Source organism: Canis aureus, chromosome 18, assembly GCF_053574225.1.
Source record: "Canis aureus isolate CA01 chromosome 18, VMU_Caureus_v.1.0, whole genome shotgun sequence".
Classification (NCBI taxonomy): Eukaryota; Metazoa; Chordata; class Mammalia; order Carnivora; family Canidae; genus Canis; species Canis aureus.
Window position 1 is genome coordinate 51,334,175 of NC_135628.1, and position 1,050,600 is coordinate 52,384,774.

At 37.8% G+C, this 1,050,600-nt stretch overlaps 7 protein-coding genes, 3 long non-coding RNA genes and 2 pseudogenes across 45 annotated transcripts; 7 read left to right on the forward strand and 5 right to left on the reverse strand.

Annotated features, from left to right (window-relative positions):
* Positions 1-20,524: 20,524 nt before the first annotated feature.
* On the reverse strand, positions 20,525-756,641 carry GRM8 (glutamate metabotropic receptor 8). 7 transcript variants are annotated; one of them, XM_077857194.1, is made up of 11 exons: positions 756,318-756,626; positions 744,690-745,515; positions 606,418-606,634; positions 423,940-424,075; positions 423,310-423,464; positions 422,134-422,271; positions 295,379-295,579; positions 163,023-163,159; positions 105,775-106,710; positions 26,876-27,177; positions 20,525-21,104 (listed from the first exon to the last, which is right to left on the reverse strand). In XM_077857194.1, exons 2-10 carry the CDS (start codon positions 745,197-745,199, stop codon positions 26,881-26,883), a joined length of 2,727 nt encoding a protein of 908 aa, XP_077713320.1. In that variant the 5' UTR covers positions 745,200-745,515; positions 756,318-756,626; the 3' UTR covers positions 20,525-21,104; positions 26,876-26,880. The 7 variants fall into 7 exon arrangements, with proteins under 7 accessions (XP_077713320.1, XP_077713324.1, XP_077713322.1 ...); XM_077857198.1 differs by having other exon boundaries at positions 26,931-27,177; positions 756,318-756,624; XM_077857196.1 differs by lacking the exon at positions 756,318-756,626 and adding an exon at positions 755,418-755,542.
* Positions 362,965-363,533, reverse strand: LOC144288370 (large ribosomal subunit protein eL22 pseudogene; annotated as a pseudogene).
* Positions 492,251-492,761, forward strand: LOC144288449 (ATP synthase F(0) complex subunit C2, mitochondrial pseudogene; annotated as a pseudogene).
* LOC144289018 (uncharacterized) lies at positions 756,549-808,642 on the forward strand. Of its 10 annotated transcripts, none has more exons than XR_013357087.1 (6): positions 756,549-756,999; positions 759,503-759,705; positions 760,671-760,789; positions 771,016-771,084; positions 785,302-785,399; positions 786,685-787,052. XR_013357087.1 is itself a non-coding variant. In XM_077857207.1 (6 exons), the coding sequence occupies exons 3-6, from the start codon at positions 760,753-760,755 to the stop codon at positions 807,835-807,837; spliced, it is 273 nt and encodes a 90-aa protein (XP_077713333.1). In that variant the 5' UTR covers positions 756,549-756,999; positions 759,503-759,705; positions 760,671-760,752; the 3' UTR covers positions 807,838-808,642. The 10 variants fall into 10 exon arrangements, 7 of the variants coding, with proteins under 7 accessions (XP_077713333.1, XP_077713327.1, XP_077713329.1 ...); XM_077857207.1 differs by lacking the exon at positions 786,685-787,052 and adding an exon at positions 807,769-808,642; XM_077857201.1 differs by lacking the exon at positions 786,685-787,052 and adding an exon at positions 802,910-803,281.
* An 18,115-nt stretch (positions 808,643-826,757) lies between these two features.
* On the reverse strand, positions 826,758-973,738 carry ZNF800 (zinc finger protein 800). 10 transcript variants are annotated; one of them, XM_077857216.1, is made up of 6 exons: positions 872,461-873,168; positions 871,868-871,986; positions 866,450-866,545; positions 857,953-858,096; positions 854,102-854,239; positions 826,758-827,889 (listed from the first exon to the last, which is right to left on the reverse strand). In XM_077857216.1, exons 2-6 carry the CDS (start codon positions 871,926-871,928, stop codon positions 827,393-827,395), a joined length of 936 nt encoding a protein of 311 aa, XP_077713342.1. In that variant the 5' UTR covers positions 871,929-871,986; positions 872,461-873,168; the 3' UTR covers positions 826,758-827,392. The 10 variants fall into 10 exon arrangements, with proteins under 10 accessions (XP_077713342.1, XP_077713343.1, XP_077713337.1 ...); XM_077857211.1 differs by lacking the exon at positions 872,461-873,168 and adding an exon at positions 973,720-973,738 and having other exon boundaries at positions 827,688-827,889; positions 854,102-855,794; XM_077857209.1 differs by having other exon boundaries at positions 827,688-827,889; positions 854,102-855,794; positions 872,461-873,139.
* On the forward strand, positions 875,498-881,826 carry LOC144289019 (uncharacterized). Its single transcript, XR_013357091.1, has 2 exons — positions 875,498-877,313; positions 877,759-881,826. It is a non-coding gene; the product is annotated as an uncharacterized LOC144289019 (long non-coding RNA).
* On the forward strand, positions 969,214-972,557 carry LOC144288371 (uncharacterized). Its single transcript, XR_013356313.1, has 3 exons — positions 969,214-969,316; positions 970,998-971,209; positions 972,168-972,557. It is a non-coding gene; the product is annotated as an uncharacterized LOC144288371 (long non-coding RNA).
* An 11,894-nt stretch (positions 973,739-985,632) lies between the features above and the next one.
* On the forward strand, positions 985,633-994,079 carry LOC144289024 (uncharacterized). Its single transcript, XR_013357100.1, has 4 exons — positions 985,633-986,080; positions 986,593-986,786; positions 988,544-988,740; positions 993,821-994,079. It is a non-coding gene; the product is annotated as an uncharacterized LOC144289024 (long non-coding RNA).
* Positions 994,080-994,924: 845 nt separating this feature from the next.
* Positions 994,925-1,000,161, reverse strand: GCC1 (GRIP and coiled-coil domain containing 1). Its single transcript, XM_077857208.1, has 2 exons — positions 998,710-1,000,161; positions 994,925-997,822 (listed from the first exon to the last, which is right to left on the reverse strand). Exons 1-2 carry the CDS (start codon positions 999,739-999,741, stop codon positions 996,527-996,529), a joined length of 2,328 nt encoding a protein of 775 aa, XP_077713334.1. The 5' UTR covers positions 999,742-1,000,161; the 3' UTR covers positions 994,925-996,526.
* A 2,919-nt stretch (positions 1,000,162-1,003,080) lies between these two features.
* On the forward strand, positions 1,003,081-1,006,226 carry ARF5 (ARF GTPase 5). The gene is made up of 6 exons (XM_077857228.1): positions 1,003,081-1,003,263; positions 1,003,789-1,003,869; positions 1,004,222-1,004,331; positions 1,004,919-1,004,990; positions 1,005,523-1,005,648; positions 1,005,751-1,006,226. Exons 1-6 carry the CDS (start codon positions 1,003,197-1,003,199, stop codon positions 1,005,835-1,005,837), a joined length of 543 nt encoding a protein of 180 aa, XP_077713354.1. The 5' UTR covers positions 1,003,081-1,003,196; the 3' UTR covers positions 1,005,838-1,006,226.
* A 1,427-nt stretch (positions 1,006,227-1,007,653) lies between these two features.
* Positions 1,007,654-1,018,685, forward strand: FSCN3 (fascin actin-bundling protein 3). Of its 12 annotated transcripts, none has more exons than XM_077857220.1 (8): positions 1,007,654-1,007,945; positions 1,009,019-1,009,715; positions 1,010,051-1,010,169; positions 1,012,341-1,012,500; positions 1,012,977-1,013,147; positions 1,013,451-1,013,651; positions 1,013,807-1,013,883; positions 1,016,193-1,016,368. In XM_077857220.1, exons 1-7 carry the CDS (start codon positions 1,007,805-1,007,807, stop codon positions 1,013,878-1,013,880), a joined length of 1,563 nt encoding a protein of 520 aa, XP_077713346.1. In that variant the 5' UTR covers positions 1,007,654-1,007,804; the 3' UTR covers positions 1,013,881-1,013,883; positions 1,016,193-1,016,368. The 12 variants fall into 12 exon arrangements, 9 of the variants coding, with proteins under 9 accessions (XP_077713346.1, XP_077713345.1, XP_077713347.1 ...); XR_013357094.1 differs by lacking the exon at positions 1,013,807-1,013,883 and adding an exon at positions 1,016,792-1,018,685 and having other exon boundaries at positions 1,007,655-1,007,945; positions 1,016,193-1,016,471; XR_013357097.1 differs by lacking the exon at positions 1,013,807-1,013,883 and adding an exon at positions 1,018,473-1,018,685 and having other exon boundaries at positions 1,007,655-1,007,945; positions 1,016,193-1,016,471.
* A 477-nt stretch (positions 1,018,686-1,019,162) lies between these two features.
* On the reverse strand, positions 1,019,163-1,023,559 carry PAX4 (paired box 4). Its single transcript, XM_077857427.1, is given in 11 exon segments — positions 1,019,163-1,019,481; positions 1,019,483-1,019,496; positions 1,019,833-1,019,974; positions 1,020,242-1,020,297; positions 1,020,713-1,020,782; positions 1,021,139-1,021,221; positions 1,021,445-1,021,570; positions 1,022,162-1,022,237; positions 1,022,536-1,022,751; positions 1,023,043-1,023,173; positions 1,023,547-1,023,559. Coding segments are annotated over 11 exon segments (1,092 nt in total). The 3' UTR covers positions 1,019,163-1,019,316.
* Between the last annotated feature and the right edge of the window lie 27,041 nt (positions 1,023,560-1,050,600).

Consider the following 1,050,600-nt stretch of genomic DNA (forward strand, 5'->3'; position numbering starts at 1 on the left):
CCTGCCATTTGAAATAATCACACTTTTGTTATTTTATCTTGAAAATTGTGTTCTCTGGGGCTGCCATTCAAAGAAAAATATACCAAAAGGTAGATAAAACCAATCATTCTGTCATTCCCTGTTCTGCATTTTAGTGGAGATGATGGTGACAGATGAAAATTCTTTGAAAGAAGGATTGCCTCTGTGTATCAACTCAAATGTAACTTGTTTTGCATTGTCAGATAACAATGCTGACTGGAGCAATGGAAAAATAAACATGGACGGGGCATCAGTGGAAAAGTCCATCACTCAATTTCTACCAATAATAAATAAATGGAGAAAAAATATATATTCATTACATGGTTGAAAGACCCGAAGCCCATAACATTTAGAAATGCAATTTCCAAACATCCTGTGAGCATTTTCGGAAGCGGTAGCTGAATATCAATGGGGTATTTGTTCATCGCCAAAGTCATGTTGCTATTCTTTTTTTCTTCACCATGTTTCAGTCTGACCTGTTTCCTTCAGTGATGCAATGGGACGTAAATCTTGACCAAGTGTGGGTCGGAGCTGCTATCAAGTTGACAAGCACATTGGAGGTGAGAAACTGGTGAAATTAGGTATCAATCACCGAATGCCCACCCATCCTGAGGTTAAAGCTTTTTCAAACGTTCTGAATTAAAGAAGTTGTACTCTTGGTCACCTGACATTGTTATGAAGTGAAGGTTCCAAAGTTTTTCAGCCATGTCAACAAGATGCACGAAAGAGTCCCGGATTGATGAATGCCAGATAAAAAAAGTCATAAAATCACTAGAAATACTGCTCTGCATTTTGAGGATTGTATTCTGAACCTAAATGTATCCACTAACTGCATTTTTTGACTGATGACTAGACTGACTAGTTTGTCTTCAGACCAACAATTGAAATGGAGAAGATAGCCCCTTTGTGAATTGGATCCAGTCTTCAAAATCTGGCAACTGAATGACACATGAAAACAGAATACTTAATAGACAGTGGGTATGCTTTCAATTGTTACCTAAAATGAATTTATTTTCTCTGCCTTCTGTTTCATTTTCCTCAGAATGAAAATGGTCATCTGACTTGAATCTATAACTTTCCCAATCTTAATGTCTATAGTATCATTTCTGCTCCCTCCCTGTTTTATTACATGGAGAAAAAAAAAATTAAGGTATATAAGCTCCAGAGAAGTGAGTTGAATCTAGAAATTAGTCAAGGTGCTGCTTTTTCTGCTTTCTGCTTTTGTTTATAAGCACTCCCACGATATTGGGCAACATAAGAACTCCACATTGCACTAATGTTGAAGGAACTCAAAATTTTGCAAGTACAACAAGTTCTACCAGATTACTTGTCAGGAAGATTTTTTCAGGAAATGCATATTTACGAGCATTCACCTTCACCAGATGCCTGCTGAACGGCGTTTGGCTTCCTGAGTTGTTCTTGCCACAAAATGCCTCAACATGTCAACAGCAGGACAATTGGATTGAGAGTATTACAGAATTTTTGTGTGTTGTTCACGTGAGGTATAAAATTAAAATATTTCAGATTAGATATAAAAGTAATCATTACCAGGAGCACCTGGGTGACTCAATTGGTTAAGCCTCTGACTTTTGATTTGGGGTCAGGTCATGATCTCAGGGTCATGATCTCAAGCTCCAAGTCAGGCTCCGAGCTGGTCCAGGAGCCTGCTTGAGATTCTCTCTCCAACTCTCCCTCTGCCTCGCCCTCCAGCTCATGAGCATGAGCACTTGTGCTCTCACTCTCTCTCTCTAAAATAATAATAAAATGATAATAGTAATAATTACCAGAACAATTTCAGTTGCTTCTGATTTAGAAAGCAAAATGAAGAATTTTGCTGTTCTTTAGGTTTGAAGAAATCGCAATTCAGTTCAGGTAAGAAATGGACTCTAATCCCTAAATTCCTTTAGATTAATGCCACAGGTGCATAGATTGCAAGGAAACTAAAACTGCACATGTAACAACAGCAGTCAGAGATGGAAAGACCCTCAGAGAGGAGGGATTGCAACTTCTCCCCGGAAGTCAGAGAGGTAGTAAAATAGTCTCACTTGAGACAGAGCCAGGCCTCAACCATGTCTTCTCCCTCAAGTATGCACACTGGAGACATTTGTCAGAACCGAAAGGGATTAATTCAGATTCCATTAATGGGAAATGTTATAATTTGACCTGGTCTTTTTGTATTCCTCTTTGTATTTGCTCTCTTTCAAAAAGCAAAACATAGGGAACATTATAGAAAATATGTTTAACCTGTTTGAAATAACAATATTTAACTACTTTATCACATTAATTCATTTTACATAAACCCTGTTGCTTGCAGACCCTGGAATCTTAGGTCAGGACCTGGAAAGATCCTGAATAGTCATGTAGGTTAGCTCTTTGCTTCCTAGCCCTTTGAACACTCCTCTACTCATTTTGTAGTAAAATCTGCTGATGAAATGAGGCCAGCCAGTACTTGGAACTCTCTTGTGAGCTGTTAGTTTTATTGTCATCATTATTACTGTTTCTCTAAGTGTAACAAGACTGCATTTTTAAAGTATTCTATAATTCAGATTTTCTCCCAGATTTGATTACCTTGTCTCCTGATTAGTACAATTTGGAGGAGTATTACTATGTACCTGCCTTTACTCAATTTTTATGTACAGAATTAAACCCTAATTTGTTGAAGTAATTGTTGCATTTTGTTTATTATATCTAAAAACTGTATCCAATTATTGTTTTGTAAATGATCAAAACATTTTAATTTTCCTCTGACATATTCCTGTTAAATTATATTGTACTCTGTATGAATGGCAAGGAACATAAATCTGCCATGGTGAATATATGTGTATTTACAAGATGTAACTATAAGTTAATGGGATTGATTGAAGGTGTGATTTGGGAATTCAGTTTTATAATTTTATAACCACTCCTTATACGGTTATAGATTCATTTTCCCCAAAACAGTTCATATTTACATGGAATACTGCCCTTCAATCTTTTCAGAAACAGAGTTGCTGATAAATAAATTCAGAAATATAGCACTGCATAATGCTCTGCAATCATCTTATTCCAGGAGTCGATCACTTAAATTGGACTGGACTGCTAGAGCTCTTAAAGGCCTTCAAGCCAAATAAGCAAAGGGGGAAAAAAAGACTTCCAGGGAAGCTACTGATATTTGCTAAATGATTTTCACTTACTATTCTACTTATAAAATTAACTCCCTTCCTGGGTCTCCTGTCTGACTCCCGTGCTCTTGCGAGGGGGGGGGCTGGCCAGAAGTTAGGAATATCAGCCAACCTTCCTTCCAGTCCTAGTGGGCACATGGCTCCTGCTCTTTCCAAAGTGAATCCATACAATGACCAGGAAAAGAGACAGACAGTATAAAAAGTACAATAAGCGGGACGCCCGGGTGGCTCAGCAGTTTAGCGCCGCCTTCAGCCCAGGGCCTGATGCTGGAGACCCGGGATCGAGTCCCACGTCGGGCTCCCTGCATGGAGCCTGCTTCTCCCTCTGCCTGTGTCTCTGCCTCTCTCTCTGTGTGTGTCTCTCATGAATGAATAAGTAAGTAAGTAAATAAATAAATAAATAAATAAATAAATAAAAAGTACAATAAGCTCCAGGTAAATAGGAATTTAAAGTCCTTATCACCCACTTGTGTTTGTTTGAGTTTGCCTGTGAGCCGGTCTGGGATTACCAAGTAATGGAAGGAACCGGAGAGCAGGACGTGGGGTTGGCGGGAAGAGTCAGAGGCTCTGCGGGAGCGATGATCCCTGGGGCGTAGAGAAGCAGGCATCACAGAGGCTTCTGTGGCTGCAAAGCCGGCCGGTGGGCGCCTTCGGGCCGGGATGCAGGATGCCTTTTCCCCTCTAATGGATCTTCAGCTCGGGAGCATTTGTTCTGTGCCTGAATACACTGGTCGGCATCCGTGCGGTGCCCGGCGCTTCCTAGCTCGGGGCTTCCTGGTCTACCTTAGACCACCTCCACGCCTGGCCGTAGCTGTGGCTCCGGAGCCCCCAGCTGCGATGACGTCGGTGCCTGCCCTGGCTCCTATTGCAGCCACCGGCCACACGTGGCTACTGAGCAACTGAACGTTTAATTTTCACTAATTTAAAATTAAATGGCCACCTGTGGCTGTGGCTTGGAAATAGCATTGGCTTGGCAATGTCACACATTCTGTAACTTTGAGCGACTTCCTAGGGCGGGTTGAACCTCGCTTTCTTCTCCAGGGCAAGACCGGCTGGAGGGGCCTGCTGCCTAGGACAACCGCCATCCCGAGGACATAAGAGGTGCCCACCTCTAGGGGGAGCCCGAGACCTGCTCTGAATACCGCTCACTTGGGCTGCGGGAGAAACCCGTGTCTTGTCAGGCCCTTCCTACCCGGTGAAATCAAGTGGGTTCCGAGTACAGACTAAAGCCCTGGCCAGGGAAAGTGGAGCACAAAGATAATGGTTGTAATTATCCACAGAACTTGAATGGTAAGGAGGCAACAGACGCCTGATGCCCAGAAAGGGGACGGGCTGCTGGCTGGCCCTCACCATACCCCTGAGTTCAGTCTCTCTCTTTTCTTCCTTCTCATCTCTATTCTAGGACAAGATTGAGATATTTAGAAGCCCTACACTCTTAAAGACTGTGGTGTTTCACCCATATATCATCATAAATGCAAATGACATTGGAGAGTAAAATAAATGTAAAGGAAAGTCAAAGTTTTTTTTTCCAAAATGCTGTTGCACTAAGCACAGTGGTGAGTCTGCCTTTTAGATTATCAGGGACTTCCCTGCCTCTACCCCAGGCACCTTTTTGTCAATCCAACAACACTCACTGTATTTTTGGAAAGACTTCCTGGTCTTTGGGGCAGGCAGCCCAAACCAATAGCCCTCTAGGGACAGTGAAGTACATACTTTCTCTTCCTATTCCTGTTCTAACTTTGGAGCTGCCTATTGCCCCAGTCAGAATGAAAAACCAAAGACGTGGGATAGACTTTGGAGAAAGCAGGAGGGAAGACCCAGTGGCCATTAAATTTTGTAGTTCCTTTAGGTTAGGGGTTCTTAAACTTGAGCAACACAGCAGAATCACCCGGAGGACCTGTTAAACCACAGACAGAATGGCTTCATTCCAGAATGTGAGACTTGGTAGGTTTGGATGGGACCTGAGAATTTGCATTTCTAACAGATTCCCAGATGATTCTTATGATGCTAGTCTGAGGACAGTACTTTGAAAATGAAAATAATTGCTTTAGGTCTTGCTTTGGAATTAGGGTCCAAAGTCCTGCTGCTGTAGGGAAGTAGTGTTGGCTCCTTTGCCAGCTCTGTAGTGTGTGTGTGTGTATGTGTGTGTGTGTGTGTGTGCCCATGGGAGAAAACCCGTGTCTTGGGTTTTAGGAACTCTTAGAGGTACAGTTGTGGCTGAGAGCAAGATCCAGCATTTCAAGTCTCCTAACCAAATGCAGCCTTTAAAATAATCTTTGAATACCCTTTAAAATAATTGAAAACCCCAAGAACAGGACCCAAATATTGCTTCTATTTTTTATTCTTCTTTCGATGTTGCCATTTTTTATAAACTCTACTCTCCCTTGGTGATCCTATTACTTTTCATTTCCTGAGCCATATTTTAGACTCAGGGATACTGGCTAAGACAGAAGCAAGTCAAGCATTTCTGTTTTACTGTGCCCATGAGAGATAAGAAAACAGAACTGTCCCCCATGACATCACCATTTTTTCTACACCTATGGAAGCAGTAAAGCCTGAAATGGTGGTTGCTGGGCCAATCATAGGTCTATACAGCCAAACTTCCTTCCTTGGTGTGGAGAAGTTGTGGTTGAATTGGAGGCCTTAGGAGGTTGTGGAGAAAGATATGAGGTTGCCTAAGACCATTTTCTAAACAGATAATTAACTTTGAGAATTTGGTGATCACCTGTTTCAGTAGAGCTCATCTGAAAATGAGCCCTCATCAGTCCCCTTGTGGGGCTTTCACAAAATACAGCAACCTGGGCCTCATTTCTAGAGGGTCAGATCTAATAGGTCTCATTTCATAAATGATGGACCTGAGATTTATTTAATATCACACATACTGGCATAGTTGAGTTTGAAATGCAGTTGCCTGACACCAGCCTGTGTTGTTTCTATATTAGCTGCTTCTATTTAAAGGACAGCTTTCTATAAAGCTGCTTCTATTAGGTGACATTAATGATACTCCCCCCAAAAGAGAAAGATCCACCTTCATCCCCTCACTTAGACATGACAGCATCACTGATGGCTGACACTGCAAGGGAAAAGGAATTTTAGTTTTCTGACCTTACCACAGATTCAAAAGTTGTAGGGACAGGAAGAGTGTATTATGCTTACCTCTTCTGTGAGAGCGCTTTTGTAAATAGTCTGCATATCTCAGGGCTCCAAACATACACTTTATAAAAGTCCAGATGTTAACAGACGCTCCGCAATCAATTTTAACCTTGGGTAATTGCACTCTTCCTATCCAAGGGCAGTTTCAACAGGATGTGATCTATTTTGTTTTTGGTTGCTATAAGTACCTATAGCTCAAGAAGTGCTGCTATAATAACCCACTTTATCCCAGCTAGTGGCTGATCTCCAAGGAGCTCCAAACGTTTTATTGGTTTCTTATTAGTTATCAAAATTGAGGTCTTCTGAAGGAAATAGAAACTCTTATAACTTCCATTTCACAGATAAAGCAGTCAAGGCTCAAAGGCTAAATGATTGTTTTGTGGTCTCACGGAATCTGGAGCTTTTGTGTTTCTGGGGTCAGGAGTCGAGGTCTAGAAATAAAGACAAAAGCAAAATTCTGCTATATGAAATATCTGTCTTGTCATCTCCCATCCTAAAAGAGAATGGAACTTTCTTTCTGGCAAATTCATCATAACTTCTACTTGACTCATAGAATAACAAGACATTTTTCTTTCTCCCTCATTTTGTGCTGCTTTTTAAAAAGTAGATGTAGGCATGAGATATTAAATATCAACTTACAAGAAATTTAACTTATATTTTTCTTTTGTATAAATAATCAGAAATATTATAATATTTATATTTCATATAATATATTATAATATTCAGAAAAATCTCCCTGGATTTGGAACTTTGTAAAAGCATAGATGGTACTTAGAAACTGTGCTATGCCATGCATTCATCTTTACGCTGTGCTATCTTTGTGACAAGTGTGGTTGTATACAAATACTAATAGTCTGTAGGAGGAAGAAGAAACTGTAGGTTAGGTGCCTTCTATTTGTTTCCAGGGCAACTTGTGCTCCCTTCCAACATAATGTCCAACCTACCACTCTGGAGTTAACTAGTCACTGGTCTGAGTTGCGGGGGGGCAGAAGCTATTTCCTTTATCATTATACCCCAAATACACAGAAGACAGCCTTGTGTCTACTGAGCATGTATACCTGATTTATTGCATTTGCCACTCTAGAAGCACTTTCTATCTGTATACACTCTGTGGCTTGTAGACAGACCAACACAGAGGCTATTCAGGAGGTTCAGCCAGTAGGAGGCATCACAGGAGATTTAGGGCAGAAGGAAAGCAGGAATATAGTGGGGTTTCCTCTCTCTCTCTCTTTCCTGGGTTGCCATGGGTTAGTGCTATCTATCTACCAAAAGTCCTATGACAGTGTTCAAAAACATTTCATGATGCTTTCTTTTTCAGAAATGACAGATGGATTTTAAAAAAATGAAAAGAGAAGAAAACAAAAGAAAACAAAAAATAGCCAATCATTTGAAGGTGACCCTTTCCAGAAACTTGAAACTTATACTAGGCTGAGTGTCAGAAAACTATTTAAGGTAATTGATATGGTTCACTGTTAAAAAACCAATGAGACCTTTTGATAAGTTCTAATGTACTGATATTTGCCTTTTTACAATGTTTATTTTTATTTATTGGTGAATTATACACATTTATACCCGAAAGAGACCCACTTCAGACTGATATATGATTAGTGGTTTAATTGTTCTTCAGAAACACCTTAAAAGCTTCCACACTCACCGTACCAGTCTCTATGGTCAGGATCACGTGTGAGAGAATAGGGAACTTCTCTGATCTCTTAGATGACTTGGTTCCAGGTTATTTAGAGTTGACAAATTTTAATCCTTGTTTTATCTTACTCGATGTCACATTGATAACTGCATGATGAATCTCAAAACTTAGCACACTCAAATCAGAGGTTCTTAGAGTTGAAATATTTCTCCACTTTGAAACCTCAGGATTTTTTAGCATTTCCTCTATCTCCCATCACCGTTGAGAATGTAGATGTCTTTCTTCCTGTGCTCTTTGCAGCCCTTGGCAGGGTGATTGGCACTTTATAGATATTCAGCTCATAGTTGCTAGAACAATCTAAGGGATCATCTAGTCACACTTTATGATATAAAACAAGAAACTTCTGTACATAATTTCTTAGGGATGGTCACATAGCTTCCATCGAAACTTTGTTACATGCAGGAAGGCAGTTTAAATCTGCCTTAGTAACTTAACCAGGTTCACTCCTTTTTCTAAGGACAGTTTGTGTATCTGAAGTCAGTTTTCTTACTTTTTACTTACAAGTCTACTCTTCTAACTTAACACACTTGGCTATTTTTTTCTTTTTTATCAAAATTCCCTACAGCATAATGATTCCAATTCATGTTCACCTGATTATATTTGTTTGTCACTACCTCTCTATTTGGACCCAAATACAAAATTATAGATTTGGTCTGATTACTATAGGCTGTGAAACTCTTCCTCTCGTGTTCTGAACATCATGCTTATTTTAATGCTGAATGAGATTCCATTGCCTCCAAAGAGTGAGTTTTGTATCATAATCATCCAAATGAAACAGTAACTGTTGGTGTTTTTGAGAAAAGAAGGACAGTGGTGTGGGGAACCACACAGCATTATCCAACTGTTCAACGAGAAAAGGGGTCCCTCCTTAAGAGGGTTAAAGGAAGTCTGACTTCTCAATAGAGAGAGTTTCTTTTTTTTTTTTTAATTTTATTTATTTATGATAGTCACACAGAGGGGGGGCGGGCAGAGACACAGGCAGAGGGAGAAGCAGGCTCCATGCACCGGGAGCTTGATGTGGGATTCGATCCGGGGTCTCCAGGATCACGCCCTGGGCCAAAGGCAGGCGCCAAACCGCTGCGCCACCCAGGGATCCCTAGAGAGAGTTTCTAAATAAGTTTATCCTGTGCAAGAGAGGCAAGGTGCTGGACAAAACACAGCATGAGTACATATGGGTTTCTTTTATTTGTGCAAAAATGCATTCCATATACCATTGAAAAAAAAGTTTGGTAACATGAGGCAATACTGTGGACAAAGAAGAGAGAGGATATATTAAACCTAGATTTGCACACAGGTCAGCATTTTTAGAATTTTTAAAGAATAATTTGTAATTCCCATAAAGTGGACTCACCATATGTCTCTGTTATAGCCAATAGTTAGAATTGAACAGATTTGGCATGCCATGTTTACTCCCTCGGAACCCACAACATTATAAACTATATTTTTTATTCCTTGCTTGGGATACCAGACCAAACTATTGGTGGGAGGATAACCTCTATTGATTGTTCATGAGAACATTTAAATGTAATTCTACTGCTTGGGAGTGGGAGGGGGTGTAGAGTAAGGCTAGAGGAAAGTCTTCTCTAATTTGCCAGATTGAGAAATAGATGTTCCTAGAATTTATTAAAAAGAGAAAAGTAAATCACGATGGTAAAGACTTTTCATTTAGATCAAGAAAAAAGCCAAGATAGAGTTTTCATATCATGTAGGAACTATAAATGGTCATGGCTGTTAAAAAATTCTACTATAATTTCTTAGTTAAAGCTTTCATACACTTATAGGTATTCATAGTGTAGTACCAAGAACCTATAGAAATTGGGCTAAAAATAGTAAAATTTGATGACAAAAACTATACTTAAAATGCATTATAAGTATTTAAGTATACTTAAATGCAATGTATATCATGGGCCATTTATAAGCTAGAGTTCCTCTAACTCATCCAGCCTAGTGGTTCTCAAACTTATTGAACACCAGATGCTCAGAGATACACATTAAAAATGCAGTTTTCAAACCCCACACCCTGAAATTCTAATGCAGTAAGTAGGTCTCAAGCAGGACTTCATAATCTACATTTTAAACCACCTTCCTGTTGACCCTGACACAGTGGTGTTCTGCCCACTGGCTTAAAATCATGCATAAAATGTTTTCATTTTAATTGGTTTCTGAAATATCTGTGCCCCACTTTCCCCTCAAAGGAAACTGCTGGAGCCCATAGGTACTAATCAAAGAAGAAAGGTGTGAGGCAGATTTATGGATTTTTAAAAACTTTCATTTTCAACTAATTTTAGACTTACAGATTTATTGATTATTTTAAAAGGCCTAGTTCTTAAATGGTCCTTTGATGGTGCTCAGCATGGTGAAATGATGTGTGTGGTAGAAACATGAGAACTGAGCTCCTTGTTGCCTCTCGCCTACATTGTAAAATGACATACTCACGTCTATTTATATAGGCTTTATAAATCTTCATTTAGAAAATCCTCGCCATTTATTGATATATGGTATACCCTCTTCTTTTTCTCATATTTTTATGCTTCAAAATATGAAGCCAGACAGCTTCATACATTAAGGAACTATAACATGCTCCTAGTATTTAAATTAAGCCTTAAAAATCATACAATTTTAGAACATACTCTGAATATTTACTGCTAAATTTTTCATTAAAAAGAAGTATGTGTAGTCTATGCAATAATAAATGGATTTTGTCCAGCTATTGAAAATTCGAAAAAAAGGGGGGCGGTGCCTGGGTGGCTCAGTAGTTGAGCATCTGCCTTCAGCTCAAGGCGTGGTCCTAGAGTCCTAGGATTGAGTCCCACATCGGTCTCCCCTCCAGGAGCCTGCTTCTCCCTCTGCCTCTATCTCTGCCCCTCTCTCTCTGTCTCTCATGAATAAATAAATGAAATCTTTAAAAAAAATTTTTTTAAGTTCAAAGAAAAAATTTTTCAGTATATAGAAATGTTAGTGACCTGTGCACAGTCTTTAAACAAAATATCTCTACTAAATATTTCAGTTACATAGTATGGTTGAATTTTGTCATTCTAGCATGTTCGAAGTGATTTTAAATATTTAGTTAGCTTAATTCAGCATGAGTCATTTCCTCCTGGTTTTAATGCTAACCTCAGAACATATAATGATTGAAAGAAGGGATCATTATTATGTATTAATGGTAAAAATTAAAGTATATTTTAACACACTTGTGAATTTCTAAAGCTGACAGCAGTAAGGAATATACTAAGACATTTTCTCTTTATTATTCATATTAAATATGCCACTTTTAAATTCTGTAGGCAGAATGAGACCCATAAATATGGTAATTATATTTGAATACTATCAAGTCAATATACTTAGAAATTAAATATGTTGAAGCAGCCAAATTCTTTTCTTATTGGCTACTAGTTAAAAAACAAAACAAAACAAAACAAAACAGAAATAAAAACAAAACCGAATACCTCCTCAATGAGGGACCACTGTTGCGGTTAGTTAACAGTCCCTACTGTGTAAATTGGTATTTAGGTACACTCTGAAAAGTGAGGTTTTTGGGACAATCGGCTATTATAGCTTCTTCATAACGGCTAAGGCCTATCACATAAACCCTTCTGTGTTTTGGTTTGCTGACCTACTCCATCAGAGTCATTACGAACTATTGTGCCCATCCAGCAGCCCCAGTTTCACATCTCAGATCCCTGCTGATAGAAGACACATGTTCTCAAAACCCAGCTACAAACATCAATAGGTATAATGATTTTTTTAATTTGAAACTTCCATTTTACATAACTCAAATCGGGTCTAGATTTTGCTTCTGAAAAATCATCACATATTGGAGAGTGAGAAAGTAATGCAAGGGGATGAGTAGGGGAGGATCCAATTGGACTCAGACTGTTGGGACTTGAAAACACCCAGCAAACCTTTTTCCCAAATTGGTGACTGAATCCATCCAGCACCAGCAAGGGAACTGTCAGCTGAGGATGCAAACACCCTCCTTCTTCCTTCTGGCCTGGAAGATTTGGACCAGCCAGAAGGAAGCAGCAAGGTCTTTGTCTTTTAGCTTTGCCACGAGTTTCCACTCTAATAGACCTCAAGAATATAGACACCTTCTGTTAACAATACTAAGGTTTTGGGCCCAAAACATAGCTATTAGGTAACAACTGTGTTGAAGACAGAATAACAAGAGCCAGGTCAGTGTGGTCTGAGAGAGGAGGGATTAACCCAGCATTGTGGATTGTAAGGTACTATTCTTGGCTTAATTACTGGTGGATGATCTGACACTGAACTTTAACGATTGTCAGCCCTGATCTTTCTAGCTGGAAGACGTTATGATAATATCTATATCCTATGCAGGAGATCATGCAGTGGTTACCTAAAAGACTACTTGTGCATGAAAGAAACAATCACGGCTTGCCATTCTAAGGGTATAATAAGAACACATTTGCAAATGATTTAAATGAACTTTTGAATACAATCACTTTAAATATAGCAAACTATAAAACTAGGTTGGCGTCTGAACTTAATCCTAAGTCATAAGTAAGTCCCTCAAGTCATTTTTTTCCTTATTTCTTTCAGAGTGTTTGAAAATTTTTAGATAAGTCATGAATCATGAGGAAAGAGGGCTACATTCCATAGCTGGTCTTGTGATGTGCATGGATAACTTTAAAAACTGCACATTAGAAGCAACGCAATAAAAATGAAAATTCATAATCAAATACAATAGGTTGGCATTAACTTGAATTTATCCAAAGATTATCCCTCCCTCTAAATATATTTCCCAAAGCTAAGGTTGGATAGCTCTCCTAGAACAGATCATCATGCACAGCATATTGATAGAAGAAATCAAATCAGAAATCAAACCAAGAATTTCCCTCATGGACTTGGGCCTAATTTTCCCAGCTGACCCCTACAGTATTTTGTCCTCTCAGCCAACACATTCCATCTGATACCACAGCTCTGTGCAAGCTCTGCACACGTGTACTCTTTAATCTCCAGCGAGTTAGCTAATCAACCTTTGTCTCCATTTTGTTGTCTTTAAACAGGAGTAATAATAATAGCCATTCTACAAGGCTGTTGCAGGATTTATTCCAGTATAGCACTTAGCAAGTTGTCTGGCATAAAATGGGAGCCTTGTAATCTTACCTATTATAATACAATTATTATAATTTTTGTAATTGTCATTATGAGGTATCTTATCTCCCAGCTAGTAAGGGTTCACATCTCTACCTAAGAATATATGACTTTTCACATTGTTCTTATTGAAAGAATGAATAAATGAATGATTGAATGAATGAAATAATGAAAAATAAAGGCAAGCGCTAGAGAGATAAGGAGCTTGGATATTATAAAACTGCAGCCCTTGCTGTTTATAATTTCAGCCACTCTCCCCTTCTTTACTTATTCTTTGCTCCAGACAGATAGTTGTCCTTCTTGAGAAGGCAGTTCACCTTCTTAGACAAAGAAAGAGTCTTGATTGGGATAAAAGATTGGATGTAAAGGATAATTTTCCTGTGGTAGATTCTGAGGAGCACCATTCACTTTTAAATAACCAGAAGCCAAGGAAATAGAAAGTCAAAGATTTTAAAGTTGACCCAAAGGCTTATAGTCCATTCTTTGGAGAAAACAGCACAATATCAAAAACAAATACAACATTAATCAAACAAATTAGAAAATAACCACAAAAGAAATGGGATATGAAAGTGCTATAGAGAAAAGCTAGGAAGAAGGAAAAATTGGCTCAGGATTTAGCCTGGAGGAGGGGGAGATTTTGGTGACATCAGAAGATCTGACATCCCACTGAAAACATCTTGGAGGGAACAAGTTCATTCTCATAATATTTCTTGTCTTCAAATTTATCCCAGGATTTCTAAAGTTGTTCTAATTAATGACCCATGCATCTTTAAAAATGCAGACTTTGGAATCTGAGAGGGCAAAGATATTGGACATTCATACTCTGGGATGAATGGTATTTCCCTCAACTCGTTCTTCTCAGTCTCCCCCATCTCTGTAAACAGCAACTTCCAGTTACTCAGGTCAAAAGCCCTGGAGTGACCTTTCTCTCTCTGTGCACATCTAACCCATCAGCAAATTCATAAACTCTTCTGCCAAAATATACACAGAGTTTAAGCACTGTTTACCACCTCCACTACTCTGCTCCACCCAATCCAGGAGAATCTCTGCCCTGGATCATCCAAGAGTCTTCTAACTGGTGTCTAAGCTTCTGCTATTGCCTCCTTGAGGCTAATCTCATACATCAGTTGGAAAGACTCAGTTAAAATTAGGACCCATGGTGTCACTCCTTTGCTCAAAACTCCATTATTGCTCTCCTATCACTCCGTGTAAAAGTTACAATTTTTTTTCAGTGACCTACAAGGCTCCGCAAGATGTTGCAGTGCACCTCACCCTACATCCTTCACCTTGCCCTGATCTAGACATGCTCCTGCCTCATGATCTACCTCCATGTTGTTCCCTCTGAATTCCCTCAGAGTTCTCTTCCCCCTGGACACTGCATCCATCCATCCCTCACTTTCTTCAAATCTCTCATCAATATCACCTTCCCTAGCTACTCGCCCTAAATTTCAAACCCTGCACTCAACAAAAGCTACTTCCTGACTTATTTCCTATCTATCCACTTTCTTGGATTTAATTGGTTTTTCAGTATTTATTACTGTCTAATTTATCCTATATGTATATACTTACCTTATATTTATATTTATATTTATATTGTTTACTATTCATCTCTCCCACAGAAATATAAGTGCCACAAGGGTCAGAGTTGGGGTATTTTTTGTTTGTTTTTTGGGGTTGTCTTGGTTTATTTTTCTTTCTCATCCCCTAAAACTTCTACTACATAGCAGGTCCTCCATAAATAGTTTCCAAATAAAATGAATGACTAAATGATCTTAATTATATGGTTATTATTTAAAACACAGCTGCAGCAGATTCCCTAGAGGACACCAGTATGCCTATTTGACATCTGTGTGTTTGGGGATTGGGAAAAACTTTGACAGAAAAGTAATTTGGGATTGAGACATTGGGCCACAGGAAAATATCAGTGAGTCCCAAAGTGGAAAGTGAGAAAAGTGGATCCCTGAGGATCTAGAAGGTATACTGAGGATATTGTTCAGCTGGGTGACATTTTCAAGAGGTATAAAGAAGTTCAAGAACATTATGAGGGGAAAACCCCCCAGAAAAACAGAAAAATCGATAAACCACATTTCATCTATTTTATAATTTTGCCTCCTACAGCCTGCCTCTTCTTCCTTCTTCCAGGAACTTAGTAAAGATCCATAAAAGGGGCCACTCAGCCCTGGTGCTTTTAGTACTGCTTTCAGAAGATGGATTCTATATGGAGAGAGTCCTATGGCCTTACACCCACCATTAACCTGCTCTCCCAAGCCTAGAGTGCCAGAGAGGAGTGAGTGGTAGATTGGAGTTCTTAAATTCTAGGCTATTTGTGGAAAGACAGAGCTCTATTCATCCAAACTTATCCCCTCTCTTCTGAGAAGACTTCACTCTTGCTTCTCCTGCCTGGAAGATGCCCACAGATCCCTAAAGAGGCTTTGTTAGAATAGGCCAGATATATTAGCCAATAACAAATAGGAGGTAGGCTTGGAGATATGGTAAATTATTCTTGATTGTCATCTTCAGAAAAACTCTTGCAAAGCACATTTCCTCTTTTAGGGCTGTATACTACAGAAAGAGAGAAAAAATACAGGCTAGGGATGACAGTGCCCAGGGGGCAACGTTAAAGTCACAAGTCACAAATTATTTGTGGAACTGTCAGATAGGGAACTGTAAATTGAAGGCAGCCATGCATTTATTTATATTTATCCTCCATATAATTTTATTCAATCTAGCCTCTGAATTACTCTGTCTCCAGACAGAGGAAAGAGTAATGATAGGAGAGAATAATTAAATTAATTAAAGAATAATTAAAACACAGCCTCATCCTGGAGCCCTTCCTACTAACTTGGATTATCTTAATATGATTTTTAGGTGTATGTGTGATCTTTATCATTCAAATACTGGTAACATAATTCTTAAAACTAGGGGAAGCAAAAAACCAAAAAAAAACAAAAACAAAAAACTAGGGGAAGTACAACAATGAAATATCACCCATCAGAAAAATAATCCAAAACTTGGAAATAGGCAAGGGATAGTAATTTAGTGCAGAACTGAACTTTAATCAGTGTGGTTACTTCATACTTCTGAGGTACAGATGTTAATTTGTTGATTTTAATTGATGGACTCAAAGAATTTCTGTCCAATGAAATAGAAAACCTAAATGTTTATATTTTATTGTACTATAAGATACTAACTAGTTTTATATCTAGCCTTCTAACTTATCCATATATATATGGATCTATATATATATTATCTATATATCTATCTATATATTACTGTATTACTAGTAATATATTACTATATTACTATATTATATTATTATATTATATTACTATATGGATATATATGGATATATATATACATATATATGTATAACTAGCTTCTCAAATGCTCTTTGGACTAGTTTTAACATATTACTGGTTCCCCCATTAGTCAATGGACCAAATAAAATCCTTGACTTTTTTGTTTTACTTCTGTATGAGAGTTATACTTCTAACTTTTGAAATTATACTTTAATATTTAAAGACTCTTTGTTAGCTCTCAAACACCATTCTGTGTTCTAGTGAACCTATCTAATGGGACTTAGTATATTGGTAAATAATTTTATGCTTACTTCAAAAACTGAGATACTACATTTGTCATAAATTACATAAATATGTAATTTACATATTACATTTGTCTTTCCTGTTTTTTTTCCTGTTTTTTTTATAACCACATCACCTGTATCTCCAATCCAAGTCATAACAAGTCAATTCCTAATTTTTTCATAGATCCCACTCCATACTTGGCAATCATGACTCTACAACAAGTTATTTGTCAAAGGTAGCTCTGCCTAAGCTACTTAAACAGTAGGCAACTAGAAAAAATATTTAATAGATCAATTTTTTTCTCTATCCTTATCACTCCAGAAGCAGATATGTAAATCAAAATTTGATACAAGACTTTACACTAAGCTCAACAGAGAGAAAAATATCCTAAATGTCCTGTTGAAGCATTAAATTAAATGAGAAATAATGGCAGCCAAAGATAATAACATCATTAAATGTTATGGTGCAAAAAGTTTTAAAGAAGAAAAACTGAAAATGAATACTCACAGAAAATACATTTTTAAAACAATTATTGTTCTGCCTTTGCTCCTATGCCTTTAATGTGACACTTTCCAACAAGGACAGCAAGTTTCTGAACATGCACAGATATAATTTCTTCTTAAGGAAATCTTTTCTTCTAGTTATGGTCAAGTTTTTCTTTATTATTCACATCTTCATTAAAGGGAAACCATAATAAAAGCAAAAGAAACATTTCTAAAGATGATTATATATGATTAGCATATTCTACAATTTGATATTATTTTCATTCATCCTGTCATGCAACTTCATTGTTATTTTTAGCAATTTTATTCCAGAAAATGGGTGAAAATTCTGACATTAAAGGGAGTTAAATAAATGAAATGAGAAAAATTGGTATGTTTGCATAATAGAGTTTTAGAATGCTGTTTCTTCTACTTGCTGACTGAATAAATATCAGTGTTGGTTAATATAATTTTGAAAACTGTTGGTTTTCTTTCTACAGTGTCATCAGTAAATAATAGAGAATATAGAGTTAAAAAGAGAAGAAAATATAAATGATGCAAACTTCTGTTCCAAGTGAGATTCCTTGTGATATGGTTTTTAATTAAGTTTAAAAAGTAAAATCCTATTCATCCGAAATGTCAATTTCTTTTTGGTAAAAAATTTCTTGGGACCCTTGGGTGGCTCAGTGGTTAAAACGTCTGCCTTCGGCCAAGGGCATGATCCTGGAGTCCGGAATCAAATGCAAGATCATGCCCCGCATCTGGCATCCTGCGTGGAGCCTGTTTCTCCCTCTGCCTGTGTCTGCCTCTCTGTGTGTCTCTCATGAATAAATAAATAAAATCTTAAAAAAAATTTCTTAAAAACTCTAAAAATTAAGTTAGCCAATTCGGTTCCTATTCATGTTCATAATGCTCTCCTTCAGGTTTAAATTTATGAGTAGTTGTTCTTAAGGAAGAAAATTAGTTCATAACACATCAGCCATCATTGATTTAGACACCTTTAAATATTAACTAGTATAAGCTAATTTTTTTAAATTGAGGTCAGATTTGGCCCAAGGTCACACTAAAATATTGCTCACTGTCTACCAGTGACATTTGCTGAATATTACCTTGGGCTACATTTTTAGCATTCCCTCTGGCATACTGTGATTAGATGTGACGTTTCTTGGCCAGAATAAAACACAAGGTCGATTCTGAAGAATATACTATATTTTTTTCCAGGCAACTTTGCATTTGCTTATCTATAGTACACAGGCAGTTCGTTTTAAAGCATAGGACTTATGAACCACTACTAGCACATGCTAAATCCTTCACCTTACAGGATGCCTCCCTACATTGTCCCAGTCTATGACTACCTCCTGAGCCCTCAACAAAATCCCTGAGGAAAAAAAACACAGCTGAGGTCAGAATTCTCCAGCTCCAACTGTAATAGGCTGTGGGAGTTTATCTTCCCACTGCCTGGGAAGGGTGATCATTTTCATCAAGAAGAAAGCCCTCTCCCCCCACCACTCCCTAGATAGTGTTATAAAAGATGATTGGGATATGTAAATCTATAAGAATTATTACTCAACTCTGTTATGAGTTAAATAAGACTTTGTCAAACACCAAGCAAGTATCAATTATTTATAAAAATACTTAGAAAAAACCAACCCATTGGTAAGTTTGTAATAGGAAGAACAATTTTGAAATGTCATGAGCTATGCTTAATATTTTATTTTTCTTCCTAAAGCCTTTAAAAAATAATAATAACCACCTTTGGCCTGAGAGAGCTGGCTAGGCTCTCATAATCACCCTGTTGCATCCACTTACCCTGATTAGAGAAAATTAGTAAATGAAAACATACTTGAATTTTGCTCTTCGAACGAAATGCACGGCTTGTAAAATTCAAGCATTTTTCTCAACCAAACATATGGATACTGAATAATTAAAATCAAGTAAAAAAAATCCTTAAAAGCCACTAATAATCTCCAATACAAGGAAAACGGTCAATTTAAAAATTAAAATACAATTATAATTATTTTTCCTGGTATGGCTATTGATTCTCAGATACATGCACAGTAAAATATACTAAATGTGCAGATATGATTTTGTTTTAAACTATGTTTTATCTAGAAAGGCACACCTAGAGGTGGGTTTAGAATCCAGGATTAATAAATACATTTAATAAATACATTTAATAAATACAGGATTGTATTTATCAGTAACTCAGATTATCTGAAATTTTGAAAATAATCCCCTCACTCCTTGATTTAAATATTGTCTAATGCTATTAGGAGAAACTCAACAAAGGGCCAATAAGGACACGTCTCCTTATGTATGCAGCTTTCTATCTCTGTAGGTATCTAGGAAACTTTACTACATGGTGAAGGAGGCTGAGCTGTGCTCCTTCAACTCCCTGTTAAATAAAGTGACTGTCAATATCTGGGTCGAAGCTACGGAGCATAGATAGTTCTTTATATCTATAAGGAGTGCAATGAGCCATCCAAGCTAACTCAGCAGAGAGAACATTTACTAACAAAATGGTTGTAGAGACCCATTGATTTGATGGATGTCTGGGATTGTATAGAACCAAGGAGCCCAGATGAAAATGGTAACAAATTTGAAAGCTTTTAACAGGCTCCTTTTATTCACCCTAGCATGGTTTATTAGCATGACATAGGCTTCCTGTTTTCTCTCTTTAATGATACTGTGCTATGAACCAATGAATGTTTTCATTTGGAAAATAAGAAAGCATTGACATGTTATTTGAACTGTGGTTTCTTTAGTGATGCCAAGGGAATAAATATGCTAATTCTGTGCTTTGAGGAATGTACTTGGTAAGGCCCATTACTTCACTGATTTCAGTGGATACCAGGCCCAGGTAAGAAAAGGTTAATAGCACATACCTTGAAATCTTCCAATGTGCAGAAGTTTTGACTTAGAAAATGGAGAATTTCAGTGACCCTTCCACATACTTTTGATGGTGATCTTCATATTATATTCTCCATAGTAAAGTTTAACTCATCATTTGTTAATTAGAATACTTGAAGCAATTTACCTCAAGCTATTGCTTGATTCTTCATTAAAAAAAGCAGTTACTATGAAAAGTTACCATATCCGTTTTGAAATATTCACAGACTCTTACACAAATAATGCTTTTTCATAGAGGAATAAAGGACAATCTTCTTCAAATACACATGAATGTACAAAGACACAATCTTTGAAGAAATCAACCACGGATCACTAGGGCTTTTACATCAGGAGCTAACAGCAGAAGTGCCACCTCGAAAGAGTGTTCCTTGGCTTTAAAACTGGAACGAAACAACTCTCAACATTTGCAAAACATTCCTTTATTATTAGAAATAAATTATTTGTATAAAAAATTGCATGCGTCAACCATTGCATTTATTTTTAGCACAACCCAAGGCTTCAATCCGGTCAGCCATTACAAGAAACAGATTCATTGTCTTATACAAGTTGAACAAGGTGGGACAGGAACGGGAGTTCTCACAATCACAGAAAAATACTTACAAGAATAACATCAGACACGGTTTATTTCAACAGCATTTTTTTTTTTCACAAGCTAACATTAGTTTTCCTTTTGTGATTTTTTTTTTAACTGCTTATGGGTAAGCAATACTTTAGCTTGACACTCATTGGTTGTACTGTATAAAATGTTTTTTTTTTTCACTCTGTTTTTGATACTTTTGGCTCATGGCTACTTTGTGTTGCTTACAAGATTGACTATTGATTTGATTGATTGTAGTCTACAGAGATCTCCAGGAGTGAGTTTTGGTGGTGTCATGTTTATTGTTTAACATCACATACCAGATTTCTTCACGTTATACCATTTCCCTGTTTCAGATTGAATGATTGCTGTAGCTGATATATGTTGTCTTAGTAGAGGAAGCTGTTAAGACAAATTAAGACAAATTAATAGGATATCAAAATAAATTATTTTGCTAAAATGATTTTAAAATTCAAATCCTAAAATCACTATTTTATGATATTCCATTTTTATAACATGTTACATATTTTTTTAACCATGTAGTAGGAATTCAGTGATAACAGGAATAATAATGCAGCAACAATTTTAATTTGTAAAACCACTGCTATTTATAACTACTTAGCAGAAAACTAATAATGGAAAAGTTCTAATCATAATAAATTTAGATGAAATTCAATTTAAATGTGTGTTTTGAGTAACAAAGATACACAATATGAAAAATGAAAGAACACATAAATGATCTGCAAAAGACAAAAAAAAATATTTTTTTACAACCTAAGTTAAAGACTTCAATTCTTTGAGTCTGATTTGATAACCAAAAACAGGTAAGTAATTACAACTACTTGTGCTTTGACAATGAGTATTTTTCAATTAAAGAAAATAATACTTTTATTTTTTCATTGTTTATTTGGGGGTGGGGGGCAGAAGGAAGGGAAGAGAGAATCTTAAGCAGGCTCCATACCCAGTGCAGAGCATTATACAGAGCTTGATCTCATGATCCTGAGGTCATGAGCTGAAATCAAGAGTTGGACCCTTAAGCGACTGAGCACCCCAGGTGCCCCTTAAAAGCAAATAATACTTTTAGACTCTAGAAGTAAACATGGTATACTTATGTTCTATAAAGTACATAGAATATTTGTAAATATTAAAGTACATATGTGTATTGCAGGTACATATTTATGTTCCGGTTTCAGCCAAAGGATACAAATGGAGGTGTTTAAAAACAAAGACTCAAAGAAGGAAATAAATATTTTATTCTTCTGATACCAACTCACTATAAAGTAAAACCTATTATTGTAAGATTATTAGAAAGCTATAAATAACAAAGTATTCTAAGTCAAATTTATTATACTCATGTTTAAGTTTTCAGAGAATATAAACAAATCCAAATAATCCCTTTGGTTTTTTTGAAAGATGTGATGGAATAAATCTCTCTTCTAAAATTCAAATGTGATGTCCTATATTTCAGTGGAATTCTGGAATGCATAATCATAAGAAGAAAAATATGAAATAATGCTAAATATGTATGTATTTCACTACATAAATCCAATTCAAGATGAAACAGATTTTTAGGTAATTATTTAGTTTTTGAACGTTAAATAAGCAAATTATAAAGCTCCTCCTCTGAAATAGAATCAGTTTATTTACATCAATATAATTGACCTGACAAGTTCCTAGCAGAGATTGAGATCACACAAAGTTCACAATCACAAAAATAAGTGCAGAGAGCCTAAGGAAATGCTAATTATATGTGTTTTTGCTATTTTTTTTATTTCATTGAATATTATGAGCTTTATGCCAAAAAAAAAGCTAACGTATCTGCTTCTCTTGTCTCCATTATTCACACTTCTAGGCTATTATTGTGGCACATAGAAAGGAAGTGGGTTTTTTATCTGGTTTTAAATTACATTCTGTTCCCTACAAAATGAGTTTAAAAAGATCTGTGAATCAAGTCACTGGGCCTCAGTTTCATTGCTAGTCCAAAATCCATAATATTGGGTTTTTGTGAGGATGGAGGTGACTAGGTTTGTGGGGGAGCAGCTGCTGTCTGAGAGAATGAATATGGAATCCTACTTTCCTACTGACCCCTTCCAAAAGGCTAGATGTCTGTGATGTTCAGTTGGTGTGAAGTGAGACAGTGATTTTTATGCTTGTGTACTATTTTTAAATTTTTAAAAAAATTTCTAAACATATTATGCCCTCATATACCTCTAAATTCCCTCTACAAAAACAAAATCTGTTCTTCAATTATGTTTTTGAAGGACTTTCATATAGTCTTTGAAGAAAGATGAAGAAAAATTGTCATAACCGTTAGAAAAACAACCCTTAAAATGGTTGTTCAATGTCCTGCCCTATTCAATATCTTCAACGGTAGCTAAAAATGTAGGAAATATTTATCAAGTTTGTAGATAGCTGGGAAGAAAAATTATGGTTGAAACAGAGGAATAAGACTCAAAAGGCCTTGAAGAAGATGATGTTTAGAAGATGTTAAATTAACAGAAGGTGATTTGGATCAGATCACTCAAGGATCATTCCAACTTTGAGACTCTATAGCTAATTAAAGATTCATACTTCATTTTTTGAACCCTTCAAAGCTATCCCCAGGGAAAAAGAAGGTAGAATTCTACTGAGAGCTCTGACTATAATTTACAAAAGGAAAGTTATCTTAATTTTTCTAATGGTTAGAAAAAGGGATGCAAAGCTATGGACATGGATGATTTAGTCAATGGGAAAACAGTGACGAGGGACAAATTGTGGAGGCAGAAGTCTTGGGAGAATCTTTATACCAAAAGTTTTACAGAGCGAACTGGATCAGAGATGTACATGTGAGCTACTAGGGAGTTTTTACAGTGGCTATGAATATACTTATGTGACAATCAGTTCTGGAATGCAGCAATGGTGAATTGCCTTGTGGACACCACTCTGTGTTCATAAGCTAGAGAAAGCAGTTCCACCTCCAGCAGCAGCTGTTTTCATGAATTATTCATGAACATAGCTTAAGAACTACCACGTTACAGCATTTGTTAATTGGGTACAGTTGATAAATTCATACACATCAACTTGCTTCTAACTCCCTTTCCACACACTTTTATGAAACAACACTTGACCTTTTTTTATGTGAAATGTAGTACTCTGCAAATTCAGTAATTAACATGGACTCATTGGCCTCCCTTCCAGCTTCACATTACTTATATTTATTCTGTGTAGATTTTGAAGCTTGAAAACCTTAAATATGTGGCCAGAATTTCTGGCATTAACAAGTAATCTTTAAGATGAAGTTTCTAAGTGCAAAGGACTTATAGAGCTCTATGGCCATGAAGGAAAAGCATTGCAATGTACATCATAAATACATTGCTAATTGGTCCGAAAAAATCCCAGCAATGGAATAGCAGCCATAATTATCCAAATCCTCCACATATTAAAAAATGAAGAAAGAGGGATGCTAAAAGAGTAGTTTTTGAATTTTAAGTCTTTTCTACTAATGACAGTGCAATCTAGATTTTCCAAGGCAGCAATGACACTTCTATCTTACTTATATTGTGATTCATAGTTTGCAAAACACTTTCTCCTATGTCACTGCAATGGTGACTTGTCACAAGTCTCATAACAGAAAGCATGAGAATGCAGCAACATGGATACTGTTCCAGTAGATTAACTAGCCCTTAATTAATTGAGAACAGACTCCACCCAACCCCAGAGGAGGCATTTTAAATCTGAGGAGGCATGGAGTGCCTGGGTAACTCAGTAGGTTGAGTGGCAGACTCTTAATTTTGAAGGACACAGGTTTTCCAATATTCAGTTCTACTTCTAAAACATAGGCACAATTTTAGAAGAAAAATCCTGCATTTAAGTTATTACGGTCATTGATACTTGTAGGGAGTGTGATTTTAAAGACTTGCCTCAATTAAAGCCACTAGTACGTGTAGTCAAGTTAATAGAGACATATGGAGTCCATGATACCTGGTGATACAAGTGAACAAAGATCAACAGTGGTTACCTGGAATAGGACTTCAGGAGAATATGCACTGTCTTTCCTAAATGTGTAAACTATAATCACATCATTGGACCCAATTTACTAAAATCCAAACTACTTACAAGATAAATATATTAAAGTTGCCAAAGTACAGTTTAACTACCTTTTAGGTAGTAATTGACTTTATCTTGATTCACCTTTTTAATTTTCTTTCACCTTCCAAAAGTGAGTTTCTGACTCTTCCAGAATAGTATAGGCATACCTTCCATTAAGATCTTTCATTCTTATTTCAGAGAAAGTAGGGAAATGCATGCTTGTTATAAAATTTCCATTTCAGTATCAACCAAAAATAATAGAAGGAAAACAAAGAACATGAGACTTACTTCTATTAAATATGGGATTAGTCTTTATCAGTGCTGGGAATATTCCTCTTCAGGGAATTTATTTATTTTTTAAAAGGGTGGGAAAATTTTATTGATTTTTTTTCTCCTGCCACTTTCTAGAAGTAAGTCTGGGATGACTGGTATTTATTTCAATTTTGTTTGGGTGTTCCCATTTGCAACCACATTACAGAAAGTTTCCTGGATTGTTGTTAAAAAACAAAACAAAACAAAACAAAAACCAAATCCAACTACAGACTCTGATGAGTTGTAGTGGGAAATGCCAACAGCCGGCCAACAGCAGTTTACCAGCATCCTACAACAGGTTTTAACTGGCTGCTCTGATGCTTTCAAGGTAGAAAAACACAGATAAGATTCTGCCCTCAAATCATAAGCATTGAACTCTGACACTTTTGATAGTAGCTATAGTGCATCTTTTGCTAAAAGACCAAATAGGCCCATTATTACTAAATTGCTTACCTATAATCAGAGATGATTATAATGATTTGTTACCAAAACCAGTCTTTATTGTAACTTCTCTTGCAGTTTTTCAAGGTTTCATGTTTACAGAAAGGTGAATATGTGGGGAGTGTTTGTGGAATTTTTAAAAGACTTTTTTATGTACAGGTGACTAAATTTGGTTATTAGGGAGCTGAAGGGAATCTTCCCAGAAAATCTGACCAATAATTCCAAGAAGTCTGATAGCAATTATAGCCAAAAAACTTAATTGATCAATACTTATCTTTTAAGGTCATTTTTGCATATGGGGCATCAGAGTAGACAATGTTCATCTGGAAATCTTTATGTAAGGAAATGTTTATAAATCTAGTGCAGATTCTGTTGTTATAATAACTAAATTGGATAAAATCCACACTTAATCTTGCCTGTATTTCTTGTCAGAAGTATAGAGAATAGGGAATACAGCCTGCTGGAGGAATCTGAGAGGAAGAGAGTATTTTTGTATAGGGTTTTATCCTTAATTATTAAATACTTGTTATATATTTCCAAAAGACAGGAAGTCTGAGGTCTAATGCAAGAACCTTAGCATTTATATCTTTTTGATCCATCAGAAGCTAGTAACATAAAGATTGCTTTTTTTTTTTTTCTGTACTCAGCATCTGGTATTTTACAATACAGATCTTCAACCTGTTTGTTACTCTTCCATAGATACCAAAATGGACCAGTTACACTCTACTGGATTAGCTTAGTAGTGGTGTATTGTTATGGTGCACTCCTTCAGGGGTGACTACAGAGAAGAGGAAGGTAGGTGAGGAAGGGACAAGTAGACCAGTAACTGCAGGAAGGATCCTATTTTGAGGTCATGAAGCTTTCAGAGAAGAGCTCTAATTATCTTAATATAGCCGAAAAGGGGGCCACTTGGGGATAATAAGTATTAACTATGATTTAACCTAACATGTTGGCTCACTAGTTTTCTCATTTCCCTAAATACCTATATATCATATCATTTATTTGTGTAAGATCATTGAGCAACCAATAAATCAATAAAGAACAACAAATATTGAACTAACAGAGACTGGAGAGTAGTTTCTAAGTGCTACATAATAATTCTATAAATGGAAGATAATTCCAAGCTTCAGATGCTTGGTTATGCCTCAAAAGGGAGCCACAAATGTGATACTTTGTCAAAGAGATTTCGTATGCATAGTCACGCTCTAGAGAAAAGCCACTCGCCTTAAAGTTATTTGGTTTTAACCAAATGGTTCTAACTGCCATGATTGTCTCATGGTGTGCGAGTACCACCGTGCCCGTGGAACTATGCAGCACAGTCCCCAAGACTAGAAGAAGAATGTTCAACGTACATCTATTAGGAAGTGCTCCCACTCTTGACCATCGGAAAGTCTACAGATGACTTACTGTTGGTTTCAAGACTCTCACAGAGTTCACTTTTCACCTCTCCATTTGGTCTGTCATTTCCTTTTTGGATCAGTTTGCTTTGCATGGTGGCAGCTGTCACCACAGCCTTGAAGCTCCTCTTGCGTTTTTGAACATTCTGCTCTGGATGAAAAATTATAATATAAACCTTGGGCATATACAGCATGCCTAGAGACACCGAAGCACTTAAACTCATGGAGACAGTAAGTGTTGTTGTCTGGATGTACATCTGAGGGGAGAAAAAAGAAAGAATCAATGTTGGTCAGCCTGATCCAACATAAAGTAAATAGCACAACCATTTTTCTATAACGGATTATTGCAGCTTCTCTGTTCAGGGTGCATTAGAAGGTACTTATAGAAGTTGCCCTTAATAATAATCAAGCAATTCTCTATCCCTACCTGCAAATGTGGGTAAGGTTGTATTGTTTATAGAGCCTAAATCCTCAAAACCAACACAAACAATTAAGCTGATGAAGCTTAGTTTCATTTTTAGATTATAATTAAACCTATACAAGAAAGGGAACAAAACCATTGTGGCCAAAGACTAACATTTTATGCCACACATCCTTTCTTCGGAGAGGTATTAGAGGGTCGAGTATAATTCTTTTAATAATAAACTTAACCTAGAAGCTTATGGTGGAAATGAGTGGGAGTGAAATATAACAGAACACTGCTATTGCCCACCATTGCTTGAATAATGCTAGCTAGCATTTGCATTTTCACATCATGACTTAATTTCAGCTATCAAACTTGATAAATAATAAGCATGCCATAAGGCCTTGATTTTTTAATACCCCCCCCCACCACCACCAAGTATAATCCCAAAGGGTTTCTCAATGGTGGCATCATATCAAAATAAATGTGGTTACTTTTACAAAATACATACCACTCTTTCCTCCAACATTTAAATATGCCCTCTGGGGATAGTGTCTTGACATCTGCATTTTGAAAATTTTCCTCCTATGTTCATTCCTTATACTTATTGCACTGAAATGGACTGCCCTGGTACTTAAAAAGAGCAGTCTCTCTGGAAGATTCTTCTTCCCAGAATATAGAGGTCAACGAGCTGAAAAAGCCAAATCTAAAGTCACTGCTTTTGGCTTTTTCATTATGGTATGAAAACAGACATGATAGAATTTTAATCTTTTTTTTTTTTAATTTCTCAGTGTTACTGAGTTATAACTGAAAAACAGAAATTGTGTATTTAAGGTATACAACTTGATGTTTTGATAAACATATGTACTGTGAAATGATCTTTGCTCTCAAGTAATTAACATATCTATCACCTTATGTAGTCATCACTTTTTTCTTTCCTTGTTTCTTTTTATGTTTTTTGTACTGAGAATGCTTAAGATCTACCCACTGAGTGAATTTCAAGTACCTAGCACAGAATTGTAAACTACAGTTGCCATGCTGCATATCAGATCCCCAGAACTTACCCATTCATAACTGAAACTGTATGTGTTTTGACCAACATCTCTTCATTTCCTCCTTCCCCTCCTCCTAGCAAACACTGTTCTATCCTCCACTTTGATGAGTCTGACTATTTAAAATTCTACATATAAGTGGATGATGCAGTCTTTGTCTTTTGTGTCTGGCTAATTTCATTTAGCCTTGTGTCCACAGATTCAACGTGGATGCAAATGGCAGGATTTCCTTCTTTTTAAAGAATGAATAATATTCCATTGTAGGTACATACCACATCTTTAAAAATAAAAACCTTTGACCTACTTCTGGTTTTTGTGTCCTGAGCTCAAAATATAATTCCCCCCAAATAACTTGGAATACTGGGGCCACAAAGAAGCTCTTGGAGGTCCCCTTTTTCCTTTATTTCGTTAATATCTGTTCACTCTAACAGTATCTGAAAATATAAAGTTGTCACGTTGTATCAGGCAATCCCCAGGATCCAAACTGATTGTATCCTTTTAAATAAAGGATCAAAAAACATTCACCTTCAATGCTAAGTACCTGAATCAGCACATCTCTTAACAGAAGGCAAAGCTGTCAGGTAAAGGACTGTCTAAGCTATGAGACTGTCTAAGACTGTCTAAGCTATCCATGTCTGTGAAATTCACACCATACTGAGTTTACTGTTTGTTTACCACTAAGGCTGTCTTTTGCATAAGACCTCATTGTGAGTATCGAATTACCCTTCAACAAGGTGATATAGATGGGTTTGTTTCAAAGTTCACTTCCTCCAGGAAGTCCGCCACGATAAGTCTTACCTTAATTATAATGTTATAATGGTGTCTTATTTTACTTCTAAGCACTAATGCATTGAAAAATTAATATAGTAGAGCACTTACCAATGCATAACTACATAATTATAACTATGATTTATATGTACTTATAGCTGTGATGTATATGAACTTAGCAGTAAATTATATGAAATGCACAACTAGGGTATAAACTTCCTTAGAGCCTGTAACCTACATTCTTTTCCTTATAAGCCACTAAGAAATTATACAAGATTCTACACACACACAAAAAAAAACTACTAGAAACTGCTAATTATTCTTGGGTATGTAAAGATCTTCAAGAAGATCAGGTTTCTACTAGATCAGGTTTCCACAAGATCTGATTTACACAAATCATACAGAATATGCCTTCCCAATTTCTCCATTCTGTCAAATGGACATCAGCTCTGGCTACAACATAGGGTTGAAGACATTTTAAGTAAGAAACATAAAGTGACAAGGTATGAATCCAGATTCTAGGTTGGACTCACATGTATTAGCCTCCACAGAAACATGATTCAAATACATTCTTCTGCCAAATGATAAATTACTACATGTCATGACCTCTCCTACCAATAAGTGAAATCCCCTGTTAAATTTGAGAGAACGAAGAATCTACTACAATTAAGAAGGTCCTGATAAAATGTGGTTATGTACCTTCAAATCCCCCTAAGCTTTGCCATCTACTTTTAGGGAACTTATTATTATGAATACTCAAACTTCAAAGTGTTAGTTAATTCTCTCTAAATTTCTACTTATTCTCCAGTGAGCATTGCTGCACGAAACCTTTGCAGAAAACAGGCTATAGAGAAAGAACATTCAAGTAGGGAAACAATAACCCCAAATGCAAACTACAGACATAAATATCCCAAAGCCACTGAAATAAGTAACCATCAGTTTTGTCCCAGTCAGACCCTGCCACCTCACTTTAGCTTAAAAAACAAACAACAAACCAACACAAGACCTCTAGAGGTCAAACAGACACGAAATGATGGGAATACCCACACTGATAAGCTGGATTCTTTATATAAATATTAATCTGTTGGTCTTGCTAAATGCATACTACTAGTTTAAATAATTCATAAATACCTTTCTATTTTGAAAACCTTGTAAATTTTCTCTGCTACCATCAATATAAATGGTAATTTTCTTCCCTGATTCCAAATCATGTCTGTAATATATAATAAATTTAATCTTGCTAAATATTAGGCACGAAGAAGATTTGGGATTGCTAGTTTCCATATTAAATATGTTACTTCAGTCTATCCTTTAGGCAAATCAACTCAATGGAAGATCTAATAAACAAAGACATGAGGATTAAACAGCACTATGCTTAATGTCCAAGCTCTCTATCAGACACTGTTTTCAAATTATACCAAAATGCTGATTTTACTCATGTGCTTTCTTAAAGCAGCTTCTGAAAAATGTTCATGTGAAGTTCATACAGAAAAGCATCTATACAAAACTGTACCCTAAAATCCAGAACCTTACAGTGACCTAGCATTTGTTACAGCGCATTGCACTGTAAGTGTTTGAACGTCATTTTTGAATATTTAATGAAATGAAAAAGGCATATGTACATAACCCCAGTGAAAGCAACAATGGCATAACACACAAATAAATAAAAATGGCACCTGTTCTCATTCTAGAGAGACTAAATCTTCAGCAACATGGATTATTGCATTCCAAATATCTCTCATACATAAAAATAAATGTAGAAATTAGAAGATTGAAAATGAGCATTTGATTCCAAAAGGACTCGTGGATTTTTGTATAGCTATAGAAAATTCTAGTTGTCTGAGCCCTGTAAGAAAGGAACACCACAGCTTATAGTTTTTGCTCTTGTTGTTTTTAAGATAAAGAAGTTTACAGAAATCTCTGGAGTTGCCTTGTGGGTGGTAAAAGCCTCAAGTCAACCCACCAGGTGACAATCTAAACACTAATAAAACTTCCCTGGCAATTGGACAGCTGTGTGATCTTATTTTCATCTCTGACCTTTAATTTCTTACCTATGAAGTTGGGGGAAAATAATACTTTTCTCATAGAAGGGTTACAGAGTGGAATGACATAATCTTTGTAAAATGCCTCACAGGTTCAAAATAGCAGTAGCTCAACAAAGATCATTTACCTTACAACTTTGAATCTAAAAGGACATTAACAAAGCATCCTTCCAGGTATACAGGATAAGAGAGGGGCCTATGAGTCAGTATCCAAAGCAGTTTTGTTTAGTGAATAGCTGACTGCTATGCTCTAACAATACGGTGTCAAGGGAAAGCCTTTTGTAATCTGACTTCAAAGCAGGCAGAATAAAAATTTTGCCCAAAAGTCAACTCTATTTGCTGATGTCAAGGCTATATGCACTGTCTGGGCTACAGTCCTAGGATAACACATTAACTCTCTGCATCGAAGTTACAGCTTCCCGGAAAGCAGAAGGGAACAATACTAACTCCCTCTAACCAACATAAATCCATTGAGGGATGCTGACAGTGGTATTGGGTATGTTAATGTATCCTTTTTTCCAACTTTTTTTTGTGCCCCACCTTCTGCCCCCTGTCACTTCAAAACATTAATAACTGGAGGAAGGTGACTACCTTCTCTATTATGGCCATTAGTAGCCTGTCACTTCTGCCTCCACACTCCAGAGACATTTTGAACCTGCAAGAGTCAGATGCACTGAAACAGGTGTCAGTGATCTGTGGAGAAGTCAGGAAGAGCTGGCACAATGGGACACGCTACCACGACACCTTTTCTGGGACTTGCTATGGTAACTCTTCATTGTCCAAAGGGGACATTTGTGCCCATCCAGGGTCTCTTGAATGTAGGTCATGGCCTGGAAGAGTTGAGGAGGGAGGAGATTATACTACTTCAGGAAAAATGTCAGTCTTCTACCTGCACAGAGAACTCCATAGACTCGGACAATCCAATCTGGTAAGTTTTCAACCCCTTAATAACAAAGGTGACCTATTTTGAGACCTAAAACCCAAGGCAGGTTTGTGCCATGTGATAAGAAACAAATTCATTATTTATTCCTGAATATTTATTCCTGAATATCTCTGCCTTTCCTTGGATGGTTTAATCTCACTTTTTGCTACAGTCAGCCAGATTTATTTGGCTATTTTGCACACAGTCTGACCAGTGAGACAGTTATGTTAACACCTAAAGCCTGCCTTTTTCTGTTTCTATTATCTATCCCCTCATCTGTATCTCCCTCAAAGTGCCACCTGAATCCAGAAATGAATTTTCTCCTGCTTTTCAGCAGAGCTTCAGTCAATGGACCGCAAATCTCCTTACTAGAAGTTATTTAAAAAAATTTTTTTAAACGGACAAGTTTACAAAGAAACTGTGGAATTGCTTTGTGGTGGTTAAAGCCCCAAATCAACCAATCATGCAACATTCCCTAGCAGTTGGGTACAGCAAACATCAAAGGCAATAATACAACCCTTCTGGCTGAGCCTAGATGCTGGTGAACCATCACCAAGTCTCTATCAAACATTTTGTCAGGGGCATCTGGGCGGCTCTGTGGTTGAGAGTCTTGCCTTTGGCTCAGATCGTGATCCTGGGGTCCTGGGATCAAGTCCCACATCGGGCTCCTTGCCAGAAGCCTTCTTCTTCCTCTGCCTCTGTCTCTGCCTCTCTCTGTGTCTCTCATGAATAAATAAATAAAATATTTTTAAAAATTTATCATTGCTTCTGTATTATTTATTTCAAATACCTTGCTGGCTTCTTCTATTCAGCCAATTCTGAGGGATCTTCCTCATGTCTGTGTCATTTTTGTACTGATACACCCCAGGCTTCAATCCTTAGGTATCTAACTCTTTCTCTCTCTCTCTCTCTCTCATCTCCCTCTCTTTGTATGTTCTCATTGCTCTCTTGATCATCACCTTTGGCATTATGGCCTTAAACCAGGACTGGCTTCCTAAGTGTGCTACCTGCACACAGGTCCCTTCATTCAGAGCTCCCTTCACACTTGATTTAATGCTCTGACATCACTGTTCTGAAATTATTAATAACTTTTGAACACATACACCTGCATTTTGATATTTCCCTGGGCCCTACAAATAATATAGGTAGCTCTGCTTTGAAAAATTATTTAGATGAGGACAAATTCCAGACTTCCCTCAGGAAATCTAATCACCTTCTGGGTATTCCCTTTGGATGTCTGATATATAAATAAAACTAACAAGCATCTGAACGCCGTCTATTCCTAAACTTACTCTTCTGGTCATCTTCTTTGTTTTAATTCCATCATTAATTTTCCAAAGGACAAAGCCCTTGAAATTGTCCTTGACTTCTCTCTTAACACTCTTTATCTATGAAGAATCCTAGTGATTCTACCTTCAGTATTTATTCAGACAGGTCATTTTCTGCTACCCCTACTGGAACTACATTGCTCTTAGTCAACTTATCACTAAAGCTGTTTTTCCCTTGCTTCCTTCTGCCTGGTCATCAGATTGATCTTAACACAGCAGCCAGAATAGTCCCATTATTCATAAGTCAGGTAGGCCATCCTCACTCTCAAAACTTTATAATGACTTCCCATTGATGGTGTGCCTACTATGACCAACAGGGTCCTCTGAACTGACAGGGCTTTATTCTTTCCCTCATGCATTCTTCCCACCATACTGGCCTACTGGCTGATCCTGGAATATACCAACCTCACCTTTGAGGTTGGTATATGATGATTCAAAAGCCTCACCTTTGAGGCTTTTATATTTTGAAGGCTTGTTCCTTCATTTCATTTAGTTCTTTCTTGATCTGTTCTTCCCAGTGAGATCTCTCCTAAACTATTAAATACTATAACTCCCATCCTCCACCAGCAATCCTCAGCTTTATTTTAATCCTCAGCATCTAACATTTTCTAGCATAAAAGTCTATATATATTTTACTAATTTAATCTATGTATTGTCTATTTCCCTTAATTAGAATAAAAATTCCATGAGTACAGAGGTTTTTACCTATTTGGTTCGCTGCTACAAACTCAACCTTAGGAACATTGCCTGGTCAGCATACATTTGTTACATCCTGGGATATAGGTCCTAACTCTTAAATTTGGCATTTAAAGGAAATGACCTATGTAGTTTCAAGAGGGAAACAATAAATCAGATTCTAAAGCTGGAAAATAGAAAATGTCTCAAATCAACATCTAAGGTGAGACAGAAACTCTTGGATGGATAAACATGATGCTCTTCTTTTTAACTGGAAATATGACAATATTCTCAACTTAGCAACAGACAATATAAATTAAAAGTCAGTGGTCTCCATTTGGGAATATGAGAGCTCTGCACTCAGCCCTGGATCTTTCCCAAATATAAGAACATTATAGCCGAGGGTAATCCAGTCACAGTATTTGTAAGCTTCCACGGACCTAACTTGAAGAACTTTAGGAGACAGTCAATGTAAAATATTGGCACAGCATCTGGCACATGGTAGTCAGTAAGTGATACCTACTAATTTCATAACTTAACCTTGACCCTGTTCTCTATTCATCTTCCTCTGTCCCTCCCACAGTAAGACTTAATAGTACTGCTCTTTCAAAACCTCAAGATTTTTAGTTCTTTATTTTTTTTTTTATTTTTAGCTCTTTAAATAAAACACACACACATGCACCCACACAAGATATGGGCACAAACTATCTATTCATATGGAAATATTACTTAATGCATGTGGGAAAATCTAGGGTCAGCATATTCAAAGACTCATAGTCTAGTTTCATTCTGGGAAAAAGCACCACCCTGAGTGTTGTGCTTCTCTCGTCGGGTAGAAATCAGTGTTGCTGACCCACCCACAGGTCAGAAACATTACACTGTGTTTTCATTAGGAGAGATGGAGATGGTTTGCTCTGACCCACTTGCAGTCTCTCATCATATCCCCTTTTGCTCAGGACACATGTTAAAAATGAAGAGTCAAATTAAAGGACAAAGCCTATGGATGCAGAACTGGGCTGGTTCACATGTGAGGTCTGAATCCTTAACCTCAGACTTATTGGGAATGGTGGGAACCAGATGCACAGAATAATAACGCATCAACCAACAAGTAAAATATCAGCTCTGCCAAGGGTAGAAAAGGACAAGTAGAAGCAAACTCATGATCCTCTAAAGAGGAGTAACAGATATTGGATTTATAATGAGTGTTTATAATTAAATATACATGATATTTAATATTGAGTTAGTAAATACAGTAATTTATTTTTTATTAAAGTCTGATAGACATTTTATAATGTGGATGTTTTAAAGTAGAGCATGATTCAATAAAATGTAGACTTTAATTTGCAATTATTCTCCATAAATATTATTTATAGAAACATAATAAAAAATAATTTCTTGAACAAAGGTGTCACATTTTCTACAGTGGCATATGGAAATGAATGTGAGGCATTTAATCGCTGAATGTTTATTGGCTTATCTCTTACAGGTATTTTTCTCCATGTTTCCCTCCATGGACTCCTGCTTCCATGCTGCCTTTTAGCACTTTATCATTTTGCAACAGCATGATCAGAACTAAAGATAACGGTAATGGAGACACCTTTAATTATAGTAATTTCAATAGTATCTATTTGAACAGATAGAAAATACAATAAACATAATATTAACAAATAAACAAGAGTTTAAAGAAAGAAGCAAGGGAGAGGAAATAATTACTGCAAGAATGAAATTTATCTGTGAGCTATATAATCCTTTTTTTTCTTGGCAGTCAGCAAAAAGAAAATATTTTATTTATTTATTTATTTATTTATTTATTTATTTATTTATTGTTTTGAAAAGAAAATATTTTGAATCCTACAGTTATCATTGTTTGGAGATAGAAGCTTTGCTGGAATTTAAATTAGAGGAGAAATTTATTATTTAGGTTTCATTACTGAAGGAAATTTGGTAACGTTATGGAAAAGGTTCCAACAATAATTTTGTAAAAGGTACTAAATCTTTATTCCTATAGATACATCCCATATAACTCTCTAAAGCCAAAATAATTAGATCAGTATCTCAGTGCAGTAACTTTTGTGAAGGCATAAGATGTTATAGAAATACTATTTTTTCCTGGTGATATTACTTTATACAGTAAATAAGAACCAACAGAGATGGTGTTATGGCTGAATTACATCCTACTCAAAATTCATGTGTCAAGTTCCTAATCCTAAGTGACAATATTTGAAGAGAGAGTCTTTAAAGAAGTAATTAAGTGAAAATGAGGTCTTTAGGGTGGTCCCTAATACAATCTGACCGGTGGCCTTATGAGAGATGAGAGCCAACAATCACATCAGGGATGTGTGTTTACAGAGGAAAGACCCGCTGAGGACACAGAAAGAAGGTAGCCATCAGAAAGCCAGTGATAGGCCTCAGAAGAAACCAATACTGTCCACCCCTTGATCTGTGACTTCTAGTCTTTAGAACTATGAGAAAATAAACTTATATTAAGCCACCATGTCTTTGGTACTTTGTTATGGCACTCTGAGCACGTTGAACACAAGTGGAGAAATAATATCACTCAAAGAGTTCTATCAGTTCTATCATTGTAATTAGTTTGTGCTTCAATATATCAACAATATTTCAGATTTCTGATTTTATTTAACATATGAATTTAGGAGCTACACAATACTTATAACCAAAATACCTATTAGCTGTTGGGGATAATAAATCATCATTATGCCAAATTTTTTATGTACATTAACCCCTCATGATAATTTTATTAATTCAGGAGTGGGTCTATTTTGGAGAATTTAAATATCATTTTCAAACAACTCATGAAGATACAGCTGAGGTTTGTCTCTCTTGAAAGCCCATATCCTTATACACAAAAAGGCTCCAAGAGATACACAGCAATGTGAAAGAGTAAGGCAATAATGATTTGAATCTTTACCAATTTGGAAAACAAATCATTTTTCTATTAGAATTGGGTCAAATTTCATAAAAATTAAGAAACTCAGCTAAAGCACCAAATTAATACTAAACTGAGAATTCAGAGTTTTTTGTTTTTTTTTTTTAAAGACTGCAGCTATTGGTCAGCTACTTTCCTTATGAACTTTACCATTGATCCTAGAGCAGCTTTCTTAGGATTCTGTCTTGTTGAACTTAATAGGATCATCAAGCTGGAAATATTTGCCCAAACAGCTGGATAAGTTAATCTTTCTAAATAAAGATATTTGCATTGAGTTTGCACTGGCCAGAGCAGAGAAGTACCTGATGGAACCACTGGCCACCAGAGAGTCAAGGATTCTCTTCATTTAGGAGACAAATTGCCACCACACTGTTTCCACATGTACACCACTCCATCTCTCAGCCAACAGACACAAGCTGCGGACAACACAGTAGGCAGAAAACTGGGAATCACAAATACAGATGAATATACAATCAAGAATTAGCAAATACTTATGGAGAACCAATACTATGAAAGAGAAGTATCAGACTCCACAAAGAGAATAATAAAAACCCAAAGGAAGTGATCCAATAGAGTTAATGCAAGACCTTCGAGGTAAAATTAATTATCTTTGAAAGCTTTGAAAGAATAATGAATGTGTTCAGAAAAAGTATCCAATCAATATCAGAAAAGTTAACATTTTCATCATTAAAATTAAGACTTCAGAATAGAAAGACTTTTGATTCTGGCTATAAAGGAGTAGCTATAATCAAACCAAGCCACCCACTGAGAATAACTATTAAAGAATCATGAAGTTAAAAAAGAAAGAAAGGATGTTTGGAGGTATCAGAGAAGAACCAAGGCAGCCAGGACTCAAGGGGCCAAGATCCTAGGAAGGAAAAAAAAAAACAAAAACAAAAACACAAACCTTGATGTGAGCCAGGCATTCTCCACTTTTATCCATAAGGAGTGTGCTGATTCAGTGTATGAGTGTTGGAGGGCAGAAATCTTAAGAAAGACCTTTCAGCAGTCTCATGGGGCTGAGGAGACAAAAACTGGAATTCAAGGTTACCAATGCAGCCAGGATTTGAACACCCAAGATTCCAAGGTACCACAGAGAAGTGAACCTGATGTTTTATACTGATTTTTTTTCTTGAGACCTTGCTGAATCCTAAGTGTGAGGAGCAACAGGCTAAAGTAGTAGTAATAATAATAATAATAATAATAATTTTAAAAATCAAACATAATTCAGATTCAGAGGGTAACAAGCTATATGGTGTATGCAATTGTATCGTGAAGGCAGAGAAACAGAAGTTGGAATTCAGGTCCTTTAATTAGAATGGGTAGTCTTAAACATCCTGGACTTTTAGCTAATATATCTGAAGACATATCCGCTAGGATAAAAGAAATATCAAAAATAGACAAACCCATAGAATTGCAATCCTGGACTATTTTAAGGTGAAATGCCTCTACTTTAATTGTTGACTAGTAAAGTTGAAGCTTCTCTAAAGGAAAATCAAACATCTGTAACATCTGCATTTTTTTAATGTACAGTGTCAGGTATTTACTTAAAGATAACCAACCAGGCATGCCAGAGCACAGGAACAAATGACCAAAGTCAAGGGGGGAAAAATCAAAGGGTGAAAGTAATGCTACAAGTGATCTAGATACTGGGCTTCTCAGACAAAAGTTTACAAAAACTTGAACATAAATATATTGAAAAATATAATAATTGAATTCAATAGATGAGTTTAACAGTGGGTTAGATACAGCACAAGACATGACTAGTGAACTGGAAGATAGCAAAGTAGCAAATGTCCATACTGAAGTATCAAGATTATAATTAAGAATTTAAAAAATACAGAAAACATGATTAGAGATGTATAAAACATGATACAAAACTTGAATATATATGTATTTGGAGTCCCAGAAAAATAAGAGAAAGATAATCAGTAAAAAGAAAAAAAAAAGCTTCAAGAGATACTAGCCATGAATTTTCAAAACCTAACAAAAAATGAACTGTTAAATTACACAGAGAAAAAATTTACTACAGGACTATATTCCGAGCAGTCTTCACAAATTTCAAAGAATTGAGGTTTGGAATATATTATCTGATTAATGTGTAATTAGGGTGGAAGGTAGAATCAGGGCAGAGATAAATAACAAAGATATAAGAAAAGCACCAAATGATTGAAAATCAAACAACACATTTCAGAATCACTTGTAAATCAAAGAAGAACCAATAGTGAAAATTAGAAAATATTTTGAACTGAATAGTAAGATACAATGTATCAAAAGTTAGAAGATACTGCTAAAGCAGGTATTAGAAGAGATCCTGCTATAAGTATCTACCCCACAAAACTAAAGATAGACTTTAAACCCAATGAACATAAAAGGAAGAAAATAATAAAGGTGAAGGATAAAACTCAATGAAATAGAAAGCAGATGCAAAATAGAGAACAATCAACAAAGGAAAAAATTCTGTGAAGGGACTGTAAAAATAACAAACTGCTCACAAGGCTGACCAGGAGAAAAAGGAACAAGACATGGTATAAAGTTAAAAAAATATAGTACTAAACTAGTATTAGATGTTGTTAGGAAAAAAAAAACTAAAACAAAATACAAAACAAAAATATAAAAGTATATGTTTAAAATTTGAGGGTGACCTAGGAAAAAATTGAAGTAGAATCTACACTTCTGAACAATCAAAATGGAAAAAAAAAAGAAAGAAAATCATTGGTTAGCAAAAACTCAGAAAAGAAAAAGAATAGAAACATGAGATTATAGTAAACATAAAATCAAGTAAATTGGCAAACATAAATCAGTAGTTTTCATGATACAGATTAAATTCCCCACTTAAAAAACAGAGCTCATCAGAATAGATTTTAAATGTTATTTCAATAAAGAGAACACTATAGATGAAGGCTAAGAATGAACTAAATGGAAAAAATGTACCAGAAAAAAAAAGTAAAGAAGATGGAATGGTAATATTAATATGGAACAAAATATGCAAGGGCATGTGAGAGGCTCAGTCAGTTAAGTGTCAGACTCTCGATTTCAGCTCAGGTCATGATCTCAGGATCCTAAGATTGGGCCCCATGTTGGCTTCCGTTCAGCAAGGAGTCTGCCTGAGATTCTCTCTTGCTGCCCTCTCCTGCTCACATGGGCTCTCTCTCCTTCTCTAAAATAAATATAACCTTTAAAAAAATCTTAAATTATACAAAGATCGATCCATGTAACTACCTATCCAACTACCTGTCTATCCAACAGTACATTATTACAATGTGTGAAGAAGCAAGTCATAGATATACAAGGAGAAATCGACAAATCCATTTTGTGAGATTTTTAAATCACCTTTTCAGAGATTTAAATTTAAATATACAACATAAAATTAAAGTTAAAAATAAATAACTCAAGTAACAAAACTGTCATTTTAATTGCATTATTTTAAAACATCATGGACTCTTCACAGAGATTGATCATGCATTAGATTACCAAAAAACACAAATAAATTCAGGAACATATAAGCTACCTTCATCCCCCCTAAAAGGCAATCAAATTAGAACTATAACTAATAAATAAATAAAAGTTTTTGTAAAATAACTGGCACCCCTGTAAGTAGTTTGCATTAAAAGAAAATTATGAACTATTTAGAAAAGGACAAGCATAAGAGCAGTACATATGAAATTTGTGGATGCAACTGAAATGATGCTTGAATAAAAGTTCAGAGACTAAAATGACAACCTTAGGAAATAGTTAAGTCTTAAAATTAACTGTGGAACTAGTCAAAGTGAAAAATAAACTCAATAATTGTAGAAGGAAGGAAATATCTGCGATCTGAGATAAAGAAATGAATGAGGCAAGAAACTAAAGCCGGTAGACATAGTCAACAAAACCAAGTCATATTTGGCTGTATTTCATCAAAAAAGAGATAAGACATGACTAATAAACATATACATTATAAAGTGGTTATAAATAAAGATACAAATTAGATTCTCAAATTATAAAAGCAAATTATGCATAACTTTGTGCCACTAAATATACACATCTAGGGGAAAAAATGCATTATTGCCCAGGTAATAAGGCAAAAAATGCTTTATTGGCCAGAGGTGGGGGGGGGGGGGGACTGATAGATTGAGAACCATGTGGGAAAGATGAAAAAGATAGTGCATAATAGACGGAACAGCGCATTCTCGCACCACTCCCTGGAGTGGAAACAAGGAGCGTGGCCACCGCCCCCCACGCCCAGCTCCCATTCTGTCCCCACCGCTCACCCTTTGACCTATTCACATCAGCACGTTCATGGTGCTTTTGATCTCATGATATGTAGGACCTCAGCCTTTAGAAAGTACAGTCCCGTTCAGAAAGTGCTCAGGAGACACAGTCGGAAACCATTTTTCGGAGATTCAGTCTCCTCCTCCAGTGCCTGCAGCGCCTGGCTGCTGTGGAAAAGGAGACAGGAGGGAGGTGACGAGCACCCCTCGCTGGAGTGCGGCGAACACCCACCCCTCGTCCGTGGACTGTCTCTAAAGAGACAGAACATTAAGACTGGCTGCGTTGCTATGATCAGCCCTAAGACAGGTGAGCTGGGCAAGAGATCAATGTGACCTCTCGGAAGGGCTGCGACTCCGTATCGGGCGCTGTCGCAAAGATGCAAAACCCTCCGGGTGTCCCAGGCTCTGATGAACGGCATCTTTCATAACTCAGGGGTCAGGACTCCTCTCCCCAGCAAGGTTTTTACCTACTCTTGTCTTGTGCGCATGCCCAGTGCCTAAGCGCTGGTAGTTCTGGCCTCCTCTTCTCACCATTTCTGAGACAAGCTATAAAGGGATGGCTTGGGTGTAAGCAAATCTCATTCCTGGAACTGATGCTCCCACAAGAAGATGAAGGGCAAAGTAGCCAGATTTCTATGGTGGAAAAGCCTCAGACCTAACATTGTTTTAGACTTTGTACTACTGTCCATCTGTCATGCCTGATACAGACACAAGGATCTGCCTGAATGCCAGCTACGGCAGAGGCATTCAGGAGAATTAAAACTTTACATATGTGTGTGTGTGTGTGTGTGTGTGTGTGTGTGTGTACAGTGACCTCCCCAAGTCATCATACCTAGCCATGGTGAAGGCATGCTGCTAAAACCAGGCCAGTGATCTGCTCAGTGTACTGTGCACATCAATTGACACTAAGTACCTCATGTTGGAAGCTCCCTTCTTTGTGGTAATGACAGCTTTCAGGAAAAGAGAATTCTTTCAAATGGATCTGAGACATCGAAACACTCAGAAATCACAGACTAAAGAAGTTGTGGGTATCAAATAACAACCAGTGAAAGGTGGAGAATGCTTTCAGCAGGCTTATACTTTTCGGTCACAGCTAAAAGTTCCTCTTCCTACAGATAGATCATTCATAAACTCTGTGGTGTGAAAAAGAGCTTGGTTGTTCTACAATCCCATCTAAAACTGAAAAACCGTATCCAGCTTAACAGAGGCATGTACTCTGAATGAAGCTTCTAGAAACTAACTCAAGGTCTTTACCGCAGTAGTTTTAACCAGCCACCAGGACTATTTCTTGACACTCATATTACCCTCCTGGTAGTGCTGCAAATGATGTAAGTTAGAGAAAGAGACTTGTGAAGTCTGAGCTAAATCAAGAATCTTGTAAAGCATATTCTAGGGCCAATAATCAATGAGAAATCCCAAACATCGAAATCTCCTGGGAGAGCAAACCCAGAAGTAACCCCAGATGTCCCCCCTCCCAAAAAGCATGGTACCAGAACTGGTTTCATTGATATGCTGAATGCAGATGATTCATTCTGACTCCCCTCAGATTAGCTGGACCACTGCTTAGGTCCTGAATGGCCTGACTCACTGGTATCTAAGGGAGTCTTCTCCTCCTGGAGCCTTATGTTGTTCTGTTGAGACTAAAGTCACCAGATGACTCTTGTAATCATCAATCAGCTTTCAAAATGATGAAGCTCTAACATTAAATATTCTACTGAACTATCCAGAGAATACTGGAATTTTATTGAAACTCAGCCAGGTCTTTACTCCACCCTCACCTGTAAGCCAATTTTAGAGTGCTCGGTAATGCCGACTGTCCACAAACTCCTCTATAGCCCCAGCCTCTCCTCCCTACCTCTACTCTGTGGCCTTAACTGAAACTTCTTCTCTCTTCCTAAAAATATCATCTCCCCTCCCAGGTTTCAGGTGATGGCTAAACAACCACACTTTATCCATATCCCTCAGGGAAGACAATAAGGTTAAGGCATTCGTTAGTCTCCTTTGCTACTTCTGGGTCATTGCAGACTCATCCTTTTCCTCAAATACCTTGCCTTATTAACTGTCACAACGTTCAGCTCTCTATCCTCTCTCATCTTATTCCTACACCTGCCATCATTTGCCTTTTCACTGAAGGATCTAGCTCTGGCTCACAGCCTTGCTCTCTATCTCCAGCAACATGGTTATTTTTGATAAATTCTACATCTATGTACCTGATTATTCCATCCCCTTGATCTATAATTCAGATTATTTTCTTTATCCTCCTCATTTCTAATGATGTTTTCCTTTACTCCATCCATCTCAGCCACTCACACTCATAATCACAGCCTGGATCTTAAAGAGTTTTTTTAGCTTCGTAATAAAAGCCATAACATATTTTTGGTTCAATATATTGTTTTTTGGTAAGAGATTATTTACATTATCTTGTACTTTTCCTTAAGTCATGCCATTTTTCACTTAGAATAAATGGAGAGTAATGTTCACAGGCTTCATTGATGTGAACACTGTTGCCCAGGTGTGACAAGTAGCTAATATCCAGAAGGGATGGGCATTTCTCATTTCTTATAATGCATGTTTCTGTAAGGAAATGGCTTGCCAGACAGCCTATTAAGGTACCAGAATTAATGTAAATGTGTACAGGGATCTTTTGCAATAAAACTGGTTATGACTTGTTCCAAGTATTTTAAAATCAAGGCTGTTAACTTTGATCATACTTCACTGTGATAGAAGGTGGACTTTTCCAAGTGTGAAAACACTTGCATTTTCCTAAATAATAAGGTACCATAACTTGTATTTTCCTAAATAAAACCCAGTTATTATCAAATAAAGTACGTGCAGTTATAATAGCTATTTTCTATATTATGGTGTCAACATTTTTAATTAAATATTTTATATTCAGAAAATGACTTTGCATGTGTAGGCTTCTATGTTAATTACCAACATCACAAAAACAATATTTACTACAGTTTTCATTGCAAAGGTCCTATTAGATGATGGATTAAATGAACTTTTATGGATGGCATAAAGACAATTGCCATATGTACCACTGTATGTATAAAATAATATCTCAAAGACCACAAATCAATTATAAACAGAATTCTGGAACATAAACTATTTTTAAGTTGGAGGACCATCTGGATGCTGTTATTAAAATGTGTTCCTAAGAGTAGGAGTAGAGAATTATGTGGACAAATTATTCCATTGGTAAATCTGATAGGTTGAGTTCCAAATATGTTCAAACTATTGATGCTTCCGACTTCAGAGTAACTGCACCCAAGTGAAACCTTTGAAACAGCTCTGAGTACCCTCTCTTTTAATGTTTCAGAAAAAATAGGCCTTTACTTTTCATTTCTTTTCTTTTTTTTTTTAACCAAGCAATTTAGGTGCAAAGTTATAAATATAGTAGCTTACCAAGGAGAGTATTTTGAGGGGAAAAAAACAGGTATTTGTAATTGGCACAATGGGTACGGCAAAGGTATCAAAATGTGTGTTCCTCCTTCCATTTTATGGAATTGTTTCTGGGAAGTTCCTGATCAGTCGGAGACCACTCTGACTAGGAACAGTGTGGCCTTTTAACTAGTTTTCAACCAATATAATGTGAAAATAAAGGACAAATGTCATAAAAGTGTTTTTATAGCATTTACTACAAGAAACTAGGAAGCATGTGTACTCTCTCTATAGTTCTTTCCCTTTTTGCTGACTGGGTGTTTAGGCTCATGAAGCACTAGAGGATGGGGACACTATAGCATCAAATAAATAGGGGTCCCTAAATCACCACATGGAGAAGAGCAGCCAATGAGAAACAGCCTCAGACTTCCGTGAGTGGGAAATCCAATTGTACACTCAGAGCATTCACTTTGAGTTATTTTTCTACAAGTGGTGGATTTGTACTGGCCAAGTGGTTAGTCAGTCCCTCTGGCTAATGTGTGATAGCTGAGCAGGGTGAAGGATAATGTCTATGGCTATGTCAGAAAAACGAATTTACTGTATCCTCAGCTGGACTCTAACAATTGACCTTGAGTACATCATTACCATGTTCTAACAAAGTATCTAGTCTATCAAATATAATCCCAAGCCCTTAAATTTATTCCTAGGTTCAGTGACCTAGGAATGCAAAAAAAAAAAAAAAAAAAAAAAAAGGAAGGAAAAAGAAGCAAGCTGGGTTTTCTATTAAATTTTTAAAGTAGAATCATTTCAGGCACTTTATATAGGTTTTAGGACCTGACGGAGTTTATAGGAAAGTAAACCTATATAACTCAGCACTTCCAAAAGGGAGTTGGACTGTCAAATTAATAGTCTGAAATTCCAAAGTCAGCAATTTAGCACCTGTGCCTGATGTACAGCTTTTGCTTTTGACCTTTTTCCCTCAGCTAGTCCACATCTGACACTGCCTCCAACCAACTTCCTTGTCACTGGAAACAACTATTGTCAATCTCTGGAAACCTAAAATTTTAATAAATAAATAACCTGCAGACTTATCATCAATAACTCTTCTTCTCACACAGTAAGCTTTTCCCAGGTTCTATAACCTCTTATTTCTTTTCTTTTTTTGAATATGTATGCTTTGCTTCTATTACAAAGACTTCCCTCTGTGTCCTTTTCAATTCATGCATTTCTCTTATATATTACTGCCCTCAATTATTTACTCTGCTCTCCCCTATAGTAAGATTACACATCTTTGCCCGTTGTCATATGATTTATGAACTGCTCCTTGGGGAAGAACTTTCTTCTTCATTTCATCCTTATCAAGGTTCATCATGTGATACATTCTAAACAATGAGTTGGAACAGATATGATGGATACCATGCCTGAGCAGAACAAGCTTTAAGCATCATTGTGTAGTTGCTTCTTGCTCTTCTCTCCTCCAGGAGAATGGTCTATTCCATATGGAGGCTGTCCTTCGGCAGTGCAACTGTAAATCCCTGACAAGCAAAGCAGGTGAGAAAAAAAACCACTGTTTTTGCAAGCCACCGATTTTTGAGTCGTTTATTAAAGCCTAAGTAATATATTCTGGTGACTCAAATTGGTGCAGTTGAAAGGCCATTCTATTGAGAGTCAGAAAGCTAAAGTTAAATGCTTGACTTGGCCACCCTTTAATGTGGTAACTCCAAGCCAATAAATTAACTTCTGAGTCTCTTTTTCTTATCAAAACAAGAAAATTTATTCCTGACCTGATAAGCTAACAGGGATGATTATGAATACTGTATAAAAAGTGTTCTGTAAGTACTGAAATAACATACAGATGGTTGGATGTTAATGTTATTCAGTTCTGATATATTTCCTCAAGTATTTCTACCCTCAGGCTTTCTGTCAAATATAAGGGATTTAGGAACATCTGGTTTTCACAAAAAGTTGATCAGGAGCAGTACAACTGAAACAATACAACCAAACCAAAGAGGTAATTAGAGGTAAAGATCAGGTCATCCAGCCAAAACCATGATCCAATTGGGCACCCAGAAAACCCTAGACAGGGTAGGAAAAGCAAGCCTTACACACTGGAGGAAAACCCAAGAGATACTAGAAGGGAGAGTCTCCCCAAGCCTAGGATAATAATAAAGTATATTTACAATAATGTTTACTATGTGCCAGACTCTTTATAAGGACTTCTCACGCACTCTCACTTAAGATAAGAATTCACACAGGCCTTTGAAGGAGGTACAATGTCTATCCACACTCTGCTAATAAAGAAGTGAAGCATAGAAGTGTCAGGCCACTTGCCCAAGGTCACAGGGCTTGTGAATGCCACAGTGGTGATCTCTTTGACCAGATGGGTGATTGTATGGCTTTAAAAAGGAAAGGGAGTAAAGTCTCACAAATTCTGAGAAAACACTGGATTCAAAAGAAAAACATAAAAGAAAATAAATAATCAATTAAGGCAAACCTATCCATTCCTTGCTAAAAAAAAAAAAAAATGTACTACCATCAATACTAAAAACATCAGGAAAGATAAAAATTGTTAACCTGATTATTTGTTGTTTTCAAGCCAATAATTTCCCAGCAGGAATATTCTATTTAAAATAAATCTCCTTTGCTCTTCCTGCCCCCTCCACCTCCACCCCTCTCTGTCTTCTCTGCACTGGGATCAGTTCTCCTGCCGCAGCCCCTCATCCCCTGAAAATGTACATCTGTGCAAAGTTTGTCTTCACTCCCTTCTTGGTCAGGATCACCTCTCAGCTGCTGAGCCCATCACTGTCTGCAGTGGTGCTAAAACCACCAGAGACACTGACAGATCAGAGCCTCAGCCACTTGGCAGCCCCTTCCCCCTGACCTCAGTTATTTTAGCTGGAGCTTCTGAACCATTTCAAAGGACATTTCAAGGGGCATTGACAATAGCAGCCAAGTTCACTGGGGCTGGGGCTGCCACAGTTTGCCCTCCTGGGGCCATGGGGCTCTTTTGCCTGATGGTAGCTTTTCTCATCCTCATCCTCTTCTGTCATGTGATGGAGCCCCCTCTTCACCTCCCGTAGGTCTTTCTCCCACGTCTCATGTACCTTGTATGTTCCTTTTCCCATACTTCCCCAGGCAGCCTGGGGAAAGTAGTTGGCTCAGAGTTTCACAGAGGGAACACAAATAAATACCATATTAGTAAAAATATATATATAATAAAATCAGTTAAGTGAACAAAGATTTATTGACAAAGATGCTTATTAGCATAGTGTAACTCAATGACCAAAAATAGAATGAATAAATAAATAAATGGCACAGCCATGGGAAACTATAAAGAATAAAATATGTTGAGACAGACTGCATCTTTCCTACCACCCCAAGACATTTATCATTAACCTTGAGTATTCATGAGAGGTAGAATCATGGGTAATGGTATCTCTTTCTGGTTTTATGGTCTAAATTTTTCAAATTTTCTACACTACGTATAAATTACTTTTACAAACTAAAGAGATACAAAACAAAGGAGATACAACCTTCATTTTACATGTGCATGAATGTATATGTGTGTATTTTATTAAAAACAACAAAGAGAACAACTAATGAAAGGATATAAATGAGATTATCTTTTAGTAGCTCCCCATTGCCACTGAGCAAGTGGGATGAAGCAAGCCACATTCACTCAATATCCCTTATGTACTAGACAAATCATTTTTTTAAAGATTTTATTTATTCATTCATGAGGCAGAGACAGAGGCAGAGGGAGGAGAAGCAGGCTTCCTGCAGGGAGCCCCATGTGGATCTTGATCCCTGGACTCTGGGATCATGTGCTGAGGCAAAGGCAGACGCTCAACTGCTGAGCTATCCAGGCATCCCTACTAGACAAATTAATAGAAATATGATTGTATTGGGGTTTGCATGACTCTTCAAACATGACAATGAGAAAAGCTAATTGTCCTCATAGAGAATTACTCCTGTCTTTGAAGTAGAGATTATCTTAATGAATTATAAAATAAAATTTTAAAACTCATAGTTTTTTTTTAAATTTAGGAGTGTAATAATTGAATGATTCTTTGCAAATATAAGCTTATGGACTATTTATTGTTGATTTTGCAATCCTTTTGAACACTAGTTTGCATTATTAATGTATTTTCACAAGGTCAATAAGAGATTCTTTATCGAGGTGCCTGGGTGGCTCTGTTGGCTAAGTATCTGCCTTGAGCTCAGAATATGGGCCTAGGGTCCTGGGATGGAGCCCTGCATTGGGTTCCCTGCTCAGCAGGGAGTCTGCTTCTCCTTCTATCTCTCCCTCTGCTTGTGCTTTCTCTATATCTTTCTCAAATAAATAAATAAAATCTAAAAAAAATTATCAACTATCTTACTTCAAAAGAACTATACATTATATGCTTTCAGTCCATTGATAACTCAGAGTTCTACAATGCCCATTTTTAGTGAATTTTGGTGTGCCAAAAGACAATTTGATACCATATATTTTCTTTTTATTTTAGGAAATTATGATCTTTTCATGAGACTAATTTCCACTTCAGAAAGTAACTCATTTTTAGCAAAAACTTTCAGTTGATACATTTTATATAATAAATTATATTTTCATATTATATTTAAAGGAACATACGTCTTACATAACTAAAATGCTATGATTATTAAGTATTTGGCCATAGACATTCAAAAGCACTTCTTAGATCTTCATGTTTATAATCCAATTTTAATAGCTGCATAATCCCACACCTATTGACAACAAATTAAAATAACATCCTGATGTTATATATTTACATTTTTCTTTCTAATTTGGGCCCATATTATCTAAAATTATACTCCTTATCACTCCTTATCTATATTTTAAAGCTTGAACTTTTAGCCTATCATTATGTCCTGTTTACTACATACTATCTACTTCCTTCACATCTTTACCACTATCTTTTTCTTAGGTATTTTTACTTAAAATATAACATTTCTTTAGAATTACTACTAGAAATGGACTTATTTAAACAAAAATATTTATAGATTGCATCGATCAGGATTCGACCAGAGAAGCAGAACTAATATCTAAGATATAGATAGACAGATAGATAGATGATAAATAGATAGATAGATGATGGATATATGGTAATGGATAGATACATGATGATACATAGACAGCCTGGAATATCTTTTGTCCTTTATAATTCCATATCAATTTTCATACATATCCACAAACACATCCCTACTGGAATTTCTCTTTTTAAGATTTTATTTATAGAGAGAGAGCATGAGCAAGGTGAGGCACAGAGACAGAGGGAGACAATCTCAAGCAGTTTACACATGGAGCATAGAAACTGAAGCAGGGCTCAATCTCATGACTGAGATCATGACCTAAGCTGAAAACAAGAGTCAGAGGCCTACCCAACTGAGCCCCCAGGCGTCCCCACACCTACTCAAATTTTCACTGGGATTGCATTAATATATATATCAATTTGATATCTTTGCAAAATTGAGTCTTCCTATCCAGGAATGTTTTATATACTTCTATTCATTTAGGTCCTCTTATTAGTATATTTCCATAGTATTTAGTAGTTTCAGCATAGGATCATGTTATTTTGTCAGATTTATTTCTAGGTATTTGATATTTATGTTATTATAAGTGATTTCTTTACAAAATTTCACTTTCATGTATTCATAATTTTACATAGAAATACAATTAATTGCATATATGTATTGCCTTATATCCAGTGACTTTTTAAATTTATGTATTAATTCTAACAGCTTAGCTGTAGGTTCTTTTGAAATACCTATATTCACAATTCATGTCATCTGTAAACGATGAGAGTTTTTTCTTTTTAAACTTTAATCCTTTCATTTGTCTTTCTTGTCATCTTGCATCCTTTATTTGAATTGTGTTTTCAATCTTTCAATGGAATACTGCAATTTTCTTAAACAAGTATTATGTTTTCTTGTTAGAATTATTCTTGGGATTTTATGATTCCATTACAAATAGGGTATTTTTTAATACATTACATTTTCTAACTAGTGTCTGGTAGGATATAAGAAAGACATTGATTTTTTTATGTTTATAATGCATCCAGTCATTGTATTGTGAGCAAAAATTTCTTACTAATGTAAGAAGCATTTATTTGATGTCTTTTGATATTTGAGAGATATGATAGTTGGGGAAAAAAAAGGTACTTTTCCCTCTTCCTTGTCAGGAAGTAGAATTCTTAATTCTGTTTTATATCTAATTGCATTGGCCTAAATTTGTGGACAAATTCTAAATAAAATTGATTCAAATAAACATCCTTATTTTGTTGCTAATTTTGTAATAGTATCTCATCATTATGAATGATACTAATTCTTTAAGATACATACATTTCATTATAAAATGGGAGCATCTCTCTATGATTATTTTTATCACAGATGTTTTTATTTAAAAAAAAAACAGACATTGAAAGTTTCACTTAATAATCCACTAGGATCTTAAGGCTTTTATGTTTTAACCAATTAGTTAATTAGATACTCTGGTATATATATTATCTTTTTATTTTTTTAATGTTCTGTTGAATTGTTACTCCCAGTATTTTACTTACTTTTATATCTATATTCATAAGAACAGTGTAGCATCTTTTAAGTAACACGTACTTTCTCTTTTTAATGATTCATTTATTTATTTTAGAGAGAGAGCATAAGTGAGAAGGGCAGAAGGAGAGGGAAAGAGGATCTTAAGCAGATTCTGTGCTGAGCCCAATGCATAACTCGATCTCAGGAGCCTAAAATCATGACCTGAATAGATACTAAGTGTCTGATGCTTAACCAAGTGTGTCACTCAGGCACTCCACCATTTATATTCTTAATAACATATTGCCTTACAATAACTAAGGCATCTTAAAAATACTACGAGTTCTTAAAAAATAAAAGAACTCAGTGTTTAAGGACAAGACAGAAAAAAAATATGAAAGTGTATTTTATCACCAAACTAAATGTGTTTTAGAATTTAAAAATAATACATTTTCTTATCATAAATTCCCATTGCATAAAAATGTTCATGCAAAGGCAATGCTTTTATAAGAAGATCAAAGGATGAGATAAATATATTTGGTTTTGAGACTTCATAAATTTCTTCCATTTAACATGCTTAAACCATACCCTTGTGGAATATGTTCCCATGGAAAATCCATCATTTCCTAGCCATACCAACTTTGGCAAATGATTTAATATCATCAAACTTCAATTTCCTCATCTGAAAAACGGTTATAACAATGCCATCTCTAATTGCCTCACTATATAACTATGAAAATAAAATGAGATAATGCATGTGAAATTGTCTCATAAACCATAAAGACCACAAAGTGCTGTAGGACATTGTGGATATGTGGTATTAACCATAAAATTTCAATATCTGCCGATGTCACAGGCCTAAATTCAGAGAGAAATAGTTGTTGCAAATAGAATGAAAATGCCAAATAATAAGAAAAAGAACAAAGTACCATTTATGTAATATTGAAGATTTATCAGACTAATTATTTCTCTCTCCTCCCAATGTTGTCGATATCAATCTACATTGATCCAATTCCATGGCCTCTCAGTTTCTTGCAACTTGCAAAAGTTCTTCATCCCATTTGTCTTAATAACTTCGCGTTTGCCAAAGTCCCACCCTTAAGCATTCTAAGCTCTGACCACCATTCTACTCTTTCAAGTCTCTTCCTTCAGTACCAATGCCAATAATTCTTCAACCTGACACTTTCCTCCAATACACCAATATTTAAGCCCTCTCGCATTCCTCATTCCCTCCTCATATCTTAGATTTCATTGCCATTAAAAACAATGCTTGGCAAATACCCTCCACTCCCTTATTCCTCTCTCCTGTCAATGCTTGTTCCAGGATACTGAATTCCAAGCCTGTTTAAATTTAACTCACTGCTGCTTGTATGCCTGCACCCACTGGAAAGCTAAAAGAGAGCTTGTAAATTAGCCTCATTTTAAATTGTTGATGATAAGCCTCGACGGGGCCTCTTTCAATTCTATTAGATTGTCCTCAAGTTACTGTCTCACTCTTCAAGAACATGACTAATTCTCTTCTCAAAATACTTCTCTTCTCAAATACTCTTCTCACCTTTATCTGATAACTAGGAAACAGAAAAGACAACTTTCACATACTTCTAAACCACACCAATAACCTCCTGGCTTCTGCAATAATTATCCACCTTTTCTCTGGTCACTAAGGCCAACTCACCATTTGTATGCAAGATTCCATCTCTTTGATCTGTTAAAGGATGGCAGCTCATTTTTTTTAAGGTTTTATTTATTCATGAAAGACAGAGAGAGAGAGAGAGAGAGAGAGAGAGGCAGAGACATAGGCAGAGGGAGAAGCAGGCTCCTCCAGGGAGCCCGATGTGGGACTAGATCCCGGAAACCCAGGACCACTCCCTGGGCGGAAGGCAGATGCTCAACCATCGACCCACCCAGGGGTCCCAAGGATGGCACTTCTGATGATTTCCCCTCTTTAATTCTCAACTATTAAAAATATTTATTTTCACCATTTTACAGTAAAATTCAGTGGAATTATTATCTGTATTTGCTGAATCCACTTGCCTTTCTCCATCTCTGCTGAACCCACTCCAATCTAGCTCCGTAAAAACTGCTCTTTGTCTTCACCATAATGTTGCCAAATCCAATGACCATTTCTCAGTCCTTATCTCTCAGAAACATTGGACACATTTAATCAGCTAATCAGTTTCCGTTGCTGTCCTAAAACAATTTGGCATATTCTATTTTCTACATTCCAAAGTGAGATGTAGTCCTCCAACTACACAGGATTTTCAAAACAGGCAGTCAAAAATTATATGTATTTTTAGAGGATTTTATTGATTTATGAGAGAGAGAGAGAGAGAGAGAGAGAAGGGAGGGATGGAGGAGCAAAGGGACCACAAGCAGACTCTGCCCTGAGAGCAGAGCCCTACACGGGGCTCATCCCATGACCCCAAGATCATGAACTCAGGTGAAACTAAGAGTCAGACACTTAACTGACTGAGCCACCCAGGTATCCCAAAAATTGTATATATTTTTAATCCTCAACTGACCATCCATCTTCATCCTCAACAGGAGATTTTACGAACCACTGAAGGGATGAGAACAACTGCAAGTATGACCCTATCCAAAATCTGAAAAACAAAATCGGTCCACAGTATAGATTGACCACCACTCATTATCTCCTTATCAGATTTTCATTTTTCCAAAACCTTTTTATTCAGACTTGAGCATCAACCACCACAATTTTTTTAAAAAGATTTTATTTACTTATTCATGAGAGACACAGGCAGAGGGAGAAGCAGGCTCCATGCAGAGAGCCCGATGTGGGACGTGATCCCGGGACCCCAGGATCACACCCTGAGCCGAAGGCAGATGCTCAACCACTGAGCCACCCAGGCATCCCAACCACCACAATTTTTATCTCAGGTATTTTAGACTAGTGCTCTGCCTCAACGATAATTACCCTATCTGAAGGCCTCAATTTATAAAGTGTTTGCTTACTTAGTGCTTATGACGCAAATGTCACAGTTCAAGTACTTGATGGAGAAAAATATTAAATGAAGTGCACTTGTTTTGAAGATAATTTCATTTAACATCTCCAAAGCAGGGCATAATTAAGTTACTCTGTCATACAAAATGATGCAGGCCTTAAATAACTAACAGCTGGTTACCCCAATGATGGAGCAACAGCAGGGCAGCCGTTGGCAAAGAAGCTGTGCAAACTCAGCCCAGGCAGTATGCTAATAGGCCTACAGGAGGGCAAAGGGAATAGCTGAGATAGGAAGACACCTGAAAAAGCCAGCAAACAAGTCTCTGTAGTTCCTAGTATGCATTTCAGTGGCATTAATGCACAGAAATATTAATGACAAGCACTTACCTATCAGTCCTGTAGTCAAATGCCTTTCTGTGTCCAGATAAATTTAAAGTTGGTCATTGTAGGTCAATGAGCACATTTCTTAGCAAGTGGTCATTTAAAAATGTACTGTTTAAAAACCATATTTAATTCAAGTAAGAGATTAAGTTTAGCTTATTCATTCATTTAATATTAGCACAGTAATTTACAAAAATCACAATCCCTGTAACAAATCAATATGATTGTTATTTCCTTAACTCTTGCACAGATTTTCATGAAATCAAATTTGCAACAATGATCTTAAAATGTTAGAGTTGGCCTTTGTAAAATAAATGTGCTATTAAAAATACTAAATAATTGCCTCCCTTTTTGGAAAGCTGAATAGAGTTGTGTTTGCATGAATCTATTGTTGAAGTTTGGGGTTTTTTTTTGACAAAACTTACTGTTGCTTGATCTGCATGTCAACAAGGAGAAAAAGAAAGTAATTTATGTACTTGTGTGTGTGTTTATCAGAATTGTTAAGTCATATTGTTGACCTTCTTGACTTGAAATCATTTTGAAGTCTGTTACCAGATTAACTCTCCTAATTAGTATTTTATCATTTTTAAAACAAGAATTTATTATCATTTACTAAGCATTATTAAACAAGCAAATTTAAATCAAGCAAGCTTTTTTTTTTCAAGCAAGCGTTTAAAGTAACCATGTCAGTCACAAGGTCTGTGTCCTCAAGAAGTTTATTAATCACAAGAGAAAACAGATACAGAAGCAAAAATGTCACAATAATATGCTAAATGATATAGAAGCAAAACAAGTAGTATATAACCCTGACTGGGAGTTCAGTTACAGTTTCCTGAAGGAGATGTGCCCAAAATAGATCTTGATAGACATGTTAAATACAGGAAGGGGGATAAATGAAGAGTTTTCCAGGCAAGGGGAACAGCAGGAGCAAAAGCACGAGGGTGTGAAATAAGCATAATAGCATTTGCCCTTGGTCTTAATAAGTAATTGATATCCACGAAATGGTTAGTGGTATCTGGGGAAGAAAGCTAAGGGATATTCATAGGGGCTTTTATATGAAATGTTGACTGTTAAAGAGCTTGGTCTTTAAGGAGGTTTAAAAACCACAGCTCTCTACTGTAGTATATACAAAGGCTGGGTATAAGCTAGACAAAACGGAAGACTCACAAATCTTTCGTGGTTGCCTTTCTGTCAAAGTAGCAATTCTCAACCTTTTTGGCCTCGATATTTCAAAATCTTACAAATTATTAAGGACGCCTAAGTGCTTTTCTGTTTATGAGGCTATATCTGTCAACATTTATAGTATTTGAAATTAAAAGAGAAATTTAGAAAATATCTATGACGCTTTTAAAAAATAATAATGTTCAGTCCATTATATGTTTAAAAAGTGAACACATGTTTTGAAAAGTATCTATTCAAAATATTATAAACAAATAAATATTTGTGTATTTATTTATAAACACTGAGCAGCAGCTTTTTGTTTTGTTTTGTTTTACATTTTTGCAAACAGCTTTAATTCCTGGCCTAATAGAAGACAACTGGACTCTACTTTCTTCTCTATTCCATCTGTGGTTATATGTTGTTTCAGTTAAATTATATAAAGAAAACCCAGTCTTACAGGGATAATGTAGTTGGAAAATGGATTATTTTAATAACCTTCACAGATAATATTCTTCTTTGATTTTACCCTGTTACTCAACCATAGTAGTTTATTAAAGGTTAGTTGTAATGTGGAATCCAAAACAATGTCAATAAAGTTTCCATATACCATTACATTAAAATCCATTGGTCCATTTTGTACTTTGAATGGATCTTTCATCCCTACATGATGTTGTAACATCATGTATTTATTACTGAGTAAATATTTGCTCACCAGGCTATACTAGTGTTTCATGTTGACACATTTCATTATACATTATCAAAAGATTACACTTGGTAATATCACCATTGATCTTATCAGAAAATTCTTCAAGAATTCAAAACCTATCAAGCTTACAGTGATAGTATATATTTTCCAAAATTTTACTTCTTGCTTGAAAGCTCAAGTTTTATCATTGGCAACAAATACTGTCAGTTGTTTTCCTTCAAATGACAAGCTTACTCCATTCATTTTCAAAGAAATATCTGCCATATACCCAAGTTTGAATAACCATAATTTATCTGTCAGTCATTTCTGTAAGCAAATCTAGCATTCCATGAAAAAAGCAGCTAGTTCAGCTTGCAATTCAATTTCATAAGACCCTTTCCTTGGGACAACCATCCTACTTTGGAAGTTTAGAAGCGCTTCCTTTTTCATCATGTAGAAACCTGGTAAATTGAGATTTAGTGAAATTAGTAATTCTGACCGTTTCATCAATAGCACCCAAATGAAATCACTTTTTCCCCCAATTTAAGTGCATGGTGGCAAAGAATATGATGATTAATAGTATGGATTTGGTGTCAGTGTCTTGATTCATCTTAAGGCACCAGCACTTACCTGCAAGTGCTTTTGCATCAATAATGCAAATATCAACCCAGTGAAAAAGACAAGTGGTATTTTAGTATTATTATGAAAATAAGTTTTACTTCAAAGATACCTAAAACATTTGGGGGGACCCCCAGATATCCTCAGGCCATACTTGGAAAAATGCTATGCCAAGCCTCAAGTGCAAATTCCTATGCCTGACATCCAAATACAATCTGGTTCCACTCTACTAGGCTTACTCCACTGGCCCCCCTGGTGCTTTGGACAAGAACTGAATTATACCATTGGCCTTCTTGGTTCTCCAGCTTGTAGATGGCAGATCATGGGACTTTTGGCCTCCATAATCAGGTCAGCCAATTCCTGTAATGAATCCCTTCATAAATCTCTATGTCTAGATCTAGGTCTAGATATCTTAGTGGTTCTGTTTTTCTGGATAATTTTGGCCAATGCACATGCCATTTGTGATTTTTCCTTGGAAATTAGAATGATCTCCTAAACTAGACTGTAAAATCTCCACAGATGTCTTATACTTCCTCCTACTTTACTATCTATAATACTTGGCCCAGGGTTGAGCATATAATAAATAATGATACTGATATTTTGAATTTTATGTCAATATTTTTAGAGTAGATCACAGATACACATGTGCTTCTACACATGTAAATATCCTTATATAAAAATATTTTAATATAAACTATTTTTTAAATATCTTTTTTGAGTAATTAATAAATATCAAAGATGTACTTAGGGGATCCCTGGGTGGCTCAGCAGTTTGGCACCTGCCTTCGGCCCAGGGCATGATCCTGGAGTCCCGGGATCGAGTCCCACGTCAAGTCCCATGTCAGGTTACCTGCATGGATCCTGCTTCTCTCTCTGCCTGTATCTCTGCTTCTCTCTCCCTCTCTCTGTGTATCTCATGAATAAATAAATAAAATCTTAAAAAAAAGATGTACTTAGTAATATGGAATATCAATTTATAAAGTAATGTACAGCTTATAACATACAGATATGATGATAATGTAGCTATGTATAGTGGAAAGGAAATTGGACTGGGAAATAGAAAATGTCCATACAGAATAGACCTAGAAGGCCATATGCACTTAGAACAGCCACAAAACTTGGGTCCCAATGACTTTAACAGCAAAATACTTTCCTTTACTGTGATATTTAAATAAGAAATTTTATGAGATCTTTTTTCTTATAAGTAGTATTCAAATGCAATCTTTTGATGTTAACTATTACCCTGAGACTTGTACAATAATTGTGAATTAATATCAGGTATAAGATGACTAGATGCACAGCCTGACAATTAGAAGGACTGGACACATCAATGAGATATCATTGAGTGTTCTGTTATACATTGAAAAAACAATCCAAAAATAGCTGAGGTACATGATACTCCATTTAGAGGATGGCTTGAATACTGGTTAAGAACTCTGTACACATCTCACACGTAACCTATGTAAGGCAGAGAGCCTCCATGGTCCAGTGTTAGCAGTCTAGCTTTGAAAGCCTTCAGGAATGCAAGACTCTGAAGAGGTGGTACAAATTTATACAGAGTGCCACACAGAAAGATTTCATAAAAACCATTAGGTTTCTCTCTTCTCCTTTAAAGCTTTACCCTTATCCTCTGCAACCCTCACCTCTCTCTCAAAACCTGCAGTGTCCTGTCCAATTCCTCTATCGCATTGTACTCAGGTTCTTTTTTTTTTTAAGATTTTATTTATTCATGACAGACACACAGAGAGGGAGAGAGAAAAGCACAGACATAGGCAGAGGGAGAAGCAGGCTCCATGCAGGGAGCCGGACATGGGACTCAACCCCGGGTCTCCAGGATCTGGCCCTGGGCTGAAGGCGGCACTAAACTGCTAAGCCACCTGGGCTGACCCTGTACTCAGGTTCTTGAATGTGAACACCCCTCCACTTCAGCCAGGCCCCTGCTAAGAGCACTTTCCCCTACTCTGCCTGCCATCCTCTTCATGATGATAGCAGTAGCCTGTTGAATAAAGTCTTCCGTCTTACACATAAATTCTGAAGGTGAAACAGTGGAAGGTCAGACCTTGGAGAGTTTTTGCAGTCATAACTGCACACCTGGACCAGAAAAAAGTATAAGCATGTGACATTTCTTAAAATTAAGTTGGGAAAAAAAAAAAGATCCTTACAGAATATTCCTTTTATGCAAATGGATAAGTAGGGGAGGTAGTTCGCATTTTTAGAGGTCTTCTTGGCAATGGGTCCTCATGGACTCTACACATACCCTCTTACCTCAGCTTCCTTGCCTGTCTCAATCACCATATTCCCTCACCGCTACACTCCCTGATATTTCTTCTCAAATAAACTACCTACACTCTTTGTCTCAGCCTCTGCTTTAAGGGAAACCCACACTCAGATAATGACCATCTTCTATGAAACATGCACTATACTCTAGAATCTTCACACAGATGACATCTAATCCCAGAATAAGGCTGGTAGAGTCCTCATTTTAAATGTAAGGAAATGGTGCTTTACAAAGATTAATATGCCCAGAGCCATGTAGATAATATATAACAAAACTTGAATGTATTTTTGGATTATTCATCTCCAAAGTTATACTATTTCTTCTATGCTACACCAATTTTGTCAACAGTCCCAAATATGAGTAACTCCTATATGTAGTACCTTTGGGAAGAACAGTTCAAATGATTAGGGAAGTTTGTTTAACCTATGTTTACCCTATTCACTGTGAAGTCTGAGGTTGGAAGTTTCTAATCAGATTAGTTTATCTTGAGAGTTCAAAAGTAAGCATTGCTCTATAAGTACTGGTACCATTTTATGGGTTTTATAAAATTAGATGCTATTTCACAGAAACATAGTTTCTTTTTCTATAGACCCTAGACAATTTTCTCAATGTAGACCATATTCTTGTTTTATTTTACCAAAACTTAATTCAGAACTATTCTAAGTGTTCAAAAAAGAAACAAGTCTTAAAATAGTGTTTCTATTATCTTCACTTTACAGGCAAGTACAAGGGAATGAATATTGTCATTTAAATTTTCATAAATACTTTATGTGCTTTTTCAAGAAGCTTCAGTTTAGGAAAGGGATTACTCACAAATTTAGAGAGCTTGCATTTTATAAGTATGTAAATGTAAATGTACAAAACTTAACAACTTTTACAAAGTTGCAAACTGTTAGAAATAATGGGATGTCATACAAATAACAATCAACTGGGAATGAAGAGTATGTGAATTCTTCTTATTATCCCTTTCTTGCAGAGTCCATGAACATTTGGTCAGTTCATTTTATTTATTCTTAACCACAAGTGTCTTATTTGTAAATTAAGGTTAATAATCAGGAGGACTATTGAAGGGATAAAATAATGGTTGGAAATAACTTCAGAAATAGAAGAAAATAATAAATCAGTGGGTGTGAAAAGATTGTTTCCAGTCTAGCCTTCAATAAATTTCAGAATATTTTAATCATGTGTACAGATTATATGTTTCCACAAAACCCGCTTCTTGATTGATCGTCTTTTTGAACTAATGTCTAAATAGGGAAGTTGACTTTAGACAGGAATAATAAAATAAACTATCCTTTCTTTCACTGTATAGTATTAATTATGCCAGATCTCCACAAGCCTTAAAAATCCAATAGCTGTGGGACACCTGGGTGGTGCAGTCCTTAAGCATCTGACTCTTGGTTTGGGCTCAGGTTGTGATCTCAGAGTTGTGAGATCAAGTCCCATATCAGGCTCTGTGCTCAGTGCTGAGTCTGCTTGGGATTCTCTTTCCCTCTGCCCCTCCTCCCGCTCCCCTCTCTGTAATAAATAAATCTTAAAAATATATATATATAATAACTTCAAATTAGCATTTATAAGGCACTTTTTATGTGTCAGGAACTGTGCTAAGAACTTTATATTCACTATCTTCTTTCAGTTTAATCCTAACACAATCAACAAGTCAGGTCTTATTCACGTTTTATACATGATGAAATTTGAGCTATAATGGGGATAACTGATGCATGAAGCAAGTGTCACACAGTGAATCTTAGAGCCAGCCTTCATCCTAGGTTTCGTATCTTCTGAAGCTTTGCTCTTGCTACTTCATCTCATGACAGTTCTTTATCAATATAGGTGAGTCTTAGCAACTACATAAAGTCATTTTCATAAAAATTAGACTTATCTAATATTGAACTTATGTAGCTTTATTATATGGCAATCATTGATTTTATAGATCAAGATGTAGACAGACTTAAAGATTGATATTCCTTATACATAGATCTAAAAATTGAATAATTCTGTTTTCTTTTCCTTTGTAAAGCTGCCATACAAACTAGAATTCTGAATATCTGTTAGTCAAAACAGTAACAATTAGAAATCACAAATGATTGATTTTAATGATAAATCCATTTGAATACTGCCTGAAATGCTTCTTAAAGTCCATAAAGATATTTTTGCTAGGATAAATGAAAAGTATTTCTGAAAAGGTAGTGGTCTATATGAGAAGAAGAAAGTGCTGGGAAGTTCTTTTTTTTTATTTATTTTTCATGAGAGACAGACACAGACACACACAGGCAGAGGGAGAAGCAGGCTCCATGCAGGGAGCCCGACCTGGGACTCCATCCTGGGACTCCAGGATCACGCCCTGAGCCGAAGATGGCACTAAACCACTGAGCCACCCGGGCTGCCCAGTGCTGGGAAGTTCTGTTCACTTACTGATTTGGCTAGAGAAGGTTGTTGAGGGTTTTTCGTTTGTTTCGTTTTTACTAGAAAGTGGATAAAATATTTTCATCTAATAAAATTGTTCTATGAGGAAATCTTCTCTCCTCCCTTAGAAAAAGGGGATCGAAAAGCAACTGACTTTAAGAAACCAGGGGCTCAGGTGCTCAGTGAGCACCTGGGTGGCTCAGTGGTTGAACATCTGCCTTTGGCTCAGGTCATGATCCCAGGTTATGGTATCGAGTCCTGCATCGGGCTCCCTGCAGGGAACCTGCTTCTTCTTCTACCTATGTCTCTCATAAATAGATAAATAAAATCTTTTAAAAAAAGAAAAGAAAAGAAACCACGTGCTCTGTTACCAAATGCAAGGGTGAGACTAACAGTTGGGGAGGCAGGGGGCCAAGTCTGTCTTGGGCAGAGTAGAACACGGTGACCCTAAGACTAGAGAAACACTGACACTGGGGAGAAGTAAAGCTTTTCCCAGACAAGGAAAAGAGTAGCATCTAGCAACAAGATTAACGTGGATGTGCTAAGAGAGTAATGATCATCTTTCCCTGAAGAACAGATTTTAGCATGAGGTGGGGCTGAGTTGTTGAAAAAAATCCTATGGCAGCCTCTGTGTGAGAAGAACATGAACAGATGTGTGCATTAGCACAGGTTTATAGCTGTGTTGCTTTTTAGATTTTAATTTTTGTTTTTTATTAGTTTTCTTTTGTAATTAAAGTATAATAACATACAGTGTTATATTAGTTTCAGGTATATATTTGATTTCACAATTCTATACATTTACTCCGTGCTCATCAAGATAAGTGTAGTCTTCATCCCCTTTATCTGTGTCACCCCTCCCCCCCACAACCCCCCCTCCGGCAGCACCAGTTTAATTTGTTCTCTATATTTAAGTGAGATTTTATTATTATTATTTACGAGAGACACAGATAGAGAGGCAGAGACCTAGGCAGAGACAGAAGCAGGCTTCACACAGGGAGCCTGATGCAGGACTCGATCCCGGGGCTTCAGGTCACACCCTGCGTCAAAGGCAGGCGCTCAACCGCTGAGCCATCCAGGAATCCCTTAAGTGAGATTTTTTTCTTTTCTCTTTGTTTTGTTTCTTAAATTCCACATATGAGTGAAATCATATGGTATTTATCTTTGACTTCTGTCACTTAGCATTATACCCTCTAGGCCCATTCATGTAGTTGCAAATGGCAAGAGCTCATTCTTTTTATGGCTGAGTAATATGAGTAACATTTATTTATTTATATATTTATATATAAATAAATGTATATATATATATATATATATATATTTATTTATCCATTCATCTATCAATGGACATTTGGGTTGCTTCCATATCTTTGCTATTGTAAATAATGCTGCAATAAACAGAGGGGTACATATAGCTTTTCAAATTAGTGTTTTCATTTCCTTTGGGCAAATACCAGTAGTGAAGTTACTGGGTCATACTGTAATTCTATTCTTACTTTTTTAAGGAACCTCCATACTGTTTCCCACAGTGTCTGTATCGGTTTGCATTCCCACCAACGGTGCATGAGGGCTCCTTTTTCTGCATATCTTCGCCACTCATTATTTCATGTCTTTTTGATACTAGCCATTCTGACAGGCATAAGAGGATATCTCATCGTGGTTTTGATTTGCATTCCCTGATGATTAGTGCTGTTGATGTGCTGCTTTTGACTAAATTGTTAACTATCAACTCTACATAGAGATCTTGATCTATCTCTAACTCAGACATCTCCCCTATGTTTCATTCTGGAAGATGGAGTGATTTATCTGATCGATAAAATTAGGCAAAGGCATTAAAAATGCACAACTCCACTACTTCCAGGCTCTCTTTCTGGAATCAGTTGGCTGTAGGAGGCACATTCTTCTCTCTGTGACTGCTGTCATGAGGAATGACTTCCCACAGCGTGACTGGCAGGGGAAATCTCAGCTTTGTAGACCTGCTCACTTTCTTATACTGAGTCTCAAGAACCAGACTTAGCCACTGGAGAAGGGAAGAGTGTTAGAAAGCTGACATTCAGCTCTCAGATCCAAGCTGTATTCGTAACCCATATTTACTATAGTGAAGATGATAATTTTTACAATTTATTCATAACTGTATTAATCTTGGAATTGGTTTAGTATCTATGGAAAGAGAGGAGCATAATTGTGATTCTCATACAATAACGATTCCTTTGATATAAAGTATTGTAAATTGTCATCATTTTTTAAAGAAGCAATCTAACCAGTGGCTCAGATACATAGGCACAGTACTTAGTATTATGTAAACTAAACATAATTTCAGTCTTAGAGAATGTCTGCATATTAATCATGTGTGGCTTGTCAATGTCATACACTTGATTATAATGGCTTTTGGGGTACCTTTAATACCTCATTCATCTACCACATCATACTCAAGTCTCTGTGTTCATAATTTATACTTGTATATCTTTAAACAAACAAAATAAGCAAAATATAAGCCAATAGTACAGTAGCATAGTAATTGTTTGCAAGCACTTAGATAAGATGTCTTAAGAAAATGCTTGGGGAAGACAGGTAAATGCATATTATACTTTGTTTTCCTTTATTTTCAAAGAGCCCTTCAGACATTTCTTAATGCATTATCAAAAAAAAAAAAAAAAGTAGAAAGAACTGAAATCTTCAAAAATAGAATTGCTATACATTTGAATGCCACTGCCACTGACTGAAAGTATAGAATTTCAAATTGTACTTCCCTTGAAAACATGTTGCTACTCTGCTGGCTTAGGTTACTAAAATCACAAACTGAAATGTTTAAGATTGCACAAAAATCCAGCTCCTTCAAAGCAAATCGAAGACTGGAAAATACTATATACTTGGTTAATATGGATGACAACTGAATTAAGTCCACAATGTTCAATTGAATTCACAGGATAAATCATTTCCGATGAGCATTTACAATGGACCTCTTAGAATCACAAAAACACTAAGTTAAAAATCAATTAAACAAACAGAAAAATGAGACCTTTATGTATAACTGTTTATTCTTTCAAATGGATATGGCCCATTAATAATGAAAACATTTACAAATTGCGCTACAGCACTGGGGCAGAGACCATGGCTCTTGCTTAAAGGTCAGGAAAGAAGTGAGAATATAACAGTCCCACAGCAGGACTCATTGAGCCCTCTGAAAACATGCGGCCTCCAAAACAGAGGTCGAGGTCAGTCAGTGGAGGGCTTTAGAACAGAAAGCTAGGTTAGAGCCAGTTAGCAAGTCAAAGTCCGATCATAACTAAATGGCAAAATCAGAAACCAGAAATGTAAATAGTAATGAAGAAAATCCAAATATTTTAGAACTAAGTGTAGCAGGTAGATTAAAATCAATTAATCAAGAGATGCCATTAAAATGCAGTTATGATAGTATGGCAATCAGAACAGATTTGACACATTGAAAAGGATCACAGGTCTTGATAATTTTTCATTCTAGGTTTGAAAATTGACTGTATTTGGAGTAGAAACCAACTATCCAGGAACTTAAAAGTAAAATAATAACTGGGATCCCCAAGTTGAAGAAGGGAGTGTATGACTAGACAGGGATTGCTGAGTAATAAAAATTGTTAATTATTTTATCATTCAGTCTTCATGATTAGGGGTTCTTAAAATACCAAAAATTGTGTTAGCAAAGAGAGCAACCATCAGTTAAATCATGATACTGAGAACTAATGTGTGAAGATTAGTCCAGCCTATTCATTTGACAATTATTGACAAATATCCTGTTAATGAATACCAGCAAATGCATTTATATCTTTTTGCTCCACTGAGTATGCAGGAAGTAGGATAATATTAAATATCAGATACATAGAAGGAATTTGATATGTAATGGGAATAGTGATTATGGCCAATTCAGCATAAGGATGGAATAAAGAGCAGCATAGTGTCAATATTCCCTCCAAATTAAAACAAAACAGAAAAAGTAGCAGCCTGTGGGAAGAAGATGGAGGCACAGGTGGGAAATGTTCCTAATTATATAACTGTGTACTACACTATCAGTGCTTTGCATTTTACATTTGCTATCTCATTCATTTTCATAAGAATCTTATAAAACTTTTTAAAGATAAAGAAACTTGCATGCAGAAAGTATAAATTGAGCTTCTTAAGGAATAGTGGATGGAGGGACTATCCTTCAAACCTGGGTATGTCGTCTCCCAAATGCAGGTCTCTTTAAAAAAAAAAAAAAAAAAAGATTTATTTGAGAGAGAGAGAGTGTGTGTGTGCATGCATGTGCATGTGAGTGGAGGGTGGAGAGGAGAGATAAAGAGAGAGAGAATCTTAAACAGACTCCCTGTTGAGCATGCAGCCTGATGCAGGACTCAATCTCAGAACCCTGAGTGAGATCACGACCTGAGTCAAAACCAAGAACTGAATACTTAACCAACTGGCCACCCAGGTGCTCCAAATCCAGGCCCTTTTCATTAGCACATTGCCACCTAACTTGACATTTTCAAGCTACATCAGACTGAATTTACTGATTTATAAAGAGAGATTAAGGAGCTATTCTCATCAGACAGACCCAGTTGGAACTGCCTCGGCTTTGATGGGCAGTCTCCTTGGCTTTGATGTCCTTGCCCCACTTCAACCATTGTAACAACTCAGAAATTGGTTTAACATCTTAAAATTCTTCTAGGTGGAATATTTTCTATCCCTTCTGAAGAAATCACAATACTTCTGTAATTAGTATATGTGAAACTTCAGAGTTCCTACCAGAATATAGGGATAAGGCTCTTTGTACTGAAGTAGAAATATGACTCTTAAATGATAGGCAATTGTAACCTTTGATGCTAAGAATGCCTATCAAAAAGGGAAGGTGGAATTGCAATCAGATTTGCCATGAAAGAGAAGCACCAAGGGGTTATTTTTCAGTAGAGTTTAGATAGAGACCTCCTGCATGTCGAGTGGAACACAAAATTCATGGGAATGATCAGACTGGTGCAAAACAATAGATTTCTAGTTGAGGACTCGGAAATCAAGGCTAAGACAAAGAAGTCCCGTCAACTTGAAATGTGTCCTAGAGAAGACAAGAGACAGATTCTGGAAATTTAAGAAATTAGGCACAGACTTCCAAGGGTTAAAGGATTTCATAATGAGAAATCCTCTGGGCTCTGAGGCCATAAACATTCTCAGGCTTCACTGCAGGACATGAGAGACCTGAGTAGAGAGAAAGAGAGCTTTGCATACTGAAAGCTACTTTAAGAAACTCATTTTTTTCTAAATGCTATAGTCTTGCCTGGGATATTTTCCCTTATAAAAAAATAAAACAAAGCCTTGACTGTACATACATGCTGATCTGTGCTGGATGAAGTAAAAGGAAGATGGAATCCTGGGACAACGAGAAGCCTAATCTCAGGATTGAGACCATAAAAACAGAGTCATTAGTATCTTGACCTCTGAACATTGGTGGGGGCCTCAGGAGATCAGCTTTCAATGGAGTGCCTGGTATGCAGGCCCCACGGAATTAGATCTCATCTTGAGAAGCCTCTTTCTGGCACATCTCTGTGAGCTACTAAAAATTGTTCTGCAGAAAACACTCATCCACATAGGAGACATCGTGTCTCCAGAAAAGTGGGGGTAAATGGCATTGCTGGCTGGCTCTTTTGTTTTTGTCTGATTAATGAGTTGGCAATTAATATTAAATAATTTATAGCACAATTTACTTCTTTATTTTTTTCCACCTCTGCCCTGTTTTATACTAATACATTCATGCTTCACTTTGGCAGTACCAATAAAAGATGAGCTCTAATGGACATAATGTAGCAATGGTGTCAAATTAGGCCTTTTATTACATGAAATTTGATTATGGGTCATAAATTATGTATTTATCTTGCATTAAGTGATGAAAGTAACTTGCTAATTGGAAGAAATCAAAGCTATTGACCTATAGTGAATCTCTTCTACATTTACTGTTGGCATAAAATAGGGTATCACGACATGAATACAGCTGCATATTTATTTTATTACTAGACATATATCTTCTTTTTTTAAAGTTTCCGAGAAAACAAATGTAGACCTCTTGTCTTTGGAAGAATTTATGAGAGATTTATTCAGAATTCAGATTTATTATCTTTTAAGGTTATGAAGTCAGGTTGTCTCTTAGCTACACAACCACTCTTATATATAGTCTGGTCTGTGATGTTGGAGCATCTTTGTAAACTACATTCATTCTTATTAGCTGGATTTCCAATTTGTTGTGCCAGGGGCAGGAGGAAGACTGAAGACAAGGTAAAAAAAAAAAGAGGGGATTTTCTCTTTCCTAAGAGAGCCCAGCAATGACCTCTACCAACAACATTTGGCTTGGTCTCCATTTCTCATCTTCACTTCTAGAGTAGCCTCAGGTACTTTTAATAAGAATTAGCCAGCTGGGCAGTATTCTTCCTCAAAGGAAAGAATTCTAGGTCCAGGACACTTTTCTCCAAGCTCCTGAGGTACCAGCAGCAGGTGGGCAGGGCTCCCTACTCAGAGATCTGAGATCCAGCTTTGAAGCGCCAAACTCCCCTGAGTCCTGAGGTGCCAGCTCCACCCACAGCAGACCTTCCTGCGACCCCACACTTGAAGCATGAATCATGAATCCATAGAGCCCCTCCCCCAGCTTTAGATTCTGATAACTCAATTTTTTTCCTTTATTTTTCCAGCCCTAGGGAGTAATAGCTGCTTTTTGAATGTATTACTATATTACTTCAGTGCTCTCTTTCATTTTTTATTGCCCCAACATCTTTGTAACCATCTCTCTCGCTCTCTCTCTATTTTTAAAGATTTGTTTTATTTATTTATTCCAGAGAGAAAGAGAGAGAGAGTGAGAGTGAGTGCACATGAATGTGAAGCAGGGGAGATGCAGAGGGAGAGGGAGAGAGAAATTTTAGCAGACTCCACACTGAGGGCTGAGCCCCACCCAGGCCTTCATCTCACCATCCTGAGATTCATGACCTGAGCCAAAATGAAGACTTGGCTACTTAGCTGACTTAGCCATCCAGGCATCCCTAACCAACTCTCTTTTCAAAGTTTTCTCTGCTATAATACCTCGTGTTATTTTTTTTCTTTCTATGGACTCCGACTGAGCATAGTATATGTATATCAAAAAGTTCCCTGTAACATAATTAGAAAAAAGTGCCTCAAATTAACAACTTTGACCTATCCAATATTTAACAGCTTTGTTGTTGTTGCTTTTGTTTTTCTTTTAAGTGGGCCAGAGCACAGGACTAGGGCTGCCATCTTTAATAATTGGCTACTTTACATCTGGGAACTCATTTGGATGTTTAACTTTATTTTTGTTACTTTTTAACTGATATATAATACAGATTCTGAAACATATATAGAAAGCATTAATCTTATATTTATAGCTGGATTAATTTTGTATATTTATGTAAAGATCCAGATCCAGATGTAGCTCATTTTTACCACCAGAGACTTCAATTTCATAAGAACTCTCAATAGCAGATCGTTCTCTATAAGGAGAGAACAAAAGAGAGCACACTAGTGTTAAGGTCCAAGATAAAGCATACAATATTTAGTGGTATCAATACAAGGCTAGTAGTCTGACCATTTTAAATAAAAATTATAACTGATGGGGCGCCTTGGTGGCTCAGTAGGTTTAGCATTATCTGCCTTTGACTCAGGTCATGATCCCATGGTCGTGAAATCAAGCCCTGAGTCAGGCTCCCTGTTCAGTGGGGAGTCTGCTTCTCCCTCTCCCTTTGCCCCTCCTTACCATGGTGCTCTCTTGTTATCTCTATCTGAAATAAATAATTAAAGAATAACTGATATGAAACTGCTTTTCCCTCCCTACTAATAAGTTAAACAACTTTGCTGATATCTTCTGGCCATAGAGTTTAAGTACACTAAATTGTGTAATCAAGAGAAATCATGAGATATCATTTGTTATTTTACTCAGAAGAAACTTTCCAAACATCTCCTTTGTGCCAAGCATCTGGTTAAATATTAAGGTTATGGAGTGGAATCTAGCATGGTCCTTACCCTGAGTATAGCTTCCGTCAAGTGGCAAATATACGCACTGGTACAGATTAAGTTTGATAGGGATAACAAGAAGGAAAGAAAGAAGGATGTTATGAGGCCATAAGTTTGGTGCTTTCCAGACAAGAAGAATAGGAAATACATATTTTAGAGAAACCACGTTCAGGAGCAATAAAAAAATGTAGAATGGCTGATGCATCAGGAGAGATGTGGGCTTACGAGAACACTAGAAGTTTGGACCTCCAGAAATCCATGAAGATTTTTAATCCAGAGTCTTTCTTTTTTTCTCTTTTCTTTTGTTTTATATTTAGGAAGGTAATACTAGATGCAGACTGGATAGCAAACTTTCAGGGTAAAAGGGGCTACTGGTTAGGAGATTGATAGATTTTTGTTAAGTTAGTAGAAAAATAAAGAAGCCTTGAACCAACTGGAGGTAGCAATAATGAAGTAAAAAGGCCAGATTTAAAAGGTTTCTGGAGAATTTTGGAACTTGGAGATTTTGGTGACAGATTCAATGTGAGGAATAAAGGAAACAGAGGAGTTGAGTATCCCTGGGGTCAGGGCATGGGCCATTAGCAGAGATTAGACATTGAAGGAAAGCAATGATTTCCATTTTTGATTAGTTCCTCCTGAAATACCTTCTAAACACATGAGTTGGTATGTTCAGTGGCAACTGGACATGCTGTTCTGGTGCTTAGAGAAAAGGTCAGAGATCAAAAGAATATGTTTAAGAAACAACATCATGAAGGAGGAGAAAGGAGTTCACCCAAGGAAAGAATTCTGAGTTAGAGAAGTAGAGAACAATTGTTTAGGACTAAGGAAAAGAAAGAAGCAGCAGCAAAAGTCACAGAGAAGGAATATTTACTGAGGTTGGAGAAGAACCTTTAAAGTATGATGTTTTATGTTATACAGAGGCAGTCTGGCTGGATAATTCAAAGTGTGGATCCTGGAGATAGACAACTGGGAGTTGACTCCGTCACCATCTAAGATGTGTGACCCTGGACCAGCTGCACTCAGATTCTTCTGTATAAAATGGTATAATGGTAACTACTTCCCAGGGGAATGGAACTACTTTCTGAGAAATTGGTACATTAATACATGAAAGAATACTCAGAACCGTGTTTGGCACATAGTGATAAGTACGAATAAGCATTAGCGATTGCTATATACCAGAAGCTTGGTTTTTGCTATTCATCTCAGAAGGTCTTCCCTATATAGCTTTTAATACATTATAACATAAACTATGAGGTACTATATCAACCCAAAGGGGATTAGACTTAATTGAATGGCATTATATCAGAGTACCATTTTGTGAATGTTTGCTTATTTTGCAGACCATTAAGTTATTTGTCATCTGTTATGCATCTTTAGTTTTTATCAAACCATATTTAATTTTTCTAACCTTTAAAAAATAAATCATTTTTAGTACTGTACTTTATTCTTATGATTCCTTTCTGGATGCTTTCTATTCTGTTTACATCCAACTGGTAATAATATACTTATTTAAATAATGGTAAGAGTTTGTACTCACATCACATTCTTTATGAAAGGATTTCCAAAAGTTCTCCATGAATTATTTATTTTAATGGCAGGGTAGTTAGGAGAGTAAGTGCTTAGTATTTCCATTTTACAGATTTTTAGAAAATGAGTACAGAGTTGGAAGATGATGTTTTAAAATTCATTGAACAGCTGAAGGAGCATGGCTTCATTATATTGAGGTGCACTGAAAAGTTGGCTATCCAGAAATCAACCTTCCACAGCCATAGTATTTGCAGACAAAGAAATAGTTTTCAAGGGAAATGAAAGTATTCATCACATATCAGACTGCCCATATGATTACAGCCGTAAGTGACAGTCAATGGGAAAAACAAACAGGAAAAGTAAGTAAAAGGAAGAAGGGAAGATTGATAGGTCAGCAGCAGAGTCAGAGATAATACTTGTTAGAAAATACTAAGTAAAATGTGGATGAAATGAAAAAGCAAACACTTGTCATCATAGGGTCTTGATGTCTCCACACCAGATTAGATCAGGTTGGAAAAGTTCTAGAGACCCGGTAAACTCATCAGGAGATCGAAATACCAAGTGAGAAAGCAGGTAATGCAGGCTGTGAATGGGTATTAGAGTGTAACAATTAATGAAGAAGGGAGGGTGTCACATCAGTGAAGTCCAAGAAGGGCTGATCACAGGTCTGGGCAATAGCTGTCAGCAGTCTGGACTTGGATCACCCAGGAGGACCTGGATGCAGTGGCAGGATGCCTGTGACAGAAGTGGTCAATTTATGGAAGATAACAGAGACTTCTACAGTGTTTTCAGGATTTTATGACTAGAACCAGTTTACTTTTTAGAGCAAGTACAGTAGCAAGGTGGGTTGAAGAGTTATCATATGACCTGTTGGTTTCAGTTATAAACTCTTTGTCTTTTTTTTTTTTTTTTTTTTACTCTTTGTCTTTTTTAAAAAAGATTTTATTTATTTGTTCATGAGAGACACACAGAGAGAGGCAAAGACCTATTAGGCAGAGGGAAAAGCAGGCTCCCTGCAGGGAATCTGATGTGGGACTCCTGACTCCATCCCAGGACTCTGGGATCACACTCTGAGCTGAAGGCAGACACTCAACCACTGAGCCACCCAGGCATCCTATAAACTCTTTGTGTTAATGGTGAAGAACCTGCCATTGTGAGAGTAAGTGACTTTGCCTTTAAGTCTTTGGGACTGGGAATGTTCATTCCAAGAATGAAAGAAGGAAAAAAAAAGATTTATAATTTGGTGATCAGTAAGGAATGGGAGAAAATGGGAAAGAGCTAACTGCCCTTTAATGCTATAGCAGTGAAAGTCACCATCTATCTCTGTGTTAGCCTACACCAGAAAACTCTAAATTTAAAGGATAGAAAAGAATATTCGTACTTGATTTTTACAAAGAAAGTTTGGTAAAATGTTGACAGAAGAAGAAAACATTGGCTCATGTACTGAGGCCATTTTAGTAAAAGCTTTTACAGATTCTTAGTATTCTAAATTATTATTTTATATATGACATATATTAAATATCATAATACATATACAAATATGCAATAGTCAAAAATAGAACTTCAGATTTTTTTTTCAAAGATTTTATTTATTTATTCATGAGAGACACAGAGAGGGAGAGAGAGAGAGAGCGGCAGAGACACAGGCAGAGGGAGAAGCAGGCTCCATGCTAGGAGCCTGACGTGGGACTCGATCCCGGGTCTCCAGGATCACACCCTGGGCCGAAGGCAGTGCTAAACCGCTGAGCCACCAGGGCTGCCCCAGATTTATTTATTTTTTTTTTATACCAGGTAGTGTTGAGTGATTGCTTAGTGGTGTGGGGATAAAAAACACACATTGGAATTGGTGACAGAATTGGATCCACCATCACCTTAAATTCAAATGTTTATTAGTAAACACGTTTTCTTTTTTTTTAATTTATTTTTTTATTGGTGTTCAATTTACCAACATACAGAATAACCCCCAGTGCCCGTCACCCATTCACTCCCACCCCCCCGCCCTCCTCCCCTTCAACCACCCCAGTTCGTTTCCCAGAGTTAGCAGTCTTTACGTTCTGTCTCCCTTTCTGATATTTCCCACACATTTCTTCTCCCTTCCCTTCTATTCCCGTCCACTATTATTTATATTCCCCAAATGAATGAGAACATATAATGTTTGTCCTTCTCCGACTGACTTACTTCACTCAGCATAATACCCTCCAGTTCCATCCACGTTGAAACAAATATTGGGTATTTGTCATTTCTAATAGCTGAGTAATATTCCATTGTATACACAAACCACATCTTCTTTATTCATTCATCTTTCGATGGACACCGAGACTCCTTCCACAGTTTGGCTATTGTGGACATTGCTGCTAGAAACATTGGGGTGCAGGTGTCCCGGCGTTTCATTGCATCTGTATCTTTGGGGTAAATCCCCAGCAGTGCAATTGCTGGGTCGTAGGGCAGGTCTATTTTTAACTCTTTGAGGAACCTCCACACAGTTTTCCAGAGTGGCTGCACCAGTTCACATTCCCACCAACAGTGTAAGAGGGTTCCCTTTTCTCTGCATCCTCTCCAACATTTGTGGTTTCCTGCCTTCTTAATTTTCCGCATTCTCACTGGTGTGAGGTGGTATCTCATTGTGGTTTTGATTTGTATTTCCCTGATGGCAAGTGATGCAGAGGATTTTCTCATATGCATGTTGGCCATGTCTATGTCTTCCTCTGTGAGATTTCTCTTCATGTCTTTTGCCTATTTCATGATTGGATTTTTTTCTTTGGTGTTGAGTTTAATAAGTTCTTTATAGATCTTGGAAACTAGCCCTTTATCTGATACGTCATTTGCAAATATCTTCCCCCAATCTGTAGGTTGTCTTTTAGTTTTGTTGACTGTATCCTTTGCTGTGCAAAAAGCTTCTTATCTTGATGAAGTCCCAATAGTTCATTTTTGCTTTTGTTTCTTTTGCCTTCGTGGATGTATCTTGCAAGAAGTTACTGTGGCCGAGTTCAAAAAGGGTGTTGCCTGTGTTCTTTAGGATTTTGATGGAATCTTGTCTCACATTTAGATCTTTCATCCATTTTGAGTTTATCTTTGTGTATGGTGCAAGAGAGTGGTCTAGTTTCATTCTTCTGCATGTGGATGTCCAATTTTCCCAGCACCATTTATTGAAGAGACTGTCTTTCTTCCAATGGATAGTCTTTCCTCCTTTATCGAATATTAGTTGACCATAAAGTTCAGAGTCCACTTCTGGGTTCTCTATTCTGCTCCATTGATCTATGTGTCTGTTTTTGTGCCAGTACCACACTGTCTTGATGACCACAGCTCCGTAGTACAACCTGAAATCTGGCATTGTGATGCCCCCAGCTATGGTTTTCTTTTTTAAAATTCCCCTGGCTATTCAAGGTCTTTTCTGATTCCACACAAATCTTAAAATAATTTGTTCTAACTCTCTGAAGAAAGTCCATGGTATTTTGATAGGGATTGCATTAAACGTGTAAATTGCCCTGGGTAACATTGGCATTTTCACAATATTAATTCTGCCAATCCATGAGCATGGAATATTTTTCCATCTCTTTGTGTCTTCCTGAATTTCTTTCAGAAGTGTTCTATAGTTTTTAGGGTATAGATCCTTTACCTCTTTGGTTAGGTTTATTCCTAGGTATCTAACGCTTTTGGGTGCAATTGTAAATGGGATTGACTCCTTAATTTCTCTTTCTTCAGTCTCATTGTTAGTGTATAGAAATGCCACTGATTTCTGGGCATTGATTTTGTATCCTGCCACGCTACCGAATTGCTGTATGAGTTCTAGCAATCTTGGGGTGGAGACTTTTGGGTTTTCTATGTAGAGTATCATGTCATTGGCGAAGAGGGAGAGTTTGACTTCTTCTTTGCCAATTTGAATGCCTTTAATGTCTTTTTGTTGTCTGATTGCTGAGGCTAGGACTTCCAGGACTATGTTGAATAGCAGTGATGAGAGTGGACATCCCTGTCTTGTTCCTGATCTTAGGGGAAAGGCTCCCAGTGCTTCCCCATTGAGAATGATATTTGCTGTGGGCTTTTCGTAGATGCCTTTAAGATGTTGAGGAATGTTCCCTCTATCCCTACACTCTGAAGAGTTTTGATCAGGAATGGATGCTGTATTTTGTCAAATGCTTTCTCTGCATCTAATGAGAGGATCATATGGTTCTTGGTTTTTCTCTTACTGATACGATGAATCACATTGATTGTTTTACGGGTGTTGAACCAGCCTTGTGTCCCGGGGATAAATCCTACTTGGTCATGGTGAATAATTTTTCTTAATGTACTGTTGGATCCTATTGGCCAGTATCTTGTTGAGAATTTTTGCATCCATGTTCATCAGGGATATTGGTCTGTAATTCTCCTTTTTGGTGGGGTCTTTTTCTGGTTTTGGAATTAAGGTGATGCTGGCCTCATAGAACGAAACTGGAAGTACTCCATCTCTTTCTATCTTTCCAAACAGCTGTAGGAGAATAGGTATGGTTTCTTCTTTAAACATTTGATAGAATTCCCCTGGGAAGCCATCTGGCCCTGGACTCTTGTGTCTTGGGAGGTGTTTGATGACTGCTTCAATTTCCTCCCTGGTTATGGGCCTGTTAAGGTTTTCTATTTCTTCCTGTTCCAGTTTCGGTAGTTTGTGGCTTTCCAGGAATGAGTCCATTTCTTCTAGATTGCCTAATTTATTGGCGTATAGCTGTTCATAATATGTTTTTAAAATCGTTTGTATTTCCTTGGTGTTGGTAGTGATCTCTCCTTTCTCATTCATGATTTTATTAATTTGAGTCTTCTCTGTCTTCTTTTTAATAATGCTGGCTAATGGTTTATCTATCTTATTAATTCTTTCAAAGAACCAACTCCTGGTTCTGTTGATCTGTTCCACAGTTCTTCTGGTCTCAATTTCGTTGAGTTCTGCTTGAATCTTTATTAACTCTCTTCTTCTCCTGGGTGTAGGATCTATTTGCTGTTTTTTCTCTAGCTTCTTTATCTGTAAGGTTAGCTTTTGTATTTGAGTTCTTTCCAATTTTGAATGGATGCTTGTATTGCGATGTATTTCCCCCTTAGGACTGCTTTTGCTGCATCCCAAAGATTTTGAATGGTTGTATCTTCATTCTCATTAGTTTCCATGAATCTCTTTAATTCTTCCTTAATTTCCTGGTTGACCCTTTCATCTTTTAGCAGGATGGTCCTTAAGCTCCACGTGTTTGAGGTCCTTCCAAACTTCTTGTTGTGATTTAGTTCTAATTTCAAGGCATTATGGTCTGAGAATATGCAGGGGACGATCCCAATCTTTTGGTATCGGTTCAGACCCGATTTGTGACCCAGTATGTGGTCTATTCTGGAGAAAGTTCCATGTGCACTTGAGAAGAATGTGTATTCAGTTGAGTTTGGATGTAAAGTTCTGTAGATATCTGTGAAATCCATCTGATCCAGTGTATCATTTAAAGCTCTCGTTTCTTTGGAGATATTGTGCTTAGAAGACCTATCGAGTATAGAAAGAGCTAGATTGAAGTCACCAAGTATAAGTGTATTATTATCTAAGTATTTCTTCACTTTGGTTATTAATTGGTTTAAATATTTGACAGCTCCCACATTCGGGGCATATATATTGAGGATTGTTAAGTCCTCTTGTTGGATAGATCCTTTAAGTATGATATAGTGTCCCTCTTCATCTCTCACTACAATCTTCGGGGTAATTTTAGTTTATCTGATATAAGGATGGCTACCCCTGTTTTCTTTTGAGGACCATTCGAATGATAAATGGTTCTCCAACCTTTTATTTTCAGGTTGTAGGTGTCCTTCTGTCTAAAATGAGTCTCTTGTAGACAGCAAATAGATGGGTCCTGCTTTTTTATCCAGTCTGAAACCCTGCACCTTTTGATGGGGTCATTAAGCCCGTTCACGTTCAGAGTTACTATTGAGAGATATGAGTTTAGTGTCATCATGATATCCATTCAGTCTTTGTTTTTGCGGATTGTTCCACTGAACTTCTTCTTAAAGAGGAATTTTAAGACTCCCCCTTAAAATTTCTTGCACGGCTGGTTTGGAGGTCACATATTCTTTTAGTTGCTGCCTGTCTTGGAAGCTCTTTATCTCTCCTTCCATTTTGAATGAGAGCCTTGCTGGATAAAGTATTCTTGGTTGCATGTTCTTCTTATTTAGGACCCTGAATATATCCTGCCAGCCCTTTCTGGCCTGCCAGGTCTCTGTGGAGAGGTCTGCTGTTACCCTAATACTCCTCCCCATAAAAGTCAGGGATTTCTGGTCTCTTGCTGCTTTAAGGATCTTCTCTTTATCTTTGGAATTTGCAAGCTTCACTATTAAATGTCGAGGTGTTGAACGGTTTTAATTGATTTTAGGGGGGGATCTCTCTATTTCCTGGATCTGAATGCCTGTTTCCCTTCCCAGTTTAGGAAAGTTTTCAGCTAGAATTTGTTCAAATACATATTCTGGCCTTCAGTCCCTTTCGGCGCCCTCGGGAACACCAATTAAACGTAGGTTGTTCTTCCTCAGGCTGTCGTTTATTTCCCTTAATCTATCTTCATGGTCTTTTAATTGTTTGTCTCATTTTTCCTCAGTTTCCCTCTTTGCCATCAACTTGTCTCCTATGTCACTCACTCGTTCTTCCACCTTGTTAACCCTCGTCGTTAGGACTTCTAGTTTGGATTGCATCTCATTCAATTGATTTTTAATTTCTGCCTGATTGGGTCTAAATTCTGCAGTCATGAAGTCTCTTGAGTCCTTTATGCTTTTTTCTAGAGCCACCAGTAGCTGTATAATAGTGCTTCTGAATTGGCTTTCTGACATTGAATTGTAATCCAGATTTTGTAACTCTGTGGGAGAGAGGACTGTTTCTGATTCTTTCTTTTGAGGTGAGGTTTTCCTTCTAGTCATTTTGCTCAGTGCAGAGTGGCCAAAAGCGAGTTGTATTGGGAAAAGGAGAAAAAGAGAGGAGAGAAAGAAGGAAAGAAAAGAGAAAGAGAAAAAAGAAAAAAGGAAGAAAAAAAGAAAAAAAGAGAAGAAAAAGAGAAAGAAAGAAAGGGAAAAAAGGGGGTGGTGGAAGCAAACAAATAAAAAAAAAAAAAAAAACCACAAAACACAGGGGAGTATCTTCTGATTCTGTATACTTTAAGTCCCTTGACTTCCCCTGGAACTGGTCCGTCCAGCTGGTCTTCTGGGGGAGGGGCCTGTTGTGCTGATTTTCAGGTGTTAGCACTTGGGGGAGTTGCTCTGCCCCTGCCTGGTGCAGGGCTCAGTGGGGGTTGTTTACCCCGTGAGGCCCCAGGAGGAACAACCGCAGTGGCGGGGCCAGCTCTGGAGCCCTGGAGTCAGCCCCCGCAGTAGCTCCAGAGCTCTCCGTCTGCAGGGCCTGGAGGCTCCGGGGCGGGGCCGCTGATCTGCTCAGGTCGGGGCAGGAGCGTCCTTGCTGTCCTGGACCCTCCCGGCCTCTGCCTGTCCCGGGGGAGGCCGGATCCTGGGCTGTGTCTGGGCGCCCTGTGCTCCGGGGCCTGCGCTGTTGGATTCGCGCTCCCGCCCTGCAGCCCCCTCCGCGGAGCCGCCCCCGAGCCCCCCGAGCTGCCCCCGCCCCGCAGCCCCCTCCGCGGAGCCGCCCCCGAGCCCCCCGAGCTGCCCCCGCCCCGCAGCCCCCTCCGCGGAGCCGCCCCCGAGCCCCTCCGAGCTGCCCCCGCCCTGCAGCCCCCTCCGCGGAGCCGCCGCCCGAGGCCCCCGAGCTGCTCCGAGTCCCGCCGTGCGCGCTGCAACCCTTAGGGAGCTCGGGGCGCTCTCCCGGGGCGCAGGTGTCTGTAAGTGTCCCCGGAGCCCGAGGGCATCCCCGCCCTCCTGGGTCCTGCTCCACCTCCCCGCGAGCCCCTTTCCGCCCGGGAAGGTCGGTGCAGCTCCTGCTCCTCCTGGTCGGGGCTCTCCTGTCCTGGGGACACTCGCCCCGGCCTCAGCCCCGCTCCTCTTGGGGCCCCTCCTCCTTGGAGGCCTTTTGTGTCTTTATTTCTTTTTCCCCGTCTTCCTACCTTAGTAGAAGCGCGAACTCTTCTCACTGTAGCATTCCAGGTGTTCTCTCTTTAATTCTCAGGCCGAATTCATAGATTTTCAGGAAAATTTGAAGGTTTTCTAGGTAATTTGGTGGGGACAGGTGATTTGGGGACCCTACTCTTCTGCCATCTTGCCCCTCCCTCCAGTCAGATTTTTATTCTTTATGACTTATTCTTTGTAAATAATTTGAGAATGCTCTTATCTCCAATTTAATGCTTATTTTGTCACATTTTAAAATTATTTTGTTTTTAAAATTAAAAGGACATAAGAATGCTATTCACTAAATATATACTTTATAACACATAGTTTGGAGTATCTAATATAAACACAGAGTTAAAAGAGTAGATATAATTCTCAAACACGGTACAGGAGATAGCTGGGAACAGTTCCCTGATCTGCATTCCAGGGGTTTCCATCCACATCAAGCAAAGGCCCTTCTGGGCCATCTACCATATGGATTATCATGGGTCCCATATCCTTCATTAGGATCGCATTCTTCTGGCAAGCGAGATTGGCTAAAACTTAGGGAGTAAGACTCAGGAGCAATCAAGCTGATTCCCAGGACCTGGTAATATTATTATCAGAGAAAGAATTTCTCCTTCTGCCGGAGTTGCTATACTGAGAAGCTGTGATCTGGGATTATTGACCTTCATCTTCTCCTTCATAAAGAGAAAACTTATCTGCAACTGAGAAAATGAAGCCCACATGAAAAGGAAAGCAAGAAAACAGCAAAGAGCGGGATAGCATGGAGGAGGGGGCCCGAGCATAGGAATATAAGATGAACATGAGCTGTGGCTCTGACCAACTGACTTTCATATAACTAATTTGCCTAATGTTGCCTTAATCAAAGTTCGAGAGCACAAAAGATGTTGACCAAATTACTTAAGTTTTGGGAAAATCAAATAGTGATACAGGCATAGTAATATTAGAAAGCCAGGAATATAGAATACATGGCAAGAAAATAATTACCGAATCATGATTTTTAATTTTCACAGACTTATTTTTAGCCACCAAATATGGTAGTACTTTATTAACAAGTATTTCAAATCTGGCATACTTACAAACTGGACTTTAAAATTTTTTAGCTTGATATAAACTTCTAATAAGGACTATATTAAAGTAAAAACAAGCAAACAAAAAACACTACACATTAAGGAACTGTAAAATTAACCACCATGCCAAGACAGTTACTGCTCACTAAATGGTGTTGTGGTCTCCCACGTTCCCCAGGCTCCTGCTGACTAGGTCAGAGCGCTGATGGCAGAAGTAGGGGTGTGTATTATTTCTGTGCTGAAGCATTTGAGAACCAATGCTTGACCCCCCTCAGCTCCTTTTTCCCCTGCCACAGCGTGCAGGTTACCCGCTGAGCTCATGGATCCACCTGGTGGAAGCATTTTTCACTGCTGAGTGACCACATAGAGCAGAGTGGCTCCCAAGGGTACAGCATACTTCGCAGGACTAAGAAATAAACTTCTGTTCTGAAGTTTGGGGGCTGTTTTGTTACCACAACAGAACATAGTCTCTCATCACTAGTATTTCCTTTTTTATTTCCCGGGGTTCATGTTGCTCATGGGATTTCGTTCAACAATATCTGAGAAAGGCATTTCCAAAAAAAAAAAAAAAAAAAAAGAAGGTCCAAAACCTTTTCACGTGAGTACCATTGGACCATTGGAGAAATATAGATGGATTTGTGAAAATTCTATTTTCAAGGAATCATGCATATGCTTATGGTTGCCAAATGTTTCATAATTACTGATCAATTTCTGCATATTATAACAAGACACATCTTATTAAATTTAAAATGAAGCATTTTAACACTCACTATAATTTTTCTTTTTTCATGTTAATCCAGGTTTTCTTTTGGTAGTATAAGTAAAAATTTTTCCTTCCTCAGGAACATGAACTTTTTTCCTACTGATTTATTTTTTCCTATTCACTACATTTATAATATGTATATACAACAGCATCAGTGTACTGACAATTTTGCAGCTAATAACTATTTTAATTTTTATGTCTCAGTAGACATATAAAGCATTATGTTTTTCATCAATCACTTCACCAATTATTTTCCAATTATTCTGCTAAAATTATACATGTATGTAATAAAATAAATTATGGCATCAATTGATTGATTGTTCCTGGTTAATTTTTCCCAATAAAATATTTACTAGTGTTTAGAAAGGAGATGGTTTTGTGCCTGAAATCTTTAAAAAGTGTGCTGGAAAGAGCTTCTTGCTCACCAGTTTCCAAATAACTAAGTTTTTTTACTAACTATAGTGCAAAAATATCAAATTCACAAGCTAGCAAGTAATGATAACTGGTAGTAGAACCAAATTATAGAGGTCGTTCATGTGAGGAGGGAAAAATAAAGGTCTTCAACTGTGTAGCTGGAGTAGAGTTTCAGCTTCAAATCTCCAGAGTGGAATAATGAATAGGAGAGTCAACTCTTGTCACCGGTTAGGTTTTCAGATTGATGGATGTAAGCAAACCCTTACTAGGACTAAAAAAGATGTGTTGTATAACCAGACTCATAGATATATAAAAACCACAACCATTCTGCTTTCCTTCTGTCACCACCTAAATTTCTTCTAGTGTCTTAATTGCATAGGCTTACTAATTGATCTAACCACTAATTAACATGAACATTGACAAGAGTGGCCCCAATTCAATACCCTCAGTATCTTCTTGAATAGATATTCAGACTGCAGATCTTTCCAGGAAGTTCCTTATAGAATTTATATGTTGACATATTTTTCACACACACACCCAATCTAAAGCTGGCTCCTATTCAGTGAAAGCAGTCCAGTATAGTAATGGCTTGCAACCCTTCAGAGCCTTGGGCAAGACCAATGTCCCCCAAAATAAATGGAGCAAGAAAGGGGCACTTTCTCAAGCTCTGAGAATTGTATTTATCTGTAGTTGAAGGTAAGTAGAGTCAAACCAGGAAAAATTCAGTGAACAGAGTGTCAGTCTTGGTCTGTTTTTTCTGTGCCTCACTTTATGACACTTCTTTCAGACATGTCCCTTGCAAAACCCTTGCCTTAGGCAAAGTGGATTTTAGATCTTCTGCCTTTTCTGACTGGAAACTCCCAGGAGGGACTCATCTTTCCCAATAAGCCCTTTTCCACCTCTGAAAACCATACTTATCTTTTAAAGCCTCACTAATTTATTTACTGGAAGAACCAGGTCCCCAGTGTCTTTCTGTATGGCCTCTGCTAACAAGGATGAATAAATGAAAAACAATTCCTCTCTTAAAGGAAGTAACAATCGACTGGTGAAGACAAATCTAACCAATACGTGAAATATAATACAGTATACTACATGGCCATGACATACTAAAGTTATCACAGAAGCACAAGAAAAGAAAGGGACCTAATCCAACCTGAAGTCTTCCAAATCACCCACCATCAAATAAGTGCATCTCCGTCCTCTACTTACCCCATATAATTTTCCTTGTGGCAGGGTGCACTGTGATTAAGGAACTGATTTTGAAGTCAGCCAGGGCTTCAGATCCCAGCTCTGCCACTTTCCTCACTTTGTGATTTCAGGCAAGTCAGCCTTTCCTCTCTACACATCCATGTTTTCACCCATCTTATCTCTAAAATGGAATAATAACAGCACTTATCTTATGGCTGCAGTGTGAGGATGCACTGGGTTACTACAACATTTTGTTAGATCAGTGACTGGAATTTAGTAAATAATAAACATTGGCTATAAATATTTTGTTTTTTTTCTTCTGCAATTAGAGATTATTGCTAGCATAACTGTAATCTTTGATAAATTATAATTTCCTTTGAGGAACCTCTCTGTGTTGCCAAAATGCAAATGGCAGGGAGTCAATAACTGCTTCTTGATCAGCACTCTTTCTGCCTACATTTCTGTATTCTTATCCTTTTTGAAATCTAATTTATTTGTATTTTCCCTCCACTCCTGGCAGTATTAAAGTACCAACTTTCCTTTGACCAGGTTCAAAATGATGGCCAGGGCCTGAATGAAGCATCTGTTCCTGTTAGCAGTTCCTTCTGTGGGGGTATGTCCCATCTTTGCAAGAAACATTACCACACAAAACACCCCCACCCTTTGACTCTCTTTTCCTGTCACCCACCCCCAAGTTTTCCAAGTTTATAATTTGTTCAACATTAACATCAGTTCTATTAATTCAGATATCTTTTCTGGGCTCTGGGTTCTCCCTCTCCCCATCCTCACCCTTCAGTATGAAATCTTCATTGCTATTATTTTACTCATTGTTGAAGAATATCTGCACTGGAAGTACAGGTATGGGATGGCAACATGTAAGCATGGTTAGCAAACCCTTACCTTAGAGTAGTTATTAGTTATGACTGAAGAAGTAAAGATTTCTAACTTCAACTCTTGGCCTAAATTTCATGTTTCAGTATATCTTTGTATATTAAATATCTTTTTGGTATTATAAATGAATAAGATTTGTTTTACTGCCATCAACTAAGAGTTGAGAAGTTAAGTTGGTTAAACAAATGGATTGCCTCTCAAATAAATGATCCAGCATGTATTTTGAGGAATGGATGACATATATAAGGGAAAATCTAAAGAAATCATGTAACCCTAGAATGATCTGAATTATATGGAATTCTGTTCTATTGACTAAATCAAGACCATTAGTAAATAAATATCAGATAAAAACTGTTTGCAAATACTTATTTGCATATGAATGGAGAGCACCAATGGAAGTGGCTCTACTACATAGACCTTCCCAAGGTGATCTATATATGGTGTCTCTCCATAACACAAACCTACATGTGGGGACTTAGCAGATTAACTAATTGCTACTAACTCCTAATTATCCTGGGGAGGGTGAGGTAGGGAGACAAATGATTTGAGGATAAGTTTGGGAAGTATATTAGAACTCTGAAAATGGGCAGGGAAGTAAATATTTGAGATTAGAAAGCATGTTTAATGATATTTTCTTATAATTTATTGTTAAAATATTGGAATAGATAGATACATGACTGGTTAGAGAATGGTTAGCTACATAAGTAATGTCGTATTATAGGATTTTGATTTCTGAGATGTTGCATTTGCTACCAGAAAGAGAGATCCTTGAGGAGACAGAGTATATCATTTTGAGAGATCCAAAACTGTATTTTTGTCCAGAGAATGCCTGATATGATCACAAATAATTCAAAGTGAACATGGAGCGGGGAGAGGAATAAAATCCCACATTTTGTTGTCAATTACAAATTGAGCACATTATGAAGTTAAATGCAGTGTAGAAACCACAATATAACCAAGTAATAATAAAAATAAGTATTATTGCCATTCATTGAGTGCTTAATATTTCCCAGGCACTTGAAAGATATCTATTCAATGTTCCAATGTCCCTTTGAGGTAGGTAATTATTGCTTCCAATACACAGGTTGTTTCAAATGATGCTTAATTGATTTACATCACTTACTAAAACTCTCATAGCTAGTAAATGGTGGAGATAGAATTTGTTTTAGGGGAAAACAAGAAAAAGCTTGATCAGAATGAATGGGTGTAGTCCCCATCCTGAAGCTCTGGGTCATTTTCTACATGAGGAGCCCTGGCACCAGTCTGTGTTGGGGTAGAAACAAGAAACATTGCATGGGTGTTTTATCAAAGACCAATGAAACTCAGGATGTCCAAAATTAAAAATTTTGACTTCCCGTCACTGGCTCTACCTACTTCATTTCGGTTTCAGTATTTCTTAAACCAAGACTTCTCAGGGAAGTTCAGTGGGAGCACTAACAGAATGGTACCATGCGGCTGGGAACAGCTGGCTCCCAGAACCCCTTCCCAGTCTGCACCAACGCTGTCAGCATAATGTTCATCCCCAGTTGCTCTCTGACCGTTACTATCATGTCACAGCCTGTGTTCTCCTTCATCATCAGCTCTCTTCCCCTCCTCTTACTTTTATACTTAGACACTTGGATGTGAACTCAGATTAAACCTGTTTTTCGGATGATAAAGAGGAGAAACACTGAGAAGCAGTTAGTGAGACAAAGGAGGCTTAGAGTCCTGTTAGTCTACAATTAATTCTCAATCAACCTAAATAGATTAAATATTTATTCCAAACCCATCACAGTCAGAAGTGTATATTATGAAATGTATAACTCTCTTCATAAATGCCCACATATATTTTTTTTCAGCATTCTCTTAGGGTGTTTCAAGAACATAATTTCCAACATCAGGTTCTGAAAAGAAACAATATGGAGAGAATAGAATTGGCCTTGTTCATGCACTTGCACACTGGTTCATTCCTTCCACAAAAATTACCTGCATATCTACAATGTGTCAAGCACTGCGCTGGGTGTACAGGAAACAGAGATAAAGAGAAGAGTATTCTAACCTTCAAGGAGCTCAGTATCTCATAATTTAAAGAGCAAGTACTGCAGATGCTGGAGTTATGGTCCATCCGATTTTGTTTCTCTGGTTGACTTGCAACTAGAATATCAACAAACAGTAATAGCACTTCACCCCATGTGGTTAAGGTATACTTCAATTTTTGTGTGGTTTTATAGTAGCCCAGTTTAATAAACGTGTAGAGAACACTTAAAATGAAAGAGTACAATATAGTTTAAACAATTCAGACTTTGGAAACTTTAGTCTTCAGAGCCAGATCTGGATACCCAAAGTAAGTACTATATATACAAAGTCTTATAAGAATGTATGAAATTCAGAACATTCTTTAGTCTTCATGCCAATTTGAATTAGTATCGCTAGTTTACAAGTCAGCTTAAGAAAGAATATTATGATCCACAAAAAATGTCCTGTTTTTATTCTATAATGATTTAAGGAACTTATCCTGAAGTAATAATGAAAATTGTGGAAAATCATATTTGGATAAGGAATTTATTTCAAAGGTATGTATCACAGTATAAACAATTTATAATTCAAAGGAAGTAATGTCTACTATCAGGAATATTTTAAAATAAACCTGGTATATCACTAGCATCCACAGATGACATGTTACATAATCTTTTTTCAAAAGTGGTTAAAACTCACTTTTGGAAGAAAATATTCTCCCAAACTACAGAAATTACTTAGACGGGTAGGATTTATAAGTGCCTTTGTTTTGTTTTGTTTTTTTGTTTTTGTTTTTTCTATTTTCCAATTTTCCTATAAGGTCAGGATTTTATATATCTAATTAGTATATATACTTTGTTTTTAACAAGGGATATTATCACATTAATGAGCTTAGAAAATATAGAAGGCAATTCATATTTCATTTCACTTTTCTTTATGTTGTTATGTAAATTTCTTGAGTAAACACATTTTTTAAAATTTAGTATTTCTCAAGAATGTGTGTCAATAAAGAATACAAGCTAATCTTGTGTATGTTAAATAAATAAAATATTTAAATATGAAAGAATGCAAAGATAAAGCATCTCCATTCACTATGCATATGTGATTAAATATAAATTAAAATGCTTAATGACTAGTATATCAGCTTAATATACTATGTTTTAAAGTATGCATTCTTATACTTTAAAAAATATTTTAATATCAAACATATTTATATGATTATAATAATATTATTATTACTATTATTAGAAAATTGGTCTTAAGTAATGATATAACATGTCTGAAAATAGCAGACTAAATGATTAAAATGACTAAAATCAAGATGTCGGCAGGGTTGCTATCTTTCTAGAGGTCTTTTCATGCCTTTTTCATCTCTTAGACACTGACTGCATTCCTTGGCTTTGGACTCCCTTCCATCTTGAAAGCCAGCAATAGCCAGTTGAATCTTTGTCAGGTCACATTACTCTGATGTTATCTTCCTCCCCCACATTTGAGGTCTCTATGGTTACATTAGACCACTTAGATAATCCAGAATAATCAACTTACTTTAAAGCCAGTTGATTAGCAACCTTAATTCCATCTGATACCTTAATTCCCCTTTGCCATGTAACATAACACATTCACAGGTTCCAGTGATCTAGAATGTTTGAGTCTGTGGACAGCTGTTGTTCCACTCACCATGGCTGTTAGTTATGGAACTTTACATTATCTATCCAATTAATAAGTTTAAATACACATTGATCTATTTTGATACATCTTTTCTTGCCATTTAAACTTATATTTGCATTGTTAATTAGTGTCTTGGTGTCTTAAATATACACATAAAGCTTTACTAAATTCTTATAGCAAATAATTTGAAGATTTTAACTTTATGTGTATTTACATTTGTTACATAAATCTAGTCTCATTAACCTAGTATAAAATTGCCTGACAAGATACAGGACACTTAGTTGAATTTTAATTTCATATAAACAACATGTAATATCTTGGGATCTCACAAATATTGTATAGAACATATTTATACAAAATCATTATTCATTGTTTATCTGAAATTAAAATTTAACTGACTTTCTCAATTTTTACTCAATGAATCTGGCAACTTTAACCTAATATTTTTTCTTTTAAGTAAGTTTATGGGTGCCCTGGTGCCTCAGTCAATTGAGCATCCAACTCTTGATTTTTGGCTCAGGTCATGATCTCAGGGATTAAGCCTCACATTAGGCTTCCTGCTCAGCAGGGACTCTGCTTAAGGATTCTCTCTCTCCCTCTGCCCCTTCAACCCCACTTGTGCTCTCTCTTTCAAATAAATAAATAAATCTTAAATAAATAAAAAGTAAGTTTAGGAAATGATGACTTAATATATACTGAATTGCGATGTAAAATGGAATAGATATTTTTTTGCTTGTCAGCACTCCATATTGAAATAGAATATTTTAATATTATAAATATTTATAATATTCCTTCTATACATATAAACATATTCCAAGTTTGCTTTGCTATTCGAGGGCATTGAGATTTCATGATGTTATGATAAAATTATATTTTAAAATATAGTTATATAGCTCTTCTTTTGATGTTATTATATGTGCAATTTCATTTCAATAGTGGGAGAGATGACCTGAAAAGGACCAACTATCCAAAAATAAAGATAAAATATTGAAATTGTGAAATAAATAAGAAAACAAAAATTTAAGCTTTGGAGAAAAATGTGCAACAGAGTCCCTTTGTAGCCTACCATTCACTAAAAGGAGCATTAATAAGGAAACTCTGGACATTGTTCCTCTGGAGAACGTAAAGAGAATTTGTAGAATCATATGGAAGACCTCTTACAGGAAACCAACACCCAAACATGAATGTAACTGACAATAGTGGAATGGCTTCAAATAAAAGCTGGAGTTTGTTCAGATTTTAAATGACCAGAAGTAAATATTTGGCTACCAGGAATCAGAAGAAAGTGTGCTGCTATGGCACATGAGACTAACGTAAGCAAGCATCTATGACTTCCTTTTTTTTTAAGATTTTATTTTTTTATTTATGAGAGACACAGAGAGAGTGGGAGAGAGAGAGAGGGGCAGAGACACAGGCAGGAGAAGCAGGCTCCATGCGGGGAGCCCGACTTGATCCTAGGACTCCAGGATCACGCCCTGGGCCAAAGGCAGGTGCCAAACCGCTGAGCCACCCAGGGATCCCCTGCATCTATGACTTCCTAACACAAACTAGAAAACTGGTAGTGAAGTGGGAAGAAAGAAGGCCCTCTGGGATATCATATCATATAGAGTAGCCTTAAATTATGGTAATATTCTGAAAAGGAGAATGTGAAGCAATTTGAAAATGAAGTCATGCTTTATGAATTTATAACATGGGGCTTTAAATTAAAAAATGGTATGACATATATAGTTAACTTTGCCTAAGATATGTTCCAGGAAATATATCAAGTAAATTTTACTACATAGAAATGTATGTTCCCATTGATTGACATTATATTCAGGCTGTTTTTTTCCAGAAAATACACTGTTCATGCTTTTTAATCATATATTACAAATATATCATTTTTAATACACAGTTAAAGATTACTTTCTGATAGAATATATTATTAGTTAAGAGTGGGGAATAGGACAAAAAACCCTTATAAACAAACATAACATCTTCTCTACTATTTAGAGTCATACTGCAGTCATAAAAAGAGTAATAAAAATAACTTTAAACATAAAATCATGTAATAATTTATATTAAATAATTAGGTTCTACTCTTTTAAAGCAGATGAAAGTATGAAACATTTACTATCTCCTTGTGGCTAGATCTACACTAAAAGCACTGGGTGCTGGAGTTAGGGCAGATTTACATAACAAGAATAGAAACTTAAAATGTCTCAAGTATTCAAATACATCAGCACAAAATATGGAGATGGAAGAAGATGCAGAATGTCAAAGCAAAACTTGATGGAACTACCACCCCATGCTGCCTCCATGCAGCTAGACTGAATGCAGTGTAATTTTTAAGTATATTATTTAAATTGGTGTACAGTTTATAACTATTACACATTGTGATCAGTTATAATTGATCCTAAAATATTTTCTGTTTTAGAAATATGTCCTTTATGTTTCAAGATAAATATATATTTCTCTGTTGGTCATACAGGATTCTCCACCAAAAGGAAGAAAACTCCTGGCACCTATAGGTTTTCCATACTCAAATTAAGCCTTAAAATATCATGAGTTACTTTTCAAGAGAATAATAGCTTTCTTTTTTTCAGTTACTTTAAAGTATCAGCTTCCTCCTCTTGTCCGTTGTCCATAAGATGAGTGAAGTTAGGGGGAAAAAAACCACATGGAAGAAAAATTCACCGGTCCATAAGGAAACTTAACTGGCTCTTGCTACCAACGCTATAATTTGTCACAAGAGGCCTGCTTAGTAGACATTATTTCCTTCTCTCTTCCTACGGCATTGTGGCAGAGCAATTTATGATACTGTATTGACTGGAAGCGCAAGGAAAATGTGGTAGAAGAGGATAAGGAACTCACTAATGTGAGGTGAAATAAAAATCAATCCCTAACAAGAGATTACTTTACACGTTAACTTCTCTGGGGTCACATCAAAGTCTTCCAGCCAGTGGCTCATGTATTTCCAGCAGGGGAAATGATCTGAATGATAAACAAGGAGTAATGATGAGTAGAATGTGCCAAAGAAAAGCTAGGTAAATGTGAAACCAGCAAAATCTGATGAGCTAGGAGATGTGTACTATCAGCTATACCTAATAGCCCACCCTTCTTGATTGTTTTTCTGAGCAAAGAAATTTATAAATTAATTAGAATATTGAGTACTGAGTTGCCTTTTTCATTTTCCTGCCTCAGATATCTCTGTAAAACCAAAAGAAACATAATAGGGTTTTTTGGAAAAGGAATTCAGATTCTGGATCATATGTTTGTATCATGCTGTTGATGTGAACACACTTGATTAAGGTTTCTGAGGCTGATGGCTGCCTTAAGCACATTTGTCTTCTGAAATGCTCCATGCATTAATCAGCATCCTTTGCTATATATACATAATCATCTTCATGTGCATTTGCTTAAACATTAGGTCACGCCTCTGAGTGATTGGCCATTTCTTATGTAACTGGCAATTTTCTTTAACAATAAGAGTATCTTAGAATTAGGGCCTTAGAGAAGTGTGAGGAAATCCTGGGAGCAACTATTCCCTAGGCTCTAACATTTCAAATGAGGTTGGAAAAAAAACCACACGGTCAAGCCCTCATTTTATAGATGAGGAGACTGTTTCAGGAAGTTAACTTGTTTTATGAAGGCCACAAGGATGTGAAGGAGACAAGAGCCATTCAACCCAAACGTTTTCCCACTTTTGTCTAACTCACTTTCTGGCACATACTTACTCAGAATTGGCTTCAAAATGTTTACCACTTTTCTATTCACCTAATTCAACAACAGCCTTTTAGCTGACAGCTATTTGCAAAACATACTTATCAAGCCATTGTGGGGTTAGCAAGAAGTGAGAGTCAGGAATAAACGCCCCCCCCCAAAAAAAATATATATATGATTATTGCCTCTACCGAAAGGGTTTGTGGATGGGGATACAACCATAGGTACAAACATAAATGCATAAATGTCAAAGAATACAAACTTGGAAGTGTAAAATATTAGATGCCCAGATAGAGTCCGTGTATGCTCAGAAGCTGTAATGTTTAATAAATTAAAGAAGATTTTAAAGATTGGTTGATTCAATAAGAACACTGGTTTCACTGAAATGAAAGGCTGTCGTAGAAAGGCAAGATTTGAAGTTTGAGCAACTGGTCAAGAGGAAATAATTTAAGAATACTTCATAGAATCTTTGGTAACAACTATAGCAATTTCTATTAAGGAACTATTCTACAATTATCAGTTTAATGTTGGTCTCCTCTACCAGAATTCAAGATGCGTGAAGGCAGGCCACCTCTAGATCCATGAATACTGTCAGCATTAAGCAGAATGAAGGTGTTAAGTAAAAATTGGTTGATTGAATAAATATTTTTTTTAAAAAGTGACAAGCAGAAGCAGCATGTGGAATAAGTTCATGTGGCAGAAATCTGGAAGTCACTCTCTAGGTGCAAGTCCAAGAGGTCAGGTTATATCACCAAGGACACCTAGATTTAGACTAAGGATCTGACCTTGGAAGTGGAAAGGAAAGATTGGATCTAGGAGCAGTTTCAAATGAGTAATACGATTTGTTGACAGTATAGGCAGGGGGAAAGCAAGAAGAAGTCTTCTGTTAAGTCAAAGTGTGGAGCTCTGAAAAACTGGTAATGTTGATAGAAAGGAGGAATTGACATAAAGATTAAGCATAATGGAGAAATATAAAGCAGCAGCTAAAATCAGGAGACGTGGAGTCAAACAGGGTAGGTTCAGCCCCAGGCACAGCTCATGGTAGCAGCGCGAATGCAAAAATTCTTAACTTCTCTGCATCTGTAGGAGATGAAAAGAGATTATTTATACGTTAAGTACCTAGTCTGGTTTTTGGCACACGGGAGGCATTCAATAAATAGTGACTACTTCAAATATGATAAATTTGGATTTTTAGATATCTCAATTTCACAATTTGGGTTTTGGATTACTTTCAGATTCTGGTTTTAGATTGTGTAATTTCACATTTTTGTACATGTAAAAGAGCAGGCACTAAGAAAGCAATTCAAAAACACAAGTGTATCTTTTATAGCAGAAGCCACGTGAACAATGAGAGCTCAAGGGAATGGTGCCTGGGAGAAAGGCCAAAATCAGGGACAAGTTGAGCAGAAGGAAGATGAGATCAAGGAGACAAAGAAACAAAAGATTCAAAGCGATGTGGTTTCCCAGAGTGTCAGGGAGGGGAAAAATATAAGATGGGAGTATCATTAGTGATCACCAATGTGTATGCATGTTGTCTCTATAAAATACACTAGAAAGTAATAAGTGAGGGATAAATAAGTAATTAGAGGGCTTTCTTGGGAGACTGTACTTTATAATCCCTTGTTAGAAACTGTCTGCTCATTGTTGTTTTTCTTACCACCTTCTATACATATTTTTCTTTTTCGTTCCAAATGAAATTCTTTATTTCATGCTTGTTATTGTCAGTTTTTTACAATATGTAGGCAACACAACCAAATGTTCAATAAATTTCTGTTTGATTGGACATTTTAGCACGAGGAAAGTGTTTTGCTGAAGAAAGGACAGTGCTACAGTGATAAGCTGCCTGCTGATGTAAACACTTTATGGTTTTATGACAGGCTCACAATCTACCAATACTCTTTTCAATTCAATTCTATTTGTGTGGATGAGGATTTTGGAGAAAACAGCTGGCAAGAGAAACATATGACATTTAATATTGCCTGAGAAGATGAAATCTACAAAACTCTGTATATGTGTGTGTGAAATGTGTGTGTTTGTGTATACTCACAAAGGTTATATTGGGAGTCGTATTCTACAGGGTTTGGGCCAACAGACAGCAGAAAACATCACATCCCTTGGTATTTTTCCGGAGATACACTTGACTGAACAAATAACCCAGCGACTCTAAAATTCCAATGAAAACATTCGACTGATTGCAATTTTTGAACTAAAAAGATTTTTTCCAAAATGAGAATAACCTCAAGTCATCCTTAACAAACAAACAAACAAATAAACTTACATCAGTGGTATAGGTTTGGATTGGTTCAAAATCACTCCCTGTGAACAAGATTCAGAACACTACCAAAATGGGAACCTTGCAGATAACTGCATGGAAACACTACATGACATTTTAGAAATGATTTTAAAGAGAAACAGCAATAATATTGAAATTTGACTTATTCAGATGTTATGTGCAAGGTACCTGAAGTTACTCAAAAAGGAGACATACAGTAAAGAAAAACTATTGAATGAATTTGGTCACAACCATGACAAATAGAGACAGCCAAAATTACCATAAAATTTGCCCAAGATTACCAGAATATAAAATCCATTTAATACCCAAATTTACATGATGACAATAGTGATTATATATTTAAATTGATTCATAATCATTCAGAAATGACTTTTATTTCTAAAAAAATTTGCCTTTTTATATCAACTATCAAAATTCATTTGAATATCACAGCAGATTTGTTTACTCAAAATCACAGTCCACCAGAGATTCTTTTCCCTTGTGTCCTTACCTTTGCTTTTATCCACACAAACTGATTTATACTCAATGCCACTATTTAGGGCCCAAATATCCTTCTCCATACTTGGTTAGATGCAGTCATCAGCAATTGAAAAGAATCATTTTCTCTCCTTTAGCCCAGAATGGAGGGAAAACAGCAGACTCTTGCTTTAGAGTTAATTAGATAGAATCCTTGTGGTAGCCACACAGAAGGTTGAAATCACAAAAACCTTATAGTGTCAGTGCCTCCCTTCCTACTCTGTCTTCCTCTGTTCCCAATTCAATTGGAAATGAGTCTCTTTTTTGTACTTTCCATTGTCACACGTCAAGCCCCCAATATTTCTTGCCTAGATTTCTTCAATAATCTTCCTATTGTCTATTTTCCTATCTTTGCACACTACAATTCATCTGACTCACCACTGGCTGACAAATCTCACAAAATGGAACTGTACTGAGAAGACAACCATGCTCAGAAAAGATTCAAATATACTCAAATCTCTAGCACATACTCAGGTACAAACTAGACGTTAAGCCCCACAGCAAAATGGCTGCCACTTATCTGACTGCCTTCTTTGGTGTGTACTCTTATAATTTATTGCCCAAAGTACTTTTTCAATGTTAAAGGAGTGGTATTAACAACAGGGCTTATCGAGATATCTAGGTCACCCACCCACCTCTCCTCCTGACTATGCTAAACTCAGAACACTTCCTCAGTTACAGGTTTTACCCACAATGCCCTGACTTTTCCTTCTTTGAAAGTTTAAACCCCCTGCTCCTATTGCCTAGAAGGTGGCTTCCATCTGTTTCTCTCCACCCTTCATGACCTGTTTAATGCACACCTCCTTCATGCAGACTTTCTTGATTCCTCAAAAGGACAGGCTAACTTCTGCTTTTCTCCATCTGTGGCCCTAAGACCTCAGAGTAGGCACTTTGCCTCCATTTATGTTACTCTGCCTTAACTGGTCAACCATGGGCTTGGTTTGGCCCCTTACTGGATCCTAAACAACTGGACAGCAAATTTTGCTCATCTTTGCATTTTCCTAAACACCAAGCAAAGGTTCCTTTTTATAACAAACATTTAACAACTATTTCTAATGAAATGTTATCACTGGCAGTAAACTGATACTTAATATGTGGCCCCTAAAAATATTTATTTAGTAATGGCATTAACCCCAAACAAGAGGAAATTCACAAACTGTTCGTGACAACCAAAAATCTTGAGTCATTTTACAAATTCAAATTCATTCACCCATTTCTGTGTCTAAGTTTCCACAAAATACACATTATCCAACAAAAGCCTGAATATGAGAATGTACATTCATGTTGTCTTAGATAAATTTTTCCTAAAACTTTCACTTAAACCCTTCTATATGCAGTCATTTCTATTTTTATCATATAAATTTACTTATTAAATGAAATAAAATCTAAGTATTTGTAAAATAAAAATCCTTCATCATTCATCTTCCAATATCCTGATACTATTCTAGAGAACTAACACGTTTGAAGAATTTTTGTTTTGTTTTTTTGTTGTTGTTGTTGTTATTTAAATAGTGCACTTATCTCTGGGTTATCACTTTTACACTGTGTGTGTTGACTACTCCAATAAAAGATGAGTGATTTAATGTGCTTGCACAACCCCTCTCTCTGATGCCTCTCCTTAGTCACCACCCAAGTTTTTAAAGTTATATTATTATTTTTAATCTAACAAAGTTTACAATATTTGTATTCACTTCCATAGAAAAATTAACATTTCTATATTTTATACCCAGATTTCTTCTAATATGTAAGACCAAAACAAAAAAGTGACTTTTGTATATGACTACTAAATATTATTCCCTTCAGATTCATCCAAGTAGCATGGTTAGCAGTGCAGAGAAAGAATAACTATAATTATTAACCCTACCTTTTAAGAGGTAATTAGACAGTGGGTCTAATAAGTACTCTTATAATTCCCTTTTAAATTTCTTCATTTCTTCTAGGTTACATGCAAGTGCCACTGTTAATTCGTTTCATATCAGATGTGCTTTTTTGTTGTTGTTGTTGTTGGATTACATCTAGAATAATTCATACATGAGATACGCAGGCATCAGATTTTCTGAGCCACATACATTTTTAGCTTCACATTGATTGATAGTTTGGCTGGCTATACAACTGTAAGTTTAAAATACTTTCCATCAAAAAGTCTTTGCTCATTGCCTTCTAGAACCCAGGGAAGCACGTAAGTTCTGATTTTCATGCCTCATATGTATCTTTCCTCCCCTCCAAAAGTTCTTGGAATTTTCTCTCAATTAGTGCAATTTTAGTGAGATGTGTGGGCTTTTCAATTTTAAAAACTGTCTTTTGGGGCACCTGGGTGGCTCAGTGGTTGAACGTCTGCCTTCGACTCAGGTACTGATCTTGGGGTCCTGGGATCAAGTCCCACATCAGGCTCCCCACAGGGAGCCAGCTTCTCCCTCTGTCTCTTCCCTTTCTTTGTTTCTTCTCAATGTTAGATACATTTTAGAATTCTGTATCTACACTCAAAGTATTTTAACTTTTCCTCAGATTTCCTTATTTCCTTTTTCTCCTTTTCTCCTTGGATTTTCCTCTGATTTTACACTTCACATCTGCACTCCAGTGTGAACCCCAGCTATCCCACATTTATGTCCAGCCACTCAGCTTCTGATTTTCACATTAGTATTTTCATTTCCAGGACCATTTTATTTTCTAATCGATCTTTTCCACAGCAATCTATGCATGTGTGTATGCTCCATATTCTCTTGATTCTTGGAATGCCCATTAAAATTTATTTTTTAAAGAATTCTCTTATATTTTCTGAGTTCCCTCTGATTTTGTTCTGTGTATGTGTGTATGCCTTTTTAAAAAATATTGTTTATTTAATCATAGAGACACACACAGAGAGAGAGGCAGAGACACAGGCAGAGACACAGGCAGGGGAAGAAGCAGGCCCCCTACAGGATGCCTGACGTGGGACTCGATCCCGGGTCTCCAAGATCACACCCCAGGCTACAGGCAGCGCTAAACCGCCGCGCCACCGGGGCTGCCCTCTATGCATCTTTTTAAATTGTGATATTGGGGAATGCCTGGGTGGCTTGGTGGTTGAGCGTTTGCCTTTGGCTTTCGTTGTGACCCCGGAGTCCTGGGATCGAGTCCCACATCAGGCTCCCCACAAGAAGCCTGCTTCTCCCTCTGCTTATGTCTCTGTCTCTCTTTCTGCATCTCTCATGAATAAATACAATCTTTTTTAAAAAAATAAAAATAATCAGTCAATTGTGATACTGGTTTTCAGTTATCATGACATGCTTGGCTGTAGTATGATTATGATTTAGGACAGGTTGATTGATAAGGATTACTGGCAGGGTCCACGTTCCTTTGATGTGAGGGCAGACTACAGACCTGTGTAGGGTGACTCTTAACCTGACTGGCTTCTCTCAGAGATGCATGGCTACAGGCACACAGTTTGGGGACCTACCACAGAAGGAACTTTTTCTAAGAGTTAAGAAATGTATCATGTCTCTATCTTGTATAGAAGATGTATTTCAGATTTCCCACCTGTTCATGTCTGTCTGAAATAAAGTTACTTCCAATTTTGCTTCATTTCTCTCTCAGTGTCTTATACTCACACAAGGAGCATAAGATAATTCTACCATCAGACAATTCCCATTTTTTAGAGCAGAATTCTGTAACATCTGTACTCTATCCTTGTTAAGTTAGAACAGAAAGAAAAAGCAAGGGGCCAACCTGTCCCAGCTATTTTGAAATGCAGCTCTTGACATAATTTTTCTGATGGTCACTCCCATGCCCAAGTTGGGTCTTTATACTAACCTTAGGTTTAGAAATTATTTGAGACTATCACGGTAAGAATCATTTCTGTTGCTTGGGCTGTGCTGTCCTTCTTTTAATTTCTCTATAAATCATACCCATTTGACTTTTATTTTTCAGGATTTTCTCAAATTGTTCTACCTTCTGTTGGCTCTAAAAATATAATGGTGTCCTCTTATTTTCTCTCTCTTTCCTGTCCTCCTTTTCTTCCTCTTTTCTCTCCTTCTCTTTTTATTTCTTTTTTTTTTTAAACATCATTGTTGCCTTAGAGGAAAAAGATATATATATATACGTTTGTGGCAGCCCATACCCTGAACCAGAGGCAGACTAAGTTTCTTTTTATATATATATGTATATATATATTTCTTTTAATGATGCCAATAAGTCTGCTTTGCATTTATATTTAATAACTGGGAATTTATACAATATAAATAAATAAAAAATAAATAAGATACAAATAAATATTTGGTTAAATATTTTTCTACACTTTGGGGTGGGTTGTACTAACCACATGATACTGCATTTAAAGATTTTAAAAAGTTTCATAGCATAAAAATGTGATATGGTTACAGCCAAAGGAACTATTTGCTTGCAATCTGCTCTTCCTGGCACCCTCTGTGCTCCATAAGATATAAGCATCTACTGAATCATGGAAAATGCAATTTGAAGTTACACAAGTAAATTAGTCACTGCATTCTGTACTATCAACAGTCTGGGGTGTCATTAAAGTTCTGTCTAGATAGAAGAAAAATGAAGTCTATTTGTATGGCATTCCCCCTGAACATTTTTGAAATAAGGTCATGGTCACTATGACTAAAAAAAATTCACAGTTTAGTCTTCATCAAATCTAGCAGTCTAGCATTTTAAACATATTAAGAAAGCTAAACCATTTTCATAAGATGAGTTAGCTGAGGACTTAGTTCCCAGGTTGACTCTAATCGTATAGTTGATTAAATTATTATAATCTGGCCATAGAAAATTCAAACCCTTTGTAAACTCCATTTCAATTTAAAAAAAAAAAAAAAGAGAGAGAGAGAGAGAGAGATGAATGAGTAAATACCACAATCTCACTAACAGCCAAATTAAGTAGCCCTAGGCCTCACAGTTTTTCAGAGCCCCCAGAAAAGAGGAGGATCATGGACTCTAAGCAAGGTTCATTGAGCAAATATTCCTTTATGCTGTCAAGTAAGATAGGCATCCCCCAAAAGAATTGCCCTAAATGTGTAAGTTGGCAATTTTCTGCAGCAGTAATATGGAACACAACCGGGGGAAAAAAAAAGTAATAAGCCTGGCTAGGGCAGCATTCCCTAGGAGAGCCACTTAACAGGCTGGCCTATGCTGTGCCCTAGAATCTCCTTATTTCATTTTTTCCTTCTGTATCTTCATAAGCATATCATTTTAAGTGAGTGCGCAAACGAGATTACATAAATGTTTTCTTTTCTTGTTGCCTTTCCTTTTTTCCTTTTCTATGTGGTTTTCCCCTTCTAGAGTTGATTGCAACTCTGGTATGACTGATTTTGCCGGGACATCATCTACCACGATACCTGAAATAGATGTCCCAATGGGTGGCACCATCCCTTGGGACGCTGCAAAGCCTTCAAAGGGATCTGCTTCAAATGACTGTAGGTTGGCAGGTAAAGAAAACACTCTTCTGTTTCCACTTCCCTCCTGTCTAAGGACATGATGCACTGCTGAGAGAGACACATGTGGCTGGAGAACTACCTCTGGCTGCTCCCTTCTGAAAGTCACTTCCATTGTTGTCTAGGGTACACTGAAGGTTGCTCAGCCTGTTATTTTCTCACCTCAACTATTCCCTAAAGCAGGAATTTTATTATTCTCTTCCAAACTAACTCTCACCATGCTTGTTAGAGTTATGCACTTCTCAAATCTTACCTATTTCAGAAATTGCTTTCTGATGACACCTCACTTTCTTCCAGTATTTTAGGCTAAATGTATGAAGGCAGTTACATGTTGCCTCAGGTACAATTCTCTCTTCCCTTTGTCCAAGTCCTACAGAGTCTGGTTGCCCTCTTCAGTCTACTTAATCTGCATGGTCTACCCCCTGGAGTAAGTCTCTATGTTCAAGGAAACACATCCAGTGAGGGTGCTGCACAGACATGGTTTCAAGGGCTGGGGATGTTGAGGCAATTATCTGGTTCAATATGAATGTATTCGGTCATCAAACACATTCTTTCTTGAGACTCTATGTTGGCTCAGCCCTTGACTCAGTGCTAAGGATATGACAGTGAGCAAAACCAAAAAAAGGTCCCTGCCCTCATGAATTACAGCTGAAGGGTAGCAACCACCAATGTTTTAATGGTAGCTTATCACATGCTAAACACCAGTCATAATTTAGCTCTTGAAATTCTCAGCAAAACTACCATACTGTTGGGGGGATGCCTGGGTGGCTCAGCGGTTTAGCGCCTGCCTTGGGCCTGGGCGTGATCCTGGAGTCCCTGGATTGAGTCCCGCATCAGGCTCCCGGCATGGAGCCTGCTTCTCCCTCCTCCTGTGTCTCTGCCTCTCTCTCTCTCTATGTCTATCATAAATAAATAAATAAATCTTAAAAAAAAAAAACAAAAAACTATCATACTGTTGGGCTGGTGAGACTGGGGACCTCAAAACCGCCGACCCCAGGCCAGCAACCTCCCAATAAAGCCGCCTTGCCCCCCACTCCCATCTTCCTGCCAACGCTGCCTTGCTGCCCTACTGTAACTTAGCTTACAAGACCTGTAACCCTTGTCCTAGTCGGAATGCCACCCTGCCCCCATCCTCCCGCAGAAAACTCTTTATAGGGATCCCTGGGTGGTACAGCGGTTTGGCGCCTGCCTTTGGCCCAGGGTGTGATCCTGGAGTCCTGGGATCGAATCCCACGTCGGGCTCCCGGTGCATGGAGCCTGCTTCTCCCTCTGCCTGTGTCTCTGCCTCTCTCTCTCTCTCTCTCTCTCTGACTATCATAAACAAATTAAAAAAAAAAAAAAAAGAAAGAAAACTCTTTATATACCCTCCCCTGCAGTTTGCCAGGGCGCAACTTCCCTGGCCCGCGAGTTCCCCGCTGTCTCCCCCCGCCCTCCCCGCCTTGTTGAGGCCGCGGAACCTCACCCAAGAGTGCGTCCCATTAAAAGCTTGTTTCAACCAACTTTTGCCTGGCCTCTCTATTCCATTTCACTACCGATTGGATTAAACCTGACACATACGTCATCTATTAAGTACAAAAAAAAAAAAAAAACCACCATAATGAGACGACAGAAGTTTGAGGTTTTTGTTTTGTTTTAAGTCACCCACCTTCCTGCTTTTTCCTAGAGGATATGAACTCAAGTCTGCTCTAGTTCAAGAATAGGGCTGGGTGCAGATGGCAAGGGACTGCTTTATATTGCTATGTGAATTTGCATTCTCTGGGAGAATTTATTATTATCTTCAGATGTGTAGCCCTTGCCTACATTTCCCCAGCCAGTTTGGCAGAGTCAGGATTGGAACCCAAATTCACTTTCTCCAGAGCTTATGCTCTTCCCTACTCCCCTCATCCATCTCTGCACCCCCACAGGCTTCTGCCTTTTGATAGACAGTAAAAGAACGAGGGAGGGATGACGAGGCAAAAGTATTTGATTAATTCTATCAATTCTCCTTTGTTCTATGTATGCTAAACAGAACTCAGACAAGTATTATAATTCCTTTTTGCCTTTCTCCCTACATATTTAGCAGCCCTATTTCAGAATAAATGGTAATGACAATTTTTTTTAAAAAAATGCATATGGCCCATTATTGAAAGAAGAAAATTTCTCTTTCAGGAAAAAAAAAAAAAAGGAAACTGTTGTAATGGGGATCAGTATAAGATGAAAATAGAACATTCCTATGACATCCCAGTCTAACTTAAATCAGAAATAAGCATTATAATATTATATTAGATTGTTCTTGTGTAAGGCAGTCCATTCACATATTGGGTGGTCATTCGCTGGGAAGGGACTACATGAAAGGCTCTGTTAAGAGACATATTCACTCAGATACACATCTGATGGCTACTGCTTCCCCTCCAGGAATTTTTCAAGGCTGACATTTGCAGGTGAGAGGAAGAAATGAAAGGGTGGGAGCATGCAGAGGAAGCAGTCTAGGATGATTCCCAGATTTCTGAGTTGAACTACTGGATGATGCTGCACCAGAGGAAGAAAGGCTGCTTTGGGAGATAGGTGGTTGTTGTTGTTGTTGTTTTGGACATTTTTGAGGTATTATATTTCCTACTTTAAGGGTATTTTGTTTTGTTTCTGCTCAATGAATTGGCTAAAGCACTGTGCTCCTTGGAGCTTGGCAATATCATAACCTTTGTCTGATTATCTCAGCTTTATGAGTGCAATTAGAGGTGGTAAAATGTATATTCAAGAGATTTCTGCCATCCTAACAGCCCCTCACCATCCCTGAGGACTTTTTTTCCTTATAATTACATTATTTATATTTTACTTTTTTTTTAATCTTTTCAGCATAATTATGAGTTTGTGTGAGTCTACTTTCAGTCTCAGTGTGTCCACCCCTCCTTCACAACAACTTTTGTATAGGAAAAGAAAAAGTGCATTTATACTACAGCTAGTAGAATGCAGCAGTAGGCACAAAGCTAATAAATGATGTCATTAAAATCTATTGGAAAAATATAATTCAACTTATTTTAAAATCTAAAAAAAATGTAGGGAAATTAAATGGAGTTTTATCATTGAATAAACATTTACTTTACAGAGGTGTCTTCATGAATGCTAAAATGGACCTTTATAATTTTATTTTACTCAGGGGTTTTCCAAAAACAATCTGTCTATATTATTCAACTAATTTTACCTTTTATTCCTACTACTGTTACCATTTCAGGGATACCTGTATGGTCAGATGAGTTTTTCTTTTGTCGATTACTCTAAGAAGCATAAGTAAATACGTAGTGAAAGAAATTTTGCTCTTGTGCTGTCTCCTGTGTTACAAATTCTACATCACTGATGTACAATTACATGATGCATAGCTCTCTTTTTTGCTTTCTCATCTCAGATCTGAATCCTCACCGTGTTCCCCTGCCCTTGAGCTTGATCTTCTCCTGCCTTTGAGCCTGGCACTTTGCTGGTGCTGGCAGGCATCAGGCAGGCATGGGCTGGGAGCCAGGCTTACAAGGAAGGCTCCGGGAAGCAGACTGACATGGGCTCAATAATTAGCACAATACTGGACACAATGCTCGATAAGGATCTACTGAATTAATGGATGTGTGTACTGCCTGACTGCTACAAACACTTCAAGTTGATAACATGGGCTAATTGGCGGAGCATTATAAATGAGAATGGAGGACTGACCAGCTCTTTGGTCCTCCAAAGTCAATAAAACTTATGTAAAGCCTTCTTTTAAAGACATAGAGCTTTATTCACCTTTAATATCTGTGTCAACAATTTTAGCAAGGTGAAAAATATAAATATTCTCATGCATTTTGTGTATTGCTACTTTGAAAGAGATTAACAGGTAGCAAATTTTAGGTAAAGCCTTAGGATAAATGTAATTATATTACATAAAGTACCTCAGTAGCCAAACCTTAGCTACTTATAATAGCTCTTGATGTAGAGCAGGTCCAGATTCAGCAACTCCAAAACTCACTAAATAATTTGAGGACTTCACAATGTTCTGAAAATTCCTACAATTAGCATTTCTTCCTGATTTCTTTAGTCTTTTCCATATTCAGTTATATCATGAAAACAAAATAAATCCAATTAACATGTTTTATCATTTGTCTTACAATGTGGTTTTTTGACTTACTTTGATTCCAAAAAGCCAAGAGGGAAAAAAAAACATTTTATCTAACATTCAGTCATATTTCCATAGGTGTGGATATATCTAGCCCCAAAAGTTTATACATAAACTCCAGGTTTTTGAAGGATGTACCGTGGAGCCCATAGGTTCAGCAGCACTCTGCCACCCCAGCATATTCACCTGTCCATTTCTTCTTAAAATTCTTCCTATCTCCATCACTGCTGTGAGGGGACAGCTACAACTTAGCATGGTTGGGATCCCTGGGTGGCGCAGCGGTTTGGCGCCTGCTTTTGGCCCAGGGTGTGATCCTGGAGACCCGGGATCAAATCCCACATTGGGCTCCCGGTGCATAGGGCCTGCTTCTCCCTCTGCCTATGTCTCTGCCTCTCTCTCTCTCTCTCTGTGACTATCATAAAAAAAAAAAAAAAAAAAAAAAAAAAAAAAAAAAAAACTTAGCATGGTTTTAGTTCTGAGAGACAAGGGCCATTTTTTTTCGAGTATGTTATAAAAAAGCTTATTAGTATGATACATGTTTGAACTGCTGTGATAATAGTATCCTATAGCTAAATGCTGTACCACGAATTTACTTATGCTAAAAAATCAAGGCACTAAAAGACTTATCTAAATAGAAATAACATCAAAAAAAGAGAAATAACATCTTATTTGTGTTTGCCCTCACCCACTGCCCTTGCAAGTCACAATATGAGAGTAAAAATGTAAAGCAGGAGAAAGAAAAAGAAAAGGAAGTTAGATGTCAGAACTCAGGAGATTTTGTCTGGGTATATATTTATTGCCCACACGAAAGCAAAATAAACTACTTATGGCCCTTTTCAGATAGAACAGTATATTAAAAAAGGCAGTCCTCTGTTCAAATACAAGAAAGAGTACCACTTAATGTTCTTAATAATTCACATAATGCAGACATTTCCAGACTCTGAAGAACATTGTTTTGCTCTGACTAGTTCAACTAACCATATCAAAACAGACCCAACAGACTGTGAGAGACTTATTTTCCAGCCTAAGTATTCTCTCCTAAGTCAAATTTACAAGTTTGATCCCTTTGAATTTCTATCTACATATGTCAAAAATATAATGTTTATTAGGTTTAGAACATCAAATTGCATTACTCTCCTTTCCTGCTATGTGCTTGGTCCCACATAAAATATTCATGGGCTTCTATGAGGCCACCTAAGTCATGAAAGGTCACAGATCTGGAACCCAAAGTAAGATTTTTCTATTCAGCAGCAAGTTTGCTGAAGTACATTTCTTTGTGTCCAAACATGGTTGAAAGCCACATTGATCTCGTAAGGGATGAATGCTCATACTAATGAGCGCTCCATGCCCATGTTGAGTACTCTTTCCTCTGAATTAGTTGGGATTTTAAGAGTCATGCATGACCTCACTTGGAATGTTAGTGAATGGGGAATGTAATTGTGCCCAGGATGCTTGATTTCTCCATAACTTCTGATGATAGAGGGTGAAGCGATCTTAAATTCTCACTCTGAGAGCTTTCTCATCTGTACAGTAAGGCTGAAGGACTATTCTTTCAGAAAGATATCATTTGCCTTTGTTTCATAAGCTGACTTATCTCTGTTAAATTAGCCAAACCTTGGGATCCATGTTTAACGTTAGTTCCCTGCTTTTCTGGACAGAAAACTCTGTGTGTCCACTTCAGCACCTGCTTCCTTTTTCATATAAATCCCCTGCAAGGATTTATGTGGAAAAGGTTAACTGGAGATTAGTGACAAAAGAAAATTATTTTAAGAGATTTAATTGATCTTTACCCTCTGAAATATCATAAACTGCCTTATATAACTGCCCATTGCTGTCTTCTTTAATCCTTCCACATCACCTTGCACATATGGAAAAGTGATAAGCACAGGGGCTGAGGAGAAAGAGTAAGATGGTTCAGATCAAACTAAGCCATTTCAATTTCTTTTGTTCTTGTCACTTTACTAGAAACCTTGCTTCCATGACTAAAGCCAATCATAATTATGAAGGAATAGCTTTTTCCCAGAGTCACCTAGGAACCAGGAAAGGAGATATTTGTCATACAATGGGATATCTCTGTGATAGCTCATTCCTATGAATCATATCTTCCTTTTCTCCCATCCTCTTTTAATTAACATTAGGAAAAGAACAATTATCTTTGTAGATAACAGACCTGGGAAGAGAGACCCAGAAAGTAATGTGAGATCTGTCAATTTTCTACCTTGCTAAGGAGGACACTTTAAAGCCTTCTTCATGGAAAATCAACTTTAGTCAACACATATTCAAAGTTAAGTAACTTTGAGGGATTATATATACATTTCTAAATAAGAATAATACAGACTGAATCATCTTGAGAGAATATAAATGAACTGAAAAGAAAGATGGAGAAGCATACTAAAGAAAGAAGTTAAATCCATGGAAGTGTTGGCATATGCATATCTTGCACTTACCTTTTCTGCTGACTGTGCTGTACCAAAAAAGATAGGAATGAAAGCTAACCAAATGATGCAGGTGGTATACATGGTAAATCCAATAGGTTTGGCTTCGTTGAAAGTCTCTGGGACACCTCTCGTTTTAATGGCATAAACAGTACATGTGACCATCAAGAGGATACTGTACCCCAGTGAACAAATGAGCGACAGATCAGAAATGTCACACTTGAGAACTCCCCTGGCATTCTCTGGGTCTAGAGTCCGCTGTTCTCCATAGTCAATGATGATGTGGGGAGGGTCTACAACAAACCAGATGCACACGCCCAGGAGCTGGACAGAGATGAGGCTGAAAGTGATCACCAGCTGGGATGCTGGACTAATGAACTTGGGTGCTGTGACAGATTTCTTCCCTTGTTCAAATATCCGGTGGATTCTGTTTGTTTTGGTAAGAAGGGCTGCATAGCTGAAACACATGCCAAGTCCCAGAAAGATCCGGCGGAAGGAACATATGATTGTATCTGGTGCTGCAATCATTAAAAAGGTGATTGAATAACAGAGAAAAATCCCTGTTAGGAGCACATAACTAAGTTCTCGTCCTGAAGCCCTTACAATAGGTGTGTCATTATAGCGGACAAAGGTCACGATCACAAAGGTGGTGGCAATGATTCCCAATATTGCAATGAATACAGGCACTACAGCCCAAGGAGAATGCCATTCTAGTTTGATGATGGGGATAAGTTGGCAGCCTGTGCGGTTGATGTTTGGTCTCTGATCCAAAGGGCAAAGTTCGCAGGAGAGCTCATCCACCTGGTAGTTGTAACCTTCACAGCGCTCACAGTGCCAGCAGCAAGGGACTCCTTTCACTGTTTTCTTCCTCTCCCCAGGCTTACAGGGCAGGCTGCAGACAGACGCTGGGTGAGTGTGTTCTCTATTAGCCCACTGCATGTCTTCCACCTGTGGGGATAAAAAATTAATGAGCCTTCCATTTTTCCCCATTTATAATATCCTAATCCTAGCCACAGGTTTGTAATAAATCCCTGAATGCTGACAGTGCAAATACAGTTTACTATCATAAGAGCCTCGTGTCTTTCCCCAATATTGACTTCTTTATGAAAGTGTTAAATGTTAAATGATTTAAATAAATCATTCATATCATCAACTTGATGAGTGTCATTATTTTCCATTTGCCTCCTCAATGTTGACCAATCTGTCATTTGTAGAAGGATTTATTGGCCCAAAGAGTCTTGAAAATATAAAGACATATATATAAAAAAGCCCCATGGAAATATGTTTTAGAGTTAATCACAGATACAAATGCCAGGATCCCTGAAACACTGGCTTCGGGTATAAATGTGTACATAAAACAGTGATACAGAGCTCCTCACCATACTTGTGGAAATTCAAACCACACTGTGTCAGTTTTGAAAGGAAATGGCCAAAACTACTTTAATCTCTGCTAATCATCATGTACTCGTGGTGATGACTTTATTAATGTTTTTGCCCCTGTTTAAGCATGAAATATACTCCCCCCCACCAGTCTTGTATTTCCACCCTGTGAAAAAGACCATGCTGAATGAGGCAGCACGGTGGTAATGTTTTCCATTGAACAAAAGTAGTCTTATAAGTGGCTTAAAGCAGTGAAATTGGTACAAATGAGAGAGCTCTCCTAGTGTACTTAGTATCTACTTCAGAGCCCTAAAGTTCCACCTTACTCTTTTGGATTAAATCACAGAGTACCTCTACTAAGACAAAAATAATATTTTAAGGGGACTCTGCCAATCACTGACTTCTCACCTTGCTTGTTTACTAAAGGTTCTGGAGCCAGTTCCAACATGTATGGGGTAGGGAAGATGAGGTTTCCCATACCACCAACAATCTCAGACACCAGCTGGGTGTCTGGTAAGTTACTGCACTTCTGACATGATCTACCTGGAGACAGCATCAGATCCCAGAGTTAAAGCTCAACCTGCAAGACTGGCTCCTCCCACTTCATATGTCGATCGCAAATCCAGGTCGTCACATATGGTTCTGATTGAAGGTTCCAACAACACTTCCCTTGGGTTCAACTGGTTTGCTACAGCAGCTCAGAGAAACACTTTACTCACTAGGTTACCAGTTTATGATAAAAAAGGAAGAGATGCATAGGACCAGGTATGTGGGAAGGGCACGAGCTTTCAAGCTTTCTGATTATGCCACTCCCCCCAAATCTCCACCTGTTCACCAACTCTTAAGCTCTCTGCACCCCACCTTTTTGGATTTTAGGGAAGCTTCATCACATAGACATGACTAATTAAATCAATGGTCATTGGCACTGATCCAACCTTTAGCCCCACTCCCTCCCCAGAAGTCTGGGGTGGGAATGAAAATTCTAATCCTCTAATCATGTGGTTCATTCTTCGGGCAACCGGCTCCCATCCTTAGGTCATCCAGACAGTTTCCAAAAGTCACTTCATGAACATAAAAAAAAGTCACCTTTATTGTTCTTATCACAAAAAAATTCCAAAGGTTTTAGACACTTTGTGTCACCAGCAAGGTCAAAGACCATATATTTCTCATTATAAATCACAATATCGAATTTACCTTATTAGAAACACAGTGATTTTAGCAGAATGCTAATAGGATGAACTAGAAATTATTGATCATCGGAGACAACTTACTATGAAAAGCAGCTACTATAAAAGGTAAGTTCTATGAAGAGAGTGATATTGTTCACTCATGTGAAGTGACTGGCACACAATTTGCCCTCAAATCTTTGCTGAATTTGTGAGAAAGTAAGGATAGTGTTAAAAAAGAAAACCAAAGGCCCAAAATGGCATCACTTAGGTTAAAGCCCCAACTCAGTAAACTGTTGCTTGAATACCTGAAGCTAATTGCAGTTTCAACCTTCCCCAGTAATATAGTCTCTCTTTTTTTTAAGATTTTATTTATTTATTTATTTATTTATTTATTTATTTATTTATTTATTTATTTTTAAAGATTTTATTTATTTATTCATGAGAGACACAGAGAAAGAGAAAGGCAGAGACACAGGCAGAGGGAGAAGCGGGCTCCATGCAGGGAGCCCAATGTGGGACTCGATCCCAGGACTCCAGGATCATGCCCTGAGCCAAAGACAGACACTCAACCACTGAGCCACCCAGGTGCCTCTCCCCAATGATATAGTCTTATCAGGGTCAGTCAGGAATTTTCTGATGGATGCCAATGAGTCTGCCACTTGGGCCTTCTCCATTCTCCAAAGGAAGATTAGGCAAGCTGCATGATAAGATTTCCTGCTCTCCCCACTGAGAGAAGGTGACTTTGCCTGTAACAATCCTTTCTTTTGCTTATAAACTTCTTGCCCCACCCTCCTTCTTATAAAATCCTTCCATTTTGCCCAACTCCTTGGGGTACACCTCTACTTGTTAGATGAGATGCTGCCCAATTCATGAATCATTTAATGAAGCTAATTAGATCTTCAAATTTATTCATCTGAGTTTTGTTTTTTGGCAACAGGAAGGATATGACAGCAAAGCCCTGAGGAAGAAGGGGTCAACTTGAAAGTACTGGGACCTGGTGATAGAAGGTGATAGAAGGTTGATCAAAGCAGCATAGTAATGGGAGCCCAAGGAATGGTTAAAAAACACAACAAAACAAAACACAGTTTATCTTCCCCAAGATCAGCTCAATAAGAATTACCATATTCTGTGTCTCTAAAATGGTTCCTGATGACCTCACCTGGAATTTGTGAACTCATGTAGTCCTCTCCAACTGTGAGTAGGGTTGATTTATGTAAACCATACTACATAGTAGAAACAATTACATGTGATTTCTGAGACTAGGTCATAAAAAATATTTTGGCTTCTGCCTTGCTCTATCTTGGATCAGTCACTCCAGGAGAAGAAACACAGACTCAAGAGACCTCTCAAACAGCCCAATGGAAAGGAATGCAGGTCACCTGCCAACAATCAGCACCAGACTGTCATACATGTGAGGCAACCACCTAAAAAGTGAATTGTCTGGCTGCATTCCAATCTTCAGATGACTGCAGCCCCAGATGACACCATGACAGCAGCTTCATGAGAAATCCTGCACCAGAAAGAGTCAGCCAATAAGCTGCTTCTGAATTTCCAATCTTCAGAAACTGTGTAAGATGATAAATGTTTTGTTTTAGATTGTTAAGTTTTGTAGTTGTTACACAGCAATAGAACACTAATACAACTCAAAATATGCTTCTCCACCCATTCTGTGACTATCACCAGTGTAGTATTCTCTTGAGAATCTACTCAGAAGGCGGTGACAGCTGTCATTTCCCAAAAACATGCCCCAAAGTGGCTTATGTAGGCAATATGCTTTCATAACCCGAAGGTTGCCTCCCTTTGGAGAACTATGAAACTGAGACTGTTCTCATGAATAGATCTATTACTTAAGAATGTTTTCCTTTCTTGAATGTGGAGTGAACGATTGAGGATAGAGAACTATGGTCCCCAAGATCACTACTTGCAGGGGGCTATCAAATCTCCCCAAGATCGAGTAGAAAATTCATGCCTGTTTAATTTCAAATATTCTCCCTTGAGAAGATAGGTGGTATTTGATGTGTCATAAGGGCACTCAAAACTATTAGCTTACTCTGTCTTTTCACCACAAAGGCATAGCAATCTATCACAACCCTGCTAATTTTCTATTAGGTTTTAACGATTTAGAAAAGTTATTTTACTTATGTGTAGAATTCCATTAGGAAAGAAAAAAAAAGTTAAATTGGAAGCATATAGTGGCTTCTCTTGAAAATATTGAGAAAAATGAAATGCTCCACTGAGCGGCTAAAGTATTGATTTTCTACCCTAATGGACTCTTAAAAGATAATAAAATACTTTTTTGAAGGTTATGTTTCAAAGCTAATTAATGTAAAACCAAAATTGCATTTTGTTTGGGGTTTCTATAGATTTATGATGTTACTGTAAAAAAAAAGGCAGCCAAATATCTCAGAAATATTAAACTTCAAGATTGGTAGGGACTTTAAAGGTCAGCTTTCTAACCACATGTGTAATTCTTTAATTCTCAATACATTTCATTTTCCAGAAGGAAGTAAGACTTGTTAACAGAGAAATATACCTCTTCCAGATAAACCTCATTACATAGTATAAATATTTATCATTGTAAGTTAAATATTAAATTTTCTTTGATCAGTTTTCTATGTATTGAACTAATGGAAAAACATTTTTCATAAATAAAAATAAAGTTGTAAGATAATGGGAAAGAAATATCATAATACTTTAAATAGGCATTTTCTTTAAGAAAAAAACAATATAGTCAAGCCATATCTGTGACCTTCTTCAATATAATGGAGAAAATATTAAGTATATTTTTGTAAACATGATAAATACACAACTCCATTTTTATCAAGGAATCTATTTATATATAATTTTATTGTGTTTTGATGCCATTGCTGAAGTCTGGGAACCAACAAGTATCTACCTCAGGGAAGAACAAAGAGCAAATGGGCACCTGGGTGGCTCAGTGGTTGAGCATCTGTCTTTGGCTCAGGTCATGATCTCTGGGTCCTAGGATCGAGTCCTGCACTGGGCTCCCTACAGGGAGCCTGCTTCTCCCTCTACCTGTGTCTCTGCCTCTCTCTCTGTGTCTCTCATGAATAAATAAATAAAATCTTAAAAAAAAAAGCAGCTAATACTTGCATGAGGATCTTGTAAATACATTAATATTTGAGTCAAATAATTTATTTTGCATATGTTGTTTAATATTGATTTAAAACAATTCTACTTGAGAGTAAATTAAAGACTTAATTTTCACAATTTTGCTATAAGGCATAAACAAGGATCATTCAGCCCTTTTGTATGGCTATATTAACTAATTATGCTATCTTTCATACGTGTATCCATGCATTTTTAAATGCATTAAAAATTTAATGCATTCCTTGTCTTTGACATTATCCTGGTACTAGGATTTCTTTCTAAAATATATAGTCTAACAAATGGATGACAGTTAGATAGACAGACCATCCAGGGACAAAAACATAGCCCATTGTGCTCTTGATAATGTTCACCAACAATGATTCATTCTCTAGGCTCCAATCCAGTACCTCTCATAGAATGTGAGCCATCAACTGGTTTCTGCTGTCAAATCCTACTATAACTGCAAAAAAATACACCAACAGCCACAAAACCAAAATTTTCTCAGTGATTGTGCTTCTATGGTTTAACCTTTAATCTTTCCAGACCAATCTGCCTAGAGTAATTGTTCATAAACTCTTTAAGTAGATCTTATTTTTATAGAACAATTTTCTTCTGTATAGTTTTAGTAGCTCTTGGAAAAAAAGATTACAGGAAAGTTTTCCAATTCAAGGACCCATAATAATCATTTCCAGTATTCATTACAAAATTTTTACTCAATGTAATATCTTAATTACAATATTTTCCCCACATAGTAAGTGGTATCTTCACTGGTGTGATTACCCTACATGTGGAAACATTTTAAATACTAACAGATAACTGATAACTAATCATAATCACCTCTTTCATTCTGCTCTATAAATCACAGTATCGATAATCATTTTGGTGACTAGTTTGCCACCCCAGTATTCAAACACCTAACCCTCCATCTGACTTATATAATGCCGTATTGTACATCTAAACATTTTCAGTGAAACTAGGTGTTTTTAAAGAGCTTTACTCATTTATTTTGAAACAATCAATAGATTTAACAAGTGCACCAATTACCATTAATTATTTAAAATGTCAAAATTTGGGAAGTCTGAGTCGCTTAGTCAGTTAAGCATCCAACTTTTAATCAGCTCAGGTCTTGATCTCAAGGTCTTGAGTTCAAGCCCCACATTAGGCTCCACACTGGGCATGGAGCCTAATTAAAAAAAATAAAAATAAAAACTAAATAAAATGTCAAATTTTGGTATATATTGTAAATTATGATTCACATATGAGTGAATACATGTTGTACAGTTAATTTGATACTGTGACTCAAATAAAGTTTCTCAGTATACTAGTATAAATATTCTTTTAAGAATAAATATTGCTTCCTTAATATTCATCCATTCCTTTGGGTCATGCACAGCTTTCTATTCCTATTCAAAGCAATTTTAGTGTTCTTTGAAAGCCTAATATGTGCCTGTGAGATGATCCCCATAATAAAGCCCTGACTTTATCTAATATTACCTATATAACTTTTAAAATGCAGACTTCTCCTACTTAGAGGACAACTTAAAGTTAAGGAAATTTTAGCATCAAAAAAATAAAATATTTACAAATAAACTTAAGTGCAAGATTTTTTTCACTAAAACCTATATCATTTAAAAAATGAGAGGTCTAAATAAGTGAAAAGAAACCCCATGTTAATGGATAAGAAGATGTATACTGCTAAAATGGAAACAGTCCCTAAATTAATTGACTGATACAACGTAATCCCTATCAAAATCCCACCTGGCTTCTTTGCAGAAATCAACAAACTGATTCTAAAATTCAGATGGAAATGTCAGGGACCCAGAATAGGCAAAACAATCTTGAGAGTGAAAACAAAGTTGGAGAATTCATACTTCTGATTTTATTTTTTATTTCTTTTTTGTTGTTTATGTTTTTAAAATCCAATTAATTAACATATAGTATATTCAATTAATTAATATATAATATATTATTAGTGTATTATTAGTTTCAGAGGTAGAGTTCAGTGATTCATCAATTTTTTTTTTTTTTTAGGATTTTAGTTATTTATCCATGAGAGACACAGAGAGAGAGAAAGAGACACAGGCAGAGGGAAAAGCAGGCTCCATGCAGGGAGCCCGATGTGGGACTCGATCCCAGGACCCCAGGATCATGCCCTGGGCCAAAGGCAAGCACTAAACCACTGAGCCACCCAGGTGCCCTCATCAGTCTTATATAATACCCAGGGCTCATTACATCCTGTCCCCTCCTTAATGTCCATCACCAGTTACCTGCCCTCCAGCAACCTTCAGTTTGTTTCCTATAATTAAGATTCTCTTATGGTTTGTCTCTCTCTCTGATTTCCTCTTGTTTTATTTTTCCCCACTTCTGATTTTAAAACTTACTACAAAGCTGTAGCAATCAAGACAGCATGATACTGGTATAAAGATAGACAAATCAATGAAATAAAATTAAGAGCCCAGAAATAACCTCTCACATGTATGGTCAATTGATTTTTGACAAGTCTCTCAAGCAAATACAATGAAGAAAAAATAGTCTTTTCAACAACTGGTGCTGGGACAACACATGACACCAAAAACATAAGAAACAAAATAAAAATAGATGAATTCAACTTTATCAATATTAACTCCTTTTGTGACTCAACAGGTACCATTAGAAGAGTGAAAAGACAACCCACAGAGTGGGCATAATTATTTCCAAATCATGTATCTGATAAGAATTTGTATCCATAATATATATATACACACACATATAGTATATATAATAAACATATATAGATGACATATATTTTAAAAACTCTTAGAAAACGGTTAAAAGGCAAATAACCCAAATAAAAATGAATTGAAGAGACATTTGTCCAAAGATGATGTATCAAAAATGCCCAACATCATTAGTCATCAGGCAAATGCAAATAAAAAACACAGGATTCACTAAGATGATTATAATAATAATCAAGTGTTATTGAAGATGTGAAAAAATTAACACTCTTGGGATGCCTGAGTGGCTCAGTGATTGAGCATCTGCCTTTGGCTCAGGTCATGATCCCAGTGTCCCGGGATCGAGTCCTGTATAGAGCTCCCACAGGGAGCCTACTTCTCCCTTTGCCTATGTCTCTGCCTCTCTGTCTGTCTCTCATGAATAAATAAAATCTTAAAAAAAATTAACACTCTTTATATTGCTGGTGGGAATGTAAAATGGTACAGTTATTTTGGAAAATAGTTTGGCAGTTCCTTGAAAAGTTAAACATAGAGTTACCATATGACCTAGCAGTTCTACTTCTAAATAATTCCAGTCCAAGAAAACTAAAGACATTTGTTCAAAAAAAAATCTGTATATTAATGTTTCTAGGAGGATTATTTATAATAGCCAAAAAGCAGGAACAACCCAAATGTCCATTAACTGATAAATGGATAAATAAAATGTGCTGTATCTATACAAATATTAAAAGTAAGTAAAAGGAATAAAGTGTTAAAAATAAATTTAAAAGAATAAGTTCTAATATATGCTCTAAAATGGATGAACTGTGAGAATTTGTGAAGTGAGAAAAGTTAGTCACAAATACCACATATTGTGTGATTTCATTTTATATGAAATATACACAACAGGCAAAGGCAAAAACAGACAATAGATTGGTGACTGCCAGGGCCTAAGAAGAGAAGGGAACACAAGTGTGTGCTCAATGGTACAGGATTTCTTAGGTAATGGCCTAAAATTAGATGAGGGAGATGGATGCACAACTCTGAATATACTGGAAAATACTGAATTACACACTTTAAAGGGGAAAATTTTATGGGCAAATGTGGATTATTTAAATAAAGCTGTTCTTTTAAAAATATGCAAACTATTTAACTTGATACATTCAGGAAGGATAAATAATCAGTATTATTTGGCATGTAAAAAACATGCTGCAGGGCAGCCCAGGTGGCTCAGTGGTTTAGCGCCACCTTCAGCCCAGGGCATGATCTTGGAGTCCCGGGATCGAGTCCCATGTAGGGCTCTCCGCATGGATCCTGCTTCTCCCTCTGCCTGTGTCTCCGCCTCTCTTTCTCTCTCTCTGTGTCTCTCATGGATAAATAAATAAAATCTTAAAAAAAAAAAAAAAAGTTGCATACTCACCATTCAAGACACAAGTTTCAATGTAGGGATTTATCAGTGACCAAGACATGGTTCTTGACCACCAGAGACAGTGTAGGTGGGGAAAGAGATAGGCAAAGAGCCTGTTATACTTCAGTATGAGACTCCCTAGAAAGGAGTTAGGAAATGGTGCTGCTATAGGAGCATCCAGCAGGGCCATCCAGCCTAGGCTTCACAGGTATGTGAACAGTAGCCCAATGGATGTGGAGGAGATAACCCAGGAAAGAGGATGGCAAGAGGTCACCAGGAAAGAAAAGAAAGGAAAAGAAAAGAAGAGAAGGGGGGGAGAAAAGAGAAAAAAGAGAGAAAAGAAGGAAGGAAGGAAGGAAGGAACGAAGGAAGGAAGGATGGAAGGAAGGAAGGAAGGTCATTATAAGCCACTGAGAGGGGTTTGGATGCTGTCTTACAGGTGGTCAAGGGGATCCTCTGAAGGATTATAACAATGATAGAGGTGGTGAGTTTCATGGTTTAGAAAAATCCGTGAACTGTAGAGAGAAGACTGACAGAGCCTAAGACTCCAGACAGGCTAGTCACACTGATGTAGAATTCCAGGTGAAAGGTGATGGTGACAGGAATCTGAGCATGCAGTGGACAGGGGGAACTTTGGAAACAGCAATAGGTTTTCAGACTTTACTGTCCAGGCCACAGAAAGTGATGAGTGACTAAAGGATTTTAAGCAAAATATGGTATTATAGCTTTATGTATGTATGTGTATAATTATTTATTTAGGGGATCACTGTGGTGACAGATCAGAGAAGAGAGTGATATAGAAGCATGAGTAAGAATTAGAGGGCACATTTTATAATTCCTGGCAAGACTAGAGTCTGGGAACTCTGTTAGGAGCAGTGATGAAGAAGATGGGATGGATTTGATATACATTAAAGAAAATAGAGAGGAATCAAACAATGGCATCCAGACTTTTGATTTGAGAGTCATCCTTAGCATTTGCTGACTTCCACTCCTCATGTCTAATCAACCACCGGCAACAGGCCTTACAGGATTTTGCCCCTAACTCCCAGGGAATGGCTAACCATTGTATCAATCCTCCCTACTTCCCTATCAGACACTCACACAGTACCTTGTATTTCAGTGATACTTTACAGTATATAATTATGTATTTATTTGATTTTCTTTTTTTTTTAAATAAATGGTTTTATAAAGGTTAGGTTATGTTCCTCAAAATTACATAATGGGTTTACTCAAAATACAGATCCCTGGAACCCAGTTCTTAAAGATTATAATTCATTAAGTCTGGGAAGGAACCTCAGGTTGGGATTTTTAAAAGCCCTTCTTCCTGTGATTCTAACATATGTAATCAGTAAGCCATACTTTGCTAAGCACCAAATAAAAATTTATTTTCTGCAGAAGAGTAAGAGCCAAGTCTGTTTTTCTACTGTTGCATCCCAGAGCCAATTGTGGTGACTAACCCCCAATAGGTATTAGTAAATATTTGTTGAAGGAAGGAAGAAGGAGTGAAAGAACAGTGAACAGGTAATGGTGCCTTTCATTGAATAGAGGCACCCAAGAGAACCACAGTTTTAAAAAGTAGATCATGTCATGGTTCTCTATCAGCTCAAAGTCCCAGTGAGGCTTCCAAGCCAAGAAACTCACAACTCAGATGGACACTTGAGCTATATTCATGAGTCAGGTTTGCAGGAGGTAAAGATTTCAGAGGCACAATCATGTTCAAGACAATTGAGATCATGACTATTTATTAGCAAATTCTCATCCACAGAAACAGAAACAGTGATAGAGTGAAGGGAAGCACAAATGGGGCCCTGGAAAGAGTAAATTTTAAAGAGCAGACTCAGGAAGATCACTAAAGGAGGACGAAAAAACATGACCAGATGGAAACTAGGGAAGAATATAGTCCAAGGTCCATGACACCAAAGAGAGAATTTCAGGAATGAGGAAATGGTCAGTGATGTCCAAAGATAAAATTTCATGAGGATAGGATTTGAAAACTGAGAGTCCCTGCTTACTCTTATGAGAGAAAATTCAGCTTTTCTGTGAAGTCTTCTCTGATGTACCCTATACTAGGCAGGTAGGTATGTTTCTCCTCTGTATTTGTGTTTCATTATGTATTTTATCATAAATCTTTGGCATTATATTATAATTATTTGTTGATGTGCCCATTTCCCAACTAGAGAGCCCAGTAATCTCAGGGACAGATTATTTTTTACTTTTCTTTACCTGTTTTAATACCTAGGATTCAATAGGAAGTCAATGTTTGAAATACATACTGATAAATACATAGAATGTTTGACAAACACACCAGTGATTATCATTACTCTATTTAGTGTTTTGAGTAGATGTGGCTTCAGGCAGTAGGCAGATTTGAATAGTAAATTTAATTTATTTATATATATATATGTATATATATATAATAAATATATATATATATACACACACACACACACTAATTTAAAAAGATAACTTGGGGAAATTTTGCACTCTGACACATACCTCACAGGGATATTGAAAAGATCTAACAAGTTAGTATCTGTGAAAGTGTTTTGTGAACAGAAAATGTGAAAGACAGAAACTCCATATATATCCAAATTTATGGTGAGACAGCACTGGGAAGAATGTCCCTGCTCTCTACCTATAATTATAGTTGCTGTCCAAAAATTATGTCAGAAGCAATAAGTAAAAAGCCACCATCTCTGGATTTCATCCAGATCTGCTATTTCTTGCTTTTATTTTCCCACAATATCAGCTCTTAATTTAAATTCCTGGTAACTACCACATGAGATGACCATCTTTCACCCAACTCTATGCAGAGAAAACCCTTCAGGAGTGTGCCTTCTGCCTTTGGCCTTGAGCTTAGAGAGAGTGGCATTTTAAAAAAGATTTTATTTATTTATTCATGAGAGACACAGAGGGAGAGAGGCAGAGACATAGCCAGAAGGAGAAGCAGGTTCCCTGTGGAGAGCCTGATGTGAGACTAGATCCCTAGGACCCCGGGACAAGACTTGATCCAAAGGTAGACATTCAACCACTAAGCCAGCCAGGTATTCCCAAGAGAGGCAATTTTAAGTGTATATGTTGGCATGCATATTGTGGGATGGGTGGATTCAGGGAAGAGTATAAGAAGTCAGACCCACAATACTTGGGATAAACAAGATGGTCAAACCTTATGATAGAATTTCATTCCAACACAGTGCTTATGGGTGGTATTTAGAGCAATAGTGTTGAGTAATTTTTTTTCTTAATTTTAAATTTGTGATAAAAGTTTTTATATGAATTCTATGGAGTAGTTATTTTTAATCATAAGCCATTGAGCTATGACTGCGATACTATGTTTATAATTCTATTCTAGATAACCAAAATTAGTTTCAAATAATTTTCTTAGGTTTCTTCTCATGTAGGATTAACTCATCTGAATGTTTACTATAAATGACAATTTTAACTTCTCAAGATGATTTGGTATGTTAGCTCTTTTTCTGAATATTATTTAAAAGCATTCATATTATTAATTTAAAAGTTAGCAATATCTTAAAATATGACTTACATGTCATATGTAAATATCTACATTAAATACATTATGCCAGTACTTTGTGATGACTAAATTCAATTAAGCAGATCGTTCTTTGCTAATAATAAGTAGAAGTAAATAATATGAAAATAGGCTCTCTATGGGCAATTTTGTAAGCTTGTAGAATATTCCTTTTAATTATTTACATTTTTTCTTTTTCCTACACTAAGCTGATTATTAATGCATGCAGAAACTAAGATAATTCATTATAAACCATTTTGTGATATTCTAAACAACATAATAGATGTTCAGTGCAAAATGCTTTTCCATTTTGATCTTGGCCCATATCAGTCAATGTACATTTAACTCCATCCATGGAATGTTACAGGAAGGAAATACCTTCAGAATGTGAAAAGATAGACAGAAGGATTTGAAATGAATATTTTCCATGGTAAGCCACTTTATATTGTTCAGCAAACAAAACATAAAAGGATGATGATGATGCGGTGCCTGGGTGGCTCAGTCCATTAAGCATCCAACTCCTGATCTCAGGGTTGTGGGATTGAGTTCTGTGTCAGACTCCATACTGGGCATGGAGCCTGCTTAGGGTTTTTTCTTTCCCTCTCCTTCTGCCCCTCCCGCTCGTGCTCTCTATCTCTCTTTCTCACTAAAATAAATAAATATTTTTTTAAAGTGATGATGATGATGATGGTGGTGGTCTGACAGTGGTAGCTAACATTTACTGAGGGCATACTATGTGCCAGAACCATCCTAAGCAATTAACATTAAATGCTTAAATGATGCTGAGTTAGATATCCCATTTTGTTTAAGGAGTCACAAAGCAATAGGTAACTGACCCCACATTACAGTTATTAAATAATGGAGGCCTGAAGCCACAAACTCAATCACAGAATTTTATTACCTCTACAATTTTACCTCTCATACCAGTACATGACACATGATAGACAGTTAAAAAAGGAAAATTGAATAAACATCCAGAATAGGAAGCAGAGGAGATAGGAGGCAGGAGAGTAGGTATAAGGTATTTGAAATAATACTCTGGGTGGAAGGAGCATGTCACCTAGATAGGAGAAGGCTTAGACAAGAACAAGAGATGAGCGAGTGAGACCACGGCAGTCAGTTTATTGGAAATAGAAAAGAAAAGGTGAGTCTAAACCAGATTGAGAAAGAAGAGTAAAAAAAAAAAAAAAAAAAAGTAGTAATTTAAAGGATTTCTTCACCCCAGGCCAACACAAAGACCTTAGGATAAGACAAACAGTTGTTTCATAGTTTGACTATGTTTTATCCTACTGATTCCTGTCCCCTCAGAATCATTACAGAAAAGTGTCCTCTCCAGCAAGGATTCTTCTATTTTATTCCAAAGAAGAGCATCATAAAGTTCATTTTATCAGCTTAGTATTATTCAAAGTACCTACACGGTACCCTTCCTGTCTGAAAGGTATATATATAACATAATCCCAAATGAATATATGTAAAATATTATACTTTATTTGAATTAAAAACAGAAAATACCAGTTTTAAAAAATTTTCTATTCCATATTGAATTCTTAGGGCTCCTATATTCTACCCTCATAGAGATAGATGTGAAACTGCTAAACACCAACAAAAAAGGCTGCTGCAGCCAGAGAGGAATAGAGCTATCACAACTGAGACACACTATAAAAATAAATGATTTCTGAAAAATGGAGAGAACCTGAGGTTGCCTTTCAGTCCCAAACCTAGAGGGGAAAGGTTCTTCTTGCAAAGTGTGGTATAGAACAGGAAGATTGAGAGAGATTAAGACAGAGCTCACTTGGATTCAGCATGAGCAAAGTGACCAAGCAGAAAAGAACAGAAATGAAAGAAAAATTGAATAGTAGAATAGGAAACTATGGATGGCATTTTGGGGACTATGACTCACAAAGACATACTTTAATGTTTTCCAGAATTGTTTGTATCTGTGCTACAATAAATAGGACTAAATGGTAGCTCCAGCTAGTAAAATGCAATGTAAAGAATTGTTTAGAATGTGAACTCTGAACCACAGCAGACATAAAAATTGAATTGTCTGAAACTTGTTAGGAAAGGCCTACATGATATTAAGACATGCTTATTCTAATACAGAAGTGACATGCAATGTATCTGAATTAAGGCAACAATATAAGAAAAGGAGCTCTATGACATCAAAAGAAACATTTCTAGCCAGCCATAACTAGCTAAGGGTTTCTTCAATGTATTAAGTAATAATTTATTCATTTATTTAAAATATGAATTGTAATAACAGTATAATCAACAGGGTGTGTACTAGGAATATAAAAATAAATGAAGCAACATTTATGCACACAAAGAGCCCATTTAGAAGGGATTAGAATTAAACACTAAAATCATGTGATCAAATATTTGATGTTTGTGAAGCTGGGCTACTTTCTTTCCCTCAACCTGGCAGAAGACTAGGGATTTACTCTCTAGAAAAGGTGAAACATAGGGTCTCTTGGATGCAAGACACCTGGCACAGTGGGTCCAGTACCACATTAAAAGTAGTCATGGCAAGTGGAAGCACGAATATTGAATTGTGAGATTTCCAGTCCCCTTCCCCTACTTGGCTCACAGAGTATTAACAGCCTAGTTTACATCCTCCAAGCAGAGGATTAAAATATTCATCTTTGGGAGATTTTTAGACTCATCAGCCTAAAAGAAAAGATCTAAAGATCTAAACATCCTGACACTTAGGTGATTTCCCAAGTGATGTCCATTATCAAGAAATACAACCACGTGCAGAGAGTTTTCAATCAGCTTTTTAATGTACCTTTAATTGAGTGGAATCCAAGGATCACTGGTCACAAAAGATTTTCTGCCATGCAAAATAGACACTAAATCAAACAAATAGGAAAAAAAATATTTCAGTAAAGAGAGGCTATGCCTAGAAAGAAAGCCATCTAAAAATTAATAGCTTCAGCAATTTTTTTTATTTATTTATTCATGACAGAAAGAGAGAGAGAGAGAGAGGCAGAGACACAGGCAGAGGGAGAAGCAGGCTCCATGCAGGGAGCCCGATGCGGGACTCAATCCCGGGTCTCCAGGATCACACCCAGGCTGAAGGTGGCACCAAACCACTGGACCACCGGGGCTGCCCAGCTTCAGCAACTTTTTTAAATGCATGCCTAAAACAAGAAGCTGTTTATATAAATAAAGGAAAATTCAGAGAGCACAAAAGAACTCTTATACATCAATTATAATTATTATTATAAAAATATACTTACATTCATTATAATTATTTATGATTAATGATAATTATAGATAATAGAATTAATTATAATACTGAATTATGATTTTAGAAATGGAAGCCAATAAAAGAACTAGAAGGTTGAAGTAATCTCCAAGAAAGTGATCAAAAAGACATAGAGAAAGAAATCAGGAGAGGATTAAAGGATTAGTCTAGGAAGCCCAAGACCTAAATAAGAATCCCAGGAAAAGAAAATGGGGAGTTGGGGTTTCAAAAAAAACATTTTCCCAGAAGGAAATGATATGGAATCCTAGATTAAAAGGTCCTACTGAGTTCCCAGCATAATAAATAAAATATACACATAACTAGGATATATCCTGTGGAGTTTCAGAATAATGAGGACAAACAGGAAGTCTTAAAAGATTCTAAAGATGGGGAAAAAAAAAAAAGGAAAAGTGAAAAATTTACAAAGAATCTAAGGATCAGAATGGTCTAAGATCCAAGAAAATAAATGAAGTAGTGCCTTCAAATTCTAAAGTAAAACGATTTCCAATCTAGATTTTGATAACATGTTGTTTAGCATAATGTCAAAGTGAAGATATTTTTATATACACAAGTTTAAAATTTCTAACTTCCATTTTCAGCCTCAAGTGCTATGGGTAGGAGGCACCTGTGTGGCTGTGTGGCTCAGTTGGTTGTGTGTCTACCTTCAGCTCAGGTCATGATCCCAGGATCCTGGGATTGAACTGAGCTCACATTGTGCTCCTTGCTCAGGTGGAGTCTGCTTCTTCCTCTCCTTCTCATTCTGCCCCTCCCCCTGCTCATGTGTGTACCTGTACATGCTCGCTCTCCCTCAAATAAATAAATAAAATCTTAAAAAGAAGCAGCAGCAGCTATGGGTTGATGTGCTATACCCAAACAAAATAATAAATGAAGGAGGGGCAGTTGGATTACAGAAAACAGGAGATGCAATACAAAAGAGATGTGAAGAAAATCCCCAGAATTATAGTAAAAGGAGATTCTGGGATGCAAGCTATGCTGTACGCTTGGATACCAATCTAAATTACAGAAGCTGGAAGGATGTCTCCAAGAACTTAAATATAGCTAACCAGATGTCCTCTGGAGAAAAGTTTGGGAGTGAATTGGTCTTTAGTATTTAAAAAGCAACACAAACCAAAAAAAAAAAAAACCCAAAACACTAAGCAGCCAAACAATTTCAAAGTGATGATTATTAGCTACAAGGGCAACAAAAAATTTTTCCGGGAAAGTGCATAACTCATATGTACATTATGTGCATCTATATTGGGAAGATGGTAGGACAGGAAGTGTAAATGGCAGATGACAAGTATAAAGGAAATAATTCATTCCATCCCATAGCAAGAAGTCAATAAACTGGCACAGCAGAAAAAAAAAGAAGTAGAAACTAATGTAAACAGGTTATTTAGAAATACAAAGTAAAACATATCAAGGAACATTGCACTGAATGTAGGCACATTTGAGGAGATGTTGTTTTCCAAATAAACCTTAGAGAACCGATGGACTTTTAAAAATCCTGTGTACCAAAAAGAAAAGAAAAGTGGATAAGAAACAGATAAGGAGAGACCTAAAAATGAAATACCAACTGAAAATCCATACAAGGTACACTGATGTAAAAGGGACAGTTTGCACAAAATTATTGACATAGAGACCAAACTTGTAAAGCTTCTCAAATCATCGAGGAAAAAAAGTACAGAGACAGAAACAATGTTAGAAAATATGGAAGACAATAGAAGACAGTATGCAAAAATTATAGATAACTAATATATCTACACGGGAAACCAAAACAATTGTTATGCTAAAATATAATCAAAGGAATGAGGAAGGAAAACATTTCTCTGCTCAAGAGACCTCTGTGTGAATAGACTGGAAGGGAAATTAATGCAAGAAACACGATAAAACATAAACCTTTTGGGAGAGAGGGACAAGATTAAAGAAAAGCCCAACAAATCAAACAAGACTAAAAATGGTTACCTAGTTAAAACTAAAAATGAGGATGATCTCAAACATTTCTACCACAACACAACTGCAGAATAAAAACATATATTTTTTAGAAGAAACTTTTATGATGACATAATAACCTGCAAAGTTTTCTTTCAAATTTGAGGACAAGAGGAAAATTTTATTAGATATATCATTACTGAGAAAACATAACATTTTAAAATATACTTAATTGGAAAACTTTTGTTTGAATATGTAATCATCTGCTGAAAATTAAAGCAAACTTGGGAAGTTCAGAGAGGAAGCCATAATATAAAAGGTGTCCCCTCAACTATTGAAGCAAATGAGAAATCTACAGAAATGTGAGTAAATCTAGTATACAAATATTAAGCTTTAAAGGATGTACAATGTAAACCAAAAAAAAACCAATTATAATCATCTGAATTCCAAACCCCCATGTTCAATGAAAATATAACTTGCATGTGCTTTTACAAGCAACAAAGCAAGCAACAAGAAAAAGAAATGTTAGAAAAGTGATAAATTGATAAATTCTAGAGCTCAGAGAACATGTATTTAAAAATGAACCCTCAGTTTGTTCTCTATAGTTAAGAGTCTCTTTCTTGGTTTGTGTCTCTCTCTTCTTTTCTCTTTGCTCGTTTGTTTTGTTTCTTAAATTCCACATATGAGTGAAATCATATGGTATTCATCTTTCTCTGACTGACATTTCACTTAGCATAATACTCTCTAGCTGTTCTAACCATGTCATTGCAAATGACATGATTTCATTCTTTTTGATGACTGAATAAAATTCCATTGTGTGTGTGTGGAGGGGGGGCACATCTTCTTTATCCATTCATCTATTGATTGGCATTTGGGCTCATTCTATATAAACTGATGGTTACCAGAGGGGAGGTGGGCAGGTGGATGGGTTAAAGATTAAAGAATGCACTTGTGATGAGCACTGAGTGTAGTGTGGATGTATTGAATCACTACATTGTACACCTGAAAATAATATAATACTGTATGTTAGCTAATTAGAATTTAAATAAAAACTTAAAAATGAATCATATATAAATTTTTAATAGATTGTGATAAAACAAGATGACCTTGTTTAGATCACATTTTCTGATGACAGTTTCCAGTGTAAATGGAAATAAAGTCATAAACATAAATGGAACTGCTTAGAAATTAAACAATAACTTCCTTCAAAAAGTCAAAACAATTGCAGTCAAAAACTGCAATTAGGGCAATTCAGAAGTAAAAGATAATGAGAATATTGCATACAGTGTTCTGTATTTAAAACAAAAATTCATATTCTTCAATGCTTTTATTATAAAATAAGAAATAATAAAAATAAATGAACCCAGCACTCAACTCTAGAAGCTAGGCAAAAATAATAACATAAGACTAAGAAAAGTAGGAGAATTAATAAAAATAAAAGTACACATTAAAGACCAAGAAGACAGAATAATAGTGAATTAATTAAAACCAACATCCAAGAACAGGTTTTTTTTACGGAATAGCCAATAAAATTTACAGATAGCTGGCAAGCCTAAATTGTAGGGGAAAAAACAAAAGGAAAAAACTCAAATACAGAGCTTTAATTCTGATACTACAGATGTAATCATAGATACCAAAAGGGGGGAGGAAATAAGAAAATACTAAATTTAATATATAGTATAGAAAAATACAGTGTAATATAATACTGTATTACTTTATAAACATTCCCTGATCTCCCAGATCTTGAAAATAGTCTGTGACATGGTTGTATTCTCTAGCTGCTGTGTTCCTTCTTTCTTTTCCTTCTTGACTCATCTTGTACAAACACTGTTTTATTCCCTCTGCACTATCATCCCCATGCAAACTAGCCTTTGCAATGCACTCGTCTTAAACACTGTGTGAGAAAACATCAGCATTCAAATCCAATCACCTCTCCTCAACCCATCTCTTCTTTGAAACCCTCCTTTCTTAACATCTTGAATACTATCACTATTGTTTCTCTTAGTGGCATAAATGTTGGTTCTACTTCTCTGTTGCTTCCCTTAACTGTGCCCAAAGTTTTATCCTTCATGTTTTCCAACTTGGCTTTCTCTATCAGAAGTCCTCCCATCCTTCCCCTGGCTTCAAACAGCTCACTACTCTACTTCAATGCTGAGCTGGTTTCTTGCCAACTTGTGCATTTCCAATGGCCTGCTGACCAAGCGCTTTAAGACAGCGACAAAGCATGGGAAACAAAGCTTATCATGTCTAATCCGTATTCCTCATCTGGCCTAAGGAATTTTCTCCTTGATTTCTCTAATTTTGTCCAATTGATTTTCATACCCAGTATCAGCCACAGTGTAAATTTTTTTTCATTTACCCATCCATTGTTTTGTCTAGCCCTACAAAGTCATTTATCATGATGGTATTTCCTGACCACCATAAAAGGCTTGCAACTAGCCATCCTTTGTCTTTTGATCCATCTTCCACATATATATTAGGGCCAAATAAAGATATCCTAAACATCCTCTTTTATTTGTTTCCTTCCTTGGTAGAAACTTATAATGACTTCTCACTGACAAAGCAAAAATAAAAATTGGTAACGTTAGTTAAGCCCTCAAACCCTCTATCCCAATCTATCTTTAGAGTGTTACATAAAAAGCATATTCAGGAATTAAATGCCTGATTCAATTTTTGTATTCATTTTTCTTGAATATATATTTTGGCTTTCTTTTTCTATTTACTCCTGTTTTGTCTCTGCCTAGAATACCATCTTTCCATTTTTGGCCATCAAAATACTACTATTCCATTCTACATGTAAGGAATTTGGAAGTTATTACTCCATCCTAACAACATGTGAAAAGCTGAACAGACTGAGAAATCAAAAATGCTTCTAAGACAGGTGAGGACATAGAGGGCATGCCCTGTTCCTGAGACTGGAGTGACAAAAAGGCAAATAGAGAAAGTTACAGCTTACAGGACCAGAGACTCCCTTGCAGAAATCAACTTGGGAACCAGTGCTGGGGTAGAGAACCCTGACCTGCAATTGCTACAGGCTTAGGGTGGACAATTCTAAGAGTTAAAACTCAGTGGCACCCAGCCTTAGTGGACCCCATAATTTTCTCAGATTTATTTCCAGAAGCCTAACTAGGTTCTCAAAGTAAATATCAGGGAAGAATCTTCTCATGCTTCTCATGCCAAGTACTCTGGTTGTTTTCTTTTGTTTTTAAGTAGACTTCACATGCAGCCTGGAGCCCAGTGTGGGGCCTGAATTTACCACCCGGAGATCAAGACCTGAGTGGAGATCAAGAATCAGATATTTAACCAACTGTGCCACCAGAGTATTCTTTAACAAAGCCTGCCCTAGGTGAAACTGTCAAGCAGGTTAGCTAACTAGAGTCTAACCTACTGGGGGTATTAGCAGAAACCAACTGACCTAGGGGAAGGGGAATACCCAACCCCGCCCCCCTCTAGCCATTTTGTCACGAGGCGGGTGGGGGGAGGGAGAACAAAACTGAAAAATACTTTGAAGTTCACATTCCAGAGGCACAGGCTCATTAAATGACTGAGTACTAATTCTGAAATCATACATCGCTTCCCCTCCCCACACCTTACCACCACATACTAAAAGCCTATTAGCAGCAGCAACTTTTACCCAACACATCTTGTCTAGCTATCAGGAAAATATTACCAGGCATACCAAAAGGCAACAAAACTTAAAGAGACAGAATGAGTACAAGAATCAGACATGGCAGAGATGTTGAAATTATCAGATTGAACATCAGGTTTTGGAATCAGATCAGGATTTAAATTTCTGTTTTAGGGGCACCTGGGTGACTCAGTGGTTGAGCATCTGCCTTTAACTCAGGTCATGATCCCGGGGTCCTGGGACCCAGTCCCACATCAGGCTTCCTGAGAGGAGCCTGCTCCTCCCTCTGCCTATGCCTCTGCCTTTCTCTGTGTTTCTCATGAATAAATAGAATATTTAATAAATAAATAAGTCTCTGTTTTAAAACTTACTAAACATACTCCTCTGAGTCTAAGTTTCCCCATTCGTGAAAGCAGGTCAATAATATGTTATTTCAATTGACCTTAAATTCATCGACAACACCTCCCAGTTTGACCATGGGTGATTCTAGATTGTGGAGAAGAAAGTATTCATGGGCCTAATTAAGAAAGACCGAATTGCAAAAGAAGAAGAAACTTAACGTCAGGAGCAGATTGTACAGTTGGTGGGATATCAACAAAAATTATTTTGCAGTGGAAAAAAATGATACCTTACTTTAAATGGGTTTTTTTCTCTTTTTTAAAAGATTTTAATTATTTATAGACGGAGAGAGAGCACACAAAAGCAGGGGAAGGGGCAGGGAGAAGCAGGCTCCCTGCTGAGAAGCAGCCCAATGCAGGGGTCCATCCCAAGACCCTGTGATCATGACCTGATCCCAAGGCAGATTCTTTTTTTTTTTTTTAAGATTTATTTATTTATTTATTTATTTATTTATTTATTTATTTATGATAGAGGCAGAGACACAGGAGGAGAGGGAAGCAGGCTCCATGCCGGGAGCCCGACGTGGGACTCAATCCTGGGACTCCAGGATCGCGCCCTGGGCCAAAGGCAGGCACCAAACCTCTGAGCCACCCAGGGATCCCCCACAAGGCAGATTCTTAACCAACTGAGCCACCCAGGCATCCCTCAAGTGTTTTATTTTTTAAGGACTGATTAAATGAATACACATTGAAGTCCTAGAATAGGGAGCACCATCACCAACCACCATCATTACTTCCTCTTTCCACTTATTTACCTGCTCAGCCTGTCACTCTGCCTGCACTAGTCCTCTTCCCAAAATATATCTGACATACCTTTCTTCCTGCTTGAGTGAGATATGATATTTTATATTTCCTACTCTGTAATAATTATAATAAACAACAGACACATTGTTGGAAAAAATCTCAAATGTTCCATTCTCTGCACAGATTTTTTTCCAAAAAATCACTGGATTTTTCCAAAAGCTCCCATATATCACTGCTGTAGTCTCATTACTGTGTGACTGACATATCCTATGGACTGTTTTCTTCTTGGTGATATTAATTAAATAAACACAAATAGCTTAATGTCAAATAGCTTCCATTATTCAGAGATCTCTGTACACTTGCTACACTGATGATGCAGCTCTAAAAATTTATCTTTTTTGTCATTTCAAAAATGGATATAAACTAGTAAAATGTCAGCTTTGTTACCTTGTGTCCCTGAAACAATATTTTGTTTGATAAAAAGAAACCATGAAAGGTGAATTTATCATATAAATGAATGAGTCTCAATGCAGCACTTTGCTTTTCGTGGATTAGAATGTGTGTCTATCTTCCAAACCATGACACGAACTCTCTAATACATCCAGTCTGGCCTAGCAATCTGAACTCAGATTCACATATTAAGCTCATAGAAGCTAACCCAACTGTATTGATTACAATATGAAATATGACTCCACTGCATTCCAACACACAAGCTTATTTCACTATCTCCAGAGGTTTGTTAGGTGATAATGTTCCTGAAAATTGTACACATGTAACTATGGCTCTAGCTGGGAAGCAAATCAATGACAGCTTATCAATAAAAATATAAGAATACACATAAACTCAAAATAGAGGCTGAATGCATTCTGGATTGCCAATGGCAGGGCAGTTAGTTTCATTACTCACCAAACCACAGGTGATGTGAAAAAGGTGTTCCTTCCCTGCTCCCAGATCTCATGGTACTCTTTGGTTGATTTCTTTTTTCCAATTTCAAAGCTTATCTTGGGTATGCACATATATAATAATTTGTCAATGTTTTATATTTATATAAGCAGGCACACATATTTTCCCAAATAAAACTTAAAATGAGTTAAATCAAATGGAGCTTTCTAAAAATGTTTAACTTTCTGGTTTAAGTTTGAAGGGATAGAGTTGCATCCCCGTAATCAGTAATCTATGGGTGCAGACATAAGAATATCAAAAAGAAATTGTAGATAAAAATCAAAGTTAAGTTTTGAAGAAACCACTACAGAATAAATCAAAAGAGTGATATAGGAGAAAATAAGAACAAAAGACAAAGCCCATATGTATAACACAACCTAGAAATAGTTCTCTGCTTAAGAGGAAATCAGAATAAACAGGAGAGTTAATTAAAATTATTTTTAAGTCTTCAGATGTAGTTTTTCATTTGTTTCTTTTCTGATTTTTTAGCCTTCCTCTTTTTTGTTAATATGAGTTATTTTTCAAGGCACTGAATTATATAATTTTGTTTAGAATACTGTAAGAGCATTGCATGGTTAATATTTGACTTTTTAAAACAATTCTGTTTCCTGTTTTGACAATAACAGAATAAATGAAAGAAGAAAGATTACATTGTGGACACAGATCAGTCTTATTTTTAGAGGAGTATCATGGAAATAAATAATGTGTGGCCTGTAACTCAGAATTGAAGGGATAAGAGCAGTTAGAATAAATTATAATCTCAAAGCTCAAGGAAACACCTAAAACTCAAATATAAACATAAATGAACATAAATAAAATTATATAGAACACAAATGCCAATAGAACAAAACAGATGCAAAAAAACAAAAAAGAAAAAAAAAAGAACAAAACAGATGCAATTTATGTTCTTGATAGATTCTTAGGAAGCTTAATCTGGTCCATGTGAGTAGAGTGCGGAGGTACAATTTAAAGCTTAATCCCAAAACACTAAACCAAGTTGCAAACAGGATGTCCATAGCTAGATGTGAAGAAGCCAAGCCTGCAAATAATGAAAGGAGCTTCATATGAATATTTTGGGCCAAGAGATGATCTTCATAGTCCAGGTTAAGAGCTAGGTTGGAATCCAACAGGGTCTGGCTAGATTTACCTTACTTCACTACTATCCGCTTACGTGATGCTGGGAACATCTATAGACCAGAATCGTCATACATCAACTGTTGTGCCCAAGATCGCGAATCCGAGAAACCGCCAAGGAGCCGACACCGATACAATCACACGAGGGTTTATTTACAAGCTCGAGCCTGGGTCCAAGTATACCCGACGCAGTGGAGCAGGGACTTGGACCCCGAGACTAAGAGGCTTAGCACTTTATAGGGGCCAGTGGCCAATGGGATACGCAGAAAGTTGCACAGTCCTGCTGGTCCGCTGAGCCGAATTTCCGGTTAGGGTGTGTCCTGGTCTTTGATTAGGGCGGGGCAGTGCCCTAGGTAATAAGCAGGTCAGCACAAGGCCACTAGTGCTGGGGTAGAGAACTACCCTGAAGAACTGCTGGGGTGCAGGCCAAAATAGAGTCAGTCCTGCTCTGCTTGTCCAGGGGTAGGGGATTTTGTTAAATTTCCTGGGTCCCACAAAACCACTCTGTAGAATTTATGACCATTATTGAAATGAATAATTATCACAAACACCAGCATATACTATACTTGCTATGTTCCATATCCTTATCAGTTGTTCAAGTTATCAATTTATTGTTTATAATTTTTCTAATTATTGTAATTGATTACTACATTAATTTGAATGCAAATAATTTATTCTGAGAGTTTTGGTATCTGACACTTCAGATCATTAAATGATCAATTTGCTAACATTTTTCAGTTTTAGTAGTTTTCTTTCTTTTTATGTTTGGTATTTGTTTATATGTACTGCTGTAAATGCCTAGATACTATATTCCTCTTAGGGTAAAATAAGGGTGGAATACTAATGCTCTCGAGAAATGCATTCCACTCTGAACACCAGATTTGAATCCTCTCTGCTTAAAACTTGGTAATGCCCATGAAAAGCAATTTGATTTGCTGTAAAAGGACATGCCAAGGAAAAGTCATATCTCAGAATACTAAAATAAAATACAATGGCTCTGTCTATAAGGAACCAAACACATCCACTTGAAAAGTGAACATGTTCTCATCTTGGAAATGCCAAAAAAAAAAAAAAAAAAAAAATAGCTTGAGTGCTTTCTTATCCTTACTTCTCCAAGTAATAAATTATTTTGGGGTTAGATACACACAGCTAGAGAAATAACCCCTTTTGTCTAAAGTCACTCCAATGAAAAACAGAACACTTTGTATCAATGAAACAAAATTATTCATGAGAACAGATGCATGTTTGAATAATTTCAGTTCTCAAAGTGAGGCAAGCAGTTAAAAACAAAGTTATTGTTTCGTGGTTTTCAGATTGGCACCTGGATTGTAAAGCTTCAAAATAGGTCTCAGGGAAGACAATATAGCTAGAGTTACAGTGGAAAAGCAGTCCTCCTTAAAAAAAAAAAAAAAAAAGGTGTACATACTTTTATAAATTTTAGCTAGAAACTTTTCCTCATTTTCAGAAAGAACTTCCAGTCTTGCAGACATCAATCATCCTTGAGACTATTAAAAAAAGAAGAAAGACTAATTGTAACATGTTTTTTTGTTCCAAAAAAAGTATTTTGCCTCTAAAGAGTGTATTAATTCCTTTGCATTGCCCTTAGTTACTTTCTCTAATTAGGTATAAATGCAAAGACTTCTTAATTGGGGTTTTTAGTTTTATTTAGAATCCATAAAAATACATTACCAAAAAATGGGTATGATAATGGGTATCATTTTTAATAGAGGAATTAGGGGACAGTATAAAGAAGAAATATAAAGAGAAAAACAAAATAGAGTTCTGTCCTTGCCCTGATGAATTAGCTGCCTACAGGGAGGCTACCTCCTAAAGAAGAGATCACGGATCTTATCCCATCACATTCACTATCTCTAGACAGACTGGCAAGTGCATCAGACTGCAGCAATGCCTCACTGGTGATTTCCTCCTTGATAGGATGTTAGGAAGAACAAAACTTTGAATTCTTAAGGCAGAGCGAAGGCAGCTGTACCAAGGTGAGACCAGGTAATGCTCAGGGTCAAATGCCACAAGGACTGCAAATAAGTAAAAAATCTAACACAAGTTAGATGTGACAAAGCCAGGCTCAGATGCCCTGTTGCCATGTTAGTAAAAGAGGGACTGGTACTGATGCAAGGCACTTTATATGCATTTTGCCAGAGCAAATCACGGTGTGTGAGTGATATGAGTAATGTGCACAAGGGAATGGGCTGCAGAGTTGAAAAGGCAAGATAAGTCTAGTAAGTCTACTGATCTTGAAGCAAGTGTCAGCTGCTAGTCATTTCCACACCAGTTGAAGAGTTTCAACTTCAATGAGATTCAAACCCCATCTCAATTTCTGTCATGCTGGATAATTCTTGAATGGATCAAATCGTCTGATTGGACCTCGGTTCCCTCTACAATGCCATTTAAATGACTAAACAACTTATAATGAGACTAGAGTCAGAGAAATGTGTTTAGAGTCAGAGCTAAAAATGCTCAACTGATTTGGTGAATTCTTCCAATTGTACAGGAATGTTTAAGGATACGTTTCAAGGCTCCACGTGGTAGGAGTATAAACCATTATTTTCAATGGGAACTGAAAATTTCAATCTCACTTTTTCTGTTGCATAGCTTTAGTGGGATAGTAGTGAGTTGAATACCTCTGAAAGTCACATGTGCCCTATTTGCATTTGGATACACTATGTTTTTTCTTTGAAATTCTGGATAGTACTGAATAGCAACATCTGTAATCACGTCAACAGACACATCATTTTATGATCTGGGAAAGCTAAAGCAACAAATGTATCGCTGCTTGAAATCTAACCTCAAGATAGAAAGCTGCAGAGGGAAAGGCTAATCTGCACTTATGTACCAGCAGCAACACTTACATCCTGCTCTGCCTTTGCTCCATTTTTTAAAGACATGACTGAACTTCTTTTTCAGATGAAAGAACATAAAAATGTTGGGCAGTGAAGTTTTTCAAACCCGTATAATTTTTAGTCTATATTAGTGATTATATAAGTCATTGATTTTTTATCTAGAAATCGAGTTAGTAGCAAGGCTTCTAATTATAATGAATTGCCAATATTCCATCTGGTTTAAAAAGCCCCCAAATAACATTGATCTGTTTAATGGAAAGGTAGAAAATAATAGAGAAAAAAATTATATAAAACTATTGCATTCTTGATTCATATATTTTAGAAAGATGTTTGTTTACATCTCAAGATCTCAAACAATAGAAGTATGTTCAGTCAGCTGCTATTGTTATTTATAAATGAATTAATAAATAAACGGAAATCTCTGCATGGAAATGAAATGAGCCAGCAAAATACCAAAGAGTACAATGTAAAAAAACAAATACCACAGATAAGATTTATTGGTCCAAATATGTCCTTTTTGTATAAAAACACAGCATGATGAGTAGTTAGGTCTTATATAGAGAATAGATTACTTTCTTGAAGGTTTCTTCATGAAAACTAAAACACTGCATAATCACTGCAATAATTCTATAAGCACCATTCTGCAGTATGAACATTCCAGTTTTGAAGACTATACTAAACAATTCTAAGATTGATGGTATTTAGGAATAGAGTGAAGATAGTGTGAGGATAAATAAAGTGTCTATTTACCAAATTTGTTAAATAAAAATATTAACAAAATACATCAATAAATGACAATCCTGTACTTAATTTAATAATTATTTTCTTTCTTTTTATTTTTTAAAAGATTTTATTTATGTATTCATGAGAGAGACAGAGTGAGAGAGGCAGAGACACAGGCAGAAGAAGAAGCAGGCTCCATGCAGGGAGCCCAACCTAGGACTCAATCCTGAGTCTCCAGGATCATGCCCTGGGCCGAAGGCAGCACTAAACCGCTGAGCCAGCCAGGCTGCCCTTAATCTAATTATTATAGTGGCCAATGAAGTTAGGAGAACTTCTCCAACTCCTCTCCTTAATGTGAGTTTCAATACAAAAATCAGCTCCATCTAAAATTTTATTAGTCAATTTTCCTCCCTCTGACAGAATCATTACATGATCTACTGATCCTACCATCTGTCCAAACACTGAAATATATATTCCATTATTTTACCTGGTCCACCATAATTACTATTACTAGCATCTTCCATCTTGTACTTCCTTAGGAAAACAAAACAAAACAAAACAAAACTACAAAAGTAGTAAAACAAAACCCAACTCAGGATGCTATGCCATATTATTAGCAAAACGATAATATAAATATTCTTGCCAATAGCAACAGCTGATAATTTTCCATCCATCCATGGATTTTCTTTCATTCTTAAAATGGGTATATGATGTCTAAGGCATTTTCTTTTATGATGTCTAAGGCTATTTTAAAATAGCCATTTGATTTAGACTTACAAAAAATTTCCCAAAGCCCTGAAACTTAGCAATATGATCCACAAGGTGCATATAAAAATGTTAGAGATGATTAAATTATAACCTGCCAAGCTGGATGAGTCACTAAAAGGACTAAACTAAGGCTGAGAGGTAAAGTGCCTTGCTGTCCAAAGCTTTATAAAGAAGTGTGTGGGGTAAAATTCTTGATAAATAGAAATGAGATAAGATTACATTTCTGTCAAAGGCATCACTAAGACTTTGTCATTTTCTTGTGATAAAAGAAATGTGCTCACTTCCAATTCATCCTGAACTACTTACCATGGGTGATTCGTAATGGCTGGTTGGCTTCTAATCAATATCTTAGTCTTAATTGACCAGAGTCCTAGCATGAGGGATGTTGGCTGCATTGAGTTTCATTCAAAGAAATGCAATACCAAGTGTTTATTGTTGAAGAAATGCTCACAGTAAACTAAATAAGAAGTTTCAATGTGGCACAAAACTTAAGAATCTAAATTAGGAAATTAAACTTAGGTATAACTTACCTTAAAAATAAGCAAAGGCTTTTAATAAATGAGCTCTAAATGTCAAAAAGATGACTAAAACAAACAATTACTAAAGAAATGTATGGTTAAGTAAGTTGCTAACAGTATTCAAAATGTTGCAGCACTTCCCAGTGTAGAATAGGTAGGCTTGATGCTTTTAAGCTTAAAATCCCTTTTAAAGAATGTGGCAATCCTAAAGGCCTCTGGGTACTCATATGTACTTCCCCTGGTTATAAAGCAGTTAATAAGGCTTTTGGCTCTATAGAGGACATAGGCATTGCACTCCACTCTCAGTTAATTATGACATCAATGGTATTTTTAAATTCTTGATATTTTTGAACCATTCTCTCTTAAGTTCTCCATATTATAAAGAATTACTGCTTTCACTATGAAGTAAAAAGAAGCATATTTAGCCAGAAACATTCATTACATCTCACGCCACCAGTGAAAAACACTAAAAAATCATAGTGTTAACATAATGTTGGATGGGACTTTCACTTTACCCCAGAAATCCAAGACCTAAAGCTCAAAGGTCCAAGAAGAGTTGCCTTTGACTTACATTCAGAAAAGTCAGTGGGCTATCATGAAGGCCAACCAAGCTGCTCCAGAAACACCCCATGTTAAATAAGCACCCACCTCACCCTAACCATAATATCTCATCACGTAGGGAACAAATTGGTGGAGGGGGCATCCATCTAAGTCTCATCAGCCTCCAGAGAAAAGCCATATTCACGGTAGAGGCTACTGGCTTCCCTCATCAGAATGAGGGTTTGCCAGCCAAACTACTTATAGAGACTACTGGTATCTGCATGAAAAGATGTTCTGGGTGGATGTTTGCTGAGCAACAGATCCCAGGTACAACTGGGGCTACCACTAGGGAGATGGGTGGTAAGATAGGTTTTCAGAATCTCTTGATGTATGTCCCAACATATGTGAGGCAGGTCAACCAAGAGAGTGCTTATTGCTAGAGATTTCTAAAGGCTGGAGGCTTGCTGGAGGAACCTGAACAAATTGGATAAAAAAATGAAGATAACAGAATATCTCACCCAGTTCAGAGTAAAAAGTTAGGGTGATGATTATGGTTATGTTTAGGGATAGTGGGTGGCTTCCAGAATCTCAGCATTGTGGAAAAGGATTTAGTAGTTCAAATGGCTTTACTTTTATGTGAAAAAAAATATGTAGAAGTTAGATACCAGGTCAGAACCATAGGTTTTTCCAGCAGCCTCTGAGTCACACAATGAGTTCAAGTCACATGTCCTACTCAAAGAGTTTTGACTGGAGATTTTGATCAACAGCAAGGAAGGAGGGATATTACGGCTGCTGTTTTCTGAAGGCTTCCTCATCAAAGGAGATGTGAGGCTGAAGCTGAACTCAACTCAAAGAACTCACACATACTACTGATTTGAAAACTCTCTGTCAGCCAAGATCACTAACAGACAGAACCAAAACTGAATAGAGGTGAGAACACAGGTATTTTCCTACCACTGACGAGCCTCCAGTTAGATAAGATGAACATAGTTTCACCTATTGCTCTTCCCTGCCTCCAATCAGCTGTAGAGAAAAAGAAATCAGAAGCCCAAAGACAGAACATCAACCCTGGACACACACTCCTCCTCCAATCCCTGCCCACAAGCCTTCCCTCACAACTTCAGTTGGCCAAAATAACAGCACCATTCTCCACTGGAAAAGTGAGGGGTAGAGCTTTGGAATAGAATATGAGATTGCATCCAGGTGATGCTGGATTTGTTTTGGTAGCCACAAATGACCAGAAAGCTATGGAATTGGGACTCAACTTTTCTAAAAGACAGGAAAAAAAAATAGTATTTTCTTTATACCACCATAAACCAAAATTATTTAGAAAAGCATTTTTCATAACAAGAAAGGAAGAAATTTGGCTGCTGTTTCATATCAGTTTGAGGATCTCAAAATTAGAACAGAACAGAGAAAGCAAAAAAGGGGGGAAACTTCCAAACACTATTACCTCCTTTTGACTCAGAAGTTTCCAACATGAGTTCATTACTCAGTTTAAGATTTTGTGAATTTTCATGACATCAAATATATTATTCACACTTACACTGATGATAACACAAAAGGATACATTCTGAGTAATAAAATATTTCTAAATTATTTCATTTTTTAAATAAAAAAATTCTGTTAACATAGGTGATTTAGTGATGTCAATTTTAAAAACTAAACAGTTTAGGGTTATCTGATCAGCATACAAAAACGTATGGTTCTCTGCTTTACAAAAACTGCATAGCTTTCTCTCTTGTCCCTCTGTGGACTGTTATTTTAACTTCATATAATTACAAACTTTTGAAGATTTTTTAAAAAAAGATTTATTTGTTTATTTTAGAGAGGGGGAGGAGCAGAGGGCGAGGAAAAGAGAAACTCAGGCAGACTCTGCACTGAGCTCAGAGTCCAAAGTCAGGCTTGATCTCATGATCCTGAGATCATGATCTGAGCCAAAACCAAGAGCCAGACACTCAACTGACAGTACCACCCAGGCACCCCAAATTTTTGAAAATTTGGGGATTTATAATCTCCAAAAATAAACCAGAGTAGAACAATGCCTTTGCAAATTAACTGCTAAAGAGCAGATTTTTTAAAAGCTTAATTTTGGGCTAAATTAAATTTATGTGGAGATCATTAATTTGTTGTCTACTAAAAAACAGTATAGAAGGGCACAATGCTTTCCCTCGGTTCAGTTGATAATGAAGCTGGAGGGGGGAGGTTCTTGTCTCATGGAGTCAAAGAATAAATCTTGAGGACAATGGAGAGTGAGTAAAGCGATAGGGTTTTATTAAACAAGGTTACGAAAAAAAAAGCTCTCAGGAGTGACAGGGGTCCCAACAGGGTTCCCAACATGGGTGTCCACTGACAGTCTTTTATTTAGAACTGACCAGGGAGCTTGTGGCCTCAGCATTCTTGTGATGTCTTGGTTTGAGTAAGGACTAGTGATAACATCTTTAATGGCTTATTTCCTTTTCAGAGTCTGGTAATTGTTGGTCAAAGTGACTGTTACAATAAGACCCCACCTCTGACACCCAGAGAGGGTGGTCTGGTTTGTTCCACCATCTCTGGCTTCGTTACACCTCCACATTTTGGGGATTTCTGTGAGCCTGATCCCATAGCCTTCTACCTGTTTCTCTGTATCTAGCCCTGCCTGTCCCTTACTCAATGAGACCCTTCAAATGTTTATCAATTGTCTTGGGAGATTTTCAGTTGGAAATCATGAAAAGAATTTGGATCTAGCTCAGACGAAACATGCTAACCAAATGTAAAATCTCTAGGCTGATGGTATTGAAAGGGAATTCAGGGAGAAGAGCTAATCAAGACATGTAATCCCCAAAAATAAACCAGAGAAGAACAATGCCTTTGCCAATTAACTGCTAAAGAGCAATGATTCAGCCCTACACACATGACTCGTCAAAATCCCACTCTGATACTTCTCAAAATTATTCTTTTTTAATTTATGCCTCAAATGTGAGCTGCTCCAAATGAACCACAAAAGCTTCACAAATACCTAATAAGGAAAATGTTATTTTTTTTCTCAAAACAGTGGGCCATCTAAAGCCTGAGTAGTTTCTTAATCTAGTTTTATTTTTTGTTTTACATAATGTAGCAACAAGCCAATGTTTCCCTAATTTGCTCCCTACAATGAGGCTGGCAGAAGTACCAAGTAACTATTGTTTGCAAAGAGGTGCTTTCCAATTTAGGTATTAAACAATCCTGACAGGCTCCATGTAATGAAACTTTTGTTCTCCCAAGATACACTGAACTTGTTCAGAAAGAAACAAAAATGCTGAAACTAAATTTTATTTTTAATTTTCTTCTACTGCAAGAAAAGGACACTTTATACCCAGCTTGGAGCTGCCAGTCAAATACTGACAGACCAGTACTTCTCAGGTAGTGTTAACATGCTATCACCAAAAGTGGAATAAAATCAGGTGGAGAACTTTCAGGGAAGAAGCTTTCCTTAGCTGGGGTCAGTCTGTTTTGCTATGAGGATAGTGGGGGCCATGGGGTTTCTCCCATTAATATGTGGTCATAAAGCATGTCTTCTATACCCCTCTGGCAACATAAGTTATCCCAAAACACAGCCTATCCAGTTAGAAAGGAATATCTACTCTGTTATTGGCTGCAAAGTGTTAGGACTGTAAGCTGAATACAGAAAGGCAAATCACAGACACCCAAGTCAGTCCCAGGTCTGCCAGGTTTCCAGATCTAAACAACATCAATCCCAGAAATTATCTTTTTTTAGATTCTAGTCCTTAAAAATGCTTAAGAGTTTTCCATCAGAGCTCCAAGAACAACTTACCCCACATAATGAAATATTCTCTCTCTAGTCACCTGAAATGTGAATGTATTACTTATTCACTTGGATTTCAAGACCAGCACATTCTGATTTTCCTTTTAGCCCTTCTCTGACTCCAGGCTGCATCACATTTTCCCAATCTCTCTGATTCCTAAAGTTAACTTGATATTTTCTCTTGGTTTCTATGGGCTACCCACCCAGTAGCCTCTCCCCCTCTCCACCACCTACTGCTTCTTTCCCATCTCATTTCTTTTCAATCAGCACTTTGCCTCATTCCTACTCTCTACATCACATATTCATATTTTCTGGCCTTTAGTCATTTTATATTTGATTTCAATTCACCTGCACTCCCCCACTGGGAGACGGTATAGAATAATGTTGGATGAAAATCCTTGCATCAGTGAGCATGGAGTGGGATGTGGGTCCTAAACATCTGTCAGGTAGGATATTTCTTGAATTATAACTTTAGGGCTCGAAGCATTAAGCCACTCCAGCTGCAATAGCCAACTTCATTGTATGAATATAAAATAAACTAGAAATTAGAAATTCAAAATATCTTCTATACACCAGGAAGCAACTTGCTCACTGACAAGGACTAGAAGTCTCTAAAGAAGTTTTTATAAGTGGTAATGAATAATTTAGTTTAGAACTATTCCTATTATTCATTTATTAGAAGGCTGAAGAGTTCTTGAAAAACACCTTCCTTTCCTTGAAAGCCACTGATGCCAAATTATAAAGCTATTTAAAAACTTCAGGAGCATTCTTTGATATATTCTTCCCAGTACCCCCATCCATAAGTTACCACTTCCTCTGGTTACCCCATCCTAGGAAAACCAGACATGTGGAAGGGCAAAAACACAATCTAGAACTAATTCTGGAAAGTGGCATCCAGTTAATTCATATATTCATTAATAAATATTCCAACAAAATCTTGCCATATATTTAGAATTTTGGCAGCTTAAGTTATGACCAGATTTAAATATCACTCATGTGATGTCTGTCATTTCTTTTCCAAATCTAATAATCTACACAACTATACACTCTTCACAAGTAAGACATTTCATGAGGTTACTTCCAAAACCACATTAACACTGCTGGACTAGGATAGGAAGTGGGCTCTTGTACTGCTCTTCATCATGCCAGGATCCCTCTGCAGTATAATTCTAGACATGTAAGAAAGAATAATAAAGTTGTTAGAGACTATGTAATCCCACAAAATGTAAAGGAGCTGTCACCAACAGAAGACATTTTTTATTTATTTTATTGTTTTGTTTTTTTTAGATGGGGGGGGGGGTGCGGTTGAGAGGAAGGGAGAGGGAGAGACAAAATTAAAAGCATACTCCATGTCCAGAACAGAGCCCAATGCTGGGCTCCATCTCACAACCCTGAGATCATGATTTGAGCTGAAATCAAGAGCCAGACACTTAACTGACTAAGCCACTCAGGTGCTTCACCAACAGAGACCATTTTAAATAAATACCAGAAATGTAGGAAATAGAGCTTGATTGGTTGAAAGGCAAAAATAAGTGGAGAACTCATAATCTAGATATACTGCTAGGGTGCTTCAAAGAACACCAATTTGCCCAAAGAAAACTCCATAAAGATAGAACACCCAGATATAGTACATAATTTGAATGTTTTAAGATTTAAATGATTTTAAACCACTGTATTAAAAATAATAGATGGGGGCAGCCCCGGTGGCGCAGCAGTTTAGTGCCCAGGGCATGATCCTGGAGACCTGGGATCGAGTCCTATGTCAAGCTCTCTGCATGGAGCCTGCTTCTCCCTCTGCCTGTGTCTCTGCCTCTCTCTCTCTCTCTGCATCTCTATGAATAAATAAATAAAATCTTTAAAGAAATAATAATAATAGATGTGCAGGATCACTGATGGCCTATGTTACAGAATCACGGTAAGATATCCACTCCATTCAGTTGGCATCTACCTCTCAGCATCTACCTCTAGCAGAGGGCTCTCCTTAAAGAAACTGAACAAATATCTGGGAATTCTAAGACCTCTAGCATGTATTTATGCTGGCCCTCCTCAGGAGGAAAAAACCCTCTTAACCAGCCAGCAGATATGACCCATCTGGTCTGACTTCTTCAGATTAGAGATTCAGGAGTAGGAAAAGTCAATCATTTTTCATAGCAGCAGAGGAAACCCATTCCAAATATCCAGGAATTTCTTAAACCAACTATCACCAAACAGCACGAAAGAAAGAACAGAACAGAAACAAACTGAAAAATCTCTGATCTTCAAGGAAATGGAGGTATTTCACAGAATGAAAAAGAACTGTAGGAGTACCTGGGTGGCTCAGTTGGTTAAATGTCTGACTCTTGGTTTTGGCTCAGGTGGTGATCTCAGAGTCATAAAATCGAGCACTCCTTGGGCTCCATGCTTATTGGAGTCTGCCTATCCCTCTCCCTTCCTCCTTCCCCACTTGCACTCTCTCTCTCTAAAATAAATGAATGGATAAAATCTTCACACACACTAAAAGAACTTAAAAAAACTGCAAATAATATATTTATACAGATTCAAGGAGAAAATCTACCCATAAATATCAAATAAGATGCCATTAAAATTGAATACCAGGGTTCAAAACTGCTACTATTAAAGATAATAGTATAATTGTTGAAATTAAAAGTTGGAAAGGGTGGAAGATAAAGTTTAGAACATGTAGAGCATATAATGCAAAAAGAGAAATATGAGAGATAAAGGACCATCCCACAGGGTACGATGTTTATTTGGTTCATAGAATTCCATAAGAAAAATCAGAGAAGATTGAGGGGTGTTATAATATCTGATAAATAATATAAAGAAATTTTCCAGTGCTAAGGACATGAATCTTCATACTGAAAGGGTCCACTGAGTCTCCTGTACAAGCAATGACAGACGACACCAAATGAACTGAAGGTATTTCTTATTAGCATTATTGGATATTAGAGACAATGAGATAATTCCTTCAAAATTCTGATGGAAAATAATTTTCTCTCAATGCTTCTAGATCCAACCAAACTATCAATTAAGTACAAAAATAAAGCTTTTTTTTGAACATTTACTGAGATAGTTTTCTTCCCTTATATCCTGGCATGGGAATTTATTTGAAGATGTATCCCCAAAATGTAGGAAGTAAACTATGTAAGAGGAAAACATGAAGTTCATGAGATGATATTTCAGCCCAGAAGATGAATTCAGGGGAGGCCAGTCATACAGCAAACTTAGAAAGTAACCAGTAAATCTGGGAGTAGGGAGACAGGAGGCCCAGAAGGGAAATGTCCTAAGTGGTTGAAGGAAGACCCATAACGATGAGAGAGAGAGAGAGAGAGAGAGAAGGAAGGAGGAAAAAAGAGACAGATGGAGAGAGAGAGAGAGAGAACAATGACAAACATTCAAGAGAAAATAAGCAGAATGGTGATTGGAAAATCAGGACAAATATATATATTTTTTATGTATAAATGTCAGGCATATAAAAATGCATTCAGAGTTAAGCAATAGACTAAGTATAAGAAAAGACAACCCATCTGACCTTGATGCCAGGGACATTCTGCTTTGGGTGGCCCAGGTTTATAGCATCAGATGTTTTAGAGGAGGAAATGGAGTCTCATCCCAGACCTTAAATAATGTTTACACAGCCATAATACTGTAAATGTTTATTTGTTTTCTACCTTTGGAGATCAATTGAGGGACAAAGAAAGAGAAGCACCAGACAGAATGTCAATGTTAACAACTTAATGATGTAAAAGTGACAGTGTGGTTCAAAAAAAAAAAAAATGGGTGGCATACATGAGAAAGAAGAGCATAACAAAGTGTGTATGTTTTAATATATTTTTCTTATGAAGCTAAAAGTTAAGATTTATGTCATAAGATAGATGTCAAAAGGTGGGAGCCAGGAAGAGGCTTAAGTATATCTTTCCATGGTCACAAAATTTACCAGAAGGAAAACCAGAGTCTCAACACAACAAATAAAAACAAACAGAGGGAGAAGAGGAGAGAGTGAAGGGTAGCAAAAGTGAACAAAGTCCTTACCTTTTTTATCATAATGTGTAAATAACTTGATAAATGAAGGACTCATGATGTGAAAATAATATTTAGAGTGGTCACCAGAGAAACAAGAACAAAAACAAAGAACTGATAAACAATGCAAAGAGATTACCTCTCGACCCTTGTGTCCCAGGCCTGGACAGGCACAATCAGGTATTGTTACTTTCCACTTCAAAAAGCTTTCTAAAGTGAACACTTCAAAGTAAATTTAAAAGTCAAAACACCATTTTAAATGGCACCGCTATCATCACCAAACAACCTGGGAGTGGAATTCATAATTCTGGGTTCAGGCAACCATGCTTTTCAGTGTGCTAACAAACACCCAAAAGTAACTCATGGTTTAATAAATAAACCATGACATCAAAAATTTTACCGTTATTACTGGTGGAATATTAAACTCATCATCATTGCTGGACATTAGAAGCAAATTCACTGATTTCAGCTGGAACAGAGAACTCTGGAACACATAGCCATAGGGTTTATCATGATCAAGTGAAGGCTTTGCAATTAGTCAAGAGAATCTGAGCACAGACTGAAGGGATGTAAGAAAAGGAAGTGATGAATTTGGAAAGCCACATATTCATCATGAATACATTCTCATACCAGATGTAAAAGTGCCTTTTTTTAGGAGCTAAGAATTTTCCCACCTCTCACATGGTCAGTGATGAAGCTGTACCTGCAGGACTGACTTTTGTTTGAAATCTTAACTACCTGAATGTTAAAATATGTCTTCCAATTCTGTTTTCATCTTGCTTTTTTTCTACAGTTAAGTCTTTAAGTGTGTCATGACCTGAAATCCCTCAGGGTGACTAGAACTCTATTTCTTTCATTTTCATTTTCTTTCTTTCTTTTTCTCTTTTTTTTTTTTTTTAATTAGACACTCACAAAACACAGTGCACTGTTTTTTGTGTGTTTTTTGTTCTTGTTGTTTTATTTTATTTTTTTTTAACAGCTTCCTTTTTTTGAACTGTATTGCTGGCTGGCTCAGAGACTACATCTATTGTCTGATGCTATCGATTGTCCTGGCTGTTAAGGCGTGGAATTGGCACTTCCCCTGCAGAGGCTCCCTAATGAATTCTGACTCGATTAGGCCAGGATAGCATAACATGACTCACTGTCTTCTGTCGACCCTATTGAATTCCAAGCTGTCTCAGAACCAGCTTACTTGCTATCCTCTTAAATTCTCTGGTGGTTTTCCCCCCAGTTGGCTTTGAGCTCCTGTATACTGTAAGGGTAGACAACAGATCCTTTAGGGAGTGAAACAAAATCTGCTCCTTGACCCATGAATCTTGTTTTCAAAGCTGAGGAAAGAAAGACAATTACTAACCAAATCACCATAACTGATTAATCAAATATCAATGTGGGACTCTGGAACATTGTATTTGCTTAAATATGCACACCATAGTTTTTTGTTCGTTTGTTTTACTGATACTCTTACATTTTTTTCTATGATATTCTTACATTTAGGAGGCAACAACCCCTTCAAAGACCATTCTATGTCCTAAGGCATTAATGTGAATTAAAATACTTTCTTTTCTTGTATTTATGTCTTTCTTACTCTTGAACCTTAATTTCTGAGTGGAATTTTAGGTCTTGCACCAAATATATTTCTCTCATCACCCAACCACTAGCCCTCTATCCCCAGGCTTCTACCCACTCTTCTTGAGTGGTTAGTAACAAGAAGCATGGTGGAGGCCAATGGAGGCAGCACTGTACAACGGAAGCAGTTGGAGTCTTGTTCAAGTTCTATAGCTGAAGACATATGAGTAAGCCACTTCTCTTTCCTGATCCTTGGTTTCCTCGGCTGTAAATATCCTTAACACTTGCAAAGCCAATGCACCATGTGAAGTGGGGCTAATATTATGTAATATTTAAAAACTAAATTCACACCAAAATAATGCAGAATGATTCAAATGTGTATTGTCACTCACAAAAAGAGGACTGAATTCATAATATAGAGCACAATATACGAGGTCATCTTTCACGCGTTTAGTGTCTCTCATACTTATCTCTACATCTCTTCCTTCCTTTTTTTTTTTTTACAGATTTAATTTATTTATTCATGAGAGAGAGAGAGAGAGAGAGAGAGAGGGAGGCAGAGACACAGGCAGAGGGAGAAGCAGGCTCCACGCCGGGAGCCCGATGCAGGACCCGATCCCGGGACTCCAGGACCGCACCCTGGGCCAAAGGCAGGCGCTAAACCGCTGAGCTACCCAGGAATCTCCTCTTCCTTCTTTTAAAACTCTACAGAAAATTCCTCAAAAATCAGCCCACACTATTTTTTGTCTCTTTTTTTTCTCTCTTCCCACCTTTTTTGATATTTTAAATTTTTTTATTCCTTAAAAAGACAATGAAGATTCTGATTGCACATCTCTAGGGCATAAATTCCCTCCAGTCTGAATGCACAGTAGAGAGGCTTTATATCAAAGCCTAATTATAAATTAAACTTACACACACACACACACACACACACACACACACCGAGTCCACACTGACTCTGCAGCTCCCTTTCTAGGTCAGCGAGGCAGTTTTCTTTGGAACCATAGTTTTCATGGTCTTTGAATCGAGGAAAATACCCTAGAGTCAAATCCTGTACTTGTTGATTCCAGGGCCCCCATAGCTTACCACAGCCATCCTATTTCAGTAGGAACTCCTCTCTATAACTCAGAACCCTATTTCTCTGTCCTTGGCTATCAATTCCTTACATTATTAGTATCACTGTTGGTATCCAAGTCTAACCCCTCAGAATAAAGCCTCAGTTAGTGGTGCAGGGCTTTAGGCCATAAACCAATCCATGCTTGAGTGCCACACCTCCTGTATTTACTCTGAATAGTCTCTCATTTCTTAAGTTATTTGATACCTGGGATGCCTGGGTGGCTCAGTGGCTGAGTGTCTGCCTTCCGCTCAGGGTGTGATCCTGGGGTCCTGGGATTGAGTCCCAAACTGGGCTCTTCACAGGGAGCCTACTTCTCCCTCTGCCCATGTCTCTGCCTCTCCCTCTGTGTCTCTCATGAATAAATAAATAAAATCTTAAAAAAAGATATTTGATACCTTATGAAGTAAGGTTAAAAGGCTAATTTCCAATCTGCAGTTATATAAAAGGAACTTCTTAGGCTATCTCAATTTAGTGAATTTAGCGAATACTGAGTCAGAAAAAAAAAAAATCCCAAAACAAAAACAAGTAATCCATAGAGTAACCCAAAGAGTAGATTATCATCCCAAACCATTATTCTAATATCAGAAAGGAAACTAAAGTTTCCCTCAAGCTCTGGTATAGTATTTTAGAGACAACCACAGATGACATCGAATCATTTGGAAATTTCACAGTAAAACACTGAAATTCCATTCTAATCTACATTCTAGGTGATGACTTACTCCAAAAAACACTAAGCAGGACACTTTTCATTCAAATACTCTCACCCCAGAAAACTCTGTTGCCTCCTGGCAATAAAACATAATGAACAAATATCAAAAAAAATATTTAGAAGCAACTTAAATATTTATTGAAGTTTCTGGGCAATTCTAAAAGATGAATCTCTATGTAAGCCATCAAACCAAGCACAATTTCTTGAAATCCTTTTGTACCCCTTTGAGCATTCTTTCTTCTACAGAAGTCTTCTTGATCTTAAGCATTCATTTCTCATCTCTGTCTCTCCTTCTCTCTCTTTCCCTCCCTCCTCTGTCTCTCTGCATATGTACTTTTTGCATTTAGCAGCTACTCTGTCTTTTTTAACTTTCAAATTTCCCACCAAACCAACCCATGCTCCTTTCTTTATTCATCCACCTCTCATCTGCTACATACATTCTTTTTTTTTTCTCTGGTGTTCTTGATATAAATCAAACAAGCTTATTTCAATGATTTCTGATTCTCTCCTGATTATGGACAGCAAAGATGATTCTCCTTAAAGACACAAGAGTGAAAAACTCATAATAGTCTTATAGTCATACTGTTTCTGTTACATATGAACAGCAATATCATAAAGTATTTATTTGAAGCCAAATGAAATAATGGATTTACATATATATTTCTGACACAGGAGGAATTTTTGGCTAAGGAAATAAAAGGAGCAAGATGGAGAGCACATACACTTTAGCCAGAATCCCACACCCCTCTGAGTATAAGCCCCTCAGTCTCCTGAACCCATTCCCATTTAGCATCCTGAAGAAGGAACAGGAATAAGAAAAAGGAGACATAAAGAGGATGGCAGAAAAGAGGTTTGCGGTTTCTGCAAGGAATGAGTAAACTAACTGGTGTGGAGAGGACTACAGCCTGCCTTAGTGTGTCTTTTGCTCCGTAAGCTGATCTACATATTTGCTAGATGATGAGGAGGGCAGAGGCAGCCACAAAACTCCAGAACAGCTGCTTCTTTTTCTTCTACTCAACATTTAAACAATCTGGGCAGTTTAGGGGCAGCCACTAGGGAGCAGCAGCAGATGGCTGCCATGCTCCAGAGGTGGACCCCTGAATGGTGAGGGTTCCCGTTAGGAAAAGCAGCGATCTTTTTTATGCCAATAAATGTGATCTACTGAAAGGCTGCAAAAGGGCACATTTGTGAAAATTTACCGTTTTTAATTTTGGTCTTTAATTTAGTTCTCTAAACAAGGATTTTATTTTATACATCAGCTAAAGAATGATCAGTGAACTCAAAAAAAAAAAAAAAAGAAAAAGAAAAAAGAAAAGAAAATTAAAAGAAAATAACATTTTCTCTTCCCATCTGGACTTAACTCCTATGAAGTAAGGGAGAAATGGTCAAGTAACAAACTTACAATGAAATTTTTCAGATTCAATCCACATTTACTGGGTTTGTGTGCCAATTACAGTACCAGAATTTTCCATGAGCATTATCTTACATGAAGGAGGTATGAGAAGTTCTTTTTCTAAATAGGGGTAAAAGACTGAGCTTCACACACACACACACACGCACGCACGCACACACACTTGCACACACACACACATACCACATAAAAAAAGACCAAAAAAACCAGAAGAAACTAAATATTAGAAGTTAAGTTTTGCTGGACTATATGTAAATCCAATTCTGATTAAATCAATGCATACCTCAATGTATGTCAAAAATCCTCCCAAATGAAAAATGAAAAAGTTGGCTTTTTTTTTAATGTGACTTTGTGTGACTATTATCCTCTACATAGAATTATTGACTTCACAAATAAGAGCTAACAATCCTACAGCATTTTGAAGTTTACAAAGTATTATCACATAGGAAACCTTTTAGATACTTAAAAAAGATTCAATCAAATAGGAACTAGTTAGTATGTAATACTTAGTATATAATATATACTAGTTATTATATAATAGTAACTCCAAGATGAGGAAAGATTTCAGAGCTATAGTGTGCTGACTGGGTTGGCTTCTATTCTGTAGCAGGGATGTTTTAATAAGATTAAGGCAGGTAATGGACATAACAACAAGGCTTTGCTCTGATGCTGGTAGAATGTATCATCATTGGCCAACTAGTTTTTTTTTTTTTTTTTTTTTTTGGAGTTTTTATGGAAAGGGCAAAAGCAGTTGGTATTCTCACAAAAGAATTTTATTTTTGTCCATCTTCTGGGGTACACCAAGAGTGTTTATAATTTGTCTACTGAACTAAAACTCTGCTGCAATGTCTCCTGAGTTTGGTTCACTGAATTGTTCACTTACATATGTAAAAATAAGGGGAAATTAGTAAAAAGTAATTTAAACTATAAGATATCTGCTTGTACTCTGTTACTAACCAATATTATAGAAATAATTGTCAAATTTTGAATTGGTATTTATCTTCAAAATTCCCTAAATTCCTTAAAATGAAATCAGGTCAACATGAAGTTCAAGAAAATACTAGAGAATAGACTGAGGTGTTTTGTAAAAAGGTAACCTACTTATACCACTTGAAAAACTAGGAAAAAAGTTGCAGTTAGAATAAAGGATAATTTTCTTTTTGTAGCAAATAAGCCCGAAGTCAAAAGCAGAACTATTCCCTCATAATTTATATGGCCAAGTGGCATTGTGAAGTTATAAATGTCTCTGAAAACCACCTTTTTGTAGACTGATGGAGATCTATTGACCTCCTATGATTCCCCTTCCCATTCCCTCTAGTCTTCATGAACATTCCTAGACAGCCCCCCTCTACCTCTGTGCAGTCTACTCCCTACCATTGGCACGCCTTCCCTTCATGTCCTTAGATTAGAACATTCAAGCTCCTTCTAGCTTCTGTGTGACTTCCTCCTTGGAGCTCTCTCCTATGGCACCCTTTTCCCTGAACTCTCTCTCCTGCATTCTTATCTACCTCAAGTCATCATGAGGTCCACCTTTTCCTGGTTTCCCCATATCCAGTCATTCACCATTTCTTCTTGACTCTACTTCTTCCAAATTCCTAGAAGCTGAGCACTGGAGTGCACATGCATTTCACTTACGCTTCCCCTAACTGAGTGAACTTAAATAAAGCAACTCATTGTTAATCTTACTTTCTCTTTTTTAAAAAAAAAGGTCATTCTACCAGTATCTCACTCACACGGTTATGATAAAGATTAAATGAGTTAATAAATGTAAAATTCAGCTTATGTGGAAAATTCAGCTTAAGCCAACATTTCTCAAAGTGAGCTTCAAGGAATATTAGTTCCACAAAATGCTCTTCAAATAAAAATGGGATTCATGGTCAAATCAATTTATTAAACAGTACGTCCCAATCCCAGGCTGACTTCTCAGCCAATCATGGTGTGCATCAGCACATTAAAGGCTCGGCAGGTATTGCAGGAAAACAAAACAAAACAACAACAGTTGTCCAGGCAGTCCCTAAACTTCATTGACCAGAGAGCCTTTGTGTGCATAGACAGCAGATAGTTAAAATCCTGCAGAACCTGTATTCTGAGGAGGGTGTTGGAAAAAATGCTGACTTAGATAAGACCCATCATCATCATTTTCCAAGTTGTTTCAGCCTCAAGTTTCCAACAGTTTTAGAAAAAAAAATTATCTTTTATTTTTTATTTTTCTGTTAGAGAGGCAATCTTCTAATTTTCAGAGCCACCACGAACTCTCAGAAAAATGAGCCAATTGTCCTGTGGGAGGCTGTGTCATCACGGTAGTAGAATGGTATTAACTTCCTCAGGCCAATTATTTCTTCAGACTCTTTTAAAGGATATGAAAAAGTTCTGTTTTTCATGCGATGCCCAGTAATTGCTTAGCCAGCTAGTAACAGATGCGAAACTTCATCTCAGGAGAAAAGTTTAACATACAAATATGCGAAAAGCTGAGAAAGAGTGGAAGAACTCTGGGGAGACTCAGGAAATGGATAAACAGGCATGAAGGCAGATTCAAGATGTGATCGCTGTGCCTGAGTCCTGATACATCTACCTCCAAACGTAAAGCTGCTTTACTGTGTATGAGGTAAAAGGGCAATCAATGCTTGTGGACTGATTGTCTCAATGTCACAAGCAGAATGCAATCAAATTTGAGATGGCACAGCAGGAATTCTGAAATCATTTTAGTTTTCCCTTTTTATGGAAGCAAAAATAAGCCTAGCTCCCATTTATTGTTCAGGTGTGGGCTGTTCTTCTCTACCACGACATCTTCTAATTCTTCACATGGAACTTAGCTCTCTTATCTTGTTGCAAAAGTGCTTTCTGAATAAACTAGCATTTCTCAAATCACATCAGTTATTTCTACTTAGCTCTGCTTGATTTCAGTCCATCTAACAGAACAAACTCAACTTCCCTATAGCATAGTCCTATTTTTAAAGCATATTCTAAAAATGCGTGTCTTTAAAGTCAAAAGAGAACTAATAGCCTAGCCATTTTTAGTAATTTTTACATTTTTATTAAAACAAAAGAACCTCTCCCATTTTCTATTTTAGTTTTCATAGGCTATAAGCAGTCGTGCTTCTTCAAGTAAATATCCCAAGTTGAAAATAATCACATAAGGCCTCTGATCAGTGAGGTTTACATGGTAGCATTATTCTATATAGATAAATGAATGAGGCCTTACACTTTTTAGAGTACATATTTTAGCTAAAAAACAGTAAGTAAAAAGACAAGAAAACACATATAACGTAACTCTACTATCTGAAGTATCCAATTAGAAAATAAGAGATCTCAAAGAAACTCTAGTGAAAAGCTATATTTGGTTCCTAATTTTATAAACCTAGAAACTGAGGCCTCAAATATTAAGTCATAAAGCACAAATATATCTAAGGATTAGTGAGAGTTCAGGTTGAAAACCAGTCTCCTAACTTCCAGTGACGCTTTCCACATCATCACAGACCTTCCTAGGGTCTGTCCTTTAAGTCCTTCTGTACCCTGAACAACATGAAATGACATCTCTATCAAACATTTTATGGATATCATTTATAAAAATTGACTGGTTCTTTGACTTTATGGCTAGGGTCATTAGTTGCACAAGTTTAAAAAATTTAATTCACAGATCTTGAGCTCAAAGTATGTTCTTACTAGGAGATTCCCATAGTAATCTGTCCTTTTGGGTTCCCTTTAAACATTTCTACAAAGAGTTTCAATCAGTAGTCTCGAAGATCATACAGTGGTTTAATCTAAAAGTCATGTCTGATTTTTGGAATCTAGAACCATGGTCTGAATGCAGAAAAGATGCATATACCAACGGATCTGACAGCTATAAAGCAGTCAAAGAGGACTAATACAGCAAAGCCTACTGGTGTGTTAGAACAACTTAAGAAACAGAGCAGGGGCAACTTTGAGGAAGTCTTGGAAACTCAGTAAGAGTTTCATTTTAATACCACAGGCAGCAACTTTAGTATAGTATTGATAGAAGGAATGTAAAAAAGAAGCACAAGAAGAAAGAATACAGGTCTATTTTCAGAGACTATGATGTTCAAAGGAGCTAGACCTAGGTAGTACTACTTTTAAATAAGAACTTTTTCTTCTTAGGTGTATCTGCTGCAATTGTAGTAAGTACACCACATCCAAGGTGTCACTATGCCAGTTTTAAGTTTAAGGTACTACAGCAATAATGTTCTCTTTCTTATTTTCCAAAAGCATTCTATTTTAAAGGTTAACTGTAACTCTAAGACTGTCCGATAAAAATGAATTAGTTTGGTTCTGAGATAAGACATCACAGTCTTTCCTGTTTCTCTTTACATAAAACTCAACAAACGTCATAGTGGGTTTATACATATTATTTTGCTGGTGTCCTTCAAAGGGTGAATGGTTAAACAAACTTAGCACATATATACCATGGAATAATACTTAGCAACTAAAAGGAGCACACAACTTGGATAAATTTTGAAGGAATTATGTTGAGTGAAAAAAGCTAAACTCAAAGGATTATGTACCGTATGATTCCATTTACACAACATTCTTGAAATGACAAATTTGTAGAAATAGAGAATGCATTAGCTGTTGACAGATACTGGGAGAGGCATATGGGAAGGATGTGGATCTGGCAATAGAAGGGCAACATGGGAATCCTTGTGGTGATGGAAATGTTCTGTATTTTGACTATAGTGGTAGAAGCATGGACCAACACAGATTGGTCAGATTGCACAGAACTAAACACACTCGTACACACACACATACATCACATGAGTACAAGTAAAATTGGGGAGATTTGAACAAAATTGGTGGACTGTATAAATGTCACTGTCAAAAAAAAATGTCAATGTCCTGGCTGTGATATCACTCTATAGTTTTCAATATAATTGGGCAAAGAGGACATGAGATCTCTATTATTTGTTATAACTGCATGTGAATCTGCAATTATCTCAAAGTAAATTTAATTAAAAATTATTTTAGAACAAACACAAGCAAACAAGTAACGGTCAAATTTAGTATTTTTAAGTGTCCTTGCTATATCCCTCTGTCATTTATTTGTGGATTTATGCTTAACCCCCTGGAGATATATACTACTGCACATTTCTAGAACTTCATTGGAGATAAGGATCCATAACCTTAGCAAAATGCAATAGGGACTTTGGGGAGGATCCAGCTTCTGGCTCTATTTATCTTCCTTAAATAGTGGGACTTTTGAGGAAAGATGTCATGTTAAACTTCTGATTCAGTCAATAGACATGGTAACTTTATCCTTTTTAGTTTCATGCCCTTACCAGCAATTGATCTCTATAGCTGGGGGTGACATATTTTATTCTTATATAATACTTTGCAGTTTTCACTTGTAATTCTCTAGTATGCTGAAGATTTTAAATAACACTGATCTATCCATTGAGCTTTTTAAAAGTACCCTGGCATACAGGGTTCACATATATTTTAGTAAATCTACTATAAGAAAATGACCTTTTTTTTTTTACCAGTTATATCTCTATTTTACATTATCATTTTATGTTTATAACCTTATTTTAACCTTTCCTATTCTACTTATCATGTTAAAATTGTACTTACTTTACTCCTCCCAAGGTTAGAATAAGGATTAAAATATCACTTATAATTTTTTATTACCTTATTATCCCCATAAAAGTCTAGAATCACCATCTTTCTTTGCCCTTCTTTGGTGTTGATATAAAGAGGCACTTTGTATTTTATGTTATGTCCTTTTTGAGTTGCAATTTATTCTTTGATTTGCCTTTTCTAATTTGACCTCTATCATTTTTTTAGCTTTCATTTCCCTTGCTCTGTCACTGTCACAATTACTTATTAAAATAACTAATCAAGCCCTTGTGATGAATTTTTTTCATCAATAGTAACAGACTTTGTAATGCTCTACTTATATTTTCCCTGATATGCTACTAGATTCCTTGGATACTATTAGATTATTCTGGGAATCTGCCTTCAATGAGATTGAGATAACTGAATCCAGCATCTCAATTCTTAATGATATTAAGCCATATTTTATATGGCATAAATTTGTATTTCTTAAAATATCACATCAATGGCACATTGGAGGCACTTTATTTTTATATGGCATAATTTTGTATGTTCTTAAAATATCAGCATGATTCTTACTCAGCTGAACAGCCTAGATGAATCTATTGGTTGTAATTGCTAATGAGGAAATCAAACTTGACTACTAACTAAAATTTGTTAACTCTCTTTATTCTTTCCTCCTAATTTACTGGTTTGTTTGTTTATCCTGCTATGATAAATGAATCTGATTAAATCCTTTTAAATGTCTCATGGAACAAAGCTCAAATCAAGTAGATGAACAGATAAGGCAGAGATAATCTGTCAGACAGGCAGCAATGGGTATTGCTCCTTCAAGGTAAGCATCAGAAACCAGTAAGCAACTCAGAGGTCCCACAGGGTACAGGAAGTTCTGCAAATAAAAGCCAGTGGTAATAGTAACAGTTAAATCCTAAAGAATCTTATGTGGGTCTCATACATATACTCTCCTTGTTCCTGTGTGTAACTGAGTTTTCCATTGGTTTTTTATATGGCTTGATTAGATGGATCCTGAACTAGATTCTCCATACTGGCTTTTACATCCCTGTTCATCCTTGATTACTGTTATGGCTCCAAGCTCTACTTTTACCCCATGTGCTCCTAGGTTATACTTTATCTCCAGATTAGTATTTTAGGGTCAGCTCACTTTAATTGCCTTGAGACGATAACAGTACTTTTATTTTTTAGTTCATTAATTTATTCAGTGAATATTTAGTGAAACTCATATTGTGCTAATTGTTAAAGATTTACAGACAAGTAGAATAGATTCTTTGCCCTAAATAATCAATGCATCTCTGAGAATGAATGGTAGGGGCCTTCTGAATGTCAGGCTTCTCCCATCTGGCCACCCTAATATTAGGGTCTTTCCAGCTTGTTTCCATGGGGATATCACAAATCAGATGGATCAAAACAGTTTCCGGTTCCCAGTCTCCAGACCAAGAGAGAATATGATTCTTTGTGAACACTAATCCTACTTTGCTAATAAGGATGTGTGTTTAAAATAGACGAGAATAAAGGAACATGGATGGATGCATTGTAGACTCATGAAAGAGACGTATCTTTGGATTCTCCTCCTGCTTAGTGCTACTAGTTCAGATATGACCCCTGGGACTAAATCTGAAATACCTACCTCCATATCATTACAGCACCCTGCACGGCAATGGTGCATTGGAGGCATTTTATTCTGAAATGGATGGATGGATGGATGCTTTTTCCATGGTCTATACACTCTTGCAACCATTTCTGGCCACTGAAATAACTGAAGATTCAATTTGAATCTCATCTATCAAGAAATTTTATTCAGTCCCCCTAGTTGGAAGTAATCATTACATCTTCTGAGTTCATAGTTTGTTCTTTAATCTGTACTTAATTATACTTTTATTGTAGTTATTCAAGTATATAATTGCCTTTAATGAATTGCAAAACTTTTTTTAAGATTTTATTTATTTATTTATTTATTTATTTATTTATTTATTTATGAGAGCACACAAATTGAGGGGTGGTAGGGGCAGAGGGAAAGGGGGAAGCAGGCTCCCCACTAAGCAGGGAGCAGGACATGGGGCTTGATCCCAGGCCCAAGAATCATGACCTGAGCCAAAAGCAGATGCTTAACCAACTGAGCCACTCAGGCACCCTAAATTGAAAATTATTTGATATTTGGAAGTTTATATTATTGAACTTTGTACTCCTCAACAGTTTAGCATTCAGTTCAGCAGAGAGAAGTCACTGAATAAATAATCTGTGCGCAAGTCCACTTCCTAATCAATAATCCTGGATCATTGTTCCATGTTTAATTAGTATTTAGAAAATATCAGCATATTATTCATGACATTCAACAAATACTTATCAAGCACCTACCCTGAGCTAGCAAGAACATAGTTAAAATTTAATCACCTTGACATTTGCTCAACATGTCAAGAACATGAATTTACTAAATGCTTATTTTCTCATATACAGAGATAGATCTACTGACCCGAAAATGACCTTTTTTAAAAAAAAATAAATTTACACCTAATAAACCAAAATATATTTTTCACAATTAGTCATCTTGTTATAAGGAAAGGAAGCAGAATAGTCTTTTTCAGAATTGATTATAAAGGCAGGAACTACAGTGGCATATCAAGTTCTGTCAGAATGTAGTAAAATATCAGAGAATTGACTTCATGCTCATGGTTTGTGGGGAAGGGAGAGCTTATAGATGCTTGCCTCACAGGGTGAACTATCTTTCATAAGTACTGACCATGATAAGAAAGAGCATTTCCAAATGTAGGCAACTTGGCAAATGGGGAAATCAAGGCAGAGAGAGAATGCATGACTTCTAAGAATCCAAACAAATAAAAGGTCAAGTCTCTCCTCAAACACTGTTCCAACTTCATTCAATCCATCCTTACTTCAAGACTATTTCAATAGCTTTCATTATAGAAAATCTGCTTCTCTATGCTATTAATGAGTCTTGTGGATTTGGTTAAAAGTTTTTGATGTTTGGCCAAAACAGCAATCCCATGAGGCAAATGAGGGCACTGAGGAATTCTCACTTTCTGCATTTGAAGCAAGCTGAGGAACCCCCAGTACAGTATATATCTGACTGACCATCTACAGGAAAAAAAAATATGTATATATAAATATATATATTCAATGAAAATATCTTTTTATAAATACTACATAACAAGGACATAGGAAAGACAGATTTCATTGGGTTAAACTCCACCAGAAATTTTGCCCAAGTTTCTGGTTGTCCCCAAAGCCTGTAGCCCAGTTTTTAATACCAAAATAAACATTTTGGGTGTGCTGCATAGGCACAGATAAGTTATTATGGCACATGTACCTCTTTTTAAGATTAATCCCCACCCCAAACAGCAAGATTAAGACAGAAAAGACTTTACATATGTGGAATTTTAGATTAAAATGACAGGTCCTCGGTAATAGGTTGGTTAGAGTGGCAAAACAAAATGAAACAAATTATCATTACCATCTTCATTTAACACCGAATATGTGGCAAGCAATGTTCTAGGATCTTTGTGTATGTGATTTCCTTTAACTATCTCATGAATTCTATGAAGTCGTCCTGACTGTTTCCATGCAGATGAAAGATCTGAGACTAAGACATAAAATGACATGCCTATGGCCATAAGACTCATCAATGGATGGATGGAATTCAAATATCTTTCTGACTTTGAGGTCTCATTCTTGACCATTATATTCTAATGTGTTCTGTCTTTATAATAAGCCTATTTATACAGATGAGAAAACTGAGGTTCAGGATTCAGTAACTAGTCAAGAGTTACTCTACTAAGGAGTGACCCACTCAAATTGAATCAGGGTCAATGAAGCCTCCAAATCACGCAATGGACACTGTGCCACTAATAATTGTGGTTAAGATACTCATATGAAGCCACTGTCCTTTACTAAGTTTATCTCAAAATTATTTACTTGAATAAAAAGAGAAGAAAATAAAACAATAAAACAGGCAAAACCATATGCCTCATTCCTACTGTAATCCAAAAAAACATAGCTCTGGTTGGAAGTATAAAAAAAGTGAGCCCTGCATTATTTTACGTACATCCAGTAACCTCCATATACCTCTTCCCTGTGGACTTACAGCAGCATATGGCTGTTCTTCTCGCAATTCAGGCTCGGCTGTTTACTCTGAACTTCTAGGTTACAATATGTTTTATAATAGCTAATAAGGACCACCGGCCCTCTTGAGAGACTCAGCCTAACAAAACGGAAAGACCTAATTGTTCAGATTCACTCTAAGGTAGACAATACACCCTTCATGCATGGACTGCGATGACTGAATAGAAAACCGAAATCAAACTAAGCAATTATACTAACTGATGGTAATCGCTAAATTAAGAACATATGTTAGTTCCATAATAAAGAAAAAGAAACAATAATATTGGGAACACTAAAGACAATGCTTTTGAGGAAATAAAACACCTCATAATTTTCCAGGAAAAAAAGAAAAAAAGACTTCCTCGTTTTAAAAATTCTTTTACTCCACTAAAGTATATTCAGGGCAAATTTGTCACACTCATATATGCTTAGTCGTATACTCTCTGTGTACAAAATTGTCCTATAGTTGAGTTCAGCCAGAAAAACTGGCTTTTTGAAAATATGCAGAATTCAATCCAGTAACAGACTGATATGATAAATGCTTACCATGGAGAGTGTAAAATCTGTTGTGAAATCTGGTTTAATAGGTTAAGAAGAGACGGAGTACATGGGGGAGAGTATCCTCCCCTGTCCCTCAGCACAACCCTCATCAGCAGCCAGATTAGGAACCTGTTTCTAGGCAGCTGCAGCAAAGCCGCGCACACACCTTGCTCAGGGTGCCTGGTACCTGTAGTACTAGCACTGTTGGTTGAGTGTGGCTCTATCCTGCTAGTCTGTGAGTGCCCTGAGAACCACATACTCAGTCTTGTCTCAAAACTTAGCACGGAGGGACCTCTGGGTGGCTCAGTGGTTGAGCTTCTGCCTTTGGCTCAGGGCATGATCCCGGGGTCCTGGGATTGAGTCCCACATCAGGCTCCCCTCAAGGAGCCTGCCTCTCCCTCTGCCAGTGTCTCTGCCTCTTTCTCTCTGTGTCTTTCATGAATGAATAAATAAAATCTTTAGAAAAAAAAAGAACAGAATGAATTTATCCAATCCATTAAAAAAATAACTCCCTAGCCACAATAGCTAGCCATATGCTACCACACAAAAAGGACGTTTGTATTTATCTTACATAAAGGATACTTTTTAAGTGTAGATGGATTGGCTAAAGTATTAAAGATGGGCAAAAATAGTAGACAATGGAGACAAATAGCATTTTAATGAAGACCCCTCAGAACTTTCTAAAGCAAATCCAAGTGCCTCTTCAATAAGCAGTGCTCTACTCACTACAGTGATTATTAGATCTCCCACTGGCCACATAGAATCATGAGATACTGGATTAATTATAGGTAATATTGATGGATTTCACGTGTGCCAAGCCCTGGACTAAATGCTTTATTGTATTCTTTCATTTAATTCTTATTGCAACCATATAAGATGTGTGCTACTAATATTTCCATTTTCCAGATGATAGAACCAAAGCAAAGCATTTGTTCCGTGCCTTGACTACTATCTAAACAGAACTTTAATAAATTGGTCACTTTCCAAGTACTCTGTACTCCTTCAAACAGGTCACCTTAAAACAGGTCACTGATCCAAGGAGAAACAATTTGTCCTGCTGAACTTCAGAAGTCAATCCTTGACGTATAATCTCTCCCCCCAGCCTAATTCACTTACTTTTCTGCTGAGAGATACATTCTCTCTGTTTCAGTAAAGCTGGCACTGCTATTTAGTTATAAATGGTCATTACATGCATGAGAAATAATTCTTACAAATTGTTTTAATATATTTTATGAACAATAACACAATAATAAACATAAAACTTTCATGCACTGTTAAATGTACATAAAAGAGCAACCTGAGATTCAATACGGAGTTCTATAATAAATATATCATGCACATACAGAGATATGTGTACTTGCATGTATAAATATTTTAGGTATCTTATATATATTATATATATATAAGATATTATATATTATATATAAGATATATATCTTATATATTAGTGCACATGTTTTTTTAACCATGAACTTTGTTATCATCCCTAATAATAAGAACATAATTAGCAGTTCGGCATTCATAAACATCAGATAAAAAGTAGCTTCCCTATTTTAACCCTTATCAAATTTTCTTTGCCACATCTAATTATTTTATTTCACATAGGTCCACTTTCAAAAAGGCTTTTGCCAAAAATCTATTGATTTTCAGATTGGCATTAATAACCTATAGAATTATCAAAGCAATGCTATGATAAATGTTGCAGAACAATAGGAAGATCTCCTCAGGCTGCTACATGTAGTAAACTGTAGATATGTAATCTTATAAAGCACAATAGTAGTTGGAAATACAAGCTGTCTTTGTGCATTATTGAATGCAGAAGTGTGATAATTATCAGGAAGTCATTTCAGAGACAGTAGATCATCAATATCCCAGTTTTATTATTTCTCATCAACTGCTTCCTTTTTAAAAATTTTGGTGGTTGGTGCTGCATAAGCATACTACTATATTTGGAGATACAGAAAGTGAAAATGTATTAAAAATACCAAACCTATGTCTTTTGAGTGGGTTCAAACACAAGAAAGCACATGTGCATGTGTTATACACACACAGACAAGAATGATCTCCACCCTTCTGTATGTCGTCGTGAGCTTTTACCTACTGGCTAGGATAATGTATGGCTAGGAAATGAACTTGACTATTCATTTAGGAAATAAACTCAATTCTCATAGAGTTGTGATGGCTTTGAAAATCAAGAAGAGGAGGGAACCCTGGGTGGCGCAGCGGTTTGGCGCCTGCCTTTGGCCCAGGGCGCGATCCTGGAGACCCGGGATCGAATCCCACATCGGGCTCCCGGTGCATGGAGCCTGCTTCTCCCTCTGCCTGTGTCTCTGCCTCTCTCTCTCTCTGATGACTATCATAAATAAATTTAAAAAAAAAAAAAAAGAAGAGGAGAAATACTTAAATTATAGAAAAGAATGAAATACACATTAGAATCATACAACAGTAGATGAATATGTTTCTAGTTTATTTGAAGCATTTAAAAGCACCTTCCTGCTTACAGAGGAAACACTGCTATTACAGTGAGTGATTGATTCCTTGGCCCTTCACTTCCTATAAATAGTCCTATTTTACTGTTGTCGAAGATGTGTTCATGAATGAACTCCAATCCTTAGCTAAGACTCTACGGCACACTCCTTATTTCTCTATACTGGAAGAAGCCAGTGTGCACTGATACCCCGCCACAGGTTATGAAAAGGTGAAATAATTCCTTATTTAGGGATAAGCAGATGCTGTGCCAACCACCCTTATACCCTGTTCCCTTTCTGGGCCTCTCTTATCCCTCAAGTTCAGGATCAGCTTCCTGCTCCAGAGCCCCTTACCATTGGTGGGTGCCAGTACCACATAGCTCTCTGCAATGTCTCCACACTTTTCCTAAGAGAGCCTCTCTAGAGGGCTGCTGCCAGCCAGACACATTTGATGAAGCTCCTCCACCCTGCAGCCATCCTGCATGCCACCCCCACCAGGTCCTCATAAGACCTGGTAGGAGGAGACAAAGCCCTCTGTGTTGGTGACACCAGGGCAAGCAAATGCCCAGACACCTTTGGCATCACCCCCAGGGCCTGGGACTCCACTGAGGCTAGGCTTTCCAAGTTTTCTTGACATGGCCACTTCTAGGAACTGCAAAATCTGAGGGTCTTGGGCCTTGTTGACACCCCACGTGTGTGGGGACAGCAGGCAGCCTGAAAGGCTGTTAAATGATCTGAACATCACTTTTGGGTATATTAACCGTCTCTGGTATTGTGATTCAAAGAGTTAATGTAATATAAAGCATAATTCACTTTCATCAATCATAAGATCTCAACTTAGGATATGGCAAAGGTGAGATATGCTTATTTTTAAGCTTAAATTAGTCATTCATGGCACACTCTGTCATTCCTCCTCCACAACACACACACATGTATACACACAGAGTGTACCAACACTTAGCCAATGAGTCTTTCAGAAAAGGACAAAATTTCCCTAAATAGAGTACAGTCACTTAAAAGGAAATGAGGTCTTTCATTAAACCCCTCCAGATAGATTTCTTTATAGATATTTAAGATTTTCCATAACATTTTAAAGTTGAAGAAGGAATAAAATTATATATTTTCTAAAACTACAAGACAATTCTAAAAAATCTTGTTTTATAAACATAAAAATAAAGCGTCCCTTCTTGAGAACTACATACATTAAGGTAAATTTATATTGATACTTACTTTTAGATGAAGCTGATTGGTCCAGTGCCCGATGATTTTATATTCTGCACTTTTGTTGGTTATTTGATACTGAAAGATATCATAACGTCCAGGAGCATCTCCATTTTCATTAAAAGTGACAGGTGTCCCAGCACTACCTATAAATGTTTAGAAAACAATGTTAATAAAGTTTTAGTACGGTAGCCCACTGAGCTTATTTTTCTCTAAGAAAGAATAGATATAGATAAAAATATATTGCGTGTAGTAAGAGATATGAAGATTGCAATCCATACAAGGTCATTCTCGATAGCATAATAGCTTCTACAAGAAAAGAAATCCAGACATACATATAGGAAGAAGACATGCTTTATTATGCACATTAAAAAGTAAATGGTGAGTATCCAAGTTAGGCAATGTACATAACAGTTAAATAAATAGAAGCTGATAGGCTGAATATTCCATTCTGGCTACAGAGAGTGACAGTCAATAGAGATGAGTGTAAATGTCTTGAAGCATAATAAGAACTAAAAACAGCAACCAAAATCTGGCGGGAGAACATCCTAGCCAAATTCCCTTGAGTTTTGCTTTATCGGACTTGAACTCCACTCTGAAGCAGTTCCCTATTCAAACTCTCTTCTCAGCCCCTGCTTCTGTCATCTCTGCCTGAGAGTGCAACAATGTAGACCACTGTTGGGAACCTCCCAGGGGGTGAGACAGTGATCACTGAGAAGTCCCAACTCTGCTCAGATCATAAAAGTTCCTCCAGGTCACTGGGGAGGGGCAGCAGGATGCAAGAAATGTAGCATTTTCTGAACTCTCATTTCTCTAAGAAACTTTCAACTTTTCTCTTTTCTCCTCATAGCTTCTGCTCACTTTTACTTGCCCTCTTATTAACTGTTCCAGAATGACAGGTTGTAAAGGTACAAGGGGATGGCTACTCCCATGCTTCCTTGTTCTGTGGGGCCCCGCTAAGGGAAGAGACCTTTCTGTTCTCCAAAAGCCCTTAGCTTCTCCCCGTTCTCCCACTTAGTCTTGCTGGATGACTTTGCTATCTCCACAAATTCACCTGACATCAATCCCTTTCTGTTGTGCCCATCTTCTCTCTGCAGGCCCCGTCCCCTGAATTTCTACAAGTAGAAATTTAAAATATCCTTTGTATGAATCTGGCCAACCCTGAAAAATGTAATTGAGTTGGCCTTTTGTCCGGAAAAAAATTTAAGTGACAAATGTCTCAATATAGCCATTGCTTGATTATGATCTACTCACAACACAGGTAAGAATATAAATATAAACAAATAAATCAATCTCTTAGATTTAGTTATTTCAGAAATTTTGAAGTACATTAATTTTTAAAAGCTTTTTAATTGATGAGCACTAGTGGAGAAATGGAAACAAACAATGTGGGGCTGTGAGGTAACTTATACTTGTTAGGTACTGCTCTCAGAGTCTATATACCTCCTTGAATATTTTCTGTTCAATAAGAAATCTGTTGGAAAAAGCTGTATTTTTATCACTAAGCATATTGAGCACTTCAACATGTTTTTGTAGGAAAAAAATGATATATCCAATGAAGGTTTTATTTGCAAATGTTTGGCTCTGTTGAACATTGTTCTGGGGAAGAGCATGGGCTTGGCCAAGATTCAGGGACTGAGTTTGATTTCTGGCTCTGCCAATTACCTGCATGATCTGGGCAAGTCACCCTCACTAAATCTGTTTTCTCAACTGTCAAGCATGCATAATATCTGCAACCTTCCTGGGCTATTCCAAGGGTTACATGAGATGATGTAGGTAAAGCACTTAATGCATGGCTGGCACATGATAGGTGTGCAATAAATGGAAGCCATCGTTGTTATTATCTGTTCCCTTGCCTACACTTCTGCTCCCATGATCTACATTATCTTATTTCCACAATGCAAAAAGCAACACAAGAATAATTCATTTGCCTTTATGAGAAAATATTATAAATATTATAAGTGTAAGCCACTCTGTTTATTGTCATGTTTATTACTTTCCTTCTTCCCTCTTGCTACAAAATTGTATCCATTTTCTTTCTCATAATGACCTGCACTATTGGGCAAGCAGGAAAAAAATGAGAAAGCTAAAAATGAAATCATTTGATTTAGCAAACTTTGGCACCCTTAAAAGAATGAATATATAGGACTTAAGTCATTGACCAAAATGCCACAGGAAATAGCAACTTTCAATAGAATCTCAATTATTCATGCTCACCTTTTCCTTATCCAATTTATTTTATCAAATATTTATTACAATCAATAAATGGAACTTTATCTTTGGATTAGAATATTATAGTTTAATTATTTAGGGATCAGTCAGATTACTGGTACATGTATCAGTTAGCCTTTGTTCACTGGAGACTTGAGCTTCTGACTGTATTCTCCATCCCCATTCCTGTTATCATTCCTGGTGGCCTCATCATCCACCTGAATGACTCAACATCCTGGTCTCTGTGTTGGCTGACTTCCTCACTTCCCATTATCATCCCTCTCATGCATCTCACCACCCACCATGATCACACTCAAAAAGCTGTCCTTTTCAGGAACTACATCATCTCCCATATTTTACTCTCTGATTACCACCCTCCACCCTCACTGCAACAATTCTATGATCCCCTAAATCTACTGACTAATTCATTGCCCTCAGTTGGTCTTTATACTTCACCTACATGATAGTTTGTTTACCTTCCTGTTCTTGCACTGGTTCTATGCTCTTCTTCCAACCAACTTTATTTCTCTGCCAGATCACAATCCGTGTTTGAACTCAATTGTATATCTCCTTTGCCTATATTCAAGCAGCTGAATGTTGTTTGAGATAATCCTAAAACTTTAATATCTGGAAGGGCCAGGCCTAGACTGAGGCAGGTGAGGTAACTCAGGCATGACTGGGAGAGTGGGTGCCTCCCTACATTCTGCACATTAGGCTCCTCACTCAGTTCATCTGTCCCAACATTCTGTCTGGTCTTACTTTAAATTCATGACCTCCGATTTCAGGGGTGTGTTCAACATTGCTCTGGAATCTTCCACACTTTCCCAACTAGTCTACCTCCCTGCTCTGGATGACTATTTCAGGCCTCACATATCCAATACCTTCCTGCCAACCCCCCATCACTTCAGCTTGTCTCATCCTTTCTCACTGAGAAAAAGCAGCAAGAGACAAACCTCCCTCATCTCTCCACCACAAGCCCTGCAAGCTCCCTACATGTGCACTCATATTAATCTCTTCCCTCCTGATGAGGCGCACATCCACACTCATCCTTCCGGGTTCAGGCATACTCCTCCCCTGGTGCAAGGACCCCCATGCCCTCACTCACTTCCCAGGCACCTTCAGGTTCTTTTTTTCTTTTTTTTTTAAGATTTTATTTATTTATTTATTTATGAGAGAGAGAGAGAGAGAGAGAGAGAGAGAGACGCAGGCAGACGGAGAAGTAGGCTCCATGCAGGGAGCACGATGTGGGACTCTATCCCAGGTCTCCAGGATCCTTGGGCCCAAGGCGGGGCTAAACCACTGACCCATCTGGGCTGCTCCAGGTTCTCAGTTCTCTTTTCCTCCTTGGACATCAACAATTTTTAGACTGTCCATATTATTCCCTTCAGTTGACATATGAGTTCTAATAGCTCTCATCTTAAAAAAAAAAAAAAGAAAAGGCAAGCAAACAAATCCCATTACTGACTCTATTGCCTCATTTATCCACTCTCCTGTTTTACTAACGACTTTTTAAGTGAGCTGTCCACACGCTCTCTATTGTCTTATTTCCCTAACTCTTCATACTGTTTTAATTTGAAATTTAACCTCATATCTCCACCAAAGAGTTTCAAATGTATACATCTAGCCCTGAATGCAGACTTGTCCAACTACTTGTACCTCCATTTGGTTGTTTGATAATCATCTTAAACTTAATGCATCTAGATATGACATTTGATTCTTTTCCAAATATGTTCTTCGTAGTCTTCCCTTTTTAGTAGTCCGCTAACAACAGTCCATTCACTCAATCAAGTCAAAACTAAGTTAAAACCCCATATCTAACTGTAAAATGGGGAAAAATGAATGTAAGCTCTGGGCTTTAATTAATAACAATGTGACATTATTGGTTTATTAATTGTAACAAATGTACTGAACTAATTCAAAATGTTAATAATTGGAGAAACTGTGTATTGAGTGGGGGTGAAATATGAAAAATATCTGTACTATCTTCCCAGTATTTCTGGAACTCTAAATCTAAAGATGTTCTTTAAAGTGTAAAGATTTATTTATTTATTTATTTATTTGAGAGAAACAGCATGAGCAGGGGACGGGCAGAGGGAGAGAGAACCTCAAGCAGACTCCACACTGACCATGGAGCCTGACACCAGGCTTGATCTCATGACCCTGAGATCAGGATCTGAGCCAAAGCCAGGAGTTGGATGCTTAACTGCTTATACTACCCAGGTGCCCCTAAAGCTGTTCTTTAAAGAAGTTTAAAAAAAAACTAAAAGAAAAATGATGAAATGATTTTAAGCAATACATTTTGTGCAACCCAATATATGCAAAATAGTATGACATCAAAATGTAACTGATATAAAGAATATTAATGAGGTATTTTACATGTTTTACATTCCAAATCCTCAAAACCCTGTGTACTACCTACAGATCATTCCAATTCAGACTAGTATTTCAAGTGCTCGATAGCAATTCATATCAAACCGCATAGGCCTAAAAGACAAATTATTTCAGCAGTCATTGCTCTAACCCTCCATGCATTGAAGAAGTCCGCTGCTGAATCCTTTGGATCTCCTTTTCAATTTCAACTGGGCTGAATGCTTCTGGCCTCCACTTCAAGTAAACAGAACCCCCTTTCACTAGTTTCTCCCCTAAAGAAGTGTGGATCCACCAAAGTCTGACCCAGGGCTCAGTGGATACCAAATCCAGAGACGAGATCCTAAAATAAAATCCCAAATGCTCTGGTAGTAAAAACAAGCAAAAGCCTACATTGAAGGCATTAACAGATTCTATCTCCAAAACATGTCCAGAATTTACAGTAATTCATTCTCTGCCTGGCAGCCAGAGTGATACTTTGAAACACAAATCAAATCATAAGGCTCCTCATCTTAAGATCATACAGTGGTTTTCCATCTCACTTAGAATATAACACAAAATGTTTATCATGGCTTTTAAGGCCTTATTATTTCTCCAGTCTTACTCATTTCTTTAATTCATCCACCCTGGGCTTTTTTTTTTTTTTCACCCTTGTTTTTTCAAACACATGAAGTTTGCACTAGCTCAGGGCTTTTGTGGGTTTTTTCTTTTCTCTCTCTCTCTCTCTCTCTCTCTCTCTGTGCCTCTCCAATATTATTTCCATTTGAATATTTGCATGACCAGCTCATTCTCATCATTTATATCCCAGATCAAATATTACAGTGATATGTTCTGTGAGATCACCATATCCAAATTAGCCTGCTTCCGCTCTCTATCACTCATTCTTACACACATTGTTTATTTCCTTCATAGCCCTTATAGGCATAAATATGTGGTTTATTTAACTGACATATTGTTATATTATAAGTTCCATGACTGTGGAGCATTTTCCCACTATATTCCCTACAACATGTGAGGCATAGACTGTTGGCTAAGCACCCAAATCCATTTTCTCTTTTCTTGGTCACATAGCTTGGCTACATTTCCAATCTTCCCTATAGTTAGGGGTGGCCAAAGGATTAGCTCCAGTCAATGGAATACAAGTTATAGGTCTAGCCCCTCATTAAGAGCCTCTTGAATGGTCTTCCATGATCATTTTGCTCTCTGACTGGCTAGAATGGAAATATCATGCTGGGCAACTAAGGAAGCTACATGTTAAAGATGGTGGAGCTTGCATCAACCTGGATTCCCGTGTGTTTGGAGGAGGTCTTTGCCAGTAACTGGTTCAACCATCCATTCATCTGGTATTATTATCTGAGTTAAAAAAAAAATTCTATCCTTTTTGAGCCATCATAGCTTGTGAGTCTACTTCTTACAGCAGACAATCATAATACACTATTTCTAGAAAAGTGGGTTATCAATCGTTATTAAATGCAAAACTAAAATTATGTTAAATTTGGAAATAAATGCTTCACTTCATATCCCTGTATATAGCTTTAAGAATAAGACAGAATTTTACAATTGAGTATCAAAGCTATTGGCATGGATCAGTAACTACTTTCAGATTTTCCTTTAGAGTTGATATTGATTATTGCAATCCACAAGGCTAAAATAAAGGTGAAATCCAGAATGTGTAACCATACTCCAGAATTTCACTCATTCACCTTGACTAAAGTATTCACTTGGATTTTTTTCATAAAAACTAAATGTAGAGATGCCTGGGTGGCTCAGCAATTGAGTGTCTGCCTTTGGCTCGGGGCATGATCCCAGGGCTCAGTGGATCGAATTCCGCATCGGGCTCCCTGCACGGAGGAGCCTGCTTCTCCCTCTGCCTATGTCTCTTCCTCTCTCTCTCTCTCTCTCTCTATCTCTCATGAATAAATAAATAAAATCTTAAAAAAAAAAACTAAATGTAAAAGTATTAAAAATTTATGTCTACTTTTATGTTTTTTGTGTTTAAAATGGTTTTCTTTAGCTAATTGCTTTGGTGTATGAAATAAATAGGACAAGAAATGTGGTTGAATGGCATTTCTAATTCTTTCAGCCAAACCCTCCTTGATTTTTCCATTAAGAAATTAAACTGACAATAGTATTTTCTCTCGTAGAACTGTCTTTATGATGCTTGCATTAAGTTACTTTAATAATCCAAAGTGTCATTAACATTAATGAACACTATTTCAGAAATAGAAATACAATTTATAATTGCTTTGATAGTATTCAAATAAGCTGATTGAACTTTCAAAATAAGAAAAGATCTATTATTTAGTGATACTCATCTCAGGGAAGTGGATGAATTAGGAAGTTAAATAAAATCTCTGATAAGAAAAGTGACCAGAGAGACTACTAAAATATCAAATGTTTGATTAAAGGAAAAAATGGAAAAGATCATGTAATAATTAGGCAAGATTAATACTACTTAAGAGGATTTTGGGAACAAACTAAAGTGGGTGGCAATACTCTGATTTCAGTATATTTTCATTCTCTAGCAAAAAATCTTTCTTTATCTTGAACAACTTAAAACTTCTATTGCTTCTTTTCAGGAGTATTTAATATCATATATATATATTTATCTGTATACATAATTTCCATTATGTTATTAATTAATCATTACACATATAACAGTAGTGAATACATTTATTAAAGAGAAGTATGTGAGTACATATATTCCTGCCTTTTCAAATTTGCTGTGCTAGGAAGAGGTCTCTGACTGTCTAGTCCAATGTGTTGCTGGAAAAGAAGGACACTTTTGCCATCTAGATTTAAAATTATCAAATTTATCATTTTTTATAAGAATGCTTACTATGAGAGGTGCCTCAATAGTTCAATCAGTTAAGCATCTGACTCTTGATTTTGGCTCTGGTCATGATCTCAGGGTCCTATAAGGAGACTGCCTAAGATTCTCTCTCCCTCTTCTTCTGCCCCTCCCCAATACACATTCTTGCTTTCTCTTCCTCTCAAAAAGAAAAAAAAAAAAAGAAAAAAAAAGAAAAAGAAAAAAGAAAAGAAAAAGAAAAAAAGAATGCTTACTATTTAAAAATTTCATTTTTGATATTTGCCTTTTTTAAGAGAGAGAGAGAGAGTCTGGGAGGCAGAGGGAGAAGGAGAGATAATCTTCAAGCCGACTTCTTGCTAAATGTGGAGCCTGCCTCAAGGCTAGATTTCACAACCCTGAGATCATGACCTGCGTCAAAACCAAGAGTCGACACTTAACCAGTTGAGCCACTAGGTGCCCTTGAAGCTTCTTTCTTTTTTTTAATTTTATTTAGTATTTTTTTAATAATAAATTTATTTTTATTGGTGTTCAATTTGCCAACATACAGAATAACACCCAGTGCTCATCCTGTCAAGTGCCCCCCCTCAGTGTCCGTCACCCATTCACCCCCACCCCCTTCCCACCTCCCCTTCCACCATCCCTAGTTCGTTTCCCAGAGTTAGGAGTCTTTATGTTCTGTCTCCCTTTCTGATATTTCCTACCCATTTCTTTTCCCTTCCCTTCTATTCCCTTTCACTGGCTGGCTCAGTCAGTAAAGTATATGACTCTTGATCTCAGGGTCATGAGTTCAAGCCCCATGTTGGGTATAGAGCTTACTTAAAAAAATAAATCTCTAAAAGCCCTTGAAGTTTCATAGTAAGACTGATACTGGTATGGCAAGTCTGAACTCCCTCTTATTTCTTCTCAGAAGTGTTCTGATTTCTCTTTGCTTTATCTTCTTTTAGAACCATTTTAAGTTCCACAAACAATGCTGTTTAGAATCCTGGAAAATATATGGAATCTAGAAATCAATAGGGAAGATTTAACATCTTTACATCTTCCTATTTGTGAGCATGAATTGTGCCTCAGTCATTTGAGTCTTCTTCTGTGGGTTTTAATAAAGCTTTATAATTTCCTTTTCATAGCACTTAACCATTTTTTTGTAGATTTATTCCTGGGAATTAATATTCTCTGATACCACCATAAATGGTGTCTTAAATTATATTATCTACTACATTGCTGCTAGTATATAAAATGCAGTTGATTTTTTTTTCCCTATTAGTCTCATGTCTACCACAGAGGTTCTCAGGTGGGGGTAATTCTGTCCCCCAGGAGACATCTGTGTTTCAGAAGAATACATGTGCAAGGCAAATCTGTTTCAAAAGATAGAAATATTGATTATTCAGGAAGGATAGGATGATAAGTTGGTAATGGGAATATATGTTTGAGTATAGCTATTTGTCAAAATCCTAGCTTTTGGGAGAAGGGGAGTATTTTCATAAGTGCTTATTACATTCTTTGAAATAACCAAATAACTAACAAACTAATAAATGAAAGTGGACCTTACATAGGTCAATAATAAGCATGTGTCATGAATTAAGGAGCCAAGAAGAAGAAAGAGAAAGAGATAAGGAAAGAAAGGAGAGAAGGAAGAAGACAGAGTAAGTGAGCAGAGGAAGGGCAGGAAGAAATAATGAATAAATGAATGAAAGAAAAAAAAGGGAAAGATTCACATCCAAATACAGCTTTAAAGGAAGGGTTTATTGGAAGACAGTGCTTTAACTGTTGTGTAATTCTGCGAATCAACTGAATGCTATATTTAGTCTTGTTATTATGCTCTTGGAGAATATGAATCCTCCCTGTAGGTTTATGCACCCAAAAAAAGTGGGTCATATACAGATGTGCCTTCACCCAATTCTCTAAAGCAGCTTTTCTGTATATTTTTAGGTTGTGTATTAGTCAAACTTCTGTCAGAATTCTCAGTTTATAAGATATTACTGAGTGGGATTAGAATCACATATTTTTAAGCCAAAATGCTTAATTCACTTCATTATCAAGATTTTTTTGGAGAGTACAATAAGGCTAAACTTTACCTCTTAACAGTGGAGTCATAACTTTATTTCTTGCTGAATGTCAAATTGTTCTTTTATCTCACATTTTAGTTTGAAATATCATTAATGTACAGTCTTTCCATGTATTTCAGATTTAATAGTTCGTTAATATTTACAATTACAATGAGTCAATCAAATACAGATAACTATAGGAACAGATGCTTAAGTGTTTAAGAAATGGATAAAATATCAAATTAGGAGAGGTCTACTATTTTTGACAATAATTTGTGTATTGAATTTAAAAAAGGGTACTACATCATTTATTTATAATCGACCTGATTTTCTCTAATTACACACATTGTCAATGTATATTAGGACACTGTGTTAGATATGGATTATCTACGTTATCATAGGAATTTGAGGTGTTTCTATTTGATGCTATACGCATAACAATTTGGAGCATAAATAAAAGAAACAGTAAAACATATAAGTAAAAAACTCATGGTCTGACTTCAGAAGCTGACCTGTCAAACAGATAAAAACAGATAACTATTAAATATTATATTTTCAAATATATATTAAACATTTAGAAAAACATATTATTTTCTGCTGAAAATGAAATATGGATAATTATTGTAAATCTTAAGTCATATTGACTAACCACTAGTCAATGAAACTTGAAATCTTGAACAACACCTATAAAAAAATAAAAAAGTTAAAACAACACCAAGAAAGAAAAAATTTTTAAAAAGTCCGAGAGATTTAGCAAAAACAAATAAGCACTCATGTTAGCTAACTCTTTAGTAAAAGAGAAAACTACAACTAAATTTAGAGCACTATTTAACAGAAAACAACATATTTCAAAACCTGAAGGGTAGATTAGTAAAGGCTGTCCTCACAGGGAAGTTTATAGAGAATTAAAATTTTTTACTGTTACTCATGTCCTAGATGTATTTATATTAAAATTTATAATCTCAAAACGATAAATGTTTAAGCATCGCATCAAATTAAAAATATTTAAGAAATAACTGATAATTCTAATAACATAAAAATTAAAAATTTCTGAATTTCAAAGTTTTCAAAAGAATCAACTGATAGAAATATAACAAGGGATTAATATTAAGATGCAAGGAGCTCTTGCATATAATAAGAAAAATTTATCACTCTAAAAGTAAACAGAAAATTCTGAAATTAAATAGAAACAATTACAGTACAAATATATGTAATGTTTCATCCAACTAGAAATAAAAGACATTAATGTGATAATGATGTTCCCATTTGGTCCAAGAACAAATATTATAGATGAAAGTAGAGTAAAATTGACACTTTCATGTTCTGATGCTAGTTTTTTTTCTGATGAAAATTTAAATTGATACAACCATGCTGGAGGCAAATTTTCAAGAATTAAAGCACACTTTTTCTTTGATCCAAAAACAGAAATTGATGCAATGAAAATGGGCAGATGACTGTACAAAGACATATGTATAAACATATTAACTGTGCTATTGTTTCTGTATTCAGATAATGGAAACAATTGGCAATCTAAATAGACACAGATATATAAATCTTTAGTCCAGTGCTCTCTATTATGGGGAAAATGGGAACAATATAAACTTACATCAATCAGGCATGGATAAATAAAATGGAAAAACATGTAGCCCTTAAAATTATAATAGAAATGCATATAATGAATATAGATAGATTTGATGGTATGTTTTTACTTTAAAAAGGATTATGCCGGGGATCCCTGGGTGGCGCAGCGGTTTGGCGCGGGCCTTTGGCCCAGGGCGCGATCCTGGAGACCCGGGATCGAATCCCACGTCGGGCTCCCGGTGCATGGAGCCTGCTTCTCCCTCTGCCTGTGTCTCTGCCTCTCTCTCTCTCTCTGTGACTATCATAAATAAATAAAAAAAAAAAAAAAAAAAAAAAAAAAAGGATTATGCCTTTTGACCTAATGGTCAGCCATTAGGATGACCATATTTTTGAAACTGGAAAGTAGCAAGGGTTGATCAGGTTGTGGAGAAATGGAGCCTTTATACATTGCCGTTAGAAATGTAAAAAATAAATAAATAAATAAAAAAGAAAGAAAAAAGAAAAAGAAATGTAAAATGGGGGACACCTGGGTGGCTCAGAGGTCGAGCATTGAATAAATAAATAAAATCTTAAAAAAAGAGATTTAAAAAAAAAGAAAAGGATGATACATGACACAACCTGCATGAACCTTGAAATCACTGTAAATGAAGAAACCAGTCACAAAATGCTGCATATTGTATGATTCCATTTATATAAAATATCTATAATAGGTAAATTTATAGAGTCCAAAAGTAGATTAGCATTCGTCAGGGGCTGGAGGGAGCAGAGAATGGGGAGGGACTATTGTTAGGCATGATGTATCTTTTTGGGGTGATGAAATATTCTGGAATTAGATAGTGATGATGGTCACACACAGTCCTGTGGCCAAGCTATAAACTTCTAAATGGTCTAGTTTAAAATGGTGAATTTTATGATATGTGAATTATGTCTCAATTTTTAAAAAGTTACAGGTTAATACAAAAATAGTAATTTGAAAAAATACATGCATTCCTATGTTTATTGTTTATTGTGGCATTATTTACAATAGCCAGATTATGGAAGCAGCCCAAGTGTCCATTGACAAATGAATGGATAAAGAAGAGGATATATATTTTTCATATATGTATATATTTGTAAATATAAAATGGAATATTATGTATATAATATATAATGGAATGTCATATATAACATACATAATATTATATTATTCATATATATTATATATACATAATGGAATATTACTCAGCCATAAGAAAGAATGAAATCTTGCTATTTGAAATAACATGAATAGATCTAGAGAGTATAATGCTAAGTGAAATAAGTTAGAGAAAGAAAATACATGATTTCACTCATATATGGAATTTAAGAAACAAAACAATGAGCAAAGAAAAAAGGAGACAAACTAACAAATAGATTCTTTTTTTTTTTTAAGATCTTATTTATTCATTTGAGAGAGAGAGAGAGAATGAACAGGGAGAGGGGCAGAGGGAGAAGAAGATTCCCTGTTGACCAGGGAGCCTGTTGTGAGGCTCAAACCCAGGGCCCTGGGATCATGACCTAAGCCAAAGGCAGATACCTAACCAACTGAACTCCCCAGGTGCCTCCCCAAAACAGATTCTTCACTGTTGAGAACACACTGATGGTTACCAGAGGGGAGGTGGGGACGGGGGTCAAACAGGTGATGGGGTTTAAAGAGTATACTTATTACAATGAGCACTGTGTAATGCATAGAATTGTTGAATCTATGGATTTGACACTATATTGGAAACCTGAAACTAAAATAACACTGTATGTTAACTATACTGCAACTGAGTTTTTTTTTAAATTACAGGTTAACATATAACATCCTCTTGTTTTATATTATATATGTATTATATAGGTAGATGGACAGATAAATGAATGGATGATGGACAGATGATGAATAAATAGAATAGGATATAGATACCTATTTTGAAACAAAAGCACTAAAATGTTATCTTTGCATAGCAAAATGAATACTGATCTACATCTTTTATTTATTTCCTGCAAACTTATTTTTATTTAAAAAAACAACAGAGAAACAACAAAAAAATCTATTTACTTTAAAATATAGGAAAGACAGATGACCTGGAGAAAAGAAATAAACGTGTCTTTTGGCTAATCCTATATTTTATATCAATGGCTCATATACACAGATATTAGCAGATAGAAGAAATAGCTCTCAGAACTTGATGACAACAATCTTCTCCCCTCTACAGCTGAAAAGAAATAATGGAGAGTCTAGTTCATTTACTCTGGTTCTATAAAAAAGAAAATAATAAATAAATAAATAAATAAATAAATAAATAAATAAATAAATAAATAAGCAAGCAAATTCACCATCAGGTCATTCAGACAGCTTCTCTGAGAAGACCTCTAATATTATCCCCTTATTTTTGTCTAAAAGATGTTAGCACCTGGGAAAAAAAAGGGGACATATGTTCAATGATTAATGATAATTAGCACTGATGTTCCTCGAGATCTTGATATCATATGTTTGGGTTTGGGTTTGCAAATATAAGCTAGTTGAACACCTGAATGACAAAATCTTTTTGATTAATATGAAAATAGCTTTTAGGGCAGCCCCGGTGGCACAGCGGTTTAGCGCTTCCTGCAGCCCAGGGCATGATCCTAGAGACCCTGGATCGAGTCCCATGTCAGGTTCTCTGTATGATGCCTGCTTCTCCCTCTGCCTGTGTCTCTGCCTCTCTCTGTCTCTATGAATAAATAAAATCTTTAAAAAATAGCTTTTATACAAATAACTATATGGTACAAGCGAGCATGCATATTAATCAGGGATTTATGTCTCCATTTTATATATATAGTTCCGTTTAGCCTTTATGTCAATGACAGAAGAACAATAAATTTCTCATATTTTCTAGTATGTTTATTATGAGTATAGGAAGGGGCAACTCTTTTACCTTTAAACACAAATGTAGGTTTTAAATCTATGCTTATAGAGGTTTTATCTGCCAGCATATTATTTATTATAGTTTTATGCTGGAATGCCACTAAAATTTGTCTTAATTAGGAATAAATTCCTTGGTTGCATTAAAAATAGAAGAAAGTGTGTTATTCATGATCATTAGAGAAACAACCTGTTGCCATTTTAAAATTCTATTTTATTGAAAGACATTGGATTAAAAAGCTAATAAGGGATTAGGATGAAGCAAAGTGTTTTAAAGTGGTTCTAAATATACCTGTGAAAACAAAAAGTTAGTTCTATGCCCAGGCCATCATCACCTGTCTCTCTTTTTAGCTGTGCCTAGGATTTCTGTATCCAAGTACACGGTACCACTAAAGTGAAGTCATGAGGGGCATCTGACACCCCTTGAGAATTTTTCTAGGCTTTGCCTATTCTTTCTTATTCGTCAACTTGAATGGGTTTCCTATTCCCACAGACTCTGAATCTTGGAATCTCATTTTCCCTGTTCCCTTTGTATCTCAAAACTCAGCTCCATACTATTCATCTCAGTGTTGACTTAAAACCCTATAGAGATCTGCCTCTCATATTTGCTACTTCATATAAACTCAAAAGTAGTATAGGACAGTGCTTTATAACCTAGTCTGATCTTCCTAGACACCCAGAACCAGGCTCCTGTCAACTTCCTCCCCTTGGCTTTCCTAGGGGAGATTGTACATTGTCATCAGCTCCATTGATATCATCCCTTATTAATGGCTGGACATTGGGAATATACACAAACAAAAGTCTATCCTTTATTTAAGATGATCACTGAGGTGTTAGTGATTTTATCTTTAAAGTGGTGACGTTAATGTTGACTTTTCATGAGAGAATGTTAAACGACAAATATGATAGTCACTCCAAACAGCTATCCCAAGGGAGAAGGATATAGTGGTAGAAAGTGCAAAAGCTTTGGAATCAAACCTGCCATAGCTATGCGATCTCTGAGGAACTATCACTGTGTATGTTCCCTCTTCTGAATGAGATATCACCTCCATCATAAGGTAGCTGGAAGATTAGAAAATATAACATTTAAAAAAACATAGTATGTTGTCAATAATCATTATAGTTTTCATCCTTCAGTGCCATGTATATGAATGTAGAATAGATCAATAATGTTATTCAGCCAAATTAGTAATTAATTAAAAAAATTATCTTTTTCCCCATTGATTTAATCAAGGGTATAAAAAATTTAACCATGTTGACATTTCATTTTCTACACTATGAATTCGTATTTGAGAAGAGCTAATGACATAGCTATTTATGTTCGTATTGTCGATTAACATTAAATTTCTGTACTTTTCTCTATATTTAGCTAATTGAGGAACTGATCTGTTGAATCTCACCAAATTTAAGAAAATGTAATAATCAAAAGCATTAAACCCAACTGACCCTTTACTTTGGGCTTTATTGCCTTCTGTTGAGGCCCAAGTTTATTCCTATGAATAAAACTAAAATTTCAGTATATTACAGAGTATATATTCCTTCAAAAACAGAAAAAAAAAATTACATCAGATGAACTGCAGAATCTATTTTTTAAAATATTTCCTATTATGAATCTCACATTTAAAAAATACCTCTACCTACGAACTCTGGTATAATACTAGAATTAGCAAGATAGGTAAAGTAGTATATTCAAATGTTTAATGCCTGTGATGTATCTGCTCATCCCTTCACATATAGGGAGGAAACCTGATTTCTTGAATTGTACTGGCTGACACTGGGATCATAGGCACATCTATTAGAGCACGAGACTAATATCATTCAGCTCAACCATGAGTTTTTCATTCACTATAATAATATGAGGAAACAATTTCCTGCTTTGGTGAAATAACATAGACTTCCTACATACATGCAAGTATTTACATATTATAAACTCAGAAAACCAGAGAATTGAATAGTGGTTTTTAAGGGTTGGAGGGAGGGAGAAATTGGGAGGCATTGGCCAAATGGTACAAAGTTTCAATTATGCAAGATAAATAGGTTCTAGAGACCTACTGTACAACATATGGCCTATGGTAACAATATGGCACTGTAGACTTAAAAACCCGCTAAGAGGATAGCTCTTAAAATTGCTCTTACCATAATAGAAAAACAAAAAGCAGTAAAAAGAACAAAAAGAATGAAAAGCAGCAGGAGGGAACTTTTGGATGTGATGAATACGTTTATGACCTTGATTATGGTAATGGTCTCACTAGTGTACACTTATCTCCTAACTCATCAAGTTGAATACATTAAATATGTACAGCTTTTTGTATGTTAATCATACCTCCATAAAGTGGTTTCAAAAAATTCACCACCGAAACCATAAACATTTTCTTTGTGAGAAAACTGGTATCCCAGGTTAATGGTGATGGCACTTTCCAATATTTTTTAATTCATAAGGAAAAGTTCTATATATTTTCCAAAATAAGTGTCTGTAAAGAATAATAACAAAAATAGTCTTTGGAAATTTTATGAAGCTCTGTTTTCCTTCCCTTGAAATTGCTAAGTGCTTTATGCTTTCTGATTTAAATGTCTTCTGAAATTGAGCTCTGGGAAGTTGATAGAAGCACTTAACTTTATGACTTAAAAAAAAAACTCAGAAACTTAGATATACACAATATATATTTTGCATTTTTAAATCCTGAGAATAGCCTAGGAGAATAGTGTATATAATATATACTAGACAGCAAGATCCTGCAAGTCCCTTTTATCTAAAGAAAAAAGTCAGGAGGCATACTTCTCTTTTTATTCTATCATCTGAAAACTTGTAGAAATTCTATCTCTATCTGTTGGCTACCTCAAAATTAACTAATTTGTTCTCATACCCTAATTAAATTCAAATACAAAATGCAAGGTTAGAAAAAAACAGAAGCTCGATAACTGAAAGTCGCTTTAAATAATTGAGTGCTTTGGGACTCTTTTACCATTCAACAATATGAACTTTTGTAACCAAACTTCTTTGCATTCATTTTCCATTCCATTTAACTTATATAATACTGGTTTCTAAAGTTTCTCACAATCTCAACGGTAATGACATGATTGAAACAGTTATACCAAATCTGAAGGATAGATTGCAATGCTACCTTGCAACAACGAGTGATTAGTTTCTTTCATTGGAAAAGGGGAAAAAAATTAATGCTCACATTTTCTTGGTCTAAAGTCTATTCTGTGTGTACCAACAGAGGAAACTATGTCCAAGAACCAATATACAATAAGATATGCTCCACCTATTTATTGCCATTTAAAAACTAAGCTCATGCTACTGTCCATCTTTGTCATCAAAGATAGGAGGAAGCAATATATCAAGTAGCAAATGAAAGGAGTTGTGTATTATTAGTCTTAGAAACAATGCTGATATTTTTACTTTTTAACTTAAAATATTCATTATAGAATTATTTGTATGTATTGTAAAGAAAATTTAAAAGTAGGGATGAGCGACAGAAAGAAAAAGAAAATAAAAAAGAAAATATTTGTCCATATAGTGACCTTTCACCATTTAGTGACAACCATGGTTATTGCTTGATCTCCATTCTTTCTCATTATATCTACAGCTATTTAAAAAGCAATAAGGTTATACCATCTATGCATTTTTAAATCTTTGCTTTCTTCAATAATTATTGAAGAATATATATGGTATATTATACCAATAACACATCATATAATGATAATAATATATCAATATATTAAATAAGTACTTTATAAATACATATCAATAATATGTCATATTATAACAATAATCATGGAAAATTCTCTATGTCAATACATAAAGATCACTAATATAACTTTATTGGCTATACATTTATTATGTTTATATATGTACCAATTTACTTAACTAATCCTACACTGGCAGATATTTATGGCATTGCCAATTACCTGGTCATATAATGATACTGCCTCAAAATCTCATGCTTACTTCTTTGTATAATATTTTGTTTTAAAATTTTCTTCATCTGGAGTTGCTGTGTCAAAGGGTACACAAATCTCAAATTCTTTTTAGGAACTTTACGTTTAAATAAGCAATGTCTACGAATAACCACTAATTTTTATATAACATAAAAAAGCCTCAAGACTTATTCTAGGATGCTAACACACACACACACACACACACACACTGTTCTCTGTCCTACTTATGTGGTCTTTATTTTTTTTCAAAGATTTTTATTTATTCAATTATGAAAGACACACAGAGAGAGAGAGAAAGGCAAGACACAGGCAGAGGGAGAAGCAGGCTCCATGTAGGGAGCAGGAAGCGGGACTCGATCCAATGACTCCAGGATCATGCCCTGGGCTGAAGGTGGCGCTAAACCACTGGGCCAACCGGGCTGCCCTGTGTGGTCTTTAATATGTGCACAAATGACCTGGGATATTTTTAAAAGGCAGATTCCAACTCGGTGGCTCTGGAGTGTAGTCTAAGTGTCTGAGATTCTAACAAGCTTCCATCTGATGACAATTTTGCTGATCTGCAGACCATGAGGTGTAATAAGAGCCTACAGATGTAACAATGGATTGTTGTAAGATCATCAAGGAAAGTTTTCACTTTCACATCTGCACATCACTGGTAATTACCTAAATTCCATAGACTCTTGAGGGGTCTATCAATGAGCTTTATGGAATTTTTATAACACCTTTAACGGTTAGTAAATAGCATCCATGTGAAAATGCATTATTCTGGAGGAAATAAGTACTTTAATTCAAAACTCATAGGAGTCATGACACAAAAAAGCTTGTTGATGGTATTGCATTGTGCTTGATGGAATGAACAGACAGACTGGTCATGTTGTGTTCCATTTTCCCACTTTGCATGCTAGATCCTTCTTCCAAAGTCTTTCCGAAAGAGACACTGTGGTAGTTAACTCATTGCCCTAATCCACATTCACTACAGGGTTCTCTCTTAGTGCATCTATGTGGCACAACATGAATTATCTATCTAAAGATAGGTATTTATTGGCTTAAGAAATAAATTAATTTTAAACACATTTGAAAGAATTTAAATTGCTCTTAAAGGAGTCTCCTAAAAAATCAGTGGGAAATATCAGAAAGGGAGACAGAACATGAGAGACTACTAACTCTGGGAAACGAACTAGGGGTGGTAGAAAGGGGGGTGGGCGGGGGGTGGGGGTGACTGGATGACAGGCACTGAAGGGGGCACTTGATGGGATGAGCACTGGGTGTTATGCTATATGTTGGCAAATTGAACTCCAATAAAAAAATAATAATTTGCAACCCCCCCCAAAAAAGGAGTCTCCTCCAAAGCCGCTATGAAGCATATGGATGTCTGCTCAATATTGCTGAATAGGGGATCCCTGGGTGGCGCAGCGGTTTGGCGCCTGCCTTTGGCCCGGGGCATGATCCTGGAGACCCAGGATCGAATCCCACGTCGGGCTCCCGGTGCATGGAGCCTGCTTCTCCCTCTGCCTGTGTCTCTGCCTCTCTCTCTCTCTCTCTTTGTGTGACTATCATAAATAAATAAAAAAAAAATTAAAAAAAAAATATTGCTGAATAGGAACTGCAAGAATTATAACTGGCCCCTACTTAAAGCATTACCAACAGTCCGAAAGAAGCCATGCATTCCTGTGTTTTTCAAATTGGGGCGTCAGTTCTATTGAGAATAGGGGGATGTATGATTTATGTTTCTCTCAGGAAGATGCTTCTCCTGAGAGAAACACATTCTGAATTGAAAACCTATTTTCAAAATAGTCCCAAAACCTAGGGTGGGGAAAAGTTTATGTTAACCAACAAAATGAAAAAAAAAAAAAAAAAACACAGCTCTTTGAGTATACATTATCATGTAAACATAAATGACTATGGATGGATTCTTTTTCTGGAGATGGATGGTGGTGATAGTCATACAACTATGCAAATGTAATTAGCGTCACTGTTCACTTAGAAATGATTAAAGTGGTAAATTTTGTTACATATATTTTATCATAGTTTTAAACAAAAAAAGTAAACAAATAAATAAACAAAGACTGTGGGCCTTTCCAGATACCAAACAACTAAAAAGCAAATACGATAATGGCTTAGAAATTGTTGCTTTGCTCAAAAATGCCTGTTTTTCCTTATATAGAAATTAAAGACTTAGAACATTAATGTCTCCCTGAAATGTGTGGCTAGAAAAGAAGCATTCACTGGTTGTTTAGGCCAAATTTAATTTGGGTAATTATGTTTTTGCTGCTTCAAAGTCCCCTAAAGTCTCTCATAATCCATGTCACTTCTATGTTAATCTGTTTATAGTAGTCTATGCTCTTTCAAGTAGCCATTACCATCTGCCCCTAAGGTGGCTGCATTTCAGCAGGAGGGTATATGATTCCTCTATTCCAAAAGTTCCCAACATGAACACTTATTCCCCTGAAGTTTGAGGATGAAAATTTACCTGAAAGCATCTGTGAAATAAATGAAAAAAAAATCTTCATAAAGATAGGTTATTGTTAGCAGTTACAATATCTCAAGTTTGGTTTAATCCATATTTTTGCAGGATCGAAGTACACTTTGAAAAAAATAAAGCATTTCATATCACACTTTTTTCTGTAATACGAGTATGTTTAATATTGTATTTTTAAGAAATGATACATTTACTATTTTGAAAATAAACTTTTATCAGGTGCTAAAATATATTTTTTGTTTTGTAATCCTGGATTGCCTAAATATTGTTTTATTTTAATAATACTTTCCTTTCTCTCAGTTATGTCTCTATAGAGAGCCAACTCCATTCATAAACAAAAGAGATGTACCTTAAATGACCCAGACTCCTCCAGGTATCTCCCTACTACTCTAGCACAAGGTAGAAAATTCCCACTATTAGCATAATTATTTGGAGTATGCAGAAGGTTATGTATAAAATACAGTAGGATTGCTCTGAGAGGCCAACCCACTAACTTGTCAGTATATCAGCACAGATAATTTTACCTTTAATCAGCTCAGTGCAGGACTCTGATGATATGATGCATAGGGACAGTGGGTTTCTCTAGGAAGATAGTCCAGAGTATTGAAGGGCAGCCTGGGCAACTATGCACAGACAGCAAGAAGACACTACACTGTGACATGGAAAGCCATAAATAGTGCCAGCAGGACCAAACTGCAATTGGCAAGTACTGATCACTAGCATGTGCCTAAGATGACATGCACCTGCTTCATAACTTAGTCTACCTTGCTTCTCTGCTCTATTTATAGGTGACACTATAGAATGTCAGCAACACTCCAGTCTAGATACTTTGGAGTTATTCATGTCAGTTTCTTCACAGAGTACGATCTTCAACTTCTGAAAATTCTCCCATATATCCTTCCTTCTCCCCTGCAGTCCTTGAAACCTGATTTTGCACATGAGCTTTCTGATTGCTCACTGTGGTCCTCCATCGACCAGAGTGATAGCTCTGAAATACTCATCAAATTGAACTATTCAAAAATTTCAGATGCCTCCCTATTGCCAATAAGATAAAGGGCAGTTTTGTTTATCTCATATCATGAGCACCCCCATACCCACCTTGGTACTCTACTGGCCTCACTGCCTTTACTACCTCACTGGGCACTGAATCTCACTGCACAATCTGCTCTGGCTACACTGTCTATTGGAGCTACACACTAGGTTCCCCAGGCAGAGCATCCACTCTCCCAAACTTGCTCAAGCTCTTCAAACAGCCTGAAATCTACATTAGTCTTTTCTTCTGCTACTGAAGTCCCAATCCCCTTTCAAGTTCTCGTTCAAATGCCACTTTAGCACTTTGCTTGCTTCTCTATTTATTGCATCTATTTTATTTTGCATGGAAGTGCATCTGCTGACCATGTAGTACATCTATTGTCTCACACACTATGAACTATATGAAGTAAAGATACATTCCTCTCATCACATGGCATAGTGCCTTACACAAAGCAGATGTGTAACAGCCATTTATTCAATTTATTTTTAGCAGTGGATGGTCCAAAATCCCAGAGAAGAGTAATCTAAGAGGAGTAAAGGGGAAATAGAAGAGACTTAGAGACAATGTGTCACAGGTATTCCACAGGCTTATCTCTTGGCTTCAGTGTACCTCCCACAATAGTTTTCTGAATAGCCTCATTACCCTAGCAGGGGGGTCCATAAACCTTCTGCAAGTCATTCTCCAGAAAGACTAGCTCATTTTGGAGTTATAGCCAAGCAAGAGGAAGCGCGGCAGGGGGACATTCCTTTCCCTCCAAGCCTAGCAAGGGTGATGTTCCAAAAGCAAAAGGTAAAACCTGGCTAAACTAAAGTAGCACGAGAAGGGCACAAACAGGAGACAACAATATTAACACCAATCATGGTAAAATTAATAATGTAGCAATACCTAGATTTTCATTAGCTTCCAGTAATAACTTTGCATCGAGCAGGCTCAGAAGCTGTGATGTGAATGCGACCTTCCGCCAGGAACCCAGAGCTCTCTGGTTGGATGATGTGAAGGATCATTAACCACATCTTGCTGAAGAACATTATAGGTTATAAAAATGTCATCTAGACCATGCCGACAAGCCCATCTGTATTTAAGGCTGAATCCCTTTGAGATAAAAGCACTCCATGTGGCTCAAATGGGGCTGTGATTTCAGATGTCAGAAAACTATTAACACATAACCAGAGCACACAGGCTGTAATAGAGCAGCTGAAGGAATGTGGGATATGAAATCTTTCCAATTGCCTCACTTACAGCCTAAGTACTCATCAGAAAAGTACATCTTAGAAAAAAATTTTTTGAGGATTTCACAACATATTAATAAAACTGATCAGAACCTAAGATAGCCTTTTGTGCAATTAATGGCTGAGATTCTATTGTACAGGACAGTAAGGAGGAGAGGCAAAGATACTTAGCATCGGAATTGGATTCCATCTGCCACAGGGGAAAAAGTGTTTTGTGAGAATTTTATGAGAATCAAGATAACTAAGAAAAAGATATTATTTCAAACTGGGATTAAACCTAGTAAGTCTCTTTTCTAGAATCATATCAATAGAATGAACTGATATCGAAGAAGTAATGAACTATTTTAATATCTATGCATATTAAGTATAAAGCTGTATACATTGTGCATCTGTCTCTTTGTGTCTTACCTCTTAGTGTGGACATATAAGAATAGGTACTGAAATGTGCACACATATATTGTCTGTAGTTTCTGAGCCTAAAGCAAATCAGTAGTAAAGCTCTCTGAATAAAATTCTCTCTGAATTGAATTCTCTCCAACATGTCTACTCCCCTCTTTTCATTCTCCTTACAATCCCTGTGGTCTTTTGAAACTGGGGAGCTGTTCTGGAACAACTTCATTCTTTTTTATTTTTTCCTTCTTCTTTCCTGCTGCCACCATCCTGACTTCAGGTATATCCAGGTGGGGAAAGCCCATGAGGAAAAGAGAGGCCCTGTGTTATATTTTAGTTCCTTCCTTCTCATTTCAACTTCATAATAACCAGAATATACTGCTGGTAAATGTGTCATCATGAAGTCTAATTACTTCTAACCAAGAGGGTTTTTCATTCTCTAGGGTGGATCAATATGTCGTATTATTATTATTAGCAATTTTAAAAGATTGTTGTAAATGCACCATAAAATGTCATATCACCTGCTTTATTCCTTATTACTTTTGTCACTGCAAAAAGACTGTGTAGTCAACATCAATTTGTAGTTAATTTTGAGTCATACTTTTACAGTGCTGTTAGCAATGGACATACTTTATCAAGAATTTCTCTAGCCTAGATCTGTTTATTTGCTCTCTTTGTCCCTAGAGCAATGATCTGTGACTATTCAATAAAACCTTTTAAACTGACCATCTACTGTTCTGAACCCCAAACAAATGAAAATAGGTCTGCAAATCTGTGAATTAAATTCAATTTGGCTTATGCACACTCTTTCTTCCTCTCTCTGTGTAGATAGATAGATGATAGATGATAGATAGATAGATAGATAGATAGATAGATAGATAGATGCTCTCTTTATATGTATACTTATATGTATGTGTGTGTTTATATATCTATATAATGTGTATGTATACCTATATACATATTGTCACTATTATTATTTTGAACAAACTATCATTTACCTCAGTTAAGAATAAGAAAAATAAAAGTTATTATTTTTACTTTCGCATTCCTTCTTCAACACTCTTTCTTTATGTAGATCAAGTTTCCGACCTATATTATTTCTCTTCTCCCTAAAGAACTTTTAACATTTCTTAACAAGACTTGTCTACTGACAACACAGTCACTCCATTTTCGTCTGAGAAAGTTTTTATTTTTCCTCTACCTTTGAAGAATAACTTCTCAGAGTACAGGATTCTAGATTGGTAGTTTGTTTTCTCTCTCTTAACACTTTAAATATATCACTCCCCTCCCTTCTCCCTTGCATGGTTTCTGAGGAGAAGCTGGATGTAATTCTTAACTTTGTTCTTCTTTAGGTAAGTTTTTTTTCTTCTGATTTCTTTCAGGATTTTTTATTTAATTTTCTGCATTTTGAAAGTAATATGCCTAATAGTTTTTGTTCATTTAGTTTTTATTTTGGCATTCTTCTTGCTTAGCATTCTCTGAACTTCCTTGGTCTATAGTTTAACATCTGACTAATTTGGGGAAATTCTCCATCACTGTTTCAAATATTTCTTCTGTTCCTTTCCCTCTTTCTTCTTGTGTTCCATTACATACATGTTATTCTTTTTGTAGTTGTCCCACAGTCTCTGGATATTCTGAACTGTTTTTGTCAGCATTTGTTATCTTTGCTTTGCAATTTGGAATGTTTCTATTGATATATTTCTACTTGAAGACTCTTTCCTTCACTGTCTCCAGCCTATTCATGAGCCCACCAAAGGCATTATTCATTTCTGTTATTGTAGGTTTTTTCTCAAATTTATTGTTTGTTATTTCTTAGGATTGCCATCTCTCTTACACATTTCCCAAGTGTTCTTGCATGCTGCTTACTTTTTCCATTAGAACTCTTAGCATATTAATCAGAGTTGTTTTAAATTCTCTGTCTGATAATTCCAACATCCCTGTGATGTCTGATTCTAACATTTGTTCTGCCTCTTCAAATAGCATTTTTGCCTTTTGATATGTCTTGTAATTTTTTTTCTTGATAGCTAGACACAACATACTGCGTAAAAGGAACTACTACAGATGTTTGGTAATGAAGTACTAAGGTCAGAAAAGCATTTTATTAATGTTTATTTATTTTTATTTTTTTAAGATTTCACCTATTAATTTGACACACACACACACACACACACACACACACACAAGCAGGGGTGAGGGAGAAGCAGACTCTCTGCTGAGCAGGAAGCCCTATGTGGAGCTAGATCCCAGGACCCAAAGATCACAACCTGAGTGGAAAGCAGACACTTAACCGACTGAGCTACCCAGGTGCCCCAGGAAAGCATTTGATAGTCCTATGTTTACGTCTGTTTTCTTATCTCTCTGAATTGTGACCATTACAAGTGTTTTTCAGGTTTTTTCTTCCTCTTTTAGGTAGGACAGGATGGCTTGAGTGTGCTAGGATTTGGTAATTCCCCTTCCCAGGTCAGGTAGGCTTTGATAATACCCCAGCAAGTTAGGCTCTGGTTAACTGGTTTCCCCTGAGAGCAAGCCTTGTTTAGAATAGACTGTCCTAACTTGTTTCAAATTGGTTCCTTTTCCCCTCCCTGAACCAAAAACACAAAGGGATTTTTCTCTATTTACTAAGGGAACGGGGTTGAGCTCCTGGAGTATATCTCACAAAACTGTGGGGCCTCCTGTGTGTCTGGCTCCCCTGGAGTTTTTAACTCAGAGAGTTTTCCACACTGAGCTTCCAGCAATTCATTAATCACAGGTCAGGTTTTCCTGCCCCGAGACTGGTTCCTGAAGTGGTGTCCATTCTCAAGTCTCTGTTCCTGTAATCTACAGCTTCCCGGATTTGCCTTCTTGTCCCCCCATCTTGGGCCCTGTCTGCAGTTTGTCCCATGACCCTCTGTCTTATGGATTATAAAAACACTGTTGATTTTTCTATCTGTTCAGTTTTCTTACTTACTCAGTTTCTTACAGTTAGGTCAGAGTGTTGACTTCCAATCTCCTCATATGTGGACCTAGAAATCAGAAGCCTCACAACTATATTTTTAGTCCAATAAATACATAAGTACTATGAATGAGGGCCTGTGCCTTCAAGAAGCATCCTTTATTTGGTAAAGAAAACGCAGATACTATTAATTGAAATAAAGAAAAAAATAGTAAGCAGCAAGGAATAAGCATGGTGCAGAGTAGGCCTCAGGGGAGAAAAAGCAAGTTCACTTCTACTGAGTACATGGAAAAGCTTTCTTGAGAAGCTGCTATTTTGTGCCAAGTACCATATGAGGCAGTTTTCATACACTATTCCATTTAATCCTCACATCCCTGACAATAAGTAGTTTTAATCTCTATTTTGCTGGTGAGAAAAAATATGAAACTTAGCAAGATTAATTGATTTGGAAAAACACCCCTGATTATTTGTTCACCAGGCTACTTTCCACTATGACCTGAGATTCTGCAGCTGAGGGTGGAAGGAGGTGAGATTTGGGGAGGTGATATAAACATAGTATACAGCGTTAACTGAGGCATAACGGTAAGGGAATCCAAGACATGGTCTGGGATCTGGACTATATGTCTACTGTGGCAAAACTATTCCTTTTTATATGGAGAAAATAATCTTCTCCAGACCTTCTCTTCCTGACTCCCAGCTGCAGCTGACTGTCCAGAACTCTCACATGACCAACTCTGCCTGGAGGTTGGGTGAGCACATTATGACCTCCAAGGTAATCTGGATTACATTAAAATGGACAAGATGAGTGGATATTGGGTAGGGACTACTAGCATTATCTGCCATGCATAGAAAGCACTGAATAAATGGTAACTCTTAATTATTATTACTGTGTTTTGTTGCATTTAGGATACACATTTCCCACATATTAACATTTCTTAAATCAGTATATGTCCTACAATTAGTGTTAAGACAAACTTCTATAACTTAGCTTTGTACTTGATACTCATCCATGTGTCACCACAGTGAAGTTGCTTTCCTTGGTAGCACCACACATGGCTGAGCTTTAATTTAAATTTTAATTTCTAATTGTGCTTTAAAATGTCAACAAAAAGATGATGTCATGATGGCCATTCAAGCAAATGACTGTTACACCAAACAAGACAGAGAGTTGAAGGACGTACATTTTCTTTAAGAGGCAGTATTGCTAGTGGTTGAGAATATAAGTGCTGCATTCAGAAGCTTGTTTTGGTTCTGCTATTTATGAGCTGTGTGACCGTGGGGAACTTATTTTCTCCTTTGTGGCTCATCTGTAAAATGGGGGTGACAATAAGGTCTGTGTGAGGATTAGATGAGTTAATGTTGATAAAGTGCTAAGGTATCCAGCACATAACAAGTGCTCAATAAATGTTAGCTGTCATTATTATTAACATTGTTTGAGGCAATGAGCCACTGTAAGGGAATAAATGTACTCTGACATTATCTTTTAAGTCCAAAGTCAAGTGCTTTCTAAATTCTAAGAAAAAGAGATATACACATGTAAATAAAACTGTGTATATATGTATATTTACAGTTATTCAAAGAAAAAATCCATACACACAAGGGAGAATAAAGACAACAGAAATTGTCAAATATCTTGGAATATACCATAAGACCTAAAAAGCTAAGGAAAGTTTTAGATAGATACCCATAGAGTTTCATAAAGACTAAGACTCAGTAACTGTCAAAAGCTTCAGTCAGATATTCAAGAGAAATTGTTTAATATCCAGCAATACATACTTCTATTATAGAAAAATCAAAACTGTGTATTCAACCAAATAGGAAATGCAAACAAAACCCAGAGTTCTTAGATATGCTTCAAAATTATTCTGTCAGTCCTAAGGCAAGTAGGGAGGTCAAGATCATAGGCATAGGTTTTGGAAAGCAGGTCATTACTATGCTGCCCAAGGCCAAAGGTCATAGGGAATATGTAGACTGTGAATATGATGAAGGTTTAGACTCAAATGTTAATTTTGATACAGAAGAACCCAGTCAAATAAAATCATGTTCATGAATGTACAGAACAGTGAGATTAGTTAAAAAACATAATATGTATTTAATGTAGTGTTTCTTCTTTCCCAGAAATATGGTTAAGTCAATTGTGAATCTTACATTAGGCGGTATCTTGGATAAGTGTTACAATGCCAAACTTTGTCCTTAAAGGCCAAATGAAAAACATTACTTTTAGATAGGTTTCAAAATATTGAAACATACATATTTATATTGTGAATTCAACATTTTTAACATAAATCACTTTGATTATTATATATCAAAAGCAGCCTCATTCTTCACTAATTAGTGTTCTTTTTTTTCATCATAATCTGGTTGAGTTTTTTGGAAGAAATGTAGACAAAGTATGAGAATTCACATCATCCCTTGGCTTTTCTACTTTAAGATCTAATTTTCAAACATTAAAAATGTCTGATGCCATGGCCATATGGCAGTGTTTCCCATGGACAGAAATGATATATCCCCAAACACCTCAGTCATGCTGCAAAAGAGCCAGATTTTTCTCCTTTGGAAAATTAGTCTATTCAATCAAAATCTCATGGAAACAATTACTGGTTTTCTGTGTAGAGCTCACTTCAGTTGAAGTTGACTGCTGCCTGAATCTTCCTTATTCTGCAACACTGTGTATACAAGAATTATATGTTACAGCCAATATCCAAATGCCTTCTAAGTCCTACAGTGGTGAGACACAAATTGGTAACACGGTGAATTATTTCAGTTTAACATTCAGTTCTCATGAAAGACTGCTGGTTGTTAAAGGCAAACATTATGCACTGATGATGATCCTTCATAAATGAAAATGTGAACAGATTTCACAATATTTTCAGGTTCACAGGTATTTTATAGGTATTTTTTTTCTGATGCTAAACACTTAATCAAGGCAAAATGTCTTGTTTAATTATCCTTGGGAACGGAAAAATAACACAATGGAAATGTTTGCTTATTTTTCTTATTCCTTCTCCACTAAGGATATTAGCTGACACTATTTATGTAACCAAATGTTTACATACATTGAATACCAAGTACTTATTGTACCTTTAATTTTAAAGGTACCTCTATGCATTTGAAGTAAGTGAATTCCTCAAAGTGGTAAGAGAACTAGCCTGGATGATTGGCTGATGGGTGTATGTCAGTAAATAGATGAAGTAAATGAGGGAAGAACTTCAGAAAAAAAACTCACCAAGCTGTCTCTCATGAGATACATTTCATTTACTGCACTACAATGATCTGTGCATGTTCTTGTTTCTGCCATTTAACTAGTAGCATCTATTTCAGTGTCTGAATCATACATTCTGTACAATGATAGCCATGACCAGAGTCCATTGGATCATGCGGGACAATGTCATAATAAAGAGCCATTTTCCCAAAGGGCAGAGTAACTCTGTGAGGATGGTGATATATCTCTGCTGTGAGCCTTATTCACTTCCAAATCCATTCACCACAGTCTACCCAGACTTAGAGCTTTTAAAAGTCTTTCCGGGGGTAGGAGGTATAAAACGAATGTTCTGATTAGTATCACTTTAGTTTCATGATCATAACATTCAAAAGACTTTAACACTGCCTGGAAATCTCCCTCCATTTCTCAGTCAGCTGGCTCTCTCTCATTGTGTTCAACAAATGTTGCCTGTGTTGTCCCCTCTACTAACTCTCCAACCATCCCCACCTTCTTCTTGCCTCTGCTAATGATCTCACTCTATACTTCCCTGGAAAACAACAACAAAAACAAAACTCATAAAGCATAGCCCCCACTTTTATTGCACAGTAAATTTTCAAGATGTTTGACCCAGGCCCTTCCCTATCTGCCTCTCTAGCTGAAGGTAGAAAAAGTGTCTATTCCACTAAAGGTCAACTCTACTCTACATATTCTGGTCATTACCTCCTCCATATGCTCAGGAGCCTCTCTTCATACGTCATCACATCTCTCACTGCCTCCTTAACCTCTTCTTCATTACCGAGGAGGCTTACCTATCAGGATTCAAATGTACATTAGTTCACTTTATGATGGGGGAAGGAAGAGATGGTGAAAGAAAAGGGACAGAGAAAAGGAGGAAAGAGGAAGGAAGAGTGTCTTCCTTTGATACCTTGATCCTTCTTCAGCCACAACCTTCTCTTTCTACTTCTTTTCTCAGCCAAAGTTCTTGAAAGTTACCAAAAAAGGCTTTCTCCATTCACTACTCTATCTTCCTTTACTCTTCAGCCCTCTGTAGATAGTTCTGTCCCTCAGTATTGAAGCTTCCTTTTCTAAGATCCCCAATTGCCATCCATGTTGCCTAACCAGAGATCCTTACCAGTTCTTACCTTCTATGGCCCCTCAGCTCTATGATAATGCCCACCATGCTTAAGAAAATGAATTCTGAGTCTTATGGAATTGGAATCACAGTTCTACCACACACAGGATGTGTGATCTTTTTAAACTTCCACATCTGTAAATGGGGATAGCAATTATTTCCCTCGTGTGTGTGTGTGTGTGGGGGTGATTACATTATATAATCCCTGCGAAGTGTGCAATCTAATGCCTGGCACATAGTAAAATATTGTTAGTTTTTATCATTGGTAATATTATTGATGTTCATCCTTCCTTAATCATTCTCTTACCTTGTACTTCACAAAACAACACTCACCAGAGAAAGAGAAACAGTTGCTCAGACCCCTACTTGCAGTGTCCAGGGTTGGTGTTATCTGTGTCACAAGCCACCATGACTTTGCCCATGAATGAAGTACTGCCGTCTTTCCTAGGCAACTTTTATGGGGTGTTTGGGGCCTGTTCACAAACAGTACTCCTAGAAAGTCTGTGAAGTCTGTCTTCCATATCCTTCAATGAATCTCCATTTGGGTGAAAGCCTACCATATTTGGCTTTTATTGCTGCAACTAAAACCCTGATAAAACAGTCAAATTTCTAACTCAACTTATACTTCTCTCCAAATTTCAGATTCACATATTCAACTATGCCCTTGTCATTCTCACTCGGCTGTTTTAGAACCATCTCAAATTTAACATGTGCTGAACTGAACTATTGATCTCCCTCTACCCTGTCCCAAACGGCTTGCCTCACAGCATATGGCAACACATCAAGAACCTGGAAACTATAACTGAATATTCTCTTTGTTACTCTCCACATTTTCTTTTTTTTTTTAATTTTTTATTTATTTATGATAGTCATACAGAGAGAGAGAGAGGCAGAGACACAGGCAGAGGGAGAAGCAGGCTCCATGCACCAGGAGCCCGACGTGGGATTCGATCCCGGGTCTCCAGGATCGCACCCTGGGCCAAAGGCAGGCGCCAAACCGCTGCGCCACCCAGGGATACCAACTCTCCACATTTTCTAAGTGGTCAGTTTTGCCTACAAAATACATCTTAAATTTGTCTACTCGTTTCTACCTCCGTTTGTTACCACCCTGAATCAATCACTACTATCTCACGGACTAACCAAAAGATCTGACTTCAAAGTTTCTCACACTTTCCCAATTTGCTTTCTTCCAGTGCATTCTCCTCATAGCAAAGTATATTTCTCAGAACAAAATTAATGTTATTCCCTTACTGAAAATTTCTTAATGGTGTCTCATGACTTGCACATGGGAAAAAATTCATAACCCTTACTATCACTTCCAAAGCCTGAATGATTTGGCTTCTGTTTACCTCTTTGACCTACTCTGCCATTTATTTCACCAGGACCTGATCTCCTTGACTTAATTTCACCTCTTTAAAACAGATGGGCTTTCTGTTTCAGAACCTTTACACATGCTGTTTCCTCTTCTAGGAAGGCTGTGCCCACCCAGCATGACCTCATACCAAACTTTAGGAAGACCTTCCTACTGTATCAATGTTAGTGAAGTATTCTTACCATGTTCTCTTAAGTCATGCTCTACTTCTCCTCCATAGCTCTTACCGTACTTGGAAATTACCTATTTCTTGGTGTGATTATTTATTATCTGTCTTCCCTGATTGTCTGATTTTTATAAAGATAATAACTGGTCTGTTTTGTTCATTTCTGACATTTCAAGCATTCTATAGTGCCTGACACACAGGGTTACTCTTCAAATATATGTCCAACATTTGAATTATATTTCCATGGGTAACACCCCAATTGCTCTACAGTCTGTGATGCTTCCTTTGAGTGGTTCTGGTTGCATTTTGAAACAAAAAGTTAGACATGATGGGACTGGGTGACAGAATAGATTCAATAGCCAAACATGTAAAACCAAAAGCCCACTCTGGCTATTTTCTCAGATGACTAGATCCAATTATGCTTTTGGATTAAGGTTGACCTGATCATACATCTGAAATATATGAATAATGTCTTAGAAAAGAATTACTGTGACTTAAACAATACTTTTATATTATCAAATGTCGAACAATGATGTTCAAAAAGATTATCAGGATGATGTAATTCTTTCCCTTTTTTTCTGAAGGAAAACCTAGAGAAAGTCTGTATTCCCACCATAGTTATTATAATATTTTATTCCTATGTTATCCCTACAGTGACAATAGAAATCTGGGAATTCATCTGCAACCTACTTACCACAAGGTTGTGGAAGACAGCCTCAGGGTGACAGACTTAGGCTTTTAAAAGCCATGTCAATTTATGCAATTTCTTATGTTAACTTACATAAGGTGCATTTCTTATGTAAGTAAATAATTACTATCTTCATCTATGTATAACAATGTGTATCCTAAGTGTGAATATGTATGACAGAGACAAAGGTGGGAGAACTACTTAAGACAGCTTACATTTGGGGGCACCTGGGTGACTCAGCCAGTTAAGTGTGTCAGACTCTTGATTTGGGCTCAGGCTGTGATCTCAGGGTCCCAAATCAAGCTCTGTGCTCAGCGGCGAGGCTGCTTGAGATTCTCTCTCTCCTTCTCCCTCCACCCCTACCCCCCACCCCACGCATGTGCACACACCCTCAAATAAATAAATAAACCTTTTTTTTAAAGGGCTTACATTCTTACTCTACAGGTTTAAGGTCACTCTCATATATAATTCCCTCTTCCCAATGTCAGGAATCACTTCAGCTAGGAAGAACACTTATACATGCATCTATCTCAGTGACTAGCATGGCATCTTACCATACAATACACTTACTCATATCAAAGTGGTTCACTTTTCTGCTGCCTCTATGGCTCACAATAAAAAAATTGTTCATGTGATATATGGAAACCTCAAAAACCACAAAGCTAAATAAAAATAATAGTCCAGGGCAAATAATCTGTAACAAGGATACCTATGAATACTCTTGGTATTTATTTTAATATAGTTCAGTTTAATAGGGTTGTTTGCTTTCTAATCAAAGAGAAATCTGTATTTCTATTTATCTTCCTCAGTAGGAATAACAAGAGTCTATCTTGGTAATATCCATTGTGGGCAAGAAGGGGAATTAATTGGACCCAGGGCTATCTCAGATGATGCAAAACATGTCCTTTGATAATTCTCAGTAAATCTTATAACACAGACAATAAACAACTGCTAGATTTAAAAGTCACAATGGCATAGTCCTAGAGTTCATATAGCAGGATTGAAAGAAGGTTACAACTTCCCCTAGAATCAAGAGAAAATGCCATCATTAAAATTAAAGTGAACTTTCTTCATAAGCATTTCTAGAAATAACTAGAGCCCTCTGCAGGTGCACTCGCATTCTAATGCTTCCTCTACATCTGGACTTGAGTTGATATGAGGTGACAAGGGTAATTTTCAGATCAATTGGCATAACTACATGGTTTATGGTTATAGTGAACATCCCTGGTGACCAGTTTGTAAATAAATCCCAACACAGCCAAATCCCTGGCTCTGGTCTGGCTCTGCTACTACCTAGTTCTGCAAATTTAAGCCACCTCTCTTGGCTTCAGTTTCTATAAATTGAAGAAAAATGGAATACTTTGTCCTTAAGATAAACCTCCAGTTCCAAATTCTTAATCAGAAAAATTATGGCAGGTTTAAGAAAATAATTAATGGTCTACAGAATTAAAATCAAAGAGACTTGCTGAGGTAAGCAACAAAATTTGCAAAGGACCATGAAGGTTCATTTCCTTCTAGACTAGGTAAACTTGTACCTAGTATTTATGTGGACTTGAAAATTATAAGTGTTTTAAATAAATTAATTCTAAAATGAAGGCATTTAAAATTATTAGCTGCTTATCAGCATGAAACACAAAGAACACTGAAGTGTGAGATTTTTCTATCGAAACTCATCATTAAACTTTCACTAACAATGCCATCATTTCATTTCCCCTCTGTGATCACGCCATCTCTCAGGTACAATTTTAGGTTTAACAGTCTTAAAACTAGGCAAGACTAGGAAAGCTGAGCAGGCAAATCAAATGATTAACTTTTTTAAAGTCTTACAGGTATTTTAAGCCTTGGGAAAGCTTAATTAAAGTTAATGAAGAATTTAAAATGGGAGTGAAAATTAAAGCAGTAGGAAATGTTAAAGAAAAAAATTACTATTCAGGTGAAAAAATCCAGGAAGAGCCACAGGGAACTGATGCTAATCATCATCGATTGAAGAAACTAGCTCTGGCAAATGCAGGAAGTGACCCAGAGAAACAGAACCGCAGAAATGTGGGCAGGAAAGCAAGAGCAGGGGAGATGTGTAAAATGGACGATGCAAGGGAGATTTTATTTTTCAAGCAGAATATTGATTCTGCTTAACCATACTTTTCCTGATTTTCATATTATCATAAAGGCAAACAGAATATCCTCAGATCTTGGGGCACCTGAGTGACTCAGTTGGTTAAGCAACCGACTCTTGATTTCGACTCAGGTCAAGATTTCAGGGTTGTGGGATGGAGCCCTGAGTCAGGCTCTGCACTGGGCATGAAGCTTCCTTGAGATTCTCTTTCCTTCTGCCCCTCCCCCACTAAAAAATAATACCCTCAGTTCTTCAAATTCACTTACTCACTCACTCACTTATTCATTCAACATTATATTTGGATCTCAGTCTATCAGAACATCTGGTTGAATTTTGTACTACTAAATTCACTATCCACTTATCCTATGAGAATAGATTGCAATTGAATTCCATAATTGTATGAAATAAAATGTAAAATTTAAAACCTCAATGAACTTGGTCCCAATTACTGGTTACTCATCTTGAACCAAGCTTATCCTTGACTAATCCTATCAATAAATGAATACATGATATAACATTTTCTGGAATACATTACTGCAGATGTATATTAAGCAACAGAATCAGTGGTGCTGTTTTAATTTATCAAATAATATCTGACATGCACAGAGACTAAAAACAAAGTAGATGTCCAAGTCTAAAGAAGCTGCTTTCTTTTGCTCAATCACAATAAGAATGATCATGTCAAGAATTATCACTTTAAGAACTATCACATGTGATTTACCTGAATCCCAAATAGATATATTTCCAAACCATCGTGCCTGGGAGAAAAACAGCATTAAATGACTTTAATCATTACCTCACAGGGTAAAGGTACTTACAGAAATGCACAGAAAATAAGTTAACCTTGGCACTCTCCTATTGCAGGACATAAATATTGTGTCCAGCCATTTCTTCATGGTTAGCAATGTAATATAAATAATAATAGCTCTCTTCAGTAGCCTATCTGTTATCAAAATCAGGGAACTGCCTACTGAACTTTTAGTATTGTCTTTCTTTTTTAGGAGGGAGGTAGAGGTTCCATATTCAAACTATAAATAATAACCATAAAGTAATATCTCAGGTACTAAATGCCCACATTTGGGGGATTGGAGAATGATCTAAGGCTAATGACAACCATGATAGTCAGAGTGGGTTGCTGAGGGACTGTGCCCCCATACATTAATCTCTTTTGGAAGTCAAAACAGTGAGTAATGTACAAGAGGGCCATAGTCAAAGTCTTTAACTTAATCTCCTGAGGGCATTGACTGGCATACCAATTAGTGAGAGATCTGTGCTCCCCTCCTCATGTCACCATCTTGGAAGCAAGACCCACCAAGCAATATGAGAAGGGCTGACAGTTAACAGTTGGAACTGAGGAGGTATATCTTTAGTTGTTGGTAGTGCTTTGCTTTTACAGACAAACTGTGGTGACTATTTAAAAAAATTAAAAAGTGCTGTTTCTCATCAATAAGTGTTGCCTTTGAAGGCTACATGTACTTAGGGAAGCAAATTCATCTATATCTGACATCAGTTGCAGGGTCTAACCTTTGGCAACAGATTAATGCATTAGCCAGGAACCCAAATGAAAAGTGCTTATGCACACAGTATGATGGCTCTGATTTAGTAATGTTCACACAGCAATTTATATTTAGTGACTGCTACAATGGTTTCCATTACTTTTTCTTCAGGACAGATCCCTAAAGTATTATCTCCATTTTTTTTTTTTTTTTTTTTTTTAGGTGAGGAACCTAAGGCATCGAGTAGTTACTATGGAATCACAGAGATTTAGTCAAGCTATGTCTGCATACACGAAAACAACCTTTTGGAAAATAAAAATGAGTCTAAAATGCTTGCTTGACATTAAACAGACTAGCGACATTGAAACATTTTTTTAGTAGTAAAACTCCACTCCCCCCCAATAATGTTACAATTCCTACTTATAAACAAGATAACAACTACATTGTCTTTGTAAAAAAAAAAAAATAAGTATAAATTTTGAACATTTATTCATTTTAGGGCGAATAATGGTTTTGTGAATATAAAATTTAAAATCAGAGTGCATGAATAATAGTCCCAGGCTTATATCACCCTCAGCAGCTGTGAATTTTGGAATTCTTAAACTCCACAGAACATAGGATCACTGGGTATAGGGGAGAAATTTTTGCTTAACCTAGCTATGAAAAATTATAAATTCAATAAAACCATCACAAATATGTAAACAGGCCATAGAGTGTAAGGTGGGAATGTGTCAGAACCATTGAATTCAGTCACTTAGTCAACTGTCCAGTCTGGCCTGGAGTGGGCGTTGTGGGGTGAGATGAGGAGAACCACCAGCAGAGGCAGCTACAAGGGCAATTAAAATGGAGCAGGAAAGATTGCCTGTGGCTCATGGAAAGGCCCCTTCCTCCTCCAGGTTGCAGATCTGTCCCCTCTCCAGCACCAAACAACCAACTAAAATTAAGTAAAGAGATGTTAATGTCTATATTAATTTTTTAAGAAGAAGCAACAGCCTGTAGCCGATAACCTGGATGCAGAACTGTCTCAAACTACTGAGAAATAATTTAATGGAATGAGAGAAAAGACGGGGAGAGATAAAGAAAAGCAGGCAGAAATACCAGGTGAGATTCAGCCCACTGGAGTTGGCATCATGTGTGTTGAGACCACAGAATTTCTGAAGGCATTTCAAGAGCCACAGGGTGAGTCACATCTCACCCAGTCATGGAAGCACTTCTCAACAGAAGCTAAATGTGGTGAACCCAGATTCCAGAAGAGATAAGGCCATGGTCTCTCCAGGGACCAAAAGGAATCTGAAGACAATGGCCTGGCCTTGGCCATGAGAGAGGAGGTAAAGTTAATTACAAAGAAGGATAGGAACAAGAAGGTGGAACCAATGAGCAGGACTGGGTGAGCAGAGCACAGGATCCCAAACTGTCAGACTTGGAAGGAATCTGAGAACATCCTCTAATCCAAGAAGTCTGAGGATGACACATCTGAGGCACACCTGACACCTATCAGCTCTGTCCCTAGTCTCTTCAGTGCTTCAAACTGGGTCAAAGTGAATAGCAGGGCACCGACTTACCCAGCTACTCTGTGTGAAGGCTGCTTTCTAGATCTACCATAGTAAAATCCTTTAGTTCTTTACAAAAGGGAAACTGTGGAGGACGTGTGCTAATGAATTGGAAGGGAGGAATACATTTTGAATAAAGGAGACCAGAAACTCCAATAATGGTTTCTTTGAAAAAGAATTCTCTTATTCCCCAAGTCTATGGAATAGAAAATTAAGTTTTTACACACAAGCAGCAGCAGGAACCCACTTGGGGTAGCATTTCTCTTAAACCAGAAAATATATGTGATTGAACTTTGTAAACTAAAAATAACTAAAAAGGGAAATAATAGTGAGGTGGCCCTAGATTTGAGTCCTTATTTCATAAAGTGCGTGTGTACGTGTGTGTGTGTGTGTGTATTCTTCCTGAATATAAATGTGGCACACACATATTATCAAGTATTTGGAAAATAGATGGAAAGATAAAAAGAGAAGAGAAATATTCAATTGTAAACCTTCCACTTAGGACCACTCTTAATATTTTAGTGCATTACATACCAGGCTTTATTGGTATATACATCTTTGCCTTGTTTGTAAGTAGAATTGAGATCTTAATGCTTTCTTTTTTTGCTTGTCAATACATGGTACACTTGTATACAAGATTTAGCATTATAATCTTAAAACATTATCATCTTAAAACATTATTTTATAGGTTATGTGAAATACTATTACTTTCAATAGATCCCTAAAGTTAAAAAGTTAAGTCTTCCAATTACCACTAGTTCAAATTAAGTTGTGGATTAATGTCTTTGGTTTTACTTGCATTTATTTGGTTACTAGTAGGATTCATCATTTTGCATGTTTTGGGCTGCTTGCATTTCTGTTGTGTATTGCCTTCAAGTCTGTGGGGGGAGAAGCAGACAAGCTTGGGAATAAACCCAATGCAAGCTGTGCCTAGTCAGTGAATTGGTGAAGAATGGAAATGGCCCATATGTGCCAGGTGCTCTGGAGGTATTTTTCTCCTGTGGCAGTAAGCTTTTTTAAACAGCTCTCTATATAGTAAGTATATTAATCCATCCTCTGCCATATCTATTTAAAATATCATTGATTTGTCTTGTTTCATTTATGGTATTTTCTTGCATATAGAAGGCTTTAAATTTTTATGTAGTTAAATGTTTTCCCTCATGGCTTTTGGTTTCGGTGTCAAGTTTTGAAAGCTCTCCTCTATGCAACAACCACACATACATATTCACCAGTAGTTTCATCTAGTTCTTCCAAGGTATAATAAGATTGGGGCTTAGAGTTTGGAAGCCATTCCTAATCCTCACATTAACCCTGTGCTGTACTCTGCTCCACTAATCTAAGGTTTAATCTGATCTGTGCTTTAATTTCATCATAATATATGATTACTATTAGTATCCACCTCATAGGACAGCTAAAAGTAATAAAGAGAATAATCCATGGCATAATGCCTAGCATATAATAAATACTAAATAAACCCTAGAGATTATTTAACTCCCTTCTACAAATGAACAAAATTTTACAGGATACAATAAACCAAGCCTAGATTTAATTTTTTCCAAATTTGCCCCAATGCTATATTTTGAATAATACATATTATGTCCCACTAATTTGAAATGTTGCCACTATACACTAAATGACTCCAGGTGTTTGGATACATTTCTAGACTTTTTATTGATGTCCATTGATCTGTCTGGCTAGTAATGCAATACTGCTGCCATATTACAGTCAGTATGACTGAATAATGTTTTAATTACTTTCAGTGCAACTATCCCACCATAATTATTCTTTTTTTCAGAAAATGCCCTTGACTTACAGGGTTGCCAAAACTCCTAGTTAAAGTTCCAAGAGGGAATTAACAAAAGTATATGAAAATGTCACTATTCTAAAGAGCACTCACTCCAAGTGTTCCCTCTAAATATGTGTATAGAAAGTCCAAGGTGAACTTTTCTGCCCAAATCTTACCTTAACCCTAATCACTATCTACGTTCTGCCCAGTAGTGTAAAGTGTACAAAGGTCAGCATCAAATGTAAAAAGAGAGAGAGAAAGAGAAAAGAAAATTAGGTTTTTAAACCTTTGTGAAGACAGGATTGATGAATACATTGCGCCTCCCCAAATCACTCCCTGAACCTAGCCCCATGGACCCATGAGACCTTAATTCACCACAGGATGGTGGTCAGCCAATTCTGGCACACCCTGCTTTCATCCATTAATTACCACAAGGAAAAAGAGATCAAAACCCTGAGGAGGCTGAGAATGGCAGTCAAGGGCCAACACTTCCTTTGAGTGCCTCTGCCGTGAAGCGAATGGCTCATTCGTGGCAGAGTGGCCAGGGGCTTCTTACCTGCCTCCCTCCCATCATTCTCGTCTAGTAGGAAACTAAACAAATGCCAAGACAGTGACCCGGAAGTGCTTCTGTTTACTACTTTTTTCCAAAAGAGCAGATTTAAAATTCCCTCACAGAAATAGAAGAGAAAAAAAAAAAGGAGCCCTCTAGCAACTTGTTTCAAATCAATAGATGCTATTATAATGGCAGAGAGTTCCCAAGTCTTCACAGTGGCTTCATCTCCATCCTGTCTCCTATTTAATGATTCTCGGGTTCTGTGTGCAAAGCATATGTTTCAATAGATCACTGGTAAGGCCGTGTCATTAACTATTAAAAACACCATATTCATGTTCCTACTCTACTGTTTTTTTTTTTTTTTTTAATTTCACAATAAGTACCTTAAAGCTTTCCACATTACTCTAAATTTACATTTTGTAACCGGCTTTTTGGGTTCTTTTACTTTCTCCAGGGACTAAAAATCTTAAAGGAAGATAAAACTGAAAAGGGATCTCTTAATAGAAATGTGTAAATTATGCTGAAGATAGAATAAGCAATGAGAAAAACTGCTATTTTTCTGATTAATTCTGGCCATCAGGTAGATCAGGAGTGTGAATGTGACAAAAACTATATGCAAACGTGTCTAGGACCTTTTAAGCCTCAGGAGAGGAATGAGAATCTGAAAGGCTGGAAAGCTCAAGGGGTTCATTAGGCTATTCAGAAAGAAATTTGTTTTTCTTCTGCAAAGAATTCAGAAAACAAAGAAAAAGGCAGGAAGGAAGAAGATATCTAAAGAGATCAACAGGAATCTATAATGACCTCAATTTCATGAGAATTTGTACACACAATAGAAAGGCAAATAACAAAAAGGAGAATATTTGTAAAATGCAGAGTCAGGAAAGCAAAAGCACATAATAAGCTAAGGCTTAGAAAAATATATGTGGCATGAAATACATTCTCCTTCCCATCTACCTCCTCTTCCTCTTCCACCTTCTTCTTTCTCTTAAAGTGCCACCCAGTTCAAGAAGGGCCCGAAAAGCAAATGTCTTTTGTTACTCATAGAGAGGATGATCAATGACTGTTTGCAGATAGAGTGCTGTTCTATCTCCCATTCTCTTCTGTAGTGGAGGCCAACTGTCAGTTAAAGATGGCTAAGACCAGTGTTGGCATGAAGCTAGCTGGTGGGAGAGATTGTAAAAGGCACTTACTAATTCTGAATGCATGGAAGATTCTCAGCCATGTTCACTTACGAGTGACCATATGTCCTGGTTTGCCTGACACAGTCCCATTTATGCCTGACTTTCTGGCATACTTATCAATAGATCACTTTTCTCATTTAAGAATATCTTTATGGGGATGATGAATTATATGGTCATCTCGCAAATATATGAGAATGCCAATGGCATTTGACATTTAATTGTTTTCAATAACCTTAGAGAATTTCTGGAGAAAAGAAGTGGTGCTGTGAAATTGAGATGAGCATATATTCTCATTTTCAAAAGTGGGAAGAAGGGAAGTATTATTATATCTAGACTAAGGAATACAGACTTGATAATCTGAGGGACAGATCACCATGCAGATTTTTGTGATTTTTTGTGACTTTGAAAGAAAGAAAGCAGCCACCACGAAAGAACATGAATTTATAAAAATTAAATTAGGTGAGTTCCACCTTAATTCCTTCCTTATTCAGGCGACTATAGAGCATGCCACTGGATTCTATAGAAAGATAAAAATGGATTTTAACAAGACCTCAGACAAAGTTCTTCTCCATATTCTTAGAGACAAGGATAGAAATATGAATTGTCATACCATTTGTTGAGTTTTAATTGAATGACTATTCCAAATAGTGTTGACTAATGTTCACTAATGAGCAACATTAACGCTGCCCTTGGCACTGTCCTTTTCAATATTTTTCTCACCAAATTGGATTAAAGACATGCTGATCAAAGTTACATGTGACGCATGGCAATAGCAGATACTGAGATGACAGAGTCAGAATCCAAAATTATCTCATCAGACTGGGAAAATGATCCAAGACTTAATATTAAATTTCATGGGGAGAAACAATTTCACAGGGAGAAATTTATTTTCCAAAAACAAGTTGCACAAAAGCAGGAGAGCACATAGGATTATCTAGTAGCAAATGTGAAAAAGAAATAAAAGTTTTGCTGACTATAGGTCATATTGTGGTGAGTTGGCCACAAAAGCATTATATCAAAATCAAGATGGTGATATAGCAATTCTATTTTGAGCCCAGAGTGCCACACCCAAAATGACTCTGAGCAACAAAGTGACAAACTGGGAACCATGCAGAAAATAGCAGGATATTGAGTTGTAACTGTCAATTCTTTAAAAGAATAATAAGTACAATAGCAATAACAACACAGATTTGCAATCCTTTGTCTACATTCTGAAATACAAAAAGTTACAAAACCAAAAAATGTTTAACTCAATTGTTGCTAAATCCTGACCTGAAATGAGTAGAGAAGGCTACTTATGGTCTTTATCCATTCCAAATCAGTGTGCATATTTATGTGTTTATTTGCAGAAATATTAATGTACTTGATTATGGTATTCTGTCCTAAGTTCCACTGGGAATGTTACATTATCTCTCCGTGTATCTCCATATTGCCTTTAAAAAAAAAACTTAATAGTAAGAATTTCAAAATATATCTGATTTCAAAGGCTTAGATTGAAGGACTGTGAACTAATAATAATGTTATTATATGAATACAATATATAATAGCATGTATTATAGCATATATTATTATTAAAATAACAATAACATTATCAATAACAATAGCTAATATGTGAATAGTGTTATATGCCACTGTGTTGTAGCATCTAGACTAGGAGAGGCATCACTGTGGCAGAGGTCAAGACCCAAGAGCAACCCGTGGCCATAAGAAACAACAAGAGTAGACTTTTGCCTCTCTTTACTTGCTGCTGGAAACAGAATTCATGCCATCTGTAGACTGGGTACACTTTCAATGTCCTTGGACAATTTAGGGAGAAGATCTCCAATGGAAGACAATGGACTTATAGGACCTACGGGGGTGTTGTGCAAGGTGATCCCTTTGAGTAGGGAAAAAGGGAAATTTACAAAGAAAGGATCAGAAGAGGATATGCGACTCCCATCCTATTGTCTTCACAGAAAGTTATGGGGCTTGAGTGAGCTGCTAGATACAGTGTGGGTGGGTGGCTTTTCTTTCCCTTTTAAATGGCAATCTTATGTTTGTCAAATATGTCATGGCAGATGATCAGTTTTAATAACTCCTAACTTATTATTTTGAGTGCTTTAATTCCTCCAAATGTGAATTCTCCTAACTTATTATTCTGAGTGCTTTAATTCCTCCAAATGTGAATTCTAAGAGTCAGAAATATTTCTTGAACATAAAAGTTTAGAGATTTTAGTGGGGAAAGTATATGACCTCTAAGTTACTTTCCAACTCAGAGTGTCTTTGGTTTTACTAGATGCTCTGGAGAAGTATTCCATATTATTAATATTTCCTCTAATCTTAGTTGGCATTCTATTAGTGTTCTTCGCTGATACCACAGAGTGAATAGATGTAACTTAAATGTATCAATATAGACCTTTGTCCTCAATTCTATTAACAGATTCAGTGCAATATGAACTGCACTCATGTTGAACATCATTTCTACCTAACTCACACATTATAATTCAATCTCTTCTGATACTTGTTCCATCTTTCAACCTGATAGCCTCTTCCCATTTATTTCCTTTCCCTACTCATGCTTTGGACTCAACAAAATCCATATTCCAGCTCTCCTGTACAGCTTACAAGAGATTTGATAATCACCAAATAGCAACTAGGTAGATTTATAGTTGTCTGTGTCATAACAAGTGGGGGATATAAAAGGCAGTGTGTTTCTCCCTCGTCATAATTCTTAAATGCAAGTGATAACATCTTCTGTGATCTATTTGGGATTCTTTCTCCCCTAAATAAGAGACTTCATTGTCTTCTTGCACTGGGTGCTCACATCCTCAAATCTGTATCTATGGAAATCTAGCAAAACATCTCAGTGTTGCCAAGCTTCACATTAGCTATGCTCCCCAGACTATGGAGTGGGTCAAATTTAGATTTCTAGGAAACTTACCAGGTGCTATGCACTGTGTTAGATACTGGGAAAATAATGATAGTTCCTAGCCCCCAAGAACTCAAAAATGTAAAATAAAAAATAACTATAATTTAATGTAATAAGTATAATAAAGGAGAGAGCTACAATTGGTCAGCCAAAAAGGGTCATGTGATCCCAGATAGGAGGAAACATCATTTGTTCTGAGCAAGTTACCACAGCAACAAGAATGACAGCTGACCACTTAGCCAAATTACATTGGTGAAAGTCATCTAGCAATTGTCATTAGGTTTGTACATGCCTGAGCACAACACCTCGGTCTGGAAAAATAATTGAAAAAGAAAAAAATAAATGATTGGAGCTCTGGTCACATTTCCAGGCAGAGATCTTAAAGTACACTACTGATGTGCCATAAAAGCAAAGATTAATATGGGTCAAGCCTCCTATCTTCAAGGTGGTGGTACAAGGACAAGAAAGGAGTGTCCAGGCCAATCACCTCAGACTCAAACAGCCTCTTTTTTTTCTTTTTTCTTTTTCTTTTAATCCCAGTGAGCCATTTAAATGTCATCATTTTCTACGTGTGCCATGATAGAAATGCAGGAAGTGGGAAGCACTGTAAGGATAAGCCAAAGACATTTAAATTAAAATTAAACTGGTTAATTGATTCACTGATTTATTTTTTCCTTGATAAAGATATCAGTGGATGAAATTGGTTGGAAGCAGCAACATTGACGAAACCCAAACATGAGCAACACAACAATTTGGTATTTAGTTTTGTGATTTGCTCATTTCTTTTTGAAAACTGTTTCTGGGAATAAAATTTATATAGATCTTTAAAAAATATTTAAAAATTGAATTCCACTCTTTATATTTGTTTTTTATTTCCAAGATATATCTGTTATATGTAAATAGCTGATAAGTATATATAGATTAGTATCCTGAATTCAAGGAAAAGAATCAAATAATATCATGGAGGAATCTTATTCTGAAGTCTCTTTGCAACTGTTGAGCAGCTCAAGCTTTTCATCTGTAAAGAGCCACTGAGTGTTACATTTGTGTGAAGTTGGGAATCTTCTGAAAGATTCTCTAGGCAAGGTAAAGAAATATAACAATGAGGCAAAAGAGAAATCTCTTTATCTGAGCTGCTTGAAGCATGTTAAAGCAGTGGTTTCCCCTTTCAGGCAGAAGTACCACTTAGAAGTATTTGTATAAACAAAAACAATAAAAACAAAAAACAAAAACAAACACAAAACCCAACAACTTCTATTTTGTAAATGATCTTCCAAGAGGTACCTGCCACCTGGAAAACTCTGTATCTTCCGTGTGCTCGCTGCTGCCTTCTTTCTGACCAGTAGCCGAGTCATGGCTCTGGCTGCATGTGTTGTCTCAATTCCAGGAAGAGAGTTTTTCTAAATGGGCTCATGGTGAGGGCAGAGAGACCGCCAATCAAATGCTGGGTCTCCTCCATTATTTAATTTATTTTATTTTATTTTATTATTTTATTTTATTTATTTATTTATTTGTTTATTTATTTATTTATTATTTATTTATTTTTTAATTTTTATGATAGTCACACAGAGAGAGAGAGAGAGAGAGAGAGAGGCAGAGACATAGGCAGAGGGAGAAGCAGGCTCCATGCACCGGGAGCCCGATGTGGGATTCGATCCCGGGTCTCCAGGATCATGCCCTGGGCCAAAGGCAGGTGCTAAACCGCTGTGCCACTCAGGGATCCCTCCTCCATTATTTTAAATTTAAATGATAAAAATACTATTTTAACTAACAATTTGAAAACTGTTTTTAAATTCAGAGTGTTTATCTGAAACTCTGTAAATCATTTTTATTAAAGCTTCCCACTTCCACACCTTTCTTGAATTTTCTTTAAATTCCTGCGGCTTCTATCTACAAAGCTCTCCATTACATTGTTTGTTTCTTCCTATTTTCCTACCATTTTATTCACTCAGCCTCCCTTATTAATTCAATAAAAATTGTATGCTAGGGTCTATGCTTGGAATTAGAATTAAAAAGATGAGTAAAGCATGGCCCCTCTCCTCAAGGGGCCTGCAGTCCAATGGAGAACATTCTACCAGTCTATTTTTTAAATTAGTTCAATACTTAATTTTTATACCTCTGAAAATATCACATAAAATGTGCATACTGCAGAAAGTCTTTCCCAAACTGATATTCTACCTACTATTATTTTTAGATGCATAGACTAATAATTTATCATTAAAACCTAGAATTTCCTCTGATAGAAAATTTTGAATGAGGATACATTAAAATAAAATTAATCACAGAATTTTAGGGCAGGAAGGGGTCTGTAGAGATCTTTCGGTGTAACGTTCTCATCTTCCTAATGAAACACCAGTGCCTAGAGAGGAAAATAATTTTATTTACTCAATAAATATAACTGGAGCATCAACCATATGCCAGGCACTGAGGAAGAAGCTGGAAATACAGTAATGAATGAGATCCACACTACTTCACTGTGTAGGTAATAAATAATTAGACACGTAATTTAATTATAATTGTAATTGATATACATAAGAAGTAGGAGATGCTGAAAAGGTATGAAACAGGGTGATGAAACCAATCTGTATATTCAGGGGCTACTTCTCTCAGAAGGTCTCCTTAAAGATGGGACTCAATGGACAGGAGAATCACTCAGGTGGCAAAGCTGGTATTGAACTGAAACTAAACTTTCTGAAGGCATGAGTGGCATAGCCTCTGCTATAAGTTGGCATTTTCCTACTCGTGGTTATTGTGGGACCCAGGAAATTTAACAAAAATCCCCTACCCCTGGACAAGCAGAGCAGGACTAACTCCATTTTGTGCTGCACTCGCCACCTCCTGTATGACCCCCACAGGACCTGCGTATTGCTTAAGGCGCTCCCCCACCCTAGTCAAGCCGCTGAGCACACCCTTTCCGGAAATCCGTTCATAAAAATGTAACCCCGCCAAAACTGCGCGCCAATTCCGACCAGAGTGATAGGCTAGTTCAAGTGGTCACTATAGGGTAAATTGTGATTCAATAGGCCACCTGCGTGCAGACCGACATAACTGTGCAACTTTCTGTGTGTTACAATCCCATTGGCCACTGGCCCCTATAAAGCTGCTATGCCTCTTAGCCTCGGGGTCCAAGTCCCTGCTCCGCTGTGTGGGGTATACTTGGACCCAAGCCCGAGCTTGTAAATAAACCCTCCTGTGTTTGCATCGGTGTCGGCTCCTTGGTGGTTTCTCGGATTCGCAATCTTGGGCACAACAGTTATCTATAGTGCATAGACAATGAAATTGTGAGTAAAGATTGTCTGTTTTGTTTATAAGCTTACCTAGCTCCTGCCTGACCATCTGCTCATCTTTCAACAACAGTGTTGCATACATATATAAACCCCATTTCTTTAATCAAAAAACACTTTATTGCCACATATTAAGGTTTCCATAAGTGGAACTTGCTTTTTAGTTGTTTTGTATCCTTAATGCCTTTTATGTCCAGAAAAATGACTATTATTAAATCAATTTTTGCAGGAGATGGTAATAGAATCGAGGAAATGCTGTACATATACGTAGATTAAATATCTGTATGTGTATTTTCCCAATAATTTCTTTCTGATAGTGAGGCCATGTCCCTCAAAACTGGGCTGAAACTTAAAGATTTGGAGATCTGAGAAGTTTCCTCCAAACTGAACCAACCAATCACCTACTACAGAGGAGCAAGGACCTTGTCTCATTCCCAAGTATATAGCTTCCAGGTATCATGCTGACTTGTATTTTCTTTCAATTGCTAGATACATATTTTTAGAGGCAGATATAGAAGATCCTTCTCAAATGATAAGTTAGCTTGAATGACTACCCTTCAAATCCATATTTGAATCCATATTTCAAATCAAATCCATATTTCAAATCAAATCCATATTTCTAATCATAAATGATGATGTATCCAGGCAGGTATTCCACAAAGACACAATTATTTTTTTTTTTACTTTGGAGATTATTTTTTTCATTTTTCCATGATTCACTATATTCATTATTTTTTGTTCTCATGGATAATCCTCTCGCTTTACAAATGTGTTTTACTTTGATTTTATGAGCCATCCCAAACCCAATATCTAGAAATAAATTAGCAACTGCTCTAAGTATAAAGAGTATCATTCAAAGCCAGGAAGCTTCAGGACTAAACTGGATATATCCTTACTCACTCTCAAAACACTTTTGAATCATATTCTCTTTCTTAGCATGGATCTCCTTACTCCATAAATACCTGTGCATATGTTCATTGTCTCTCCTCTACTACGAGATTCTTAGATCAGGGATACACATTATCTATTGTTGCATCCCACCTATACCACATGCCTGACTCATAGTAGGCACTTACCAAACGCCTGTCACAGGATTAACTGAATGACTGTAAGAACGAATGAATGAGTGAATGACTAATAACAACGGCTTCCCTTTACTGAAGGCATAATACGAATTGGGCACCGTGTTAGACAATTATTATAAATAATCAGATTTAATTCTCATAATACTGTAAAGCAGGTATTACTGTCTCCAATTTGCAGCTGAGAAAACTGCTGCTTAGAGAAGGTAAGCAACTTGACAAAGGTTACAAATCTCAAAAACGAGAGCTTTAATTTGAACCTAAGGCTATCTTAAAGCCTGTCCTCTTTCTTATTCACTAGGATGGGGCTCAGCCAAGTGTGGTCTGCACTTCCATGCCCACCAGTGTTAGTACATGAAGTTTTGTTGCCCCACACATTCCTTTATATTTTGCCTCTGGCTGCTTTGGGGCTACAATGCAAAGTTGAGAGGTTGTAATGGAAACTGTCTAGCCTGGAAGGCTAAATGGTTTATTACCTGGCCCTTTAAAGAAGAAGTATGAGCTCCCTTCCCTAGGTTATACTGAAGGCACAGACCACAGGCACCAGAGGAATGGAAAAGGAAAAGCAGAGAATCCTGCCCCAGTGAGAACCGTGGTTTTCATCTTTGCTGAATCCACAATTTTCTCCCACTCTCCACTCCAACACAACTGGGTTCTTATGGGATTGCATAACTCCCTGGCACAGCTCCAATTTAAATTCAACCAACCTTAGGTTAGTCACATGTTGGTCTTGTCCAGCTGCTGCCGATACCTTATCTTTTATCTGTCCTTGCTTGGTGCGATGGCTAGCTCATTCCCAGCAGAGCCTCTGATATTTCAGGATGAGAACAGTAGAGAGCTGAAACTTGTTAAACAATTAATTAGACTTTCAAAGGGCAGAGATAAGGTAATCACATTCTTCAGCTCTCAATGTAAAGTGTGAAGACATGTTAGTAAGGCTTTCCCTTCTCCTGGGTATCTCTCTCTCCGCTACATCTTGTCTTCCTCCTCTCATGTCTCCACTTAACTTTTCATGTACACATCTTATTGAATGTCACGTATTTGTTGCATTAATTAAATAAAAGTCAATGCTCCTTTCTTAACTTTGAACCAGACATTTAAATATGTTACATCTGATATAAGTTACACAGGCAAGATATTTTTGCCCAGGCAAGGCCATAGAGGTTAGTTGCTTTTATTGGAAAAACTTTGGATGATGGGCAGGTGCTTCTCTCCCATTGTTCTTTTCATTTATGATCGATGAGTTAGGAGTAGATTAAAGCTCCCCTGGGAGAAAATAAATTTGGACTGCATTCTCTTTTCAGTAAGTTAATCATGAAAACCTTTCTGAGAGTTTTAGATAACCCCAAATAAGGTCAAAAGGCAGTAAGTTGTGACCTCCATGACATAAAGAAGGAATTGCACTTTTTCACTACTGTATTTTTCATTACTGTATTCTACATTACCTAGTGCAGTGTCTGTTATGTAAATATTTGCGGGTGAAGGAAAGTTGAGTGGGAGGGAGGAAATGACCCATATTGTATATTATCACAGTTGGCTCCCAGTAACTCTTGTTATGACTTGCTTCTTTTGGATATGACACAATGAAAGAGAATACCCTGTTTCACATTTTGATAGAGGAAGTTTTAGGACAAGTGGCAGCACTCTGCATCTGGGGAAGAGGTGTCCTCAAGCAACACACTGCAGTTATGAGAAGATGGTTTGGTTGTCCTCCATATCTGTAGGGCTACAAGACTAACTCCACTGGGACACCATCAGGAGAAGCAAAACTGAGTAAATTGCCTGCTCAGGGGCAGCACCTGAAGAGTCTGGCCTGGAAAGGTTTTGCTGCTTTCCAGCACGTGGAAGCAGATCCATGACAAGAGGAGCAGATTCAGGGAAAAATGTAACTAGTACTATAGATTCTTATTATTCTCTGGGTAGGGAAAGCCTGGGAAAAGCCTGGATTTTCTATGAGTTGAAAATTGGGAGCCCACGCACCTTGTGTATTTTGTGAGCCTGACAGTTGGCCACAGGTTATTGAAGCCCAGAAGCTTGGCACTTCCATGTCACCCTCTATTACATCACTACACTGTGATCTCAGTGGAAAACAACGTGCCAACATCTCAACGAATCAGTTACCAATTTCTTTATCCCAATGGTATGTGACAAACTAGCCAGAAATCATTGGTGCTTATTCAGGGTACATAAACCCCTACAACTCCAGTAGCTCACCCCCATCTGTGTTTGCCTATCTATATATTTATATAGATACATTTTTACTATGAAATATAATATACACACAGAAAACAACAAAATTTAATCATACACCTTAATAAATTATTACAAAACAGACCTCTGTGTAGCCACCACATGGGTCAGGAGATAGAGCACTGTTGGCATTTTCAGATGATGATTCCACACTCTATGTACTCTCATGGACTCTCCTGTACTTTTCTAAGTCACAAATCTCTCCTCTTGTCTGAAGAGAGGCATTCTTACTTTTAAGACAATGTTTTCCTTGGTTTGTGTTTTATTATTTCTACCTAAATGTGCATCTTGTTCATCCCTAAGCCTTTTAGTTTAATTCTCCCTGTTTTTAATTTTTTTATTTTTAAAAAATTTTATTTATTTATTCATGAGAGACACAGAGAAAGAGGCGGAGACATAGTCAAAGGAAGAAGCAGGCTCCTTCGCAGGGAACTCCATCCCTGGACTCCAGGATCACACCGAAGGCAGACAACCGCTGAGCCATCCGGGCGTCCCAATTTTTCCTGTTTTTTAAACTTTATATAAGTAAAATCAAATTTTTTTTTCCTATTGGAACTTCATCCAATACAATCAGTTTATCTGTTGGGCTAGTTTTGATTCTGCTTGTAAGATTCACCTTCACTGTTACATGGTTATATGTACTTTATTTCTTTTCACTGCTGAATAGTATTCCCTAAGGTATCCCTATAGTTAGTATATCTATTCTAGTATCAATGAACATAGCGTTATTTCTAGTTTGGCTTTATGCACATCACTACTATAAACATTATTCTTTTAAATATATCCTGATACAAAGAGATGTATTTTCCATTAAGTATGTAACCAAGAATAGAATTGGTAGATCAATTGGTATGCCTGTCTTCAAACATAATAGGTAGTACCTGTCTGGTTTACAGAGTGGTTGAACCAACTACACTTCTACCAGCACTCTGTGATAAACTTTATAGCTTCATATCTTTGCCAATACTTGATATTCTCAGTATTATTTACAGATAGAAATAGATTTTTTAAAATTTTTTTTTATTTATTTATGATAGGCATACAGTGAGAGAGAGAGAGAGAGGCAGAGACACAGGCAGAGGGAGAAGCAGGCCCCATGCACCGGGAGCCCGACATGGGACTCGATCCCGGGTCTCCAGGATCGCGCCCTGGGCCAAAGGCAGGCGCTAAACCGCTGCGCCACCCAGGGATCCCTAGAAATAGATTTTTTTAAAGATTTTATTTATTTATTCATGGGAGACACACGCAGAGAGAGAGAGAGACAGAGACAGAGACATAGGCAGAGAGAGAAGCAGGCTCCATGCAGGAAGCTGGATGTGGGACTTGATCCCAGAACTCTGGGATCATGCCCTGAGCCAAAGACAAGAGACTCAACCACTAAACCACCCAGACATCCCTAAATAGATTCTTATAGATAGATATTGTAATCTTACTGTGGTTTTATTTTGCACTTCTTAGATTATTAATGGTATTTAAAATAATTTTAACTTTCCCTTTTTGTTGTTTGTGAAGTATGTATTCAAATTACATGTTTATTTTCATTCTGTTGGGTTGTCTGCCTTTTTCTCAATGATCTGTCCTGTTTTTTCTAAGTATGTATTCCAGAATATATACAAGCACTTCAGTTGTTATATGTATTGCAAGTAAACTGTCCCATACTCTGGCTTGCCTTTTCACTTTCTCCAATAGGAGGATACTCATATTAGGAATTTTTTATTAAACCTAGAAGAAATAGGGATCCCTGGGTGGCGCAGCGGTTTGGCGCCTGCCTTTGGCCCAGGGCGCGATCCTGGAGACCCGGGATCGAATCCCACGTCAGGCTCCCAGTGCGTGGAGCCTGCTTCTCCCTCTGCCTGTGTCTCTGCCTCTCTCTCTCTCTCTCTGTGTGTGTGACTATCATAAATAAAAATAAAAAAAAAATTAAAAAAAAAATTAAAAAAAAAAAAAAAACCTAGAAGAAATAGGAACTCAGAAAAGATCATTTGAAGGTAAATCTTGAATATGTATTCATTTTTTTTTCCAGGAAATTAAGGAGGCTTCCAATGAACAGAACAAAATAACAAGGTTAAAGAGAACACAACCAAAACTTCACAGATCATATTTTGTTTGCAAATGAAATTGTGAAGGAAGCATGGGTAACAGAAAAGCAAAGGATTGAATTTTGATAGCCATATTTAGAGGAACTGTCCAAAAAAATAGAACAAGGAGATAAGAAAGTTGAAGAGTTGGCCCCCAAAGCAGGAAAAAATTCAGGTCAAGAAAGTATCATTAATGATCTCAATGGCAGAACTATATTGGATGTGATATTTAATTTCATGGGTCAACTCGGCTAGCCTGCCAGGTCTGTTGTTCACTGGACCTGTCCTGAAGATTTTGGACTCATCAGTCCCTACCACTGTATGAGCCAATTCCTTAAGATAAGACTCTCTCTACAGATTTACACACTATTGGTTTTGTTTTTCTGAAGAACACTGATCAATACACCAGATGACCCAAGGATCCTAAATACAGCCTGGAAACCTAAGAACAGAGATGGAAGCAAAGTTTATTGGAATTAAGAAAACTGAGTCAGTATGATGCTTGGATTAATTTCAGAACCATTGAGGATAATAAGAGAAAGTATTTGTTTATCATTGAAGTTATTGAGAAAAATAAGTAATCTAAATGGGAATAAATGACACCAACAAGAACTGGGGGATGGAGGTATACAAGGAAAGCATGAACCTTCAAAGAAGAGTAATTGTTGAGTGTTGGTGATGGAATAGGGTCTCAATGTAAACAAATACGAACTCTTCTTTCTTGTCTTACTGATACAACTGAGAGAGCAGTACTCTTAACTGAAGAAAGTTTTCAAGAAAGGTCCATTCATCACCTATTCAGTGATCAATAGAATCCTAAGTATAATTAAGGAAAGGTAAAAGGAGTTTCTGAGATGTAGAAGTATATTTTCACTTAAAGTAAATAATCCCTTTGGTTTAAGAAAAAGGCTAAGAACAGAAATGTGGTTGTTTGGTGGAGTAGGGCTGAGTTGCATGTCAATAAAAGTGAGTTTTGGAAGTTGTGGATAGAAAGGAAGAAAACAGGAGCTTAATAAGCCCTATAGGCTCGGAGTCACAGAGATCTGAGTTTAAATTCTGTACTCCTACTTCCATCCTCTGTAACACACCCACACTTACAACCTGTACGACTATGCAGTATGAAGCAGAGTTTTTAAAAAGTGTTCTTGAATACTCTCGCAGTCACCTGAACAATGAAATAGCTAGATTCTTCCCAAAGAATAAGGTTACAGTTTTCTCCTCACACCAGAAGAAGGAATGTGCCATTCCCAGATTCTCAGCAACTGGCTTTCTCACATAACTACAGTAAATAGCTGACAACTAAATGCAGAATGCTTGTCATCCAAAAAATCTATTTGCACTGTCTTGACAGGTTGCTCACTCCCTGGCCTCATAAGGAGAGAGGAGTCAGGGGCAATTTTCCTCTACTGGAACATAAACCCACTGTGCATCCAGCAGGGGCTGGCCTTTATCCACCCTTCAGATGAGATGTGGAAAGGCGCTGGGAATGTGTTCCTCTTTTTACTATCAGCTTGTAAGATTGTCCAGTAAAGCCTGTTCCTTGCCCATGGGATTCTATGGACTCCATCTTGAGCTCTGTTGCACAACAGTGATCTGAGACAGGTAAGAACCATCTTTAGCTTTGAGACCCTAATACGTAAAATAGAAATTATGCCAACTACAATAATGAGTTATTGTGAAGACTGAGCAAGATAATGTATTTAAGATGCTTCACACAGAACCTATATTACACAGCTAATAGAAGAAAATTTAGTTATGGCTAAAATAATTAAAACTAAGTAGACTCAATTTCCCAATTAAATGATAATGCCATGGTACTGGCCTCAACAAAAATCTCTTTTTATATACCTGAATAGAAAGTGCCATTAGAGTTGGGGAGGGGGAGAGTTTCAATTAGGAGTAGGGTGGCTGGAAAGGATATTTAGCAAAAAGGGAAGACCTGGCCAGAAGTAGATCTACCTCTGCACATCTATCCTACTAACAATTGTAGACTGCATTTTCACTTGTAAGAATGACCCAATAGCTATTTTCTTTATGTTTGTGTGTATGCATGTATATATATATATATATATATATATATATATATATATATATATATACACACACACATTATAAATGTATATATATATAATTTATGAATATACCAAATATATGAATAAACATCTCTGAAGGATCCCAGGTAAATCTGTTGCTATATGTCTGAACTCTGATAGAATGTATCTGTGACAGTTGTTGGATAGATTAAATATTTGGGGGGTAGTAGGTCTGTCTTGTTCTGTTTAAGGTAACATGGACAGAGAGCTGTGAGCTAGGAATGTCTCTGGTTATTATAAGGAAGCTGTCCAGAGGAAATTAGAAAAGAGCAGCTCTAATTGTATAAAGCAGTCAAAGCAAAGGCCAATTCTTGTGTTGGATGTGCTTCTGAATTTATTGCTACTGCTACTACGGTTGGCCAGAAGGACCAAAACTTCAGACATTGGTAAGACAACATTAGAGGAATGAAACTTCACTTGGGTCCACTGAGGCGTAATCTGTATGCCTATAGGGATGAGACCAAGGTCAAGCAAGGAGGAAAGTGAGCATGTGAGCAGGAGAGTGAGTGGAGCCCATGAGCTTCTTCATCATGCCACCCTTGTTCAAGAACAAAGCTGGCAGGAGAGGAAGAAAAGGGACCTGCCCTCCCAATACTCTACAGACAACTCACAGAATTCTACTCCTTTACACTATTTAATGCTTTACACTATTCAGATCTTTAGGGCTTTTTAAATGTAAATACAACCAAGAATAATCAAAATCTATAAATTAACAGACACTTAGCTCCAAGTGTAAAGGAGTGTACAAAGCTTTTTCTCAGTGGTAGCTGTGAGGTAGGGAAGAAAGAAGACCAGAGTTCATGAATTCCGAGAGAGAGGAAAGCAGGCTGCAAGGAAAGAGAGCTGGAAGGGAAAGGCAGTAATGGAAAACAATGTTGCCTAATCACAACATGGAGCCAGGCTTTTCTGATGAGGAGGACCTTGACAGAGAAGCGGGAGAGAGAGCTAACACTTTCCGAACAGTAGGCAGTCCTACTGTGTGTCACTAAAATCAGAAAAACACTCTGAGTACCAGAATTTAATTTTCACTCCGTGATCTTTGAAGTTCTGTTATAATTGGGTCAAACTCTGGAATAATGGCAAATATCCAGACCATCTGTAGAATGAGAGATAAAAAGAACAATAAGGGTATGTCTCCATATAGAGACACCCACCAGATGTCACCCACCAAGGACAGTGACTGCAAAGGCCACTCTCTATGGCCTTGGTGTCAACACTAAGTGACATGTGTTAAAGGTGCTGAGAAGGGAGGTGTCTGTCTTTAGGACAAAGCATTACTTCTCCACTTGGAAGGTGTGTTCAATATGCCATCCTGGGAAGATTGAACTCTTCTAGCAGCACATAATGGAAAAATACTATGGCGCTGGATGATAAACAGAATATTTCAGAATCTCAAAGGCTACACTCAATATTGCTTCTTTTAACTGCAGAACATAGAATTTTACACAGCTCTAACTGGAAACAAAACAAAACAAAACTGCAGTTTTTCTCTGTCCCCTATCATTGTAGAGTTACTTACTAGCTTTGAATTTAGTTAAGGTTATTTTAACCAAGTTATTCCTTTAGGAGTTGATTTGTACCAAATGTCAAATCCTGAAAAACTAAAATAATCACCTTCCAAATATCAATCCTGTAAAACAGATGCAAGATTTGAAAATTAGTAGGTCGTACTTAATGGGCAAATTCTTTTCACAGCCTAATGCTTTGTGTATTTAACTATTCTGATTAATTTATTTTAGCACAGAGAATGGTGTTCCCCTTTCCCTGCTTCGGCATCCAAATCCTCAACAGGAAAGAGCTGGATGGAAAAGTAAATAACTTAATAATCACCTCAAACTTCATTAACATTAATTAGACATGCCACCTCCCTTAAAGAGCACAACAGTCATTTGGCTGGAATAACAAATGACAAAACAGAAAAACAAATTGTCAACATAGGTACAAAAACCTTGCTAATTTATTGGAGGCTGGTGGATAATAGGTGTTATATCAACATTATTCCTTTGTGATCCATTTTCAACCCAATCCTTTCATTAGCAATGCTTATTTTCCTAATTTTAAAAGTAATAAGCATCCTTTTTGGAAAACCAAAGAGATAGAGAAAAATACAAGAAAACAAGAAGAATTAATAATGAAGCTGCCAACCATACATATTCATTGTAACACATGAACATTCCTCTTTCAGTGTTTGGCATATATAAGTACTACACACTACCCCATATATCCTTTATATTTACAAGGATCCTCTGTTAATCATTAAGTCATTGTAACCTTAATGCCTGTAATACATACCATTTTATTGCCACTGGTGTGTCCTTTTTATCCCTATCATAAAAAGTTTTAATAAGAATCTTTATGCACAAATACTCTTTAATTTCAGATTGTTAGAGTAAAATTCCTGGAAGCAGTATTCCTGGATCAAAAGGTAAAAAAGGGAAGAGCTGACGAGTTATTTTCCAGAAAGTTTTCTTTATTTTAGAACCTACTTCATCTTTCGCCGGCCATCTAAAACAGGACTCTCATCTCTGTGCCTGCTCATCAACCCAAAATATTTCTTCTGGGTATACTTTCTAATTCCATAGATGAAAAATGATGTCTCAAATTATAATATGTTTAATTGATTGCTTCTAAAGCTTAAGAGTTTTCACAAATACTCAAGTGTAGTTCCTTTCATGAAGTCTTTGAATATATTCTTTGTTGAATGATATTTGGGGATTTTGAGAGAGGTTGCTATAAATCTGTATGGCCATTGTAAAAATTCAATAAATTAATTTTTTCTCTTATATTTGAAGCAAATATTTCTCCCAGCTATTTTTTAACTTTGTTCACAGTGTTAAGCTTCTTAGTAAAAACTACATGTTTTTTCCTAGTTCCTTTGAGTTTATAAAATTTCCTTTCCTATAGATAAGCTATGCACTATCTATTTTTATTAAATAATTAATTTATGATTTGTCATTGTACATAAGACCCTGATCTGATCCCACTGGAACTGTATTGGTTTATGGCTTGATGTGAGAATGAAGCTTGAGCCTTTTTCAAATAGAAAAACACATTATTTTTCCCACTAATTTGTGATACTTTTTTTCAGAAATTCAATTCTAGTATATTCCACAATCACTCCTATAAAAGCCAGTCTAATTCTATCCTTAATGTTGTCTACAGATTAAAAGAAAATACTTGCTTTTTAATTGTTATTGTTAAAATTAAATGAAACTGAAACTTGTTAAAGAAATTAGCTAACAAAATTTTCCACTGCTGACCAGATATTATAAAAAAAAAACATTGAACCTATCATGTTTAATGGTGCATAGATTTTCCCAAGCTGGATAACTGTGAAATAGAGTGTAACCAATGATTTGAGTGTAACTGTGATTAAACTTTCCAATGTTGGAAGACACTTTTAATGAGAGCTATTATCTATATTTATAGCAGTTTCATTTTTTACTTCAGCTGCTTCTTACTCAGTTTTTTCTTCCTTTTTTTGCAGTTGATTTGTAAAGTATTCCATTAATTGTCTCATAACTGTCATATCTATAGAAAATTCTTAGCATGCCTTAAAGTGATCAAGAAAACTCTTGAGTGTCAAAATGTACTAAGTCTTATTTTATATCTGCTTCTCATCCAGGTTCTGCTTAGGCAAACCTAGTTAGATATAATGATGCTATCATGCATTTGCTAGCAAATTATATTAGTCTGGGCCAATCACACCCTTGAGATATGTCTGTCCCTCTAGGTTCCTTGCCTGAACTAGATGTCCATGTAATTCCTGTCTAGCTTCAAAGTCTAGCCAGAGGCATTTAAACTGGACAACAATGGTCTCTTGCCTTGACAGTGTCATATATCTAGAAGTCTAAGCCTAAAATTGAGAAACAGAATCTATGTGGCCTCAACGCCACCCTTTGTCTATATTCCCCATCTTGCCTCACAGATCTATGCTAAAGTCATGATTTTTAAGGATCTCTTTCTGTTCCTACTAGGATTGCCTGGATGGGGTGACTCTTCCAGGTGCAGGTAGGGGAGTGGGTAGGGAGGACAGGAATTTCGATGACTATATTCAAGAATTCAAGGAAGAGAGGTACATCATAATGCATCACAATAAATACTAAATTAGCAATACATGAAAATATTGCTACATTATTTAAGTTACATTATCATTTAAATGAAATTAAAAAACAATATGCAGACTAAGATCTTCTATAATTTAGGTAATACTTACTTGGCGCCAAGAACTGTATCATGTACTAGATACACAGGGTTAAAAGATATAGCCTCTGTTCCCAAGTAGCTCATAGCACGGCAAGCAGACTAGGAAGCAGTATAAGAGCTATGAGAGGGAGGCACAGAACTATAGGGAGCAGATGGGATGGATGCCTAACTCAGACTGTAAACATCTGGAAGACTTCCTGGAGATTGTGAGCTATGAACTGGATGTTAAAGGAAGAGAATTTTAAATAGATGAAATAGCACATTAGAAGGCTCAAAGCTGTGAGAAAATAGCCCATTAAAGGCCCTGCAAATATTCCAGTGAAGGTCTTAATTGGTCAGTGGCAAGAGATGAAAATGAAGGGTTTAATAGGGTCAAATGATTAAGGTTCTTATATGTCTTGCTAAGGATTTTGGATTCTATTCTAGGCCAACGAGAGGTACTGAAGGATTTTAAATAGTCAGGGGGTATGCTCAGATTTGCATTTTGGAAAGATTTCTCTGGCTGCAACCATGTCATTGAAAAAGGATGGGAGTCACAGGCATTAAAACGATGAAGGATTATTCTAGCAACCCAGAAATTCTCTTACTCTAAAGAAAGACAGTGAAGAACAAAAGGAGGTAAAATATGATTGTAGATTATATGGTTAAGGAAATAGAAATAAGAGAAAAAGTGAAGGCAAGTCTAGGATCTCCCAGATTTCTGGCTTTGGCAACCAGGTTAAATGGGATGTTATTCACAGTGTGAGAGAGGTTTGATTGAAGATAGATAGAATTAGCTTGAGTGACCTGCCAAATGTTCAAGTGGGCATGCAGGGCTGGGACTAGAGTGAGGTGAATGAGGTGAGTGGGGCATTCAATTGGATGCAGATATTAAAGGGAAAAAAACACAAGTGACCAGGATAATTATTATCTTAATGGAAAGGTTTTAAAAATCAAAATTAAGAAAAAAAAATCAAAATTAAGGCAAAAATCCATGAACAAAATAGCAAAATATTAAATAAAGACAAGATCAGTACCAACTTCATGCCATCATGAGGAACAAAAGGAAAACCAGGAACGCGGATTCCAGCACATGGGGATGGGGCAGTGGTGACAGCAGAGTGCATAGAAAAGCCCCATCCCTTAAAGGTAGCCTGGACTGAGGGAGATCAGATAGTCCCCAGGGAGGCAGAAGGCTTAGAGAAGGTGGTTTTGTTGTAGGGCTTTTTTTTTTTCCCTTCAGCTTTTGCAGTACCATGTAGAAATAAAATTGTGAGGGCAGCCCAGGTGGCTCAGCGGTTTAGCGCCGCCTTCAGCCCAGGGCCTGATCCTGGAGACCCGGGATGGAGTCCCACGTCAGGCTCCCTGCATGGGGCCTGCTTCTCCTTCTGCCTGTGTCTTGGCCTCTCTTTCTGTGTGTGTCTCTCATGAATAAATAAATAAAATATTAAAAAAAAAGAAAGAAAATTGTGAGATATTTAAAATGTACATCGTGTACATTGATGAAAGAATTCCTCCTATCTAAGTGAATTAATCCAAGGGAGGTATTTTTTATTATTTTGTACTTTTCTTTTATGGGAGAAGAAACTTGAGCATGTTTTATTTTGGTTTTGGTTTTTTTCTGAGGTTAAAAAACTGGTGAGGGGCACCTCCGTGGCTCAGTAGTTTAAGCGTCTGCCTTCAGTCCAAGAAATGGTCCCAGGATCCTGGGATGGGGTCCTGCATCCTGCTCCCTGCTCAGTGGGGAGCCTACTTCTCCCTCTGCTTCTGCCTGTCGCTCCCCCTGCTTGTGCACGTTCTCCCCCCGCCCCCCTCCCCCCCCAAAAAAGAAGCAGAGGATGAAAGCAAGGCGAGGAGAGCAAGAAGTCAGGGAAGCACAGGGGTTGAAAGGGGGCTGGGCAGACAGAAGTAGCTAATGCTGGGGGAGACTAATTGTGGCCAGGTTAGTGAGGAAAGGTCTACAGAACTAAAGGGGTTTCCACCTAAGAACTGAACATGAAGAAAAGTGCTTTTATTGTCTGAATAACTCATCAGCACAACTCCCCTCTGCAGGTCATTCTTTTTTTTTTTTTTTTTTTGAAACGTTTTTAACATTTGCTCACATCTTTTTGCATCTTTTTGTGTTTCTCCCCATCCTCAAGTTTAGAGGAATTAGTATGCAATACTTAACTTCCTGTAATCTCCCTCTCTTTTGAGCATCAATCAGTAGTTTACTAATGCGAAGATTTAACAAAGAACAAAGAAGCATTACAAACACTGTTTGATGAAAATGCTAGAAATGGTGCTTCAGTGCTGCTCACAAGGCTTCCGAAGTGCTCTTACCCAACCTTCGGGCAGGAATTATACTCCTGGCTGCAAAGGCTTGCATCCCTGAGTTCACCACAGTCTGCACCTTAGAGCAATTTTTCCATAAAATACTTCTTTTATTTTAGTAATATAATACCTACTAAAAAGGTGAAAAACAATGCAGGGAAATGCAGTAAATGTTTTGTTATTCAGGGAAGGAAGGTATTCCTTTGTGAACTGCTATTGTCTGAGCTAAATTCCAGAGGTTTATAGTAATGGAACAGAATGCAGAACTACCCCAAAGAACTACTTCCCCCAACTTGCGAAGTATCGAGCTATCAAATTAAAGGAGTCTCCGAGGCTGGTGCTTTTCTGGCCATTTTTAATTAGGCAATACTCTGGTGAAACTCTCACAATCTAAAGAGTTGGTTTTTTCTCCTACAGTAAATGGAAAAGGGATTTTTAAAGTATATGCAGTGGCTTGGTCTTTGTTACAATGTTATTTAGAAGAGTATGTTAGAATGATTGAAATATAACAAAACCCTTCTAAAAAAGTTTTAAGAAACTAAACAAATATAAGAAAAACTAAACAAACAAATGTAAATTTGCAGGAAAGTTAACAAAGGAATACTTCTCATTTATAATATAGTGCTTTATTAATATTTAACTCATTTAACTTATCAAAAGTTATATTAAAATTATTTTTTCAGTTGCATTTGCTACAAAACACTTCAGGCATATCTGTGTATATACTAACAACTAAACATATATGAAGCCTTTCTACCTGTGAGATTTATTTGGGAGAGAATATTTCTTCTTATATCTGAATGACCCAGACTTCTTTGCTTATTAATGCTCTACCCAGCTGATGCTACTTCAACATTAAACCTTTCCTGACCAAGCTATGTTTTTCATTAACAGTTACTGACTACCATAAATCAATGACTAAAACAATGAAGCAATGCATTAATCAGTAACTGTAGACAGATTCTATGAGCTATATGTCTTTGTAACCCCAACAGAATCTACTATAGTGCCTAGAACATTAGCAGGTCAACTAAATACTGAATTATTAATTACATGTGTATCGCACAAATTGAAATACCTTTACTTCAAGAAATTTACTTCAAGAAATTCTCCCTAAATTTTAATGTCAGCTTCTGAGGAGAAAAGCAAACTGGTCTTTAAAATCTTCACTGGCATTTTTTTTTTCCTGTAAAGGTAATAAACTTTATTTTGAATGTGGTGGAAAAAACTAGTAGATGATTTCTGAATGTCTGGTTTTATAATAAGGCAGGTCACTGTCCTTAGAGTTTAGCAATCACTAGAACCAGAGGGACTTTTATCTAATCTTAACCCTGCACCTGACTGCCAAGCAGAGCTAATCACTTAACTTCTAGGGAATTAATGGGTTCATCTGTAAAACACGATTGCCATCAAAGGACTTGAGAGGAAAAGACTAAAGATAGAATGACCGCAATGACAGGAGATTTAAAGATTCAACAACGCTATCAAAATTCATGATGAAGCCATTTTCCATACTTTCCCTCAATTGTAACTGTACTGCTTTTATGACGATTGAATTCAATAAAAATAAGCTTATAAGAGCTCTGTAGTGCTGTTTTGTATCTGCTGGGTTGATGCTAAATGTAAATCCCCTTGCTTTCAAAAATGTAAAATGTGAAGCACTGTGAAAATTCATGATGATTTCATTAGATGCCCAAGGAACCTGGACTCTGATAGATAAACGGCCTCCACCCCTGCCCCCATGATTTTGATAAGGCTGAAAAATAAAGAGCAATTTATATATTTCTTTTTATCACCTTCTTCCTCTTCTATTTCCTCTTTCATTTTTCTATTACATTTTGAATTTGACTTTTATGTTTCTGCATCTTTGTGGTTTTCCATCCCTAAAGCAATTGGAAGTTTTCTGCAGACTCCAGGGTGCCATTTTCAGGGTCTGGTGAGGTTCTCCCTTTGGTGTATATCAAACAATCATTTTTAAGCTCCAGATAAAGAGCCAGAGTGCCCCAGAAATGCTGTAAGCCCACTAGGGGCTTGCCTGACTGAGGTAGATGCTTCCTTCTCACTGCAATGCATATTTTTCAGGGCAATGATAAATATTGGCTCAAAAGAGATTGATGGAAAGTATATCTAAAAGACAAAAGGTCTAGGTCTATTGAAAAGCTGATTTTTTTTTTCCAGGCATTATGACATCTGTTCAAGGTAAGTAAGCATCACTCACAAGGGGATAGAGAATCTTAACTGATATTGGGTCCCCAGTGAGACAGAAGAACATCAGAACCAAGACACACATTGTGAAGATAGTAAAGTGATTATAATCATCCACTTAATTTTATACAGCTATTGTAACAAGTGGGAGGTTGGTATAGAGAAGTCGGACCAACTGGAAATTCACAATTTCTAGGCCACAAATAACAGAAAAAGTTGCTTCATGTATATCGGTATCTGATATAAACCATGTTGGGTCTAAAGGAACTCAAGAATTCAACTTAGTGAAAATGAGGCTGAAAATGAGGCTGAAGATTGTAAAATTGAATATAGCATGGCCCTACATTCTAGCAATTAATGACTGAAATTTCAAGAAAACTTCTTTCTACAAGATTGCTAAGAAATAATTTTTATATCTCACTTTTATATTTCTTAGCATTTTCACTAGCTCACTTGAATCTCTAAACAACCATATATAATAAAAAAGTTACTATAGTCTATATTTTAGAGTTTAAAAAGTTGAGAGAAATAAATTACATAATTTGATAAGTGTGATAAAGGGGGCCTCTAGAACTCCAGTCCTGATTTAGTTTACCCAGCCCAAGGCCATTCTCACATCAAGCTGTAACAAAATCTGATAAACTAAAAATGTCTATTACATTTATTTTTAAGCCATGTTCAGTCAAAAAAAGAAACTACCTAAGCTCTCAGATGCCTGAAAAGCAGTCCAATGAAATTTAATTTTTTAGCCAGTCATAAAACAATGGAGGACATAATGTCATCTTCTTCTCGAGAGACTTTTAAGTATTTATGTACCTAAGTAAAAACTGCATCCTAACCTAAGAATAGTATATTTTATTTCAATGCTATATTTCCCACATTATTTCATTAGTGGATTCCTCTTTTTCTTCTTTCCCTCCTCCTTCTCCTTCTCCCTCCCTCTCTTCCCTTCCCTTCCTTTTTTTTTTTTTTTTTTTTTTTTTTAGCAAATATGTACGTATAACTAGTAATTACCAAGCACTTACAGTGTACTGGGCAGTGTGCTAGGCTCTCTGTTACAAACATTTTAAAGTACAATAAAAGAAACAGGAAGCAATGGAAGGAGTCAGCTATTTTGGGGATCAGCCGAGTCATAGCTGATCCCAGCTGCAGGCCCAGAATGTTGGGTTGGGCCTCCTTGTATTGAAACCACACACAATGCAGATATAGAGGAGCACAGTGGCTAGTCAGTTCCTGCTGCTGGCCCCTTTATAGCTTCTACCATAGTAAATGCCAGTGATTATATATGTAAAGGGTATGTATTAATCCTTGTACCAAATATGGAAGGGACCTCAGAGACTGCTAGTCTCATGGTTCTTAAATCTAACCAGGCACCACAGACATGGGTAGTTCTTACAATGGATGGATTCTTGAGCTCTACCAAGGAATGAATATGTACAGGAAGGAAGTTTTTAAAAAATCTGTTCTTCTAGTATACTCTTTCAATGATTGCTGAGTAGCCTGTTTAAAATGACATTGGAAATCTTTAGACTATAATCCTGCTTTGATTCTTTTTATTTCAAGATCTAAAATCAAGTCCCAATAGTTATGTTTTATAAGACAGTGTTTAGTCATAGAAATACCACCCGAAGAGGAGAATTTGCTATTCTAGTCCACCTAACCAAAGCTCCTGCCCAGGAGACTGGAAAGCGACAGAAATAAAGAGTATGCCAGGGTAGAGACATCTGGACCCCTCTGAGGCAAGCTAAGAAGATGAGTGTGTCAGAGAATAGCGATCATGGTAAATAGTCTGACTGTATGCCCTGGATTCTTTGGATGGTCCATTCCTCATCCCCTGCTAATGGTTATGGTTGTGCAAAGCTGAAGCTACCAGTTGAGACAGTGGCTTCCTGATCTCCCAGCTTGCCAATGCGACAGATCTGGTGGACCAGTTCTGGGATGGTGTTCTTGGAGTCACTTTTGAAGGCCTAACCTGGAGCTTCCCTTTCCAAGCCCCCCCCCCCCCTGTTTTTTAAAGATTTGTATTTATTCATAAAAGACACACAGAGAGAGGAAGAGACACATGCAGAGGGAGGAGCAGGCTCTCCGCAAGGAGCCCAATGTGGGACTCAATCCTGGATCCCAGGATCACACCCTGAACCAAAGACAGACGCTCAACTGCCGAGCCACCCAGGTGTCCCTTTCCAAGCCCCTTCAAAAAGCTAAACACACTAATTTATAATGTTATATTCTCTTCTGCTAAAAAGGGAGTGTTTTCTGTTGTCTTAAAGAGTGCTGAGTGATAGGGCACCTGGGTGGCTCAGAGGTTGAGCATCTGCCTTTGGCTCAGGTCATGATCCCGGGGTCCTGGGACAGAGTCTCTTGTGGAAGCTTGCTTCTCCTTCTGCCTATGTCTCTGCCTCTCTCTTTGTGTTTCTCATGAATAACTAAATAACAATCTTAAAAAAAAAAAAAGAGTGCTAAGTGATAAAGACCTGAAGAATGAAAAGGAGCCACATGACAAATCTGGAAAAGAGAATTTAGGCAGAGAAAACAGGAGGTGCAGAGGATAGAGAGGATGGAAAAGGACTTGGTATGTTCAAGGAACAAAACAGTCACTTTTGGTGGAGCAGAGTGAACAAGTGGGAATGGGAAGGATGACACAGAGCGGGACACAGATCAGGGCCATGTCAGTGAGATCAAGTTCAATTTTTTTCTTAAGTATACTAGAAAGTCAACAAAGAGTTTCAATCAGGCATGATCAAATGAAGAATAAGAGTGTTACTTTGAATGTCTTGTAGAAAAAGAAAGCAAAATGACTAGTTATAGAGCTGTTGGAGGAGAAAAGGAGGAGTCAAGCAAAGGAGAAATTAAGGGTGAGCATTCAGCTTTTAGCTGAATCAAAGGATAGTTATAGTACAATTAATTGAAATAGGGATTGCTGGGATAGAATAAGCTTGTGTTCAAAGCATCAAGTTTTTTTTTTTTTAAGATTTATTTATGATAGACAGAGAGAGAGAGAGAGAGAGAGAGAGAGAGGCAGAGACACAGGAGGAGGGAGAAGCAGGCTCCATGCACCGGGAGCCCGATGTGGGATTCGATCCCGGGTCTCCAGGATCGCGCCCTGGGCCAAAGGCAGGCGCCAAACCGCTGCGCCACCCAGGGATCCCAGTTTTTTGTTTTTTTGTTTTGTTTCTTTGCACAAGTTGAATTTGAAATGCTAAATGGACATCCAAGGGGCTATGTCAAGGAAAAGTTGTAAATTAAGAGTCTATAAAAGAACAGTTTACAATATAGATACCTTCATCTGAACCAGGTCAAATTGTTTTAGCCCAAGAGTCAGGGGGAAAAAGACCAAACCTTCTGAGCACAGTGCATCCAAGCACTTATTTCTTATGTTATCTATTATCAAAAACCATCAGCAGTTCTAGTCTATTAACGCCATAACTGCAGTCACTTGCTTTCCCCAGAATTCACGAACACTTCCCTCAGACCCAGTAAAGTCTGGACCTCTCCTGCCTACCTATCACCAACAAATAACTAAATCAGACTGGTCATCTATAAACCTCCTGCTCTGTTTAGTTCATACTCCCAATCCAGACCAGTACCCTGAGACCATAAACTCCAGTCTTCTTAACTTGCTATCATAATCACCTAGAGAAGCCAACTTGGTGCTTCTTTATTAACACATTTACAATATTACTAGACACCACATCTCATGATGCCAATCTCCTTGCTGGTGTATAAACTTGCCTAGCCCATTCCATTTGCGAGTTTCATCACCATAACCATCAACATTCTTCTGGTTGTTTTTATGACTGTTATACATTAATAACTGGCTATATCAACCATTCTTTGATATTTGTGTGCCTGAAATCTCTACAGAGAGAATACATATGGATATATGTGTTACCACTCTTGTCTTTATATTTATATGTGCATATATATAGGCATTTGTGCACATGCCTAAAAATATATATACACATATACATATAAACGTTATACTAACATTTTGTCAGGAATGTATTTGAATTCATAGCCATTGAAAAATGTGAAACTGTTGAGATTTCACTAACTGAAAACATTGGAGAGCCTCAAGATATTTAAACATTCAAACTTAAAGATCAAATTATTTATTTTAAAAAAGAAAATAAAAAATAAAAAATAAATATTTTGGCATATTTATTCAAGAATAGCAGCAACTGGAGGACTATTTCCTTTAGGAATTTTTACTATATTAACTTTAAACTATTTATTATTATACAGGTTGTCTGGTTTGTTAAAATCTAATGCAAATAAAGAAGACCCAAGCAATCGTTAAATATATCACTAGGAAATGAATTTAGATAAAGTTCTATTAATATAGGAGAAAACACATAATTGCAAGGGTTGACATTAATTTTAATGTTGCTAATATTTAGTACAAAGAGGATGCATGCAAATAACATCTGGGTGGTTTTGTTTTTGTTTCAGTACTCATATAAATCAGAGAAATCACCTATTGCATTAGGAAAATTTATAAAGTAGGTATATTAGGGTTCTCTATAAAAACAGAACCAAAGGATGTTTGTATCTTTAAATATATTATATATTATATATTTATAATATAAATAATTATATATATATATATATATATATATTTTTTTTTTTTTTTTTTTTGGTCATAAGGAATTGGCTTATGCAGTTAGGAGGCTGACAAGTCCCAAGATCTGCAGGGTGAGTTAGTAAGCTGGAGACCCAGGAAAGCCAAAGGTATAGTTTCAGTCCAAGTGTGAAAGCCAGAGAAGCAGAAGTGATGGTGTAGTTTCATTTGAACTATAAGGTTGGCATGTTCAAGACACAGGAAGAATCCCCATTCCAGTTCAAGTCTGAAGGCAGAAAAAGCCGATGTCCCAGTCTGAAGGTAGTTAGGCAGGAGAAATCTTCTCTTACTCCAGGGAAAGTCAGCCTTTTTGTTCAATTCAGGCCTTCAACTGATTGAATGAGGCCCACCCACATTAGTGGGTATAATCTGCTTTACTCAGCCTATGAATTTAAATGTTCACTTCATCCAAAATCATACTCACAGCAACACCCAGAATAATGTTTGACTAGTTATCTGAGCACCTCGTGGCCCAGTTAACACAAAACTGACCATCAGATTAGGCCAACATTCTCTCAGAACCTTTTGTCTTTAACTCAAACTCCATGCTAAAGAATAAAGTGACCATGAAAAATAATAGCCATAAGAATACAAACTACTTTAGGTCTGTTTTTAAAAAGTATTATATGCATTCTCCTCATACTGCAAAAGTAAATAAAATGCTCACCAAGACGTTGGTCCTTGCTACCTCATGCCTACCTGTCAGCCCTACTGCCAATTTCTTCATAACAATTCATTACTAGATAAATCTTTGCAAACATGTCATCATAACCCTCCCCAACCAAGAATGTATGATGATGATGGATGGCTCACCAGAGCAGCAAAGGCAAATTAACTTTCACCTCTACTAAGAGACTATGGCCATTATGATGTATTAGACATTTCTTCTTTTTTTTTTTTTAATTGCAGTTAAGTACCTATACCCAATATCAGAATTTCAAAGAGGAGTCAGAATTGTAAGAAAACCGGAAGCAATAGGAGTACTCAAATGGTACGCAGGGTTTGCATTCGAAGCACAAGAGACAGTTCCACAGTGGCAATATCCGCTTAAGAATGCTGACTTTGTGCTGGATGGTATGCTCAGCTTTTTACAAACAAGTCATCTAATTTTCACAGTAGCCCTATCAGATAGGTTCCCCCTGATCTTCATATTATACATGAAAAACAACCTAAGGAACAGAAAAATTGAGTAATTTCCTCAAAGTCAATCACTTTGAACCCAGATAATCTGGAATTCTTGCTGTGAAATGTACTAAAGAAAGGTTTGCCTGGAAGTGTTTGGGAGACTGATTAAAGAGTGTCTTGAAAAGTGACTTGGGGGATAAGAAAACTCTCTGTCTCCATTCCTATTTCCCCAACACCAATATTTCAAATTTGAGGACAGGCTCCTATCTATATTCCCACAGCTAAAAGCTAGATCTCCCAGGCCCATGTATACCATGTCTTCTCTTTTCTAATGCTCTTCTGAGTCCTCCATTGGCTTTTCTTTTCCATTTCCCTTCTGGATAATTGCAGCCAACACTAATTTTCTCTCTTCTAACCACCTTTCTGGGTGATTAAGTGAGCACATATTTTCACGGATGGTCATACATCAACTCTATTTTCTAATTTTTTCACGTGCATAAACCCTGTCAACTGAAACAGATTTTATATCACTGTTATTATATTTGCATTCTCTAAATACCTAGACACATAGTAGGTGTTTACAGATAATCTGTTTGACACCACTGAATTGGATTAGGTAACATTTAAGTTTAGAGACAGGAATTTAATAAACACATTGATTTTCCTTTCTAAAAGGCTAGACTAATTTCTTTTTCAAAACAGTTTTTTCCCCTTTTCTAATAGTCAGTCTTAGATTCCTGACTTTTTAGTCTAATTGGCCTAATTTAAAAATCAAGTTGGCAGCAGCATTTTCCATAACTATCTGGAGTTATGAAGCAGTTAGCCAGAGAAGTGTATTTGACAGCTAAGTTATTTCTCTATAGAAGTGCACTGAAATTTAGAAAGAGATCAGTTAGGTTTGTAATATCTACTATTTTTCTATAATACCTTTTGCTCCCCTGTGGCGTCGGCTTGTGCTATTCTCCCAGCATCCCAAAAGTGTGTGCTGCTAGAAAGTATGACTTCATGATGCATCATGCCCAACATTCCAGTAATCATCTCCCTGCGGAAGGCTGGTTCTCACCTCCCCCACTCTGCCACACACCATTTGCTGTTCAAAACTTCTACTATATCTTCCATTCCATTTGTGCTATCCCCAAAACTTTAAGAGATAAGAAACTTCATCCTCCCTGAGGGTGTTTTTAAGGATCATTCTACTCTCATGCATAGACAGAGTAGTTGAGAATATTTGTAGGCAGAGGATAAAGTATCAGTAAAGAGGGAGAGAGCAAAGAGATGGGAGCAATTGAGAGAATAAAGCATGGGAGAAAAGAGGCAGGGTCATAAACATGAGTGGAGGGGTTATTCTCCAAACAAGGCAGGTGAGCTCTTCCTTCATGGATGAAGAAGAAAAATAAACATATCAAGGGGAGCAGGAAAAGGATAAGAGTTTCTTATTTTTTTTTTTTTTTTGAATTGGAGAAAAGTGACTGCAGGAAAGATGATCCTAGAGAGGCTAAACATTTTCCTTAAAGATGTAGGGAGTAAGATGATTCGCTTGGGAAGTGCAGCAGGTTATTAAAAAGGTTTAAGGCCACCTCTGTGAGAAATGTCTTTGGGCATCGGTAGAAAGTTAATAAACTGTGGTGAGAGCCTGAATGAAAGTGGATGATGGTGCAAATATATAATGGTTGAGTCACTGGACCCCTGTAGCTGTCAGGTAATTCAGGACAGGAAACTAGGTAGAAAGCATGGAAAACAAAGCTGATCCCAGAGACAAATGATTATAGAAATTGGAGATGGAAAGCATTAGTGTGATTAACTGAGAGGTCCAAGCTTGTTGGGACAGAGGGAAAAACAGGAGCCTACCAGGCCTGCACATAATTGCGAATAAGCCATCCAGGGACATGAGTCGTAGGAGTGATAGAGCTCAGTAGACACAGCCACCGGTTGCCCTCCTTTTACTCAAAAAGAGACAAGTTTGCTCAAAAAGAGGAAATTAAGAAAAATAAAGCAGGTCAATAGCCATGCTTTCCCTACATACAATTTTGAGGAGTTATGCTTTTCAATGTCGCCTTTATTTCCACTTCAAAGGATTGTGACATCTAATATTTGAAAATACATATTACCCCACACTACCTATTACCAATTTACATATCTATAAAAACATTTACAAAGCAATTATTTAATCAAAATAACAATAGACCTTAAGTTACCAGTTCTTTTGGTTAATATCTGGGTAATTTTACAGAAATATTTATTTATTTAGAAACTATGATAAGAATATAAATTTAAGATACCTAAACTATTTTCTGATTTAGAAGGAACTCTTTCATAAGAACATAACTGACTGGATTCCTTAATTTGAATAGTGATGACTCAGAATTTCAGTGGGTTATTTCTATTTTCTCATTTTTCACAAAGAAGGCTAAACTTGCTCCATATTGGGAAGTGTAAAAAAAAAAAAAAAAAAAAAGCCAACAATGCATTCTTCAGATACCAGGTGTGTTTATACTTGAATATTTGAGGCTCAGTTTCTGAAACAAGGGAAAGAACTTGGGATTTGGGTTTTTTTTTTTAAATTTAAATTCCAGTTAGTTAATATACAGTGTAATATTAGTTTCAGCTATATAATATAGTGACTCAACACATCCATATGACACTCAGCGTGCATCACAACAAGTGTACTCCTTAATCCCCATTATCTATTTCACCAACCCTCCCACCCACCTCCCCTCTGGTAACCAACTGTTCTCTAGAGGCAAGAGTGTTTTTTGGTTTTCCTCTTTCTCCCTTTTATTTTCCCTTTGCTCGTTTGTTTTGTTTCTTAAATTCCACATATGAGTGAAATCATATGGTATTTGTCTCTCTCTGACTGACTTATTTTGTTTAGCATTATACTCGCTAGCTTCATCCATATCATTACAAATGGCAAGATTGCATTCTTTGTCATGGCTGAATAATATTACATTGTATATATATATATACTATATCTTCTTTATCTCTCCATTCACTGATGGATACTTGGGCTATTTCCATAGTTTGATTATTATAGACAATGCTGCTATGAACATTGGGGTGCATGTATCCCTCTGAATTAGTATTTTTGTATTCTTTGGGTAGATACCTACTAGTACAATGGCTGGATTGTAGGGTGGTTCTCTTTTTTAACTTTTTGAAGAATATCCACACTGTTTTCCAAAGTGACTGCACCAGTGTGCATTCCCACCAACAGTGCAAGAGGGTTCCCCATTCTCCATATCCTCGCCAACATCTGTTATTAATTTTAGCTTGTTCTGACAGGTGTGAGATGATTTATCATTGTAGTTTTGGTTTGTATTTCCCTGATGATGAGTGATATTAAGCATCTTTTCATGTGTCTGTTGGGCATCTGTATGTCTTCTTTGGAAAAATGTCTATTTATGTCTTCTGCCCATTTTTTAATTGGATTATTCATATTTGGGCATTTGAGTTCTATAAGTTCTTTATGTATTTCGGATACTAACTCTTTATCAGATCTGTCATTTGCAAATATCTTTTCCCATTCAGTAGTTGCCTTTTAGTTTTGTTGACTCTTTCCTTCGTTGTGCAGTTTTATTTTAATGAAGTCCTAATAATGTACTATTGCTTTTGTTTCCCTTGCCTCCGGAGACATATCTAGAAGGAAGTTGTTATGGCTGATGCCAAAGAAGTTACTGCATGCATTCTTCTCTAGGGTTTTGATGATTTCAGGTCTCACATTTAGGTTTTTCATCCATTTTAAGTTTATTTTTGTATATGGTGTAAGAAAGAGGTTCCATTTCATTCTTTATCATGTTGCTTTCCAGTTTTCCCAACACCACCGGTTGAAGAGATATCTTTTTACCATTGGATGTACTTTCCTGCTTTGTCAAAGATTAACTGACTTTATAGTTGTGGGTTCATTTCTGGGTTTTCCATTCTGTTCTATTGATCTACGTGCCTATTGCTGGGCCAGTACCATACTGTTTTGATCACTGCAGCTTTGTAATATAACTTAAAGTCCAAAATTGTGACGCCTCCAGTTTTTCTTTTCTTTTTCAAGATTATTTTGGCTATTTCGGGTCTTTTATGGTTTCTTTTCTTTTTTAAGATTTTATTTGTTTATTCATGAGAGACAGAGAGAGAGGCAGAGACATAGGCAGAGGGAGAAGCAGGCTCCCTCCAGGGAGCTCAATGTGGGACTCAATTCCAGACCCCGGGATCATACCCTGAGCTGAAGGCAGATGCTCAACTGCTGAGCCACCCAGGAATCCCTTTTTATGGTTTCATACACATTTTTAGAATGATTTGTTCTATTTCTGTGAAAAATGTCAGTGTTATTTTGATAGAGATTGCAATAAATGTGTAAGATGATTTGGGTAGTAAAGACATTTTGACAATGTTTGTTTTTTCCAATACAAGAGCATGGATTGTCCTTCCATTTCTTTGTATCATTTTCAATTTTTTCATCAGTATTTTATATTTTTTAGAATGTAGGGTTTTTACCTCTTTAGTGGAGTTTATTCCTAGGTATCTTGTTATTTTTGGTGCAATTGTAGATGGAATTGATTTCTTAGTTTTTCTTTCTGCTGCTTTATTATTGGTATATAGAAATGCAACATATTTCTGTATGTTGATTTTGTATACTACAACTTGTTAAATTTGTGTATCAGTTCTAGCAATTTTATGGTGGAGTATTTTGGGTTTTCTGTATAGAGTATCATGTCGTCTGTAAATAGTGAAAGTTTTACTTCTTCCTTGCCGATTGGGATGCCTTTTATTTATTTATTTTTTGTCTGATTGCCATGGCTAGGACTTCCAGTACTATGTTAAATAATAGTGGTGAGAGTGGACATCAACAGGGGGAAAGACTTGATTCATAGAAGTTTTGACTTGTGACTTAGAAATATCACAGCTGCGGGTGAGTCAGGTATAATTTGCAGTGATGAAATTTGCTTCTCTGCTGGTGAGTTCCTTTGCTGGTTGGAGGCTAGAGGCCAGGATTTGTCTGGGTAGTATCTTCTCTGGCTACTTTACAAGGGCATCATGGCCAAGTGAGGGTCAGAGGTAGATGTAACCAGATGCAGACTTTAGATCTTCCATTTGCTTTTCATTTCCAGTTTCTAGAGTCATTTATCTCTGGGATCATCTCTGTTGTCCATGCTTTCTACCTGTTCCCTGTCCAGAATTACCTGACAGCTACAGGGGTCCGGTGACTCAACCATTATATATTTGCACCATCATCCACTTTCATTCAGGCTCTCACCACAGTTATTAACTTCCTATCAATGCCCAAAGACATTTCTCACAGAGGTGGCCTTAAACCTTTTTCATCATCTGTTGCACTTTCCAAACAAATAATCATACTCCCTACATCTTTAAGGAAAATGTTTAGCCTCTCCAGGGTTATCTTTCCTCTAGTTACTTTTCTCCACCTCAAAAGAAAATTAATGTAGAATACGTAGTATACATTGTGAGAGAATGGAAATACCTGGGTTTTGGAGTCAAACAGACAAGAGTTCAACTCCTAGATTAGCTATTATGTGATAGGAGGTTTTAGGAAAGTTATTTAATCTCTGTGAAACAGTATTTTTTACCCATAAAGTGGGTAATATGTATTTTACAAAGTTATTGTAAAGAATAAATCAATAAATATTTAAGCATTTTGCATAATTCTTGGCACACAATCAATAAATTGTCACAGTACGCATTACTTCCTTTTAGAGGCCTTGCAATATAAAGGTATATTTTAAAAGTAATTCTTAATGTAAAGCAAACATAGATTTCAGTTTCTAAGCTTTATGAAGTGGTCAAAGTTGAAATGTGTACTCAATAAAGTATTCATCAGTGTGAATAGTCTTAAATCTGTAGGAATTATCCAGCAATCAAATGCCGGTAACCTGGGCAGCGTGGTTCAGGTATTGTACTAAAAGGAGTCATAAAATAGGTTGTAAATGATTTCATCAAACCTTTAGTCCATTCCCATGAAAGTACACTGTTGTAGTCTGTGACAATCAACATGTGTGAAAGATGACATTACAGGGCCTTGGAACCACTGAGGTACCTTACAGAGGTATATTACTGGAAAGCCTTGTGATAGCTGAAGTTTTTACCCAGGCTGCGATCCACTGGAGTTCTTAGCTGGGCAATATTTTTCTGGAAAAATGCCACACAATTTACCAGGCCTCCAGGGAGCTGGGAAATTACAAATAGACAGAGACTTGAGAAGTGGGTGGATTTTTTTTTCTTCAAAGCAGCAGCTGTTAGGATAAAAGGCAATCTTGAATCTTTAAAAAAGAAATCAAGAAATACAAGGTGTTTACTGATTTCTATAGCAAGTTCTATTTTTTCTCTTCCTTTACTTCTCTCTAAATTCCAATGTTATATTTTTTAAAGCAACATTCATAATTTTTACTTCTCCCTAATCTATGATGTCTTTAGAAAAGGAGTGTCTTGTCTATACCTCATGAACATACCCTCTCTTACACTGTCCTCCCTCCCTCTTTCTGTTCCAACCCTGCCTGCTTGCTTGCTTGCTTGCCTTCCTTCCTTCCTTCCTTCCTTGCATCCTTCCATCCTTACTCGTTTAACTCATGGGATCCTCAAATGTTATCTCTGAAATAAACAAGTGGATATTAGAGCAGTCATCATTCTCACAATAGATTCCCTCCTTCCTTGACAAAGGCTCTATATGGGAATATAAAGAAAGGGAAGTTTGAGTTTTAATCAAAACTGTTGCTGTGTGATTTTTTAAGAGATGGCATACACAGAATAACAAATGGCTTCTAAGATCCTTACCCTCTTTAAAACTCCAAAATTTCATTATTCTAATTATAAGGAATATAGTGATAAGAATATAAAACTTTTAATGGTTATAAAACAAATTAGGAAAAACATATTATAAAAAATTGTATTTAACCTAAAATGGTAATACTGCCTCAACCAAGGACACTTCTTTATAATTCTTTCCTCATTTTTACAAATGAAAGGAAAGAATGTTTTCATAGGAAGGGGATGGACTTTTCATTGGCATCTCTAAGAAGAGTCTGAGAAGTCTCAAAGCTTCCATACTAATGGCTTTTTGGTAAACTGGTTTGTGAGTGTCTGTTTTGCTGCCTTCCTACACTTTCTCCTCTAGCAAACACAGGGATTAAAGATCAGTGTGTTGGTCATTCTACTGTCATCAAAACATAAAATATTTTCTGCTCTCTTGAGCTGCCATCTCATCAGCACTAACAGCTTGACCTTGCACCCTGATGGTATATAGGATACACCTGCCTTTAAAATGTGTGAACCGAATTTTATCTGCAGTGATTTTTCTCTTTATCCTTTGATCTGTCACTATTTCTTCACAATGTCAAAAGCCTCAGAGCTTGGCTTGAATGGTGATCAAACCCAAGGCACACAATTTTGGGTCTGATCCTGAATCTACACAATCAAAAATCTTTTCAATTCAGACTTAAACCCTGCACTTTGCCTGATAATAGTGAAGTGCGGCCATCACTAAAGCTCTGCTTGTCCTTTAAGCTTTTAAAAAATGAATATAATGAAGCTATAAAGAAATGAAACAGATTTCTTATACCACGTGTTCTATTATACATGCATTTAATGAAACATGTCCCTTTGTGACCCCTTGAGAGTTTAAACACTCTCTTGGTGCTGTTGTCATTGCCTGGAACACTATTTTGGAATTCCTCCTTGGAAATGATTTCAAACATAGTTAGTTTCCTGATCTGTCAGAAAATCAACATCACCAATTTATTTTTCACAGGACATTCAACTGGTCTAATGTATTTTCTTCCTCTCATTCCCTTTTTCCGCCTCTCTCTACTTAGACTTGTCCTCTCATGCACTCCTCTGCCTGTTGATTCACTTCCATTTAATGAACATTCATTTAAAGATAAGCTCTGTGAGCAGAGCTTCCCTCTACACCTGTGTTAAATTGCACTGTCAAGTGTTTCCATTCTTTACCTGTAGCCCATTGTCCAATTTCTGCAGGGAAAATACTAGAAATGGAGCCTCTTTTTCTAGGCCAATCCTCACCTCATTGTGTGTATTTTACTGTTGTTTTGATTATTTTGTTTGTTTGTTTGCTTTTCTGAGAAATGGGTTAGGCCAAAACCTCTATAATCCTAGATGTGAGAAACTGAGTGTACCAATGGACACCTGGGGAGAAGTGTGTTAGGAGATGGCTAACTAATACACGTGTATCTGACAACATCACACCCCTGACTGGGTATCAAGAACCATCAGAAGGCACTAGATAATCAAATCTGCATTTAAACTATATTATTTAACTTTGTTCCTGAGCCACATCTTTATCTATTTTATTTCCAGCTGGACCTCTCTCTGAATGGCCCATGGGGAATTCACTCAACATATCCAAAACAAAACTTTATAGAGCTGTTCTATATTTATTTAACACTTCCATTACCTAAAAGAAAATAAAAAAGTTATTCTAGACCCTGTTTTGTTTCTCCTTCATCTATCCAAGCATTACGAACTGCTAGAGAATCTATCTCCTACCTAGTTCTTGAATGTGCCCAGGCTCTGTCTCTGCTTCCACTGCTCTCCTCATTACTCATTGGATGTTTGTCACATTTTTGCTCTCCCTACTTCCAGTCTTGTCTCTCTCCAATCAATCCTCCATGGGGCCATAAGGATGATCTTTCTAAAAGACAAACTATTCATGTCACTCTATAGTGTAAAAGTCCTTTGCTTTTCATGGCCTTCGGGATAATTTTCACACTCTTGCCATTTATATTTAGCTTATCCAACCCTTTTCTCGCTAAATCAATGAAGCTAAACCAAGAATGAATCCATGACAATATCTTCTCTCTTTTTGTACTGCCTGTTTTTAATGGTCTTCAATGTATTACCATAAGTTGTGATTCATTTCTATCAGTATTATTATTCTATAAATTGTCCTCTTGGGGAGCCTTTACAATCTTTAAGAACTGGGTTATCATTCAAGGGCTGTTGGCATAGCACTTGTAGTAGGCTGAATAATGGTCCCTTCCCAAAGATGTCCATGTCTTAATTCCCAGAAACTATGAATATATTACACATCACATGACAAAGAGCAATTAAAGTAGCAAGTGGAATTAACAGTACTAATCAGCTGACCTTAAAATAGAGAGATTATCTTGGATTATCCAAGTGAGCCCAGTGTAATCACAGGGTACTTAAAGTATGGAGAGGGGACAGAAGTGAAGGTCAGAGTGATTAAATTTGAAAGGAACTTGCTGGCTTTCAAGATAGAGGAAGAGGATCTTGAGCCAAGGAATGTGTTTCGCCTCCAAGAGCTATAAAGACAAGATAACAGAATTTTTCTTAGGGCCTCCCAAAAGTAATGTAGTTCCATCAACACCTTGATTTTAGCCCAGTGAGACTCATTTTGGACTTCAGACCTCAGGAGCTGTAAGATAACGAATTTGTATTTTTTATTTTTATTTTTTTATTTTTTTTTATTTTTTTTTTTTAAAACATTCTTTTTTTTTTTTAAATTTTTATTTATTTATGATAGTCACAGAGAGAGAGAGAGAGGCAGAGACACAGGCAGAGGGAGAAGCAGGCTCCATGCACCGGGAGCCCGACGTGGGATTCGATCCCGGGTCTCCAGGATCACGCCCTGAGCCAAAGGCAGGCGCCAAACCGCTGCGCCACCCAGGGATCCCGACGAATTTGTATTTTTTAATTTGTGGTAGTTTGTTACAGCATCCATAAACAACATATATATCACTAATTCAGTTACCCCACTGGTTTATAAAATAATATATAATACTAATTAATAATTAATAAATACTAATATACTCTAAAAGTATATGCCACTACTACACACTTTTATATGAATAACATTTTATTTTAAGCTTGTTCATTTTGTAAATTTCAAGTTTACATAAGGCATAAGACTTCAGAGGTAAGATATATAGATATGAGTCAAGAGTAGAAATGCTTGAAATACATTTCTCAGTGATTTTAAAGTTTTAAGTGGTTAGCCATACTATATGGACAAGAAATAAAGAAGACAGAGAAACACAGAGAAAGAACAAATGGTGGCATGAAAATGGATCACAAGTGATATGTCCACTTAATCATTTCAATTCCTAAGAAGTAAATCCATTATAGACTTGATGCCTATCCAAGACCAGATTAAACCAAAGTTACCTATGCTGGTTAGTTCTAGAAGAAACAGCTACAGTTAATCTAGGTCATTTACTGATATCAAAATCATTTTATGAAGCCTAGTCCAATCCCTATGGATTAATTAAGATAGGCTAGACTGAAGAAAAAAAAAAAAAACTCAAAATTTTCTTGTTTTAAAAAACAATGACAATTTTCCTCATGAAATAGTTTAGGGTGAGTGTCTAGGGCAATGGGGCAGCTCTCACAGTCATTCAGGGACCCGGAATGATGATTCTTTGCCTCCTTCTATATGTGGTTCCAAGGTCTTCCTGGTGTTCAGTAGATGAGTCAGCCAGAAAGAGAAAATGTATGAAGTGCGTGGGAGAAGTCTGTATGCTGGGCTTCAAGTGGCACGTACCCACTTCTACAAAGGGAAACTGGGGCATGGGCATACTTTCATACAAGGGGGCCTGGGAAATTGTCTAGCTTGTGCACATAGATGAAGGAAGAAAAAAATAGTGGACAGCAGCTAGCAGTCCCTGACACAATTTTATTACATGAAAGAATAGATTAAGGACTGGGGTTCATAGGGGAGATGAGGGTCTAAAGAAATTGAAATGATGGAGGAATTTCTGAAATCAGTTTCAGGAAGAATGAGTTATGACTAATCTCTGACATCTCTGAAGATCCTGGGAGCATTTAGGTGCTGGACTTCCTCCCAATTTCCAGCAAAGGGCTCTGATAATCCACATGTGTGAAGAGTCTGGTCTCCTTTTCACAAGAATGTTCCCCTGGATGTAGTAACTGAAATTGGGATGATGATATATGGGTAAGTAACATTAGGCCAGGCTGCCTGTCTTTTACAGGCCCTCCTTAGAGAGCACTTGCCTTCTTATTTAAAAGAAACTGACTCTCTTGTATCTTCTGAAAGAGACAGAAATTGAAAGACTGTAAGAGATCTCCTTTCCCTGCTCCTATTTGTAAGGCTGCAGATGTGTTATATAGAACATAACACTGCTGGTGGCAGTCGTGAATATGGCGTGAAGAGGTAGACGAGCTATATTCTTCACAATGATGCCTCCTTCATGAAGCCCCCTATATTTCTCTCACTTATTTTTTTAAAACTCCATTGATTAGTGATTCCCTGTGGTTGTTACCTGTTGGATTCCATTGAAAAGTTACTCCAGCTCTGACTGGCAGCCAGCAGCATAGGCTAGGGGTGGGAAATGGGAGCCCCGCAAACTAATCTGGATTAAAGAATGAGTAAGGCAAGCATTAAAGAGCCCCATGAATACTCGAGGTCAGAGTGCCATGGAATCAGAACACAGGCCCAGGAATTTGTAGTTATTAATGCTCAGAGGTAAGTTGAAAGAGCTTTACTTTAGACAAGCTGATCACAACAGATCAAGGGAATTAGTGTTTGTATCAGCAGACATACTGTGGGCAGCCTTGGATTTACAGGGGTGGCCAAGTAAAAGTGTAGTTACCCTGAAAACAATGATCTGCAGACGCATGTGAAACATGTCAGAGTGGGGAAGAAGGACATGAATGTCAACAGAATTTTACCTCTGGGAGTTTAAGAGAAGTTTCCAATTAGCTATATCTTGGTGCAAATCATCTCATCAAGTTGCTTTTCACTAACATCTACCTAAGTTCAGCCACCCTGAGCAGTAGGAAAATGGTGAGAACACTAAAGAAATTAGAGTCACAGTAAATAACACAAATGATCAGAAATGGTGATGAGAAGGGAAAAAAATAAGACCTGTTACTTTCACTAAAAGAAGGGCCTATGGATAAGATGCTACCCCTGGCCTCCAGGAATTCACATTTTCTTTTTTAAGATAGAGAGATGATAGATGATGATAGATAGATAGATAGATAGATAGATAGATAGATAGATAGATAATAGATAGATTTATAGATTTATTATTTATTTATTTATTTATTTATTTATTTCAGAGAGAGCTCACAGGAGCTGGGGGAGTGGTAGAGGCAGAGGGAGAAGCAGACTCCCTACTGAGCAAGGAGCCTGAAGCCAGACTGATCCCAGGAGTCAAAGGCAGATGATTAACAGACTGAGCCACGTAGGCACCCCCAGGAATTCACATTTACATAAAGGGAATGCATTTTCAAACAGATTCCACGTGAGGTGATTAAGTAAATATATCCCATATCCCTCATTCACTAGAGACCTACTCTCAGGGGTTAGAAGATGGGAACCAACTCAATCACTGGAGTGAATTCTTTTTAAGGAGACATGTAAGACTAGCTTATTGTTCACCAAACTGTATCTCTCTTCTTCCTGGGCCAGCAGGCAGCATCCCTCCCAGCTATGCGTGTCCATAACTGAGTTCTGGTCAATGAAATGTGAGCAAAAGTACTGCAAGACCCTTCCAGGCCTACCTCTGAAAGACATACTGCTGGCTCTCCCATGTGTTCTCCCCTTCCTTATTGGTTAGCCAAGTGCAAAGATCCAGTAGAGCACTGTAAGGCTCTAAGGGATGGGAAAGTCACTGTGTGAAAGGAATCTGAGTCCGTGAATGGCTGACCACATGGAGCAAAGGGCCCTCCTTTAGCCTCACTAACCTCCTCTGGACTGTGATATTTATGAAGAAATCAACCTTCATCATGTTAATCCACAGAGAGGCTCTGGCAGTGCTTACTAAAACTATCTATCCTGACAAAAATGCGTATCTTAGGGATGCCTCATGATGATCCATTTATGTTGCCCCCTTTGTGGGTGTGAATGTGTATAACTTAAAGACATATTTGTTCAAATCACATCTTAAAATATGTACCTGAAAAGGAGAAGCTGAAAATATGCACATATGCACAATAAGCTTCTCTTTTAGAAAAAAAAAAAAAACGATCTGGGATTCTGATTGTTATAATACAAGTCTCCTGTAATAGTCTTCAAAACTGATTTTAAGCAGCACTTTAAAAAGAAACAAAAAAATCATCAGCAGCTTATAATGGGGCCTGGGGAAGAGAAGGAAATGAAATAAAAAGATATCCAAAGTTACTTAAATTGATGCACATTCTTACATGTAGCTAGAAATGTATAGTTCCCCATGTCAGCCTTTATAGTCTGTAGGTTCTCTCAGATGAGGTAACATGCTGTGAAAAAGAATTGCAAAGGAAATGACAAGAGCAGATGTTTGCTCAAGACAACTGGAGATTTTCTGAAAGCATCAAAGCACACAGCCTACAAGTTATCACCAGCCAGGCGGATTGCAGCTAGTCACAAACCTCTAGATTTGCATCTTGAACAAGTTGGTCTCTTCATGAGTAATTTTATTATCTTCAATAATGAAAGAAAGTTAGCTGCTCTTTGTGCCACCTTTAATTTAGATGATAAATTATCACATGCATTAATACATATGATGCATGCTTATTTCAATCTGGGGCAACTCTCTTTACAAAGCACACCCAACAATCTGGCCCCTTATTGTGATGCTCAGTACCTCAAAAACAGCAGCAGAAAGTGTTGAGTAATTTTAGCTAGAACAGCAGCAGAAAGCCCTGTTAGTCCCTTCTAAGGTTTACCCCACCCCTGTTAAAGGTCCACAATCCCTATATTGTTTAGGAGTAGAGGGAATACGGAAGAATTCAATGTGGTTCATTCCTAGTTTAATGCACTGACTACAGCAAAAGATCCACAGGCTTTTATTTTATTTTATTTTTTAAAAGATTTTATTTATTCATGAGAGACACAGAGACATAAGCAGAGGGAGAAGCAGGCTCCCTGTAGGGAGCCTGATGTGGGACTCAAGCCCAGAACCCCAGGATCATGACCTGAGCCAAAGGCAGATGCTAAACCACTGAGCCACCCAGGTGTGCAGATACACAGGCTTCTGAATAGAGACAAGGGATGACCTGAAAGTTCAGAAGATAAATTGAAGAGGCAGACTCATCCAATTACCATGCTGGACATTTAAACATGCCTCTCTGTGGGATTCCTCAATTTATACTCTGTTTTTTCAAATTTTAAATGGAAATACTTTTTCATAGTATGTTTATGAGAAGTAATATAATTAATGCATATTAAGCACTTTCAAAAGACCACCTCTGACACAAAGTAAACTCTGTGCCACCTGCTATCATCATCATCATCATTGGCGGATCAAGTTAGAAAAAAAAGAAGTAGGAGATAAGCAAGTCCCTGATTTTAGTGGCAAACATAGATCCCCTGCTCTGTGGTTCTTTGAGAGTAGACAGATCCTCCCTTCAGTGGCTCACCTGCTAGACTGGACAGGATATTCAGAGTCAACAGTTCTTTGATACCCCAAAGCCTTTCACAAACATGTGGATCTGGACTCAAAAGAGCATATTGCATTTCTATGCCTGTCTAGATGAACACTTCCCTATTCTGCCAATACTCCAAACTATAGGGCTTTCCCCAGGCAGGGTGATCCCTGAAGCCAGCTCTTAATGTCCCTTACTCCCCCTTCCAGCCCAGAGCCATGGGCTCTGGTCCTATTCTATTGCTGTTACCTTCCTGGAACTTCCAGTTCAGGAATTCATTGCCCTTCCCGCCTCTGGTCCTGAGTCCATCCTATTTCAGAATACATTGGAGGAGTTGGAAAGTATCTGCTCCTATTTCCCAGAAAAAAAAGTCTTCAGATTTTTTTTTAATGAAAATTGGTATAACCCATAGCAGAGCTATACAAAAATGAAGTTAGTTAAAAAAAAAAAAAAAAAAAGAAAACTGTAAGCCAGGCAAACCTCCTAGTCCGAAGAAAATTCTGATGAAATCAAGACTTACCACCCAAGATTTGCTCCAAGAGGATTAGAAATAACTTGTTTCTGATTTGCATGAGTAATGGATCATTGCTCATAAAAAATATTGTTAAGCACTTAAAAATATAAATTCATATATTCTCTATGTATTATTTCCCTCTTTAGTCAAAATAAGATTTCCTCCAAGTATATCATGGTATTTAATTAGTATGTTCCAGTAACTGGATAATACAAAATTTATGAAACATTATTTAAAAATATATACTATTAGTAAACATACACATGTAATTTCATATATTTAATATTTTATTTAATATTATAACTATATAAGTACATACATACTTAAAATAATTAGTGAATCACAAAAGTCAGGTAATTTTAGCTAGAACCTGTTTCAGGTAAAATATTTTAATATTAAATATATTATAATATATATAACATACATATTCACATATTAATGAATATCAATATGTAAGTTCAATAAGTCAGTATTTAAAATATTCCATAAACTTATATGGGTTTTGGTATGATGTATGTGAGTACATTGAGACATTGAGACCATATTTTAAAAAAACTCAGGGCACCTGGCTGGCTCAGTCAGTAGAGTTTACAACTCTTAATCTCAGGACCATGAGTTTGAGCCCCACGTTGGGCATGGAGCCTACTTAAAAAAACAAACAAACAGGGATCCCTGGGTGGCTCAGCGGTTTAGCACCTGCCTTTGGCCCAGGGCATGATCCTGGAGTCCTGGGATCAAGTCCCACATTCGGCTCCCTGCATGGAGCGTGCTTCTCTCTCTACCTATGTCTCTGCCTCTCTCTGTGTCTCTCAAATAAATAAAATCTTAAAAGAAAAAAACTCTAGCCACTAATATTTATAAATTAATATATGAGAGCTATATAAATATAGAAACAACACCTGATTCAGAATTTTATTGCCTCGGAATAATATAGGCTTTTAAATATAGTTTTTGGGGCAGCCCGGGTGGCTCAGTGGTTTAGCCCTGCCTTCAGCCCAGGGCGTGATCCTGGAGACCCGGGATCAAGTCCCACGTCGGGCTCCCTGCATGGAGCCTGCTTCTCCCTCTACCTGTGTCTCTGCCTCTCTCTCTCTTTCTCTGTGTCTCTCATGAATAAATAAATAAAATCTTTAAAAATAAATAAATGTTTTTGAATCTAAAGTAACTTAAATGAAAAATCTAGCTTTACTGAATTGGTACAGTGAGTTTCAAAAACAAAAAAACCTCAATGAGATATATTGCCAACTAGTTAGATGTCTCTAATACAGGCTTTTCCAATTTCCCACTAAAATAACTATGGACCCTAAAAACACTTAAAAAAAGAAAAATAATAACAGCTAATGAAAGTACTAATAGTAAGCCTAAGTCCAGGATCCGGAGAGAATTTTTAAATGGCTTACAGTAGATTTAAAAGTATACCTGGTGAAGTTCCCACAGAAACAAAAGACAAAACAAAACAAAAGCCCTACTCAACTGAAATGCTGCCAACAAAACTGTAGGTCTTCCCTCTACTGCTTCTCTTTCTAGACTCCATATTTCCCACCCATTACCTTGAAGACATGACAGATTTTTGACAACCTAAAAACTAAGTAGCTGGGCATACTGTGAGGTGAGGCACAGAGCGAGTAGTGTCTTACTAATATTCTTTTATATACACGAGTACAGTTAACAGCTAAGATTACATGAGTATTTGCATTCTGATACAATTTACCAATTCAGAAAGAAAGGGGTAGAGTTAGCTCTAGCACATTAGGAAAGGCACAAACCCCTACAGACACAAACTCCCTATAGGGAGAGGTTGTGCACATGAACATCACTTCATTTTAAGAAATGCCAGGAAGAAAAGGAGTGTTGAGAAGGTGTCAACTCCACAGCTGCAGCCTCTTGAGGCAGCAAGAATAATCTATGTCCATAACCACTACCCTGCACAGCCCCTCCTTTCCCAAATCCAGCACCCTGCCACAGAACTCCTCCTGCCTGCGCCCTTGCCTATGGAACTTCTAGGCTGCTTGTCTGTGCAGAACCACTAATTTCCCTTTACCTCCTGAAGAAATGCGGACCCCAGCTGGCTGGCTCGCAGTGGGAGCAGAAGTTGCAGAAAAGCAAAGCTTCCTGGGTAGGAGGACCGGGGCTTGAAGCCTTGTGCATCCTCCTATGGTATTCTCAGCCCGTGAAAGGCCAGACAAAGGAGTAGAGAGAAAAATCACAGAGAAATTACACGCCCACACGAGTTCTGGAGCTTGTTCCTGTTACACAAATGTACAAACATAAAACAAAAACATATCACACCTCTGGAAAACACTCCAATACAAGGCAAAAGAACTGGATTCTGAAAAGTCATAGGAAGAGAAGACCTTCAAAAACATTTCAACAGCAGAATTAGATGAACATCTTAGAAAACAGGAAACAAGAAAGAATAGAATTAATGATGTAGGAGCCTAAAACACAGGAGGTCCTACAGAAGCGTCTGGGCCTTATAAGACAAGGGCCCTGGCTACCTGTCCCTCTTCCCTGTACTCACCCTATTCCAGCTGCTCCACTCCCCCTGCTGCATCTTCAACCACACCATTCTTTCTTGAGGTTCTCCTGAGGTCCTGAGGCCTATCCCCCACTTTGCTCAGGTCTCTGTACATGGTTATCTTCTTCAGAAAGGCTTTTCCTATTCAGCAGGAGCTTCTTTAGTGCCCTCCCTGCTTTAAAGTAGGCAGATTCTTCACAGCACTTGGGCACAAGGGCAGTCTCTCATAGTGATTACCGGCCTGTGTTCAAACCCTGGACCTCCCATTTTCTGGCTGTGTGAGTTTAAGCAAGTTACTTATCTTCTCTTTGCTTTATTTTTCTCATGTAGTCCTAAGGGGAGCTGACGTCATTAGCATCCCGCTGCCTCAGCACTCACCATGCTTCTGCCCTTGGTTGGCTTCACACTGCCGCATCTATGAAAGATCTTTAGCCAGAAAGTGTCCTAGAAAGCATGCTCAACCTTTCTGCAGGGCAGTCCAGAAGTGTCAAGGTGTTAAAACTAAGCACTATAAGGAATAGAAGCCTGAAGATAAATTTCTCTACTTCCTTACCCCTTGGACAGAACAGTGGAAGCCAGCTCTATACCAGAGGTTTGCAACTGGACTGAGCCCCAGCAGCCCAGAGCCTACACACCCTGTAATGGCTTTCTTTTCTTCTTTTCCTTTCCCATCTCAGTTCTCCACACCTTTACCAGTCCTCCCTAAGGTCCCTTCTCACTTAAATTGTTTGCATGCAAATGCTACCCTCAGGGTTTGCCTCTGACAACCTTTGAAACCTACATCATAGGATAATCTTGTAGATTAAGTGAGTTGATATAAACAAGTACTTAAAACAGTAACTGGAACAGACCAAGCATTCAGCAAGTATTAATTTTATTATTTCATTGTTATATTTCAGTGCCTAGAACAATGCCTGGTAAAAGGTACCTGCTCAATGAACACTTAGTGGAATGAATAAAAAGAAGACAATAGTATGTATGAAAGAAAGGGAAGATGAGAGAAATAAAGAACTGTAAGGAAAAAAAAATATGTTGGCTCTATTATAATTCAAATTGAAGGGTAGTGAGGGCTAGAAATAGCATGGACCCAGAAACCATGTTAAGAATGCAGAAACAGAATTAGAGGCTATTCTTGAATAGAAAGAAAAGAGACAAAGAGGTGAAAGTGACCAGAATGAGTATGATGAATGAGAAGGGCAAAGAACAAAAATCAAAGCTAAGAATTTCAGGAGTTCTTAAGGAAGAAATCAAAAGTTCTCTTTAGGAATGGTAATAATAACCAATGGAAGTGTAGGCTAAATATTTTTTCTAAAACATGGAAGGAGCAGGGGGCTTAAATATGCAAAGAGCCATTTCTACTTTCTTCATTCACTTCATAGATCTCCACAAAAAAGTAAACACTCACCTGTTTGGATGGAGCCCAAGACATTCTTTGGCACATTTCATTAATGGAAAAATGGGGTTGGTTCCTGCTCTTCAGAAGAGAAGGAACCTGCCAAATCTCATTTCCCACTTCCACATAGTGGGAGCCTGCTGGAGCTTGGGCCTTTGGGGAAGCTGCTATCATCTGTGTGACTGGCTGGGTATGTGGACTCTGAGTAAGCAGATAACTTCACTAAATCCCACAGTATAAGCTGTACTTTCCAGTTTAGAAATCTCACATTTGGAGGATACTCAGTACTGGAAAAGTCCAAAATAAAGTGGAACTTTAAATGTGATTACCTTATTTTCTCTGTGACTTCTCCCCATGCAAGTTCTCAGAGACAAGAATTCAAACCCTAAAATCCCCGCGAACTCCTAACGTCTTATACCTAAACAGACTCTAGCAATTATTTTTAGAATTACAAGGATAAGAAAGTAAATGTCTCTTAAGCTTTGAGGCAAAACAAAAGACCTTAACTAAATAGTTATGGTTAAGAAAATCAGACTGTTCTAGGATATCTCTACTGCATTAAATGTCAGAAGACAATGTAACAAATCTAAATAATTCTGGAGCAAAGTACAAGATCCATGGGTTTTACCCGGTTAAGCTAAGGGGACAAAAATACAATCTTAGATATTTAAGGGTTTAGAAAGCTCATTGTTTTACTGAGAAAATCCAATAGGAAAAACAAAACAAAACATATAGACCAAATGAAAGCTGAAACAAAAGCAAAGACTTCTGAATAAGGATGAAGGTCAATTTGTGCAACAATAAATAAATATACTAGTGGGATTGGAATTGCAAAAATCACCCTAGGGATATTAGAGGTAAATCTGGAAAAGTGAATTGAGGGTTGATCATGGAGAATCCTGGATGTGAGTCCAGGGAATTTATCAATCTTTTTGTAAATAACATAGAACTAAATGAAAACTTTTGAGCATAAAAAAGTGCAATAAGTAAAGGGCGTTAACCTCTATACAAGAAGGAGGCAGGATAGAAAGCTATCACAATAGTTTTAAAAGGAGAGAAGGAAAAATGGAAGAAATAATATGATGTAAAATACAATAGTAACTGTTTAAATGTGAGGTTCAATATGGAGAGAGATACTAATCAGAAATATCAAAAGCAGATACTAATGTTGAGGTTACTAATTAAATTATAAAATTAAATAAACAGGTATATTTTAGGTACAGGGCACCTAGAAAGAAAAATTGATGTTATCTATTAGCTATGTACATTTGAGGAGAAGAGCTATATAGTTAGTTTAGTTACCAAATTCATCTTTTGATAATTACATATAATGTAATTATATATACATTTATCTTGTCTTAATATATAATGATTTAATAAACACTATACTATTTTTATTAATGAACATGGTTAAAAGTTATAATTTAAATTATACATCTATTATTTTAAATAAAAATATTTTTTAAGATTTTATTTATTTATTTGAAAGACAGAGAGAGAGAGAGAGAGAGAGAGAGAGAGAAAGCAGGAGCAGGGGGAGGGGCAGAGGAGAAGCTGATCTCCAGGTCCCCTGGATCATGGCTTAAGTTGAAGGCAGACACTTCAGCAACTGAGACATCCAGGCATCCCAAAGAATTCTTTTTTAGAATACGTTTATCTGTTAAAGGGACTTCAAAGAATGGAGGTTTCAGATTATGTTTTTATATTAAACCAAATTTGTCAACCGGAAAGACATTTGTAGAAGTAAAAAAGATTTTATCATTCTTTAACCATGTGCTTTCCTAACATTCTGCTGGGGAGGCTTACTACTGATTAACTACATTGAGATCACATTTAATTAGGTCTAATACCTTAGGCATTATCAGCAGGATATAAAAAATAAAAAACAATGGACACCCTGAGAACTTATTGTAGAACAAAGTTAGAGATAGACTCAATTTTGACCTAAATATTTACCCTTGAGCTTGAATCATCTCAGAAATTTGAAGAATCACTTTATAGGTTTCCTGATTTCTATTTCCACCTGCTACCATACAATATTTCTTTAATCCTTAATTTCTAAGCTTTTAATTAGAAGAAACTGAAGGAGTATTGCCTGGATATTCCCAATGGTAGCAAACAGAAGAGAAATAAATTCTATTCCAGACATTTCTTTTTTTTAAGATTTTATTTATTTATTAATGAGAGACACAGAGAGAGAGGCAGAGACACAGGCAGAGGTAGAAGCAGGCTCCATGCAGGGAGCCCGATGTGGGACTTGATCCCGGGACTCCAGGATCACGCCCTGACCTGAAGGCAGGTGCTGAACAGCTGAGCCACCCAGGAATCCCCTCCAGAAATTTCTTATTTGAATTTAAGCATTCTATGACATTTTATTATCAGTATGGACTATTTTTAGAAATTTTCTACTTAAGATTTCTTTATTTAATACACTGTATTCTCATATTCCACAATTTCATACCAGTAATAAGTCATTAGAAGCACTCAAATTTAGATTACTTTATTTCACTAAGTATATGCATGATCATTGTAGAATCATGGGATTATGACAAATGCATATATATCCATGTAAATTATGAATACAAATACTTCCCCAGACACAATGAGAATGCATTGTTTTCTCATTTTCTCTGTCTAATAAGTGTTTGTAAGTAGAAAATAACTGTAAGTAATCAATTAGGTATATCATTTGTATTATTAAAAACAGAGTGTTTTCTTTTTAAATGAGGTTTTCTTAGAGCAATACTATAAAAGCTTCCTCTACACATTTCCTGTTGGGACCTAACTTCATTTGATATTAGAAAAATTGCCATAACATATAAAATCTAGGAAGCTACATAATGACTATCCCAAAGAATAAAAATACCACCAAAACTCTAATTAGTTAAATGTGTCAGAAGTTATTCCTTTTACATAGTCATTAACAAAATTTAGTAGGTAGCCAGAACAAGTACCATCATGTTTTTTCATCATGTTAGGTATTTAATATAATTTAAAATAAACTAAGGTATTTAATTTAATTTAAACGGAAAAACTGTAGGTAGGTTATCAAAGATTGTAAAAGATCAATTGTAAAAAAAAAAAAAAAGAAATTATTGTAAAAATTAAAAGTCCCACTAAAAAAAATCCAAGGAATTATGTAATTAAGTCTTTTGTATCTTTTCAGAGCAATAACAACTATCTCTTATCTAACAAAAATTCTAAGTCACAGAGAGAGAGAGAGACAAAGGCAGAGGGAGAAGCAGGCTCCATGCACCGGGAGCCCGATGTGGGATTCGATCCCCGGTCTCCAGGATCACGTCCCCGGCCAAAGGCAGGCGCTAAACCGCTGCGCCACCCAGGGCCCCCTCTAAGAAAAATTCAAAGTCTCTAATGAACAAATTATTTTTCGTCTCTTGAATTTTACGTCTTGTATGAGCTTCACTTTGAGAGTTAGTAGTAAAATCTCTCCATATTCTAATTTAAAGGAAAATAATTTTTTTTAATTTTTATTTATTTATGATAGTCAGAGAGAGAGAAAGAGAGGCAGAGACACAGGCAGAGAGAGAAGCAGGCTCCATGCACCGGGAGCCTGACGTGGGAATCGATCCCGGGTCTCCAGGATCGCGCCCTGTGCCAAAGGCAGGCACCAAACCGCTGCGCCACCCAGGGATCCCGGAAAATAACTTTTTAAAAAGATTTTATTTATTTATTTATGATAGACAGAGAGAGAGAGGCAGAGACACAGGCAGAGGGAGAAGCAGGCTCCATGCAGGGAGCCTGATGTGGGACTTGATCCCGGGTCTCCAGGGTCAGGCCCTGGTTGAAGGCAGGTGCTAAACCGCTGAGCCACCTGGGCTGCCCCAAAGGAAAATAAATTAATGAGGTCATTCTCTCTAGCTAGCGATCATGACCTAAATCATGAAGGAAAAAAACACATTTTTCTTTTGTTTCATGGAAATATTAATATAGCATGTAGAAAACTTTATGAAATTCAGTTTTAAAATTTACACATCCTATCTTGTGAAATTCATTTGAATTACTATTTCTGCTTGGTTGAAATATGTAATAGCTTATCTATACATGAAAAGCAGCAGTATGAGTAAAGTATCTTTTTTGCTTTATCATTGTTACTTTTTTAAATGAGGAATTATTATATTTTTATATAGCAGCTTTCTGCTTTCCATTAATCACTGTCTTCTGTATAAAATTTCAAGGGATGAAAACTACAAATTTTCTTAAGAATAGTTAAGGAGTGAAAATAATCCAGTTTATTTAAAGGCATACTCCAGATAAATCAACCATGTTTAAGTCATTTCAGTGACTGTCTTTCTTCTTTTTCACTAACTTACCCATAAAGGGAAATGTCCTTTCTGATAAAATGAAATGAAAACATTAGCATTATTAAAGAATGTTTTTATACTGATTTGTCCCAGTGGAAACTGTAATAAAATAAAGATTAGCAAAGCACATATTTTTCTTGCCTTTACTTTGTTAAAGTATTTCCTTCACTGTATTATATGTAATATACATGAAACTGACATCATAATATAATAAAGTATTATGATGTCAGACTATACGTTTGGCAATGAGCAATGTTTTTTTTTTTTCTTCCTAATTAAAAAAATGACTTGATAGGAAAAATATTTTATTTATTTACTTGTTTGTTTATTATTCTTAGCTAATCTCTACCCAATGTGGGTCTTGAACTTACAACCCTGAAGTCATGAGTCATATATTCTACCAACTAAGCCAGCCAGGTGCCCATAAGAAAAAAAAAAATTTTTTTAAGTCCTACAGCTAAATTTCATTATAAATACGAATATAAAAATTCCACAATAAAATACTAAATATTAAATAATCATCATATCTAGCATTATATTAAAAAAATAATACTCCACATCTAAGGAGTTTTTATTACACAAATTAAAAATTAGACACTAGGAGAAAAATTACTTTAATAAATTCATTAACAAAAGAAAACAAAATTCATAATGATCATGTCTTCAGAAAAATTTTAAATTAAAAAGTAGTTTTTAGTGCAAAGTAACTATTAGAGATCAACAATTAGCTTTAAGCCCCCAAAAGGTAAAGGCACTCTCATTAATTATCAGGGTCAAAACAAAATACCCAGTATTATAATCAGTGTTGCATGTCATTCTGGATGTCCTAACTAATGCAAGAAGACAAGTAAAAGAAATAATGTAAATATAGAGAAGAAAGAGACAAAATTATGCTCATTTTCTAACATGAATGTGTACTTGAAAAAAATAATGAATCATCTGAAATTCTACTAGAAGCAGCTAGATAGTAAATAAAAGTGCCACTTATAAAATTCTTATGTAAAAAAAAAATTAACAACTTTCTAATATACGTCCAATGATCACCTTAAAATACTATGGGGAAGAGATCCCTTTAATAATAACATCAGCAGGGCAGCCTGGGTGGCTCAGTGGTTTAGCGCCGCCTTCAGCCCAGGGCGTGATCCTGGAGACCCCAAGAGACCCAAGAGACCCCATGTCGGGCTCCCCTGCATGGTGCCTACTTCTCCCTCTGCCTATGTCTCTGCCTGTCTCTCTCTCTCTGTCTCTCATGAATAAATAAATAATAAAATCTTTTAAAAAATAAGCATTCCTATAAAAAAATAACATCAGCAAATAAAAAATGCTCATAAATAAACTTAGAATTTTCAAGAACTGTATTAAAAACTGGTAATATATTACTGAGAGCCACACATAAGTTGAATAAAAATTTTGTATTACTACCTAGTATAGATACAGTATTCTCTTCAAGCGGATTTGTAAATTCAACCTATTTCTAAAGGAAATCGCAATTCAGTTTTTTGTAGGAACTTTACACAATGTACCTATACAAGAATAAAGCCAATTTTGAAACCCATACTAATGGAATTTATTCTACCAGATATTAACATATATTAATTCAAATGCAATATTTAACACAGAAGTTGTACTAGCAAGAAAAAAATGGGTAGTAAGATCAGTGGAATAGAAAATTAATAAACAGAACCAGAAAATGTAATAATATAGCATAGGATTAAAATAGCCATTTCAATCATTTTTTTTAAATGATGGCTTTTTCTATAAATAGTGTTGAATGGTGACTATACTTAAGTTAAAAAGTTAGATGTCTACCTCATATCTTTACCTCATATTTTACAATATAAAATGAAGATGAATTCAATATTTTATTATAAAAGAATGAATCATAAAACAGCTACAAGAAAAAATATACTTTTTAATAATTCTGAAAGCATAGTATATCTGTTTTCATCTAGTTTAAAACTAATTTCCTAGTTGAAAGGATCAGTGTGAGTTGATCCTAAGTATGGGGAAAGACCTCAGTGTGAACAACACATAATGGAGAATATAAACTCAGCAGATGTGAGTAAAACAAGAGGGCTTATTGATATCTACACACCTAGAGGCAGTGGTGAGAGAGTATCCAGTAACAGCAAAGAGAAAGACTTTTGGTAGTCAGTCCCCAGGCAGTGACTGCTATATACCAGTGGAAGGATGTAGGAAAAGCAGAAATGGTATGGAAATAGGCACCACAAGGTAGTTGTACGTCTAAGAGAAAGGCCGGGTTCATCTCACCAGATCAGATGAGAAATAGCATTCCATAATTGTAATGGCAGAGATCAGACTATGTGCACATGCGCATGCATGCACGTGTGCATGTATGTTTCTGTTTGTCCCAGAGAGAATTGCAGAACGCTGCTTCCCTGCCTCCTGGAATTAACTCAGAGTAGCCATGCCTCTTACAAGTGATCAGACATTACAGCCCCTGCCTGTACAAGTGACACACAATCCTCTGAAATTGCTTCACTAAAATCTAATTACATTTGTTTAATTCCAATATACATTGACCTTAATTCAAACTATTGTACTATAATACATTTGCATCGTTTGATTTATGGCTTAAAGCACTCAGATTCCAAATAATTCAGTTGTGAGTTTGGAGTACAAAAAGAAAAGCCTCATTAAAAGATAATATTTTTGGATAACCCAGGCCTCCTCTGGGAGATTTTTCCATAGGGTGTCAACACACATTTCCGGGTATAACACAAAAACAGAAAGTAGAGAAAAAAATCTTGATAGATGCTACCTTATAATTTTAAATTGCTGTAGGACAAGTAACACCATACATGGAAGAATGAACTACAGAAATAAATTTGTAAAATATATGCCAGATCAAGGGTTAATGTACTCAGTCTAAAAGAGATTCCTCTGAATAAATAGGAAACAGGGGAATACCCAAAATAGGCAAAGTAATGAACAAGCAATTTGCAAAATAATAAATATAATTGGCTAATTAGTATACAAAAGCTTTTAAGTCATTAGAAATAAAAGATATGCAAATTCAAATAATAAAATAAATTTTACCTTTAATATTGATAAAAATGAAAAATAATAATAATACCCAGTTTTGCTAATATACAAAAAGATAGGTCAACTTACCCACTACTACTGTGGGTGTAAGAACATAGGACAATTTGATAAGATCTATTAAGAAACTTAAAGGCAGTGATTACATGTCTAAGAATTTTTCCTAAGAAAATAATTGAACAAGTAAACAGATTGTTGTCATCTTCATCATATACAAAGGACACTGTGGTATTATCAAAATTCTAATGAATTATTTATATTTCAGAATGAAACTTGTTCAGTATTGTGAAGCCCTGTCCCCATAGTATACTCAAATCAAGAAAACACAAAGTTATTTTTTAAATGGCACCCACAATTCAAAAGCTCTAATCACAAGAACAAAGAAAGACACAGAATAAAAGACACAGATGGAGACAATGTGAGTCCCATTCGTGCACCTGCGGGGAAATGGATTCTCTGGAACACTAAAAAGCTGGAGGCAGAAACAGGGACACCTGGGCACTAACTGTCTTCCTTTCCCTGGATGGGAATGAAGTCTTGCTAATGCTAAATTTGATTCAAGAACCAGAAGAGCCCAATATTTGTATACAGTACCTTAAACAGAAGTGCACAGATTGTTAATGTTAAGTTCTTCCAGAAGGCTGATGTAAGCTCTGGGTACAAAAGACTTGTGGCTTAGCACAAATTGAGCATTTTCACACATGGAATGCCACTCTGCTCAGTATGGGCAATATCAACAGCAATTCTGTGATCTATTTAGGAACCAGGGGCCAGGAAGACCTCCGCCAAAATGTACTGTGGTAAATCAGAAACAACATAATGTACAACATGTGTGCAAGTATGGGCTCTTCTCATTAATTGGAAATATGCAACACCTTTACACTATGCACCTACTGGAATTCTTGCTAATCTTCAACTGCTTAAACTATGTGTAAACAGAATCCCCAGAACAGAATCCAAAAAACTTCCTAGACTTTGTAAACATAACCCACTGAATGAAGCAAAAGCATTTCCATTTGCCATGTTTGATATCTTCAGTCCATCCTGCAATTTGGACAAGGTCACTCACTAATTATGTGTGTCAATGTTATGAGTCTATAATTGTAATCTGGATGTTTTTATGTCCCTCCCATGATATTTAGGGGATAAAGTGTCCTAAATACTTCTAACCTTTGCCACACTTTATCTTCTCAGGCTTCATGATGTCAAAATATCTTAATAGAAATGAAAAAGTTGGGCAGCCCGGGTGGCTCAGAGGTTTAGCGCCGCCTTCAGCCCAGGGTGTGATCCTGGAGGCCTGGGATCGAGTCCCATGTCAGGTTCCCTGCATGGAGCCTGCTTCTCCCTCTGCCTGTGTCTCTGCCTCTCTCTCTCTCTCTGTCTCTCTCTGTATGTCTCTCATGAATAAATAAATAAAATCTTAAAAAAAAAGAAATGAAAAAGTACAATCCATCATTATTCTAAATAGCTTTTCTATAGGAAATCAACTATGCTCATGGTTCTCAACATCCAAAGATTTGTCCAACTGGAAAATGTTGTCATTACAGCAATGCTGTCAAGTTTCTTAAAGATTCAGAATTATATCCCAACTTAGTACCATTTCAATAAAATATAGTCTTTCTCATTTTCCCTCTAAAGATAACTGCTCATATGATATTAAATTTAACACTGGACTAAATATACAGTAGCATGTGATTTCTCCATTCCCTTTTTGACCAATGGCCAGACTTACAAAATGGCCATTTCCAATGGCCATTTTTTCCATTAACTTTTTCATTCATTTTGCAAATATTTATTGAACAGTACTTAGGTAAGCACTAAACCAAGCCATGAGAATATAAAGTCAAATAAGACATGACCTCAAGAGAACTGTAGTCTAGGAAGAGTCAGAGGAGTAAATTTGCAATTCACCGGGGGCACAGTGAGTGTTACCTACTGATTAAGGGACATGGTGGAGGAACAACGAAATCAGACCAATGCAAACGAGGATGGGCTCAGGTCTAGGAAGGCTTTCTAGAGGTGATCCTTGAGCTGAGTTTAGAAATGAGGAGGAAAAGGTGACATGTCAAAGATAGGAGTGCAGATTCTTATAAAAAAAAAAAAAAAAAAAAGCGGGGATGGGGAGGCAACTAACAAGTGATCCCAAAGATGTGATAGAGCATGATTAATTTACAGAATCACAGCCCAGCATAGTTCAAGTGAAGGGCACTTGTGGAAAAAAGAAAAAAAAAGAGCCTTTTCAGGGAGGATGTGATGTGCTAAGCCAAGGATTTTCGATATGATACTAAAAGCTGCTGGGAGCCATTTAGTAACTTTAAGGAAGAGAAAAATGTGATGAGATAAATATTTTGAAAACAAGCCCTCTGGCTGCTCTATGGAGGATATACTGAAAAGAGAACCAACTTGAAAGAGGGAATTGGGATGTTATTGCAATAATCCAGGCAAGAAATTTTAACGGCTTCAATTAAGATAGGAGAGATCTAGGGGAAAGAGCAGATTTAGAATATATTTTAGTACTGGTGAAACACTGTATACAGGGAAAGAAAGGAGTCTAAATTGGTTTTACATTTCTGATTTGGAGGACTAGGTGGATGCTGTTTAACTCACTAAGATGAGAAATTCAAGCAAAGGAATAGGTTTGGAGTGAGAAATGATAAACTTAATTTTGTTTTTTTTGTTTTTTTTTTTTTTTTTTTTTTTTTTTGATAAACTTAATTTTGAACTTGACGAGTTCAAGGTCCAAGTGCATTGGTGCAGGATAGAGCTGGATAAGTGAAAGGTCTAGGTCAGAGATATGGCACATACCTATAAGGTAATAGAAGTCATGGGAATGGTCAAGGTTATAGTGTTGGGGTGGCAGGAGATGTTATGCAGAAAGAACAGAGGTACTAGCATAGAACCCCACGAAACCCTAAATTGAGGGGAGAGCAGTAGGCAGACAACAAATAATTGCTAGAGGATCAGATGAGGAAAAGGAGGAAGAGGAGAAGAGGAGATCCAAACAGGCTGATGGAGGAAAATCTCCAAAGAAAGTTAAGTGTTTCAAATACTTCAGGGAGGTCATTTAAGATGAACAAGACAAATGTTCATAGCCTTTAGCAATGTGGAAATCAGATCTGAAGGAAACAGTGGTAGAAAATGAAAGGAAAGGAGAAGTTAACCAGATTCCAGAGGCTAAGGAAGGAAACAGGCAGTATGAACATAGCATATATCAATGTTCCAAATAGTCAGAGGAAGGAAAGAAGGAGGAAGACATGCTCCAAATCAACCACTAATTTTAAAATTACTAATTATTTTCATGATTAATTTTTCCACAATGCATATTTTGGCAACATCCTTTTCCAATAGAAAGGAAATCTTTTAGAAACAGTTTTATGTTTCCATAATATAAAACAGAACAGAAGATAAACTCCTCCCACTTTCTATTCTGATGCCAAAGTTGTAATAAAATAGCAGCAGTAAGAGAAGCAGCAACTGGGAATTGGAGTGAGTGCCCTGGAAGTCCCCCGCCAAAGTTACTCAAAATCGTGTTGCACCCATACTTGCCATTCAGGCAAAGCACACTATAACCTACTAGAGTATAAATACATAATATTCACTTTACTGTATCTTACATCTTTTAAGATCAAGATGTCTTGCTTAGTCACCTAATATTTAACACTGTTTTCGAGTAATTCTTCCCAAGAGATTTAAACTATTGCTCTCAATGTTCCTAGTGAAATCTCCTCTCACATTCCCTTTTCAGACTAATTCTCCCACAACCACTTTATAGAATTACTTATAGTTTTTACTGATGTTTGTTTCTAACTCTAGTTTAACATGAGCTATAAATTTTTAATAATTATGCTGACTTGCATTTATATAGTGTTGTTCACCCTGAGAGATCACAAAGCACTCTTTCAAACTATACACTGCTCATATAAATAAACACCAGGCAACGTTAAGGATGATGAAAACAACCACTCACACAATTAACATGCTGTTTACCTAGCTCTGAAACAATAAAGATGCTTCACAAGACTGGAGCTGGTATCAATCACAGGAGATGCTCCATTGAACACCATGCCACAGGCTGATACCATCTCTGACTGTTAACATAGACCATTTTTTATTCACTAGGATAGAACTCCTATCAAGTCAAATTGAATTAGTTTTGCCAAAAAGATCAATGGCCATTTTAAAAATGTTTGAATAAGATGCAAGTACTTTATGCATACTTTTTTTTAAAAAGTCTGTCTTTCTTAAACTAAGCTTTTACTGCTAAGTAGGGAACTCTATGCTAATAGCTGACACTATAGGTGGCTCCCAGGTCACAAATCTGGACTCAAATAAGCACTCCTTCCAAGATCTTGAACAAATGATTTATACTACCTATATTAGTTTGATAGGTTTGGAAGGAAAACTGTATTATCCGTGACTCAAACTCAGCAATTCTGGATTTGAAAGATCAGGAAAGTATGCTGAAAGATTCCTCTAGCCACAGATGATTTCTGCAGAGCAGTCTTGTTCTGATGCCTCACATTATTTAAGGTAGTTACACAAATTAGCCATAATACTTGGTAACTTAAATTTTCAAGCAATTACTGTTATAGTGAAAATATAGAACTTCCCAATTGTCCATTAATAAAGCATCAGTTAAATAAAATTAAATTTTTTTTCAAGAAAATATTAAGGAAAATACTAAGGCAAGGCTAAACGTTTACCACTCTGGTTAATATCTTCCTACAGTAAAGGACTAAGATCTTAACAACTTTTACTATGAAAATAAGAAGTTGAAAGTGAGGGAAGTTAGGAATTAGTGATAAATAAAACCAATAAGGGCAATTTATCAGTCCTTTATGTAGAAAATGATAGCAAGTATAAAACTTATATTTGCCTATATGGTAAAACTTTATTTGTATAGATTAAATAGAGAAATAATAATTACTGAGTATGAAGTATATACTTGACAATGTGCTAAATGTATTATATTTTCTTTATCCCATGATCCTTATAACCATTTAATTAAGTAGTTGTAGTAGAGTTATATTTTGTTAGCAATATATTCCAATACTTTTCCAAATTGCTAAATTTTTTAAAAAGATTTTATTTATTTATTCATGAGAGACACAGAGAGGGAGAGAGAGGCAGAGACACAGGCAGAGGGAGAAGCAGGCTCCATGCAGGGAGCCTGATGTGGGACTCGATCCCAGGACTCCAGGATTACGCCAAGGGCCGAAGGCGGTGCTAAACAGCTGAGCCACCCAGGGATCCCCAAATTGCTAAATTTTTGAATATGGAAATTTGTGTGCAGGATTCTGGTTTTTAAAACCACATTCATGTTTAATTCAATTGTTTCCTGTGCATATCTTCACAGTGTAACCTACATTTCAATTTGCACTCAAGCTTGATTCTCTTTGAGTTGTTTTGCAAAGATGACAGCATTTACTGAAAGAGTTTTAGGAATCACTTTCTCTAGTTTCTGCATATGGAGCTTATGGCAGAATCAGTCATATATTGGATCTGAACCAGTATAGAATTTGACATCCTACTCTTTAATATATGCCATCCTTCTCTATCTGGTAAGAAATATGACTTTATTAGATTTCCTCTCATTTCTCTTCTTTTCCCTCAACATCACCAGCAGTTGACTTTCTTTTCAAGCTTATTTTTAAGGAAAGCAATAGAGATGTCTATAGCTTCAAAAGAAAGTTTGCAGAGTTGGTTATGCTCAGTCATTAGCTAAGGAACCCACTTCTCTGAAGCACATGGCTTGCTACACACTGTGGAACTTGGAAGTTGCTCTCAAATAGAGAAACATGTGAAAAAAAAAAAAAAGAAACATGTGAGTGCTAGACCTGTGAATAATAAGAGTGAATTTTATTGTAACCCATATTCACAGAGGAGAAAGCTGAGGCTCAATAAAGCTTAGTTATATACCCCATCACACATCTAGTAAATGAGAGAGTCTTTTAGCCAACGTCTAAAAAATTCCAAGCCTTTCCAAGAAAGAAAGTTTTCTTTCTTTTACATCTCAGCATCTCCCAGCCAGTCTGGTATAGTGAACGGCCTGAATTGTTGGAACTACTTTAATAAAAACTAATTTTACTATAATTTTGATTAGAACAAAAACTTTCAAAGTCTGACTCCTATCCTTGATTTGGCAACTAACCAGTTGTGAGGTTTTATCCAGTCATCTTAACCTTTCTGGTATTCAATTTCTCTCTTCACTATAGAAATGAACAACTTGTCAGGTTTTAATGAGCTCCAAGGCCCAATAGTCTATAAAAGCATCACTGCCAGGAAAAGCTGTGTGTGTAATTGCATACAAGTATAAACTGCAAGGTAATTAAGAATTGTTGTTGTGTTGTTTTTCATTTAATTTGGTCAAATGCCCCTCATGCAGTTGGACTGCAATATTAAGGTGCTTACTAAGCACTTGCATTGTAAACATTTTAAGAATGAACTTCGGTTTATTCTATACCTAAATCACCCTGATTTTAATTTGATAGGTCTAAACTTAAACTGTTTTACTATAACATTTTAACAATGCATACTGAATATAAGTGGGCCCCACAACAGAACTGGATATGTTCAGTTATAGTTCTCTTTCTCTTCATATAATTGGGAAGAGTGCTTCAGATTCATGCAATTTCCTTAACCATCTCTTGATATCCATCTAAATTATCGTATTTTCTAAACCAGTGTTTCTGCACATAATAACCACAGTATATAGGGAACTCAAATATAGATGATGCATTGAGGCATAGAGAGACTACCTTAACTTGCCAAAGTTATATAGCTGAGAATAAAGCTAATGAGATTTGGCTCTGGGATCGGCTTTTTACCATTGCACTGCACTGCCTCAACCAAGAAGCTTTTAGAAAACAGATGACTGGGTACCACCTGGTACATACTGAATCAAATTCCAGGAACATGTCTGCATGTGTCTGAGTGTGTGTTCAATGTTCCCAAGTTGCTCTAGTGGGGCTGTTTCCAATGCATGGAAATCACCAAACTAGATTACCTACAAAAGTGAAAAAAAGACTCCATTTGCAAATGGAAGAAGTCAGTGTCCAAGCATTTGCTCTTCTGATTAGAAGCCTGTCATACAATAGCTTTGCTTACCTCAGAGATGCACTTAATATAGCTGCAAAGACAAATAATTTTGTAAGCATCAATTGCTTTCCTTTCTGTTTGCTCTAAGAAAAAGCCAGAATTTTTTCTTGTGACTCTAGTTCCAAATGTGGGAGAACTGAAATGTCCTCAGGAAGTAAGACTGTCCAACATAAGCTGACAACATAATGTTATGAAAAGAAGCGAGGCTCTGCAAGCCTGGCAAACAGAAGCTAAAATCCTAGCTTTGCCATTTGTGAAAACATATGAATACAGGCAAATTATTTCAATCTCCCTGTACCTTAGTTTCCTTATTTATAAATAGAGAATATAATAATAGGAGCCACTTCCACAAGACTGTAGGAGGCAGGATGACATGAGAGTTAAGGGTGATTTAAATCTCAGCTCTGCCACCTACTTCTCTGAGATGAAATTCCTCACCTATGAAATGGGAATTCCAAGACTGTCAACCTAGAGAGATGAGGAGTAAATGAGATAATTAGTATGAGGATTGCTGCAATGATTAAATCAAATCTTTGTATTGAAATTAACCAGTAAAGGATTTTTAAATATTATTTTCTCATTTTAAAATTTCATCTCAAGGTAGAATGTCAGGAGAAAGCATCCACACTGGATGTGCTCAGAAATCCATATACCATCAGAGATTAAAAAAGCAAGAAAGCAATTTGAAGACATGTTTCAGAACTATAAAATAAATAAAATAGTATCTAGTTTTCCTTGATTTGGTATTTTTAAAATACCTAGGTGGAAAACAATATGAGGTTTTTCAAAAAATTAAAAATATAAGACTATTATCTGACTCTGCAATTCCACTTCTGGGTATATATCTAAAGGATATGAAATCACTATCTGAAAGATATTTATACCCCTATGTTCACTGCAGCATTATTTATATTAGCCAAGACATGGAAACAACCTAAGCATCCAGTGATGGATAAATGAATAGAGAAAATGTGGTATGTATATAATATATAACATAAAATGGAATCCTATTCAACCCTTTAAAAAAGGGTATCCTGCCATTTACAACAATATGGATGAAACTTGATGTTAAGTGAAGTAAGTCAGAGAAAGAAAGACAAATATTATATGATCTTACTTATATGTAGCATCTAGAAAACAATACAGAAACAGAATTGATTGGTGGTTGCTAGAGGCAGAGGGGGGAATGGGTAAAGGTGATCAAAGTGTGAAAATATCCAGTTATAAGATGAGTAAGTTCTGAGGATTTAATAAACAGCAAAGTGACTAAGGTAACAATATTGTACTGAATATTTGAAAGTTGCTGAGAGTAGGGATCCCTGCGTGGCTCAGCGGTTTGGCGCCTGCCTTCGGCCCAGGATGTGATCCTGGAGACCCGGGATCGAGTCCCACATCAGGTTCCCTGCACGGAGCCTGCTTCTCCCTCTGCCTGTATCTCTGCCTATCTCTCTCTCTGTGTGTCTCTCATGAATAAATAAATTAAATCTTTTTTTTTTTAAAAGAAAGTTGCTGAGAGTATATCTTAAAAGATCTTAACACACAAAACAATATGAGGTGATGTGTTAACTAACTGAGGTCGGCAGTTTGAAATATACACATACATCAATCTTCATGTTATATACCCTTTTTTTTCATGTTGTATACCTTAAACTTATACCATTATATCTCAACAAATCTAGAGGATAAAAAAAGATCTAGGGTGAGCATTTCAAGAATTAACCTCTGGTCATTACCAGAGCCCCTACCAGAACCACACTCTCCACTACTTAAAAGATCACCTTCCCTACTACCTCTCCCACTGTGTCCCACTGCCAACTTGTCATTATCAACCACACCAAACAGATTTTGCTCCTCGGTGCCTATACTCTTGCTCTTTCTTCTGCCTGGAATGTAACCCACAAACCACGTCTTCACCTAGCAAAATCTAACTTACTCCCATAAGACCTGACCAGAAGCTATTTGTCCTTTCCTGAAGTTTCCCAGTCAGAATGCATCATTCTCTCCACTGGGCTCCCAATGCCATGCATAGTACCCCCAAAAGAACCCGTCTCAATCAGAGGGTACCTGCCATGATGCCCTTAACTCAGTGATTGTCAGACATTAAATGAAGATATGCTCTGAAAGATAAAGTATAAAGGTTTTAATATCTGAAAAATATACTAGTGTAAAACTGAACCCAGGTCATATGTAGTAAAACTTCAGTGAAAGGATGCAACTAATTGGCAGTTTAAAAAGTCATTCTCCCATATAAAGATTTTATAGTTTAATATATTATAATGCAGATCCAATAAAATGTCTACCATTTTCATGTTTAAATATTTGAAGACGTAGAGGCTAATGTCACAGGTATGTAGAGTAATTTTCAGTGCATGTGCTATGAAAATTATCCGCTTTTCATATCATACCTTACACTGACCCTTCTGATTGAAAAGTTTTTAAAACTATACTAACATTTCAATCATAATCTTATAGAAAACAGAAGGGGAGGGAAGGGGAGGAAAGGAAAGGAACAGAAGGACTTGAAGTGAAAATGAAGAGGAAATCCAACAATGGCTAAATATAACATTTTCTCTATCTTGGTGTTCCTTAAAGAAATTATACAAACAAGAGGTACTAAATTTTTTTAATGAAATAATGTTTGAGCTGTTTATCTAACAGTATCATTTGCCTATATGTTTTTACAATACTTTTTCTTCCTTTTTCATTGGATAATACTTATGGAGAGATATTATTTAGAAGAGTGTATCTCAGTGTAGCCCACAGACCCTGGGCAGGGTGGGGGGGGGCATTTCAGGTGATCCACCAGGTAGAAACCATTTTCATAATAATATTAAAGTTGCATTTGTCTCTTCCACTATATTGATATTTGCACTCGTTGTTTAAAAAAAAGGCAATGGTAGATAAAACTGCTGACATCTTACCATGAAGAAGGCAGTGGAGCCAAGCTACACTAGTTGTCAGTATGTTCTTCACTGCTACACACTTGCAGTAAAAAAAAAAAAAAGAGAGAGAAAAGAAATTACTTGTTTCACTGAAGAAGAACCCTGATGAAGCAGTAAAACATACTGATTTTTAAAATCTTGACTAGAGTAAAAAAACATAATATACTGTATGATGAAATATAAAGTACACACAAAACCCTTCTGTTACAGACTAAAGGATGATGCTTGACTCACAGAAGGATGAGGGGGTGGGGGCACGTATGTGATCCTTTCTCTTATTAGCTGAACTAGTCACATTTTATTTATTTGTTTTTAAAGATTTATTTATTTATTTGAGAGGAAAAGAGCATGAGTGGAACAGGGGAAGCAGAAGGAGAGGGAGAAGCAGACTCTCAGCCAAGCAGGGAGCCCAACACCGAGATCCCAGGACACCAAGATCATGACCTGAGCTGAAGAAAGGCTTAACTGACTGAGCCACCCAGGCACCCCAACTAGCCATCTTTTAAATGGCACATCATTTTTACTTGGAAAAACTTCTGATAGATAATCTACATTATGGGACTTGGGCATTTGGAAATTTCTTTTCAAAAATGAACAAAGTAAACCTGTTAAGAAAAACAGATGGGAATTTTAGCTGATAACAAATCTTGAGTTTTCAAGTAAAAATTAGTATTTTGGAAAACGTGTCCTCCACAAATTTAATCAGGCTTTTCTGATCAGACTTTCTTGATTATATTGATGCTGATATAAATATAATGTTTTATTATTATATAATAAAAGATTCCAACATCTGAAACAGATATATGACTCAATAAACCAATATTATCCAAACATTTCAAAATCATCTATAGTTAAAAGATTCATTCAAAGCGCAACATAGACCAATTAGATTTTAAGTTTACTGATAGAGTCTCAGGTTTTAGACTGGAATTAACCTTTATGAAACAGTCTTGCCAAACTGTGGTATAGAATCAATGACAACCAAAAAAGATATTAACATACTCTTCCCTTTCACTACATATCTATGTGAGACTAGATTTTTTTTCAATAGTCTTCACTTGGAACTTGAAATTGCAACAGGTTGAATGCAATAGAAATGAGAATGCAAGCTATATTTTATTAATCCACACATTAAAGACATTTGCAAAAGTGTCAATGATACCACACTTCTCATAAAATTTTTTTCTTCTTTTAAAATATTATTATTGGAGCACCTAGGTAGTTCAGATGGTTAAGTGTCTGCCTTTGGCTCAGGTCATGATCTCAGGGTCCTGGGATGGAGCCCTAACTCGGGTTCCCAGCTCAGCAGGGAGTCTGTTTCTCCCTCTTCCTCTGCCTCTCCCCCTTGCTCCTATTTTTCTCTCTCTGTCTCAAATGAATAAATAAAATCTTTTAAAAAATAAAATAAAATACTTTCATTAAAATGTTAGTTATATCAACATGTAATTGGTTTATTATTGTTACTTTTCAGTGAGTTAATAAATACATATTTTAAATTTTATCATTTTTTAATTTCTAATATGGATAATCAATACATATAACACATACAAACAAAGGCTTTGGGGGTTCTTAATAATTTTAAGTATAAAAGGTGCTGGGACCAAAGTGTTTGAAAACATCTGATTTAGAAAATATATGTTAGGAGTCTATATAATTTGATAGAAGACAAACTCTCTGGCAATGTTATTTTTCATTCAGTTGAGTTTGGAGTCTTTTGCTATACAGATTCAAAGATCTATATGTCATCTATTCAACAACTATTTCTCAGTTCCTGCTATGGGCCAGGTGCAATAGAGAAAGGCAAAAGCATAAGACATGGGTCCTGTCATCAGAGCTCTCAGTTTCCATCACTATCACTTAAATCTTCTGAAAATTCTCTTATTGATTTGCATATATTCATTTCCCTAAAGAAAGCTAAGGAAGTACTATTTCTTAAAATGGCAAAGAGGCCCTTATCATAAAAATGCTACAATCCGAGTTTTAATGTGGCTATTTAAAACAGATGAGATGCATATATTTTTAAACTCACCATGGAAAACCTCAAAAGGACAATCTAGAAGAATTGAGTCATGCTCTTAAAATATGACACTCCTTGTGAATCAGAAAAAAAATAGTAAAAACTAACCTTTGAAGTATGACCATATCCACAGAAATACTTCCATGTTTTGACACAGCACTCATATTACAAAAACTATATTAATAAATCATAAGAGATATTAAATGTTACCTAAGATTATAAATTTTACAGAATGTTTTTAACAACAAGGAAATTTGCTCAGTGTTGCGTGGAATAGAGAATGAAATTTTCTGATTTAGATATTATTATTGCTTTATTGGGACATCATAACTACTGCTCTAAAAAGTAAAAATTTTATAATTAGTAACAAAGATAAACTAACATTTTGACATGTAAATCACTCAATAAAACATGAAATATACATAAAAAGTTATCTTTCACAAAAGGTAGAGGTCATCTAAATTATGTTTCTACTTTTTAAGTTTACACTTCTACACATTTTTGCAATTACAGAATATAAAAGATATATAGAATGCATATATTTATTCATACTACTTTGCTTTGCTTGTTAAGTTCTAATGCCCATGTTTTACCTCCTAATTGAAATGTAAGTTTTTATAGGGCACCTTGTAAGTCAAATTATATCTTTGGCATCTCCTAACATCTTATTCACTATTCTCCACACAGTATACATTCAGCATGATTACATGTCAAATTACACTTAAGTTTACCTTGAACTGCTTGGTTACAAAGGATAGTCACATGCATTGATGTTACTTTTTCAGAGACAAATGATTTGTCTGTAACATGTTGTTATTATTTTCACTATTTATAACTCCATCTGGAGAAATATTTTGCTGGACAAACAAAATATCTACATTTGAATTTTAAAATGTTGAAAGGCATACATTCTTAGCTACTAGCCCCATCTTTTTCTGTGGTCTTATTGCCTTACAGTTTTATATATTTATGTTACCTGTTTAGTTCATCCCTCTAAAAGATCAATCTCTTGGTTTGGATAAAGACTTTATAATCAAGACCAAATAATCCATTTGATGGTAACTCACTAGAAATATAATCCTAATAACACAGCAAGAAACTATAATGGCTCTCTTTTGCCTACAGTAGCAGAGCTAAATTATTCTACTTGGTTTTCACTAATATACATATTCTCATGCCAACATATTAGTCTATGTTACTTCTCATTACTCACCAAAAAAAAAACTTACAATATTCTGTACAGTATTTTATGGTTACATTTCTTATGATGCTAATTAAAGACCTATGACATTTTTTCTATTTTCTCCAATTGTGGAAATACTACTTGTTCTTTTCTCTTCCCCTTAGTTTTGTTTCAAATAAAAAAAAAAGGAAAGAAATACAAATACAGTTGAAGAATTGTGAACTTTTTCCAATTCCTCTCCCTCTCCTTGCTTCCCAGAGATAACACTATCCTAGGCATTTATCATTTCTACGTATGTTTTTATTTATTTTAAATATATGTATGTATCCATAAAAATATATCCTATGTATTAATGTTTTTATAAGATTATTATAGTTTATATTTTATTATATCATATGTTATACTATACAGCAATTAGTTTATATAACTAGATTTATTTAGGTAGGTATATCATACTAAAAGGTAAAAGATGGAATTCTTTCAAACTAAGACAAATAAGAAGCAGGGATCCCACTTTTGCTACCTTTATTCAGCACTGTACTGAAGGTCCTAGTCAGTATTATAAAGTAGAAAGAAAAATTGAACAGCATACATATAAGAAAGGAAGAAGTAATGCTACATTAATTTGTAGACAATATGATTTTTTATGTAGAAAAGCCTAAGGAACCTACAAAAAAATGGCTAAAATATGAGTTAATAATTGTTGCTTCATAGAAAACAAGCATATAAAAATCAATTTTTCTATTAACAACAAGAATTTAGAGATGGAAATTTTGAAAATAATTGCACTGACAAGATTATCAAGCATATGAAATTATTGGAGTAAACTTAACAAAACATGTGCAGCATTTTTACATGAAAACTACAAACACTGTAGAGAGAAATTTTAAAATACCTAAATAAATGGAAAGATGTACCATGTCCATAGATGAAAAGACTCAAAGTTGTTAAGATGTCAGTTGTCTCCAAATTGATCTACAGATTCAACACAATCCCAATTAAAGTCATGGCAGTTTTTTTAGAAATCGACAGATTCTAAAATTGATATATAGATGCAAAAAACTTAGAAAAGCAAAGTAATTTTTTAAAAAGAAAAACAAACAGAATTTACTATCTGATTCCAGAACTCATAAAGCTATGGTAATCAAGAGAGTGTGATATTAGCATAAACATAAACAAAAAATATGAATCTATAGGATAAGAAAGTCAAGAAATAGACTCACACATATATGTTCAAATGATTTTCAGCAAAAGAATATTCAATGGGAAATGGGTAGTTTGTTCAAAAAATGGTGATGAAACAATAGGATGAATATATTTTTAAAAATGCACCCCACACCTTACTTTATACCATATTCAAAAATTACCTTCCTATTGATCATAGACTTTCATGTAAGAAGTAAAACTATAAAACTTCCAGGAAAACTTTGGTAACCCTGTGTTTAGGCATAAATTTAGCTAGGATCAAAAAAAAAGATTCATAAAATAAAAAGTTGATAAGTTGGCTAAATCAAACTAAAATTGTTGTCAAAAGACATCATAATAAAAATGAAAAGAGAAAATATTTATATTATATATATATGATATAAAATAAAAGACCTGTTTCTAGAATAAAGAAATTTTATGACTCAATAATAAGATATCAATTCAGTTTTCAAAATGAGTAGAAGATCTGAAGAAACAAAGAAAATACAGAAATGGCAAATTAGCAAATGGAAAAATACACAGGATAATTAATAATCAGAGGAATGCAGACATGCAGAGTAGATTCACAATGAAAAATCACTATACACCCGCTGGTATGGCTAAAATTAAAATGACTGACAATATCAAGTATTGGAGAAGAGTGGAGCAACTGGAACTGTCATACACTGCTGTTAGGAATACAAAATGGAACAGTCACTTTAGAAAAGTTTGACGGTTTCTTATAAAGTTAAGTGTATTCTTCCCATACAATCCAGATATTCCCCTCCCAAGTATGTACCCAGGAGAAACAAAAATATATATTCTCCCAAAGAGTTGTACTTGTATGTTTGCAGAAGTTTTATTCATAATGGAAAAAAGCTGTAAATAATACAAATTCCATCAATTGGTAAATGGAAAAACAAATTGTGGTATATTCATGGAAAAAAAAAAGAATTAACTACAAATAGACACAACAACATGGGTAAATTTCAAAAGCTTTATGCTAAGTAGAAGAAGCCAGATACAAAACTTGCAAAATGTATAATTCTATTCCTATTAGTTTTTGAAAAAGTAAAAATATACTGATGGAAATAAGATGAATGGTTTCCAGAGAAAGGGATGGTAGGGAGGGAATTGACTGAAAAAGGCAGGAAGGAACATCTGGCGTAATGAAAATATTCTGTGCCATGACTGTGGAGGTGGTTACACAACTGTATATATGTGTAAAAAAACACATCAAATTATGCACTTATAACTAACGGGCTTTATTGTATGTGTATTTTACCTCAGTAAAGTTTATAAGATAAAAATTACTGGGCTGGAAGGAACCTTAATTCTCATTTCTCAACTTCAAGAAAGTCATGGATAATAATATCTAAGATTTATATATTATTATAATGAGTTTTCAAAAGATTTTCCTTGACTTCATATTTGTTTTATTCATTAGCTTCCAAATCTTGGAAACAATCTTTTTTTTTATTTTATTTTTTCAGTTCTTCATGTAATGTCCACTCCCAATGTTGGACTTGAACTCACATCAACATCACAAGTCCCATGATCTACAAACTGAGCCAGACTAATTCCCCAGAAACAACCACTTTGGGTTTTAATTTTGTCTCACATCACTTGAATAGCCACAGAAAACTAATCTGACTCCATGATTCCCAGTGTTCTATTGAAATTATAAAGGTTCTTTGTTTTCTCTTTTAAACACTTTTTTTTTCCACTAACCAATTTTCCTCTGCTTCTACAATAGTAGTTATCATTAGAGATGGTTACCATAGTAATTACCATAGTCACCACTGTCATTAGGACTGCACCTCAAGGTTAAGTAAGTTTCCAGGGCTTGAGTCCTGGCCCCAACATCTGACTATGTAAGTGAATATGTGCTTCAGTTTCCTCATCTGCAGAATAGGGATAAAAACTGTTGCCACTTCATCAGATTATTTGAGGATCAAATGAGATAACATACAAACAGTACTTAAAAATATACCTGGCACATCATAAAGACTCAATAAATGTTAGCATTTCTATTAGCTTCATATTTTTTCACTGGAAATTCCAGAAGAATTTTTTATTTTTTTTTATTTATTTATTTATTTATTTATTTATTTATTTTTATTTTTTATTTATTTATTTATTTATTTATATTTATTTTTATTTTATTTATTTTAATTTATTTTATTTTTTATTTTTATTTATTTTTATTCAATAAAGCACCAAACTCAGATTTTAGATTAGGAATTATACTCAACTGTAACCTCAAACGTCAACAGAAAAGTCATCCTCTACTTCTCAGTGTGTTGTAGGGCTTCTTTATTTTTTGTTGTTATTGTTGTATTCTTAATTTCCTGATTTATGTTACAATGGAGATAAATTAAATATTGTTAGAAAGATATTTCTTATGTCTATTACATGTATGTATGTTTGCATTATGCATGTATGTATATGTATATGTACTCTTACTTATCTTGACCTAAATTTAACTTGGGATTCTTTAAAGCACTTGTATTGGAGAAATTATTTGGATAGGAAAACTAGGAATAACAAGGCCTGCCTTGGCTTAACCTATCCTCCTACAATAAAGGCCTCTAACGAAACAAAATGTGTATACAGTAAGCAAAGGAAGTCACTTATTATTAGATTGGATTGGATTGGATTAGATTGCATGATTAGCTGGATTAGCTGTGACTTTAGCTCAAGCTCCATGGTGGAACTTTACAAACAAGGGTAGACAATATAATATGAAGGCATCTTTGTCCCTATTTTAGAGGGAAAATGAACCAGTTACACAAGCAAGGCTCAGTTGTGCCTTCAAGTAGGCCAACCTGGCCCAATCCTCAGACAGCGATAGTGATCTTTTGTCAATGGCCACATGTACAATAGCACATCTACAGAATAAAAGCTATATGGCCATGGCCTGTTTAAAGAGATCATCCTAGTCCCTCATTGTTACTGCTCCTTCAGGGAATCTTCTACTGAGAGCCTTGTTCACCTGCTTTTAGCCAAAGGATGACTCCACTCAGAACACAGCAGTTAAAGCTCAAATCTGATCCATTCAAACCAACCTCTTACTTCTTGGGTAGGTGGGACTCAATGATAATACAGAGTGCAGAGAGTTTACTTTCCATATAACCCCACAGCAATTCTTAAAATTGCTGTGAAAATTAAAATGTGACTAATTATTATCTGATATAGTTTGCTATAGTATACTTGCCAACTACTGATATTATAATCTGGGAGATAGTTGCAAGACAAAATATTTCTTCAGTATTCAGTAGTATGTGAATTGCAAGACATTTTTGCAAGACATTTTGCAAGACAAAATATTTCTTCAATATTCAGTAATGTGAATTTCAAATAAAACATTTTCAAAACCAGTACTTCCCAATGACAGTAGAATGGATTACAAACTCATGTGGAGGACATGCATAAACCCTAGAAGAATAACTACATTTGGCTTCCATTGGCTTCTACAAAGTACTTACACTAAATAATGTGCCATTTCGAGAATTTGGGGAAAATAACATACTTTTTTAGTAAAAAATATCTGATTCCATTGACAGAAGAGAAGAATTCAGCATGGTAGTTAAAAAAAAAAAATCTCCTTAAGAATTTTGTGTCAGTTTCTTCCTAGATTCTTCTTTCTCATAATTCAAGTCTCAGTTTAAATATCACTTTAGTGATGACGTCACCGACTTCTCCACCTAATCAGTCCCACCCTCCTCCCAAGATATATTCTAGTTCAGCATTGTAATACTTAACATTTTGTATCTGTTTGTAAATCACTGCTTGCCCCACAGACCTGCATCTTCCTCTTAAGAGCAGAGACTGTTCTTTGCTCACCACTGCTGGTAATGATCCTAATAAGGACCAGTACAGAGTCAGCATTTATTAGTAATCTGTTGAATAAATAGCTTGATGAATGAAGATTTTATTTTATTTATTTATTCATGAGAGAAACAGAGATTGGCAGACATAGGCAGAGGGAGAAGCAGGCTCTTCACAAGGAGTCCAACGCGGAACTTGATCCCAGGACCCCAGAATCATACCCTGAGCTGAAGGCAGATGCTCAATCGCTGAGCCACCCAGGTATCCCAAGATTGAGCAATTTTAATAGGCTACCTTCAGAAGAATAACCTATTTCAGTTCCTTTGATACTTGTAGGACTAAACACAGAATTGAAAATTCTTAGTCTAGTCCCAATTCCTTGACTTACTGTGACTTTTGAATATATTACTATTATACATCTTTGTTATCAAATGGCATAATAACATCTACTTACTTTCCCTCCCATGTATGACTGATCTGGCTAATGAGAGGATATATATATATATATATCTTCCATATATATATATATGGAAGTACTTTAAAATGAAAAGCATTAAGATGCCTGGGATTATTATTATAGTACGCTGCAATTCAAGGTAATTAATTAGCACTAAAAACATTCAATATGGATAAATTTAAAATTGATCAAAAGAAATCTTTCACTGAGATACATAATAAAAAACCTGAGAAATTATTGTTAAGGGCTCATCCTCTTTAAATATACACATTTGTTTCAATATAAATCTCAAATGACAAAAATATTCTTCACCTCAAATACTAGTAGAATTTTGGCAATTCAAAGTCTGTGATGAGGATAGAAAACAATACACCAAAGGTTTAAGCAATTAAATTGTTTATTCCTAACCAGTATATAGCTTATTTTAGGTGAGCCCTCCTACTTTGCATTTCAAGTGATCTGAACCCAGTCTAGAATCAATCAATTTTATGTCTTTGTGACATTATTGTCTTTGCCAGGAAACTACAAAAAGTCTTTTTAATCACAATGGGGGAATCCCGGGGTGGCTTCGTGGTTTAACACCTACCTTCCGCCCAGGGCGTGATCCTGGAGTCCTGGGATCAAGTCCCACATCAGGCTCCTTGCATGGAGCCTGCTTCTCCCTCTGCCTGTGTCTCTGCCTCTCTCTCTCTCTCTCTCATTCTCTCTCTCTGTCTCTCATGAATAAATAAGTAAAATATTTTTTAAAAAAGAAATCATATTTCTTTATTCACAAAGGGAAGTATTTGAAATCTTAGAGAACTATCACTGGATAACACTATGGCATTCAATAGCCTATTCCTAATTAAAACTAAATGACAGAGATGGATGAGCTAATCAGGTATTATGATTTCAAAGAACTCTCGCATGCTTAGGGTTAATTTTTATTTTAGGTTGAATTTCTAAGCACAGTGCCTTGTGCTATCAAATGAAACCACGGATCACCTAAGCTCAACATATGGGCCATTCAGAATAAAGTATCTAAAACCTGTAGTAAATCGCTAAAATTTTAAAATAGTGCATTACACTCATCTGCAAACACATCATGCTTAAGTTATGACACTTTAAAAATGTAGTAAAGAAGATGAATGTTGATCACACTACTCTGAACATTTCTGATTCTTGGTGTTGTCAATTCATAAGATTAAAAAAATAGTAAAATAGGCAGTGAAGTAGCTCTGGAAACATTTTTTGTTAAATGCCATCCAAAGTTAACACAAGCTGAAATGTCATTTGGTTTATCCAACTTCCTCTTCAAAGATACAAAGAAAATCAAAAATTCTACTCTTACCCAGTCTCTATGAAATTAGAAATTATTTTGACAATGGAAGTCTCTATGAAATTAGAAATTATTTTGACAATGGCAAGGAAATATATCCCTTCTTTCCACCACATCATTTTGTTATTTTTGTTTACTTTATCTATAAAGAGGAGTGCGTGTGTGTATAGCTGTGTCTGTGTATGTCTCTGTGTATGTGTACACAGGCTCCACTGTAAACTTAAAAACTCTTGGTATTAGAAATTTACTTTCTAGTTAGCTCTGTTGAAGAATTTCTGTGGAAGCTACTCAGCCAAAACCATCCTCAAGTTTGCTAAAGGTGTTACTTAATTTTCATATGACATTTTGTGTGTGGAGGTTACTAGAAAAAGTATGGACTGGTTATTTTCTGCTTCAATACCAGGGAAGCACATTGCTATCATGTTCAGAAGCCAAAAGATGACTTCAAGTAATGCAAAAAAAAAAAAAAAAAATCCGACATGAAATGCTGCTTGTTTATTCATATGTTAGCATATAATTGTCCAAAGTAGTATCATTTAAATTTTGCATCTGCAGCTCATTTTAAAGGTTCGGAGGTTTCAAAATGATAAAGCACACAACCCATAAAGGTATAAAAAGAAAATATTATGCAAACGTTGCAATAAAAATCTCATTTTTAAAGTAATATCTGATAGCTTGTGCCTATATAGAACATGTTTAAAAAGAAAGGAAAATTTTTCTCATCAAAATCTACTGGTTAATTACACACTTTCCTAGTAGGAAAATGCCATGTCCCTGTCTCACCCCAACTGCTTTCTATGTATAAAAAAGGTCAATTCTTTTTTTGGTTTTGGTTGAAATACATTGAGTAGAATAAAAAAGATATGCCCAACTAATTCTTATTTAAATACTACATGGAAACAAATGTCCTGAAATGTAATTTGAAGTTTTTTTATAGAGGGCCAATATCATTTCAAAAGATAAACATGAAGGTAGAAAAATCAGAAAGCACTTATTTATGGAAATGCATACAATGTGCAGCAAAGCACTGCAAATTTTCTCAAATGCCTCTTAGCATTCTAGAACCTACTGACTCTAGAATTTGTGACAATTCTGAGATGTTTTCATTAACAACTAAATGAGGAAAAGCAAATGTACTTTCTTCCCTGGTAAATAAAATAAAAGCATTACATACTAAAAAATAAATACTAATCCCTACACTTATGTTTTAGGTGTTTTGGAATTATCCTTGAGTACTAGTTGCAAGAGGATAATTTCCTCTGTTCACTGTCCAAGACAGAGACTGATGAAATTAGGCAATTAAGGAGTATGTTTTCATGATACTGATTAATATTAAAACAGTCATGAGAATGCTGTTTCCTAGAAGATGAAATATACTTCAGGAGTCATATTTATTGTCTATATGCATTAATCAAGAGCCCAACATCTGAACAGTGTAGAAGTTCTATGTATCCATATTTTCATAATTTTTCAATTCAGCTCTAGTAACTATTTTTTCACCATTTTAAAAATATTACATTTATGCCCCTTCAGCCTCAACAATCATAAAAACAACTATGACAATGATAACACAATTATATTTGGCCTATAAAGAATATTTGACTTTACTTTTAATGACATCTAAACAATTGAATATGATTGTTCAAAGACCTTAAGAAGTTACCTGAAACTGTTTCCTATAATCGTTTTCCAAGATTCATTAAAAAAATATTTTAGAACCTCAAATTTGGCTGATGTCACTAAGCTCTCTAACCAAAAAAAAAAAAAAAAAAAGAAAGAAAGAAAGAAAAGGAAAAAGGTAAGTTCAACAAACAGTACTGCAGCAACTAGACATCCACGTGCAAAATAAAATGAATCTAGACACAGACCTTATACTTTTCATAAAATGAACTCTAAATGGATCATATATCCAAACGTAAAATGTAAACCTATAAAATTTCTGGAAGATAACACAGAAGAAAACCCAGATGACCTTGTATATGACGATGACTTTTTAGATATAACATCAAAGGCAAAATCTATGAAAGAAATAATTGATAAGCTGGACTTCATTAAAATTAAAACCTCTGGTCTGCAAAAGACAATGTCAAAAGAATGAGAAGACAAATCACAGACTGGGATAAGATATTTACAGAAGACACATCTGATAAAGGACTGTTTTCCAAAATACACAAGGAATTCTTAAAATTAAACTATAGGAAAATGAACAGCTCAATTTAGACATGGACAAAAAACCTGAACAGACACCTCAACAAAGAAGATATACAGATGGAAAATAATCCTATAAAAAGATGTTCAACATTATATGTCATTACAAATTAATACCACTGCATACCTATTAGAATAGCTAGAACCCAGAACACTGACAACGGCAGATGCTGGCAAGAATGTGAAGCAGTACTGCCACTTTGGGAGACAGTTTGGCAGTTTCTTACAAAACTAAATATATTAATACTTTATGATCTAGAAATCATGTTCTTTAGTATTTACCCAAATAATTAAAAAACTTATGTCCACACAAAAATCTGTATGGGGGTGTTTATAGCAGCTTTGATCATAATTGCCAAACTTGGAAGCAACCAAGATGTCCTTTAGTAGATGAATAGATAAATACACTATAGATAAATACACTGTAGTATACCCAGACAATGGAATATCATTCGGTGCTAAAAGGCAATGAAAAGATGAAAAGATGAGGAGTAAGATGAGAAGTAAGTTTAAATGCATAGTACTAAGTGAAAGAAGCCAATCTGATAAGCCTACATACTGTAGAATTTCAACTATATGACATTCTGGAAAAGGCAAAACTATGGAGACAGTAAAAAGATCAGTGGTTGCCATTGGTAGGGGGTAGAAAAGAATAAAGAGGCAAAGCACAGAGGATTTTTAAGGCAATGAAACCATTCTATATGATATTATATTGGTGGATCCTTGTTATAAAACGTTTGTCAAAACCCATACACTGCACAGGAAGAATTAACTCTACAGACTTCAGATGCATCAGTGTAAGTTCATCAATTGTAAGTTCATCACAAATATACCAGTTTGTTCTGTATATTGATAGTGGGGGAGGCTGTGTATGGATGAAGACAAAAGGTAAATGGAAAATCTGTACTTACTACTCTGTCTTGCTGTGAACCAAAAACTTCTATAAGTAATATTTAAAAAAATTATGAGAACATGACCAACATGAGAAAACCCTTGATGTTAATATTTTCTTTACCACTTTCTAAGAGATTATAGGTATTGTACTAAAAATTTAAGTTTTCATATTTTAAACTTCATTAGTAGGTATTAAATATTTTATAAAATAATTCATTGGGCTTTAAAAATTAAATACTGAATATCTTACAAAGTAAAATTAAATAATTGAATTTAATGTTAATGGAGATAATGTAGGAATGTGCTTTACTGTCTCTTTATCAAAATTGCAGTGAAATGAAGCCAAATATAAAAGAGTACAGATTACATAATTTCATTTATAGGAGTACAAAAGCAGGCAAAGGTCAGGAAAGTGACAAAAAAGGAGCACAAGAGGCTTTTAAGGGGCCAATTGAGGATTCTGGGGCTTCGTTGGGTGTTCTGGATATTGTTTCAGTATTCTCAGTTTGTGAAAATTCATGGAGCTATAGACTTTTTTGCTATGTTTTTTTAAAAGCAAAAACAAAGGCAGTAAATATAGTTCTTCATTAAGTTTTGATTGAAGCAAAGGGGGGATAGAAACATGGGTATATAAATTTTTACATAAGCCCGCAGTTAATATTAAAATAGAGAACAAAAAGGAAGTTAAGAGAGTTTCAAGGACCTGAGAGGAATGGCCTTTTCACTGTATCATTCAACAGGCTGGAATTTCTTAGTATTACTCATGAGCTAGTATAAATCCTAGGGACATCAATATAGGCTGGACAACCAGCAAAGAAAAATGTAAGATTTGGGGAAAATTAGTTTTCTTGAGCAGAATTAAGAGTGAGGTAGGAATTAGTAAATATCTTTCTGGGAGACCTTAATCACATCCCTTTTACCTGCCAAAAATGTATTTTCATTTCTGTTTGAATTACTTTTAAAAATGCACAGGGCTTGTGAGTTGTAACTAATTCTGTTATGTAAAGTCCATTCTTCTCTTTTCTGTGGACATGGACAACTGAATGGTTTATACACGGTACAATTGTTCCCTTTAGCTGAGTTGGATGTGACCAATGACCTCCAGCTTATTTTTTTGCATAAGTCATAGGTGTCTCCTTCACTGCCTGTCAAAGTGAGTTTCTGAAGAGTTTCTTAATATAGGAGGTATACTTTATTACAGAACACATTCCCTGAACACTATTTCAAGCAACAGCTTCTATCCCTTTATCTATCAGCTCATTTTACTTTGGACAAAATGGACTAGTATGGGCTTTATGTCCTCTTATTCCAATACCTCATCCTATGATGTCAATGAGAGATAATGGGTTCAGAAGGTGACTCCAAGAGAAGAGAGAAAAAGTGAACTAAAAAAACCTAATAATCCTTAAAAATAGATTAATTATGCCTTGAAGAAATAAGAAATTAACTTCAAACAACAGAGTATCACTGATTATCTTAGGTTTATCAGATGCTTTGAAATCTAAGATTTGTAGGGAAATGTGTGTGAGTAGGTGTGGTTTGGGAGGTGTTTAATTGTGTATGTTTGAAATTCAGGAAACATATACAGAGACTTTATTCTTATCAGGTAGCAGAAGGAAAAAATCATAGATTTCCATTTGTTGATTATTCACAATGTGTCAGGCATTGTGCTAAGCCCTTCAGGGTGATTTATCTCATTAAATGCTCACAGAAACACTGCAAGGGAGGTATGATTATTATTTCCATTCAAAGATGAGAATATGAAGGCTTATAAAATGTAAATGATTTATCCAAGGACTTACCACCTAAGTAGGAGAGCTGAAATTTTAGTTCATTTCTGTCTCAACTCAAAAGCTCATGCTCTTAGCCACTTGTCACTATCTTGATCAGTAAATGATCACAAGGGCAAATAGAGAATTATTGGGAAGAAAAGAGGATAATAGGACTGGAAAAGAAGTGTAAGACACAAAGGAAAATGAAGAAAGGGAAAGAAGTGAAAAATGGAAGAGGGACAAAATACAAATAGCACAGTGCAGGTATATAACAGATACTCAATAAATGTTTGTTTAATCAATGTGCATGACATTTGCAAGTAAGTATCATAAATACACACTTCATAAATATTTTTTAAATTAAAATTGGTCATTGTTCCCTTAGCTACAGACAAAAGTATGTATATGGTTCAAAAGAAAAGTTACTGTCATGGTTTTCAAACACATGCAAGAGACTGAGAAAACCCAAATCCCAAAAGTGTTAACAATTAGGAACCTGAATTAAAAAGAATTTTCTCATTCATATCCCTCACTTTCAAACTAACTTCGTGATTAAACTTTAATGTAATTATAAGAGTTAATAACCTTAAAGAGAAAAATAATCAAGTCTCAATTATAATTTTCGGGTAGATTCTTTCTGAAGCAACATATCACCAGAAAATAATTACCCTTAATAACGTGGGAGCTATTCCATTAAGTTCTTTCCTTCATTAAAAAAAAGTACATAATTTTGAAGGAAACAGAAGAAATCATGAGAGAATGAGCCCCATTTGATCTACTCTACACATCAGATGCCTGTATCAGCAGTATTGCACTTTTCCATTTACTTTGAGAATGTTGTAAAAACAATCAGATTTCTCTTCCTATATCTAAGAAACTGATGCTACTGGGAAAACCTTGGTGATTGGTGCCACGGCAGAAGCATCATTTCTGATATCTGCCTTGTTCATTCCCATTAGTGATCTTTGTATGTAGTGCTTTTTAATTATTTTTAATCTTTCTTAAGATTCCCAAGTCCTCAGTCCCAACCCATCTATCTCATCATCTTCATAAGATGATCCAAGTACTAATCACTATATCCCTATTGATAAAATATCCTCCATATATAATACAGTTTATCTCTTTATTAAGTACTTCTTATGTATTATCACCTTATATTTAGATTTCACAGGAACCCTAGAAAATATTACCAACCCCATATTATAGATAAGGAAACAATCATTTAAAGAGGTTTTGTCACTTGACCAAGATCACCAAATAGTGTGTGGTTAACTGGATGCAAACTAAGTATAAAGCCTGGGCTTTTGATCACTATGTAAAATACAAACTGTCTAGTGTAAACGCCTTCAGAAACTTCCCACTACCCCAAATCCTCTCTGCTCACTCATCCTTCTTCATTCAAGGCTTACTGCCATATCCCCCTTTAGACCCAAGGCCAGACCTTAATCCTCAATTACTAAGCCTACAGCACTTCATGTGTTTCTGGGATTTAAATGTTTATTCATAATTTCTTATCACATGATGAAGAAGTTCAGGAATTACAAGAATAAAGAATGAGTAAAAGCAGCCCAATGCAGTGGGTGAAGCTGAGTAGGAGCGCAGGAAAAACTAAGGCAATGTCATTGATTTGCCTCAAGCTGTTAACTGATGCTGGCTCCAACTCGGCCCACACATAAGTGTTTACAGATTAAGGGAAGAAATGAGAGATTAATAAACTTTGTGCTTTATGACTATAAAAGAAATTAGAATTTAAAAAACCCCACAGTTAAAAAAAAAAAAAAACCCCACAGTTTATCACCTTATTCAGTTGAAAACAGAGGCAGGTACATTTACATTGCTAGATTTCATGATGACTTAACTCGTAAGATTAATCTTTTATAACCAGCCTAAGGTTTCCTTAATCAGAAACTGAAATATCATTTAATTTCAAATCAGCCTGTTTATCTTTATATATTCAATATTACTATATATATCATTCATTTTTTAAATATACAGTATTTCCAGGAATACTTTACTACCTGCAAACCTTAAGCACATATAATGTATTTTTTACATTAATGTATGTTTTTACATTGCACTAATACATTAATACATATATTAAGTAAATATAATGTATAATGTAAAGTACATATATTTTAAAGTACATGTATTTTTAAGTACATATATTTTTAAGTACATATAATGTACTTCCAAATTATTAATAATTATTTTCTCAATTTTATTTCAAATGAGGTAATTATCAAAAAGGATACTCATATTTAAGATTAACACACTTGACTTTCATCATGTTTGACTTTGCTTTATCTCTATTTACTAAATAGTGATTATTTAGGTAATAGTTAACCACAAGGAAAATTGTGCAGCATTCGCTTCTACAGATGACATTTTATGCCAGTTTTTCCAGACATTGACATTTTATATCTTGTTTTCTACTTACAGAAGTAGATAAAAAGTAGTGCAAAGCCAGTATCATCGATAACATATATACTAAAATGCTAAATTAACTCCAGTAAATGAACTATAATTACAAAGAAAGATCATGCAGGGAAGTTCTTTTTCAAAACCTCTTGGTTTTTAGTCAAAGCACAGTGCCAAAACAGAGCCAGCCTTCAAATAATCTATGTTCACTTCCTCTCTCCTCCCTTTCTTTCCATTTCACTTGTGTTTTCATTTTCTCTTTTCAAGTACTGTTCCCTCATGAGGACTACTGGAACTGTCTCCTAACCTAACCACCCTTGTCTTCAATCTCACTTCCTCCAGTCTGCAAAATGCTGCTGTGGTTATTTTTCTAAAACACAAACCCTAGCACTTCATTGTCCTGTTCAAAAAGCTTCAGTTACCTGTTGCCTGCTGTGTCACCTTCAAACACCAGAATTTGACAGATATTTCTAACTAAGCCCAAGCTCATCTGGTCAGTCTCATTTCCAGGCTCCTCCCATGCTGCACTCTCAAATTCTTGCAAAGTAGATGCTCAGCTTTTTTAGAAAACGGGTTTTTCCTTATCTTCCAGTACTATTAAACTACTCTGTTTTTGTTTCATAAATCCACATATGAGTGAAATCATATGGTATTTGTCTTTCTGTAACTGATTTATTTCGCGTAGCATAATATCCTCTAGCTCTGTCTGCATTGTTGCAAATGGCAAGATTTCATTCTTTTTCGTGGCTGAGTAATATTTATCTCTCTCTCTCTCTCTCTCTCTTTGCATGTGTGTGTATACACATCTTCTTTATCTATTCATCAGTCAATGGACTGTCATTAATGCCTTTTCCCCATGTTGTCCACCTAAGAAATGTCACTTTTCATTCATAATTTAAATCAGGTGTGATGTATTCTTTGAGGTCCTCCTTATGTATTTCTTGTCTCAGCTTTATATTGTGTTCTTCTAATACTCATGCCTTTATCATAAGATTTATCAAGTTGAATTCTTGTTGGTAATACCTTTGTGCCTGTCCTTTGTTACGTTATGATATCTGAGAACATACAGGACCATGTTTCATTGGTCTCTGTATTCCTGATGTCTAACACAGAACCCTATTATGTACCTTTATAAGATTGTCAATAAAATGTATATGGGATAAATAAATGACTCATAAAAGATGAAAATAGTTATAAACAATAACAACAAAAGACAACAATAAGAACATTGATAGGCATCTGTATTTTAAAAATATACCTTTAAAAGAGTATGTAAAGACTTTAGAGCTGGAAGGGATTTCAGAGATGAGAATATTTTAGTATAATCCTTCTATTTAAAAAGTGAAGCTAGATGGGCTCACAACACAGAGGAAAAGTAATAGCAGAACCTAGACAAAAGCCTGAGATTCCAAGACACAGTCAAAATGCTATGCCACTATGTTACATAGTGTTGGTAGATTTAATTAGAAACAGAACAAAATTGTGATTCTGCTTTTTTGGTTTTTCAATATATTTTTGTAAATACAATTATTTCAAATATTTTTCTTACAATATATTTCTAGAAGTGATATGTGCTGAGCAAATATTCTGAAAAAATTACGCTAATATCCACTCTCACCAAGCATATTTGAAAGAACCAATAAAATTACTTTTTGATAATCACTATTATAATTTTTCATGTCTTTGTAAATTTGACAGATGGAAAACAATATTTTATTACTGATTAAATTATATTTATGTAATTACTAGTGAAGGTTAATGGGGTTTTTTAAAATGCTTATTAACATTTACAAGTTTTGGCAACTGATTTCTTCAAGATGTCATCATTGATGTCAGTTACAGTGGCTCTTTTTACATTTGTGCTATTATCCTTTGACCTAACAGCCCAAATATATCCCTTACTTTATATTTTATTTTAAAACTGTATTTATGATATTTTTTGAATATCTGACAATGCTGAAATTTTACTAAATCAAACAGGTCTATTTTCCTGTTATAATTTCCTTCACTGTCCTATTCAAAAAGCTTCCCCATTCAAATTTAATGAACTGTCTTTTATTTTTTTCTCTTGCTTCTTTTTTACTTAACTCTAAAATAAATTCCAAGTGGATAAGATTCTTATGTGGAGGAATCATGTCACTTGATCTTACTATGAGTTGATAATCAATTAATAGAATGTCCTTTTCCACAGAGTTCTAAGTCCATCTTTATCACATCATAAATTCATATTTAAGTATATACATATACATACAAACTGATTTACATATTTATTGTTATATATTTCTGGTGATTTCTATATAGTTCTATTTGCCATATTTCTTCGGTACTAGTTCCAATTTGTATTGACTATAGCTTGTCATTAGATTTAAATATTAAATGTTTGGTAGAAATAAACTTTTCCTCAAAATCATTTCAGTTTTTATTCATTTATTCTCATAATTAAAATTTAAATATTGTTTCAAATTCTAGAAAATACTCCTTTATCATTTGGTTGGAATTATACTAAGCTAAGTCTGACTACAGATTTACTCAGATTAATATTTTTCTTGTAATTAGTTTTTCTGTCTACAAACAAGGAATGTTTCTCAATAAAGTCATCTGTTAATATAGGTCTTTCAAATTCCTTGGTTCAATTTATTCCAAGATATTTAATTTTTTTTTTTAATTTTTTTTTTGGTGTTCAATTTGCCAACATATAGAAATAACACCCAGTGCTCATCCCATCAAGTGCCCCCCTCAGTGCCCATCACCTCCCCACCCCCCCCCGCCCACCTCCCTTTATACCACCCCTTGTTTGTTTCCCAGAGTTAGGAGTCTCTCATGTTCTGTCTCCCTTTCTGATATTTCCCACTCATTTTTTCTCCTTCCCCCTTTATTCCCTTTCACTATTTTTATATTCCCCAAATGAATGAGACCATATAATGTTTGTCCTCCATTTGACTTATTTCACTCAGCATAATACCCTCCAATTCTATCCATGTCGAAGTAAATGGTGGGTATTTGTCGTTTTTAATGGCTGAGTAATATTCCATTGTATACATAGACCACATCTTCTTTATCCATTCATCCTTTGATGGACACCAAGGCTCCTTCCACAGTTTGGCTATTGTGGACATTGCTGCTATAAACATCGGGGTGCAGGTGTCCCGGCGTTTCACTGCATCTGTATCTTTGGGTTAAATCCCCAACAGTGCAATTGCTGGGTCGAAGGGCAGATCTATTTTTAACTCTTTGAGGAACCTCCACACAGTTTTCCAGAGTGGCTGCACCAGTTCACGTTCCCACCAACAGTGCAAGAGGGTTCCCCTTTCTCCACATCCTCTCCTGCCTTGTTAATTTTCCCCATTCTCACTGGTGTGATGTGGTATCTCATTGTGGTTTTGATTTGTATTTCCCTGATGGCAAGTGATGCAGAGCATTTCCTCATGTGCATGTTGGCCATGTCTATGTCTTCCTCTGTGAGATTTCTGTTCATGTCTTTTGCCCATTTCATGATTGGATAGTTTGTTTCTTTGCTGTTGAATTTAATAAGTTCTTTATAGATCTTGGATACTAGATATTTTAAATATTTTTTGCAAAGGAAACAGAGTTTCATTTCCCATATATTAGTCAATGATTTCTTACTAATGTATAGGAAAGCTCTTCATGTTTTAATATTAATTTTATATTTGATCATCTTCCTAAAGTAATTCCTTCAAATGTATTTTTTCAACTTATTGCCTTGAGATCAAATCACTTGAAAATACTCATACTTTTTCATATTTAGTAGTAATCTCTATTATTTTTGTTTCATATTTGTCACATTGGTTACAATTTACAGAATATTAGTAATAATGGTAAGAGGACCATCTTACCATTAATCCATCTCTTTAATAGGAATAACAACTAGAAATATATAATTGGTTATAGGTTGAGTACTTTATTATGTCAAACATTTATTCCATTTCTAGTTTATGTACAGAAATGGGAGATATATTTTAATCAAATGACTTTAAAGAATCTTATGAGATACTTATCCTTGTCTTATTTGACCTCTTAGTGTATTTATAGTATATTTCCTAATATTAAGTCATATTTATTTCTTTTAGATAGCTTAAAGTTATTTTATGCAAACACACTTGCCTCAAAATCAGACTATAATATTCAGAGACATTCATAATTATATATTTGGAAATTTGCATTAAGTACCTGAAATCAATATTATTGCTAAGGAAAATAAGATGCTGGAAAATTCTACCTCTATACTAGCCTCTGTGATCAGGCAAGGGTATAGTTTCCTCAGAATACTGAGTACTGAAATGGTTAGATCACCATCTCACTGGGGAGTTCAGGGAAGCTGTTCATTCCTCTTCATGCCAAGAAATTCAACCACAAAATGAAAACTAACATTAAAAATATTCCAAAGTTGATTCCTCTCACAGGCTCTCACAGATTCTACGTGATTCTTAACTGTGTCTCCTTTAGCTTGATGAAAACTCACCCACGCAAGGAAGCAGTGAGATTCTGAGCCTAGAGGGCCATCATCCCTTCTCAGGTATTCATGTTTTCATCAATTTGCTCACTTTGGTTAAATTTTCCCAAGTCACTTACAGAAATTTCCCAAATGTCCCTTTCAAACAGGGAGAGCACTCCTATGACAAGGGAATGTGTACTACTTCCTCCTCACCACTGATAATTTGGAACAGATCTGACATCCAAAGTTTGGCTAATAAGATTCAAATTTCTAAGAAGTAAGAATTGAGACTTAGAAATATATACATGTTAATTTTAGCAGGTGCCCTGAAGAAATAGCTGCTAATTTGTAGAAATGTAGATGGCCTTCTGTTATCTACTCTATGAACCTAGAAGTGGGGAAAACCAATATAAACAAAACCAAACAAAGGAAACAGGGAGAAGTTGGGATTTCTGACCGGTTTTTAGTTCTTATAATCAGCCCTTTCGTTAGACCTTGTTGTATTCTGCCTTGGGGTTTCCTGACATACCTTCATAAATTCTTCCTTTTAGCTTAAGCAAGTTTAAGGTGGTTTCTGCTACCTACAAACACTCTTGTTTAGTATGCCCCTGTGCCTGCCCTGCCCCTGATGTGAGCTCAAGTACAGAGAAAAGGAGTGAGGAGATCACACTGGAATTCTACCCAACACTTTTTCTTTCTAATAAATAAGGTTCTCATGACAACAGGAAAATCTCTGATTCTATACAAGATGTAAGTATTAATATTTTATTGCCTATAGACCAGACTGAAAGAATTGACATCGTTGCTTAAGTTCCTGAAAAATCTGAACTCCTCTTCTTTATTTTATGTTTTTTTTTTGATAAATCTTTGTATTTAAAAAATTTATAGAAACAGTGTTTTGCTCAAATGGTAGCAATAAAACTAATCCAAAAGGCAGGCCTTTGTTTCCCTCTGGCTCCCCAAGTACAGAGAAAAGGTTGAGAAAAGTTGTAAGAAACACATGAGTAATTCCAGATATGCTATGAATCAGAATGTGCTTTAAATACATATACCGAATATAGCTCAGGTAAATTTTTCCATTGATGAGAAAATAACAGTTTGAGTGATTAAATTCAATCAAACCACCATTGTTGTTTAAGCCTTTGATGGCAATAGTACTTTGGAGTTTAGTAGTTTGACTGTGTTTCACCTTTACCTAGTTGTTGTGTTATAGAATAATTCTGGTCTGAAATACTAATCATTCACCATTTGAAATTCTAAGATTATTGTTATGTTCTCAGTTAAACAATAAAACTGGAAGAAGCATGACCTTTTAAACCAAGTATCTTTAAACCATTGCTTAATTAGGCATACTGCACACAAGGTTACAATCTCAGCAAGACTGAGTTTTAAACAGTTACTTTAATTTTATACCAATGGTCTGTGCAGCATCCAGCTGTTCTGGCTCCTATGTCTCCTGCTATTACAGACTGGAAGTCTCCCTTCATACCAATGACAAGGTTTTATTTACTATCACAAATTAAAAGGGATCGTGAAAAGCAATCTGCCTCGATATCTCATTAATGTCAGAAAGAACTGGTTTAACAACAGTTTCTTTTGAAGCACAATTTGCACTTTATTGCAGACATTATCCAATATTTAAATGGACATTACTAGATAATTCCATCCAAAGTCAATTTTTAAAATTACTTATGAGTACCTTTCGTAGCTCAGTGATCCTGACAGAAAATCTGGAAGGCTACACTATACAAAATTGATCATTGCCTTACAAAGCTCATTCTTTGACAACTAGTAGTAGCTATGCTAAGACAACCTTAAGTATATAATAATTTTTTGTTGTCATGTACAGTAAGCAGCTCTGAATCTAGTCAAGTACATTCTCCACACCTCAGGGTATTCAAAACTGATTATTTCAAGGAAACTGAGGTTTGGCCAATGGTCCTCTCATATTTTCAGGCTTTGGGAAGTGAATTAGCCATCTCACTAGGTGAGAACACTGACCATCACCAACACAACCCACTCAATTGGCATGCAATTAACAACATATAATAGCTGTTAGCTAGGTTCCCAGTATACACTCTAGATGACTACTTCCAATTCCTACAAAAGCCTTGTCAAGAGCAATAATATTTAAGCCTATGGATTTGACGTGTGCTCCATTTAGCTATTAGGACATATCAACGTTTCTCCAGGACCAGCAAGTAGCAATAAGGGAAGTGGAGTGTCCAAAATTATGACCACTCCTTCAACCCAGAAGCTCTTATTTTTAACTGACTGAAATGTTAAATTTCTGAGTAGCAGTCTTTTGAAGATCGAGTCTAAAAAGCAGAGTATAAGGGAAAGCTCTTCATTTATTCTTAACAGAATATAGTAATCCCTGTATCATCAGAGCTTGAGAGAGTTGTTAATCTAGATCAAAGAAGATTATCTCCCTCCTCCTGAAAACTCTTTTAAAAAATACCCTTCAGTGTTACAAGCATTACATTCTTGGCTTTGACTGTGGATACATGTGCAAAACAGCCGAAGAGAAAGCTTCTGCTTTTGTATAAAATTTTGTTAAATGACCTTGCTTATTAGGCTGTCAAAGTACCATATGATACATTTCTTTTAGAAATAGTTTCCAAGAAAATCAATTCTCTCTTTAAAAAATACGTAGGCTTGCTTCTATCATATAATGAAATTTATGTATCCCACTGATGTCCCTTTACGTTTTGTCTGCTTGGGAAGTTCAGAACTTGATGTAGTCTTGTATCCCGGTTACCATATTTGTTTCTTCTTCCTTAAATGTTTTTGACAATACACTTCTATTTGAGCCACCCTATATATCTTTTTATCAGAAATAGGCAAGGCACTAATAATTAATTAACACTAATAAATAGCCAACAATAAAATTTAAAAATTGACAAACTCCCTGAAAATTACTAAAAATCAGGAGGATTACATAATCCATAACAATCTGCTTATGCTTAGATCTCTCACCTTGTAGCATCAGCTGTTAGAATACAGACTAGTTTCAAGCCATTAGCAAAATAAATCTTCAGGGAGCTCAAAGAGATTATAAGTTCATATACTAAAATTCATGTATTTTATATGATCCTCATATCTGGAGTATACTTACTCTTAGATAAGACATAGTTCTATTATGCTTTAGTGGTTCCTGTTGCTTTCAAGATGAAGAACAAATCTTAAGAATGGCCTGTAAGACCTCTTGTGTTCTATCTTACTCTTATCTCTGACACTCATTTCCTTCAGATACACCTGTAGAGGTGTTTCCCTACTGCAATCTCTCAGTTCAGCATACCTCTATTTTCAGCACTCACTAGAGATTATATTATTATACTTTTGTGTGCTTTTTTGATTATTATCTAAATTTCCAAGAAAATCTAAATCTCATATCTGTTTTGACTATTTTTTTATCCGTGGTGTATCTTTAGCACCTATCACAATGTTTAACACATTCTGTGTGCTCGATAGATGTATCTTGACTAAATTAATGGAATTTTATATGTGCTACTCTGTTCACAGTGAGTTTAAGAAGCAAATTATGGAAGAGATCAGCCCTAAAAAAAAAAAATCACAAAAATAGCAGTCTGATATAGTAGAAGGGGGAAAAAAGACTATAAAAAGGAGACAGAAGAACTCAGGAATCATTGGAGTCTAGAGGCAAATTGTCTTAATAATCATTAGGCATTAAGATGTTTTTAATAGTCTTTAATAGCATCATTATATTACAGTATGGTATAATAATGAAAGTCATCAAGGGAAGGTTTAGCTTTTATCTATGATTAAGATAAGAGAGAAATTGGCAATTCACCTTTAAAATACTTTAATCTTGTGTTTCTTTAAAGATTTTCCCATCTGGAGTTGAGCTTCAGTTATTGAGAAAATATATTCATTTACATTGCTCTTCACACTTCCTAACTTGGATAAATGGGAGTGTACTCCAACCTCATGTTAGGATAAATAATCTTGCGTTATAATACTTCTCTTTTGCTCAATTTTTATAATTGCAAGAAAATTATTTTTAAATTCCCCTTAATATTTATATTTGTAATGAAAGGATTGTTATGTAATGTCTCACAAAAATTCTGCTGAAAATAAGGATACCCTGTGTTGAATATAAACCAAATTTTGTCTCATGTTCCCTGCACAAAGCAAAAGAAGAAGTTTCCACTTGAATTCTAAATTGAAGATGACCTTGTGCTTTTTTGAGAAAGGCTGGCAGCTGAGGTCACTGGAGTGTATTATGATGGACAGTGCAGTGCTGTGTGTGGCTCAGAGGCATGTCCATTGTGTGGATTACAGCCAAACAGAAAGAATTAGACAGCTCAGAGCATTCTATCATTTCATTTGAAAATAATGGTCAAAATCATGGGCAGCAACCATTACAACTTTCATGAAAGAGCAACAACATTCAACAATTCCATCACTTCAGACAGGCAGTTGGCTATTCTCAGCCAAATACTATGGGTCCAGCATATTTTGAATCAGCTTCTGTAACACTCACAGAAAGCAGTATTTCTGCTTCTGCAGGAAGCAAATCCCATCTACACTGCATTGTACGTAGTTCTATTTTACAAGATGCAGCCCATTGTTTTACATTGACCAAATCATTGAAAGTGAAACAAAGGAAGAGAAGACACAGAAACTTAACACAGCACTCTAAGGTGAATATGTAGCAACTCCGAATCATCTACCTTCCTCAAGCCAACTTATTGTTTAAAAAGCTTAAAATCAGTTTTAAAACAAAATATCTATAATTCCTTCTCTAATAATGGCACAAACAAAACATTTTAAAAGAAATCTAATCTGTTGTCAGTGGTTCCAAATAAGTCTCTTAAGTTATTTCTGAAATAGTGGTATTTAAGTAGAATATTTTGATTGATAGAGGCTTATTTTTAACTTCTGCTTCTTTCAAGAACAGATTAATGCTTCTTTCAGGAGTGCAAAAAAAATATGTTAGATATTTAAAAGCAGGTGGAAAAACTCACACTTCTGATTAAAAGGGGAACTGCTTCTAATCCTGAGCTTCCCACTCTCAGTATCTTCCCTATATGGGGGGCAGTGAGAACAAACACTGTCACTTCTAAAGTATATAAGGACAAAAAAAAAGTTGTAACTTACCATTAAAATTTACAGCCCGAATATAACCAAGAAGCTCTTTCCCATCAATGGCACTCATTCGTGGGCAGAGGCCGATGTATCCAGGGCAGAGATCTTTGTGCATACTGTGCAGAGCATAAGCCATAGAATACACTGCATCAATTACAAACTGGACCTTTCCTTCCTGTTCATAAGATGAATCCCTTGCAATTCGTTCCAGCCCTGCAAAATAAAAAAGAAAACCATTAATTTGGTGTTAGATTTCACTAAAAGATGGCATTAGGGCTAAGATTTCCACATTTGAGGCACACTTAATGAGACAAAACTATTTGATTTTACTTTCAATTGCTTTAATCCTATACTTACTGAGTCAGACTTTTAAACTCGGTATTGAAATTTTTATTTGGAAAGAACAGAAACTATTCTATTAGCAACAAAAAGATATGAACTAAATAAAAACATATCATTTCATTATCTTTATTTCCACCTTACTGAGTCCTATTATGTTGTACATTCTAGTAATTACACAACATTTTGGTAGTGTCTTGATCTCATAAGTAAAATGTGTAGATTGCATTCTTTTCATCCACTTCAGTTTCAGAAGTATCATTTAATTAGTGTCTCAAAGTAAGGTCTTTTTTTTTTCACCCTGCCATGCCTATTCTCATTTTGAATGTGCTTTACTTGGGAGCCCTTTTTGTACATATTAAATGACAGTGTTTCCATAAGTAAACCAGCTATCTTCAGAAGAATCATTCAACTTAATCTTCTTCTTGAACTCAATTTTCCTTTTTTTTTTTTTTTTCAGATTTTATTTATTTGAGAGAGAGAGAGAGAGAGCACGTACCCAAGCAGGGGGAGGAGCTGAGGGAGAACAAGCAGACTCTGCTTTGAGCTCAGAGCCTAATGTGGGTGGGTTCGATCTCATGACCTGAGCGAAAATCAAGTGCTGGATGCCCAACTGACTGAGCCACCCAGGCACCCCTCGAACTCAATTTTCTATTTTATTTTCTTTTTAAATATTTCCCAGCTTTACAGAGATATAATTGGCATATAACATTGCTTAAGTTTAAGATATACAAAATGATGATTTTATATGTATATATTATGAAATGATCTCCACAATAAGGTTAGTTAACACATTCATTACCTCCAATAGTAACCTTTTTTTCTCCCTTGTGGTGGTAACATTTAAAATTTACTCTTAGCAACTTTCAGGTATATAATACAGCATTGTTAACCATAGTCACCATGCTGTGCTTAGATCCTCATCAATTTTCTATTTCTATAGTAATTGATTTAATTTATTACAGAATCTAGTGGTCTGATAAATTAGTTTTCTAGGACTTTCCTGTCACCTAACTGCCAGCCCACATTTCCAATTGCCTATCATATTTCTATGTAGTCTGCTTCCATGTCAAACTCAATAGAGCTAAAACCAGGCTATCATTATAGGGAATTCCATCATTTTCCTAAAACCTCCAACTGAGGCATTTGCAGGTTTAGGAGTAGAGAGGGAAGATCAGTTCTTACAGAGTATCTTCAAAGTGCCAAAAGGTACATTGATTCCTTCAATCTGCATTTGTTGTATGATCTAAGCTAAGATCCACACAGATACGGGAGCACTGTCTTCTCCCATGTGTGGCACTTTGTCTCCTGGGTCTTAGGACAGTGCTGCTATGTCAAGAATGGCATCAAGGGACTTTGTGAAAACAGCCCTTTCACCTTCTGCCAAAAACTTCTCTCTCATAGTTTTAACTACAAAGTAGACAATTCATAAATAAATATTGAAGAATGGTCACAGCAAACAAAAAGATACAGTTGTTTCTTTAAAGATCTTATCTGGTGACCAACCACTCTGGTTAGTCCAGGATTGAGGGATTTCTCAGAACATAGGACCAAAACCTAGATATTCCTGGGCAGACCAGCATGATTGCCTATGAAAAAAGAGGCAAATGACATATCAACTTAATGATACAAGACAGAAATAACTACTTTGAGGTAGGTCCTTAGGTCCATAAGACCCCAGTTTCATTTATTTTGTAACACTAAATTTGATAACTGGAAATGAAGACTACAAATCCCAGAGCAGTCATTCCATTCTTGATTATCTTCTTAAGTATAGATTCCCTAGGGCCACTCCAGATATACTGAATCAACATCTCCCATTTTGGGGACATGACAAATCTGTAATTTCCAAACACAGATATCTAACTGTCTTAGTTTGGGTTGATAAAACAAAATATCAAAGACTGGGTGGCTTATAAGCAAAAGAATTTGCTTCTCATAGTTCTTGAGGTTAGAAGTCCAGACTCAAGGTAACAGCATGGTTAGGTCCTGGTGAAGGATGTCTTCTAGGTTGCAGGCAGCCATTTTCTTATTATATCCTTACATGGAAGATATATTTCTGGTGACTTCTTTTAAGGACACTAATTCCATTCATGAGGGCTCTATCTTCAAAACTTCATCTAATCCCAATTATTTCCCAAAGGCCCCACATCCTAATATCATCATATTAGGGGGTAGAGTTTCAACGTATAAATTTGAAAAGGACACAAATTGTCTGTAACACTAAAATTCCAGGTTATGTGGTTTGAATTGCTGATCTGTAAATCCCTCTGCTACAAACACACACAGACACATACACCCACATGCATCCTCCCCTCATCACCCTTCTGTGAATGTTATTGTTTGTTTTTCTTTCTTTTGCATACTTTATTTTTCTGTATGTGTGGATCCTCTTTAATAATCAAGAAGATGTACTTTTAAAAATTATCTATCTATCTATCTATCTATCTATCTATCTATCTATCTATCTATCATTTTCGAGAGGGAGAAAGAGAGGGGAAATTTCAAACAGACTCTCCACTGAACAGGGTGCCTGATGCAGGGCTTAATCTCACGACCCTAAGATCAAGACCTGAGCTGAAATCAAGAGTCAGACACTTAACAGACTGAGCCACAAAGGTGCTCCTCTTTTGTGTACTTTATAGAAAAGACAGAATTTCTTTGTCTCTATTACCATTTAGTGGAGTATGAACAGCAGGCATAGAAATGGCAGAAAATGCCCAAGCCAAATTGATTCCAAGAAAGTAATGATCATGAGAACATTAAGGAATTTGGAAATTTTTCAGGATCCATAAAATATAGATAAGAGCTAGATGTGTATGAATGTTTTGTATACATTTTTAAAAAAGATTTATTTATTTGTTCATGAGAGACACAAGGAGAGAAGGAGAGAGGCAGAGACATAGGCAGAGGGAGAAGCAGGCTCCATGCAGGGAGCATGATGTAGGACTCGATCCCGGATCCCAAGATCATGCCCTGACCAAAGGCAGACGCTCAACCGCTGAGCCATCCTGGCGTCCCAAATATTTTATATTTTTAAATTTACTCTATCCTAAAATGTTTTGGATTTAACATATTATGATTTTATTCTAATGCTACTGCAACCTCACTATCAATCTATAAAGATATTTTTTCAACATTCAATAATTAGGATAAAGTTATATGTGACACTTTCATGATAAATTTTAATGGAGATGCCCTAATTTAACAGACAAGTTCTTTTTTTTAAAGTATTTATTTGTTTATCTGAAGAAAAGAGAAAGAGAGAGAGAGAATCTTAAGCAGACTCTGCACAAAGAATGAGCCCAAGGCAGCGCTTGATTTCATGACCCTAAGAACATGACTTGAGCCAAAATCAAGAATTGGACATTTAACCGATTAAGCCACCCAGGCACCCCTAATAGATATACTCTTCCTTGATTTTTCCTAAAATGACTCAACTTTGTATATAATAGATTTATAATTAATTCTCAACACCATACATCTTATTAAAGCATCTTCTTAAAGGGACATATTTATTTTTTTAAAGGGACATATTCAAATTTGCACTTGTCAAACTACTTATTTCTTTGACTAGCTATAAACTCCTAGTAGTATGGGCAGAGATTAAATATATCCAATTTTGCACTTTTTTTAAGCAAAAGTTCAGGTTGTTTAGCAACTATTGTCACACAAGTCAATGGACACTATATGACTCTTTCCATAAGTCAATGTAAGTACGTGATGACAAACTAAAAGACTGAACATTATTACCATTTCTAAATTTAAATAGAAATCATTTTATTTCTTTCCAGGATGTTTAGACAATGTATTGTTTTATGCCCTAACATTTCAATTTCAGGAGGACCCTTAAGATTTTACAAGAGCTAGAGTTTGTGCCTCACTTCCTATATTTGCTTGTCTTATTCATCTAAAAGAGGAATTTAAGAAGCTGACAGTGACTCATCAACTTAATTGGCTGTAAAATTTCATTATGCTATAGTTTCTAAAGTTAGCGTTAATGCATTGCTATAAAGTGCTAAATATTGTCAAAGGCTATATGTCAGCCATCCATTTAAAACACTGATTGTAAAGTTGTGATGTGTTTTAGTATATAGCTTAAAATTAACAGCATATAGCAAAGTGTTTGCATGGTGGGAGATGAAGGCAGCCTCATAAATTTTATAGCAAGACTGATTTATATTTTTCTTAATGAAATCTAAGAATTCTGACTGTGTTCCTGGACAACAGAGTAAATTCTTATTGGTCCAAGAAATACTATATGTGCCTCAGTTAAGGTCTTTCAAACATCACAGGGTATCTTCTTGGTTTTCAAAAGGCAAATCTGCTCAAGTTTGCAAAGTGCAGTATATATTACAATTTAAGTTCCTAAAATAAGCCTGACTCGAATTTTAAATTCTTTGACTGACATAGTTGTTGAGTTTTGCTTTCTAAGAATTTCTGATTTCTCGAAGTGTAGTTTAGTTTTGTAGATTGAGATTAGAGGTTATTTTCCTTTTCCTGAAAGTATGTTAATGTAATGATAATCCAATAAACTGATCAACTGAAGAAGAAGGAGGAAAAAAAGGAAGTTCTATTAGTCATTTTATTCCCAAGAAACCAAATATCCAATTGGTTGATTTTTTTACTACACTCTTGGCATGTAGTAGAAATAATCTCACATTCTAAATTTGTAGGTTAAAAAGTATTTATTTGGTTTCTCCCTGATTTTTTCTTAAGTATGCAGTAACTATTTTAAATTATTAAATTGTGTTCCTGCAGTTAGGGTAGAGAGGATGCTAGGATGAAGAAAGAGAACCAGTGAATGGCTATTAATACATTTATGCATATCAGATCAGATTTAAAAGTCATTCTAAATTCCACAACTCCTTATGCCTCGCTACTTGATGCACCAGAGAAAGGACCGTCACGTCCCACAACAAGCTTTCCCAATGCCCCCCATGTATGTAGTAAATGCAGAGTGAGTGGAAATCAGTGAACCACACCAGTGACAATCCATGAGAACCAAAAAGAACTTCACTGCACACTAAAAAAGATCACTAAAAAAGATCACTATTGAGTCCGCACATGTCATCTTTTACTGAATTTAAAGTGATTTGCTTTCAAGGATACAGTAGGGGAAGAATGGGAAAGAAACAAGCATATTCCATTATACAGGAACATCTCCTAAGCAGGAAGGTATGCAAATGACAGGTGCGCTGCTCCCACAGGCACTGCAGAGTGATGAGAACATGGGCCCTGTGGTAAGGCAGAAAGACAGACTGCCAGAGGGAAGCAGCTGCTACAGGAGAATGAAGACTGACCTGACCAGTGGGGCATAATTTAAGTCCTGAATTATTATTACTCTGTGGTTTTTTTTTAATTAGATAAAGAAACTAAGACTTAAAACTTGAATAATTTGCTCAAGACCACATAGTTATGGCAGTAAATGGTAGTCAGGTCTAACTCAAAACCTTGGCCATTTATTATTACACCACCTCCTCTTCCTCTGTGAAATTTTGTTTCTTCCAACTCAGGCTTACCTTTTACTTCTCTGAACTTCTCCGACCAGTGGGTACATTTTCATTATTCTTAAACTTGAGCTATTTCAAATCTAGTTCCTCATGAAGAAGAAAAGTTTCAGTTTTCTAGATTCAGATCCCAACTAACAAGGCAAGTGGCCTTGGGCACATTCCTAGGACTCTGACCAGGGAAAGTTGCCCCCAGGGACCTCCATGATGGGTTATACTCAGCCTCATCTGCTGGCACTACCCCACCTCTCTCTGCTCCACTTTTAAGTCTTTGAATATATAACATGAGATCTCCCGCCACAGATCACTTAGAATATTATAAAACAATGTATACTTTTACAGAAATACTAAGGAATACTAACAAATGGCAATATTTATATTAAAATATACCAAAAAGGGGGAATACGTTCCTTTAACATTGTAGGCATTTTTCATCTTGCTTGTGAATTTCAGCAATACTCTTGGGATAATAAAACTGGCACAATGTGGCTGAAGTTCATAAGCAAGATGATTAGATATTTGTGACAAAAACCAAAGCTAATAAAAGTTAAAAATTAATATTTATAAAAATAAAGAGTATTTTAGCTTTAGAAGTAAAGAGTGTTTATGTATGTATGTGTCTATAAGATTTCTCTAAGAAAGTAACATGGAACTCAAAAGAATCCCACACATAGGTTCTGCTTTGTAGATTCTTCACTAAGCTTTGTCAAGGACCTGTATAAACAGATGTATTGGACTAATGAACTAATTTGAGCTTCCACCTTATCTATTTACAAAGGCAGAGAAAATGAGAAGATAAGGGTCCTCTACTGAAGATCACCAGCTCTCTATTTCTTCTGTAATTTAAATGTAGTCCCAAGAACTGAAGGCTCTTAGCTGCCTGAGGACATATCTGAGACACTTGTAAATCAACCCCTGAAGAGTGCTACATCAGCCCACAATGACTTCTCTCCTTTGTGTGCCTGGCAGGAAATGGAAAGTGCTTCAGGCAGGTGCCAGGTGTCCCCTTCAGGTGTTAAATTTTCCATGCAATGCCCTAGGGTATTTAAAACACTGAAAAACTTAAGGTAAGAGGCAAGTAAGATTAAAAGTCTATCTTCTAGCAAAACAACCATTTTTTTTTTAAGATGCTCAGAAGAGGAAATTATTTCATAGATATACCCCTAAGTCCCCAGACCAAGAAATGGCATTTGATTAAATTCAGTTGAATTTCTCTACATAATTATCTTAGATCATGCACATCAGAAACAAATTTTGATTCAAGATAGTGCATAAGACTATTGACAGAGTTAACTCAATAGTTAATAGTAGAGTTTCTCTCTTTAAAGTATATTTAAGCTCCTCCATAGAAGAATCCAATTTTCCCTCCATAAATCCCCTTAAGCAGGTAGAAGATTGCAGACTTTATAATGTGGCTTCCAATGAGCTTTTAAAAAACATTTTTTATTTCTTTTTAATTAGGAAAGCCATTCAGTATTAATAGAAATGTGAGGGGGAAAAGTATAATGAAGAAAACAAAGAATATCTATTAGCCTACCATGTTAACCACCATTTACATATTGATCTCTTGCCTTACAGGATTTCTCTATTTTCCCCTTTTATTTTTAAAAATTAAGAAGATTCTGGGGGGCACCTGGGTAGCTCAATTGGTTAAGCATCTGCCATGGGCTCAGGTCATTATCCTGGAGTCCAGGGGATGGAGCCCCACAGGCTTTCTGTTCAGCAGGGATTCTGCTTCTCTCTCTCCCTCTGCTGCTCCCTCTGCTTGTGCTCTATCTCTCATGTTTTCTCTCTCTCAAATACATAAATAAAATCTTTTTAAAAAGTAAGATTCTGTGTATATTTTTTAATCTTCTATGTTCACTTTACCTATAGTGAAAATTTCCCTATATTGTAAGGAAGCATAGTTTTTATACTTGCATTGTAGTTCATTCAATGGATTCAGGTTTTTGCATTTAACCATTTCCCATACTCAAAGTGATATTTTGTATAAGGTAGAGATCTAACTTTGTTTTCAAAATTATGAACCAATTCTTCCACACGATTACTTGAATGAATATTCTTTTCCCCATTAATTTATATAAAGTCACTTTTAACACACATCAAACTCTTATATGTTCTTGGATATATATAGCCGGAGTTTATGCTCTAAGCCACTTGTCTCTTAATATGCCAATACTACCTATTTTACAATTATTATAATTTTAAAAGTCCTACCATCTGTTCATGCAAGTTCTATCAAAATTCTTGTTTTTTTTTAATTCTTGACAGTTCTCACAAATAAACTTCAGAATTATTCAGCTAGTTCCAAAACTTACAGCTTTTATTAGAATTGTATTGATTTTTAAAATTAGTTTCAGAAGACTTGAAATAGCTGCAATATTAAATGTCTCTTTTGGAAACACAGGATCTCCATTTATTCAAATCTTCTTTTGGAATCCTCAGTAAAGATATGTCACCCACCCATTTCTTTTTAAGTAATGCCTTGATATTTTGTGTTTTCTAGTTTTATGAAACAGAATTTTTTTCATTTTATTTTTAACTGGTTAATCATAGTACAATTAAAAATTTACAATTCACTTTTTTCAAAAAAATTTTTAATTTATTTTTTTAAACTTATTTATTTATTCATGACAGAGAGAGAGACACACACAGAGAATGAGAGAGGCAGAGACACAGGCAGAGGGAGAAGCAGGCTCCATGCAGGGAGCCTGACGTGGGACTTGATCCTGGGTCTCCAGGATCAGGCTCCGGGCTGAAGGCGGCGCTAAACCGCTGAGCCACCCGGGTCGCCCAATTTTAATTTATTTTAGAGAGTGAGAGAGAGAGAGAGCATGTGAGCAAAGGAAGGGAAAGGCAGAGAATCTCAAGCGGACTCCAAAAGAAGCATGAGCCCAAGGCAAGGTTGGATCTCAAGACCCTGAGATCAAGACATGAGCAGACACCAAGAGTCAAATGCATAACACAGTTACCACCCAGACACCACCCGAACCCCCTCAATTCATTCGTAATGTTCAACATTTTCTTCTTCCCTTATTTAATCACACCCAGGAAGTTGGAGCCAGGTAGGAGCATGGCACAGAGGAGGCCTGAGAGGTGGATAGGGAATATTAAGAGATTTTGTGGGCTCCCTGGAGTCAGTTTGACTTGTTTCTACGTCCAGTAGGAGGCTATTAAAGGGTGAAATAATTGGGTTTCCAGTTCAAAAAGAGCACGGGTCAGAAGAACAGACAGGAAGGAGGAAGGGGTGGATGGGGTAGGCTGCTTGGGAGGTTATTTCATAATATGAACAAAGGCATATGGTGGCATGGGCTAAGCTGATGATGAAGACAGAGAAATGTAAATGTATTGGAGATGTCAGGAGATGCAATTAACAGGATTTGGATGGAACTGAAGTAAAAGGTGTTGCCAAGAGTGACTTCCAGGTTCCTGGCTTATATATCTGGAGAGACCTTGCTGCTCAGCTGCTCAATGACACCAACAACGAATGATGCCTATAGGCCAGGAATAGGTTGTCCCACCAGATAATCACATATTTGCCTAATGGGCAACGAACATGGGGTATTTGATCCTGTTAAGACAGGCCAGGGAAATCCCACTAGCCTGCACCTGAAAATTCTATCTCCTTCCTTGGTACTATAGGAATGTACCCTCGCTGATTTGTAGCTTTGTATAGAAGTCCCGGTCAGGGGTCCACCCCTGGGGTTCATTATTTTTGTTATTACTTACAAAATCCCCAGGAACTGGGGAAAGAGATGGCACAGGAATTATTTCTAAGACTATATTACTTTGCAGCAACTGACTTCACTCATTTTATTTGCAAGTCATTAATCATATTGTCTCAGATACTCTCTTTGGAACAAAAAGCTGAACAGTAAGTAGGACAGTCTGCATTAAATACACACATAGGAAAACAAAATTTTCCTCCTTTCTACTCTCCCTAGTCCCGCCTTCCTACTCCCCTACTTTCTCACTCATCTTAAGATTTTTGGGGCATCTGGGTGGCTCAGTGGTTGAGCATCTGTCTTTGGCTCAGGGTGTGATCCCTAGGTCCTGGGATCTAGTCCTACATTGAGTTCCCTGCAGGGAGCCTGCTTCTCCCTCTGCCTTTGTCTCTGCCTCTCTCTGTGTCTCTCGTGAATAAATAAATAAAATCTTCAAAAAAAAAAAAAAAAGACTTTGTCAACAGTGAAGTAATGCCACTATAAGAACACATATAGGGCAGCCCCGGTGGCTCACCAGTTTAGCACTGCCTTCAGCCCAGGGCCTGATCCTGAAGATCCAGGATCGAGTCCCACATTAGGCTCCCTGCATGGAGCCTGCTTCTCCCTCTGCCTGTGTCTCTGCCTCTCTCACTCTCTGTGTCTCTCATGATTAAATAAATAAAATCTTAAAAAAAAAAGAACACATATAATGAGACCCTAAAACTTGCAATTAATAAAATAGGAATGTTCAGACTAAAACAAGCTTAAAAATTAGCCTATCTGCTATTTTTGAACTTCATGACATACCCTATTAGTGTTTTTACAATCACTGTAGTGGGTTACAATCAGCACTTTTTTTTTTAAATTAAAAAAAAAAAAAAAAAACAGAAATCAGTGCATTGCACATAGTAACAGCAAGTATTGTTTTTTGAAACTTTCATTTCAGTTGGAAGGCATGTATGCACTGTGTTGCCATATACAGTAAAATTACTGATCCGGAGAACAATCAAAAAGAGTTTGACAGGTGCCTGGGTGGCTCGGTCGGTTAAGTGTCTGCCTTCAGCTCAGGTCATGATCCCAGGGTCCTGGGACGGAGCCCCGCATCAGGCTCCCTGCTGAGGGGGGAGCCTGCTTCTCCTTCTCCCTCTGCCTCTCCCTGCTTGTGCTCTCTCCCTCTCTACCAAATAAGTAAATAAAATCTTAAAAATAAAAAGAGTTTGAAATTCACGGACATCTCCAATCTTCTTATTTTGCAAATGGTGAAACTGAGGTAGAGGAACATTGAGAGGTTTTTCCAGGTCTAACATTATCAGGAAGAGACAGAACCCTAACACCTAATTCCATGATTCTTCCCTTTATATCAAGTTTTTCCTCAGGGACATTTTCTCTCCCTTTGTAATTAAGTTCCATTGAGGATAAGTAAGACTTGAGGGAATCCCTAAGTGGGTTTCTTCAAGAAGAATTAAAAGCCTTGAAGGAAATTAATTAAATCAATTATGAGAAAAAAGTGAATAACCAGAAGTTGTGAGTTACGGTAAGATTCTCTCCTGCCAACATAAAATGACTATCGGAGAAACCAGGAACATTCCAAAAACCGTGGTTTTTTGTTGAAAATGTCAAAAACAGAAAAGCTGTTAAGGAATCTAAATTTCAAAAAGAAAACCAGAAGTACTTAAGTATAAAGATGCATATCCTTCAAATGAAATTTTTTGGGTATTTGTGTGTAATACTGGAGCACCCATACGAAAGAGGAAAACAATCATTGTCTTTGTGCAGTGTGGTCAATCCGCTGGGTGACCAACTGGGTCTTTCACTTTTCTTCCTAATTTTAAGGGTCACAGCACAGGCGTGGGTATAATGCCAGTGGCTGATTAAAGCAGGTCACAATCTGTCTGGGAGAGTTTCTGTGCCATCCTTCATAGGGACAGGGACCAGACAAGATGACCTCTCTTGTTGCCTTCCAATTAATTCAATCAGCTTCTGCTTCTATCAGACATCTTCACGATGCAGACCATCCACTCATTCCAAGTCCTCACCAGGAATCAGTAAACACAGAGGCTGCAGACTGCGTTTAATGAATCAGCAAGACTCTTCTTCCACTCATTTTTGATTTACAACTTGTTTCTCAGTATTATTTTCTCTCTCAATAACCTGAAACTTTAGGAAGGACAGGGGCTAGATCTGCTCTGAGTACCCACTGGGCCTAGCATGGTGCCCAAATCCGTCTTAGGTTAATATCAATGTTTGTTAAACCAATCTGAACCAAGTTTCGTTCCAAAGAAGGACATATCAATCATATAGTCCCAATTAGCTGTGCATAAAGCCACCATCCCTTTTCTTTAATATTTTATGAAGTGCCACTCTAGGAAACTATATGGGATATAATAAAGTACAACTGGGAAAACTTTTTTCAAATAAACCAAAGCTATTCCTTCTATTTTTATGTTCAAATAAATGTACATAAAAGGTAGAGTCAGTAAGGGTGTTTTGCTTCTTGCTTCTCTCCACATGGATTGGTAGGATAATTTCCATAATAGAGGAAACAGACCATCTGAGACTAACTGCAGTAGACAGTGTTAAAACAACAGATCCAAGATGAGGTAAGTGCTCATTTCAACCCCCCCATAAATCAGGAACCTGTGGCTGTATTTCATTACTCCTTAAACAATAAAGCATCAGTATTCATTAAGTAGAACTCCTACACACTGTTGCCTCAGATCAAAAATTGTAACTGTTGACTAGGAACATACCTTACAATGGAAAAGGAGTAGATTTGTTTGACAAGTCTTTTTTAATCTAACTAATATAAACTGTGATGTCCTTCAACATTACATGTAAACTAAACTGTAACTCATGACTTAGTGTGAGTCCTATCTAGACCTAGAAAACTGTCCAAGACAAAAGTGGAAATTTGGACCTGTGAGGAGTAAATTAACCACCGAGGGTTTGTTCTGGCAACAAGCCCTGGTTTCACCTTGAGAGATGGAGCATGACCTATTGGGATCTCTCAATATTACCCCTGTATGCAAATGCCAAAAAGAATTTTTTTGAAAATATTTTCATCTTTAAACTTTCAATGCATGCAAATGCAAAGAAGAATTGAAAATATTTTCATCTTTAAACTTTTTTCGCATGCTCTGAATATCAAAACACATTTTGTGAGAAAAATTATAAATAGAAAGTTGATATATTTAGAACCAAAGTGAAAATCATAGCCTGAGATGCACTTTAAATTTAGTTCTAACAAATCTGCTTTTTGGATTCCGTTCTCAGTGGTTTATTTTTACTCCCCAAATTATGTTACTACCATCAAGGACTTGGATAGAAACAGGGAGCTATGATAAAGGAAACATTTAGACATAATGGCTCAAGTGTACAAATGTTCATAAACAGCCTTCTTTTTTAGAAGCTGAAAGGAAGAGACCTAACATTTATCAGATCTATTATGAGCCAACCACCATGCTAGACAAGCTGGATATGTTTTTACATAATTCTTACAATAACTCTATGAGGCAAGTTATATCATTCCCATTATTTTTATTTTATTATTTTTTTTACATAGGAAAACTGAGTCTCTGGTTAAACAGACTGACCACTGTCACAAACAGAGTAAGCTGTAAAGCCAAGACTCCACACTTACTATTGCTTCAGAGACTTATTCAAACTGTCTTGCTTTTTCCATTACAACTCTGGTCTAAACAATTAAAGAGGGTAGCCAGACGTAAGATAATGAATTTAGATTAAGATATAAACCTGTTGCCAGATCCTTGGATACACCTGTCATTTAGCAAGGCTGCTCTAAGCACCTGGTAAACATCTGGCCTTTGACTTTCTATAATAGTCCTGTGACTTCATTTTCTGTATGCAGTGGCAGCTTTTAATATGTGATTTCTGATAGTCTTTCAATCAAATGCTTTTTGGAATGAGATGGAAGTCAGGTATGGGAGTCATTTGGTAAACCACCCTCTCGTTCAGAGTCAACCTTCGTAGAAAAGCACTTATGTTTCTACTCTGGCTCTACCACACATCAAGGCTATCTGGGCAGAGACCACTGGTTGTACTTCAATATTAATTCACCATTTTTTCTGTAGTATTAGAACTCATGATTTTTAGCAGGCACATGGCTGACCAGAAAGACTTAATTTTCCAACCTCCTTTGTGTATAAGTATAGCTGCCAATAGGATTGTAAATAAATGTATAAGGTGGCAACTTTCAGGAACCTTTCTTAAAAGACATGGACACGTGCCCTTTGTCTCTTATTTTCATCCTGTCTTCCATCCTGTTACTTAAAAGACAAAAGTGGTAACTGGGAATCTGCCTTTCATCTGGAACCAGAAGGAATTAGAGCCACACCCTAGAGAAAGCAGAGTAGAATTAGAAGCATAGGGTTCTGGAGGCCTGAGTGAAGCAGAGCCATGGCACCATTCCTGAATGGCCTCCTCTGGATTTTACTAGACAGAAAAATAAAGTTCTGTCTTGTTTAAACCAGTGTTATTTTCTTCCCTGTTACTTTTAGCTGGACATAATCCTAAATGATATATAATCGTGATCTCTTTGTGTCTAAACTCGAGAATAGTAACCCAACAAAAAACACATATTTTAAAAAAAATAGAATAGTAATCCACTTACCGCATTTTGAATTTTTATTGTACCGTCTTTGTGAAGTAGCATGAAATAGTAAGAAAAATATGAAATTTATGATAGAAATCCCTCTATTTACTAGCTTTGTTATCTACAGCAAATGAGATAACCTCTCTTGGTTTCAGTGTCTTTATCAGTGAATAAGGGGAAAACGACCTCGACTGTTGTTATAAGCAATCAAATTAAAACTACAATTTTTGTTCCTTTTTACAGATTCAAGTAGTATAGGTTTACAGATTTTACACCTATGACTTTAAAACACCTTTCAATCCAAGTGCCCCTTTTCTAGTTTCACCTACTCACTGAATTAATGAATCTTCTGACTTTCTTCAAATAAATCAATTGTTGCTTATAAAATGAAAAAAGAAAACAACCTTTGAAGGAATTCTCCTCTTCATGGTTTCTAAAATAATCTCTGAATCCTATCTGATTTTAAGACAACATCTTAATGGTCTACAAGAGCAGGGACCATGATTATCATTTGTCATTTTATTTCCATGCACATGGTAACATTTTGATAGATTTTAGTGTCATCTTTCCCATTCTTATATGACAGTTATTCCTGTAACAAAGGGTCTTTTTCCTTGGCCATGAAAAGTTATGAGTAAATTTAGGTCCTACCTCCATATGTCACTTCTGGCAACCTCTTGTCCTTTACTTTCTGAGAACAAATCTATACTTGATTACGTCCCTTAATAAAAACTAATTATTCTATTCCACACTCTTATAGCCTAATAATAAATATAACAAATACACAGACTCAAAAGCTCTCTAATGTTATTATAATTAGCATGTATAGATTTTTTGTGAATCAGTTGGATGTGTTGGTCTAATGTAGAAGATCAGAATAATCTGACAAAGTGTTTTTGATATGCATGCCTGTTTTTCATTCTTTTCTCTGTGAACTAAGTTCACAGAGTGATTTTTAGTTCCATATACCTTTCATTTTGCAAATGCTATTTTGCTCACAATATTGTCTCTTTCTGCTCCCATAATTAGGACTATGTCAAACCAAATTATGAGGGAGACTAAGTTAACATCCAATGCCTCATGCCTCTTCAGTTCTAGGTCATTTAAATAGCCACCCTTTGGGGATGCCTGGGTGGCAGAATCAGTTAAGCTTTTGACTTTTGGTTTTGACTCAGGTCATGATCTCAGGGTCCTGAGATCAAGCTCTTCATAGGGTTCCATGCTCAGGGCAGTCTGCTTAAGACTCTGTCTCCCTCAAACCCTCCCTGATTCTACCCTCACTCTCTCTCTCAAAATAAATAAATACATAGCCATCCTTTCTCCTCATCTCTATCCAACAGGTTTCCAATATCAATGAGATAAGTTGCTTTGTAAAAAGATATTACATGGTTAATAATGTTCAAGGTGTTACCACCCCGAGTGTACTTTGTTAACACACCTTCACTTCTTTAATGTAAATCATCAGCAGGTTGTAGGTAGGAAACAATCACCTAATTTAGATGGCCATTTATTTCAACTACCCCAATGACGATCCTCTTCTCCGATTTCTAGATATTAACAAAAAGAATGGAGGGAACAATAGTAACTCTAGTCAAATTCTACAGTACTCCTTTTCTATTTGACACTAGTCATTTGAAATTAAATGTGTAAGCACATTTAACTTAAAAAAAATCCCCTACATATCATTGCTTTATTTTTTTTTCAAATTATTGCTTTAATAAAAATTCTACATTTCTTAAAAAGTAAAAATTCACTAAACAAGAAGTAGAGTAGGGACATCTGGGTGGCTCAGGAGGGTAAGTGTCTGACTTCAGCTCAGGTCACAATCTCAGGGTCCTGAGATCACGCCCAGCTTTGGTCACCGCACTTAGTCGGGAGTCTGTTTCTCCCTCTCTCTCTGCCCCTCCTCCTGCTCATGTTCTTTCTTTCTCAAGTACATAAACAAAATCTTTTTTAAAAAAGCAGAGAAAAAAATCATCAAGTCAATTACTGTCTTTTCCTCCTAATCTAATTGAAAGAAATGCCTTTCAAGATCTTTTATTCCTCCAAAGAAGATAAACAGATGGCCAACAAGCACATGAGAAGATGCTCAACACCACTTATCATCAGGGACATACAAATCAAAACCATGATGAGATGCCACCTCACACCTGTCAAAATGGCTAAAATTAACAACACAGGAAACAACAGATGTTATGATGCATAGGAAGGGGAATCCTCTTACACTGCTGGTGGGAATGAAAACTGGTGTAGCCACTCTGTAGAGCAGTATGGAGGTTCCTCAAAAAGGTAGAAATAGAACTATCCTATGATCCAGCAGTTTACACTACTAGGCATTTAGCAAAGGACATGAAAATACACATTCAAAGGGATACATGCACCCTGATGTTTACCGAACCATTATCAACAATAGCCAAACTATGGAAAGAGCCCAAGTGTCCATCAACTGATAAATGGATAAAGAAGATATGGGGTATATGTGTGCGTGTGCACGTATGTATATACATACGTGCACACGCACACATATATATAATAGAATATTACTCAGACATCAAAAAGAATGAAATCTTGCCATTTGTAAACATATGGATGAATCTAGAAAGTATGCTAGCCAAATAAGTCAGTCACAGGAAGACAAATATCATATGATTTCATTCATATATAGAATTTAAGAAACAAAACAGATGAACATATGGAAAGGGAAAAAGAGAGGGAAACAAACTGTAGAGAATCTTAATGATAGAGAACAAATAGAGGGTTGTTGGAGGGGAGGTGGGTTGGAGGATGGGGTAATTGGGTGATGGTTATTAAGGAGGGCGCTTGTTATGATTAACACTGGATGTTGTATGTAAGTGGTGAATCACTAAATTCTACTCCTGAAACTAATATTATACTATATGTTAACCAGCTGGAATTTAAATAAAAATTTTCCAAGTGGCATCTCATCTTCTTTACTAATTAATTTGCTATTTATAGTTTTTGCTCCTTTTTAATTTCTTCATAATCATCCCTAGCTTTTATTTGCTGTGGCAAATACTTGCATGCCTTAATAATTTGGTAGATCTTTTAGTTCTTTTTTTGGATATTTGACCTCTTCTACTTATTTGTAGATCATCATACCCCAATTATGCGACTTCTTCAACTAAGGTAAATCCTACTGAAATATAATTGTTAGTAGCTTCACTAATTTTCAGAGAAGTTCCTACGACTCCTATTTTGTAATCAATCTCATTCTCTTAGACAAGATATGTCAGCTGAAAACCAAATGCAAGTGACTAAGGATGAGGGGGAATCTCGAACTAATTCTTTGTATTTGAAAGTATCAGATTAAAAACTGCACTTGCTCTATTTCCTTTCTTCAATGAATCATTGGTCAAATCTATCAAAAACTGCAAAAGCCATCTGAAAAATGTATGCTTATTCTATCATTCTAAAAACTCTTTCAGATATCTTCTACATACATTTCATTCCTTGTTCCCAAAACTGTAAATGCTTTTTAACATTTCCTAATGTACTAATACTGCGTCTTCCTTGATATTCACTCTCTTTCAGAGACATTCAAATATTTCCTATGCCCTTGAAGGGGGGAAAATTGTCTTATCCCCATCTACTGCAAGGATAAAATAAGATACAATTACATTAACGGACATGAAGAATGAATTCTACTTTACCCTTCAAATAGGCTTTATCATAACTAAACAGTTAAGCATACAATTAGTAGAAAACCAAGAAAGCATTTAGACTAACTAGGCCTAGAGTCTAGGAGATGAGTTCACAGATTATGTCTGTGAAACAGTAATCAGGTTGATTCGGTCAATTTAAAACAATAAATAAATAAATAAACTCAGAGACAGAAAAAAACAAAAACCTGCCAATAGTTTTCTTTTTCAGCTAATGTAAATGCAGCCTTCAAGATAAGCTGTTCTTCACATAGAAATAGAATTCATATTCTCCAGATTATATTCAAAACTTTGTAATATATGGCATTCTAACTTTGAAAGAGCCTTTTCTGAACTAGCTATGTGATCAAGGGAGAGAAGGAGAAGAGCATCAAATGTGGTTCAAATGACTACAGATTGGAAAACAAAATGTTTTGTTTCTAGTATATATTTAGTTTTCTTTTTACAATAAGATTTAGAGCATACAATAAGATAATCCCTATAAACATCTTACATACATTGCACTTAATTTGCATTTCCTGCTTTCCAGAAGCCATACAGAAGTCTAAGATAGCCTAATAATGTTCAAAAGACTAACAACAACAAAAAATGGCAATGAACACAATAACAGACTAATTACCATTCAGCGAGAAGAACAATGGAAGCATTTTTTTGCTAGCTGTAATCAGTTTATAATTGTGGCCCTGTAAACACGGCAACACATAAAGAAACAGCAAGAAACCCCCAGTCAGCTTCCATGTTATAAATGTAAGAGATGTTAAAGCTTTTCATCTGCATTGCCCTGACAGATGATGGGGACTCCAAAAGTTCTTAGGTGACTTCTCCCTTCGTCAGTACCGGCATCCGGACCAGGAGTACAGGGTAACGTTCCAGGGGAGCTAATTTATTTTTTTTAATGTTAAAATCACTAGAGCGTGATTTTAACACAAGCTTAAAATATAAACAAGTAAAACTAAGCATCAGGAGAAAGTAACTTCTTATTTATAATGAATAACAAGCCTAAGGATATATAAAAATATGAAAAATGCTCTAAATTATGAGATATTATCTGCTATCATGATTTGTTTAAATGATTTCATTTAGTGGAATAGAAAGTATGAGTTGCTTTCTGCTATTCCAGCCATTTACATTGTATATAGTAACTTTCTAGAGATTTGCTATATAGATTATGTCACCAGACTCAGAGATCAATTTATCGGGAAAAGGAGAAAGATGAGCACTCTCTTATTCAAGGAACTGAATAACTAACCTGTTTTCTAACATATAGCTTAGAGAATGGAATTCACTATGCATAAGAGCATATTCCTAAAGACACTGTTAATGATGTTCTTCCTTTAAAAAAAAAAAGTAGGTCATTGGCAAAATCAAAGTATATACTGAAATTTATTTTTATTTAGTAAATATGGAAGGACTGGCCTTCCTTAATAAGAATCTACCTCTATGTAGCTTCATAAAGATGCGATAGATAATATGTCCAGTCACACCAATAATTCAAATTAAATGTTGGGTATTTTGCTTTGCATTAGTATTCATTCATATAGTCATATTAGTCATTGTATTAAGCCATTTGTTTTTAATACAGCATTTTATTTAAAAGGTTGTTTCTGCACTAAAAATTGTGATTATAAGTCCTAGAAGTGAATCAGCTCTATTTTCAGATGGCTGTGCCAAGACAATCAGAGGGTGAAGAGAAATTTGCCAAGACAGAGACCACCTCTGGAGCCAGGGCTGTGCTAATGGTAACAGGAACATATGGTAAGAACGGTCCAGAGTCCAAACTGGTGAAGGTGAATGGGGAAGAGCAGCAGTGAAGCCCCATAGGTGTAGATGCAGACAAGAAGACAGGAATGACTGGTGGCTCTGAAGGTGAGGATCGGGGGCTCTGAGTAAAATGACTTGATTGTAATGTCAGGGGTGCCAACTGCTTTGCTAGACTGTAAAATATGAGTCAGATGCCTTTCCTGTGGGGAAGTAAGTACAAAATTTGAGATTCTCATTAACTCTTTGAGATCACTGGGGTGCCGTTTGATAAATGAAGGTCCCAATGTTGTAAAAGGAGCTCAGGCATCTGTTGGAATGGCTGTGTATCCTGAAGAGCCCAGCTTCTTAATGTTCCCTTTATCCAAAGAATGTGTCTGAGTGACAATGGCTCCTACATCTCATGCATGCAGTTATTATATTAAAGAGAGAGAGAAGTAGACAGAGAGAGAAAGAGAGTCAGAGGGGAGGGAGAGAGAGAGAGAGAGAGAGAGAGACAGAGAGACAGAGAGGGAAATCTATTCTGGCACAGCAAACAGTTCTTAAGAACTACTACATTACTACATTCTTTAAAAAAAGTAATTAATTTGAGATGTCACCCCATATAATTGAATACCTTCAACTGCTACCAGCTTTCTTTGTCTACATTTTCTTTGATTTACATTCACAGCACAGACTTTCTTTTTTAGAGTTATTATTATCTTTCTACTTTCTGTTTTTAATGCAAAGCATTGGCTATATTGTTTCATATGAGTCAGCTTTCCCAGATCAGTCTTTTTTCAAATACTGCTATGAGGAGGGAGGTTACCAACTCATGGCAGTAATTCCACATTGAGTTCTGCATATTTTCGATTCAAGCACACAATCGGGGAAGAGGCATTCTCTCTTCTTGCTTAGGAGTTCTAGGGGAGAAACCGACTTGAAATGTCTGCTGTCAGTTCACAGCACTGTGTTTAAAGCATAGACTGAAATGATCTTTCAAACTGTTCTGCTCATGATTTTTATTTGTTGCCATCAGGTGAAAATAGCCCCTTGGGGTATAGCCTCATGGGTAAAAGAAATAGAGGGGTGGCTAGCTGAATTACATAAAGAAAAAAGGACTCTAAAATAGATAAACATCAATTTTAATCAAGTTATTAATCACTATGCTGAAATTGAACATGTAACTGAAGGGAAACAGTTTTTTTTGGAAAGACGGAGAGAGATGGAGACAGAGATACTGAATGGGCACACCTGAGGATACTGTGTTCTTTCTCAATGCAGGCACAGGCTTATTGATGCTAGGTTTACTTTAGAAATCAGGAGTGCCTCATTTGTAAATACCCTTTCAAAAGAAGCTTTTAGATTCTAAGTGAAACATTTCCAGAGTGGTGATTTAAAAGATCTGTGTGGAAAATTCTATTTTTTCCAGTGTCTGGCAGTATGGTGCTCTGGAGGGACAGGTTCATGGCCACAGCATGCTCCTCTAGAACAGGTAACTGAGGAAGGCCAGAACAGGGACCTCAGATTGTTCCTGGTCCTGGAGGCCTCTTCATATCTGATCAGCCTCTCTTTTCTTGGTGGGAATTTAAGAAAACTTCACAGAGAATGGTTGTGTTCTCTTTTAACCAATATCTACTGCCCCTGGAAGCCCAAAGTAATCAAACCAGTGCTTAAACCACTGGTTTACAATGTATGGTCCCTGAACCACAACAGCAGTATCCTTTGTCAGGGAAGTTCATAGAAAAGTGAATTCTACAGTTTCATCCCAGTTATACAGAATCAGATACTCTGGGCTCTGTCCAGCAATCTGTGTTTTAACAAAGTTGATACTGATTTACCGAAAAGTCAGAGACACTGGTTTAAGCTCTAAGCATTTAAGCACAATTATTCTGTTACTCTCAGCTTTAGTCATTCATTAATCTAAACCTGATTGTCACCTGACTTTACTACCATAACCCTTACATTTCAAGCAGTTTCAACCTGAAACACATCCATAGTTCTAGAAAATAAAGCCATTTTTCTGATTTCTTCTTTTTTTTTTTTTTTTTTTACAGCCCTATATGTAAGTTATCAGGTGATGTTTCCATTCCAGCCATGAATAGTATATTCATTCTGTCTAAGCCATTTCAGTGACGACAGAAACAGAACAATATCCAGCAACTGTCAATATGAGGTCTGGTCACAGCCTGGGCCCAATTTTTCTTTGACCCTTTCTGCACTGCCCTTCAGCCACAGAAGATACAAGTTCTTTCCTTGTTCCTCATTCTCTCTTCTTCCCTATTGAGGTCCACTCCATAGAATTTACATCTCTTCTTCCCTGTAATATAATTGGAAACTACAAAACACTCTTTCATGCTCATGTTAATCTGTTAATCTTCTGCCTCCCAGAAAGAGTGTGATACACATGATTACACTATGTGAAGCTTTGTCATGGCAGTTTTTCCTATCAGCTAGCTTTTAAATCTTTACTGGATTATTTGTTTCCTTTGCCTACTTGTGATAAAAAGTGTCCACTTTGATAGCCAAACTGTGGAAGGAGCCTCGGTGTCCAACGAAAGATGAATGGATAAAGAAGATGTGGTTTATGTATACAATGGAATATTACTCAGCTATTAGAAATGACAAATACCCACCATTTGCTTCAACGTGGATGGAATTGGAGGGTATTATGCTGAGTGAAGTAAGCCGGTCGGAGAAGGACAAACATTATATGTTCTCATTCATTTGGGGAATATAAATAATAGTGAAAGGGAATATAAGGGAAGGGAGAAGAAATGTGTGGGAAATATCAGAAAGGGAGACAGAACGTAAAGACTGCTAACTCTGGGAAACGAACTAGGGGTGGTGGAAGGGGAGGAGGGCGGGGGGTGGGAGTGAATGGGTGACGGGCACTGGGGGTTATTCTGTATGTTAGTAAATTGAACACCAATAAAAAATAAATTAAAAAAAAATAGTGTCCACTTTTTCTACTTCCTTTCTGATCAATACTTTAAAAATTAAAATAAGTTTCCTTGGTAACAGCTACCCACTGCCCTTTTATATTCTTTGCCGAGTTTGGTCTGTTCTAATAATATGATAGAGTGGAAAGGTCACTGCAGGTTAGAAGGACTGAATTCAAGGGACAATTCTAGCACTTACAGACTTATCTGTACTTGCCACTTAAAACTCTGAGTCATAGTCTCCTGATCTGGAAAACAGGATTAATAATTACCTCTGTCCTATACACTCCATACAACTCTTGAGAAGGCCAATTTTTTAAAAAAAGTATGAAAAGTCATTGTCAACACTGTAAAGAGCTGTATAAACCGGAGTTACTACCATCAGTGAGAGAACTTATCAGACTCAAAGTGAAAGCAAACAGAACTAGGACCCCCAAGCTATCACAAGTCTCCTTAGAATAACAGTGGCCTTTTAATCTCTAGAGTCAGAATGCCACAATCTACACAGGTTGAGCCAACTGACTAGCTAGTAAATGTTTGTAATAGAAAGCAACTAAGAACTATTCAGTTTTGCTGAAATAGTTCAAAAGAGAGAAATTTGAAAATATAACATATTTCCATACTTGGAGGAAAGCCAGAACAAAAGGAATCAAACTACTAAAGACCACACTACCTAAAAGAACCATGGAAAGGGATTTGGAGTCTATCCTATATGAAAATGTTTACTAATATAAAATAGGTTTTGTGGTTAATCAATAATGCATTAATAGGTTATGGGGAAAAATCATTCCCATAAGGAATTATTTTGGATCATTTAACAGCAGTATAGATTTACATCAATTTAAATAGCCCTTGAAAACAAAGCATAATATTTACTTCCCTGGGTTTTCTTTAAGTTTTAGGAAAAAATATCAATTTGGAACTCAGAAATCACCAAAACAAAGAAGCTGAAGTAAGACAGAATGTCTTTGCTCTTTTATTACTGAAACTACATAAGAAATTAAAAAAAAATAGCCTTCGGCACTAGCAGTATTATCTACATTACTTTTCCTTGTATATACTCTTGAAAATATCAGCCTATTAACCTTGTAGAATGCATTTTCATAGACATTTTGCTCAGCATGAGTGTACAACCAATCCCAAATTGTTAGTGTCAATTCCTCAAGCTTGGTGTCACCTAAGGTCATTTTTTTTCAGCTACCAAGGATTAGAGTCCTTTAGCAAAGCACAGTCCTTAAGGTTAACATATTGTCATCACGAAGACCTATTTTCCAGTTCCAGAAGATAAATGTTTTTATTTGCTACATAAGAAATGATAGCAAACAATAGAACACAATTCACATTGATTTTTATTTTTCTTCTGAGAAACATCTTTCTAATCCATATCACTTATTCTAACATATAAATACAGTCTTCATTAGTAACCAGTGTATTATGCTGCACCCTAAAAATTTGTTATCCTGAGATTTTTCAAAAAAATTAAAAAAAATCACATTGTGCTCTCATATTAAGGAAAAAAATGTTAATACATCCTTAAACAACATTTTTCAATGATGGTCCACAAACCACCTGCAATAGAGCTAGCTAGGATACCTGTTAAAGTACTTCAACTCCATTCCTCCTGAGTCAGACTGGAGGGGAATTAAGAATATGCATTTTTACAATACTGCTGTTGACTCTTAGTCGCACCATAGTCTACGAAACATTGTTTATCTTAGCCAATAGTTCACAAGTCTACTGCGCATTATGTTCACCTAGAGAATGTATAAAAACATCAATGGTCAGACCTCACCCCACACCCATTATATCAGCATGTATGGACTTTAGGTAGGGTTGCCAGATGAAACACAGGACATGCTTATTTAACAAACATATACTAAAGAACTATTTGTTGTGTATCTGAAATTTAAATTAATCTGGGTATCTTGTATTTTTGTTTATCAAATCTAGCAGCCCAAGTGATGGGACCCACGCATAAGAATTTTTAAAAGCTTCCCTCTGAGTCAATTGAGCAGTTGAGGTTGAAATCAACTAATTCTAAGCCAAGGTTCTAAAGATGTTGTGATGAGCACTGGGTGTTATATACAACTGATAAATAATTGAACACTACATCTGAAACTAATGATGTACTAACTGAATTTAAAATAGATAGATAGATAGATAGATAGATAGATAGATAGATAGATAGATAGATAAATGATGTAATATAGAATCACAGAAACACTCAGACAATAGTGACAATAGCAGCAAAGTTTAGATCATCTAGCTCAAAAGCAGACAAACTAAGTGATTGGATCTGTTCCACCTTGGCTCATTTGTTTTCCAAAAAATTTCACAGGAATTGACTACTAACTTTAAATTAGGTACATAATAAATGAAAGGCATCAACATAAGATTTAAGTTTTATTTATGAAACTATCTTTTTAAAAGGAAATATCCTCTAAGAAAACACTTAGGAAATATTAAATAAAATGGGGCCCCTAAAACTTGGTTTCCATGGTCGGCTAAACTCTTTCATAATTCATAAATTGACTTCTGCACTCACAAACTCCTCTGGATCCCCAGGATTCCCAGCAGGAGGGAAGTCATAAATTAACAGCCACATCTCTCAATGATACCACTCTTCACCTTGGAGCATTTATAAAGCAGCACAAAGTTAATGCCACTTGCTCTTCAAAAGAAAGTTGGGAGCCCTTAAACATTGTTTGATTATCCAAATGAATAGGGATACAGATGGATTTATTCCAAAAGATACAAAATTATCCACAGGTTTACATAGTGAGGAAGAAGATGAAGGTTAATATGGCTGTGAAGTTGAACAATAAATGCTGATAAATAACAACCCCAAAATTTCTGAGAACGTAGAGTTCCTTCATTACAGTCACTCTGATTTTAAAACACCAATATGATCTACAAATAACAATTTAAATAAAATAAAATGATGAATATATCATTAACCTGATAACAGTATCTTAAAAAGAATTTCAGCTTGCAAGTTTTCTCAATATGAATAAGATTTTAAAGATGGAAATCTACATAAACCTGAATTCTAATCAGATAACTGCTTTCAGGGGCCAAGTAAATTTTAGCAGACTACATTTTTGTTATATATCTTTGTAAATGAAGGAAGAAATTGCCAAATGGATCAGTAGAAAGACACATGATCGTTTTAAGGGTTTTTTTCATTATAATTTATAAGATTTTGTCCCACATATCAAATTCCATGGAAATGTTCTAAAAAGGTATAGATCCAGCAAATACTTACCAGCAATCATCTTACTCCCCACAACACAAAAAAAGAATTTTAAAATTCTCTTGATAGCTGCTATCACAGCTCCAGATTTGGTAATAAAATACCCATGTCTTCATAATGTAGTATTTACCAAAGGAGGAAACAGAAATGACCAGCAGATGATTGAAATGATCTTCACTGAGTTGAATCTGTGACAATAATAATAATACAGTGGACAAGCCTGTCACCACACTGACCTACATGTCTCCCAGGATTTGGTGGTATCTACAATGTTGGTATTTAAGATGATCACATATCAAAGTTCCTAGTAAATTATTTCCCACTAATAATTTTCACATGGTTGCTAATAGAAACTTGCTGACAGTTTATACACAAAACAACTGAATTTAAAAAAAAAACTATATATGAGATACCACCTCCTTGAGGTTCACCATGTGTCCATTTCTCCATTTTGTGTCTAGGAGAGCATTAACATGTTGATCTCTGTGAATGTATGGCATAAAATCAGTTGGCTAAGATACTCCTTTTAAAGTGCTCTTCAAATATAGTAACTCCCCAATCATGGACTTTATGGACTTTATATTCATTAATAGCAAATAAACATTCAATTCACATTCTAAGAAACATTTTTGGAAGACCAGTTGGAGTATGGCTCATTTCTACACTCGGTTCTGTCCTTAGCTCAAATCTGTCATTCTTCAAGACATACCTTTAAAAAAGGAAGGGCTCTGTTCTCTCCATTAAGTGAGAGAGATGAATTGGACATTTTATAATCAAAATTTGTCTACCAAAGAAAAAGTTCATATAGAACTGTAGATTACAGAAAGAGTCAAAAAAAAAAAAAAAGAGTCATGAAATCTGAAGGTTTCTTATCCCCATCCTATTAGTTATTATCAGAACTGCAGTTCGTTAATTCTTGAGATATTCACAGTTTATAATTCTCCTAACTTTTCTATCAATATAAAGGCTCGAATGTAATCAGAGTTACCAAGCTAAACCTCTTAATTTTTTATAAATACTTCATCTGTGTTGTGATTAGGATTAGTAAAGATGGTTTAAACTGAATGGCCTAAGAACATCAACAGTAATTTGAAGTTTATCATTTACATTTTTCACATTTCATCTGGAGTTAAAAGTACAATGATACATATTCTTAATTTTCAATTATTTATTTTAAATATTCAATCATAAATAACATTCCCAGCTCAATTTAATTTTTTTTAAATCACATTTTGGATTCTTCTAAATACCAAGCCAATGCTCCATGGGCCATGAATATATTCATGAGGTCTGCAGCCAGTGGTGTGCAAATTTATCAATAACTTTCAAGTAACAGAACTGAAAGACTGCTCCAATTTGAAGTCTACTGACAACTCTCTGAAGCTAAAACCTTTCAGTCTATCAAACATGGATTTATTCATGATTTTTGACCTTAAGAGATTCAGGGGAAAAGTACTGAAAAATTGAAGGTCTAATCATTGGATAAAAACTACTCATAGTTTAAAAAAAAACTACTCATAGAACATGAAATATTATTCCAAAATCCATAGCTATCAGTAAGATAGTGTAAAACAACAAAGCAACTCAAAATTTACTGCCCCTTCTCTTCTCCCTTAACACTAACATGAATTTTTGTCTGCTTAAACTCAATACTATCTCAAGATACATTTTTATGTCCACGTTAAAAGTAGGAATAAGGGGGTAACAAATATTGGACAAGTCTATTTAATACATAAAAGTATATCTAAACATAAATAGCATTGGAAAGATATTTAGGATTGTCTTCTTAGGGGATAAATTTACTCCAAAAAAAGTGTAAGAAGAAAATGCCTCTATAAAAACAAATAACATCGTGATACTCTAAGTTCTGCATTAAAGAATGTCTCAGAATTTTTTCCAGATTTACACAGTACCAAGTCCACTGCCTTCAACTTGTTATGCATTATATTGAGATTCATATTTTAAAGCATTTTCTTCCATTGTGTAGTGTTCATCACCTTCATAGATACAAAGAGAATGGCAAGGACAAATTCAAAGTGTGTAACTATATGGAAAGGGCTTTTGAGTTTGCATCTTACCTAGAGAGAACAAAGACATCAAGGAAAGTTCTGATGGAGAAAATACAGATCTAGTTACATTAGTCTGGAAGTATAAGACAAAGGAAAATGGGGTAGAAATATGAACATTTTCTTGTAGATTGGGGAGAGGAGCAGATGTAGTTACTTCCATCTCACAGAGATAGGTCAATTCTGTATGCGCCCCATGCCCACTCCTAGGATTAATTTGAATGACAAGTTCAAGTTAGAGGTAACTACAGAGATGAGCATCCTGTGCATCAGCAGGGAGATAAAGAGAGCTGTAGCTTTTTGAAATATAGCTGTGCTGACTCTGTGTCAACCTTGTGGAGAACAAGGGAAAATAAGCAGTTCACTTCAACAGGACTATAGTTTCACTTAACTGAACTCCTTATATATCCATGTGTGAAGCTGCAGGGCTTGTTGGTCTTGAGGCAGTACCAGGGCAGACAACTGGCATTCAGGAGCCTGAGGCTGTTGAAAAGAACCTTCTCCATGACATGAAAGTGAGAAGGTCCTTCAAGAAGGATCTGACTTTGACAGATGGTGATGAGAAAGAACAGTGGTGATGGTAACTTGGAGCAAAAGCTCATTCTGAGTAGTCCTACTGGAGAACATTTAAGAGACTGGTTTGACTGCCTTAGGTTGCTAGAAGAAGTCATCTGGAGAGCTGGCAGGACTAAAATGTCAGAATAATTAGTTTAGACAATCTAGCCCTTTGCTACCTACCCATAGTGTGATCAGTGTACTAGAAGCAGCAACACCATATGGAAGCTTACAGAAATGCAACTTCAGGATCCCTCAGACCTCTTGAGTGAGAATGTGCATTTTGACAAGCTCTGCCTATGATTCTTGTTCATATTGATGTTGGAGAAGTACTGCTCCAGTATTTAATTGAATCACCTGGGATGCTAAAGCTGGTGAGCTCAGGTACCTCCATTTTCAACAAACATTCCAGGTGAAACAAGAGGATCACAAACACCAAAGCTATAGTTTAGGAACATCGATCTGATGAAGATGAACAGGATGGATGTCAGGGTAAAGGGATAAGCACCAGTAACAATAACAATAATGTAGATATGATTATACCTATGCAATAGTCCAGCCAAATTAAAACTACTTCTTTGATTCCCAGTTGGCACACAAGAACAAAGGATGGATAAAGTATCTAGGAGCTCTCCTTATACTTAGAAAATTCATCCCAAAGGTAGCACCTCCATTCCTTCTTCCTCCTTCCTGGACTGCAAGAGGAGTAGGAGTAGGTTAGGTAGGAGGTAGGAGTAACCTTAGTTACTCCTGTGCATCAGCAGGGATAATACTAGTAATCTTATAGTTACCAGCAGCTGAACTACAAGGAATGTTGTCATTTGTTAGGCGTTCATAACTGTGGTTGTTGCTGTTATAATAAGAATAATTATCACTAATGCCTTGGTCATGCCTCCTCATCTATCCAACCTGCCCCCTGTAGATTGGGCTTCTTTAGCTCAGTAGGACTGAAGAACCTGAGTGAGAGGGACCTGAATTTGAGGCAAGTCAGCCCAAAGCTGCAGAAGCCAGTCATGTTCTTCCCAACCCAAGGAAACAGAAGCCAACGTAAGGAACAGACTGGGCCCTGATGTCTCTTCCAAAGTTGGAAGAATCATCTCACATGGCACAAAATCAGAAAACAAAGACATATTCCTTTTTCGAGTTCAAAAAAATGGTCATCCTCAAACACAAGTTCTAACTTTCAAATTGTTTCTGATATATAATTGTTATATATATCAAATTGTTTCTGATATATAAATTGTTTCTGATATATATATATTTGCAGATGATGGCAATGACGATAATGATGACTAATGCTGCTGAAAATATTCCACCTTACCAAATTACTTTGTGGTACCTTAAAAACCATAAGCTCTACAAATCTCATCATATCCTAATGCATTGGTCTGTACAGACCCAGGAAGGAGACCAGCCTCTGTCATTCATCAAAGTGTCCTTCCTAATGCACTCGAGGTTCCCCTTAGAAGTCCCTCATCTGCTCACCAGGCAGGCTTCTTCCTCACTCCTCTACTATGAAATCACTGCCTTTAGTAGATTTTCCTCCTGTTTTTCTTATTTAAGTATTAAGTATTTATAAGTGTAATGTAGCCATGCCCCAGTTCATCAATAGCAATTCTTTATATTTAAAGACAGAGAAATGTAGGACATTACTGAGTTACTGTTTCTGTCTCTCTCACTCCACGCTGATTTGTTTCTTTAGCTGGCCTCTGAGCTTGCTGTTCATATCATCCCAAATCTGCCACCAGAGTATAGTTAATACTTGGAGGGCATGACACTTTATACAGAATATCCAGCTTTATGGATCACTTAAGTGGTGATCAAGCCAATGATTTGGAGAGAAAAAATATTAAATCCTTCTCTCAAATGTAAACCAAAGTAAATTATGATGAATTAATGATTTTAGTGTAAAAAATAAATTTAAGAAAAGCAGACTGCTAATATAACCTTGATTTGAGGTAGAACCTCCTACAGCATTATACCGAAGACAGAAATCTTAAAAGAAATGATTACCTGAATACAAAATTTGTGAAATTTGAAAAAGCTGTATTTTATCAGCAGCATTAAAAGGCAAATAAATATTTGGGGTAAATATTTGTAACATATGATGAACAAAAGATATAATATCACATATGGAAAAGCTGAAATAAAAAAACTAGAGAGATTTGAAGTAAACTTTTGGAAGTTTAATGGCAAAGGTTATAAAAAGGATATTCAAAAAGAAATATATTCAGCCACTATGCATACAAAATGTGTTCAATCTCACATGTGTAAAACACAATTCAAAGCCACACTTAAAACTATATTATTCACCTATTAATATCTCATTCAGTGCTAATGGTGGTATATATACTTCACCTAGCTATGTAAAAATGTACTTTAATCATATAAAAAGTTGTTAATTATTAAAGCAACTAAAAATAGGGGACATAAGTATAATGGAATACTTTGTGGCCATGAAAATTTATTAGCTAAATCTATAATTATTCACTTAAAGATAGTTCATGATATATTGCTACCTTAGAAAAAAACAGGTTAATGTGAAGTATTTTTCCTTGAAAATTGTTCTTTGTAAAATGAAAATAACAATATGAATATGTTTGTTTAGAACACTAAAATATTCAGCATAATATCTGGGTGGTATTTAATGGCTTACTAATTAAATTTTTCTTGTTTATATATATAATTTTATATAATATGTATGTGTTGGTTATGAATGCATGTTCATTAATTTTTAAGTGAATAAATATTTACATTGGGTGGGTAGGGAATGGGAGCCAGCATAATATTGCTGGGGAGCCACAAAATATTCAGAAGAGGCTCCCTCTCTTTTTGCTAGATATAAATGTTCCACTCCACAGAGGGAAGAAAGACAGGCAACAGTGATAGTAACTCCTTTGCTCTGACTCTGATTTCATTGCTTGGTCCACTTTCTCAACTATTCAAGGAAATATAGACAATTAAATATCAACATGGGTTGACTGGCTATTAGCAAGTAAGAGTCTCATAATGGTTTATTTGGCTAATGTAAGCAATATGTGTCAGTATTTATTTATGTGAGATTTCAAAGGACTCTGACACCTCTGAGTTTCCTTTGTTATGTTAGAAGAACTTTTGAGTGAGCCTCACCCCTATGATTTCTCTGGTCAACCTCTTCACTTGGCTGGCCAGAGCACCTTTCGGAACTTCTGCCTTAACCCCTTCAACTACAGCCTCTCCTAAACAGCCATTTTCCTCCAAAGCTGGAGCAGAAATGACAGTATCACTTGGAGATATGCTGCAAACCAGGAGAGAATCATAAAAATAAAATTTTGAATTAGAAAAGAAAAACCTTTGTCAATTGAAATCACAAAGGTCAAAATGTGCAAAATGGTGACCGTAACTACTCCCTTCAAGGAAGAATGGTGCTTGTTCACATAATCGAAGCATCATGTGAATTAAACTCCTAGACTGTGGACCATGAACTTGGTGAACAGGAAGAAATTTTCAGATAGTTCTTGGCAGAATTTACCAACCTTGAATAGAAGATCCAGATATTTATAGAGGCAGGTCAAAGAGACCAGTCTCCAAATAGCCAATTCTCTGCTACTAAATGGAAATCTTCTTTGAATAAGTTGGTGGTTCTCTTGGTGCCCATGAAGCCCAAAATTATTTTGGTTTTCCATTGTGAATTTTTGGGGGTGTAATGATTTGTTTCCTTTTAAGATGCCATCCCTGGGGCACCCACTAATTAGTAAGGACCCTGGAACCCTGTGTCCGCAGTTCAGGGAAATTACCAGTAGATGGCAACATTGGTTTAGTGAGTAATATAGCCGGTACTTCTCTAGGCAGACTGCAGGTAGCCCTATAGATAGTCTCCTTAAGATGTTAAGTTTAATTCTTTGTAAACACAAAAACTATATGTAGATTCCAGCACTTAGAGGGAAAGAGGGACCGCTAACAATAAAAGTGTATAAGTACCATGGGAAGTTCATTAGAACAACTGGTGGTTGCCAGAGAGAAGGAGGTCAGAGGGGTGGGCAATATGGGAGAAGGGGAGTGGGAGATACAGGCTTCCAGTATGCAATTTATGGGATGAATAAGTCATGGGGAGACAAGGTACAGCATAAGGAATACAGTCAACGGTAGTAAGAACACTGTATGGTGACAGATGGCAGCTACGCTTGTGGTGAGCAAGCAAAAGATACAGACTTGTCCAATCACTATGTTGTATACCTGAAACTAATGTAACATTGTGTGTCAACTATTCTTCAATAAGAAAAAAGTGAGGTTGCACTTCCAAATACAAAGTTGAAAAAAATCTGTAGGTATTGAGAATCTCCTAATTACCTGATACCTTATTATCAATTAATATTTTTGTAAATTCCATATCCAGAATTTATACTCTTCTACAAACTAAAATGCAGCCTTCCCTAATTGCCTTCCTTCCAGCCCTACATGTTCTAGTTATTGATATTTAAGCATCATTTTACGACCACCATAACCATGTAAACTGATGTCCTTAATTATCCCTAAATGAAGATGCTGACCACTGTGGTCAAGAGCTATGGCCTTGGAAATGAAAAGCCAGAAGTTTAAATTGTTTGCCATTTACCTGGTCAGATTATTTAATCTTGTTAAGCTACGGTGTCTCTGTCTATAAGATGGTGTTAACAATATACCTGACTCATAGGATTATTAAATGAGAGAATATGTGCTTAAAATGTTAAATTTAAAGCACTGTGCCTGGCACATAGTAAGCCCTCATTAATGCTATCTATGGTCATTACTTATAGGAAGTCCTTGATTGGGCACCTTTTCCTCTGTTTGAACATTCGGATGGAGCAGCAGACCCACATAATCACAGCTTCCCACCCTAATCACAGAGGATGCAGGACAAGGCTACCCTATTAGCAAGGGGCTCCCTGGATCCCCCTCCTTTTACAACTGATTTTAATCTTTCTGTCATCTCAGTACATCCTCTTTGCAGTTATAGCTCTTATCAATGCTGATTCCCATTTCCCTGGCTTACTGGCCCCACAGTTTTTCCTGCAGATGTGTCTGGCAGGGTTAGTATTTGCCCCCCCCATTCCATTTCTAATACTTTCTTGAAATTATTACTCAGCAGGGTCAATTTTTCTTTTAGTTATCTTTCCAAACATATTCCAAACATACTGAAATGACTGGACACAAGCATTTTATTTTCTACAAATCCCCTCCAACTCTATTTCATGTCACTGTCTCCTTCCTCAGTTCTTGTCTTACCATGGTGGGCCGGGTGAGTTAGCCAGCTGAGGTAAAAGGTATGTCATTAACCCACTGATCTCAGAAGCTTACCACTCCTTTATCTAATGATCCCAGCTTACAGGAAATTTAGCTGTAATTCCATTTCACAATCCATTTGACAAAAATGCCTGCATCTTATCTTCATTGTGAATGTGCTGTTCTTAGAACTCAACAACATTACAACCTGAACCAGAAACAGTGACCCTCTCTCTCTTTAGGGTTGCATTAAAGCAACTTGGCTGTGGTAGCTGAATTGCCTCTATGTATTTATAACAAGGGAGAGAAGATGGAATTGGCTGAATCAAGTTTCCATTAAAATCTACTCTACCTTTTCTAAAGATCTAGTAACAGTTGGTAGGTCTTTTAGAATCTTAACCAGCCCTATCCTGCTCTGCTAGAAATTATTCTACAAGGACCTACCCCCAAACAGGGGCGGGGGGGGGGGGGATTCTTTGCCCAGACTGTGGTCTCTCTACCACTTGATATTCTACAATAAACCTATTCTGAGACTCCTTCCACCTGAGAGCCCGAGTACACAAACAGATGATGGCCAGGGTAAATGACTACAGAACTCTGACCCACAAGCCCTACAGTAATCAGCCTGGGAAGCCAAACCACACCTATGCAGGAATTGGTCCAGAAAGGTCACAACTTGACCAAGTCAATGACTTCCAGTTTCTTTCTTTCTTTCTTTCTTTCTTTCTTTCTTTCTTTCCTTCCTTCTTTCTCTTTTCTTCTTTCTTTTTCTTTTCTTTTCTTTTTTCTTTTCTTTTCTTTTCTTTTCTTTTCTTTCTTTTCTTTTCTTTTCTTTCTTTTCTTTTCTTTTCTTTTTTTCCCTGCTCTGCTTTCGACTCAGGACCAATCAGTGAAAGCCAAATAATCACATAAACCAATCACATAAGATGTCCGCTTCTAGTTAGCCTATCTTCAGCTTCTCCAGTGCTAATAATGCCCAATCAGAGCATACCTGGAATCATCTTTTTTTTTTTTAGTACAAAGCTTTCTCATTCCCCTCCCTATCTTTGAGTCTCTGACAAACACAAGTGATGATGGCTCACTCCCTCGCCAAAGCCAGCTCCAAATAAATCCTTCTGTTTGTTCTCATTTGGGCAGTCTTTGTCATTTCCACAGATTTCCTGGAGGTTCCACTGAAATACCACTGCACTGTCTGTTGTTGCTGACCTTAGGTTTTCATCATGCACGTACCCGTGGACATCCTTGGTGCTTGGGGTTTGTTGAATACATACAGATGTGGTAAGTCAGCAGAAGCTCTGAACTCTGCTCCCTTTGCATTGAGTTCCTTAGTTACTTGTCACATTTGGTAGCCAAGTTTGTTACTGTCCCATTTGTTTGACATCTTTAGCAGGCCATTCCTATTCATATGCCTTTTCACTTCCTTTTGTACTTCTGTTTGTGTTGTGCTGTCTTAAAATATTGTTTCTCAAAAAGTGTTGTTTATTCTAAACACTTAACAGCATTACAACTCTGTGAAGGAGACTCACAGGGTAGAACACAAGCATAAGCCTTAGAAGTCTATTGTTTGAGCGAGCATCACAAACCAGAAAGTTTGAGGTTTTCATTAGATAGCCTTCCATCTGGACAAACTTTGCTGTGGGTCACTGATAAAACTGGATGAGGTCTTGCTTCCATTTCCATTTCTTTTTTTTCCCCCAGTCCTGAGAGCTTAGCTTTCATCCTTAGAGAGTGTTTTCTCTGCTTTTCTGACTGCCAGAGGGCAAAGACTGTCAGGTCTGCTTTTAAAAGCAGCCAGCAGGTCGGGGGCCTGAGACATAAAATACACAAGTCTGGCTTTTGAGCAAGTCTAAATCCTCTCCTCTAAGAAAAACTTCTGCTTCTTCTGTGTACTCCCTTTATGATCTTAATCCTTGGAGTATCTCTCTAAATGGCATAACTTCACCAAGGATTATATGGACCTTCATAAGCCATATAGGGAACATTTGAGTTGAATAGAATCGTTCATCTGAGAAGTGAATCAGACAAATAGGAATACAGTTTCTCAGGCCCAATGGACAGGACTTTTTGGATGGTGTGCAGAGGACTCCAAATAAAATTTTGATTCAAAAATTGCTTCTTTAAAAGAGTCTTCAGGTGTCTCGGTGGCTCAGTTGGTTAAGCACCTGACTCTTGATTTCAGCTCAGGTCATGATCTCAGGGTTTTGAGATCTAGCCTGGCGTCAGGCTCCCTGCTCAGAGCAGAGCCTGCTTGAGGTTCTCTCCCTCTCCTGCTCTGCCCCTGCCCCTCCCGCCATGCTTTTGCATAAATAAATAAATATTTATTTATTTGAGAGACTGAGTGTACAAACAAGGGGGAGAAGCAGAGGGAGAGGGACAAGCAGATTCTCCACTGAGTAGGGAGCTTGACACAGGACTCAAACCCAGGTCCCCAGGATCATGACCTGAGCCTAAGGTACTTAACCCACTGAGCCACCCCAGTACTCCATAAATAAATAAATCTTCAGGGATGGCTGGGTGGCTCAGTGGGTTGAGCATTTGCCTTTGGCTCAGGGTGTGATCCTAAGTCCCAGGATTGAGTCCCACATTGGGCTTCAGGCATGGAGCTGGTTTCTCCTTCCTCTGCCTGTGTCTCTGCCTCTCTCTCTCTCTGTCTCTTATGAATAAATAAATAAATAATCCTTAAAAAAATAAATAAATAATCTTCAAAAAAAGAAAAGATTCTTTGGCCAGGGTAAATGAATAATTTGACCAATTTAAGCAACCAGCTAGACTCATTTCCCTAGTACCTCCATCCTATCCTTGTCCTTCATTGCCTCCTTATATCCAGGTGTCCCTCTTCCTCCTTATTCTCTCTCCTTCCATTCCTCTGTCCTCCCCTCTTCCTTTTTCCCTTGTCCAGGCTTCCTACATTTTCCCAATACTTCTCCTAAGATCCTAAAATGCCAGTTGCTTCTAAAGATCTACCCCTTTCAGAGCCAGATATGCAGGCAACTCTAGAACTTATATGTCAGATAGGAGCTGAATTAAAAGCAATTTAACTAAGGAGTTCCCTAAACCAGACAAGATCAGTTATTATTCTTAGAAGAATTTAGAATTTGTCTGAGTATATATGACCCATGGATACTTGACCTGTATCATTTTTAAAACGTGTTGGTCAGAACCACACCCATCCAAGATGAAATAACTGTAAATATGGATGGTCAACCTCCCAGCATCTACAAGAGCTACTCTTTACTAAACCCCTTCATCTTTGCTCAACCTCTTTCTCAGAGTAAACATACCACACATGTGGTAGGTACTTCAACTAATGCATAGGCTCTCCTTACCTTTCAGTCTTTAGCTGAAACCTTTGAGTCTTTGAAAAACAGTTCTTCCTGCTCTACAGTACTATCCCTCCAAATTTAAAAGAAGAGACTTACTTTGAAATTAAAATTATAATATCACATAGAAGCCAGAATGACTATTTTATGAGGTTCCAATGGACTCCTGTATTTATAACCAAGCTGTGTCTGCTCTAGCCATATCTCTCCTTCCTCTGTTATATTTGATGCATACCCCAGATAAAGGTATTGACACATGCATTATTTCAATTTCCAATTGCTGCTGTAACATATCACCACAAATTTAATGGCTTAAAACAACATATATTTATTATTTTATAGTTATGTTTTTTTCCAAAATTGGTCTTCCCATGCCAAACTCAAAGTGTCGGTAGGGGGGCATTCCTTCTCGAGGTTCTAGGGGAGAATCCATTGACTGGCATTTTTCAGTATTTAGAAGTCATCTGAATTTCTTGGTTTATGGCTCCTTCCTCTACCTTTAAAACAAGCAATGGGGAATCTCCAAATCCCTTTCTTCTTCTACTTACAAGGACTTTTGTGATTATATTGGTATTACCGGGATAATCTTGGCTAACCTCTCCCACCTCCAGACTAGATAATTAGCAACCTTACTTCCACCTGCAAACTTAATTCTCCACTGCCATATAGTACAACATATTCACAGGTGCCAGAGATTAGGATGTGGCCATCTTTAAGGGCCTATTATTCTACCTATCATAATCTGATGTCTGCCACTCCATGGGCTAAAATTTCCACTGACCCAGGAAAAATTATTGGAGGAGAGTCTATTGAAGTTCAGATAGATCCAACCATCCAGTTATCCAAATTTCTCCAATATCCCTTGGAGTCAGAAGCAAAGAAAGGCCTCAAGTCTACAGATAAAAATTTGACACACAAAGGCCTTCTCATATCCTATGCTAGTCTTTGTAACACTTGTCCTGCCAGTAAAGAAATCAAACAAGATGGGATCCCTGGGTGGCGCAGCGGTTTGGCGCCCGCCTTTGGCCCAGGGTGCGATTCTGGAGACCCGGGATCGAATCCCACGTCGGGCTCCCGGTGCATGGAGCCTGCTTCTCCCTCTGCCTGTGTCTCTGCCTCTCTCTGTGTGTGTGTGACTATCATAAATTTAAAAAAAAAATTAAAAAAAAAAAAGAAATCAAACAAGACAAGATATTGATCTGTTCAAGACCTCAGAGCCATCAACAAAATTATTATCCCTTGCTTTCCATTAGTACATAACCCAAATACCATCTTACCATCAATTCCAAATGAAAACACTTGCTGCACTGTGGTGGCTCTCTGCTCTACCTTTTCCAGTGTGCCTCTAGACCAAAAAAGTCAATATGTCTTCACCTGGGGAGGACAACAAAATACCTGGACAGTTATTCACCAAATCCCATCCTATTTTTCCAGATTCTCAAATAAGATTAAAAGATCTATATTCCTCTTGTAATTCATTTCTGACACAGGTAAATGATCTACTTTTTTCAGAGGACAATTAAGCCTATAAAAAAGGACACCTCTCAGCCTTATGAGAAAAGGACCTAACATTTCAAAAGCTAAATTATAGTTTAACCAAAGCAGAGTCCATTACTTATGAGTACAAGTTATCTATGAAAGGAAAACGCTCCTGATGGACTAAAGACTACGCAAACTTGCTTTAGCCCTGGGCAAAATGACAATTTAGAGGGTTTCTAGGTTTAACTGATCTTTCAAATAATAAGTATCAAATTTTTCTGGGATTGCAACATCTCTCAATGAATTGACTAAGGCTTCTGAAAGACATACTCTCCTCTGAAAAGCCAAACACAAATAAGCCTTCTTTAAAATCCTTAAAAGAGGCTCTTTAAAATCCTCTCTCCCTAGGCATTCCTTACAACAGAAAGCCCCTTCATGAGAGATCTGGACAAGTTGAGACTTTAACTCTTCTTGAGAACCATCAATTTCTATTGCTTAATATATCCTTACCCTTGACCTGGTTCAAAGGCTTGACCACCTTGTCTTAGGAGATTAGCTGCCACTGAAAAACTTGCCGATGCTTTTGCTGAATTAGTTCTAGGCTTCCACTTTGACCTCATGGTTCCTCACACAGCACAAACAGACTTTATTGTTGAGAACAAATCACATTTTTTAGCCAGTCAGTTAACTTCTGATGAGACTGTTAGTCTTCCTCACATTACTATTCACCACAGCAATACCCTAATACTGCCAGTCTCTTGCCCCTACCATAAGACAGGAAACTTTATGATGATCTTATCCAAAGTAAGGAACTTCCTATATCTCACTTAGATTTAGTAGAGACTCCCATTGAGCACCCTGACCTATGATTATTTCTTGATGGATTATACTTCAAAATGAAAACTGAAGGTTAGAACATAGGATATGTTGTCACTAACTTAAATTCTCCTTTAGAATATAGCCTTCTAGCCAACATAAAATAAGCTGTGGTGGCAGAACTCATTATGCATACTGGAGCTTGTCTTCTAGCCAAAGACCAGAGAACAAACACATATACAGAGAACAAATATGCCTTTGGAATAATACATGACTTTTTAATGCCTTGGAACCAAGGGGGTCTCTCAGTTACGCTGGAACATCATCAAAAATGGACAAGTTAAGGAACTTTTAGATGCTTCCTAAAGAAGCATCTAAAGGTTGAGGCTGCTGCAAAAAGAGACAACATGGAAGCTAAAGGAAATACTATAATAGATCATTCTACCAAATAGGCAGCCCTCACTAAGGCTTTGATATTAATTAAACTCTCAAAGGATAAATCACTTGAGGGATTCAAAAGGCCATTGTGACATATCAACGTTAAGTCCTTAAAAAGAAAGAAAGGGAAAAATTTGGTTGTACCTTTTATTCAGATCATTTCTTGTACTTACAAAGATGCATGGAGGCACAAGATACTTTCAAATGGATGTTTTCTGAATTTCTCTATGAAACACCTCATTATAGTAAAAACAAACTGGTTACTATCTTAAATCAACATTGTTGGAGAAAATTCATAGACAGTTGAGGCTAATTTCAGGTTATATGTCACCTGTTAACACAATCTTGGAAAAACTATAAAGGTTGGACATAACTAGGAACCACAGCCTCAAGGACTCTTTAAACACCTCCACGTGGGTTGTATACAGCATCCATCCTCATGGGATTTGAATGTATTTTAGTTAATGTATGCCTATTCTTAGCACCAGTTGAAACACGTCCTTGCTAAAAAGTTCCAGTCTGCACACTCACTGAAAAGTTGTTCGATTATGTGTTTCTAACCTGGGGTACCAACTTTTACCTAAATGACCAAGGCACATGCTTTATAGGAACGATTTTAAAAGAAATAAATAAGCCATTAGTCTCTTACTAAAAAACTACATTGCCTTTAACCACTGCAATCGTCTACATTGGTTGAAAAAACAATGGCATCTTTTTTTTTAAAGATTTATTTATTTATTCATGAAAGACACAGAGAAAGAGAGGCAGAGACAGAGGCAGAGGGAGAAGCAGGCTCCATGCAGGGAGCCCGACGTGGGACTCGATCCCGGATCCTAGGATCACACCCTGAACTGAAGGCAGACGCTCAACCACTGAGCCACCCGGGCGTCCCAACAATGGCATCTTTTAATTAAAATTAACACAATTTTCAGTAGCCCATGAGCCTCCTTTGGGAGGCCAAAGCCACTTCCACTAGCCTTTATGGTCCACTCCCTCAGGGACATAACACTTTTCCACCCGTGAACTGGCAACTTAAAGACCCATTCACATAGTGACCTATGACACTATACTCAGACCTGTTGCAAAAAGATATGACAAATTATTGTAAGGGACTCATGAAACAAACCCAGCCTTATCATCTATAAGTTAAAGCTGCCTTCCTACTACATCTTCCTAAACAGTCTCTTCATGATCTTCCACCAAGAGATTATGACTACTAGCACAGACATCAGAAGAAAATGCTCTTGATGCTCATTAGAAGGAATCTTATTAGATACTCTTAACAAACAAAAAACTCCAGGGAGTCAATCCTTGGCTTCATGTTTTAAAATAAGCAATTCTTAGTACTTCTAAGCAACACAATTCGAAGCTAGGGGAACACAACTCCAATAGGGGATCTGAAACGGAAGATTCTTGGATGTCTTATGGAAGCAGCCAGTCTTCAGATGTAGACAGCTGACCCAAAACCTTCAGAAAAAGGACATGACCTCAGATAGTAGCTTCTGCCTAAGACATCAGACAAACAGCCCTGTGTAAGTCTTGTTTTGTTTTGTTTTACCTTCTTGTCTATAACCATTCTTCTTCTCATTTTCTATAGACATGTTTGTCATCCACTCATAATGGCCATCTCTTTTTTCTCTCTTTACTAAAATTGCTATTATAATTATAGTAGAATTTGTTAAATAAAATCTACTAATTCAAATGACATTCTTAGATTCTCCCAAACAGTAGCCATTGTCCTTAAGATTACCAGATGAATCACCTATAACCAGATCCCCTGATAAATATCTCTGAGCAATTTTTGTCTTATCAGATAAAACCTAAAGAATTATAGCTGATGACATTTGCATTTGTACCTACATGGACAAATGACTTTAAACAAATCAACCTATGACTTTGCTATTGTCCTTCCATCCAGAAGAGCCAGTTATTATTATCTACTGATCAGACCCTAGATAATTCTAAATTTGAATTCCATAATCTTCACTGGATGACGAGCCAATTACTCACTTTGGGGATTCAGATCTGTAACCCCTCATAATAGGGATTCAGATCTGTAGCCCAGATAATGTAAGGCCTTGGTTGCATCCTCATGTAATGAAAAATTCTTTTTTTTTCATGGCTCTTTATGTGCCCGTACTATTACTACTTCATTTGTGACCAGGATGCCTGGTCCTGTTTGCCTCAGACTAACACCTTATATACTTTAAGAATACTATGCTATGATTTCTCTGTATATGGAGACCTTAATTCTAAATATCACTAAGCCTTAAAATTTCAATTCAAATACTAGCTCCAAATAAGGCCACCTTTGATTATTCAGGCATTCTACCTAAGAGAATCACTGACTCACTGTTTATATGTACAATCAGGGCTTTGCTCCCAAAAGTAGGAATTCTATAAATAGAAAGACTGTAAGAAACTTAACATTAAATCTAGAAGAAATTATTAACAATATCACCTTTTCCCTAGATGGAATACACATCAGTCTCATCTCATTGGAAAAAGTAGTAAGGAATGTTTTCATTGATTTAGATTTCTTGTTGATGCTCACAGTGGGTCTCCATGCCACTAATATTTCTGGCTGTCCATAGATCACTGAAGCAGGTAAGGTAGAACAGCCTATACTTACCTTAAGGAAAATATACCTGATCTATAATGTGATCCTAATATCCCACAGAACTTGTGCTCGTGGTCTAACTTGGGCAATCAAGGTTCCCAGTTCCAACACATCTTACAGGAACTATGAATTGTTCTAGTTTTCATGAGAGCGATCATGATCCTGGTTTGTTGCATTCTATTTAGAATCTTAAATGTTTCTCTGCAATCAATCATTAAATGATAGCTATGATAATACAAAAACAAGAAATTAAAGATTTTGGGATACAATGACTATGGAGACAGCCAAACCCTGCATGAAAAAGATGTGGATCTCTAGGTTTCCATGAGTTGGTCAACCAGTTGCATGTGAGTGAATAACCCAATGTGGGGGATTTAAAGGCTGAATATACAAATGGACAATGATCAGACCATATATGATAGGAGAACCCTGACCCACAATCTCTGCAGCAAGCTCCAGGCAGCTTCCTTATTTTTGTTTTCACTTCCAACTCAGGACGAATCAGAAAAAGCCAAATCTACTCTAAAAACCAATCACATAAGATACCCCACTTCTGGTTTCCCTACTCCCAGTTTCTCCATAGTAACAATGTCCAATCAGAAAATACCTAGAGTCTTCACTTTTCTTTTTTTTAATTATACAGTTTAGCCACTCTCCTGACTATCCCTGATTTCCTGTCAAATGCAAGAGGTGGTGACTGAAGCATAACAAGCACTGAATAAATAGCCTGTTTGTTCTCATTTGGGTGGTCTTCATTTATTTTCACATATTTGCACACTGTCCATAGGCAACCCAGCACACTAAACTTTAGCAAGTATACTTGTAATGTAGAAAATGCAAAATAGCTTAGGAACTATTTATTCTCCCCTTTAGGATATGTGTATTCTTGGAAAAGTTAAACATCTCTAAGCCTCAGTTTTCTCATCTGGAAAATGAGCATAATAGTATTATCTAAATAGATGTGGTGTAATGATTAAATCTAATAAAACAGAACATGCTTATCCTATTGCCTGGCACAAAGGTATCCAATTAGCACTGACATGATGATAATGAATATGATGGTTTTTTTGCCTGCTGTGTTCTGCAAACTGGATTGTAACCATATCTTGCTATTTGCTATGTCACACTGATGTTAAATTACATCTACAATGGAATACACACACACACAATCACACTCCACTGTAGATGCAGGATTTTTTTTGAAGATTTTATTTATTTATTCATGAGAGACACAGAGAGACAGGCAGAGACATAGGCAGAGGGAGAAGCAGGTTTCCTGAGGGGAGCCCAATGCAGGATTCAATCCTGGGACTTCGGGATCACTTGAGTGGAAGGCAGACGCTCACCCATTGAGCCACCCAGGCACCCCTGTAGATGCAGTTTCTCAACATCAATGTGTATACACACACACACACGCACAATTTCAAGCACACACAGAAGTATACAGAGTATGATGAATCTCCTTGATTTGTCATCAAGTTTCACCGATTATCAACTCATGCACATGATTTTCATCCATAGTCCCCCAGTTCACCCTCCCGTATTATTTCACTTGAGGCAAACCCCAAACATCATTTCATTTTTCCATTCCAGTATATATTATTAAAGAATAAAGACTCTTATAAAATATAGCCATAATACCATTATCACCACTAAAAATTCCTTAGTATTATATGAGTTGCTTGTACTTTGAATCTAATATGGTGAGAAGTTTAACATTGATTTATACACACTTCAATAGTTTCCACACATTTATGGCTCCTTTCTTCATTTTTACCTTTGTTTAAAATGGTGTTCATAAAAATGAATGGTCAGTAATTGGATTCTATATTTTTGTCAAGAGAGAGGATTTGAAATAAGACTGAGTTTTGTCTCCATTAATATCTATCTTCACTACCTTAGGTGAGTTTTCTTTACATTTTTTAATATTTTAATATTAAAATATCCAAGCAACCCAGAGTAGGCTGTATGATATTTACTATTTAGTTCATTTTAATACAGTAAAAAGAATTATAGCAAAATGATACCATGGAGAATATGTATGAGGGTTCACTTAATCAGTGCCATAAATATACGTTTAAATATTTTCAAAATATTTACCATTTCCCTCAGAAATAATTTACCTGAAGGATGATGAATTTTTGCTTGTCTGATTCATTTGTAAGGTTCAGTTTATTTACTGAAGATTATCGATGTACAGTTACCCGTAAATTGAGAAAATATCCTGTAGGTTGCATATTTACGAAAAGTCCTTCCCTATCATTTATCATCCTCTAAACACATCCTGACCACTTTTGCCATCATCAGTTTTGAGCAATTGATTTTCAGAAGCAAACATTTGAGGGGAGTGGATGAAGGGAGGTTGTTAGAGCATTCCTGTTTTTATGAGTCAATAACTCACCTCAATGAAAAAGATTTAATTTCACCAAGGTAAGTGAAGTGCCCTTTTAAAAGGATAAAAAGAAAATATCTTAGATTCATTCTATATACTTATTTCATTAGATGTTCTTTTTCTCTCTATTCCTCTTGACACATTTTTTTTCCTTCCAAACTATAGTAAATGCCACAGTATCCCAATATCTTCATAAGCCTTATAGAGAAAACACTTAGAATCAGAGTTAATTCAGCTTAGTGAACCATGGTCTTCAATTCTGTCTGTGAACTAGCAACAATGATGAAATGAAACAAAAAAATCCTTAAGAAAAAATTTCTTTTTCCAATCAGAAAAAAACAAAGATGGTAAAAAGAGAAGAATGTTCTAAGAAAAGTGCGATTTTTTTTCTAAGTTTTTATTTTAATTTTGTCAAGTGCTCATCAGAACAAGTGTACTCCTTAATCTCCATCACCTATTTCACTCACTCCTGTGCCCCCTCCCCTCTGGTAACCATCAGTTTGTTCTTGAAAATTATGACATTTTAAATTTCTTGATAGAAAATATGTTAGGCAAATGTCATTATTAACAGAAATGTCTTATTTTCATCTGAAAAACAATAAATTTGGCTTCCAGATATTTTCCTTTCACAAATCTTAGGAGACATAACTTAAGACCCTTAGTGTAAGCATGTCCTAAAACCAGTTAAGTCTAAATTCAAATTTCTGTGTTACTAGCTTAGGGTTTGATTATCTTCTTTAAGCGAATAACATCAACTGTTCTTTTAAATACTTTCCGGGAGAAAAACCAGAAGATATAATTGAAATTGAAAATACAATCTTTTCTTGCTTGTTGTCATTAAACTAACTTTGAGACCCTTAGTGACAATGGAAAATATCAAATATCAAATCTTTCAACTATAACAATTCCATTCTTCTCAAAAGTTTATTCTCAACCTCAAATAAATTCTGTGAAAGATTCTCTCGTCATTCAAAATTTTAAAAGTTGTTAATTTTCATAACTCTTCTCAGAATTAATCTTGGCATCATGATGAACCAAAGTAAGTAAAATTTTCTCCAGCATTAATATACCCTTATAAGCCAAATTCCAACTATATTCAAATTGGAGGAAATCATATCCAGTTGTTGAGAACTCTGACAAGGAAATGACAGTTTAAGGTGAATGGCATATTGCCTACTATTCAGCTTCCTCATGTCAGGAAACTGGTTCATTTTTGGCAGAACCTGAGGCATGCTTTACTTAGTCTACAGGTATATCTTGGAATGCCCCTCAATCAGTGATTCCCTCCACATCCAATTATGACCAATTCCTGTCACCTCAACCTTCTAAAAGTCTCTCTAATCTGCTCCATTGCTAATGCCTTAGTTCAGGCAGTCCTCAGCTCTCAGCAGAATTTTAACTAGAGGAACTATTTAAGGGAGCTCCCTTACTTCCGTGGCCACCCGCCCAATAATTGATCCTTAATTGAAAAACCAGAGATCCATCCTCCTAGGGAACAAAGCTTAGGATATCTAGCAAGCTAGTGTCACACACAAAACACTTCACAATTTAGTTTCCCCACACTTCACTACCCTCTCTCCCTCTGTTCCTCCTCCTCTTTCTCATCTTCCTCCTTCCTATTCACCCACACATCACATCACATTAACCCTAATTTCCTCCCACCTTCCCAAACACATAGCCCTTTGAAACTACACTTGGACAGTATTATCATAGAATTATTAATATTTATTACTAACAAATAGTATTACAGCCCACTCTACAATCTTTGAAACTACACTGGGTGTTTTTTCCTATTCCTATGAATAAACTCACACAGTGTCATAAATATTTATTCTGTTGACTACCTCCCTGTTAAACTATAAATCATGTCTGAGTCTTAATCATTATTAATCTCCTTGATAAATATTCACTGATGTGAAATTGATTCTGACAGACAAATCAATGTAATATAATAGAGATCCAATTCCAATAAATAAACTACAAATATTTAAGTATTCATTAAATGATGAAGATGTCATTTCAACTCCATTTAACTTTACTGGGATTTGTAGTAAAAAATTTGAAGAAAATATGTTAGACCTTAGCTCATACAATACAATAATATGTATTCTAGATATGTTAACAATGTAAATGGGTTTTTTTAACTATAGAAATACTGAACAAAAATAAAAATCAATATTTATATTATGCTGGAGGACAGAAAAGATTTTTCCAAGTTTGACTCCAAAGGCAGACATCAATCAGAAAAGTAGTGTTGGCTTCTTTAATTAAAAAAATCTATAGCAGTGTTGTTCAATATAACTTCCAGGATTGATGGAAATGTCCCATAGCTACACTGTCCAATTCAGTAGCTGCTAGTCACACATAGTTACAGGACACTGAAAATTTAACTAGTGGGACTGCAGGACTGAATTTTTTATTTTAATTTAAATTCAAATTACATTTAAATTTAATAATTACTTGTAGCTAATGGCTGCTATTTGGGGCAACATGGATCTATAGGTTCAAATAAGATCCTATAGAAAGAAAATAAAAATGTAACTCACAAAATTGAAAGAAATACATCCCTTGGTTGAATAACTACATTATAGTCTTAAAACATAAATTGCTCTTTTTTAAAAAAGATTTTATTTATTTATTCATGAGAGACACACAGAGAGGCAGAGACACAGGCAGAGGGAGAAGCAGGCTCCATGCAGGGAGCCCAGTGTGGGACCAGATCCTGGGTCTCCAGAACCACGCCCTGAGCCGAAGGCAGATGCCCAACCACTGAGCCACCCAGGTGTCCCAATATAAATGCTCTTATATGATAGTAAAAACAAAATCCCTATTGGAAAAAAAGTAGAGTTACAGACGATATGCAAAAAGAAATAAAAATAGCCAATGAATATATGAAAGCCCCTCACCACTGACTAGTTATTGGAAAAATGCAACCTGAAGCAATATACTGACAACTCTAAATTCTCCCATCTTAAAAAATAAATAAATAAATAAATAAATAAATAAATAAATAAATAAATAAAATAAAAAAATAAAAAAATAAAAAAATAAAAAAAATAAAAAAAGGGATCCCTGGGTGGCGCAGCGGTTTGGCGCCTGCCTTTGGCCCAGGGCGCGATCCTGGAGACCCGGGATCGAATCCCACGTCAGGCTCCCGGTGCATGGAGCCTGCTTCTCCCTCTGCCTGTGTCTCTGCCTCTCTCTCTCTCTCTCTGTGACTATCATAAATAAAAAAAATAAAAATAAAAAAAATAAATTCTCCCATCTTCACCTCTTTCCCATTAGTCAGATTTGAGTCTATCCATTCTACTCTTTCTTAACATCTTTTTCTTCTTTGATCGTTTTTTGTTTTTTGTTTTTGTTTTTGTTTTGTTTTTGTTTTTGTTTTTGTTTTTTCGTGACAGCCACCTGGCAAAACCTCAGTCTTGGATAAATGCAACAGTCCACAGCACCGACTACAGAACATGACATAGAAAGCTGGACCACCACAGCAGAGGTGGATCCCTGGATGTGTGGTCTCACTAGCTTATTCTCAGCACACCCTGGCCATCCCACATGTATCTTTACCAGCAGTCTCCTCCTTTTTTCTTCACTGGCTATTTTAAAAGCTTTCCACCATTTCCAATTTCCAACTCTGACCTATTGGCTACTAGTCTCAGCTCCTACTTCCCAAGAAATTAAAGACCACCACCTGACAAGAACTTTCTCAATCTCCAGCCAGTATAACCTACGCATTAACTTCCCTTTCTACTTATTCTTTATGCTTCCCTATTATTACCACAGACTCCTCAAGGTCCAAGTCTGTATTCCACTCACATTCTGGATTTCAGCCTCTATTTTTATTCCTTCTTTTTCTTGCCTTTTTATTTCACCCTAACAGCATCTACCCCTGAAGCATTCAAAAACACCTAATTCCACTCTGATTTTGTAGAAAATATATGATGCAATGGCTGACGAAATCAGCTCCAAATCCCAGCTCTGCTGCTCAATGCTATATGATCATGTTCAACCTCCTTCATGTTTCTTTCTCCATATCTGTAAAAGCTATCCATAGTATAGTCATGAATATTGAATGAAAAGATTTCCACAAAGCACTTAGCCCTGTGCTCAAAGTATGGTAAGCTCTTAGAAGATAATAGGTGTTTTCATTACTATTGTTAACTCTCCTTGGCCTCATATTCTTTCCAGCCATCCCTATCTCTCCTCTTCTGTTCAGAGTAAAACTTTAAAAACTTCTCCTTTGAACTAATTTTAGCTTCACAGAAAAGTTGCAGAAAGAGTACAGAGTTCCATGTTCCCTCCATCTAGTCTCCCCTAATGTTAACTACATTGCGTAACCACAGCCCATGTTCCCCATCGGAAAGTTATTATTGCTGCAACACAAACTACAGACTTTATATAAGTTTCACCAGTGTTTCCACTAATGGTATTTTTCTGTTCCAGGATCCAATCTGGGATCCCACCACACAACTAGTTATTTCTCCTTAGTTGCCTGTAGTCATCCTTTATCCATCCTAGTCATGACCTTAACACTTTTGAAGGGAATTAATAAGTTATTTTGTTGAATGTCCTTCAGTTTGGGGTTTGTCTGATATTTCCTCATGTTACAATTTGAAAATTTCTTGCATTTTTAGCAAAATGCCACAGGAATGATATCGTGTCCTTCTCAGGACATGTCAAGAGATTCATGATATCAGTATGTCAGAGAAAAACTTTTTGGAAGAATTATCTCCTCTCAGTGATCCCACTTCATCTCTTCCCTCCTGCTTCTCCGTCTACTGTTCCCTGACTTCAGTTCCCATCAGTCTATTTAAGCAGCTCTTATCAAGGACACCAAGAACTCTCTAGCTATTTGATTTAAAACACAAACACACACACACACACACACACACACACACACACACGAACTTCTTCTCTTCTTTTTTTTTTTTTTTATTCCTCACTCTTGAGCTACATTACTATGTAGCCTCAACATCACAGAGTACTCTCTCTTACTCAACACATGCACTCAGCTGCAGCAATGCCACACTTACCTGATTTGTCACTAACCTTTCTGAGTGCTTTTCTCAGTCCTCTGTCCTGACTCCTTTTCTGGCTCCCTTCTTCTCAGTGTCAGAGTGCTTATTTATAACAAGGCACTCTCCCTGGAAGAAGGCATCTACATCTTTGTTGTTACTTGCCATCCATATACAGGTAATTTCCACATCTATACCTTCAACACATTTCCCTCTCCTAATTTTCATACCTACATATACAAGTGTATTCCAAACATCTTGATAGGATATCCTGTAGGAATCATAAACTGAACATATCCCCCCAACCAATCCTCACATTTAGCCTCCCCCACACCTACTAAACCTCTATAGATATAAACTCAACAAAGTAAAGAGTAGGTCAAGAATGCTATTTGTCCTTTGAAATAAATTTTTATTAATGCAGTGTAAGATTGCATTAGATTTTGTGGTGCCCACACCACATAATTGACACATATTGAGCTGACTACAAAAGAAAAATCTCTGTTTTCTTAATAAACATATTGCTGTAGCTGTTTCCCCAGTTTTGTAGTTGTACAGATAAAATTCAGGACACACTATGTCACTCTGTTGAATCTGGCCCATCACTCAAGTCTGATATATTCTGGGATCCAAACATGGTAATTCAATTATTCTTTAAATCAAGATACACTGAGCAAGCACTAAATGCTCAATGTTTTGTGAGACACTGGAAGTGCAGTAGTAAGACAGACTTTTAGTTGTAACCTCAGTCCATTCTTCTCTTCTTCCACAGTATTACAGTTTAATCTGGGCTCCTGGCCATCAGCTAGATACAACGCTGCTCAAAAGAAATAGAATAAAAACCATATATGTGGTTTTAGATTTTTAGTAGCCACGTTAAATGAGGTAAAAGGAGGTAAACTTCATTTTAATAACATATTGTATGTAGCCCAATATATCTAAAGTATTATTTTAAAATGTAATTAATATAAAAAGTATTAATGAGATATCAGAACTTTCATTCTAAGTTCTAAAGGTCAGTGAGTATGTTACACTCAGAGCACATAACAGTTCAAACCAGCCACATTTCAAGAGTTCACTAGCCTCATATGGCCACTGCTACTGTACTGGATAGTTTAGAGGTAGAGAAGTGTAACCATGTTCTTATATGTGGAGTGTGAACACAAGTTACACTTGCAATTTACTCAGTTTGCCATTCTTCTCGCTCAAATTCAATGAGAATGTCTTCTTAATCTTCATCTAAAACATGCGATCCAAATACAATGAAAAAGTAGGAAGAAACAGGATAGAGCTCTGTCACACACAACTGGATACTTATACATATAGCTTATAATGATCCATTAGTCAGCAGTTCTTCTCGTACAGCCGTTCATCTAATTACTTATCTTAATTGTCTTTACATCCACCCTATAGTTCAGTGTGTCTTTTCATAATAGCTACGGACTTAGAAGACATTTGTTTGGTCCCACAGCCTCTCTAGTAAATCTCCAACATTTCTGGGCTTGCTCCACCACCTTATTAAGAAGTTAATTCACAAGAACTCCTCCATAATCTTTTTGATATTTCATCATATCTCCTGTCCTATTCTAAGAAAATGTAATAGTTGACTAAATGATTGGGTTGCTTTCATGACTATTTACAGTCAGGTGGAGATTAAGAATGTTAGGGTTTTGGGGCACCTGGGTGGCTCAGTGGTTGAACATCTGCCTTTGGCTCAGGTCATGATCCTGGGGTCCTAGCATCAGGTCCCACATCAGGCTCCCTCTGCCTATGTCTCTGCCTCTCTCTCCATGTTCTCTCATGAATAAATAAATAAAATCTAAAAAAAAAAAAAAAAAAGAATGTCAGGGTTTTTGGGTCCTGGATGGCTCAGTCCATTAAGTGTCTGCCTTTGGCTCAAGTCATGATCTCAAGGTCCTGGGACTGAGCCCCGCATTGGGCTCCCTGGTTAGCGAGGAGTCTGTTTCTCCCTCTTCTTCTGCCCCTCCCCCAACTTATGTGCTTGCTTTCTCTCAAATAAATAAATAAGTAAATAAAAGAATGCCAGGATTTGTTTTTTCATTTTTAATTACTAGTGATTTGTGGATTTTCCGAATTTCTGTAGAATGTATTTATATCGTGTGTGTGTGTATATGTGTGTGTGTGTGTGTGTGTGTGTGGATTTGAGTGAGAGAGAGAGGGAGGAAGGGAACGTGAGTGTGTATATGTATAGCAGGCTGTAAGAGAAAACAAGGGAACTTGCCTTAACTATATTTGCATAAAAGAACACAGTTTTTTGTTTAGATTCCCTCTTATAAATGAAAATATAGGATTTATAAAAATATTTCCATTCATTTTTACGTAAGATAAGAAATTTTATTCATATTAAAATGCTATTACCACTATTACCATTATTATTTCCTAGGTTGGGGTAGCCAGTGCTCATCCCTCAGTGAATCACTTCATGTTCTCTGATGGCAGACAATCTACATGAATTAGTGACAAGGGATGTTGTAGAATTTGTTTTAGTCATTGCCTTAGCATTGTGAAATAAATTGAATATATATGTATTCTCTCATAAATATATATAAGACATATATATTTATGTCTTACAAGTACACATGAGAAAGAAAGAGTCAATGGCCAAAGTCAATGGCAGATAACAAATCAATAAATAAAACACACTCTACTCTAAAAGTCCATTGATGCATTTCCCAGACAACCATTGCTGTCTAAAGATGGTAGCTCTCTCTCTTACTTCCTTCTTGTTGACTAGGAGAAAGGTGCCTTGTAAGTGGGAGGAGAGGATATGCCTGATAAAGGACTATATTCAATGTCATGCGAATTTGTCTCATTGAAGGGCTGCATGTGGCCACAGATTTTGGCTCAGCCTCTGATGGGGCTGAAGGGGTGAGTCATTCACTCTTTCTATTTGGCATGTCACAGTAATGATGTAATGATTGCTAAGGGCACCTGTCCAAAATGTACAGGATTCTTTATGAAATACAGCTTGAGATATCAGTGGAAATATTTTTTTTAGGAAAAAAACAGGAAATAACATGTTTTATTATTTTTCATACTTTCCTAGTGACTACAGAATATTTTTAAATATTTCAGCCTTCATCAACTCTTAGCAGTCCCATTATATTGGATCCTTCCTCCCTACGCCATATGTAGCTAAATTAAAGAAGATAGCAAAGTCAGCCAAATGAACATTAGGAATAAAGATTCACAGAAACGGTCTCTACTACGGAACCCTGTCAAAGAACCCCTTCTTCCTTAGGACAGTAGTTTAAAAACAGCAGAACTTAGGATGACCACTGTGTCTGCTGCTACATCAGAATTTACAAAATGACTACCCAAACATGACCTTCTTTAAAATGTATGACAGTTGAATGAAGTGCTATTATTTTCTTTATTACTATTATTACACCTGACTAAATAAATAGGAAACCTAAGATTTAGAGATGTTGAACAACTTATCCAGAGTCAACCAGCTCATAAGTGACAGAGTACCAGACTGCTCAGTTAAAATCCATAGTTCTTGCCACAAATGGCCTCAGGAGACTGTAAAAGTACACTTAGAAGTGTACTTAAATACACAGGACCTGGTAAAAGAAGAGAACTATGCCAAAAACAAACTATGAATTTGTACCTTTAAATGACAGCTTATAAACACTGATTTAAAAATTCAAAACTTTGAAACTGTTACACTCAAATGAAATGTTCACAGATAAAATAACCCCTTGAGGGTATGCCCAATATGTGTGCTGCCATTGACACAGAAGCTGGAGACTGCCATGATTGAAGCAGCCTTTTGATCCTTTCAGGGCTTCTTTCATGGGTTAAAATCACAATTTTGAAGTAAAAAAGAAAACATGAAACCTATGGCACTTATGGGAGGTAGAATTCAAGGAATCTGTCCAGGACATATGCCCTGATGGACAGATGTACAAAACTTCAACCCAGTTGGTCCATCACTCTCTGGAACCTGTCTTCTTAGTCTCCATATTGCTCCACACACCTTCTTGGGTAAGGGGACTACATAAGAGACTCAGATCTGTAAGACTTAATCTTATTTCCCCCTTTCACCTTTAAGAGGGTAAAAAACAAATACTCTAACAAAAATGATGTGACTGCTGCTGTTCTGTGTCTAGGGGAGAAACTTCTCAAAGGAAAAGTCATCAATGTGACCTTGATTTATGAAAGTGTCTTAGAAGGTAACCCTGATGGGAAGGTGGGAGGGGGAAGCTAGTTCTTACTGGGAAAAGGGCTATACTGTCAGGAGACAGATCCTTGGGTTACATATGAAACAAAATCACATTTCCCTGCCTTCACTGAGAACCCCCTACATACAGGTGCACACATATATAAACACAATCATTCCTATTTCTTGGCTTCCCTAAAGTTCTATTTATCTACCATTACAGCAATTATCACATTATACTATATTGCTTTTGATATACTCATATGTTTTTATAATTAAACCTGTGTGAACTTTCTCTTTGTATCTTTTACCTGTACAAGACTGGCACATGTTAAGAATTGTTTGTTGAATGACTATTTGAATAAATAGCTGCTATACATATTTGTTAACAAGATGGAACTCTAACTCATTCAGTAGAATCAAGTCTCATGTATTATCAAGGACCTAATGTCAAATTTATTCCTACTTCTTTGCTTGTCCCTGAATCATCCAGATGAATCCTGGACTTTAGGAAGCATTAGTTCTGAGATGACCCACGCTAGAATCCACAACACTCCTCTATGTGCTGTAGAGAAGAGAGGGATGGCAGAGAAGGCAGAGAAGGATGTGTGCACAGGCTGGTGTGGGCGTGTCACCCTCACTGGGCCTGGCAGAGCTGGCCCTGCTGCACTGCCCAATATAGGGATCAGCTTATCTCCAAGAGCAGCAATGACCTGCCACAGAGCACTTGAAAACTCAAGCACATGAGAGAAATGAAAGAGAAGAAGGGACTACAGTCTTGACATGCCCCAAGTACACACTACCAGGGATCCCTGTCCATCCAGATAAGAACTAAAGGAGAATCTTTTTTGAGATGAAGGCTAAGAACTTAAAAGGAAACAGAGGACTATTTTCCTGTCCCCAAATTGGGATGTTGGTTCAGACACATGTATACATTTCTTTATCTGTGAAGTCTGCGGAGGGAGAGGATCTCCAGCAGACTCCCCACTGAGTGCAGAGCCCACCCCAAGGCTCAATCTCAAGACCCTGAGAGCATGACCTGAGCCAAAATCAAGACTCAGATGCCCAACCAACTGAGCCACCCAGGTACCTGAATCTGTGAAGTCTTTAAAAAGGAACATAAATTCCTTTAGTTTACATGTAATAAATCATCTTTATGCACTAAAAAAACCCCTTGAGTATTATATATTTGGATGGTTGAACTTATTTTCCATTTCATTTTGAGAGTCTAAATCTCCAGTTTAGTAGACTAGATGTTCTATTTTCTTTTACAGATGAGAAAGCCATCTCAATAAGTGCAGATTTGCATAGCTGTACAAATTCTCATTCAATCATTTGTTATATACCTCCTATGTGCTAAAAACCTAGTGAACCTGAACCTTGGGGCACAGTCATGAGTTGAACCCAGATCGTTGCTTCTCTTTTGTCCAGAATCTGGCACACATACTATCCTGTCTTCTCAAAAATTGCATAGTGAGTGGATCAGATCCCTGGTCCACTCAGACTTGCATTCTGACATGATGATGGTACACATTGGAAGAGATGATTGCCATAGCCTATCAACCTCATAAAGGTAAGAAGAGGCATCCAAACATTTCCCAGTTATCTTAATAATTTGTAATGAATGCATTTTTTTATTTATTTAGGTTATTGTTAAACCTATTTGTATATTCAGTATCTAAACTCAATCTCTATTCAGTTAAAGCAAAAAGAAATATAATTGTATATGCAACTAAACATTATAAAGCTCAGTTGAATAGCAAGCTATTTTTTCTTTACTTACACTTAAATAACAGTTTTGCCTACATTTTTCAGTTTTTAACCTAGGTTTACATGCTATGTAATTAGATATGACAATAGTATTAACTAACAAGCTATTCAATATGAAACCTTTTTATAAGAAGGGATGTGAAAGTAACTGTAGACTGAATTTTCAAAACCATGTAACTATCCTTCACAAAAAAGAAAAAAATATGCACTTTTGTTACTTTCATTTTATAGAAAACCTTCTTCTATCAATTCCTCTTAAGAATTTTGCGGCAATTCCCTGACTAATGGTAATAACTAAAAATTAAAAGCTACGGCATATGCTGGATGGCTGTATCACACCATAAATCATATTTATTGCCATTTGTTAACATGCTGCTTTAACTTCAGAAAATTCAATGACAGTTCATGAATTTTGGAGGATCTCAAAAAATATATGCCATGATTTTATGCTGAAGATGAAAGGAATGTTGTTAATTGTAATGTATACTGGGAAGTCATATGATATTCTCGAATTTAATGGTAAAGTAAATTCAGTTAACTCTGCAGAAACATAAGGAGTCTTACACAATCAGTTTCTTGGCTGGTCAAAGGCAGATTAGGAATCAGGAAACATTTAGGAACTTAAATTCAATACCTGAGATGTGCTTTGAAAACTCTTCTATACCAAGTGCAGCTGGTAAAAGGAGCAGCCTGAGATGTAATGAAGGTGGGGTATGAAGATACCTGATAAAAGACAACAAGAGCTACCACAGTGGAAAACTGAGATAACCACTATACACAAAAACTCATCTCTGAGCAGTCATTCTTCATATTCCAAGTCTTCATTCTTATCCTGAAGGATAAAGCTACCTCTTTGTCCAGATACAGGGAATTTCCCCTAGGACACTAGTTGTCTTAGTCTGCTTGGACAACATTACAAAATACCATGGACTGGGTGGCTTAAACAGATATTTATTTCTCACAGTTCTGGAGACTGGGAAGTGAGACACAGGGTGCCAGCATAGTCTGGTTCAGCAAGCTCTCTTCCTGGCTTGCAGATGGCTGTCTTTGTTGAAACCTCACATGACAGTAATAGGAAGCTCTGGTGTCTAAACATCTTGTAAGGGTACTAATCCCATTATAGAGGCTCCACCCTCATGAGCTCATCTAAACCTAATTACCTCCCATATAACCTCACCTCCTAACACTATCATGCTGGGGTTTATGGCTACAATATATGAATTGGGGTGTGACATAAATATTCAGTCCATAATACTGGTCATCAAACTTTAGTGTGCCCAAAACCCCTTTGGGATATATAGGAAAAATTCAGATCACCAGTATACAACACTTGAGATTCTGATTCATTCCATCTGGGAGGTGGCCAGGAAATACTTTCAAAAGCAGGCCAGGGAATTCTGATGCAAGGGTTCAGTGGCCACATTGTGAGACATTCTGTCTTAGGTTACCTTTAGGCAGAAGGGACTACTTGCAAGTCCCTGTGCTGTGCCTGAAGGAATGAGAAGAAATTCTGAGACCAGACTGTCTTATGGATGGTAAGAGCCAAAGCCAGGAATTGACAACATAGGCACATCTACATAAATGTTAGCAAAATGGTACTTGATTTGAGTGATGTGTATATACTCATTATCCAATCCCCACTCCCATGTATATTTCCATGACCTTTGGGAAAAAAAAATTTTTTAAGATTTTATTTATTCATTTGAGAGACAGCATGAGCAGGGGGAGGGGAAGAGGGAGAGAGATAAGCAGACTTCCCGCTGAGTGGGAAGCCCAAAGCTGATGCCCCATCCCAGGGCCCTGAAATCATGACCTGAGCTGAAGGCAGATACTCAACCATCAGAGCTACCCAGGCACCCCTGGAAAACTATTTTTGAGCAAAGGGAAATAAAAAAGAATAAACTTAGATCATATCCAATCTAAAAATGAGTTTTTAAGATGGGTTTCAAGAGGGGTAGTAGATGAGAACTGAATGCAAATTAGGTAAATATAGTTATGTATATAGGCTAATGGGGTCAGTTTAGCCAAAGAGATCTCATCCTGAGCAAGAAATCATCTCCCTTACTGTGTGATGCTAAGAAAACCCCTCTTAAAAGAGAAACAATAATAAAAAACCTTGTGAGGATTCTTTTAAATACACATGATATTTTTTATTTTCTGGTTTACTTTGTCTTCTCTGATAAACATGAAGGGAAATCCATGGTCATAAATGGTTCACTCAAACAAACAAAAGATAACATTCAGAAAAAAAAGTCCCAAGGACAACTGCTCATTTAACTGTCCTAAAGATAATGTAGTATGATCAGATAAAAACCCTGGATGGACAAGGCTTTCACAGAATTAACTGCTGGAGCTTAATTTTTAAAACACTGAAAGCATAACCTTAACAGCTTCAAAGCATTTTGCAACACACATATTATGATGATTTTTAAAATGATTATTGTTCATATGCATAAGAAGGAAGCATAAAAAGAAACAGAATTATAGTGCTGAGGAAATTCAAATTACTTTTAGTGTGTTGCACTAAAAATGTTCAAGTTGCCCTTCAAATATATGACACTATTGATGTTTCAAGTAAAAGAAAAATGAATGGAATCTTGACGGGATACAAAATTAACATAAAAAATTCAGTAGCATTTCTATATACAAACAACAAAATTTCTGAAAAAGAAATCAATCCCACATATGAGAGCATCAAAAATAATAAAATACATAGAAATAAATTTAACTAAGGAAGTGAAAGATATCTATACTAAAAACTACAATAAATTAATGAAAGAAATTAAAGATACATATAAATAGAAAGGTATCTCATGTTCATGGATTGAAAGAATTCATATTGTTGAAATGTCAATATTATCAAAAGTCAAATATAAATTCAATGCAATCCCTATCAAGATTCCAATGGAATTTTTTACAGAAGTAGGAAAAACACTCATAAAATTTATATGGAACCACAAAAGACCCCGAATAGCCAAAGAAATCCTGAGAAAGAAGAACAAAGCAGAAGGCATCACACTTCCTGATTTCAAGAGATGCTATTTTGATGTTATAGTCATCAAAACAGTAAGATATGGCCATAAAAGCAGACAAAGAGACCAATGGAATAGAATCAAGAGTCCAGAAATAATTCCAAGTATATGTGGTCAACTAATATTTCACAAGGGAGCCAAGAATACTCTATGGAGAAAAGATAATCTCTTCAATAAATGCTGCTGGGGTAATTGGATATTCATATATAAAAGAATAAGATTGAACTCATTTCTTATACCACTCACAAAAATTTAATCAAAATTAAGTCTTATAGTTGAAGACTTAAATATAAGAAGCTGAAGCCATGAAACTCCTAGAAGAAAACACAGAAATAAAGCTTATTGACCGGAGTCTTAGTAGTGATTTTTTAACACCTAAAGCTAAAGTAATAAAATCAATAATAAACAAGTGGGACTATATCAAACTAAAAAGCTTCTGTCTAGCAAAAGAAACCATCAAAAATGAACAGACAACCTATAGAATGAAAACAAATATTTGCAAACCATATATCAGATAAGGAGTTAATATCCAAAATATACAAAGAATTCATATGATTCAATAGCAAAAAAAAGGGGGGGGGCAAAGAACATAATTACACACTTCTCCAAAGAAGATACATGAAAGGCCAACAGGTACATGAAAAGATGCTCAACATCACTAATCATGAGAGAAACGCAAATTAAAGCCCAATGACATATTGCCTCAGACCTGTTACAATGGTAATCATCAAAAAGACAAGAGATAACAAATGCTAGTATGGATTTGGAGAAAAGGGATCCTCTGTGCACTGTTAGTAGTATTATAAATTGGTTCAGCCACTATGGAAAACAGTATCCAGGAACTTCCAAATATTTAAAATATAACCACCACATAATCCAGCAATTCTACTCCTGATAATGTATTCAAAGGAAACCAAAAAGACTATTTTGAATAGATATTTTGCACCCCATGTTCACAAAAGCATTATTTACAAGAGACAAAACATGAAACAACATAAGTGTCCACCAATGGATGAATGGATAATGAAGTTATGGTATATAAATACAATGGAATATTATTTAACCATAAAAAGTAAGGAAATCCTACCATTTGCAAGAATATGGATGGACCTTGAAGGCATTACACTAAGTAAAATAAGTCAGACAGAGAAAGACAAATACTGTGTAATCTGATCTCCCTTATATGAGTAATTATTTTTTTTAATTTTTATTTATTTATGATAGTCACAGAGAGAGAGAGAGAGAGAGAGAGAGAGAGGCAGAGACACAGGCAGAGGGAGAAGCAGGCTCCAAGCACCGGGAGCCCGACTTGGGATTCGATCCCGGGTCTCCAAGATCGCGCCCTGGGCCAAAGGCAGGCGTTAAACCGCTGCGCCACCCAGGGATCCCTATATGAGTAATTATTTTAAAAAATCAAACTCATGAAAAAAAGATCAAACTTGTGGTTACCAGAAGCAAAGGGTCAGGGGAGGGGGAAATGGAGGAAAGTTATTAAAAAACACAAACTTCCAGTTAGAAGATAAATAAGTACTTGGGATGTAATGTACAACATGATGACTGTAGCTAACACTGCTATACTATACATACACAGGAAAGTTAATAGAGTAAATTCTATGTGTTCTCATCACAAGGAGAAATTGTGTTTTCCTTTTTTTCTTTCTTTTCTTTTTATTGTATCTATATTAGACGATGGATGTTAGCTGAACCTATTGTTGTTATCATTTCATAGTAAATGTAAATCAAACTCTCATGCTGGATGCCTTAAAATCATACAGTGATATGTGTCAATGATTTTTCAATAAAACTGGAAAAAATAAGACCTCCTAGATACCAACTTAATTTGCTCCCCTTAATGATTCTGGTGAAATATTCCAAGATAAAGGTAAGGCTCAAGTAAAACAATAAAAGTTCATTAGTTGAGTTCTGGATGCTAGAAATGTGTTATCACTGACACATTGGGAAGCAGTTTGATAAACACAAAAAATGTTTGTAATGATAAATTATTGTTGAAATTAAATTGAATATTTATATCCTCAAAAAATCTATTTAATTTACTTTAAAACATGAAGTTTGTAAACATTTAGATTTATTATGGATTTTGGTCTCAGGTCTGAAAATGCCATTTGGCACAGAACCAGATTCAAACAGGAAAACAAAAATTAGGTGGATGATCCCACCTCTGTGTCCTAAATGTCTCTCTAAAACTTTAGGAAATTAATTCAAAGGACAGAAATTTGGTTGTTTTAAAGTAAACAACTTCAAAGTGAACACAATGTGTTTCTCTGCTTTAAAACGCATACATAAACTAATTTCTAAAAGGATTAGCCCATGTTCAAGGTCAGAATACTTGTTCAACATCTAGATGCAGGCTGCTAAGACTGACATGAGACTGGAGGCAAAAGAAAAAGCTGACAGCCATTCAAGGGCATCATCTCACAGCTTTCAAAATATACCTTCTTTGGTCAACTTATTCCATTTTGAGCCAAAGCATTACACAACCACTTGTTTAATATAATGAAGAAATGATATCAAAATCTCAGCTAAATTCCACATTACTGAAGCTCACAGAGAGTGCAATGTAGTCTTCCTAGAACCACATATTAATTTCCTAGCCGGAATTATGTCCTCACAAGAGTTTTTTTCTAAAAAATGCAGGAGCCACCGGTTATGACAGCCAACATATCAAACTCCTATATACTGATTATATATGAGAAAAATAGTGTAAACAATAGGTAAATAAATAAAATAAAATAAAATAAAATAAAATAAAATAAAACAAGAATTCCAAGGAGGCACTACCAAAAGAAAGATGTTATATAATTAAAAACATCTACTAAACTTTGAAACAGAATACCTGATTCAAGTTTGATCATGGCATTCCCCCATTTCCTGGGTAACTTACAATGAAATTAAAAGTCCGTGGCCCACGTGTCATGCTGCCTGCTGCTGTCTGCTCCCTTTTTCTCCAATCTCAAACTGGGGCCAGCCTCCTCCCTAGCGTGGGTACCCATTGGGTTCTCCTCAATCACATGACACAGACCACACACGTCACTCCTTAAATTTACTCTTCCTTCAGCCACATAATTGGGCACCCGTTTTCTTTCAGAGCATGCTTTACTTTTCCTTTGAAACATTGGTCCACATGTGTGATTATACATTTGTGTAATTTAATTTTTCTCTTCCTGAGAGCTTATGTATGGCAAGTAACATAAACAATAAATGATGCTAAATTTAATGACATTCCAGGTCTGACACTATGCTATGTTATTTTAGACAAGCCAACTAACTTTTCTGAGCTTCAGTTTTCTTATGTATAAATATGGGCAATGACACCATAACCTCTCCATATTTTATCTGTGCTAATATTTACAAAAACATTTTGCAAAATTGGAAAGTGCTAATCAAACTTAAGGTATTATTGCTATTATAACATTAAGATTATAACCCAAAGAACTGTTTAATTAGCTATTATAGTCTTCATTTAATTGCTATAACACTACATAGCTAAGGCTGATATCACATTAGGTATCTCAAAATTTTGATTAATGTTATTTTCTTTAATACAGGCTATGCCAAGATGTTACAATAAAAAGAAATCGATTGGTTACTTAGTTGTTTTATTTATGTGGATTATTTCACTAGCTTAGAAAATATAGGCTGCATGCCACATTATAATTCAAATACACTTTGACATAAATATTTGAATGAATATGAAAACTAGACATACACTTTATACACCAAAATGATATGACTGGCCAATCATAAGTAGACTTACTGTCTGAGCTATTCCTCTAAGAGTAGAGATTCATTTATGCTGATCTATGCACAATTCTCACCTCATCCCCTCTTCAAATGACAAGGTAAGAGGATCTATGGTCCTCGTGCACTTCTGTCAGAATTATGGGAGCCAGATGGAACATGACCATAGTCTCATCTTTTCTATACCTTAACCCACTGGCCTAATAGCCCCAGACAGCAAAAGATTTGTGATGCTAAAAGAATTTACTCCTGTCTGGACATTTTGGGAATTTGACTCCTGTCAGGTATTGCAACAAAGTCAAGTGATTTCAATTTACCAAGCAAGGACAAGAAATGGTTTCAGGAAAAACCAAGGTGATGAACTATTGAGCATTCAGTTCATTAGCTGTCATCCATCTTGACATCTTCATCTTTCAAGCAGTACTGCAGAAAATCAAAGACTGGTAGTGCTTCCTCAAAAAAAAAAAAAAAAAAAACCAAGAAGGAAACCATACCCTCTTAAGGTTAAAGTGACCATGAAGGCTATTTCAAATGGATTATGAAAGATAACCATTGCTACAGAAGTGAAAGTTTTGATAGATGCTCAATCATAAATACTACCTGCGTTCTTAAACAGACAATCTTAAAAACAATATCTTTAAAAATATGTACCGAATGAATTGCAGGAGTAATTTTTAGCTTATTCTAATTTGATGCATTCTGCATTTTAATATGCAGAATAGAGATATGCCAAATAACTGACCTTTTAGAAATAGCATCTTGAAAAAAAAAGAAAGGACCCAAGAGAAAAAAATGTTTTCCTGAAAAATCAGCCAATAAACTGTGGGCTATAAGACTCTAGTGACACAGCCAAGTACTGGTAATATCACCTCTCTTCTTTTGTTTCTCTGCTCTGCTTATTCAGCATTGAGGTACTGAAACTCCAGTTTTTCTGCACTTATAAGTTTCCTGGAATTACGAGTAATGGAAGCAATCAAAGACATTAAAGAAGTGGTTCATAACCTTCCCCAGCAACTATCTCTTACCAAGGGGAAAGAAATTGCTCCATTCCAAGTTTTTAGAGATCTCTAGAGATAAAGATGAGATGAACATCATGCTGTACTTCTGTTTCTCACATACAATTTTATTAATGCTAAGAGACATTGTAATATTGCACTTGAATCTCTCTTTCCTTAGATATTCAAAGAAGAGTCCTCCTGACTTACAGAGACTAACAAACAAAATAAAACAAAAACCCTCTCCCATGTCTCCCCTCTTCTAAAATCTCCACAAAAAACATATAAGTCAGGCTGTGAGAGAAAATGTTAACTCAGCCGGTATTTTGTGTTGACTGGACCACAGGAACTAAGACATGGACACTCGGAAGACTCTTTGGTCTTGAGTTATTGGAGAACCAAAGGACTACCCAGGTGTTTGCTCTGTTCATCAGCGAAAGCCCGAGGTACAGGTGGTTTAAGCAGGCTGCCTCCAAAGACATGTTCAGAATCCAAGTATCTACATCTGAAAATTATTTCCAAGGCCTTCAGCCTGAAATTCTCCAATATATTATTAAAACTCTTATTATCATCACAGTACTACCACTACTCCCTCCACCCCAGTATACTGCATGATTCTTGGTCTGGGAACTATACCAGGCACATTGCATAAAGCAACTCATAGAACACCCGCAATAACTGTATGAGACTGGCATTATTTTCAATCGATAGGTGAGGAAATAGGCAGATAACATGCTCTAGGTTTTTGCTACTTAAACCATGGTCCATGGAATAGCAGGTATAGCACCACCTATGAACTTGTTGGAAAAGTAGAATCTAAAAAAAAAAAAAAGAGAGAGAGAGAGAGAGAAAAGAAAAGTAGAATCTCATGCCCAACCCCAGAGGACAAAATGAGAATCAGCATTTTAATAAAATTTCTAGGTAATTAATATGAATATAAATATTGAGAAGAACACTCTAGGTTAACAGAATTACTGAGATTTAAACTCTAACTCACAAATCCAGATATTAAAATAGTCTCCTCTTCTTGATGATGCAAATACAGCTAAAGGATTAAAAGCATTGAGTACATTTACACTTAGGCATGATTTTTTCATTAGCTGACAAAACTTGATACTGAAAATTATAAATTCTGGAGGAGAAAAAGGTAACCTGGAAATCAGCAATAGTAGATACCCTTGGTAGGGGAGTACAAGAGAACCACTGGGAAAGCTAACTGGGCTAAAAGTATACTTTGTCCATTTCATAGTTTGGCTAAAGGACTAAACGCCAACTCTCTTAGTAAAGCTGTTCCAGGGCAGCCCCAGTGGCTCAGCGGTTTAGCACCCCCTTCAGCCCTGGGTGTGATCCTGGAGACCGGGATTGAGTCCCACCGCTGGCTCTCTGCATGGAGCCTGCTTCTCCCTCTGCCTGTGTCTCTGCCTCTCTCTCTCTGTCTCTCATGAATAAATAAGTAAAATCTTAAATTAAAAAAAAAAAGCTGTTCCAATTTACCTAAAGTGCTTTCTGACATCAAATAACTATAACAAGAAGCTCAAACAGTCTTAATTGAATTATGCACAGATACAGAAATATCTGCATGAGTAAGAAATTCTTTTAAGTATAATTCAGGGGCACCTGGGTGGCCCAGTTGGTTGCACAACTGACTTTTGATTTTGGCTTCTGTCATGATTTCACAGGTTGTGAGATCAAGCCCTGCACAGAGCTCCACTCTTAGCATGGAGTCCGCTTGCCCCTCTCCCTCCCCTGCTTGCACTCACTCACTCTCTCTCTCTCTCAAATAAAAATAAATAAATAAAATCTTTAAAATACAATTTTGGTTTTTCCACTATGTATAATAAATCAAGCTATATTAACCAATCAAACATTCATCTGGGATCTGCTGTGATGAAATTCAAGCCTAAGAAGTAATCAAAATTTTTTTAAATTTTATGTGAATTAGCATCTGCTCTTAAAAAAATTTCCCGTAACCTTAAGTTGGTTACAAATCTATACTATACTCTTATTTATATTATCAAGTTTTCTAAAGCAAATCTTCTTATTTCCTAGAATAGCAAGGTAAACTGCAGGCATCCACAATTCAAATTATCATAATTAGAATTATTTCTATTGCCTTTTCATTAAAAACTAACGGGACCCTATTATTTTTCCTTCCACTTTTACTAGAATATTTTAGTGACTTCCATAGTACCTAATTTCTTTAACACTTTAATGAGACAATATTTTCATTTTTTTTGGAGAATTTAGTACTATTTTAAATGTATTTTTCTTGTTCACTACATTCTGTTATTGTAACCATGTGTCTTAAAGAGATACTCATGTTATATCAATATCTAAGCCTTTGAGCTTTTTATTTAAGAATGAAATTTTGGCCATATAGTTTTTCACTATAAAATTTTTCCATATACCACATATCGTAAAATGACTTGTTAATGAATAGATTTCCAGAGGAATAAAAAAGAGTTCTCTAAAAAAAGAGTATTTTTAATATAAATGAAAGGGAATACAGGGAAACTCATTTTTGAAAGGAATATTATAATTTTTCACCAAGCTATCATTCTAATAGTGGAAAATATATACAAATTTTATGTCACAGATGAGATCAGAGCAGATGAGATTAGAGCTTCTGTTTATATAATCAATATTTGTTAGATTACTCTAGCTCTTATCAGGAAGACTTGAAAATTTAATAAAGAAGATATATTTCATTTTGGGTAAGTAGCTGTGTATGTGAAGATTAAAAGCATTGGCAGTGCCTGCAAATGAAGTCCTTTATTTTCTGCAATAGAATAATGCAGCATTGGTGTTGTGACTGCTGTAAAATCTCATAGAATGAGCCTTAATGTGTACTATATGGTTCACTTTCAGACCCAGAAAGCCATAGGGTGCTATTCTGGTCATTTCTTGCTACATAACAAACTACCCCCAAAATTTCATGGCTTACAACAATAATTTTTATCATCTATTATATTTTTATGGGTCAAGAATTCAGGAAGGGCCTCTTTGATCAATTCTCTCTGATCAATTTTTCCGTGCCACCAGACAGAGACAGAAGTCACTGGATGGTATTCAGCTGCTGGCTGGGCTGCCCCAGAGGAGCCAAGACAGCTGCACTCACATTTCTGGAAACTTGGAGGAAATGATTAAAAGAGTGGGCTGAGCTGCAATTGACTGTGGCATCTACATGTGGCCTCTCCAAAGTGGTGGTGGTCTTAGAATAATCAGGCATCTTACTTAGCAGGCTAGGGTTCCCCATGAAGAAATGCCTCAAGAATCCTGGACAGAAGATATAAGGCTTCTTCTGATATAGCCTCAGAATTCCCAGAATGTTACTTGCACTACATTTATTGTTTAAACAGGTCATTAAAGACAGACCAAATTCAAGGGGAATGAATTTAAACTCCACTTCTCAATAACAGAAGTAGCAAAACATGTGCAGACATCTTTAATCCACCGCAGGTAACCACTTAGGTCCTCATGTCCTTCCTTGCCCAGTCTAATAAGTGACTTAAGATATTTTAAACATATATTACATATACTGAGAAAGAGATAAATACAGATATATACACACACACATAAGAGAGTAATCTCCCATTTAGTATGATTTGGAAGTAGCCCCCACTTTCCCAAATGTAACTCCCTCATTGAATTCAGGCCCAGAAAATAAGTTGAATAAATAATACAATATAGAAAACTTTATTATCCCAAAACTAATCACCCATCATAAAGCATAAATACCATCACCACCACCCATTTTTTAGTTTACTTCTCTTCTTTTGTCCTTTTATAGTTGCTTAGCACATCTTTCAGATGCTGCTAAGGAAGATAAAAATGAGATACTATAACCTATTAGATTGGCTAAAATCCAAGAAAATGAACAGTATCAATTGCCGGCAAGGATGTGAAGCAACAAACTCTCATTCATTATTGGTAGAAATGCAAAATGGTAAAATCACTTTGGAAGACAGTTTTGTGCTTAGTTATAATGCTGAAACAATCTAACCATATGATTTGTCAATTGCTGGATTTAGCATGATGATTTGATAACTATGTATGCAAAAACACATATATGAATGTATGTTTATAGCAGCTTTATTTGTAATCACCAAAAACTGGAAGTACTCAAGATGTCTTTAAAAAAGTAATGTATAAACAAACTGTAATACATCTACACAATGGAATACTCTTCAGAGATAAAAAGAAATGAATTATCAATCTACACAACAACATGGATGAATCTTTTTTTTGGGGGGGGGTATTTCCAAGTTTTATTCAAGAACTCATACAAAATATTTGAGATAAATGAGTTTTAATCCTCATCTTCCTCCTCTTCCTCGTCCTGGTTAATCTGGAAGTAACGCAACTCGTAACTCTCTCTGCTGTTAGCAACTACGCGCAACCAGTCACGTTGCGCGTAGGAGGTTATTCTTCTTCAAATATTTTTTTGGTGAGATATTTCAAATACCTTTTGGAAAAAGGCACCTCAGAAGTTACAGTAATTTTGCTCTTGCTTCTTTAGATGGTTACAACTCCTCCACCAAGATTCCCAGCTTTTCCATTCATTTTGATCCTCTATTGAAGAAACTGCTCAAAATTGGCAGCATCCATGATTCCATCTTCTACTGGGTGGGTGCAATCAAGGGTAAACTTCAGAACTTGCTTCTTTTTTTAACCCCCTTCGCCACAAGCTTTTTCACGGGTGCCATGGTGGCAGCAGAGGCAGAAAGGGCCATGGATGAATCTTAAATGCACATTGCTAAGTGAAAAAAGCTAGTCTGAAAAGGCTACATACTATAATGACTCAACTTACATGACACCTGGAAAAGACAATCAGTGGTTACCAGGGCTTTGGAGAAGGGGAAGGGTTGAATAAACACAGGAGATATTTTTGGTGCTGTGAAACTACTGTGTATGATATTGAGGTGACAGACACATGACATTATTCATTTGTCAAAACCCAGAGAACTTTATAACACAAAGAGTAAGCCTAATGTATGAATTTAAAAAAAATTAAGTGGTCAGGGAATCCCAGTATGGAATACAGACCATGACAAAAAGAATCTAATTTTAGTATGAATATATAACCTGAAATCAGGAGTTGAGGTTAAACAATGGTGACCAAAGTAACTTTGAAAATTACTGAAGAAAAAAGAATAGTACCTAAGCACTGTATTCTAGTTGATAAAGATGTTTTTCATGGGGTATGGGTTAACTATTCTGAAATTGTTATACATGTATAACAAATAGTGGGAGTTCACTGTGGGAGTAGAAAGTTATAGATAAGCAAGAAAAGGAGGCTAGAATGATTCATGTGGTGATAGATTAGAGTTTGGGATATCAATATTAACTCATGTTCAGTTTAATACAGATACAGTTGGATAAATATAGAAATAATTATAGATACATGTATGTACAGAGGTTAGCTTATATCTATTTATTTCCAAGCTCTGTCCACTGACTGAAAAGGTTAGAACAACACTCTGGTAACAGTGGGCAGCCCCTAATACTCAACTTGGTTTCAAATTTCATTCTCAAGTGAAAAGTACCATAGCTCTTCAGAGAAATGACTGATTCTGGTGATGATGGGAATAGTACTTAACCTCCATGGTCTCACTCTCAAAAACCCATAACCCCAGTCTAATCAAAAGAAAACATCAGGCAAACCCAAATTGAAGGACATCTCCAAAATGCCTTACCCATATTCATCAAATAGTCAAGATCATAAAAAATAAGCCAAGTCTGATAAACTGTTACCATTTATAGGAAGACATAGTAACTAAATTTAATGCAGGCACTATGTAAAACCAAAGAAATATGAATGAAGTGTAGTCTTTAGTTTAAAAAGAAATGTTGCTGGGGGAAAGAAGATAATTACTATAAAAAGGAAGTTCACAAACCTATATTGATAGAAAAATTTAGGTAAGACCAGCAAATTTTTTAATCATTAAACATTTTTGTGATTTATTGTCAAAGCAAAAGAACACAATAATTTGAAGGAAAATATCTAAATATAGCTTTATCTGCCTATATTGAAATGAAATAGAGAAAAGAATACTCTCTGAAGAGAACAAAAAGTTCTAAAAGCCAAGGGGAGGAAATGAAAACATGGAAAAAAATTCATTTAAAAAAAAAAAAAAAAAGGCAAGGGGAGGCTACAAAGGCATAGCAGCAGACCCAGGGAGAAAATCAGAACAGCCTTATGCAGAAGGATACCAGAAGGAGAAATGAGTATGAGAGTCATCAAAAAGATGTTTAAGAAGTCAGTCGGAGAAGGACAAACATTATATGTTCTCATTCATTTGGGGAATATAAATAATAGTGAAAGGGAAAATAAGGGAAGGGAGAAGAAATGTGTGGGAAATATCAGAAAGGGAGACAGAACATAAAGACTGCTAACTCTGGGAAACGAACTAGGGGTGGTGGAAGGGGAGGAGGGCGGGGGGTGGGAGTGAATGGGTGACGGGCACTGGGTGTTATTCTGTATGTTAGTAAATTGAACACCAATAAAAAAAAAAAATAAAAAAAAAAAAAAGATGTTTAAGAAATTATAGATTATTGAAAACCAGGATGGGCTTTTATCTGACCCTAGAAGCAGATGATATCTAAGCCACTGAAAAGAAGCACCCCAACTCAAAACAATATAATAAAAGGAAAGATACTTAGTAAATAACACCTAACCTCTGAAAGCAAAGAGAGAAAGAGAGATTGAGGCTGAAAGTAAAGTACATATTGTGGTAAGAATAATGGTCCCCCAAAGATGCCCTCACCCTACTCCTCGGAACCTGTGAATAATGTTACAACATAGGAAAATTAGGTCATAGATGGAATTTAAATTGTTAATCAGCTGAAATTTAAACAGCTGGATTATCTGGGTGGAACTTATATAATCACAAGTGTCCCTACATAGGGAAAGAGGGTGACAGAAGAGCTAGAACCAGAGAGCTCATGTACTGGTCTACTCAGGCTACCATAACACAATGGGTGGCTTAAACAACAGTTCTGAAAGTTGAAGTCTAAGATTAAGGTGCCAGCAGGACTGATATCTAGTAAGAGCTCTCTCTTTGGATTGCAGATAGCTGGCTTCTTACTATGTACTCACATGGTCTTTCCTTCTTGCATGCGAGTAGAGAGACTGGGAAAGAGAGAGAGAGAGGGAGAGAGAGGGAGCAAGTTCTCTGATGCCTTTTCTGATAGGGACACTAATCCTACCAGATCAATGCTCTACCCTTACAAGCTCATTGAGCCTTAATTATTTCCTCAGGGACTCCGTCTCTAAATACAGTCACATTGGAGGCTAGGTCTTCAACATATGAAAATGAAATTTGGGGCGACATAAACATTCAGTCCACAACAGATGGGATCATGAGAAAGACTTGATTGGTCATTGCTCACTTTCAAGATGCAAGGGGGCCATGAACAAAGGAATGCAAACAGCCTGTAAGAAGTAGGAAATGGCAAAAGAAAAAAGAAAAAATTAGATTCTCCCTTGAAGCCTCCAAAAAGAAATGCAGTCCTGCTGACACCTTAGTTTCAGCCCAGTGAGACTGATTTCAGACTTCTGACCTCCAGAAATGTAAGATAATGCTTTTGTGTTGTTTTAAGGCATTAAGTGTTGGTTATTTGTTACAGCAGCAATAGGAAACTAATACAATTATGAAAAATGTATGGGCAACTTAAAAGAGAAAAATAAAAGCACTTAATTTCCAAAGAATGTTGTTCAAGGATGGCAAAAACTATCCTGAGACTTACAGATATGTTATAAAAGAAGATAACTATCCATAACACCTAACGCTTGACATAACCCTGTCAAGTTTGTAACAAATATGTTCCACGTGTTGTTCAGGATATCAGCCCTCCTCCTATTTTCTTAATGTCGATTTTAGCAGATGTGGACTTCAGTAACTAGCACAGTACCTGATAAAGAGTAGAAGTCCAATAAAGAATAAATCCATTATACAAACTAAATGGGGCTATAAAATAACAAAGCTCACTATCATATATACATTGTGAGATTGGATACATTAGTAAAGGAAGGAAGAGAGCAGGGAGCTAAAATTAATGGAATACAAATAGAAGTCAAATTGAAATCCAAGTGAAAATGCTAATTCATTCCTAGTGAGACATTTTTAACCATTGACAAAGCTTCTGAGTTTCAGTTGAGTCTTCACAACATCTTGCAAAAATGCATGGCAAAGATACAGCTGAACACCCACCAGCTAAAGCTGGGCTATGATTGTTCTGGCAAACACACAACCCAGAGTAAATATTGTCTTGCATGAAGATGTGAGGAGGTGGATTAGGCATTGTAATTACCACTTGCTGGTATTCTTTTTAAAGATTTAATCATTTAGATGAGACTCAGCATCACTAAAAAAGAAGTCAATATTTCTGTGAGCCAGGGAGCGAACAGTGTCTTCTGTTCAGCTGTTACATGTACCTACCAAAAGTCAACTTCACCTGCTAGTTATTTATTCAAGACCGCACAGGTAAAGAATCATGAGCAGTAACTTCTTCCAATTCATTTTCTTGGACACACTGTGTTCTCATATATTATCGATCAAAAAAAAGTGATATTTAAATAGGGTAGCAATTTGTAGAATTACATAGTAATCTTGCTATATTATCTTAATTAATTTTATAACCAGCATTCAAACACTGTCCTCTGTGGTATATCTAAAGTATTCACATGCAGATTAACAACAGTCACTCTGACAGAGCTTTCAGAATATGACTTCTGTTAATCTTCTCCTTGTCAACCGGCATCTACTGATATAAATTCCTTTAATCTGAGTTCCTGACATTAAGCATTTGTAGAACAACATCTTGAGACATTGATTAGCATACCAGGCCTTTGAAGTAGTGCCCCTAAATTTCAGTGCACAGGAGATAACCTGGAACTCTGGATTCCTGGGCATCAGAGAGATTCTAATTTTTTAGGCCCAGTATGGGGTCCAGAAATCTATATTTTTAACACACTTTCCAGGAGACTGATCCATAGGATCAGGTATAAGTAAGCAGATCAATTTTACAGTCATAAGAACTCTGTACAATGATATTATTGCTCAAATTCCTTTCTTCCTTTCTTTAAATTTCCAAGCCCTTATGTACTTACCTCTTTTAGTCCTCACGATAATCTTGTGGTTTAGGCAAGATTATTATCCCCACTCTGATGAAGAGGCAAATGGTTAAGTCAACTTGCTGTATTAGTCTACTCAGACTGTTATATCAAAATACCATGAACTGGGTGACTTAAACAACAGAAATTTATTTTTTCACAGTTCTAGAGGCTAGAAGCCTGAGATCAGGGTGCCAGCAGAGTTAGGTTCTGATGAGAGCTCTCTTCCTGACTTGTAGATGGCTGCTTTCCTTACTGTTACTGTGCTCCTATGGCCTTCCCTCAACTGTGTTCAAGAAAAGACAAATCTCTCTCTTCCTCTTCTAATAAGGCTACTGATCTATAAGATGAGGATCCTATCCTTATAATCTCACTTAACCTTAATTATCTCCTAAAAGCCCTACCCCCACAGCACTTGTATATTACAACAAGTAGGATCCAGAGTTTTCACTCAAATTGGCTTTATTTTAGAGCACACACCATTTGTACCCTACCTTGCCACTTTTCACCACTATTCTGGGCCACTGGCAAGAAATCATGATTGAGCTCTTGGTGATAGGGGCATGGGGTTTGACTAGGATGAATAATCAGACCTCAATTGCCTGAGAGTTGACTTTAATATAACATACATTATTTTGTTAAGCTTTGAAGATCACATTTTATCTGTTGGTTTTGACCATTTTATTCCTGCTAATATATCACTAGTGAAGTATTTGTTCTCAAGGAGAGCATTTAGACTTAAAAATGTCATGAAAGGGTAAGTATGCATTGGGGAGAGGTTTATGCTGAGGGTTGAGGCCCATATAGGGAGGGAGATGGGAAGAAAAAGTGCAGACTGGATGAGTACAGGGAGAGTAGATTATTATCACTGACTCTACTATTTCTCCTATGGAAAAAAAAGAAAATAATTATTAATTTTATCTCCTAATATATGGCCAGCACTCTACAATATTTATTTATTTGTTTATTTGTTTACATATATTTATTTATTTTAGAGAGAAAGAAAGAGAGCATAAGCAGGGCAGAGGGAGGAGCAGACTCCTTGCTGAGTGAGGAGCCTGCCTGGGGGCTCCATTTCAGGACCCCGAGATCATGACCCAAGTGGAAACCAAGACTCAGATGCTCAACTGGGATTGAGCCACCCAAGCACTCTTATAATATTTAAATATACATATATTCCTTACATAAAATATGATACATAAACTTTCATATTAATATTACATATCTCCTTCATAAAAAATCTTGAATGTTGTATAATTAGGGCTCAGAAATATGAGTTAAGTTGTCCAAGTCCTATAGATATTAAATATGGAATCAAGAACTTTAGCAAACTATGGAGAAGTAAGGCGTGATATATCACATTTAGGAATTTGTCTAGGAAACTTTGGAAATTTAAAACTCAAACTTTACATGGAGTTCCTTCACTCAAAAAACTTTAACTACGTAAGAGGTAACAGAGGCAAGGGCAATTACAAATAAATCAAATGTAGAAAAGGTGTTCTTGTACTTCACTGAAAATTCTCTCTCAGAGTGACAAAATCATTTCCACTCCAAAATAATCACATAGTGTGAATTTAAGTATAATTACATCTTATATCTTTAGAAAGTGTGTCTAAACAACATTACAGAAAGACAATTTTGGTTACTGAAATATATAGCCTAATGGAAGAAAAACAAAAATTTTCTATAATAAATCTTCTGGTAAGCAGAGACCTCTATAATCCTGACTGAATAGGCTCATTTTTATATATTTGACACTCATAAATTCAATAAGACATCATACTTTCTCGACATCAACACCAGGACATTTGGCTTCCCAATTATTTATTAATCAGAAATTTCAAAAGCATAAATGTCCCGTTCAGAGAAAGAAAGAAGAGAAAACAAGATAAAAGGAAGGGAAAAAAAAGAGTAAAATAAGAAAAGGGCCAGAGGAGTTTAGTTCATAAAGGGAGGGAGAGGAGTATATATAGTCAAGTCCATTCTCGCAAGGGCCCAGCATGGCAAAGCCAGGAGGATCAGACACACATCAAACACACAATCCCTATTCTGATGTTTTTTCCTACTGCACCACAGATTACAAGGCAAGAAGCTCATATTCTCTATTTATTTAAATATAAACATAAAAAACAAATGCATGGTTTGTATCTATTCCCCAAATAATCTTTATATAATTAGCATTCGTTTTTAAAAATGATTTTACTTAGGAAAGAAGGTTGGTTAAAGTCAATAATATAAAACTGATCATATCTTTCACACTTTGCATTCCCAGGAGACTCTTCCCTTGCTTTGTCTAATAGATTTCAATCCTCATTTTCTATGCAGTGTAAGTAAGGGAATACAATGGCGTTGACAGACTATTGTTAAGGCAGGGTGGTAATATAGAAAGATTGAAAGTGAGAAGTGACAGGAAAAGTGTTCCAGATATCTAACCCCAACTTAGTGGTTAAAGCAACAGCAAAAATTATTCTGCTTGAGTCTGTTCTACAATAGAACGAAGGGGACAACTCATCCTTGTTTTGTTTGGCATCAGCTAGGACACTATGAGGTGTGGAAGCTGGTGTTTTTGAAGCCTCAAACAACTAGGACTGGAACATCTAGGATTATCGGGCATCTCCATCTCTGTGTAGTTTCTCCCCATGATCTCTCCTGCATAGTTGCTTCAGGATAGCTGGACTTTTTAAGTCTTGGTTCAGTACTCTCAAGACATGAATCCAAGAAAGAGAGAGAGCAGGTGGAAGCCATATCACTTGTTATTATCTAGGTCAAATCTATGCTTTGCTTCCTTTGTGTTTTATAAGCCTTCCCAGTTTCAAGAGAGAGAACATGAACCTCACCTCTACATCAAGGTGATGTATCAAATTTACATTGGAGGAAGAACATGTAGGATAGGATATATTGGTGAGCCCATCTTTGGAAACTATAACCTGCAAAGATATCCTTCCAGCAATTCTTAGGAAATAAGGACAAAGGCACCGTGAGGGGTATCAAGCCAGGGAACTGCTCATTTTCTGCCCATCAAAATGCTCACTGAAACAGAAATGAATTAACAGCAGACATAATGCTTTGCAGTTCCTTTCTCGAGAAGCATCCACACCCCCTTCTCCAATCCTCTTACCAGTGTCCACAGCTGCATCAGTTCCATCTTGACAGCTGTGAGCTCCTGGCAGCTCCATTTGTTTGCCCAATTAGCCACAGCCCAGATGATGGTCAAGCATGGGGACCTGCTCAGCCAGAGCCAGTAAAAACCCACTCCTTTATATTACAACATGGAATCACATTTTATAATTGGGAGAAAGCAAAGAAGGGAAGGACAAGGAGAAAAGGCAAATGACAGTGGAGCAAAAGCAAGTAATAGGGAGCAGATAAAGAGAGGGTAATAAGAGAGAACACTGCCTCTGGTTCTTGCCCATTCCTGAGGCCCAGTGCCATCTTTAAGCTCAATATACCAGAAACCATATTCTTACTAAATTCCCTTTTTGTTTAGCTACTGGAGACTCACCAAGGCACAATAATATCAGTTTGAATATACATAATCTTGTGTCAAAGATTAGTTGTGTAGATGGACCGTGCATGAAAGGAGCTGGTCACCTTCTAAGTTTTTCTGGATCCAGAAAGAGTTCTAATTTATACGCAGATCAAAACAGTAACAGGCTTCCTTTTTAATAATTTATTAGAGACAGAGATAAAGATCATGAGCAGGGGGAAGAGGGAGAGGGAGAGAAAGCAGCAGACTCCCCACCAAGGAGGGGGCCTGATGTAGGGCTCAATGCTAGGACCCAGGGATCATGATCTGAGTGGAAGGCAGGCGCTTAACCAATTGAGCCACCCAGGTACTCCTCAGGCTTCCTTTCTTTAGAAAGTGGGCCTTTGCAAACCTGGCCCATCAGAGGCTCACCTTTTCTTCCTGTGATTGGGGCCTCTTGAAATACAAACCAAACATGTAGAAACTGACCAAAGTAAGTAAAGGGAACAGAGTTTTTAAGAAATCCATGTTATTACATATTACAGATCAAACAACACACTGGGAACAGTTGAGAAAGAGAAAAGCTGATGCCAAACCAGCCATATGGTCTGCAGTGATCTGATTTTTCCATCCTCTAAAGCCAGTCAAGCACCATCACTGTGAACCTAAAACAGCTGAAGAAAGCAGAGATGGTAGGTAGCACTGGTATTATTCCAGGTGATTCCTCCTTTTACAAAAACCTTGACTTGAGGCCTGAATTTATAAAATGTTCCATCTATGGGAATTATTTTCTCTTGATGTTTTGACTTGGGAAAAAAATGCAGATGCTAGCAAAGTCAATGAGTTTACTTCTAAGCTGTTCAGAGCAACATTAGATCATTTGGACTACATTATAATGTTGATCAATCATTATTGAGGTCAATCCAAAATTTAAAAATACTCAATGAGGTAGAATTTCACCTAATTTTTAAAAATAAATGTAAATGTGCAAATATACAAATGCATAAACAGAAACATATAAAATAAATAGAGGTAGATAGAAGTATAATCATCTAACACACATATATCCTGATTTCAAGATTAGTTAAGCAAGCTGGACTGTGTGAGGGATAAATCGCATGGCACTAGATTTTGCAAACACAATAACTGCAAGTTCTTTCATAGAAAATACCCTCAGTACACTTTTAGATCTCTAAAAAGGTTCCTTAAATGTCACAATTTAGTACAAAAGCAAGGCCTCATCTTTCTAGTTTGGTTCTATAAATTTATTTACTTTAAGCTTTTTTCATTTTTTTTTCGTTTGTTAATGGAAACTAGGATAATTTAGTGTGATGAAAAGAGATCAGTAGAGTTTACTCAATGTCGCCCAGCCCCTGGGGCCCTATAAGCTACTGACAGAGGAACTGCTATCCTAGATGCATCCCACACCGCCTCTGACACTCAGTGGTACACTCTGCCATTTCCCTAGCTAAATGTATGTCTAATGATACGTAGGAAAGGAAAAACAAAATGCCATGTGCTGAAGTCCAGCTCAAAGAAAAACAGTATGGATCATGCAGAATCATGCTGCCCTACGAGTCTGTGAAGATCAAAAACAAGCATATAGAATGGCCAGAGCAGGTCACTCTCCAGGGCAGGGAGGAGTGTGACCCAGAGGGACTGGGCTCCACTGGCCTGCACATACACCAGAGGTAGGTAACTCCATCCACAAACAAGGAGGAAACCACCCACAGCATCACACCTGTATTTGACATCAGTACCTCCAGCCCATGGAAGGGTAGCTCAGCCTAATCTTCCAGAGTGCCAACCCCACCACCACCACTGCCTCCTCAGTAGCTCCCAGTGCCCTCCACCCCTGGCATGTCAATACAGCAGCTATGCAACAAATATTGAGCACTCTCTATACAGCAGTAATCAAAACAAACAAAAATCCTGTCCCTATGGAAGTTATACTCCAGGAAGGAAAGAAACATAAGATAAAAACAGATAGTAGGAAAGTCAGAACAAGCCTTACTGTATTCTAACTGTATATGTTAATCTTCAAGGGGCCTGGAACATAGAGCCCTGAGGCAAGTCATTGCATAGCCATGAAATAAGAGGGAGGGCCAAAGATGGAGTCTATATTGTCAGCACTCCTACACTTTACCTTTCCCACCTTCTTATTTTCATTTGAGTGGTTTGATCCAATGATTCTCAATTTTAGCCTGCTGCACCAGAATCCTCTGAAAGACTTATTAAAACACAGATCACTGGAACCACTCCCAGAATTTCTAACTGAGTAAGTCTGGGGTAGAGCCCAAAATTTTACATTGATGACAAATTCCTAGGTGCTTCTGAGGCTGCTGGTCCAGAGGTCACACTTGGAGAATCACTGGTTTAATCTCTCAGGAAGTCTCCCCTACTCATTCATCCATATGTATGCAAATGCCACACTTAACTTCATTCCTTTTTTTCTTTTAATTTTTTTTTATTGGAGTTCAATTTGCCAACACATAGCATAATACCCAGTTTAACTTCATTCCTAAGCACAGTATCTTTTATGAAGTCTTCCCAAGTTGTTAAAACAAAAATAATTTCTCTCTCCTCTGGGTTTCTATAGATAGCCACAGTTCTCTCAGACCATCACCTCCCTTTGTGTTAATCTGTAAATGAATATTCCTTAAGAGTAATGATAGTGAATCACTTATGTTTGCATCTCTCATAGTGCATGACAAAGATATTCAATAAATGTTTTAATTGAATTAAGGATGCAGACCATGACCTCAAGAAATTCAAAACATTTCAGAACAAGAGAATGGAGAATCTTCCTTTAAATGAGAAAAATGGTCTTAATGACAAAGAAGCATGGACTTTCTCCAGTTTTATTTTTTTATTTCCTCCCAAATATTGCTAAAATCCACTTTATTCCAAAAGTAAATTCCCTCTCAGGGTTTTTTTTTTTTTTTCTGAACTCAAATAGTTAATGAGAGAACAGGCTAATATACAGAATGTAACAGCTATGGGCTTTACTGGTTTGAGTAATTACTTCAAGAAATATCATATCCTAAAATATTTCCAAGGAGTGCATCCTTTTATTAGCACTCTATAAATTTGTTGTCACTGTGGGATCTGTAGGGAATGCCTGTAAATTAAAAAATCAAATAACAAAAATAACATTGCCACAATATTTTTTTAGCAATCTGTTCTGAAGATCTGAGTAGATGCAGTTGAAATATGGACTTGGAGCTGAAGTGATTAGAACTTAGAGAGAAAACAGTGCTATTTCTACTTGCCTTTCTTTTGCATTTACTTGTTATTCTCTTAATCTTGTCTGGGGTAGCTTCAGGCCTGGGTTCTGTTATGTGGTGATATCTTACTTTATACAACTAAGTTTAGAAGTCAATCAGACCAGTGAATAAGCTCATAATGCTTAGCCCCATGATGTAGGTGAACCTAGAAACATTTTAGCTAATTCATTTTGGGGTGATTTCTTTATGTAAAAATTTGGAAGTGGGAGCAAATATAAATGCTCACTAAACCTGGCAATGATGAAATGTCAAAGCCCTCATATCAGGAAGAAGTTGTAAAGTTTCACACTGCTGTGTCATTCTTGTAAATGAGAAACACCCATCAAACAAGATGTACTGTCTACCATAAGATTCATTCATTTTTTCATTCTGTCCTGTAAGAGGTAGTCTTCTTGGTTGCGTCAGTTAGCTCTTGTCTTATGGTATTTAGGGAATAAGCATGATTTTCTTCCTCTCCTTTGGGAAAGTTCTCTCTGACTAGATTCCTGATGCACAGGTCTTAATGATAAGCAAGTCCTTTGTAAATGCATGTACATTTACTCTGTGGCAAAAAAGCAAAATAAACTTTCTTTCTTGAACAGGGAGATCTTTAATCAAAGGATCTGGAAAACTTACCTAACGACTCACCAAAGAGAAGTAATGCCTTTTCTAGAAGAGACAAGGGAGAAATACAAATAATAGGAAAAAGAAAATCTGTGCACTACCAAAACCCAAATACAGGGAATGCTATTTGCTTCTCTTGGTGCCTAGAGAAGTCTAAGTTTTGGAAAGTCTCTGAATTAAATGGCGCTATTGCTACAGGCAGAGGTGGCAGCTGCATTTATAAACAACCATTTCTACTTAGTTACCCAGGTAAAGAGAATCAAGATGTTGACTTTGTAAAATACTCAATAGGAAAAAAAAAAAGAAGGTGCATGTGGGACCCACTGATAAAGGAAACTCCTCAATTTTGACAAAATCCGTGAGCAATCTTCCCTTAGCACCATTATTTACTCCCTAAAAACTAGTCTTTCCATCCTCTTCCAAAAATGTCCTAATACTGTATTAGAAGTTTAAAAGAAAAAAAAAAAACTTCTAGGCTTGACTCTACACTTACTTCCACCCACAACATCATTTCTATTCTTTGCTTCAGAGCAAAACTCATCAGGTAAGAGGCACCACCCAGGTCCTCTCTGCTTTTCTGCCTTATTAGTCCCAGATATTAAATAAAATTGTGTATTGTTGATTCTCAATTTTCATCTCTGGGCCACACATTTCCTCTGCACTTGGGTTTCTTATATGCAATGTTATTACAACATAGATGTTGGATAAGTACCTAAAACTTAATATACTCAAAACAGAATTTCCCACCCTCTACACATTCAAATCTGAGCCTTCCTAGTCTTTTATTTTCCATTACAGAAAATAGTATTGCCAATCACTTAGCTATTAAAGCTAAAAACGTGGTAATTATCCCTTCCCCCAGCCCTAACTATCAAAGAAGCTGGATCTGTCACATATTTGGCAGTGATAGAACTTACATGACAATTTGGTGGTTTGGATGGGGGAGTTCTCCCTGCATCTACAGTTGGCTCCTGTAATCTATTTCCTATAGAGCACTAGGTGTCATAGTTTCAACACTTAAATTAGGTCATTCTTCTATTCAGAATTCTTTAATTCATTCCTATTAATCTTATGGCAAATTCCTAAATCCTGGCCTGTAAGCATTTTTTTTTGCTCTGACTCTCGCTTACCTCCTACTTGGCTCAAGACACATTGGCTTCTTTCTGTTCTTTGAAGGTGCCATATACTTTCCCACTAGTCAAGGCCTCTGTCATGTCCTCTACTTGGGTGCCCCTCCCTGTCCTTCATGTGATGGTTAGTCTAATGTCCCCTCTCCCTGACACCACATCATAAATAGCCTCTCTCCTACAGCAGCTCATTTGATTTTCTTCATGGCACACACACCTCTCCCAATACAGTTCCACCTCCCACAATCCCCCACACCTATGACTTAAAATCTTCTCTTTAGTTTGTTGGCTTACTTCTCTTTCTGGTACATAGCAGCTCCAGTGCCTAGAATAGATTCTTTTTTTTTTTTTTTTTTTTTTTTTGGTGATCAGCGTCCAGTTTTGGACGTTAGTATTTTATTTTTTTAAGATTTTTATTTTTATTTTTTTAATTTATTTTTTATTGGTGTTCAATTTACTAACATACAGAATAACCCCCAGTGCCCGTCACCCATTCACTCCCACCCCCCGCCCTCCTCCCCTTCTACCACCCCTAGTTCGTTTCCCAGAGTTAGCAGTCTTTACATTCTGTCTCCCTTTCTGATATTTCCCACACATTTCTTCTCCCTTCCCTTATATTCCCTTTCACTATTATTTATATTCCCCAAATGAATGAGAACATATAATGTTTGTCCTTCTCCGACTGACTTACTTCACTCAGCATAATACCCTCCAGTTCCATCCACGTTGAAGCAAATGGTGGGTATTTTTGTCATTTCTAATAGCTGAGTAATATTCCATTGTATACATAAACCACATCTTCTTTATCTATTCATCTTTCATTGGACACCGAGGCTCCTTCCACAGTTTGGCTATCGTGGCCATATTGGGGTGCAGGTGTCCTGGCGTTTCATTGCATTTGTATCTTTGGGGTAAATCCCCAACAGTGCAATTGCTGGGTCGTAGGGCAGGTCTATTTTTAACTCTTTGAGGAACCTCCACACAGTTTTCCAGAGTGGCTGCACCAGTTCACATTCCCACCAACAGTGTAAGAGGGTTCCCTTTTCTCCGCATCCTCTCCAACATTTGTTGTTTCCTGCTTTGTTAATTTGCCCCATTCTCACTGGTGTGAGGTGGTATCTCATTGTGGTTTTGATTTGTATTTCCCTGATGGCAAGTGATGCAGAGCATTTTCTCATGTGCTTGTTGGCCATGTCTATGTCTTCCTCTGTGAGATTTCTCTTTATGTCTTTTGCCCATTTCATGATTGGATTGTTTGTTTCTTTGGTGTTGAGTTTAATAAGTTCTTTATAGATCTTGGAAACTAGCCCTTTATCTGATATGTCATTTGCAAATATCTTCTCCCATTCTGTAGGTTGTCTTTTAGTTTTGTTGACTGTATCCTTTGCTGTGCAGAAGCTTTTTATCTTGATGAAGTCCCAATAGTTCATTTTTGCTTTTGTTTCTTTTGCCTTCGTGGATGTATCTTGCAAGAAGTTACTGTGGCCGAGTTCAAAAAGGGTGTTGCCTGTGTTCTTCTCTAGGATTTTGATGGAATCTTGTCTCACATTTAGATCTTTCATCCATTTTGAGTTTATCTTTGTGTATGGTGAAAGAGAGTGGTCTAGTTTCATTCTTCTGCATGTGGATGTCCAATTTTCCCAGCACCATTTATTGAAGAGACTGTCTTTCTTCCAATGGATAGTCTTTCCTCCTTTGTCGAATATTAGTTGACCATAAGGTTGAGGGTCCACTTCTGGGTTATCTATTCTGTTCCACTGATCTATGCGTCTGTTTTTGTGCCAGTACCACACTGTCTTGATGACCACAGCTTCGTAGTACAACCTGAAATCTGGCATTGTGATGCCCCCAGATATGGTTTTCTTTTTTAAAATACCCCTGGCTATTCGGGGTCTTTTCTGATTCCACACAAATCTTAAAATAATTTGTTCTAACTCTCTGAAGAAAGTCCATGGTATTTTGATAGGGATTGCATTAAACGTGTATATTGCCCTGGGTAACATTGACATTTTCACAATATTAATTCTGCCAATCCATGAGCATGGAATATTTTTCCATCTCTTTGTGTCTTCCTCAATTTCTTTCAGAAGTGTTCTATAGTTTTGAGGGTATAGATCCTTTACATCTTTGGTTAGGTTTATTCCTAGGTATCTTATGCTTTTGTGTGCAATTATAAATGGGATTGACTCCTTAATTTCTCTTCCTTCAGTCTCATTGTTAGTGTATAGAAATGCCACTGATTTCTGGGCATTGATTTTGTATCCTGCCACGCTACCGAATTGCTGTATGAGTTCTAGGAATCTTGGGGTGGAGACTTTTGGGTTTTCTATGTAGAGTATCATGTCATCAGCGAAGAGGGAGAGTTTGACTTCTTCTTTGCCAATTTGAATGCCTTTAATGTCTTTCTGTTGTCTGATTGCTGAGGCTAGGACTTCCAGTACTATGTTGAATAGCAGTGGTGAGAGTGGACATCCCTGTCTTGTTCCTGATCTTAGGGGAAAGGCGCCCAGTGCTTCCCCATTGAGAATGATATTTGCTGTGGGCTTTTCATAGATGGCTTTTAAGATGTTGAAGAATGTTCCCTCTATCCCTACACTCTGAAGAGTTTTGATCAGAAATGGATGCTGTACTTTGTCAAATGCTTTATCTGCATCTAATGAGAGGATCATATGGTTCTTGGTTTTTCTCTTACTGATATGATGAATCACATTGATTGTTTTACGAGTGTTGAACCAGCCTTGTGTCCCGGGGATAAATCCTACTTGGTCATGGTGAATAATTTTCTTAATGTACTGTTGGATCCTATTGGCCAGTATCTTGTTGAGAATTTTTGCATCCATGTTCATCAGGGATATTGGTCTGTAATTCTCCTTTTTGGTGGGGTCTTGGTCTGCTTTTGGAATTAAGGTGATGCTGGCCTCATAGAACGAATTTGGAAGTACTCCATCTCTTTCTATCTTTCCAAACAGCTTTAGGAGAATAGGTATGGTTTCTTCTTTAAACGTTTGATAAAATTCCCCTGGGAAGCCATCTGGCCCTGGACTCTTGTGTCTTGGGAGGTTTTTGATGACTGCTTCAATTTCCTCCCTGGTCATTGGCCTGTTAAGGTTTTCTATTTTTTCCTGTTCCAGTTTCGGTAGTTTGTGGCTTTCCAGGAATGCGTCCATTTCTTCTAGATTGCCTAATTTATTGGTGTATAGCTGTTCATAATATGTTTTTAAAATCGTTTGTATTTCCTTGGTGTTGGTAGTGATCTCTCCTTTCTCATTCATGATTTTATTAATTTGAGTCTTCTCTCTCTTCTTTTTAATAAGGCTGGCTAATGGTTTATCTATCTTATTAATTCTTTCAAAGAACCAACTCCTGGTTCTGTTGATCTGTTCCACAGTTCTTCTGGTCTCGATTTCGTTGAGTTCTGCTTGAATCTTTATTAACTCCCTTCTTCTCCTGGGTGTAGGATCTATTTGCTGTTTTTTCTCTAGCTCCTTTATGTGTAAGGTTAGCTTTTGTATTTGAGTTCTTTCCAGTTTTTGAATGGATGCTTGTATTGCGATCTATTTCCCCCTTAGGACTGCTTTTGCTGCATCCCAAAGATTTTGAACGGTTGTATCTTCATTCTCATTAGTTTCCATGAATCTTTTTAATTCTTCCTTAATTTCCTGGTTGACCCTTTCATCTTTTAGCAGGATGGTCCTTAAGCTCCACGTGTTTGAGGTCCTTCCAAACTTCTTGTTGTGATTTAGTTCTAATTTCAAGGCATTATGGTCTGAGAATATGCAGGGGACGATCCCAATCTTTTGGTATTGGTTCAGACCCGATTTGTGACCCAATATGTGGTCTATTCTGGAAAAAGTTCCATGTGCACTTGAGAAGAATGTGTATTCAGTTGAGTTTGGATGTAAAGTTCTGTAGATATCTGTGAAGTCCATCTGGTCCAGTGTATCATTTAAAGCTCTCGTTTCTTTGGGGATGTTGTGCTTAGAAGACCTATCGAGTATAGAAAGAGCTAGATTGAAGTCACCAAGTATAAGTGTATTATTATCTAAGTATTTCTTCACTTTGGTTATTAATTGATTTATATATTTGGCAGCACCCACATTCGGGGCATATATATTGAGGATTGTTAAGTCCTCTTGTTGAATAGATCCTTTAAGTATGATATAGTGTCCCTCTTCATCTCTCACTACAGTCTTCGGGGTAAATTTTAGTTTATCTGATATAAGGATGGCTACCCCTGCTTTCTTTTGAGGACCATTCGAATGGTAAATGGTTCTCCAACCTTTTATTTTCAGGCTGTAGGTGTCCTTCTGTCTAAAATGAGTCTCTTGTAGACAGCAAATAGATGGGTCCTGCTTTTTTATCCAGTCTGAAACCCTGCGCCTTTTGATGGGGTCATTAGGCCCGTTCACATTCAGAGTTACTATTGAGAGATATGAGTTTAGTGTCATCATGATATCTATTCAGTCCTTGTTTTTGTGGAATGTTCCACTGAACTTCTTCTTAAAGGGGAATTTTAAGAGTCCCCCTTAAAATTTCTTGCAGAGCTGGTTTGGAGGTCACATATTCTTTTAGTTGCTGCCTGTCTTGGAAGCTCTTTATCTCTCCTTCCATTTTGAATGAGAGCCTTGCTGGATGAAGGATTCTTGGTTGCATGTTCTTCTCATTTAGGACCCTGAATATATCCTGCCAGCCCTTTCTGGCCTGCCAGGTCTCTGTGGAGAGGTCTGCTGTTACCCTAATACTCCTCCCCATAAAAGTCAGGGATTTCTGGTCTCTTGCTGTTTTAAGGATCTTCTCTTTATCTTTGGAATTTGCAAGCTTCATATATTAAATGTCGAGGTGTTGAACGGTTTTTATTGATTTGGGGGGGGGGGGAATCTCTCTATTTCCTGGATCTGAATGCCTGTTTCCCTTCCCAGATTAGGAAAGTTTTCAGCTAGAATTTGTTCAAATACATATTCTGGCCCTCTGGCCCTTTCGGCGCCCTCGGGAACACCAATTAAACGTAGGTTGTTCTTCCTCAGGCTGTCGTTTATTTCCCTTAATCTATCTTCATGGTCTTTTAATTGTTTGTCTCTTTTTTCCTCAGTTTCCCTCTTTACTATCAACTTGTCTTCTATGTCACTCACTCGTTCTTCCACCTCGTTAACCCTCGTCGTTAGGACTTCTAGTTTGGATTGCATCTCATCCAATTGATTTTTAATTTCTGCCTGATTAGCTCTAAATTCTGCAGTCATGACGTCTCTTGAGTCCTTTATGCTTTTTTCTAGAGCCACCAGTAGCTGTATAATAGTGCTTCTGAATTGGCTTTCTGACATTGAATTGTAATCCAGATTTTGTAGCTCTGTCGGAGAGAGGACTGTTTCTGATTCTTTCTCTTGAGGTGAGGTTTTCCTTCTAGTCATTTTGCTCAGTGCAGAGTGGCCAAAAGTGAGTTGTATTGGGAAAAAGAGAAAAAGAGAGGAGAGAAAAAAGGAAAGAAAAGAGAAAGAGAATAAAAAGGAAGAAAAAAACAAAAAAAAAAAAAAAAGAGAAAGAAAAAGAAAGAAAGGAGAAAAAAGGGGGGTGGGGGAAGGAAATAAATCAAAAAGCAAAACAAACAAACAAAAATAAGAACCACGGGGGAGTATCTTCTGATTCTGTATACTTTAAGTCCCTTGGCTTCCCCTGGAAGTTGTCCGTCTAACTGGTCTTCTGTGGGAGGGGCCTGTTGTGCTGATCTTCAGGTGTTAGCAGTTGGGGGAGCTGCTGTGCCCCTGCCTGGTGCAGGGCTCAGTGGGGGTTGTTTACCCCGTGAGGCCCCAGGAGCAACAGCCCTAGTGGCGCGGCCAGCTCTGGAAACCTGGATTCAGCCTCCGCAGGAACTCCGGAGCTCTCTGTCTGCAGGGCCTGGAGGCTCCGGGCGGGGCCGCTGATCTGCTCAGCTGGGGCAGGAGCGTCCTCGCTGTCCTGGGCCCTCCCGGCCTCTGCCTGTCCCGGGGGGAGGCCGGGTCCTGGGCTGTGTCCCGGCGCCCTGTGCTCCGGAGCCTGCGCTATTGGATTCGCGCTCCCGGCCGCGTAGCCCCTCCGCAGAGCCGCCCCCGATCACCCCGAGCTGCTCCCGCCCCGCAGCCCCCTCCGCGGAGCCGCCCCCGAGCCCCCGCAGCTGCTCCCGCCCCGCAGCCCCCTCCGCGGAGCCGCCGCCCGAGCCCCCCGAGCTGCTCCGGGTCCCGCCGCCCGCGCTGCAGCCCTTAGGGAGCTCGGCGCACTCCCCCGGGGCGCAGGTGTTTGTCAGTGTCCCCGGGAGCCCGAGGGCATCCCCGCCCTCCTGGGTCCTGCTCCAACTCCCCGCGAGCCCCTTTCCGCCCGGGAAGGTCGGTGCAGCTCCTGCTTCTCCGGGACGGGGCTCTACTGTCCTGGGGACACTCGCCCCGGCCTCAGCCCGGCTCCTCGCGGGGCCCCTGCCCCTTGGAGGCCTTTGTGTCTTTATTTCTTTTTCCCCGTCTTCCTACCTTGGTAGAAGCGCAAACTCTTCTCACTGTAGCATTCCAGCTGGTCTCTCTTTAATTCTCAGGCCGAATTCATAGATTTTCAGGATAATTTGAAGGTTTTCTAGGTAATTTGGTGGAGACAGGTGACTTGGGGACCCTACTCTCCCGGCATCTTGCCCCTCCTCCTCCTAGAATAGATTCTGGTACATAGTGGGATTTTAATTAAAATTTACTAAATGAATGAATAAAAGCTGGGCTTGTCCTGACCAAATTTGACAAAATGAAACCTGCTCTACATCATAAGCTCTGAAGTAGGAAGGACAGGGAAAATTTTTTTATGTATGTGCAATTAACATTTTGGAATTGAAACCTTGGTTTATTTTGATATGAAAGTTATCATGGATCATCCTCAATAGCACATTATTTTTTGAAGGATATGTGATGCATGTTTAAAAGCCAGCATACATTAAGATTTTAGGAGGTCATGGAATCTTTGATAGTCTGAAGCAAGTTTGGATGGGAATATCTGGAAAAAATTCATATACAGAAAAAATATATTTATATAGTTTGAGTGAAGTCTATCCATTCTGCACTCTGAAGACTCTGAGTCCTAAATAAATAAATCCTCTATTTACTACATGAAAAACAAGATTCCATTGTCTCCCATTGTAAATCTTGGGTCACTGTTGGTTTCACATATAATTCCTCTGTATATCTGAACTTGCCCATGGCTCCGACAAATTGAAGAGAAAGATTAAGTAAATTGGGAGTAGTGAAAGGAAGTAATACATGTATTGGACACTTATATGTGTCCAGCTGTGGTGTAAAGCCCTGACAGATGGGTTTTCTCTTGTTCTTTGTAATGCAAGTACCTGACCTAGGCTTCAATTGCCAGGCATCAACTTCAAAAATAGCTCTCTCTCAAATAAACATATTGTCAGCCATGCACTAGAGAAAGAGCCAGGCCACACCACTCCCTTCAACCCCCGGCTCCTTTGTTTTAGTGATCTTGGTTGGTTTCAATAACTGACCAGTTTAGGCCTTGTTTTTGTTTTTTTTTTTTTTCTTTTCCCAAACATTAAATTCCCATTCTTATATTTTAAATTCACCAATGAGAAGTGAGAACAACAAACCCTAGTCCCCACCCTTGACCACAATAAAAGCACAAACTCCGGTATCTTCTCTCATGCTCCCTCTCTCACACCTCTTACCTCACTGTGTGGGCCAATGTGCCATGTATTTCCAGGTATTATAAGTAATAAACCTTTTGCTTTTTCGAAGTTTCCTGATGGTGATAACTGAAAGGTGTCTTACATTCATAATAAGAACCACAACGGTTGGTCACTGGGTATTGACAGGCTGAGACTAGCACCTACCACCAGTACTCCAAAATATATTTTCCATGGATTACTGCATTTAATTCTCAAAACAATCCTGTGAGGTCAATGAGTCCCATTTCTGTGGTCTGGAAACTGAGGAAAAATGAGGGTAAGTCACTTCCATGTAAGAAGTCCATGATGGAGCCTAGATTCATATCCAGGTTATAAACTCCTGTCTCTATATTGTGCCATGTATTCTTATTTTAAAAATGGCTCATTCACGGGGCACCTGGATAGCTCAGTGGGTTTAGTGTCTGCCTTAGTCTCAGGTCATGATCCCAGGGTCCTGAGATTGAGCTCCATGTCTGGCTTCCTGCTCAACGGGCAGTCTGCTTCTCCCTCTCCCTCCACAGCTTCCCCTGCTTATTCACTCTCTCTCTCTCTCTGTCAAATAAATAAATAAATAAAATATTTTTTTTTTAAATGGCTCATCCATTATTTCATTTAACTACTGTTCTGGACACCTCCCTTAACTCTCTGGCTTCATTCATCTTCTGTTACTCTTATCTTTGCTCACTTCATGCAAGCCCCATGAGCTTTCTTGCTATACTTTGAACTAACTTCCTTAAACAAAAATCAGCTATGAAAGCAATTAATAGACTTGGCAGTACTACTGTGAAATATAATTATTTATATGTATAATTAGGAATCTATACCTTCTTAAGAAATGTACTTTGGTTAAAATTTTATTTAGAGATGATTACCTCAAATAAGATACTTGGCAATACACAAATATTTGTGAAATTAAAGTTTATTAATAATAAACTTTAATAATAAATAATTATAAATTAAAATGACTATGGAACAAATAGTGTTACGCTAGAGGCATAAATATAACCTCATTAAAACATGCTAATATTTTATCCAGTTTGTAGATATTAATTCCAATTCTTTCAAAATTGCCACAGATTTATTTATGTAAATTACAAGCATACAGAGTACAAACATTCTACTCCATTCTACATAACACATTTACTGGCCAAAATGTGTATCTCAAGTTTGAAGTATTGGGAAAATGCTGTACTTCTTAAAATACATTTGTGCAAAAAAAAAAATACATTTGTGTCCTTTTGCTTTTTAAAGTGTATTTTTAATATTTTGATATCCATTTGCTTCTTTGAAAATAAAATCACTTTTAGTCTTCTTGACCTGTGAATATTAGTATATAACTGAAAAGACTTATAAATAATGAAGAATCCATTTGATATGGTAGACATGTTAAGATTGCTTGTGACTGCAGCAATTATTATAAATCTTTTATTGGTGAATTTTCATCTATGGCTTTCAGCCATGTTCAGACATGTCTTTCTATTCTATACCAGCCAGCTATTTTCCTGCTGTTTGATCTTAGTAACTCAGAAGGACACCATGCTGGCTGGGAAATATTTTTAACATGCAAAAATATACAGAGAAGCTTATGTGAAAAGTCACATACCACCACCAAGCATTATCCCCTTCTTTCCTCCCCAGATACAACTACAGTATTGAAGTTGCTGTACATCCTTCTCCACTGATATTTTTATTTTCTCTCATATGTATCTATTCATAAAAATAGAAGTATCATGTCATACTCTTATTTTTCATATCATCATTGTTTTTAAGATTTGGCCAATGTTAATATATGAAGATTTACTTCATTTATTCATGTCTTAGATAATATAACACAATTATTTATCATTTCCCCTATAAATGGCCGTTTATATTGTTTCTAATTTTTCACTATTAAAATCAGTGCAGCAATGAATACCCATGGTCAGTTATATGAGAATTTCTAGAAGAATTACTAGTGCTAGTATAGAATGCAAATTTTCAACATTAAGGGATATTGCTAAACTGTCTTCTAATGTGGTTTCACCAATGTATTTTCCCACCAATAGTGTGTGAGAGATTCAAATACCCTACAATCTCTCCAGTTATTGGTACTGCCAATATTAAAAAAAAAAAAAAAAAAAAAAAAAAAAAAAAACCTTTCTGATGGCTGTAGAAGTATATATCCTTGATTTTTTAAAATCTGTATTATCTTGATTACTGGTGAGCTTAAGCATTTTCCTGTTTATTGGCCACTTACTTATTCATGGTTATTAATTGTTTGTTCCTGTTCTTTATTCTACTCAGTGATTATTTCACCTTTCTCATTGATTTCTGCAGTTATTTATACAGACTGGAACCTAATCTTTTTTTTTTTTTTCCTGGTCTTGTTTTGTTTTGTTTGTTGTAATAAAAGACTCAAGTATATATAATGCAACTATTATTTCTTGGTCTGTAGCTGGCCTTTTAACTGTTTGTTTTAATACACAGTACTTTTTAAGTTATTTGGTATTGTCAAATTGATCAGCTTCTTCCTTTTGGTTTTTGCCCTTTTTTGGTGGGATTGTATGGGTATATACACCCATACAAAATTTGTTTAAGTATAAGTGTTGTTGTTAAGTGTTGTTTCCAGATATATGTCTCTAAATCTGTCAGGATTTTATTTCATTTCAAAATGTGAGGTATGAACCTAATTAATTTTTTTGCCCATTTATATTGCAAATTACTTCAATATAATCAGTAATCTATTCTCTCCTCACTGATTTTTTTTTAATTTTTTTTTAATTTTTATTTATTTATGATAGTCACAGAGAGAGAGAGAGAGAGAGGCAGAGACATAGTCAGAGGGAGAAGCAGGCTCCATGCACCGGGAGCCCGATGTGGGACTCGATCCCGGGTCTACCAGGATCGCGCCCTGGGCCAAAGGCAGGCGCCAAACCGCTGCGCCACCCAGGGATCCCTCCTCACTGATTTTTTAATACCATTCTATTCATTTGATTTCCCATATCGTCAGTTCCTGGGATCTCTATTCTGTTTTGCAGTAAAGGTACAAAAACAAATTAATAACTATCTTATAGGTAGCCCATAGCTATTATTGCCATTTTGAATTTTTTAATATAATGACACTTGTTTCTATACCATAAAAAGATTCTTAAATAATTCTTATACTCAACAAAATTACTACTTCTAAAATCTGTCAATAAATGCTCTTGGATAATTTTACATGTACACTTATATTCTGTAAACAATAATCTTATTACTTATTTTCTAATTCTTACATGCTCTTTTTTCATTCTAATCCCTATATGCTCCTCTTGTCTTACTGTATAGCTATAATAAATAACTGACAGCATGAATTCTTCAAGAAAAGAGAAGCATATTTACCATCTATGTTTTAATCTGTGACAAGTATATTCAGATTTTCTCTTTCTTCCTCTGTTGATATTGGACATTTATATTTTCTTAGAAAAGTGTTCATTTAATCTAAGATAGCACATTATTTAAGTTATTTGGCATAACATGTTCAGAATATTCTCTTAAGATTTAAAAATCTTCACTAGATGACAAACTATATCATTTTTATTGCTTATGATGCTGGATGTGTTGATGTGTCCCCTTTTTTATTGACAAATTTTGCCCAAGGCTTGTCTGTCTTAACCTCCTTTTCAAAAAAAACATCCTTTGTATTTTGTTAGTAATCTTCATATTGTTTTGTTGCCTATTTTATTAGTTTGTGCTCCTTTTCATATGATTTCCCTCTTTCCATTTCTTTGTGGATTCTCTGCTATTCCTTTTCATTTATTTATTTATTTATTTATTTATTTATTTATTTATTTACTATTCCTTTTCTAATGCTTATGTTAAACCCTCACTTGTTTATTTTCGTGACTTGTTTTCTAATAAGTACATTTATAACTAGAAACCTTCCTTTAAGTGATTACCACATCCCATGAGTTATTATATGTACTGTGTTCAGTGTCATTCAATTATAAATATTGTATGATATCTACTTTACTTTCTTCATTAGCTCAAAAATTATTTAGATGCCTATTTTTCAATTTCCAGCTATATGAGAGAGTTTGAGCTATTTTTTATAGTTCATGCCTAATATGTTGAACTCAATTCATGGAATTTAGGGCAAACTTTTTTGGGGGACCTTGCGCCAGATAATACCAACACATGTTAGTCAAATATTTATGATGTGTTGGGCACTATCCTAAACAGTTCACCATGTTTTAACTTGTCAAATCTCACAAAAGTCCTACGTATTATTATTACTTATAATCTGCAAATGAGGAATCTGTGCCATAGTAAGAAAAAGCTTAACCATCTTGCACACCTAGTATGTTGTGGTGCTAAGACTCAAACTTAGTCAAATTCCAGAGTTGCACTTAAAACCTCCAAAACAGACTGGCTTGAAGAAGCACGCTCAAAGAAAACAGATATTCACATTTGTTGAATGTACAATTGGATATATATCTATGAGATCAATTTTGCTAATTGATTTATTCAAATCTTTTATATTCTTTGGCCTAATTAATATATTAATTTCTGAGAGATGTGTTAACATCTCTTATTTAGATTATTTTGTTAATCTCATCTCACTGTGCTTTACTTCCCTTTTTTCTTTTTTTTTTTTTTAAGATTTTACTTATTTATTCATGAGAGACACAGAGAGAGAGAGAGGCTGAGACACAGGCAGAGGGAGGAGCAGGCTCCATGCAGGGAACCCGACATGGAACTAGACTCCAGGTCTCCAGGATCACGCCCTGGACTGAAGGTGGCACTAAATGCTGAGCCACCGCACTGCCCATGTGCTTTTACTTCTTAAGTTCATTTCAGTTCATAGGTGTCTTACCTTTTGATGAATGGTTTTGTTTTGTTTTTTTATGAATCTATAGTTCTCTTTACTTCTACTATCACTTTACACTAAATTCTATTTTTGGATATTACTTTACTATACCAGCTTCCATTTTCTTTATCTTTGAATTTTCCTAGCAAATCACTTTTCATTTTCATACATGTGTACACATGCATACATAATACACAAATGTGTGTATATATTTGTGTAATACACTGCATTTTTACTGGATTTGTATTTTACCCAATCCGAGATTTTCTACATTTTAATGGCTGAGCTGTACTATAACTATTGATATTTTATGTTTCACAGTTTTAAAACTCATATTTAAGTCCTTGATCATTTTGAACTATTTTTCCATATGGTTTAAGCACAGTAGTATTTTCTTAAGGTGGCTACTACCTAGAAAGTCCTCTAAGCATTAATGATCTGACCAAAAAAAAAAAAAGAAGAAGAAGAAGAAGACAGATTTGGGGTTACTATACATAATTGTTATCATAGCAATATTAGGTGATATGAGTTACCAGCTTCCTTGATATTTTGATGTCTCTAAAAAGCATGGAATTATAAAATCTTAGTACAGAGATATTGATTCTTTTACATATTTCCAGGCATATATAAAATCTTAGTACAGAGATATTGATTCTTTTACATATTTCCAGGCATATATGTTTTATGTTTTTCTATGGTCCACAGAACTAAAAGAAGCTATCATTACTTCAATTTTGATACAAGATTAAAAGGAAATCTGAAGCACCAGGAACTACAAATACAAAGTTCAGTGAACTTTAACCCAGTTGAGTCACTAATATGATGGGTTCTAAGGAAATAAAAAACTCATTTACATAGGCTGATTTCTTACATTGCCCTGATGCAACCTTCTTCCAAACTCTCACTGCTGATTTACAAAAAATGAAGGAAAGTAATAAATTGGACACTTTCTTACCAAAACCACCAGAGATTTTTTGAAATTTAGGTATATTGACTGGAGACTTTTATGAATTTCTGGAAATTGATGTCAATATTTTCAAGTAATAAATCACTGGCAAAGCAGAAAGAATATAAATTCTTTATAATATGGTAAACCCTAGTAAGTAATTCTTCTCTGCATTTCTCTCTATATTGCAATAAGAATAGAAAAGGGGGAAGAAAAACAGAGATTTAAGGAGTGAAACAAAGGACTCTAAAGCTTTGGTCAGTGGAGCAAAAAAATAGTAAGAATGCTCACAGAGAAATGGAGTTGTGAAAAGCAGAAGGGAAAGCCAGAGAACAGAGATGGGATAACATGGAAACTAAGGTGAAAGGAGAAGTAAAGACAAGAAGTACCCTGTGTATTAAAATCAAGGTGTTACTACTACTTTAAATTGTTTGGGACAGTGTCATTAAAGTTGTGGGGAAAGAAAAAAAAAAAAAACTCACCTTCTTTTGGGACCATGTTAACATTTTTGAAACTGTGCATTATTCTTCTCAGTGGATAAAACATTTAAGGTCAGAACTGTACTAGAATATCCAGATTCCCTGCAGTTGGTTTTCTGCCACTGAAACCTCAAAACTAGATATTCTCAGCAGTGTACTGCATATATTACACAGGTGCATAAAAGATTTATAACTCCTCTTGGTCCACCTCCGGGGAGCATTTCATCATCGAAGAAAATAACTAAACTCATTTGAGCCCCTCTTTAATTTTTAAAATGAAAATCTATATCCATCAGGCATATGTCAGGGTGTTAGAGAGAGAAAACTAAGATAACTTTTGCAAAATTCTTTTTTTAAACACAAAGTATTCAGATTATAAAAAACTTCCATTAATAAAAAGAATTTACCAAGTAATTACCAAGTGCCTAATATTATGCTCTATATTTAAACTCTCTACTACAGTTTAAAACACACACACACACACACACACACAGATGAACATGCACACATACATGCACACATATACACACACAGTTTTAGAGAGTTTAGAGAGTTTTTTCCTCTTCTGACATGTATTGCTATTGTTTCACCTTTCATAACTTTCACAGAGGAGCACTTCTCAACCTAAATTGTGTCTGCATGGTGCACTAACTTTGGCTTTTTTTAAAAAAAAGATTTTATTTATTTATTTGAGAGAGAGATAGTGAGAGAGAGAGAGAGAGAGAGAGAGAGAAGCATCAATGGAAGGAAGGGAGCAGGGAGCCCAACACGGAGCTCAATCTCAGGATCCTAGGACTATGATCTGAGCCAAAGGCAGATGCTTACCAACTGAGCCACCCAGGTACCCCTTACTTTGGCTTTTTGATATAAATGACAAGTCAATTCAAAAACAACCTCATTTACTGTACTTTTTATTCCATACATGAGTAAATCTACTAAGCATATTAGTTTCCTTTAAAACAGAGAAACTTACTTTAAATTTTAGCTTAACAAGAGCAAAACTTACTGTAATAACTGAGAGGGAAAACCAGCTGATGCCTATAAACTGTATTATTAGTTATCAGCCAAAGTGTTTTGTATATATTATTTAGTACTCACAAGCCCTTGGAAAGTAGTACTATCATTATCTCCATTTCCCATCTGGGGAAACAGTCAAATATTCAGAGTGAAATAATTTTCTCAAAGTTGCAGAGCTAGGATTTGAGTGTAAGAAGTCTAGAGCCAGAGTCCAATGCCCAGCCACTGTAATGTACTCTTCAGCCTCTCTAAGACACACATACAGGAGTATAAGCAGAGAACTATCATTAATTCATACTAACTAGATGTAACTGAGGGTGAATATGCCAAACATGTAAATATATCAGTTCCTGACCTCACCTTTTCCAGAGCTGTGTTTTGTCTTTTTTTTTTTTTTTTAAGATTTTATTTATTTGAGAGAGAGACAGAGATAGCAACCGAGATAACATAAGCAAGGAGGAAAGGGAGAAGCAAGCTCCTTACAGAACAGGGAAATCAACGTGGGGCTCTATCCAAGGACTCTGGGATCATGACCTGAGCCGAAGGCAGCTGTCCAACTCACTGAGCCACCCAGGTGCCCCTGTGTTTTGTCTTTTTTTTTTTTTAAGATTTTATTTATTTATTCATGAGAGACACACACACAGAGCGAGAGAGAAAGAGAGAGAGAGAGAGAGGCATGGACACAGACAGAGGGAGAAGCAGACTCCATGCAGGGAGCCCGACATGGAACTCGATCCTGGGTCTCCAGGATCATACCCTGAGCTGAAGGCAGTGCTAAACCACCGAGCCACCTGGGCTGCCCCTCCAACCCCGTGTTTTGTCTTAAGCAGTAGTCTATATGTCCAGGCTCTCAATATAGCAACCTTTCGACTGAGACATATAAAATACTTCCATGCTCTCAAAAAAGCCAATTGGTTTCACCTATTCCAAATATGTCAAACATTTGCTATCATGACAAATATGTGGAAATTCAAATAGTTTTCAAAACTATATATTTCTACTAAGTCAATATTTTTTTAAAAATGGAATTAATAAACTCTTATTTGAGTATTGATTACTTAATGGGTTATCCCTATTAGGATTATTAGAAAATAAATGAATAAATAAATATAAGTGTAAAATTTTCCCACATACTGTGTTTCTAAGGAAGTATCTCAAAATCAATGCCCAGAAATCAGTGGCATTTCTATACACTAACAATGAGAAAAAGAGAAATTAAGGAGTCAATCCCATTTATAATTGCACCCAAAAGCATAATATACCTAGGTATAAACCTAACCAAAGAGGTAAAGGATCTCTACCCTAAAAACTATAGAACACTTCTGAAAGAAATTGAGGAAGACACAAAGAGATGGAAAAATATTCCATGCTCATGGATTGGAAGAATTAATATTATGAAAATGTCAATGCTACCCAGGGCAATTTACACATTGACACATTTAATGCAATCCCTATCAAAATACCATGGACTTTCTTCAGAGAGTTGGAACAAATCATCTTAAGATTTGTGTGGAATCAGAAAAGACCCCGAATAGCCAGGGGAATATTAAACAAGAAAACCAGAGCTGGGGGCGTCACAATGCCAGATCAGGTTGTACTACAAAGCTGTGGTCATCAAGACAGTGTGGTACTGGCACAAAAACAGACACATAAATCAAGGGAACAGAAAAGAGAATCCAGAAGTGGACCCTCAATTCTATGGTCAACTAATATTCGAAAAAGCAGGAAAGACTATCCACTGGGAAAAGGACAGTCTCTTCAATAAATGGTGCTGGGAAAATTGGACATCCACATGCAGAAGAAGGAAACTAGACCATTCTCTTACACCATACACAAAGATAAACTCAAAATGGATGAAAGATCTAAATGTGAGACAAGAATCCATCAAAATCCTAGAGGAGAACACAGACAACACCCTTTTTTTTTTTTTTTCTTTTTTTTTTTTATTATTTTTTTTATTTATTTATGATAGTCACACAGAGAGAGAGAGAGAGAGGCAGAGACATAGGCAGAGGGAGAAGCAGGCTCCATGCACCGGGAGCCCGATGTGGGATTCGATCCCGGGTCTCCAGGATCGCGCCCTGGGCCAAAGGCAGGCGCCAAACCGCTGCGCCACCCAGGGATCCCGACAACACCCTTTTTGAGCTTGGCCACAGCAACTTTTTGCAAGATACATCCATGAAGGCAAGGGAAACAAAAGCAAAAATGAATTATTGGGACTTCATCAAGATAAAAAGCTTCTGCACAGCAAAAGAAACAGTCAACAAAACTAAAAGGCAACCTACAGAATGGGAGAAGATATTTGCAAATGACATATCAGATTAAGGGCTAGTATCCAAGATCTATAAAGAATTTATTAAACTAAACAGCAAAGAAACAAACAATCCAATCATGAGCTGGGCAAAAGACATGAACAGAAGTTTCACAGAGGAAGACATAGACATGGCCAACAAGCACATGAGAAAATGCTCCGCATCACTGGCCATCAGGGAAATACAAATCAAAACCACAATGAGATACCACTTCACACCAGTGAGAATGGGGAAAATTAACAAGGCAGGAAACAACAAATGTTGGAGAGGATGTGGAGAAAGGGAAACCCTCTTGCACTGTTGGTGGGAATGTGAACTGGTGCAGCCACTCTGGAAAACTGTGTGGAGGTTCCTCAAAGAGTTAAAAATAGAACTGCTCTATGACCCAGCAATTGCACTGTTGGGGATTTACCCCAAAGTTACAGATGCAGTGAAACACCAGAACATCTGCACTCCAATGTTTATAGCAGCAATGTCCACAATAGCCAAACTGTGGAAGGAGACTCAGTGTCCACTGAAAGATGAATGGATAAAGAAGATGTGGTCTATGTATACAATGGAATATTCCTCAGCCACTGGAAACGACAAATACCCACCATTTGCTTCCACGTGGATGGAACTGGAGGGTATTATGCTGAGTGAAATAAGTCAATCGGAAAAGGACAAATATTATATGGTCTCATTCATTTGGGGAATATAAAAAATAGTGAAAGGGAATAAAGGGAAAAGGAGAGAAAATGAGTGAAAATATCAGCAAGGGTGACAAAACATGAGAGACACCTAACTCTGGGAAGCGACCAAGGGGTAGTTCAAAGGGAGGTGGGCAGGGGGCTGGAGTGACTGAGTGATGGGCACTGAGGGGGGCACTTGGCCAGATGAGCACTGAGTGTTATGCTATATGTTGGCAAACTGAATTCCAATTAAAAAAAAAATATATATATATATATATATATAAAATAAAAGAAAGAAATTATTGATCAAGGAAAAAAAGGAAGTAACAGTCACCTTCATTCCTTAAATGTCATTTGTATTGTTAATTCTCATGTTTCTAAAGCTCTGATCTCTTCTCTGAGTTTCATCTCTGACTGCCACATAGAATTCTTTATCCGAATACCCAGCATGCTTTCAAAACCAACATGTCACCATTCTTGAAGCTTCTAAACCCATCTAGATTGAATATATTTCAGTGCTCATAGAGGAGTGCATGACTCAGGGTGAAATAAAACTTTTTGAATGATACATTTTCTGACAAAAATTCAGATGTGACTTATATTACTTATCAAATCCTAACCCCAATCATCAAAATTAGAAATCACCCAATCCACCTGCTTCATTTTACTGTTAAAGAGGCTCAGACTCTTAGAAAAATGTGACTTGTCCAAGGTTATCCTGAGTTGTGGCCAAGCCACAACTAGAATCTTGAATCCTGATTTTTTTGTGTAATTGCTGTTATTTTTATACTGAGCATACTATGAGCCAGCCACCATAGGGAGTGCTTTATTTGTATTATCTCATTTAATCCTCAAAACAACCCTGTAGGGTAAGCATTATCCCACAAATGAGGGAAGTGAAGCTCAGGGTGGTAAATCCATTCTAGGTTTATGGACTGACAGCATCAGAATCCCAACACATGCCTTTTTCTCTTTAAATTCCCTGATTTCAGTCAGCTTTTCTAGAGCAATGCTCTTTCTGTGTCACTCACTTTTCCTCCTATGAATGAAAATTGTATAAACATAGAAGTACATTTAACCATTTAACACTTCATGTTCATGTATTTTTCACAATAGAATGAACATATAAAATGTGTTAACAATCACATATTTTGCACAACTGCTTTGAATCCTTAAATAGTTTCAACTTGTAAAATATGTCTACAAATCATAAGATAGCCATGCATTTTATTATGTTTGTATTCTATTTGTCAGTAATTGGATGCCATGTATTGGATTCTATTAAACTGTTTATTAAGTTGTCCAGTGCCTCTTTTCCTGAATCACCACAGATATTATCACTATAAATAAGTACCTTTCAAATTTCATTTCATGATAACTCAAGATATATTAAAATATTTTAGTGGGTGTCAAAAAAATCTCAAAAATATTTTCCATTTGTTTCACTTATATTTTGGAAATCTGCATGTTTTATATGTTAGCTTAAATTTGGTGGGATCCCTGGGTGGCGCAGCGATTTGGCGCCTGCCTTTGGCCCAGGGCGCGATCCTGGAGACCCGGGATCGAGTCCCACATCGGGCTCCCGGTGCATGGAGCCTGCTTCTCCCTCTGCCTGTGCCTCTGCCTCTCTCTCTCTCTCTGTGTGACTATCATAAATAAATAAAAATTTTAAAAAAAAAATTTGGGAAGGGTTAGGAAGAGATATAAAGTAAGTTTTAAAATGGAATATTATTATAACTATAAGTAACCATAGAGGAAAAAACAAACGGGAAATTATTAAAGAGTAAGAATACTAGTGAATTTAAATAGGTAGTAAGTAATATGAACTTCCTCACCTGCATAAAATCAAAGAATTTGAGATATCCACAAAGGCAGCTAGGTAAACCTCTCTACCTCCTGTAGGTTGATGTAGTCCTAATATTGGAATGCTTGCCCAAGAGCAGGCCATTTAAGCAGTGACTATAGCTATGAACAAGCAATTATATGTTTTTCATCATGGCCAAAATGCATCATGTGGGCCATCTACACAATCAATTGTTCAGCAATCCAATTTGTCTCAATAAGACAACATTAATAAAGAATTAGGTAAACTATTGTCTGGTTATATCATGCACAATAAATCACCAACTATTTCTCAAAAATGTCCTCTCCATTCTTCCTCTGTGGATATCACCCTAGGTCAGACATCACCTCTCATCTCAATAATTGTATTAAGCTTTTAATGGGTCTCCCTATCTCCAATCTCTTCAATCCCACATTACACTTTAATGACTTTTCATCATCTTGAGATTAACTAGAAACTCCTTTTTGTGCTTGGCCATTGTCTCCATCTCCAGCTACAACTGGCCACTCTCTATAGGGTAGAGACTGTCTTATTCATTTTTATGTCCCAGTATCTAGCTGAGGGCCTGGAACATATAGAATACTCAATTGACTGTTGAGATGGCGAATAAATGAAATAGATTAGTATTTCCCCATTGTGCCTGATCTTAAGAATCACTTGGGTCCTAATTTAAAAAGGGATCCCTAAACTAATCCCTTAAGGATTCATATCGACCAATTTGTAATGGGACAAAAGATTTTGAATGTTTATCAAGCATTCCAAGTAATTTTCATGAGGATGAATGAGGAAATGGGAAAATTACTATAGTCATTTAATCATGAGAATTAAGAACATCTGTCCTTTTATAAAAGATTTTATTAATTTATTCATGAGAGACAGAGACAGAAAGAGAGAAGCAGAGACACAGGCAGAGGGGAGAAGCAGGCTCCCTGCTGGGAGCCTGATGTTGGACTCAACTCCAGGATCATGTCTTGAACCAAAGGCAGACACTCAACCGCTGAGCCACTCAGGCATCCCTTGAACATGTGTATCTTTCACAAAATGGCTGTCTTTGGTTTGCCTCTCTTTGAAATATCCATTGGGACACACATCCCCTTTTACCTGGTACCTAAATGTGTTGTGCAAATTCAAAAAAAAAAAAAAGTTTTTCATCATAGAAAAATAAGGGCATGAGAATAATCTATCCTTAGTTCAGAATATAAACTCAGCAAGAGGCTTGGTTATATTTCAATATTGTTTGTATTCTTTCAGCCAATGTTTTAGATGTGGCCTAAAAATGTCACGACTCAGGGTAGTTATTTGTAGAATTGCTTTAAATTTTTATCTAAACCACTGTAATTTCATACCTGGCATTGAAGCTATCTAGTTTGCCTGCATGAACTCCACTTACCTGATGATTATGCAGTATTTGCTGAAACTTAGTGTGTAATATTTTATTCTTTAACTCACAAACTTGTTCAAAGAAAAGTCTTTGCTCCATAATGCCACCTACCAATATACTTCACTCCTTAATCCTTGCAGTAATCTTTTCACCTCTACCACTCAATGGAAACTTTCTTTTTGAAGATCACTAATGATTTCTGAATTGCCAAATCTAACAAAATTTAGCAGTACCAGTTGGCTTCTGGACTAAAAGTGCAAGGCACGCCTTTCCTCCACACTCATTCATTGTTGGCTTCCTGCTTTTTCCAACCCTGCTACTTTTGGGTCTCCTTTGTTAATTTAATTTCCTTCCTTCCTTCCTTGCTTGCTTGCTTCTCCTGCTTCTAAATATGTTTGATTCCATTTTGGAATCTAAACTTGTTCGTCTGGCAGTTCTTCCAAATTTGGCAAGCTGTTTGGGTCTTATCACACAATACTCTCCATGTATCCTATAGTCTAGACCAGCACTAGTCACATGTGGCATTTAAATTAATAAAAATTAAAAGAAATTAAACATTCAATTCCTCAGTCACATGATCCACATGTCATATGCTCAATAGTCACATGTAACTAGTGGCTACCATATCGTACAACACATTTATAGAACATTTCCATCGCAAGAAAAGGTCTGTGGGGCAGTGCTAATCTAGACAACTGGACTATTCATCTTTCTCATCTCTGAGTTTTAGCGCATTCACTCCCTTTATCTGGAATGCTGCCACCAACCCTATCTCTTCCTATTGAAATATGACCTCTTCTTTAAGATTCACTCTAAATAATTGCCTAACTCCAAAATCTCTACTAATCACTCCAGCTTAAGTTCTACTATGAACTCCCAAAGTCTTTGTGCCACTCTTACCCATGCTGCTTTGTTCTGTCATTATTGGTCTGAATGTCTGCTCCCCGATTAAAGATCAAAGCACCTGAAGAGTAGATATTTGCCAATTGTCACTGAGTACTTTCTGTGTGCTAAACTAAGTGTTGGTATTTCTCAGATCCTTACAACTCCCCTGTGAAATATATAGTGTTTCACCATATTAATGTTAAGGAAATAGATTTAAGATGATGAAGTGATTGGCCAAATGAAAGTTTGAGATGGGAAGTAATTGTCCAGGGTCACGGAGTGGTGAGCCCAGAATCACTCTAGGTCAGTCTAACTTCAAAATCCATATCCTTAATCATTGGGACACACTGCTTCCTCTATCTCACTTACCGTATCAATGTCCACTCTATATGCCCAATACTAGGCATAGCTCCATTGGTGAATGAGTGAATAAATGAATAAATACCTCAAATGTATAAGGTAATTTATAGTTCATAAAATTTGTTGACAGCCATAATTCATTTCCAAATGATTTTCCCCAATAGCTCTAAGGCTGTTGTACAGGAAACATTGTCTCCATTTCACAGAGGCTGAGAGAGTTCAGAAGCCTCCTAAAGTTTACATTGCTATTTAGTGACAGGAACAAGACTTCAGGCTAGGTCTTCTGCTTCCAAGTTCTATCAGTCTTTCTTTCAAACCCCTGAAGGTTCAAAACTCATCAATACACCAAAGATTCAAAGTGTCATATCTCAGCATACTATTTTGTCTTTTTTTATTCTTTAAAAAACATGATAATGAAGCTTAATTGTTTACATCTGTGGGATGGGGCAAGGCAGTGTAGTTAAGTTTTCAGTGTTGGTTAAATAGCCACATATTTAGATCTTTATCATTTTGTTTTTGCCCTAACCCCATTAAAATAACTTGCTTGTATTAAACAAAAATTCTGGGAATGTTAATTAGCAATTTAGCTTTGAATATGCATAATTATTTTAAGTCTGCTAATAATATGCATAGGTCTTATCTGTAATTGTATCTGTCAAGTTCTCCCTCCCCCCCTCAGGAAAACCATTTAAAACACATTTGGGAAATGTTTGAAAAAAATAATCCTATTACTCTTATTTTCCAGAATTTTCTTAAATGTTTTATGACTATAATTATTTTTTCCTTCTCCAGGCAGAGCAATATATCACAACATACATTATCATATTTGTTGACAAAATACAACATTCAAGGAATTAATTTTATACCAGCTAAATAACAGAAGAAAAAGTTATACTGTATTATCTTCTTTATTTTATTAATTTTATCATATACTTAAACAGTTTTGTATTTTGTCTTGTATCTGCAATTACACTTCAAAGTATCATATTTCCATTTATTTATTAATTTATCCATCTTGGAGCCTTATGTATTTGTGTGTGTGTGTATATATATAGTTAGTTAGTTAGTTAGTTAGTTAGTTAGTTAGTTAGGAGTAAGATATAGAAGGATTAAATTCATCTATTTTGCGTGGCTTTTCCCTGTGATGTTGCAGATTCTTCACAAAAATTATCTTATATAACCCAAAAAGGAGTGTAAAAAATAATTTGCCCAAGAAAACCCTGCCAGAAAATGGCAAAGTTCAGTCTGAACCCAGGCAGCCTGATTTCCAAACTCTATAAATTTTTCAGTATAAGTGACCAATGATTAAATGGATGAATATTAAATAAAAGGCCACTTGAGTAAAACATAAATGTGCCTGATAGCCATTTATTGAAAAATTTTATTACATGAATAAATAAATAAATAAATAGCTAGAGCACAATACACATCAGCTCATTTACCTCCCCACCAAAAGAGAACATTTCCAAATAAACATTCAGAAGGAATATAAGATTAGGAAAACATTTCAGCAATGATGGGGCTTTTATAAGATTACTCTTCCTAAGTTCAATAGTCTTAATGCATAAACAATTTGCTTGAAGCCTATAATGCCCTTGGATTTCAAGTTGAGGAGTCGAATCATCTGGAAACAGAAAATTAAGTATCTAAAATATTGTTAACTAAATAGATTGAACCTTTTAGAACTTTAAGTGCTTCCACACCAAGTTCAAGAGCTAGAAAGAGGAATGATGTTCTCTACAACCAAATATTGCCTTAATTCCAAATTTGACTTCTGCAATTTGATCTAATGTTAAATCAAGGCAAATGGGCCCTCCAGATGTGAAGAGCTTACACCAACTTAAAGCAAATGCATCACATGGGCAAGAATGCAAACTGAAATGGTAGTGAAATTTCTTTTGCTATATTTCATTCCTTGTTTCCCATACCTACAGCCACAATGCAAACCTTTCTCCAGTCACTTTACCACTGACTTATTTTAAAAACTTTGTAACTCTTCTCCTTGCCATCAACTTTTCTTCCCACTTCCACTCTGCCTGTAAATGGATGCTAGAAACATCTTTCCCGAAGACAGCTTTTATCACAAGTTCAAAACCTATCACAATTCTCTAAGCTTGGTATATACAGACTCTTAAAGTCTTTTCCTTCTCACCATTCTAGTCTCTCATGTCCCCTTGAGGCAGATTCTACATTAGTTTAAAAAAAAAAATCAACTTTTTTATCTGTGCCTTTTGGTGGTGATCCTACTTTAGAGCTTCTAAACCTGCTTTATAAATTATCCCAGTGATCCTAATTTAGAGCTTCTATACCCGCTTCATAAATTATCTTTGACATATTTTCATCTGGGTATACTAACAGTTTCTGTATTAGTCAGGGTCCCAGAAGGAAACAGAACTCATCCCAGATGGTTCAAATGAAGAGATTTTAATGAAGGAGTTATTTACCAAATTGTAGACAGTTAAGGAACAAAATGGTGAAACATCCAGAGACTAGCAATAGTGCGAAGACAGTATTACTGATAGGGATGAGAGATGAGAAAGAGGGTTGCTTTTCCACCCCAAAAGCCCAGTTAAAGCAGGAGTCATAAAGGAAGGCAGTGTGGAGGGAACGATAGCCTAAAAGGACACCACCACAGAGCCAGGGCACAGGGTCAAAAGCAGGATGTAAAGAGGAAATATGCCACCTCTTTCACCTCTCACCCTCCAATATCTTTCTAGTACCTTCCATTGGCCAAGTACACGATGAAGAGAAGAGAAGAGAAGAGAAGAGAAGAGAAGAGAAGAGAAGAGAAGAGAAGAGAAGAGAAGAGAAGAGAAGAGAAGGGAAGAGAGTCTTGGTCATGCAGTGTTCAAAGGTCAGCTTCCCAGGGATCAGGGAGGACACAGAAAGGTGGAGAATGAGTGGGAGCATGGCAAGTGGAGAACTTGTATGGTCCCCAGCTAAACTGTAGCCTTTTGGAGGGCAGTAATTGCTGAGATCACTGGCATTCAGAGTGAGACAACAGCAAAAAACCTCACTGAAATTGCAGCTATGTGTTGCTTTGAGCAATTTCATTTATTTAGAGGTTCAGCTTCCTTATCTTTAATATAATAATAATGTTCTATTTATAGAATTATTCTGAATACTAAAATAAAAATGTAGGGCCGCTCAGGAAGTTAAGAATCTGCTTCCAGCTCAGGTCAAGATCCTGGGGTCCTGGGATCAAGTCCCACATTGGGCTCCATGCTCTGTGGGAAGTCTGCTTCTCCCTCTTCCTTTGCCTGCCACTCCCCTTGTTTGTGCTCTCTCTCTCTCTCAAAATAAATAAATAAATAAAATCTTTAAAAAATATATAAAAATAAGAATGTGTATAAAATACCTCACAAAATAAGCAATAACTAAGTGGTAACTACTACTGTTACTGACTAAATGAAAATTAGTATAATAAAACTGACTCATCAAACCTCTTATAATAAAAGAATGGACTATCAAAGATAAGAATCAATGCATGTTTGTGGTCACCTTTGTAGCTTATCTCCACCCTGCATCCCCTTGCCTTAAAAAATATGGCACAACATCTTAGAAACTTGGCAGGAAGACTATTTTATTTTACACTAGTGATTTGGATGCCATTTCTCTTCCTCCACTCAGTAACAGACGGTGCCCTGGACAGCAGTGACATCTGCAGCCCCAAGGGAGAAGGGTCAGCACAAATTTTAATTTTGCTTTTGGTTTGGGGCTTTATATACACAAACAGAGTTTTTTTTTCTTCCCTGTCAGTTTGCATCTAGCTTTGTATCTGACATTTTTAATGCTTTATGTATTTGGATTAACCCAGAAATTTATAGCTCCAGGTTTTTGCTTATTTTGCTTTATGTTTCTAAATTCAACCTCCTTGATTAAAAAAAAGGCAAAAGACAATGTGGAAAAGCATTCTGGCTGTCATTTCTATATCACTAAGCATGTTAGAAAGAGGGCATTCTGATTTTTGAGTTTCTTCTCATTACAAATTGTTAACATTTGAAAATTTTAAATAATAAGAAACAACAGTACTAGGGATACCCTATAAAAATCTGGTCAATTTGACTCTGCTAGAGAGGAGTCAAGGTGAGAGAAGAACATTTATAAAGATTGTAGGTATGTTCACTGGAAAGGAATGAGATTCTACACTGATTTCTGCTATGAGAAGTATAAACAAACCAACAAACAATAAATAAGAGAAGTAAAGAGAGAGCAGAAGAGAGAGGAAAGGAGAAAGAAAGAAGGAAATTGAGAAAGGAAGGAAGGAAAGAGAGAAAGAAAGAAAGAAGCAGAAAAAAGAAAGAAAAAGGCTTTATTCTTCGAAGGTCAAGTGTCTGTACTGAGAACAGTTTGATCCTCCTGAGTTCAATTTTCAGGAGAATTTCTGTAATAGGAGCCTTTCCTGATGTTTGAATGTTGTGGCTACATTTGGGACCATAAAATTTCCTACTCTGGCATCCCACAGAGAAAAAACATCTATCCCTAAGAATATAAAATAGAATCCTCATTACTGAGACACTAACCTCAGTGGTATTTGTAGCTTCCCTGTGCCCTGGGGCAGCCTTCAAAGGTCAGGGAGAACACTAAAGCCTATATCCGTAGGATAATTAGATCAAAACAGACCTGAAGGCTGGCCTCAGGTAACTATTTCTAATGGGAATCAGTCACAGGATAAAACACACACACACACAAAACAAAACAAAACAAAACAAAACAAACAAACAAACAAAAAACTACAGTTCATGCCCAAATGTTCTCCTTGGTCAAGGAGGGACTGACTAGATAGAATCAATCAGGATTCAAGGGTCATTTCTGATTGGCCTGAATCCAAAACACCACAACAAAACTCAAGAAGCTTCACAGACAAATAATTACATAGCTAATTTAGGTGTTTGGGTTAGATAGATGATTCACAGTCCCCTTCATCTTCTTAGACTTGATTATTCTAAACTAGATCAACGTTCTGAATTTACAATAGACTATTGAGCGTTACTTCAACTGTGCAATGGGTAGAAGAAAATAAAACAAACTGGGCCTTCTTTAGTTTTGATGCCAGAAAGACAAATAGAATGGTGTGCCTAAATCATTCAAACTAGTAGATCACATTAACAGAAATTCACTGTAAGATAAGGAGATAGATGGGATTTCTGGTGCTAGTTCCTTTCTCTGGCCCTTAGACAAGATACTTATTTCAATCCATTACAGTTTTCTAATCTGTAAAAAAAAAAAAAAAAAAAAGGATACTGGGTAAATAATCTTTAATATTTCTTCCATCTCTACAAAAAAGTTGTTTTATATACCAAGAAGGATAATTGCAGACCTATATTCTGATGAGACTGCATTTCAGGTGGATCTGCAGCAGCCAAATGAGTACACAAAAACTCTCTAACACCAGATAAAAGAAGGACTCAGCCAGAATCACGCCAAATTCAAGAGGCCAAGTCACAGAGACAAAAGAAATCCTTTAACCAAAAATAGCTCATGCCTGAAGTTATATTGTTGATGTATTCCACATCTATTTGTTGGCTATGTACCCAAAGAGTTGGTTTAGAGATAGATGGTAGATAGATAGATAATGAGTAGAGATAGAAAAATAACAGACATTTTCAACCATATTTTCTAAAAAAAAAAAAAAAAAAACCTGTACAAAAATACATGTATCTAATGAAAACATAAAAATCATAGTAGAGACAATACAGTTTAGTAAGAAAGGATCAAGGGTGAAAAATAGTACTCAAACATATGCCAAAAGATCCTACACAGTAAAAAAAATAAGCTGTGGTTTTTACTTTTAGCTCCCTAGAATTTAAATATCATTATCCTCATGAGCACTAGTTAACAATAAAATAGAAATCATTTACTAGCACTATATATTAAGAACAAAATACACACAAAAAAACTGTATTCAAATTGACTAAGTCAAGGCACCTGGGTGGCTCAGTTGCTTGAGCATCTGCCTTCCACACATGTCATGATTTCAGGGTCCTGGGACGGAGCCCTTATTGGGCTTCCTGCTCAGCAGGGACCCTGTTTCTCCCTCTCCCTCTGTCCCTCCCCCTGCTCATGCTCTCTCTTACTCTCTCTCAAATAAATAAATAAAATCTTTTTAAAAATTTGACTTAGTCATATAGGAATATTTCCTTATAAGATGGAGACCTGGGAACACTTTGCACAACCAAACACTGAATGTCACCCACCAGTAGATTAAATAAAGAAAATTAAAGAAAAAAATGAACAGCTGGATTAATTACATAAACCTTGGTCAAAGATAGAAGTATTTACATAAGAATTTCATAAATAAATAACATGTAAGCAACCTAAATACTTTTTAAACAACTAGATACCAGCTAAATAAACCTTTCACTTCTTTTCTTTGTCTTTCTTCATCCTATTCTCTCACCTTAAGTAAAGGAAAATGAAGCACGTTATTTGCTAGGGGGTTTATGCACATATTGAGTCATAGCCCAATCTCGCAACTTTAAAGTTCATGTAGCAACTAAAATTACTTAGGAGAAAAAAAAGGAGATCATGTTCCATTGCGGAGAACTGTCTTTCATTATAGTGTAAACCTAATAAATGCATTACCTACCATAGAAGTATTTTTAGGGTGATAAATTCAACAAATTTATCTGGTGTCTTCTAAGTGGCAGGCATAGTAGACATGAAGATAAGCAACAAGGACATGCTCCTTATCCTCATAGATTTTATCATTTAACAGGAAATCAATCAAACAATCCCATAAATAAAGTTATAAGTAAGTAATTATGTAAAAGTGAGTATAGGTCTCTATAGGCATATAGCAAGGAGTTCTGACATAGTCAGACAGGTAAGACAAGTTGCAGGCTTTGTATACTGTACCTGGAGTCTCACTCATCAACAAATAGGTGAGAAAAGTATTTCCAAGAACAGAATGCCTTTCTGATACCTCAAAGTCCTGTCCTATGGGCAGCCACTAACTCTCACCTCTATATCCAAAGCTGACTCTTGCTTTTCAACTGGCCTTCCTGAGTGAGAGCTCAGGATGATGAGCCTTCCTGATGATGAGCTCAGAGATGAACCAACACTTTAGGACAAACCTCACATTATCCAACACCTTCCTTATCCATTAGTGATGGTTATGGACCATGATTGGGTTTGCAGGGACACCAATCAGACTCATTGCCCCTTCCTGGCATATTCCTACAGTGACATACTATGTAGTTTAAAAGCCTAGTGAAGAATTAGATAAACTCAGAATTTTCTAGAGTTGAGGAGCACACACACATCCAACCACAAAGTCCTAACTTCTTAAAATGGAAGTTCTGAACAAGAGGCAACCATCAACATGGATGGAGTACAAAATCAATCCAAGATTACCCTCCCATCCCACCCTGCTCTTTCCTGTCCTCTGTACCCTTAGAATAGCCAGAAGAGTACCCACCTCTGTCTTAATTAGCATCTAAATGTCTTTGAATGATCTGGGAAATAGAGAGCAGGAAAAAGAGCCCAGGGGATTCTGGGGTATAGCAGGAAATCATGGGATATTTAAGGATAGGGAACAGAGAATGAATTCAGCCTTAATAGAGAAATTAGGTATAAGGGGTATAAATGTGTCTGGAATTTTGCTGCTCTGTTTTCTTCATCTGTTGGTTTAAGTACTTAACTTGTTGATCTCAAGATGGGTTATGGGTATGACAAGGGTATATGCAATTCTTGTCAATAATGTGAGGAAGCTCAGATTTAATTTTGCAGTTTATATTAATATGCAGAATGTCCCTATCATGAAGTCTCTGTTACAACATTTGCTGTGGTTTGATGATAGAGACCTTGTTAGCCAACTTAAATAAAGTAAAACATCATTGTATCTGCACAGGGTTACCTGGGTTAATTGTGATTATAAAGAATAGGATGAAAATTTTACCATTTACATTTTACCACCCCATACTATTTATAAGGCACTTGAAGAGAAATGATATTGTGTGCCACAAAGGATAAGAAAATACAGTTTCCTGCCCATCAGAAGCTTACATTTCCTAAGGAAAAAAACAAACTTGCCCTTGGATTCAGATAAGAACCTTTGTTATTACATAAATTGGGTTTCCTCATTTTATTTCAGAAAAGTTACATTTGAAGGTAGAGGATAGCTAGAAATGCCCATCCATTCCTATGCCACTCTTGCTCCCTGAAGGTTTAAAACCATTCTTGAATTAGTGAATGTATTCAAAAATTAAAGATTAAAGCATATTTGTTTATAAAATCATCTAAGACTAACTTCTCTAAACTCTCTGTTCTCCTTTTTTTATCCGTAGTATAAACAGATTTCATTAATTTCTGAGCAGGCCACACGAATTCATCAATGCCTATAGATTAAAGGCATGGTAACATAAATGAAGTCACTGAATACATATTTTTCTTAAAAACTTCATAGTTAATTTATCTTACAGAGTCAAAATTTTGTTATCCAAAATATATATGTATGGAGACTTTCTTGAGTAATACCCCCATTCCTAAATTACTATAGTTCATATGTAGCCAACTTCCTAGGTAATAAAATATATAAAATGTGAAGTTAAACTTTGATGTTTGCCTCGTGTTTATTCTGAGTGGCAATGAATGAGTGTCCTAGGGCCAAAAGAAAGGTAGGCTATATTTTGGAAGGATAGAAAAGCATTATTCTGGAAATGAGTCTCATCAAGGTGGACTCATTCAAGAGATTTATATGCTAAGAGCCTGGTGATCGGATTAAGTATGCCCCTTCTGGGTTTCTTGAAAAAGAAGCTTTCAATGTGGACCCTAAATGAGGATGAGATATACCTGAAAATCAAACCAAGAGAAACTACTTTTTCAAGAAAAAAAGTCAACTGGAGATAGATTCCTAAGACTGAGGAAGTAAAACCTGTAGCCAATTTGTAATATTCCAAAAGGACAGACTGAATAATGAGATTATTTGTAGTTTCTGAATGCTTACAGTGTTTGCCTAAATATTTCCTTAAAATAAACCTACTCTTGAATTACATTTGCCATGTGAAAGATAGTACTAAGCTACCCAGAGAATCATCAAGGGACAAAGTTCCCTGGCCACAGGGCTGTGGTCTTTGAGGAACACTGAGCTCTTGTGTGGTTAGAAAGTCATCAGTAACAGAATACCCTATGTGTGTCTGTCTTTGAGAGGGAGAGGAGGGGCTGGTCATGAGAAATTGTGTTTATTTGCCCCTCTTTTGGCAAATCATAGTCACTAATTATTTATATCAAAAGTATTATCATCTTCATAATCCTCATCCCTAATGATAACCTGAGTCTCTTATTCACACTCTTCCCAACTCAGTCTATACTAACCCCAAATACACACCAAAATTATTAAGAGCTGGAGAACAAATTGTTTGCCCATCCCCATAATCATCTGTCCTAAAAGGTCATTTAAACATTTAATCAAACCCGAGGCCTTTGGGGGAAGAATGTGAGTCATGCAGCCAGCACAGCAGTCTGCAGTTGGTTTTTGTGTCAGTCTCAGTGATGATGTAGACTGACCCCACGAAAAGTCAGTAACGGGGACATTTTCTCTCAGTAGGCAGGGGGAAAAAACTAAACCATTTTCTGGACTGCAGTGAATTAAACCTTCATACCAATTAATAAAAATCCTCTGGGAAATATCCAGCCAGAATTCCCAGAATGCTGGCCATGTATTGAAATGTAAACTAATGCTCCTGAAAAAGAGGGGGTAGGTGGGCATCCTAAACTAATATGAATTATTTGTTTTTCTGCTCCTGTGAATCAGCTACACCACCAACCCTTTCATTAGGTACAAATACACAAAAGAAGGCTTTTGTTTCATAAAGTAGCTCAGACAAATGACACTCCTCAGGGTGCCGAACCCAAAGCTGGCAACCAGCCCTTCTCTGCACTCTGGTCTGTTGGTACCTTTCACTTTCACAGCTATCAGCCTGCTTCAGACCTCCACTCTCACTCTGACTAGGGACAAAGAGAAGATCACGATGGAAATCCTGTGTGCTGCTAATAAGCCTATTTAGAGTCAATGAGAAAGCCTCATTTTGCACCAATAAAAGCCTTCACGAGTTCTACTGAATCAGTAAAACTGAAGTGTTTCTGTGCACTCTCTGTCCTCATTTTGCATCAGTCTGAGAGGTGAAGCTCAGCAAAACGTTGGATAAAATGACCTCTAAGTTTCCTTCCCTCTCTAATGTTCCTTGATTTTCTGTTGGCTAGTGGGATTTGAATTTTATTTAAATTATCATGTATTCTGATGGATTCCTAAACTTTTCTTCAGTTTGAGATAATCTGACTGTGGTCTGCTGAATCAGCACATTTGGAATCCTGGATGTCTCTTGGCAAAGAACTGAATATTGCTCCCATCTAACTGCTTAGCTAACGTTGTCTATATTCTTTCTGAAAAAGATCTGGGTAAGAGACAGATGTAGAGCATATTCTCACTTCCCACAGCAAGGCTAGGGAAAGCTTTGGTGTTTCATGAGCCATGAACAAAAGGGAAATTCAAACCTGCATTTTAATGTCCTCAATAAAAGATATTAATCATTTTCCCAAATGAAAATCTACATTTCTAACTATTATTCACGGTGATGTAAGCAAATGAACCCATAGCTAAAAGGTTCTATATGGGTCAATGGTTTAATGGAAAGTAATACAAAGATGAAATGATATCATTGTTGGTTAGACTACTACCTCCCTTCCTACCAAATGCTCAAGTCATCTCACCATTAGGATGTAGTGGAGAGCTTCGTAAATAAACGAATTTTCTAAAAACAATACAAGTTCTACATGTAAACTCCATATTTTAGCTAAAGAGCATTTTGGTAACAAGAAAGAACTAGAGCAATAGGAATGGACTTTGTAAAAGATAGGTCCACTGATTAGAACCACGACTGGAGACAGGAAAACTCCCATCTAGAGACAGGAAAAACTAGCATGTTAGCAATAATTTCTAGAGGTTAAATTACAGGTCCAAGATCACACAGCTAAGGTGTAACATTTGAGTATCTACCAATGAAGCTGAGAATTCTACTACACACAGAAAACATAATAGAAACATCTACTTCTTCTTAGGTCTTATGATTTAGTTGATAAACTTGCTAGCACTTTGAACAGGTTTTCACTTACACTGCAAAGAAAAATGCTTAGATAAATTACTTTCTGTCTGGGTGGTAAGTAGCATACCACCACCATCTGTAAAATAATACTTTTGTAGATGAGAGGGCATATTGCTTAAAGGAACTGAGAGGTGAATTATTTTGATAAATTAAGGAGCATTCTCATAGTAATATGCTAGTGAAATAATGCTGAAAAGCTGTATATCATTTTAATTTTAATAAATCAAATCACATTTTATAGTCACTGGGAAGTCAGTATTTAAGAAACCTGTGATGAATCCATTTAATATAAATAATTTGTTTGTATTACAAATATTAACCTCCTGATTTTAGAATTTTAATTTTTTTATGTATTCTTAAAATGAGGCACGTTCATGTCATGTTAAATAAATCATTTCATTTATTGATAATACATTACATTTGTCAGGATGCTTTCAGTGGCAAATAATAGGAAATGCAATGCAGAATGGCTTTAAAATGGAGAGGATTTATTATTATCTCATATCATAAAAATGGAAGGGCATCCCAGAGCTAGTTAATTCAGAAGTTCACAGATGTCAGCAATGACTGAGATTCTTTCTATTTTTCTATTGTGCTACCATCAACATCATTCTCTTGCTGCAGTCCCAGGCACCAACTGCAGACATAACAAAAACCAGAACAAAAAGACTTCCCTCCTCACACTAACTTAAAGGTCCTAGAAAACTTTTCCATCTATCTCCTTGATCAGAACTGTATCACAAGTTACTCTTTCAACCAAACTCTGACAAGCAGGATAGGACCATCGTAACTGCACCAGACCAATCAAAATTAACTGGGCTACATGGATTATACGTTAAAACAAAATGGTTGCTCTATAGGTCTGTCAGCCTACACTCCTACTATCTGATGTAGGTGGCTATTTACATTTAAATGTAAACCAAATACAATTAAATAAAATATAAAATTCAATTTTTTAGTTGCACTAGCCACATTTCAAGTGACCAATAGTCACATGTGGCTAGTGGCTACCCCATTGGACAACACAAACAGAGAAAATTGTTTTCATCACAGAAAGATCTACTGGATGGTGCTGGATTACAAGGGAAATTGCTCTTGGAAAAGTAAGCAACAGTACCTGCTGTACTCCCTATGTAGCAGACAATGAGTTTTATATAAGCATACTATCTCCTCTAATCTTGCCCAGTATTATTACCATATCCTAGTCTGCATGCTATGCTAAGGATGGAGAAACTTAATTGGAAGTACCTTGAACTAGCTAACATACCTGCTGGAAGGACACAGTTAAAGTATTGATTCTAGAACTCTTTCCATTTGCCATCTCTGTTCTGTCTACATGTCAATATCAGAACAACTTTCTCCTCATGGTGAGGAACGTGACAATCTCCCCAGCTTCATATTTCACAGCACTGCCTCCTCTCACCCCCCAAGAGGGACTGATCTTCTTCCTTCAGTTCCAGTTTTAAATAACGCTTGGAGGGACTCTGATGGTCCAACTTGTGTCAAGCAGCTGCCTTAAACCAATCAATTATAGCTGCAGAGACACTGGGGAAGGAATTAGGGTTTTAGATCAGAAATATTTCCTTAGGCAGTCCACCCATAGATCCTGAGGACAATTCCCAGAAAAACCAGAATTTCAGAGTCATTTGCTTCAATATATTTCCTGAAAGCTGAGTCCTTTGACCTCTGACAAAGGCCTTCTCCAATTTGCTTTCCACGTACTTTCTGAGTCTCTTTCACCTAGTCTTATTTATAGGCTACTGAGTCCTAACTTTCTCACTTACAGCAAGGCCTTTTTTCTCAGCTTCAGATTCACATAATCAACTACTTAGATATCTCTTATGTTGTCCATTTCTCCCCATCCCCAGGGCAGTGTGGCCATCATAACCTGGCCCATCTATCTCGTCTCTGGAGGAATTATTAGAATATCTAACTGGTCTCCCTTCCTCAGTACTATGCCTCACCAGCATTATGCTTACAACCAGAATAATCTTTCTAAAATGGAAATCCAATTATGTCACTGATCTGCTTAAAACCTTTTAGTGGCTATTCATTGCCTTTCAAAACAAACTTTGACTCCCTCATGAGCCCTGTAAAATCTTACTTGATCAGTCCCTTGCCTATCCTTCTCTCTTACTATTTTCCCACCCTATGCTCTACCACAGCCATACTGAACTTGTCAGTTTCTCAAGCCACTATTCTTTCTCTTGTCTGCTGGCCTTTGTGCTTCCCTCTATTTGAAATAACAATCCTTCTGATCACCTCTTCATCTTGTCTGAACGCCACTCATATTCTAGTCTCAACACAAATGACACCATTCTTCTCCTCTATACTACATTAGGTCTCCCTGATATACACTCCCACTCACGAACCACAACACAAGTCATTGCAGAGACATGACTCATTTATCTTCTCAGTTATACTGTAAGCCCTGTGAGGGCAAACACCATATCTGTGTTATTCACCAACATGGCCTTGACATCTATTATACAGTGTCTGACAAAAAGCAGACAATAAATAAGCTGAATTGAACTCATTTAACAAATACCTTAAGAAAGCCCTATTTGTGCCAGATGCCATCCTATGCACCAGGAGGCAACAGAGAAAAAACAAAATCCTTGCCTTCACAGAGCCTGTGTTCTTGTGGGGAAAAAAATCAACGATATACTAATAAACTAATAAACATGATTAAATTGAATAAATAAACATATTCTCAGCTGATATTTTCCATCATGTTTTCCTAATTATCTTTTCATTATTCTGTTACCATAGTGGTAGTAATATGTATATACGATACTTCCCCCTGCACCCCCCCTGCCGATAATATAAATGTAGTTTTTGTAAACACACTATAGAGTATGACATTTATAATCAGGAAACCAAATTTTCTAATTAGAATTTGAATGATGGATATAAGCCTGTACGTGTTTCTTGAACCATATTCTCATCTCTATATTAGCAATGCAGTCTGGAATTTAAAGACAGATAAACTACCAGAAGAGTTCATTTTATTCTTAAATTATGGTAAAGACCCTTTTAATATAGCCATTTGTATGGAGCTTTTTGTTTCATCAAAAATATGTAAAAATTAATTCCAACAATTAAAATATTTGTCAGCTAAATGTATGCCAAACTAGGCCCCATGCATCATGTCTGAAAGATTAGAATGGAGAGCAAGAGGAGTATTTGACCATCAGTTTTGACCAATTAACTAATTTAACAAATATTTAATGTTAAGCATATTCTAAGTCCTTAGGATACTGGCCCTGCCTACTAAGAAGTTACAAACTAATCACTTAATATTTTTATGATCTTTTTTTTTAAGATTTTATTTATTTATTCATGAGACAGAGAGAGGTAGAGACAAAGGCAGAGGGAGAAGCGGGCTCCATGCAGGGAGCCCAGTGCAGGACTTGATCCCAGGACTCCAGGATCATGCCCTGAGCTGAAGGCAGACACCCAACCGTTGAGCCACCCAGGCATCCCTATGGTCTTTTTTATAAAACATAAGCTCCTTGAGGAGAGGGAGGGAGAGGTTTAGCATGACACAGTTTTAACAAATGCCACATATAACCAAAAATAAGACTCTCCAGGAACTTTACTCAATAAGCCTTAGTAAACTCTGGTCACACCTCATTTTATGCCTTTTTGTCTTAATGTATTCAATTCATTATTCAAATACACAGTTCTTCTTGTTTGGATGTGTTCCTAAAAGTTTACGGTAAATTCAACAATTCATAGTAGCCACAGGAGTCCCTCAAATCCCATGGGTTTAAAGGAATCCCAAAATAAAGCTTCTTATAAAATATTTGTTTTGTAATACAAATAATTAACCCCTTGTATGTGACTGTGTTGTATTCTTTTTTTTTTTAAGTAGGGGGAGAGATACCAAATTCTCCTAATGTTTAGCCACCTGTATATTCTTTCTTCATTTTCTTGTTTTGTTTTGTTTTGTTTTAATGAACTGGTACCCTCAATTGAGAAATCATTGAGAAAAAGACAGCTTTTTCTAATGTTTTCTGTGCTTTTCACTCCTCCCTCATTTTCAATGACCCAAGTATTATTGTAATGTTTCAAATAATTGGTTCTCAGAAGTACTTAACTGTCACCTGATTGTCTGTATTTCTTTTTCCATTTCTTAGTCCTTCAGGGTAATATTCCAGAGATCATGTTCATCCTGATTTTTGTGAGTCCCAACCAATCAAGCTAATGTCAGAGTCCATTGAATGCTTGCAGAAAGGGTTTCCTAGGCTTCTAAATTCATTTTCATTCTGTAGAATGGGTGTTTCTCTGTTTTAAGTTATTCCTGAAAAACGTGAGAGTTTACATACCCTTGAAGTTCACTCTAATTAGAAGGTACTCCACACTTCTATTAATTCTAACAGTATTAGTGCTTCCCAGACCAAGAGCGTCAACCTGACCTCCTTAGTAGTCAAGAAGGGCCAAAGAGAGGATACTGGAACTTTGGTGGCCATTGGGGAAGTATTTAGGATACTACACTGGGGAAAAAATAGTGTAATGTATCTGTATAACTCAGACGCTTGCTGGGAAAGGCCTCTGGGCAGGAAAGGATTGAGGAAAGAACCAAGTACAAATAGATTTCAGTCCTACCATCACCTTGGATAGCTGTAGGGCTTTGGACAACTCACTTAAACCAGATGGGTCTCAATTTCCTTTTCTGTAAAATGAAAGAATAAAACAAAATGATCTCTATGAGCCTTTCCAGCTCTTTTACTCTATGTGCATTTATGACTGACAGTGTAATTTTTAAGTTTTCAGAGTATTTTTGGTTCCTGACATGGCAAACTTTGCAATCTACTTTGCAGATTTTGAAGATACAGGTGCATCTGTGTATATTTCTTTAAATTTAGCAATAAAGCTTCCCACTTTCAAATTTCCTAATGAGGACAGACATACATGCACACACACTACTATATCTTTATACTTTACTGATCTAAATACTTATTGAAGATTGTATATACAACATAGACTTTTGATTATAGAGTTTTGCATTTGACAATTTAAAGTCTCATTTAAATGATCTTCTGTAGAACATCTTGGGTTTATCAGTAATCTTTAGCATAGCTGAATATTTATTCTGCTAATTGAACATCAGGTGCTGTTGCTATCTCTATAAACTAACTGTAATATCCCCTGTTACTCAAAGTGTGGCCCAGAGCCCATTGGCATACACATCACCTGGGACCCATTAGAAATGTAGAATGCCTCACCCCAGACTATGAATTTTAACCAGATGCTCAGTTAATTTAGGTGCACAAAAAAATTCTAGAAGTGCTATTATACATTATAGTGCCTCCTGAACTGCTTTAAAATTAGTGAGTTTTTTTAATATAAGGAAATGAATAAATGAGCAATTTAGCAAAGTGAACTGCTATAATTCAGTGCCACTGGACTTAGAGCTATGAGAACTTACAGTTGATAATCTCTCCTATTTTTTTTTATTTTTTTATTTTTATTTTTTATTTTTTTAAACTATAGTCCTAGGTCTATTTTTCTAAAGGGCAGGGGACCAGGGAAATGGATAAAAAGTATATGTTCTTTTCAAGACCTATTCGCAAATACTACATATATCATTGAAAATCAATATGAAGAATAGTAAAATACCATTTTCTATAGGATTATGTAACACCCAATATGCTACTTCTATTTCACTTTTAGCTGATTTTAAAATTCTATAATGCATTGCTGTCATACATAAAGTATTATAAAGGAAAAAAGTATTTTCCAACTATGTGGTAATACTCTGAAATAAGTAAATAATAAAATAAATTGAGGATATAGAAGTCAAGGATAAATTTAAATAAAACAGACCAAGATTGTAGTTGCAGCCCTGAGACTGTGTGACAACAATTCACTTAATATTTCTGGGTTCCTGTTTCTTCATCTAGAAAATGAGAGAATGATCTTGATTTTACAACCAATCTCTAAAATTCTGAAATCTAGTATGGCTGAAATCAATGCCTGTTTTGCTATCTATTGAAATTCAATATGGAAATCTCAGAAGTGGCATAAATAGGTCATTCTGGGATTTCTGCTATTGTACTCACTAACAACAGCCGCAAGGCATTGAGCCCCAAAGAGTTTTACTCTAGACAAGGGGCAAGGAGCATTATAAGGATGGCAGAACATATTTTAACACAGGGAAAGTTACCTTAGTTTCCTTTCATTTGGAGTCACCAAATCAAATTGTCTAAATCCATCTCTCTTGTTAATCACCCAGTTGACTCATATGGTCTCCACGTGCCCTGGGTGCATGGGTGAAAGCTTCCACCTTCTATAGCCTTCCAAAGCAAAAAGAGGACTGTGAAGAGGTAGTTACATCTGAGAAGTCATCTAGTTAGTTACTCTGGTCCTACATAATAAATTGACAGGCCTTTCGGGGAGCTAATTATTGAACTTGCTATTTGGTTCACTGACAGAATTGCTTGTTTGTGGGAAGAAACATATCTGTGCATTGCTTTTTCCATTACCACTATTTCTATCATCATAAATAAGAATCAATAGGCCATTTCAAGTAGCATATGCTCACCACCATTTAGCATCAGACTGTCAGCCATATGCAGGCCAAGCAGCAGTTTCCCAAGCTCCCAGCTAAGGATTAAAACCCAACAGACAAGGAAAACACTTCAGATTCCATAAGTAAAACAGTGTATATGCATATGAGCAATAAAGGGATAAGAGTGGTCCATTCTTTGTCTCTGTATCTGTAGCACAGTGTCTGGCACAAGGCAGGTCATCCAAAATGAATGATCAAGTGAATCATGATGAATAAACAGATAAATTAGGCAAAGGGAGGTTTTAAGATGCTCTCTGGGACCAACTGAATTTATGGAGTTGGTCTGGGATATTGTTTTGATAAGAGCACAAAAAGCTATTCAAATTGAGAATGAAAAAATGAAGGCCAGGACACAGTGTGAGCCAAGAGGGAGCCCGTCTCTGGGGAGCACAGACCTAGGACCACTTCCCACATATTCCAGTCCTGCAATACTATCAGGCCTCACTGTGGAAGACGATAAATCAGAATGACAGTCATAAAAAAGCCAAGCAAGACCTCAAAAGAAAAATTCTCCACTGCCAATGAAATTCTTGCTGGACAAAACAATGGCTGATTAGGGACTGATCAGAGAAAAGATGGGATAAAGAAAAAATGAGGTGGTAAAGGGGATCAGTGGGAGAGGAGGTCAGACAGAGACCTGAGTAGGGAAATGGGTCTGTAAAAAACATGCAAAGACAGAGATGATGAAGACCCACAGTTCTTGGGGGGCTGTGGGTGTCTGGGTTGTGCACAGTGGAGAGGCATGAAGCCTGAGAGTGGAACAAGGGAGGGAGGGGTCAGATAAATGTCTATAAAATTACACCCATCACCACTGATAACAAGTACAAAAGAATCCTTTTTGCTTCTTGAGAAAGACAAAGGGAATTTTAAGTAGGATTAAGTAGTAGTAGCTTTCAGAACTCAGCAGCTTTCAGAAGCAATAATAACTACATAAATAGCTAAGTGGATGGTAGGAATTGCTTCACTTTGGAATTTGGCCAGCATATCAAAGTTAACAGTAATATCACATCTTTTTGAAAGCTTTCCTGAGATTCTAGGAGGAAAAATTATCTCAGAAAACTGTTTGCACCAAGTTCTTTTTCGGAAGAGGATGCTCCTCACTGCTTGAAGACATTCTATCTCCCAAAAATTGATAAGACAGAAGCCCTACCCTGCTGGGAAGCACTTTCTTATCCATGTAAATACATTGCCAGTATTGCCCCCAACGGAAGCAAATAATTAAGTTCACAGATTATCATTGTCTAATGTAAAATTTTACTCAAAATATAACCCACAAATGATACCCTAAATGCAGCAAAAAGGCCCTTGTAGATATCCCTTTTAATACAGTTCCCTAACTTTTTGACTCACTGTGGATGGTTAAACATGAACCCTGTAAGGCTGAAATTTGAAACATGCACATCTGTTATTCATTCTGGATAAATTGGAAATACAAATAATTTTCAAACCCTGGACACCCCTATTCCAGAATATCTATAGGTTTTCCTTCTTAAGTATATTTGACTACTAACATTTTAGGATCATCTTTCCTCCCCAAAAACAGAGGTGAAAACTGACTGCTGATAGTAATGTGGGGCACAAATATCTTCTCTCAATATCTGGAAATATTCATGTGTTACCGTTTTTAAAAAATTAAGTTATAGGGTGCCTGGGTGGTTCAGTAGGGTGAGCGGCCGACTCCTGATTTTGGCTCAGGTTATGATCTCAGGTTGTGAGACAGAGCACCCGGCCCCTGCAGCAGACTCTGCACTCAGTGGGGAGCCTGCTTCTCTCTCTCTCTTCCTCCCTCTCTTCACCCCTACCCCCGCTGACAAGCTCTTTCTCTCTCTAAAACAAATAAATAAATCTTTAAAAACAAATTAAGTTAGAGCACTGCATCATTTATTTCTTTTCCACCCAGAAACAAGTTATTTCAGTATCACTCACAATGGAATTTGTCTGAAAATCTGTTTACTAATCCCATTCCCTAAGGGATTAGTGCTTGCCCTAGCACTTGGAGTAAATACCATTTTTATTGCATTAGAAATAGTTCTAACTAACAGATCTTTACGATTTTAGCAACACCCAAATAAATTGAAGGAATCTAAAGCAGATATGCCACCAAGTCTGGACTGTACCACAACCCTGGTCAGAATTTTTCATGCCTGAAATAGGAATCAGTATACACTATCTACAAATGCTAAAAGGACATCAACTTTCTTTTTTTTTTTTTGGAAATAGGAATTTAGAGAAACTGGTTATTCTGAAAACTAGTAAACAATTATGATTAATTAATAACTAATTTCCTACCAACTTTATATATATATATATAAATTCTTTATATATACACACATATATATGAAATAGAGTTGGTTACTTTGTTAACTGGTCGACTTTCTTTAATATGGTATAAATAACAATAGAATGTGAATGTGTGTACACAATCAAACAGTAACATTCAGCAATCAGAGTTAAACCCAGTGTAAAATATATCTGAATGAAAACACAGAAGTTACTCCATAAACTCCCCTTTCAAATCCTTCTAAAAACTAGGTCCTCTTTATTTCCCATTATTCCTTAACTTGCACGCTTCTCCCCAATAAGCTGGACCTCTTCCTTATCCTGCACACATCTCCAAGCCGTGTCCTACTCTGTGCCTTTGCCTTGCTGGCTGACCTTTTCTCTCCTCTTAGAAGCTCTTTTTCAAATCTTCCTTATCAAACACTCATCATCTCCATGAAATTTTGAGTTTTACAAACTGAACTTACAGTCATATATTTTCTGAAGTTCCATAACATCTATGTCTAAGTCTAGCTTTTAATTAGGATTTTTCTCCCTGTACTAATGAACAATTCTGTATCTTTTATCCCCAAGTGAATCACATAATTTAAGGTAACATCTCCCTCTTAATGCCTCTCCCTAAAGCATCTATCAAGATCCTATCCCACAGCTAATTTCTCTTTCTCTAGTCATTCCTTCTGAATGCTATATTTATCTGAAAACATGCTCAAATGTGCCCTTTCCTAAAGAAAACTTCTGTAACCCTACTTCTTTCTCAAGATTTTCACCATATCTACTTTCTTTCTTTGTCAAACATTTTTTTAAAAGCATTCCTTCCCCCATTTCCTCTATTCTGGCTCTATCTCAGCCCCTCACAATCTGAGTCTCTCACACTTCTCATCCCTTAGCCACACCTCTCAGCAGCACTGAAACTGCCCGTATCCCATCTTTTCTCCTGCACACTGAGACTGTTCTCCTACCATGCTCACTTGCCTTTCCTGGCTCCTCCCCTAGAATCTTCAGTCATTATCCCTTAGCTCTGCTCCAATTCCTCTGGCAATTGCATCTCTGCCCTTGCCTTTAACTTCCAGGTCCCCATCTGCCACTCCTGAGCCTATTTTTACTGCTCAGTTCTCTGTGGGGTCCCAGACCTTATGCTGCCACCTGCTGGGCAGTTCCATGGGGCTATCTCAAAAAACCAAATTCAAGTTCATCCCCTACAAATCGACAATTCCTCTGTCTTCTCTGCTCACTAATTACATCACATATACCTAGCTGATAGGGATTTCACATTCAGAGCCTCTATAACTTACTCCCACCCCAGCGTTAGTCACCCACCATGTACTGTCAATACAACTTCCCAGGACTTCTTTCCTCTGTGTTCTGCCCTGACTTGCGCATCCTGGTCTAGGCTGTGACTGTCCATCACCAGGAGGACTACTGGGTGGGTCTCGACTGACCTTTCTACTTTCTCTCTCCTGATTTCCAGTTCTTCTTATACTTTTGCCAGAGGAAGCTGCTTGAAAAGGGTATCTAAGCAATGCCCTAGATGAAAAGTCTTCAGTAATTCTACCCTAAGGTAGGATAAAGCCCAAATCCCCATAGCTCTGAAGTTTCTAGAAACAACATGAAGAACTTACATTACATGACCCCAACCTATCTCTTTAGCCTCATGGCCCATCACTCTCCCACTCACTTATTATCCTACCCTCCCTCCCTCACGCCACCAGCCACCTTGATTGTGTTACCCTCCCCCTCCCCACACACACATATCCTCCCCCCTCCCCCGCCATGGCTTGAACAAAGGAGGCTTGTCCTAGATTCTGGAATGGCTTGCCATCATGTCTTTACATGACTGACAACATCTTGCCATTCAAGTATCATCTCAAATGTCACCTCCTTGGAGAAGCATTCTGTGACTGCACAGCCTAATTGCCACCCTCCCTGCCAATACCACCTGGCCTCACATTTACTCCCTTATATTTCCTGTAAGCACACCTCAGCATCTGGAAGATTCTGTTCATTTAAATGTTTCCCTATTTAGTCTCTGTCTCCGCACACTGGAGTGTAAGTCCCATGAACACAGACCTCATCTCTGTTCCAGTTCCTGGAAGGGTGCCTGGCATACAGGAAGCCTGAAGTTAGACCCCTCCACAGTGCACCACCTATTTTTCACATCCCCGTCCTTATTCTCTTTAGACCTCTGCTCTAGCATTGATCATATACTACCTTTGTTGAGCAACTATTTCCAAAGTAAGTGATTAGAGGGAAAGGAGGAATCAAAATATGGGAGTGAGGGGTAGGTGAGGGAAGGGTAAATGATTGTAAAATGCTCATTCAAGTTTTATAGTATTCAGTGTAGAAGATTTATGGATCTTTGTTAAAATTATCCCTGATGTTTTATGGTTTTTGATCCCACTATAAGCAGCATTCTTTAAATTTCATTTTCCACATATGTGTTTCTATATACATATGTTTCCACATATGCATATATGTATGGATAAGATTTTTTTATTGATTTTGTATCTATGGTTTTGACAAATTGACTACTTAATTCTAATTAATCTTTAAAATTCCATAAGTGGAATAATGTACATAATCATGTTACCTGAAAATAAAAAAATTTTCATTCTTACATTCAAAATATGTACATTTAATATCACTATTATTTTTAAGCTCAAGATATAGAAGGTAAAGCATCAAAAAGTCCTAGCTGCAAGAGCTATTCAGTATATGCAGAACAATCATAGGATATATGGTTGGATATAGTGAAAAAAAAAGTGACTGTCTTATAGCAATGTATTATGATCCATCATCTTCACTACACGTTAAGTTTCTAGAGACCAGCATCATTTCTTGCTTATTTGTCTATATTCCACCAAGCTTATCAAAATGTGTTGCCCATAGTAGAAACTCAATATCTTAAAAAAATTAAAAGATTTTATTTATTTATTTGAGAGAGAGAGCATATAAGCAGTGGGAAGGGGTAGAGAGAGACAAAGAAGCAGACTCCCTGTCGAAGAGGGAGCCCAATGTGGGGCTTGATCGCAGGACCCTGAGATCATGACATGAGCCAAAGGCAGATGCCTAACCGACTAACCCAACAGGTACCCCTTAATGTTTTTAAATAGAACTCAAATACCCCAGTGTTGGGGCACATTTCACATGGTCAAGAAATACATGTTGACTGTAAGAACCAGTGAGTACATACAAGTTTGTTGAATGATGACTGTATACTCAACCCTGATGAGAACTAGTAAGAGATACAAAGAAATAGAAGATACTCTGATCATTATCCATATAGGAAAACTTCATTTCCTAGGTAATGATAAAACAAATGTACCAAGGAAAACATTTCAGCGGGTACCTGTGCATTTCTTTATATGACTGTTCCTCTTTCCATGTGATCCTAACTTGCATCCAAAATTCTCCTCCCAAAATTCTGCAAACCACACATTTCTTCGATTATTGGCAAGAGTTCGGCTTCTAAAATAGCGATCAAACCCTATTTCAGAGAAGAAAGGTATGATTTTAATATTCTTTCAAAATCAAACCCAAATACTGTCAGAGTTCTTGAATGGATATTATGCTGTGATCATTGCATGAGAAAAAAAAATAAAACAAACATATTAACAAATGGGGGAGAATCAGAAGCCCAGAAATTGTTCTTCCCTTATGGTAAAAGCCAAGGCTAATCAGTGTACAATATTATCACCCTTGCTCTTCCCCATTTCAGCTCCTGGCTCTACAGATGAACCTAACAGGACAGCCTGTTGTTGGTGTCATCCTCACAACTTCCCCCTTTCCTCTACATCACAGGGACCAGCAACCTTCTGCTATATATTCAGAACCAACTCAGACTTTTCTCATTCTTCTCCGTGTCCTAGCAGGAGCCAATGTTCTAGGTTTCTATGACTCTACCTGTGTCAAAATATCTTTTTTATATGTTCCATTTTCAGCCAATCCAATAAACTAATCAGCACTGATGTAATTTTATGGGGCCATGGGTAATGGGCCAAAGTGTCAGCCTGCTCAGGGGACAATCTCATCAAAGGGAGACTACCTGGAACTCATGCCTTACTCCAAAAGATAATGGGGAAAGAAGGAATTTCATGCTAAGATGCTAAGACCATCTGGGAGACAGACTTCCTTTCAGGGAGGTTCCACATCTTTGCTGTTTCATTAATTTCTGTGGGGTCAGCCCAACCTCATGTCTCCATTTTTTACAAAGCAAGCACTCTCCCCACATCAGTGCTGTAACCATCATCTGTGCCATGGAAATATGCAAGGTTAGAGGGAAATATCATGGAAATAGCTAAGGCCAACTATATCTCCCTTAAAAAAAATATAATGGGTTACTCTTTCCTAATGAAAAATGTATGCTGGGTTAAGTAGTTACTGTCTTGGTAATTCTACCATCGGAATTAAACATTCTCTCCAGATTCATCAACAATGGGTGCATTTCGTCATATGCTAATATTCTGGTTTTACCTTTGAGTGTTGATTCAGTTGGATTGAAACATATTCTATGGCTTTTCCTTACCATCAATTGATGCTCTTTTGGGCAAAATCGTTACAGCCCCTTCTGCAATCTCCTCCTGTTGATAAACGGGTGCTATTTTGGATCCCCAACTATCTGAGCCAATCCAGAGAAAATGACCACTTTGGTTTAATTTCTTTGCTGCTTCCAATATCCTCCTACAGGAATAAAACAAACAAATATACCATATTTAACCAGAAATACTATACTTATGAATGTTACAAGACCAATTATATCAAATTATATGCACTCAGTAGGTCTCTGTTAAACAATTAGTTACATACTAACTGCCTGAGTCTTTCTTATCATTTCTAAAAGAAACATATTGGATACTTTAACTCTGGCACCTATTAATCAGGCTCATCCTTAGCCTCATTCATACCATTCTGTTGATCATCTTTACTTGTCTCATTTCTTTCAGTCCTCAGGTTTTACTCTATAGCCATTTCAGTCTTAGAAACTAGAAGGCTGTTGCATCTCTGCAGCAGAAGGAAGGCAGTCTATAACTGCATGAGAATGTTGCTCCTGTGAAATCTCACAAAATTTTACATTGAACATGAAATATGTGAAAAAAAAAAAAAAAGATGTGTGTTGCAAATGTAATCCTCCATCAGGAAGAAAATTAATCAGCACCTGATGTCATCTTCATTGGCAAACATAATCACCGCCCGAGCATTAGGTGTTTCTAGCAGGCGTTTGATAATTTTTTCAAATTCTCCAGGTCTTGGTTCACGTGGGATTTTCTGTGATTGAGCAATGCAAACACCACCTATTTTAAAAAGAAAGTGAGAGTGACTCAGAAAAGGCACTTATTTAATTTACAAACTTAATGAGATTAGCTACTTTATAAAAACATATGATTCAATGCAGTCTATTGTTTTTCAAAATGTGTCATTCTCTCCTATTAAAAGTAATCACGTTTGTTTGCATTATAATATGTATGAAATAAATGACACCAATTATTTAATCATACATCAGGGTTGCTGTTTTATTTTCCAAGTTTAAACAGTTTTTTTTGTGGCTGTCTATAATAAAACCAAAGGACATAAAATGTGTAATGAGAATCAAGGAGTGTACAGAAGAATGGCTGTTTTGATTCATTTGACATAGTTGAAAAACAAGTGCCTGGAATAAGAGCATGTCTTATAGATGAGACCACCAGTTAGGTAAAAAGATCCTTTTCCTACTTTCATTTATTAGTAGACCTCCTTTAAGTTAATTTCATTTTACAGCTTACCGTATCACAACAATATTTGTATGCATCAGCAAAATGGTATATTATGAGACAAGTGGTCTTTGAGAATGTTTGAGACACAGGCAAATCCCAAAGGTTCAAATCCTCAGTTGACATTATGTCTCTACCAAGAAAATCAGTATGATAGAAATCTCATCCCATTATCATATTAAAAAAGGAAAGGAAAAGAAAGAAAGAAAAGAAAAAAAGAAAAGAAAAGAAAAGAAAAGAAAGAAAGAAAGAAAGAAAGAAAGAAAGAAAGAAGAAAGAAAGAAAGAAAGAAAGAAAGAAAGAAAGAAAGAAAGAAAAAGAAAGACAGAAAGAAAAGAATGGAAAGGAAAGGAAAGGAAAGGAAAGGAAAGGAAAGGAAAGGAAAGGAAAGGAAAGGAAAAAAAAGAAAAGAAAAAAAGAAAAGAAAAGAAAAAAGAAAAGAAAAGAAAAAAAAGAAAAGAAAAGAACTCTTCCTTTGGCTTCTCCTTCTAAGGCAATGAGAGACCAAAGAGAAAAATTTAGAGAAGATCTCTGCCACCTATTAGTGCTCCTCAATTTTAGTGGATTAGAAAGAGAATATATTCTAATATTAGAAGAAAAAGGAATATTAGCAATATGCTTCAGTTGCATTATGGTTTAAATAGGCTTTTTTTTTTTTTTTTTAGTCAGATGAGGATTAAATAATCATTTATAACATTGCTTCAGTAAGCAAAGGCATTTTTACTTCTAAGCAATTGCCAATATATTCAGTCACCCAAACATTACTAGGTTCCATCACATGTTATGTATTCAGCTGGACAGCGTGAATACACAATCTAATCCAGGAGTTACTATCTGGTCTGGGAGATAGGCAGTCCAATAAATTGTCATAGAATATGTGGTACATTTTAGAATTAAGAGGATATACCTACACAATAGGAACACAGAGGAAGAAGCAACTCAAGTCCTTGAGAGAGCTATATGCAAATATGCATCCATTTAAGAACAAAAATGGGACATTTCTAGTAGAGGCCAAGGTATGAAAAAACCTTGTTTGATCATGGCCTATGGTTAAGACCAGCTGGGTGGAGTTTGGAAAGAATGGTCAGGCCCAGCTTGAGAATGACTTTGTTAGACATGCCAAATAAATCCACTAAAAGTTCTTAAGCAAGAGAATTACATGATGAGTTTTATGCTTTAGGAAGAAACCGCAGGTAGCCAAACAAAGAAGAAATGTCTGGTAGCCAGACAAGGTATGTTCAGTGTGTTGTGATCAGACTTACCATGCGTGGCAATAATGTATAATAACAGTGCTAGAGTACTGAAGGTTATATCTCTGATAAATTAGAGTATAGTCAAAGTTATCCCTACAGTAGCAATACTCTTACTAACCTCTTCAGGGGTGAGAACTGCCCATAATCCACAGACAGAGCTTGTAGATAGCTAGCCTACCAATATGCCAGCAATAGTTCTGATAATTGATTCATTCCTTCATTAAATATTTATTACATGCCCACTCTCTGACAGATACTACACAGGGGCTGTGATGCAATGGTGAATATAATAGACACAGTTTCTGCCTTCGGTGTTTAGAAATGTTGTAGATGAAACAGGTTTAATGCAAAACAAAACAACTAGAATAGATATATAATTAAAGATTTTGGTAAGTCCTATGAGGATGAGTAAGGGAATTTCATTTGCATTGAAGAATGTTCAGGATAAGTCTCCCTGAAGTGGTGTTGAGTCAGAAAGAAGAGAGAATGGGTTAAGACAGCATGAGAAAGGGCAGGAATGAACCAGCAGAGCTAACGAATGAGAGGAAGAGAAACATGAGATGAAGATGAGACGTAGACAGGAGCCAGATCCTGCATGGCTTATGTAGGTCCTGTGGAAGATTGGGCATAATTAAAGTGCTTAACTGCCTCATTCAATGTTTCCATTTCTTCTCTCTTATAAATATGTGTCATCTGTGAATATTGCATTTCATAGAAGAAAAATGGATGAAGGTCACTAATGCAGAGGACAACCCAGAGTGGAAAGCACAGGAGGCACTGAGGCCCATTAGGAGATCATTGGAAGAGGCAATGGAAAATGAGGTCTAAGATAATGCTACTGGCACTGAGGAGGAGCAGATGGAGCTGTTAGAATTTGAGCTAGACTCAATCAAGCTTCACACGATTTTTTTCCCCAATTTTATTGAGGTAGGACTTACAAATAAAAATGGTATATATTTAGGCTGTGCCGATCTTGTCTAAGTGGTGAGGTAATGGAAACCACTAAGCATGACACTAAGTGTTCTAGTCTGTGTGATGCCACCATTAAATATGTAAGCAACACAGGAGGGTACACAGGTATATAGAGGAGAAAAGAATGATTTTTGTTTCAGGACAGGTTGTCTTTGAAGTACTCATGGAACATCAAACTGAAGAAGCTGATCTGGAGCTAAAGAGGAAGATAGAAAATGTAATGACAGTTTTGTCAGGTGTTGATGCAGTTGGTGGATGAAGGGTTGGGAGTGAACAGATCACTCAGAGGGAATATTTAAATCAATGACAGGAAAAGGGGAATGATGGAGCTCTGCAAAACTATAAGCTTTGGAAAGGAGGCTAGGAAATGCAAATGGAAAGGAGCAATCACATATTTTGAGGAGAAAACTTTTGAGACAAAGTCCAGTGGTATGTTGAAGACTGCATAATGTTTTCAAAAATCAAAAAATAAACAAAAAACTGATGAATAGGAGCATTAGGTAACTATAGAAATGTTAGAACAAAACTATAACACTCTAGGGAATAATAGCTGTTTTAAAATACAACTGTCCTTTTAATTAAATTGCTATGATTACTTAAGCATCCCATTAAAGACATGTCATATCCTAAGTATCATTCTGAGATTACTACTGACTCCATAGCCAGAAGAAACAAAGGCTGAAAAAATTTTATTATGACTATTTCAGATGAGTCAAACAGGAGATCCAGACATAGCTTAGTCTGAATTCATTGATTTATTAATTCACTAAGGATCTATCAAACTTTTTTGTTTGTAAAAAGCTGAGTTAGTTAGGTTGGATTTTTACATAATCTTAATCCATTTCATATTTTTTATGCCTCTGCCTCATATTTGTCAGCAGGGTCAATTTGTGTTTTCCTGGAAAGAGGGACTACACAACTAACTTATTTCAGCTGAACAAATACTTATGGAGAATCTGTTCCACATGGCATTTTGCTGTTCGATGTCTTATGGATATTTTATTAAACTGTGGACTGTATTACTTCTCAAATGATTGGAGCTAGAAGGTTAGGGTTCTTTTCTTAGCCCTGAAATTCATTCACACTTCCTATCTTCACATCAGTCCAAAAAGTCTGACAGTTAATCCATTCACAAGCACTCATGGTCTACTATGTTTTAGGAGCTACAGACATTCAAAGATTGCCTGTCCTTAGCACCATGTAATATAATCAAATGACGAGATGTATACACAAGAAAAGCCAGATGAGATTATAAAATTATCTAATGATGAAAGATAGCATAGGATATATCAAAATGCAGTAATAAATGCCATCACCCCTCAAAACAGTCCTGTGACTTCAAAAGAAGTCATTTATACTGTCAGAATTTGATTAAAATACCAGTGAAATTTAGTCAAACATTCATGCTTCATTAGAAGATATGTTCTCCTATAGTACCTACAATACCTTTCCTATAATATCTAATGTTTTAATTTTTAAAGAGAGCCTCTGACTTTATTTCGACTCCTGGCATAAGCAGGAGGAAGAGGGGTTCTCCACTATCAAAAAATATGTCTACTGCATCTATTTTTCCATATCTCACCCTGAAAGAGTGCTGATTGTATACAATTCAAGGTATATCAACTTTCCTGTTCTGTAGTTGTGCCCAGTTCTGCAAGAAATAATTTCTAAAGCTTGGCACTTTCCTGACGTGTAGGAAAATAATGTTGCATGGAGGAATATATAATTGCCTGTTTTCTGGAATTTACTGTCTGATTTCCTTGCTTGTGTAGATTTTTTTCTTTTGATTGTTTAATGATAAATGGGAGATCATTTCTAGAATTGAACACTTTATGTACTCTTCACAACACACAAGACCATTCTTTCTCAGTTTCATTCATTGATACCTCATTGGTCCTAATGACAGCATTCTAAGGCTGGTATTAATCACCATATACCTGATGAAGACTCTGATAAACAGGGTATCAACAGCTAGCCACAGGCTGGAGTCCAGGTTCAGAGCCACATCCATCTGACTCCAAGTCTAGACTTTTCCTATCATCTTGCTTATCCACAATTGACTATACCTGTTGCTTAATGGTTTAATAGATACAAATGATTGATGAATAAAATAAAGATAATTTACAGATTCATTAAAAAACCCAGCAGGTTGCCCCTTATAAATCAAATGACAGCTACACAAATACAAATATAGTACTTCTATTAAGAACTTAAGATACTGGGGATCCCTGGGTGGCGCAGCGGTTTGGTGCCTGCCTTTGGCCCAGGGCGCGATCCTGGAGACCCAGGATCGAATCCCATGTCGGGCTCCCGGTGCATGGAGCCTGCTTCTCCCTCTGCCTGTGTCTCTGCCTCTCTCATTCTCTCTGTGACTATCATAAATAAATAAATTGAAAAGAAAAAAAATTTAAAAAAAAGAACTTAAGATACTTAGAATCTATGCAAATTTCGCACAACTGACTTACAATTCTTCAGTATATAACCAGTCCACCCTCAAAACTTACCAACTATCCCTGTAAATGCATGTCTTCAGAAGGATTTTCCTGAAGTACTCCATATTCCATTTCTCCTTTGCATTGAAGCAACTACAATAATTATATTCTTTTATTTTGTTATTTTTTTCTCACCTGCAATACTACTGAACGTTGTCTTTCACATTTACCACATACCCCATATTACCTATCACTATGTTTGATACATAAAGACTTCAACAAACCTTTAATGAGTGAATAGACAGAAGACTTATAATAGGCACTGCTGGCATAGAGAAATAGAAATGACACAGTTCTGCCTTCAAATACCTCTCAGTCAAGGAGAGAAACAAAAGGACACATGTAATCGTATGTTTAAAAATAAGTGACATGAAAGAAGTAAAAAACGTGGATCATGATATTTCAGAGGAAGTTGTCACTGAAATGGGTCTGCCTCCCCAAATAGTTTTTATCAGGGTTCAAAGAATTAGAATACCTTAGCCTTTGTTTATCTGTGGAGTGGCACAACAATTTGCTTTCTTTGATTCAAGAACAAATTTGTAAACAATTCCATTTCATAAGTTTTATATCTTTATATCATGGGTGAGTAGCCTGAGATCTCAGGTCTGAGAGAGGAAAGGTATGTTCATATATGTTAATTTGCCAGTGCAAAAAGATATTGCAGTGAGGAAGAAAACAGATTTAGCATCAGAAGAGTGGATTCTGTGTGACTTGAGACAAATCTCTCACTTCTCAGTTTCCTCATTTCTGTAACAAAGTCCATAATAATCATCTCCCAGATATGTCAAGAGAATCCATTTTAAAAGTGCATTATAATAAATGTCTATACAAATGTGGTACCTTATTACGTTATTAATAATAATCATCATTGTAATCAGATAAGTATCATCACCAAACCTGACAGGGTAGATGGTGCTATTCAGACCTAAAATATGGGATTGTCAACTGATCATATTCTTGAATCATTCACCACTCTTTTTATAATATTATCCAATGTCCTAAATTCTGAGAAATGATACTTGTCCATTTATCTATACTATAAATAAGATGAATAGATTTCACTTTTCACCTATTATTGGTCAACACAATGAGATTAAGACAATTTCAATAAGAGTTGAATGGGAAAAGTTACTTATGTTCTCCTTTTCAATCCCCCAATTCCTTCCCTAAAGATCCAAGTCTCTTTTCAAAGGGAGTCCATAAGTATTTTGAAGATCTGGGTTGAAACTTAGAATTTAAATCTTTAAAGAATAATACAATAGTAAAATATATGAAACGATTAATGGTGCCAACTATTAAAGAGGCAAAGATTGCCATGAGAGCAACCACATGTTTTGTTTCATTTAACATTTGCCTATAGATTATAAAAAAGCTGGATCAAACATGTCCAAGACAGTGTTGTTACAGGTTGGGCTCCCCAGAAAGCAGATTCTTAGAAGGAATTTGAAATGCATATTTGTCCTTGGACTTTACCCTATGGAGGGTCAAGAAAGGAAGCAGCACTGAGCAGAGAAGTCCAGCTGGCTGTGGCCCAATAACAAGCTACCCACACCACAGGGAGCTAGAATGGCTCCCAGAGTAGTTCTGAATTAGATCATTATACTTCCACATCAATCAGTCATTGAATGTGGGCCCCTTCCTGAGGTGGCAGGGTTGGGGTGGGGTTAGAAATTGGGCAAGGCAGCTCTCTGCAGCAAAGCAATCCTTCAAGAGCCAGTAGAGCAGTCAAAATGGCAAAGCCAACAGGTCCTTTGCTGAATGGGGATGTGAAGAAGCACTTATCATTTACATAAATTAAAATTTATAGAGAAATGAAGATATTGTCTCTAAAATAATAGTATACATCAAATAATTAATAAAATCATATTGTTTAATTTCAAAACTCCTCTTCAAAGAGAATTTATTGAACAACAAAAGGCAATCTATATAAACAGCACAAAACTGGAATTATAGGCCAGAACTCGAATCATAAAACTCCCTGGAATTTCAATAGAGAAGTTTTGTTAAAGCATTCTGAAAGGATAAAGTATCAAATTTTTAGTTGTTGCTTATTTTTAAGAACAAAATCTCTATTAAGAATGTGGAAGGAGAAAAATAAAACAAGAAACAATGCCACACCACTAAGTTCCAACTGTGCTGACAATCTAGAAGGATTAAATTATTAGGAATGAAATTACTTACAAAGCTGTAAATAGAATATTAAATACTACGTTTTTAAGTAACATGATTATTGCCAGTGTTGGTTGGTTCACAATTTCTGTCAAGTTCTAAGTAAATCAGGTCAAGTTTCTGGTTGTATATATAACCTGTTAGATCTGCATGACAGACGTCAGTTTGGTGCATAAACAAATCAACAAAATTACCATTTTATCAGTTGTCAGAGAGAATCGCTAGATATTGGTAAAAATTGGTCAAAAATTTTGATTGACCTATTAATTGCCTATAATTGACCATTTGGGCCAAATAAAAATGTGACTTAGTCACCATTATTTATTTCTTAATGAATGTGCCTTCAGATAATAGCAATGAACAAAACCAAATGACCAGTTTTTTTTTCTTTTTTTTTTTAAGATTTTATTTATTTATTTATTCATGAGAGACACAGAGAAAGAGAGAGGCAGAGACACAGGCAGAGGGAGAAGCAGGTTCCATGCAGAGAGCCTGATGCAGGACACGATCCCAGGACTCCAGGATCACTCCCTGAGCCAATGGCAGATGCTGAACTGCTGAGCCACCCAGGCATCCCCTGTTTTTTTCTTAAAGACAATAAAAACACATAAACTCTTCTAAGGTTCCAGACCCCAGTTCCAATTACTGGGAGGGGAGGAGTTTCCCCACCACCACCCTGACACCATTGTCCTGACACCAACTGGCTGTCCTACAATTCAACTCACTTCTGACTATCTACCCAGAGACAGTGTCAGGTCCCACAGGTTTAGCAAGAGTGCACCCTCACCCCACTTTAGGCACCAGTCACAATCCAGATTGTTAACTCCACTTCTGACCAACTGGCTATAAATCAGAGGTTCCTAAGACCCTTCCTTAGGTTCAATTAATTGGCTTGAACAACTCACAGAATTCAGAGAAACATTTGTTTTTCTTTTTTTTTTTTTTTAAGATTTATTTATTTATTCATGAGAGACACAGACTGAGAGAGAGGCAGAGACATAGGCAGAGGGAGAAGCAGACTCCTCACTAGGAGCCCGATGCGGAACTTGATCCCGGATCCAGGGATGACCTTCTGAGCCAAAGGCAGGCGCCCAACTGCTGAGCCACCCAGATGTCTCACAGAGAAACATTTCACTTACTAGATCACTAATTCATTATAAAACTACATAACTCAGGAATACCCAGATGGAAGAGATGCATAGAGTGAGATATGGAAAAAGAGCACAGAGCTTCCATGCTTCTCTGACTGTGCCACTCTCCCTCAATCTCTAGGTGTTCACCAACCCAGAAGCTCTCCAAATCCTGTCCTTTGGGGTTTTCATGGAGGCTTCATTACTTAGGACTGATTGATTAAATCATTAGCCGTTGGTAATTGAACTCAATCTCCAGCCCCTTCCCCTTCATAGAGGTTGCAGTTGGAACAGAAATTTCCAACCAGATTATCACACAATTGGTTCTCTGGGCAACTAGCCCCAGTCCCCAGCTTACCTAAGGGCTTTCCCAGAGTTGCCTTATTAACATAACAAAAGACACCTTGACTACTTTCATCACTTAGAAGATTCCAAGGATTTTTAGTTCAGTCCTGGAAACAGAAGAAAAACCAAATATATATGTATTATAAATCACAGTATCACAACTCTCCGCTCTAATTACCCTTGACATCATTTCTTTCCATCTTTTTGGAGATATAAGTAAAACAGCAGCTTTGTCTACTGTAATTGGTCCTTTACTGATAGTTGAATAAAATTTGTTCTAAGGTTCAAATAAGTGTAATCACACCTTTTGTAACAATATTTTCACCTCTATATGTGGTGTACAACTGGGATTTAGCAGAAAAGTGCACAACATGATCAAAGTGTGTATGTTTGTCAGCTTGAAGTGCACTCTGTGAAAGAGAAGGTTTATCTTGCACATTACAGTAAAGAAAAAGTGTTATCAAAAAAAAAAAAAAGAAAAAGTGTTATCTTTAACAACATGGATTAAAATAGCAAAATTGCACCTAAATCTGTGCTCATTCTCTCTCTCTCTAAAACATTTTATCCTTTTTCCTGTATCAGATGCCATGTAGACTCTTAAAGGAACTCCAAAAAGCAATGAAATAAGGAAATGAAGGATGCCTGATGGCTCAGCGGTTAAGTGTCTGCTTTCAGCTCAGGGCGTGATCCTAGAGTCCCGGGATTGAGCCAGGCTCGGTCTCATTGCATGAAGCCTGCTTCTCTCTCTGCCTGTGTCTCTGCCTCTCTCTCTTTCTCTGTGTCTCTCATGAATAAATAAATAAAATCTTAAAAAAAGAAATAAGGGGAATAATATTCCTGGTACAGAAAAGACATGACCCAAATGCTACTTCTTTATGTGTCCCATGAAGAGCAGCAACAGGGACAAGCCACCATGAAAAGAGAACCATCTCCTGTCCCCTCTTGCCTGTCTCTGGTATCTCTGATGCTGATGCTGTGGAAGCAGATTGGGCTGGGAGAGTCTCACAAGATCAGTGTCCATACATAGTAGGCTTTCTAATTTGGCCAATACTCATCACAGATCTAAGGATTTGTTCAGAGGAACAGAGTGGTATGGTGGTTATGAATCTTTTCTCTGGGGCTAGACTTCCTAGCTCTAAATCCTGGCCCTTCTCTTACTGACTAGTGATGCTGGGTAAGTTATGTGACTTTTCTCTGTTCCTCTGTTCCTCATCCGAACATCAAAAGGATGCTACTATCTTCCAAATGCATTACTATTAATAAATAAGAGATTAAATAAGCGCTTGACAGCTTAATTTTTGTCACAGAAAACATATTAGTTGTACATTTTTTAGAATCAAAATTGACAAACCCCGAATAGAAATGGGAATTCATTTTCATAAAGCAATATTCACTTATAACATTTCAAAACACCTCAAACTTCATTCTCCAAATGCACACAGAATAATAACTCTTACTAGAGATTCCAGTCAATGGAGTGTTAATTATAGAAACTCCTACAGCCGGACGGGAAACTTATGCCTACCACAAGCTAGACCTAAATTTCTGATGTGTTGCTTCTTCCCACTCCAGAAAATTGTAAATATCTAAGGAGATATGGATAGGTACAGTATGCGGGAAAGATTCAGGTAAAGAAAGAAGAGGGGGAAAAAAGAGGAAACCAGGAAGGGGGGCAGTGAGAAGAGAAATAATATGGGAGAAGAAAGGGAAGGGGAAAGAGAGTAAAAGTAGAACCCAGAGACACCAGAGAGCACAAAATCTGGATCAGAAGCATCTCTGGAGCTGGGCAAAAAAGTATTCTCTGGGGATCCTTGGGTGGCTCAGCAGTTTAGCGCCTGCCTTTGGCCTGGGGTGTGATCCTGGAGTCCCGGGATAAAGTCCCACATCAGGCTCCCTGTATGGAGCCTGCTTCCCCCTCTGCCTGTATCTCTGCTTCTCTCTCTCTCTGTCTCTCATGAATGAATAAATAAAATCTTTTTTTTTTTTTTAAAAAGATTCTCTGTAGGGTCAAAACAGCAAATGTGGGGTTAGGGACAGTTAAAGAAGTAGAACTTGATCAGTTTTAAATAAGTTTTACAAATGTGTTGTACGCATTTGTATTTCTTTGGATTATTTTCTGAGTACCATTTTTGGAGTGTCTGGGGATTTTTATTTTGTTTTGTCCATTTATTTTTGCCTTTTAAAGTAGATCACCAGATCTTGGGGCCAATAATATGACAAGAAGTTTTAGGATGATAAAACTAACCCCCTGTAAAAGCTCAAAGGCCCAATATGTATGGATTCACTAAGAGAAGAAAATTTCATATTTTCCAGCATTGCCTGGAAAAACACTTATGTCAAAATTATTGGAATCAAAGTGAGCACTGTTTAAATTTCTTACCCATTTTGGACTACAGGGAAAAAGTTAGTATTGGGCTGTGAATTAAGCCCATCACAGTTAGACTAGAAATTTGTCATTTAGTTACAGGTTAGGAAGTCATTACAAAATTGCAGCCATTAAATTTAATTACTGAGAGGGAGGGAGGATATCCATGGGACCCACTCTTCTTCTTCAATTACTCAACAAATATTTATTGAACACTTGTTATTTGTCAGATGCTTTTTAGACAGAGTATGGAGCAGTGAACAAGATGGGGAAGGCTCCTGATCATAGAGCTTATTTTTCAGTATACCTCTAGGATCTAGAAAAGCCAGCTACTTGTGGGCATTTTTATTGGATGTGTGATGAAGAAATGAGTGAACAAGAGGCTCCTATTTCATAATTAGTGGAAATTATCTAATAAAGAGATAATAAGCATGTCTAAGTATTAAAAATACCATTATTCAGAAAAAGGCAAAGCATCTCTACATCTATGTTATATGTGTATATAAATTAAGGTCATTTCCAAATAGCTTCTGCCAATACTACACTCTCAATAAGATCTCAACAGCAGCTATCACAGCTTGCAAACCATGAGTGTTCTTCTATCAAACACCCAAGAAATATTCTATTCTACTTAACAGCATTACTTGAATTCTGTTTTGTATTGACTTTCATTCAGTGGCCTCTACTCAAAGCAGCATTTTCAACAAATATTCAAAAGGGAATGATAATCTCTATTTAAGGAAGAAGGAACCAATAACTAAAACGTCATTATTATTTTAGCCAAATAATTCCTTAGAGCAAGAGTTTCACCATGACCAATGTACAATAATGACTAAACTAAGAAATGGACTTCTGAGAATAAAAATAAGCTTTTAAAAACTCACTCTTTTGGCAAATGCAAGAACTTGTAGTGTTTGGAAATGAAAGATCATTTTCAGCAGGGTTTGATCATTGTGTTTGAGATATAAAAAGGTTAAAAATATAGTTATATATTTAACTTCCTGGATTTAAATTGGACTAAAAAGAGAAAAGATTGAATATACATGTTTTTGATAGCAAACCATTTTATATTTTAATTATTTAAAGGATTCTTTCTTTTAAAAAGTTTAACAGCATTACCGAAGTGTAATTGATACACAGAAGAACTTACACTTAATTGTGTTAAATGTACAGAAAATCAGGGTAATAAACTTATCCATCATCTTCAAAAGTTTCCTCTGTCTCTGCCACCACCTTTTTTTAATAGTAAGAACACTTAACATGAGATCTACCCTCTCAACAAATTTTTAAATGCATAATACTGTGCTGCTAACTATTGTATTGTTAGCACTGTATTGTATAGCAGATCTCTAGAATGTATTCATCTTTTATAACTGAAACTTTATACCCATTGAACAACTCCTTATTTCTCCTTCCTCTCAGCCCCTGGTAATCACTATCCTACAAGTTTGACTATTTTAGACATCTCTTTTAAGCAAAATCATATAGGATTTGTTTTCTCTGAGACTGGCTTATTTCACATAACATGATGTTCTCCAGGTTAGTCCACGTTATGACAAATAGTAGGATTCCCTTTTTTAATATCGAATAATATTTCATTGTATGTATATTCCACACTTTATTCACTTATCTATCAAGAGATATTTGGGTTGTTTCCATAAGCATGGCTATTGTGAATAATGTTCCAATGAACATGGAAATACAGATATCTCTTTGTGATCCTTATTTCAACTCTCGGATAAGTGCCATGAAGTGAAATTGCTTGATTATATGGTAGTTCTAGTTTTAATTTTTTTGAGGAAGCTACACACTGTTTTCAATAATAGCTGGACTACTTTACATTCCCACTAACAATGTACAAGAGTCCCAATTTCTCTACATTCTTGCCAACACTTACTGTATTTGTTGTTTGATTGTTTTTTGTGTTTTGTTTTGTGATAATTGCCATACTAAGAGGTGTGATGTGATATTTCATTGTAATTGTGATTTGCATTTTTCTTATGATCAGTGATGTTGAGCATCTTTTCATATATACAGTAGCCATTTGTATGTTTTCTTGAGAGGAAAATCCATTCAAGTTCTTTGATTTTTTTTAAGTTGGGTGATTTGTTTTTTTGCTACTTAATTGTAAAAATTTAAAGGACTCTTGTTAAGATAAATTTTGGACTAGATTTTACTAAAATAGAGGACAACTAATACCTTCAGATGCAAGACTCCTCCATACACAAATGAAATCAATTATTACCTTTTCCTTAATGAAAACTCCATTTTAGAATAGAAAATAATAATAATGACTCAAAGAACAGTAGTTCACCATGTTTTAATAACTAATTTCACCCTCATAATACCCAAGTGCTACTGTATAAGGTAAATATTATAAAATTCTTTTTATATTGAAGAAACTGTCCCCAAGTTCACAGAGCAAGGAAGCAGTCAAGTGAAGGACTCATGAACCTTATCCTAATAGCTAAGTAAGTATACTTATTATACTTTGCTATTGTCTCTCAATAATTGACTTCTTGGTCCTTTAATCTCAATATACATAATTAAACACAGCCCAAACAAGTAATATAGTACAATGAAAATGAAAACTCCAGAATTTTATACTATCAGGACCAAATAAATTAGAAAAATGCCTTTTAGGTTGCTTTAGAAATTTCATTCATTAACATCCTCTCAAAAAAGTGTCTTTCATGCATCTATTGCCCACAAGCCCAGGCATACCTGCCATCACTCACAGAATGCTGAATCCTTTGTTGGTATATGGAGTTACAAAATGAATGAGACATGGTCCCTGGTCTTAACATACTTATAGTAAATGAATGCTGCTGCTGAGTGCTTTGTTGGAATATGGAGTTACAAAAATGAATGAGACATGGTCCCTGGTCTTAACATACTTATAGTAAATAACACAATATATATATTTATATATTACAATTTGATGTGAGAAATACTATCTTTCAGGGTAGCATAGGGACACAGGACCAAGAGAATAGAGTCTAGTACCTGTGAACAAGATTTGCTGGCTCCTGCCAATGACCATGGGAATACATGGTCAGAGAAGTGTAAAAAGGGGCTGTATAGTAAATGGATAAACACCAGGATCAAGATCAGAAAATATTTCAGAAGGGAGCCTATAATTAATTTAGCTAGCTAGAAACCAGTAAAATCTATTTCTAATGGATACAATCAATCAACAGAAAAGTTTGGTATTTCCCATGAAAATGTGATTGTCATTAATAATTTAAACATGATGTAGTAAACACCCTGCATTTTGTACAAAAGGGGATTTGATTTCACTTTTCCACAATAAGAAACAGACAATTCACCTTGGGGTGGGAGAAACACAGATAAAAAATAAATAAACAGGGATCCCTGGGTGGCGCAGTGGTTTAGCGCCTGCCTTTGGCCCAGGGCGCGATCCTGGAGACCCAGGATCAAATCCCACGTCGGGCTCCCGGTGCATGGAGCCTGCTTCTCCCTCTGCCTGTCTCTCTGCCTCTCTCTCTCTCTCTGTGACTATCATAAATAAATATAAATAAATAAATAAATAAATAAATAAACAAACAAACAACCATTGATATGGCCACTTGAAGGAAAAAATAGCAAAGCATCAATCCTAAGAATGAAGGATTTCAGTTGAGTTCAATAAATTTTAATCACAATTAATCAAACTGCTATAACATGGTATTACTTATTTCAATGTTAAACATGTCGGAACTTGTGAGAATAGTTTCCTAAACATTTTATTCCTATTATTGCAAACTGTGAAAATGTACAAGGCAGGGCAAAATTACATCATTTAAGGATTTACCATCAAACACTCTTTCACCGAAACTAAGAAACTTCTACATCCTCAGTGTTACAGAAAATTTGCCAGGTGTGTTATAACATTTTGCATTAAATTATATCGTTTATCTAAGGGGGTTCTTAGAAAAGAACATTAAGCTTTCAATAGTCCCAACATTATCCAAGCACAAGAATGAAAACCGATCAGAATTGCAAATGACAAAGGATAACAATTTGTTACCTCATAAATTTCTGTGATATAATTTCTACAATTTCCATTCATGCGAAGACTCCTAGCTAAAACTCATGCTCTTTACAAATGCATTATATCTCAACCATATATAGCAAGTAAAGACCTATAAAATGAAAAGCAGTTTGGCTTGTGGGGAAAAAACCCTGAATGTGAATAGTATGACAGAAGCCATGATTCTATCATTATAACAACAAATTCACTCATGATAGATATAATTTTCTTATCCCTACGTTTCATCATGTCCACATTCCCTCTCTATGACTCTGGGCAGACACTTAGCCCTTCTGGCTATCAGTTTCCTCATTTGTAAAAAGAAAGGTGCTTGATAGAATGATGTTGAGATTCCTTTGAATTTTGACATTTCATATTTCTATGAATATACCACATACACTACCTCCCATGAGTACTGTGAATTATGTAAGTTCTAATATGGGAATAGAACATCATGTAAAATACAATAAATCACTTTTTTTTTTTAAAAAGAAAAGAAAGCCTATAAGAGAAAGACTAAAAAATACACAAGAAAACTTGTCCAAATAAAAATTATGAAGCATGGCTTCATGAATCAGGGCATGACTGGGAAACTTACAAACTGATTTTTATAAGAGTATTACAGCCTCAGTCAGGTGCTTAGGATCTGGAGATCATTCATTGAAGTACTATAATTCCTTTTCAGTTCAATAAAAATGAAATGAGAGTGGGAGTCAGGCATTGTCATGAAGAAGGTGGAGACATGTTTGTGCCAATTTGTCTATCAATAGCTTTCATTTGTCTCTTCCATAACAGCTCCCTTCTTTCTCATCTTTTAATTCTCTTCTCCTATTTCTTTACCATACTCCATTTTCCTTTTCTTCCTTTCTTTTTTTCTTCTCCTACTCTACCCTTTCCCTTTTCAAACACCAGATAATGGTGCCAGATTGCTTGATACATGCCCTTGCAATGACTTCTGTCCTATCACTAACCCAGACTCACTAACAGGGCAGCAGCAGCAACATACAACTTATTGTATGGCCTGGAGTCTGGTTAAGCATGACAATAGAATATATTCATTTGAGCTCCACTTCTTCCAAATACCCAACTAAGTTGCCGAGTATAAAATGAGGATAACAGGAAAGAAATGTCATCATTGTTATGAAAGCTAAAAAGCAGATAATGACCATGTCATATTGTCATAACTGACTTATGGAAGCAGAGAAAAACTAAAACAAAAGCCCACAAGATGTGGGGATGGAGCTGATGACAACAGAAACAAAGCAGTCACTCCACCCAATACCAAAATGCCCTGGAAATGAAGGCTCCAGAGAGTCCAGAAAGTGGGGATGAAAACTGAGCTGGGTGAAATATTTGTAAGTCCCTTTTTCTTTTTTTCTTTTTTTTAATTTTTTTAATTCATTTTTTTAATTTATTTTTTATTGGTGTTCAATTTACCAACATACAGAATAACCCCCAGTGCCCATCACCCATTCACTCCCACCCCCCGCCCTCCTCCCCTTCTACCACCCCTAGTTCGTTTCCCAGAGTTAGCAGTCTGTAAGTCCCTTTTTCAACCCCAGTCCCTTTGCACAGAAGATCAGAGCATCAGTTTCTATCTATAGAGGATGAAGTCAGGGACACCAGACTAGCTTAGGACTGAGCAAGTTTCTATAAAGTGAAAGCCTGCACACTGAATGGGGAGCCCCTGGTCTCTCTCCTTGCTGGGCACTCAGACTTCAATAGCCTAATATTCATCTCCCAGGCAGGAAATTAGGGGAATCTTCTCTAGAAAAAGTAACCAAAGGGTAACAACACACTGGTATCACATGGATATCTTCCCACCAAATAACCAGGTCAATAAGTTCACTTTACAGTAAAGCCACAAGTCAGTGAAAATTGCCACACTTCCCAAGCTTCCAAACAGCAAGGAAGCACCAATTCTTTTTTTATTTTATTTTATTTATTTATTTGAGAGAGAAGAGCACAAGTAGGGGGAAAGGGAAGAGGGAGAAGCAGGCTCCCAGATGAGCAGGAAACCCTACCTGGAGATCCCAGGACCCCTGAGATCATGACCTGAGCTCAAGGCAGATGCTTAACTGACTAAGCCACTGAGCTACCCCAGCACCACATTCTTATTGTGTCACTAAACAGAAGAGATGAACTCAGAGGACACAAGTAGAAGATAACTGATAATATTAATGTTCTCAGAAAGTGCTCCTAGCAATTAAAAAGCATAAATGAGATAGAAATATCTCAATAAATAAGTTCTAAAATAAAGTGGAGGAAATACTTAAAAGGAAAAAAAAAGAAAAAATCATCATGACATAAGAGGATTCATTAGGAGGTTCAACATTCAAATTTCTAAGTCTCAAAAAGGAAATAAAGGGAAGCCATTACCAAAGGAATAAAAGAATATTTCTGAGAACTAAAGAACATGAGTTTTTTTAGTTGAGCATCCTAGCCATCAATTGCCATCAATTGCCTAGCCAAAAGAAAAAAGAAGGAAGAGAAACAAAGAAGACCTACATGAAGGAACATTAGCACAAATTTTAAAACACTTAAGAGTAAAAACAAATTGCAGAAAAAGGATTAGTACTCAGAATGGTTTCAGATTCCCAGTGGCATTACTCGACAGAATAAAACAGAGCAATCCCTTCAAAATGCTGAGGAAATGTGAGTTTTATTCTAGACAAACATAAAACCACCTAAACTATAAGTCAAGTGTGTGGGTAAGAAACAGTCTATTTTGGACACAGAGAAATCTCACAAAAAATATTTACTTCCCATGTACCCTTTCTAGGAAGCTTCTGGAGGATGTACACTAGACAAGAACAAAACAAGAAAGAGGATGAATCTGAGTCCAGATAACAGGTACTCTAACACAGGAAAGGTAAAGGAATTTCTCAAAGTTATGATGAAGAAAGGCCAGAGTTAACAGTTTATAGATCTCCGATAATCTAGTTCAGATTAGAGCAGAAAGATGGAAGACTCCAGAGGTATCTCCAAGAAAAAAGAAGCAGAATTGATGGAATGTTTAATGTGTTTGGATGTACAGAAAGAATATGCACAGCTCTGCTAGAGTTTGAGGATGAATTCATAATAGATATATAGAAAAACAAGCTTATGACAAAGCAAAGAATTATTAATTCCCGGAAAACCGGAAAAACAGCATGTTACTTTACTACCTTATCTAGATCAATTGGGACATTGTGTGCACAGTCACGATGACATAAACACTGAATATTAGTTAGACCAAAATTGTGATACAATCCTACTAGAATTGGAGAAGTGTATGTGTGGTATCTACATGTCCATACATGTGCAGTTTGTGTATTGAGGGTGGGGCATTAAGTAGCAGCTTCCATACTAGGAAGACCATCAAAACAAAACAACAACACCAAAAAAAAACAGGATAGCAACATAAACATGTTCTATTGAGGGGTGCTTGGGTGGCTCAATCAGTTAAGTGGCCCACTCTTGATTTTGGCTCAGGTCACGATAACAGGGTACTGTGATCAGTCCAACATTGGGCCCCATGCTCAGCAAGGAGTGAGTCTGCTTAAGGATTCTCTCTCTCTCTCTCCCTCTGTCCCAACCCCCACTCTCTCTCTCTCAAATAAATTAATTAATTTAAAAAATGTTATATGGAAATATGGAGGTGAATATAAGAAAAATCACATCAGGAGTTGAAAATAAATCTTCTAGATCAAGATTCAAAAGTGGGAGGGGTAGGGTTGCACTACATATGGTATCACTTAGATAAAATACATGCTTAGAGCTCTGCTTTTTAAGGTCATAAAGTAGGAAGAAAAAAGTTCGAAGATGACAAGAGGATTTTAATCCTACCTAGTAAGAGAAGCATTTTCTATAACTGGGTTTCTCTTAAAAATGTTTCTGCATCATTATCCCTATGTCTGTATCATCTTACTTACTTGGGGTTTTGTTTGTCCCTAAGTAGTTTCACATCCAAATTCCAAAGATTCTTAGCAGATATAGCAGTAACTGTTTTCAATGACATAAAGAACCTATCATTTCAACAAAACTACAACCGTTTATCTGGACACAATTTGCAATTAAATATTTGCTGTTATGATAACGAAAATGAGTTCTCTCACATCAGGACATAATTATCACCCAGGTAATCTTATTTGACTATTTCAAGGACCACAGAGGAATGAAATGCTATGGGCAAAGTGACCAGAGTGTAGAGGGGAACAGAAGAAGACCCAGAAGCAGCTATTTGTAGCTGTGGGCCTTGGAGATTACACTAGTATTACAGCTATCATATCAGGTATGTGAGTTTACAGTAACCCTGGTAAGTGTTAGATAGTAATTCATAAAAGAAAGGGGTAGGAATGAAAATTATACCAATGGTTGTCCTCCAAATCCCTCTTCATAGGGTTTGAAGCCCTGGCAAGGGTGCTTTCAGGAAGACATGAGAAAGTAAAAAGGAGCTTCCTGGCAAAATTTTAGCCAACTATCCAGAATTGAAACTTGATTAATGTTATATGGGAAATAAATCACAGATTTCAATAATCTGTGGCTCAAATACATGTACATGTGTTTTTAAAATACATGTTATACGCTGAAATAATGAGAAATTAATTTGTACCTCACAGTCCTTTAGAAAAGATTTGCAGTGATTTCTTTTTCAAGGACAATGGGCTATCTATCTTTAGACTACACAGTTAATCAAGAGGTCCCTTGCCCTAGCACTCACACAGGATAAAGGCAGATAAAACATTAGCAATGAGGAGAAATGTCTGGTGCTGAGAACTGTATCAAACATAGGGCATGAAAAACCAGACCTTGATTTTCAGAGAATTTGAGATCTAAGGGGTAAAAATAAATAAAAGGTATTGGATTCATAAGTCATTCCTTCATTTTAATACCAAATAATAAATATTCATTTTAAATCTCATGGATTTTGTACCAACACAACTTGAGCATAAAATCAAGAACAATCATGTAACTACAAAATGTAACTCAAAAAGTGTTAAATTCTTTCCCTGCATTATATCACTGTACAACAGGGATTATACTGTGTAATCCTCTGGGTTTCATGGGTGTCCCAGATACAGTGATTTAGTGAAATCAGGTTGTTACAGTATTTGCTGATAACAGGCTTTTCTCTCTACTAACCAATATCCACAATCCCCCATCCCTCCCTTCCTCCCCTCCTTCCTCCCTCCCTCCCTCCCTCCCTCCCTTCCTGCCTTCCTTCCCTCCTTCTTTGTTTTATTGAATTGGCATCTGTATATCTTTTTTTTTTTCAAAGAAAAAAGCCCACTAATCTTCTTAGACATTGATGGTGTCAGTGTGAGTACCACGTTCTTATCAGGCTCTAATTGGACACAGCATTGTGCAAAGGAAATTAATGAACATGGGAGCCTCTAAGAACTTACAATTTATGTGGGAAGTTTAATGAGGAAAAAGAAGTCAATGCCTTTCATAAGGGCCAAATCCATACAAATAAATACTACTTCACTGTGTTCCGAAAGTAAGTCTCCAACAAATGTCTGTGGACTCAGGTAGGCAAGATCACAATTTATGTGAGAAAAGGAAAAAAGTGGGCAAAGAAGAGAAAAGGAAAGAAAAGAGGCATCAAAGCATCGGAATGAAAAGGAGATAGTTCTTGGGCACCTGGGTGGCTCAGTGATTGAGGGTCTGCCTTTGGCTCAGGTCATGATCCTGGGGTCCTGGGATCAAGTTCTACATTGGGCTCCTTGTGGGGAGTCTGCTTCTCCCTCTGCCTATGTCTCTGCCTCTCTCTCTGTATCTCTCATGAATAAATAGATAAAATCCTTAAATAAAAAAAAAAGAAAGAAAAGGAAGTGGTTCTTAATAACTTCAGGTCGTATGTGACACAGAAAAACAGCAAGATCTCAAATACAGGAACTTTTTCTTTCTGTTTCACATTTATTATTATCAAGCATAAAAAATATCCAAAAATAACACTTGGTTTGTCATTTTTAGAGCTCATCACATACATTTTGTCTATTTTTCTGCAGAATAGTTAGCATTCAATTTATTTTTGCATGGGTGCTGGCACACAACATGAGCATAAAACTGTGAAAAATCAAATAGCTTAAAAAGTGTAGGTGGGCTTCTGTGAAATTTGTGCTGAATGAATTTTTAGAAAGCAGAATGCAGTACTAGAATTGCTGCACATGTGTTCTATTATTAAATATCTAACTCTTCTAAATTGGGAAGGATAATAACAAGCAATCTTGTGGAAGAGCTGAAGACCTACACAGTACAATTCTGAAACCAAAATAAAACTTTTTTTTTTTTACTTTTATAATATCATTGTGGCATCACAGGATGAAAACAGAGCAACATTTACTGGAAAATAAAAAGAACACTGCCCCTTACCTTACCATCCTTACATTATAAAAATTGATGATTTATTTCAGTCTTTATCCACATAAATCCATAATAATCAGGTTTTTATAAATGTGCATATAATTCTTATATTTGGTTTTTAATGGAGCATTGTACCATTAGTATTCCTCCATGCTATTTCAAGAGAAGCAGCAGAAAGAACACCAATTTTTGAGCAAGGAGATGTGGTTTCAGTGTTAGCACATGTTAGTTCCCTGGATAGTCATGATAGTCATCATTTTCTTAGCTACCCAATTCCCTATGGAATTGACATAACCAATTCTACTTATTCTTCCTTTTCTTGGACATTTAGCTCATGACCAGTACTTCATAGGTATAAATACCACTGTAATACACACTTCCTTATATAGCTCTTCTCATCCTTTGAAGAATATTTTTGATATAACTTCATGGCAAGGTGAACATATTTATACATGCTTCATACCTTTTGATACAAATGACCAAATTGTTTTCCAAAAGATTCATACCAACATATACCATTACCAGCAATTCATGACTGCACAGCAGCCTTACCAGTATTGAATATAATACTTGATGTTTTGCTAATAAAATATCTGAAAAGGGATATTCCACTATACTACTGATGTTAAGTGTTATCTTTATTTTATTTTACAATAAACAGTAGAAGTTGTCAGGAGTCTGGAAAGTTAGTAAAATTTTAAATTATTACCCACAGTCCTATAAAGGACTATGGATATAATTTCACCCAGTTTTTCACCCACAGAGGAATTTTTGATAATTATATCATTGATTATCCTTGACTCCTCATTGTGCTTAATTGCCTTCATCCAGTGTGTTACCAAGTCCTACTGTTTCAAGCCCCAAATCTTTCTTAAGTTTACCCACTCTTCTCTCTCTCCCCATATGGCCTTAGTTCAAGCCCTCCTTATCCCTCACCTGGATTATATTAACCTCTTCTCCAATATCTCTGCCTGCAGTTCAATGGTTAGCATCGTGTGTGGTCTAAACTATCAATCTTATGATAGGTGTTATTCCTCTGAATAAATTCGCCAGTAACATGCCTTTTTTTCTTTTCATTTTTTTAAAAGATTTTATTTATTTACTTGAGAGAGAGAGTGAGAGAGCACAAGCAGGGAGACTGGCAGAGAGAATAGGAGAAGCAGGCTTCCTGCAAGTAGGGAAGACTGGCGTCAGGCTCAATCCTGGGATTGATCCCAGGACCCTGGGATCATGACCTGAGCAGAAGGCAGATATTTAACCAACTGAGCCACCCAGTTTCTCACCTTTTTTTTTTTCATTACAAAATCTGAACTGTGTGGCATAGCACACAAGGCTCTTCACACTCTAGTCTTTAGTCTCCATTAACTCCACACCCATTCAACACACAAACACCATACCCATTCAACACACATAGGCATATAATATCCAAAAGCTGTTGTAGGCCTTTACTTAGATTACTACCATCTTTCAAGACTCATCTCAGGGCTGTATTCCCCTAGAAGACTTCCCTAACTCCACATCCTGCCAGTATTGATTGGTCATTCATAGTTTCATCAACAAATTTGAAACCTCAGGTCAGAACATTCATTCCACTGTATTGTCGTTGCCTATTTAGCTGCTGATTTTCCCAACTAGTCTAATGGCTCTTTAAGGTTAAGATGTGCCTTTAAGTGAATCCTCAATGCCCTTCAAAAAATGAATTGTTCGTGATGGTAAATAAATGTCTGGTGGATGAATACATAAGGAAATGAATGGTTCAGGCTCTGCTCAATGTCTTCCAGTGATAATACCTACCAAACAGTCCATGCTGTTTGTTGTGACCATTAAAAACTAGAGAGATAATATTAAATTTCTGCTGCATATGACAGGGCAAATGGTCTGTCAAATGTACAAGATGCTGCTAAGGTATTTAGTGGTCTGAAACATATGTGAAATCAGTTATTTTGAGCGATTTACTAAATAGAATACTGGATATTATCTTTGTCATGTGCACTGAATGTGAGGTCTACCCTAATGATAGACAAATACATAGTAGAGTGCAAAAAAACTGCAAAAAAAAAAAGAAGAAAGAGAGAGAGAGAAAGAAAGAAAGAAAGAAAGAAAGAAAGAAAGAAAGAAAGAAGAAGAAGAAAAAGAAAGAAAGAAAGAAAGAAAGAAAGAAAGAAAGAAAGAAAGAAAGAAAATAAATGCATTCAAGGAAAAATTGAATTTAAGGAAGATGCAGAGCCTCAGGTGCAATTTGGCTGTCTCAGAAGGTCTTCCTGCAGATCAGGAAAGGCTGTCTGAAAGAAGCAAGTCTAGAAGGATGCTGCCCAGAGGCAAAGGTGTTGACACACTTAATGGATTCTGGCAGTTGTTTTCACACATATTCACAATGGAAGAAGGAGTTGAAGCAAGAGAAACAGAAAAAGAAGTATGTGGCCAAGTGTATCTGTTTAAAGGAAGAAGTAAACAAGAGGAATGAGGGAAGTGAAGAGATATCATATCTTATTTATTCTATAAGCATGAAGGCAACAATTAAAAAAATAAGATGATTCGATATTAAAGTAATGTAATTACTATGTTGCTTTACTGGAAAGGAAATACTGCCTTTCAGAACCTAACGCTTCCCAGTAGAACTTTCTGCACTGATGGGCATGTTCTATTGTTGCATTGCCCAATACAGTAGCCACTAGAAACATGTGGTAGCTGAGCACCTGAAATGTGGCTGGTATGACTGAGTATCCTCATTGTTCATTGTAGATGATTTTAATTTAAATAGTTCCACATGGTTAGTGCCCTTTGGGGCTGGGCAGAATCTATACACCTATAGCTTGAAATCTTTTTTTTTTTAATATTTTATTTATTCATTTATTTGAGAGAGAATATGTGAGCATGGCAGGGAGGAGTAGAGGGAGAGAGACAAGCAGACTCTGCACTGAGCACAGAGCCCAATGCAGGGTTCAATCCCACAACCCTGAGATTGTGACCTGAGCTGAAACCAAGAGTCAGACACTCAACTGAATGAGCCACCCAGGCCCCCCAAAAGTAGGAAATCTCTTAAATTTAAGGAGGAAGAGGACTTAAGGGGCAAGGTAATTTGTTTGGGAAATAATTAAATAACTTTCAGCGGTCTTCACAATTTATAATGTACTTTTCATGCATTTTAACAAGAGTATAGAAGCTGAAGATGAATATGGACTCTATCAACAGAAGCACTAAGAAACGAATTAGGGCCCTGTGTCCTCACCTACTTAGAATGTGGCTCCTGTGGAGCGAAGACCCTACTGAGCCATGCTAGACAAGCAGGAGACAATAATAATTAGGAATACAGACTCTGCAGTCAGACTACCCATGCTCAAACCCAAACCCAGTTCTGTTTTACTGGCTATCACCTTAGTCAAATTACTTAACTACCCTGTGCCTGTTTTAACTCCTCAACTTAACGGGAACACTAATAGTATTGACCTCATATGATTGATACAAGTTAACACATACAAAACATTTAGAACAGTGCCCAGCATACACAGTAAATAAATTTCACATAATGTATTAGCAATTCACCCAGGTATCAGCAGTCCCCAAGTACACAGAGAAACCTCTTTTGGAAGGACACACTGCTCTGGTCTTGACTCCTCCTTCCTAATACAACATATATGTCTGCCTCATATCAGATGAGGCCTCAGATGAGGTCTGAGACAAAGGAAGGCACAATATTAAACCAATGATAATAGATGGTCTTCAACCAACTTTTCACTTCCTCCCGATAATCCAGTTGCATCACCCTATTAGCCTAATTGTTATCCTATCTTGTTTGTGTGGCCACTTTTCCTTCCAAATTCTAAAAGTTTACAAACTATGGTTACAATTATGAGCTGATCATTCCTATAAATTATTAAATGTTTTCATGTGAATAGAGCATTGCAAATGACATTCATTGTCAGAATTCTTGAAGGACTTCTATTTTTCAACTTGCAGCTGGGGTGTACCTTGTACTCCTTCTTGTTCTTGGTTTCACCCTAGACTGTTTCTGAACTTTCTCTACTTTCCAAACCTCCAGTGTCCCCTTCTCTCTGTCACTCATATACCCCTTACCTTTCCTTCCTCCTTTCTCCAGATAGCTCATTGCTTGGTGCAGGTGGTTTGAAGTTTTAAAGTTTTCTAAAAGCTCTCCAGAGGAGTGGAATAATTTGCCTATAAGTAGAGCTTATGTTGAAACATTAGAGTAGAGGTGAAATTTAGAATACCTAAGAAGAAAAGCATTAAACTGAAGAATAATAAAAAAATGAATAAATAAATAATTTTCAGGAGTGATATGAAATAAATTAAAGATTTTCAAGGTATTACAGAGCTAACAAGCCACAGCATATGACAAGGGTTCCTATATAATTGCTAGGAAGGAAAATGCAAGAATATTTTCTATTCTCCTCCAAATAACAAATTCAATGATGTGCATTGAATCAGCAGAAGAAAACACTCAGGTTGTGAAGATGCTATGAAAAACAGTCATCTCCAGGGGTTTTATGAATTAATCCTTACCTGAGGCATGCTTTTGCATGCTCAGTGTGAATTATTCTTTGTAAAATTATAATGAGCAGAATAGAAAATGCTGCTTGTAACTAGGTTAACAAACAATAGATTAATAGCATTTCATGTCAGCCATAGATAAACTGAAAAGTCAAAAGCCCAAATATATATTTATCAAGAATTCATAAAATATTTGTTTTAAGTAGAACATATTCTGTCCTTCATTTTTTACACGTGGAAATCACTGGTGATTATCCCAATAATTTCAGAGGGCAGAAGTCTCAGGAGGACACTAGAATAATATGTCTTTACAATCCTTCATTTTCTACTTTGAAATTGAAAAACTCATAAGAAAAAAAACAGTCTCCTGAAACAATCTGAGTTACTAACAAGTCCATTGCTTTTCAGGCAATCTTGTGCAATAAGTTAGACAAATGTTTCAGCCAGCACTGTTTACTGACATCAACTCACATTGCAATATATTATTCCCTGGGATGTGTAATAAATTACAGGTACTTAATAATTTATCATGGTTACTTTGAAAGCATCACACAGCACTTAGCATCTAACTCAACAGAAAATAACTACTGACCTCCTCACAACAAATTCCAAAGATGTCATTTTTATACTCACTTGGCTAACATTCCTTTAACCCTCTTCTTTAGTTTCTCCTCTAAATTTTAAAATAGCATCTTAGTTGGGAAAAAACTTCAGGGTTATCTAGGATCAACCCTCCCAATGTAGGAATCTCTCTGGCATCTCCAACAGATAACTATATAAACTTTTTTTTTTTTTTTTTTTTCCTCAGCATCTCTGAAGCACTATTCTGTTTGCTCATTGGTAGGTCAGCCACTTTGTCTGGTTTGGCTTTATTGTGAATCTTTCCTTAAGAATCTGTTATTTTCACTGCAGCATTTGGACTTTTAAAAGCCATGGAAGTACAAAGTATGTAAAGGTTAACACTTGGCAACACCACAGACTAGAAAGTAAGAAAGTCAATCAATGAACAAGCTGTTTATCCTTAGTTAATGCCAAATCAAGGGTGTATTTTTAGCTGACAAACTAAAGTCAAGGTTGGCACCACACAGGGCAAATTACAGACAACTAATAAAAAATTAATAGAGTATCTGTTATTAGGAAATCTTTTTCAGTGTTCACAGTTGGTCAATCCACTGAAAGAATTATAAAGAAAAGGCATAGCTCTCACCCTTGAAGATTATATGATCTAGCTAGGAAAAACAATAGGCATGTGTATAAAGCTGGATTGTTGAGTTCAAAGTATATTATGTAAATAGCATACAAGAGTGCCTAGAGACTAATAATGAAGTTTAATGAATTGAGTTAATCAAAGAAGCTTTTCTTGAAGAGGTAGAGGTCTTAAAAATTAGAACTATATTTTTAAAAAGAATCAGAATGTCCTGTATCCAGAAAGGAATGGATATTATCAGGTCACATAATGAAGAAAAATTCAAAAGGACTACTGAAAATGAATTTGTACAATTCAAATTGGGAAGGCAAGAAGGAGAGGAAGAGATGAATCCTGCAAATGCTTGACTGAAACTAAATTTGCTATGAAATGAAGCTATGAAATGAAGCAAAGAAAGAGTCCAGGGTCTGGAGTCATAATATCAAAAAACAATAAATGAAGAGGTCTGTCACAATTCTGGGAACCTTTTTTTCTATCCAGAAAAGGATTAGAGCCAGAATGTAAATAATTCTGAAAATGAAAAGCCTAAGATTCTTTCCCTAAGGAACTATGTCCTGCGATCTGTTAGAAAGACCCGTTCTCTCATGGTTGTAAGGATGAGGCCCTCAGAATCATACCTAAATACCGAGTCAGACACCAAGTACAGCTGCAACATGGATTATCTCCCAGGAGGATGCAATCAATGGAAACATACTTCTCTACTTCTTCTCAAGAAAACATTATAAAAGGGACAGACTTGAAAAGCTTTTAAATGAAAGAAAGTAGAGGTTTCAATTAAGTTGTATACAATTATAGGTGCTAAGGGCGATGCAGGAAAATATAGATCCTTCTCACTTACAATGAGTTACACCTCAATAAACACATCACATATTGAAAATATCCTAAGTAAAAAATGCATTTAATAGCTCTAACCTGCTGAACATCGTAGCTTAGCCTAGCCTACCTTAAATGTGCTCACAACAATTACATTAGTCTACAGTTGGGCAAAATCATCTAACAAAAAGTCTATTTTATAATAAAGTGTTTAATATCTCATAATTTATTAAATACAATACTGAAAATGAAAAACAGAACATTATAGGTACAGAATGGTTGTAAGGATACTAGTTGTTTATCCTTGAGACTGTATGGCTGCCTGGGAGCTGTGGCTGACTGCTGCTGCCCAGCATCATGAAAGAGTATAGTATGGCATATCACTAGGCTGGGAAAATCTCATAATGCAAGATTCAAAGCATGGTTTCTACTGAATGTATACTGCTTTTGCACCATTGCAAAGTCAAAAATTGTAAATCAAACTGTTTTAAGTCAGGAACTGTCTGTAGTGCATCCTAAAATATGGTTAAGAGCATGGAGATTAATGATTGGATTGAGGTGATTTGGAAATTCACTCTAGTAGTTAAACCACATCTGAACATACCAAAGTCTTTCACCTGGCCATTTTTTCTTCTGTTTACACCAAAGTGGTGACTTTTAACCATTCTTCATGTGTTCTTCTCTAAATCTGTATCCCTTACTACTCCCAATTAGCATTATGTACTCTTCTTTCTTAACACTAATCATAGTTTATAGGTTATAAATCTCTATATGCTGGCTGATTATGTAAGAGGATAGTGTAGAAGCCAAGACACTTACGGAGATAGTTGCTATGGTTCAAACTTTGGTTCTAACACTTAATAGCCGTAAATAAATATATTCCATTCCTCTTAATGGTTATTGTAAAGATTGGGAGTTAGTATATGTGAAGGTGGCAGAGCAAATGTCTGGCATGAATAACACTTTGATAAATATGGAGTTACCCCAGTTGGATTCATGACAGCAGGGACCTTTATTTTATCCACTACTATTTCTCTGGGACATTGCCCAGTGTTTGGGATGTAGGAGCTGCTTAGTGAATATATGTGGAGTGAATGAAAAAAAGATTATTCTAGCCTTTGCTACTCATTAAGTCCTTGATATGTATGTCAATAGATGTTCATCTTGTCCCCTGTTCTCAAGTACTAGGGCTAAGACGTTATTCCCTTTGTATGATCATACTTACACTTAACCAAGCACTTTCCCAATACTTAGGAAGCCAAATTTAGAGAAATGTGGGTGGAGGCAAAATCCCCCAGAGTTCGCAACTGTACTATCAAAAGCTTTTACATTATAAATGTATAAAAAATTCATTACTCTAGTATATGTTTAAGAAAGGCAAAGAAATGTTCAATCCCTCTAACTAATAAACTGAGGGTCTTTTGGCCACAAAATGTAATTATTTAGCCCTGCTCTAAATCATTCATAAAAAAATATTTAGTTATGTGTCTCCACAGCATGCTTATGACTTTTAAAAATTGATTTTTATAATGGTATACACAGAGGTTAAACCACTGAGTTAAAAATGAACACACCAGTAATTTCTAGGCCAGAGAAAGTAGCAATACCAAAAATTTAAAAGGTAAATAAATAAAATATATCTTCAATTGACTGGAGATATTAAAGTCAACAGACCACTAAATAATATGAGGTTATTCTTGAGGGTCAAGTATAGAAATCTCAGGTCTCTTGTGCCTGTAGTTAGAGTCAGGAAAGAGGTAATTACACTTACATGGCTCAGACAAGACATGGAAAGAGACTAGAATTGGTTGGATTGGATCTATGAGTCATCTTGTCTTTTTTTTTTTTAAGATTTTATTTATTTATTCGAGAGAGAGAGAGGCAGAGACACAGGCAGAGGAAGAAGAAGGCTCCATGCAGAGAGCCCGATGTGGGACTCAATCTGGGACTCCAGGATCACACCCTGGGCCGAAGGCAGGCGCCAAACTGATGAGCCACCCAAGGATCCCCCTATGAGTCATCTTTTCTATAATATGATTCATAGGCTTCTGAGAGATTCTTGGCCTTCACGATAGCCAAAATATGGAAGCAAACTAACTATCAATGGATGAATGCAGATACACACAAATACATACAGACATGCAATGAAATATTATTCAATCTTATAAAAGGAAGAAATCCTGCCATTTGTGAATACACGTGTGAACCTGGAGAATATCACATTAAGCGATACAAGCCAGTCACAAAAAGACAAATACTGCATGATTTTACTTACATATGGAACCTAAAATAGTCATATTCATAGAAACAGAGAGTAGAAAAGTAGTTGCCAGGGGCTGGGGGTAGGGGAAAATAGGGAGATGTTGGTCAAATGGTATGAAGTTTCAGTTATGCAAGATAAATTATGGAGATCTAATGTACAGCAATGTGACTACAGTTAATAATACTGTACTGTATATTTGAAATGTACTAGGAGGGTAGATCTCAAGTATTCTCAATACAAAAAAAAAAAAAGAACAGGAAAGGAAAAGAAAATGGTAACTATCTGAGGTGATTTGTATGTTAATTAGCTTGATTGCGGTAACCTTTTTTTTTTTAAGATTTTATTTATTTATTCATGAGAGACACACAGAGAGAGAGAGAGGTAGAGACACAGGCAGAGGGAGAAGCAGACTCCATGCAGGGAGCCCAACAGGGAACTCGATCCCGGGACTCCAGGATCACACCCTGGGCTGAAGGCAGGTGCTAAGCCGCTGAGCCACCCAGGGATCCCCAGTATTAATAGCAGTTCTTTTTTTTAAAGATTTTATTTATTTATTCATGAGAAACACAGGGAGAGAGAGAGAGGCAGAGACACAGGTAGAGGGAGAAGCAGGCTCCATGCAGGGACTCTGACGTGGGACTCGACCCTGGGTCTCCAGGATCAAGCCCTGGGCTGAAGGCGGCGCTAAACTGCTCAGCCACCCGGGCTGCCCTTTGTGGTGACCATTTCACAATGTACATGTATGTATATCAAAACATCAAGTTGTACACCTTGAATATATAGTCTTCATTTTTTAATTTTTCACATAATTTTTGTTAATTATGCCTCAGTAAAGCCGAAAAAATAAAATAAAATAAAATAAGGTATAATGAAAAAATATATACCTGAACTCAAATCCCACAATTAGAGCTCAATTTCTTTGACAAAGAAATTATGTGTTCTTCAAACTGGAATACTTTTTGACTCCATGCAGGTATGGAGTCATGTGCCAAAAACTGTGCAAAGTCACAGGATAAACAGGGCTTATCATCCTTCAAATTACGTTTTCCTTGAAGATTTGAGGCAGAGGGAGACAAATGTTTTAACTGGTAGTAATTTAAATTATTTGTTTATTGGGATGCCTGGGTGTCTCAGTGGTTGGGCATCTGCCTTCAGCTCAGGCCATGATCCCGGGTCCAGGGATCAAGTCCCACATTGGGCCCCTGCAGGGAGCCTGCTTCTCCCTCTGTCTATGTTTCTGCCTTTCTCTGTGTCTCTCATGAATAAATGAATAAAATCTTTTAAAAAAATTAAAATAAATTCTGTGTTTATTTAAACAAATGGATAACTTGTGCTATAGAATGAAGATTTGCATGTTTTTTGAAAATAAAACATGAAACTACAAAGAAGCATTACGCTTGTGGCAGATCATCTTAAGCTGCAGAGGAGTTTGTGCTGAAGAGGTACAATTCACTGGGAAAGATTGAGAAAGAAGAGGGAAAGGAAGATAGGTCATAAAGGCAAAGTTCACAATCTAGCTGAGACCCAGCTCAGGAGCAAGGGAATCTGGGAAACCCAGACATATTGGAAAAAGGAATCCTCATTACCGAAGCAGGAAGGCAGCAACTAAAACTAACAAAACACTAGCAAAGTATATCATCGGAGCCAATAAGATGTGGTGTGGGAATGGGGAAGAGAACAATTCAAGGATTGAGTGGGACAAGGGCCAGAGCATCAGAACTACAGCACTTGTTGACTCAGTGAATGGAGGGCAAAGCAAAAGCACACATGTGCACACTCACACAGATTCAGAAATAAATGTTGACAATTGTGTGTGTAGGGGAGGAAAAGAGAATTCAATCAGGATAAACAAGAAATTGCTTACAGGTGTCCAGATGGACTTACCATTATAGAAAACAATACATGTTTGTAACTTCCAAACTATGTGTTCCAATGTACTAACTTTCTAAGTACTATGACTCTTCTGTGGTGGTTTCTTTTTCCTCTCAACTTAAATAAATTTTGTTCCTTAATATAAACTTAGAAAGCAGTTTTGTCTACAAGTTCAGTGTTTTCAGGGGCAACGGAAACTAAACCTGAGTAAGTTGGCCACTCAGGTCATTATTTTTAGGTCTTCATGCAACAGAATATAAGCATGGTTGCTTTTGAGCATACAAGACTACTACCAAGTCTGAATTACTCCTTGTGGGTTGGCAACAATGTCAGCATTAAGAAAAGAAGAAGAAGAAGAAGAAAAAAAAAACACATAGACACATCTAAACCATGCTGCTACAGTTATGACCACACCTTTCCAGACACATGAATAAATTTCAATGATGGAATTACAATGTGGTCGGCTAAAATGAACTCAACAAATAATGGATATTTGATCTTAAAACAGTTGATGTTAGATATGGGTGTTAGATATGCAAGTGTTAGATATGCAAGTGATAAATCACTAAACTCTACCCTGAAACTAATAATACACTCACTATATGTTAACTAACTTGAATTTAAACTAAAAAAAAAAAAAAAAGTTGATCACTTGTCCTATGTTATTTTTTCTTAACATTCAATTCACATCATTTGTAAAAACAGAGAGAGAGCTGAATGAGCAACAAGACCAGGATGACATTATTCTTTCCTATCATTTTCCATGATGGATAGGTACCTCATGAAGGAGAAAGTATCTAAGAGCATGCCAGAAGTCTGGCCACATTTTAATCTCATTTCATAATTATTCAGCAGGATTGTGGTAGAGACTCTCTGACTCTCCAAGATTCACTCTTTCCTTGTCTTGCTCATTGTGGATTCCCCTTGAATTTTACTTCAGGGAATCTTGTTTCTATCCTCCTTAGACCCAGGTTTCCAAATTCTCTTCTATTTTTATGTATCCTGGTGGAAGGCATTTAAAACATAAAGAGAATCTCAATTCATCTTATATTTTAAAGGAAGAAAACTTAATTCTGGCCAGCAGCACCAAAACAAAGGCTTAAAGTGTATTTCACTTTATACAATTGATAACATTACACTGTATAATTGAAATTTGCTGAAAGTAGAACTTAAATGCTCTCACTGAAAAATTTTTAAAAAGATAAATATGTGAAGTGATGGATGTACTAATTAACCAGATGGGAGGAATCCTTTTATAATGTGCGTGTGTGTGTGTGTGTGTGTGGGTGGGTGGGTGTAATTACTGCAATGTATACTTTAAATATATTATAATTTACAGGTCAACTACACCTCAATAAAGTTGAATTTTTAAAAAACATTTTATTTATTTATTGTATTTTAAGAAGAGAAAGAGGGGGAGAGAGAGAGAGAAAATGGGGGGGGGGCAGAGAAAGGAGAGAGAGAATCTCAAGCAGACTTCATACAAAGTATGAGCCCAAGGCAGGGCTTGATCTCATGACCCTGAGACATGACCTGGGTTGAAACCAAGAGTCAGATGCTGCTTAATTGACTAAGCCACCCAGGCACTCCTAAAATTGAAACTTTTAAAAAACATATTTCATTTTATGCATGTCACATATTTGTATTCAAAAAGCAGAATCCTTTAAAAAATCCATTAAAAAATAGCTGCCCTGTTAAAAACTATCATCCCATACTTCCCTCCCCCAGCCTCCTTCACATCTACATGTGGTTACAGGACTAAGTTTTTGGCCAATGAGTTATAACCAGGAAGGATCCTTAACTCTTGTTCATGTTTCCCTAAGAACATTGTTTACCTCCACTTTGTGTCCCCCTCTCCCACCTCTTGCAACCTGGAATATGGACTAATGGTGTGTGCCAGCTTCAGTGTTGTAGCTAAGGGAAACCCCTTGGGACAGGGCAGAGTAACAGATAGAACTACCCAGGTCTCTAATGATGTTGTAGAGCAGAAGTGTTGATCAATCCTGGACTACCTGCTTACTTCAAGAACATTAAGTGAAAATGAAATAAACTTCTATCGTGTCTATATTTTGGGTCTCTGTTTCCGTAGCTCAGACTGTATCCTAAACACAAAGTTGCTATCGGGGCATGGAGAATTGTCAAAACAAAATCGAAAATATCTGGCAGTGGCCTAGTCACCAAGTAGCAGGTGGTTAAGGACACAGATATTGCAGGCTACAAAGCTAGTGACCCTGGTAGTAAAGCCAAGTGCTTCACCTTGCCAAGTAGTAGAAGATAAGATTGTCACTCAAAGTCTACTTCAAGAAACTACTGTGGAATGTTCCCCCAGGCCAAACAATGGGAGCTAGCCCAGACACAAAGATTCAAGTGGTGTAGGTATAGCTTTCCCATTCAAGCCCATTGCTTCAGATAACCTCATGGTAGAAGCCTTTAGGTGAGGGAGAAAGTTAAAATGGGCTGTGCACTAAAGCCAATAAATAAAAAAGGTAGAATGCAAGCTTAAGAGCTATAGCCAAAAGTTGATTTCATACACAACAGAATAGAAGCAAATGACTGGAATTTTTTAGGAAATTGCATTGCCAAAGAAAACAAAAGCTTACCTGACAAAGCCAGGGATTGTTCACTATACTAAATCTCAAGTCCCCATATGTACACCCATGGAAAGCAGGCTATAAAAGGAGAACAGCTCCCAATGAGGGGACACTCTCCAAGGGACACTCTTCAATGCTCACCACAGATGTGGCCACAAAATATGGGGGACACCAAGAACACAGGACAGAGGAATTGCTCCCAAAGAACAAGGTAGGGTGGCCAAGAAGGCCTAACAAGGACTGTCAAGCAGTTCCTACCCAGAAAAATGTGATAACTGCTACTAATTAGATTCACCTAGTTGCTTTCCATTCTGCCCTTTCCAACTTAGGATTGTGTAGTACATAACTCACCTTTTAGTGCACAGGTCACCAGGTCCACATCTGAACTGATAAAGAGGCTGAAATTCTCCCAGAGACACTGGATTTTCAGTTGGGCACAGTAATTATATGAAGTTTGATTTGTCTCCTTTGGTAAGGAAGTAAGCACATCCTCCAATGGGATGAAGAGTGAGAAGGGACACTTGGATGCTAGAGGTGCAAACTATGGCAGAGACACCTCCAGTGTCCCTTTTCCTCTTGTCCTTTTAGGCTGGGGACTTCCAGAGAGCTGTGAACTCCCTCAGCCTGAGTCTACACTGCCCAACCTTACTTGTAGCTGACTAGGCATGGCTGTGACTAGATTTTGGAAAATGGAACGTGAATTTTGACCACTGAAGTACATGTTCATAAAGAAATTGCTTGTCCTCAACTTTCCTTCCTCTCTTTTCCTTTCCCATGAGCTAGAATGCAGATGTGATGATGTCATGTGTCACTGTTGAGCAGACAGATGGGAATAGTACCCTAGAGGTGCAGAGCAACAAGACAGAAAGAATATGGGCCTCTGGGTGACTTTCTGGAATCAAGCCTCCTACTCTTTCTGAACTGCCTTCCTAAACAATATCTATATTGTTGAGGCACTATAAGAAATAGTAGTCTTCTTTTTATAGCAGTGAAGACTGTATCCTAATTAACCTAGGGGAAAATTGGGAAACAGAGTGATTGGAGTACAAAGAGTAGATGGTACATGAGCTAAAAGTCAGGAAATACAAACTCTGTCATTTTAAAAAGAAGAGGAGGTTGGAAGTTGAAGTAGGGATTATACTGAAATCCAATAGCCTTCATCAGAGCACAACTAACAAAATCCATGCAAATGAGTGAAACCATATTCAGTTTGACAATGCTCTCCCTATAGAAATAAAAGGAATTATAAAACTAAGTCATTTATCTTTTATTTCAATGGGTCAAGATAATAATAGAAGGCCACTTGATCTATTCAAGAAGAAATCCTATTAAAAAAATGGTAATTTACTTGAAAAGTGAATGGTCACATGCCTCAACATTTGGCACCAGATATTAGAAAGGAAAATCACATAGTAGAAAGGCAGTAAACTTTCATGGTTAAGAGGTCCACTCTTAAAGACAGATGGACTGGTTATGCATCCTAACTCCCAAAGAGCTAGCACTCTGACCTTGAACTCTAGCCTAGACACACCATACCTCAGCTACCTATATCTCAGTTTCCTGTGGATTAAGTGAAACAATGCACAAAGCACTTGTGGCATTGCCCAGTTCATAGTAAGACTGCAATAAATACTGTATAAATTAATTACCACCTGATTATGAGAAGGTCACAATAAGAAGCCAGGCAGAAGCCAGGCATCTAAACCCTCAGTCTTCTGTGAGACTGACTTCTTTTTCAAGTTAGCAAGCTGCAAAATTTTTAGTGTCTTAGGCTTCGAGGAAAAGCAAGAATTCAATCAGGAAATGTATTTAAAATAAATATACTGAATAAAAGTCAGGTTCATGAGTTTTCTTAAAAACAGCTTTTAGGTTTGAGGAGCAAACTCTCATTTCTCTATGCTTACATCCACCTGAATAAGGAACATCAGGTCTTTGAATTCTTGCTTCCTATTTGTGTGATATTGAGCAAGGCCTCAGACATCTTTGAGACTAGGTTTCTTCATCTATAACATGGAGACAATAATTTCTACCTCATGGATTGCTCTAAGTATTAAATGAGATAATACATATAAGATGCTCACTACCATGCCTAGCACATAGGAAACATTCAGATGATGGACAATGCAAACTTTATTACTGGTATACCTATTATTACACAAAATACCAAAATACTTTCCATATCATAAAACAATGACACTCTCACATGAGTTTGAGACCCACTGATTACAGGGCACACATTTTGTACTATTTTCTTATCATGTTAATATCACACTGACCAGCCAAGTATGTTCTCTCCCAATCTCCATCAATGGCAAAACATTATTCTTGTAAGCCCCTTGTGTAGGGATGGGATGTTTTTGTGAAACACAGAGTCTCCCCTCTGCAAAACTAAATGCCTTACATGAAATTGTATCCATATTGTTGTTTCTCATTAGTGCCTTAGTCTATCCAACTAAGCTGACCATTCTAAGTTTGGCTAAGTAATAATTACAGCAAGTCTGTGTCACCCAGAATCCTCAAAGACATAATGATTTCACAAAACTAAAATTAAGATTGCAAAGAAAATGCCCTTTTAGCCTCCAGAGAGCCAACTGGAACAATTATTGTCATCGGCTAACCCAACATCCAGCGCGGAATGGGGCCCTTTCTCTTTCACCCGCTCATGGCAATCAACCTAAAATTAAAAACACATTTGAAGAGAAAATGAGACTTTTCTTTCCTGGACTAAAATAGAACCTTTCCTCACCCACCTACAACTCCAATTCCTCATCCCATTTCCATCAGGATAGAAGATATTTGGAATTGCTTCTTTTGATCCATTGTTTCATCTTAATTTTTGAAACAATCCATCTTGCCCAGGGAAACATGTTTATGGTGTTTCCTTTTGCAGGTTTCTGATTATAGTCACCACCCAGCTGACCCAATTTTCTAAGATGATTTTTCTCAGCTGTGGAGCTGTTTGCTGAGTGGTTTCACAGTTCATCTGCTTCAATTCCGTATTGCCATAGTCCCTAGAACCATCTTGGCTGCATGTGGTAGGCACTTCATGAAATGGACAATACTGCTGCCCTTCTTCACTCAGGCCCCAGGGGGATACATGGACCCAGGTCACACAGCATAGTGGTGGCAGAACTAAGACCAGAATCCATCATCTTTGTTATCACCATGCAGACAAGAGCCCTTGATCCTCTGTAAATCAAAACAGAAATTAATGAAGAACTTCAATTTAAGTGTACTACTAGGTAAAATCATGTGGGCACAGCCTTATTCTAGGACTTCTGCCTATGCTATAATATTCCCTTATTAAGTCTTGGCTGTCTTCTACGATTGTCATTTGGGATTGTCGTCGTTGTCGTCTTCTTCTTCTTCTTCATCTTTTGTTTTTTGTTTTTTTGTTTTTTGTCTTTTTGTTTTGTCCTCTCTCTTCCTTTGAGGATATTTTTTACTCTATCCAGTTGGACTGCTTGCTGCTTGGCTGGTTGTCCCGGCTAAGAGCCCAGGCTAGAGCCAGTGCCCACTGTGTAATCATTGCAGATTATGTGATTGAAAGGGGGCTTTGTATATCATTATTTGCTTGCTTGGCCAGTTTTCAGGCTATTTGTTTGCATCTACCTTGAAACAAAGGCAATGATAATGAAGCACAGAGTTTTACACATTTTAGTTCACCATCTCCACAGCAGGTCTTTATACAGGAATGTAACCCATGTTCATATTCTACCTCTCCATCCAAATCAAGTCCACTTGTCCCCTCTCCACTGAACCTTTCTTCACTCCCTCATTCCTGTTTCCCTCTCTGAAAAGCCACACCACTTCTCTTTAGGTCTCCCATGACAGTCATTTCCAACCATGTATTGAAATGGTTCACATCATGTTTTGTGTCCCCTACTCACTCACAAGCCCTTTGAGAATAGTCTCTTTGCCTGCGTCACCTGTGGAGACTTCCTAGGGACCTGCACTGCCTTCGCCATATGCTCAGGAAACACTGGATGGGAGAATACACAATAGAGATCAAGTGGATCTCTTCAACCTGAGCAGGAGCAATTCTAATTCTTTAGTTTCTGAAACAGTCTTGCTATAACCAAAACAAGCAAATTAAAGCCCTTCCTAGAAAGGGCTTTAATTTATACTCGAGTCTGTACTATTAGCAGGACAAGTTCACATAATTTTTTAAATAGTTCATTTTTACTTTCAGGATAGTATAGAGAACAAGATAACATTCAAATGTGACTGTGGTGACAGAAGTTATAAACTCCAAAGTGTGCTGGATTTATAAATAATCAATATTAAAAATGAAAATCACATCTACCTAGAAACATTTCTTTTTTTAAAAAAAAAAAGCTAAGTCCCCGCCTCTCCCCCCACTGCTTACATCAGCTAGGACACAGGTAATTTCTTCTAAAATATATAGGACAAGTGAAAACCTTCCCTTTCTTTAAAAACTGAAATTTGATTTAGTAAAAATGTACTTTGTCATATCTTTCTGCAATACTTTTCCTCATCTGGGTTGGAGTAAAAATTTGAGAGAATTAGTAAAGCCTGTTAACCTCGGGAATTATTTTCTAGGTAGTGAAATTGAGAAATTAAAAATTTAAAACTTTTAAGTTAGAAAACTTCTTTCTGGATAGCTTGATTACATGAGTATATAAATCTCCAAACGTCCAGATTCCCAGCTAAAGACAATAGCATGGAGATCCATCAATACTATATTGAGAATGTGTCTATTTTTAAAAATCCAAATTTCTTGATAATAAAGTAGTCACCATTTGGTTAAGATAACCATGCAGGCCTATATGCTTTCTCTTTTCTTTTCTTTCTTCTTTCTTTATTTTCTTTTCTTTTTCTTTCTCTTTCTTTCTTCCTTTCCTTTCCTTTCCTTTCCTTTCCTTTCCTTTCCTTTCTTCCTTTCTTTCTTTCTTCTTTCTTTTTTTTCATTCTGCATGCCTTTTGTCCTTCCTTCCTTATATCATTTCCGGCTGTAAAAATCGCTTGAGGGCCGAGACCATATTGCCAATAGTTCACTTTAATTGGAAGCAGTAGGTGCTTAAGCACTCATTACCTAATGAGGAACATCACAATAACAAGCTTAGTTTGTAGGTCAGTGCTAATAAGGCCAAAGTCCTGGACCTGACACAGGTGGACATTTGCTCTATTCCATGACAATAAGCTTTGGTTTGTGCTGTGGCTCTCCCAATGTGGTGGGAGGAAGGACTGAAGTGTGTAGACCATACAAAGTAGGTGAATATTCTAGTTCAAGTCCCTATTACAACCAGGGTTGGGGAGGTACAATCAAACATAATTAAACTCAGAAGAATTAGGTTATGGTCAAGGTCAGAAGCACCTCCATGTAGATAAGACTCATTAGTTCTCACTTCTGTTTTTTCTCAGACACACCCAAGTGGGAGTCATGTTTCTATCAGGAACACAGACTTATGAGCACTGATTATCAAACATTGGGCAGGTGAAAGGGGCTATCCTCATCATTTTGTGGGGTACATATTTTTTAAAAAGGACCCATGTAGATAATGATACCCAATACTGAACTTAAATTCAGTCCACTTAACCAGTGCATATGAAGCACTTTGGATCTCACTAAAATACAGCTTCTGATTCAGCAGGTCTGAGGAGGGACCTGAAATTCTGCATGGGTAGTAAATTCACAAGTAGTATCAGGGCTCCTTGGACCTCATTTTAAGCAGTAGGCTTTGAAAGATTCTCAGAGTGGCATGTGCATAGGAATCCTGGACCTTGAACATCTAAATGGTCATGAAAGTTTTGAAGAAACTGACAAATATTAGAATTATCAAGTTTCAGGAATCAACAGACCACTCACAATCACTCAGAAAGAATGGAATGAGTGCTGAGAATTCTGAGTCAGGTGCTCCTCTGTGTCCCTTTTTAGAGCAGGCAGCCAGGGGCTGTAGGACACAGGGCAGGGGCCTGGTCTTGTGAACATTGGCCAGAGAAGTCACTGCAGCTGATCTTAGACAGGTGTGGTGGTGCTGATGGGAGGCAAGGGAGTAAAAGGTATTTAAATCTTAGATCCCTGCTATAATGCTAAGATCAGAATTGTACAGCTATAGGTCAAAGTCTGATGCAAGAGTTACAAATCATTTTAACCAAAAGTTGTTGGATGTTTGGGGCTTTGCAGTCTTACCCATGTCAAATACATTAACTCATTGCCCCAGGTTCCATTTGACATTAACAGCATGGGAAATCTCTTGGTGGTAATACGAGGTGAAATCTTATCTACTTTTCTCCTCTCTAGTTGTGGTCTCTATATAAAAGGTGGTGGAGCAGCTGAAATTAGGCTTACAGAGTCATGTTCACAGAAGGACTACAAGTGAGGGCAAGTCGGCTATGAGCTCAATAAAGAGTAAATAGACAAATGTACATTCATAAATGGATTGCTTTAGACATTTGTCAAATATTTGCCAAAAGAGCTTTTCCCTTGTCTAAGGAAGGCACTTTCCTCTCTAAAGGACTCATTTCACAAGTAAGTGTGACAAAAGTTTAAATATTAAATGCCTAAGCTGAAAAAGAAATTACTGATCTCTGTATCTTTCCAGATAGCTCAGCTGATACCCTTCCTGGGCTAAATACTGTTAGCATACAAATAAAACTGACGTCCTTAGGTTAGTATTGTACACACGAGACACTAATAGTTCCATCAGAATCATGAAGCCTTGGACCCCCTGGGTGGCTCAGCTGATTACGCATGTGCCTTCAGCTCAGGTCCTGATCCAAAGGTCCTGGGATAGAGCTCTACAATCAGGCTCCCTGCTCAATGGGAAATCTGCTTCTCCCTCTCCTCCCCACTTGCGCTCTCTGTAACTATCCCTGTCTTTCTCTCTCTTCCAAATAAATAAATAAATAAAAATCTAAAAAAAAAAAAAAAAAAAAAAAGAATCATGAAGCCTCTCCAGAGAACACTGAGCAACATGATAAACTAAGTTAACACAGACCTTCTTCTGACTACAAACACATGGAAAATTGTATATAAAAAAAATCCAAAATAAATATTATAGCATCATCTGAACTTGAAGGAAAAAGAGGACTCTCAGGGGTCATAAACAAATAGGGAAGTCAAAGTCAGGGATGTGAGCTAGAGCTGTGGCTGGGACATACAAAGGTATATTACTTGTGTATATGGGTACTACAAGGTCAGGCATGGGAGTCCTGGTCTTGGACGTTGGCCCAGTTGGGAACCAGAACTGAGCACCTGGCCCACCTTGTCTTCCTAGGCCTTAAGGAAAAAGACGGGAAAAATTCCACCTCTACCCAGGGATGTTGAAGTGTAGTTTCCACTCTAAATAGACTTAAATTATTAAAGATGTTAAAACAATAGAAAAAGCCATTCAGAAGTGATAGTTGCCATTATCACCTTAAATTCAAATTGTTCCAGAAAATAGAAAAAAATTAGCCAAACTTTTTATGACCTTGATACCCAAAGGATAACATAAACAAAACTAAAAAATAAACCACAGACTGAAAGAGGATAAGTGAATGTACATAAACTACAGAGAGTAACAAGAATATAGAAAGGACTTACAAAAGTCAATAAGAAAAAGCCAAACAGTCTTCTGGAAAAATTAACAAGAGATACATGCTGGTATTTCACCAAAATAAGACCTTATATTCCAATAAATATATTAGATTTGGCTCAACCTCAATAGTAATAATTTTTTAAAAAGTAAAATGACAAATAACATGATATTTCATATCTATCATGATGACAAATATTACTCACTTAAAAGTAAGTAAATATTAAAAAGCCTGATACCAATTGTGGATTAAGTGAGGGGGAAACTTTAAAACACTGCTGGTCGAAGAGGAATTTGGCATCAACCATTTGGGGAACAAATTGACAATGTCTAGAACAGTTGAAGATGCACATGTTCTAAAAGCCAGCAAGTCCACACCTAGGCGTTCACCCTAGAGAGATTCTGACACATGTACAGGGAGATGTGACTAGGATGTTCCTTGTAGAAATGTTCATAAATAATAAGAAATCGATTAGTAAATGTTGACATGTTCTATATGTAGTATTTTATTTCTTTTCCTTTACAAGAAAAGATCTGATGTAATTATCTTACAAAAATTTATATTGCCCAGTCAGGGAAATGGGTTCATAGATTTTTCCTTTTCTGTATTTTTCAAGTATCTTACAATTCACTTTTAAATAAAAGTGCATTATAAAGTCTAGTCAGAGCTATACATATTGTTAAGGGAGGATATATATTCCTAAAACATAATCAAGCTTATGACAAATAGGTAAATTACTCAAAAAAAATGTTTATACTATTGTTTCATATAGGATGTATATATGTAAATATACACTATGTATATATATGTATGTATGCACACACACTATGGGTATATGTGTATATATGTATGCATATATATACATACTCTATGTATGTATTATATATACATACATCCATACAATCCTGGAAGAATACAGAGAATTTTTAATAGCGTTAACCCTGGGAAGAAAGTAGTATGGATAATGGGGTCAAGATGGAATTTTCCCATTTTACTCCACCTGATTTTGTGCCATTCACATATGTATGAACATGTATTCATATGTTCCTAGTGTACTGATTGCATTGATGCAATCAATTAATGACGTTTTTCCATCCACAGCCTTTTTCCCATAACTTTGAGGTCTCCTTCCATCTGACTCTGGTTGACCTTATGACTCACTTTGGCCTACAGAATGCAAAGAAAATGATGATGTACCAAGGTGGAGGAGGGTCTAGTTATTCCAGCTGAAACTATTCTACACCTGCACACAAACACTTAATCCCCTGAACATGTAAGAGCACCAAGTCAAAATCAGAAATCTGCCTACCAGACTCACAGTGACCACAGAAGCCTGAGACCAGAAGAAATGTCCAGCTGACCCATGAACTCATGAACAATGTTTATTGCTTTAAGCCACTGAGTTTTAGAGTGATTTCTCTAAATGATGAACAACACAGGCATATGGTATATGATACTAGTTTGGTTAAAATATATATCTTTCTCAAAAGACACTGTACATAAGCATAGAAAATTAGCTGAAGGCATTTATACTAAGATATTAACAGTAATTTTCTCTGGTTGGTAGCATTAGGGATAAATTCATTTTTTATGTGTCCCCTTTCTCTCTACTATCTCTCCCTCCCCATTCCTTCTTGCCCTCTCTTGCCATTAAAACAGCTATTAATTACTAAAAACTACCTAGGGTTATCAGTTGTCTATATAAACCAAACCATCAAAAACTTCTGCTTAGAGTATAAATCAATATAACATATAAGAGGAATTAGCAACACAGTAATTATTATCATTCCCAGGTTTTGACTTACCATGTTTTATACATTGTACTGTTTCCCATGGCTTAACTTTAACCCTGGAAGGTGGTTATTCTTATTACTATTCTACAGATAAGAGAACTGAGTATGAGGATATTAAATAACTTGCCCAAATTCACACCACTAGTAAATTGTAAAAGTACAAAACTTTTGATGGCCCAAACCCCACAATCGCAGAGACTGCTCTTATTCATCATGCTAAGGTGTGAACAAAAAGTCACAGACATGTGCAAAGACATCTCTAATAATATTATTACCTCTGCTTTGTTCCACTTGGATTGATATAAATACAGCATCTACATCTACCAACTTTGCCCAGTTTGCTCCATTTTTAAGTTTTTTAGGCTTTCTCCTCTCACACCTTATTGTTATAATATTAAACTTCCTTAGGCTGTTAACTAGCATGCCTTTCTCCTACAGAAAGTGGAACATGAAGAAGAAATTGTCTTATAGTTATACAATGGATTACAACACAGATATTAAAAATATTAAGGAAGATCTCTATAATTGATATGGAGCAATTTCTAGGATATGCAGTTAAGTGGAAAAATCAAAGTGCAGAAGAGTATCCCTAGTACAGTACCTTTTGTAAAAGAAATAAGTGATTATAAGAAAATACATGTATACTGCCCATTTGTACAAAGGAAATGTGAGAAGTATCAACCTGAAAGTAAAGAGATTAGGTATATAGAGAGGATATGAAAGGACTAGAGAGAGGGGAAAATGGGTGTGGGGTAGCAGGGACAAGGATAGAGTGACACTTCTCTGGTTATATCATTTTGTAAGGCTCTGGCTCTTAGAATGACAATTACAGTTCATACTTTCCCTAAGCAATAAACAATTAAAACATATCCCTAAGCAATAAACAATTAAAACATATCCCTAAGCAATAAACAATTAAAACTTGGGGGAGGAACAAAATGCAAAGCAAAAATACAACACAAAAATTAAAAATGAACCTAACTCTATTACAAATGAATCACAAAACCACAATATAGAGGTGGGGAATAATAAAACTAAATAACTGGAAAACAGTATCTTGACTGGATATTGTAAAGCTAAAGACAAAAGTATATAAACGCTTTAACTTAGTAAGTGTGTTTCTTACATAAGTATAGTATAACGATGTGCACACTAGAATTAAATAAGTAAATGTATTATAGAAAACAGAAACCAGATTTTTCACTATTGGAAAGAGAAGTTACAAATAAAGGAGGAAGACAAAAGTGAAGCCTGAGGTAGTATAAATGAATGTTAATATTGGATTGTGACCCACAGAAGCAAATAAATATCCATGAGTCCAGAATCATGGATGTAAATAATCAACATTTAGATAGATAGGAGAGAAATATATCTTGCTATTGAATTCCAATATCAATGTTGAAGGAAAGAAATAGAAAATCACCATGTAGCAAATAGCATAGTAACAATCGCTACAGAACTGAGATCCACCAATGTATGCTAAAATTGTGGGTGAAAGTTTGAAGAGAAACAGGATTTCCATAGTCTCAAAGCATGCACACCAAAATATTCGTTAACAACACGGGAAAAGGTCATAACTGTCAAGTGAAGAAATCCAGCAGAAATCATCTTAACCAAATAATCAATGTCAACACAAGACATACTGACATCACAGACCAAGATACGATGCACTGAGGAGGACACAACATCATGTCTATGGTATCCTTGCAAAAAATACATACCCTAAAACCAATCATGAAAAAACACCAGACAAACCCAAATCAACGGACATTTGACAAAATAACTGATCTATACTGATCAGAAATAGTCATAAAGGTTAAGGAAAGGTGAAGTACTGTTACAGATTATGGGAGGCCACAGAGAAAAAAAGGCAACAAAATGCAATGTGGGATACTGAATGGAATCCCAGAAAAACAACAAGACATTAGTGAAAAAACTGGTTAAATTTGAATAAGGTCTTTATTTTAGTTATGGGTGTTATGCCAGTGTTAATTTCTTGATTCTGACAATTGCACTATGGTTAAGTAAGGCTTCAACCTTGTGGTTGAACCTTGTGATTTTGTCTACCCAACATAGAGCAGGGATATCTGGAAACTCTATACTAGTTTTGCAACTTTTCAGTAAGTTTAAAGACAGTTCAATATCAAAAGTTGAAAGAAAAGATACTGTTTTTACTCCAACAGAATTGAAAATGTTTTTGAAGAAGTAAATGTTTTGAGGAGAAAGAACAAATTTGGGGGGGGGGAAACACTAATGTGAAAATAATAGCAAGAAAACTACATTTGCTCCAAAATTTCTATTTTTTGGCAATTATAGCTTAAGAATTTGTATCAAAAGTTCTGCCCCTTGTATTCAACACATTTAAGAGTTTCTGAAAAATAAATAAATAAATAATAAAAGTTTCTATTCCTCAGCTATAATCAATCTTAATATTCCAGTTTTAGCAGAGGCATTTGACCCCTTCCCAAAGAAGGGACCTTAAGAAGTTCTTAACATCTCTTAGTTATTTTCAACTCTAATTGGGAAAAACCTCTAATACATTTGATTTGAAGCCCAAATGAACCCTACGGCTAAAATGGAAAATTAGGGCAGTTTATTTTACTTTCATCCGCTGAAATGTTGCATTTATTTGCTTTCTCACATCATGATAAAGCCAGGTTTGGTTTCGTTTTGTTGTTGTTGTTGTTGTTTTTCTTTTTTCTACTCCTCTATCCTATTCTCTCCCCTATTTAACGGTGTCTGTCAGAAGAAGAGATATCAAGAGGCAGCTATGCAAGTTAATCAGTCAGGGCCTGAGCGCCCAGGAACTGTTTGTTACAACAGCAAAGGGAATGAAGCATATATAATGAAGCCTCCAAGCAACAGACTAATTAATACCTCTCTCTTCTTTGAAGAAAATGACCCAATATTGAACTCCAGTGGATTATACAACATTTTAATTTACTATCTGCTAAAAGGAAGACTACTTTATAAAATGCATTCCTATTTATTCATTCGCTGGTAACACTAGTAGTCATTCAAATTGGACCCCCTGGCCAAGGTCTTAAAAGAAACTTGACTAGGACAAGTAGATATTTAATATATGCCATTATATTCATGCCTCTTGTTTCTACTGAAGCAGATACCATATGGAAAGAATTTTGTGTGTTGCTGGCACACAGGGGCAGCCAATAACCCCTACTTGTTGCTTCTTCCTCCTCTCCCTCCACTTTTGTTCATGTTATTATTGGCAAAGTGCTTGCAAAGATTTGCTTTCCAGACAACAATTCAGAATAAAAGGCAGGAGATAACCACTTAGAAATAACAGAGGAAATCTAGTCAAATGAAAAACTGCTGAGGAATTAAGAGAGGCAGCATGACAAAATCCTACACCTCACTTTGTTGCCAGGCATGGGAACATGAAAATCTTAAGCCTCCTGGAGCCTTTCCTCACCTGTGTACTAAGACACTGGAGCTAAATGGCCTTAAATGAACTTCCCAGATTAAAAATGATTCTGTAATCAAATGTTCCTCATGTTGCCAGATCTAGCAAATAAATATACAGATGTCCATGTCCCATGCAATATTTGGGATATAACTACCCTAAAAATTACTCATTGCTTACCTGGAATTCAAATTTAACTGAGCATCCTATATTTTATCTGCCAATTCCCCTTCCCCTTTCTGAGAAATTAATAAGTAATGCTATAATTTAACTTCCAGGCTTGGATTTTTCTATAAATCCACCATTTCCTCACTGTGGTACTCAAGCAATTTATTTAATTTTTCTAATTATCTTTCCTCATCTATAAAATGGGATAATAATTATTAGAACCTGCTCATAGGGTTGTTGTGGGAAGTAAGTCAATCTATACAGTGCTTAGCAGAATATTATGCATCTAATAAATGCTTGCTCTTATTATTGTAATTATTTTCTTATTATGTTTGCATTGAATAAAGTATTTGTTGAAAGAGCAAATAAGTCAATAAGCAAAGTTTGGTTTGATCAGAAAGATAGAAAATGTCTTTGCTGAGCAAGGTGGAGGGAGAAGAAGAGTGTGTGAATAAATTGAGACTTCCTAAATTACACTGTAAGATTTTCCTGTAATCCCTTAATAATAATTACCGTCAGGCTTCAGAATGAGGAACGCTTACAGAATTTTCTTCCAGTGTTTTATACATTTCATTTTTCATTTCAACTCAGAATAAAAGGCAAAAGAATTGGAGTGAAACAAGTGAGATAAGCCCAAACAAAAATGAGGAAAAGGAAAATATGTAAATTAAGAACACACTTATCACTAGCCCTTAAAAAAAAGGAATTGACAGGGACCTCTAGTGAAATATTTGTCTAGAGGCTGGTTTACAATCCCTGCCAAGATTACCTGTGCCTGGATAGCAGCCAATATTTAAGCTTTTCTCTTCAAAGTGTCCTATCTGCCCCTTCCACCTTCATGTTCTCAAGAAGTCTTCTAAGAACCCATCAACACCAATACAAAAGCTATAAAATAATATTTTCCTCTTGGCTAGATGCAAAAACGAGAACAGCAGAAAGGTTCTCTATGAAACTTGTTTGAATCACTATCAACTCATTCTTTCTGCTGACTAGATGAGTAAAAAAACTAACAAATAAAGGGGGCCTTAAGTTTCCAGTTACATCAGCGGTTTCCAAAGACCATTCCTTTTTCCCTGGAGCCAGGATCAACATAAATGATTCACTGTCTTTATAGCTGTATTCATAGGTATGTGAGGGTATCCCACAGACTCAAATGAGTCCTTTGTCTTTATCTGGACTCAAGAGATTAATTATTCCTGTCAGTGTAAGTCTGTCTTCCTGTTAACAAATCCCAGTGGGTCTTTTTCACTAGTCAATCAGATAAACTCCAGATTCCAACATTTTAAGGGAATTTTTTTTCATTATATTGCTGCTTAATTGTGCTGCCTCTAAAGAATATGTGACTCTCTATAAGGCCTTAAAATTCCCCTCCTAATTTCTTTAATGAGAGACCAGTCTGACAACTTCATCAATTTCACAAGTATACACTGTTGTTTGTTGAAGAGGATTCTCAGTGACTATAGGAACTCTGTTCTAGTCTCACATTCCCATTTTAATAGTAATCTTTAAGAGAAATCTGAGGCCGTCAAGTTGAGAACGGAGCAGATTAAATGGCAGCCTTTGCACATGTATGTGTGACCTGCTCAGCAGAGAGAAGCAAGTTCAGGCAATTTTGTTATACTACCAACTATCTAAGAATAAGTGGCATTTTAAAGCTATAGGAACAAAAATGTACATGTGAAAATACTTTCTAAAATTTAAGCTTATCACTATAAAATCAAGTATTATTGGGATCCCTGGGTGGCGCAGCGGTTTGGCGCCTGCCTTTGGCCCAGGGCGCGATCCTGGAGACCCGGGATCGAATCCCACGTCGGGCTCCCGGTGCATGGAGCCTGCTTCTCCCTCTGCCTGTGTCTCTGCCTCTCTCTCTCTCTCTCTCTGACTATCATAAATAAATACAAATTAAAAAAAAAAATCAAGTATTATTAGTTTTATTTAGAGAACAAAGGGAAGAAAGATGCATAGAAAGCTACCATTGAGGTTTGAAAGTCTCCAAAGAAGAAATATGACGAGAGAAAACACAATGTATTGTGGACTCCACTCTGTTCCTATTATTTCATTTCTCAGAGCCTCAGTTTCATTTATAAAAGGCAAATGAGGGATCCCTGGGTGGCGCAGCGGTTTGGCGCCTGCCTCTGGCCCAGGGCGTGATCCTGGAGACCCAGGATCGAATCCCATGTCGGGCTCCCGGTGCATGGAGCCTGCTTCTCCCTCTGCCTATGTCTCTGCCTCCCTCTCTCTCTCTCTCTCTCTCTATCATAAATAAATAAAAAAATAAAAAAATAATTTAAAAAAAAAGGCAAATGATGAGGTCTACTTCAGAGTTTCTTATTTGATTAAACATAATAGTGTATATAACACCACCAAAAATAGTGTCTGACAGTTAGTAGATGTTCAATAAAAGCTAATTTCCATTGTGCTCTTCTTCAGCATTCCCTTTTGAAATAAAAATATAACTGAAGAGGCCACAACTTGATTCCTTTATTACTTCCGAGCAGTTTCTTTATTAACCCTGTAGGAATCATGTCAGAATTCTCCATAGAATATACTAGAAGCAAAGGTTATTCTTAGACTTAATTAAACTTGGAAATTTTAACTTTTCCTCTCTCTCATAATGGTATTCCTCACCCAAGGTAGAGCTTACTATTAGTTTGAAAATGAATCATGAAGATAGACCTGGAGAAAGAAAAATAATCCATGCAATGGGAGACCTTCCAATGAAGACGTGCACCTTTCTCAATCCTGAATAACAAATCACAGAATCAGAGGCACAGGGGAGAGACTACTGTGTGACCACTCTTTAAAGGTTCCACAGATGATTCTAGCACCTGACAAGGATCAGGACACGGCACTGATGTAGAGCAAGCTTGTGCCTAGAAGGTAACAAAGCTTTCTATCAGAGAGCTCAACAAAATTAGTAAGTATTGAAACAAAAGAGCTGAAAAAAAAAAGCAGAAACCTGTAATAGAAGAGTCCCCTCTACATCTAGAGACAAAATGGGACCTCTTCCCTTAAAGAAGAATTACATGGAAAAGAGGCATTGTCTACTGTCTATGCTCAACCTCGTGTACTGAAATACCAAATAGCACCTGACCCAGTGTATTTCACAAAGTACATTCAGTAAAGTTGTCTAATGTCATCAAAACTGTGAAGGACTGATCTGCATGGAGAATACACTTAGACTCAAAATCTACTTTATTGTCTCCTCAACAAGCATCCAAAACACAATATGGTGAAATCTAATGTGGGCAGATGGAAGAAGAAAGCTAGAAGATGAAAGGAGATGAGGGTAGTAAGTTCATAGGAGTAACCCTAGGAAGACACTTGGAAAAAGAGTAGATCTATCCAGCTGTAAGGACTGGCTTGGTGTGATCTTCAGTTGAGAGAAAAATGCCACAATGAAGAAGTCTTAAGGACACACTACAGAGCATGGTGCCAGCTGCTAGAAGGAAAACTATAATTGACCAGACCAGAGATGGAAAGTCCCCAAGCTAAAGCAATGTCAGAGGCCTGGAAGAGGGGGAAAGATGGAGTGTTTAAAGGCAAATTGACAAAAGTGAAGCTGAGAAACAAAGGAAATCATTCAAAGACTATTTCTGATTCCTTGTTTTAAAGATGGCAACATTATCCTGAGCTTGGGATAAAGTCTTAGAAACTTATATTGTCATTATATTCCATTTGAACTAAAGGGCATGGAACCCAAATTTTGGATAGAAAAGGCTGAAAGATCCAGAGATTTCTGGCAAAAGGGAAAAACCTAAAATTTGCCTGTAATATTTGCTTACAATTATTATTTATTTGTGTATATTTCTTTTTCTCTTAGGGACTCTAAACCTGTGATCTTTGCATTCCACATGGTGCCTAGTAAAATACCTGACTCAAATATCTTGAGCTCAATTTGATCATAAATCATAATTTGATCAGATGCCATCTGGTCTGAGTTCTAAAGTCAGATAAGCCTAGGTTGAAACCAGTTTCATCACTCATTAGCTGTGTGACATTGAATAAATTAATTATTCTTTCTAAACTCGACTTCCTCATCTGAAGATGGAATTGTTGAAAAGACTGAAAGAGACAATATGTATAAAGTACTTGCTATAGTGCCTAGAAAATTGCCAGCATTTAAGAAAGGGTAGTTCCTATTATTTTTATTATTGAGCTCTTTATTTTTTCTTCTCACACACATAATCCATGGTATCTGATGCTACACATACATCAGTCAGCTAGAAATCCAAGTAAATCAATAAATAAGAAAAGGACACCAATCAATCTTCCAATTTTTCTACCCTGAGAAGATCTTGGCAACTGGTAGTGAGAAAAAACAAAAATCTGCTGCAGAGATGCATCATCTTTGTTATCAGAACAGAGTGAGATGATATCACAGTTATCAGGGGTCTTTACAAATGAAGACAGCTCTACTGATATAATGCTATTTCATTCAGTCTTCTTCAAAGAATCAATCAATCAATCAATCAATCAGTAAATCCATCTTACTAAAAAAACAATTGAGATGCCTTAGCTTTTGAAGAAATGCATAAAACAGAAATATAGCTTTAGTTTTCGAAAAGTAGACAATATTAGAACAGGAATAAAAAAATAAATTAATGGAAATATTCCCATCCAAAGACATTATTCTTAGAATACCGGTTCAGAATTTAAAATGAAATCATTTTATAGTCTATGAAGTTACATTTTCTGAGAAGATGACTATCAGGACATAGCTAGAGACAATCATCTTAATATATTCTGGGCAGACCCAAGGAAATGTTAGCACTTTAAACTGAGACCTAGGGGTACCTGGGTGGCTCAGTCAGTTAATCATCCTACTCTTCATTTCAGCTCAGATCATGATCTCAGGGTTATGGGATTGAGTGCCACATTGGGCTCCCCACTCAATGGAGAGTCTGCTTGAGATTCTCTCTCTCTCCCTCTGCCCTACACCCTCCTGTCACACACACTCTCTCTCTAAAATAAATAAATACATCTAAAAAAATAAAAATAAAAATAAAAATAAAAATAAACCGGGATCTAAATTTCGCTTTGGTCTAGGCCCAGAAAAAATATTTATGTATGATTATTTCCCAGATACACATAAAAAAAGAAATTGAATTGAAATATGTGAATGTCATTGGATTATGTCATTCTAAGCAGATAGATTTTAAAATCTAAACTATTCCTATTTTGAAAACAGTGACATTTAACTGTTCTTTTCCTGCTACTCCCACTTCTTATACGAATTGAGTGATACTGTCAATCCCCCTCCAAAATTATTTAGCAATACTTAAAATTCAGTAAAGAACATTCCCACCTCCAGGAGATACCTCTCCTTCATTATTATGGATGACTGACACATAAACAAATGTGATGCCTAGAATTGGAGCCAGTCCTTCTCTTGCAAATATTCACACATCAAACAATTCTTTCCTCATTTTCATAAAGACAGTTCTGGCCGTATTATCATAGCTAAAGGACAAAGTAGATAGCTCTCAAAACTCAATTGATCTTAGTTATCTAAATCTTACTTTAAATGAAGATAACAGAAATCCTTTCTCTATGTAAAAAGGTTAAGCTTAAAAAAAAAAGTGAAAGATTTTCTGGTTCATCCTAAATAGGCTTTGGAGAAAGAATTGCTAAGTGTGAAACTCCTCTCCTACTGAATTTCATTGATCAAAGCATTTTGTAAAACAAGCAAATGCAAAATTTTGAGAGGCATTTAAAGGCCTTGTCTTTTGGAAGTTAATACCCTTTGCTTAATTTATCATTGATTTCCATTCTCTTTTCCTCTCTTACACTCTCACCATGTATAAAGGAATATAACAAGATTCTCGTTTGTCAAGAATTTAGCTTGAATTGTTCAAGCTCCAGATACTCATGGGGACTGTAAAGCATAGGAGGTGTGCATTCATTTGGATCATATCAATACCTATCGCATCCCTACTATGAGCCAGGTTCTGGGTAAGCAGTGCTGGCTTACTCCTGCCTCCGAACACCACATAGCAGGTGCTTCTTGATATATCTTTGTCATGTTTGCTCACAGGGAGTACATTAATAGAGTCCCAGGAACTTGAAAAAAAGCACTCGTCCCAGGCTGGCAGGAGGGTAAAGAGAAAGTGCCTCCCTCCACAAGCCTTTATTGCTTGCACATCTGCTAGTCAAGCACTGCTGGGCTCTGCTGCCCCATCACAGGAGGATCATCCAGCTCTGTTCTACCTCCTTACTCAACTGTTCAGGTCTTCAATATTCCTCTGTATCCATCCTAGAAGAGATTCAATTCAACTCCCCAGAGGTCCAAACTATAAATGGGGAAGCTTTCTTGCTGATGACCCCTTCCCAACCCTTCTCTACACCCCTCTTCTCCTCCTTCCAAAATCTGGGGGCTAAAAGTATAAATAATGTTGACATATAAAATACTAATTTTAATTATAATTTTTGATTATACAAAATACTGTCCTGCTCAGAATGCTTTTCGACTTTAATAATAATAATAATAATAATAATAATAATATTTATAAAAACTTACCATGTGCTAGGAAATGCATTTTACATTTCCTTCCCTAAGTGGTCCTGCAAAATAGGTATTAGGGCCAAGGAAGTTAAGGGTTGGGTAGGTCAATCCCTGACTTGACCAAGGTCAAACAGTAAGTGATAGAGACAATATTCAAACCGGGTCTGTTCAGATGCCCAAGGCCAGCTTTTCAAAACACCCCATGCTGCTTCATAAGGTCAGGATGTGAGAAGCAAAGCAAAAATAAGATTATAGCCCTAGGAATTTGCTGAATACAAATCTGTTACCCTTCAAAAATTTAACAAAAGCCAAACCAAAAGAAGTATTTAATTTCTTTCAACAAAAGACAAACACTGTAGAATAAGTTCAAGTAGCCTAAACTTTTGATTTGTACTACTGTGAGTAGAACATACAGTAGTTTATGTTTAAATGAATGCTGGCAATGGAGTAGAATATAATGCACCATAATTGATTTATGGATACTGTGTCTCTTAATAACTCACAGTTAGCAATTTCCAATTTTAAACCAATCCCCTTCAATAAGAGCCTGCTCAAAACACTTAACATCATTTACTTTGAATACCTGGGGCTAGAGCAAATGTTGCCCACCATAATAACCTGATCAGCTAAGCCTGCAGTAAATGCGTTACTCCTACCACCCACATGTTGCTCTGTCCAGTGGTTTGCCCTATAGGTCAAACTCTCCCCTAAAACTTATTCTACGCACAGTATTCAGGTTATGTTGCCTAAGGTCTCAACTCCATTGCCATCTCTCCTTTCATGGAAAACTCGGACATCTTTGACCCTAATTCTCTTTCTATATATCATTTTCCAATCTTTGTAAACATACATAAATATTTATATACATTTATGTAAACAATTTATTCATCCCTTCTGTATGTAGACCAAGTAACTCACTCAGGGTTTTGTTGTTGTTTTAAACACCGGATAGACTCTAGTTTAGGAAGAACGGTTTTACTTTCCCTATAACACAATTGTAATGACAAAATAGCACTCTATATTCTCAATTCCCCCTTATTTTGGTCAGTTTCAAATAACTATCTCATTTTCCACAACTCTATTTCATTTTTACACACAGATACCATCGAGTCTCTGGCTTATCTCCATTTTAATCACAAGCATTATTTCTCTTCTCAGCACAATAATTTCTACAACTTGTGCAATCAATAGTATCAATTGACTGAATTATTTTAAATATATATAGCTAGATAGAGGAAGTTTTTTTTACCAAATATCATACAAACCATGAACACCAACAATTAACTTTCCAGAAAGCATTTGAGCATGTATTTTTGTTAAACATCTCTGTTCCTTCCACTTAGAAACTCATCAAGTTCAGAGCTGCTCAATAGAAATATGATGCAAGTCACATAGGTAATTTTAAGATTTCTAGTAAAAGTAAAAAGAAACAGGTGAAATTAAATGTTATCATTATTATTAAAGTATTAATATAAATTAAGTAAATTTATTTATCCCAACATATCTGAAATATTATCAATTCCAACATGTCATCATATAAAAATTGAGATATCATATACTTTTTAAAAATATTTTATTTATTTATTCATGAGACACAGAGAGAGAGTGTGTGTGAGAGAGAGAGAGAGAGAGGCAGAGACACAGGCAGAGGGAGAAGCAGGCTCCATGCAGGCAGCCTGACGTGGGACTCGATCCCAGGTCTCCAGGATCAGGCCCTGGGCTGAAGGTGGCGCTAAACCACTGAGCCACCTGGGCTGCCCTTGGATACATTTTTGTATTAAAAAATCTAGTATATGTATTTACTCTCAATTCAGACAAACCACATTTCAAGTGCTCAATGCCATCTGTGGCTAGCAGCTACTATATCGGATAGCACAGATCTAGATCAGTGATTCTCAACCTCACTGCACATGGGAATCACCCAGGTAGCTTTTAAAAATCTGGGTGCTCAGACCACCCTCAAACCAATGACTAAGAATCTCTGGGAATAAGACTCAAACACCAATATTTATTAAACTTCCAAGTGATGAGCAGCCAAAGTTGACAACAACTTATCAAAAACAGTATAGAGAATGTTAACAAACACAGGAATGTCACCACTTGCTTATTTAGATGCAACAATGGAGCTCATAACTTGTATGAGAGCAAGAGAGACATTACAACAAGTATTCACAATGTTGTGAAAACCACTCAAATAAAAATGTGAACAAAATACAACAGGATAACAGAAAGGGAAAGAACACCAATTAGTAGACTGATAAAGGGCTAAGTACTCATGTGCTAGCTGATACAGATTGTTAAAGGCCATCAGCTCAGGACTAGCGAGTATTTTTTGAATGGGGACCATTAAGCGGTTTTCTGTGACCTGAGCAAAAGGCATTTTAGCCCATACTATAAAAACCTCATTAATCAGAACTGAATTCAGATTTTATAATTTCTAATAGATGTTGAGCCACAATTTGCTTTTGCCCTATATATGGGGGAAAATGGTCTATTAAAGGAAAAGAAAATTTTAATAGAAAATTTAAAATTCTTAATATATTATCTAAATAAATAAAAATAACTGACATATTCATAAGTGAAGCTCTTAATCTATTAGCTTGATGCACTGTATATACTAAAAGATTATCAGTTATTCAATTATATTTGTGAAGAAAAGCATAGTAATTCAGACTTATTTCAAGTTTATGAGTCTTTTTGTTATATAAGCACAAATGCTCTTGAATCTATTTTTCCACTGTCAAATATGGTTCTTAGTATAAGCTTTCTAGGACATTTTCTCCAATTTATCTACTATAGTTGTAAAATAAGAATATGTCTCCAGCACCCTCCCTACCCTAGGTTCTTTTTCTAGTATATCCTCATTCCCTTATTTGCTCAAAATGAGCTCAGAATGGTCCTCCTTCATGAAACCTCCCTGACTATTACCCACAGCCCCTCTGTATGTGTCACCTGGAATACTACAGACAAGCTTCTTGTTACACTTACTCATATAGACAAGTAAGCACAAAATTGTAATTTTTTTCTTGCAATACTATGAGCTACTTATGGGCAGTTTCATGTCTTTTTTGCTTTCCTATCTCCAGCCCCAGCACAATGTGTGGCACATGGTAAGTACTCCAAAATATTCTTCAAGTTATATTAAAACAGAAAATGGCATTTCATAGAACCAAACCAAGAACCAAAATATATTTCTACAAGAATAAAAGATTTACACACACAAAAAAAAGATTTATGCATTAAGCAAGGGTGCACAGAGATTTCTTAAAACTGATTATTTCACTTTAAAAGGAAAGAGAAACAGCAAGTATCTGCTTGTATGCTGGAAATTTCCCTACAAAGTAACATTATGATTTTCTCCCCTTGAAAGAGAAAAGCATATATATCATGATTTCTACACTGAGTATTAGGGGAGTGAACATGTTTTGTTCAAATAGCAAAATAATTGGAGTTACTAATACACTGGTCAGCATGACTCAGCCAGGAAACTTGATCTGCTAAACTTACCTTCCTAAGAAATACAGACCTAATTGGGCCAATAGAAATAATAATGTGCTGCACAACGCTCTCCCTAGATCTTCAGAAAAAAATAAGTTGGCAAATAAGAGAATCACCTTTGAGAGAAACAGAATACTGTGGCTCTGGCCTGCTCTGAAGGACAAGAATGATAAGGCAGGGACAAGGGTTCGGAGAAGGAGTGAAGAACTCATTGCTCACAGACCAGGGCTGTTGCATGTCTGCTGTAATGATTAAATGTCGCTCCTGGGGCCCAATCCCACCATCCCAATCTCCCCTGGGACATAAAAAAATAGAACCTTACAAGGTGGAGCCCTGTTCCATGAGACTCCTTCATGCTACATCTGCTGTTGGACTCATTCATCTGATCACAGAATGCCTAGACCATAAGTATATCTTATATTAAGGCCATAGGTGAGGTGGATGTTTGGTAGTTATTGGCATTGCCTCATTTATTCCCAATAATGCTCAAGATATATGAGATTTTATACACACACACACACACACACAGCCCATAACATAGATAATTCTACCAATTCAACAAACAATAATAACCTATGCCAGAATAGGAACTCTATAAGCTAAGGTTATCTGCAAACCTCTTAAATTGATCCTCCTTGGGAAAAAAATAGTAATACATTAATCCCAGACACATTACAAGGCCTTGCTTCTTCATTTCCTCTTTATTTAGGAAATCATCTTTTCCTTTTGCTCCCAAATACAACTGCATCCCTAAAAATGCCAATCAGCCTTCATGTTTAGAAACTTACAGTATTTCACATATTATTTCTTTAATCCAAATCAGAGTCTTAAATAGGTTTTGAATTCATATATAGTCCTAATAGGCTTGGAAATAATAGTCCTCTCTTCAAAGAGAACAGTATTGTTAATTTAAAACTGGCTAAAGGTTAAATTAATAAATCATAATCAAGCAAAAGTAGGTCTTGAAGAAACTGCCTTAAGCCTCCATGATTTTACAATTCCATATTCAGCACTCATAATAAATCCCAATTCATGTGTGTGAATATATAAATATTCATGCATTGTTAAATGTGCACCTATAAATGCACACGATACATATGCAGATGTAAATGTATTTTATGACTTCAGCTTATGAAAATGTCTCATAGACATATATTGGTCTTGGAGAAACTACCATTTTGATATCCATTAGATGTAATATATGAGTTTACCATTATGTCACCATCATGGTATAATGCTATTGTCTAAGATTTATCTATTAGATAACTCAGAGGTATGTAAATGCTCTAGAAATAAAAAGAAAATTGTTAAGCCATTAAATCATGGTCAATAAAACATTTCTGTATCCATCATAATCTAATCCTCCAACTCCATCAAGTTTTAGCAGCAATGACTTCCAAATCCATTTACCACTTTTAGGTCTTCCTCTGCATCCTTGTTAAATGATGACAAATAGCTTAGATTGGCTGACTGCTATTGAAAGATCAAGCCTAAGCCAAGCTTTGAAAACCCAAACCAATGATTAAATCAATAGAGTTGCCCAAATTAAGAAGCAGGCAAAGCTCCACATTAAATGGCTAAGCTTTAGTACTCCCTGAGTTCTACTGTTTACTCAAACCAGGAAGCCAGAACAATAAAATTAAACATTTGGACTGTGCTACAGTCACAAAAGTTCTCAAAGAATGTTAGAAGGAAATCTTATTTCCTTTTCATATTGCACAGATTGAGGAAACCATTTGATTCAGTGCTCAATGCTAATAAGCCTTAATTGACACCAATAAACTTTTCTAAATAAACTACTTGATCCATGCTAAGTTTGTGTTGGCTTGTAAATGGCAGGTTGTGGGATGGGGGTAGCCAAGGCTAGTCAATAGAACAGAGATCATGGCTAGCAACCAATTTATATGGACAGGGACTGGGTGGTAACAATGCTAAAAACAAATAACCAAGGGATAGGAAAAAAAGCTATAAGAATGAGAAGTATGTGTTGAATACTTTATATATTAGACTTTGTGAAGTGTCTGAAACATATTATTCCATTTTATTTTCATCCACATTGATTCATTCATTCATTCAAATGAATTCACAGGTACACATATGTACAAATATATATCTACACATACATCCACATACCACTGGATATGAAGTAGATGAGGAAACTGAGGTCCAGAGTGAAGTTACTCCAAATCTCACAATTAGTGAATTGCCAATAGGGGCAATAGGCTTGGACAGGTGATATGGGCTTCCAGTACTGAGATCTAAGCCAACCAGGGACACAGGCAGTCACAGAATTAGAGCATAGAAGGCAGAAGTCTACAGATTCATTTAAGGTAGAAAGACGTAGGAGAAAACAGCTCTTGAGTATAAATCAGGATTCATGTTGAGATTCAAGTCTCACATCAGAGAAAAGTTAGATATCAAAAAGGAAGCATTTCAGGATATGAAAAAGCCCCTGGATGCTTTGGCCCAATTTATAAGACACCAATCTGTGCTAATTAAGTGTGTATAAGCCCATGGAGGCAGAGGCAGGGTCTGCCAGTCTTTGCAGCTGAACACCAGCTCTAGGCTGAAGACCACTTATGCTTCTAAAATCTCCACTACCAAGTTCCAAATGTGGTGCTTTCCTCTTTTCCAATTATCACTCTCTTCATCTCCATATTAGAAAAAAAAAAAAAAAGCAAGAACAATAAGAAATCTACTTAGTTCAGTCATCTGGGAAATGCCATGGATAATACAGTACTATGGGTCAAATAATGCATTCAAGAACAAGTCAATTTAGCGGAAAATCAAATTGCTTATTTTACATCATGCAGAGCAAAAAATAAAGAAAGAAAGAAACCATTTGAATGTTGTGCTTTTCAATAGTTATATTGATATTGGGTAGACATAAGCATATTCACCAGTCATCTCCACACTTTGTCCCTTTGGTATATTATTTTTTAAACTGCCTTTTCTTCTTGGAATCAAATATGTTTATCCTTTTGGGATGCTTAATTCCTTAATGTCAATCAATTTTTTTTTTCACTAAGCAAGCAAGTTCTTTGTTTTTTCAACTAAATTCTTTAATCAGCTTTTGTTCAGAAACTGTTTATTTCTATCTGCATTACAAATGCTAGATTTAACCAATCTCTCAACCCAAGATAATACAAGGAGGAATCCTGTCAGTTCACCCGTTCCTCTCAGGAACAAGACACTGTATTCTGTATTTTTGAGGAAAAGAAATAATAGGATTAGACTAAGATTGAGGACGAGAGGATGTCAGACCAAAGGCATGTGGTCCTTCTAGAGTCTTCCCATCTTATATGGGGAATTGTAATCCATTTGTGCTAAATGTTTTGAGTATTCTCATTATGCAAAAAACATTAGAGCCTAGTATATTTTGTTACCATAGTTCTGCCTACTGGGAACTATAATTAAAGCACATTTGAGCAAATGCAATTTTATTTGTTATTAAGCAACTAAAAGCTTAGTCAACCTTGCAAATATGGCATTATTTTAGGATTACAATATGAGCCAGCCAGTAAACTCTATTAGGTTCTATCTTTATTAGCAATGCCTCCTATTCCTTTTATAGGAGACTTCTATACTATGTAACAGTGGTTCTCAACCTTAGGATGCATCAGAAGATTTGTTAAAACAGTACTGAGCCAGGCTCCCATTCCCTCTAATTCCTTAAATCTGGGATAGAGCTCTGAAATTTGCATTTCTAATATGTCCCTAGGGCATGCTGATGATGCTCATCTGCAGACCACACTTTAAGAACCACTGCTATACAACGTAGTGCTTAGAGCTTTGAAGTCAATCCCACCTAGTTCATATCCTGGCTTTTCTAATAGCTATATGTCCTTAGGCAGCCTACTTCATCTCTCTAAGCCTCAGTTACTTACTCCACTTAGTGGACATAATAATACCTATCCAATAGGTTTACCATGAGAATTAAATGAGATAAAAATATAGAAAGTACTTAGCCCAGTGCCTGGAAGGGGAAAAAAGTAATGCATGGAAGTGATCGGTGTATTATTATTATTGTTCTTAATTGGATAAGTATATCAACAGCTACCTCAAAGTATTTATAGCCAGCAGTGTGCATCAGACTCACTTGATGCACAGGTAAAATTTTTGTAAAATCTACATAATAAGCTACCACCCCCCTCAGAGATTCTGATACAGTCCACATTTCATTGACTCTAAGATGCCACCAATTATAAGATGGACCACTATGTTATGTACTGCTAAGAAAGAAATTCTGCAATAATACCAGGATTAAACTAATAGAAAATACATCCATATTTCAGAAATGAGAAAATGTGAAAAAATGTACTTCCTGGAACTAATAAAATACTGTAGGTACAGAGGTGAATTTGTGCTTGCTTCCCAGACTACAGTGATGTGCAATTATGGTTAAAAATCACTGACCTAGGGATCCCTGGGTGGCGCAGCGGTTTGGCGCCTGCCTTTGGCCTAGGGCGTGATCCTGGAGACCCAGGATCGATTCCCACGTTGGGCTCCCGATGCATGGAGCCTGCTTCTCTCTGCCTGTGTCTCTGCCTCTCTTTCTCTCCTGTGACTATCATAAATAAATAAAAAAAAAAAAAAAAATTAAAAAAAAAAAATCACTGACCTAGTCAATCTGATAGCAGCAGAGGAAACCCAGAGTTCAGATGCCTCAAAGCTAAGAGAGCTCTCAGGTTGGAAGCCCTGGAACTAGAACATAGCCCAGTCTCATGATTCATTATATAATTCCATTGGCTATTATTAATGAAATAAAAATATTTCTGCTTGGTTTAATAGCATCTACATTCTAACCTTGGAGAGGACTTTCCCCACTGAATAGCTGTTACTCACATGATGAGAACAAATCAATCCATTGATAGAGCCAAACAGATCAGAGGAAAATTTAGTACAGTCTGCAGGAAGTGTCAAGCCAAGACTTTTCTTCATAAATATGAATTCTAATCCTGAGATTTGAGGAGCACAGGGGGAATCTTTTAAGGAACACAAAACACAATTTCCATTTAGAAGAGAAGGGAGGGGATCCCTGGGTGGCGCAGCGGTTTGGCGCCTGCCTTTGGCCCAGGGCGCGATCCTGGAGACCCGGGATCGAATCCCACGTCGGGCTCCCGGTGCATGGAGCCTGCTTCTCCCTCTGCCTGTGTCTCTGCCTCTCTGTCTCTCTCTGTGTGACTATCATGAATAAATAAATAAAATCTTTAAAAAAAAAAAAAAATAGAAGAGAAGGGAGGATGGTCAAGGTCCCACACATTACTGAGACTGCCCGTGGTAAGTTTTTATCTTCCATCTTGATTTTTAAATTGTACTTTGTAAAGTGTTGGGGAAAAGAAGCTGATTTTGTATATTCTTATTATTTGAGCAAATTCATGGTAGGTGCAATTTCCCTTCAGCCTAAGAACCTTGGATGAAGACATTAGTAGCATATGACCTCCTTCAACTTTATACTAATGCTCTCACACACTTAATGAAATCTATACTTCCAAAAATATTTTTTTGTATGTTGGAAACCTCTCGTGGTCCTGGCTCATATTAAATTCCTTTCTATTGTTATATATTAAAGATTTACCACAATAATGTTTTCAAAACTGTGATGTTCTTAAAGTTTCATGTTTCTAGTTACAGACTAGGAAATACAAGATATCATGAAACAACAAAAATGTCTACATAATTTAAATGATTCCACATGTAGAATATAATTTAATATGAAATTCAGTCACCTGAATAATGACATCCTAGACACTGGTCATTAAGAATATCTGTCAACTTAAAAGAGAAGGAAGCAGCAATATCATATAGGAAATTAGTTTCTGTTTTACTATAAATATAGAAGATGGTATTTTTAACCAATCTATCTTAAAGGTTTAATTACACAATGAATGCAATCCCTACTTTCCGTATAAGGAAAAGACTGAGCTTGTAATTCTTCAATTCCATTCACCAATTGTAATATCTAACTGACTCATGTGACCTTTCCACAAGGATTTATCATCATTGAGGGAATCTTTGATTTTTCCCAAAACATATAAACTTCCTAAAGTTTGATGTCATTCATGTATTTGCTGATTTTAAATATTTTCAGTTCCTTGGAAGATATAAGAAAAAATTTAAAAATAAGCATTAGCAGTGTCTTGGAGATTCTGGTTTGTTTTAATAAAAACAGCAATTATTTCAAATCCTCTGCTGATTAGAAAGTAGCAAATCTCACATGATATGTCAAAGTGTTTTGATATTATGTTTTGCACTCCCATAAAAATGCTATTAGCATCTCTAATAATTATCTGAATGTTCAACTTTTCCCAATATTCTTCTCTCAGTCTCATGTGTTTGTTAGATTATTGCTTACCTAAGAAAAATATGCTACAAAGAGGCCCACACTGGGATGCCTGGATGGTTCAGCAGTTGAGCATCTGCCTTCAGCCCAGGGCATAATCCTGGAGTCCCGAGATTGAGTCCCTCATTCGGCCCCCTACATGGGGCCTGCTTCTCCTTCTGTCTGTGTCTCTGCCCCCCTTTTTGTGTCTCTCATGAATAAATAAATTTTAAAACCTTTAAAAAAGAGGTCCACACAACAATTTCAGGAGGAAAGAATAACAGCCAAATACCCTTTCCTTCTTTAGTATAATATCTAGAATTCCAGAAAATGTAAGTCAAGGAGTAACTTAGCCCACTTCACCTTCAGAGAAACTTCTAGAAATTTTCAACTTATCCTTGTATATGGAGTGGAGTAAGTAAATTAGGTGCATGAATAGTAAGGCAGATTAGACACAGTTTCAACAGCCATACCCAGAGGGTGCTAATTAATAGAACAACATCAATCTGGTTCCAGGTTTCGAGTATCATAGAAGGATTCTTTCCTAGGTTCCATTTGTTTCAACATTTTACTCAATTTCCTGGTGAGAACAGAAGAGGACATCATAAAATTTGTAAAAGGGAAAGTGACCATATTAGATGACTCAATTAGGATTGAAAGAGAGGCTGACAGGTGAGAAGAAAGGGCTAAAATAATAAAATGAAAAGTTTTGAAGTAAACTTTTAATGAGGTGATTAAGTCCAAAAGGACAGTAGTCTTGTACAGAATGAACAGTAGCAACAGTTTAGTAGCAATCCATGTTTAGATATTTTAGTCTTTAGAAAGGTTAATACAAATCAACAGTAGAAAGAATATTTATTGAATGAATGAATAAAATAGTGTAGAATCAGTGGGAGAAAAGGGGAGGGAAAAAGAAAGAAAGGGAGGTGAGGGTATGGAGAGGAGAAAAAAGGGAAGAAGAAGGGAGGGGGAAAGGAGAATCTATATGAAGAGTATCAAAAGCTCCATTTGTTTCTGTGCTGCCAAGACCAGCCTCAAAGTACTGAGGTATAAATATAGACAAATTGGATACATTCAGGGGTAATCTGAGACATACAAACAGTCAAATCAACAAATCAATTAATATTCAAGAAATTCTTGAAGGAATCAGGCACATTTAGCCTTGGAGATCTGATAATCATGTTCAAATGCCCTAAAAACTTTAATGGGAAAAAAATTAGAAGGTAAGTAAATAAGCTGAGTGCATGAATAAGAAGGCATATTAGTCACAAACAGTTTCAACAGCTATATCCAGAGGGTGGTAATTAATGGAACCATATCAATCTGGTTCTAGGTGTCAGCATCATAGGAGGATTCTGTCCTAGGTTCCATTTGTTGTAACATTTTACTCAATGTCTTGGGTGAGAATAGAGAGATCATCATAAAATTTGTTACAAGGAGGACAAATGAATGGAAGGCATAAAGCAGCAGAATTAGATTCTGTTAAAGTAATTCAGTGTCAAGAGTTCTCCAAAGATGAAATGGCTCAGTTCTTAAAGGATAGAGCTACTAACCACTTTCTCCAGGATATATTAAAGCCCTGACTGGAAGATCCTTGGCACAGCTTTTGCAACAGTAATTCAAGCATAAAATAGGTGGGGACTAATCTTTGAAAGTCCCTCCCAACCTTAAGATTCCAATATTTAAACATTTTTCTTTGGTGTAAAGTAGGCTCTTGCAAAAGATTTTCTCTTATAAAAACAATGAAAACAAATGGTTAGTCTCAGGAAGATGATCTAAGTGTTCAGAAAACCCCAAGAGAATCTTCTATTTTGTTGCATGTTTGCTCTCTAGAGAACTAATCTCCTTCCCCTGGAATGTATTAATATCTGTTTGTCCTCTGCTATACTGGCTGACTTTGGGAATTTGCACACAGCACACTTTATCTTGCTAAATATAATAGTCTGTCCAGCATTCTTCCTTTATGAGAAATCCCTATTCACTTTCATAAATTATGTGAATGGATCTGAAGTGTATTTTGCTTTCTTCAACAGAAACTATTCCCAAAAGTAGCCTGAAAACATGCCAAACATCTGCTCCTACACACAGTTCAAAATATGATATTGATATGTATTATTATGGGTGAATTCTGAGTACAAGGCAAAATTACTCCTGAACAAATTCCACCTCCTCCCAAAGCCTAGTCACAGGAAGCTCAAGGAAATCAGCATAATTCTAATATTTGCTATGCTAGCTGTAACTAACCAGGTAAGCCTGATAAAAGCTTACCATTTTAGAACATCCCAAAATCTAATATAAATAAATATTAGATAAATGTAGTATGATAAATATGTCTCTAATTTAACAAATATTTTTAAATATATGTTTTTTTATCATTTGCTGTACTTTCATATTCAAAAATGTTGCTTTTCAATTCTATGAGTTCTTGAGTGCCTGTGTGTTTAAGTCTATTATTATATAGGCCTACCCCATCTTTTTTTAATTTATTTTTTTATTTTAAATTCAACTAGCCAACTTCTAGTACATCATTAGTTTTAGATATAGTGTTCAATAATTTATCAGTTGCGTATAACACCTAGCGCTCATCACATCAGGTGCCCTCCTTAATGGCCATCACCCAATTAGCCCACTAGCCCCCTCTAGCAACCCTCAGTTTGTTTTCTAAGTTAAGAGTTTTTCTCCCTCTTTTAATAATCAAATGCAATTAATGTTTATCATGGCATAAAGAAAGGTAACCAAAATCCCTAAATCCTGAATTCTTTCTAGTCATCTACAGAAGCCTCTTCCATGCACAGCAAGTTCCCTAACAGTTATGTTCATAAAGACGTTCAGAGTAAATACAACCTTATTATTAACTAGGGCTTTGGCCTCAAACACTCCTTTGGTCTACTTCCCTGGTGAACTGGCCTAGACTTCATATGAGCTTGGCAGACTCCTCTTGTCCCTTGTGCTAAAAAAAAAGAATAATAAAAACAACCCAACAGCTAATCCTCTCAGTCTGATTATATCCCAATAAAGCCTCCGTTCTGGCACAGATTACATCTACCCAGAGCAGGCAGGTTTTCCTAACTGGTAAAGTCTTTCTATATACCTGTGCTGTCTAAAACAGTCGCCACTGTTCACTTAACACATTAAGTTAACTAAAATTAAATAGTATTTAAAATTTAGTTCCTTAGTTGTGCTGGTTACAAATTCAAGTACTCAACAGCCACATGTGGGGCCAGTGGCTCCTGTATAGAACATTTTATCACACTCTATTGGACAGCACTGCTCTAGGATCCATTTTGTTCTTGACTTGGGCAAACCTTGGTTTTAGGATTAGGCAGACTTTATCTTCCACTAAAGATCTGAGTGTGCAACTGTTTACCCATTTGTTCATTCAACAAATATTTATCAATATTTATCAATTCCTTTCCTAGCAGCTTGATATATAATCATGAACAAAGAGACATAGTACCTCCTCTCACAGAGCTTATTATGCTCTAGAGGAAGACCAACAATAAACAAGCAAATAGCTAATAGAAAAGATTATTTTTGTGAATTCAATGCTACTATATTTCCCTTATATACTTTAACCTCAAAGTAACAAGATGTTTTTGTTTCAAATGAGTCCATCTCTATAGTGGTCAGCCTTTCTCTTGGTGTACTTCAGATGGTAAACACTGACGGTTTTAGGATTTAGTTACTCTAGAGTGATTTTTAGCCTTTTTTCTTTAGAATTTCTGCACACAGCTTAATTCTTGCCTGTGCCCTTGATTCCTCACAAAGAGTTCTATAGGCTTTATAGTTTCAATTACCACATTTATAGGTGTGACAACTTTAATTATTTATATTCCCAAATATACAAGACACTACTAGACATCCCCTCTTGGAAGACTTTACCCTAGCTTCTTAAATCTTGTCATTGGATATTCAGAATGCCTCTTCAATTCATATTTCTCTTCTATTCCTAGTGGGCCATATATTCTAAATGGTCATTACTCATACCTGATTTACTGAAACAACTTCCCAAAAAGGTTTAATGTCTCAATTTCTCTTCCTTTCGATTAATCATGCCACTAAATCATGGTTAATCATAAGAGTCTAAGATTTCCCCTCTCTATCTTCTCTACACACCATGAAAATGTATGCCCACAACAAGTTTATCTCCATCCCCTCCCTGTTTGGGATCACCTCTCTGCTGCTGAGACTACCACTCTCTGCAGTGGTGCTAAAAGGACCAACACTGACAGATGAGTGCCTCAGTAGCCTGGCAGCCACCTCCTCTGACTTCACTTATTCCCGTTAGCAGCTCCCAAAATGGCACCATTTCAAGGAACATTGACCCAGCCGCCAAACTCATTGGGGTGGTTGGCTCTGGGGCTGGGATTGGGACTGTGTTTGGGAACATCATCATTGGTTATGCCCAGAACCCTTCTCTGAAGCAACAGTTTATCTCCTATGACATTTTGGAAGCCATGGGGGTCTTTTGCCTGATGGTGGCCTTTCTCATCCTCTTTGCCATGTGGAAAAGCCATCTCCTCCTCCCATATTTCTTTCTTTCACATCTCTCATGTATGTTGCTTTCCCTATACCTCCCCAAGCAGCCTGGGAAACATAGTTGGTTCAGGATTCAGTAGAAGAAAAACAAATAAATACTGTATGAATAACAAAAATAATGATCTGTTATTACCCTGACCAAAAATCTACCCTGGCTCCCTATTAGCTATAGGATCAAGTTTATTTTTAATGAACTTACTGCTTTGAAAAGATAAGGCTAAAAAGGAATGATTTTGTCATTAAAGTGAGTGCTTCATTTAGAAGTAGGAATTATAATATAACCTATTTAATCTCTAAAAATGATCTTAGATTTTTCAGGCTGATATACCACTTAGCTCCTATGATATGTTATATCCTTGCCCATGTCTCCTCCTTTTATCTAGTTAAAACTTTCCTAATCATCTTCCTCCCAGTTTCCACAAACTCTTCTCCTGCAACACACTGATATACCACTTAGCTCCTATGATATGTTATATCCTTGCCCATGTCTCCTCCTTTTATCTAGTTAAAACTTTCCTAATCATCTTCCTCCCAGTTTCCACAAACTCTTCTCCTGCAACACACACACACACACACACACACACACACACACACACACAAAGGGGGGGAATCTTTTAAAGATAATTTGCTGAGTTCACTGATACAAATGGGAGTTTAAGAAGCACAAGCAAACTATTTCAGCATTATTTTGCCAATTTAATATAACTTTCCCATTTCCTTGCCACCCACATGAAGTCCACAGTATGGCTTTTTCCATAGGGTCCTAAGCTCAATAGCTTGAGTAAGTCACTAAATGGCTTTCTGCAGGCAAATTTTGGATCAACATCCACAAACTAAAATCATCTCAGCCTTTAACCTAAGAACCTACTGGTGATTGATAATTTCCCCATTGGCCAGGATGATTAAAAAAAATCAAGCTCTTTAAAAAGAGATGCAATTGACATATAGCACTGTATTAGTTTCAGGTATACAATATTTGTATACCCTGGGAAATGAATACCACAGTAAGTCTACCTACCATCTATTACCACATAAAGTTATAAAGTTATTAAAAATATTTTTCTTGTAATAAGAATTTTTAGGAATTTTTTCTTTTGGTAATTTTCAAAAATGCATGACAGTAATATTGACTACAGTCACTGGGTTGAATACTACATTCCCACAATTTGCTTATTTTATAATTTGAAGTTTGTACCTATTTCTCTGATTTATTTCATTCAACAAGGTCCATCCATGTTGTTGCAAACAGCAAGATTTCCTTCTTTTTATGGCTGAGTAGTATTCCATTGTATAAAAAAGTATGACATCTTCTTTATCCATTCATCTATTGGTGGACACTTGGGTTTTTCCGTATCTTGGCTATTGTAAATAATGCTGCAATGAATATAAGGGTGTATATATATTTTCAAATTAGTGTTTCCATCTTCTTTGGGTAACTACCTAGTAGAATTGCTGGATCATATGGTAGTTCTTCTTTTATTTTTTTAGAAACTTCCATACTGTTTTCCATTGTAGCTGCACCAATTTACATTTCTACCAGCAGTGCACAAAAACAGCCTTTAAACCACATCCTTGCCAACATCTCTTATATCTCGTCTTTTTGATAATAGTCATGTAACAAGCATGAGGTTATCTCATTGTTATTTTGATTTGTATTTCTCTTATGATTAGTGATGTAGTACATCTTTTCACATGCCTGTTGGACATCTGTATGTCTACTTTGGAAAAGATCTATAGTGGTCCTTTGCCATTTTCTAATTGGATTGTTTGTCTTTTTGTCATAGAGTTATAGGAGTTCTTTATATATTTTGGAATGTTAACCCCTCATCAGATATTTGATTTGAAAATATTTTCTCCAATTCAGTAAGCTGGCTTTCCATTTTGTTGATGATTTTCTTTGCTGTGCAGAAGTTTCCTCATTTGATGTAGTCCTATTTGTTTATGTTTGCTCTTTCTGCTTTTGGAGTCAGGTCCAAAAAGATGACTGCCATGACCAATTTCAAGGAGTTTATCATCTGTTTTCTTCTAGAAGTTTTATGGTTTCATGTCATATATTTAAGTTCATCACTTTATTGTGATCTCAAAGTAAATATTTATCTTCTAGGTGTGTTAAATTTCTAAAGAGCAAAACTATGATTTGGCTTTATTAGTAATTAAAAGTATTGAAAGGTTCTTTCTTAGAATGCTCTACCTACTTTTCAAAAATATCTATTTCTGGGGCACCTGGGTGGCTCAGTGGTTGAGCGTCTACCTTTGGCTTAGGTTGTGATCCCAGGGTCCTGGGATTGAGTCCCACACTGGGCTCCTCTCAGGGAGCCTGCTTCTCCCTTTGTCTATGTCTCTGCCTCTCTGTGTCTCTCATGAATAAATAAATAAAATCTTTTTTTAAAAATCTATTTCCTTTTTATGAGGATTAAATGTACAAAAAGTCTCATTTATTATTATCATAATCTGCTCTAGCAATCAAAGAAAAGGAAGTTTTTCTTATCTTTCTATCATATATAATTGCAGTTGAATTAATTCTTAAAGTTGCAGTATGTTCTTAAAACAATGATACAAGTTAATTGATATTTAAAATTACTAAAACTCATGTTTTCACTTTTTTCTGCATAATAATTACTGTTTCTGCTGTCATAAATGTATTAGACTTTAAGAAGCTATGTAGACTTTTATATTTCTTATTCAGATCTCTTGAAAAATGTTCAAAATTATTAATACACATACATATATACACAATATAAATTATTAAACATAAACAATTTACCTAAATAAGACTAGATCATAGCAAATCAATGTTTAACCCATTTCCCAATACCATTTTACAGGAGCTTCAGCTCACTAGAATTAATTGTATTGACTTGGAAGAGCACAGAAGACATATGTTATATCACAGGTCACAGTCAAATCCTTAACTGTGCTTAAATGCTTTTGTATCTCTATGACAATATTTAACAAACACATACAGTACTTGCTATGCCAGGCACTGTTCTAATCCTTTTATAAACATTAAATATCATTTAACATTGTGAGTTAGTGTCATCATCCCCATTTTACAAGTGAGAAACTGCAGCATAAGAGAAATTAAGTGTCTTGCTTAAGTGCCTAGAGCTAGTAAATGGCAAAGTCAGAATTTGAATCTAGAAACTAGGCTCCAGTCTGAGCTCTGAAGGGCTCTGCCCTTCATATTCAAAATTATTTCTACATTTGAAATCTAGCTTCACTAGAAGGGTATTATAGCTTTTAATTACGTGGGGAAAAAACTTCCTCTTTGATATATGAAATCATTTCCTGGCTGCTGCCACACAGACACTAAAGGTCTCCTTGATGGCCTGCCCCTTGGCTTGGGTGGTTTCCTCCTGTGCACCCACCCAGCTCTGTGCCTGGTCCTGTGGCAGCACCTACCATGATTTCTGCATATTAAATATTAAGTTCTTTAAGGGTAAGAAGTTGGTCTCATTCACAGTTGCAGCTCCAACATGGACCTTGAGCTGATAAAGCAGCCAAAGAGTTAAATTGATTTCTTATCAAGTTATGATACCTATAATAAATAAATTTCTTATCTCTACCAATTTTTAAATTACCAAGTATGTGGAAATAGGCTTATGATTTAAAGGAAACGATAATACAGAAAAATAAGTTAATGGGTGGTTCACCCTTGTCTTATCACAGAGCTTTCAAAATTTGGGGTGTTTCAAACTTAAAAGACACTAAAGTCCTTCATTTGAAGAACTGCCAACACAGCTGCACTGAGCTGTTTAAACTAAAAGTCAAAGAATATATACCAAGCTACTATAACAAAACACTTCCATCAAAACCTTGCAGCAAGGATACAATTGCCAGCTAGCACATTTCTCTCCACAAGAAATGACATTATGTCATTTTGTCCAAAGGACATCAAAACAACTTGTCAGTTTAACAGAGGATTTCGATGCACCACAAGAAGCCTTTCGCATACCACTTTAAGTATTTCCAGGAAAGTTGCTATAGAAGCTCTTAAGGCACTATAATTTGAACCCAACTAAACTTATTAACCAACACAAACTATAACTTTTCTAAAATGTCTACCTCTTTATAAGTGGATGAATTTTTAGAAAAGTCCTACCAACTCTTGGAAAATACAGTTCTACAGAGAAACAATGATGTATTTCCTTTCATTCAGTAACATTTACTCAACAAATTATTAATTATGTACCTATGATGTGCTAGGTACTCTTTCTAGGTATACTTATATGAGTCCTTCTGACAATAAAACTGTATTTTTTAAGTGAGTTAGTAATTTCCAGATCTTTTGGTCCAGTTTAACAGCATTAGTCAGTAAATTCTTAATATGCATGGGAAGGAAGAATTATAGTTACCATAAATAATTCTATATTTTATATAGTGGCAGGAACATATATAGTTATATGTCAGTTTAAACATGCAGTTTGAGTGTCTGATTAACTGCTCATTTTACATTTTTTGCCTAAATTAAGCAGGCGATTCACTGTAATAGTCAAATTAAGTTTTGCATAATGTTGGCCATAGGTTCATAAAATTAGGGAGCAGAATGGGCATTGGAAGACATCTTCCTCCTAAATCGTAGGCCCCTGAAGAAAAGAATCATGAGCTCTGTAGCTCTGGGGCTGGAAATATTTCCTAGCATGGACTGTGCATCAATCTACGATTGTTAGAATGAATGAATGACCCCATGCAAACTCTCTGTAACATATAAAACTATATTCCATTTATAAAAATTTCCAGAGGTACCAGACATGAAGATGGGTATTTGGTCACTACCCTAATAATATTAACCCTTCCTAAATGAAGAGATCATATTGAGGCCCTTAAGGCAAAATAATATAAAGCTAACCAGGGTAATTAACCAACACAAACTATAACCTTACTAACAGCTATTAATTTTAGTGAGATTTCCTTAACTGTATTAACTTTTCCTCATTAACTTTTTACAAACTTTTAATTTATTAAGTCATTTTAATTCCAGTATAATGTACAGTGTTATATTAGTTTCAGGTACACAATATAGTGATTCAACAATTTCATATATCACTCAGTGTTCTTCATGACAAGTGCACTCCCTAATCCTCATCACCTATTTCACCCATTCCCTCACCACCTCCCTTCCAGTAACCGTTAGTTTGTTCTCTATAGTTAAGAGTCTCTTTCTTTGTCTCTCTCTCTTTCTTTGTTCATTGGTTTTGTTTCTTAAATTCTACATCTGAGTGAAATCATATGGTATTTATCTTTTCTGGCTCTGTTTTGTTTTGGTTTTTACTTTTTTGTTATTGTTTAGGCTATTCTGATAGTAAGTTAGAGGTAACAAAATGATAAATTATTACTCTGCTTTTTTGTTACCATCATAAATTCTATTAACAATACATACTTATCCAAGCTTATACCCTTTTTATGCCTTTGATAATATCATAATATGAAATCTGCACCTCTAGTCATGTTGTAGTACTCTTTCTACTATAATACATGTTTGCCTTCTCTCTCCACTCAATTGTAAACCAGCATTAAAGACCTAAATGTAAGACCTGAAATCATAAAAATCCCAAAAAGAGCACAGGTAGTAATTTCTCTGACATCAGCTATAGCAACTTTTCTCTAGATAGTCCCCTGAGGCAAGGGAAACAAAAGCAAAAATAAACTATTGGGACTATATCAAAATAAAAAGCTTCTGCACAGCGAAGGAAACAATCAACAAAACTAGGAGGCAATCTATAGAATGGGAGAAGATATTTACAAATAAAATATCTAATAAAGGGTTATTGTCCAAAAGTTATAAAGAACTGATACAACTCAATATCCAAAAGCAAATAATTCAATTTAAAAATGAGTAGACAACATGAACAGACATTTCTCCAAGGAGGACATACAGACGTCCTACAGACACATGAAAAGATGCTCATCATCACTTATCATCAGGAAAATGCAAATGAAAACTACAATGTGATATCACCTCACACACATCAGAATGGCTAAAATAAAAAACACAAGAAATAACAGGCATTGGCAAGGATGTAGAAAAAAGGAACTCTCTTGCACTGTTGGTGGGAATGCAAACTGTTGCAACCATTCAGCCTCAAAAAACTAAAAATAGAACTACTCTAGGTAGTACTTCTACCCACACTACTGGGTATTTATTCAAAGAAATCAAAAACACTAATTCAAATGGATGTATACACCTATGTCTATAGCAGCATTATTTACAACCTCCAAGATATGGAAGCAGCCCAAGTGCCCATTGATTGATGAATGGACAAAGATGGGAGTTCGATCTATCTATCTATCTATCTATCTATCTATCTATCTATCTATCATCTATCTGTCTTGGAATATTATTCTGCCATAAAAAAGTATGAAATCTTGTTATTTCCACAGACATGGATGGAGCTAGAGAGTGTAATGCTAAGCTAAATAAATCAATCAGAGAAAAGCAAATACCATATAACTTAACTCATATGTGGAATTTAAGAAACAAATGAGCAAGGAAAAAAAGAGAGAGAGAGAGAGAGAAACCAAGAAACAGACTCTTAACTATAGAGAACAAATGGATGGTTACCAGAGAAGAGGCGAGTGAGGGGATGGGTGAAACAGGTGATGGAGCTTAAGTAGTGCACTTATGATGAGCACTGAGTGACATATGAAATTGTTGAATCACTATATCATATACCTGAAACTAATATAACACTGTACATTAACTTATTTGAAAATAAAAACTTAAAAAAAACTTGCTATATTTAAATAAGTTCAAATTAATTCTTAAAAATGAAATATATATTTTTTAAATAAATAAATTGTAAGCCAGAATAGGGGCCAGGTTCCCACCTCTTTCTTGCTACCCTCATACACTCTGGCAGGATATACACTATTGAATCTACTCCAATAATATGTTTAGAAACAATAATATGGTACCACAAAAATAGGAGACAAAAGGCAGAGAAAAGTATACCAAAAGCCTCTTCTGGAAAATTGAATTAAAACTTTCAGTAGAAGTGAAATACTCTTCTTTATCTCTTTAAAATTTATATATAATCAAATTCCACTAGCTCTAACCTGACAGCATTGGCATCATGTAATATTCATTGTTTCAAAAACTGTAATTTGACCAACCAAAGATGCATTCTGAGGTCCCAGCCACCTTCTTCTGTAGCGGGGAACACTAAAGCTTACTTTCCCTGTTTCTCTTGGAGCCAAGACTTCCCAGGTGACACAGCTCTGGCTGGCATTGTCACTTCTCCCTTTCTCTTGCCCTGAATATATGATGCCTGGGCCTGCATTGTACATTTTATGAAGCAAAAAGTATAAAAATGAAAAGTCAACTTACCAATGACAGTGAAACAGAGGATAAAATAGCATCATTAAGCAACTAAACCAATGCCAGCAAACTCCTACCCTCAGATAGCTTGTAAGAAAAAAAAAAAAGGTTTTGTTTGTGTAAGCTACTTTTACAGCTAAATTCCTTCCAAACACAGTAATGGTTTAAATCCTGGTTTTACCTTTTACTAACTATGACCCTTGGCAATTTACTAAACTTCTCTAAGCTCAGTTTCTCACCTATAATAGGGCATAAGTGCAATTGTTCCCACAGAATTATTGCAAATTATGGTAAGAAATATGAAATATACATGTAAAGTAATTGGATTGAACTTGGCACATGGTATTACTTTCAAACATTAAAGGCATACTTTAATACTAAAATATACACACTTAGGAATGTTTTTAAAGTAAAGCTTACTTCATTTCCCCCAAATAATTACATATAAAAATTAAGTGCTTATGGTGGCAGAGAATTCTTTATAAAGCAATTCTCACTCTATCTCTCTCTTAGGTCAAGACATCTATAATTAGCATTAAAATGCACAAATATGCTCATGTGTGATTACAGTAGGTGGTACAAATATCAATAATTACTATAATTTAAATTTTTGTATTGTTCTAATTATTGTCACAGAAAAGTAAACTATTTTCTTCAGCACAAGGATAGACTGAAATGGCCTGCAATTTCCCCACAACTATGTCTTACCACATCACTCAGATACCCAAGGCATTGTGAATCTTTAGTGTTTCATTATTCAGTTATTTTCAGGACATTCAACCATGCCTCTTGAATTACAGAAGAAAACAGCAGGTCTCTGGTTTTTGCTTTGTTTTGTTTTAAATCATAACCATTTTAGCTTCACTTCACCATGAACACCATTCCAGCTGTTTCTTTGGAAGCTTATCTTCCAAAGCCAATAAAAGACTATGTTCCCAAGCCTAGAGACTTTCCATTTATAGCTTTCCATTAAGCCTCTTAAAGGTAGGTATTTATTCCAATTAAATATTTAAAAGGTAGGTCCTTTTATGAACTGGATTTTTTGTTAATTCAAAAAGAGATAATTATTTATACTTTGAAATCCTTTTTAAGAGGATTTGAGTTGACCTACAACAAAAGACATAAATAGATTAAGATTGTTAAAATAAATCAAAACACATCAAAGCACTGGGAAAGATAATGTAAATATAAAAATCATTTGATTATACACAAAATTTAGCTCTGAGCTTCCATAAGACTAAGGCAAAAATGAAAATACAATCGATTAAGCAATTCTCAGTACTTTACAAAGCAGATCTATGATATTTTCATATACTAATTCTAAGTGTGGTCTTGGTACTAAATTCCAGTAAGAGTTTATCTTTTGGGCCTTTCTTCAAGGAAAATTGAGTTTCATAATACACAGTATTTTCATCAATGAGGTTCAGTGGCTGCTTTGAACTTCAATAAAAGTCAATAGCATGACATTATGCCAGTAATTTTAAACTTATTTTTAGCCATGGAACCTTGAAAATAAAATATTATGCAGGAGCTCAATATACAAAATACATAAGTAAGAGCTTCCCTAATTGAAACAAAGTTAAGGAGCCTGAAGCTACCATAATCACCGATTCCAGAATCTGGGTGAGGAAAAGGCCTATGTAGCCAATAAGCTGATCATATTAGCTACAAATATAAAAATGCAAATCAAATGCCCTACAGCTAATATCACACTTACTAGTAGAAGATTGCATGCTCTTTCCATAAGACTGGTGAACAAGGCAAGGATATCTACTCACGTCAGTTCCATTGAAGATTGATTGTACAGGAGGTCTTGGCCAGTGCAATAGAGCACAGGGGGGGAAGGAAAATAAGGCAAACAGAAAGGAAAGGGAGAATCAAAGCAAATACTCACAAACAACCTGATTGGGTATATAGAATAGCTTAAGAATCTTAAAAAAAAAAAAAAAGCCACTAGAACAAATAAGTTAATTGAGTAAGGTTACAGGATGCAAGATCAATAGACAAAAGCCATTTGTATTTTTATATAGAAGCAACAAACAATTGAAATGAAACAGAAAATACATTTATAATAGCACCAAAATCCATAACATATAAGGAATAAATTTAAAATGTGTGTATGGGTAGTACTCTTAAAACCACAAAATATTACTGAGGAAAATTAAACAAGATTTAGATGTAGATATTGCTGAGGACTGAATTGTACTCCACTAAAATTCATATCTGTAATCCCAAATTCCCAATGTGATAGTATTTTAAGATGGGAACTTTGGGAGGCAGAAAAGTTATATGAAATCATGAGTGTGGGACCCTCATGATGAAATAAGTGCCCTAAAAGAAAGGACATAAGAGAGCTTGTTTCTCTCTCTCCATACACAAAGAGGAGGTCATGTAAGCACACAGCAAGATGGTGGCTGCCTCCAAGTCATGAGAGAAGCAGCCTTACCATGAAATCTACTCTACTAGCACCTTGACTTTGAACTTCCCAGCCTCTGAAACTGTAAGAAAATTAATTTCTTTTGTAAGCCATCTAATCTATGATATTTTGTAATGACAGCCCAAGCTAAGACTGATATATACCATTTTCCTAGATTAGAGGACTCAATGTTTTTAAGATTAAGATAGCAATTCACTCCAAATTATTCTACAAATTCAGCATAATCTCAATTGAATTCCCAGCAGGCCCATATGGCCCAGAAATTCCACTCCTAGATATATACCTAAAATAATTGAAAGCAAGGATTCAGATACATATATCCCAATGTTTAGTGCAGCATTATTAAGCATAGCCAAAAGGTAGAAACAACTCATGTGTCCCTCAACAGATGAATGGATGAACAAAATATGGTATATACATACAATGGAATATTATTCAGCCATAAAAAGGAATGGCATTCTGACACATGCTACAAGATGAATGAATCTTGAAAACATTATTGCTAAATGAAATACACCAGACAGAAAAGGACAAATATGGTATGATTACATTTATATGGAATATTTAGAATAGACAAATTCATAGAGACAGAAAGTAGGTAAGAGATTACCAGGGGGGCACCTGGGTGGCTCAGTGGTTGAGCATCTGCCTTCAGCTCAGGTCATGGTCCCAGGGTCCTTGGATCAAGTCCTGCATCAGGCTTCCAGCAAGGAGCCTGCTTCTGCCTCTGCCTGTTTCCCTGCCTATCTCTCTGCATCTCTCATGAACAAATAAATAAAATCTTTTAAAAGAGAGAGAGAGAGAGAGAGAGAGAGAGAGATTACCAGGGGCTGGGGAATACTGGATATTACTGCTTAATGGGTACAAAGTTTTTATTTGGGGTGCTGGAAATTTGTGGAAATACTGGTGATGGCTATACAACATTGTAAATGTAATTAATGCCATTGAATTGTATATTTAAAAATGGGCAAAATGGCAAAATTTGTTATATATATTTTACTACAAAAAAAAAACTACTTCCAAAAAAACCCTAGGAAGCTTTTCCATAGAAACCTATATATTGATTATAAAATATACATAAAAATATAAAACACCTAGAATAACTAGAACCACTTTGAAGAACTTAATATAAGTTGAAGAACTTTTATTATCTGACTGAAGACTCACAATAATGCTCCAATATTTAAGACAGTGTAATATTGCTGTAAAGGTGGATATATGAACAGTGGAAGAGAACAAAATGTCCAGAAATAGAGTCATATTTGATCAATTAACTTTCAATGAAGTGCCAAGGCAATTCAACAGAGAAAGGAATTTTTTCAATGAATGATGTAGAACATTTGGATATGCACGTGAATAAATGAACTTTGATCTTTCCTCACATTATACACAAAATTAACTCAACATGGATCATAGACCTAAATGTAAAACTAAAAGTCTCCTAAAGAGAACAACTTGCAAAACTCCAAAAGTGAACTACACTAAAATTAAAATCTGATCTTCAAAAGCTCCATTTGAAAATGAAAAGAAAAGCCACAAATCAGGGGGAACTGGGATGAAATATATATATATGTATATATATATATATATATATTATTTATATTTGTATATATTTTTTATTTTATTATTTCTAAGTATATACACACATATATATATGCACTCACATATATATATATATATATAAAGTGGTGTCAGGGGTGTGTATGAATATAAGAACTTATACCCAGAATTTAATAACCTACAACTTAACAAGAAGACAAAAACTCATTTTAAAAATTGTCAAGGGATCCCTGGGTGGCGCAGCGGTTTAGCGCCTGCCTTTGGCCCAGGGTGTGATCCTGGAGACCCAGGATCAAATCCCACATCGGGCTCCTGGTGCATGGAGCCTGCTTCTCCCTCTGCCTATGTCTCCGCCTCTCTCTCTCTCTCTCTCTGTGTGACTATCATAAATAAATAAAAATTTTAAAAAAAATTGTCAAGTGGGGGATCCCTGGGTGGCTCAGCAGTTTAGCACCTGCCTTTGGCCCAGGGCGCGGTCCTGGAGTCCTGGGATCGAGTCCCACGTCGGGCTCCCGGCATGGAGTCTGCTTCTCCCTCCTCCTGTGTCTCTGCCTCTCTCTCTCTCTCTCTCTCTGTCTCTCTCTCTCTCTATCATAAATAAATAAATAAATCTTTAAAAAAATAAAAAAATAAAAAAAATAAAAATTGTCAAGTGATTTGAACACACTTTGTAAAAGAAGGGGCATAAATGGCCACTAAGTAACCAAAGAATGCACAACTACACTAGTTAACAGGAAAGTGCAAATTTAAACCATAGTAAAATATCATTACAAACCCACTACAATAGCTAAAAGTAAAAATACTAGAGCAAGTGGAAATCTCACACCATGCTAGTGTCAAAGCAAAATGGTTCAATGGCTTTGTAAGGCAGAATCTTATAAAGTAAAACGTATATCATATGACCTGACAATTCCAAGAGTGATTAAACCCTATCCTACAAAAATACCCACAGCCAATTTAGTCATAGTAGCCAAAGCTCTGGAAAACAACCTAACTACCCATCAACAAAGGAACAGATAACCGAACTGTGATGCATACATTCAATGGAATACTACTCAGTAGTAAAAAGAAATAGGCAATAAAGAAAAAAAAATGGCTATTTTACCATTGATATATGCAATGACACGGATCAATTTCAAAAATACTTTACTGAGCAAAAGAAGATATGCATACTGTATCATTCCATTTATATGGAATTCTAAAACAAGCAAAACAAATCTATAATGACAGATAAACTGATCAGTGGTGGCCCAGGGCCATGGATGGTAGGAGATAGAGCTGACAGCAAAATGACATGAGGGAATGTTTTTGGGTGATGGAAGTATTCTATGTCTTGACTGTGGTGGTAGTTACACAAATGTATTCACTTGTCAAAACTCATCCAATTCTATACTTAGAATGGGTACATTTTATTAAATGTAAACCATACCTCAATAAAGGTCTGAGAAGTGGAAATAAATCCCTACAACCGTTACTAAATCCCTATCATGTACTTGCTGTGGCTGTGACAAAATGGATTGTCAAAGCAACACAGCCAAGCACACCCACAGGTAAAGTGAAGTGTAGGTGTAAATTCAGTTTGAGGATAAACAGAATTCTGAGTCACTGGCAGCACCAGGGGCAATCTCTCCCTCATGCCCAGCTGGGAAATGTCCACATTTTTTTTTCCACCATCAGTGTACTTATCCCAGATAAGCAACTTAAGAGCCAGGAGAATGTCCATGCAGTATCTTCCTCCTGAACAAAGACAGCTATTCTTGGCAGTGGGTACTTGAGACAGGACTCAGGAAACCTCTACTGTGGACAGCTCTGCCCAGAAACTATATATTCTTTAGCAATTTGATCGGTGGGTGATAAGATGTTTGTTCATCTTTGTAATTTTCATTGCTTCCCTAAACAGGATAGCCTTCTAATTCTCAATCCCTTCTATAAGATAGTCCCATAGGAATTTGTTCAAAAACCTTGGGTTTTAACCAGAAGTGATTTTAAAACATTGAAAGCATAATTAATGTGGTAGTTTATACATTGTTCTTTGTGCAGATATAAATTCATCCTGAAGCTTTTCTAAATTTTTTAATAAAGCCTATTTTTTCTGATTATCTTACATACAACTTCTAATACTATTAATATTAATACTATTGTTCCCAAATACTTCATGATCTTAACCCAAATCCTCAGAGGTCTACAATAGGCCTGGAATTAGGGTCCAAGGATATGTCTTCTAACACTTCCCTGGTGATTCTAGCACAGATAGCCTTCAAACATGGTTTGAAAAATATTGCTCTAATGGATTCACTGTTTCATTGCTATGTCATAGATATTTAACTTTTTAGTCCTCTAATTAGCTTGGAGTGAGTTGACAGACAGGCTAGATAATAAGCAAATACATAATCAAATTCAATTTCACCACTATATACTTCCTTAAAACTGTCCCTCACGAGTATGGGGAAATTTATAACTGATTGTTGACTTTTCTTGTTAAACAAATTTTAAATACAAGTGGCATTGATTCTATAAAAATAACATCCTAGGAAAACAACTCATAAAGAATCTTTACACTTAACTCCTAGAGATGGAGATTCATTTTGCTTAAAAGAACAAGAAATAGCTTGCTGTTATAGATTAAATTTCTTCTGAGAAAAGGTGTGAACTCTTACAGGTGGCATCCAGATGGAAAATTAGTCCCTTCCCACCCACACAAAGAAAGCTTTTTTTTTTTTTTTTTTTTTTTTTTTTTTAAATTTTTTTAAACTTTTATTTATTTATGATAGGCACACAGTGAGAGAGAGAGAGAGGCCGAGACACAGGCAGAGGGAGAAGCAGGCTCCATGCACCGGGAGCCCGACGTGGGATTCGATCCCAGGTCTCCAGGACCGCGCCCTGGGCCAAAGGCAGGCGCCAAACCGCTGCGCCACCCAGGGATCCCCAAAGAAAGCTTTTAAACCTCTTCCACAACAGTAAGGAAAGGGAAGACATTTTGTGACAAGAAATCTTGCAACCTATACATTGGAAAGGTACTGCAACTCTTGGGAGCAATCCCTATCATGTGTAACTATATAGTGTCAAATAGAACAGATAACTAAACTACAGAAATTGAGCTGATATCAAAGTCTGAACTTTAAACAATGGTGGAAAGACTGACAATTTTTCACAATTATATCTGGTGTTGGTCTTAAAAGTGACCAAGCTAACATAAGCTTGTATGGTTTAGCATGGGACATAGGAGAGGATCAGTCAATGCAAGGGAACTGAGAGGATAACAGAAGAGGATCAGCCACAACCAGCCAGAAATACCCTCTTAGCTTCCCTTGGTTAAGGATTCTACCAATGTCTTAATGAGTGATATTGATAGTTAATCCCAGAAGACCATGTAATTATATCTGTATGACATTTATTTATAGATTTTTCTTTATAAAAGCCCAAGCTAATTAACTATTTAGTTCATTTTAAACAATTTATTTAAATCCTCAGTAAATCCTTTTAAAGACCTAAAAGGTATTCAAAGTAGGCGAATCCAATCAACAATTGCAATTACAAGAAGAGCACCTTTTTTTATTAGTGGTTCTTAATTTTTATGAAAGAGTTTTAAGAAAATTCACTGAGTACTTTATACTATAAATTATTTTAATATGAATTCAATTAAACAAGCTCAAGAACCGGATGATGAAACAACAAAATGAAACAAAAAGAAAGATTGCAGAAGCAAGGAAACAAAGTAAGGGTCAAAATAACACTTAATAAAATAATAAATAAATTATTAAGATCAAAGAACTAAATAGACAAAGTTGTAAACTGAATTACTGACTAGAGGAAACATTTGAGAAAATCACAGTGAATGCAAAGAAAAAATATAGACACTAAATGAATTATAAGAAAAGTAATATGTATAGAAAGCAGAAAAGGTAGAGACCACAGTAAATGCAACAGAACAGTATTCACAGATACAGTACAAACTTCTCTTGTATTAAGAAAAGAATAAATGTGCAGATTGCAAGGGTGCATGAGATTTTTAAAAAACACATTTTGCCACATTTTGCTTTTACAAAAATAATAGCATCATTACTAATAGAAAGAAAAAAAGAAAGGGACCGTGGTTTTGCCAAGATACTATTTTATCATTTTCCTAGTTACTTAGTCATTACAAAAGAAAAAGGAGAGGAGGAGAAATGATACAAATCATTCATTTGTATTGATCACAAATCAGGTACATGAATTCCTGAGAATATCTGCTTATACCTGATATATGAGAATTTTAATGCCAGTGATTTTTGCCTGATACTTGTCTCCAATTTGAAGTATTTGAAATAGAATCCATATTTGCCGAGGCCCAACTGTGCTACTGATTAAAAGAGGTCTGTATTCCATAAATATTTACACCCTGCTCCACAAGAGCAGGGAAACAACTTAGTGTGCCTGTTGCTTTCCCACTTAAACATACTCTACTCATCAAAACAATTGTGGATCATTTTCCACCTATAATTATCTCTTCTGCTAGATCACTGTTAGTAGAACGTCTATTCCCCAAATACATAAGCTGTGCTTTCCCTTTGTTCCAGATAATATGTGACTTTGCATGGTGGGAGTACTAAGAATAAAAAATAAAACTGTAAGCTCATTTATAGTTATAATGATATTATTTTAAATCCCTTAAGGCCAGGCTGTGAATCTTTGACCAGACATAATTTCCACTAAGTTGCAGATCTAAGTGACTTTGCCAAGTACAATTGTATATGCAAGTCTCTAACAATTATCTACTCTCTTCTCCATCACTCTCTTGCATTTCATTTAGGGTTGTAGCAACTGGCTCACTGTAAACCCCTCAACTACTACTCCAGACTTTATTTTTAATAACTCAAACATTCCTTGTTCTCTTTTTCTCCATTGTGTTCACCTAGCAAAACCCAAACTCTGTTTAAAACCCAACATTCTGGGATGCCTGGGTGGCTCAGTGGTTGAGCATCTGCCTTAAACTCAGGGTGTAATCCAGGGTCCTGGGATCAAGTCCTACACTGGGCTTCCAGCAGGAAGCCTGCTTTTTCCTCTATGTCTCTGCCTCTCTCCGTGTGTCTCTCATGAATAAATAAATGAAATCTTTAAAAAAATAAAAAATTTAAAAATATAAACAATTAAAAAAAATAAAACTCAACTTTCTATTTCACACTTGACCCTGACAGCAGAAAATGGCTGGAAAAGAACACTTACTTGAGTTACTCAATTTCATATAAACTTTTAAAGAAAGAATTTCAAGAAAATTCTTCATTTTCTTGAAATAAATTTATGACCACAAATCTCAAAACAGACCTCATCACCACCCAGCATTTTTCTGTTTCCATAACAAATTTTTCTCCCTCTCTGCCAATAATTTGCTTTACCTATTTTCCTCTTACCTCAAGCCCTCAAAACTCCCTCCTCCCTCTGCCTCTCATTCTTGGCTGATGACCTTGACTTCTATTTCACTAAAAACTAAAAGCAATCAGAAAAAAAAGTCCTCATTTTCTCATCACTGAATCTTATAACCTACTTGCATCTGACCCATCAATTCTGTCTTTCCCCCAGATAAAATAGCTGACCTCTCCTTGGTCCCTTTTGACCAACTCTCCACGGTGTACCAGATTCTGGCCCTTCTTACTGTCTCAGAATTTTGCTACTGGAATTCTTCCCTACTTTTTCCACACCCTCCTCAGTTTTACCCTCTCAAATGTATAATTTCCATTAGCAAGTACACACATTGTTAAAAAAAATTCTCTCAATTTGAAAAGCAAGCAAACAAAACAAACTTCCTTGATCCTATTTGCCCCTCCAGCATTCCGCTCACTTCTCTACTTCTCCTTTGGGAAAAGAGTTATCTCTACTTACTCTGATTCACTCTTCATTAACTCAAATCAGTCTCTGTCTCTGCCACTCCCATGGAACTGTTCAAATCAAGGTCATCAACAACCTCCATCTTGCCCCATCTGTCTCCAAATTAACTCAACTTCTCAAAAGTGTTAACTTAATGGATCATAGCCTTGTTCTTCAAATACTTCACTTGTAAATATTTACTTTCCTTATTTCACTTTAGAGTGAAGAACACTAGAATGTAACCCCTTGAAGTAGAGACTCTACTGTATTTACTGCCATATCCCTATGCCTGCTGAAACTAATACTGGCCCCATAGGAAGTGCTCAATAAATTATTTCCTGAATAAATGAATGAAAAAGTGTTCTTTGCCTGCTGAAACAACATGGGTTCAGCTCACTGTTGGCTTGGGGAGGGCAAGTTTTTGACAATGTTAAATGACAAGTGCTCTGTCTTCTACCAGGTTACACTATCCCCACATAGAAGCATTGTATGCAATGCTCAACCTGGTCATTTCTTTAACCACTTTCCCATTTTCTAGTGTCCCTTCTCCCTCACCTGCAAGCATTCAGCATATTCATGCCATCCGGTAGCTGTCTACATGAATACATGGCCCTCACCGGGGCCTCTGTTACCTCTGAAGCACCTCCTCCAGAAGAACAAGCCTACTGCAATCATATGATGGTATGATGCAGCAATATGTAAAATGTACCTGTTTCTATCAGGTCAGCCTTCCCAACCTCTCCTCACTTTTCCCCTTGAACAGAAAGTTCCAGCAACTTATGAGTGCTAAAAATCTTCAAGATGGTTTTAAATAAATGTTAAAGAATAACTATGATGGTTAACTGTACATGTCAACTTGACTGCATCATGGGATGTCTACATATTTAAACACTATTCTGGGTGTGATGATGAAGGTATTTGGAATGAAATTGATATTCGAATTGACAGACTGAGTAAAGCAGATTGCCCTTCCCAGTGTGGGTAAGACACATCCAATACATTTAAAGTTTGAAAGCATCAAAAGGCTGAGCAAGAGAGAATTTGCTCTCTCTGCCTAACAATGTAGAGCTGGAACTTACAACATAAGATTCTCATGCTTCTCAGATTGCAACTATTATCATGCAGGTCTTCAGACTGCAAATCTTGGGACTTCTCAGCTTCCATAATCATTTTGTGAGTCAAACCCTTATTATCTATAGATCGACTGATCTATCATTTCACTGTATTTGGCCAGCTGGAGTAAAATAGGGTAGACACTTGAATCTTTGGTATCAGGTAGGTCCCTAAGATTCTATCTCAGAGATAAACATTCCAACTCCTCTTTCTAGCAAAGATGGATAACTACAAATTATTTATCATCTTTTTTTTCCCTTTATCTTCTTCTTTTAAGGGCCATCACTTTCCCCAGATTATTTCAGAACGATTTGTATTTGAAATTAATGAAATTATGGGTTTGTATGGTAGATTTTACTTGAGAATGGATTACCATTTTTGTTTAATTACCACTCACACCTTCTAAAATACACACACACACACACACACACAGAGAGAGAGAGAGAGAGAATTCAGTGATTACTCATGACCATAAGAGAGATTTTATCTCAATATGGATGGTAAATATATAAAGATTCCTAGTGCCATTTTATGCTTTATTTCTTAAAAAATAATGTTAATCCTTCCACAAGAAAACATTTCATCCCTTGAGAAGAATCTTTGATTATTCCCATCATTCTGCTTTATTTTATATTAATAACTCTTTTCATTAATTTTACTATTAACTTTTGTCTTCTAGCAATGTTTTATCACTAGTGATTTTTTTCAGACAACCACAGGGTAATATGGTAAGGATTTATAATTTAATAAAGGAGAATAACTTTTTTAGATTCCTAGAAAGTTCCAGGCTAAGGTAAGGTAATTTTCTTATAAAAGATGCCAAATGAAACTGCATCTTAAAATATGTTATCAAGTATCTCCTTAACAGAAATCTATACACATACCTGTTGCTCAGCCAACTTCAATAAGATTACAGGACTCAAGTCAAAGATGCCCCAATATAGAATTCATTATAATAGAGCTATTGTTAAAGTCTCTAACTTTCAGTAGCTTCTGCAGATTTAACAAAGAATTTTCAGGGCATTGCCATAAGACATGTTTTTATGCCTAACAGAGCCATCTGATCAAATTCTTTTAAATTTGTAGTAGGCACCCAATTTTTGAAGATCACCCACACTGCTTGTCAAGGTTAATTATTTCCTTGGATTTGATCTGCAATATAAAGAAAATGAAGCAAAGAAAGACAAGCAAGCAAAGAGGTATAATCTCTACCCATGTTTTCCATTTTTATCTTTCAGATAGAAGCTTTGAAGATGCATTTGAGGGACACCTGGGTGCCCTAGTGGTTTAGCATCTGCCTTTGGCTCAGGTCATGATCCTGGAGTCCTGGGATCGAGTCCTACATTGGGCTCCTCACTAGAAGCCTGCTTCTCCCTCTGCCTATGTCTCTGCCTCTCTCTCTGTGAAAGAAAGAAGGAAAGAAGGAAAGAAGGAAGGAAGGAAGGAAGGAAGGAAGGAAGGAAGGAAGGAAGGAAAGAAAGAAAGAAAGAAAGAAAGAAAGAAAGAAAGAAAGAAAGAAAGAAAGAAAGAAAGAAAGAAAGAAAGAAAGAAAAAAAGAAAGAAAGAAAGAAAGAAAGAAAGAAAGAAAGAAAGAAAGAAAGAAAGAAAGAAAGAAAAGAAGAAGAAGAAGAAGAAGAGAAGGAAGAAGGAAGGAAGGAAGGAAGGAAAGAAGAAAAGAAAAGAAAGAAAAGAAAAGAAAAGAAGAAAAGAAAAGAGAAAGAAAGAAAGAAAGAAAGAAAGAAAGAGAAAGAAAGAAAGAAAGAAAGAAAGAAAGAAAGAAAGAAAGAAAGAAAGAAGAAAGACACATTTGATTTTATGATACAGAGAGTAAATGGCTTCTTTCTCATATGAACCCAAATATCTAACTAGGATTAAACATTACCTTTTAAAATTAGGTTGATAGATAAGAAGAATTTAACTATAATATTCATCTTGTTCCACTTATATCTTATTATGTCAAGTAATAAGCTTCCTTCTAGAAAATGTTAGAAACACTGGACATAAGGACATGAAGGAAGAAGATAAACAGACCAAAACTCCAACCATCTTCATATTAAAACAAATTCATACTTATAGTTATAACACTATTAAAATTCTCCCTCATGCCTCAGGACCTGAGTACTAAATTTTCTGTGATATATTTGAGAAAACTATGTGCTGTTCGCTAAATTATTTAAAAACTACTTATGTTTTTATATTGAAATTTAATCTCTCAGTTTTTGTTTAGATTAACTATTAAAAGTAAAACATTTACCTATCCCTTATTTTTGTCTTGTAATAGCATTTGTGCTTGATTTTAGTTAAATTTGTTAGTTTTAAATCAATTAGTATTACAAAATAATATTTAAAAATTCCAAGGCCACTTTAAAAACAGCCTCTGTTCCCAGTTACTATAAAGCATCACTCATTGGTCATGAGTATTTTCCATATATTTGTAGGTTATCTTTCATGTAGCATAGGTAGAATATTTTATTGCTTATCCCAAAAAAGGCAATTGAAAAGTCAACTTCTTTGAATTTTTCCAAATTTCAAATATATTTGTACATGCATCAGTGAGATAAATCATTTATGAAACTCTCATTAGAAAGCATTACATAATACATGTCGCCATCATATCTGAGATTTCTAAATCATATCTTTCATTTGCCTTCTTCCTTATTTAAATTTTCTAGGGTGAGTTTTGAGCCACATAGCTTTTCCTGAAGTGACAGAGGACATCAGTGACACAGAACTTACAAGTTGTCGTTTCCATTTCTGCACAAAATCATTTTGACTTTGATTAAAGTGACTGACCACCAGAGGGTTGACTGAATTGACAGACTATTACTTTACCTGTTAAGAAATCAATTTATTCAATCAAAAGGGCAATCTGATTGTATTTCAGATATGACCTAAAATGATCTTTATCAATGTTGAGATAACCAGTTCAAAACAATCACTAAAGAATGAAGTATTTCAAAACTTATTACTAACACTCATTACCCATGGCTCCATCAATTTGGAATTTTAATGATTTACACCTATTCCCTGCTGGGTGAGTTCCATATGACACTAAAGTATATAAAGAATTTTACTCTCCCAAACACCATGATTTCATAGGTAGAACCTAGAATGAAATTGCCTAAGAAGCATTAATGATGCAGAAAGCATAAACCTAACTTAGCATATGGTACCTTCATAGAAAACCTAAACACTACTTATATGACCCACTGGGTAGAAAAAAAAATCATGGAAGAAAAATGGAAGCTTTATTTATTTTATTTAGAGAGAGAGAGAGCATGTGTGCACATGGGAGAGGAGGGTCAGAGGGAGACTCTCAAACAGACTCCCCACTGAGCTGAGTGTTAAGCCCTATGCAGGGCTCAGTCTCATGACCCTGAGATGATGACATGAGGCAAATTCAAGAGTCGGACACTGAATGAGCCACCCAGGTGCCCCTAAGATTATATTCTTAATTTTGTGTTAAGTCAAATCTTTTAAATGAAATTTAAAATGAAGACAATGGTTTCACTTTATCACAGAAATTACAAAGTACTAAAATTTCAAATTATACCCCACTAATTTGGAATTGTGAAAATTTTGATTTTTTTTCTGTCTTGAAGTTTATATTTGACCCAATGTAAAGAGAAGTTCTTTAGACTGTTTTTCAGTCTTTATAAATAACATGGACACAGACAAGGACTCCATTCAGTGCCTGTATGTCTTTGACACTTCTCTAACATTTGACAACTCTCCCTTTAAGAAAATTTATCCCAAGCTCACTCTTTCTCCAGGCAACAGAAGCTGACCATAATTTAATAATGTCATTTTCATCACATTATATTTATTTTTATAGTTGCCTTCTGTTTTCAGCAGAGAATACTGGTTTTCTATTCACAGTACTGATATAAAGTTTTCTCTTTAAATAAATTTAGAATAAAAAGTGAATCAATTTAAAGAAAATATTGAGTAATAATTGTACAGGTGGTAAGCAAGTATATCTGAAAATCAAGACAGTGGTAAAAATGGCTAGATATTGGGAAGTAAATATAAAACCAGTACATAAAAAATTATGGACAAAACTGTAAGAGGAAAACCATCTACTTGGGTGAACAAATTAATGTCAATCCCTTTTCTAGTATTCATTTGCATACCATTGTATTAATTCTAAATTACTTCTGTTTATTTATTTGAATGATCCTATCAAAACCTTTACTCAACAATATTTTGATAGCTTCTTGTTCAATATAGTAATAGCCTGAGAGTAAAAAGACTAAATCCCTTAGACGGGGAAAAAAGAAAAAAGTCTGTAACTCAAAAACTTCACTCAACAAATGCTTATCAATCACTCAGTACATCCAACATGATAAGCCAGATTTGAGGAAGGATAAAAAGATCTGTGTCCAATCATTATTCAAAAGCTATTTTTTGAGTAGCTATGATATGCAAAGCCACTTGTGTAGGATTTAATTAAAGGAAAAGAAGGAGAGAAAGGAAGAATAATAAGAGGAAGAGGAGAAAGATGGGGCCCATCCCCATAATTATTAAACAAGGATTCTGAATTCAAAGAGATTACCATCTAGTCATTATCACTTATTATTATCCTTGTGTTTTACTTATAGTTCTAGATACTATTTCATTTTCTCATATATTGCCTTAAAAAAAAAAAAAAAAAAAAAAAGCAATGTAGGGATCCCTGGGTAGCTCAGTGGTTTGGTGCCTGCCTTCAGCCCAGGGCGTGATCCTGGGGTCCTGGGATTGAGTCCCACATCAGGATCCCTGTGTGGAGCCTGCTTCTCCCTCTGCCTGTGTCCCTCCCTCTCTCTCTCCCTCTGTGTCTCTCATGAATAAATAAATAAAATCTTTTTTAAAAAAAAGCAATGTATTATTCAGTAAAAGGTAATATTTAAGAGACATTTCCTTTGAGTGTCAGATTCTATGAAACTCAATAATAAATTCATGAAATACAAAACAACACAACTTTAAACCCATAGCAGTTTATCAAATTCTGCAGACTTGGCCTTTCACATCTTCCAAGGCCAATTCTTTCCTTTTCCCCAAGGAAAGAATTCAAAAATCTGTAAAATAAAGTCACAGTACTAAAGCAGTACTAACTTGAACATATGCATTTAATATAAAAGCCCACAAGCATAACTTCAAGTTTAATTATATAAATTAAATTTGTTCAAAGGAAGCTGCTAACCTTACAAAGATAATGCTTTCAATCTTTACTATACGTGTATATTTCACTTAGGATGAGTGGAATTGTGAAATTATAATATAGTTATTAAACTACTTGCATATATAATCTTTTCTTCCTCTTTACACTATAAGTCTATGAGGACTTTCACAGAAAAAGATAAAATCTATCATGTTCTAAGAAAGGGTGGTAGTTTTTTGATATGAAAATGGATTTTGATTCAACACTTAAAGGATATTTTCATTTCTGATGTACTAAAGGCAGATTTCCAAAAAACTTTTGTACCATATGTACTCACATATCGAGTATCATTTTATTTTTAAAAAAATTTACAGAAAGATTACAAGACTTTCTTTGTACCCTAGATCCTATGTGATGGTATGGAAGGCTTTCCCAATGCATCTGAAGCTGATGATATAGCTGGCATAAACACTATGCCAGCCCTCTAAGCTAGCCTTCTATTTGTATGGACTGTTCTCTCTTTTCAAAAGGACTATGAAAGAGCCAATCAAGCCAATAAATACAAACATCAGTCACCTGGGAATCAACTTTAATTTTTCATTATTTCATTTCAACCAATAGTACGGGAGAAGGAATAATATTTGTTGTCAAAGAGATTAAGCCAGAAAACTGATCCAGCAAAGGTAAGTGAGGATAGTGACCCAACCGTGAAATCCTCTAGCCTTCATAGCTATTTCACCAAATCCTGGAGCCATTCCTGCCTTCCTGCAGCAAATGGGGCAAATACAGGTCCAAACACTTTCAACCACCTAACTCCATCTGAAGCCTATTTACTTAGTTCGGATAATCAGTGCCTGGGCTCCTTCCATGATGGCCAATCCCCACCTAGTATCATAGTTACTATCTACCCCCCTCCCTGTCTTTTCTTCTCAGTCAACATTCAAATGGTATGCCAGCTACTGTTAGCAATGGAAAACATTGCTAAAAAGAACAAATCCCTTAGGGCAGGGGTGCTCACTAATTCCTACAATTTTAGATATTCTGTCTCATGTGGCAGCTTCATCTAATTTTGCTTTCCATAAAAGTAAAAAAATATTTTTAATGTGAAAAAACGTCCAATATTACATATTTGCGGCCATTTGAGTCTTCAATTCTACTTAAATACCATTTTACTGCCTTGAATGTTCTAATGAAAGCTTTGCTGCTTCTTACAGTGTATTTCTTTGAGTTCTTACTATAGCTTCTATGATGGTCTTGTGTTCCTTGCTTCCTTAATTAACTTCTCATCACATAGAATCACTAGAATTTCTTATTAGAAATGAATACCTCAAAATTATTTTTATCATTAGACTTTTTTTTTAATATTCCACAAGAATACCATTTCAAGAAATTAGAGAAAAGGGGGGGGGTGCTTTCTATCACAAATCCAGGATATTTTTGAGATCTTAGGTGATGATTTCTATTGTTTAGATCTATCAAAACCTCCTTGCAGACAGAAGGGGAAATATTACTCACATTCTGAGGGTGTCAAGAAGGAAAACAAAACAGAATCACTGAAACCATTGATAAACAATAAAAATCTGTGTGGTTTAGCCACTTTTAATCAGGAATTCTTTTACCTGCAACCCAAAGCATTCTGTTAAGTCTCGGAGATCCCTATTAGCACAGCCAGATCAGTTTACTGTTTACAGTATTACACTATTACACTATTACACTAATTACACTATTAATCAGAGATGAATAGTGAGAGTCATAGTCTGGAGCAGGGAAGAAGGTAGCACTCTGGTGATGCCTATTCTGGGTTTCCTGACCAAGTTTCCTCTGTAGTTTAGTTTTCTACAGTGTACACAAACTGTCAACTGCTCAGTCTCAGGATGGCAAAGACTTGGAAACTGATCTCCATCTCCCCCTAGGGCCATGGCCATTAGTTAATCCACAAAGAAGAAATCAAGGCAGTTAGTTACCTGTAGACCAAAGGAAAGGTTGTAGACAGAAGTCTCAAGGTAAACTAACTCTCCTGCAGGTGAAAGTGGATGGAGGGAAGCCCTGATATGTAGCCTTTGCCAATTTTCAAGATATAATAATCTCAGCATAGATTTCAAACAACCAACAATTTGATTACTGGCTAACAAAATTCCTGAATATTTAACAATCAACTCTGGAAAGAGTGCTAGTTCCACATCAATAAAAGTAAGTATATGTTTCCTTGCTTCAGATGTTAGTCTAATAAAGTTATCTTTTTTTCTGAGAAATCATTGTGTACCAATAGGAAGCATTATTAAAGGAAAGTCAGGCACATAAAATTCATAATCAGCTCTTCTCTTCATGGAGCTTGTAGTCCAGTGGCAAGTTCAGCAACCTTTGTAAGATAGAACCAAAAATCATTCCTAAGGCAACATACTTAAAAGTGCAAATTAACTTAGAGTAAATCAACACCTAAATACCTAAGGCATAAGGAAAATGAGTATAATAGTCCACCTCATAGGGTGGATGAAAGACCTAAATGAGATCACAGATGAGAAGTCTTTTGGTGAGTTATAGGCCTCTACAGAAATGTAAAGGATCATTCCTCATAGAGTGGAGTGAGGCTAACCAGACAAGGCAACATCTGGGTTCCCAGGACATGGTAATTGATGATGACAAGGTCAAAGATGGAAAGGGAGGATGCCTGGGGATACTGGGAAGACAGAGCAGCAAACAGAGCCCATTGACCTTAATGACAGTGGGGTGAATTGTGTTCACACAGCCAAATTATTTCCTAACCACACCACCACTGCCTTTTTCCATCCCTTTTATTATACAACCATTACTAAGACTTTAATTCCTCTAATGTCTCAAAGGCTATATCTGTAAAACTGTCCTCTAAGAGCTGTTTTTAGGATATTCAGAATAAAGATCTAAATGCTCATGAGAATAGGCTTCCCCAAATTCAAGATCTAAGTATGGCTTAGCACGTTAAAAGGCTGGCCTTTGGGACTGAATTCTAACTCTGCCACCTGCTAGCTATATGCCTTGTACAAGCAATTTAAATTCTTCATGCCTCAATTTCCTCATCTACAAATGGAGATGGTAATATTTAACTTATTAAGGTTTTCAGATTAAACAAACTAAAACATGTAAATTATTTGGTATAATTCCTGGCATATAGTTATGGCTCAATAGTTGTTGGAAGCTATTATTATTGATTTGAAAAGTATTCCAGGGGCAGCCCAGGTGGCTCATGGTTTAACCCCACCTTCTGCTCAGTGCCTGATTTCTGGAGACCCAGGATTGAGTCCCACGTCAGGCGCCCTGCATGGAGCCTGCTTCTCTCTCTGCCTGTCTCTCTCTCTCTCTCTTTCTCTTTCTCTCTCTCTGTGTGTCTCTCATGAATAAATAAATAAAATCTTAAAAAAAAAGAAAAGTATTCCATTCAAAATTTGGATTAAAAGTCTTTTTAAACATATAGTAAAGAAATTTTAGGCAATTAAATTAGTTTTAGGATTTTTTTTTTTTTTTTACCACTTAAGTGTCAACTTTGCCTCACAACTAGCCTTCTTATGGTTGAAAGTTCATTGACTTAGTGTAAGAAAGCTGCTTAATACCTCATATGCATCCAACATGGAAGGGACAGAGAGAGGGAGAGAGAGACACCAGAGGAAGAATCTGATCTACAACATGTCTCCTATCAAGTCACGTGATCATCCTCATACCAATTTCTCTGGCCAGAGGGTTGGATATGCTGACTGGATGGAGCTGTGATGTTTGGAAAATTAGAGGTCTGGGTAGGAAGAGATGAAGTGGATAACATACAAAGGGATCCTATAGTTTCAACACCATTTCTTCTACTCATTTCTTACACTCAAACTATAAAAAACAGTCTATTCAGCAATGGACATGATTCAAATTTTGACTGCCTATAATTCTGGTAAGTACCATGTTACATTAAAAAGATGATGTTGGCTGCCATTTACTGCCATTTACTCTTGCCCTTGTTTTCCACCTCCATAAAAATGGTAAGGAAATTTCCTTATAACGAAAATATTTACTAGCTCCAATATTGGTGGCTACTGAATTTTTTTGATAGAGCCAATTTTCTTATTTCACTATAGTTACATATACCAAGGTATAGAAGGTTAATTGTGTATATAAAAAGACACCAGCCAAAAGCTAAAAAGAGAAGAATTTAAACAATTTTATTGCTGAATAATGACAACCAATTTGCATGACTATAGTTGGACTGACTGACTTGTTTTCAGACATTCATAAAGATAAGATCCAAGAAAAAGATTAGGCACCTCTTGCATGGCTTTTCTTCACTGTTTTTGTCATACAAACAAGCTTAGATTTTTGACTTAACACTGCCTCGGTTCTCAAACTGCAAGCTTCTCCTTATGACAGTAGCTTTCTATTATTATGATGGATGAAACCCCAAATAATATTTACTCTATCCTATTGGAAAAAAAAAAAAAACATGAAAATGTCCAGAGGAGAAAAATCTCTAAAAGTAATAAATAAAATACATCCACCAATAAAGGGGAATAGAATTTTGGTCCCTGGTCTCCTTTTCAAGTACTACTCCTCTGGAGGGAATGCAAGACTATATCAGAAAATTAAACATGTCTTTAGTTCCTACATTCCAATGCTAGATACTTTAAAAGGACCAGAATTAGCTTAATGAAATTTTAAAAGTAACAAATGCTTCATGGATCCCATGTATAACACATTTCTTTCTATGAAACCCCTATAAACAAATGGATCCTTGAATGACAAAGCAAGGGAAAAAGCATAAAATCAGAGAAATTAAGAGTGATATGAGCCTTCTATTGATACCAGCTCTATTTCTTTGCCTCTATGTCCTATATATCTAAACCTCTTTCTATCAAAACAACATATCCTAAAGAACAACATGGTGACAGAGATGGATTTCAATCTGACAAATGCAGTGAACTAAAAAATGAACTATATCATAAACCATCGCTCTTTCTCAATCCAAATAGAAAAAAATGTCCTAAAGAAACTTACATTCTCTAGGAAATAACTAGGGTAATGTGGAAGGTGTTCACTACATTTCTGAAATACTGCATGAGTAATCAGTCAATCTAAAGCCATGCAGAAATTATCCTTTAGTAAAATGCTTTCTCATGTTCCATGTTAAACTGTGGCTTTGTTCACTCATAGGTTTTTCAAATACTTACTCTTATCCCCCAACAACAGAGTTTTAGACTGCAAAGGCTAAATAAAAAGTTCGTTGACATTTTTTCATTTAAACCAATCATTTTGGCATCATAGAAACACTGCCATATTCATTTACTTATCCAATCTATCCACATGATTCACTACTTTTCTATAAAAGAAAAATGCACATCTTGATTAATGAGATAATCTGTGAAGCAATTGTGCTAACTTCTAAATTTCATACCTATTAATTTCAATAAATTTCCACTAATTTCTGCATTATGAAATTGATTGAGTGGGAACATCTAATCTGTCTTTACAAAATCCTTTATTATTGCAACTATACTTCTGCAGCTTTTTAATACCATTTTGTGATCTTTTCATCAATATTGCTGAAGTTGTCTATACCTACCATCCTAAAATGTGCCACCTATTTTAAGTAGCTAAATCCACTCAAATTTTACTTCAGAGTAATCTCAGGTTATCAAACTGATTGTGCCATAAGGCATGAGCACTAGAACATTGTGTTTAAATGCATAGACTGCAGTGTGAACTGGCAAAAGCCCCATGCTTGACAGGGAACATTTGGTCAGTGGACTCTTGTTACATTGATCCTGCCCTCTCACACTTACCAGCACCCACAAACCTACACAGTGTGTACCGGGGCAGCAGCAAGACTAGAGAACAGCTAGAGCTATTTGTCAAGGTAAAAAAAAAAAAACAATAACTTAATGATATAAATAAAAGATGCCAAGATTCCAAGCTTAAGTAACTAGATGAAAGTGTCATCACTTTAGAAAGTTGAGATGGGGAGCTGATGAGAATCATCTGGAACTTGGTGAGTGTGGGGTGATGCCCAGTTAAAAAGTAGTAGACAACAGGATGTGGGATACTGAAATCTGAGTTAAAGGACATGCACATGCAGAGTTCTCTGCACATGCAGAGTTCTGAGTAAAGAGAGAACACCCTCATGAGAGAGAGGAAGAAAAAGCTAGAGACAAAGGCAGGGACAGAAAAAGAAGTATCAGTGAATGGGTAAATGTGAATGAGTATTGTAAAAATGTTTAGGGGCACCTGGGTGACTCAGTTGGTTAAATATATGCCTTTGGCTCAGGTCATGATTCTGGGGTCATGGGATGGAGCCCTGCATTGGGCTCCCTGCTCAGCTCCCTCTCACTCTGCCCCTCTCCCCTGCTTTGCATGCATGCTTATATATGTGTGTGTGTGTGTGTGTGTGTGTGTGTGTGTGTGTTCGCTCACTTGCTCTCTCTCTCTCTGTCAAATAAATAAAAATATTTTTAAAAAATAATGTTTAAAATTATAACTGGCAGATGAGGACAAAAAAGTAGACGTTAAAAAGAAAAAAGGAAGGGGGTGCCTGAATGGCTCAGTCCGTAAGCATCAGACTCTTGATTTTTGGTTCAGGTCATGATCTCAGGATGGTGATACTAAGCCCCACATAGGGGCTCTGTACTGGGCATGGAGGCTACTTAAGATTCTCATTCTCTCTCTCTCTCTCTCTCTCTCTCTCTCTCTCTCTCTCTGTCTCTCTCTCCCTTTGCCCCTCACAACCTCCTGCTCACTGGTGCACTCTCGCATACTCTCACACCAAAAAAAAAAAAAAAAAAAAAAACCACAAAAATGAAAAGAAGAAGAAGGAGGAGAAGGAGGAGGAGGAAGAAGGGAGGAAACCAGATGAGAGAAGGGCCTTAAAATCTATTCATTTGTTATTAATTTATTTAATAAATATTTATTGAGCATCTACTCTGTGCTAGGCATTGAGGTAGAAGAGGGGCATATCCAGGTACAAAATAAACTCAGCCTGTGCCCTCTTGAAGTCTATAGTCTAGCAGAGAAGAGAGTAAGAATTGGACAGACAGCATAACCCCCCTCTTTCCTTCCCCACCCTCCACAAATATGAATAATTGCGATAAATCTCCGAAAAAGAAGAAAAAAATAAGGTACAGGTGCTGGGAACATATACAAAAGGGAGCTACCTAACCTTGTCTGAAGTATTAGTGAAGGTTATCCTAAGGAAGTGACACTATCTGGTGAGTCATAAAAAAAGAGAAAGAAAAGATCACCTAAGTCAGAGGGAGTAAACATCTCACACACTAAAGAAGAGAGTGAAACATACAGTGCCAGGCAATAAAGACACGCTGGCAATCTTTAGGATCCTCTTTTCCTTCTTTTCTCCCGCTTTATTTTTTTTACTTTAATCCCAAAGCCAAGTATAAGAAAGCAGTTCAGGGTGGAGTTGGAGTTGGAGTAGACTCTGCCAACGGTTTACCCAATATCTATTTACCAGTTCTGCCTTACTAAACAGAACCCTGGGACGCCTGGGTAGCTCAGTGGTTGAGCATCTGCCTTTGGCTCAGGGTGCGATCGCAGGGTCCAGAATCAAGCTCTGCATGAAGCTCCCTGCGAGGAGCCTGCTTCTCCCTCTGCGTATGTTTCTGCCTTTCTCTGTGTGTCTCTCATGAATAAATAAATAAAAATCTTTAAAATAAATTTTAAAAATTTAAAAAATAAACAGAACTCTAAGTTTTTTAGGGTAGCAGTAAACCCAGCTAAAACATTAACTTTGTCAGCCTGCTTTGCAGCTAGGGGTAACTTATGACAATTCTGGTCTATAAGACATAAGAATGAAGCTGGGGATTTCAGGAGTTTTGTTTTCTCATTAGCAGCACAGCTCCTTCCTGTTGGGCACCTGGTTTTCTTTTCCCTATCTTGAAAGACACAATGAGGCCCCAAGTGAAGCAGTCAAGCCATCTTATAAGGGAAGGCAACCATAAGAATGAAAGCCACAGGGGCTCCTGGGTGGCTCAGATCATGATCCCAGCGTTCTGGGATCTAGTCCTGCATCAGGCTCCCTGCTCAGTGAGAAGTCTGCTTCTCCCTTTCCCTCTGGTCTTCCAATGGCCCCCACCTCCACACTCATGTGCATACATGGGCTTTCGATCTCTCCATAATGAGTAAATTTTTAGAAATCTTTAAAATAAAATAAAAGCCACATACTAACAGTGACAACTAACAGTGCCTGCAACTTCAATGACATTCTGGAGCCTCTGCAACAGTTCCAGATCCTCTACCTGTGGGCATTGTGTTAGGAGAGAAAGCTACCTTCCATTAGCTTAAACTAGTGTAGACCAGTTTCTGTTACTTGCAGTCAAATGTAATCCCTAACTGGCATAAGGATGTAGTCGTGTGAGGGGAATAATCACTGTCAAGACAAACAAAGTAGGGAGGAAGGAACAGAATAGGAATAGGAACAGAAACAGGGATATAAAACCATTTTTAGACCCTTTTTACAACATGGATACTGTTATTCCCACAAATACATAGGATAATCAAGCTATACAATCAAATAAGTGCTGCGTTATTTAGGATAATGCTTTGGAACTGTAAAAATTATCTCCTGAAAGTTGTTTAGCTTTAAACCACAGAAAACTAGGATATTTAAAGACATCTAGTTGTCACATCATAATATTTAAAAAAAAAATTTTTTTCTCCATCGTTGTACTTTAATCAAGACCATGTGAGGAAGTAATGGAAGTGTTGTTCTGAGAACTCAGCCATGTGCTATAGCAGGTGGTGGACATTTAAATGGCATTATTTATCATAAGTAGCATATAAAGGAGTATCTTAGAGTCTCTGATTCCAAAAATGTATGTCAATTTGGCAGAAGACCAGTGCTTTTTTACTTATTAAAGCATAAATGGGTTTTCTTCATTTTCCTTTTCCTAATTATACATATTGATTTGTCATTACACTCCCATTTTGAAGCATATGTAAAGTAAGCTCTGGCCAGCTTGGCCAAGAATCATTACACTGGCACATTCTACAATGTTGTCCACTGTAGCACAGATTTCACTGTAAAGTGTATCCAGTCTAGGATTTGAATCCTGTTCTATCACATGCTAACTGTATTACCTGAAGCAAGTTACCCAATCTGTCTGAGCTTTAGTTTCCTGATACCTACACTGTATGAGTATTAACTGAGATCCTTTATCAACAAACACAGAATATACAAAGTCCTTCACTGCTATAAACTCTCTACAAACATTATCTCCTTTCTCTTTTGCCCATTTCCTATATTGAACTGCATTTGAGGAATTTTCATTAAAGGAAACAGAAGCAAAAGCTAGTAAAATCTGTTCCTACAGAACAGATTCCAACCTAATTAAGTGCAACATGAAGACAGGGTTTCTACTTAAATTCTGAAGCAAGGATTATAAATATACAGAAGATGGTAAATATCAGTTGCAGCCATTACTGGAACATCATGCAGACCATATAAAGAATATTTTAAGGACTAATTCCATTTTCAAAAGGCTATGATAGTATTATGTAATCACAAAGCACAAAGCACAGTTCACAGAAAAGAATTTAGAGGACTCACTTTCTTGGTCCTAGAGACACAGGGTAGGGCATATTTCTGGGCAGAGCCCTGAACAGAGAGTGTTAAGGATGAGGGAGGCTTCCTGACATACACAACCCCATCTTCCTGTGACCTTTATATTCATGGCTGTCTGCCCCTCAGCTGTGTGTCTCCCTCTGCTTGAACTGGCATGGCAAATATCTCTCCTAGGGGAGCAGAGGAGAGTCTCTTACCAAGCATCCCCTCCCTGATGAGTCTGATGAGTTGTCTCTGATTATTTCACTCCTCTCAGGGCAATCTGGCAGGCAAGAGACAGTGAGAGTAAAATGATTATAAGTAGGACCTGAGTGCTAAAATACTAGTAATATTTATGGGTACTAAGGTTTTTTTTTTTTTTTTCTTGAAATAACTGTGAATGGTGGCATTTCCTTCCTTCCTTCCATTGCCTCAAAAATATCAGTCCATTTGTTTGTTAATACAAATGTGCTGCTTCCTTGGTTCTCTCCTAAGAAGGTTGGTGGGGAGGGGAGAGCGGAGAGAGGGACAGAAGCACCAGCATTATCGCCTTGTAATTATTCAGAGGATGTTTCATTTTATTTTATGTTAGAGTGGCCAAATTTGTATTATTCCTCTGTTGCCCTAATCATCATCATAAATCAGGAAACAAGAATCTCAATGTCCAATTACCATTCAGAGTAGATACAGGAAGAAAATTAAAGCTCCCTTTCTAAGTGGAAGAAAGGGCAACTCCACTGAGCTTCCTAAGGGAATGTATGCTGTGCTGAACAGTACATTATTGAAAAAGAGATAAGCAATTGTGTGATGTACAATTGCCAACACTTTCTAGTCTTTCAACTTCAGTTCTAAATGCTTACGAGGAATAATATCTTCACATTTTTCAAAAGGCTGCTATAGGAGAAAACCACTTATACTCCCTTGCATTCACAAGTATTGCAAACATAGCATTTATTATTTAAAGGAGAGAGACAGAGACGGAGGCAAAGCCAGAGACCAAGAGAAGCAGAGAAACCAAAGTCTTGGTTTCCATGCTGTAGAGGGCCAAAGCTGGGAATGTTTTCCAACAAAACCCTGCCCTCACCACCAGGCTCAGAAGCCCCACATCTCACTAGCTACTTCCTCTAAGAACCTGAAACCAGAGCGCTACTGCAAAGAGAGATTTTTTTTTAAAGGAAATGAACTTTTAAGAAATATAATAAGCTCAAATCTAACCTATTAAATTATTTTCTCTCCTTGGTAATTTTTCTACTAATAAAGATAGAAACAAGTGAGAATAACTTCCAGCAAGTCAACTAAAAACTACTGACCGGGCAGCCCTGGTGGCTTAGTGGTTTAGGGCCGCCTTCAGCCAGGGGCATGATCCTGGAGACCCAGGATTGAGTCCCACATCAGGCTCCCCGCATGGAGCCTGCTTCTCTCTCTCTCTCTCTCTCTCTCTCTCTCTCTCATGAATAAATAAATAAATAAAATCTTAAAAAAAAATACTGACCAGTTTGGTCACTATAGCTATATTGTGGTAGTATAAAAGAAAAAGGTGAATCAATCCAGTTGTTATCAATCCAGTTCAATATACAAGTCAAAGTGGTAGATATTCTAACTCTATAAAATTATACCTAAATTAAATACCTAAGTAGACTTTACTTTAAAAAGGCAATATCCATCATGTCACTAGAAAACCTACTGTTTTTCATAGTGTTTTAAACACAGGGACCCCAGTCATACAAAAACATTTTTTGAAAACTGATGAATTTAGCCACATAGTTAATAATTCCTAGTTATTAAGTTTGTTGAATCAAATTTCAACAAATTTTTAAGGTAGTAAATACGAGATTAGGTACATATTAAAAAGAACTCTACAAGATACAGTGAAAAAACACAGGCAATTTTTATCTCTCTGGCTTTAGAGTATTTTTAAATTTTTATTTCCTTCTATACCAGCTTTATAATTGAGTTGAATTCTGATAAAACAATATGTCATATAAACCTAAGTCCTATGCCTTAGGCATTTAATAACTGGCAACAATATTAAAATTACACTTATTAGTTCTAACTTTTTTTTCTCTAGGAACTAGCTAGCTCACAGCCCAAACATGATAGTAATTCATAGTTAAAACAGTGCTTGGATCTTCTTAGAATACTATCACTTGTTATCTTCCTCAGTATTGATGGTGTTTTGTTTTGTTTTTTTCTGCAAAAAAATGTTACTGTGACTATATAGACCACTCTATGGTAAATATAGAAATTCTAAGTCGTCTTTGAAGTAGTAGTTCCTCAAACACAGTTCCACTGTAGCCGATAAGGACCATCTCAGTGTTTGAAAGTTTAGTCCAAACTTTAATTCATTAAAAAAATGGAGAAATAGTCAAGCATATTGTAGAGTTTCTACTGTAAATGTCGACTTCTAATATAAAAATTTTTTAAATTCTAATGATCATAATGACTATCCAACCCAAAGATCCACAGATTGCTCCTTTCATCCACCCTTGGCAGGGCAAGAGAGACAAAGAGGCTTTGGGGGTGGGGCAGGGGCTGGTGAAGGGAGAACAAAGAATTCAGTCACTGGCTAAAATGCAACTAAAAATAGATTAAGCCAAATTTTCAAGAATGTTTCTTCTAGGAGGAAGCATGTAAACCAGGAAAGAAAGAAGGTATCAGTTACTAAGAGTTTTTTTTTCTTTTTTCACTAATTTTTTACTAATAAAATCCCATTGATTTTAATGGCAGAATATTATACCTTTTTATACATTTTATTTCACCAACCACTTAAATTTTATGGCTTTTTATAACACCTAAAAGGCACTGTAGTATAGTGACCTGAGTTCAAAACCTGTCTTCCACTTAATTTCTCACCTATAAACTGGGAATAATCATATCTATATTATGATAACATATTTTTAGTGCCTTGAAAAGAGCCTGCCACAAAGCAGACACTCCGTTTATGGTAATAACATAATATATTAGATATGAAAATACTAAATGGCTTTGTAGAAACCCATCTGTGTCCCTTGCTCTTGTATGCACCATCATTTGTACATAGCTGCACACTTCACTTCAAGGACACTTTTTCTAAGACTTGGAAGAAATACTTCTTCCTTTATGTTTTCAGTAAGGCCTTTGGCTTTCTAAGCCATTTCCTTCATAACAGGCTTTATCTGCTTTTATTACGGATTTTTTCCTTTATTTAGAACAAAATTAAAATGTTTATGAATTTTGTTTATTCATCCATTATTTATAGTTTCTTATTATGGCATGATATATTTTTTAAGTCTTCCTTACTAGTTAGTGCAAACAACCCTCACACAGTCGATTGAACCACACAGATCTATGCAAAAGGAACAAACACTGAGAATACTTTCACCTGTACAGAAAAGACATTAATTTCTAAACCTGGAAACTTGTTTTTAAGGAGGAATTTATCTTTCCAAATATTCACAACTGGTTACATTCTGAAACCTAAAACTATGATTATTTCTCCTTTAAGTTTTAAACTATTAATTTTACATTTCAAAGGGATGTTAGCTCAGAAGCAAAAGGCTTTGATCATTTCATCAACTAAAAACTGTAAAATTGAATTCATGGAGACAGACCAAAAAAAAAAAAAATCTCCTTGGCTGACAAAATTTCCAATTTTAAATCCATGGTCATCCTTCATTCAATGTTTGCACAGCTCCATGGGATCTCGTTTGCTCATTAAAGTGTGTCCCTCCATAAATAGTGGGTTTCAATGTGGTTTTCTATAACCATAAAATTTCAGAATATTAAAAACCATAACATCTGAAGGGCATTTTAGAAAATAATTTTGTAATTTTTCTGAGATGTATTCCTGACAATGTCTGTGACTTCAAAATATCGCTGCATCTAGAGAATATTTCAAGTGTTCCTTTTGATATGAAAGCCTTTTCTCCAAGGCTAAGCCTGTAAATAAAGTCATTTTTAGAAAAGATGGAATTTAGTCAAATATGGAATTGGTTTCAAATCACTGCATGGCTAATCATTTGCTTGACTAAATTGATAGCTTGTCAAGTCTTTTTTTTATTATTATTAACAGCTGCCACCTCTTCTCTAGCATTTCTGGTGCTTATTCTTGCAAGGATTCAATAAGGTAAGATGAACTAACATGCATAGCTCAAGGCGTGGCACATAGAAAGCACTCAGTATGTGGCAGCTCTTACTATTTTAATAGCTATATTTTACTTTGATATTTTAAACAGAGGGAGAGAGAAAATGATTTGTCCAGCATTAGCCAATAGGAGTTTCCACTGTTTTCTGGGGTTTTTCTCTATTCATCCTTATTGATGACACTAACAATTGAGATTTAATACTTTTTTCTTCTCTATTTTAATTGAGAAAATAGAACTAGTTGTTGTTGAATTAGTCTCCCTGCAATGCTCACTCTTGCCCTCATTTTCTCCATTCTCTACACAGCACTCAAATTATCTACCACATACATCAGACCATGCCCCTTTCCTGACTGAACCCTCCAAACTTAACTTTCACACCGCAAATGAAGTCCAACTTCATCCTGTGGCCCTTGAGGTCTCCCAAGAACCAATCTCTCACATCATTCCATGGTATGTCTTCCCTCCTCCTAGTCACACTGGTCTTGTTTATGTTCCTTGCCCTTGGTCATGCCTGTTCTCACCTCAGGGCCTTAGCACCTGTCATTGCCTTTGCCTATAGAGCTCACCACTTGTGTCTTCACATGGCTGGGTCCTTCTTTCTATAAAGTAGCCACAGAGACTACTTCCTCGGAGCAATCCCTCCCATTTCCTTCTCTAGAAAGCTCCATCCTTCTGTTCCTTTGTTCCCTCTTCATACTCTATTACCCAATCTATTTCATTTCCTTCACTTTTCCCCATGACTTTATTTTTATGTAACCAATTTATGGAGAAATCTCCACTTCTTAGAATATATAAACATGAAACATTGCCCCTAACAGTACCACGTCAACCTTCCTTTCTTGAAAGGAAATAGCTCTTATGGCATCTGAGCCAAAGTCCATAGCTTTTCAGCCACTTGTGATGGCAGTCTCATTTCAGCCACTTGTGATGAGAGCAGTCTCATTTTATTTAGGACTTGGACTTCTTCATTTCAAATATCCATCACAGAGTTAACTCAAAGCTACTCTCTTCCCCAACACAGGCCAGACCATTGTGTCTTTTGGTGGACAATAGAGTGAATCCACTCTTTTTTTAAGATTATTTATTTATTTATTTATTTATTTATTTATTCATGAGAGACACACAGATAGAGGTAGAGATAAAGGCAGAGGGAGAAGCAGGCTCCATGCAGGGAGCCTGACGTGGGACTCAATCCCAGTACTCTGGGATCCCGCCCTGAGCTGAAGGCAGACACTCAACCGATGAGCCACCCAGGCGTCCCAAAATCCACTCTTTTTATACATTTCTCCTTTTCCTTTTCTCTTTCAACTTTCCCTTTCTTCTCCCCTTAGACACCAGAGTCTCATGGAACCTCAGTCTCACCCTCCATACCTAGGAGAAGAGCTGCACAAATGAAGACTCGCTCTCTCTTTTTTACTATGCTGGTTGACTATGGAGATATGACCATATTTTTCCCCTATCCTCCCTCCCCCACTGAAATGTGGTGTTTTGGTTCTATCATGAGCTGGTTTAGGTATCAAGAGCTGCCTCTTTTAGTTCACTAGTTCATTTGCTCATTCGTTCATATAAGCAGCCATGCATTAGGTGCTCAGTAGGCGCCAGGCACTGTGGAGGCACATGTGCAAACATTTTCTTGGAGTCTCTTCTATCTTCAACATTTGCTTCTTTTTTCTCTTGCAAGTCATGTACAACTCACTGGCAGTCAATATCCTGTTCAAAGACAGTACACAAGAGAGTTGGCCAGAAGCAAACTCCATTATCTCTGTTTAGCTAAATCTTTATAATTCTGAAAAATAGAGGAGCTAGCCTTGCTCTCAGTAGAAACAGCAATAGCTACTTTAGTTTAACAATTAAAATTATATCAATTCTAGACAACTCTGAGAGAGGGAGCCTCCTTGTCAGATAAGCTATCATTTTTTAATAGACTTTATTTCTTAGAGCAGTTTTAGGTTCACAGAAAATTGAGCAGAAAGAACAGTGAGTTCCCATATGCCTCTGCCCCCACACATGCACACTATTATTGCAGAGTATATTTTTATGTGCCTGGACACATATTGGTGGTAAAAGGTTTTCTGTGTCTTTTTGCGATTTAACAAGAATCTAACTACGAACCTTCTGAGAAAAGGAATGATGTTTTCTGAGGGAAGTACCCTTTCCCTTACCTTTCCAAGAGAGCAGCCCTGACAACTTTGCCTTTCCCCAAGAGCCCCAATACATGGTCCAGCTCCTGCATTTGGCTATTCCCCTAATGACTGCAAGTAGAGTCACCCTAACAACTGGAATTCTCTTGAACACAGACCACCACCACCCTGCTGCCAATAACCAGGATGGTGTAAACATTGCCCCATCTCTCCAGCCACCACTCACCCCTGTCCTGGGTTCTCCCAGTGGACTTCCAGTGTATCTTTAGATATACCTCACTAATCTTCAGAAGTATGTATCAAACACTCACTTTTCTCCTCTTTAGAGAGAGATCAGGGATGGAAAAGAACAGCAAGCTTAGGCTTGCTAGGCTCCAAAAACAAAATTCTCCTCTCCCACTCTACTCCAATGGTAGCAAAAAAAGCTTACAGATTCTGGCAGGGAATGAGATGCCTAGTCCACAATTATAGCAAAGCCTCCCAACACTGGTTCATTCAAAGTCCCACTCACTTGGCTCCAAGGAGGGCAAAGGACCTTCCTCCTTTCATGAGAGAAGGGCAAAGCAGTCTTTGAATATGCACTACCCAAAATGCTGACTCCTACCCCATCCATCATCTTCTAATATTGACTGGGTTTAGTGGACAAGCTCATTCTTCCTTGAAGCCTCTCAGTACTTACTGCAGAAGGGCTGTTGCAGTGGTCAGTAGCACCTTGAACCAGGGGGTACATTAGTTCTTCAGGTCCTCAGCTTTGAGCTGAACCCACTATTCTAAGACTCAGTGGGTAAAATACCATTGTCATGCATCAGTTTCTGCTCTGTCAAGCTCAACTCATTCCTTTCTTAATTTCTACCATCTCAGTCTATCCTCAGGACCTCGAAAAATGTTTGACATATAATAGGTACTCATTAAAGACCTGTTAAATAAATCCTGTTTTGAATACTGCTAAAATGAGAATTTAATTATATCATAATGAAGCCTATAACAAGCTTAACAGCCCTAGTGGTGCAAAATCAAAAGAATATAATTTTAATTTAGTTAAAATATATATCCATTTTATTGTATTGTACCCAATATAACAGAAAACTATTTTTTTCCTACATGGAATCCGTTTTATATGTTTCCAGATAGAGATGATGACCCTGACTCCTTTTCTTCTCTAGGCTTCTCATGACACATGGTTTCCAGACTCCCTACCCATCTTGGCTGCCCTTCTTCAAAGCATTAATGTTACTTTTAGGATGTGGTTTATCAGTAACAAGCAGCTAGGCCATCACTTCCTAAGAGCTAGATATTCCTTTTCTGTTAAAGGAATCTATACTTGCATTAAGATTTTGGCACTTGTTGTATGGGGTTAATTTTTTCAGTGAAGGAACCACATAGTTGGTTCACATTAAATATGTTTGGTCAATAAACCTCAGATTTTCTTTATATGGACTACTGTCAAGTCAGATCTTCACATCCTACACTAGCTTAAATGCCTTTTTCAAACATAAATGTTGAATCTTACATTTAGCTCTATTACATTTCTTCTTTTTATTTTTGTCCTTTTGTTCTAGTTTCTAGAAGTTCTAAAACCTTGTTAGCATATTGAGATATACAATTTGTCATTATTTACAAATTTGACAAACATATTTTCTATCTTCATTTAAGCCAATTTTTCCCCAAATATCTGCAGAGAAGGGAGCCAAGTCAGAGAGCCCTGTGGTGTTTTTCCTTTTCTGAACTGGCACTTTTTGAATATGGCTGCACATCCAACTGCAAATCTACCTAAGTCTGCCTAATGTTGCCCTCATGCAGCCCACATCCTAATTCTCTCTCTCCCTTTCTGTTGTTAAAAAACTGGAGCTTTTAAGAAATGCTCTATAGAAAAATTTAAAAGGGATACAACAGTTCCATGATTAATAAATAAAATCACTGTATCCTCAAAGATATATTTAAGTTACTATGCTTTATGCATAACTATCTTTTTTCTCATAAAAAACTCCACTTCATTACTTTCTAAATTATCACAACCTATCCTGATTAACCTCAATATTGTTGTTCTGATCTTCCAAAGATCTTCGTACCTTTTTTGAAAATCAGGATACACGTCCATCTTCAGACTCCTCATAAATTCCATAAATGCCCCCAAACCCCACCATTTACAGGGCCAAATCATCCTATTCCTTAGTATTTAGGGAGCTCTAAGTCTGAGCATTGACAGGGGCTAGACTTCCTTCTATTCTCCTTAGGAATTATATTAGTCATTTTGGGCTACTATGAGAAAATACCACAGAATGACTAGCTTAAATTACAAAAATTTATTTTCTCACAGTTCTGGAGGCTGGCAGTCCCAGATCAGGGTGCCAAGCACGGTTGGGTTTTGATGAGAACTCGCTTCGTAAATAACTTGCAGATGGCTACCTTTTCACTGTGTCCTCACATGGCAGAGAGAGAATAAAACTATCTAGTGACACTTCCTAAGAGGGCACTAATCCCATCATAAGGGTTCCCACCTCATACTTCATCTAAAACAAATTATCTCCCAAAGGCCCCCACCTCCAAATACTATCACCTAGAGTTAAGGTTTCAACTATGGATCTTGGAGGGACACACTTCAGTCCATAGCAGGAATTAATTAGTTATTCATATTATTTGTTTTGCTTGCCCTACTCTTTCTTAATTTGAAGATTATTTGCTCTGCTGGAAAGGATGAAATATAAGAAAATTAAGATTCAAGTTTTCTATCTTTTCTCCATAATCCAAGTAAAGAACTTATTCTGTCATTATTCCTTACTCCAAATTTAAATCTTTAAAAAGACATTTTATGAGACAGCACTTTTCAGAGCTATCATTTATTCTCAACAGGTCTCACACTTTCTGCTTTGGCATTTCCCCTAATCATACATCACTATATCCCCCAGGATTTCTGCCCTGCAACCCTGTCACATTCAACTCATTTTCACTGATGACCAACCAGCTGCTAGCAGCACTTCAGAAAGGGCAATGCTTTACCTCTGCCTGTCACTCACTGAAGATAGACTATCTGGGACATCTGAGTTCTGCAGCCTACCATCAAAGAAGACTGTTCCTACCATCTTTCTAACAATGGTCCTTAAGGAAAACTGAAGCCCTGTACTTTGTAAAGGTTCATTTACTGCCTCAATTTGGGGTACTTAAAAAAATCAATAGCACTCTTAATTCCCACTGGAGATAAATAACCCAAATCTTTAACTATGCATGAACATTGGAAATTTAAGAAAATATAAAAAGACCGTTTAGCCTTCAAATGATCTGTTCCCTTCTTAGAACTCCACATTTCCCAATCTGGATGGCATCCAGATTTGGAGATGAGAGGGGATGAGAGAAAGAGCTTGTGGTTTTTTCCTATAAGATAGGAAGGATAAGAGTTTTCTATTTTTAAATTTTAATTTTTCTTTTTTGTTGTTGTTTTATTTCTACTGAAGACTGAATTAGGAAAGATCTTTTGCTGTACAATCTAGAAAGCTTTTATTCAAAACTTCTCTCAGAAGCCATTCTAAATATTCTTAATCAGTGCATTTTTAGAAATCCCTTAAGGCCTTCCTTTTCTTGATTTTTGTCAATATGGTATCTTGTTGTAACTATATTTTCTTGACCATAATGAGGTTAAAAATCTTTTCACATGTGAATTATCTCAATGTATGATTTTACCCATTGGATGTTGTTTTTAGTTGAATGTAAAGATAGTTTATTTATATACAGTAATCTGCTTGATGATGTATGTGTCATACTTTTTGTTTCCTACTCTGTTGTTTGTCTTCTGACTTTTTTTTTATGATGTCTCTCCTACCCAAAAATTGTAAAGATTTTTTTTTATCTCACTGTCTAATTCTTTTAACCTATAAAGTTCCATATGCTCTGATCAATGGAAAAGCAATATTCTTTCTTCAGACTTATCTTCTCTGGTCCAAATATCTTAAGCCTTTTTTCCCAAGGTTCTTATTTTGAGTTTTATATCCTTGAGACTTACTCCAAATAATCTCCATGGCCTTTAATCAGATTTCAACAACCATATCACTAATAAAATTAATTATAATTATAATAGCAATATCTAAACATTTATTGAACACTTATTATGGACCTTGGACTGATCTAGTTATTTATCTGTACTTTCATTTTATATATACAGAAATTTAAAATTATGGTGGTTAAGTAGTCTACAGAAGGTTTTACAAGTCATAAATGCTAGAAGCAGAATTCAAACTTAGGAAGTTGGGTTTTCTGCTATAAAACCCATATGCATTACCATGGCATTTTATTGTCTATAAAAAAAATTATACACATTTCTTCCACAGACCTCTAGCTAGAAGGGACTTCCTAAACATTAAATCACAACCTCTAGGTTTTAAAAAGTATAGTACTGATGACCCACAGAACAACCCTCTCTCATATAAATTCTGGACACATACATTAAAAAGAATAGATTCATTAATAATGAGAGCTAAAATCACATGTGTAAACACATTGCTTTTAATCTATTCAATTATTTCCCCATAAGCACTAACTGTGCATCACAAATTATGCTGTCTAGAAGACATACAGCAAAACTTACAGCTTGGAAGATTCATTGCCATGGTCTAATGGAATACTTTTCTGAGAGAATGAAAATTCTGAATCTCCAAGATGGAATATCCCTATCCACTGTTTCCTCATTTCATTAATCAAATTGAAGATGGACACAGAAGGCAAACTACACAGGAACACCACTGCATAATTAATTTGCACATCTCTTCATCAGTTACATATAAATATATTTTCTTTTCATGCACTTTAATTCAGGAGTTGCAAACTGGTAATACTCAGTAGTCAAAATCAGCCTGCAGAAAACTCTTAATTGTTCCACACGAATCAATATATGTTCTCCAGTTTGCCACAGGCAATACTATTCCCTATTGTCATCACACTTGGCCTGATGTGACATGTTTATGTAACCTGGCCCCACCTCTATGGGCATTTGAGTTTATGGTCCCTTAATAGATCTAGTGTGATCACGAAGACAGTGAGACAGAAGCCCATATTAAAGCCCCTATAATCTAAGCCTGCTACACATTGCCCCCCAAATAAACTTAAAGAGATAAAGCCACCATCCCACTGTACAATCAACCAACGCTAACAGTCACTCTGGTATCCTAACCCTAATTCTCCCTGCTGTCTCTTTCCTTTTCCATACCAAGCCCTAAATGATAAGCTGTCTAGTTGCACTCATTGCTCACTCAGGAGTGACTAGGAGGCTGCACAGTCAGATTACAAAATTGGTTACACAACCCACATCACAAGTGTATAGTTGTGACCTTCCACAAATCCAGTGTTTTCACTGTGTGCTGTATGGTACAAGTTCCAATGGATAAAAGCGAAATTGCACTATTCTATCCCTCAAATAACCTTGAACACTGCTGTAGAGTGGATCATGGAGACAAAATTGGTTTTTTGGTAAAGAAAAGAACTGAATATCCTGCTTTCCATCTAAAAATAGTAATACTGTAGGAAAGCTCATAAAACCCTGAGCCTTCACTCAAGCCATTTTCAAAGTCCTTGGTTAGAGTGGACATGGAAAAAATATATCTGCAGAGCTTTAAAAGTAGAACCTAGAAGGAGGTTATGGTCATAAACTAAAACAGCTCGGTTTAGATCAGTTCGCAGTGAACAGCGAGGCAAAGAACTTTTACCTTCAGAAAAAAATTTTCAACTATGTCTTTTTAAATCATAAAAATAGGGACTCCTCGGTGGCTCAGCAGTTGAGCATCTGCCTTTGGCTCAGGACATGATCCCACAGTCCCGGGATCGAGTCCCACATTGGGCTCCCTGCAGGAGCCTGCTTCTCTCTCTGCCTACATCTCTGCCTCTCTCTCTGTGTGTGTCTCTCATGAACAAATAAAATCTTTAGAAATATATATTTAATTAAAAAATAAATAAATAAATAAAAATCATAGAAATAATGTCAATGTTGGAAATATTTTCAGAGCTATATTTTAGATAGTGAATGATATTCCATTAAAAATAATCCTCAAAAAAAAAATTCTCTCCTCACCATGGGGCAGAAAGTCAAAACAAGGCCAGACCACACTTAGGAACCCAGGTTCTTTGGAAAGTCCTATCAAATCATTTCAAAGGCAAAGGATTATAATAATATTTGCATTGTTAAGGCTATGTCTATATGATGCTGGCAAACACTTGATTAGGTTGATGCACTCAAGCAGTCCCTCAATTTAGTGAAACATTTACTCAAGCCCATGTTGTTTGCCTATATTAACCAAGTGATTGGTTGGCTTGTTTGGTTGGCTGGCCACTTTCTTGGACAGCAGAGTGTTCTCCCACTCTCTTTTCAGCCACTTGGAGCAGTGGCCCACAGCACTCACTTCCCATTTCTATGCTCTACAGGATAATTACCTATTTACAAGTATATTTCCCTCACTAAACACCGAACTCCTCAAATGACAGGTGCAGCATTCTATCCATCTTCTACCTTGTCTAGTTTCAGGGTCTGCATAGTTCAGGGAATCAGTCAATGGCATGGCTATGGCAAAGTTGCCTTTGTCGTGTAATGGGAATTGGTCACATTTCTTGTGACCTGTCTAGAGGGCCCTATAAAAATGGTTAGTTAAGTGCTTCCCCCAAAAGGCCACACACTTTCCCATGTCTACAATGCTATGTCTGCTTACCTATAAGAGGTTTCTCCACTCTGCTCTTTCCACTCAAGACTTCCCCTCTTCCAGTTCATATGCCACACCTTCTACAAAGCATTCCCTGACAGTTATTTCCCCCTTCTGACTTCCTCTATTGTATGCCAGATATTTGAGCATTTAATCACAAAGTGCTAGCTTGCTCTGTATTCATCAATATATATTTCGTATCACTAACTGCAAAAGATTATTAAGCTCTTTGAGATTTGGTCCAAAGCATCTGTTTAGCTGTATCCAACTGTTTTATTTTTTGTGATAAATTAAATAAATGATACCTCACAGTTGTCCAGTGTTCTATGCTTTCACTCAGTATAAGGGCAGTTCTAATGCCTACGTCCAACATATTAGAAATCTTAGGCCCAGAGAAGTTAAGGAACTTGCTTATGATGATACAAATAGTAAGTCTCTCTTGGATCCTCTTAGTGAGAGTTGGGTATCTTTCTGTTTAGGCACATATCCTAACAAAGCCTCCTTAGTTTCCCATAGATTTTTACTTTTTCCTCAGCATTACTGTTAAGATATATAAGTTGTAACACAGAATCTACCATCTTAATGCAAACTTATAGCTACCCAGTATATCTCATCAAAGGAATCCTTTACTTAACAGGGCTACTTGAAACATATATTCTCTCTATGTGCTAGAAAATCCACTGCCCACTGTACAAGCAAGAGAGCACAGAACTGGGGAGCTGGATCCCCACAGTACTGGCCCATTATAGAGACACAGAATTGGCTCTATTATTGATCAAGCCAAATGGCAACTTGCCACGTAGCCAACTCTGTGGAATTCAACTATGGGTCCACAGTTAAAAGGATGTGAAGATACTATTACATTATAGAGCCCCTTCATTGTAGATTCTTGAGGGAGAGTCCTATCTGGTCTAAGTACCAAGGACATAACTTTTCCAAAATAATTGTGCTATCTTTGCTTATGGTCCCTATGGCATTTTTAACTAATAAGGTTTCCTTTTTTGGTTTAAGGTGAATTTTTTATCTATCCTAAGTGAGTAAAAAGGTATTATAGTCATCTTTATCTTATTCCAGATCCTACTTAATGCCCTACATTTACTTTTCCTATTATTTTCCTTCTGCTTTTAATTTAAAATAGATAAATGAAAGGATAAATGAAAGAGAATACTTCTTATTCTTCTGTATCTCTCAACCTCCCAGTCCCAACTATTTGTGCTTTCATATCTCTCCCCACCTCTGCCCCAGCATCATCTGCTCAAAAATGAATTCAAAAACAAAATAATTTTACATGATAGTATAATGGTTTTTAACCATTTCCTGGATCGTAGACCCTTTTGCTAAATCCATAGGCCTTTTCTCCAGAAAGTTACTGAGTTTTCTAAGACTCTGTCATCAAGGAGGAGGCCCAGGCCTCTCGCCCATCTGAGTCCCCCAACCCACACCTCCACTTCTTCTCTCTCTTCCCAACTGTAAAATGATGGTTCTTTCAGTCCCTCTTGCTATATCTGTGCCTCACTTCATGCCACAACCTTAACTGGCATCCTAACAAACCCCTCAGTCTCACTGCCATCTCCTTTTTCTCAAAGTATAACTTTCTGCTGCATCCACCAGGCCAAGCCTCAGCTAAAAAGTCTTATACCTCACAACTTCAATAGTGGGCAGAAGAGAACAAGGAGCAGTGGCTATCAGGACCTTATAAATGATGGAACAGAGAGACAGACTGAGAAGCTTCCAGAAGCAGGGTCTGAAGCAGTAGTACATCAGCCTTGCAGAACACAAAAATCCCGAGGAATCATGGGTAGACAGATGCTGAATTCCAACTCTGTGTGCGTGTGTACGTGGTGTGTGTGTAGGTATCTGTATGTGTGTATTTAAAATTGTACCATATGTAATACCAGCAAAAAACTGCTAACTCTGATGCTTTTAATATAGATCTAAGAATTAATGAAGAGAAGTAAAACTGAAAACATGGTTTGACTGTGTAAAAGAAATGGCAATTACAGTTATATACAAAATACATTTACCATTTATGACTAATTACCAGATGCAAAATAACTAGCATGGATATATATATATATATATATATATATATATATATATATATTATTATCAATTTTATCATAAGTTGAATTGGTTTGCATGCTAAAAATTGCTTCCCGTCAGTTCGGTCTCAAGATTTGCTGCTCACAATTTCCAACATTAAGGGAGACATTGACAGGAACCATATCTTATACTCCTTTTGTCTTTTTCCTAATCATCTAAATAATGGAGCAAGAGATGCCTGGAAATTGATAATCTCACCATGGAGACCAGAGTTTGCACACATATCTGAAACCACCAGAGAAAAATCTAAGACAATATGTAAGAATATTACAGTACACACAATTTATAGAAAAATGAGAGGATTTGCAACAATAGGTCAAAATAAGAAGTCTACATGAAGAAAGTAGATTTGGAACTTAGCCTTAAAGAAAATCATGAATATGAATTTGAATTTGGTGGAAAGGCATTCCAGTCCAGGCAAAAAAAAAAAAAAAAAAACACTGTTTTCTGTGATATAGAAGATATTTAAGTTTTTATTTTATTTTATTTTTTTTGATATTTGTTTTTAAAAAACTGTTTATTTCATATTAATATACCCATTACATTATAATGAAATAAGACAAGCTTTGAAAGAACACTTATAAAGAACTTGAAAACATTATTTTTATTTATATACCTATAGAAATATATATTCATATCTTAGTTGTTAGTTTTTAAGAAAGCAAATGAAAAATTCAGAAGCCATAAAGCTGCCTATAAAGCTTAAATAATAAAAATGATTTATTGTAAAAATAGAATAATGAAATCACCAGCAGTGGATGACACAACCAAACTTTATATTCTTTGCTCAAATAGAGTAGTTAAATTAAGGAGAGGTACTTTCTCACCTTCTTGGTTTGAGCCTACTAAAATAATGACTATACTTGATCATATGACAACCAAAATAACGAGAGTTGTTAGTAAATTCATATAATTGCAATAATCATAGCAAAACTTGTCATATTGTATATGGTGAAAGCAACTGAAATGTTTGAAAATCTGAGTTAAAGGGAAAGACTTTAGGAACTCACCAAAACATCTAGTGAGCAAGGAAAGCTTTCACTCCACTTTCTTCAATGCTCCCTTAGGAATAGCATACTCATCACATTGCAATCTAAACTCCATGTGATCTAATAAAGAGTCTGGGTATGTAGGTCCATGTCCTCAAACACCAAGATAGGATCAAATGTGAAATATATTTATTAGGTGTTACAGGCTGAATTGTATGCCCTCCCTACCCACACACCCCCATCCCACCACCAATTTCATATATTAAAGTCCTAACCCCTAGTTACCTCACAATGTGACTACATTTGGAGAAAGGGTCTTTAAATGTATTAAAAAGTTTTAAAGAGGTTAAAGGTTGTCTCAGTTAAAATGAGGTCATTAGGGTGGGCCCTAATCCAGTAAGAGTGATGTCCATATAAAAAGAGGAAACCACAACACAGACAGATACAGAGGTAAGACCATATGAAGACCCAGGGAGAAGATGGCCGTCTCCCAGCCCAGGAGAGAGGACTCAGGAAAAAGCAGCACTTCCTAGACCTTGATCTCAGACTGCCAACCACCAAAATTGTAAAAAAAATAAATTGTTGTTGTTTAAGCCACTCAGTCTGTATTACCGGTTATGGCAGCCCTGGCAAAATCATACTTTATAGGAAACTCTTTGAAAGGAAATGAAGAGAAACCTGGGAGAATCATGAACCCACAAAGCAAGTCTGACCCTGAGTGAAGAAGAAAAAGAAGGAAGGAGGGAGGGAAGGGAAGGGAAAAGAAAGGAAGGGAAGGCTGGAAAGTCTGAGACAGCAGTGCAAGTCTATGGCAAGTGTGGCAAGGCTGTAGAAATGGAAGCCCAAGCTGTAGAAATGGAATTCCCCAAAATGGAAGCCTTGGTGCCCCTGCTATCCTCAATAAATGGCTGATAACTGCTCATAAGCAGCATCAGTGATGGGTTTCACAGCACAGCAGTTGGATTTGTCAGTTTATTACACTCCTTACATTCAGAAATCTGAGAAGTGCATTTCACAGCTGTCCACATTGGAAGACCTCCATAGCTCCAGACAGTCCAGAAAGTTCTTTACATTCAGATAACACAAATGATCATAGAAATTTCCACTGAATGAACAAGTTTTTCAGTTTGGTTACTATGTGGAAGCTACAGAACATTCTTTTAAAAAAAGATATTATTTATTTATTCATGAGAGACACAGAGAGAGAGGCAGAGACACAGGCAGAGGGAGAAGCAGGCTTCCTACAAGGAGCCCCATGTGGGGCTCTATACCAGATTCCGGGATCACGCCCTAAGCCAAAGGCAGAAGCTCAACTGTTGAGCCACCCAGCTATCCCAGCTACAGAACATTCTTGTTCCCCCCAGACACAAATGTTATTCTGTAAAGTAAAAATCAATGGAATCAAGACTCCACCTCCTGAAGAATTCTGGTTACATGGAAGATAACTGTCCTGTAAATTACCTCTGAATTTTTTGTGAAAAAAGATGCTAGATACCCAATTAAAAACATAAATAAAGGGCAGCCCTGGTGGTGCAGCAGTTTAGCACTGCCTGCAGCCCAGGGTGTGATCCTGGAGACCTGAGATCAAGTCCCACGTTGGGCTTCCTGCATGGAGCCTGCTTCTCCCTCTGCCTGTGTCTCTGCCTCTCTCTCTCTCTCTCTCTCTCTCTCTGAATAAATAAATCTTAAAAAAATATAAATTACTATCATGATGATTTTGCTGAGGAGCTTCCAAATTAAGGAGCTACAGGTGGTAAAACGTAGTTTGGCTGACCCTGGAGTGGGAAGATCAAAGGTGATGTTTGAGGTTTGGGCCCAAAATCACTCAGCCCACACCTTTGGAGCCTGCCCGCCTTCCTTTGGATAGAGGATGAAAATGCCTGTTTGTTTGTTTGTTTGTTTGTTTGTTTGTTTGTTTAAAGCTATAAGGTGTCTAACATGCTATGGGGAATAGAACATAAAAAACAAATGTGCATAGAGAATTTATTGGATTCAAATCAAAACCAAAATGTAACAAAATTAATCTGCCATGCAAATCCAATCCTTGCGTCTTCAATACCAAGCATAGTGACTGAGAATAGATGCTCAATTCATGTTAGAGGAATAAATAATTGCACACGTATTGAATTATAGAGTTTCATGGTGGTTAATAATAAATGGAAGTAGTTCCTGTAAATGGCTGCAATTAGCATGTCTGTGGTTAGGCACAGAGGGGGTAAATTATTCCAAGAAGGAAGTCACAATGAGGCTCCTCAAAAGTCACCTCAAAAGTAGGGGGAAAAATGGGGCAGACAGAAGGCTAGGATCAGCAGATTTTAGAGAAGGTTGCATCTGTAAGAGGGAGGAGGCTGAAGTATTTTATTTCATTTCCCCTTAAAATGCCAGTGCAGTGTAGTATTTAGGGAGAGATGGCTGAAATATATGAGTCTCCCCAAAACCAACATCTCAGTTCAGAATGTATTGAATGTCTTCCTGATACTGATAAAATGGAAGTTCCAGTTCTCTCATTCATTCACTCATTCATTCAGTGTTCATATCAGGCACTATGCCTCTGCCGGGGAAACACAAATTAATACAATATATTATCTACTATTGAAGAGGAAGTTAAATGCATCAACAGGCAATTATAGCACAATGTGTGAGATATAGTAATAGAGGTTATGTATAAAGAGCTTCTAGAGCAGCTACAGAGAAGAATAAGTGGCTGCAGGGTATGTAATGGGATCACAACAGGTTGACATCTCTAGCCTCACCAAGTGGAGCACCAGAAAGCAAGAAAACATATTCTATCTAGACTGAGAAGCAAAGAAATAGCAGGAGCAAAGACAACAGAGGGGCAAGAGTTTTAAGATAAAGTGGGAAGGTGCAAGGGCCAATAAGGTTGTGGAAAGGGAAAGAAAAAAATAATTTTCAAGATAAAATCTATGACAAATAGGTATCTCTGGAGTCAGTTGAAGGAGACTCTGGGTAATGTGGGGCACAGCGAGGTACTGGGATTCTGGAAGAACAGTAGGCAAGCAGTTGCAAGAGGAGGGGTTTCTGAAAGAGAAGTTGCAGTATACCAAAGACAAACTTGATTTCTTTTTTTATCACTTTCATATGTCATGTTAAATTTATTTTTTTTAACTCTTCTTAGGACTTAACTTTCTCAAGCTATGCCCAATCCCTTGCTCAGGAGTGGAGAGACAAGCAGTGGCTCTGTGATGATGTCATGGCATTGTGGGGAGGGGAAATTCAGAAATCACCAACAGTACCTGCACAGGATGGCATGTTGCCCAGAGTCACTGAAATGCCTTTGAAAACACCCCCTTGGGTGTCATGCTTTCCCCACACACACACACACACACAAATGCACAGGCACACACACAAAGATACAGATACACATGTATAGGCAGGCATGCACACGCGTGTACGCGCACACACACACACACACACACACATCCCTCTCTGAAGCAGGAGCCTGCTCAAGAGCTGAAGACTTCCCATTCCCTAGTGTCTAAAAGGCAGTCTACTCTCTTTTCAACTCCATCTGGGGAACTCCTACAGGAGATCAATCTGGATGGCTTCACATCTTGCCATGGAATAAGCAAGCTTTGAAAGACATAGATACCTCTCCATGTGGGACTTTAAATGGAGCCCATCTAAAAGTCCTACTACAATTTAGATATTAAAAGTAATTAAAACAAATTCTTTACTAAAAATTTACATAAATTATGTATAAGATGTCTCTCAATAGGTACTCTTTAGAACTAGAGTTTAGCTAAAAAAAAAATCAGTTTTCATGGAATTTAAATAGAAAATTTGGCTCAAAACCCCAAATCCCTCCATGTCAAGTAGGGCAGCAGAGCTAATGCAGTGGGAAAGCCCAGCCAGGAATGGAGTCAGACAGGCTGATGGCTACTTAAGGTTCTGATAGGCTGAGAAGTAAAGAGCAACACAATAGCAATGACAGCCCCCAGTGCCTAAATTTCTACTGACTGCTTCTGTGGATCAGGCATTTCTTATTCAATCATTTCTTTTAATGTACAAAAAAGCACAAAGGAAAATATAGCACCACCAAAGTTAACAAAGGACATTTTGTCATATTTGCTTTGGATTTTTTTTATTTTAAAAAAGTTACAGATGAAGTCATTTATATTTCCTAAATCCCATTTCCTCCTCTTTCTTCTCAATCAGCCTCTATGCCATGAATCACATGCATATTCAATAACATTTTCATATTTTACCACATTTATATGTACCTGTAAATATTCTAGAGTATTGCTTCAAATTTTTATTTTATTTCCTAAAATCTTCTCTTATCAACTCAAATATATGGCTTCAAAATCTGTTACTGTTGATCAGTCAGTTCTACTGCACTTATCAACTCTGCACATGCTATTAAATTTACTCACTTGTTTTGTTTATATAGTGCTTTCTCACTATCAGACTATGAAAGAAACAGGTATTTTTTTCTGTTTTCACTAATGTATCATGAGGACATAAACAGTGCCTGCCATAGAGTTGATAGCTAACAAATATTTGTTGAGTAATAGAATTCAGTTAATTTATATAACTTCTAGAATATTCTTTTCTATGCATGCTTCAGAATTTATCTATTTCTGTACTAAGGTTTATTTGAATTATTCTTAATTTTTTGATATTGTAAACAATATTGCATATATGCAGAAGTCTCTCTAATGCATTTACCTAACAGCAGAATTACTAGGTCATATGGTGTGCTTTAAAATTTATTATATGTTATCAAATTACTCTCCAAAGAGGTCTACCACTTTTCACTCTCACTGCTTTTCTACTTGCTCATTAACACTTGGCATAATTGGATTTTTTTTCTTTTTCCAATCCGATAAAAGTTAAATGGTATCTCAGTTTTCTATTAATTTACATTTTCCTGATTATTCACTACTATGATTGCGTGTGTCTTCACACATGTCCTGGATCTCTGGATTTCCTCTTCGGTGTGGAACCTATTCCTATTCTTTATCCATTTTTCTATTTGACTTATTATTTGCCTTTTAAAAATTATCTTATAAGAATCTTTTTTTCCAGATTTTATTTATTTATTCATGACAGATACAGAGAGAGAGGCAGAGATAAGACAGAGGGAGAAGCAGGCTCCCTGCGGTAAGCCCAGTGCGGGACTTGATCCCTGGACCCTGAGCCAAAGGCAGATGCTCAATCAGGGTGTCCCAACTTACAGGAGTCTTTAGGCTGACATATATGCCAATATCTTCTACCAGGACGTGGTCTTGCTTTCCCTTTGGTTTTCTGTCTTAGTCATTCAGAAGATTTCTAATTTCATATAGTCCAATCCATTAGTTTCCTTACTCTGATGTCATAAAGATATCCTCCTATATCTCTACCTAACTGTCATAAAGGTATCTTCCTATATTTATCTATTTATCCACCTTATAACTGTCTTTCCTACGTACGGATATAAAGGTTTCTTTCTCACATTTGTCCTCTAATCCATTTAAGTTTAATTTTATAAATGATGGAAGACAGAACCTAATTTCATTTTTTTAAGGATTTTATTTATTTATTCATGAGAGACACAGAGAGGCAGAGACACCGGCAGAAAGAGAAGCAGGCTCCATGCAGGGAGACCGACACGGGACTCAATCCCGGGTCTCCAGGATCAGGCTCTGGGCTGAAGGCAGCACTAAACTGCTGAGCCACCCGGGCTGCCCTAATTTCATTTTTTTAACAAAAAAATTCAATAAAGAGTCCTTTCTGTATAGACTCTCCACCTCCATCCTATACCAACGTTCCATATGTGAGCATCTTCTCAAGCTACCTATTCTGTTCTATTTGATCTATTTGTCTATCCTTGTGCTAACTCCAAATTTTATATTGTGCAACGTGCTGAAAATTTTTATAAATCCATATATGGGTAAATCCTTGTTTTTTGCTTTTTTTTTTTGCCTGTTTATTTCAAAATTGGCTATTCTTACGATGCTACATTTGCATATGCTAGAAGCTGCAATCACACACATACATACATCCTATAACACAACTTCACAATACTGACACATCCATATATGAACTGAAATCTGCAGTATTGTCTCAGATTATCTAATTATCCAGGTCTGCTTCTCTGTTTCTCAATAATATTTATATTTTCTTCAAAATAGTTGTACAGATTTTTCTTACATTTTTTTTCCTAAGGACCATATAGCTTTAGTTGATAGCATGAAGAGTATTTTTTCTATTACATTTTTAATGGGCTATTTCTGGTGTATAAGAGGAAGCAAAGTGAAAGCACCAAATCTGGAATCAGTTCACTGCAATTTCATCACATACTGTGAGCATGGGAAATTTCTTCAATCTCTCTATGACTCAGTTTTCTCAAATTTCAAATGGGATTAATAATAATCAGTGCCATCTCATAAGGTGATTGTGAGGGGTAAATAATTTAACATATGCAAAGTGCCTGGCACATGGTAACCAAATGTAAATGTTAGCTTTCATTACTATAAGAATATAATTAACTTGATTGATAATAAATGATAAATAAACCTGATTATTAGATTGATTTTATGTCTAACAGCCTTGCAAACTCTCTTATTAGTTCAAATAGTTTGGAGATCATTTTAGATTCCTTCTTAATAATGATATAATCTACAAGTAGGAACAAACTTAGTTTCTTCCTCTTATTCCTTATACCTATAAATATTTCTCTTTCTTGTCTTACTATATTATCTAAGACTTACAGCATCATGATAAGTGGAGCAGGAAATAAGAACATTTCTGTCTAACTCCCTTTAAAAGATATATGCTAAAATTTCACCTTTAAGATTTATGTTGCCATAATTTTTTGTTAGATACTTTTTATCAGGTTAAGGAAGGCCCACTGCATTCCTAGATTGATAGCAATTTTTATCATAAATGGATCTTGATGTAGGTATTTAGGTTTTCCTTAATTTAATCCCTACATGGTAGTTTAAACATTTAGCAACAATATACTTTGGCCTGGGAATCAGCAAACTACAGCCTAGACAACCTGTTTTGTAAGGAAAGAAATTTTGAAATACAATTTTTAAAAAGCAAATTAGAACATAGCCACACCTGTTTATTTACATATTATCCATAGTTGCTTTCAAACAATAAAGACAGGGATGAGTAGCTGACAGAGACCACATGGCTCATAAAGCCTGAAATAGTTACCATCTGGTGCCCCTTAGAGAAAAAGTCTGCCCACTCTGATATTAAACCCCTCTTCTTACAATTTATACTCTATATTGGAGGACTGAGGAATAAACAGGGAAGCAGGACAACGAGGTTTTTTGAAAAAAAAAATGTCTCTTCCAGCTCCCTAATTTCTCTGCTCCACCTCCTTTCCTCTCAAAGGTTCTCTTTTCGCTCTACTTCCTCACATTCCTTTTTTTTTCTTCTCTTACTCTTTTGTCCCCTTATTCTTCTATATTTTTTTAAAGCAATACAAAATCTCCTCCTCTAACTAAATCAAGAAGAAAACGGGCCAATATTTCTTCAATATCTAGTATGTGCCAAGTGTATAACTCAATTACTTTATTCAAAGTTCAGTCACTCAACAAATACATATTGGGCATTATATGTCAGGTACTTATTCTAGGGGCTTAAAATGTAGTAGTGAACCCAACAAAGATTCCTGCTAGAAGTTCATAATTTAATGGAGGGAAACAAACAATAAAAAAATATATAAGGGCTGAAAGCTATCAACAAAAGGAGGAGAGATGTGGGACAAAAGCAGGGAAGGAATATGTTTTGCTTTGCAGAACCAACAGTTCCAGCCAAGGAGATGCCCAACTGTGTGTTTCACATGATAACCCCTTACTAGGTGTGCCTTGCTTGATATCCTCTTATGTGAGCCAGTTTGAGCAGGACTAGAGCTAAGGACCTGTACAGAAGCCCAAGTTGTCCTGACGTTACCTTTAGCTCCTTTCAGTACTAAAATCTCCTACATCTGGGTGGAGTTTTCCAAACACTTTTTTAAATGCACAGTGTATAGCATGTGCAGGTAGGCATGCACAATTGAACAGAAGTGTCTAGGCAGGGCGGCCCCGGGGGTGCAGCGGTTTAGCGTGGCCTGCAGCCCAGGGCGTGATCCTGGAGACCCTGAATCGAGTCCCACGTCAGGCTCTCTGTATGATGCCTGCTTCTCCCTCTGCCTGTGTCTCTGCCTTTCTCTCTTTGTCTCTATGAATAAATAAATAAAATCTTAAAAAAAAAAACACTTAAAAAAAAAAAAGAAGAAGTGTCTAGGCAAGTTCCCTGCCCTGCTCCCTAATACACTGAATAAAAGCTTCCCACAGAAGGCAGTGCTTTGAGAGCTATCTCTCTGTCTCCTTTCTTGTAATAAGTAATAAAATGTCCTTTGCTTTCAACATTTCCTTGGGTTATGTTCAGGGCACCCTAACCCACAATCTCTTCAGTCCAGTGATAAGATCAACATGGATTTCACTATGTGAATGTGCTTCATAAATAATCATTATTTAATGTATGATATAATTCTTTCAAGAGTTTCATGATTTTAAATTAATCATATATGTGGTATCTAAATGTAGTGTCTTCCTTGATTGGATGGAGTCCCCAAATGTGGGCAAATGATTGGGGCCCCAGCAGTGGAAGGATTCACCTGAGGCACAACAAAGGAGATAGAAGTTGATTGAGTCCACCCCTCAAGGAGCAGATGAGTGGCTATCTACCTGAGGCAGTAGGGGCTGTTTTTAAAGGGGGAAGAGGAGCAGGTGTGGTGACATATAGCATTTTCCCTTTTTTTGGTAAATGTTCCTAGTTGTAAGTAGCCCATTGGTCAGTTAGGCCTGTGGATATTCTGAAGTGGGTCTCCAAATGGATCTGTCTGTATTCAGCAAGGGAGTTGGGGTTACTTTGGGCACTTCTGCATTAATCAAGTTTCCATTGCTCAAACCTGTTGCCTAAAAGTGGCCTCCTACAATACATTTATTATAATTTCATAGATTTCTAGATAAATCATATTTCTTTGTAATAAAAACTACTTGGATGCTATAGAGCTAGACTCTTGGATTTTGTTCTTGAATTACTTATTTAAAAAAAAAAAATTATACCTAGGGGCACCTGGGTGGCTCAGTTAAGCATCTGACTTTTGATTTTGGCTCAGGTCATGATCTCAGGTATCAAGCCCCACCTTGGGTTCCCTGCTTTGCTGGGAGTTAGCTTCTCCCTCTTCCTTTGCCGCTATGCCCACCACCCCTGCCCCACTCCTGTGCATGTTCTCAATCTCTCTCTAATTAATTAATTAATTAAACCTAGATGTTCAAATATTAGTTTTGCTTCAAATAAATCTAAGGACCTAGAGATTTATTTACTTTACCCCTAGAAATTAGGAGACAATATTATGTTCTCAATCTCCTATAAAGTCTCAGATTGTATTCTTGAAAAGTCACTTCACCACTTGAGTATCTTATTTTTAAAATCTCTTGATTAACAGGTACATTGCCAAGCTCAAATCCCATCTTGCACACTGTAATGCTACCATAATATTACTGGTAAGAAAGGCAGTTATAGAGAAGGATTTGCCAGAAAAAAATGTTTCTACTTACTCTTTAGTCACAAATTGAGGGGCTCCAGCCACTCAACATAAAACATGAACAACATAAAAATAGGTCTACAAATTTGATCTCTTATCTACGGATGTTGAGGTTTTAAGGCAGTCACTTTGACCTAGGTTTACAGGTACATGATATTAAGAAATTTAAATACATACGTGTGTTTATTGTTAAAAAGAAAACCATAGGCCCAAAATAAGATCTTAGACCAAGCCACGAAACCTGGGCTTAATACCCAACCTAACTGCAGTTTCAAACCCCCTCAGAAATATATCTTACCCATTGGCCAGTCAGGACTTTTCTGAGAGATACCAATGAACTACTCTGTCACAAGGGTCCTCTCCATTGCCCAAAAGAAGATGAGCTAATCTGTAAGATAAGACCCACTGCTCTTAAACCACCCTAACCCTAAGGGAAAGTGATCTTGCCTGAAACAATCTTTTCTCTTCTTTTCCTAATAACTTCCTTGCCCTACCCTACTCCCTATAAAACCTTCCATTTTGCACAACTCCTTAGTTGTTGTTCTACACTCTCCTTGCTAGATTAGATGCTGCTCGATTTATAAATCACTTGATAAAGTCAATTAGATCTTTGAATTTACTCAGTTGAATTTTTGCTCTTTAACAGTGTGTAATCAATATATGAAAATACAGTCAAGAATTTATATCAATCAGCCACAGACACTTATTGCATTTATTGAGTGGCCCTTAGGCATTATCTTAGGCCCTGGGGATTCAGTGCTGAGAATAAAAAGGTCAAGACCCCTGCCTTCATTATGCTTATAGCCAAGTAGGAAAACCAAATAATAAATACATAATTAGAAGGATTAGGAGAGCCATGAAGAAGGAAGGAAGGAAGGTGCAGGATTGCTCTTAATAAGGACTAAACTTAGTCCAGTATGGAGGGAGAGGATAGCCAGAGAAGCCTGTCCTGTAGAAGTGGTGTTTCAGCTCCACTTGAAGGACATGTCCAAGTTAGTTAATCAAAAAGAGCAAGTAGGAAGAGAAGGAAAGAACATTTGAAGAGAAGAAACTGCAAAGGGCTTGATACAAGACTGAATACAATGCTTGGGGTTGAAAAAGAAGTTTGGTGTACCTGATGGAAAACAGGACAAAGTGAGTACCGAGTGAGGTGAAGCTGGAGACAGGCAGGGGCTGGGTCAGGTCTGGCTAAAAGTCTGCATTTAACTCTAAGAGCAAAGAGAAACCACTAGGGGGGATTTTTAGTAGTGGAGTGACATCTAGTTTCCATTTTATAAAGCTCAGTAGGGTGCTATGTGAAGCCCGGATCAGAAGGGAACAAGAATGAAGTATACTTAAGAGGCTGTTGTAATCATGCAGAACAGGGACAGGGATGTACGCAGAGGTACAGGCTGTCGGTGGGCAAAGGTGAACAGATCCAAATCAATAGGGACAGTGTGGGGGATGAGTGAGAAGAAAAAGCCAACAATGAACCCTCATTTTCTGACTGGCTAGATATAAGGGTCATTCACTAGGATGGGGAACATGGAAAGCTGCTACTTCACACCGGGTTTGACTCTATTTCAAATATGTTTTAGGGTTGGAGATAGGGGTGGAGATCCCTTCCAGACCACTTCTGCCAACCAAACTAAGTTATTAGTTGCAAAAAAAATTTTATTTCATTGGTCTCTTTTTTACTGAAGGTATAAGTAGAGTGTCATCCTTAGAAAAAAGAAACAGATGTCTTTTAAGAAAGGCAGGAGTCTGAGAAAACTTAAAGACTGCTTTCCACGGAAGCCTGAGCACTGGGATGGGGTGCAGTGGGGAGAATAGTATGATACTGTCATTTTAAATATATAATATATATTTGGTCTTCATCCCCATTTCTGGCTCAGAGATCCTAAAAACCTTGGAATTACCTAAGCAGTGAGAACTATAAAAGTGTCTTTTGTTATGTTAACGAGGTGATTTTTGCAAAGTGCTTACATATGGGGCCTGGTTTGCCAGGACCTTCAACCTTGAGAGTGGAGGGTTGAAACTTCCAGTCCCAGTCCCCAACTTCCAAAGGAGGGAAGAGGGCCTGGAGATTCAGTTCAATGATTTATTCAACCTGGCTTATGTAATGAAACCTCCATAAAAACCCAAAAAGAATGGGATTCAGAGAGTTCTAAATTGGTGAACATTTGGAGATTTGAAAGAGTGGTGCTCTTGGTAAGGGCATAGAAGTTCCATGCCCTTCCCTCATACCTTGCCCTTTGCATTTCTTCCATCTGGCTCTTCCTGAGTCCTATCATTTTATAAGAAACCAATGATCTAGTGAGTAAACAAATTTCCTGAGTTCTGGGAGCCACTTTAGCAAATTAATGAAACCTGAGGAGGGGGTCATGGGACCTCTGATATTTAGCCACTCAGAAGTACAGGTAATATGCTGGGCTTGCCAACAGTGTCTGAAGCAGGACTGGGGAGGCAGTCTTATGGGACTGATCCTTTAACCTGTGGGATATGACGCTATCTCGGGGTAGAGTCTGAATTGAGCTGATCTGTAGGACACCCAGCTGGTGTCCCTAGAATTCACTGATGCTGTATGGAACCCCTACACACAACACTCATATTGAAATTGCTCAGAACACCAAAAGAGACAGGAATTAAGAATGGAACTCCAGAGAGAGACGACTGACTCAAAAGAGGTAACACATCAAAGAACATTCGGATTACTTTACAACTCTGCTGAGGGCTGACAGTGTTCTAATCATTTAAACATTTCCCTTTTTCTTTCCTTCCTTGGTGAATGGTGATATGCCTATTGATTACACCATAAAGATAACAGGGGAAGGAAGAGAGGACTGCTTTTCTCATTCTATCCTCTTTCTAGAGCCCTCTTCTGGTTCCAAACACTCCAAAGAGTATGTAGAATTTATAGTTATGGGGGAAGTTGTTTCTGAGCATGATTAAATACTTTATTTCACATAAAAGCTTTCAAATACCAAGATATCTGATTACAGAATCATATCATTTCTACTTTTAAGTTATATTCTAGATCACATTATATGCTAATTATGATCAAATATTTTGCAATAATGCAAATGTATTTGAATAATCAATCTGCATTTCCTATTCAACTCCTAAATATATACCCTAGTGGCTCTCAAATGTGGTTCCCAGGCTAGGAGCATTAACATCACTTGGAATTTTGTTAGAATACAAATTGATGGGCCTCATTGTAGACAGAGTGAATCAGAATTCAGGAGGTGGAGCCCAGCAATTTTCTTAAAAAGCCTTTCAGGTGATTCTGATGGATGTTAATGTTTGAGAACCACTGTTTTAGAACAGTATTTCCAACTTTTTCACATTAAAAAGTGATGGGATTTGTACAACACCCCATATTAAGAGAAGCTGCTAGAGGCTTGAAGCCACCAGCCCAAAGCCCTGTTCAGTGGTGTTGGCCTGAGCATCCACCATAACCCTTTCACAGCCCACAGGGAAATTGACCTAGAGATACTCACACCAGTGCAAAATGTTCACTGTAGTTTTGTTTCTAATAATAAAAATCTAGGACTCACCTGAAAACCCATCAACAGAGAAGAATGGATAAATTGTAGTATGTTTGCACATTAGAATACCATTCACAGTTAAAATGAATTCATTGAAGCTACATGTTTCAACACTAAGAAATCTCAAAAACATGTTAAGCAAAACAGGTTGTAGAATACATATAGCTTGATGTTTATATAACGTTTATAACATGCTGTACAATATTGGGTATTGTTTGTGGCATGTCTGGTTGCAGTAAAATCATAACATAAGACATGATAAGCAGTCTATTTGGGGCTGTAGTTAGCTCTCAAGCAGCATGGCAAGAGGAAAGAGGATCAGGGATGTGTACTAACAGGGCTTCACTAATGTTAGTTTTTTTTTAAGATTTTATTTATTTATTCATGAGAGAGACAGAGAGAGAGAGAGAGGCAGAGACACAGGCAGAGGGAGAATCAGGCTCCATGCAGGGAGCCCAATGTGGGACTCAATCCCAGAACTCCAGGACCACGCCTGGGCCGAAGGCAGGGGCTAAATCACTGAGCCACCCGGGCTGCCTACCAATGTTATTTCTTACACCATCTAAAGAAAATATAGCAGTAAGTTAAGATTTGACATGAGGGGAGATGAGTGCACAGGCATTTCTTTACTACTTTTTATACTTTTCTGTATATATGAAATATTTCATTAAAAATTTTTATTCAAGGGACACCTGGGTGGCTCAACTGGTTAGGCATCCCATTCTTGACTTCCGCTCAGGTCTTGATCTCAGGGTCAAGAGATTGTGCCCTACTTGGAACTTGCGCTGGGCATAGAGCCTGTTTTAGAGTCTCTCTTCCAACTTCCCTATGCCCCTCCCCCCTGTCATGCACATGCACACTCTCCAAAATAAATAAAAAGACTTTCTGATTAAAAAAATCAGTTGGAATTTGCTATTAAACTACCCGAGGGACACCTGGGTGGCTCAGCAGTTTAGCACCTGCCTTCAGCCCAGGGCATGATCCTGGAATCCTGGGATCTAGTCCCACGTCGGGCTCCCTGCATGGAGCCTGCTTCTCCCTCTCCCTGTGTCTCTGCCTCTCTTTGTGTCTCTCATTAATAAATAAATAAAATCTTTAAAAAATAAATAAATAAATAAACTACCTGAGTTTTAAGACCAACTATGACAAGAGATCTTTGGTATTAGGGAGATTATTTTCTGTCTCAGACCTTCAGGTTCCTCATTTGCAAAACAGAGGAAGTTCAATTCAGTGACCTCTGAAATCTGTCTGCCTCTTTTACCCTCTCTGACCTATTTTGGTGCTCAAACAGAAAAAGCTCAAGCCCCTGGCCTTTTTCCTCCCCACAGAGAGGCTGCAGCCTTGCCTCCTCGTCCAGCTGTCCCCACTAATAGCCCCCTCACTTACAATGGCCTCAGCAACTGGGAGGGGGACTAATAACATATCACAAAGCAGAAGTCATAAAACCTGTGTTCTAAGATATATTTTAAGGCAAAAGGAATAAAAATAAAACCAGAAAAGTCTGGCACACAGACAAGCTGTGTGGGATTTAGAAAATGCCCTTGAATTTGTAAGCAACCTTTCCTTGAAGAAGAACCTTCCCTAAGATTCCCTAAGCAGTGGATTTCACCAAGTGGAAGTGAATTTTGAATCAACACCACAGCATTATACACTACTTCATCCCTATTCTTTGGGCATCACCTCCACTTCTTTTCCCCACCTCAATATCAAACACAATACAACACCACTAATTAGCTGATTTTTTCTCATCCACGGATTCTCTAGAGCTTATTTACCTTTTCAAATAGTTTTTTTTCTTGATCCTTTGAATGTGATCAATCATTTCAGTAACATGAATATCATAATATCGATGAACTATGCCTACAAAGTGTGGCCAACTTTGACTAACTTAATATTTACTACAAAATACTGTACATTATCTCAAATTATACAATTTTATACCCACCACCAAGATTTGTCATATTTTTTACAGTTTTGCTAATTTACATATTCAAATCAGCAGGCTAGATAAGGATAGCATTTTCTGCTTTGTGACACCATATCACAAGTGTGCTTCCAGACCTCTTTTGAAGCATTTGATTAGTGTGATGTGGTAGGAAACATATTTCATATTGACTGATAAGTAATATAAGTCAAAAACAAGACAATCTGGTTTCAGCTCTAACATGTACTAAATAGTCTAAGGAAATGGTCTCTTAGCCTTGCTTTCCTAATCTATGATATGTACAAATAGGGCTTTGTTAATAAGGTCCTACCAATCTCTGAAATCCTTTGGTCCCTTGGAATTTCCATATAAACCAACTGTTCTAGCTTTATATATGTAGTCCCAGTCTAAGTTGTCAACTTTTTTGGTTGAAAAATGAAAAATTCGGGCAGCCCGGGTGGCTCAGCCATTTAGTGCTGCCTTCAGCCCAGTGTGTGATCCTGGAGACCTGGGATAGAGTCCCAGTTGGGTCCCACATCAGGTACCCAGCATGGAGCCTGCTTCTCCCTCTGCCAATGTCTCTGCCCCTCTCTCTGTGTCTCTCATGAATAAATAAATAAAATCTTTAAAAAAAGAAAAAAGAAAAAAGAAAAATGAAAAATTCATTAATGAACATGTAGACTCCAGCTAGATTCAATGTAGTGTATGTATACATATTTACTTATTTATATATAATGCATATGTTTTAACAGAAAAAATATACACTGAACATTTATCACACAAAAAATAAATGCTCAGCATTCTATTATACATAATAGCATACAGTTCATGCTTGCTAAATTAATTAATTAATTAATTATTAAGTTCATACCATGTCAGAGACTATGCTAGGTACTTATGCAATTTCTTATTTAATTCTTACAGCAACTCTGAGAGGCAGATACTTTTCTACCTGGTATGAATGATAGTACTATAAGATTCTAAGTCTGTCTTGGCACATCTCAGGGACAATATTAAACACAATTCAACACCAAAAACAGACATATGCTTTGTAAATGAACTTTTTAAGAATTTCACCCTTGTATATTACTCTAACAATGTCTTGCTTTTGTTTAACATTTATCTTCAGCTTTATACTTCAATACTCCCATGACATTTTCTGTTATTCATTGTTTTAATGTGCCTCTCTGGTGATTAAAAACAAAGCTAAAATAATGGGGCCTGGAATGACAATTAGTCAGTGGGATATATCCAGACCTTATTCTCACTTAGAGAAACACAGAAGAATTTTAACACCTTTTGGTACCTAGAATTACCTGTGGTACCTATTTTATCTTCACCAAACTACTTAATATATTATGTACATCAAGTTTATAACTTCCCTTGAGGGTCTATTAATCTGGTTAGAAAAATGCAGTCAATACTGTGCATTGGGTTATAGCAAAACATCTGAAAGGGCCCTTCATACTCAAATGGAAAAGATGGAGAAATGTAGAGGGAATGCTAGGTCAATTAGTAACGAGTGGAACAACTGTCCTCAAAAGACTAGTGATTAAGAAAAGATTCTCAGGAGAAAGACTTGTGCCACAGGGTTCTCCCCTTGATCTTCTTCTGTTCCCAAATATTACCAATGACTTCAATGGACAGAAAGGTTCTAAAATGTGAAGATGACAAAAAGTTGAGTGGGATAATAAATGGATTATATAAATCAAAATAAACTTGACAGGGTAAAGATATGAGTCAAGCCAAACAAATTAAAAGTTAACAGAGATAAGTTTGAGATTCAAAAAGAAATTTCCTAAGTACAGACTGTTTTGAAAAAAATGGCCTGCCAATTACCTTAAAAGATATATAGGAACTTGAGCTGACAGTAAATTCAATATGAATCAACAATACAGTATGACTACCTGAAAGCTGGTGCCACTTTTAGCGATATTAGAAATAAGAAATTTCTGCAATAACAAAAATAAAGGATTTAAAAGAAGTGAGGCCATAGGCCTGCTCTTCTTGATGCTGCTAATTTATTTCCATATTATATATAGTTGAACCTTAAAGATACAGAGAAAGTGGCATTGAACCTTAAAGATGTAGAAAATGACATTTGGTTTCCTACACCACAAGGGTACCATGTCAGATGAAGAGACATTTTAAAATACAATTATTTTTTGGAAAAGGTATTAATCTGGAGGAAAGAAGACTAAAGAAGGATATGATATCTATTTTTAAAATATTTTTAAAGTTGTATATAGAATGAAAGTAGCCTTACTCTGAAGGACTCCAAGAGGTCAAATGAGAATCAATAGGTTCAAAGAAAGCAGACAATAACTTGGCATAACAAGGACATTTATGGGATAGGATTATGAGATTGGGGAGTTTCCCCCATGTTAGATAAAGGGATAATAGACTGAATCATCTATTGGTAGGATATTGCATAGGGAATTAACACACCAGTGGAAGTTTTGTCTCCGTGAATTTTGAGGCCCCTTGTAAAACTTAAGGAAAATAAATTCACGATCAACAAGTTGCCTAAAAAGAAGGTGACTGTTAAAGATTTACTCTTGTTGCTAATAGTCTCAGCAAGATATGGTTTGAAGGGCAGCCCAGGTGGCTCAGCAGTTTAGTGCCGCCTTCAGCCCAGGGCATGATCCTGGAGACCCAGGATCGAGTCCCATGTCGGTCTCCCTGCATGGAGCCTGCTTCTCTCTCTGCCTGTGACTCTGCCTCTCTCTCTATCTCTCTCTCTGTGTCTCTCATGAATAAATAAATAAAACCTTTAAAAAAAAAAAGAAGAAGAAAACAGAGGATAGAATGTTTCATTAAAAAAAAAAAAAAAAGATATGGTTTGAAGTTAAATCTACTTTCCACCCCCTCCCCAAATATGTATACACACATACAAAAAACAAGCATGATTCTTTTCAAAGAGGAATAAACACAAGCCTCATTAGTTCAGGTTTTACTCTTTGAAATTTGTAGTAATTCAGAGGGGAATAGGATTAGTTTGCCATCTGAAAGGAAAAAAAACATGTTTGTGAAGTAAATTAAAATTCTGGGAGGTAAGCTTGTCCTTATATCTAAAGTCAAAACTATTAAAAATGAGCTTGGAATTTCTGTACAAAAAAGTCTTTCTAATTTCTCAATGATCCCTTCTTTACCTCAAGTCAGGTAGGATTAAGCAGCTATAAGTACTTGTGAGCAGCATTTATTCTGAACACAGTTGATCCTTTAACAACATGGATTTGAACTGCGCAGGTCCAGAGATTTTTTTTTTTAATAAATACAGTTCAATAATGTAAATTTTCTTTTCCTTATGATTTTCTTAACATTTTCTTTTCTCTATCTTACTCTATTGTAAGAATACAGTATACAATATACATAACATATAAAATATGTGTTAATTGATTATGCTCTTGGTAAGGCTTCCAATCAACAGTCTATTAGTAATTAAGTTTTGGGGGAGTCAAAAGTTATACCCAGATTTTTGACTGTGCATCAGCACCCCTAACCTCTGCCTTGTTCAAGGCTTGTCTATATTGTGCAAACTACTGAAAATAAGTTATTTTTTTAATGTTAAGAAATCCAGCTTTCATGTGACCTGGGCATTTCCCAAGTTTAAATTAGGCCCCACTAATTCAAGTTATTAAGGAACTTCTTTGGTGATATGTTGCTTTGAATTCTTTATTACAGTTAAGCAAGAAATTATAATAGAGATTTACTAACCAAAGCAATTACAAACTAGAGAGAGATAAATGTATAATGAATAGTCTAAAACTTAACTTAAAAAAAATCCAACCAAAGCCAGAGAATCACAGAAACTGGCCACAAATTATAGACACTGAATCAGCCCATTGAACCTAATGCTGACAAATGCATAATGGGCAGGGCCCTATGGGCATGTGACCTATGCAGTTCGCTCAGGGCCCTGCGCCCAGACTGGTTGCACACTTGGCTTAATGTTCTACTGTCATGGTCTTGAAAGTCAATAATTTTTTAACTTGAGGCCCTATAGATTAAGTAGGTAGTCCTGGAGCTTGGTACAGAATCATGACCAAGATACAAAAGGCAAGCAAATGAAACGCGAATATACTGACAAAATCTAAATATAGTTCCATTTATTAATGAGTAATGATATCCTGTAATCAAGGCACAGCCTGTTGGTTAAAGTTATAAAGAATTACTTTGCTTGTTTAATGTGTAAACTAAAGCTAATTCACGAATTTGCTAATTGTTTTCCTCTGCTGCAGATGTGAGCTGCCAACCAGTGGAACTTGAGTATTCAAAAGTAATCAGCCACCATTTCAAACTCCATCAAAAAGTCATGTATCATTTTCAGAAGGCATGAAATTTTGGTACATTTTTACTGGAGTTACAGAAGGAGTGATGAAGCTAGTGTGAATTTTAAGACAAAAACAATCTCTTCAATTTACCATGTAACATGAGAAGGGGCAAAGAACCACTGTAGTACCTTCAGCTTTTTCAGTATTCTCTGGATTGTGAACTGCCAAAGCTACACGTGAATGAGGGAATTATGAACCTTTGCTAAAATTAATTCTCCCTCATGTGGGATGTAAAGTTCCTTTCACCAGTCATAGACAGATACCTTTATACTCATATTTACATGACAGAAGGAGTTGCCCAAAACCTTAAATATCACAAAAAAAAATTGCATATGTCACTATTGTCTCTACCTCATTCATTTCTAAATTTTTTTTTTTAGATTTTATTTATTTATTCATGAGAGACAGAGAGAGAGAGAGGCAAGAGACACAGGCAGAGGGAGAAGCAGGCTCCAAGCAGGGAGCTCAATGTGGGACCCGATCCCGGGTCTCCAAGATCACACCCTGGGCTGAAGGCAGCGCTAAACTGCTGAGCCACCTGGGCTGCCCCATTCATTTCTAAATTTAATTCATTTCTAAACACATAAGTCTAGAAATGAAACAATCAGGTAAAAAAATCAAGATGAAGTACATATATAAAATCCATTTTAGTTTTAACTTAACAAATGTTTCCCCACTTAATTTCCAGTTCATAAGTAGAGTATATGTAGATCTAGAGAAGGTATTTAATAGCACCCTAGATTTATATAACATTTGTTCCAAAGAGCACAAAGAACATTCACACACAGCATATGATTTGTCTATACAATAACCCTATAAAAATCAGGGAAAAAATGCATTATCCTCATTTTAAAAATGGTAGAACTGTGCCACAACTGTGGCAAGATAAAAATTTGCCCAAAATGTCACACACATACACACACACACACACACACCAGAAAGTAAGCCATATTTTGCAAATTATTTCTCCTTTTTAACATTTTCATATGATTAGAATCTCAGTGAAAGATTATTATGAAATGTATGCCAACAAAAGATATTAGTTACAATATAATTTCAATTATAAATCATTATACCTGGAGCTCTATGAGGTACTAAATTTTTTTTAAAAATATATACAAATTAAGAGATTTTATTTTTTAATCTAATTCTGAAATCATATTTAAATTTAACACCAGCTCATATTCTACTGACAAAAGAAAACTAATATGAGACAACCTATGATAGGAGCAGTCTATTAAACAAAATTATATTTTGATTTCTAAAACTGCCTTGAGAGAACAGAGGTTACAATTTCTGGAAGGGGCCATATACAAATAAGAAAAAGCCACGGTTCATGCAAAGAAACATTTTGTAGTCTGTAATTACAGCTCAGTTTCCTGACTCCCTAAAACTACCTCAAGTCCTTAGTCAAATAGTTGTAGATTTTTGCTCAATTTAAAAACCCTCTGGGAGTCACGTCTTTAATTGGCGTTGTGATGTCTTACGTCATGATGTTGCGTCACCACGTGATGACGCTGTGCCATCACACACATCATCGCATATTGACACAATGTCATGGCATAATATCATCAAATTAAATTCGACAGCACTCCCTCAGCCTAGCCCCAGGAAGGGCGAGAGAAATTAAAAGACTTTCTTTGCTCTTGTCAATACTCCTGGCCTGTAGGCGAGAACGGCCGACTTCACAAATCATTTCCTGGCCTCCTAAAACTTACTGGATCCCATAGTAGAAGTATTTGAAAGTTATAAGGGGAGTTCATGGGGATGGTTTTCATGGGTTGTTACTTGTTTTGCCCCATAACTAGTGATACTTGAATCCCATTTTAGAGATAAATATTTGCATATGTTAGTCTCCTTTTTTTTTTTTTTTCAGGTCATAAGATAGGATAATAATGAAAAAAGAAAACTAATTATTTGGCTCCTCCTCATTTCTTGCCTTCATCATTCACCTTCCAATTCTCTTTCCTCCTTCCCCATATTCTTCTCTAACATTCTGAAATACCAAGTAATGGAGGGTTGGAGACAGATGCAGCCAGTAGCTTTGACTAGGAACATTTATGTAAGATTGGAAGGAGTACTGAAAGCTGTGATAGGGGGCCTTTTGCCCACACAGCCTGATGACAACAAGCAGAGTCTCCATGTTAGCATCCATTATAAACATGGGGTAGTTGAACGAAACATATCCAAACCTTATCCAAACTATATCTGGACATTACCTGAATTTACTTATAAACTCTCCCAAAAATATGTAATTACCAGTTCATTAAACATTAACATGCAGGTTGTGTGTACACATGACCTCTCTTTCATTAAATCAGTCCTTATGTGCCAGATACTAGGTACAAGAGCTCAGGTCAAGCAGAATAAACAGTGTTCCCTTGAAGAGTCCACAGAGCAGTAAGGGAGACAGGTAAGCAACAGATTTCAAGACAATCTGCTAAGGGCTCTAATAATGATAGGACAAGAGTATTTTGGAGACTCAGAAAGGGAAAGCAATATCTGGAGTTGCCAAAACAATCCTACAAGGGAGGTAACATTTTTGAATCTTGAAAAATGAGTAGGCAGAGGAGAAAAAAATTTCCAGATTCAAATGCAAAACAAAAACAAAAACAAAAACCTGGGCATATGAGAGACCCTAAAGTATCAGGCTGATTCATCCTTTAGTAGATATTTTCTCAAAATGATCCATTCATATAAATGATATTTTGAGGGATACTGACTCACACACTAACATTACCATAATCCTTCATCATAATTACAAACAGCTTTTAGATGGCGTTAAACACACTATATCAATGCAGTAGAGTTATCTTTTAGGAGAGTTTTCTATCCATGAGACTAAATATGTTATTCGCTTTTCATAACCAAATAAAAATTAGAAATCAAAGTCACTTGTGTTTTCTTGAAAGCATTTGACTTGCTACAAAGATCTTGGTAACTTCTTTTCTGGAATGTACATAAAGATAGATTGGAAAGATCCCTGCTGATGATTCACCTTTTTAAAATAAGCATTGAAAGGGCAGCCCCAGTGGCGCAGTGGTTTGGCGCCGCCTACAGCCTGGGATGTGACCCTGGAGACCCGGGATCGAGTCCCACATCAGGTTCCCTGCATGGAGCCTGCTTCTCCCTCTGCCTGTGTCTCTGCCTCTCTCTCTGTGTCTGTGAATAAATAAATAAAATCTTTAAAAAAAAAAAACTGTCGTATTAAAAATAAATTAATTAATTAATTAATTAGTTAAAAAAATAAGCATTGAAGAATGTTTTTTGATATACTATGTAAGAAGCACCTCAGCCCAGTCAATGGTAAGTGGTTATATATTCTGACATGTAGTCCCCTTTGAAAGCCACTGGTAGGTATTTTCTGCTACCATAAGCCTCAAAAGGTTTTTAAAAACTAGACATGACTGATCCAGTAAAATTAAAGGTATGAGTTCAAAAGCCTATGTAGGAATAGACATTGGCCTGAGGCAGGAGTGGGAACACTTCTTCTCTTGAAACAAAAGAGAACAGAATCAGATAGTAATGCAGTTCAATTTATAGAGTCGATTGGAGAAAATCATTATCTCATGATTCCTAATTCCCCAGTGAAATAGAAGATCAGATCATGTGCTGAGAGTAAAAATTATGTAGAATTAGAGACTTAAGGAAATGGAGAAAATGGAGAAAAGCTACTCTGGAGAATTAAAAGACCTGACAAGAGAGCCAAAAAGATTAGTAGGGTCCGGATATGGACTGGTTGATGTCAGATGTCATAAATGTTTTAGAAGCACCAAAATGCTAGCCATCCCCAAAGTGCAGAGAGAGGAAGCATGGGTTAGGTGCCTTTGCTGGAGGCTTTTTAATAATAAGTTTTCTTGTTTAACGACAGAAAAATGTTCGTGATATATCTTTAAGCTCTTAACCAGGTTATTAAATAGTATTAATGAATGGTAAAAAAAAAAAAAAAAAAAACTAGACATGACAAGAGAATAAAAACTCTAGGAGATTTTAGCACCCAAAGACTTGCCTTTATCTTTCTGAAAATCAGAAAATCTTTCTGTTCTTGAGAGGCAAGTTTTTGAACAAGTTTCTAAAATGTTTGAACAAGTTTCTAAAATGTCGTTTCTCAGCTAGATATATACATATCTTCTTGGAAATTAGCCATTACCTAATTAAAACTTCATAAAAGCTTTAACATATAGTTTTTAAACCATGTCAAATACACATATATTACATTCATTAATATATCTATTTTATAAAATGATAAAAAGCAGAGAATTAGCACCTAGACTTCCAAAGGCATGCAATAAGGAATAAGTAATGAGAAAGAAGAAAATTTCCCAATACCAATTCTTTCTCATGAGAACATACAAAATTTTATCATAATAGGGTAGTAAAGAACAAGATGTAATAAGAAATTTACATAGATAAATTATACAGTTTAGAAAATAAAATACAGAGAATATGGGGGACAAGATCTTCCAACTTCTGATGGAAATCCAATAGTATACAATGGTAGTTTATGGAATTAATCAAATTCCCAAGACTTGTTTCTTTAGGAATATTAAGTATATCTTTTTTAAAAATTCTAAATCCAGAAGAAAAACAAAGGCAATGTCAGAAATTCCTTGGTTTTGCAGATTTATTCAGATGGATATTAATGTACTTTTCATCAAGATAGAACTCATTTTATGTAACAAAATACATGTGGCAAAAACCTTATACTCAGTTTATATCTTTCATAGCAAAGAATCTTTTATGATAGTGTAGTCATCCATAACTTGTCTGTTTTACAAGTTCAGAGTTCCACATACCACTTTTCTTAAACTGGAGCACATTTATGCAAATATGTCTCAGTCATATAGCAATGTTGTGAGCCTGGAAGTGTTCACATGGAATCTGTCTACCACCATATTTTATACCTACATTGAGATATATATTCTGCAATTATATCTGAAATAGGTATAACAAACACCTGTACTCATTCATCCTATGCCTATATCTTTTCTATACTCCTAAATCTTCATACCTCTATCTTTTCTTCTACTTTTTGAGGACTTTTCAGATTACCATGAATTGAAACAAAACAGTCCACAGGGAGATTTTTTTTTAATCTTAATTACCTAGGTGAATAATGTTCTTTAAATTATTTAATTCAAAAAATAATAATCATAAATAAATTGTTTAATTCAGAGAGAGGGAAGAATAAGAGCATTTTCATTTCTTTTTTTTTCTTTTTTTTTTTTTTAATTCATAGAGAGACACACACACACAGAGAGAGAGAGAGAGACAGACAGAGGCAGAGACACAGGCAGAGGGAGAAGCAGGCACCATTCAGAGAGCCTGATGTGGGACTCAATCCAGGGTCTCCAGGATCACGCCCTAGGCTGCAGGCAGTGCTAAACCACTGCGCCACTGGGGCTGCCCACATTTTCATTTCTTATGGACCTGCTAGCTACTAGCAAAGCTAGGTGCTTTACATATGTTATTTAATTCATCACATCTTTAATGATCTTGAAGGGAAATATGATTGTTAACCATCACAAATCACAAAATTCAGCTGTTTGAATTAACTCAATAAAGTATCATTTTTTCAACAGTAGAAGTATTACTAATTTTAAGTGTCCCTATGAGTTGGGCACTTTTATTTTAAAATTAACCCAACTTACTATCATTTTCCTTCAGTTTCTAGGTAAGTGGGCATGGATCAAGTTACCAACCTGATTAATAATCAGGCTTTGGGGCCCCTCTAGTAGGACTCAGCCCCAACTCCCATCTTCTTTCCAAACACCATTCTTCCTCGTGCTAATGCTTATGGACATTCAAATTCTGCTGTGTCCCCCACACCCTACACTACCATCTGCGGTGTTCACTGCCAATTCTCTGCTACCCTTACTGATGACATGGACTTCATTAGTGGAATCTTGGCTCCCACCTGGTCTACCTAAATCCAGGCCTCCAATACCACTGCTAAAGAGAATGCTTTCATCACCAGAATGGAAATGGTCTATTGCACTTCCATACAGGATGAACTTGCTTTTTCACAATAGGGAGGAAGTGTCCAAGAATGTGACATACTGAAGAAAGAACAAATTGAAGTTGGGGGCTGATGAGCCTCAATTTTTGAAACCCCATCTTTCCCCCTCTATGTGGCCTTTCCCAAGGTCCCTGCAGGGGGGATGGCTAATCCCAAGGAGTTTAGATAATCAGAGCTGCCAGGTGGAACTGACCAGCCAGGGGACTGGCTAAGCCCAGGTGTACAGGAGCAGAGTCCCAGCAAATCTGGTGAAACATACATGACAAAGAAAGCTACCCCAAGAGGGGAGCTGAGCTTGACTGGCCCATAATAGAGGGCCATTCCTATTTTTACAAGTAGTAATTATGTGATGAAAGTGGTATTATGGAAAGATTCAGGAGGAATTGGAGGACCCAACCACTGCAGTCCAAGCTGTCTTTTTTTTTTCCAAGCTGTCTTGACACTATAAACATGTAAATTGGAGTTTGGCTGGTAGTAAGGGATGTGGGGGGAGTGAGGGTCCAACTACAGATATTTTCAGCAGGATCTAGAAGTCAGGACTTGTGAACACATTACAGGATATTGTAAGACCAGGACAATTCCAAAGAATTTTTGCATGAGATATGGGAAGAATGTCAGGTTACCGACAGAAATGGGGATGTTATGTGGTTGTGCTGATGAAGATGGTGGAGGAGAAAATCACTTTCCTTTTTTGGTGTGAGCAGTTTGAGATAACAGCAGGACACCCAAGTAGAACTGTCATGTTGGTTGTCACTGTCATGATTCTGGAGCCCACAGGAGCCTTTCAACAACTATTAAAATTCCTAGCCAAAATGAGCCAAACCCATTCATTCATTCATTTAACAACAACAACAACAACAAAATTAACATGTCTTTCCTTATGAAAAAGGAACGGGTACTCTCTTTTCTTTCTCACTCAAAAACAAATCTTTAAAAAATGGTTGAAATCACTCACTATTCTGAAACTTTTGCTGAAAAGCTTTGATTTGTTGAAAAAATTTACTTCGGAAAATGAAGTAATCCCTTTAACATTCCAGACTGTAACTTGATATTTTTTTCAAAGATTCCATTAATAAGTTTTTCTTAATGTTTAACAGAAGCAAAGTCATCACAACGAGGAAACCTTATGTCATTTATCAGCTTCCTCTCCAGAGCCCTGAGAACACCTGACTCTTATTTCAATCAAACTGATCATTCATGAACACATAATCATGAATAATTTAGTGGAGCAATAGATCTATTACTTAATATAGTGCTAACCTTTTATAATGCTTCTACCCAGGGAGAAGACTAATATCTGTGTCACAGAAAAACTTATATGAGGCCTTAGCTTTTGGAGGTAACATTGTGACTCATGGAATATCTAAACACATGCAATTATAAACCACATTATGGGAAAATAGTTAACCTTTGTGTAGTATTTAAGAGTTTACAAAATACTTTCTCAGACATTATCTCATTTGATGCTCAAAACAACCCTGTAAGAGAGTTAACTCCACCCATTTGGTAGGTGAAGACAACAAGGCACAGAGAGGGGAAGTGATTTGCCTAAAGCTACCTAGCTATTAAGTGGAACTGAGATTCTCCCCCCAAAATCTATGGTCTGTCTCCACACCCACAATTCTCTTGTGGCGTCATAAAAACCAATGCCAACTTAGGCTTTTTCAAGCAGGCTCTCTCCTATGCACACAGCTCCAACATGCTATGGTTCTGCTCCCCTCTCTATCTTTCTTGGCCACCTCCCACTAGTGGCCAAGACTTCGTGCATTCGCCCTTGCTAGAGGAGGATCATAAACTACCATTTCTAGAGCAAAAATGCTTATTTTCTTATGTACCAAATCACATGCAAGCATTTCTGCAATGTATACTCATCATCTCTGTAGCCGAGGAAGCCACACATCTGGTAGTAACAGGTGCTGTACTTATTCTGTTTAAAATGATGCTTGCCATGTAATGGTTCATGTAAACAGCAAACGGAATTCTACCCAATCAAGAATTGCTCTTTATTTCAAATTCTTAAAAGAGACTTATCTCACTATAAGCTAATTTTGTGAGAGTTCGTTTTGCCCACTCAATATTTAGCTTGATTTGAGAAACTATCTGGAATATTCTTTATTAGGTTCCCCTCTCTCTTTGTCTCTCTCTCTCCCCCTCCCTCTTTCTCTCCTTCTCCCCCCCCCACCCCTTCTCTCCCTCCCTCTACCAGGACTGCCTATGATGAATAAAAGTAATGCTTGAGTTCTATAATCTGCTCTTCAGATTATAGATTCTTCAGATTCTTCATTATGCTTAAATGTTTCCCCTTTGTTTTAAAGGATATTACCCTGCATTAGATGCAAGTGATTAAAAGTGTCATTAGATAAAACTGACATTTCTTTTACAGCAAGAGTAAACTCCATTCAATTTAGAATGTATGTCAGGTCCCTTCTTTACCAGTTACATAATAAATCATCTTGTTACAACAATCTTTTTTTTCATCTCAATCATTATTATTTAATTTTTTTTTTGCTTACAAATAACAACACTCTAAGGACCACATAAAACATGCTCTTAGACAAAGCTCCAGCAAAGTGGCTTTGTGATTTAAGGAGAACAAGAGGAGATATGATTTATAATTGTACATATTTAGATAACTGTACATCCATGATCCCTTTAGGCCAGGGAACGCAAACAGAGCAGAATGCTTTCCCACTAAATAAAACATGTACCCTAATACGGTCAAACTTGAATTTCCCCATCCTGACCACCCCCTCATATTAGTCAAGGATAACTTCCCCAAATACCTGGTATTAATGGCACTCTTTTATGAGCTAAAATTTTAATCACTTAGAATTCATGATCAAAAGACATGGGTGGTTTGATAATAAAATCACATTCTTTAAAGGAACTTGCAGCCAGAATCCCAATTTCAACTTATTTATGTACTCACCAATAACTAAAGAGCATTTTTAGCAATTTCATCTCAAATTTCAAACTTAACAAGAAACAATAAGAGTGCCAGGTCTAGTGCCAAGGGGATTCTAGGCCCACTATCCAGATGGGGGTTTGCAAGGTAACTGACAATTCTGGATGCCTGGGACTGTGAGGTTTCCCAGGACATGGGACTTCTGGTGCTAAAGTCAGGACAGTTCTGGACAAACCAAGTTGGTTTCCCTAGATTTAAGTGGAGGGAAAAATCTCCCAAATAGAACTGGGGCACATATGGAAGAGGACTTGCTCCCGGAAACAGGGCAAAAGCCACACTGGAGCCAGAACATAAGGTCGGAGCTGGATTAGAGGCTGTGATGTGCAATCCAGGAGTACTAAATTAAACCTTTTACTGACCCCCTACAGAGGACAAGATTGGCCTCTGAGCAGGAGACAGGCTGAGTCTGCAGTTGGGGCACAGATGGTCACATAGCAGAGCCTGAAGAAATACGGGAAAAAGACATCCAGAAGGCCTCTTCTCCTCACCTGTCTTCTCTTTGTGCTCTTCTGCTAGTCTGAGTGATCAACTGCTCCCTTGCTTTCATTTAAGCTGGAATGCACCGCTTGATACTTGCATGTGTGGGTAGAGCTGAGCCCCCACTGTAACACTGGCATAAGGAGAATAAAATCACACCAGAGTTATAGGGCTTCTCCACTTTTGAGAGGGAAAAGTCTCGATACGTTATTAAAAATATATAAACTTAGTACTCACTTTGAGTTTCTATTATACTGAAGCACTTTTCATTGGAAGGCAACAGAAATTCTTTCCACTTTCTCCACAGGCAGCTGGTACATACTGCTGCATCTAGTATGACCAATATTAAGAAACATCCCTCTTGTGCTGAGGAAATCCTTTTGCTCTGTAAGGACAGGAACCTGAGAATATGCCTTGCCCAGGTAGTGGTTATACAGTCAGGGTAAGCAGATGAGAAAACCCCAGGGGGACAATAGAACTGTCAATATTCACCTCTTTCCACCAGAAGGTTCTTCTCTCAGAACTAAACATTAGGAGTACTCAAAACACTGATTAATTTCCCTAAAGGAAATGATATTCCTTCAAATGAGCATCAATATGATATCATGGTTAGAATCACCCATTTATTCCACTTGTTAAACACAGGATCTTGACTTGTTCTGCAACCTTTCTGAAACACTTTTCTCATCTGAAAAATGGGCAGGATAGCTCAGGATTTGTACAGCTTTTATAAGGATTACATAAGATAACAAATGTAGATTGATATTTATGATACTAGTAGATGTTCAACAAATGTTAGTTATTTCCCTTTCTTTTTTCTGCCAATATTCTGGATGCAATTAAAAAATAGGTCACTTGGGACAGCCCCGGTGGCTCAGCGGTTTAGTGCCGCCTTTAGCCCAGGGCCTGATCCTGGAAACCCAGGATGGAGTCCCACATCAGGCTCCCTGCATGGAGCCTGCTTCTCCCTCTGCCTGTGTCTCTGCCTCTCTCTCTCTATCTCTCTCTCTCTCTCTCTCTCATAAATAAATAAAATCTTAAAAAAAAATAGGTCACTCAAATTAGGAAAAAAATGTTAATTATTCCCATTGACTACTAATCTTAGTAGCAGCATGATGGGAACTAATTCTGTTTATTTTCTTTGTCTTTTACATTTATCTTAGCCTTCAATATCTAAATTATTTTAAAATGCCATTTATCAGAATAAGTGGATAGCTGGCAGAGACAACCTGATATCTGTACTTGTAAAGTTCTAAAATGTGCTTGGGCAATCAGTCTATCTGCTCACTTATGTGTGTGTCTATCTACAAGTAAGCTTGTTTCTACACAGGAATCATATACAACAAGCCCCATTCTGAGCACTTCACTGGATTTGACTGTCCTCTAAAATCATGCTTTGTCAGAAGGGTGAATACTACACTTATAAACCTCTGAAGTTGATGTTTACTTATATCACCAACACAAGCATCAAGTGGAAGATGACAGAGTTCACCACCATTTTTGAACAACAATAAAAATGACCAAAGAAAAAGAGACAGAAATCAGGAATTCTTTCTGTACTAATGTATAAAAGTCAATACAGTCAATAACTCTTCCCATATCTTGTCCATATAACACTTTTTCAAGTCACTATAAACCAGGATGCATCATAGGATCTTGCTGAAAAAAAGCAGCTAGCAGAAGGATTATCTTTCTTAATTCTAATGTTTTTTACTCCTGAAAAATAGCTATTACTGTATGCCAGGGACTGACCAAAACATATTATATGTATATATTATATATATAACATATAATACATGCATATAATACATAATATATATTATATACACACATACATACAATACACAATGTATATTATATATAATATATATTAGATAAGTTGGTTCAACATTCACAATAATTCTGTGCTTAGGGACTGTGATTATCCCCATGTTAAGAGATGAAGAAACTGAGACTTGGAAAATAGCCCAGGGTCTCAGAGCTGGTGACAGCAGAAATAAGATTTAAACCTGTGTCTATCGGAATTCAAATCCCATACTCTTTAGCCATTAAACTATATAAGAGAAAAAAGGGAATCTTTCTCCTTTTCAGTAACATTATAATTCTAACCAAGAAATATATTGAACCAATTCATTTCATCTTAAAGCTCTAAAAGCATTAAACAATATATCATAATAAATACTTTGGTTTTGCCCTCCAAATTGTCCATACACCAAAATCTGTGAGTTGTTTTTTATGAGTTTCAGGCTCTGGATCACACTTACTATCCTACAGAAAATAATACTGCCAAAGAAGTTCTTTCTCCAAACTAACTCTTACATTTGATATAAGTAGCTTAATCAAATGTCCTTTAATGTTCTCTTCATCATGACTAGGGGAAAAAACTAAAAAGCTCTGAGTTTTATTCACTTCAAAAACTGAATCTCAAAAGATTTGGGGGAAAAAAATGTTCTCATTTTCAACTCAACTTTCAAAGGTTTCTAATGGTTAATTCGATATCCTAGAGTATTCAGCAGTATCCCTTAATGAGCTTAAAACTGGACTTTTTTCTTACAGACTTGGTTTTCAGATAATGATTTAAGACCACCTCATCCGGCCTTCTTTGTGTGTTGATGTCATTAGGATCTGTCAAAGTCAAGCATGAAGGTGAACAGATATTAATTTAAGACCATTTAGAGCTACATTATCTGCATCACCAACAACAAGCCTCCTTTATTAGCCCCTGACGGGGCCTTCATTAGTTGAAACAGATCAAAAGTTAGGTGGAGATAACCCTGCCTGGCAACTCAGACGTCTTTCCTATTCCTCTTCTTATTTGTGGAGGTCAGTTCAGACACAAAGGCAAACATCATAGCCCAAAAGACAATGTTGTCTCTGAATGTCAATCAAATTAACAGATTTAAAATATGGTGACACAGCTGAGATTTACAGTTGACTTTTTCTATAATTTTTTTTCTTTTGGCAGAAATAAATCACATTGGACTGCTCTGTTAAAGATATTTCAAATTGAGTATCAGAAATTAAGTATGGTAAAAATAGAAACACTTGTTTTTTTATCCAGGATTTCCCTTCTCTATTTCCACACATCCAGCTGTGCCTAGAGTGGGATACTGCTGATAAATATCTCCTGAATTCAACTTCTGTCCATTCCCTTTGATCCCCCAGTTCTTACTCAAGCTGCTACTCTGCCCATTGAGACATAGTGAGGCTTATGTTCTGTTTACAGGGCTTTCACCTAGCTTCCCCCATTCTGTCTAATGTACCCATGCTTCCTTGCCCATTCTCACCTGCTTAATACCTGCTTCACTCAAACATCACCCTGTACAATCTATGTCTACCCTATCAATCAATCAACTGTCTAGTCTTTGCAAACATTTTCCCTTCCTTCATTTTCATCACGATTGTACTTGAGAATCTCAAAAGACTCTCCAGGTCTGGATAGGCTCTTCATTCACATTTTATTGAGCCACTTCCTTCTTAGCTCATCTCTCCCAACAAGATGCTTTGAGAATGCTAATGTATTTCCAAAAAGTTTCCCATTAACTGTAGAATAAAGAGCAATCCCCTGAGCCTGACTTTTAAGGGCTTCCAAAATCTCACTGTGTTGGTGGACTTTTTTTTCTTCCAGTCACTCCAGATTATATTGATCTCCTCTTTTCTGAAACTTTTTAGTGTTTATACCTAAATCATTGATACTTGAGCTGGATTCTATGCTTCCTTGTACTATTTCAAAAGGGTTTTATGTGTGTTTCTGGCTTGTCCTACCTGCAGCTAAATGCTGAACCTTCATATTATATTTCTTTTGTAGCACCTGGCACACCACCACACATATCATAGGCACCCAGGAGATGATTAATTCAGCATGAATGAATGAATGAATGAATGAATGAATGAATGAAGATATGGTGCTACTTCAAAACAAAAAATACACACACACATGCAAAGAATGTTCATAGAGAAGTAAAAAGCACAATTTAGGGTAGATAGCCTTTGTCCCACGCCACATGATAGGCCCTAAACATTATTTTTAGACAGTTCTTGAAGATGGGTGAGATAAGGTTAGATGCTGCTCCAGCCCCCTTCTTTTATTTTGGCAGGGGACAGAGGGAGGTGAAGTTAGCCCATCAAATGCTTGCAACTAAGAGATCTTCCTTTTCTCTCAAAGCAGTATTCTATAGCGACAGTTTCTAGAAGAGAGAAGGCAAGGTGAAAAAAAGAGTAAGAAGAGAGAAGTCAGTCATTCATCACTGCCACAGCTAGGGGAAGGCAACCTTCCTCTGTCCAGAAGGCAAAAGCAAATAACATTCATTCCAGGCCACTGAGCAAATCTTTGCAGGGAATAAAACTTCTCGAAGCTTACTAGGGGAAACCTACTAGGGGAGAACCTACTAGGGGAAAAAACACTTAACAGCTAATGAGGGTCAGCCACACAAAAGGTTTGCAGGGTGGAAACGCAAATGCCTCTGGGTTAGTCTTACTACATAAATAAGAATAGAGAAAAGGACTACGAAAGGGGGCAGAGGAGTCAGTACAGAAAAAAAAGACAGTCTTCATTCCCTCAGTAAAATCCCAAAGATGGCTATTCAAGATACCTAAGATGGATATAGATTTTGAAAAGATGAACACTTTCAAAGGGGTTCAGGGTTACTGTTACCTTAGAAGTTTCTATTTAGTCTCTCAGAAGAGGTGAAAGTATGGGCCATGGGATCTTAGTTTGTCTAATTATATAGGCTGGATGGCTTGGTTTCCCCAAAGTCCATGAAACTAAGGCTGACCCAGCAAAAATTGGTTTTAGCAGAAACAGCAGGAGAGCATTTGGAATTCAAATTTTATGAGCCACCCAGGCTCTCAGTAGTCATAGGGAGGGGAAAACCCACCAGATCAGGGACCACAGGAAAATTTTATCTGCCCTCACACATTTTTCATGCATGTGATAAGACTGTGCTCCTCTAACTAGACAGAAAATCCTGTTGAGTAGGAGTCACTGGTTCTTAAAAACTTTGAAGTTTTTGTAACAAATTTTTGTTCTTGAAGTCTTCTGCAGATAGAACTGTAACATTAACAAAACCTTAGGTAGCCAAAGGAGTATCCTTTTATTTAACATGTGTTTTCAGTATCATGAAAGCTTTAGTAAAGCTAGAATGTTTCACATACAAATTGTTATAATGTGTTTGGTTTAATAAGACTTGGAAATGGAAGTAGTTGCTACTGATAAGCCCAGATGGCAATACAATGGTATGCTGAATTAATCTGATATTCCAAACAATATTGGACTTTTAAAATAATAGATGTAGCAATAAAATAGTATTCTGATTAATTATAATCCAGAGTACAGGCACCATTGGTGGAGTAGGAGGGAAGCTTTAGGGACTTGAGTGAAAAACTCAGTCTTTTTGCCATTTATGAAAATTTAATTCCACGTAGACCTTTTTTTTTTTTTTACAATTCCAATTTTCATCCATGCATCACATCTGAGCATGAAATTGTACAATATAGGCAAAGGACAAGGACAGCAGAGGGTCACAGATGTGTGTGTTGGAAGGAAATGAGGCAGGGTGCAGCTCCTCCTCTGGAGACAAAGCTTCTGGGATGTCCCCACTTGCCCTTCTCTGAGTAATGATCCTCAACTTTGTATACACAATAACTTTGTTAGACACCTGAGGAGTGGTTCACATGAACAAATGCTCACACATTTCACTATCATTTGAAATGAGATGATTTTGAGACATGCCTCTTGACATAAATAAAGCATCTTTCTAAATACCAGTTTCCTTGTTCTTGGGGCCATAAGATTCCATCCAATTAATGGGTCCTCTTCTAACATTATTGGATATACACTACTGTCTTCTACATGCTCCCCTCCCTCCTTTTAAATGTTATACTAATTCCATATTTTTTTTTTTTGAGAGAGAGAGAACAGGAGCAGAAGCAAGGAGAAAGGGAGAAAGAAAGGGAGAAGCAGACTCTCCACTAAGTAGGGAACCCAGTGTGGGGCTCAATCCCAGGCCCCTGGGATCATGACCTGAGCTGAAGGCAAAAATTTAACCAACTGAGCCACCCAGAAGCCCCTAATTCCATATTCTGTAAGCACCTTCTCTTGGATGTTAGCACCTTTAACCCTGCCACAGTTTTGAATCCACTGAAATAGTCAAGCTAAGGTTAAACCCTGACCTCTTGATTGGAAACTCTGAAGTCTGGGATACTCTTTAGGATCTTATCAGTCAGTGTCCATGTACACTCTCCCAAGCAAGGTGTTTTAACAGAAACTCAAACTTGCCCTTTCTGTATTCTTAAAATTCATTTCATTCTCAGCTTTATGGGTATATTTCCTACTCCTAGATAGCGATACCTAATGTAGGGGCCCCTGTCCATTTTGTATGAAGGCTTATTTAACTTTCCCAAAGATTTCTGGAGTAGGAAATGTTGCCCACATTTAAGTTCCTAGTAAAGCCCTAAATCGTAGAGGTGGGAGATAGAATGGTGTCAGCCAGCACCTTACATTTTTACCAGGTGAGGCTGTAACTTCAGTCAGTAGGTTGCATCATCCCTTGTATGGTAAATCATGGGCAAAAAGTATTGTTTTCCATAATAAAATGTAGCATTACTTCAAGTTAAGTTCATTAGAATTTGATATCCCCCTCAATTATGCCAATGGGTCACACTGAAGAAAATGGAGCTGTACTAGTAGTTTAGCAAAATGAAATTAATTGTTTAAAATAAAATTGGTGGAAAGACAGTAATATATTTACTTGATAAATGCATCCATGTGTCATTTTAGTTGGAAAGCAATGGAGTAGGAAGTAGATATGATAACAGAGAAATTAGAAGCAAACGAGGCTGTCTCATCATCCATGAAATAAATCTACCTTCTTGATTTGGGGATGGAATAAGGCAAAGAGGGTAGCAGTGACCTACAGAGCCTTTCAATAATTGTCAAATATGCTTTATGAATATAGTCATGCCCTGTTTTGAAGCCATAGCCAAGACGACTCCTCCCATTATCCAGAGGGAGCAGGGGAACCAGGACATTTGAATCACCAGCACTAACTGGTTGGGCCAGTGCTCAATGTGACTCCGAAAGAAAGAAAGCAAGCAAAACAACTCACTCACCCATACCTACCTCCCAATCCTACTGGAGATTAAATTAAAAGGGCAGCATAGCACCTTATTCATCTTTATACAGCCCGATAGCATTCAGCAGAAGGCCCTACACAGAGAAAGTACTATGACATTTATTGAATTGAAATGTATGATGGCAAATACCATGCTTTAAAAGTGTTAAAAGACTGTTTGATATGCTTAGGCTAGTCAAAAACATTGTATTTAAGACACAGAAGCTTGGAAAAGGTGATTGGTAGAAAGCCAGTTTGGCTAACAGATAGTTTGAGTGTCTGACAAGTGCATTAAAAGCAGAAATTGGTAAACAACTTCCGTGGTATGGTAAAAGCTTTATTAAGGCAGTTCTGAGTTTCAAAGAAAAGCTGAGAAAAAATCAAAAGATGAGGCAAATAAATTTTATTTTTAGAGCAGTTTTAGACTCACAATACAACTGAGCAGAGTACAGAGATGTCCCGTATAACCCTTGCCCATGCCCCACATTATCAACACCTCCTACCAGAGTACTTGTTACACTCAATGAACCTACACTGACACGTCCTTATCATACAAAGTCCATAGTTTACATTATGGTTCACTCTAGGTATTGTATATTCTGTGGGTTGGAACAAATTTATAATGACATGTACCCACCATTAAAATATACAGAGTAGTTTCCCTGCCTTAAAAATACTTTGTGCTCTGAGCACAGACTTTTAATGTTTTGATATACCACAGAAACAGAAACCCTCTATTTCTGTTCCACATTCAGACCCATCTTGAAAGCACAGCAAACAGGGAATCAAGAAAAGAAGATCAGGGATGGCTGGGTGGCTCAGTGGTTGAACATCTGCCTTTGGCTCAGGGCATAATCCTGGGGTCCTGGGATCAAGTCCCATACTGGGCTCCCTACTGGGAGCCTGCTTCTCCCTCTGCCTATGTCTCTGCCTCTCTCTCTGTCTCTCATAAATAAATAAATTTTTTTAAAAAAAGAAAGGAAAAGAAGACCAGTTATTGAGCCATCATTATCAACAATGAATAAATACTGAAAGGAGTGAGACTTCAAGCCCAGGAAAACAGAAAGAAGAAAGAGAATCCCCAAGGTTGAGAGGAGGCAGGAGTAGCTTTAGGAAGCCTCTGGGTCACTCAGCTGGGGAAGTTTAGTGCCTGCTATCCAAGCAGCTTCTATTCTTCTCTTCTGTTCCTCCTATTTCCTCCCAGGACAACCCCTAGATTTTAATGCCCTTTAAGTAGTCCCTAAAGAGCAATATCTGACAGGGATCCTCCAAGTATCTAGTGGCTGACTGAAGCCTCAGACAGTAACAGGGCTCTTCACCCCATGCTTGGCCAACCCAAACCTGGGTTTGGCAGTAATTGATCTGGTCTGGTTCAAGTACTACAAACAAATATCCTGTCCAAGGGGAGAACAAGAGTCACATCAGTTATTTTTAAGGTTTCTCATGGACTCATAGGATGTTAGAGCAGGAAAGATTCATGTTTAGACAACTTAGTCCAACCAAGGTCTTTAAGGAGGAAGAAATTAAAGTCCACAGAGGTAACATGATTTTGAGGGTCATACAAAGAATTAGAGACTGAACCAGGCCAGAAGTCTTATTTCTTGACCCCCTGTCCAGTGTTCCAACCACTATCCACACATCATATGCATGTGCTATTCTCCCTTTACACAGCCCTTGCTATTTTAAATTGTTCTCTGTCCATACTACTTTTCCCAGGCCAAACCTTTAATGCAGTGTATGAGCCTGTGTATGCGCGTGTTTGTGTTTAGCAGAGCACTTGTTCTGGAAGAAAAGCACACAGCTGTTAGGGAGTGTCTACGTGCTCACTCTGGCCCTCTGGTGTTCAGCCAGGCAAATGCCAGCATTTTTCATGTGTACATTCATGGACTTCCCTCAGATAGCTGTGATTTTTAGAGCAGTTTCCAGCCTTGAGGTTACCTATGGTTCTAGCTTATTTTCCAACAAATACCTCCAGTTATGGACTAGCCACTGGGGGGAATGTGACATTCCCTGGTCTATGTTCTCTGTTTCCATATGTGTAGATCAAATCCCTTCTGAATATTGCCACCAAAAACATAAACCACCCACCCAAGACTGCCATGCCTATGAGAAGCTTTCAGTGAGGCCATTTATATCAAAACAATGCAAATCACTTCAAGCTGGCTAAAAGACATGCCTTTCTTTCTTCTTCTTTTTTTTTTTTTTTTAAGTTTCCTCCCCCAGGAATTTTTTACTGCCCAGGTAACCCTTCTTGGTAACCTAACGTTTTACCATCTCCCTGGCTCTTTTACTCTTCTTTCCCATTCTCTTGTTCTCTCTCTCTTCCTTTTAGGATTGCTTGGGATTCTGTATTCTTCTCATTCTGCTAACTAAAACAATGATTTTCATCTGTGGGGTGATTTTGACCCCCAAGGGACATTTGAAAATGGCTAGAGACGTTTTTGGTTGTCACAGTGAGGGGGAAGCACTGGAAACTAGGTAGAAACTAGGGATGCTGCTAGACATCCCACAGCACACAGGACATGCTCCCACAACAATGAATTATCCAGCCCCAAATGCCATGGGGTTGAGAATCCTGGGGTTGAGAAATTCTTAGCTAGAGAACTTGGCTGTAGCCAGTTTTATTCTCAAATATAGTTCTACACTTATCCAAATTTCTTCCTACCTCCTTAGAAAGTGGCTATAGTTTAAAATAGCATGTTTTTACTTCAGTTTTCCTAACGAGATCCAGATTAAATATCACTTTCTCTTGTAGCCTTCCGTGATCCCTCTTTCCACACCTCCATCTGTGCTCTCATGGCATTTTTGCACACCACCATTCTATTTGTCCATTTTGTCAGACCATAGCAGCATAGATCATTCCCTGTTAGTCACTCGAACGCAGACACTGACATAGAACAGACATTTAGTAATGTTTATGGAATTGAGTTTGATGTTCATAAAGCAGTTCCCCCACCTCAGTACCAAGACTGACAGAATGGTGGAGATTGCATTGGCAGCAGAAGGCAATCATAATTCCTGTTAGAGAAGGCACAAGTGCCATGGGAATGACTATATGACAATGCAATATATGGCCTTAGTTAAAAGACCACTCACTGGTCCTCTTAGTAAAGAGATCCAGAGATGACAGGGCACAGCTATCAGAAGTACTCATTGTCAACAGAGGATATCAACCAGACAAGATTGTTGCCTTTCCAATCTTCAGTGATGCTATCACAGCTTGCAATTTGCATTGCAATCAGGACTATTTTAAAGGAAGAGGTATAACAGCCTATCTAAGTATTGCTAAAGCATACATAAATGCCCATTTTTCTTGACTGAGTAATGATAAGTGGTACAATTATTTTAGAATTAGCAGTAATTTTCCAAAGCTTTGTGAGCAGTTCATGAAGTAATGGAATTTCAAATGGTAACTTCTAGATAAACAATCAGTTAGTGAAATGGGGGGGGAAGGATGCCCATATAGAAAGAAGAGAATTTATTTAAAAAATAAAAAAATTATAACGTTTCTAATCAGCCATTTTGATCTCATCTTCCAAATACTGTTACATCAAGCCATCCAACCACAACATATAGAAGCACAACTGAAGTATTATGCAATATCATTTAGATATCTTTTAAAAAATCAGTGACAATCAAACTTTGATGCTTTCTAAGGATAAATACGTCATCATTTTGCTTATTTAAAAATAAAAGTAGTGGAGAGAAAGAATAGTGGCAGAAACCATCTGGATTTTGCATGACTTCATCCCTGCCAAAGTTAATGGCTTCTGCTTATTACCCTGTTATATTACCCTTTCTCTTGCCTCAGCTTTAAACCATGCCCCTGGATCAGATCCTGATACTTGTAGGCCTGACAGCTACTTCCCCTTAGAAGTAAATTGTTCAGGTAGCACTGGCTATTTGTCTCAGAGCACACTGGCCCCTCCTGAACCATGCTAGGGAATCTTAGTTTAATCTAACTTAGTATCTCTCATCTTTCTTTCCCCCACTGCCTGCCTAGAGAGCCTTTATAGACATTTTTTGCCCTCAAATACTCCCCAACTCCCTCCACGTGAAATTTTAATACCACAGATCTACTGTACATCTATTTATGCCATTTTCACATCTAAGAATTTTTTGTCCTTGTGATAGGCAGAATAATGCTCCCCCAGATATTTTCACATCCTAATCTCTGGAACCTTTACATAGGTTACATGGCAAAAGGCAATTAAGTTTGCAGATGGAATTGAGATTGCTATTCTGCTGAATTTTAGATGCAGAGATTATCTTGGATTATCCTTGTGGGTCCAATGTAATTACAGAGTCCTTAAATGGGGAAAAGGGAGACAGATGACCAGAAAAGAGAAAGAAGGGATCATGAATAAGACTCAGCTGGTCATTGCTGGCTTTGCAGATGGAGTAAAGGAATCATGAAGCAAGGAATGCAGGCAACCTGTAGAAGGAGGAAAAGACAAGGAAATCAATTCTCTCCTAGAATCTCCAGAAGGAGTGAACACAGCCCTGCCTGCACCTTAATTATAACTCAGTGAGACACATTTTAAGCTTTTGACCTCCAGAACTATAAGATAGATCTATGTAGTTTCTAAGCCACTAAGTTTTTGGTGATTTATAATAGTAGCATAGAAAATTAAACCCCTCCACAACCCAAACCAATTTTTGTCCCTTGACGGCAATTCTGCCACCATTGAGAATGCACAATCTAATTCCATCATTGTATTTCTATTTCCCTACTTAAGTACTGAATTAGAAAGAAACATGCAAGAGAATTCTGGCCAAAAGACATGATAGGGAGTCTTCTGGAGGTTTCTGGGAAAGGATTTATTGCTTTTGAAAAAAAAAATGGAGAATTTCCTTTTGTTTCTCTATAGATGTTGTCATTTACATGAAAACTTAGATCTGTTACAATGAAACAATGAGGACATGAGGATGAAGAGGAAGCCCACATGCTAAGGACAGGAGAGCAGAAAAATGGAAAGAAGCTAAATCCTTGCTGCTTTCATTGAGCATTGACATAACAAACCCTGGAATCAACATGCCTCCTGCCTTCTTGTTAGGTATAAAGATAAATGCACTTTTGGATTGGGTCCAAGGTTTGCTATCAAAAGCAGCCTTTCTTCCTTTTACCAGAAATGCACTCAGTCTGTAAACAAAACACCCACTACTAGGTATCCCCTCATTAGCTGAAATTTAATATGGTCAACAGGAATATTTGAAGTAAAAGATCACTTCAGTCTGAGAGATTATAAGAATGAAATGCTAATTAGAGATGTTGAGAGACAATTAAGAATCCCTTGAACAGCACAAACGGTCCTCTTTGAGCTGGTCTTTACCCATATTCCCAGCCTATTCTCTCTCATTTATCTTTCTCCCTAGCCCCCATCTTGAACTCCTGTAGCCTAGTCACACTGAACAACTTGCCATTGCAAATACATGCCTCTCAATCTCTGTGCAATTGAATGGTCTCTAGAGCTCTTTTTTACCTCACTAATACCTGCCCGTTCTTCACAATTCAACTTGTATTGGCTTCATGAAACCAACCCTGGCATCACCCCTGCTGAGAGAGAATTAATCATTCATGATCTTACTTTACTTGTGTTCCTCCTGAATCTTAGGTACATCTTCATCTGCACTTTTCAAATTGTTAGAATTGCTGTGATTGCATGAACCAACATCTGATTCTCCTCTCACTAACCTGGGCTCTGAAGGCAAAACCTGTGGTCTTCATATGTAACCCCTGCTCCTGGTACTGTGCCTGGCCCAGAATGGGAGGGAGGAGGGAAAAGGAAGGAGGAAAGGAAGATGAATATGAATCAGAGAGCATTACTTTACAGCTTGGATGAGACATCAGAATGGAAGATACCATTTGGGTAGCCATCAGCACACAGATGATAATTGAAAGTGAAAGTTTGGATGAGATTGCCAAGAACGGTTCTTTCAGAAACATTTACCATCACGGTAGGAAGAGGCGAGAGTGTCAAGAGGGAGGTCTGTCTGCTGTTAAAGGAGGCAGTTTCCAGAAGGAGGGATCGGCAGTGGTGGATGATGCAGAGGAATCAGAAAGAAAGGAAGCGAGTAAAGGCCTTGGACTTGGTCTCGGAGAGATAACCTCCAACAAGTAATGTCACTAGAATTAGAGAAGAGGATAAATGGCAGGAAATTAAAGCGAGAGTAAATACTGAATTGGTGTGCCCACGGTGAGCACACACTGTATGTGCAAGCGTTTGATCACAAAAGGAAAGGGGAAAAATATGACTTTTTATCTTCTTTTGTTCCATACTCATATAGGCTGATAATCCTGAAAACATTTTTATTCAATTTTTAAAAATACTAATGCCTTTATACATTTTGGTCCATTCAGGAATAAGCCCTTTAAGGATTTTACCAAATGAGTTATCAGGTGCCTATCCTGTACAAAGGAGATTATAAAATATAGTCCTCTCTAAACTGGGTTGGCTTGACAGCCTGGGAATTAACTAAATGGTCTGATTTCTGGGGTAGGTCCCTGCTCTAGGAGAAAGGGCATTAGATAGGAGCCAGGACACCTGAGTCCTGGTACTAGATTTTCCACTAACTCACTCTATGGCTTTCACTAAGTCATTCATCTCTCTGGGCCTCAGTTTCTCCCTTTTGAATCTGCCATGGTTCTCTGATTCTACTCCTTGGTACTGGGAAACGATTCAACCATTCGATGAACATTTACCTATTGGTTCAGTGTGCAAAGCATTAAGCTAAGAGGCTAATTCTTCTCATGGAAAACTCTGATCCCTATTATCACATAAATCTCTCCTGGGAAAGGTAACAATCTGAGCTGTTATTATCATTAACACTAATGTAGAAATGTTTCCTTGGTTATAATAATAATGGCAAACATTCTTAAGAGCTTACTGCATGCTAGACCTTAAGTTTAAACTTTACATGGATTTTCTTTTTTAATCATCACAAAAACCATAGAGGTAAAGACTATTGTTACCCTCAGTTTACAGATGAGGTAAGTGAGTCTTAGAGAAGTCACTTACCTAATGTCACATAGTGGTATCATTGGGCGATTCCAGACCAACGTCCTCAAATTCTGTTGTATTAGTCAGAATTCTCCAAAGAAACAGAATCAATAGGATGTGTAGATGGATAGGTAGAGAGGGAGAGAGGTAGATAGGTAGATACATAGGTATTTATTTTAAGGAACTGGCTTATGTGGTTATGGAAGCTGGCAAGTCCAAATTCTGCAGGATGGGCCAGCAGTCTGGAGACGCACAGAAAAGCTGCCAAAGGTGTAGTTCAAGTCTGAAGATGCTGCAGTACTCCTTCTTGCTTAGGGGAAGTCACTCTTTTTGTTCTATTCAACTGATTGGATGAGGTCTACCCACATTAGGAAAAGCAATCTGCTTTACTCAAAATGCACTGATTTAAGTGTTAATCTCATCCAAAAACATTCCCATAGAATGTATTCAATAATCTTTTTAAAAATATTAGTTTACTCTAAAACATTTCATTGTTTTTCTCACTCCAGTTAATAACAATCATCCACATCATTGTCAGAAGTTTGAGAGTCATCTCTGATTCTTTCTTCTCTCTCACTCTGTACATCCAATTGCTTGCGAAAACCTACTGATTCTACTTCTTAATGCTACTCCTATTTGTCACCTCACCTCCATCCTTGCTACCACAACTTTATTTAAGGCCCTGTCACTTGTTGCCTGGACCATTGCAATAACCTACTAACTCATCTTGCTGCCTACAGATGGATTGGGTCTCTCTGTCCATCTTTCAACCTACTGTCAGAGGGACCTCTCCGAAACACAAATCTGGCCATGTTGCTGCCCTATTTTAATACTTCAATAGGCCTCTCTCTCCTTGGTTTGGTAAACAGATCCCTTACCAGACTGTTCTCATTTATTTTCCAGTCTCATCTCCTGTCATTCACTCATAAACCCCTACTCCTCGCACTCTGCCTTGCAAAAACATTTGCGCTCCCTTAAAACTGCCATACTCTTTCTTAGTTCTACACTTTTGCAAATCCTTTCCCCCTCTGCTTCAAATGGCAGTCCTCTTTATCCCCAAATCAGTTCAAACGTCATTGTTTCATGAGAGTGTTTCCTGAGATATCTGGAAAAAACAAAGTACTTTCATACATGCCCTCCCAGAACCTCAGTATAGAATTTTCCAACCACCAAAAGTAATTCCCAGTCTAGAAGAAATCCCTAGAAGATAGTGTTGTGTTCTGTTCATTTCGGTCACCTTAATACCTAACAACATAGTACCTGGATGTATGAGATCAGGTACTTTATAAAAGTATTAGGAGACCTTAGCAGAAATATGACCTTCTGTAGATCACATTTGTGGGCCCCTCACCCTTTAGTAAAAAAAAGAAAAGATGCGTATAATTTCATAATGTAATAAAGAGCTTAAAAATCGCTGAAGGTACTAAAAAGAAAAATCACTGAAGGTGTCTAGATGCAGCAAGCAGCCCTATTTTTCCTTGAAAGGGATGATAAGATACTTTTTGTCTTCCAAGGGTTAAAAAAGAATGTTTCTCAACCTACAAGGAGAGTTAGTATCCAAGAAAGAAATGATTGCCAGAACAATGAAAATGTACAGACCTAGACTGGACTGCACTTGCAAACACGAAGATCTTCAGATACAAAGGTTAGGAGGTAGATATTTTTATAAAGATTTGATTTATTTATTCATGAGAGACACAGAGAGAGGCAGAGACATAGGCAGAGGGAAAAGCAGGCTCCCTGCAGGAAGCCTGATGTGGGACTTGATTCCAGGATCCCGGGATCACAACCTGAGCCAAAGGCAAATGCTCAACCACTGAGCCACCCAGATGCCCTTGCGGTAGATTATTTTAAAAAGATAGGCTAAACTGTAGTCTTCTTGCTGTCTCCAATAGCTATGCACTTGAGTAACTGGACTATCAGAGTAGACTAAAAAACCTTAGTTTAGTCTAAACCATGTTAGTTATAGTAAACAACACATGAAACAACAAGCCACCTTCATTATAGAGGAGATAGCTTTATAGTTCTCCGCAAACACAAAACCATTGATAATCTGGGGATATGCAGTTGTTGTAACAAGCCTTAGAATCTGTAAATCATTAACATAAAGCAACAACATAATTTGTTCCACATCTACAGAAAGTACTAGAAGGTAATTGCTGAGGAAGACAGTGATTGCTGGCCCTAATCACCATGGCCCATTCTGAGGACATTGGGAAATTCTTTTTTCCCATCACAACACTTACCTGTCCCAGTCCCCGTTTAAGAATCGCTGCTACTGAAGGCTAGTAAAGGAAACATCACAGTTCCAATGACAATGACATTCAGCCTACTGAATGTTTCAAAGAAGAACAGAATAACAAATTATTATTACCACCAATATAGAAAAAGTAGGAGATAAAATGATGCATACCAAGAATGTTGGGAAATCAGAAACATAAATCCCATTGATGGACCAGGTCCTTCTTGATCATAAAACTGAAGCGCAGAAAATAAAAAGGCATGTACATCACAGGAAGCAAATTAAACTTTATTTTTATAGTTGAGAATCCCCATGCAATCTTGTATATTTATCAATGGAAATCTTGAACTCTATGAAGCACATATTGCTTAAAATGCTAATGTTGGCCCATCTAGTCTCCATCTACATGCATGCCCTGTTCCTTCAGTACCCAGCCCAATGCATCCCCTCCAGAAGGCCCTCCTATAACATTCCTGATTGGAACCAACCACCTCATCTCTGCACTTTTACAGCTCATGACCTGTACCTCCCACCAGAAATCATTTTTTTCTCAACTTGTCTCTAAGTTCTTGGAATCTTACCTCATATCACATCTATAGCCAGTGTGCAATCATCTCATCCAATGTGACCAGGGGACATCTGTCGCAGATACATAAAGGAAACCACAATTTCCTGTTCCACCTTCATTAATCAAGTCCTACCTCCAGCCTTTTGTTTACAAGCAAAGGAGAGGAAAGCTGAGCTCTCACAAGTTCATGCTGCTGAGATCAAGACCCAAAGCATATGGTGACCCACATGGAGGGCCCAGTACCAAAAGCCAGGGAGAAAACCAAGGTTTTCCAAGGAAAACATAAATAGGGAAAAGAGGAGAAAACACTCCAGTTAAGGACAAAATACTGTAACCATCTCAAGCCAGGAATACCTTTGCTGGTGCTTCGTTGACCACTCCAGGATATTAAAGCAGGACTAGGAAGTTGGGGCACAGGCAGGAAAGGCATAAAAGGGCAACAAAGAAGAAGCCAACCATAACCATAGCCTAATCCCCTTCTCCACTGAAGGATTCTAGCCTAAAGCAGTCCCGAGCTGTGGGAAGGGAGAAATATTCCGTTGGGCTAGATTTCAAAGTATTAGTCCATTGGACTGGACCTTTTAATAATTAAAATGAGACTTTTCATATATTCTGAAGTGACTAGAGAACTAAGAGTATGAAGCCAATATACCCTCCAGAGAGGAGTTCTAGGGGAATTAGACCATCATACCTAAAGAACTAGTAGCAAGAAGAAAAATAAAGGAATTACTTAAAATAAAGCAGCTGTGGTTTTAAAATAAAAAGGAGGCACAATGGATTATATCCAATATGCCAGTTATATTTACACATTTTTAAAAGATTTTATTTATTTATTCATGAGAGAGTGAGAGAGAGAGGCAGAGACACAGGCAGAGGGAGAAGCAGGCTCCATGCAGGGAGCCTGATGTGGGACTCGATCCCGGGACTCCAGGATCACGCCCTGGGCCAAAGGCAGGGGCTAAATCGCTGAGCCACCCAGGTGGACTCCCTATATTTACACATTTTAAGTCAGATTTCAAGAATAGGGCTTTCCTGAGAGCTTTTCTCTCCTCAAGACTCATAGAACACAAAGGCTTCCATACTTGACAGTCCCACAGAAAATTCCATTTTTTTAATTAAGAAACTTAAAAAATCATTGATTTAGAAACCATAAAAAGAACTAAAACATCTTCTTTGAAAACAAAGAATTGAGCCATGTTTATGACAGCCAAACAGAATGTTCTAGTTCTTTCCTTCTTACCTGAGCTCCTCTGATTGCTATCTGATTAGTTGGTGTTCAGAACTGGTCCATAGCTGAAAGGCCCTATCAAACAGCTCTCTGGCTGTTTTCAGATTGGACTCCATTAGTGGTCGTGGTGGGCAGTCCATATCTTGCTACAGACAACTGCTAAAAAGGTAGACATGACTGCCATCAATAAGCATGAAGGCCCTGGGTTAATCCTCTGGTTCCAAATACACTAGGACCAAGAGAGGCAGAACAAAATGCAGATCCTTTTCAAAGCAGAGGAGGATACCTCAACAGAAGCTTTTTCTTGTCCTTGAAACTGTCTTATTTGTTGTCATTTAGATGGAGGCCAAACTTATTTTTGACAAATATTATGATTCATGGTTGCATTCAAGTCCTATTTTTCAGGAAAATTTTAGCTACTTTAACTTAATTTAACAAATGTTGAGAGTTCTATCATGCCCCAGGCACCGATGAATAAGACTAGGTTGCTGATTCCCCTGAGAAGGTCACAGTCTAGGTAGGAGGCAGAAACGTCAACAGACTGGCACTACATAGTGTGTGCAGTGAACATCTGTGTGATTCACTTGTCTGGCAGCCTTTTCTCCTTGTTTTAGGAGAGCACTTCAATTTAGCTTTGAGGAATGACCCCTCGCCCTCTGGCTCTGACCATGTGTTTCAAGTGCATCTTACCCCACCTTCCTCTCCCCAGCTCCAGATGGGGATGCAAACTCATGCCTGGCCAAGGTAAACAGTGCCTTCCCTAGCCCACAGTGGTTGTCCGAGTGATGGACTATAACCCAACATGGCGGGGCCAAGTCTGGACCTCTCCTGGAACTTAATGGGAGGGAAGTACATCCTTTCCACTGACATTGCCAGAGTGGTTTGAAGGGTATCTTCCCAGAAGACATGTCCATTTGGAACTCAGGATGTGGTCTTACTTGGAATAAGGATCCTTGTATATATAATTGAGGGAGGAAAAGCAAGAGGAGATCATTCTGGGTTAAAGTGAGCCCTATAGCCAATGAGTATTGTTATAAGAAACAGAAAAAAATAAAAAGACACAAACACACAGAAAGAAAAGTGATGTGACAATGTAGAAAGAGATTACAGTTATGCAGCCACAAGCCTTGGAATGCCAAGAATTCCTGGCAACCACCAAAAGCCTGGAGAGAGGCATGGAATGGATTATCCCTCAGAGCCTCCAATAGGAGCCAACTCTGCCAACACCTTGATTTCTAACTCTGGCTTCACAACTGTGGGAGAATAAATTTCTATTGTTTTAAGCCATACAGTGTGTGGTCATTTGTTAAGGCAACTCTAGGAAACTAAGATAGCTGCTAAACTGGCAGATATATAAGCCCACAGCCGCCAGTGGCCATCTTCCCACCACATGGAAGAAACCTGAGGATAAAGCCAACACACAGGAAAGCAGAGCTCAAAACTGGAACTGTTGACTTCATTTTAAAATGCAGAGCTGAGCCTACCTGAAGTCAGATTTACTCCTAGATTTAAGGTTTTTTAAGGTTTAAGGTTTTTTGTTTGTTTGTTTCTTTCTTTCTTTAGATTTTATTTCTTTATTCACAAGAGACACAGAGAGAGGCAAAGACAGGCAGAGGGAGAAGCAGGCTCCCCACAGGGAGCCCGATGTGGTACTCAATCCCAGGACTCCAGGATCACACCTGAGCCACAGACAGACGCTCAACCACTGAGCCACCCAGGCATCCCGACTTTTTAAGTTTCTGAACCCCAAATTCCCTCATAGGTTTGAGTCCAGACTGAGACAGTGAAGTAAATGCTCTCTTTACTAAAGGTGTGTACAAAGGGTTGCAATCTCAGAAAAGGCTCAACTAACACACTTAAAGGAATCCAGGAGGGCCTCACTAAATATCATTAATGCTGGGTCTTAAACAACAAAAATACCTCCAGGCAGACACTGAGGATGCAGCATTTCCAGAACATGGAAGAGAATCCTCGCAGGCATGTTAGAAAGTGTTCAGGTCATAAGATGTGGCATGGAATACAGTGAGTGAGGGGAGAGGGAAGGAAAGGTAAGAAATTAGGCTGTTTGAAGAACATTGTCTCTTTGTTCTCCCTGCAGCTTGGCAAGGCAAAGATGAGAAATATGACTGCAGAAACCAAAGTCTGCAACCTCAAAAGAGAAACAGCAAGTGGTAGTAAAAAGAACATGCTTTTCCCTTGGTTTTCAATGAGTTATCTAAGGAGAGTCTTAGATGTGAAGAAAAATAAGACAGGGTAGGGGTACTAAGCAAGAGAGGCTCCACTTCCCATTGAAGCTTTTTTGAGACTTTGGTAAGCAAATATTCACATTTCATAGATATGATGCATGTTGGAATTTGCAAATCAAGAGTCATGAGGTCAAATCATAATTTTCCATACCTTATTTTTTTTTAAGATTTTATTTATTCATGAGAGACAGGGAGAGAGAGGCAGAGACACAGGCAGAGGGAGAAGCAGGGTCCATGCAGGGAGCCTGACGCAGGACTCAATCCCGGGTCTCCAGGATCACGCCCTGGGCTGAAGGTGGTGCTAAACCGCTGAGCCACCAGGGCTGCCCTAATTTTGCATACTTTACATGAAAGATACACTAAACCTAACTTTTAGGGATCAAATAATCACTCACTTCTATGATCCTTGACTATGAGGACCCAGGAATGTTTCCAGAATCACCACTGTCTTATGAGAGCACAAAAATGTTCAGAAAACTGCATAATGATTAATGAGTCTTAAAATGAATCACTAAAACAAGTAAAAGAGCAACAAGAAATATGAGTTAGACGAAAATGTTTGAAAGTATTAAGAACACTTCAAATTTCAGGTCCTCCTAGCACTCAGGAAAAACAGCAATAAAGATCTCTAAATGGATTTTGTTTGTTTGTTTTAAAAAAGATAATAGCAACCTGAGGGACACTTACCTTTTTGTTCTTTTTCACTTAAGTATTAGATTAATGTGAAATTTTGCCAGTAAATAATTCACTTGACTTCCCATCCCAGAAATATCCTTTTAGGGGAGTCACACAGTCTTTTTGGACACACCCATCCCAATCTAAGTGTTCTAGGACACACCCTGCATGCTGGCCAACATGTCTTAAAGGACTTTGGTTTCAGTGGCTTAGATTCCTCATAGCACCAAGTCACCTCATTCCCCCAGGCCTAGAACTTTGGTTCTAATTGATGTGCTTAAGCCAATTCACATCTCCCTGCCTTAACCCTCCTAGTCCAAGCCAACCTCAGGCCTTGCCTGCAATAAACTTCTAACTCATCTTCAGGTTCCATCTTGCCCTGCAATCCAGTTTCTACACATGATCCCCTTAAAATGTCAATCATACCACCTTCCAAATAAAATGTCTTCAAAGGTTTTCCATTGCTTGAAAATAAAATCCACACATTCTGCCACTGTCTACAACCAGTCAATCATGCCTTTTACTGATGTTTGTCTGATGACCCTTTTCCTTGCTACCAAATATCTCACAAATAAACTGTGAATATGCATTTGTTTCTTTCTAAGACACAATTTATAATTATTAGCTTGAATTTATAATTATTAGTTTACTGGTTTTTCTTTTAAAATCAGTCTCCTAAATAGAAACTAAGCCCCTTGAGACCAGAGATCACATATGTGAATTCTCAGCACCTACCACAGTCCTTGAAACCTCATATTGGCTCCAATCATTTGTCAAATGAATTATGAGTAAACAAGCTTCCCAGGGCCCAAAGTTGTGGCTCTAAATGCCAGAAGCCATAAACTTTTAGGATATCTTATGAGGTCATGCCACACACTTATATACCTGGAACACTCAAAGGCAATTAAAAGAGGAATAATACATGCAATATATTTACCTACTTTCTGATGTTGCATCCACCTATTTGTCAGACCTCAAAGAGTTCTCAACTTTAACTCAACTTTGCCCCACTAGAACTAGACGGTTTTGGTTCTCAGAATCAAGTTTACCAATCTGGGCATCAAACTTGCTGTCATCTACTTAAGCTACTGCTTCTTAACTTAAACCTAGCCTCAAACTTTGGTTTCCTGGTTCTCCTTCCTTCCCAAGAAACTTCCTATTGTAAACTCATCCTTGCCCCCTAGATCCCAAGGCTCCCAAATGCCAGCAGGTAGAATGTGATACTGAATCCTGACTCTGGGCAGAGCCCACCCCTTACAAGTGCACTGCTAGCCTGTTCCATCTACCTACATCTTCCAAATTACCTCCTTCATAATATCCTGTCACCAGGATGCACTTACCTGCTCTGTGCTCATTCATCTGCTCATCAACAAGCATTCTTAGAGCATCTTCTAGACCCTCCAAGTATAGTACTGTACAAGAATAAATAAGGTATGCTACCTACCTCTAAAGGAAGATCTCTAAAAGAAGTAATTAAAATACAAAGTGTCAAGGTATCTATCTGTAAGGAAGCTAGAGACTGACCAAGTGTTCATAGTGGCCCACTTCTCACCTTCTAGTTGTCCTGATAAAACTTAGGCTTCTTTCCTTCCTACCTGCCTCTGAACTCTGTTTTCCCCAAATTGGAGCAAGCACTGAAAACTGGAACAGGTCCCCTCATTAGCTTTCCCAGGAACTGGCTGACCACAACAGGACACTCTCCTATCAGGCCTCACTGGTCATTTCCCCTTTGCTTGTCAAACTTCCCTAAAAATCTCCATTAAGCTTTTGTTTATTCCTCTCTACTCTGTAAAAGAAAAGACTTTTCCCCTTTGATTTTTTCATGTTTGCAGATTTTTGAGATAGGAGCATTCTCTATTACAATAGTCTTTCTTCTGAATAATGTCTCTCCTTATCCATGTCTGGATTTGTTTTATTTGATAGCACACACAGAAGAATTTTAACTTAGCTGGGAAAAGGAGAAGGAGATCAGAGAAGACTTCTGGGAAAGAATCTGGGAACAGAAGAACAAGGAAACATCAACCAGACCAATGTAGAGGAAGGCAGGAATTCTAGATGTAGCACATGGTAGGAGGGTCACATTACTCACCTGGAAACATAGTTTCTTGATCTTTGCTTTGTGTGCCTGAACAGTATTCACCCCATCTGTATCCAGTGTCACTTCCAAACATCTGCCCTCAGTGAGTGGGCCTATCGCCTTCCTTGGTCCAGGTCTATCCCTCTGAGTACCCACACAAACATACACATGTGTACCTTTCCTCCAAATATATGTTTCCTCCCAGAATGCCTAGAAGCCTTCAGAACACTGAAGGGATCTAGTTATTGATGTGTCAGATCCAGGGCTCCTCTCAGCATTTTCATGGACTCTCAGTCCTAGGCATCTCACACTGTTTTTGGCTTGGACTGAGTTCCCATAGCCTAGAAATAGGAGACTAAAAAGACATGAGAAATGTAAAGAGAGTAAGCTTGACTAGAAATCCTACAAGGGCAGGAACCAGATCTGACTGGTCCAATATCATATCCCTAATGTCCTAGGAACAGGGCCCATGCACATAGTAGGTGCTCAAGTATTTGTTGAATAAATTGTCACGTCAGCTCACATGAATAGTTCCCACTAATGCAGGATTCCTTCTGGCAATAGCATCACACATCATTTTGAAGGGGAACACACTGGTTGCCCTTCACAATATCAAACACAAAAGGCTTGCAATGTACTCCGTGCATCCCATTTTCCCTTAATAGTCCATTATGAGCATGCCAGCCATGATGCAAATGTGGCCCCAGAGTCACATGGCCCTGAGTACCATGGCCTTGGAAGTGTATCTGAGCTGCTACACGAGGTTGTTTTTTTTTTTTCTCTCTCTTTTTCTCTCTCATTGTTACAATGCCAAAAGATATGTTTAAATCATTATTTAAAATTCCTTTCTCGACCAAACCTCTTCCCAGAGCTGTTAACAAGAAACAAAATGTGCTGACTTGAGTTTCACTTTCTCTTCTTTCCCCTGCCTTCCCCTTGTGGGGCCCCCAATGAGTCATGAAATGGCTCTGGTCAGGTAACACTGAAAGAAGCGAAAAAAGAAGCCCAGTATCTGTCAAGCATGCAGATGTTAGAGAACAAAAACTGTGCAGCATGGTTTTGCCAAGGGACATGACCCCAGAAATAATTGGCACCTATTTCAATAAACTATTTACTTCATCGCCTTCTGATTGTACTATTCAGGAACCATTTATTTTCAAGAAAACCATAATTATTGTTTAGTTGGTAAGTTATAGAGTAAACTGGGAAAACACACTCCTAATTCTCAGGCCAACTCTTTAAGTTCTACAAAAACGACATAAATGGATTCTGATGTTTCTTTATTTCTGCAAGGGGGTGTTTTTATATTATGTTCTTCTATCTACACAGCAAAGTACAAATTGCACCTTACAGTTCCCATCTAGTGCTAGAGTTCCCAAGCAGAATGGCTTTAATGAGGAAATGACTTTGGAAAAGGAAATAGAAGAATGTGATTTCTTTAGGGCTAGGCAACAGAGTAGAAGCACATTCTTGTCATGACTCGGGCATTCAGTTTTGAGGATGCAGAGACTAGCTGGCAAGGACAAGGGGAAACAAGGCTGGCTAACCTGATTACAGAAGCTGATGCCTCAAGAGAAACTGAGTAGCCCAATGCCCAGAGTCTATCCAAAGAACCAGGACAAATGTGAGTTCGACTCCGAAAGAATTCCACAAATCCAACAGCCATTTTTGGTGTTATGGATTGAATGGTGTCCCCAGAAAAACTCATGATAACTCCTAGTACTTCAGACTGTTGCTTTATTTTCATTGCAGGTGTAATTAATTAAGGGTCATTAAAAATGTGATTAAGATGAGATCATACTTATATGAGGTCATCCAATATGAAGTCATATTGATGTGGGCCCTTAATCCTATATGACTGATATCCTTACAGAAAAAGGAAATTTGGACACGTGCACACAAACACTCACACACAGAGGGATTACCATATGAAGATGAAGGCAAAGATCAGAATGAAGTGTCTACATGCTAAGGAACAGGGGTTGCTAGCAAACCACCAAGAAGCTAGGGGAGAGTGATGGAACAAATACTCCTTTACAACGCTCAAAAGGAACCAATCTTGCGGATACCTTGATCTAGGACTTGAGCCTCCAGACCAGGAGACAATAGATTGATGTTGTTTAAACCATCCAGTTTGTTACTTTGCTATAGTAACATAATATAGCAAAAAAAGTAATATAGCTGGTGATAAGAGTTAGGTAGCAGGAAAAAAATACCTCAAAACAGCGACTGCGCTATTAATATGACAGATCCTGGCCCTTCCCAATAATTTGCCTAGGAATCTCTGAGAAAGAACCTCAAACCATCATCTGAGGCTAAGCTCTCTTATTCTAGGTATATGACAGTAAAAAAAGATGTGAGAAATGTAAAGGCAGTAAGCCAGAGAGGGTCAAGACCCCTACTCATATCAGGGGCCCAATCCACAGGCAGGGCTGTGCTCAGGGGCTTTATATAGAGTCAGATTGCAGGAGCTATGCAAGAATACAGGCAGGACTGGACACCCCCACCCCCATCCCACTCAGGTGAAAGAGCTGACAAGGAATAGGCAGCGTATCATGGCCTAAACCTCAGAGTCCAGAGTCTGGAATAGAGCCCCACTCCCAGGGATCCAGGGTGTGAGTCAAGGATGGGACAACACAGTTTGCACTGACCTGGGGCTCACACCAGGACCATCAGGTGCAGGGTTCATCACGGCAAAAACACTTTAAACCCTGGAAATTTGTGGACTGAGGTTGAGGACAAAATGATGGCTCTGGCTCAGACTCAGGAACTAAACAAAAATCAAAACATTACCAAAGGCATAGGTGATGCTGGGTAGGAGTGGATCAGGGAGAAAAAGAGCTAATGTGAGAAGGCAAGTCATACACTTGTCTATCAGTGGATACATCTGAGTAATCATCAATAGATCAAGGAACAGAAATTGTCAAAATCTATATACATTTTACACATATTAAACATTTCACAAATATGCACATTATTCATTACAAAGTTGGTATCAGATTCTATATTCAATTCTTTGAGCTGCCTCTTTCTCAGGAACTATGCTTCTGTTGAAGTTATTTAAATTTCACTTCACATCATGTGGTATAGTGTCTTTGAGTTTAGGGTCCATAGACTACCCTCCACCTGCAGGTTTATGCCAGGTCTTTTTGTTACATGAGCTGCAAGATGCCCTCTTTTGGACAATGTGTTCTTGGGCAATGCCCATAAATGATAACTCCATTAAGGCAATGATTACAACCATTTGTAACAGTTTCTCTGAGTCCTCTGATACACAGTGCCCAGCTAGGAAGAAGAATCCATGATTCATCTCTGTATCCTGAAAGCCTAGCACAAGTATGTCCTGATATAGGGTATGTGCACAATAAATGCTTGCTGAATAGATCAATATTTAGGTTGAAAAAGAAAGAAGAAGAGGAACAAGCAGCATTCCAAATGCTGACTGATACTAATTAATCTATGTATTCAACTATGTGCCAAAATTATTCTAGGTAATGTATTAGTCAGGCCAAAAATATGTATAATAATAGGACTGATCCCTACTAGGAGGTACAAAGCAAGATTCAGGAATAAGGAGTATTGGCTGCCTTTCATTGAACACTTATTTGGATCTCACTCTACCTTATTTGCTCATTGAGCAAACTGGATATGCTCAGGGCAACAAGACCACTCCTAGGTTACCCACTGGTGAGAATGACCTCTTAACACAATACAAGCTAACAATTATTGAGCATTTACCATGTGCTATACATTGTTACGTACGATCTCATTCATATCTTGTAGAGTTGCTAAATCTATTACACAGACAAAGAAATTGGGGCACAACCATATTAAGTTACCCAAGGTCTCATAGCTAGATATGACAATTCTGGAATGCAAACCCAGCTTGAGAGAAGCATTTAATTACTCCCTAGCACTGTCTGGCCTGAGATCTTAGGGGTGGTCTGCACCTACAAATTACAGGCTTTGGTATTTGCCAGTAAGAAAAAAATTGAACTCTAAGTGGCTTAACAGTATGGAAGTCCCTTAAATTTCCTATATAGATCACACATTAGAAAAGAAAAGGTATAAACCCATTGTTGGAAACATCTCTGCCTTTCAGTTCCCAGAGCCTGATCAAGACTGACCTCTAGGCTCACAATACTAACACAACCATGAATCTGATGACAATGGCCGTTCAAAAGAAATTCATGAAGCATCTGTTATGTGCCAGGTACTCTGCTGGATATTGGCATGGAAGGGGGGCGGGGGGTGTGAGGGGGAGTCCATCCCCTCTGGGGAGGAATAAAGTCTCCCCAGATTGTCCTTCTACAATCTGGAAGAAGATGTATACATAGAAGTTGGCATCACAGTCAGAGTGCCAAGTGGTGATACAGGAGCACAAGGCCAGATATTCCAAACTTGTCCTGATATCTCAACTCTTCTAAGTGGCAACTAAACAACCAGACCCAAGCAAAGACACAATAAGTCAGGTGACACAATAAGTAATATTTTGGCAGGATTGGCAAGAATAAGACTTAAAGTGGAAGACTTACCATAGCAGTTGTGGAAACTAGTAAGGAGAACAAAGAGCTTCACAAAATTCTCCTTTTTGATCTTCCTGATCTCTCAGGAAGAACATAAATAAGTTTAAAGGTAATTAGCAAATAAAGCCAAGCCCTCTCTGGCTATTTATCCTACACACCAGACAATACATCTACCACCTTCATAATATATAGCTTTGCCACACATTGGAAAAAAAGCCGTATTATCCTCATTCCTTTCATTAGTAATATCTGATATCAAATGGCATGTTAGTGTTTATGAATAACATTCACAAGTATTATATCATTTGATTACCACTGATAAGAGGGTTCTCATTTTTCAGACAAGAAAATTAATCCTCAAAGTCTTTTAATTGAAGAAAAGAGATTTAAACAAGTTCTTGACTTCAAGGTGGGTTCCACTGCATCAAACTGCCATTGTTTACAAAACACTTAACTACAGCATTAAGAATCATAGGTTTGAAAGCACTTATTGAATGTTGCTTGTTATTCTACATTAATAGCAACTGCTGCTATTTAGCAGTTTCTAAGCCCTAAATATTAAGAAAGGCCAGGGTGAAGAAGAGCTTTGAAATGATGCTCTATTTGATCAGGTTCTGCAGTAATTGTTAAAATCATATATACTTTCTTTGGATCCCTATAAAGCTTCTGCAGGATCACGCACCTGCAGTTCCAATTTGCAATTTCCTCAGCCCTCCTTTGAAGTTATTCTTGCCAATTACCTGGTGTTAATATTAATTAAATATGATTTGCAACTTGAAATGTGGTGTTATCAATGGAACTCAGCTGTAGGAATATAAAGTAAAATTTTCAATTGAATTTAAATGTTTCCTTTCATTCATAGTATTTTACAACATTAATAATACTTTTGTCAAATTGATTTTTGCCTGCTGGAAGTCATTTTTCCAAAGCAATGAACATCTGAGGAAAAAAGCTGCTCTTTATGTATTCCTTTCTTTCTGTCATTGAAAATACTTTGTTTTAATCTTGAAATGAATCCATTTCAGCTAATAGAAACTTGGTTCTTGTTTATAATCCAAGAGGGGAAAAAATGCTTTCTTTTAAAATGATACTGAGATAGTTTAAAAATATGAACAGTGGGCACTTTTTAATTGTATACTAGAAATGAAATCTCCCTGATTTTATTGCTTGACCCCTGCCAAAAAATAAATCACTATCGGCAAGTGTCAGTCACTTTATATACAAAAAAAGACTTAATTAAATTGGTTTATTGCATTAACATTTCAAACAGATTGTGCCAGTCCAACGACCTCTGCAATCCCTTCCAATTCTGAGATTTTAAGATTCCAAACACATGTCAGACAATAGTTGGAAGCTTCCAGCATTTGCAAATTAGAAAAAAAAAAGTCACATATGGTAGAAGATTTGACAGAATCAGGTCTATTCTGCCCCCCTGTAATGTGTGCGATGACGACTCACAGGCCTGTCATCTTCAATAAGCCATTCATAAACATGATGACTGATTAAAGGAGGTGTGTTGCCATACTGTACAAATCCACAGTGAAAAGATATAATGCTTTCACAAATTCCTTTTATCTTCAAAGATAAAGTTTTAGCTTTCTTGCCCCTTATAATGATAGTGGTAGCATTAACATTTATTATCCTGTCTTCTTTTTAAAAATAATATAATAAGGTAAGACAAGTGAAAGCCTGTCTAAAAACTCAAGGAAGTCATTTTTTTTAATTTATTTTTTATTGGTGTTCAATTTACTAACATACAGAATAACCCCAGTGCCCGTCACCCATTCACTCCCACTCCCCGCCCTCCTCCCCTTCTACCACCCCTAGTTCGTTTCCCAGAGTTAGCAGTCTTTACGTTCTGTCTCTCTTTCTGATATTTCCCACACATTTCTTCTCCCTTCCCTTCTATTCCCTTTCACTATTATTTATATTCCCCAAATGAATGAGAACATATAATGTTTGTCCTTCTCCGATTGACTTACTTCACTCAGCATAATACCCTCCAGTTCCATCCACGTTGAAGCAAATGGTGGGTATTTGTCATTTCTAATAGCTGAGTAATATTCCATTGTATACATAAACCACATCTTCTTTATCCACTCATCTTTCGATGGACACCGAGGAAGTCGGAGGTCATTTTTTTTGAGTCACAAACTGCAAGCCCCAGAGCTTATGATTAAAAAATGTAAAGATATACCATGAACCTCTTTATTACACTATCATTGAAAACATCATATAAAATAATTAAAACAAGACAGAAATAGAGGATCCTGGTCCTAACAACCAAGGATGTGCAACATGGATAAGTCTTAATCAGCAGCAACTGAGTTATTCCTATCCCTTAGGCCAAAAATAAAAATAAATTAGGCCCAATAGGACTCTCTGGATGTCCATAATTTTCCAGGTGTCAATGAAAAGAGCAGCATCCTGGAGTTACAAAAAGTAGGGAGGTTGAGTAGGCAGTTCACCACAGCATAAGGAGTGTGATCCATTGGGAAGCTCTTAACTACCTAGAAGCCTAGGAAAGACAGATTCAGATCCCACTATGTACTCTAGTCTGGAACCCTGAATTATCCATTAGATCACTCCATCTACCCAAGTAGCCAGGATAGGGAGTGTAAAATTCTGTAACATTCCAAAAGGAACTTCTGAACTGGTTTTGTTATGGGCTTCTCCATTAACCAAATTCTGTCTACTTAGCACCTCTCATCCTCATTTCTACTGTATTGTCCTTCTGGTATACTTCACATTCCTGTCACTGTAAATTTGCTTCCTAAGTACACCCATATTCACTACTACTCCCTATTACAGGTATTAAATTGTGTCTCCCAACAAGATATGTTGAAATCCTAAACCCAGTACCTCAGAATGTGACCTTATACGGAAATAAGGTGATCACAGATGCAATTAAGATTAGGTCATACTGGAGTATGGTGGTCCTTTAATCCAATATGATGGGCATCCTTATACAAAGGGAAGACACAGAGACAAGCATAAGAAAGGAGAAGATTGTGATATGATGACAGAAGAAGATATTGGAGTGGTGCCTCAACAAGCCAGTGAACACCAAGGATAACTAATAAAAACCAGAAGCTACAAAAAGAAATGAAGGATTTCCCCCCTACAGTTTTCAGAAGTAGCATAGCCCTGCTAACATTTTTATTTCAGATTTATGATCTCTAGAACTGTGAGACTATGCATTCCTGTTGTTTTAAGCCATCTAATTTGTGGCATTTTGTTATGGTAGCTCTAGGGAGCCAATGCACTCCCCCTCTCAAGGACACTCCTTGATTCTCTGCCACTATACCACACATGTTCAGAGAAAGTTTCTGTTCTCCTATGAAAATCTGCTCAATATACTTGAATTTTTTCTCAAGAACTCCTACCATCTCCCATCATTGAAATCTTCTTCAAAGGAGACTGAGAGTCCCCTCATAGCCACAAACCCATCAAGATAAGAGAACACTCTGCCATACTCAGCTTTGCTAAGTCTAGGCCATTATTACCACACATTTTTTCCATTTATGCCAATTTTCCTCAGCTTTAGTGAGATTTAATTCACAAATGAAAATTGTATATATTTAAGGTATACAACATGATGCTTTGAAATATGAATATACTGTGTAATGATTACCACAATCAAGCTAATTAACATATCCATCATGCCACATAGTTCCTATTTGTGTGTGTGTGTATGTGTGTGTGTGGTGAGAATACTTAAGATCAACTCTCTTAGCAAATTTCAAGTATACAATACAGTATTTTAACTATAGTTACCATTCTATACATTACATCTACAGAGCTTATTCTTCTGGCATAACTGAAAGTTTGCACTCTTTAGCCAACATTCCCCCATTTCTCCTACTCCCTAACCCCTGGCAACCATCATTCTACCCTCTGCTTTTATGAGTTCAACTCTTTCAGATTCCATATATAAGTGAGATAAGGCACTATTTGTCTTTCTGTGTCTGCCTTACTTCACTTAGCAGGTCTCCTCTAGATTCATCTATGTCGCCACAAATGACAAGATTTCTTTCTTTCTTAAGGCCAAATAGTATTCTTATATACCTTTTCTTTAACCATTCATCCATCAATGGACACTTAAGTTGTTTCCATATCTTGGCTATAATGACTACTACCACAATGAATATAAGAGTACAGATATCTCTTCAAGGTACTGATTTTTTTTCATATATATACCTAGAATTAGGATTGCTAGATCATAGAGTAGTCCTATTTTTAATTTTTGAGTAACCTCCATGTAATTTTTCATAATGACTGCACTAATTTACACTCCTGCCAACACTGTACAAAGGATCCTTTTTCTCTGCATCCTTACCAACTCTTGTTACTTCATACCTTTATATAAATCTTCTCCCCAAGAGTCTAACCTCAGCCCCTTTCAATCCTCACTCTACATGTTCTACCTCAGCAATTACCTTTCCCACCTCAATTATCAACTTTGTGAGAATAAGCTTCAGGTCTATATTTCAGTTCCTCTGTTAGCTCTAGACAAACATTCTTTGATGTTTTTCTCCAAAAAGATACGTATTGGTACCTCCAATTTATTTTATTTGTAGCCAGACTACACTTCCCATCCAATCCCAAACCTACCTCTCCATTTTACTGACTCTTTCCTATTTGTGGCACTTGTATTCTCCCAATTGCCAAGGTTCAGAATTTCAAATTCCACTTTAATTTTTTTTCTTTCTCCCAAGCTCTACTTCTAATCAATTGCTAAGTTCCATAGACTCCACCTCACTAAAATCTCCCAAGTCTGTTGCTCTTCCATTTCTATTGTCACTGCCCTATACCAAGCGAAGACTGATATTGCAAAGGCCTTTCAATTGGTCTCCCCATCTTCCACTTCTCATTAATACAATCTTAAATACACATTCTGATAGATCCCTCTCTCTTCAGCAGTTTCCTTCATTGTCTAGAAGATGAATAAAATTACCTCTCTGGAGTTGAAATATTCAACTGTGTGTCCATGTCAAATCTTTCAATTTTGTCTCCTATACTTTATGACACAAACTATGCTCTCATCAAATTATGCTATTTGCTGATCTCAAATACATTTTTGCCCTTTCAAAAAAGAATCCTATAGTCAAGAATACCTTGGCCTGATATCATAACAGCTAGGATGTCAAGGGACTATTTGTCTTTATTTTATCAAGTAACTCCCATCCTGCTCACCTAGAAGGATCTTGGCTAGATAAGAGCCATCACAGATGTCTGTCTGCATTCATGACCATCATTCACTCATTTTCTTCATTCTCCAAGATTCACAGATGCTTCCCCCAAGTCTCAGATTTATTAAAATGAAAAATGTTCTAATCAAACCATACAAGCAATTTATCACTAAACAGGTTTTCACTTCACTATCATTCCATTATGATCTGTCTGAATTAATCAGAGAGGAAACACTGGAAGCCTCAATTTACACTGAAATTTCTTAGCAATCAATGTTTCTAGAGTGAGAAATTCAGAACAGAGTATGGGAAAATTTTTAAGAGTTGGGAAAATATATAATTTTATTAATAGGCAGACACTCCATACAATGAATTTATACATCTCCTTCTCAGTCAAGATACTAAGATTTTTAAAAACACACTACTAACATGACAGAAATGTCATCAATGTTGTAGTAAGAGAAGCGAATGTTACAGAACTAATGAATTTTCATCAGTCATCAGATCATTTCAGAATGGGTTAAGTTGCTACCATTTGCTATTCCCATTAATATCATTGTCATGTAAAAGGTTTAATTTTCAGCTATTTTTGTTCTAGATAAAAATCTTTGTCATTAAAATGAGGGATGATTTTGATATTTAATATATTCCATGGCATACTCTAGTGTTGAACCAATTTGGCCTTTTCAGTATTCTGCATATTAATTGACAATCCAGCCCTCCTCCATTGCCCAGATAAGTGAGAGCTGAAATAGAATGGACAGCCAATCAAGTCACAGAATACTGAAAGGATCAACACAGAAGAAATGTGTTGCTCTAATCAGGAGCATATATAAGGCACTAAAATTATTTTATCTCATACTAATGACTAAGATAGAAACAGGAATAATAAACGGCACCATCTGAATCATTTTATGTGACAGTATTACCAAAGTAAAGCAATGCTCCCCAAAAGTGAAAACTAAGTATTTCTTTTTTCAGTCAAAAGAATAAAACTGCGATCTCACTTAACTTTTAGAACAATGAATTTTATCAGATTCTACAACAACTGGCAAACTATGTCCTATATTGAATTTTTCATAGCAATCTGTCTCATGCACACAAAATGTGACCTGTAGTTGAAAAATGTACAGGATCACTGCAAAAAAATGTATCATTTCAATACATACTCTATTAGTTTCCTTCTCTTGTTGAATTATCACTCTGGTGAGAACTGACATCAGCTGCTTAAATAATGCATTAACTCTACTTCCAGAAGCTGTTGTTTTCATTTGAATGGGCATTTACTCTAAGATAAACTTGGGATTCTTAAGATAATATAACTTGTCATCATTTAAAGTTCAACTGAATGTTTGAATCATTTTTATAGCAATAATGATGTAAATTAAAATTTCAAAAAACAAAGATTATGGTATCATGGACACTAACAATAGGTGTGGACAGTTTTCCAATTAAATCAATTAACCCAATCTGTCCAACAACCAACCCCAGGCCTTTTCTACATTTTCTGCAATAGCACAGCACTAGAAGAAATTTTTTTTTGGAAGAAATATTAAATATACTATTGTATGCAATAAATGTTCATGCCCTAGTACATGCAGAATAGATCCCAAGCATCTTCAACTCTTTCAAGAAAAACCTTTTTTCCAATAATATAACTTTAAGACTCATCCTTGCTAATTCTAGATAAGCCCAAATCACTCTCATGGTCTTTTCCTGAGCTGAAGCTTCCAAGAAAGACAACAAATTATCAATATAATTTCTTCCTTCAAGTTCAAAATCATTCAAAAACAGCCAAGAGGCACTTTAATTTTTCTACAAAATATTGTTATTACTCTTAGAGAAAAATATATACAGTTTTTTCAATAATTCTTAATAAGAATAATAGTATTTGTTAAGTAACAATGTCTCCTTTCACCCAATTTTTTTTTATTTTTATAAATTTATCTATTTTTTTATAATAAATTTATTTTTTATTGGTCTTCAATTTGCCAACATACAAAAAATAACACCCAGTGTTCATCCCGTCAAGTGCCCCCCTCAGTGCCCATCACCCATTCACCCCCACCCCCCCCCCCCGCCCTCTTCCCCTTCCACCACCCCTAGTTCGTTTCCCAGAGTTAGGAGTCTTTATGTTCTGTTTCCCTTTCTCCCTTTCTGATATTTCCCACACATTCTTCTCCCTTCCCTTATATTCCCTTTCACTATTATTTATATTACCCAAATGAATGAGAACATATAATGTTTGTCCTTCTCCGATTGACTTATTTCACTCAGCATAATACCCTCCAGTTCCATCCACGTTGAAGCAAATGTCACCTACCAAATTATATTGCTGACCAGTCACCAATAAGATTTGCACTTTAAGTCGTCTTCTGTTTTGTTCTGTTTTTTTTTTTCTTTCACATAATGAAATGGATTTACAACCTCATGGCTAAACATAGATGTGGTGAAATGCCTACATATATTTGGATAAGCACCTTGAAAAAAAAGCCCAGGACAGAGCTGATCAGCACCTTGTTCTAACCAAAATTTTACATACTGCTCTTCATTCCATTGTAAGCTACAGAGTATAAGGTAAGAATTATAAATGCAAAAAGTCAAATATGACAATAAGAATATTGCTGAAGTATAGCCTTGGGGGCTACTTCAGTATTGTTTTAAAATGATTACCAGTCTTAATCCCCCTAGTGTTGGATGTTAAATTCCACTGCCTTTTTTTTTTAATTTAATGACTTGCTAATGTAAACTTCCATCTAGAACAATCAAATAGTATGTCATTTATTCAAATTTACAGTGGCTCTAATGTGCCAGCAAACTCCCTCGTCAAAACAGACAACTTTAAAAAATGTTCGCCTGAGTCAGGAGCTCTATTTCCTAAATTAGCACCAAAGTGTCACCTTGATAGACCATGAACAATAAAATCACTTATAATAAATCCAACTTCCCCCTAGAGTGGACAGCCTGGGTCATGCATCTGTAGGAGCTCTAATTATTCCATATAGATCAGAGAGCACTTGGAGACACTCAGACTTCTACAACTTGTCACCTCCAAATGCATATAAATATATGCTTACCAATTTCCCTTGATATCTGAGTGAAGGCCTCCACACCACTTTCTCCATAGTTGCCCTCAGAAGCCAGTGTTGACACATAATTCCACCCCAGTGCCGTGACAATGTCCACCATGGCTTGCGCTTGGTAGGAATCTGGTGGGACTACCCGAGAGAAGAAGTCATACCTGGTGTTATCACTTAGCTCTGGGGCTGTGGATGCATAGCTGATTTGAGGTATCTGTAAAATAAATGACAGATTATTTCAACCCATGAGAAATCTTGTTGAATGATGAATTGTCACATAAGAGATTAGCCAAAGCTATACCAATAACCTAGACATATCAACCTGAAGCCAAAATATGGTTTTGTGACCACCAATTTTATTTTTATTTAGTATTTTATATAAGTCTCTAGGCTCCCTTTCTTTCAAAACATATTTCTAAACAGCAAGAAAGAACTTAGTATTGCTTCAGGTTCTGAAGCCAAAGCAAAACATTTGTGCTTTTTGTTGCTTCTGTTTTATACCAGAAATGATAATCTGGCACAAAAAATGAAGCCAAAATGAAGGTATAATACATACATACATCAGAAAAGGTCACCTCTGAAATTGTATTTGGCTTTAGGACATAAAGGCTACACGATCACAAACAGAATTTAATATGAGATTTTTTTTTGGCACTTGATACCATTTCAGTCTTAAGATTATACTTTTAGTAAATTACTTTAAATATATAGTTTTACGAGTCTATTCACTGTTTATTGATATAATCACTGAGTACCACAAAAATATTTGGGAATAGCCAACTATGTATCTTCTAATAAAAAGATGTTCCCAGATGTCCACCCCCAAAATTACAAAATCTATACCATAACTTCTTTAGAAAAAGAGACTATTTTCTTACATATATAAGGTGAATTGCCAGATTCTGAAAACTAGAAATCCTATGTCATTTATCCTAAATAAATTCAAAGTAACAAATTAACTATATGCCATAAATCTCTCCCTAAAAAAACTCTTAAAATGTAACATTTACTCATATATTCAAGTGAGGACTTTTACTCTACCAGTGAAAAGTGCTAGGATAGAAGAACACATGGATGTTAAAGACGTAGAGTGGAAAGACATTCAGGCTAGATGGGCACAAATAATGTAAAAAATCTGGCAAACACGGTGGGGAAGGACATTTCAGCCACAAAGCACTGCATGTCCAAAGGTATAAAGTCAAGAAAGAGTATGGTAGATTCTAGGAATTGCAGTGTTTCACATGGTGGGAATACAGGATAGAAAGGGAAAAACATCAGGAAATAAAACTACAAATAAAGACACATAAAGAGCTAGTCATGTATGACAAGAAATGTGGATTTTATCACAAAGGAATGAGGAAGCACAGAATGACTGTAACTAAGCGGCATAATCAGATTTTTGTGTTAGATCACATTAGCAGCAGTGGAGAGAGTAGTAGCCTTCAAATTCCAATGTACACCTAGCTAGCCCCATTCCCAAAAATTCTAACTTGGTATGTCTAGAGGCTTAGAAATCTACATCTTAATATGCTCTCCAGAAGAATCTAAGGCAGATGAACCCAAACTATGCTTAGAGATAAACTAAAGGAAAGCCATGCTAGATGCAGGACAACCAGTTAGAAAATTACTACAGAAATCTAAGAAAGTATGCAAACTGAACTAAGACAATGATGCAGGAGGGTGGGAGTGGGGAAGAGTGTAGAACCTATAAGTACCTAAAAAACAAGGTAATGTGTAGATAATAAGGGGAAATGTGGAATGACTCCTAGTTCTATGGCTTTGGTAACTGGGTAGATGATGTTTACTATTTACCAAGATACACAGAAAGAGATTTGGAAGACAAAATTTATGAGTTTAATTTTTTATTTGCTTTTTTTGAGCTTCCTATGGAATTATTGAAAGCAACTAAAAAGTAGCCAATAATATTGGGGATATGGAGTTTAAGAGTTATCGGGACTAGAGATAAAGAATGGTGGGGGCATAAGGAAGCAGGTAGTTAAAGCCATGGGGGTGCATGTGATCACTCAAGGAATGTATGAGGGTGAAAGAAAGACAATTTGGGAGTATGAGCTATGCAACTGTGCATCTCACCACTCCTCTGCTGCCATGCCGTAGTGTGAAAGTTCGGAGGTCAAAATGACTCCAAGATGTCCTAATTTAGGTTGCTTCATTAAAGATACAGATTTGACTGGTATATAAAACAATTAACTTTGCTCTCCATCTGATCCTGCAGTTAATGTTAGTACTAAGATGTCAAAGAGGCTGCAATTCCATCTTCCCACATAGGGCTAACTGCATAGCCTGGAATCTGTCACCCACCATGACCCTGACCAGTCCACAAGGAGTGGACTCTCCTCTCGACATTCTTGAATAGCTCTCATCATCTGAATGATCTTTCATGGGTCTAAAGAGTCCTACTCCATACCGACAGCCAATAAAGTGAAACTAAACTTTCCAAGACACAAAAGCCTCAGTTACTCAGGGAGCAGTTAGAACAATGTACTTGGAGCTCTCCAGGGTGCTGCAGGATCCATTCAGTTTCTCTGTAACCTGTACCTATATATATATTGCCTATAACAATGATTTAGCCTATTTAACCCTCAGTTCTTCCTGGTCCTGTTCTCCTGATGGGACCATATTAACTTGCTTATCAACATTGTCGGACCATAAAACCAGCCTGACCTGCCTCCTTCCTTTCCCTTTGCTTTGCTTCCTTTGATAGATACACTGGCCCTATCTTGTCAGACTGTTCACTTAATTAAACTTTGTGCCTTTGTAGTAACGGACTCCTCAGCAAGGATACCCCTTCAAATCTCCAACCACACACCAAATCTGGGCCTCTTTTATCTTTTATTGCTTACCTCTAAATAACCTGGGAAAGGGATAATGAATGACTCAGTGAGATCTACCTTTTGCTAAATAAAACTTTCCCAAAGATCAAGAGCATATGCATTTCTATATTCTAATGAAAGAGATTCAGTAGCTTGACTTTCATTTTGGAAGGAATTCTGTGCATGTATGAGTGGTTTGTGTATTTGTAGGAAGAGATAGGGAAACATTCCATAGCAAATTCTATAGCACTATACCATTCCCTTGTCCTGTTTGGATATATAATAATCCTCCTACTTCCTCAGCTACTCAGAGTCCAGCAGTAAAATGCCTTATACAATCCCCACCTTGCCTATAATAATGAGCCACCCCTCTCTAAAAATGAGCACAAAGTGTGAAAATTGAGTGTTTGAAACCAAAACTAATTATCTCAAATTACTACCTTCAGTCAGTCACTTTCAGGGCTGTTTAATTAGCAGTCAGCATCATGTTTAGGATTAATTAAACAGGTGTAAAGGGTATATAAAATAAAAATACAGATAGAGAATGGTTGTTTGAATAATTAGGTAAAGGATTTCCTCCCCAAAGCCTTGAGGAGTTTTCCCTTTGCAGATCAACATGTGGAAAAGTAATGTGAGAGTCCATGTCTGTTTTCATTTTCATTTTTCATTTTCTCCATTTTTGCTATGTTGCAGTCTATAATAATAGACATCAGGTACTGATTATATTTTAAGACAGTTTCTCAAGTTGTCATAAAGTCACATCTCATTTTAATTTTATTGTGGCTGACCACTAAGCATTGGCTCACTGAACATTTTAATTTCTGTGCCAGCATTCCCAATATTTCCACTATTCTCAAATTAACCCCCTACTGGCAATTGAAGTGGGAATTTTTTCTTAAAACCTGTAATGTTTCTTTTTTTTTCCCTCTACTAAATCCATCTAACTAATCCCTTCAGCCTAGAGTTTTATTTACTAGAAAAAAACAAGAATTAAAAAAGAAAAGTGAAAAAAAAAAGTAATGAGGGGCAGAAGTGAAGAGGGAAATGAGAAAGAAAAGGAGAATGTACCAAAAAAAGATGCTGTTAGGGAAAGCATTCTGCATCAGCTTGTTACTTTGTAACAAGTAACATCCTTCATAAGTCTCTGTTAACTCTTGCTTGCCCATTTAAAAGATAACCAAACTCTTCAGTCTGGGTCACCAAACCCTGATATCAGACTCTGCCCCATCCTCCTTCCTAACCTCCTATCTTCCCTGTCATGTCCTGTCTGTGTATGTACACCTGCCTATGCTGTTCCCTATGTAGCCTGTTCTGTCCACCTGATGATCTTCTGCTCAAATTCTATATCCAACTCAAAAGTTACCTCCTCCCTGGGAAGCCTTTGCTAATTCTCTCAGGCAGAGCTGTCTTTTCCTTCTACTCACTTCCATAACCCCCACTATCTGACATGAGAACCATGACTGTGTGCTGGCATATGAGCCTCCTACAGACAAACTCTCTGTTGATTTATTTGCTATCCCTCACATCTGACAAAGCAAATACTCAATGACTATTTGAGGACAATTAATTAATTAAACTGTGGCAGGAATTTTTATGCAGATTCTTCCCCCACAGCTTTCTGCCCTGCATTCCACCAAAATATTAGACAGACTATTCTCCATTTGCCCTTCTTACTCACTCTCCTTCCTGCTGTATGTCCTAGGAAGCTGCCCAATGACTATCTCACTTGAGTTCCCTCACCTCAGGCTTCCATCTGAGTTTGGCCATTGGGAGACACAACAAAGATGGGAAGGTAGGAGACAGAAGTGAGAGTATTGATTTTCCTGACTCCTTCCCCAATCAACTCGGTGTTTCTCTATTTAAGGCCTCATTCACTGCTGAATTTCTTGTAAGGTTCTAGTGACCACTCTCTACCCTTACCTCTTCAGATCTTCCCAGTGTTGCCAATTCCTGAGTACTTCCCATCCAGTGTTGGGTCCTTTAACAATGCCCACACCTTATAAATAATAACTTTGTGTTAACCTCTCTCCCATTACCCCTTGAGTGTACCAGAAGCCTTACTAATATACCCACTCTTCCAGGTCTCTGCAGAAGAGACATCAACTGTCGTGTTTCCCCACCCTTAGCCCTGCCCTAACTGCTTAGCCCTTTGCCATCCATTTCCCATGTAGCCTTTTCTACCACTGTCCTTACATGACTGCTTCCTTTCTTTTCTCTTTCAGTGCCTTATAACATCAAATTGCATCACTTGAAAATACCTGTCATTTTTGCTTTTTATCACTTCTTATTTTCCTTGTGCTGAGTTTCCATAAGAAAAATGATGTGTAGTTAAATTAAGGCCATATTTCCACCCAAATAAAGCATATTTGAGGCAATTAATTGCATAAGTCAAGATACTCATCACCATATTTTTCTGAAAAATTGCTTTAGCTTCCAATTTTCTGACAATTGGTTTGGTTAGGAAAAAACTCTTCTTCCACTACATTTTCACTTGAGTACACAGAAGAAGAGATTCCTACTCCCAACCTTACCTCTCAGGGGGTGGGGGGGCGGGGGGTGTTATATAATGTGTACTTTCTACTTAGATCGCTACCTTTTACCTTACTCTCCCCAAAGGGAGAAAGGACAGAATGAAAGGTCAGAATCTACACTAGTGGGGCAAGAGTAGCTAATGAGCTCTGCCTTCATTCTCTGACCTGCCCACACACATACCAGGCTTCTTTTCTCCGTATGGCAAGGAGACCAGACTAGTCCTTCCTTCTTGGGGAAGAAGCCCGCCCTTCCTCTCCACATTCCACTGACAACCAGGTGTTGAGGGGAGGCCTAAAGCCCATGTCACTGGTTAAATAAGCTGACTTCAAATCTTCTGTGCAGGCAGAAATGAATCCTAAGGTTGAGATGTTGTGTGGGAGTAGGAGGCACCATTTTGTCAAGTCCACACTAAATGCTTTCCAACCGAGTTCTTAACATACAGTTGTATGTCTGAGGAAATTATTTGATGTTTGCCCAGTTGCTAATAAAACTAATTATTTGATCTACATTTAGCTAGTCATTCTGTGAATCTTGGACTTACAAACTCTAAGAGAGGCCCAAGTCTGATTTAGAACGCAAGGAAGCAAAAGTTCTATTTTAGAAGAAAAAATTCAGTTATAACCTCTTGGATATTTTAATAAAAATAAACAAATATATATAGTAAGTATATATTTTAAATAAAAGTTAGCAGATATTATAGTACTCTCATGACTATTCTCTACTTCTTCTAGATAGAATCCCAGATTTTTACCTAGGACTTGGTCACTCAGAAGAAGACTACATTTCTCCAGCCTTCTTTGCTATGATTATTAGCAGTGGTGAAGTTATCTTTTGAAATGTTGTCTTAAAGGAAAAGCACATGTCTTTCTCATGCACCTCTCTCTTTCCTGTTGGCCAGAATTTGGACATGATGTTTAAAGTTCAATTAGCTATATGAGGTCATGTCCCAGTGATGGTAGGGCAAAAAAGTCACAACCTAGTCCAAGTCGTTGCATTATTTGTATTCCTAGAACTACTTGATTGTTCTTCCTGCTGCCATTCTTGCCTCTCTCAAATTTATTGTACACCAGTAACCAAATTGATCTTTCAAAAAAAATCAGATAAAATAAAATAATCTCATTCAAAGCCCATCAATTTTCTCCCATTGCTCTTATAATAAATCCCAAACTTCCTCCTGCAGGATCCTTGTGATTTGGCATCTGACATCTTTCCCTTCACTCACCTGATCCAGACACAGTGGCTTTCTTTCTGTTCCCAGACCCAGCAAAGCTCTTTTTCCCTTTTAAGTTTCATGCCTATTGCTCCATAGTTTTGCACAAGTCTTCCAGACTTTTCTCATCCTTCAGTCTTAGTTCAAATGTCTTCTACTGAAACAGACTTTCCTTGATTCCTTCCTATGGTGGTCTCCTCACCCTCATTAGTTCCTCATCATCCTATATATTTCCTTCATTACACTTGACCACAGCCTGTATTAATTAGCATATACCGTTTCCCCTACTAAAATGTATTCTACAGGGGTCATCTTTGTGTTGTTTACAACCATAACATGAGCTTCTAGCACATAGTAGAGGTTCAATACATATTCACTGAAAGAAAAATTAATACATCCAATCCATCAATCAAGGACCCCTTTTATTATTTTTCTCCATGCATTGTGATTTTGAAAGATTTTTCTATAAAACTATTTAAGTAAAAATTCACTCATTTCCCATTTTCTTTATTACTCAAAGATCTACTCATTTGCTAAAGCTTCTGATCAGCAGGAGATATCTCTTTTTACCAAGCTGATAGGTGATAAAATTCCAGTTCAAATCAACCAAGTGCCATTTTAGTTGTAGCTGTGCAGGCTCATTGTAGGGAAACATACAACTGCCACTAATAAATATTTTAAAATATTTGCCCCTTCTTGCTTATCTTCATCTGTAAAATGGATATTCTAGTCAGGGCTGAAACTGCTTCTATCTCCCTTAAATGGACTATGTTTCTCCCTGCTTCCATGACTGAGTCTGACTGCACATGAGAGGGTAAAATGGGGTATTACTGAGATGCAAAGGGGCTGATGGACTTAAACACAATAAATATTCATTCATGGTCCAGAAGCTTACAATTCTACTTCAGCTGCCTTTTTTGGGTTTCCCACTGTTTGTGTATCAAAATACTATGGATAAGCATAAAATTTGCTTTGTCTGTTCAAAACACTATGAACCTTCCATTCATTTCTCTCAGTTTCTGGTTTGACAAAGATGTCTGAAGAGCCAAGACACCCCCTTTAGGTAGCAACGAGCCACCTAAAACACAGTTCAGAAGAAGCCTCTCAGAAACCTGGCAAATTTAAGTCTTCCTGTAAGACACTCATATACATCTGAGGATAGGTTTGCAGACAGAAGACAATTTAAGACCTGGGTCACACACATCTTCACCATCAATTCCTGCCCAAAAGATTTTTGTTCTTGTTTATCTCTACAACAACCTTGTCCATTGATTGTCAAACTTAATAGTGGAGGAGGTTAGTGAGGTGGGTTCCTCATGCTGTTCAATAGCATCATTGGTTTGCTCTGTTAAAGATCAGCTTGAAGCTATGCTCTTTCCTCAGGGGGTAGTGTTTGCCCATGCACTTCTTCAGTAATGCTGGCCTTAGCAACAGCAGCCATCACTATGATAACTTCCTGCCACCTGGTCTTGGGATGGATTTATTGTTGTTACAGAACCAGGTCCAGGAAACTATAATGATTATAGCCATTTAACTGTGCATTTCAAATGTGACTACTTTTCTGGTATGAAAACCACTAGCACTTGTGGCAAAACAGGAGTATATAATCAGAAATTAGATAAAAATAAGAGTGTTGGAGCCAGAAGTCAATGTCTAGCATTGACCTTCCCCTCCTCACACTGTCTTATGCTGTCATGCTCCTCTCAACTTCACAAAAATGAATAAGGAGTGAGACGGAAAGGAGGAAGGAAAAGTAGAGCCAAAGAGTAGAATAATAATGAAGAGTGATGACTATCCTCAGTTTGCTTCCAAAAACATAAGGAAATACTACTCTTCTCCCAAACCAAGACCTACTCAAAGCAATCCTCACTGCGCAGTGGACAGATAGTAACATTCCTGTTTGTATAAGTCAGCGCCAAGTGTAAAATTCAGTTCCTGGCTCTCTTCTCAGTTCAGTTCCCACAGTTGATTCAAAGGGACACAAACTTTTGTGTGTTGACACACAGTGGAGCTTAGTAAAAGATAAGGAAAGGAAGTCTATTGATACAGGAAATTGTGGAGGCCATAAAGAGAGAGAGAGAAAGAGAGAGACAAGGAGAGAAAATTTACTGTACTCTATTTTTATCCTTCTCTCCCACATCAGCTCATTCAGAGTAAGCAAACTCTATCTACACACCCACACTGAAAAGGCCTGTGGTTAATTAACATAGCTGAGTATAGCATGATGTTGGTACTTTTAAGGTCACAAGTTTAATTTCATTATGGGCCAGGATGTAGACTGTACCCCTCACCAGGACCTTTCTCCTCACAAATGCACAGCACAAATAACAAAGCCAACCAGAGAGAGGAGAGACAAGGTCAATTCATTCTCACTCCTAGATAAATAATTCAAAGATGGCTTGCTACTGATGTGAATCTGAAATTTCAGAGGCAAATATGAAGATCTAGTCATAGGAAGTACACTTTCTTCAAAACATAAAGAGTACATTGTTGTGTGTGTGTGTGTGTATATATATATATATATATATGAAAGTATACATATATATTATACTTACAAAGTCATTTCTTGGTTTCACATAATCCATTTGGATATTCTACTGAATTGCTATATGGTACATTTTCTCACCATTTTTTCAAAGGTTTCGTAGGAGTCAGGGAAGTGGCACACTCAAATTAGGGTAACTCCATGAGGGTTCATAAAGGGACTATTTTGGAGGCAGGAGCAGTATTTAGGCAATGGCAGTGTAAAGCTAAAATCCAGTAAAAATCCAAAAGGGGCAGTTGTCACCTCTGAGCCCTATGGGCTAGAGAAGAGAGCAGTTATAGAACGCAGAAGGAATCATGAATGAAAGCCATCTTGAGAGAAGCAATGTCTTCCCTGGGGAGACACAGCCAGCCCCTGGTAACTCCACAGAAAGGGATCCAAAAGAATCATACCTTGACCTCCTACTGGTTCTTTCCTTGACCAAATTCCCTGAAAATCAAGGAGTAAGGGAACCTGTTGATATTGTCTAGACAAAATTGTCTCCCAAAACAGTGAACAGAAGGCAAGAGAAAGAAGGTGGAAATGAGGGGCAAGCAGACAATATCCATCTCAGGTATCATTTATCACTGATCATTAGACATTTTAAATAAATTTACATACAACTGTGCAGATTTCCATCTTCCTATCTTATTTTTTCATAACTTGATGATTTCAAATACCTTTGGCAGAACACTTATATTAGGACAGTTTAGTTTGACTACTGGAAATTCCAACCCTAAAATTAACCAATTCAGTTAAAATTTCTTTTGAAAAATAAGTAATGCCCTGTTTGAAAAAGAACAGCAATGATGTTAATCAAATTGGTAATGACATTCTAACCTGTTTATTTAAAATGAAAGACAAGCAATCCGTGAACATGAAGAAATTTACATATAAACAACCATAATTATACCCTATAAGATTAATAAACTTTTTTTTATGTCTGCTAATTACATTTTACAATGAGAAAGCACAGTAGGTCCTAAGGGAAAGAGTTGTTATAATCTATCAACTCACTAGTAGTGTGGGAATTGTTAAGCCTAACCACCCTGCATATATTCATCCAAAAGTTCTAATAGCAAGTTGGATTTAAAACTTCCACTTTTTAAGGAAGAGACTTTAATATTCCAACTAGTTCTGCGGTTCTTCTAATGTATGGTTTCTCCTGACCTTCAATTTTTCCTTATTCAAAAATAAATGAACGCTATTTTTTTCTAATTTCCATACATTTCACTACACTGTAATTTCTAGAAAATGATAACTAGTACATATGCAAAACTGCAAATTAAAATGGTTAATTCAATACACAAAATTTTTCTGATTTGTGATTAAATTAAATATAATGTCTTTTTAATGGTTACTTTTTGATTAGTCCATTCAACAAATTAGCTCCCACTACATTCCAGACACCATGACAAGCTCTGGATATAGGGCAGCAAACAATACATGGCCATTCCACCCCTACAAAGCATACGGTCAGATGAAAAAGGCATTAAAGAAACAATCACCCAAATAAATATTTAACAGAATTGTAATAAGGACCATGAAAGAGAAGTATAGGCTGCAAAGAGTAATGGGGTAACTCATCTTCTCTGAGGGGGACTGGGAAGGCTTCCCTGAGGAAATGACATTAAGCTGACACATGAAAAGTAAGGGAAAAAAGACAAGGAACACTGAACACCAGCCACAGAATTTCTCACTTCAGCCTTTCTTCAAATGTGTAAACCACCCAATTTGTACAAGTGAGGAGGACGGGCAGTTGACTGACAGGTACTTAATTTTAGAGTACCTGTCTCTAAATTTTAGGCTGCATAATATTATAACAAAGACCACCACTGCCCATGCTTTTCACACATACTATTTTCAACAAGTATATGTATAATTTGGGTTCTCATATCAGAACTATTTAAGAAAATATGTAATTTTCAGTAAGAAACCACATTATGTTCTCATAGATCCTGAGGTTTATAAGGGTCAGGAATGAATGAACAAATGAATGGATAGATAGGAAATGAAAGAATGGATAAATCCAGCAGAAATTAAGCCCATAGGGGAAAAAAAACAACTTTAAGGCAAGAGCACGGGGGTGGGGGGAAGCATATTTTATATTACTTATAAGCTCTGATACTTGTTTCCTTTAGGAAAGTAAAAAAGTGATTGAAAAGTAAAAGAAACACTTCATTTTCACTCAGGCAGTGAAGCCTTTGGGATAGTATTACAAAAGACACGAGAAGGAGGCTAGAAATAACCCAGGAGGAGAATAATTTGGGCCTTTTCCCCCCTTACAAGATAATATGCATTTTCAGCACCTCTCAGGAGGAGGAAAGAGAAGTAAATGGATCTGTCCACCTCTGAAAACTCTGCTCAGTGACCCAGCATCCCAGAGAGACAAGGAGAATGTCATTCCCTGATTTCATTATTTCTAACTACTATTGCCATAATTCCACTGGATTCTCGAGTAAAAAGATACCTTCTTGGAAAAGTTTTCATGCAGCTTGGGATTTTGAAATGAAATCTATCTCTAAATATTCTTTTAAACAAAAGGTGGGGAAAACTTCTCAATGAGTCCCTTACGGCAGTAAAAATTTTCTGTGAAGAGATTTTTTTTACATGAGTATGAAAAATTGATCGATTATGATGTGTTAACATTAGAAAAACCAAAATGATGCTGTGGCATGCTCTTAACATCATTTGCTAAATCACTTAAAAATTTAACTCTCCCACCCACTCATTCCCATCACTGCTGACTTCAAACTATCACCTAGCATTTAATTTTCCTCTTCTGCTGATTTCCTTGCTGTGCAATCACCACTGTGGTTCAATTTTTCCCCCAAGCATGTCAGCAGTAAAACATTAAAAAAATAAAAAGTTGGTAATTATAACCAATGAATTGAAATCAAACTTTAAGCTGGCAAGTATTCCATTTAGACTGGCATTTTATCACTCAATAATATACGATCTGAAACCTAAAAATGAGGTAGAATGTTGATAAAGACATTTGTCTCTGCAAGTAAGTTTCCCGATTGACAATTTCTTGGATTTTCAGGGATTACCCACATTCACTGATATCCTGGTTTTAAACTTATTATTTATCCTCCAGCTGGCATTCAGGTACTGATTCTAAACACCAAATACCACTGGAAATTTTCATTTCCTTTATGTTGTATAAGCTGGTGAATTCGGGATGTTAGAAGAAGTTAAGGTCTTAATTACATCTCCATTGACATGGGAAAAAACCCCACCACATTCCAAAAACCAAATAGTTGATTTCATAAATGGCCATCATTGGATAATAGCAAAAGTAGATGGACAAATGTAAGTGAGTCATATTCTATTATTCTACTACATATTGAAGAATGTGCCAAGCACATGGTTCCTCTGCCAAGCAACATCACTAAAACCTTAGGCTCCAAAGGGCAGCACATTAAGTTTCTCCAAAATGAACTAATTAGCCCTTTTATTTCCATCTCTGCCCCATCCACAATATTTTTTTGAGACTATGGGAACCCTGGGTGGCACAGCGGTTTAGCACCTGCCTTTGGCCCAGGGCGCGATCCTGGAGCCCCGGGATCGAATCCCACGTCAGGCTCCCGGTGCATGGAGCCTGCTTCTCCCTCTGCCTGTGTCTCTGCCTCTGTGTGTGTGTGTGTGTGTGACTATCATAAATAAATTTTTAAATTTTTTTTTAATTTTAAAAAAATATTTTTTGAGACTAGCTTACTGCTCTTGATAAACTTCCTTTATATGTCATATCCCACCTGCACACCTAATGAAACTCTATGTGTGCACGTGTGTGTATGCATGCACACCTATACTTATGTATGTGTGTTTGGTTGATTTTGCTAACATTTATTTAACATGTTATACTGGCCGAGAACTTGCTAAGTGCTCTATCCCAATTTTATGGATCAAAAAACTGAGACCCAGAGAAGTTGAGTAACTTCCCTGAGGCTAAATAATTTGTAAATGGTAGAATGGAATTCAAACATAGGCAGTGTGAATCTTGACTCATCTCTTAAACACCTCTACCCTCTACTAACCTTACGTCTATTTTAAAACGTTCATTCTTCAGTAGCTTTGCCTTCCATTAATGCTCAAGTTCCTAAAAGTGCAACCACAGTTTCCTGTTCTCAATCTTCTAGTCACATAAACAACTCTCTCAGGGTCTCAGGTCATGATTCAGCTAGAGCTTGGACACTACCATCACCACAAGGATCATCATATTGAAAAGTAAATATTAACATCTCTTATTAGTAAATACGATCTCCCACCTTTGGTTTCTATCAAAGTCCCCTATTTGGAGGGAGCCTTCCGAGCCAAATTGGGTACCAGCAAATTGGTCAGAGGTGATGTGGGCATATGTAGAATTTGAGTAGTTTGGCTAACAATCACCCAGGTCCACAGGACAGTCAGGGGCAAAGGGGATAGTTGAGTCCCAAAGGCCATAAAAAGCATGTACAAAAACAACAGGGGGTGGTTAGCAGAGGCAGAAATCAGGAAAGGTAAAAGGATACTGAAAGGTATTCCAGGCAGTGGGGACAGTATTTGACAGAAACAAACATATGAAAGAATATGCTTAGGAAAAGCAAACAATTCAGTGGTCTTTGTACAAGATGTTCATGAGTCCAGTTCAGTCTGGTTTTCTGTTTGTTTGGTTTGGGTTTTCACTTCAACAAGCATTCGTTAATCACCTACTATATGCCAATAATCTTACTTGGCTTCCATGAAAAATCACTCTTCCAATTTTCCTTGTAAATCTCTATCTCCTATGTTGGCTATTTTTCCTTTGTTTCTTTCTTTAAATGTTAGTCTTCTTCAAGATATGACCCACACTCACTTTTCTTTTCACTTCACATCCACTTCAAATCTATCCAACCAGTACGAATCTTTTTTCTGAGCTCCACATCCATGTCCTTGAAATCTCTTGAGTGTCCAACTGGTATGTCGAAGCATCTCCAGAACTTATAACATTTTTACCAGCACAAATTGGCAACTGGTATACCAAAAGTCTCAAACCACATCAAGCTAATCAGTGTGGCTCCAAATTTATGTAAGTGCTACATACTTTATTGTGTGTGACAATTTCTAACTACCTACATGGTATGGAGCATTTTCCTCCTACAGCATACAATGTATGACTTTGGTCTACCTTGTCTGGCCCTCATCTTTCCTGTGTCTTTCAGTCATCAGGTTAGCCACCATAAATGAAGATTTTTTAAAAAAATAAATTTAAGTCCTAATTTCCTTGAGAGAAAAAAAAAATACCCATGTGCTTTGGTATGAAAGATATATTCACATTACAAAAGGTTGATTTCTTACATTCCACATATGAGTGAAGCCATACAGTGAAAGGGATTATAAGAGAAAGGAGGGGGAAAAAATAAGAGAAAGGAGGGGGAAAAAATAAGAGAAAGGAAGGGAACTGAGTGGGAAAAATTAGAGAGGGAGACAAACCATGAGAGACTCCTAACTCTGGGAAACAAACAAAAGGTTGTGGAAGGGGAGGTGGGTAGGGAAATGGGGTAACTGGGGGACTGGCAATGAGGAGGGCACTTGATGGGATGAACACTGGGTATTATACTGTATGTTGGCAAATTGAATTTAAATTTAAAAAATGTAAAAAAACAAAACAAAAGATTGATTTACCAGCATTGACTACAATATCTGTAGTCATTGAAGTTTTCTCTGTAATCTTGATGCTCAGTGTTGTCAGCAAACCCCACAGCACCAGCATCACCTGGGAACTGTTTAGCAATGCAGAACCTCAGGTCCCACCTCAGACCTACTGAATGAGAATCTGCATTTTATCAAGATCTCCAGGTGGTTCCTGTGCATAATAAAGTTAAAGAAGTACTGCTCTAATCTAAAACATTGAATGTGTACTCAGGAGCCCCATATTTTCTTTTGAAAATTTTCCATTTCATACTCAAAAGGATTTTTAAATGCTTTCATTGCAAGGATTATTTTGGTAGATCTTGATGTTATCATCATGAGGAGATATAAAAGCTCTCTCTAAGCTCACTTTATGAAGAAGTTGGTGCCTTGAACATGATGTTCACTTCCCCTAAGGTGAACATTTCCTAACAAGCCAGAAATTTCTTTTCAAAAAATTTCCCACTACTCACAAATTATAATCATATTTTAAGAGTATTATGTTACAATTCTTATATCAAATGCTGGCTCGAAGTTTATTTTTGGTGTCATGGTAAATTTATAGATCCATGAATACATCATGTTGAGTGCTGAGTGCCAGTAAGAGGTTTTTAAAACATATCTTTACTTATTTGAAAATAACAGATGAGTTTTTGAAAAACAAAAGTTGACAAAGGCTGCATGATTGAAAGTCAAATTTAAGATGCAATGTACCTTGTCATCAATAAACTTCCCGTAGCATTCATATGCAGCAAGATAATTTAGTGTCATACTCATTTTTATCTGATTCTTTAGGAAAACCATGAAAGAATTTTTTTTCCTTTTTCCTACTCTTTTTTCTCCTTTTGTGCCCTCCACAAGAGCAGTCAAGCCTGTGCTCCCTAGAGAATAAACAGGTTTTGTTTTCAGAAGCCTTAGCTCACAGAGGCTATATATCTGAATTATATAGAGAAGGTGGATCATTCAAGATTTGAAGAAGAGGAATTGGACATGGAGGGAGAGAGTACTGCTTCATGAGAGACTGGAAATGATGAAGATCTTCATTTTGCTCCCTTCCAATGTCTAACAACCCAAGAACCTCATCAAAGGAGTCTTTTACCTGTGTTTGCCATGGAAGGAATGGAGTCACTGCCTTTTAATAGCCCATGGGGGCTACTGTGAGCATCTTGATAGTGAACATCTCTGTAGCACTTGAAACTGAAATATAGGCCTGAAATATGACAATGATTGAATTTCTTAACATACTAATCACTGTGGCTCAGTGCTAGAGTTATTTGGTACAGAAGAAAAAATTTCCTTGCACTTGAGTGTTAAAGAACAAATGTATTCCTTAAATACTACCTTCTCTGGACACTTTATTCTTTAGCAGATTCTAAGAAAGTACTTTGTACACAGTAGATGATCCACATATGTTATTGATTAACTGCCTAGTAGTGACAGTAAAACAACTCAGGATTCCTGACTTTTTATATCGGCAGCCTACCTGTAATACTGCTTTTCAAAAGCTTCCCACATTTTTGGTGCTTAACTGAAAATACACTTTTTTTTTTTTATGAAGAGCTAACTTCTTTTTCATAGACCATAACTTAGATATATGAAGACATTTATTGTCTTTCCAATTCTCTCTAATTTTCTAAATAATCTAAATATGTAAATGTTTTCATAATGGTTTGCCAGAAACTGAATGTAAATATCGTTGGGCGCTCTTTTTTTAAAAGAAGCAAAAAAGGAAAGAAAACAAAACCTTTCAGGCATTTCTGTCTTGAAAAATAATACTATTTCAACCCAAACTTGATGAGATTTATACATTTTAGATGTCCTTTAATTTTTTAATTTTAAGGAATAAAATTTGAGAAGGTTTAAAACTGTTCATAATGTCATTTAAGAATATAAACTACCTTAAATTAGGACTAGGAATACTGAAAATGTAGACTTATTTCTTTCTTAAATAGACTGGGACAAGTCAGATTCAGATTCAGGGTGGCTTTTTTTTTTTTTTTAATCAGGACAAACAAAAGAAGTGGAAGAATTGGAAAGGTTGAAATATGGGGGGGGGAAATATTTTTAAACAAGTAATGAAGAGACTATTTTCAGGAGAGGATTCAAGAAAAGTGAGGTTAAATACTAGGGCACCTGGGTTGCTCAGACAGTTAAGCACTGGATTCTTGATTTTGGCTCAGGTCATAATCTCAGGGTTGTGAGATCCAGCACTACTTCTGGCTCCATGCTCAGTGGGAAATCTGCTGGAGATTCTCTCTCCCTTTCTGTCTCCCTCTGCTCCTCCCACCCCCCACTTGGGTGTTCATGCTCTCTCACTCTCTCTTAAATAAATAAATAAATAAATAAATAAATAAATAAATAAATAAATCTTTTAAAAAAAGGTTAAAGGGGATCCCTGGGTGGTGCAGTGGTTTGGCGCCTGCCTTTGGCCCAGGGCGCGATCCTGGAGACCCGGGATCGAATCCCACGTCGGACTCCGGGGCATGGAGCCTGCTTCTCCCTCTGCCTATGTCTCTGCCTCTTTGTGTGTGTGTGTGTGTGTGTGCGTGTGTGTGTGACTATCATAAATAAATTTAAAAAATTTAAAAAAGGTTAAATACTGGATGAAAAACTATAATTAAAGTAATAAGGCTAGAGATTGAGGAGAAGATTGGTAGAGATAGAAGTGAGGCTTGAGGACTGAACATCAGAAAAGGAAAAGAAACCTGAAAGAGGAAAGTGAAAAGTGGGAACCTTTAGCAAGGAAAGGAACAGACAAAGAAGCCACTGTTTTCTCTCCAATCTTCCATCCTTGCTAAGAGGCTAGTGCAGACTTAGTTCAGGGTAGTCTCATTCTATCTAACGATTCTCTTGGGTTACTGAGTCCCATCATGACTATCAGATGGATGTTGTAATCAACACATCTGTACTTATACAAATGTAACTGCATTATTCTGCCCATAGTTTCTGATCAAACATTACCAAATTTTCTTCAAAAGCTCTGTGTCAATATAGGTTAAGTATTCTTTAAAAATTTTTTAGAATACATGTTTTTCTTTCTCATAAGAAATAAAAGCCTTCACCTAAAGGTAAGCTCTTAACTTCCCACCCCCAAACTGACAAACCTAACTTGCTGGGCATCCATTCTCTCTCCCTTCCTTCTGTTACAAGATGATAAATAACTTTTTCTATCTAATATCAAGTTTCAACTCGTGCTCTGAATTGCACATACAACAGGCTTTCTGCTCTTAACATTACAGAATATCCCCTCTCTAAACCATTAACTTAACTTCTCAACCAGGTCCTTCCCGTCTATATTTGTATTTATTCGGGCCTCTCCTATTTAAAAAGAAAACATTTTTTAAAAAGAAAAAAAAATGTAACCATTTCTGAAACTCTCATTCAGCTATAGTTCTCAAGCTAATTTTTGTCTCCCTTTACAACTAAACTTTTAAAGATGATCTAAACCTACCCTCTTCATTGTCTTACCTCCTGCTCTCCTTGCAATATTAAATCTGGCTTCTGTCCCAGTGCTCTACTGAAATTGCTTTAGATAAGGTCACTAAAACCTTTTGTGTTCCAAAATCCAGTGGCCAATTTTCAGTCCTCATTTCTCTTGAACCAGCATCATTAAAATTTTGACAATTCCTTCCCTGGCTTCTACACATTCTCTCCCAGTTTCTTCCTACCTCTCTAGATGTTACTTCTTTGTCACCTACTCTAATTCATCTTTCTCTGCATGGAATTTAAAAGTGAGGTTCCTTGAAGCCTGACCCAAAGCCCAATTTTCTTCACATACTTCCTTTCTTACAAGTGATAACATCCAATCATGCTAATGACTTTGATTACCATCCATGTTACTGCTATTCCCAAATTTATTTCACCAGCCCAGATTTTTTCTCTAAAACGCAAATCTAACACCAATTGGATAATGGATTTACACTTAGAAATTTCAAACTTACCTTAAACTCAATATGTTCAAAACTGAATATACAGACTCATGCTTCTGGCCATGATGGAATAACTAGGACCAGCTGTACCCCACCACCACTGTATACAACTAGAAAACTGGATAAATTATATGAAATAACTACTTTTAGATAATAGGCAATTCAGGGCCACAACCTCTGAGAAAGGAAACAAATGAGTTGAGCCCTATGATTGCCCTGGCTTTCTGTCAGGAGTCATCTTCTGGACTGTGAAGTAGGAAGGGACATGTCAGGCAGGACAGAATGATCCCCTGAATTGAGAAAATAGAGTTCAAAGAAGCTAAAGTGGCAGAACTTTGTAGGTCAAAGAACTGGGAAAGAGGAGTTATGTAGATAAAGAGCTCCAGAAATCTGCATCCACTTCCCCTTGACTCTTATGCTAAGTACTAAGTACACTGTACACCCTAAATACCTTACAGTTTTATTTGTCAATGATACCTCAATGAAGCTAGAGGAAAAAACAAAAAAAAAAAAATAAAGCTAGAGAAAACAACAGAAACTCACTTTAATACAAAAATACAGAGAGGTTAAAAAGAAAAAGGAAAAATTAAAACTATATACCATAGAAACACTAATCGTAAGAAAGCTAAAATAGCAATGACTAGACAAAGAAGATCAGAACAAGCAATACTTTCTGACAAAGGACATTTCATAATGATAGAAACACAATAAAAAGTAACAATCCTACATTTATATGAAACTAAGTATAGATTATAAATTGTATGAAGCAAAACCTGACAGATATCAAAGGAGAAGTACATAAATCTAAAATTATAACTGGAGATTTTAATCACTCAGGAATTGATCATTGATTTTATCTTTCAGGAATTGATAGAATAAGAAGACAGAAAATAGGTTAGAATACAAAAGATTTGAATAATACTATCAACCAAGTTGACTCAATACACATTTACAAAAGACTCTGTCCAATAAGCAGCACAATACATATTATTTTGAAGTGTGCAGTAAATACTAAGATAGACTATACTGGGCCACAAAACATGTTTCAAAAACTTTTAAAAGGCTGACATTATGTCAAGTCTATTGTGTAACCATGATGATATTAAATTAGAAATCAGTAACAGTCAGATATCTGGTAAATCCCTCAAATAATTGGATATTTAAACACATAGTTATAATGAGCTCATAGGTCAAAGAATAAATCTAAACAAAAACTAGAAAATGTTTTGAATTTAATAAAAATGATAACACAACAGATAATAATTTAGGAGATGCAGGTACAGCAGTCCTTAAGAGAAAGGTATAGTTTTAAATGATTTAAAAATTAGGAAAAAAAATAAAGATCCTAAGTCAATTAACTAAGTTTTGGCTTTAAGTTGCCACAGAAAAGAAAATTAAAACCAAAGTAAGAAGAAGGAAAGAAATAACAAATATAAATCATATATTTGGGTATAAAAATAGAAAGCAAACAATGAAGGTAACAAAATCAAAACTTATTTCTTTTTAAATCTCCCCAAAATTGATAAACTCTATCTATACTAATTAAGGAAAAAAAAAAAAAACATCAATTACCAGTATCAGGAATAACTAAGAGAACATCACTATAGACTCTACAGACATAGTAAGCATAATAAAGAAATATTATGAACAACCTCATGCAAATAAATTCAACAATTTAGATAAAATAAACAAATTTTTTTTTTTTTTAAATAAACAAATTTTTAAGTTGAAGACACAAATTAATTTTTTTAAATTTTTATCGAAAACTTGAATAGCACCATATATATTTTTAAAAAGTTGGAGGGATGCCTGTGTGGCTTAGCAATTGAGCACCTGCCTTCAGCCCAGGGCGTGATCCTGGAGTCCTGGGATCAAGTCCCACATTGGGCTCCCTGCATGAAGCCTGCTTCTCTCTCTGCCTGTGTCTCTGCCTCTCTCTCTCTCTCTGTGTCTCTCATGAATAAATTATTAAAATCTTTTTTAAAAATTGGATGTGTAATTAAAAGCTTTGCCATAAAGAAAACTTCAGACCCAGACGGTTTCATCGGTAAATTCTTTTAAACTTTTAAGGAAGAAATAAAACAATTCTACACAAACTCTTTCAAAAACTAGAGAAAGGGTGCCTGGGGCCTCAGTCAGTTAAGTGACTGCCTTGGGCCCAGATCATGATTCCAGAGTCCTGGGATTGAGTCCTGCTTCAGGCTCCCTGCTCCAGAAAGAATCTGCTTCTCCCTCTCCCTCTGCTTCTGCCTGCCACTCCCCTTGCTTGTGCTCCGTATCTCTCTCTCTCTGTGTCAAATAAATAAAATCTTTAAAAAAAAAATAGAGAGAGATGACACTTATTTTATGAGGATAGCATTATCTTGATACCAAAACAAAAGACATCAAGAAAACTACAACTACTATCTCATAGTCTTTATAAATGTTGATGTGAAATTCCTTAACAAAATATTAGCAAATCAAATCCAGGAATATATAAAAAGAATAATTAACAAGATAAATAGAAAACCATAAACCTAAACCATACAATGATCTCAACTGATGTAGAAAAAGCACTTTAAAAAATTCAACACCTATTCAGGATATAAAGAAAAATAAATATGTGATTAAATAAATATATAATAAACTTTCAGCAAATTATGACTAGACAGAAACCTTCTCAACATTATAAGAGATGTCTATTGTAAAAATACCTAGTGCTAGGAGGCTCAATGCTTTTCCCCTAAGAGTGTGTACAAGGCAAAGATGTCTATCTCACCACTTCTATTCCATATTATGTTAAAGTCTAACCAATACAAAAATAGCACAAGCAAAGTTTAGATACATAGGTAGGTAGGTAGGTAGGTAGGTAGATAGATAGATAGATAGATAGATAGATAGATAGATAGATGGCACACAGATTGGAAAGGAAGAAGTAACATATATGTTTACTTGCAGACAACATAATCATCTACACTGAAATCCTAAAGAACCTGTAACAAAGCTTATAAAATAAACAGGTAAATTCAGGAATATCACAGGATATAAAGTCATTATAGAAAAATAAATTGCATTTCTATATACCACCAACAACAAACTTTGAAAAAAAAAAACTTTGAAAAATGAAATTTTTTAAAATATCATTTATAATAGCATTGAAAAACAAATACTTAGGGATAAGTTTAACAAAATATATACAAAAGATGAACACTGAAAACTACAAACATTGCTGAGGAAATTTAAAGAAGGTATCAGTAAATGAAGAGACATGATGGGTTCATTGACCAGAAAATTCAATATTGTTGTGATATTAATCCTAAACTGATGTAGAGATTCAATGAAATCTCAATCAAAATCCTAGGAGTTTTTTTTTTTTTACAGAAGTTGACAAACTGATTCTAAAATTTATATGGAAATGAAAAGAATCTATAATAGTTAAAATAATTTTGAAAAATAAGAGCATACTCAGAGAATTTCAAGATTTACTATAGAGCAGCAATGATCAACAAAGTAAAATACTGGCATAAGGATAAACATACAGATGAATGGAATAAAATACACATTCCAGAAATAGTAGGTTGAGTTTTTTAAAAAGTGCCAAAACCAAAAGGAGAAAGGATAATCTTTTTTTTTTAAGATTTTTTTAATTTATTCATGACAGACACAGAAAAAGGCAGAGACAAAGGCAGAGGGAGAACGCGTCTCCCTACAGGGAACCTAATGCAAGACTCAATCTCAGGACCCTGGGATCACAACCTGAGCCAAAGGCTCAACCATTGAGCCACCCAGGTGTTCCTAAAACAATAATCTTCTCAAGAAATGGTGCTAGAACAACTGAATATCCCTATAGGAAAAAAATAAACCTCACTCTTACATCATCCATAAAAATTAACTCAAAGTTGATAATACACCTAACCTAAGTGATAAAACTATGAAACTACTAGAATAAAACAACAAAAAATCTTCACAAATCTGGGTTAAGCAAAGATATTTAGATAAGACACAAAATGCACAGTCCATTAAAATTTATGTTAGACTTTATTATAGTTTGAATGTTTGTGTCCTCCTAAATTTCATATGTTGAAATCTCAACCCCAACATGACAGTATTTAGGAGCTGGAGCCATTGGGAGGTGATTAGGTCAGAGGGCAGAGCCCTCATCACTGGGATTATAAGAAAGATCCCACAGAGCTAGCTAATCCCTTCTGCCATGTATTACCATCGAGGAAGCAGTCCTCACCAAATACTGAATCTGCTATCACCATGATCTTGGACCTCCCAGCTTCTATATCCATATGAAATAAATGTTTGTTGTTTATAAACCACTCAGTTCATGGTATTTTTATTATAGCAGCCCAAATGGACTAAAACAGACTTCTTCAAATTCAAAATTTCTGCTCTTCACAAGGCATCACTAATGAAATTAAAAGGCAAGTTACAGACTGGGGAAAAATATTTGCAATAGATATCTGACAAAAAAAATTAAAAACTCTTACAATTCAATAAGAACACAAACAGCCTTAATTTTGAAATGAAAAAGATTTGAACAGAAATTCAGAAAAGAAGATATACAAATGGAAAACTCATCAGGGCAGCCTGGGTGGCTCAGCGGTTTAGTGCCACTTTCAGCCCGGGGCGTGATCCTGGAGACCCAGGATGGACTCCTGCATCGGGCTCCCTGCATGGAGCCTGCTTCTCCCTCTACCTGTGTCTCTGCCTCTCTCTCTGTGTGTCTCTCATGAATAAATAAATAAAATCTTTAAAAAAATGTTCAAAAAAAAAAGGAAAACTCAACAGAGATAAAAAATAGAAATTACAACCAATGAGATACGACTACATAGCCATTAGAATGGCTAAAGTTAAAATTGATAATACAGAGTGTAGACAATGATATGGAATTCTCATATGTTGCTAGTGGGAGTGCAAAATGACAGAAGCATTCTTGACAATAATTTGGCAGGTCTTTAGTACATATACCATATATATGTGTGCATATGTGTGTATATATATATATATTATACTTTTATATAATACATATTTATAACAACTAAACGTGTACACATACCATGTATCACAGCATGCACTCCTGTGTCCTTCCAATATATTTCCCATGCTCCAGTCAATACACTTCTGATATGACAGCCCTTTAAAAAATTGTGCAGTCCTTACCATGATCTAGAAGGCTCTGTGCGGCCTGATCCCTGCATATCTCTCCAATATTTCAGTCATGCTGTATATCTCACACTTTAGCCATGGTGGCTTTCCTTTCAGTCCTCAGAAGGACTATGTTTCTTCCCTCTTTTTTAAAAAAAAATTTTTATTTATTTATGATAGTCACAGAGAGAGAGAGAGGCAGAGACACAGGCAGAGGGAGAAGCAGGCTCCATGCACCGAGAGCCCGATGTGGGATTTGATCCCGGGTCTCCAGGATGGCGCCCTGGGCCAAAGGCAGGCGCTAACCCGCTGCGCCACCCAGGGATCCCTGTTTCTTCCCTCTTTAAAGCCTTCTCACTTTCTGTAATCTATGCTTATATATGCCCATCACTTAAATCCTTCTTCACCCTTCAGATCTCTGTTCAAACATGACTTCCTCTAGAAAACCTCTAATTGTCCTCCATCCTCCATAGTACCTACTTCTATTGGAATTGTATAATTTACTGTTTAATTTCTATATACCCTGTAGAATTTAAGGTTCACAAGAACAGTGGCCCTGTCCATCTTATTTATCACCATATTTCCAGTACCTAGTAATAAAAAGTTCAAAAACATGAATAAGTGAATGAATGTAGCTTACAATAAAGAACAAAATAAGACCAAGTCAGCCTACAGTAATGATAAAATAAAGTGTCAATGATGACCTTCTCTGAGAGTAAGTAGCTTCTTTAATCACTGACATTTTGTTTCTAATATTAGTCCAGAGGGACCCAGAAATCAGAATAGAATAAACAAACCTATAAAAGGTGAATGTCATTTTATTTTTAAGGACTTATTCACTATAGATTCTATGTTTTAAAACTTAAAAGAATTGGATTCATTGCCTGGGATGTGACAATGTGTATCAAGAACAATAACTAAAGTGAATGTAAATATATAAAATATATAATGTTGCATGAATTCACAATAATACTCAGAAATTCATTGGTCACCATTGGAAGTTGCTTGGGCACCAAATCATTGCACTAAAAATTGATAATAAACAAAGGAAAACTCAAATATTTAAGTTGCCTTTTCAGTAGTTCAGAGTGATTACATGGTGAATGAGGGAAAGTTCTTCATAGAAGAATTCCAACTAATAAATGCAGAAGGAGTTGTCTCTGGTGACTCCCAAATTTGTTTACTACCTTCAAGCCTACTTTGACGTGGTCTCTCCATAAGACCCTTCAAACAGCCCATCCCATATGGCAAAATTAGGGATATCTTTCTTACTTCCAAGGATCTTCTATGCCAATGGATCAATAAGCTGAAATATGGTTTGTATAATAAGAGATTCAACATAAAAGTTTTAGAATATTTTGTGGAGAATTTTGAAGGCTAGCACAAAGACTTTGTGCCTAATTTGGTAGGTGATGGGGAGCCACAAGAGATTTTCTTTCTTAGTGATGGTGTGACTTAGATCTGTGCTTTTAAAAATAAATCTGGCAGCATATTTTAAAATAGACTGGAAAATAGAGGGACGAAGGTGGGGAGAGAGTTATAAAGTTATTTCAAAATTTAAGGAGGCTGTCATAATGGCCTGAAGTGGGGTAATAGCAGCAGGAATGGCAGATTCAGGAGCCAGAGGGGAAGTATAATTAGACAAAGGCTAACAGTTGTGATTAAAAAGGAAAATCATAAATGTATAAAATTATACCCACAGTGTCATTATTAATGAATGACTTGCAATAATAATAATAATGACTGTCAGGATTTAGTTTGCAAGCTCCAAATAGTCTGTTGGTAACACAGTATTGGTAAAATAAAATGTTAAAAAATTCAGCAACGCTATTGCATCAGAGTCTAACCAAGTACTAGAAACCATTTGAGTATTTATAACAGACTGTATTGAAAGAAATTTATTATATAGGTGATAGGAGAGAGAAAAATCCAGAGGACAGTGAGACTACCCAAAGATTAACAACAAGAGGAAGCCACTACCATGCCTAAGCCAGACAGAGGGAGAAGGTGGTATAACTAGAGCCAGAGGCCAGGGTCACCCAATAAAAGCTGAACCCTTGGCAAGCTTGAGGCTTCAGAGGAGACACTTAATATCAACGTTAACCATATGACTTCAAGACAGAGACAGAAGGTGAGAAATAATTAGAAATCTTTTTCCTTTTTATCTGCCAATTTCCTGCCAGTGCCCCACATTAACAAAGATCAAAAGAAGCTCACTGACAGGGGAACTATGGAATACAGGCTAGGGATCAACCTCTTGTAACATAGGGCAAACTAGAAGATGAGTAAAACATGGATATAAAAGCAGATAGACTGAGAGCCAGTACAACTATACAGCTTAGGTTGAAAGCCTTGAAATTTTCAGCCTAAGACTATAGATACAAGTATAAAATCAAGCAAATTAAGTAAATATTCTAAAACCTTCAATGTGAATTGGAAATATCGTTCTACACTGATTATTCTTTTTATTTTTAAACAGGCATTTCCCAATTCTGTCTACTGAAAATGCTAAATGCAATGACAGTGCAATAGCAATGAACTCTCCTGGCACTCAGATTGTAATCTCTATCATTCTTCAGTGAAATGGAGAAGGGTCCTTCTAGGAATCACTTATTTGAGATATACAGCAAGATGAATCTGAAACAACTTATTGTGCTACAAAGCAAGAATATTATGAAGAATTAATAGAATTGTATGAAAGGACAGTGGATTCAATATGAAGGAGTTCCTACCGACCTAATATAGAACAATTTTAATCAAAAAGAATAATAATTGCAATAAATCAGAACTCATTAAAAATATAATAATCCAAAAATAAATTGAACTTAAATCATCAAGTTTCTATATCAAACTACCAGTTTTGTTAAATAAAAAGAGCAAAAGTTCCACATTTTGGAATACATGAAAAAGAATTAGAAGTTCAAGATATGGAACATTCTATATTGTAAATGAAACATGGTCTCAAACAAATCAATGATATAAAGAAAGAAGAGGGGTGCCGGGTGGCTCCGTCAGTTAAACATCCATCTCTCAGTCTTGGCTCAGGTGTTCATCTCTGGGTCATGAGTTCAAGCCCCACACTGGGCTCCACACTGGGCATGGAGCCTACTTAAAAATAAAAAATAAAAATAATTTAAAAATTAAAAAAGAAGAAAGACTTAAGGGACATATTAACCAAATGCAATATGTGGACTTTGTTTGGGTATTAATTCTAATAAACCAACTGTAAAAGACATTTTTGAGACTATTTAGGCAATCTGAATATGAATTAGGCTTTAGATGATATTAAGGAATTATGTTAATTTTGTTCAGAGTGGAAAAAAATAGTTAAAAAAGGGAAGAGAAGGAGCGCCTGAGTGGCTCAGTTGGTGAAGTGTCTGACTCTTGATCTCAAGGTTGCGAGGTCAAGCCCCACATTGGGCTCCATGCTGGGCATGGAGTCTAGTTTTAAAAAGATAAAAAATCTTAAAAATAATTTGTAGCTACTCACTCAATGATGTCCAAAGTTGGTCAAGAAAAGCTGGGTCTGAATCTTAAGATGTGGTTCCCAAAGCTTTCAGATTATCAGAATCACCTAGGTAACTTTTAAAAATTCATATACCCTGTTCTGGGATGATGCTAAACAGTTCCTCCAAGTACCCTAAAAACCATCCAGGTTTGCTTCTCATGCTATTAAGTCTTTGGAGGAAAGTCCCACTTTAAGCTGAATCATTTTGTTTATAGCAGTTTCTACACAGCCTGGAAACCTGCTGTCCAAGCACACTCTTAACAAAGTGAGCTGTCTTTATCTGAAAGCTCCTTTCAATGTAGTAGAGTAACAGTAATAATATTTGCTATTTGTAGTCAGTCTTCTAGGTACTTTATGTATATTATATCTTCTGCAACAATCTTACAAGACAGTTATCATCTCTATCGAATAGGTAAGAAAACTGAAAGTTAATTGTCCTTTGATTATATGCTGCTAATGATGAAAGGCTGATGTTTAAGTTAGAATCTGTTGGATTCCAAAGACTACATCCTTTCCATGATACTATATAACTTCCTTAGTAACAAGCAGGAAAAAATATTTCCTGCCATATGCACTGCATCCTTTTATTTGCTTTCAGAACTTGTTTTCCTCCAATCAGCTTGTGAATGGCAGCTGCCATAGCAGAAGACCCAGCAAAGACCTGAATAATTAAAATCTGAGTAAAAAAAATAAAATAAAAACTGGCAAAAAGAAAGAAAAATCCACATGAATTAAGGTCTTATGATAACTATATTATCAACATTAATTATATGACTTCAAAATTACTCCTTCACCAAATCCAACATGATAAATTGGAATTCCTTCTTCCCAGAAAGAAATGATGTATCTAAATATCCATAAGTATGTGATAATTTCATGCATGGTGCATTTCATAATAGGAACATAGGTGAAATCAACATTTTCAAGTCCTGACATCTTTAATAAATCACAGGTCCAAACCAAAAATATTATTCTTTCAGATGAAGCATAAACAAGACTAAACCTTGTATTTACCATCTCCTGTTATAGCTATTAAATAATAGCCTTACTTTGTGAAAAAGATATTCATTTCCTTTGAACTGTTGCCCCCACATCAAAGCAGAAGTATTTAATATATTTGAGAAACTAAATTGCTGTGCATAAAATCAAACTTCTTAGAATAATTTTAACCACCAACTTATTATACACTGAAAAATATATACACTCATTGTTAGTTGACAATCCTGAGAATTCCCCAGGTAAAATCTGAAACTAGCCCCAGTACATGGAGATCAAGGAGAAACCAAAGAAAGAAACTGGCAGGTTAAAGAAACAAAAGAACTTACACAGGAGCTTGTCTTTGGCAGCCACAAGATGAGTAGATCTCCTCACTTGTCAAAATCTTAAAAGCTGATACAGAGGCTTTAATGGGGTTTGCTCACATATTCAGTCAAGATGGTCTCAATAACACACTGCTCTCTCAAAACTATGTCCTCGAAACACCTCCTAGTATGGGAATGGTGGGCAGAATGTACACTTCAAGGACAGGGTAGAGGGTGAGGAGCCCCAGGCCAGGTGCCAGATCAACCAGCAGTCATATCTTCTCATGACTTACAACACTCATGCAAATTAAATATTCAAACCAGCCAAAAATCAAAATCCCAAGCACTTGTGCTAAACTGCTAAAGATTTCATTTCTCATCCTTATCCAGACACACCAAGGAACAGTTTGCTAAGAGACTTTCTCAAGAAGTGAAAATTGTACATAGCGGAGGAATTAATTCCCAAGCCACAAGAAGCTAAACCAATGAGAGACTCAATCTGAAGACTAGCCTTGGCAGCCATGGATCTAGCTATTTTCCTCTGTGCCAGAATCTTGGTAGAGAGTATCTTCTCTTCCTAAGCAACACTCTGGACGTCCACTAAGGTGACAGAGAGCCCATGTTCCTCCCATAGAGCTGTTCAGTTTGGCATGGAACCTAAACATTGTTTTGCATTCCAAATACTTAGCACAAATCAGAATATTCTCATAGACTAATGAATGTGTTTGTGGGTATCTTATTATTGTTGTCAGATTATTATTATCCAACAAGTAGAGCCTGAGACAAAGACTTGGGTGCAGGTGGCTTTCTCAAGAAGTGAGTCCAGAAAGCAGGAATAAATGAGTTCGGAAGGTGAGATGGAGAAGTTAAAGGATATATTATTACCTGGTTAGAACAGTGGGGATCTGGGCCTCAACTCTGCAAGAGATCCACAAGAACTATATAGAATGTACCTCAGAATTGTCCTTCTACATAATAGAACTCTAGGACATTTATTTGCCAACTCCCTACTCTGTTGCTTAAACATCCCCAACAAGGCACTTGACTCTCCCATACTACCAGATTCTATAGTTGACCATGTGCCCATGGCTTTGCAGAAAGCTGTAAGAGTTTATATTTTTAACAAGTTGCTGCTGGTCCTGGGACCAGACTTGGAGAAGTCCCCAGAGAAGTATCCCATTTATACACACAAACCAGTCTGTCTTTGAAGTAGCCCGTGGCAACTGCACTGTACTAGCTCCCACTTAGGAACATCCACTACCACCTATGAAGCCATTGTAAGGATGTTCACCATACATGCCCCTGAAGTGGCGCCCATCTCAAGAAGACCAATGCTTCTGTTCTCCCAGCACTACCAAATCACTGTCCCAAGTTTCCAGGATCAACTCAGGGTCCCCCTGTGTTAGCTGGGGTCCCAAGAAGATATTCTGGTGCTCAAAATCTTACTAGCCTTACATAAAGACTTTGCATTCTGTTAGCTCAAACCCAAGAAAGGACCAGAAGCAAAAGATACTATACCACACCTTTACTAATTCTACTCTCCTTTCTCCAAAGCCCTCCCTCCAATCAGATCCCTCTCTAATTTCAAGATGAGATTTCTCAAAATGACAAAGAAATGGAAGTTGATCTGGAAAAAAGACTGCAACACTAGCAACATCTGAGCTCCAACTCAGCCTGTGAAAATCTCCTTGTTTGCTTCTGTCCCTTTTTGTTTTTGTGGGAAAGCACTGGATAGGTCTATTACTTTAATTGTGATAGTATCATTGGTTGTTGCATATGTCCAAGTTCACCAAATTACATACATTAAATATATGTAGTTATTATATATCAATTATACCTCAATAATACTGTTTTTTCAAAAACCCTTCTTTGTAATATATAATAGCACAGAATCATTGATCCCTTTTCTCTAAACTCTGAGAAATTTCTGGAGTGACCATTAGCACGATCATGTTATCAGTTATCCATTGCTATATAACAAATCACCTCAAAGCTAGCTCAGTGGCTTAAAATAACAACAAGCATTCATTTTAGTCATGAATCATTACATTAGCAGTTCACTGTACTTAACTCCTTTCAAATTGATTTTGAGTTCTATAGACAGAGCTTTTATGCAGTAAAAAAAAAAAAAAAAAAAAAGAAAGAAAAAGAAAAAGAAAGAAAAGAACAGTACAATATTATGAGTTGAATTGTATACGCCAAAGAAGCTATATTGGAGTCTTAACTCCCAGGTCCTAATCCCTAGTCCCTCAGAATGGGACCATATTTGGTGATAGGGTCCTTATAAAGGTTATCAAGTTAAAATGAGGTCATTAAGGGGAGCCCAAATCCAATATGATTGCTGTCCTTATAAAAAAGGGGAAATTTGGATACAGAGACAGACACCCATAGAAGGAAAAAAATATGGAGAGACATACACACAGGGATAAGATTACCACCTATAGGCTAAGGAGAGAAGCCTAGAGCAACCCTCCCTCACAACCCTCAGAAGGAAACAACTCTGCCCAAAAGTTTTAGACTTCAAGCTTCCAGAACTGTGAGACAACACATTTCTGTTATTTAAGCCACTCAGTTTACAGTACATAGTAATGGCAGTCCTAGCAGACCAATATATGGCTCAAACAATTATCTGAATTTGAAAAGCTCTGGTTGCCAGTCAGGATAATTTTAAAGATCCCTAGTCTCCCAGTCATTTCTTAGTAACAAGATTTGGTGGTGGGACAGGAAGTTTGGGTTTAGGAAAAGAATTACAAGAGTTCTTAATTGACTGAGCATGTGTTATCCAAGTCCCCACCATAAAAGTGTTACATAGAGAAGCAAGATGACATGAAAATGTTCATTAATCCATTGGCCTTTGACCTTTGGAACAATTAGACCAAGGACAGACGACCACAGACAACATCTAGGTTTCAGAGGAAATTAGTTTCATAATTTTTGTTTTTATATTTAAGCTAAAGCCCAAATCAATTGTTTTCTACCTTGAAAAGTTGGCTCCCATTTTAAGTAGATTCACATGTAAGAGCTAGGGACCTTCAGTTAATGGGGTTTCTTTCTTTATGTCTCTTTCTCTGTTCTTACCAGCCTATGAGGACTGTGACATATCTCAGCTCCTCAAAGTCCTAGCTTTGTTCTTACATCATTTTCTTAAAATAATACTATTTATGTGTTTTTAGCCAATCAATTTACCATAATTCTCATTTCTATGTTTTTCAATTCAGAATTTAAAGATGGAATGGATTAGTTCCCTCCAAAGTGACTTTATGGTAAAAGGAGATTTGTTGCCTATTTCTTGCCATAAAACAGTCATAATTTAACATTTCTTCCTTTTATCCTTTGTTTCCTGGCATCTGTTACTTATGTTTAATTATGTTTTCCTCCCTAAACCTATGCAGTTCTGAATTCTTACATGCAAAAGAGTAAACAATGTGATTTTAATTTTTAACTGTAATAATGACATTTTTGAAAATAAAGAATGGCACTTTAAAACGTGTCATTTATTTTGAATTCTGCAATTGTGGAAAAAAAATAAAAGCAAACTAGAATCTATTATGCACTGCAGACCAGTCTTCATTACCACAAATAGTCTTCTCTGGGATACAGCAAATCTGAAGCCTGGAATTTGGATCAAGGTCTTGCCTTGTTAAAAGAAGTGACCAGGGAGGGACACAGCTATTTCTCAGAGAATGAAGTTGTAACTCCTTGTTCAGTTTCAAAGGGGAAAGGCAAATCTGTACTTCACATGCTAAGGAAAAAAGGTCCCCCACCCCACCTTTTGGTGCTATCCACTCTGCTCATTCTATAAATTAAAAAGTTATTTTCACTGCATTTTTGTTCCTTCTAACTATTCCTTTTCCTTCTCAAAGCCCTTTTGTACTTTCATTCATTCATTCCTCAAATATTTACTGAGTACCTACTACATGCCATTCTGCTCAATGCTAGAGACACAAAGATAAGACAGACATTGTTCAAGAAGCTTAGAATCCAATGGGGATTATACAGACAACAAACTGACAACAACTAAAGAAAGTATAACACAGGAAATAGGAGAATGTGGGATAGGTAATATTGAGGAATTTCACCCTAGCTGAAGGTCAGAAAGGGACTTTATGAGGGGATGACATTTAAGCTGAGATTTCAAGAACAAGAAAGAGCCTGGCTTTTGCAAGTACTAGTGGAAGAGGTTTCTATGTGTGGGAAAGGACTGGTATAAAGGCCCTGAGGAAGGAAGGATAGTGTGGATCCTCTGGGAAACTTCTCTGTGATTGCAGTAAATGAATTGACAAGATGACTCCTAAATGTTTATTGAAGAAAGCTAGACAGTAGCATGATTTGTCCCCAGACCCGCGTACCCTAAGAAGAACTCTTGTTAGAATAATACTGGGATATTTTAAAAATATAATTAACTCCATAAATCTCTGTTAACTTAAAAAAATCCAATAAGCTGACTGTTTTTATTCTTTTTGTTTTTTCTTTATGGTCTTCGAGGTGTATGTGAATGAATAACGTAGTCAAAAAATAATCATTATCTTCTAATGCTGCAAAGAAGTGAAGCCATTTTGCAGTCTATATTGAAATCATTTTGTAGTGCTTTCATAGGACATAGAACTCCCTAAATGTTCCAGCTAAGAGGAAGGATTTCCAAGGAAAGTAGTTTTATTGAAGTAGATATGATCACTAAGCACATGGACTTCATGGACTTTGGCATCTGGGTTTGTATCCTACTTCCACCTTGTATTATCTATGTGACTTGGATATTATCTCCATTCATCTTCACAGGATTAACCCTTAGCTTCCCCATCCAAAAAGCAGGTTTAACTATGAAGGTAAATGAAACAATATACATGAAATATTTAATACAGAGCTAGGTACATGAAAGTACATAATTATTAGCTATTATAATTACATTTTATTAATAATTTCACTCATGGGTAAATCAAGAACTCATTGCTAAGTATATTTGTACTCAGAAAGTCTCATTCCTTAAGAAAAAAAATGACAGAGATTACTGAGAAAAAAATGGGTGAAAAAATACCTACAAGGTTGCAATAAACTTATTCAACACTTCAAAGATTAATTTAAAACATAGTCATACCTTGCTACAGATCTTACCTCCATGAAATACCAACTCAACTTGATAAACTATCACATAAATTTCAATGAACCTGATTTAGCCATTAAACCTGATATGATTCAATGAAGGAGGTATGAAATCAAGTGGGATTATTTCAAGAATGAACTAAAACATTTTGCTATCAAAAGCAAACAGCCAAAATGGAATCTGAATTATAAGAAAGCCAAAACAATTTTAAAGTGAAAATAAAAAATAAAATGAGTATTATTCACTTGCTACCATAATATTTTGAAACATTATAACTATCAAAGAAATGCTCATGACATTTCCCAGACTGTTAACTGATAAGCATTTTCCTACATATGAAAAAACTTTTAGCTTTTAACTATAAAATGTAGGCAAGAGATATATCTTCTAAGAGCAGAAAACGTTCAGCTAAGTGAAGAGTCTATCCAAATTTCAGCTAGCTTTCCTCTGGGTCCATTAAACACGGGTCTGAATTTTCACAAAAGGCTGATATTTCTGAAAACTTCAGAAATAATTTTTTAAAAAACATTAAATGGATGACCAACAGAGAAAGTTAACACGATGAAAATTTAATAGGCAAAGGGATTTTTATATTTAACTTACCAATGGTACTACATGTTACAGTAAAGAAAATCACTGAGTCAGATAAGAGAAAATGTTGGGTTGGTTGAGTTGGGGTTTATGCCTTTACCATCCATTTCTAAAAGGGAAGTTTACTCAGTAAATTAATATTTACTCAAAGTAATATTTCCATCCTACAATGTTTTTAGAAAACATCATTTAACCCATTCTAAAGAAGAAAAAATTATTTGGAGGAATCTAACATGTCCATTTTCATATAAATAAGTGTAAACACAATGTAAGCCAATTATGAATCAATTTTTTTAGCTATTCATGAAAGCAGATCTACAGAAATCTCCAACTGAAAAAATTCCAAGCAATTCTTTTTAGGTATTGTTTAACCTGTTACATATGTTTGAAAATAATGAGACTAAATTTTGAACTATTCACAATAAAAACTTTTTAAATAATTTAAATAAAGTTTTCTCCTAGCCTCCCCCCAGAAGCAATTTTGTTCTGTAGTTCAGGATGGGACTGGATCAGGGAAATAGATGAGAAGACTTCACCTCAAGAGTCAGAGTTGAGAGATAAAAAAATTTAACGGGTAATTATTTTTTAAAATAAGAACCAAGAACAAGACTATTAGAAGTAGTTGGGCATAGAGAACTCTGTTCATCTACAATTGTGGTTTGCTCCACCACATACTTAGAATTTAAATATGATAAAATAGGCCATTTTCCACAGTGGCTAGCTCTAGGGGGGTTGCCCCTCTCTGACAAGTAACAGAGGAAATATTCAGTACAAATCTCTTGCTTGTTATTATCTCAGTAGACAGTAATTTCTAGAAAGTGAGGATTAGAGGATTTTCCTCTTCAAACTAACTACACCATGCACAGTGCTGTGCACATCATAGGAATTCTTCAAAAGTTTAGTGAATTCCTCTAAAAACAAATTATTCACTAGAATAATTCTTCAATGTCAAAGCACAAAGAATCAGACAAGAGCCCTGAATTCTGAACTAATTTAATAAAGGTCATAAATTATGAAGTGTTTCCACCAAAACATGGTTAAGTATGGGTACCTAATTTTAAAATGACTTCGTTATTAAAGGACAAAACTAACATATAAATGTCACAGTATTTTCAAAGGAGCTTTATAATTTGTGTAACTTGCTAGAATTGGGGTTATCAAATTTAATATGAACAGCTTTCATCAAATTTGGATTTAATGAATGCAGTTGTGAAATGGGAAAATCCAATATGCTGCAAACAGCTCAACTCTTAATTCATTCCACAGATATGATTTACCCCTAATAGCCAGAAGCATCACTTCTAAAAGCTCATGTTATAGCAGAATGGATTATATTGTATTCGTTCTACCTCCAGGAAGGAAGCTAGTATCCATAACAGTAGCATTTAACTATGTGTTATAATGTACAGCTCAGCAGAACCTTTATAACATAAAATGTGCAGATATTTAAAACATAAATTTAGTAGGTTGTGGCAGATCAGAGACTTCTCTCTTTCCACTAAAGGGATATATTTTTGAATCAAATCTTTCAAATCCTAGTACCTGAGATCAGCTACAAAACTTACCCAGGACTGTAGAAAAATATGTCAACCTCTGCTGTGTAATTCTGAGTCTTAACTCACTATTTCTATAAACATATATGTGTACAGCAATGAATGTTTCTAAAAGAGCAAATTTATTCATTCAACGTGGAGGATATGTCTGCATTTGAGAATGTACTGTATATTCACATCTCCTCTTCTAGAGAAATGTGCACTATGCAGCAAAGTTCAAATTGAAAATGCTATGTGTTCTAGCTCTCCTTTTTAATATTTTACTCCTAAGAAAATCCCCCATCATATGTAAGCAATGTATCTAAAATATTCGTAATCTAAAGGAGGTTTCCAGATCTACCTAGGAAAATGAATATTTGCATATTAGCTTGACAGAAGGTATACAGAAGTAGATCAGAGGGTAAAAATCACAGCATTACAATGCAAAGAGGTTTCAAGGTCATTCTGAACTCCAAGTTCCAATCTCAGTTCTGAGAAGATATATGTTTTTGGACAACTTAATCCCTCTCAGCTTTGAATCCCTCATGTGTAAATGAGGATAAAAGTAAGACTTTTTGGGGGGCAATTGGAGTTTACACACCACATATATCATCTTCAGCATGATCCTGAAACCCTGCCTCATAAGGTTAATGAGATTGAAAGTACAGGGAATTTAAAGCTTTTTTCCAAAGACCTATTTCTCCCTAATTAGCTATTGTTTCCTTTCAGACCCCGTAACAAATCCACTAGTTGTCTCTGCAGAAGCCTGGACTGAAGGTCATTGACAGGATTTCAGTGTATGAACAAGCAAAGTGCTGCATTCCTCATCGGAGATAATGAGCCCAAGACCCCACCCAGCTTACACCAGCTCTCAGAACATGTGCACAGCCCCTCTCCTTGTCCTCAGATGACCTCCTGACTAACATCAGGAGCCAAATTTTGCCTCATTTTAATGTTAAACCTTCACCCCAAAGTGAACATAGGATATATGTTCCATACATGTTTGCTCTATGCATACACTCCATCCTTCTTAATGAATAATCATAATTTTCCCCCACTGTTTTCATCAATATGTGTATAATCCCAACCCCTATGATTATAAAAAACATGCCATATTCCCCTTTGGGAAGGTGGATTTAAACCTTGCCTTCCCATTTCCTCATGTAGCTATCTCTCATATTTGTATTTTCCCGTGTTGCATACCCAGTGCCTCTCTGATTGGCTTTGCTGTGCACCAGACAGAAGAGCTTGGGTTCTGTTACAACCCACAGATCAAGCATTGCCTGAATTATAGCTATACACGCATAATAACGTGCTGACATCTCTACAGCCTCATTCCCACATTATATAGGCATTATCTACTCATGTTCTGTCCTCCTCCCTACATTACGGGCCATTAGAAGCAGAGGCCATGTCATATTCAATTCTATAATCTCAGAATCTAACACATACCTGGCATCTAACAGAACCCAATCAACTGCTACTTATATTTGGTGATAGCAACTGGCTTCTCCTAGATGTTAACATATCAAGTAGGTCAAACAAAATGAAGAGTATCCATTCTTAACCTATTAAATTTTCTCCCTCTGTTTTTGTTAAGCTTATGTAATGGAAACTTATTTAGCTGTGAGAATCAGTTGTTTTTTTTTTTTCTACTTAAAACTTGAGATTTAGGGGCACCTGGGTGGCTCAGTGGTTGAGCATTTGCCTTTGGCTCAGGGCACGAGACCGGGGTCCTGGGATAGAGTCCTGCATCAGGCTCCCCACAGGGAGGCTGCTTCTCCCTCTGCCTATGTCTCTGCCTCTCTCTCTGTGTCTCTCATGAATAAATAAATAAAATATATATTTTTTAAAACCTTGAAATTTGGGCAGCCCCAGTGGCCCAGTGGTTAGCACTGCCTTCAGCCCAGGGTGTGATCCTGGAGACCCGGGATCGAGTCCCATGTCGGACTCCCTGCACAGAGCCTGTTTCTCCCTCTGCCTGTCTATCTGTCTGTCTCTCTCTCTCATGAATAAATACATAAATAAATCTTAAAAAAAAAAAACCTTGAAATTTAAAATTCCCCATTGTTTTACTATCTTGGATTTATCTGAGTACCTCTCCAAAAATTTAATTTTCTTTGCTATTAAAAAAATATATAGTAACAGAATTGTGGGTCCTGAATACCAGGTGAACTTCTTTTTGATTCAAAATGCTATAAATTTTCTGAGTAAAGATATAAATAATTGACTTCTGCCTAGCAGCAAGATTCCCCATTTACAATTCTTTATTAAAAAGTAAAAAATATATGTATATATTTTTTGCCACATTGTAAATTCATAGGAAAGTTACAGATTAGAGTTTGCACTAATTGTTGAAGTTCATTCCTTTTAAAAAAAAAAAAAATGAGATCCTGGGGATCCCTGGGTGGCTCAGTGGTTTAGCGCCTGCCTCTGACCCAGGGCGCGATCCTGGAGTCCCGAGATCAAGTCCCGCGTTGGGCTCCTGGCATGGAGCCTGTTTCTCCCTCTGCCTGTGTCTCTGCCTCTCTCTCTCTCTCTCTCTCTCTATCATGAATAAATAAATAAAATCTTTTAAAAAATAATGAGATCCTAATTTTTAAACCCTTGCCAAGATTACAGCAGCCTATTTGTCACAAACCAGATTATCTCTGTATCTCTTTCTTCCTTCTCTCCTTTCTCCAAAATGGTGGCCTAATCCCAGTCAAAAGTATTAACACCATCTCCAGGCTCCTTTCCACAAAGTATGCCCAAAATAGGTAGTACATCCAAGGTTGACAATCCTTAATTTGAACCTCTATGACACCTTCACTCCAGAGCAGCAAAACCCTTGTCCAGTTAACATTTTCCAAAGAAATAAGGAATGCAACCTAATCCTCACCCTCCACTCCCACCCATTCTCCTTCGAAATACTTTTCCCTCTTTTAATTGTGTGTGTGTGCGCGTGTGTAGGCCCATATACCCAGAGGCTTGAATATTTCCTACTCATAGCACCTGTTAGAGTCATACAGTTAGCAACTTGCAGAACCTTTCTGTTCCCTACAGGGATCCCAGAAACCTGAGTTTTCACAAGCCTTTCCTATGATCCTAATATGCATGCACTCAAGGTTGAGAACTTCTGCTCCAGCCCTACAATGTGGAGCCCAAGCAGGCAGATTTTCTTCATGGCTTTTCATTTTTATAAACATGCTTTAGATTCCCAATTATCTGCTGATCACCAGGCCAGGATTTCAAGGACTTCCTGTTTCAGCACAACTGTGAATGGAGTCATAACACTTGCATTCCATGATAACTAATACTTAGGTGAATAAAGCACTTGTCTCTTGGAATCTTAACTATATATTTTAAAATTTTATTTGTATCACACACACCAAGGAGATCTGAAGGGAAAACCAAAAGGAAAAAGGAAAAATACCTTCAGTGGGGAAAGCACAGAAGAGTGTCCAACAGCCCCACCTACCTGAAATGCAAATCAGCTCACACTCACTGTCTTTAACAATAAGAAAATCAGAATGGACAGTGTGCTTGGCTCAACACAATTAACAGGAATAGTGATGATAAAAACAATTAACATTTATCTGGTCCTTACTGACACAGGCACTTTGTCAAATGAGCCACATAAAATATTTAATCCTCACAATTTCCCACCCATCTCACAAATAAGGAAACTGAGGCTCAAAGATGCTATGCAACATGCCCAAGATCTTACAGATCTTTAATGGCAGAGCTGGGATTCCATGTTAAGTGTGTCTGACCCCAAGACCACAAACTCAAACTACTTTGCCATGCTGATTTCCAGCCCATCAGCCCTGATTTGGTAGACAGAAAGTAATGTATTCTCATAATTTCTTTTTTTTTTAATTCTCATAATTTCTTGATCGTGAATTATCTAGAAACATTTCCCATGAAACAGGACACTACAATTTGAATGCTAAGTTTGTCAGTACCTCAATATCTCACAAACCTATTAAGGGTCTCATTTTCTTTCTTCCACAGGAGAAAGATTATAAAATGTGACATGAGAACATCAGGGCATAAGAAAACTTTACTGGTCACTGAAACTTAGAACAGTCACATCAGTGTGGTACCATCTTGAACAGCCATGAAAGCAATAATACCAGCAAGGCAGTAGTAGCAAGCAAACTGCCTAAAACTCAAGTCTAAATAGACTTATTGGTTGAGAAATAATCCTTGCATATATTCTTCAAGAAACAGTCAATCCTTGACAATGAATGTAAGTTTCAGTTTTGGAATCAGTTGCTTGTTTTAAACTTATCATACTGGAGATAACTATCAACCCCTCAATTAGCACCTCATTAGTATTTTCCTTTGTCTGCAGCTCATGGAAAGCTCATGTCAGAGCAGATGAAGATTCGGGCACTGGGCAGAGGTTTGTAGAAAAAAAGAAAGGCACAAGTCTTTAACTTCAGTCAAAAGTTACAAAGAGGAGGGGATCCCTGGGTGGCTCAGAGGTTTAGCGCCTGCCTTTGGCCCAGGGCATGGTCCTGGAGGCCTGGGATTGAGTCCCACATGGGGCTCCCTGTGTGAAGCCTGCTTCTCCCTCTATGTCTCTGCCTCTCTCTCTCTCTCTCTCTCTCTCTCTCTCTCTCTCTCTCCATCTCTCATGAATAAATAAATAAAATCTTAAAAAAAAAAAAAGTTACAAAGAGGCAAAAGTCAGAGTGGGTGGTAAGGTCAAGTCACCTCTAGTAAACACTACACAAAATTCTACAGACACCAGGCCACAGTGTGAGACAGTCACCACTCATGGAAGTAGCATAGGTTCCCTCACAGATCCACAGATAAATGTTCAAATGCTAGGCTAGTCCCACTCTGCTTGCAGTTTAGGTCATGGTTGGCCAACAACCAAGTTAGAACTAATTTATGTACACTTATAAGTATATTGCAGTCCTCATACAGTATTCAACTAAGACTTTATAATAGTAATCTTACTCTATTTCAGGGTTTCTCTGTCTCAATGCCACTGACATTTTGGACTGGGTAATTCTTTATTGTGAAGGGCTGTTCTGTGCATTGTGGGATGTGTAGCAGCATCACTAGATTCCAATACAAATTCTTTCCCCAAGTTGTGACAATCAAAAAACATCTCCATACACTGCCAAATGTCCCTGGTGAGCAAATTACCCTTAGTAGAGAGTCACTGGTGTATTTGCTCAATTTGTCCCATATCAAGGGTCTTTAAAAGGCAAATGTAATACTTCTGTACTACAATGCAACTATTTAAAAGATATTTCATATCCCATGTTACTATACATTTCTGCCTTTCTGATTTATTCAGATATCAAATGTCCTTTATTCTGGTGGTAGTGCATTAGGTGTCCTTGGATAAAATGCCAAGCCCTGTCTGGTTTCCATTTTTCCATCTTCCTTTTCTAAACATCTGGGACCCTTGAACCCTACCCAGCTTTAGACTCACCTCCAACCTGATCTCTCAAGGACTGATCTTGGTTTGGCAAGGAGAGACACTAATCTAATGTTCTCATAGTCAGTGTCTTGTCACTCCTGCTGTTTGTCATTAAACCACATCCTTGTGACTCAGTTTTTGAAAACCAGGCATGTGCCTTGAATTGGAAAAAAAAAAAAGTCCCTACTCACCACTCAGTGTCGATAATTTATGTTCTACCTTGTTCCTATATTTTTATGATTGGTCTCAGAAGCCATGATCCTCTATGATCAGGGTCCTGAATTATTCTTACCAGTTCTGACTTAAAGTTTGTGACTGCCTGCATGCTGATGAAATTGTTAATCCAATACTATTTTGTCAGTTCCTTAGAATTACAAATATCATAATGGAGGTGGCTATCACTGAGCTCCCACAATCAGTCAACAATGCTCACTAGACCTTGTTATTCCTACAAGATGCTAGTGGCTGTATTAGGTTGTTACCATTTGTGATTTCATCAACCTCCTCTAAATGCCATACTCAGCCAGTCTCATTCTGCAATCTTGTGCCCTCTTCCATGTCCATCCTATCCATGGAATTGGAGGATTTCCAGATCCAGGTTTTTACCCATGGCATTGTATTTACCTTAGGCTATGGCATTCAGACCTAGAATAGACACTAGAATTAATATCCAATTAGCTCTTCTAGATAGTTCACTCAAATTTTACTTAAACCTTAAGCCAGAATATTGCTTGTCTAGTTAGATCAATCTAGTTACATTGCTTTCCTAAGGGTGAAGAAAATTAACAGCAATAAGATTTCCGGTGCCCCTTCAAAATGAATATAATATTTGAATACAGTATCTTTTTTACTCCCATATATTTTCTCAGGAAATGAAAGATTTTTACAAGTCTCACTCCTAGAAAAACATTTAATTGAATCAATGTGTCTACTTCATTTTCTTACTTCTTCATAACTACAGTAAGTATAAAATTTAAGTACATATAACTCAGAAAGAAACCAGAAACAAAAAATAAAGACTTTAAAAGTATCAAAAATCCACCTAACAATTAACTTTCATTTCAGCAACTGCATGGACTAAAAGTATGCTCACTGTGGAGAGAATCTTAATAGGTCACTCTTTTCAATCATCTGCCTTTATGGAGAGCTGCATCCAAACCATTCTGGTCACTCATTGACCCTGGTTAAGCTATAGCACTTACCCCAAAACGAATAATTATATGAGGACTTCAGAAAAACAAAATTCATTTAGAGTATAGCAAATACTTTCAGAATCTTCCAGAAGTTGGGTAACAACCCTCAATACTACTTGACTTATTCCATCATCTCACAGCATGATTCAGATGAGAATCCATACTAGTGCATGGACAGGTGAAATATCCAAGGGAAATGAAGCATTGTGATCCCAAGAAAGGTAAGTCTCAAAGACACAAGTTAATTTACACAGAAAAACCCAATGCTCCCAAGGATACGGAGTGTTTTTCCAATTACAGATCATAACCCAGACAACTGGAAAGAATGACATATTAAGGTTCTTTTCCTAGTGAATGTACTGAAATTAATTTAGTAGATTTTGATTGCATTTTTCTCTTTCTATGGAATAGAACATTTCAGAATATGTTACAAGCAAATAGTAAGTGTAAGAATGCTCCATAAAACTTTTTTTTTCCTGAGTAGATGATGAATAGATGATTGATAGATACTGAACAACTATTAATTGAATACCTACAATGAATACACCAAGTACTTTTCTAGAAATACATCACTGACTACAAAGGATAAAGGTCCTTGCACTTGTGATGCTTACATACTAGTAGACTAGCTAGAAACATAAAATGTATTTCTTAGTGTATCATAGATTGTAAGTTGAAAAGCCACCACTTCCAGTACAACAATGTCTAAGCATTCTCTCCTCCATTCCTCAAGAGCAGATGCACCCAATAATCACCCTGACACACTGGGAAGCCCTGGACAGGGTGAAGTGGAAAGAATAGTCCAAATCATTCCCCCTTTCCCCTTCCAAGCTTGCCTTTGTGGTCAAGCATGGCTTCTTAAAGTCATCATCTTCTCTTTGTTCCATTTTGCATCTCCCACTTTAATTGTGTCTCTTTCCCACAGTTCTTTTTTTTTTTAAGATTTTATTCATTTATTCATGAGAGACACAGAAAGAGAGAGAGAGAGAGAGAGAGGGAGAGGGAGAGGGAGAGGCAGACGGAGAAGCAGGCTCCATGCAAGGAGTCCAACATGGGATTCGATCCCGGGACTCCAGGATCACACCCTGGGCCGAAGGCAGGCGCCAAACCATCAAGCCACCCAGGGACCCCCCACTTTCCCACAGTTCTAATAGATAAAGTGGTCACAAGGAAAGGAAAACAGCAAAATGAACCAGCTCTTCAGGGATATTCCCTAAACAGATGGGAAAGTTTCATTTTAATTTTTAATAAATATTCACTGCTGGTAACAGGCAAACCATTGACATTGTGATAGCCTATTCTCTTAGGCCTGTTAAACAGCATATCTACATATATTCTTCCTAAATCTCTTCAGAGCTATCCTAATAGGTATTAAGTAATGTCCAATTCGATACTTCTCAACATAATGACTTGCTTATTTAATTTGTAACAGCTCTAGCTCATGTTTAGTGAATCTCTAGTATGAGTCAAACTTTATGCTCTGTGCCTTGTTTTTAATTTTCACAATGACCTGTGAGGAATGACTTAATATCTGCTTTTTTGCAAAAGAAGATATTAAAACTTATAGACGTGAAATCATTTGTCCATGATCATTTTGCCTAGTAAGTGGCAGAGGTGAAATTTTAACAAATGCCAGATAGCTCCACAAAATTACTGATTGTATCCTCATTAACAGCAGAAGGTTCATTATGTTGAAAAAATTGTGAACTCTTAGAAAACTTACCATACAAGCCTATGCTTCCCCTTGTTTGCTCTTTTTTTTTTTTTTTTAAGATTTTATTCATCCACTCATGAGACATACAGAGAAAGAGAGGCAGAGACATAGGCAGAGGGAGAAGCAGGCTCTCTGCGGGGAGCCGGATTCAAGACTCTATGTGATACTCATCCCAGGACCCCGGGATCATGCCCTGAGCTGAAGGCAGAAGTTCAATCGCTGAGCCATCCAAGTGCCGCCCCCTTGTTTGCTCTTAATCATACTTTAATGTTTTAATGATCACCGATGAAGACTGTAATACCATTGAGTTTAGAACTGAAGTGTCAACACAAATACTTTCTCCTACTTTTGCTGCAGTAAGTTTAATCTGATGGCTCAAAATATTTTGATATTTCTTGCACTAAACTCTTTTAATATCTGTAAGGATAGTGGGAAGATAAGAGAACAGACTCTGGGTCAGAATGTCTCCCAACCCCATTGCTTATTAGCTGTATGGCCTTGGGAAAGCTGTGCCTCAGTTTATTTATGTAAAATGGGAATAATGATAGTATTTACAAAGAGGATTGTTCTGAGGATTAAATGAGATATTACAAGTAATGTATTTAGAAGTGTGGGTACTAAATAAATACTATGTATTTGTTATTCTTTTTGTTATTACTACCTAAAAAGCACCACCTCATCTCATTCTACTAAGCATTAAAGTCTTAGAGTTTATCAAGAAAAAATAACCAAAAGAGTAAATTTTTAAGGAGTTAAGGGCAAGGGAGAAGAAATTTTTAAACTCAAAACTCTGTAAGTACAGAGAATTATGTCTATTCCTTCATCTGTTTTTTATTCCCCAATTGCTTGGGTTGCTGATAGGTGCACATTGGATGCTATTGCCTAACTGATGCTGTTTTTGGAAAGCATTACACTTCATAAATTATTTGAAAAGAAACCATTTTGTTTTTATGCTGATATAAAGAAAGCTTTGCTTTGCAAAAACACAAAGCATGTTTATTTACTGAACAGAGGTCAGTAACATAGGCTTGCATAGAAAAATCACAACCATTGTTAGAAAATTCAAACCAATTTTGCAGCATAAGTCTATATGTTCTTTTAAACAAATGTCTCAAATGTTGTCAAATGAAAAGGTCAAGTGTACATCAATATAAAAGAATATAAAGGTCCTTATCATCCTTTAGCTTCTTCTGTTAGTGAAACAAGAATATGCTTAAAATGCATCTCCTCATAATCAATTTCTTTACTTAAAAATGACATTCTGGATGGACATTTTATGGCTGATTAATTTTTGTCCTTTTTTCTCATATGCAAATTAAAGGCCAAACTGTGTACTTCTAGTAGATCTCCTTTCTGGTGATTAAAGTGCTGATTTCCTATGGATCCACTATCCACAGCTTTAACAGAATAATGACCTTTCAATCTATGCTATTCTGTTGCTTAAATATATTTGTCTTTTCTTCAAAATACTTGTTAAGTGAACTATTAAGCATTTGAATGTAGAAAACATTGTCATTGCCTTTGTCAAAAAGTCAACACATTAAATATGTTGCACATACAAATGTACTCAATTAACATTTTAATTAAGGGTAACAAATAATAATTAAGCAGATGACATTTCATTTATTTTTCTCAACTGTAAATAGCTTGATGGAAATTATTGTTAAATCTGATTTAATTATTTCTCCTTGAAAAAACAATGACCTCAAGCTACTCATAATCAGAAATATTTGTTTTATGTACTTATAAAGTCATGTCATATTCATAAATGAGCTTCCAAATAAAGTTTCTCATGTTATGTACCATACTCTCTTCATGTGGTATGCAAGCAATGGTATAGTCATGTCACAATTATGTGTTTCAAGATACTAGTTTGTCTTGTGCAAAAAACATAATATAAAGTAAATAAAGGCTAAATTCAATAGTTAAAGATTTATGTTTGGTTGTTAGATCCAGTTTTCCAAGTTTAGCAACCCAGTTCTGTGATATCCAGTTTTCATTTTGCCATAGACCAATCTTATCTGTCCTGATTTGCAACACAGGAGTTGCTAATCCTGACAAGTGGCATTATTAATTTCTGAAAGCAAAATTAGAATTAATTCATTTTATTTTTGAAAATAAATATGAGCCACTCAACACTTTGAAGCAGAGTAGAGTGATAATATAGAAAAAGATACATAAAGTGTCAACAAACATTGACTTGTCAAGAAAGTAGAATAAGCCCTGTTCTCAATGTTGTCAGATTTAGCATAAATAAATTATCGCATGTAACATACTTATACCAAAAGACTACTCATTATTTATCTGAAATTCAAATTTAACTGGGTATCCTGTATTTAATCTGGCAACTTTACTTTTAAAAGAGGAGTATCGGGGATCCCTGGGTGGCGCAGCAGTTTGGCGCCTGCCTTTGGCCCAGGGCGTGATTCTGGAGACCCAGGATCGAATCCCACATCGGGCTCCCGGTGCATGGAGCCTGCTTCTCCCTCTGCCTGTGTCTCTGCCTCTCTCTCTCTCTCTCTCTCTGTGACTATCATAAATAAATAAAAATTAAAAAAAATAAAAAATAAAAAAAATAAAAGAGGAGTATCTATTTTCCAGAGTGGCTGCATCAGTCTGCATTTCCACCAACAGTATAAGAAAGTTCCCCTTTCTCTGCATTCTTGCCAACACTTGTTGTTTCCTGTATTGTTCATTTTAGCTACTCTGACAGGTGTGAGGTGAAATCTCATTGTATTTTTGATTTGTATTTCCCTGATGATGAGTGATGTTGAGCATCTTTTCATATGTCAGCCAACTATATGTCTTTGGAAAAACGTCTATTCATGTCTTCTGCCCATTTCTTTATTGGATTATTTGGTTTTGGAGTGTTGAGTTTGATAAGTTCTTTATATGTTTTGGATACTAACCTTTTATCAGATATGTCATTTGTAAATATCTTTCCCCATCCCAAAAGTTGTGTCACTCATATATAGAATTTAAGAAATGAAACAAATGAGCATGAAGGAAAAAAAAAAAAAAGAGAGAGACAAGCAAACCATGAAACAGACTCCTACCTACAGAGAACAAACTGAAGGTTACTAGAGGGATGGAGAGCTGGGAGATGGGTTAATTAAGTGATGGGTATTAAGGAGGACACTTGCTGTGATGAGCACCGAGTATTGTTTGTAAGTGATGAATCACTGAATTCTACCACTAAAACTAATATTACACTTAAGTAACTGGAATTAAATAAAAACTTTTAAAAACAAAATAAAAGAGGAGTACCTATAAGATAAATTCACCCTGAGAATCAATTTCATGCTGTCTGATACAGCATGAGTTATGGAAAAAAGAGGAGAAATCTGGTGGTAGACAATGCCTTGACCCTCTCCAGGGCCCTGGGAGGGTATTAGGAAAGGCCCTTAGCCAGCATCAAGAGAGTATGTCCAGGAGATAAACACTCATTATTTAGTAAGTCATATCTGGAGTTTAAAAGTTATTGATCTAATGTTCAATCTGTTCTGCTTTGTTTTGTTATTGTGAATAATAAATAGGTCTCAGAAGATAGTGAGCTGTGTAAGGGTGTCTGTCACTGAAGAGAATGCCAGAGACACTTGGAGCACTCTACAGTTTCTTTTGGGGAAATCCCTGGAAGACAATGTAGATCCCAGAGATTTGGCTTGACAAGACTCACAATTGCTTTCCAGTGCAAAAGTGAGATTAAGATTAAGGTGGGGGGAGGGGTGTCTCATGGATCAGGGAGGCAAAACAAGGAGACAGACATCCACAGACTGAGAAACCCAGAGACAAGAGGGGAAGGGATTAAGTTTTTGGAAGTGCTAGCATTTTTTTTCTAGCCGAGAATTCAAAAGGGATCAGGACATACAGTTTCCTCAAAATCCGTATCTTTTAATTGGCAAAATTAGAACCGCATTCAATCATCCAGATATTTCACCAAAGACAATTTCCAGGAGGATACAGCTAGGGCTACTAATCTCCTCCCTTTCAAAAACATCCCTCTGTTCACCTCCAATTACTCAAAAATCCCATCATCATGTGGTTACTCACTGTAGAGTGATTTCCTACCCTACCCCACCTCTACAGTCCTCATATCTCTTGTAAGAATCTTCCATGACCTAAAAGAAGGCCCTGGCTGCTCTTCAACTCAAAGAAAGGGTCTCCTTAAAAGGGAGGTTGCTTGGGAAAAATAAAAGGGGAACAGAAACTAATCACCTAACACAGGGGTCTACCTGCAGTGTATGAAAGTCTTTGGCAGGCAAGAAGGCATCTGTCTCTAGGTTAGATGGCTGTTGTTGTTGTTGCTATTTAATTGCAAATGTGTAATCTGCAAATGTGCTGACACCCTTACTATGAAGTTCAATATAACAGGCACACAATTCAACAATAGTAAATGTACAAATGAATGGACTAAAATTAAAGTTGGGCAGCCCACAGAAGCCCTCAGAAAGAGCTAATCAATGCTTCCCAAAGGTCTGAAGGCCCATCTCCCCTACCAGGCAAAACTGAAAGGTGAAGGTATCCTGGCAGAAGTGCAGAGAGTTAAGGATGCTGCTTTCCTACTGTTCTGGATAAAGGTTCTCTGACAGGCCCTACTAACAGAAGGCGGGGAGGCTAGATTTACTTTAAAGAGATTTGATTTCCCAATGCATATTTTAAACTCCCTCATAATGCTCTCTGCAAGCTTGGTGGGCTACTTCTGTCTTAAGAACAAATATGCTGCAGCTCTTTCTTAGTCTCTCCTTTGGATAATTCCCCTCCACCCCACCCCCAGTCCCTAGGCATTAAATCTACCTTCTGCCCCTTCCAAGTGCACTGACTTAGCATATTTCCAATATCATCCAATCCATATTTGTTGTATCTTTCCAGCTGGGCTCAAAACATGTCTTCTTAAAAGCCCTTCTAAACTAACTCATACATTCATTTTTACTTTTTTTTTTTAATCTGTAATGATGAACACAATCATATGTCAAGACTTTAGCATATATTTTTATGTTATTTTCTCAGAGAAAGAATGTCAGAGCTTTGCATGTTATTCATGCCCCACACATAGCTTTAAGAAGTGGTTTAGTAAATGAAAATTAGTATAGAGGAGCACAGAAAACTCTGTTGTTCTAAGACATAATGTGTCTACTCTTACCCATCTTGGAACTCAATGGTTCAACACATTAAGGTCCCAAACCACTAACTCTTCAAAGTATGGTCTCTGAACCAGCATCACCTGGAAACCTATTGAAGATACAGAGTCTTGGGCTTCATCCAGACCCACAGAACCACAATCTGCATTTTAACAAGATTCCCCAAGTGATTGGTATGCACAGTAAAGTTTGAGAAGCACTGACTTTCCCCATACCAGGCATGAAGTAATCTACAAGGAATATCTCTTGAATATGAGAGGAGTCAATTCAGGTATCACTATTTCTGTCCAATTAAACCTACCAATTAGAAAACAACTCTTCAACCACAGAAGTTTAAAATCCACTTCTCATTGCTTCAGTTAAATGGAAAAGAAGATAGACATAGCACAAAGGGAGAAAGAACAAATCACCTCCTAGAAAACAATTGATAAAGAATTGGTATTTGACATTGGAGGCACTGCAATAGCAAGAACCACAAAAGCAGGCAGGTCCCTGAAACCAGGGTGTATCCTCAGACAGTGGAACAGGAGCACATGGATACACAGTAGTGCCCAGCAGAGGCTGGGAGTTATCAGAACCAAGCAGAAAAGAAGACAAAGTCACAGAATATCTCAGGTTTTTCCCCCCTCAGGTTTTAATGAGAAAGAATTGGAAATGTAAATCACAGTCCCACTGGCTCTTCTGCACCTAGCACTGGTATACCAGAAGCTAAACTAAGTACTCTACCTATACTACATCTTTCGACCACAACTATAATAGACTACAAGTATTATTATCCCATTTTACAGATGGGGTAAATGAAAAACCAGAAAGATTGTGTAATTCTTCTAATACGCACCACTGGGAGTGACAACATGGGACTCTAAACCATTCTGGCTCCCCAGCCTGTTCTGCAACTACTTGTGTTTTACTGCCTTCTATTCAAGGTGAATAAAGTAGATATGGTTTTTATTACATTGTATGGACTCAATCACTCCCAATTAACACTTTGATCAGCTTCATGAAGTCCAGAGTTGAAGAAGCCCTCCAGATATTACTACATACTCATGTCCAAAATAGGTAAACCCTATGTTAAAAACAAGATTGCCTTCACAATGAGCCTAAGGAGCCTGGCATTATGAAATGCTGTCTTAACAAGATCTTTTTCTTTCCCAGTTGATATATGCTATACGTTACAGTGAAAATCAGGTTTTAGCAAAAATGAAGCTCTTTTCCTTCCTTGGGGAATAACATATGCTGGCATGACTAAGTGCATGACCACCTGGTCCCTTGGTGCAGAAAGACTTTGTGGGAGGTCAGGTCTCATTAGGGCAGCACTGCAGACTCTCTATTCTGAAGATCTCTCAGCCTGACCTGTGGGATCTATTTTAGTCCTTGGAGTCTGTGCTATCCTAGACCTTTCTCTAGCCATGGCCTGCTTAGAGAAAAGTATATCTTATCACTTTTATAATAAACTCAATTACTCTAGGGTTCTAGTTATCTCTGAGCATATAGACCAAGCACCTCCAGAAATTCCCCTCTAGCAACACTCTGGTAAGAAGTAAGTTATCCCTCCTAAGGATCTGCACATATCATAAAATAAAAAACACCTAAAACCCAACTATAGGTGGTTGTGAAAAAGCACATAAAACTAAATCATCATCAACATTTTCTACAGTAAACACATCAGGTGATCTTTTAAAACATGTTCAGTTTCATTGCACTTCATCATCATCATCATCCCATATTCCTTGAATCTCTGAGTGTTATAGCTCTCTATTGGGCTTTTAAGAAATACAAATGGAAGGGCACTTGTGTGGCTCAGTTAGTTAAGTGGCTCAGCTTCAGTTCAGGTCATGATCCCAGGGTCCTGGGATCGGGCCCCATGTCAGGCTCCCTGCTCATCAGGGAGTCTGCTTCTCCCTCTCCCTCTGCCCCTTACCCTCTGCTTGCTCTCACTCTCTCTCTCTCTCTCAAATAAATAAATAAAATCTTTTAAAAAAAGAAATACAAATGGAGACATACCAAAAATTGAGCTTGTGTATTTGCAAAAAACCTCAAAGCAAAGACTTCAGTGTGGTAAGAAGCCCGGAAGCACATAAGGGGGAAAAGCTGCTCCCACTTAGTTTATGGATCACAAGCCTGAAGAAGGGGCAGTATGTACTGTGGGGAGCAGTTTAAAAATTTACATGCTACCCTTTTCTTCTTTTGGCAGTATTAAATATTAGTTGTATTTTATATTCTGAAGGTTTATCATTTCTCATTTGGTCCCAAAGAAGATTTTTTAAAGTTTTAATATTACATGTTCCTAGGATATTTTTAAATTATTCTTACTACTTTACTTCCCACTTGCTAATTGTTGAATTTTCACATTTATTTTTAATCATGAAAATAAGAAAACTGCCATCTCTTCTCCACTTCCTATTACCTTAGGGAAAATAGTGAACACATACGGTGTAGAAACTACAGGAACAGGAAAGAATGGTGGGACACATGGAAGCAATAGGAGGGAAACAAAGTAGATCATTAAGGTCCTTCAGGCCCAAGTTCCCATGCAGGTTTTATCAATACCAAATATCAACCTCTATGAACCTCATTTTCTCTACTTGTTAAATAAGCACAATACTCATCTTGCAGAGCTAGTGTAAAGGTAAGAGACAATGGAGGTAAAGCCCTGGGAAGAGTGCAGAAATTCAAACTATGACAAAGGTAATGATGATAGTGGTGAAAAGGATGGTGATGATGGTGGTGGTGGTGCTGGTGGTGACGGCAGTGGAAGCAGTGATGGTGGTAGTAATAGTGGTGATGGCATTGGTGGCAGTGGTGGTGGTGATGATACTGGACAAAAGTGACAAGACAAGGCAGAGAGCGGGAAGGTAGTAAAGTGAGAAAAGAACACTGGATACAATTTACCTAAAATCAAGAAATGATCATGATTGAGTACCTACAATGAAAAAAATATTCTACCAATCTGATCAATAAGAACTTCATTCTGTTTAGAAAGATGCTTCAGCTAGGTTGTAAACTCCATTGAGACCCACATATAATCTAATCTGACTTCAGTTTATCTCCACATTCAGAATCCATAGTACTCAATAATTGATCCTAGGAGAAGGTTGGCCTAAGGTGTTTTTAAGTGGTCCTTTTCTTTGCAAGATATTTTTTTGTTTTTATAAATGAATATAGGTATTATAAGACAGAAATTATTTCTTTACGTTGGAAGCATAGCTGACGACACTTAGAGAAAACAATTAAAAGATCCCTAAAGAAATTTTCCAAAGAAGAAAACCATGAATAAAATAATTTTTCAGACAAGATTTATAGAACTAGAGTTCAAATGCTGTATGATACTTACGTTCTTAACAGTTTGGAACCATTTGTCAATCAAAATTAAATTATAGGCATTCCATTGTAGAATAACAAATTAGTCAATCTTATTAGCATGAATCACAAAAATCTCCTTAAAGCTCTTGGGTTTCTTAAAGAGTTTAACACATCCCATTTTCTCAATGTGAATATCAATTCACATTAATCACAAGACCATAACCCATTTACTTAAAGGGTATATTACATAAAAGGTCGCACAACCTGCTGTGTAATACTGTATCTTTAGTATTTGGATCACTTGGGACACTGAAAAGGAAGAATTCATTAATGAAGTGTGAGGTTCATCTTATTTATAGTCCATAGGAAAGGCATTTTTCACAGCCATCAGAAGCACTTCTGCAGGCAAGAAGTCACAGTTAATCCAAGTGCCATGAAATGCTAGTGTAAGCCCAATCCTGGTGTTCCTGGCAGTCAGAAACATAGTAAAGGAGAGAGAAATTCATTTTTAAGAAATTAACAGCAGAAAGACTATGAGAATGTAGGAGAACGTCAGATCCAGACAATAACTGAATCTTTCCTAGGAGGAATACCTTTGCCACCATAATAGGAAGAAAAGAGCAAAGGTGGGTTTGGCTGTAGGCTGATTTAAAGATTTGGTAGACACTGAGATGGTTCTGGAAAGATATATTCTATTTTCTCTGTGAAGTAATAGAAGTCATTTGTTAAATGATGGGAAATAGAGACAGTGGTAACTTGAAACAGTCACCGTGGAGGTTGCAGAGCAAGTTAACTTGGACACAGAGGGCTGTCAGGCAATCTGAGATTGGTGAACATGAACTAAGAGGAGTCTCAAACTTCTCAATCCACATATGTCCATTTCTCCTATTTAACTGGACTCCTGAAGGCCTTACCAGATTTTGTGTCACTAGCACCTAGCACAGCTCCTAGCACAAAGTCATTTATAAAATGCTATTTGAATTCAATTAGATATAACAAGTATCTATCTGGGCATAAATAAACTTTAAATACTGTAACTTTTTTAAAGTTTGCAAAATATAATTGATTTGTTAATGAAGATCAGTGTATATATGAAGGAAAACCTAAGGCTTGGACTTTGCATTCAAGATCAGTCAGTGATACAGGGGAGGTCAGGGGAGGAGAGCTCCAGGTGCCAGGAACCTGGGGAGCATGGGTGTGAAGATTAGATGGCTTCCCAGACACTTCTGCTGAATGTCACCTTGAAGGCATCAAGTTTCCAAAAAGAGGATCAAAGAAATTAACAGCGCCACTACAGGGCCCTGTAGGAAAATTATGCTTTGCATGTTGGAATTTAGGGAAAAGCTCTGACAGAAACCAATCACTCAGCTAATCCAGATTTCCAGTTTTTCAAAGAGTACTCTTCCCTAGACCTCAAAAATACTATTGCATGTCTTGCTCTCTTTCTCAGGATGCAGTTCCTGCCCCTACCTGCAACCCTTCTAAGCTCTTCTTGCTGCTTCCATCCTGGAACATTATATTCTTGCTATTCCACATTATTTCCTGGTTTGAAACACCACATGTTTTAAGTTCTCAGCTTTGTATGAGCTGTCCCTTCTCATTGGAAGACCTAAAAAAAACCACATTTGATTTAACCTGTTCCAAGTGACTTGAAAAGTGACTGGCACACAGTAAAATGCTCAAGTACATGTTTGTTGAATTGAACGTACCATTCACCTTGCATGGTTATTTCTTAGGTATCAATTCATTTTGGCATTTCCGTTTTCCAACCCATGAACTAAATCTTTGTTTCTTTAAAAGTGATTTCAGGATCTCGTACTATATATATTCTCTATTTGGGTTTTGAGTAAAACTTCCGAAAGACAAAACATTTTAAATGAATACTGATTTCTTTACTTTGTTCTATCACATTTTCAAAACTCAAACAGTCTGGAAACATGACAATTTGAGTTTTGTATTTTTTTTTAGGTTTTTTTGGTATTGATGCAAAAATGCCTAAAATATTACAAGAGGCATGAGGATTTAAAGACCTAAATATTTAAACATTTAAAGGCATAGGCATTTAAAGATACCTCAAAGTATTATAAAAGAAATAAGACTCTGCTCATTCTCCAAGTTCAGGTATATTAGAACTAGAGGCACCCCTTGAAGCCTGAAGAAAGTGGCTTTAGAATAAATAAAAAAGAGTACCACTTTACACAGCAGGTGTCAAACATGAAACTTTATTCTGAGAATTGATACAGACTTAAAAGTATAAGTAGGTTCCAAGAAGAACTTAGCTATAATCTAGGATGACGGTTCCAACATATCATTGAGTAGAAATTAGAGCTACTTCCCTTGTCAGCAGGGTGTGCCCACCCCTCACTTACCCACAAAGTGACAGTTGCATCTTTGTCATAGCTGTAGCACTGAACAGGATACATCCAGTTTGGTCTGATCTAACCCAGCATGGCATTTCTGGTGTTTTTTTACCCTAAAATCACATCTCTGTTGTTTGGGAAAATATGCTTTTTTGAAACAGACTATGGTTATTTCTTTGATTTTAAATGATTTAACAGACTATGGTTATTTCTTTATTTTAAATGATTCATGATAGTTAATTTATATATATTTATATATATATAGGATATTTATATATCCTATATAAATCCTATATAAATTATAATTACCCTATATAAATTAAAATATCTCCCCAAATCGTTAACTCATTAAACAAGTACATGAGGGAAATCAAAGAAGATTGTACCCCAGCCGTGAGGTGAAAGTCAACTGTACTTGAGGAGGGTAATGCTGAGTTACCAAGTACACTAAAGTAAATATTTGGTATGTTGAACCCTATTAGCCCATGTAGGAAGGAAAAGGAAAAAGTAGAAAGAAGTTATCTAGAACCAAATGGCAAGTTCAGTTTATAAAAGTTTTATTCATAAATTTTGTCATAAAGAGTCCTCCAAATTCCACCCAATAAATATAATGTTTATAAAACATGCATACAAATAGGCCAGTATCACATGTCTGGAAGTAGAAAAAGACAATGAAATTAGTCCAGTCTTTTTTTATTTTTATTTTTATTTTTTAGTATTTTATTTATTTGAGAGAGAGAAAGACTGAGAGCGAGTACAAGTGAGTGGGGAAAGGGAGGGGCAGAGAGAAAGGGAGAAGCAGGCTCCCCAAAAAGCAGGGAGCCCAACATGGGATTCAATCCCAGGACCCCGAGATCATCACCTAAGCCAAAGGCAGATGCTTAACTGACTGAGCCACCTAGATGCCTCAGTCCTGTCCTTCTTATGCTCATTTTAATTTAACATGGGATCTGGGCAATTGGAAGAAAATCAAGGGCTCTCTTAGCTTGATAACACAGGGGAACAACAGAAGGTAGAACCTGTGTTTCAGCACAGAAGAGGGCAGTAGAAAACTGGGGGCTAAGCTGTTCTTGACCACTGACTAATGTTTAATAACCACCAGTACCCATTGTTATACCATGCAGCTAATTCTTGTAGGGGTTACTTATGATTATAGGGTTGCCATGTCATAAGAGGAATTTTTCAGAAAAAGTAACCATTTATTAAGATCTTTCACCACTCGTTGACAAAATCATGTATTAGCACACACATTCAGGAATCCGATTAAATAACTGTTCCCACATAATGACTACTATATGTAAACGTTGAAGGTTTTTCTTCCAGCATGCAAGAGCTATTGAATTCCTCCCCTAGCCCCACCCTAGAGAAGCCACACACACACACACACACACAGACACACACACATACACACACACACACGAAAAATAGAAGAATCTTTATACCTAATATAAAGACTATGAAGAAACTCTGGAAAGAAAAAGATTAGTAGTAACCTAATGTGGGATATAAATGGCAGCCAGTATGAAGGAGGGAGGAGCAATGTATGGACAGATAGACTGGTGCTGTGCATATGAGTTGTGTTCTTTTTACTCTATAGAATTTTACTTGTCCCTTACTATTGGGGCAGATGAAGAGTAGCACCATCCTACTCTGCAACAGCTATGGGTTAATTTCAGGGCAGAACTGGAATGTGACGGATTAGCCTGCCCCTGGGTGGTCCCTCTACCTGCCAGTCCCCTCTACAGCCATAGCTTGGGACTATACAGCTAAAATAGAAAAGATCTAGGAAGAGAGAAGGCTCACAGCAGAAGTATAGGCAAGTTCATCATTCAGGGGCAGGGTTTTAGTGAAGGAAAGCAAATGTGAACCTCAAGTTCAGGCTGTGGTGCTATGAGCCCTTTATTCTGGGGCACACTATCAACCTCCCCTCCTTAAGCCCACCAGGCAATGACACAGGATAGGATCTGCCTTTGGCTAGTAATGTATATTCTCCTCTATTAATGTGTCACATAACAAGATTTAATGGAAGGTCTAATAACTATTGTTAACTCTGAACAGGTCCAGTGCCCGTCCACAATAAGCATATAGCATGAACAAGAAAATCTGTGTTTTGCTAACCCTGAAATTTAGGAGACTGGTTGTAACTAGAACCTAACCAAACATTCATGATACACACAGCTACATGGATAGATCAGACCAGAGAAGGGAAGTGAAGCCTTTGCTTCTGGCTCTCCTGGGTATTCTTCAAGTCACTTTCTGTGAACTAATAATAACAGATCTAATCTACATATTCTCTCATCTAAAATTACTTATCTAAGTCATTTGGTTACTGTTTGATAATAAGATGCAAGATAAAGTACTTGTGAACATAGAAAATTAGTGGAAAGGAAACACTGTCTGAGTGTATGCTGAGTTTAGCCACGAGCATCTATTTTTAAAGATGAGCTAATTAATTGTTACATAAAATATTCAGGGAAAAGAAACACAGGCAAAGCTTTTAGACAAACCCAACCACCAACTTCAAATACATGACACTATTGGGATAGTTCCATAAAAGCTTATGGCATGATTATAATACAGTTGTCAAACATGCCAGGATGAATACATGAGAGTAGGAAACCATCTGAGTCTCTGGGCTAAGGCAGGGGGAAAGAATGGGATTGAAAGGGACTTTGAATTTTTTTTAGTAATTATTAATCTATGTGTATCTCCTTAACATATATCTCATTAAATAAATCAGATTGTAATCATTTCGCCACATGTTTTTCTCCCTAATTGTACCTGTGTATAGAGCCATTGATCTTCATACTGTTTTTTTTTCATGAGAGTTAATGTTATTTAAATGGCAAAGATGAAGAAGACTGGCCTTTTTATTAAATTAGAACATTCTAAAATTTAAACAACATAATCCAAATGCTAGATTCTCCCCTGAAGGATTGATATTGCACTGATACATGCTTAAAAGGCTTGAGCATACTAATTTGTTATTTTTGCAAATAAAAGATGATTCTGAAAATTGACTTTACTTCCACAGTTGGAAAGCAAAGCTAAAGAACAAATACTCTAATGGAATGTAAAAAAAACATATTTAATAGATTTTATAAAAGCATTGGCTAAGCATGAGAAAACTAGAAATGGCATTTTAAAGCTTATTAACATACATCTCTTTCAAGAAAATATTAATCTAATACTATAGCAAAGGGGAAGTAGCAAATATACACTTCCTGCTTAGGCAAAACCCCAGCCAACATTATATGCTCTCAGATTCTTAGTGCTCATCCTTAGAGGAGAAGGGTGGTTAGTGAGCTTTCCAAACTCACACTAAACTGGGCAATGGAAACCTGCCAGTGGAATTTCCAGGTCTGAACAACAGAATAAACTGGCTCATGTTATTTCCCTCTACTCAAACTTAATGAAACAAAAACTTGCCCAAAAAAATGGAATACAAAAATTGACCAAAACATGGCAAACAAAGAAAAGTTTACAACCGAAGCCCATGACCTCAGAAAATAGTGTGTGAGGAAAGAAAGAGAAGATTCTGGCATGGAGCAGAGTGACACCGTGTAAGGAGGTTCAGTCACCCCACACACACTCACAGACACACATACACACTCCCACATAGCCTTCATACATTACACTGGGGAGCTGCAAAATTCTGAGCCCTCACATCAATAATAGATCTGGAGAGAGGCAAGCTTAGTGGGCTAGCCTTTTGTTTTTCTTCCTCTGGGGAGCTATGGAAAGGCTGCTGAGAAAGAAATAGTAGTTCTCTAGCAAAAGAGAAGCTTCTGGCTACAGGGTGAATTAGGGGAGGATCTGAGGCATGTGGAGACTCTCTCAGGGGAATGGAGATCACTTCCCAATCAGGTAGACATGAGGTAAGAGTAAGGTTGGGACAACCTACAACTGCACCTACCTTGGCTGAGCCTGCCTGCTTCCCGCCATGTTCTCAGGAATCAGTCAAATAGATCCAATCCAAAAAAAGCAAAGTCAGATCTGTGTTTTCTTAGTAGAAATAAGCAGGTCCCAGACTTGGGGGAAAGACAATCAAGTATTGTAGTTCTCTCTGGATAATGGGATTAAGGACATTGTTTTCACTTTCTTTATTCTCCTGTGACTTGCTTAGTTTTTATGATGAACTTGCAATTTTTGTATAAAAACAATGAAAGTAAGAAATACGACTGTGGCACTTAGCTCACCACACAGAATTTCAAGAATCATGAATCTGAGGTAGGGGTATAACAACCATACAATATTCCCATCTTCATCAAATAAACACAACCTATTTGATTCTTTGACCTTTGAGAGCCAAAGAAAAAAGAAAGAAAAGAGGAGAAAAAGATCAAGACTTAGAAAAAATAAGAAGAGCACAGGAGAAACCTGATCTGTGAGATGTGGAGAGCCAGGCCAATCCTAGAGCATTTGATAGAGATGGTCCTAGTCTTTTCCTCCCAACCCACACTCCTCGAAGTGGACCCTTCCATCACCCTAATTATCACGAAGTCCTGACATCCAGTTTCAGCCATTTACAATCAGGGCAGGACTTGAAGGGGGCTGAAGGGAGAATTAGGTTACTGTGAAATATGTGTGTTTGTGTGTGTGTGTGTGTGTGTATGCACACGTGTGCACAAATGCACATACATGCTTTATGTGCATGTATTTAGTGCTGCTTAAGCAAAACAGACTTATTCCAAACATAAACAGCTGGTATCTGAGAGAAGATACAGTCTTTCCTTGAGTTTACTTCCCCTACCAACAAAAAAATTTTGTTAATTTAAATAACTAATCTCTGTAAGACATAAATAAACAAGATGATCATAATGACAAGCAAGATTTAAGGGGAGTACAGCAGAAAGCTTCACTCTTCTATGCCATATTTCCATGGATCTAAGGTATCACTGAGCAGACAATGCACCATTATTTTATATGCTATTATGAAAAGAAAAAAGTGTTACCCAGCAAACTGTTAACTCATTTCCTTTTTATCACATCAACTGCAGGACAGCTCTGGTCACAAGGATGTTCAAATGTGTATCTTAGACTCAATGAAATGCAACACCTCTCATCACTCACACACATCACTAACTGTGTGGTTCTTGAAGAATCTCTTAAGCTTCCTGGTCTGTTTCTTTGACTCAAAAAAGTGTTGGACTTCTATTGCTTATCTCATTTGTAAGATTTCTCTATGGTGTAAAAATTCTGTGGTTCCAGATCTCTGGAACCACTAAAATATTTGGTGATCCTGAGACCTTCCAAGCTGTGAAGAGCAGGAGCTCTGATGGGTTTTGCTGCTTGGAAAATCTCAAGGAGCTCCAAGCCTTTCTGACATCCCATCTCAGACGCAACAAGGAGGCACCAGGGAAAAGGCAGCCATCCTCCCTCAGCCACTGCTCTTCCTTCAACACCTCCATCCAGGGGTGGTCCCCACTGCTCATATATTTCCTGCCCCCTTTTCTCCCAGGCTAGAAGAGAAAGATTCAGAAAGGAAGACCTGAGGTCTCCTTCTATCTAAGCAAGACTCCAGATGGCTTTCTGCCAGTCAGGGAATGGCTGCCTGGGTAACCAAGTATTAACTGGAAGTAACTCCTATTCTCTCCTTTTGCTAGACTACTCATTCTTCTGGTTCCTCCCTCCTGTCTTACTAGAGAGTTAATAGTAAAAAAGGATTTATTTAACTAGACTCTGCATTTTATAACCCCTGCCGGCTTCTAACAGCAAACTCCAAACTTCTTCTTACTAGAGGCTTGTCTTTAATGAGCCAGAACTACTTTTTCTCATCTAAATATTTTAAACCTAGTTGGAACACAGCAAAAAGAAGCAAGCTCAAAAGACAGAGTAGCTAGCTCCCTTACACCTTGATTTATCAATGGCTAGAGGTGGTATACTGAAATAGAGCTGTTGTTTCATAGCATCAAGATCAGTTGAAAATAAGAATGCTTTTGAAATGGGAAGGGAAAGGATTTTATTTACCAAAATATCTAACCCTGCTAGCTTATCCATACTGACACAGTAGATTCTTTTCTTTAGTTATGTGGGTGGAGGATGAGGCCCAAAGTGAGAGATTCTGGGTCTGATGTACAGAAAGGCAAGCCTCAAAAGGCATCCTTTGAAGAAGGTGTATGCAGAGAAGGAGATGGGTAATCCTGGGTGGGAGTGAACTACAGCTCCAAATCCACCCTCCATCCTTCTCCAACCTGCTGTGTGCTATGTACCTGGGAGGCTGACTTCTATGACACGTGTCAGCCTGCTCTCTGGCTTCCTGTTGTGTTTAGTCAATGGAAAGGACCTGCCAGGGATGAGAAGGTAGGATAGAGTAAAACCGAGACATTCATAGCCCTCATTCTGTCCCTGCTAGGTAGGCAGTGGCAGTTTCTCTGCAGAAGGTCATAGCTCTTGCCAGACCTCTCCCAGAGCTACATGTCTCCATGGATTTCAGTAATCTCTGCAAGCCTCCAGAGAGGTCTCAACAGCTTACCACTGCTAACCCTTGGGTGCTTCACCATCCCAGGTTGAATCTCAACCCTCTAACGCTTTGTTAATAGGTCCTGCAGTCACAACCCCCATGCAGAACTACTCATTTCTTTGGGTGTGATAATAATATTGTGACTTTTTTAAAGTAACTTTATCTTTTAGAGATACAACCTGAAATATTTGGGATAAAATGATGTTGAAATGAAGCATGTTTGGCCATGAGTTGATAACTGTTGAAAACTCTTAGCTTTGCTAAGAGATTGATAAATGGGTTTCCTTTATAATTTTCTCTCTCCATTGTACATATTTAAATTTTTCCATCATAAAAAAGGTTTTTAATGGGAAAAACTCTAATCACCCCTTTTGGATATGCTTTCTGCTTCCCATGGGTACCAGGTCTGACACAGAAGAGGAGGAGCAGAGAACATCAATCAGCATTATAAGCATTGCCTATTATATAATTTTGCCTGGAACTATCTCTTAAAAGCAATATGTGCTTTATTAAAAATAATGTGTTGTATTATTATTATTGTATTATTGTTGTTGTATTTTCTAAACTGGGACTAGACAGTAAAGCCTCACTAATTCACCTTCATTAACTAGGAGAACAATTTAATCTGACTGAGAAAAATGTAATAAATTACTTTTTAATCTTTTTAAAAAATTAAACAATTTATTTCAACCTCAGACTAGCCTTCGTGCACTCTCCAATCTTATCTCACAAGGTACCTTTTAGCAAACCCTTATGAAAAAGTTATTTTACAGCTGATAGACATGCTAACAGAATTCCCGGCCCTCTCTACTTTACTCCAAAACTCAGCGGTTTCTTTTCTTCTTTTTAAAGATTTTATTTACTTATTCATGAGAGACACAGAGAGAGAGAGAGAGGTAGAGACACAGGCAGAGGGAGAAGCAGGCTCCATGCAGGGAGCCTGATGTGGGACTCGATCCTGGGACTGGGGGATCACGCCCTGAGCTGAAGGCAGATGCTCAACCGCTGAGCCACCCAGGTGTCCCAAAACTCAGCTGTTTCTAAACTCAGCTCCTACTACCTCTTCTATAAAGTCTGTCTTGACCATATTAACCCAAAACAAACTCCTTAGGGATTACTATCTCTGCTTTACCAGTTACTGGGTAGCTTTGGGCAAGTACTTAACCTCTCAGTACCTCAGTTTTAGCATCTGTAAAATAGAGTTCACAACAATAAACATTGAGTGAGATTGTTGGGGATTGGCTGATACTCAGCATTCCAACACGTTAGCTACCATTATTATTTATTTTAAAAAATGTGTACTGAGCTTACACTATGGCTTTTTCCAAGTGCTGAGGATACAATAGTAAACAAAATTGAGCTCTTGCTCTCATGAAGCTTCTTTTTAGCAGGAGAAAGAGATAATTAACACAACAACATAAATATTACGGTTTCAAATAGTGCTAAGTGCTTGAGGAAACTAAAAGAGAGTAAAGGGATGCCTGGGCAGCTCAATAGTTGAGCATCTGCCTTTGGCTCAGGTCATGTTCCCAGAGTCCTGGGATCGAGTCCTCCATTGAGCTCCCCATAGGAGCCCACTTCTCCCTCTGACTATGTCTCTGCCTTTCACTGTGTCTCTCATGAATAAATAAATAAAATCTTTAAAAAAATAAAGATAAAACAAAGTAAAAATGAGGAAGGTATTAATTTTAGATTAGGTGGTTTGGACTGGCCTCTAAGAAGGTGACATTTTCTTTTTTTTTTTTTTTTTTTTTTTTTTTTTTTTTAATTTATGACAGTCACACACAGAGAGAGAGAGAGAGGCAGAGACACAGGCAGAGGGAGAAGCAGGCTCCATGCACCGGGAGCCTGACGTGGGATTCGATCCCGGGTCTCCAAGATCGCGCCCTGGGCCAAAGGCAGGCGCCAAACCGCTGCGCCACCCAGGGATCCCAGAAGGTGACATTTTCATGAAAAGTCGCATATTGAAATTAGTTTTTAAACTGGTTTCACTGTCTAAGAAAAAACACTTAAATATCAAAACACAGCAAACATTTGGTCACTACATGTTTTCCAAATAGTAGTAATAATCCCAAAACTCAAACTGGATTATCAACTGTCAAGAGACAAATTTGCTTTATAAACCTAAGTATCCATTTCAAAGCTGTATTTCACTACCATTTTAAATGTTCTCATCCTCCTTAATTGTCTTTTTCATACTGACCTAATTTATCAAATGGTGCTTTGTCGTCACAACTTCACGCTGTTGACAGATACTTCTCTTGCTGCTACTTCACAGACTTGGCCTTTTAATTTCTTCACCTTTAATTGTTTCCTAAGAAATTGCCTTCCGCCTGAATCACACCTTTAAACTGCTTTCATGCTACTGTTCCCCTGCTTTCCTTGTATATCAGAGTCACTGTCACTGAATTCTTTCATCTTCCCCTTTTGTATTCTTTCTTTTTTGGTCTCTTCTCTCCCATATATAGCCAAAAGGAGAGGAGATTCCAAAAGAAGCTGTTAACCTAGGAGAAGGTGTGTGTCTGGAAGGAGGTGGGTGGCTTCACCAGTAGAAGTGGAGGACTCAGAGAAATAAGACGTGGGTGAGAAGTAACAAGAGTCCTACCATCATTTTCCTGACAATTTCAGAACCTAAGAATTAATAAAATAAGGATTTGTGTCAGAAAATGTCAGAAGATTCAGGAAGACACTGCAATGCTTATTTCCACTAAGGGAGGAAAAATCTCTGGTTATGAAAATTGTCACTTCATGAGTCGTTTGTAAGTCAGTTAATGGAACAAATTAAAATATATACATATATATATATTTCTAGCTATGTAAAATAACAGTGGACAGTTTTAAAGTCCCTGGGCTTTTCTCCTTGTAAAGCAATAAACACAGGCAAATATCCTGGCTATCCAAACATTCTTCTTTACTTCCTGCTCCTTTGCTGTGATTTTTTTTTCCTTCTTCTTCATCATACACAGAATCCAAACTCACTCAAGATTAGAAAACATGAAAAGCTTAGAAATTAGATTCTTAAGATGAACTTCCAAGGAATTCACCTAAGACGACATAAATGTAGAGCCTTTCTTCGCCAGAAACTCAGCAACTCAGATGAATATTACTGCTTTCTGAAGTTGTGATAAATGAGGTCCACACAAAATCAGCCTGTTTTTCATCTGGTTGCATGTTCCATGTGAGCTCTGGAACTGAGCCACCGTCCAAAGACTGGCTCATGCTCAGAACATTCCCAGGTGCCAGGAAAGGAGGCAACAACCGTCTGTGCTGGCAGCACTCTAGCATATGCAACATTGAATGTTTTAAATATGAAAAAAAAGCAACATGAAAGAAAATACTATTTTCTTTTCAGTAATGATAAAAAAATATGTAGTTCCATTATCTCACAAGTTAAAACATTACAGAGAAGATACCTGAGAATTCCAGCCTTTTTCTCTCTCACATCCTCATACACAGATTTCCCTCATAAGAATATCCTATGTTGTCCTAATTTAAGTTCTTTTTATAAAAGAGATCTTTATGTTTCTTCTAAAATGACATGTTAAAATTAATATTGGTTCACCTTCAAGTGACCTCTGGTGTGAAACATTTTAATCTTCCAGAAAACACCCTGATCAAAGGAAATGATTTTTTTTCTTCGTGTTTAGATTAAAAATTATGATATGCAGACATGAATTGGACAAAATTGAAAGTTTACTAAAAGAAGGAAATCACTGGCTCTAAATATCTTTTTTTTTAATATCTTTTTTTTAATGTGGAGATTGAATGTTTAAGAAAAGATCTGGTATTTCCAGTGGCATGGCAAAGGTGGGGGGAAAAGAGCAATCTGGGATGAAGACAAAAATGGGTGTGAACATTTAAAAACATTAAAACTGACAAAATATTGCTTTTCTATTATTATCACCCTATGCCAGCAATTCTAAACAACAAAAGTGATAAAATACTCCTCTCAAAAAAAAAAAACAAAAACTGTTGAATATCTTCTAACATTTGCTATGGTTGGATTTTATGCAAACTAAGTTATATGCAAACTAAGTTAAAATATTTTATTACTCATCTTTTAATTTACATTATAATCTACAAGCAAGATAATTCAGTTAATTCCTGTTATATAGCGGACTCCAGATACATGCGGTCCAGATACACACATTCATGCCATAAGTAAATTCATGAAGACTCAGGAAGCATTCTGGCTCACTTTGGGCACAGTTTATGTCTTCAGCCCTCCAATCACTAACATACTCTATATTCTTACATTTAAACAGATTAGAAATAAACAATGATAGGATATGAATTGTAAAAAAAAGAAACAAGTTTGAATTAATTCATCACTCCAAGGGATCACTGGAATTTTAATTTTTTAAAAAACAAACATAAACTGAGGAAATAACACAAAATATGAGATGTAGTATTTTTGTTTGGTAAGTGCAAATTTTAGTTCATACACAAATATTTTACTGAATTTCAGTAATCATCTTTAAATTAAAATTTCTTTTTTATTATTCTTATTTGTCACTAAATTAATATTCAATTCTAATATGCATTACTGGATAGACCAATGAATAAGAAAATCCTTTTTTTCAAAAATTCATATTAATATAATTAAAATCCATTACTTTTTTCCTTTTTGTACATAACTTATTTTATGTTTTATTTTTTACTGGCAAATTATATATATGAAGTCCAATAAAAATATATCCACCATCTGTATGTCTTTTATGTATGTCATTATTATCATGCATTTCATTTCATATGAAATAATTTTGAATACAACATCACATGGAGGAGGAGAGGGTTAAAAATTATGTGCTCTGTGTACAAATACGCTATATATACCAGAGGATTTCTTGACTTGTTGTTGTTGTTGTTTTAAGATTTTATTTATTTATTCATGAGAGACACAGAGAGAGAGAGAGACAGAGGGAGAAACAGGCTCCCTGTGGGGAGCCTGATGCAGGACTTGATCCCAGGACCCCAGGATCATGCCCTGAGCCAAAGGCAAATGCTCAACCACTGAGCCACCCAGGTTCCCCTCTGGAGTTTTTTTACATTCTTTCTGACTTTCTAACCTTTTGTCTGAGTCCCAGATGTAACACAATTTACTTCAAAATTATGAGCTGGCCTAGGGTATGGTAGATTCTAAGGCAGCCAGAAGAAAATAACCCCTAAGAAAGTATAGAAAAAAGTGAAAATAACAACCAAGATACACATTCATTCATTCAGCAAATACATTCAACAAGTGGCTAAAATGCATCCAAAATTACACCAAGCACTGGTCTAGGTACTAGGAATGCAGCTGGGATAAGCTTCATGCTCCCTGGTAGCTTATATTGTAATGGGAAAACACAATCAATAATAAACATGATGAACAGGTAAGTTATATCACATGTTAGAAGATGATTAAATATTATAGAAAAAATAAGAATAAATGCTACATGGAATAGGGGATCAGGAGTGCCAGGAGGTTGCAGTTCTAAATAGGGTGGATTGGTTGGTTGTCATTGGGAAGATGATGTGATGGACATGAGAATGAGCTGTGTGGACATCGGGGCAAAGGCCAGACAGTACAAAGGCCATGGGAAAGGAACACACCTGTTTCCCCTGGGGAAGAGCAAGGAAGCCAAGGGTGGATGAAGCGAGTGAAAAGGAAGATGAGAGCTGATGACTGAACAGGAAGAAGGGTCAGACTGTAAAGAGCTTTTTAAGCCTTTAAAAGGACTTTGTCTTTTACTCTGGGTAAATCAGGGAACTTCAGGGCTTTAAGCAGAGGAATGATATGATCCAACTTACAATCTTTATTTTTTTTAAAGATTTTATTTATTTATTCATGAGAGACACAGAGAGAGAAAGGCAGAGACACAGGCAGAGGGAGAAGCAGGCTCGACGTAGGGAGCCCAATGCAGGACTCGATCCCATCCCAGGACCCCAGGACCACGCCCTGGGCCAAAGGCAGGCGCCAAACCGCTGAGCCACCCGGGGATCCCCCCAACTTACAATCTTTAAAAGAACAGCCTTAAAATAAGGGAAATAACCACTTATGGGGCAATCCAGCTAAGACATCTGGCCCACATTCATCTCCAAGACAGACCTACCTGATTTAACTGGCTAGGAGTCCCTTTTTTTCCCTGATTTTTTTTTTTTTTGCCTTGCAGCCCTCCTGTAAGTGAACACCCCATCAAGTTTCCTGCATTCAGTAAGGGTATTCTTTAGGTAAAGGTCTAAAGACACTGCCCTGATGCTAATATTTTACCATTTGAGATTAATTAATTCGCCCTGAATATCTTCAAGAGTCTTCTCTAAAACTATGAATTGCTCTTAGATATTTAACCTATGAAAATTAACTTTTTGATACAAATCAATTTATTCCATGTTAACTGAGAATTAACCAGCTGACAGGCAGGAATGAATGTCAGAAAATTGCACAGCAACACACACACACACACACACACACACACACACACCCTCAATACTTAGATACTCATTATAAACTCACATTCTATCCACAATTGACTACAATGCTAATAGGTTCTGAAAGTATGCCTGAAGGTGTATAGAATGTCCTACTATGATATCTTTTCTACTTGTTTCCCTTATTTTGGCATGTTAATATAGAATAAGGATGATATGAGGGGAGAGAAAGAGAAAAGGGAATCCCAGAAGCTGTGAGTGGCAGCAAACCTATGAAGTAAGAAATGCAGAGGCAAGGACTCCTGGAGAAAGATCTGTCTGTCTAAAATTTGAGCCAGTGCCCGCTCCTATATCAAGCCAACACACTGTCTGAACATTAAGGAAAAACCTTGCCCCTCAGGCCCTGCCCTCACCCCAACCCTCACCTTCAGGAGAGATGACTAAATGGTGTCTCTTTGTAGCCTAATTGGTCCTCTTGGTTCCTGACTCTGTTATTTTAAAGACTACTATTACATTCATCCCACTTAGATCTCTTGTCAGTAAAATTTCTTAACATTTCTTTGTCACAATGGAAGGCTTTTAACTACTCAATTGTTTTTTTTTAATGTCTCCTCCAAAAATAGCACTGTTAGAAACAAGATGAAAAGCATCAGGTGGGCACCAATTTTTTCCCATATTTTCCACCAAAAATTGAATCTGAGGCTAGAATTGAGCAAATACAAGAAATGCTATTTATTGAGGTGCTTAGGTAGCTCAGTCAGGTAAGTGTGTATGTGTGTGTATATATATATACATAATCTATTTTTGTATAATACAAAATAGATTACATATAAGCATATATATATATATATATATATATATATATATATATATATATATAAAATAGGTTGTTACTCAGCCATAAAAAAAATGAAATCTTGCCATTTGTGACAAGGATAGACCTAGAAAGTATTATGGCATGTAAAATAAATCAGAGAAAGACAAATACTATATCATGTCACTTATATGTGAAATCTAAAAAACAAATAAATAAAAAACAGAATCTTAAATACAGATAATATATTGGTGATTGCCAAATGGAACAGGGAAGGAATGGGCAAAATAGATAAAGGGTATTAAGGAGTACAAACTCCCAGTTATAAAATAAACAAATAAATAAATAACAGAGATGAAATGTACAGCATAGAGAATGTAGTCAATAGTATAATAATGTTGTATGGCGACTACACTCATCCTGATGAACATTGAGTAATGTATAGAATGGTCAAATCAATATGTTATACATCTGAAACAAACATAACATTGCATATTAATTTTAACAAGTTTTCTCTATTATTTGCTAACACCAGATACCTTGCCAGCGCTCACAGTTCTGAGCTGGTGATTACTCAGTGTTATCAACTCATGCTTCAGAAACACAGATTTGAATACTTATATTATTAACGCCTTCTTTCCTTTAGGACAGTCAGCAATGGGCACACAGGGAGCCCTGTACTGAGCATGATAGATTAGCCTCTTTTCCACATGTGGCAGCTTCCATCCAAGGAAATCTCATGAGGAGATGGCAAATCCCTATTTGATATTATTTAAGGACAGTACAAAGCTTGCCTTGATTCTATCCCCACAAAGTTTCTCCACCTGAACAATGATGCCTTGACATCATTAACATGGAGCAAAAACGGTACCATAAGAGTTGACTCTTAAAATGTAAAAGTAATACAGCCAGAGGGAAAATTAATACATTTACACTAACATGAGAATGACAAGTGTCCTACTCCTTCCTTAGAACAGATCTGTGAAAGCAGAGTAGAAAGAGCCTGGAACCTTTTGGGCTTTTTTGTTTTGTTTTGTTTTTTGTTTTTTTGTGTGCGTGTGTGGCAGTTTTAAGTAATTAGTTTTTAAAATCAGTACTTTTTAATGGAAACAACTTGACCATAAATCTGTCACAGAATTTTGAGACCCATTAAAACAAAAGTTTAATGAGAAAAAAAAAAAAAGAAAGAAAGAAAGAGCCTGAGAGATGCAGATTCTGAAGGGCAAGAGTATTGTCAAGTAACATCACAAGCCCCTGATAGCCTAAGACCCATTAGGAAAGGTAAAATGGAGAGAAACTCTCCCACAGATATCTCCTAATGGTGCCCTTTGTCACCACAATGAGCACTTAAATGCTAGAATACCCATCTCATCCTCATTCCTATTCAAACTCCCCCAAAGAATAGGGTATTCCTATGGTGTTAGTTACATTACAAACTTCTAAACATTACTATAGAGAAAAAAATCTAATTTTATAATTTCTACTTAAAAATCAGAAATGTAGCTGAAAGGGAAAAGATGTAAAAGGTAAAAAAAAAATCCACTGAGAAAGAGAATCATGCAGGGGCCACCTTGTACACATTAACCTTCACTACAACAGTAAGATCAGGCCTGGTATGCAATCGAGTCCCCTCTAGTATTGCTCACTGACACCAGGATGTGTTCTCTGACATTAGCCCAACTCCAAGCCCTTTTAACTACCCAAGTATAACCTTCTTAGTAATTGTTCAAGGAGGCAAGGTACAGCATACACATTCCTCAGCCTGTGTTTCAAGACCCTTTATAAACTGAGTCCTCAGTCTATTTTGACTCCAGCCATAACTCTCCCCACAATCCTACTCTGCCCTACTACTCTTACTACTCCCCTACTTAGCCAAACAGAAACATTTGAGGGTATTCAAATCTCACTCTTAATTCTTGACCTTTGGTATAATCCAGAGTATCCAACCCTAACTCCATATACCAAAATCCCATTCACCTTACAAAACTACCCCAATGCTTCCTGATGCCTTTCATGATCCATCTGTCTGGATGGAATTTTCCTTCCTCTATATATCTAGCACCTATGTCTACAGAATACATTAAAAATAGCCCAATTCCTAGCAAGATTGACATAAAGCCTCACACTAAAAGCCTATTTACCTTAGTTCCTCTTGCCTGATATATCATGTCTGGCTTGCAACAAAAAATTGCAAGGCATCCTAAAAGGCAAGGAAAAAAAGCCAGTCTGAAGACATAAAACAAGCATCAGAACCAGATTCAGATACGGCACAGATTTTGGAATTATCACACAGGGAATCTAAAGTAATTATGATTAATATGTTAAGGGTTATAATGAAAAAATTAGGCAACATGAAAGACCAGGTGGATAATGTAAGCAAAGCTATGGAAACTCTGAGAAAGAATTGAAAAGGAATGCCAGAAATATAAAACACCTTAATAGAAATAAAGAATGCCTTTGATAGTTTTACCAATAGACAGGACATCACCAAGTATCAGTAAACCTGAAGATACGGAAATAAAAATTTCCCAAACTTATGTGTGAACAGAAAAAAAAAAAAGTATGAAATAAAACAACTACATACTGTTGCCAGCCAGACATCTGAGGTGTTCCCCATCCCATTCCATTACCCAAAGGGCCACCTATGCATTGGGTTCAGGCAAGTTTATCAGCTCAGTTACCAATCATTCAAGGGACCTTGCCATCATGGAAGGACCAAGAAGGAGAGTATCTAAGATCCTCGGCAATGTAGTGTCTAAGCCACAGGTGACCCCAACAAGAATCTATGTATAAATGTGATGTGGGTGTTTTAATCTTTCACGCCTGCACACATGAAAATTACTACTCATTTAATCATCTTAATAAAATGTCTGTCTCTTGTCATCTTTCTTATTATGTATGCATTACTGTTTATCTCACTCGGGTATTTTGAGGCTTAATTAATAATGTGCACTGATTTGAGCCTTGGGGGGGGAAGCTGAAGAAAATGCCTTATGTATATATTTGTACTATGGAGAATATAGTATCATGATAAATATGCTGTAACAGCATAAAATGAAAAGAACTCTGGGCTAGACAAGTGAAGGGGATGATGTGGGGAACAGAGACATGGAAATTTGTATAAACCATGGCTAAAGAGATAACCAAGGCAGATATCTTAGCAAGAAAAACTGATTAGATAAATTATAAATCAGAAATACATCGAAATTATTACTGTCTTGGGGAGACAGTTCAAATGTATGAAGGTTCAAACCAAGAAATATAACAGGTAATTGGCTAGATATTCTCCATTGCCTCTCCAGATACACTGTCCACCTTCTCCACTCTGCCCCAGGGGTCTAACCTTTATGGTCTACATTAAAGGGTGCCTTCACTATGGCTTCCTGTGAAGACCAAGTCGCAGGAGGTCAGAAAGCAGGAGGAGAATAAAACAAGAATTATTTTCTTAGCACTCCCCACTATGCTGTGGGTTGACAATGGCTTTATTCCTCTACCAAGGGTCATAATTGCTGGCAGGCAGTCATCTCCTACCGTCCCTCCCCAGACACCTTCAGTAATAGGAGGGGTATCATTTTCTACTTTTACAGTATCCCTTGCTGACTTCCCTTAGGAAGTCTGCCCACATTCTTGAAACAGTCCCTTTATGCCTCCCCATCTGTTACCTGCCTAGATCCTTATTGATACAAGCATAAAATATGAACACATAAGAATAAGATATATATATATATATATATATCCAACAAAGACTTTTTAGTTTTAACAAAATAGATCTTACACAAAAGAAATGTAAATAGGATTTACCTCCTCTGTGGGGTTTACAACCCAAAGAGTTGGTTATGCCTTCCTCTGTGTTCTCCCATCTCTTTTTCACAGCATATAATTATCATGAAATTGTGGTGGGCATGAAAGCAGCTTACACAAGAGGGCTTCATTTAAGGATAGCTTCATGAAGTGAGGGAATCTGAGAATTACAAAAATGCTAAGAGGTCTGACCCTTAGAATTATATCAATTCAAACCCCTGTAGTTGGTGTCCACGTGGCTTGTGCACAACCAAGAAATGTCAAATGTTGCCCAATTCAGTAAGGCCTTTCTTATTTTAATATATCTATCTTTTCAGTCGGATAGTGGGATCAAGAACAGAATTTTTCATGGTATTTTTGGTCCCAGTTCTAGCCATTGCTTAATAAACATCTGTTGATCTCCTACTCTCATTGAGAACACACAATAAGGACACAATCAATGTTTATTAATGAACTCAGAACTACCTTCCAAGATGAATTTCCTTTCAAAAACAAGCATAAGCTGTTTAAAAGAACACATTTAATATCAAAGCATCCAGGTTATAATAACCCCAACACCATGTACCTTGAAATGTTAAATATACAAGCTTGGGTTTTTTGGGTTTTTTTTTTCATTTTTGAGACCAAACTATTTTGAGAGAGGATCTATTTTTGAAAAAGGAATGCTCATGTCAAAGCAAGCAGAAGTGGTTCTTTTACACCTGATTTCAGAGAAGAACTGCATGTCTATCTGTAAAATCAAAGCATGTCTCCAGCCCCTAATGTCATAACATTACATTTAAAGGGTTTCCATACTGGGCAGTCTGGTGGTTCAGTGGTTTAGCACCACCTTCAGTCCAGGATGTGATCCTGGAGACCTGGGATCAAGTCCCACATTGGACTCCCTGTATGGAGCCTGCTTCTCCCTCTGCCTGTGTCTCTGCCTCTCTCTCTCTCTCTCTCTCTCTCTCTGTGTGTGTGTGTGTGTGTCTCATGAATAAATAAATAAAATCTTTAAAAAAATAAAATAGTTTCCATACAAATAGCAAACAGCAGTGCACCTAAATGACCTCCAAAGCCATCAGCCTATGGACCATAACTGGCACCAACCAACTCCCTGACATAAATCCACATTTGGTGTTATTTTTTTTCTCCTCCACATCATGAACTCCTGGACCTTCCTCTGAATGATGCTTAGACATGTCCCTCCTTCATAGCACCTTCTGTGTCAGGTCTCCCTGCCACAGACCTTTGGAGCCCACAGCTTCTACTCTCAATACCTTGACTCTTTTCATTTTTACACTCAAGTTCAATTTTTCTCCAGTGCAATAGCTTCCTATCATTCTCCTGTCTGCAAAACCCAAATAGCTCAGATTAACATTAATATACTCAGACCCACAGGTCATCTGTAAAAATGATCATATAGGGGCACCTGGGTGACTCAGTCAGTTAGTGTTCAACTCTTGGTTTCACCTCAGGTCATGACCTCAGGGTCATAAGATCTCGAGTCCCATGTTGGGCTCCACATTCATGAGGGAAACTGCTTATCCTTCTCACTCTGCTCCTCTCTCCCTCCTCAAATAAATAAATATATAATCTTTTAAAAAATGATAATAGGATGGTCCTCAGCGTCCCTTGCTCTGATTTTAGCATTCTTCCACTCAACTCATCTGATCTCATATAATAATCCTCTGTCACTTGGCCTCTTGGTGTCAGTCCTTCTCATATCTAACATTTTCTGGGTGCCTGAAATAAGAAGAGCACAGTGCTGAGTTCCAGGAATACAAAAATTGTCCCTTCCCTTGACATGTAATAGCAATTACCATTTCTGAGCACTTCTACATAGGGTATCTAAGCAGGGTTCATTTTATCCTCACAACAACCCTATGATGAGGCACAACCGATGACCCCATTTTATAGATGAGAAAACTGGCCCAAGTCACACAAATAGTAAGTGGCAGAACCAAGACTGAAACCTAGATAGTTTGATACTGAAAAGTCTGTATTTAAAAGTACGAATAAAATACTGAATAAGAAGATCTTAGTTCTGCTAAGATCTCCAGCATGAAGGGTTACATGAGATCCAAGATGCTTTCCACCTGTTCTCTTGTGTCAATGTCATGGCCCCATCTGGAGCTTTTATCACATACTCTCAGCTGACTAATCTCCATCTCCAGCCAGCATTGTGTGAAGGCCCAACATTCACCTCCAGAGAGCCATCAGAGTCATTGAATTGACTCCTATTTGTGCTTTATTATTTTGTACATGATGAGATTGTTAGTTTGTACATATACTACATCTGACGTCATTTTTTCCTAACTTGTTCTCCTTGCTACGGTTAATCTCTCCAACCAATCTAGCAAGGGCACCTCCAGCTAAGCCTGGTACAGTGCTTATCAAATAGCAAGCAAAGTTTGTTAACAAATCAAATAATTCACTTATCCAGGGAGTCAAATAGAAACCATCCAGATCTGAGGACACTCACTCACCTTGACCTAGCAGAGCCTCCTCCATCAATCCACCAGGGCTAAATTGACAACAAGGCTCCAGTCAAATGTGGAGTCAAGGCTCCACATTTCTATCCCCTTGACTTGTATCTTGCCTTAAATGATAATATAAACACTGAGCCTCCAAAGTAATGAAAGAAACTTTTATTTTCTCATGGTTCCACTGCCCAGGTTTTTATATGATATTGTAAATCCAAAACTGCTATAAAAGTTAGAAGCTTCAAAGTGCCTTTATAGGATTTTGGATTGTGGTCAAACACTTACCTTCAGTGTTCTCTTACCAGTGGTGGAATTTCCTCCCCAGCTACCTAATACAAGTGCATTGGCTGTACTGGGAAGACCTGCAGACCTAAGCAGATTTGAGCTATTTTCCATCACTCATCATTGTAAATGTGTTTGTGTTTTAACTGTGGGGTATTCTTAAACCTTTCTGCTGGTGATGCTTTCAGTAAACAATAGTAATTCTCAAGGGCCTTGTCATGAATGCAGTGATTCATCTACAGCACAGAGAAGTGGCTTTATTTAGAACTGGCCAGAGGGGGAGGAGCATCATTATATTCCATTTGCTATAGGATCTGCAGAATTCGGTCTCATTTGCTCTGTGTAGCAGGTCCAGTTTACTCTTTTTCCTTTATCCTGCTATAAGAATCACATACCTAAATATTAAGCAAATATCCCCACATTGATGCTTTACCCAAAATTATTTCTTAATTGGTTCAAACAAAATGTACTTTGCATACCCTCCTTCAGTCTAGTTTGTGAGGCCCACAATGGCTGCCTGAAACATAGGAGACATTAAATAAATGTTTAACTAATATTTCTAAAGCAATAAAAGCAAAGAAAAAATAGAGACAAGAAGAGAGGGAGGTGAAGTTAGTAACTGCAGGTGAAAAGAAGACAAGGTCATAGACTACATCTGTCTGGTTCATAAGCAACTGAGCCCTACAGGGTTAAACATCTTTCTTTGACCTCAAGGGCTAAACATCCTCCTCTTGAGTTTTACTACTAGGAGGACATTGAGAGAGAGAGAGAGAGAGAGAGAGAGACAGTAATCAGTTTAGAGCAATTCATCCCCATTGTCGGAGAAATACAAGTCAACACATTTTGACCTCTGAAGGTAGACTGCATAAGTAATATACCAGGTATCTACTGCCATGATAGTACTACATAACAAACAGCCACAAAAACCTCATCAGCATTCAGCACTAAGTATTTATTGTTTATGTCCCAGTCAGCTGGGGTTGGCCAGATGGCTCTGATGGCCAGATTTGCTCCTATGTCTACAGTGTCTACAGTCACTGGCTGTTAGCCATTATCAGCTGGCTTTGGCTGGGACAACTGAAACTACTCAGCTCTGTTCCACATGTCTGGTAACCTCCAGTGGGCATGGGCTCATGGCAGTAAAGGCAGTAGAGGGGGGAACCAGAAATACACAAGGACTCTTGAGGCCTAAGCTTAAAGCTTGGTCCTCACCTCTATCTCATTCTACCCGTCAAAGCTAGCCATATGGCTGAATCCAAGGGCAGGGAATTTTGACCCGCCTTCAGTGGAAATGGACTATAAGGTTACATGGCAAAGGGGGTTGTACAGAGAAAGATGAGGAAGTGAAGCCAGTAATGCAGTCTACTATAGGTATATTTATATAAAAATAAAAACTATAGTATTTTTAACTACAAAGATAAAACTCAGGCATATTCTCAAATATTAAACTAAGAAACCAATTTGAAAAAAGGTTCTTATTTTTTCTAATAAATATCTAGTTCAATCATTATTTTTTAACTCCAATCTTGTTATTACAATTAGTTAAGTATTCACTTAAGGTAAGTAACATTTAGGTTGAGAATGAATTGGTTTCTTTCCTCTCTGGGTATTCTTTATTCTTTATTCAAGTGATCTGGTAAAATATTTATGAACTAATAAAAAACTTTAAACAGTTTCATAAGTCTATGGCAATGGTCAATTTCTTTCTAATTTTTGGAGAAAAGGTGAATTGAATTAACCTGTCTGATATAACAAAGATTATGAATAAATTAGAAATTTACTTCAGTATTTTAAATTTAATAAATACTTTCATTTCATAGTTTTGACAAAGTAAAGGCAAATCTGATTCCTAGATTTGTATTTCTCATGATTCAATTATGTAAGTTTATATTTTGGAAATGCCAACTCACTCACATCAGGATCTAGACTAAATCACTCTTCAATATCAGAAGCTTCGAACTGAAAGAAGCTTGAAATGACATTATATCTCTGCAAAAATCAAAATCTCTATTTCTGGGTTCAGTGCACTTGACAGTTTAACTACCTACATTGTTTTTATCATATGAAAAAGGAGACTACTTTAATTTCACATCCTTTAACCTTCTAGCAATGAAATAGTTCTAGAGAATATAATGAATATAAAAGGGATCAGTGTTCGAATTACATTCGTTTATAGTTAATTGGAAAGTTTCTTTCGTTGTTGATGACCAGGGCCTTTTTGCCTGTCCATCAGCTAGTGGCTATCACTCTGATGCCTTAATCTTCAAGTGGACATTCCCTCAATTCAATACAATTATGGTAACCCATAAGTTAATATAGTCCCATAAGAGGGATGCCATCATTACCCAGATTTATGGGCAGAACCACATCCATAAAATTTAGATAATTGCTTGTGTACTGCCAGCCTATTTTGCCTGTTAATATAAATAATATTCTCAACATTAGCTACCAACAGGACAAATTTCTCATAACTGACTCTGTACTTAATTCTGTCAGATAATCTCCTCTGCAATTTGATGAAGAATATACTGTGAACAATTTCTGACAACCTTCATTTTTCTAGTGTGTTTTGCTGAAGAAGCCCAATCTGTTGTTTGTTTGGGGTTGTTACCACATTAAATTGATTTAAGGACACCATTTTCCATTCTTCTGTCTTCCATGCTCTGTTAACTTATGTCACATTTATTAAAACTCATGGTTTTGCATGCATGTTTCAATTTGTGGTAGCAAACTGATGCAATGCAGTTTCTCCTCTTTTCTGTAAAAATGATGTTGAACAACTGCTGCTATCATTAACGTATCACCACATCATAGGTCAACTCAACATGAAAAGACCTGCACAATATACTGATCAGAAAATACTACTTGGGGCACAGAATACATGTGAAGTACCTTTTCAAATAAAAATTTGAAGGAAGTAAATAGAATAAATGCATAAAAGAGGAACATATGTTTTATGTCACCAAATTATGCATCATTATTTTAAATAGCTAACCAAAGTGTTATAGGTACTAAAGCTTCATTTAAATTTTAGTCCATTTGCAGTTTTTTCATATTCCCAAGGCGATTGGGGTGGGGTGGAATGACTACTCAAGGGAGCTGAACTCTAAAATCTGTTTCTGGGAGATACTGCAAATTGTGGTCTCAGATTCCAAACTGTTCCAAACAAAGCTCTCTGAGCTCCTGTACACTAATTTATGACATATCTGCTTACACCCGCTAGGTTTGCACTTTATCACCAGTCTCAGGGAGCCCATCAGGGCTTACAAAGGAAAGGAAGTCTGAGAGACATAAAAAATATTGACACCAAGCTAGGGAGCATTTTATATTATTTACAGCATAGGAAGAACCCCTGGAAGTGCTGAAAATGAAGGTCATGGTCTGAACAAGTATGAGGACTGGGTTGCCATCCTCACATTCTTCATGTTATTAAAACAAAATGTCTACTCATACTTGAAGTTTCCCAAAGCCCTGTATTAGAGAAGAGGTATGAGACTGGAGCACAGGAGTACACACACCTCCCACTTTCACTCCCACTTCCCCAAAGAACACTTAACACTGACCCTGCTCCGGCCAGGCAAACCGACTTATTCCTGAATGTATCTTGTGCTTCCCACCTTCAAGCCTCTCACACCTAAATTTTAGCCATATTTTAAGCTCCATCTCATTTCCCACTTCCTAGACTTCCATAAATACTCCAATCCAAAGTGAATGCTCTCTCCCTCTAGAAAAATTACAGCTTTTAATTTTCCCTACCATCCATGTATCTAGATATGACTTACATAAATATGTACTGTTTCCCTAACAGGTTATACATTTTGTAAGGATAAAACCATGTCAGAATGTTCATTTAGGCCCCTAAATGACTAATATTGAGCCTTCCTCAAAGGAAATGCATAACTTAAATTTGCCTTTTGTGCTTTTAATATATTTTTATATTTTAATTTTTAATATTTTCTTCCTACAAAAAATAATACAATGTCATCATACATAAAACCTTTAAATGTAAATGGGAATGTAAAAGCCATAACCCTCATCGATGTCCATTCAAAAGTGTTAATTGATGGAAAAGGAAGAGTTTTCATCATTGACTCAGGCAGGTGTTTCAGGCTATAGTGAAGCTTAAATTTTTCATATCATTTTCTGGAAGATATTCAGTGAAAACCTACTTTCCTTTATAGTGGTGGAACCCTGGGTGGGTTAACTCCATAGAGGTGAGACTTCAGAGTGTGAGATGGAGTACTATATGTCCCCATGTCAAATTTCAATTGAAGTGATACTTCCAGGACATTTCAAATGGCTCCAACTTTTACAGAGGCTTAAAGAGTGAGGTTGTAGCTTTTCCTGAGCATTGTTAATACTTACAGTCAAGAACAATGGCTATGGAACATATCCTCATAATCATCTTCTCAAATATTATAGTTTTGCAACTTGCAGAGAAGACCAGAGAAAAAAAATACTACCATAATTTAAGCAGATCCCTCTATAAGCTTCTGCATCTCTAAAAGTTAGAGCCCAGCCCATCCAAAAAGCTCTTCTTCAGTATCTGTTTTCAGGAAACATTTTAATCATCAATTCGAGCATCAGAAAACAAAAACAGAAAAAGAAAACAATTTAATTAAAATTCTAAGAGCATTAACATTCTATCTCTATCATAACATGAATTATACTTGAAGCATGATCAAGTTACATTAGCCCCCATCTCAAAGATGAACAGCCCTACTGGTGTGAGAGGGTACCCAGAGAAAGGCAAGACCAGCTTTTACCACCAGCTGACCCACAGGCTCAGAGTTCCTCCAAGGACTCTTAGTCCAAAGACTAGCCTCTACCCCAGCTCTGCAAGCAGCTAGTGCTGTGCTTTTAGTAATAGAATTAGCATTTCTCTGCCTCAATTTCCTCAGGGTATGCTGAAGCAGTAGGATGATAACAGTGAAGAATGTGGGCTTCATAGTGGTGGTGTGACAAACCTAGTTTCAAACATTATCTCTGACATTGCTTTGCTGTACAACCTTGATAATATAATCAATCTCTCTAAGCTTTGGTTTCTTCATCTATACAATGAGAGTAATGCTCATGGGACTATGGTGAAAATTAAGTAAGCTAATGTATGGGTGACAGTAAACTTCAGCTATTACCATGATCACTATCAACAATATTATTATAAGAGAGTTAAGTTATCTTCCACTCCTAACAGTTTATTAAATAATAGTAGAAGACTCTGGAGAAAGCCCCCATTCATCCTGTAACTTTCATTGCCATAAGATTAATTTGCTCCTAAATGCTCCTTTGCACCATAATGAAAAGGTAAGGCACCCTGTCAACTTCAGAGAATCCCAGCTCAAGAATCAAATACATTTTATTTTTAAAATTAAGAACATAAATAACACTTGGAAAATAGTCCCATTTCAACAACGTCCTTGATGGTTAATCTATAAGAAACTCATCTAACTAGCTTTCCTGAAAGACTGATTATAAGATAGAGAAAATGTGAATACCAAGCAATAAGAATGATTTTAGAAAGACGTCCAGGGAAATCAGCATGAATTACTCCTTATTACACATAAGGAAAATCATTTTTAGAGACTTTATATCAAAAGGATAAATAAACATAAGTCAAGACATGTTTTCCAGGGATTTCCAGGTAACATGGTGATTTATACACAGATGCCTAAATCTCCCTCCCTCCCAGACCCTAATTGAAATGATAAACGGAATATAAAAATGTCAATATAAAGCTTCTCTTTTGACTTCCTTAATCTTATTAGGCATTCTGGATATTGGGATCAAATAATAATCTCCTTGTAGATAGTTTCCAGTGTTGTCTTTGGCACACAAGCCCTACATTGACCTTGGTTCTCCTTGCTTGTGTATCTTTGCTGTCCTTCTCACAATATATGCTTCTCCATTCCCACTCATTTGTGTTTATCACTTTTTTCCACTTTATTGAAATATACTTTATATATAAAAAGTTGCACATTTTTAATGTACACATTTTGATGACCTTAGACATATAGATTTGTGATACTATCACCACAAACAAGGTAATAAATATATCCATCACCTCCAAAAGATTTCTCATGTCCCCTTGCTTGTGTGTGTGTGTTAAGAACACTTGGTTTGAAATCTACCCATTTGACAAGTGGCAACACCATACTGTTAATCATAGGCACCATGTTGTACAAGTAGATCTCTTTATCTTCTTCACTTTGTGCAACTATAATTTTATACTGATTGAAAAACTCCCATTTCACTCTTCTCTTATTCCCTGGCAACAACCATCTGTTCTCTGCTTCTAGGAGTCCGACTAATTTAGATAGCTTATATAAGTGGAATCATGTGGTATTTGACCTTTTGTGACTGACTTATTTTACCTAGTGTAATGTTTTCCAGGACTATTCATGTTGTCACAAATGGCAAGATTTCCTTCTTTTTTAAGGCTGAATAATATTCTATCATATGTATGTACCATATATTCTTTATCTACTTGTCTGTTGATAGACATTTGGGTTGTTTCCAAATCTTGGCTAATTGTGAATAATGCCACAATAAACATGGAGTGCAAATACTCTTCTAGATTCTGATTTCAATTCTTAGGATATATACCCAGAAGTTGGACTGCTGGATCATATGGTAGTTCTATTTTTAATTTTTTAAGAACCTCCACGCAGTTTTTAATAGTGGCTGTACCATTTTCCATTCCCACCAGCAATGTACAAGGATTCTAATTTCTTCATATCCTTGCAGCACTTGTTAAATTTTGTTATTTTGATAATAGCAATCCTAAATGGTATAAGGTGATATCTCATTGTGGTTTTGATTTCAATTTCTCTGATGATCAGTGATGTTGAACACCTTTTCATATACCTGTTGGCCATTTGAATGTCTTCTTTAGAGAAATGTCTATTCAAGAACCCATTTTTTTCAACTGAGGTGTGTTAGAGAGCTTTAGGGGATGTTTTGGCTTTGTTTTTAGGAGTTCCTTATATATTTGGTTTTGGTTATAGGAGTTCCTTATATATTTGAAGATTAGCCTTTTATTCAGCTCTACGGTTTATAACTATTTCTCCCAATCTGGCTGTGCCTTTTAACTCTGTTGTTTCCTTTGCTGTGAAGTTTGATATAACCCCACTTGTCTATTTTTGATATAACCCCACTTGTCTATTTTTTCCTTTGTTGCCTGTGCTTTTGGTGTCATATCCATGAAATGATTGCCAAGACCAGTGTCATGAAGATTTTCCCTTATATTTTCTTCTAAGATTTTTAGTTTCGAGTCTAAGTCCTTAATCCATTTTGAGTTGATTTTTATTTTAGTATTAGACAGAAAATTTGCACATGCAAATTTGCATTTACACATGTGGATATCCAGCTTTCCCAACACTATTTGCTAAAGAGGCTACCTTTCCCCATTGTGTATCCTTGACATCCTTGTTGAAATTCAGTTGCTTATGCATGCGTAGGTTTTTATTTCTGGGCTTTATATTCTATTTCATTTGTCTTTATGCCAGTACCATATTGTTTTAACTACTGTAACTTTGTTATATGTTTTGAAATCAGAAAATGTAATGCATTCCTGATTTCATAATACATCACTTTCTTTAATACCTAATTCAAGCCTTTTTGCCTATAATAAACCTTGTCTTGCTAACTCTACTCACCTAGCCTTATTGTCCTACAACACTGTCCCTGGTATTCTAATCTCACAACAGTGAAATTTCATATCAGTGATTTTGTTCATGTTATATCATTTATATTCTATTTCAATGTTATTTTTCCCCCAAACAGAAATATAGCTTCTATAGGATAAAAAAGGTTTGCTGCTTCTTTGAAACCACCATAATGCTTTCAATGTTCCTTTGAGTTTTTCCTGAATAAAGCAAATTAATTAATTAACTAATCAAAGGATAGATGACAGGGCTACATTTTTCTTCTCAATAATGGCCAATTATTATGATGATGATAATGACAAAATTCTCCCTAAAGAAATTTATTTTGTAGTTCCTGTTATGTTAATTTTGCATGTCAAACTCCAAAAACACCATTATTCTCAGCATATTGTGTGTCAAAAATCAAAAATTCTGAAATTAAGACAAGCTTCAGGAAAAATAATGGTCTCTGGAAAAGAAAAATCCACAAAAACCTTTTATGATGCTAATATCAGGATTCAGAATTAACACCTGCCTTGTAGCAGAACTATGTGAAACTGTAATCCTATGTATGGTTATTCTTGAGGAAAAATACATTCTGATACCTATGATACATCTGACTCTGTGTAATAACGAATAGCACCAGAAGTGAAGTCAACACTACGGTTATTAAATCTACCACATCCCAGTGCCTGCATTAATCTTGGCTGCCCAGAAGCCAAAACTATTAGAAGGGGTATCTGGGGCTCTGGGCCATGGTGTGCCCTAAAGTCATCACTAAAAATCATGTAGAATCCAAGGAACCAGCCAAAAAAGATACGTGCCCTTTAAAGGTAGATGTTTTTAAGTTTATGGCAACCTACCCAAAAAACTGAAATGGTCAGTGAACTGAGATAAATATGTAAGAATAATAGTTTCCAAACTAACAGTCTTAAAGAGAAGAGTAAATTAATCAAATTTTAAAGAGGAAAAAAAAGGCTTGTTTACATTTGCAAATGTAAAGATGGCAAATTATTGCTTAAAATTATATTTCATCTCATCTAAACTGGTACTGTATAATTTCTCTATTAATCTTGAGGGCATTATGTTAAGTGAAATATGACAGAGAAAGACAATCACTGTATTACCTCTATTACATATGGAATCATAAAACAACAACAACAATAACAACAACAAAACAAGACCATACAGAAAACATAAAATTTTTTAATTTGGAAAACAGTGGTACTGAGAAATAGTCCTTCAATAATGTAGTGTTTAATATTTTTTGCTTTAAAAAATAAATGTATTTGTGTTTTCTTTTTTTAATTTAAATTTAATCAGCCAACATATAGTACATCATTAATTTCAGATGTAGCTTTCAATAATTCAATAGTTTCATATAACACCCAGTGCTCATCCCATCTCATATCATCCTTAATGCCCATCAGCCAGTTACCCCATCTCTCTACCCACTTCCCCTGCAGCAGCCCTCAGTTTGTTTCCCAGAGTTAAGAGTCTCTTATGGTTTGTCTCCCTCTCTGATTTTTTCTATTCAATTTTCCCTCCCCTCCCTTATGGTCTTCTGCACTATTTCTTATATTTCACATATGAATGAAACCATATGATAATTATCTTTCTCCACCTGACTTATTTCACTTAGCATAATACCCTCTAGTTCCATCCATGTAGATGTAAATGGTAGGTATTCATCCTTTCTGATGGCTGAGTAATATTCCATTGTGTATATATATCATATCCTCTTTATCCATTTATCTGTCAATGGACACAATAGTTTGGCTATTGTGGACATTGCTACTACAAACATTAGGGTGCATGTGCCCCTTTATTTTACCATATCTGTATGTTTGGGGTAAATACCCAGTAGTGCAATTGCTGGGTCATAGGGTAGCACTATTTTTCACTTGTTGAGGAACCTCCATACTGTTTTCCAGATTGGCTATACCAGCTTGAATTCCTATCAGCAGTGTTAAGAAGGCTCCCCCTTTCTCCACATCCTCGCCAACATTCATTGTTTCCTGTCTTGTTAATTTTAGCCATTCTAACTGGTGTAAAGTGGTATCTCATTGTGGTTTTGATTTGTATTTCCCTGATGACAAGTGATGTGGAGCATTTTTTCATGTGTCTATCGGCCATTTGTATGTCTTCTTTGGAGAAATGTCTGCTCATGTCTTCTGCCCATTTCTTGACTGGATTATTTGTTTGTTTAATTTTTTTTATTTATTTATGATAGTCACACACACAGAGAGAGAGAGAGGCAGAGGGAGAAGCAGGCTCCATGCAGGGAGCCCGACGTGGGACTCGATCCCGTGTCTCCAGGATGGCGCCCTGGGCCAAAGGCAGGCACCAAACCGCTGCGCCACCCGGGGATCCCCGGATTATTTGTTTTTCAGGTATTGAATTTGATAAGTTCTTTATAGATCTTGGATACTAGCCCTTAATCTGATATGTCATTTGCAAATATCTTCCCCCATTCCATAGGTTGCCTTTTAGTTTTGTTGACTATTTACTTTGCTGTGCAGAAGCATTTGTCTTGATGAAGTCCCAATAGTTCATTTTTGCTTTTGTTTCCCTTGCCTTTGAGATGTGTCTTGCAAGAAGTTGCTGTGGCCGAGATCAAAAAGGTTTTTTGTGTTCTCCTCTAGGATTTTGATGGATTCCTATCTCACATTTAAGTCTTTCATCTATTTTGAGCTTCTCTTTGTGTATGGTATAAGAAAATGTACTATTTAGATTTTGTTCTTATAGATGATTTAAGAGACAAAAGGACAACATCCCTGATGAACACAGATTTTAAAATTCTCACCGAGTTTTATACTATATGTTGGCAAATTGAATATAAATTCTAAAAATCAGCTAAAAAAAAAAAGAAATTCTCAACAAAATATTAGCAAACCAAGTTCAACAATATATTAAAAGGATCATTCACCATAATCAAGAAGGATTTATTCCAAAGATGCAAGGGTGATTCAATATTCACAAATCAATCAATAAGAAACATCACATTAACAAATGGAAGTATAAAAGGTTTATGATTAGATACAGAAAAAGCATTTGACAAAATACAGTATCCGTTCATAAATAAACATTCTCAACAAAATGGGTTTAGAGGAAACATACATCAACATAATAAAGGCCATATATGGATTCTTCAGAGCTAACATCATATCCAATGTTAGCTAACATCATACTCAATGATGTTGAGTAGGATGCCCACTCTCATCACTCTTTTTGAACATAGTGCCAGAAATCCTAGCTACAGCAGTTAGACAAGAAAAAAAAAAATGAAAAGCATTCAAATTAGCAAAAAGAGCAGTGCTTGAGTGGCTCATTGGTTAAATGTCTGCCTTCACCTCAGGTCATGACCTCAGGGTCCTGGGATTGAGCCCTGCAACAGTCTGCTTGCTCAGCTGGGAGTCTGCTTCTCCCTCTACCTCTGCCTAGAAATAAATTTAGTGAAGGAGATGAAAGATCTATACTTTGAAAATTATAAGATATTGATAAAAGAAACTAAAGATGACACAAAAAAATGGAAAGATATACCATGCTCATGGATTGGAAGAACAAATATTGTTAAAATGTCCATACTACTAAAGGCAATATACAAATTCAATGTAATCCCCATCAAACAACCAATAGCATTTTTCACAGAACTAGAATAAATAATCCTAAAAGTTGTATGAAACCACAAAAGACATCAAATAGCCAAAGCAATCTTGAGAAAGAAAAAGCTGGAGGTATCACAAGCCCAGATATTACGCTACAAAGGTATAGTAATCAAGACAGTATGGTACTAGCACAAAAAAAAAAAAAAAGACACATAGATTAATAGAACAGGATAAAGAGCCCAGAATTAAACTCACACTAATATGTTCAATTAATCTATGACAAAGGAGGAAAGAATATACAATGGGGAAAAGACAGTCTTTTCAATAAATGGTGTTAGGGAAATTGGATAGCTGCATGCAAAAGAATGAAACTGGAACATTTTCTTATATCATACAAAAAAAAAAAAAAACCTCAAAATGGATTAAAGACCTAAATGATACTGAAACCATAAAACTCATAAAAGAAAACATAGTCAATAATCTCTTGGACATCAGCCTCATCAACATATTCAAGAACATGTCCCCTCAAGCAAGGGAAACAAAAGCAAAAATAAACTATTGGGACTACATCAAAATAAAAAGCTTTGCACTGCAAAAGAAACCATCAACAAAACAAAAACTACCGTTAATAGTTCTGGACCAGAAGTCCAAAACAGATCTCACTGGGATTAAATCAAAGTGTTATCAAGGCTGTGTCCCTCTCTGGGGAGAGAACATATTTCCTTGCCTTTTCCAGCTTCCAGAAGCCTACATTCCTTGGCCCACGGGCCCACTTTATCCATCTTTAAAGCTAGCAACATTGCACCTCCTACTCCATCAATCTCTAATTACAGCCAGGAAAAATTCTCTGCTTTTAAAGACTCATGTGATTATACTGGACCTATCAGATTATCTCCACCATCTCAAAATCTTTAATCATAATTACATCTGCAAAGCTCCCTTTGGCATGAAAAGTAACATATTCAAAATCTCCAAGAATGAGGACATGGACATATTTGGGAGGCCACTGTTCTCCCTAGTACAGTATAGTATGTTCAGCAGAACTCATTTAACAGTTCAATTTTCTATTGCTTATGAATCAAAAATAAACTTTTAAAATGTTATTTTATATGTAGTCTTCTTTATGAAGCATGATATCAGTGATGCAAAACAAATACTTTGGTCATCTTCAGAAATTCCAGAGTCTAGATATGGACTGGAGAAAATCTTAACTAATTATTAGTCAAGATTCCCATGCTCAGATTGGACAAAATTAGTTAACCTTAAAGTTCTGTAAGGTTATAGAATGCTGCCCTGCAAAGACAAACTGTTTTGGATTAAGCAATCCTCATTATTCAGTTTGGACTTATTGATTTACTTAAATAGTCCTCCATCTCCTGAGTTTTCTCTCCCTTGGACAGTTACACTTTCACCTCCCTCTCTTGCCAACCCAGAATGCCCTTCCCCACCATCTTCCTGTGACCACTTTCTACTCTATTCCTTCCAGACTTAACTCAAGCTGTCTCCTCTGGGATCCCTTCTATAAATCCAACCAGAAAAGGTGAAGAACCTTTCCCTAGGCTCCTGCCAAACTCTGAACTTCCCTCTTCCTAATATTCATGCTACTCTTTTGAGGTCATTCCTATAGCTGCCTGTCCGTCCACTCCTCCCTCCCAGAAATGACTGCTTTTTTTCATTGAAAGCAGATATTTGTAGGTATTTTATACACCTTTGTCTTCCCTAGCACCTAAATAGGATCTGGAGGGTATTATGCTGAGTGAAATAAGTCAATCAGAGAAGGACAAACATTATATGGTCTCGTTCATTTGGGGAATATAAAAAATAGTGAAAGAGAATAAAGGGGAAAGGAGAAAAATATAAGTGGGAAATATCAGAAAGGGAGACAGAACATGAAAGACTCCTAACTCTGGGAAATGAACTAGGGGTGGTGGAAGGGGAGGTGGGCGGGGGGTGGGGGTGACTGGGTGACAGGCACTGAGGTGGGCACTTGACAGGATGAGCACTGGGTGTTATTCTATATGTTGACAAATTGAACACCAATAAAAAATAAATTTATAAAAAAACCTTAACATTCAATAAATGTTAGATAAATAAATGAGTGGATGGAAAATGAACAAAAACCCTTAAATTAAAAGAGGTATTCATTTGCTAAATCTCTCTCTACATTATCATAAATTCTTACTTAGTGCATAACATATGCAGTGACATCACCTATAGTATTAGCAGCAAAATAAATATAAATAGCTAGCCCTTTAACATAATTTACTTTATTTATGAAGAAAGATGACATTTAATTTGAGGGGCAATTCTCATCTAGAACCACCACTTTATTATTGCATAATACTTTTCAATCCCTATCCATACCAATATTGTATATCAAAAGCATATGTATGCACATAACAGCCAATTATCCTTTGGCTATTAGCATAGTATTTTGTGTATGGTCCATATTATTACATTTTTTTGTAATTACCATCTTTAGTGTTCTAATAAACTATGTATTCATTTATGAAAATTTGAAGGCCATAAGGTAAGTGTTTCAGAGCACAGCCTCAATCAAGACTGTCTGGGTTTGAATCCTATCATTTTGCAGTTGTTTGCCATTGGACATGTCAGTTAACTTCTCTCTGCTTTGGTTTCCTCATCTATGACATAGGAACAGTAATAGCAGTACCCATTTTATGAGGGTTTTGTGAAGGCTAAATGAGTTAATATAAAGTGACTGGAAGAATGCTGGATATTTGGTAAGCACTCTAAAGTATTTGCTTTATAATAATTATTATCTTTGTAATCATGAGTTCATGTACTATTGTCAATCATTTAGGTTGTTCCTAGATTGCTTATCTATATGGATTTGAGGATGGTCATTTGGTTAGTTAGTTGTTTTTGCTTCAATAGGATTACTTACTTAGAACAAATTCCCAAAATTTCTAACCCATTTCCAAAAGGGCTTTTAATAGAATTTTAAACGCTCCAATGCAAAATTCCTTAATTTTATGTTTATTTGTAAGCCACTTTTTAAGAAGATAATTTCACAAAACCTCAACAACCTGTGCATGTAGATAATTGTCAAAGAAATTGGAAGAGCCCCAAAGTTTGGATTTTATTTTAAGTGTTGCATCTCAGAGAAGTTATTAATTAACCATCTCTATGCACATCCTAGTGAGGGAGAGGGTGTGACCAAAGAAACAATATTTTTTTTTCTTAACACATTTCACAACTCAAAATTCATGGATTTTTGTATGTATTTTGTTTTGCTTTAATTTTTTTTTATTTTTTATTTATTTATTTTTTTGCTATCACTCAACAAAACAGTTTCTTTTATCTCCCACAACAGGAAAGGAAACATGTCTGTCAGAAAAAAGAAAGGGGAAAAATAGGAAAAGGAATCCAGCTCTCAGAGAAAGGAGCAAACAGTAGGAAGGGAAACAATAAAATATGCCAGGAACTTCTTTGATATTGCCCATTTATTTGTGGAAACCAAATGTTTTGAACACTTAGAAAGAAGAAAATAGAAAGTTGGCATAACTAAAGGACACAACATTACTTGTTGTTGCATCTAATATTAAATGATTTGGGGCACAGAAAGTGGGAAAAGAAAACATTTATAAATTCATTTCCTTTGGGCAATAATACTCATAGGTTCAGTACTATTTCTTTAGCAGAAAGCATTTGAAATCCAAACTCTGAATTAATGGATACTTTACCTTTCTACACATGGAATCACCAAAAGGGATATTTTTGTTTATCTAGGCCTTATGAGGCTTTCCTTGATTCATGACTAAAAAAAAGTTAATTTGTTTAATCAATATTTATGCAATTTCAGGCACAAGTCACAACATGATTCATGCAAACTGAACAAAAGTCAATTGATCTTTATATCATAATGAGCACAACTGTGTGCAGTCAATGCTGAATTTTAAAACTGTTCTGTGGCCTTAGTCAAGTTTCTGAACAATTTGAATAACAGCTTCCTATGAAAGTAATAGTAGTGTATGTCTTTGTATAACTTCTGGGAAGGCTAAAAACTGATTCATGTAAAGTACTCAGGGAATAGGTGCAGATTAAGCCCTTAATAAATACTAGCTAGTGTTACTGGCTTTTTCATTCAGCTACTATATAAAGTTCTTTTAAGATTTTTTTTTATTTTTTTAAAGATTTTATTTATTTATTCACGAGAGAGAGAGAGAGAGAGGCAAAGACACAGGCAGAGGGAGAAGCAGGCTCCATGCAGGGAGCCTGACATGGGGCTCGATCCTGGGACTCCAGGATCATGCTCTGAGCCAAAGGCAGGCATTAAACCGCTGAGCCACCCAGGAATCCCCCATATGAAGTTTTTTTATTTGGAGTTGATTTTTGTTTTGGGTTTTTTTTTTTCTTGGTCCATTATTCTAATCTAGGTTTTGACATCTGGCTTATATTGTCTAGTACTAAAGAGGTATTCTATTTTTCACTGCATTTTCTCTTAAGTATCCAAGAAGTAAAACTTCCACTATGTGCAGATGACATGACACTATATACAGAAAACCCAGAGACTCTACCAAAAATCTACTAGAACTGATTAACAAATTCAGTCAAGTCACAGGATACAAAATCAATACACGGAAATCTGTTGCATTTTCATACACCGAAAATGAAGTAGCAGAAGAAAAATTAAGAAAACAATCCCATTTACAATTTCACCAAAAATAATAAGATACCTAGGAATAAACCTAACCAAAGATGAAGACCTACATTCTGAAAACTATAAAACACTAATGCAAGAAATTGAAGATGACATAAAGAAATGGAAAGACATTCCATGGTCATGTACTAGAAGAAAAAATATTGTTAAAATGTCTATATTACCTGAAGAAATCTACAGATTTAATGCAATCCCTATCAAAATACTAGAAGCATTTTTCACAGAACTAGAACAAACATTCCTTAAAATTTGTTTGGAACTACAAGAAACCCTGAATAGCCAAAACAATCTTGAAAAAGAAAAGCAGATCTGGAGGCATCATAATTCTGGACTTCAAGTTATATTACAAAGCTATAGTAATCAAAACAGTATGGTACTGACAGAAAAAAAACGGACACAGAGATCAATGGAACATAACAGAAAATCCAGAAATAAACCCACAATTTTATGGCCAATTAATCTTTAACAAAGCAGGAAAGACTATCCAATAGGAAAGAGAGTCTCTTCAACAAATGATACTGGGGAAACTGAACAGAAACATGCAACAGAATAAAACTGGACCACTTTCTTACACTACACACAAAAATAAATTCAAAATGGATAAAAGATCTAAGTGTGAGACCTGAAACCTTATAAATCCTACAAGAGTGCAAAGGCAATAATTTCTCTGACATTGGCCATAGCAACTTTTTTCTAAATAGGTCCTCTGAGGCAAAGGCAACAAAAGAAAAAATAAACTATTGGGACTACATCAAAATAAAAAGCTTCTGCACAGCAAAGGAAACAATCAACAAAACTAAAAGACAACTTATTTAATGGGAGGAGATATTTGCAATGACATATTCAATAAAGGGTTATTATCCAAAATATATAAAGACCTTATAAAACTCAACACCCAAAAGCCAAATAATCCAATTTTAAAACAGGGAAAAGACATAAACAGACATTTCTCCAAAGAAGACATACAGATGGCCAACAAACATATGAAAAGAAGTTCACCATCATTTATTATCAGGAAAATGCAAATCAAAACTGCAATGAGATATCACCTCACATCTGTCTGAATGGCTAAAATCAAAACAACAAGAAACAAGTGTTGATGAGGATGTGGAGAAAGGAACCTTTGTGCACTATTGGTAAGAACGCAAATTGGTGTAGTTACTATATAAAACAGTATGGAGGTCCCTCAAAAAATTATATACAGACTACCCTACAATCTAGCAATTGCCCTACTGGTATTTCCCCAAAAAATACAAAAACACTAATTCAAAGGGATATATACACCCCTATGTTTATAGCAGCATTATTTATAATAGCTAAGATATAGAAGCAGCCCAAGTGTCCATATTGATGAATGAATAAAGATGTGGTATATATATGTAATTGAATATTACTCAGCCACAAAAAAAGAATGAAATCTTACTACTTGCAAGGACATGGATGGAACTAAAGAGTATAATCCTAAGTGAAATAATTCAGAGAAAGGTAAATACCATACAATTTCACTCATATGTGTAATTTAAGAAACAAAACAAATGAGCAAAGGGAATAAAGAGAAAGGCAAACCAAGAAAGATAATCTTAACTATAGAGAACAAACTAATGGTTACAGAGGGGAGGTTGGTGGAGAGGATGGGTTAAACAGGTTATAAGGATTAAGAAGTGCACTTGTTGTGATGAGGACTGGGTGTTTTATGGATTGTTGAACCACTATATTGTACACCGGAAACTAATATAACAGTGTATGTTAACTAACTGGAATTAAAATAAAAACTTTTTAAAAAGATAATGGCTAATGGACAACCAGTTCAATGCCTATTAAGTAGAAATTAAAATTGCTTTCAAATAAAATGAGAACTTATGTCATCAACGAAGAAGTTGGGTCTAGTGCAAGTTTACAAAACTGATAAAGTACCTTAAAACCACTCTTAATAGTCTCCTTTTTATATATAGATGTGCACTTCTATGTAAGAGAAATAAGATTTCTTCATAAGGTCTCTACAGAGACTGCACATGATAAAATTCAGGTTCTGCAGCTTTAAATGTTGATTTTCCCTTCAGGATCACAGTAGCAGCTCTAAGCGTTGGTTTCCAAAACAATGTGCCACATTATGTGAGAAAAGAGGCACATGAGGATAGGCTTTCTCTCTATCCCATCCTGAAACCATCCCTCTACCCTGTAGTAGCCTTGTCTGAAATCACACTACCTATTGCTAAAAAGATGCCTCCATTTAGAAAAACACAAACCATTTCGTTTTCCCCTGAGCCCAAGCTCTACATAGGACCTTAATTAGCCAGAGGAACATGATGATTGTGGCAGTGCCTATGTTACACAAAAAGATCCTCTAAGCAGAAAAACAACCAAAAAAAGGGCTTCAGACAAATATTATTCAGTTCATTATACTACTGATTTTTTTACAATATTTAACTTCAGCTTTGCTCTTTTGTAGATGTAGGTCAAATAACCAGGAATGCTTTAAGTTACATGTAGAGGTTCCATAATGTGTACATTTTTCTTAAAGAAAAGAAAGAAATAGCTTTGGTACTAGTTAATCACAGGTGCTTTGAGCTTGGGGAAACATGGAAAAACTACACCAATGTAAACCTCACCAAAATCTGTGCATATATTTGGTCTTCCATAGCAATTTAAAATTGAGCAGTAATTGAGATGTTCTGGACGTGTGATTCAATTCTCACAGAAAGTATCAAAGCAATTCAGTTGCCATTCCCTATATCCAAGCACACACTGACTCAACAAATGTTTATCAGAGGCCTGGAAGAGGCAGGCCCTACACTTGCTTTGGAGGATATATCAAGAAGAAAATAGAATCCCTACCCAGAAGTGCCAGCAGTCATAGATAAAACTTGCCTAATTTCCCTACCTTCTGCAAACTACATGATAGCCCAAAATTGTTTGGGATGCAATACAGAATTTTCAGATCAGTTATGTGGCCATGGTCAAAACACCGAACATTAATTTTAAAAAGGAGAATTCCAAAATAATTAATTAATCAATCAATTAATTAAATATATATAAATAAAAAGGGGAATTCCATGGCGAAAATCTCCCTATAAAGTTTCATTAGACTCTCCATTCCCAACACCGCCATTTCTAGTCTATGTAAGTTTACCTGTTTAGCAAATGGATAGGACTGGCCAATTGGAAGTTCAAAGATTTTCCCCAACTCAGAGTTCATCCCAAAAATAATCAATATTTTGGGAGCTCTAACATGTAGATTATGTCAGATTTAATTTCCACTGCAGCAGAATTTCAGTGAAGTTCCAAGACCTCTTACCAATCTTTACGTTCAAGTTAAAGAGATAATTCTTACATCATTTTAAATTATGCAAAATTCTAACCAATAAAAAGAGAGGAAGTATAGTATATTAGTTTCCTAAGGGGGCATGCAACAAAGTACCATAAACTGAGTGGCTTGAAACAACAGAAACATTCTCTCATAGTTCTGGAGGCTGGAAGTCCAAATCAAGTTGTCAAGAGAATCACACTTTCTCTGAAGTCTCTGGGAAAGGATTCTTCCTTGCTTCTTCTAGCCTCTATTCGTGCTGGCAATTCTTGGCACTCCTTGGCTCTCAAATGGATTACTTCAATTTCTGTTTCCATTTTCATACAGCCTTCTCCCCTGCATCTGTGTCTCTATTTTGTCTTCTTACAAGGATAGAAGTCATTGGATTAGAGCTCATCCTAATCCAGTATAACTTCACCTTAGTTAACCAATTATATCTATAAAGACCCTATTTCCAAATAAAATCACATTGTGAGGTTCCAAGTGGACTTTAATTTGGGGAACATTATTCGACCTACTATATAGAGGGTGCAAAAAACTACTCAACTCTCTGTCACTAATGAATTTCAGAGGAAGTCAAAGTTAATTTGGAATCTACAAGTTCTCAACAGATGCACAACCTTGTCTTATCTAAGATCATAAAATCTGCAACGTCATCTCTATTACATTGATATTGTTTTATATTTACAAATTGCTTTATATGGTCTCATTTGAGAGCCACAAATACAAATATTCACCCAGAAACAGTCTCTTTTTACAGATACTATGAAGCAGAGCTAAAGGAAGTTAACCTTTTATCTCACAAGTAAGATACTCTTCTTGGTGGTTCTTGGATTATCTCATTTGATCCATACAAAAACTCTAAGGTAAGTGTAAGTGGTATTATTCCCACTATAATGGTAAGAAAAACAGTACTAAATAACTTAGCCAAACCATGCAATTAGTTAAGTGGCTGGTCTGGAACTATACCTCAAGTGAGTCTGTGTTCCAAATCCATACTTTTTGGTGCTTCCCTCTTAATTAAGTCTTTAACTTTACTGAGGGACAAGATTTGCTAAAATATGTTCAGCAATCTTAATACTTCATTCCCTTGATAAAGGCGGAGACTCTGTGATCTAAGTGGATTGACACAGAAGAACCCAGAGCCATTTATCATAACACATATAGGGAACCATGATTATATTTCCTTTTGTAGTTATTCTTCACACCGCAATAACATACACTTATATTCCCAACTGTGAAAATAGGGAAAGTTGGTATTAAGAACAGTAAAAAATGTATACACTTTTTTTTTCCCCAGGTTTATGGTCTCCTCTTTTTTTTTTTTTTTTTTGCCTTATCAAAGATAATTTTATTTTTTTTTATTTTTTTTATTTTTATTTTTTTTAATTTATTTTTTATTGGTGTTCAATTTACTAACATACAGAATAACCCCCAGTGCCCGTCACCCATTCACTCCCACCCCCCGCCCTTCTCCCCTTCTACCACCCCTAGTTCATTTCCCAGAGTTAGCAGTCTTTACGTTCTGTCTCCCTTTCTGATATTTCCCACACATTTCTTCTCCCTTCCCTTATATTCCCTTTCACTATTATTTATATTCCCCAAATGAATGAGAACATATAATGTTTGTCCTTCTCCGACTGACTTACTTCACTCAGCATAATACCCTCCAGTTCCATCCACGTTGAGGCAAATGGTGGGTATTTGTCATTTCTAATAGCTGAGTAATATTCCATTGTATACATAAACCACATCTTCTTTATCCATTCATCTTTTGTTGGACACCGAGGCTCCTTCCACAGTTTGGCTATCGTGGCCATTGCTGCTATAAACATCGGGGTGCAGGTGTCCCGGCGTTTCATTGCATTTGTATCTTTGGGGTAAATCCCCAACAGTGCCATTGCTGGGTCGTAGGGCAGGTCTATTTTTAACTCTTTGAGGAACCTCCACACAGTTTTCCAGAGTGGCTGCACCAGTTCACATTCCCACCAACAGTGTAAGAGGGTTCCCTTTTCTCCGCATCCTCTCCAACATTTGTTGTTTCCTGCCTTGTTAATTTGCCCCATTCTCACTGGTGTGAGGTGGTATCTCATTGTGGTTTTGATTTGTATTTCCCTGATGGCAAGTGATGCAGAGCATTTTCTCATATGCATGTTGGCCATGTCTATGTCTTCCTCTGTGAGATTTCTGTTCATGTCTTTTGCCCATTTCATGATTGGATTGTTTGTTTCTTTGGTGTTGAGTTTAATAAGTTCTTTATAGATCTTGGAAACTAGCCCTTTATCTGATACGTCATTTGCAAATATCTTCTCCCATTCTGTAGGTTGTCTTTTAGTTTTGTTGACTGTATCCTTTGCTGTGCAAAAAGCTTCTTATCTTGATGAAGTCCCAATAGTTCATTTTTGCTTTTGTTTCTTTTGCCTTCGTGGATGTATCTTGCAAGAAGTTACTATGGCAGAGTTCAAAAAGGGTGTTGCCTGTGTTCTTCTCTAGGATTTTGATGGAATCTTGTCTTACATTTAGATCTTTCATCCATTTTGCACTTTTTGAATAATCTCAAATACAATAACCCTCTGGAACTTTCATTCATTCTTCTCCATGAGTGTCAAGAGGGTGACATCAGAAAAAGCCTCCATTATCTCTATTTCTCTATGACAGAAAAGCAAAATGGGAATAATGATAGGGGCACCCAAGAACTTGTCTTCCCCTTCATCTTCTGTACAACATATGTGTGAATGAGGCTACAAAGAAAGACTGTCCTACGCACATCTCTCTTTGTATCCCAACTTGCAAGAAGAATAAAAAATGAGTTGTTATAACCTTAAGAAATAAAAAGTGGGAATAAATATTGTCCCAAACATAAATTATTTGGGAACATACTTTACTCTTTCCATAGCTGTTAAAGATATTGTTTTTTATCTGATGGATTAGAGAAAATGTACAATTTGGACTCTGCCTTTAAAAGGTTGTACCTTCACAGGGAAGCCAAAATTAGTTGCTCTAAGATTTTTTTTAATAATAAATTTATTTTTTATTGGTGTTCAATTTGCCAACATACAGAATAACACCCAGTGCTCATCCCATCAAGTGCCCCCCTCAGTGCCCGTCACCCATTCACCCCCACCCCCTGCCCCCCTCCCCTTCCACTACCCCTAGTTCGTTTCCCAGAGTTAGGAGTCTTCATGTTCTGTCTCCCTTTCTGATATGCCTTCTTGAATATGGTGTCTCAGGAACAGATTCTGGCTGAGAATATGTGTGCATGTATGTGACTGAGCATGTGTGTTATATATGTATATTATACTTAATCATCAATTCTATCTCATAAATATTATAAACAATACCACAAAAACAGAACTTTCTGGATTCTTAATGCACTCCATTTACTTGTTTACAAATAAATACTGCTAATAGCTACTATTAGTGCCTACTGGTTGTCAGGAAAGAAAGCACTTTCTGTATATATTTATTTTCCATATAATCAGCATACAAGGTTAAAGTAGTTGGTCATTCAAGACCTAGTAAATGGATGAGCCAGAATTTGGACTCAAATTCACAGAACTCTGAAGCCTGACAGCACACAAATAAAGTATTCACACATTCATTTATATAAGATTGTGAACCTCTTCAAGTATGCTGTTTTATCCTGGGCTTCTTAAAAATTAATCAGCCATTCTCTTCTTTTGAGATCCTCTCTGACCTAATGGAGATTAACAGAGGTAGCTAGCATCAAGAATCCTCATCTTCACAATATCTTTCTCTTTTTAGCTCAAAGAAGCCAAAGCTTTTGGGCCTAAACTCTTTAGACAATTTCCTTACACTCAGTTAGAAGACAGACGTCTCTTAGAGGCCAAATGCTACATATTAGATTTTCATAATAAATTATGTTTCAGGAGACACGGTTTGATCTGTATTGTAACTTGATGCCAAATAGAGGTCCACGTCATAAATGAGATTATATTTATTTTATAAATAGGTAAATATTATCAAGTATCTTTTGACACTTTTGTGTTAGATAACAAATATTTAAGAAAGTAGGTTATTGGGATGCCTGGGTGGCTCAGCGGTTGAGCATCTGCCTTTGGCTCGGGGTGTGATCCTGGAGTCCTGGGATCGTGTCCCACATCGGACTCCTGCGTGGAGCCTGCTTCTCCCTCTGCCTATGTCTCTGCCTCTCTCTGTGTGTGACTTTCATGAATAAATAAATAAAATCTTTAAAAAAAAAAGAAAGCAGGTGATTAAGTTTGAGGATTTAAAGGTTTGAACTGTGCATGAATTAGTTTAAGGAAGGAAGTAAAGGAGAATGGAAAGGCAGAGGAGGGAAAGAAAGATAAATAAAGAAAAAACTCCTCATAACTGAAAAAGGAATGCCCCAATTGCAGAATTTTTTAAATGCTATTTATAAAATTATTTAAATGTATGTAATACAAATAAATGGGGGTTAAACTGAAATTATTTTAAAACAAAATAGCTAAAATATAAGTCATTGTCAGAATATAGTAGAGTTCTAATTGATTATGGAGTTCATTAATTAATTTATATTTTCATAGCATAAAAAATGTGGTAGCCAAGCTATGCAGATAATTTACATAACATTCACTGAATTACAGACAGAAAGAGGAAACACTGGAAAGCAGCTTTTACTACTCTGTAATATTCTATATCAAGCTGTTTGTGCAAGACTTTATGAAACATAGTACATGGCACAACAATCTCCAATGCATTATTATATATATCTTACTCTCATTTTTTACTTCAGACACTCCTGGCAAAGCACAAAGTCTTCACAGTTTTATCGTACAGAAGCTGTGCGGTCAGGAAAGCAACTTCCCCACTCTGCAGCAAGACACTAGAAGAGCTTAATATCAGAGAGCCAAGGGTTCCACTGAGGTTTCTAAAAGTGCAGCAGTTACCATTAGAAACTTCCTAGCCCTCGGATGTGCATTTTACAGAGTGCTCAGAGGGTGATAAACAGATCTTTGACTTGATTTGCCATCTGTGAATTTGAAAGCTGTTAAAGGCACTTTTCAGTCTTTATTTTCATGATGCTACTGATCACATTTGCTAGTTAGATGTGCTCACTATTTATTATTCAGTTCTATTGAAAAAATTGTACTGATGCATGTCTAATTTGGCATTATCTCGGGGTTGCTCTTTCATTTTTTATAACATACCAAGTAAAATAAATCATCTTGAAACTTTGGCCTATTGTGAGTGCTTCAAATAATCCTTTTCATTTCTTCATGACCAATAGCTTACATTAGAAGGCTGTTAATACATTTGAGTAGAATTTGTGTTCTCAATTCAACCCAGACTAGGAATGAAAAACATGGAGAAGAAACATGGCCTTCCTGGACAGCCTGAATCAATAAGTTGTTACTCCTTGCCAAATGTAGCTTATGTACAAATGGCTTCATTTCCATTCCCCTTTGCAGTCTGAGCCTAGATAACCACTATTATAGGAGCTACAGGATTACACTGACAGCTGTCACACAGGCAGTACCCATGCGTTTTTCAATAACCTTCACCTTTTTTCATTTGTTGGTTCTATGAAAGACAGAATTGTGCTGATCCTGACTGTGTGAAACCAAAAAGAAAAAATCCATTCCATTTTACCTGGAGCTTTTACCTCAGTGTCTTTCATCAATGTGAATGCTGCACCACTAGACCAGCTGGCCCGGTACTTTACCTTTCCAATAGTAGCAACAGGGTCATTCATTCAATCAATTTAACTCATATTTATGGAGCACCTACTATGTGCCAAGTACTGTTCTGGAAGCATTTACAGCAATGAATGAAACCCAGTTCCTGGACTTGTAGAGCTTTCATTCAAGAGGGTGGTATGGGAGGAGACAGATAGGAAAGCATGTAAACAAAGAAAATAAGATTGTGGCACAACCTTGGAAAAAACAGAGCTAAAGGAATGAGTGAAGTGAATAAAGTGAAGTTTCTCAACCTTGGCACTTCTGACATTTCTGATGAAGCAATTCTTTGTTGTGGGGAACTATTTTGTACATTATAGGATATTTAACATCATCATTGGCCTCTACCCACTAGCATCCCACACTGCAGTACTGACAGTCAAATATGTCTCCGGACAATGGTAAATGTTTCTTGGGGACAAAATCACCCTCAGTTGAGAGCCACTAAGATTAATATGACCAGCCTGGGGAGGGAAGAGGGATGAGGGACAACCTATAAGGAGAGGTAACTCTTGAGCTGACCATAAAAGATGAGAAGGAGGCAGTTTTAGGATGATTTGGAGGAAGACATTTGAGGTATAGGAAATAGCCAGAGAAAGGCTTCAGATGGGAGCGAGCTGACCTGTTTGAGGCCTGTATCCCCTTCTGGGGTGAAACCACCACCAAATTTCTGTAACAAAGCCTACCATGAAGGTGATGCCAAAGACAGTGATCAAAGGCACAATTTATGTTGATACATAGTCATAGAACCAAAATTTCAGAACCTTTTTCTTAAATATGCACTATCATTCAGAGAACTACTAATGTGTTTGGTACAAAACTATAGGTAAAATATAATTTTTTGTAATTCTAACTTGACGTGAAACTTAGTGGCACTTGGTATTTTTTACTGATTTTTTTTATTCCACTTCTTCTGTTCTTTTTTGTTCTAAAATAGTTAAATGTAGGACCCAGGAACTCTGGATATGGTGCTCTCTGTCACTCACATGCCCAACATCACAGAGCTCACTTACTTCCCATCCTTTGTTCTCTGACTCTAATGTGTACAATGTGGAAGTTGAAGTAGATGATGCTTAAAATTCCTTCTAGATAAAAATTATGTGATTCATTTGTAAATTAGCGCTAAGTCATTTTTATCTCACACATTTGAATGTTATTAGAGCATAATCATAGCATTTTAGAATGAATGCATTGGGGATCCCTGGGTGGCGCAGCAGTCTGGCGCCTGCCTTTGGCCCAGGGCGCGATCCTGAAGACCCGGGATCGAATCCCACATTGGGTTCCCGGTGCATGGAGCCTGCTTCTCCCTCTGCCTGTGTCTCTGCCTCTCTCTCTCTCTCTCTCTCTCTCTCTGTGACTATCATAAATAAATAAAAATTTAAAAAAAATGAATGCATTGCATATACTCCAAATATTTCAAGTTTTACCAGCCCATGAACACAAATGTAGTCACATTTCCATTAATGCCTGAATTATTACGGCTCAGGCTTCCTTTGAAGTCTCCCTCAGTTATTTTTGGGGTACTATCAGCTGTCATTTCACATTCAATAAGCACAAAATCAACCACTATGTTTTCCCACTCTGACCTTTCTGCTAGTCCTCTCCTCATAAGGAGGTAGGAGAGCTGGTACACTGCAATGTCTCCAGGGCCACTATGAAATCACCAACTTTCTGGAGCAATCCTCTCTACTGCTGCTTTGCAGCAATCCAGTGTGCTTTACTGGAGGCATGCGAAGCATGCAAGGTGTCAAATCCTCCCTGGGGTCTATGGAAGGTAAGGAGAAAATTAGGGAGGCTCATCCACCTGCTAATGTTATGACTACTCAACTAGCCCTACAGTTCTTTCCTGCTCACTTTTATGTGGTCTTTCACAAACACTACTCCTTCCTTGCTGACCTTTACCCATCTCCACCTAGACTCCTAGACTCTGTATAGTCCTCTTTATTCTCATCTCTTTCCCCACCTGTCTCCAGGCACTTATGCATAAGACAGGTCTCTCTTTTGCCTTCAGGAACAGAAATTTTTTTTGACCATCATTTTAGGCAACTATATCCCTACAGGAGTGACTAACTTGATGTTCCAAGAGCCATAATCCATACTGGACTTTGTTAGGAAGCTCTGCCAGCTATGGATACATGAGAAAACTGAGAGCCATTGGCATCAAAGACACCAGCACCAGGGCCAGTCTGTAAACCATTCAATTTTATCTCCTGACAAATTTACTTCTCTACCCAAGGCATCTTCCTACCTCTACCTACAGAGTTAGCGTAATTGGATTTCATGAGTAAGGTAAAATCATGCCAATCCACTAAGATGCTTTATAATTCCTTGCAAAGCTGGATTCTCTAAACTTTCTGGTAAGGTTGTCAATAATCTTGCCCAAATGTGGTAAAATCATCTCCTAGGACAACTGACTTGAGACTATGGATCCACTTAACATGAGTTTTCCTAATCAATATAGAAACTTAGAGCCTCTGAATTCTGGAAGATGGATTCTGTAGGAATGATATGACTTTCCCTAGCTATCAACTACCCTAAGTAGGGTAACCTCAAAATACATATGGACTTTGCTAAATCAATTTGGATTAAATAAGTTATATATTTCTAATACACATAAAAATTATTTTCCTATTTTTGTGAGTTTTTTCACAGCTAGATCTTCTGTAATCCTGAGCACCTTTATTTCTTTGGAATTAATATGGCACAGTAACAGTAAACTTCAGAAAAACTTCCAGGCTTGTGCACCTCAAATGCATGTCCAACTAGCTTCAGCAGCAGTTGTCTTGTACATAATTCAGAGAGAAAGCAAGCACCTCCAACATTCTGCAAACCCACAGAAATCCAAGTTGCTTAAGTCTCATGAATCCTATGTGCATGAACATCACAGAGCTTACCAGCAGGAAGCTCAAACACCTGTTGCCTTGGACATTCCTAGAAGATTTTTCCTTAACTATTCTTCAGGGCACTATGATATTAATTTAGACAAAAGATGATAATAGCCAGATTAATAGCAGCAATAATAGATAAACACAAAGAGATAAATATGAAGGACAAATTCAGAAGCTAACTAGGAGATGAAATGGCTTATATATCCACAAACATGCATGGGTATGGGAATGAGGGAAGAAAAGAAGGTAGTAATGACTCTCAGATTTCTGGCTTACATGATGGAGAAAATGCTGCCATTTTTTATTCAATAGGAAGAAAAGCAGAGCTGTAGAGAAATATGGCTAATTGCATACTCATTTATACTTGCAAAATGATGAAGCACATGGAAAAGCATATATTTTTTATTTATAAAATGCTTAGATTCTTTTTAAAAGGAAATATTTGTATTTACTATCTATGCATTTGGCCCTCCATTATTTTCAGAACCCTTATTCCAAAGTTTTCTATATTGTCTTAATAAGACACCAAATAATATTAACCAGCAGGAGAGGGAAGTAATTAAATGAAGTAATTAAATTAGATGAAGCTTTTATTAAAACACTTATCATAATGCTCACTTATTTATTCAACAAACATTTATTAAATGTCAGCTATAAGACAAATATCATTCTAAGCTATAGAAATATAGATGATAATAATAATGCCTGACATGTAAGAAGTACCAGCCACCATGCTATCATTTGACCTGCCATTAACAATCTCCATCGTGACCCTGCAAAGAAATATGCTATTGGAATAGCCGTACTTATACATAAATGATGAAACTGAGAGACATGTATAGGAACTTGGATAATGAGTAGGGAGCCAGAATTTATACTCAACACTGAGATTGCTATACCACACCTTCCCCTCAGAGCCCGAGATCCCTTCAGGAGGCAGACCACAAGCAAGTGATTGTAAGGTTTTTATAATTCTCACCTTGCTTGTTCACCTCAAATCTCACAGATCTGCATTCTACAGGCCTCTAACCACTGGAATCAATACACCTGACATGATCTATTATCACCAGCCTCTCCCTAACCCCACTGTGCCTGTAATTGTAGCAGTCCCTGGTTTTCAGTCATTTCATTGAGTTCTCCACCTTGTAACTGCCTGAATTTTTTTCTTTTTTTCCTGTTATTTGAATTTTTGCCTTGAATATCTAACTTTTCCTTGGAGATACATAGTTCCCAATTCCATTTCCCAGAGAAGTTTCAATCCTGGAATGTCTAATAGAGTATGCTTGTTTCAACATCAGGGATATATACTTAAAATGGATGTTTTGCTGGGTACTGCAAGAAACCAAGGACCAGCCAACCATGAGCCAAGGGATTTACCATGTTTATTTAAACATAGTTTAGGTTTCTCCCCTCTCCCTACTCCAACAAGATTTAGCACCTAGAATGAAACACTGTGCCTTGGGTTTGTACTCTGAGACTGCTAAAGAAGTAAATCCACCTAGAAACTTCATTTGCGAAGGAGCAGGGATACATAGCAGCTGTTAGGAAGAAATTACCCTAGAACCAGAACTAAGTGCCAAATCAGAAAGGATTCTTATTGAAACCCCACCACATTTTTCCAAAGTCAAAAATATGCTGTCCAGTATGAAGCCCAGCCAAGACGTCAGCAGTTGAGTTTTCAATGAAAGAGAACATTGAGGAGACAGAAAGGTACCTCCTTGAGAAACCCTGAGAATTCAGTATCCTGTCTGGTTCTGCTGTTCTGTTATTTGCGACATTCCATCCTGCCCACATCTAAATTCCAAACCTTCAGAGCTGGATTCAGAGTTTCCAGGGTAGAAAGTATAGAGTGAACCAAAGAGATCCCACACAGGCAATTGATCCACTATCTCCACTCTGGAAATGCTACAAGGTTCTAGAGTCCTGCCAAGCAACAGAAGTGAGAGAATTCCCAAATCTGCTATGAGTTTAGATGTTAGACGCTGAGGATAAGCATGAATTCAGCTTTAAAAAATGTGAAGGTCCTTGATCAACTTTAGAGAGACATAATTCTTTTTCCTACTTCCAAGACAAACTCAAAGTAGCTCAATGCCTAAATTATAAAGCCATACCAAAAAGATGTTGATTCTTTCAGTTTGGGGAGTTGCTGAAAGAACAGCAAAAATTTAGGAATTATGAATTAGACTAGCTCCATTCATGTAGGCTCAATCTGTAAACAGTGGCATGCATATATATATATTATTTTTTAACTTTGTTTTTTTTAAAAAAAAAGAACTTTCAACATTTATGATGCTTTAATTCTCAAGCACCCTAGGAGTTGGGCATTGGCTAAAGAGGTTTTAGCTCCCAAAACAAAGGAGAATGCTCTAACCCTGTGAAATATTAAGCAATAGAGCAAACAGTGTCATAAGGGAGTAAACCCTGGTCCAGTATTTAAGCCAAAGTCGGATGGTCATTTGTCACAGATGCTTTAGAGAGTTCTAGTAATTTGGGTGAGAGGTAAGAATAAATGACTCCTAAGATTTCTTCCAATCCTAATGTATATGAGGAATCATTTTTTATAGCAAAAGCATCCAAAAGTAATCAGTGACTTTCTTCCAATAACACAATCAGATACTCTAATTCCTAGTATACTTTCCACTACATGATCTTCAGCAACACCAGTAAATTCAATTTCATACTCCAGGAGGACCTAACTATGGAAAGTTCCCTTTGGTTTCATAAATAATGCACACTAATAAAAGGCTCAATATCTGATAGATATACTTTCATATATTTTGTAAGATGATCAACTTAGTTAGTAGAGGTTCTACATTAGACTAAGACTGTTTCATAAACTTCTGATACCAATATAAAGAGTATCTCATAGTTAGTACAGAACATTCTAGGTAATTGGATTAAACTAAATAAATTAAAAATGGGATAATTTTACTGTTGGCCTCATAATCAAACATATGGCAGCACTTATTTGGCTGAGTTGGTCTCAGACTGGAGAAAAGAAGAATTTTTTCCATCATAAAGATCACAACCTTATATAATAGTATGCCTTGCATAACAGTCACACCCCTATTTTTGGACTGGCAGAGCCAGCATAAAAAGTGTTATCATTACACAAATAAATACAGCACTTTAGAGGTGTTTTTAAAGACAAAATGCATTTCCAATTTTATTACTACTTTTCAAATAGCAGAGGCTAGACAGAAGTTCCAGGCACCCTGCTTCACTGCTTTTGAAGCTGTTGCAACAGTGACCCAACTGACTATGGCCATGTATCTTCCCAAACATAGAATTTCCCAGGAAGTCTGAGGTTATTTGGGTCAAATTCATAAGTATTTGATTCAGAACCTGATAATACACCTTTTGTGTTATATGAGCACACTAGGACATGGAGCTATCTTTTAACTGAGACATAAAAACCAAGGTAACAGCCTACTTGTATTCATTGTCAAGTTTTCATATCATTACAGCCAAAGAAATGAAAACCACATCCAGCTTGCTTCTATTAATACACACAGTGAACTTTGATGTAAATGTCAAACATGCTCATTTTAGGCTTCTGGTCAAATCTGCATGGGGATAATTAAATTGCAAGTTTCCAAATCCCCCCTGTAAATTCAACAGATATGATATATTTCTCTTCTTGTACGAATAAGCTATTGTTTACTATTGCTCTGAACTACTCAACAGCTGTAGTTTTGCAATTCACTGGATGTTGAAGGATATAAGTGTACAGAGGGCTATGCATGTGTGTAAACTCAAAGCATGATGCCAGCACTGTGATGTTACACTAACCCACATTCCCCCATTTTCACAAAACAGCTCTCTGCTTCAACTGGCTTTCCTCCAGATATGTAGTAACCTGTGTCAATTTACCTTCCCTATATACCTTCATTGGTTAGACCTGCATTGTCTGATCTGGCAGTCACCAGCCACGTGTGACTATGGAGCACCTGAAATGTGGCTAGTCTAAACTGAAATGTTCTATAAGTATAAAGTCACATACCAGATTCTGATTACTTAGTATGAAAAAAAATGTAAAAGTTCTCAGTAACAATTTTTATATTGATTACCTGTTGAAATAAGAACATTTTGTATATATTGGATTAATCAAAACACATATACTAGGAATTTTAAAAATTTCTACACACATGATTATTACTTTTCTTGTGATAATGGTGAGTTAGATATTTTTAGACTGTTTCTCTCAATTGCACTGAGCCTCCTTCAATTAGACATAAGTTCAGTCTTCTAATTTTATCTTTTATGTACCTTAATCTCTTTTTATTCTTTTATCTTTCTGAGCTGCATACTGGGTATTTCTCATATTTATTTTCCAAATCACTGATGTTTTCTTCACTGGGTCTAATCTGTTGTTAATCCATCCATTCCAAAACACTAGGTTTTGTTTGTTTGGGTTTTTTTTTTTGGGGGGGGGGATTTTATTAAAAGTTTTATTTATTTATTTGAGAGAGAAAGCATGAGCTGGAAAAGAGGGGGAAGATGAGAGAGAGGGAGAAGCAGGCTCCCCACTGAGGAAGGAGCCCCTCGTAGAGCTCCATCTCAGGGCCCTGGGATCATGACTTGAGCCGAAGACAAACACTTACCCAACTGAGCCACCCAGACACCCTCATATGTTTGTTTTGACATTTTGAATATGGTTTTATTTGTTAAATTTCCCCACAGTATTTCACCAGAGCTAGAAAAAGGTTGGAAACTGTTAGGCAGTTTCTACTAATGCTGAACATACATATACTCTGTGACCTGACAATTCCCTTCCTAGGTATAAACCAACAAAAATGGATAAATAACTGGAAATTACCCAAATTCCAAGCAGTAGAATGAGTAAATAAATTGTGATATATTTACACAGTGGAATACTATAACAAATAATAAGAAACAAACTACAACTATATAGAAAAATATGAATTAATTTCATATTTTTATCATTTTCATATGTTGAGATAAAGGTCATATCCAAAAGAGTATGTCCTATGTAAATTTACAAAATGCTTAAAAAAAAAAAAAAAAAAAAAAAAACAGGAAAACTGACTATGGTATTAGAATTCAGGTTAGTGGTTACCCTTGGAGTGGGGAGATTATCTGGAAAAGTACATGAAGAGGGCTTCTGAGATGCTGATAAGCTTCTGTTTCTTGAGCTGAATACTAGTTACATAGTGCATATAATTTGTGAAAATTTATTAGGTTATATAATTATGGTATTTACACTTTTCTATGTGTAAGACTTTTTAAATATTATAAATTCAAACTCCTTATCAGTCAGATTTTCAAAACACTTGGTGATTAAAGCCTTCCGCCCTCCCTTTCAGTTTTCAATTTAAAATCTAATACTCTTTGAACTCTTGCCATTTGCAATGATGTGGATGGAGCTAGAGTGTATTATGCTAAGTGAAATAAGTCAGAGAAAGACAAATACTATATGATTTTACTGATATGTGGAATTTAAGAAACAAAACAGATGAACATAGGAGAAGGGAGAAAAACAGAGAGAGAGAGAGAGAGAGAGAGAGAGGCAGGCAAACCATAAGAGACTCTTAACTATAGAGAACAAACTAAGGGTTGCTGGAGTGAGGTGGGCAGGGGGATGGGCAAAATGGGTGATGGGTTTTAAGGAGGGCACTTGTGATGAGCACTGGGTATTATAAGTAAGGAATCACTAAATTCTATTCTTAAAACTACATGCTAACTAACTAGAATTTAAATAAAAACTTAAATATATATATATATGTATGTATGTATGTATACACACATATCTTTATTTTTAGACTTTCATTTTGGTTCTTTTTCAAATTCTAACTAATCATTTTTAACAGCCTCTTTTTCCTTGTTCATGTTTTATTTTATTTTTTTTTAAAGATTTTATTTATTTATTCATGATAGTCACAGAGAGAGAGAGAGGCAGAGACACAGGCAGAGGGAGAAGCAGGCTCCATGCAGGGAGCCCCACGTGGGAATCGATCCCGGGTCTCCAGGATCGCGCCCTGGGCCAAAGGCAGGCTCCAAACCGCTGCGCCACCCAGGGATCCCCCTTGTTCATGTTTTAAATGCTGTCTTTTATTTCTATAAATATTTTTAGGATACTTGGTTTACATTCTGACTGATAATCCTTGTATTGAAGTGTTTGGGAAGTCTAATTCTATTGTTTTTGTTTCTATGTATAGCTTGTGCACTCTGAAATTAATAATTTTATTGGGAACTTACACGTGGTTGATCTCAATCATGAGGTGCCTAAAGAATCTCAGCTGTGGGTCCTCAGCTGTGGGTACATTCCTCCAAAGAGGATTCTCATCTGATTTTGCTTGGCATTCTGAGTCTCTAACTAGAATCATCTTAACCCAATTCTTTCACTTGAGGTTTCCTGGACAGCATATGTAGATAACTAACATAAACCCAAAATCCTCGTGAGGTCAGAATTCTCAGGAGAAATTCTTTCTTTTTATTACCCCATTTCCAGCCAAGTCTGGAACAAGCAACTCTTTCACAGCAGCTTTCATTGCCAGATGGATTTTTCAGTCCATCTTTTCACTGAGCATACAGATCTTCAAGCCTTCCAGCTTTACAGGCTCTTAATCAAGGCTGAGTCACTACCTTATAGCACCCAAGACCCTGTTTCCTATTCCACCACATGCCCCTCCCAGCACACCCCCTGTGGTGTGACAGTTAGAAACCAAGGCTCCAGGTTCCCATTATCTTCACACACCCCTAAGGCAACCCATAGCTTAGGTGCTCACTCACCACCCTGATGTCAGTTCTACATTTTTAGTCCCTATGAATTTCCTTTAAATTTGTATGAGCTTAGGGGCACCTGGGTGGCTCAGTGGTTGAGCATCTGCGTTTGGCTCAAGTCATAGTCCCAGGGTCCGGGATCAATTCCCACATCAAGCTCCCCTCAGGGAATCTGCTTCTCTCTCTGCCTGTGTCTCTGCCTCTCTCTGTGTGTCTCTCATGAATAAATAAAAACTTTTTAAAAAATTTGTGTGAGCTTAGCTACACATTTTTGTATGATATACAGCATCTCTCAGTGTGTATAATTAAAAGAGTTTCTCAAAACATTCAATCTGCCATAATACCAGAGGCAGGGGATCCTGGGTGGCTCAGCGGTTTAGCACTTGCCTTTGGCCCAGGACGTGATCCTGGAGTCCTGGGATCGAGTCCCACGTCAGGCTCCCTGCATGGAGCCTGCTTCTCCCTCTGCTTGTGTCTATGCCTCTCTCTGTGTGTCTCTCATGAATAAATAACTAAAATCTTTTTTAAAAAATACCAGAGGCAGAAGTACACCAGGTCTTCTCCATCTGATGTTTAAAAGCTAGTGAGACAATACAGTTGTTAACTTCCAGGGCTTTGGAAAGGCTCCTCTCTGTCACCTCCTGGCCTAACATCTGAATTTTATAGAATTAAAATATGTTTGAAGTGTATTGAGATAAGTTGGAATGTCAATTAATTTTCATAATATGCTATTACCTACCACTTGGTGGACTTACTAAAGAAAAAAAAATCACCCAACAGAGAGAACCTTGCTACTTCTTTATTCTAAAGGATAAAATAATTCAGAAACCATTCATTCATACAACAAATATTCACCAAAAATCTATTCTTTGACAGGTACAGTACAAAATGCTCAGCATACAGAAGTGATTAAAACATGAAGGTACCGGGATCCCTGGGTGGCGCAGCGGTTTGGCGCCTGCCTTTGGCCCAGGGCGCGATCCTGGAGACCCGGGATCGAATCCCACATCGGGCTCCCGGTGCATGGAGCCTGCTTCTCCCTCTGCCTGTGTCTCTGCCTCTCTCTCTCTCTCTCTGTGACTATCATAAATAAATAAAAATTAAAAAAAAATTTAAAAAAAAAAACATGAAGGTACCCCCCAAAGAGCTAGCAACAACTCTTTAAAGGGTGTTTTTTCCCTCTAAGTGCAAACTGATCAATAAGTAGAGACTGCCCAGTGTACAGTGTTAAGACTCTGAGGACAAGTCAAAGTTCGGCAGATAAAAGTGACTTGTTAAAAACATGAATTATATCATTCCACATTCCTGCTGACATATATCTAACAGCTTCTCATTGCCTCTAGATTATAAACCAATTCCTCCATGGCCTACGGGATGTGCAACTGCTTATCTCCCACTCTTCATCGTATACTACTCTTTTTGCTCATTCCATTCTCTCTACGCTGGCTTGCTTCTGTTCTTCAAAGATGCTTGGGTCGTTCTCCCTTTAACTCATTTTCATGCACTCTCCCTTTCCCCTAGAATACTCACTCTTCTCTCAGATCTTTATATGGACAACAAATCCCATCATCTGGGTCTCAGCTCAACTGAGAGACCCTTTGAGAAGGTCCTTCCCTGGCCACCCAGTATCATTTACCTATTACATCACTCTTCTTTCTATTTTCTTCACAGTACATATTGGTGTTTTACAATTTCTAATTTTTTATGTATCTTCTCATTTATGAAGCCCATTCTTTGCTTTTCTCTATATCCTCCAAATGAAGTTGGTATATATAATGGGGACTCCCTTCATATACGAGAACGAGTAGAATAAATAATCAATGGTGTCTGCAAGTGTGAAAAACAGGAGAGTTGCTTCCGCTTGTGCCACTTAACTGCATCCTGGGAAATAAAACGAGCAGCAAAAATTTCCAACTAGTGCAATAGTTGCCATAAGGTTCAGTAGTAGCTGAAGGGAGAGTAATGAACTCTGTTGGGAACAAGTGTGGGAGACATCAGAGAAACTGTCCCAGAAAAGGCAGCAGACAAAAGACTCTAAAGAATGAGTAGGCAGCTGCTGGCTAGACATGATGGGAAAAAGCATCCGGACAGGAAAGGACCACATGCAGTGGCAAGCAGATGAGAGTCTCCTCCTTCCTTTATGCTCTCACCCTAAATTCAGAGACTATAGAACTTCTCAAATGGTTCAAACGTGGCCCCCCAACCAGAGGTAGCCAGAGTGTCCTACTGTGGACTTTGCTGCCAACATACTTTGCAATGCATAAGCGAGTTGCTTCTCCCTCAGTCCTTGGTGTCAGTATCAGCGTAGTCAGGGTGTGACTGGAGAATCTCCAAGAGCCCCCCACCCTCAGCTCTCAAAATCCATCAGTAATTCCTATGCTTGCTCCAGTACATGTTATAAAATTGCCAATGCTGTAATTGTGAAACACAAAGTCCTTTTAATGGTTAAATTTTGTGTGTGGCTTATTTTCGGTTTTTAATCATTAAGCGAGAGTCCACAGAATATCTATGTTCTAGTCTATTGCTTGATTATGGCTCAATGCATAAATCAATTATGAAATGCAGCTCTGGATTTTGGTCAATTCTAAAGCCTTGTTGTGCACACTGCCTGTGGCCAGTCAGCCTTGCCAAGGTGGGCACAGAGCAGGAAGCCAACTCAGGTCTGTGATTCTTACACCACAGAGCTTTGCAACATGACATCTGCAGACTACTTGTTCTATATCACCTAAAGTTCTTTGAAAAACTCAGGTTCCCGAATGTAAATCAAAACCACAAGGAGATATCCCTCCATACCTGTCGGAATGGCTAAAAACAAAAACAAAAGAAACAAGTGTTGGTGAGTAAATGGAGAAAAATGAACTCTCCTGCACTGTTGGTGGGAATGCAAACTGGTACAGCTACTGTAGAAAACAGTTTGAAGATTCCTCAGAAATGTAAAAATAGAACTACCCTACAATTCAGTATCACACTAGTGGGTGTTTACCTAAAGAATACAAAACACTGATTCAAGCATTATTTCAGCATTATTTACAATATCCAAATTATAAAAGGCGCCCAAATGTCCGTCCACAGATGAATGGATAAAGAAGATATGGTGTAAATATATACAATGGAATATTACTCAGCCATTAAAAAGAATGAAATCTTGCCACTTGCAACAACATGAATGGATCTAGAGAGTATAATGCTGAGGGAAAAAAAGGCAGTCAGAGAAAGACATATATCATATGATTTCACTCATATGTGTAAATTAAGAAACAAAACAAATGATCAAAGAGAAAAAAGAGAAAGAGACAAACTAAGAAATAGACTCTTAACTATAAAGAACAAACTGATGTTTACCAAAAGGGATGGGTAGGGGATGGGTGACATAGGTGATAGGGATTAAAAAGTACACTTATCATGAGCACTCAGTAATTATAATATTGTTGAACCACTATATTGTACCACCTAAAACTAATATAACACTGTATGCTAACAATAATGGAATTAAAATTTAAAAATTAAAGAAAGAAAAGAGAAACAAATTCAGGATCCTGGGTCTAACCCATTCCCCCAGACCCAACTCAGTTAGAATCTGTCATGAGTGGAGCGCAGAATTCTATTAATAAGAATAATAATTCTTATTATAGGTAAATTCTTATACCCATTATTAAATGTATCATTGGTAATTCTTTCTTAGGTGCTGTCTAGTACAGAACCACCACCTCTTAGCTTTACTATGTTCTGTGGCAAAAACGAAATGCTAACACTAATAGTGGCTAGCATTTATTGGGTGCTTATTACATGCCATGATCTGTAGCAGGCTTCTCTGACTGACTTCCTTTCTTGCCCCAACTATGTTACATAACCTACCCAAGCTCACAAAGCAATCAGTTGTGGGGGTCAGGATTTGAGCTCATGTTTCTCTGACTCCAGGATCCATCCAACTGCTAACTAGACTATAGCAGGTTATGGTGCTTAAGAGCTGCTGCTCTGGCATGATCCATGATGAGTTCAAATCTCCGCTGCACCAATTTCTAGCTGTGTGCCCTTAAACAGGTTCTTTAGCCTCAATTTCCCCATTTGTAAGGTGAGACTATTAAGCAATCCTATTCCATAAGATGGTAAATTGTGAAGAATAGTCAAGCTGATTCACATCAAATGTTCAGAAGGAAACCTGGCACACTGCACACACTCGATAAGCATCCACCATTACCATCCAGACTTCTCTTTCTCCAGCTTTCAGGCTCCTTAGTGCCTGTCACTGGTCTCAAAGGAGATCTCTGGAAACTATGAGGAGACAGATCTGAAGAAAATCTATCCCCTCTGCTGGAAAACAACCCACAGCACATGCTCCACCAACAGTGGGTCAGTAGTATGCTCTCTGGAGATAACGGATGGCACATTATTTGAACTTAAATGTTCAAAGGGCATCAACTCCTTTCTAGCACAGAACACTTTCAGCCTTGCTGCTTCTTTTTCTTTCATGCCTCCTAATGATTCTGTCTGTCATTATAAACCTTTCAGTTCTGCTTCAACAAAGCACAAAGGGATTCCATCCTTTAATCCTCAAAATAGTTTGTCTTTATAGTTTGGCAGGTAAGAGTTGGTTGCAGCAGTAACTTCTGAAACCAGGCTCTCATTATGCCAAGAACTGCAATGTGTTGCTGCATCAAAGCATGAGTGATAACAAATGTTTTTAGATGGTGAGAACTGCTCTTTATAACTTGCCTTCCAAGTGCCCTCTTGACATAGAAGAACTTTTTTGACTACCATCAATCATCATTAGTAGCAAATGGTGATATCTGTCCAGGCGACATCTCAGCCACACAAGTTTCATCCTTAAAACGTCAACAACTATAAGACTGAAATACAGAAATACAATACAGACTTTTTTCTTCTGTGGCAAAAATTATTTTATTTTATAAGTCATGTTTTTACTAAATCTCCTAAGGATGTACTTAAAATTATTAATTTTTCTTTCTAAATGAAACTATTTTTATAGTTTTGCATTGAATTTTAAATAAGCCACTATTCATGAACACAAATACTCCAAGAGCCCAGAGAAAGGACAGTCAGCAGAAAAAGTGGCATTGCCACACTACCCTCACACAAATCCAGTAATATGCCTATGGAAGCTCATAAGCTTCCATGTCCATCCCAAAACCCACCTAGAGGAGATGAGACAGCTGAGGTACACAAGCCCCAGCAGACCACAGATCTGCTGACCAGGATGTAACTGACTTCTTTGGAAAAGCCAATCCACTAAGCAACTCCCAAATGTAGCAAGACCCATGCAAACAGGTAGCTCACTCCTCAACAAATTTCCTTTTGCTGCACCAGGCTGAGACCTTCTTTCCTCCCTCTGAAGAGCACTAAAGCTTTCTCAGATACAGATCCCTTTGAAAAATGGGGAAAAGATACTGGCCCCATAAGGAGGCAGTATTTTTATTAATAAATTAGCCAAGCTTAAAAATTTCTTAAAAATATCCAACTCTAGCCAATAAATGCTTGGCTTTTGGTGAAAGCCAACATAGATGAATATGCCCCAAAACAATGCTGGCTGAAGGTTTCTTCCCAATCTACTATGAAGCCAATCAATTTGGTTTAACATTCAACTCCACAGTGAAGTCATTTCCAGCATGGAGGATATCCAGGATGAGCTAAAGTTTGAGAATGGTAAAAGCTTTGTAATCAAAAGACCCGCATGAAAAAAAGGAGCCTCCTTAGAAGTTTATTTTGTTGGATGTCGACCTATAATTTCCTGAAACCACCAAGCAGTTTCAGAGACCAACACGGAATCTATGCCATATTTCAACAAGGGTGACAGCCAAGTATCAACTCCTGTGTCATGTTAAAATAAAATATCCTCATTAAAAATCTCTATCATACAGAAGGAAACTGCATTACAGGGAAAATCTCCACTATCCTGAGAAAGCTCCAGGACTGACAATCCTGATGTTTTGCTCCACCCCAACTTCACCTGCTCCTACTACTACTCCCTAGAGCTGTCCAGTTTCTGCACATGGGCACATATAAAAACAACTGCCTCTTCCCCTGACCAGCATACAAACTTCAATAATGAGTCAAAGCATTATTGTAAAATGTTACTAATAATGTAATCAAATTATGAAAAGGGCCCTTATTAGAAAGATGGGAAAAAAGTTTACAAAATACAAGGAACCAGGGGATCCCTGGGTGGCTCAGTGGTTTAGCGCCTGCCATCAGCCCAGGGCATGATCCTGGAGTCCCAGGATCGAGTCCCACATCGGGCTCCCTGCATGGAGTCTGCTTCTCCCTCTGCCTCTCTCTGTCTCTTATGAATAAATAAATAAAATCTTAAAAAAAAAATACAAGGAACCAAAGCCCAGATACCAAATACATTTACTTAAACTTCTAACTAGGGTAGATTCCCGCTGCAATGACTTAGAGAAGAGGCAAGGAACCTTTGTTCCATGCAGAATCTGCTCTCTAGATTAAGTCTCTAATGTGGACTTCCTTGTTGTCCCCTTGGTCACCAAACCGTGCAGTTCTTCTACCCCTGACTCCAGGCCTGTGCAGGTCCTAGCCCCCAAGACCCCCCAAGACGCCTCCCTGGGTTTCAAGCTATGTGGCAATAACCTCACGGTTGCCTCCTTCATCTTCTTGAAGGTTTTGTTTCCATGAACCACAGGCCAGCAAACCCAGGTTATACTAAATCCAATGTTCTCAATCAACACGTTTGAGTTAACAAGGTCTTAAGAGTTCACCTTTGCCAATCTTTTTTTTACATGTAAAGCAGAGAGACTGTATGATTTGCTCAAGGTCACACAGCAAATTAAAGAGTAGAAGCCAGGCTTTCTGTTACCCAAGCCAATGTTTTTTTCCTGGTGCCATGATGAGCCCTGTTGAGTCAGGCCCATATTCTCAGGGATCCCTCTTCCAGTAGCTGCTAATGTCACTGCTACCCTCACACACTGACCTTGGATGATACAGCTACCTTGCTCAAAGGTGCCTGGGAACTACCCCAACTCAGGGTTAGGCTATCCCTAGCTAAGAAATGATTAGTGCAAAGATATCAAATCTTCACTTCTATACCTGAAGACAGATTAGATTCTGATGTTATTGATGTTACAGAGCAACCCATGGGATCAGGTTGACCCTAGGCTTTACCTGAAACCACATGCTTTCTCCTGAGAATGCTGTTTAATAAATCACCTGTATAAGAATCCCTTGTCTGGGGAAACTGACCAGATGCCACATTTCACGAGTATTCCAAGATGACATAACAGATCAGTCTCCATAATGGTCAAAAGGCCTCCACGGACTATCTTTATCTAGAGCCCAACATTAAATCCAGTAACTCAGAAGGCCAGAAATAGCCCCCTTGTCACTCTCAGCTTAGAAATCCACCCTTCGCCTGAGAAAAGCACACACACACACACACACCCTCCCCCTTCCTGCCCCCTCAGCTCTCACCTGCCTTGTACTTAGAAGCTAAAAGACATATTTTGAAGTCCGTAAACAATCAAGCTGAGGTTATCAGCAACAGAACATTTCCTAAAAATACTATCAATGACTCATTCTTCCAGTTCTGCTCCTGAGGGAGCAGAGAAACCTTCCCCAAGGCCCCTTAATTTGCTTCTTGCATTCTAAAATCTTTTAAACAGAGAATGGGGATCTCGTGACAGCATTAACTTTAACAACAAGCCACCCATTGCTTTTGAAATGATGCTACTCCACTTCCTTAGAGGAATCACTGTGCTTGCTCCATGTTCTAACTGATGTTCTTACTGGATGCAATATTTGAGACAGGAAGACATCATTTCTGGAGATCATTTAACTATGACTTGTTTATAGAAAACAGCTTCCTCACTGAGTTTGGATTTATTTCTTTCCTGGCAGAGGTCAGATTATTGACAAAATATCCAGAGAAGGTATAACCAGCTTTGTAGTAATAATAGCTTTTCTTTTATAGCACCTAATATGTACCAGGCACCAGAAATATGCCACTTCTACTCACAAAAGGCAGACACAATGAGGCTCAGGAAGAGTAAAAAAATGTACCAATGTTATGTAACATTGTAGAAAATTATGTACATGGTAGAAACAGGATTTGAACCCAAGTTCATCTAGCCACAAAACATGTGATTGGTCCCCTTCCCCCAAAGTGTCCTTGCCATTGCTGCAGTGCTTGAGGTTAGTTCTATCCTGCAACAATTCCTGTTCCAAGCTATGTTTCCTACAGAATTACTGGATGTTCTCAGAACTATACCACACTCTCTGATCTTGAGAGAGTGAAACAATACAAAAGGTGTCTGGAAATGATAGAGATAAGGATCAAAAGGAATTTTGACAGGAAGAAGTTGTAAACATACTGGTCCCTATTCATCCCTTAAGTATAGCTAAAAACCACGGACACTACATCTAGAACATAAATAAACTTGCAAGGTAAAGAGAAGTCAAAAAAAAGTTAAGCACCTCAGGACCCAAAGAATAACATGGTGGTGAGTTCCTGGATTTTCTTTTTTCCTTATATATTTTAGACTAGATACTAGAGAATTGAGCAATCTGGAAATTATAATAGGCATAGAAAAAATAAAAAGTCCCTTCCTCCCAAGAACCAGGAAAGGAGTAGCCTATACCCTTTAGATAGAAAACCTTTAGATAATTAATCACTCTACTCTAGCCAAACACTACAGAAAAAAATTGCAGTCCTACCCCTGCCACATCAGCAAAGGCCTAGACTATAACAAGGTATCCCAACACCCTGACCAGGATGATTTTAGAGAAGCTTGAATAAGGAGACTGAACTTTCACCTCTGCTGAGTGTAATCCTTCGCTGAGGTGGTATCAAAGGAACCCAGTGAAGACTCAGGACTTTACCTTCACCACTCAGCAGTGCCAATTCCGAGCAACGTAAGTGGAGCTTACATGGAGCAGTATCAAGGCCCCTCTTCTCCTCACAGCCAGAGTGGTGTCAGCGTCAATAAGCAATTACAAACTTCCCTGAAACACATGAAAAACTGGAAAGATTTGGCAAAAAAGTAAGAATTCTCAGCAAAGAAAGAGAAGATACAGAGAAGAACCAAATAGATATTTTGGTACTAAACTATGCCATAACTGAAATTAAAAGAAAAAAAAAACCCTCAGTGGATAGGTTCAACAGCCAATAGAAAGGATAGAGAAAAGAACCAGTAAATTAAGAATAGAAAAACAGAAATTACCCAATCAAAACAACAGGGAGAAACTAGACTGATTTAAAAAAAAAAAGAAGAAGAAGAAGAAGAACAGAGACCTGTGAGACTCTAAGAAAAGGTGTGAAATTTAGATCATTTGACTCCCAGAAGGTCGGAGCTGAAAAAGTATTTTAAAAAATAATGGCTGAAAATTTCACAAAGACAGACCCAAGAATCTCAGTGAACACCAAATAGGATAAACTCAGAGATCCACACCAAGACATATCATAGTCACACTTCTAAAAACTAAAGACAGAGATAAAAATCTTGAAAATAGCCAGTGATAAATGATACATTAACTACAGGGGAAAACAAATATAATAATAGAGGATTTCTCATAAGAAATCAAGAAGGGCTGAAGAAAGGAGTACAATACCTTTCAAGTAACAAAAGAAAAGAACAATCAACTCAGGATTCTATGTCCAGAGAACATATTCTTCAGGAATAATATTCTTTTTTTTTAAGAGTTTATTATTTATTCATGAGAGACACACAAGGAGAGAGAGAGAGGCAGAGACACAAGCAGAGAGAGAAACAGGCTCCATGCAGGGAGCCTGATGTGGGACTCGATCCTGGGATTCCAGAATCATGCCCTGGACTGAAGGCAGGTGTTAAACCTCTGAGCCACCCAGGTGTCCCAGGAATAATATTCTTAAACGAAGGAGGGGATACCTGGGTGGCTCAGCAGTTGAGCCTCTGCCTTCAGCTCAGGGCATGATCCTGGAGTGTGGGGGATAGAGTTCTGCATCGAGTCTGGCATCGAGTCCTGCATCGGATTCCCTGCAAGGGTAAAATCATAAAAGGGGTAGGGTAAAGGGATATAAGTTCCTATACATCAATAAAACTGGTAAAATAGACTCTGATAAATTATGTATATATAAATGTTATATGTAAAATCTTTTAAAAAGTTTTTTTTTAAGATTTTATTTATTCATGAGAGACACATTTAGGGTGGAGACAAAGAAAGGAACCCTCCAGGAAATTCCACAGAGCTTTCCCTTGGGAATTACAGTGGGTTGGTGAATGCTTGTACTGGTAATCATGGAAGGCTCTTTTCAAAGCCAGCAGGCTGACTTGCCTTCACGACAGAAAGGACTCCTTGCTAAGCCTTGGTTCTCAGCTAACCTTCAGCACAGTGGAGCCTTCCTCCTTGGAGAGGGTGGGACATTCACATTCCAATTACAAAAGCCTCACTTTGTGTGCAACCCATGCTGCACACAGAGTGGGGCAGGAAGGCGGTAGCCAGAACAGAACTAAGGCAGCTTTGATAGAGGTCTGGGCAATGGGAATAAACAAGTATGATCATTTGGAGCCCTACTCCAAATGCTTAATGCTGAAAGATATAAGCTAGATTCAAAATCAATCAGCCTTGGTAAGCTCTCCCTACCAGATTATACAACAGGCATCTTCAATCTTAGAAATATTAAGAAGAAAATGAATACTGAGTTATAGAGTAGTTCAACCTCCCTTTAATTTCATTAGAGGCAGCTGTCCTGAATCCTTCCAGGCAGGTAAGGAGCCCCCAATCCTATTAGTAAACCATTTCATAGGATCTGCTGGCCCCTTGCTCATGGTCTCCCAAACCTATGTCTTCTAGAAGACTGCTTCTGAAAACTTTCCATTACAGTTTTTTATAATTTTTATGCCTTAAAAAAATTTTAAACGTGTCTGGGAGGTTATTTGTACATTATATGTCATTCATTATTCCAAATGTAATTTTAGTCAGTTCAACATAAAAGCATCTTAATATCCTTAATAATGGCAATGGTAATTTTAAGTATTAAAATCCACATTAGGAAAAAAGGGGCTTTGATTCATTCTCTCCTTCCAAATAAGCATGATCAACTTGGCACACACCTCGGATCTTCCTTTCCACCCTCCTTCCTCTTTCTTCCCTTTGACTTTTTTCTTCCTTTTCATTCTTCCCCCTTATAACAAAAAGCAGGGTTGTAGGGGCAGAGTCAGGGTTGACCTCAAAAATCTGATTATTCCTGGGTGCTTGGGTGGCTCAGTGGTTGAGCATCTGCTTTCAACTCAGGGTGGGATCCCGGGGTCCTGGGATGGACAGAGAGCCTGCTTCTCCCTCTGCTTATGCCTCTGCCTCTCTCTTTCTGTGTGTCTCTCATAAATAAATATATATAATCTTTTTAAAAATCTGACTATTCCTCTCTTTCCACATACTCAGAAACCTAAGACTGTTTATAAAAGTAGCTCTATTTTTCCCAGAAAAAAAATCTGTTTTTTATGTTTGCCCTGTCTTTGGCCAACTGTAACTGATTTTCTATTGAGTTCCGGTCTGTGCTCCTGATTACTTAAAAGGTACATTTGCTGACAATACCAAGTAGACTCCCTTGAGGTTTTAGAAACAATCTTCCTTTCACCAAAAGGCAAACAGCTCAGGGAAGGCTTTTCTCTGCCTATATCCTCCTCCAACTTCCCAAAAGTAGAACTGGCCCTTGCAAAAACTTTGAAAGTTTCTGAACATTCAGAAATGGCTTCTTATATACTGTTAAATTTGAAATTAATGCCTCAAGTTAGTTTGCTTCTTTCTGCCTTGAGCTTATTAGTGAACACTAAATTTCATGCTAATGGTCCCAAACCATTTGCCTGCAATGTAGAACTCACTTTCCAGATTCCACTGATTTCATTTAAAATATGTTCACATCATCTCATGACCATGGTTCCAAGTGTCTATCAAACTTGCTCTCCTCTTACAGGTGGGCTGCTACTTATTGTGTTAGTCCATAGTGCTCCAACTTTCCACTGGTACACACTGGTACATGGAGCTAGTAGTTTTCTCAAGTAGTCCTGGAATTCATTACCATGGAAACAAAAGATATAAAAAGTTGTTTTTATCTAATAGGAAAATCAAAAGGAACTCTAAAAAGATCAAAAGTGTTTTCAAAGCAAAGGTTTAACGAAATACATCCTAGCTTGGTTAAAGAAGCCTTGGGGTGGAATAATTAGGCAGGTTACCAGGGTAAAAAAGGAGGGCAGGGGTGGTAGAGTGACAGTGAAATGCATAGAGCAGCATCGGGAAGCTCTGGGTCTGGTTAACTGATAGACAAGTGGGGCTGCTGATCAAGTCTGTCCCCAGGAGTGGCTAAAAGAACTCAATTCTCTTCCTCTGCCAAGGTAGAGGAAACAGGATTAGAACTCTGCTCTCTCCCCACATATATGAAAATGTATCGTCTGTTTTCCTGACATTGATAATATCACACAAACTTAGGTCCCAATAGCTCTACCCAACCATTCTAAACTAGATTTACTGGAAATGAGGAGTAAATGAAAGAATTTTATATGCTCATTTTATCATCCCTGCATTTGATCTAGAACTTGATTCCAATGTGCTGAAGAAATGTTGTCGTGGATCTTAATTTGGGAAAGGAGTAAGTGCAAACCACATGTATTTATTTTGATGTTCTCATTGTTTTTTCTGAAGTTCAAGTAGTTTTACCACATCCTGCCATTAACTTCAAAGAATAATTTTGGATACATTAGTCCTTCATGGAAAATTTCCTGATACATAAAGTGCTCTGGCCATCTGTAATAATATAAATTCTTCCCATTCAGCATACTCCTTGGAAAACATCTGTAACAATAGAAAGCTCCCATCAACACTGCTAAAGGAATACACATTTCCCACATTTCCTAGGGAACTATGTGTCCACTCCAGGAGCAGGGAAGCCTATGGGGTCATAGGCAGTCAGACTTGGTCCTTGTATTAAGGCCACTGCCCACTGAGGATGTGCTGGCCAGCCCATCTGCCATTCCAGCCATTCCACACTGAGGCTTACAGTGTAAGGCTCATAGAACTGAAGCCCTATGTGTTAACTCTTCTCCTCAAAGGCAATCTTTTAGAATAATAAGGAAAATGGATTTAACTTAGAACAGGGTTAAACTAACAGCAGGATTGTGTGCAGGCAAAGGAAACAATAACAAAGGATTTAAAATCATACTGTATGAAAAGCTATATAAAGCAGTGGTTCAAAGCATGAATTTTGCATTTGTCAACCAATGTTTGAGTCTAGCTTAACCACTTCCTTTTTTTCTTTTCAAATTTTTATTTAAATTCTAGTTTGTTAACATACAGTGTAATATTGGTTTCAGGAGTAGAATTTAGTGATTCATCACTTACATATAACACCTAGTGGCCACTTACTTTCTATGTTTGAAAAGCCCCATTTCCTCATCTGAAAACTATACCTATCTGATGGAATTACGATCAAGTAAGGTCAGACATGCTAAGTATATACCAGCCCCTGGTATATAAGAAGCTTTCAAACACCCACTCTTGTGCTATTACTAGTAGGAGCAGGTAAAGCAATAGGAACTTTCAGCCTAAAGAACTCAAGAGATCTGCAAACATTTGAAAGGGCTGTCGGTCTCATGAAAAAGAAATGCAGTGCAGCACGGGTGGCTCAGCGGCTTAGTGCTGCTGCCTTCAGCCCAGGGCGTGATCCTGGAGACCCGGGATCAAGTCCCATGTTGGGTTCCCTGCATGGAGTCTGCTTCTTGCTCTGCCTGTGTCTGTGCCTCTCCCTGTGTCTGTGCCTCTCTCTCTGTGTCTCTCATGAATAAATAAATAAAATCTTAAAAAAAAAAAAAAAGAAATGCATCAGAAGACAGAAGCAAGGGCAATGGGTAGAAGTGAGTGACCATGACATCTGCTCCCCTCTTAAGCACCAGGATTTCAACTGGCTAGATGGGCTTCCCCATCCTTTCTGGAATTAAAACAATCCTTAAAGCTATTCAAGAGGGAGAAAAATTTCAGTTCAGAATAAAGAAAAAAATTAATGCCATTCCAAAATGGAGTGGGCTAGTTTATGAGATTAGTAGTATCCCATTATTGACTGTGTTAAATCAAATAAAGGATGCCTTCATTTGATATGTACTATGTGCCAAGGACCTGCCAGGTATGCTCAGGAACATGAAGATGAGTAAGGCACTTCTTGCTGTTAAGAATATTTTATTCTAGAGGCGGGTTGGGTGCAGACATATTTAACAAAATTAAGAGGAGCAAAAGGCAACACTGCATCACTAGATTAGATTCTGCTTTGGATGAAAAGCTATAATGGAAGACTCAGAAATTCTTCCATCTCTAAGGTTCCATACTGGCAAGTATTAGGAGAACTAGGAAAAATAACTTTAGAAAAAAAAAAAAAAAAAACTATTTTGTACCAAGCCTCCCAAAACATTTTTTTAAATGCCCATTAGTGGGTATGATATTTGAAAACAGTGAACTCCACTAATGAATTCCATTGAGTTACATAAAACAAAGTACAATGCAAAACTACATACTTTTTCCTTCACAAGAACCACTTTCTAACAGGGCATAGATTCTTTAAGGATAATTCTCATCATATAGATGTGATCAGCACATTTATAGATTTTATATTTATTTTACTTTAAATCCTAAACTTGTACCACTTTACTACAATGAAATATTAATGCTGTTAGTTTAAACATCATGAAACTTTAAAAATAAGGTGTTAAAATAATATTTATTCATCAACCTTGGACCACTACAGTATTTTAGTTCACTGATTTAATATCTATTTTTTTTCATCATATGCTATGCCTAATACTGATCAGTACAGGCTGAAATTTAACTAAAATTATTGTCTAAAAATACAGGTTTTAATTTTAGATCCTCATAATTCAGAAAAATACATAAAAGCAAATATAAGTCTGAAGCTTCAAATCCCAATTCTCCCGGCATGTGTTTAAACCCATCCAGCTTCACATGCAGACCCTTGGCCCCGCACTTCTCCCAGGACTGTGTTGGCTCAGAGCAGGATGGAGGTGACAGATGGGGCATTCAGTTAAAAAGTGGTGCTGGGTTATTTTATTTTCGTTAGAGAAGGAAGCTGTGGGAAAAATATTCTCCATTTAATCTATTTTATTTTCAGTGAGGTGTTACCTGTAAATACTAATTTATACACATGCAAAACTTCACTAGGTCCTTTAGCTGCATGAATATAAATGAAATAAAGTAATCCAAACTTTAAAAAATAGAATTTCCAGTATGTTCTTTTCCTTGAGCAGAGGAGAAAAAAACCCCAAGGCTTTAAAATTCCATCTCAGTGGTTTCAAAGACAACAGAGAGTCTTATAGCTAGCTCCTGTTAAAATCAGTGGGGTTTTAAAAGTAGAAATTACAAGCTAAGGTACTGCAGCTTTAAAAAGAAAAATGATCATTTATGCCAATAAATGATTATACAGAACCAACTTCCAAATCACTCAAAACACTTAACACTTAGAATACTGTAAATTCTTCAAATTTTTACATTGTTGAGATCTATGACCACTTTGTGAAACAGAAAAAGTGCAGATATGATTACTTCCAGTTTAGTCAAGGGTCAAGAAGAGAGAAATAAAAAGTTGTGAGCCTCTCAAGGATGATGGTTTTCCTTATTGGAAAGAGGCAAAGAAAATCAATTCACTGATATTGTATTTAATTTCTCTCTCAACAATTATGTATCTATGCTTAATGAGAATGGTACAGTCAGGATATGCATGTGACAGATGAAAAAAAAATTGTTTGAGATCAAGTTTCATAGATTTCCAAAGTGCAAAGAAGGCGGTATGGGGGGTTAAGGCTTTTCCTGGGTCCGCTAACTCCTTGCTTGAATCCCACAGCAATTCACCTCATCTAGCTATGCCTACCCTGACTGAAGACTTCCTATTCTGCCCTCTAGATGCTCTGTACACACTCAGTTGGATTTTAGCAGAGATCCCAGGTTTTGTATTCAGTGGGAGCGGGGAAATCGCCCTCCAGTTTTCCTCATTTTAAATCCTCCTAGATCACTCTTAAAGTGATCCCTTGGGGTTTATCATAGGAGACAGATGCTATGAGGAGCAAACAAGGTTTTCACCCACTTCCATCTTCACACAGTTGAACAGGAACAGGCATCAGGTCAAAGGTTCATGGGATTCCTTACTATGCCTGAAAGAACCCTCCTCCTCTCCTGACCTCCAGGTTGATATGCTCCTACTCATCCCTCCAGGTCCTGTCCAACCCCACATTACCACACAAAGGCTTGCAACTAATAACTGTAACTTCCTCAGGTGAAGTCAGCCTTTCTTTGAAACCGTAGCTATATCGAAACTATATCACTTTATATTGTTTGTTGTTATTTTACATATTTCTCCCCAACTGTACCTAAGCAATGTGAAGGCTTAACATCTACTTTTATAGCTGTTCTATATATAGAGTGTCAAACATGACGCATATGTCTATGAGATGCTGAATAAATACCTGCTGGGGAATTGATCTACTACTACCTGTTACACCTGCTAAAGAAGGAGAGTAAGTGAGTAATATTTTATTCCTGAGCCACAATCTCCTCATTTATAAAATTAAGAAAATTCTACCTGGCACTTCTTCACCTTATTCTGCTTCTCTTGGAAAAAAAGAGATTTGGCACTGGGTTTAAAGAACTATACCAAGAACTATTCAGCATCATCTTATAACACTCTGATAGGATTCTGTCCTTCGTAACTAGACCTCACTAGAATTCTTCTTCTGGTAAGAAGTATCATTTCTTTTTCCCTGCAAAGTTCTTTTGCATGTGAGTAAATTATCCATATTTGATTAGAATGAAAATTTACCAGGGCACAATTGATATGTGTTTGACTAAATTACTCACATTTTAAACAGGTAGAGAAAAATATATCATAGTGTGAGTCAAAATTTAATATATTTAGGTCCACTATTTTTCTGGTTATCCAAAAAAAGAATGTGATTTCTAAAGAAAGTACATCTGAGTTATTTTAGTGCTTACATTTCTGACATTTGTATCAGAAAGTGATAGGTATAAATGTTATGCAGTTCATACCTGGGAGAAAGAAAAATTATTCCCTCAATAAAAAGGTAGCGTTCTTTGTTCAGTGTGTTTCTATGTTGGGACACTGCATCAAACATGGAAAAGAAAGGGAATTCCAACCTCAAAGACAGATTTAAAGGCTGCCATCTAGCTCAACTGCTTCTCCTCAACTACAATTCCACCTCTTATATGATCAAACTGGGGGCAAGAATCCAAAAGAGCAAAAATTCTTTTTTTTTTTCAAAATTGAATCCTAGTAGCACTTTTGTTTGCATCCTGGAACAACATCAAAATTTTGCACAGCTTATCTCTGGGTCATCCAATCTTTCCCTTGGTTTTGTTTCTAAAATAAAACAGACTGTTACCACCTAACACATGCAAAGAATAACAGTACCACTACTTTTTTAGCTCAGTTGGCTGGAGCATGGGGTTGGTAAGATCCCAGGCTCATGTCCAGTCTTCAGAAAAACTAGATAGCCTTGCTCCATACCCGAGGTAAGATAGCTTATAATTATCACATCAGAATTTGAACCCAGGTAGTCTGATTTCAGAGCCTGAACTATTTCATATAATTCCTAATAATCTGTTTTACTCAAAAGAGTACCAACAACCCTAGATAAGTATATTACAATAAAGTATACTTTGAATAGATAAGTTCCTGGTGATAAATATCTATAAGCCACAAATACTTGCACAACGAATCTGCCTAAGTATGAAATGCCATTTGTTTTATAAGCAATATAAATTCAGACATTCTCAGAGCCAAGATGATAAACTACTTTGAGAACTCTTCTAGAATTGTCACAAATGTAAATACTTAAAGTGTGAGAAATAGTACTAATAGTACTAATGAAAGCTAGAGTTTAATCTCAATCTACATGAAAGGAAGCAAAGGTGAGAAGGTAGAGCAAGAACACATCACCATCCTCACATCCCAAGGGAGCCTAGTGTGGATTGTGGGGGACAAAGAGACAGATCCATGACTTCTTAGGAGCTGGGCCTAACCAAGAGATCTGGGGCTATGTTATACCAAGGAACCCAGGCTCCCAACCACAGGGGGATGCCTAGGAGAGTCTTGGAAGGAGACTAATGACCAACACTGAGAACATATGCCCATTAGTTTGCTAAGCTTACTGAAGTAAAGCAGCAGAGACTGGCTTCATTCTGGAAACAGATAAAGGTGGCTTTGGATAATGTTATACTTGGACTTCCTCCCACCCCATCAGCCTAGTGTTCATTATGTACTTAAAATATATAAAGATTACATGTATATTTCTATGTTATTAAGAATGCTTAGAGATAAGGAAAATCCCTAACTACAGCTAAAAGAGATGTCTCTGTCATTTTCCAGAGAGTGTATTCTATCATTTAAATTGGTAAATAAGCCCTTTTTCCCCACCATGGGGAAGGAAGGGCCTCTTGTGACCCTCTATTGATTAAGACTGCTGTGGAATGTTATTTGCAATCTCATTGCATAATGGGAATCAGGAGGTAGCTGTCATGGTTTCTGAAGACAAATTGCTGGTAGCTGAGACAAATCATAGCTTCTTTCGTCTTTTACTGTTCTCAATTCCCAGTTAATGTGTATCTTACAGTCTAAGTTTCTTAAATCAGTCTGCTCTACTGTCACAAGTAGTAAAAAATGAGTAAAAGTGGTAATCTGAGTGACCCTGCTTTAGGAATCATGTTCAAGTGACCATTATGCTGATCATTACTCCTGAGCTATGCATTATTTAATAAGGAACACAACTTCCAAAAGGGCACACAATTAAAAATAGATCCATACAGCAGCTGCTGTGATTATGACCAATATGAACAGAAATCCAACCAGGCATGAGTCAAAAGAAAAAAGTCTGCTGCCAGACAGAACACTGTTCAATCTCATTTTTGTTTTGTGTACTTTGACTTGCTAAGTCAGCCAGCAAGTGATTTATATGGAGCTGTGGTTCTCAAAGTGGTCTGTGAAACAGCAGCATCAGCATCACCTGGGAACTGTTAGAAATGCAAAATCTTAGACCCCAACCCAGACCTACTGACTCAGAAATTCTGAAAGTGGGCTCAGCAATCTGTTTTAACAAGCCCTCTGGGAAATTCTGATGCATGCTAAAGTTTGAGAACTACTGGGCAGAAGCCAGGGGACAGTCTTTGGATTCTAAGTCTTCCTAGAAAGGTACACTTTTGGTTGCAAAAAGTTATCTTCAGAGGTGTCTGGGAAGAAACCTGTTCTGAAACCAAATAAAACCACTGCCATCTTCAGTTTTGCTATAAACTTAAAACTTCCCTAAAAAAAATAAAGCCTATAAATTTTTTTAACATTTTATTTATTTATTCATAGAGACACAGAGAGAGAGAGGCAGAGACACAGGCAGAGGGAGAAGCAGGCTCCATGCAAGGAGCCCGACATGGGACTTGATCTCTGGTCCCCGGGATCACACCCTGGACCAAAGGCGGCACTAAACCGCTGAGCCACCCAGGCTGCCCACCAATAAAAATTTTTTTAAAACAAACCACCACAATCTTTAGGATGAATGAGTAAAAAGAAGAGACAAATACAGGACTTTCCTTATGCATGTATTATGTCTTCGCTGTGTGGAAAAGTATATATACAAATCATTATATATTATGTTTATATTTATCATATATATTATATATAATATATATACACATTATGTATATATAATATATAGAAAGGTTTTCAGACAAGTTCTTAAAAAATAAGTCGCATCCAGGGCAAGGGGAGCAGCAGAGGCTGTTGGTGCAGCCTGACACACTGGGATAGAGGATAAGGCCACTCAACAGGTCTGGAACTCATGCCACCTTCTGGCCTGGGGGGAGGGGTTAGGAGTGCAAGGGGGTAGTGGAGATGCCAGGCAAAAATATTTTCCTTAGGCAGCCCCGGTGGCGCAGCGGTTTAGGGCTGCCTGCAGCCTAGGGTGTGATCTTGGAGACCCGGGATTGACCCATGGCAGGCTCTCTGCATGGAGCCTGCTTCTCCCTCTGCCTGTGTCTCTGCCTCTATGTCTCTGTGAATAAATAAATAATCTTTTTAAAAAAATCTTCCTTTTGTGCTTAAATCTCATTAGTGAGTGCTGCTTGCAGCTGTGGGACCAACAGGAGGGCGAGGGGCCTTGGGAGGGCTCTCTGATCCCACCTGACTGTCCCGTCCATCCCAAGGTTATGCCCAGATTGTCTTCACCATGATTTCTTTCTCCTTCATGCCCTGCTGCCCCCTCATGGCCTCCTCCTTCTACTTACTCAGCAGACCTCTGGACGCTTTCCATGGACATGCTGCTCGAGCGCTTAATCAAGGCTGCTCTGTTTATCTCTTATGCTGGAAATGATTTCTTCTACTGCCTCCTCCACCTGTTCAATGTCTCTGAGGGACCTTTAGTAGGCTCTTGAGTTTTTCTAAGTGGGTCTCTGGATCACTGCCCCTATCGCGGTGCTCAAGTCTCTCACTGGTGTCATCCACGTGGTCACAGCCACTGACATCATGGCTGGCCTGGACGTGGTGAAGCGTGCCCGGAAGAAGGGACCTGGAAACCTCCAGCCCCTAACTGCCCATCTGCCCTGAGAGTCTCGCTGTGCCCTATGGCTCCCCTCTCCCTCCTTCAAGGTCCCAGGCTCACATATTCCTAATGTGTTGTCTGGCCTGCTGGGAAGCAGTGTCAGCTTCTTTGGTGTGATGTCATGCTCTTCAAAATCCCAAGGGCCAGTCCCACCCTTGGGTTTCCCAAGGATCTGGACTTCAAATGAGGAAGGATACTCAGGAGGGGCAGTACTCCTGGGGCACCCATAGGCCTGTCTGAGAACAGGGCATTTTTGCACCTGCTGGCTCAGCCCTGGGGTCTGGCTTGGCTTGAGACTTTAAGGATACTTGAGTGAGGGAGACAGGGTAGGGGCCAAGTTTCTCAGAAGGCAGGGAGTCAGACTTGTGTCCTTGGCCAGAGGAAGCCTGTGGCACCATGGCCAGGAGGGAGAGAAGGAACATGCAGATCCTTTCCCATCCCAGTCTCCTGTGTCAGGCCTAGCCTGGCTCTGAAAACCTCACTGATAAAGGGTGGGGGCGGGGGGGGGGGGTCTTCACTCTCCAAGACTTGGTTTCCTTTGAGATACTTTTGGACCAGGACCTAGGTTGAGGGGAGCATGGGGAAAAAGGAAGGTCCATCTGGATGCTTTTCTCCTAGTTTTTTACTGACTGGCTTTGTCCTATCATTCCACCATGACCTCAAAGAAAAGCCCTCCCTGCCACCCAAGCTCATGCCCTGTCTTTGCCCACTTGCTTTATTTTCTTCATGACATGTCACTGGCTGTCTACATTTGTTTGTATACTTTATATTTTCTACCCCCAACAGAATGTAAACTCCCTGAGGACACAGACTTTTCTTATTCTTCCTCTATCCCCACAATGAAGATTAACCTTAACCTGGCATATCATAACTACTTAATAAATATTCACAAACAGAAAAAATAATAAATAGCATCCATTCGCAAGCCATTCTCTTGGAAAGACTCCTCACTATTTTCAAAACAACCTCATTACTTAAAAACACCCAAAGATAGACATTAATCACTAAGTAAGCTCTTAAGACATCTTCAATATTCACGGTAGGATTTCAGACTATTCACAACTAAGGAAAATAAAAGTAAGATTAATTTAAGTTCACCAAGTTTAAAATCTGCTTCACCCAACAAGAGTCATGATGCTCCTTTAGCATTTTGAGCACATGACCCCTACACTGATTTTAAGTTACTTCATGTCATGAAGAGCCACAGTCTGTGATGTGTGAGTCTATCTTACAGCAAGGTGTTTTAGTAATTAATTCAGCCCCTTTGTTGCTCCTTTAAGGGGCCCTATCATACCAAAATTCACTGTAGAGCTGATGTGTTCAGATGAGCCTAAGCACTGTCTTTTTTTTTTTCAAATGATAAATGATCTTAAGAAATCAAAGTGAAATAACCTATCACTAAGTGATTTATGAAATAAATAATGGTCTGTTTATATAATCAAAAACAAGCAGCTATTTTTTTTAAAGTTTCCTATTTCTCAATCCTATACAAATATCAGAATCACCTAGCAATTACTTAAAATATACCAATGCCAGGGCTCCAGCTCAATTTCACTGATCTTGGATACAGTTTGAGCAGCCGTATTTTTTTTTTAAAGCTATCCAGGTAATGCTAACAAACAGCTAGGGTTGAGAATTACCAAGTAATTCTTGTATACTAACCAACATGGAAATATCTCCCAAATATATTATTACATGAGAAAAGTCACAAGACATATATCTTTTAATAAAATTATGTGTCTGTGCATATAATTTTATTAAAATGTGTTTAGATAAGGTCTCTTTCCATTTTATACCATTTACTTATTCATTTCTTAAACTTTTCAAAATGAGAATGTGCTCATGTCTTTTACTTATTTTTTAATTTTAAAAATCTGTTTAGAGAAAATGTGAATTTGTAGGAAAATGAGGAAGCACATGAAAATAGTAACTCCCAAAATATACTATGTCTCCTTCTTTCCCCCCTTCTTCCTCCTTCTGTTCCTTTTTCTCAAAGAGTATAAAAGTAAAATAAATAAAATTCCATTTCTGTCCTATCATCCAACACACACTATTTCCAATGTTTGGGATTGGGGTGAAGGAGAGAGTAGAGACCGAGGAGGTAGAAAGATACAGTTCATTCATTCATTCCTTCATTCATTCACTTGGCAAACACTTATTGGATTCCCAGATTGTTCCATGCTAGGTGCTGGAAATACAGCAACAAACAAGAGAAAAATGCTCTCATATATATCATAGATATCATCTTTCCCTAGTAGAGCTTTGTTACATGTAACGAAGAAACTTAATCTCATCAATATAAGTGAGAAAAGATTCCCAAAATAGAGGCAGATTTCATCCCTTAGTTAATGGTAGCCACTGAAGAATTTTCAGAAGGGAAGTGTCATGGTAATATACCATTACCATTTATATATATATATACCATTTTATATATATAATTTTTATAAATATTTATATCTGGCTACAAGTTTAAGTGCCAGTGACCATGGACAATGCCCACTTCCCCCAGTACAGCCACTTAGAGCCACTATCAGAGAGAGTACCCCTCATCTCTCATCTAATGTGAGCGAGCTCTTCACAAAGTTAAATTAGAGCTTGCTACAGTGGCAAAGGATTGACTTAAGATTATCTTTCAATTTGCCATCAAGTAATATTTAACATGAAATGTTACCTCCTGTTGAATTTATTGATCAGGCTCATATATTTGTCCATCTAACTAAGATGAGCCTGAATAAGATAGATTTGCTTCATCTGAGTTTACAGTTAATAAAGCCCACTGTATGCAATAAATAACTCACAAAAATGCTTGGCTTTATAGAGTGGTTGCTACAATTAGTAGAGTCTCTTGAAAGAAACATATCTTTGTAAACATAACAAGGTAGGTAAAGACTTCCAGGGTAATGGGATGTTTCATTGTACTTCATTTGCTTAACATTAAAGTCAATTTTAGCCATTTATAACCAGACTACTTGCACATGTAAAGAAATAATCCCACCCACAAGTGGATTTCTATTTAAGTCTCATTTGATTGCTTTGGGAAGCATACACTAAAGACTACTTAACTCCTATCCTTCAAGAGTAGAAAGTTCATTCTTTAGGTAAACTAGAAAAATAAGAGAGAGAGAATCACCTCTGACACTGTCCTTTTATTACCCAGATGCATCCATGTGGACATTAATGTGAGTGATTACCTCCAAACATTGACGTGCTATTTTTAACTTAGAAATGTTCAGTCCTTGCTGAAAGTATGTATATGATTAGTATTTTGAGGAACAGAATTGCTCTAATTTAAAGGAGGGGGTGGAAAATGTTCTAGAAAAGGGGAAAAATCGGAGCTCTTTATAAAGCATATGCAAATTCCTCAAAATTGCTTTTTTAAAAAAATTTAAATTATGGGCTTCCCAGTCAACATTTCCAAAAAGCTCCTTCATTCTTTTTTTTAATTATTTCTAAACTACACAATCTCTGAAAGCTCAGTCCCTCTTTTCATTGGTCTTTCTGCAATACAAGAGCCACTGGGGTGGCATTTTCACCTCTAGATACATAGGATGAAGCAGTTCTGGGTTTGCTATTCTGCAGTTACATGTTACATTACCCTAATTGATACCACTATTATCTAGAACCATTAAAGATTAAATAATCACCTAAGTGGACCACTCTGCCCCCATACTAACCCATTTATGACGTGTGTGTTTTAAGGCACAGCAGTGCTTCTAAAAAGTTCAAATCCTTAAAGTCCTCATCTGTGGCTCTCAAACTTGTTTTCACTCTCAACACACCTTGGAAATGTGAAACATTTCAGGCCATAAGAACACCGGGTCCTGTCATTTGAAAAGCCTCTAAGGTCATTTTGATAAACCAACGCACTCTGCTGCGGCAATAAAGAGAGAGAAGGGTATGAACTCTACCTCATGAGGATGAAAATCACTGGTTTAGTAGTGCATTCATGGTCTTATGCGCAGGGGCCACAGGACAACTTCCAGCTCTAGCCCCCTGTTGACTGTCCTCTGAAGTTAAAGAAGATGATTTTTTTTTTTCATTTGTCTCTGGGTTTTGATAGGAAGAGAAGCAAAAATAGAACATCTCTTCCCGCTACAGAAGAACAGAGCCAGCTGTACTCCTGGGCAAAGGAGGTGGCCACCCACGAGGTGTAGTCTCTGGTAGGGGAGCTAAATTAACCTCTCCAACTGATGCCTGAATCCCCTTCACAAAGACAAATCATTTCATCCCACTGTCGGTGATTCTGCAGAAAATAGAATCTTCCTGACTTAAACACAGACATACTATATGCAGATGACTGATAATACAGAGCTCCTTTCCTGAAGCCAGTCTTCAATTAGAACATGGAAGGATAAGGGGACAAGAGAAGCTGCTACAGGAAGAACAAGGCTGAAGAAAGAGAAAGATGCCTGGAGGCCTTTGTCTCCTACACAACTTAGCCCAGGCAGATATAGCAGGTGAAGACAAGGCTATTCCAGGGTTGTCCAAAAAAAGAGAACTAAGACATTTGGATATTATGTCCAATTTTAGCACAAGTATTTCCTATAGATTTTTTTTTAAAAGTTCCAGCTACACTCTAAAGACCTCAACTAATGTTTATTGTTGAACAAGAGAGCAAGTAAATTCATTAAGACCTGGTTTGCATCCCTTATCACTTTTAATTGTGTGCTTTTAAACCAAGATGCAGTACCTTGTTTTAAATCCATTAATTTAGGAATAAGTGGCAATATATTGATATCTGTGCATCTTTTTAGATGCTGTGGGTCTTATGCTATCCTGAAGGGGCCCAAATTCCAAAAAACTGTCCTAAATGTTCACCTTTATTCAAGTCATAGCATTTGGCTAAATCACAGTATTATTTTTCAAAAAGAAATTGTAAGCCAATCTCCAATGCACTAATTTGCTAATCATTCCTTTATTAACTATTCAACTATATCATGGCAATCCTAACATACATATTTAAACAGAATACATTCACACATAAAGTGAAACATTTTCTATCCCAAGAATGATTATCATCATCTCAGGATTAATATCAGCATAGAGTGGGATGCCTGGGTGGCTCAGCGGTTGAGTATCTGCCTATGGCTCAGAGCGTGACCCCGGGATCTGGGATAGAGTCCCACATTGGGCTCCTTGCGGGAAGCCTACTTCTTCCTCTTCCTGTGACTCTGATTCTATGTGTCTCATGAATAAATAAATTAAATCTTAAAAAAAAAAATCAGTGTAGAGTGCTGGCTGGAGTCTCACATAAATCATCAAAGCAAATTAAAGTAGCAAAACAATAAAATTTATAATTATCAAATTCACATTCATGTGGTTTTAAGTCCAGCTGGAAGATGGGCTGAGCACCTATACTCTCTCCCTTACTTTTAAAAGACATACATTTTTCAAGCCCCAGTAATTTGGCTAATAAATAGATTTGCTTCCACATAATAAATGTTCATTCTGTGCCAGTATACTGATTTTAGTTATGATATTTACCATAGCCAACACCCCCTCTTGACTAAAAGTCACCCACTGTCTGTGATATGGTCAAGAGTAGCAAGAGCAACCCTCTCATGTGCTGACCATCGTCTTAAGAGTTGACCTGGAGCATTGGACTCTGCCTAAAGAGTCAACGGTAATTCTCCCACCTGGTCAAATAAGATCCTTCCAGAATTACCCAAGAGGGTAAAGAGAGATTTGGCCAGTCAACGAGAGAACAAAACACAGTGAAGCCAGGTCTAGACTACATAAAAACAAAACCCACCCTTCAGGTGGCCTGAAGGTCCCTTTGGCAGCTCAATAAGCAATTGTCACTAATATTCCACTCCTCAAATCCTTGTCTGACCATCCATGTCTTTGGCTGACCATCAGACAGACTACAGGAAGGAGATAGGATTCATAGGAATTATAATGGAACTGACGGGAACCAGGATTAGTGTATAAAGGGAAGGGAACAGAGGGAAGGGAGAAGGTTTCCCTCTTCTCTAAAAGTAGGTGTTATAAATGGGAAAAGAGAGAAAGAAACCAAGAAACAGACTCTTAACTACAAAGAGCAAATTGTTGGGTACCAAAAGGGAAGTGGGGAGAAAGGGAAGGGTGAAATAGGTGATGGGGATTAAAAGAATACACTTATCATGTTGAGCATTGAGTAATATACAGAATTTCTGAATCACTATATCACTATATTGTACCCCTGAAACTACTAGAACACTGTAGAACACTGTATGTTAACAGAATTAAAATTTAAAACTTTAAAAAAAGAAAAGAAGATTTTGTTGAGCAATAGCCACTGAATTAAGGACAGAAAAAAGATGATTTGGAGCAAGTGAGAAGAGAAATCAAGTCAGAGAGGAAAAGATGGGAAAGTCACTGAAACTAGATCCCATCACAGAGCACAAAATGGCATGTAGTTCAGAACTGAGACTTGAAGAAATTCTAGATCCTAGGATGTGGTAAGAAATCTGGAAAATCCTGGTCTTCATCTTGTCTCCAGGCAAGGGGTAAGCTAGCTCAAGGGAAATTATTCTAGAAATGACGAATTAGATCACCTCTGGCTACCTATTTTAATCTTGTGTCCTTCTCATTGCCAAAAGGCTCTTCTTAATGTCCTTCCAAATGTCTCCAGCATTCTGTGCCTCTTCAATATCCCTTAGACACAGAGAGCTTCTCCTCAGCAGCATCCTCATTTCAGAAAATCTCATCAATCTGAAAATAGTCATTAAGCTGCTTCTTAGCATTCTGTCCTCTGAACTAAAGAGATTCATACAGAAGCTGGACAGCCACCTAGGGAGAAGCTACAAAGAGGATTCCAGCATACAAAGTGAGCCAGACTACATGGTCCCCCAAGATATCTTCCAAACCAAGTGCCCTTGATTCAATCCCTTTCATCTTTTTTGTGAAGTTTTCCACCACCAAGTTGTCCTTTTTTTGTCACTATAGCTGTCACCTGTCCAACTTCTCCATATTCCTTTAGTATTTTTAAATCTAATATGCACAGGAACAGTTTCTCACAAAATAAAACAAAGTCTCACTAATTCAGATTAAGTTGGAAAAGTCATGTCCCACTAAGAAATCAGTGAAAACTATTTTCAATTTAAAAAATTATCTATTATAGGATACTACATTATAGATATTAAAAAAATGAGAACGTTAATGAAAGATGGTGATTACAACTTTTTATGGTACTTTATACTTTTCAAATTATTATTACAGACATTATTTTGTTTCATCAATTTTTTTCAATATGTAAATGTAATTTATAGGTAGTAGTTCAACAAATCTATATCAGAAAGGCTTGAATTATCCTGCTAAACTTGAACCTTTAACTCAATAAGAATTATATATAATTATTCCAAGTCAGCATCAGAGCGGTCTGAATTAATGAGGTTCTGCTCTATTGTAGCTATTATAAACCTGACAATTTTATGGCCATGTTATATCCTAGAGTGTCACTCCCATCTTCACGTTAGCAATAAATACTGTTTCTTCACACAGGAACTTTTGTCATAACAGAGCATCCCATTTTAAAGAAGCTTCATCAAGTAAATTATCTATACCTCAAACACTATAGAAATGTTTTATATGAAAAATGTGCTAAGATTTCATTACACTCTCTAAAAACACTTGCTTTGACTTACAATCAGCATCAATAAGGAAGGTATCCCAAGATGTTAAGGCTTCAACATGTCACAAAAATTACCACTTCTTTGTTCAGGAAAAAAAAAAACAAGTCACAATTAATCCAAACTAACTAAACCAACACATGTATAAACCCAGTCAGAGAATCCTCTATTTGAGGAACCTGGTAACCCTGAGAAGGTCAGTGAACATCTTCACCCTGTTCACTTTCTTCTTGAACCTGTGGTTGGAGTTAGAACAATGGTCAGAAATATAATGTCTTTACCTACCTTAAAAAGTCTTAAAATGTTAGCAACCATGATGGACACGGAGCTTGCTGCAGCACCTATGACACCAGAAATCTTGTCAGGCTTGGTGAAAATGGGTGGATCTCCATTAGCACACTTCACGTCAGAAGCGTCTTTCTCTATCAATGCCTGCACGAACGTTAATGACTGCTCCAAAGCATAGGTGTCCCTGGAGCAAGTGTCAAGGATCCGGACACCCAGAGTGATATTGGAGAGGAGATCAGGGTCCTTATTAATCTGGTCAATTGCATAAAGCATGGCTTCCAGTCTGTGGATCCCCTTCTCCTTCTTCAGCTCCCCACAAGGTACTCCTCTCTCTCCCTTTGCATGGACAGGAAAGAGACCCCCCAAAATGATGTCGCCATCCACTCGTATGGAATGAGCATACTCCTGGCTGTGAGTTCTTTGCATCATTGTGAGGATCCAGTAAAACTTGGCGGTCAAGAGGAAGAAACAAGGGCAAGAGGCTGATCGCTTTCCCTCGCATACCATTTTCTCCACAGGTTGTGTTGCAACCCAAGACCCAAAGTTTATTCTTGCCACAGAAGAAGGGGGACCACCAGAGGCTGCACCTTCTGGAGGCTACCATCAGGGCCCATGGGGGAAAAGGCTCTGTGAGTTTCAGCAAGTTTTCTTCATTTGAATGTCACAGTGAATTTCCATCAGAGCCCCTAAGGTTCAATTTTATTTCCATATAAAGTCAACTTGCCTGGAATGGTGCAAAAATCAGAATAACAGCTGAGGTTCTGAAGGTGGGATGAGGTCAACAATTCACATCCTTGAAGTCAGCCCTGTAGCAGAACTATTCCTGGGGGGGCAAGGGAAGGGGAAAAAACGGTTCAGTTCAACGGGTCTACATTTTCCACATTTTTCAGTCCCGCTTTTTTTTGTTTCATTTCCCCTATTCAGTAAGAAACTAATTTTTTTTTGTTCCCCCTATGATTCTGAACACCTGGCTGCACTGCATCTAAACAGAGAGATTGATGACACTTTTGGAGCAAGGGAAACAAAAAAGTATCAGAAACTAGGTTGATTCTCCCAAGCCACAAAGTATTTTTATTTACCATTTTATTTCAATAAATCCAATTTCCATGCAGGTAAAAATCCTGTGATTGATGGCATTATTTCTTTTCAAATCTGTTTTTACTTTTTACAGCTGTCTGGAATTTAGCATTTAAATTTTGTCCACAAAATCATAATGAAAGTCTATTTTCTATGATGTATTCAATAAGCCAGTCATCTGTTAATGACATTTTTTTGGTACCTCAGATTTTCCAGTGGGGAAAAAATTCAGTCGAAGGAAGGAAGGAAGGAAGGAAGGAAGGAAGGAAGGAAGGAAGGAAGGAAGGAAGAGTCAGTAAATCCAAGGACCCCAAAATGTATACATTTTACAGCTCATGAAAAGATTTAACACAAAATGTCAGCTTTTTGTACAAATTGTCTTATTATTCTCTGATAACAAAACAAAGACTTGAAAATGAGACACGTGAGGAGGGTTATGTGTGAAGATATTCCTATGAATTTGTTGGGGTGGAAGCAATGGGTATTCTCACAGCGCTGAAAGTAAACACTCTTTGATCCTAGAATCACTAGGAGCAAATCAGAGCTGGAGATCAATTGAAGAGCTTCTTAATTTTGTCTGACTCAGGGGGAAACTGGTTATTTCATCAAGGCTAGAAACAAGCTGAAGTGAAAACGTCTACCAACAAATCTAGAGAAAAAGTTTAGGACCTTCAATCTCAAAGAATTCCATGAGATTCTTTCAAAGGACTTCCGAGAAGGCTTAACTGAAAGCAAGAACTGACTTAACACAAGGGAATCTTATATTAGGAACACACTTATAATTAAGTGAATAAACAGCACCAACTTATTTTGGCAGGATGGTTCACCTAAGCCTTGTTTCGAACCTATTTTTATATATATGGGTCTGAAACCTGAAATTTAAACAATCCTCCTCTAACCTAGACAACCAACATCTGGTTGTGTTTTCCATTCACGTGTTTAATTTCCAGTTCATAAAATTTTCATTCCATCCTCCCTGTCCCAAAGGAAAGGATACTGCCTCCTAAGAGGATAACTGAACATATGTCCAAAAGCCTTCAGAGAAAGCTGCACTTTTCTCGCTTTCAGATTAGAAAAGGGGGCTGGCTCATCATAGCCCACCATCCTGGATTTCTGAGCACACACCTGGAGTACACTCAGAAATACAGCCAATGGCCCACCTGCCAGGATGGCTCTATTCTGGCTATGACAAGCATTCCCTGCCTCCTGGCACAGGCTAAGCCTTAGACTCCCTCCATTCTACCACCAAATACTTAGTCCTTTTCTGATTTTTCTCACCACCTGACTGATATTCCCTCATGTTCAATTCTTCTAGCAGCTGCTTCTCCCTCAGAAAATCTGATTTGACAATAGCCTGACCTCAGGCATTCCACAAAAGGAAACACTCAGAAAGTCAACTTGACTTTCTGGGTAAAACCACTGAAATGATGGACCATAAATTACATCAACCACCCATTAGGAGATGTAGGATTATGTTTTACAGTTTCACAAGGAAGACCAATTATAAGACAGTAAAATCTCATTAACTCTGACCACTAATTCAGAGCTTAAGACCAAGTCCACATGGCTAGGCTGACCCTTCGCATATCCTTTCTGACATAGCACAGAATAAATGGATATGGGAAGGAGAAATGTTTAAGGGAACAGGATCCCTGGGTGGCGCAGCGGTTTAGCGCCTGCCTTTGGCCCAGGGCGCGATCCTGGAGACCCGGGATCGAATCCCACATCGGGCTCCCGGTGCATGGAGCCTGCTTCTCCCTCTGCCTATGTCTCTGCCTCTCTCTCTCTCTGTGTGACTACCATAAATAAATAAAAATTTTAAAAAATATATTAAAAAGAAAAGGAAGGGGAAGGACACCTGTTGTTCTCCAAAGACTAGCCTTTCTTCATTATACTTCATTACCAAGCCTCTTAAGTACTTAAAAGAAAATCATTTTCAATTATACAAACATAAAAACAGTCCATCTGTTAATTACAAATCATCCTTCCCTGTTCATGTGGCATTAACCTAGTTCCACTTGCTGTACAGTCCTGGAATTAATAAAATTGAATTTCTTATAAAAGTATTTGTGTTTGGAATAATGTTTAGTCTCTTTAGTATCTCATAGGTCTATGTAGAGCTTTAAGTTAAGGAAAGGTTGGGGATGATTAGCAGTGAGGCAGGAATTCGTTTTATTTAGTGGATGAATGCACTTAAATGGAAAATGAGAGGTTCCATTTTGGTTATTGTTTATTGGACAGCTCACTTAAATTTTTGCTTAAGTTCCCTCCTCTGCAACATAGAGTGAATGGTGCATAACCTCTTTCCAGCTTGGTTTTCTTGTTTGTAAAGGTCTGAGAGAACCTGGAAATTGCCATGCTGCACAAACAGAAAGCTCAGTACCTGGCACAGGGTACGTGCTCAGTTAACAAGACCTGACATTGCTACTCTAGTCTGTTAACTCACTTTCCACTAAAGCAGTGCAAATTTTTCGCCTTTGCCCCATTGGTGGGGTTCTTACTGAATTTTGTTTGCCACTTCAAAATTCAAATCAGAACTACTTATAAAATACTGAAATACTGCAGCTATTTCAAAATCGGATACGTTGTCATAAAAATCAGACTCTTGACAACAACTGAAAGGTTTAGTTTCCCTTTTAAAGTTTAAGGAAAAATATATTTCAAAGTTTGTGTTAAACCACATAAATTCAGTTTCATTGTATAACCTTGTATAATCTTACTCTCATGCAATTTTTTGTGAGCTTTAATCTAAACTTATCCCATTTGGAGTTGATGAGTTTTAAAGAAATGATGACTTTTTCGTACTACAGAACTAAATAGTTCTACTTGGTGTTCTGTGCTTGGTTTAGAATAAAACAGGTTTTCTCTCAAGTGGACCTTCCTCTGGGAATGGGTACAAACAAATCTTGCCTGTGCTGATGGACTTCAAGGACGTGTGAGGTCTGCAATCCTGAAATCAACCTCCGAGGGGAGCAGATGCCTTACACTATTTCTGAGTCCACAGAAAGGGCTTCACGACCTTTGAGGAGGCTTAACCATTAACCCCCGAAGCCCTTACTGTTCACTCCTTCCGGGCACATCTTAAGTACAAGGAACATCATACATCATTAGCACTTCACCGAAAGTCCCTGCTGGCCTAGAGAGGACTCTGGCACTCCTAAGAGTGCTCTGTTTCCTGAAAGGCCACAAGTAAGAACAGCTCCTCAAGGGCCAGGGCCCTGTATTCTGCTTCTCTTTATTTTCTGCATACCTCCTCTGTACCAAAGACCCAAGTGTGTAACACAGTAGCTCACGAATTTTCATATACCTATCTTTTAGAAATGACAAAATGAGGCCCAGAAACGTTGAGTATGGCCCAAAGCCCTGAGCTAGTAAATGGCACCAGTCAAAATCCTCAGGCCCCCAAAGTGGATCCCGTCCTTCAGAAAGCCCTCAGCGCTGCAGAGACTGGCTGTGAAAGCACACATGAATATGAAGTCCCTTCCCCTCCATTGAAAGCTTTTAGAAATGTATATATCTTCAACAGTTAGGTCTTTAAGAAAAATAATATACTAATTAGGAAGAGACAATCTTAATCTGGAGGCATTTCTAGGGCAGAGTAATTTCCAAATTCCTCAAAGGGTTGAGAATATCAAATACAGTTTGTCCAAACCTCTGCTTCAAACCAGGTTTCCCGGCCAGCCTGATGCCAATGAGAACAAACCCACCATCCCACATGGGACCCATCAGGTCTGTTAGTATGTCTTCCTCCAGGATTTGGCAAGTGCTTTTAAGACATGATACAGTAAAATCCTCACTGAGGAATATCATTAGCCAAGAATTGTGACTTTTTTCTCATAAAAAGGCCAAACGGCATCCCTATGCTGGATTCCATTCAGCTCTTTAACAAAAAGGTTAAGCTGAATATTGTCATCAACTTAAAATTGCAAATCTAGCAGTTTCACCTGAAACTGCTCACACTTGCAGCTCTTTTTGTTGTTTTAGAAAATGCATCACATTTGTCTACTATCTCCTATACTACAGCACATGTGCATGACCCTGAAATCTTGGGGGTCCCCAGAATGAGGATGGGCCCCAGACAGAGCCCTCCCCTGGCAATGGAGGCCTGGAATTGGATCCTTGTTTGACGGTCACTGGCTGGCGACACTGAACATGTCATTTCACCTCTGTGTGTTTCCATTTCCTCATCTGTGAAATGAGTGAGATGGACCATATGATCTCTAAGGTATCTTCCAGCTCCCCTTTCTGAGATTCTATTATTTAATAATAAGGGAATGAGATTATGCTCAAACACCAGAGCAAGGCTTTGCCAGCTGAACACAATAACTGATTTTGTTTGCAAGCTGAGTGACTTTTTCCCATCAGTGAGAGAGGGCTGTGAAAGCTCTTCTGTATAAGCAAGCCCTATATTAAGAAAATCTGATACATGAGAAGCTCAACTTACTAAACAGATAAATTAGACAGTGATTATTTGCATTACAAAAGAATTCACCACAGGTTTCCTTTAAATAGCTAAATCCCCCATGCATTTAAAATGCAATCTGATTTAGTAGAATTCAATTTGTGCAGTTTTTTCCCCAATAACATAGCTATTGCATAAAAAGACCACAGTTAAAGTAATGAAAAGCTACTTTTTAGTATGTATCATATAAGAGGGAAAGAGTGAAACCAACATTTACTGAATGCCCGCAGTGCACCTGGAGCTTCACACACATGATCTCATTTCCTTCACAAAATATACCTGTTAAGATCGGTGTCACAGCCACCATTTGGGATATGAGAAACCTAAAAACAGAAAGATTATGCAAATTTGTCCAAACTCTTGGGCCAGAATTCAAACGCATGACTACTGCTATGTTCTTTCCCTTACTCTGTGCCCCTTGGGTTCAGGAGACCACAATAGATGATATGTACATAAGTGTGTATCCTGGGGTGCAAGAAGTCCCTGATTCCAATCTCACTCCCCTCAATACTTGCTATATGGCATTGGGCAAGTCACTAACCTGGAACTAGTTTGTTTCTAAACTGAGGAATGATTTCTGGTGACCTCCCAAGACTGTTAAGTCAAATGATATAATAACATACATATACGGGATACCTGGGTGGCTCAGCGGTTGAGCAACTCCCTTCGGCTCAGGGCATGATCCCAGGGTCCAGCATCGAGTATCGCATTGGGCTCCTTGCAGGGAGCCTGCTTCTCCCTCTGCCTATGTCTCTGCTTCTCTCTCTGTCTCTCATGAATAAAGAAACAAAGTCTTTTTTAAAAATAACATACATAAAAGTACTCTATAAAGTGCCAAGTGCCGTAAGAATGTACAGGGATACTCTTAGTTTAACAACCAGTCCTGGAACTCAAGTATTTTACTAGTGTTTTGTGCTTAGAGGACCTGAAAAAAAACACTTCCCCATCATACTCAGAGCTGGCCAGACCCTAACAAGTCCTGTGTCTAAGGAATCAAAGGAGATTGAAGGAAAATTGGAAAAGAAGGACGCCAGAGGAAGTCAATGGAAGTGCAACATCTGACCTGGAGAACTGAAGGTTATGGACACTTGAAGCATCCAAAGGGCTATTCTGAAGGAAGTGGTGACAAGATACTCTTCTGCACTGAAAAGAGGACAATAGGAAATCTTCCTAAGTTGTATACAGGCTATAACACAGAGCTTCTACCAGAAAGGGTCATTACTGTTGGAAAAGTTAGCTAAAAAACAGCTGGTAGATTTCTATCTTTAGACATAATCTTGCCTGGAAAAGTATGAAATTGGCAACACACGTGCTGAATAATCTCCACATACTCTTCTTGGACTCTCCTATATCTATCTTCCCACTTGTGCTCACCTGCCCTCCCCCCTTCATCCCCCCACCTCACCCCCACCCATCCCTGCCCAAACCTGTATCTCCTCCCTCCCTCAGTGCTGTTATGTTCCACAAGTCACACTCTTAAGACCTGGTTCTCCCATTACCTTGGCCCTCCCCAGGGACTGAAGTGATTCATTAACAGGCATCAAAACCTAAAGATACACTACTGTCATCCCTTAACTGGAACATCTGCATTTATAAGACAATCTTCAAGAGATCCACAATTTCTTTACCAAAGAAATGTATCTAATAATGTATCTAATACTAGTCTTAACCTAGTAATGTAACAAGTCAAAGCCAGTAGTTATCCTGAATGGGTAACCTCTCAGCAGTATCCCTCAAATCACTCCAACAGCAATGCCTACCACTCAGAAGGCAGGTCTGGGATAAGAATACATCATGCTCAAGGTCCTTAGTCAGTGAGTGAGTTCATCACAACTTGTCAAAGCACCAAGTAGAAATGAAAATCAAAGAAAAACATCTCTCTGAGCCATGGAAGAAAGGAGGAAGGGAAAGAGGAAGGGAGGGAGGGAGGAAAGAGGAAAGGAAAGGAAAAGGAAATCTAAATTCTTAGAAAACCCATTCTTGTGATAGAAACAATGTGATCCTGCTGACTCTGTTCATATCCTCTCCCGGAACAACATGTGGAACGACTGCCACCCCCTACCCGCCCCCCACCCCCACCCCGAGAAAACTACAAGTGTGAGTCTGGTGATTGATGTCCAATCAGGTTCTATGAAGAAAACAGCAACAGCTTCCCGAGACTTCAAAAGCCAGCCTATTCTACAGGCATGGAGATAGGGCTGAGTCTTTGCTATGGATCCAGTTAAAAGATAAATCCATGCAGCACCTTCCTTTTAAGACACTGAGACAGAGCATCTCCACTTCCCCAGCTAAAGGTAAGGTCTTCTTTGTGTTGGGCATTCTAACTACAGGAAGAAGACAGTAAGGAAAGAAATGTAAAAGGAAAAACATCACTGCTACCATGAGCGAGCACCTGTGTGTGCAGTGTACTGTGCCTCAAGCCTGAAGACAATGGAACATTCTTACACAAAGATTGGCACACAGTGTTGCCAACATGAATGTCAGCCTGTTGTTTGCTGCATACATACCAATTAAACCAGCCCATAGCAGCTCCAACCTGCTCAGCTAACTCTGAAAAGAGCACATCACTCCAGACCTCTAACTTTCACACTTATGAGAGCTCAACTCTTCCTTTTATCGATTCCTTTTGTAGTTAGATGTTTTTAGAATTATTCAAATAGTCATAATTTGCAAAAGAAGGATGGTAGGGCAGAACTAGCCAGCACAAACCAAATAGAAGAAATAGAGCCTAAATAACAGTATAGAGCTGTGTTCTCAGCATCTTTTTCTTTATTCTGGGGGTAAATCCTCTTCTAGAGAGCCTCTCCTGAGCTGCTGCTCCCCATACCCCTGATTTAAAAGCAAAAATGCTGTTTTTATCTCAGGTATGATGCAACCTGTAGTTGACTCTGAAATAGGAAAATTGCATTTAAAAATCTTACTTCATTTTCCCTGACGGATAAGGCTTTTCTCCTCAAAATGATCAAACCACATATTTTCAAGAACCAGGCAATGAATCTCATACAGCTGACTCTGTCTCCTACAGAGATTTTTCAAGACATTATTCACAAGCAAGTGACCAAGGTAAACTAAAGTGGTTTCTGTAGCCATTTGCAATTATTGACAAACAATTTCATAACGGAAAATGAAAATTACAGTCAAGTGCAATAAGCTGTTTATCCAAGATCTACCTGCTGGTGGCTCTTTTCCCTTTTTATTCTTTCTTTCAAGCAAAATACAAGCTATTATCAGAATGCATTTCCACTGCTTATGATATTTCTTGTCAATATCTCCACCGCCAACCCTATTTTCCAGTTGTCAGTTGGCAGGATTTGTACTCAACCGCGGTAGTAGCCAAGCCAGTACTGTGTATTCCTGTGTGTTCAGAGAGACTCCCATGCCGTCAGGGCCGTGGGAAAGGATCACCCTCAAATGGCAAATAGGGCATTCCCTTCCCCAGCAGGACTAGCTTCTAGCTTCGGGGACTGAGGGGCTTGGGCTCCTACAGCTGGGCGGAGGGTCTATCTTCACCCCCCACCATCCTGGGAGCACAGGCACTCTGACCCCAGGCCCCGCAATCTGGACCGCGAGGGAAACAATTCTTCAGGGAAGTGTGGGGGTGCCGTCTTGCGCAGTTGGGCGACTCGCACACCCCTCTGCATTTCATTTGCACCAAGGGAGCGTGTCAGACAGACGGGGTTTTTTGTTGTTGTTGGCTTTGGGTTTTGTTTCTGGTGATTCGGTTATATTTTCACCAACTGTACGAACCTCAAGGGATCTCTGTGCTGCTTGGCAGAGCAGATGGGTCGCTATCGGCGTGGCTCAGGGCGTTCTCTACCTCGGTCTCTAGCTCTACCTCTCTCTCAGCCGGCGGCCACTCACCCGGCCCCCGCCCCCCTCTTCTCTGCTGCATCTTCCTTTCTCTTCTCAGTTCCATCGGCTGCTGGACCTGGGCTCCGGGCAGAGCCCAGGGCCTTAGAGGTACCTGGTTTCTCTTGCCTCTCGCGCGCCGCTGGGGTATCCCAGCGCCACCCCTTGCCGCCCGGCACGCCCGGGGCTCGGGCTCCGGCCGCCGCGCTGCCCGCCCCGGAGCGCCTCCGCCCGCGCCCCACCTGGTGCCCCGAGCGCCCACGCCCGCGCGGGTCCGCCCGAAACTGGGGCCACGCTGGCCGCAGGTGCTCCGGAGGACCTGTCGGGCGCATCTGTCTGTCTTTGCTCTTTCAACTCAAAATCCCTGTGACCATTCCTCCTGTCCCCCACCCCCGACAGGACGGGGAACTCCAGTGTTTTCCCAAAAGCCACAAAAGGGAGGGCGCGGAAATCCCAACCTCTCCGGGCTAACTCGGAGAATACAAAACTCAAGGCAGAGGTGCAGGGGTGGAGGGGTTCTCGAGAACCCCCAAATCACCCGGATTCCCTAGGTCTTGGTTAGACATTCATCCAGCCACACGCTCAAGAAGGCGGGGGTTACCCCCGACTCATCCCAGAAGCCTCTAACTTCGGAAATCCTTCCCGTTAGATTTGCACAACGGAGGTACCTCGTCATCTCGGCGAGGCAAGTCCGGATTCCGCCGGGGCAGGTCCGGGAGGTCACCCCGGGCAGGCAATCCAAGGAAGAGCGCTTTAAAATCCTGCCGCCGCACGCCCCACCAGAGCACCCTGGGCACTCCTGCCCCCTTCGCGTCACCCTTCAGTCTCTCGTTCGCCGACTAAACTTTTGGGGGATCACATCTCCAAGCCCTGGGAGTTCCAAGCTAAGCCTTCCTCTTTTCTGAACCTCTTCACTGGAATGTAATCATGGGAAGACAAGAGGGGTGGCTGCCTTGTTCCTTGCAACGTAAAATCAACAGATACCCAATCAAGCTCCAATGCCCGGCCAGCCCCTCGCCCCCTGGTGCCCACTCTCCCTCGCCGCCCCCCCCCCGCCCCCGGCACCTCCCCCCGCCCGGGCTCTCCCAGACGCCGGTGTGCAAGGCCATTTACTTGTGCCCAGGAAAAACACATCACTAAAGTGATGGGAGAAGAAACGGTGCACCTGGCCGTCCACTGAGCGGTTTTAAAGAAGAAAAGGGAAAGGGGAGTGAAAGTGGGGGGAATCCCTTTCTCCGCGAGCACGACCTCTGGGGGCAGCTCGGGGTGGGGGCGCTCCCTCCTGTGGTTCGGCACTCGCTCCGCTTTCCCTCTTTCTGCCGCTCGGCGCGTCTTACCCTGCTCCCCGCAGAGGGCGCGGTGAGGAAGCCCGCGGGGGGCCCGCAGCTCCATGTCAGGGGCGCCGCCGCCGCCGCCGCCGCCGCCGCGCCGGGCCAGCACCGCGGCCGCACTTGTGGCTGGTCTCCGGGCTGAGCCGGCGGAGGGGCTGAGCGGGCCCGGCCGGCGCCAAGTGTCTTCCATGTGAATAACAAATACTCACACCGGCGGCCGCGATTGGTCTGCGCCCGGCGCCTCCCGATCCTCCGCCCGCGGCCATTCACCCGGCGCGGCGCGGGGAGCCAAGGCCGGGATCACGTCCGGGATCGCCAATCGCTTCGCGCCAACCAGTCACCTCGGGAAGCAGGAGGAGGAACCCCGAGGGGCGGGAGCCCCCGGATCCGGTGCGGCTGAGCCAGCCTGGCGCGGGCACAGGGACGGCCGCTCGCTCGGCCGACGGATTCCCCTCCGCGCTACATCTCCTCAGCCCGCAGCGACGCCGGGACCAGAAATGTCAAGAGTTCTGATTTAGGGGGAAAAAACAAAAACAAAACAAAACAAAAAAAAAGGCACCCCCGCCCGCCCCGCCCCCAACAGAAAAAGGAGGCCGGAGAGACGGGGGATGGGGATGGGGGTGGGGGTGCGGGAAGAGCGGGGAGAAGTGCGGGCGGGTGGAAGGAAGAACGCGGCTGTGGCTGTGGGGAGCCGAGCAGCCCCGAGCCGGCGAGCCCCGACCCGCGCGGGAAGGCGCCGCACGACGGCCACGCGGACCCGGGTCAGGACCGCGAGCCGGGGGTCCGCCTTCAGGAGCACAGCTCCGAAGAATACGTGGTCGATGGCGAGTGTCCCGCCACACGCTTTCTCTCCGGGGATGCTCAAAGGAAAGCCCGCCAGCCGCGCGGTCCCCCTGCAAAGTTTACCTCACGCGCCGCGGCTGTTCGGCCATTTGTCCAGCCCGCAGCTCCGGCGACTGTCTCCCCCACCCTCGCGCCCGAAGGTCTCGGGGGGCGCCTCCTGCCGGGCCCCCGGAGCTCGAGCATGGACACGGGACGGCCGGCCCGCGGGCGCCGCGCAGGAGGGGGCGCGGGCGGTCACGGGGCGCGTCGTGGTATCGAGCCGAGTCCAGCAGCCGCGGAAGCGGGCCGGGAAACTCCGGGGGACCCGCGCCGCGCGGCCCGCGGGTTTCTGAGGGGGCAGCTCGGGACCGCTGCGCCTCCAGCCGAGGGAACCCCGCGGGCTCGACGTGCGCAGCCCAGCGGCCCCCTCCTGAGTTCCCGCCCGGGCGCCGCGCACCTGCCCGGGCGCGCGCCAGAGGGAGCCCCTGGCCGCCCGGCGCCGGGGGAGCGGCGGCCCGCGCCGCCTTGCGTTGGTGAGAAAGTTCCATCTAGAGGCGGCCGCGCGCCACTGCAGCCCACACCCCAGGCCGCCAGGTGAGCCGGGAGCGAGCGGCCGGCGGCGGGGGACGCGGCGGACCGGGGCACAGCCGCCCGCCCCAGGGAGAAGGGGGCAGAGCCCCGCAACGAGCTCCTCCTCCCGCGTTCGGCAGCTCCGCCAGGAATTTCAACTTTCTAAGCAGAATGAACGTCGTGAGCATCAGCACAGGTATCTTGCGTTGTCCCGTGTATGACTTCTCCTCAGGCTTCTCGAAGTCTCACACCCACTCTGTGAGGTGATGGAAACAATAAATTACGTCTACCCTACAGATGAAGAAGGAAGCCGAGGCTTAGAGACACAGCTGCAAGGTACTAGAGCCAGAAACCAGAGCTGCCTGGCTTCCAGACCCCACACACACTTCCTCCGGGGGGTTGTTGCTTTTCCCAAAACTGGCATCGGTGTGTGAAGTCTCCGCGGAAGAGCCAGCTCTTACACGGAGCTACCCTCTTTGCCCCCTAGAAGAATCTACAGGTTTCCAGCTCAGGAGAACTCCTCCCCCCTTTCACTCCCTTCTCTTATTCCCTTCTTTTCTCTCTCCCAGCTTTACAGGAAGGCTACTTGATTGTAGAATCATTATTTTTTTTAAAGATTTTATTTATTCATGAGAGACACAGAGAGAGAGGCAGAGACACAGGCAGAGGGAGAAGCAGGCTCCCTGTGGGGAGCCCGATGTGGGACTGGATTCCAGGACCCGGGGAATACACCCTGAGCTCAACCACTGAGCTCAGCCACTGAGCCACCCAGGCATCCCTAGAATCATTATTTTATTATCACAACCACCTGGAGGGAAGAAGGCGGCTTTGGAGAAATAGTCTGGGTCCCCTGTCCTCAAGCTCCTATATAGGGATCCTCATTTCACTCTATATATATAGCACAGCCTTGAAGGGACTGACCAGCAGGCAGTACAGCCTGGAGCAGAGAAGGTGCTAGGAGAACCCCTGATACAGACAGAGGTCAGATTAGGGGTTGGGTAGGCTCATCAGTCCTATGTCTGCATGAAGTTTGGGAGACTGTCTTACCACCTGGCAGGACTCCCTTCTTTTCACCCAGAAGTATGATTTCTCACTCAACAGCTTGATTTCTGAAGTAGACAGCCCACCACCCCACCCCAAACTGCAGGCTGGTCATGTATGTCTGGCAGTTATCACAGGTCATAGGGGTACATGAGTGTCTCTCTAAACCCTTTATTACGTATTCATTAATACACTTGAACGGTGAAGATATGAAGGAGAGGGCAGGCATAGCAAGCCTGAAAATACTCAGCCCACAGAGCTGCTGACCGCACCATGGTCTTCAGGGTCTGCTAGAGGCTAGCTGTGAGCCCAGTAAATAGATTGTTCCTCCAGGGAAAGCAGGGAGGCCAGCACCCTGGCACTCTGGTGGGCCCATTTCAGATATGAGGACAGCACAGTTGGTTGTGGCTTTGGAGGCCTGACAAGGCTAAGTGAGCTGCTCAGGGGAGAAGGGCCTAGCGAGCCTGCTTTTCTCCTTTCCTTATGGATCTTCACCTGCGGAGAGCTGGGGTCCTACAGGCACATCGCTGCCTCTTTTGGTGCAGCCCTCTGAGAGATGAGGAAAGCTTAAGTCTCATGTTTGGTTTTGCATCATCTTTAGTTCTTGAAACTCAGAATGGGACCATCATCCCAGCCCTACATGAAATCTGGTCAATATGGAATAGATCCACTATGCATATTCTGGGGTGATTTCAGTGAGTTTATGTGGTGGCCCCAGGGCAAGTGACATAAGCTCATACACAGGTATGTGTATCCACCCAGACTGATAGCAACATCAGGGCAGAGGAAGAGAGATCATCTCCACGAGTCATTGGTCCCTGTCAGTTATAAAAGGCACATAAAAAAGGCACTAGACGGCCCAACCCCTATTCATCAAGCTGAAACCCCATGCCTCTGCTTACCCTCTGCTGCAGCCTGTGTCTCAGGAGTGTCTAAAGCCAAGGCAGTCCAGACAGCAGGTAACTCCAGAGTCATCCACCTGGTTCCTTCTTGGGCTATCACACTGCCATATGAAATATATCTTTGGAAGGTGTCTGACCTCATCATCCATCCTACCCCAAATATTTATGCAAACCAAATATATTTCCTGATGGTTAATCCTCCAAGAAGATTTGCCTGTAATCTTCTCATTTTCAGTTGATTTAAAATGTGAGAAACTGCCCATGTGTTAGAAAATGCAAAAAAACAATGCCATATGTTTGGGGTCCATTTAACTCAAGCTGTGATATGTATTCCACACATGGAGATTTATGCCACAATTCCTGCTTTGGGGTAATCATTAAGACTCGGAACCTTTGCAGGCTACTCACCCAGGAGGAATATTGACAGCATGAAGCTCCCACATGGAGCAAAACTGACAGGGAAAAGTGGGAATGGGATTTGTTTCTTTTGGAAACTAAGACAATATTTTTCTTGTTAAACCATCTGCAAGTGGTGGTAAGTGTATCATGTTGATTTTGCTCAGTTTATTAAAACACTGGCTACGGGAAGCAAGATCAGACATGTGGGACTGACTGGGCCAATGAGGTTCATGACAGTGATGTGCCCACTTTCATAACTCACACCTGTGTGTAGGCATCATGGGAGGGGTTTCCTGAAAGGATATATATGGCAGAGTGTACATTAATCCCTAACTGGCTTCATTTGTGTTCCCTCAGAAGCACAACCTGAGACTAGGATTCAAGAGCAAGAAGTGAAGAAAGCCCCAGGAATCGGGTGGGGAAGTGAGCCGATAAAGGGTACATTATCAAGCCAGCTGCCACTACAGGCCCATGGAACTTAGTATCAGTGGAGAACTCTGGAGGCCAGGGTAGCACACACACAAACCAGAGTTGTCCCAACCCACTCCTATCAGTTGTTGGTAAGAACTGCTTACAGATGGTGTTAATTTCCAGCAATTTCAGTCTACTACCTGGGTGGCAGCCAGCCTCCAGAGGCCAGGTAAAGCCCTGTTGGCAAAGAAATGCAGGTGCTGGCAGTTAGTAGGCAGGCAATGTGTAATCGAGAAGTCTGAGGAAAATATATCAGGTGACAGCATCTGCAACATCTGCTATTAGGAAAACCATACAAAACTTACATGGATCAAGGCAATGTCTCTCCACATGTGGTCCTGGAACCACCTGCCTCAGAATCACCAGGGAGCCAGGTATAAGTACAGATTCCTAGGCCCAATCCAGAGCTGTTTGAATCAGACTCACTGAGATGAGGCCCGGGGAATCTGTATGTTTTGCAAACATCCCAGGTGATTCAGATGGTGTTCACTAAAATTTGAAATCCACTACTTTCGGGAATTAATTCTCCACACAGGCAGTGTTTAGTTTGTGTTTAAATGTATAAAAAGTTACTTGCAAAGCCTAAGGAAACAAACCTTAAAAATCAGGAGCCTGGGAAGTGAATGCCCATGCTATCCAGATCCTTGTTTTCTTTTTTACTACTCTTTTGACACTGAGGAGGTTCCATCCAGTGCTTTCTGAGAAAGAAAAGAGGCTGAGTTTCATTCCTAATTCTGTCATTGATAAATCATATTCTCTTAACCTTTTAACATTTCTGTCCCTCAATTTTTTACCTGTTTGTGGGTATGGAAAAGATAGCCATCTGTTCAACTTCCCTATCAGTAGCATAGAGTTGTCACTTGAAAGGGGCTAACACAACACACACACACACACACACACACACACACACACACATAACTGCATTTTCCCACCTCTCTTGCATCTAGGTGGGGTCACATATCTAGTTGCTGTAGAATGAATAGAAGTGATGTGCACCACTTCTAGATAGAGGAAATTAAGAAGCAAATGCTTCCTCTCTCTCCCCTTCTTCCAGGTGGACACAGAGACTTTCATGGCCCCAGAATTGGCAACTCAAGATGGAAGGACCCTGGGTCCTCAAATTGCCAAGCTGAGGAATGCTGCCTATCAGAAACATCCACACTGAATTGTTAGGTGTGAGAAACTTTCACTGTGTTGAGTCACTGAAATTTAAGGCTTCATTTGTCATAGCACTTTGTTGTTATTGTAACTAATAAAGTGGTATTGGATGAGGTCCTTGAGAGGGCATAACTGCTGTTGACCTGTAAGCTGCACCCAGGCAATCATTGGTTCCTAACCCTATCCCCTATCCTTGGAATGTACATTTTGCCTACTATTCCCATGCTAGCAGCTGTTTAGAGGATGTAGCCTTGAGAGAGTAATGTGTTGTTGAGACCATATGGACTGGATATGTGACTGAATCCCATTAAGGGTTCTATATAAACTTTTAAGATTCTAACAGGTGGGCATAGTGATCTACTTGTCTTGTAGCCACCCAAGACAAGCCTCATAAGTAAGTTCCCTGCTTGTTACACATGCCACCTACCAGTCTGGAGTGGTCTGCCACTTTCTAGTTCTCCTTGCCCTCTGATTTGGGGACCAGCTTCACATTTCACCCAGGGAACTGCCAAGATAGTGAGCCAACAAGTGGACATGGTAAAGTATGTACCCACTAACCTAAGAGACACAAGAGAGAAACATCTCTGCTTCTCTAAGAACCACTTCAGCATGGTTGTATGCCCTTCCTCAGCAACACTTGTGCACTCAGAGGCATAGGGCCATGTCCATGTCCTTCCCAAGCCCAATCCTCCCTACCTCCTACCTCCAACATAGTCTGGCCTGACAGAAGGAAAAGATAGCAGCATTGCAGTGTTTGCCTCCTCCCTGTATAGCCATTCAATGGGACCAGACACATCTTCAAGCCAAGGGGACTGCTATTGATGAAGAATATATATATATATATATATATATTTTTTTTTTTTTTGAACTAGCTGAGAAAAAGAAACTCTTTTTCCTGGCACTGAAATACCCTCATTATTTCTTCTCCACCTACCCTTCTCAGACCAGCTCCATCCTGTCATTTCCTCAAAAACTTTCCCAGACTTTTAGAACACCCTAATATGACCTGCACAACTTAGCTGTGGGTTGTTTATATTAATGCATTTTTTTCTCTTATTGCACCTCTATCAAGCTGGATTGTTTTCTTTTATGGCATAGTAGTGACTTCATCTGGGTCCTTGCACCTATAGTATGTAATAATGAGTTACTGGGCTGTTAACCTTGGAAGGAATCAAGAGTAATACCACCACCACTGTGGATGTCTCCACCATATGCTACACCAAGACTGCCTCCTTCTCCATCACTACCACTACCTACACCACCACCGACACTGCCATTGCCTCCTCCTCATCCTGCACCATTGCTGCTACCATCTCCACCACCACCATCTGCATCACTACCACCACCTTTACCAGTCCTCTTCTGCCACCCATCACACATCCACCTTACCTCCCTCCAAGGCTAAAAGGTAACACTAGAGAAAACTTAATATAGATCATATTTTTAAGTCACTTTGTAAAAATTGCTGGATGTAACTCAATCCCTAAGTGACTTTGAGTCTTATGTTTTGGTTATTTAGGTTTAAAAACTATTTAAACCTTACTCTTTAATAATTCATTAAAATTTTAACCTGCATCTCAGAAACCTGTGTTCTTATAAGGAAACCACTTAAAACAATGTTTGTTAGACAGAAAGAACAGAAATGTTAGCTACTAGTTGCTATTGTCCAAGAAACAACTTGTATTACATTTCATATGGCTTTAAATTTGTAACAAAGACTTCTTGTGATAATTTGATATCTGAAATGAGCATTAGTTTCAGGAGACTTGCAGTGACAGGATGTTTTGGCTTGTTTTGCTACTTATCAGGAAGTAATAACAAAACAAAAGTATACAGATGAGCATGAACTCAATAATAGTCTAGATAAGCTATTTGATTCTTTCCAAGGCTAATCATCAAGCAACTCATGATTACCTACTTGGCCCAGGAAACTAAATGAAGTCATATCCACTACATCATAAAATAACACAGTCTAGCCTGACAGATATGTAATAATACAGAGAAAATATACAACAACCAATAGCTAAATTATATAGGTCAGAATAGGCTGCTGTAGGAAATTGAGAAGGTTTTGATAAGAGAGGACCAAGGTGGTCTAGGAAGGATGGGGAAAGAAGAAAAGAGTATGTTCCAGAGCTTACAGGAAACACAACTTTCCCCTTCCTATAGTCCAAAAGAATCTTACTAATATATTACTTCCTAGGTACAAAAATGTGACTTATGGTAAGCAAATCATGAAACTCACACAAATGTACTGAGATACCAAAAGAACCCTGCTAAAAAAAAAGTTAATTTATAAGGCAGCATAGGTGGTGGTACCTACAATTGTCTAAAAAATTACCCTAAAACTTAGCAGCTTTAAACAGCACACATTTATTATCTCACATTTTCTATTGGTCAAGAATCCAAGCCTGACTTACATAGGTGTCCAGCTCAGGCTCCTTCACAAAGCTACAGTCAAGATTTGACTAGGACAGGATCTGCTTCCACGCTTACTCAGTGGTTGTTAGCAGGATTAGTTCCTTGTGGGACATTGGACTGAGATCTTTGGTTGCTTGCTAGCTATTGGCCAGAGGGTACCCCTAATTACTTGCCACATGAACTTCTCTATAAAGCAGCTGACAACATGGCAACTAGTTCATCAGAGTAAGCAAGTGAGAAAGAAATCAGGAGAGTGCCAGCAAGATGGAAGTTAACAGTCTTCTGTAATCTAATCTTAGAAATGACATCCCATCACATTTGCCATTATTCTTCTGTTCATTAGAAATGGGTCACTAGGTGACTCAACCCTCACTCAAAGGAAAGGGGGTGATTACACAAAGGCACAAACTCCAGGAAGCAGGAATCTTCTGGAGCCATCTTAGAAGTCTGCATACCATTGATGTTGTTGCTTTGAGGATCTCATCACAGTAAGGCTTGCAGAGCCTTGAATATGTCTGCCTATGGCTCCATCGGGCACTCAGAGCAGTTGTTAAGCAAGGAAGAGCATCTACCATTTATAAGTTCATAAATTCTGCAACTGACAATATATTGTTGCATTTATGGGGGGGGGAAAGTCTGTGACGTAGACAAACAGTTGGCTGGGATTCCATTGCTTTTTAATAGCTTTGATTTTATTATTTTACTTCTGGATGGTCACAAAGCACTCTAACACAGGTCCTGACTGTACCTAAGCAGTCTTATTTTCTTTTTTCTCCTTTTATTCCTTCCTTCACATTTCTTCCATTTTTGGATACTCAGTGGTAACTTCATTGGAGGAAAGAAGAGTGAAACACATGATCATCTTTTGGAAGAATTATTGCACTTCTTAATCCTTTTTTTTCCCCATTTCAAATTGAGAAGAGGGAGGCAGGAAAGCAAGCAGAAAGGGAATCAAGGAGGGAAGGAGAGAGAGGAGGGAATGTGAGGCTCTGGGAAAGACTCTAGCCACCTGGGGTTTTATTGCCTTGAATTAGAAGTGAGGGAGATTCCCAGTTCACTCTTCTGAGATAGAACAGCGGAATCCAGGAGCATTTCCAGGGGCAAATTCTGGGTGCAGTTTTTTGAGCGGGAAAGCAAGTGGTTGGCAGAGGCAGGTATGTAAGCTGGTGGGAACCCTAGGGGCTGTAGGCGGGGATGGCTGCCTAACAGCAAAGGAGAGCAATGAGACCAGGGTAGTGGGGCTAGGAAGGGCAGGAGAGGGAACTGTGCCCAAAATAATAGCTGGTGAGCAGGGCCAGGTCGCCATAAGGGGATATGAAAAGTAAGAACCTAAACAAGAAGTGGAGAAGGATAATCTTTCCCCCAAGGTCATAAATGGTTGCTGAGAACAGTGAGGAATATTCAGATGGGCCCATAGAAAGTCTCCATCCCTGTTCATTTTTCTCTTCTTTCCTTCTCCAGCCTTCTCTACCTTCACCTCCTAATTCTACCCTTTCTCTGTTCATTTTCCTTTCTTCTCATCTTTCTTTTTCACTCTCTTTCAGTCCTTACTTCTTATGTGAACTTATTACAAAACAAAAGGATATCTATTATGTATTATACTTCCAAAATAGAATTTCCTGTTCCCTGCTCTAAGTTAAGAACCTTAACAGATGGCTATTTGTTTAAAATCTCTGTCTTGGGATGCCTGGGTGGCACAGCAGCTGAGCGTCTGCCTTTGGCTCAGGGCGTGATCCCGGGATCCAGGATCAAGTCCCACGTCAGGCTTCTTGCAGGGAGCCTACTTCTCCCTTTGCCTGTGTCTCTGTCTCTGTCTCTCTTTCTCTCTGTGTCTTTCATGAATAAATAAATAAAATCTTTTTTAAAAAATAAAATAAAATCCCTGTTTTAACTTCACTATTTTTTAATCTGTGTAACCTTCAACAGACTTTTTTCCCCTTCTCTGACCATTGATAGAAAAAAATCAATGTCCCTACATCAAATCATAACAATTATTATGATTGGATTGAATTTCTATATGTTGTGCTTGACTATGACACAGCACACTTATCAGTAAATTCTTCCTTGATGAAAGGGTCGTTCTAAGGTTCCCAATTAAACATTAGCATGGCCATCAAACATAAATTAAATTTAAAATTGCGGGCAGTCCGGGTGGCTCAGTGGTTTAGCGGGTTTAGTGCCGCCTTCAACTCAGGGACTGATCCTGGAGACTCAGATCAAGTCCCACGTCAGGCTACCTGCATGGAGCCTGCTTCTCCCTCTGCCTCTCTCTCTCTCTCTCTGTGCCTTTCATGAATAAATAATAAATCTTTAAAAAATATATAATATAATAAAATTGCTGCATGTAACAAATAGATTGAAAAATCTTACAATACAAAATCAGTACAAAGAGAGCCTTATGTTAAACTGGTTTCAGTAGTCTATATTGCAAATATATTATGACATCCTAATGAATGACAGTAAGAGTTTATTGGGAACAATGAAAAAAAAAGATGATAAGCAACAATTTGATCTCAGGCTGTGAAAAAAAAAAAAAGAAAGCCTAGCTCTCAAAAGCCTAAAATCAAGCTTTTCACCTCAATTCTGATACTATTTTAGCAGCATGTATAGGACTCCAGCTGCTAAACTCTGAAGTGTGATCCTGTCACAGTCATGGCTTAAGGAGGACTATGTCACAGCAGTGCCTTGACTAGGAAAACTCCCAGAGATACTTGAATGTCACTGAATAGTCCTATGGCTGCCACAAGTGAAGAAGGGCCTCACTCTTCCCCACCTCATGCAAGGTCAAAACATCCCCTCTAGTCAGGAAACATTTCAGGCACACTCAGTGTCCCACCACACAGACATTTAGACAGTTCACTGTGCTGAAGTCCAAATAAATCAGATGAGGATTTTGTAAACTCCCCAGGAAATATACTAGCATGTCTTGAGGATGGTGCTGTGCCCAAACAGCAGTGGATATAGGTGGCCATTTTACCATCCAACAAGACCAGCTGTTTTGCCAGTGTGGCTTCTTCTGAGGAACTGTTTTCAGAAAAATGCACTCTTACACATTCACTTCTGAAGCTAAAATTAGGCATATAAGGTCTAAGATTTTCTTTTGTCTCTCACAATCACCTCACCTGGGCTTTGGAAAGAGACAAAGAGGTATGGAAACAAAAAGAGGAGAGACAGTGGGAGAGAAGGCAGGAAGGGAATCCAGAAGGATGCTTCAGTATGAAGGAACAGAATTAAAGTCGCCCAAAGCACAGAAGCACTGTTTCTAAAGTACTCAAATTTCAGCCAAACCAAGAACTGCCAGGGTAGAAAAAGCTGTTGACTTTATCTTGTTCAAACCCTTCAAACACAGTGAGGAAACCAATGCCCAGGGCAGGGCAAGGACTTGCCCACAGTCCCCTGGTGAGTTAGAGGAAAAGATACGAGTAGAAGACTGGCCTGCTGACCCTGGCCTAGTCCTTTGCACATCACCCAAAAACTCATATAAGGAATGTTTAGGTTTACATTTTTAGATATATGTATATGATATATGTGTTTATATATATATTTACATATAAATGTATATGTATTATAGATTTCTTTCTCTGCATTTGTAAATTATTCTATACAATGTTCTTTTCAAATTAAGGTAATAGGTTTTCTATTAAATCACACTCTATTATTTACTGGATATTTAAATTTACCTGACCCAAAGTCTTAACCACAAGTATATTCAAGTGAAGAAGACAGATAAAGCGAATATTGCAGTTTATTTACATTTCCCAAAAGCATTTACTAAGCATTACTCTTGAACATAACATTATCCTAGCTACAGCTTCCCCTTCCTATAGTCAATCTTATTTTCAAGATTGACTGTGAATAAAAGGCAGAGAGCCTATAATGACCTATACTCCTCCCTGAGAATAGGATAATTCTTGGCAGTGCCAAAAAAACTGGCAAAGATTGCTAAAGCTCATCTTCCCAGGGTAACCTGACCTTAGTTCCCAGCCTTCCTCCTTCCAGTCCCCTGACGTACTCTCCCCCAAAAGCAAAATTAGGAATAATTTTAACAAAGGGACAATAATGGAAACTCTTAATGCTTAATACATGCAGTCTACTTCTTCATTAATGAGAACTACTCAAATCACTAAGCTGCATCAAATGAAATAAACCAGGGCTGAAAGCAGTCAGATGTTAATTAGGTAGACAAAAACTATAATTTCCTACATTCTGTCCTCAACTAGGATTAAGCTACCTGGCTTCTCAAGGATGGCTCCTAAGTGATTTTTTTTTTGCAACCGCTTAGACATATTTAGATTAGTGCCAACTTATATTAAGACAATGAGATCCTCTGCATTTCTAGAACTTGTTTCCTCCACATGCCCTCCTCCCTTTTTCAACCAGGACCCAGAGGGCTATGGCAAGGTATTATGGAATTTCTGCAATGTCCTGCTCTCACTTCTATTCCTTTCTCTATCTCTCTCTTTAATCAACCAACCAACCTACATACCTACAAATAACTAACTAATCCTCTTCTCTCCACGTTAACCCCCTCAACCCTCCCACACATTCTTAAGAATGACTGAAATTTCTCCTCAACAAAACCAAACTAAATCCAAACAATACATTTAAAAAATCATTCACCACGATCAAGTGGGATAGCCATAGCAATCAGATAACAAAGGGAAATAAAAGACATCCAAACTGGTAAGGAAAAAGTAAAACTTACCTATTTGCAGATTGCATAATACTACATATAGCAAATCCTAAAGGGGGGTCCCTGGGTGGCTCAGTGGTTTACCGCCTGCCTTCAGCCCGGAGGTGATCCAGGAATCCCAAGATGGAATCCTGAATCAGGCTCCCTGCATGGAGCCTGCTTCTCCCTCTGCCTGTGTCTTTGCATCTCTCTCTGTGTCTCTCATGAATAAATAAATAAAATCTTAAAAAAAGAAAATCCTGAAGACTCTACCGAAAAATTACTAGAACTGATAAATGAATTCAATAGGTCGCAGAATATAAAATCGATATACAGAAATCCATTGCATTTCTATACACAATGATGGAGTAGCAGGAAGAGAAATTAAGAAAATAATCCCATTTACATTTGCACCAAAAATAATAAAAAGCCTAGGAATAAACTTAATAAGAAGGTGAAAGACTTACACTCTGAAAACTATAAAACACTGATAAAAGAAATTGAAGACAACACAAAAGAAAGACATTCCATGCTCGTGAATATTTGTTAAAATGTCCATACAATATTTGTTAAAATGTCCATACTACACAAAGCAATCTACAGATTTTAATGCAATACCAATTAAAATACCAAAAGCATTTTTCACAGAATTAGAATAATCCAAAAGATCCCAAATAGCCAAAGTAATCTTGTAAAAGAAGAACAAAATTGGAGGTACCACAATCCCAGATTTCAAGATACACTGCACAAAGCTGTAGTAACCAAAATAGTATGGTTCCAGCACAAAAACAGATACATAGATCAATAAAACAGAATAGAGATCCAAAAAATAAAACCATGATTATATGATCAATTAATCTTTGACAAAGCAGGAAAGAATGTCCAATAGGAAAAAGTCTCTTCAACAAATGGTATTGGGAAAGATGGACAACAATATGCAAAAGAATGAAACTAGACCACTTTCTTACACTATACACAAAAATAAACTCAAAACAGATTAAAGACATAAATGTGAGACCTGAAACCATCAAAATCCTAGAAGAGAGTACAGGCAGTAATATCTCTGACATCGACTGTACCAACATTTTTCTAGATATGTTTCCCAAGGCAAGGGAAACAAAAGCAAAATTAAACTACTGGGACTCTAACAAAATACAAATCTTCTGCACAGCAAAGGAAACAATCAACAAAACTAAGATCACCTATTGAATGAGAGAAGATATTTGTAAATGACATATTCAATAAAGAGTTAGTATCCAAAATTACATAAGGAATTCATAAAACCCAGCACACACAAACACAAAAACAATATAAAAAATCCAATTAGAAAACAGGCAGAAGACATGAACAGACATTTCTCCAAGGACATATATACAGATGGGCAACAGACATATAATATAGAAAGACGCTCAGAGTCACTTATCGTCAGGGAAATGCAAATCAAAACCACAATAAACTATCACCTCACATCTGTCAGAATGGCTAAAATCAAAAATAAGATACAACAAGTATTGGCAAGTATTGGCAAGAAACAGCAAGTATTGGCAAGAATGTGGAGAAAAAGGAATCCTCTGCACTATTGATGAGAATGCAAACCAGTGGAACCACTGTGGAAAATAGTTTGGAGTTTCCTCAAAAAGTTGAAAATAGAATTATCATATGATCCAGTAATTTCACTACTGAGTATTTACCCAAAGAATAAAAAATACTAATTTGAAAAGACATGTGCACCCCTATGTTTAATGCAGCATTATTTAAAATAGCCAAGATAGGGAAGCAGCCCAAATGTCCATCAATAGATGAATGGATAAAGAAGATGTGGTATATATATATAATGGATGTGGTATATTTACATATACATATATATACATATGTACATATACATATGTATATATATATATGGATGCGGTATATATATATATATAATGGAATATTACTCAGCTATAAGCAAAGAATGAAATCTTGTCATTTGCAACAACATGGATGAATCTATTTTTTTGTTTGTTTTAAAGAATTACCTTTAATTGAATTTTAACACATAGGAATACGCAGTATGTAGCAATTCTTAAATCTGGTTTTCCTCTCTCTTTAGTTTCTCTCACCTCTTTGGTTTTTACTCAAATGTCTCTTTCTTAGTGAGGAGGGTAGAGTTTTTAGATTTTTCCAAGTTTCAATGTCTGACTCAACAGAAGACAGCTGGTTTTACATATTTGTTTCAGTCTTAAAGAACATGGATGAATCTAGGGAGTATAATGTTAAGTGAAATAAGTCAGTCAGAAAAATATAAATACCATATGATTTCACTCATATGTGGAATTTAAGAAACAAAGCAAACAAGCAGAGAAAGAAAAAAAGGCAAACCAAGAGAACAAACTCATGGTTACCAGAGGATGGGGGGGATGGTTGAAACAGGTGAAGGGGATTAAGAGTACATTTATCACAATGAGCACTGTGTAATATGCCGAATTGCTGAATCATTATATTGTACACCTGAAACTCATATAACACTACATGTTAATAATACTGAAATTGAAATGAATAAATTTATTATTTATTTTAATTAATTTTTTTAATGACTTAACTTCCATCATCCATTTTGTTCATTATACTGTTTCAAGTGGAGTCCATCTTTTTATCTCTTGGGTGCTCAAATACCCTTACATTCTCTATTTCAATCTACCCTCAAGACAAGATTGAAAAACTTTACACTAAAATTGAAATGACTACCAGCACTTAAAAAGTATGTCTCTCAAGAGAGGATTTGCATTTTAGCATACATAGTTCTGTGAAGATATATGCCCAATGCCCACCCAGTTTCCAAGGCATAATAGACTCTCTTTTTGTTTAATTGAATTGATATATAGCTCAGCGTGCAAAATGTAATACTTTCAAATAAATCCCCGTCTTCATTAGAGCACTGCTTTCAGAGTGACAATTTACTATTGATAAAAGTTCATATAGGAGAGTGCCAGAGTTGTGGATGACCAGGTAGCCATTTGAGAAAATGTTTGATGAAAATATTGTTGTTAAACTGAAAACTTCAGTATCTGTTTTGCCAAAGTGGCCCTAGGAGATTCTACAGGAGTTTATAGAGTTGTCACTGAAATGAAGCACCTTTAATAATGAGAAGTTTTCATTCTCTTACTAGGTAAAGACCGAATAAAAATGAATATAAAAACCTTGCTGAAGAAAAAAAAAACCTTGCTGTTCTGGGCAGGTAAAGAAAAAAACAAAACATTGTCTTTTCTTCTCTGTTCACAATCTCTTATCAAGAGTAGACTACCGATGCAAGAAAACCTTGTCATTTTAACAGAGAGGAGCCAACTCTCAATGTGATACCAGTGTACTTGTAAAACTCACTTCTCCCAATCTCACTCCATTCTGATCATGCATACAATTCCTTATTAAAAAGTCTCCTTCAAAAAAAAAAAAAGTCTCCTTCAGGGATGCCTGGGTGGCTCAGCGGTTGAGCATCTGCCTTTGGCTCAGTGCGTGATCCTGGGATCAAGTCCCACAGCGGGCTTCCTGTGTGGAACCTGCTTCCCCCTCTGCCCCTCTTTCTCTATGTCTCTCATGAATACATGAAGTCTTTAAAAAAATAAAATAAAATAATAAAATATTGTTGTTTTAGTATTGGCAAACAAAATGACTCGTGAAATTATTTTAATGGATGGCTTGTCTTACCAACTAGTTAATAAACTTGAATTAGAGAAGTCATGGATATGATATCTGAAGGACTTATTCTCCCCAGCTCCTGATGCATGCCTTACCTATAACTGAAGTTCAGCAGATGCTTGCTGAATAAGTGTGAGAATTGATGAATAAAAATGAGATGAATAGAAGGATGGGGCAATGGATAGATGGAGAAATAAATGAAAGAGAAGAGTATTGATAGACTAGATGGTGAGTCACAGATAAATGCCACAATTTACTTTCACCCAAGACAAGATGTAGAGGATAAATTAGAAAAATAGGTATGTATAGGATACAGAAAAGGGAAAAGAAAAGGAAAACAAAAAGATCAGTGCAAGAAACAATATGAGAGGTAAGACAGCAGTGATGATAAGAAAACCTTGGCACTCCAGGGTGTCAGAAAATTATCTAAAAAAGAAAAAAAGGAAGAAAATTATCTGAAACTTGAAAATAGGCAAAAAGAGATTACTGGGAACCCTTTCAGTAAAGGGCTGGGCTGGGCTTTTTATTGTCTAGGCTGGTTTACAACTCTGCAGAGGAACAGGTTAACTTGTAGATGTTTGTTTGGTAGAATAGGTAACCAGAAAGGTTATGGTTTATGGCTCTGTTGGATATTAACCAGTTTTGTATATAACCCCTTAATCTTATCTTAGTATTGCCTATAAATGCTTTGCTACTCAAATGTTCTTTGGACCAGGTTTAACATCTTACTGATTCCCTCATTAATGAGTTAAACAAAATCTTTGGTAAATGTTCATTTTATATTTACATAAGAGTCATGATTATTTCTTTACCAAAAGTATCAAAGATGTTCATGACACATCATTAGGGAAACATTAGTGATTTATGAACTAGAACACCTAGGGTTCCGCCTGGTTCTCAGATTCTGCAATACAGCCAGCTACTTTGCTATCTGTGAGAATCTTATTTTCATCCAGTGATACCAAAGGAGTGAGAAGTAATATAATTCATATACTTCTTTTCAATGGCCAAAGTAAATATTGAAAAGAGTAAATATTTGTTCATTCATTCAATAATACTTAAGTACCTATATTATATGTTCTCTATACTAGGAAATATGAGGAAATATACTTTTTTATATAAAATTCAGTTGTTTTCAAATTCTAGGAACATGAAAAGCCACTGTGAAATTTTTTACCAATTTAAAAAGAAATATAATGGTTCTCTTTCTGTTTGAAGGAGACTAAACTTGGAAATTCTATACCAATACTAAAAATATGCCTTCAAAAGGGCCAATATTTTTCTAAGACTAAAGAAGTAAATAATTCTAAAACCCAAGCCAGTTACTAATATTAGAAAATTTCAAAAAAAAAATGGGCAACAAAAACTTTTGACAATTCTTAGACAAATTTCTGCAGCTGTAGTAATTAGATTGAGGTCTACACAAAGCACATACTGCTCCCTCATCCCTCTAATAATTACAGTTAATTGGTAATCTGAGATAACCCATGTGGACTTGGTTAGGTTGGTTAAACTACTGTGTTAAAGAGATCATGATGGTAGGTTCTCTTCCTAGGTGAGCTACTTAGTTGCACTCAATTCCACAGCTGAAAACTGGTTCCATATATTCAGTTAGCCATAGGAATATAGAGCAGTGTGAATTAAAGAGTTCATAACTAGGAATCAGAGAACTGGGTGTTAGTCTAGATTCTACCTCTAATGGCTAGATATCCTTAGGTGTCCACTCTGAGCCTCAGGATCATCCTCAAGATGATGTCCCTTATGAAGTCATGTGTTATCATTATTACTATGAACGATTAGAGTTTGCTGATATTATTAGAGATCAGAAAGTAACTCACTAAAACAGCAGTAAGATAAGTCATTAAATGTTAAGAAGTGGTGTTGTAATAAAAATGTGTAATAACTGATAAAGGGAGTCATCAGAATAAATACATGTGACCAGTTCAGGAGAGATAAGAGAGAGCCCTAAATATAATCAGGACTAATTTAGACCAAAAATTCCTAACCTGGAGAAAGCTAACACAACAATTAATATTAACCTAAGTCAAGTGTCATTTTAGCAGCACCCTACTACCTCCAACTCTGTGCTCATCAAGATGACATACTATCCATGAATGGACTACTCATTCAACAGCTAGGGTCTGTGGCCCTTCCACTACAATTTGGTAAACTGAGTTTTCCATTTGCTAATAAAACATCCTATGAATCTGGTTTGATTTAATCAACCCCAAGACCACTTAAGCTTCATGAAGAGACAAATTCAATTTCATTATTTTAAAACGAAGATCTCACTCTGGGCAAGAGTAATATAATTGCAAAACTGAAACCCATGAGGTACTACCTGAAACAGGTAGCCAGCCATACCCTTACCTGCAATGAGATTGCATGTGTGGGGCTTTGACCAGAATTTAACTGTAAATAGGAGAACACCATTAGCAAACCTATTGATTAGGCTTCATTTTAATATCTTCATTGAAGCACATCTCCCAACTACATGGTGACAACAAAGAGATTTCAAGAAAAAGGAAGAATTTTCTATACAGTGAAAGGCACTGATTCAATACCCTACCACTCTAGGGTCTTCATAAGTTGTAGAACTTGGGAGAGCAGCCTAGGAATATAGATGCTTAAGACAATAACATTTCAACTTAACTAGAGTACTGAGAATAATTGTTATATTTCATTTCTAGAGAGCTCTTAAAGAGAGGTTACATAGCACTTGCCTTTCAAGTCAACAAATATTTTCAGAAGGCATGTTGCACCCAAGAACTATGCATTTCAAACACCACCTCTGTCAGTAGGTTCCAATCACTAACAGCCAAATGGCAAAGGCTCCTTAAGGGAGCAGTTAAGCCCATTTGAATGTCTTAATATGACAGGCTCCTCCATTTTTTTTAAAGAAAGAGATTAAAATTGAAATACTGAATATTTTAGGGACTTGAGAAGTCTATATAAAGTCTTTTTTTTTTTTCACTTACAAGTCTCAGGGACAGATTTCTGGCTGTGGTCTCTGGGTCACCTGCTTCAAAACCACAGAGGAACTTTTTTTTTTTTTTTTAATTTTTTTGGTATTTCAGTTCTTTGCAAGTGTTTCTTAATTTCTTTTTTAAAGATTTTATTTATTTATTCATGATAGACTTAGAGAGAGAGAGAGAGGCAGAGACACAGGCAGAGGGAGAAGCAGGCTCCATACCGGGAGCCCGACGTGGGACTCGATCCCGGGACTCCAGGATCGCGCCCTGGGCCGAAAGCAGGCGCTAAACCGCTGAGCCACCCAGGGATCCCCAACCACAGAGGAACTTGATGAGAATGCAGATTTCTGGGTCTACAGATTTACTAAACCTTCTGGAGTGGAGCCTAGGAATCTGTATTTTTAATATACTCCCCAGGAAATTTCTAACACATGTTGGGTGAAAAGGACCCTAAAAATAAAAAACAACCTGAACACCATATTGCTAACTTCAGATCCTTTTTGACTATATCTACTTAATCTCTCTCCTTTTGCTTAGTTTATTTCACATGCAAATTCCAGAATGTTGTAATGCAACTTTCTGGAATCATTCCTTCTCTCTGATCCTCAACCTAAGCTTCCTAAGACCTCAAAATTACATAAAAGATCATTTCATTTATTAAAATTTTATTTATTCATGTGAGACACAGAGAGGCAGAGACATAGGCAGAGGGACAAGCAGGCTTCCTGCAGGGAGCCCAACGATGGACTCAATCCCGGGACTCCAGGATCATGACCTGAGCCCAAAGGCAGATGCTCAACCACTGAGCCACCCAGGTGCCCCATAAAAGGTCATTTCACACCTAGAATCACAAAAACCACTGATTTCTCCCAGTTTCTGTGGACTTGCCTCTGTCATATCACGACAAACCATAATTGATCTGTTTTTATCAACTATAAATCTGTTACAAAGGCTATGATGCTTGTACTGAAAAAAGCATACTGGTTCTGATGACAGGCAGACCTCTTGTAATCTTGTCTCACTGTCTTTTGGTAAATCCTTTTATTTTGGACAAGTTACTTAATCAGTCTGAGCTCTAGTTTACTCATCTAGAAAATGGGAATCATAGTGCTTGGGATTGTTTCTGTGATATGGGATGTTCAATTAATTCAATCATGTATTCAACAAATATTTACTGAGCAACAGCTGTGCACCTGGCACTCCTAGGCCCTTGAGATTCATCAGTGAAAAAAAAAAATCCCTGTCCTCGTGGAGCTTGCAATTTTAGAAAAAAGAACTAAATGGTAAACAATAAATAAAATAAAATAGTAAATTATACCATAGGGTAATAGTGTCAAATATAACAGGAAAAAAAAAAGAGGGCAGGATATATGGGATCAGGATAGTAGGGGTAGGGAAATGGATCAAGGTAGGCTTCTTTGAGAAAGAGAATTTGAACTGATTTGATGGAAGGAGGGAGTGACCAAATGGAAGAACATTCTAGGCAGGGAACAACTGGAGCAAAGGCTGTAAGATGGGGTAATGAGGAGGGGATGCTTTGTAACCACCTTGAGGACTTTGGCTTCTATTCTGGGTGAAATGGAGAATGGTTGCAGGATTTTGAACAGAGGAGTGACATGAGCATCATGATTCCTTACCTATCATTAGAAATAATGTACTTCAATTATATAATCTAAGATATTGCCTTAAGTCCAAAAAATTTTAATAGATGGATCATTTTCAAGAGTAATAGATTCTGCTTGGGCTTCAGTGATTATTCCTTATAATAGAGCTTTAAAACCAGAGGAAATTTGCCAAAAGGCTCTACTACATTGGCATAACCATCTCTAAATATGATCTCTGGAGTTCAGTGTGTGTGTTTGTATGTGTGTGTGAATGAGTGTGTGCACACACACACTCAAGCTAATACCTGAATGCTACTGCCAGCCCTACTGACATTTTAGGTGCAAAACTGTGTTCCTAGACGTGGAGCAGGGTCTGAAGAAAAAGCAGTAGCTCTAGACCTTTAGTCATGGGCCATTATACCCATGCAAGAAATGAAAATTTAGTTCTAGAAACACACAACTCAGACCACTTGACATTCTAGTGAAAGATTTTATAAATTATTCATTTTCTCAATTCTGCATAGGTAAGTGAGAAATGATATGATGTTGGATCTGTGCTTGGAGAAAATGGGAAAGCATTTAGGAGGAACCACATAATCTTCAGGGGGTTCGGAAATAGCTGGCAAGGGCAAAAGGGTATCCTTTCCATTTTTTTTTCCCCACAAAATCCCTTTCAAGGCAGACCATGTATTTCAAAGAAATTTTACTACTAGAACTTTGTGGTACATTTTAGGGATCCTAGTAGCAAGGGTATTAATTTCCCATATTTCATTTCATTCCTGATATTTTTATTGAAAGGTAATTTTTCTTTACAGGCCATTGTACTTGCTAATATTGCCTGAATAAAGTGTAACGGTGCAATAAGGTTAAGATTGTCCCATGGAATAGACAAATGCCAGATTATTGAATGGGGACACTTTGTTTGCTGTTCCATCATACTTGTACAACAAACTTCATGGGTCCTTTAACCATTAAACCTTCTTACCCAAAAGGACAAAACTGCACTATATTAACATATTTATCTATTAAGAGATAAGTGCATTAAAATGTCACCCTGTGTTAATCTCCATTTTTTTATTCATCTGGAAAATTGAACTAAGCCAGGTCAAATCTCCTGATTGAACATACAAGCTGATAAACTTCCTTCTTCAACTCCCTTCTAATTGCTATTTAACCTAAATGCTAGCACTTGCTATTATTAAACTATTTTTCTAAAAATGTTTATATCACAATTAAAATTGAATGGATTATCCAGCAAGGCTCTCATTCAAAATGGAAGGAGAGATAAAGAGCTTCCAAGACAGGCAAGAACTGAAAGAATATGTGACCTCCAAACCAGCTCTGCAAGAAATTTTAAGGGGGACTCTTAAAATTCCCTTTTAAGAAGAAGTTCAGTGGAACAATCCACAAAAACAAGGAATGAATAGATATCAGTCAGTTTAGTGTAGACACTAAACTCATATCTCTCAATAGTAACTCTGAACGTGAACGGGCTTAATGACCCCATCAAAAGGCGCAGGGTTTCAGATTGGATAAAAAAGCAGGACCCATCTATTTGCTGTCTACAAGAGACTCGTTTTAGACAGAAGGACACCTACAACCTGAAAATAAAAGGTTGGAGAACCATTTACCATTCGAATGGTCCTCAAAAGAAAGCAGGGGTAGCCATCCTTATATCAGATAAACTAAAATTTACCCCGAAGACTGTAGTGAGAGATGAAGAGGGACACTATATCATACTTAAAGGATCTATCCAACAAGAGGACTTAACAATCCTCAATATATATGCCCCGAATGTGGGAGCTGCCAAATATATAAATCAATTAATAACCAAAGTGAAGAAATACTTAGATAATAATACACTTATACTTGGTGACTTCAATCTAGCTCTTTCTATACTCGATAGGTCTTCTAAGCACAACATCTCCAAAGAAACGAGAGCTTTAAATGATACACTGGACCACATGGACTTCACAGATATCTACAGAACTTTATATCCAAACTCAACTGAATACACATTCTTCTCAAGTACACATGGAACTTTCTCCAGAATAGACCACATACTGGGTCACAAATCGGGTCTGAACCGATACCAAAAGATTGGGATCGTCCCCTGCATATTCTCAGACCATAATGCCTTGAAATTAGAACTAAATCACAACAAGAAGTTTGGAAGGACCTCAAACACGTGGAGGTTAAGGACCGTCCTGCTAAAAGATGAAAGGGTCAACCAGGAAATTAAGGAAGAATGAAAAAGATTCATGGAAACTAATGAGAATGAAGATACAACCATTCAAAATCTTTGGGGTGCAGCAAAAGCAGTCCTAAGGGGGAAATAGATCGCAATACAAGCATCCATTCAAAAACTGGAAAGAACTCAAATACAAAAGCTAACCTTACACATAAAGGAGCTAGAGAAAAAACAGCAAATAGATCCTACACCCAGCAGAAGAAGAGAGTTAATAAAGATTCGAGCAGAACTCAACGAAATCGAGACCAGAAGAACTGTGGAACAGATCAACAAAACCAGGAGTTGGTTCTTTGAAAGAATTAATAAGATAGATAAACCATTAGCCAGCCTTATTAAAAAGAAGAGAGAGAAGACTCAAATTAATAAAATCATGAATGAGAAAGGAGAGATCACTACCAACACCAAGGAAATACAAATGATTTTAAAAACATATTATGAACAGCTATAGGTCAATAAAGTAGGCAATCTAGAAGAAATGGATGCATTCCTGGAAAGCCACAAACTACCAAAACTGGAACAGGAAGAAATAGAAAACTTTAACAGGCCAATAACCAGGGAGGAAATTGAAGCAGTCATCAAAAACCTCCCAAGACACAAAAGTCCAGGGCCAGATGGCTTCCCAGGGGAATTCTATCAAACGTTTAAAGAAGAAACCATACCTATTCTACTAAAACTGTTTGGAAAGATAGAAAGAGATGGAGTACTTCCAAATTCGTTCTATGAGGCCAGCATCACCTTAATTCCAAAACCAGACAAAGACCCCACCAAAAAGGAGAATTACAGACCAATATCCCTGATGAACATGGATGCAAAAATTCTCAACAAGATACTAGCCAATAGGATCCAACAGTACATTAAGAAAATTATTCATCATGACCAAGTAGGATTTATCCCCAGGACACAAGGCTGGTTCAACACTCGTAAAACAATCAATGTGATTCATCATATCAGCAAGAGAAAAACCAAGAACCATATGACCCTCTCATTAGATGCAGAGAAAACATTTGACAAAATACAGCATCCATTCCTGATCAAAACTCTTCAGAGTGTAGGGATAGAGGGAACATTCCTCGACATCTTAAAAGCCATCTACGAAAAGCCCACAGCAAATATCATTCTCAATGGGGAAGCACTGGGAGCCTTTCCCCTAAGATCAGGAACAAGACAGGGATGTCCACTCTCACCACTGCTATTCAACATAGTACTGGAAGTCCTAGCCTCAGCAATCAGACAACAAAATGACATTAAAGGCATTCAAATTGGCAAAGAAGTCAAACTCTCCCTCTTCACTGATGACATGATACTCTACATAGAAAACCCAAAAGTTTCCACCCCAAGATTGCTAGAACTCATACAGCAATTTGGTAGCATAGCAGGATACAAAATAAATGCCCAGAAATCAGTGGCATTTCTATACACTAACAATGAGACTGAAGAAAGAGAAATTAAGGAGTCAATGCCATTTACAATTGCACACAAAAGCATAAGATACCTAGGAATAATCCTAACCAAAGAGGTAAAGGATCTATACCCTAAAAACTATAGAACACTTCTGAAAGAAATTGAGGAAGACACAAAGAGATGGAAAAATATTCCATGTTCATGGATTGGCAGAATTAATATTGTGAAAATGTCAATGTTACCCCGGGCAATTTACATGTTTAATGCAATCCCTATCAAAATACCATGGACTTTCTTCAGAGAGTTAGAACAAATTATTTTAAGATTTGTGTGGAATCAGAAAAGACCCCGAATAGCCAGGAGAATTTTAAAAAAGAAAACCATATCTGGGGGCATCACAATGCCAGATTTCAGGTTGTACTACAAAGCTGTGGTCATCAAGACAGTGTGGTACTGGCACAAAAACAGACACATAGATCAATGGAACAGAATAGAGAACCCAGAAGTGGACCCTCAACTTTATGGTCAACTAATATTCGATAAAGGAGGAAAGACTATCCATTGGAAGAAAGACAGTCTCTTCAATAAATGGTGCTGGGAAAATTGGACATCCACATGCAGAAGAAGGAAACTAGACCACTCTCTTTCACCATACACAAAGATAAACTCAAAATGGATGAAGGATCTAAATGTGAGACAAGATTCCATCAAAATCCTAGAGGAGAACACAGGCAACACCCTTTTTGAACTCAGCCACAGTAACTCTTGCAAGATACATCCACGAAGGCAAAAGAAACAAAAGCAAAAATGAACTATTGGGACTTCAACAAGATAAGAAGCTTTTGCACAGCAAAGGATACAGTCAACAAAACTAAAAGACAACCTACAGAATGGGAGAAGATATTTGCAAATGACGTATCAGATAAAGGGCTAGTTTCCAAGATCTATAAAGAACTTCTTAAACTCAACACCAAAGAAACAATACAATCATGAAATGGACAAAAGACATGAAGAGAAATTTCACAGAGGAAGACATAGACATGGCCAACATGCACATGAGAAAATGCTCTGCATCACTTGCCATCAGGGAAATACAAATCAAAACCACAATGAGATACCACCTCACACCAGTGAGAATGGGGAAAATTAACAAGGCAGGAAACAACAAATGTTGGAGAGGATGCGGAGAAAAGGGAACCCTCTTACACTGTTGGTGGGAATGTGAACTGGTGCAGCCACTCTGGAAAACTGTGTGGAGGTTCCTCAAAGAGTTAAAAATAGACCTGCCCTACGACCCAGCAATTGCACTGTTGGGGATTTACCCCAAAGATACAGATGCAATGAAACGCCGGGACACCTGCACCCCGATGTTTCTAGCAGCAATGGCCACAATAGCCAAACTGTGGAAGGAGCCTCGGTGTGCATCGAAAGATGAGTGGATAAAGAAGATGTGGTTTATGTATACAATGGAATATTACTCAGCCATTAGAAACGACAAATACCCACCATTTGCTTCAACGTGGATGGAACTGGAAGGTATTATGCTGAGTGAAGTAAGTCAATCAGAGAAGGACAAACATTATATGTTCTCATTCATTTGGGGAATATAAATAATAGTGAAAGGGAATATAAGGGAAGGGAGAAGAAATGTGTGGGAAATATCAGAAAGGGAGACAGAACATAAAGACTGCTAACTCTGGGAAACGAACTAGGGGTGGTGGAAGGGGAGGAGGGCAGGGGGTGGGGGTGAATGGGTGATGAGCACTGGGGGGGGCACTTGACAGGATGAGCACTGGGTGTTATTCTGTATGTTGGTAAATTGAACACCAATAAAAAATAAATTTATTTTAAAAAAAGATTAAAAAAATTGAATGGAAATCATTTAAGATGGAAAATATGGAAGTTTAATGTACTCCTTTGCCAATATAGTTAATAAGAGCATGAACTCTGGAGTCAACCTACCTGGTTTTGAAACCCAACTCTGTGTTCTGTGCCCTCCAGCTGTGTGATCAAGGGCAAGTTGTTTAACCTCTGTAAGACTCAGTTTCATTGTCAGGGAAATGGGACTAGCAATAGGATGTTAAGACGATAAAATGAATTAATATATAAAGCACTTAGAGCAGTGCCTGACCTGTGATAAGCTGCTAAATAAATAGGAAAAAAGGAGCGCCTGGGTGGCTCAATTGGTTAAGCCCCTGCCTTCAGCCCAGGTCATGATCCCAGGGTTCTGGAATCGAGCCCCGCTTTAGGCTCCCTGCTCAGGGGTAGCCTGCTAACCCTTCTCCCTTTGCCTCACTTATGTTTTCTCTCTCTCACTCTCTCAAATAAATAAATAAAATCTTTTTAAAAAAATAAAATTAAATTAAAAAAACAGGAAAAATATCAAAAATCAAATGGCTCTCTTTATAACCTACTCTAAAGAAGTAAAATTGGTGGTTAGGGGGAGACTAAAATCACTTCCTCAAGCATTATTTTACAAGCTACCCTCATAGCCCACCTGTTCTCATTAAATCTCTCCAAAGTCCTCTTGTTCATGGGGACCATGCCCCCCGCCCCTGCAAACATAGCATCCATACAGGTGATTCTAAGCATGAAGCCAAAACTTTCATTTCTTCTTTCTTTCTTGAATGTTCTCTCTGATTACTGGGGAAGAAACCTCAGGTTTGCCTCCATGAGAGGAGACTTAATATGGTCCACCAAGTGTTATCTGTGGTATTTATGGAAGCTGTGTAAAGGGACAAACCCTGAGGGTATGAAAAATAGAACCTAAAAGTGGTTTTATAGTTCACAACCCTCTGCCACCCTGGTAAAATGTTGATCCTGCCAACCTCACTGGGGTTGATGTGGAGCAATATCAGAGCCAAGAATATATCTATAATAAATGCCTATAAATGCACATATAGTGACCATGAACTCAAAAGTGGTTAGCCCTTATACCCCTCTCCCTCTCTGAGGTTCTGTACTTACTCCCTCTGCCTGGCACAGTCTGATCCAGCTCACACATTACCTACTCAGAAAAGTCTTCTGTGATCAAGCTAGTGCCTAGAACAATGGCTAGTATAAGACAGACACCTAAAAAGTAGTTACACATAAATGAATGACTGATCTTTTCACAAAGCCAAATGACAAAACTTATCATCTTTTTTGAGGAAATAGGTAACATACCCACGAGTTTCAAAATTCAAGTAATACAAAAGGATTTACAACGAAAAAAATCTTCTTTATCCTTATTCCTCATCCATCTTATTCTCCTCCCAGAAGTAATTGATGTTTCCATCTTCTTGTGAATCCTTCAGAGATACTGTGCATTTGCCAACCAATATATACATAGTACGCCCTTGCAGCCCTCCATTTGTGACCATTTTAGACAATCTTCTGTTCTAACCCTCTCTTCCCAGAGCTCTTGTAACTTTGCTTTGTGTTTTGCCTATTTTTAAAAACTAATTTAGTTGAACTTACAGAATTATCAAATCAAAGAAAAATTATTTGAGTTCCTTTAAATTGAGAAGTTTTCTAGTATTAAAAATATATTTTGTTTATAAAAATTTATTTTGCAATTCATTTTTCAGAAAACTCTTTGTTGCAAAAGCAAATAAATGTAAAATCTGTAGATAAGTTCATGAGCAGATCATCTTTCTGTGGTCTAGAATATATTAAGAAGAGGTTCAAAAACACAGCTATGGAGAGCTATGGGGTATTTTTATATTTAACATCAGTACAAAGTGATTTTTTAGGCAGAGGTCTTCTTGAAACCAATTAGCCACTTTTAACTTTTGATTTTTTTCTAGAATTACTGACATGGGTTAAAAATCTCCGTGTCTATGTGATTAAGATCTAATTATGCTTTATAAGCCTCTAACGCCAACATTTCTGTATTTCTACCCACTCAACTGCATGGAGCCATAACTTATTCTTTCCTCATGTCCAGAGCACCTTTACCTGTCCTATCCTCCTATCCTCCTCGCAGGAGTAGTAGACCAATCTCTACCCAGTACAGATCTCTCTACCTGTTTCTTTTATCCCCATTTTCAGATTTTCAGTTCTTACAAAAGTTTCTAAATTAACTGACTTGAAATCAATACTTTCCCACCACGAAGCCTATTATGGAAATGAATGAAACTGAAGAGTAATGAATTAAAGATAATTTTGCTTTTTATAACATTTGCCATATTTGACTCACAAATTTCACATTTAAACAAAAGAAGTTAGAGCTGAAATAGAAAACTATTACATTTGAAAAAAGAAAAATACTTAATAGAAATTAAATTAATTATCAAGGGCAGGTATATTTCTCTTAAGAGGAAAATAGATAACTTCTGACAAAAGTGTTCAAACGAGGGCAGCCTGGGTGGCTCAGTGGTTTAGCACCGCCTTCAGCCCAGGGTGTGATCCTGGAGACCCGGGATCGAGTCCCACGTCGGGCTCCCTGCATGGAGCCTGCTTCTCCCTCTGCCTGTGTCTCTGCCTCTCTCTCTCTCTCTCTCTCTCTCTGTGCCTTTCATGAATAAATAAATAAAATGTTTTTTTAAAAAAAGTGTTCAAACGAGAGATTTATGACAGTATTAGTTATGCATTAAATATGATTTTTATTTTTTTTGCATAGACAACTAGCAAATTGCCATAGAGAACTTGGACTTTTTCCCAACCTGTGGCAAACTGAATTAAACCTGGGTTCAACCCCTGCCTCACAAAACTCAGAGAAACATTTTACTTAATAGATCACTGGTTTATTATAAAAGGATATAATTAGGAACCGCCAGATGGAAGAAGGTATGGGACAAGGGCACAAAACATCCACATCCTCTTGAAGTGTGCCAATCCCCTTTAATTTCCAAGCTTTCACCAGCCCAGAAGCTGGTGAAACAGGGGGTGGAGACCTCCCATCCTTTTGGGGTTTCAGGGAAGCTTCATTACATAGGAATGATTCATTACATCATCATCCAGTAAATCTCCAGCCCTCTTCCCCTCCCAGGAGGTCTGGGGATGGGACTAAAAGTTCCAATCCTCTAATAAAAGGGTGACTAGGTGATGGGCACTGAGGGGGACATTTGACGAAATGAGCACTGGGTGTTATGCTATATGTTGGCGAATCGAACTCCAATAAAAAAAAATATACTAAATAAATAAATAAATAAATAAATAAATAAATAAATAAATAAAAAAAGTTGACTCCACAGGCAACCAGCCCTCATCCTTGGGTGGGGTCCCAAAGTCACCTCATTAACATAACAAAAGACACCTTTAAGGCTGTCTGTCATTACTTAGAAAATTCCAAGCCTTTTAGAAGCTCTGTGCTGGAATAGGGATGAAGAACAAATATATATTTCTCATTATCAATCACAATATCACAAACAGTAACTTTTGTACTTTGTCTTCCGTTGCAGATAGGCTAGGTTTCAAACTGGTTAGAGAAATCAGAAAATGTGACTATAGAGTTTTTATAATTTATTAAATATTATTTTTATATTATGAAAACTGTATGTATGTATATTATATATATAAATATATATGTGTGTATATTTTTTCCACAGTAGAAACTATAGAAAGTAAACCAATACTTGACAACATTTGCTTGGCTGGAAGAAATATGCAGAATATACACTCATTCTCAAATGGAAGTTCACCTGAGGTGGGTATTAGAATGTAAAAAAAGGGAGGGGGAGACAAAGAATGTGATTTTTTTTTAAATCAACCATGGGCAAGGATTTTAAGGGTTACAAAACACTGGCAGATGAGAGATATAAAGACAATAAATGAATATCATGGCTTTTTGGGCTCCTGCCCTGAGCTCACAATCATAATTCTAATAGCCAACATTTTGACCATCACTCTGTGCCAAGTACTGGGGCTAAGCATTATGGCATCATCTCATTTATTCCTCCCTGACCCTCAATGTACACACTATTAATATCTCAATTTTTTGGATAGAAGCAGTGGATGCTTCCAGGCCTCAAATAACTTATCTAAGATCATATAGAGAGTGAACTCAAAGCCAATATTTGAAACAGGATATCCGTGCTCTTAATCACCTTACTCTAATTCTTTCCTCTAAAAGGAAAGAACTGATTTTTGCCTCTCATTAAAACATTCCCATTAATATCCTTGCTATATTTGACTGTAACTACCGTATACAGTCTCTTCTCTTAAACCGTATCATTTCTTAAGAGCTATGTTTCAAAATTATTTGGATTTTCAGCATAAACTAGTAGTCATGGATTATGTTAGGAATCAAATTGTCGAATTAATGGCTCCCTACAAATATGTTCTGTGATGAGGTATATAATGAAAGCTCTTTTGTCTACTAGGAACAATAGTAATAATAGCTAAAAAAAAAATAGTAATAATAGCTAATCATTATTATCATGTGTTACTGTTCTGAGAGCTTTAAGCTTATTAACTGAAATTGATTTAACCTTCATCACAACTCTGTGGGTAAGGTGCTATTATTATATCCAATTTGTAGATAAGAAAACTAAAAATGTGCTTTTAGAAAACTTATGAAAATATGCAATCCCTATAAAGATATGAAACTATAAAGAAACTGCAGAATAAATACTTAATATATATCTATATAAACAAACATATAAATGCTACCATATATAGCATACATAAGTTTTGTTAATTATTGAATCCAATAAATTTCAAATCTTTATTACATCTGAAAACAACTTGTAGGATAGATTTTTCTCACTTACAGGGATTCCTGAGTATATTCACTATGCTTGCTAAGACATCACAGCCAATTTTTAAACAAGCTATTCATTGCCAAATAACTCAAAAACAAAACTATAAAAATCTCTCAACATTCTTACAAAAAAAGAGACAGAGAGAAAGAATGAGAGAGAAAAATGTTGGGGAGTTTCCCAAAGGAAATGAAAAAAAGCTCAAACTGCCATAATTTGTGCACAAAACAGCTTAAGGAGCCCAGGAAGAGCTGAGGACTTGACATTCACCTTGTTCAAGTTCATTCTAAGTTTAAGATGCTCCAAAGAACCACAAAATAAGATTTGAAAGCTGATGATCCTGTTCTGCTCCCTGCTGGCTGTGTGACCCTGGACAAAGGCCTTAGCAGCCCTGTTCCTTATCATCAAGCAGGGCCATTGTAAAGACTATACAAGATGGCATATTGGAAAAATGCTTTGCCAACTATAAATTTCTACAGAAGATGTAGCTGTTAATCTTAGCTATACAGTTTTTCTCTTACTTGGGGAAAGACCATTAAAATTGTAACATATTTTTAAGAGAAATTTCGGGGGTTTTTTACCATTAAATAAATGCATTATCTGACAAAATGTTGTCAAGTATATATCTGCCCTTTCTATAAACGGCTAAGAATAATAATCCCATTGACTTTCTGTGAATGAGCATTTCTTCAATGCTGGAGGCTTATTTAAGTAGTTTCAGCATACTCCAAAACATTTGTTGTGCCAAACCAGATCTCATCAAGGCATCTTGGACACTATGGCAGCCACCAGCCTCTGGGTAAGGTGCTGCCAAAGACCTAAAAGCCAGATGTCCACTCTATTTTCTCAAAAGCCCAAATTCAGAAGCTGCCTGTTGGGCTGCCCTGGATTGTGTGAGAATGTCAGAGATTCTCTCTGCACTCAAGGCCTGGCCCTGAGCAGAAGAGATACAGAACTTCTTTTCTTGCATCTGATGAGATAACTCAATCTACCAGCCAGGTTTCCCTCAGCCTTAAAATTTTAAGGGGACTAAAGCAAGGAGCAACTACAGGCCCATCTTAACACAGAGGTCACAGGATGCAAAATAAGGAGAAGCAGAGAGAGAGAAGCATGGTGGAATCCAGCAATTATCCATCTATATGCCAATTAATTTCAACAAAATTCCTACCTGGCCTAGTAGATCCTCCAATATTGAGTGCAGTCAAATCTCTGTTCCCCCTTCTCTTAAACTGTCTCCCCATGCCAATACCTGTTTTCATGTGCTCATATGCATTATTTATAGAATTAATGTTTTCTACCTGGGAGAGATTGTGGCAGCGGTAGTTAGAGGGGAGAAAGATTAAGAAGAGGAAGTAGCAAAGGGTAAGGAATCTATTCTCTCTCTGCCTCTCACTCCTCCCCTCCATGATCCAAAGGAGGAAAGGGCAAAAAGTGGTGGAAGAGTCCAAGAAAGATCTGATACAGCAGAATCCAGAAAGCCAAATCCCCACTACTGGGGCACACTCCTAGATGCATATACAAATAATTCAGGGACCAGAATCCCACTTCCTCAAGGTTACTTTGTCTGTCCTTGTTGAACCACAGGAGCCAAGGAGTGAATTAATTATACTCCTTAGTTCATGGCACATCATTTTCTGTGGCTCCAAGAAAGGTCTCACTTATATTTTACTTTTGAATTCTGTCGCTGTTCCCTATTCCTGTTTCTATCTCCCTCTCCCACCACTGACCATGTTTCTAATGTTTGATGTCTATTTCTTTCCCTGGTCCAAACCTACTCTGTACCCACACCTCCTCCCAATCTCAGAATGAATTTCCAAAGGTCTTCTCCTATCCTTACATTTAATCACACCTATGTCAGCCTTGACACCCCAAATTATCTGCCCCTCTGTCTCTTCACTTGCTATTTTATCCCCATCATTCCCTGCTAATTTCATATTGCCGCAACTAAGTGCCTCCCTTCCTGGACTTGGGGCTGTGGCCCTCCAACAAGGACAACCCTGGCAGAAATGGCCTGGAACCTCCAGGGAGGACTCTGGCTCCCCAGAGTCTCCTGTCAGGGAACCTCTATCTATACATAACTTAAAAAACAACTCTGGGTAGCCTGGGTGGCTCAGCGGTTTAGCGCCACCTTCAGCCCAGGGCCTGATCCTGGAGACCCGGGATAGAGTCCCACATCGGGCTCCCTGCATGGAGCCTGCTTCTCCCTCTGCCTGTGTCTCTGCCTCTCTCTCTGTGTCTCTCATGAATAAATAAATAAAATCTTTTAAAAAAATAAAAAAACAACTCTTTTGGAGCTCTGATGATATGTCAACATAGTCCTAATTCAGAGCTAGGGAATAAAAATACTTTCATCAATGACACTGAGCTTTCCTTGAGGGGAATTTGGAAAGACCACAAGGAAAGAAACATCAGGCTATATCTGCTCTTTATCAATGATGGTCTGCTCTTCGGGATTTCCTAGGCAACCATAACACCCAGGCATTGACTAGCTCTCCAGAATGCAGACAGTAAATGCCCCCAACTCTTAAGAAAAATAATGAAAAAAAAATTATGCTTAAAACACCATAAAGGGGGATCCCTGGGTGGCGCAGCGGTTTGGCTCCTGCCTTTGGCCCAGGGCACGATCCTGGAGACCCGGGATCGAATCCCACGTCGGGCTCCCGGTGCATGGAGCCTGCTTCTCCCTCTGCCTATGTCTCTGCCTCTCTCTCTCTCTCTCTCTCTCTCTCTCTCTCTATCTCTGTGACTATCATAAATAAACTGAAACTTAAAAAAAAAAAAAAACACCATAAAGGGATTAAAAATGAACCATGGCCTACCAAACTAACAACACTCAGATTTGTACTAATTTGGGGGGCCTGTTGCTGCTCTGGGATTATACTGGGCCCTCCTGTATGTAGACTGAAGACTTCCTTACATGTCCAGGGAAATTCTGGTCACCCAGCAGACACATTGTTCTTGGTAGCATTTTCCACAGCAGGCACATCACAGAGATAGCTTGGCAAAATAGACTATTAATAATTGTGTCCTTTAAGAAAAAGTGTGTAACTTTGTGTAGTGACAGATGGTAACTAGAATTATTGTAGTGATCATTTCACAGTGTATACAAATGTCAAATCATTATGTTGCACACCTGAAACTAATATAATGTTGTATGTCAATTATACTTCCAAAAAAGTGTGTCCTTTATGAAAAAGGCTTCAAAATATGTAATACCTTGGAAATTCTTTGAAACTCATTTTAAATCTTCAATCTGGCAGTGTCAAGCAGACACAATGTGAAGCAGCATATGTTTTTAAGTATCTCACAGCTGTCATTTTAAAAGCTGTGTCGGCTTTAGTTCCACCAACATACTCATTTCCTGCAAATAAAGGGTGGAACAGACAAATACCCATATCTCTGCATTCAAAATGCAAGTGCTTGAGTATTATTCTTCACTTACATGTAGCACTTTTTATTTGCAAAAGGCTTTGCAAGCACCCTGGTTACTTACTCCATATGGTGATCCTGTGAATTACATTTTCTAAACTGACAGACAAGAGAACTGAAACAGATTATGTCATAGGGCAAATGGCCTGCACTCCTGTGTCCTGCAGCCCCATGCATTAGGATGAGATGGGGGAAATGATGATGAGCAGGGTATGTATGTTCAGAGACCTGAGAACCACGACTTCCTGTCTTGTTCCTGGGGAGACTGTTAGCTGATGACATCTCTCCCACTGGGCCATGTGAACGTAATGCTGGTCTACATGTTATGATTCTTTTCTCCAAAGATATTTAAAGTACTTTTCAGGTAATGACTCACAAATTACTTGAACATCTTTATGATACATGTCTATGGCAGATATTATCTCCATTTTAGCAATGAGGAAAAAAGCACAGAATCAAAAACAACTTAGAGCCTCTCCGGGTTCCCAGGCAGTTGATGTAGCACAGGACCTTGCATGTAAATTCAAAGAGGAGCTTGTTGACAGAAAAGACTTCAAATGGGATTACTACTTGCGACAAAACTAAGACATAAGTAGATGTTAAACCCGGAGCAGAGTCCATTGCATTGCTGATTCTCGATAAACATTAATTGACTGCAGTAACATAAGAATCTCTTTATTCTTTGCTTAGGAGCCCATCCCAGACCCATTTCGGTCATTTAAATTTCTTTCCAAGACCAATAAATTCTTACTGAAGTATTTTGTTCACCTCTATTCAGAAAATAGAAGCCCCTTTTGTTTCTCTGACAAAATTCAACCAAAAAAAAAGAAAACACTTTATAAAAGACACAGAAAAAAGAAATGGAGCATGTCTAGTTCCTGCGATGCATAATTAACCAGGTACCTCTTCATGTGTGTGTGCTTATTCATTTGACTTTCCAGCTCTCCCAGGGATCCAAATGTAAAATAGAGCACTTGGGAACAACTCCCAGATTTACAAGGCACCCTAGGGAATACAAGGTCTATAAACTGACACATTAGCCTCATCCGTAGCCGGGTGTGAAGTACTTATACTGACACAATATGGACCACAGTGTTCCTAATAATTTGGTATCAGTAACCAATATAGCATTGGCACTGAAATGTTCTTCATTTCCCTTAACTGCTTCCAGCCCATAGAAAAGCAAATGCAATTGAGTGGAAATTGCTTTTCAAGGAGTTGTGTCTGCACAAGAAATGTGAAGCTAGGGATTGAGAGTCCATCTCATCAAACCAGGCCCAACACTGAGCACTTTCTATTTGAAAATGTGACAAAGTTCATATGGTGGCTTCCTGTGTTGAATTTATATGATTTCCGTAGAATCATACTGAACAGTTTTTACAAGCCAGTAATCAGGAGTGCAAAAATATAGCCTTTGCTTTTCCTGTCACTGAGCTGAACTTCTATCTCAAGCTCCCAGGCTTCTTCTGTAGCAGGAAACTTAATCTTCCTAATTTAATTCAAATTATTAATTCTTCAGCCATTTCATAGATAAAATCAGACAAATTCAGGGTTTCACCCTTTCCCTTCCATTCCCTTGAAATGGCAGGGTGGTTCTGTGGGTTTGTGTGTGGCAGGCATTGGGGAGTGAGAATCCCTCCACCTGCTGGTCTTTGGTGATAGGCCTCTATTTCCAAGGTATATCCTGCCCTTGTGCAAGTGCACATTGCAGCTTCCAGCTTTGCCACCCCGCTCCTGCTTACATTGAACCCTTGTCACCAACCTCTCTCATCCATGCCCACAACCCTCTCAGGGACACTGAAAATTGCTGTGGACTCTTCTCTGGGCTTTGGGAGAATCAAAACTATCAGAAACTTTCTCACATAGACTGGCCAAGCTGCTGTCTCTGCTTTGCTGCTGCTTCAGTGCATTCATGAGGCTTGCTGCATACTCAGGCTTCCCCCAGGAAGGGAGGCACAGGTCATCCCTTCCTGAGGAGCCCTCCAAATCAAGCTGAGCTGTCTAATATGCTCACCCAGGGATTGATGACTGCTAAACAATGACTCCAGAGCCAGACTGCTAAATACAAACACTGGCTCTGACACTGTCACTTTGGGCATATCACTTAACCACTCTGTGCCTCAGTTTTTTCATTTGTAAAGTGGGATATATCTTATAAGGCTGATGAGAAGAGCAAGTGAATTTAAAAGACATTCCCTTAGAATAATGCTTGGTACAGAGTAAGTACCAGATGTGTTGGGTAATGTTATTGCTGTTAGTCCATGGTGGAGGCTAGGATAGGGCATCCCTGCTCCTAGAAACATATCAGCACACCCCACCCAGCCTTTCCAGAGAAAAACTAGCTATCACCTTCATGCTATCTATCCAAATCTATTGTCTATTGCATGAAATTTGTGCTCTGAATCCTTCAGTCTCTTAGCCTTCTGGCTCTCAAAATACCTTTTATCTTTCAAAAGCCTGGACTTCTGCAATTTAAATCTTTCACTCTACTGTAGATACCAAAAAACTATTGCACTACTGGAGGTTCAAACTCAAGAATTTGTCTTCTACACTTTTCTTTCCCCTAAGATAATAACCCTGTGCCCTGTGATCAAATGTATATGATGGAAAAACTGTAAGCTGAAAAGTTAGCATTTCCCTTATTTGAACTGCTAGTCTGATCAATTTGTGGGGTGAAAAATAACAAGGAGACTAGACTGGCCATGTCTATTCCATGCTTCGAATATTTCTGAGAATCATGAGAGCAGTTAAACTAGCCAAAGCAATATTTCACTAATTACTTGAGACAATTCATGGAAAAATTCATGGAAAAACAACAACAACATTAAATCAGGTGTTCTGTAGCCATATGCAACAACACAAAAACAATCCATACCACCATGACTCCACTGCTATCACTACTATTAGGACAAAGATGCTAATGGATTTACTGAAAAATTAAAATTAGTAATAATGTGTTCCCACAAGAGCTTTGTTCTGAGCATAAATGGCATCAATGCCTTGAGAACTAATGGTTATCTGATTTAAGAAGATCCTCTAGAAATGTGTTTAAAGCATGGATTTCCCATTGGGATTTTCATTTTAAGCTCTAAATATGTTTTTTGGTTACTGAACCAGATCCTCTGGCATTAAGTACATTCCCAGTGCATACTCAGAGATATATGGCCTCTTCCAGGCCACTAGAGCAATATTTGATGAGTTATGACCCAGGTTACAGGAGGACATTACTCACCCTGAGTCCATGAAAACATCTGTTTGGCTCCACAGGCTCTAAAGTTACAGCTTAAAGTAAAGTCTTCAAAAGCCTTTTTAAGAAACACCTAAATGACACCACCAGGCATTCTAAATCAACCCACATACATTTGAGCTTCAAGTGGTCAAACTGTGTGTGAAAAACAGATAACACCTTTTTCTCAACAGTTCTACTCTACCTCAATACAATGTTCTTCCACCTTCTGAACACCTCCATAACATGCTTTCAATATCAGCTTTTCAGGCACTAATGAATCCACAGCCTCAGCTCAGTGGTTACAACTGAGTTAAGTATGATAGATGAGAGTCAAGATCCTTGAGAATGCCTCAGGCAGGGAGCTTTTAAAATCACAGATTCATTTATGTATGTAAATGGAGCCTGTCCCATGTTTCTGTAAAACCACTAAACTATTGATCATTTTCATTGGCATCACTTTCATTCCAGCAGTCTCCGACTGATATTAAATGTATAATTAAATGACTGCCCAATTGTTTGGTTTCAGATAATGGTAATAGCTCACACTTACAGAGGGTTCATTATGGTCTACTCACCGTACTAAGCTGTTTATGAATATTATCCAATTTGGTCCTATAAACATTGCCATTTTACATAAGCCTCTTGAAAGTTTGGACACTTGTCTAAGGTCACACAACTCATGATCGTGTTAAAAATTAAAGCAAGCCTTGTGTGAAATAAGTCAATCGGAGAAAGACAAACATTATATGGTCTCATTCATTTGGGGAATATAAAAAATAGTGAAAGGGAATAAAGGGAAAGAAGAGAAAATGAGTGAAAATATCAGTGAGGGAGACAGAACATGAGAGACTCCTAACTCTGGGAAATGAACAAGGGGTGGTGGAAAGGGAGGTGGGCGGGGGATGGGGTGACTGGGTGATGGGCACTGAGGGGGGCACTTGATGGGATGAGCACTGGGTGTTATGCTATATGTTGGCAAATTGAACTCCAATAAAAAATATATTAAAAAAATTAAAGCAAGTCTTTACAAAATTCTTTTCTTTTAAAATTTTATTTATTTATTCTTGAGAGACAGAGAGATAGAGAGGAAGAGACACAGGCAGAGGGAGAAGCAGGCTCCATGCAGGGAGCCCAATGTGGGACTCAGTCCCAGGACTCCAGGATCATGCCCCCAGCTGAAAGGCAGATGCTTAACCACTGAGCCACCCTGGGGTCCCAAAATATGAATATCCTTATAAGACTGTAAAAATATTATAAGTAACCCTTACTTCTCAATTCTTACAAAAAAAAACTCATTTTAAAAGGTGAAGTCCCATTATATAAGCAATAAAACCTTAAAAACAAATTGAACAAGACATTTTGTCATAAAAACAGTTAATTTTGTACTAATAACTGCTTCTTAATAGCCCATGCTTAAAATAATCAGTTTTAGTTTCCCAAACTTAATTTGAACTGGGTAATTTTTTATTATACATGGTACTTGGATTAACTGTTGACTTACTGTTACTTTCATCCATTTTTCACTCTTTGATAATATTACATTTGAGTGGTAGTTCATTTTTACGCCATTAAAATGCAGAAACACTGTACATCCATATAAAATGTCACATATAGGGCCAGCCCCGGTGGCGCAGCGGTTTAGCGCCGCCTGCAGCCCAGGGCGTGATCCTGGAGACCCTGGATCGAGTCCCGCGTCAGGCTCTCTGCATGGAGCCTGCTTCCCCTTCTGCCTGTGTCTCTGCCTCTCTCTCTCTCTCTCTCTCTCTCTCTCTCTCTGTCTCTATGAATAATGAATAAATAAATAAAAAGTCTAAAAAAAATGTCACATATAGGGACGCCTGGGTGGCTCAGCGGTTGAGTACCTGCCTTCAGCTCAGGGCGTGATCCTGGAGACCCGGGATGGGGTCCCACATCGGGCTCCCTGCATGGAGCCTGCTTCTCCCTCTGCCTGTATCTCTGCCTCTCTCTGTCTCTCATGAATAAATAAATAAAATCTTTTTTAAAAAAAAAGTCACATATAATGTTGTAAAACCCTCCACAGCTTACATTTAGAGAGACACTTATAATAATTAATTTCATCATGGGGCAACTTTTATTACATGAATAGATCTAAATGATAGGGTTGCACTGAGGGATAAATTGGCATGGACAGGGCATAGACACTACATGATATAAGTGCAAAATAAAGTTTTTAGGAAAAACTTACAGGCAAAAAAGTAGTAGAGGTTATAAGCTTCATCCTCTTGCTATCTTGGAGGCTATCTTGGGTCATGCACAGCCCAGCCTGCCATGGAAAGTACACCAAAGGAAGGACACTGTACCTGTGCCACTTTGCATAATTACAGAGGCATTGAAAGGGGTCAGTAAAGATCTACATATCTACAAAATGATGGTAACTCAATGACAGATGAGATGGCCTGTTAGAAAGAGGAACTCACCTGGGGTGCCTGTGTGGCTCAGTCTGTTAAGAGACTGACTTTGATTTCAGCTCAGTTCAGGATCCCAGGGTTGTGGAGATCCAGCTAGCACCAAGCCCTGGGAGAAGCCACTGGTGGGGCTCCACAATTGGTTCCACCCCAGGTTCTGCATCATGCTCCATGCTCAGCAGTCTCCTTGAGATTCTTTCTCTCCTTCTCCCACTGCCCCTCCCCCTGCTCACACTCTGTAGATAGATGGATAGATAGATTAGATAGATAGATAGATAGATAGATAGATAGATAGATAGATAGATGATAATCTTTTTTAAATATTTTATTTATTTATTCATGAGAGACACAGAGATAGAGAGGCAGAGACACAGGCAGAGGGAGAAGCAGGCTCCATGCAGGAAGCCTGATGTGGGACTCCATCCCGGGACTCCAGGATAATGCCCTGAGCGGAAGGCGGTGCTAAACCGCTGAGCCACCCAGGCGTCCCAGATGAAATCTTTTTTAAAGAAAGAAAGAAAGAGAGTCTCACTTGAGTTCCATCTCTGGCAAAGCCTACTCTTCTGAGGGGCTGTCCTGGACCCCAGAGCTTACATCTGTGGGGCAGAAATGAACCTCCTAGAAGTCTCCGGAATTGTATATTTTCAGGATTTGAGCAAATATTTTTAGCATTTTAGTCTCAAATAGGAACAACTTCCAATATGTTAAAAGAACACGGTAGCCAACTTAAAGGGGCTCCCAATAGCCAGATCTGAGACAATTTGAGCAACAATGACAAAGAGAATATTATGTTATAACCCATGGACTGAAATAAAAGTCCAGAGTTCATAGTGATATAAATAAATTAAACACATACATACATACATAAAATGAAGAGCAATCTCTTCCATATAATAGCTTTTCAACTAACAAATATGGGATGAAGGAATCATGAAAATAGAAAATCTAGTTGGCAAACACCACAGTAATAATTGTTTCAGAAAAGAATCATTGACAAATGCTAAAATTTGTGAGTGAAAATTTTATGAGAGATAGGGTAATTACAGAATCTCAAAGTATTTATATTTCCATATGATTTGTATGATTTACAATGAGAATAAGAGTAACTTTTTGGAGAAACCTGACAGACCTCTCCTTCAACAAGTGATTAAAGTTAACATCATCAGTAATGGGGCAAGTGAATACTCTGTGCCTCGCAATATGATGCACTGAAAAGGATATGATATCATGTATCCATACGGTATTCTTGCCAAAAATGTATTATCTCAATTTAATCATGAGGAAAAATCAGAAAAAAGATAATTGAGTTACATTCTACAAAATAACAAGTCAATACCCTTCAAAAGTGTTCAAGTCAATAAAAGGCAAAAAGAAAAAGACCAAGGAACTAGAGGAAACATCACCAGAGCAACACTATTGGCCTTTCTTAATTCCTCTGCTGTTCCAAGACGAGGGCAGGCCCCCCTGAGGGTGGGAGGGAAGAATAGTGGCAGCCAGGTTGCTCTGTGCTGCCTGTGGCTAGGTGGTAAATCTGCTTAGTCCTAGACAAAAACATTAGCAAGACCTAGAGCTATATTCTCCAACCGCTTTATCAGTTATTAAGCTGACATTTTGCTCTCTATCAGGCTGATTCCTGGACTGTTCTCAATAGGTCTGAACCGAGACAGAAAAGAGATAGTGTTATTTATTAGTAGAGTGATCATACGCTTTACTATCCAAACTGAGACACTTCTGAGGAAGGAAGGCAACACTATTAATAATTACTCCAGGACTGCAGGCAAATGTGGGACTTGTCCCTGGCAAACTGGATGCATGATCACCCTATTTATTAGCCCAGTTTATACATGAGCTGAGACATTGAAAATTAGACAAAATGAAATTTAGGGTGAAAAGTAACACTCTGAAAATGCTGAGCTGGCCTAGGTAAAAGGTAAAAGATACCTTTTTTATTGTAAAATAAAACACAGATACAGAAAAACACAGAAGTGCATTGCTTAATGAGTACTATAAACACTCATGTAACTGTCATCTATGTCAAGAAATTGCCTTTTACCAACCACCACAATAGCTCATCCATAGGCCGTACCGCAATTACAGCCATCTCATTCCCTCCAAAAGTAACCTCTATCTTTCCTTATATAGTTATCACTACCTTATATTTCTTTTTGGTTTTAGACTCAATAATTTTTAAATGTCACTTAAATCTCTTTATCTACAGATTTTCCCCTCTGGTTCCCGCCCCCCCCTCACATTTTATCCAGTGGAAAAGTCATGCCATTGGCCTGGTTTCCCACAATCTGGGTGTTGCTGGCTGCACATTCATGGTACAGTTCAACATGTTCTTCTGTCTTCTATATGTTCTGCAAATGGTAGCCGGATCCAAACACTTGATCAGACTTAGACTCAATCCCTTTGTTAAGTCTCATATTGTTTCTTTTTTTGTGATGTTAGTAGCCATTGACACTCTCTGCCAAGATCCATTAATTCATTGGGAGCAGTCAAGTGGCGATATTCCACTTCATTTTATCTTCATTTATTAGCTAGAATATTTCTATAAACTGATGCATAATTCATCTATTTAGTTACCCAGTGTATCCACTGATATTTGTATAAGAAATACTTGATTCTTTCCATTTAAAAAAAGTTCTAAGATAATTAGTTCCTTGTCATCTTCCAAATATTATCAATAACTTTATATCACTATGAGCTCATTAATTTAAACATATTATATGAGTTTCAATTCACTGAGTTTCTTATCCTTAATAAACCTCAAATTGTCCCATCTTTGGCCAACGGAGTCCTCCTCAAGTTGACTTCTGAGTCCTTTTTACACTACCAGAATAGTCTTTGAAAGCCATCTCACTGTTTGGTATAACAAGATATTCTAGATTCACCATGTACAAGAGGGATTTTTTTTAAAAAATGTTTTATTAGAGTTCAATTTGCCAACATATAGCATAATACCCAGTGCTCATCCTGCCAAGTGGCCCCCTCAGTGCCCATCACCCAGTCACCCCAACCCCCTTCCCACCTCCCCTTCCACTACCCCTTGTTCATTTCCTAGAGTTAGGTGTCTCTCATGTTTTGTCACCCTCACTGATATTTTCACTCATTTTCTCTCCTTTCCCTTTATTCTCTTTCACTAATTTTTATATTCCCCAAATGAATGAGACCATATAATATTTGTCTTTCTCCGATTGACTTATTTCACTCAGCATAATACCCTCCAGGTCCATCCACGTCGAAGCAAATGGTGGGTATTTGTCGTTTCTAATGGCTGAGTAATATTCCATTGTATACATAGACCACATCTTCTTTATCCATTCATCTTTCGATGGACACCGAGGCTCCTTCCATAGTTTGGCTATTGTGGACATTGCTGCTAGAAACATTGAGGGATTTAAACTAGATGATTTCTAAACATTCTTCTGGCTTTATAATTTTGAGACTATAACAAATTAATTGGAAACATTTGTTTTTACAGTAATCCATATAACTGTTTTTCCATTATAAATTTTTACCTCTGTTATGGCATTTATCAAAATTTGCCACGTGTCAGAATTATTTTAGAAGTTTCACATTTCTCTTGCCTACCACACTATGAACCCCTGGAAGGTGAGGATACACTCTAACACATTATAGATAGTGGATAAATGCTTACTATATACTTTTTAAAGATTTTGCTTATTTATTCATGAGAGACAAAGAAAGAGGCAGAGACATAGGCAGAGGGAGAAGTAGACTCCCTGCAAGGAGTCTGATGCAGGACTTGATCCCAGGACCCCCGGATCATGACGTGAGCCAAAGGCAGACGGCCAACCACTGAGCCATCTAGGTGCCCCTAAATGCTTACTACATTAAACTAAACCATAAGACTTGTCTAGTTTACAATCTTAGAAGACTACATGATTGGATGAGCTCTCTATATATAATAGAGATACAATTTGAGGTATAATCACTGATAAACCAAGATGGCAAATAATTTACTTGCTAATATGAAAGAAAGAACAGGATATACATCAATATTACATTTCAAATTAAACATTAAAAAAAAAAAAAACAGATCCCTTACAAGTTATGGGCTCTATCCTGTATTTTGAGAGGCCTTTGGAAAAATTTCACAACACCCCCTCTTATTTTTGTAAGGAATGGCAAGTGGGAGGTTTCTGTCCAGAACACTGCAAACTTAGGACCCATTAATACAGAACCACTGCCATACAGATGGACAGAAAGGCCAAGAACCATGGGCTTCGTTTTTTGTTTTTTTTTTTTAATTCTTATTTCTTGTTGTGCAGGTAGCTAAAGAGGGAATCCTGCATGTTATGGGGTTTTGCTATTCAAGGCAGAATATGGTTGCAGAAGGTGCAGAGAAGCCTGCTCTAGGTCTTCACATTTATGAAGCCTAAAGAGCAGAAACTTCTCCTTCTGTTACAAGAAAAAAAATGAATAATAATGTTAAAAGTAGCTAGCAGTATGTTCAAAATGGACTATAGCCATATGTTCTTATTTAATCTAAGCAACAGGCAATGTAAGTATTTAGCATTTTTTAATGAAATGGTTTATTGTGGGTATCCTACTGTTCTGTGGAAAGCTGTATAACTATTGCCCTTCTTGTCAGAAAATTGAACTTTTCACTCCCTGGTAGGTGCCTTAAGAAACAGGTTAGTCGCTCAGTGCATTAAACATACAATAATTTCCTTTGTTAAAAATCATTTTTAGATTTCTGCCCCTGGGAATATGGAACACATGCTTTTCTCCAATCCTCCAATGAGTGCTACAAGACACCTAGATATTATATATAAAATCAACACAAAAAGATGTTGAAAGGTAAAGAGAATAAAGAGACACACTCCTTAAAGATTCACCTGGCAGTATTTTGCTCTGTACATAGTCAACACAGTTTTGCTTTGTCTACATCATGCATTTGGAAAGTGTCTCATAGTCAGAGAGCCCAGGGGTATGTGTTTCCCCATGGACCACTTGTTGCTACTCTCCCTGATAATCCTGATAATCTAACTAAGGAAACATACACTTCAAGAAGCACCCAAGTGGTGGTCCAATTATGGTGTGTATGAGCATCACCATGTGACCAGATCTCTGTTCTATTCTGGGCTGAGAAATCTCAGAATATAAATTCAAAGAAATTTCCAAAAAGTCCCAGAGTGATGAATTCTTTTTTTTTTTTTTAAGATTTATTTATTTATTCAGAGAGAGTGAGAGGCTGAGACACAGGCAGAGGGAGAAGCAGGCTCCATGCAGGGAGCCCGACGTGGGACTCGATCCCGGGACTCCAGGATCACGCCCCGGGCCGAAGGCAGGCGCCAAACCGCTGCGCCACCAGTGATACCCTCTCTTTGGAGTTTTAATCCAGGGTCTTAATAGTGGTATTCTAATCCCATCACATGAACAGGTTATTGAATAGTAACCACTTGATAAAAAAAGATCTAATATTTCCCTTGCTCATTTAACTGAAGTTTATACTATACTTCTGGACAGTACTCTGCATCATGATTGCCCTTGAAAATAAAATAACTGGATGAATGAAAGGATGAATGAAGAAATAAGTAAAATTTACAGGTCATGCACAGAAATAACTCACAATTCTCCATTTGCCTTAACAAATCTCTCTGAAGGTATACCCACTTACAAGTGTCATTATCCACATGAAAATAAAAGATACTATGAAAGTTCATTTACACGGATCACACATAAATGCTATCAAAGTTCATTCGTTTTTTTGATCATTTTATACCAAATAATAAATCATTAATAATATACTTAAAAAGATATTATCAAAGTTCATTTGGGTGGATAACATTTGCCCCCTGAGCAATATAAGTATGTGTGTCCTTTATGATGTCATGCTTCAAAGCCGACCATTTGCTGGTGATACAAATTGACAGGATTGAGAAGTGAGTTGTGGGAGAATCATTACAAATGTTACCCTGAAGAAATTTAATATGTGTCTACTGTGTAGGAAATATTAGTGAAGTAAGTCCACCTATTAATATAGAAACATAAGTGATTTCATTAAAAAACAAACTGAAAAAGAAGTAGTGGCTTTCTTTAATGATGTTTTAGATAATCCCATAAAGCTATTTGATGTGACACTGTGGAGAGACACAGGGAGAGAGAGAAGGAGGGTCCTCGCAGGCATGAACTTTGGGAACCAAATAGAACTGAGGGGATTAATGTTTTTCTAAAGTGGTGCTAAGGGGAGTCTGGATGACAAAGTTGGTTAAGCATCTGCCTTCCGTTCAGGTCATGAACCCAGCCAGGGTCCTGGGATTGAGAGTCCCATGTTAGGCTTCCTGCTCAGTGGGGAGTCTGTTTCTCCTTCTGCCCCTCCCCCCACCCCTGCTAGTGCTTTCTCTTGCTCTCTCTCAACAAATAACAAAATCTTTTTAAAAATAAATAAAATTGTACTAAAATATCACTACATACTAGAATCTGGAGTAAGGTTGGCCCCTTTGGACCACCCAGGGCCACATAATGAATGTGGGAATGATCCCTAGCTTTGGAGTCAGATAGTCCTGGATTCAAATCCTACTTACTAGCTATGTCACTTTGATCCAGTCACATATGTTCTCAGAGAACTTTTCCTCACCTATAAAATGGGCATAGTTATATACACTTTACAATACCATTAGGGAGAAGAGAGGAGATAACAAATGTTAAGCACCTAGCACAGCTGCTCACACATATTAGGAGCTCACACTCCATACATATTAATCCTCTCCATGCAAGCAAGCCAATAGTTACCAGGATAATAAAATCAAGCACACATCAGGACACTCACCAATAAGGGACTCCACTGACATGAACTCAGATGACAGCAATATATGGAAGTTGTACTTGTGGGACTTGATTTCCGAACCCTGGGATTAGGCCCTGAGCAGAAGGCAGACACTCAACTGGTGAGCCACCCAGGCGTCCCTAAGAAAACATACCTTTAAAGTCATGTGAGGGGATCTCTGGGTAGCTCAAAAGTTTAGCACCTCCCTTCTGCCCAGGGTGTGATCCTGGAGACCCGGGATCGAGCCCCATATCAGGCTCCCTGCATGGAGCCTGCTTCTCCCTCTGCCTCTCTTTCTCTCTCTCTCTCATGAATAAATAAATTAAATCTTTAAAAAAATAAATAAAGTTGTATGATTAACAGCTTGGTTCCATAGATTATAGAATAAAAATTACAGAAACAATACTTAAAATAAATTATAGGTTATCTGCTGTTTCACACTTTAAAAAAATCTTATGTTCTTAAAAAGACTGTTATAACTATACAGCAAACCTAGTGGCAACACAGCAGGGTTTTTGTAGTTCTCTGGAATTACAGGTAATAATGAGGCTCACAAACTTCACTTTCCCCTCCCAGGCTGGTGTGAAGGCTGTAAGGCCAGGGAATGTGGCTCAGCTGTGCGGTCGGTGGTTGCTTGGGCAGGAACAAAGTAGAGAAAACAGAAACCGAGGAAGCAGGATCACACTTGTCACAGACCAAGGCTGCAAGCCGAGCAGCGCTGGCGCTGGGCACTCCAGCAGAGGTGCCATAGAGAGGTGATTATATCACATCATCCTCACCTCGAGAAAGACACTTCTGGCAATGTGGTTTCTGAGAAGCAGGAAGGAATCCAGGGTCACAAGTTGCCTGCTGCCTGTTCTCCCCTGTGTGTACATTTGATGTGCTCCTTAGCGAGCCTCAGAAGCTATAACAAGCTCCATCTGTTTCTGTTCGTGGCTGTTCCTCCACGCGTCTCGCATGCTCACACCTGTGCTCAGAAAGCGCCTGCTTCTCGTGGCCGTGTCTCCCATACAGGGCTGTCTCCCAGAAGCCAGGGATCGTCTCAAGCCTGACAGGTGTAAACAGAACTTGAACAGATATGGGATCATTGTGGTGGCTCTCCATCCTTGGTCCAAGTCTCTCTCTGTCTCTCTCTCTCTGAATGAACTCTTGTGAGACACAGCACAGAGGACCCCCTCCTGCCATCCTGTGTCTCTCTCAGTCCTTTCCTCCTGGCTTTGTTAGCTCAGCCAGTACAAAGAACCATGATGTTTTTTTTCTTTATCTCCCCTCAACCAAGTGGTCCTCTAGCTTTCATCACCAAGAAATTGTTCTCCTTTATCCAGCAAGAAATTCAGCATGAACAGATTCAAATCTCCAGCTTTGAATTCCAAATAAGAGCTTTGAAAGCTTTGACTTTTCATTTTAAAAGTCAGGCGTTTCTGAGAAAGAATGTTTAGAGGGAAGGGGTTGATGGGGGTGGATTTCAAGATCTTAGCCTGAATACTAAGAGCTAGGCTGAGAGACTCTAGGTGTAACATTGAGCCAGAGAATGGGAAAGGATGTGTGTTGATTTAAGAGCCAATTTGCCACCACACAAAGGGGAGATTAGAAGCTGGGAAAAGGAGCTTGGAAAGAGGAGGAGGGTTTCCATATTGGCCCGGGCACTGGTACCACCATTTGTCCCAGGTGGTGTCTTTGTGTGCATTAGAAAAAAAAAAAAAAGTGCTCATTCCTCAAGACTTATGACTTTTATTTTCCAGAAAATTGTCATAATCAATGTACAAATCAATGATGTCTGTGATGTGAATAGGGCTCTTAGATGGGACACCATTGTGCAATGCATAACCATTTCATTACGGCCTAGGGGGCACACTTAGTCCCTGCCTTCTCCCTCAGTAAACACTGAAGGGCCGAGCTGTAGAAATTCTTCAGTAGGTTGGGAATCTGAGAGCAGTCAGAGCTGTGCCCTGCTTGCTGTCATCTTCGGAAGGAGGCAGGCTCTGCATACCCTCAGTAGCCTGCAGCTGCAGCAGAGTAGAAGTAGCAGCTGGCCCCCTGAACCACAGCTGGGTCTGTGATAAACACCCCTTCCCACCTCAGTTCTTGGGGCCTCCAGGAAACCCAAAGGGGCACCGAAGGCAACTGAGAACTGAGAGTCAGCAAAGCTACAAGGGGTAACTGTTCCAGGAGAGCCGACTCCTAGCTGAGGCCACAGATGAAGCAACAGGGACCTGGAGGAGGCTGCTGATTCTCAGAATAGCAAGTCCCCAAAACAGCCGTGGTTGGGACCAGATCTGGAGAGGGAGAGACTGAATTTCTGGGGAACTTGCCATGTATGGCTTGTGCCTAAGAGAACAGATGATGAGCCACGAAATTGTAGATGCCCACAGAGAAACAAGACGGTCCAGAAGCCTTCCCCCAGATGTCAGGATGGTGGATAAGCCCCTTGAGGTAAAGAGTCAGGGAGAAGAGGAATAGAAGGAGGACTCTGGCAGTGATAGAGTTACCTCCAATTGGTAAGATTACCCTTTCCCCTCCCTATTCATTTTGTTCTAAAGACTGCTATATACATTTTCTTGACTGCCTGAATTTTCTAACTATATGAAGGTTGTGGCTGCCACAGACAACACACTCATTATGTATTTCTCAGGTGTCTCCTTCTCCCCGTTTCTCATCCTTCTTTCAGCTGCAAGCTAGGAATTCACATTTCATAGCACCAAGAGGAACATTTAACCTTGTAAAACTTCAGACTTCTGTGGACATTCCCCCATTTCTTTTACCCTGTCTGTTCTCATAGAGTAACTAGTGGTACAGTCTTTAAAAAAAACTTAATCACACATAGTTGTTGAGAAAACTGGAACAAAGGGATCAGTAACCAAATTGTGTTGCCAATCCGCCGCAGTCAACAGGGGACCTGTCCTCCGCCACAGGTAGCCAACAGGACCGTGAGGGAGCAGCCGGAATGCAAGAGAGGGCTTCCTCATCATGACAGTCTGGAGGGCTTGACCCTGAGATATTCATGGTGGAAAAACCAAGTTCTTCTTCCTTCCTCCTTCCTCACTCACACAGTGAGAGTGGTTGGGTAAAGCACACGGTCTCTAGCATGTACTCTTTAACTTGAGAAATAAAATAGTAAATGCCTTATTTTACGGGCTTATATTTAATTTTAACAACTGCAGGTTTTAGATTCTTTCTGAACATGAGTAATCTAACTCCCTGCTCTACCCAGGCAGTGGTTTTAACACAATCCAGGACCTTTTGTATCACCTTTCTTTATTCATAATCTAGCACTAACATTATAATATTCTGTGTAATTATTTCATAATAACAAATGCTAACATTTATCGAGCATTTACTTATGTTGGGAAGTAGTCTAATGATACTACATAAGTTAGCACATTTAATTATTGCAACCAGATGGGATAACTACCATTATCAGTTTTATTTTATAGATGGGACGATCAAGGCATAGACAAGTTAAATAAGGTAACACAGCCAGTAAGTGAATTTAGAGCCCATCTCTCAAGATTGATGGACTTAGCTTTAAGAAATACTACAGGAATAATATGGGAATTCCCCTGTCACCTTTCCTCTCTGTAGATTTAACACAAACCCCTCATTTTAAAACAGGTTTGACAAAATAATCTCACTATGGATCTCCTCATTCTGATTACTGGTGGACTATATCTCTAGGAAAATTGGTCTAGTTATTATATCCGTGGTTCAAACCAAAGCATTGATTTGACCTCTCTGAAACATATTCATGCTACATTTTGATTTATTGGTTGTTGTTTTTCTCTAACAAGACCCAAACTCTGCTTTCAAAACAAGTATCTCATAGAAATAATTCCTGCATATATGATATACATTCATTCCTAAGAAGCTGGATGATAAACTGACTCAAATTTCAACTGCACTTGGGAAGTTCGTTTCTTACAAATATTCTATACTAAATCTTTTATAAAAGAAAAAAAACTCATATTTGTTACTTTTGCAAACCTATACGTTATACCTGTGTCAGTCTCCTCAGAAAAGATGTTAATGTTCCCAGTCTGTCACCCTAGCATTAGTAGTAATGTAACTAGGTGGCCTTTTTTAGCCTTATAAAGTCAGTAAGATCTTCGGCTAAGAGAAGAATACCTCCTCAGACTGATGGTCAGAGAAGTCCTGCAGTTTCTTCTATGAGGCTCTTCTCGGCGTCCCTTTCAGAACACAGCCATCACCATTCTCAAGTTCCTGGGGGAGTCATGAAAATGATTCACCCCTGGAGCAGAGAAAGATTCCCATCAGCCTCAGCTCTTGGGATCTCTGTCAAGAGAAAGATTCACCCCTGGAGCAGATCCACCTCTGCTTCACTTCCTCTGCTCCCTTTCCTCCAGCTGACTTACCGAGAGCATTCACCTGTAAGCTCTGAAAGTGCCCAGAACTGTGTTAATAAAGGCACTAGCTACAACACTTCCCCCTCACTAGAGCATGGGATTGAGTCTCCTGTGAGATACAGCACCGCAGCTACAGATGGGTACCAACCGGCACCCATGGTTTCTTTACTCCCAAATGGATCTAGTGTGCTAGGGGAACTTGGGGTCTGGGTATCTCCCAAGTTGAAACACAGTTCTCTCCCTCCCAGCCAGAGAATTTCTGTCCAGCCCGACAGGGCCTGGAGAGGGGCCTAGTGGCTCACATGCTCGAAATGGCTCTTTCCTTGCTATTTATTGATGGTGAGGCTGAGACTTAGAAATGAGCGTAAGATAAAGAGTAGATTTTCAGCCTGCCGTGTACTAGATACACAGCTGCCTCTGGTGGCAGCCAAGGGGATCTTCACTTGAAGGTTTTACATCAGGGTTTGGCACCAAAGTTACATGTGGACATCTGTAGTCTTCTGTACTCTGGCCCACATTTCCCACAAGCTCCTTGAGGAGGTGGCACATTGCCTCAAGACAAGGGTTATGTATATCAGGGACTTCTGATCAAATACTACTACCTGATTTTTCACTCAGGAGTCTACATTCCCACCATTCTGGAAAATTTATTATTTATGTTATAAATATAAGTCACCTTTTGGGTTAAAAGTTGTACTCTCTGACTTCTAAAAGTTCTAGTCAAATGCTTCTAAATAGTATAGAACACTGGATAGCTAAAAGTAGCTCATGTCTTATGCTAGAATTATTTTTTAATTGCATTCATCCAACTGGATTGATATTCTCAGTGGCTGTTGTTGTTTTAAGAGTGAAAAGTAAAAGGGAGAGATCCCAAGAGCTGAGGCTGATGGGTTCTTGCCTATATTTCTGCTGACTGATTCCAATGGGGGTAGATGTTCAGCAGCAGCAGCCTGAGGTGTTGGTTTTGTTTTTAGTTAGAAACTAAGAATATCTCCAATGGTTCCACTGATCTCCTCATGCCATCCTCAGACCATTCTTTACTTCTTAATAACACTTCTTTTTCTCCTTTCTTAGGAAGAATTGATTTTTCAGTTTAGCCCTTATGATTCGCAGAAGAAAGAATATGAAGATTTTTGCCTTTAGAGGATGAAAGATTATGAAGAGAATGTGGAATTAAAATGGATATTTATTTTTAATATGATATCCTTTATGAAAAATCAATATGGCTGAACAATAAGGGAGCACACCCCCTAAAGTTTCTGCAAACATATATCTACCAAACATAAATCAGAGAGAAAATATTTAAGTTAACTTTATTCAAACAGAAAAAAATATAACAGTAAAGTTCTCTCTGGGACAGAAAAAGAAACATGAAGGCTCTGGGTAACTTTTGCAGCTGTTTCGGTGGTAGCTTTCCTGTCTTCCTGAGTGGGAGGAGGAGGGGGGAGGAAGAATAGGAGCAGTAACAGAGTAGTGGCAGCAGTAGGTGCTGACATTAGAGTACTTACTGTGTGCCTGGACCTGTGCAAGGTCTTTCCATGCTTTATTTAATTCAATCCTTAAGGAAATTTCTGAGAGATAAATAATTATTACTATTATTATTCCTACTTTGCAGATAAGAAAACTAAGACTTCACAAAATATAAGTAACTTGCCTAAGGTCACATAATTAATAAGCAGTAGGGCAAGGTTTAAACCTAGGCATTGGTCTGACCACTCAGACTCAGAATTTTAGTGTTGAAGCAGTCTCTGCATGGTCTCTATCCAATCCCTCATCTTACAGATGTAGAGCCGACACCTAGAGTATAAATGATCCAGAGCTGCAAGGTGAGTTAGTGGAAGAATATGGGTGCCCCTTACACAACACAACACAACACCAATATAACAGCCCCTTCCTTGTGGGACTCCAATTCCTAGAGTAAAAGAAGAGATGCTACTGTGTATAACACCATCAAGCACACACTACACATATTGATTATGAAGTAGCATTGGGTATAGACCAAGCAGCCAGGGAGTAGTGGGTTCTTCTCTCCATCTGCCCTCTTAGGTGATGTCTGGGGGCTGTGGAAGCAGAACCAGCGTGCAGGGCAGTGCTGAGAGAATTCAGGAGACTCAGGAAACAGGTGACACCAACTGAGGACAGGAATTTGAGTGGCCCAAGGAGCTGCCATGAGTAACAGCTGAGAAGTTAAGAGGCCAACACATCCAGAGCATTCAAATGCTACAGAGTGCACAGGAAATATCCAGAAATCAAACTCTGAAAATGGGCACCTGGGTGGCACATTTGGTTAAGTGTCTGCTCAGGTCATGATCCCAGGGTCCTGGGATGGTGTGCCACATTGGGCTCCCTGTTCAGCGGGGAGTCTGTTTCTCCCTCTCCCTTTGCTCCTCTCCCTGCTCACGCTCTTCCCCTCCCACAAATAAATAAATAAAATATTTTTTTTAAAAAACCAACAATCTGAAAACAAAGAACTGCAAGTAGAATAGCACTTTGTGAGAAGGAAAGCTAAAGTTGTACCAGTTCTAACTGGAGGATGAATGCCTGACCTCCCTACTCCAGAAAGAGGGAACATGACCACTATGCAGTGTAAGTGTATATATGCCATGTTTTCCTGTCATTTTGTTATGAAACTTTTCAAACAGTCAGAACAGCTGAAATAATTGTACACCATATACCTGTATACTCCCACCTAAATCTGACAATGGGTGTTTTAACTACATTTGCGTTATAGCATACTGATCCATCTCTCCATCCCTCTACCCATCCATCAATGTCTTATTTCTGATGCATGTCAAAATTGCACACATTACTATACTTCACTCGTAAACACATCAGCCTGCATACCATCAGCTAGAGCTCATATTTGTTTATAGTTCTTTTCACTTTGTGGTATAAAGCCTTCATACAGTGAAATACACAAATTTTAATTCACTTATAGTATATTAACAAATCCACACCCCTGTCTAACCCAAACCCCTATCATGGTCTAGGACACTCTCATCTCATCATCCTGGGTGCTTTCCACCCTTAGGCTTCCCTGTAGTCAGTACCTAGCCCCCGTACCAAAGGCAACCACTGTACTGATTTTTTTCAGATCAGTTTTGCCTATTCTAAAACTTCTCCAAAATGGAATCATGCTTTATGTGTTCTTTCATGTAAAGCTTCTTTTACTCAGTATAGTCTTTTTGAGATTCATGCATGTCTTCATGAGTACTGGAAGTCCATTCCTTCTTACTGCCAAGTAGTATCCATTGTATGTTGTATGTTACATATCACAGTTTGTCCATTCTTCTCTTGAGAACATCTCAGATATTTCCAATATTTAACTATCATGAATAAAGCTGGTATGAATATACTTATCCAAGTTTTGGGGTAGACATGTTAATTTCTCTTAGCTAGATAACTAAAAGTAAAATTTCTAGGTGGGTCACTGGATAGATGCAATGTTTAATTTTATGAGAAACTGCCAGACTTTTTTCCAAAGTAATTCTACCACTTTATACCTCTAGCAAAAATGAATGTACGTCAGTTCTGCTTGTTCCATGTACTCACCAACCTTTGGTGTTGCCGGTTTTTATAGTTTTAGCTGTTCTGGTGGCTAAAATTTTTTCACATAATTTTCTTCTTTTGTTTGTTCATTTTTGGGTTTTGTTGTTTTTATTTAAATCCTGGTTAGCTAACATACAGTATAATATTAGTTTCAGCTGTCCAATTTAGTGATTCAACACGTCCATATAACACCTGGTGCTCATCACAAGTATTCACATTATTTCCCATCCATTTTTCCCTCCCATAATTCAGAGGAGGGAAACAATAATTCCTTCTGTCTTCATCACTCATAATAGCATTCACTGGGCACTCTCTATGTGCCAGATGCTTTGCTAAGCACATGACCCCATTGTATGAGACTTGACTTGATGATTAGCATTTTCTTCATGAAACTACTGAGACTTAGTAACTCTGTCACAGCCACACATCAAGTCAGTGGTACCAGCTGTACTTGCCTGACTCTAAAGCCACTTGGTTGTAACGTCCTCCACGATACCACATCCCAAGGCCAGTGCTAGAACAGAAAAAGATTTCACATTCAGAGCTATTGTCTCTCCTTCCTTCTGCATAACTAAGTCTCCTCCCATGAGGCATACAAACCTTTTGGTGAGTATGTGAAATAACTGGAGCAGATTCGAAACTTAGTGAGAGTCCGTAGAGCCACAGCTAACCCACCTGAGCACCATGAAATATGATCAGTTCCTGGGTCCACTGCACCATTCATCCTTCTGGCCAGCCAGGTACCTCCTACTGGGCACTCGTAGGGTGCCTAATGCTATGCTAGACACAGGATTCCAGAAAAAGTAACGTGTTTCATGGAACCTAAAATGCCACTATTTTATATACTACTAAAAAAAATAAATAACATTGCTTTCTTACTATTTAGAATTTTAATTTAAACTCATTGAAGGAATTATTTTTATACCTAGGGACAGGTGACCCTGTGGTATAAACCTGTGCTCACCTGATCTTAATCTTTTTCTAGCACCTTTCCATGAGAATAATTTTGAGACAGGTTAAGAAACACCTGGGTTTTACTAGCATTTACTAACCACTTTGACTTAACTCATACTTTAATTTTCTCCTTCAGTAAAGCCACAAGATACTGGAACTTAAGGAATTTCTACTGAAAGGTAACATAAAATAGCTAATAAATTCATGTTTGGTGTCTTAATGACAGACCTGCACCAGGCTTGATTAATCCCAGTAGCTTCTCCTATTGCCTTAAAATTCTGTCACCTAGCCCAGGGGATGTGACAAATTCTTCTGCCTTCGGGGTTTTTCTTGCCTTACAACAGGTAGTCCTTTTGCACGTTTCAAAAGAAGAAACATACCACAGCTTCATCTGCTTGCTTTCTTATGTATCTTTCTTTCTTAGGTACATGAGAGCATTTGATTTTACTTTGTATAAAAATACAGAATTCCAGTTGTCTCTCTAGCAATAAATACCGAATTCCCTAATATCAAATGCATTCCCTATTGCTCTGTTTCTGTGCCTTTCTTTGTATGTAGCTTTGCAATGCTGAATCATAGAGTAATGTCTTTGAAGAATTTTTCTTGACCAGCAAAATTATTGTCTTAACCAAAAAAAATCTCTTGAAGAATTGAGATTGTACTGGTTAGGCCTATTCCTGAGCCCTGAGGAAGCTGGTCATCTTCTGAGCAACCTGATCTTTCTTCCAGACAAGACATATTTTAAGACAATTCTATCTTTTAAACTCTGTTAAGTTTCTTATTATAGACTAAATTGTCTCATGTAACAGCATGAGCTTTCTAATATAGTTCTTCCATCAAGCCTGGACTTACATTTTTCTTTAAGTATTAGAAATAATTATTTCTTATAAGTATCCAACCCATTAACACATGGATCATGTACTTTGGCATGAAATATATTGCCTTCCGAATTGTAACGAGGTATTATTTGGTGCTTGGGAGGGATAGAACAACCCCTCATCCTCAGCCCCCTCAGAGTCCCAAAAGCTGTTCCCAAAGGAGTCTTGCAAGGTCCACATCTGACCAGTATGTGAGGCAACAGGTTGATCACATTCCATTCCTCCCCAGTCAAAGCGCACCTCTCTTGGACTTCACAGAACCTGTCTGCACCGTGCGTCCTGCTGCAGCATGGCTTAGAAGCCAACCTTCACAAAACCTTAAAATTTGCAAGCAGAGGTTGTACATTCTACCACATTCTCTTATTCAAGCACAAGCAATCCGGTAGAGTCAGCCTCCACTGGAAACACAAACTGCGGCCCTGCATTTGGGTGAGGTATACTTGTTCTTATCCTGGATTACCAAGTTCTCTAAGCATGAGAATCATACTTTACCTCTCCTCTTCCTTCTAAATTTCACATCGTGTCCCTCGACAACTGTAGCAAACCTTATCCTTGCATATCCTTGACTTCATACAGACCTATGGGCTTTGCAATACTACAAAGGAAAGGGTTTTTGAAGACAGTTTTAAATGTCTTTTGTTAAAATTAAACTCAACAATGTACATCACTGGATTGACAAGAGGACTGTATAAAAAACAGTGAGCTTATGTGTGCTGAAAGCCAATGACACTACATCACCAGTGCCACCAGAGTCAGGTTGTCAAATGTAAAACAGACAAAAACTCATCCAGAAATGGATGAACGATGGTAAGGAACAATCCTGACTTCAGGAAGTACCACAGTTTAACCCCTCCGACCTTACGTAATCTCTGAAAAGGGTGGATTCAGCTGTCATTTCAGGAATCACTTTTACACATAAGGGACAATTATCTTTAAAATTCTCTTTTCTAAAAATGTCCAACGTCACTCAGCATCAGAGGAATACAAATCAAAACCACAATGAGATACCACCTAACACAGGTCAGAATGGCTGAAATAAACAACTCAGGAAACAACAGATGTTGGTGAGGATGAGGAGAAAGGTGAACCCTCTTACACTGTCAGTGGGGATGCAAACTGGTGCAGCCACTTTGGCAAACAGTATAGAGGTTCCTCAAAAGGTTAAAAATAGAGCTACCCTATGACCCAGCAATTGCACTACTATGTATTTATCCAAAGGATACAATGATAGTGATTTGAAGCAGCACCTGCACCCCAATGTTTATAGCAGCAATGTCCACAACCACCAAACTATGGAAAGAGCCCAGATATCCATCGAAAGATGAATGGATAAAGAAAACGTGGTATATATACACAATAGAATATTACTCAACCATCAAAAAGAATGAAATCTTGCCATTTGCAATGAATGGATGGAACTAGAGAATACTATGCTAAGAGAAATAAGTCAGAGAAAGACAAATACCAGATGATTTCACTCATATGTGGAATTTAAGAAACATAAACATATGGGAAAGGAAGGAAAAATAAGATGAAAACAGAGAGGGAGACAAAGCATAAGAGACTCTTAGGTATAGGCAACAAACTGAGAATTGCTGGAGGGGAGGCAGTAGGGAATGGGGTAACTGGGCGATGAGCATTAAGGAGGGCATGTGATGTCATGAGCCCTGGGTGTTATATGCAACTGATGAATCATTAAATTATCTCTGAAACTAATGAGACACCATATGCTAATTAAATATAAAATACAAAATAAAATAAAGTCCTCTCTTTTCTGTCATACAGCTAAAATGGGAATAAGTTCAATATAGACTGAAATTTAAAGAGTAATACCAATGCACATTGCTGAAAATAACAATGGGCCTTAATTAGTTATGTTAATTTATCTAATAAGAAAGAGAGCTTTTTTTTTAATTTAAAGGATGACTTAAAATGTGATTTCTGGTCACAGACTAGAGAAGTCCTGATGGCTTGCAATTCTGCAATAAAAGGATGCAAAATTCTAATCTATGAGTAGATATTTAAATATACTATCAACTACAAGCTTCTAAATAATTAAAGGAAAAACTCATATCTAAAACAAGTAAAAGATTAGTCTTGAAAATAGAAGTACAAATAGTACCCCGAATTATAAATTCTAGGATTCAGTTTGTCTTTTCCAACTGTCAACATTAGCCTTCTTTCCATTTTTAACCATAATATATAATGTAGCCAGACTTTCAATGCCGGAATATATTGTAAGCATTTTGCTTTTATTAACTTATATTTTCCAAGAACACAGAGTTAGAGTCCCACAGATCTCATTTTATTCATAACCAAGAAGTCGGTATCAAAAGATAAAATTAGTGTCCGTGGCCAAAACTATTAGATATCAGATCCACATCCCAATCTTTTGCTTATCCTATCAAACCCTTTCTTTCCATTTTCGTTTCAATTTTCTTCATTCATTTCTATTAACGTGTTCAATCAAAACGAAGTGAGTTTCTTTGATGGGGGGCCCAGAACAGTGACAGCTCAAAAGCAAACCATTTCTCCTGTTTTTAGTTCCTTTATCATCTTTTCAACTTACATGAAAACCCATAGCACTAAAAGAAAAAATTTTTAAAGAAAGCCTGACATTTTTCAACTGTTTGATTATTCTAAAGCTTTTGCATCAGCCAGAAGATCAGGTCTTTCATAATGGATTTTCTCAAGTTACACATCTACTTCTTCCTTTGGTTTCTTGATTTTATATATCTGATATAGTGCTGATGTGGGCAGCTCCAAGAAATAGTGATATTCAAGAGGATAATCGCCCAATTACCCAGAGATATTTCCTGGGCAATTAATCAAGAGAAATAATTTCTGACATTCTATTGAATTTAATGCACCATCCTAAATGGTCAGCAAATATCTAAATTACGAAGCATGAATAGGAACTTTTCTGAGGGCTGAGAACTTGAAGTCTTAGCTTCACTGTTCTGAAACTCAGTCCACCGTTATTAAATACAGAATTCCTACTGACTTAAAAAACAGAACCATGTAATAGCCAAAGTGCTTTTAGAAGATCAGAATTATGCCCTTGGGTTTGATTTATTATGCACAATGGTAAATAATCATATAGAATAGTGAAAAGTTGGGTAAGTATAACAGTAGCAAGGGCTATTTTGCGCTGTTTTATCCTAAGAAACATCATTTTCAGATTTCTGCAATACTATGGGCAAAAGCCTACAAAGGAGAGTTAATTATATTATTTGCAAGAAATCTGATTTCTACAAAGCACTTTATACTCTGACTGAAAGTATAAGAGAAAATTATCGAAGCAATCAAATAAATTGCTAATTTCATATCCCTTTTAGTTAGAAACAATTAATGCGGTTTAAGAGTGCCATGGAAGTAAAATTGCAAATTTAAGGTTTATAATTTGGGGAATATTTTTCATTCAGCACAAAAATGATAAACTGGTCACTAAGCCCTGCCATCAAAGTTGAGACTATAATTTTGGGTTTTGTTTGTTTGTTTCTTTCACAAATAAGCAATGAAACTGCTTCAAGGGGGAGTTCCACCAAGCAGCCAAGCCCTGTGCTGTTTAAAACTGAAACTGAAATCTGAATTAAGGCAAGTCAAAGTGGAGGTACTTTGAACATAGCACCCGAGTTTGGGCTACAGTGAGCTGGGGCCTGACTCTTGCTTGTATTAGTTTCCACTGCTACTGTAATAAATTATTACAAATTTAGTGAATTAAAATGGCACAAATATATTATCTTACTTTTCTGGAGGTAAGGAGTCTCTGTAGACTAAAATCAAGATGTCAATGGGGCTCTGGCCTTCTGGAGGCTCTAGAAGAGAATCCATTTCCTTCTTTTTCCAGCTTCCGGCGGCTGCTCACACACTCTGCGGCGTTACTCCAACTGCTGCTTCCGTCATCACATCTTGCTTTTCCGCCTCCTCTTTCACTTTTGAGGACCCCTATAATTACCCTGGGCCCACCTTGAGAATCCAAAATAATCTCTCCATTTCAAAAGCTGAATTTAGGGGTTTAGGGGTGCCTGGGTGGCACAGCCCGTTGGGCGTCTGACTCCTGGTTTCGGCTCAGAGGGTGAGCCATCTCAAGGTCCCTTTTGCCCAAACCTTTTTGCCATGGAAAGCCACATTCATGAATTCTGAGCGCCGGCGTGGACGTCTCAGCCAGGGGCCCGGGGGCATTCTGCGGGCCACACCGGAGAGCACTTGCTGGCTAGCGGCTGGGACGGAGCCCGAAGAGGCCGCCCGAGCACCGAGCGCGGCGACCCGTCCTCCGGACATGCCGGAGCAAAGGATGCCTCCGTGTGCCCCTGACCAAGTGACAGGGGCGATGTGAGTGAGAGGAATGATACGCAGGAGGTGTGAGAGCAGCCATGCGTCAGAGCAGAGAAGCCAAATGACGCCACCCCTCAGGCAACCGGGGAGAAAGCGAGCGGGGAGCTCCATCCGCGCTCTGCCGTCGGAGAACTGGTGCTGATCCTCAGACTGCTTGCTCCTGGCCCCCAGTGTTGCAGAAGTACAGAAATCGAAAGTCAGCTTTTAGAAAATTGGATAGCAGTTTGACAGAGTAACTCAACGTCTGCAGAATGTGGTCATTTAAAATGTGCGTTTATATTTTTCTATGTCTTTTTATTTTCATTTTATATGTCTTTTTTCTTTCATTTTATTTTACTAGCGATTCATTTTTATTGTATATTTTCAAAACTGTCAGCCCTCAGCAGATTGGAAATAATTGGAAGCTATTGTTCCCTTTCTCTTTCTTTCACACACCCAAAAACTCTGGTTCTTCACCAAGGATGGCTTTTCAAGAAGCTCTGTGTGAGGGGAGAGTGCATGACTCACAGAAGGGAATTCTAGGTGAGAGGCCCCTACAAATATCCAAGGAATCAACTGTAAACACCTGCCAGGCCCAGGAAATTCCACACCAGCTCCAGACACTCTCCATTCATTATGAGCTTTCCTGGCTCCCTCACCCTTCCTGCCTCCTGCTCCAGCCCCAGAGGCTGGGCTAGCTAGGAGAGGGGTAGAGCACCACTCCTGGAAAAGTGGAAGAAGCCTGCTGCACCCTCTTCCCCCACCACAGCCTTTGGGGAAGGGGTTGGGGGGGGGGCCTCAACTTTAAATCACGCTTGGATCACTGATTATTACAAGGGACTAAACACTTTAGTTACTGAATTGAGAATGTACTTTGTGGTTTAAAATGAAAAGAGGACCGTGTTGATTGTATAACAGTGAACAGAAAATTCATGACGACTGTCCAAGTTCTTATCCAAAGGCCAGAACAAGAACAAGCCCCGCAGAACCTTTGTAAAGGGAGAGCTAACAATAATAGAAGTCGCTTTGTGGTTTTGTCCCTCAAGTCATAATTGTTCAACCTAATAATTATGTTATTCTTAGATATAGGACAAGTCTTAATATAGAGCCACCACTGTAATGATTTATGGCAGGGTTTCTCAACTTCAGCAATATTGCCTATTGGGCTTGATAATTTTTTGTTGGGAGGTGGGAGGGATGACCTGTGCATTAAGGGATGTTTAGCAGCATCCCTCATCTTTAACCCCCAGCACTCTCACCCCAAGTTGTGACAACCATGGATGTCTCCAGGTACTACTAAATGTCTGCTGGGTGGGCAAAATTGGCCCAGTTGAGAGCCACTGATATAAGATAAGCAGTAAGATTTTTTCTTCTCCCATCCAATAATTACCTCTCTAGCAAGATCCAAAGCATCTGAAATCCCATCATTCAACATACTTATTGCCCATTGCAGGCATATTCTTTTAAATCCAAAGTCCTCTGAGAATGGACATCTAAATGTTATCAGTCATTGATACATGACTGTGAGTGGGGTCATCAGATTTCTCTCTTTCACAGAATGGCCTATGTTTAATTTCCTGGTTGTCTGAAGTCAAAATGAGATGAGTAAGGCACAAAGATCTGGGAAAATCTGTTGGTCCTTCCATCCCCAAATCATCTCTTCTCCTCATCTTCTCCCCTCCCCTACTACCAATTCTCTCTTTCGGGAGTTCCACCTCTCACCTATATTTTGGCAATGAATTTTTACTATGTCCTCCAGCACCAGTTACATGTCCCTCAAACCTATCCTTCACATTGCCCTTTCTAATCATGTCATGTCCCTACTGGTAAGTCTGTAAATACCTGCCATCACCAGAGGAGAACATCCAAGCAATGTAAAAAGACATAACCCTAATTCCATCCACAGCACATAATTTCTGTCCCCCCAAGTCTTTGCCCTCGCCATTCCCCTTCTCTTTTTCTTTCCCTATCCCTTTGTTCACTGGGAAACTCCCATCGAACCCTTCTGGTTCAATTCTAGCACTTAGGTCCTTGAAAACAAGCCCTTCTCTGATTCCCTCAGCAATATTTAAGTGCTCCTTTTCCTTAATCCCAGATAATAGTAAGCATATCTAGGCAGCCCCGGTGGCTCAGCGGTTTAGCACCGCCTTCAGCACAGGGCGTGATCCTGGAGACCGGGGGGATCCGATCCCACATCAGGCCCCCTGCATAGAGCCTGCTTCTCCCTCTGCCTGTGTCTCTGCCTCTCTCTGTGTGTCTCTCATGAATAAAATCTTTTTTAAAAAAATAGTAAGCATATCTTTAGTGTAGCGGTTACTTCTTTGTGTTTAATAATTTTCTTAATGGATTTCTTTTTTTTCTCTACGAGACCATAAGCTCATTGAAGGTAAAAACAGTCTTCTGGTTGTTTTTGTGAAGAAGCTTATGGCTTGGTTTACAGGCCCCGTGTATGTATAAGGCCTCTGCATTCCTCCCTAGTCTTATCTGGCCACACTGTCCATCTTGCTTCCAATGCTTACACCACACAGACCTCCATTCAGTTCTAATCCATCATGTTTTCTCCCACATCCAACCTCCCCATATGGCCTTTCCTGTTTGCAGTGTCCTTTCTCTTTTCCTCCCTTGCATCCTGTCCCTCTCTGAAAACTCTCATTGTCTACTTCTCAGCTAAATGTTACTTCTTCCAATAACCTTTTTTAAAAGATTTTATTTATTTATTTATTTATTTATTTATTTATTTATTTATTTATTCATGAAAGGCAGAGACATAGACAGAGGGAGAAGCAGGCTCTCTGAAGGGAGCCCGATGTGGGAGTGGATCCCAGGACCCTGGGATCACGACCTGAGCCAAAGGCAGACACTCAACCGCTGAGCCACTCAGGCGTCCCTCTTCCAAAAACTTAATGTTAACTGCCAGACCAAGAGAGGCCCCTTTGTTTCTTTCTTCCAAGGAATTTTGTGCTTCTTTTTGCACCATTTTTCACTTATTACAATTGTGTTAGTGTGTCTCTCCCACCACCACACTCAGGTATAAGAAATGTGCTATTACCTTAATTTCTAAGTAAAATTCAATCTGATTCTGAACTTCCCACTCACCAGGAAGGGGGTGGGGGGATCATGTTTAGGCAAGGCTGTTGGAGGCCCCTGGAGTGCTTAAGACTCAGAGTAAGAGCATCTAGACCTTACCCCATTGTGTCCTATGCTCACTACTGAGATACTCACTGCCCAGTCTGTGGTTCATTCAAAGACAGAAGGCTCCAGTGCTTCATGCCAAGTTTTAGGGCCACATCAGGCTGAATATCATGGCACTCAGGGTTCTGTCACCCTAGTGGCACTCTATGGCCACTTCTCTCTGAGGTCCCAATGTGCTACTGCCCCCAGGATTTCAACTTTTGCTCCTAGCCCTCCAAGCACCAATCTGACCCCTAATATTTGCAGGAGCCAGGCAAGAGTAAAATGGAGACTTCTGTCTCAGACATCCAAATATTTTCAAAGTCAAAAAACAAATCAACAAATTATTGAATGAATTCTATTGCTCTATGCTAACACATATATCTTCATAATCACCTAGAAGATCATATTTAAGTTAAGAATTTTTGGATTCCTCAGAGTCCCATGCTGGAGCATGGTGGCCTAGCCATAACTGGTCCGTGTCCCACACCCTCAGCTGCATTCCACACTGTGAGGGGCCTCATATGCACCCCTGTGGACTCTCTAGCCTGCAGAACCAAGCTGTGTCTTACATCCTTGCAAGTGCCACCGTTTGGTTACTTTTTGGGCCCACAGGTGTTTAACTGATGGCATAATGGATGGACCTGAAGAGGCTTCAGAGGGTGAGGCTGTGTGGATTGAGACTTTTGGATTACAAGCACCCAGAATGCAGTCTACAGAAGAGGACTCAGGGTCCAGGTGGGCATATTCCCTTAGTTCCCCCAGACTCTTTGTCCTGGCAAGATAAGAGTATCTGAACAAAGGCCAGAGCAGAGCCCAATAAAGCATGGAGCCCAAAGCAAAGGCCTCTCTTACCTGGATCTGAGGGTAATCTTGAGATCAGATACTCAGGCCTAGCTGGGACTACCTCATAGGTACAAAATAATAAAAGGCAGCACCAGAAAATAAACTTGTTCTATATACTAACTCAACTGAGAGTTATACTATCCATACTAATAATTCAATTATTACTGCTATGTGGAAGCCAAGTGAAAGGTCTATCAAAATATTGCTATGCTAATAAATAAAAACCTGAGATCTTATAAAAATATATTAATGGCCTGAGGCACGTGGGTGTCTCAGTCAGTTAAGTGTCTGCCTTCAGCTTGGATCATGATCCTGGGGTCCTGGGATCGAGCCCCACGTCAGGCTCGCCGCTCAACTGGGAGTCTTCTCCCTCTACCCCTCCCCCAGCTCATGCTCTCTCTCTCTCTCTCTCTCCCCCCCTCCCTCTTTCTCTCTCTCTCAAATAAATAACTTTTTTTAAATGCCAAAAAATTATTAAGAGTCCTATGAAAAAAATGTATTCTAGAATGAAATGTTAGAAATATTTTTAAGCAAAACTTTTTCTTTATTTTTTTAAAGATTTATTTATTTATGAGAAACAGAGAGAGTCAAAGACACAGGCAGAGGGAGAAGCAGGCTCCCCACAGAGAGCCTGATGTGGGATTTGATCCAAGGATCCAGGATCACACCCTGAGCCCAAGGCAGACAGTCAACCACTGAGCCACCAGGCGTCCCCAACCTTATTCTTTAATGTAGAACTTCCAGAGGCTTTAGTATAAGAATGTGGTCTGTGAACCTCCAGAGAGGCTAATAAAGTAGACAATATTCCCCAAACGTATATGGATGTATGTGTGTTTGTGGCACGTACACACACCTATGCCTGTACACACATGCATGATATTGCTTTTAGCACAAGAATTCTGAAAATACTATCAATCAAATAAAACAAAATCTCGTATCAATCAGAGTTCTTGAATGCAAATGATAGATCTAGTTTAAAAAATAAAGAAATTACGTGGAAGATTACCAAGAGAGTCTTCAAGGGCCAGGCTGGAAAACCAAGCAGTCTGAGAAGTAGAAACCACAGCAGGAAGACCCAATCTTTATACTGCTAACAGGGAAATGTATTAATTCCCAATCGTTTCCACTTCCTATTTCATAGGGATATTCTCACAAATAATAGTGAAGACACAAAACCAAGATGTAAAAGAATATGATCCTAATTCTATTAAAAAGAAAGAGCAATGTACAGAAACAGTCTCAAAAGAAAATAGAACAAAATGTTAACAGTTTTTTTCTGAGTGATAGTTACAGATAATTTTTATTTTATTTATGTACCTAAATCACATTTGCAATTATAAAAATAAAGGCTTTTAAAATTACTTTTTCAAGTCTAAAGGAAAATGATCGCCAATGCCAAAAATTCTGTGACAAAGTCCACGTTCAGTTTTCAAATTCTTCCTGAGTTCATAAATTTTGATAATGAGTTTTCCCAATTATTAGATGATCATTTTAAGTTCCATATTATCCGAGGAGTTTGGATGCAATAAAAAAATTTAAAGCTCTTTCTTGCCTTTTACATGAGCAAGTAGGCCATTATATAGAAATCACAATTTCAGTAAATTATTGGTATTAGTATGCAAAATCCCTGCTGTCAGTAATTAGTATAGACACCACGAGTTGAGGGTTTGGGGAGGATCTTGTAAGAAGGAACTCTAGGTAATGCTTGCACATAACTTCAGATAAGACCACTTCACAGATAATTTCACTTTTTCAAAACAAAGTTAGCTCTTTATTAAAATAGCAACATAAATATTAATAAATTTATTCTTTATTAAAAGGAAATCAGGATTCACAAAAACAAAACCTCACAACACTATCCTAAATAACATCAGGCAAAAATGAAATAAAAACAGAAATTATAATCCATTATTTTAAAATAGCAACAATTAGGAGACTACATACCAAAACTTTGAGATGCAGTCAAAGCTGTTTTCACAGTTAAATTTATAGCCTATGTGTCCTATTATTAAATAAGAAAAAAGTAAATGAATTATGTCATCAATTACAAAGAAACATTCAGGAAACAAAATAAACTTAAGAAAAGAGCAAAGAAGGAATTAGGGAAGAGTAGAAGTCACATTAGTAATATAAAAATAGACAAAATAGGATTTATGAAATAGTTAAGTGTTGTTCCTTTAAAAGACTGGCAAGTCTAATAAAAGAAAGAAAAATGCAACCAAAAAATTAGAAATGAGAAAGGAGCTGTAACTATAGAGAAAAATATTTTTAATTATAAGATAATTATATGTAAAAGTCTGCTAATACATTTTAAAATTCTATGAAACTGCATGATTTTCTTTTAAAATATTATCTTTTAAAATGATACCCAAGAAATAGTAGTTAACCTGTCTAGGCCAAAGTCATAGAAGAAAACTTTAATGTTTTCAGAGATTAATCTCCCATTCACCTGCCCTGAAGAAAAGCTTGGAGCCTAAACAGTGCTATGAATGAGTTCCTCCAAATCCTCAAAGAATAAGCTATTCCTATAATCTATACTAATCTAGAGCATAGAATATGATTTTTTGAAGCTGATAGAAATAGAATTTAAAAATGTAAAAAAAAAAAAAGTAAAACTACCATTTAATCTTATTCATGAATATAAATGGAATCATCCTACATAAAATGGAAGGAGCTGAATTCAACATTGTTATATTATATTGAAAGAGGAAAAGACCCACCATGATGAAATAGGATGCACCTCATGCAGAAATAATCCAACAATGGGAAATCTATTAATATGATTTATTGTAATAATAGGTCAAGGAAGTAAAACCATATAATCATATCTAGTTTCCCAGAATATGTTTAATTCAACAATTTCCAATAAAATGCTTAGTGTATGTGAAATTGGAAACCACTTCCTTAACCAGATGGAGACGTCTATTTTGGGACAATAGCTAATATTAAAAGCTGGTGAAATGTTAATGACCTTCCTCAAAAGTCAGGAATAAGAGCAAAATTAATACTATTGCTTATTTAATATATGAGGTATAAATATTGTAAAGGAAGAGAGAAAATTATCATAAATTACACTTCAAATGATTGTCTACTTAGAAGAGAATCAACTAGGGGGACTAATGGAGGAGTTCAGAAAAGTTAACCAAAAAATCCATAGCTTGAGCCTACAAGGAGCAACCAGTTATAAAACATAATGAGAAAGTGATCCCAACAAAGATATGGCAATACCTAATCATATAATTAACAAAAAATATGCAGGACCACAAAATTACTGAGGAAGATACAGGAAGCCTTCAACAACCTTGACATGTGACAAATTCCTGAATGGTAAAATTAATATTACAAAGATGGCAACTCTCCTCCAGTTAATTTATAACATTGAAGCAATTCTAAATAAAATGCCAATAGGACTTCTTTTGGAACTTGACTGAAATATAACTAAAGTTTATCTGAAAGAATAAATGGACAAATGTAGCTGAAAATATTTTGAAAAAGAAGAGTAATGCTTGCCCCAGAATAATGTTTGCCCTATTAAAAAGTTAATCACATTATTATGTGGCATTATTATAAGGCAAATTATAAAATGACAGTAATTAAAATAGCATGGTTCAGGAATAGAGAATGATACCAATCAACCAACAAACAATAAATCCAGAAAGCACTCCAAGTATATGTAAGAATTTAATATTTGGCAAATGTGGTTTAAAACAGCGGAAGTGGGAATTTTCAATAAATGACGATGCAACAACTAAATAAATATTTAGAGCTTTAATCACATCTATATCAAAAATAAATTCCATTTGGAGTAAAGATTTAAATCTTAAAAATTAAAAGAAAAACATAAACAAATATTTATATAACATTGAGATGGAGAAGACTTTTTAAAACATATCACCAAAAGCAGAAATCATGAAAGAAAATAGGTTTATCTAAATGGAAAATGTAATATTTTTATATATCAAAGACATCATGAATTAAATTGGTACATATATGACATGGGGCAAAATGTCTGCAGCATATAGAACAAATGGCTGATGGTTTTAACATATAAAGAGTCCTTATAAATCAATAAAAAGCGAACTCCCAACAGAAAATTAGCAAATGTGTTTATTCATTCTTTCAACAGGTATTCATTGTGCATCTAATATGTGCCAAGTATTGTGCTAGGGGGTAGAAATACAATCTTAAAGAACCTAGACATCCAGACACAGTCTCTTCCCTCATTCATCCCGGTATGAGAAACAGGCACACACATAAAACGTAAATAAACAAATAAATAAAGCTACAAATTGAGATAAGGGATTGAGTAATGAAGGAAACAAAGAACCAAGACAGCAAATGGGAAAAGAGTGGTGAGGACTATTTTCAAACAATGCTCTGGGCAGGCCTTTCTTAAGATGTATTTAAGCATTACATAAAGGATACCCAAGAGAGCAGCTTAAGCAGAGATAACATTTACCAAGCCCCTGAGGTGCAGAAAAGATCTCGGCATGTTGGAGGAACCAGTGTAGCTGCATCATAGTGAGCAATAGAGAGGTGAGCATGGATGGGAATGGAGAGAACAATAAGCGTCAATTTGTATAGGACTGTGCAAGCCATGGTAGGGGGGTTAGATTTTTATCCTATGAGCAACAATTTACTCAATTCTATTTATGATCATTGTTGCCACCATATCAAGAATCTACTGAAGTGGGTCATGAGTCAAGAGTAGATTCGGGGGTTGTGATGGTAATCAAGGGAGAAAAATATTCATCAGGATTAAGTGATAGCTTAATTGAAAATGCAAAGCAGCAGACATTAAAGGTATACTTTGGAGATAAAACTGATAGATTATGCTGGTCTGTTTGATGTAAGAAAAAGAGGTCATCAAAAGGATCAAGGATGATTCTTAGGTTTATAGCTCAGGCAATTGATTAAGGTGGTGGTGCTATTTACTATAATAGAGAAGATGGAGGAAATAGGTTTGAGATAAGAATGAGGAATTAATACTTACCTGGCAGGGGAGATACCATGATCAAGAATGAGGAATTAGATTTGGGACATGTTACGTTTGAAAGATCTGACTCATCCAAGGGAAGATATTAAGCAAGCACATTAGATATGTGAGTCTAGAACTTAAAGGTCAAGGTAGGAAACAAATTTGAAACCCTTTAGCATAAAGATGGTACTTAAATCCATGGAAATTGAAGACTGTCATGGGGGAAGAACATAGGAAAAAAAGAGGGACCTGACTCCTCAAAGGTAGGCAGAAGGAATATAACACTGATCAGTGAAGGAGGAGGAAGACCAGGAAAGAACAGTGTCTTGGATATGAAGAGAGAGCTTTCAAGAGGAGAGAATGGTCAAGGTGAGGACAGAAAAGTATCCTCTTGGATAGGGTAATATTGAGGTGACTGGTGACCTTAAGGACACTTTCAGTGCTGGTGGTGGCAGGGGAGTCAGAGTGTGAACTGAAAAGTAATTGCAAGATGGGAAAATGAAGCCAATATAGAACTCCACAGAGAAGTTTAGTTATGAAGGAGAGCTGAGAAATGGCCAATAGATGGGAAAGTGGTTTAGATGCAGGGACACCGGAATATGTCCACAGGTTGATGAGAATGATCCATTCAAAACAGAGACTGGTGATGCAGAAGAGTGAAAGGGGGAAACCTAAGGAGGAACTCCTCAGAAAGGCGACAGGGGATGGGATCCAGAGCATAAGAGGAGGGGCTGGCCTTTGAAACATCCTCCATAGTCAGCAAAAGGAAGGAGATGATTACCAGGTTAGCTGGGTTGGGGTGGGGAGGAGAGGTCTGGTGGTGGAAGGATGAAGACGTTTTTATGTAATAGCTCCTATTTTCCAAGGGAATTTTGAAGTAAACAGGCAGGAGGGGATCAGAAAAATATGGGGAGAGATGAAAGGGTTTATCAGTTTTAGTGGGAAACTGAGACTCTAACAGGAACAATAGCAGCAATCTGAGGTTGGAAGTAACAAGTTGAAAGCGAAACTAATTGACTGCACTGTGTGAATTTCTTGAAGAGAATGTTCAATCGTCCCAACAGATAGTAAAGTTTTATCCAGAGTTGGGATTTTACCAGGAAAGTCAATTGAAAGAAATTGAGGCTCAAGACCGCTGAGAGCACTGTATTTCAAGGAGGATGATTACCATGATGGACCTACAATGTCTAGACTAGTCAAGGAGGAAGTGAACCTAAAACAGAGGCTGATGGGGGGGAGGGGGGGAAGGAGGATAATGGATTATCTGTCAGTCAACAAGGGATCCGGGAGGATAGGAAGATGGTGATTGGAGTGGAATGTCTGATAATGTGTTAGTTCGGGTCCTTCTAGAAGCAGACACCAAGGCAGGGTTCAGCTTGCAAGAGTTTTATTAAGGGAACGTCTGTGAAGGAAAAACAAAGAAACGGGGAGAGGGAGGGGGAGGCCGTCACACCTTACTGCAAGTCTGACACCAAGGAAAGGAAGGGGGCGCGGGGTGAGCAAGGGGAGCCTCAGACGACATGCAGCACAGTCCTAAGAAAGTTAGGGCCAGGCTGCCGAGGCGGCCCACGCCACAGCGCCCCGCTCCTCGCAGTCCGGCACGTGCCACCGCGGGGGGGGGGGGGGGGCCAGCCCGGGAGCAGCGCGGCTCCGGCCTCGGCCTCGGCCTCGCCGCCGACTGAGCGCACCTCCTGGAAGGCAACTTAGAACCATGGGGGCGAGGGCGGATTCCGAAGGACAGAAACGGCCCCTGGAGGTGAAGCGAGTTACCAGGAGGGGCCTGGGTGCCGGGAGTTCAGGTCCAGCCACAGTTCTGCGCCACACTCCGCACCGCGTCGGCGACCCCGTGGTCCCGGGGCATCTGCGCTAGTTCAGACGGCCTTCGGGCGGCGGGCGGCGGGGGCGGGGGGCGGCTGGCTGGCGCCGGCTTCGAGGCCCAGACGACCGGGCGGTGGCTGGTCCACGGCGAACTCCTGACGAAAGAAACTGCCAGGAAGTTGGGAAGTTACCAGGAGGGGGAGGCGGCCACCGGCCAGGCTGGGCTCTCCACGAGCCGGGGCGGGGGCGGGGGCGGGCAGGATGAGGAGAGCGCTGAGGGCCGACTCGCCGGCCCCAAGGCACACGGTCCTCCCGAGGGGCCGCGCGGGCAGGCGCTCCGGGCCGCACCCGCTTCGCCGCAGCGAGGGCCGAGGGCGCTGTGCGGCCGGCCTTCCCCGCGGGGCTCGCTCGGGCGGGGAGGCCGGCGGGCGGCGGCGGGGCGCTGGCGTAGTCCCGCCGGCGGCCGGGCGGCGGCGTTCGGGGGCCTGAGGGCGGGCTCAGGGCGGCGCGGGCCTGCCGAGGCCGCGGGCGGCGTGCTGGCGCTCCCGGGCGGCGCCCCCGCGGAGCTTGGCGCGGCAGCTGGCGGCGGCCTGGCGCGTGGTGACGGCGCCCGCGGGCGGGCAGCGGCTCCCCGGGGCGGCCGGGCGCAGGGCGGCGGCGCTGCGGGGCGACGGCTTCCCGAGGCTTCGGCCCGCACGGGCGGCAGCGGTCCCCATGGAGAAAGACAAAGACACGCCGGTTAGAAACGGGACCCACGCGCCGGCTGCTCCCCGCCAAGCCGGGACACGCAAACCCCCCGTCGGCGCGCTGCCGCCTCCGCCCAACAGGTTGTCCCACGGCCCCGGGGGAACCAGCGTCCGGCTGAAGCCTCTCCCAGGTTCGGGCAACGTAAGGAAAGAGGAAAGGGATCAAAACCCTGACGTTAAAACAAAAACAAAACAAAACAAAAACCCCTGACGTTTTCTTCACACTCTGGCCCTGCGATTCTAGCTTTAAAATTTTCCCGTAAGGAATAATTATGAACACATACAAAATTTCCATACAGAGTGTTCAGTGCAGTATCTATAACAGAAAACAACAAAAACAAAACGCAAAAAAAAAAAAGGAAAAAAAAACTGGAAATAGCCTATATCCAACAGTAAGGTGTGGGTTACAGTCTTTTTCTTATAGTGGATATTAGCCTGCTATTAAAATAACGCTGGGGAATAATACCTAATCATATGGAAAATCATCAGTTTTCATCCCCATTTGTAGTGTGTGTGGAGGGGTGTATACTTCCTTATACGTGGACATACACACACAACACACCACAGATGTATTTTACACAGGTGTGTAAAATAATGGGAGAGAAACACCCCAAAATGTTAGGCATCTCCAGGGATGAGGCCACAGGTAATCTTGAACTATTTCCCAAATTGTATACAATAAGCACATTCCATTTTTATGATAAAAACACAAGTTAATTTAATAAAATTTTACTCCATTCTTACGGATCCATTCTGTCTCCCAATTCAAATTTATGAAAATAATCATATTGTTTAGCAAACTGGTGGACATCAGATTTTAAGAATGATGGATGATGCCCAGAAGTACTTTTTCTTGAAAGGTTCTGAGTAAATCAGAGTATTAGAAAGCAGTTTATCCCTTAAATATTCTGGTCTTTTGTGAAGTTATACCTTATTTTACGGTAGTAATCATTTCTACTTCACACAAGAGTTGGGGGCAAGGAAGTTTTCTGGGCTTTTAACAAACTTAATTTGATTTATGATCGCCACAGACTTGGGGACACAAAGTTTACTAAAAAGAAAAAAAAATTATGTTTTTGGAAATGTTTTATACAATACCAATGTTTTAACAATGTATTCAACAATTTTCTCTTTAACTTAAAAGAACCTAGTGGGAGCAAAACTAAAATGTTACAATGAACTAGAGTCAAACATCCTGGTCTTTCAAGAGAACACATTAACATTTTTAGCAGTTAATTAATCCTTAGTAAGTCTGTTTTGCCAAACCTTGTCCCAGGAAAATGCATAAAGATGACCATAAAATTATACTGATATAATGTAGGGGTAGGACTCCGGGCACTATTGTTAAATTGATAGAAAGTCTGTAAGTTCCAATGATATTTTAAGCCAAAGTGACCTCAGAGTTGTCGGGTTGATTTTACTTAATGATGGAACAAACCCAAGGTTAGCTGTTCATCAGAATATTGCTTAAATAGGGGCGCCTGGGTGGCTCAGTCAGTTGAGCGGCTGCCTTCGGCTCAGGTCATGATCCTTTGGTCCTGGGATCAAGCCCCACATGGGGCTCCCGGCTCAGCGGGGAATCTGTTTCTCCCTCTCCCTCTGCTCCTCTGCTCCTCTGCCTGCTTATGTTCATGCTCTCTCTCAAATAAATAAAATCTTAAAAAAAAAAAAAAAAAAAAGAATATTGCTTAAATATATGATGACCCAGTCATCCACACCGTCCTGCAAGTTTCCCTGTTTCTGAAGGGACTGGATAAAATCATCATATCTAGAGGCACACCTGTAGTAAATATTCATCAGAAATGAAATTTACAGGGAACAAATCCTAAGAGGCCAAAAGTTTGTATTAACTCATCACTCCTGCACAAAAAGAAGGTTGGTTGTCTGAGGTGTTTATAAAGCATTCTCTCTCCAAAAACCTTATTTTCCCACCAAACGAGTTATAACATAAACAGGATTAAATACAGATAAAACAGAGGAGCATTTATTTTTCGTGCTGTAGTCCAACTTTCAATATCCATACAGTGAGTGATTCAATTTAATTTGACATTTTTGAGTACCTATTGTCTCAGGCACTGTGCTTAGACACTACTAAAACCAAAAAAAAATAAATAAATAAATAAGAAAAAAAGGGTAACAGGGGGTTCCTACCTTTGAGAAGCTCTATCTAGAAAATTACCTTCAGATTATTAGGCTAACTCAGACCCTGGAGCTAATCTAAATCCCTAAATCACCCCCTCAGTCCTGCCAAAGCTTTCCTTCTCACATTCTTTACATGAGCTTTCTAATTTCCTGTCATTCCTTTGCTCAGATTCATCTATAGCATCCCACTATCTCCACACTAGCTAAATTATTAATTCTTAATCTTTCAGGGGAGTCAAAGACCAGTTTGAGATTCTGATTAAAGATACAGACTTTGTCCTCCAGAAACATGCACACAAATGCATATACCATATCCTTTATTTCACTGCACTGGAAACGGATTTCCTGAACATATGCAATATATTAAAAAAAACAATATTTATAAAGGATTATGCCTCCCTCGCATTGTTATTTTTCATAAAAGAAAAATGGTGGCTTCCTGAAGAAAATTCATTTAAAAAATTCTAACTGCTCAGTAGAGTAAATCTCAATGAGATCTGGCTTATTGATATGAAATTGTGATACAGTCTTTGACACAGTAACAAGTACATCTTCTTCGATAATCAACTGCAACTTTTTTCTCCACGGTAACAGTACTGAAATCTTTGACTCACAAAGGTACACAAACCAAAGCAGAATTCCACAGAATGCTTTGTCAGGTTGAGGTAGCCTCTGTACTGGAACACTAAATTCCTACAAGACTTTCAAGCTAGAGTCGAGTAACATTATTTCCTCTGCTTTCACATTCAATTAAGACCTCTAGAAAGGCAGCAAACCTTTGTCTAGTAGAGAAAAAACATCATATTCTGTTCCTCTTTCTTGGTAATACCTCTTGGAAAGGTGAGGACAGCAGCTGATAGGGAAAGTAATGAGACACAATGACACGTGGCTATCCTTCCCTCATCAAGGCAGGAAAGCCATGATGTATACCTGACATGACTGGCCCACATCTGCTCTCAGAGGACTATCACTTTTTTTTCTTCCATTTGAATATTAGAGAGATAGAGAATTATTTTGAAAATGTTGACAGTCTTTCCAAATTTCCAAAAAGTGTCCTAAAGTGGAATTCTTCTTTGATGTGAAGCTTGATGCACTGAGAGGCATCAATAGTTTCATCCAGTTGCATGCTGAACACCCACGTCTTTATAATTCTGAAGATATCTGACATAATTGACTGCCTCAATTCTCTTTCATGGACTGTATTTTAAGGAACTTTGCACCAAACTACTGGACTCTCCACTCCCCTAACATACACTATTATTTCTCACCTCCATGCCTTTGTGCTTGGCATTTCACCCATCAAAAAATGTCTTCTCCCTCCTTTCATCTATTCAAACACTACCCATCCCTCAAGACCCAGACCAAAGCCACTCCTGACAAGGTTTTCCTGATTGTCTCCGTCTGAAATGATCTTTCCATTTTCTGAACTCCCACAACAGTAAGTGTGGTTGAGACCACCAGCTTCAAAAATGCACCATTACCTATATTTTCACAAATACCAGAAACAGCTATGGCAACGTTTCTACCATTTTCCTAAATCTCTTTTGCCACCCTTAAAAGAATAACTAGGTGGATGAAGAGAGGGAGGCTGACAATGCTTATTGTCACTAGAGTGACCAACTGATTCATCTGAATTATTCCTTTCCATGCTTATTTTCATACAAAAAGGTTTATGTGCCAACTGTGTATTTGTCATATCTGTAATATCATCGTTGACTGTTGAATACACTATCATCATACATCTACTACTGGGGTTTTCAATCATTGCCTCTCAATTCCATGGCCATCCTGGTATTGAGAGGCAATGCTGCCTCTCAATTCCATAGCAATGCTGCTACCATTTTCAAAATAACTTTACATTCTAGAAGAAAGAATTTAAGCAGATCTTGAAATGAAGGTAAGCGATGATTATATGGAAAGAGTGTAACTGACATCATCTGTTCAAATAAGATATAAAATTATATATATTCTAGAGCTGAGCAGTAACTTGAAGATTATCTTTTTCAATAGATTCACATTGCAGATGGAAAACTGTGGAGAATGAGGTATTTTGGAGCAAAAAAACAAAATTTGCAAAGAATCAAAGTCTCAAAAACAAAATGGTAACAAAATCATTCAGAGCCAGAAAGGTTTGTCCTAATTAGCTCATGGATTCATCATTAAGGATAAGTGAAATTAAGGAGTTAAAAAGAATTAAAGAATAAAGTTATAAAGAATTAAAAAATGAAAATAACTCAAAATGTGAAAGATGAAACAGATCAGTCATCTAAAGAAATGACCCAAAGACTGTCTTTGACACTACAAGTATTAAGGTGACCTGAACTCAACACCACTTATTTTTATCAATATTTTTATCATTTAATTACTGTATGCCAGGCACACAGTAATTTTATTTTAATATTGGGCTAAGTATTTTACAGATGTGAATGCAATTTTATTAAACTGTAATGGGAAGAAACTGCTAAAGGAGATCATCTATAGTAACTATGTTACAAAAAAATCAAGAACTCAAAAGCTGACCATCTGTCTGCAGCCTGATCTAGTAAAAAGGATGTTCTGAGAATTGAAGAACATCTGGTCTGAGTGGCAAATATATTCCCTGGGAAAGATGAATGCATTATACTACCAGAACTTGCTGATTTTGGTCACTGAAAACTGATTCGATGCTCATCAAGCAATCTTCTAATTATAATTTAGTAGATTGTAGATTTGCCTATTTGAAGAAAATACCCTGAGCCATAAACATGAGAAGCCAGTATGCCTGGTATCTCTCATTGCAAATTTTAAAACTAGCATTGTGGAATTTACACACCAGTATCTAGAAGGCTGGTTAGAATAACACAGTTCTCTAGTACCCAGTCACCCTGCCAGATCAACCAATCATCAAGGCCAGCCTTAGAAAAATAATGGCCATGCCAAAGTTACCTATGAGACCTGGCAGAGAGGCTAGCCTGCCCTCTCTGTCTTGTTCACCACCTTCAAATTACAATGCCATGCTTTCAAACACACACGTAAACATATACACATGCATGCAGAGCATGTACACACACACACACGAACCAATTAGGAATGAAAATGATGGAAAAGGGGGGAAGAAAATATAGTGTTTCTCAAGGCTCCAGGGCACCACCTTGTGAATTTAGAGCTTAGTTTTTACAGCAGAGAAGGCTGGAGATTTTTAATGGCACCAGTGTTTGTTTCACTTATTAAAGGAAATTAGTCACCTACACACACACACACACACACACACACACACACAAATTCAAGTAGAAGTAGAATTGGGACATATAAACTTACATCAAAGAGTAAATATCAAAACAAAACATTTCCTGTGTCTCACATAATATGTGGTTACTTAAGGGTTTCGTTTTTGTTTGGGGTGCGGGTGCATTGTCAGTTTTTGTTTTCTTATAACATCTGCATAGGAGAGACACCTACAAATTATAGCAAGGTTCTAACATGACTTATCACAATTTCTGACAAGACTTTAGTTCTCAATTTTACAGCAAGAATTCCAAAGTCAGAATGCAATAGAACAGTAGAACCCTATATCCAGGGTTGAGGTTAACATACATATAAAGCTACACTAATACTATAAGCCTGAAAGATACTATCTTACTTGTTCTACTACTGAATTTTAACTATTGGGAAAGTATTATGAAAATATACTTTTACTGCGATTAACTTTTTTCCAATCGGTAATGGAGTTATAATTAATCCCATTTTCAAACAGAACTACTCAGTAAGTAATACATTGAGAAGTATTACTTCTTCTGCCATCTTTGGGAGAATGTAGTATTACTGTCTATCTAAAGTAAAATTCAAATATAAATACTTAACCTCTATAAATCCTATCATGGACATTTGGCATGGGACACATAGTTTTAATGGATTTGCCTTTTGTGATATAGTTTGGTCCAAAAGATCTAAAATTATCTAAAATAAAAGATCTTTAGAAAGATCTAAAATTCTTTAGGCCCCAGTAATCTCTGAAAGATAAAGCAATAATTGCATTGATAACAGATACAGGTTAGCCAAAATAAACCCAAAATAATTGATTAAGGATACATTTTTATACAGATGATGAGTCATATCAAGAAGATTAAAACACAATCTGTTTTGAGAAACAAATGAAAAACTATTTGTTATTTGCATATATGAGGTTGGAGATTTGAAAATTTAGAAAATGGGTGCCTGGTTGGCTCAGTCAGATCAAGTGTGACTCTTGATCTTGAGGTTGTGAGTTTGAGCCCTACACTGGTTGTAGATTACTTAAAAATAAAATCTTTTTAAAAACGGTATTTAAAAATTTAGAAATACTTGTGGTTTGATACTAAAACATCATTGCTTTTTACTGGCACTGAAAAATTAAACTGTTTTGTACATACCAAAGATTTTTACACAAATCTAAAGGTAAATCATTTCCCTGAAAATTTTACCTGGCATTTCTTTCTCAAATGGAAAAGAAAATAACCCAATCAGCTATTTTTGGTTACTAGCAGTAATAATTATTATATATATTTCACTTTTTATTAAACTTCAATATTTATCATAAAATAAATGAGTGACCATGATCTCTTTCTGAAAGCAATGTGAAATACTACATTATGGTCACATGAGGAACTCAGTATATACTAGAAACAAAGAATAATTTAACACTCGGTCCTGAACAAAAACTGGTTGTTTAAATAACAGTATAGTAAAATGAAAGTTCACAGGCCAAAGAATTAAAATATCTGGATTCTACAAAGTTCATACATATTGCTATGTAGGGGGAAAAAGTGGGAAAAAAAAACTCCACAAGGCACAGAATGGTGTAAAAATATGCTATCATTTGCATAAAGGGGAATGTATACATTTATATGTTTATATAGACATAGAACAGCTCTTGAAAGCCCAAGAAACTGGTAACTTGGCTCTGAGAGAATGAGGGAACAGACAGATGGGATAGGAAGAAAACTTACCTTTCACAGAACACTTCATCGTACTGTTTTTTTTTACGTGTATATGTTATTACCTACTAAAATAATCTTTAAGAGATAGCTGGTGGTCTCTATTCCTGACTTAACTACATGTGCGCCCTGGTGCAATCACTTACCTCAACTTTCTCCACTTTAAAATGAGGCTCTATTAAATCTCTAGAGTTCCCATCTGCAATTCAACAGAATTATGGCTCAAAGGATGGCATATACAAAATGCCAGGTGGCTAAAAAAAATAACTATTGGACTTGCTTTGCAGGGACTTATATACACGATATTATAATTATTTACATTTCTGCCTGCTCTAAGAAAAAAAAAGCACCATAGCAAGCAAATGAGTCTGGGAATAAAATTGGTGCTTGGCAACTCAACAGTGTTTCTCTTTGTTTCTGGTTAATCTTCCTTTTTTACACATTTAAACTAGTGCTTACAAGATACAGACTCCCAGAATATATTTTGATAAATGAATAAATATTAAAAATAATTGTAAAAAGGTAGAATTTTGGGAAGCCCAGGTGGGTCAGCGGTTTAGCGCCGCCTTCAGCCCAGGGGCTGATCCTGGAGACCCAGGATTGAGTCCCACATCGGGCTCCCCACATGCAGCCTGCTTCTCCCTCTGCCTGTGTCTCTGCCTCCCTGTGTGTGTGTGTGCCTCTCATGAATAAATAAAATCTTTTTAAAAAAAAGTAGAATTTTTGTGGTACAGTTTAAAAATGAATCCTGAGATGCGAAAAAAAGCTGAAAAATCACCCTCTAGTCTCATAAAATTAGCCCAAGAATCTCCTAAAATCATTCATGATCTTCATGAACACTAGATACTAACAGAACTAGAGTAGGCAAGAGGAGAGCAACAGAAAGGTTAGGCCAAAAGAAGACATGAAGAGGACCCTGAAAAGAAAGAAACCCAAACTGACATCTGGAGAACAGAGAACAGGAAAAGACCTGGTTATCCATTTATTCACGATGCTACTGCACTTCAAAGGGCTTAGAGTCTAGTCACGGGGACAGTCTAGTTAAATAATAATGAAACAATAACACAAAGGATGAGCGTGAAAAATAAGAGGTTAGGTAAATGTGAGTTCATCAGAGGAAGAGCTCCAAACACGGGCTGGGGCTCTCAAGAACAGATTCATAAAAGAAATAGGATTTTGAAATCTGCGTGATAAGCAAAATGATGGTGGTAGCATGGGCTAAATAAAGTCAGCAAGGAAAGTCAGTGCTGGTAGCAGGATGATGAATTTAGTTTTAGTCATAGTTTGATTTTAAATAATAACTTTACAAAACCTGTTAGAAATTATTTTCAAATACTTGGTTGCCAAATTTCCTTCACAGACTACTACACAGGAGTGATGACAGGCTAGTATGCTATCAAAAGTGACCAAACAGGCTCAAATACAAGATCAATATGCATCTAGATGTAAGTTTTAATAGGGCAGGTTTTGGATATGAGAAAATCACACTTCCACAGGAATGTTTGGCAAACCTCTTCCAGTATGTTCTTGCAAGTACCTAGCATCATTTCCTATCACAACCTTCAAACTCAGGAGTCAGCTCCACCCAAGATACACAAAACCAGGAAATCAAGAGGTGCCAGTTTTACTTTTCCATTGATTAAGTTCTGTGAACTGGGTCTAGTTGATGTAATAGAGTGCTGTGGATTTTACTACATGAGAAAGAATGTCAAAACAAAACAAATAAAAAAACCACCCTCTATCTCTCAGTGATTTGCTAAAGCTAAAATAACAACAAGCACTTAATAAATTTTGGCATAATACATAATATAAATTCAAGATACTATCTTATGGGTAAAGAATCTGTGTGTGTTATTGGTAACATGGTAAATCTTTTAAGAAATTTCTAAACAAAATTTCTGAAATGGTGGCACAGGATAAGAAAGAATACCAACAAATATAAAGAAGGTTGTTAAGTCCTCAATGCAGAAAATATATATTCTAAAATTCTACTCTTCATTTTTGTTACAGTCCTTCAAGTGCCTAAATACACAAATTACCTTTATTCAATAATCTCTTAGTGACTTAATGAAGTGAGAATGGGTATATAAAGGCTTGCCAGGAAAAAAAAAAAATCAATGTTTAAAAACAAATTTATTTAGAAAAGAAGATTTGAAACAAGTATTAGTTAAAAGTTTATGATTTTTTAAAAATATTTTATTTATTTATTCATGAGAGACAGAGAGAGGCAGAGGGAGAAGCAGGCTCCATGCATGGAGCCCGACATGGGACTCGATCCTGCGTCTCCAGGATCACGCCCTGGGCGGAAGTCAGCGCCAAACCACTAAGCCACCCGGGCTGCCCAAAGTTTATGATTTAAAATAATTCTGTGCTACAGCAATGCACTTTGTGTTCTCCTGACATGAATATTAGGTTTATGCCAATGCCTATTATTAATTTAAAGTTCAAATAACAAGAAAAAGAAATTCTTTTCAAAGCATTAGAACAGAAAACTTTACGTTTTTTTTCTCATTTTGCTATAGATTATAAGACTATAATTTAGCTGTCCTCATCTAGTTCAAGTCTGTCAGCATTTCTATTATTGACTTCAGTTTTTAAGGGTCATAGCTCATCCATAAAATTCACTCTATTAAAACCTGACACAGAAAGTCTCTCAGGAATTCTTCCCTTTAAAGGCGGATCTTAAAAGTTAATCAAAAGCTGGGTAGCTCACATGGTATACAGACCTGAGCTTTCAGTACTAAGTCACTGATTTCAATACCCAAGCAGGGCTGACTTCTTAAAACTCATCGCATACCCTCCTCAGTATTCATTGGCCTGGGCAGAATAAACAGGCTGCTTCATGTCAGCTCTGAGGGCACATAAATTTCCACCTGGAGAGCTCCAGTGGCTATTAAGATGGCAAGATTTAAAGCTTCATTGTTAGGTTCTCCCTTCAGAAAGGAGATGAAAAGAAATCTGGAGAAAGCAGTGAGGGCTACAGGAATATATATGACAATGCAGGACCTAGTTTTTAACTGTTATCTTAAATATTCACATATCCAAAAATTGCAACTTGGCAAAGTAAAATTAACATACTTCAATCACCTGTTCAATGTTTACTAGCACATTTTTCCCCTTAGAATCTGGCTGTGAATACTTAATTAAGTTTATCATATGGGTTACGTCAGATTCTATTGGTTTAGTGAGATGGCTTCCTCCTAGTTTTCAGAAATAGTTTCTGCCTTGATCAGAAGCCTAGAGACTAGAGACACCTGAGTGGCTCAATCAGTTAAGGTTCTGACTCTTGATTTTGGCTCAGGTCATGATCTCAGGGTTGTGACATCGAGCCCTGCATTAGACTTTGCACTGGGCGTGGAGCCTGCTTAAGATTCTCTCTCTCTCTCTCTCTCTCTCTCCTTCTGCTCCTCCCCATGCCCCTTTTCTCTCTCTCCCCCTCTTTGGAAGGAAGGAATGAAGGAAAGGGACTAAGTCACAAATTCTGCATGTATCAAAGGTATAGGACTCAACAAACAGATCTTGTTCAGTCTAAAAACACTATTTTTTAAAATAAGTTATTTCCTTTCTAAAGATAGTCTTTTAAAAATAGGTCTCACAGATTTTTTGTAAAGCCCTCTAAATATAACACAGGTTAGTTCACACTGCCTAACAGTATTACAATTTAATTATCCGGCACCTCCTAGAGTAATACCAAATATATGTTACATTATAGACTGTATACATGGCAGCAAGAAGCAGTAGTAGTTGGGGCAGATGGGAGAATCAGTGCTAGTCAATCATCATTTCCCAAATGAAAAACTGAAATAGAAAGGCACTGACCTAAATTATGCAACAAACCAGAAGAATGTGAATAGTATAATATGCTATTTATTATTCTTTATAACCTCTTCAAAACCTAGGGCTTAAAATGCACATATGCTATTGACTCATAAACCTCAAGCCCCTGGACAATCTCTCTCTTGACCTATAGTCTGTATCTCCTGGTCCTACTAAGTATCTCCAATGAGATGTTCCAAAAGCACATCAAACTCAACACATCTAAACTTTAATTCAACATTCCCCCCCAGAAAAATGTTCCTCCCTACCTGTGTTCCCTACCTTGAAGAATGGTCTAACCCACCTACCCAACCAAAATTCCCAAACCTGCCAATCATATTCAATTCCTTATTCATCTCCACTGCCTGGAAAATTCCACTTCTGAAATAATTATAGTATCCACGTCTGTCTACACAGGTTTCATTGCCTTACCTAAATGTAAGCCCTTATCACTTCCTACTTAGATTTCTGGAGCTTGTTTCTATTTGATTTTCCCATCACAAATCTTACTTTCCACCCCAATTCAATCTCCTCAATTCTATCAGATACCCCTGCTTCAGGTCCTTCAACAGCTAATCTTCAAAATGATTAAAACTACTTGGTTGGTACATAAGATCTTTCTTGATTTGGCCATCACTTTGTCTCATATTCCTTCTCTTGGTCTACATATGATCTCATGTCTCTGCACCCACCTGGAACCTATCTCTATCAAAACTCAATTTAAAAAAAAAATTAAAAAATAAAAAAAAATAAAAAAATTAAAAAAATTAAAAAAATAAAAAAACTCAATTTAAGGGGATCCCTGGGTGGCTCAGCGGTTCAGCGGCTGCCTTTGGCCCAGGGTGTGATCCTGGAGTCCCAGGATCGAGTTCCCCGTCGGGCTCCCGGCATGGAGCCTGCTTCTCTCTCTGCCTGTGTCTCTGCCTCTCTCTCTCTCTCTCTCTCTCTCTCTCTCTCTGCCTATCATGAATAAATAAACTCTTTTAAAAAAATTCAAAAATGAATTTAGGGAATTCTGAAAAGTCTTCCCCAACCCTCCAGAGTGCTTTAATATTCCACTTGTGTGTACCCTTATAATGTGTTCTTCTTCTATGAGAAGGAACTGTTTATCTCTGTAACCCTAGTACCTAACCCAGTGCCTCACACAAGGCATGAGCTCAAAATGCCTAACTGAATGAATGACACTAAACTACAAAACAGTGAAATCTGAAGAAAATGCATCAAATTCTTTGATTTCTTATACCTGAGCAAGCTTCACAAGGGCAATTTGCTTATTATTACAGATCTATCCCTAGATATTTTTAAACTATTTCAGTTTCTAGTAAGTTTGTTAAATTGAAATCTTCAATCTTCAAAAGGCAAATAAAGACCTCATTTCAAACACAACTAGTCCTACAAGTAATAAACACTTTAATTAACATGTGGTATAAAGGCTTGCATCACTCAAGAAACTGAAAAGGAATCTGGGTTGACTTGACCTAGCAAATACCTGTTTGCCTGAATGTCTAGGGTACCACCTATCATCAATAACAGGTAAACAACAAATCTAGCTGCCACCACCCAATGGCCCCCAAATCAAATGCAGTCACATCACATCTGTGTGAGTGTGTCAATGTAATTATTGACTCCCATCCTTACAGAAATAAATGCAAAAGACAGAAGAGAGAAGCCCATTACTATTACAGGAAATCTAGAACTACAGACCAAGGTCTGTGAGAATATAGAAGAGTCTAGGACCCTGTAATTTCTCTGCTTCTGCTATCTCCTGTTTGCCTATACTGTAAGCTATCACCCATCCACTCCTTCAACAAATATTTTCAAAGCATCCCTATGTCCCAAGCATTGTGTTAGGCACAGGGCCTACTGAACTGTTCTCAGTCTCTTACATAAATCTCTCCAGTGGGAAGACAGACATTAAACAAATCAATGCACAAATATAAGCATAATTATAAACTGTATTATATGACAAGAAGGAAAGGAATATGAAACAGAACCACAAGGAAGACATACTTCAGGCTGTCTTTTATTCAGATGTGACAATGAAGCCAAGACCTGAGACTAAGTCAGTCAAGTAACAAACATACAGTAACAGCAGATCTGTGTTTTAGGAAGATAGTTCTGACAGCAGCATGGAAGGGAGATTAGAAAGGAGGTCAGTTACAAGACTAATGCAATAGTGTAGGCAAGAGATAAGAGTCCAAATTAAGCTACCAAATATGGAGATGGCAAGGAGGAGCCAAATGTAAAAAACATTCAAAGGCAGGTGGATAGGCATTGATCACTGATCAGGTGAAGAGTTTTAAGAGAGAAAAAAAAAGGCAAGGTATTTCCTAGGATTCTAATTAGTCTAGGGAACTAGGAAAGGTAGGAGTATGAAAAACTCAAACAGGGAACACATATAGAAGGAACAAGTTTAAAGTGAAGATAATGAGTTTACTGAGTTTTTGTTGCATTTAAGGTACTGGAGAAACATCCATAAGAGAAGTGTCTGACATGCAACTTTGAAAGCAAATGGTCTTCTAATCAAGAGAATAGCCAGGCTAGAAAACAGGTCTGGGGTCATCTTCACTGAAGTGATAACTAATACTTTGAAAGTGAAAGAATCGTTGAGACAGTATAAAAAAAGAAAAAGGTCTAAGGAAATTGTGATCCATATTAAAAGGCCTAGTAACAAATGCCAGTGGCAAGCTAGAAAGGATCAGAGTTCACAGGAACATCAGTTCAACAAATATTTATCAACATTCACCATGTTCCAGGTGCTATGATAGATGTCAGAGGTATAAAGATGGAAGCCCTGCCCTTATGACGCTTATAGCCTAAGGAAAAGGCACAAATAGATCATTTCAATATAGGTACTGATGGGGCACTATAAAACACACAGGGGGGAATTTAGCCAAACCTAGGAAGTCAGGAAATACTCACTGAAGGACATAGTGTCTGATCTAAAGCTTCAAGACTAAGTAAAATCATGCAAAGAAAGTTGGTAAGGGAAAACTAGATGAAATCAAGAGAATATTCTAAACTTTTGGAATACTAAGCAGGATAATGGATAGTGAAAAGAACTGGAAGAAGTTGAGAGGCGAAAGTGATTTAAACTGGAAAGAGTTATTCTTGGAAGAAAAGATGGGAAAAGTGGGCAAGGTTTTTTTTTTTTTTTTTTTTTTTTGTAGAAAGTTTACCAAAAAATTGGGGGAAATGTTACAGAAGAGAGACTGGAGGAGGCTGACAGGTTATATGAGGATTTAGGAAGAGATATGGGTAAAAGAACGTGTATGAAGTTTACTAAGCTTTATATAATTGTACCTTTCTATCTCAGAAAATTTCTGTAAAATAGTTTCCAAAGATTCTTGGGCTTGTCTGGTTTTTTAGGGATACAATACCATGCTGAGACTAGCCCAAGGTGACTCATATAATTGACCATAGAAAGTCTGGGAAAAGTAAATTTGTATTAATGGCCATGAAGAGGTCAAGCATGATGAAATGCAAGAAGCCCCTGGATTTAGCATTTATGTGGCCACTGATGACCTTCAAGTGAACTTTTAATAGAAATGTAGGGGTGAAAAAAATTGCCATTAATTTGCAAGGGAATGGTATAGGCATGACACTATATCATTCATTCATTCAACAAATATTGAATGCCTACTATGTACCAGGAACCATCCTAGGCCCTGAGGAATCAATGGTGATCAAGACACAAATCTAAGAGCTTTATAGTCAAAGGAGAAGAAAAACAAGAAAATAGACAGTTACAGTGAAATCAGTGCTAAAACAGAGCAGTATGAAAGTACATGGAACCCTGATAGTGAAAAGGAGAAAGAGATGACAGTAACTAGATTAAAGGTAGTATGGAGGCAAAATTTACTTTCTAGCTGAAAGAAATTTAAGCATGTTTGTGGGTTGAGGGGGATAAACCTGTGGAAAAAGGAGCACAGAAGATGGGGAAGGGGAAAGAGAGGCAGGTTGTTGGAGGAAGGTCTTGGGGAAAAAGATTGGCGAGAGTATAAGTATTGGACTTGGAAAAAAAGAACACTTCTTTCTTCAAAAAACCAAAGCAGGAAGAGAGGATAAAAGATAATGGAGATGCAGAAGAGGAGCATAAAGAAATGTCCTCTACCTTTTGCCATGATACTTGCTTCTTACAAAGGAAGCAAAAATATAGTTGGAGGCTTTAAGTACAGTGCAAAAGTTTTGAAGTAGGCAATGTGAGAATTAGATAAATGAAATAGCTAATCAATCCCAATCCCTAAGATTACACAAATGACAGAAGGAGCAATCAACAATTAGTTGCTTGCTTTTTGTTTAGATCTGGGAGTAGAATAGGAAGCGTAATGTGAGCTGCACTTCAAAGAATTCAATAGGCATGAATTAAACAAAAGTAAACTTTAAAGGAATTATCAAAATAAATCACTAAATGTATACAAATACAGGGTGCATTACTGAGTAGCAATGGCAGAAGCTTAGAAGCTCACACAAAGAAGGCAAACAACAGAAGCCATCAGTAACAGAAATAAAGAGGAACTCACAGGTAGAGAAACTATGCAGATTAGAAGATGAGGTAATGGGAAGACAAGCTTAAAAGCAGAGATATATTGCTTTTATAGACTAATGATAAGCCTGAAGATAACTGATGTAATGTTCCTGCCTCCCCCTTTTCCTTCCTTCAACATTCTCTTAGCACCTGTCATATGCCAGGTATACTGTGAGGCACTACTGATACAAAGACAAGACATAATTCTTGCTTATAAACCTAGAGTATGTTCATGAACCCACAGCCAATGTTTACAACAAAAGAATAAAATCAAAAGCCACTTGGAGTTTTGCTACTCAAACTACACATGCTTCTATAAGACATTAACCACAAAGGAGCAAAATTATATGAAAAGTTCATATAATTCTTCAGCAATCAGCAAAAGGTGCTATCAAAAATGGCAGATTAAAGACTCATAAAATAATACGTTCTAACTTAATAAACTGCTATGTATCTTGGCTTTATCACAGATGTTACATCTGACTTTTCATTAAATGGTTGGATTAATGCCAACAAAAAGGCAATGAACTGCAAACGGCAAAGCAAGATAACCAGAAACTAAGTGCTAGAAAGTATTTCAGCAGTAAATTAATAATAATTTTAGTGATTACAACAGTAATAATGCATATTTATTGAGTTCTTACTTGAGCTAGGCATTGTGCTAAGTATATTATATATATAATTAAATTTGTATAAGTTCTTACAAAAAAACCTATCTATGAGGTAGCCTCTAATATAATTTTATAGACAAGAAAATTGAAGCTAAGAAAGATTAAGTAACTAGTAACTTGAGGAGCCGGACTTGAACTCAGGTCTGCATGATTCTTAAAAATCCTTGCCTTAACCACTGTATCACTGTTTCCTCAAAAGAATGGAATAGTGCCAGGCACATGATGATACTTTCATCTTGAATAGTATGTGTCATTGAAGGAATGAACAAAAGGATATAAAGCAGCAATTGCAAAGTGAACCCAAATATGGAAAACACAATTAGAAAAGCATAAGTGATGCTTTAAGGATTCACTAAATCATCAACTCAAACTGTACAGTATAACTGGAGGTGTCTGAAAAGCTGCCACAATTGGCAGAATGGCCTAAAATAATGTTACAGGAGTTGTGATGGTTCTTTCTGAGTGAAAACTTCAGGCTATTAATCTGCAAAGCCAAAGATGGAACCACCACCAGGCGGTTCAGAAAAGGTACTGCAGATGCTGACCAGAAAACTCCCACATTTTCTCAGTATAGAAAGGACTGGTGCTATATGACATAAGAGTCAAGCCCCCAGGTTACCTTTAATTCTATCACCTTTTTGGGCTTTGGGGTGGGTTTTTTCTTTTTCAGAGCAAAATAGATTCACACTATGAATCTGGTATCTACCAACTTTGACTTTTTTTCTTAACTGAAGACGAACATACTATGTTCTATTAGTTTAAGGTGTACAATATCATTGAACAATTGTATACATTACACAGCACCCATCACAGTAAGTGTACTCTTACTCCTCTTTATCTAATTCTATCACCATTAAAATGAAAGAAAATCATGTGTACTGGAACAATGATTATCTTTTAGTACTATCCAGACCCCTCTTCTAAAAAATTCCCACCAAGATGCCTTTTACTAGGTACAGGAACATGTTTTGTGGTCACTAACTCTACCACCAAGACCACCAATAACAAGAGCAACAGAGAGCATCTATACCAAGAGCAGCCAATCTATAGCAATTTATGGCCAATAATCTCTGAAGAGGCCTGGCATGGGAGACTTGCCCACCAAGAAATGCTTCTAACTAATCAGATTTTCTCTTACAGGAGTCTGAACTCAAGCTATACAGAGGAAAAGCAGAAAGCTGAAAAGCAGAGAAGGCAAGCAGAAGTAGTGAGGCAGTTATAACCATATTGAGAAGATACAGAATGAGGTAGTTTAAAAATAAAAAGTAAAAGCAGAATCTGAGAAGGGCTAAAAGCAGCAGAGAAGTAATAATGCTGCTAAAATGGCCACACCCAGTTACTAAAGTTGCATTGATTTTTTTTTCCAGTTTCTATTAACACCTAGGTGAAATCTATATGGTGATGGTGAAGCCAGTTTTTACATAAGACCTGGCCACTTCGCTCTCCCTTATTTCTCCATGTAAGCTATTTAATAAACCTCTCATAACTAGCTACAGACCAACTAAATTCTGTCATGCTTGCAACCAAAAAAAAATGTGTAGTACAATATTTTTATATGAGTGCATGTGCACTCACACACCTGCAATTAGATGACAAGGAGTTAGGTGGTGTGTAGCAATTCAAACATTGTGGGTCTTAACTTTCATCTTGTAGCATTTGTGATTTGAAGACACTGTTACTTAGCTCTAGTTAACTGTTTTAGAAAAAAGGGCCTTCAAAGATGCATCTTAAACCCTAAAATTTAGTAATTCCTATCATTACAATTGTATACTTAGAGATTAAAAAGAGATCCAAGCAAGCTACAGGAAACAAAACCATCATCTCTTCCTCTCGTGTGCACAAAAACCAGTTTGTGTCCAATTTTATGGCAAGTGAGTGATTTTATTCTCTCGTATCACAAGAAACAACAGTTGACTAGTTAAGATGGCCAAGCAAAGGACAAATTAGAAATATATGAAAATGTTTTGAAAAAAGTTTAACTTGAGGATATACTGAAAATTACTCATAAATTTCACTAAGTATGTTCTTACCTATCTTTATTACAGTCCCATTAGCCTATCTTATCACCTCAAAGCCTGCCCATTCAAAGGAAAGGAGAATGAAGGTCAGAAAGTCTCAACCATCTACAAATGCCTAGCACACTAAATTCCAAGGAATTCCAAAAATATCTAATGATCAAAAGGCTTGAAAATGACCTAGGTAGGCATTATCCTACAGAAGCTTATACAAAATGTCTCTAACAACTTATATGTCAAAAATTAAAGAAAACTATATAAAACTCCTTTCCCTGAAAGTATAAATTTTTTTCACATAATTCAATCATTTGTGCACACAATGATTCTTAGTGCTTCGCTATTTTTCTTAGACAGAAAGTATTCCTTGCTTTACTTTTCCATCCAAAATAAAAGCTACCAGTCACAACAGGTATTTTGGGGTTCAGGTCTACCAAAGCACTAGCCTATGGAAGAGTCTCAGTTTCTTAAAAAATACTTTTGCACAGCTTTTAGGAAGTCTGACTAAAGTTCCATTTCTCAGAGCTACTTTATTTTCAAGATAATCCCACAGATAGAAGAGATTAAAAACCAATATTCAAAACCTGAATTGTAATAACAGTTCCATGCACTTGGGGTTCATTTTGGTGTAATAACTTTTCCTTTCAACATAACATCATCACACACTCTTGTACTCAAAGTGTTATGAGATTATATAAAGCAGGGACACCAGATAGATTATATAAAGCGAGGACACCCAGATAGGTTGCAAGTTATTATTGTTCAAGCATTCAGAGTAAGGTTTGCTTGGTTTATTTGGGTTGGCTATTTTTTCAAGCATATCATTCTATTTCTTAAACATTACAGTGTTTTGTGTGACAGGAATATGCTCCAGATACCTGACGCAGGTATTTGAGTATCAGAATCACTAAGCAGCCACACAACACAGGTGTTGGAAGCCCAGCATTTGATCTGAAGTTGAGAATATGAAGGTTCATCCAAACCTAGGGACAAAGGTTCTCTGATGTTGCAAATTATACAAGTCCCTAAATATTAAATTTTTACTATCTTATTGTTAAAAAAAGCAAAATCAAAAACAGTCAGGTACGTGGGTAAACCCTTTTAGCAGATAATCTAACAGTACTTGGGCCTCAACTGAAATTTGGAGTACTGCCACTAATTACTACCAGTGGCAAGACTCTTGAAAAAGTACCATTTCCTCTTATCTCTTCATGACACATTTACCAACGAAATTCCTGACCTGGCCCAAATTGTGCTTTCCTGAAGAATCCGCTCGTTCCATAATTGAAGCTTTCTTTCAAATAGTACTGCACATATACTTTTGTTTTATAGAAACATTTCAGGGACACCTGGGTAGCTCAGTGGTTGAGCCTTCGGCTCAGGGCATGATCCCGGGTCCGAGGATCGAGTACCCCATCAAGCTCCCTGTGAGAAGCCTACTTCTCTCTCTGCCTGTGTCTTTGCCTCTCTCTCCGTGGGTCTCGGATGAATAAATAAAAAATCTTTATAGAAACATTTCAGCTATGTTAACATTTGTTCCATGTCAATATTCTGCACATGACCAAAAATAAAATATTTGTGTGATGGGGCAGATACTAGTGAGAATTTTAAGACAGAGGAGTTATTCTGAGGAGTAACCATAAAAATAAAGCCGAACTTAAAATGAATGTGCTTAAAACTACCTAATACCTTTTTCAAGATAAAAAAAATCTAAGAATAGTAAACTGGTAATATCTGATCAGAAGAAAATAATAAAAATAATTAGGTGTCTTCATTGTCCCAATTAGATACAAAGCAGTACTTAAAATCTGATGTGTAAAAAAAAAAAAAAAAAAAATCTGATGTGTAGCAATGAAGTTCTCTCTTCTAATGTATCTCTTTCAATCTAAACTTCAAGTGGCAATAAAAAACATTACACATTTTAAAATGGTATAAAAATCACTTAAGTAACCATATCTAACACTTAATGTAACATGCCAAGCACTATTCTAAATATTTCACATGTACTTTTCATTTTATCCTCAGAACCCTATGAGGTAAATATTATCCCCATTTCACAGGTAAGGTAACTGGGGAACAGAATGTTTAAGTTGTACAAAGTCACATCGGAAGTAATTGCGGATCCAAAAATTTCACCATTTAACTTAACTCCAGATTATTACATAAAGCTGCCAATAAGGTAATGTAGTGAATGTGCTTTGCAAATGGTAAAATGTGCAAATACAACATGAATTAGGAGCACATGCTTTGTAGTCATACCTAGTGTCAAGTCTCAATTCTAGAATTTACTACCCATGTGAACTTAGTAAATCACTGAACTTCTCTAAGCTTCAACTTCCTACTCTATAAAATAGAGATAATAAAGTAACAGTTCTTATTGGCAGATTTTACTAGTGCATCTTCTTAGTAGATGAGGGGCATTATGCATGTAAAGGATTAGGAGAGTGCTTGGCATAATAACTCCATGAATTTTCATTATTACTATCTAATACTAAGAGTTCTGTTTATTAACATAAACTCTCATTTTAGTACTTAGCATTTTCTAAAGTAAGTAAAATCAATATGGAGGTATAAAAGTTCATGAAATTAAGACCCAAAGTCTCAAAGTATATGACAGCACAATTCTGAGATGGAAAAGGCTACCACTTACTTTAATATCATTATTAAGTTTTTATTTAAAGTGCCTGGATATACATGAAAATGTGCTAGACACTAAGCAAAATTATTAAGACATAGTCCCTGACTTCAAAAATACACAATCAAGCAAATTAAACTCTGCTGAGTGGGCACAAATAATAGAACTTCCAACTTTGGGCATCTTCCCAACCAGACACAACTATGGTCTTCATTAAGTACCCCTCTGCTTGTGGTGTGGTAGTGGTGAATATACATGCAGAAAAAGTAGTTCAAAAAGAAATAATAAACTCAATAAACAGAATTTAGAGTGATAAAGATTTAGGAACAAATGAGCTAACTTTCTACCCTCTTACCTTCTCAAAAAACATTTTGGCTATCTTGATACTAATGATCTCTGTTAATTAACCAGAAGAGAAACCAATTCTAAAAGAGAGGAGGAATGAATTTGAAAGTTAGAAAAGCCAAAATAAATGCAGGTGAGTTTAAGTGAAAAATGTTTTATTCAGCATTCTATCATGCACCTAATGTCTTAGAAACCAAACAAGTAATAGCCAATCTTAAGATTGCTGATCCTTACTCCTTTCCAAGCCTGAGGTTTCTGTTAGCTTTTAAAAGTCAGAGGAGGAGGAAAGAAAAGCACAGGGTACAGAAGAAAACAGCCAACATCATGCTGCACGTATCTTAGAGCTCAGCTTCTGATCAACTAATGAGAGCTAAATCATAATCCTGGGAATCCTTGGATTCCATTATAAAGGTACTTCTAAAACTCCTAAGTAAGGATCTAGAATATTTCCAGGGGACCTGGAAACCTAATTCTAAAGTTTAAAAAGCACTTCTTTTTCTAGTGGTCATGCTATTTGAAAGATCCTTCGCAACTTCACAACAGGAAATGATACCACTCATGCCTCCCTCTATCTCCATACCTTCTTGATAGAACACCTATGGAGAAACTCCTCTGTCCATACCCACAGTCTAAAACCATAGCAATACCACAAAATTCCTTCTACTGCATCCATGGGCTCTTTAAAGCAAACCGAGTAGAACAGCCTATACATCATAAAGCAATATTACAAATACACATTCCTTAAAAAAAAAAAAAGGTACTTTTCAATAATACAAGCAATCTGCGTTAACCAAAAACTTAGCTCATATCCATAAAAGTAGGCCAAAAATCAAGGATGGGTAGTAATTTACATATTCTGCAAGAATATGTGTGTGTGTGCGTGTGTATTTCAAAAAGAAGCTTTTCTTCCTACTAAAGTCAGGAGGAAAGAGTGGGTAAAACAGAAACATGAACAAACAACAGCAAAAATGGGTATTATGCATACAAGGTCTATCTGTATGTTCTAATGAACACCTGCCCAGTGTCAGCCATACCTCACATTCAGCTCTCACTTGCACTATCCAAACTTATGAAATTGAAATGCAAGCTATACTTTTTACTGTTTCTCCTCTTCCACTGCACTTAGCTGTGGAAGGTACCTCAGGAAACAAGAGATGAATTCTACAGGAAAACTCTTAATTGATGAAACAACAGCAACATAGATAAAATCTGTAGCCAGAGATAGGTTTTAATATCAGATAAGCAGTTTCTGATGGCTCTTAACCTACTTAATTACTTATCCCCACAACAAAAAGTGCTATAAATATTTGCTTATATAGCCTGCATGCAGAAAAGCTTCTGGCACAAATTTCCTAGGACTCTTCTCATAAGAGCCTCAAGCCTGAGCCCTCTGAGAAGACACAGCACAAGTCAAGATAAAACCAAAAAGTAAAGATGAAGACCAGAAAGAAATATGAAGAACAAAGAATTTCAAATAACTTACTTGTTCATTCTACCTTTCTAAACTTGTCCCAGTTTAGCCTCCAACTCCTATCTGCCATAAACTATTAATTTGTCTACTATGATAAAACATTCCAACTCTCTCTAGGCAATTCTAATTTAGACAGACATATCCTGACATAGTGTTATTTTTTTCCTCTATGATCCAGCTGTGTATTATTTTGGCAGTCCTTGGAATCCTTAATTCCTCCTTCTAAATTTCTGCTCTGTGGCCCTAGAGCTAATGGAGGAAACAAACTGGGAATAGTCCTGTAGAAATAGGTGAGCTGCAATAAAGGAATTCCAACAATTGGGCTCCCCTCCACCAACATCAGGCTATTTTTCTTTCTTCCCTATAGTATTTAAAAAGTAGAGAGCAAGAGGCTGACATACAGATGAGAGGCTGTAGCAAAAAGCCACCCCCAGCTTTTTAGGAATACTCGTATCTTTTCACTGGTTGTAGATACTTAAGTCTGGAAAGTATCTTTGGAATATGTCTTGTGTGTAAGAATGCATAAAAGAGAACACCTTGCAAAAGTCAAACATACAGATTTAATAATGTGCAACTAATGACGATGGTTTATAAATGAAATACCACCTACACATTTAGTTCCCTAAATATATTATGCTATTAATCATTAAAGTTAGATCTATAAGTACAAGTTTTCCACATGTGGAAAAGTAAATCTGTTTTTAAATTAAAGAGAAATTATCACTCTAATTCTTAAAAATAAAACTATCAGGGTATATAATTCAAGTGTAGCTGCTCATAGTCACTGAATAAACTTAAATTTGATAAAACATTTAAGTTTCAACCAATGCACCTTTGTTGAAGCACATTTAGCTGAAATAACTTTGAGTCTGGTTTATTTCCATCACATATAGTACATTTTTCCAACAAGAGCATGTACATTCAATATAGAACATTTCCAGCAACAGTTACAGTCTTTCTAGTTTCCTTTCACAGTATATTTTAGTGCAAAGCACTGGGAAGGGTAAATGTTTTTCTAGCTATAGAAGCATTTTATTATGACCTTGTGGATCTTCAACATTTTAAAATTTTATACAAAAGTATATAGATGGACAGGGTCCCTAAGTACAGGTGTGAACCTCTATAAAAACATGGTAAATTCTCTGCTGTACCTTTTAAAATTATAATTTGACAAAAATTACTAAAAAATAAAATATTCCCTAAAAAGTACAAAATATTGATACACAAAAACCTGCCCAATATTTCATAAAGATAGATGTACTTCTGTTTTTCCTAAAATCTTGATTACAAAAAAAATGGACAAGAATTCATTATTTTCCAAATTTTACAGTAGGAATCAAATATCATCTAAAGTAGTCTTTTAAGATTTTACCTGGGAGAAAAAAAATTCAGGGTTTACACTCCCATCTTCCTTTTTTAGCAATATTTAAAGATATAAACTAATATCGTAAGAAGTGGTTGTGCATGGATTGTCTGCATCCATAAAATATCAGTAACCTATTTACTACCTTCATACTAACATTAGTAAATGTGTGGTCTTAAAAAAAAAAAGAAACTGAAAAATTAAGTTGCATCTATTATTAAAGTGCTTTGTATAAAATTTAAAGAAAAAAAGGGGGAATGTTTAATTTTCATAAAAACTTCAGATGTTTACAAATAAAAAATGTAATGATCCATGGATGAAAATGAACTGGAACTTTCCTGTAGTATATTATTTTAGAATGAAACTCAAACATTTAAGTGCTGGAGAACAAGTTAGAAAAAAAATGAATGTAAAAATAATTACAAATATTTAGTAGGCTAAATATTTATAATATGTTGATACTAATTTCTTTTGGTCCTAACATATACTCACTAGGAAATATATCTGTACAACCCAGATGAAAATTTTGCCAAATAAAGTGAAACAAAACTAAAATCACTACGATATAGTCTTTTCATCAATAAAAATCACCAGTGGTGATATATATTCTTCAGGTTGTTCTAGCTATAGAAGCATTTTATTATGTTGATCACTTTAATCAACAAATTGTTTGGAAAACAAAATTTGCAATGTTTTTGTAAAAACTGCAGACCAAATGCACAAGGTCAAGGGTGGTTAGCTGATAGACTGTGATGACAATATGTAATGTCACAGCTACTTGAAAGTGCTGGGAGAGGCAGTGCCTTAGAAACAAGTGGTTAGATGGTTATTATTTTAGTCAGAAAACAGTAGTTACAGTCGAATATTTATGAAAATGTTTTTCCTTTTTTTTTTTCTCATAGTACCATTTGAAGACGTTTAGTGGTTCTAACACCAATTTAAAGTCTTTCCACAAAAATGAACTCCAAACCTTTTCGTACATCACTTGAAGTTATCTGAGGAGAAATGGGAATAAATGAACACTTTTGAGTTTACCAATAAAACTTTGTTTTTAAAATTATACAACAGTAAATGACTTCTAAAGGATGGTTTCATCTCAAGTTTCCACAAATAAAAAAATGTGTGATACTCAAACCACAACATTTAACCTACTCCACATTCAAACTCAGTATACTGTTTTAGAACCTGATTCCAAAACTAATTCAATGCTAATTAAATATATTAAATGCCTTAATATAGGGAAACAGATACTGAAGGTAAACTTTTAAAAATATAGAGAGACTTGCAAAAACAAGTATAGGGAGTCTACTCATTTTTATATTGCATTTTAAAAATCTACATTTATCCCAAAACCTTCTAAAAAAGTAAATTTTTTTCTTTCTTCCCAATAGGGATTTTCCTTTTCTTATAATGCACAACCACACAAAGAAAAAAAAAAATCCTACTTAGTTAATATTAACTATGTTGAAATGATCACAAAAAGTCTATTTAAAACAAAAAGGGAAAAATAAGATTTGGAATCTAAATAATCACTTTTTCCACATATCAAAACTAAAAGCAGTAACTAATACATACTCCCAAGGAGAAGGAGAAAAAAAAAAATCTAAACTTCTATCAAGTTTCCTCCTTTGACTGGAAGCACTATGTTAAATGTAAATAACAAATGCTAATTGTTCTAAATTCAATTTGGGGATTTTTTTTTTTCTGAGTGCAGCACTTTATTTAGCCGTCACAGATTAATTTTTACAATAATTACAGTGCCTCAAAAGACTTTTTTCCTATAATTATCGCCTTCACAAATTCATTCTAATATATTTAACTTTTCCTACAATGTATTAATTAGTAGACTAAGTCACTAAATCAAATTAAACCTGTGCAAAGTTAGTTAAACAGAAGACTTCTATTGTAAACATAAGCCAATATAAATGTATGTATTTTACAACATTGAGGAAAGCACTGACCCTGTGCCATCTACCTATAACTATATTGCATTGTCCTGTGGAAGATAAGTTCTGAAGTTAACTTTTGTTCCCAAGCCACTGGAATAAAGGTCACTGAAGAGGTAAAGGCAATATGCACATTACTCTTGCAGTTCCCATTGCCATAAGTTATATGGAAGCAAATGTGTTAAAATGGAACTGGCTATAAATTATGGTCAAATGATTTTTTTAGTTCGATGGGGGGAAAAAAGCAAAACTCTGTAACTGTTCCTCACCAGACAAGAGCCTTAGATCTTGTACTTCGGCCTTTGGTTTTGTTTCCTTCAGGTGAATTGGAAGCATTTGCCTTATGAGTTTTCTTATGATGTTCAAGATAAGTCTTTTTGGCAAATGCCTTTCCACATTTATTGCATCTGTGAAGAGAAAAGTTTTTTGTGACTTTTACTTCAATACCAACGTCAGCTACTTCATACTTTTTACTAGGAGAGTTAGAAGTGCCATCATGTTTTGAATCACTATGTTTTGCCTCATCCCTCGAAGGGCCTCTTTTTGCCACTTTATTTAGAACAAAATCAATGGGCTTCTTTATAGCTCTGATCTCTAAACTGGCTGTTATTTTCCCAAGATAGCGGGATGACTTTTTATGAACCACAGTTATATGTCGTATCACATCGCGCTTCCGACGAGTTTCATAAGTGCAAAGAGGACACTTGTAGAATTTAACATAAATGTTATTCCCATCTGTGTGCAACTCAATGTGTTTAGTCAAGTTCTGTTTGGAAGTAAACTGACGTTTACAAAGTTTACAGTAAAGTTGCTTAAAGTCAAAGCCAGCTGAAAGTTTTGGTTTCCTGGTTTTTTGCTGGCCACCTGCAGCAGACGGACTAGTTGATTTAGGGCTCTCCGAGTCTTGTTTAACTTTATTTTTCTGTGCTGCCGGTGTGTTCTTTTTTTCATTTGAATGATTTGTTCCCTTTAATTCATTCTGTGGAGAATGGGTAATGGAAGGGGGTGAAGATTCTACAGAATCTGCTGGTTCAACTTTAACTTTTATTTCTGAACTGCTGGCAGTATTATTAGGGCCTTTCTCTCTTTTAGAGTTTGTTCCAGAAAGAGTTATCTTGTGGACAATTTGCATATGTCTTTTAAGCATTATTTGTGAACTATATTTCCTCTTGCAAAGGAGGCATTTGCATGCAGTTAAATTGTATTCAGCCTTTGAAGACGACTTTTGTTTTCGAGTCTTAAAAGATTTTTTAGGAGAAACAGAATCCAGGAACAAAGGTTGCCCAGGCTTTGTTGCTATATCAGGAGTAATTGAATCCCTCCTTAGTCCTCTATGAACTTCATCAAAATGCCTCCTCACATTCGCTTTTGTAGCAAATGATTTACAACATACTGGACAACTCCTACTTATTGGAACTAGAACATTCTTACTGCGTCCTTTGGAGGACTGGTTTGGATTCTTTCGCGTTTCAATGTACTTTTTTAGTTCTTCCATCTTTTTCTTATGTACTTTTCGAATATGACGACGAACACCTCGTCTGGAATTGAATTCTTTTCTACAAAGACAACATATCAACTGGTGACCAAAATCAGAATTGTCAGAAGTTTCCAAGTCAGCCTGTGATTCCTGAGGTTGCTCATCAGATGGAGGTGCAACTTCATCTGCAACAATCTCAACAGGAGGGGGCTCTACAGTTTCCACCTCTGTATCTGTAACTGGTACTGTTTTAGACTGTTCAGTGCTAGTTTCCTGTATTTGAACTTCGGTTTGTTCAGGAGTACTGCTTGACTCTGTGACTTCAGTAGGATTATCAGTCCTTGAAATATACTGAAACACTGCATTTTGATTAGTTTCTATGGGTTCTAGCTTAATAATATATTCTCGTTTGTCCACACTTGGATATATGGCTTCTAGGAGATCGTTTATGGCTTGGCTTTGTTTATCATTTACATCAGGAAGGTCTGTTAAGGAAAAAACAACATTTTAATCTGAAATAATTAGCCTGCTCTAGCTCTGTAATATTTAAAAATCTATTATAAACCTCTATCTTAAAATTTATTATATCACTGGTTTGTATTTCTTTTTATAAGAACATTATCTACTTTTCCATATTTTAAAACTAGAATTGAACTAAAATTGATTTAAAATCTCATCATGGTACACAAATGTTAAGGAATAAATGCAATCTGAAGAGCTACTTCTACTTCTAAGTGTCCTTAATACAAAATATATAAGCACATGAGAGTGCTAAATAATTACAACAGTACTTCAAATCTTTAGTCTAAACTTTTCAAGCTAGAAAAGGCAAATAAATCAAAGTTCTCATAACCCAATACAGATAAAACAACAAAGAATGTACTATTATATATAAAAATGCTTCTTTTTTTAGAAAACATAACAGCATTCCTATTAACATAATCCATAATAATGCAGTCTACCTGTATAGAGGGACACTTAAAGATTTTACAGAAATGAAAAAGAAAGATTTGTAGGATATAAATAAGAATGACATGTAGAGACATATTTGCTAAATGCAGTCCTATTACAGTTCTTCTTAACATGACACAATCCCATTCAAGTAAGTGATTAAAACCTATAGATTTATGCCAAAAACAGAGCTAGTTTTATTTAATTGTACAATAATTACATCCTGTTAAGGCAACCAAGTATTCTTACTTTAACAGAGTTATCAAACGCTAGTTATGTTTCCACATTCAATTGTAAAATCTAGCTACAAATACAGCATCAAACCTGTTATCTATTTAGAATACAAGAAATGATTCATTATTGCTCTTCTAGTAATCTTTCCACTTAAAAGGGATAAAGTAGTGTCTGTAAGAGGGATAACACTTTCACAGGAGCATTTCTAGAATGAGTATTGCCAGAAAAGTGCACAATAAGTCAACAAATCCATTTATTTATATTTCTAAAAGTCAATTCTACACTGAAAAAAAGAATAACTATCAGGAATATAACTAATTTTCTACCGGTACTTTAATTATTAAAAGGTCAAAATCCCTACAGACAGCCTTTTCATTTATATCTCAATGATAAAAACAAGTATACCAAGATCTAACAGTAGCAGGAAAAATTCCCAAATATGAAATTTTTATTTTAACTATATATATATATATATCCTATAATATACTTTAAAATCAGCTGCATGCTAGTAATTAAGTTGTACTTTTGATATTTGGAGTTTTCATTTCATTCCCATCCCAAAAAAGTTAAATTGAAAAGTGCACAAACTCCACCATGCAACTACAGTATCAAACTGACGAAATAAATTCTATAAGCTGTAAGTCCACAAAGAGTTAAACCCCTGAACAAGAAATAATGAAAGTAACCTATTACTTATTAAAATATTTTAAGGAATTTATATCATTTCCTTAAAGCAAGAAAGTAATACCATTATATATACTACTAACTTAAGCATACAGGGGCAATACACTTAATCAAACAAACATTCAGTTCCACAAAGACCGAATTAGCCTACAACCTGCCTTCATCAAATTAGCTACTTCAGATCTCAAGTTGGTCTATAATACCATCTAATTTCTGATAAAAATGATTGATATATAAATAAATTTCACAGAGAATAAAACGGATCTTCAAATCCAGACCCGGAAAAAAGTAGATTAATATTTTTTAATGCTCTTCACCATCCGTAAGAAATCAACTCATTTACTCATTCTTTCTCTCCTTCTAATTTACTTAAGGGTAATCTTAGTAAATTATCAGTCCTATGTATCAAGCTGTTAAAGAAGCAAAAATGAAAAATACCAACCAATACCCCCTTTAAGCACTGAGATTTTTAACTTAGAAAAATCCTGAATATAAACTATCCAGGAAACCTAATGTTTTATGTCCATATAAACATTCAAAAGCAATATCCAACATTTTAACATAAATATATTTCTAAACCTAACCTCATGTATCTTTAGAAAAACCCAGGTAAAAAGTACTATCATAAAAGTACTTAAGAAAATGAATATATAATATTAAGTCGAGTATTATAATTTTATTCCATTAAATTATTGATACCATTTTAACACAAACATACAGCTAGAGTAAAAGAATACTGTAAAATGCATAACCGAGTATATGAATAAAACTTACTGTCATCCATCTGGAGACTTGGTGGGCAGTAGAATTTTTTATGGGTAATCAAATTTGGTAATCCTCTGAAGAGACTGCGGCATAATTTACATTCAAAAATAGTGTCCACGTCTTTTAATAAAATGTGCTTAAGCTGTTTAGTTCCTGAAGGAAAAAAGAAAATAAAACTTAACACAAAGGGTAACTTTAATATGCATTTTTAAACTGGGCAACCACAGTTGACAATCCAAAGTGCAATTACTCTTTGAAAACAAAATACAGGCATTGCCAATTTCCACCACAGTGTATTCAGAACTAAGTTATAAACAAATTCTAAGTAAGATTCTATCATCATCTGGATATTGTGACAGCTAAAATTGATATTCTTTTTCTAATTCAGCAGCCAATCAATTCTTAGGATATCCCAATAGTGGTTCCAACATCTGGCTAATCATCACAACAACCAGGCAATAAAGATGTACATTACCCACCCCTAGAGATTCTGATTCAACAGATCTGGAATGAGAAAGAAGAATTAAACATGCCCCCCCCCCCTCCCTTGCCAAAGTTTCTGGCTGGTTCCTTTAGCTCCCTTCTGCATTAAGATGTGAACATGGAGTTCTATAATACATTTTCCCCTGATTCCTTAAAGAAAGATTGTCTGTGACTTTGCTTTTTAAACTCAGTTCAAACTACTTTAGGTTTGGGGCCAAAATGGGATTATGGCCATTGAGTCTGAGAGTAATCTTTATCCATAATCTGAATTTCGCTTAGGTCTCCTGATACCACTGTAAATTTATTCAAAGCCTTTCTCCCTCAAAAACACACTCCAAGTGCAATTAATTAAATATTGATGGTTTAGTTTAATTTAAAGCCTGTCTTTCCCACTAAATTATAAACTCCAAAACAGCCAAGACCAAACCTGTCTTACGTACAACTACAAAGTATTCAGTTCTAGCGATACTCAATAAAGACTAGTTGAAGAAATGCCACTGATAGAGGCAATCTAAGCATTATGACAGAAGATCAAAAGGCAGGAAAAAAATAAACAGCAATGAGCATCCAATCTTTAAAATAAAAACATCTATCAGGAATAAAACACAAATAGAAGATCTTTTGTCATTATTTCCTATAGGTTTTTGCCACAGATAAGTTGGTAAAATTGATCTGCCATGCTTTACTAATTAATTAGCCTTTAATTTCCTCAAAAAAGATGGTAATAATATTGACTTAAAGAGGAAAAACAAAAGTGTCCTGAAAAAAAACTATCTAGGTGCAGTGTTCCATCATTCCACAAGTACTTGACACTCTGTTAACCTCTGGGACTACTAAAGAGTAAACTCACTATACTATCCATCTCATAAAATGAACAAACCAGAGCAAATCTATCTTAGAGAATCATGAAAGAAGATATGAACCTAAATCCCAGAAAAAATTAAATTACACATCTGGGTTTCCACTGGGAAAAAAATAAATATAATGAAATCATTTCCACCATTTCTCAAATACAAATCAATGTTTACTGTACTAAACCAAACCGTATTACCACAAAATCAGAAAACATAAATTTAAAAAGATTCAGAGGACAGCTTGAGTACTCTTCTTTATATAAAAGTAAATTCATACACACACACACTTTTTAAGTCCATTTCACATTGCAAAATATACTGCCAACAGACTGCTAACATATTTACTTCATAATTAACCTCCGAAGTGGGCAAACCATGAAAGAAGGTAGACTGATGATAAAAATATTTTAGATAAACCTCTCTAACATATCCTAAAAAGTATCGTTAAGTATTAGTAAGAAGAAAACAGGAAATTTTGCACACTCTATTCTAAATTGAAATACCTGCTAGACTAACACTAAAGATTCAATTCTGCCTGTAAAGACAGTAAAAAGGATTGAAGAGGAACAAGCTGAACTAGGTTTAACTTAAGAACTCAATTGAAGATTTAAATAGAGAGTATGAAGTTATGCATAAAAAATAGTTACTGGTAAAAATATAAGACTGCATCCCTAAATCAGAGATCTCACTTTGTCTACCAAGTTCTCTCAACCATAAAAACTAATTAATTTAAAAATTTAAAAAATCTATATAGAAAGAGGTAATCTTGTTTAGTCCTAGCTATACAGCTAGTTATATTCAGTAGAGTGTATATTTGTTTCCAAAAGCATCCCCCTAAAAAAAAAAGACTCTAACCTTAACTAATCAATCTTAATTATCATTCACAAATCCCACCCCCATTGGACCCCACCTACTCACACATACAAGGCACAATTGTGTTGATGCTGGTACATCAAATTTCTATCAAAGCCACGGGTTCACCAAATTGTCTCTCTCTCTCACTTTTCAGGCCTTTACTAAAACTATGTTTTTTTTCTCCCTCCCTATAACAATCTCCTACTTCCTCCTTCTTCTCGTCTGGCTCACTTCTAGTAATGATTCAAACTCCAGGTTAGATGTCACTTCTTCCAGGAAGCCTTACTGATTCCTGGTTTTTGTTACGAATTTTTCTCCCCAACTCTCACAGCACCCTATACATCGGTACTAATATCCCACTGTCTTGGAATTAATTTTCTGTACTCTCATTAAACTGGAAGCTCTAAAAAGGACAAAGACACCTTTAATGCTCACACAAGCATTAGAAGATGATGCCCTCAAGATGATGCCTGATTGACGTTTGTTAAATGACATATTGAAGAGCTCTATGTTTAAAGAAACCCTCTCTATAAATCAGATTTTTTTTTTTTTTAGTCTAAATAAAGTTGACTGGAAAGTCAAAAAAGAGACCTCAAAGATTTTCTAATTCAACTTACACATTTTATGAATGAGAAAAAAAAAAGATGTTGCCCATTCCATAAATACAGAAGTTTTTCCCTAAGTCAGTTTTAGTTGCATTTTAAGGTTTTGTTGTTTTTCACATGTGGTCATAATCGCTTTGGTCATAATGGTCTCATCAGCTACCATTTTGTGACTGCTTTGCTCAGTAACAACTAGATATGGCCAATCAACTGCCTCTGTCAACAGCTAAAACTTTGTCACTGAGACAACAGACATAGTCAATCTAGACAGCAACATAAAGTTCTTCCACTACTCTTGATCCTGAAAGAGACTATCTTACTCCTAATTATTCCTTTTCCTATATTAATAACTTTTTCTTGCCATAGGTTTTAAAACTATCTTAAGAGTCACTATTTACCGATTATACAGATCATTAATCAGTATCTTTCCAAATGAAAAACCCAGTCCTCCAAAGGGTAATAAGGCTTTTGATGCCTAAAAATCAACTAATTTAGTGAATATTTCAGATTCTCCTAATAGGTGCACAGTGAATATTACTTAAACCTCATCAAGAGTTTCGTCATGTGCTATTCCTTAATATCAAATACACCGTATATACTGAGAAAAATGTTTACAAGATTTTTTCCAAAAGGAATGAATATTCAGTTTTACATTATGGTGGATAGCAGTCACTTTATCTAATGTGATATTAATTCTAACTCTTCTGTGCCAAAGATAAGCTTTCTTTTTTTCCCCTTAATATATAGATATGTTGGTCAATGACCATTCTAAGTTGTAGCGGTAATGATTTTTAAACAGTATAACTGCTTGCTTTATGATGATTCACATGTGAAGCTCAATCTTTTTTAGTTTAACTATTTAAGCATAGCATCATCTCAACATTGCAAGCAAATCTGTAATTCCTGTCAAAACTAATTTCCAAGGTCAGTATATGAAGAAAATTTTTAATTGATCATTCCTTATCAAAAGTTCCTAAAGGTATAAAGTAGGGAAAACTTAAGAAAATTTAAATTATCATCTTAAAACCACCACCTGCAAGAGTTGGTTTAACAAAAAAAAATTACTAGGTTAAGTATGGAACATTGCCACATACTACAATAAGGTTATTAAGCAGAATAAAATCATTATAGTGCCTACTTGGTTTATCTTTTAGTCTTACAAACATTTACTGAACACCTCTTAAGTATGAGGCTACAATGCTAATCACTGGAAACATGAAAGTGAAGGATCTGATCTGTGCCCTTAAGAAACTCTCAGACTAATATAAATGTCTGTGGGCAGCCCAGGTGGCTCAGTTGTTTAGCGTCACTTTCAGCCCAGGGCGTGATCCTGGAGACCCGGGATTGAGGCCCACTTCGGGCTTCCTTCGTGGAGCCTGCTTCTCCCTCTGCCTGTGTCTCTGCCTCTCCCTCTCTCTCTCTCTCTCTCTCTGTTGTCTCTCATGAACAAATAAATAAAATCTTTAATATATATATTTTTTTAAAATATTAATATTATATATATTATATATATATATAAATGCTCTTCTAGGAACACAGCCTCAGATTGCATGCTTTGAAGAATGTAAGAACAAATCAAACAAATAAATCTACCTGTCTTAATTCATCCAAAATATATCTAATATGATCTTAAATTTCCTGCAATTGTTATATAACCAAAAACAAAATTCATATCATATGGCACTCTTTTATGTATCTCTGACAAATCACACTTCCATCCCAAGTTTTTGTTTGCAGACTCAGGACTGAGGCATTGCCATCCAGTCACAGCTTATAAACTAAATTCAGGTAATGTTGCTTTACACAGTACAAAACCAAAATGAAACAAAAACTTTTAGGTTAAATGACCAAACCTAAGATGATAATGACAATAGCAAATACCACACAAAGCTAATTCTCATTTTTCACTACAATTTACTCCTCCCTACTATTCAGAAAAGATGCCCTTCCTTGTACACAGTAGTAATATATTCTACAGACAGAATCTTCTTTCTATGATATATATATATATTTTACAATATTATATGCTTAAAGGATTCAAAAAAAATGGTCAACTTCATATGAAAGACTAGTTTTGAATACCAGACTAAATAATTATCCTTTACTCCCTATTTTTCTGTTTCTAACCTTAGGGAATTCAATAGCTCCTTTGCCTCTACTAGAAGACTAAGAGACTAAGAAAGAATATTAAGCTCAATTAAATCAATTTTAATAAATGTCTCATGGAAGTACATCTTTTTTGTTATTGTTACTTAAATTTCTGTTTCAGTTTGGGGAGAGAAGTCAGGAAGAAAGGAAGCTAAAATAAAAGTATTGATAGAAAGGAGGGAAATTTGAAGACACCAAGTCAGAGGTGATCCTAGAAGAACTAAGGCAGCACTCTAGCAAAAGGCAGAGCCCAGTCAAGATAGCACTAGAAGCCAGGGATTCAGAACAAACAGCTTGTGTCAAAGTCATCCAACCATCAGGGATTTCAGAGTATAAAATCTATAAGTTGGAGCAAACAAAATAGGCAGCCTTCTAAAAAAAATGACATATCTATGGACAGAGGTCAAACAACAGAGAAATGTACTGTTAATAAAGCAAAAATACGTAACAGTGTGGAGTCAGCTACCATATATACTGGGAGAAAAAGCAAGGGAGACATGTTTGCATATGTATAGAGGGTCTCCGGAAGAAGACACACAAACAATGTAGCAGTGGTTACCTGAGCAAAGAGCCTTTTTTTTGTATTTTTATCTGTCCTTTTATTCTTTTTTTTTTTTAAGCCACAGGCACTTATGACTTAATCCAGTAATATTATTTATTCCAACACAGGAATATTACTTAATTCCAAAAAGAAAAATCTATTCAAATTAATTTACAAGTGAAGCAGCCAGAAATAAAAAGATATCAGAGGTCAAGAAAGATTTGTAATTTAAAACCAGAAAAATAGTCTAAAGCAAAAACTGAAGTGTGAGGCAAAGAGAACGAGTCAAAACTGATCATGTAGTCAGTACAGTACACGTGGGGCCGATAGACCTAAAAAACGAGTTAACCCCTTCCTTAGCCTTTTATGAATTTCCAGCTTGGGCAGGAATGAATACCAGGTTCTATACAGCTCAGTGTACACAGGAGAAGGTGAGTCACTTAAGAGATGATACAGTAGCTGAAGACAACTGAGCTTAAAGATTCAGCCAGATATCCTAACACATTACTAATGCCCCACCTGACAGCCTCTATACATTAACAAGAGCAAAAGCATGGACTTAGACTTCAGATAGTTCTTTAAAAGCAACGTGTGTGACCCAGCTATAATGGATAGAGCCTAGAGAGAAATGAGTGGCTGAAGACGTGGTTGGGAGTAGAATGGGACCAGGAGGAACTCAGGGATTGAGAATGGATCTTCATTCCCAAGTGGCCCAAACTTCCATGCTATTCTCCCAGTTTCAAATCAGCCAGGGCTTGGCTACTTCAGTGCTAAAGAGCTACACCTTAGCAAACTTTAGATTATACAGATACACAGGAGATTATGATCATGAGGAAATTAAAATTGCTTACTTCTGAGACGTATTAACAAAGTAAATGAATTCTTTTTTCTAAGTCCAAAATTAGTTTCTTTATACTGTTAAGCATATTTCTACATCACTTCTAATTTAAATTACTGGGTACTTATAATCAAATTTATAGTATTTTCAGAATTTGCCCAAATAAAACAGAACTCAGAAGGCCAATTTGCTGGGACATTTAAAAGAGAACATTTCACTCATTTCACAGACCCTTTTCTTTAGTTTAAATTGTAAAGAAATAGCAAATACAGAAAACAGACATGACCACAGAGCAAAAGGAAAATAATTTCATTTCTAAATATTCATCTTCTAAACACAAATTTTGAGAACAGGATCTTCTCAAAAGATAGATTTTCTAACACAAAGCATTTATGAATGAACCAATTCTAACTTCTTAATCAAAAAACAATAATAAAAAATATATATATATAAAAAAACAATAATAAATTATAGTAGCATAAAATAATCTTATTAATTCTAAATTTTGGATTTTAAAAAAGAAACCTATATGGGTACCTGGGTGGCTTAATCAGTTAAGTGTCTGACTCTTTCAGCTCAGGTCACGATCTCAGGGTTGTGAGATCGAGCCCCACATCCGCCTTCATGCTGGTTGTGGAGCCTGTTCAAGATTCTCTCTTCCCCTCCCTCTGCCCCACTGGCCCCCCTCTCCCTCACTAAAAAAAAAGAGAAAGAAAGAAAGAAGAAAAGAAACCTACAGCAAGAACACAACTAAATGTGAAAAGCTATTACCTTCATTTCCATGAGAAAGAGAAAGAATTATATCTCTACTAAAAGTAGCTAAAAGAAACTCTCACTATGACCAGAAACTAACCATTCTTTTGTTATGCCAGAAATATATTATAAATACTTCCCCTAATAAGTAAAATTTTAATTATATTTACCATAGGAAAATCTGACTAATCAGTTACTTCTGTTAATGAAGGGCAACTACAAAAGTAAAACGAACAACAACAACAAAAAAGTAAAAAGATCAAGAAACACCCAAATAGGCTGCACCTCCATTCAACATGAGCAAGGCTTGGATATACACTCGATACCTACTTAAACATATACATATAAAAGCAATGCCATGAGGACTATAGATTTAAAAATAGGAGAAATAGATTTGAGTCAGAAATTTAAAAATTTTTATTTTTGATTAAGGAGTAATCTATTTCTTAGATCCTAAAATAAAGCAAATATATACTATTTCTCTTTACAATGACTTAAAAACAAGCACCTCAAAGCATTTATCAATACAAAACAAGTGGTTATATATAAATTATCTTTCCCTCTAAATCTCAGAAATTTTTCATTAAAATAGTGAGTGTTAGAATAAAAGATACTCCAATCCTTTAAATTTCTGTCACTTAGGTGTCCCATCAATTATGTGTATCTGCTTATTTATATCTAACCAATAGTTTGTAATGTCAGTGAAGCCAAATCAACAAAAGGTGAAGTGGATCATAAGAAACACAAAAACCTAAGATCTCACTGATAACACAGGAGTTCTAACAGTTCTCAGTCATGTATATGCAGTAAGCAACACCTACTTTAAAGCACTGGATTGCAATCGCACAAATCCATTTATTATATATGCAATTATTATAATAATCTAATATAGAAAGAAAAGCTAAACAAATGTATCCAAAGAGACCAGAGCTGGAGTATTTTTCCTGTCTTGTGCTCTATCAAAGATGTTGAAACTCCAGGGTTAGGCAGGAGAAAGAAGGTGAGTCACATAAACAGAGATGATAAAGTAATTAATCTAGAACAATCTCAGACTTTCTGAATAAATAATCTACCCTGCCAATACTTATAAAGACCCAGTATAATTTACGACTGCCCTTTGAGGATTTACAAAGAATATGCCAAAAAATAACAATAAATTGTTAAGAAGAGGCACATTACCAATAAAAATACCATATATACTTCTTTAAACCATACTAAGCTTATCTCTGTATTAATATATAAAATATAGTACTGAAAAAGAATCTAGATCAAGTCAATATTTATTCATCCACTTTCTAAAAATATGACAATTAATAGTATTCTATAAAACCAAAGTATACATTTTTAAATTTTCAAAAAATTAATTCTAAGGATTGCTAGGTAGTTTCTAACTACTATGTGAAGATTGAAAAATATCCTAAAACATTCATACCTGATCGAAAGCACTCAATTATTTGTTGAATACCAGATTTGGATGTCTGTAGTGGTTGCTGTAACAAAGGAGCATCTCCAGGTTCCAGGATATAAACTACATGGAAGACAAACACCCACCCCAATCCCCACAAAAAAAGGGTTATTTAAATCATTTACTATTGAAGTAAAACAACGGTTTGCTACAATCATGTTAATGATAATCACACTTGTTTGTATATACTTCACCATCATCTTTGTAAGGCAAAATGAAATAATAGAGAAAAAATAACTAAAACTATTCTCAATTCAAGGCTAAATGAAAGCTACTTAAGGCTTCAAACGCAAAGATTTACTATTTTGGTATTATTTACTACATATTCATCATGTTTGCCTTTTTATTCCCCTTGAAGAGGAACCACTGTATTTAATCAAAATTCTAGGACAATGAGGACAATGATGGCCTAGTCACATCTCATAAACCATTCCAGAACCCTGTAGACAATCTAGTACAGCTCTCGAGGCAATTATGAGAGCAAAACTCAAAAACCACTGTCTAAGGAAAGAACTAATGAAGTGCATGATGACAGATATTCAAGAATGTTCACTGCACCACTCTGCAGCACTGTAAATAATTGAGAAAAAAATTCAAAAAACTTTAAAATCTCTCAATAGGAACCAGACTAAATAAACTACGAAATATCCCTACAACAGAATCCTTCATGGCTGTTAGAAAGCATGAGCTAGATCTACATGTATCAACAACAGAGGATGTCACTAATGGATTAAGCAACAAAAACAGGTTATAGAATATGATCTCACATTAATATGTATTTCAATATACAAAGAAATTTAACGTTTATGTGTATGTATGTACAGACATTAATATACACAGAAGTAGTCTGGTAGATACCAACAAAACAAGGGTTCCATCAGGGTGGACTTTATAGGAATGATTTTCACTTTCTCCCTCACACTTCACTAGTACTTCAGAACCTGGGCTTTTACAAGTGCCCATGTTAAAAAAAAAAAATTATAGTAAGTAAAAATAATATTTCCACTTTGAAAATAAAAATTTTCATTTTCATATATGAGCTCTGCTTTCCAAAACTCTTAGATTCACAGTATAATTATATAATAAATTAGATAATGATGCTATGAAATAAAGTAACTGAAAAGGAAAACGGAGTTTTTCCATCAGATACCAAATAAAGAAATGATTATAGTAGAGAAAAACCAACCACTTTAATTAACTTTTTTTTAATATAATGTTCTATGCTCAACTATTACCATCTTAATCCAGGATCATCCACTCTGTGGGAAAATAAAAAGGATGATTTCAATAATGCATGCTGCTACTGATTCAGGGCCTGATCTTGGACAGCATTTAGCTTTCTACTAAGAAGGCTAATGCCTGCTGCTATGTATATAGACACAGCCTTAGATTCCCGGTCAAGGCTTTAAGTCTTGTGCTTAGTGCACACAAATGGGAGGAACAATGTCTCAGAACCAAACCATTTGGGATCCCTGGGTGGCTCAGCGGTTTAGCACCTGCCTTCAGCCCAGGGTGTGATCTGGGAGTCCCAGGATCAAGTCCTGCATCAGGCTCCCTGCATGGAGCCTGCTTCTCCCTCTGCCCCTCTCTCTCTCTCTCTCTCTCTCTCTCTCTCTCATGAATAAATAAATAAAACCTTAAAAAAAAAAAAAAGAAGAAGAAGAACCAAATCATTTTATTAAGCACAACTTTTCCATAATTTTAAGAGATACTTTAGGGGTATTTTAAATGAATTAAGAACATCCACACACCCACAACTCATTTTGAGAACATCTGACATTGGCACTTCCTGTACAGTGATTAAAAATATGAAAACTCCAGACCTGGATTTACTACACTGAAATCTTTTTCTGACACTTATTAGATACAACTAAGGCAAATTAAACTCTCTGAACTTTTTCTCATCTCTAAAATGGGGATAATAAAAGTACCTAAATCACAGGGTTGTATGAGGATTAAATGAGCTAACGCAAGAAACTAGTTAAAACAGAGCCTGGGATATAGTAAGTGTTCAATAAATGTTCTATCACCACCACTACCACCACCATCATTATCAGGTACAAATCAATTGCCTTCTGACACCCAAAACTGAAAAACGGTTTCCAAAATCTAAGTAAGAGAAGTAGAATTCAATCCTTTAAAGATGCAATAGCATAAGTTTGTAAACAGACTGATTGATGATAACATTTACTTGGGTTAGATGGATCTCTTTTCACTATTTGTATGAAACTGACAACTGTTTATAAAAAATAATAATAAAAAAGAGGGCAGAAACTGAACAATTGTAAAGAATAAAAAGCAGCAACGTTTGGCTGTATACGTGGCAAGAATTCTAGATAGGGAAAATTAAAAAAACAACAACACCTTAATGAATAAGGGAGGGATATAGAGAGAAAATGGAAACTTGTCCCTAGAGTCTCCTTTCCTCATTTAAAAACGCTCCAGAAAAACTTTCTATAACACACCAGCTTCCATTTCCACATGATTCAAAGCTAGAGCAAAATTTTGTTACCTAATCACCTTCAGAAAACTGCTGTGAGACACATCAACATTCTAAAACACCATTCAAAATAATCCAAGGGCTAGCTTAGTCATCCGTGGACACGTCCACTCAGTATACAGATCTGTGTAGCTTTCATTGTTAAAAAAAAAAAAAAAAAAAAATACCATCCTTCATTTGAGAACATTCAACACTAAAAAAACTTTATGTATTATTTTATCAAAGTTTCCTGTCATATACCGTATCATCCCTTCCAAGATCAACTTACATGACCATTAGGAAAAAAGCCATCATCTCTCTCCAATCAAAACACCCAAACCCTAAAAAGTTAACATCTGTCTTTACAACCTTCCAAGAACATACTTCCCAGAATCAGATACCTACTTTTGTAACAGTCTCTCTACCTTAAAACAAGCCCCTTACAGTAACTTTCTGCTTATGATGTCTGGGATTTACTTACAAATAATAGCAGGGAAGAAGTTGGAGGCTGGAGAAGGGAACAGTGGAGAAGGGAGAACAGAGATGAAAAGAGATTGTGGATGTATTGATGTGTTGAGTTGTATGATGCTTACCTACACAATTCTATCTACTTTTGAATGTTTCAAAATTTCTGTAAACAACATTCTTAAAACACAACTCAGAAAATACTGTACATACACTCACAGGCTTATACCACCACCCTTCACTACAAATTGACCTATCCTATGAAGGCCTCCTCAGGAACACAATGCTCTCATCCAGGGACCCGCCCACTATTCATAATTCAAAAGAGGATAGACCTCTGATGATTGCCCATTAAAAGAAATTCTCAAACATCATGTCATCTTCTTCCCTCCATCTGAAGGCATCCTCTTTTAAAAACTATCATAACATCTTCCTCCTAGTACTGGAAATATCCTCCCACACAGCACTTACCTTCCTCTGAAATAATGATAATTAACTATCCTAGAAGTTAACAAACTTCTAGCTTTCCACCAAACTGATCTTCAGAAAGTGTTTAATTCTTGCTAAGAAAGGAAAAAGAAACAAACTACTTTTGACCTGGTAGCCTGAAAAATAAACTATATTGAAAAAGTTTCTGGTAAAAAAAAAAAAAAAAAAAAAGTTTCATTTTTAAAATTAATGCAACTTCTATGACTTCTTGTTACTGAGGGAGAAAAAAGCAAAGAAGTTCTAATATTTAAACATTCAACTCTGAAAAACATCTTTAAAAAGACATTAAAGTCTCCAGAAAACTTCATCAGAATACACTAAACAAGGCCTAATCATAAATGATCTTATTTATTTACTTGTCTATATCTATTTCTTCCCTGTCAAAAGTTCTATGGGGGAATAACTTTATCTCTTTTGCTCACCACTTACATATCCACTGCCTTGGACAGTGCCTAGCACCTAACAGGTGCTCAATAACAATTTGTAAAAGAAATAAATACATGAACACATAAACTTCTTCCTAAATAAGAAGTTTTAGTAAAATGATTTCATTAAGTAATGCAACTTTAAAAAGTTGCAATGTTCTCAAAAAAAAAAACAAAAACTGGAATAGCAGGTCAGTGGAACACAAGTATAAAAGGCACTGGCTTTCTACTTCAAAAGTAGCAAACTCCATTCAATATTTTGTAATATATAAATGACACACAAAATACACAAAAATATGCAGTATGAAGGGGTGCTGAAAATTAGATAGGTCAGGAGCAGTCGAACAGAAACTGGATCCCATCCCAGGACTATTTTATTAGCAGAGATAAGTTCGGTGGGGGGATAAGGCCATAGTACAAATTTTATTCTCATGAGTACCAAAGTTTTCTGAAAATGGGAGTTCTTCCTCTTTACCACTGCCATTTTTTCCCATTAGTCAGAAAAGTTCTATAGTTGAACTCTACTGTGACAGAACTAAGTACATTAAAGCAGTTAAAATACTCCAACAACAACAACAAAAAACAAACAAAATCATAAAGAGTCCTAACAACTTTTAGGTCAAAAATAATAATAAACACCTGCCTTTAAACTAAAATGGAATAGCCTTTGCGTGGCTACATATGAATTCGATGATTCCCTTTTAAGTTTTACCTCTAAATGCTTGTGACTAAACACATCAAACTTCTGATAACTAGAAAAACTCATTAGTTTATCTAACTTATCTAGAATAAATATCTAATTTATTCTAGTTTATCGCATTTATAAAATTAAAGTTTCCTAATATTCTTGAGACTCGAGAAAACTTTTTCATTCATAAATCCAACTGAAAACAGTTCCTCTGACTAAACTCTCCTAAAAATACTTTTCTGCGTAAATAACCAGATTTTTTATTTTGCAATATAGTATGTGCCGTCCAAGAACATTTTTAAAGGTTTCGGTTAGCAAGACCCATTCTTCTGACAAGCTGAGTTTAACAAACTTTTTTTTAGCCCAAACTAAACTCTTTTTTAAGGCTTTAACCGCTATTCCCTGATAAAAATGCGTAAGAAACTTTTAATTCTTAAAAGTTTAAATGAATCCACTTTCACGAAGACATGCTTTGTTTCATGTTTTCTACCACCTATTTCCTCTTCTGTCTTCAGTTTTAAATATTCAAAGGACATGAGAGTATACTGCTAACTGCAGGCTGCCCGGAAAGAAGGAAAAGGGACTGAGTGATTGGTCTTGTGGAAAAGATTTAAGGTGACACTTGCAGTACTTCTTTTAAGGGATCAAGTAGGGGAGACCTCTTGTTTGTACAAGCTTTTAGCTTCATAACTAGTTTTATGCTGGGGAAAATTATAGCCTGCTTACTTAGAAACGACTTCTCGGGCAGGAGAAAAAATAAAACTGGAAGGAAACACAAAGCAGAGTGGCTTTGACGGGAGGGCAAAGTAAGTGGAGAAGAAAGGAGTACGTACACATACCTGGTTCACAGCATCCGTGATGATGGTGGTCAGTCTGACAGTATTTATCCCTTAAAGGCATTTTCAGTGGGCGAGACCTACTTTCCTTTCACTGTAAGAAGCTCTTCATTGCGGCTTGGCTGTTGAAAGAAGTACAAATCCGTCACTCACCCCGAACTTCCTGGGGGGGTTCTGGCCAGGTTTTCCAGATACGTTCTCTCCACCCGCCCGCCGTTTTCCCTCCACGGACCCGTACCTTCCTCTAGAACTGGAAACAGGAAAACGAAGCACGAAGGCTTCCCCAGCCCAAACTCCCGCACAGGTTCACCGCCCTACCCGGAAACGCAGCCTGCGGCGCGCTGCGCAAGGCGAGGGCCTGGCCGGCTGCGCGGGCGGCAGCGGCCTCGCCGGCCCCGGCGGGCGCGCGCGGAGACGGAGGCGCGGAGCGCGGCGGCCACGGCCGGCGCCGGGGCCCGCGGGGCGGCGGGCGTGGCGACAGGGGCGGTAGAGGTGCGGCTCCCGCCGGCGGCCGACCCAGTGCCCTCCCGCCACGCACGTGCGTTGGGGTCTCCCCGGCGGACCCCCGTCCCCATAACCAAGCGCGCCCAACTTACTTAACTCCTAGGGCGGGCCGGCGGGTAGGCGGAAGGAAGGAAGGCAGGCCGGGCAGCCGCGGGCACAGCCTGGCGTGGGAGGCGGCTTCGGGCCCCACCTGGAGCAGCCTCGGCGGACCACGCGAAGGGGAGCGGGGTTCGGGCCCGACGCGCTCCCAAAGAGTCCCCGCCGGCGCTGACGCGGAAGCGCCACAGCTCACCACGTCCCTCCGCGGCCCGAGGCGACGGCGACGGCGACGGCGGCGGCGGCTCACGGCGTCCCTCCGCGCTGTGGAGCTGGGCGGGCGGGCGGCGCGCGGGCGCAGGCAGTTGACAGGAGGAACCGCCCCGCAGAAGCCGCCGCCGCCACCGAAGGAGCTGGAACCGGAGCCGGCAAGACCTGGGCGCCCCTCGCCGGGGCAACGGCTGCCGCCGGAGCCCGGCTCCCCCCAGCGCCGCTCCACCTGCAACGGTCCCTCAGGCTTTTGGAGGGGGGCGGGGAAGAATGGGGCTTCCCCCCACCTTGGGCCTTTTTTGGTAGTAGTTGTCGTTTCAGGAAACTTTATTAAGTCAGTCTCTCCCTTTCTCTGTCTCCCCCTCCCCGAAGAGCCTGAGCTACCGCCGCGGAGCGGGTAGGAAGGGGAAGCAGAGACTCTCCCGCAGCGACAGGGAGCGACTGACTGACCCCGGACGGAGATGGGGCGAGGGCAGGAAGTGACAAGCTCTCGGAGTGGGTGGGGGGAGTGTGGCCGGCACGCCCGGGAGCGCCGCGCGCATGCGCCCGCCCGGGCACCCGGGCCTGTGGCGAGGCGAGGCGAGGCGAGGCGAGGCGAGGCGAGGCGAGGCGAGGCGACGCGCGGCGGCCGGGCAGGGGGAGGGAGCCTCGGCCGGGGTCTCTCGGGCCGGCCGCTCGTTCGCGCGTCCTCCCGCGGGCCGACGGGGCGCCGAAGCCCTCGACTGTTCGTGCCCGGGAGACGGGCTCATCGGCAACCAAACTGTTGCTTTCTCCTTCCGTTGGAACCGAAACTGGGAGGGTTGGAAAAGCACGGGAACGAAGTGTAGGAAGAGGCTTGACAAACGGGGGAGCCGTGAGTAGTGGAGATTCCGCATAGGGGGTCGGCACGCCTAGGGTAAGAGTCGATTGATTGGGGAGGGTCTGTGGTGGTTTTGACGCAGCGATTGTCGAAGTGTGCCCCAGCTCTTTGGGGTTTTCATCAAGTTCTTGGGAGAAAACTATCTGGTGGCGGACGGACGATCGGGATTGATCGCTGCGGAGCTCGCTTCTGGAACTGGAGGCGGAGGCGAAGGAGGTGGGTCACGTGGGCCGGACTTTCCCTCCTCTTCGGCGCCCGCGTCCCGCCTGGAAAATCCCCCGAAGATCGCGGTCGTCTGTCCAATGCCGCAAACCCGTGGGGCCGCCTCTTGGGGCAGGAGAGCCGCCGCAACTCCCAGAACGGAATTCTTGCTCTACAAGCAAAGACGTGTCCACTGTCAGGAAATGTTAGGGGAGAAAAAGCCTATCCGCCCAGTTTTCTCTTCTCGGGCTGTAAGATCCACTGGAAACCTCCTCAGTTGTGTAGCGTGAACCGTCAAGTTTGCCGGGTCCTGAAAGAGCAGTTTGGGAGTAGCTTGGTGTGTATTTTGGAGGAGCAAACGAGTGACTGAAATCTGTTTTGAAAATTCATAGGGAAGTTTGTGGTAGGTCCTGTAATTAATAAACTGATAGTTGATAAAAATAAAAAATACTGAACGGAGCATCTGCATATGGGTTGTAGCAGCTTGATTATAGGGATAACAAGAAAGGGAAGAGTGATCCAAGTGACCCACTTTTTAAAGGGAATTCCAGGTACTGAACGTTCTACACACCAGTCATGTACTGGTATGTTGGATCCTTATTTTTCTGTCCCATTGTCAAGAGGCATCACACAACATCAAACTAAGATGCAGTGCCACAATAAATTAATTTAATGCCACAATTAAGGTAAAAGAACTATGATACGTGCACATTATGGTGTTTATCATGCAGCCAATAAAAATTGTGTAATATTGTATGCAGTATGCTAAAGCATATCGAAAGAATTTGAATGTGTCACCTTAACAGTGGAACAGGTAATTTTTATTTAACATTGGAGATGTTTGGTAAAAATTTGAGGTGAAATATTTTCTTCCATTTTCAGAGGACCCTTTCCTACTTTTATAAGCACATTTAGCACGGGTTTAAAAATGAATGTGCAATTCTAAGTTTCCATAGACCTGAAAAGGCATTGCTTCAGATATGTGAATTATAATTGTTTGCTGGCCACATAGGAGTAATAAATAGTTCGCTTCCTGAGTAAATGCAGCAGTCTTTATATTTCAGAGTGGCTGATACTAGAGGTACTAGCAATTGCTTGCTAATGGAAAATATTTTAAACAATTTTTAAGAAAGAATTCTAGACAAGATTGGAATGTCTTTGTGGGTACAACATACTGAATACTAAATCATAAAATTTTAAAGATAAAAAAAACATGGAAATTATCTAATGTTACTTTATAAATGAAAAAAAAAAAAAAAAAACTGAAACCCAGGGAGGTTAGTTGATTTGCTGAAGGTCACAAAGTAACAACTGGGTCAGATACCTAGATCAATCCTTTCTATAACGATACTAGTATTGTTACAGGGATTGAGTAATATGTGTTAAGCTCAAGAATAACTCATTTAATCCTATCAGCAATTCAATCCTTTCATTCTACAGGTAGAGAAACAAAGGCAAAAATAGGTTAGATAACTCAAGATTACCTGATACATACAGCTGATAGGCAACTGAGCCAGCATTTGAAACCAAGCAGTATAGCTTTGAAACTCAGGACATGGGATCCCTGGGTGGCGCAGTGGTTTGGCGCCTGCCTTTGGCCCAGGGCGCGATCCTGGAGACCCGGGATCGAATCCCATGTCAGGCTCCCGGTGCATGGAGCCTGCTTCTCCCTCTGCCTGTGTCTCTGCCTCTCTCTCTCTCTCTCTGTGACTATCCTAAATAAATAAATAAATAAATAAATAAATAAATAAATAAAATGAAACTCAGGACATTATTCTATACTGCCTAAACTATGTCACCTACATTATACCATAGCAATTTTGGATCACACTATATGTGAAAGAAAGATCCTGTCACTTGTGAAAGGTATTAAAAAGCTATGTACAAGTTTATGAAGTGGAAATGGAGTTGCTAAATCTTAAGAGTTTAATTGAAATTTGACAGGACACCAGAGCTTAGACTTTGGACATCATCTGGAATTACCGTCCTACTCCTAAAAACACCATGCACAAATCACCCCAGAAAAATGATGTCTTCATTGTTCACTGCTGCAACCTAGGTGACACATTATTACAGCTTTAAGGAACTTTTTGATCCTTAAGTCTGGAATTATGTCCTAATGACTGACCTAAAACCAATGGTTTAAAATTATTCTCTCATCTTCAAGGCAGGAAAATTTGACCATAAATATACACACACCCGTACACATTATTACTGCACAAGAGACCACCTGATGGGGATCACTGGGTGGCGCAGCGGTTTGGCGCCTGCCTTTGGCCCAGGGCGCGATCCTGGAGACCCGGGATCGAATCCCACGTCGGGCTCCCAGTGCATGGAGCCTGCTTCTCCCTCTGCCTGTGTCTCTGCCTCTCTCTATCAAATAAAAATTTATTAAAAAAAAAAAAAAAGAGAGACCACCTGATGCTTTAAAACCATTTTATGTACTCTCAATTCTATAGATCAGTGATTTAGACTGGCCTTGTCTGGAATCATGCATATAGTTATTTGGCATCTTAACTGGGCACCTTCATGACTGGTTGGTTGTTAGTGTTGACTATTGGCTAGTTCTATCTCATAGCCTTCCTTCCTCAAGATTAACCTGGGCTTCACATCCAGGCAGCATGCCAGACAGGTACAAACAGGAAGCTGTAAGACCTCTTGAAGCACAAGTTACATGACATCACTTCTACCACATACATTGTTAGTCAAAGTAGGTCAAAAGGCCAGCACAGATTCAGGAATTAGGAAAACAGATTCCCCTCCCGGATGAGAAGAACAAAGTCCTGTTTCAAAGGGACATGCATAATAGGAATGGGAAGAATTATTTTGATGATCTTTCACATTAGTTATTTCAAAAATGATACTAAAGCTGAAAAAATTTTTTAATGCTGTATGATTCCTTTAAGAACAGCAAAACGAGCCACTAATCAAACCTATTCTTTGACTAATTGGGCCAAATTGGTGGCTTTGTGTAGATAAACTTTGAAGATTCCTTAACTTTTCTAAGTGGATTTCTTTTTCTCATCATTTTGTTGCTTTTCTAAACACATCTCTCACTAAAACACAGTATAAAAACCTAACACGAAGTAGAAGTAATTATGGTTCCTATAGAACCTTTACTCTGGTCCAAATTTTGCTAACTTTGATAATGATGTGACATTTTAAATTCATAATTATGTACAAAATCAAATTATGGGCCAAAATAGAAACTGAGAGTTTAGAAAGAGTCACGGAAAAATTTATTTAGAGGGACAAATATTAAACTGTTGATGTATTATCAACTATATAGAATTTATCACTTAAGGTTTGTGGAAGTAACATAATATGAAAAAAAGAAGATAATGCTTACCCTAAGGTGTTTATTTTAAGGAGAGAAAGGAGTAGGTTGTACCTGGGTTGCTGCCCTGGAGATAAGTTGCCTACCAGGAAACCCCTGACATGGACTTGTATCTTTCATTCCTGGTGCTAAGGCACACATAGGTCTTGCTGGCCAGATGACACAATGCATACACCATGCTGCCATGAGGGCACCAAACCATCCTTGACAAGTCTTTCGTTTAAATGTATTTCAGCTAGCATGTAAGTGAATTTCATTTTTTAAAAAATGCTTTTTGCTATAATGGAGTTTGTTTATAAGTATTATCTAATACCAGCTAATGATAATTTTGTCATTTTTTTTAACTCAATGTTCTAAGTGCCTTCTAGTTTTTCACTGAAACCTTTTTTTTACAAAGATCCTGGGTTAGATATTATCCCATTTTACATAAAGAGAAACAGTGTCTGAGCCAAGATTTAAATATAGGTCTGTCTGAGTCCAGGTCCTGTGCCTCAAGTTACATATATTCTAATTATTACTAAAATGTTATCTCCAAGTCAGACCTGTCTAGAGCCTCTAAACTCTTAACTACCCATGAGACAAACCAAGCATTTCCCCAAGCATCTCAAAATTAGCAGGACCAAAACTGAACTTCTTACCAAACTGTTCTTCTTCAAATTTTAATCAACAGTGTTCCTATCCATTTAGCTCTCAACACAGAAGCCGTGGAGTCATGGAGAAGAGCATTCGCACAGATGCAAAGTCATGGAAGTTACCTGTATATGCAGGTTTCTCATCTCACTTATCCCCAACGTCTACCCTAGCACCATAAACAATTGGTTATACTTCAGAAAGTTTGAGATAGTTTCCACTCCACATATGCACCATCAATCCTTTAGTCTAAAACCTCATCTTTGAATTATTGCCATAACTACCTCTATGGTCTCCCTACCACTCATCTCTCCCTTAATTATTCCATACTATCAACAGAATTACAGTCCAAAACTAATATTACTCCCCAATTGAAAATCCCTATTGACTGCCAATTTTTTACATGAAGAAATCAAATCTTAACAAAAAGCATAAAACCAGCATACATTTGGGAGTCGGAAAAATCTGAATGTTAGTCCTGTCTCCATCACTTACGGGTTTTGTGTCTCTAGGGAAGTAAGAACCTCTTCTGAGCCTCAGTTTTCTCAGCTGTATGCTATTTTCAGCATAGTGAGAAATTGGTTAATGAATAAAGCACTCAACAAGATCCGGAACACAATACAGGTATATAATAAATACTCATTACATCTGGCCTTCTCACAATGTCACAACTTTATGCTCTAAGGATTTCTCACCCTTTTCAAAAATTAAAGCAAAAGTAAAACTGGGTGGAGAGGGAGTGTGGAACATAAGGAAATTCTAGAGAGAGGTATCAGTTATGTGGGTGTATCCATTTGTTAAAGCAACTATTAGAATAATGGAAGAGTGGTTACCCTTCCAAGAAGGAGAAGACAAGTGGAACTGAATAAAGGAATACCAACTTGGGAATTACTGGCTATTTTATAGATTTTGACCTCAGCAATCATTACATGTATATTGCTTTATAATAATTCAGTAAGCTGATAGTTATGTTTTATGCACTTTATGAATGTGTATAATATTTCACAATAAAAATGTTTTTAAGGTAGCTGACCTAGCTTTTAATGCCTCTGAACTACATCTTAGAAACAGAAATTAGAAATAATTATTGAACTTTTCCAAGATTTTATGCCTTTGCACATGCTACTCCTCATGCCTGGAAATATCTTTCCCCTCCATCTAGAAAACTTGTACTCATCCTTGAAGACCCACTTCGAATGTCATTTTTTATGAAACCAGTTCCCACGAACAAATAATTGCTCCAACTTCCTTTTCCTATAGTACATCATTTTGATCAAATCTCTGACTCTCCAATCAGAATTCATCAAGAACACAGACCATCACTTATTCCTCTGTTTTGCCGTCATCTAGCACACTACTGTCATATAATGGGCAACCGTTAAAAGTTACTGGACGGGCCTGAGTGACTGAATTAGCAGTAAACATAATAAAAATTTAGTGGGGAAAATAAGTTTTAGGAGTTTGGTTTATTTAGGCCCTTGGCCTAATGGGACACCCATTTCCAATGTAAAGAACAATCATACATACAAGCACAATTAAAAGAACTACTAGTGTATAGAGTCGGCAATGTTGTAGAATGTATACCACAGCTGGATACTTGCAACTACTAAACATCCATCACGTAAAACCATTCATGACTTTGTGAGGGGTAGTTTTTTGTTTGGATTTTTTTTTTAATTTTGAAAAAAATCTCAAATTTCAACACACATTGCAAGTAATTTCCATACCCCCTTTAACCAGATTCACCGATTTTTAGTATTTTGTCGTATTTGTTTTCTCTCCATATACATTTTTTATTTTTGAACCATTTTAGAGTAGATTGCATACATCATGGTCCTTCATCCCTTATTACTTCAGTGTGTATTCTCTAGAAGCAAGGATATATTATTATATAACCACAGTGCAGTTACCGAATTTAGGAAATATGACATGATAAATTTGATTTGATTTGATTAAATATGATTTGGGGCACCTGGCTGGTTCAATAGGTGGAGCATGCACTTCGATCTTGGGGTCCTGAGTTAGAGCTCTACATTGGGCATAAAGCCTACTTAAGCAAAACAAACAAAAAAACATGATTTGATAAAATACACTTGACCCTTGAAACAACACAGGTTTAAACTACATGGGTCCACTTATACATGAATTTTTTCAATAAATACAATACAGTACTATAAATATATTTTCCCTTCCTTATGGTTTTCTTAACATTTTCTTTTCCCTAGCTTATTTTATTGTAAGAATACAGTATGTGATACATATGAAACACAAAATGTTTTTAATTGACAGCTTATGTTATTGGTAAGGCTTCTAGTCAACATGCTATTAGTAAAGTTTTGGAGGAGTCAAGATTGTATGTAGATTTTTAACTGTGGGGTGGAAGGGCCATCAGCAGCCCTAACTCCTGCATTGCCCAAGGGCCAACTGTACTTTTTTTTTTTAAGATTTTATTTATTCATGACAGACACAGAGAGAGGCAGAGACACACACAGGCAGAGGGAGAAGCAGGCTCCATGCAGGGAGCCCAACGCAGGACTCAATCCCGGGTCTCCAGGATCACACCCCGGGCGGAAGGTGGCGCTAAACTGCTGGGCCACCGGGGCTGCCCTGTACTTTTATTTCATCTACAGTTTATTATTATATATATATATATATATAATATACATATTATGCTATTATAACCGTGTCAGTTATCCTGATAATGCCTTGTATGGATATTTTTTATTGGCTCCAATATAAAACCCAATCCAGAACCACATATTGCATTTAGTTATATCTCTGTACTTCCCTTCAACCTGGAACAGTTTTTCAGTCTTTCTTTGTCTTTCATGACAATAATGTTTTGATGAATATAAGCCAGTTGTTTTAGAGAAAGAGTCAACAGAGGTTTGTTATGATTAGATTGAGCTTTTACATTTTTCTGAATGTTCTACAACATAAGGAATGTGGTGTCTTTCTTCAGGGTATCAAAACCAGAGGCATGGGATGTCTGTTTGATGTTAATCTTCATCACTGGTTTAAGTGGTTGTTTAGTTTCTCCACTGTGTAGTTTTATTTATGCTAGGAATAAGTAATTTGTGAAGAGAAAACAATGATCTTATTATAGACACTCCTTTTAACTATTGATCTTGGTAATTCTATTTAGGTTTTACAAATTATCAAAGCAAAAGTAAAAGGATAAAAGTTAATTGAATTACATCTTTATTTCTAATCTGATCATTAGAAACTAATGATCAATTATGTAACTGGAAACTGTTTTCTGGTTTACTCTTACATGATAGGAAGTTGAAAGAAAAGTTTATAATTATCCTGGGTGCTAATTTATTACTGGAAAATTCATTCAACCAACATTTACTGAGTACCTATTATATTCCAAACATCCTGCCAAACTGAGAACATACAGTAAGACAAGTTTTCTGACCTTTAGTCAACAAAAATTTACTTAGTGCTGTATACACCAGGTCCTAGGAAGACAACCATGAATAATTTAGGAAGTTCTTATCCTCTTGAAGTCTCTAGTCTAATTATTGAGGCATTCCCAACCTAATAATGATGACATGTAAAAGAAGTATATTATTTCATAATAATCACATAAGACAGGCAGAGAAGAGATGATTGAAAACATGGAATCATAAGGTCCCATACGCAACAGCAGCTGGGGACAGCAAAAGGGAGTATTTGCCGCAAAGAGTTTTTCAACTCACTTGAATTAGAGAAGAGAACATTATAAAGGATGAATAATGTTGGTTTTCTTCCAAGTAAATATTATAATGTTTCCAAGACCTATTCCTTAAGGATAGCCAGCTAACAGATTATCTATTGTAACGTATTAACGGGGTAATGCATTCTAAACTCTAAGTCATAAATGTTTTGCAATTCTATTTAAACAAGTAGTCATTGAAGAGTTTTGTATTTGAAATTATATCATTAAAAAGGCATTCAGGGGGTGCTTGAGTGGCTCAGTTAAGCCTCCAACTCTTGATTTTGGCTCAGGTCATGATCTCAAGGTCCTGAGATGGAGCCCCGCATTGGGCTCAGTGCTGATCATGGAGCCTGCTTAAGATTCTCTCTTCCACTACCCCTCAACACTTGCTGGCTCTTTCTCTCTCTCTCTCTCTCTCTCTCTCTCTCTCAAAAAAAAAAAAAAAAAAAAAAAGACTCTTGAATTTTTCATTCATTCTCTCAACTGCTCCTCCTTATGGCCAAAGGGATTTATTTGCAAGACTTGAGTTGATAAGGCTGCAGTTAGACTGAAGAACAGAATGAAGTTAACTTGTTTATGTAACTCTAACTTCATCAATGTATTGATCTGAACTACTAAACCAAAATCTTCTCTTATAACAAAGTATCAGAAAAAAATGTACACTTTTAGCTTATGGAAACTGAGTCAAAAGTTAAAATTCCATACATGTGCCTTCAGGTCTTAATTCCAATTGAACACATGGACTGATATATATCAAACCATAACCTACAAAAAATATTACCTTAATGAAACATTTTAAGTAAATGACTGGTTTCTGAACTTATATTTGTCCAAGAGTTTAAATAATTTCTAAAATAATTTTTACAAAATGATCACTTTTTATCTTAAATCAACATTTATTTTTCCATTCAAACTTTCTAATTTTTTCAAAAGAAAATTGTATATCTTGAATATGAGAAATCTCTAAAATTACAGTATATGTAAGTAGATGGTATTTTATATAGTCAGGAAGCTTGCTAGGTGTTTCTTCTACTTTCAAGTCATCAGATAGTGACAACAGACTGTTTATAAAGCAATTTCAGTGTTGTAATTGTCATAAATGGAGTAAGAAAAAGCTAGATTGGTAAGAATTTTGAAAAAGAGCATCAGGAAATTACTCCCTCAACTCAAGCAGAGTAGTTTCCATTTAGGAGAAAGCACCATAAGATCCAAAGTGTCAAGATTCTTGGTAAGACCTGTGTTGCTAGGCAGTACTAAATCATCCAATGACACCTACATGCTGGAGTTAATATTCTTTCAATGCCATAGAATGACACTTTCTTCTTGGTACTTTGTGGGGAAATATCTAAATCTGTCATTCTCTTTTCTCAAATAAATGCCTTTGAAAAAAAGTGAGTCAAAGTTCTAAACATCTAATTGCTAGAAGAGACAGTGTGCCAAAACAATCAGGAATGGCAGTTTCATTTATGGGAATAAACCTGCTCTACATTTCTCAGAAATTTGTTTTCAAAAAGGAACAATTGCTATAGAATATTCAAAGATCCCCCCGTTTTAATGTTAGTTCTCTTTTCTTAATTACTTATGAAACTGAGAACAGTTATACAGTAAAGTGAAAGATCTCATTGAAATAACTCCTTTTTTAAATTGTGGTCTTTCAGGTCACAGGATGGTCATTTTAAACATGGAACCCAGTCAGGTGAATAAAGATGCCAAATAATGCACAAGTCAACTAGATTAATAAAATGAATATCCAAAGACTGCTCAATAAGTCAACTATATTTTATTTGGAAAACATTTGAGACATTTGTATCTCATCTAACTGTCCCTTAGGATTTCACTTAAAACAATGACCTCATGTCTTCTAAGAATTAAAAAACGAATCTACAGAAGATATTTCGTAGTCTACTTGTTCATTCCTACATTATCCTTGTGTTTAAAAGAGGGAGAAAAATCCAAGAAAAAATATAAAGAGGTTGTGAAGAGAAAGAAAAAGTTAATTGGCATTAATAGGTCAAGCTGTTGGCTTATGTTTTGGTTTATGAAAGAAACCAGTGAGTAAAATATATATTCTAATTTGAATTAGGAGGGGCAAGTCTGATTTCTTATTGCATGGTTCACATGAGAAAGTTTCTTCAAATTTACCATATTTTGAGCTGTATGAGTTTAGAGGCATGAAGATTTGGCTCAATTTACCAATCATTTTTGGACGATGTCAGGGTTGGAAATAACTTCAAAGTCATCTTTTAAATTCCAACCTTCCAACTAAAGCTTGCATCTCCTTTACGATATTCCTGCCAAGGGCCAAGCTAAAGTTTGAGCATTTCCAAGTAATAGGGAATTTACCACCTCTTGTGACAATCCATTCCACTTTATTCTGTTGCATTGAAATTGGCCTTCCTAAGCTTCTCACACCCAGCAAGGATGAGTATATAGAACATATGTGATTCCTCTTCCATCTAAAGATGTATTTAAAATCTTTGCTGACGAGGCAAAATTTCATCAGTTTATCCTCTAAAAATATTAATTATCCAATTAGAGTATTTTGATTCATTCATGTAACAGATATTTAGTGAGCACCTGCTTTATTCCAGAAACAGTACCAGGGATTGGGAGATCTATCAATGAGCAAAAACAAAAACAAATTCCATGATTCTTCATGGAATTTACAGATGTACGACTGCTGTCTCCCCACAGATTATATGAAATCTATTCTTCTCATGCATATGCTTTCATTAATTTACTTACTGATTAAAAATGCCAAAATAACTTTTTAAAAAAGTTTCCTTCTGTTAAACATTCAGCAGAAAAATCATGATTATCAACAGTTATATTCAATTTACATAATTTGAAAACCATATCTCTACCAAAAATACACTACTGCTTATATTTATGGAGTTAGTACAAATATACATATGTCTTTTGCAATGATTTATTTATATACACAAATAAATTTGCATAAGAATAAGATATGACTAAGAAAATACAATTACTTGAATAATCAAAAATCATTTATGAAAATCAATTAGCTGACTTTTTGAAGTTTTCAGATAGGATCTTTGTGGATAGTAGGCTTAGTTCTTACATACTAGTAGTTTGATTTGCTACAAAATTAAATCTGCAGATGAGCTGGATATTGGTAGTAGGATTAGGTAAGGAGCAAGGAAAAATCATTCAAGGGGCACCTGGTCGCTCAGTTGGTTAAGCGTCTGCCTTTGATCCTGGAGTCCTGAGATCACCACGCATCATTGGGCTCCCTGTTCAGCAGGGAGCCTACTTCTCCCTCTGCCCCTCCCCCAACTCGTGCTCTCACTCACTCTCTCTCAAATAAATAAATCTTGCAAAAAAAAAAAAAAAAAGAAAAGAAAAAGCATTCAAGACTAAGCTATGTGATTTAGGTGACTCACATTACCAAGAATAATATATTGAAAACTCCTAAGGAAAAATCTACAAAGCCTTCAGTTGGTACCATATACACAACCATGTTATGAGAAGATGAATTCCTGTATCTTTGAGGCCTATTCAGGATCTTTTATAGGTAAATGGACTCCTACCTTTATAATCATAGTTGATTAAGCCAATCATTATTTCATTAGTCACAGGCAACCATATACAGTCTGGCACATAGTAGGCACTCAATGGACATTTTTGATTTAATGAACACATGGGCAGAAGTAAAAGTAGACTCAGGAGTGGGATAAAAGGGACTAGAAAGAAAGGGAACTATTAACTCATTCAATAAATATTTATTGATCTCTATAAATAGATCAGGCACTGTGTGTCAGATACTGTTTCAGGGCATATGGGGGGAAACAAACCAGACATGATTGTACTAGCCCTCAAGGAGTTTCCAGTCTAATTGAAAAGAGAGATATTAACCCAAAAACGACTTACTATGATGTAAATATAATGTGCATAATATAGTGATATAATAAGATATATAGGGCCATGAGAGATTTAATAGTGAGATTTGACCTTGTTAGGGAGGTCAGGGAAGGCTTGCCAAAGGAAGTGACAAGAAACTATCCAGATGAAGTGAGGAGAAAGACGGTCTGGCAACTGCAAAATCCTTATGGAAGAATGACGGCTAGTGGGACTTTGCACAGGGAACGTGGTATGAAATGAGGCTGGAAAGACATTTGTAGCCATCTGTAGAGGTCCTTTATCTTAGGAGCAAAGAAAAAGCATCACATGTGTAGCAAAGTTAGAGATCTAATCATTACAAACTCAAACATACACACAAAATGTGGTGTCATTATGTTGTGGTATGTGTGCATATACACATATACAGCTATTTGGAAATTGAGATATCACTGACATTTATAATTGATATAATAAAACTCGCCCTTTTAAAGTGAACAAGCCAGTGGGTTTCAGGATACTTGTAGAGTTGTACACTCAACACTATCTAATTTCAGAACATTACACTACCCAAAAAGAAATCCTATAGCCATTAGTAAATCTAATTCCCTCTCCCCGCTCCCCATAGTCTAGGGCAACCATTAATCTACTTTCTATCTCTATGGATATGCCTATTCTGGGCATTTATATAAATGGTATCATAGAATATGTGGCCCTTTATGTTTGGCTTCTTTCATGGCATTATGTTTTCAAGATTTACTCATGGAGCATGTATCAGCACCTCATTTCTTTTGGTTGCTAAGTAATATTCTGTTGTATGGATATACCACATTTTATTTATCTACTCATCAATTTATGAACATTTGGGTTATTTCCATTTTTGGGCTATTATGATTAATGTTGCCATGAACATCTGCATGCAAGTTTTTGTGTTGGCATATTATTTTCATATCTCTTGGGTTATACTATGGAGTAGAATTGCTGGGTCATATGGATGTCCTATTAGTGTTCACTATTAACATCTGTAGTAGATGAATTTCTTGACCTGTTCTTCTACTTTGTGTAGTTGGAGCCCAGGACTGCCCCCTCAGCCCCTGCCCAGCCTCTCCTGGGATCAGGCTGTATGTTTGCCACATGTTTCATCTAGCTCCTGGCACACTATCCATAACAGGCTTGCCAGCTCTAAACTCAGCATCCAACACGTGGGAACTGAGGGAGTATCAGGAATGCAAATGAAATCTCTCTGACTGAATACACCACAGCCCTTTTAAGTATGGTAGGCATTCCCCCAAGTGGGCAGGACTGACCTGCCCTGCAGGGAGTCCCACAGAGTGAGTGGAGGAATAATCTATCCACACCTGTTGGTCCCCCCAGATTATTGAGCATACTTGCCCCAAATGAGTCAGGCCAAGAGAAGGCCAGCATGACCCCTCTCCTCTCCAGAGTTTCAGGAACCCAGAATAAAGAGATGAGAATTTGTCCAAATATCTTCACACCCTCGTTTCTGCTTTACCCTTTAGTCTACCAACAAGGGTAGCCTTTATTTTTACTTCTTCCACACTTCAGTGATTCTCTCTAGAGGGTGTGTGGAATTCTGTGGAGGTATTACTAGTTGTCACAATGATTGGCAGCTGCAACTAGCATTTAGTTGAGCAGGACAGAAGATACCAGATGTCTCAAGGTGCTAAGGACCTTCTTGTGAAACATTCCTCCTGACGTTTTTTAATAACAGCTTTCCTGAGATAAAACTCACATACTATGAAATTCACATATTTAAAGTATTACTCTCAGTTTTTGTTATACATATACAGAGTTGCACGACTATCACCACAACCTTAGAACATTTCATTACCCCCCAAAGAAACCTTGTACCCATTAGCAATGACTCCCCATATTACCTCAACCTCTTATCCCAAGGCAACTTTCTGCCTGTATGGATTCTGAATATTCTGAAAATTTTGTATAACTGGCTGTATATATTTGATCCTTTGTGTCTGACTTCTCTCACTTTGTGATGCTTTCAAGGTTCACCCATGTTCTAGTATGTAGCAGTACTTCAATTTTTTGATTGCCAAATAATATTCCTTGTATGAATATACCACATTTTATTTATCCATTCATCAGCTGATGAACACTTAGGTTGTTTCTACTTTTAACTTTTATAAATAGTGCTACTAGAAAATTCATGGGATCATAGAAGCTTTTGTGTATCATAGAAGCTTGTGTACAAGCTTTTGTGTAGCCATGTTTTCATTTCTCTTGGGTATACGCCTACAAGGGTAGTTGCTAGGTCATATGGTAACTCTATGTTTAACTTTTTGCAGAAATACAGACTATTTGTCATGGCAGCTGCACTATTTTATGTTCTTGACAGCAGCGGATGAAGGTTCCAATTTCTCCATCTCCTTGCTAATACTTGTTATTGTCTGTCTTTTTATTATAATCATTTTAGTATGAAGCGCTATCTTGTTGTGGTTTTCATTTGCATTTCTCAAATAGCTAATGATACTGAACATCTTTTCATGCGTTTATTGGCCATTTGTATATCTTCTCTGGAGAACTATGCCTCATGTTTTAATTTCCCACTAGGCTTTCATAAAGGTAAAAAAAAAATGCTTATAATTATCTGAGCCTAGAATCTAATTCTAGTTAACATATACAGTTGACCCTTGAACAACACAAGGGTTAGGGTTAGGCACTGACACTCAGTGCAGTTGAAAATCCACATATAAGCTTTCATATAACATAAAGCAGTACTTTAACACATATTTTATATGTTATATGTATTATATACGTATTCTTACTATCAAGTAAGCTAGAGAATGAAAAATAGTATAAAGAAAATACATTTACAGTACTGGACTGTATTTTTATAAAAAAAGAATCTGCATCTAAGAAGACCTGCACAGTTCAAACCCACAAACGGTCAGCTGTAATCATGGGATATTTTTGCATGATTTTAATATACAGTGAAATGCAAAACATGCATCTACCATGTAAGTTGAGTGTTGCCTATACCTTGTTTTGTTTGGAAGTTTAGCAAGTTTTGTTCATTATTTCAGAATATACCAACAGTAGCAGTGCCCTCACGGTGTTTGAATTGCTGGTACAACATGCTCTTCCAGATCAGCTCCCATTTGTTGCTGTGACATGCAGATATGTATCCAAGGGAGTCTGAGACTCCTTTTAACAAACTTAAAAACACAGGGATCGGGATCCCTGGGTGGCGCAGCAGTTTGGCGCCTGCCTTTGGCTCAGGGCGTGATCCTGGAGACCCAAGATCGAATCCCACATCGGGCTCCCGGTGCATGGAGCCTGCTTCTCCCTCTGCCTATATCTCTGCCTCTCTCTCTCTCTGTGACTATCATAAATAAAAAAAAAAAAACAAAAAACAAAAAAAAAAACACAGGGATCTCACTGAATTTTAATGATACGGGTTTTTTAAAAGAAATATTTTACATCATTTCTAACTATTTTAATGTTGTAGTACACACTGTTATCTATGCTGTGAAAACTGCATAATAAAATAATGTAATTTGTAACAATCTATTGTTTTTTAATCTTACTTTGATTCTGTTTCCAGAAGCCTGTCAAACAACCTTCTTCTGATATGGTATTGTTTTCCAATCTGCCTTCTTCCTCTTTGTCTGACAATACAGTATCCAAGGTCATTTTATGTACCAAAGATTGGATGCAGTGGGATTTTAAGACCAGATACATGTTTTGTGTGTGTGTCATACTTCAATCACTGCCTATTGGATGTCAAAATAAAGGGAATTATTCTACATTGTATACCAAATAGAACCAAACTCATTTATACAAATATCGTATTTCCTAATTTTCTCCATTTCAACTATCTGCAATTTGTCTTGTCTGTTATCCATACTTCAATTATGGCTATTTCCCTCTTTCTCTTATCATATACGAATAAGTCTCATCTGATATTATGTATCCTAATTCTGGTTTTTACTTCCACTTGTACTTCTGCCCTCTCATTTTCTTTTATTTCTTACACAGAAGAGTTTTTTACTTCTCTTAAATTCAAACTTTTTCATTATAACAAGACTCAAGCATCTGACCCCCTCATTATGTCTTCTAGTCTAGGCATGTCTAGGCTAGAAAGACTTATTATTTTATAACAAATTACTTTCCCTTTATTTCTTCTTTATATTAGCCTTAGGTTATTATATTGATTTTTTTTAATTCTATGTGGAGATAATTTATATTATCTATGCCTTTCATTTCAGGATAATAAAGAAAGCATTATAAAACATTAGTTATAAAAATGGGACATTGGATCTGAGAGGGTTGAGAACCACTGCTCTATACTATATCCTCATCCACCATAGGACAGTAAGCTTCAGGGCCTGGCTGTCATATCATAGAGGTGTCTTCTCTACACTATGGCTGGCTCTGTGATCTCAAGTCTGGTTCATTATACGCTACAGAAATTTAGATAATCATCTCTAGTCCAAGCCTGGTTTCAAGATTAAAGAAGTCAGGTAACTTTCTTCTCATCCCCAAGGCAATAAGACCCAAAGCTCAGCTTCAACTGTGGAAGATGATAAACTCATGATTTAAAGGCCAAATTAAAATGTGGTATTTTAATGATTGCTAACTATGAATGTTTTAAGTAGAGTAGAAGGTAACATAATCATGTTTGGGTTCTATAAACTCCAGCTGCTGTTCAGACAATGGACTGTGAGAGGTTCATGTATTGACTCAAGAAAAGCAGAACAGCCTTTCTGGTTTTCTCTGAAATCTAGTGAAAACAAGGCTGGTATTTCCCCATGCTCTCCCAGGCTATGACATATCATTATATTCACCCTTTGTCACTAAAAGTCATCTGGGATCTAAGGGATTAACAGCATATATAATTTACAAAGACAAGAGACATACAATTGGGGAGTGGCTTAATGATCTTAAGAATCTAGCTCCCAGGGTCCCTGGGTGGTTCAGAGGTTTAGCGCCTGCCTTGGGCCTAGGGCGTGATCCTAGAGTCCCAGGATCAAGTCTCATGTCGGGCTCCCTGGGTGGAGCCTGCTTCTCCCTCTGCCTGTGTTTCTGCCTCTGTGTGTGTGTGTGTGTCTCATGAATAAATGAATAAAATATTTTTTAAAAAAGAATCTAGTTCCCTTGTATTCTAATTTTATGTATTGATCATCACCAAGCAGCATAGTTGCTCAGCTGTGGACTGGGTCTTTACAGTTTCTAACTAATAAAGACAGACAGATCTTAGAATGGGAATCCAGTTGCTACTGAATGAGCTGGAAAATATGGAGACTTTGTCTATTCTTGCTTTCTCAATCTGAATCATCCCATTTTATTTTAGTTTTAAAATATGATTTAATGAAGTTGAATTAGATCCAATATCAAAACATTGCCTATACTTAACACATGGTATTACAGTAACAAGAGTCACATTGATCCATGTGAACTGTTTAATGAACATTGTATTATTGATCCAGCCACCAATATGCTTATGACATTCTGGACCAGAAAAGAGGAAAGAGTCATCAACTGCCTCACATTATTTTGAGGAGGAGGCAGGTATAAACTGCATGGAATGGAATATCTAAGCCACGATGGCCATGAAAGAGATTCCCGAGAAGGATCGTAGAATCTTTTCATGGGAAATATTCACCAAGGAAAAAAATACATCTATTCCTATTGGTAATAAACAGAGGGAAGAACTGAGGATGGATTTCTTCATCTCTTTCAGACAGAGGATTCTGTAATTCCTTAAGGATTCTAACTAAGATAAAATGATTTGAGATTTTTGGGGTCCTTTGCGGGCAGAAATACTTGATTGAAATGCTAGTTTACTCTGGGTACCTAAGTTATACATGCTTTCTGTTTCTTTCTCCATGTTGCACCAGGAATTTCTAAATAAAATGGAGCATCTCAATGAAGTAAGACCTTTTATCACACAGATTCAGCAATCCTTTTGCTTACCATATTAATTTTCTAAGGCTGCCTGCCATACAAGGTACCATTAACAGCATGGCATTAAAAAACAGGCATTTATTGTCTCATCGTTCTGGAGGCTACATATACAAGATCAAGGTGTCAGCAAAACCACACTGCCTCTGGAGGCACAAAGAAAGGATTTGTTCCAGGCCTTTCTCCTAACTTCTGGTAGTTCTTTGTCTTGTAAAAGCCTAATAATCTTCACATGATGCTCTCCCCATGTGCGTGTTTCTGTGTCCCAATATCCTTGTTTTTATAAGGACACTGGTTATTTTGGAAAAGGGTTCCCCCTACTCCAGTTATAGCTTCATCTTAACCCATCAAATCTGCAATAACCATATTTCCAAATAAGGCCACATTCTGAAGTGCTAGGGGTTAAGACTACACCATATAAATTTGCAGGTGGGGGGGGATACAATTCAACCTGTAACATCTACCGTTTTGCTTAACACAGTAATGCTTTGTCTGTGAAATTATGGCTGTGGGAAAGGAAGTAAAACAGTGGTTTTGAATAGTGGTAGGCAACCACGACTTCTAGTTTCAATTTCTAGTCCTCCTGCTTAAAAATAAAATAACAGAAGTCTCGGACAATTTTAAGTGTCCCTAAGTCATTCTGAGTGTTTTTCATGACAGACAATATAATAGCAATAGAGATACCACCACTCATCTTAGAAAAGTGTGCAAAATTACCAGCCAAACTTCGAAGTGTCAAGAAATTGCTACTTTTAGACTTGAGCATATAAACACTGCTGACATACACCTTGACTTCCTGCTGTCATTTTCCTCAAGATTAAGAGTCTTCAGAGCAAAATCCAGACCGAGCAAAATTACGAAATAAAGGAAAATTGCCTTTTGACTCTTCCCTTCTCTTCCTTCCCTTGCACAGCCAGCCTCTTTCATTTCCCTGTGTCCTGTTTGCCTTTCCTGGCCTGGATCCTCTCGGATTCTGTAGACATTCTGCCTAAGCCTGCCTACCTTGCCGTTTGGCCCATCCTGCCACTACCTCTCTGGGTTTAATAATGTGGAATCTACCTCCAGAAATCTGCCAGTTCTGGATTTCCTCAGGAAAGATGTGATCTTTGATCATACTTGCAAAACTAATGAGCTTGATCCATGATAATGTGGTTGTGGGAGACTGATAAAGGATCCTTCCATCCCTTCTAGGTAAATCTGTGTTGGGAAAAAAAAAAAAAAACACACTTCTGAAACAATGATGGATGCCTCTGTTGTATAATTCAGCAGAGTGGCTTTCACTGGGATCCTCACACAGGGATAACTACATAGTTTGGAGGGTCCAGTGCAAAATAAAAATCACAGGGCCTAGGACCAGTGCCCCAAACCAAAGAGGACAGTTAACCCCCAAAGGATTGTAATTCCCATGCCAGTTCACACTCAGTACCTGGATTGAGAGTATTCAAGAGGGTCCCTCTGAGTCACCTGCCAAAGGTGCTGGGGTGCTGCCACTCTTGACTCCATAGGACACACACCTGACTCTGCCCCACTTACATCTGTACTGAGGCCACTGTAAGGGACAGAGTGGGACAACGCAATGCGGGCCTCCCCCTCTGCTGAGACAAAATGGTTGCTGGTCCAGAGAGGGTAACACCGGTCTTGGGGCAAGAGTGGGGAGGAGGAGGCAAGGAGGCCCAGGGTACCCGGAGGTAGAGAGCAGGCAGCCAAGGACCTAGGGGAGGGGGTGGCAGGTGGCACTGATGTGAACCAAGGCTCCAAGTCCCCAGTGAATGCTCCAGTGTCCCATTAGACTTCACTTACAAAATACAAATCCAAAGATAAAATTACTGAGCTTCAATCCACTAGCCACAGAGCATTAAACCCCAAACACCGTGGCATCATAGAAAAGGGGGTGATATTGTCATGCACATAGATCTTTGGAATGGCCCCTCAACCCCATGGCATCATGAGTACACCACGACATAGTACAAACAGTTTACAATTGGGAACAAGAAGAACCAAATTTGTGTCCTGAGTTTCTAACTTAGTAACTAAATCTTGTTTTAAACTTTTTAAAATCATGCTTTATCATTTATGATGTTATCATGTAAGGTGGTATCCTGTAAGGCTTAAACTAAATAAGGCTAGCATGACAGAGACTACCAGGTAACCACCGAAATCCATTCACTTCATCTTTGGGCACACAGCTAGACTGTGTTTCCTTGTTTTTCTTACAGATAGATGGAGCCATATGACTAAGTTTTCTACAACAAAATGTGAGCAGATATGATATGCTGCTGCCAGCCCAGGACCAGAAACATCTCCCACAACGACTTCTCTATTTCTTTCCTATTCTGTAGGCTGGTTGTAAGTGCTGATGAGACCCCAGAAACAGGAATCCATAGCCCCGGGTCCATGGAACTACAAAGGATCTCTGGATAGAATTCAGAGAGTCTGTGCTATAAATGAGAAAAATCTTTAAATCTTTATTTCCTTAAACCTCTATTTAAAATGTTGTGTTTCCTTTCATTATTCATGTAGTCAACAAAGCACAGCACTCAGAGCAGCATCTGACTCTTTCACTAATAAAAACCACCAATATTGTCATAGTTCATTACAATTGTTGCAGACATCTCAAAATACGATGTATGCTCATCACTACTTTGATATTATAGTAGTCATCAGACCCATGCCTAGATCTTATGATTTAATGCATTAATAAAAAGTATAGATAATACTATATCACAAATTTAAAACTTTAATTTACTAAATTAAACTAATAAACTAAACTTTAAAAACTTAAATGACTATATTTCAACATAATTTTCATTATGTAATTGTAAATATTTTATTTCATGCATTTGTAAACATTATTCCAAAGAGGAAGTTTAGAGGCTCAACCAGACTGCTGAAGTGGCCCATGGCACAAAAAGCTTAAGACCCCTGGTAGGAGAAAAAAAAAAAAAAAAAAAAAAAGACCCCTGGTAGGATTATGCCAAGCAGAAAAAAGAAATCTAGACACAAAAGCCTATTTGTTATGTGATTCCATTTACATGTCTTTCTAGAGAAGGTTAATTTATAGGGACAGAAATCAGTGAGGGAGGAAAGAAGATTGACCACAAATGGGTACTTTTTGGAGGGATGGCAATGTTCCAGATCTCAGACATGATGATGGCTACACAACCATATATGTTTAACAAACTATTTGAACTGTGCACTTGAAAAAGGGAGAATTTCACTATATGTTAAATTACACCTAAATAAACCTCAAAAAAAAAAAAAAAAAAAAAAACAGAGGCACCTGGGTGACTGACTCAGTTGGTTAAGTATCTGCCTTTGGCTCAGGTCATGGTCCCAGAGTCCCAGGATCGAGCCCTGAGCGGGATTCCCAGCTCAGCAGGGAGTCTGCTTCTCTCTCTGACCCTCTCCCCTCTCATGCTCTCTCTCTCTCATACATTCTCTCTCTCAAATAAGTAAACCTTTTAAGAAAACAAAAACCTTGCTAGGGGATATCTGAGTCACAGATGAAAGAAGTCTCTCTAGTAACATGGAGGGGAGTCAACCACTGACCTGACCAACCATATGTTATATGTGAGAGGAATAAAATTCTCCTGCATTGAGTCCAGGCTTGAGTCTATTTGTCACCACAGTTTAGAGTGCCCTAATACATGTAGTAGATGTTTTTTGTAAACTGTAAAACATAATACAGAATACATTATTGATGCCACTGCTTTCCTCTGCATTGTGGTGGTGATGGTGATGGTGTTTGGGTTTGTTTTGTTTTTTAGTTTTAGCTAGCCTAAGGCTCACCATAAAATGACTCTCTAAAGCAAAAACAGAAAACTCACAATTATTCATCAAACGCATTAAAAAAAGAGATTCACATTGCATGCTTAGTCATTTTTATGGGCTGAATTGTGTCCCCTTAAAATTCATATGTTCAAGCCCTCACCCCCATAGCTCAGAATCCAACTGTATTTGGAGACAGATCTTCTAAGAGGTAATTAAGTTAAACTGAGGTAATAAAGGTGGCCTCTAATTCAGCATGACTGGTTTTCATATGAGAAGAGAAAATCTGGACACAAGTACACACAGAAAGAAAAAAAAAAATCATACAATGACCTTCTCAGGAAGAAGGTAGCCCTCTACATGCCAAAAAGAGAGGCCTCAGAAGAACCAACCCTGCTGACATCTTGATCTTGGACTTGCAGCTTCCACAAGTGTAAGAAAATAAATTTCTGGCATTGAAGCCACCCATTCCAGTACTTTGTTATGGCAGCCATAGCAAAATGAATACAGCCACCATTATATTTCAACTACATATTTCGTTTAAAATCATAGCACTATAGAGCTGAAAAATGCCCCAGCATCTAATCCAAGCCTGTCATCTCATGTATGGCAATAATAACTAGCAGTCTTGAGTGCCTACTGTGTGGCAGGCACTGTGAGGCATATATATATTCTAATGTACACCAATCCTGCTCTTTGTATTTGCAATTTGTTATTATTCCCATTTTTTTATTCCCAGAGCCAGAAAGTACCAGAAACTTGGACTCAAACCCACGTCTGCTTGGCACCAAAATCCTAAACCCCACCAAAAGAGTTAAGCAATTTGTCTAAAGTTAATAACTGAGTCACAGGAGGATTAGAGCTGGAATGGAGGTCACTTGACCCTCAAACCAGTATCCTGCCTCAACGACTGTAACATCTTGAAATGCAGTCTTATAGAGTAGTGCACTGGTGTGTGGTTGTCTCCAAAGGTCTGAGATCAACTGGAACTCATTCCTGCCTTGTCCTCTGCAGATATTTTGTAAAGCATGAGAGGATTTGAACACTTCAGGAAATGTATGAGCCTTCTGGACTAGGGGAATCTGTGAGAGTGGCCGGATAATAATGCCAGGGAAAAGAAGGGAACAAGTTCACACTGATAAGGTTTAGGGTTTGAAATGGAAGACTCAAAGAGCAAGGACTTAGAATATGAGAAACAAAGTTTTCACCCTACAGACAGATTCATAAGCTGTCACACACCCTACGTGTTTTTATAGACAACCTGCATATGAGTGGGAAATTCTGGGACTTGGAAGGTTTTTCTTTTGAAGGAATTGCTTTTCTCCTCTCATACCTATATGGCATTAGCTTGAACTCTTTTACTTTATGTTCAAGTTTGTTCCTGACATCCTCATTAAAACCAGACTGAAAACTTCATTTTAAAACTCCTAAATAAAACCTACAGCTCATTTCTGTGGTGTGAAATGCAAGATGTTAATTGTAAGCATGAAACTATTTTTTGCAGTGTTAGGGGAAGTTGCTTCTTCTAAGCTGTATTTATGTAAGTATGCCCTATATCAGTGGATCTCAAACTGTGGTCCCCAGGCCAGCAGCACTAGCATCCCCTGAGATGGGAACTTGCTAGAAATGCAACATCTGAAGCCCCACCCAGACATACTGAATGAGAAACTCTACAATCTGTGTTTTAGTAAGCCCTCCAGGTGATTCTGATGCATACCTATGTTTTAGCACCTGTGCTCTATCACAGATATTTTTTAAATTTTGTAAGACTTTAAATATTGAGTCTAAAATCTTTAATAAGTAAAATAATTTAAAGGAGAAGTTGTCAGAATTACTCAGGCCAATTATCAAATCCTCTTCTGTCAAAGATTCAACATCACCTATTCCTGTATTTTGGTCTTTTGAGTACTTTTCAATAATACTCTGTAAGCCTTGAAAACAATGTCCTGACTGAGCAATTGTGTAATTACAAATAATTGGCACTTTAATTCTTTACAAAGTTTTGATTTTCCATTCTGTTTTTTTTTAAAAAGTGCCATTTCTATGAAAATATTATTTTGGAGCATAACCTATTCCATTTAGCATTTTGATATTGAAATAAGGAATATATCAAAATGTTAGCAGTAGTTAGTTCTGGGCAGAAAAATTATACATGTATTTTATCCTTGTCTTTGTATTAATATTTTTTTCTTTAAAATATTAAGGTAAAAAATAAAATAAAATATTAAGGTAAAATAGGTAAGCCATGACGTTCTATTAAACCAAGTGAAATTGATTATTCGTAATGACCATAGTCAGATCCGCCATTCATAGGTAAAGAAGGATTTTTTTTTATTTTATTTATTTGAGAGAGAGAGTGCATGCATGAATGGGGGAAGAGGCGGAGGAGAGGGAGAGAGACAAGCAGACTTCCCACTCAGTGGGGAGCCCAACACAGGGCTCGTCCCAGGATCCTGAGATCATGACCTGAGCAGAAGTTAAATGCTTAACCAACTGAGCCACCCAGGCACCCCAAAAGATATTTTTTTAGAGGTGGGAGGATACAGAGGGAGAGGAAGAGAGAATCTAAAGCAGGCTATACACCCAGCACATGAGCCCAAGACAGGCTCAATCTCACAACCCTAAAGTCATGATCTGAGCTGAAGTCAAGAGTGGGAAGCTCAACTGACTGAGCACCCCCTGGCATCCCAAGAAAGATTTTTTTATATATATGAATTGACATAGAAAGCATTTTCAATGAACAAGATTGAACAGAGACCTTTTTTTCCCATTGTTTTTCTTCTTGTCCTTGTAATGTATCACAGATGGACTGACTATATTACATGAGAATTAGGCAGGAAATATTCTAGGGAAAAAGTCCAAATAGATTTATTTTAATTGTAACAAAGTTTTTTTAAATGGCATAATGTTTTCTACATTAAATAAAAGAATATGTTTTGGAATCTATAGAGAAGTTCTTTTTATAATACATACATAACCCTTTGTCATGCTTCATGGTTCTCAGTTCCATAGGCTGTTGATGGCAGTTTGGTTGATTGGTAGTTACATTGTAATGAGAAGGGATTCATATTTTAGCTACTCACTCTTTATTGCAGTAACCAAGATTGAAGATTTTTATTTTCCTCACTTTGATTCTTCAAGATGTGTTTTCCTTAACATAGATCTATTGTTTCCATTTTTAAATGTTTTTCATTTAGATTTCCTTAGGTACTTCCTGTGAATTTTATGGGCCTCCATTCATATTATTGCTGTAGTTGCCACTTTTTGAAATCAATGAAGCACAGCCTTTCATAAGGTTGACTTGTACCAATCTAGTGAGCTAGACGAAAGCTTGGCATTTTATTTCTCTACAATTTCCTACCCAAATAATGACTCTGTGATGTTGTTAGGCTAACTTTTTGAACTCTTAAATATGTCCTCTTTCCTTATGTTCATTTTTGTCATTTCCCATTTACTGTGCTATTTATTGTCTTTGCACTGTGGTTTAGTTAGCGTCAAAAGCCCTGGATTAAATCCAATTTCCGCCATTTACTGATTCTATGAATCACTTAACGTCTTTGAACTCCACTTTTTTCAGCTATAAAATGGAAGTAATATTAACTATATCACAGAGGCTATAAAAAAGAAATAATATTATATAAAAAGAAATAATATCATAGTGAGACCATAAAATCTTAGAGTAATTACTTTTATTGTTTTCTCTCCTGACGTGAGTGCCCCAGGTAGCATGAAGTAGCTAAAGAAGGGGATGGAAAAAGTGTAATTCAAAAGAATTAAAGTTTGTCTTCAGAATTGAGCCTAAAACTTCTCCTTGTCACAGTCTCTCTGCCACGTACACACCCCTCCCCTACATCCTCCTTGTCTTTTTCCAGCTATCTTTTTCAGGTGGTTTGCCTGGGGAGGTTTTTAACCAAGTCTATGAGACATTTCTATACTGAAAGAGTTTTTAGGATGGAGTTGGAGGCTGGTGGGAAAAAAAAATCCTAAAAGGAAACAAAATCTAATCTAGCACTTCAGCCATCTGTTCAACCTATATAGTTTCCCTCCAGAGATCACTGGTACATTCTTACCTCAAGCCAGCCTGAGGATAGATAGGGACCTACTATAGGAATTAAAAACAGCTGGATGGCTATGCAGGTGTGCATTTCGGTATATAGAGAGTCCCTGAGCTTCATGGGGATGAACGGACTTTGGAAGGGAAGGAAGATGGGTTTTGTGACATGGATGAAAGGCACAGTTCCAATTCCTCTCTGACTTGTCAGACTGGAACACGTATGTAGGGAGAGCTGAGTCCTAGAGTAACTAAAGAAGGGGAATGGAAGTAATAGTTCTAGGTCACTAATATTTGAAATGTGACACTAACAAGGTGGTTGGTGGTAAGTAAGATACACTGAGGATTGCAATTTAGTGGTTAGTCTCTCTCATTTCACGCATTGTTTGCCCTGTTTATTATAATCTTTGTCCAGTGGAGGATACTTCATTTACCTTCTATTTTCCTCTTTTAAAAAGCCTGATAGTTTTCAGAAGTAAGAAACTGTTTGGACTTACCATAGTTTATAATAATGGAAAATAGCATTTCATCAAAACTATAGATGGATGGATACCTAATATAAGAACAAGAAAACTCTTAGGACACTAAATGACTCAATGTATTCACTGCAGACACGGCCCTCCAATTTGCCCACATATTTGCAGCAGATGATATTTATTTTACAAGGATGTTATGATAATGAATGGGACTAATGTTTATAAAGCATTGGAAATACTACAGTCTAATTAATTTTTATGTATTTTTCCATAATGTGTGTATGTGGTATGAAAAAACACCTTAAGAAGAAAAATGGCAATATCTACTTTGTTGGCCCAAAACACAGAGATTAAAGGACTTCTTCATTTTAAGTTAAAAGAAAGCATTACTATCATCTATTCTATTTTTTATGCCTCTACTTACAACTTTATTTTTTTAGTTTTTATTTAAATTCCAGTTAGTTAACATACAGTGTAAATATTAGTTTCAGATGTACAATTCAGTAACTCAGCATCTACATACATCACAAGTACCCTCCTCAATCCTCGTCACGTATCACCCATCATTTATTCTAAGAACCATAAAGGATTTTATGTTGTTCAGAGACTAGAGGAGCTACTTTATTTGTTCTTTGATTACACCCTACTGACAGCAACAGAGACAAATTCATTCTTTGACTCAACATTTATTGAGCATCTACTATGCACTATCCTGGGCTCTAGAAATTCAATTTTATTAATAAGACACGATTCCTCTCCTCACTATAGACAAAGTCTATTTAAGAAATTCTCTCTCATTTCAAAACAATGAAAAAGGAAATATAATCGTGCATTTCAAAACTTTGTGGTCTATCTATGCAACAGAGATACAGTGTGCTCACACAGAAGAATAATTCTGTCCATCTGCCAATGTTACTTTAAAAGACATATCATAAAAAAAAAGACATATCATACTTCCAGGTCTAAATATTCCTAAATATTAAATGTTTCAAACTAAAAAAAATTTTAACTGTGAATTTTTAAAAAAGAGAATATATGTGAAGTACAACCAAGAAATATTATTTAATAGGTTATAAGTAATAATGTTGAGCCGAATATCAACTTCAATTGAATTAAACCTAAAGCATCCTGCAAGAGCAAGTTTTGCCACCAATAAGCTGTCATTTCATAAAAATCAGTCACTAAAAAGTAGTTGTTTGGGGGCATCAGTGATGTTAGTTACCAAATAAATAATAACGAGGTAGGTAATAAAGGTTTTATCTCCTTTAACTTGGCTGTCCCCTTTTATGCAGATACATCTGTCAATGCAATTTTCCCTGGAGAAGATACTGTCACACCACAGAGAGGGACATCCAGCCACATTACTCACTAATTGGTCCACACCTACGACCTCTCAGCAGCATACCATAGAAGATGCAGTAGATTTTGCATTAAAATAAACAATCATCAGCATCAAGGTTACAATATATTATCCAGGACACAGGAGTAATTAAGGAAACACATTATTGTCACCTTTGCGAATCTTATACTTCACACACACAATGATGGAGTCTCTCAATAGGAGGAACAGACCTAAGTGAGCCTTCCATTGGATGGAAGCCTCCAAAATCACAGACAACTCTAGTCACTTTAAGATTGCTAAATTTGCTATGATATGGCAAAAAATAAAAAATCACCATCATTAACCAAAATTTCTTCAGTATCTATGGTGAGTAAAACATAAGGCATAATGCTAGGGATACACAGAGAAATAAAACACAATACCTGACCTAAGAGAAAATGCTACCTGAGTAAAACTAGCATACTACCCAAAAAGAAGGATAAAAACCATAGACGCATTAGGATCTGAACTTGTGTCACTTAAATTATGAGATGTTACACTAATTTTTTTACCCTGAAAATTAGTAAATAAAAGGAAATTATTAAGCATTTGCCCTGCCTTCTTAGGAGGAACAAAAGCTTGTAGTGGAAATCTCTTCTTTACAAAATAATTCCAGCTAATGAACGTAGATTCAGGCAAGAATCTCAGCAGATGCCCAAACCATTAGATGAAAAGATGATATTCAAAAAAAAAAAAAAGAAGAAGAAGAAGAAGAAAAGATGAAATTCAAAAGAGCCAAAATTTCATGCCATAATTATCTGCCAATCACACATTGGAAAAAAATGGAGGGATGTGAATCATTTATTGCAAAATCCTAAGAACTGTCAAATCTAAGTGGTAGGTAAACTTATATATACTCTATATCTACATATATATGTGCATGTTCCTTATCCTGATACTTCCATCAAAGGCTTTTTTTTTCCAAAAAGCCTAAGAAGGACTATGCCAAAATATTGGCAGTAATTTTGTCAATATAACTATAGGCGATTTCAGTCTCAACTTTAAAAATATTATTCTCTAATTTCAAATTTTTTCTTAATGGATTACACAATATTTTTATCATCAGAAAAAGTGAGTAAAAGAAATGTAGGCCTCAGGTAGAAATGTGTGTAAAAAAAAAAATAAAAAGCCTTAAGCCTATCCATTTAAGGCAACAGTGATGTTGGGCTATTGTTGCTTTGGTTCTGACGTTATTTAATATACTAATAGTTTCCAAAAGGAAGTTCAAGGCATATTAAGTCATATTTCAAATAGTATCTTGGCAAAGCAAGAGGGAGGGCTGCACAAACAGGCCAACCCAGACATAAACTGCCCACAGAGTTCATTAATAAAGAGGACATTTTTTTTTTAATCTTGAGAAAAAATTCAATCTAATACCTCTGGGGAAATTCTTTTCTGCATAGTTATTGGATAATAGAGAAGCCTGGAAAGTAACAAATGGCAAGGAGGAACCACAGTGGAGAAAAGAGGAGAGCTCTTGGAATGATAATGGGAAATGAATTAGAGCTTTAGTTTCCAATGACGTAAGTGAAAACTGGGTCAGTGCTGGTTGGGACTGGGTATCAAGGCAGGAGACTGCCTTTCCTCACCGTTCCCTGAGACCATCTCAGCCCCGTCATGTTCAAGTTGGGCACACAAGAAACCTGTGAACAGCAGGGCTAGCAAAGCATATAAATTGGAGCCTTCAGGGATCCATCCATCAAAAAGACCAAAAAATTAAATATGCAGAAACTGCCACAAGATGACAGAGTGAAGAGATAAGGTTACAAAAATATGTAAAATATATTAATGCCAAGAAGCAGGAGAAAGCATTTAGCCTGGAGCGAAGAATAATGACATTAAATAAAATTAAGACAAAAAATTGTAGTAAAAAATATTTATTCTTTTTAAGATTTTATTTATTTATTCATGAGAGACACAAAGACAGGCAGAGACACAGGCAGTGGGAAAAGCAGGCTCCATGCAGGGAGCCTGATAGGGGACTCGATCCTAGAACCCTGGGACAGGACCTGAGCCAAAGAGGCAGACACTCAACCACAGACCCACCCAAGTGCTCCATAGTGAAAAGTATTTAAATGGTGTCACTGGAACATCTCTTATTACTTGCCTTTACATACTACTGCATAATTTATTAGTCTTATTTTTCATGTACAGTGACTTGCCGGCATTAATGCTCTTCCCTTGGTCTGGTAGAGGCTTACACTGACTTTGTACGTAATAGTATAACGCAGTGGTGCCCAAATTTTGCTGTATATGAGGGCCATTTGGAAAATTTTTGAAATCCCAATGATCCGGTGTCATCCCATACTTATCAAACCAAAATCAAACTTATAATTGTGCTTATATACTCTGTACAAGAGACCAAAGATTATCTCCTCTCTTTCAAATAGTATCCTCCATCTAAAGAAAACCAGATGCACTCTTCTCTGCTGCCATCCGTAGCCCACCAGCCTGTCCCTAACTCCTCTTTACCCTGGCCCTCTCATGGCCCCTGGCCCTCCATGAGGGTTTCCCAGGCTACAGGCAGGAACTCAGCCATCTAATTTGGGGTAGAAGTAAGATCAGCGTTTCCCTATCAAGCCTGAGCCATCTTAGGAAAGTGGAGGACAGACCTCAGATTTTAGGGCTGCTGGTAACCCCAGCAGGTCTGCTGTGGAGCTGCCACATCCACTAATCAAACAGGATGGGAACTTCCTTTCCAGAGCTGTTTTGCTTTTGTAGCTGCCAGTAACCCAGGGCTGAGGCTGACACATTTTTCACCCCCTACCTTTTCTGAGCCTCCTCTTTATTGACATATAATTCACATACAACACAATTTAGCCATGTAATTGTACAGTTCAATAGTTTTTAGTATATCCATGAGAGTTGTACAACCATCACAATTTTCATCACCCAAGAAAGAAACCCTGAAGTCATTTCCCATTTCTCCCCAATGGCAGGGCCCCTTGGCCCCTCTAACCTCAGGCAACAACTAATACACTTTTCATCTGTAGGATTTGCCTATTCTAGAAATTTCACATGAATACAGTAATACAATACGTGGCCTTTTGTGTCTGACTTCTTTTACTTAGCATAACAATTTCAAGGTTCACCTATATATCAGCACTTCATTCATTTTTCTTGCCGAAAAATTCCATTATATGGATGTATTGCATTTTTTTCATCTGTTTATCAGTTGATAGGCATTTGGTTACTTCTACTTGTGGATGTTAGGAATAATGCTGCTATAAACATTTGTGTACAAGTTTCTGGTTGGACATATATTTTCATTTCTCTTGGGGATATAACTATCAGTGGAATTGCTGGGTCATATGTAACTCTATATTTAATGTGTTGAGAAACTGACAGACACTTTCCCATTAGCAACTGTACCATTTTACATTCCCACCATCAATATATGAGGGTTCCAGTTTCTTCACATCCTCATCAATACTTGTTATTGCCTCTCTTTGAATTATAGTCATCCTAACAGGTGTAAAGCAATTATCTACTTTTGATTTGCATTTCCCCATTGAGCATCTTTCCATGTGTTAGTTGGCCATTTATATATCTTCTTTGAGAAAATATCTATTTAAATCCTTTGATCTTTGGACAGTGGGTTCACCAACCCCACAGGGCATTCTCTGCCACACGTGGTACTAGTCCCTGCAGAGAGCCCCTCCTCCCTGGAAACAGGCTGTGGCTGGAAAAGGGGCTGGCTCCTCTCTCACTATACAAAGCAAGTTCAAGGGGAACCTGGTGCTAAACAATTAGCAGGCAACCTGCTTCTGGGCTGGGGTTTCCTACGTTGCAGAGCAGGTCCCTCTCTGCAATCTATTGAAAGCACTCGACACAAAAGTCTGTTAAAGAAAGAAGAAAAGAAAGAAGAAAAAGAAGAAAAAAAAGAAAGAAAGAAAGAAGAAAGAAAGAAAGAAAGAAAGAAAGAAAGAAAGAAAGAAAGAAAGAAGAAAGAGAAAGAAGAAAGAAAGAAAGAAAGAAAGAAAGAAAGAAAGAAAGAAAGAAAGAAAAAGAAAGAGAGAAAGAAAAGAAAGGCCTTTCGACAGAACCCTCGACAGAAGCGTTCGTAAAAAGAGAGAGAGAGAGAACTTTTTTAAAAGGAAAAAGATTTTTTTTAAATCATTTGCCCATTTTTAAATTGGGATATCTATCTTATTGAGTTTCTTATATATTCTTTACTCGAGATAAATTATATCAGACATATGATTTGCAAATATTTTCTTCCATTCTGTAGGTTATCTTTTCACTTCCTGTTGGTGTTCATTAAAAGCACAAAAGTTTTTATCCAATGGTTTCTTTTATCTCTCTCTTTTTTTCCTTTTAACCAATCCTATATACAGGTGGTTCTACAGAAGGCTAGAATATAGGCTTTTAGTAAAGCAATGATTTTCATCTGTTAAATGCTGCAATTCCAGCACCTAACACAGACCTAGTACATAGGATACCCTTAATAAATATTTGTTGAATGAATGACTGAACAACATTCACATACACTCAAATTTTAATGTTTCTGGGAGTATATCCCGTCTTATTTAACTATGGCTTTTTGAAACCAAAGAAATGACCCTAGCTCTCAGCCCAGTGAAATATTAGGGGATCATTCAGCTAAGCACAAACGGCAAGATCACCTATATCCCTTCTAGTCTTTCATCTTGATTAAGTCCGTCCTATTCATGGAGGGGTTGTTAATCAGGGTAGCAATGGAATAGCCACCCTAGACCTTTCCTGCTGCCTAAACTACAACCAAGAATGGACTTCAGTGGTCCTTCCTTGCTTGCCTTTCAAGGGACAATTATACACATATTTGAATTCTTTATTATTTTAAGTGAGAGTCATCTAGTTCTGTAGAAGCTAATTTTTAATGATCCAAAGAAACAGAGTCACCAGGGTAAGGTCTATAGAGCCCTCATCACCACATCAGCAGAAGGGCACTTCCAGGTCTTCTTTGGATGAACACTGAGAACAGATGACAGTCCATCAAGGGTTCTGCCACTGTGGCGAGCACAGAGTGATGAAAGCCCAGACATTGACAGTCCACTGAAGCACCACAAATGAGAACCCATCTTTGCTGCCCTCTGTAATATTTTTGGCTGTAACAGATACCCTTGGTATTAAAAGTATTAAGTCTCCTTTCACTTAAATGAATGCTGATTGGAATATTTATGTTTAACCTTGGTCAAAATCCTTGGAGCAAATATAAGTAAGTGGTCTGGAGGGAAAAGAAGCATCTCAAATATTAAGGCAAGGACCCTTCACAATCTGGCCATGAATAGATTCAAGACCGCCATTAAATTTTTTTCTTCTTTTTATTAAGGTATAGTTTACAAATAAAACTATAAGATATTTAAAGTATATAATGTGATGATTTGGTATTATATATACATTATGAAAAGATTTCCCCCTAATTAGCACATCCATTACCTGATACATTTACCTTTCATTTTCAGTGTAAACACTTAAGTTCTATTCTTCTAGCAAATTTCAATTATACAATACAATGTTAAGTGTACAGCTATCAACTATAGTTGTCATGTTATACATTAGACAAAATATTTTTTATCTTATTTTCATTATGTTGCTTTTCTAAACATGTATCCTTTATTGTTCCCAATTTTCTACAGAAAGATTTTCAAACTCCTTGGCATGGCATCAAAGGTTCCTATTATCTGGTCCTACCTTGTCCTCCTAGCTTTGCCCCACCTTTCTTCAATACCTGTGAGCCACCTCTCCTGTCTTCCAAAAGTGTCATACTGACTCCCATACTCTTTGCATTTGCTTGAACACAATGATTTCATATGTTTCTACATCTTGTCATTATATTTTAGAAAAGCAATCTAGTGACAGATGGTGAATACTTTCCATTTCTTAGTTGTATACTTAACAATGTTTTTGGCCCTAGCTTATTAGTTTTATTTTTATTTCTCAAATCAAAACTTTAATATCAAAAGTTCTAGAAGCAGATGCTTCCAAACACAAGAAGAGCAGAGCAGTTAAATATGTGAAAAAAGTACATCTTTTAAAATATCTAAAGCAATAAGCAAAATTAACAACATAACAAGTTATGCCTATCTAATAATAAAATTTTTATTTTTTTTAATTTTTAAAAAGATTTTATTTATTTATTTTTGAGAAAGAGAGAGAGAAAATGAGCACAAGTGAGAGGAAGGGTAAAGAAAGAGGCTGAGGAAGAAGCAGACTCCCCGCTGAGCAGGGAGCCCATTGCAGGGCTGAATCCCAGGACCCTGACCCTGACAATGACCTGAGCTAAGGCAAATACCCAACCGACTGAACCAATAATAAGCTTTTTATATTTTTAAAGTATCCTTCATAGATCACATTGTAGCACAATAAATGGACTTCTTAATAAAAGAACTTTTGTTTTCACTAACCAGGTGCCTTCTCAACAAATCAAACTGATAGATTTTACCCAAATTTCCTTCAAAGAGAAAGGAAACTGCAGCAAGGGTAAAGTTAGATGGATACTCTTAAATATGGCTGGTAGATGTAACTCAGTTCAATAATATTAGAAAGTGATTTAGAGGGACACCTGGGTGGCTCAGTGGTTGAGCGGCTGCCTTCGACTTGAGGTCATGATCCTGGGTCCTGGGATTGAGTCCCATGTTGGGCTCCACACAAGGACCCTGCTTCTCTCTCTGCCTAGGCCTCTGCCACTCTCTTTGTGTCTCTCATGAATAAATAAATAAATAAAATGTCTGAAAAAAAAAGTGATTTCGCATTTTAAATTACCTATCTTAGGGCAGCCCGGGTGGCTCAGCAGTTTAGCGCTGCCTTCAGGCCAGGGTATGATCCTGGAGACCCAGGATTGAGTCCCATGTCAGGTTCCCTGCATGGAGCCTGCTTCTCCCTCTGCCTGTGTTTATGCCTCTCTCTCTGTGTCTCTCATGGATAAATAAATAAAATCTTTAAAATAAATAAATAAATTACCTATCTTGTGGTCTTATAGTCTCTAAAATTTATGTTTTTAATGATTATCCAATATTTCATCAAATGTATATATCATCAGTTATTTAATCATTCACTTATCACTAAATATGTAGTTTTTTCCAGTTTGCATGCTATAAATAATGCAATATATATTTTTATATAATTTTGACATCTTCTAATTTTTTTCAGATAAATTCTTAGAAGAAATATTACTAGATCAAGAGGTAGAACTTTTAAAGTTTTAATTTTAATCAATTCTATATACTGGTGATTGTCTACAAGGCTAGATCAGAGGCTCTTGTAGGGCAGTGATATTAGCTTTCTTAAATGCTGTAACTCCAGCACCTACAACAATACCTGACACATCATATGCCCTTATTAAATATTTGTAGAATTAATTATTGGATAACTTGCATACATCCAAATTTTGGCAATTGTCCCTCAAACTTCTAAGAAGACATCTCACCCTGTCTTATTAAGGAAGCCCAGAGGAGGGCACCTGGGTTGCTCAGTCAGTTAAGCATTTGCCTGCTGCTCAGGTCATGATCCTGGGGTCCTGGGATCAGGCCAAGTTGGGGTCCCTCCTCAGTGAGAAGTCTGCTTCTCCCTCTCCTTCCCTCTGCCCACCCCCACTCATGACTTCTCACTCTCTCTTTCTCTCAAATAAATAAATAATCTTTAAAAAAGAAAAAAGGAAGCCTTGAGGTTCATCAGCACTTGGTCAAGACATTCCAAGAACAAATATGAAACTTGAACAGACCTACCTAGTTATTCTGTCTTGTGCTTTAAAAGAGACAGTAGAATTGCAGCAACAAGTTGGTGATGACAGCCCTCACCACGGTTGCTTTGATCTGGTCTCATTGCTCCCAAATTGATTAACAGATTTAATGCAATTCCAATAAAAATCCCAGCAAGATTTTTTGTAGATATTTACTCATTTTACTGTAAAGCTATAATAAATATGGTAGCATGGTATAGATTAAAGATAGACATACAGAATGGCAATATAGACAATACAGATAAACATAATGATTGACAATGAAACAGAAAAGTGCAGAAATAAACTCACATATATATATGGTAAATCAATTTTCACCAAGGGTACCAAGACAATTAAATAAGAAAATAACCTTTTCAAAAAGAGTGCTATAAAAATTGGATATCTGTATACAAAAATAAAAATGGATCTTACATCCTACATAAAAATTAATTCCCAACAGATCACAGATCTAAATGTAAAAGCTAAACTACAAGACTTCTAGAAGAAAGCAAAAATAAAGTCTTCATGACCTTAGGTTGGGCAAATAATTTTTTATAGATTATAAAAACATGAATTCTAAAAGAAAAAAATGACAAATTAGACTTCATCAAAATGTAAAGCTTTCATGCTTCAGAAATCAGTGGTAGGAAAATGAAAAGGTAAGCCACAGGCCTGGAGAAAATATTAATACTTATACCTGATAAGAGACTTGTGTCCAGAATACAAAGAACTCTCATAATCAACATGACAAATAACCAATTTTTACAATGAGCAAAAGAACCAAACAGAAAGTCCATTAAAGAAGATGCATGAATAGCATAGAAAGATGTTCAATGTCATTAGTCATCAGGGAAATCACAAAATACTACTACATAATCCCTACAATGGCTATAATTAAATAATGATAGTTATAGAAGATGTAGAGAAAATGGAACTTTCATACTTTTCTGGTGGAAATGCAAATTGTTTCAGCCACTATGGAAAACAGTTCAGTAGTTTTGTTTTTTTTTAAGATTTGATTTATTTATTTATTTATTTATTTATTTATTTATTTATTTATTCATGAGAGACATAGAGAGAGAGAGGCAGAGACACAGGCAGAGGAAGAAGCAGGCAGAGGGAGAAGCAGGCTCCATGCAGGAAGTCTGACATGGGACTCCATCCGGGGTCTCCAGGATCCCGCCCTGGGCTGAAGGCGGCGCTAAACCACTGAGCCACCAGGACTGCCCTTGGTAGTCTTTTAGAAGGTTCAACATGCACTTACCACATGACCCAGCACTTCCACTTGTAGGTATTTACCAAAGAGAAATGAAAACATAGATCCACATAAACATGATCTTCTATTCATATAGTCAAAGCTGGAAACAATCCAAATATCCATCAAGTGGTGAATGGATAAACACATTTGGGTATTTTTGTATGATAGAATAATGTACAATAACAACAAGGACAAAGTACTGATACAGGCAATGAATTGCCAAAGCATTATTCTAAGTAAAAGAAGCCAGATACAAAAGGTTCCATTTATACAAATTCTAAAAAGGAGAAAACTGTAGTAACAGAAAATAGGTTGGTCATTGTCATGGGCCAAATGGCAGAGTATTGGTGGAGACATATGGGAACTTTTGGGGGATGATGTAATTGTTCTATATCTTGATTATAGCTTGTCTGTTGCAGGATTGCATATATATTTTTCAAAACTCACTGAAGTGAGTGAGTTTTATTGTATGTGAATTACAGCTCAATAAAACTGATTAAAACCTCTTAAAATACTGTTTAATAATAGTCTCATTTTTAAAAGTTGGGATGACAGTAATGTTTTGATGTGGATGGGATACTGGTCTCATAAAGATGGTAGATAAAAGTGTGAATATTGAATACACCTTTCCCTGGATGGAGATGTGTCAACAACACAGCTTCTTCTCCCAGAGATTAGTACTCAAATCAATCTTATTAAATACTAATATAAAGAAGGTGATTGCATAGGAAACAAAGTTTATACATGACCCTTAAATTTCTTCCAATAGTGCATGCTAAGTGAATGAAGATGAATTGCTGGATGATTTCATACTGTGTAAATAGGATAGATCATGCATTATAAGAAAAGCAATTCAAACCTACATTAATAATATTATATGGGCTAAAGTTATTTTCCTGGAATATTTTGTTTCCTGAAATCCTGATACCTATTAAAGACATGATAATGGTATTATAGTTAAATTTTTTTTTTATCTTTTAGAAGTAAATACTAAAGTACTTACAATGAAGTGATATGTTATCTGGGATTTGCTTTAATATAATCCAGTAGGATGGAGGAAAGTTAAGAGATGAGAGTGCTTAGGAATCTAGCGAGAACATGACTGGACATGTATTGATAACTATTGAAGCTGAGTGAAGAGTACAGGGGATTTACTTTTCTATTCCCTTTATTTTGTGTATATTTGAACATTTCCATAGTAGAGAAGTGGGGTTTTTAAGTTTCCTAAGTTAAAAAAAAAAATCTATCATAACATAGGTGAACTTGGTCTGGAGTCCTCCTGGACTATGCCACATAGCCCATAAGGGCATCCATAAGAAGTTGAAAACACATTCTTAGAGTTTTATTTTCAAGTTGAGGCAGGGTTGTGTAGCAGAATCACCAAAGATGCTCATCCGTTCTATTCCAAGAGGCTCTCTAGAAGATTTGATCTGATTGGGTGGGTGTGTTTAGGAATTGAGGGCTAAGACAGTGTTCAATCCCCTGGGAAAAGGGAAAAGAAAAGGGAAAGGAAAAGGAAAGGAAAGGAAAGGAAAGGAAAAGGCTAGGTGAGCTTCCAGGATTTCTACCAATGAGAAATCATTTGAGGAATATCTATAATCAGTGGGAAGGCAGAGTTTCACCACATCATCCCAACAGGTAGTTGAACTACAAAGCCGGTAGAATGCTAGGATCAGACAGAGGGTAAAAGACAAAAGTATTCCACCGTACATATTAATTGCCAAAAAAATACTATTGGAAATTCAAAAAATCCAGAGAAGGGTAACTAATTATTTTATTAAAAACTCAAAGATGGGCAGCCTGGTTGGCTCAGTGGTTTAACCTTCAGCCTAGGGCCTGATCCTGGAGTCTCGGGATCGAGTCCCCTGTCCGGCTTCCTGCATGGAGCCTGCTTCTCCCTCTGCCTGTGTCTCTGCCTTTCTCGCTCTGTGTGTCTCTCATGAATAAATAAATAAAATCTTTAAAAAAATAAAAATAAAATAAATAAAAACTCAAGGAAAATCTATGAAAACAAGAGACCAAAAGACAATATTGGGGACTTGAAGGTTGTAATTTCATAGAGGTAGAAATAGTGTCATCAGGACCTTTCACTCAATCTTAGCACACTAGAACCAAAGAATGCCACTTGAAACTTAAAAGATACAGATTAAGCTCAAATAAAAGGAAATATATTTTATAAGAATGTTTTAGCCAAGAACATGAAGATGCTTATGCAGGATTTAACTAGCAAATAATAAGATATAATTAAAGTCAAGTAGAATATCTGAGAGACAAATCCTAAACATTTATAGACTAGCCATTTGAGGCATCATGAAAGGTATCTAAGCTTTTACCATAAATCCATTGGTATTACTTCACAGATAGAATTGGCCAAATTATCCATGTTGCCAAACACTGCAGTTCTTAGTTTTTTAAGATTTTATTAAAACCCATGAGTCACTGTCACAATGGCTCTTTGTCCTTGACAAAAAGAAAGACTCTCCATCTCTACAGTCAGACATGTGAAAACACTAACTATAAGCAGAAAAATGCAGCATGCTACCATCCCAGCCACCACCCTTGAAAACCTGCTCTTCCAGTTATTTACTACTGTGTTAACAAACTACCTCAAAACTCAGGAGCTTAAAGGAACATCCATTTTATTATACTTTTTGATTTGGTGGGTCAGAAATTTGGGAAGAGCTAGGCTAGGTGATTCTTCTGTTCCATATGGCATCATTGAGGTCACTCACGCTATTCAGCTGCTGGCTGGCCTAGGCTAGAAGGTCCCAGGTTACTCCTCTCACAAGTCCAAAGTGTTGGCAGCGTTGCTGATGGCAGGGTTGAGTCGAGTTCTTCTCCCTCACTGTATAAGCTCAGCACCTCTCCATGTGTTTTCTTTAACAGCTAGACTTCTTATCTGTTGGCTGATTTATGATCAGGGCTCCAAGGGACAAAGGAGAAAGCTGTCAGACCTCTTAAAATCTAGGCCCAGAACTGGCATGTGTCACTTCTGTTGTGCTCTATTGATCAAAGCAATCCAGGCCAGCCTTGATTCAAATGGAGAGGAATGGATCTCTCAATGGAAGGAATGTCAAAGAATTTGAGACAATTTTTAATCTATCACAGATGTCCTCAGAAAACCATCAGGAGAAAAAAATCCCTGTCTGCCTTTAAGGAAGACCAGAAAGGAATTTTTCCTGGACTAAATGTTTATTCAATAAGAAAGATAAATAGTTCTACATATCTCAGTATTCCTGTTCTTAGCCAGACCACCAGAATATTCTCAGTCACATGTGGAAGTGGTTTTTTTTTTCTGTTTGCCTATATGTGAGTGAATGTATATAAAATATGTGTGCATCATATTGTGTATGCATTCATCAAGTGCTTTTACTAAAAAAGAAATTGAGACTGTCCTAAATCACATATGATAGAGAATTAGTCTTTTCAACTTAATTTTCTTAGAGAATCTTAAAGCTTATCACAAGGAATATACAATATTAGCAATAATAATGATTGCCAGTGTAAAGATACATAGGCATCTTTTTCTACACTACATCATTTAATCATTACAAGAATTCTGCAAGCTAATACTATTAGCCCCAAGTCACATGCCATAATCTGGATTTGAACCCAGGCTGACTATAGCTCTAATGCCTACAGTCACATTACAAATGTGGTAGAGAAATAACAAGTGTTGACAAAGAGGTGAAGCAACAAAACTCTCACACACAACTGGTGGGATTGTTAGTTGTTACAGTTATTACAACCAATCTGGAAAATGTTTACTTGAAAGTATTTATCCTGTGATCTGGTATTCCTACTACTAAATTTCCTAGAGAAATTCATGCCCATGTATGAAGAGACATATACAATCATATTTATAGCCTCATTGTTAGTAATAACACAGAAATAAGAAACAACACTAATGTCAATCAATAGTAGAGAGCTAAAAAAAAAACAAAAAACAAACAAACAAAAAAAACAAAAAAAAAAATAGTAGAGAGCTAAGTGGTGGTACGTTCATATATTGAAGTAACATTCACTACTGAAAATGAATGACCTTAGAATAACATGTATCAATGAGGATAAAGCTCATCCAAAACTGAGGCAAAAGAGCAAGTTACAAATGAATACTTAAGTATAATTCCATTTATAGAAAGCAGAAAACACTGAACAATATGCTCATTAAAATGCATACATGGGGTAAAACTGTAATGAAGTAAGACAGTATTGCAAAAAAAAATTCAGCCAGGAGGAAGAGGAAAATGATCTGGCAGGAACACAGAACGGGCATTTGGAATATGGCAAAGTTCCACCTGTTGGCCTGGATGAGAGTTCATTGTTATCTTTCTTTTAACTAAATATGTATCCTTTACACAGCTAATGACACCAATTGTTCTCCTAGCACATTACAATACCTGCAATTAGTTTGCCACACTGCAGTTTTCCATTGATTGGTTTCCCATCATCCACCCCAGCATGACCCAGGCAGGAGGAACTAAGCTGATTGATGTCCCTGCCCCCATACTGACCAGAAAACTCCAAAGTCCAACGTTCTCCTGGAAATTGGCTCTTATAAATGTTTGAAAAATCTGTTATATGAAAAGATATGTTACTCCTTTTCTCATAAATCTCTGTAACATTGTTTCTAACTTATTAAGGGGAAAATATGTGATTCTCCAGTTTTCCTTTGCATTTCATTTTTAGATCACTACAGATAAACAATACAGCACTATAATTAACAATAATGTATTGTATAATTAAAAATTTGCTAAAAGAGTAGACCTGTGTTAAGCGTTCTTTTTTTTTAAGATTGTTTATCTATTCATGAGAGACAGAGAGAGAGAGAGACAGACAGAGAGACAGAGACAGAGACACAGGCAGAGGGAGAAGCAGGCTCCATGCAGGGAGCCAGACGCGGGACTGGATCCAGGGTCTCCAGGATTATGTCCTGGGTTGAAGGCGACGCTAAACCACTGAGCCATGCAGGCTGCCCCTATGTTAAGCGTTCTTACAACAAAAAATAATAATATAAATGAAGAGGGTAGGGGAAACTTTTGATGATAGATATGTTTATGGTATAGATTCTGGTGATGATTTCATAGGCATGTATGTATCTCCAAACTCATCAAGTTATGTACATGAAATATGTACAGCTTTTTGCATGTCAGTCATATTTCAATGAAGTGGTGCTTGGAAAATCACCACCACATGCCATTATGAAATATTTCCCTCAGATACAGAAGACTCATCACATCTATGTAGAGAGAGGGTAACCATAGTCTCTATTATGAACAAATTTGTCTAAATTTGTCATGCACCAAAGAAAGTTAAAATGTGTTTGTAGCTTCATATTAAAGATTGATGTAATGAAAGAGAAAATTTTTACTGCTTCAGTGTGGAAAGATTACATCATCAGGGAAGAAAACAGTACTTTTAAAAAGTGCATTCTATTTTGCAATATAGATGTGCTAGGGCAAGAGAGAGTAAAAATGTCTTCAATTATTAAATTTTTCCACTTTTACAAAGGAAATAAATACAATAATTAGAAAAATCCAAGTGAAATATATTTTATTTCTACTCATTGGCATAAATGCAAAGCAGAAAGACTTCTTGGAGTTTTTTTTTCTTTCCTTTAACAGCACATTAATGTCCAAATAACTGAAGATAAAGAACCACAAATTATAATCTTTTCTCCCCTCACGTCAAAGCCAAGGTTTACTCCCAGCTATTTTAACAGGTAACGTATTAAGTCAAAGAAAGTAAATTAAAATTCATCCTCTGGAAGGCACATTTTTTACCAGATTAAAATGAGACAGTAAGTTATGCATCAGGTAGGAAAAACCACACTTTCAGGGCAATTTGAAAGCAAAGTATTTTCTCCAGTTGTGAAACTTCATAACAATATATTTTTATAAATTGGTAGTTTGACATATTCCATTTCTTTTTAATTTTATAAGTAATGCATTTCAGAATCATATGATCTTCTATTACATGTGCTTAAAATAACTATCTTCAAGGCAAAGAATAAAATCAACATTATATAATGAGGGTTCATGTTTGCTTTTAGTAATATTAATAGAATTCCCTAGTAACACTCATGATCATTATTAATACAATACTACATTCCCTAAATCTTTTCTGGACAAGAGTAAATATAAGTAATATATAGAATCAACTTTACCATGTTTGCACTGAGTATTGTATATTATCCCTAATCCTTATGACACCCCTGCAGATTGTTATTAGCTCCATGTCAAGCAGGAGGTCAGTGAGGCTTGAAAAGGTTGAGCAAATTGTTGATGGTAAATGGTCAGATGGGGATTGGAATCTAGGTGTTCAACTGCTTCTATGTTATTATACATATTTACACTCATGTCAGTCAAAATATGGCCTTTGGACTACAGCAACTTTAACACAGCAATGCCTCCTATGGAAGGACAATTCTCATGTCCCCAAAACACCATCATTTTAAAAAAGGTTCTACTTTAAAGGTGTTTTTCTGTTACTTGAAACTTAACTAGAACCTAGATTTATTCTGAATTATATAGATACTAAACCTTCACATTATCCAAAGGTTGATACAGATACATCTCCCAGACTAGCAGGCACTTCTAAATATTATTGTTTACAATTAACTGGGAAAGAAATATTCAATAAAGATATTATTATATCGGGGATCCCTGGGTGGCTCAGCGGTTTAGCGCCTGCCTTTGGCCCAGGGCACGATCCTGGAGTCCCAGGATCGAGTCCCAGGATCGAGTCTCACGTCGGGCTCCCGACATGGAGCCTGCTTCTCCCTCCTCCTGTGTCTCTGCCTGCCTCTCTCTCTCTCATAAATAAATAAATAAATAAATAAATAAATAAATAAATAAATAAATAAATCTTTAAAAAAAGATATTATTATATCCATTAGGAATCAAAGCATGATTTCAAGCCAAAGAAATTCTGAAAAAGGAGAACAAAGTCAGAAACACTACACTTTCTGATTTCAAGCTATACTGAAAAGCTAGAGTAATCAAAAAAGTATGATTTTGGCATTAAAAACGGATGTGCAGATCAATGGAACAGAAAGGAGAGCACAGAAATAAACCCATGTATATATGGTCAATCAATTTATGAGAGAGGAGAGAAAAATAAACAATGGGGAAAGCATAATCTCTTTAATAAATAGTTTTGGAAAAACTTGGATAGCCACATGCAAATGAAAAAACAGACCTCTATCTTATGCCATATGCAAAAATCAAGTCAAAATGGATTAAAGACTTGAACATAAGATCTGAAGCTGTAATACTCCTAGAAGAAAACAGAGAGAGTATGCTCCTTGACATTGGTCTTGCCAATGATTTTTTGGATTTCACACCAAAAGCAAAAACAAACAAATGAGAGTACATAAAACTAAAGAAACTCTGTTCAGCAACAGAAACCATCAACAAAATGAAAAGGCAACTTATGAAATGGGAGAAAACATTTGCAAACCACATATTCAATGATGTTAGTATCCAAAATATATAAGGAACTCATACAGCTCAATAGCAAAAAACAAAACAAAATAACCTAAATTAAAAATGGACAAAGAAACTCAACAGACACTTTTTCAAAGAAGACATACAAATGACAACAGGTACCTGAAAAGGTACTCAATATCACACATCATCAGGGAAATATAAATCAAGACCACAATGAGATATCATCTCACACTTGTTAGGATGGTTCTTATCAAAAAAAGAGATAACAAAAGTTGGTGAGGATGTGAAGAAAAGGGAACCCTCATGCACTGTTGGCAGGAATATAACTGGTACAGCCACTGTGGAAAACAATATGGAGATGCCCCAAGAAATTAAAAATAGATCTACCATATAATAGAGCAATCTCGCCTCTGAGCATATATCCAAATGAAATAAAACCATTATCTCAAAAAGATATCTATACTCTGTTTACTGCAATATTATTCACAATAGTCAACATATAGAAACAACCTAAGTGGGATCCCTGGGTGGCGCAGCGGTTTGGCGCCTGCCTTTGGCCCAGGGCGCGATCCTGGAGACCCGGGATCGAATCCCACATCGGGCTCCCGGTGCATGGAGCCTGCTTCTCCCTCTGCCTGTGTCTCTGCCTCTCTCTCTCTCTCTGTGACTATCATAAATAAATAAAAATTAAAAAAAAAAAAAAAGAAACAACCTAAGTGTCCATCAGCAGATGAATGGAAGGAGAAAACCTGGTATATGTGCACACACACACACACACACAAACACACACTAGAATATTATTCAGCCTCAAAAAAGTAGGAAATCTTGTCATTTGTGACAATATGGATGAACCTGGAGGGTACTGATGACATAAATCAGACAGAAAGACAAATCTTAATTGAATTTAAATGTTTTTGAAGATTTTATTTATTTATTCATTAGAGACACAGAGAAAGAGGCAGAGACATAGGCAGATGGAAAAGCAGGCTCCCTGTGGGAAGCCTGATGCAGGACTCAATCCGAGGACCCTGGGATCATGACCGGAGCCAAAAGTAGGTGTTCAACCACTGAGCCACCCAGGTGCCCTTGAATTTAAAGTTTTTAAAAAGAAAAGAAAAAAGAAAGACAAATCTCACATGGCATCACTTATATATGAAATCTAAAGAGAAAAAAAGAAGTTGAACTCATAGAAACAAGAAGTAGAAAAGTGGTTGCCAGGGGTTGGGGTATGGGGAAAATAGGGAGAAGTTGATAAAAGGATACACATTTTCAGTTATAAGTAAGATCAATAAGAGGATCTACTGTATAACATAGTGACTATAGTTGATAATACTGTATTGTATAATTGAAATTCCCTAAGCGAGAACTTAAATGTGCTCATCCAAAAAGTGGGGGGGGGGGGTAAATATGTGAAGTGATGGATGTGTTAATTAAATAGCTGGATGTGTTAATTAACTAGATGTATATCAAATCATCACATTGTACACTTAAAATATCTTACAATTGTGTCAATTATATCTCAACAAAGCTAAAAATAGTCAAAGCATAATTTCAAACTGATCTCTACTTGATGAGTTTAAATCACCAGATCCTTATATAAGGGAGATATCTTTGGAAAATGATATGACCATTTATGTTCTCAAATAGATGAGTGCACTACAGTTTGACATTTTGAAAAACACTGCATTAACAAAACTCACTAGCTCCAATAAATAACAAGATTGTGATTCTGTCCATACTGCAGTTCTCATAGCAGCAGACAATAGAAAAGGAGGAAGGAGGAGGAAGAAAAAGAAGAAGGAAAGAGGAGGAAAAATAAAAGGAAGGAGAAGGGAACCAAGAAGAGGAAAAGGTGAAGAAGAAGAGGAAAGGAAGAGAAGTGATAGAAGAAGAGGCAAAAGAGTAGAGAAGAAGAGGAGGAGAAGCTGCTATGATATTCTAACTCCAGATTATTATTTGAAATTCTATTCACAGATATTTACAACCCTCTGAGCTCTCCTGGGTACTTAAATTACATAGTTGTACTAGATCCTACCTGGGGACAGATTTTTAAAAGATGGTATATCAAATCACCTCTGTCCCTCAATTTTGACACCATTGCCAGAGAGTAGAAACTCTGTACCATAAGTTTGGGCTTGCCACATTAGGGAGTATAAAGTTCAATTTATCAAGCGGGGAAATAAAGCTGATATTTGTTAAATGCCTACTCTGTAGCTAGGACTTAACACTAGGTATATTAAATGTATTTTATCATTTGATAATATTAATATTATTATAGCCATTTCACAGATTGAAAAACTGAGGCTTGGAGAGATTAAGTACATTCCTATGGTTGCACCACAAGTAAGTGGCAGCCCAGAATTTAATCCTGCTAGAATCTTCTATGCTCATCTCTTACTTCACTGCCTTACATTAATATGTATGGGGCTTGTTAGTGATACATTCTAAACAGCAGCTCAGGGTTCCTTCCCCTTAATTTCTCCTTGAGAAAAGCTGATGTGGCCAGAAGCCAAAAATCACTACTAGTGACCTATGGGACAATGGACCTAAGTTTTCAGTATGAGTCAAAGTCTCTTGCATCATCGTGACTTGCTGCCTTGGGATCCTTACTTTAGCTTCCCATTCTTAGCTTCTCACCTGTTTAGACTTAAGTATCGGGTAACAAAACCTTTTGGAGAGGAGGGATAGACAAGTGTGCCCTTGTCCATGGTCCTGAACTATGGGTCGTTCCTCTGGGAAGAAGAGATGTGGTTATGGATGTGGCATAGAGCACAAACCTAGGAAGGTCTGCAGAACTACATAGGGTCCAAAGGAAAGGATGCATGGAGTGGATGGCTTAACCAGCACTATCCAACAGGATTTTCTGTAATGGTGATAATATTTTAATTCTGTATTATTCAGTGTAGTAGGCATTAACTACATGTGGCCATTGGGCACTTGAAACATGGATAGTAGATGAGTAATCAATTTTTTATTTCATTTAATTTTAACTAATTTAAATTTAAATCGCCACATGTGTACTATATTGGACAGCACAGATTAGGTCATCAGCACCAAGCTGCTTCCTGAAAATGCAAATTCTTGAGCACCACACCAGATGTACTAGGTCACAATCTCTGGGATGAGTCTATGGATGTGCACTTTTAACCAGGAAATTCCTGTGCTCACTGACACTTCAGAATCACTATCTTAGAGGGTCAGCCTTCTGAAACTTTTCCCCTATGCCCACTATTGCCTATTGCCTTCCACTTTCACTTCAGTTCCTGAGCTTCTCCTGATTTAGAAAATTTTAAAAGCCTCAACTCTACTCTCAGCCCTGCCTTTATACCTGGGACCCAGTGGCTCATGATGGTTGTTGAGTTTCCACATCCTCCCTCTTCATCCCAAGATTACTTAAGGGCCAATACTACAGGCACTCAGGATATGGAAACTCTAAGCTCCTTCCTGACTCTGCCCTACATCATAATACTCCCAAATTCATGTTATTTGCCCTCCCTATCCATGTATTTTTGTTTAGTCCAGAGGACAGGCATTTACCTTGGTTTCTGCTGCATTAAGTCCCTTGTCCTTTCCCTGATTTCCTCTAGTTGTAGGGATGGTACCTCCTAGTGCCCACCAGTCTGTCTCAGAAGGAGCCTCATCTCCATCATCTCCATCCACAGTCAGAATGTGTGCAGAGCTCTGGTGACACTGACCACTACCCTTCTGACTTTCAACTTACACTCACTTAGAATGAACCTCTAGGTTCTGATAAATGACCAATTCACTCATAAATGTGATATATTTTTGAAACACTGAGCCTTGGACTGCTAGTTCTCTGTAGCTAAATCTATTTCTCTAAGCTTCACATACTGATCACATAATCCCAGATTCCAGTATGCTACACTTCTGAGCCCACCTTAATTAAATATTTTCAAGTTTATAATGGAAGTCAGAGATAAAACTAAATTATTTTCAGGACTATGAATTCAATATCTACTAAAGTTTTCATATCTTCTCCCTACCACCACCACTACTCATACACACACATATACACCACACAGAATGCACCCCAATAAAACACTAAAAAAAAATTTTCTATGGATTTCCATATTTGACTGACAGAATGTGTAGATTGTTACATAAATCATCCCACATAGAGCTTCTACACTAGTATAGATCCCTCTCTCGTTGAGCCCAGTCTTAGTCGTGTGACTTGCTTTGGCCAGAAAGACATTTACCAAATATGACAGAAGCAGAGAGTTGGCAAGCACTTGCACACTGAGACTTGTCTGCTTGGAATTATTGCCAGTGGCATGGAAGAAAACTGGCTGCCACAGAAGCAGCCACACCGAGGCACTCTGTTGACAGTCCTAGATGACCTCCATGTAGGGAGGAGGCCATGCGAGAGTTCAAACCCCCAGATCACTGTACATGTATGAGTAACCCCAGAAAACCAACAGAAGAACTGCCCAGCTGAACCCAGACCGAACTATGAGCAAAAAAATTATCATGTTTTAAGCCATTGAGTTTTGAGACAGTTTGTTACATAGCAACAGTTAACTGATATGCAGAATGACCCTAGGACATTTGTTCCTGTTTTATAAATTTGGGATGTCAATTTCACAGAGATTCAGTAATTTATTCAGGATCTTAGAGCTAGAAAGCAGCAGAAGAGGATCTAGAACTTTAATCTGTCCCCAAGTTCAGCACCTCTCCACAACACTAGGATGCATCTATATAACCACCATTCAAAGAGTAAAGGGTCCTCAGTGACTCCAGTCCTCCCCAAACCCCATTTACTGACCTAGTCACCAACCTCCAGCATCCCTTAATTTTTTTAAGATTTTATTTATTTATTCATGAGAGACACACAGAGAGAGAGAGAGAGAGAGAGGCAGAGACACAGGCAGAGGGAGAAGCAGGCCCCATGCAAGGAGCCTGACGCAGGACTAGATCCCGGGACTCCGGGATCACGCCCTGGGCCTAAGGCAGGCACCAAACCACTGAGCCACTCAGGGATCCCCAGCAGCATCCCTTTATTGAGGATAAGAGTCATTCAGCTCCCTCTTGGCCTCCGGGTAACCTCTCCCTTGCTAAATTCATCATGCAAAAAACTAAGGCCATGAATTATTTTAAGGGAATCGTTTGAATACAGCTAGTGGAAGCATTAAAAGGTGAGATGTATCTTATATGCAAAATGAATAACCTGGATCTGCAGTCCTGACATAGGTAATCATGATGGAGAAAAAGAGAATCAAACTTATCTGATCTGGAGGAAAACCATAAGAATTATTTAAGGATTAGAAGAAATTCATTAGTGAAAAACAGATTCTAGAATCAAAGTTCTTATTCATAGAGAACACTATAGTTATATTAATTATTTAATGCAAAACTAAATAATGAAATGGATTTAAATGGCAAAATAGTGAAAATGTGCCACAAAACTGAATAAAGTTTTTAAATGGAAATCTTGCAGTAAATAAAGCCATGACAAATGTATTATGGAAAAAAAAAAACCCACCTATTGAGAAGTTTGTATAGGAATTACCAAAAGAGAAAAGAGATGTAAACAGGTTTATTCATTTCTTCTGCAAATTCCTAAATAACATCACATGCCCATTAGGCTAATTCATGGATTTAGTTCCAGGTGAAGCAAATGATTTGAAAGAAGTCCCTACTTCTTGGTTAGAGATGTGCTTAGTTTGCTACTATCAATAGACAAGCTAGCCAGTCTTCTGAGTTTTTTGGCTTAGGAGCCCAAAACTTAATTTTCAAATGAAAATGTTCATATCTACATGTTATTTTTTGCCTATAGTGATAAAACAGTAAGAAAGCATATGGTATAAAATAAGTGAAACAATTTCCAAATCATCTGAAGAATAACTCTTAGTGTGATGATGTGAGGTCGTTATGAAAACTGGCTCGCCCACAGGGTTCAAAGACAGTGTGAATAAAACATGTGAACTCATAAACGAACTTTCCCAGTATGCATTCATTTTCTTGCAGCCCTTGGTCCACGCAAGAGTGAGCAATCACACAGGTGTGTCAAGTAGCCTATATAACCTGACTTGTATTTGTTTCAGGAGAGCTCGTGTGCTCACATAATTTCACTCAAGAAAGGAAAGCAGAATGGGCTAGTGAGGAAGCACCACTGCCTTTAACCCATCATTTAACCTCTCTGTGGCTCATTGTTCTGCGAAAGGTGGGTAGTAAAAGTCATGCTTCCTACTTCACGGAGTTGCAAGCATAGAAAGTGTAAACATGCTTTGAAAAAGTTCAAAGTGTCGTGTGGATACAAAGGGCTTTATATCTGGTGAAGAGTATAAAAAGGCAGCAATCTCACCACCCAGCCACGAGGCTGCTGGTGATGTCTCACATGAAAGCAGAGGCATCTGAAAACACAAAAGACCTAAGAGGGAGCAGAAATAAAGATATGCTGCTAGCAAAAAAAAATTATGGTGCCTATTCTGGGATCCTCATATAAGAAAATAATATTTTGAAAAATTGTCATGTTAAATTAAGCTACCCTTGGGTGACTTCAAGCTATGCAATTTGCATTTAGCACATGCTTAATTATATCCTAGAAGAATTCCTCTAATTCTCATTCATGACAATAATCCTGCAAAATTTAACTTGGATCGACTTACAAAGACTTATGCACAAGGTCAATGATAAGAAATCAATCATTTCTTTTTTTCCATCTACTTTCTGAATGATGATTCCCTTTCTCCAGCATGGTACAAGGGCTCCAAATCCTGTTTGCATACAAGCCACACATTTTCCCTGTACCATCTTATCTCGATTCATAATTTCACACGCAGTAACACTGAAAGAAGAGTGTCCAAGCCAGTCTATTTCATTTCATTAAATAGACATTATTTAGTTATATTACATCTGGTGCTTTTCTTGTACCTACACCACATGTATTTGACACTGTTTCTAGCATCCAGAAGGGAACACACTTAGGAATAAGTCCTTGCATTCAAGGAGCTTATTCTAAGAGACATGGTAAGAAAAATCAAAATCATAATGCAAGCCAGAATAGAAGAGCTTCAAGAAAGGTTTAAAAGGCTCTTGGTCATAAAGAAAGAGATCACATCTTGTCAGGATGAGGTTTCAGAAGTATGCTTTCTAAATAAACCTCAAAGCAGAAATAGAGATGGAAAAGAAAAGATGAGTTATTTGCCCAAAACCACGTTATTTGCCAAAATAATCAAAGCATGGGTGGGAAAAGGAGAAAGGACAAATGCAAAGACTCTGAGGTAGCAAAGCAAAGAGCACAGTAATGGTTTACTAGTGGTGAAATCTGGGTGTTGAGGGCACTAGTTTCTACAAAGGGAAGAGTGGAAAGATGAAGCATATGAGCTTTTCTTATTCTGAAAAGCCTAAATTGCCAGGCCAACATTCAGAATATTAGAGAATCTTTGAAAAGAGGAAGGCAGGAAAATACAATATTTCACCACCATAAAACCACATCTCTACTACATAATCATTAACACAAATAATGTATAAAATTATAAGATCAAATGTACATGTTTGCATTGAAATCCTGATCAAATACTTTCTTTACTATTTTATGTATATATTTATAATAGTATTGCTGGCTATCCTTGTAATTAGCTTTCTATAAAAAACATTGTCATGTTTCATTTTGTGGTCATCAATTGCTATTCAATTATTCAGGATTAGGGAAGCTTCCCCCAATATAATATCAAATTTGTATCTGGGCTTTACTTTCAGCAGTATGGTTACCAAAGCACCCTATTTGACCTTCCTGCAGAAAACAAAATACAAGATAAAATACAATAAAAATATTTTTAATACATCAATTATTTAGCTTTTGAGTAAAGGGAACTCAGTAAAAGTAGGAAAATGAAGCCACTTTTGGCTTGGGGGGCATTTGCCAAACCGAATGAACATGCTCCTTGTTTTTTTCCAGCCCCATAAAGCCTCAAAATAAAGGCCACAAAGTCTGGGATTCACTCAACATGGGGGATTTAATAGGAGATCCCCTTTCATAAAGCTTACCTCCAGTGTAAGAGTGAACTGGAAAATAATTCTGACACCCTACAGAACTGAAAACAAAATTCCCCAGAACTGTAGTCTCAGAGAGGGTGAGACTCTTCCCTAAAATTTCTTAACCATAGTCTTCATACCGTTTTTTAAAAAAGATTTTACTTATTTATCTGGCAGACAAAGAGCATAAGCAGGAGGAGCAGCAGAGGGAAAAGGAGAAGGAGGCAGTTGTATTTTAGTATATATATTGCCAAAGTGAGCACTATGTATTTTTTATTTATTTAAATATCTGCTTCATAGTTTCTATGGTATCTTTCTTGTCCTAGGACAACTCTCAACTGATGTTTTAGCTTATGACTTTTTGGACATCCTGGGTAATGTGAATTTGGCCTTTAAATCTGCATGAAGGCTGGACACTGGGGTCAGTTAAGCATCTCCCTTTGGCTCAGGTCGTGATCCTAGGGTCTTAGGATGGAGCCCCACATGCGGCTCCCTGCTCAGTGGGGAACCTCCTCCAGGTTCCTGGCAGAAACAAATTCAAATCCTTTCTGGAGAATTAGATTTATCACAGTTTTAAAGAATTCATGCAAATAAGTTCTCAGAAACATGAGGTCACAGTGTACAAAAAAAAAAAAGCTCTACCCCCCCCCAAAAAAAATACACAAAACACACAGGAAAAAAACAATACTATGAGCAAAAGCCAACAGAACAGACTGAAAAAAGTCGAAATGGCTTTATATCTAAATAATTTAAGAATGGTTTAATATATGTAGAAAAAGAAAGATACCATTGAAATTATGAAGCAGATATTTACATAAACAAAAAAATACATACATACATACAAAAATACATGATACATACATATCATCCAGAAGGTGATAGAGAGAGATGCCTGGGTGGCTCAGTGGTTAAGCATCTGCCCTTGGCTCAGGTCATGATCCCAAGTCTCTGGAGAGAGTCCCATAAATGGCTCCCCACAGGGAGCCTGCTTCTCCCTCTGACTATCCCTACCTCTCTGTGTGTGTCTCTCAGGAATAAATAAGTAAAATCATTTTTTAAAAAAATGCAATACAGAAGCATCACAATAGAAATTACAAAAAAGGGACCAAAAGATATGTCAAACCAGAGCTCTAAAAGGACAGAGAGAATAAGAATAGGAAAAAAGAATATTTGGATGATTAAGAATTTTTCACAAATGATGGGGTATCTCTCCCCAAGCTGAAGAAGCTCTAATGAATCCCAAGCTTAATAATAAAAAAAAAATCCATCCTTAGAGATTAATCTGAATCTCTGCACTCCCAAACTGGATCAGTTTTGAGCTTTAGGTATGATCTCATCATTAAAACAGCAGCCATGAAAATTCCTTCAGCAGATAAAACCAGTTTAGTCATACAAAGTTTAACTTCGCTTATTTTGTAAGACCAATCTGACCCTAGTCATTTATTGCTTATGCCTCTGAAAATCATACACAAAACTTAAACTGTTTCCCAAAGTTGATATTAGGTAACCATTGACCAGTTCCCTATTATTTAAGAGAACTCATATTATAACCAATCACTGTTATAATAAACAGTGAAAAAATAAAAAAGAAAGAAAGAAAGAATAAACAGTCAGTGCTTTCTCACTACATAAGCTACTTTATAACAATAAACTCCTGAGCCTCATTCCATGTTTTGGTTTGGGTGCTCCCAGTTTGCAAACTGCCTTATTGATGTGTGCACAACAAACTTTTATTAATTACTACTTCAGTGATCCATTGATTTTACTTTGGCTATTAGTGAACTTTTTTGTTTTTTTAAGATTTTATTTTTAAGTATCTCTACACCCAACATGGGCTCTAACTTAGAACCCTGAGATAAAGAGTCACATGCCCTACCTACTGAGCCAGCCAGGAGCCCCTGAACTTTTGACACCTCTCTGACAGTCCTTTTATCCAATCAAAAATTCTCTACTTCAAGAAGTAAGCAGGCTCGGTGGCAAGAGAGTCTAGTTCATAGCAATATCCACTTAGTATGTTGTAAAATATCTTGCCATGTAAAGCCAAAGAAATACCCACGAAGTTGCAGTCCAATTGAGGGTTGTCCTGAAAGCTCTTTAGGTTCTCCAAAAAGAAGCTTGTTTTGTGTCACATCATTTTTCTTCCCTATTTGTGGGCCAGATTCAATTTGTTAGTACTTGGATATTGAACATTTTTTGCAAATTAAAGAGAAAGTCACCTTAGACAAGGCAAATACAGGCTTATTGGAAACTTGATGATACTGTAAATCATTACAGAGCTTAGGTTCTGTACCACTGCCCTCACTGATCAAATAGAGGGCACTGCTTTGAAGCCAGCAAGGACCCCTGGGACTGGCCTAATGCTTTTTGCCTTCAGCTTCTAAAGCTTATCACATTACTAATGTTTGAGCTTCTGGATTCTGCTGGCTAGTTTAATCATCTTGAAGTACAATAATACCATTAACAGTGTTAGAAATTATTTATCCTTCTTTGTACTATCTCTTTCTGCTTGATTCATTCATTTTATTTATAATTTTGCAGTTATAAGTTTTCTTCCCGTAATCCTTCTCTTTCTAGCCATTCCAAGTAAAGACCACACTATCCTCTTTCTTTTATGATAATCTGTTGCTATGGAAATAGTTTTCAAACAGGGATTAAGTGATCCAAGAGTAATAAAGAAAAAAAATACTTTCTAAGAGAAAATTTGTTCAAAAACCATCCCTTTAAACTAAACTATTACATAAACTTTATACAATTACTAACTGAGCTCTTTATATTTAACAAAGTGTAGGTCCTAAGCAATTCAGAAAAACATAAACTCTATAAAATTGTGTTCCAGCCAAGGAAATAAGACATGTAATACAGTGTACAAGCAATGTGGTACTGTATATAATTCAGATATTTTTTTAAAGTTTGAGATCATAAATCAATAAAAACAAAAAATCAAAGACTAATAAATAAAGACAGATGGGCTTAATATGGATAAGCCATTGGAATAAGGCTTTAAAGCCAAAAACAGGAATTTTAATTTCATGGTTAGAAGTTATGCTTAGAAAGAAAGAGTAACGTGATCAACATGCTGCCCAAGGAAGATGATTTCTTTATTCAGTGAACACTTTCTGAAAGTTTAATTGACATTGGGTCCTAGACTAAGCATGAGGGCAGAGGAGAATAAAAAAATATTGAGACAATGTATCTTGGATCAGGTTCCCTAGAAGCAAAGCCTGAAACAGGGATTTGGCTGTACATGATGTATTAAGGGAATGCTCTAGGAAGAGAAAGAATAAGAGGAAAAGAATAAGGCTGGGAAAGAAACTTAAACTAAGATGTGTCAGCAGGAGTCTGGCTTCAGCTTGATTCCTTGGAAAGCCCTGGAACATGAACAATCCCCCAGAATTGTTCCCACCTTAAGGCAATGGGAAAAGTCTTATACTCCCCTATCAGGCAGCAATTGCCTTGGAGGCTTCCTAAGGGGTAGTGGTGAGTAATTTGCCAAAGGAGTTAGTGGTCATAAAGAGCAATTCTCCAAACAAGTCGACAGGAGTGAATTGTTAGTAGACAATGCTCACAGCAGTTGAGGGATGGGAGCCCTAACCTGCCAAAAGGGATCTAAGTGAGACATCAGCAGTGTAAACAATATCTTTAAAGTGAGAGAAATTAATTTTGAATTTAGAATCCTATACCTGGCCCTCAAAGTCCTCTGAAAGAATTACTTGAGAGCAATATTGTGCAACAAGTTAAATGAGCTCAAGAAAGAGAAATGCATGGTATACAAGAAAAATGATAAAGAAATATGTAAAATTTCTAGTTAATTCTAGTAATTGCTAATGCAGAAATCAAGAAAAAAATGGATGTAGAATTCCAGATGATTACCATATGGCAGATGGTGGTATAGGATGGGGAGGAGAAAAATGGAAGTATCCTAAGGTAAGTAGCTGTGTAGAGGAAAAAATAGATACAGATTAACTCTGGGCCTGTCCCCTCTAATATGGGTGTTATGGGCTGAACTGCATCCCTACAAAATTCGTATGTTGAAGCCCTAACCCTCAGTATTTAAGAATGTGATTACATTTGGAGAGAGGGCCCTTACGGAGGTGGTGATTCAGTTAAAATGAGACTGTTAGGGTGGGGCCTAATCCAATCTAATGGTGTCCTGGTAAGAAAAGGACACGTGGATGCACAAAGAGACACCAAGGAGGCATCATGCACAAAGAGGAAAGACCATGTGAAGTCACAGCAAGAAGATGGCCCTCTGCAAGCCAAGGAGGGAGGCCTCAGGGGAAACCAAGCCTGCCAACACCTTGATCTTGGATTTCCAGCCTCCAGAACTATGAAAAAATAAGTTTGCCGCTTAAGACACCCAGTCTGTGGTGTTTTGTTGTGGCAGTTGTAGCAAACTAATTCAATGGTACTCCCTAGCTACATGTGGTTATTGAAATTTGCATGGATTTGCATTAACTAAAATTAATGGCATTAATTAAAATTAAAGCTTCAGTTCTTCAATTGCACTAGCCACATTTCAAGCACTCAACAGCCACATGCAGCTAGTACTACAAGAAAGCATTCTTACCTACAGAACATAGATCATTTCCATCAGCACATTAATTTATATTAGATAGTGCTGCCCTAAAATTTGAAGGCAAATTTTAAGTTCAAACATATGGGATAAAAAAGGAAAATGATTAGGAAAAGAGAAACAAAAATTAAATGCAGAAAAAGTAATAAGCCCAGCAAAAACCTAAAAGGAAAAGAAAATCAAGAAATAATGATAAATATAAGATAAACTAGTAGGACTATAATTAACCATATCTCCAATCATAATAAACACAAATATGTTAAATTCTCCCTTCAAGAGACATAGATTTACAAATTGGGTAAAAAAGAAGGAAGAAAGTAAGGGTAGAAGGAAGGAAAGAAAGGAAGAGAGGGAGAAAGGAGGGAAAGAAGGAAAGAGACAAAGGAGGAAAGGAATTTTGAAGAAAAATTTAAAATAGAAGTATGGAAAATACACAGTTGGTATGAAAAAAATAGCAAATGTAGTAATATTAATACTAAACAGTATGAGAGGGACACCTGGGTGGCTCAGTGGTTGAATGTCTGCCTTTGGCTCAGGTCATGATCCCGGGGTCCTGGAATCGAGTTCTGTATTGGACTCCCCACACAGAGCCTGCTTCTCCCTCTGCCTATGTCTCTGCCTCTCTCTGTCTCTCATGAATAAATAAAATCTTTAAAAAAAATAAACACTATGGAATTCAGGATTTAAAAGTGATAATAATAAATGAAACCAACAAAAGAATATTTTATACTAAAATTATATATATAATCGATTACAAAGACTAACTCTTAAAAATAAAAGGTAAAACTGAAAAATCCTCCAATGCCTACATTCAGAAAGGAAACTTTCTACTCAGAAATGGAAAATATACTATTGGATAGTAAGCAAATGTGACAAATATTAGATCACAGATAGGTAAAATTCCTATAAATTTCAAAAGTAAAAAATCTTACAAGCCATGCTAACTGACCATATCACAACAAAAAGAGAAAATAATCACCAAAAAACAAAATGTTTATCGACTAGGAAATATTTTAAACATCCTTGTAAGTAACTCCTGTGATAAAGAGGAAATTAAAATGTTATTTAGAAGGATCCCTGGGTGGCTCAGCAGTTTGGTGCCTGCCTTCAGCCCAGGGCATGATCCTGGAATCCCGAGATCAAGTCCCATGTCAGGCTCCCTACATGGAGCCTGATTCTCCCTCTGCTTGTGTCTCTGCCTCTCTCTCTCTCTCTCTCTCTCGAATAAATAAATAAATAAAATCTTTTTAAAAAAATAAAAATAAAATGTTATTTAGAAACATTATTTATTTTATTTGGAAATGCTAAAAGAAAAAGAAAGAAAGAAGGAAAGAAGGAAAGAGAAAGAAAGAAAGAAAGAAAGAAAGAAAGAAAGAAAGAAAGAAAGAAAGAAAGAAGGAAGGAAGGAAGGAAGGAAGGAAGGAAGGAAGGAAGGAAGGAAGGAAGAAAGAAAGAAAGAAAGAAAGAAAGAAAGAAAGAAAGAAAGAAAGAAAGAAAGAAAGGCTATTTACAAAGTAATGAAAGCATGCATCCAGTCAAGATTCTTATTTGGAAGCAACAGAAACAAACTCTGGCTGACTCTGACAGAAAATGAATTTATTAAAGGATACCTGTTAGCTCATAGAAGCATTGGCTTAGTAGTGGGACTAAGCTTAGAGCTTCACAATGAAGATGATGTCCACCAGTGTGCCACCAAACTAGCCTGCACAGGGCAATGCTACTGCCACCACCAGGTGCCAGCAGCTGCATCTGGCACCACTGACCCTGACAGCCCTCGATGCTGAGACTGCCCTGGTAGTTGGGTCACCGCTGTCCCAAGAATTTGGTCTTGCTGCAAATGCCACTGCTGTGACTTCTGTGCATTGCTGACTGTTAATTCAAACACCAGGGTAGCATCCCTACATTTGGAGCCTAGATTGTGTGCCTGTGTCCAAGCTACAAGAAAGACTGACATTTTCAGCTTTTATAGAGAAGGCAGGCTTTGTCTCCCATAAAATTTATCAACTCAAAAGCAAAATAAGCCCAAAGAAAGAAGGGAAAAAAAAGCAACTAATGAAGACAAATATAAACAAAATGGAAAAGAAAGATAAGACAGACTTAATTTTCTAAAAGACCAATGAGGTAGAAAAACTTTTATCATGCTGATTAAGAGAGAAACATGTTTTGGAGTAAAAAAAAGGAACATAGCTATAGAAAATTCTTATTTTTAAAAAATATTACATAAGGTCATTATCAACAAATTGGAAAACCTAGATTTTTTTTAATATATAAGATAATTAAGTCAAAAGAAGACAGAAAACACAAGGAGACCAACAACCACTGGAAGAAATAGAAATGTAATTTAAAAAATCTATCCCTGAGAAGGCATCAAGAAGATCTAGATGGTTTTACAAGTGAGTTCTAGATAAAATTAAGGAAAAAATTAATTCTATTTTATACAAACAATTCCAGATTGATCATAGGAAAGGTAGAAAGTTTTTCCACTTTATTTTTCAAATGAGACATAATTTTGCACAATAAATTGCATGCTAAATTGCACACTAAATAAGACAGTTATTGATAATATTATTCAAAAATATAGGTGCAAAAATCATAAACCAAATATTAGTAAATCAAACACAGCAGTATATTAATATTATATATCATATATACTGTATATGATATATAATATATATAATTTATATATTATAATTATATATAAAATGACCAAATAAGGCTTGTTGTAGGAATGCAAGGCTGAGTCAATGTTAGGAAATCTCACTGACAAAGGAGAAAATGTCAGGATTTTCTCCATTTTGATAGATACAAAAAATGCTTTTGATAGAAGACAGCAGTCTTTTTGAAGTAAAAATTCCATTTTAGATTTCAGAAAACCTTTTATAAGGTAGGAATAGAAAGAAACTTCCTTTTTTCTAGACAGAAGTTAACCATCAGAAACAAATTATTTTTGACAGTGAACTATTAAAGGCACTCTAATTAAAGACAAGACCTGGAAAATATATCAGATAAAAGTGAGTTGCAAGCAACAGAAACCAATTCTGACAAATTTAATCCAAAGGGAGTGAAGATTTCTCAGAAAGCTTGTTCATAGCATCAACCAAGAAGGTTGGAGAACCTAGCTCAGAAACAGGATTTCTTTGGTCTCTAGAATCAATGAATTGTAGTTTTTCTTGCTTACTTATATATGGTTCACTTTCTTCAAGAGCCCAAATCCTAGGATTGTAAGTCTAATTGGCTAAGCTTGGGTCATGGGCTTGCCCATTGACGATGCATGAGCATTGGTGGGAAAGTCCTAATGAAAAAAATATCCAAGGGCTCCTTCTACTACCATAATGGGAAAGAAGGTCCCAGGATTTACCATTCTTCCATGACTGCCCACCATGGGGGGAGAGGTTATTCCACAAACACAAATAATTCATCAATCAATCAGAAAGTGATTAGGAGAAAGAAATGCTGGAAAACAAACAAAAAAAATGTTACCACAACATACTAGTCAATGTAATAGAGACAAAAAAAAAAATTTTAAGAAAATGGAAATAAGTGGGAAAGACCTCAAAGGAAGAAATTAAACACTTATTATTTGTAGATTATGTCACTGTCAAGCTTAGAAAGTTCATCAGAATTTGCTGAAAAAATATTAAGATATTACATATATAATTAATAGAAGTTCAGGGGCACCTGGGTGGTTCAGTCAGATAAGCATTCAACTCTTGATTTTGGCTCCGGTCATGATCTCAGGGTCCTGAAATTGAACCAGCATGGGGCTCTGCAATCAATAAGGAATCTGTTTGAGATTCTCTCTCTCCCTCTCCCTCTGTCCCTCCCTGCCTCTAAAATAAAAAATTAAAATATTTAAAGAAAAAATAGAAGTTCACTAAGATTGCTAAGCACAAAATCAACACACACACACACACAAATCCATAAGTTTCCTGCATTCCAACAATAACCAATTAGAAAATGTAATGAAAAAATACCTATTCACAAAAAATAATAAAATAAAAATAAGAAATAATGAATTTAAAAAAATCCATTCCCAGAAATAGCAAAAGCTGAAATATCCAGGAATATTCCTAGTGAGAAATGCATAAAACTTATGTAGATAAAAATTTAAAATTTATCTAAAAGATATACTAAAGAAGACCTGAGTAAATGAAATATATCATATTTCAGAATGAAAAAATTCAAAATTGTAAAACTACCCAATTAATCCAAAAATTTAATACAGTCCCAGTCAAGATCCAAGCATGGAAAAAAAAATCTCCAAGTATGGTTCTTTATGGGATTTATAAGCTTGTTACAAAGTCCACCTGGAAGAGAAAAATGTATAAGAAATACACTTGAAAAAGAACAACAAGGGAGCATTTCCCTTACCAGGTTTCAAAACATAGAGCTTTAATGATTAAAACATGTGGTACAGTCAACAGAGGACACAAGGGAACCTAGAAGCAACCAGTTTCTGTTGTCATAAAGGCAGCATTTTACATCAAATGGCATTGGCGCCACTAGCTAACCATTTGGAAACAAAATTAGATCTCTACTTCCTGTGTTGCACAAAAATAAATTCCACATGGATTAAAGAGCTAAGTGTAAAAACAAAACTATAAAAGTGTCCTTAGAAAATACAAGATTTTTTTAATATAATCTGAGAGTGAAAAGCTTTTACCAGACCCAGAGGCCATATATTGACTATTTCATTACATAAAATTTTTAAACTTTTAAATAATACAGGTATATTCAAAAAAATAAGAAAAAACAATAGATCAGGAGAAAAAATTTGTTAGAGCTCCTACAAATCAGTAAGAAAAAGACGACACAATTTAAAAATAGGCAAGGATAAAACAAGTAGGGATCCCTGGGTGGCGCAGCGGTTTGGCGCCTGCCTTTGGCCCAGGTCGCGATCCTGGAGACCCAGGATCGAATCCCACATCGGGCTCCCGGTGCATGGAGCCTGCTTCTCCCTCTGCCTATGTCTCTGCCTCTCTCTCTCTCTCTCTCTGTGACTATCATAAATAAATAAATAAATAAATAAATAAATAAATAAATAAATAAATAAATAAATAAATGGATAAAACAAGTATTTCACCAAAATGTTTCACACTAAACTTGTGAAAAAATTATTAGGGTTACTATTGATCAAAAGAATGCAAATAAAAGCAACAATTGGATAATTTTTACAATCAGATTTGCAAATCTTAAATATTCAGTGTTTGTGTAGGAGTGTTAGGAAATGGCCTTTATGGAAATATAAATTGGCTACAGCTCTTTGGAAGACAATTTGACAGCATCTGTTAAAATTTTAGATGCATGTACTCTTTGACCAAGAATTCCACTTTTAAGTATCTATCCAATAGAAATATGCTCTCAATTGTGATACAATGTATGTAGAAAGCTTTTTACAGCAGTATTATCTGTAATGGCTGAACTTTGAAAACAATCTAAATGCCCATTAGTAGAAGAAAGGGAAATTAAGCCTCTACCATGTAGAATTATGGAACCATTTAAAGAATTATGTGAATGTGTATATACTGAGATAGAAAGTGTGCTAAGCCATTAAGAAAAAAAATCTTGAGGGATCCCTGGGTGGCGCAGCAGTTTAGCGCCTGCCTTTGGCCCAGGGCGCGATCCTGGAGACCTGGGATCGAATCCCACATCGGGCTCCCAGTGCATGGAGCCTGCTTCTCCCTCTGCCTATGTCTCTGCCTCTCTCTCTCTCTCTCTGTGTGACTATTATAAATAAATAAAAATTAAAAAAAAAAAGAAAAAAAACTTGAGTGAACAGTATGATCCCATTGATGTAAAAATCAAATCCTATGAACCTATACATGTAAATGCACAGGACAAGGACCAAAAAGACACACAGCACATTGTTTATGGTGATTATCTCTGGGGAGGAGAGGGGGATTGGGGAAATGAGACTCATTTCTTACTCAAACTTTCTCCTTAAGATGTTTATTAACAAAGGGGCGTCTGGGTGGCTCAGTCAGTTAAGCGTCCAACTTCTGATTTTGGCTCAGGCCCTGATTTCATGAGGTGAGATCAAGCCCTGCATGGGGGCCTCTCAGCTCAGGAGGAGTCTGCTTGGATATTCTTCTCTCCCTCTGCCCCCTCACCCAACTTGCTCTCTCTCGCTCTCTCTCAAATAAATAAAATCTTTTTAAAAAATGTTTATAACAAAAATGTGCTAGTGCCTACTTTCACAATCCTATTACAATTTTCAAAAACTGAAAAATTATAGTGGAGGCAGAGTGGAGGAAAGATTAATGAAGAGCAAAATGAGAGAGAGAAGATCAGTAAGGAAGACACCATCCCCATGCAAGCAAGAAGATCAGCCCAGGATAGGCAACCATACTCGGGATGAAGAGGACAGAGACTCAAAAGAGAGAGATGTGCAGTCAGTGATTGAGCAGATGTGGGCAGAACGGGGAGAAATATTAAAAGATATGCAAGTTTATGGGGCAACTTAGTTAGAGGGAGGATGTCATTTAGATGGAGAACCTGGGAAGAAGAGCAGGTTTGGAGAAAATATAATGAGTTCAATTAAGCATATTTGAGGGTCGTCTGGAGGACTCAAGTGGAGATGTCCCCTGGACACTATGCTGGAGATAAAGGCACAAGTGATCAGTGCCCACATGGTGCCTGGAGCTGCAGGTCTAGAGGAGACCTGCATATGCCACTGCATACAGCTGGGAAGAGTAGAACTACAAGCAGAAAGTCCAGGAGTACACTGACCCTGAAGAGTGACCAGAGGAAGAGGGAACCAGAAAGAAGACTGAGAAGGACCACAGATGGGAGGTAAAACAAGGAAAGGGGGTGACACAGAAGTTAAGCGAGGACAGAATTCAGAGAAAGAAGAAATGGTCAAGAGAGCTATCACCAAAAGAAAAAGCAAGACCCAGAACATTAGAGGTCACTGGTGAGGGACAAGGTCAGATTCACTGAAAGGGAAACACAGATGCCAGGTGACGGAGGCTTCTGTGAGGCATGGGCTGTGAAGAAGGGTGACAGCAGATGGAAATGCTTCTTCGTTTTACAAGAAGCATGGTGACTTTCTCTTTTCCTAATGTTCTACAGAGAACATGCATTACCATCATCAAAAGAGAATATTTTAAACAGAAATGTGTTTCAAACTAAAAACTTTAAATGACTGTGACAGGAAGTAGATGTAAGATACATACAGAGGAGGACACGAGATCCAGGATTAAGGAAGATGTTTTTTAAATGGTTGCAAACCGCATACTTCCAGACTGTAGAAGAGAAAGAGTGAAGACCCAAGAGACCAGAGGGAGATAAGTGAGCAGGGCCACCGAGGACAGAAAAGGCTGAGTTCCTCATCAACAAAAGGGTACCATCTCTCTCATTAAGACAGAAGAGCAAGAAAAAGAACAGGGGCAGAGCAATGCATATTTCTTGGTAGAGGAGGATGTTTGAGGTGTTTTGGCCTGACAGCCTCTCCGAAAAATGAAGTGAAGGCAGCCCTCAGAAATTCATAAGGAAGAGGACAAAGAACAGGGCTGAGGACTGAAGGGAAATTTTATTTTATTATTTATTTATATTAAGATTTATTTATTTATTTTAGAGAGAGAATGAGCAAGCAAGCATGGGGAGAGGCAGAGCGAGAGAGTCATCAAGCAGACTCCACACTAAGCACGGAGACTGACGTAGGGCTCAATCTCATGACCCTGAGATCATGACCTGAGTTGAAGTCAAGAATCAGTAATTCACCTGACTGGACCACCCAGGTGCCCCTGAAAGGAAATTTTAAAATAGCTTCTGAAGACACTAGACACACTGAAGAACCACTAGGCAAAATTGAGCTGAAGTTCTCAAACATTTTTATTCTACATTAAGAAATACATTTTAGGGGCACCTGGGTGGCTCAATTGGTTAAGCGTTTGACTTCAGTTCAGGTCATGATCCCAGGGTCCTGGTATGGAGCCCCACATCAGACTCCCTGCTCAGTGAAGAGTCTGCTTCTCCCTCTACTCCTCCTCTTTCCCCTCTCCCTCTGCCCCTCCCCCTACTCTCTATCTCAAATAAATAAAATATTTTTTTTTAAATCTCTTGCCCCTCCCCTCCCCACTCTCTCTCCGTCTCTAAAAATTAAAAAAAAGCATTTTATATTATGTCCCAACACATATGTACATATATGATGTGTATAACACAAAAGATTCATGAAACAATATTTATACTTCCCTTTTGAGATGAATGCTTTCTACTCTATCCTTTAAGAAAGAAACCAAAAAACCCACTAGATTGAACTCATCAAGGGGTGGTGACTCACAGTTTGAAAAACACTAGTTGAGTACTGTACTAATTTCATATAATTTGGTCAGTTTTCCTGCTCAACTTACCTGATAGGGGAACAGAGAAGTTAAGGAGGATGTGTTAGAAGGATAAGAATTGGTAGAGTCTCAGATAACGGCAAGAGGAGCATGTAAAGATGGACAGTAGGGTGGATAAGAAAGACAAAGGAGTCAAATGAGAACAAACAGCGGGGTCTGGGAACTGGAGATCCCAGTGCAACTGAAGAACAGGCTCTCTGGCATCAGAGAGCAAAGGAACTCAGAACTAGTTCTCAGTTCTTAGATTTAAGTGTCAGAGGCAGTGATTCTGGGTGATGACAAGACTCAGGTGTGAGCCTCAGATTCAGTAGGATTCATGGAAGTACATTGCAAGGATTGAGAAACTGGAGAGAGAGGACCATAAAGTTTTTGCTGTAGAAGTCTGGGCATACTGTGGGTGTTGCCTAGGTTAGCTGGTAGAGAACATTAAAAGCTCAAGACAAATATAAGAAATGACTTAGATTAGCATTGTCCAAAGAATTTTGTCCAGTGATGGAAATATTTTATATCTGCCCCATCCAGTTCGATAGGCATTAGCCACATGTGGGTATCAAACACTTGAAATGTGGCCAATGTGACTGTCAAACTGAAATTTTAACTCTCTTCATTTTAATTCATACAAATTTAAATTGCCACATATAGCTAGTGGCTATAGTAGTAAGCAGTACAATTCTAGATGATTAACTATCAGGAACACATGCAGTCAGTTGAAAGTACCACAATGGGATGATTCTAAAGCACTGAGAATCTGTTGATATCATTTACTTTGATGAAAAAAAGGCAATGTAATCTGTTTATTTTACTTAACAGAATGTTAAACACGGAGAAATGTACTTTAGAGATTCAGAATCCTATAAGGTATTAGGGCAAGAAGTGTAGAAATACAATTGATCCAAATAAGCCGGTACATAAATCAATGAGTGGATGAGTTCCTCAAGACAGCAAAAGTGGGGGACAAACCAACAGTGCTTCATGTGACCACTGTAATGTACTTGGGGGACCTTGCAAATTAGTGATGTGGGAAAGAGGTTAAAGGGCACCATAGGACTTCACAAGGAATATAAGAAGAAATTATACTTCATCGACTTTCAGATGTTGATGTTTGCATCATTTGCATGTTTATAGCTCTTCCCATTCAATTTTTCCACTTATTTCCATATGGTTTGTGTTTCTCCCTGTAACTTTAAGAATTCAATTATCATTAAAAGCTATCCCAGGTTTTGAATCAAACATTATCTCAGCCTGAACTCAGCCATAACTCGCCAGGCCACCGCTTCCCAAGTGTAGGAATCTCAAATACAATGAAGCACCATACCCACTGTATTCTGTGTTGTGGCTATTTTTGGCTGATGGCTCTTCCATATAAAATTTACAATCAGTTTTTCCAAGTCCCACCGAAGAAAAAATCCCTATTGAGATTTTGATGGGAACTGGACTGAATTTATAAATTAAGTTGGAAAGAATCAATGGCCCAAGATATTGAATCTTCTACTATATCAACATAGGATCTCTCTCCATGTATTTAGATCTTCTTTAATATCTTTCTATAAAGTTTTATAATTTCCTTCATAAAGATTATGTACATCTTTTGGTAGATTTATTCATCATAAGTAACCCTTTTTGTTCCTGTTATAAAGGGGATATTCTTTCTCCTGTTACATTTTCCATTTGTTGATGGCAAATAGTTTATATGATAACATTATATCCAACCATCTTAATTCTATAAGAAGCCTATAGATTCTTTAACTTTCTGTGTAGAGAATCATATTATCTGCAAATAATAACTAATTTGCTTAATTATTTCTTGCCTTCCTAGAAATCCAATAAAATGTTAATGAAACTGACAACAGTGGGTGCTGTTGCCTTTTTCTGGATCTTATAAAGAACACTTCCAAGATTTCATCATTAAGAATAATGTTCACCAAAAAAAAGAATAATGTTCACAGTAGGGCACTGTTTGTTTAATACCCTTTATCTGATTAAGGGAATATCCTCCAATATTTGGCTTCATAAGATTTTTTTTTAAATCATAAATAGGGACACCTGGGTGGCTCAGGGAATGCCTGGGTGGCTCAGCAGTTGAGTGTCTGCCTTTGGCTCAGGGAGTGATCCCGGAGTCCCAGGATCGAGTCTCACATCAGGCTTCCTGCATGGAGTCTGACTATGTCTCTGCCTCTCTCTCTCTCTCTGTGTCTTTCATGAATAAATAAATAAAATCTTTCTTTAAAAATCATAAACAGATTTTGAATTTGTCAAAATAATTTCTGCATCAGGATGCCTGGGTGGCTCAGCAGTGGAGCATCCACCTTCTACTGAGGACATGATCCTGGAGTTCCAGGATCAAGTCCCACATTGGATTCCTGCATGGAGCCTGCTTCTCCTCCCTTTGCCTGTGTCTCTGCATCTCTCTGTATCTCTAATGAATAAATAAATAAATAAATAAATAAATAAATAAATAAATAAATAAATAAAATATTTTAAAAATAATTTCTGCATCTATTGGATTTTTTTCTTTTAATCTCTTGATATACAGAATAGTGCTTATAAATACTTGAATATTAAAGTACCCTTGCATCCTAGAGGAAGCCCAATATAATCACAATGCATTATCTTTTTTATATACTGCTGGATTTTGGCTTGTTAATATTTAGTCTAGAATTTTTTCACCAATGTTCAGGAATGAGACTGGCCAATAATTTTCCTTTTTGTACCGTCCTTGCCAAATGCGGGTGTTAACTTTATGCAAGTTTCACAGAATGAGTAGGGAGGTATTGTCTCTTTTTCTATATCCTAGAAGCATTAGTATAAAACAGAAATAATTTATTCATTAAAGTTTGGTAAAAATATCTGGGCCTGGTATTTTTTGTGGGAAGATTTTAACTACTTATTTAGATTACTTTTCCTATTTTTTCCTTCTGATGAGTTTGAAATTATAGAATCTATTTCTATTATTTTAGTAGTTACCTTTATAATTTTAAAATTTTGTTCTTATTTTAATCAAAGATACATGTGGACATAGCTTAGAGTCAAATAGGGTTTTTCTGTTTTGTTTTTTTTTTTAAGATTTTATCCACTTAGTTGAGAGAGAGAGAGCACACGTGAGCAGGGATGGAGGACAGAGGGAGAGGGAGAAGCCAACCTCTCCCTACCCCCAAGCATGGAGCCTGTGGCAGGGCTCCATCCCAGGACCCTGGGATCTATGACCTGAGCTATAGGCAGACACTTAACCGACCAAGTTACCCAGGCACCCCAAAGTCAAATAGTTTTTGAGTCAAATGCAGCCTCATATCCTAACCCCTAGAGGTAAGTACTCTCAATATTTTAACGGATTCTCGTGCTATCTATGTCCCTATCTCTACATAACATGCTTATATTATTACTTCTTGATTTTTCTGTTTCAGGCATTATCTCTTGCCTTCCCACTCAGGAAAGTAAAGGCTTGACATACTTTCACACATACTCCATATCCTTTTGTAACCTAGCATATATGCACAAACATCATCCCTCAACCCACACAACATAGTTATTTGAGTTTTAGATAGGCGCTGCTGCCTCGCACACACATTCAGAACCTACACTTCAGTATTTAAAGCTTAACTATACTGCGCTCCCAACTGTGCCTGCCCCTCACCAGCCCAGAAATCATGACTCATCCCATCCATAGGAAATCTTTAGGGTAGGGGGGCTAGCCACTTCATAGAAAATCTTTCCACCACTCCTCCTTTTGTAGCCACATCTTCGTTCCACTTCCAGGAGCTGCTTAATGACACCTAAACCATCAGAGGAGTCCTCAACCAGTTGCTCTGCAGCTTTCTCCATCTGGATGCATATGATGCCATTTATTTCTTCCAGGTATACATTGCATTTCAGAGAGTGTCCTGTTGCTTTCCTTTTTATGAGAGTACATATGCTATTTCTTTAAGCAATTTTGTATATAATTAATTTATATTTGGCATCTGGTAATTCTAAATCTGAAGTTCTTAGGAATCTATATAATTTTTCATTGTTTCTGCTGACACCACATAAGCTTGTAAGTCAGCTTTCCCAGGCCATCTGAGACAATTATCATTCATCCACCTGCTTTCCTAAATGAGCTTCCTCAATTTGGCTGCTATTGTCTCCTCACTTGTTCTGATAGGCTTCTGTTTTTGTGGGGGAGGGGCATAGGGAAAGAAACAGAATCTTAAACTCGCTCCTCACGGAGCCCAACACAGGACTCAATCTCATGACCCTGAAAACATGACCTGAGCCAAAATCCAGTCGGACACTTAACCAACTGAGCCACCCAACCACCCCTAAATGGATATTTTTAAAAGACAGAAACCTAGGGGTATCTGGGTGGCTCACTTGGTTAAGCGTTCAACTCTTGATTTCGGCTCAGGTCATGTTCTCAGGGTCATGAAACTGAGTCCTTTGTCAGGCTCCACACTCAGCTTGGAGTTTATGTTTCTCCCTTTGCCTCTCCCCCTGCTCATAAAAATCTTTAAAAAAAAATTTTTTAAATATCCATTTATTATCATGCTTGTGATTTGGGGAAGGGAGTGAAAATAAATGCAAGCATTCAATTTATAATGTTTAATTGGACATTCTCCATTCCTAAAACTTTCCTTCATATTTAAGTTAAATTCTAAAGTTAAGTTACTCAATTCTAGAGCCCTGACTCCTGAATTCCCTTCCCAATTTACATGCCACTATCCTGTATAATTTAACTCTAATGTTTTAATCCCCAATAAGATATCATTATTTTATACACATAAGATTTGTTAGATTACCAGTTTATTCACTAGATCTTCTTCTATTTCAGACTTTACTCCTGGAGACATTTTTCTCATTCCTTTAGAATAGCAGTCTCAAAATGTGCTTTATAGACTTATAAGAGTTCTGAGACTCTCTTAGGAGGCATCTAAAAGGTCAAACTACTTTCAAAATAAAACTAAGGTATTATTTATCTTATTCACTATGTTGACACAAGCTTTCATGGTGCAAAAGCAATGGTGGGTAAAAGTGCTGGTACCTTAGCATGAATCAAGGCAGTGGACCAAACTATGCATAGGAATCGTTCTCTGTCACCCGCTCTTAGCAAGTTTTCTGAAATGCTAGTTCACTTAACAGTATGCTTGGTGAAGCAGAAAAGAACATATTAATTTTATTAAATCTTGGCCCCTACACAATGTCTTTTTAATATTCTCTGTAACCAAATGGGAAGAACAAAAAACACTTCTGCTGAATACTGAAGTATGATGGTTGTCTCAAGGAAAACACTTGTGTGATTGAGTTGCAAGCTGACGTAACCAGTTTTTTCATGGAACACCATCTTTACTTAAAAGAATGACTGACAGATGAACTATGGCTATTCAGACTTGGATAATTGGCAGACATTTTCTTAAAATTGAATGAACTAAGCCCGTTATTTCAAGGAAAACAACTGACAGAATTTGTTGCCAATGACAAAATTCAAGTTTTCAAGGAAAATTAGAATTTTAGAAAATTTATATTTCTTGCCATGGACTTGACAGCTTCTCAGTTCATGGGCTTTTCTAACAAGATCAATGATGATGTTAATGAATGTGATTTTTATATCAATGTTTAGAAGACCTGCATTATCAACGTTTCCCAAATCACCAGCCTATGATGTTACAAAACTCATACATAGGTAAAAGATCCATTTAAAGTTTAAGATAAGCAAATAAACTTTAATGAAACAAAACGCAAAAAGTTTTCTGATATGGCTTTCAAATTCCACATTGCAACTAACCATTAGGAAACTACCATTTGTTGAGTTTTTGTGTAGTACCAAAAATACTATCCACCATTATTTGAAAAGGCTATATTTAAAATACTTCTCCCTTTTCTAGCTACACATCTGCATGGGGACAGATTTTCTTCATACATTTCAACCAAAACAACATACAGCAACAGAATGAATGCAGAAGCAGGTATGAGGATCTAGCTCTTTTCTATTTATCTAAACAATAAAGAGATTGCCAAAAATGTAAAACAATTTCTCACTGATGTTTTTGTGTGTAAAAATAAGTTATTTTTTCTTAAAATATGTCATTTATGCTAACATCAAATGTTTGGAGGGTTTTGTCTTTTTTTGTTTTTAGAGAGGGAGTGGGGAGGGGCAGAGGGGAAGAGAGAGAGAGGGAGAGAGAATCTTAAGCATGCACCATGCCCAGCAGGGAGCTGAAAGTGAGGCTCCATCTCACAACCCTCAGAACATGTTCTGAGCTAAAATCAAGAGTCAGATGTTTAACCCACAGAGCCACCCAGGCACCCCAAATGGGTTTGTTTTAATAAATTAATTTTTTTTTAATTTCAGGTTTAACTTCTAATAGGGTAAAAACCCACATATACAAAAGCTCTTTGGAGTCCTCAATAATTTTTCAGAATGCAAAGGAATTTTGAGACCAAAATGTTTGCTTTAGGAGTTCATTTATTAGGGATCTGTTAGAGATAAATTATCATAATTTCCATCCCCTTGCCTACGTTGCATTCTGGGTAATTTCCTTCAATCCATCCATCAATGATTCTCTATTCCATTGTTCAATTTGCCATTTAACCAACTCCTTTTAACAATTCAAAAAATTTTTATAAAAAAAAATAAAAAAATAAATAAAAAAAATAAAAATTTTTAAAGATTTTATTTATTTATTCAAGAGAGACAGAGAAAAAGAGAGGTACAGGCAGGGGAAGAAGCAGGCTCCATGCAGGGGGCCCGACCTGGGACTCCATCCACGGACTCCAGGATCGCGCCCTGGGCTGCAGGGGGCGCTAAACCGCTGAGCCACGCAGGCTGCCTGATACCAGGATGTTCTTCAAACATTTCATACATGATCATAGGATACTTTATATCTGATAATTCTGAAACCTGAAATCCTTTGTTTATTGTTTCTCCTGACTCCTCTCATGGTGAGACAGAGGCTTTTTCTTCTGTCATTTTGGTGATATTTGACTCTGAGTTTATATTCAGTAGATATTAATCTATAGGAATCCTGTGGGCCAATGGAGGTAGCCTTCCTCCAGAGCAGGTTTTCCTTTGCTTCTGTTAGGGGCCAGGGAACACTAGACCTAAAGCTGCCTTATCTCCCTTCCAGGTCTGAACTAAAATAGAAGTCTCATGTTCTATTCATTCACCTTTCATTGGGCACAAAGCTTAGTCTCCTGATTGCCTTTGCTTACTGCTCACTGCATCTGCTACTCAAATCTCAACAAACTATTCTTTTTTTTTTTTTACACTGTTAGATATTTCCCTCATTTTCTACAAACAGCACTGCATTTGAAATTATGTTACTCAATCACATGTATATCATAATGTAATCAAAACACTTTATTTTTGCCTCCCACTGTTCCATTAGGCTTTATTTAGCAGAGGTAATGTTTCCCTACGCCTGGAAGAAAGACAGTCTTGATTCAGAAACTAGGATGTCCAATTCTGTATAATAATTATAACTCTGGGCTTGATTTAGCATAAATCGCCTCCTCTCCCAGCTCGCTTCTACTTCAAGCTGAAAAGCTACAATGAGAGAGGCTGATTGGCTTCTTCCCTAATTCACTGCCTTGTGCTTCTCTTCTCTTTCTTCCTCTTCCCTCTCCCAAGCTGATGTTTGATATCATCAGGTTCAAAGTAGGAGGATGGCAAAGAGACATGGGGCAAACATTCTTACTTGAACCAATATCCTCAGTTGAGGGTTAATGAGCTCTGCAGAGCTTACTATCAATGGATATCTTTCTCTCATAATGTGCAGCCCCAAACAGATGCCTTTATAACCTGAATGATCATTCATAATTCCCCCTTTGTTTTTGTATACAGTAGTATTTAACCAGCCTCCATCTTCTGATATCTTCTCACTCATTGCAAATGGCAGGCCCTAAGAGAAACCACACTGGCTTTTTCATCCAAGTGCCCACATCTAGTCTCTGAATAATGAGACAGCATTCCAAAAAAAAAAAAAAAAAAAAAACACCCTCAAAGTCAATCCCTCCCAAAGTCTGCCACAGGGTGGTTGGTCAGCCCTTCTCTTGCCCTCTAGATTTCTGACACCAGAATCAGATTCCAGCCCACACATATCAAAGCTCTCCAGATGGTCCCATGGAAATTCTCACTGGACCTGAGATAAAGAAGGAAGTATCTCCCTGGGTAGCTTAGTCATCTGAGTGGTTGACTCTTGGTTTCAGCTCAGGTCATGATCTCAGGATTGTGAGATCGAGCCCTGCTTCTGGGCCCGAGCTCTGCAGAATCTGTGTCTCTCTCTGGCCTTCTGTCCCCTCCCCCCAAACACACACACACACACACACACAGACACACACGCTCTCTCTTCCTCTCTCTCTCTCTAAAATAAATAAATCTTAAAAAAAAAAAAAACTCGGGGAAGAATTTTGGTCCAACATTCTGTTACTAATCAATAAGTATGTTTTGTTCAGGAATTAGTTGAGCATTTAGTTCACCAAACTGGAGAAAGCAGAAGCATGTTCTAATAATATTAATTAATTCATTTAGATTATGTAAATGTATGATAAAGTACCTTAAAAATAAGGCTGCAGTATTCAGTCATACACTGAAGGTCCTGAGCTGTGAAGAATAGTGTAGACACACCCACAAATCAATGTCATTTCTGGAAAATAATGATCAAGTATACTACAGTAAAGGACCTGCCTTCTTTATTATGCAACATGCTCCATGTACACTGTTACATGACTATGTCTCAACCCACTTTTACCTCATTTGGATGCACATGAGGCCGTTTATTCCTCCAGATACACATTGCATAATTATTTTCCGCTCTAGTAAATGAATAGCTTAATTAGCTCTTTAATTTGATTTTAAGAGCTGAAAAAATATAAGTAATAGTACATTCTTTTTTTAAAAAATTCTAAATAATCACACTTTGTGACTAGCTCTTAAATATGCAAACTGTACAAAAAGAACAGGAAAAAATTTAAAAAGCAACCTTTACTAAAAGCTATTTTTGACAATTAAGAGGATTTCTCTTATTTACTTTAGAGAAGAAATAGTACAAAAGTAACTGAACACATGCCAGAATAATTAGCATCTCTTGGCTCATTTAAATTATGTGCACATTGCCATTTTAATGCATTTTTTAAACACCCACTTGCAATTCTCTTTTATTCTCGGAAGAAAATTAATGACTTTCCACAAGGTATGACTAGTAAAACCAAATTTGTTTCCTGTTTTCTTGGAAAACATATATCTTCCTGGCTTTATAGACCCACTTTTAATAATAATTAAAAACATAATAATAATTGTACTTTGCATATATACAGTACTCCTACATGAAAACTAGAGGCATTTATTTACGTAAGATAATACCTCTATAGAAATATCTATGTTGTTTCTTCATGCTCACTGTATAACATGCTGATTTTAAGGATAACCTAATATTAATAACAAAAAGATTAGGACTGTGATTTTCTTTTTTTCAGGAAAATACTTCAGTAGCTCCCTAAAAACAAATTCAGGTCATGAATTTTACATATTTTCTCCTAAATTTAAGGCCCCTGATGATTAGTCACAAAGTAGTGATTAGCAAGAAGTGCATGCATAAGCATGCTTCATGTCCTAGGAGATAAAAACAAGGAACACAAAGAGAAGAGTTAGCCACTTTCTCCTTTTGAAGATACAATGTGGAAAATTTGGTCATAGGGACACCGAACCCACTAATCTGAAAGCTATAATCCAGATCAACAAATCTTTGTCATTAAATGTTACAACGTATATGACTTAGCTAAATATCATGATATGCTTCATTCTGACTTCAGATTACATAGGAAAACTTTGACACTACCTGTCTGCTGTTATCCTGTGCTGGGTCTGCTCCAGGCCCCGACGAGATGCCATGTGAAACCACAAAAATGAAAGTGTCTATGACACAACCTGAACCCTCCAGAGGCTCCCAGTCAATTGAGAGATATGACTGGTGCACAGGTAATTATTTTAAGGTAAAGAGTTAGAAATTCTCTAAGAATCAGACAAAGTGCTGAGGAAATTCACAGAAAGGAACTATTACTTCTGCATGGAGGGACTGGGGAAGGCAAACTCAGTCCTCAACCATATGGCCAAATAAAGCCATGAAAGTGTACGGGCTGCAGGAGGGGCCCTTGCAGGAAAAAGTGAGCATTTGTCATTGGGGAGGAATGAAGCCCCACTTCACTCATACCAATGTTTGCATAAGCTATACAAAAATTAAATAAGGGTATAGCTATCAGAGAATTGTCCATAAGCCAAAGAGAATGAGGCAAGGTCAGAAAACATGAACAAGTAATTCAAAAAGACAAAAAGCAGGGAGCTGGTCAAGTAATTACCCTGACACATGATATTTTTACACTGAGCCTCTTTAATTCTAGACCTAAGTCTTAAATAGGATATTTTAGAAGCTGTGATCTGGTCACACAGCTTTAGGGAGCTGTCACATGAGGGAGGGACATGCATGTCACGTGACATGTCCATGGCCACTCAGATGCTGAGAAAGAAGAACAAGCATACATGTTGAGTCCAAGTAGATGGAGAAAACTATGCTGTTAGCCCAAGAAGACCTGAGTTTTCCACCTTCCATTAGAATATTCACTTCTGGGGGCACCTAGGTGCCTCAGTTGGTTGGGCAACTGACTCTTGATTTTGGCTCAGGTCATGACCTTAGGGTTGTGAGATGGAGCCCTGAGTCAGGTTCTTGCTGGGCATGGAGCCTGCTTAAAGATTCTCTCTTCCCCATTCTTTATGACCCTCCCACCACCCCCACCCCTAGCTAAAAAAAAAGAATATGCACTTCTTTGCTTCAAAAGAAGAAAAACTAATTATAATACTGCCATCTTTATTTTTGGAGACTTATTCCCTTCATTTGATGATCTACAATCAAGCTACAATTGTGGAGACTAGATACATCACCAAAGGGTCCTTGAAATTATGCATTCATCATTTCCAAGATACATGTGCAGCAATAACATTCATATTGTTTTATCATATTTTTGACAACAAAATAACATTTATAAGATATAGTCTTTAAAACTAATAATTTTTGCAAAAGCATATAAAGATCTGATTATATATTTTAAAGTTACTCTTCTAGCACATGTAGCAACTAGTTCGTGGGCTGATTTAAGTTGGCATGTGAAAATTAATCAACATCCTATCTTTGATCCATGCATGTAATTTCATCGATTTCAATGGAATCAATCTTCAAGGGGCAGGGATAGACACACTCCATAATTATCTCTACCAATCCAATTGCTATATTTATTACAAAAGCCACTTCACTTTCCATACTGACTTTTGGAAACTCAAAGTACATACATTATATTCTATTGAATTTGTTCCTTTCGTATGCAGAGTATGAAATCCATCATGAAATTTGTAATATAAAATTACTAGAACAAAAATTTATCTAAACTGATGAGAGTGAACACTTCTGAATATTTCAGAGGAAGATACAAGTTTACATTTTCTTCTTTATAATATAACTGAGGGTAGAGGGAAAAACCCTCCACGGGTCTCTTATTAATAGTCAGCAATAATACTCATAATCCTTATGTTTTTGTCATATCCTTCAAAATGTTGAGTTTTACCTTCTACAAATCTTTCCCTTAATTCCTTTCCAAAATTCACTCTGACTTGCCTCAGCAATACCCTCCAGTTATAGTCCAAAAATATAATGTGGAACTTAATTAGATGCTTAATACTAAAAAAGTCACTTCATGCTTCTGAAACTAGGATAGGTAATGAAACAACCAGTACTGAGAACATTAAACCAGTTCACAGAGCTCTTTTCAAATAAGGCATCAGTTAAAATTACTCAAGCCCACAACAAATAAATTGAGCAAGAAAGATGTCATAGAATCTTTTTTCATTATTTTTCTTCAGAAAAGAACATAAAGTCAGGTATTTTTTTTCTTGAAGCCCCAATTTAATTCTATTCTGAGTTAATGTCTTTTTTTTTTTTAATTTAAGTTAGGTTCTTCTTCTTTTTTTTTTTTTTTTTCTTCTGATGTTAACATGAAAAAGAGTCCAGGACTATGCCCAAGGGAATCAGAAACATTTTACTTTGCTATTAAAACCCACACAGTTTATCTGCAAAGAAGATGTCTATTTTGGCACCAACTGACAGTCTTACTAAACAAGTGACACCATGAATATAATCTTCAGGAGCCAAAAGACTCTAAAATCAGCTCATACCATCCAATTTTTTTCCATTGAAAGCATTTACTCCTTCTAAACAAATTAACTCAAAAGGGATCTTGGATTTAAATCTAAAACATAAAGCTTTAAAACTTTTAGAAACAAGAAAATAAGGGAAAACTTTGGGTCTCAGGATAGGCAAAAAGTTCTTAGACTTGACACAAAAAGCATAATCCATAAAAGGAAAACTCAATAAATTGGACCTGATCAGATTGAGGGCTTTTGTCTTATAAAAGACTGTGTGAAGAGGATGAAAAGCAAGCTACAAACAGGAAAAGTATTTACAAACCACATGTCTGACAAAAGACTAAGATCAAAAAGCTATAAAGAATTCTCTGATTTCAACAGTTAAAAAAAGTGAACGATCCATTAGAAAAATGGGCAAAAGATATGAACAGATATTTGAATGAAAAGGCTATACAGGTGGCAAATAAGTACATGAATAGGTGTTCAACATCATTAGCCATCAAGGAAAGAAAAATGAAAACCAACCACAATGAAATATCACTATGCACTTATCAGAATGGCTAAAATGAAAAATACTGGCAACATCAAATGCTGATAAGGATGCAGAAAAATGAATCACTCCTACATTACTGGTGGGAAGGCAAAACAACAGTCATTGTGGAAGATATTTCGGCAGCATGGCTGGCTAACTGATGGCCCCAAAAGGTGTCCATGGCCCAATCGTCAGAACCTTGAAAACATCACCTTACACAGCAAAAGAGACTTTTCAGATGTGATTAGATCAAAATCTTGAGGTGAGACTATCCTGGATTATCTGTGGGTGTAATGTAATATCACCAGTCTTCTTAGAAGATGAAGACAGGTATCAGAGAGAAGATAAGGTGCTACAAAGCTGGCTGTAAACATGGAGGAACTGGTGGAGGCAAGGAATAGATTCTCCTCTGGAAAATCCAGGAGGAATCTGCCCTTTCAATTGAGTAAGACTCATTTTACACTTCTTTTTATTTTTTTAAGATTCTATTTATTTATTCATGAGAGACACAGACAGAGAGAGAAGCAGAGACATAGGCAGAGGGAGAAGCAGGCTCCCTGCAAGGAACCTGATGCAGGACTCAATCTCAGGACCCCGGGATCATGACCTGAGCCAAAGGCAGACGCTCAACCACTGAGCCACCCAAGTGCTCCTCATTTCAGACATCTGAATAAATTTTAGGCCACTAAGTTTGCAGCCACCACAGAAAATTAATACAAGTAGTCTCATAAAACACACCACTATCAGTGACATCATAATTGTCTCTTGGGTGTTTATGCCAGAGAAATGGAAAACTTAAATTCACACAGAAGCATGTACAGAAATAATCATAGCACCTGAATTTGTAATAGTCACTAACCGAGACAGCCCTGATGTTCTTCAACAAGTAGGTTAAACAAGCAATAGTACATCCATACCACAGAATACGACTCAACAATACAAAGGGATGAATCATTGATACATGAAACTATTTGGAAGAATCTCAAGGGAATTATACTGGGTGAAAGATCCAGTCCCAAAAGGCTACAAACTATGTGATTCCATTTGTCATTCATAAAATGAGAAAATTATAGAAATGGGAAACAGATCAGGGACAGAAGGTGTGGCAGGAGGGGGCAAGAAAGGTGTGCTTATGAAAGGGACACATAAGGATCCTCATGATGGAAGTGTTCAGGGTCTTGATTGTAGTGGTAAATATACAAACCTACACATGTGATAAAACTGTTTAGAACCAAACACACACACACACACACACACAAGTACAAATAAAATGGGGACAATCTGAATGAGAAGAGTGAATTACACCAATGTCAATATCTAGGTTGTGATATTGTACTATATTTTTATAAGATGCTACCATTGGAGGAAAGTGAGTAAATGGTATATGGGATTTCTCTGCGTTCTTCCTTTTTTTTCTTTTTAAGATTTTATTTATTTACTTGAGAGAAAGGAGAGTGTGTACCCATTGTGGGGAGGGGCAGAAAGAGAAGCATGACCTGTGCTGAAGGCAGACCCTTAACCAGCTGAGCCACCCAGGTGTACCACTCTGCATTATTTCTTGCAACTGTGTGTGAATCTACCATTATCTTAATAAATTGTCAATTTAAAAAGGCATGTATTACTATCAGCGTACTAAAGTAATATCTTCTTCTTTAACAGGCATTTTATGTCCCTCATATAAACAAATACTATTAGCATTTTAATAGAACTATTCTTGTAATTATTACAAATGGTTCCATACTGATACAAATTTTTTAGTCATAGAGGAAAACTATCCTTAAGTCAGATATGATTCAATACTCTAAATATTTGCTTTTTATTTTTGCCATTTATACATTTCTACATGCCCAATTCTACTAAGCCCTTCATATCTACTGCCACAAGTAGAATGGCAGTTAAGGCCTCAGGCTCTAAAATTCAGTTATCTGGGTCTCAAATCCAAGTTTCATTATTTATGATTTATGTGTGCTTAAGTTCTCCATGACTTAGGTTCCTCCACTGAGAAATGGACCAAAAACTAATACTTACCGAAAGGGTCATCGTGACAATGAAATGAGTTCATAAATGCATATAAAGACTGGACACAGAATCTTAGGGCGCCTGGGTGGCTCAGTCGTTTAACATCTGCCTTTGGCTCAGTTCATGGTCCCAGAATCCTGGGATTGAGCCCCACATCATGGGGCTCCCTGCTGAGCAGGGAGCCTTCTTCTTCCTCAGTCTCTGCCCCTCCTCCTGCTCCTGCTTTCTCAAATAAAATCTTAAAAAAAAAAAAAAAAAAAAGACTGGACACAAAATCTTATACAGAGAAAACACTCGATAAATATTACCTATTATTCTAGTACATATCATTATTCCCACTATTTTATCACCATCAGGGTACAGACCACGACTGCACACAGATGGGACCCACAAACCTAACAGGAGGAACTGTAGAATGAAGGCCATGCCAAGACAAGGGAACACCCATCCTTGTGATGACATGAGTGGGACCTCTTGTTGCCCACTAAATGACTTATTCCTGGAAATCTCTTCATGCTCTGTACTAAAAAGTTACTTTGCTCTCTCCCTTTCTCTCTATGCCCATGCTCCCACAGTCCTAGGACACAAACTAATCTCTTTGATTAAATTGAATTCAGGATATCTCTAAATAGTAACAGATTGTGTTTCCATGTTTTGTTGGTAGCTTAATTTTTTTAGAACTTTAGAAGAGATGGTTTAGGTATGTAATAACAGAAAAGGCAAAAAGTTGTAACTTTACGAAATTGTGGTAAAAAAATATGTAACATGGGACGCGTGGGAGGCTCAGTGGTTCAGCATCTGCCTTCAGCTCAGGGCGTGATCCTGGGATCCGGGATCAAGTTCCGCATCAGGCTCCTTGCAGGGAGCCTGCTTCTCCCTCTGCTTATGTTTCTGCCTCTCTCTGTGTGTCTCTCATGAATAAGTAAACAAAGTCTTTGAAAAAAAATGTAACATAAAATTTACCATTTTAACCATTTTTAAGTGTGCAACAGGTAAGAGGTGTTAACCATATTCACACTTTTATGCAACAGATATCCAGAACTTTTCATCTTTCAAAACTAGAACTCTATACCCATTAAAAAACAACTCCCCATTTCCCTCCTCCGCAGTCCCTGGCAACCACCATTCTACTTTTTCTATGAGTTTGACTACCTTAGATACATCATAAGTGAAATCACAAAGTATTTGGTTTTTTGTGACTGGTTTATTTCACAAAGCATAATGTCCTCAAGTTTCATCCATGTTGTTCCTTTTTAAGGCTGAATAATATTCCATTCTATATATATTTTTTTTTCTTTATCCATTCATCCACGGATGAACACTTGGATTGCTTCTACCTCTTGGCCATTATGTACAATGCCTCTATAAACATGGGCATGCAAACACATATCTCTGAGATCCTATGCCTTAAATTCTTTTTTTTCTTCTTTAAATTCTTTTGGATAAATACACAAAAGTGAGATTGCTGGATCTTGTGGTTGTTCCATACTAAATTTTTTGAGGAACTGTTACTGTTTTCCATAGTGATTGCACCATTTTACAATTCCACCAACAGTGCACATGTTCACCAAAACTTGTTATTTTCTGGATTTTTGAGAGTAACCATACTAATGAGTATGAGGTGATATCTCATCATGGTATTTGTATTTCTTTTCTGATTAGTGCATCTTTTCATGCATGTTGGCCATCTATATGTCATCTTTGGAGAAATGTTTATTCAAGCATTTTGCCTATTTTTCAACTGGGTTATTTTTCATTGAGTTCTTTATAATTCTGGATTTTAAAAGAATGCAACTTTAGGGACACCTGGGTGGCTCAGTGGTTGAATATCTGCTTTTGGCTCAGGTCGTGATCCCAGGGTCCTGGGATTGAGTACCACCTCGGGCTCCCCCAGTGAGCCTGCTTCTCCCTCTGTCTATATCTCTGCCTCTCTCCGTGTGTCTCACATGAATAAATAAGTAAAATCCTTTAAAAAATGCAACTTTGAAGGTAAAAATAAAAGGGAGTGAATTTTTTGTAATATTATGAGTCAATAAATTTTATAATTGACTGTGTCAGCAACTTGAATGGCTCTTATGTTCAGCAAGATTGGGGGGCAAGGTCTTAATGCTTTGTTCTCCCTCTAGCACCTTACCAGTGCTATACACCCAGGACCCACCCTATGTCTTTTGTGAATGGCTTCTCTCTCCTCCCTATTGACAAAGCCAGAAACTCCACTCTATTTCTATTATCTCCTATTTCCAATCGGTTTCCAAATACTATCCACTTTCTCCATGACTAGATAACCCTACAGGAATATTAAGTACCTTCTTAGGATAACAATGAAGCAAAGTCTCCCATAGCATGAAAACAAAATTTGAGCCACTCCTGGGCGGCTCAGCCAGTTAAGCATCTGCCTTTGGCTCAGGTCATGATCTCAGAGTCCTGGGAAGGAGCCCCACATGGGACTCCATGCTCAGCAGAGAGTCTGCTTCTCCCTCTGCCTCTGCCTCTCCCCCCACCCCTGCTTATGCTCTCTCTCAAATAAATATTTTTTAAAAAATTGAAAGGAGTGGATATTTGATCTTTTTATAAAAATATCAAAGTATTAAAAAAATCAAAGTATTATTATAGGCAAAATCAGAAATTTATTGGATTTTATGTTTATTTTACAATTCAGTGCTGTTTTTTTGTAAATAATGTATGAGGGCCAGGAGGGATGTCATTAGCTTGTCAGTGCTTAGGGTTTTTAAACTTCTTAATCCAACCTAATTTTACCCTAAAGTCATGTCTCACTGTTCTTTGCTATCTAGTTGCCACTGCTCAAGTTTTGGCCGTTGCATTATCGCTTACATGACCTGCTCCTTTCAAACAGGAGCCCTCCCTTCTCCTTGGAATCAGGCCTCTATAGCCCAGATTACCTTTCTCCAAAGACCTATCATCATTCCCCAGCTGGAAATGACTTCCCACCACCTGTGGCCAAGCCTAGATTCCCTAGCATAAATTTTAAGGCTGATATCTGAACCCAAAGTACCTCTTGAATGTTGTCTTCTGTTATGTCCTTTCATGTACCTTGCCAGGCTAGACAACCTGCCCTCTGCCTTCTCTCACACAGATCACTTTCAGAAGCCCCCCCTTTACTCTATTCCCTTCAGCTGGAATTCCTGGCCACCTCTGCCACACACACACACACCACCACCACCACCACCACCACCACCACCACCACCACTTTTCACCCAAAAAATAATCCATCGTTTAGATCAACAAAACATTTACAAGTTCAATTCATTGACTGGTGCTCAGGCAGCCATGCAACCATCAACTGTGATGCAAACCTGCCTATGACACTTAAAAACCCAAGAGCAAAAAGGTTATTAGTTCTTTTCCCAATCTACCTCCCATTTTCATGATATGCAGACCTCGATTCCTCCACATCTTCTTCAAAAGACAACCCTATCCCAGTTGCTAGCTATGCTCAAAAGGGAATAGGGCAAATTTGATAACTTTGCCACTCACAGCTGGCCTTTGACCCTTGGGATCCAATCTGAGCTCTCTTGACTTTGTGTCCCCTGGTTTTGGCTTTCTGAGTCATAATCAGCATTTGGGCACTTCTTCCACAACTTATGGTGAGCCACTAGCCTTCCTAGTATTATCTGAGCACACCTCCTCATGCCAAATATGTGCAATTATAAATTAAAGATCTATCTTCAGCATCCAGCTGCCATATTTCTGGTTTCTAATTAGCTTCAGCCATGAACAGTAAGGATGATACAGTGAAAAGGTGCCATATCCAATTATCTCAGAAGGCACTATGATGTCATTAGCATCCATCTTGTGTGCTAATGGAATCAGTTTCCTTACACTCTTAAGTTTGAATCCTCCTACTAATTGAAGCAATTTTATAGTCATCATGGTTAGGTCACTCCCATATGCAAATCTTTCTCTTTCAGGTTTTTGAACCCAAATACAATGTGGTGAGGGGCCCGGTAGGGGAGGGGTCCTCCACATCACCAAGCAATTCTTGGGACACCAACTGGATGTCCATGAATTCAACTCAATTCCAGCACTATCTATGCCTAGATAGCACCAGATTCCACAGATTTTGGACATAAGACACCCCTCTCCCAACTTCACACACCAGTAGCAAGCCCAGGTTGTCATCTGGTTTCTGACCAACCCACTACAGATTGGTGGTTCCCACAACCCACTCCTTGTATTTCAGACCCAAATCACAAATTCAGATTGTCACTGTACTTCTGACCAACTGGCTATAAATCTGAGGTTCCCAAGACCCTGCCTTAAGTTTGATTAATTTTCTAGAGTGGCTCACAGAACTCAGGAAACCTATTTACTCACTAGATTACCAACTTACTATAAAAGGATAAAACTCAGGAACAGCCAGATGGAAGAGATGCCTGGGGCAAGGTATGGGGGAAAGGCACAGAGCTTCCATGCCCTCTCCAAGCATGCCACCATCCTCAATCTCCCCAAGTTCAGCAACCTAGGAGCTCCCTGAACCTCTCCTTTTGGTTTTTATGGAGGCTTCATTACATATTCTCATTAATAGAACTCAATCTCCAGCAACCTTCCCTTCCCCAGAGGCCAAGAGGAACAGGAAGTTCCAACCAGCTAATCACACAGTTAGCTGCCCTGGCAACCCCAATCTTAGAAGCTTTCCAAAAGGGATGCCTGGGTAGCTCAGCATTTGAAAGTCTGCCTTCAGCTCAAGGCATGAACTTGGGTCTAGGGATCCAGTCCTGCATGGAGTCCCGAGTCCCACATCCGACTCCCCACCCAGGGAGCCTGCTTCTCCCTCAGCCTGTGTCTCTGCCCCTCTCTGTCTCTCATGAATAAATAAATAAAATCTTAAAAAAAAAAAAAGACCTATTTAAAAAAAGACCAAATATACTATATTTATTATTATAAACTACAATGTCACATTTTCCAACTGCTGAGAATTCAGTATCATCCCTACACTGTAACTAGATAAACTGAGTCCTGGAAATCAGGATTATTTTCTCCAGTACAACAGTCAAGGTTTCTTTTGTTTCAGATACAATGTTGTTCAAAAGACCAGTTGGTCATATCTGGGAAGCCAGGCAACAAAGAGGATCAAATTCCCTAATAGACTTGAGAATACAGGATGGCCAGCCAGCTGCAGTGTTGGAAGTACAGCTTCTCTCTCCTTGACCTTGACCCCTATGTCATTCCCTGTTATCTGCACTTTCACCAGACAGGTGCTTACATTGTCAGCCCCAACCACAGAGAAAAAAGAAGTCAGAGTAGGCCCCAAAGAATTCAGTCTGCAAGCTCATCCCATTCAATCTAAAAGTTTGATATCCAAGCTACCACTTTGGGTAGCGGTCTAAAAACCAGCAGGCTGGTGAGACACACATCTTTTCAGCCTCGAACAGCAAGTGCTTTTGGTCACCACAGCAGGCTCTCCAAAGAAAAAGCAGGAATTGACTGTTTACCCCACTCCGTCCTCTCAGGGTTGCTGACACCCCTCAAAACCACTAGGCCCTAGCCTCCATGACACCTAAACATGCCATAAGAAGTACTAAGCATACTATACAGCTGTTGCATCTTTTAAATGAACATAATGTTTCAGAGGCTACAATGGAGCCTGATGAAAGAATTAATGTGGCCCCCTTTAGAGCCAGCCACTGTGTCAAAATAAAGATATGTGCTAACATTTAGCCAATGTATTCCTTACCATTGACTATTTCCCTGTCTATTCTAAGACATTCATTATCAGATAGCACCCCAGTGCTATCATCTTACAGTTTGTTGCAGTTACATTGAAATGACATCAGCCCTTGTCCATTCTCATGGTCAGATAAACAGGTGTACAAGCAGTTCTCCATAGATAGAAAAGCTTTCATTGCATTTTTTTTAAGGGGGAGAAGCTGACAATATTCATACACTAAATCAAAGCCTTAAGTACTTCAGGAGAGAAGACTCCAAAAACCCTGCATCGCATCACAACACTGACATCTGTTGGCTACAAGTGCACTGGATCTTCTGGTCCCTCCTTGCTCTGCAGCTGCAGGACAACTCCCTTTTAAACTAAATCTCATAACGGCCCTGGACTATTTAAGGTATGTTATGTCCTTCATTCTTAATAGATTGCAAACTTGTGTTCATAGTTTCTCATATCAGCCTTCAACTCTCTCATGAAATAAGACTTTAATGCTATTTTAATTCTCTTCTGAAACAAATCACACATTAGTGGATGCAATACCCACATTCATACAAATACAAGCTGCATAAATGAGAACTGTCATTTTACTGATACTATTTTGAAATGTACATTATGAGGAAGATTACACAAACATGCTTATTGACACATTAGCATGTCCCTCATACAAATGCTTCCTGCCATTCAGCCTGCTATTCTCTCCTTTCTTGACCCCATCCTCTTTTGTGTTTTTCTCTTCTCCAGATCCTACGCTCACTCCTCTTTTTCTTCCTCTGCTCATTCTGAGGATCCACAAAGACTCCCTCTCCAGGCCTCTGGAGGCCTTCTAATGCATAGTGTCTATGGCACTCTATGTAAGCACACGGTTTACTATCCCATAGGATAAGAACACCTTGAACTTTCCTCTTCTGTGTCCCCTAAGGTTTCAAAGACTTAGAATAAGAGAGATTATCTCCCAAGTCCTTTATTTAATGCTGTGTTTTATCAATATTAATCAATGTCTATAACTTTACCATAGAAACTGAGCTGTTGTCCTGTCTTCTAAATCAACACCCCATTCCAACTTCCCCATTTTTACCAAGTGCAGCACTATCCTCCCAGCCCCTTAACTGCAACTGGATGTGGTCTCGTGGCTGGCTCCCCTTTATTCTCTCCCACAACATTCCATATCCCTTCCCTTAGCAGGAGGCCACTGCCTCTCGCCCAGACAGAGACAACAGAATGCTCTTTCCCCTCCATGACATGGACCATCTATGGTATGATGACTCCCACTTCCCTTCTCCAGCCTAGACCTCTCCCTAAACTCCAGACCCACGTAATCCACATAATCCACAATTGGTCATCTTCACTTGGCTATCCCCCTGGGGGGCCTGAAACTCTCCATATCTAAAATCAAACTCCTATTCTTTCCTCCCTCCTCCACAAACTGTCTCCCTCTCCTCTGTTCCTTATCTCCATAAATAGAGAGATTATTCACTTTGCCATGTCAAAAGCCTGGGAGGCATTCACAACTCTATCTGTCCCTCAGATATCATACCTATCAACCACAGAAGCTTGATTAATTCATCTGTTGATACCAGCTCCTGGGCTATTCTTTATTTCATTCATGTCTCACCAACCCAACTGTAGCAGAGACCATGGTCTACCACCTAAGATTTGTCCTCCTTTTCTATAGCATGGAATTGTCACAAGGAAACAGCTGTCCAGACAGAAAGTATATTTTCTAAGCCCCTAGTGTCTGGCATGGGGAAGAGAACATATGGTTAGTTTTGCCCATGGAATATAAGCTGATGTGACTTGTACCACTTAGCACTTAGAAAGCAGATGTACATCTCCAAGGCTCTTTCCTCATTTACCATCTGAACAGGGTGGACTCTTGGGTCTTAGAGGATGATGGCACCATGTGATAGAGGAGCCTAGGTCTCTGAATGAGCACTTAGAACGCTGTCTACCAGGAATACCCATTTTGGGCTGTGACACAGCATGAAACAAACTTGTTGTGTGGAGCCAGAGCCATGGAGAGTTCTGGGCTTGTCTGCTGCAGCCCCCGAAGCACACTCGGACACTCCCTAGTTCAGGGCACCATCACTGCTCCCCCAGGTTATGACAGGTGACTCGGTAGATCTGTGCCTTCAGTCCTGTCTGCACGTGCCTCTAGCACACAAGCGCCATGGAGGCAGGGCTGGCTCTGCCTGTTCAGTGGATCCCGCCAGGCCGCACGGCGCCTGGTATGCAGTAAAAACCACTAGGATCCATTCTGCCCAATTTCTCCCTAGTTCATACTCTCCTCTCTTGGTTTCTATTACCTCATGCCCCCTCCCTCTTATCCTCTCTCTCTCTCTCTCTCTCACACACACACACACACACACACACACACACTCACTCACCAAGGGTCCACTTGAGCCCTCCTTCCAGTCCTCACGATCCATCTGCTCTCATTCCTTCCCCTTCCCTCTCAAGTTGCTTATAGCTCAGCTTCTGTGAATTTTTCTCTAACCTCATGTAGGTCTATTATTCTAATATTTAGCTACTCCACGGTATTACTCTCCTTGTCCTAGACCTCCTCTTGCATTTGCAATTAATCCTTTGTGTCTGGAATGTATCTGCCCCATGTCCTGTGCCACATTACACACTCCTGAGGGAAGAATTGAGGTTCGCTCTTCAGAGAGCTTCTCAGCAATTGCTCAATAAATGCCACCCACTGAACCCAATAATTTGCTTTAAATAACACCCTACCTAGCATCTTCCAGATGCCTCTGGGTCCAAACTTTTTTTTCATATATTTGAATTAGAGGGACTTTAATAAATTACATATAAATCTAAGATGAAACACAGCCTTTACAAAGAAAAGTATCTTTCCATTACCTCCTTCGTGACGACAGTTTTTCATAAAGGGAAAATAGATTGTTAGAGTACGGAACAGGCAATTAGTTCCAATGTATAGTTATCATTAATAACCACTCATAGTAAAAATTATAATTTGGTGTCTATTAAACCAGTGCCCGGCACACACAGTAAATGCTCTGTCAAACATCTCATTTAATTCTAACAACGATCTATCAAGAGGTTTTCTTGCTGTTTCTGAATTTTACCAACATCTTCCTGAGCTTCCTTTCTCAGAAGAGTCCATAACTGAGGAAGGGAGCTCTCCTTGAGACATCTGAAAGGCTCACTGCTGAGGCCTTCCAAAAGGCAAGGGGTCTGGTGAGTCAGCCAGAACACAGCCCAAGAAGAGCCAGAGGTGATCGGCCTCAGAGAAGATGCTCCTATCTTCACAGGATGGCTGCTGGGAAGTTAGGGGCAAATCTTGGAGAAGAAAGACTTAGTCTCCACACAGACACCATTATCACCACTGCAATCCACCCACGTCATATGCTCCACTCATCAGAGAGTCCATACATCAATGTCTGACATGCCGTCAGCAGATGACTTGAGTCATCTGAAGCATGTGGAAACTCTGTGTCCAACATTATGAGAATGTGGACACACAGGCCAGCCCGGGACCAAAATCCCTTCACACCATGCAATTTAGACCCCTCCAAGAGACATAACCTAGCTTGCAAGTAAATCTGTTAAGGCTTTCAGGTGTGCCTTACCATGCATTTGAAGAATTATTTTTCATTTATGAGCTGTACATTATCACTTTGTGTGCAGCCATCATATATAAGATGCACAAAAATAATTGATTACTTATGAGTGACAGAGTAATTGGCACTACCCTGGTTATTCAGCTATTTTTATGCATTATAATTACCAGCTTCAGTACACTAGACAGAATTTAATGTTCTTGAAAATTAATATTATTGAAGGACTTGATACAAAAGCATGTAATATTCTTAAATTAAAAACTTGTCACACACTGATCGAGTCTCACATTGTTGGCTATTTATCAACATTTTGTTTTAATCACTTCAAACCTTTTTATCAAGGTACAGAGCCTGGAGCTTATGTCAATCCAGTACAACTGAATTCTAGTAGCTCATAATCTAAGCTAAAGTTTGCCATAATAATATTACATATTTAATGTTTTAAAGACCGAGATTCTTTTGTCTACTGACCTGCATTGTAGCTATGAGTTCCTTGAAAGAAAAAAAAAGAGTCATTTATACATGATCCTAATAGGTGCCTGGTGTGCTAAGGCTGCATGAGATATATTTAAAAAACAGAATAATAGGCAGCCAGGGTGGCTCAGTGCTTTAGCGCCGCCTTCAGCCCAGGGCCTGATCCTGGAGACCCGGGATCGAGTCCCACGTCGGGCTTCCTGCATGGAGCCTGCTTCTCCCTCTGCCTGTGTCTCTGCCTCTCTCTCTCTCTCTCTCTCTCTCTCAAATAAATAAATAAATAAATCTTTAAAAAAAAAAAACAGAACAATATACAACAACAACGCCTGTGAACTCACTAGAAGAAATTCCATTTTCTGCACTAGGTCTAGCTGTGAAACAGGAGAGACCCTGACCAGATAAAAGACATGGTTGTGAAGTTGGATGGGCTCCTAACTGCATGTCCTCCTGCCCAGGTGAGAGTACCAAGACAGGTATCTGTCATTACGCTTTTGATTGAATAAAGAGAAACTTTCCCTTTAAATGACTTAATGCCAGTCTCCCAAAATGCTTATTACTTCCAGAAACCTGCTTTTCTCTTCAGTGCTGTGATAAATTTCTGTTTACTGCAGTCTCTTTCTTTCCTCTTTTATTCTATTTGCCTTTGTATTTTTAACAGCACAAAAATTTTTGCCACATTGCCCACATCCCGTCTGAGCTGCCAGGCCACACTAGCCATCTGCGTGCGGCTTTCCTGACTATTCTCTCTCCTGAATTCATTTTGCCTGATCCTTCCTTCCCAATCCTATCTATCTTTTTTCTCTTCTCAGCAGTTAGCTAACATATGGAACTATATAGGGTGCTTAAACACTTAATTCCTAAGTGTTTACATAGTACTTTTAGTTGCTTGTTCCTAATGCAAGAACCAGATTCGTAGGCTTTTTTAAATCTTATTACTTTCTTTATAATAATAATTAAAGTTATGTTTTACTCCTGTGGCTCACGAATTGCTTTTTTATTTCTGTTAGCAGAAGTCCCTTAATAGAAAATGATTTCCCATCCCCAGTATAGTGGCTTAATAGATATATATCAAAAAATCATAGAACATTTTACTATTATTAGTTTTAAGAAAATTAAAGTTAGAAAAGGCAGGGCTAGAATCAATTTTAAATTTAAAGCCAAAATTCTGGGCAGCCCGGGTGGCTCAGCGGTTTAGCACTGCCTTCAGCCCAGGGTCTCATCCTGGGGTCCCGGGATCGAGTCCCACGTCAGGCCCCCTGCATGGAGCCTGCTTCTCCCTCTGCTTGTGTCTCTGCCTCTCACTGTGTGTCTCTCATGAATAAATAAATAGAATCTTTAAAAAATAAAATAAAGCCAAAATTCTAATATTTCTTCACAATCACATTAATAGATTAACATAATTTTAAGTAATGGGCTATACTGTTCTAATATACACCAATTTAATAATCAAAGTAGTATCTGCCAACCACTAACTCCCATAAACTTGTATTAAAAATGTTTATTACCCCCTACTGTGTATTTAAAAAATCAAAATGGATTATAAACCTAAGATTTAGTTCTTACTATAATTAATAAGAATTAAAACTATGTATTTCACTTAGAATTAAAACTATGTATTTCACTTAGAAGGAAATAAGAGGATTAAATCTTTGTGACCCTGGATTGGGAAATGTTTTCTTATGTATGACAAAAAAGTGTAAGTGACATAAGAAACAGGTAAATTGGACTTCATCAATATTAAAAACTTTGTGCTTTGGAGAACACCATCAAGAAAGCAAAAAGAGGGACACCTGGGTGGCTCAGTGGTTGAGCGTCTGCCTTTGGCTCAGGTCCTGGTCCTGGAGTCCTGGGATCAAGTTCCATATCAGGCTCCCTAGGGGAAGTCTGCTTCTTCCTCTGCCTATGTTTCTGCCTCTCTCTCTGTGCCTCTCATGAATAAAAAAAATTTTTTAAAAAGGCAAAAAGGTAACCAACAGAATGGGAGAAATATTTGCAAATTATATATCTGATAAGGGTCTACAATCCAGGGTATACAAAGAACTCTTAACACTCAACCCAATTAAAAATGGGCAAAGGATATGAATAGCTATTTGCCCAAAGATGATATACAATAGTCAATAAGCACATGAAAAAATGTTTAATATCATTAATAATTAAGGAAATACAAACCAAAACCATCATGAGATATCACTTCACACCCACTTCACAACCCACTAGGTTGACTATAATGGAAAAGATAGACAATACCAAGTATGGGCAAGATGTGGAAAAACTGGAGCTCTCAAACAGTGATGGTTGGAATGTAAACTAGGGCAGCCACTTTGGAAAACAGTTTGGCAGCTTCCCAAAAATTTAAACATAGAGGGACACCTGGGTGGCTCAGTGGTTGAGCACCTGTCTTCCACTCAGAGAGTGATTCTGGGGTCCTCTTTGCATGGAGCCTGCTTCTCCCTCTGCCTGTGTCTCTGCCTCTCTCTGTGTCTCTCATGAACGGATAAATAAAATCTTTAAAAAAAAAAATTTAAACACAGAGTTACCATATGACCCAGCAATTCCACTCTTAAGCACATGGCCCCTAAATATGAGAACATACATCCAACAGGGCACCTGGGTAGCTCAGTTGGGTGAGCAAGGGACTCTTGATTTCAGCTCAGGTCATGATCTCAGAGTCATGAGATCAAGCCTTGTGTGGGGCTTCACATTCACAGGAGAGTCTGCTTGAGATTCCCTCTCCTTCTCCCCCCCCCCCATTCACACAAATGCTCAATCGGTCTCAAGTAAATAAATATTTCTTAAAATAAAACATACATCCACACAAAAACTTATACATGATTGTTCATAGCAGCATTATTCACAATAACTAAAAAGTAGAATAACATAGGGATGCGTGGGTGGCTCAGTGGTTCAGTGTCTGCCTTCAGCTCAGAGCATGATCCGGGGGTCCTAGGATCAAGTCCCACATCGGCGGGCTCCCTGCAGGGAGACTGCTTCTCCCTCTGCCTATGTCTCTGTCTCTCTGTGTCTCTCATGAATAAATAAATAAAATACTTAAAAAAAAGTAGAATGACATAAATATCCACTGATTGATAAATGAATACACAAAATGTAGTATATTCATGCAATGGAATATTTTTCATCCATTAAAAGGCAATGGATTCATACTACTACATGGATGAACTTTGAAAGCATTATGCTAAGTGAAAGAAGCCAGACAAAAAAGGCCACATATTGAATTATTCCATTTATTTATGTGAATAGACAAATCCATAGAGACAAAAGCAGATCAGTGGTTGCCAGTGGTTGGTGATGGTCCCACAACTCTGTGAACATACTAAAAAAACCACTGAATTGTATGTTTTAAAAGGATGAATATTATGATATATAAATTATATCTCAACCAGCTGTTATTCCTAAGTGCTTACTGACAGAATGTGCTTTGTGTGGTCATCAGTGAAGGACAGGACGTGGGGATGGGGAAGTGTCTAAGACCTAGAAGGGATAGAATTCCATTCAAGGACACCAGTGTCTTCAACTGGCCTTCCTCCTTTTTTTCTTTAGTCAATTCAGAAAATCAGTTATTTGTTGATGTCACTTTAGGTGAATTAACTTCTCCTGACCTCCGTTTTTCTAAGGCATTCAGCCCCCGGAGTTAGCACCTGGACATTCATTCCCAGCACACACTAACTAGAGTCAGGGCAGCTACTGTTTTACTCCCAGCTCTACCAGATGGGAGACTTGGCTCATGGTATTTAACCTTACCAGGCCTCATTCGTCCTCACTGTAAAAAAGGGGGTTATTTACACTCACCTCACAGACTATTGAGAATGAAACAATATACATTTATTGGGATCCTTGACAGGACTAAGCACTCTGCAAATGCAGCTGTTTTTGGCTCAAAGGCTCCTTCCAGTTCTCAAAGTCTCTTAGATATCCAATGGAATTACAACTTATGTAGTATATGTAGTAAAAACAGTGACTCCACTTCAAACAGTTGAGAAGGTTGTCATAATTCAGTGAAGTATGAGCCAAAAAAGATGGAATGTATAGCAAGAGTTGTTTAGTCAACAGAAGAATATAAAACTTGTCATTTTTAGCATGCATAATTATAAACTGTAATTCTAAGGAACTAATCAAATGAAAACTAAAGAGGAAAAATAGTAACAAACATACAATATGACTTAAGTCAACTTGACATAGAGCATTAAATAGTAAGAAACAGCTCAAGTCCTCTTGTCATTCTGTACAAGCACTGACATTACAATGTTGTATACTTGATGCTTTTTTCCATCTTATGCCAGTTGCCTGATTACTCAGAGAAAGTAGTTTCCATAATCTGGCTAGATCCAGGGCCATGACTTTCTTATACTGCAGATTGTTCTGGAGGGTTACACAACTGATAGATGTGCAAGTATAAGTCTATGTTAAGCTGTGGTGACACTGTTCTCTCTGCCCCTTACATTCTGAGTCAGAGAGAAGACACTTTGACAATGGCATGGGGTTTCTTCCTCCTCATTTGGATGCCTGCATGCTTGGAATGCTATTTCTTAGACTGTCAAGCAAACATTGTCATCATTTGCAAAATGACAAAATTATAGGGATGTCTCCTCTGACTGCTTTGATGGACTGACTTCCAGCTCTCCAGGTACTTTCCCTTTCCCTCAAGCAGCAATTTATCTAAAAGTTAATTACCAAACATTATCTCTCCTACTGAGCTAGCCCAGCAGTCTGAGTTGAGAGTGAGGAAAGAGGGGAATCATAGAAGTGACCCTCTGAGTTTTCTCAAAAAATCGAGAAAGTAATACTAAAAGAGAGCCTTAGTACTGACAACAACAAACTCCTACAAGAAAAATCCCTTACACTTAGCTGCAACATGGTCTCATTTCATTTTTAAAGGAACACGTGCTACATTAAGAAACAGCAGCCTGTGATTAAATCTAGAGCCATTCAAATCCCTCCAACTCTGTGAACATATAGAATAAAGAACATACTGGTGTTTACAGGTCAGCCCCTCAGCCAACATGGGAGAAGAGGGGAGCAGACACACACTTCAGATAATCATTTAAAACTTACTAGGGTTTCTACAGCAAGCTCGTCCTTCTTCAATGGTGTCCATGGGGAAAATGGCAATCCATGAACACAAACAAATGACACATTATCCTGAATCATAATTTTAAATAAATGAAAATGATACCATCCAACAAATTATTCCATAGTACCGGTAACTGTTAAATTATGCAGGTCTCATCAAGACAGCTGACATGTACAATGACATTTAGAATAACATTATTCCATTTTAGTCTTGTGTTGCCATTTGTGAGACTCCACAATTAATGCAACCTACCATGGGTTACCATCTTGACAAACTGGAATATTGCACGTATGTGATATAGGCACTTAATAGAGAAATTGATTCAGAAAAGGGAACCAAAATAAATTCTACAAAATCTGAGGCATATTAAAATAGAAATATTTGGCATTCAAACAGATGACCTATATAAAACCTATGCATTTGCATACTTTTTTTGAAAGGAAATGAACTCCAGAGCCAGATGAACTGAATTTATACCTTGATTCTGCTAAGCTGCGTGACCTTGGGCAGTTTAACTTTTCTGTGCCTCAGTTTTCTTATCAGTAAAATGGGACTAGAAATAGCACCTATCTCATAGGCTTGAAAGGTGAATTAAACGAGTTAACGAGAGTAAAATACTCCGAACAGTGTCTGGTACATGGGAAGTACTGCATAGGAGTCAATTGTTATTACATCTACGGTACTAGAGGTGGGGGCTCCAGTAGGGTACCATTTTAGCATGAAAGACTCAAGTGAGCCCCTTGGCGTGGCACTTCTGGATCCTTGGGCCCCAAAAGTCCAACCTGATTTCCTGAACCAACAGATAAGCCCTTCCATTAGCAATGTAAGGGGGTATTCATGAGTTCTCTTTTGTCCAGGTACCTTCAACTCTTAGAAAGAACATGGCCTGGATCAGCAAACATTAATTAAAAGATGCCACAGCAAGAATATTCATGCATTACCACATTGTGGAAAATTGTGATACAGTAGAGTCTACCCATAACAATAATATTTATAAAGCAGTTTTGACAAGTCAGAAGGCACTTCATGGGGATGCCTGGGTGGCTCAGTGGTCGAGTATCTGCCTTCAGCTCAGGGCATGATCCCACAGTCCTGGGATTGAGTCCCACATCGGGCTCCCTGCGGAGAGCCTGCATCCCCCTCTGCTTGTGTCTTTGCCTCTCACTGTGTCTCTCATGAATAAATAAATGAAATATTTTTTTAAAAAAAGAAAGCACTTCATGATCCAATCATTATTATGAGCATTTGTTATCTCTATACTATAAGAGGCACAGACATAGAAGAATATCAAGTTGAACTTACATCAACTATATCCTAGAAGTACTCCTTTTTTAAAACTAAATATCCTTGATGTAAGTAAGTATTCTTACTTACAACTTGGCTTTGGGTTTTGTTATTGTTGTTGTTTAGGTTTTTTTTTTTTTTTTTTTTAATTTTCCAGTTCACTGTGTCCTCTTTTTCTGTTTTTCACCCAGCCCCTCAGAAGGCTTTTCCCAGCTCACCACACAGGCTGACTACCCTCTGAATGTAGAACCCCAAAATCAAATATCCAGACCCAGTAAGCACTGGAATCGTAAGTAGTTCCCAATGTTTTCACCTCCTTTTATTTTCTTTCCCCACAAAGTTTTAAAAGATTTTATTTACTGAAATGCAATCACTGGCTCTCCATTTAATTGTTGAAGGATATCTAAGTTGTTTCTAGTTTTTAGCAATTGCAAATAAAGCTTTAATTAACATTTGTGTATAGTTTGTTGTGTAAACATAAGTTTTCATTTGTCTGGGATAAATGTTCAAGGGTGCAATTGCTTGGATATATGGTAGTTGTATGTTTCATTCTATAAGAAATTTCCAAACTGTCTTCCAGGGTACTGTGCCATTTTACATGACATAAGGGTGATTCATTTTATGGGTGCCAGGGTGGCTCCATCAGTTAAGCATCTGCCTTTGGCTCAGGTCATCATCTCAGGGTCCTGGGATCAAGCCCCACATCAGGCTCCTGTTCAGCACAGAGTCTGCTACTCCCTCTCCCCCGGCCCCTCTCCCTCAACCCCACTCATGTTCTCTCTGCCGCAAATAAATAAAATCTTTAAAAGAAAAAAAAGAGTGATCCATCTTATCCATATCCTCACCAGCATTCAGTGGTGTCATTATTTTTCATTATAGCCATTCTCATAGGCATATAGTAATATCTAATTGTGGTTAAATTTGCATATCTCTAATGAATAGTGATGTTGAACATCTTTTCATGTGCTTATTTGCCATCTGTATATCCTCTTCAATGAAATGTCTGCCCATGCATTTTGCCCATTTTCTAATTGTACTGTTTGTTTTTCTTATTGAGTCTTAAAAATTCTTTATATATTCTAGATGCTAGTCTTTTATCAAACATGCGGTTTGCAAATATTTTCTCCCAGTCTGTAGCTTATCTCATCATCTTCCATAGTCTTTCACAAAGCAAAAGGTTTTCATTTAGTGAGGTCCAATTTATCAATTTTTCCTTCTATGAATCATGCTTTTTGTGTCAAGCTTGAGAACCCCACAGTAGCAGTCATTAAGGTGACCACCAACTCATCCAGGTTTGTCCAGGACTTTCCTGGCTTTAGCACCCAAAGTCCACATCCTGAGAAACCCCTCAGTCTTAGACAAACCGGGTCAGTTGCTCACCCAAACTGGAACCAATGGAGTCTTGCCCCTCTTTTGCACTAAAGCAGTGTTAGCTGAGCAGTGGAGGGGCTCATGTCAGAGAGATGTCCTAGGACTTAGAATCAGGATGTGATATCACTGACACATGAGTAGCTGAAGGGAACACAGGTAACTCTGCCCTGTCCTCTCTCCTACAGTGGGCTCATGTTCTGGAAAGGCAGGCTGGCAGAGACACTTTGGGCCAAGGATGCTCAGTCCCGGCTGCACTAGATTCCCCTGAAAAGCACTTCAAAACTAATGACTGAGCCCCATCCCAGATCAGTTAAATGTGCCTCTCTCCAAGTGGGAGTGGGGCTCAGGCATCTATTAAAAACTCCCGAAGTGATTCCAAAGTGCAGCTAGTGTGAGACTGTCCCTCTGCTGCAGCCTCCAGGAGTACAAACTGCTTGTGGACACGGATGAGAGCTATTTGCCACCACTGCACCCACAGCACCCCCACAGTGCCTGCATATAGTAGGCATCCAAAAACATTTAATAAGTTTGTTAAATGAGCGAATAATATAGAAATGATAAAAGACTAGTACCAAATATCATTTACTTTGTCTCTCCAGCTTGGAACTGGAAGATAAAATGAAGTGCAAGATCAATGGAAGGATAAGCCTCCCCAAAACTAGACTGTCCCCGTCTTTCCCAATCTCCCGAAAAGTTACTGGAGTTGAAAAGCCAAGAAGCCCCAGATTGCCTCGATGAACATTTTCATCCCCACCACTTTACAGATGGATAATTTGGCTGTGGGACAGTGAGAGCTGTACCTCATCTCTATGTGAGTTAAAAATTCAGACCCCTCTTACCCCCCACCCCCCGCATCAGCAGCACCAGGGAGCTCATTAGAAATGCAGATTTTCAGGCCCCATCCCAGAGAAACAGAATCACAACGTGCATTTAAAGAAGACCCCAGGTCCTCTGCAGCTCCTTAAAGTGCAAGAAGCCTTGTCTAACCCAAAAGACTGAGAAGTCCCAGTGGGGAAGAATCAGCTAGCTGTGCTCAGCCCCTGGGAGAGTGTGTGAAAGGAAGAGACCGCCAGAGGAGGGTGGAGGAAGGGGTGGAACCCACCCTGAGGCCAAATCTCAGAGCTTTTTGACCTTCACAAAACCCCCAAAGCATCTAAGGACCTGAATCCTTAACTCACCAAGTCTAAACCTGGAGCCAGTAAACTGACACAGCAGGGGAGGACAGCCTGTAGATGCTCAAGAGGGTTTATATTTGCCTCCTGAAGGATCTGGGTGAATTTAGGGCCCTGATCAGTTATTAAGTATCATCCTGAGATAGATCAAAGAATGTGGCCCCCTCTCTGAATTACCCTGCTGAGGCAAGCTCCTCGGGAGCTTCAGTTTGCTCAGGGAAGCAGGGTGGGTGGGCCTCCTTGCTCCCTCCCCCACGTGGCCGGAGTTCTGTAATTCCCACATGACGTCCACTGTGCTGGGCAATCCCCCCCACCCCCACTCCAAGTACCAAGATCTCTTAGGAACCCTCCCCTGAAATGCTCTGTCTAGAAATTAGTTAGCCCACGGGTATCCTCACCAGCCCTTGTGGTGGGAAGCGGTTATTTTCATTTCCTTCATTCTAAAAGCAGATGGAAAGAAGTGGCTGTGGTTTTTTCCTTTGTATAGCAGGAGGACTTACACCTGCAAGGAAGTTAATTAATTAATTATGCAAATTCCAGATACCTTTATGCAACTTTCTCCAGATTCTAATATCACCTACGTGTCCTTCCCTGCAGAGACAAGAGCAGAAGTTCACGGAGAACAGCCTCCAAAGCGGGGTGAACATTAAGGGAAAGGCTAAAGCCTCAACTCACTCCATCCAAAACACCTCTCTGCCCTCAGTGTAACCTGACCACAGCTACACATGCAGAGAAGCACAGAATGGGTGCTCTCAGCTAGAAACTGTGCTGAAATAATTATGCTTTGCCCTTGATGAAATTACTTAAACTACTTTCTGCTTCACAACATCATATGCAGAAAACATTTTTCATGCCTGGGCCATGGCCTGAGGCAGTTTTTGCATTCTGCATCGGGAGGAAATTGATTAATGTGAATGTTTTAGCTGTGGTTGTTGTTTGTGTATAAACTTTTGTTAAAACAAGTACGGCAGAATAAATGACCTTTATGTAGACACCTATTAAGGCACTAAAAGGCTTGGCTACATTCATCTGAGACGCGTACACATAACGAGTGGAACAATGAGGGGATCAGCAGCTGCAAGGGGTTGAATTGAATTCTTCAACAATGGAAAAGTTTTTCAGACCCAAATACCAGCAATCAAAGAGAATTTTTGCAGATAATCCGAGAGAAAGAAAATAATAAAATAAAAAAAAAATGCTAGCCAACTTTGCACCAGTTAGCATAAGGCTGCCATCTGAAACATGTCAGCTTAAGAGCAGACCGTACCACCATTCTTTTGCCCAACTGCAGTATTCAGAACTGTTTCCCCAAATAATCCCAGATGGCATGCCACAAAATTTCAATTCATTTTAAAAGCTTTCTTTGCTGTTATTATGTGATTGAAAGTGCAAAAGCAAGTTGCCATTCTCATGGCACTATTTGCATTGGCTATTATCCCCTAAAATCCCCTTTAAACAGCTACATTGTCAGCCCATAGGCCTCATTTAGAACTACAAAAAAGCCCAGATTAATTCGATCAAAGAAAGAGCCAAGTACAAAATGCACTTTTCAAACTGTATCAGAGTGGGTTCGCTTTACAGATCGCTTCGGGGCAAGAACCGCAGGGGAAAGAAAGCCCTGAAATAAAGGTTGGTTACGAAGCGAAATAACTAGGTTTGGCTCCTTCTCTGATTTATTGGAGCACCTCAGGGCGAAATCTCCAATTAAAAATTCTTCGAGGGAAAGATATTTAAATATAAATGCTGAAACAGACCCCCACAAACCGCAGCATCCCATTCGCACCCTTGGCTCTCCGCCACCATTCTCAGGAGGCCGCCGGACGCCTTGCCGGGGACCCGGGTCGGCGTAGGCGTCCCTGAAGGCGCGAACGGCACAGGAAGCCAGAGGGCTTTGCACCTGCAAACGTCCCCATCCGACTGTTCTCGCCCCATCCCCAGAGGAAATGTTTTTAAGTTCCCGCAAGAAAAGAAATGGCTGGAAAGCAAAAGGAAACGGTGATGACAACATTTCTTTCCACTAAACAGAGCAGCTTAAGGATTCAATGAGGTCGAATTCCGGGCTTCAGCCCGCTGCCAGCACGTTTCTGCAGGCGGGCTGGCGGCGCTGGCGGGCAGTCGCAGGGCCTGGCGCTTTTCGTTTTCGTCTCACCTGGGGGTCTGGAGGTGGGGGAGAAAGCTGGGGCGAGCCGCGCTGGAGCTGGGGTCTCTTAGGGACGCTCCATTAGTTTCCTAGGCAGGGCGAGCAGCGTCCGCGTCGGCTGGAGCAGGTGCGGCGGCGCGGCGGCCGGCGGGCTCCGTCCCTCTCCGCCCGGGCTGTGCCCTTCAGCCGCGGCTTTTGCGCGCGGAGAACATTTTACTGGGGAGGGAACCGGCGGCACCGAGGTAGGGCGACGGCCGTGCGCAGCCGGGACCGCGCCGAGCCCGAGCCCGAGCCCGAGCCCGAGCCCGAGCCCGGAGAGGGCCGAAAACGCGGGCAGCTGCAGTCAGGCTCGTCCAAGCCCTTGGCGGGAGGGAGGAAGGAACCCGGAGGACTCCGGCCGCTTGTTGCGGCTCAAGCTTCTCCTCCGGGGAGGGACGAACCCAAAAGGCCCGAGTTGTCTGCCCTTCCCCAAGCCCACCCTGGAAACAAAAGGACACCGTGCTGCTGTAATCACATCTCACAGAACGGTCCGAAAGGGCACGCTTGGCCCTGAAACACCAGTCCTGAACTTCTTGGCCGCATGCTTAGCCAGAAACGCACAGGGCTGGTAAGTCCTGCAGTTGGCTCGTAGGGGCTCGCCACCCCCAGCAACCAAATCCTCATCGTCCTGAGAATTGTCTAAAGGAAACAGATATGGATGGAAAACCCCATATTGGATGCTACTGGGCCTCCCATCAGGAAAACAGAGGAAGAAGTAAATGGTGAACACTATGCGGGAAAGAGAATATAGAACCCAGTTGTTTTCCGTGAAGGAAAACATTCCATCTTCCCCCAGATCTTGCCCTGATGGTCCTAACTTTTAACTACAGCAACACAGTACAAAGAAAACCCGTTCTGGTTTTTTGAGACCTGGATAAACTAAACTTCCCGAAATTCTGCAAACCGAAACCTGGCCAGCAAAGACAACTGCATCTGTCCATTCACTATGAGACCAATGGAGTCACGGGAGAAAACACACCCAGGGTGATTTCCCTCTAGTGAGTTTCGGCAGACTGCTCACAGTTGCAGGGAAATGTTTCCTGTGACTGACTCCCTGTAGTCTCCTGGAGCCCTATCTGAAAACACAATTACTCCCTTGTTTGATGATGAGTCAAGAATATTCCAAGCAAAATAAGAAAGGACTATCAGCGCCTTCCTTGTTATCACCACTGCCAGCATTCAGACACCCAAGGTGATCCCATCAGGACTCACAAGGACATTTTTTAAGGCAAATTCTTTGAGGCATTTTATTTTATTTTATTTTGAGGTGGGGGGGACCAGCGAGTGAAGGAACAGGTGCCATGGTACATTGTAAAAATCTCTATCAAGGCTCTGTTAGGAGATTTGAATTCTGGTTCTGGCTCTGCCCCTAACAGAATGACCTTGGCTTAGTCATTTTCCCTCTCCAGATCTTCCTTTCCTCATTCATAAAATAAGGCTAAGCTAGATGATTTCCAAGGGCCATCCCAAAAATAACATCAAAGAGTGATGAGAACATTCCTCTGGAGAATCCAGACCACAGTAATACAAATGCGTTTCTCATATCCTATGTTTTCTATGTAACAGAATAGCCTCACTACCACAGGTTGGACTTGAAAGTTTTGGGGTTTTTTAAAAATATTTTATTTATTTATTTATTCATGAAAGACACAGAGAGGCAGAGACATAGGCAGAGGAGAGGCAGGGTCCCTGCAGGGAGCCTGATTCTGGACTCGATCCCAGGACCCCGGGATCACGATCTGAGCCAAAGGCAGATGCTCAACCACTGAGCCACCCAGGCACCCCTGGGCTTGACATTTTTTCTCTTAGCCTTCTAGAGGCTCTGGTCATCCCTAGGCTATGCATAAAAATTAACTGCAACCAGGTTCCTTTGAAATTAGCCACAAAGTTTCTGGCAATTTGCTGCTACAACTGATTCCTAGTCTGAATCCTCCACAGGGAAGCCTACTTGACCTATCTGTCCATGGGGCCCGAGCTGTTAGTCTTCTAAAAACAGTTTCTATGTTTTCTTCAGTCAAATGAAAAACAGGATGCTTTTTTTTAAAATTATTTGACAAATATATCTCCTAAACTTTTTATATTTATAAAGGGGAACTCTTGGCTTAGTTATAAATATTTCCATTACAAGTATCCGTAACCATGCATTCATTCAAGAATTGAATTCTTGACCATGCAATTTGCATCAAGCACTATTCTAGGTTCAATAAATACAAGAGTGAAAAAGAGTAAGTGCTCTGCTCTCATGGAACTCACATTCAAATGGGGGCCAAGAAGAGACCACAAACAATCAAAAATAAGATTAGTATAGGGTGTTGGGACAGGAACCGGGTAGGCTACCCTGCAGCAGTGTACTCTTCAGAAGACCTAGGGAGGAGAGCACTCTGGGCAGAGGGAAGAGCTAGAGACAGAAAGAAAGCCAGTGTGGCTAGAATGCAATGGTGGAGGAAGTGAATGGTGTGAGATAAAGTGAGAGAGATAGGTGCACGCCAGACAACTTACGTGATTGGATTTTATGCTAATTATAGGAGGGAACATATCAGAGAGTTTTAAGCAGGGTAGTGACATGATCTACCTTCCATTTTTAGAAAGTACTTCTGCTCTGGGAAGAATGGATTCTAGGTGGAGCAAGTATAGAAGGGAGGTTATTTCAATAATACAAGTAAAGGTAAAAGTGGCTTCAACTGAAAGTAGTGGTGAAGTAAGCATTTTCAAGACATGTCTTGGAAGACTTATTACTGGAGCAAATGGGCATGAGTCAAGGAGAGGACACCAAGGGAAAGAGAGGAACGAGTATAACTTCTAGATGGGAGAATTGAGCAAGTCTCATGGGGTGGGAGGAATTAAGAGTTCTGGTATGGCAATGTTAAGTTTGAAATGCCCTATTAAATGTGTATGTGGGAGTTGGGCCCATGATATTGGAACTGCAGGGAAAGTTCAGGGATCTGATGAGATCTGTAAATCACTGGGATAGGGTCAATGACAATCATAGTCAATAATTCTGATTAAGACCCTTCATCTCACAGATAAATGTAGCAGAAGCCCTCCAACCCAATTCACTTTGGATTTGTAGTTGGTTAATTAACATTCCTTTCACACGCTACAGGGCTCTTGGTTTCAACTGAATCCAGAATCCCTTGTTCTGGACCCAGCTGCCACAATCTACCTTTGTGCCCACACCCTACATCTTTCACATAGACCTCCAGGTTTTTCCGGAGGACCTCCCATTGGGGAGGCAGACCTGCCCACCCACATATACATGTATATATTGCCCACATATGTGCAATTGGGAAGTGTGGGGAAACTAATGCCCCCTGGGGTAGGTCTTTGACTGAGGCAAAATGGCAGCTGACAGATAAATTCTTCCTTCCACTAGATTTTATGAACTGAAAATAAAATACATCAAAGCCTGTCAGAAAATGACCTCTCAATGAAAATTGAGAAACCAGGGGCGTCCAGGTGGCTCAGTCGGTTAAGCATCTGCCTTCAGCTTGGGTCATGATCCCAGAGTCCTGGGATCCCACCCCACAACAGGCTCCCTGCCCAGTGGGGAGCCTGCTTCTCCCTCTCCCTCTGTAGCACCCTCTGCTGCTCCCCCTGCTTACCTTCAATCTCTCTCTCTCTCTGTCAAATAAAGAATAAAATAAAAAATCTTTAAAAAAATATTGAAAAAAAATATTGAGAAATCAGTCATTCTTTTTAAGATTTTATTTTTAAGGAATCTCTACACCAATGTGGGGCTCAAATTCACAACCCCAAGATCAAGAGTTGCACACTCCACTGACTGAACCAACCAGGCACCCCCAGAAATCATTCTCAGATCCAAGTGGAGGCCAGTTGATTAGTGCATGCTCATATTTATTCACTATCCTCTCTTGCTTCATTACCCTTTTCCCCTCATTGTTCTCCTGGGATTACATTCAGAAAGGAAGAGTCCAGGTGGAGATGCAGCTGCTCTGCCACCTTATCACTCAGCAGATCTGGCAGTGCTAGAAGCCGCGCTAGAGGCCCTGCTAGAGGCGGCTGTGATGGATAAGAATACTGTGTGGAGTCTCAGAAAGCTTCAGTGGTAAAGATAGCACAAAATACTAGGGTTAGAGAGCAAAGCCACATCATCTATGGCCAAGAACTAAACTAATTTCCATTTGAAAAACAGCTCCTGGGGCACCTGGGTGGCTCAGTGGTTGAGCTCAAGTCTGCCTTTGGCTCAGGGCGTGATTCCACAGTCCCAAGATTGAGTCCCGAGTCCCTGCATGGAACCTGCTTCTCCCTCTGCCTATGCCTCTGCCTCTCTCTCTCTGTGTGTGTCTCAAATAAATAAATAAATAAATAAAACCTCAAAAAAAAAAAAAAAAAAAAAAAACAGCTCCTGGTGTGCCACTGGGTCCTAGTAGAGATTGATTGACCTCGGGATACCAACTGGCTATGCAGATAAGTATGAGAATTGCCCATTCACTGGATATGATTAGATTCACCGAATCATGAGGTCAGCTTCTCACTGAATCATGAGGTTAGGCAAGTACAACAATCCACTAAATGATGGAAAATGAGGTCTGAGTAAATTACGTGCACAGGTCATCCAGACTCCCATTCACCTGTCTCAATGGCATCAATATCTCTTCCTCAACTCACTCCCATAGACGCACGGAGGATTCTTTAATACCAATTAACAGAGAGAGAAAGAACTCAAGCCTGGTTCATAGATGGGTCAATAATAATATATTGGTACAAAACCAAAATAAAGCAAAAAAAAAGGCAAAAAAGATTTTAATAAAATAAAAGACTAATAAAAATTAGTGAGGAACAGACATAAAAGAACTGTGATGAAGGGAACTTCTCCCTGTAGGCAGACTTCTGAGCATTGCACATGGTCACCCGCTTCAATCTGGGATGGCCTAAAGTACAGATACACATAGATTCCTGAGCAGTGGCAAAGAACGGCCTATTTGGTCAAGTCCTGAAAGGAACAAGATTGGACTTTGGGGAATAAGAAGGTCTGGGGAAGAGGTATGTGAATGATCTATGGAAGTTGACACTAAGTGTTTAGATCTTTGGGTCCCATGTAAATGTCCACAGGAAGTGACCCTCTCAGATAAAGCTCTCACCAACCAGATGGACAGGGTGACTTGTTTTACAGACATGAGTCGACCTTTCTTTCTTGGCCACCATAGTGATTGTACAGTTGACCCATGCTTTATCCACAGCCTCATCCAAGCTACCATGGTAGGGTTGGGCTACATGGCATGAATTACTTACTCATCATTAAGATTGATGCAGCTAGTCCCACTGCTTAATGCCCAACCTGCCCTGAGCAGAGACTGACACTGAAATATTTATTAGCATAGCACTATTCCTTAAGGAATGACACATATCACTTCCACCTTAGATGAGGAACAATACTTGTTCTTTCCAGATGTGACATCTGCTTGAGTTAAGGTTTGCCTTTTGTCTCCACAATGCTTCCAACAGCACCACCAGCCAGGGTTTACGAATGCCTGTTCTGTTAACATTTTATCACATGGAACATTGCCTCAGACCAAGGAAACCACTTGGGAGAAGAGAAAGTGTAACAAGGGACACATGCCCATGGACTCCACTAACTCACATGTACCTCATCACCCTGAAACATTCAGGCTAATAGAAAGTGTAATGGCGAGTGGAGGTGGGGGAGCAGAGGACATTGGTGGGGGTGGGAAGCAGGCTGCTGAGAACCCATCGGGATAGCAGGGAAAAGAGGAGAGACTGAACACACCATGAACAGAAACTCCAAGCCCCCATACATGTGCTTCACTATCCCTCAGACTTCTCTTACAAAACACACATTCAGAGATAAAATTATTAAGAATGTCAAGACAGCAACTACGGAACGTTAAACCCAGGAGTCAGCCCCTCCTGAGCTCAGGGTCCTGTATGGGTTGCCTGCCCAGGAAGCCAGCCCTAGTGCCTATGGGTGCCTACACGGGGTGTAAACAAATCAGCACTGCACAGAGCAAACTTTTAACCAATGGAAGAGGGGAGGCAGCAAGTAAACTCTTTTCCCTCTTTATCCTAGATATACTGCCCTGAAAAGCAGCCACTTATATAGCTTCTCAGAAAGTAGTCGTATAAGATCAAGAAATCCCTCATTGCTTGCAAGTGCAGGCCAGCTCGTACTGGCAGTTTTCATACAAGCGCCCCTCATTCCTTGCCTCACTCCCCTTTCCTTCATCCTGCCTGGGTTGTATTCCTGATTACAGCAATAGCACAGGAGCCATTTCCACCGGCTCTGCATTCTGCATTCCGGGTAACCCAGTGTAAGACAAGCAGCTAACTGAAAAAGGAAGGAAGCAGAGAATGTACTTCAAATATTTTATTTTAATTTAAAAGTTTAGTTTTAATTTAAAATGTTATTTTGATTTAAAATGTTTAAGCATGCATTTGTTTGCTACTTCTCCAGAGGCTTTTGGGTTTTTTTCAAGCCCGGATCCACAGATTGAAGTTCTATTTTATCTTTATTGACTAAATCACAACCAAAGCACATCATTTACATCTTATAGCCTTGATTTATTTAAAGTAAAACAGTAATTTAAAGACTCTGTTCAAGCAACTTGAATGCATAATTCCTCTAAATTTTTATAGATTTTTTTTTCTGGCCTTTAACAGTTGCCCCACCAAACTGAACATTATTTTAGTGAGGACCAGTGCTGGTTTTGGCAGCACATAAACTATTCTAGTGAGTACCTATATTAAGTCCTTGCAAAGACATTCAGTTTAATTTCATAGTAAGAGTCCTTTTTTCAACTACTCTTTTGTGGGTTGATGTTATATTTTATTAAATTACAATCACAAGTACATTAAGTATAAACAAATTTACACTCTTACAATTGTAAAGACAATCAGAAATACAGTATATATACACAGGTTTCAGGATATAGATAAATATAACATTCAGCTCAGCCTACAGTGACAGAAGGCTGCGGTGTCCTCAGATCAGCCTCAAAGAGTATCCCCAGACAGCAGCAGCAATGTCTTCTGGGAGCCCCTTAGAAATGCAAAATTCCTAGGCTCCATCCCAAACTTATAATCACAATCTTAAATTCTCCAGGTGATTCTTACCACAGGCAAGTTTGAGAACGACCATTCTAGAATATATAGTTTAGTAGGCAGGAACATTTATATGATGGGCAACTAGCACACATCACTGAGGAAGTGGACAGGACCCCCCCCCCTCCCTTTTTTTAAGATTTTATTTATTTGAGAGGAAGAGAGAGCAAGAAGCAGCAGGGAAATGAAGAAGCAGGCTTCCACACCAAGCAGGGAGCCCAATATGGGGCTTGATCCCAAGACCCTGGGATCATGACCTGAGTGGAAGGCAGACACTTAACCAACTGAGCCACCCAAGTGCCCCTAGTCAGGACCCTTAATTTCACAAGGTCATTAATTGGAGGTCAGTTAAAAGAGCTTCTACTGTGTTTTAGTTAGAATTAGCTTTGACTTCATAGAAACAAAACCCAAAACGACAGCAGTTTAGTTATATATATATATATAGTTATATATATGTATATAGTTATATATATATAGTTATATATATATATAGTTAATATAGTTATAGTTATATAACTACTGATATATAGTTAACACTACTGAAATGTATACTTAAAAATGGTTAGGGGGATCCCTGGGTGGCGCAGCGGTTTAGCGCCTGCCTTCGGCCCAGGGCGCGATCCTGGAGACCTGGGATCGAATCCCACATCGGGCTCTCGGTGCATGGAGCCTGCTTCTCCCTCTGCCTGTGTCTCTGCCTCTCTCCCTCTCTGTGACTATCGTAAATAAATAAAAATTTAAAAAAAATGGTTAGGATGGGAAATTTATTTTTCTTTTTTTACCACAGTTTTAAAATGAATATATTAGTTAAAAATTTTAAAACAGTGGCTTAAGTAAATACGAAATTTATCTTTCTTTCATCTAGAAGAAATCTAGAAGTAGACAATGCATGACTTTTTTGACACTCCACTGAGTGACCAAGGACCCAAGGTGTGTTCAAGCCCACTCTCCACCATCTCTAGTGCAGGTCCCTCCTCCTCATTGTCTGAGAGGGCTGCTAGAGCTTCAGCCACTGCATAGCCATCCCAGGCAGCAGAATGGAGCAAAGAAAAGGACAGGGTACTTCCTCCCCCAACGCCATTTTGTGGGGAGTGTCTCCTTGTATAATAGTCACGTGGGCTTGCCTAACTGCAGGGACCTTAGCAAATGTCTTTGAGCTTGAGGCACAATGTACCCACTTAGATATTGAGATATTCTTTCTAAGAGGGAAGAGGAGAATAAATACAGGGAGACAATTAGCAGTCTCTATAACATATTGTGACTATAAAATCATGTGGGCCATTACTCCAACCTCAAATGAAGGAATCTCTCATAGAAACATTTCTAGACATTGGTGTAGTAAAAATATATGTAAATCCAGCTCTCTTTTGAGGAATAAGGATTCTCATTTTTCATGAGATTTTAAAAGGGAAAAGGGGGAGGAAAAATACTTTCACCAAGGCCTATTACATGCCAACCAAGGTGTCTTTGTATCTGTCCTCTCATTGATTATCCACCAGCAGGTGTGGCAGGAGGTCTGACCTTCTGTAGTAGGGTGGGCTAGATTTGATCCTGTTAAAGAGAAAACTCACTAGCCACTTTTTGATAGGGAGACAGGGAAATGGAGGGATCATGAAAGAGTTCCTGTAGGTCAAAGCAAGGGACATGACCACGCCCAAATTCTAGCAGGTGACCAAGTGCCTGGGAAAGCTGGAAACAGTCACTAAGCTTGAGGTTAGAAAGAGGCTCCTTGACACCAGATGCAGTGTCTCACTGCCTTTGTAATTAGCGTCTGGCCCACAGTCCCTCACACCAAGGAACCCAGTACATATTAAGTTGAATTGTTCACTGATTGTAGTTTAAAAATCCCCTCCAAATCTCTCACGCGAACTTTAATCATCTTTCTGAAACCACTCTTCTCCCAAAAGAATTGGCTTCTGCAGCATTTCTTCCTCGAATTCACCTAGGTAATGAAAATGTAAGAAATTGCTGAGAATCTGGTTCTGCCCCACTCCGTCCACACTGCCTGCTGCCCAGGGGAGAACTCCCCCAAACAGCGTGGGGACCAGTCCTCTAGTGGAGGAAACACTTACTTTGGTTTTCAGGCTGCGATACAATTTCATGTGTCAAAATCCTGCCTGCCCTTTTACAAGGCAGTAATAACAGATGTTGCCATGGGAATTACATTTTTCCGATGATTAGATTATATGGCGAACTAATCGCTTTTGCTTTTATGAAGAATAAAGTGCACTACCACACAGCTGGAGTTGTTATTAGCAATTGTCAACTAAATAATGTAAGCGGTGCTGTTTGTGCAAGTCCCTAATTACTGCTGGGATTTGTACAGTAAGATAGAATTAATGATCTTTTCTGTCATATCTCTTCTTTAATGTGATGACTTTTGTGAGCTTCCTCCTTCTAATTGCATAAAACAAGGAAAGCACTCTGCTAAGAAAAAATGGGCAACTAAATAATGATGAGTCAAAATCCACCTAATTAAGCCATGAGTGCCAGAGCTGAGCCCAGAGCTGCTTAGGGGCACACTTCTAATCATTACTGGATGTCTCAAAAACAAACTGTGCATGAATATACCAAGGGAAACGGCCAACATTATCCACCCAAGCATCTTCATCCACACATTCCAGCATGTTAGCATCCTTAGTGATGGAATAGGATGACTTCACACCATGTTTAAAAATAAACTTAAAAAAAATAAAAAATAAATAAAAATAAAAATAAACTTTATTATGTGGATTCTCATCCCATCTCCCCAGCGTACTTCTGGACCCACAGACACTTTAAGTTTTTTTTGTGTGTTTTTTTTTTTTTAATGGCCATTGGACCATTGCAGACTTTTGATCTTTCCCGTGATTTCATGGAGGTGTTTCCTGGCCTAGACTCTGACCCGAGGTAGCTAAAGTGAGCCACGAGGGAGTACAGACAAAGCTCGGGACCATGACTCACACAGGAGGTTCGAGGCTCATCACCCTGCTGAGGTATGCCAAGAGCAAGGGCAAAAGGACATCATTATAGAGAAGAAGGGCAGAGCTTCATGAATAAAGGAGATTAAAGACAGCGGAAGAGTGCTTTTCTCTCCACTTAGGAGACTCTGAAGGGCTCAGCCTGGTCTGAGGGCAACACCAGGTGACCAAGAAGAGTAGCCTCTAAGTCAGGGCTAAGATCTGGAAAGCCACTAAGGTGGCTGGAACGAGCTATTAAACACATTATACTTTAGCCTATGATTTCCTTAAATGTGTATTTTTGTGCCCTTAAACCACCTTCTATCATAATAAAAGTTAGCATGGACCAGTTGACAATCTACTGATTGCATCATTCCTACACTCAACACATGTAGGAATTTTACTTTGCATGAGTTTTACTTCCTTCAAACTTGTTCAATATTTATCTTTTAAATCTTCATGAAAACTCTTTATGACTTCTTTATTTCAATAGAGGGCGGGTCTGTGGCTCTAGCTGAGGGAAGACACACATCAATCCAGTGCTTAGAAACACCCTGATTCACAAGTGGCTGGTACCCCCCATGGGGAAACCTTGCATTGACCTATGAAGCTGGAGCTCAAGGAAGAGTCCTGAACTGGAGCACAGGTTTAGGGGCCATGTGGTGGGGGCAATCAGTTAGGAAATTGGATGGTCCCCCAAGAGAGTTGTAGAGTGATGACAGAAGATCAAATACAGAACTCAAATGAACTACAACATTTTCAAGCAAGTGGGGGAGGCAATTAAGTCACAGAGATACGAAGAGAGGAAGTCAGAGGAGAAAGAAGATAGAGGTGTTGCTTTCTAGGAGAGAAGTTTGGGAAAGGGATGGTTCATAGTGTCCGAGACTGTGGCCACACTATGACCATCATGTGGTCAGAGGTTACAATGATCAAGCAGATCTAGGATCTGAAAAGAGAGGCATGAATGATCTGAAAAATTTCTGCATGAAGGTGTGGGATGGGTAACCCCTAGAGAAGAAAATGTGGGCATATCCCATGGAACCACTGGGCAAAGTTTTTAGGAGGAATTTACACCTTTTGGTTCTTTCAGATAATGGGACAAAGATTTCACAAGGAAATCCCATGCAGGCAAGCCTTCACTGTGGGGAGTAGAAGGTGGGGGTAACCTATATTATCATCTATACTAATTACTCATAAATTTTTGGATCATGTTGGGGCTCACAATTATAAGGCTCCAGCTTCAGGCTTCTGGCCTGCCAGGGACCAGGAATCACCCCAGCTTGAGGCCCGCCAAGCGTAGCTGGTGCTATACACCCTCCCAGCACCATCCCCATCAGATGTCTGGATTTCCTTAGGCCGCCAGAACAGAGAACCACAAGCTAGGTCGCCTAAAACAGAAAGGTATTCTCTTTCAATTTTGGAAGCCACAAGTCCCAAATCAAGTGTCGGCAGGGCCATCATCCCTCTTCCTGCCTTCTGATGGCTCCTAGCAATCCTTAGTGTTCCCTGGCTTATGGGTACATCACTCCATATTCTGTCTCCAACTGTACATGGCCTTCTCCCATCTGTGTGTCTCCTCTTGTTGTAAGGACAAAAGTCATTGGATTAGGGTCCACTTGAATCCTGTATGACCTCATCTTAAGTAATTATACCTGCAAAAACCCTATTTCCAGTTACAGTCACCTACTAAGGCTCCAAATAGATGTGAATTCAAGAGATACTATTCAGCCCATTACACTAAATAGGTAAGCACCTGCCTAAGAAAACCGGTCACCACTTGAGGGGTAGGACAGCCTGCCAAGTCATTTCTCTCCCCTTCCTCTACCTCTTCAGTCCCTCTTTTTCCTTAGCAGCATCCCCCAGGGAGGTGGACAGAGGCATCTGGTTGGCCAGGCTGTCTACCTCTAACAGCTTGTCATAAGAAGTATGCTGACCCATTGTGCCCCCAGTCAGAGATCTTGGAACCTAGAGCTTCTGAACTCACTTCTGAATGACCCAGTTACATGGCTTACACACCCCAACCTTTGCTCATTCTCACACTAAACTCACGAGTTTGGCACAAAGCCTGGCAACACTTTCAGCTCCTGACCTTTGGCTCTGCTGTGGATGCAAAACTTACCTGAACTCCGTGACATGTGTCCTCATGGGTCAGTCCTTTCCTAACAGCCATTCGGACATGGCCCAGGATTACAACAGTCACTCGTCCTTCAAGGCCTCATCCCCTCTAGGACCAGAATGTGCACTTCTGCTCCAGTATTCTCATCTTCCTATCCTTTCACCCAGGATTTTAAAGTCCTGTCTTTTATACACAGGTAAATGGATCTTTTCCAGGCTACACTGATGATTCAAGTGGTATCGATAACTAGCATTTAAAGAAGTCAGATGGGGGGCACCTGGCTGGTTCAGTCGGCGGAGTATATGACTCTTGACTCAGGGTTGTGAGTTTGAGCCCCACATTCGATGTAGAGATTACTTAAACATAATAATAAATCTTTTAATAAATAAATAATAAAGAAGGATGACATTCTTTAAAATAGTCTGGCCAATGCAGAGCTAAATTCTCTGATGGGAATGGGGACATTATATTTGGGTATGATTTAATGAAGTCTTAATTTTAGAATAATTTTAGATATACAGAGAATTTTCAAAGACAATATAGAGAGTTTCCACATACCTCAAACTCAGTTTTCCCTATGATGAACATCTTAACATTATGGCATATTCGTCCCAATTAATAAAGCAGTATCAATACATGATTATTAACCAAGGTCTATACTTGATTCCTATTTTCTAGTTTTTACCTAATGTCATTTTTCTGTCCTAGGGTCCCATCCTGGATACCATGCTACTTTTAGTCATCATGTCTCCTTGCACTTCTGGCTGTGACCATTGGGACTCTATCTTTTACGATAGTTCCTCCATCTCAGGCTAATCTCTATCCATCTCCACACTACCTAGACTCCTGGGATCTATGAATATGGGGAGAAAGGTCATAGGGACAGACATGAGTCACTCAAGGTAACACATTAAGTCTAATCCAATCTGCACTGTTGACAAAGGCCTATTAGAACAAGTGAGATAACTCTTACAGTGATGTCAGAAATAGTACTTGAGGAGTCATGGCTTTGGCAGTTATTCCCTGTGACCTCCTTATTTGCTACAAATGAAAGTTTCTTTGTGTGTGACAACTCCAAAAGAGAAAAAGCAAGCAAGCAAGCAGGCAGGAGGAATACTTGGTTTGTACAGCACAAGAAGAGAAATAAGAGACAGATCAAGAATAAAGCCACAGGGCTGTGAAGAGGATTCCAAAATATGTGTTAATGAGGAACTCTCTATCACTGGGGACTGGAGGGAGGACAAATGTCCTGAGGGCCCAAAGCAGGGTCAGCCAGGGAGTGCAGACAGGCACTGCTAGTTCACATTCCCCCCGTGGAGATTAGGGACACAGGCATCCTTAAGATTCATCCTCCTCCAGTCAGTCACATAGTGGCCAACAGTGATCTATCAGGCTCACAGAGCTCCTCTCCTGTGCCATCAGGGCCAAGGACTCTCAAGGACATATACTCCCTTGAACCAGAAGTGCCTCCCACATGGGGACACCATCAGGATACGGAGAGTGAACCCTATTCCATTCTGTGTCCATCAGCACATTCTCTATTTTATCTCCATAGGGCCCAGAAAAGCCAGCTCTCTCCCTGACGAGGGCCAGGTCAGCCTCTCATAGTAAATATCCTCCTATTTGTAGGAAGGAGATCTAATACATGGGAAAGAAAGGGGCAACCACTCTGAGGCCTAGAGAAGGAACTGGGGGGGTGGGGAGCAAACAACTAATGGGAGAAACTTTTCCAATCTCTTCTCCATGTCCTCTAATTATTCATCACTCATTTTGCCTCCCTAGCCCTCCTAGCATGCTTTTAGTAACTTTATTGAGATACAATTCACATATAAAACAATTTACCCACTTAAAGTGTACAATTCAACAGCTGATGGAGTTTTTAGCATATGCACAAAGCTGTTCGACCATTACTAATTCCAGAACATCACCTCCAACATAAACCTTGTGCTTAGCTGTCACTTCCATTCTTCCCTTCCTGCTCCCCAGCCCCTAGCAATGACTAATCTACTCTCTGTCTCTATAAATGTATGTGTCCTGGACATTTCATACACATGGAATCATGCAACATGTGGCCTTTGTGTCTGACTTCTTTCACTTAGCATAATGTTTTTCAAGTTCTTCCATGCTGTAGCGTGCATCAGTACTTCCTTCCTTTTTATGGTTGAATAATATTCCATTGTGTGGATTATACGACATTTTGCTTATCCATTCATCAGACGGCAGGCATTTGGGTTGTTTCCACTTTGTGGCTATTATCTGTATTAAGAGACATTAATATACAAGTTTTTGTATGGAAGTGTGTTTTCAATTCTCTTGGATATAAACTTTGGAGTGTAACTTCTGAGTCCTATATAACTCTACGTTTAACTTTTTGAAGGGCTTCCAATGACTACACAAACTCTTTCACAAGAACAATAAATGAATTTCTCTGCTATTGAAGCCAGTGTTCTTTTGGGTTTTGATATATGCACAATTAAGCCTCATTATAACTGGTATCCTTGGCCATTAAATCTCTAGTATTTTATAAATGGGTACATATATATGCTTTAATTCCCACAGTGTGTCTTGTCTGCTCAATAAGACTGAAGGCAATTTGAAAATGGAAATCATGTTCTTATCTTTTTTTTTTTTTTGTCTTATCTTTCTTCTTCTGTCACAGAGCCCATTATTGTGTCATGCCCAAGCAGAATTAATTTAAATACTTCTGGATATATGCATGGATATGGGGAACACAACTAGGTCTAAAGAACAGATAGAAGAGCTATGGATGAACCTTGAAAACATTATGTCAAAAAAAAAAAAAGAGAGAGAGAACAGATAGAAGAGAGAATCATCAGTCTTCTTCCACTATGAATGGTGAGAATTTCTTTCCTCTGCCATCAGGAACTGAGCTGTACCTTCTATCTTTTTAATTACGGAACACTTTATGTTTTCTGTTGAAATTTATTTGAAGAGACACTAGGTGTTGCTGGTTTCCCATGAAAAAGAATATCGCTAGGAATATTCCAGTAGTACTGGAAGCTTTTATTACCAAGAAGTTAGAGAGAATTTTCATTTTCCATTTCTGCTCGCTAAAATTCTTTCCACGTAAAATATTTACCAAATATATACTGTGGTAGGCAGAATAATGTCCACCACAGATGTTCATGTCCTAATTTCTAGAACCTGTTAGGTTACATGGTAAAGGGGAATTAAAATAGAGAGATGATCCTGGATTATCCCAATGACCTAATGTAATCATGGGGTCTGTAAGAGTGCAAGAAGGGAGGCAGAAGAGTTAGAGGAAGGTGTGACTCTGGGAGAAAGGTACACAGCAATGTCACATCTCTGGTTTTGAAAATGGAGGAAGGGGACCATGGGAAAAAGAACGCAGACAGCCTCTAGAAGCTGGAAGAGGCAAGGAAATGGCTTCTCCCTCCAGCCTCCAGAATGGAATAGAGCCCTGTGGACACCTTGATTTTAAATTTTTAATTTTATGTTTTTTAAAAAAGATTTATTTATTTGAGAGAGAGAGGGAGAGAGATAGAGAGAGAGAGAGAGAGAGAGAGAGATGGTGAGCACAAAGACAGAGGGAGAGGGAAAGGGTCTCAGGCAGATTCTGCACTGAGCATGGAGCCTGTTGCAGGGCTCAATCCCATGACCCAGAGATCATGACCTGAGCCGAAAGCATGAGTCAGATGCTCAACTGACTGCACCATCCAGGTGCCCTCAGCCCTGTCAGGTTTTAAATGATTTTCCAACAGGATTTGAAATGGCTTTTTAACATTCACATGTATTCCGCTGTATAGCTCAGCCACTGTTTTCCATATTTCCATAATGAAACTCAGTCTACCTTGAATTCTCTGACATCCCTCCACTGGCTTTCTCCTCCTTTTCTGGTTGTTCTTGTCTGTCTCCTTGTGCCTATTTCACTCTGCCTGTTTTCTAAATGTCAATGAAACATATAATATTAATGAAACATTACAGGATCCATCCTAGGGTTCTTGCTGTAGAAGAAACACAAATATGGAATGGATGGATAATGCAAAAACACTGTGTGGAAATGGATCGGAATTAGAGATATCAGTGTGAGCTCATGATGTATAAAGTGTGTATTGCATATGTGTATAGCCACATGTGTACGTGTGTCTATGTATATACATTATATGCATACATTTCCCAAGTCTGCCTACCTAAAAGCAAAGATACCCCAGTAACAATGAACTTCCATCACTCCCAGATATTGGTTTCTAATACCAGTCTCCACTAATAGGAACCAAGGATCCCCAGAGAAATAATTGATTTCATGACTGGGGTATAGAACTCAGAAGATGAGCCAGAAACACATTTTTTGCCAGAAATGATGGGGGAATGACACAAGAATATGGGAGTTTGAAGGGACTTTGACCAAATCTGAGGAAATTTGAGTTAAAATAATTAAGTAAAATAGTGAATTATAAACTGTGGAAAAATAGGAATCCATCAGTTCATACTAATAATAAATAGATAAATAAACTGTTAAATAAACAACGGAGAAGGCAAGGCTCTTGCTTAGAAAATTTCAAAGACCAAAAGATAAATGCTAGAGTTGAAAACCATTTTGCAACCATCACAGCCAATAGAGTAATGATTGGATTATCATTGGTTGATACTAAATTTAGAAGGGAAGCTTTGATAAGGAGCAGGATATCTGCAGGGACTTAAGGCATCTCCCCATAGATTGCTTATTGGTAGCAAGGCAGAAAATATTAACTACATAGCGAAGAAATCAGATATCTGTGTGGGCACCACAATCAATATCATCAATGAAGGACAAATGGATACAATTTGCCTCTAGATGTGATATTCTGAGATCACATCACTTGTATAATATGCTGGCAGGGAATGTATAACCAGCCATCGAATCATAAAGAAATTTCTATTAAGGGGAGGCAGAGAGCTGTATTATCTAAAAATGCCTCTGTTGTAAAAGATAATGAAAAGGTGAGGAACTATCCTAGATTAAAGAAGACTAAAGAGATAAAGCAACTAAATGCAATATGTGATCCTTAACAAGATCCTTTACAAGACGAAGAAAAATTCTATGAAGAATATTATTGGGTTAATTGACAAATTGGAATGCAGATGGTGGACGAGGTTATAGAATCCTATGAGACTGGTATTTTCAGCCTCTTTTCCATCCAGTCAGCTCTGTATTAAGCACTCAGTAAGTGCCAGGAATGAGAAGTCCTAATAGTACAAAGATGAATAAGGCATGGGGCATGACATTGAGGAATTTACAGGCTAGTCAAAGACACAGAGAAGTAAGTTTAAAAATAAAAATACAAGAGGGGCACCCGACAGCATAGTCAGTTAAGTGTCCAACTCTTGGTTTTTGCTCAGGTCATGAGATCGAGCCTGCCTAGGACTCCGCACTCAGTGCAGGGCCTGCTAGGGAGCCCTCTCTCCCTCACCCTCTGCACCCGCGCCACAACTCCCTCTCTAAAAAAAATAATAATAAAGTACAGGAAATCACTGTACCCAAGGTCAGTATGAAAAAAAAATCGCAAGGGACCTCAGAGAAGGAAGCACTGCACATGGCTAAGTATCAGAGAAATCAGCATGGAGGAAGTGACATTCCAGCCAAGCGTGAAAGGGCAGGAGCATCCAGGCTGGGATGGCACTGGGGGAAGGACCTTGAGGTAGAGAGAATGGTGTGGAGGATCCCAGTTTCAGGAAATGGAAACTGACCAGGTGACCCAGCGAAGGCCTGCAAACCCAACATGAACAAGCTTGGCCTCCAGACGCCTTCCAATCGCAACTCAGCTGACTAAAGCCACATGCTGGGCAGATAGGCCAGTGGAGTATGCAAGCTGCCAGGATAGGATCCCCAGGAAGGGTCTGTGATACTGTCTAGACTGAAGCTGTATTTTCAGACACCTGATAGCTGCTGAATTAAGATAAAGACAAGGACCCTACTGTAAATACTAACCTCCAAAATATTTTGACGGGGGACAGCACGGCCTCAGATAAACATGTTTGCATTCCAATTCTGCCATTACCAGCCCTGGGCCTTTGGCAATTCGTCTCATTTTGCCAAGCCTCCATGTCCTCCTTTGCAAAATAGATACACTTCACAAGATTGGTATGATAAGTAAATAAAATAATGTAGGGGAAATGTGAGCAGTCTGCTTCCTAGCAGGCACTCCACAAAAGGCCATTGCTTTTTTTGTTTTTTGTTTTAAGATTTTATTGATTTATTCATGAGAGACAGAGAGAGAGAGAGAGAGAGAGAGAGAGGCAGAGACACAGGCAGAGGGAGAAGCAGGCTCCATGCGGGGAGCCTGACGTGGGACTCGAATCCCGGGTCTCCAGGATCAGGACCTAGGCTGAAGGTGGGGCTAAACCACTGAGCCACCCGGACTACCCCAAAAGACCATTGTTATTTCTACTTTTGCTTACAGCAAGATTTGTGGCTAAGAAACACTGGACTTAAATCCAGAGAGCTCAGTCTAACCCCCATTCTGCCACCTAAACACTCTGGGTGCTTGGCACCGACTTTGTTTTGGGTACTGGGCTGGTTCTTTTTTTTTTTTTAATTTTATTTATTTATTTATGATAGTCACACACAGAGAGAGAGAGAGAGAGGCAGAGACATAGGCAGAGGGAGAAGCAGGCTCCATGCACTGGGAGCCCGACGTGGGATTCGATCCCGGGTCTCCAGGATCGCGCCCTGGGCCAAAGGCAGTCGCCAAACCGCTGCGCCATCCAGGGATCTCCCTGGTTCTTTATATACTTAGTTTTTCTTTAAGATGAGGACAGAACCCTGAAATAGGTGGTATTACCCCCATTATAAGAAACTTAAGTAATATTAATTTGTTAAGGTCACAGAACTGACAGGAGATTGGATTGAGATTTCAACCCAGAATGTGTGAACCTAGTTCCTTGCTCCAAAACCATCAACCTGGGGTAACCAGGCTGCCTAGAGAAGCATGGAAAGACAGAGGGGGAGGAAGTAAAAGGAACTGAAGATTAGTGACCCATTCATTAGTGTTCTATTTTTAATTCCCCAAGCTGTTTTCCTTCCTTACTAGAGGTCATAGTTGGAACCACAACAGCAATAGTTGATACCCAGCCCTCCTTTTGTTTTGTTAGTGATCCAAGTCCTAAAAATTAGCAGTCATCTAGAACCTGGGGGAGAGGACAGCTTTAGGGCTCTTTATAAGGAACCAATGTCGCCTGTTTAACTCTACAGCGTAGCAACATTGCTTGACTGCAATTTATGGCTGGAGACCTTCTCCCCATTTGAACCAACCCAGTTCAACCTAGCGATCCATCTCTCCATCCCTGAAGTCACCTGTGGAGATAGGCCCTGACCCTCACAAGTCCTAAGAAAGGACACCCAGATTGAGCAGGTGTTGGGTAGCCAAACCTGTTTCAGACATTTCCAGTTATGTGACCTTGGGCAAATTTAACATCTCAACCACCCTCTCTTCATCTGTAAAAATGGGAGGATAGCAACATGTATGTGGAGTAAATGATATAATGGGTGTGAATGGCTTGACACGGTGCTGGTACACTTGGCAAGTTACCAAACACAACCCTGTAGTGGCAGCTTCTCAAGACAAGGCCAAGAGCCCTAGAGTTCTGGGTAACAGATGGGGATTTACATCTGGGGCATAATTATATGGCTATCTGCTCCCCAGAGAGGAGATCCCCAACAAGAGAGGAGAGAGGAGGAGGAAAGCTGAGAGCCCTTAGAATAATCAACTTGCCTTCCTGCCCCCTTCTCCCTGCATCTGTTCTCAGCAATCCTCCCAATTTGTGTGGTAATAAATAAAGTTGTCTCATTCCTTTAGTGACACACCTCATGTACTGTCCGATATTCATGTACTGTCCGATATAAGGCCAGGGGAAAACTTATTTTTCTCTGTATCTGATTCCAATTCTTTTCCTCTCTTTCCCTTTCCTTTCTCAGAGTATGCAGTAGCACTGGAAAACCAGTCAGGCAACTGGAAAACATATTTGGGAGGAAAATGTGGGGAGACAAAGAACTTGTGTTCTTCTGAAAGGTAGGAAGGGACCATGCCTTTTCCACTTCAGTAGGGAGTAGTCATGGGCTTATAAATATCAGTACTTAAACAATTATTTATCAGAACTTGACTTGCTTCTTTGCCCCTGTGGTGTCTTCTCAAAAATAAAAAGCATAGGAATGATTGATTAGTCCTAGGAAAACAGCTATGACTATGGATCTTTCTGTGCTGTCCAAAACCACCTAGAAATAACAATAAAAATATATGCTACATTTGAGGGGATCGGGTTAATTAAGACAATTAAATGATTATGATTTTAGTTTAGTTTGAAATACTCAGAAATTTTTCCAGGATACTGTGAACCATGATTTGAAGCATAATAAAGCATTCAATACACTGATTATTTCTAAAGTTTCAAGCAGCAATTACTTAAGTTTCAAGCCCATTCACCAAACCTAGGAGAAAGCTTTTTCTAGTGTAGCTGCTTATTTACAGCCTTGTAGCACAAACACACACACGTAATTCCAGGCTGAAAAATTTGTTTTGTAATTGAGGTAAAGTATTGAGACATTCCTCTCTAGATTCAAGCTCATGGATTTCTTTTTAAGATTTTATTTACTTGGGACACCTGGGTGGCTCAGGGCGTGATCCCAGGGTCCTAGGATGGAGTCCCACATTGGGCTCCCTGCAAGAAGCCTGCTTCTCCCTCTCCCTGTGTCTCTGTGTTTCTCATGAATAAATAAATAAAAGCTTTAAAAAATTTTTACTTAAGAGAGATAGGGAGAGAGCATGAGCAAGGGGAAGGGGGCAGAGAAGATGAACAAGCAAACTCCCCACTGAGCACAGAGCCGGATGCAGAGCTCCAACCTCAAGACACTGAGATCACAACTTGAGCTAAAATCAGATGTTTAACCCACTGAGCCACCCAGGTGCCCCTCAAACTCATGGATTAATATATTATCTCCATCCTTTTTATTCACCATTTATATTCACATTCTGTGTGTATGCGTGTGTATGTATGTGTGCATCTCATTAAGAAAGCATAGAGGTCAGGTTGTTCAGATTTAATGATTCCATGATCTGTTATCATTTGAACACATCACATCTGCTTCATTAAGTCTGCTGTTTGTAGACAGTCCAAGGTACCCAGCCTCCCAATTAGAACATGTAAGCAAAGTCTTCTGCTATCCCAAACCTACACAAATCAGATTTCTATGATGAAATAACAGAAAGATACATGTTAGTCCAGTCAGTGGTAAAGCATTGGTCTTTAGGGTCCAAAGATCTCTATGCCAGCAAGAGCAGATGAGGGAAAGGATAGAATAGAGGAACTGATACTGTCTCAACCCAACTTTCTTGAGTCCCTTCTTTCCAGATTGCCTGAGGTCCCCTTTCTTTATGCGCAGATCAAATCTACTTTCACAAGACCAAACATTAAAAAAATAAATAAAAACAGAAAGGAGGAAAATTTGTAGTAACACATGTGGGGAAGACGAGGATTGTGTACTGAAACTCTATTACCCCCTAAAGGAGTTGGCAAAACACCCTGGTGACAGCAACCCATGAATACCCTGGCTTGCAGGGACTGGAGATTTAGCCAGAATGCTATTCACGGGTCAGCTAGCACCCCAGCTCCTCCTAAACTTCCACCACTCTCTTGAGAGGGTCACAGCAATCTGCAATCAGCAAATCTTCCTCCTCTTCTCTGTCCCTACAAAGCCACAGAAACAGCTGAGGGGTGGGGGGGATGGTGAGGAGGCTGTAAATCTCTGAGGTAATTCTCTGTATCCAGACAGGATCAGTTTCCCAATCGGACCCCTCTCTATAAGAAGCCAGGATTTTTTTCTTAATGGAAGTTCAACACAGAGGAAAGCTAGCAAAATCATTCACTCACAGTCTCAGGCCAACCTGAGGCAGAGAGGTGAAGGCAGGGTCAAATGCAAGAGGCCTCCGATAACCCTATCCAGGGCGAAAAGCAGGTTACTCAGGAAATGCCTAAGACGGACGTGGTGCTCAGAGCCTTCTACAGGATGGACACAGTGGTGTGTTTTGTCCAGACCGACCAGGCCATACCTAGCCCCAACTAGACCAAGCTTCCCAGTTCCAGAATGGAAGAATCTGTGGACAACAGCAGACAATCTGTCACTATTTCAAACTTCTTGGTCCCTCTCTCCAGCCTGGATTTATGTCCCCAGAAAATTGGGGCAGCAGTGGACCAGACTTGGACTATGATGAGATGGGGAGTAAACAGCTGGTCCTTGTGGGGGTTTAGAAATAACTGAACTCCCTTTGGAGTCACATTTACTCCTGGTTCTGGGCTAGGAGCATAATACTAAAACAGAAAGTCTTATTTTAAAAGATTCCCACCACTTCCCCAACTTTGGCACCTCCCAGTCTTCATCTCGCCACCCTGTCCCCCTCACAAGCACACCACCCGAGGAAATCTTGGGGACATTTCCAGTATTTCTAGGGCCCAAGGACAATGTGGCCTTAATGGCGTTTGGCAGAAAATCCCACCCCACATTAAAGACTCTCCCAGTTCAACACAGTGAAGAAAAAAATTGATAATGTAATAGAAGAGGCAGTAGAAACAGAGTCTGTCCCTTCCCACACAGGAGGCACAGCAATGTCGGGAGTTAGTGAAAAGGGTATCATCTCTTGCCAGAAGGCCACCAGCTACTACCAGTTGGAAGCCGCATGATCACTTGTTTCTCCTCGGGACTGAAATGCAAGATGGTCAGGATGGCTGTGAGCGTCTGCCGGCGGCCCAGGGTGTCGGGCAGGGTCAGGAAGCGGTAGATGATGTTTTTGAGGTACTCCAGGTTGGCTCCCTCCCTGCTCTGGTCCCTGATATTCTTCTCAATGTGGCTCTGTAGGGCTCCGACCCGCTCACGGTGCCGCTCCCCCTCCTCCAGCAGCCGATCCTGCAGCTGATGCACCTCCACCTCCAGCCTGTGTTTCTGCTTCCTCAGTGATGTGATCTCCACCTCCTTGCGGGCCAGCTGCTCCGCATACAGGAAGAACGTGGGCTCGTTGGCTGCAGCCAGCTGCAGTGCCTGCGTCAGGCTATCCGGGGCAGATACATCGGCAAGCTCTCCGGGCCCCCCGCCCCCCACGGGGCTTCTGCGCCCTGGCAGCCCAGAGGACAAGGCTGCAGAGCGCAGCTGCTCCAGCTCCAAGTCCTTCTCAGCCAGCACAGCCAGGGCCCGATCCCGCTGCTTGTGCAGCTCTTCTTCGAGTTTCAGCGTGCGGTCCCTGAAGTCCAGCTGGCTCCGCTCTAGCTCCTGCCGGTGGAGATGCTGCAGCCGGGCCAGCTCCTGCTTCCAGTCCTCAGCCTCCTGCTGGTGCTGGCACTCGAGCTCCTCGCAGGACAGCCGCAATGAGATATACTTCTCCTTCAGTTCTGCAAGCTGTTCCTGGGCCTCCTCCAGCTCCTTGGCCAGATTACCGTCTTTGGTGTTCTTGCTCTTGAGGACCACCTGGGCCCTCATCTTGTACCTCTCAAACTCCTCCTTTAGCTGCTTCAGCTCCTGTTGGTAGTAGAGTACGGAAGCCTTCTCCCCGTCAGCAGCCTCTGAGCTGGGCATGATCTCCAGGTCACAGAGCTTCTCCACATCCAGGGTCACCTGGCTTTTCCTGGCTGCCACCTGCAGCAACCTCTTCAGCTTCTCCATCTTATCCTTCAGGACATTGACATCCAGACTGGACTCTTCTCCATGGCTATCTAGAGGGGACCGGCTGGAGGCTGCCAGAGCCAGTGTCTTGTTCTCCAGATCCAGCTGCAGAATGCGCTCCTTTAGCTTCTGGATGGCCAGCTGGTCCTTCTGCTTGGCTTTCTCATAGGTGCCCAGTAATTCAGACACCTCAGATATTTGATTCTCCAGGGCCGCCACTCTCTGCTCTTCTACCTCAGATTGCTGCCGCAGTTGATCTTCTGCAAGGGCTGTCTGTAAAACAAAGGAACAGATGGAAATGCATCCCCAAAAAGCCACAAATGCCTATAGCAAACTGAGAAAGCAGGAGAGGGGAGCAAAAGGGTCATGGGATTGGGATGACCTAAAAAGAATGGAAACTGGGGATTTTTCTATTGATCTGGATACTAACGAAAGTTCCTATAACCCGTTTGGGTTCTGCTCCCAGAGGTATGTTATACCAAACAATATTAAGAACCTCTGTAAATCTGTTGTTCTGCTTTAGTGCTTCAGTTTCTCCTACCATAAACAAGGCTCACATACGAAGCGTATTATCTTTATCATGTTTCCCCAAATCCTACTAAGAAATCACATGACATTCTTTTCCTCTCCCAATATTCTCAGAAGTTCACAACTCAGTTGGATCTCTCTCCACACTGAAAGGAGCACTGTAAAATAGCACATCTTTCCTAAACAGGCAAACTGTTGAGAAGCAATTATAAGAGGGTACTTCTGAGAAGATTCCTTTTGCACCTCCTGATCCCCCAGGCATATACCACTACCTAAATAATACATACACCCGTAGGCATACACACTCCTTTCACCGCACAGCTGCCACTCTACTGCTCCACAGAGCACAGCTGGTAAGATGCCACTGCCCAGAAGTTCAGAGGCGTCTGGCTCCAAACCAGCCTTACACTAATAAAGTCCACATCCTGTTGGAAGTGCATTCTGTGGATACTGTCAACACCCCCCACAGAACAGATTTTCCAGGATTTCCCATATTTCCCAGTGCAACACTCTGAATAGCATCAAAAATCAACAGTGCAGCCACTTAATTCTAATTACCAAAGGAGAAAAAACCCTAATGTTTTCCACTTCAGGCTAAATGACTAATGTTTGAAGGACATGACAATAATTACCTTTCTCATTTCCTGCTGCAACTGAGCCTGGAAATGGCTCTTAAGGCAAGCGGCCTCTTCCTGAAGCTCCTGCAGCCGAGGGTCTGGCCGATTCTTCTCTTCTCGAAGAGCTTGTAGCTCACCTTTCAAGTCCTCCACCTCACGGGTCAGCTGCTTGGTCTGCAGTTCAAACCCTTCCATCTGACCGGCTGCATATGCCCGCCCCGCCAGGACCTCTCGGGTCTCTTCCAGCCGAAGCTCCAAGTCCTGGCGCTGAGTCCTCTCCTCCTGCAGCAGTTTCTGGAGCTCACGAAGCATCACAGCATGGTCACTCTGCTCTTGGGCCCGATCATGCTGCTGGGTGATAAGTCGGGCTTTGGTTTCTGCTATCTGCTCCTGCAGCCCCTTCAATTCTCCCTCCAGACGGCCCCTCTCCTCCTCTGCCTTTTTACTGGTATCCTCTAAGTCCTGTTTCATCTTCTTCTTGTCAGCCAGGTAAGAAGCTTCCATGCGAGACTTCTCCTGGGTGACTGTAGCCAAAGAGCTGGTCAAAGTAGCCAACTGAGTCTTCAGCTGGTGCAGCCGTTTGTCCACTTCTCCACCCCCAGATGCTCCATCTCCACTGCTACTGCTAACGCCACTCTCTGATCCGCTGGCTTCTTCGGACTTTGGAGGTGGTGGGCCACGAGCCAGCCTGTCATCCTCTACCCCAAACTCACCCTTGGTGCTGGTGAGACTGGCCGCAGTATCCAAGCTCGTGGCTGTCCCAGTGCTATCTTCGCTGTGAGTGGAGCATCGGTCATCCGCAGAGTCAGGGAAAGAGAGGCCTGGAGGCTGGACGCCTGTGAGGCCCACATCCGCCTCGTGGGACACCGACAGCACCTTAATGCTGGCCTCTAGAGCCTCCTTCTCTTTCAGTAGACTTTTATAGGCGCGGACCACATCCTTGAGACGTGCCTGGTACTGCAGGAGCTGCTTCTTCTGCGTCTCAATGGTCTCCAGCAGGTCCTTCTTGCTCGGTCCGCCCCCGAAATTCATGCCAAACTTCTCCATGTTCAGGACGGGTTGCTCGACGTCAGTCAGAAGAGGCCCGCGGAGACCTTGGCGGGGGCAGTAAACGACAGGGACAGAATGTCCCCGAAGCCGCACACCCGCTCCTCCCCGCTGTCGGAGACCGGATGCAGAGCGCTGGGCAGCCGGGCAGAAGCGCCCGCGGGGTCCCAGGCACCGAGGGCGGGGGCGGGTCCGCTCCTAGAGGCGAGGCGGGGCGACGCGGGCTCCAGGAGCACACGGCGGAGGTCGCCTGTACTGTCCCAGAAGCCGCCCCACGCTCCGCGCTCGCCCAGGCCACAGCAGTCCCGGCCGGCCCTCAGCCCACGGCCGGCCAAGAGTTTAAACGGAGCGCAATCCCATCCCCACTTCCTAACCGCAGTTGCCAGAGAACGGCGCTTCCGGGTCCGCTGGAAGTGACGACACGTGACGCAGCTGGCCCCGCCCCCCAGGGGGCGCGTGGCGGGTGGAGTTACTCCGGCCGGTGGGTGGGAGGCGGCCTGTTCCGAGCTCAGTGCGGCTGCGAGCGCAGGACCACCAAGCCCGGATTCCGGAGTGATAATGGTATGGTGGGGGCGCCTGAGCCCACCCTCGGGCTCCGATGAGCGAGGAGCAGTGCGCAGCGTCACGCTGGGTCCTCCTCAAACACCCGGATGAGCGACGCTTCCCCACATTTAGCTCTGTCGCTAAAGATCAACAAGTAAGACTCCCACTTAGACCACGAAAACTGTAAGCCTTGATAGGACAGTTTTGGCACCTATTAGGTATATAGTATAAAAATTATTAGCACATTGGGCAGCCCGGGTGGCTCAGCGGTTTAGCGCCGCCTTCAGCCCAGGACGTGATGCTGGGGTCTGGGGATCGAGTCCCACGTCGGGCTCCCTGAATGGAGGCATGGAGGCATGGAGCCTGCTTCTCCCTCTGCCTGTGTCTCTGCCTCTCCCCTCCCCCCCCGCCCCCCGCCCCGTGTGTCTCTCATGAATAAGTAAGTTTTAAAAATAATAATCTTTAAAAAAATTATTAGCACCTTTCCTGAGTTCTGCTGAGTTGATTCAACAAATATCTGTAGAGAGCACCCTATGGCCATGACCCTCATCGTATGTGCCAACTGTATTCCAGGACCTTCACGAGAGTTTTGATATTAAGCCCTTGGAGTTATTCTGCTCAGTGGATGGAAACATGAGACACAGGTTAAATAACATGCCCAAGGTCACACAACTAGGAATTCTACCTATATGTGTCTAACTCTCACCAAGTGCTGCTCCAGGTGACCACTCTGAAGAGATAAGGTCCTGTCCTCAAGGTGCTTCTTCTATCTAGTGTTGCAAACACAAGTCCTGCTCTGATACCAGTATGTATGGGGATTTTCAAAGTGACATGGAAGTGAAGAGGAGGGCGGCCTGTCTAGGGGAGGCAGAGAATGTTCTCAGGGAAAATACTCAGGGATTTGAAGCATGAGTAGCAATTGTCCATCTAACTAAAGATGAGGGAAACAAGCATTCCTGGTAGAGGGGAAAGATTGCAACAGACTCCTACAGCATCAGAGAGGCTGGTTTACCCGGGAAGCATTGAGAATCATTTCATGGCAGTAGCTTAGGGTATGTGAAGGAGGTGGCAACAGATGGGGCTGGCACAATAGGTGGAGACAAATTAAGGCCTTTCGATTTTATCTTGGGTGCTAAGAAGACACTAAACAATTTTAATCTTGAGTGGCATCATCCAGACTTGTATGACAGGTTGAAGATACCAAGGGGCAGCCGACTGGTAAGGACACTATTTTTGTCCTAAGGAAGAGGATATGGTAATGAAATAGGGCAATGACAATAGGGCAAAGGAAGAAGCTAATTAAAAGAGCTAAAAAAGCTGTAGAACTGACCTGACTCGGTCACTCGGTTATTATATCGAGACTCTTTTAAATGCACTCTTCAACCTTGTAAAAAGCCTTCTTAGGAACGCAAGTCTATGGCTGAAGAGTAAAGGAAAGTCATGGACTCACTCATACCTAGTGCCCAGAGTCTGTTCTCTTTACAGACTTTTCAGGTCAGGATGGGGCAGACCCTGGAGGTCTATTCAGACCTAATTAGTTTCTTAGTGGCCCAGATAACATCCAGCTGCACCATACAGACATACAGATATATTATCATTTTAATCTTCACCATAACCTCATTAGATAGGGCAGATATTAGTTTCCTTCTGTAGAAAATAAATGAGTTGTGAGGATTGAAGCTAAACCCTCCAAAAGAGGGGGTGGGTGGGGACAGAACTGAGATTTGACTGAGACCTGGAACAATGGTCCATAGTGGGCATTCAATATTTGTTGAGTGACTGAATGAATAAAGGTTCTCTGACTCTCAGCTCCCCTCACCATGTCCAGTCCCTAAGCAATTGATCCTAGAAGCCTCCTGGCAATCCAGTTTCAAATTGCTTGTCCTTGCTCCACTGAGCAGCCTATTAGTCCATTCAAACCAGCAAGTACTGTATTTATTAAGCATATATTAGGTGCCTGGCACTGACCCACTCTCAACCATAGACACAATTTAAATTAATTCCTGTCTTGCTATTTCCCCCTTGGTTGCTGAGTGGGAAAATTACTTACGAAGCACTTTGAGTCTAAAGCCACAAGAGTTTCATACATTCCTGGATAGGTGTGCATTAAAAATCCGGGTTCCCAGGTCTCTGGCAAAGTGAAGAAGCTTCAGAAAAGCTGCCTGGATCTACTGAAAAGCATTGTGCCCGGGGCCATCGACGCAAAGGCGTTGTTGTCCAGCATGCAGGACAACATGCTGATTGCAAAACCAAGAAGGCCAGCTAGCGCTTGGACACCCTTTTTCCACCACCTCTCTTTCTCACTCCTCTCGAGATTCTACAGTCACTTGAACTACCTGCAACGCTCAAAGCCCCTCTCTGGGCGCTGAGGGGCCAAAGCAGACTAAGACGCATCACAGAGCTTCCGCTCCCCTAGGAGGGTGGTGCATACAGTGGATGGTGCCAGTTCGCTAGAGCTAACTAAACCAGAAAGCAGGGTGGGCTGGACGCGACAAACCAAAGCCCGAGAGGCCGGCCACTTAAGCTGAGGGTCAGGGGCCGTTGGGGAGCATTGTAAACTTTCCTCGGCCCCGCTCGGGCTGCCGGTGAAGCAGCCACAGATCTGCCGGCCCTCGAGAAACGAGGGGAAACCCAGACCCTTCCCCTCTTTAAGCCTGCGCGGGACGCGGCGAGCAAGCGGAGACGCGCTGAGCTTCAGATTTAGCCGGAGCGGGAGCCTGGGGGCGGGGAAGGGGCGGGGCGGGGGCGGGGCCCGGCCGGGGGCGGGGCCGCGATGACGTAGGGCGGGCCGGGACGCGCGGAGGCGGCGGCGGAGCCTCCTCCTCCTGCTGCTGCGCCCCATCCCCCAGCGGCCGGCCGGTTCCAGCCCGCACCCCGCGTCCGAGCCCGCACCCCCTCCCCCGGGCCCCGCCATGGGCCTCACCGTGTCCGCGCTCTTTTCGCGGATCTTCGGGAAGAAGCAGATGCGGATCCTCATGGGTGAGGCAGATCAAGCGCGCGGCCCGGACCGGAGCGTCGGCCCCCGCGCAGCCCTCCCGCCCCCGCGTCCCTCCGAGCCCAGCTCAGCCGGGTCTCTGAACCCGAGTCACCCGCCGCCTAACCCCCCTGCGGTCACTGCTCTCGGGCGGGTCGCGATCTGCAGCGCCGACCCCGGGGCCTGAGCCCGGGAGCTGCGGGCCTGGGTGGGGTGAAGCTCCCTCCGCCCCAGCCAGGCTGGTAAGAAGGGAGGATTCCGCCCTTGGAGACGACTTTTAAGAGGAGCGCAGCCCTCCTCCTCGACCCCTTACCCCTACCCCTCTCCCGCCTCTCGCCCGCTTCGGGGCACGAGTTGGTGCTCACCACCCAGACTGCTCTCAAGGCCTCGAAGGTGGAGGACAGCGCGCACCTGCAGGCGCTAGGGCTCTCCGCCCCAGTCTCCATCAGCTGTCCTGGCCTCTCCCCTTCCCTGATCTCTAGAGGGCTCCCTCGCTCCCGTCTCCATCCCTATGCCCCTCTCCGTTGCAGTTGGCTTGGATGCAGCTGGCAAGACCACAATTCTGTACAAACTGAAGTTGGGGGAGATTGTCACCACCATCCCCACCATAGGTGAGTTCTGAGGCGAGGCGGGGAGGAGCGGGAGGCTGATGGGAGGCCGCCTCAGGGGCTGCTCCCCATTCTGCCTGAGGCCCTTATCTCCGTGCAGTGAGCTGACCCTGACACCAGACACTGCCACCTGAGAAGTGGGTCACAGTTACCTTTAGTTGCTGGATGGTGCCGAGGCAGGGTGAATGTGACCCAGCCCCGCCTGGTCTGTGGACTGCCGGTCCTCTGCGGTTCTGTTCCCATGGGACTTCGTCGTTGCCTTCTGGTTTTATATGTCTCTGATGAATCCACCCAGATTTAATGAGTTCCTTTCTTTCAGGACTTTGTTCTCATATTTTTTCCCCATTATCTCCAGGCTTCAATGTGGAAACAGTAGAATACAAGAACATTTGTTTCACAGTCTGGGACGTGGGAGGCCAGGACAAGATTCGGCCTCTGTGGCGGCACTACTTCCAGAACACTCAGGTGGGGTGGGGCTCCCCAACCCCCAGAGAAAAGGTGTTAGAGCTCCAAACCAAGATGTTGGCATAGGCCCCCAAGCCAGGAAAAAAAAAAAAAAAAACCTTAACCTCCTTCTGTTCTCATCTGTAGGCTTGCTTCTATTCATCCTTCAGAAATGGCCATAGTCTTCTGAGACTTAGCCACCTTACGCTTCTCCTGAGAAGCAGGGATCTGAGGCCATGTGGCCTCGTTTATTTATTTATTTTTAAAGTAAGCTTTCACCCAATGTGGGCCTTGAACTCACAACTCCGAGATCAAGAGTTGTATGCTCTACTGACTGAGCCAGCTGGGTGTACTCATGCTGCCTCATTTAGCTCTGGTCTCATCTTTCCCTGTTCCCTTGCACTTCTTCTAGCTACACTGCTTGCCTGAGGGCAGAGTCTGTATCCTTCGCAGGGTGTCGCCAGTTTGTGCCAGCATGTCTGCAGAACCTTAGTGAAAATTTACTAGATGAGAAGGTTTAGACACAAAGATGGGGAAAAGAGAAAGAGCCAGACTAGGCTATGTCTCAGGTGAGAGTGATTGCTTGTCTTTTCTTCCTTCCCACCCAGGGCCTCATCTTCGTAGTGGACAGTAATGACCGAGAGCGGGTCCAGGAATCTGCTGATGAACTCCAGAAGATGGTGAGCACCCAGAGCCCTGGTTGCTGAGCCCTCGTTGGAGACAGATCTCTGAGATCTCTGTGCTAACATGAAAGTCAGGAAATAGCTTACAGGCTTTGAATGTCTCCCTTTGTGGATGCAGACACAAGGAGTATCTCACCCTGTTTTGAATTTGAGTTGGGTGAAAGGCATATGACTGACTTTTTCCTTGAATTTTCATGTCTTCATATCTGAGAAGTTGGTGGGGAAAGGAGGAATTATATGTGGTGGAGAGAAATATCATCTTACATTCTTGTTTTCCCATTTGGAAATGTTGTCATTTTGACTAGGGCAAGTCATTAGAAAAAGGGTCTTTCTGGATATAAGTCCAAATGGCTCCAAGCTGATTTATGACTCTGTCTTGTGTTCAGCAGTAGACTACGCAGTATTACTTTTTTTTTTTTTCCCACAAATCTGGTAGGAGGTAGGAAAGGGTGCTCCCCTACACAGTGGGGAAGAGGAAGCCTGGAGACTCCGCTAGGACTCCAGACTCCATCCCCTTCACCTCCCTCAGCTGCAGGAGGATGAGCTGCGGGATGCGGTGCTGCTGGTGTTTGCCAACAAGCAGGACATGCCCAACGCCATGCCTGTGAGCGAGCTGACCGACAAGCTGGGGCTGCAGCATTTGCGCAGCCGCACGGTGAGGGTGCTCCCTCTCCCAAGGGAGCCACAGGCTGGGGCGGGAAGTCAGGGCATCCCCTTTTCTTCCTTGCTGCTGATCATTCTTTCCTTTTCCCCGCAGTGGTATGTTCAGGCCACCTGTGCCACCCAAGGCACAGGCTTGTATGATGGGCTCGACTGGCTGTCCCATGAGCTGTCAAAGCGCTAACCAACCAGGGGCCGGCCCCTGCTGCCCGGAAGCTCCCGCGTGCATCCCCGGGACAACCAGATTCCCGGACTCCTCAGGCGGTGCCCTTCCCTCCCACTCCTCTCCCACAGACACAGGCCTCTGCTCCTGCTCCTGCCTGCATGTTGTCTCTGTCATCTGAGCCTGGAGTCTCACTCTCCGGGCACGGAGGGGTCTGCTCTCCTGCCTGCTCGGACTGTGGAAGGGACTTCCAGGGCTGAGGCCCTTTCTTCCAGAGGAGGAGCAGGGATCTGGGTTTACTTTTGTTTTTTCCATTTTGGGTGTACCCTTGGGGCCAGGTGGGGAGGGGAGGTGAGGGCTCCGGGTGGTGCTATGATGGATATTGAGTAATAAATTTGCTGTGGTTTCTACACAGTGTTGTCTGTAGCCTAGAATCGGGGGGGGGGGGTGTTGTTGGGTACAAAGAGACAATATGATATGGGGGAGACTCAAAGCAGCTAAGGCTGTGGCGCCAACCCTCCCACCAGCGTGCCTGCGGACACACTGCTGCCTTCATATAGCTCAGCTTCACCCTCCTTATTCTCGAGGGTACAAGTACCTCAGGTACCACATTCCCTCCCCAATTCCAGGGGAGCTTTGTTGAGAGTAAACAGGCTCTACCTTCGTGAATCTGTAAATCCCATACATTCTGTTCCTCTCTATCTCCTAGCTACTTAGAGCAGTGGTTCTTAATGATTACTATGAACATTAATACGGGGGAGGAGGGGGAATATTTATTAAAAATACGGTCCTGAGGTGTACTTCAAGAAATATGATTCATAAGGACTGGTCTGAAGCCCAAGAATCTGAATCTTTAAAATTACACTGGTGATTGTGTCACTAGTAGTCTCTTAGCCTTATTTTATAAAACATTGGTAGGACCCTTTTAATCCTTGGGGGTGAAAGCTCCTCACTGTGCACTGGACCTCCTACCTGGGAAGACACCCCTGCCCTGTACTACCACACCCCCACCACGGAGGCCTAGGAAAATGTATGTATGGAACCAGGAGGGTGGGCTATTGTCCAAGTGTGGTTCACACTATCCATTCTTTGAATCCCAGCAAAGCTTAAAACCTACCATCACCACCATTATTTCTTCTTGCCTTTCTCCTTTCATGTCAATTTCTCTAGGTTCTGGACTGATTTTCTCCATGAGCTTTGTAAGAAGTGAGTCCCAGAGGCTGTTGGCCAACAGGGACCCTTTGAAGGAAAGGGTGCACTAGCCATGTGCCCAGCAGCAGTGCAGCTGGGGATTCTGAGGGAGATGCCCAGTGCTCTTCCCATCTAGAACATTTTCCTTCCCCTGCTCTGAGCTAGCCCTTTCTGATGAATATGAGTAATTTGATCCTTGCTGGTTATCTATCTAGGGTTTCCTCACATTTCCTGAAAAGTACCTTCTGAGACATTTTGGCCTCATTCTCCCAAGGGCTGTAAAAGTTAATAGATTTTTCCTGGATATCTTGAACTTTAAAAAACACTTGAGTCCCAAGGGAGCCAAGCAGAAGTTACTTCCTAGGGATGAAAGAGGCTGGTTTTTATCCTGTGATTAAAATGGGAAACAAGTGAAGACGATGTTTGCCTATAGTCACAGGTGAGCACCAGCACAGGCCAAAATTCTGATTCCCAGTCTCAGCTCAGCCTACCTTGGTGTCTGGAGTTGCGTGGGAGGTTAACGCCAGAAGCCCTAGACCTACTTCCTCTGGGCTGTAGATTGACATTGCCAGGCCAGTGCCCTTTCCTCACTGTGGATAAGAGGCAGCCTTCACAGTCACAATGCTCCCGGGTCACAGAGGTGCTGGGCCCTAGGCCAGCCTCTGCCTGAGAAATTCTCTCTGGGAACTTCTTCTGGTGGGTACTACAGGCCTGATTCCAGGCCCTATGGCCTGTGGAACCGCACCACTGGGGGGAAGGCAGGGCCGGACAGAGTCATCACCTGTGGTGCCGGCCCCATGGATGAGGTGGAGTGGACACGAAGACCCAACCCTGAGGAGCTGAGGGTTGGGCTCATCAGCTGGGCAGGATCCTACCTCACTTCTGAGGCTTATAAGAATACGGTCACGGCTACTGCAAAGGGTTTGGGCCGGAGACAGGTAACAAAGCAAACCTGTACTGGAGTTGTTTTTCCCAGTGGCCAAGCTTGCTCTTTCACATTCTCTCTCTCTCTCTTTCTTTCATATGTGTGTGAGTGTGTGGTGCCTGGGGTACACTTTCAACCTAATCATTTTCCTAGCCTTTGTCACTACTAGGCTGAGACCCTCCTACCCCAGGATTTTGCTCACAGGTCTCCTTCTCTCTGTCTCCTCCTCTCTAAACCTGTTCTGAGGGGCAAAGGCTCAGCCCTTGCTGCCTTGTCTTCTCTGGCTGCTTTCTTCCCTCTGCCCCAACACTGGGTGGTTGTGTCATCACAATGAGTAGAGGTCAAGAGCCCAGGCTGGAAGGCAGAATTGTGGGAGTCCAGAGCAAGATGGATGGGTGGAGGGACTATAGGGCTGGTGATACTGTTCTGGTTGTGGTTTAGGAATGGGGAACTCTAAAGCCCTAAGAGAGTGAAGCTCTTCATTTTAGGGAGAGATGTAAGCAACCCCACAATGGCACTACAGAGTGAGGTAGCAGCAAGGCTCTCATTTACAACAGGGTTGATCACAGCTGAACCAGACAATTGCATCTCAACTGTGTGTGTTCCCATTCTTATCCCTGGACCCTGGGCCCACCTGTAAGAGATCTTGATTTTCTCCTGCCATGCTGGGGAGGTGGGCTCTGGGGATGGGAGTGTTAGCTAGTGTGCTATCCAGGGACAACAGTGAGGAAGAGAAAAGTAAAACTTAAACCAGAGCACTAATTAGAAAATTATGTATTGAAGGAAGCCACCGAGTAAGAGAGAAAGAGGTTTACCTTTGGTTAGCTAGAAGAGGTAGGCATTCAGAACTTCTCCTGGGATCTTGAGTAGTACTCTGATTCCAGCAGTAGAGACCTCCCGAAATCTTTTGATTACTATTGGATGAGAGAGCGGGAGAGCTGACAGTCAACATGGAGGCCGATGTGGAGGGGAAGGTGGTTGGTCCCCATGAAGGTTCTAGGATTAGGCCAGGAGAAATGGTGGTAGGACTCCCTGCCCTAGTCATTTGGCTGTAGTACATTTTCTTCTCCCTCCCAATGCCTCCAGACCTGGGAGATCTTGGTGAGCAATGAGCACGACACCCAGGCTGTAGTACGACTGAGGAGCTTGCAAGGCCTCTACCTCCTGTGTGAGGCAGATGGCAGTCTGTGCTATGGCCGGCCAAGGACCAGTCACCATGGATGCTTCCTACTGCGTTTCCACCGCAATGGCAAGTGGACTCTCCAGTGCATAATTAGTGGTCGTTATCTGGAGTCTGATGGTGAGGATGTGTTCTGCAACTCCAGGGTGCTTTCAGCTTACCACATGTGGACCCCCCGGCCAGCCCTACATGTCCATGTGATCCTTTACAGCCCGGTCAACCACTGCTACGCCCGGGCTGACCCCACTGTGGGCCGCGTCTGGGTGGATGCACCTGTTCCCTGCCTAGAGGAATGTGGCTTCCTGTTGCATTTCCAAGATGGATGCTACCACCTGGAGACCTCAACACACTTCTTTTTGTCCCACTTAGACCGGCTGGTCCCCCAACCCTCAACACAGACAGCTTTTCACATGCAGGTACGGCCTGGAGGGCTTGTGGCACTAAGCGATGGAGAAGGAGGCATGTTGTACCCACAGGGTGCACGCCTGCTCCTGGGCCTGGGCTCCAATCCCCACAGGGGTGAGGAGTGGTTCATCCTACAGCGCTGTCCGACGTGGGTCAGCCTCAGGTCAAAGACTCGGAAGTTCCTCTCCATCATTTATGGCAAGTGCTGGGTTCAAAACAGCTGTGGAGGGAGGGAGAGCTGGCTGCTGAAAAGAGAAAAATGTGCTCAAGATCAGTAAGGATTTTTGAACCTCCCAAAAAGGAAGATCCTGGGGTCCCAGCAGGATCTCTTAGGCCATGGAGCAGGGTGATAAGGCAGGGCATGGGCTTCAGGGAAAAGTCGCCTGGGTCTTCTCCAGGCTCCTACGGTCCAACAGAAGGCAGAGAAGGCTGAGGAGGGAAAACAGGGAACCCAGCCATGAAGTGTGGAGGAGGAACTGAGACTGAGGGTGAGGCCAGAGTCTGGCTTCTTCTGACATGTTCTTTCCCTTCAGATGTTGAGATATATGCTGCCTCTGAGCATGTAACCCCAATGTCCTTGTTCCAGTTTGAATGTGATGATGAGAGCTCCACCTTGCAGCTTCGTGCAGCCAATGGCTGCTACCTAGCCCAGGTGAGACCTTTGCCTTCTGAGCAAGAGAACCCTTAATACCTGAGTGCTCCCATACTTTCTCCTTCTTTAAGGCAGGTGAGCAGATGCTGAGGTGAACTGTAGAGGCCCTTGTCAATTTTCAACCAATGGACCCTGTTTCATCCAATGGGGCCTCTTTTAAAAAAAGAAAAAAGCAACTTTATTGAGGCACAATTTGTATAAAGTACACTCATTTAAGCGTACAATTCAGTTTTTTAAAGATTTTATTTATTTATTCATGACAGACACAGAGGGAAAGAGAGAGGCAGAGACACAGGCAGAGGGAGAAGCAGGCTCCATGCAGGGAGCCAAACATGGGACTCGTCCGGGGTCTCCAGGATCACACCCCGGGCTGAAGGCAGCGCTAAACCACTGGGCCACCGGGGCTGCCCAATAAGTTTTGATCAATGTTCGCATCTATGCATGCCCCAATCACAAGTTGGAGAATATTTCTATCACCACAAAATTTCCTCTTGCCTCTTTGTAATCAGTTCCCCTTTCTCCTTGCCCTCCTCTCCACCGCTGTTACATGTTGTTCTGTCACTATAGATTAGAGTTGCCTGCTCTAGAATTCCATATAAATGGAATCACATCATATTACAGTATGTACTCTTCCTGTCATCAGCATAATGTTTTTGAAATTCATTCATGATCCACGTATCAGTGGTTTGTTTTCTACTGCTGAGTAGTTAGTGTTCCATACTACTACTCACCAACACAAACATAATTTGTTTCTCCATTTGCTTGTTGAACACTTGAGTCATTTCTGGTTTGGGCTACTGTGAATAAAGTTGCTAGGAACATTTGTGTACAAGTTTTTTTGTGGGCCTATATTTTTGGTTATCTTAGGCAAATACATAGGGGTAGAAATACTGGGTTATGTGATAAATGTGTATCTATATTTTTATTCTTTTTAAAGATTCTATTTATTTGAGAGAGACCATGCTAGAGACAGGGAGAGAGAAAGAGAGCGTGATTGGGGGGGAGGAACAGAAGGAGAGAGAACCCACACAAGGCTCAAGGCTCCATCCCAGGATCCTAGGATCATGACCTGAGCCAAAGGCAGACACTCAGCTGACTGAGCCACCGAGGCACCCCATGTTTATATTTTTAAGAAAATGTTAAATCGTTTTCTGAAGTGAGTATACTATTTTACATTCTTGCCAATAATGTATGAGAGCTCTAATTGCTCCACATCCTCATAAACACTGGGTATTGTCTGTGTTTTTAATTTCAGCCAACCTAATGGATGTGTAGCGGCATCTTACTGTGGCTTTAATTTGCATCTCCCTTATAATTCATAATGTTGAGTATCTTTTCATGTGCTTATTGGCCATTTGTGTATCTTCTCCATGAGGTGTCTCTTCAAATCTTTTGCCCATTTGTCATTGGGTTGCTTATCTTATTATCGAGTTGTAAGAGTTCTTTCTATGTTCTAAAGTCAAGTTCTTTGCCAAATGTATGTATTTTAAGTGTTTCCTCCCAGTCGGTGGCTTGCCTTTTCATTTGCTTAATAGTGTCTTTTGAGCAGCAAGTTATTAATTTTGATGAAGTTCAATCTCTCCACTTTATGAAAGAGTAGTGGTTGTGTTGTCCTTTTTTTTTTTTTTTTTAGATTTTTATTTATTGATTCGAGAGAGAGGCAGAGACACAGGCAGAGGGAGAAGCAGGCTCCATGCAGGGAGCCCGATTTGGGACTTGATCCTGGATCCTAGGATCATGCCCTGGGCCGAAGGCAGGCGCCAAACCACTGTGCCACCCAGGGACCCCCTGGTTTTGTTGTCCTAATAAATCATTGACTGCTCCAACATTGCAAAGAATTTCTCCTATGTTTTCTTTTAGACATTTTCATTTTTATGTGTATGATTAATTTTGAAATGATTTTGGAGTGTAGGCCAAGGTTTATTTCTCTCCATGTGGATATCCAAGTCCCTTTTTGATAATGGACTCTGGGATATAGCAAAGTCTGGGGAAGTGGGAGAGCTGAGGTTATAATATGTTTTCCAAAAACAATGTGAAAGCGTAAAGCATGCCCTGGGAGAATGAAGAAGGCTAGTGGGTGAGATGTAGGAAAGGGTCTAGAAATAAAGATGATGGGAAGAAAGCTGAGATTTTGTCCTTGTTCTCTTCTCTGCTCCCTATAATTTCTCCAGAGGCGCCATAGGACAGTGGTGGCTAATGGACACCCAATGGAGTCTGACACATTCTTCCGCGTGCACTGGAATTGTGGCAAGATCATCCTGCAGTCTCCTAATGGACGCTTCTTAGGCATTGTGGACAATGGCCTGCTGATGGCCAATGCCACCATTCCAGGCGAGTAGAACAGCCCTTTCACCGGGTTATTCAAAGTCAGAGATGCTTTAAGGGGGAGCTGGGATATAATAGAGCACTGACGTTGGGACCAGAAGATTTAGGTCTGTATATTTGCTGTGTCACTGAATTTTTGTCATCACTCCTTTGAGCAAACACTCCTTTGAGCCTCAGTGTCACTGGTTCCATTATCAATGGAGGTGATATCCAACCTGCCTGCCTCACCGGATTATCATGAAAATTAAACAGATTCACACATCTTGCAGGAAGAAAGAAGATTAAAATCTCGGGCTCCACACTGTACTAAGTGCTTTCATAAACATTCCATAATCGCCTAGCCGAAGATCTGGCACATAGTAGGCATTCACTAATTCTTAAAATGTTGACAACACTCTGCAATTAGTGTCCCTTTACCTGCTTCTATTTGGGAAAGCATCTAGAAGTTGCTCATCCAGATAACTCCATTCTATTTCTTTCAGGCCCAAATGAGGAATTTGGGATTCGATTAGCTAACCGTCGCTTCCTTGTATTGCGAGGTCGTTATGGGTATGTGGGCACCTCATCAGAACACGACCTAATGAAGTGCAATATGGATCAGCCCGACTGCATTCACCTGCTGCCTTGCCGCCAGGGCATCTACCACTTCCAGGGTGAGGAGCTCCTCTTTTTCATCCCTGGGTTCACAGTCTAGTCCTGCCTTACCCCCAACTCAGACTTCAGGACCTGCTGCTCAGAGCCTACTCATCAGAAACGGAGTTTCTGTTTGTTTTCACACTTCAAGGCCCCCAGAATGGGTTGGCAGAACAAAACCAAGCCCTCCTGCATTTTCATAGAGGCACCTGCCAACACAAGCAGGGAAGGGTAGTCAGGGAGGGGTGGCATGCTTCTCAGGAGCCTCCTCAGGCTATACCCACTGGAGGGCTTCATCCTTCACCCTTCCCTCCCCAGCACAGGGTGGATCCTTCTGGTCAATAACATCCTTTGGTACCTTTCGCCCTTGGGGAAAGTTTGCTCTCAACTTCTGTATAGAGCTTCATGGGAGCAACTTGCTCACAGTGCTGGCACCCAATGGCTTCTACATGCGATCCGACCGAAGTGGCACCCTGTTGGCAGACAGCGAAGAGATTACCAAAGAGTGTATTTGGGAGTTTTAGGTAAGATTAAGTGGGTAAGGACCTGGAGGTGGAAGAGCAGGAGCTGAGGGGCAAGAAACGAAGGGATGTGGGGGAGAATGAGACAAAAACACACCAGTGTCCCACAGCTTGATCAACTCAGGACATTTATTCCAAATCTGTGCCTTTCCTCTCAGGGCTTCTAAACGCAGACTTGCTGGAGAAAGGAGGGGAAATCAGATCTAGGTCTCTCACTATTGTGCCACACTGACACGTGAGTGCAGGCAAGCCTGCAGGGGACAGAATCAGGGGTACTCGTGTATTTATCTCTCTTTGTTAAGACGCAGAGTTTTGCCCCATTTTTAGGGAAGACAGATAACTTTGAGGGTACGCTTTCTATCCTATGCACTTTCTGCTCCTATACCCCTGGATCCCTGGAGTGCTGATGGCTTCCAAATATTCATCTGCAGCTCTGACCCTTGTCCTGATCTTTAACCTCTTCACTTTCCAACTTCCTGATTCACAGCTGACTTGACTTTGTCCTGCCATCCCCTCAAAATCAGCCTCCTCACCCTCCCCTCCAAAGATGATTCTTCCTAAGTTCTCCAAGGCCATCTAGGGCATTGCTGTCCTCCCAAATGCTCTGCATCAGGACTTCAGCACCAAAAAAAAAAAAAAAAAAAAAAAAAGAAAGAAAGAAAGAAAGAAAGGAAAGAAAGAAAAGACTTCAGCACCATCTCTCTTTCCTCCTTTTCATTCCAATGACTTCACTGAACCCTGGAAATTCTTGGGTACTTCCTTAATGCCTCTTGAGTGCTTGTTCTTTCTTAAATCTTTTTTATTTTTATTTATTTATTCATAAGAGATACAGAGAGAGAGAGGCAGAGACACAGGCAGAGGGAGAAGCAGGCTCCCTGTGGGGAGCCCGATGCAGGACTAGATCCCCTGACCGGGATCATACCCTGAGCCAAAGGCAGACGTCCAACAGCTGAGCCACCCAGGCATCCCTAGTGCTTGTTCCTTCTTAACTACCTTTGCTACTGTGTAGATCCAGGTTTTTCACCCAAAGCCTCTACTGCAATATAAGGACTCCTCAGCAGCACTCCTGACTCCAGATCGGTCCCATCCAATCTCTTCTCCACACCAAGTTCACTTTCCTAAAGTGCTGTCTCTAATTCATCATTCCCTATTCACAACACTTTAGGATACCTCATTGCTCTTAGCTGTATTTCTTCATAGTTGACCTTGCTTCCCTGGCTTGGAAAATCATAAGGATGTTATAGGAAGAAGAGCTTTGGTTTTGATATCTTGGAACCTCAGGGAATTTGCTTTAACATTTCTGGGCTTTATTTCCTTATCTGTAAAATGGGAGCAATATCTACTTCATAGGGTGGTATGAAGGTTAAGTAACTATGAATCAAGATGTAGACCCTCAATATATATGTTCACTTCTTTCCTGCATTTTCTACTGGTATTCTACACAAACCCTTTACTATGGCCAAACTGGAAAAAATCAAATGAAATCCCACTGGGTTTGTTTTCTTATCTGTTCCATGAAGGGTTTCAATTGAACTAAATTTCTCAGGCTCCTTCCAGGCCTGACATTCTAGTAGACAATGTATCATAGTGTCTACAATGTATCATCTAGTAGACAATGTATCTAGTAGACAATGTATCATTCTTGGATATTGAACTGGCTTTTATTTTTATTTTTTATTTTATTTATTTATTTATTTATTTATTTTTTTGAACTGGCTTTTAATTAGATTTTTTATCAGTTAAACTTGTTGTTTGACCCTGGAAAAATGAACCTCTCAAAAGCCTGTTCCTTGTTGGTGAAATGGGAATACAGTATCTATCTCATAGGATTGTTGTAATGTGAGATAATGATTACAGGGATCCCTGGGTGGCGCAGCGGTTTGGCTCCTGCCTTTGGCCCAGGGCGCGATCCTGGAGACCCGGGATCGAATCCCACATCGGGCTCCTGGTGCATGGAGCCTGCTTCTCCCTCTGCCTGTGTCTCCGCGCCTCTCTCTCTCTCTCTGTGACTATCATAAATAAATAAAAATTAAAAAAAATTTTTTTTAAATGATTACAAGATGTGTAGTAAACAGCCTGGTGCCTAATGCACTGTAGTCTATCAGAAGTCTTTCCTGATCCAATTGAATTTTTAGTAAATTTTATCTCTTGACTATAGTACCCCTTTGAACTCTGATGGTATTTTTTTTACACCATTAATTTGATTAGAAAAAGAATTTGTACTACCTTTTCCTATAAATTAACTTCACATACATCTATGTAATCCTTCATCAAGCACGGCAAAACAGGGCGCCTGGGTGGCTCAGTTGGCTAAGCGTCTGACTCTTGATCTCAGCTCAGGTCTTCATCTTAGGGTCATAAGTTTGAGCCCTGTGTTGGGCTCCATGCTGGGTGTGGATCCAACTTTAAAAAAAAAAAAAAAAAAAAGAATGGAGCAAATCACTTTATTCTATCTTTTCCCAGATGATCTTACCAGATTTTTCCTAAAAGCCCAAGATGAGCAAATGATTGACTGAAAGTTTCTATTTCCCCTTACCTTCTCAGGCCAATGGGATGCCACCTATGGAAATCCAAATCTTCCAGGAGAAACTACTGCACTAAACACAACAGGAACCTCAAAGTCAAGATCCATGAGAATATCTGTTACACAACTTTCCCTACCCAGTTTAGCAAAACACCTGTTTCGGGCAACAATACATCTCAAAAGGCCACCCCCAAGACCCCTGTGTGCTGTGCTCTTCAGTACGGAATAGAGGTCTTGATGTGGGTAGACAGAGGCCTCAGGCCACTCCAAGTTCTATCCAAAAGAGGCAAGACCAAATGGTAACCAGTTCTTCCATTTATCTTCCCCATCCCTGCCAGGACCAACAGAATTTTTCCAGTAATCCCATAAGGAGCTAGTTTTGCCCTGAAAGACTCAGAATCCAGAAATAATTAGATGTCCTTTTGGTTTTGAAAGAATGAAGTATTATGAGTCCTATGGGCACAGGGTCATTGTAATGACACACCTTATGGCTATAAGGCCCCCCTCCTGATCACCACCCCCTTGAAGTTTACCAAATATTCTGCTTTATCCTTACCTTTGATCTAATCAGTTGGGCAAGATGAGTACTATCCCTATCACTGCCCACCTTTTTTTACAGGGACCTGAAGTGATTTGCCCAAAGTCTCATGACTGGGAGTTCTGATTCAATTCTTTGATTAGAATGGACTATAATGTCCATTACTCTTTCCATCAAAACAGAGCTTCCACAATGACCATCATTCTTGTACTGTCTTTATAACTGTGGCCTTCATCTATCTACTATCTGTTCTATCAATGTCTTTATTGACATAGACTCTTAAGTACTTTTAATTGGAAAGGAATATTCTAATCACTATCATAAAATGGAAAATGAGAAATCACTTGCCATAAATAGAAAGCGACTTAAAAATAAATACAATGAAAACAAAGTGATGTTATCAAATTCTAGTTAGATTTCCCTCCCCTGCCCAAGGCTCAGAACCTGAGGTTCCCTTTCCCTCTGTTACAAAAAAGATTAACAACTGTTACAGAGGCACTAAAAAATAGAATCAAAGTGAAAGTTTTCTCATCAATACAATCAGAATTGAAAAGGAGTCAAAAGGGGAATAATTTCCTCATTTCTGACTAAATGTTATTTAAAGCAGTGTCTATATTTAAAGCAGTGTCCTAAAATGTTCTCAAATACCAACAGTGATGCCTGACCCCAACTTTTGGGAAATTGCATCATACTATAATGAGTGTCTGGTTTTTAAATCTATTGAGAAAAGAAGCTAATATCACAACATGAGAGAGATTCCATTTTCATAGAGAAAATGACCTCAGGTTTTTGTAAGTATGTTTCTCCTCAAGAGATATAAAATAATTCTGTAAAAATTTTAACCTAGCAAGTGAGGCTAAAGAACACTAGAGACCAGGGCATCTCTTTCCAAGAGAAAGTTGAGAACAGGCCAAAGATATGGAGTGGAATACACAACACCCTCCAGAGAGATAGGACCTTAGAGGTCATTTAATGTAGATTAAAGATTAAGGGATTCTTCTCTTCCTCGGCATTCCATAAATGCATGTACAAATTTAGATGCATGAGCTTGCATATGCACAGAAATACACACACGTGCATACATCCCCTACACACAGTCTCTTATCTCCCATTCCCCACAAGTAGCCATTCATCCTCCATTTGACTGTATTTGGCCCTGGAGCCTCAGCTGGCAGCTCCCTCCATGGCTGACACGAGTCCCATTGCTAAGTGAACGGCTTGTTCTTAGATTGTGCTGTGCAGATTGTCATCCCACAAAACTTCACTCATTTTCCTGGGCAGTCTGTCAGCAGGGCAGGAGCAGGGTGTACTCCACCACTCTTGGAATTTCCTTCTAGAGCTATACTGTCCCATAGAACTTTCTGTGCTGATGGAAATGTTCTATAATGTTTACTCTTTGATACAGTAGCCATGGGACACCTGTGACTATTGGTCATTCCATATGTGGCTAGTGTGAATGTGGAGCTGAATTGTTCATTTTACTTAATTTTAATTACATTTAAATATCCAATGTGATTGGTGGCTATTTACTGAAGAGCACAGCACTAGAGTTTTTGATAAGATAACTTCTGGATGAGTACCCCTCCCAGATGGGAGAAAACAAACTTGCCCCCACTCCTTTTATCCTGCTTCACATCATCATCATTCTATCCCCAGCCCATCAAAAGGGCAAAAATTGGGAGGGATGAGCCCATCCCCCATTCAAAATATCCCTTTCTTCACCCTCTTTTCCCTGTATTCTTCTCTTTCACTACATACCGAGGCTTCCCAGGAGGAGCCTAGAGATTTCTCTGAAGGGAGACAGAATTGAGAAGATTTGGAACTTACTACCAAGAAGAACCAAGCAAACATGCCCCAGGAGCATGTGGACAAGCAGAGTATGAATAATGGCATTTCTGCTGTGCTGCTTTGCAAAAAGTACATATGCAATTAAGGAAGTAATGTATATTTTCTTAGATAAAGGAATTATTGTAAATTTTTTTTAGATGTTGTAGTTATCTAAGAAAAGTTCCTTATTTTAGGGGAATGTCTGTTGGGGACTTAGGGGTGACATGCCATGATCAGTGTATGGGTGTGTGGGTGCGTGTGCATATGGGTTCATGAGTACCCAAACACTGTTATAGATCATATCTACATACATACATATGTAGATATATACACAGATAGGTAAATATATAGATTAGACAGATTGGATAGTTACATAGACATAGATACATTAAATGATAATTAGAAACATACATACATAATTACATGTATAAATAGATCATAGATAAATACATAGATTAGATGGATTAGAAGATAGGGAGATAGGAAGATAAAGATGATAGGTAGATAGATAGAGCAAACTTTCTTAAACGTAGGGGTGGGAGTATGAATGTTCATGGGAAAAACACTAACAGGAACTACTGCTAATTTAAAAAATGCTTTTATTCTTGCCAACTACGAGCCATTTAAGGTCAGCGTGAGTAGTGGGTGGGCACGGTTTCTCCAGCCCCGGTGCTGCATTGGAGAGGCAGTGAGGCGGAGCCCGGCCAGGTCCACAGATGAAAAAGAGTCACAGGAAGGAGGGGGCAGCAATAATCTGCTTGGGCAGGATTAGGTCCTCCTCACCCTATCTCCTTCCCAGCCTGGCCCTCCTCCCTCGTGCCAGGCTTTGCAAGGGTGGGGGGCTGGGCCAGAGCAAGGTCTAAGGGGCACCAAGACTGGTAATGGAGGCAATGGAAGGAAGGGCAAGGGTGGCAGAGCAGTACTGAATCCAGGGATCTCGGCTGCAGGAGGCAGGTAACCTACAGGGACAAAAAGAGGCTGAGTTTGCATTTGTTGCTGTCACCCCAGCCCTCAAAGTCACTGGTGGGAAGAGGGACAGACCTCAGTTCTCTCCCCTGGGGACATATATTCTCAAGTCCCAATCCCATCCCCTCTTCCTGCTAAGGCTCTCAGTGATGCTAGAGACTCAGGGCCAGGGGGTTCTAGTGTCCAACCTTGTAAGCCATGCAAGGAAAGAAGAAAGCTGTGTCAAGATTTCTCGATGACCCCGACTGAAGATCCATGCCTTCTTGTAGGTCATAGAGTAAGCCCTCCCCACACTGTGCAGGAGTGAGGCCTGGCCTGTGGATTCTTACCCCAGCACGGCTTGAGAGAGGCTTGGGGTGGGGTGTCCCTCAGACACCTGTCTGGTGATGTCTCCCAGTACAGCTGATAGCAGGAGGGACCCAAGGATTCCAGGGCAGGTGGGACTGCTGTGGGCACACTGCCAGGGGACTGCTAGAAAAAGTAAGAGACCCGCAGGTGTCAGTGATGGCTCCTGTTCAGCAGACCTGGGGTTCTAAGGCAGCCCCCTGCCTCTGGCTGTATCCTGTACCACTCAGGAGGGCAGCATTCACAGGGTAGACTATGAGGATGGGGCTTTTCTAAAGTGTGCAGTGTAGGAACCTGGAGCAGTCAGGAATTCTAGCTCAGGCTCACTGGGAATGGCAGAAGCAGTGAATTCTTGTCTCCCCAGTTCACAAATGCCCCTCTCTTCCTGGATACCTGTGCAAAGGTGGTCCCTGGGGAGGCACTCGGGAGAGTCAGATCCTGGGAAGCACCTACAAGGTGAGAGCAGATCCACTCAGAAGGAGTAATGGGTCTAGGGAGTGGGGAGTAGTGGGGAGTAGCTGGGACGTCCTAGGAAAGCCAGCAACTTATGGCAGGGATGAGAGGAGAGGGATGCTATGACCTTAAACAGCCTCCTCTCTAAGGCAGAGCCTTGGGAAACAGGGGAAGAAGGACTAAATCTCAGATATGGTAAACTGGGAACAGTGTAGGTCTGAAGAACAGAGACTCTGAATGCCAAGCCTCTAACATGGCCTTGCACATGGAAGATACCGAGTAAATGTTTGGTGGATGGATGGATGGATAGACGAGTGGGTGGATAGATGCATAGGTAAGTGCATGGATACATGCAAGGATTGGTGGGTAGGTGAGTGGATGGATGAAAGGACAGATGTGCAGAGAAATCACCTGAAATCTGCATCTCCCACTTGAGCTTCTCTTGTCGGCGCCATTTGGCTCTTCGATTGGAAAACCAGACCTGAAGGAGGGCAGAGACAGTGGACCTGGCTGTGCTCCCCACTGCCTGGCCCCTACTGTTCTCATCACATGTTCCTGGTCTAGACCCAGAGCACAGCCCCGTCCTCAGACCTGACATCCTCCCTCCCTGCTCTGGCCTTTGTTCTCTGTCCTCTTCCTCACTTCAAAGGCTTGGAGTGGGGAGGAGAGGAGAGCAACTAGCAGAAGGAGAACAAGGAGGGTCTTGTGTCTGATTTCGGACACAGATCTGTTTCCACCTTCCGGCCCCCTTCTCCACCTCACCAGAACTCAAAGCCTTCTCCATACAGACTCTGGATTCTTGTAGTTTGTGCCCCGTGTGTGGCAGAGCTCACTCACCCTCACCGTGTCCTCAGGCAGAGAGGTGGCAGCAGCCAGCTTCCCACGGGCCACCGAATCAGGATACTGGCCACGCTGGAACTCTGCAGAGATCGAGGCTTGCACAGTGAGGGCATGCAGAGAGGAACAAGGCCTGGGTCTCCCCCTCAGCCTCCTTGCACCGGCCACAACCCCACACCACCCTCCTCCCCAGGGCAGGGCCATCTACAGCCTCTGCTTCTCAGCCTTGCCCACAGGCCACAGGGCTTTGCCTCCATGGGTCACACCAAGCACCCTCTCACCCACTGTCTGCCCCACCCCTGGCACCTTTCTCCAGCGCCTCGGCTTGGCCTGGGGAGAAGATAGTCCGATTCCGGTGGCCAGTCCCTGGGTGGGGACCCCGGGGAGTCTCAGAGCCACTATGGGGCGTGTGAGTAACTGGAGTTAAAACAGCTGTAAAGGCGGACAATGGCTTATGGTTGTTTGTGATAGTGATTTTTCTCATCCCATGGGGTTCCCAAGCCCCTGGGGCTGTGGACAGGGAACAGTATGGGTATAAGAGCAGAGCCATGCTAGCAGGACATTCACAGCTCCTTGGAGGTTACTGCAGGGGCACTTAGGGGGAGGCACACCCAATGCCATGGTTGGGTGCATGCTTGGTGTTTGGGGAAATAGCAGCAAGGTTGGTCCAGGTTGCATGATCCCACAGAACCTGAAGGGTGCTCTGAGAAGCTGTTCTTGAGGCAGAGGGAGGGCATGGAAGGTCCAGTCCTTCCTCTTCCTCAGTAGATCCTGTGAATCTGAGGGCCAAGGGGCCTGAGTCCTGTTCCAGGACCTGCCAATGACTAGGTGATAGCCTTGGGTAAGTCACTTCCCTTCTCTGAGCTTCAATTTTCTTCTGCCAGGAGAGAACAATACTCCCTGCCAGGCCCTCCTTATTGTCTTTTTGTGAGGGTGATCCAAGAGAGAACAAGAAAGGGCTTTGCAAACTGTAACATTCTTACATTTGCTCGGATCATCCCTGGGGGCAGTGCCAAGACCCACCTGGAGACCTGAGCTGTGCCCAGGGCAGTCTCTGGTCCTCCTGTAGTGCCCGCAGGACTCGATTGATGGAGGAGACCTGGGGGTGTTGGCGTGTGTATTGAGTGGGGAGACGGTGCGCAGACCCAGGGTTACATCCTGAGGATATCTCCCCAATAACCTTTCTCTCCTCTCTTAGGCCCACACATCATTCCCAGGGCAGCCTCCTCTCTTCCCATGCTTTCTTTTACTCTCTTGTCCCCTGACCCCACTTTTCAAAAGAGAGCCCATCAGCCTTGCCTCTCCAGCCTGGGATGGTCTCATTGCCGAATAAGAAGGGGTCTTCTCCCCAGATGGCCAGGTTGCCAGCCCTGGTGCAGGCAGGGGAGAGCACTTACACTGGGAGTCTTGTCCTGGGTGCAGAGTCCTTCGGCACAGAGCTGGCGTTGGATCTCCCAAGCAAAGAGAGCAGGGCACTCACCCTTTAGCTGGGCAATTCGAGCCACCACAGGGGGTGTGGCCAGACGTGGCTTGCTTCCCCCAATCCCTTTGGGCTCCAAGACACCTGTGCGGTAGTAACGTGCTAGGATCTTGCTCACACAGCCATTAGATACCTGGGTCGGGTGAGAAGCAGGGACAGATGATGGCATGATGGGCAGAGGGTGAGCGTCCCTGGGGCAGAAGGAGGCTACAAGGCAAAGTGAGACCTAATGCCCCAGGCTGCAGAGTTGAGAATTCAGCGACACCTTTGAGTGCCTAAAGATTCCCATCCCAGACCCCAAGAGGGTCTCCTAGGAAGTAGCCCAAGCCCCCAAAGCCCTCCGAGTCTACAACAGCCTCACACTTGCCTTAGGAGGGTGCTTTGTCCCTGCTTCTTGTCCCCATCACCAGGTAAACCATACTACCTTAAGGCTCCGTGAGATGTCACAGGGCCGCATCCCGCTGACTGCCAGCCGCACAATCTGCTGCCGGGTGTCCAGGGGCAGGGGCCGGCCATTCACAAAAAGGCCCCCCAGCTGATTCACACTGCTGATCCCTGGGCATAAGAAGGAGGCATCCACACATCTCCCCTCTCCCCAGCCCACCTATGGCATGGAGGACTCTCTGGGGGAGGGTTACTCAGGCTGCTCTGGGTCTGGCTTCCCATCACAGAGAAAGTCCTCCCCTGAAACTCCCCAGCTCCCACTTTCTTTGGGAGGTGGCTCATGGGTGAGCCTTTGCTTTGAGGCCACTTACACTGATCCCTGTGACCTAAGGGAAGCAAGGTGGAGCAGGAAGGAAATGACTGGATGAGGCTCCCTCAGAACACCAGCCAAGGGCACGGAAAGTGGTGGAGGGAAGCAGGGCCCTGAGGTATTTCCTCCCTCCTTACGCCAACCTGTTCTTCCCACTTCTCCCAGGTGTCTTACCATCCTGCGGCATGTTCCCGGCCAACCTTCTTCACAGAAGGGCAGGGACTGGGAAGACTAGAGAAAGGAATTCCTCCGAGGAGCTCCTTCTTTGGTCTTGGGGTTGGGTCTGCAATGATTGCAATTATTTGGGTGAAGTCTCTGGCTCATGGCGGTCTTGGGTTGTAGTGTTTTGTGATAGAGGGTCAGGTTTCTCAAATTTGCAAGCAGGTTGACTGAGAAAATTCAAATTCTCTCTACTTATACCCTTCAATGATGAACTAACATATCACCAGTCCAGCAGAGGACTAGATCTTTCTGGATGTCCTATAAGGGTGGGAGAGAGGGTAGGAAGGCTCTCATTTCTCATACTTGCCATCATAAGAGGTCAGGGAAATAGAAAAGGATTATGCTTACAAATGTTCAGGCTTTCCCTTTTACAAGTCGGCGCCTGTTGTCTCTGACCCCTCAAAAGCCTTCTCAGCCCTGGGTGATATACTTGGGCCTCCTAAGTTCAGATTCAATTGGGTCAAAACCCAAAAATCTATAATATTCTGCCCAGCCAGAAGAGGGCATCAGTGACTAAAGATCCCATTTGCTCTGGTCTGAGGCTAGAGACTAGGTTCAAGACTGCCTTCACTATCAGGCAGCTCCCAAGCTTAGTTTCTCCAAACCACCAACCACAGAGCTTTCCTCAGAGCACTTCATGGAAGGGTCTTGCTCCTGATTTTTTTCTTTTATACTCTCCAGGAAGCCCTGAGGAAACATGGGGGCTCAGCTCCACCCCTGGGCATTGAGGCTCTGGTCCCACCAACTGGAAGTAAAGATGAACAAGCATGAAGTCCAGGTTTCTCTTGGAAGAAACATCTCTTGACATCTTCTAACCTGCTGGGGTTGTTGGTTCCTATTAACTCTGGAGAGTTCTAGATCTTGCAGTGAAGCAGCTTCACTCTCAGAGACCAATTGTCTGGGATCACTCATTGAACTAACACTTAGGAAAGACATGTTGAAGGAAGAGAGTGAGGGGCAGGAGTGTGCAGCATGCTGACGCACAATACCTTGTGAGCACAAGAGAGTCTGACCAGCAAAGGTTGCAGATCATGGGCCACCATGCCTTTCTTGCTTTTATCAGGGAGTAACAGGAGTAGAAACCACCTCCTTTCTCACCTGCAAACCTGGTAGGGCTAGAGGTCACCCCAGAAAATAGCTCATGCAGAGACCTTTCCTGTAATAACTATGCCATCTTGGCTCAGCTCACTAATCTGCAATTCTTTTCTGAATAAAGTATTAACCATTAGTATATTGCTGGTTGTTCAGGATGAAGGGAGTGAAAAGAGAAGGAACAAGGTTTTTGCCCTCCAAGAGATTACAGAGCAGCCGGGAAGAGGAGACCAGCACAGGTGAAACAAGGAACCCACAGAGTATGGAATCTGGAGTTGCTTTTAACTCAGTGGCTGAATTCGCTTTTACGCCCTCCTCTCCAAGGAGGTAGAGACATGTTCCCCCTTCAAGCTCTCATCTTTCCAGAAAGCCAGGATAGAAGGCAGAGATCTTTCCAAAAAGAAAGCTGAGGCACAGATTGGCGTTCCCACAAATCAGGGGGCCACCCAGGGAGTAAAACTCAAAGAGGTTTAGAAGCCAGTCCCTCATTGGAAGCCAAAATTTCCAACTTCTATTCCTGGGGCTGTTTCTCTGCCCCCTACCCCTGCTTCATGTTTGTGTAATTGCCACCAAAAGAGAAGAGAGTCAAGCTGGAAATAGAAAGGGCTCTGCCAGGGCAGGGGATGTGAGCTCAGGATATCAGCCAAAACTTTGCTATGACTATGTCCCCTCTAAGTGACCAGAACTCAGAGGAGGAATGGGGACTTGGGTTCAACATCCAAACCTCAGTCAGGTCCAAATGTAAAATTCACAAACAGAAACTCCATTCCCAACAGCCACCCCACTCCTCCCCAACATTCATAACTTGTCTGATAAAAGAGCTGGTTCTCACAAGATGGGAAAGCAGGGTAGGGAGTTGGAGAGGCAGGAGGGTGCAAGGCTGCAAAGACAGAGGAGGGAAGTTGGTTTTGGCCACACAAAGACATGGAGACAGCATGGGAGGCAGAGCAGACAATGAGCCTGCAGGTGAGCTACCTGTGTGGAGGTAAGGAGGTGGGTGCTTCAGTAGGATGATCTCAGTCTCCTATGCTGGACTCCTGAGACCCCTGCAGGCTCCAGGGGTGATGGTGGTCTGGTCCTAGTAACAGCCTCCACTCTGCTCCTGCTTCAGTCCTGCCAGGGGGTCCAGAGCTACAGAGAGCCAGTGCTCAGAAGCAGAGGGCAGCCTTCTGGGAGCAGCCAGTGATGTCACAGGCCATGAGCAGAGGAGAGAGGAGGAGGGAGGTGTGCATGGGGCTGACTGACACTGGCCCTGAGGCAGAGCAAACCACAGCCAACGACCCATTCTGTCCTTCCATGGGAAGTCCTCAGAGCCCACCTGGTGTTTACCTGCCACCCTCAAGCGCACCCACTCAAGGGCCAGAACTCCTGAAGGGATTGGGGAATATAGAAGATGGGGGAATTTCAGACTGTATCCTCAGTGTTTTGAATGCACAGAAGCCAAGGGTGACATCTAGAACCACAGACAGCTTTCCAGCCAGAATGCACATGCCAGAGTTTGGGGGTCAATTCCTGGGTCTTGTGTATATTACTATAAAAGATAATTGGTTATATAGACTGATATCTAATACTGGCCAAGTTAGCTCCTAAATCTCTGAGAGAATGATGGTACATGTAGAAAAGCATGTGTCACATAGCACCAGCTCTCTCCACAGAGCATCTTCACCAATACTCCAGTTGGCTCCTTGACTGAGGTGACACCAAGGATGAATTTTAGAAATAGGGGCACCTTGGACTATAGAACCCCGGCAATAGTGGTGATGGCAATGAGCCTCTAGGGTAGTTAGGATGCAGATGGGGTGTTTATGAGGAGGTGTGCAACTTGGTTTTCTTCTTCCATCTCTAGATATTATCAGGCTCCATTCCACTAATGATTTGGTGCTTTTAAACTCCATGTCATGAATGATGCTCCTGTGCCCACAGAGGACACCACAGGTTATATGGATCATTGTTGGGGTGGGGGAAACCAGGAGCTGGCTAGGTGGTTCTTGTGGAGTGGGGTGCTTGGAAGTGAAACATAGCTCTAGTGATGGAAGCTTTGTTGCCACCATGGTCTTGTGCAGATCCTTTATGAATAATCCAACATGGAAAGTCCTTTGGGTCCATTCCATACCTTGGATTCTGTGAAACCCTCTCAGAAGTCAAGCTGAAAGTAAGCAGGGTGTAGAGCAATAAAGCTAGACCCAGAGGATGGAAGAATGGATTTCACGTTGGGGGGGAGGGAGATTAGGTGTGGATGTTGTATATTCAGCTTGATCCTAAGGTTGAGAACGCTTGTTCTCAAAGCAGGGCCAAATGTATCACAGAAATGGGTGTTCTATATGACCTCTCCTCTTGCAGCCCCCTCCAGCCTCCTCAGGCTGGCCTAGAGCCCTGGGCCACAAGGGGAGACTGTAGCAGTTGGCTTCAGCACCATGGGCAGGGTGGCACATACACTAGTACCTGTGGAGCCCATTTAATCCCTGGGCATCTGGAACTGCTGCTCACTCTACTCAGCCATGCCTGGGTGACAGAGGGTCTCATGTAAGTCCCATGGAAGCCCTGCTCTTAGTCCTCCTTTCCTGCCTCAGCCCTTCCCCCTCACATCTGCCCCTGTGTCTGGGGGCGCAAGGCTCTGTGTCCTGACCTGCTACTCCCATAGACAGCTGCATGAGGGGTGGGGATAGGGGTGTCAGGGGGAGAGGGGACAAGCCCTGGCAGATGGTGGTGGCAGCGATTTCCCCCATAAACTACCCTTTCCCCCCCTCCTTTACAACGCGATCTTGGGTCTGAACAAACAGAGGCTTTCGACCTAGAGTTGATGGAGGGAGGGAGAAGAGAGGAAGGGCCCTGGCAGGGGGGCCTAGCCAGCCCAAAGGCTCAGCCACTCAGCCCTCTGCCCAGCGCACCAGACTGTTTGAGAAGCAAATATCTGCCCTCACTGTCTGACTCTCTCAACCTCCCTCACCAGGTTTGGGGCTAATTGTCCCTCATTAGCTGGGCCCAGGCTGCCACCAGCCCCCGCCATCTGCTCGAAATTATACATTAACTCTGAGGTCTTGCCACCCGCCAGCCAGACTGCGCGCCCCTCTCCAGGCCGCCCATGGCCATTCTAGTCTGTCGCTCACCCTGATGTAAAGCCCTAACTGCTGGCTTCTTCTGCCCTCGAGACCTCCTAGAATAAAGCCTGGTGGCTGTGGAAAAGATCTGTCCTCAGGGGAGGGGGCAGGAATTCCCCTGACCTCCTCACAGGGCCAGAAGACAAGACAGGCCCGTGCGCAAAGCTGGAGAGGGCAGGGGCAGCCAGTGCAGAGACCCAGCGCTGACGGCGGCTTTGGTCTGACACCTCAGCCGGGGTTTCTGGCACTCACTGGGGGAGGTAACACCAGTTCCAGGCTGTTTCCACCCCCTCCCTGTGGCAGCTGTTAGCTGGCTGTGGGGCCTGTCTCCCATCTTCCCTCTCTTCAGCAAGAACCTTCTCTGGCCAGCCCTCAGCTTTCCAGAGCGCACTGCGCTGCGCCACCTCTCCAACGCCACTCTCTGGCAGACGCGTCTCCGTTTTCTGTCAGAGCAGTTTCCTTGCTACGAAAGCACGGGGAATCTTCAAGGTCCCTGGCTATTCCTAAGCTGGATGTGGAAGTTGCAACCCTCCCCACCCCCAAAGCTTTAGGTAGTTATCCTGCTCTGCCTACCCAGACCAAGCTCTAACACCTGCAAATCCTGCACTTTCCACTGTGTTTCTAGAAGGCCGGCTACCTGGCTCCCTCCCTCTGAATGCGCCAGGGAAGCAGTAACAACTTGTCCTCCCAACTGTGGCTTTGAACTGGGGCACCGAAAATGCCTCCTTTCCTCCTCTTTTTTTCCCCCCGAGAGCCCCTAGCTTCTGAGCTCAACTCCTCCCCAAGGTTCTCTCAGGACTGGGCTCTGCAGGGGAGGGTGGTGAGTCTGCACTTCCCTAAGAGAGCTGGGGAGTTCCAGAATTAAGGCCTAGCACCCAGAAGGCCAGGCAAGGAAACCCAAGGGGATCCAAGGGCAGGCTAGGAAGAGCCCAGCCCAGAGGCGCCTGGACCCGCACCGTGCGCCCCGACTGCAGCCGGCCGGGGCGGTCGGGTGATGCTCTGCCGCCGCCTGTGGACAATGTGTCCTCGGGCCGCACGCGCCAGCCCTGCCCGGGTGGGGAAGCTGCGGCGCAGCTGGGGTTTTTACACCCACCCAGAAACCTGAAATTCAATCTGTTCCCTGGAGCCTGCAAGCTCTGTCAGAGCTTCCCTCCTCCTCCCCTCCTCCACTTTGCGTGGGGTAGAGGATCTGGGAAGGCAGATAGTCCATTTTTTAAATACACTTCAATAAACTTTATTTTTTAGAACAGTCTTAGGTTTACAGAGGACTTTCAAAGATAATACATAGAGTTCTCATACACCCTACATTCGATTTCCCTTATTATTAACATCTTACATTAGTATGTATATTTGTTGTAATGAAGAAGCCAACACTGACACATTATTAGTAAATCCATCTTTTAATCAGATTTCCTCAGGTTTTCCCTAATGTCCTCTTTCTCTTCCAGGATCCCATACAGGACATTACATTTAGTCACCATGTCTCCTTAGGCTCCTCTTGGCTGGGACAGCTTTCTCAAACTCTCTTGTTTTTGATAACTGAAAAATTTGAAGAGTCGAGTATTTTGTAGAGTGTCCTTCAATTAGGATTCATCTGATGTTTTTCTTATGATTAGATTGGGCTTATGAGTTTTGAGGGAAAAGACCACAGACCACAGAAGGTAAGTGTCATTCCTATCACATCATGTTAAAAGTATATGCTGTCAAATGATGACATCACTATTGATGTTGACTTTGATCACCTGGTTGTGGTAGTGTCTGTCAGGTGTCTCCACTGAAGTCACTCTTGTGCCTCCTTCCCATACAGTGCTTTTCTGAAGGAAGTCCTTATGCGCAGCTCACACTCAAGGAATGGGGAGGGGAGTTATGCTTTCAGCTTGAGGGTGGACCACCTGCATAAATTATTTGGATTTCTTCTGCCCAGAAGATTTTTCTCTCCTCTCTCATTTTGGCAATTCTGTAAGTGTGTGGTGGTATCTCATTGTTGTTTTAATTTGCATTTCCCTGATGACATTTGATGTGGATTATCTTGTCATGTGCTTATTTGCCATCTGGGTATCTTTTTTGGTGATGTATCTGTTAAGGTCTTTGGCTCATTTTTAATCAGATTGTTTCTTATTGTTGAGTTTTAAGAGTTCTTTGTACATTTTAGATAACAGTTATCAGATGTATCTTTTGCAAATATTTTCTCACAGTTTGTGGCTTATCTTCTAATTTTTTTGACATTGTCTTTCAAAGAGCAGAAGTTTTTAATTGCACTGAAATCCAGTTTATCAGTTATTTCTTTCATGGATTATATCTTACTTGTTGTATCTAAGAAGATAATCACCATACTCACAGACTTCATTTTTTTTTTTTTTTTAGAGCAATCTTAAGTTGATAGTACAACTGAGAGGAAGAGACAGAGATTTCCCACAGGCCTCCTGCCCTCCACACATATATAGTCTCCTGCATTCAACATCCCCCATGTTACAACTGATGAAACAAAGCTATAGGTTTTGTAGATGTTCTTTATCAAGTTGAAGAAGATCCCCTGTATTCCTAGTTTACTGAGAGTTTTTATCATGACTGGGTATTGGATTTTGTTAAATGCTTTTTCTACATCAGTTGACATAATTTTTTTTTTTTTAGCCTATTGATGTGGTGGATTATACTGATTGATCTTTAAATGTTGAACTAGCTTTGCATACGTGGAATAAATCCACTTGGTCACGGTATATAATTCTTTTTATACATTGTTGGATTCAATTTGCTAATACTTTGTTAAGGATTTTTTTCATTTGTGTTAATTAGACATATTGGTCTTCAGTTTTCCTTTCTTGTAGCTTCTTTACCATTCTTTGTCATTAGGGTAATTAATGCTGGTCTCCTACCATGAGTTGGGAAGTATTCTCTTGGATAGCCAGCTTTGAGAGTGAGGGCAGGGTCTGCCAAGGAGATGTAATTCAGGCTGAGAGACACACAAAATGCATCTCCTGTCACTGCATCCAGGACAGTATGACTCAGTAATTAGCAGCAGGACCTTTAAAACCATCAAACCTCAATTTCTATCCTGTCTCTGCCATGATATCTGCATGATCTTGGGCCAGTTAACTGTTAATTTAACAAATAATTATTGAACACCTACTATGTGCCAGGCATTGGGATAGCAGTAGTTAATAGAGAAAGACCAATACCATATGATTTCAGTATATGTGGAATTTAAGAAACACAGCAAATGAGCAAGGGGACAAAAATAAAAGAGAGAGAGAGAGAAGCCAAGAAACAGACTCAGCTACAGAGAACAAATTGATGGTTGAGCGGGAGGGGGCCAGGGGAGGGGGAGACAGATGAAATCAGGGATTAAGAAGTGTACTTGTGATGAGCACTGGGTGATATATGGAATTGCTGAATCACTATATTTTATACTTGAAACTAATATAACACTGTACGTTAACTATACTGGAAATTAAATTAAATTAAATTAAATTAAAAATAATAAAGAAAGACAAATCCTAACCCTTTCAGAGCTTGCTTTTTGGGGGCTTACATCTTAAAACCTTCTGTTTTCCACATCTTCAGCTTTCCACATCTATAAAATGGGACCATAGCAGTGCTTACTCCATAGGACTGTTGTATTACATATGTTAGTATATATAAAGAACATTCCATACAAGTATTATTATTATTATTGTTACTACTGCTCTGTTAGGCACCAGTAGGTAATCCCATTATCTATTGACCGAGTTCTGTAGCTCTAGTCTAGAAGCTTCCCAGCCCCACCCTTGCTGTCTGTAGTCTGCATTCCTGTCATTTCTGCCTCTATGCTTCTTCAGTTGACCCTTCTGATCTCCAGGTTCATGAAGCCTATTATATGAAATTCCTTCTCTGACCTAGAGTCACCTAACTTGGGAGATAATTGGGCGGCTATCTTTCAGCTGCCTTTGAAATACAGTAAAAGTTTTTCATTTTTGAAAGGGAGGGAATGAGGAACAAAAGTCATCAATGATCCAAGGTCTTTGTCTGTATGCTTTCTGATGGTTGCAGGGGCTTGGCCAGGCCCAGGACAGAGAGGGGACTGTGTTAATTTAAGCTAACCATACCTGAAACTAGATCTGTTAGGGGTCCTACATAAGAAAGCTCAGTGCTCCAGCTCAGGTAAGTTTCCACTGCTTAGTAAGACTCAAAGGCAATGGGGAAGAAAATTCTCTAAGGATAAGGATCTCATCTCTGTCTCAGAAATCCAGAGCTCTTACCTTTACTGTGCGTCCAAAGGCTTCCAAAGCAATACCTGCTCAAGCCCAACAGAAGTCACCCTATCTAGAGATTAAGCTGTGTAAAGATAGGTAATTTTAAAGAAAGTCTCATTGCTATTTCTGGCTTGGCACCATCCAATACAATAACCAGATTCTGAATGGTCCATGGTCCCAGGTTTCATCCATGGTCCCAGTTTACATCCCCTTCACCATCAACCCCAGTTCACCTGATTCCTCCTTACTGGTCCTCAGGTCCACTCTTGGTTCTACGTCAAAGGGCTCTTACTCTCAAGTCTCCACTACCTGGAATCAATGATTTTAGACTTCCCTGCACTGCTCCACACTTCCCTTTTATTTTTATTGGAAGACACGCAACATTAATGTTCAGGGGAAGCCTCTGTTGACTATCTAATTCTTCTTCCCTCTCTCCCAGTCTCCAGCATTTAGACCGCTGACTGCAGCCTGGACTTACTCCACCCACCTTGCCAGTTTCTCTCCAGCCTCCTGGTACCTTGATTTCTTTCTCTTAATTTTCTTTATATTTTCTGTAATTTAATGTATAATAATAATTGTTCCAACCAAACAGTAGTTGGAGAGAAAGCTGGCTATCTCTGCTGGACCCCCATGGAGATCAGTCCCTTGAGAGCCTGGCAGACCCAGACGGCTCATTGGGTCTGTAGGCGGGCTCCCCCTGCAGCCTGCCCAGTGCCTTGCATTTGGTGGGGACAGCCTGATTGTAACTGTAGGTGACCCAGGCTTCCATCCTCACAACTTCCCTGAAAGTGTGAGCAGTGTGACTGGTGGGGGAGTCAGCACCAGGTCAGAAGGGGCAAAAGAGTTGCAGACTTGGGCAAGAACGGCAGCTGGGAGTGCTCTGGGATACCTGGACCCTTTCAATCCCACATCCTCCCAAACTGCTCCCCTATGCATCTTTCTGTCTCCAGGGAAGGAATTGAAAAGACAGGCTCTGGAACCCAACAGAGTAAACTATTTTGGGTATTATTGCCACTGTTCGAGGAAGCTGGGTTTGAGAATAGAATTCTCCAGTTTTATTTTTTCAGGGGAAAACGGAATTTATTTTAAAACAAACAGTAAAAATATCGGTCAAATTATCTAACATAATTGCTCAAAGGCACTAATCTTAGTAACTCAGAAAAAAATTGTAATTATGTAGGATCTGTAGTAAAAAATGCTGATTTTTACCTAAAGCCTACCATTTTAATCACTTTTTAAATGTATGATTCAGTGACATTAAGCATATTTACAGTGTTGTGCAACTATCATCACTGTCCATTTCCAGAACTTTTCATCATCCCAAATTCTGTACCCTTTAAACAGTAACTCTGCATTCCTCCCTCCCCCAACCCTTGGACCTCTACACTACTTTCTCTCTACGAATTTGCCTATTCTAGGTACCACGAATGTGTGGGATCATGCAACATTTGTCCTTTTGTGTCTGACTCATTTCATTTACCATGGTGTTTTTAAGAAGGAATCTCTTGTGCATGCTTCCACTTGCCCTCCCTCTTCATCATCACGGTCTCAAAAAATTAGAGCTGATTTTGAAGCTATTGGCAGAGTCTTGCAGGGAAGAATGGAGGTGTTTGTCTATGAAGATGATGGGTAGAAGCAAAGCAAGTATGTAAATAACAAACTCCCTTAGGATTGAGTTCACACATCTTGAGTAGTGGGAGGGCCCCAGTTGAGAGAGAAGACAAGAGAATTTCATCAGTCAGTTCACAGAGATACCAGGCAATTCAAATAAGATGATGGCAGCTTCTCTCCCCCGGATGCTTGGGGTTCTCTGCACTAGAAGGTGAGTTCCCTGAGTTCCAGTCTCCCTTGGCAGATGACAAAGATGTAGAGGCAAAATAGAGGAATAAAAATCTCCATTGAGTCCTGCCTCCTAGCTTTTTAAATTGTTCCTCTCCCAATTCATTCTCATGAATTTTTTTTTTTTTTAAATTCATGGAGTAGGAGATGAAAGGGAACAGTTTGGAGTAGGAGGAAGTAGTATGTAGGAGGGGAATGAGAAAGAGAAGACATGGGAAAATCTCTACTCTTGACTGCCTGGCATCTTCTGTCCTGCCCTATCAAGACAAGGTGGGAGAACACCATTGACAAGTATGTGGAGGGCTAGAAAATTTAATTTTTAGGTCAAACTCTGCTACTTATTTGCCATAGGACCTCAGCTTTCTATGAATAAATTATCTGTAGTTCACTTTGTATTGTTGTTACAGGGAGTTGTATTAGTTTGCTATAGCACCTGAAACCAAATACCACACAGTGGGTAGCTTAACAGAGATTTATTGTTTCACAGTTCTGGAGGCTGGAAGTCTGACATCAAGGTGGCAGCAGGTCCATTCTCCCTCTGAGGTTCTAGGGAAGGATCTGTGTCAGGTCTTTCTCCTAGTTTCTGGTAGTTCATTGGCTTGTGGCTGCATGACTTCAGTGTTCCCACAGTGCCCTTCCTGTGTATATGTCCTTTTGCAAGGCATTCTTCAATTAAGATACCTGTCATATTGGATTAAGGGCCCACCATACTCCAGGATAATCAATTTTAACTGAACTATTACATCTACAATGACCTTATCTCCATGTACAGTCACATTATAAAGTACTGGGGGTGAGGATTCCATCACATTAATTTTAGGAGGACACAGTTCAACCTGTAACAAGACTGAGTCCATTGTTTTAATCAGGACCTCTTCTATGGTAACCTCTTAGCAGTGAGGCCTGGAGACAGATAACCAGGCCCTTCCTGGCCACATCCCAAGAAGAGAGCATCTTCCTCTTTATCCTGTCCTGTCTGGTCCCCAAGATGAGTTCCTACCCTGCATCTTGGGAAGGGACTCTAGAGCAAGTGCCCAGGCAAGCTGGCTCTCACAAACATGACATCACTTTGTGTTGGTCATCATGTTCTTAGAAGTGCTTCTAGGACTCATTTTAGGTTCATCCTGTCTCTTCCTGGAGTTTCTAGGCCCCAGGGTGAGGAGGAGATCAGTTGCTGCCCAGGGTCCATACGATAAACAGTCCTCAAGTTAACTCACTGCCTCCTGCAAATCCACCTTGACCATCCTATGACATCCACAATATGTCCATTGGATGGAGAAAGAAGCCACAGGCCAAGCACTGGGCATGCCCTGCCCATAAGGCTTTGCTGGGCAGCTAGAGGGCAGCATTTTGATCCCCAAGTACCTGGAAGGAAGGAATCCCCAAGAGAGGGCAAAAGCCCTGGAAATGAGGGAGGGGGCTGGAACAAACAAGGACCATTAAAGTAAATCCCCTCCTTAAAAATCATTCCCAGGACTTCCAACTTTCTCAGATATTGTCAGTTTTGTCTGAACCCAAGAGGGAGTTGAGAAGAGACTCCCTCTAATCTCTATTTTGTAGGAACAGAAAATTTCTTGGCAGAGAAAGGACAATCAAGTTGGATAAAAGGGGAGAAAAATTCCCAATGAGCTAGATAACAGTTTCTGTAGGAGGAAAGCAGAGAACTGCCACAGTGGCTTGCAACAATGACTCATCTCTCCAGCATTTTGTTTCTAGGACTGAAATAAAAAGGATTATTTGGTGGGGAAAATAAAAGTTGGGCGAGCAAGAGACCTTGAAAAATAAGAAAAAATGGGCAGATGAGGTGAATGTTGTTATATGGAACAAGTCTTTGACAATGATTTCAACCTTTGGGCAGGGTGGGATGGACTCCAAGAGGCTTCCAAAATATAGTTCATGAATACATTAAATGATAGAGGGGTGCCTGGGTGACTCAGTGGGTGAAGTATGTGCCTTTGGCTCAGGTCATGATATCAGGGTCCTAGGATCAAGGCCCACAGGGGCCTCCCTGCTTAATGAAGAGTCTGCTTCTCCCTCTCCCTCTGCCTTTCCCCCTGGATTGAGCTCTCTCTCTCTCAAATAAATAAAATCTTAAAAAAAAAAAAAAGATTAGCTGATAGAAGGATTAAGAGTTTAAATTTAGGAGTCAAACAGACCTGGGTTTGAATCCTGTCCTCCTGAGCCTCAAGTTTATTGTCTTTATAATGGAAACATTTCCCCTGTGGGATTATTATAGCAATTTCATGAGATAAAATGATAATATATTCAAAATATCTATTACTATGCCTGCTGCATTGTAGAGACTGAATAAAAGGTAATGTTTATAACTTGCTTACGCACCAGTAGAAGGCAACAGGAGGCTGCTTTGCTATCAAAAATGATGAGCATGTGCGTTATGCAGCCATACTGAAGTGGTACACAACAAAATCAAGCTAAACAAACAACTCAAATAGAAAAGTCTTTTGTAGGTTTTCTAGGCTGATGGCTTATAGTCACATGAGGCTCTCCTATTCATTCTTTCTCACCTAGGCGCATTCTGATCTAGAAGTTAGAAAGGTATAACTATCAAGCTGTCACTAAGGAGAAGCAATTTGCTCTCTTTCTAGGGTGCACTCTGAGCTGTGTTGGCCAGTAGACAAGGACTTGCAGGACCAAGGACTGCAGAGGAGCTACAACACTATTCCCTGAATGAATGATTAGAGCTGAACTTCTGGGCTCTTCTCTCCATTATACAACCAGCACTCCTGTGGGAATCTGGGAACTTCTGCCTCACTGGGGAGAAGTTCATCAGTACCACTGACCTACTAGCCAATTGCTACACTTTTCTGTGAGCATTTATTATGCTCCCACTATTTTTTGACTCCTTTTCTGTCTATTGCATTTATTTCCTGGTCCTAACAAAGTTTTTACATTTTAGGTTGAAAATCTAAAGGAAAAAAATCCTTGGGGGTGGAATTTTTGTATTGGGGGGCATTCAATTACAGTGTGTTTATTTTTGGTTTAGGAAAAGAGACAAAAGCATTTAGAAATGTGAAGGAGTCATAAGCAAGAAGAAAGATGAATGGAAGGAAAAGAAGAAGGGAAATGAATGACTAGGGTAGTCTGAGCAGCATTTAACATTAGGGTAACTGAAGAGATTTTCCCATTAGTTTGTCATGGTGAGGAAGAAAAAAATGGTCTCATATCACAGAGAAGAGCAGGTTGGAAATCTAACTTCATAGGGATTCCATGGGTAGTAACTCCTAGGAAGAGAAACAATCCTAATCCTTCCAGGGGAATTCAAACACTAAGATGTAAAGGTCTAAAGTAGAGTTAAAATGCACTGATATCCTCATGTTTGCCCCTAAATCTGGGAATCCAGAGTTCAGAAGAGTTAATCATCTTGTTCTGGCTACAAGGACTAGATGGGAACGGAAAAGCTTATGTTTATTTGGCTATCACAGTGAGAAAGGTGGGGAGCCATAGGCTCAAGTAGAACTTGGTTTGGAGGAGAGGTCTGAGATGAGATTAGAGTGAGTTAGTTACTTCTTTTACAGAATTTGGGTCCTAAATTAAGTTGCACCAGGCTGCTTGAAGAATAAAGAGTTTTACTCTTTTAGGAGCATAGGATTTTTGTTTTATCAGTTGGTTTACAACGAAGAATTTCTAAGCTCTGGGAGAAGGAGAATATTCCCAGGATTAGATACTCTCTCACCCTCCAACCTCATTTTGGATTATGATAGCATGTAAGTAATTACAATCCCAAAAAAATAAATTGAGGAAAGACAAATGAAATGAGGTCACAGTACCTCTTGGAATTGTTACTAATAATATGATTGGTAAAATAATAAAGCTCCTGGAAGATAATACAGGGGAATATCTTTATGACCAAATGCCAGATACACATATTGTAAAATGCTAACTCTTATTAGAAATTAGGAAAATGATGTCTACATGGAAAAACAAAAGAAATTAAGAAAATGAAAATTAAGAACATAATGAGAAACTACTGTATGGAGTCTAACTTGGTACAACCACTCTGGTAAAAGATCGGCATTATTCACCAAAGTTAAAGATATTAATAACCTATGACCCTCTATTATTCCCCAAAGAAATTCATGTGCATGAATGTTTATTTATAATATCTAAAAATTGTATTCAATACTGTTCCAGACACTGTTGCTATGTTTCAAACCACCCTAAACTTTGAAGCATAAAACTACCACCATTTTGTTATGCTTATGGATTCTGTGAGTCTGGAGTTTAGAAAGAAACAGTCTAGATATCTTATCTCAGCTCTGTAATGTGGCTTCTGCTGGGAGGTTCAAACACTGTGACTCAGTAGTAAAGGGCTGGAGTCATCTAAAGGCTTTTTCACTCATGCATCTTTCTGTTGATGCCTGCTATTGGCAGGAATTCAGCAGGGGCTATTGACCAAAACACTGGAATGCAGCTTTTCTCTGTTGGGCTTGGGCTTTCTCACAGCATGGTGGCTGGATTCCTAGTACAAGCATCCCCCAAAAAACATGATAGCAGAAGACTAAGGCATATTTTATGAAGTGGCTTAAGAAATCTTTTCACTGTAGTCTATTGGGAGAGGCAGAGCAAAGGCCCATTCAGATTCAAAGGGAGGGGCATAAACTCCACACCTTAATGGGAGGAAGGTCAAGGTCACTTTGTAAGAACACGCATGTTGAGAGATATATCTGTGGCCATCTTTGGAAAATACAACCTACCACAAACCAAATGTTCATCAAAGTAGAATGGATAAATATATTAGGATATATTTGTTACAGAGGAATATTACACAGGAATGAAGATGAGCACAGAACAGTTACATGAGACAGCATGGATGAATCTCGCAAACATAATGTTGAGCAAAAGAAGTCATAGGAAGGAATATATATTGTCTATTTTCAGTTATAAATTTTATTTTATTTATTTTTTTTTTTTAAAGATTTTATTTATTTATTCATGAGAGACAGAGAGAGAGAGAGAGAAAGAGAGAGGCAGAGACACAGGCAAAGGGAGAAGCAGGCTCCATGCAGGAAGCCCGACTTGGGACTTGATCCCGGTTCTCCAGGATCACGCCCTGGGCTGAAGGCAGCGCCAAACCCCTTGAGCCACCCAGGCTGCCCTCAGTTATAAATTTTAAAGAATATGAAGAGTAATAATTAGGAGAGTGAGTTCTGGAGATGCTGGTGTCATTTTCTTGACTTGGGTGGTAATTATACTGGTGTTCACTTTGTGGTAAATCATTAAATTGTACATTTTTGTTTGGGGGCACCTTCCTGGTGTCTTACAGTACACAATAAGGTAAGAAAATGAGTCCTGTAATCATATAATGATTCTTTCAAAATAAGAAATGAATCTCTTGGCACTGAGAATTAAGTTTACTTGATAAACTTAATGGACATAGATAAACTCTATGGACTTCAGAAACAGTAGCCAGCAAACTGACAGATCATTAAACTATTAAAAATTTCATTAGGTTATTTTTTTAAAGATTTTATTTATTTATTCATGAGAGACATGGAGAGAGAGAGAGGCAGAGACACATCAGAAGGAAAAGCAGGCTCCCTGAGGGGAACCTGATGTGGGACTCCATCCTGGGATTCTGGGACCATGCCCCAGGCCAAGGGCAGATGCCTAACCACTGAGCCACCCAGGCGTCCCCACTGGATTATTTTTTAATGTAAATATGTCTTCTTACCTTGTTATAATCAATATGTAGAACTCTTTCACATAATGGCTTTTTGCATTGCACTATAAAGATAGTCTACAACATGTCATTTTTAATAGCTACCTAGTATTTCATTGTGTTTACATACCACAAAATTTCTGTTATTTTCATATCTTTGGGACTGTGAGTGACTTCAAATTTTCAAGATCATCATCATTATTAAGAGCTTATTAATAGCTCCCTAGATCCCAGGCACTGTGAGTAGAACTTTTTACTCATTATCTTATTTATTATCAGAACAACCTAATAAGACAGGTTCTATTTTTATTACTATCTTACAGATAAGGAAGCTGAGATTTGGAGAGGTTAAGTAACTGTAAGTTTTGCAAAGTATACGTTTCACCAACAACTCATACTCTGGCAATCACATCCCAGCACTCTTATTCCTTACCCCTTTGTCAGAACACTTGCTTTGGACTCCTCCCACCCCGACCAAAGAGGGACCAAAGAGCATTTTTTTCCTGGGGATTTCCCAAAGTGAAATTGCCAAGTTAGAAGTCTTAAGCAATTTTAGAAGGCTCTTACACATCCTGATTATTCTCTATGTACTCTAAACCAATTTACAATGACATCCGGTGGAATTTAGTGAAGGGTCAGGGTCATGTCAAGTTTAGGGAATCCAATTATGTAGCCTCTCCATACATCTTCCCACAGCAAAATGGTATGTGTTAGTGAATGCCTTAATACACTTGATCCACTTAGAATATTATAAATCTCATTTTCCCTTTCTTAAATATTTTAGTTAACTGTCAGTACCTAGAAGGAAAGAATTAGTTATTTTTGTGCTCTTTTATCAAGCATATTTTTTTCTTTATGATGATTGTAGTGTCCTATCAAACTCTCACTGAATTACTATCCAATAGTATTCTTTTAGGTTTTATGTGAACTTTTTATAAGAAAGAGCCACATTTCTGCATGTCTTTCAAAATTCTGCTAAAAACATCGCCCATTATATTACCCACTGATTGCTCTTTAGATAAGAGTCTTGTAACAAAAACCTTCTAGAATTCAATGTCAAGGGAAAAGTTTGTTGCTTCTCATAAAATAATATGCTTCCTTTAATCAGACAGTAAGACTTACATAACCTTAATGTGTCCTTTTTATTTTTGCCTTGGTTGCAAATACCTCTAATCCAAATTTAAAGTTCAGCCATCATAATCATCCCATCCTGATTTTCTGATATCAGAATATAAGCTCCCAGAAGGCAGAGATCCTGTCCATTTCATTCCTTGTTGCAGGGACAGAATTCCAGACAGAAACTGTTCAAAGGCCTTGTATTGAGAAAAGAGATTTAAAAAAAAAAAAAAAAAAGCATGTAAACATCACAGAACTTGATGGTCGTTTAGCCTGTTTCAATTGCAGCATAAAGCAACATCCTGTCCTCTGAAGTACTCTTAAGAGAGCAAACTCTATTAACTGCTCTCTGCTGAACAACAGGGTGTAGTGTAATTTTAGAATTATCTTGCCTTTTCATAAAATCATTTCTTATTGGAATTTATACCACTCTCAAGTATGTGAAACAAAGACTTGGGTAAAGAGGAAAGAGAAGTGATTTTCTGACATCAAAATGTCTCTGTGGCATTTATATGGAATGTGGCTGAAATAGGATGTACTTTTACTTGAAATAGCTATCCTTTGAATGAGTTAAGCTAGAGGAAATTCAGAAAAGGGCACCTGAAAAAAGATGCCTAGATCATCCTGAAATTCACCTTGAGCAGACTCAGACCATGAGTCCCTTCAAGCTACCACCGGAACCCTGTCCCCTTGCCTCAGCTCCACCCCTACTCTTTCACCCCCAGCAGATGACACACGTGCCTGGACTCTGGTCATTTAACACTGGCAGCTCCAACCCCCACACACTCCAGCTACCTTGTCTCTGTTCCCTAAGCCCAGGGCCCAGTTCTCTTCACCTCATCTTGCCCCTACATTCCCCACTGTTACCTCTCACTCCGATCCTAACCTCTTGCCATGCTTCCTCTTTGTTGCTCTGACCCCTCAACTCTAACAGCTGACACTGGCTGTCCTGGTGGGGACTATGTCAAACCACCCCAGAGTCCTGAGCGGGTTTGGATCAGCTTCTGGCTATTCCAGGCCACAGACTCCCTGGAAAGGGCTTCATCTTCAAACCTGGGGTCATGGCTTCTGCAGGGATTCATCCTGTCTTCTGATACCTAAATTCTCTTAACTTCATGCAGAATATTGAGATTGTTCAATGTGACCATCTCATTGTTTTTCTTCTCTTCCACAAAATGTTTCTGCATCATTACATGATCCCTCTTCCTTTGCTCTTGACTTTAAAGGACAGTTCTCTTAGAGTCCCTGTTAATGGATGGACTAGCTGCAACTAACCTGGGCCTTTGGATAACTGTGTGACTGGGTTGTTCTGTGAGAGAATTATACCTCTCTATTATTTAAGTCACTGAAAAATTGTTAGTTCTTTTGTTTCAGCAACTGGCCTATCATATCTAAGACAAGGGACAAATTAAAGTTAAGGTGAATGTGGTTGCCAGGGTTCAAGAAGAGGTGAAGACACAGATAAAATTCATGCCTCAGAAGAACTGTCTTATGTCCACTGCTGATAACCACCTATAATCCCCATCTTCCACCTAAAATACCCCAACATTCTCAGTTTGTTTCCAGAAAACTCACACACAAAAAACACATGATGGAAATATGAGAAGAAAAGAGAAAGTAAATAAGCCATCTCAATCATTCAAAGAGACTGAATACTTCAATTTAATTTAAAATATACTTACTGAAGAGCTACATTCTTTACAAGGCAATGCCCCGCATATAGGAAACACAAAAACTAACAAGACTCATAGGAGGCTGTTATCAAAAAGATCACAGCCTCCTTCAACTGTTACACAAATAGCTATGACACAGGAAGAGTATAGTACGCAAAACTGGAAAGGTAGAACCCAAGGGCCCTGGGGATACAGAGGAGGTGGAAGTCACTTCTAATTGCAGGTGTCTCAGAAGATTTTATAGGAAAAGCTGTATCTGCACTGAGTGGAAGGGCAACCTACATGGAGGGAATTGGGCCCTGGGTATATTTAGACTGAGTTTTCCAGTGCAGTAGAGCTGCTGGGGCTGCAGTGAGCAACACAGGGCAATGCAACATGTGGTTCTGTCCCACAGCAAATAGAAGGCTTTTCCACAGGCAGAGAAGGCAGAGAATGTTCCCTCCACTCCACAGAGGCAGGGATTTTAGTAGGGAAGGTTATAGGGAGGGCTAGAGTCCAGACACAGCAGAGATGAAACATGGGTTTACTGCTTTAGCCTTTTTTAGTCTGGAAAGAATGAGGGGACAATATTCTCCCTTGAGAAATGGAATGGGGCTGAGAAATAGGCCAGAGTTCTAGGAAGGGCAGTCCAGGGCCAGAAGCAAAGAAGACACCCAATGCTCAAGCCGCCTCAGCACTCATTCTGGAATCCTTCTCCCTTGTCAATCTAAAGGCCTTCTCAGCCTCCCCTGCAGCAAGGTGAGGCCTAGGTCAGGGACTTCTGGGAAGGCTTTTGCTTTCCAAATAAAAATGGGCAGATATTTCTGGTACTGCTGTTTCTCTTTTTTCTTGCCTTCTTCTTCTTCTTCCTTTTCTAGTATCTGGAGCTTAAGCAGCTATTTTGCAACCACAAGGGAAAAGCTAAGAGGATCACAAAGATGTCCATCCTGAGATGGTTAAGCCTATAAACAAATGTCTCCAACTTCTTGATCTGTGAAAGAAAAATATACACTTAACCCATGGTTCATGTAGTTTGCTATTATTTGCTCAAATGTTCCTAACTCTTGAGTTTGCTAGCCAGCGACTTCAGGATTCTGGGGATCGAGAAAAAGGAATCCTTAGGTTCCATACTAGCTTGATCATCTCAATTTGCATAGAGGACAAGAGATTCAGAGCAACATGCTTCCCTGTGATAAAGATGGCACCACTGGCTGGAGCTTTCCTCCTGCTTTCTTTCTCAGGGGTTTGAGTATGGCAGGGAGGGTCCAAGGTGACAAAACTTGATGGCAGTTAAAATGATGGCTGTAGCAGAAGAAAATCAATATACAATTATCTAAGGGTACTGAGAACCCAGAGTCATTGACTAATAACATTTGAGAGAATGGAATTAAGGTTGGTCTTGCCATCAAATGACAACAGGACAGGATACAAAGTTCATCTGTTAACTAAGAGTTTTGAAACCATTGTCCAAATAATCATATAGTTGCATAAATGCATCTGACACCTTTATAAATCCTTTATGTTATATAAAGATATAGCAAATTGGGAAGAATGCATTATCTTTCTTAGGTTGATACAAATTTTGTTCTAAGGTTCTTTTTCTTTTTTTTTTTTTTAAGGATTTGAGAAATAATGTCTAAGTCTCAAGCACAGGATAAATTGTTCCTTTTCTTTTTTTATTGCAAAGATAATAAAAGTTCCACTTTTATTTTGTTTTTATTTTATTTTTTTAAAGATTTATTTATTTATTTATTTATGATAGACGTAGAAAGAGAGAGAGAGGCAGAGACACAGCAGGAGGGAGAAGCAGGCTCCATGCCGGGAGCCCGATGTGGGACTCAATCCTGGGACTCCAGGATCGCGTCCCGGGCCAAAGGCAGGCACTAAACCGCTGAGCTACCCAGGGATCCCCAGAAGTTCCACTTTTAATGTTATACATTTATTTTGTTGTTTCTTAAGTTTTTTTAAAATGATGCCTTACGCTGTCATGCATTTTAATCAAGTTTGGACTACACGAGGAATATAGAAATCTCTTAATTTAAAAACTTATATAGAAAATTATGGTATTAGATATTCAAGTTTAATCAAGACTCAAGTTTAATCACCTAGATTGGTGCTGTGTAATACATTAGTCACTAGCCTCATGGGGTTATTTAAACTTAAATTAATTAAAATTAAATAACATGAAAAATTCAGTCCTTCAGTTGTACTAGCCAAGTTTTAAGTACTCATCAGCCAAATGTAGTTGGTCTACTGTGTTGGGCAGAGCAGTTCTGTCATCTTAGAAGGTTCTTCTGATCAGGGCTAATCTGGACAATTTGTGTTTGTGAGGCTTTTCTTTTAAGCAGATATACAGTGAAACTTTGTGTTAGTCAGTGTGGACTGCCATAACAACAAGCTACACAGTGGATGGCTTAAAAAACAGAAACATGTTCTCCTAGCTCTGGAGGCTAGAAGTCCAAGATCAAGGTGTCAGGGATGTTCTGGAGAGAACTCTCTTTCTGACTTGCAGATGGTCATCTTCTTACCACGTCCTCACATGGCCTTTCCTCTGTACAACTGCAGGGGAAAAAAAGAAAGAGATCTGGTCTCTTCCTCTTCTTATAAGGACACCAATCCTGTGAGATGAGGGTTTTACTCTTATGACTTTGTGTAACCTTAATTTCTTCCATAAAGGCCCTGTCTCCAAATACAGACACACTGGGGTTTGGGCCTCAGCATAGAAATCTGGGGGAGACACTATTCAGTCCACAGGAAAAAAAAAAAAACCTTAAAAAAACAAAGAGGAGGGGAAAAGGAAGATAAGGAGGAAAAGTAGGCCAGGGCCAGATGGTAAGGGCCTTGTGTGCTACTGGATGGAGTTGAAACTACCCTGAAGCAGGAAGGGGGGCACTGCAGTGTGGAGAAGAAATTCTGTATGACTGAGATTGACCTTTTAGAAAAAACACCAGGTTAACAGTGCAGGGATGGGTTGATGTTGGAGGTGGGTCAAGGAGAATGGAGACAGGAGTTACTCCAGTGCTGAGTGTTCTCCCTCAAGGAAGCTTACTAGCTTTTTTTTTTTTTTTTTTTTTTAATTTTTTTTTTTTTTAAGCTTACTAGCTTTGTCCAGCTTCTAGGTCCTAAAAGTGCAGATCTAGAGTGAGGAAGGCATGCGTGGCCACCTTGGAAGCAGGCTAGCCAAATAGTTCAGAGCAGACCCCAGGCAGAAAGTTCTGGGTTTAGGGATGCCTGGGGGGCTCAGCAGTTGAGCCTCTGCCTTCAGCTCAGGACGTGATCTCAGGGTCCAGGGGTCCAGGATCGAGTCCCACATCAGGCTGCTTGAGGGAAGCCTACTTCTCCCTCTGCCTGTATCTCTTTCTGCCTCTCTCTCTCTCTCTCTCTCTGTATCTCTTATGAATAAATAAATAAAATCTTAAAAAAAAAGAAAGTTCTGGGTTTAAATTTTGACACAATCCCTATTAGCTATTGACCTAGAGTTGCTTGCTTACCTTTTTAGCATTACTGTCCTTTGTAGAGAGAGATTGATTATGTATATTTCATAGGGCTGGTCTAAGAATTAAATTATGTAATGCAGTTGAAAGCATTTAGCACAAAGTCTGTTTAGTGTATATGTTTAGGGTTCAATATGTTTTGCTTATTATTACTACCAGGGATATATTTCTTAAGTTTGCTCTCAAAGTGGGTACCTGGGTGGCTCAGTTGGCTAAACATCTGCCTTCAGCTCTGGTTATGATCTCAGGGTCCTGGGATTGAGCCCTGGGTAGGGTTCTCTGATCAGTGGGGAGTCGGCTTCTTCCTCTCTCTCTACCCCTCTCTCCCCCTGCTTGTGCTCTCTTTCTCACTCTCTCTTGCCTTCTAAAATAAATAAATTAAATTTAAAAAATTGCTCCCAAAGGAATACAGGAAGCAGGGTATTTTGTTTGGTTAAATGAATCTGGTCTAGAGATAGACAAGATAGACACCTGTGTGTATGTGTGTGTGTGTGTGTGTGGTGTGTGTTCTCAACCACACATAAGGAGTCACCTCTAAGGACTTCAAAGTATCTCTTTTTTATCTCTCTCTGTCTTTTTTGTAAGCAGCTCCACTTATTTCAGTAAATAGCTTGTAAATAAATCATTGGTAAATATTATAAGATTACATACATTTTCAAAATCATGCCAGTATACATAAAATGCACAAACATAGATCCTTTTAAAATTAAACATATACAGGGACCCCTGATATAAAATGCCTGACCCCTGTCTAGGGACAGGGCCACCTAGAGACATCTTACAGCAGGTATGGTTTCTGAGGGGAGGTGGGAGTAGGGGCTCTTGGAGGTAAGAAAGTTTGTATTCTGGCTTTTTACCCCATTCACATGCATCTGAGCTTTGATCCTTCTCCAGGAAGCTGCTATATAAACCAAGAAAGGCAGTTTTGGCACCCCAGGTCTAGTTCCAAGCAAGGGATTGGGGTGTATAATTAGGATCAGGAGCTACAGTTCTTACTGTATTCCACTGAGAGAAACCAGAGATGCAATCTCCACCATGTTTCCAAACCAGCAAATGCTCCTGGATCAACTTCTTGAGAGGAGGTGGGGCTTTCTCACCTCTACACCTGCTCAACACTCAGTTTACCCCCTCTGGTCTGATGCTGCCTGGGCATAGAAGTGACTGGAATCTACTTCTAAGGAGGATCAAAATCTCTTTCCTCCCTATAAAGGCAAAGTGATCATGAGCTTTAGAGTCACAAGAATTGTGTCAAATCCTTTCTCTGCTACTTACTAGCTCTGTGACCTCAACAAACATCCTACATGAGTCTCCAGCTCCTTATAGGTAAAATGTGTATGACAATACTTTTCTCTCATTTTTTATTAACAAATATTGACTGATCAGACATTGGGCTGGGAATTCTACTGTAAATAAATCAGACTGAGTTTGATGACCTTTTAGAGGGCAAAGAGACAATATGTTTCAATCTGATAAGTACTTTGATAGACCAAAAATAGGAAGAAAGAGAACTAAATCTGTCACTCTTCTCAATGCCTTTCAAGGGAGGCACTGTGATTTCTAAGTGGGAAATTGAAGAATGGGGAGGTGGTAGCCCTGTGAAGTGACTGGGGGTGGAGAGGAGGACAAAGGAGTAGAAAGAGTGATCCAAGCAGACACAAAAGTATGCAAACAGGCCTGAAGGCAAAGGAGTGTTTTCTTGAAAGATCAAAACCAAGTTTACTTGGCCCCTATAGCTGTTTGAAGGCTAAAACTGTGAGAGGAGCCCTGGTGTGAAGAAATCACAGGAGGGAGTTGAGAAGAAGAGAGACATGAGCAGATCTGCATTTTAGAAATGTCACTTTGGAGGCCCTGGGTGGCTCATTTGGTTAAGTGTCCAACTCTTGATTTTGGCTTGGGTTGTGATCTCAGGGTTTTGGGATAGAGCTTTGAATCTAGCCCCGAATCAAGCCCCACATCAAGCCTTCTTTGGGCTCTGTGCTCAGCAGGGAGTCTGCTGCTTTCTCTCTCTTTCCCTCTGCCTCACACATGCACGCTCTCTCAGGTAAAAAAAATAAATCTTGTAAAAAAAAAAAAAAAAGAAATGTCCCTTTGGCTGCAGTAGGAAGAATGGATAGGGTGTAGGGAAGGAAGCATGGTATTGGGGAGCCCTATTATAAGACCTTGCAGCAGTCCAAGTAAAAGTATGCCAAGTTTAAGCAACAGGAGATATTTAATAATAATCATAAAAAAGTTAACACATAGATGATCCACATAGTGTTCTATGTGTTTAACATATACTAATTTACATAATCCTCAAGACCAGAACAACCCTAGGAGGTAGGTCCTATTTTTTTTTTTTAATTTTTATTTATTTATTTATTTATGATAGTCACACAGAGAGAGAGAGAGAGAGAGGCAGAGACACAGGCAGAGGGAGAAGCAGGCTCCATGCACCGGGAGCCCGACGTGGGATTCGATCCCGGGTCTCCAGGATCGCGCCCTGGGCCAAAGGCAGGCGCTAAACCGCTGCGCCACCCAGGGATCCCCGGTAGGTCCTATTTTTTTAAAAAAATATTTTATTTATTCATGAGAGACAGAGAGAGAGAGACTCAGAGACATAGGCAGAGAGAGAAGCAGGCTCCACGCAGGGAGCCCAATGCGGCACTCAATCCCGGGACTCCAGGATCACGCCCTGGGCCAAAGGCAGGCACTAAACCGCTGAGCCACCCAGGGATCCCTGAGCCACCCAGGGATCCTGAGGTAGGTCCTATTATCATATTTATTTTACAGAAGAGACTTCCATCAAATAGAGATACTATATAACTTGCTCAAGGTAATACAGTGTTGGGATGTGAACTCAGGTGGTCTGTTTCCAGGGCATGTATGCTTGGCTGTGCCCCTGTGGATCTAACAGATTTCAGAGGTTGACTAAGAAGTGGGAAATGAGTAAGAGGTGGAGTCACTAATGATCTCCAGATTTCTGGCTTGCAACTGGGTAACTTTTGGTGTCATTATCTGAACTATGACATACACTAGGCAAAAGCAGTTTTGGGAGGAAAGACACAGAGTTCTTTGTGAGATATGTTGAATTTGAATTCCCAAGGTGACAACCATGGGCAAACATCCAGAGTATTTTTGAACATAGGATTTAGAGCTCAAGAGAGATTTTGACAGGGGTTATATGTACCTATATTTGGGAATCCTCAGCATGCAGCCAGGGGGGTGGTTAAGATGTCTTTGGAAGAATGTTTCAAATAAGAAAGGAAGGTGCTTTGAGAAGGACCCAGAGGAACGTCAATATTGAGTGCAAGCTAAAGAAGTGTCATTCACAATGTAGATAAGGAGGAGCAGCTAGATAGATGGGAGGAATACAAGGAACAAGGGAAGGAAAAAGGCATTTCGAAGAACAAATATCAAATTTTACAAATGGCTCAGCAAAGTGAAGTGTGCAAAGTGTCCACTGAATGTAGTGATGAGGTCAGTATTGACCTTGGAGAAAAGAGTTTCAGTAAACTGATAAAGAGCAAAAGTGAGTGTAGTGTGCTGAAGATTGAATGCAGGGTGAGGATGTGGGAGGCAACAAACATAAAGAATTTCACTGAGAGGGTTTGCCTGTGAAGGGAGAGGAGAGCTGTTGAAAGAGGGATGTGGAATAAAGGAAAGATTTATTTATTTGCAGTATGCAAGAAATTTGAGAATATTTAAATGCTAATAAGAAGAATCCAGGATAGGGACTCCTGGGTGGCTCAGTGATTGTGCATCTGCCTTGGGCTCAGGGCCTGATCCCAGGTCTGGATGGAGTCCCACACGGGGCTCCCCACAGGGAGCCTGCTTCTACCTTTACCTGAGTCTCTGCCTCTCTCTGTGTGTCTCTCATGAATGAATAAATAAAATCTTAAAAAAAAAAAAAAAAGAATCCAGGATAAACGGAGAGGATATAACAACAGGAGAGGGAATTATCTATGAGGAAAGTCCTTGGGGCACCTGGCTGGCTCAGTCAAGGAGCTTGCAACTCTTGATCTCGGGGTTGTGAGTTCAAGGCCTCATTGGGTGTGGAGATTACTTAAAAATAAAATCTTGAAAAAAAAAAAAAAAAGGAGAGTCCTTGACAAGGAGGAGGCGGTGGATCCAGAACATAGATGGAGGGGTTGGCCTAAGCAGTAGGAGGATGTTTTTTCTTGGTAACAAGGGAGAAGAAGAGGAGTGAGAAGGAAGGTAAGTTTTCAGATTTGGTGGTGGGAAGTGAAGAGAGTTCTTAATGGCTTTTATTATCTCTCTGAGTAGAAGGCCTATCACTATTTGAGAGTGTGGGAGCCAGTGGAATTGGAGTTAAAAGGAAACACAGGTTTAAACAGACTGACTTTATTTTATTTTTAATATATATATATTTTTTGCGTCCTCCCTCTGCCCAGAGAATAACTGATTTTTAGAGCAGTGAAACTACCCTGTATGATACCATAATGGTAGATACATGTTACACATTTGTTCAAATGCATAGAATGTACAACATCAAGAGTGACCCCTAATGCAAATTATGGACTTTGGGTGATTATTATGTGTCAATATAGGTTCATCAACTGTAGAAAGTGAACCACTCTGATGAGGGATTTTTTTTTTTTTAAATTTTTATTTATTTATGATAGTCACAGAGAGAAAGAGAGAGAGGCAGAGACACAGGCAGAGGGAGAAGCAGGCTCCATGCACCGGAAGCCCGATGTGGGACTCGATCCCGGGTCTCCAGGATCGCGCCCTGGGCCAAAGGCAGGCGCCAAACCGCTGCGCCACCCAGGGATCCCTGATGAGGGATGTTTATAACAGGGGAAGCTA

Excerpts from the sequence above, each read along its gene's own strand:
- GRM8 (XM_077857194.1), bottom strand. The coding sequence starts at position 745,199 with ATGGTATGCGAGGGAAAGCGATCAGCCTCTTGCCCTTGTTTCTTCCTC. Across the intron at positions 295,580-422,133 it reads TCATATAAAGAAATGCACAG|GGCTGGAACGAATTGCAAGG; the intron begins GTACCCGCTGAA and ends TTTATTTTGCAG. Across the intron at positions 27,178-105,774 it reads CAGCACAGTCAGCAGAAAAG|ATGTACATCCAGACAACAAC; the intron begins GTAAGTGCAAGA and ends TTCTCCCCTCAG.
- LOC144289018 (XM_077857201.1), top strand. The coding sequence starts at position 760,753 with ATGCTGCCTATCAGAAACATCCACACTGAATTGTTAG. Across the intron at positions 771,085-785,301 it reads AACCTTGCTGTTCTGGGCAG|TAGAAACTATAGAAAGTAAA; the intron begins GTAAAGAAAAAA and ends TTTTTTCCACAG. Across the intron at positions 785,400-802,909 it reads CAAATGGAAGTTCACCTGAG|GCTGGTGTGAAGGCTGTAAG; the intron begins GTGGGTATTAGA and ends TTCCCCTCCCAG.
- ZNF800 (XM_077857211.1), bottom strand. The coding sequence starts at position 871,928 with ATGCCTTTAAGGGATAAATACTGTCAGACTGACCACCATCATCACGGA. Across the intron at positions 858,097-866,449 it reads AATTGAGTGCTTTCGATCAG|GAACTAAACAGCTTAAGCAC; the intron begins GTATGAATGTTT and ends TTTTTCCTTCAG. Across the intron at positions 827,890-854,101 it reads AGATCTAAGGCTCTTGTCTG|CCTCGGGAAGCCGTCGCCCC; the intron begins GTGAGGAACAGT and ends TGCGGGCCGAAG.
- GCC1 (XM_077857208.1), bottom strand. The coding sequence starts at position 999,741 with ATGGAGAAGTTTGGCATGAATTTCGGGGGCGGACCGAGCAAGAAGGAC. Across the intron at positions 997,823-998,709 it reads TGCAGCAGGAAATGAGAAAG|ACAGCCCTTGCAGAAGATCA; the intron begins GTAATTATTGTC and ends TTTGTTTTACAG.
- ARF5 (XM_077857228.1), top strand. The coding sequence starts at position 1,003,197 with ATGGGCCTCACCGTGTCCGCGCTCTTTTCGCGGATCTTCGGGAAGAAG. Across the intron at positions 1,003,264-1,003,788 it reads GCAGATGCGGATCCTCATGG|TTGGCTTGGATGCAGCTGGC; the intron begins GTGAGGCAGATC and ends TCTCCGTTGCAG. Across the intron at positions 1,004,332-1,004,918 it reads ACTACTTCCAGAACACTCAG|GGCCTCATCTTCGTAGTGGA; the intron begins GTGGGGTGGGGC and ends CTTCCCACCCAG.
- FSCN3 (XM_077857219.1), top strand. The coding sequence starts at position 1,007,805 with ATGGATGAGGTGGAGTGGACACGAAGACCCAACCCTGAGGAGCTGAGG. Across the intron at positions 1,012,501-1,012,976 it reads GGCCAATGCCACCATTCCAG|GCCCAAATGAGGAATTTGGG; the intron begins GCGAGTAGAACA and ends TATTTCTTTCAG. Across the intron at positions 1,013,148-1,013,450 it reads GGGCATCTACCACTTCCAGG|GGTGGATCCTTCTGGTCAAT; the intron begins GTGAGGAGCTCC and ends TCCCCAGCACAG.